Source organism: Brienomyrus brachyistius, chromosome 12 (assembly GCF_023856365.1).
Source record: "Brienomyrus brachyistius isolate T26 chromosome 12, BBRACH_0.4, whole genome shotgun sequence".
Classification (NCBI taxonomy): Eukaryota; Metazoa; Chordata; class Actinopteri; order Osteoglossiformes; family Mormyridae; genus Brienomyrus; species Brienomyrus brachyistius.
The window spans coordinates 15,738,439-16,770,371 of NC_064544.1; the positions used below are offsets into that span (position 1 = coordinate 15,738,439).

The 1,031,933-nt window shown below is 41.6% G+C and overlaps 32 protein-coding genes and 5 long non-coding RNA genes across 73 annotated transcripts; 10 read left to right on the top strand and 27 right to left on the bottom strand.

Moving 5' to 3' along the window:
- The first annotated feature begins 772 nt into the window (after positions 1-772).
- LOC125704855 (apolipoprotein L3-like) lies at positions 773-38,279 on the top strand. Its single transcript, XM_048970994.1, has 4 exons — positions 773-816; positions 951-1,050; positions 2,181-3,217; positions 38,065-38,279. The coding sequence occupies exons 2-3, from the start codon at positions 1,022-1,024 to the stop codon at positions 2,995-2,997; spliced, it is 846 nt and encodes a 281-aa protein (XP_048826951.1). The 5' UTR covers positions 773-816; positions 951-1,021; the 3' UTR covers positions 2,998-3,217; positions 38,065-38,279.
- Positions 9,495-45,357, top strand: LOC125705231 (serine/threonine-protein kinase Nek1-like). Its single transcript, XM_048971674.1, has 13 exons — positions 9,495-9,882; positions 9,995-10,094; positions 10,353-10,456; positions 22,923-23,006; positions 23,127-23,194; positions 23,979-24,065; positions 30,128-30,182; positions 32,596-32,787; positions 33,464-33,516; positions 37,003-37,154; positions 37,269-37,469; positions 44,893-45,129; positions 45,254-45,357. The coding sequence occupies exons 1-13, from the start codon at positions 9,745-9,747 to the stop codon at positions 45,355-45,357; spliced, it is 1,575 nt and encodes a 524-aa protein (XP_048827631.1). The 5' UTR covers positions 9,495-9,744.
- Positions 45,358-49,313: 3,956 nt separating this feature from the next.
- On the top strand, positions 49,314-79,086 carry arhgef40 (Rho guanine nucleotide exchange factor (GEF) 40). Its single transcript, XM_048971016.1, has 27 exons — positions 49,314-49,614; positions 54,932-55,021; positions 55,256-55,363; positions 56,033-56,315; positions 56,652-57,975; positions 58,138-58,376; positions 58,648-58,827; positions 63,147-63,255; positions 65,296-65,389; positions 66,270-66,356; positions 66,845-66,961; positions 67,349-67,447; positions 67,879-68,030; positions 68,433-68,571; positions 68,675-68,794; positions 69,151-69,342; positions 70,221-70,691; positions 71,761-72,131; positions 72,388-72,637; positions 72,763-72,852; positions 73,327-73,533; positions 74,076-74,255; positions 74,350-74,530; positions 75,082-75,195; positions 75,526-75,635; positions 76,046-76,092; positions 76,382-79,086. Exons 1-26 carry the CDS (start codon positions 49,612-49,614, stop codon positions 76,070-76,072), a joined length of 5,337 nt encoding a protein of 1,778 aa, XP_048826973.1. The 5' UTR covers positions 49,314-49,611; the 3' UTR covers positions 76,073-76,092; positions 76,382-79,086.
- A 5,984-nt stretch (positions 79,087-85,070) lies between these two features.
- Positions 85,071-98,946, top strand: znf219 (zinc finger protein 219). Its single transcript, XM_048970226.1, has 5 exons — positions 85,071-85,207; positions 90,860-90,956; positions 91,205-93,263; positions 93,397-93,543; positions 94,054-98,946. The coding sequence occupies exons 3-5, from the start codon at positions 91,208-91,210 to the stop codon at positions 95,154-95,156; spliced, it is 3,306 nt and encodes a 1,101-aa protein (XP_048826183.1). The 5' UTR covers positions 85,071-85,207; positions 90,860-90,956; positions 91,205-91,207; the 3' UTR covers positions 95,157-98,946.
- Positions 98,947-105,012: 6,066 nt separating this feature from the next.
- On the bottom strand, positions 105,013-113,215 carry LOC125704550 (DDB1- and CUL4-associated factor 8-like). The gene is made up of 13 exons (XM_048970227.1): positions 113,058-113,215; positions 112,219-112,276; positions 111,892-111,963; positions 110,501-111,087; positions 109,646-109,786; positions 109,384-109,478; positions 107,834-107,944; positions 107,515-107,645; positions 106,972-107,079; positions 106,753-106,883; positions 105,948-106,067; positions 105,702-105,809; positions 105,013-105,552 (listed from the first exon to the last, which is right to left on the bottom strand). The coding sequence occupies exons 2-13, from the start codon at positions 112,256-112,258 to the stop codon at positions 105,451-105,453; spliced, it is 1,746 nt and encodes a 581-aa protein (XP_048826184.1). The 5' UTR covers positions 112,259-112,276; positions 113,058-113,215; the 3' UTR covers positions 105,013-105,450.
- A 3,489-nt stretch (positions 113,216-116,704) lies between these two features.
- Positions 116,705-136,539, top strand: LOC125704807 (butyrophilin subfamily 3 member A1-like). Its single transcript, XM_048970847.1, has 19 exons — positions 116,705-117,222; positions 119,543-119,660; positions 119,796-120,143; positions 120,263-120,538; positions 120,818-120,934; positions 122,044-122,064; positions 123,375-123,395; positions 124,397-124,417; positions 125,468-125,488; positions 126,337-126,357; positions 126,960-126,980; positions 127,973-127,993; positions 128,596-128,616; positions 129,601-129,621; positions 130,224-130,244; positions 131,567-131,587; positions 132,207-132,227; positions 134,877-134,903; positions 135,365-136,539. The coding sequence occupies exons 2-19, from the start codon at positions 119,588-119,590 to the stop codon at positions 135,919-135,921; spliced, it is 1,650 nt and encodes a 549-aa protein (XP_048826804.1). The 5' UTR covers positions 116,705-117,222; positions 119,543-119,587; the 3' UTR covers positions 135,922-136,539.
- Positions 136,540-139,916: 3,377 nt separating this feature from the next.
- btr12 (bloodthirsty-related gene family, member 12) lies at positions 139,917-146,527 on the top strand. Its single transcript, XM_048970846.1, has 7 exons — positions 139,917-140,080; positions 141,696-142,321; positions 142,909-143,004; positions 144,388-144,621; positions 144,791-144,938; positions 145,160-145,186; positions 145,818-146,527. The coding sequence occupies exons 1-7, from the start codon at positions 140,074-140,076 to the stop codon at positions 146,354-146,356; spliced, it is 1,677 nt and encodes a 558-aa protein (XP_048826803.1). The 5' UTR covers positions 139,917-140,073; the 3' UTR covers positions 146,357-146,527.
- A 421-nt stretch (positions 146,528-146,948) lies between these two features.
- Positions 146,949-151,587, top strand: si:dkey-46i9.6 (E3 ubiquitin-protein ligase TRIM39). 3 transcript variants are annotated; one of them, XM_048970850.1, is made up of 7 exons: positions 146,953-147,047; positions 148,285-148,759; positions 148,996-149,091; positions 149,336-149,569; positions 149,661-149,808; positions 150,523-150,549; positions 150,633-151,587. In XM_048970850.1, exons 1-7 carry the CDS (start codon positions 146,971-146,973, stop codon positions 151,160-151,162), a joined length of 1,587 nt encoding a protein of 528 aa, XP_048826807.1. In that variant the 5' UTR covers positions 146,953-146,970; the 3' UTR covers positions 151,163-151,587. The 3 variants fall into 3 exon arrangements, with proteins under 3 accessions (XP_048826805.1, XP_048826807.1, XP_048826806.1); XM_048970849.1 differs by having other exon boundaries at positions 147,001-147,047; positions 148,164-148,759; XM_048970848.1 differs by having other exon boundaries at positions 146,949-148,759.
- Positions 151,588-153,383: 1,796 nt separating this feature from the next.
- Positions 153,384-158,052, top strand: LOC125704514 (E3 ubiquitin-protein ligase TRIM47-like). 4 transcript variants are annotated; one of them, XM_048970141.1, is made up of 6 exons: positions 153,384-153,619; positions 154,418-154,514; positions 154,767-155,418; positions 156,745-156,876; positions 157,276-157,437; positions 157,537-158,052. In XM_048970141.1, the coding sequence occupies exons 3-6, from the start codon at positions 154,879-154,881 to the stop codon at positions 157,567-157,569; spliced, it is 867 nt and encodes a 288-aa protein (XP_048826098.1). In that variant the 5' UTR covers positions 153,384-153,619; positions 154,418-154,514; positions 154,767-154,878; the 3' UTR covers positions 157,570-158,052. The 4 variants fall into 4 exon arrangements, with proteins under 4 accessions (XP_048826098.1, XP_048826096.1, XP_048826095.1 ...); XM_048970139.1 differs by having other exon boundaries at positions 154,877-155,418; XM_048970138.1 differs by having other exon boundaries at positions 154,418-155,418.
- A 4,549-nt stretch (positions 158,053-162,601) lies between these two features.
- LOC125704506 (keratin, type I cytoskeletal 13-like) lies at positions 162,602-165,514 on the bottom strand. The gene is made up of 7 exons (XM_048970125.1): positions 164,997-165,514; positions 164,792-164,874; positions 164,380-164,536; positions 164,009-164,170; positions 163,664-163,789; positions 163,327-163,550; positions 162,602-163,095 (listed from the first exon to the last, which is right to left on the bottom strand). Exons 1-7 carry the CDS (start codon positions 165,444-165,446, stop codon positions 162,975-162,977), a joined length of 1,323 nt encoding a protein of 440 aa, XP_048826082.1. The 5' UTR covers positions 165,447-165,514; the 3' UTR covers positions 162,602-162,974.
- A 5,755-nt stretch (positions 165,515-171,269) lies between these two features.
- Positions 171,270-175,682, bottom strand: LOC125704522 (uncharacterized). Of its 4 annotated transcripts, none has more exons than XR_007381159.1 (3): positions 175,481-175,682; positions 174,455-174,621; positions 171,270-171,496 (listed from the first exon to the last, which is right to left on the bottom strand). It is a non-coding gene; the product is annotated as an uncharacterized LOC125704522 (long non-coding RNA). The 4 variants fall into 4 exon arrangements; XR_007381161.1 differs by having other exon boundaries at positions 174,455-174,963; XR_007381158.1 differs by lacking the exon at positions 175,481-175,682 and having other exon boundaries at positions 174,455-175,443.
- A 1,706-nt stretch (positions 175,683-177,388) lies between these two features.
- Positions 177,389-179,801, bottom strand: LOC125704505 (keratin, type I cytoskeletal 13-like). Its single transcript, XM_048970124.1, has 7 exons — positions 179,264-179,801; positions 179,060-179,142; positions 178,783-178,939; positions 178,290-178,451; positions 178,069-178,194; positions 177,732-177,955; positions 177,389-177,542 (listed from the first exon to the last, which is right to left on the bottom strand). Exons 1-7 carry the CDS (start codon positions 179,726-179,728, stop codon positions 177,434-177,436), a joined length of 1,326 nt encoding a protein of 441 aa, XP_048826081.1. The 5' UTR covers positions 179,729-179,801; the 3' UTR covers positions 177,389-177,433.
- An 8,533-nt stretch (positions 179,802-188,334) lies between these two features.
- LOC125704504 (keratin, type I cytoskeletal 13-like) lies at positions 188,335-191,309 on the bottom strand. The gene is made up of 7 exons (XM_048970123.1): positions 190,746-191,309; positions 190,349-190,431; positions 190,056-190,212; positions 189,679-189,840; positions 189,063-189,188; positions 188,714-188,937; positions 188,335-188,501 (listed from the first exon to the last, which is right to left on the bottom strand). Exons 1-7 carry the CDS (start codon positions 191,238-191,240, stop codon positions 188,408-188,410), a joined length of 1,341 nt encoding a protein of 446 aa, XP_048826080.1. The 5' UTR covers positions 191,241-191,309; the 3' UTR covers positions 188,335-188,407.
- Positions 191,310-219,975: 28,666 nt separating this feature from the next.
- LOC125704520 (butyrophilin subfamily 1 member A1-like) lies at positions 219,976-224,408 on the top strand. 11 transcript variants are annotated; one of them, XM_048970155.1, is made up of 6 exons: positions 219,976-220,234; positions 220,346-220,601; positions 221,922-222,086; positions 222,198-222,218; positions 222,558-222,584; positions 223,064-224,408. In XM_048970155.1, exons 3-6 carry the CDS (start codon positions 221,978-221,980, stop codon positions 223,594-223,596), a joined length of 690 nt encoding a protein of 229 aa, XP_048826112.1. In that variant the 5' UTR covers positions 219,976-220,234; positions 220,346-220,601; positions 221,922-221,977; the 3' UTR covers positions 223,597-224,408. The 11 variants fall into 11 exon arrangements, with proteins under 11 accessions (XP_048826112.1, XP_048826113.1, XP_048826115.1 ...); XM_048970158.1 differs by lacking the exon at positions 219,976-220,234 and having other exon boundaries at positions 220,272-220,366; positions 220,474-220,601; XM_048970156.1 differs by lacking the exon at positions 219,976-220,234 and having other exon boundaries at positions 220,267-220,601.
- A 734-nt stretch (positions 224,409-225,142) lies between these two features.
- Positions 225,143-253,575, bottom strand: LOC125705232 (butyrophilin subfamily 1 member A1-like). Its single transcript, XM_048971675.1, has 22 exons — positions 253,502-253,575; positions 252,741-252,820; positions 250,180-250,524; positions 249,637-249,921; positions 249,233-249,394; positions 247,962-247,997; positions 245,863-245,889; positions 244,922-245,514; positions 231,558-231,704; positions 230,618-230,747; positions 230,357-230,473; positions 230,099-230,116; positions 229,940-229,966; positions 229,792-229,830; positions 227,635-227,661; positions 227,502-227,522; positions 227,368-227,394; positions 227,238-227,258; positions 227,109-227,135; positions 226,977-226,997; positions 226,612-226,638; positions 225,143-225,762 (listed from the first exon to the last, which is right to left on the bottom strand). Exons 2-22 carry the CDS (start codon positions 252,811-252,813, stop codon positions 225,230-225,232), a joined length of 2,703 nt encoding a protein of 900 aa, XP_048827632.1. The 5' UTR covers positions 252,814-252,820; positions 253,502-253,575; the 3' UTR covers positions 225,143-225,229.
- A 2,437-nt stretch (positions 253,576-256,012) lies between these two features.
- LOC125704521 (astrocytic phosphoprotein PEA-15-like) lies at positions 256,013-277,406 on the bottom strand. 2 transcript variants are annotated; one of them, XM_048970168.1, is made up of 4 exons: positions 277,156-277,406; positions 262,163-262,337; positions 261,250-261,405; positions 256,013-260,477 (listed from the first exon to the last, which is right to left on the bottom strand). In XM_048970168.1, the coding sequence occupies exons 2-4, from the start codon at positions 262,332-262,334 to the stop codon at positions 260,413-260,415; spliced, it is 393 nt and encodes a 130-aa protein (XP_048826125.1). In that variant the 5' UTR covers positions 262,335-262,337; positions 277,156-277,406; the 3' UTR covers positions 256,013-260,412. The 2 variants fall into 2 exon arrangements, with proteins under 2 accessions (XP_048826125.1, XP_048826124.1); XM_048970167.1 differs by lacking the exon at positions 277,156-277,406 and adding an exon at positions 275,216-275,608.
- Positions 277,407-282,890: 5,484 nt separating this feature from the next.
- casq1b (calsequestrin 1b) lies at positions 282,891-300,562 on the top strand. Of its 2 annotated transcripts, XM_048970118.1 has the most exons (12): positions 282,892-283,281; positions 293,967-293,999; positions 295,574-295,667; positions 296,124-296,224; positions 296,592-296,703; positions 296,802-296,875; positions 297,080-297,210; positions 298,327-298,372; positions 298,584-298,638; positions 298,879-298,979; positions 299,279-299,353; positions 299,467-300,562. In XM_048970118.1, the coding sequence occupies exons 1-12, from the start codon at positions 283,045-283,047 to the stop codon at positions 299,779-299,781; spliced, it is 1,374 nt and encodes a 457-aa protein (XP_048826075.1). In that variant the 5' UTR covers positions 282,892-283,044; the 3' UTR covers positions 299,782-300,562. The 2 variants fall into 2 exon arrangements, with proteins under 2 accessions (XP_048826076.1, XP_048826075.1); XM_048970119.1 differs by lacking the exon at positions 293,967-293,999 and having other exon boundaries at positions 282,891-283,281.
- Positions 300,563-303,228: 2,666 nt separating this feature from the next.
- zgc:92594 (uncharacterized protein LOC436996 homolog) lies at positions 303,229-309,686 on the bottom strand. The gene is made up of 7 exons (XM_048970126.1): positions 309,547-309,686; positions 308,102-308,739; positions 306,842-306,937; positions 306,435-306,668; positions 306,222-306,244; positions 305,565-305,710; positions 303,229-303,931 (listed from the first exon to the last, which is right to left on the bottom strand). Exons 2-7 carry the CDS (start codon positions 308,684-308,686, stop codon positions 303,735-303,737), a joined length of 1,281 nt encoding a protein of 426 aa, XP_048826083.1. The 5' UTR covers positions 308,687-308,739; positions 309,547-309,686; the 3' UTR covers positions 303,229-303,734.
- Positions 309,687-318,206: 8,520 nt separating this feature from the next.
- LOC125704517 (secretory phospholipase A2 receptor-like) lies at positions 318,207-334,185 on the bottom strand. The gene is made up of 3 exons (XM_048970150.1): positions 334,113-334,185; positions 318,952-319,515; positions 318,207-318,703 (listed from the first exon to the last, which is right to left on the bottom strand). Exons 2-3 carry the CDS (start codon positions 319,352-319,354, stop codon positions 318,312-318,314), a joined length of 795 nt encoding a protein of 264 aa, XP_048826107.1. The 5' UTR covers positions 319,355-319,515; positions 334,113-334,185; the 3' UTR covers positions 318,207-318,311.
- On the bottom strand, positions 332,666-388,995 carry LOC125704515 (putative C-type lectin domain family 20 member A). Of its 7 annotated transcripts, none has more exons than XM_048970145.1 (5): positions 388,937-388,995; positions 336,668-336,730; positions 335,157-335,537; positions 333,546-333,902; positions 332,666-333,250 (listed from the first exon to the last, which is right to left on the bottom strand). In XM_048970145.1, exons 3-5 carry the CDS (start codon positions 335,179-335,181, stop codon positions 332,832-332,834), a joined length of 801 nt encoding a protein of 266 aa, XP_048826102.1. In that variant the 5' UTR covers positions 335,182-335,537; positions 336,668-336,730; positions 388,937-388,995; the 3' UTR covers positions 332,666-332,831. The 7 variants fall into 7 exon arrangements, with proteins under 7 accessions (XP_048826102.1, XP_048826106.1, XP_048826105.1 ...); XM_048970149.1 differs by lacking the exon at positions 336,668-336,730 and adding an exon at positions 344,037-344,099; XM_048970148.1 differs by lacking the exons at positions 335,157-335,537; positions 336,668-336,730 and adding exons at positions 342,526-342,906; positions 344,037-344,099.
- LOC125705233 (macrophage mannose receptor 1-like) lies at positions 348,761-456,794 on the bottom strand. Its single transcript, XM_048971676.1, has 21 exons — positions 456,071-456,794; positions 453,631-454,011; positions 451,448-451,804; positions 450,748-451,156; positions 448,395-448,471; positions 445,159-445,221; positions 444,147-444,298; positions 439,132-439,138; positions 438,014-438,280; positions 419,279-419,575; positions 414,327-414,683; positions 413,684-414,028; positions 412,150-412,232; positions 401,908-402,084; positions 401,368-401,489; positions 400,186-400,376; positions 398,885-398,947; positions 395,971-396,351; positions 393,742-394,098; positions 393,101-393,453; positions 348,761-348,998 (listed from the first exon to the last, which is right to left on the bottom strand). The coding sequence occupies exons 1-21, from the start codon at positions 456,144-456,146 to the stop codon at positions 348,933-348,935; spliced, it is 4,581 nt and encodes a 1,526-aa protein (XP_048827633.1). The 5' UTR covers positions 456,147-456,794; the 3' UTR covers positions 348,761-348,932.
- Positions 456,795-464,267: 7,473 nt separating this feature from the next.
- Positions 464,268-666,679, bottom strand: LOC125704500 (putative C-type lectin domain family 20 member A). Of its 5 annotated transcripts, XM_048970113.1 has the most exons (9): positions 565,198-565,250; positions 563,056-563,118; positions 476,704-477,084; positions 468,276-468,632; positions 467,638-467,982; positions 467,292-467,339; positions 466,311-466,402; positions 466,108-466,220; positions 464,268-465,832 (listed from the first exon to the last, which is right to left on the bottom strand). In XM_048970113.1, exons 2-8 carry the CDS (start codon positions 563,102-563,104, stop codon positions 466,125-466,127), a joined length of 1,368 nt encoding a protein of 455 aa, XP_048826070.1. In that variant the 5' UTR covers positions 563,105-563,118; positions 565,198-565,250; the 3' UTR covers positions 464,268-465,832; positions 466,108-466,124. The 5 variants fall into 5 exon arrangements, with proteins under 5 accessions (XP_048826070.1, XP_048826074.1, XP_048826073.1 ...); XM_048970117.1 differs by lacking the exons at positions 464,268-465,832; positions 466,108-466,220; positions 466,311-466,402; ... (4 more) ...; positions 563,056-563,118; positions 565,198-565,250 and adding exons at positions 558,402-559,916; positions 560,189-560,545; positions 561,052-561,432; positions 642,063-642,125; positions 666,670-666,679; XM_048970116.1 differs by lacking the exons at positions 464,268-465,832; positions 466,108-466,220; positions 466,311-466,402; ... (3 more) ...; positions 476,704-477,084; positions 565,198-565,250 and adding exons at positions 558,402-559,916; positions 560,189-560,545; positions 561,052-561,432; positions 625,637-625,646.
- LOC125704523 (uncharacterized) lies at positions 538,838-546,078 on the bottom strand. Of its 2 annotated transcripts, none has more exons than XR_007381163.1 (2): positions 545,868-546,078; positions 538,838-538,966 (listed from the first exon to the last, which is right to left on the bottom strand). It is a non-coding gene; the product is annotated as an uncharacterized LOC125704523 (long non-coding RNA). The 2 variants fall into 2 exon arrangements; XR_007381162.1 differs by lacking the exon at positions 538,838-538,966 and adding an exon at positions 545,525-545,653.
- Positions 577,722-579,221, bottom strand: LOC125704525 (uncharacterized). The gene is made up of 3 exons (XR_007381165.1): positions 579,171-579,221; positions 577,918-578,009; positions 577,722-577,834 (listed from the first exon to the last, which is right to left on the bottom strand). It is a non-coding gene; the product is annotated as an uncharacterized LOC125704525 (long non-coding RNA).
- On the bottom strand, positions 615,409-622,940 carry LOC125704502 (macrophage mannose receptor 1-like). The gene is made up of 7 exons (XM_048970120.1): positions 622,759-622,940; positions 622,024-622,404; positions 617,898-618,254; positions 617,267-617,620; positions 616,375-616,466; positions 616,174-616,286; positions 615,409-615,893 (listed from the first exon to the last, which is right to left on the bottom strand). Exons 1-6 carry the CDS (start codon positions 622,832-622,834, stop codon positions 616,191-616,193), a joined length of 1,356 nt encoding a protein of 451 aa, XP_048826077.1. The 5' UTR covers positions 622,835-622,940; the 3' UTR covers positions 615,409-615,893; positions 616,174-616,190.
- On the bottom strand, positions 636,023-637,212 carry LOC125704524 (uncharacterized). Its single transcript, XR_007381164.1, has 3 exons — positions 636,954-637,212; positions 636,228-636,319; positions 636,023-636,137 (listed from the first exon to the last, which is right to left on the bottom strand). It is a non-coding gene; the product is annotated as an uncharacterized LOC125704524 (long non-coding RNA).
- Positions 659,269-765,652, bottom strand: LOC125704499 (macrophage mannose receptor 1-like). The gene is made up of 9 exons (XM_048970112.1): positions 765,574-765,652; positions 758,192-758,254; positions 662,961-663,341; positions 661,892-662,248; positions 661,262-661,615; positions 660,883-660,963; positions 660,376-660,467; positions 660,173-660,285; positions 659,269-659,924 (listed from the first exon to the last, which is right to left on the bottom strand). The coding sequence occupies exons 2-8, from the start codon at positions 758,238-758,240 to the stop codon at positions 660,190-660,192; spliced, it is 1,410 nt and encodes a 469-aa protein (XP_048826069.1). The 5' UTR covers positions 758,241-758,254; positions 765,574-765,652; the 3' UTR covers positions 659,269-659,924; positions 660,173-660,189.
- On the bottom strand, positions 674,296-687,067 carry LOC125704510 (macrophage mannose receptor 1-like). Its single transcript, XM_048970129.1, has 5 exons — positions 683,234-687,067; positions 679,797-680,177; positions 676,911-677,267; positions 676,432-676,625; positions 674,296-674,857 (listed from the first exon to the last, which is right to left on the bottom strand). The coding sequence occupies exons 1-5, from the start codon at positions 683,307-683,309 to the stop codon at positions 674,798-674,800; spliced, it is 1,068 nt and encodes a 355-aa protein (XP_048826086.1). The 5' UTR covers positions 683,310-687,067; the 3' UTR covers positions 674,296-674,797.
- Positions 676,007-802,174, bottom strand: LOC125704519 (putative C-type lectin domain family 20 member A). Its single transcript, XM_048970152.1, has 3 exons — positions 801,820-802,174; positions 801,327-801,540; positions 676,007-676,411 (listed from the first exon to the last, which is right to left on the bottom strand). The coding sequence occupies exons 1-3, from the start codon at positions 802,115-802,117 to the stop codon at positions 676,225-676,227; spliced, it is 699 nt and encodes a 232-aa protein (XP_048826109.1). The 5' UTR covers positions 802,118-802,174; the 3' UTR covers positions 676,007-676,224.
- On the bottom strand, positions 694,493-695,388 carry LOC125704526 (uncharacterized). The gene is made up of 2 exons (XR_007381166.1): positions 695,196-695,388; positions 694,493-694,963 (listed from the first exon to the last, which is right to left on the bottom strand). It is a non-coding gene; the product is annotated as an uncharacterized LOC125704526 (long non-coding RNA).
- LOC125704503 (macrophage mannose receptor 1-like) lies at positions 774,895-913,799 on the bottom strand. Its single transcript, XM_048970122.1, has 8 exons — positions 913,602-913,799; positions 860,492-860,554; positions 780,581-780,952; positions 777,197-777,553; positions 776,581-776,934; positions 775,666-775,757; positions 775,463-775,575; positions 774,895-775,181 (listed from the first exon to the last, which is right to left on the bottom strand). The coding sequence occupies exons 1-7, from the start codon at positions 913,618-913,620 to the stop codon at positions 775,480-775,482; spliced, it is 1,353 nt and encodes a 450-aa protein (XP_048826079.1). The 5' UTR covers positions 913,621-913,799; the 3' UTR covers positions 774,895-775,181; positions 775,463-775,479.
- Positions 818,912-969,988, bottom strand: LOC125704509 (macrophage mannose receptor 1-like). 2 transcript variants are annotated; one of them, XM_048970127.1, is made up of 6 exons: positions 969,901-969,988; positions 963,040-963,102; positions 859,770-859,925; positions 820,568-820,741; positions 819,676-820,032; positions 818,912-819,411 (listed from the first exon to the last, which is right to left on the bottom strand). In XM_048970127.1, exons 2-6 carry the CDS (start codon positions 963,086-963,088, stop codon positions 819,002-819,004), a joined length of 1,146 nt encoding a protein of 381 aa, XP_048826084.1. In that variant the 5' UTR covers positions 963,089-963,102; positions 969,901-969,988; the 3' UTR covers positions 818,912-819,001. The 2 variants fall into 2 exon arrangements, with proteins under 2 accessions (XP_048826084.1, XP_048826085.1); XM_048970128.1 differs by lacking the exons at positions 820,568-820,741; positions 859,770-859,925; positions 963,040-963,102; positions 969,901-969,988 and adding an exon at positions 894,416-894,684.
- On the bottom strand, positions 840,872-931,323 carry LOC125704512 (macrophage mannose receptor 1-like). Of its 5 annotated transcripts, none has more exons than XM_048970135.1 (5): positions 930,760-931,323; positions 930,129-930,482; positions 872,068-872,150; positions 856,714-856,826; positions 840,872-841,574 (listed from the first exon to the last, which is right to left on the bottom strand). In XM_048970135.1, exons 1-4 carry the CDS (start codon positions 931,055-931,057, stop codon positions 856,731-856,733), a joined length of 831 nt encoding a protein of 276 aa, XP_048826092.1. In that variant the 5' UTR covers positions 931,058-931,323; the 3' UTR covers positions 840,872-841,574; positions 856,714-856,730. The 5 variants fall into 5 exon arrangements, with proteins under 5 accessions (XP_048826092.1, XP_048826093.1, XP_048826091.1 ...); XM_048970133.1 differs by lacking the exons at positions 840,872-841,574; positions 856,714-856,826 and adding exons at positions 871,395-871,616; positions 871,851-871,977; XM_048970132.1 differs by lacking the exons at positions 840,872-841,574; positions 856,714-856,826 and adding exons at positions 871,395-871,616; positions 871,851-871,977 and having other exon boundaries at positions 872,068-872,159.
- On the bottom strand, positions 883,454-893,187 carry LOC125704607 (putative C-type lectin domain family 20 member A). Its single transcript, XM_048970395.1, has 5 exons — positions 893,082-893,187; positions 892,496-892,588; positions 884,946-885,302; positions 884,333-884,701; positions 883,454-883,530 (listed from the first exon to the last, which is right to left on the bottom strand). Exons 1-5 carry the CDS (start codon positions 893,185-893,187, stop codon positions 883,454-883,456), a joined length of 1,002 nt encoding a protein of 333 aa, XP_048826352.1.
- LOC125704518 (putative C-type lectin domain family 20 member A) lies at positions 909,542-911,495 on the bottom strand. Its single transcript, XM_048970151.1, has 3 exons — positions 911,336-911,495; positions 910,469-910,825; positions 909,542-910,189 (listed from the first exon to the last, which is right to left on the bottom strand). Exons 1-3 carry the CDS (start codon positions 911,409-911,411, stop codon positions 909,819-909,821), a joined length of 804 nt encoding a protein of 267 aa, XP_048826108.1. The 5' UTR covers positions 911,412-911,495; the 3' UTR covers positions 909,542-909,818.
- Positions 969,989-984,763: 14,775 nt separating the features above from the next.
- LOC125705234 (putative C-type lectin domain family 20 member A) lies at positions 984,764-986,875 on the bottom strand. Its single transcript, XM_048971677.1, has 3 exons — positions 986,749-986,875; positions 985,584-985,940; positions 984,764-985,304 (listed from the first exon to the last, which is right to left on the bottom strand). Exons 1-3 carry the CDS (start codon positions 986,873-986,875, stop codon positions 984,946-984,948), a joined length of 843 nt encoding a protein of 280 aa, XP_048827634.1. The 3' UTR covers positions 984,764-984,945.
- A 29,041-nt stretch (positions 986,876-1,015,916) lies between these two features.
- LOC125705235 (macrophage mannose receptor 1-like) lies at positions 1,015,917-1,027,810 on the bottom strand. Its single transcript, XM_048971678.1, has 6 exons — positions 1,027,735-1,027,810; positions 1,019,257-1,019,319; positions 1,018,580-1,018,960; positions 1,017,531-1,017,887; positions 1,016,896-1,017,291; positions 1,015,917-1,016,617 (listed from the first exon to the last, which is right to left on the bottom strand). The coding sequence occupies exons 1-6, from the start codon at positions 1,027,808-1,027,810 to the stop codon at positions 1,016,445-1,016,447; spliced, it is 1,446 nt and encodes a 481-aa protein (XP_048827635.1). The 3' UTR covers positions 1,015,917-1,016,444.
- Positions 1,027,811-1,031,933: the final 4,123 nt, after the last annotated feature.

Consider the following 1,031,933-nt stretch of genomic DNA (forward strand, 5'->3'; position numbering starts at 1 on the left):
CTGTAATAAATTGAAATAAATAAAAAAAAAACACAATAATGAGGTATGAGATTAATATTTGTATTTGTTACCAGTTATGCTACAGAAATACAGACTAGATAACTATAATATTCCATTTGCTTATAGTTTTCACACCAGGAACAATTCTTCATGTTCGAGTTGTGGAGCAAGCCATCTCCACAGATTTCTGAGAATTTCTCAGCTGAGCTGCGCCATCTGGTGGATGAACTCCTTCATAAGGACCCGGCCCGCAGACCCACCATTGACAGCATGCTAAAGAAAGAGTTCTTAGCTAAACGGATACCCCTCTTATTAAAGGTGAGTTCATCCTTATAATTTATTTACTTAGCTATGGCTGTAATTTACTAGATTTCTGACATATCATAAAAAACTGTACAGTGATTTTATCTTTTTTTAAGTAGGGATTTTTCATTGCAGAATCAAACTTCAAACTCTTTCAATTGTATAACTTTTTTAAGTTCTCAAAACATCTTCAAAATAAATTAAGTTTCATAACAATACATTTGATGTTGGTGTTGTGCAAATAAAATGTGTTGGATATGAATGTAAAATAATTACTAATAGACTTGAAAAATATTTTCTTAAATTTTACAGATTGTTGAAGTTACCTATGTATTATAAAGTTTTCTTCTAATATCAATAATCAAATGAGAATCGATAATCAAACAGTAAAAATTTGAATATTTGCCATTACATTGTTACACAGAGGATGTTAGACAAATACTTGTGTTATTTTTTGGTTTACAAAGGCAGAAGCCTCAGTGGTTCCTGCAACTTTTACATTCAACGAACCAGGTAAATTGGATTTTGTTTATTCAGCCTATTCTGAAATTAAGTGCTATTTTGTGCATTAGTACTGTATGTCAGCATTGGCAAAATTATATTTACAGCTGATAAGCTGTTAGTAACAGATGGCATTTCTTGTTCAGGAATTTATGACTGGAATAATCAGGGAGTGCCCCGTGACTCTGACCAGGATCGGCGTTTGGAGGAAGGATGTATGGACAATCAGGAAATGCCCGTGGACAGGTAAACACAATACGAGTCACTTCCAGGGCTCAACGTGGCACGAGCCGTGAAACTATGTCGACTGCATCTCCAGGGGCTCCCAGCCAGGGAATACCCACCGTTAACCTGACTCAGTAGGTTACATGGGTTCATTATTCCAGGAAGGACAGAGACGTGTATCCAACCACAAATATAACAGTTAATATGTACAAAGTGATATCTGTAATTTTATTTGTATATTTCTTTTAAAAATCACTTAATTTTCAGTTCATGCCTGTGTGCCACTTCATTCTTAGATAAAAGCTATAAGAAAGCTTATGTATTTGATCATATGTTCATAACATCCGCACACCAGTTCATAGCTCTTTTTACAAAATCAGTAAGATGTAAATTAATAAGCGAAAACATTGTTTTTATAAAGACACACTCTGCCCCCAGCAACAAGATCTCGCTTCCTGTAAGAAGCAGACTTTCCAGCTCTGAGTGGTATTATTTAACACGTTCAAAACCATACAGGTTGAGGACACAATGTCCATCCGTATTTCTGACAGGGAGTGAGATTTTGGCACAAAGCCTCCATGTAACTTGGATGTTTTGGCTGCATCATCCCCACCTTTGCATGCATCACTCTTCCTCCAACGCTGAGTTTGTGAGGACCTCAGTCATTACAATATCTTTATATTATAGTCTGAAAAAAAAACAGATATTTGGTGATAGTTCATTTTTAACTGCCATGTACTTTGAAACGTTATAACTCAGGAGCAGCTGTCCTTTTCTGGTGCTACTGAATGTTACTGGCATTGTGTAATATTACCCCGTGGTAGTGATGTAGTCAAGACCAGCTAAACCGATACCAAGTTCTTACCAAGACCAGAGTGTAAAAAAGACGGAGACATTTGGCGCCCTGTACCCATCCTGCTAAATTTTGCTGCGTACATCTACCGATGACATGGCAAAATATGACCCAAAATTAAATTTAATTCACACCACGCAATCTGCCCCTCCCCACTTCCATAAAACTGATTATGTCAATGGAATGTATCTTGAAATCTCACTGTTTTACATCCACTGGCCTTCAAATTTATGCTAGATGATTAACTGTATGAATTTCTAAAACCCTGTATTCATGTTGATGTACTTTATTTTACCAGGAATCTGAGATTTTTGATCTCTCAGGTCAACCAAGATATTGAAGCATTTAAAAATCTTTATGACCGAGATGTTGATGATCTTCTGAGTCTAGTGGAGAAGCTGGAGATGACTGCAGAGGGTCTGGAACGCGTCCACTTACGTACCACCGTAGGCAGCCGGACAAGGGGGGTGATAGGTGCTGCAGGGGGGGTCACCACTGTTGTTGGGCTCATTCTAGCTCCCGTCACTCTGGCAGCCTCTCTGATTGTCAATGGTGTGGGGATTGGTGTTGCTGTAGCTGGGGGGGTCACTAGCGCCGTCTCTAACGTCACCAACATGGTGAACCAGTCAATGGACCGTAAGACTATTGAGGCGATTCTTAGTGAATATCGGGAGAAAATGGAACCCATCCTAATGAGTGTGGAAGGCATGAGAACTGGCACTGAAAACTTAAAAGAGAATGAGAGCTACACAAATGTTGCTAATATGACACAGACTGCATCGAGAGCAGGGAGGGGCCTGGGTGGCATTGCAGAGCTTGTCCGTCTAGTCCAGGTAGTTAACGTTGGTAAGGTGGCTGCTCAAGCGGCCAGAGCTGTACGGGTGGCAGAGGCCTTCACAGGGGTGCTGTCTGCTCTCTTCATTGCCCTCGATGTCTATTTCATTGTTAAGGATGCCAAAGAGATCCACAACATAAGACAAGGATCTCAACAGCATGATGAAATAAAATCAGCCACAATGAAGCTTGTAGCAAATATCAGGGAGATGGTTTCTCAATTTAAGGAGAATTTAGATGAGTTGGAAAATACAAGGAAGGAACTGATGACTGACGGGTAGACTTTGAACTATTTATGTACTTTCAGATTGACGGGTTTTATATGGTATTCTTCTATGTACGTAATGTATACTAATGCAATAAATAACACATTTTACTAATAGCTTGACTACTTCCTGTAAGGAACTAAGGATGCCCCAATGTTCCTGGTTGGTAAGTTGTATACAGGCAGCACACTCTGGTCATGAGAAAGGCATGGAGGCCCCATTTGACATCATTAGGGTGATATGGAAGTAAATGACCAGAGAAGTGATGGAGTTACCATGTGCTCTCATGGGACACCTCCATCCCGCCCTGCCTCGTCCCTGTATCAGCCTTGTCATGCTCCAGGAGGCCAGTAATGCAGATGCAAATTTACTGATCACACCTATACACAATAGCTGGTAAGGGGCAGTGCTATTGTAGTTCGGGATCATTTTCAATTTTCAAATTTTGAAATCCAGTTTAGTTTTAGTTACTTTTCATTGAGGTTTTATTCGTTTTTATTTTAAATATATATTTCTAATAAGTTTTTCTATATTTTCATTATAGTTTACAGTAAGTATGGATATATTTAGTATTGTCAAGTTATTTTATGTGTCTGATCATTAGATAATCATAGATAAACAAGATTACACATACTGTAGCTAATAATGTAGTAATGTCTTCAAAATGGGTAAACCATTTTCCAGGTATTGTTAATGGTAATTACAGATAAATCATTACTTTGAGTGTTAAAAATAGTAGTGGAATCAATTGTTTTATAGTTTTCATTTATTGTAGTTTATTTTATTCTTGTATCTTATGTCAGTTTATGAAATAGTTTTCTTGTAATTTTCTTATTGGGTTTTCTTTAACAATAATATCCCCAGTTAGGGAGTTTTTTGGAGTATAAAAAGGGGTAAAGAACTGTCCTTACTTTGTATTTGGGCTGCCTTTCAATTCCTATTGTATGAATGAATGAATCATCACATGTCTGTTCTGTATTACACAAATTATATCAATAAATCATAATTTTGCTAAAACTATGTTGGCGAGAATCTTTGTAAATGGATTCCTACTATATTCCTGAAATAGATTTAATTCTGTAAATGTATCCATAGCATTTTAGTAAACGATCTGCATTGGCCAGTTTATGACCAATATATGTGCATATATCCATAAGATGTAATAAAAATTTACAAAGTAACTGTTTAGGCAGACAAAACACTCATCCCAATACAGAAGTACATCCCCTCAAATTTTCCATTCCACTTACCCAGTTGTTTATTGTGAGCCTGGAGCCTCAAGGACAACCTGGATAAGATGCCAGTCCTTTGGTGGGAACTATACATACTTACGTATCAGTCACCCTAAGTCTTCCCATGGTCATATAGCCTGTGAATTTGTAACACAATTTCCAGTATTAGTTCTCAAATGCATTATCACCAATTGTGGGAAAATTGTGGTTAAATAGGAAGTGTCCTGTCCCGCCTATCTAGGTCCACCTCTTACATTTAATTATGTTTTAAATCTTTCGGAGTACAGTACCATTTCCATAGAGACGAATAAACATAAACAGACAGATTTATTGGACAGGGCTTCATTTTCTGTTCATTACTTGATTGAGCATTTTGTAAATAGGATCCACTTTGTTTTATGCCCTCGTCTGAATTTGTCAGAGAGGACTTCCTCCATTCGCACCACAGGAGGAAGGCAACCACCTCTGTCAGGTCAGGTGATTGGTCAACGAACTAGGAAGGATGGTCTCAGTTCATTATTAGTCAGAACCTGGAAAACACAACCGTTGGCCTGTATCGTGAAACAGAATTTCTTGCTTAGCTGGATAACTTGTCAGATTTACGGTAGTCTCTGTGAAATATAAGGGAACAAAGATAAAGTCAATTTAAACTATGGTGCCATAAATCCATGAAGTTATCCAGCGACAGTATGCAAGAAATCCAACTTGGTGATATAGGCCCCTGTTCTCGACTATTCCTCCGCAGTTTAAATGGACTTTATCTTCGCTGACTTACATTTAGCCAAGGCTACTGTAAATCCAATATGTTATTGACCAATCACGTCTTGTCTTTACATGTAGTCAGGTAAAAATACTAATGCTCACAAAAGATGGGAACAAATATATACGATTTTAGAGTTTACAAACATTTTTAACTGTGAAATTTTATTGTTTTTACCTGCTAAAAATTGTTAGTGGAACGAAATGTAGCAGAAGCTAACTGGTCTGCTAATGGTTTTCAGAGTTAGTGGAAATGCTAATCCACTAACAAAAAAGTTATCTTTGGTAATTAGCAATTGTGGAACCCTGCTCTTCACTGTTGACTAAAGGCTTTTTTGCTAGCATTTGCTTAATGAGATTTTGGCGCAAAACAATTTTTATTTTCCCCTTGCCTGACCTTTTCCTAACTGCATTATTTTCTGTCAAATACTTACTTATGACATAATGGTGTCTGCCATCATTTTAGCAATTTCAAGAATTGATGTCTGTCACGATCGGTGCCGGTGAACGGGTGATCGCTTGGGCAGGTAAGTGGGTAAGGAGCAGGCAAGCAGGCGAAGTCGGGGAAAACGGGGATTTATTAAAAGGATCGGGTAAAAGGGACGGGCAGGACAGGTCACAAGCACTGACATTAACAACATCAATGATGGACAAGAAACCAACGCAAGACACGGACTGAAATACACAAGACTGGGCAAACATAATCAGACACAGCTGGGTACGATCAGGGAAGCACACGTGGATAATCAGGGGGCGTGGCACACACGAGGATCGTACGAGCTGGGCGTGACAATGTCCCCAAATTTCTTAATTAATTGTCATTTCCATCCATCCATCCATCCATCCATCCATCTACTTGTCCTATTGAGGGTCGTGGGAGAGTTTAGAGGCCATACCAGAGGCTACATCTGGAAGGCAGGGAACAACCCAGAATGGGGCACCAACCCATCACAGAGCACATTCACACACCTATTGTCATTTCCTAAGTAAATAAATCTATCTTGCATTCCCAGCAGCTTTATTAAGAAATTGAAACAACTTCCTTAATAAACAATTGTAGGAAACACAACTGCAGGAAAAAGTGCAGAGGTGACAGTAGGTTTTATATTCAGGTACATAATTTTTATCATTTTTAATAATTTTTAATTCACAACACAACCGAATGACATCAAAGCATGCAACAGGCTGAATGAAGTGAACAGCCACCAATAATCAAGAGCTTTTGGTGAGAATTACATAAGCTACAGAACTAGCAAATCCTTCGCCACACCTTCTGGAGTCAAAAGGCGCTATGTTGCATAAAGCACAAGGCATAACTAACATTATAGATATGTCCAAATCCATTTTGCTGTTTCGGAAATGGACGTGCCAGTACATGAGGTGAAAATGTGGGCACACACCATATATGGGAGCACCACTGGTCCACCTAAGCCTTTAGAGGTGAAGCAGGCGTGGGATGAGGTATCAGCGAGTGTGTTTCTGGCATCACCATGTCATTCGCTTCAAATGAAAATGGCACGGACAAAAAGGTAGCACCCTTAATTTAACATTTTGTGGCACCATCTTTTGCATCAATCACTACCAACAAGTGATCTCTGTACCTCACAGTGAGGCGTCTGCATTTGCCAGCAGGTAGTCTGGCCCACTCTTCCTGAGCAAACTGCTCAAGCTGTCTCAGGGTTGGAGGGTGGCGTCTCCACACTGTGATTTTTAGATCTTTCCATAGATGTTTCATAAGATTAAGATCTGGGCTCATGGAGGCCTTTTAAGAATAATCCAATGATTTTTTTCTCAGCCATTCTTGAGTGCTTTCAGCTGTATGGTTTGGGTCATTATCCTGTTTGAGGACCCATGACCAGTGACTCAGGCAGTATGTTTCGCTCCAGGATGCCTTGGTAGTCTTAAGACTTCATTGTGTCCTGCACAGATTCAAAGTTCCCCGTGTCAGATGGAGCAAAGCAGCTCCAAAACAAAACTAAGCCCCTTCTGTGTTTCACAGTAGGTTTAGTGTTTTTTCTTTTAAAGCTTAATTTTTCCTTCTGTAAATATAGAGCTGGTGTGACTGGCCAAACAGCTCCACCTTTGTCTCATCAGTCCAAAGGACTTTCTCCCAGAAACGTTGGGATTTGTCAACATGCATTTTGGCGAATTCCACTCTGGCTTTTTATGTTTTTCTGTCAGTAGAGGAGCCCTCCCTCCTGGGTCTTCTTCCATGGAGCCCATTATTGTTAAAAATGCGACGGATGGAGTGACGTACCTTGACCTTGGAGCTCAGCTTGAATGGTTTTGGCTCTTTTTCTACCATCCACATAATCCTTCTGATCAACCTGGGGTTGCATTTCCTCTTGCATCCATGTCCTGGGAGGTTGGCTACAGTCCCATGAAACATATACTTTTTAATAATATTGACCCTGTCGTCACAGGAACATGAAACTGCCTGGAGATGGTCTTATAGCCTTTACCTTTAACATGGTTATCTATAATCTTCTTTCTGAGCTAATAATCCATGAAGCACGTTTATAAGGGTAACAAGCTTACTAAAATCACTTAAAGAAACATACAGATGTAACATTTAGATATTTATACTGACAACAAGTAAACACTTAGACTAGACACACACAACAGGCAAATCTTAGAATAACTGACTTTGAGCTACTGTGTGTGTGTGTGTGTGTGGGGGGGGGGGGGGGTGCATGTTGGATTCTTAAAACACCAGCACTCTTTCTTTCACCCTTGTCGGTTCCTGTGTGTGCATCCCCCCTTATATTTAGGGTACCGACTTGCTCTAGTCCGGATCTTAAAAGCCCAGGTTATTATTGCTAAGGTTCCAAACCTCTGAGCCATACACGTTGGAATGCTGGCTTTACGTTGCCTTGTAATCTGAATTGCCTTGTGTGTGTGTGTGTGTGTGTGTGTGTGTGTGTATGTGTGTGGGCGTTTGTGATCCTACACTGGTATCTCATTTCCATGCCAGGGGGTATTTTTCACATGGGGATTACTCATTTAGCTGGATGTAATTGTTGAAGATTTGGCCTGATCCTGGCTCTGTTGGTTTTTTGAAACTCTTGCTGGATGTGTTGTCATAGCAACACATCCAAATCCTCAAACCTGCTCAGAGCAGGTTTGTTCTGTGTAAACAAGGATTAGCTCGCACACGTAATCAGTGTCCGTGTGTTGAAATCCAATCAGCCATGGCCTCACCATTCATGAATCAGCGACCAATTGATATCGGTGTGCAAATTATAAGAAGATAATTTCATACAAAGAGGGTTTTGCGCGATCGGCAAGATCCTTTATTGCTCCTGAAGTAAATTCTTTTCGAAAGATACCGCTTTAGTATATTCTTGTACTTCAATTTAACCTGTTCTCATGTTCTCATTGTTCTTATGTTTGATCTGGAATTCTGACATACAGTAGAATCCTGTTATAGCAGAATCGTATATAATGGAATTTCGCTTATAACGGACAAACGATTTGGTCCCCAGGGTCGTTTTTAGCAGTAGTTTTGTTCAGCTATAACGGACATGCAGGCTCCGCCTACAAGGCGCGTGGCGTGCCGGTGATAAACAGCGCAGATACGTAGTCGGGATTATTAATAGTCACGCATCTGGTAAATTAAAGTTGGATTACTACATGTACAATATAATAATCTATACCACAGGTGTGTCTGCTGGGGTGTGGCATGAGTAAATGGTGTCCTGTAGTTGTGTTATGGGCAAACAGCAACTCTGGACATAATGGACTTTGGGTATAACGGACTGTTTTGCCAGGTCCCTTGAAGTCCGTTATAATTGGATTTTACTGTATTAAAGAATAATTAATCTGACACATAGGAAATTAAACGCTGCATTCAGAAAGTACAATGAACACTACAGTACTTCCGCATTTAATTTGTTGGCCAATTTTTGCCAGCCGTCTTTTCTGGTTTGGGCTGCTTTGGTGGAACCTTGTTGTTGCTGTAGATGGTCTGAAGGCACGCTTTCACAGCTCACGTTAGCAGATCAGTTTCCCCTGCCCTTCTTTTCTACTACCTGGAAAATACACCATTATAATAGAAATCTGCCCAGGTGTAAGTGCACCTGGCTTTTAAAGGGAATGGGAGATGAGTGTAATTGGGTTAAAGCCGCAAATACACTCAGGACTAATTATGAGACTAAATAAAACCGTTTTGGACCATAAGCCTGGTTCTACGACTATTTTTCTGCTGATAAACTTGCAATAGTGACTTGGCCACACCCTAAAAGCATTCAGACCATGTGCTTTAGATTGTTAAAACAGAGCCTGTCATCTTTTGTGGTATGTGCTTGTGCACTTGCTACGATATAAGACAATTATTTTTAAGGACATTAAAAGATTGTTGTCCCTTTCCACAAAGATATGATTCCACTATAAACAAACATACTGTAGCACAACCATGTTCTGGTTGCAATCCTATAATAGAGTATAAAGTAGCCTGCTTGGCAAGGAGGTTAGGCAGGGGCAAGGAACATCCTGTTATTCCAGTCTGGTCACATGTTCAAATAAGATGACTGAATACTTATTTATCACATCTGTGTGACGTAGACCATTTCCTAGAAAGCATACACGTGAACTAGACTTAAAGATTTATTCCACTGGGACTGTCAGCATTAGGTCTTTAGCCATTTAGAGAAAAGGAAATAAATTCTTCTCTATAATAATTATTGACAACTCCTGAAAGTACTGTATATGCTCTTTTAGACAGTTTTTAAATATTTAACATAAAAAGAAATTTTACTTCTTTTATGCAGAAATGGGTAGTAAACAAAGTCTTCTGACAGACCGTGGCTACACGTTTTTGAAAGATCTTGGAACCAAGAATACTGGCACCGCAGCTCTGGTGAATAAAAATGAGAGGGAATACATCATCAAGACTATCAGCATGACAAACGTAAGTCTGTGGTACTGTCTAAAACTATCTAACATTATTAAGAAAATGTGCTAAATGTGGAATGTGTTCTCTGTTTCAGTTTACTGATTGTTTGAGTGATTGATTGATTTAGATGGATGATAAAACCATGCAGAGAACTCAAAGGGAAGTGGCCAGTCTGGCAGACATGGACCATCCTCACATTGTCCGCTATGTGGAGTCCTTTACTGACGGTACAGCTGCTGAAATATCGATTGTATATTATGTGGTCAGCTTTTGTGAACACATAAGAACAGGCTTCTCCAATTTTATTTCCCCTAATTCAGCCCTTGATCTGCCTATTGGGAAACCTTGCCTTTGATATGAATGAAAAATAATACATCTCAAAGTGTTAAAGATTTTATGCCACAATTTGGAACCATTTTGTTCTAACGTAACATTACATAGCCTAGTTCCTAATCAAGGAATAATGGGCATATTTTTTTTAACAGAGAACAGCAACTATTACATAGCCATGGATTACTGTGAAGGTGGAGATCTCTCTGAAAAGATTAAAGCCCAAAAAATTAAAGGTGCTCCATTCTCAGAAGACCAGGTAACCTATAGACAGATTTCAATTAACATAGCATGCTACAATAAAAGCCAAAACATTTTGCTGTAATCTCAATGGGTTCTAGACTTAAAGCAAAAATGATAAAAAAATAACACTTATACAGACACTTGTACAAGTATTTCTTAAACATTTGCTCATTCTATATCTTTAAATTTACAATTGATAACTTCTGTGGAAGTTAATCATCATTTCAATACATTTTTGCATATACAGTATGACATGCCCCCATGAGTGTTTGTTTTCCAGATCCTGGACTGGTTTGTGCAGATCTGCTTGGCCCTGAAATATGTGCATGACCGGAATATTGTACACAGAAACATAAAGCCTCAGGTTAATTTTACCATTGTTCGACAAATGTTTGTTTTACCATTCAGATGGTGTAAGAACACTGTACAGTTCAAGCACTTTTGGAGGGAAAGTAAAAGCACTATATTATCAATCTTTGCTTTTTTTCTACATAATACAATATCTTTTTGGCCAAAGAAAAAGCCATCAAGCTGGGAGACTTTGGAGTGTCTAAAGTCCTACACCGGTAATGTATTCAGACATCATGTATTGAATGCTATGCCTGCATGTCATAACACATACGTTCAGGGTGCAGAGCAGGCAGGACAGCAGACACATCATGTTGCTCCCCAAATTGCTTCTGTGACCAGGACACCTTGGTAATAGACCAAATTGGTATCGTTCTGTTGGAGTCATGAAGAAGAATAGTCAGCATGTGATGGTCTCGGACGTATCAGACCAGCTGCTCTTGGTTGGCAAATGCTGGGAGTTAAATTTCCTGATTCACAAAGAATTTGTAGGAGATCCATAGACAGGAAGACTGCCCTTTGCCACTAGCATACAGGCACAGCAGAGCTGATCTACAATGTGATTTAGCACAATGTAAAAGAATCACACAGATTAATTTACTGCAGTGTCAGACTCTGTTTCTTTACAGAAGTTTTCAGTTTAGCTGAAACCCACTATTCCCTGAAGCAACATGACTGACACATATAATAGGAATGTTTTACATACCTATACACATGTAAATCATTTCACCTGCCTAATACTGAAATAACCATTTATCTGTCCATCTGGAATAACTGCTTATTCAATGCAGAGTCTCTGTGACTTTGGAGATAGGAAGTACATGGCACACAGCAGAACGTCCAGCTAGTCTGTAAATGGTTCAATAGTATTTTAGGGTTAATTATTGCAAAGGAATTGTTTTCAGTTTGTTTTATAATTTGAGTAAGACGTGAGTACTTGTAATTCATACTCCATATATTCATATGATGATATGTTATTATTTTCATTCCAGAAAAGATGAATATGCAAATATCAAGTTAGAAAAACCTGTTTATATTGCACCAGATCTGTGGAAAAGCAAATGTTTTAATAAGCAAAGGTATTGTATCTGACATTGCATTTACGTCTGGTTCTCAACACACTTAAATTTTGCATTTTAATTTGAAATCTATGTACTGCATCAGTGTTATATACTCAATGTTTTCTTTAAATTAGGTACTTAAAAGAATATTCCAATCCTTTGTATTGCTGGCGATGCACAAAACTGAAGTAGAATTTGCCCAAAATAAAAATCACTAAATTATCTTTTAGATATTTCATATAGAGGTAAAAGTTATTTAAAAATAATTGTTTAAAAGGTCAAGGTCAACAAGGACTGAAATGGATTACTGCATAGCAGGCTTGTAGCCAGAATGAATTTTGATTGGGGTCCAAACTCATTATTTTAGTAATTGGCAACATGTTTGGTCAGGAACAAGCTAATTTTACAATATGGCATCACATCTGCTGTATAGTGATTTTTGTGAAATATAGTTATTTCCCTGTTTAAAACTAAACAATGGCTCATATGTATAATATTCCATTTCATATTTCACTATTAAACAAATCTACTTACTACTTTCATATTTCACTTATTAAACATCCTTACTTACAAGGTCAGGCTCAATTTATGTTTTGCTCAAATAAATGAACAATGCTGGCATGTTAGAAATCTTTGAATACGTTGGATATTGTGTAATTATTCATGCAGCATTAGAAACATCACTGTGTAATTTGTATTTTGTAAATTTGTTAATTATTAATATAGTTAATATAGTTTCAGATGTCTTTACAAGTGTTCAGTTAAATATTACAATAAGTGTTCAGTAAATAACAAAAACATCTGTCAGTGGCAGCTACATATCACACTGACTCATCTTTCCTTATCACCATCAGTGACATCTGGGCTTTGGGCTGTGTGCTGTATGAACTCTGCACACTCGAATTTGCTGTGAGTATCACACATCATTGTTTTGTGATTGCATCAGTGTAAAATATGACAGAAGAGATGCAGGCAGCCTTCTAAAATTAATTAGGTGTCAGGTGTTTAGGGAGTACAACCCATAGATGTTACCAGCTACTGCATGTAACATATATATATAATTACAATCTTCTCTTAGTTTTCACTACAGCAAAATCTTCTCTTCATGTTCGAGTTATGGAAAAGTCCACCAACAAAAGTTTCGGAGAATTTCTCAGCTGAGCTGCGCCATCTGGTGGATGAACTCCTTCATAAGGACCCGGCACGCAGACCCACCATTGACGCCATACTAAAGAAAACCATCATAGCTAAACGGATACCCAAACAGTTCTTATTCATGGTGAATTTATCTTTATAATTTATATATATAACAATGGCTATACTGTAATTCCTTTCTGACATATTTCATCAAAAAAAAATAAAAAAAATAACTATAGTATCACTTTACTTTGCAATACTTCGGATGCTATTGAAGTGAAAATCATGAACAAATATAATCTCCGCTTAAGATGAATGATGTGTCATCATTCATTTCTTTGTAGTTCCTTCAGTAGTTCATTCAGATTTACAGAACTAAGATTTGGTAATATATAAATATAGTAACCGCTTGGGATGAATGATGCATCACAATTCAGTAACAATGAACAAATGTGGGATTAGTATTTTACCTGTCATTCATTATTTGTTCCTGCATTACTTCCTTCAGTAGTTTCTTCCGTAGTTCACAAAGTTTGCACAATTTACACATATAGTAACAAGTGTAGATATAGTAATTGCTTGGGATAAAACAAGCCTCACGATTCATTAATGATGAAGAAACATGAGATTAGTTTGTAACGAAAGTAATTTATGGTTATTTAATACGTAAGTAATAGCACAATACTACATTATTTGTGTCCCCTGAAGTAAAGCGTTACCAAAACTACTGTAATTTGAGTAGTTTTTATATAAAAAGGGATTTTGTATTGCTAGGTTTGTAAATTAATATTTAACTTAAAAAGCTTGCAAATGTATAACTGCTTGTACACTCAGGATACAGTATCTCAAACATGTTTCTTATCTGGATCTTCTAAATAAATTAAGTTTTATATCGACGATACTTTTCTTGATGGTGTTGTGCAGTGTTATAGGCAGTATTAGACAGAGGAATTTCATGCAAATAAAATGGTTCAGGTGAAAGTGACAAAAACTGAAGTTAAAAAACGTTCAATTTTCCAATGCTTCTCAAAAGATTTCTGCAACAATATATTCTGAGTGAATCTAATTTCATACTCAAAAAGTTAAAAAGTTAACCTTTACAGTTACATAGTTAAGAATAGGATATTATAATTTTTTTTCTTCTTTTTTGGGGTATAAAGGAAGAAGTCTTAGTAGTTCCTACAACTTTTCTGCTAGAAGAACCACCAGGTAAACCGTGTGAAGCTTATTCTGTGTAATAGGAAATTGCCATGTGCAAACTGAAATTCCAGTTGGACTGGGAGGGGGGCATTCTGGGAGGGCTGTCAATGTCTTAGGCTTTAAGCAAGAACACTGTGTGTATGTGTGTGTGTGTTTTTGTGTGTGTGTCTTTCGCTGACCCTGAACCTGGAAGCTGAAACCACCTGTGTGTGAAGATAATCGGAGGCTCCATTGCCTTGCTGAGAGAACGAGGCGTATTACAGAGGCTGGTCAATGTCACAGAGGAAGATAACAGGGGAGCAGCTGGAAATAGAGAAACAGACATATATTCATATGTAGCCTTATATGTGTGCTGTGTTTAAACTGATTTGCTTGATTGCATGGAATGGATTAAATAGAAAAGTGTGAAGGGGTAGAAAAAGTGGGATGCAGCTGGTAGCGACTGGCTGTCTGTCCCTGGGCCTGGAGGAATGTGGAGGTGCATGAGGTCATCACCTCTGAGGTCATCACGCTTTCCATCTTAACCAGTGGGGTAGAAGATTCCCTTTTAGGGGAGTCACAGAAATGTATAAGAACCAAACCTTTCTGTTGTTTGGGGGGGTCACTTCTTTGGAACGGAAATACTTTTTCTTTGATGTCAACTCTAGGCGCAACCTGCTTTAATAAAGAAATTTTATCTTAAGTCATGTCAGGTAAATTTACTTTGTACTGCACCTGATGTCAAACAGAATTTAAAGAAAGAAAAGCGAGTACAGGTTTTTTACTTAATGTCGTTTGAGGTAGTACCAGGTGAGGAGACAGTAGGAGGCTGTAAAGGTTTATACGTCAGTAAATCTTTGATCAAATCTTATAAACGATTGATTATTGGTTTGCCTCTTGCTTGCTTTGACCTTCCTTCTTTCCTTATAACAAAATAAGGTACCCATTACATTATAACGAACGTTGTTTTAACAAAATCATTAATGTTTCCATTTAAGCAGATCATTCAATATTATGTTATAATGCAAAACCTTTCCCAACATAATGAACAAATTGGGCAAATTTTATTTTTGTCATGATGGCGGAAATATCCCTCCATAAATAAAAGTATTGTAACTTCCAAAAAAAATAGTATAGTAAAGGTACCTCTGTTGCAAACCTCTGACGTAAGGGCAAGAGAGTAGTTTACTTTAAAAGTACTAAGAGTAGTGAGTGTTTTTGATTTCTGTTGTCTACCTTATAATATGTACATTTCATGAAGTGCAAGGGCCCTTCAAATCCACTAAACATCAATTAACTCAATGTGCTTAGATCCTTCAAAACAAATTGATAAACAAACTAAAGATGTACAAAAATTACAGCATGGGCTACATGCAGGCCTACTACAGTACATATGAATGCTTAATGTACACAGAAAATAATATGAAATGTGGATCAACAAGTAAATATATTGAAAGTGGGTTTACCTTCGGCTAAAATCTGGTATGTTTTCACAGTTAATTTAATACAGGCTCCCAGCAACTTTCCTCCATGGGTGTCATGTCTAGGCATGGTTGACACAGGCTGCTGGTACAGGGAAACCTTATATATGAACTTAACTCAAAACACTCTAAGCAAAAGACACCATGACTGTGTCTAAAGCAGCTTGAGGGTGAGCATAAGGACACTTTTGATGTAAAAATGTAAAGCATCATAAGCCCTGTGTGACTGTGACACAAGACGGTGTCGGGGGTAGCTGCTGGCACCAAAATGGAACCAGTTGGGTCAGTAGCGCATATGGTTAAGCAGAAATCTCTAAATTGCATGTTGTATGTCTGTTGGTGTGTGTGCATGTGATGTGCCTGCGTGGTGGGTGTGTGTGTGACAGTGTGTGTACAACACTGGGCTTTTGAGAAAAGGAATACTTGTTCAAACAGGAAAAAGTAGATCTGACAAGTTATACAAGATAAACAGTGGAGTCACGCATTTACTACAGTATGACTTTCAGTTTCTCTTATGTTATTTTGTATTTCCAGTTGGTATGTTTACAGTAAATATCAGACTAGCAATTGGACTTCTGCGGACTAGATTATTTTTATATATTCTGATTACTGTGCCATTTCTGCCTGGCCATAAGCTCGCCTTATCCATTTTCATTTTGGAGCCTGAAGAAACATCAGCTGACACCAAGTACTGGGTCGCAGTCAAACAGGAGTCTGTGATCTGGGTCTTTGATGTTACAGCGACATTAGATTGATTTTCCTACAGAACAATCTTCACCCGCTTTATCTCCTCACTTTAGGTGTTGTCCCAGATCAATTTAAAGTGGCTTGAGAAAATAATCTCAAAAGGAAAAAAAAAAACACCAACCAAAACAAGAAAATAACATGCACTGCAACCGATTACACACATAACAGTAATAACACAAGTGGTCTACACTGCCATTCACCAAAGTACGCCAAAGGCACCTAAGGGATTTGGTCCAACTAAACAGCAAACTGAGTGCATATAAACTCAGAAAAAGAAAGGAAAAAAATCAATGCACACAAAAACCCAGAAGCACATCTGAGATGGCCTCCCTCACAAATCACACTTTTACTGTTAAAAGAAATGACCGGCATGAAAATTATGATCAGACCTAACAACTCTGAGACTGGGTCCTCTGGCACTTTCCTTGGGTTAGATTTAGGTAGATCTCTGTACGCATTATGGTTTGTGAATGCTTTGCATAACACGGAATGACACGAGAGTGGGGTTTCGCTCCTGTCCCTGTCACGATCTATGCAGAACCTTGCGGCAATCGTGCGGGCAGGTGGCCAAGGACTAGGCACACAGGCAGGAATCAGGGCAAACTACGGGGTTTATTCAGGGAACAGGAAACATTGAACCACGCCATAACCACAATGACGGACAAGGGAGACAAGCAAGACTAAGACTAAAATAGGACAAGACTGATCAAAGTAATCGGACACAGGTGGAGACGATCAGGGAAGCACACATGGGTAATCAGGGGGCGTGACACACACGAGGAGCATACGAGTCGGGCATGACAGAACCCCTTCTACAATAAAATTCCAGTCCTAACCCAATCCTGGAAGAATTAATCCTGGTCCCTCCCAATTCTGAAAGAGGGGAGGGGAATGATTTTAAGACAAAACATAGTTAATCAAGAAGGCTATGGTTTTGCACCAAGCCTAGTATCGCAATAAAACCACAAACACAACTACAGCCATGCAGCAACACTCCCAGCAAATGAACGCCTGCTATGCACAAACTGTAACCGGCACACAAGCACACGTTTCTGCTGCTGTACAACATATACAAAGTGCACACGGCAGGTCTATCACAATGCATTCACAGAACGAAAATATTCTCCTACCTTATATCTTTCACCTTAGCTATTTCCATTGACTTCGTGTTTGTAGATCTTTTCTCATAACGTATGCATGAAGAACACTAACTTCACCATTGAACTATTCTTCCAGGAGCTGGTTGCTTTCCTACCACACACTAACTTTTCATACAGGTCTTGTTACTTATTCCAGCATCCGCTGCAATAGCTCCAGTTGCATGTTTTCGTTGTTATTCTGATCCAGCTTTTTGAAAATTAATCCAAGTAATAAACTCAAATTTTCCTTTGACATATTTTCCTGACTCGATGAGTCTAGTCCATAAAAAAAAAAGCAACCAACCAGCCACTAGCGAACAGGACTGTTCCGAAGGGGAAATTGTAAAACGCTTAACGTGAAAAAGCTCAACGTGGCTAAGTGTTCCAAAACAACAATCAATTATCGCCAAATTTTCTCTCATATGTGTCTGGTCAAATTTTAATGTGAGATAAAGTCCATATTGCTGTGATTTCGGTTTAGATTTTTTTTGCCAGGTAGAATTGTTTATGACCAAATATGTCAGAGAAATTTGGTGATTATTGGTCAATGTTCTGGAACATTTAGCCACGTTAAGCTTTTTCCTCATTAAGCGTTTTATAATGTCCCACTTTGGGGACTTAAATTCAACAAAACAGCTAGCACTGTGTTCAAAATAAAGATCGTAGTGTTCACGTACATCAGATCACCATATAAACAGTGGTCACTTAATATGATTCCCGTTCTCGCCCTTTTTCTCATCCTGCTAATCAATACTGAAATTGACTCTCATGCTGTGGGAATCCCATGACCCCTGACTATTCACTCGACTCACCTAAACTGGATGTAAGGGGCTGTTATATTATGCATTGATAAACTCCTGTGTAGTTTCTGAGTTTAGTCAGTCGGCTAAACTATGATCCCTAACTTGATCAGACATGCTGAGTTTCCGAGTTAAACCCAGATGCTTAGCCTGTGTACGAGGTTAATTCAGATAGACTGAATCCATGCACTGTATTGACCAGCTAAGCTGACATTGTGCTAGTCTGTAGCCACCCTGCAGTTCCTTAACAAGACCAGTCTGGGTACATATTGCGTCTATGGATTTTGCTTTATCAGCCACAAAAGAATCCTGTGCAACATCACAATCCAGAACAAATGAATGAACGTAGTATACAAAAAACTCAAAAGCAAGCAGAACCACAAATTCTCTGGAGTTCTTAACTAAAATGTTTATGAATCAGTTGGAGTCAGATTTCATTTGTCACACCCTTTGGCTGCCCAACTGGATGCCATTGTTGGGCCAGTGGACCATACCTACCACTATTACATTCTGATGGAGGGAATGCAGGTGTGGCGTTATTGGGGGAGGAAGCAGCGAGGGAATATGGAAATGGACAACCCGACTACGCCACTCTGGGAATTGCACCCAGAGAATTAGAATACCGGAGTTCAAAACCCACTCCAATATAAAAGGACACAGATTCGTGATCACCATAGGGGAGACGTGAAGACCATAAACACTCCCTTTATTAGGCTGCTGTTAGTTCACACTCCGAATAAAAACAAAAAGGAACCAAACAGCAAATACTACAAATCAAATCATGTTAAAAACACTCCAATCGCACGACAAAAAAAGGAATAGCATATCTGGCACAATATCCTGGAAATTTGTCATGCTGATATTTAGTAATGACAAAATTAGGGAGCAAGATGTTTTACTGTCCCAACCCCACCTCAAACCAGTTCACAAATTTCTAATTTATTACTCCCCCCCCCCCCCCCCCCGAAGTAGACCCCCAAATTATTTTCTTAATAAAAGTCTCTTTCACTTTAAAAAAGGCAGACCACTTATTTATCACACTTGCGCACACTCAGAAAGATGTGCTTACATCTTTTTACACAAAATCCAGGTTTTATCAAACAAAATGTATTTGACAGGAAAATATGGGCATATGTGTAAAACTTGGTGGCATGGTGGTGCAGTGGTGTGACCTGGCTTCAAATCTCCTGGGTTTGTTAGTGTGCTGTAAGATGGGTTGATACCCCATCCTACGTTGTTCTCTGGCTTGCATGTAGGAGAGGTTCTGTGACCCTGAATAGAAGTTACAGAAAATGGATTGTTCAGTCTACAAAAACTCACAAGGAGGGGTATGTGACATTTGGGACATTTAGAAAAAGACAATTACCCATTGTGTGTATGCCTTACCCTCCTTAATGTAACTTCCCCACATTTCTCTGCCATTCATTGTCTCATTGTGTTGCTTGCATGCGATGCTTTTAAGGAGTATGATTAAAAAGCAGCTTTGTTTTAATACATCTCTCTTCATCTTAATTCGCCACTGCCCCAATGCCTTGGTCTGCCCGGCACCACAATATATACTGAGATGTGTTTTTGCTATTATTATTGTATTTCATTCTATTGGGATTCTGTTTATTTGTGTAAACCAGAGATTATGCATTTTCCTTGGAGAATTTAATTTGCTATTTTAAATTCTGTGACTTGACTGATCAATCCTTTGGTAGCTGCTTAGGAAACCGGCTGCTGAGAGTATGCTTACTTTCCAGACAATTTCATATTGCCTTAGATGGGGGGCACCAGCAGTAATGCTTTTCGAGGGCAACACATCAGTTAGGACTGGTACTGGATGCAGCCAATGAAATGAGTGCTAATTGAGCAACTTTTGTCAATCAAAAGCCATTTTATTCTATTAATAAGTCATATGTGATGCCAACATGAAATTGACAAATATAGTAGCTCAATAGCCTGGGTCAACTTGTGATTTATTCATTTTGAGTTTCATGTAACAAATCTTCTGACTGCTCTGGTAAAATATCGCTCAATAGGGCAACAACATCCCTCATCATAGTTGGCAGACACATGTTGAAGTTTGAGGGTGATGATATGCATTTGCTCTCAGTAATTACAGTCATATTGCCAAGTCATTTCATTCTCTCCATCTTCAGATTTGACCACTTTTTTGGGGCTGACAAAATTTACTGCAGTGGCCATAAAACACACCTTATTATATTTAACTTTATCATTACACAACATACAAGTACTCAGTCAATGACACACAGTTTGACATTTAATTTGAAAGTGTAAAATAGTACAGAACAGCTGGGCAATGTATGCATGTGCCATAAATAAATAATTTGGAAATGCACAACTATACATTTTCTTGTTTCTGGCAAATGTGCTTAGGCCTTGAAATATAACATTACGTCATGCCCCACATCACACTATTCAAAATTCTTATTTTTAGTTTTTTATTTACAGTTGCCATCACCGGACTATGCAAAACCAAGGTTTGATTTGCATATTACTGTGTGTGAGCAGGTAGTTTGTTTGAATGAACCATTTATGCCTTTTTGTGGAAGGCAACTAGTGAATAGACATTTCCATGACCAGTTTTCCAAGGGGAAATTATGTACATATATACATACACCAGGTTTGACTATTTTTGTGCATCCTGTTATTCTAGTTTGTGCACATGTTCAAATCACATGACTCATTACTTACTTATAAGCATATCTGTGTAATGTAGACCACTTCCTTGAAAACACACATATGAATGAGACTGACAGCTTTATTTTGCTGGAACTGCGAAAGAAAAGTGAATAAAATCTTGGCAATAGTCCTTATTAACTGAACTTTGGTACGTATTGTATTTGCGTGTCTTTAAACATTTTCATAGCTTGTTAGGAATGTATAACTTTAAATGAATAAATAAAGGAATTTTCATATTTATGAAATACAATGCTGCTTTTTAAAAAAAAGTCATATATAACCATTATCATTAACATCAAATTCTTAAAAAAAAAAAAAAAACGTCTACAATACGAAATTTGGTTGGCTAAGTGGAACTAACTTTTTTATGCAGATATGGGCAGTAAACAAAGTCTTCTGACTGAGTGTGGCTACACGTTTCCGAAAGAAGTTGGAACCAAAAATACTGGGACTGCAGCTCTGGTGAATAAAAATGGGAGGAAATACATCATCAAGACTATTAGCATGACAAACGTAAGTCTGTGGTACTGTCTAAAAACATTATTAAGAAAATGTGCTAAATGTGGAATGTGTTCTCTGTTTCAGTTTACTCATTGTTTGTGTGATTGATTGATTTAGATGGATGATAAAATCGTGCAGAGAACACAGAGGGAAGTGGCCAGTCTGGCAGACATGGACCATCCTCACATTGTCCGCTATGTGGAGTCCTTTACTGACGGTACAGCTGCTGTGTGTTTGATTAAATGTGAAGTGACCAGCTTTGAACACATTAGAATAACTGGTTTGCTCATATATTTCCTTACTATATTAAAGCATTATCAACAACAAAGATGATGTGTTAAAGATTTTTGCAGTAGTTTTGTTCTAATGCACTTCGATTTTAAATGACCCATTTCATGAATTAGGAATAACAGGTTGATTTTCTACACAGTGAACAACCGCTACATAGTGATGGATTACTGTGAAGGTGGAGATCTCTCTGAAAAAATTAAAGCGCAAAAAAGTAAAGATACTCCATTCTTAGAAGAAAAGGTAACCTATAGATTTAAAGTGATGCAGTAGGCCACTGTAAAAGCCTAGACATTTTCTGGTTATGGCAGAGGGAAAAAGGGAACTAGGGAAAAGCACAGATTACAGGGACCATAATGGGACAAAAACTAGTGGGGGAAAAAAGAACCAACTAAAGAAACCATAAAATAATGACACCAGGGAACAGACCTGCACAAATAGCACGACTATGAAACAAACTGAACTCCTAACACACAATCACATGGGCATGACCAATGACAGACTAGAAAACAGAGAGGAAACAGGCACATAAACACACACATTAAACAAGGGAAAGCAAGGAACAGGTGTAACTCAATCAATTACCCAAATCAAGAGAGATGCAGGAACAATGAGAAACAGGTGGAAGCAGCAGAACTAAATGAACACAGAATGAAGGGACTAGAACCATAATACAGAGAAATAATAAAGCAAAGCAGAAGCGGGGAAAACCTAAAGATAGGAAAATACACAAAGTAATAAACACTAGGAATCAAAAAGCCTAATAAACATAGAATCTCTAGCCAGCCTCAGCCCACTGGAAAGTACAGCTTTTAAGCCACATGTGCTGCTATGCAGCAGCCCAGAAAACAAGGTGAAACACATGGGCTGAGGTCTACAAGAGGGGGGGGGGGGAACCAGGATGACCAGCAACACATGCTGGCCAAAAACAGGACATGGAGGACAGAGTCAGACGGGTGCTGACAGGGACAGATTACTGTAATCTGTAAAGGGTTTTACACATACAGTAAAAATGATAAGAAATGGCTTTTATACAGACACTTATGAAGTCTAGGGTAAAATATTTGCCAATTTTATATAATTTTTTTACACATGATACTTTCTGTTTTCCAGATCCTGGACTGGTTTGTGCAGATCTGCTTGGCCCTGAAATATGTTCATCACAGGAATATTGTACACAGAAACATAAAGCCTCAGGTAGAGACCACATGTTTGTTTTACCATTCAGATGGTGTAAGATCCCTGTGCAGTTTGTAAGCAAAGAAAAACATCAATAACCACTATATTAGTGATCTTTGCTGTTTATCTTTATACTAGAACATATTTTTGACCAAAGAAGAAACCATCAAGCTGGGAGACTTTGGAGTTTCTAAAATCCTACGCAGGTAATGTATTTAGACATCATGTGTTGAATTCTATATCAGCGTGTCATAATACATGTATTTAGGCTGCAGAGCAGTCTTGGGGAGCAATGGTATCCTGTATGTGAGCCTGATTTCTGCTGCCCAAATTGCTTCTATATCCAGGACATCTTGGTAGCAGTGCAAATTGGTAACATTCTGTTGGAGCCATGAAGAAGAATAATCAGCATATGATGGTCTCGAACGTATCAGACCATCTGCTCTTGGTTTGCAATTGGTGGAAGTTAAAGTTCATCACAAAGAAAGTGTAGAATTAGTAGGAGATTATTCAACAAGAACATGGTCCTTTACCCCTGAAGGCATGGGAGACAGCCAAGCTGAATCATGGTGTGGATTTACACCAAATACGCACATTCTTTTAATTAAATGTCAGACTCTGAGTTTAGTTCAAACTAGTGTTCTGTGCAACAGCACCCAGATTTGGTTTGTTTGCCGGACAAATAATTCGAGTTTACATAACTGCACGCATGTAAAAAATTATACCTGCCTAACAATGAAGTAGTCATTCATCTGGCCATTTGGAATAACTACATATTCAGTGCTAGGCCTCTGTGACCGTGGAGATTATCCCTGGGTACACTGTAGATGTTACTCCATTTACATGTCACTAGTCTGGAAACATTTTCAAAGGATAATTTAAGGATAATGTAAAATATTTGATTGATAATTAAGAGTAATTATAAATATATGCCTCAGAGTCAAACTAGTATGTGAATTGTATAATGATATGCTGTGATTTTTATTCCAGGAAAGATGAATATGCAAAAAACAAGTTAGAAAAACCTATTTATATCTCTCCCGAACTGTGGAAAGGTGACATTTTTAATGAAAAAAGGTATTGTATCTGACTTGACATTTACTAGTTGTTGTTTTCAATATACCTTTAAATTTTGACTCATGTCATTATAACCAATACCTCTACAGTAAAAGCCTTGGGGAGTCAATGAGAATTGTGTTGAAATTATCTTTATGTTGGTGTTGAATTATGATTTTATGTCTGCCAAATTGTGCTAGCTTCACCATTCCAAAAGATCTCCTAAAGTCACCTATGACACCAAAGTGTCTATTTGGCTAATCAAGATCTCGTTGAGTTCTTTTTTTTTTAATACCCTACCACCACCCCCCTCTTCGTCGGACAACTTTATTTTTAATGAGCTGAGCAATGGATCAATTCATTAAGTGAAGCCACTCTGAAGCAACCCACCCATGCCCACCAATGCCCACCCCCTGCCCATCTCCCATTATGACATCATGGTATACAGATGGACAAATAAGACATGGCAGGTAAGACAGACAAGACATGACATAGCAGATTGATGCAGGCACACAAGATAGGACAGGATGAAGCAAAGCCATACACTCCCTGGGAAAGTTATGGGTTCTCTGTGAAGTTGTGAGAGCTTATGAGATGCAGCAATTGAGGTATGATTGCATTGAGAAGCTGTAGTGTCAATGTGTGTGTCTGTGCAAGTGTGAGTGTAATTATGCGTGTCATTCTGTGGGTTTAGTTTACAGGCAAGTCCAATGTGGTGGTAAATGAGCTCCAGACTTCTGGGGTTTGGTGCTGTAGGTTAATATGTTCCATGGATGTGTATTCTTTGAGTAGGTTTGACCATTGTGTGATATTTATTGTATGTCTGGTTTTCCACTTTAACAAGAAAGTTTTCTTGGCGATAGCTCAGGCGACCAGTATGGGTTCTGCATCCTCAGTTTTTGGGGTTATGCTTGTGAGATTTCCAAGTAGACAAATGGAAGGAGATAGAGGAATGCTTTAGTTTAGAGGAGGAGATAGAGGAGATTCCGTTAGTGATTTCTTTCCAGAAACTTTGAATTGGTGGGCAGAGCCAGAGGGAATGAAAGTAGGTATTTGGGGTGCATAGTGCATACTGTGAACATGTGTCCATTTCTAGAAAGTCCATTTTATACATCGTGTCCTAGGTGATGTGTGCTCTGTGAATTAATTTATATTAAATTAGATGCAAGTTAGTGTTTTTAATCGTACTGAAGGCGTTCTTGTATATCTGGGTCCAGAATTTTTTGTTTGTTGTTGATGATAGGTCCTATCCCCAGGCTCCGACTGGGATGGAAATTGTTGTATCTACATTAGATACAAGTTTGTATAATATTGAGAGAATTTTGTCTGTGGAGATGGTAGTAAACTGTTGTTTAATATAATAACATACTTTATTTGGAGGTACCAGAGGTATTGTTCTTTCCTAATGTCATACTTTGACTAATTGTTGGAAGGTGGCAAATGTGTTATTCTCTAAAACGTGGTGGAGGTGTTCGTTGAGTTCTTTAATGAAATTAATTGGGCTGGTGGTGAATTTTAACATGTTCATAGAATGGCTGGGGTGCCCCTGAGTAGAGGTTTGGAAACTGAAGCAGAGTTCATCTAGTCAACCAAGATATCTGTAACTTTTGGAGAACAGAAAAAATTCTTCTTACTTTTTCTTGTTACCTGTTTGCACATGGTTAAATAGTCTTTTCCTGAGAAAATATACACTTGCTACCCAGATAAATAGCTTAAAACATTTTCTTTGACTGCCTAAGACTTTTGTTTCAATGGTATCAATTGTTATTGTCACACTTCTGTGATAAGGAACAGGGAAGTGGGTACATGAGTCCAGGGAGTCGGGTTTATTCAGGGGTAAGACACACTCAAGAGCACAGAACAACAGGAAAAAATGATGTCAATAACCAGACTAGGGAATCACTTACAGAAACGCACTTATACACACAACAGAAATTAACATAACTAGAAATTGTTGATAATATGGGGATTCCACATGAGGTAAATGAGGTGGTGTGGCACACAGAAGGATCTGAATGGTCAGGGAATCACAGTTATATACGGTCAGGGTATCCATCGCAAAGGATTTCCTGATCCTGTGCATCACTACTTACACACCATATTATTACATTATAGCAATATATTAACTATTAGATGTTTCCTAACAGAATTTACAGAAAAAAAATCTGAGTAATAAATATAAAATGACTTAAATATATGTACGTTATGTAAGTTAATACACCTGGAAAATTGTAGTGTGTCCTCAGTCATTGAACTCACTTGAAGGTGTTTTGAACTGTTCAGCTAACTAAATTTGTAGTTTACCAGGCTTAGCTGTCACTTAAATCTGCCTAAATGTAAAGTGTGCAATCAGCGTCCAGTTTCACCAGCCCGGACTTGAGGTGCAGCTCTTATGTATTTTTATAGTTTTCCCCTGGGTGTCTAATTCTATTTTCTAGTTCAACTATTAAACATGATACTGGTGAAACTGACAAAGTTCAAACAAATTGTCTAGTCTTGTGTAGTGTTGTGGTCATGATATTTATATCTATTTATATCTTGTTCAAAACACATTAGCAATTATCAATTATGGCATATTGAAATGTTTAAATTAAGTGTAGGTGTGTAATTTTTCATGCAAAATATAAACATTGTATCATTGTGACTTTTATGCTTTCATTATTACTAATTTACAGTTCCTTTAGTAATTAGCAGTGTTCAGCCAAATACAAACACTCCTCAGTTAATGACCTACCTGTGTAACGGACTTACAAGCAGCTGTCTGACCAGTGGTATTATACGCTGTAGGAGAACTTTGGTTATAGAAACAGCAACGCGGCATTCCCATTCTGTTCTGCTTATTCTGCTCTATGATTTATTTGGGTCGCCAAAAGAAGGATATAGATGGTTTTCAGGTTAAAGTTTTCCTGTTTCTTATGTCTTCGAAAGCAATGGCTGTAAGTTTTTTACTTTATTGTTTCATATCTTAGTTAATACGTACAAGTGATTTATTTTCTATTCTTTCTTTAGTTTGGTAATGTGCAAAAACAAGCTAACAGTGATTCATTGAATTGCAGTTCATCGCCGTACATGCATCTTAGCATATCATCCATCCATTCATCCATCCATCCATCCATCCATCCATCCATCTTCTACCGATTTTCCGGGTCAGGTCGTGGGGGCAGCAGTCTAAGCAGGGAAACCCAGACTTCCCTCTCCCTGGCCACTTCGTCCAGCTCCTCCGGGGGAATCTTGAGGCGTTCCCAGGCCAGCCGAGAGACATAGTCTCTCCAGCGTTTCCTGGATCTTCCCTGGGCCCTCCTCCCAGTGGGACATGCCCGAAACACCTCACCAGGGAGGTGTCCAGGAGACATCCTGACAGGTGTCCGAGCCACCTCATCTGGCTCCTCTCGAAATGTCTCTTCCTGAATCACCGATCTTCTCACCGTCTCTAAGGGAGAGCCCAGCCACCCTGCGGAGGAAAATCATTTTGGCCACCTGTATATCTCATTCTTTCAGTCACTACCCACAGGTCATGACCATAGGTGAGTGTAGGAATGTAGATCGACTGATATATTGAGAGCTTTGCCTTTTGGCTCAGCTCCTTCACTATGACGGACCGATGCAGCGCCCGCATCACTGCTGATGCCCCGCCGATCCACCTGTCGATCTCTTGTTCCATCCTTCTCTTGCCGATGAACAAGACCTCGAGATTCTTAAACTTTTCCACTTGGGGAAGGACCTCCTCCCTAACCTGAAGAGAGCGCTCCACCTTTTTCTGGCTGAGGACCATGGTTTTGGATTTGGAGATGCTGATTTTCATCCCAGCCACTTCACACTCGGCTGCGAACTGCTCCAGTGAGACCCTAAGGTCACGGTCCAATGAAGCCAGCAGAACCATATCATCTGCAAAAAGCAGAGACCTAATCCTGAGGTCACCAAACCGGATGCCCTGGCTGTGCCTAGAAATTCTGTCCATAAAAGTTATGAACAGAATCAGTAACAAATGGCAGCCTGGGCGGAGTCCAACCCTCACTGGAAATGAGTCCGACTTACTGCCAACAATGAGGAGCTTTTTAACCACCTCAGTGACCTCTGCCCCAGAGTCCCTAGATTTCCTCATTGGAAGGTACGTCGGTGGGATTGAGGAGATCTTCGAAGTATTCCTTCCACCGACCCACAACGTCCTGAGTTGAGGTCAGCAGCACCATAAACAGTGTTGATGTTGCACCGCTTTCCTACCCTGAGCCGCTGGATGGTGGACCAGAATCTTTCCGAAGCCATCTGGAAGTAATTTTTGATGGCCTCACCAAACTCCTCCCACACCTGAGTTTTTTCCTCTGTGACCACCAAAACTATGTTCCGCTTGGCCTGCCGACACTCATCAGCTGCCTCTGGAGTCCCACAGACCAAAAAGGTCCATTAGGACTCCTTCTTCAGCTTGATGGCATCCCTCACCGTCAGTGCTCACCAGCGGGTTCAGGGATTGCCGGCATGACAGGCAATGACCACCTTACGACCACAGCTACGGTCAGCTACCTCCACAATGGAGACACGGAACATGGCCCATTTGGATTCAATGTCCTCTGAATCTCCCGGGACATGGGAGAAGCTCTGCCGGAGGTAGGAGTTGAAGCTCCTACTGACAGGGGATTCCGCCAGAGGTTCCTAGTAGATCCTCACTATATGCTTGGGCCTGCCAGGCCTGACCGGCTTCCTCCCCCATCAGCAGAGCAAACCCACCACCAGGTGGTGATCGGTTGACAGCTCCGCCCCTCTCATCACCCGAGTGTCCAGTACATGCGGCTGCAAGTCTGATGACACGACCACAAAGTTGAACGATGAACTGTGGCCTATGGTGTCCTGGTGCCAAGTGTACATATGGACACCCGTATGTTTGAACATGGTGTTCATTATGGACAATCCGTGACGAGCACAGAAATCCAATAACAAAACACCACTCATGTTCAGATCGGGGGGGCCATTCCTCCTAATCACGCCATTCCAGGTCTCACTGTCATTGCCCACATGAGCACTGAAAACCCCTAGAACAAGAATGCTCTCAAACACCCGTTCCAAGGAGTTCAAAAAGGGTGGGTATTCTGAACTACATAAGCACAAACAGCATTCAGGACCCATCCCCCCACCCGAAGGCGAAGGGCGGCTGGTTCCAGAGCCCAAGCCGTGCGTCGAGGGGACCCTGCTATATCTAGTCGGACCCTCACAACCTCGCACATCAGCTCAGGCTCCTTCCCCATCAGAGAGGTGACATTCCATGTCCCTAGAGCTAGCTTCTGTAGCCGAGGATCGGACCGCCAAGGTCCCTGCCTTCGGCCACTGCCCAACTCACACTGCACCTGACCCCCTTGGCCTCTCCTACAAGTGGTGAGCCCATTGGAGGGGGGACCCATATTCCTTCTTCGGGCAGATCCCATGAGTGCAGGCCTGGTGGTGGGGGGGGGGGGGTCAGTGACCCACGCCCGGGTGAGGGAAAACATGAATCAATGTTATTTTTCATAATGCGGGGGTCTAATGAGCCGCACTTCGTCTGTTTTCTCACCTAAGACCTGTTTGCCTTGGGTGACCCTACAAGGGGCATAAAGCCCCGGGCAACTTAACTCCTGGGATCATTGGAACATGCAAACCCCGTCGGTTTCAGGAGAGGTATTAGCATATCATTTAATTGTAATTCCTTAAGCGATTAATGTTAGCACTTATTGGATGGCTTGTTGTGGCTTTGCTATGCTAGAGAAGTCTTTTCTGTGTTTTGTTTATTACAGTTTAACTCGTAGATTTTCACCTGTCACATATGGAGAAAACACGTAAGAAGGACAGTACACTGTTTATTACAGCATATAGTACACTACTGTATAAACATTCATATACTAAAAATGTTATAAATGGTGAAAAGGTAACATTAAAACAATACTTAAAGATGGTTGACACAAACCCACTACCAGTATGGTATACTTGAAATATTGGTAAGGGGCAGTTCCTGGCTTACAGACCAATTCACATAACGACCTGGTCGTAGGAAAGGAACTCGGTCGTTAAAAATCTGTTTTGTGGCACTGACTGACTAACATTTCTCTTATCACCATCAGTGATATCTGGGCTTTGGGTTGTGTGCTGTATGAACTCTGCACACTTGAGTTTGCCGTAAGTATTACAGATCTTTGTTTTCTAATAGTATGAATGTAAAATATGACAGCTTCTAAAATTCATTTGGTATTTCATATAAATGTATAACCTACACTGTAAAAATTAAAGGACACTCGAGGCTCCATTTATGGTTCTTCAGTTTTGCACACATGCAGAACCTTTTTAGGAGCAACCAGGAATCCTTTTAAACAATTCATTTCTCTAAGGATCTTTTAGTAGTTTATCATGTTCTTTGATGAACTGTTTTATCTCAAATGGTATGGAACCACTTTGGATGCTTAAAAGCACAATTTCCTAATAATCTGAGGTTCTGCAGGGAACTTCAGCTAATTTTGGAGCACTTTGAGGCCCATTATTGTTACTGCTGCTGCTACTACTACTACTACAACTACAGTGGTGAGCAGGGTTCCACTAATCTCTAATTAACTTTTTCATTAGCAGATTAGCATTTTTGCTTTTTAGTGGACCAATTAATTTCCAATAAATTTAGTTCTACTAACTGTAAATCCACTACCATTTTATTTTTGGGATAGTGAATAAAGTTTTATTTTCAAAAATATTTGTAAACCCTAAAATCATGCATATTTGTTCCTGTCTGTTTTGAGCATATCTGCAACAGTCTATCTAGCATGCTGCTCGCTATCTATGTGTAAACACATGATATGATTGGTTGATAACTTGTCGGGTTTAAGGAAGTCTGGGCTAAATGTTTGTGAATAAAGATAAAATCCATTTAAACTGGGGTACCCTGAACTAAGCGAGGAACAGGGATCTGTATTGCCAAGCAAGATATCTTGCATAGTCGGATAACTTTTCAGATTTAAGGTGCCCTAGTGTGAATTGACTTTATCTTTGTTCACTTACATTTACCTCAGCTTACCTTAAATTTGACTAGTTATCTGGCTAAGCAAGAAATCCAGCTTTGTGATACAGGCCCCAAATCCAATTAAGTCATGATGCTTCAATGATATGATAATACTGTTTCCAGGGCCTACCTGAATACAAGCCAATTTGCCGCAATTGTTTCTTTTAATCAGATTAAGGCTCATATGCAGAGGCTGTTTCTGCCTTGCTCTGATATAATTGTACACATATTCTGATGATGTCATCTCGCATGCTTTCAGCAACATACCCGAATTTAGTATACCAGCCAGATTTGATCAATTACTTTGTCTCCAATCTCGGTGTAATTTATTACAAAATCGAAACGTTCCAAAATCACCTATTATGACAGATTGTAACAAGGATTAGCCATAGCAAACTCACTGACACAATTAACAATTTTTTTTTGTTTTTAGAATGTATGTTCTGCCCCCGTCAAGAAATGTGTTCATTTGTTTCATTGTATGCACTGCACTGAAAATAATGTACTGAATTGTGCCATGATTCCTCCTGACAAAAGAATTACAGAGTTTCAATTAACGTAATTTAACCAGCTTTTTGCCCTTTTTTACCCCAATTTTAAAACTTGAATTAGGGGAAGTTAGCCTCTTTTTCATTGTTAACGACGTGTTGCTAAAGAAAGAAGTTATGATGAATAATATACTGTAAGCAGCTCCTGTGGCATGTTTGGAGTGTTTGGGCCTGGAAACAGTTTTATGCCATGCTTTACACCAGACTTAACAAGCAGATTTTATTTTCTTGGATCTCATTGACAGAGCTATAGACCAATAAAGAGCTAAGTCCTTCCTTCCTAGTTCTGGGTAAACAGCACCATGTTTATAGTGCCCAAGCAGCTTCACTGAGGGTAAAATGTCGGCATGGGCCAGCCGTGAAATAGGGCTTCTCCAAGAAAAATGCTCATATCTTGTAAATGGAATATCATACAAAGAAATGTTCGGTGCAGACATATTTGGGGAACGCTACAGAATCTAATAATACCCAGTTGGGTAAATCCTAAACATACCCTGGTAATCATTATAGTCTGAGATATGGGTCTTCAGTGTTAAGTAGGGGGGTATTCCATGAAGGAGGATTTTTTGCTTAGCCAGATAACTTCTTGGATTTAAGGTAGTCTGGGGTAAATGGTTCCCTTACATTTAGCCCAGACTACCCTAAATCCGACAAGTTATCCAGGTAAGCAAGAAATCCTGTTTCGTGGAACAGCCCTCACATTAAGTTTTTAGCCCCCTATATGTTTTTGATCGTTTCAGAGCAAAATACCAAATCAAAGCTAAATTCATATAAGAAAAGTTAGCGGTTGGTCAGCTGTGCCCACCTCTGTACAACAACAACAACAAAACCAAATATCACAACACCAAATGAAATTTAATTCATTTTTACTGTAATAAATTGAAATAAATTTAAAAAAAAAACACAATAATGAGGTATGACATTAATATTTGTATTTGTTACCAGTTATTCTACAGAAATACAGACTAGATAACTATAATATTCCATTTGCTTATAGTTTTCACACCAGGAACAATTCTTCATGTTCGAGTTGTGGAGCAAGCCATCTCCACAGATTTCTGAGAATTTCTCAGCTGAGCTGCGCAATCTGGTGGATGAACTCCTTCATAAGGACCCGGCCCACAGACCCACCATTGACAGCATGCTAAAGAAAGAGTTCTTAGCTAAACGGATACCCCTCTTATTAAAGGTGAATTCATCCTTATAATTTATTTACTTAGCTATGGCTGTAATTTACTAGATTTCTGACATATCATAAACTGTACAGTGATTTTATCTTTTTTTAAGTAGGGATTTTTCATTGCAGAATCAAACTTCAAACTCTTTCAATTGTATAACTTTTTTAAGTTCTCAAAACATCTTCAAAATAAATTAAGTTTCATAACAATACATTTGATGTTGGTGTTGTGCAAATAAAATGTGTTGGATATGAATGTAAAATAATTACTAATAGACTTGAAAAATATTTTCTTAAATTTTACAGATTGTTGAAGTTACCTATGTATTATAAAGTTTTCTTCTAATATCAATAATCAAATGAGAATCGATAATCAAACAGTAAAAATTTGAATATTTGCCATTACATTGTTACACAGAGGATGTTAGACAAATACTTGTGTTATTTTTTGGTTTACAAAGGCAGAAGCCTCAGTGGTTCCTGCAACTTTTACATTCAACGAACCAGGTAAATTGGATTTTGTTTATTCAGCCTATTCTGAAATTAAGTGCTATTTTGTGCATTAGTACTGTATGTCAGCATTGGCAAAATTATATTTACAGCTGATAAGCTGTTAGTAACAGATGGCATTTCTTGTTCAGGAATTTATGACTGGAATAATCAGGGAGTGCCCCGTGACTCTGACCAGGATCGGCGTTTGGAGGAAGGATGTATGGACAATCAGGAAATGCCCGTGGACAGGTAAACACAATACGAGTCACTTCCAGGGCTCAACGTGGCACGAGCCGTGAAACTATGTCGACTGCATCTCCAGGGGCTCCCAGCCAGGGAATACCCACCGTTAACCTGACTCAGTAGGTTACATGGGTTCATTATTCCAGGAAGGACAGAGACGTGTATCCAACCACAAATATAACAGTTAATATGTACAAAGTGATATCTGTAATTTTATTTGTATATTTCTTTTAAAAATCACTTAATTTTCAGTTCATGCCTGTGTGCCACTTCATTCTTAGATAAAAGCTATAAGAAAGCTTATGTATTTGATCATATGTTCATAACATCCGCACACCAGTTCATAGCTCTTTTTACAAAATCAGTAAGATGTAAATTAATAAGCGAAAACATTGTTTTTATAAAGACACACTCTGCCCCCAGCAACAAGATCTCGCTTCCTGTAAGAAGCAGACTTTCCAGCTCTGAGTGGTATTATTTAACACGTTCAAAACCATACAGGTTGAGGAAACAATGTCCATCCGTATTTCTGACAGGGAGTGAGATTTTGGCACAAAGCCTCCATGTAACTTGGATGTTTTGGCTGCATCATCCCCACCTTTGCATGCATCACTCTTCCTCCAACGCTGAGTTTGTGAGGACCTCAGTCATTATAATACCTATATATTATAGTCTGAAAAAAACAGATATTTGGTGATAGTTCATTTTTAACTCCCATGTACTTTCAAACACTATAGCTTACGAGCAACTGTCCTTTTATACTGCTAGTGAATGTTAGCAGCATTAGGTAATATTTCCCCATGGTAGTGATACAATCAAGACCACTTACCAGAGACCAAGTTATTACCAATACTAGAATGTATCAAACTTAGACAAAACCATGATGAAGGCAGGGCTAGTCAAAAACAGAAACAGACTAATGTTTGAGTCAACACAACACACTATAAAATTAGCCAACATAAGTTACAGCGGGGCGGCATGGTGGTGCAGTGGTTAGCACCGTTGCCTCACACCTCTAGCACCCGGGTTCGAGTCTCCGCCTGGGTTACATGTGTGTGGAGTTTGCATGTTCTCCCCATGTCATCGTGGGGTTTCCTCCAGGTACTGTGGTTTCCCCCCACAGTCCAAAAACATGCTGAGGGTAATTGGACTTGCTAAATTGCCTGTAGGTATGCATGTGTGAGTGAATGGTGTGTGAGTGTGCCCTGCGATGGGATGGCCTCCCATCCTAGGTTGTTCCCTGCCTCATGCCCATTGCTTCTGGGATAGGCTCCAGACCCCCTGCGACCCAGTAGGATAAGCACTTTAGAAAATGGATGGACTTTCACCATTTTGGTTTCCCTTGGTGTTTGGTCCTTGTTCCCTAATTGTTTGACCTCTTTGTGCCTGGTAATTGTAACTGCCCCATCTGTGCCTCGTTGCCCTGTGCCCTTAATGATTGGTTAATTTGATTTTCTTCACCTGCTCCTCGTTGCACCTGGTTCAGTATAGATACCTGCCCCTTTTTCGTCTTTGTGATCAATGTATTTAAGTGTCTGCCTTTGTTCTAGTCATTATTCATTGGATATGTTACTACTGTACATGTTGTAACTCTGAAAAACGCCTGGTTTTCCTAGTTCTGTTCCCTGTGTTACCTAGTTCCCTTAGTATGTTTATTTATGGTTCTTTTTAGTTGTTTAGTGGTCTTACCTAGTGTGTTCTGTTCATTTAATTCAATAATCGCCCATTGTCTCAGAGCTGGATCATCCCCTTCTTTCCTGCTTGCGTCAACAGTGAGTGAGATTTCAGCCCAACACCTCTGGGACACTCTGGTGTTTTGGGCACACTATCTCCACCCTCGCATACATCCTCTTCTGTATCTGCATCACTGTCTTTGTGGAGCCCCAAGTCATTATAATAGCCTATCTTGATTTTGTAGCCTGAGCATATCACACACTTTGCGTGATTGCTGATTGATTAACTGTCATTTAATTTGAAATGCTACATTAAATCACTTAAATAAACATTAGCAATGTCTTCAAATGTTTACTGGTTGTGCATTTCAGCCATAAAGGGGTAAAGGAGCCTTTCTTGGAGTCGTTTAGCCAATCTTTAAAAATCACGCAGTGGTTATTTAGTGTGGCTAAAATAATCGTGTTCAGACGAACCCTGGGACACTGAAAGTCATTATAAAATTACCTCAGTCATCTAACGAGTAGATGATGGCCTTGTTGTGAAAAAAGTAGTAGAGCTGTATGGTGCTAAATCAAGGTGGATGGTTTTGTTAATTTAAAAAAAAAAATATATTGAAATTGAAAGTTCAGGTTTTGATGTTGAACTTACAAAAACACAACAACTAATAAACATATGGAAGGTTTTTTTTCAATGTAACTATAATTTTGATTCAATTCTTGATTTTTTTGAATAAATATTTTATTTTTCACTTTCATTTATAAAAAAAATGTAATACAAAACTTGTTACTAATGAGTATACACTGTACAACAGTAAGACTATGAGCCCAGGAGCTATTTGTATTTTAATTACATTTAAATTCACGTTGAAAACAACTACACTGGTCTGCAGAATCATAGCCAGCGCTCCATCTTCTAGTCATTGGAAGGTATTATTCACCTACTAGACGCCCTTTGTGCCCTAGGTGCAAAAGACTAAATGCATTTTGAGGTTCCACAAAAGCACTGCATGCATGAAAAGTTTACTACTGTATAGTGACGAAAAGCATTTTGTGAGTTACAAAATGAACAGTAAAGGGGGCAGCATTTGTTTTGTGATTCCACAGAAACTTGAATGTACAGTAGGACTTTCTTGCACTCATTAAATGCATTTCATCCATAAAAGGACTTTCTTTCATTTAGGAAATGCATTTTGTACACATTAATTTATTTAGCATCCAAAATTTTTGTGAACGAAATGATTTTTCTCATGAAAGCAAACACATTTCGCCTTCTGTCCATGAAATGCAAGGTGCCGATTTAAGTTCTGTACACAAAGTGAAACATTCCTTTTGATTTTCATGCACAAAGGAATGTGAAGTCTTTATGCTTTCATGAGCAAAATGTAACTGGAGTTTGCCTTTCTGTGGACCCAATACAGCAAAGCATTATTTGATTTCATCATTAAATATTGTTTATTGTGGCACAGAATGCATTTTGTGTACAAAAATGAGCTCTTGGTATTTGGTGCCATGACCCCCCTCACCATCCTGCTAAACTGTGCTGGGTAATTGTCACTCACATGTAGGTAAATCTGCCCACCCATCCTTCAATTTTTTTTAAATGGGTTAAACCACTAGTTACTTCATTGTTTTCATTAAATGCTTTTTCTTAATTTTTTTAAAGAAGTGTCTGAGAAATGAAAACTGAGTACAGAATATAGCTTGCAATTTGAGATCAATCTCACTGTTTTACTTGCACTGGACTTCAAATTCATGCTATATAATAAACTGTACAAATTTCTAAAACCCTGTATTCATATTGATGTACTTCGTTTTCCAGGAATATGAGACAAACTTCTCCGGATAAAGAAGCATTTAAAAATCTGTATGACCGAGATGTTGGTGATATCCTGAGTGTAGTGGAGAAGCTGGAGATGACTGCAGAGGGTCTGGAACGCATCCACTTTGGTACCACCGTAGGGAGCCTGACAGGTGGGGTGGTAGGTGCTGCAGGGGGGGTCACCACTGTTGTTGGGCTCATTCTGGCACCCTTCACTCTGGGAGCCTCTCTGATTGTCACTGGTGTGGGGATTGGTGTTTCTGTAGCTGGAGGGGTAACTAGCGCCGTCTCTAACGTCACCAACATGGTGAACCAGTCAATGGACCGTAAGACTATTGAGGAAATCATCAGTGAATACCGGGACAAGATGGAACCCATCCTAATGCACGTGGAAGGCATCGTATCCACCAGTGAAAACGAAAAGAAGCATGAGAGCTGCACAGATGTTGTGGGAGACATCAGAACAGGCAATGAAAACTTAAATGAGCATAGTTTACAGGCTGCATCAAGAGCAGGGAGGGGCCTGGGGGGCATTGCAGAGCTTGTCCGTCTGACCCAGGTAGTTAACGTTGGTAAGGTGGCTGCTCAAGCAGCCAGAGCTGTACGGGTGGCAGAGGCCTTCACAGGGGTGCTGTCTGGTCTCTTCATTGCCCTCGATGTCTATTTCATTGCCAAGGATGCCAAAGAGATCCACAACATAAGAAAAAGATCTCAAAAGCAGGATGAAATAAAATCAGCCACAATGAAGCTTGTAGCTAATATCAGGGAGATGGTTTCTCAATTTAAGGAGAATTTAGATGTGTTGAAAAGTACAAGGAAGGAACTGATGACTGAAGGGTAGACTGTGAACTATTTATGTACTTTCAGATTGACCAGTTTTATATGGCATTCTTCTATGTACGTAATGTATACTAATTAGAGTATATAACGCATTTTACTAATAGCTTGACTACTTCCTGTAAGGAACTAAGGATGCCCCAATGTTCCTGGTTGGTAATTTGTATACAGGCAGCACACTCTGGTCATGAGAAAGGCATGAAGGCCCCATTTGACATCATTAAGGTGATAAGGAAGTAAATGACCAGAGAAGTGATGGAATTACCATGTGCTCTCATGGGACGCCTCCATCCCGCCCTGCCTCGTCCCTGTATCAGCCTTGTCATGCTCCAGGAGGCCAGTAATGCAGATGCAAATTTACTGATCACACCTATACACAATAGCTGGTAAGGGGCAGTGCTATTGTAGTTCGGGATCATTTTCAATTTTCTAATTTTGAAATCCAGTTTAGTTTTAGTTACTTTTTAGTGTGGTTTTATTCATTTTAATTTTAAAGATATATTTCTATTTAGTTTTCTCTGCATTTTCATTGCAGTTCACAGTAATTATGGATATACTTAACAGTGTCAAGTTATTTTATGTGTCTGATCATTAGATAATCATAGATAAACATGATTATACATACTGTAGCAAATAATGTAGTAATGTCCTCAAAATGGGTAGACCATTTTCCAGGTATTGTTAATGGTAATTACAGACAAATCATTACTTTAGCTTAAGAGTGTTAAAAATGATAAGGTAATCAGTTGTTTTATAGTTTTCATTTATTGTAGTTTATTTTATTCTTGTATCTTATGTCAGTTTATGAAATAGTTTTCTTGTAATTTTCTTATTGGGTTTTCTTTAACAATAATATCCCCGGTTAGGGAGTTTTTTGGAGTATAAAGAGGGGTAAAGAACTGTCCTTACTTTGTATTTGGGCTGCCTTTCAATGCCCATTGTATGAATGAATGAATCATCATATGTCTGTTCTGTATTACACAAATTATATTGCTGTTCAATAAATCATAATTTTGCTAAAACTATGTTCGCAAGAATCTTTGTAAATGGATTCCTACTATATTCCTGAAATACATTTAATTCTGTTAATGTGTCTATAGCATTTTATTAAACGATCTGCATTGGCCAGTTTATGCCCAATATATGTGCATGTATCCATAAGATGTAATAAAATTTTACAGAGTAACTGTTTAGGCAGACAAACCACACGTCCCAATTTTCTGTAGATCCCCTCAAATTTTCCATTCCACTTACCCAGTTGTTTATTGTGAGCCTGGAGCCTCGAGGACAACCTGGATAAGATGCCAGTCCTTTGGTGGGAACTATACATACTTACGTATCAGTCACCCTAAGTCTTCCCATGTTCATATACTGTAGCCTGTGAATTTGTAACACAATTTCCAGTATTAGTTCTCAAATGCATTATCACCAATTGTGGGAAAATTGTGGTTAAATAGGAAGTGTCCTGTCCCGCCTATCTAGGTCCACCTCTTACATTTAATTATGTTTTAAATCTTTCGGAGTACAGTACCATTTCCATAGAGACGAATAAACATAAACAGACAGATTTATTGGACAGGGCTTCATATTCTGTTCAGTACTTGATTGAGCACTTTGTAAATAGGATCCACTTTGTTTTATGCCCTCGTCTGAATTTGTCAGAAAGGACTTCCTCCATTCGCACCACAGGAGGAAGGCAACCACCTCTGTCAGGTCAGGTGATTGGTCAACGAACTAGGAAGGAGGGTCTCAGTTCATTATTAGTCAGAACCTGCAAAATACCACCGTTGGCCTGTATCGTGAAACAGAATTTCTTGCTCAGTTGGATAACTTGTCAGATTTAAGGTAGTCTCTGTGAAATGTAAGGGAACAAAGATGAAGTCCATTTAAACTATGGTGCCTTAAATCCATCAAGTTATGCAGAATTCATCAAGGACAAGTACACTTTATCAATATAATAAATAAAATAAAAACTAAAGAATGGTGGCACGTTGGTGCAGTGCTTAGCAGTGATGCTTCACGGCAAGCAGGTCCTTGGTTCGGTCCTGGGTCCTTTCTGTGTGGAGTTTACATGCTTTCAGCTGGACATGACTGGTGGTTATGTTCCTGCTCCCAGCTGACCAGCTCGCAGTGCAGCTGCTCCAGTTCCTGCCACTGATGCATTGCGGACTCCTGTAGCTGCTCCCGGTCCTGCTGGTCTCGCTTTCGCTGCTCCTCAAGCTTGAGGCATTCCCAGGTTAACTGGTCCTCCTAGCTGCTGCATGCCTCCTCTCGCTCCAAAAGAGCAGCCTCCGCCCACTGCCTCTGCTGATCGTGCTCACAGCCGGGGTCACACTGCGGCTCCTCACGGCTGATAAGTGGGGAGTCCTTGATGGCCAGTAAGTGGTCAGAGTCCACTGTGGTGCCCGCCCTACTCAGTCTCTGATGTCATCTCTGACGAGGGTCCAGCGGGCTGGCAGGAGCACCTATAGGGTGCGCTGCACAGGTCTTGAATGGGGCAGAGGGTGCCTTCCTTGCCCTAGTGCTCTGTCCATCCGTTGGCTGCTCCTGTGCTGGCTTCCGGCAAAAGTGTGGCCCTTCCTCCCGCAGCACCAGCAGATGAGCTTCTCGTCCCTAGCCGTCCTCCTCCCATGCCGCCGCTTCTTGGCTGCCCCAAGGTCCGCCAGGCTGAAGCAGGCTTGCCGGATGATGTCGTGCAGTGCCCGCTCCAGCAGCACCAATGGGATCGCTTCTGGCATTTTACTTCTGACACCAATGTCGCACCAGGCAGACTGAGCAACAGCAGTGAATGACGAGGAGATTTGCTTGCCAGAAAGAACACAATTCTTTTATTAGAGTCCTTAAAAGGACTAGCAGTGACACCCAGCAAGCACCAAACCATACATACTAGGGTAAACGAATGGGCAAACATACACGCCACAATAGGAGAGCACAACAAGTATTAACAGAAACGAGGGGATGTATACAGCTGCCCGTGAGCATGCTGGGATATACATATACATTGTGATGAATATTGAGGTGTTTTTGATGAGTGGTCTTGACTTGTCTTGAAGCAAAACCTCGAGTTGTTTATGTCCGAGACCAAAAATAAAGTGGATTCCAACAGACGATCTTGGGCTTGAACTGACTGCATTAGCAGCAGCAGTCACATGCTGCCATTTGTTCATAGTAACATGTTCTGTTGTCAGTCCATCATCCACCATTCATTCATTCATCTATTTTCCATACTTGCTTGTCCTATGCAGAGTCACAGGGGTCTGGAGCCTAACCCAGAAGCTACAAGCACGAGGTAGGGAATAACCCAGGATGGAGCGTCAACCCATCACGGCTTCTGCTGTCAATATACGTACGTATTTGTTGTGTTATGAAAAGTGGAATAAAGGATACACAGTTACTGATGAAGTCTTCATTTAGAGAGTTAAACTTTGTCAGAAACAAAAACATTTTGCTGCAAAAAAAATAAAATATGAAAAATGCAACTGGATTCTGCAAGAACCATCTCAGCTTATTGTGTTGCTTTTTTCAAGCATTGAAAAAACAGGCCCTTTGGGCTGCAAGGCATCAAACTTGTACAAGAGCTATGAAAATTCACCTTTAAACATAGTAACTGCCATCAAATGGTCAAATTCTGAGGAGTGGCTAGTTGTGACACTCTATGCCCAAAAAGAATTGTATGTTCTATAACCTTGTATCTAAGTTCTTGTATCTTGTATCTAAGTTTTTGGGGTGTTCATTGCTCACTTTTTCTCTCCAGCATTGGTGTTTGTTATTGTTTTTCTGTGCATTGTAAAAAAGTGACTTGTGCTGTATAATAAAGGAATTCAAGTTAAGTCCAAAGTGCATTCATAAGCTTTGGAAGTCCCAATAACAATACCCCGGTTTTCAACCTAGCTACAAAATGGATATTTTCCTGCACCGGTTCCTTTTTAACACAAGAGGGAGACAAACTACCTCTTCAAATGTCTTGGTAGTCATTCATCGTTTGACACAACACGATGACACTCCAATGCGTGTTAGTATTCAGTCTATCAATATTCCTATAATGTTCATTCAACAGTTTTTTACGGGTATGCTTCAGCTTAAAATGTTTTCTTGTCCTATCTTGTATTCAAATATGTGAAGAATATTGAAAAATCCTGCCCAAGTAAACATGACAGTGTATTGATGCCACCCTAACAAAAATACCAATTTTCTCATTATAATGTGTTATGTTTCTTATTTTAACATGAAAATTATATTATTACGAGAAAAATGTTTTATGGAGGTTTAGTAGCAAATACATATATTTCTTACTACAATATAAAGCTTTCAATAACCAACACCCCAATTCCACTGTAGAATTGGATAACACTTTGTGTGACTACTTCTGAAATATAGAATAACATTCTCTGTCATACATAGTGGCTGGTTTGCCTAATGTGAAAGGATAAAAATGGCTTTCCACGTTGTATTTTTTAAAACCAATTTTTTGTAGTCACCTAACCTCTCATAAATCATGTGGTACAATAAGCCTTAGAATCACTTGCGTTCACTTTAGCTTATATCAGTAGCCACAACCAAAATTAGAACTGGGATCATGAGATGTTAGCATGTTAACAAAAACTGAGCCGATGTTCACCATCTAACCAAGCTTAGTACTCTTGGTCGTTCCTGTTGTTTAGTGACTTTATGTCCCTATGATTTACTTACTGCTAATTTCTCTAAAATGAGTCGCATATGGCTACAATTGTATATTCACCACTTAAACACAGATAAGAGATATTAAAAATATGTTATTAAAAATTCTATTTTATTGATATACACATTAAATCTTATGTTTTCAGTGGAAATTTATCAATTTGCACAAGACTGATCAACCAGCCAATGAAAAAAAAATCTCAAAATATTCTTTAATTATGTTACAAACTAGGCTGAACTGCTTTTAATTATACATACAAAACAGATGAACCTGTACTTATTTTTTTCTTCATTTAATGTGTGTCTCTAAAGTCAGCTCTGCCCTGTTAATATGTACTGTCTCGCCTTCCAAAGAAGACTACAGGTCCTTTGAGCCAGTTTTCAGGAAGTGACCATCTTTTTTATGCCAACAGTGTTACATTTCCTACCTTTTTTTAGTTTTTGAAGTATTATCTTGTTACACTCTTAAAGTTACACCCAGTATGGGTATGTTATGAAGAAAGTTTGCCCTATCAAAAAAAATTAAATATGCCTGATGACATAGTTATTAAAGTTCTGTAGAAGGTTAGCTAGCTAAATGTTGATCAGTCAACGAGCCACAGCTAACTTACCTCAGAAATATACACCCTGTCAGACTCCACCCTGTAAGGTTTATGGAGCTCTGAACCTAACAGGGTGAAAATTATAATAAGAAAAATTGTATTTTATGTGTATTGGAAATGGGATTTGTTAGGAAATGGCACGACTGCTTAGCCCGGCTGAGATGCAGCAAAATGTTTGTTTGCTATTACTTCCTAACAAAAGTTTGGTGTTCAAGTTTTTGTTAGTGACTTGCTGCATGCATGTCTATAAACCTACAATTCAAGTGTATTGTGTTTTATTAACAACAGACCTTTCACAGGTCCTGTCTTTATCACTTTACAAGCAAGAATTAAAGTTCATATGTCTCACTACCTATGCCAGATACTCCAATGGATAAATGTATCACTTGTTTTTGTATTTCTTTAAAAAGTAAATTATTGTAACAATAGAATACTTGGGAAAGGTCCTAAAGCCATTTATTGGGGATAACCAAACGAAATGAGTCCAAATAACGAGCAGGGTCAAAGCCAAAATCTGTCCGATCCAAGTGTACAAAGCCAGAGGAGGAAACCGAAGTTGTAGTCAAGCCGGGTGGAGGTAGCCGAGAAGCCGGGTGGTCCGTCCAATGACGTAGAGAGGAAACACGGGGAGCAGACACGAGGGAGGATCAGCGCTGGGATGGACGGAAGCGGGAAGGTTCAGGAGGCGCAAGAAGAGGGAGCAGGGAAAGTCGGGCGGATCAGAGCTGAATCAAAGAAACAGGAAGAAGTTGCTCGGAGATTGCATCACAAACAACACCTCGCACGGAGCGATCGTCGTGCAAGGTTTACGTAACTAAGGGGGTGTGTCTCTCATGGCTCGCAGCTGCCGGTGTGACAATTATAATAACATGATGAATTACAGCGTCTGTGTTGTTAGTCAAATATAAATAATAAACAGTTTCTTCTGTCTGTTCTTTCATTATATTTCTTTCTGTAGCCACCTTAACAGAGAAGGTGGCACTTGTTATCATGACTGATTGGCATAAAGAACTACAGACACAAAGGTCGTCTGTCAATTTGCTCATTGCCTGGAAATCTGAAAAAAAAATAGTTCTGAAACATTATAATATAGGTGCAGGTTTCACAGTAAATATGGTAAAGCATGAAGGATACTGCAGGAAAACTCATCCACTGCTAAGACCTGCTGTTATTGGTGTTGGGCAGCATCTCACATGAAGACTATACTACAGTGCAGTAGCGGCTTGTCACCAGGGAAATAGGTGGGGTGTCTGGACATTTTCACATTTTTTGTTTGAGCTATTTATGAACTTCACGTTTTTATCATTATCATCTCTCTAATTGGGAAAGAGAAATTCTTCTTCTTGGCTGCATTCTGGGTCGTTTCTTTCGCTGTGGATGTGACAGAGTGACCGGACCTGACAGACGACCCCACGGCTGTACGGTACCTGGACTCAGCAAAGGGAACTTGTTTCCCCGGTCCCTCTGCTCATACTGGAGAATGCTGTGTTCGCGGATCCAAGCTGGTATCGTTCATACTCCATGGAGTTTCCAGCACCTTCTATCTCCGCCCTGGACCCATGCAGGAGCTCCACGAAAATCCCTGGCTGTGGGAATCCCTGAAAATAACCCCCTTGACGCAATGAATTGAAAGGGGAATAGCTGTGATCTCCCTGAACCGCGCTTCACCGGCGGCATGGGAGGTGTCCGGCGCTCTGTGGACATTGCTCTAGCGAGTGAGAGAGCAGACACCACCAGCTAGCGCTCCACTCAGTGTTGTAATTGGCCCACTCAGGGCCTCTCAGCTCCCTCCGTAAGCTGAAGCCACAAGAAACTGTGGTTAAAGTCAGTAGTGTGTCTTGCACAGAAGTACCTGCCACCGCTGGTGGCCCAGGTGTGGCCTCCACTGCCCCACGGGCAATTGGCCCAGCGAAGGCCACCGCTCCATGCTTCTTCAATCAAGAGAAGGCCGCTGTTCTGTGCTTGCCTAACCCAGAGAATGCTACTACTGCTTTGCAAGTGCCCAGTGCAGGTGAGATCTCCGCTGCCTCACAGATACCCAGAAAAGGTCCCTGTTGTGTCTTGTTCGTTGCCCGAGGTCCCTGCTGTGTCTTGCTCACTGCCAGAGGTGTGCTGGTTCTAATCTAAACCCCCAGCTGCAGCCTGCCCAGAGGAGGATGATCCTCCTGAAGACCTTGAATGGGATCCCCTGCGGATGGACCTGAGTTCAGCTACATGGTCCACTGGCCTATTAATATGATCTCCACTCTCAGCCGCTTACGTTTTTTCCTGTCCTATCCCAGTACATTGATTAATACTGAAAATGATTCCCGTCCCACGGGATTCCCAAAAAAACTGTCAGCCTCTAGTGTGCTTCTGGAAGACCAGCTTCCATGCTGCCATTCAGGATGTTGTTCCAGTGACATCCTCTCACATCCTGGGTTGAGTGGCAACCTTGTGCATCGCGGCCATTCCGACATTCCTGATGCGCAGAGTAATGTGGAGAGGGGCTCTGCTGGAATCTCTGATAAACCGCAATCTCTCTATCAACATATGGCTTCTCACACTTGACACCACGCACATCCAACTGCAGCTGGTTAACTTCGAGTGTCAGTTCCTCAGCAGCCCTTAGGAGGTTGTAGCTCAACCGGAGGAATTCACACGGGCACCCAGCACTGACCCCTCTGCCAGTGCCGAACAGCCAAAGCAGCACTCATAGTCACAAAAGCTGAAAATTCCAATGGCACAGACGCAGCACAAACAACTGAGACCGGTTTGGGGGGCTAACTTCAGGCAGGTATTTAACCAAAGCACTGATTATTCCCAGCGTGATTAAAATTGTCAAAGTTGCCAGCATAATTGCTGACTTAGTGTTTTGGGTCCTGACATTTTGTTTCAGGGTGCATGGTTTCTGTTGCTTGTTGTCTTGTCTTGACTTTCTGGTTCTGTTCATCTGGTGTTTTGTTCCTCTGATCGTAGTCCTGATTAGCCAGTGTTCCACAGCTGGTGTGAAGGGCAACTGTTGTCTTGTTCTTAGGTTTTCTGTGAGCATCCTGATTTTGTGTTAAAGCACAGCTTCCTGTTTCCTGTGTCCTGTTCCTGGTTTTCTAGTACTCTCCACCTGGGTCTGCTTTTTGTGCACCTCATCCATCCAGTCAGCAACCACTATTGGCATCCTGTTTGCAGAGGTGAGCTGCCTTACTGCCTCAGGGGTGAGTTGGCAGAAGACCCGGTGCTATGGTTGGCCCAAAATGGGATGCTTTGTTTCAGATTATGCAGATTATGTCAATAAATGTATTTACCTGAATGCTTGCGACATCTATGCTCTGAGTGAGTGACATTTATTTTCATCTCAGCTGAAAGCTCCTCCCTAACCTTCACCCATATAATCCAATCAAATAATAAACTATAACTTAAATTATATTGATTAATTATATAATAATGTATGAACAGCTGCTAGGTGGCAGTGTGGTTCAGTAGGTGGTACTGAATTAGGGGTTTGTATCCTAACTGTGTTGTGTTTGCATGTTATCCCTGTATCATGTGGGATTCCTTAGGCTACTCATCATGCAGGCTAATTGGTGGGATCCCCAGTCCTGGAGAATCAGTCTGCAGTACCGTTTTTAGATTTCCCTGCTGAAACACACATACTAAACCTGTGAATTATCCGCTGAGGTGTGTTTGAGCTGGGAAAATTAAAAACGAAAGGACAGGAATTACAGAACCCTGCTCTAAACTGTCCATAGTGCAGGCCTGGGAAATTCCTTTCTGTGGAGGACCAGAACTGAGCTTCACCATGTCAACTGCGGGCACTTTTTAAAATGATTTTCCCATAGTCAATGAAAGCTACAATAATAGACTCTGCTAGATTTTACTTTTCCCCCCTTTTTGAAAATACATACAGAAATCAATAGAACCACTGAACCGGTCACCTTTGACGTAGATGTTAAGAATGATCCGAGGATCATCCGAAATCTCTTTACAGACGTCACACAGGTACGGTAAGTCAGTGCTTGGCAGCAGCATCTTTATCGAATTCATAGCACCTACGCTTGGAGGTATTTGCAGATTCATACTTACAAAACATATTGGTCTTCATCAGTGTCATAAGAACCATAAAACATTTTTCCACAAGACTACAGAAGCTCCAGATTGTTTTGGATCCTGCAAACTGCCATGAATATGGACTTTAAGTTACCATCCTCTGCTTGACATTTATTCCCAAAATGACAATTTTCTTGACAAAAAGACGGCATAAAATCTCCCACCTGAAACTCCTCTCTCTATTCAGTTTGGGGGATAAACTAATTTAAGACCGTGGTTATATCAATCCTTCACACTATTACCCACTTACCCTGAATTTTAACAAATGTTCCACTTTCTTTAATGGAATGGTATGAATCTGTCTGTCCTCTCTCCACCTCATTATCTAGGGTAATATTATGATGTACATATATTCCCTGAACTCACAGAACTAGCACTGTTAACTTTTACGGTAGACGGTCACTGGGATGCAGCATGGGGCACAAACCAGAGTAAAATGTCTTACGCAGTCAAAGAAAATGTTTTACGTTGTTTATATAGGTAGTAAGTGTATATTTGCTCAAAAAACACTTTTTAACATTAGAATATGGAAAATATCAGTAGCACAATAAAATGTAATGAGACATTCTTGTGTTGTCCAAACGGTTACTGATATCTTCAGTTCCCAAACCTCTCTTCATGGGCACTGCAGCCATTCAATGAATGTTTAAAATAAGCTTCATTTATTTAGTTAATTAAATAACTGAGTGAGAGTTTTATTAGCCAAACATTGTATGCTTGTTGTTGAATGTACCAAGACAAAGACCTGGTGAGCAGGCCTGGTAGGGCAATTAAAAGGCGGTTTATTAGCAAAACAGAAACAGACAAACAAAAATGATCACAGGGGATCAAAAAGGGAGGCTAGCATATGGGCAACATGCAAGTACAATGTTAATGACAGAAGTGAGGCATGCAGGACTGGTTAGCACTTACGTACAGAACCGGGAGGCAGGAGAGCATGATCAACATGTGGGCAGGAACGAGAGGTGAGATTAAGGAGAACCGGGCCATGGAGGAGACAGGAGGGTCAGGCAGAGCAGGACATGACACAACACGAGTGTTTGAGTCGAAACATAGATGGACACAAACTGGGGTGACTTGAGGAGAAATTTTGAAATGGCTAAATTAATACACTTTAGCAGACATGCAGTAATATCACAACTTTGCACCTTTGTAAGCATGTCCTTGTCGGGGCTCCAGCCAATTCATTCATTCATTTCATATTCATTCCATCCATCCATCCATCCATCCATACAACAATCTTATAAACAGTGTAATAGTCATATGCCTTAAAACCAATTAACCACTTATGTGAGTGTTTCATGGCAAAAGCTGTAGGAAAGATTTTCATAAAAACACCTGTTCAAAAAAAATAATAATCAAAAAACAGAAAGGAAACTGTTCACATTTTAAATTGTTACTTTTGATGGCGAAAATAAAATGCAACATCATAATTACTGCTTATGTGAGATTCTCAGGTTCCATCGCCAAATCCATTAAGCCTGCAAGTGAAATTATCGCAGTCCAATGTTTAATATGCAGGTGCTTTTTTGTAAGGGAACTATATTATATGTGCTTCTTGGCAATAGCAGGAGGATTAAATACCACAGTAAAATACAAGTTGGAAATAAATACGACGGGACATAGCAGAATATCATCTTATCAGAAAGTACCATGCATTGAAATGAAATATGTTAGAATACTATAGGAACATACAGTATATCATATGTATGTACCATGCACAAAATAGAAGTTTACAATTCAGTACAACCATACTGACATGATAATACTATGATAATACTTGGACGAAAACGTCTAAGTTGAATTTCCCAGATATTTGCACTTACATTTTTTTTGTTTGAATATAATAACAGCTTCAATTAATTTGGATTTAATAACATGTAACATACGTAAATACTACAGCATTTTCCATACGTATTCCAAAATATAAAAGTACAAATTCAAGGACTGATTTCAATGTGTTGCGCTTCAGCGCATCCAGCGTTCTAATTCCTGTAAACCTTTTAATTGTCGATTCATATATTTCCAGACTGGAGTAAAAAAAAAAAAAAAACTAGGAAAATTTTAGTATAACGGCAGTTAAAACCGACTGTAGCGCTCTTGTCAGGAAAAACGAAGGGAGGGGTGTGTGTACAGGACTGACATTAGACGAGAAAGAAATAATCCGCGCTGGTTAAACGTTTGCAAACTACAGAAATAAGAGGACGGAGAGGCGGAGACACTGGGAAAGCACGGAGAAAAAACTTATACGGACTTTTTACTATTGTTTTCTTATATGGAATATAGTGTTTTACCACTATGATGGCTAACGCTCGGAAGTAAAAAGAGCTACAGAAAGTTTTATGCGGCAGAGAGGAGTTGGCGGCGGAGCTGAACAAACGACAATGTAGGCAGCGCGGACGCTCCACTTATGGTAAGTCTAGAAAGATAAACACCAAATGCGATGCAAAATCTGCTTGATAAAGGTTTAGATTTAAAGAAAGGGGGAAAGTTTTTCATAATTTAAAAATCAATTGCTTTTCCTCCAACCTTTTCCTTTGTTGTTTCACATACCATGCGTTTGTAATTAAAATAGCACATGTAATTGTCTTATATGTAAACAATGTATACAAAAATGCACAATTGTATAACTAGACTTTTTGCCCTTGTCTAGTACAACTAAAATGAATCGGATCTTTGAATTCAATCTCTTATCTTCCCCCTTTTCGGTGATGGCAGTTCCCACACATGGACTAAACAGGGGAAAAGAGAAAAGTACTGCAACTTAAACCTGAATATATTCGTATAGTGAAACGCGGCTTTATAGTGGTGGTAGTTGTGCAACTCGTATGCTAGTCTATTCATTTGACGGCCTGCTCCGAGTCTTGTAGTCATCTCTATAACCCTAAATGTGGGACAGCTACTGCATTCATGTGGCAGCCTCTTAAAATAACAATGCCAGTTTCTGAAGGGCAACTGAGGGGTTTAGCTCTGCTTGTTAAGTAACAAGTGAACCTAGACACAATGAAAGCTGTGGAGGTAGATGAAAGGCTATGTGCCCCCCCCAACCCATAGAACTAATGATGCTCTTGTGCCTCCTATATTTTTGCACTGGCCCCATCCCCCTTTCCCAGTACTCCTTCACCAGTTTCATTGGTCCAATGAGGGCAGCTGTGGCCAAGTGAGAAAGGGAGAGATGAGGGCTGGGAGATCCCCTTCTCTGTTGTTTGGACTGCAGGACAGGGTGGAGCTGTTTGGCAGCAGCTCGTAGAGGGAACAGGAGCAAGACCGTGGGGAGGGAAGCCAGTTTTATTCTGGGAGGCTTGTGCAGCTCTGGCGGTTTGGATGATGCTGTATTTTCCACACCGGCCCCAAAAAAGTCAGAAAAAGAGAAGTGCATGGAGCGAGTGAGAGTTAGAAAGACACACGTGCACGTACACACACGTGCGCTCGCACAGATAAACATGCATCTGGTTGTGTGCTTAAGGCTGAAACTCTTCCCCTTTCTGTTTAAGCAGCGGCATCCATGTGCTGTTCAGTCTCAGCAGCTGGTGTGGTTATAGTACTGGAAAACAACCCCCCCATCATGCATCCTTTATGGAGTATGTTTGGTGGGAAAATCATTCTTGCCTCAGAGTATGTGTCCCACAGCCCAAAAGAAAAGAAATGGGAAAGCAGTCCTGTGTCCTTTCCTGGGAATGTATGATGGATTGTCATGGGTAATGGGGGGGGGGGAGGGGGGGAAATAAACCTTAGAGCCACTGAACAGTAATGATGGATGAACTGATTCTGTGCATGTTTGTTTTGTGCTAAACATACTTGATGTGAATGTTGCATATGTTGTGTTTCGTTATGTCCATTGCTGAAGTGAGCAGACTGTCAACTCAAAAGCACTTGGCTTGTTTGCATTAAGTCACATCTGGTTTCTGTCTGAATTTTTCACATTTCTTTCCCACCATTTACAGTAGTTCACGCTCCCATCTCCCATTCTCTCTTGCCTGCTTTATCTTCACCCTCATTGTCACACTTACTCTCCTGGTGGAAATTGTCTCCTTCCGTCTTCTCCCTCCTAGTTAGGAGAAAAAAGGCAGGAAGTCTGGAGGCAGAGTGACGCTTTTCTATATGCTGCTGAGTCAGTGCGGCAATAACAATGTAGCGTTTGCGTCATTTATACAGACACTTTTGGCCAGAAATATAACCTGTAATCATAGTATAATACCGGAAAGAGGACCAAAACACCTTGGAGAGAACCTCTGGCCTTTTATTTTTAGCATGTGATGTCATGTTGGATTTAAAGATATGGTGTATATGATCATTGTCCTTCTACACTAATGTTATAGTAAATAAGATGAATTTACTAAAGAGTCTTGCAGTGTTTAAGAAACAGTAGAAAAAGTAGCATCCCAACCTCTTTCATATGTTATGTCCTCCAGAAACACAAAAACTGCAACATCAGCCCTAATCTAAAAATGTCTTGATGTATCAGTTCAAAAGATTGTAAGTGTATTTGGTTGTTGCCGGAGAACAGTCTCCCATTGCCAGTTGCATAAGAAAGATTGGTAAAACATTACCTAAAGCTGTCAACAGTCATGCATTATAGATAACATGTGAAATAACTTGTTTATATGAAAATGATGGACAGCTTACAGTTTGTATACCTCTTTAATGTATTGAAACAGCTTGAAGTTACACCCAGTTATTTATGGTACAGTGTTACCCAGTGGTTGTAGGGGTGTCATAATGCCCGAGATTTAGTAGCTGATATCAATACTAGTGAAAACTTGAATCCACAGTCATTTATTAAAAACATTTGAAATAATGTTATTAACATTACAAATAACAATAGCAGTGGCATGTAGCCTTGAAGTATATAATACAAATAAATGACTATTTCAAGCAGAATTACTTTCTAAAAATAGGACACTAAGCCATAAATGGAAAGAAGTAAAGAAGTACCTTTGGTACTGTGTGGGAAAAGTAACAGAAGGTCATGTTTTCAGAATTTTGGTATCGACTATTTTGCCCATTGTGAGTGTGTGCGTGTGTGTGTGTGCGTGCGTGTGTGCGTGTGTGTGCGTGCATGTGCGTGTGTGCGTGCGTGTGTGTTTGCGTGTGTGCGTGTGTGTGCGTGTGTGTGCGTGGCTGTGTGTGCGTGTGTGTGCGTGGCTGTGTGTGCGTGTGTGTGTGCGTGCGTGTGTGTGTGCGTGCGTGTGTGTGCGTGCGTCTGTGTGTGTGTGTGCGTGTGTGTCCTGCGATGAACTGGAGTTCCACCCAGGGTGTTCCCTTGCCTTGTGCCCTGTGCTTCTTTAATGGGTTTGAGCCTCACTGCAGTATGAAACACAAGTGGGTTGATGTCTCTCAACGGCTTATCTGAGGAAAGGTGTTTATTACAAACATTACTTTGCAATGCTGCATTACTTCTTACAGTTTTAGCATGGGTGTAAATTTGCATATTTGAATGGATGTACAGATTGCTCTTCAACATTTCAGCTTCAGGTCACGGGAAAGATAGCATGTCTGAAGCAGTCCCAGTCTGCATACGAAGTGGATCCCTAGGAAAGACTCCTGTTTTTCTCATGTGCTATTTATAATGTTGTCTATTGTCCTTATGCTCATCATTCTTTATGAATCATTTATTAACGGTTTTTAACCAGCTTACCCTCGCTGCTTGTTGTGTGTATGCTGGTTTCTGTTCCATCTCAGCTCTTATTTAATTAGCCTTTTTACAGAATTGTTCGTTGAATTAGTTGAATGCTTCATATTCTGTTAATCCAAGTGTGGTATCGGAAGTCTTAGTATAATAATGAAATGTGAAAAACAGCAGTGTAATGCTCTACCTTCTAGATCATAAATGTCATTTAAATACAGCGTGTGTATATATATATATATATAACTGTTTATAAAAAGGTGTAACACATTATAGTCCCGTTTACCTTGCATTATGAATGCCCTCATCTATAATGCACTATAAATACCGTCATAATGCAATATACCGATGAGTATGATGCAATATGAAGGTATTTATAGTGTGTTATAGATAAGAGCTTCATAGAGCATTCATGATGCATTATGAGCATGGCTATAATGCGTTATGACTATTATAAAATTATGACAGCTTTAAGTAAAGCATTACCAATGAATCCTTTGGATTAACTCCATTGTAGCCTATTTCTTTGTTTTTTGTTACCAATATCAGGGTTTAGGTAGTGCACGTGGAGTGCTCCAAGTATTAACCCAAATACCTACCTAACATAATATCACACTAGGACTTATCAGGGGAAGTATCAGGAAAAGGGTAAAATGTTTCCTTTGAAAAAGAAATGATGTAATTATATACACAGTAATTATGGAAAGTTACTGGAAAACTCACTGTATCATTCATATAGGATGCATTTGTCTGATGTTTTTTCATGAATTGCCGTGCAGATGTCTCATGAACTGTAGAGACAAAGACTGGGGAAGTGCTGATATAAGCAGGAGCTATGCAGTCTGGACTCTCGCCAGCAGGGACCGTGACTCTGTTGCTTAGAGTTGCGTGTCTGTGTCCAGAAGGTGTCCAGAAGGTTTCTGGTTCTAAACCAGTGGTTAGCAGAGTAATCATATCACGGAGGGGCCCTTCAGCAAAGCCTTTAACCCCTATAACTGCGCCAGGGCTGGTAATGTCTGACCCCAGGCTTCCCTCTTGCCTGCGTGCGCCTTGTAGGAGAGAAAGACAGGATATACAAAAACCAAAGAATTCCTATGTGCTTGTACATTGTCATTATATAAAGGGAATGAGCAGATAGAAGCAGGAGCTATGCAGACAACAATAGGATCAGCACATACAGGCAGAGAGGCTGCGCACGGGCAGCTGAGCTTAGCTAATCCAGTTTGCATGTGTTTCAGTCCTTGAGTTTCTATAATCTCTGGGTCTTTTCAAGGTTTTTTTTAATACATCTGCTTTTGCATTTCCTCTGCTGCTTTTATCCTGCCCTGGTTCTTTTTAACCTTACTTCCCTTTTTCCTGCCTGCCATTCATTTTCAGTCCCTCTCTCCCACTCCTTTCCCTCCCCCCCTTTGCATATCCTGTCCCGGTTTCGCTTCTCTCTTTTCTCTGTCCTCAGCTCTGCCCCTTTTAGTGTCCTCCCTCCATCCTTCCCTTCTCCCAATATTCAGTAAAATCTGGGGGCTTTGAGAAAACCGCACAATATGTTTCTTGTGAGAGCAGTTTTCCCATAATTACTGTCAGATGATATTGGGGGCGGGGAGAGGGAGAGAGAGAGAGGGGGCTGGAAAGTAAAGGGGGTACAGGGGTTGTGTGAGCACAGAGTGGGAGGTAACCATGACAACAGCCCTGTAGAAAAACAAACACTGTGTGTTCTATGTGAAGGGTATTAACCCTTTGCCTTGTTGGCTGGCTGGCCCATGAAACGCAGGGTTACACACTCACAGATCACTGTGTTTATACAGTGATGACACACTCCTGCCAGTATGGAATGCTGTAGCTGTATCCATAACAAAGTTAACTGTACAGTATACTGTGTGTATGTGTGTGTGTGTATTGTTGAGAACTTATATTTTTATATATTAAGAGAATTTATATTTTTATGCAAAACAGAAAGGGAAATATTACCTAGTTAATTATAAATGCCTTTCCACTTATCAACTATTGTTTAGTTTCTACAATATCTAGTTAGACTCTGTATTAACTCTTCCAGTTTACAGACTATTGTGTGTCATTTATCTATTGTAACACTCCTTATTTTTCCCAGGGCTCTGAGGCAGTGGAGGACTGCGTCCAGGGGGCGTTGTCGTCCCTGTACCCCCCATTTGAAAGCACTGCCCCCCCTCTGTTATCACAGGTGCTCAACCCCCCCGCCAGCATATGAATTTTCTCATCCAGCATATGAATTTCTGCACAGTTTCAGCAGGCAAACGCACGATGCTGTCTCACCCTACCCTACCCTAGCAGTCTAGTTGTGTTGTTCATCTCAGCGTGACTCTGCATGTGCCGGATAATGTTGGTGTGTCTGCTTATATATGTCTGTGTGTTTGTAACTTGGTCTAAATTTAACAATGTGTGTCGGTATGTGTAGGTGTTCTCTGTACTGGAGTCAACCTACCAGCATGACAGTTTGCGATACCTCCTGGACTACTTCATCCCAGCTAAGCACCTACTGCATAAGCTACAGCAGCATGCATGTGTGAGTACGCAGACCCTGTCAGCATGTCTACATATATGAGTAGCGTGTCTATGCACATACAGACTGCTAGGCACCCACGAGCACGCCAGCACTTACACGCGGGTACGCATGCACATGTATGCACACAAACATGCACAGGTACATGGACATATACTGGAATACTGTCACAACAAACAGGCGCACATTTGCGCACACATGCAGTCGCACACAGCCATGCGCACGCAGTGGGTCGTCTGTCGAGTCTGGGACTGCAGAAGCAGCGTGAGTCATCACCGTAACTCTTTCCATATGTGAGTCCCGAAGGCCAGGAGAGAGGGGGGAGGGGTGGGGCTTGGGGGGAGGTGTGGTAAGTGTGGTAGACACTGGACACTATTGAACATTCATTGACTGGGGGAGGGAGAGGAAGGTGGAAAACAGTGCTGGGCATTGAGTGTGGGGGGGGGAGACTAAAAGTTAGACAAGCAGTCAATAGTCAGACATTCTGTTAAAAATGATGCTTCGTTTTCATTGACATAACAGTAGATGACATGGACAATAGAGTTTTTGAAGACTTTTGTGAGAAGAGAAAACCCGGAGCAAGTAACTGGGTCACTGGAATGTTTCGGCAGTGAGTGGAGAGAATGGGAGCCGGGCCAGGTTCTGAATGTCTGTGTCTCTCTCTTTAATCAGGCTCAGTACCTGGGCTGCCTCTTTCTGCACTCTGGCTGGCCCCTCAGCCTAGGCGAGAAGGTGGTGGTGCAGCTCTCCACCGTGGACTGGAGGCTGCTGCGCAGCAACGATTTCTACCTGCAGGTGGTGCCCTTCTCCACGCGATGCCCTCGCCTGGCTCTCAAGTGCCTGGCCCCAGGGGGCCGTAATGTGCAGGAGGTCCTTGTGCCCGAGTCCCAGCATGCCCTGGTGTTCACCCCTGAGTGGCTGCAGAGCATCAACAAGGAGCGGGGATGCGTGAGAGGTGAGAGGTAGTCTTTGGAATGCAGCTGGGGCAAGGAAGGTATAAGGTGGTAATTATGGGGGTATTGAATTAGTTAATAAGTAATAGCATTTAGTTTATGTAGATTAATTTTGTTTTATTGTGTGCTTATTGTACTCATATGCTTTGACTTAGTACTTTTGGACAACAGCATCTTAAAAATCAAAATTGCACAGATGATTGTGGTCATTTAAAATGTAATTACTTAATACTTAGTACTGACTATATAATGCACTGAATACTGTTAGTCTTCAGCTACCAGCTCTTTTTTAATAATAGTACTCTTGGCTCTCCTTCCATGGTTGTATCTCCCTTAAGGGGCTGGAAAGCTGGACACTTGTCTGGTCAGCACCTGTGACGGAGTTATCCGACTCCCATGGGAAGATGTGGTCTATCCCAAATTCCTCTACCACGAAAGTGGCAAGTCTGATGACTCTACCAGCCATGACTGGGGCTCGTCCTGTGACCTGGACTCCTTGTCCTGGGATGAGGAGGAAGAGGAAGAGCTGCCTCCAGATGGCGATGCAGTAGATGCTGGGGGCGAGTATGTGGAGCTACTGGAGATGCGGGGAGGTCCAGATGGTGGGGCAGATCCTAAGCGGTACCTGGAAATGCAAGGGGCAGGCAAAACCAAGACCCTGCCACTATGCCGGAGGAGTCGGGCTGTCAGACTGCGGCGTGGAAAGGTCTGGGACCATGGCAAGCATGACACCATGGGTGCCACAAGGTCCTCTGGCAACCCTACACATAAGGAGAATCCTAACAGAACCAGTCGAGGTAGAGAGGTAGTTGCGGCTGGAGATGATATGATATCACGCCCTGCTCCTCAAGTGATTGATCTGCCAAGAGACAGAAACCCTGATCCTTCACTCCTTCAATCATTAAATGAGATGGATCGACCTGGACGGGATGTACTCGGTCCAAGCGGAGCTGAGCTACCTTCAGTGGGCTTTACACAGGAGAGGAAGCCTGGAGTTGGGAGGGAGAAGGAAGGGTCTGGGAGCTCTGAGGCCTTATGCAGATTCCAACGAGGAATGGAGACAGAAACTAACGAAAATCTGAGGGACAAGACAGGCCCTGATGTGGAACCCGAAGGGGAGCATAATAATAACCAGGACAAGCTGTCAAATTCCAGCTGTGCTATAGAGGATGTTCAGGTGCTTACAGATGATGCTCACAGTGGGGTAAGGAATGCTGAAGGGCCATCAGGAGAGTTCCGTGGATCTCTCATGCAGTCAAGTACAGAACAACACAACACAGGTCCGACAAATCAAGACAGTTCTGCAGCTCAAATGGACAGAGCTACACAGCATGAAGAACCAGCAAACTCAGAAAAGCCACTTTTGAATTCCAGTACTCCAACTGCGCCAGACAACACCTTGTTTTCCCAGCCTGGTTCAGAAACTAGTCTGACTACAGTCATACCATCTCAACATGATCCACAAACTGAGCTAAACACAACCTCTTCCCATCAACCTGGTTCTGAAGCTCTTGTCAAAACAATCCAATCGTCACAACCTGCTCCTCAAACAGGTCCACAGCCAGCCCCAGCTTTGAAAGTGAAGGGGCAAACTAAAATACTCAGGGATAAAGATGTCGTCATGGAAAAAGACGTGAAGGTGGCAGAGTTCCGAGCACACAGGTAGGAAACTTATCTGCTACTAATGAATGAGAATAAATGGATACCTTGTCAAATGAAAGGCTTGAACAAATCCCAGGTGGAATACGCTGAACAGGTCAATACACCTCCATTTTATATATTTAAGAATTCCGCTAAAAAGTCTGTCTACCTTCATCACTGTAGGAAGAAGAGGAAAGGAAAAGGTGGCAGAGCAAAGATCAAGCCTACTGGATGCCTCACTCAAGAGGGTCCAGACCAGCCCCCTGAAAAGCTTCCCAATAAAAGTTCTTCAGATGACACAAGATCTAAGCCAACTCCCACTGCAGATGACCAACAGGAACATGTTCCTGCAGAGAGGGAGGAAGTGTTAGTGACAGCCAATCAGGGCACTGAAGAAATGGAAATTAAAAAGAATGGTGGAGGTTTGTTTGTTGTGTTTTTTATGTGCATGATGTTGCCCTTGCTCTACTAGATAATGGATATCTGGTTAAAGATTATGGTTCAGACTAAGGAAAATCTGAAGGTTGAAGTTGAACATCCAGCTGTAGAAATGGTTGAATGTCTAACATTTTTTAGTGCTCTATATATTGTGCATCATTTGGAATTTCCTGTTTCCTGCACTACCTACAGCAGATTTATTAACAGCAGAATCCTCTTCTCTAACTTGTGTCATATAAATCTTTTATTTATTAGATGATCCGAGCATAGAATCAAAAACACGTTCTGACGAAAGCAGCAATGCAAGCGCATTGTTATCTGACCACTCTTCAAAACAAGCCACTGACCACTCAGGAGATTCTTCTAGTGCAGCCCCTTGCCTGCTGAAAGACCTGGACACCGAGCTCCTTGAGTCTGAAACACTTGCATTGACAGGTGAGTGGGGTGAGGTGTGTATTATTGTGGTGTGTATTATTATGCTATGTTGACAGGTGAGTAGGGTAAGGTGTGTATTATTGTACTATAATGACAGGTGAATAGGGTGAGGTGTGTATTATTGTACTATAATGACCGGTGAGTAGGGTGAGGTGTGTATTAGTATACTATAATGACAGGTGAATAGGGTGAGGTGTGTATTATTGTACTATAATGACAGGTGAGTAGGGTGAGGTGTGTATTATTATACTATAATGACAGGATAGTAGGGTGAGGTGTGTATTATTGTGCTGTGTTGACAGGTGAGTAGGGTGAGGTGTGTATTATTATACTATAATGACAGGTAAGTAGGGTAAGGGGTGTGTTATACTATAATGACAGGTGAGTAGGTTAAGGTGTGTATTATTGTACTATAATGACCAGTGAGTATGGTGAGGTGTGTATTATTATACTATAATGACAGGTGAATAGGGTGAGGTGTGTATTATTGTACTATAATGACAGGATAGTAGGGTGAGGTGTGTATTATTGTGCTGTGTTGACAGGTGAGTAGGGTGAGGTGTGTATTATTGTACTATAATGACCGGTGAGTAGAGTAAGGTATGTATTATTGTACTATAATGACCGGTGAGTAGGGTGAGGTGTGTATTATTGTACTATAATGACAAGGGAATAGGGTGAGGTGTGTATTATTGTGCTGTGTTGACAGGTGAGTAGGGTGAGGTGTGTATTATTGTACTATAATGACCGGTGAGTAGAGTAAGGTATGTATTATTGTACTATAATGACCGGTGAGTAGGGTAAGGTGTGTATTATTGAGGTGTGTTGACAGGTGAGTAGGGTGAGGTGTGTATTGTTGTACTATAATGACCGGTGAGTAGGGTGAGGTGTGTATTATTGTATTATAATGACCGGTGAGTAGGGTTAGGTGTGTATTATTATACTATAATGACAAGGGAATAGACTAAAGTGTAGGGGTGGGAATTGGCATAGACTTTCCAAATTCATATTATATCAATATTTGTTTGCTAATTTGATGTGTATCGTGATTTTTTAAAATAGATCTTGCTGAACAGCTATTCAGGTTTATATTCAAAGTGAAGACAATGGCTGTAATGTACACATATTTGTCATGTGCTGTTCAGTTACATCATTTTCAGTTTGCATAAAGAAACGAATGAACAAATTTCTTGACACAAGCAAAACCTAAATTCACAAGTAGATCTTCAACACGGAATACATTATGGTAATTGTGGCTGTGACTTGGTTACAGCAAATGCTGGATCGCTCAAAGACCTTCCCACATCCTTAAATCAACAGTTCGGGAACATTTTGGTTTTCCAAAAAATTACATCAACCCTGGAGAGAGAGAGTTGTTGATAAGACCAAGACTGTCAGTTGGCTCTGTTACACCAAACTTGAATGTGTCCCTGGAAACTCATATGAGACGACATCATCTGAGTGTGTGTATGACCGGAGATCGGCAGAAACAGCCTCTGAAAATTAGTCCCTCCATGACATATGTTTATTTAACATATTTATTTTTACTGTGCAAAGGAGCATTTCCTAGGTTTTGTTATTCAGACACATTGACAAACACATTGCCTTATGTTTGGCTTTCAAGTTCTTCCTATATTGTTTTTGCAGTTTTATAATAAAAACAAATGTGACCAACATAATTACACACATTACATAATAACCTACGAGTGAACTGGTATTCCGAAATAGATTTTGAAATTTCGTGGCAAATTGCGGATCACCACCTCGAAATATAATGATTTGTAACTGAAACAATTTTTCCCCACACTCCTAGTAAGGTGTGTATAATTGTACTATAATGTTAAAGTATGTATTATTGTCTTCTAATAATTGTCCTTTAATGACGGATGACTAGAGATAGATGTGCTGGTGAAGTCAGGCTGAAGCTGGCAACCTTCAGGTCCCAGGCACAGAGGTTCAGACCACAGGGCCACATACCGCCTGCTTGATGGCCAAAAGCCTTGAGTTTCAAAATGAGGAAAGAGGGCCCAATGTGATGCTCTCATGCAGTGATGATTGTGATTGGTCAAAGGAGTGAAACGCAAGCCCCTCTGTTGGTGACCCAGGGATACTGAACTCGGAATAATCAGGATGTCCCTAAGATATATGTTACTTGTGTGTTAGCCCTGCTTTGTCGCTCCAGGGTTTCGCAATTCTGCGGTTCAATTAACGCAGAATCAAGCAAACTCCACAATATTTGCAAAAGATTGCGATTCTTCAAATTCACTTCAGCTTTGCCTGCAATAAATGACCAATTCAGCATTGGACCACTCAGCATTCGGTCCATGACAGGTGACACCATTGCAATACACATTTGGGGTTTTTTTTGCTAGGCTGTTCTGCATGGATGATGACCATCATTTACTACCAAAAATTACTGCCAAAGACAATGCAAAATATTCAGGAATTGGAGGCAAAGTGTTTTGCATACCTTACAACATTGTGGTAAAACGCAAGTCTGGACAATCACTTTTCCTCCACAAAGTATAATTAAATGGCTACAAAGGCACTTTGGAAATGGAACTATGCACTTTTTTATTGATATATATTGACTCTTTTTATTTGATATTTGATTCATTTTTATTTTACAAGACTTTACTAACTGGAACTAAAAACAGTATTTTCTTTAATATTTACATACGACTGAGTCCATTCTTATGAATTCAGAAATCTGATAAAAAAATAAGAACTGAAATGTGACATAAAAGGAAATATACAAAGAAAGTAATTACATGCAGTCAGTCCTGCTACAACGTGTGATATCACACTGTGAATCTGTTCTAACGCCCCTGACATGTTAGTACCCAAATCCAATAAAATGCGGAATCGCATTGGTATTTCAGTTGGAGAGAACAGCACTATGTGAGCTACTATGCCGTATAATCTTAGCAAGAAACACTGTTTGCACACAAAAACAGCTACCTGTGTGGACGAATAGGATGTCTGATTCATGAACTGATTGTTTTGAACCAATCCCTTTCAATGAATTGGTTGATCCGGTTTCAAAATCTACAGAAAAAGAATCCAACTTTTTAAATATCTACGCACTGCACAGGTCAAAATCTTAGATTCTAAAAATGTAAAAAATATTTGACAAATAATCATATAAAAGTACAGCAGCATATTTAATTCACTTGCATTTGCTTTTCATAGACTGTCTGTAGCCATGTTGCCTTCATTGCCCCTCTGCATGCTGTAATCCGTTGTCTTTGTGCTGTGTCACAGCTTGGCCACATGGTGGCTCTGACTCACTACTCTGGGCTATCAGCAAGTTAGTGAGTTCAGCACGTTCACTGGAAGCGGTTACTAAGCAATTTATGTGAGACTTATAAGACCCACAGAAGGTGTTTGTATTATAATGTATTATTATTATTTATTTGAAATGCATATAGTTACATTATTTGCCAGTGGTATCACAGTTTTAATTGTTTCATTCATTTTATTTGGCATTAGTTACTAATATTTGGAGTTACATTCCCCTAAGCCTATTTTTCCCATCGGATATGTGTATTTAGTATGCGATTTTAGCCAAGGTGAGGATATTCCTTAATGCAGTAGTCACGTTGTAGCAGGACTGACTGTACATTCCTTTTTCACCAGTAGTAGTTCTAAGAAAATTTCCTAGCATGCAATTTTGCCAGTTTATGCAAATTTTCCCCAAAAACAGCACTCCACATGATGCGTCTCAAATTTTGAGAAAAGCCACTGCAAAAGTCAAGCATGTTCGGCTGCTACAGTCACAAAAAAACACTGCAAAATCCCATAGGGACTGGTGACTGTTCTCTAGTGATGGCTGAGTCAGATAAGATGGTCAATCCTATAGGGCGACACTGGTGTCTAATGCGGAAACATCTGTGGGGGTGCCACCACGCCAGCCAATTTTATGTTGCCTCGGACAGGGGGGGCGCAGGCAGTGATGCTCACCTAGGGTGCCACATCGGCTAAGGCCGACACTGGTTACAGACATCTAATGATGGGCAAGCAGGGCAAAATGCATATCACTATCCTATTACTATTACTAGGTGAGTAGGATAGGATGTATGTTACTGAGAAGGGTAAAGTGTATATTATTGTACTCTAATGGTACGTGTGTGGGTAAGGATAATATCAGTATTATTTAATGTTAGGTGCAGAATAGGGACTGTACTACTATCTTATAATGACAGATGAATTGTGTTGTAGTAAAGCATTTGTAACATGTATTAGTTTACCTCAGTTTGTTTTTTCTAGGCAAATGTTCTTCAGCTTTCTCTCTGATGTCCTCCTCTCTTGTACCTTAGGTACAGCAGACAGATTGGGGCGTCCTCTCATCATCATGCGGGTCCCAAACGATGGTTACAGTGAGGAGGAGCTATCCCGCATCCTCTCCTGCTATCATGCCATTACTCGGTAATCTCCTTTTTACTGGAATGTCGCGTGATACCTGCCCCATTGTGACACACGCCACATGACGCTCGTTATATAAGCCTAGATCATGTGACTGGTACTCTTGTCATACACAGTACAATCATGTATTGTTACATAACAACACAGTATCGTGATGTATACCATAGACACGATTGCTGCATAATTACATGGTGCTATATAGCTTAGTATATGCACGTGCTCCCTCAGAAACACAGTGCTGTCATAGTTACCATGGTGATATGCGTCAGTGCCACATCCTTCTAGGGATGGACATTTCAGGCAGAACTGCTAGTCAAATTTTGCCAATCATTATTCAAATAATATTCTATTAACTGCACACCCACCAGACACACAGGGAATCGTGTACAGATAATGATCAAAATATTTATTAATTTCCACACAAAATGAGATATTGCTCATTGCTGTAAAGGGATAACATAAAACATTAAAAGGTAGTTTGAATAAATGAAACCGAACGGGTAGCTCATGTGCAGTAGCATGCAATAATGTTTAACAGCCTGTGTCTTGGGCAGTTAGGATGAAGCGCAATTTCTTTACTTTTAGCAACGCAATTCTAACAATAATTCTCTGACTTCATTAATTTATTTCCATGCAAAACTTTGCTGCAAAAAGATATCTTAAAGGATAGCCCTAATCCTAATCCTAGCCTTGAAATTACAGTTAAACGATATCGAAAAACTTCACATTGCGATATTTGAAGTCTATCTGATAAGCGTTTTGAGATTTATAAAACAAAAAAAAGGTGAAAATTTAACCAAAATAAACTATAGCCACATAGGGCTTGTTATTATCTGTCAGTAGAGTCGTCTTTACTGGTAAAGGCAAAATTGGTAGGTCTGCCAGAAAATCTCTACTTGTACACTGACAATGCACTCATTTGAAATTTTATTAAGAACTAATTTGAACATTTTTAATGGCAGCCACGACAACCTAAATGTACATATAATATTAACAGCGGCTGCATAATCAGAGTCACTTACACTTGTTGCTGTGAACTGTGCTGGCAGACACAAAGCAGTGTCGACAAATGATGTTCTTATGCTTCCCTCTCTGTGAAATCCTAAATATTTCATACAGCAGAAGACAAGTGTCCTTCAGTGACCAGTTCTTGTTCTGCTTGTCCGCTTCGCTTATTGTAAATTTCTCACTCTGCTATGAGTGAGCAAGTATGACAGTGGTTATGATTGGCTCAGTGAGCCCATACAGAAAAAAATACTGAAAAAATAAATGATAAACTTAACTGAGAATGGATAAATCACAACTAATTGTATTGGCGCTAAATTTAAATATTTAAAACAACTCATTTATTTTTCTATTTTAAGGTTTTTTATTTTAGACATATGTTTATTTTTGCTTTATTTTATACATATATTTCAATATTTACTAAAGAAAAAGAGCTATAAATGTGAACAAAATAAACTATAGCCAAATAGAGCTTGTTGTTATCTTCCAGTACAGTCTATCTTTACTGGGAAAAGCAAAATTGGTAGTTCATATTCTAGTTAACCCACCAGAAAGTCTCTACTGCAGGGTTGGCCAATTGGATCCACAAGGGGCCACTGTCTGTGCAAGATTTTGGGATAACCAATAGGTCAGTTGTGTGAGGACTCATCAGCCAATCAGCCCTCTAATTAGCAATCTAATTAGGAAGTTGCAGCAAAACCCCGCATACACAGTGGCCCTGTCTTGACAGGATTGCTCACCCCTGCCCTACTGGTACACTGACAATGCACTCGTTTAAAATTTTATTAAGAACTAATTTCACAGAACATGAATTTCAAGAACATTTTAATGACAACTATGATATAGTAAATTAATTCAATAATAATAATATTCATAATATCCACAATAAATAATATTCTAAATCATTTACATAATGTTTCATAATATTCTACAGTGTTGACTTATCTCTACTTCCTTCCTATATCATCTTTGCTCCCGTTTTCTCTCTGACGGTTTCTTGCTGTCCCTCCCTCTCCCCTCCCTCTTCCACCCCCCCAGCCTCTGGGCTCAGGATAAAGGACTGACTGTGGTAGTAGACAGCAGAGTCTCCACCCCCAATGCTGTGTGTCTGGCAGCTCTGCAGCGCTTCCAGGTGAGAACGCTGCCGCAGATGAACCTTAGCGTGCTTTCTGCATGCTTTCGCTGGAACTCTGTGCTCACGAACGGTAAGTAAAATTTGCCACGTCGGCATTACAGTCGTGAGGCAAGGACTGCAGGATTAGAACAGTCCATATACTGGAGACTCAAGCAGGTAAAAAGGTTTTATGAAAATGTGCAATGCCTGTCTGCATAGGGTCTTTGTATTCTCCGTACCTGTATTTGTGGGAAAGTGCGTTACTGTGTTAGATTTACGTCGCATGTGTGCATGATGCAGCTGCATCGTGCCTTTGGCTGTGTGCGTGTGTGAGACTGTGGATTGTGTATATATTACATTGTAGGGACCAAATTTTCCCCCCAAATTTGAAAAAAACATGTAATGCAATCAAAAAAGTAAAAATGCTAAAAGTCTCATATTTTGTTTGGTTACTTATGGTTATGGTTAGAGCTGGGTAGGGGTTAAGGTTGTCATTGTTGGGATTAAGGTTTCTCCATATAAATGAATGGAGAGTCCCCACAAAGATATAATTACAAATCTGTCCGTGTATGTGTGTGTATGTATGTGTGTGACTGTATGTGTGTGTGTGTGTGTGTGTGTGTGTGTGTGTGTGTATATATCCATTCATCCGTTTTCCGTAACCACTTATCCTTTTCAGGGTTGTGGAGCATGCATATATATATATATATATATATATATATATATATATATATATATATATATATATATATATATATATATACACAATGCAATACAGTATGTGTGTGCGCATCTCTCTGTGTGACCAAAAAAATAAAAATACTGATGGAAATATGTTCACTGATATTTTACATTTTACAAGTTGTCTTATGCGTTATTATATATTATATACGTATAGGACCTGATACCAGGGGGCCTGGGATGCAAACTGGTTCTAACAGATGAAAAACAGGAGTCCAGCCTCCCGCACATCGAGGGTGTTGAGGTACATCTGTCAAACACTATATGCTTGATCCTGAAAATGATACCGAGAGAAAACCTAAAATGATTATCATAACATTTTCTATGAATGCATTGTCTATATGCATAATCTATGAACACATTCATACGACATTATAATGCATTCATAACGCATTATATGCATGGCTATAAATTTAATGCTCTACAGCAGTACAACGCTTCTTTAATTCTTATTCTGACCATTATAACACAGTATGAAGGCATCTATAATGCGTTATGGATGAGAGCTTCATTGGAGCTTATGAAGAATTATAATCAACACTCTAATGTCTTATGACTGTCAATAGAAGATGCTATAATGTTTTATTAATTATTACACTTACCATTATAATGCATTATGAAGGTATCTATAATGGATTATAATTGGCAACTTGAAGTAAAGTGTTACCGTGATTGTTTCTAAACAAACAGCTGAGCAGTATTTTTGTCTCTGCACTGTATTCCCCCCACCAGGTGCACATTGTCAAGGGGTTGGGGATCCTGCAGCAGTATGTGGATCGGCAGCAACTCCCGGTTGCTCTGGGTGGAGACTTTCCGCACTCTCATTCGGAATGGCTGGCCTACAGACTGGTGAGGAGGGCCCTTGGTAACGTTTAACCCATGGGGACTGGATCCATATTCTTATCTACTGTACTCATGGACATTGTCTTAAGTCATCCATCCACCTTCTCACCCCTTATTGTGGTCAGGGTCATAAAGGGACCTGGAGCATCCAGGCCATTGCAGGCCACGTACATGTGTGCGCTCCCACACCGTGGGTAATTTAATGACGACAGCCAGCCTAACTGCATGTCTTGGACTGCAGGAGGAAACTGGAGTAGACAGGAAGAAGATATATACTCCACACATACAAAGTCTTCAATTTTATTTTAGTGACAGACTTCACTAGGAATTTACTTTGAATTTTGAAGCCCAGCAGGTCTGAGCTCAATTACCAACCGTTTTTTTGTCCCTCAGAGGTTGGAGCGTTTGACTGAATGGTGCAGGAGTGCCCTCTCTCTGTTGGGGCAAGCGTTGCACTCTCTGGATACTGAGCCTTTGCCACAATGCACGAAGGTATTGTAAGCGGCGCTTGTCTTTCCTTAATTGACCTGCTACCCTGTTTTTCAACACCCAGAAAATGACCAGGCAGATTAATAATTTGGTATGGATGGTGGGCACATTACTGCCCCCTTGTGCCTCCTTTTGTAAAGTCACAAGCCAACTGCATGTTCATGTGCCTGAAAATGAATCAACGAAACAGGGTACATGACAGCAACATGTACCTTAAAAACCTGTATATATTATCCAGATTGATTAAAAATGATATGGATAATTTAGTCAGTCAGCCATAGATTTGATTCTCTAGTATAGTCCAGCAAAGTCCTTGATTTAATGAATTAACTCTGGAGTGGCTGCCACATTTCAGGTTTACCAAATGTGTAATTTATTTGTAGTACAACGCTATCGACGTGATTATGCATCGTGCTGTATCTGCTCTCTATCAGATGGTATCATTCTGTGTGGAGAAACACAAAAAGCTCATGATGGATGTCCTGGCTGACCAAAGGTTGACTGAGCTGCAGAAAGTGGGCGGAGCTTGGTTGGCAGGACTGACCAATCGTGGGTCTGGGCCAGCACAGCGATCAACTGACTGCAGGTACTTGGGGTGACGCTCATTAAGGATCCCTCCCTGACCACATGATACAATGGGAAGCAAGCAATAAGGTTGCTAATAACTGCAACCTGAAGTACTAGTGTGAGCTCAAAGTAGGATTAACATGTTAAGAATGCTCATTCAGAACCATGCATTCCACAGCTGTAGGAGGGGCTTAGTCTTGGCCTGAAGTAGCCCTACTGTTGGAGTTTCCTTTTGAAGTATGGGGGGGAGACTGTGCAGCCAAATTCAATGAGAAAAATGTCCCTCCTTTCCTTTCTATGTCTCCTTTCCTCCCCCTCTTCTGTCTCGCTCTTTCCCTGCATCTCTTCTTCCAATATCCACATACATTCTCTGCTTCTCTTTCCTTTCTGCCGCTGCCATTTTCATTCCCTCGGCACCCAGGGCCGCCCTCGCTGCAACCACTGAGCTCTACAACAGTGTGGACGACTCTCTACACCGACTGGTCCGCGTGTCCAACGAGAGGGGGCGTGACCTGGATGCCCTCGGGAAGCTGGTAGCACTTGAGGAGAGATTAAACAAGGTCAGCGGGGAGGCGGGGGGGGGGGCATGGAAATGTTTCCATTCTGTTTGTAATGATAAAAACCACCTCATCCAACTCCTCCTTCCCCTCCCCCACTACTCAGTGTGAGAAGGAGCTGGAGCAGGTACAGGAACAGCTCGAGGAGTTCAAGGACACCCCTCTGTCTCTCTCCATGCTGTCCCTCAAACAGCAGAAGTTCAAGGCCTTCAGAGAGTCAGCTATGGTGAGTGTGGGGTAATGTTATATATGTCCTAGTATGGGGCAGAATCGGGTGAAGATGTTCTCAAGGCTTGACGTGACCTATCCAGAGCCCTGTACCCAATCCCGCACCCAACTGCACCCTTTCCGTCCACTCAACACCAGTTGTGTTTTCCTGTGCCTTTCCCTTGTGCTTTAGCTGGTGTTTCTGTTTTGTATTTTGTCTCACCCCCCACTTCGTTAATGTCCCATACCCAAATAAGGTGCTTTGAGAAAGTCTTATGTATGTATGTATATGTTTGCCATATGTGTATATGTACACATATGCATGATGCGTGTAGAAATGTTTATGTTTCATTACTGTTCACTGTATGTCTAAAGGAGCTGCAAAGAGAAACCCATTCTGTACTGGGAGAACTGGAGAGTTGGGCAGAGCTGGAGTGGGCAGGACTTGGCGTGGTGCTGGAGCGCTTGCAACCCGTTAGGGAGCGTCTGCGGGACATGTCCCACTGTCTGTCTGACTGCTGGACCCAGCTGGACAGCACTCAGAGACTGCTGTCCACACTCACAGAGGTGTGTGCGCAACGCGCGTGTGTCTATGTGTGGCTGCATTTACATTTTTGTGTGGGCTGGTAATCTGGAAAAAAAAAAACATCTCATGTTTTGTAATTTGTAGAACTAACCAGCTCACAGGTATCTGCAGTCCATTTCTCAGTTTTACTCATGACATTTACTGGTTTCATTCAGTCTGTGTTGGTGTTTTGACTGCAGTCAGCACATTTGTAATGATCGCATGTAGGCGGCTAAATCATCTATTAGCAATATATTGGATTATTTGTTGTAGCTGTTGATTTATTTTATAATTGGTTGGTTTAATAATATAGCTGTTGGCGAGCTTTCAGATTAATAGGCTTGCTATCTGTTCTTTGGTACGTGGACTTGTCTTCTCCTCACTGCCTGTCCTATAAAAGCATTTTTAAAATAGATTATTGAATATGTGCTCTTCATATAATATAAGAGCTCACATTTTCCCTGTATAAATTTACCCACTGCCTTTCAGCCTCATAACTTTCACAAATCACACGCCCAAAATCGTTTGAAGTAAACTTCTTGCTGTAATTAAGTATTTAATGCAATATCAGTTGAAAAAAGGTGTACATTTCTGTCTGTTCTTTCTCCGAATGAATACACTGTAAAACTATATACGCAAACTGAATCAATGTGTTTAATGCATTTTAAAGCAAACCAAGAGATATACCAGTAAGCCCATACATTTAGCAAGAAATGAATATGAGTGACAAACCTGTTGAAGTAAATAAACTCATGCGGCAACAAGACAGCTGATAGTCAGAAAAAAGAGAAATTTGGTCACTGCATGCCGGAACAAAACAATTGATTGACCAGGAACCAACAGGTACGCCAGTTGCCCAACCATCCGTTGTTCTTCGCAGGCCTCGCAGTGGTGCGATGCTGTGTCAGCCTCCCCAGGACCCCCCACTGCCTCTCCACTGGCCTCCCTCCCACCAATCCCACCTTCACGCTTCCAGGATGCCCGGGCACTGGCTCTGGAGCTGGGGGGTGGGCCACTGCTGGAGCTATGGTCCCGCACATTGGAGCGGTACCAGCGCACGCTGGCTCAGTTCAAGACCCGACTGTTGCAGGCTCCGCCCCCGGCTCCGCCCCCACCCCGGCCAAAGGCCGCCTCATCCTCCAGCATGTGGGACCTACTGAATGCGGATGGGGAGATGGAGGGCGAGGGGGATGGGGACTGGGGAGGCCTGCAGTCCTGGGGGTCCCTAGCTTCACTCTTCCGTCCACAGAACTGCTCAACGCTAAAGATTGGAGAGGAACGAAAGAAAGATGGAGCGGCGGGAGGGGGAGGAAAGTTCCTGCAAGCTCTGTTGCATCCAGCCAAGAAGAGCGTGAGTGTGTTTGTGCATGTGTGCACGAGAGACTGAGTCTGTGAATGGTCTCAGAGCTTATTGTAGGGGGAAAAATTATTTAATCATTAAAGTTCATATTTCGTAAATTACTATTAGCTAATTGATATCTGTCTTTGTTAAAGGATGGGATTGATTTGATGGTTTTTTGTGAGGCGTGCATGAGTTTTAGGGGGTAACTGATATAGCATAATGCACAGCATATATATCACATTTACTGATGCCTAAACTATATAAAATTTTATTAACTGGTGAATCTTATTTGTTATTTAGTGTGTTCGTAGTCATATATTCATATACAGCTCTGGAAAAACATTAAGAGAGCACTGCATATTTTTTAAGAATCTGCATTGTTAAATCCTGGCTTAATCCTGGTTCTGCTGGCAGACAGCTACGCTGAGCTGCAGGTTGCTACCAGGCTCAGAGTTTCTAAGACCACAGCACAAATGAACGAGGTGAAGCAGGAGACACTGGCAGTGATCGAAAACCAGCCAGGTAGAGGGCAGAAGCAACTTTCCAATGCCACAGATGACCGTTAACTTATCTGACAGATTCTCTCTGACTTTGTCAGCCTCTGAATCAGAGGATGACATCAAGTGACCTTCAAAAAAGTGGGGAACATTAAGTGCACTGCTAGGGTTGTTCATTTCAGGCTCCTAGAAGCAGGACTGAAGTCCCATAAAGCAAGGAAGGAGCCCTTCATACAGGAGAAACAGGGATGAGCCAGGCTGCAGTTTGCGAAACAAATTGCATATTTTTACACAGAAGCTTAGCCATAAATTTAGAAATGACTGAAACTAAAAATGTTGCTGTGGTCTCTTAATTTTTTCCAGAGCTGTGTATTGGGTTTCTGATTAATCTATTAGCTGCTATTTACTGTTCTTGATATTCAGCATGCAAATATGTGTTTGTTAGCAAATGTTTTGGTTGAATATAGTGTTTTTCCTGATTGGCACCTATAATGATGTCTATTGCCAATTAACATTGTTATTGTCCTTAACTGGTTCCTTGTTAAGCTGTTTGTCGTACTTCTTCTTTTCTCTCTCCTTAGCCACCAGAAGCCCCCCTTCCTCCCAAGCCTCCCCGTAAACGTCACCCCAGCTTCGACCTGCAGGCTTTGCTTGCCCCTCGCCGCACCCCCACCAATTCCCGCCCAGCGGAGATACCTGGAGCGGCCAGTCGTAACTCACCCATGTTCTGGTTGGGTCGCAAGGCATTGGTTGACCCCATCCTCAATACCAGCATGGCCGCCGCCCTCCCCGTGGGTGGGGCGGCAGTGGGGGCTGGGAACGTGCTCATCCGAGGGGTGGAAGTCAGTAGCAAGGAGGTGGTGGACCACACGGGATCGCCACGGCAGCATGTGCTTCTGTTCAGGACTGAGAGAGAAACTGGGGGAGAAAGACAGGGAGCTACTACCCAGAGGTAAGGCGGAGCTTCAGTGGCCACGAAAGCAGGGAATCAGCTAATGCTTTGACCCTAAAGAGAGTAGGCCAACACATAATCCAGCTAAAGATAATGACCTTCAGCCTAATAGTAAGTAGGCCAACACATACTGTAATCCACCTAAAAATAATGACCTCGACACAAAGACGGTCAAAAGAAACTGTATCTTACTTATAAACGTATGTAATACTTTAAACTTTTAGATTAAGCCTCTTTTGCTTCTTTTCCCTTTCAGTAAAATCTATCACCTTTGGTGTGGGCTTCTCAGCTCTGAGAGGCAGTATGTGGCAGTGCTGAAAGGCGTGGAGGAAAGCTACCAGCCCCTGTTAGACTGTCCCGAGACCCCCGCACCTCTCCGAGGAAAGTGGGAGGCCCTCTTCTCCAACTGGAGCAGTCTGAGCTCTTTCCACGCACAGCACCTCCTCCCTAACATGGAAGGTGCTCTCACACAAACTCTGCTGCTGCAAGACAGTTTCTGTAAATTTGTAAGTGTGTCACGCAAATATATTTCTAAGGAGAAGCACATGCTTTCATGATATATGGTTATAATCTAACAGTTGTTAACTATTCTTCTCATGGGTCTCATGTTTCTCTCCTAAAATGCATGAAGAAGGAGGAGTTCCTCCAGTATTCTCACTACATCAGGACCAGGCCAGACCCAGACTCAATGCTGATCAGTCAGGCGTCAGATTTCTTCAAGGTGAGAGTATTTGTCTGTTCTGATTTCTTGTACGTCGTAAGTTGAGCGCTAAGCCTGCAATCTAGGTGTCATACGCTAAAAATCTAGACGCAGCAAGTTGTTTTAAATATTTATCTACTTTAGAGGTGTAGAAGCAGTACATAACATAGTCTGGCTGATGTTAGTTATGTTCTTACAAACAAAATGAGTATCTCTAATCAACTGTACTCAAAATATTTCTTATTGACAGGTAATATTGAATTCTCTTAGATGCAAGTTGTTCATAAATGTTTATCATTACAAAACATTGCTTCATTTTGCAAAGAGAATTAAATGAGAATTTCATTGATGCTTAAATTAAAGCACAGTTAGGGTGAAAGCTAGACGGCAGTAAGTTGGGTTTGGAGAACCGATCGCTATACATGCTACTCATTTCAGCCGCGGCTAAAAATGATCTTCAGTGCCAATGATGCCCCTCTAACCTGCTCTCCACAGGCCAAGCTGCCCGCTCTGTCCCCGCTTTCCCCCCTGGCCTTCCCACAATGCCTGACGGCACCCACACAGCGACTGGCTCAGTACTGCGAGGTCCTGGAGGACTTGGGCAGTCTGAACAGTGCCTCGGAGGCGGCACTCTCCACCCTCAGGCTCATCCAACGACACGGCGAGGACCTCCGCGCCAGCGACCTTATCGCGGGATGCCCGGTGAGAGTGCCCGATGTCAACGTCCTGTCTGATGTGGCTGCTCTTCAGTACCTGTGTTAGTAGATGATTTTTGGGCAAAATTGGGAGAATAGAATGCCAAGCAAAACGTTTCGTCAAAGTCAGGAAACTGTAGTTTTATGTCTACAGCTATATTCACAGTTCTTCCTCATGGCTCAGTATGGTTGAGTGCTCTCTCACTCTTATATATCAGATATAGTATATAGCAGTTTGAGGTGTTAGATGTATTAAAGGCTGTGATGTACTGCATGTTGTTTTGCATAGATGGCAACACAGTATAAATGACTCCGATGTGACACCTGTCACTCCCAGTAGTGTGACTGGCATGTTATTTGTCACTCAGTCCCCGTGCTCCTGGCTCATTTATGACAGGTGTGGCCTGTCTGGTTTAGGTGCGAGTGATTTTCTTCTGGTTTGACAGGCATGTCGTCGCCAACTCGGACGTGCGGCGTCTCTCGCTCCTGCTTAGAAGCCATTGTATATTGTCTGGATGGGGTTTGTGACGTGGATGTGTGTCATGTCAGGTTCCCTTGGCAGACAGGGGCGAGCTGGTCCGCCAGGGGCAGCTTCTGGTTTGTGGAGCCGCCCGGCGGAGGAAAGCCGGTCTGCGTAGCATCTTCCTCTACCAGCATTATCTCATCCTCACCAAGACCAAGAATTCCAGCCTGGGCCGCACGATGCACAGCTTCAAGCACAGCCTTAAGGTACAGTCATGCTGCGCCGGGGCCTTTAAGCTAGAGCGTGCAGTTATGTGGAGGAGCACATGAGCATTTTGTAAATATATTCTCTGTCTAACAGGTGGGGGAAATGGGCCTAACCCAGAGTGTGGGGGAAGAAGGTGTGAAGTTTGAGGTGTGGGTGCGACAAGCGTCCCGTACGCGTGACTGCCTCACCCTGCAGGCGCCATCACCTGACGAACGAGCGGCTTGGACTCACGACATTGCTCAGCTGCTCTGGACTCATGCCATGCACAACACGGGTAAGCCTCTCACCCCTTACCCCGGTTGACCTTCCTGTGAAGTATAGTATCTGCATTTCTCTCTGTTTAAGCTATTATGTTATTCAGCTCGTAGCCAAAGTCCCCGAGGCAATAAAGTAAAACATATCAAATATTGCTACACCCAAGAGAAATGCGCAGCATTTAAAAATGCTCTCAGATTTTAGACTCTTCAAAGCAGCTTCCAGATATAGTCGCCTGGAATGCATCTCCAGCAGTTCTGAAGGAGTTTCCATAAGTTCTGGGCACAAGTTGGCTACCTCACTCTTTCTCTTTGATACTAATCATCCCAAACCAACTCTATAGGGTTTATTTTGGGGGGGTTGTGGGGTCCAGCTCATCTGTCAGTTTTCTTATTCACAAGATGATACTACTGTACTCATCCTCAAGGAGAACTTCAGGTGATTAACTTGTTGAAAAACAAACGATTTTCTGCAGGTGTCTCCTGACTTTTATTTTTGCCCATATTTGCTTATTCTCCTGTCTCAGCCCTCATCCCACATACCTCTTTAACACTTTGCTTTTCTCCCCAGAACTGTGCCTGAAGGAGAGTCTCTGCATGGGGGTGTCTAGCAAACTTCTGCTTGATGTGACTGGAGCGCACAGCGTGTCTGAATTAGACTCTGGCTGCTCCCTCAATGACAGAGGTACATCTCCACCGATATAGGAAGAACAGTCACCAGTAATTTATGCAGCTACTGTTACATGTGCTGAAACAGGACAGGTGCTGCAATTTATTTTTCTGCCACCAGGGGTCTCTCAGTAGCCTATCCCTCTGTGGCATGTACATATATTTCTCTGTTGTGGTTCCTTTTTTATCATTCAGAGACACAAATTTATTTCTATTATAAGTCCTTAATTATAACATGAATACTTTTCAAATCACCTACAAAAGTGGCTTAGTACTTTGATTAGTAACAGTCCCTTGCTTTTCCCCTCCCTCTGAAAGCCTCTCTTTATCTCTCTCTGTCTCTCAGTTCAGAGCAGCTGCTCAGACTCCTCCTCAGTAGGAAGTCATAAGGAGGGGGGGTCGCCAGCTTCAGGAAGGGATTCACAAATAAATTTTGGACAAACAGGACAAGAGCAGGTATGTTACGGAACACGCACATATGTACAGAGAGGCGGACATTTCAGGGCCAGAAAGTAAAAATCCAAACCAGGATTTAGTTTCAACCAACCAGTTGCGCTTAAAGAGTCACAGTCATGTTGTACTCAGCTGGTTGGTTGGAACAAAATCCTGGTTTGGATTTTTACTTTCTGGCCCTGAAATGTCCGCCTCTGTATGTATGTAAAACACACAGCTATATACACTCACACAGGTAGGTTCTTTCAGAGAACTGAGTCAAATATAAACACACGGTCATTCATTTGATAACACAGTGATGTAAACACACAAGGCACACAGAGATATACACAAATATGCCCGCAATGACCACATACACACATGCATTTTTTTTTTACTTCTGTGTGATGTTCATTTCCTGTGTGTTACAACAGAACTCATCTCCCTCCACCGCTGTGTAATCCTTAACTCCACAACAACCGTGAGTCTAGTTCAAATCACCTCATCCCTCTTTGTCCTCTACTCCACTTCTTCCTCTCATTACACATCCTGTCCTGTACTGCCTTCCGCCTTTAGATAGAGACTGAGCTGCTGAAATCCACACTGTAGTACAATGGTCATACCATAAGAAAGTCCGTCACAATCCTTGGAATATAACCCTGTTTCTTTTTCAGTCCTCTTTCCATTCTCATTCCTTTTTAAATCCCCCTCTGCATTCTAGTCTGGCTTTGTCCTTATTTCCCTTGTCTCTCTCACTGTCTGTCCTGCAGCCCCTGTTCCACAATATATATTGTGGAATGAATCAAACTGGAAATGGCTGGAAAAGAAGAGTTAAAGACGTTTGGTGGGAAGCAACACTGGAAGCGCAAAAATCCACCGAGCTCCCCCCAGTGGTGGCCATTTTGGTTGTACGCATCACAGTTGCTCAAGTGCCAACTGAAATTGGAGCCTCATCCCTGCACTGGCATCTCATTGTTACTGGTCCAATTAGAAGAAAAAATTCTGTTGCCACTGGTCTCCGGGTCCATTAACTGGTTCACTGGACAGAGCTTTTATTTTGTGTTTATATCAACACCTGTTACAGTAAATGTTTGCACAACAGGAAAAGGCTAGGCCAGGAAACTACAGAGGAGATTGGTAACTCTAGTGCTGCCTGTCAGCTGAGGAGGTAGATGTAACAAAGGTCCTAAAAGGATCTATGTATAATGATCTGTGACAAACAGAGCAAACAGCCACATCCAGAAGAGATAAGGATCAATACCATGACACTTACTAAGCACATCAGAGTGCAGCTTTTATTGTCGTTCCCTGCAGCCCATCTCCGGTAAATGCCCAGTCCTACAGTAAGTAAACGAATGCTCAGACTTCAAAACACAGAGAAAATAGTGCCTATCGCTGTGTGATATTTTCCACCAAAGCACTGAGGAATAACTGTTGTAACTTTCCTAGTGATCAGGGATCACATGCGAGAAGGAGACCCAAATCTTCAGCATGCTTCCTAATGAGAGGGCAGGCCAGGCTGCCTGGGGCAGGCCTTCGCCTCTTGCTTGTAGGCTCCCAGCAAGACCTGTTTTATTCAGACGGATAAATTTGTATATTACAAAGATCCTGACTTCTCTGGTTTCTTAGCAATGAAGCATAAAATGTCAATTAAAGAAAGAATGAAAATTGGACTGGAACGAGAGCTGTCCATAATGCCGACTGTGAAGGTTGTTTTGTGCACAGAGTGCATGGAATAGTGGGATGCTGAGGATAGTGTTACCTGTAATATTTTTGATTGAAGGACAGAAAATATTGGATTTCTTTTTTTGTTTTTTTTTGCAGCTGAACAAACAAAACCAGTTTTTGCTGATGTATTTACTGCTTTATAAGGCAGTAAATATACAAGGTGATGTATAAAAAAATGATCTGCTAGACTTGAAGTTTTTTGTTAGGCTCGTTCTAGCTAAGCCCAGGGTTTTGCAAAACTTTTCAAAGAATTCTTTAAAATAGTGTGTATATGTGCCTAAATGAACAACAGTCAAACCAAAGGAAAAATAACCAAAAGAAAAGAGAATATGCACAGGTGGTAGCACAATAAAATCATTGTTATTGATAATTACTGAAAACAGAACAGACTTCTACCCTTGTTGTATTTATCCATATTTTGGTACAGACATTGAAAATGGAGGGCTGCCAACCTGCTTACGAAGCACATTGTACCGTTTGTCAACAAACGGAATTCAGCAGATGTGGCTTAGCTGCTGACAACTGGTTATGTTTGGTAATGAGGTTTTTTTTTTCTTCTTAACCACCATTTAACAGTGTTGTTTTGCTGAATATTATCATAGTACTGAACATAACTGTATTCGCCTAACACTGAACGGAGCAGTGTTATCATAGCATATCGCTACAGTGCAGCAGTACTGATGTAGAGTGTAACACAGTAGTATTAGCGTAGCGTAGCGTAGCTATACCTTGAGCTGCAGTATTAACCTCAGGACATTGGGGTGCAGCCCAAAGGATTTGACTATATATTAGAAGCATACACATCGGTACAAGAACTACAAATGTCAGTAACATTTTTGCGCACTGTCTTGTATGGATACAGTGCAGAGTCGCGCAGTGTTTGACCCACTCTCAGTCCCTTCTCATTTTACTAATGGATATGACCATCCTTGAGAGCCACTAACTCTCCTGCTGTGTGTGACCGGTTCAGAGTTCTCCCTGTTTACCTGCAGAATTTAATCAGCTCTGAGCTCTTCTTACTCACCAGCAGTGTAATTGTCTCTGAGGTCTGCTTGATAACCAGTAGGGTTTGACTTGCTGCTTAAAGTGAGGGAAATAAGCTTGCTCAAATTGTGGAGGTACTTACATTTAAATTGAAAGTTTGCAAAGAAAATTGGAATTGCAGAAAATTAGAATGCAGAAAAGCACCGATAATTGGCAGTATTTTGTTAATCTAAAATTGTACTGTCCATTTTTGTGGCTGTCTTATCACAGTCGGTAACTTTAAGTTGTTAAATTCCAGAAAATTTTTCAAAGTACACAGATTTTCTGATAAAATTTGGGGTGGATTCCTACCACAGTAAAAATTAGGAGTAACGTTTGATTAACCAATCAGATATTATCTTGTAATGTACCCATCATTTGCATTTTCACGTATCCATCATTTCAGAAAAATTAATAGCCAATATGTGCCTTATTTAGCTATATTTAAGGAGCTTTACCGCAGATTACATTTTATTTTAATCATATTCAGTGTACTGTAAATATGATCTGTTGCTTAATATCCTTTGTTCCTATTCAATTGTTTTGTTATATATATATGTCTGTGTTTACATTTTAAAACATTTTGTCAGTCTTTTGACAGAATGTTTGCATATGATATTCTGCCTGATCATTGTTCTGTATTGTCTTCAGTTTAAACTGGAAATCCAAACTGGGAGACGGAATGTTAAAGAAGTAATTAAAATAAAGCGAAACAAAGCAAACAGTTATATTTAATATGATTCTAACTGTACAACAAATACATTCTGCTATCCTGCATGCTGTAAAAATATTATTTACAGTTTAAAGGATTTACGTCAGGCTTCCATAGCTTAAAATGTACAATACATAACTATGTATAAATATGAGATGGCAGGAAGCATTTTATTTCAGACAGGACTGGGGGTTCAGCATCAGAGGTCATTCTAGGGACACTGGGGGCCCTAGGCAAAAAACTCCATGGGGCCCTCCAACGCCCCCCACCTGGCATGGTAAAATTTACAGTATGACCATTATTTTAATGTGAAGTTTAAATTTTTCCTTTTTTACTTTATTGTGAAAAACAGAGTGCACAAATAAAGCAGATTTGTCGGCGAAATGTACTATGTAATCGGCCCAGCTCGGGGGCCCCAGGCAGTCGCCTGCCCTGCGAGTTCTGTCCCTACACCCCTGTACACCCAGGATGAGATGTCCATCATAGGGCACATACACACAATACAATTCTGTGGGTGATTGTTTTCGTTTTTTAAAGACACCTGCCAGCCTGATTGGGATTCCTTGGGTCTGCAAGGCCTACAACCAACACAAAAACAGGGAGGACATGCAGACTCTGCACACACCATGTGGTGCTGGGATTCAAACCTCCAAAACTGAAAGTGTGAGGCAATGGGTCGACCCACCGAGTCACTTCACCACCCTCGGTCAGTACAATTTTAGCAAATTAAGCAATATCATATCAATGGATACAAACATTGTACACTACAAGATTAGATGTATAAAGATAATATAGCAAACCAAGACCTAATCTGGGTGCTTCTGCATGCCGAGCAACAATAGGGCTTCTCTTAATGTCATGTAAAAACACCTGTATGTGTGTAGACAGAGAATTTCAAATCAGAAGACTGAAAGCATTAACAGGCACTCTGAAGTCTGAATGTCCTTATGAGGTCAGGTTCGTCTGTCGTAAAGAAGTAGAATGTGCATTCCCAGACGTGGCCAAAATCAGACAAGAAGCCAGATGGAATGGGACACCTCTGTCTGGCCTACAGCTGTTTAGAAAGACAGAGATCATAACGTGAGAGACACTGTACGACAGTGAAGAGCCCTTAACTATCATGTGTTAATGAGGTGACGCGAAATACTGAGAAGGTATTTCACGATGTTGAAGAAGATCAGAAAGTTGGACGATTCATAATTGGAAGTTAGAAGAGATGATTTCAAGAAGACTTAGTAAGGGTGGCCAAAGCTGTCCCTGCCAGATATCATTTTTTCAATGTGAATACTTTTTTAAAATAAATCTTTGGTATATGCTTGCATTTACTGTGTAATTCAACATCCCAGAATACTTTAAGCCACTGTACAGTAAAGATGAGATACTTTGTCGTTTTTCTGACAGGTAATCCTTAGCTACTTAAGAAAGATAAGCAGGTGTGTACTCTGTTACATAGATACTCTGTGTTTTAATCCCTACGCTATGGTCAATTTCAAATTGCATAGAGTGCATAAAAGGTGTCATGTCTTGACTGCTTAATTCTTGTCCCAAAAAAATTGCTGATTCTGTGGCCAGGCACTTATATTCATGGGAGAGGTTTGCTGGTCCATTTCTATTTTCTAACCCCACTGTGCTTTCAGGTGCTGCACTACCAGCCACATGCACTTAACCTGTATCTCATGAGACTCTGCAGCAGCGTTCTTTCCAGTACTGGCCTGAAACCTCGGAAAAAGACATATCAACACATGTCACCCACCAGAGCTGTGCACCACTGTAACAGTGCTGGTCCTCTAATTCAGTCAATGTCTCAAATTCAGGAAAGTTAGACTGACAATAAAGTTTCATTAAAGCTCTTAGTTCCTTTAAATAATTATATTGATATCGCATAACCTGATGTTTCAAATTCTAGCTGAACCCTAAACAAATCATACTCTGAAACACCTAGAACTGCGGCTCTTGAGACCTGGAATTTCTTTACCCCGTGAGTAAACAATAAGTGGAACGAGCAGTTGGGTCTTAGTAAATAGTAGCAGAAAGCTCTCTGGACCACGGTCTGCCAAGAGCCTGATCCTCAGGTTCTCCTTGTCGCTGTTAATTCCAGCTCCTCAATATGCGCATTGACCACTTTCTGCCTAATCCACAATCTAGGAATTTGGAAATGTTAAAAGATCCATGCATTCTCTTCAGTGACTGTGTGGTGTCCAATCAGCATGTGGTGTGATCTAAAGCCTGTCCCACAAAGCACGGGGAATTAGACACAGGCATCGACAATGTTCATAAACATTTAACAGCTTTACCAATAGGACATACATATGTGTTTATTGTAAGAGATTCCTCAGAATGTGATTGTTTCCGGAAAACCCATGAGACAGGAAAGACTCGCTTGTGAGTAGAAAGATCAAACAGTCAGACGAAGGGAAAGTAATAACGAAAGAGGGTGTCAATAGAAAAATGGGGTGGAAAGAAAATGGGGGGAAAGTCAGTGAGAAAGGAGGAAAAGAGGCACGAAAGAGTGACAGGACAGCAAGAGGGGGAAAAATGAGAGAGAAAAGGATCAGACTGAGAGGCACAGAGAGGGGAGGAGTGGGGGGAGAGAAGGAGGACAGAGCAATCAGAGGGAGGGAGAGAGGGGCAGACAGAGAAGGAGAAAGGAGGAGAGAGGGGGTAGATGGGGAGAGAGAGGGGTAAGGGGGATGTTGACAAAGCAGAGGGAATGTGGAGAACAAAGAGAACGTGGAGAGAATGAGACGGGTGAAACATCAAAGGGATTTTTCGGGACTGGTTACCGGGACAACAGACATTTGCATGCGATTAGCTTTTTACATCATATTGGCGTGTGTGTGTGTGTGTGTGTGTGGGGAGGGGGGGGGAGTTGGGGGGAGAATGGGTGCTATAGATAATACAGAAAGAGAGGGAAAATAAGCTATTTCTGTTAACTAGACATTGACTATAATGTCTGGGTGCCGGCGTGTCTTAACCTCAAATAACATTTTACTAAGGAAGTGAGCTTCTGTATTATGTACTCTGCAATTCATTTACACCATATTTAGAGTCAGGAAGCCGTATAAACACCTGACATTGCAGAGCACTGACACTGTACTGAGAAGAGGATGTAATATATACACAAACTGGGCACAGATACATGGTTGGAAAAGGTACAACAGTATATATTAATTGACAAAATACTAAAGCACTACACTGTGGGGATGAATGATTCTATTGCATGCAAACTTAGTGAGGAGACGTTGTAACCTCGTGTGTAGTAGTAATTCATCTGCCAACGTATACCTATGTGCTGAGTTTGCCAGCACACCTCCAACACGAACATTAATACGTATTCGAACATCCGTGGATCGACACCGCAGTAAAACGGCCAGAACCTCTGTAATTGTGCACAAGCACAATTACATCTGTAGACAGACATGACCATAAAAACAAAAAATGCAATCAAACATGCACGCGCCCACATCCTCACACGCTTTGGCATGTGCTGCTGTAGTGTGACTGTATTGTGATTTTGGAGATTACAGCACGAATAAGCAGCATCTTTTCTCTCCCCCTATGGCCCTCTCCCCCCTCTCCCCCACTCAGCATCCTGCTCTTCAGTCTTCCCCCCTCTGTTCCATCACTCTGTATCGATGTCCCCCATCTCCCTCTAAATATGTACATATTGATCTCTCCCTCCTGTCTCACTCCCCTTTGTTACCACGATCAGATTTCATCCATCGCATTGCCCCTTTCATCCTTATCCCTAGTCTATCACTCTCTTCCATTCCCCTCTTCGGGTTTGGCTTTCCCTCCTTCTCTCTCCCTCAATCTTCCATTCTCTCTCTTTCTCCCTTTCCTCCATTCTCTCTCACTCTCTACCCCTCTCTCCCTCTCCTCCATCTCGTCTCTCTCTGGTTTTTGTTTGTCACTCTCTGCATATTAATTGGTGCATTTGTGCTGCGGCTGAGAAAACAATTGAGCTGTCGGGGCGGGTGAGAAGTGAGGGGCATTTTTACCATAACATGTGTGATCATATGCACACTCACATATATACATAAAACACCCTGCCCTATGGAAACACAAATATATATTAAACGTATATTCAAACATTACATACTGTACACTGACGTGAATCAAATACAAGCAGGAATAAAACCATTGGTCTAGATAAACACTCAAACGCATGTGCAAATCATCCTGTTTCTTAATGGGATATAGCAGAGACTCGGATTCAGAACCAAGTGATTGCATCTCTGGGTTTGTTTCCGGTTGACCAAGCGTGTGGTCCAGTCCCACCCTTACAAGGACCACAGATGTTAGGTTCTCTCCACCCCGCCCCCCTCCGCCCCCAGGTGTATATTCTTCTAATCTACATTCTGCTGTTCTCAGAGCCACACCCAGTGTTCAGGGGGCCTCGTGTTGCTTCATTTTCATTTTGGCACTAGCTGCTCTGCGATCTCGCACCAGAAATCCAGTTTGGGTCTTGCTCATGCCTTTGGTTTAGTTTCTCTTCAATCGGAAGAATTGCTCCGTTCCTTCAGTGCGGTGGATTGAAAGTTCAGAATACCAGTGTTACCAAAGGGCGAGTGTCCAATTAAAAATCCCAGCCCAACTGGTTCAGCTAGGTGTTTTTCTGGGGTTCTAATGGAGTGTTTATGTCCCCTTTAGTCTTTAAACCAATTACCACTATTAGCCGACACTACTCAGGTCAATATATAGATGGGATTCAACTGAACTGACCCCAATGAGGTCATTACTGCTTAAATGAAAATATTGCAAGATTACCCATAAATTAAGCTAAAATAGAAAAATAGAGGGGATCCTAACTTTAATTGAAATATTTAAAGTCCTTTAAAAAAATCTTCTTGTATGTATTGCACTACAATATTAGTAATCCATATAATGAATACTGCATTTCAGAGACTAGATATGACCTTAACGGTGAATATAAAATCATCATTGAATTGAACTATGGAACTTACATAACATTAGTGGTGTAGCAATGTGTTACGGAAGCTATTATGCAGATGGATTTTCACATCACCTGGGCTATATAGCAGGGACGTTTGAAACCTTAAACCCATTTAACGCCACACATGAGATCCACCAAGAGCACATGGCAAAAAAAACCATGAAAACAGACGCCTCAATGACAGTAAAACCTAGCCAGTTGCACGCGGACTGATGGCTAACTGATGACGAAAACCACAAACACAAACAGTAGGGTGAAGACTTGCAAATGTATGTGCAGCCAAATTTGAAGCTTGCCATTGGTCCTGAAGCTGAATATTAGGTCCCAACCTACCCAGAAGTGCGAGGAATTTCGTCCCATAATGTGGGATATCTCCAATAGGTTCATTCGGATTTTATGAATGATAAATCTACCAGAAAATCAGTTTATCAGTACTGCTAAGACGCCCTATGCTTGCAATCTAGGCGCTATATGTTTGCAATATTGTTAGGCGCCTTTTTGCAGTTTGGAAAAGTAATAGCCCACTGGAAAGTATTAAATTAGAAATAAACTTAAATGATTTTCTTTAATGTTTGCCAACAACTTTTCACAGTTAGCGCCTGTGCCTTTTTGCTTTGTTTCACCAAAACGGATGTTTTCAAATAAGGTACACCCCAGAAGTTCTAACAACTTGCATCTCAAAGTCTGAAACCGTGCGCTTCCGGCCTCGTTTATCAGAACACGTTATGAAACCACATAGAAAGTGACAGTTTTGTCTAACTTCGAATAGAAAAACTACATAATTTCTTTCGACAGCAGCGTCCACGGCAGTGTCTGAGCGGTGTCCGTCAGTGATTGAAGACAGTGATAGTAGCTCTACATGTAGGAATGTCCTAAAATGGTGCTTCGCGGATTATAATTACATTTGCAACCTACATCGTTCCCCTCTTACTCTCTCATCTCTCTCTCTCATTCACTCACTCACGACTGCACAATAAAGGGATCTTTGAAAAAATGCGAGAGAGAGACGTGCGAGCGAGAAGGGGAGGAGGAAAGAGAGAGTGAGGGAGGGGGAAGCGGCGTATGCTTGTATACAACAACCCCGATTTCCATTTTTTTCCCAACTCGTAATGTATTTAATTCAAGTGAAACGTAATCATGACGTGTCGTGTCATTAATCTCCTCGCCGCCTCTCCCGTAAGTACATTGAGCCTTACTTTCATCACAAAAAATATTTTAAATTAGATAAAACTGATAAATACATACACTCATATGCATTTATACGTGATTATACTGAACTGCAGTGTTTTCACGTTCCGGCAAAACATAAACCAAATTATATTTCATAGATATTATTGTTACAGTTTCAAACAACAAATATCTGACGACGACTTTTTCCGAATCGGATAAAATATCTCATAGTTGTTATAATGATACATCTTTGCTGTATCTCTTTTTCCTACCCTTCTTTTTCATGTGTTGCAGTAGCGAGCGGGTGATCGCATTGATTGGCGGGTCATATATTAATGCTCCGCATACATGTACTGCTGTTCAATTGTGCACTTTTGTTTGTATGTATTCAGCCCCGTGTATGTGCGCGTGTCTTTTGGTCCGACTATATATAGTAAAGGCGAGATTAGGCTGCATAGTTGCACTAATACGTGGGCCTGAAATACTACTGATACCGGCAAAAACGCATAAAGCTTTTAATAAACTGAAGCCGAACACGGCTAAATATGAAGTGCAAGAAAAGTGTGTGAAAGTGAATAGGCGAACATATGCGGGACTCATACTTATTTTAAAAGAGTAACTTACAGTAAAAGTACTTGGAACGAAGTTACAGTGCCTACAGTTGTTATATATATATATATATATATATATATATATATATATATATATATATATATATATATATATATATATATATATATTCGCATGTGGGAGTGTGTATTTTGTATGTCTTAAAATTTAGTCGTTCTTGCTCGTTGGTATATTTAACAACTTTCAGGAAATATATATATATTTATATGTATAGATGGGTTATCGAGGTAATGTTTCGTCGTCATTTTTCAGTGACACTATTCCAAAAATATAAACACCGAGGTAATATATATATTGCGATTTTTAGTAGTGCCACCCAAAGCGCGAGTAAAACAGTGTAGTTGACAAGCTGGTTCTTTTGTTAGAAACGTGTCAAGACGGCGTTAAATAGATTTCTCTTCAGCTGAGACGTAGCCTGCTACTAGACCAGGTAGTCTCCGCTAACTTGGGTCGTAAACAGCCATTATCACATTATTGCTACTACTTCTTGCTGCTGTAATTACTACTATTACTACTGGTCTGCATGTCCTAACGTCACCTCTTCTGAGCTGTAGAACATCTTTCTAGGTTAAGTCCCTTTCACTAAAAGTGACGAGTTTGCAATTGTAGCAGTTTTTAAACCACATAACGGAGAAACAGTGTGTTGAGTGGGTTGTTTAGTTCGATTTTCTGTTGTTGTCTAAGGGGAGAAAATACGAACGGAACATTGCAGTTTTGAGAGGGCGGAGAGATTGTCAGACATTCAAAATGAAATCCATGATGGCACTTTTTCTCACTTCCCATACTCGTGTCGTCCCCTACTAATCTTTCTCTTACAATATATAAAGAAACCCAGAAGGGTAAAATATGCCTGTCGAACTATAATTTAGGCTACAACGCTAGCTATTTAACTGAAAAAATATATTATGTTCGTAATAGCAGCTTTAACCGTACAACGTTACAATTAATATATGGCGAAATTAATTAAACGAGTTAAAAAGGGACAACGATCCGGTTTAAGCGGTTTTCTGAGTGTCTGCAAATGAAAGTGTGTTGTAAGTGATTTTGGTAGTTATTTATTTCAATAATGTGCCTTTTTTTTAATTGAGATGGCCGCGAAGAGAGGGAGAGAAAGGGATTGAAAATGGTTGCACGTTATTGACGCACATCAGGCACCCGCGGAGGAAATTCCTCTCGAGATAAGAAACAGACATGTCATCTGTGTAGCCTGGAGACACTCCCATAACATATAAAATCGTAAATAACGCAACTTTTCTAAGCACACACGTCTTGCATTTCAATTTACACAGCGTTTTTCACTTCACTACTTCATGATTTAGGGTACTTTTATATACAATGTTATTTACTTAAAAAAGAAGTACACACAGCACACAGGTGGATGATGAAAGAAAGGTTATTTTTTTAGTTTTAACAAACTGCTTCGGTCTCTAACTTTGTAAATGTAATATCTTTTATATAAATATAGATATAAAAAAACTATTTAAACCTGTTTTGTCCCAAGTGACGGATGAAAGTGGAGTAGCAGTCGCGTGCAAGGGGGCGGGGCTCGGCTATCTATCTATCTATCTATCTATCTATCTATCTATCTATCTATCTATCTATCTATCTATCTATCTATCTATCTGTCTGTCTGTCTGTCTATCTATCTGATTGTCTGTCTGTCTATTTCTGTCTGTATTTAAGTTTTATCTTGTTCAAAACGCATGATATATCGCATAAAAGACCAAAGGTAAGAAATGATACTATATGAATACATTTTTAAAAATCCCAAAATCAACCTTACCAAATACCTAAATAAATACACCTTACAGAAAGATTAAATCGAGACAATTTTGTTGTATCAAGCAAGAGTAACAGACAAACAATACATCTCTTCACATTAGTAATAATTTTATTAATACAATAATGTAATTGCCAATAATTTTTATACAAAAAAACCAAATGAAATGATTTTGATTGGTGCAAAAACCAAAGAGTTCTGATGCAGTGAAGTTATGAGAGAAGTCTATTGAAGCAATGCTTGATTCATTGTAAATTTGCATGGGTTTTGCCACATGGTGTATGGCATGTGCAATGATGGAGGATAGCACTGCTCAGGGGTTGAAGGAGACGTTAAAGTCAGGTGTGTTTCTGGGGTTTTGGAAACAGGTAGGGTGTGGTTTCCTACCTGTACCATTACTGTTACTATTACACTTGAAAAAGTGCAGGACTGGCATTTTGACATGCAACATAACATAAGTTGAACTGTTGCCTGAAGTCTACAATTTCACCTTCCAGGAAGGTGCTGAAGTATTCTTTCATTTGTATTTACATATAAGATCTTTAGGATGTATATTTCCAAGAATATCGGGCAATGCAATGGGAAGAACTTCTGATGGGCGTCCGGAATCTATACTTAGTAATTTGCATTGGAATTACAGTGCGCACCAAGCAACAGAAATGTTTTGTACATCAATGCTGCTTGCACATTTATATTAAGCAATATTTATATTATCTTTTACTCTAAGTAACTACTAACCCATTTCATTTACTTCATGGTGATACAAGTTGGCACCTTTCAGACTAGTTTTGATCAGGGCCCTGCCAGTGGCAGCAGGTGGTCAGGGAATAATCCAGCCGTAAAGTTTGAAACGTTAAAACACGTTTGAGGAATATTTTAAAAGTAGCAGTTCCCGAATTCGAAACAATACAAACACTTTTTTAAGATATGGGACCATCCTGGTGCAGCAGAGCATCGCCTTGGGAAGAAGGAAGGGAAAGGGACAGGGTGAGATTAAACGGAGCACAAGCAGAAAAGAGAAGAGGAGAAAGAGAGAGAGGGTTCAGGGAAAGGTGAAGTACAGGAAATGAAATCCGTCTGTGTGGAAGTCCGCTGTGCGGCCATGACAGAAAACCACAAGCCTCGAATTAGACCCCACCATAAACCCACACACACACTCCCTCATGCTCTCTGCCTCCACTGTCTCTGTCACACATGCACGTGGCATGGGCATATGTGTGTGGTTACGCACCCGCCGTAAAGTTACACACACACCCACACGCTGACTGTAAGCATGTGCACATCTCCTAATTACACATCTGACACAAAGCTACTGATGCACACAAATCCACAGTAACTCCCCGACACACATACAGGTGCAAATACAATCCTGGACATGGCGTGGTCTGTACCCCCACTCAAGCACTGCGACAAAATCACAAAACAAGCAGCACAGTCATTCGTATGACTGCGTTACATATGATCGCGTGTGTAGGATCACTCTCCCTGTCTTTCGGTATACACAGACAGATGCATTGTATCTGGTTGGGTCTCCTCCTCTCTCATTCAACCCCCCTCCCTGTCTGGCACCTTCTCTTTGCTTCGGATTCCCATCTTGAGCATTTTTAGAAGCTGTATTTGGCAACGAACAGTACCTCAGCAGTATGATAATAAGAAAGAAATTCTAACAATGTCATTGGCAAGACAGTAAACAAGAATATGGCTGTACCGCATCAAGTAGGTGCAGGCCCAAGAGGCATAGCAAACCAGAAAAGGCACATTGATGTGTACAGGAGCAGTATGGCAAGTGGACCCATATCGCATAAGCAACACAATTCTTCTTATTAGGAAAATCTTAGTCCACACCCATCTATTTTCAGTTGCATGTGCTGTTTCTTATCATTCTTACTCTCGGAGGATGTGATTCGAGTTAATCACGTCTCAACTGAATCTCCATCTCTTCACCATTTTTGTGGTGTGCATAATTGATCCCGTCTTCTCTCTTCTGCCCCTGTTTATCCTTCCTCGTTCGCCCCTCTTCCTGTCTTTTTCTCTCTCTTCCTCGCCATGTTGGCAGGCCCAATCTACCAGCTGATATCAGCATTCCCTGGCACGAGGCCAACTGGCACTGCAGTCAGCGGGGAGAGGGAGAGAGAGAATGAAAGAGAATGAGTGAATAATGGAGGGGGGAGCGAGCGAGAGAATGAGAGGGGGATGGGAAGAGTGTGAATCAGAAAAACAGAAGGAGAGCAACTTTGGGCGAAAAGATGGAACAATAACAGCAGATTGAGCGAGCAAAAAATGGAGGCAAGGGAGACAGAATGAGAGTGTGTGATTGATACTGTCGATCCTCAAGAGTCATGATTATGCCAAAATGTTAGAGCGCAGTATTACAGTGTCACTGCGATCTGCCCAGCTCAATATGGGTACATTGGCATGAGCCCTCTTCTGGTGATTATAAACTTTTACCTACACAGCATGACATCATCCAGGGGACAGATTCTCTAAAACCCACCTGACTTAATTTGTGTGCATGCTTTGCGTGTGCTGAAACGTGGGTGCCGTACGTGCAGTTAATGCGCCGCTTGTGTCTGTGCGTATGTGTACGTGACATTCTCAGCTGCCGAGCGAGAGCGCCAATCTCTGTCGCACCAGCTGAAATATGGCAATGATTATTTTATAAAGGAGTCATTAGAACAGGAACAGTCGTTACGTATTGGTCACTCTCGCCTCGTTAGTCCACTGTCACAGCTTGTGCCGTGATGTCACACTTAGCAGTACAGATGCACATGATTAAGCCAAGTTCAGGGACAAGTCTCTCCGTGTGAACTGAACTTTGCAGGTTTCTGTGTGACGATTTTATTTCTGCCTCGTCTCTGTCTTATGTTTGCGGCCTGTAGTTGTGTACTTGCTGCGTCAGGGACCCGGTGCGCTTGGCGTGAACTGTCTCGGGGCGCGCTCTTGTATGTGAACAGGAAGGGTGTGTGGGGAAGTAAAAACATCTGGCGCCCATCCTGTTTGGGACAGACCGTGTCCTGCTCTGCCCTGTTCCTATAGGCCAGCAGAGATTGTATAAGTTTCAAGCAGCTCGCTATCTGCTCTGAAATGGAGGCACAGTGGCTACTAGGATGGTGCTGTTAGGAGCTATGATGCTGATCATTCTAAATCCATGATGAATAATGATGACGGTGATGAATAATGGTGACTGCAGTGACACAGGTGATGAAAGTATAATGATGATGATGACGATTATGTGTTGAAATTTACAGAACTGTGTTGGAGGTGGTCTGAGGAACTGGACCAAGCACTGTAACAGCTTTTCCACACCCAGTAGAGCAACTAAAGTATGGCACACAAGCACTGCTGGTGAGATCACCCACACGCTCCCTCATAGTAAAATCTCTCAACATGTTTGAAGCTGACAGAGTTACTCCTGGTTGTAAGTGTAAGAAAGATGCAATGAATGAAGTAATGTAATGATGCGATGAATTCTTTGGCACTGTGTGATATGAGCAGATACACACAAACTAACGAAATAGTATCCTATGAAACTTATATGGATTTTCTGTCATCTGTCTCTCTTTTCTCACACTTTGTCTTCCTCACTCTTGCAGAGCATGGATTCACCCCCAGAGTCTGTTCTGGCTCTCTCCTGTGAGCCCCTCCCAACTTCCCCCACACTTCCATCCTTGGACCATAGTCCTCTGGACCTCCACAATTGCTCTCCTCCACCTTTTCAGATCTCCTCCTTTCCTTGCGAGGAAGACAATGAGGAGGAAGAGGAAGATGAGAATGAAGAGAAGGAAATTTCTGCACCCCCCTCCCCCACCCCTGCAGTTGCACTGTTCCCAGGAGACCAGGAGGCACAGAGTCCTTCACCAGACAACAGCCCTCCAGACATGCACCTGGAACCCATTCCCCTGAGGGGAGCGCTCCCAGGATTCGGGGCTCTGGAGCTGGCCTTGTCCTCTACCCAGGACCCCAGCTGCAGCGATGAGCTGGACCTACAGCTCTTCCACAACGGCCGTCCAAGTGGGGAGGAGGGTGAACGGAGTGGGGGGGACGGAGCAGGGACACAGGTGACATCGCCTGCGCTCAAGTTCCCCTGTAAGGTGTGCGGGAAAAGGTTCCGATTCAACAGCATCCTGTCCCTGCACGCTCGTGCTCACATCTTGGAACGGGAGCGCGCCTCTTTCGTCTGCCAGTGCTGTGGGTTCCGGGCTTCCAGTAGGGCCTCGCTTGCCGTACACATGAAGGGGCACCACAATCAGAGTCGAGCACCAGAGCCAGCCAATCGGAGCCCTATGGGGGGGTGCTCTGTAAGCTCACCAGGAACCAGCGAGACCCTGTCTACCCTTAGTCCGCTCATCTCTGCTGGTGAGACCGCACAGTTGACCCCACCTCTCATGGAAGAAGCTGCCCCCGTCACCACTGCTTCCACAGATGATGTTGGCTCTTCCGCCTCCGTTGCCTTCCGGTGCCACGCCTGCAAGGGCAAGTTTCGTACGGCGTCTGAACTGTCGCGGCACGTCCGCATCCTCCACAACCCCTACAAGTGCACCATGTGTCCGTTCTCAGCCAGCAGAGAAGAGGATCTGGCTTCGCACCTGCAGGAGAGCCACCCAGCCTTGTCCCCAGTGGAGGCTGCTGAAAGCGACGCGACCCCTGCCGTGTCTGCTGTGCCCCCACCCCCGCCTCCTGCATTTTGCTGCGAGACCTGTGGTCAGCGCTTCACCCAGTCCTGGTTCCTCAAGGGCCACATGCGGAAGCACAAGGACTCTCTCGACCATAAATGCCAGGTCTGTGGACGTGGCTTCAAGGAACCCTGGTTCCTGAAGAACCATATGAAGGTGCACCTCAACAAACTAGGGCTTAAAACCGGCCTGAGTAGCACAGTGTCTGATGACCAGACCAAAACCCCCGCTGGAGGCCAGGCTTTGGGGACACTTTACTCAAGTGTACTCCTGGCTCATGGAGCAGGAGGTGCTGGTGAAACAGGGGGAGGAGGAGGGAGAGTAGATAGGGAAGCCCTCGCGAAGCTGGCTGCAGCAGGGAGCAGTGAGGCAGGAGGTTCAGCTAAAGTCTCCTTGTTGGGATACCTGGGGCTCCCGGGTGACGGCGGTGCGGCCAGCTGCATGGAGAGGCTTCAGGCTGTGGCGCAGGTAGCGGAGATGAGCAGCGGGGGAGGGGGAGCAGGCGGATTGGGGGATCAGGCGGCTGTGTGGCATATGGTGGCCCACAGCCTGGCTGCTGCCCAACAGCAACAGCATCAGCACCAGCATCAGCACCAGCAACAGCATCAGCAACAGCAGAGACCCAGGCAGCGCAAACACAGGAGCTCAGTGGCCGGAGAGGCAGAGCAAGTGCGGGCCTACCTGGGGGGGCTCATGTCCAGGGAAGTGCCGCCGGGGGCTTCGTGGGAATGCCCCGACTGTGGCAAGCTCTTCCGGAGCCTGCAGCAGGCTGTGGCGCATGCCCGAGTTCATACGCAAAGGCCACCAAAGAGGGAGGACAGCGGGAAGAGGCGCAGCGGTGGAGAAAGAGGAGCTAGGGGAGGCAGCGAGGGGAGGGCAGACATCCCCAAGGCCCCAGGGAGCCAGCAGCAAGCAACAGGAACAGCTGTGGGTACAGTGGCCGCTGGAGGATTCCACGCTATGATGTCACACTTCCAAGGTGTCAGAATTACTGCTGTAATGTCGCCTACAATCCCTTCCTCTGTATCTCTTTCAAAGCCGATTGTTTTCAGCCTCCTCCTGCATGCCGTTATGACTTTAACCTGGGGCTGGTGTGTGTGACTCTTTTTCAGGTGAGAATGGTCTGAGGAGCATCTCCTCTGGTCAGCCTGCAGGCCCCAAGGAGCGGGTAAGAGGTACAGGGGTGAAGGACTGTCCTTACTGTGGCAAAGCCTTCCGGTCCTCCCACCACTTAAAAGTGCATCTCCGAGTGCACACTGGTGAGTGCCTCCCCTTCTATTCCACACCTAACAGTAGACGTTATTACCTTCAAGGCAAAAAAAAAACAGGCCACTAATGTGGTCCTTGGTTTGGCCTTCAATGATTTAGATAATAATATTGTAATGATTATGATAACAAAGATGGTGCTGTGATGAAATATTCAAAATGCAAGGTATCCTGTAAGTAAATCAAGCATTCTGCTTCCATCTAGTGTCTGTAATGTATTATTGCATGCTGCTAATGGCTGTATGCAGACTGGTTGAATGTAATTAATGTTTTGTTTATTTAGTTATTTACTGTATTTTTCATTTGATGTACTTTTATTTAGGACATTTAGTTATTACTAAATGGAAATGTGGTGTTGACTGAATTGTGGGCATTAGTTATGAGTACAGTTGTACAGTTTGCAGCCATGAAGCTATCTTACATGTTCGTTAGCCCAGTGCTGAATGTTTCGGTGTTTCCTGCCATGCACAGTACCTGAATCAGCCACGTTTGGGTCTTCACAGGGGAGAGACCATACAAATGTCCCCACTGTGATTATGCTGGGACCCAGTCCGGCTCCTTGAAATACCACCTACAGAGGCATCACCGGGAACAGAGAAGCTCTTCAGGTGGCAGTAATGCCTCCAGTGCAGCCCCAACACGAAATGCCCCCCTGACACCTGGCTCTGGGAGCCCCTATGGTCAGCACGGCTCCAAGCAACGCTGCTCCACCTCCTCCCAGAGCTCCTTTAGGAGGGTGGAGTCACCCAAGCACGGTCAGCCGTGGCATGCAGGTCCATCAGAGCGCAGAGAGCGAAGGGGTTCCCAAAGGAGTGGCGGTAAGGGAGTGCACAGGGAGGCGGAGGACTTCCATTACATTCCTGGGGTCATGGGGGGACTTTACCTTGGGGGATCTGAGGGCAGCTGGGGTGGGGAAGGTCCCCATGGCAAGCTGCCGAAGGTGTCCCGCCGTAAACCAGCAAGCACCAGCCGCATGGTCCCCACCAACGGCCAGATGGAAGGCAGCAGGCCTAGAGGGCCACTGGAGCGATTTGAGCCTTTGGACCTTTCCCGTCGACCCTCCCCAGGTCAGGGTTCTGAAGACGATGGAGGGGCGGTCACCCTGAACCAGTGCCTCTTTTGTCCCTTCCGCACCTCCTCCGCAGAGCTGATGGCGATGCACTTGCAAGTCAACCACACCAGCAAGTCCCGACGCAAGAGGAGCCTGATGGGGGAGACCTGGACCCACAGAGAGGTCGCAAAACCAGCCCTTCATGCTGGGGCGGACCCTGTCGCCCTCTGGAAGTCCTGGAGGAATGATGGCTGGGCCAGTAGTGCAGCAGTGAGACCTAATGGCTGCTTACGGGAAGGACCGAGAGCTAAGATGAAATCAAACTCAACCGTTGAAACTAACCCTGACTCTACAACTGTCCGAAGCATGTATGAGTGCGACGACGAGGAGGAAGAAGTAGAAGAGGAGGAAGAAGAGGAAGAGATGGAAGGAGACAAGGAGGCAGAAAGCAGTAGTTTAGGTGATTCCCCCAAGACTGAGGGAACAGTAATCCATTCCCCAGCCTTAGGGTTTGAGGAGAGCACCCCCGTGGTAGAGAGGGGTGAGGCCAATTAACCCGAGAGAGTAGAAGCTGTGAGAGGCAATAGGGAGAGAGTTGAGAAAGCAGAGAAGTAAAAAAAGAAATAAGAAAGAATATGGATGACAAGGTGTTGCCATAGTTTCAAGTCATACTGTCTGTTTTTTTTTATGTATGAGGGAATCCTCGAAAATTCATGATAGAAATATCATCAGCTATGTCCTTTCCTTTGTCCTGCATGGACAGCTTTGATCTTGTGAAAAAAAAGAAGTTCAGACGACAAAACAGAAAGGTTTGGCCTTAGTACAATTCCAAAGCTTCCACTTTGTGAAGACATCATTCTCACCACTTGCAATCCCAGTATTCCATTGGCCGTTCCTGACAAATTATCAACCATCAATTCCAGGACGGTGGTAAATGTGATTCCTCTAAATGGGCTCAGAAGAAAAGCACAAGCTGCATGGCTTGAGTTTTTCCTCCTAGATTTAAACGGATGTTTCTTATCGTTTTACCAATCATTCTGATTCACATAGCACTTGCGGTATAGAAGAGGCCCCTTTAACTGAAGGATATTGTAGTGTTAGAGTAAATAGTTACAAATAGATGAATGTCACTGCTGTCAAAGTAGCCGTTAGAATTTCTTCAGCAGTATAAGGTAAATGAATTTAATAAAAAAAAAAAAACATAAATTTGGTCTGAATATGTCTTTCCTCAGGGAGACAATTTTTTTTTCTCACAGAAATGAATTTACACAATAAAATATGCTTTGCTGGAAGAGTGAGCATTAGGTCTGCTGCTGGAGTGCCCATACTGGTGCTGCAGAAGAACATGGACTCAGAAACAGCCTTCTGTTCAAAAGTCTTGCCAGCCATTGAGGTAGAGCTTCAACTGTTATCGTAAAAGTATTCTCCATTTCCATATCAGTATTTCCAACATGGACAGCTTAGAGTGCTGTGAGTTCAGACGGACCATACCACTCCAACTCAGGAGAAGCAGTCCTGCCTGTGGAACTAAGCAAGAATTTATCTGTGAATACATTCCATAGGGCCAATCTAGAACTGGTTCTATTAGTCACAAAGCTGCCTTTGGCATTTCAGAGGGCACCCAGAAAACGACGGGCACCTTTATTGCCACTGTAAGCCACTTGACTGCAAGCGTGCATGATGCCTGTCCACACTCATTAAGCGATGAGCGATCGGTCGTTTCTGTGAGAACGACTTACATCCTCATGGCAAAGACGCCCCCTATTTTATGCCTGTGATCCCAAACCAAGACAATGGTGCAGAGCCACGCAGCCGGATGCCCGAAACTCGCTCGTTTACCTTAAGTTGCAGACACGCTTTTCACTTGCACGTGACCCAGTTGTCCCATTTCCATCTGGCTTTGATGTATTCCAAGTGTGATTTCGAGAACCGTGTGTTTCTTAAGAACAACATTAGTGCCTAGTAACGTGGTATGAAGACGGTCATTGATCTGATTTATGGATAGAAAGAGAAACTGCAGAAGTGTAAAGAAGAGGGTTATTATACATAAATTAGATGGTACTGGCGTCATTCAGTCTAACTACTGTACATAATGCTGGCGCCTTTAGGAAAAAAATGGTATGAGATAAAATGAAAACAGAGGGCATATTTCCATGTGTATTACAAAAGTGCCAGTATTGTTTGTGAAATGTTATTCTAACAGAGGCTATAGGTTTATTAAGAAAACGGCACTGTTGACATCAGTCCAGATTCTGTTTTTCCTGAGATGAAGGCGCATTTGAACAGGGAAGAGAAGGTGCTACAGGTTCACCGTGCAGGGAGACGGAAACCAAGCAATGGGCTTGGACTCGCTGTTCATAACTCACCCCCTCTCCCCCCTCCCCAAGAAAAAAGAAAAAAGAAAAACACCCATCTAAAGATAAGAATAGATGCGGAGCAAAAATAAGCAGAAGCAAATCGGAATACTACTTCTTTTAGATCAGTAGTTTTGTTTTTTTTTTAAGTTAAACAAGTTATAAAACACTAACAAATAGAAAACCCAGTAGAAAATGTGTAGCTTTTATAAGACAAAAAAGAACAAAAAAATAAAGGTAAAGAGTATTAATATTAGTAATAATAATAATTATAACAGTTACAAAAAAACTGGAATTAAATGTATGCAGATCACTGTGTGAGGGGTACTTTTTCCCTAAATAGTTTTTTTTTCCAGTTAAGGACAACCAAACATTTTATATAAATATATATAAATATATTAAATGAAGTAGCTTTTTTTCTTGTTGAACCTGTCGAGCTACAGCTTGAACTGTGACCCATGGTCCTGTATCTTCATCTTCTCATGATGCAGGTGGGGGGGGGGCTCCACTGCCACAGGCAGACATTTATTTTTTGTATAAAATGTGCAATTCCAGCACACTGGAGCATTTGGGTTTGACCCTTAATCTCTGTTGCCTTTTCTTAAGGTAAAAGTATTAATTGCGGTACCCTCAGTTCAAAAAGCTTCCCTTTGGTTCAGTCCGTTGTTAAATCCTCAAGTGTCTCCTACCTACACTAGTAATAGGGCTGACTTCTCAGAGCATGTAAATGTCTCTAAAAATTGTTGAGATTTGTGAACTCTATCCATTGGATTGGATTACTGTGTGATTATCCTGAGGGTAGGATTTGAGTTCTTGTGTCTTTTTTTCCTTGATAAGAAGAGGACCAGTGATTCTTGTTGTGGCTTTATTGCGTCAGTCTGTGCGTTTTATTCCTTTGTTATTAGAGCACCTTATGAGTTTACAGTCAGAGCGTCGGTCCTTAGATTCGATGCCATCGTGCCTTCTGTTTCGAGCACTTCCTGGTGTATCCTGTGAGCTCACCAAAAGCACTTAGTCTCTTTCAGTTCATTTCTGATACCTAATCATTTCTCTTCTCACTGCCAATGCCTAAATTCCACTCTGCCACCCATTTTTAGTGATTTAATCCCGCTCAAATGCTCAAATCCTGATTCGTTCATTGTCCTTCGCTCATTCTGTTGACAGCAGTCTTTTTGCTTTCTATTTTAGCTAAAATAAATCTTCTTCACAGACAAATGCAGCACATATCTGTGTATCTGTGTGGCAGGAATCCAGGAATCTGTTTTTAATGTTGTCATGCTGGGGTGTTAGTGAACCCCTGTGCTCTTCTCTGTTTCAAAGACCATAAGAAGGTGATGTAAACTAACTGGTATTGAGGCCTTTGTTTAAGTTTATGTTCAAATGTGACTTTTTAAAATGATGTTGATGAGATGGGGGATCCATGCTGTACTGCTCTTCTTATAATTATTATTATTATTATTATTTTTGGTATAATGAAAAACAACCGTGTCTGATGAATGTTGTACAGATAGCACTAGTAACAATGTGTTTTACTGAGACCACAAACCCAGCAGCTCTGCTACTGTGCCTGACGATATTCTTCCTGAAAAAGTTGGTAATAATCACAAAGGATTTATGTGACGTATATGTTATATTACGTGTTGTCATTTCATGTGTATATTATAGAATTACATATGAAAATAACCAGTCATTTATAAGTTAACAATGTCATTGACTTATTGCTTTGTGCATCAACATGTATTAACGTATTACTTTTTCAAGAAGGTTATGACATTTTAAGGCACACGTAGAGGCGGCTCGTTGCCCCGTGGGCTCTGTGTTTGTATGTGTGCTGGTAACTGCAGTGAGAAGGGTGGGCTGCCAGGTGGGTTTGGGGTCTCGTGTAGTTGACTGCCATTGCAGTGAGGGAGCTAATCTAACATGTAGTGACTAATATGAAAACGTGGACAGAAAACATTAGAGGTGAAACCATTAAAGAGTTTTTAAAAGTTTGCCGGCTGTGTTTTCTGTTTCTGTTCCGGGACGACCTCACCACGTGGGAACACTCGAATTTTACTTCCTCTCAGCTGAATAAACTTCAGTTAGACACACCTTGGCAGTGTGTTTACTGTCATTGCACTTAAGGCCCTGTGATTATCAGCTATGTTATTTGTTATCGATTCAATATGAATGGACAGATCAAAATGCATACAAAATAGGAACACTGCACTGGCTTTTTACTGTTACACAACATGCAAAGTTCCATGTGCAAATACTTTTATAGGCTTGCATGCTGGCTTGGTGCATGGTAGCATCTTGTGTAGGCTGTACTCCAACCTTGTGGCTCCAAGCTTCTCCGTGACCATAACCAAAATAAGAAGCAGTTGGAAGACTGATGGATTCAGGCATTCGTGATCACTGTGAAATTTTCTACCAGCTGTGGAGATTCCAGATTTGTTAAAGAAAATAATCATTCACATTTACATCAACTATTATTGCTTGCGTCTCAACATGGAACATGAGGCATTATGATGACATCTAGTGGTCTTTATATATTCTCAGTACTTAAGACCGTTAATTCCATGCACTTCACACAAACTGAAACAAGCTAACAAATGGACAAACCCAGAATGCATTGAATCATGGGTTTTATTGCCCTTATGCTTTTCAGACCTGATTTGCCCTTATTCCCTGATTAACAGCGTTTTGCATATGTAACAATGATACCAATACACCGGAATATAAAACAGTATTAGTTCCTCCATTAGATTATTACATGCAGAACAAAACTGTCTTTGCAAAATTGTTTGATATTGATTTGTTAACCGATATAGTCAAAATAATTATGAGAAAAAATCGGCATAGTTTCTTGTGTTTTTCGTTTCAAACGAATTCGTGGTGTACTTAACCAGAGCTTACACTGAATTCCGTTTGTTTTGCTGGAAAAAAAAAGACTCCAGGAAAACCTGAGTAATAAAGTTTGTTTACTAAATAAACCACACGTGTTTTAAACATGAGAAGTGTAGAACATCTTAAGCAAAGACCAGTTAATATGAGAAGTAAAAGCAAACATATGACTGGAACCTCAGTGAAAATACAGGTATCGTTTAAAGGAGAAACACGGATCAGTTTTTACTGACTGTAATTAAACAATTAAATCCTATGAACATCATCAAATGCCTGTCACAATACTCATTCTCTTCTCAAGTTATCTTTTGTCATATACAAAAAAAAAACACCTCTGGATTTTATATACATTTTCAAGTTCCTCTTTACAGTTCTAAGTACAAAGATTTGTGTGACTTTTTTTCATGGATACAAAGAAACTTTAACCTCTTACACCCTTTAACCTCTTAACACAACTTGTGTTAAGTGCAGTCAAGAGCTGAACTGCTGTGTCACCAGAAAGAAACATCTGCAGTACAATATTTCCTCCCTGAATTTGTTGAACAATACGAAACATTACAGCACTGTGTTGATAACAGGAAGCAAAAACAAAGATTACATCTTTTTAGACTCTAAGTCCAGTCTTTTGATTTGGTTTATAAGATTTTCTTTCTGGCGCACAGGTGGATCATGGGAAGCCTAGACAAATAACTCAGACTATTTTCTTACATCAAATATTTGCAAAGGATGTTTTGTGATCACTAGAGGTCCCCGAAAAAGACAAAGATCATAAGGACAGTTTCAGAGGGTGGGGAAAAAAAATCTGAGGTCTTCACTGCACCAAAAAAATGTGACTCCTGAATGTTGACTCTCAACAAAAGGGAGCATGGCTCAGATTCGAGCAGGTCTGAAAGCCCTTTACCCCGTTTCTTCTTGTGCTGCAGCTAGATCTCAGGAAGGATCATGCACTGATTGTGGTAAAACACGAAACGTGCAAACGTTAAAATCAGTGACCCATTTTTATTTCTCCCCAGGAGGGGCGCGCTGAAAGTGAAGCTGAAGCAGCAGAGAAGTAAAGAGTTTTCAGCATCCAGGGTATGGACTCCTAGTAGCCCCCACCCCCCCCCCCCCCCCCCAAAAAAAAAAAAAAAAAAAAAAGTGACCCTGAACTGCATGATGCCAAGCAGGTTAACCTAAGAGTCTTTTGTATTACAGAAAGGTCTACAGCTCTTAGATTATTGGTGGTGCTTCCCCCTTTCTCCCCAGAGAAATAGAAAATAAACAATACATTAAGACACAGCTTCTAATTGGCATGTGAGAAAGATTTTGAAGGGCTAAACATAAAAATATATTTTTTGAAACTAAATTGCTGTGTGTCATCGATTGGGTGATCCTGGGTGTTCTCTTATCAGTACCGCCTGCTGTTAACACTAGAACTGCCAAATCTACGCAAATTTGCGTAAATTCCCTGGGCCTAACACCTACTAGCATCCCTGCTGAGAGTTTCTTGGGCCATTGTCCTCCTGCTTTTGTTGTGCAAACACACCCATTACCTGTGAGGCCTGGCACATTTGCATTTTTTTACTCAGAGCAGCTAAAATCCAAGGCAGGCTAAACCTCTGTGTGTGACATGGAAACCTTCACAAAAGTCTGCCATATCTATACCAAATATCCCACATGCTGACTGACCTGCAAATATGAAAGACACACATTCACAAAATATATGGAAGCACAAGTCTGTTTTATTTATAAAAAGAATTGAGTGTTTCAAACTTTGCAGTGTTTGCAGACCCAGTGACCATCATCCCTGCATTTGGCGCAAGTGAATTTGTAACACTTTGCACTGGTAAACCTGCTGCGGTTTCTGTTGCAGTTCTCCTGTACCTGACACTGAGTTGTCCATACAAGTCCTGGCACAGCAGCAGCCTTCCTCTGTCCCCATAGCCTTTTGTGGCATAAATTGGCAATGGAGTTCCTTGGCTAGATGACTCAAAAATAATCTTCTTTTGCCTTCCCACCCTGTACATGCCTTGTACAGAACGTAGGAATTTGCCACCACCAGGTCCAGCATGTTGTAAAATACAGCTACTGGCCACCTGCATGTTGCTGCTCTTACGGAATACATGCGCGCCATTTGGTCCAACACATTTACACCACACTATAACAGCAGAGAGAGAGAGAGTCATGAGTGTATTTGCTTTTTTTCTACCTTCTTTCTATATAGGCCTGTATAGTACATATCAGAAAACATTGTAGCACTGATGTAAAATTATACACACATTCACATACCTTCATGTGGTTATAGTCTGTTATCGTGTTGGGTTTCCTCTTTCTGCCTTCACAGATCGCCACATCTTGGTCCAAGGAACTCAGAACACACACAATCTTGTTTTTTTAGGTGCATAAATTGTCAAGGAGACACTGCCACTTCTAAGCACTGACGCGGAGAATTCCTCTTGCTGTGCAGTGTCCTTTGAAATTGGAGGAAGTTCATACCAAACTTTATTCCCTGTGCTCAGTAGTGTTGTTTTGCGCTGAAGCAGTCTGTGTGACAGTGCCAGTGAGGTGAAGAAATTGTCCGTTGTGACATTTCTCCCGTCATCCAGAAATGGCTCCATCAGACTCATGACCATGTTCTCTGCCAGCCTCTCCCTTTTCTGGTGACTGGGGTCCTTTCCCAAGTTAGGGGACACGTTGCAGACGTATTTGGTCTCCAAATCCGTGGCCATCCAGAACTTGATCCCAAATTTGTCCGGCTTGGATGCGATATACCAAGTGACATGGAATGGATCCACATCTACTCCACGTTGTCTTTCCACCGGTGTCCCTCAGGGCTCGGTTCTTGGCCCTCTCCTATTCTCCCTCTACACTAAATCTCTTGGCGAAGTTATATCCTCACATGGCTTCTCCTACCACTGCTATGCCGATGACACTCAACTCATCCTCTCCTTCCCTCCCTCAGACACTCATGTCTCCACTAAGATCTCTACATGCTTGGCAGACATCTCATCTTGGATGACCACTCACCAGCTAAAACTCAAAACTAGTAAAACTGAGTTGCTTTACATCCCGGCTGACTCATCCCCCCTCCAGGACCTTGCGATCTCCTTTGACAACTCCCTGATCCGTCCTTCGGTTTCTGCTAGAAACCTTGGAGTTACCATAGATGATCGGTTGTCATTTTCCTCACATATCACCAGTCTTTCTCGCTCTTGTCGGTTTCTCCTCTTTAACATCAGGAGGATACGTCCATTTCTTTCCACCCAGGCTACCCAGATACTCGTCCAGTCCCTCGTCATCTCACGCCTTGACTACTGCAACTCGCTTCTAGCGGGTTTACCACTGAGCGCCATCCGTCCCCTCCAACTGATTCAGAATGCAGCTGCTCGTCTTGTTTTCATCCTTCCCAAGTTCTCCCACACCACTCCTTTGCTGCGCTCCCTCCACTGGCTTCCTGTAGCTGCACGCATCAGATTCAAAACACTGATGCTCGCATACAAAGCCAAAAATTCTCTGGCACCATCCTACCTAAAGGACCTCATCACACCCCGCTCTGCACCACGATCTCTCCGATCCTCCAGCACTGCTCGACTGGTCCCACCTCCCCTCAAGGCACAAGGAAGACACGCATCTCGGTTCTTCTCTGTCCTGGCACCTAATTGATGGAATGAACTCCCCCTAGATGTCCGAACAGCTGAATCCTTGAATGTCTTCAAGCGACGACTCAAAACTTTTCTTTTTCAGAAATACCTGACGTAGAACTTCTATATTCTTACTCGACTCTTTTTCTGGTGTGTGTTTTAAAAAAATAAAATAAAATAAAAATTCTGCACTACTCAATGGCGTTCTCAGAGATAGTATTCGTAGCTGGGGTCCTTATTGAGCTAGCATCGGAAATTCATTGCAGAGTCTCAAAGCACTTATGTAAGTCGCTCTGGCTAAGGGCGTCTGCCAAATCCTGTAAATGTAAATGTAAATATACTGCATGGACAATGAACCTTGGTCGAGAACAGCTGTACATCTATGTTCATGTGTTCTCCTGGAGTGAAACTTTCAGCACAGTTCTTGGTGAAGGCTGGCAGAGAACGTGGTCATGAGTCTGATGGAGTCATTTCTGGATGACGGGAGAAATGTCACAATGGACAATTTCTTCACCTCACTGTCACTGTCACACAGACTGCTTCACTTTACTGGGCATGGTGAATAACGTTTGCCGTGAACTTCCTCCATTGGCAAAGGACACTGCACAGGGAGAGGAATTCTCCACGTCAGTGTTTAGAATGGCGCGCATGTATTCAGTACGAGCAGCAACAAGCAAGTGGCCAGTAGCTGTGTTTTACAACATGCTGGACTTGGTGGCGGTGAATGCCTACGTTCTGTACAAAGCATCTACAGGGTGGAAAGGAAAAAGAAGATTGTTTCCGATTCTTCTAGCCAAGGAACTCCATTGCCAAATACAGGGATGATGGTCACTGGGTTTTCAAACGCTGCAAACACAGACTTTGAAAGATAGACAGACTGTGTGGGACAGTAACCACTGAGACAAAAGGCAGAAAGATGACGAAGAGATGAACCTGGAACTGAGGCACGGATACATCAATTTTTACATGAACAGCCAAACATGCAAAGCTGGAGAGATCACACAAAAACAAAATTCACTTTTGGTGTTATAATTCAGTGATGGCCAATGAAAATGAAATGACATTTTATTCTGTATGTGTATGAGCATGTCAAAAACCATGGACCATGACTTCACTCAGCTTATGACATTTATATACAAACATGCATTGGAGACTGAAGTGTTAGCATGTTTTCATTTTATTCATTTCATTCTATTAGCAACTTTTCATTCTATTTTCACTCAATTTGTTTTATAAATAACACAGACTTGTGTTTCCATATATTTTGTGAATGTGCGTCTTTCATATTTGCAGGTCAGTCAGCGTGTGGGATATTTGGTATAGATATGGCAGACTTTTGTGAAGGTTTCCATGTCACACACAGAGGTTTAGCCTGCCTTGGATTTGAGCTACTCTGAGTAAAAAATGCAAATGCGCCAGGCCTCACAGGTAATGGGTGTGTTTGCACAACAAAAGCAGGAGGAGGATGGGGCTGAAGACCTGCGAAAATCACAGCAGGGGTGACAAACACCTTGGGACTCTCAGCAGAGAATAAAAACTCGGTAAATCTAGTGTTAACAGGAAGGCTTCTAACCTCTGTAGGGGGTGATAGAATGATGTGCACAGACAGAGCAAAGTTTGTGCATGTGTGTCTGGCCAAGCCCCCGTAGGCAGGCTTACCTTGGAATTGGCTGTGATTATTAGAAATCACCAATATCCAAAAACCAAATCACCTGACTGTAAAATGGCCGGCTTGACCTGGCTGTGAATCACTCAGGGTCTCAAATAAGTCAGTTCTGGCTGTGTGCCTCTGTCAACATTATTACGTGCAAGTGTGGCAGGTAGCGCTTAAGCATGTAACAGCATTTCCGCAAAATAACATATATGCATCCACAGAATCTGTTTTGTGTAGGTCAGTCAGCTGTGCTTGCTAGTATTAGGACACAAGTTTGTGTGTGTGTGTGTGTGTGTGTGTGTGTGTGTGTCCATAAGAGTTGTTCTGCTTCCTACTCAGGAGGACATGCATTGCATGCTGTCCGGTCCCATGTCCTCTTCGTTTGAGGAGTCGGCTGAACTCCAGGACTCATCTACCTCTCCCTCAGTCCTCCGACTCTATAAGAGGGCATTAATACGAGTTCAAACTCCAAGCACTACTACACTATACTCCAGAGTACAGTACACAAAGTATAGATCTGTCAGTGATATTACAGTGTTTTACAGATACTTATTGATGCCTCTAGTGGTACCGAGAATTTACTCACCCTCTGCAGCCTCCTGTGCCTCATAAGGAACCAGAGCAGCTGAGTGTCATACCGATATCCATACCGCATGCTGTCTTCATCTCGCTCTCTCTTGTTTTTCTTTATTACCTGCACCATCACCACATCAATCACCATTTAAAAAACATCTTGATCACCTTTACAGCAACAATTGCACAGGTCCACGATCCACAATGTATAGGAACATGTTTTGTGTTCATGTAAGTGCCACGCGAGCATAGTACTGACTTCTTTAAGGCCCTTCAGTATGGTTGGCACCTCGGCGGTCGGGGCCCACAGTTTAACATCATGATCCAGGCCACTGGTGGCCAGCATTGGCAGGCAGGGGTGGGGCTCCAGGCAGTTTACCTGGAGGGTCACAGCATGTCCATTTTAAGATACATTCTGGATGCTTTCACACTGCAAGAACTTTTTTCAGGAACTTTTTCCAAGAAGCAGGAACTTTGGTTGTGTTCACATCGCAAGAACTCAGCCCGACTGTAGTTCCTCAAAGCTTTTTTTTTTAGTCCCTACTCTAGACTAGGTAGTATTAATTCAAGCACATACTAGTAGGGAGGTAAATTGAACCATTAACCGATACATACTTATGTCTAATCTTATTATCGGAATTAATCTGCTAGGCAGATTTAATAATGAGTTATCAACTTGTCGTGGGTTGTGCAAAACATAATTACTACACTGTGTCTCTTTTTCATTACGGTCACGATCCCCCTCCAATAACTTTCAAATAAGTAACAAAAATGATTTGTTAATCCTCCACTGTTTTGGGGTGGTGGTGTAGTTCCTTATGAAATTACATGTGAATTTTATCCTATGAGCTTATTGGATGGGAAAGCAACACATTGAAGTGGTCAGGAACTACACAAGTTCCTGTTTGAGACAAACCAGGATCCAGGTTCCAGAAATGTGAAAGTACCCACCGACATAGTCACAAGCACACACACATTATGATGAATAACATCAAACACGTTTCTGCAGTTCTTACATTACTAAGAAAGATCACAGTTTTCTACTTGTCTATCGGCTCTCTCACCACTCCTCCTCTGTCCCCCTTCATGAACTGTATGATGCGGGACGAGTATTTATCCCACAGGTAGATGTGCCCACAGTCACTGCCGCTGACCACAAACTCGCTGCAGGGGCCGTAGAAATTCACACCCTTCACTGCGCGGCAAGCAGGGGAGAGAGAGGGAAATGAAGACCGGGAGACTCACCTAGGATGCACGGGCCCCTTTCCTCCACCCTCACTCACCCGTGACATCGTTGCGATGGCCTTTGTACCTCCGGCTGTATTCTGCCCCATCAGGGAGGCTGGCATCAAACAGGTAGATGTCCTCATCATTGTAGCTGGCTAACAGCTCTTAGGGACAATGAGTAAAATACAGGTTACAGAACTGCGTGGGGGTAGGGGGGTCGATCACCATCAACCTCAGGCTGCAGGCCACCAGTTTTACCTGTCGCTCACTCTGAACATGTCACCTAAAAAAAATTGCTCTCAGAGTTTTTGGACAAGCATGTGGGAGACAAATACATTTCATCCTTGTTTTCTGCTGAAGTGGCCACGTTGGGTAGGTTTTCATAATTGTTCTTCTTCCCCGTCCAAAACCCTTTGATTTTTCATTAAAAAGTAAAATTCCAAAAGTTAAGGTCTGAACTGCATTCTTGACAATTCTGGAAGACTAGTTATTTATGCAGTCACAGTCACAGAAGAGTAACTAACAAACCCTCATACAGTCAAAGCAAACATACAGGAGAATGTGGTGTGTGTATGTTTGTACGTGGGCCAGGTTGATACCTGTGCCATTGTGACTGTACACCAAGCAGGTGATGTTGGTTTTGGTTTCGCTGGAGACAAGATGGGATGGGCAGAATTTCTTCAACACCCCGTAATTGTCACTCTCGTTGATCTTTCTCCGGTCGTAGATCCTACGGGAGAAGGGACAGCTGTCAGTCAACCTGGCACAGCAGTGAAGAACTCCACAGTCATTTCACAAGACAGCATACACCTCACGTGTTAATATGTAAGGTTTCAGAATAATCATCAACAATGTTTTTATAGTCCAGCTATATAGGAAAGAAAAAGGAGAACCAACAAATCAGCTGATAGATCTTACCTGACATACTGGTCTCTCCCACCCACAGCGAACTGGTGCACGTTGGCAGGGTTGACAAAAATGGTGTAGAGGCCAATGTTCCTATTGCTGTCCTTCACCAACACTATTTTACTAATGGTGCGAAAAAGGAAATAGCCTGTGAGTAAGCAGGAGATACATAAAGATTCATTTAATTGATCCATCCATCCACACAATGTTACAGTAGGTGGGGAATAACCCAGGATGGGGCACCGACCCATCGCGGGGCACCGACCCATCGCGGGGCACCGACCCATCGCGGGGCACTCATACTATCCACAACGAGACAGTCACAGCTATGGACAATTTGGCAAAATCAACTTGCTTCAGCATGTTTTTAAACTGTGGGGGAAAACCAGAGGAAACCCTATGAAGACACAGGAAGAACATACAAACTATACAGCCCTTGTCTCCAAAGGTGAGAGGAAACCATGCCACTGCACCAACATGTTGCCCTTTTACCTACACAGCTTACGCTAAAGCTGGAAAAGATGTTGCTGTGCAGCTAATTCTGCAAAACACACAGTTTTTGCATCTGTATATCCTGTGGAGCTGCACTGCACTCTGATGGTGTGTTTAGCAGGATTGAGTATCATTTGGCAGCCTGCTTTCGGTCCGCCAAAGCTCCGACCTTCGACTGCCACCTGATCGATATTGCACCCGACCCCCACAGCTCCCCTGCAGGAAGTGGGCACACAGGTGGGTGGATTCAAGTTACTTTTTCAGGTTATGCCTGGTCGGGCATCCCTGCTGAGAACTCTGCCCCGCGACTCAACCCCAGATAACCGGCAGAAAAATCGATGGATGGATGGATGGATGGGAGTATTGTTCAGGTTTTTTTTTTGAATGCTGGAGCTAAACTGATACTTCTAAAACAGAGCCAGGTCCAAAGCCGTGCCTGAACCGGTACTTAAAGTAAAGGAAGAAAAACACAAAATGAAGATCAACATTAAAGAATGTTTCTTTTTCTTTCTAAGCTTTCTAAGACAAATTTGAACTTAAAATTGAACAACAGGACTATATTAACACATTAAATACAAAACACCTAATTTTACATAACACAACAAATAAAACCTATCCCAACTGTTACTTAACAGGTTAAATATATATAAACAAAACATTTTACATCAAATATACGTCACTGTGGTCAGAATCCTTTTGAGCGAATAAAGCCACACTTTAGATTGGGCCTTTTAACCATGTTTAAGGTAGTTACCAGCTAACTGTAGGTGTCTGATGACATCAGAATAAGTGTAACATTAACTACCGGTGGCATGTGAAGTTATTCTGTTATCTGAGGACCAGAAGGCAAATATTTCAGTTGACAGCTCAGGCGTTTAAGCGGCACCAAAATAAAACACTGAAGTCAGCGTTGCAATATGGGCCAGTACATACCGATCGTATAGGTTTCGGTTCTCAACCCCAGTGTTAAGATAAATTCATGTTTGTAGCAGGTAGGTGTGGTTTGTTGGGGAGGGACATGCGGCTGTAAGGCACCGTGGTGTGGCTCTGTGTGCAATCAGAACACTCACGTGGCGGGCCGGTCAAGCCGCAGGTCGATTCCGAACACGACCGCGTCCTCCCCGGCAGACAGAAAGGTGCAGGGGGAGTCGGGCTCCAGGGCCAGCTGGGGGGGGGGAGGGGGCACAATCAGGTCCTCAGTCTCAGACAAATTCACTTAACAGCCACACAATGTTTTTTTTTTTTTTTTTTAAAGTAACACTGATTCTACAGCTTCTATACTGTGCAGCTGGCTTGTGAACAGAGATGCACATTCAGACGCCCAGACTGTACCTTATGGGCAGCACCCTTGTGCTGGGCGACCCTCTTGGTGCTCTTGCAGCGCTGAGTGGCCGACAGCTCGGCCACTCTGATCTGGCCGTCCCGTGCGCACATGGCCAGGGTGGAGTCTCCGCTGTGGGGCAGGAACTTTGCCTGGAAGAAAATTCACTTCTCACATCTCAGTCCCATCAATTTATACTTTCTTTGTTTAGACACTACATTAGACACGTCTATTTCTTGTTCAGTTGGTATGAAATACATATACAGTCGCAGAAAAAATTAAGAGACCACTATATTTTTAAACAAATCGGCATTTTTAAATCCTGGTTTAATCCTGGTTCTGCTGGCAGACGGCAACGCTGAGTATCAGGCTGCTTCCAGGTTCAAAATGTCTAAGACAGCAGTACACAAGAATAAGGTGAAGCAGGAGACACTGGGAACGGCCAGAAACCAGCCAGGTAAAGGGCAGGAGTGACTTTCTTATGGCAGAGATGACCGTCATCTTATCCGAGAGTTTTTCATGAATCGTAGGATGACCTCAACTGACCTTCAAAAGGAATGGGACACTTTAAGTGCAGGTGTGAAGTGCACTGCTAGGACAGTGTATATCAGGCTCCTAGAAGCAGGACTGTAGTTCCATAAAACATGGAAGAAGGTCTCAATTTTTTCTGTGGCTGCAGCAAAGACCAATGCGCAATCCTGTCAAGTGCACATATACCCTTTAAAATAAATTAAAAGTATATATACAAATATTTAATTTTAGTATGTACATTAGATGTAATTTATAGACCTATACCATGTCCGTTCTCCCATGCCAACAGCCCCCACGTTCTGGCGAAAGATCCCACAGCCAAATGATCGCCTCACCTGAAAAACGTTGCTCTTATGGCCACTGTCAAACTCCAGCTGGACTCGGCGCCGGGCCCAGTCCCACAGCACCACACGCAGGTCGTCGCTGCCGGAGGCCAGGCACGTGCCTGACGGGTTGAAGTGCAGAGTGTTGACGCAGCCCGTGTGCTGTTCCAGGCTGCCCTGCAGCTCCAGCCGCTGCACAAGCCCCCGCGCCCCACACGCCCTCCGCACAAACTGCGCCCCCCACCCTATCTCCCGCTGACGGAGGGATGGCACTGCCCTCCAGCCAGGGGCTGCCAGATCCCGCAGGTCCGCCGCCAGCCATGCCTCCACCTCTCGCTCATCCTCCTCCACCTCGTTCTCCTCCTCCGCCTCCTCCTCCTCATCTGAGCTGGAGGAGCTGAGGGTAGCCCTGCCTTCCGATGGCTCCCGCTCCCTCCGCCTCTTCCTGCTCTCCCTCGCTCGACTCTCTTCTCTCTCGTCCATCCTCCTTTCCATTCCACTTTCCCCATCATCTTCTTCCTCCTCTGCTAGGCAATATGGTTCACTTCCCTCCATGCTGTCTGCATCCTCTTCCTCTTCCTCGGGACAAGGACTGAGCACTGGATTGAGGAGCAAATGGGGGGGACAGGAGGGGGAGGGGAGGTTAGACAGCTTTGCCTTTCATTAGGGCTGCACTATATCACATCACGATATAACTGCGATATGTAGTAATCACCAAGGCTTTTGGCAACAGGTATAGACATATGTCTGGATGTTGGATTTTCGGTACAATACAGACATTTGCTTACACCCACAATTTGAAAGGCAGATTAATAGTGCGCCTTAAATAATAACGAGAGGCGTATTGTGACACCCAAAAGTGAGTAATCTGTATAAATTCGGTTAGAGGAACATGCTACATGCTACTGCTTTGGTAAATCATAGAAGCAATAAGCACTGAAGCGGCAGCGAAGAAAGGGACAGCTCCGCAGCTATGACGTCTTTTAAAAGAGAAGATACTGTGGATAAACAAGGTAAAGGGACCTTGGTGGTGTAGTGGGCCTTTTTTGCAGTTTAAAGTCCAACACATAAGAATATGGAGAATTTATACAATTTCATCATCTAAGGCCCAGGTGGTTGTTGTGCAAGGGCACGTACAGTATTGCAATTATACCATGATGTGATATGGCACAGTCCTATCTTGCATGTTTATTTAAAAACACAAACAAGTGAAAATGATAAGGAGAGCACACATGCATGCTGGGATACATATATCACAAATGTGCATTGTAGTTTTTAAAGTACGGTGCTTTGGCGAATGCTTTCTGCTCATAGACTGTTTTTTATTGTTTACAAAAGCATTTCTTATGAAAATTCATTTAATGAAAAGTGCTGCCAATACCGAGAGGAGATAAGACACGCACCTGTGTCGGATCCTGTCATTCTCCCGTCCTGCTGTGCCCCCCTCCCCTTCCTGGAATCGGAACTTTCCGAGCCTGAGGATAACCGCGGGAAGACAGAGAGAATGGTCAGGGGTAGGAAAGTCAAAGTGCAATGAGCAAAGATGAAAGAATCAGAAGGTGTGGAACAGGCAGAAAGAGGAGGAACATTATAAGTGGAGACCTAAACTAGAAACCTAAATGTTAATGTTAGCTACCAAACAGAAAGAGATGAGGAACATAAATCCAGCAACAGACAGTTCATAATCTCTGCTGTGGCTGTATCCTCCAGTGCAATTCCAGTTTTCTCACCAGTTAAGCGTGTGGAACTGTCCTCTTTGCTGGCCATCATGTCGGAGTATCTCTTTCCCTGCAACCATGAAAAGCAGCTGTATTATTTATAAAGGCTAATATTAAACTATATTAAATTATATAAGCTAAAATTATTATTATTATTTGATAGTATTGGGATTCCTGTGCATTACAAAATCAAATGCCTGATGTGTGACGTTCCCATGTATTTAAACATAAACGTGACTGATATTTCACAGAGTTGTCCTACCTCTGACTAGGGCAGAACTTACGAGAAATAATCAGTTGAAATACAGATTCTGACTTCAAGTCTGTTGGGAGCTCTAGCATCTATATAAGGTCATGACCACAATTATTTTCATGGAATAATATAGAACGCATTAATAATGCAGTGGGTTTTTTAAAATAATTTAGCCAATAACCTCATGACAATAAATAACTGAAATTGCAAATATAACCCAGTTCGCTCACATGCGGTAGTAGAATTACATCATTCAGAAGGATGTTTGCATAAACGCAAAAACAAGGCCCTATTAAAAAGTAGCAATAGCGGCTATAAACCTCCATCTTAACATTTACAAGGACAAAACAAACTCAACAACAAAACGCCATACATGAATACAACAAAAAAACCGAACGGGAAACCAAAGCTATAACCCACTAAATAACATCGACATCAAATTGCCTTCGATGTCGCATGTTAACCAAATACACGGATATTAGTATCTAGCTAACATAACCAGCTCCTCTGACGTTTACCAGCAAGAGAGAAGGAATTAGAAATTACGACGTGTCACCTATTTTAAATAAGACGATACTAGGCAGTTTGTTACAAGTACCTAGTTTCTAATTCTGACGGACTCTTTGGAGCTGTCTTCTGTACTTAAAACAGACGACATCGGCCCATTACGATCACAGCACCTAACAGATGTAGGTGTCGAGCTCAACCACCGTGCTCTGTTTATGTTTTGATGGGTGTCAGTAGCATGTGTCATCTCGCGAGCGACTGCTCAGCAGCCAATGAGCGCTATCCGGAAATAGAGGTGCGTGAGGACAAGGTGCTATGGGAGTTGTAGTCCATACGTTGTGCCCTAAACTTCCTGGAATACGCTGAACATGACCTTACGTACTGCAATAGTCTTTGTAGAGTGATGGATGTACACGTATATGGAGGGATTATTCGAACCTTATTAAATAAATAAATGTCTGCATTAATAAATAAATATGTAGTGAAATGTGGGAAAAAATGATTATATTGAAATGATATGAAATATAAGCATAAATAAATCTTTTGCGAAAATGTTTTTACTGGTTTTTATTCAATTATTTAATTATATATCGCTGTTTTGTGCGTTGATTTATCCATTTATTTAATTCAATGATATAAATAAGGCTTGAATACAGAGGTTTCCGTGATCGTCTGAGCGCTTCCAGGGGACTTGTCTCTAGTAGCTGCAGTTTGGCGCAATGAACTAGAGAAGAAACCACAAGTGGATATGAGTGCAAGGGGAAGTTATCCTTCGCAGACTGTGCTTTCTGAAGAGGCTCAGGTTTTTAATATGTGTGGCTGCTGAGTATGTTCTATCAGTCCATAGTTGCCAGCATGATTTTCTATGCTGTGGCTTGCTGGGGACGTGCCATCAGTTCAGGTGATGCCAGACGCATGAAGGAACTCATCAGGAAGGCCAGCTCCATCACAGGACTGACCCTGTACCCACTGGAGGCAGTGGTCAGAGAAGAGGATGTTAGCGAAATTGAACAATATTATGAACAATTCTGCCCGTCTGCTCCAGGGGGCGCCATCCTGGAGCACATTTAGCCAGCAGTTCATTGTAACACTGTGTGTTAAAGAACACTAGTAATGAATGTTCCTGCCATCAGACGACAATGCCTCCTCCTGACCTGCCACTCCCCATGCAGAACCATAATATGTCAGGAAGAATCCCGTGTTGTTACAGTACAATCAAGTACCTTCTGTTCTAACTGCACATAATTATTATTATCTTCAAATATTAATTTATAGTATCATATTCTGTTTTTCAAAATATTTCATTCATTTGTATGTCATGTACTTTTTAAAATCTGTTTGCACTATGTTTACCTTACTTTGTACTATGTGTGCTGTGTTTGTACCTTGTCTGTTTGGCACAATATGTATCTTCATCTCTGCACTATGTTCTTCCTGTTGATTGCGCCAGAATTTCCCACTGGGATAAATAAACTTAATCTTAATCACACGGAAATCTCTCTGCTGGCTTGGTAACATCTAGTTATCCCTCAGAATGAGCAAAAGCCTGGTGTGGTCTGCCGTCCCTGTGAGTGTCGCCAGTTAAGTGGGATTTCAGCCCCCTTGTTTTTCAAACAGAGGGCAAGACACGTAATTGGCCCAATAACCAGCAACAGTGCTCCCAGCAAAACAAGCTCTGTTAAGCCACATTCAGGCGTGACCACAGTAGAACAATACAGTAACGCTTCCAGTGAACTCTGCTTGTGCTTGTCTGTGCTTGTGGTTACGGAACTTATTGCAGTACTCATAGTGTCCACCAGGTGGCAGTCTAATCAATATTAAGAATTCAGCCTTCATCAGAACTAATCATTCTTTCTTCGATTTCACTTGTTAGATCTCCTACTTAAGCCTCCCATGTCATACTGTAATACTGGGTCTTGATTCATTTTTATTGCGAGTATGTCTGTGGATTGAAATTTATTTCAATGTAATTACAGCTGATCAATACGACAAGGTGGTGTTGGAGGAAATAAGGAATTTTAAGTCCAACTGTCCCAGCACGGTGATGGTATTTACAGGGATGCGCAATATCTATGGTACATGTATGTAAAATACCTAGTTCAAATATAAAACAGGATTTTGTAATTTGTATCTGATAGGGATGATGCAAATGACTTCATACTTTAGTATTTTTGTGGTTTAAAAATGCTGTAATATATTTTCTGTGAGATGTCTAAGTAATGATGCCTGCATTGTTAAAAATGCAAAAGGATGCATGCAGTCTCTGAATGGTTCCCACTCCAACAAGGGAGTTCCTTTTTATCTATATCTATATCTATAACTTCCATCCACATCTATATCTAGTAGGCAAGTCTTTCAATTCAGTTGAAAAATCACTTCTCTTCATAACACAAGGATTACATCCAGGATGAGTTGTTTATACTGAAAATGATCTAAATTAGCACTTTGCACAGTCATCAAATCTTCAGCTACATTCAAGCATTTATTCTCCTTTGCTGGACTGATCAACAGGCCCCATTGACAACATCCATTCATCCATTTCCTGTAACTGCTTGTCCTTTTCAGGTTTGCAGGGTTTCTGGAACCTACTGTACCCCGGAGGCTATGGGAGCAAGGCAGGAAACAACCCAGGATGGGGCACCAACCCATCGCAGGCTACACTCATACACCAGTCACTCACACATACACACTTACGAGCAATTTAATAACTCATTAGGAAGGTCAGCATGTTTTTCGACATTGGGGGGAAACCAGAGCACCTGGGGGAAACCCCACAATGACTGTTTTGGAATTCCTGATCTGTAGCATTCTCTATTTAGCCTTATTGGAGCATTACTAAATGTTTTTAATAGGCTGTGGATGTGGATATGTCTGTGTCCTCTAAGCCCACATTATGCACCTCTCAGTAGGTTCACTAGTTGGAGTTGGGATCCGTTGCTACTTTCAGAATACATTTCTGGGTATGTCTAAAATCAAAAAATATCGATCATTTTAAATTTGCTAAATGCTAAAATATTCATATTCAACTTACAAATAGGTTTCTAATGGTTTATAAATAAATAACTGATTGCTAGATGATTGTACCCCAGTTGAAGTATGATCATGAATTTGTCTACCATTAACTGACACATATTTTATTATTATTAATATCAAATGATTAATTAATTACTTAAACAACTTGCTATGGATAAAGGTGCTATCAGCTGTCTGCTTATGAATGACTTGTCAGTCACAGAGTCAGTGTTACTGATGCAAAGTAGGCCTTTCATTATCAAACACCATGTAACAAAATTAATATAAAATTATGAATCATTAACAAACATTAAACATAGTTAAACGTTAAATTGTTGGTTTCTTTAAAACTAACCTTCACCTGGTTTATCAAAGGGATATGTGGAGATCTGGGGACTGACTGGGAGGTCGGAGTATTTGATCTGTTGACAGTTTGCATATGTTGGATTGACAGCACAACTCTTTATGCAGAGAAAAGCTATTCCTCTTAAACACTGTCCACTTAAACAACTTAGTCAGTGTACTGGGGAAGGGATAGATCAAATAGACCGATATAAGGTTTGCAAAGTAATTTCATGTTAAGGCACGACCCAAATGCAGGCTGTAGGTTGGCAAAAACCCTTGCTGGGGAATTTACTGATATGGCAAGAAGGTGTTTTTGTTTAGAGCTCCGCCAGGAGGAAGACTGAAGGATCGGTTGGGCGGAGCGAGCAGAGTGTGACATTTTTTAAAATAGAAAAATATAGTTCATTTTGTTACATGCCAAAATCTTTCGATACACTTACAATTAGGGTATTTGGTATCATTTAAAAATATGTTTTGATGTATCTTTGTGTGTTAAGTATTTTCTTAGAAGGACTTACAGGTTAGGTTTAGGGTAGGTTTAATTCCAGTTAGGTCCTCAAGATTTATATATATTCTTAAGGTGTTTCAATATTTTGTCCACATCCAGTGTAGTCTAGGTGATGTTTTAAATACTTCATAAATTTAACGTTTGATTGCAGATATATGGTTGTTTGTTTTTAGCCAGTAATGTATTTGGACCTTTGCCAGTATGACGTTTCCACTAAAAGCAAAAGTAAAACTAAAGTTGTTTCTGACTTCCTTAATTTAATACATGCGAGTAATTTATAATAATGTTTAACTTATAGTGTCTTATATTGCTTGATATATGTCCTTCTTTGGAGGCAGGACTTAATTTTGCTAGATTGAAAACACGTCTGTGAATAGTGACGCATCTGCAGGTAAGCAAGTGAACATTGTTTAAATTTTGAAACTTACAATTGTGCCGCAGGCCTATTAGACCGACTTTTTCTACGGTTCAACCTTTGAAATATTATTATATGATTAGAAAATGGTGAAAAATGATATTAAATCACGTTGATTTAAGTTCCTCTCATATGAGGATGATGCTATGTTGTGGTACAAAGGAGAATTTTAGGTGACTTCAAACCACATAATTCATGTAAAACCACTGGGTACAGATTCGAAAGGGTTTTCCCCCATAATACTGGTATATCGTTGATCAGTAATTGGTACATTCGTTTTTAAATATTTTTAAAGAAAATACTTAGACATGATTAGTTTTGTTGTAGGGGAGACTGGGGATAGATATAACATTTTTTACATTTTTGCCTGTACCTCAGAGCTCTTTTAAGGAATCTTTTGATACAAACTTTGATACAAACTTTGATACAAACTTTGATACAAACTTTGATACAAACTTTGATACAAACTAGCTGCATGCGTCTTCTATTAAACAGCACAGGTTTCATCTCTGTATCACAAACGGACAATGAATGGTTTAGGCTCGAACACTTGGAGTGAAATGTTACAATTTATCCTATAGTCAGTAATAAGTGTAACATAGCTCTGGGTTAAATATAATATTATAAATGATTCAAGATATTTAAAGTTTTTCATAATTTTTTTGTTCAACAACATTTGTGGGTACTGTATGTTTGCATATGGGTGCAATGTATACTAATCACAATTAAAATCAAAGATCATAATAAAACCAAAGAAAACGTGCAACGTTGTCCCAGTTTTAATAACTGAATAATAGTGTGGATCCGCGACATCGTTAGGCCTATTTTACTGGGACTTTAGCCCCGTTAAAATGTTTTTTAGTCTCTCCCAAGTAAATGTACACTAATTAGTTTAAATAATTTGAGCCAAAATAAATAAATAAAAATAAATGAATAATCTGAGCCATTTCCATCAGACCCCCCTAATAAAGGCTTAGCCCCCCCTTTCATAAGTCTCTAGTGACGCACCTGGTGTGCATGTCTCCCTCTTTTGTGTGAGTGTGTGTGTCTGTGTATGACTGTGGATTATGTTTATATGTTTATTATACCAAATGTCCCGCACAATGTGATAAAAGTTTGTTTTGTTGACGTTGTGGGGACCATTTTTCAAGTCCCCACTAAGATCCGTGAATGCAATCAAAAAAGTAAAAATGCCAAAAGTCTTATATTTTGTTTGGTTACTTATGGTTACGGTTAAGGCTGGGTAGGGGCTTGAAGTCATCATGTTGGGATTAGAGATTTCCCCATAGAAATGAATGGAGAGTCCCCACAAAGATATAATTACAAACCTGTGTGTGTGTGTGTGTGTGTGTGTGTGTGCGCGAGCGGGTATACCTATCCTTATGGGGACACAATGTCCCCATAACGTGATAAATATCCATTTTTTTTCTCTCTATTTTATAAACTCTATTTTATAAAAATCGGTGAAAAAACTAAAAATGTACAAACTCTTGTATTTTGCTTGGTTACTTATGGTTATGGTTAGGACAGGGTAGGGGTTAAGGTTGTCATAGTTAGCTTTAGCATTTTTGCCATAGAAGTGAATGAGCGGGCCCCATAAGGATAGGTATACCCTACATGTGCGTGTGTGTGTGTGTGTGTGTGTGTGTGAGATGTTATTCACCTTCAGAATCACCATGGTGACAGGTGTATTGAACTCCTCCTAGTGTTCAGGTTTGATGGGCCCACTTTGGACAGACTATGCATTTCACACAATTTTCCTTTGACTTTGAAATGTTCCATAGACACAATGTAGAAGTTCCCTGAGCTTGAGAAATGCCCTGTTGTGTAGCGTGAGAACTGGCCTGGTGGGAGTTGGAGAAATAGCGTTACAGCTATCCCAGACTGTGTTAGCCGAGAACAGGGTTACCTAGCAGCTACTGTAAGAGCAGCAACATTAGCACACAGAACCTGTATAAAAGGAATTTACATAGGCATATAATACAAATTATTTAAGCTTGAATAATGTAAGTACAAATCTTGCAGTCCTATCACAAAAATTACACTGACAAATTGACAAAAAGTCAAAAAATTACTTTCTTACCTCAAATTTCTTTTTTGCTTACAAATCCGAGTGTGTTTGCTACAGGGTGTTCCTTCTTCACACGTGAAATAAAGACTAAACTGAGCATGTGTAGAGTGAGTTATGTGATTTGCCTCTCGTTCCTGATTTAAATAGACTTTTTTTATGACTATCCTATGTTACAATCATCCCCAGTTTCCCCTGTAGCCTTTGTTGAATTCTCATTTTTCACAGATAAACAGAAGTCTGTATTTACCTGAATATTACTGCAGTCCAGCGATGGAGGACAAATGGTCTTCATGCTCTTGTTTCATCCTCTTGCTATTCCAACACGTCAGTGTATCCAGACCAGGTACAATAGATCATTTTCATACTCACTGACAAACTAAACTAAATACTTACTGACAAAAGTTTTGTGTGTTTCTTGTAAAAATGGCTCTTTACTAACTTATGAAATGTGTTACTGTTGTATTACTGTTCTTTTCAGAAAACTATGAGGTTCTTGGTCCATCAGACCCTGTTGTGGTTGCAGCCGGTGAAGATGTGGTTCTGCCATGTTTTCTCAAGCCCAATATCAGTGCTGTGGACCTGGAGGTCAGGTGGTTCAGAAAGGACTTCACAGAGTATGTGTATCTATACCAAAATGCGAAGAACATTAGTACAAATCAGATCCCATCTTACAAGGACAGGGCATCGCTGTTCCCAGATGAACTGAAAAAAGGAAATGTTTCATTAAAGCTGAAAGGAGTACAAAGTTCAGATAGCGGCCGGTATAAATGCTTTGTTCAGTCTCCAGAATCGCACGATGATTGGTCCATTAATGTGATTATCATGGGTACGTATATGTATTTTTAAAATTAGACAAATATTTGTCTTTATTATACCAGAAAAATTTATATATCTGGAATTTTTAACTGATTAGTTAAAGATCCTAAAAAGTCTCTCTATCTCTAGGAACCCAGTCAGTGATCTCCATTGAAAGAGACGGAGGCAGAGGAATTAGTTTCATGTATGAGCTTAAAAGCTGGTATCCTGATGCTGAAGTTACCTGGTTGGACAGTGAAGGTCAAAATCTTAAAACTGAATATTCAGAGACACACAGAAGCGGAGATGGTTCTCTCAGTCTGAGAGGACGTGTCATTGTGCAGGAGAGAGACAATAACAGGTTCACCTCTCGAGTTTTACAGAAACAGCTTGGTCTGCTGAGAGAGGAGGTCGTTGAAATATCTGGTGAGTGATATACAGTAATTTAAAAGTATTTAAAGTCTGGCACAGTATGTTAAACTTTTAAATAAGAATTCCTGCAACATGTCAGTATCCTACAAGTTATGGTTTATTATCTTGGTCATCATTAACCATTAACTTAATTTTGTCCTGACAACCAAACAATTGGGCTTCCGGTAGAACTTCACAAAATGAAAACTGACAATATAAAAATGTGTACGTTAATGCATGTTGCTGAAAAAAACATGCTTAAGTAAATCTAATATATCACATTTTGTTTCACAGGTGAGATGTTTCACCATGCCTATCCCTGGAAGGTGGCTTTCTGGTGTCTTCTTAGTGCTTTTGCATTAACTGTAATGGCATTTTTAATTTCCTGTAAAAAAATGAAAAGGAAAAATGGTAGGTTGTTTTTTATGTTCTAGTACTGAGTACTTACACTAAATATAGATGAATCCCCCCAACAGCTAACAAAATGACTTGGTTTCTCCTCAGTTGATCTGGCGTGGTGGTATACTGTAGTCTCATATGAAATTATGTGTGGAGTTTAACCTACAAGATTTTTGCATCTCTCATGCTTATTTAGCATAAATGTAACATCTTGTCACAATGTAAATGTAACATAAATGTCACTACTTCTGTTGTGTGGTGGATAAGCATCACAGAAAGGTGGCCAGGACCTACAAAAGTTCTGGATCAAGGAAGGCCAGTGGAACTCGGAGCCAGGAACTAGGTACCTCAGCTTCAGTAGGAAGTGTGGTGAGAAGTTGGCTTACAGACTGGATCTTGCACGCGTTTCGTTTTCCTCCCCAGGGGTTATACTTTCAATTGGCACTTTTGCACGAAGGTTTGGGAACCTGCTTCCTGGGATGACTGGACCTGGGACTTTTGTAGCTCCTGGCCACGTTCAGGTCAACCATCAAGAATATTAAGAAATCTTGTCTCTTAATATTTTTTCAGCATTTTTTTCCAGCAACATGGAATATCAGAATACTGTGGAGTATTTCAGATTTCTGAATGTCATGAAGTTTTAGTCTCCTGTTTATATGATGAAAGGTTGTAAGGGTCAAGCAGAGATAGGATGGGATGCGCACTGATGCATGAATATACTGAGGGATATTTCAGATTCTGAATGTTATTTGTTTGGCTAAAATAAGATAGACTTTGATTCGAGGGAAAAATCTGTTAATTATCCTATGGATGGTTGAAGAGCCATCATACTAAATGTCTTGAAATAATTTCTTTGACTGGCTCATGAATCCTGTGTTAGTTGTCTATCTGTTCTGCTTTTCTCAGCTCATTACTATGCTTTCATTGTCCTATATACTGCATGCACTTTGAAAACTTACATTAGAATTCTCACTAAAATCTTCTTTAACAAAAAGTGTGTATCAAGGATGGCTGTAGTATGATAACAAACCTCGAATGGAGGAACATTATAGCTGCTACATTAAATCATGTTCTATGTCCTACAACAATCACCCCTGACTACCATCTCTGTTCTTCAACAGCTCAGCTCCAGGAAACGAGAGGTAGGTTCTGTTTGTCTCTTTGTGTCTCTATGTATGTACGTATGTATGTACGTATGTATGTACGTATGTATGTACGTATGTATGTATGTATGTATGTGGATCTTTCAGTACATGTGATCCAATTATAGCCTCATGCCAAAGGCATGGATTTGGGTATAGACTGCAGGGCCCCTACCAATACTGCAGGGGTTTTTACATCAACATGGAACATCAAATACAGATTCCATCCATCACCACTTAATTCAAAGAGGGGTTGCGAGGGGGCCGGTAGCTTATCCCAGGAACAAGGGGTACAGGCAGGAACCAACCCTGGGCAGCAGCCAACACACTGTAGGGCACACACATTCACAAGGCCAATTTAGACTCACCAATTCAACCTGCCCTGCACGCTTTTGGACCATGGGAAGAGATCAGAGTCCCCGGCCAAAACCCACACAATCCTGGGGAGAGCGTGCAAACTCCACACAGAAAGGTCCTATGTCCGGCCCAGGGACCAAACCCAGGACCTTTTTGCTGTGAAGCAGCAGCACTAACCACTGTGCTATCATGCCATCCAAATACAGAATCTTAAATTTATTTATTTAATTTTATGTAGAACATTTTAAATAGTCAACATATGTTCCTGTTATGAGTGCTCCCTTCAGTGGGTTGGCACCCCATCCTGGGTTGTTCCCTGACTTGCAGCCATAGGCTTCAGACCCCCCACAGCCCTGACTAGGACACGCAGTTGCAGAAGATAGATCCCTGGAATGGTCTATAATCCATCCTACAAAATTTGACTGATCCATGAATTTTCATTAGAATTCAAATAGAACATTATGGGGCGGCATGGTGTTGCAGTGGTTAGCACTGTTGCCTCACACCCGGGTTCGAGTCTCTGCCTGGGTCACAGGTGTGCGGAGTTTGCATGTTCTACCCATTTCCTTGTGGGGTTTCCTCCGGGTACTCTGGTTTCCCCCCACAGTCCAAAAACATGCTGAGGCTGATTGGAGTTGCTAAATTGCACGTAAGTGTACATGTGTGAGTGAATGGTGTGTGAGTGTGCCCTGTGATGGGCAGGCCCCCCATCCTGGGTTGTTCCCTGCCTCGTGCCCATTGCTTCCGGGATAGGCTCCGGACCCCCCGCCACCCAATAGGAAAAGCGACTTGGAAAATGAATGGATGGATAGAACATTTTTCTACAAAGAGTATGTAGCATGGATGGCTGTAGTACAAGAAGGAACCTCTAACAGAGGAACATCAAACTGCTACAGTAAATCATGTTGTATGTGCTACACCACTAACCTCTGACTAATATCTATGTTCAACAGCTCGGCTCAACACAACGAAAGGTAGGTTCTTTATGTGCCTTTCTGTCTGTCTGTCTGTCTGTCTGTATGTATGTTTGAATGTATATGCATTTTGCAGCACAGGCTATCAAATTATCAATACTCCCATCCAAGGTGTAGATTAATGCATAGATGGTGTGGACTTGTTCCTACCAATATTGTGTGAGTATACAGAGATCCTGCCTGTTGATATTTTGTCAGCACATTTTTCCCAAGAGCATGAAACATCAAATCATCAATCAGGAAGCAGAGACAGGATGGTATATGCGCTTATGCATAAATATATTGTGGGATAATTAAGATTCATGATTTTCTTTTTATTTATAGGGTTTGGCTAAGATAATATAGCCTTTAATTCAAGGGGGAAATCTGCGAAGTATCCCAAGGATGGGGGGTGGGTGGATAGTTCAGTTCTCCACCTGGGTTCCACGTGTGTGGAGTTTGCATGCTCCACCCAGGTTGCTGTGGGGTTTCTTCCTGGTATTTTAGCCCACACCCCCCCATCCCGCAGACACACAGCCCAGAAACATCTTGAGGCTATTTGGAGTTACCAAATTGTCCATAGGTGTGTTTATGTAGGTGTGCCCTGCAATGGGTTGGCACCCCATACTGGGTGATCCCCTGTCTTGGAGCCACAGGCTCCAGACCCCCCACAGCCCTGACTAGGACATGCAGTTACAGAAGTTGGATCCCTGGGATGGTCTATAAACCATCCTACTAAATTTCTTAAAATCATTTGTTTGACTGATCTATGAATTCCATATTAATTATGTGTCTGTTTTGCTTTTCTCAGCTCAGCACTGTCCTTTGATTTTCATATACACTGCATGCACTTTGTAAACTTACATTAGGATTCAGTCTAAAACATTCTTCTACAAAGAGTGTGCAGCACGGATGGCTGTAGTATGAGAAGGAACCTCTAACAGAGGAACGTCAAACTGCTACAGTAGATGATGTTGTATGTGCTACACCACTAACCTCTGACTAATGTCTATGTTCAACAGCTCGGCTCAGCACAATGGAAGGTAGGTTCTGTATGTGTCTGTCTGTCTGTCTGTCTGTCTGTATGCATGTATGTATGTATGTATGTATGTATGAATGTATATGCATAATTCAGCACAGGGTATCAAATTATCAATCTTCCCATCAAAGGTGTAGATTAATGCGTAGATGGTGTGAACTTGTTCCTACCAACATTGTGTGAGTATACAGAGATCCTGCCCGTTGATATTTTGTCAGCACATTTTTACCAAGAGCATGAAACATCAAATCATCAATCAGGAAGCAGAGACAGGATGGTATATGCGCTTATGCATAAATATATTGTGGCATATTTAAGATTCATGATTTTCTCTTTATTGATAGAGTTTGGCTAAGATAATATAGCCTTTAATTCAAGGGGGAAATCTGTGAATTATCCCAAGGATGGGGGAGGGTGAATAGCACTGTAGCTTCGCCCCCATGGGACTTGAGTTCAGTTCTCCACCTGGGTTCCACGTGTGTGGCATTTGCATGCTCCACCCAGGTTGCTGTGGGGTTTCTTCCAGGTACTCTATCCCACGCTCCCCCCCCTCCCACAGACACACACAGCCCAGAAACATCTTGAGGCTATTTGGAGTTACCAAATTCTCCATAGGTGTGTTTATGTGGGTGTGCCCTGCAATGGGTTGGCACCCCATACTGGGTGATCCCCTGTCTTGGAGCCATAGGCTCCAGCCCCCCCACAGCCCTGACTAGGACACGCAGTTACAGAAGATGGATCCCTGGGATGGTCTATAATCCATCCTACTAAATTTCTTAAACTCATTTGTTTGACTGATCCATGAATTCCATGTTAATTATGTGTCTGTTTTGCTTCTCTCAGCTCAGCACTGTCCTTTGATTTTCATATACACTGCATGCACTTTGAAGACGTACATTAGGATTATAACTAAAACATCCTTCTACAAAGAGTGTGCAGCACGGATGGCTGTAGTATGAGAAGGAACCTCTAACAGAGGAATGTCAAACTGCTACAGTAGATCATGTTGTATGTGCTACACCACTAACCTCTGACTAATATCCATGTTCAACAGCTCGGCTCAGCACATCGGAAGGTAGGTTCTGTATGTGTCTGTCTGTCTGTCAGTCTGCCTGTATGTCTGCATGTATGAATGTATTTATATATATATATATATGTATGTATATGCATAATTCAGCACAGGCTATCAAATTATCAATCTTCCCATCAAAGGTGTAGATTAAGGCATGGATGGTGTGGACTTGTTCCTACCAATATTGTGTGAGTATACAGAGATCCTGCCCATTGATATTTTGTCAGCACATTTTTCCCAAGAGCATGAAACGTCAAATCATCAATCAGGAAGCAGAGGCAGAGTGGTATATGCGCTCATTCATAAATATATTGTGGGATAATTAAGATTTATGATTTTCTTTTTATTGATACGGTTTGGCGGGGCGGCATGGTGGTGCAGTGGTTAGCACTGTTGCCTCACACCACTAGGACCCAGGTTCGAGTCCCTGCCTGGGTCACATGTGTGTGGAGTTTGCATGTTCTCTGGATTGCCCGTAGGTGTGTGCGTGAGAGTGAATGGTGTGTGAGTGTGCCCTGCGATGGGCTGGCTCCCCATCCTGGGTGATCCCCTGTCTTGGAGCGATAGGCTCCAGACCCCCCACAGCCCTGACTAGGACACGCAGTTACAGAAGATGGATCCCTGGGATGGTCTATAATCCATCCTACTAAATTTCTTGAAAATATTTGTTTGACTGATCCATGAATTTTCATTAGAATTCAAATAGAACATTCTTCTACAAAAGAGTATGCAGCATGGATGGCTGTAGTACAAGAAGGAACCTCTAACAGAGGAACATCAAACTGCTACAGTAAATCATGTTGTGTGTCCTACAACAATCACCTCTGACTAACATTTGTGTTCTCCAACAGTTCAACTCTGGCAAACGGAAGGTAGGTTCTCTATGTATCTGTATGTATATTTTTACGTGGATCTTACAGCACAGGCTATCAAATTATAGCCTCATCTGATAGGTGTATATTTCGGTATAGGTGGTACAGTATGGATATGTCCCTACTGTGGGCATATACAGAAATCTTGTCTGTTGATATTTTGGTAGCTTTATTTCCAACGACATGAAACTTCAAATAAGGAATCAGAACTTTTTAAATTATGTTATGTAGAACATTTTATTACCACATTGTTGAAAGGTGATAAGCATGTAAAACCACATTGGAACTAACAATTAAATACAAAAAAACCCAAACTGATTCATTGTAAAGAATAGCTTTTATTGCATCTCTGGGAAATGCTCAACATCATGCATAATGTTAATTAAACAGTAGAAAAAACTTTGTTGATGTATAAAACTTCAAAGACAGTTTTTGAAAACTTACATTAGGATTCAGGCTAAAACATTCTTCTACAAAGAGTGTGCAGCAGGGATGGCTGTAGTATGAGAAGGAACCTGTAACAGAGGAACGTCAAACTGCTACAGTAACTGATGTTGTATGTGCTACACCGCTAACCTCTGACTAATATCTATGTTCAACAGCTCGGTTCAGCACAACGGAAGGTAGGTTCTGTATTTGTCTGTCTGTCTGTCTGTCCGTCTGTCTGCCTGTATGTCTGTCTCTCTGTATGCATGTATGTATGTATGTATGTATGTATGAATGTATATGCATCTTTCAGCACAGGCTATCAAATTATCAATCTTCCCATCAAAGGTGTAGATTAAGGCATAGATGGTGTGGACTTGTTCCTACCAATATTGTGTGAGTATACAGAGATCCTGCCTGTTGATATTTTGTCAGCACATTTTTCCGAAGAGCATGAAACATCAAATCATTAATCAGGAAGCAGAGACAGGATGGTATATGCGCTTATGCATAAATATATTGTGGGATAATTAAGATTCATGATTTTCTTTTTATTTATAGGGTTTGGCTAAGATAATATAGCCTTTAAGTCAAGGGGGAAATCTGTGAATTATCCCAAGCATAGGGGGTGGGTGGATAGCACTGTTGCTTCGCCCCCATGGGACTTGAGTTCAGTTCTCCACCTGGGTTCCACGTGTGTGGCATTTGCATGCTCCACCCAGGTTGCTGTGGGGTTTCTTCCAGGTACTCTATCCCACGCTCCCCCCCCTCCCACAGACACACACAGCCCAGAAACATCTTGAGGCTATTTGGAGTTACCAAATTCTCCATAGGTGTGTTTATGTGGGTGTGCCCTGCAATGGGTTGGCACCCCATCCTGGGTGATCCCCTGTCTTGGAGCCATAGGCTCCAGCCCCCCCACAGCCCTGACTAGGACACGCAGTTACAGAAGATGGATCCCTGGGATGGTCTATAAACCATCCTACTAAATTTCTTGAAATTATTTGTTTGACTGATCCATGAATTTTCATTAGAATTCAAATAGAACATTCTTCTAGAAAGAGTATGTAGCATGGATGGCTGTAGTAGAAGAAGGAACCTCTAACAGAGGAATATCAAACTGCTACAGTAAATCATGTTGTGTGTCCTACAACAATCACCTCTGACTAACATTTGTGTTCTCCAACAGTTCAACTCCGGCAAACGGAAGGTAGGTTCTCTATGTGTCTGTATGTCTATTTTTACGTGGATCTTACAGCACAGGCTATCAAATTATAGCCTCGTCTGATAGGTGTATATTTGGGTATAGGTGGTACAGTATGGATATGTCCCTACTGTGGGCAAATACAGAAATCTTGTCTGTTGATATTTTGGTAGCTTTATTTCCAACAACATGAAACTTCAAATAAGGAATCAGAACTTTTTAAATTATGTTATGTAGAACAATTTATTACCACATTGTTGAAAGGTGATAAGCATGTAAAACCACATTGGAACTAACAATTAAATACAAAAAAACCCAAACTGATTCATTGTAAAGAATAGCTTTTATTGCATCTCTGGGAAATTGTCAACATCATGCATAATGATAATTAAACAGTATAAAAAACTTTGTTGATGTATAAAACTTCAAAGACAGTTTTTGTAAACTTACATTAGGATTCAGGCTAAAACATTCTTCTACAAAGAGTGTGCAGCACGGATGGCTGTAGTATGAGAAGGAACCTCTAACAGAGGAACGTCAAACTGCTACAGTAAATGATGTTGTATGTGCTACACCACTAACCTCTGACTAAAATCTATGTTCAATAGCTCGGCTCAGCACAACGGAAGGTAGGTTCTGTATTCGTCTGTCTGTCTGTCTGTCCGTCTGCCTGCCTGTATGTCTGTCTGTCTGTATGCATGTATGTATGTATGTATGTATGAATGTATATGCATCTTTCAGCACAGGCTATCAAATTATCAATCTTCCCATCAAAGGTGTAGATTAAGGCATAGATGGTGCGGACTTGTTCCTACCAATATTGTGTGAGTATACAGAGATCCTGCCTGTTGATATTTTGTCAGCACATTTTTCCGAAGAGCATGAAACATCAAATCATGAATCAGGAAGCAGAGACAGGATGGTATATGCGCTTATGCATAAATATATTGTGGCATATTTAAGATTTATGATTTTCTTTTTATTGATAGGGTTTGGCTAAGATAATATAGCCTTTAATTCAAGGGGGAAATCTGTGAATTATCCCAAGGATGGGGGATGGGTGGATAGTACTGTTGTTTCAGCCCTATGGGACTTGAGTTCAGTTCTCCACCTGGGTTCCACGTGTGTGGCATTTGCATGCTCCACCCAGGTTGCTGTGGGGTTTCTTCAAGGTACTCTAGCCCACACCCCCCTCCCACAGACACACACAGCCCAGAAACATCTTGAGGCTATTTGGAGTTACCAAATTCTCCATAGGTGTGTTTATGTGGGTGTGCCCTGCAATGGGTTGGCACCCCATCCTGGGTGATCCCCTGTCTTGGAGCCATAGGCTCCAGACCCCCCACAGCCCTGACTAGGACACGCAGTTACAGAAGATGGATCCCTGGGATGGTCTATAAACCATCCTACTAAATTTCTTGAAATTATTTGTTTGACTGATCCATGAATTTTCATTAGAATTCAAATAGAACATTCTTCTAGAAAGAGTATGTAGCATGGATAGCTGTAGTAGAAGAAGGAACCTCTAACAGAGGAATATCAAACTGCTACAGTAAATCATGTTGTGTGTCCTACAACAATCACCTCTGACTAACATTTGTGTTCTCCAACAGCTCAACTCCGGCAAACGGAAGGTAGGTTCTCTATGTATCTGTATGTATATTTTTACGTGGATCTTACAGCACAGGCTATCAAATTATAGCCTCGTCTGAAAGGTGTATGTTTGGGTATAGGTGATACAGTATGGATATGTCCCTACTGTGGGCATATACAGAAATCTTGTCTGTTGATATTTTGGTAGCTTTATTTCCAACAACATGAAACTTCAAATAAGGAATCAGAACTTTTTAAATTATGTTATGTAGAACATTTTATTACCACATTGTTGAAAGGTGATAAGCATGTAAAACCACATTGGAACTAACAATTAAATACAAAAAAACCCAAACTGATTCATTGTAAAGAATAGCTTTTATTGCATCTCTGGGAAATTGTCAACATCATGCATAATGTTAATTAAACAGTATAAAAAACTTTGTTGATGTATAAAACTTCAAAGACAGTTTTTGAAAACTTACATTAGGATTCAGGCTAAAACATCCTTCTACAAAGAATGTGTAGCACGGATGGCTGTAGTATGAGAAGGAACCCCTAACCGAGGAACGTCAAACTGCTACAGTAAATGATGTTGTATGTGCTAAACCACTAACCTCTCACTAATATCTATGTTCAACAGCTCGGCTCACAGATAAGGAAGGTAGGCTCCGTATGTGCCTGTGTGTGTGTCTGTCTGTCTGTATGTATGTTTGAATGTATACTGTATGCATCTTTCAGCACAGGCTATCAAATTATCAATCTTCCCATCAAAGGTGTAGATTAAGGCATGGATGGTGTGGACTTATTCCTACCAATATTCTGTGAGTATGCAGAGATCCTGCCCGTTGATATTTTGTCAGCACTTTTTCCCCAACAACATGAAACGTCGAATCAGGAAGCAGAGACAGGGTGGTATATGCGCTTATGCATAAATATATTGTGGGATAATTAAGATTTATGATTTTCTTTTTATTGATAGAGTTTGGCTAAGACAACATAGCCTTTAATTCAAGGGGGAAATCTGTGAATTATCCCAAGGATGGGGGAGGGTGGATAGCACTGTTGCTTCACCCCCATGGGACTTGGGTTCAATTCTCCACCTCGGTTCCAGGTGTGTGGAGTTTGCATGCTCCACCCAGGTTGCTTTGGGGTTTCTTCCAGGTACTTGGAAATATCCTACCTACTGTAAGGTAGATCATTGTTAATATGTTTTAAAATTTACAAAATCCAATTTTCTTTTTGTGAAATGTCTTTAGACTAAAGGAGTCATTGCAGACAGTGGTACATCGTGTTGTTTGCACTAGTCATTTGACTGAAGGTCTTGATAACCTCTGATGGGTTAATTGGGTATAAAATTTTATTCTCCTGTATATAAGAAAATGTTTTAAAAGTGGAGCAGACTTATGGTATATGCAGTCATGCAAGAACATACTTTGAGGTCAATTAGATTTCGGGACGTTTTGTTTGGAGTGTTTAGTTAAGATACAATGGACTTCAAGGGTACATTTGTTAATTATCCCAGGGATATTTCAATTTCTTGAAATGATTTGCTTGACTGATTCATGAATTCCGTATGTTGTTTTCTGGGGCTTTTCTAGCTATTGAAAAAAAAGTCAAATTTACCTGGGGCTTGAGTTTTTTTTTTCATTTTGAAACAAGTTTAGCATCAGGGGTAAAATCCTCGGGGGCAGGCTTATAATTCTCAGGGCTATAGTCCCGAGTGATCGGGCCTAATGTCGCCCATGGTTGTGTGTCTGTTCTGCTTCTCTCATCTCAGCACTATGCTTTGATTTTCATTTATACTGCATGCACTTTAAAAACCTATATTAGGACTTAGACTAAAAAATTCTTCTACAAAGATTTTGCAGCAAATATTACTCTAGTATAGAAGAAAACTTCTAACAGAGGAACGTCAGTACAGTACTACAATAAATCATGTTGCTGCCGCAATCACTGCTAACTAACATATATGTTCTTCAACAGCTCAGCTCAGCCAAATGCAAGGTAAGTTATGTATATGTCTGTATGTATGTATGTGGATATTCCAGCACATCAAAGACCATCATATTATAGCCTACTGTCAAGGGCATACATATGGTTATGGATGGTATAGAGTTGTCCTTACCAATATTACAGGAGTACAATGTGTATATACCAATGTTGAAACCAAACTTATGCCCCTACCTCCTACTGTATATACTGTATATGAAAATGATGTGAAGGTGGAGAACAGGTAGGAATTCATATACATTTTCAGCATGAAAATGCTGTAGGGTATTTTAGGATTTCTGAATGTACTTGGTTTTATTAGATTAAGACTGAATTATATATAGCAGCAATTTTCAGTTATTTTCCCAGAGGACCAAATTCCTTTAGCAGTACAAAGTAAAGGATCAACACCTTTACTACCAAGGGCTACCAATCAGGGCAACTTTGTTGAGCTAGAGCTGATTGGGGGGTGGGTGATGGATTGATCATGCAGGCCAGACATCTAACTCTCACCGCCAGCCTATTGGAGAGCTCTGATTCCAATCACCTAGCAGTTATTAGCAACTTAATAAGTTTGATGTAAGCATGACAGATACAACAATCACCACTGTCTAACATCTCTTTTCTTCAACAGATCACATCTCAAAAATACTAGGTAGGTTCTGTATGTGTGTGTATTCATTTTGCTTAATGATGGGGATACATTCTGTGTAAAATGTGTCATTCGGTCATTTCATCATTGTACAGACTTCATAGAGTGTACTTGTACGATTGTTTAACCCACTACACACTGGCTGCAGCTTTGGAAAATATTTAATAAATATTTGTGAATTAAACTTAATGGGGAAAAATGATAAATACTGGAATGTAAAGAATGCAGCCCTGATATTATATCTGTTATGCACGTTAACATGTGCTCTACAGGACTTAGAAATAGATACAAATGTAACAATGGAGCAGTTCATGAATTCAAATTTCAGCAGCTACAGAAGCTTTATTTATGGTGAGCAATGAGACCAATGAGAGGGTCTCTATGAGCCGTAATATCTCCACTTCCACTAATCTAACCTATTCCAGCAACTTATATTGATTTTTTTAATGTACATGATAAAGTAACAGTATTTCAGGTAATATATCACTGATGCCGCATGTTTGCTTATAAACTCTCCATAGTGCTAGATTTATGCTTGCTGTTCTTCTGTATTTTGTTCCCATTTCCAAGAGCAGTGGGGGTCCGAGTGTTAATGGGATGAGGTCCTCTTCCCCATACATCCTTCATCTCTTAAAATTAACAATGTTTCCTATTCCCCCCTTTCAGATATACACAGATTGTGTTGCCAGTTTGCACATCATTGAGATGAGGGGCCTGTAACATGCAGGCATTATTTGGCACTTTCATGCCAAAGTTCTGGAACAATTTTAATATATCAGATATACAACTAACATTTAGCATTTGTTTTATTTTTAAAATGAATGCCTTTATTCATACTAATATTTTTATTGCGGACAATCTAAGGTATCACGTATGTACTGTAAAGTCTTAAATGCTCTTGAACGACCTACAATGTAAAATTATGTTGCTCCTGTCATTTTTAAGTACTGACAACACTTGAATTTTTGGTGACATGAATATACCAACAGGATCTGACTGACAGATCCAGCATATCCCAGCCCATTATTTCTCTAGTTCTGACTAGTATTAACTGAATGGCAAGATGGCATATGAAGTTTCCTTAGTATGGATGTACAGCCAGACAATGCAATTTATATATGAGTATATATGAGTTATGCCCCAGATTTTGTGTGTATATACAGTATCTCACAAAAGTGAGTACACCCCTCACATTTTTGTTTATATTATTTTATTATATCTTTTCAAGGGACAACACTGTTGAAGCAGTTCAGACATTAATGGCTGTGTGTTGATTTATTTTGAGGGGACATCAACTTTACACCATTATACAAGCTGTACACTGATTACTTTACATTCTATCAGAGTTTCATATCTTTAGCGTTTTCCCTTGAAAAGATATAATAAAATATTTACAAAAATGTGAGGGGTGTACTCACTTTTGTGAGATACTGTATATATATATATATATATATATATATATATATATATATATATATATATATATATATATTTATTTTTTTTTATTTTTTATTTTTTCCTTTGATTAATATTTACATGTGCATCTGGAGTCAAAAAATGCATTAAATGTTTCATGAGCGGGTGGCATGGTGCTGCAGTGGTTAGCACTGTTGCCTCACACCTCTGGGACCCGGGTTCGAGTCGCCGCCTGGGTCACATGTGTGTGGAGTTTGCATGTTCTCCCCATGTCGTCGTGGGGTTTCCTCTGGGTACTCCAGTTTCCCCCCATAGTCCAAAAACATGCTGAGGCTAATTGGAGTTGGTAAATTGCCCTTAGGTGTGCATGTGTGAGTGAATGCTGTGTGAGTGTGCCCTGCGATGGGCTGGCCCCCCATCCTGGGTTGTTCCCTGCCTCGTGCCCATTGCTTCCGGGATAGGCTCTGGACCCCCCGCGACCCCGTAGGATAAGCGGTTTGGAAAATGGATGGATGGATGTTTCATGAATCGTTATTTTGTCCATCACTGGCAGTTAGCCACTTAAGCACTGGCTATTAACCCCTTTCCCCAACCACATGGAGAGGAGGAATAACAGGTCAAAGGACTTTAAATCTGCCAGTTTTTAAATATTCTTTCTGTCAGTATCCGGCTTGAAGAGTTGACTGCATTAACAGTAGCAATCACATGCTGCCATTCAGCAATTATTTTTGTTCATTATACTTGGTGTTCCTCTACTTTGAACAATATAAACTTTGCACTTTACATGATGGGAAATTTCTTTTTTTCCTCCTATTTGTGGTTCCTTTTCTCTGAAATGGCACTACAAACATAGGATGTGCACATTTATATATTTGTAATTTGTATTATATTTTTATTTGTACTGCCAGTGTAGGGTAATTAGTGGGTCTCTTAAATGTGCACTCGAGTGAATGGTTCTATGAGAAGTAGGATTTTTGGGCGGCATTTGGCTCCATGGGTTAAGCATCTGTTTGTGAACGAAACAAAAGGCCCTGGTTCCTCAAAAAGGTTCTGGTTCCTAGAAAGAGGACCCATTGTTATATACTTTTAATAGTTAAGTAGTTTTCATTTACTTTTATTTATTTAGCAGTATGTGATTCAAATATTGCATTGCTGTCCTCTCTTTTGTATCTGATATGTTAAATATTACATACCATAACCATCTCATTGATCACTCTGTGCTTTTTTTCTCCACAGACTTTGAAGTGAACCTAAAAAATGCAGGTGAAGCTACTGGTTTTTCACTCAGATTAGGCATTTTCCACAGTGAAGCTCAAACCTACTGTATGAAACTGATAGATAACTCATGTAAAGAGATTAGCTGTGTGTCTGACGGAGGCACCAACACCATGATAGCTGATGATCCTAGAGCTCTCGAGGGCATAAATGCTAAAAGAATGCTTACATTTCAAAGTAAGGACATTATTCTCCAGCAATCAGGACACATCTCCAAAAAGCTGCTGTTAACTTGCATAGTCAGACCCATTCAGTTGTAAGTTGCTGACGTAATTACTGTAGCAACTATGCTTTTTGTAAATACACCCCAGATTGGTATTATTGCTTTTCATTGAATACCTTTATTTTCATTAAAATAGAAACCCATAACACTGTATTCACACTCTATTCATGTGTAAAATATTTTTTTTTGCACAACACAATTTCCCTGTCATTTTTTTCTTCAACAGTTGATGTCACCCTGGATCCTGATACGGCAAAACCCGAGCTCATTATCTCTGAAAATGGGAAAGAAGTCACATATAGAGGCAATAATCAGAACCTCTCCAGCAACCCACTGGGATTGAATGACTTCGGCTTTTATGACTTACGGTTTGATTTATACCGGTTAGGTGTTTTGGGGAAGGAGGGGTTTACCTCAGGTAGACATTACTGGGAGGTGATGGTTGGGAAGAAGACTGAATGGGCATTAGGGGTTGTTGGGGTCACAGATGGGAAGGAATATGAATCTTCTTGGGGTATAGGCTTGAGTCAAGGTAGGTACCAGGCTTTCAGTAAACACTGCATGAACCTCTATGTGAATAAAGAGCCAGAGAAGGTGGGGATATTTGTGGATTATGGAGAGAGGCAAGTCTCCTTTTACAATGTGGGGGCAAAGTCTTATATTTACTCTTTCTTTGATTTGGAATTCAAAGAGGAGCTCTATCCATTTTTCATACCTCCATTGAAACGGGATGAGGACAATTTAGCCCCACTGATCATAACTCCTGTTCAGGACCCTGAATGAATTTTGTTTCCAGATTATTTTCCAGTGTTCCGATTTAGGAAAAGTATATTTCAGTTGCTCATTTAATTTTAGTGCAGTAAGTGTAGATTGAATCATCGTGTCACGAAAAATAAATAGTGAGTACGGAGTGCAGTGGGTTAAATGTGTTCTCTCACAATTCCTGAATAATCTGAGTAAGGGATGCATTTAGAATGCAGTTAAGGAGATGAATATGTACATTACTGAAGACAAAAGGTTGTGCGTGTTTAACCATGTTGTGTGTGTTTAACCATTTCCTTTGTAAATATAATTACAGATGTAAATATCTGCAAATATGTTTTTTTTTTTAAATCAAATAGAATTCAATATGCTTATCTGTTGTTGCAATATATAGTAAATGTAAATAATTTGATATTGAAGTTTTTAAATAGATCTTTAGAAAAAAAAACTAAAAGTTAATATATGTAAATACAATTGTTCCAGAGAGTGTTTTGTTTCCTGCTGAATTGCTTTGAATCCTGTCTTTCACAAATCATTAACAATTTCTTCTTATGATTGTCTTTAATATTATTCAAGTGCTTTTTCTTTATTTTTTGCTTGTAAGTGGAAGTAATAATAAATGATATCTCCATCTTCCAACTGCTTATCTACTCTATGTATGTAGGGATAAATAAGTAAAACAAAGCAAAATCACATACTTGAGGATGTATTGCACTATTTAAAAAATAAAAAAAACATTTTAAATAATACAGCCACACACAGCTTGAGATTATAAATCCCCTTGCATGATCAGTTTGTATTTGTGAGTTTCTTGTGGGGAAACTGAAAATTCACTTGTATCTGCAGGTACTGAATAATATGTAATACTGATATTTCAATTTACATCCTATCAAGTCAAATCCGATTGCATTTATGTCCGAGCTCGTTAGTAAATATGCACTGATTTAGAGACACCTGAACAGACGTAGTAGGATGATAGTGGGTGTCACGCTGGGCGTTAGCGGGTGAGGCGCACGGACAGGGCGACGAGCAGGGGAGCAGGCGATCAGGCAGGAGTAGGGAAAACAGGGGTTTATTTGATTAACGGGAACGTGGAAACATCTGACACCAACGAACATCATCAATGACAGACAAGGGAAACTGGGGAGACCAGGACTTAAATACACCAGGACTAAGCAACATAATCAGACGGGGCTGGATACAATCAGGGAAGCACACATGGGTAAGCAGGGGGCGTGGCACACACGAGGATCGGACGAGCTGGGCGTTACAGTGGGTGTATTGCTTTTCATTATAATTTGGTTTATTATATTTACATTATTTGTTGTAGAGTACTTTATGTACATTACAGTACTGTACTTAATGTCTTGCATTTCCCCCATAATTATTGAGATACGCCCAAACTGACATGCGTCTGGTGGTCCCAGTCCCAAATGTGAACAGATATTTGAATTTAAGCATAAATCTGTCTTTCGTGACTGAGATGCAGTACAGGGTGGGGATGAGTCTGGCGCCAATCCCAGGATGCAGAAGGCATGAGCCTGGGAATCTCATGGACAGGCTACTAGTCCATCATCAGGCGTACATCACATCATAAGCAGCTTAGACGCACTATTTCACCTCACCATGTAATAGCCTGTTGGGAGGTGGCACTGGAGGGCAGGTGAGAGATAATATCGGGCTCATATTTTGTTTGCAGCACTGCATGTGGTCTTTCTCTTTCTCCTGCTCTCCCATGTACAGCTGCGCACACCCTGGTATCTGTCTAACAACCTGTCTCCAACAGCCTTCTGCCCTGATGTCCACATTTGAATTTTTAAAATTTCAAAAGAAAACTAACTCTCATTCCTCTATCCATGAAAAGAGAAAACATTTCATCTCTTATTCGCATATGTTGCTTTGTCCCTGATACAAAGGCATTATACTGTACAATCCCAGACAGCACTCACAGTACACATGGTAACCAGCAAGGAGTCACTCTGTCTGACAGCCAGAACTGACTCTGGATGGGCAGAATGTCATCACACTGTCAGTGCGCTTGCTATAATCTTAACCCATTTCTTATCATAGAGTACAAGGATGCTGCAGTTGCACAATAGCCTTGCAGCTGATGGTTGCAGATTTGAATTTTGCATGTTATTGAGTTTGCATGTTCTGATCGTGGTTGTGTGGGTCTGCCCCAAGTACTCTGCTTATTTCCTGCACTTACAGAAACATGCAGCTCATTGGACCTGGCGTCTCAGAATTGTCCTCAGTGTATTATTGTGGGCTCAGGGTTAGGGTCCCTCTTGTCCCAGGGCTCCTCGGTCTTATGCTTCCTGGGAAAGGCTCAAGGTGTCCTGTCGCCTTGTAAGTCCGTCTGTCCTGTAAGTGATGAAAAATGGATGGATGGATGGATGGATGGATGTAGACTCTGACTGTGGTTTCACAAGTAGCCTTAAGCCTGTACTTGAATAAAGCTTTACATGTGTTCTCTGTTGTCTTTAAAATCTATATGTATAACTATCTGTATATCAGATGGCCCTGAAAGACATGCCCTCCTTTTATCTCTCTTACTCTGACCATGCAGGCTGCAGGATTTTTGTGATTTACAAAACAAGTGACCTGTTGGCAGCTCAGTTCAAATATGCTGTAGGGGGTTGATATCTACCTCTCCTCTATGTGTGTGAAGTTTGCATGAAATGTGGATTCATTTACTTCCTGTTTTAAGGAATACGTCCTCGGTTTTCAGATTGACGATCTACTCCCTGAGCCTTGCATAACCCACTTTGAACTACTGGTGCAGCTGGACATGTTGCCGTTCATGATGTTATTTTCCACCTGTTTGCAGTCCTGAACACTGATCCTATGTTGTGTCACTGACCATCACTTACTAACTTGATTCAGTAGAGCACTGAGAAAACACTCACCACACTACACTTTCATACAACGTTTTAGATTAACAGGAATAATTTTAAATGTAGCTCTATGTTCAAATACTTCACACAAATACTTCACAGTGATTAGTGGCATCATCTCAGGGCTCCAGGGTTGGCAACCAAAGATATAAATTAAATCTAGGATTTTTTTCGCTTGAAGAAACATACTTAAGAACTCATACTTCAATATTCCACAAGTAAAGAGTATGACAAAAAGGAACTGAATTCAACAGAAAGAACAGGTTTTTCCAGCTGACTGGGAGGCTGCTATGTGTGTATTGGGTGGGGGGGGGGTTGCATGAGCACCTGCTCCTTTTGCCCAGACTATGTAAAGTACCTCTCTGAGTGGACCCTCCTTTACTTTTGAGCACCTCTGCCGCCCCTGTCCTCCTGCTTGGTGCTTTTGAGCAGCCCCTCAGACAGTCTCTGCATGGCTCTGCTAGGGAGACCGGTTTAGCTCCATGACAGGAGCAGGACGATGACACAGTGTCACATGATTCTAAAAGAATTACTTTCCACCAATAAAATTTAACTTCCTCATTTCCATATTATTTCCATAACCATATATAGCTATACATGAACATTTTTAGGAGTGAAGCTCCATATTGGGGGAATCATTAAAATTATTTAGTAAGGTTTTACATTGACTGCACTTTCATAATGCCTTTATAATGCTTTTATGGTAGCATGTAAGTGTAACGTAACATTCTACCATACCTTAAAAACTATTACATACATTAATAACAAACATTATAATTGCATAATTGTATAATGTTTTTGTTATTAATGTATGTTAAAGCTGGTATGTTAGGATGCTAAGGTATATTGATTATGAATGTTCTACGAATGCATTATTAATACATTAAGAAGCTGCACTGAATGTTCTATGAATGTATAATGAAGGTGTAGTTAATGTAAGGTGTAACCAATTATTTAAGATGTAACAGTGGTCGAAAGCTCTTAAGTGGAGGCTATTGATACTCAGATACTATATTGCTATAGTATCTGAATATTGACATTAAGCGATTATCCTTTTACTGATCTATATAAAACTGCAAACTGACTTGAACTTATCTAAGAGGAAGAAGAAAGAGAGAGAGAGAGGGAGTAGGAGGTAGAGCAAGGTGAAAAGGCAAGGTACTGACACTATAGGAAGAAGCAAAGAAGAGAAGGGAGCAGGCAGCCCGAGACTGAACACTTACAGTAACTGTACAGCTAGTTTGGACTTTTACGACCTGAAGATCTACACTTCAGCATGCAGAGTAAGTCTAGTGGGTTTTTTAATCGTGGCCAGACTCAGATAAACAGAGGCGTATGGCTACATACCCAGGCTATATGTTTGAATACAATGGATTAGTTATCAATAATGATAAACAGAAAGGAGATGGAAATAATCATGGAAACAAATTGTTTGGGGGTTCAGTAAATACAGAAGAACATTTTGATCAGTTTCTGATTCTGATAAGTTGTGATGGTGAACACGTCAGACAGTGCAGTGCTGCGAGAGACGTAACCTGCACTGCTGCATTCCATAGCCGGAATGTACCCATGGCTTTAGGGAAAGGCCTGAATCCCACCTGTTTACCCACATCTGCATATATTACTGCATCTGACCACAGCCTTATCTGTGTGTATAACCAAAGGGTAAATATATGTAAGTGAGTGTATCGCATTCTAACAGTTTGTGTGGTCTGTTTAAAAGTGCCTGTTCTGTGCTTTGAGATACGAACAGTGCTGTTTATTCTAAGCCCGTGTCTTTATGAGTGTTACTGAAGTGGGTTAATAAATCTCAATTCCTAAAATTCCTAAAGTAATTTTACTATTTTCTGCCATAAAATAGAAGTGTGTGCAATGTTCCATTCTCTGGTTTAATTAATTGCTTATCGTTCCTTACTTTTTCCCAGATACGTATGTGTTTATTCCAGCAGTGAAAACTTGAATTTATAGTTTATGTTTTCAGCCTCCAGCACAAACAACAAAAATTAAAAATCTAAAACTATAAAGTAATCAATATTGGATTGCATTTCACCCTGAATAGAACAAGTGGTTACTGAAAATGGATGGTTGGGATTGTATTTAAAAAATATTGACAATCCCCCTAAACTCACAAGGGAACACAGGGAACAAAGACAGGAACAGAGAGGCAAAAATACATAAAAAAAGGGAAATGTATCAAAGTAAACTATGAAATACAGCCACTGAGAAAAGTATAAAAAATACAGGGTTTGTATTTTAAAAATACAAAAATACATTTCACATACTTTTATTTTATTTCAGCCTGTTCCTTCACAAGCACCTTGACTTTTTTTGTGATTTAATTGACAAAACTGCATCCATTTTTTGCACAACGAATATAAATATTCCAAAGCAACAAATTTTGAAATGAAAAATGGCAAAAACAGTATCTTTAAAACTTGATGTGAATAGGCCTGGAAGGAGGATGTACTGTAAGTGTTTTGGTTCACACAAACCACATAGGTATGCCAGTCAACCTAACTGCAGCTTTTTGGACTGCCGATGTAAAACCACGCAAAGATGGGAAAGACATGCAAACTTCACACACATAGAGGAGAGGCAGATATCAACCCCCCAGCCCTGTAGTCAACAGCGCTACTTACAGAGCCATCATAACTTGCATTATTCCATTCATCTACTAAACTGAGTAGGGGCTCCCTAATATAGAGTCGCAAATTACAGGGAATGACAGGCCTTTTAGCTGTTATGCTGATGAACGGAAAAACACAATAAAGCTAATTACCCGCTGAGCCCCTTGCTGCCACAGTACTGATTTTCCAGCTGACCTTCCATGATTTCAGCACATTTCCCTGTGTGTCTGATTGTTATAATGATTCTGGCCTCTCTCTCTTTCGCCTGCAGACTTAAGCTCCCCAGTGTCCCGCACGCTGTCGGAGGAGCAGTTTCAGTGCTCCATCTGCTTGGAGGTGTTCGTGGAGCCCGTGACCACGCCCTGCGGCCATAACTTCTGCAAGGCATGTCTACAAGGCTACTGGAGCCACAGCAGAAAATTCCAGTGTCCCATGTGCAAGCGAGGCTTCGCCAGGAGGCCTGAGCTCAGCGTCAACTGCGTGTTGGCTGACATCACCGAGCAGTTCCAGGATACGCTCACCACCGACGAAGCACCCAGGACTCTCGCGAGAGAGAGGAATCTCGGAGGGTCGGAGAGTGGCTCTTTCGCACGGGAAGGCGAAGTGCCCTGTGACGACTGTATCGGGAGGAAGATGAGGGCAATAAGGTCCTGCCTGAACTGCCAGAGATCCTTCTGCGAGACGCACCTGCGGCCCCACCTGCGGGCCAAGTCTCTCTCCTCTCACCGCCTGGTCGCAGCCACTCTCAGACTAGAGCAGAAGATGTGCAGGAAGCACAGGCGCCTCCTGGAGGCGTACTGCCGCAGTGACCACTCCTGCATCTGCACGGCCTGCGCAGATGCTTCTCACAAGTCTCATGACGTCGTCTCCGTTGACCGGGAGTGGAAGAGGAAGATGGTGAGTCCATAGTGACCGTGGGCAGGAAAAATGGCGATGGTCTGACGTGGCGGTGGACCACTCTGGCCCCCAGACCCTGCTGGGCATCCTGGGTTTCACTCAGGCTCAGTTAATTGTGTTCTTATGTAATTATATGAATGCCAAATCCCTTTATTTATGTTTCAGATATAAATTATTCAGTAACACTCTACCTGAGGGGGTACAAATAATGTAGTAATACATTCCTACTTAATGTTATTAGTAACTAAGTGTTGGCTACTTACTGATCTCATGTTTGTTCATCAATAATTAATCATGACGATTCATGTCTGCAGTTACTAAATTTGGTCATAATTTGTATTTGCATAGTATCTGAGTTACTAAATTACTTGTACCCTCTCAAGTAAAGTGTTACCAGTTATCCTCTCGTATGTCAATACATCCATAATCCTACACTAACCCCATATATTCCCTGTAAAGGGGTCTTGAATAAGAGATTGGAAGATGGATGGATGATGCACAGATGGATGGATGGATATTTAAAATCCATTTTTAGCATTTCTTGATTGCCAGAAGATTGTTAAGCACACTTTCTTCTTCCCCTTTAGAGCCACCTGAACAAGAGGAGGTCAGAGATCAAACATCTGATCAAAGAAAGAGCAAAGAAACTAGAGGAGATAAAGCAGTCAATTAAGGTTATCAAAGTGAGTGCAGACACATGTCTATCCCAGATTTTAGAATCACTGAACAGACCAACTTCAAGATCAGCTGCTGAACATCTACCTCTTTCTATCAGTCTCTCTCACCCTCTGCATGCTATAAACATAACACATATCTCAGTATTGGCAGGATATGACCTCAAAAGTGTCCCCAACCAATCTCTTTTGGTACAGTTATCACATGTGTAACAACAGTGTATACATGTACTTATATTGATATTGACAATTATCACTGTACAGTTAGCATCACACGCCCCTACGCCAAAGCACAATGTGGCCCCAAAATGGCCGCCGCCTGCATTTCCTGCGGTGAAACCCAGTTTCCTGGCAGCCTGTATACTGACACAGGGAATCCGGATGGCAACTTCCATTGCTAGTTCCATTGCTACAAATAGATTTAGAGCCAGCTGGGCTGTTTTAAAAATACAATAAGGATACAGTTACACACTGGTAACTGGCCTCGCATAGAGAGATTGCACAGCTAAAAAGCAATCTGGTTAAACCATGTTCTGGGTTCATAAATAATTCAGACTCATATGGAAAAATGACACCAGAACCAAAAGATTCCTGGGTCCCAAATCCTACCCTTGTGGAGTTTGCATGTTCTCCTTGTGTTTGCGGGTTTCCTCCAGTTTTCTCCTGGAGTCCAAAATCCTGAAATTTACTGGATTGACATCTCTGAAATAGTGTATGTGTCCTGCGATAGACAGGTTTTCCCTTCAGGGTGCCCCCCCCGCATCCAACCTAACGCTATGGATATTTTCCTTCCCCCCACCCGGCTCTGACCAGGATAATTGGCTGGAAGATGAAGTGAGCTACATGATATTTGTTTGTAGATTTAAAAAAAGACACAACTTTCTCTGAATGCCATGTCTATAAGAATCTATAGAGAGATTCATAATACAGTCTGGTGCATTCTATGTATAATCTATTATAGATGACAGTTTTAAGTAAAATGTTAACAAAAGTCTTTGAATTTTTGCATTGGACGTACTGCCTTGTGAGCTTACAAATTGTGGAAGACATGGGAGTAATAGCTTGACATAGAATGCGGGTATTTGCTTGACCTTTGGAGGGAACGTAGTCAGACTGGTTTTTCACCACCACATTGAAAGCAAACAAAACATTCTAAGCATTTACCAAGAACACTGGTGCTTTGGCTTAGTCTGATGTCACCAGTCTTCTAGAAACCCATAGCTTGATTAGTATCTCCGCAGCAGCAGGCCTGATTCTCGCACGCAAAGAGACAAACGGCATGGACAGGCTGAGAGACTGGCATCCTAGCTGTCAGGCTGCTTCTCATTGATACCGATCAGATCATGGTGCCCTGGAACTTCCCGCTAAACACCTGACTTTCCTATGTTTCAGAGCTGCGCTCAGAAGGAACTGGAGGAGAGCTGGCAGGTGTACGCAGACCTGCTGCGCCTTGTGGAGCAGAGCCAGGCCGAGCTGGTGGAGCGCATCGCCGCCTGGCAGCGGGAGGCCGAGAGGAAGGCCCAGGAGTTGGCTGACGGGCTGGAGAGGGAGCTGAGCCAGCTGAGGATGAGGAGCACAGAGCTGGATCAACTGGCTCAGACGCAGGACCAAGTGCTCTTCCTCCAGGTAACATGGATGTGATGAAGTTCCCAAAACACCTGTTTTGCAGAAGTTAGATGTTTTTGTTGGGATGTTCCCCTCACAAAGCATCCCATCAACAGTCACCTGCAGATAATGAAAACCATATAAGCCAAATAATGGAAACTCTAAGGTTCTTTTACTGTCCCCTCTGAAGAGTGTGCCCACCATGCCCCCTCTGCTGGAGCCCATGGACTGGTCGGGTGTGTCTGTGAACACTGACCTGTACGTGGGGACATTAAGGAAGTCTGTCAGCACCTTAATGGACAAGGTCCAGGAGGAGCTCAACAGACTCCTCGAGAAAGGTGAGTGAAAAGCTTCACTTTTCAAGTGAATTCAAGGCCAGTTTCTGCCATTGCAGTATGTCTTCATGTACTGGGGCACCATTGGGGAATAGCTCTTAAACCATTAAATACTATATACTAAGAGGCATACCAAGGTCACTTTCATGGGTACCTACATATTTTATGTCTGTGTCTGTTTGATATCTGCTGTTGACCTTTGACCTTTGTTTTTTTTTTCCCAGAGATCAGCAAACTCCAGAGCTACGCAAGTAAGTCCTTTCCTTGGTCTTGCCAGAGAAAAAAACCCTTTTGAGGGGCACTGGGTGAATCTCAATACCAAGAAAGCAAATGCCGTACTTGTGGTCTTGGCAAGACCAGTCTTGCTAACTTGCTGTTCAAGAATCATGAGGTGGGTCTCATGCGGTATGGATGCAGCTGATGTATCCTTGATAATTTGGGCAGAGCAAGACCAACATATGGGAATTTTTACTGTGCTCATGTACTTGTGATCTTAGTATTGGAACTGGTCTTTGGCAATGGAAGATGACGTTAAATGGGTATACAAAAAGACAAGATTTTATTGGTTGCTTCAAAAACTATGAAGCTGGAGAGCTGGATGCTTAGAAATTGTCACGTTCTTCCATAAGTGACATAAACTATTATTCATTAGCATCTTTGACTAAATTAATAAAAAATTATAACATTTAATGAGCACCATTAACAGTTTCAGTTCACTATTATATTTATTCATCAGTCTTATAAAGCTTGGCAGTTTACACAGTTAACTATTTAGTCATTTGACAGCCACCTATTTATACTAAGACATCCAATTTGAACATATCAATTAACATGAAAGAGGAGTCCATAACTGACTGCAATCAATTTTGTGTTTCCCGCAAGGCGAAGTGCTGTTTGACCCAAGCACAGCGCAGAGGAACCTGGTCGTGTCGGAGGATGGGAAGCAGGTGACATACGAGGACCACAAGCAGGACGTGACAGAGGGTCACCAGCGCTTTCACCCAGCGCTTTTCTTGCTGGGCCGCGAGGGTCTTACCTCCGGCCAACATTACTGGGAGGTAGAGGTAGGCGGGAAGACAGCCTGGATGCTGGGCGTCGCCAGGCAGACGATCTGCAGGCAGGGTGACATCAACCTGAGGCCTGAGTGCGGCTACTGGTGCCTGTGGCTGAAAAATGGGGAGGTCAAAGCCCTGTCCTCAATGCGTTTGCCACTTCACCTACCCGCCCTGCCTGCCAAGGTTGGCATCTATGTGGACTATGAGGCGGGGCAGGTGTCTTTTTATGACGTCACAGCACGCATGCACCTCTACACATTTATGGACACATTCACTGAGAGCCTTTATCCCATATTCAGCCCCTTCCCAAACCGGGATGGCAGGAATTCCGCCCCTCTCATCATCTCCCCTATCAAGCACAGCTAATCTATAGAGATGATATCCAAATCCTACCCTGCCCTCTGTTCTCTTATTCTCAGACCTGCTCTGGAGCCAGTGTATATATATTTTTTTTATATTTACCTTTTTAGCATTTTGTAACACTATTATGGTCACTCAACAAATAATTTTTGGTATGTTTTGGTATTTTCTACCAATTACAGTACTTGGAGTTTGCATGTTCTCGCCATGACGTGTTGATTTCCTCCAAGTGCTGTGGATTCCTTCTGCAGACCAAATCTATGCAGTTATGCTAACTGATTCCTATAAATTTCTTGTTTGATTGTGTGTGTGCCCTGAAATGGACTGGCATCCCATCCGGTGTGTACCCCAGCTATGTGCCCCCTCTCTGACCCTGACCAGGACGAGCTGTTAGAGGCTGGACTGATGGGTAGAGTAACAGCACTACATTTCAGTTCATCCTTTCTCGTAAGAAATGGACTTGCCTTTTGTAAAAAAATAAAAAAAAAAAAAAAAAAATTTGCTGAAATGTGATAATAAACTAAAGGAAAAGACCTAATTTCTCACTGAAGAAGGGACCACGGATGCAAAGGGTTAAATGCAGGGGGGGGGGGGGGGGGTGGGTTGTACCCGTGCATGTGATGGTGGGCGTCAGCTGTGGCCTCTGTCACTCGCAGCTAGAGACCAGCAAGACCTACACTGTTGCAGCCGCCTGCTGGTAAGGAACTTCTCCCGGAAACTTCTCTGCAGATTCATGTGTCACGTTAGACTGGCATTGCTATTTGCATGGCATCGTCATGGTGGCATTTGCTTTAATGGCTGTAAAATATGTTGACATGAAGGTAGAATTATATGTGTGTGTAACTGTGTATTTAAGTTTGGTGTGTATAACTTACCACTAAGTCCGAAGGTTTTACCAAGATCATGCTTTTTATTATCTGTTTATTTATGTGTATTACTTTTATCATTTTACTTTCAATCAGTGCGAAAATTCTAAGCAATCAGCCATAGGCATAAAATCCATATTTCCCCATGTTGTTCTTGCCTGTTTGGAAACTGCACTAGTTACCACACAGTAGCAGGGCTGATATTTTTGGAAGCCTGGTAATCTTAGATTCTATATATAGCCAAGCATTATATATTCTTGACTCTCTGCTCAAATTCTAACTTACTTGCAGATATTTGCAAAACTTTGCTGACTATATGTCTACTTCTAAACTAATGTTTACTCATTACATCAGGTTCTTATGAATAAAATAATTATTAATAATGTACAATGTTTTAATGTCGTCTAAAAGCAATGCAGTTGAATCTGATTTTATGGAAAAAATAATTGTATGAAAATACTTTTGAATGGGAATCAATAATTGTGTATCAGTGAAGGTATGGTATTTGAAGTCATATTGTATAATAATTTATGCCTTGTAACCACTCTGTTACATCGCAAAAGATTTATAAAGTGAAACATTTTGTTCAGGTGTTAAAAAGAAACCTAGAAAAAAATGTAACTCAGGTTTGGTTTACCTCAGCAATATCGTTGTCCCAACATATCTATGCAGAAATAAATAATCTTATAAAATTTACAGAGGCCTTAGTTGTTTATTTCACCCCTGTGGGCTGGGAAGTTGAAAAAGTCTGACTTTTTCAAACTTTTTTGAAGAAAAATTTGTTGTAAATTGTATATTACATTTTCAAGCAATCGGAAGAATGTCACTATGGTTACGAGAGGCTAGATAGAAGCACTGAGCACAAAATTATGTTAGTGATCTTACACTTGGCTCTCCATCCCACTTATTTCATTTAAAACAACTGTATTAAGTCTCTTTTTCCTTAGGAATGGCTTCCTCTAGCAGTCTCTTGTCTGAGGAGCAATGCCATTGCTCCATCTGCCTGGATGTGTTTACAAATCCCGTCTCTCTCCCGTGTGGGCACAACTTCTGCATGACCTGCATCAGGAGCTACTGGCAGACCAGTGCAATCTACCAGTGCCCTATGTGTAAGAAGACCTTCTACAAGCAGCCTGATATCAGCATTAATACAGTCCTTAAGGAGATAGCTGAGCAGTTCAAAGACATGCGAGCCAGCGCCTCTGGGGCACGACAGTCTGAGGAACCTTCGGAGCAGGTGGGCCAGTCAGGTGAGGTGTCCTGCGATGTGTGTACCGGAGAGAAAATGAAGGCCGTCAAGTCCTGCTTGGTCTGCCTGACCTCCTACTGCGACGAGCACATCAGGACCCACAACGGCAGGTTCACCAAGCACAAGCTGGTCGAGCCGGTTAAGAATCTGGAGGACAGGATGTGTAAGAAGCATGAAAGGCTCCTGGAGCTGTTCTGCAAGAGAGACCAGACTTGTGTTTGTGTGCTTTGCACTGAAACCAATCACAGGGCCCACTACACCGTGCCTGTGGAGAGGGAGTGGACCGAGAAAAGGGTGAGGATACAAGACAGATCGGAGCTGCTGACAGCCAAAGCTTTCTGAGAAATGTATGGAATGGTGTATTCAATTTATATCATGAATGGGAAAATCTAACAGATTACAATATCAAAGCACACAATTCGTGATATAACTAAAACCATTATTAGGTCCTACTGTAATTAAGTCAATCTGCAATCTTGTCTCTAAAAGTTTGCTTTGCAAAGAAAATAACCTTGATGCGATGCTCGCAGGCCCAGCTGAAGAAGACTGAAGTAGAAGTTCAACAGATGATCCACGAGAGACTGAAGAAAATGGATGAGATTCAGCAGTCAGTAGAGCTCAGCAAGGTGAAATGAGGCTATGGGGCTTTAGATGTTCATTTGAAATTTACACTAAAAAGTAAAGAGAAAGTTTTACCATCAGACGGATTTAAGCTTTAACTTAAAAAATCTGAGATTTTCTAATGGATAAACCCTTCTATCGTATGAGAGTACAGTACGTATAGAAAAACAGTTATATAGTTTACTTGGGTATCAGGACAGAGGTGCTGTAGTGATTTTGACTAGGATGTACTTTCTCCTGTCCCACCAGTGCAGTGCCCAAACGGAAATTGAGGAATGTGTGCAGGTCTTCACCAATCTAATACGCGTCATTCAACAAACCCAAGCGGAACTCATCGGAATGATGGAGGAGAAGCAGAAGGCAACAGAGAGGCGAGCTGAAGGCCTCATTAAAGATCTGGAGATCGAGATTGCAGAGCTACAGACGAGAAACACTGAGCTGAAACGGCTCTCTCAGACTGATGACCACATCCATTTCCTACAGGTCAGCGAGCTTTTCTACCAGACAACAGGCAAGGTGAATGTGTCTACAGTTGTACGCAATGCTGATGTGTTTCTTGTATCTGCTGCTGTAGAGCTTCCCCTTACTGTGCACTCCTCCTCACACCAAGAACTGGTCAGATGTCACTGTTTACACTGACCTGCCTGCGGGTACCATAAGAAGAGCCTTATCTAGACTCGGGGAGACGCTCAGCGAAGAAATGGAGAAATTGGCAGATACAGGTAAGTTTGGGAAACAGAATCAATGGAACCCTGGAAACACAGGGCAAGTTTTAAAACACCGGTTGGTGGCATATTGCTTGCGAGCCACAGGTAGCTTAAAGGTAGCCAATGAATAGGTCCACGTTTTAAAGATAGGACCAGTTCTATAAATTTCATTGATTTTTATTTTACTTATACATTGGGCCACAAATTCCATGGATTGTCAGGTGCCCAAACCCAGGAAAGCCAAAATCTTGTATTATATCACGTAGCTATAAGAAAAATACTTCTTTAAATAAGGCTGGAGACCCCAGCTTTAAAACAAAATAAAAGACGAATCACATTATTTGAATCTTCATCCTGCAGAGGGTATACTGTACAGACTCTTTGTAATATTTTGACAACTTACTAGCTGAGATTCATCAATTAATATAACATCGGTTGAATGAGTAGTCAAATGCCATTGAATTACTCTAAGAATATGTAGGTAGGTTCATGAATCCTTACATATACTCTATACACTGTGTTTTCTGTTAAACATCTACAGACACAGTGAAACAGCTGAATTGTTCAATCTCAACTAAGTAGTCGAAATGCAACAAATACTCTTTAGGTGGATTATCCAAATAAAGTTTTACCTTTGGTTACGTTGTTCCTCGCTGAGGATTCACTCTTGTCTGAATAATACTCATACTGAGATGTAAAAGTAATCATATTTATAAATTATGTCCTCAGAGCTAAAGAAGATACAGAAGTACACTGGTAAGATTTCAGTTTTTTTTTCGTTCCAAAAGAGTGTTCCATGCACCATATTTAAATTCTCAGTTTTTGATTCTCCTCCACAGCCGATGTAACTTTCAACCCCAAAACTGCAAACCCCTGGCTCCTGCTGTCAGACGATGGCAAACAATTGAAACATGGGGGCACGTGGCAGGACCTCCCAAACGAGCAAGAGCGCTTCGACACAGTGGTCATTGTGCTGGGGACGGAGGGGCTGACGTCGGGGAGGCACTACTGGGAGGTACAGGTGGGAGAGAAGGACGACTGGTACCTGGGAGTGGCTCGGGCGTCTGTGAAGAGGAAGGGGCGGATCGCTGTCAGCATAGCGCATGGGTACTGGGCCCTGGCTATGAAGAAGAACCAGGAATACCGGGTCTCATCCACACCTCCCATTGTCCTTACCCTGGACTCCAAACCAAGGAAAGTGGGTGTCTATGTGGATTACGAAGAAGGTCAGATTTCCTTCTACAATGTCAAAGCCAGATCCCATATCTACACCTTCATGGACGTTTTCACTGAAAAGCTGTTTCCATTCTTTTACCTCTACTGCTGTGATAAAGCATCTGACACAATGGTAATCTGCTCAGGGAAATGAGCAGCACGTAGAAATGCTTGAGGACTGAAAAGACCGACAATACCTGCTTGGACTGACTACTTAATTTTCTGGAAAAATGAACAGTCAAAGTAAATGACCCGCATTAAAATATTTACATCTAAAATACTGTAGTGCTTTATATGTGCTTTAAGCACCTGTGTCTAATTTTAGGATTATCCCAAAATGATTGCATGCAATGTTAATGCAGGCAGAAGCAGGGCTGGCCCAACCCTTCTTGGGGCCCTAAGGAAAATTTGATTAACTAGGTTGTCATGTGTCATCTTCCTTCCCATTCTGACAGGTTAATCAAATGTTTTGTTTGTGCCTTGGGCCGGCCCTAGGCAGAATTCTTCCGTTTAGGGGATGAACAAGTCTATTTTAAAAATCTATTCATGAAAAAGTCTGTATTAAAAAGATAAATCATTCATGGAATCGTTCATAATTTTTCTCCTTTCTCAGTTTTATAACTTTCCTTCCATACTGTCTGTAATCACTGTAAATACATCACACTATATTTTTTGTCTGCCTTTCTGTAAAACTCTTTGAATGGGTTTTGTCTAAATGAAAATGCGCTATACAAATAAACTTGAATTAATTTTATTATTAATTTACAAATTAAGCAATTCAAAAATTACAACTGCTTAAAAAAATTGGAATTCAGGCAATTTCTGCACCACCCTCCACGTTTTCCCAGCATTTGGTTTGGATATGTGTCAACGTGTTTGCTCAGTATGAGTTCCAACATTTCAACTCACTTCAAGGAAAACGGGCAAAATGAAATGCACTACTGATGTACCATGAGCAAGGTACCGCCCCCAAGCACTGCTCCCCGGGCGCTGAATTAGCTGCCCCCTGCTATGTCACATATGGGTTAAATGCAGAGAACACATTTCGTTGTTGTGCACTGTGTGCTGTGGTGTGTCAACAATGATAACTAATCGCTTTAACTCTTAACACAATCGAGCCAATTAAAGAAAGACAAAAGTGTGTCTAGCTTTTTAGCTGCTCATTGAGATGCCATAATGAGAAAACAGGCTTCTACAAGGCTCTGAAGTGTAAGAATGTTGGTGAGACTGATCCACTGGGAGACCGGAAATGCACTGTGGGACCAGAAATCCAGCTGGGTTATGTTATCAAACCAAAATATCATGTCAAATTATGGCTTATTAAAGTTACGTTAGGGAACAGCTCTGTGACAATATAGTAAACGTTATTGATTTAGAAAGCCTACTTCCTGATTTTATATTTAAATTTCTTACTTTCTTACCTTGTCTTTGATTGCTGACTATTACTCCTTTGATCTTCTTTTGACACATGCAGCCATACAGTACGTCTTGCCAATGGCAAAATTTCTGCTTTGATTCAAAATATGAGTGATGTGTTGTCCTTGACTTATACAGTATGCTACACAACTAATCAATATTGGGTTCCCCTGTTCCTTAATTTGTATTGCTTATGAATGTCTCTTCTGTTTCTCGGTAAGATTTATGTAGCAATTCAGAAAATTATAAAGGGTACATGAATTTTATAGCATTACTGTAGCATGATGAAATGGAAGCTATTGGACTGACTTAGTGTAGAACCATGATTACGTAACACTGTCATCTTACGTGTTAGACACGGTCAAAGTACTATGAGTCACTGCACGCTTACAGACATCTGCTTCACAGTTGGCTTGCACCTTTGTATGGACTGGATCTACCACCGTATTTGGACATTTTCGTCAGGTATGTCAAATTCAGTCACTGAATGGGTCATACTAAAAACCACCAATAAATTTGCAGGCCAACCAAGGCTTATTTTTAGTTAATGACAGTGAGACCGAAACAATATCTATAAATATATTTATACAAATAAACAACATTTACAAATCTGAATTTTATAGCAAACATTATTTCTGAAAATTCTTTTTTTTTTAATAAAGCTGAACTATAATATACAAGAACCTCTCTAGGGATATAAATTTAAAGCATTATTCATCTGCTTTTATCTGAAATTATCCACTGGAATCTTCTATTATATTAGACATAGACTGAGTTTAGTTCCAAGAAATCAAACAGCCAGATTACAACTGGAATGTTATGCTGAATGTTACTGAATGAACTCACAAACTTGTCTAACTTGTCAGTAAGGGATGGGTGGAAATAGGAAACATATAGTGCAGGATTTCAGAGGACGATGACATGTGTACATCATTTTCGGTTTGGAACACACAATGAATCAATTTCCGGACACAAACGAAACCTAAATTCACAAGTAGATGTTCAACACTGAAAACACTGTGCTAATTGTAGATGTGAGTTGGTTACGGCTAATGCTGCTTATAGTCAGGCGTCCAACACTGGAGATTCTAGTTGAGAAGACCAAGACTGCCAGTAGGTTCTGTTATACCAAACATAGATATGTTGCTGGAACTGTCACACCGAGGAAGAAGGAGAACCTAGATGCCGCCTGCAGGTAAACCGACGGGGTCTTATTTGATGGGGCACAAATAACATGTACACTTATGTATTAGTTAACCACAAACTAAGTCTTTTGTTACATACTGATCTCAGGTTTATTCATCATTAATGAATCATGATAATTCTTATCTCAAGTAGTTACTATATTTGTTACTGTATCTATTAATTCTGTAAACCTTTGTGAACTACCGAAGGAACAAATCATGAATAACACGAGTGAAATACTAAAGTCATGCTTGTTCATCATTAATGAATCGTGGGACGTTTTATCACAAATAATTTCTATGTTTGATGTGCCTGTACTTTGATAGCTGAGTTACTACTAAGTATCTGTCACTTAATGTATGTTAGTTAGAACTAAAACTGTCAAACTGAAGGCCTATGGGCCACTTCCAGCCCACAGCACTATCACACACAGTAAGGCCAGAGAAATGACTTTGATATTCTGTTAAGGAATAGGGATGTAACACTAAACAAAATTCACAGTTTGATACGAGCCTCAGTTTTGGATTCACTGTTCGGCGCAATTTTGGTAGAGCTGGGAAAAATGAATTTGTTCTGACATTATTAGAAAGAAATTAACTAGAACACGACATCAAATGATTGGTAATAAGATGCTGAAATGAATGAATGTGCTTGTCACCATTTTACCCACCTATAGTAAAATGACAGATGACCAGACATAATCCATATTTAGTCCAAAAGGTCAAAGAGAAACTCTTGGGAGAGGGAAACGAAAACAAAGTCCTAGTGGCCCCACCCATTTATAACCAATTCTGTGTACTTCCTGCAGATAACCGAGAAGCAAAGGAACTCCGCACATTGTACAGCTACCATACCAGGGAGATTCTCCTTTGTACGATAAACCGCGTTATTTAGACAGATCCTAGGTAAGTTTAGCTTCACTACACTAAACCAGAGAACTGTCATATATTTCTTGTGAGTTTCATTTTGCTACCTTTCGCTAAAGAACTAGGGCAGACTGCTTAAAGTTGAAGAATGCTCTTAATCGCTCATGCATCAAATAGCACAGTATGGAATTACAGGCTTAGCTGACAGATTCAGGTAGCGGCAAGCTGGGTATTGCCCAGGTAATGAAAATCCAAGTTTTGTGTCTGAACACGAGCATTGTTTATTTACAGATGGATATTGTGGCTAAAAGACATGATACGTTCTCCATCGTACTACCATATCTGAATTTAAATTCTGTAACCTGAAAGTTTCTCATTAGTCTGTTGGCCTTGTTCCGCAGTGATGTGTGAAAAGCAGGTGCGATGTTGCATATGCTTGGATTCATACACTAATCCAGTTTCCATTCCCTGCGGACACATCTACTGCCTGGCCTGTATTGGGGAGTATTGGAAGCATGTGGATATCTGCCGCTGCCCGCTTTGTCTGGATGTGTTCACACTGGAACCGGAACTCAAGTCACTCCCACATATGGAAAATCACAGCAGCGATCTGTGCAAAGAGGAAACCCCTGTGACTCACCAGGAGGTGCCTTGTGATGTCTGCTTGGAAGGCCCAGCCCTGCAGGCAGTACAGTCCTGCTTGGTTTGTCTTGCGTCCTACTGCCCCAAGCACCTAGAACCCCACTACCAGAGTGCAGCCTTGAGGAAGCACCAACTGGTTGTTGTGTGTAAGAACCGGGAGAACTCTACCTGCAGGCTACATGGTCAACCCCTGAAGCATTTCTGCCGAAGCGACCAGACTTGCATCTGTGCTCAGTGCATACACACTGACCACAGGGGCCATAGAGTAGTACACGTCATCAAAGAATGGGAGAAGAAGAAGGTATCTGAAACCAAACATATACACCAAAAAAATTCATGATAGCTATTTAGCAATCATAATAACTAGTTCATAGCCAAGGTGATAATATGTCTCTAGAGACTGAAATCTTATACTTGAACAAACTAGAGCCCATTGAAAATACATTAATATACTACTGATTGGATCTAAGAACGTATCTGGTTATAGACCACAAAACTGTTTCTTCACTAACTTATTAGTGACATAGCTGTGCTTCACTGTTTCCAGCTTCCTGAGACCGATACTTGAATTGAAGTTAGGCAAAATGTCATGGCGCTTCGAAAACTTCACTTAATGGCTCAACTTTGATCATTGTGTGTTTATTGTCTTCTTCAGGTTCTTTGCTCTCTAATTAACGTTTGACATCTGACCACTTTTCTCATTTGAGTTAAGAAATACGATGCGGATGTAGACAAGCATTTCTAAACAGGAGCTTGATGACTGTATATGGAGCAATAAAAGTGCCAAACCATGAGCTCTGCACCATGATAAATGTTTGGTTCACTACAAAGCAGCACTCCTAGTATACAGAATTACACTACCGGTTATTGCACACACTGAGATTTTATACATTTGCATGTTACTCACTTAACATTTACAAAAATAATACTCAAGATGCTTTGCTAACGAATAAATTTACAGTATGTTCACCATATGAGTACCTTTACTAGCGAGAAAATGTCCTATTTTTGATTCATTCAAGTAATCTGTAGTGTGCAAAAACTTTTAACTGGTAGTGGATCTTCTAGCTGCTTACATTGGGGCATGTTCCGTGAAGCAGGATTTCTCAGTTAACTGCGTTAGGTTAAGCTAGAAGTCATGATTGTCCATAGAGAGTTTAGGTAAGAGGCATTGGACAATCATGACTCTACCTTAAGTTAACCTTGCTACATAAGAACTCCTGCTTCATGGAAAACCCCCCGGGCAGGGTGCGGGGGTGTTTTGAACCAAACAGGTCGAAACAAGATTTCTGAATGTGAATGAAAGACCTGTAACTCTGGGAAAGCATTTGCCTACAGAGCTAATAGGTCCAGGGGAGAATCGTAATGAAATAACTAGTGGTGGCATGTAAGCTTTGAATAAGGCAAAAATTTTAAGCGATCAGGTATCTCCTGCATAATGATGAACATTATTGGGTTAAATCTTATTTATTAAACTGTGCTTGCAGGAACGGTTTAAATATTTTTGAACGAAACATTGTATAATTTATACATAAAGGATTTTGTGAGTCTGTCTTTAACATCTTCCCGTGTGCTGGGAAGAGCAGATAATTAATTTCTGATATATATTTAAAACAATTTCCAACAGATTCAACTAAAGAAGATAATGCTGAAGACACAACGGATGATCCAGGTCAAATTGAGCACACTAAAGGATGTAAAACAGTCAACAGATATCAGAGCAATTAACTGTGATAACACAACGATGGAAACGAGCAAGGTATCATTACTATAGATATTTCCCCATCCTCACAAATTACATCTTGTAAAAACTAAACAGCTTTAAAGACTTTATTAGTTTAGTATTTCTTGTGAAATTTGTATTAAATGTTTTATTATACTGTAACTACACCACAGTTAGCGTCTGTAGTTTTAAACATCAGCGGTCACACTAAATTACAATATATGCCCAAGAGATGCATTATGTGGTTTGAGACTCCATTGCACAATGAAAATATAACATCTGTCTAAAAACAATGTATTATAAAGAACATTCAGTTCAATGTTTTCATGGCTGTAGCGGTTATGAATGAAAAAGCTTATACATTTTCTCTGCACTGTGCTTCCAATGAGCTTCTAACCTGTTGAAATTCACTAAAACGTTTTTCTTCCACAATAGGATGAGAAAGGGGAATTAACTCTTCCACCAAACTGTGAGGCAGCTGATGGACGGCCGTTGGAGCTCATGACAAAGCTGGAGCAGGAGATATCTGAGCTCGAAAGGCAAAGGGTGGAACTGGAGCAGCTCTCTGGCACAGAGGATCAAATCCACTTCCTACAGGTCAGTAACATTTATTACCAATCTTTGGTGAATGTGAATATCTACAGATAACCAAGCAAAATTTTCCATGTTAATAGATCTTTCCTGTTTGTTTTTTAGCTCTTCCCATTGCTATGCACCAGTAAAGACTAAGAACATGTCGCCAGGGCTGACGATAGACACATTTAATGAACACGTGGTCTGTAGAAAACTGGCTATGGAAGACAGCCTTTGATCTTCAAGCAACATGCAACTGGTGGTTAATGTACTTGTGCACGTCTAATGGGGAATTATAATTATACATTATTTGATGATTGTTTTCTTACTGTAATTTTTTTAGTGCATTCATATGTGCCTGCAGGACCTGTAGATTTATTGTTTTGTGAGAAGAGGGCATTTTCTCACGGAAAGGCAGTGCCTTTGCAAGAGAGCCAAACTTTCAGCTAAGTCTGCCTTGTGCCAACCTGTCTGTTGAGAGGTACAGCAGAGAGCTGATGAGCTAGAGCTTCAGCTAAGCAGAATCATGTACCATTCAATCAGACCATTATAAATAACTGTTGCAATTTCATTGCATAAATATTAAAATGATCGTAGTCAAGGGCGGCATGGTGGTGCAGTGGTTAGCACTGTTGCCTCACACCTGGGTTCAAGTATCCGCCTGGGTCACATATGTGTGGGGAGTTTGCATGTTCTCCCCATGTCGTCGTGGGGTTTCCTCCGGGTACTCCGGTTTCCCCCCACAGTCCAAAAACAAGCTGAGGCTAATTGGGGTTACTAAATTGCCCATAGATGCGCATGTGTGAGTAACTGGTGTGTGAGTGTGCCCATCCTGGGTTGTTCCCTGCCTCGTGCCCATTGCTTCCAGGATAGGCTCCGGACCCCCCGCGACCCAGTAGGATAAGTGGTTTGGAAAATGGATGGATGGATGGATGATCATAGTCATATCTAGACAGTAGACTGGTTCAAATAGTTCAGCCAATTGTTGTACCATAGTATGAAAGCTCCATCTAAACTATTACACTGTCTGTTATCAGTTCAAGCACAGGACATCTCTGTGTCACCACATTATGTAATAGCTAGAAGGCAGGGCCTATTGGCCTGTTAAGCAACTGTCAATGACCACAAAACAACAGTATTACCTCAAAGAAAAACAAAGAAGGTATTTCAGGTAAAAGGGAAGTGAAACCTAAGGAAATATAAATGTACTGGGGGATTAAAATTAAAAACCTTTGCTTTCAAGAAAATATAAATTATTCTTATTTCAAAATACTGTAGTCTTACTTGGAAATAAAGTTACATATTCGTAATATATATTACTAATTTTAACTTTGAATGATTGCTATTTATTAAAATATTTATTTGACTGTTTTACTCCTACGGTTCAATGGAAGGAGCACTTTTCCAATATAATGTTACTTTATTGTATGTTTACATTCTCCTCCTTTATGGGGTTTGTTTGGTAGTTACATCAGGATCTTTTCAGGAGTATGAATTAAGCTCAGCTTGTCAGTGTATTATGCAGCTCTGCAAATAAATATGATGTTCATTATAAAATGTGAAATTAAATGAAATCTGTGAAATGCAATAAGAAAAGAGATAGTAATTGTATTTTGTAAAAATCTGAGATAAAGCAGTCTTTACGAATACAATTGTAATATTAGTATTTAAGAATTTAATGTTTACTATATATCTTGTCCTTGGAATAAATATTTATTCATGTATTTATTCATTTATTCATTCATTTATTATCTATACTCTTTAACGAATTTGCTACATAGACATCAGCCATGAACACAAGATTTACATGCATCTGGCATTTTGGAGTGAAAAATGTAACAGTGTGACTCAAGCCAACTCCGGATCCGAAATCCAGCCCAGACCTGAGACCCTTCTCTGATCCTCACCATCTTCACTCATCCTAAACAGCTGTAACCAATTTCTGGGTTTAATTACATACATGCCATGTTTTTCAGACATGAGTTTTCTCTTTGCCAAGCATTTCCCTCACAATTGGATTTTGAGATCTTTCCGTGCTTTGACCATCTGCTTGAATTTCCAGACCCCACTACTGGATTGTGATTTTTACTATGTTTTCCCCAGTTAGCTTTCAACCCTTATCTGTTCCTTCACTATAACTTTCATCACTTTTCATCAATCTAGTTTCATCACTAAATGGATGATGGATCAAACTGTTACTGGCCCTTGGTCCTGTTCTTTACAAAAAGCACTTATCTAAAAGAAGAAAAAAACAGGTATCAAAAAACCAGTCCATGGTGACCATCTCCATCTCTCGACCTGTTGGGATTTGTGGCGCTCCAGCTACAGCCAGTGTTGGGCCAGATATACCAAGTAACCGAACTGGCTGTAAACTGGCTAATCTGGAGTCACGGAATCAAAGCACCATGTGATAGGGAAAAGGATTGCTGCCTCCTGTGTGTTATACTTTTCCAACAACAAAGTGGAAAACAACAGTAGTTAGTCTACCTGTGAGGTATGGGATGAATATACGGGCCTGGAGGTGCTGTGCGATTGCATCAGGTCCAGCTACAATTTCCTGATTGCTATTTATACTGTACTTCCGCATGCATATTGCACAATAAAGATGCAAATACAATGTTTCGACTTGGCCATCAGAGGGCGCTGGGGAACAACAACATTCTTACTTTTTCAAGCTCACTTGCATATTAGCTGATTTACCTAATTAATAGTGAATCAATGAATGTTGAGATTTTCAAGTTCTCGAGTATTATATTCCTGTGCAGATCTGGAATATAGCAAACTGATGACTGACTTGGGCCATGTCTCCTTGTTTTGAGGGCAGATTTCTGTACTGGGCCTGGGTTCCCTATACACACTGGGAGAAGAGATATGATGCCACCTGGCCCTGCTGTCCTCTCAGCAGCACTCAGTCCTGGCCCTGCTGTACCCTCAGCGCCATCCTGCCCTGCTGGTCCTCTGAAGCCCAGGAGGGTCTCTGTCCCTGAGTTGGTCCCCAGATGAGTCCCCAGTCAAACCCCATTCCCATTGATCCTGTCCCAGTTCTTGTCTCATGTATCTGTCCCACCTTTAATTTACCCTGGTCTGTGTCCTTGTGGTCCTCTCCAGTGCGTCTGTCTCTGTGGTTTCACCTCCTGTCTGTCCTGTCTTGGTATGTGTCATGTGTATTGTCTCCCTGGCTGTCTCTAGTCCTGCCCTGGCCTGCTCAGTGCCCCTAGTGGTGTCCTGTGTCTAGTCTTGTGTCCTGTATTGTTATCCTTCTGATGTTCTGAGTTGTTTGGTCCTGTCCACTGTGTGTCCTGTCACCCCCAGTCTAGTCCAGAGTCCTCGTCTGTCTCCTGGCTTATTGTTCGGTCCCTTCGGCCCCCTATATCGGTCCTCCGTTCCCAGTGAGCATGTTACAGGTGGGGGTTACTATCACACCCTCCCCCTCTGACCCTCCTGTTTCCTCCCCAGTGTGGCCCTAATGACACATTTTACCATATGCCAGGTCTGGAATTTTCTTATTTTAAGAACTAGGCCACTTGACCTTCCTTGGGGCAATTTTAAGGGCATTAAGGCCACATTCAAGAGCATCAAGGCCATCAAGTTTAAAATACAGATATATTTACATGTAATATTTAATAGACAATGTAATACTTATACAGCAAGACACAATTTTCATACAAGCAATTTATTCATTGATTTATATTGTTACCGCGTGGCTTGCGTGACTGCAATACAGAATGGGGAGATGGACTACAACATTAGTTCAACTCAATAAACAGTTAACACCAACAAAGCAATTAAAGAAAAAGAAAAGAATATTCAGGGGAAAGTGGATGTTTGTAGGTTGGCAGGGGATATATGGGTTGGCAGGACGACATAATGTAGTGGAGTGTGCCTGAATGTTGGTTCCACCCTGACACTATCAATATACTTTAATTATATTTTAGTTTATATCCACCTCTTATTATTGCCATTGACTTTTCATGGCAGCTCCTCTGAGTCACCAGAAAAACCCAAAAAACATATTTTGTTAAATATTCAGTTGCAATAATTGGCTAGTTCATGACTCAATCTCTGTAATTCTGAACATCAAAACATCATTAGCGTGTCTGCACGCCCTTTCTGTCCTCCTACATGCTATAGTTTTTTCAGGAAAATATTCACAATATATACTGTACAATTATACATTGTTCCCGAAAGTCTTAAAACTCAACCTGTTGAGCGAGTGTTGTGCAGACGTGAGCGAGTCAAGAGGGACCAGCCAGTGTGAGTGTGTAGTGAGAATAGATTTTCTACGGAACGCCAAACGGGTGATAAATGCCTTAACTTATACGTTGTCTTAAGTGCATATGCAAAAAAAAAAGCCTCAAACGCACATATTTTATGACATAAGTACGGACATTATGCAATATCAAGACACTTTTAGTGTGTCAAAAATGTGTCTATAAGGCATTGATTATGTGTCAACATTACAGTACATGCACATAACATCTAACTGAGACATCAATATGACACATAAAAAAACGTCGCCAAGGAGCCAAAAAACATGTAATCTTGTACGCGCTTAAGGCAATTCATAAATCAAGGTGTTTATGACTCTTTTGGCGTTCCGTAGCTTTCTCCTCACGGGCACATATGCATGGTTCGGGCTTTGAGACTAATTTAACGGCAAGCGAGTGAGTGTTGTGCAGATGCAAGCGCATAGACAGGATGGGTTTTCTGCTCACAAGCGCATAGGTGCGTGGTTTGTTTGTGTGTGGGTCTTGAGATTAAACACCGTAGTGGTGCTGATCAGCCGCTGGTGCGTAATGGCTGTGTCAGTCATATAAAGTATATAAGACCATCCTTTCATAAGACACTAATGCTTATGACGCAAATGAATAAAATATAAATTATAACCAAAACAACATCTGAAGTTTGTGTGTAAAGTCTCAATTCCACACAGTGAACTACGGTTACCCACCCACCCATCCATTCTGTGACACAGGGATGTACAGTAAACTACGGTTACCCACCCACCCACCCACCCATTCTGTGACACAGGGATGTACAGTAAACTACGGTTACCCACCCACCCAGCCATTCATTCTGTGACACAGGGATGTACAATAAACTGTATTCGAATAACCTGCAAGAATAAAGCAGGTCTGAGACATGTGTAGGACATTGTGCATTGAAAAAGAAAATGGCCAGGGTAGTGTTTGCTGAACTGGAAATTTATTAGGATTTATTAGGAAATGTATACCATCTTATACATTTGCTGCATGATAAGGAAAAGAAATGGCACATTTTTGAGCTACAACCTTGTTATTACTTTAGATTGATATTATTGCCTCTTTTTGTCATGAATTACAATCACATAGGGTCATGCGGTGTACAGCACTGCAGCCTCACACCTGCGTTTGTGCTTGGTTCCCATGGTTGGCTCTTTCTCTGTGTGCAATATTTGTGTTCTACCTTTGTTCCTGGAACTCTTCTCCTATTCATCACTCGCAAATTAACAAAAAAAGAACAAGAATCACATCATATAAAGTCCAGCATTTGATTTTGCTTTATTGTCTTGGCTGCCTCTCTCATTTGGGTTTAGAACTGGAGCTGGCAGTGGAAGTAGTGGAACTGGAGCTGCTGACCACCTTTCCATCCACCAGCTCCTCCACAATTGTCACCACCTTGCGTGTCGTGGTTGTTGTTGAGCTGAAAAAGAAAGAAATATGCTCATCATGAGCTCACTTTATCCCAGTTAAGGATAAGCAATTGTGGCAGATAGATGGATAGATTACATAAGTTGATACTAGGCAACTGCAATTAAAAACTAATTTAATAAAATAATATTTTGTGAAATGATTATCCATTGGGTACAATTCTCGGTGATATTTATTAAGATTCACTGTATGTTCCTTTGGACAAAAGACCATGGAAACCTACGAGCTTGTGGACTCTCCTTCCAGCAGCCTTCTGTATTCTGCGATCTCCATCTCCAGGCGTGTCTTGATGTCCAGCAGCGCATTGTACTCTTGGCGTTGACGTTCCAAGTCAGCGTGGAGCTGCATCAGCTGCTCCTCTATGCTGGTTACGTGCATTTGGAAGCCAGCAAGCTGCCTAGCATACCGAGCTTCTGATTCTGCCAGTGTGCCTTCCAGGGATGCTTTCTAAAAGCAGGAGTTACAACACAGAATGCTAAAGAGAATGTCTGAGAAGGAGCAAGACGCAAAGCAGAGCAACAGTGCTAGTGGAGTTCGTAGAGTGTGACACCCATCCTTACCATGCTTAACTGGGACTGCAGCTCAATTTCAAGACTTTGCAGGGTACGCTTGACTTCTTTTATTTCAGTTTGCGATTGATGCATTACTTCTGCGCTGGAGACAACTTCTTTGTTCAGCGTCTCTGTCTGTTGAGTGCATCCAAAAAGCATGACATTTTAAATGCGACTATTCAAACCAGTAACAATAATAATAATGATTATTATAATAATAACTTTACCTTAGCATGGAACCAAGATTCAATTTTCAATATTCAAACCAGTAATAATAACAATAAATAATAATAATAATAATAATAATAATAATAATAATAATAATAATAATAATAATAATAATAATAGCTTTACCTTAGTGTGGAACCAAGATTCCAGTTCTCTTTGGTTCTTGGCTGCTACTGCCTCATACTGCTCACGGATTTCTGCCATAACTTTGCTGAGGTCTGCTTGTGGTGCAGGATCCACTTCCACATGCACCTGACCACTCATCTGAGTCCTCATGCCCAGGAGCTCCTACAAGTGCATGTAAAAAGGCCTGTTTACTATCTCAGCAATAAAACTTACTTCCTTTTATCATCATATACACACTAAACATTTCATGGCCAATTCACTGTTCATTTCAAATAGATGTGAACTGTATAGAAATTTAATGTGTAAATGGCATACTCATCTTTTACATTTAATAATATTAAATATGTAAATATGATTCTGTTTGGACTCACCTCCTCATGGTTCTTCTTAAGGAAGATAAGTTCTTCCTTCAGACCCTCGATTTGCATCTCAAGGTCTGATCTGCACAATGTCAGCTCATCTAGGACTCTCTTAAGACCGGCAATGTCTGCTTCCACAGACTGCCTCATGGCCAGCTCATTCTCATACCTGGGTATCAGATAAGTCAAATGTAAAAAATATGCATGTAAAAAAACCTTTAATAGTTACTAAATTGTTCTTTTATAAAAACCATAATGCAGCTGGTGTTTCTGATAATATAATGATCAGATAGGTTGTTAATATCTAATTTACAAAACATTGCCTATGAAAAAATCTTTAAGAATCATTTAAACTTAGTAATTAGTTAATTTATCTTTCCTAAATTCATAATTCAGCTGGTGTTTCTGTTAAAATGAAACTCACTTGAGTCTGAAGTCATCGGCAGCCAGCTTGGCGTTGTCAATGCTGAGATGAAAGGTTCCATTGACTCGAATGGCATCCTGGATCTTAAAGAAAAGAGACACGGTAAAGTTATGCTAAAGCAGCACAAAAACAGAACCATAATGTTCCATTAACACTATTGTGTAGTTACATCCAAACTGCTATTGTTCTTCAGAACATGGTTTACCTTAATCTGCAGTTCTCTTATGGTGGCCAAGAAGGCAGAGGGGTCCCGAGCAGTGGGAGAGGTCTTGCTCTCCACAAACTGGCGGATCTTCAGCTCAAGGTCAGCATTGGCCTTCTCCAGGGAGCGCACCTTCTCCAGGTAAGCAGCCAGACGGTCATTCAGGTTCTTCATGGTGGCCTTATCGTTTGTGGAGAAATTCATGGCATCTCCCATACTGAAGCCACCTGCTCCTCCACCAGCGCTGAAGCCTCCAGCGCTGAAGCCCCCAGCGCTATAGCCTCCAGAGCTAGAGGCACTGGACATGAGCCTCCCAGCACCACCAGCACTAGCGTACACACTGGAGGCTCGGTGACTCTGAACCCTGGTGCTCCCTCCACTCATGGAGATCCGTGAGGTTCCGGTGGAGGAGCTCACCGAGGACCTACTTGAGGATCTGAAGCTGGATTGCATGGTGATGATGGCTTCAGGAATTGCGCTGCTCTGCTCTGGATAAAGAGGAGTGGTTGTGCAGTGGACAGACAGAGATGCTCCTTTTAAACTCTAAATTCTGAGGTGGGGTTTCAGTTGATGGGTAGGCTTAAGCTTAGACAAAAGCAACATTTCAGCCCACAGCCATCTATCAAAGAGGAAAGCTTCAGGGCACTAGACCTGTCATATAAAGAATGTAAAATCACACCCAATTATGCCCTGCAGGGAGCAGCTCTACCCAAAACTCTTTAGTATTAATTTTCTAAAGGTTATCTGGAAATCATAAGTATCTGGCTCTACAACAAGTTGTGCAATATGCTTTAAAATGCATTTGGATATTGTTCTGATGTGAAAACAAAAACACATTCTTGGACTAAGCATTACACAGCCAAGTATATGCAGACACGCACATCCAAACTCTGCCCACACACACATACACAGAGACATATATTTATATTTTTTATATCATTAAGATTCTTCTGTACCATTAAGGCTCTTTGTGTGATTTGGCCATGCATGCATTTTGGGGTTGCATTATACTGCCATTCTTGAGTGAATTTAAGTTGTTTTTTACATATAGTTTTACAGAGATGTGTCATTACTTTAAGAAACACTTTTAAAAAGTTTACTCATAGAGTTGAAAAACAGGGTGTTGAATTTTGAAATCTATTGTTTATGTCTTAAATTCTCTTAAATTTTTACTAGTTATTACTGATGAATGAATTTTGCAACACACTGCTCTTTGTTTGCTTTCTTTAATTTGAAATTTCATTTAATTCTAGAAAAATCTAACTAGCAGGTCCAAAAACTATTCCATTGGTTTTAAAGTCACTTGCACTTCTAAACTCTGTGAATCAAAAGCCAATAGGAATACTACCATGTCCACTGGCCCACTGGCTCACTGGTAAAGGAGAAAGTAGGAGTAGGAAACATATCTGACATGACAGGATGTGATTTATATACCTACAGTATTTACATATACAGTGTTGTTTAATAAGTAAAGCAAGTTGGTGATCTAAAAGAGAGCATAAAAAGTAAATCATCCTATCCATTCTTTAATAAAGAGTAATATTTACTATTAAAAATACTTAAAATACCCACCCATCCATCCATTTTCCAACTGGGACACGGGAGGGTCCAGAGCCTATCCCGGAAGCAATGGGCACGGGGCAGGGAACAACCCAGGATGGGGGGGGCAGCCCATCGCAAGGCATATTCACACACCATTCACTCACACGTGCACACCTACGGGCAATTTAGCAACTCCAATTAGCCTCAGCATGTTTTTGGACTGTGGGGGGAACCCGGAGGAAACCCCATGACAACATGCAAACTTCACACACATGTGACCCAGGCGGAGACTCGAACCCAGGTCCCAGAGGTGTGAGGCAACAGTGCTAACCACTGCACCACCATGCCGCCCATACTTGAAATGCTAAGATGGTAATTGTCATACTTATTATTTATTACTTAGTTACCTATGGGTATATGCCATGAATTTACTTCAGAATATTTTAGTCATTACCAATAAATTATACAACATTTTAATAAAACAAGGCTGATTATTTAATAACTATATGCCTTTGAGCGTCCAATAATAAATATATTGTATATTCACGTCATGAACACAGACAAAGCACAGTGCTTAGAAAGCCAATGGTTAAATATTTATTATTGCCTTTAGCTAAAGTTTTTTTCAGAGTTGAAAAAGTACAGTTTACAAGTAGAGTGTAGTTATCAACTGAATTATGCAAAGAATGGAAATGAGAATATATCCTGCTGATTCCTGTTAATTTGACGCAAAAATTTTTTTGCAGAAGGTTGTTTGCTTGTAGAGGGAGAGCCGTGGTTTCACCTCAGAGACTTGCTAGACAAGCTTTTCATGATCTGGGGTCTCATTTATCCAAGAGTGTGAGGAACGAGTCCGAAATGGGTGTGTAAGAATCGCTCGCATGCACAGGCAAATTGTTATGTATCACTGTAAGTACAGAGTCACGCATGCATGAGTGTTGAAAGTCAAACGAAAGCAACTAAAAATTAAGTAAAACCAGAAAAAAATTTATGAAAATGGAATCACAAGAAAAATCATATATGTTCAGTTCCAGCGAGGTAATCAGCCATTTTATGAAAATTTATGCAAGTACATAAGATGGGCTGTAACTTTCTATATGTGCTAAGGGTGCAGGTTAGCAGATGGTTTAAAGTCCTTTATTACTTGAATAGTTTTATGCTTAAATAATTTAACACAAATGATGCAACTCATGCACGACTCACATCCATGGTTGACTCAGATCCTGTAGTGACAATTACTGGTGTGCATGAACGGCCGTACAAAATTAATGTTGATAAATCTCATGTATTCTGAATGTGATTGTGCGTGCACGGGAAGATTAATTTCAATAAAGAAACACCATCGTCGAAAGAGTTATAGCCGCATAACTCTTGCATTATCCCAAGTAGAACAACAAAAAGATGCACGCTTTGGAGAAATGGGAACCGTTAAGAGACATACAGTACAGTGGGTTCAGAAAGTATTCAGACTGTTTCACTTTTTGTTGGAGCCTTTTGCTAAAATTGTTTAAATTCATTTCAATTCAGGTTACATTCAATACCACATAATAGATAATGAAAAATTAATGACAGAATTTTTGAAATTTTTGCCACATTAAATGATTAAAAATAAAAAACTGAAACATCACATTGAAATAAGTATACAGACCCATTGCTACGATGCTTAAAGTTGCTCAGGTGCACCCCATTTCTATTAAGAATTTCTGAAATGTTCTTAAGCATTTCTTTAAAAATTCCATCTGTGATTGGACATGATTCGTTAAGGGACACGACTGCCCTTAAAGTGGTCCCACAAATGTACAGTACTGTGCAAAAGTCTTAGGCAGGAAAAGAAAATGATGTTTAGATTTTCCTCGTGTTGGTGTAAAACTATGATATTATGCCTGTCAAAGTGTGTCAGCTTCGCCATTTCAGAACCTCTGCTAAAATCATCCTAGTATTTGCAGCGACCATCCAGTGCAGCCATGTATTTTTTCACTTGGCCACTAACACACCTCATACAGCTAGTCAATCTCTCACTGACTTTTTAAACCGATATATTTAATTATTTAATTGAGCTGTTGGTGAGATTTAACAAAATCATGGAACGGCTGAGGTGCCCCTGAGGAGAAGTTTGGGAACTGAAGCAGTGTTCATCTAGCAATCCAACTAGATATCAGTAACTTTTTAGAAAACAGAAGAAATTATTACTAGTTTTTATTGTGTTACTCTTAATTTGCACATGTTATAATGGTAAATTGTGTTTTTTTGTGTATTCTAAGCCAAAGTACACTTGCTATCCATATAAACAGCTTTAAACATTTCTTTGGACTGCCTAATAATTTTGCACAATACTGTATATCACTTCAGAAACCAAGCCATGTGGTATTGCCTGCAGAGCTTAGATACAAGATTATATTGAGGGACAAATCTGACAACTACTACAAGGACAGTGGGGAAAAGCTGTGAAAGATCTTTGAGATCCATCGCGAGCTTGCAGCAAGAAGCAACTCCTGCGATGAGCCGATGGCAGCAATCCATTTTGGACTTGCACTTGAGGGTGAAGCCGTACAGGATCTCCTAGACATCACACCAGAAGCTTGCTTCAGCTTTTCAGATCAAATCAGCAATAAAGCTGAGGATTGGGAGCAGTGGAGAGGTTAGCGAATGCTCAGCACATGTTCGGCGTGAGGCAGGGTTGCAGGGGAGAACAGGTAGATTAGCCGCCGACATCAGCATCCTGGCCTAGCAGGCGTACCCCAACTTCCCGGCACACGTCCAAGAGGATCTGGCCTTGCAGGCCATTCTTTGCACTCTACACCCAGATAGCCTACAGCTGCAAGTGTGTTTCATTGCTTTGTGCAGCATGTAGCAGGCGTTAGTAGAGGAGGAGAGAGTGGAGGTGAACCTGGGCATGGCAGATCAGGAGGGCACCCTAGTGTGCATGGCAGTGCCAGATAGCAACAGTGGTGAACTTCCCACAAGGCTGGCCCAGTACTGCAGGCCTTGCGACCAGAAACTCACCTGTTGGTACTGTTGGAAGAGGGGCCACCGGGCCCTCTTCTGCTGAGAATTTGCCCCAGGAATGTCAGGAGGCGAGCGAAGGGCAGCGAGAAGGATGTTGCCTTGTTCCAGCGACTCATCACGGACCATCGACTGTGCTGGTTCAAACTACCCCATTGGGAAAGTTGCCGGACTACGCAGACCCTTCCTGCCTTGCATCATTGTTGGAGTTTGCTGTTGCACCCTGATTGACTGCAGTCTTCATCATAATAGGGAGCTGTTGCCAGGGACGAAGGAGCCCACACTGCTTGGCTGGGAGCCTGTTGCAACCCACCTGCACTCTGTGATTGGAGAGATGATTCCAATGCAGGACTGTCAGCATCACTAGGTCTAGCTGGGGGGCATGACAGTGTGCCACAAATTTTGGCTCAGCCTATTCAGGATGACTGCATTGTTGGAATGGACTTCCTTGATGTCAATGAGACTGTTCTTGATCTGCAGCACAACAGTGTGGCCCTGTTAGGAAGCAAAGTTTGCCTGGCCACTACAGAGCCACCCAGCTTGAGGGAGGCGCAGTCACCCAACAGCCCCTGCTAGCAGCCTGGTTCCGCCAACAGGCTCCATCTTCCCAGTCATATACTGTACAGAACGGGTAATGAGTGGCTACTACATGTGCAAGAGAGAGGGCGCACCAGCGTCTGCCACCAGACCTCTTTGACTTCATTCAGAGGAGAACCTTACAAGTTGATCACTGTTTGAATAGTGGGATTCTTGGAACATAATCCTGTCAAGAAGATGGGACTGGTCATAAGGGGGGTGGAACTGGTCATAAGGGCATCACCGGTTTAGCTGCCCCTGGGGGGGGGGGGGGGCTTGTATCATTGACAAGGTCCCTCCCACTAACAGAGGTAATTTATATGTTCCCAGTGCATTCTGGGCAGTTCAATGTCACTGGTAAAGACTGTGCCATGTTCTGTGTGTTGCGTGTTCCCTGCTGGTAATGTCATATGCATTGCTAATGCTTATAATGTTAATTTAGCATATACTTAACCCACTGTGTCATGCTGGGGTGGTTAAAGGAGCCAGCGGTGGGCTTTGTGTGTAGTAAGGGAGAAGGTGGTGGGTTGTTACTGTCTGATCTACTGTGTGAACCCTATTAAGGGCTGTTAATAAAAGAGCCACATGTGTTAAGATTCTGCCTGGTTTCTTGTCTGCCTCTCCAGAGCCTGGGTCAGCTGGGCATCACAATATACAATAATATCTCCTTATATCAGAAGGAAATGATAAATAGCATTCTATACATAAAAAATGTGTGTAAGGTCTCCAATTATGAAATAAGTTTCTGAAAATGTAAAATAATAAAAATGTTATCAAAACGGGAGGCGGCATGGTGGTGCAGTGGTTAGCACTGTTGCTTCACACCTCTGAGATCATGGTTTCAGTCTCTGCCAGGGCTCCGTGTGTGTGGAGTTTGCATGTTCTCCCTGAGTCATTGTGGGGGTTCCTCCAATTATTCTATTTTCCCCCCGCGGTACAAAAACATGCTGGGGCTGCTTGGAGTTACCTAATTGCCCATAGCTGTGTGTGTGTGTGGGAGAGAGAGTGTCATGCAATAGGTTGGTGCCCCATCCTGGGTTGTTCCCTGCCTTGTGCCCATAGCTTATGGGATAGGCTCCGGACCCCCTGCGACTCAAAACAGGACAAGCGGTTTCAGAAAATGGATGGATGGATATCAAAATTAAGGAAACCTACTTTTCTTAAACATTGCAAATTTATTTTTCAACACAGTTCGCATTTACCGCTACACAGTTTGTCAAACAGACTATCCATTTTTTCATTCCATCCATGAAGAAAGTCTCTGGTTGGTTTCTTATCCATTAGTGCACAGCAGCTTCAACTTCACCATCCGAGGAAAAATGTGGAGAAACGTCTCCTTCTATTGTGGGAATAATCAGAAGTTGGACGGACCCAAGTCTGGGCTGTAAGGAGTGCATGGAACAACAGTGAATTTCAGGCTTGTAACTGTTTTCTTTATTTGTCCACTGCAATGTGGCCTTGCATTGTCTTGATGCAAAATAAAGCATTTCTTTCGGGCCTGATTTTGCAGATGTGTTGCTTGAGTGCTTATGAGGTTTCACAATACCTTTTGTAATTCGCCGTTCCTTTAGCCAGAAATTATGTGTAAGTCACACCCCTTTCTTATGAATTTCCACTGGCACACAACCTTCTAGTATGAAAAACAATTACTGAACACTGCTTTATATGTAATTGGATGAAACACTTATTACTAATGAACATTATTACTTTGAACGCTGAGCTGAAAACACGCCCGTTCACACTGCACAGTATTGGCTACTGTACGCATAAGATAAGCTTTTTTTCCCACTTCCAGATATGCAACGTGGTAGGAGACCTTACTTATGAAACAGCCCTTGTACATACACACATTCGTACACATGCACACAAAACTGTTCATATGTGCGTTTGATAAATGACACCCCTGGTTTTCTGATCACTGCTTCTCCAAACACTGTCCTTGTATCACTAAGAGATTTAACAGAAAAAGTTTTTTATTTTTTAACTGCAAATACTGTAGTATGACATTACAATTACTATACACTCATACTACGAGCCAGCGATGTGCACTCTGAGTGCCAAGATGACCATCATATCGCCATGCAAGCAGATGAAAGGGACAGAGGCCACTGGGGAAGCTGCTTTAGGACAGGAGGGATGGGCTATGGTGATGGTGCTCCCAAAATCCAGGGCAGCAATCATGGGGTGACATTGCAAGTGGACTGTGTAGGTGAAGATCACTGGATCTCAAAGCTAAGGAGCAGGCTTTGGGGCCTGGGCCCATATTGGGGCTAGTGGGTAAATGCTCATTCTGCACACCAGGGCTGCTTCGGATCTCCTGTGGCTCCCTCAAATTGTCTTCCTCCAGGCCCGGTTTGATGGTGGAGAGCCTGTAGTCTAGTGCAGTTTGTCTGCACGGTCTTGGTCTAGGACCAAGGTCATGGTCGTCAAGGTCTGAGCACTGCTGATTTTCCAGCCTTCCTTTGCCTATAAGCCTCCAGTCAATCACAATCAGTAATTATTAAACTAACTACCTGGGAGAACTGAATACAAAGCCTGGAATTTGAATTGAGGTCCAGATTTGAAAAGTCCTGGTCTAGGACCTCAGGTGTTGCAACTGGGTTTAAAGCATCTGCTGCGCCCTTTCCATGTAGTATGTCCTGGAGGAGAGCGTGCACTGCCACCTACTGTGGAATGTGGGGTTTGGGTTGGAGCCAGTGCTGGGCCAGTTGGTACTGTTTGCCAGTATGCTGCGGTAGGAGTTGACTGTGTCTGCATTTTAATGAAGCATTAAGGGAGGCGCATTGCTTTTGTTGGTGTTACCTAACCAGTTAATAAAACTGTTTGTATCACAATGATTGTGTACCTTTTTACAAGACAACTGCAGTGGCTGCACTAGCGATTTAACTAGCTAGTAGCCAAACTAGCAGGCAAGTGCCAGCAGCCTGCTGTAACTGGCCGAATTAGCTGACAATTAACGTGACTTTTAACAAATCAAGTAAATACTCAGATGAAACGTGCAAACTACAGAAACTACAGGACTATTAGAAAATGTATAAGAGCTGGAGAATGAGATGAGAAAGGAGGAAGAATCAAAGTTATGAGCTGTTTTAATTTGATTAAAGAAGGTCGCCGACAGGTTCAGGCTTTACTGCATGGATGCGCAGTGAACTGTGTGTGCACATGGTGCTTTCCTAGTCAGATGGAGGAGGCCCTAACTGACACGCCTCTACTCAAACGGGCCAATCGAAAAGCAGTGCAGTTTTGACGATCGTTCTGTAACCTGAGGAAGGGGAAAAAAAAGGTGGGGAAAAAAATAAAAGCCATGTGTAAACTTTGCAGATAGATGGCTTTTATTATTCCCACCTGAGTCTTGAGGAGCTCTGTGAGAATACAAGACAACACCGGAGTAGTAATGTGTCGGGCGCGTCGCGAACGAACCGGCTCCTCGAAGTGAACGATTGGAGCCTGTTTGGGAGCCGGAGCTGCTTTGGTTTTTTTCCTCTGATTGTTTCTGCTCAAGCCGCACGTGATTGGTCAGCCACATGATGCGTGGTGACGTCTGTGTGTCCGCACTGAGCAGGAGGGGGAGAAGCGGGGTTTACGGACACAGCACATACGCTCGGAGAGAGAGCGATCTCATAAATAGCGGTAAGCTAATTGCATTATTATTTCTCGAGTTTTCATTGGAAGAACAGAGCATTTCTCAGGGTGGGCAGGACTTGTCCCTGGGAGAGCACTGCCCACCTCAGCCCCCCACGGTCATGCCCTTGTCTCTAACTATAGGACTTGTCTACCGCAGAGACGGGGTCCAGCCCCATGGGGGCCAAGATCTTTGCATTCAAGGCCTCATAATCCTCGGAGGGCAGTGAGCAGTACACCGGCTGTGCCTCCCTTGTGAGACAGCAGACCCCCATCGTCCTCCTGCTATCTTCTCCAACACCGTGAGGTTGGCTTTCCAGGTCATCCTCGGCAGTAAAGCATAGTCGGGAACTGGTGGGCCATTTTTCCACCCACCAGACTGAAATAGAAGCTACTGGGGGGGGTCATATCTAGACTGCTGAAATATGCCGCAGTTCAGATAGAGATGCAGGAATATCCCTCATCAGGGAAAGTTATATAGGAGGAAAGGGGGGAGGTTATGTGGCTCAAGGCCTGTTCCTCAGCAGAATGACCAGACATTCATGGGCCCTTGAGCAAAGCCTTTAAGCCCCGGCTCCACGGGCTCTGTAGGTGGCTGCTCTCATCTGGATGTGTCAAGGAAATCAGCATGGTGTTGGCACAAAGAGAATTTCCCCACAGGGATCAATAAAGTATCACTCATTAATTTCAGTAGCACAAAGACAGAGAACAATAGAAACCTGCCGCCTTTTCAGGCCTTTTCTTCTCTTCCCTTCACCTGGGCTTCTCTGCATGGGCTTTAGGCTTCGGCGAAGGGGACTGAATGGGGCAATGGAGAGCCGCCAACTGTGCCCTGTTGTCACCCCATTGTCATGATGAGGATGCCAACCTTCCCGTTCCCGTCTGGCTGAAGACAAAGGTACACATCACATGCTTTGCCCTTCCAAGCAGTTGTTGTATAATTATGCTGTAGCGCCGGTGAAATGGCTCCGCTATGTGGAGCCTGTTAGCATGTCAGGCATGTACACAGCCCTGTTTGTTTTCCGTGTTGTAAATACTTGGGCTGTGTCTTCGGTTCATGTAAGTGTGTTTGCCTGTGTGTGTCCCGATCTGTGTCAGTTACTCACGTGTCCCTGAGGTCTGTGAGTAGTTATCATCTGTGTACCGTACAGTTCAGCTTCAGACCTTCTGCTTCTCTGTTATATGCGATAGGAATGTGGTTGATATTTCTGTCAGGCGCCTTTATGGGCTACAAAAAAGGCTGCTTTATTCAGAATCCGTCATTTTTAGTTGAGTTTGTCGCTGCCATGCTTCAGTTTGCTAAATGCCACAATGGAATATTTTGAAAATATATTTATATTTTACTGCACGTGTCTCAAAAGCTCCCATTACCAATTTAGATTCAGTTGTGTGGTTCTAAATGTGTAAGTCGCTAATGTAATTAGCAACTATGCCTTTGGGAAACATACCCCAGCCCATTGCATCATTTATGTGAATTGCACAAATTTTTTTACTGCAAAAGTTAATATTTTAAGTAAATACAATCAACAAATACAATCAATACTATTTTAAGCTATTTTACAACGTGTATTTTAAGTTAAATAAAATGATTGCTTGTAAAACAATCTGAAAAATCTATTGAAAAACTAAAAGAACAACCTAGTTACCAACAGTTTGCATATTTTTATAAAGACATGATTTTACAGTAGTGATCAAAATTAGAAAACAAGTGACATTTTGCAATTTCCAAAGTCCAAACTGCTTACCCGAATTACTCATGAACAAAAGCAATGCATGTTTCACCGCATTTCCTCAGTGAAAACTCTCACATCACAAAATAAACGGTTGCAGCTCCTCAATCAGTGTAAACAAAACACATGTGCTCTTATTTATGGGAGTTTTCACACGTTTTCTTGAGCCAATAACAACTACGGGATTATTGTAACATTATCACATATAAAGCTATTTGAAAATTCAAGGTTTCTAGGGTGTTTTATAAATGTTTGGTAACACCTTACGTTAAGTGTATCTTCATAATGCATTCATTATACATTCATGGAACATTCAGTGCACCTTCATAATGCATTTATAGAACATTCATAAGCAGCATGCAAGTACACTTTAACATCCTAACATCCCTTAACAGCTTTAATATACATTAATAACAAACATTACATGATTATATAATTATAATGTTTGTTATTAATGTATATTACAGCTGTTAAGGGATGTTAGGATGTAAAGGTTTACATACATGATGTTTATGAATGTTTTATGAATACTTAATGAATACATTATGAAGGCGTGCTGAATATTTTATGAATGCACTATAAAAGCATTGTGAAGGTGCAGTTAATGTACCGTAAAGCGTTACCAATATTCATAAAGCTGGTGAGATTTCTGTTTGGTCCCGCGGGTGTGACCGCTGACTCCAGAAGGTTAATGCTAATGGTGAGCTGACCATCATTACCACTGCTGTGTGTGGTGCTGATCAGCCCCTGGTGTGGGCGTGGCTGGGTTGGAGCCGGCTGTCACGTCACAGGTGCTTCGGCGCCTGTAATCAGCAATGACCATCAGCTACAGAATGGTAGATCCATAGTGTGCATGTGTGCGGAAGTTTTGGGGTATTTGAGAAATTTAAACATTCAGTACCCAAGAAGGATCATCTGTAAAAGGCTGATATAAAGCATATAAGACTTCAAAAAGATTCTACACTAACGCTTATCAGTCTGCTTCACCTGAACACAAATGAAGAAAAAATAAACAAGTCATCACCCACCCTTCCATCCATCCTGTGTGGGACTCAAAAAACTGTATTCAAATAACCAACAACAAAAAAACTACACTGAGACATGCATAGTGTGAAGATGGAGTCTGAACCCTCACCATAGCCACACCCCCTAACCCAGTCTGCTTCACCTGAATACTGAAAGCTGCGGTTGATTAAGCGTTAATCATAGTGGTTACTTTGACCTGCGTTATCCGGTACCTCATTGTCGGACCCCAACTGGAACTTCCCGATCATTACCTCTCTCTGCTTCATGGATCTGCCTGAATTCCCTTCCCATTTTTCAGCCCTCTGACTGTGTGATCCTGTTCCCCTCTTGGAGTGAGTGTGTGTATCACATTCCTGGTGTCTGCATGTATGATTTCCTTACCCTTCACCCCCAGGATACATCGACTGGCTTTTTGATCCTTGCTATCGTACCTGACTGCGACTCCTGCCTTTTGCCATTAAAATCTGGTTGCTCTGCATTTGATTTCTTGTCTCCCGAGTGGTGCTGTTACACACAGGACATTCATTGACAAGAAAATAGTCATGATCTGGGATCTGAAAATGATTTATGTAAGGCAGCTAGTTCTGAACTAGGTATTCCTTAGGAATTGAATGGTAAAAGAATGTGCAAACTTAATTTTACATTATAAGAAAAAGCAATAGCATTTACAGATGAGCTACAGCTTTATTATGTGTTTAGATTTATATCAGTGGATTTTTTTGCCCTGAATGTCAACCTCATAGAGTCATTCATTTGGGCAGAGCTACAGTCACACATCTGTGTTTGGCTCCCATGCTTGGCTCTTTGTCTGTGTGCAGTATTTGTGTTCTGCCTTTGTTCCTGGAACTATACTCCTATTCATCACTCATGAATAAAAAAAAACAGAATGACACAATGTAAGGTCCAGCATTTGATTTTGCTTTATTGTTTTGGCTGGCTCTCTCATTTGGTGATAGAACTGGCAGCAGTAGAGGAAGTGGAGCTGACCACCTTTCCATCTACCACCTCCTCCACAACTGTCACCACCTTGCGTGTTGTGGTTGTTGATGAGCTGAAAAATAAAGAAATATGCTTATCATGGGTTCACGTTGTCCCAGTTACGGATAAGCAATTAGCGTGAAGTTTATGCTATGGACAATTAAAATAATTAAAGAAAAAAATCTATCAAAACATTCTGTAAAATTATTTTCCATTGGGTATAATTCTCTGTATGTTCCTTTGGACAAAAGTGCAAACTTACGAGCTTGTGGACTCTCCGTCCAGCAGCCTTCTGTATTCTGCAATCTCCATCTCCAGGCGTGTCTTGATGTCCAGCAGCGCATTGTACTCTTGGCGTTGACGTTCCAAGTCAGCACGGAGCTGCATCAGCTGCTCCTCCAGGCTGCTTACTTGCATTTGGAAGCCAGCAAGCTGCCTAGCATACCGAGCTTCTGTTTCTGCCAGTGTGCCTTCCAGGGATGCTTTCTAAAAGCAGGAGTTACAACACAGAATGCTAAAGAGAATGTCTGAGAAGGAGCAAGACGCAAAACAGAGCAACAGTGCTAGTGGACTTCGTAGAGTGTGACACCCATCCTTACCATGCTTAACTGGGACTGCAGCTCAATTTCAAGACTTTGCAGGGTACGCTTGACTTCTTTGATTTCACTTTGCGATTGATGCAGAACTTCTGTGCTGGAGGCAACTTCTTTGTTCAGCGTCTCTGTCTGTTGAGTGCATCCAAAAAGCATGACATTTTAAATGCGACTATTCAAACCAGTAACAATAATAATAATAATAATTATTATAATAATAACTTTACCTTAGCATGGAACCAAGATTCCAGTTCTCTTTGGTTCTTGGCTGCCATCACCTCATACTGCTCACGGATTTCTGCCATAACTTTGCTGAGGTCTTCTTGTGGGGCAGCATCCACCTCCACATGCACCTGACCACTCATCTGAGTCCTCAAAGCCAAGAGTTCCTGCAGGCGCATGTATAAAGGCCTGTTCACTATTTCAGCAATAAAACTCACCTACTTCATTTTTCTGTGTAAGTTGCAAAAGGCTGTTTATCATCTTAGAGACATGAAACTTTTCAGGGCCAATTCACTATTCATTTTTCAAAGAGACTGCATTAAAAACTGCATTAAAATGTAATATGCAAATCTATAAATAGCATAATCTTTTAAATTTAGTTTAACAATATTAAATAAGTAAAAATTTTGAATGATTTAAAAAAAAAATGTCTTGGAAAAAATACGTATAATTTTTTTCCTGCCTCCTTATGTATTTGCTCGTTCAGTTTGGACTCACCTCTTCGTGGTTCTTCTTAAGGAAGATAAGTTCTTCCTTCAGCCCCTCGATTTGCATCTCAAGGTCTGATCTGCTCAATGTCAGCTCATCTAGGACTCTCTTAAGACCGGCAATGTCTGCTTCCACAGACTGCCTCATGGCCAGCTCATTCTCATACCTGGGTATCAGATAAGTCAAATGTAAAAAACATGCATGTAAAAAAAACCTTTAATAATTACTAAATTGTTCTTTTCTAAAACCATAATGCAGCTGGTGTTTCTGTTAAAATGAAACTCACTTGACTCTGAAGTCATCGGCTGCCAGCTTGGCGTTGTCAACGCTGAGATAAATACCTCCATTGACTCGAGTGGCATCCTGGATCTTAAACAAAAGAGACACGGTAAAGTTATGCTAAAGCAGCACAAAAAAACAGTTCACTGTTCAATTATCACTATTGTCTAGTTACGTCCAAACCGCTATTGTTCTTTAGAACATGGTTTACCTTAATCTGCAGTTCTTTTATGGTGGCCTCGTAGGCAGAGGTGTCCCGAGCAGTGGGAGTGGTCTTGCTCTCTAAAAACTGGCGGATCTTCAGCTCAAGGTCAGCATTGGCCTTCTCCAGGGAGCGCACCTTGTCCAGGTAAGTAGCCAGACGGTCATTCAGGTTCTGCATGGTGGCCTTCTCGTTGACGGACACATTCATGGCATCTCCCAGATTGAAGCCACCTGCTCCTCCACCAGCGCCGAAGCCTCCTGAGCTGAAGCCCGCAGAGCTATAGCCTCCAGAGCCATAGCCTCCAGAGCTGGAGATGCTGGACATGAGCACCCCACCACCACCAGCACCAACGTGCACGCTGGGAGCCCGTTGGACACGGGACCTCATGCTCCCTCCACTCATGGAGATCCGTGAGGTTCCCATGGAGGAGCCCACCAAGGACCCACCTGAGGTTCTGAAGTTGGATTGCATGGCGATGATGGCTTCAGGAATGGTGCTACTCTGCTCTGGATAGAGAGGAGTGGTTGTGCAGTGGACAGGCAGAGGTGCTCCTTTTAAACTCTAAATTCTGAGGAGGGGTTTCGTTTGGTGGGTGGGCTTGAGCTTAGACAAAAGGGACATTTCAACCCACGGCCATCTATCAAAGAGGAAAGCTGCAGGGCACTAGGCCTGTCATATAAAGAATGTAAAATCTCACACAAACAAAGCTCTGCAAGTCTTTACCGGACCAGCTCTACCCCAAAGCTCTTCACTGTCTATTTTACAAAGGTTATCTGAAAAGAGATCAGAAGTGCCAGGACCTATCAATCAACAGGCAGAGTAATGACACAAGTTGTGCAATATGCTTTTAAAATGCAATCGGATATCATGCTGAGAAAAATACACAAGATTCTTGGACTTAGCATTACAAAGCCACAGTTATCCACAAGCACACATAGACACACACACATTCTTGAGGGAAGATCCGAATTTTATGTACAATTCTCTTTTGTTTTACAGTCATGTATCATTACTTTTAGGAACATCCTTTAAAAAGTCTTTTCAAGTAGATCTGAGAGGACGAATTTTCAAATCTATTAAATTCTGTCCTAAACTGTACTCTCTTCTGAAATACACTGTGCATATAACACACGTTTCTGCTAATAGTCAAGGTAGCGATAAAGTAATTTTGCAAAATACTTTTCTTTGTTGCATGGCTCTCTTCAATTAAAAAATGTGGTTAAATCCGGAACATTCTAACTAGCAAGTAAAAAAAAAACCAATTCTGTTGGTTCAAAATCTTTTGCATTTATAAACTCAGTCAATCAAAAGCGAAAAGCAAAACTACTGCCCCACTGGGAATGTGGAATTAAAAAAAAAAAGTATTGAAAAATATCTGCCGTGACAGGATATAATTTGGATACCTACAGTATTTACATATACAGCATTGTTTAATAAGTAAAGCAATTTGGTGGTCTAAAAGAGAGCATATAAAATAAATAATTATATTAATACATTATCAAAGAGTAACCAAAATTTTTACTATTAAAAATACTTCAAATATTTAGCCGAGAATTGTCACGCTTATTTAACATTTCTTGCTTAATTATTTCTGGGTATATGACAACAAATTAACTTCAGAATATTTTACTTAAAAAAAAAATGAACATAACTTTTAATAAAAAGTTGAACACCTTTTAATAAAACCAGGCTGATCTATGGAGTTAATGTCTACTTTTGAGCCAGCTTTACAAGATGCAACGTACCTTCAAGTTATATACACAGACACTGCACAATACTTGGAAAGACAATAATTAAATATTTACAATTGCTTGTAACTAAAATTATTTACACAGACATCTTCCAAGTATGGTTCACAAGTGCAGTGTGGTTATCAACTGAATTATTCCCACTATGGAAATTTCAACATATGCTCCTGATTCCTTGCTAACTTTGCACAAACAAATTTGTTTGCATAAGGCTGTTTGCTTCAAACGGGAGGGACTTCGTTCCAACCCAGTTACTTCATTGACAAGCCTGTCAAGGTTTGTTTTTCTGGTAACTGCTACTCCAAACATTGCCCTTCTGTCACCATCAGACCTAATGGAAAAAAAACTAAACTTTTCCATTTTTTAACTGTAAGTTGTACTATAAGAAATCATACTTGATATATTGTTCATTCATATTTTTTTAGTAGCATCACTTTCCACTTGCTCCATTTTTCGTTTTGCAAACTTTTTTTGTTTAGACACATTTGCACCATTATTGCAATCAAATATTACGTGTAGAATTTCACTACTTTCCAAAAACACCTCACACAAACATCTTTAAGTTTGAAAACAGGTTATTTGTACACAAAAGTGATAAAATTTTTACATAAATTTTAAATGTATTTGCAATATAACTAATTTGGTACCACTTCACATTAAGGCTACCCTTTATGAATGGCTTAAAATCAGGTTATTAATTAGGTTGTTACACTTTGTAGATTATTAATAGACAACTATAAAACATGTTGTAGCAGTTTCAGTTTCTACAATTTATAAATGGCAGAAGGGATCCTTAATGTAAAATGGTACCATTAATTTTAACCAAATATACTGCCTTTCTGTGTTCAGTCATACAATAACACCTTTCTTTAATCATATATGAAGCGTGAATGCTTTAGAGTTCAAATGTAGCATTGCATGTTTCAGGTGTTGTCCCACCAGGTGTTTTAGCTTCACAGCAAAAATATTCCCCTCAAGCAAAAACAAGTAACCCTACACGCCTCTTTTTGATGGCTGCCTGTCCTTTGTGCTTCCAGCAAGAACAGAAAAAAACTACATGTATTATTTAAAACCAGCAATGCATGTGGTATGTTATAAATGTGGTGCTTGTGTTAAACTCCAGTATAGTTTACATGAAATTGTTTTGTTTTTTAACATTAAACTTAAAGTTGTGCTTTCTGTTCTACCAGTGGCTGTTTACATTGAAGGGTATTTTTTTTTGTATGAAATATAACCCCAAGTTCATTATTGTGCTGATGGAGATTGTCTTCAAAGGAAGGTATGCTTGAGTTTGATTGGAATTTATTTTCAATTCAAAGGTTTTTCTTTTAACACAAGATTCAGTTCTGATAAAAAAAATGCAGTGTGCATGAAAAAGGGGAGAGTCTCGAGTTTCTCAGAGAAGGCATGTATGAACAAGATATCCTTATGTCATAAACCACAGGCTGAGAGTTGCTGGACCTGATTAGCAAGAACTGCTCATTTTGAAAAAGAGGGAGAATTTGCAATTGCACTAAAATGTATATTTATATATATACAGTATTGAACAAAAGTCTTAGGCAGTCCAAAGAAATGTTTAAAGCTGTTTATCTGCATAGCAAGTGTACTTTTGCTTAAAACTAAAAACACAATTTAACATTAGAACATGTGCAAATTAAGAGTAACACAATAAAAACTAGTAATGATTTCTTCTGTTTTCTAAAAAGTTACTGATATCCAGTTGGACGGCTAGATGAAAACCGCTTCAGTTCCCAAACTTCTCCTCGGGGCACCTCAGCCGTTCCATGATTTTGTTAAATTTCACCAACAGCTCAATTAAATAATTATATTGGTTTGAAAAGTCAGTGACAGATTGACTAGCTGTATGAGGTGTGCTAGTGGCCACGTCAAAAAATACATGGCTGCACTGGACGGTCGCTGCAAATACTAGGATGATTTTAGCAGAGGTTCTGAAATGGCGAAGCTGACACACTTTGACAGGCATAATATCATAGTTTTACACCAACACGTGGAAAATCTAAACATCATTTTCTTTGCCTGCCTAAGACTTTTGCACAGTACTGTGTTTATATATATATATATATATATATATATATATATATATATATATATATATATATATATTTATATATATATACTGTATATATATATATATATATATATATATATATATATACACACACACGCGCACGCACACACATGCACACACACACACATACCTGTCAAAAGTACCATAGTCAAAGGAAAATTCCATGTGATTTTATTGTAAAATATGGATAATGGCAAAAAATGAAAAACCCTATTTTAGTAAGTGTATACAAAGTTTTCACTAGTACTATACATTATTATTTATTAAAATGTTTATCTTAATCAAGTTAAGGAAACTACATTTTCTAATCACTCATATACCAATTGATACTCTAGGCAAAATATATCATTCAAAAATAATCTTAGCAACATACCAGTTCATATAAAGCTGAAAACTGGGTAGAAAAGTAAGATAAAAATTACTTAACATATCATCTCTTTTTAAATATTTTAGCAGTAAGTGCTTATGTTTTCATACTACTTCATAAATATTGTATATTACAGAATGGAGACTTATAAAGCATTGAAGAGAACGATTAGAAACTCAAGCAATTGGATTTACTGACTTTAAACCGAATTTGTTGGCAAAAGAATACAAAAAAACAACAAATATGCAGTTTAATAAAAAAAGACACATACATTGTAAGGATGTTGAGAAAGTAATTCTAAACAATTTAGCCTCAAGTGTTCTGACCTGAGTAGGCCACCAGTACTTGTCTCTGACAGGCTATAATTTTTCCTCAAGACAGAGAGGTACATTTTCCCCTGAAATATCTTATCCTGCATGGTATGACAATAAGGCATTGCCTCAACAAGCCTCATGCAAAGGATAGAAAATTAAATCCTTATAATGTAGATTCCAGAGAATTCTGAGGTGTTTCAAAGTTCAGAGGGAAAGAAGTGCAAATCGGAAAAAAGCAGAAAATCAGCATAAAATGACAAATGACAATGTAACAGGGCTGCTCTGGTTGCCCCAGCTCCCTGTTGAACTTTTGGAAAAGAACATTCTGTAAACCGGCAAGGGATGTGAGCAAATGGCTTGTGTTACAGTCAGGGGTGTTAAAGGGTGATGTGTACCCTAGCAGATTCAGGGGGCCCAACTCTTGATGGGAACGCTTGAATACATAAAATTATACATAGAAGTATGGGGGGGGGGGGAAAGCCACGTGACATTTTGCATTTTCTCAAGGAGGCCAGAATTTCTAGGTATGCCCCTGGTTACTCTGGCCAAAGTGGTGTAGCATTTCAAGATTCCACTGGTGATTGGCACGAAGCATACACGATATCCAATCATATTCCATATTCTCCAATTGCTCAAGTATAATCCCGCCCCTCCCACTTATAAGTATTCAGGTGGAAAGTCAGAGATATGCACAAATAAAGAAAAGAAATAAAGACCTCATACATAATTCACTAGTTATTTGAGTAGCGTAAAGTACAGCAAAACAGATCAACGAAGGTAGGCCATGGAATGCATGCAACGGAGCAGTGAAACTATTGTAAGCCTGGAAAATACCATCTACATATTAGAAGCACAGATTTTCATTTGTCTTTTCAAGGAAAGCTGAAATAGATGTCATTGTATTGCAGGATGTGCCTGGCAGTTGACAAGCTAACATGTCATTGTGCATAAATATTTTTCTCTAAAGCAGTTTGCTGTTACCAATTTTACAATATCACCTTCTATACATTCTGCACATTTTGTGCAGTCTGCCACACCCCTATGAGTAATTCCAGCCCACACTGAAATGTCACCTCCACAGTGCCCTGGGAGTTGAGTCGTTGCACCCACGGCAACAGCATTATGTCCACGCCTGGTTGTATTCCCATAAACTAAATCCAACCTGGATGCAGCAAGATATTCATTGCAATGCAAGGCTTTATATTCAATACTGCTCAGAATATAAGAGGGAAAAAAAAACTATATATTCTTTTATACATTTGTTATCCAAGACAATGAACATAATCTGAACCTACTGTGCCGGAAAATGCTTTGTACTAGGATTATTTCTCGAAAAATAAAGCTCTTTGTAATGGTTTCATTGAAACATGAGCATTTTTCAGGATTGAAGCAATTGATATACTGATAATTCACAAGTCAAATCATCCTCTATGATTCGGTGCTAGATTTACTCATATATTTATGTTTACATGTCGTACATTACTGGTTCCCAGTCCTGGGTGTTAGGCAAGCATTGCATGAAATGCTGGGAATAATGAGAGAGGTCTGTGAAGAATATTTGGATACATTAAAACCACACGTTTTATGCGACCCCTGTCGATTGTGCGTTTTGATCGCATAAGAAAGAAATGGAAACAGTCACACTTATCAAATATTAAATCTCTCCAGTCGATTGATCTGCTTCCTGTCCCCCCCCCCCCCCCCCCCCCCGCTCGACAGGTTTTAAAGGTCTATGATTTTTTTTTTTTTTTGCACAAATAAATCGGTCCTTGGTCAAAAAAAGGTTGGGAACCATTACAGTACATCAATCCAGCTTCCTGCTGCTTAGAAAGTAAACAGCACATTTAACCAAGTGCCCTTTTTGTCAAGCATTCTTCATTATCCATCCAGTTGCAAAATTATTTTTCTATATATCTCTTACATGAAGGTCGGGATCCCACAACCTATAAATGCCCTAGCATCCTATCACTCGGCCCTTTCTAAGAATTCTTAAGGTAGATTTGTGACATCTGATTTAAGGAAGTCAAACAAAACTACTTTAAAGGAGAATACTTGTCAGTGACAGATCCAAGGTCACGTGATGGAAATGTAATGAACCCAGAATTTAACCTGTCGCAACAGATCCATTTACTCAATAGCCTATTAAGAGTAAAAACCGCAACCCACAACCAGATACAAAAGATAAATTCATGCATTTCATTAAACATATGAAGGTCCAGCCATGCTACACGACACTAACTATCGGGGCGGTAGGAGTCCTGGGCAGAGCACAACGCTCGTATGAGTTTTACACAAAAATATTCTGAGGGCAGAAGGAAAAATGATTGGTTTAGAGAGATAACCAATCAGATTGTAGAATAGGTGGGTCCAAGCAACTAAAGGAGGTGGGTCCAAGACATCTGAGCAAATGTTTCACTCTTGATTGGTTAAAGGTAGATGGAAGGCAGGAAAAAAACAAATCACTACAAACAAAAGTGTGATCTGTAAAGACAACAAGTACCAGTATTAAAAAGCTACGCCACCCCATCCACCCTCTCTGATACTACAGCAGCACGATCACAGGCAGGGGCGCTGTAAAGGGGACCCAAAAAAATTAGGAAAATAATATTATACCTTTTATATAATAATTACAATAATTATTATTATAATATATAATAAAATAATAATAATTATTATATATACATTTTATGATTTACATATAAGGCAGTTATTGAAATTTACATTTGCAGGCTTACTATTTACAAATAAAAAAACCTTCAAAATTTTTCTAAATATTTAGTATAAAGAAACTCAGACATCCTCTGTACCCCCAACTCTTTTAGCTGTAATGATTCAGTCCTGCCTTCTGATTAGCCTACGTTTGGAGGGGTCAGTATGAGTCTCAGGTCCTGCATAAAATTAGTCTATGAGAAAATAATTAAGTCTACACAAATGTGATAGAGAATTGAACAAGCCGCCCCCCTAATATAAAAATAAATAAGTATGCAAACCTGAAACATAATGCATCGGGAATTCTACCGTGGGGATCCTGCTCTCCCGCTGTTCGTTTGGCCCAAGGTGACATTTTGCCAGGGGGCTCAGAATCAATAGCTGTGCCCCTATTCACAGGACTAACACAAACAGACAAAAAACAAATCAAGTTTAAAAGCACTCCCCTGCCTCTAACGCACATGACCCCACCCCAGGGAGTTCTAGAACATTACGTACTTTCCAACCGACTCAGATGCCACATTGACAGCACCCCAAATCCAAGAGGACTCTCAGTTTAAGCACGTTGCCCCATAGGATTTTATTAGGACCTATGGCTGGCAAGCCTTATAGGCAACAATAAAAGAGCGAGCCGACATATCATACGAAATACTTCTGATTCCATTCCTTGACATACAGTTATTTCTACTAATTTTAACATTTCATTACTTTTCTTGTGAAACAGATGCGAGGTAGCTAGCAAGCAGCCAGATGCCCTGAACTTCTGCGGTGTTTTTCATATAAATCAGGGTTCGGCAACCTGCGTTCCCAGAACCATAGATGCATTCACATTTTTATGTCTTAACATTTTATGAGAATATTTTCGTAAATATAAATAATTAATTTGTAGGTTAATGTTATTTTTCATCGGTGCGTCGCGCGCTTCTGTGATATCTTAACTGCATAATTTACTTCTCCCTCAAAGTCATTCTCTACGAGAGTATGTCTCCGGTCAAATGGTATGCTTTCCGTTTTTCTTCAGTGTCCGAGATTGGATGTAGGCTTTAAAGTTTATTGGGATTCCTAATCCTTTCATATACTTTTTAATAGTAAATCGTCACCACGCCTTCCCAGGTCTTCGTAAAATTTTATTTTCTCCGATTTACATATTATAGCCCCTGAGTTCGGAGTGGTGAGGACATTTTGCACTGATCGGGCAGCACAGTTACAGGTAGTGAAGTGGAGAGTGAAAGGCAGACAACTGCAGAGCCAAACGAACTTTACTCAGAAAGAAAGGTGAGACTATCGCTACAGAACTGGCAAGTGTCGTACCTTTGCGCTGTTACGCGTCTGAGTTATTTGAAGAATTTGAAGAAGATTGCGGAATTCCCCTGTATGCCTACCAGGGCCCTACACTGTGCCCCATTGCCTCTGCAATGTTAGTTTATTTTACTAGAGTGTTAACATACTGTTAAGTGTTTATCAAACAAAATTCATAAATGAACAAAAACGAATGGTTATTCTAAAAGCAGTCAGCAGGGGGCATTGTACAACTACAAATAAAGTTCTGTATTTGTTGGATAAATCAAAATGCCTTTTTTTATTGGAATTCATTATTGTGTGAATTATTTGCGTATTATTTGACACGAGCAAAAAAAAAAACTATAGGTTAACTAAAATTTGAATAAGATAAATAGGAATTATTTATATGTTCCTTTTCTGAACAGAATCCAGACTTTTGTGATACTGAAAGTTCACATTTTATGAGAAGCACATTTGAAGAATGCATGTTTGACAATGCCATGTATAAACAATTACTGCATCCTTACTATTTACTTTTAGTTTCCGAATTAAAAAAGTGAGAGTCAGACTGCAGGAGTAATCTTTTATTGCGTTAACTTCAAGGCATGGGTTACATGTTCTTTATTTTCTTGACTGGCTCCCTCATTTGGCCACAGAAGTAGAAGTGCTGACCACTTTTCCATCCACCAGTTCCTCCACAACTGTCACCACCTTACGTGTCGTGGTGGTTGTTGAGCTGCAAACCAAAGGAACATTCTTGCTATTGTTATGGTATTACTGTTATTAATTATGCAGGAAATTTCATTTGAGCTGTAATTAAGATAAGGACAAAATTGTGTATGTTGCTCTGGGAAAAAAAAAATATATATAAAAAATGTAAATCTTACAGGATAAATGGTTAAAAATGAATGGAAAAGTGATAAACATATTTCCATGAACAACACTCACCCGCTTGCCGTGCCTCCATCCAGCAGCCTTCTGTATTCTGCGATCTCCATCTCCAGGCGTGTCTTGATGTCCAGCAGCATATTGTACTCTTGGCGTTGACGTTCCAAGTCAGAGCGGAGCATTCCTATCTGCTCCTCCAGGCTGGATACTTGCATTTGGAAGCCAGCAAGCTGCCTAGAGTATCGGGCCTCTGTTTCTGCCAGTGTGCCTTCCAGGGATGCTTTCTAAAAACAGGATTTACAATACAGGAAGCTATAGTAAGTGCCAGCAAAGAAGCAAGAAGTGTAGCAAACTGGCGATTGTGGAGCAACAGTGATAATGTATTACAGTGTGTGTCACACATCCTTACCATGCTTAACTGGGACTGCAGCTCAATTTCAAGCCCTTGCAGTGTGCGCTTGAGTTCGGTAATTGTTGATCTTGATGAGCTCAGATCGTCTTTACTGGTGGCAACTTCTTTGTTCAGCCCCTCGATCTGTTAAAAAAAAAAAAAACTGATAAGCATATTGAGATAGAATAATGTACTTCAGAAAAAGGAAAACGTATAATGTTTGCACACTTCTAAAAAGTGAAAATTTGAAGTGTTTGCATGAAGAGGTGGTCTTGCATGGATGATACATTGGCTTAGTGGGTAGCATTGTTGACTCGTACTTCCAAGACTTGCATGCTTCTGCATGTTTTTCAATGGAGTTCACATACCGTGCAGTATATCAACCACTCATAGGTTTCCTTCCTCCCTAATGCATGCTGTTAGGCTAATTGGTAATGCTAAATTGCCCATACACTGTGTGTGTATGTGTGTGCCCCGTGATGGACCGGCATCCTATCCAAGACCTACTCTAGCTTTACCCTACCCTAGTTCTCCGTGCTGCCTGTGATACTGTAGGTACCATGCCCCCCCCCCCTGAAAGTCTCACTAGGGCAAGTGCGTTCATGTACGAATGTGTCAAAAGTCATGCCTTTACCTGGGATTGGAACCAAGCCTCCAGATCTCTGCGGTTCTTGGCTGCCAACGCCTCATACTGCTCACGGATTTCTGCCATAACTCTGCTGAGGTCTTCTTGTGGTGCAGCATCCACCTCCACATGAACCTGACCAGTCATCTGAGTCCTCATGCCCAGGAGCTCCTACAAGTGCATGTAAAAGTTGTTAATTGATATTGTACAAAACAACTGTTCTACGTATTCTTGGTTTGGTAGTCTGTTTATAAAAAATGTCAATAAACCCAACTTAATTTAAATATGAGTAAATATGAATAAATGAATATTAAATTAAAAACATTTTTTCATCATGTATTTACTGCAAAATAAAGGTTGCCGATAGCAGCTGTACTCAGACTCACCTCCTCATGGTTCTTCTTAAGGAAGATAAGTTCTTCCTTCAGGCCCTCAATTTGCATCTCAAGGTCTGATCTGACCATAGTCAACTCATCCAAAACTTTCTTAAGACCCATAATGTCTGCTTCCACAGACTGCCGCATGGCAAGCTCGTTCTCATACCTGAGTATGAGTAGACAAGAATGTTGCAAGCATGTTGGTGTTAATTTTTTATATTGACAATCATCTGGACATTACACACTCTAATATCACAGTTCAAACATTTCTATATTTAAAAAACTTTTCACAAAAGACGTACTTGATTCTGAAGTCATCGGCAGCCAGCTTGGCATTGTCAATGCTGAGATGAATGCCCCCATTCATTCGAGTGGCATCCAGGATCTGAATGAAAGGAGGCAGAATAATGTTACCTTTTCTGGCAAGAAATTCAACTTGTCTGTTCAAGTCTTATCAAAAGTTTCCCAGTCATCTGAGAAAGTCACAGCTTGGCTAAGAAACAGTATATATCCCACACATTGGCTAGTTTTGCTTTAGTCATCACTGAAAAAGCACAGTTAGAGAGAGAAAAAATGTACAGCAAAGGGCATTAGTAAACCTGTAAGTTATTTTTTTCTTTCAGGACACAATAGTAAACTTGTGATGTTGGTATTATAAAGTATGGATTAAGTAACGGTGACTGATTGCATATGGCTTACCTTTCCCTGAAGGTCTCGGATGATGGCCTCGTAGGCAGAGGTGTCCCGAGCAGTGGGAGTGGTCTTGCTCTCCAAATACTTGCGGATCTTCATCTCAAGTTCGGCATTGGCCTTCTCCAGGGAGCGCACCTTGTCCAGGTAGGAGGCAAGACGGTCATTTAGGTTCTGCATGGTGGCCTTCTCGTTGGTGGATATGCTTGTGGCATCTCCACCACCGAATCCACCGCCGAATCCTCCGCCGAATCCGCCGCCGAACCCGCCACCCATTCCGCTCCCCATTCCGCCACCCATTCCTCCACCGAAGCCGTAGCCCCCAGAGCCAGAGGCAGTGGAGATGAGCACTCGACTACCTCCAGCACCAGCATACATGCTGGGGGCTCGCACAGAGCTGATCCTGGAAGATCCTCCACTCATGGACAGGCGTGAGCCTCCGGTGGGGAATCCTCGCAAGGATCCACTTGATTTGAAGCTTTGGTTGGAGACCATGGTGGCCATTTTGATGTTCTGGATCGTTGCTACTCTGCCCTGGCTAGAGAGAAGTGGCGGTACATTGGATGGGCAGCGGTGCTCCTTTTAAATTGTAAACCCTGAGGAGGGATTTGTTTTGGTGGGAGGTTCTTTATGGATTTTACCATGGCAATCTACCAATAGTAGGGCAGATCTAGGGCAGCAGGTCTGACCTGTGTGAAATAGAATAGCACCTAGACAACGCCCTGCAAGTATGAACTTGAACAAATTATAAAGAAAGCTGTTTAATGATTATTTCAAAAACATTATCTGAAAGGAAAATCCAGGTGTGCCTATCTGCCAACTGAGGCTCAACCTAAGGCAGTCGTGTAACATATCCTTAGAAAAAACTGGATATTGTGCTGAAGGTAAAAGAAAGAGCAAAAAATATATGAACTTTTCGTAACATTTTATTTGAAGATCTTCAGCTTTAACTATTAATAATCTGTTACTAATCACTTGATAATATATTAATAGATAGAAACATTCATTAGAATGTTTAGAAAAGTATCACAATCATGTCTTGCTCCTGGAATTTACAAAACATCGTATTAATCCCTTTCAAATATAAAACAACAGGTTAGTAAGCATACTCAGAGATGAAATAATTGAGTATTTACAAGCTCTTTGGTAAATACCTTGTGAGACAGGACTAAGATATCTTTGTGATGCATTTCTACTTTTGATTGTATGTTTATTTAGTCATATATTGTGAAATTATTTATTTTAGTTTCTTAATTGCTAAGGAGCAGACCATAAACTAAAGTGTTACCACATTTATTAGAGGTTAAGGGTAAACTTTAATAAAAGGTTCAAATTTGGGTAAATAATCTACTTAATACAGATAAATGTGCAAAAGTCTTAGACTGTCAAAGAAAATGTTCAAGGCTGTTTATCTTGGTAGTAATTCAGAAGAAAAACACAATTTAGCTTTAGATCTTATGCGAATTAACAATAACACAAAAACTACCCAGAATGTCTTCTCTTCTCCAAAAAGTTATTGATATCTTGCTGGACGGCCAGATAAACACCACTTCGGTTCCTAAACCTTTCTTCAGGGTCACCCCAGCCATTCCATGTATTTCTTAAATATTACCACCATGCAGCTCAATGAATCACTTAATTTTTGAATTTATTAAATTCGTTAAAGAATTCAGTGACATGCTGATTAGCCAAACATAATATGCTAGTGGTCCTGTCAAAAACAATATAATTTTTTTTATACAAACATGAAGATCATTTAAACATAAAAGATGTAATTTACTGTATGTACTGAAATTTAAAGGGGCTTATTACTTGTTACTTTTGTTTTGTTTCTTACATGAAAATATTAATGGAAAAATGCAGCCTATTCACCTAATTTCCTGTTTATGATCTAACGTCATTCAACATTATGGTGGCATATTGAATGGATCATATTAGGTACAGTGATAGATAAAATTTTGCAGTTATATTGTCTCGCACTGTCACAGCAGTAACACTAAAATAATTTAACTCCCCAGACAGAATATATGCATAGGCACTATGTCTCCGCGATACCTTAAAATCCTTCGACAAAGCATCTCAAAAAGGTCCTTTGCTCACTGACACAACATCACAGAGACATCGCTACCAAATATTGATTTAACATTCCCCGGGTGACTGCGTGATGTATTTCAACAGTAACACAATGTTAACGAGATAACTATGCGATGTTTATCCTACTCTTATTTTTCCCCATTAGGATATATAACCCACAAAAGGGTTATACTTTGTGTATATATATATATATATATATATATATATATATATATATATATATAAAGAGTAGATTTGTTCTGTTTACCCCACATGTACTGTAGGCACACTGTTTATAACCAGATGTAATATCCTGCCGTCCTGCCTCTATCAGTCTCCCCCTAGCATGGCCTTAATGAACCACTCCTGTAGCTTGTTTTGTCTTACCTCTCATTTCAGCCCTTGTGTGGATTACTCCAGCTGCCTCTCATTTGTTCCCTTATTAGTCCTGTATAAAAGTGCTTCCCAGGTCTGTTCTCCCCAGTCCTGTCTTTGATCTCATTATGTCATACTCTGTTTATATCAGTGACTTTTCCCAGTGCCAGTGTCTCTGTTTTGACCCCTCTCAGTCAGTTTGTTTTCTGACACCATATACCTTACAACCAATTTAATGATTAAAAGTTTTAAAAGACTTATTTTAAATATTGACAGTATGACAGAATGAATAACAATAGGTCAACAGCTATGCTGAACCGATTAGGGCAATATTATTGAAAAACAAATGCGCTCACTGAATCACACATTAGCTGATGTAATAATTTAAATATTAGGCCTAAATATTAGTCCTATTAATTGTTAGTAGAACTAAATAGATCACAATCATTTCCAATCCAACATCCCAGTAATGTATGTGAGTATGTACAGTATGAATTAATAAGAGAACTGAACTAACACAAAAGTTACTTTCCTTATTAACTAATTACTTTTACATGCAGTAACTGGTAAAGCAAATTTGATTACTTTTGTAACTAATATCTGTAATTAATTACTAATTTTCAGTCATTTTCACAAAACTTGTGGTCATTCCTTAAAAAATTGTCTTCCAAAAATGTTCTTATCCCAGACTACTGATGAATGACTCATGTGAAAAGCAAATATTTAAAATGGATTATTTTAAAACAACAAAGGCTGCTCTAAGTAGTGAAATGATTTTTCGTTAATCTTATAATGCGCTAGATTGAATTTGAAGGCAAGTACAAACAAATTCCTGAGACAACAACATCCCCGGCTTAAAAGCAATTCTGTTACACGTTTTATGACATCATTGTCTTTTGTTATGTCGGGTAAAGACACCCAATAAATAAATAAACCAAAATGTTTTATCTGAATGTTGGTATAGTTTTTCTTTATCTTCTGTATGCTGTTACATTTACACAAAGGCATGTTCTTGGTGTATCATATCAGATTTGATGATTTCCAGAGTAAATAATATGAATGTGATATCAGCTGTGGAGATGTGAGACAAACAGTCTTCATGATATCAGCCATGGATGAAGATACAGTTTATTAATTGGGACAAAGCTGCTCAAACCTCCACATGCCAAAAAAACACTACCAAAGTATCACATTTGCATTCAGCTAAGGTGTGTTAGGTAAGATATTTGTTCAGTTTCTTCCTTTACACTATAGCCATTGTACAGATAAACAACACAAATTCCAAAAGTGCAGAGGAAAATAAAGCTCAATACAATAAATAAAGCAATATGCCTTGTTAAGTAAATATCTGTATAGTTATCAAGAAATGCAAATGTTTATAAAACTGTAACAGATATATTCTATACATGTCATTGTGTTTCATTATGACATACAAATTTAAATATTTGCTTGTCTACATAATTCCATTTTAAAGTAGTAAAATATATATTTTAACCTATAGGGGAATTATTGTGATTGGTTAAGACATACATAAAAAGCAGACATAAAATTAATTAGAAAGGAATTGTTTAATGTTAATCTATTCATCCTGATGGGTTACCTTATGAGAAAATCAAACAAAAAAAAGCTATAGGACTTATTTTTTTGTGCTTAGAATATACCTACTTTCATGATTTCACTATTCATTTTGGAATATTTGTCACTTTCTAGTTTGCAAGACTCTAGCCCCAATTACTCGGTCAAAGAAATTAAAAACAAAATAGTTAAAATTAGTCAACAAACTCAGTTTGATCCACATGGGGAGTTAAACGTTCTACGAAATGGGTAAATGAAAAAATTACGGAATGCCTTCAAAAAATGTTACGCAAACACATATAAATGTGTAATGAATGTGTTACTCATACATACATTTGTGTGACATGCAGGGACGGATTACGGACCGGGCCAGCGGGGCCGCTGCCCAGGGGCCCTTGGGGTGCAGGGGGCCCGTGTTGCCCCTAGCCCAAAACAATTTGCAACGCTTATCAACAATGTATTTTCGTTTGTCTATTTTAGAGGGCCTACATTCTTTGATCCTCTGCCTAGAAGGGCCCCTGACCCTATAGGGAGGGCGTTTGGCTGCCAAGGGCCCTTGAATTGTGTTGGTTGTGGTGGTGGTGCTGGTGGTGGTGGGGGGGGCCTCGCAAACGTTTTGCCCAGGGGCCCACACAACCCATAATCCGTCCCTGGTGACATGCAGAATTTGTATATGCTGGAAAAGCAGAAGTGCTGGTGACCATTGCCAAACAGAACGTGGAGATCTGTGATCTACGAGGGACCCACCCAAGACTGCAGTTACTTTGCCAAACAACTATTTGTTTCTGGAGAACATTTGTAATATATAATGCAAGAAAATATTTTCACAAGCCTTGACTCTTCAGTAGCGCTGGCCTGGGAGTCAAAATCTGCCCTGGACTTTGGGTTCCCCAAGAAAAACTGTAACCTAGTGGAGGTGTGGGGGGGTCCCGCAACAAACTTTGCCAGCCCACATTTTGCCAGAAAATATCCGTTGTGACACATGGCCAGTCCAGCCCTACCTATGAAAAAACTGTCCGCTACAAACAGATTACATTTTCATAATATTTAGTAAATGAAACAAAAAACGATAAAGAAAAGAAAGACAGGTAAAGAAAAAATTACTCAGTCATTTGTGGTTTATGCCAAATAATTACGTTTCACATCAAAGCCTTTAAAAAAATAAAAATGTAAAATTAAAATATTACTAAAAGTACAAACAGGATGATATAACTGAAGTTTAACTAATATGAGTGTCTGCTTTATTAAACAAAATAGCATGCTTATTTTAATAAAGATCTTTAGTTTTGTGAGTTTTGGTAGTTTAAGTATATCTACAGTACACAGGGTAAATAGGAGGAGTACAGTTTCAGGAAATAAAACATTTAATAAAAAAAAAAACATTAAGAATTATGAATATCCTTCGACTGATACTTTTTGCACAATTTCATTTCCACAAATGTGTTTAAGTTTCATGTTGCCATTGACAAGTGAAATATAAAAAGCAGGGGCTACTTCCAAAACATATCTAATAAAAGGAGTTCAGGGCATGCAGTAGTGAAATGTATGTAGGTTAACTGAGGCTCACAGACAGTGCTGGGAAAATATGTACCTTTCTACAAAGTATGCCAGCTATGTTTTTCTTAAAACAGAAAGTTGCTTGCATTAAGGGGTGTAAGTGAGACTAGAAGACAATGAGTCACGTAAATTCTAGTGTGGGACTCGCACTATTGATTAAATTACAAGCCAATCTGGTTCGACCAGTCCTTCCCCGCCCTTCCCTGAAATGAAAGGGGGCTGTCTGCGTAGTTTCTCTGTGGCAAAGAGCTGCTTTTATTTGTTAATCTTGGACTGCAAGAAGATTGTGGTACGAAACCATAAATCAGTCCGGTGCAGGTGACATGAATGTGTTCTGCACAATGTTTTGCCTTTGCAGTTTGATCACACCCAGATGATCACCACTCCTCCTCCACCAACATCACCTCAGGCACATTTAACTGTCACCACTGTTGCATGTTTTCAATTCTTATTCTAAACTCCTGTTTAAAATCCTAATCTCTGGGTCTGCTTATTCCAGGGGTTTTCTTCCCCTACAATGACCCCCCCTCCCAAATAAATGTACACTAATTAGTTCAGATAGTGTGTTCTCTGGTTCATTTTCACTGAAATTGGACCCTCCAGTAAAGGCTTAGCCACAAATCTGTTTTCGCAAATCTCTAATGATGCTCCTGCTTTATCCCTGCGAGCATTGTTCTCTGCGCAGACAGATGTGACAGGACACCGGAGTTTGATGTGTACATTCGATAATATCATCATTACATATTGGCTTTGCGCTAAAAGTTACGATTCTGTGCATTCAGCAGATTTAGTAGAACTGTGTTAAAAAGAAATGAAGCATGGCAGTTAGAATTACCAGAGGTTTCAGGTAGTGACCCCGTGGTGTTTCAGCTTTGTAATGGCATCACAGCCAGGTATTTGCTTAGGGGGAAATAAGTAACCGTACACACCCTTTATTATTGGTTGTCTGTACTTTTTCTGCTTTTTAACATGAATTAAATAACAAAAGCAGACTTAATTGCTGTGAATAACTGGGCGTTTCTGTTAAGTCTGTGGTGAACATTTAATGGTTATATATGTGTTCCACAGCCAGTGCCAGCTGACACACTGTCAGTGTTTTTAATCCTGCATTGTTTCGCATATTGTCAGCACAGATACAACATATCCCAGCAAGTTTGCTATTGCATAAGCATGGAAATATGTCGGGAACACTTAACACAGTCATCATAATGCATTATAGATATCTTTGTCATGCATTATAACGCAATCACAAAGTATTATAAACTATAAAGTATTATAAACTATAAAGCATCATGAATGTTCTATGAAATTCTCATCTATATTGCACTACAGATACCTTCATAATGCATTATAATGGCCAGAATAAGCCATTATAATGCATTATGAAGGTACAGTACTGTGCAAAAGTCTTAGGCAGGCAAAGAAAATGATGTTTAGATTTTCCCTGTGTTGGTGTAAAACTATAATAGTATGCCTGTCAAAGTGTGTCAGCTATAATCATCCTAGTATTTGCAGCGACCATCCAGTACAGCCATGTATTTTTTCACTTGGCCACTAGCACACCTCATACAGCTAATCAATCTCTCACTGACTTTTTAAACCAATATATTTAATTATTTAATTGAGCTGTTGGTGAGATTCAACAAAATCATGGAACGGCTGAGGTGCCCCTGAGGAGAAGTTTGGGAACTGAAGCGGTGTTCATCTAGCCATCCAACTAGATATCAGTAACTTATCAGTAACAGTAGAAAACAGAAGAAATTATTACTAGTTTTTATTGTGTTACTCTTAATTTGCACATGTTCTAATGTTAAATTGTGTTTTTTGTTCTAAGCCAAAGTACACTTGCTACCCAGATACAGCTTTAAACATTTCTAAGACTGCCTAAGACTTTTGCACAGTACTGTATGTATAGTGCATTGTAGATGAGAGCTTCACAGAGCATTTATAATGCATAATAAACATGCCTATGAATGTCATACCTATTTATAGTTATAGCCATGTCTATACTACTTTAAAAATGCATTATTAATGCATTATACATGAGTGACATTCTTGCATAATCTTTTCATAAAACAAATTATTATTGCTTAAGCTAAACTAATGAGCTGTTGGTTTGATAATTTGATGCCGTTCTATTCATTTAAAGGTTGTCTAATTAATTTTTAAAATGATGTTGAAAATCAGAATCTGATTTTTTAAATATAATTTTCAGGAGAGTTATTCTAATTTTTTTATTCCAAGTCTGACTAGTTTTGAGCACCAGCATATAAATAATAAAAACTGAAGGAGAATTAGGTACCTCTGCTATCTACATGATTAAAACTTCAGTTTCCTTGAGTCATCAGATCACTCTGATTACAGTAATTATAGTGGTTTATTATTTTAATGCTTTAATATGTAATAATTAAACTTTATTGAGTTAATTATACCTTGGAAGTCACCTTTGTATCTTTTTTGACTTAGCAATTTTTAATTCCATCTACTTTTCCCAGAATTATATTAAAATAAAGGTTTTCCGTGAAATACTACCAGTACTACATACACTGTAACTGTTCCTCATTGATAAGCATGCAGCTGAGGAAACTAGAGTAACTGGGAACTGGTAATTATGTGTGCATGTTTTTTCCCCTTTGGAGGGGTAACAATATACCAGGAAAGCTACATTTTACGTTAATTTAAATGTTCAGGCTTGTGCTCAGAGGAGGGGCACTTTGGGGGGGGGGGGCATCTGAAGGGGAAAATAATTTCTATTGCTTGAGCAAAATATAACACCATGTTTTCTTAAAATCACAATGATTATATATATAATACTGTGTGGTTCATGGATTTATCCAGAAAATTATAGGAACATATAATACTGCGCAGAAATCTTAGTTTTAAAATTTATTTGTTTAAATGATCTTCCTGCTGATGTAAAACTATTATTTTCAGTCTGTCAAAGTGTGTCAACCTGGCCATTTAAAAACCTGTCCTAAAGTCACTCCAGTATTTTCAGTAACCAATCAATCACTAGCATGCCATGCTTGGTTAATCGATGTCTCTTTGAGTCATTTAACTAATTAAATTAATTAATGAATTAATTTAGCTGGTGTGGGTAGAGAGTAGAGGTTTGGGAAGTTGTGTTCTTCTTGCCATCCAACAAGAAATCAGTGACTTCAGTAACCATCCTGATCACTCTCAGGCAGATGTTTTAGAACAATAAAAACATGGACAAATAGGATAAAAAACAGTTTTACCCAAAAGTTGTGACTGCATTAAATGCTGCTTATACTGTGTAACCCAAAAGAGAACAAATTATGCAATGCATACCAGGAGAATGTGAAAAACATCTTGTACTGTATGTGTGGTATGATGTTATGATGTGTGTTTTACTTTTCCATTTTTAGAATTCCTTCTATATATATATATATTTTCATAACTTTTTATATTCATATTTCTTCATAGATATATAATTCAATTCTGTTTTGCCCTAATTGGCTGGCATCCAATTGTGTTGCACATGTACAACGACAATAAGGATATTCAATAAAAAAAAAAAAAATCAAGTAATTTCTTCTAATCTTGACAAAAAAAATCACTTATTAACTTTTTAAACAGAGCAATGGCCAGGACATCAAAAATCAAGTTTTGAAGTGAGTTTTGCAATTTCTAAGTAGGCTGCTAAAAAACCCTTATAAACTCCTCAGTTAAATTTTAGCTTAAAGCGATCACTTCATTGGCCAGATTTAAAATTTGACAACACCAGACTAATGAAAATACTGTTGGGGTATAATTATCAGTGAAATACCCCAGATGTGTTGAAAAGTTACTTCATCATTGTAAGCTTCAACATGACCACACCCAAGATATACAAACCTGTCTCACCCCACCCGAATACAAAGTGTCCGGGCAAGCCACACAAGAGAGAGGAAGTTAAATAATTTCAGAATGTAATTTTTCTTAGACTATACATTTTTCGCTAAAATTCTTGATTAACTACAAAAACATCTGCAATTTGCTAAACAGAAATATAAAAAACCCACCAACATTATCTATGACATAACCCAAAGACCGATTTGATTCTTTAGCATGTACATGTATGTCTGTTTTGACACAGTGCACACATCTATATTTCTAAATCCATTCAAGCCTATACTGTATGATACTGTATGAGCACATCCCATGAACACTACTACACAATATTTTCGTTTAAAATTTTTTTTGTGATTTTTTTTTCACAATATTTAAAATGTGATTGTACAGTTATTTGAGGAGTACAGGAAAAATATGAAACTGAAAAAGGCTAACAATACTTAAAGGATGACAAAACTCAAGAAGAAATTAGCTTAGGGAGTCTAAATTGGGGATTGCAGGACTATCTGCAGCTGAATAGTTATTCACTCTTATTTTAGGGAGTGAGCAAAAATTGCTAAATCTCAGTCTCAGCCTTTCGTTCCCACATGTGTGATATTTTCAAACTGACATTCACTACATTTACATTTACAGTATTTGGCAGACGCCCTTAGCCAGGGCGACTTACATAAGTGCTTTGAGACTCTGTGATGAATTTTTCCGATACTAGCTAAATAAGGCTATGAATACCATCTATCTGAATACTCTGTTTAGAAAGTGCAATTTATTATTATTTTTTATACACACACACAAGGAAAAGAGCTGAGTAAGAATACAGAAGTAGTACTTCAGGTATTTCTGTTCAATATATATCAATTTCACTAGAATCTGATTAATAAAGGCTGAATCCCTCTAAACTACTGAACAGAATCTGATTCCAGAATATATTTCACAGAGGAAAAAAGGTACAGAATGTTCACCTGATTCTACTACTGCAAGAAAATTATTTTCCGAAAGTTAAGCTGTGGTGATCTGAAATATTTCTATTACTCCGTATTTATTTTCTTGCTGTACACAAGAAATAGACCACGAAAGACCTCAGACAGATCAAAATAAAGCAATTTTTCACTGAAAAGGCATGATACAGTTCTTGAAATAAAGACATAGGAGGTGATATTCATCCATCCATCTTCTAACTATTCATCTTAGTCAGGATCATGAATGAGCTTGTAGCCTATCCCAGGTAGCACAGGGTGAAAGATAGGGGTACCTCCTGGGTCCACCATAGGCCACATACACACTGCTTGTCTTTGTGAGAGGAAACCCACATGACGTCAGGAGAACATGCAAACTGCGTACAGACTAAGTAGAGGTAAGATTCAAACACCTCACATTGTGAGGTAACACAGATTCCCATGCAGCCTCTGTGCTGCCCGAAATGATAATCAAAATCCTAAAAACAAAATCACTAATAAGTGCGTCCAGTGCATCTGCTTTATGATCTTCTCCCCTACATCTGGGCTCAGTATTTAAGGACAGCCTCTGGTGCGGCAGATAGCTGGGCACTTTAGTGAGATTCAGCCCAATACGTGTGTTCCTGGGCTGTGTGTCCATGGAGACAAGGGATAGCATGCAGTAACAATGCAGGGATACTTAAGGGAAAGAGGTAAGTGGAGATTAGAGCTACAGAAGCCCAGGAGACCTCAGAAAAAAAGAAAAAAAAGAGAAGAAAAGAGAGCTGGGAGGTGACACTATTATATATAAAAAACATTTTCAATGGCAATTATTGCTGGCTGATTTTCCAGCTCTCTGCCTGTTTTTCCAGTTTATTACTGTACCTTCAACCAAACGTCAAGTAAACAAAAAAATTGGATAGAGAATTTATGAGGATTTATATAAAAATGTCATTGCAAACTCTAGAAAAACAAATGAGCTTCATATTGTTTTGAACTGTGGAATGTTTTTTTGTAAATGGCTTCTAGCCTGTGTAAACAGAAGAGGCGGAGTCTAGGACTATGAGTTAAAGAAGTTTCACGTTAATGAATCAGAAAGAATAATTTATACATTGAGCAATTTACTGTAGATTACATGGCTACCTCAGACTATTTCTGCATGGAAATATACTTTCAAAGAAACAGAATCATAATCTTTATTTGCACAGAACCAAAGCACGTGGAAATTTGTCTAGGCCTGTGCTTATATGAGCTGATGACTTTCCTTTGACATTCTGCACAAAAATAACCAAATGGTTACAAATTGAATACAACTACTTTGCAGAAGTGTTTAAATGTAACACTAAAAACTTGCAACTACAAACAGCCAATTCTAATACTAATCCAGCAACGACAACCTATTTAGTAATGTCATCCTCCATTACAGTGTATTAAGTGTACACATTACACTAATAACTGTTCCACCCAATGTGTCCTAGTGACACAAGGTAACTATTGTATAGCAGTTTTATGTTAATTCTAGTTAGCCATTTCAAACTTGTTATCAAGAACAACACAATGATCTTTATATATTCAGCACTAATAATTTGTAAAGATATCTTCATAATCACTGGTATATGAAATGTCTTTCAGCTCAGACAAAAATAATAACATGAACGTTTAACACTACATTTAGTAGTGGCGGCTTGTGGCAAAGAAGAGTTGAGAAGGTAAAAAGATAATATATTTCACATTAGCACTATAAGTGACTTTTTCAAAGATAGAGAGAACATTTGTTATTAAATGACAATAAAATTGTATAGTTTTATTTAGAAGTTACTTGTTTCATAATTTAATCTCAAAAACAGAGTAGGTACTATCTCCTCTGGGAGCAGCCACCTCTATCCTGGACCTACCTTGAGCAGTGGAACCTTTGTGATCTCTCTCTTAGACCTGTGTGTAGACTCCCACTACTCCTGTACTCCTTCTAAGGACTGACTCATAGGGACTTGCAGTGTACTTGTGCTTAGCAACCGAGCCATATGAATGAATATTAATTGTCCTAAAACCTTCATTTTATTAGTCTGTAACTGTGTATCCAAATGACATTTAGAGCAATTTGTAAACCACTTCTAAAAATCACCAGATGTACATAGATTCTAACCATCTCCATGAAAATGTTTAAAAAGTACTGATTAAAAAGTACTGTAGGTGTGTAATCTCCTGCAGACCAATAATGAATAGAGCAGCGTCAGAGTAGTATTATGAGAAGTTTGGCTGCTGCTTCCATGACTAATCAGCAGAGGGCCACATACTGTACTGTTTGTCCATACATCCATTTGCTATGCTGTACCTACCTGTCCATTGCAAAGTCACAGGCCTGTCCCAAATGCTTTGGGTGCAAATCAGGGAATTTCACAGAACAAACCCAGGGCACCAACCAGAACATCCAGGGGGTACCTCATGAAGACAACATGCGAAAACTACAAATGTGGAGTCAGGGCAGAGACATGAACTTTGGTTCTAGATATGTATTGTAGCAGTGTTAACCAATGCACCATTGTGCCACCAACATAGTGTTTGTGCATGAAATAATTCACATACACATTAGAGGAAAGGAACTGAGTGTTACAGGATGGGTGCTATGGCACGGTTGCTTGGTGTTAAATGTTTTGCCTGAAATTTCTGCTGCCACATAAATGAAGTTAAACAACCGAAGCTGGCAGCGGCAGCATTATTGGCTGTCCAGTGAGATTTATGTGCGTGTTTGTTATTTATTGCATTAACGAAAGACATAAATTTTAAAGTCATGACGCATTATTATTTCTTTGATCGAGTCAACACGTGGTATTCTGTAACCCGAAAGGGGCATAGAATTTAATATATATTTTTATTTAATGTAATATTTTATTGAATGCTTATACTTGAAAATCTTTATAATTAGTTATTTTAAATCTATTACAATACACGCATGTACACACACACGGACACGCACGCACACACATACCCCAGACTGTTCACCCTTATATAAATCCTTCTGCCATAAATCTCAAAATTCAGATCCATTAGTAAATAAGATGTTTGAAATGCTGGCATTTTGTAGCCCATGTCAAAACTTTATTTCCAAGATTAAAAGAAAAATTGCAAATTTTCAATGTGGTCCCATTTTGGGACCCCACTGTACATATTAAGCTGATGTTAAAACAAAGACTAGTGCATTAGGGCTGGTTAAGGATCCTTAGTGGCTCCAGCCCAGGAGTGTCCAACTCCAATCCTGCACATTTTTGGGTTTCCCCTCATTTAAGAAACCCGATTCAACTCTTTGTGCTAATTACTACACAGCTCTTGAGTTGATTCATTTGTGGTGAAACAGGGAAAGAACTAAGCTAAAGAGGGCTCCGGCTCCCCAGCTCTAGTCTACTTAGAAACTATTTTGTGACCTGAGTGAGTTCTTAGACAATCTCTTATGTCATTAGCTCTGAATTCACCTGCACCCCTTCTTGTGAGAGACAGTGTCCTGCAATGGCCCCCTCTTACCACAAGATGGTGCAATACAATAGTACAATGCTAATGTTCCAGAATTTCTTTGCATTCTCATTCCCCATTTATATACATGTTGACGCCAGATTGAAGAATTTGCACTTTTTCACTCGTTGTGCTTGAGCTTTGTGTTGTATTGACCCTCAAAGCTGTCATTCCATCCGTCTACCTTAAATAATCACTTGCCCAGTAATATTCTGGTAATCCACGCATGATGAAGGCTATCTTTGCCTTTCCTTAAGTTATTTCTTTAACCTGTTCTTTACCATGATTGTGTCAGGTATGCATGGGAAGCCGTCACATGTTAGTCAGAGCTTTCCCGGTACAAATGACTCTGTGTCGCAACAGTTGTCATCATTTTATGCGTTCTCTATTCCTGGGCGTTTTCTATGTCAGTTTACGGGTACCAGTGCGTGTTCATGTGCATTGGGCTTGTTAGGACCAGTGTTAGACCTATTATCATAAACTAAAATTGAAATGACAACTGACACCAAATTTAAAGAAGTATCATGTGGCGTGCTCCACTATCCGAATTTAATAACGATAAGGACACACTGCATTTATACGGATTAACTTTTGGGCGTCACAATACACATCTAATTAATATTTTAGGTATATTACAGTACTAATTTGCTTATCGAATTGTGGGCAGAAATCATGTCCATATAGTGCCGAAAAGCAGGTGTTGCTCCGAACCAGCTCTACACTGCCCCCTGCCACGGATTGCCGATAACCCTAACAATAACCCTAACCCTAACCCTGACCCTGACGTAATCGCTCTTTATAAGGCAATGTCGCACAGCGGCCGTTCGCTGTAACTTCTATTTCTTCCTTCAACAGACTAAAAAACTCACGTTACTTGTTGATTATCATATTTTACAATGAAGCCTTAAGTTAAGATTAACAACCTCCTGTAAAACATTGCAAATGTGAGCTCATACTTTTTCATTCACACACGACATTTATGCTTCTCTTTTGGACAATGCTTGTTTGTGCAAATACAGTCACCTCCAGTCACAAGAACCGATTAAATTACTTGAGTAATATTTTGGACACTTTGTTGAATTCCGGGGCGTTTCTAGCTTAGCATCGGTATCGAGGCTAATATACTCGGGGGTACAGTATAGCACCAAGTGATTCTTCCTGAATATTCTTGCTATTGTCTTCTTCTCAACCCAATAATGCGGCGATTGGCTTCATACTCGGCACCATCACACCTGCGAATGATATGATATCGAACCAAACACCAAATGTAATCAAAAGTCATCATATTTTCACTACTCACTGTAATCCCTGTTCAAACAGCACAATTAACAAGCTACATTGCAAGTTGTCCAGCCATGATGTCACCCCGCACCCCCTTCATATCTACTGCAGTACGCTCACCTTTTGTCACGGGACTACTGTATGTGTTTATACTGTATAAAGTAGTTAGTATTAAAGTAACATCCGATTTTTTAAGAATGAATGGCAGGAAGGAATGTATATTTTCAGACACAAGACGGAAAATAAAGCGAGATTATTGTGTCCCTCTGTATACAGCGTCTTCAAAATTTAATAGCAGTTTAAGTTTCTAAGAAAGCAGTGTCATGTGTATGTGATGGCTGGATGATTTGCAGTGTAGCTTGTTATGTGTGCCGTACGAACAGGGTTTACAATGAAAATTTGGTGACTTGATTACTTTCGGTGTTTGATGACATATCATTTCCAGGTGTGAGAATGCCAAGAAGCTAATTGTTGCATTATAGGTATGAAAAGAAGACAGAATAGCAAAAATATTGAAGCAGAATGAATTTAACAAAGTGTCAAAAATATTATTCAAGTAAATGAACCACTTCTTGTGACTGAAGGGGACTATATTTGCACAAACTGGCATTATTGAAAATAAAAGCATTACAGACGCTCTTTTGACTCAACTGCAGAGATCCAGGTGTCCCCTGGCCTTAACACCAGCACAAAAACTGTGTGCTGGGCTAAGGCAGTGCTGAACATCAGATGCAGTGGTATAAAGCATGCTGCCACTGGACAGTGGAAATGTGTTCTGTGGAGTGACGAATCACGCATCTCTGTTCTGTAGTCTGATGGGCAAGTCTGGGTTTGGCAGATGCCAGGACAATGTTACTTGCCTGAATGCATTGTGCCAACTGTAGAGTTTGGTGGAGGAAGGACAATGGCATGGGGTTTTTTTTTCAGGGCGTAGGTTGGGTTCCATAGTTCCTGTGAAAATAAATCTTAATGCTTCCAACTTTGTGGGAACAGTTTGGGGAAGGCCTATTGTGTTCCAGCATGAGTGCGCCCTGGTGCACAAAGCAAGGTCCATAAAGACATGGTTAGGTGGGAAGAACTTGATTGGTCCACACAGAGCCCTAAACTCAACCCCATCAAAAACACACACACACACTGAACTTGTATAAGGCCTTTGTTATGGCGGCTTCAAGACAAATGGGGTTTATAAACAAAACAGAACATACTGGGAAGGACACAAATGAAAAGGACCACAAGGGGCCAAAAAGCAAATGGGGAAAATCAAAATCCTAAGTAACCAAGCAAAGAAACAGGGTAAGACAAGTGGCAGGCAGAGAAACGTGCTATTGAATGAGGGCACAGGGCAACAAGACGCAGGTGAAGAAACTAGCACTAATGAACACAGAATTAAGGAACTAACAAGACCTGTGACTAAGGGAACACAGGGATAAACAATATCAAACTAAGGATAAACTAAAACAGGTATATCGTTATTAAACAGGTAAACCTCATTAGAGGACCTGGAATGGGACCACCTCTGTTCTGGCCCTCAGTCCCACTTCATGAATTCCGGTTCCTGAACCTGAACCACCCCTGTCTCGCGGTGGCCTCCAATTAGTTTAGTTTACTAAGTCCCCTTTAGTTTGAATCCCCTGTTGCCTTTTGGCTCCTTTGCCCTGTTTTATCTCCCCTGTACCCCATGTTCGTGTCTCTGTTCCTGTTTTGGTGGTCTGTTCTGTCTTGCGTCTCCCATGTTTGTCCCTAGCCCTGTTTGTGTGCACTTCCCAACCCCTGCTAGTTCCCGGTCTGGTGTAGTTCACTCTGTCCAGTTCATTGTTTTCCCTTATCGTCATTGGTCTGGTCTTGGGTTGGTCTTCATCTGTGACAGCCTCTTGTGTCTGACTAGTCGCTGTAGGGTGTTCTGGCCCTGGTCCATTCCCCTGTCCTGTGTCTCTTGGTTGTCTGTACCTGCATGTCCTGGTATGTTGGTCCCTTTTTAATTAATATTGCATAAATAATCACACATACTGCATGCACAGTCCCACAAGCAACATTAGTGTTTTCTTAGCCTACGTGCCCAGCTAAAGGGGCTAGCGCAACAGCAGAAAAACAGCGACACCTGCTGGCCAAACGGGGAGAAGACACAAAAGGATGGGACAAACGGGTGTTGACCCTGACACTAATCACTCAGATCGATAAAATTCATCTGTAGAGAAATCTGGAAAACCAGAGGGTGTGCAACAGTTGCGATGAACCCAAAATGCTAAACTAATACCTCATTATTTATTAACACAATTTTAATTTATTAACTTCACAAAGTTATGAAGTGGCTCGAAGAGCAAAAATAATTGCTGTGCATCATTGTCTGTGTACTGGATATCACAATTCTGTCCTTCCTTACATCCGTTAAAATGATTAAAGTCGGAAAACTTAATATCGAACATCAGGCTAACTTAACCGCGGTTGCGGCACATCACATAACTACTGGGGCACATGCCCCCGTAAAAGGGGTCTATCGACATCCATATCCTCCACCAAACTTTACAGCTGGCTCAATGCAGCCAGCCAGGTAATCTAGTCCTGGTAGCCGCCAAACCCAGTAAGTAAGTTAACTTTATTTACAAAGCACTTTAAAAATAACCTTAGTTGACCTAAGTGCTGTATCTAGTAAATAGATGATAAAAAATAGAAATAATGAAATTTACAAACAGACAATCCGCACACGAATACATTTTACGCTTCCTCAAAGTTAAACAATTTAGTTTACACTTCAAATTAGAAACTGAAGAGGCAGTCCTAATATGTCCCAAAGCCATGGTGATGCTATTGTAAAAGTATGATCACCCTTTGATTCTAACAGTCAGTAGAATATGCTGAGATGTTACGAGCGATAATTCAGTTATCTTTAATAAATCCGATATTTTTGCTACACGCTTTGTTTGACGTAACACGTTCACAGAAAGACCAGCAGAGAATCTGCCAGAGTCAGGTTGGTGGCATGAAGGATGCCTTGAGAAGCTTTGGGCTTTCTTCTGCTTGTGCAGAAAATGGCTCGAAGCGTTTCAGGCACCGAAAGTCTTTGTACAGAGACATCTGGTGGCCAGACAAAATTACTACAGGCCCTAAATACTATGCATGCTTTGGCTGTGCTGTGTGTGCCATAAGGAATATCTGAGCTAATCACATGTTAAAATAAATATTTTTAATCTTGTTTGTTAGTTTGTGTGTGTGTTCAGTAATGTATATATTGTATGCTGTATGATATGCATGTTAATGTTAATAGTGTAAGTGTGCACCAGGACAAACGCAAACTCCTTATACGTGTTAGTTCCTATCAAGACTTTCATATGGGATATGGGATGTCAAAAGTATTGTGACATTACATCAATCGAAGCTTGTGACCTAATAATGTGACATCATAGTCACATGATCACTTTCATTTGGTACAAGCTCCTCACACTAGGTGTTTATCAGTGTGTGTACTCGAACATGCCAGTTTGTCATGTTCCATTGCTGAAGTCCAGTTCCAATACTCAAGAGCAGAAACACAGAAGATGGTAAAAATCCCTGGATGTCATTCTTATCCTGCCCCAAATACCAAGGGTGCATCAGTTGTATCCATGCCAACACGATCAATCCCATGATTCATTGCGTTTCAAATTTGTTCTTGGGTGGCAAGTTAGCAAAATCGCTCCTGCCAAGAACACAAGTACTTTCTTTGCATTCTTGGTATTGATAAACACCCACTGTGTTTTGCTAGAGTGACACCAGCCTCAGAGCCTTGGTATCTACAGTAACGTTCCATCACTATGTCAAAGTATTAAGTAGTTGGTGACGTTACAGTTTTTCTCAATTGCTCTGGCACATTTTTCGAAATGTGCCAAAGCAACATTCTCTAAACTGTGAGTGCAAATGGCAAAACATCATGGATGACCGGCATAAATTCTTCAAAATCCTTAGTCCATGCCTTAAAAGCAAGTATTTACATCACTGAATATGTCAATCTCAAGTCCATGAATCATTGTCCACGGACATGACAGGTAAAATGTAAAGTCATGTTTTCAATATAAAATTGGCACAATCTAAACATTCTTTGATGCACAAAACATCTGAATGACAAGGGTAGGGAACATAAAAAAAAAAAAAAAAAAAAACTGATTGTGGGTGATTGATTCAAGAATAATATTTTATTGATCGCTGTATCACTGCAATTTATGGAATATATTTCTAAATAATTTTGAAAGCTTGGTTAACAGTTTTGCATGTGGTGACTAACATGATGATCACACACATAGTTTTGTGTGTAAAATGATCAAAATGGGAAACTACATGATCTATTTTGACCAAGAAGACTAAAACAAATGAAAATTTGTTTTCATATAATGACACTTGTACACAACTATTTGGATATATGTACTAAAACATTTGAAAATGTGTGTGAAGCAATGAGAAATTATGTTCCGCTATGCAGAAGTGACATTGTGGTGTGGGGATTACACTTGTTGTTTTGCAAATGTTAACTGTCATTTGATAACTACTCCAAAGCAATCAAAAAAATAATAAAAGCGTAATACAATGTATGTATTTTATACAATTTCCTCATAACCTTTTATGGTGGAGCCTATGTAATATTTAAAATGTGCTTTGAATGGTAGTCAGGTAAGTTTATATTCATCTACTCATATCTTTACTTTGGTTTTTGTGCTCTGGGTAGTGTTAGTAACCCTGTGTAGAGACTAAGTTCATTGCAAACTGAAGATCTGATGATGCCAAAGAAGTGCAGTGGACAGAAGAAGGAATACAGAATATGTCTAATGAGACAGAGCATTTTGAACTGGAAAATGGCATACTTTTCTTGAGAACTTACTGAAGTTTTGATTTATCGATAATATTTCAGGTAAGCCTTAACGATGCTGACTGGCCTGCTGCACTTACTGGCCATTCCGCATAACCATTACCTAGTGAATAATTTCCTTGGCCATCCCACGTAACCATTAACTACAGGATATTTTCCACGCACGCCACTACAAACAGATATAAATTTTATTGGTTGAAGAGACACAGATAGTTCTGTACTTGCTGAGCTCTACTCCTAACTAACTGAAAGTTTGCCTGACACACCCAGTCTGTTGTACAGTAAGTCTTCCATTGAAAATTAATTTTAATGCTATATCTTCTGTAATATATATATAAGTTTAGAAGCATACACTGGTACAGTATGTTGCCACACCCACCACATGATGAAACACCTCAGGATTCTGGTTGACACCCCCCCCCCATACCCACAGGTAGTCCAGTCCCACCCTTCAGCAGTGCCCAACTATCTGCCATAGTCAGGTGTTACGTAGGCGTCCCCTTGGCCTAATCCAGCGGCCCGGGTCCCAAACAATGAGGATCCTTAGATCCATAGTGCCATAACTGACACTCCTGAGAGTAATGTCCCTCATTCAAGACTCCCTCATTCAACAAACTCAAATGAGTGGTGGGCAAGGATTCTCTGAAAAGACAGAGTACCGAAGGAGTTCAGTCTTTGTCTCAGCTCACTGGAAAGCGTCCATGTCTCACAGCCATACAGCAAGGCAGGGAGCACCAGGACTCTGAAGACTTCGACCTTCGTCCTATAATACAGATATCAGGATCGCAACACACCTCTGACCCCCCATGATCTCCCAATCCGTCTACTGGCTTATAGGAAAAGTCAATAGAGACATGAATAAATCATTTACCAGAGTAGGTGATATACCATGTTTACTTCGCCTGGCACAGACTTGCGTTGTTAATCATCACGAACACTTGGTTAATGTTTATCACTTGTTTATGTGGCTATAGTTACTTCCGTTTCTAAAAGAAACAGCATTTTATATAAAGCTGTTGTATCACAGTTTATCAAGTATTTACTAAACTTTATGAAAAAGTACTTATGTATTTTTTTTTATTTTGGTGTGTTAATCCGTCATAAGAAACAATATTGCTTTTGTTTGAAATTAACCATACTGTAACTGTACTATTAGTATTTTATATCTTATATTGAATTAGTACACTATGTATTTTCTTTAGAAAGTTAAAATTTAGCATTCGGTTAGAAATTAAACTCTGAAAACATTACTAGTGGCATTTTGGTTGATATACCTTTACATTTTTTTAATATTTATATTCATAAGGTTTATTTACATATTGTTTTGTCTTGATGAGCATCGCCTGGCTTTTTGAGGCACGAACACAAATTGCTGGGCAATGCAGGTAAGTGTTTCAGCTTCTTACTGTTAGGCTATTTAATATAAATGAATGTAGTTAATATTAGTTTGTAAAAATGCAATCTGTTTGCCATTAAAACTTTCCTGTGCTTTATGGCTTCCACAGTACTCTGAAGATGTCTTAGGCAGTCACATTAGCTAAACTGATATTTAAGTGGCCTTGTGTGAAACGTTGACTTTATGTCTGTCAAAATGTGTTAGTTTAGCCATTTCAAAACCGCTCCTAAAGCCACCCCTGTACTTGCAGCAGCTGCCCAATACACCCGTGGTTTTTTACTTGACTTCTACCCCACCTTCTTTGACTAATCAATGCCCTATTCAGTTATTTAACAAATCAAGTTCATTCATTATTGAGCTGGTGGAGAAAGTAATACATAGAAAGGCTGAGGTGCCCCTAAGCAGAGGTTTGGGAACCAAAGCGCAGTTTATCTAACTATTCAACTAGATATCGGTAACTTTTTGGAGAACAGACTAAATTCTTGTTTGTTTTTTCATTGTGTTTCATTTGCATATGTTATGATGTTAAATTCTATTTTTTTCTGATCAAATATACAATTACTACCTAAATAAACAGCCTTAAACATTTTTTTGACAACCTAAGACTTGCAAAGTACTGTATACAGCATGTCTTAACTTACTAGCAATAGTAATACATCATGTTAAGGGACAGATTTTAGGAACATAATGACACATTTTGTAAATGGAAAGAAATGTTCAAGCCACTAAGTTGGCTCTTGTGCTTTGCTCTTTTCCTTCTATTTGTCTCTGCCTAATTGACTCAAATAGTCACTATTTAGTCCAGTGGCCACTGGAGAGGTTAGCAGGGTAGATGTCCAATGGGCTGGCCCTTTTAAAGCTTCATTTTAGTAATAAGTATGACATAATTAGTAATTAAATGATGAGTAAAATATTCACATATACATCTTTTGCAGTACTTAAACTGTGTCTTCATGTTTTGGACACTATTCATAATGTGTCTCTGGGCTCAGTGGCAAGCAGTAGATGTAATCACAAGAAACGCTGGAAACTCACAAGCAGGTAGGAATCTTTTCTCACAGCTCCTTTAATCAGCCGTGATCTGGCCAGATATACACACCCCAGTGCCCTAGGATGAGAGCAATTCATTTGCCTTATTTTTCTAATTATTAAAGTATGTTCTACCAGTACAATAAAAAAGCCAATACACATCCAAATGTACAATAACTGGGTATATTTCTATAAATATACAGCTCTGGAAAAAGTTAAGATACCACAGCAACATTTTTAGTTTCATTCATTTCTCACTTTATTATTTGTAAAAAAGTAATATATATATATATATATATATATATATATATATATATATATATATATATATATTATTTTTTTTTTTTGCAAACTCCAGTCTGGCTCTTCCCTGCTTCTCATTTATGAAGGGCTTCTTCTTTGCTTTATGGGTCTTTAAGGGCTTCTAGGGGACCCAGAATCAATCCTAACTGTCCTAGCAGTACACTTCACCACTTAATGTTTCCCATTCTTTTTGAAGGTCACTTGAGGTCATCCTCCAGTTTATGAGGAAATGCCAGATAAGTTGGTGGTCATCTCTGGCATTACAAAGTTGCATGTACTCTCTAAGTGGCTGGTTTTTGTTATTACCAGTGTCTCCTGCTTCATCTTGTTCTTGTGTGCTGCTGTCTCAGAAACTCTGAGCCTGAAGCAGCCTGCCTAGCAGGATTTCTTAAAACCAGGATTTAAGAATGCAGATTTTTTTGCAAATATGGTGTGGTCTCATTTTTTCCAGAGCTGTATGTACTATTTGTGCTAGTTATGAGAGCTACATTTCCATGTGTGTATATTATTTAGAAAGTTCTAGAAAAAAAATACATTGTGTTGTTTTCAGATACAGATGAACCCTCTTATGACAAAGTTCTGTCTGAAAGTGATTCACAGTGGACCAATGAGGAAGTCACCGTGTGTCACGAAACACACTCCATGTCTGCAGATGCAACACAGGGTACAATGCCTACCTCTGCAGAACGCTGCGAAGATCCAAAAATATGGTTATGGTTTCTGTATATAAAACGTACCATCAGCCCTTTGACACAGTCATCATGAAATACCTAGACATGCACAATACAACATAGCATATGATGGAACATTTAATTTTCTTCAATCAGACAATTAAAAATGCTACTTTTTTTGAGCCAGATGATTAACTTTCCCATCCATCTTCCAGCTACTTATCCTGAATAGAGTTGCTGTTGTGCCTAAAGCAGCTTGCAGCACATGGTAGCATAGGGCTAGTTCTGAGCTAAAAGATTTGGGCCCAGCGAATCATTTGAGTGTAAAGGAGAATTTCTCTGTTCCGCTTGGGGGGTGGCAGCTTTCCACTCCAGAAGCTGTGGCGTGTCGTTCAGCGCACTAGGATACTGTGTCTTTCATTAGAAATCACCAGCTGGAATGCTCTGGTCAGCAGAGTGCTTTCACCATTAACTCCCAATTGTTCTAGGGCCTGGCTGCCACTGCTTTGTATGTCATTTTGAATAAAAGCATCTGCTAAAAAATGTAATGTAGCATAGCTACAGCCAATTAGGCAATTACCATTAACTGTAATGTTATTCACAATGGCCTGCAAATTTATAATTATTTAACTTGTGTATCACTTTTTTAGATTTGTTCTTTCAGAACACGTTTGTATTGTTTGTATTGGCAGCAATCTCCTGGCTGCTGGCCTGGAAAATCCTTCAAAGTTGGAAATCTGGTGAGTGACAATTTCCACACTTTTGAATGAGGTGAATATTTTCTTTATCCATTTTCATTGTATTTCACATTCCTTTATAATTTTTTTATCAACAAACATGAATATTCAACATTGAAAGAATAGTGCAGGTGACAGAACCACATACACATACAAGACCATTTTTATCATACTTTGACTAAGACGATATGCTAGAAATTTTAATGATCGTTTCTTTTCAAATTCTTGTATATGTTATTACCGGGGGCGGCATGGTGGTGCAGTGGTTAGCACTGTTGCCTCACACCTCTGGGACCCGGGTTCGAGTCTCCGCCTGGGTTACATGTGTGTGGAGTTTGCATGTTCTCCCCATGTCGTCGTGGGGTTTCCTCCGTGTACTCCGGTTTCCCCCCACAGTCCAAAAACATGCTGAGGCTAATTGGAGTCACTAAATTGCCCATAGGTGTGCATGTGTGAGTGAATGATGTGTGTGTGCCCTGCGATGGGCTGGCCCAACATCCTGGGTTGTTCCCTGCCTCGTGCCCATTGCTTCCGGGATAGGCTCCGGACCCCCCCTGACCCAGTAGGACAAGCGGTTTGGAAAATGGATGGATGGATGGATGGTTATTCACAATGGCCTGCAAATTTATAATTATTTCACTTGTGTATCACTTTTTTAGATTTGTTCTTTCAGAACACGTTTGTATTGTTTGTACTGGCAACAATCTCCTGGCTGCTGGTCTGGAAAATCCTTCAAAGTTGGAAATCTGGTGAGTGACAATTTCCACACTTTTGAATGAGGTGAATATTTTCTTTATCCATTTTCATTGTATTTCATATTCCTTTATAATTTTTTTATCAACAAACATGAATATTCAACATTGAAAGAATAGTGCAGGTGACAGAACCACATACACATACAAGACCATTTTTATCATACTTTGACTAAGACGATATGCTAGAAATTTTAATGATCGTTTCTTTTCAAATTCTTGTATATGTTATTACCGGGGCGGCATGGTGGTGCAGTGGTTAGCACTGTTGCCTCACACCTCTGGGACCCGGGTTCGAGTCTCCGCCTGGGTTACATGTGTGTGGAGTTTGCATGTTCTCCCCATGTCGTCGTGGGGTTTCCTCCGGGTACTCCGGTTTCCCCCCACAGTCCAAAAACATGCTGAGGCTAATTGGAGTCACTAAATTGCCCATAGGTGTGCATGTGTCAGTGAATGGTGTGTGAGTGTGCCCTGTGATGGGCTGGCCCCCCATCCTGGGTTGTTCCCTGCCTTGTGCCCATTGCTTCCGGGATAGGCTCCGGACCCCCCGCGACCCATTAGGATAAGCGTTTTGGGAAATGGATGGATGGATGGATGTTATTACCGGGCAATCTGGAATACTGCTGCTGCCTTTCGTGAGCTTTGCCTGCACTTTCTGTGTCAGTCATAATCATTTTCATCCTTGCTGTTGGACTCATTCATAGACCGTGTGGCGCATTCATAAGAAATTTTACGAAAGTGAGTGAGAAAGGAGAAGGAGAAAAGCAAATAAGAACTAGTCACCAAAAGACATTTGCCATTTGCCGGCTGTATGGAAATATTCTCAATTACACAGGGATGATATTGAGCAAAAGCAAAAGATTTGTCAGCCCTGATTTGTCTCTGTTAGCCAACTTACTTGACAGATGCTATTGATTGATAATAAATTCTATTCGGCTATAGTTTGGGTCAATTTTGGGGTAAGATTTTTGTTTGATAAATGTCGCAGTATTATAAGCAAACATTTAAAATATTGTGATGTGATTTTTTTGTCCCCTATATAATGCAGCCTTAGCATGGTCATGTGTAGCTTGCATGTTTTCCACATGTCACGTGTCTTTCACCCTGCGACGCCAGGACTTAGTGTACAGTTGTATAGAGTGGGGTCCAAAAGATTGAGACCACATTGAAAATCTGGATTCTTTTTTCATTTAATCCTGTAAAAAAGTTTTGGCATGTGCTAAGACATACAACCAATGTTAATATGCCCAGGGGGGTTGGTCTTGGACCCCCAGAGGTTTTTTTTTCCTCTTTCTTGGGAGTTTTTGGTTCTTCTCCTCCATTGTCTTCTGACTTTAATTTCTTTCCTTCCTTTTTCCTGTTCTGTATTACTCTCTCTAATAATGTTTTATCACAACACATCCATGTAATGCGCTTTGGTACGACTCTTGTGAAAGGCGCTATATAAAAATAAATAAAAAATTTAATTTAATTTACAGTGGGTCACTGGAAAAAAAAGTCCTATTTACTGATGAATCTGTAGTTTTGAGATTTGTGGCAGTAAAAGAAGAATGGTGTCACATCAATGCCAAACCTAGTGAGCGCTGCTGAAACATAGTGCGAAAAATATAAACTGCGTAAATATTCCACTCGCAGGCGAAAATGAAAGCTAGCGAGAATTTGTTTTTTTCCTTCTGTAATGTTTTTTCTCTCTCGATTCAATAGTTATCCATGAGCACTAACTAGATTACCTTCGGCTACTGTCTGCACGCGAGTGAAATATATACTATACAGACATTCAGTGCAAAAATAGAAATTGTTCATCAGATAGATGCCAAAGAAAATCTTTTAAATATTTAATTTATTTGGCAGGTGCCACTACTCTATTCACTAACAGTGATTCCATAAGGTTCCATTGTATATATACCAGGTTTCACTATATGTATATATATATATTGTACATTACATATAAGGGTGGCATAGTGGTGCAGTGGTTAGCATCGGTGCCTCACTGCAAGTATGTCCTGGGTTCAGTCCTGGGTCCTTTTTGTGTGGAGCTTGCACACTGTCCTTATTTTCGCTGGGGGCTCTGATTTCCTCCCACAGTCCAAAAGTGTGCAGGACGGGTTGATTGGTGAGTATAAATTGGCCCTGTGGCTGTGTGTGCTGGTGCCTGCCCAGGGTTAGTTCCCACCTGCACCCATTGTTTCCAGGATGGGCTCCAGTCCCTCCTGCAACCCCAGTTGGGATTAAGTGGTTATGGTGATGGATGGATATTGTATATATATCATCTTTCATTGTGGACATATCTTCTTTCCTTCTATGTATTTCAGGAATCATTTTCATATTTATTTTCCTGTTTGGCATAATAACGCGAGCGAGGAGTTGGTCCACCCTTTTCAGCTTTCCATAAGATTTTGGATTCTGTCTCTGAGAATTTTTGCCCATTCATCCAAAAGAGTATTTCTGACTGTCAGGAACTGATGTGGGATGTAAAGGCCTGGCTTGGAATCTCTGTTCTAGTTCATCTCGAAGGTGTTTGTCGGGGTTGAGGTCAGGGCTCTGTGTGAGCCAGTCAAATTCTTCCACACCAAACTCATCCAACCATGTCTTTATGGGACTTGCTTTGTGCACTGGGGCGCAGTCATGCTGGTACAGAAGAGGGCCTTCCTTCCCCAAACTGTTCCCACAATGTTGGAAGCATAAAATTGTCCAAAATTGTCTTGCTAAGCACTCAAACACATGTAACTTTTTAAGCACTTTTTTGACTTACGTGCTTGAAGGGAGAATAGGTCCAACAGTCTGTAAGACCTTTTGTTCCATTGTCTTGAATAAATATCATAATCACTGCCTTCATACATCAGTTTCTTCTCCAGAATTATTGAAGAAAGGCCTTTTTACATTTCAAATAATACTTCCTTTTTTGATATCAATAAATCAGTATTAAAGCTGATAGCTTTATAACCGCTGCAAAAATGTACTGAGATTCAAATATAATACATTGTAACGGAGTTGAGACAGGAGGGTGGTGACTTCTAGCATGCACTGCTCCTGCCGAGTTTTGGTCAGGTTGTTTTGGGTCTGTTTTAGGGGTTAAATTAGTTATTGTTAAAGTTCTTGTGTTCGTGTTATGGGGAATGTGTAGGAGATAATTTCAGTTAGTTTCATTTAAGGTGTGAAGGTTACCGTCGGTGAAATGCCGTGTTGTTTCTATGCCTTGAGGCAAGATTTCAGCCAAAGGGGGAAGTGGGTGCAGGGCGTAAAATTGTTCCAATTTACATGCTTGGCGCTAGTTACAAAATAAAAGCTGGGCATCCTCTCCTTTAGAAACTATCCGGTGTTGTCGTCATTCTTGCATTGACGTGTGAAACAAGCAAAATCATCGCAATATGAATAAAGGATTGTTAAAGTGTCTGTTTACGTCTTTACAGCAACAGGTTGTCAGGTTGATGGTACGTGAATAAATTAGCAATCAATATGACGACCGTACAGTACATTACAGAAAACATCTCTTGAGAATTCCACTACTACTGTATAATCAATGCCATCTGCATTTCAGGTTCTCGCTGCAGTGAACAACATGAAGGTAAGTGGTTATTTTAGTATTTGTGTGAGAATTACAAAGAATATATGAGGATGTGAGAATCAAATATCAATATAAAGGATTGTTAAAAAGTCCGTTTTTACCTCTTTGCAGAAAAGGGTTGTCAGGTTGATGGTGAGTGAATAAATTATTAATCAGTATGACGACCTTACATTACAGAAAACATCTCTTGAAAATTTCACTACTGCTATACAGTATAATCAATGTTGTCTGCATTTCAGGCTCTCTGTGGAATGAATGGCGTGAAGGTCAGTGGTTATTTTAGTATTTGTGTGAGAATTACAAGGAACCTATGAGGATCTGAGAATAAAATATCAATATAAAGGATTGTTAAAATGTCCGTTTTTACCTCTTTGCAGAAAAGGGTTGTCAGGTTGATGGTGAGTGAATAAATTATTAATCAGTATGACGACCTTACATTACAGAAAACATCTCTTGAGAATTTCACTACTGTTATACAGTATAATCAATGTTGTCTGCATTTCAGGCTCTCTGTGGAATGAATGGCATGAAGGTCAGTGGTTATTTTAGTATTTGTGTGAGAATTACAAGGAACCTATGAGGATCTGAGAATCAAATATCAATATAAAGGATTGTTAAAATGTCCGTTTTTACCTCTTTGCAGAAAAGGGTTGTCAGGTTGATGGTGAGTGAATAAATTATTAATCAGTATGACGACCTTACATTACAGAAAACATCTCTTGAGAATTCCACTACTACTGTATAATCAATGCCATCTGCATTTCAGGTTCTCGCTGCAGTGAACAACATGAAGGTAAGTGGTTATTTTAGTATTTGTGTGAGAATTACAAGGAACCTATGAGGATCTGAGAATCAAATATCAATATAAAGGATTGTTAAAATGTCCGTTTTTACCTCTTTGCAGAAAAGGGTTGTCAGGTTGATGGTGAGTGAATAAATTATTAATCAGTATGACGACCTTACATTACAGAAAACATCTCTTGAGAATTTCACTACTGCTATACAGTATAATCAATGTTGTCTGCATTTCAGGCTCTCTGTGGAATGAATGGCATGAAGGTCAGTGATTATTTTAGTATTTGTGTTAGAATTACAAGGAACCTATGAGGATCTGAGAATAAAATATCAATATAAAGGATTGTTAAAATGTCCGTTTTTACCTCTTTGCAGAAAAGGGTTGTCAGGTTGATGGTGAGTGAATAAATTATTAATCAGTATGACGACCTTACATTACAGAAAACATCTCTTGAGAATTTCACTACTGTTATACAGTATAATCAATGTTGTCTGCATTTCAGGCTCTCTGTGGAATGAATGGCATGAAGGTCAGTGGTTATTTTAGTATTTGTGTGAGAATTACAAGGAACCTATGAGGATCTGAGAATCAAATATCAATATAAAGGATTGTTAAAATGTCCGTTTTTACCTCTTTGCAGAAAAGGGTTGCCAGGTTGATGGTGAGTGAATAAATTATTAATCAGTATGACGACCTTACATTACAGAAAACATCTCTTGAGAATTCCACTACTACTGTATAATCAATGCCATCTGCATTTCAGGTTCTCTGTGGAATGAATGGCATGAAGGCAAGTGGTTATTTTAGTATTTGTGTGAGAATTACAAGGAACCTATGAGGATCTGAGAATCAAATATCAATATAAAGGATTGTTAAAATGTCCGTTTTTACCTCTTTGCAGAAAAGGGTTGTCAGGTTGATGGTGAGTGAATAAATTATTAATCAGTATGATGACCTTACATTACAGAAAACATCTCTTGAGAATTTCACTACTGCTATACAGTATAATCAATGTTGTCTGCATTTCAGGCTCTCTGTGGAATGAATGGCATGAAGGTCAGTGGTTATTTTAGTATTTGTGTGAGAATTACAAGGAACCTATGAGGATCTGAGAATAAAATATCAATATAAAGGATTGTTAAAATGTCCGTTTTTACCTCTTTGCAGAAAAGGGTTGTCAGCTTGATGGTGAGTGAATAAATTATTAATCAGTATGACGACCTTACATTACAGAAAACATCTCTTGAGAATTTCACTACTGCTATACAGTATAATCAATGTTGTCTGCATTTCAGGCTCTCTGTGGAATGAATGGCATGAAGGTCAGTGGTTATTTTAGTATTTGTGTGAGAATTACAAGGAACCTATGAGGATCTGAGAATCAAATATCAATATAAAGGATTGTTAAAGTGTCTTTTTTTACCTCTTTGCAGAAAAGGGTTGTCAGGTTGATGGTGAGTGAATAAATTAGTAATCAATATGATGACCTTACATTACAGAAAACATCTCTTGTGAATTTCACTGCTGCTATATAATCAATGCCATCTGCATTTCAGGTTCTCTGTGGAATGAATGGCATGAAGGCAAGTGATAATTTTAGTATTTGTGTGAGAATTACAAGGAACCTATGAGGATCTGAGAATCAAATATCAATATAAAGGATTGTTAAAATTTCCGTTTTTACCTCTTTGCAGAAAAGGGTTGTCAGGTTGATGGTGAGTGAATAAATTATTAATCAGTATGATGACCTTACATTACAGAAAACATCTCTTGAGAATTTCACTACTGCTATACAGTATAATCAATGTTGTCTGCATTTCAGGCTCTCTGTGGAATGAATGGCATGAAGGTCAGTGGTTATTTTAGTATTTGTGTGAGAATTACAAGGAACCTATGAGGATCTGAGAATAAAATATCAATATAAAGGATTGTTAAAATGTCCGTTTTTACCTCTTTGCAGAAAAGGGTTGTCAGGTTGATGGTGAGTGAATAAATTATTAATCAGTATGACGACCTTACATTACAGAAAACATCTCTTGAGAATTTCACTACTGCTATACAGTATAATCAATGTTGTCTGCATTTCAGGCTCTCTGTGGAATGAATGGCATGAAGGTCAGTGGTTATTTTAGTATTTGTGTGAGAATTACAAGGAACCTATGAGGATCTGAGAATCAAATATCAATATAAAGGATTGTTAAAGTGTCTTTTTTTACCTCTTTGCAGAAAAGGGTTGTCAGGTTGATGGTGAGTGAATAAATTAGTAATCAATATAGACCTTACATTAGTGATACTTTCAGTATTTATGGACCAAATGGAATAAACCAAATGAAATATTTTTTTTTTCGTACAGCAAATTACTAAGTTGATTTGATTTGGTTTTATCTGATATTGATCTTTTTTTACAATTTATCAATGCTTAAATAAGAAAGATTTCTCAATATTTTTTAAATGAATTTACTGCTTTTACTGTAATACGTACATTATAGAAACAAACTGTCATATTAACATGCCAGCCTTCCATTTCCATACACATGCTTTGATAATTTCACTACTAATATATAATGAATTCTCTCTGTATTCCAGGCTTTCCTTGGAAACAACAGCATGAGGGTAACTGATTACTTATAAATCTAATATTATATTAGAAAATTAATATTTATATTAGAATTACATGAGGTACAGTACATTAAACAGTTTATTTATACATTGACTTTTAACACCATTTCTATAAAGCATATTTACTCTCAAATTCACATTTCTCATTTACTATTTAGCCCTTCATTTGAACTTTTAGGTGGTATTTTTCTCTAACGGGCCATTTGTAATTTATTTATTATATTAATATTTAGGTCATGGACTGATTTTTTTGTAGTAAAACTCTATATAAATGGATGTACCGGCATACTGTAGTAATTTGTAGGATCAGCCACTGGGAAAAGACATTATCACTTGTATTCTGGTCTAGCCATTTTATGAGAATGTGCTCCTTAAAATATGTCACAGATATTTTGTATCTCTTCCACTCATCATTACTGTTACAAAATCATGTTTGTTTTATCTCTTGACATTTGTTTTTGTGATCTGTACAGTGGACATAACCCTAGATAGAGGCACAGCTCATCGCAAGCTGAAGATATCGGATGATGCTAAAGAAGTCCAGTGGATAGAAGAGGGAATACAGAGTGTGTCTAAGGAGAGCAACCGCTTTGATACTGAGCCATTTGTACTGGGAAATATCATGCGTTCCTGGAGAAGCTACTGGTGCGTTGATGTGGAGGGAAAGGAGGACTGGGTCTTGGGTGTAGCTGCAGATACATCCAGCAGGAAAGGCCAACTGGAAATGAGCCCCAGTAATGGATTTTGGGTAATTAGGGTGTCAAATGGTATGAGTGTGAAGGTCATGACCGAGGAGGTAGAGGTCCGGACAGATATACCCATCCCAACAAAAGTGGGAATTTACCTTGACTATGAAGAGAAGGAGGTGTCCTTCTACAATGCAGTAGATGGTTTGTGTATTTACACTTTCAAAGATGGGCCAGGCTCTGACAGAACTGCCCGTCCCCTATTCTCTCCATGGAGCAATGATTCAGACAAGATCTCAGTATTGTCTATCATATCATAAGAAAATAGATTTTTGAAACTAAAACATGAAATACATGTAATTATCATCAAATAGTACCATTACAATATATTAAATTTGAATCTCAGTATATTTTTGCAGCGTTTATAAAGCTATCAGCTTTAATATTGATTTATTGATATCAAAAAAGCACTGTTGCCTCACACCCCTGTGACCCGGGTTCGACTCTCCGCCTGGGTCACATGTGTGTGGAGTTTGCATGTTCTCCCCATGTGATTGTGGGGTTTCCTCCGGGTACTCCGGTTTCCCCCCACAGTCAAAAGACATGCTGAGGCCAATTGGAGTTACTAAATTGCCCGTAGGAGTGCATGTGTGAGTGACTGGTGTGTGAGTGTGCCCTGCGATGGGCTGGCCCCCCATCCTGGGTTGTTCCCTTCCTCGTGCCCATTGCTTCCGGGATAGGCTCCGGACCCCCCATGACCCAGTAGGATAAGCGGTTTGGAAAATGGATGGATGGATGGATGGATGGATTGTTCATATCACTAAATAAACAAATTTAGAAAAAATATGTCCCCGTATGCAAGTTCTTCTACGTGTACAGAGTGATGTCACTTTGTGTCACGTGCAGCTCTGTGAGGCATGCTTGTGTGGACTGGGGTGTCATTTGCAGATGGGCTATGATAGAGCCTCCTGATCCTGGTCCAATAAGTTTTGTTTGATACCAACTGAGAAATTTGTTTAGCTTGTTCTTGCTTTTCATGTATACATTTTAATTGCGTTTGCTTAATAAGGTATTTCATTTTGTTATTTTTATACGTTTTGTATTTTAATAAAATGTCTTTAAAAAGCCCAAATACTTTGCTCAAGACTCCATTTGTTTTCTTTATTAGAGAAACATTAATATAAAGAAACATAAAACTAAAAAATCATTGAGTTTGCACTGCACAATAAAGTGTGATGAAGTTTTAATGAATCTTGTACAGTATACGGATTTTAATTTTAGGTTTTAGTTTTAAATCATAGGCTTGCAGGGCAGTACCTTGAAATTCTGGACCCCTGACAAAATGTCCCCTTGGGCCTCCCCTGCCCATATTTTACATATAATTTTACGCATCAAGCGCCCCTGACAAGTACTGCCCCCCCTGAATCTGCCACGGTATCCATGCCCCCTCAGGTCTGACCAAGTTTTTGAGTAGCCTGAAAGAATTAAAAGCAATAGGAAATAACAATAATTTAACAATGAATGAAACTTTTTCTTCATTTATATACTTTTCTCTTTTTATATTTTTCTAATTTTTGTCACTCTTTTGCTTGTAGGTCAATGTGTAAATTATGTACAGTTACGGGAACAGACACAGCAAAGGTTCTTAGACTGGTTTATAGTAATGTTATTTATTGCATTCTCATAAACACATGAAAATAAGTCTTTTAATTGGTTTAAAAAAGGGAATACGGAGACGTGTATGAATATAATATATGTGTGTGTCTATATGTATATATATTTCAAGGTACTGCATTCCTCACAGAGCTGCACGTGACACAAAGTGACATCACTCTGTACACTTAGAAGAACTTGCATACAGGGACATATTTTTAAATTTGTTTATTTATTCATATGAACCATTTAATGAAAATGACACATATTTCATGGCTTCGTTTCATATACACTATTTTCTTATGATATGATAGACAATACTGAGATCTTGTCTGAATCATTGCTCCATGGAGAGAATAGGGGACGGGCAGTTCTGTCAGAGCCTGGCCCATCTTTGAAAGTGTAAATACACAAACCATCTACTGCATTGTAGAAGGACACCTCCTTCTCTTCATAGTCAAGGTAAATTCCCACTTTTGTTGGGATGGGTATATCTGTCCGGACCTCTACCTCCTCGGTCATGATCTTCACACTCATGCCATTTGACACCCTGATTACCCAAAATCCATTACTGGGGCTCATTTCCAGTTGGCCTTTTCTGCTGGATGTATCTGCAGCTACACCCAAGACCCAGTCCTCCTTTCCCTCCACATCAACACACCAGTAGCTTCTCCAGGAACGCATGATATTTCCCAGTACAAATGGCTCAGTATCAAAGCGGTTGCTCTCCTTAGACACACTCTGTATTCCCTCTTCTATCCACTGGACTTCTTTAGCATCATCCGATATCTTCAGCTTGCGATGAGCTGTGCCTCTATCTAGGGTTATGTCCACTGTACCAATCACAAAAACAAATGTCAAGAGATAAAACAAACATGATTTTGTAACAGTAATGATGAGTGGAAGAGATACAAAATATCTGTGACATATTTTAAGGAGAGGGGCGGCATGGTGGTGCAGTGGTTAGCACTGTTGCCTCATACCTCTGGGACCCGGGTTCGACTCTCCGCCTGGGTCACATGTGTGTGGAGTTTGCATGTTCTCCCCATGTGATTGTGGGGTTTCCTCCGGGTACTCCGGTTTCCCCCCATAGTCAAAAGACATTCTGAGGCCAATTGGAGTTACTAAATTGCCCGTAGGAGTGCATGTGTGAGTGACTGGTGTGTGAGTGTGCCCTGCGATGGGCTGGCCCCCCCATCCTGGGTTGTTCCCTTCCTCGTGCCCATTGCTTCCGGGATAGGCTCCGGACCCCCCATGACCCAGTAGGATAAGCGGTTTGGAAAATGGATGGATGGATATTTTAAGGAGCACATTCTCATAAAATGGCTAGACCAGAATACAAGTGATAATGTCTTTTCCCAGTGGCTGATCCTACAAATTACTACAGTATGCCGATACGTCCATTTATATAGAGTTTTACTACAAAAAAATCAGTCCATGACCTAAATATTAATATAATAAATAAATTACAAATGACCCGTTAGAGAAAAATAACACCTAAAAAGTTCAAATGAAGGGCTAAATAGAAAATGGGAAATGTGAATTTGAGAGTAAATTTGCTTTATAGAAATAGTGTTAAAAATTAATGTATAAATATCCTGTTTCATGTGCTGTACCTCATGTAATTCTAATATAAATATAAATTTTCTAATATAATATTAGATTTATAAGTAATCAGTTACCCTCATGCTGTTGTTTCCAAGGAAAGCCTGGAATACAGAGAGAATTCATTATATATTAGTAGTGAAATTCTCAAAGCATGTGTATGGAAATGGAAGGCTGCCGTGTTAATATGACAGTTTGTTTCTATAATGTATGTATTACAGTAAAAGCAGTAAATTCATTTTAAAAATATTGTGAAATCTTTCTTATTTAAGCATTGATAAATTGCAAAAAAAGGTAAATATCAGATAAAACCAAATCAAATCAACTTAGTAATTTGCTGGACGAAAAAAATATATTTCATTTGGTTTATTCCATTTGGTCCATAAATACTGAAAGTATCACTAATGTAAGGTCTATATTGATTACTAATTTATTCACTCACCATCAACCTGACAACCCTTTTCTGCAAAGAGGTAAAAACGGAAATTTTAACAATCCTTTATATTGATATTTGATTCTCAGATCCTCATAGGTTCCTTGTAATTCTCACACAAATACTAAAATTATCACTTGCCTTCATGCCATTCATTCCACAGAGAACCTGAAATGCAGATGGCATTGATTATATAGCAGCAGTGAAATTCACAAGAGATGTTTTCTGTAATGTAAGGTCATCATATTGATTATTAATTTATTCACTCACCATCAACCTGACAACCCTTTTCTGCAGAGGTAAAAACGGAAATTTTAACAATCCTTTATATTGATATTTTATTCTCAGATCCTCATAGGTTCCTTGTAATTCTCACACAAATACTAAAATAACCACTGACCTTCATGCCATTCATTCCACAGAGAGCCTGAAATGCAGACAACATTGATTATACTGTATAGCAGTAGTGAAATTCTCAAGAGATGTTTTCTGTAATGTAAGGTCGTCATACTGATTAATAATTTATTCACTCACCATCAACCTGACAACCCTTTTCTGCAAAGAGGTAAAAAAAAGACACTTTAACAATCCTTTATATTGATATTTGATTGTCAGATCCTCACAGGTTCCTTCTAATTCTCACACACATACTAAAATAATCACTTACCTTCATACCGTTCATTCCACAGAAAGCCTGAAATGCAGATGGCATTGATTATACTATGGACACTATGATTTCCTTTACAGTTACTAGATCCACTTTCCCTTGCTGCCTTTGGATATCCCTAGTGTATTCACCTCCCTTGCGTCTTGTCATAGTCCTGTTAAGGACTGCTATTAAGGAGCGCGTTTCCCCTTCCCCTCTCCTTGTCCTTCTCTGCTCCCGTGATGCCTTGGTCCGACCAGCGCTACACTGGGGTCAGACGTGGGATCCAGGAAGTGATCCCACTGGCGTGGCTGGCCATCATCTAGCAAGTTTACTCCAACTTACTCCAGGCAGCTGTGAAGTGGCGGCATCCAATTAGAGATGCAAAGCTTGCCTGCTGGTGCTACAGGAGAGGAGGGCACCGGCCACGCTACTGCCCAGAAACTCGCACCAGAGCCTCCAGCAGATGAGCATGGGATGCTGGGGAAAGGAAGGCGCCCTGCACTCAATCCAGGAGACATCAGACGTGCATAGAGTGCCTTGAAGCCGCTCCTGCCTGCCTATCAGAATCTCGGCAGAGCCGAAGTCAGTGACTGAGGAGGGTGGGCACCACAGCGGACTCCAGCTGCTCATCGGCCATCAAGGGCTCCCGACTTGACAGGTGTGACAAGCCGCGGTGCGACTCTGGCTGCGAGCACGACTCGCAGAGGTAGTGGCCAGAGGCTGCTTCGTCGTCATAAAACAGCAGACTGTACCACTTTGTTTAACTGTAGGGATTTTCCATATGAAACCAATTAGTGACTGGTGCTCCCTTTCACTCGTAACCTGCTCAGTTTTGGCCATAACATCTCTTTAATTCCCCCAGAAAACATAAGGCTTTATCCTGCCCTAACACAGGGCATCCAACTGCACCATAGAGTAGATTAAGGACGATTCTCTACCAAAGGCTTTCCTCTTTCCTCTATCCTGACCTGGGGAATAGGCTATGAATACCTAAGCCCTAGCACAAGGTATTATTCAGCCTTCCAAATATCACCAGTGGTATCAGTGTCCTTTTTTGTAGGGAAATAGAATGGAGGGGCTCTGACTTTGTGTAGATTATCAGGCACTGAATGCCATCATGGTGAGAAGAGATCTAATCTCTCTTTAATCCTCTGGGGTCTAGGGGTAGGAAACACACTTTCACTGACTGTTGCATGGTCACACGTTTCTTCAAATATCATAAACTTAATTCATGGCAAATAAATTATTTCTTATGTATTTGTTTTGGCATAAAATTCATCTTAATCTTAATGTACTTTGTAAGTATGTCAGATTTATGTGAAGTTTGTAATTTGACATCAAAGTATAGACATTGCAAAATTAAGTTGGGAACACTTGCAGAAATATTATAAAAGTATATAGTAAGCCATGGTGGAAGTTTGTTTTGATCCCGGATATCTGATCACCAAAGTCTTGGCTACATGAAGATGACTGAATGATGTAGTGGCAACATTCAGTTGGATAAATATATAAAAAAAACCAAACTCATGTCACCATTTCTGGCTCCTTTCACTGAATATGTAGCAACTTTCATGTGTATGCATGAGCCATTCACACCTGGCACACCCCCCCCCCCCTTTTTTATGGTGCTGATGGGGATGTATCTGGATCGCATTTCACCGTTGCATTTTTCATCAAATTACCATGCGAATGCGATCTGAATATGCAGAAAACAATTACATCTGTTCTGGCATTTGAGACTTGGGTATAATTTATAAAGTTATCAAATACACTGAAAGGTTGTATGTAAGCTAAATATTAAAAGAATTTGCAAAAATAAAATATTACATTTTGAGAAAATTAAAACTAAAAATTTAGTGGTTCATGATTGAAATGCTAAGAATGGTTTTCCTACCTAAAAATTACAATTGTGTTCATTTCCTCACCTTCAACTTGGTAATTCTTATCTCCAAAGGCAAACATAAAAAAGCAATGATAAATTATACCTTTTATTCCTTTTAAGAAAAATTGCAAAAGTAGCAAGTGGCTGTAATGAAGGGCAACTTCCAAATTCATGACAAAGCATCCAAAATAAATTCTGATCTGATCTGATCCAATTTATGTAACTATTTACATCCATGCAGTTAATTTGTGTCTAGAATGTCCCATAAATATGACTGGAATTTTGTATCTTACATCTTTCCTGGGACACCTGATTCGGCCTTGATTCTCCTCCTGTGTAAACAACAAAACAGCTATACACACATATACTCATATATATTACATATTTTCTGTTTATCAGTTAATATCTGTAAAATGTGCTAGAGTACTACAGACAGCTTACCCAAAGCATGCACACCATCAACGTCATCTACAACAGCAAAAGCAGATAATTCTAAAACATGTCACTACTATCAAAAGCTAATGTCTTAAATATTTGAAGTGTTTCATATACATAATTGAAAGGACTCCAATTTAGCCATTTTATTATAAGATAACTCACCATTTGAAGTATCTAATACTGTTTTTATTGCAGCAGGATGTTACAGCAGCCATGATATGAAAACGTTAAATTCAAAGAATGACACATCAACAGTGTATTAAAATTTAAACATCAAATGATTGTATTGATGGTGTATTAAACATCACATTTAGGGAAGATAATGGTTAATGTGAAATCAGATGAATCGACTAAAATGCTCTCAAAATGTCCTTTCCTATTTAAAAACACAGATTCATTGTCTTTAAATAAATAATTTACCTTGAAATTCTGGAGTTCCCCTTTTCGTGTACTTATAAAGATCAAAGATGTCAAACGACAATTTTACTGCAACACAAACTGCTCCCAACACCGGAAGCCAGGAGTAAAAGGGGGGGTCTGTGGGGAAGAATGTGAATTTGTAAATTGTTAATTTCATTAACACTGGTATATTGACTGAAACTATCATAATTTATTATTAGGTAAATAACACATTAATACTAATGTTAGCAATGTGTGTATCAAATATACAAAGTTTCTTACTCTTCTCTGGCAGGGTGACAGAACTAAAATAGATCAGTAAGCAGAGCAAGAAAATTAGTAATACAAGCGATAGGCCTTTACATAACTTTTCCCTGGACATTTTTAAGATTGTTCTCTTCCACTGTTGACCCTAGAAAGGAAATACATCATGGATTACAGAACTGAATGTGGAAAAAACACATCCTCAAAAGTATGTAGACACCCCTTTAATTCCTTTAATAAAGGAATTAGTTAAACAGTCTATAGCCATTGCTGCCAGTACAGTGTAATTAAGCACACTGTAATTATCAGGATGTCTCTCTGTCAGTCCCTGTTCTGTCTGCTTCCCCATTTGACCAGCAGATGTCACTGGCCATCTGGTCCCTTTTCTGTGTTTTGGAACCTTCGATACCCCTAATGTTTCCCCTGTTCCCCCAGCTGCCATGTGGCTGAATGGCCTGAGCAAGCCACGAGGTATACCTGCCTCCCTACTGTTGTGGGTCAATGATATTTATGTAGCAGTTGCCCCATATTTAGTCTGTTCCTGCGTCTCAGAATAATTTCATTTGTGCTTTTGTCCCTAGTTGCACCTGTGTTCCTCATATATTGCCAAAAGTATAGGGACACCTGCCTTTACACACACATGAACTTTAATGACATCTCATTCTTAATACACAGACTATAAGATGGAGTTGGCCCACCCTTTGCAGCAATAACTGCTTCAAGTCTTCTGGTAAAGCTAAAGGGAATAAGGGACAAGGGCGGGGCCAAAGAAAAGAAATGAAACAAACAAAACAGATCTCAAAACCCTCAACTTTACTACTAAGAAATAAAGCAAAGAAAAAGAGCTACCTACCTACCTCCTACCCAAACAAAATATAAAAGGCTTGGCCACGCCCACCTTCCTGTGTTTAACATCAACAGCCCTATGTGGATGTGTAGGTGTGCACCTCCTACCTACCCAGTCCCTTTCCCCATGTTTATAGGTTTGATAAATAAAAGTCATAAGTAGCTTAAAGAAAGGCAAAAACAGGAACTTCACAAGCTTCCGCCCAAACAGCCAACTCCGTCGCTGGGTGCAGTCATCTTTAAACATATTGCTCCTCCCAGATCACAGGCTGTTTGCTGGCTGGCGCTGATTGGCGGAAAGGAAAACCAATCATGGGACCCAGCAGGGAAAAAAAAGAGACAAATCATACAGGCCTATGTGTGTACATGTAGCAGCCCCCCCCCCCCCCCCAAAAAAAAAAAGAGAAAGCATATAATCCCAAAAGCTTCCCATGAACTTCCCATTAACTGGAATAGAGCTGGACCTAAGATATAAATGTTGTAGTACCCACAACAAAGCCAAGGTTTCCTTTTCAATTGTTGAGTAATTTCATGGATGCTTATGAAACTATTAAGCAGGAAAAATATCAGATAGGATGATGGACCCGCACCAGCTCTCACCACACTGGCATCAACTTCCAACATAAATGGGATATTAAAATCAGGGGCTGCTAGCACAGGTGATTGACAGAGTAAAGCCTTAATCGTCTCAAAGGCATTTTTACAGTCCTCTGACCTGGTAAAGGATTTGTAAGGACTAAGAACAGAGGTGAGAGGAGACACTACAAAAATACCTACAAAAACTACGGTAATAGCCAGCCATACCTAAAAACCTGTGTAGCTCTCAGCGAGAAGTGGGAACAGGATATTCAATAATAGCAACCACTTTGGCTTCGACTGGCCGCACCTAACCTTGGCCTGTTTACCCTGTTATTGTAGCTTTAGAAAACTCGCAAATTTCCTAAATTAAAGTTTTAAAAGGCAGAGTTCAGGCGCTCAAAAAACTCCATGCAAGGTGGAAACATGTTCTGACGGAGTGGATGAATAAACAATTAGGTCGTCCTAATATGGAGAACAACCAGACATGTCAGAAAAAACCAGATTAACTTAACACTGAAACGTACGGTATATTGGAGGGAATTATCAGAGGTAACAAAAGCAGAAATCTTCGAGGCAAGCGGCGTTAAGGGTACCTGCCAGTAACCCTCCAGTAAATCAAGTTTGGTAACACATGGTGCCGACACAACATTGTCCACACAATCTTCCATACCAGGCAATGGAAAAGAATCAGTTACCGTAGCAGCGTATATAATCAATACAAAAACGGATGGTGCCATCAGGTGTTGCTTTAAAGATGGGAAGTCACCCTAATATCATGCAGCAATGAGTCAGAGAAGGTCCATCATTAAAGACTGATGGAAAAGCTTGAATCAGCCTTCAACATCATTTTGTTGCAGAGGTTCCAAATGTCATACAGTATATACTGCTAAGTGGAGACATCCCAATCCTTACAGTAACTCATCAAGCTGCCCTTCCTTTGATTCTACCATACCTTCAACAGAGATGGTACTGACCCCAGCAGAAACAGATGGGGAAGGTTGAGAACCTTTAAATAGAGACGGTGGATACTTCTCAATCTCACGAGCGTAATACCCTTTTAGCATATTAACATGACACACGTGCGACTGGCGTCTCCTATCTCAAGTACGGACAACATAATTTGTGTCACTTAACTTGCTCTCTACCACATATGGACCAGAAAAGTTAGCAGACAAGGATGACCCAGGAGTAGATAACAAAATTAAAACTTTATCTCCTGGTTGAAATTCTCTGCAACTAGCATTGCGAGCCAAAGAGCAGGCTTTATGCAGGCACTCACGAAACATCACCACATGATATATAATCTTGAGTGGCTGATCTGCTAAAAGATATGTTTAAAAACAACTTCAGCTGGACTGAACCCCAAACAGCAGCCTAATAAAGGGAGTGTTTATGGTCTTCGCGTCTCCCCTATGGTGATTACGAATCTGTGTCCTTTTATATTGGAGTGGGTTTTGAACTCCGGTATTCTAATTCTCTGGGTGCAATTCCCAGAGTGGCGTAGTCGGGTTGTCCATTTCCGTATTCCCTCGCTGCTTCCTCCCCTAAGAACGCCACATGAGCATTAAAAAGCTTTTCACGATTTACAAAAACAGGAAGTATAGTGAGCGGTTGTGGCACCCCCACGTTGTTAGCACCAGTACATGACAACTCAGGAAGGTTTTCTGTAAGAAAAGTGTCAGGCAAATTGATTTCATCAGCTAACTGTTTTGCTCAATGTTGTTCATGGGATATTATGCAGACAGGAAAGACAACAGGAAAATCCATCAGAAGACTGTCTGGCACAGGAAGTGACTGTAACTTCCAACACAGGCATTACCTTGCCCCCAGCAATATAATTTCCCAAAATAAAAGACACTCCTGCAACAGGCAAAGCATCACAAAAGCCCACTTTAAATGTACCTGTAACTGACGTGTGAAATGTACCTAGTGTAATGGGACCTTTAAAAACCCCATATCAATGCTTCGACAAGATGCACGTGTCACGAAAAGTAGCATCTGACAAAGGAATCAGTCCCCTGAGAATAAATGATTGTTCTGCTCCTGCATCCTGCAATATCGTCACAGGACAACCTTGGTCCATAGCATTAACAGCTACGGTCCCATTTAACACGTACGGTGAATAGCTGCTCTCCGGCTGTGCTTGGTCATTCACGTTATTAGGGGATAAAACAGATCTAATGCAACAGCTTCCTTTTCTGGATTAAGCCTTTTTTCCTCTTTCTGCTGTAATTTGGGCCAGTTTGCTACAATATGCCCTGGTTGGTGACAGTAAAAACACTCATCAGGTTTAACCATGTAACAAAATGAAACTTTCTAACATTTATTATACATTTAGAAACAAATGTTACAATTCAAAACTGATACGAATAATTCAAATAATTATGTAAAAATGATATAATGCAATAGTATATAAAATAAATAACTATAGAAAGTATAACAGTATATACATTACGCAGTGATGTCAACATGCCTAGCAGGCTAATCAAGTAGGCTGAAAGACTGATCGATTAAAAAATTCTTTTAATTAAAATGAGTAACATGCAGGTTACAGGAAGTAATGTGGCCTCACAATCATAAGCCATAGAGAATGTACTTGGGGTTAAGCGTGGTGAATGTGTTCACGCTGATGTGGGGGGCAAAGAACAAAGCAAAGATGTGATCCTGAACCACACAGTAATTTTCAGTGTTGAGGTGAATTGACTGTTTTAGTTCTAACATGCAATTCATTTATAAACTCCTCAAGGTTATCAGACAAAACAAACCTGAAAAACAACCCATATACTTCATTACATCCTGCTGTGCAAATTTACCCAAATTTAATGAACAAAAGTTTATATTAGTATGATGAAATTATTGCAGTCTTTTCAAATTAAAGCTCCAATGAATCTGCCTTCGCTTATTTTCCAGAAAATGAAAATATTTCTTAGTAAAATCTCTCAAATTCCCCACTGTATAAAAGTTCACTTTTGCCATCAAATGACCAGTTACTGTACAGTATAGACCGTTAAAAAGAAGACATTGTGCAAAGAAAATCTTACCTATTTAAGGATTAAACTGACAAAGAACTGTTGTCAGAGAGGAGGATAAGACTTGTACAGATGGTCCCCAACACAGGACTGGGTTTCGTTCCGATAGACAGGTTGTACGTTGAAATGGGAGCATGTCAGAATGAGGCTGGCAGAGCTGGCTGAGATGGTCATGCAGCCATACAGTTTACACATTCATTTGATTCTCTTTTTTTTTTATTTCAGTCAGTGTACTGTAAGTTGCGAAGGATGTAATTCAGGGACAATCTGCATATAAATATAAAATATTATACTGTGTATATTGCTAGTGGAAAGTTTTATTTGCTGTGTTTGTGTTTTCCTAGCCTCAAGTTTTCTCTTTCCTTGGGATTAATCTTTGACCTTAAAAAGATTAAAAATGGTATATGATGTTGACTTTGCCCTCCTTTGTAAACCCTGACTATTTTATGTTTATTGTCTGTTAATGATTTCTGAGTCCATGTTTGATTGGTCAGACAAAGCAAGCAATTATGAAAAAGCCCGGTAACTGTACAAATGTATTGTCATATGACGACCTACTGGGATTTTTCCACACAGCAGCAGGTGGCAATCGAAACCATGCAGGCAGACAGCAACAATGGGGTCCTCATAAGGCTGTAATGGTACCTGTACACGTGTTTGTTATGTACCATTCAGTACATGCTTTTCAGTTCAGCAGGCACAATGAAATGAATGGATACATTTATCAACATTGGTGGAACCTAAATTCACAAGTAGACTCAGAAAACGTTATGCTAATGTTGTGGCTGGGAGCTTGACTGGTTACACTCAGTCGTAATTGGCAGTTTGGGAACATTGTGGTTTCCCAATAAATTACAGTAACACTGGAGAGAGAGAGTATCAACTACAATGTAATGTTGTGATAATGCGCTATATAAAAATAAATTTGTTGTTGTTGTTGTAGTTGATAAGATTAAGACTTTCTGTTGGCTCTGTTATACTCAAGGATGAAAGCGCTTGGCACCAAAATTTTTATATGGGGTGGGGAGGTGGGAATTATATTTTATATAACCAGAAAGCATAAAACACTAAATGGAAGTTTCCCACCTCAGCAGCAAAGCATGCAAACAGGTCTTATTTCACGTACTAAGATGGATATGCATTTAGGGGTCGATTCTCCCATGTACTTAAGTCAAAAAAGCACATAGCTGCATCGACAGAAAGGATCATATGGCCCCATCTGGCTTATGGAGACCAGGGCCCCATCCTGGTGCCGGGCCTGGGGGAGAGATCGCTGGCAAGTGCTACCAATTTTTGGGGATCAGCATTGTCAGGCATTATTACTCTACTTGGATGATGTGGTGGTCTTTTCCTCCTCTGTTTTACAGCATCTGGAACGACTGGAGTTAGTACTTGGACGGCTACAGCGGGAGGGTCTTAAAGCTAAGTTGGAGAAATATGCTTTCTTTCAGGAGGAAGTTGATACCTGGGTCATGTGATTTCAAGCCAGGGTGTCTCAACAGACCCTAAAAAGGTTGAGGCTGTGGCTACGTGGAAGAGGCCTTCTAATGTTTCTGAGCTCCAATCCTTTTTAGGGTTCACTAGCTACTATCGCCGTTTTGTGGAGGGATTTGCACAGCTGGCAGCCCCTTTGCATAAGTTAGTGGCAGAGCTGGTTGGGACAAAGTCGCGAGGCGCTTCAGGTCGTTCTCTGGCTTCTGTATGGACTGCACAGTGTGAGCTTAGCTTTGAGGGCTTAAAAAGTAGATTGGTGGGTTCACCAGTGTTGGCCTATGCCGAATTTTCTTTGCCTTTCCGATTGGAAATAGATGCAAGCCATGGGGGCCTGGGTGCTGTCCTTTCTGAAGAACAGGGTGGCCTTATTCGGCCTATTGCATATGCTAGTCGGGGCTTGAGGCCCTCGGAGCGGAACATGTCGAACTACAGCTCCATGAAACTCGAGTTTCTTGCACTGAAGTGGGCCATGATGGAGAAATTTTGTGAGTACCTGTTGGGCGCCAGGTGCATTGTGTTTACTGACAATAACCCCCTTGCCCATCTCTCTACCGCCAAGTTGGGTGCTACCGAATAGCGGTGGGCGGCTCAACTTGCAGTGTTTGATTATGAACTGAAGTATCGGTCGGGTGCTAGTAACAGAAATGCCGATGCTTTGTCTCGGCAACATCTACCGCCCAGTTCTGCCCCAGCTTGTCCGGGGATGGCTGTCCCAGTTGTCGTGCAGCAGACCCCGGTACCCAGTAATTGCATCCTTGCGTCACAGGCGGTTGTTTCAGTCTTTCCGCAGTGTTCTTCGGTCGACTTGCAAGTTCAGCAAGAAGCTGACCCTGATATTTGTAGCATCCTGACCTTTTGGAAGAGGGGGGAGCGTCCTACTGCTGTGGAACGGGGTCATCTATCATCTTCAGCCTTGTTGTTGTTACGTCAGTGGGACCGCTTGGTGGAAAAGGATGGGGTGCTGTATCAGAGGATTCTCCGTCCTGATGGGGGTGAAGAGGTGTTCCAGGTGGTCTTGCAGCTAGTGGTGCTGAAACAGCTTCATCAAGATCATGGTCATCAAGGTATCATCGAGAATGAGTCAGCTAGTGCGGCAGTGGTGTTATATTGGCCAGGAATGGCATCTGATATTATACGCTGGTGCCAGGAGTGTGAACGCTGTATGGTCAGTAAAGATTCTCAGCCTGTTCCCCACAGCTACATGGGACACTTATTGGCTTCACAACCCAATGAAATCGTAGCCCTGGATTTCACCATTTTGGAGCCAGCACGTAATGGGGTGGAGAATGTGTTGGTGATGACTGATGTCTTCAGTAAGTATACTTTGGCTATACCGACACGGGACCAACATGCCTCGACAGTGGCGCAGGTTTTGGTGACCGAGTGGTTTTACAAATTTGGAGTCCCTGGCCGTATTCATTCCGACCAAGGCCGTAATTTTGAGAGTGCTTTGATGCATCAACTCTGCATTTTGTATGGTGTTGCTAAGTCACATACTACCCCTTATCATCCAGCGGGTAATGGTCAGTGTGAGCGTTTCAATCGTACTTTGCACAATCTCTTGCGGACACTCCCTGCTTCCCAGAAGAGGGATTGGTCAGCATGTTTACCCCAGGTGATATTTAGTTATAATACTACACCGCATCAATCTACCGGTGAGACACCATACTTTCTTATGTTTGGACAAGATCCCAAACTGCCCGTGGATTTTTTGTTGGGCAGGGTTCAAGAACCAGTGCCCGGTACGGTGAATGACTGGATAGTGGAGCATCAAACCCGACTTCAGCTAGCTTTTGAGGGAGCCAGGGAGCGTCTTGCTATGGCCACAGGACGGCGTAAGGAGCGCCATGATCACCGGGTGAAGGCCGCACCATTACAGGAGAACCAGTTAGTGTATGTATGTGATCTTGGAGTCCGGGGCCGGAATAAAATCCAAGATCTCTGGAGTTCAGTGGTGCATAAGGTGTTGAAAACCCCTAGGTTGGGGGGTGTGGTTTATACTATCGCACCAGTTGATGCTCTAGAGAAGGTCAAGCATGTTCATCGGACCATGCTTAAGCCCTGTGTTGGTTGTGAAGTCGAAGGTGATCCTCAGTCTTTTCCAGCTGAAGAGGTGGCTACCTCCGCGGACTCATTTGAGCAGGAGCTCTGGATTCGGATTCCTGCAGTGGCGGGGAATATGGCTTCATCTGCCCCTGGGGCTGCCTGTTCGGGTCTTTCCTAGTGCCCCCAGTCTTTAGCTGCAGCATTGCCTCCTGCCACGCCAATTCACTCTGGTGTAGGCGGGGAGGAATTTGCATCATGGCATACGGGTACTCCAAGACCCTCTGTAGTCACCACTCAAGTGATTGAACAGCCAAGTACCTAGTGGGGTAGGGATATGAAGAACGGCCAGGACCACTGCAGGCCGACATACTAATCTTTATCATCTTCTTAGGTCAGTAGGGGGCGCTGCCTTAGGGGCTGTGAGTTCTTCCGGACCTGTGTCTCATGTGGTAGGGGCTATGTTTAGACCTTGGCAGTAACTCTGGGTTTGGTTGTAGCCGTTCATCGTCGGGACGACGATGCAAAATCCCGGGGTAGATTGTAATGAGGTGGAGCTGGAAGGTGTGATCTTGTTGGGACATGGTAATTTCATTAACCTGATTGATTAATTATTGCGCCCAGCGTGCGTATATACGACCCGGTTGTGGTTGCGTGTGTGACTGCTCTGTAATCGGTGACGTGACTCTCCGTGCACCTGTATCTCCTTTTTTGAAGTTGTGGCTATATCCAACGCTGCAGGTCGGGTACCAGTGGACGGTGTCGTTTGCTTGCTGTATGGGTGGTTGTAATGTGCTCTTCAGTATCTTTCCTTACAGTTGCGAGGGCTCGGTATATCTAGCCGCTTGCAGTTGCTCCCGCTTTTAAGGTTTACCTTTTAATACCGCGTGTAATCTGCCAGTGGATCGTGACTTGGAGTGTTCCCGTACCGACGTGAGCCAGACCACCGGCGGGATACTAAGCCACTACAATTGCTGCTGTTTTGCCCGGATGTTTTATGTTTTGTTTCATGTTTTAATTGGTTTTAAGTATTGATGTGTTTAGTTGGTTGGATGTAAATTGTGGGGCGCCGCTAGGAAGGTTTGGTGCTGGGCGGTGAGGATCCGTGTCGGGCGATACCGCGCTGCGTGGTTGCGTTGCCCTTTTTAGCCCACCCCCTGGGTGGATGTACTTACGTCATGTACTGCGGGACCCCTTGGAGTGTTGTCTGACTGTACGCCTCCCATTCCCCTCCCGATAACAGCTGCCTGGTTTGGGTTCCCTTTTTTTTGTCCTGCGATTGGAGTGTTTTAACATGATTTGATTTGTATTATTTGTGTTGTGATTTTTAAGTAATTTGCTGTTTGGTTTCTTTTGTTTTTATTTGGAGTGTGAACTAAACAGCAGCCTAATAAAGGGATTGTTTATGGTCTTCACGTCTCCCCTATGGTGATTACGAATCTGTGTCCTTTTATATTGGAGTGGGTTTTGAACTCCGGTATTCTAATTCTCTGGGTGCAATTCCCAGAGTGGCGTAGTCGGGTTGTCCATTTCCGTATTCCCTCGCTGCTTCCTCCCCTAAGAACGCCACATGAGCATTAAAAAGCTTTTCACGATTTACAATAACGGGAAGTATAGTGAGCGGTTGTGGCACCCCCACGTTGTTAGCACCAGTACATGACAACTCAGGAAGGTTTTCTGTAAGAAAAGTGTCAGGCAAATTGATTTCATCAGCTAACTGTTTTGCTCAATGTTGTTCATGGGATATTATGCAGACAGGAAAGAGAACAGGAAAATCCATCAGAAGACTGTCTGGCACAGGAAGTGACTGTAACTTCCAACACAGGCATTACCTTGCCCCCAGCAATATAATTTCCCAAAATAAAAGACACTCCTGCAACAGGCAAAGCATCACAAAAGCCCACTTTAAATGTACCTGTAACTGACGTGTGAAATGTACCTAGTGTAATGGGACCTTTAAAAACCCCATATCAATGCTTCGACAAAATGCACATGTGTCACGAAAAGTAGCATCTGACAAAGGAATCAGTCCCCTGAGAATAAATGATTGTTCTGCTCCTGCATCCTGCAATATCGTCACAGGACAACCTTGGTCCATAGCATTAACAGCTACGGTCCCATTTAACATGTACGGTGAATAGCTGCTCTCCGGCTGTGCTTGGTCATTCACGTTATCAGGGGATAAAACAGATCTAATGCAACAGCTTCCTTTTCCGGATTAAGCCTTTTTTCCTCTTTCTGCTGTAATTTGGGCCAGTTTGCTACAATATGCCCTGGTTGGTGACAGTAAAAACGCTCATCAGGTTTAACCATGTAACAAAATGAAACTTTCTAACATTTATTATACATTTAGAAACAAATGTTACAAATCAAAACTGATACAAATAATTCAAATAATTATGTAAAAATTATATAATGCAATAGTATATAAAATATATAACTATAGAAAGTATAACAGTATATACATTACGCAGTGATGTCAACATGCCTAGCAGGCTAATCAAGTAGGCTGAAAGACTGATCGATTAAAAAATAATTCTTTTAATTAAAATGAGTAACATGCAGGTTACAGGAAGTAATGTGGCCTCACAATCTTAAGCCATAGTGAATGTACTTGGGGTTAAGCGTGGTGAATGTGTCCACGCTGATGTGGGGGGCAAAGAAAAAAGCAAAGATGTGATCCTGAACCACACAGTAATTTTCAGTGTTAAGGTGAATTGACTGTTTTAGTTCTAACATGCAATTCATTTATAAACTCCTCAAGGTTATCAGACAAAACAAACCTGAAAAACAACCCATATACTTCATTACATCCTGCTGTGCAAATTTACATAAAATTTAATGAACAAAAGTTTATATTAGTATGATGAAATTATTGCAGTCTTTTCAAATTAAAGCTCCAATGAATCTGCCTTCGCTTATTTTCCAGAAAATGAAAATATTTCTTAATAAGTCAGAGAAAATCTCTCAAATTCCCCACTGTATAAAAGTTCACTTTTGCCATCAAATGACCAGTTACTGTACAAAAGAAGACATGGTGCAAAGAAAATCTTACCTATTTAAGGATTAAACTGACAAAGAACTGTTGTCAGAGAGGAGGATAAGACTTGTACAGATGGTCCCCAACACAGGACTGGGTTTCGTTCCGATAGACAGGTTGTACGTTGAAATGGGAGCATGTCAGAATGAGGCTGGCAGAGCTGGCTGAGATGGTCATGCTGCCATACAGTTTACACATTCATTTGATTCTCTTTTTTTCTATTTCAGTCAGTGTAAGTTGCATAGGATGTAATTCAGGGACAGTCTGCATATGAATATAAAATATTTTATATATTGCTAGCGGAAAGTTTTATTTGCTGTGTTCGTGTTTTCCTAGCCTTAAGTTTTCTCTTTCCTTGGGATTAATCTTTGACCTTAAAAAGATTAAAAATGGTATATGATGTTGACTTTGCCCTCCTTTGTAAACCCTGACTGTTTTATGTTTATTGTCTGTTAATGATTTCTGAGTCCATGTTTGATTGGTCAGACAAAGCAAGCAATTATGAAAAAGCCCGGTAACTGTACAAATGTACCGTCATATGACGACCTACTGGGATTTTTCCACACAGCAGCAGGTGGCAATCGAAACCATGCAGGCAGACAGCAACAATGGGGTCCTCATAAGGCTGTAATGGTACCTGTACACGTGTTTGTTATGTACCATTCAGTACATGCTTTTCAGTTCAGCAGGCACAATGAAATGAATGGATACATTTATCGACATTGGTGGAACCTAAATTCACAAGTAGACTCAGAAAACGTTATGCTAATGTTGTGGCTGGGAGCTTGACTGGTTACACTCAGTCATAATTGGCAGTTTGGAAACATTGTGGTTTCCCAATAAATTACAGTAACACTGGAGAGAGAGAGTAGTTGATAAGATTAAGACTTTCTGTTGGCTCTGTTATACTCAAGGATGAAAGCGCTTGGCACCAAAATTTTTATATGGGGTGGGGAGGTGGCAATTATATTTTATATAACCAGAAAGCATAAAACACTAAATGGAAGTTTCCCATCTCAGCAGCAAAGCATGCAAGCAGGTCTTATTTCACGTACTAAGATGGATATGCATTTAGGGGTCGATTCTCCTATGTACTTAAGTCAAAAAAGCACATAGCTGCATCGACAGAAAGGATCGTATGGCCCCATCTGGCTTATGGAGACCAGGGCCCCATCCTGGTGCCGGGCCTGGGGGAGAGATCGCTGGCAAGTGCCTGGTGGCCGGGTCTCAACTGATGGGGTCTGGCCAGGCATAGCCAGAAGCAAGTACATGTATCCCCCCTCCTGTGGGCCCACCACCTGCAGGGGGGGCCGTGGGGGTCAGGTGCAAGATAGATTGTTGTGGTTTTTTCCTTCCCCGTTGAATCAGAAGTCAGGAGCCGCTGGTGTAGATCCAAATTCAGTCTTTATTGCAACAATGAAGTTACAGTTACTGTAGAAGTGCACTTAGAAGTATACACTAATATAAGTGGATATTCATAGATTGAGGGCTAACATAAAGTAGCTAACAAAAACTTTAGGCTAATACAAGGTGCAAATACATATTCAGTGTTTATTACATTATAATGTTTACATTGTAGTGATACATCGATATTTGGCATACTTTTTAATAATATCATAATACTTATATTCTACGTTATATAGTGCTAAATAATACAACATAAAATCTGATCGTTGTTGAAGGCAGGGCCTTTGGCAGACCAATTGTTGGCTACCAAATCTTGCTTTAGGAACACAGAAAGTAACCTCTCTGGTAGGAAAGGAGCCTGAGCTGGTGCAAGAGATACGGACTAGATACAGTTGGGTTCACCTCAATGCACGGCTCAGGCTCTGGAACCAAGCTCCTGAAGAGGGGCTGGATTCTATTCCACTCTGAAGTTGCCTATACTGAGAGGTGCTGGGCAGGTGTCAGTCTACTCATAGTCTCCCTGTTTGGTGCCAGTGCATTAGAGTTTACCCCAATGAATGATGGGGTCACCTCCCTTTGACTTTGAGTTGAGGGATGGGCACTGATTGCTGTCTGCATTGAACACCAGTTCAGTTCGGCCTTCTTGGAGACCTTGGTTGGGGAGCTGGAAGGCAGCCCCCTCTGGAGACTCCATTGATCTACTGTGGGACTTTAATGCTCATGTGTGTCATGAGAGCGAAACCTGGAAGGGTATGATTTGGAGGAACAGTCTGTCCTATCTGAACCCGAGTGATTAAAGTAACAAACACCATGTTTGAACATACTGTAGGTGTGCTGGGAGTCTTTAGCAGGACTGAAACTCACACCTCCAGAAAAACTTCTCTTGCATCATGAGCGAGGATGGAAACACGGAGCCTGAATGGGTCCTTCATCGCTGAGGCAGCTGTGCAGAACTGTGGCTGGATGGTTGTGGGTGCCTGTCATGGTGGCGATTCCATAACCTGGTGGTGGACACCAGCGGTAAAGATTTCTGTTAGGCTGACGAAGGAGGCCTTAGCAATTGTCCATCTCTCAAAGGTCTGATCTCTCTTCAGCGTCTGTGGAACTAACCGCAGGCAGCTATCATTAAGCGAGGTCACACGGTATTCAAAACAATCCCTTCTTGCCTAAGACATAACAGACCCAATATGCCTCCCCTCCTGGGCTACCAATGTCAAATTTACTTTCCACAGCACATGCTTTTAAAAAGTTAATTTGATTCATTTATTATTTTTACAGCAGCATGTAAATAGATGGATTATATCCACTGAAAAATTAGAAGTATAATTTTAAGGAACAGGAAGACAAATGAGGTCCACACAGTTCATCTTAAGTACTAAAAAGCAATTAAAATAAAATGGAAACAGGAATAATTCCTATTTGCCATAAAACCTCTTAATAGTGATAAATACATTTATGGATATATCATTTGTTATGCAACCATCTAAATTATTCTTCAACTATAATCATATTTCCCATAATGGGTGGCATTGAGTCTCAAGTCCATCCCAGATAGCGATGGGCAGAAAGCAGGGGACAGACTGAGTAGGGCACCAGTCTGTGATTTGAGTAACGAGGCCTGGTGGATTTTCATTAGCATTTTATTCTGAAAGTGTTACTGTACATCAGTATACTGAGCTCTTCCAATTTACAATCATTCATTGCAAAACAATACACCAGTAATGCCTTAAACTAACAAAAGTGTTCATAGCTGTAGTCAAACATATTTGATGCAGTAAGAATTTATTAATAAACAGATTATAGAATGAAAAGACATTTATAGCATGATGTAAATGATCATATAGATCTATAAACCATTTGCTTAACACAGGTTATTCAGTGTATCAGTGAAGATACTGTAGCACCTTTGGCGATGTCACTTTCTTCATTTTTCACATCTGAGACTGTAAATATCTTAAAACATTCCGATTTGACTCCAAACAATGGAAAGAGCTTTATTGTAAACTCATCTTTGAATGTGTATATATGACATCTACGGTCCACATTGTAAAATGAAATTTGACCTTCCTCATAGTCCAAATACACCCCCACCCTCTCTGGCTTCAGATTAGTAGGGAGGATTGTGGCTGGAGCCGTGCTTGCAGAAAGCGGCTTGTCTGATGATGAATTTAAGATCCAGTAGTCCTTTTCAGAAGTAAGTATTTCCCGTTTGTCCTTGGTCTCTTTACCGACTCCAACATACCACTCAGCTTCCTTTCCAAATTCCACCTGCCAGTAATGCTTCCCAGAAGTGAATCCCTCCTTCGCCAGCACGCAGCATTGATCATCAAACCGTTTGCTGTTTACATCAATGGGATGTTCCTTTGCCTTGTTTTTTCCATCTGCCGCTTTATCCTTTTCCACCCATCCAGCAGATTTGCAGTCTTCAGCAACTCTGAGTCTCGGATGTGCTGTTTTTTCATCCAGAGTCACGTCATCTAAATTAACAAACAAGAACCTCCCTGGTGAGTGACATAAATATCACACAACAACCAGGGTCCACATAGCAGCTGGCACTGCTAATAAATGTATGATGGAGTGATAAATGGAAAAATGCATCTTTAATTCAACACGAAATACAACAGAAATAAAATTATCATTAGATAGTTCATTGCTGCTATAAACTGAAGTGTAAAACTAAATTTAACCAAGATAATTAAGTATTAAATATGAGAAATTGGTTTCTCCTTTGTTGGGGCATCTTTCTAATAATGATTTAACAGTCATTGTGATCAAGAAAGTTGAGTAAATATACAATCATAGTGGATTTGATTCTAATAAATTACCTGCAGAACTAATGATGTAGTTCCACACTACAAAAAAGAAAACATTTTTATGTTACTGTTTTTTTTAAATATGTTAAGGGTAGAAATGTGTAACTATATTGATGAATAAAAAATTATTCCAGGCAGGAACTATTTTTACAGTATATAAACAATTTTTTCAAGGCATTAAGAAAATTCTAAAACTTTTTCTTAAAAGCCATGCATTCCAAACAAAACATATTTTCATTCTTGAAAATCATAGATATGATCCATATATGGATATGAAGACATAAGGGTATAACAATAACATCAGAGATGTACCTGAGTCTGGGATGTAGCTGACAGCTCCTGTGAAGATCAGGATCTGTGATTAGCCAATCATCTACAGTATCTATCCATCCATCTCGCATTACTGTATTATCCAATACAGGGTTCTTGTGCTAGTCTGAAGCCTCAGGCAGGATACAGCACAATGTAGGGAAAGACCTTGGATTGGATGCCAGCCCGTAACAGGAACCATACAAACACACACCCTCACACAAGTTAATGATGCCACTCCAACTAAAAGCGGAGCACAGTTTGTGGGTACAGTTTTCTTGTGTGGTTTTTCAGTGATAAAACAGACACTGATTAAAGCTACATCACATAAAAAATAACAAAAATATTATTTTATATTGTATTGCATCAAACTATATATCCATGATCACGGTAACGAGATGACTGTAATATTTAAATTTTCCCCATAAACCATTAACTAAATATAGATTTTTAAATGCTGTGTACTTTTGAACATTTACAGCCTAAGAAGATGGATTTGAGATGATTTGGTGTTAGTTTGTGAAAGTCTGACTAAACGTGAGTGTGTCTGAATACCCTGTGATGTCCTGCCACTTTGTCTATGATTTTCTTTTTATCGTTATGTGTCCTTCCTGAGATGCTCCAACCCACAAGACCTGGATAATCCACAGCAGAAAAGCACGCAGTGATTCTGCAGCATGCAAAACGATAGTGAATAAACATGTAGAAGTTCCCATATCTACCTTTGACTATTTTGATGTTTCTTTTACTTCAAATCATTTTATATAGCGCCTTTCACAACAGAGTCACCCCAAGGTGCTTTACATGAGTGTCTTGTGATACAATCCACTGCATATACTGTATAAGCAGGGACTTGTAACTGGTACGCATTTGTAGTATGAAGCAATACTGTCTGTCATGTTCCTGTATGTCTAGTAGAGGACCTCTGCTGGCCTTGCTGTTCCCTCCATCTTGAGTCTATTAATCACACCTGCCACTTGTTTGATTTCATTTAGACCAGGGTCTCCAACTCCGGTCCTGGAGGGCTACCGTCCAGTAGATCTTCTATCTTACCTGGCTTTCGATGAGCCACACCTGTTCCTGGTATTTACCTGAGAGCAGGTGTGGCTCACCAGAAGCCAGGTAGGATAGAAAACCTACTGGACGGTAGCCCTCCAGGACCAGAGTTACGGTTAGGGTTAGGGGTCAGGGGAGACCCCAGATTTAGACCATGCGTATCAGTTCCTGCTTGTTTCGTGTTCCCCAGTCCGGTCAATGTTTTCATCTATGTTATTAGTTGTGCTGTTCCCTGCATGAGATCTCCTACATGTCAGTTTTAGTCTTAGCCTTCTCTTCTCTTATGCTTAGTTTCCCTGTTTGGTCCCTCATGGTCCCTTCATTTCTGTTCTTCAGTTAAAGTTCAATAACGTCCCTTTTAACCTGCCCCCCCCCCCCCCCCCCCCGATTGGGTTCTCCCTTCTCTCCAACATACAGATACACGTAGCACTTTCTTTTCAGAAGAGCACAAATGCATACTTAATTTAATCTGAATTTGCATTGCTATGACAAGATATTACCATGCATTTTAACCTACATATGACGAATGCGTACTTCTGTAGCAGTTATGTCAATCCCTGTATATAATCTTGTTGGATATGCAAGCAGTATTTTGGTAAAAAAAACTCTATTCAATAAAAAAATGGAATTAATACATACGACACATCTTCTCGAGGGCATCGTGCTCTACAAAAACAGATACAACAATAATTTATTTATGCGATATTGCAACTTAGGATTTGTTTGTAAAAATTTGAAATGTTTACCATCTTTTAGTCGATACAGACTGCTTTCAAGAGAATCTGCAAGAAACAGAATTTCAGAAATTCAGTTTATAGCAGTTTGTAAATCATCCATCCATCCATCCATCCATCCATCCATCCATCCATCCATCCATCCATCCATCCATCCATCCATCCATCCATATGTCCATCCAGTACAAGGTAATGGGGAGCCTAGAGTGGTAAATAATAAGTAGATGCATAATTAATTAAAATAAAGTACTAAAACAAAATGAATCTTTCTATCAATGGTGGGTACTATGGTGACCGGTCACACTCCAGCTCTCTGTGTTGAGGTTGCTTGTTCTGCCAGTTTGCATGAATTTCCTCCTTCTCTAATTGGTCCTTGGTGCATGAGTGTGTGTACTGTGATGCAGTGGAATTATATCTGGGGTGTTCTGGCCTTGTGCCCCAGTATCTGTTCCAGTACATCCTTGTACTGGGTAAGTGATTGGAAACTGGAGGGATTCATCTCCCTTCCACATCAAAATATCTCATCAGTGTAAGTACTGTAAGGCATGCATTTACAGCGTGGATCCACCAAGTCTGCATAATTCAGCTGATATTTGATCATGCTACAGTATCTTTACAGTATAATGAGTAGAAAGCTAATGGACATTAATCACTGGATTCCCCAGAAAGAATACGAAAAACATCACACAGGTGAATTAAAAAAATGCCAAACCTTAAAAAATAGGTCTTCAGCAATGTCCCTAATTTCATTAGCCCTCAGTAGATTTCCCCAACCCCATCGTTATACGAGGTCATGGCTAGCTGTCATTCTTGCCCTTCCCGAGCTTCCCGCGCCTCCTGCCTGCCCTCCTGCCCTTCCACCCCTCCCGTAATGCCCCTTGTGGATCTCCCGGTGTTATTCGTCTGTGTCTCCGGACCGATCTCCTGCATTTTGTACCCTCTGCACTCTCCCTCTCGACCACAATTTCAGATCACGTCTTACGGCTTCTGGTGTTTGGATGGGACAACTATGGATAACGACTTGGATACGATTTATGACTTTCCCTTGCACTTCCCTCAATATACCTGCTTGCCTGGATTTGCCTGTGTTGGCCTTCTTTGGCAAGATGCCATCTTCTTTAGGGACCTTATTAAACAAAATAACATTATAGAAATATGTATATTCATATTTTAAAATGTAATAAAATTCTTACCAAATGTGCTAAGTTTGTATTTCCGCACTGTCAAAAGAAAAATATATATTAAAAATTTGCATGATAAGTAATGTTATGAAATACGCTTACAATTGTAAGCAATATTAGAAACAAAATAAAAGCACAGAGTACCTTTCTTCTGGTTGTTTACAATTAACACAGCAACAAGGATTAATACCAGACCCACTGTGACAGGAATGACAGCAGCAGAGATGTAAATCCGATCCGGTATGGTGCTCATGAAAAAGCCGTCTGTGCAAGGAGAAAAATGAGGATGTCTGAAAACTACCACATAGTTATTAGATGAACGGCAAAAAGTTTCATTAAATTCAATTCATTCTAGCAAATCGTGTATTACTAAGTGCTCTGCATAATGTAGCAGTATGTTGAGAATATAGATTTTTCTTCTACTTTCTTACCTTACTCATAAGAATTATCAGTTACTGAAGAGTAGAATAATATACTCTTGAAAAGACTGAGACAGGATGACTCACCACTAATCCTTATTAAAGACTCAAAATGGATTCTCTGGTTCTGTTCTCCCACAAGGCACCTCACAACGTCTTCGAAGGACTGATTGATGTTAATTTGACTGTTGATGCTGTAGGCTTCACCCACTGATTTCTGATTGGCTTTGTCTGTCTGGGCCTCCATCTCCCTCCCATTACTGTCTGTCCAAAGCATGTTGGGTTCTGGATACCAGTTCTCAGAGCTACATCGTAGTTCTATTGAATCTCTGTTACGTTTTAGAACCTCAATGATTGGGTTGCTTCCTGGTTCTGTGCAAAAAGAAAAAAATATGCTTAAAGTCGTATCAGAAATTAATATAATAATTTATATGTTAAATAAAATGTAACATTGCTTTATATCTTACATGTTTTTGGCAACCAAAATCTGTCATTATGTTTTTGAACATATTACTGGATGTTGCTACTTAAATATCGCAATCGGCAATGCTACATGTGATGACATCCCACAGTGCCTTGATTAAAATGATAATATTACAGTATATGGTAAATCTGACAGAAATAACTCACGCCTGACTGTTAACTCCAGGGTGGGCTCCTCAAACCAGTCACCAAGGCTGACGTGACACTTATAGTCACCTTGATCTGCCAGCCTGACGTCTGTAAGCAACAGTGACACGTTGCCTTTCTCCAGTTCCTGAGAAAATAACCTCACTCTGTCCACATAGCCATTGCCCTTACTGTCAATCCCGGGTTTGTGCAGGTATATATAATCACTGAATTGGTTTCGAAACCACCTGATTTCCATGGAAACCGCACTTCTTTCCGGAGAAAGGTAGCAGGGCAGGAGGACATCATGGCCAGTTGTGACGATCACAGGAGTAGAGGGAACTATTAAAATTGAGTTGATGTCTTCTGCAAGAGCAGAATGGGAGTCATTTTAGAGAAACACGTATGACAGCTAATGTCATGGTTAACTGAAAAGAGATATAGTTTTGTTTAATTAAGGCAGTCCGAAGAACGCATTCCAGGACTAGAAGGGCATAAGTTGCAATAAAATACAGTGGCTTGTAAAAGTATTCAACCCCCTTGAAAGTCACTGGAGTATAAAATATATATTCATAGTTTTTGCAAACAACATTTGGTTGATAACACTTCTTCTCCATTATATTTTCCGCTGCCAAAATAGCTCTAATAACATCAACAAGATAAGAATAATAACATGATACATGCCGCTGGCATAAGTCTTCAAACCCCTGTGCTTTGGAAGGTCCAGGTTTACACAAATGACAAATTAATAACAATACAAAGGTGACAGTAATTAGACCACAATTAAACATAATTAGGTTCTACTTGTGAGTGCTGGTGTAAGGTTTCTCCCTGGATATAAAAAGCACTGTTTCTGAAGGGCCATTGTCTTTTTTGGACAATCACTGCAAAAAATGAAGACAAAGGAGCATGATGTGAGAAAAAAAAGTAATTGAAATGAGTCAATGAAAGTCATTGAAAAATTTCAGAGTTTGAATGTTCCATTAAGCACTGTTGGATCCGTCATCACATAGCAGACAGCACCCAGACACTTACCTGAACATGCCGTCCCTCAAAACTAAGCATCAAAGCAAGACGTCAACTGGTACAACAAGGCTGCTAAAAATCCAACCATCACTCGCAGATGACTGTAATGCTCTTTTACTGAAACTGGAGGGAAGGGTACCACTTTACAATAAGGCTGTACCTTGGGTTCCTTTAAATCAGAGCTAGATAAGATTTTAACAACTCCGAGTTATTAGTTAAGTTCTCCCCAAGCGAGCTTGATGGGCCGAATGGCCTCCTCTCGTTTGTATAGTTCTTATGATCTTATGTTCTTATTAATAAAAAGAAAACTCTGTTATAACTGGTTTAAAATTAAAAAGTCTATTAATAATTTACAAAGTGTTACGACCTAATTAATAATCAGATTATAAACCATTCATAAAGGGTTTATATGAGTAGCCTTTTTGTAAAGTGGCACCGAGTGAAGGTGCATAGGTCCACAATTTCAAGAGCTCTTCATAAAACAGGCCTCTATGGGGGGGGGGGGGGGGCAGCAATAAATTCTGCCAATAAAATGGGGAAGAATCACTTCTGAACAATGTGCAAAGCTGCTAAATACATACTTAAAAATAAATAAGACTGTTATTGCAGCAAAAGGGTTCTTGATAAAATATCATCATGTGTTGGGGTAGAATACACATGGAAACACTAAATTCTCAGTTTTTCTTCCTCAGTTAAATATCGACAGAAAATGGTTCATTTTCACTTTGAAAATGTTTTGTTAGAGCATATGAGCTCACAATAAAAATACTGTATGGATAAATATGTGTACGAATCGTTTATAATTCAAAGAATTATGATGCCTTTCAAAGGGGCCAGATGCTTTTGCGAGCCACTGTATAATGTATATTATTTAATGATGTAATATGCCTCACGATTCTCTCCCTTTAGCACTAGTCTGCAGACTTTGCTGGCTTCTCATCTATCTGTCATGCACCTGACACACTTGTCAGAAGGTTGTACTTAGATACAACGTAGCTGTTTTATTGTAAGTTCCATGGGCCAAACCCTAACTGCACAACATTAAGTTACATTATGGCCCATTTTTTGCCCAGGAGTGTATATTATACCTTCATTATGGATTCTAACATATAATGTCAGGAAAAACACAAGTCGGGTGCCTTTACTGAAAGGGTTACATTACTTCACGCTCCCATTCCTGTTCTGAAAGATTTATTATATACTGTCTTTCTCATTTGTTCATAAAACCTGCCAGTCACTATGCATAATTAGTATCACCAGTGATCTGTTGAACCAGTCAGCTCTCTTAATACCATTGCTACTGACCTTCTATGTCTGTTATTAATTATTAAAAATCGTATCTAAAATCCCGCGACCCAGTAGGATAAGCGGTTTGGAAAATGGATGGATGTATGGAATCTAAATCATATTTATGCTTTTTCTATATTTGACCAAATTTGTTAATTTGTTTTATTTATTTATTTTTGGTTATGATCGCATTCACCTAAAATATGAATGGAAATTACTGTAACTCTTCTGTATCAGGAGAATAGCGTAGATGAAATCAGTGGGCTTACCTGCATTAGCGCTGTATGATATGGTGAAGGTAACACACATCAGCACAAGGCCTCGTCTGCTGAAGGTTCCCATAACACACCTGACAGAAGAATATACAGGCACTGACACAAATACGGCAATACTGTCAAAATAATCATTCTAACCTCTGCACCATGTCTGTTACAGTTAGTACCATCTCAGACCACTTATTAAACCACTGCTTTTCCTACCTACCTCAAAACGAGAGCTGTTAGTTTACTGGCAGTAATACACAATATTCTGTAATGTAATATGATGAATTTAAATTGCAATAAAGACCAACATTTTTTTGCCGTTTACCTCACATACATAATTTATTCTGCTCATTCCGAATACTATATTCTTTCAAATATTTTCTACTTTACTCATCTATAAATATAATTGTATTATCGGTGCCTCGAGATCTTTCAATGAAAACATCTTAACTACAGTTTAAAAAATACATGATACATTAAGAATTGTTCCGTTTCCAAAAGAGACTGTTGAGACAATTCGTTCTCATTAGGTTGAGAAGTGCCTTAAACATAATTAACCTCACCTGCGAGGAACAACCCTGCAGAACAACACAATAACCTACCTTCCACAATTTGTGTGACTAGCCAAGCGCTACATAAAATCATTGTTCCCCAAAATGAAAATTACAAGGCTGGCAGTGAAATATATCCCTACTTTTTGGGTAGCTGGAAAAGAACACTCAGCAACAAAAAGTACAAATACAAAAAACAAAAATGATACTTCTTACCTGTTAAGTACTGCCACTTATCTCAGACGGAGATCAGAGTTACACTTTCATTTTCAGCCTGTAACTTGACAAGCCTAAGTTAATGATTGGCTGTCGGAGTTAAGTTAGGCCGTGACTCCATCTCCTGGCCAATCTACAAGAAACTCAACACTCTAAATATTCAGATTTTCTAAGGCTGTGCTTTACATTACAGTGGGCTTAAAATTTATCTATATAGAACCAACAAATGAACTTGACCAGCAGTTTTGTCATAATGTGCTCTGATCAAAATAATGACGATGAAAAACATTGACATATGACAGAAACTATAAAAATGTCTACATGCTTTGAAGGTGAAAGATCTCGTGGAACAGTCCAGGTTACATTCTGTCCAATAGGACGTTAGGTGAATTGGACACTATGAGAATATCATATATACTGCATACATATCTAGTCGGTATAGTGCACCTGCAGTGTATCTGTCCTCCCTAAAAAGCGATGATACTTTAGAGAGAATATCCATCCATTTTCCAAACCGCTTATCCTACTGCGTCGCGGGGGGTCCGGATCCTATCCCGGAAGCAATGGGCACGAGGCTGGGAACAACCCAGGATGGGGGGCCAGCCCATCGCAGGGCACACTCACACACCATTCACTCACACATGCATTTAGAGAGAATATACATTAAAATAATTATAAAAAAATACTTAGCTTATATGTAGAACATAGCATTCATTTTGTTTCTCTGTGTATTTTTTCCACACAGAAATGCCTTCTTTTGGCATATTTCTGGACAACATGGGTCAGCGAATCTGTTTGGATAAATTTGACTCTTCAGGATTTTTTTTGGGATCAAATATTTATAAAAAAAATAATGAAAACAGTTACATAGCATTACATTTTTAACATGGTAACTAGCAATCTGTAACATACAGTATTACTTTTCAAATGTATCTGTCCCAACACTGTTACTCTGTTTACTTATTTATTGTATCATACACTTTCATTATTGTAGAGTGAATTCTTTCTACTCAATACAAATATTTAAAAACTACTGTAAAATGGCATTCTGTCTTAAGAATAACGTATAAGGACACGCTATGACGTTCACACATCAGAATCGCCTGATGCTGCATTTCTCAGACCATATTTATGACCATATGGCACTTATATATTTATAAAAAATTATGCATGGCTGTAATACCTGTATAGCAATTACTCCCCCGTTTCCTCATAACAAGCTATATGGATTCATATATTTATATTTTACACATTGAAATTAGCATATGCAACCAGATCTGAAGCTGTTGCTTCATCTTCCAAGCCTGTGTGTTGGAAAACAAGACACTTCCAGATTATAGCTTTGAAAATGAAATGATTCACTCAGAGAACTTGAAGAAGGGAAGTGATGGCAAGAATTCAAACCAGGCCCAGTAGGTGCGACATACTTTAACAGCCTGTCCAATTAGTCTCTCTATACCTCAGACAAATGCCACTGCTTGGGGGCTACTGGTTATATCTGATAAATGGCACATTAACAGAGTAACAGCATAACTTCCAAGTGAACTTGTGATTTAATTTAAAGGAAATGGAGAGCAGAAGCTGGACATGATCAACCGCCCACATGCCCTTTTCCACACTAACTGAGGGAACTTGACAGGACATACCGTGTATCGCACAGTTGTCATTATAATGTGGACATGGTGTGTACTGGAGCAGCAGGGAGGATGTTTGCAGAGGATCTTTTTAAAATCATTTTAAGCTGGAGATTTTAAAGCAACTTGTTTCTGTTTTTTTTAAGGTAACCATGAAGTGTACATATGAACACATAATTAGCTTTCATGAGCAGTCTAAGACGTTCTGAGCCAACTCTGTTAATTATTAATCTTAATAGCTTAACTTTAGAGTACAACCGACAACCGCGTGCAGCGCAGTGTTTTGATAATTAAGTCAGGACTTGGACTCTGAACTTGATCATTTGAAACACAATGAAGTGCATGCAGCGTATATCTGTAATCATACAGTGATCAGTAATCTTGTACAGTAAGTACAGCTTATGGCATCCTGCACCCTTTAAGAAAAAAGCAATGGCTGCCACTAAGAGGCTGTACTTTCGGTTCTTCCAGTGGCTGTCTTTCTGTTTTGAGCCAATGTGCCCATAAACATGCATAATACTGTAGTACACATTCATTCATGCATATACATTTCATTACTGACATCTTTACCCTGATCTTTGATATCTGTTGCTATTTAATTTACGTTAAATAAACAGCAAATTTTGCTTTTCGCTGCAGGGTCTCCTCTATTTGCAATGGTGAGATAAAATCCGTTTGTGTCGCTTCCACTTTTCATCACTGACTCATTCATCTTAGATAAAATAATCAGTAGAGGATTCAGCTGTTTATATACAACTAAAGGAACCTCATGTTGCAATACCGCAAATGTACTTGAGATGCCATGCAGTATATATTCAGCTCCATTACACAAAAAGCATCACACAAGTGGAATAGGTTAGCAAATATATTTTAATACATATATATATATATATATATATAATATTTATATTCATTGTAGCTCGACAAATAAAACACCTTCTTTAGCCTAGTATGATATAATCCTTCATCAAGCCAGACCTTTAACTGTTAAAAATGAAAATATTTTTGATGTTTTCATATTTTTTCTGTAACTTCAAAAAAAGAACACAAAACAAACAATTAAGACAAAGAGGAAACATAGCAACCAGTTGAGAAACAAGATGAGTTTAATCTGCATTAAGTAGTTGAAGAGATAAGGCATATAATTAAAACATGAAATTGCTTAATATGTGACGTTCTACAACAGCAAGTGTTGTCTCACTTTATGTATTGTGAATTGAACAATTTAATCAGGCTGTAATCAGACGGACAGGCTCTGCGATTAAGGCAACCTCCTTCACAAATCATTGATTGATGGACACGTTAATGAAAAATCCACCATTGTGCTGGACTCAGTTCATATTCTTTGAATATTTTATGATTATGTCAAACATAAACCATCATAAATACAGTACAATAAAATTTAAAGGGTAAATGCCTGATATTTTAATTATGTGTAGCTATTACACTGTTAAAGACAAAACTGTGGCATGGATTCCTATTAGTTTCCTGTCGTAGGCCGCAAATCAACGCATGCAGCTGCCCGCACTCCAAAGCATGACTACCTTCACTACCTTCCACAGCAAAATGAAACTGAATCACACACAGTGGCTTAAAACATTATTGTTGTACAGCATTGCAAATTATTCTTATCATTTTTGCTTCTTAAACATCTACAGACCTAATGAGCGCTACTCATTCAAGTCAAATCCACAGTTTTACAAGTAAAGCAACTTGGCACTTTTCTATAGCATGAAAGCTCGCTTTAGTGCATCATGTAAACTCATTTCACATTTTCCGTTCCTTCAGTTCAGATTTTCAACTCAAAGACCCTCAGTTGCTGGACTTTTTTCCCAAACCCATTCTATGGTAGGTTGCCAGGTCTGTTCCAGGATGTTCTTATTTAGCGTTGTATCTAATCTAATGGCATACCCTTAAGGGTGACTGGTACCTTGTCTGCAGTGCTTGTCGGTACACCTTGTCTGGCCAAGTTGAAGATGCCATTAATGCACTGTAACCAAGCTGTAATGTAGCACCAGCTATTTAATCAAGCTATTATTAAGAATTTATAAAACTATAAATTCTGTCCACGAGGACACCATTTCCACCAATACAGTCCATACAGCAGTCATCCATACAGACACACATATGCACAGAATAGACTGGCTCACTGTGCTTTAACCCTATGGCACAAATCCCCCTCGGACTCATTAATTTCAAAATCTAAATACTTCCTATAACCCTACTTTATACCCCTGTTATGATATCCCAACGTCTCCTGGTCTCTGAAAAAGTTCCCAACACCTGTTTGCAACATACTTGACCATTTGGACACTTTCTCTGATAAAGATTAAAGTTTGTTGCTTTGTTTTTCACAACAGTAAAGAAATGCTTTCATTTTCAAAAGTCACAATCACAAATTAAAAGCAACAGTATTACGAAGTCAGGGCATTTCCAGACAGATCAAGGACAGATCCAACTACGAATAATGCGACAAACCTTGAAAGTCACTTTCCAGAAAACACCTCATAAAGGTAAAAAGAGCTACATGACTGCAATTTCACCTCAGCATTTTCTGACCATTGTTAATAATTCTTACAGTTTTCTTTTGACATAAATTCCCACATATTTTTGTGCCCGCATATGCAGTCGGTAAACATTTTAACCCTTTAAAAAGTACAGCATTTTAACATACCTGAATTAAATAAATTAATCAATAAACACAGAATAATAATACAGTATGTACAACTAAATTAAATTTTTTTAAATGGTCATAAGTATATCATGGGATTCTTCAAATTTATTTTAATAAAAACAACTGCCGGACCCATAGTCCCCTATTGCAATAAGCTTAAAATGATTTTAAATGATACAAATTAACAAACAATGTAATGTAATGCACTGCATATTTAAATTAATAACTGTTGGTATTCTGAGTTGACCATCCCATAATATATTTTCTAAGCATTAAAACTGTTCCACAAACGTTTTAAATTTTAGCCTTGGCTATTAATGACAGATTTATGTGTGTTTCATCTGCTAGGTCTTAGAAGTGCCACACAATGCTGTAAAACACTTATCACTAGGTTCAATTTTGAATGAGCACAGACAACAATGGAATTTACATTTTTTTAAGCTTGTAAGCCCCTCAAACACAACTGTCAAAAGCCCATTACATCTTTGAATTGGCCTTTAAAATGTTTTTTTTCCTCAAATCAAGTTTTATAAAATAGCCATGAAAAAAATGACAAATTATAATTTTGTCACAGATATCTCCATAGTGACAATTTCACTTGATAGTGGACTGTAAGGTTCCGTTTAACATCTCCACCAGGACAACCATTGTAGCCACTTACTTGGATGGCCTGGGACAGCGGGAACCTCCCTGATTGATTCTGGGTATAGGTTTACAATTACAATTCAAGCAGCATGGAGTACTTTGACAGTGCAAACGTTAAATGTCTATTTAGCCTGCAGAAACAGGAGAATGGAAGGAAAACACCCATCCATGTTACAGGGAAAGTAGGGTGATGTCATCAATGGGCGTCCAGTTCTCTAAAATTTCAAAATGCTACAGCAGCAATAGAAACAAAGAAGCCGGAGAAGGGATACATGGGTACTCATCCTGCCGTTAGCCCACAACAAAATGCATAGACTGTTTTCACTCTGATGTTTCCCACACTAGTGCTGAAAACAAACAACTGGACTTTAAAGGGGAAAAATTTCAGACAGTTGTCAGTTTCTTGATCTTCAGCACCAGGGCAATATTTTTGGGCCCGGGCTACATGCATATTTACAATTTTCACACATTTCTTGTGGCATCTGAGTTCAGTTAAGGCTTTGTTGATTACTGCAGACACAGTGATTGTATTGTGTGAGTTCAGTCAACAGTCTGGGTGCATATTTGTTTACAATGGCAGGACTGTTCAAATGTGTACCTCCAGGTTCAAATCCACTACTGCATGGTTAGATTATCTCTAACAGATACACCACAGTAATCAATGTAGTTTTATCCAATGTATCTCTATACGCAGTATTTTAGTGTTTCCTTATTTCTGTCTGAATCAGCGTACATTTGCTTACTTTCCTTCCTCACAAAGTGCTTTCTCTCAAACACAGTCCTCTTTGTTCTCAACCAAATAGAGAAGTAAGCGTCCATTCCTGCACCTTTTATCTTGATCTGGACTGTGCACTAGAAATACATTAAGCCTGCTTTTAATATGAAATTTTTCTCCATTATGACGAAAAAAAAAATTTATGCATCTTTTTTTTGCTTCATTAGCTACGAAAATCATAACTACATATTTAATACACAATAGTAAAATATAATAAATATTTCAAAGAATATCTGCATTATGATATACCTTAATTTCAATCAGGTATATTAACAGTTCTTAATCTTAATCACACTGGGCAGGCAATGCAAAACATACTTGATGAAAGAAAAAACAAACTTGTTTTCTATTTTTCCAGAAAGAAGATGGTTACGGGGTACTACAAAGATTAAAATAGCTGACTTGTAAATCCTGGTGAATTTTACATTTATGTGGGTTAATAGATTTATTTCTCATAACTGCTGATATTCAAACTAAAATGTGTTCAAAATGTAATATTTAAGCCAGAAAGTTATCCAAATAAAAACAACAAAGACCTCCTAAAAATATATTTTTATCATTCAAGATATTAATCGTCCACAAGGCAAACATTGGTCTTCAAATAACAGTGACACAGATGGAATTCTGTCAAGTGGATTTTTGTTCTGCGGTGACTGTGTTTTTGAACAAATTTCCACAACATCCAAGGTATTCTGTCACCAGGAATATACTGTCTAGCACATGAAAATACAGCATAACAACTTTAGTGATTCAGCTTGTGCCAGGCAAAAGCACTCGAACTCACAACTGGTGTCGCCTGTTAGGGCAAGTCGACACAGCATATCATGGCACTGTGTCATATGTATTTTTACTGCGGTATAAATATTTGGGCAATGTATCCTGGGTTCAGAGACAAACACGCATTGTACTGGGGGTGTTAGTGTGCAATAGCAAAGTATACAGGCACAGGGGTAACCCACTCAGCTGTAGAATGGAAGTGCTTTCCCTCTATTAGTTTCTTCTCTCCTTCCAGTCTTCTCTTAAGTCCATGATAGTTGGTGATAGTTGAAATCTGACTGTCTGGCTGATAGGCAGCTGTTAGTGCCACTGTGATGTGCAATAGTCGAGAGTGGCAGGGGCACGGAGGAGAGATGGGGCTGGGTTATGATGAAGGGGAGCAATGCAGCAATCAGGATCTTTGACTTCAGGCTTTCTTGGGAGGAGGGGCCAGCTTGATGATCTCATCCTCCGAGGGCTGGCGAATGACATCTAGATGGAAAAGAAAAATGGTTGTCTACTTCTACGGCCGAACAGGCAGGTGACGACATAGTGAGCAATGATAAGTAACAGTAGCTCATAATGATTCAAAGTGTGCAAATAAAAAAATGAGCTGTGAAATACCTCAAATTATTATTAGGCAGCATAATCTCTTTTCTTAACTGCAATAGCATAGTTTTGACAGCAGATGGCCTGCCCCCTATGAATAGGCAACTAATGAAACCGACGGAAATAACACTCTGGAATGGTGAGTGCAGAAAGTGGCCAAATTGATGTTTCATGTTTAAGCCTGACTACAGCCTTCATAAACCTTCATAAATGGTCCTATATGTGATTAACTTTTTTCATTTTAAATAAAAGGAATATTTTAGCTGATAGGTTACTGTATTTTACATCAATCAGTAAAAATATTTCTAAATAATTATCGTTGGTCATTTAAAAAAAGAAAAAAAAGGTATAAATTTTTTTTAATAAGTCAACCAACGGCATATTTAATTTGATAAAGAATGCAAAAGAAAATTGTGGCATTTTTTTCGTAATTAAATTTTCTTTATTCAGCTTATTCAAATGGAACATCGAATCGTGTACCCAATACAGTAAACCGAATTGTGAATTGGGTGAATCGATTAATGTTCCGTGGGCTGAATACTGGATTTTTAAGAAATGAGCAGAGAGGGGTCCTTGTGTTTCCAGTCTCTCTCACCCACCAAAATAAATGCCTTAATGAGATCACCATGTTATTCGGACCGGCTGGTGCACATACCTTTGTACTTCTTGGCAGAGGGGATGCGTGTGAGCTTGGTGTCGATGTCATCGTCCTCTGTGATCTTCAGCACAGTGGTTCGGTATTCAATGACACGTGTGAGCAGGTCGGGACGCCGGGAGATCTCAAAGATGTGCTCAATGTATGACAGGTTGTCTATGTGCACACAAGGAGAGAATCATATGTTTAGTTTTACCTCACAGGCAAAAAAATCTGCAGGTAGCAAAGTTGTCAATTATGGACGTGCTGCTGGGATACAGTATGTTCCAGAACGGGTCCTTCTGGCTTGTGCTCCAGTGTAATACATAACTTGGACAATGGATACTATTGACAATGTTACGGAGAGCAGGACGCTGCCCAGACTTCAGTCGATCATGGGCAATTCGGCTCACCTGCTGTCGTGCTTGGACAGAAGAACCCTTTCAGTCACAGATTCCTCAGCATGAAATGCACCAATGAAAGCCTCAGGAAATCATTCGGTAACGATTTCCATATTTCAGACGATTCTCACAGACCATTATTACTAATTATTTTTATATAAAAAAATGCTGTGTGTGGTACTGGGTATCGTTTGTCTTTGTTTTTTGTGTAACTGTGAACTGTAAAATCTGTAACTGCAAGCAGTTTCCAGTGGGATAATAAAAGTATTTTGATTCTGATTCAAAAATGGGTAAAAGTCTCCTTTGAATCTCAGCTCTGCATGTATAATTAAATGCCCTTAGGAGCTGGAAGAGGGCAATTGGCGCAGGTGCTTTATGTGGCACGTCATCACAAAAATACCTGCAGAACCTGCATGATTTGTCACGACTCAGCATGGAAACCCAGTCAAAACAGAGCTTCTTTTCCATCCCATTCTCTCTCTCATTCATCTGTCTCCTACGGCACAGCTTCCCTGCCTCACCCTCCTTATTACCTTGTGCAAGCTTGTCATTCTTTTCCAGGTAGCTGAACCACTCCGATGAGGAAGTGATGGCGTTGCTCTGGTCATCAGGGATGTCCTCCTTGCAGGCAGACTTGAGCTGGTCCAGATCCTCTTTGGTGATGTTATCTGATAAGTCGCTGAGAAGGTCACTGTATTCTGACATGGCCTGTGCAAAGGAAGGTAACATTTATTCCCAACAAAGGAACATGCATATTACAGATTTATGAGGACAACTGAAATGAAAAGACACTTGAGACAGCAAGCATAAGTTAACAAAAATGAATAAGTGGGAAAATGCAGTGAAAATCGTCCATGGCGCGCAAGCATAAGATATACCTGAAAAAAACATTTAGTGAAATTCCAATTAACTTCCAGGAGAGGGCAGCATTTCTATACTAAAAAGCTGTGTGGCTGCCATCTTTTATGTTGTTTTACAGTATGAAGTCACCTCACTCCTCTTTTTAAAAATTGGACCCGCCTCCCAAAATCACCAAAGTCCACCTAATGCAACACAACACGGATAACCAAACAGCATTGCTTATGCTTGACTGAAACAAAAAACTGCCTGTAGAATAACTGGTTACAGGACCAGTGTGTCCCCCAAAATGTGAGATATCACTCATTGCCACCAGCTGAACATTACAAGACACGTCTATTGACAAGCTGAGCTAAGATGATACTAGCAGCTAAACCTGCATGTCCCATCATTAAAATAACAAAGTAAAGAATACAATCACCAATGTCTTTATGCCAAGGATGGACATTAGTTAGGAGTCAGCTTAAAACGGAGCAACACAGTAAGCGAACCGCCATACATCAAGTCAGCACCATACTAATTAACAGATTAATACATAACACATTAATCTGGCAACACTTATATCCAAAAAGGGCTATATAGCCTTTTTTTCCTCCTTGCCCTTTCCTGTATATTAATATTTTAATAATAATAAAGGCAGCTGGATCTTAAAATCTAAATATCAACTGTTCATTGCCTTACTGTAGCTTGCTGAGATTACAAGCCCTTTGTCTAATGGCTAGATAGTTGTCCTGCGTTGTAATATATCTCTGTAATGCTATTTGGATATGACTAAATAAAATGGAGGTGGGCCATGCAGAGAGATATACATGCAGAGAGATAAGACTGAATATGACCAGCATTCCACATGACAGGTGAACAAAGGACATTTGTTCATATGTCACAAGCAGTTTCTCTCAAGCCATCACCTCACATCGCCCCTTATGCCAACATTTGCCTCTGGCCCAGTACATCTCAGGAGAAGCACAATGTGCTCTTTTTGTGGGTTACTCAGTTCCCTCGTGCCACCCATCTGTACGTGTGGGGATGACAACCGACCATGCGACTAAACTGGCGACACACAAGCACCAAGACACGCCAGGCCTAACCAGCTCCACACAATCAGAGGAGTCTCACACACACACACATTTATACTCGCAGACACACAGTGACAGTGAGTGGACTTTAAGTTTCGAGGTATATGTATATGCCTTTAAAGCACCCAGTTCTGTTTAACGATGCAAAAGGATGTGGTACCAGTTCTGGTCTCACGCACATGAGCGAGAAAGTGGCCATCGTCTTTCTTTGCGTAAGGGCATTTTGTAATATATTGTGTCGGTGGCACTAGGGCAATTCAGGAATATTTTCCCTTTACCACCAGAAAGGTTAGAGGTCAAGCTGCTGCCTTGAATACACAGTCAGCCAGGCACATGCCCACGCACAAATGCCCCTGTGAACATACTAACACAATCGCAACACTTATGTAAATGACTTTTACAATACGGCCCTCTTAGTAATCACGTTATCTAGAATGGTGTACAGAGGAATTATATAAACATCTAAACATCTGGTAAATTATATACTACTAAAATAGGAAATAACTAGTTTGTCCTGCACATGAAGAATTTAAAATGAGTCAGAGGTACCTGAAAATGTGTTGGGCACTTGAGTTCTCAGATCTGGGAAGGGATTTGGGGATGACAGCAAATGGGAATCACTGACTCCTGAGCAACTCACACAGAGTCACTTTAGGTCAGACTGAGTCCTTTCATAAGGGACCACTCCTCTTCACATACTGCGCATACTCCACCACGGAGAGACCATTCCAGCGACATGGTTTCCATAAAGGACAAAAACACACAAATTCTCTCCCACGCACACACACAGAGTTCATATATTCATATCATTGTGGGGACTCCCAATTCTGTGGGAAAACCCCAGAACCCAGTCACAACTCCCCTAACCCCCACCCAGCCCTAACCTTAACCATAAGTAGCCAAACAAAATACAGTATGAGACTTTTGGCTATTTAAGTTTTTTAAATGTATTCACACATGTTTATAAAACTGAGGTTTGTATCGTGGGAACCTGAAAAATGTCCCCACAAGCTAAAAAGTAACAGGTTTTACTGCACTGTGTGGATGTATGGGCCTCACAAATTGGTAAATACAAACCCACATGTACACACACACACACACACACACACACACAGATGCAAAATTAATGCACATCAACAACAAACCCATGAACACAGCATGCACGTAAACATGAAAAGAAATTAAATGTTGTCATCGGACACAAAAGTTCCTTATGCATGCAGTTATTGCTGACATGATCACTATGAAAATACCATAACTGTTCTTTTGCTTTCAAGTTCACCCTACGCACAAAGGCACCTGAATGTGGAGCAGTGCTTGGGAGATGTGGAGCAGTGCTTGGGAGATGAGGAGGAGTGCTTGGGAGATGTGAGTCTGTCTCACTGAATTGACCATAAGAAGGATCCCACACCTCTGTTGATCCTATCTGTTGTGTCATCCTAACCCTCACCCCCCCCCAAACCACCACCCAGGACCATTTATCCTTTACCAACTGATGTTGCCGTGGAAACAGGGCACACTCTGCCTTTCAAAGGAGAGGCTGTTACCTAGCGACAGCTAAAACCACATGAGAGAATGAGACGTTGATAGTGAGAAAGTTAAAAAGAGGAAGATGGGGGTTACATTAGCGATGACAACCCTGAGGATGAAAGGCTTAGCTTAAGATGCTCCAAATGAACACCCAACAGACGTCCACCATATGCACGCAAGCACACACCCATCCATCCTAATGTGACATGGGCTCTCCCTACTCTCTGTCAAAGCCCATCTTAGTGCAGTGACTCAGAGTCCTTGAGGAATCTGCTATAACACATCTGATGAGTCATACTCCCAAACGCACTCATGGATCAGTAGTTTTGCATTTGCTATGCCACGCCGTGCTGTTCTCCCTCCCCGTACTGTATGTGTAATTCTGCCCTGTAGATTCTCAGAGCCACTCTAAGAAATTCTAACAGCATCTATCTGTCAGGCCAGTGAACTGTTTCCATTCGGTATAGACATTTCACATCTAAGGGGCTCAATGCAACAGCATGAGTTTATTTTGGTACTGCACTACCAAACACCATGTTATCCTTGAACAGAAAATTACTTTGTTGCTGTCACTGATGCTAACCTGATGTAATATAATGACAGTGGGGTCATAATGTTAAATCTTATATATTAGTTGTTTGCAACTAAACTATAGTACACAGGTTGCCTTCAACAGTCCACGGCATGCAGTTTATAGATGGAATCTCTAAACTGACTACAATCTAACTACGTTCCCTGTGATATGATGGTATCCCAAAACCATGACATACAGAATTCCAGGTATTGTATCCAAAGTCACTGTAAACATTACATAAGCAGTTAGAGAAATTAGTTGGACTGATTGAACTTCCAACGGCACAAAGAACAAGCCTGGAATTTACTGGACCCTGCAGAAGGAACTGATAGCCAAGGAAATCATTTCTTACAACTGCCCCTTTTATAAGAAGCAGTTGACACTCTGGGCTGAGGTGTAGGAGAAGGGAAATGCAGCTTTCAAAATTGTTAACAGTCTCAAATGGAAAAACCCTACATCTTACCAATTTCATAAACCTGGAACATTTCTATGACAAATGAATGAGTCTCACAGGATGCCAAATACAATCAGTTGACATGAGGAGGAAGCAGAGGATGCCTACAGCAAAGCATGTCTAGGGAAGCTTCTTTTTCTTCCTCTTCCCAGTACGTGGTATTTAATCTGCTAAGGACAATGTTACATGTTCCTCAAAACAAATCAGGCAAACTGCATTAACATTAAGATGTATGAGACCCTCTGAGCCATTTTAGGCTCCGATAAACCTCACGATCTGATTTAAAGTGACCATTCGGGTGCAATTTTATGCATCAGCAAACAGCTAGAAACATAATTTAAAAAATAAATCTTGATTTTAGCAATCCAGGCTTTCTGAGATTTTCTGTTTTTCCTTTTCTCTTTATTTATCCAGTAATAACCACAGAGGGATTTAGCAGTGAGATCTAAAAATAATTCACAGTTTAAGAAAAAAAAAATCTGCCTTTGTGTCTACTACACTATATCTTTTCCTGCTTCTATCCTTATTGCTGCCTCTTATTTATCAGATGCAGATTAAAGGAGATGCTCATGCATGCAAATAAAGTGCATCACATTTATGCTGGTACAGCACTGACACAGAAATGTCTTATTTACATAATGTAATTTTTTTCACCTATAAATGCTTAGCATAACTTCATAACAATTTCTAGTATCAAGGATTTGGACAAGAGCAAATTGCACCAGAATTAAAGGCCCAAGTCAGGCGCGGGCTGACCATCAGGAAGTTTGAGAATTTTCCCAGTGGGCCGACCTTGTGTGGCCCAGTGTTTGTTTCCTAACCCCAGCGTTATATATAGCTTATATACCCAGAGTGCCGCCAGTCAGCGGCAAATTCCCAGGCTGCTTTTTGTTGCCAGTCCACCCCCAATTTGAGTTCACATTAACACAAAGGGCCACAAAATGATTCCCACTGTAGCAGAAAAACAGTTACGCCCCATCACGTGAACATGCCAAGCGCACTAACCAGACGGAGGCAACTTCATAAGTCTTCCGCAGGACGCTCATTCATAAACTTTAATTCAGATGTGCTGGATGTATGAAAGACCCCATACCAAGTGCACATTATGACTCAAAACACCAACACTTCCATCTGAACAAACAAGAATCCTTCTTTATTTTCCATGTGAATATCACGTTGAAAAACACTTAATTGCTCATGCATGATGGGGAAATACATTGAGCCTCTCAAATTTTGCATAGAAAGACCATGTTACGGGCCATGTGCTACTGATGTTTTCCCATAATGACACCCAATCTCCAGCATAATTCTTACTGGTGAGATTAAAAGCCAAGACGACTGGTCAGGCCTACTGCACCTACGATCTATGAAACGACGAAAAACTGGTCCATGATGACTTTACCGCTTTGAATAATCTTTTTTCCAATAATTCTGTAGACCAGTTTCAAAGCAGGAAAACTTGAAAGTTTGTTTTGCCTTGTTAGTGTGATGCCAATACGCATAGCCTTCAGATATAAAGTCAAACATGCCGATACATTTAGATGCCAGGAACAGTTCCGGAAAGTAGGCCAGCTTGTGTCTTCATTCAAGTGTTATGATAAAACTATACCATTAATATACTGTTATCTGATTAAAGCATATTTCTTTTATGAGACACATGATTGCTGCATTTCATTAATGCTACAAATGCAGCAAAACAAATGCACTCCGTTGTCTACATGATGTAAAAAACCGCTGTCTGGCTGTCACATATGTGCACAGAAACTGCATATTTCATACAGCTGACACTGCTGCAGTTAAGGGTCTTCATTTCATGCATCAAAACTCAAAATTAAATGATAAACAAAACTAAAGAACTGAGATTCCAAATGGGAGCAACAAGGTACACGCTAAACAAAATAATAATTTAAAAAAGAGAACAAAAAAAAAAATTAATACATATCATAACGTAAGCCTAACAGCTTTAGTTCTATTATCTAGTTCTTCCATTTTCTCCTGCTTGCCTTACTAAAAAAAGGGAACATGATCTAATTAGCTTCTGCTATTTCAGCAACTAAATTCAAGAATGTGAAGGATGATCAAGACAGAAACTTGCAGCTTGTTCTCCTTTAGAAACAATCAGTCATGAAGAGAAACACTTTTCTTACTAGCAAATGCACAAAACTTGTTCTTAAAAAAACAGCTACTGTAAATACAGGATACTGTAGAGCAAGCTTGGAAGGTAATGGCGTAAAAAAATAGAAAATTTACTGTTATTATTATTACTATTTACAATCAATAGAGAATCTAATTTCATGCATGGATTAGCCACAGAGCCCAAATACTCCCATTCCTCCCATCCTTTCCATCCCAAATGAATTGGGAATGCATGTTCATGTCAAAGCCAACATTATACATGACATACTGTTAAATATGCTGCAATTCCAGAGTGCTTATTTAGAAATTTAGAAAAAAATAAATGCGCTAAGATGTAACCCCTCTTTTTCTCCTTCACCTTCATGCCATCCTTGCTCTATTCATCACCAGTTTCCTTCAGTCACCGGCAGAAGCTACTGTAGCTGCTGCATAAATCCAGTGGTGACTGTCCAGCCAGGCTTACTTCCTGTCAGTAGCATGCAGGCAGTTCCTGCTCAGGTTTGGACCAGAGGAAATAACAGCAGCTGGAAATACCATCTGTATTAAAATGTAAACTAATCTCTACGCACAGACCATCTCAAACCTCCTCCCATACCCCCTACCTGCTTTATTTCTCTTTTTTCCCTCATTTTTATCAAAAAAAAAAAAAACACAGTAATACTAGTAATAATAGTTTTATTCTTTTTTCCCTCTGAATCCTAATGGAATCTAAATGTGAGAGTTTTGTTGCAGGCTGTCCCCCTTTATAGCCTGGATTAGACTACCAGAAACGCTATGACATAAAGCTGTGAGCCCTGGGAATCCTGCTGTGTGTGAGAGAGCGAGACGGAAAGCGTGTGTGGCCACACTTGGACTCACATACTGAAGCATTTGCCCCCTCTTCACTCCCTGACCCCGATTTTTTAATCTAAAAGGCAATCGGTTCAGGAAGGCCTCGGGAGCAGAGCAGATGGTTGGATTTGACAATTACGGAGAGGTGGAGGGATGAGCGCAGGGCTGCAGACAGTGAGAGGGCTTGTGCAAAGGAGGGGCCATGAGACGTGGAAGCGAGTCGCTTGAAGACGGGAGATGCAGCCACCGTCACGTCCCTCTGAGAGCTTTTTCCACCCGCTTCTGTCTCATCTGTTTTGTGCTCATTCTCAATGTCATTCACAGACCTGCCGGCACACATTCACGTCCCCCACGTCTCCCTGCTGCCTTCAGCTTTTCTCACAGTCTCACATTGTCTCATTCTTCAAGCTATGCGGCGTTTCGGAGGAGAGAAGGTGAAACAAGGCGGCAACTGCAGCATGAATTAAGTCCACAACTTCATTGACCAAAATCATACAGTACACAGAATCAAACATACCTAAGACATTCCCTATCACAGTAAATGTACACCTCTCATTACCATGCCTTACCAAAGCTAAAAACCTGAGATGATTTCTAACCACACAAAGTGGAGATTTACAGTACTAACATAATCATTTACGTCAATGCAATAAAAAATACACAGTAACTGTTGAATTGACTTGCAGAATGCTTGCAGTTTAAGTCCATAAGTTGGCCAACTGCAATAAAGAGAAATTTTACCACACAATTAAAGAATTAAAGAAGTCCACACTGAACTAACTAGACTCTCGAAATCGCAAACTGACAAACCATATCAGAAAATACCCATGGTCCCTAATTTGAGGTCTGAGAACTCCGCAAACTCATATCATAATAGCAGAGTACATTACACATCCGATCCAAGCGAACCGCGGAGGTCTGTATTGACCAAAGCTTGCCTCCACATGTTTTAATGCACTTATTCTCTTGTGCATCTACTGGAAGATTCAGATGTCATATATTTAACAACATTATGTGTGGGCTGCTTGCCAGTATGTGTTTGGTGCCGAATAATTAAATGTATTAGTGGTATTATGAACACTGAGATTGCAGGTGTGTCTATGTGTGTCGTGCACCATGTTAAATACAAATTTGTTTTCCCACTTTCACAAAACCTTCTACACTCTCATTCACTTAAATCTAGAACACCTCCGCTCCCCCTGCTATGAGTAAATACATGCTAGGCAGTCGTGATTTTAGACCACAGACTGGCTATTGATAGTAGGGCCTGGTTGCTAGGAAACTTTAATTTCACAATCTTGAATGAGGGCTGCGCGTCTTTGGTAGCAGAATTGTAATTGAGTGAATCGGCTTTATTGATCTACAGAGAAATGCAGTCACATGCACACATTTCAGTAAAGATGGAAAGACATAAAGATCCAGATGCAGACCACAAAACCATACATGCAAACACACCGATAACACTGACAGTAATGTGAGCATGTTTTGTGCAGTTGTATATATTAAAGAGATGTGGATTTGTCCTTAAGATGAAAGTATCGCAGTTAAGGAGGCACAGGAAATGGAGCCGGGGTGAGAGAAAGAAAGCAGGAGGAGTGAGATTATAATGGAGTGTGAGGAAGTGCACACACACACACACACACACACACACAAACACACACATGTTTGTAATTATATCTTTGAATGGGGACTCTCCATTCATTTCTTTGGGGAAAACTCTAATCCCAAAATGTTGACCTTAACCCCTACCCAGCCCTAACCTTAATCCCATTTTTTAGTTTTGTCAGGTCTTTGTGGGGATGTAATATAAATATAACCAACACACACACACACACACACACACACACAAATATATATATATATATATATATATATATATATATATATATATATATATATATATATATATATATATATATATATATATACTATATGCACACTACCAACGACAGTTATCAACTTCATGAACTTCCTCTTAGGATCACAGGCACACAATCATGCATCTTCATGTCATAAACGCATACAGTATGTAAAATGTGAATATGAATATAGCAGGGGGGTCACACACAATAACACAAATACACACTTATTCACATGGCTCCCATAGATATCGAACAGCAGTGCTGAATGGATTTTCAGCATGGAAGTACAATGCCAGTACAGAATAACTGCAGCCTCGTATGTCCGATGCTGCTGCTGCTTGACGAAGCCCCTGTTACTATTTAAGAGCATTAGCCTTATAAGCAGGCTTGTGAAGAACGTTACTCTTGCATGTGTGACAGCAGGAACAAAAGCAGCATTGTGTACGGCAGATGAATAGAAACTTGCTTTAACACTTGGAGCGATATATGCTGCATGCTTTCATGAAGACCATAGATTACACAAATCTTTACACAGTCTTTTAGGAGTAATGATCCACATGTTCTATCTTTGCATATAATTTCTTGCCTATTGGCTCCTTTGCAGCATCTCGCATCGTCTTTCTCCTGCTTGTCCCGCTCTTCCTTTCCCCCACAGTTTTTTCCAGTCTCCTGTTGCTGTTCCATTTCCCTCTCTGTCTTTCACAGCCGTTATCAACTTCCATCATGCACGCCAGGATCCGTCTTCAACTAACGCTTCAACAATGTCCCATGACCTACTCTGGAGAACCTAAAGTATGTAGCAGAGTGACACTAAGGCATCTGTAGATCAATCTTTGCAGTAAGTGCACACGCAGATGTGTACAGAAATGTTCTGTTAGTCGGGGGGAGGTGGGGGGTGAGTCGTTTGATGAATTGCATTTTGAAGGTGATCCTCTCTGAATGGCTGAGCGATACCGGCATATTTCCACCATGCTGGATGGGAGGGGTACGCGTGTCTGCCAGGGGAACATACCTGGAATGAGCCCGGTGCGCCTGATTGCACATGCTTAATGCCTACTATTAACCCTGTCCCCATGCTGAAGCTGCCGTCATCTCAATTATGAGTCCAGCACATATGTCACTTTCTGCAGTACTGAACCACATCCAGTGTGGACAACTGCCAGTGCTGAGTCACCTTCCACTGACCATTTTACTCAGGAAAGATAAGGGGGTGGGACACAAATAATTACATTTTTGGGAGCTCTGTACAGACGCTTGAGTAAGCAATAGCCTGTGAGTCTATCACACCCTATTAAAAAACTGCAATGTCAAAATTACAGACCGCCTACCTGGACCGTGCAATGACCACATTGCTGTGACATCGCTGTAGCACTGACGTCCAGCCAGTGACTGCGGTACTATGATAGTATTCTCAGCACTTCAGGTGTGCACTAGCTGGGACCCAAAAGAAGAGGCTCACACTCAGCTGGGTGTTGGTTTTGAACTGGTGCATCATGGGAACAATGGGAGGTATAGCTATACAGGTCTTGATTAAGCTTGTCAGAGACAATGCTATAACATATCAATCAAACAAACTTGAGTCTGGAACTTTTCTTACTTTTCTCTTCCTCGTCTGAGTTTTTGTGCTCAAATCTTTGTCCAGGAGGCCTGGAGAATCGACCTGCAAGTTGGCAACACACTGGAAAAGCAGCACTGTGCTAGGCACGACCGGCTGGAGGGAGTTGTGGCTCCGGGTCATCCCTGCTTCATATATGTACCATGGTCCGTTCCAAGTGGAGGGTTTGGGTCTCGAGATTCATGTATACGAGACATTGTGAGAAGGTGGTATTTAGCATGTATAGAAACATAAAAGGTTACATTACTGCTAAACGGCAAGAGCTCTCTGTAAATGCCTTCGTTTTCTGTTTGCGTTCTGCTCCTCTAAGCAGCTCTACAAAGGGAACTGAAACTGGATGTACAGTGAACAACTCCAGTGTGGACAATTGACACCAGCTCTGTGAGCCTCTGCTAATAGTTGTGGCAGCCATAATCATCAACACTGACGGATCGGTGGCAGTGGTAACTACAGCGATACTCTCTTACTTGGCCCTCGGGCTGAGCAGCATGGCACAGGCCCGCTTAACATACGAGCAAAGCATCATGGGAGGTGTGTGACTCACAGGCAAAGTGCATCACGCACTGCATAACGTGCCACTCATACTGACGCCTAGAGGAACGTGTTCCAGAATGGTTTCCTCCCAGTCCCACTGAAGTATTCAGCTCCTTCGGTCCCTGAAGAAAGAGAGGGCAACCCCTCGCACTGATATCAAAACTACAGTGAGTTTGCAAGCAGTCCTTCTGCCAGCATAAAAGCCTAAGAGAGGAGAACGACGTAGTTCACAACAACCTGTCCCCTCCCTGTCAATCAAGCCAATTATCCTCCCAGTGCTGAGGCTAAACCCAATCAGATTGCATTAAATCAAATGAGCCCCAGTGAGACATTTCATTTAGGTTCAGTTAGCAGATACCTTTTCTCCAGAACAACATTAAATATGTACATTTTCTGTATTGACGGATGACTTAGGTGTAAAAGCACTAATACATTTCATGATACTTAAAACGTTATTCATGATCAGGCAGAGCTAGCAACTAAAAAACCATCAAGCACTTCACCTCCAATCCCCCGCCACTCCCCACCCCACAAAATGACTCACAAAAAAAAATGAGGCGAAACCTCTGTCAAGTTAAAAGTCTCCTGACAGATAAAAATAGCTTTGCGCTATTTTAGGGATAAACCTAATCATTGCCTGCAGGTGTTTAATAAAAATAAACGCTCTGTGGTACAGCCTGGCCACATTGGGGTGGTTTCAGTAAACAGGCAGAAAGCAGCATTTCATCTTGACCACAAGTATTCCCAGAGAACGACAGACACAGGAAGTGGCCGAAGGAAAGGCATTGTTGCTCAGCTGGCTGGTTTTCTCAATGGGAAGTAAAAAACATCAATAAAATAATTATAACTGCAGTAGAACGTCTCATTCTAACAAGAGGCGGACAACTCACAGCTTAAATGTGAACTACAGAAAAACGAGAGGAAAGAAGAATATGAAATCTTTGCTAAGAATTAATTTTTTAAATAAAAAAATAAAAATGTATTGCTTCACGTTTTCAGTTCCTTAATGTTTGACACTGTATGTATGGTGTGTGCATATAAAAATTCATATAAATATATCTTTTTAAAATGTTGAAACGGTGCCACTTTTACACACTAGGGCACTAAAAACTTGACTTGGTTGTTCTGCCAGCCACAAGTTACAGTCGCTGTACACAAGTCAACACCAGAGGTCCATTCAAACCTGGATCCAGGCGAACCAGACTGGGGATTCTTTAAGAATTACTGATGGTGCATCCCTTAGTCCTGCACATTTGTTTCTTCACAGCTGGATAGCAGCATGAAGCAAAGCCAGTGAAATGAAAATGCAGGATGTCAGTGGAATGTTCTAGCACAACTGCTCTGCACCCTTTGGTAATGACTGGAGAGTGGCAGGGCATGAAACGCGAATGTATTGTTTTCTTTTGAATGAAGGGTGACGAGGGCAGGATCCACAGGCCTCCCTCCTCTCTTCGTTTCCCAGAGGTACGTCTTGGCACTGGCTGTAGGCTTGTCGGGTTTCAGTATGACGGCTGTGTGGCTTCAGGTGCGGAATCTGATGCGCATTCATCAATGAAGAAAAGAGGAAGCGCGTTGTCTGAAACCATACGACTGGTTGCTTTCCAAAAGCCACGTAAGACAAGTGTGAAGGCTTAATCTTATGTGTGACAGACACACATCATGACAATAATCTGGACATAATCGGCTATAGTAATCGCAACGTACCAAATTGCATATTTCATGTGTTTTTGTTTTGTTTTGTTTAATATTTCGTACTTATTATATGCCAATTTTCACATCCGATTTACATGACATATTAGGTCCAAAGTGTCAAATTAAATCGGGTTTTAGCGTGCGCGTCTCTATGAAAGATGAATACGATTTTTGTCAATAAAAAGAGAATGCTGTAGTACTTTACAGTTTAGCTGCACGCATACACGTCCATCCTTCTCACGAACTCATTAGGTATGAAAACGCAGGCGACAGTGAGTGTAACGGAATGCACGACTCCCAGAATCGGTGCGTCTTTACCCAGATTATGAAAAAAAAAAAATACATGGAAAAATAAGCAGCTACAGCCAACTAATTTAAGCCACCAAAACAGTTTGTAGTATAGAGAAATATATACAATACTTACTTTGGGAGTGAAAGAATCAGCCGACCGCTGAGAGATGCTCTGGACAAAAAAAGAGATCGAAAGTGTCCCCGTCTGTCTCTCTGCCGTCTGTCCAGTCAGTATCTTTTCCTATGGTGTCAAAAGGGCTCAGCATGCGCTATAACCCCGTCCGATCATATATTCGCTGGGTATTGGGTTCATAAAATGTATTTGCTACGTTTCATTTGATACAGTTCTGACTGTTTTATATAAGGTTTATTATCATTATTATCATTTTACAGACAGGCGTGTCGTCCTGTATTTTGCGGTTCAGTCCGTCCGCTCGGTCTGTGCACAGGATCGCCGGTCTGAGGACGGGAACGCCTTTTCCCCTTTCCTCGCAGTTTTCTTTCCCAGTCACACGCACCGTCTGATTCCGGTGCTTCATCGAGACACACACACATTTTTCGAGGCTGATGTCACCCGGCTATCCGGTCCCTAAACCCCTCCTCCTATTTGTTTCCTGCTTCGGCATACAATTCGTGTAGAATCCTTATCGCTTCCTTCTTAATTTGGTCCATGAAGGCATACATACATTTTCAGTTGTTCACCTGAATTGAAAGTTATTAACTTTTTCCCTCTATATATATATATATATATATATATATATATATATATTTGTGTGTGTGTATAGATACAGACATCCATCTATCTATCTATCTACACACAAATTCATAGTTATGTTGGTAGGAAGGGTGTTGACTTACAGTAGCCTCGTGGCTAGACAGCATCTGCTGTGAGGATACGTCAGTCTAGTTTTCACTACAGAAGTAAATCACGAATCCCTCTGCTTTTTGGTTGACATCTGTCATTCCTCTGTAGCTCACACCCAGCAAAATCCATGGAACGCCTTCGGAATATTGACAGTATGCTCCTGTTTTTATTATTGGCGGTTTACCATTTCATCTTTCGACATACAGGATGATGACTGTAACGTAATGTAATGTAATGACTTTGAGAGGCTAAATCAACAGTACTTTTATGCTACAGTACCCGGGCTCCCAGTTGAAACCCTCCCATAACTAGAAGCTTACGGATAGGTTTAATGACATTCACGATGTAAGATCCATGGGCAACCTATTGAACGCTGCAGAAATATATGCAAATAAATAGCGGATGTTGCTCACAGATCCTGTGTAAGCTGCACACAGCAACCCTGCCGTTCCCCTTCTCCTGTTTCCACTGTTTCCAATGTCCTGAAGGCAGAGTTCATCGGCAGTCCGATGGCCTCATTCCAGGAACTCCAAGCCAAAGACATGCATCAAACTATGCACCGCATCACACCATTCACCCGCAAAAAGCACAATTTTTAAGTACTGCTCTCTTTTGAAGGCCATTCTTAGGGGTTTTGTGGTTGTTATTTGGTTTGTCATATATTTAAGGTGACTCTCCTTGCATTGTCCATGCTCCGTATATGAACACCTTGTAAAGAAATGCTTACAGCTATGGGCTCTGCAAGGTCTATTCGCAGCACGTGTTAACATAATGTAACTAATGTGTTAATAACCCGCAAACCTCCTGTTAATGATCATTTATCAAATGCCCAGTTGCTCCATTTGTGCTGAATGAATATTGTTAAATCATGCTGTGGTAAGTTCCATTTATAAGAATTTTCAAAGAATCAAGTGCAGACTGTGAATCAGATAAATAATTATTACATCTTATTACATCCAAATGACTTAGACAAATTTCAAGCCTACTGTGCAGTGTAGTAACCTTTGATAGTATTGCATACTATCAAGTTTTCACAATGTCAATAAAAGTTCAAAGCACTTTAAATGTATCGGAACATGGAAACTGAAAACCATAAGTGGAAAATTTGGTAAAGGATCCACATGAAATACTGTATGTATGTATATGCATATACACACACGCACACACACCCACACACACATATATGCAAACTGCTGGTTCTGCATTACCTTCTGCTGTACCTCCCCAACTGATCTCTAGAAAGCTTGCTGCTGTGCTCAGTCTTCAGTGTGGGGGAGGCGAGTCTCACTGTATCTACTCGTCCTGCGTTTTTCTCCAAGCCTTCGGTGGGAACAGCTAAAGTCGCCAAGATGCACAGTCAGTGCATGGGGAGGCCTGTGTCCTGTGCCACTAGCAGTAGGTACTGAGTGATCTGAGACGGAGGCCGCTTATCAGACGAACCAAAAAACAGACAGGCAGCAGGCTGACATGCACACTGCGCGTGCTCTCTGCGTTCCAGTCCACAGCCTCCCCTGATGCTACCAGGCAGAGGATGGGGGAGCGGAGCGTGTGTGTGTGTGTCGGGTGCCGCACGCTACCTGCTTTTACTTTGATGCTGGTTAAAGGATCCAGTATAAAAATCTCCTTAAGAATGCAGCTACATCAGCAACACCAAAATCAGAGTGAATTTACTGTTAAGGGACATATTTTTAAGTGTTCAATCACAGGCGATCAGATCTTTCCTACTGTAACTTTAAGCTTCAGTGAGCTTGTGGATTTCTATGACTGTGTCTGGCTGTTGAAGGTGTGGCTCTGTAACGCTGAATTCGTCTAACTTCCTATGTACGTGTGTTTGTATTAGATGACTTGGAACCTTAGTGATTGTTTAGGGATTACTGAGCATGATTGTGATGCTAATTTATATGCATTTGACATAAAAAAGATGCAAGGGGTTAATACACATACTAACACACACACACACACATGCAGATGGTTGTATTCGTATCTTTAAGGGGACCATCCATTCATTTCTATGAGAAAAATATTAATCCAAAAACGACAACCTTAACCTACCCTGTCTTAACCTTAACCATAAGTGACCAAACAGAATTCAAGACTTTTGACATTTTTAGTGTTTTGATTGCAGTCACATATTTTTAGAAAATTGAGTTTCCCCTTGTGGGGACTGAAAAAAATTACAGGTTTTTATCACATTGTGGGGATATTTGTGTGTGTGTGTGTGTGTGTGTGTGTCACATACTTTAGATAGATAGATAGATAGATAGATAGATAGATAGATAGATAGATAGATAGATAGATAGATAGATAGATAGATAGATAGATAGATAGATAGATCTGAAAACAGAAGCCTTTTTTGTCTATTTAGGAAAGTTACACTGTAAATCAGTTCTGTCAGGACAGCAGAAGGAAGCCAGAGTACCTGCAGGATTGCTGCACAACTTGAGGAGAAGATGCAGACTCTACAGACGAGGGACGACCCTGAAGGTGTACGGCAGAAGTGCTGCTCACTGAACCACTGGGCCGAAATGTAAGTCATTGCAGAAGCCAAATAACAAGGTCATTAAGGCCAGCTGGAGGACATTGTGTTGTTTTAAGGCTTGATAGTTTTGGTCATAGCCTTGTAGTGTCTGTGTGTGTGTATGTTTGTGCATGTGAGAGCGAGAACTCCTGTGTGTGTATAAATGTAGAAGTTGTGTGTCTGTCTCTGAATGGCTTCCTATACTGTTTATCGGTTGCAGACAGGCACGGTACAGAGAAGCAAACTTGAGAGGACAAAATGGGAGGAAGGGTCTAAAACAAGAGCCCAGTGTTCTGGCCCTCAGTGTGTTTGCCTCAGAAGCATCTCGCTGCTCTAACAGGGGAGTTTCGGCTTTTCTCGTCACACTGGCACTTGTGTAAGGAAGCGACAAACAAGTTTAGGGTACACAAAGCTCCTACAAAACAACTGGGCTGAGGCCCAGGCACCCTCCTCAGACACAGGGGCATTCTGTGTGGAGGGAGTGGGGGTTGAAGGCGGATTGATATTCTGTTTTAAGGTTATATGGTTTGTTTTTAGGTTGTGCAAAACCTAAAGTGGAAAGTTTTTCCCGATTAATTATGAAAAATTAAGGTAAAGTCGATTGCAATAAGATCAAAAATTTGATGCTGAATTTAAGACTTACATTCATGAATGTGAAACAGACGCATAAAGGCAAAGAGTTTTTCAGTTTTAAATACCTTAAATCACACTTTGACAAATGAGAGCAGTAAAGTGCAATGGATTTGCTATTTTTTGGTGATCATTTTTTTTTCAGGGTAGCTAAATGGAAAGCACTGTTACCTCGGAACTCCAGGACTGCCAGTTCAAATAATACCCCCATTCTGTGTGTGTGGAGTTCGCATTTCCTGCTGTGTCAAGTATGTGTCCTTTAGGTACTTCCGTGTCCCACTGCCATCCACTGACATGCAGTTAGATGGATGGAAATCTCCAAATTCCCTGTAATATATCACTGGGTACCACTGATGAAGCAGGAAGTCAAAGTACATATTGTGACTGTAAAAGACATGGTCAATTGTAGATGGTTATTGTTCCAGATTAGGTCCTTCGCTGTCAACGAAACAAACTAAAAAAGATCTCTGTCTCTCTTTCAGTTGCACAGACACACAAACACACACACACATATACAGACACACTGTCTTTACTGTTCAACAGAAGCCTTCTTTTTAAGGCCCTGTTTAATGTGAGTCTTTCTCCTTTCTTTTGGGGGGGGGGGGGTGGTTAGGGGGTTGCTACAAAGTAGCCCATCGTATAAAGCAACAGTGAGAAAAACAGGCAAAACATTATTTCTCACAAAATCTGCTTTGAATGGAGATCAGTTTGAAAAGGGGCATTGCTGGAGGCTCCCAGCTGGTGCCTGCATTTATTTACATCTCCGCATGGGGGGCCAGAGATTGTGTTAATGTAAACAGCATTCAAATTAGGCAGCAAGAGCCCGTCGATACTATTCAGACGCTTTCCCAAAGAGTACAATTTTTCAGTTTCTTTTCTTACCACTGCCTGTATTATGGTTCCGTAAGAAGCACATTTCTGCCTAGACCCTGAAGTTTAATCAGCAGAAATGATATGAGGAACAGTCTGTGTAGCCGGATCACGGCAGTGAGAAGGCCAGTCAGGCAAGCAGGAACAGCCACAGCAACTTCCTGCCCGGTGAGCAGTGCTGTTGTTCTGCAAGGGCAGTGGATATTGTGCAGTAGAAAGTAGGGTGAAATAGGCTCAAGCACTGGGTAATATAAAACATTAAGCAGAGGCAACTGCCCTGGAGATCTGCGACATATAATATTAAACACTTGCATTGTATTATTTCATTTGCATCATTTCAATTTATTTTGCAACATTTGCTAAATTAGTTTATATCTTTCCACAAAAGATCAAACGTAAAGGTAGTATTAAGGTCAATTCAAATTTCACTTTTCCATGCGTGTTTTCGGGCTGCACATAGGATGAGAGATGCAAATTTCCTTATCAAGGGTTTGCGCCAGGTGGCTACGGACGGTGCATGTGCAGCTCAGACGTTTTATTGCCCGGCAGAGATATTATGCATCGCTGTGCATCGACTGTGCAGGTGCATGGAAATTGACTAGGAAATTGTTTCCAGTAGGTGGCAGCACAGACTTTCACGGAGCAGAGGTCAACCAAGGAAGAGTAGAAGCAGAAGAACTGCTGTAAGAGATGTGGAGGTATGCACATATCTAATTTTTATCGTCCAGATAATTTATACTTTCCAGACGTTCTACTGGGGTATATGTTATTTTCAAAAGCAACACTATTCCAGCATTTGGCGATAAAATTTGTTGGGGTAGGTACCAGCTAATTTTATCGTAAGAATTTCGGATTTGAAAATGCCGGATTATGCTATATTACCCTAATACCTAGCCTACACAGTTTACCCGTTTCACTATACTGCTGAATTTGCGTTTGTTGCAATGCATCTGCCCTCTCCTGGTCTGCTGTAATATCACTGCTGCATGCACTGACCAGGACCATCTGGGTCTACGGCCAAATGTAATATGAACACAAGGTTCCGCACGCAAGACCATCCGCGAAATGAATGCATGGTGATGCTACGGCACACATGATACGCTACAAACGTTCAAATATGTTTCTAGGCATGTGTATATCTATGTAATACAGTACAGTACATACAGTGCACTACAGTATATGTTTACTCTTTAATATGTATTTGTGTGTCTATTTTAAAGTGCAGGAATACAGAGATGTGTTTACTTAGAAGTCACAACTTTCCAAACACTCCCATATATGCAGACGTACACTATCCATTAAAAGAAAGTCCTTGAGCATTTCTTTTAAAGAGCTCAACATGCAACTGCACTTCCAAATACTGTCCTCTCTCAGCTCTCCGGTTACTAAATAGGTGTTAGTCATGTGATCCAGAAAATTAGAGAGCTTGTCATGGGGATGATGGGCTGGGCCAGACTCATGTTTCTAAAAATTATTAATAGCTCACCTCTCCCATTTAACTGTGTAAACTGACGCCCCAACAAGCTTCAGTCTCTGCAGTTCCATACATATATGTAAATATGATCATGTGTGTTGTGTGTCACTTTAAATCAAAGCCTTCTTTCAAGTGCTTTGAGTTCCATCTTGCCTTCTTGAATGTGTGTCCCAGCGGTGCAGCACATGTGTGTTTTTCTGCCTTATTAACGTCAACAAACGAAACTCCCACAGAAAACTGCTCTTGTGGAATCACGCTGTCAGGTTTGCGACTGCAAGAAAGCACTGTTGCAGTAGAATGACTTCAGTTCCCACTGGAGTTCATTTTTAGAAAAACTGTGTTTATGGGCTGTGAGCTATGTTCGTTTTCATAAGTGGGCCTCTACCTATCTAGATTATGTCAGAAAAATAAGAGCCGTATGTTAAGATTTCAGTGGGCTCAATAACATCAGTTTTGTATATAAAAATATGACGCAGAACAAGCTTTGATTTTTTTATATATATTTGTGCATACTTATTTTAATGCATGCGCAGGTAAAGATGTTCTCTGCAGTCACACGGTATTGTGCGATGATACCTGTTCAATTAATTGTGGGTCTCTCATGTTCTGCAGATTTATCTTGTGCGTCAAGACAAAATATATTCAGTCAGACACCAGCCCGGCCCTTTTCCCAGCTACTGGCACTGACTCTGGGCATCTGCTATTCCCATGGAGATGCAAGTCTGTCAAACCCAAGATGACACGCATTTCATTTTCCCTACCCCTCCTCCTGTGGTATTCCCCAGCTGCCATCTCAGTTTCCACCGGGCTCACTCATAAAGATACACACAGCTATATGTATAACTCGTGCATATATATGTATATAAGTCCCCACACAGAAATCGGAGCCGCAGAGAGGCAGAGTGACTGACACCCTGACCTTAGAGCAGAGATGAACAATAGAAATAATTCCTTTGTTTACCACTGCAAGAAGTGTACTTGTTGTCATCATCATTACAAACTTCATCAGCTGTATCATATTCTGTGTAGCACACGAGCAGCACCCCAACACCCTAGTGCCGTCCGTCTCGGGACTGCCACTCCATTCCCACTGTCCCTACGTTCGCGTTACTATTTTTAGCTTGCATGTGAATGCCCTTCAAAGCCTAATACTGAAAAGGCATCATGGATTTGTCCCTCTCTCACCCCCCAACCTTCTCTCCTTCCCTGTAATCATATGAAGAACATATCCTTCGCTCAGTGTCCTTCTCACTTAGTGGCCGAAGTATTCTTCTTCAAACAGGTGCCAGTTGTTAAAGATAGACCCTGTCCAGGTCTTTTTTTTACCAACCTTCTGTGGTTGCTCCTACTTTTTGGTCACCCCCCCAGCTTAATTTCACATGCCATCATACCCATGCACTTTCACATTCACTGCTAACCCTACCCCTTCTGTCCCAGCCCCCTCAGCTGTTTGCTCATCTAGGCTTGTGCTTTTTTTTAAAGAGGGACCAGGAGTTGGACCTGCTCTTGTTGGGGCAGCAGGGACCCAAACTACATCTCTTTCTTCTGTTTTTTTTTTTTTTATAAGAACAGCATAGTTTTTGTGTGTTTTTTCAGTAAAGAACCATGAAATGGTGCTGGGTATTTTTGGGGGTCCTCCTTTCTTTAGGAATATTTTCCTGGGGAGAAATCGGTCTGGAAATCCCTGAATATGATGGCCGGGATCGTGTCCATGACCTCAATGCTAAGAACTTCAAATCTGTGATGAAGAAATATGACGTCATGGTCATCTACTACCATCAGCATGTTGGAAAAAGCAAGGCAGCACAAAAAGAGTTTGAGATGGAGGAGCTTGCACTGGAGGTTAGTAAAAGCTTGAAGGCATAGGGTTAGAGGAAAAAGCAAACTCGACTGAGGAAGATCAGCATGGTGGTAACTACTACCAGGGCCAATGAGGTCGGCATAGTGTATAAGTTAACTAGCATCAGGATAGGGTTACCACCTAATGCATGACAGGGAGGACGCTTTGAGCTACGTCAGGTTTTACAAACTACTTTAAAACTGAGATGGTCCTGTTCAGTTCTTCTTGTTTCCTTGAAAGACTCACCCAGCTGTTTCTCATTAACATTAGTGACACCTGCGTGATTATAGGAGACTGACCAATCAGTACACAGCAAAATCTTGGTGCTTAAGTGAAACCCATGTTACTTTAACTGGAAATGGTAGTTCACAAATCCTGTCCTAGCTCAAAGTGTCTTTTCTGACATAGATTATGTGGTAACACTACATCAGGAGCATAAGTCTGATGCATTATAAGTAGATAATTCAGAGGTACCTAATCATGATAAGAGGTAAAAATGTTAGAATTTCAATGTGTGTTCAGTAAAAGACAATTTGTGAAGTGATACAGCAGCTAAAGTAGCTCTGGTTTGCTGTGCACCAAAATAATGCCTGGAATAAAAGTACTGCAAGTACTGCAAAAAAGTGAAGCCTGTTACTGGGGAGCAAAAGTAGATCCCTAGTAACATGAGTCTGAGGAGATTGGGTTGCAGAAGAGTGAACAGAGTCCAGAGCGATGAATGGAACAAAATGGGTGTTTAAACAAAAACATTCTTATGAGGAGTATAAAGGTGTGTGCACATCCGTAAGGCAGTGTGGGTGAGTATCTACATCATGTGCAAGCATCACTTCAGTTAAAGGTAAAATTGCAAGTACAAAAGGAGGGCAGCAGCTGCAAAGATGACAGCATGGGGAGACTCCTTGCTGCCGAATGTGCAGCCAGATGAGTGATATACGGGAAGCTCAGCCCTTATCGTTATCATGTAATCCATTGGCAGATTTCTGCCCTTGCAACCTGGAACACCCAAGTGAAGGTGCCCTCCCCTCTCTCTATGATCTACAACATAACCCTATCAGAGTTGACAGAAAGTTACAGTGTTCAGGAAGTTGAATAGTTGTTGGTGCATGTTGGTCAGGATGAAAAAAAAGTCTGGATGAACAATCAGTGAAGGGAATCTAGTTTGCTTGGTAGCTTGCCATTAGTTGGCAGATTCCACATAACTTGTTTGAGATGAACTGCCTATAAGTGCTTTAAATGGGAAATACCCGTGTTGGGGCTGCCTTAAGTCCTGTTAAATCATATAACAGCAATTAACCTACAGCCACAGTCCTAATCCACTGCAGGTTAGCATAGCAAAGACTATGTGAGATATTGAGCAGGTTAAATATGACTGACTCCAGTCCTGGAGGACCAGAGCCCTGCACATTTTTTGGGTTTCCCCTCATTTAACACACCTGATTCAACTTGTTAATTATCACACAGCTCTTGAGCTGAATCATTTGTGGTAGAACAGGGAAAGAGCTAAAGCTACATAGGGCTCTGCCCCCCTCCAGGAATGGAGTTTAACAGCCGTGATCTAGACTGTATTGGCTCACAAGCCACTTTTGCATTGGACAGCAACCTCAAAGATCTCCTAAACATGAAGCGACATGAGACAACCCTTAACAATATGGAAGTAATAGTTATGGTTAAGGGTTTGAAATCTCACATGCAGCAAATACATAAATACATAAAACCTTTGATAGTGTCCTTTATCTCTCTATATCTTTTTGGAAAAGCAAAGTGCATGTCTGAAAATTCCTTCTTCAGTTTCTAACCTTTACACTTGGGGCCAATATGTTGTAGCGTTCCAAGAGTCCAAACCATGGATTTGAGCCAAGCAGGATGAGTTCAGGCACTTGTTTAATTTCTGACTGCCTGTCTGTCCCACTGGGATTGGATTTTTTTGAGCTCCAGTATCCCATAGGCAACATCTCCTTCCCTCACATCAAGTGAAAGTGATGTACTGTAAGTCCTCTCTTTGCATCCCTGTAAGCTTTCATGCAGAGGGATATACATAGTGAATCCCAGTTACTGTATTCATAACACTGACACACTGAATAAGTCTATAAAATTGTCATGAACCGGGCGGTTCTGGCACAATGACATGTTATGGTCCAGGCTGAGAAAAAGGTGGACGAACCACTGGCAGCTCAGGCAACACGGGGGTTTATTCACAAAACTGAAAACACGGGGAATACTATAAAACAAAGGGGATAGCAATGACTAACTACAAATGGATTAGGGCAACAAGGAGCAGGCAGGCAGGCAATGTACAAATAACACTAACATACAACATCAGTGGCATACAGACATTCATACAATAAACCACTGTGGATCCAACCTAAGGCAGGGACTTAAATACAGAAACTAAACCAGGTAACGACACAGCAGGAGCGACACATGAAACAATTAACTAATCAAGGATGCACAAGGACTAATGCTGAAAACAGGCAACAGGTGAAACTAATTATTAACTCAAGGAAACCGGGAGATTACAGTTAAACTAAAACTGACAGAAACAAAATATAATACTGGGGAAATAAAGACAGGTAAAACACAACGAAGGCACAAAGCAAGAAACCAAAACAGAAAACAAACCACAAAATCACAGGAACTAGGAAAACTGATACCAATGAAACTCTAGGGAACAAAATACAAAAATAGAGGAGGCAGGAAACACACAACAGAGGGGTTAACAGGTAGCCACAAGCTCAACTTATTGAGCCAATCGTTTTGGAGCTGCTGTGACCCAGCCATCTAACCATCAAAACATTGTCCTTGTCAGATTCACTCAGATCCTCACACTTGCCCAGTTTTTCTGGTTCCAACTACAAAACCTGACTGTTTTTATTTGCCTAATATATACAGTAATGGCACCCTTGACAGGTGCTATTGTTATGAGATAATCAACGTTATTCACTTCACCTGTCAGTGATATTAATGTTGGGGTTGATCAATTCATTTTTCTTCACATCCTCTAGTGCATAAGACCATGCTGCTTATTCTCACAGGTCCTTATATGTACGTAGCACAATTTGTCCATATGTGAACCTCTTCATGGTTTCCCATACGTAAGACAGGCCTTTAGGCACGCCCGGGGAATCTATTTGTGAATGCTAGGCAGGCAAATGAGCTGTAAGTAAACACGGCATGGTTCAACTCACAAGATGGCCTCTGATTCTGCCTTCTTGGCTGAGCAGGAAGCCTGAACAGTACTGTACCTGTCAGCGAATCCCAAACACGCTGCCAAAATAGTCGGTGACAGCAGAAGCCTAGTATCTAAATTTAACTATATCTGCTGTCACCCAGTCCACCAGGCATACAGTCTCTTCTTCATGAAACTACTACTACAATTAAATTTTTTTTAATCAGGTCTCACCCTTCTGTCTATGCAGATATGTTAGAATAATTCTTTAATTTTACTCAGATACATGGACTAACCAATATTCTGGCAATGCCATAAAAACAGTGTAAGTCATAGGGCGTTGTTAAAGTGACTAGGTACAGCCCTAGGCAATGTCAAAGGTATTCTGTAGTTCTGATGTCATGGAACCGAGCAGGGGGTGAAGCCCCCGTGGTTTCTTACAGAAAAACTGGAAAAGGAAGCTGAACTGATTGAATTAATGAAACAATTGAAAACTACATCCCTGTCGAAGTTTGACATTGAGCCACCTGGTGGAGGTAGAGGATAATTGCAGTGACAGCTTATCTTTCTGGGTTCCTAAATTGTTAATGGTTTGCTCATGTGAATAATTTTTCCAAATATAGATTTGAAGTATAACTGAAAATAGCCCAGAAATAAATCTCACAGAAAAAAAGAATGTGTAAAATTGTATAATTAAATGAGGATTATATAAAATGATGTGATTAAATGAATTAACCTGGAATCAATGCTGGTCTTTCTGTATCATCTTTTATATTTTATATTTAAGAAGAAATTCTTCAGATTCTTTTTCTGAGTTTGAACTGTAATTATGACAATTACCAAATGCCATTCCATAAAGATTAGGGATGCATTGAATTCTACATTATGGGGGTATACGAGATAGCAAATCCAACCTTCAAGTTTCAGCCAAATCTGAATCCTATTAATATGATGTAGTATGGATTATGATCATAATTTTTTTTTGATGATCCATTTTGTTAGCACACAGGCCTAATATGAAAAAGCCAACATACCTGTAGCTTATAACGTGTTCATTCAAACTCCGTTACTAATGGAAACTGGCCAACAAATATGAAACAATTGACAGTTGTGCAGCATTCAAAATGAGCAAATATTAACAGAACACAGTACAGAACAAGTAAAATCATAACATAAAACATTATAGGTTAAAAATTCTATAGTTATTCCATGAAATTACAAATTCCTTCTTGTCCTAGGCCTCATGTCGGACCTTTGTAGGCTATAAGCCTATAGAAAATGAACATTTCAAAGGTTTTAAATTTTAGTCTGAATTATAGGCTAGAATAGCCAAGGTTAATTAGTTATACAGATGTATGCACAGAAAACTTCAAAATGTACTTAAAAATAGGATGTTTACTGCTGCCTGCAAACCACATTGCCCTTTGGGGAACAATAAAGCCAATCTATTGTAATCTAATCTGAAATGAGCATTTCCTTTAAGGAAAATAATCCATTACGCATTTAGTGGTGCAAGACGGGTCTTGGTTGCGAATGTCAGAGTGAATTCTGCAGTGGTACTAAACAGCCTCTCACTTGGCACAGAGGTAAATCTGTGCTGTTTTAGCAAACAATGGGAAACAATGACAGTGCGTCTTCCGCCAATGAAGTTGATTTTCAGATCAGGAATTGAGATGTTTGATAACAAAATCACATCTGTTTTTTTACCTTGAAATACTGCCATACCATTTTTTTTTGTTGTTGTAACTTACATTCTGAATATTAGTTGCTGACCTTTTTCTGTGTGGATTACAAAGTGCAAGCCCATTAAGTAGGCTTTGTGACATTAAGTTTGGTTAATATTATGGCAGAATGTTGGCATAATATTAGAATGTATGGTAGAAGATCTAGCTGAACCCAAATTCAGGATTCGTAGTATCTCCAATGAAGACGATTATGTTAGTACAAAGGAATTTACCTGCAGTAAATCTTTGCCCAGAGAAAATATAGATATACCTTACTTGAATACTCACAAACATTCACAAAACATCAGAAATAATGAGAAATACTGCAGAAATATTTGTTTGGTGTTTTTTTATTAGAATGTCTTAATTATGCAAAATGTATGCAAACATCAAGTACTCCACATGATTGTTGGGTGGGCAGAAAACCTCAAGTGTACTAAAGGGATTGCTGTTGTACTGTGGATCTAAGTTCCCTGAAACCCCCCCTAGACAAGAACATTTCCAGAAAATCTAAAATAACGTGACAGGAATTGCAGCAATTCATCACCATATTCATTACTATTAACTGCAGTTTTTGCATATAAATGATTAACTCTCTGTTTCACAGAGGGATGTATTTATAGCAATTTTTAATAATGGGAAGATTAGGAGTGATGAGAAGTGATGATGAATGTTATTAGTAATTCATGGTACTCAGTAAGAAACTGGTCACATGCAGTGTGATGTCACCGCCTGGCAAAAGCTCCTATAACCCCACTTGCAAGGGACAAGATCTCTTTGCCAGGGAGCTATAGGTATTCGTTCTGGGGAGTCAAGCAGCCTGTTCATATTCAACTTGAATATATATATATATTCATATACACACATACACACACTCATTCCTCAATTTATGGCCCGTAACTTTTTAAATAAATAAACAGCATATGTTGTATCTTATTACTGTTACCTTATAAATGCTACTTGATGAACTGCTGTATAAAAGCAATAACGTTCCCGAAGCCGTGCGGTTGTACTCCGATAGATCATGGCTGTGATCACATGCGGCCTCGTGCCTACAGCCGAATCACAGCCCTGATATTCTGGAGTACAACCGCACTCCTTCTCCTATGGTATTGCTTACAGAGACACACACACATATGTATATATACAGTAACAGGGCTCCTTCCTTGCTTTATGGGACTTCAGTCTTGCTTCCAGGAGCCTGATACACTGTCCTAACAGTGCACTTCACACCTGCACTTAATGTTTCCCGTTCCTTTTGAAGGTCAGTTGATGTCATCCTACGATTCATGAGAAACTGTCGGATAATGTCATTTCTGGCATCAGAAAGTTGCTTCCACCACCTGCCTGGCTGGTTTCTGGTCATTCCTGCTTCAAATTATTCTTGTGTTCTGCTGCATTAGACATTTTGAACTTGGAAGCAACCTGCTGCTCAGCATAGCCTTCTGCCAGCAGAACCAGGATTAAACCAGGATTTAAAAATGCAGATTTGTTTAAAAATATAGAGTGGTTTCTCATTTATATATATATATATATATATATATATATATATATATATATATATATATATATATATATATATATATATATATAATTAGTGCATGTATTATATATTAGAGGAGGACTGTATTTAGAAGTAACTACTCTAGTTGTTTGGCCATTTCACAAGTTCAAGTAGAGGGACATAGGAATTTGTCTCTTTGCCTATCCTGTGTTGCTCTTCATAGCTCGGGGGTCATAGTATAGGGTCAACCACCGTGCGATGCCCCTGGGGAGGAGGGGGGGGGGGCTTGCTGTAGGGCCCATGGACATGTGACTGTTCTGCAGAGGCCGGGGCATAATCCGGCCACCTTATAGTCACAGGCACAGACTTAACCCACTGAGCCACTCACCCCCCCGTATGTGTAATGAGAATGAACAGAGACTGGGTTTTTTATCTAGACTGCCCTTCGGTTTTCCTACCACAACCAAAAAACACTCCAGAAAAATTACAAAGTACATTGATGTAAAAAGAAAAATAACACTGCCAGCATTATGTATGATGTCAAAATAACTCATGAATTGTCTGATTATTCATCATAGTGGTCAGTGGACAAAGCCACCAGGAGAAGTGATGACTATTCCACTGGCTACAGTATGAATAGAGGAAAGTTTCCATTTAGAGAACAGAATGGTTTCCTTCCTATAAGCACATCAACTGAGTGTGACTAAGAGACATGCTTTAGGCAAAATGTAATTGTAAAATGTCAGCATTGTAGCAATTATCAATCAACTGTTCATGCTTGTGTAAAAAGGCTGATCAGGCAACCCATTAGAGTCTAGTCACCTAAGTAGCTAATTAATTTGATTTTCCATTAGTAATAGTAATACCTCCTGCTCGGTAATTTAAGTAAGCTACATTTATAGCCACTAAATCTTCATGAAGATCTAGGTGGCTATCAGTCCTCCTCTAGTGGATTTAAAGGCCTCCTCTCTTTTTCCTGATTAGATATCACCCTTAGTCTGAATAATAAAATTTGGATTGAGACAAACATATTTGATGGGAGCAACCAACCTTTTCCTCAAGGCAGACTTCTAAAGATGTAGACACAACCTGAATTCATTTTGAATTAAAATAATTAGACCACCATGGGACAAAGTTTGGAAAGTCTGTTATGTTCATAGATTTATATCACTATACAGTACATTAGAATGTCAGGATATCCACTTTTTCCTTTTTTAAACATTATCTTAAACAATTTTTTTTTCCTACAAATGAACTAGCTATTTGAAGATTCACATAAACATTCTGAACTGTATTGATAATAGTTTTGCAAAGAAAGTTTTAAAAGGTCTACACTTTCCATTTTAACGTACAGTTAGTTTGATACAATGCAGATGTTCTAAAGTGTTGTCATTTATGACAAACAGTATATTTTAGTAGTGTGATCAATCAGGCAGCCATGCTTGATGACCCACGCTTGATGACCCACGCTTGATGACCCACGCTTGATGACCCACGCTTGATGACCCACGCTTGATGACCCACGCTTGATGACCCACGCTTGATGACCCACGCTTGATGACCCATGCTTGTTGCCCCTCTTTAGTCTTTGTATATAAGTACCTGTTTGGTTTGTCAGTCCCAGTCCGGTCATTAATATCACTCCTCCTGTCTCCCTGTTTCCTTCCCCAAACTAACCTACTCAATTTGACCCCTTGCAATCTTGCTGTCTTTCTTTACTCCCGTTTGGTTAAAGACCCTTTTGTTTACCAAACAACTGCTATCGAGTCTTTTGTCCCGCATGTGACAGAATGACCTGAATCCCCAAAAAACCCGACAGTCTGCACCTCCACTCTATCTTCCACGCCGCCCTGCATCCATAAAACTTTATACCCTGAGTGCCTCGGATCCAGGGGCTGAACGAGTAAACACTGCCGTGGGAGTCACCCTGCCTTCAAGTGAAGGATACCAATCAGGAGGAGCAATCCCATGGTCTGGAGGGCCCCCGATGCTGAAGCTCTCTTCTGGTCTGCGGAGAGACTCACCCTGGACGTGGATCCCCAGGGGGCAGGGAAGGTCCAGCACTTGCTGGCTGATGTGCAGAGAATAGCAGTGCGCAAGACAACTCAGCCTGCCATGAATCCGATCCGTTTGCTGCCTCTCCACTGTGCAAAGCCACTCAACCCACCATCTCTCCGCATTGTGAAGCCACTCAGCCTGCCACCTCTCCACAGCATCATGCCGCTCCACCCACCAGCTCCCTGCAGCTAGCCGGTGGCCCACCTTATCCCCTGCAGGCTGCCGCCAGACCAACAGCCAACTCCCCGGTCACTGCTAGACTGTTTTCCGACTTCCCGGTCACCACCTGGCTGATGCCCAACTCTCCCGTCACGGCCAGGCCAGGTTAAGTAGACTCGGAAAATCCTCTGGGCCTTGCCCTAAGTCCTGCTCCGTGGGCCCCCGCCATAGCCTGAAGTCCACACCAACCCCATCCTGAGTCCTGGTGCTGTCAGCAGTGTCAAATGGAGCCATGAAGAGGGTTTGACTGAGTCTCCCGGAGGGTGAGGTGGGGGTACACTATCCTTTCCAGCCACCCCGATTCTCATCAACATCGTTCCTTATGTCAGCCCATGTCCTTCCCCATACTAACATTCTCGTTTTGACCCCACGCTGCCTCACTTTGTTTCTTTGCTCCTCTTTGGTTAAATAAATCTCCTTTTGTTTGCCGAATAGCTGCTGTTGCGCCCTCCATCCCGCACATTGTGACGACCTGTAACTTTGGCACTCCATGGAATTGCAAAATCATTATCTGTTCTTCAGTTCCTTACTTCAAACTGTTAAGACCAACAAAAAAATAGAAAATATACTAGAACCTACTAGAAAATAGACTTTTGAAAACCACGAATAAAAGTAGTTTTAAAAACAATGCTGAAAATATGTAAATACTCTTGCAATAATGCAAACTGACCTCCATGAAAGGCAAATCATCAACAATCTAGCACAAACTTTCCGTGTTTGAAGTACAATGCTCACCAGTTTCGGGGTGAAGGCTTTAATATTAGATTAGGTTTAATAGTTCAGCAGATATCTCTTGTCATTTATAGTCACAAAAAAGAAGATTATACTTCTAACTATACTGTGCATGGTATCTTCAGTCTTCCAGGCAAGATTTTGCAAAACATCAGCGGGTGCCTCCAACGCCGCCACTTCTCTGTCTTTGAGGAAACCGAACAACCTGGTATGTAAATATTATATTTTAGTCCTAGTAAAGAAAAGGCTAATTGGGAGCATGAACATGGAGCCACTGGACTACAGAAAAGCAAGGATAATTTGTGCTGTATGGGCTTTATGGAAATGGACAAGGATGTCCGCTGACATTTTCACTCATAAAGGCCAGTTTCTGAAACGCGGGTCGTCTGCAGTGTTACTTTACCTATTCAGGGGATGCTGAGCGTTGACAGTAGACAGTAGAGGCTGAGCTGAAACATGACAGGGTGCTTAATGAGAATTTGACAGCACAGTTTGTAGCAAAGCTGGAATATCTGCTGGTCCTCAACCTTGTGGAAGAGTCATAATGTCCTTTGTTCCCCAGAACTTATCAAACGGCTCTAATAAAATGCTTCATTTGTAATGAACATGCTATTGACAAGTGTTTCAGACCACGAACTCCTCCAGACATTCTCAGTTATGATACTGATATCTCTGTTCCTCTCTCTTTCTTTGCATTTCCTTATTTCTCTCCCCCAGATTTAAGCTGACTCTCTCTTCCTTTGGTGTATTTATTATTTGACTGTGAATTTTTCTTAGTATCGCATTGTAAGGTTTACCTTTACATGATCCAGCTCACATTATCTGCAATCATAAACTTTATCATAGACATTTCATCTTATGCAAAGTACATCACACTCTGCCTAATACAATTAACACCTATCTACAGTATTTATTACAAATGAGCCTAAAACTGAATTTAATAATGGACTCCAACTTTTAAATAATCAATTTATCTTTCTTAAGTATCTTTGCCATTTGTTGCTCACTCTAATTCTTGTTGTCTATTAACTATCATTATAGGAAGTCCTCTATAGATCACTTGATGGCAGTTCACATTGATCACTGTAGGAGTGAATGACATTTTCTTCTATTAAAATTATTCTTTGGTCATAAAATTGCAGCCTCTATAAGCTCCACTGTGCTACAGAGACACAGTCCTGTTATTAGACTTTGAACAACTCCATAATTTTTTCGGTTCACCTGGATGAATGTTACTGGTCTGTGTCGATTGCCTGTGGTCTAAAACCTGACTTTTCTCTGCAGTTACTTACCAGCCCTGCCGCCCTGACGTACCAGGTATGTCCAGGCACTGTCCATGTTGACTGTACCAAACACTGCCTGTGACTGTGCATTTTCATTGCAGCGAATGTGATGTTTCTCTGTTGGGGGGCGGCAGTACAACCATGAATGATGGAAACTCATAATACTCCATTAGGTTATCAATTCATACAGTTACTGATATGTTTTGAGCACATGTTTTAGCTTCGGTGGCTTCAGGCTCTCATAAAAAATAGAACTTGTCCCATTGGCACCCAAAAATAAACCAGACTCTTTGTATCTTAGTCTTAGTCTATTAAGGCAGTGTTCATGGGGCAAGATCTTGTGCTGCTGTGAGATGCTGATGTACCAGCTATCGGCAAGGTGTTTAGCTATGTTTATGCTGAAAATAATGGGTAATGATGTTCCTAGTCAAGAGAAATTGCATGACCTTGTATGGCCACTAACCAAAAATCTGCTCTTTCTGGGAATCCTAGTATTAAAATGGTGTTTGCCTGGCTGCACATGGACAGCAATACTTTTAGTTCATTTAATTTTTTATTTTGAATTTCACTCATGGCTGCTCTTGAATGATGCACTTGTACAAAACTGGGAGCTTGATAGAAATTACTTTGGACTATAGGTTTTGGTCCTCATGGTTTCGTTTTATCTGGGTTTGTGTTTCTCATTATTATTATTTTATTCACAGAAAAAAACAGCACTCACAGATATGGGTTCCACAAAGTCACACAAGGTCAAATGCAGGGACCTGTTTTGTGACTGATGGTGACTGGATAGCTTAGTGACACTGATGAAAATATCAAGGGTGACAGACGTCGGATTTTTGAATGTAAAATAATAAAATATGAAAGAAATCTATTATTACAGCTTAGTTCTCAGCAGCTGGTACTCCCCGAAATCTGGTAAATGGGAGGGTCTATATGCTCTGTCATTAAAGAGAAGTATTGAAGCTGAGGATGGAGGTGAGCTGCAATGTATTCAGGAAATCATGGGGTCATTTTGGTCTAGGGCCTTTCACATTTGATGCTAACTTCTGATTGGTCTGAGACGCTGTAAGTAGGTTCCCAGGATGCAGGGTTAGTTTCTGGGTTCTATACTAAGCCTATGTACTGTAAATCACTAAGTCAGTTCTCAACCCGTCCAAATCCAAGGAGCGTCAATTGATAAAATTACTGAAAGCCAAAATTTGGACGCAGTAACAAATAAACTCCTACAGTACTGCGTTTAGAACACCTCCAGAACAGTGTAGTGTGATATGACCCTGTTTACGTGCAATGGTCATCCTTGTTCAAAGGATTCAGAAATTATAAATACTGCAGCAATAGATAAATATATAAAGATTACCCTTATTCCACTGGCAAATCTTTTCCCTCTTAATATAAGTGCCGAAACAGTGCCACTTAAAAGAAAAACTTTAACCACGAAGAGCTTTGTGGTTATAAATCTAGGATGTGAAGCTGCAGCCATCAAACTGGACACTCAGAGAATCAGAGAATGTATCTCAAGGTCGTCTGGTACAGCCTGCCATGACTTCCAAAGTCTGCAGCTATTCCCGGTGACTCATTGAATCTATTTCTCTCCGCGCTGCACAGCTTGCCGCGCAGGTCCTGGACGATCTTGACGATGAGGACATTGGCTTTGGTCTTGTTGATGAGAAGACAGACAGTGCTGTTGCCAAGAAGCTGGGTAATTTGTTTTAGCATTGTTTTGTCTGAAGCACCTCAACTCCAACTTTTATTTGCCTGTCTTTCTGAAAAATTTTTCATGTTCCTCTTTTATTGGTATCTTAAGATCAATGCATCCGTCCATCGCACTCTGTGGTTCCATATGTCCGTCCTCTTGCCCTTTCTTTGTCTCACTTACTCCCACTACAAATCCAAGGACCATCAGTTGGTCTCATTTCCGAAAGCCACAATTTAGACACTTTGACAAATAATCTCCTATGAAATACTTTTCATACTCTTAATACCTCCATTAACAGTTTAGTGTAACGTGACCCCATTTCAATGTGATTGTGTTATGCATGTTCAAAGAATTAAGATGAACTTAGCTCAGCTTTAGAGATAATAATACATCAATAGAAAATTATATAAAAATTACACCCTTATTTCACTGACAAGCTTTTCTTTTTATCCACCATAGGTCTGGATGAGGTGGAAAGCATCTATATTTTCTATGACAACGAGATTATTGAGTATGATGGCGAGCTGGCAGCAGACACCCTGGTTGAGTTCCTATATGATGTAAGCCAAACTTGGAAGTTCTGTGCAAACAGTAGTTCATTCTGATAGTTAAATGTTCTGCAGTCACATATATATATATGCAAAAATTAAAACTTATCACACTAAGCTTAGGGTTCACCTTCACCCCAACATTAACCATTAACAGATTTTGTTGAGCCTTAATATTTATTCAGTTATTCTTAAACAATTTCCTTTGGTTAAAGTGAAGGGCTTAAGCCAGTTCTTGCAGCCTTTTGTGTTGGAGCCCGGGAGCCAATGAGGACCTCTAGTGGCTACAAGTGGCTCAAAACTACGACATGTTCAGCTGAAATCACTGCATGACCTTCTGCAATATAATGCCAGTATCATGTCATTGCTACTTTAACAGGTCATTGAGGACCCTGTCGAAATAATTTATAATGAGCGAGAACTGAAAGCTTTCCACAGAAATGAAGAGGACATAAAACTCGTGGGGTACTTTAAGAACGAGAAGTCTCCTCGTATGTACACAGAATCAACCTTCTTAAATATTGTCAAATGTTATTCAATTGCATGTCTGTTTCTGGTTTCTGACTACACTTTGGTCCTCGTTCTCCAGACTTTGTTGAGTATGATGATGCAGCTGAAGAGTTCCACCCTTTAGTTAAGTTTTTTGCAACCTTTGACGCCAAGGTAGGGCATCCCAACAAAATTCATTTTAAAAGACATACATTTTGTAAACAAAACACAGTGATCCATCTCTATAACTCTCTTTAGGAACATTCTGAGCAAAACATGCACAGACCAACATAAGGAGTAGCTTTGTTAATTATAATAAATGTAATATTTCTGCTCTCGCTCCATAGTCACATGTTGTTACCCTTTCCATTGATCTAGATTGCCAAGAAGTTGGACCTGAAGATAAATGAGGTTGACTTCTATGAACCATTCATGGATACGCCTGTTGAAATCCCTGGGAAGCCCTATACAGAAGCAGAACTTGTTCATTTCATTGAAGAGCATGATAGGTAGGACTGAAGCCCCCCCCCCTTGGTCTTGGATTGTGCAGTGAGTTGGGGTGGGGTGGGTAGATGGTAGTGGATAGCAGCAGTTGCTTTATGACCAAAGATAAGGGACAGTACACAGTGAGATATTCTATATGGTCAAAAATGTAGACACCCATATTTCACCAGTTTGCAAAATAAAAATAATAGGTTGTAGACCACTGCTGGACTGTTTTATGTGCCAACACATGCACAATGTACATAGAAGCCTAATCGATTGGAAAATCAAACCGTCATCTTTACCATGTCCCCTGGCCCGCAAAATAAATCTTGAGGGACCCCCCCTTTACTCTCGGTTGGCAAAAATTAAGTTGCTGCCCAGATTATATTCTCTGTGAAACTAGCTCTCAATGTAAAAAATGTTTGGAAACTACTGAATTTGAGGAATTTCCTAATTAAGCCCCACCCACTAGTGACATAGGTGTACAATATAAATAAGAGTCAGGCAATCTCCTGCAGCAAGCATTTGTAGCAGAATGGGTGGTTTACAGAAGAGGTTAGTGACTTTCTACTTGGCACCATAAGATGTCGTTTTTCCAACAAGTGAGTTTGACACATTTCTGCCTTGAGAGAGCCCTGGTCAGCCTGCAAGTGAAGTGATTGCGAAAGTCACACTAGTTTACAGAACAGGGCCTGATTAGCCAGCATCGATACCCAGCCTGAATGTCAGCAAATCCCATCAGCCATGCCCCGACGCTTAATAGCAAGCAACAAAGAGTGGATCAACTTCACATGGATGCCCTTCGTTTCAGAATGAGATGTAGGACAAGCTGCTGTCCCTGTATAGTGTAGGTCAAGAATACATGCAGACACTGGTTAGCTAATATTGCTGTATATGTAGATTTTTCTTGATCAAGGACATTGCTTTTACTGTATAAAGTAATATAACATATGCCACAACACACAAAAAACAATAACAGATGGAATTGCATATGAGATTTAGATATTTGTTAGTCTGCCTTAAAATATTTTAATAAAAATGAGCTTTAGCCTCAGTAGAACAAGAAAAGCGGGATGTTGCATGTTTCTTGCTGTAGATTTCTTATTGAACAGTTTTTAACCTTTTTTGCTAAATTTCAGACCAACTCTTAGAAAGCTGGAGCCCCACAGCATGTATGAGACTTGGGTAAGAGTCATTGATCAATGAATATTCCATATTTGAATATTACCAATTGCATCATGCTATATATTTCACTGATGACCTGATCTATTGCAGTCAAAAGGGGAAAACAACGACACAGCTACACAAATTAATTTTATTGTTATATTGTATGCTATTGTATGCAGAGCTCCAAAAAGTAACATGTAACAAAGCTGTTTTATTATCTGTTATTCAGGAGGATGATATCGATGGTCAACACATTGTTGCATTTGCTGAGGAGGATGATCCAGGTAGAATGATTGTCATTGATCCTTGTGTGAATTTTGTCCTGGAATTCACTTAATATAATTAAATCTATGATCTATGATGAAAATTAAGAAATGAGCAAGGTGTGGCACATAATATAATTTATTCCATTTTTATTTATTTTCAAAATAAATACTACTCATTATAATGAAGTTAAATTAACAGTGTTGTGTTGAAAGTCAATTGAAATTCAATTGACAAACACTATGCTTAATATCTTCCAGATGGTTATGAATTTTTGGAAATTCTAATAGAGGTGGCCAGAGAAAACACAGAAAACCCTGATCTCAGCATCATCTGGATTGATCCTGATGATTTCCCTCTGGTGAGTGCTTCCTGCATAATCAAATGTAGCAGTAAATTTTGGCTTAGATTAAGGAGATGTTTACGTGGAACATCAAAGAAAAACATTTAGAACATGTAATAGCTTTAGGATTTATTCTTTCACTAGTGTTCCAGCAAATTTTATTCCAATTTAAAAGTGTTTTTTATGATTTCATTTGTTGTAATTATTTCGCTGAATTCTTATGGAAATACACACTTGCAGTATGCATATGTAAAACTTTCTGTTCATGTTTGTGTGTCCTCATGATTATTCTAACTGTTTCTCACTGTGATCTCTAGCTTGTCCCATACTGGGAGAAGACATTTGACATCGACCTGTCATCCCCTCAGATTGGTGTCATTGATGTTGAAGATGTAAGACAGACACCTGACAGATTAAACAATAACATTAAAATTGCATAACAGTAGCAGCCTGCCGATTCAGACCTGTTTGGTTTTTGATGTTGTCATGCCCCTTCTGATCTCAGGCTGACAGCGTGTGGATGGCCATGGATGATGATGATGACATGCCCTCTGCAGAAGAGCTGGAAGAATGGATTCAAGATGTTATAGAGGGCAAGATCGACCCAGATTTTGATGATGACGATGAAGATAATGATGACGACGATGATGATGATGACGACGATAATGATGACGACGATGATGATGACGACGATGATGATGATGACGACGATAATGATGACGACGATGATGATGACGACGATGATGATGATGACGACGACGACGATGATGACGATGATGATGACGACGACGATGATGATAGTGATGACGAAGATGAATAAATCCTTATTCTTTGCTTTCAAAGCTATTATAAATACAAGTCATCAATTTTGTCCCATATTCCCTAATACATATTACGGTTTTTATCACATTTTGTTGACTTTTAAAATGAGACCAAAGCTTGGCCTTCTAACACATCGCCCTTTGCCCTGAAGGATGCCACCCTGTACTCATATCTGTTACCTTGCACATTATGTCCAAATTTAAGAACTCTATCTTTTAAAAAAATAATTTTTATTATTTTAAAATTGATTTTTTTACTTCTTTTTGGTGTTAATTGGATATAATATTGAAAAAATCAGACCCAGCAGAGAAGCCCAGGTGTCCCAGATTGGACCAGGAGGTGAAAATGTGCATTTTTCCACCAAGCAAAACTGAGCATCAATTGTCAACAAAACCAAAACTTGTTTTACCAGGGAAATATGGGAAACGAAAAAGGGAAACTTATAATGGCAAAATATACATCCTGAGATCTTTCTTTAGAGTGAAAGATCCTCTTTTTGGATGAGCTGTGTGAGGGAAACAGTTTCCTTTAATCAGAGAAACATGCTCTGATACCTGTCAATACCTGAGACCATTAGTCCACTCCATCTTCTCAAATAAGACTGCCGTTGATTAACTGATTATACTGATGTTAAGTAAAATTAAGATGAAGTATATTCTATTTTTTTATGTAGTATACCTCATTGCAATGTCTTAAAGTGAGAGTTTAGGAAATAAATATAATGGAAAGAGTTTTCATCAGCTCTAATGTTGTGAATAAGAAAAGGAAAATACCAAAAATGTGTATTTTGTCTTATTCCTCCATGTGCATCTGCGTGTTCTGATTTATATCCACTTCCACTGCACCCACTGCATTTTATTAGTCCTTAGCAGTGTGAAACACACATAGAGATATAAGTCTCGGATTGTTGTCAATTACATTGTCATTGTTTGGTAAAAGGTGATATCAGTCTTGCTTTATACATTTCCATTGTTTATAGCATTTGTCCTGCATTCTGGTTCCATTAACTATGTTATATTTTTCCCATGTTACATTGGTTTCCTTCCACAGTTTGTGCCCTTTGATAGACTTGAATCCTGTCCAGGATAAGAATTCGGAATATAGGTGAATTAGGGCCTGAGATCCTGGTGCTGATTTTTTTAAACAGATACCCCTGTGTTGTGTTGTTGTGCAGTGACAATTAACAGCCATTAGGGGGCAATGGAGATTTAATAAACGAATGCATGGGAAGAAATTGTATTAACTGGTTAGAGTAAAGGGGCAGCATTGGTGGTGCAGTGGTTAGCACTGTCGCCTCACACCTCTGGGACCCAGGTTCGAGTCTCTGCCTGGGTCACATGTGTGTGGAGTTTGCATGTTCTCCCCATGTCGTCGTGGGGTTTCCTCCGGGTACTCCGGTTTCCCCCCACAGTCCAAAAACATGCTGAGGCTAATTGGAGTTGCTAAATTGCCCGTAGGTGTGCATGTGTGAGTGAATGGTGTGTGAGTGTGCCCTGCGATGGGCTGGCCCCCCATCCTGGGTTGTTCCCTGCCTCGTGCCCATTGCTTCTGGGATAGGCTCCGGACCCCCCGCGACCCAGTAGGATAATTGGTTTGGAAAATGGATGGATGGTTAGAGTAAAGAGAACAGTCTGAACTAAGAAGTGCGTGTGTTTTTCTTTGAGTACAGCAACAACGATTTGTCGATGAAGATGGCCGTTTCTCTCTGGGTTTCTGCAGTGAGCCTACAATTCCATTTGAAATTTGGAGAAGATTTTTTGACAGTTATAAGCGGACCACAAAACAATTATACGCTGAAGAAAACACTGGACAGGTGAGGCTGGAGAGAGTTTTGCATCATTCAAATCGCTGCTAATACACAGCCCAGTGCTTATTTACTTTAACCACAGCCTACCTACCTTTGTGACCACCGCTGCATCAGATTATGGGCTAGGTGGTGTTCTATGACAACTGCACTCGGACAATACTAAGAAAATAGTCACGTTTACTTCCTGCAAATTTACACAGGCAGAAGGAAAGTACTGTATAGTAGAGAAGGAATCACTTGCGTGCATGTGGTCCTTTGAGAAAGTGTACTTGTGGGGACAGCAATTTGCTCTCAGACCAGACTGTTGTTACCGTGTTCTCTGAGTTGTTTTCTGAATTGTCATTCTGTTTTCTGAGTTGTCATTGTGTTTTCTGATTTGTTCGTTTGTTTTCTGATTTGTTCGTTTGTTTTGAGCCTCAGGTTCCCTGTATAAGCTAATCACCCACAATCAAACTGTGCTGTAGAATGGTAGAGCAGAGTCCTGGCTATATCCAGTTGATTTAATTGCAACATTCACCTTCTACTACTGCATCAGTATTGTGCAACGTCACACGCCATCCCAGCTTCTGCGTGGACGTCCCATGAGGACCAAGCTTGATATGGTGCCTACTGCTAAAACTGGACAATATCAAACCATATGTGACCGTGTAAATCTTCACCAGCATAAATGTAAGCAGTACACAGAGGACAAACATGCCGCATTATCTCCCACCTTCCAGCCAGGGGACAGAGAGCGCATCAGGAAGTCATATCATGGTGAGAAGAATGACACTAGGTTCACACCTACAGTGAGGAAGCAGCTGGAGAAAAGAGTCAGGGCTGTGGCCAGGGTTTGGAAAGGAGTGAGGTGCGGGACCTGGGGTTGCAGCGGTGGGGTTTCTCAAACACATTATTAATATCGGTGCCTTCATAAGCTGTTCATTTGAATTAATTCTGTGACACATTAGTTAGCCTAATCAAGCCAATTTTTTATTCAGGTGAATATTTAGCTTCAAAGTTGATTTTTAGCTCTCAAAAAATGACCAAGGTCCGGACCTCAGTGACCTCATAGCTGACTATAGCCCTGAAAAGAATGTATGTCTTGAGTGATGCACCTTTATCAAGCTTTTGTGCAAGGTGACACAACTGCACTCCAGATCACACTGAATTAAGAAGAGTCAGATTCCTCCAGAAGACAGTATAACCCACTTAACCAAGTAAAGAAAATGGTTTGAACTAAGAAGTGCAGCCACAACAACCTGCTTCATAAATAATGGCTCCCTGTGTCCAGTTGTTTTCTGTATGTCATTTAAGAGAGTGTGACAGTCCCAACGCAACTTACATTGTACTGAAATTGCCAATTTGTGCAGCTATGGGTACATAAGAAACCAGATTCTGAGTGCTGAGTGGTGCAAGATTACCATGAATACCAGGAAAGGCTTTAATAAATATCCAGTAACAAAGTGCAAGATTTATTTTATACATAATGATCATAACAGCAATGATGGACAATGATTATGGGATATTAAAGATGTATATTTTACTGGCCGATCAAACAATCATGATAGACAAAATAATGAAAAAAGGAGAGTGCAGGACATTCTTCAGAGGTTTCTCATCCTTTGAACCTATTATTTAAAAATTAAATGTATATATATATTTTATTAATTTTAATCAAGTTTTTGATCATAAAACTGGTGTGGGTGAGAAACCACCTGTAATTTTGTTTTAAAAAAATATGCAAAACTCTCTAGAATAATCTGGCAGTGGACAGCAGTTGCAGTCATGGTACTTTGTTCAAACATCCACACTGGCATTGACTTTGTACACAATAGCAGGTATTGTGATGACTGCGCCCAGACAAGAGACGAGGCTGGATTAATAGAATCACTTGCAAATGCATATGTGACTAAAACATAAATGGCAGTGAATTCACCAGGGATCACCCACATAAACACTGTTGTTCCTATTGAATGGGGAGGAGACTGATGGCAGTGCTCTTTGGCTTTTGCTGCGCCTTTCTCAGGCTCTGTACAGTGGATGTAAACTTCAAGAAGCCATGTCCCCCCCCCCACCAAAAACACAAACCAAATACTGTTTATAGGAAGAGATGGAAATCTTAAACTGAAGTTTTAATTGGTTTTAAATACAAGTTCACAGTGCCTTTATTCATCCTCTTCCTCCTCTTCCTCTTCTTCATCCCCCTCAGCATCCTGCTGATCTTCCTCCTCCTCCTCATCATCACTGTCCTCATCATCATCATCACTGTCCTCGTCATCATCATCATCACTGTCGTCGTCGTCATCATCATCACCACTATCTTCCTCCTCCTCACCTTGTTCCTCTCCACCATGCTTGGTAACTAGAAAAAATAACATATACATCCATCCATCCATCCATCCATCCATCCATCCATCCATCCATTATCTACCGCTGAATCCGGGGTCCCCCCAGAGGAGCTGGATAACACATAAAATACTGTGCAAAAGTCTTAGGCAGTCAACAGAAATGTTTAAAGCTATTTATCTAGGTACGGTAGTAAATGTGTATTTTAGGGCTGCCGTGATTAGCTGAAGTAGCCAATGACGTCGATGCTAAAAATGCGTCGACATCAATATTTTTAATCGACGTATTTATTTTTTAGTCATTATTTTAATTAAAATACCATTATGATTTCTAAAACGCTTCAATTCATCATAACAAATGATTTCATTTATCTCAGAACATAATTGTGGGACTATTTAAAATTACAAAACAAAAGGGTGGTTTTACACTGTGCAAAGTTCAATGGCGTACTACCGGGGCACTAACCCTAACCATAGCCCTAACAATAACCCTAACAATAACCCTAACACCAGAAGAGGAAATGCACAGGTGTTATTCTGGGCCAGAATAAGCAAAACCACCGTAAGTGTTGACTGTTTATGTGTATCAAATTACCAATAGTACAGAGATTCCTGTAGCTGCAAATTACACTCATTATTAAAGCCATAAAGTTATCTGCTTGCTACCTTAAAATCTCGTTTGAATAAGTGTGAAAATGTTTCTGCTAAAATCTGGTCTTATTCTACGTGGATTGATGGTTCTAATGTGTGTTCGTGTGCAATGGGCTTGTTAGGACCAGTGACATAATCGTAAACTAAAACGGAAATGAAAATGGACACTAAATAAAAGAAAATTTGTGAATTCAAATAAAAATGAAAACTATATATATATATATATTATATATATAAATCTATATATAAATATATATATAAATCTGATTTTAATCAGCAAAAAACAGAACCACACCACCAACATCTTTTTACCTTGTTGATACACAATATCTCCTATTTTAAAAGATGTTGTGATTGCTGAGCTCTCCCTTTGCTGAGCTCTCCCTTTGCTGAGCTCTCCCTTTCTTGACTTCAGTGCTTATCCCTTCCATGATTTACCAAAACAGTTGCCCGTGGCGTGCTCCACTAACTGAAGTGAATTTAATAAGCAATAGGATATGCAAAATTTGTACAGATTACTAATTTTGGGGTGTGCATCATTAACATTTTAGGCATACTACTAATGTGCTTATGGAATTGTGGGTGAAAATAATGTCCATATACTGTAGTTCCAAAAGCCAGTGTTCATATATTCATAAAAAGCCCGGCAAGAACATACAGTTTGTTGTTATCAAAATAAAATTAACTTAAACTAAACAGTCTATTTGACTTTTTGGAGGAAAATTAATCGCTTAGATTAATCACCAAATCGGTAAAATAGCAGATAGACTAATCCATAGAAAAATAGTCATCAGTGGCAACGGTAGTGTATTTGGTAAGGAAAAAAAAACAATTTAACATTAGAACATGTGGAAATTAACTAAGACACCATTAAAGGTAACACGATTTTTTTCTGGCTTTCTTTTTAACACCAGTTTAGCTCCCAAACCTCTCCTTTTTTTACTTCATTCACATGAGAAGCAACCTATTAGACTGTGATTTGGCCAGCATGGTACTCACCCACAAATTCGATGAGTTTAGAAACTCGTTCCTTGAGCTTAATTTGAAAATCTTTTAGCTTGGACTCCATGCTTTCAGCCATGCCCTCCACGTCCACACTTTCATAGTCCAGGGAACATAGTGGTTTCTTGAGCAGCTTCTTCAGCCTTTACAAGGCCACAAGGGCATGAACGGTCAACGAGTTGCACAGACGCACATAGAAGCATTTATAAGCAAATGACAAAGACACACATACTGTGACTGTGCAGCTGTGGATTCTGACAGGCACAAGACATACATGGATGACTGTATATATATAAATACAGGGATGCAGATATCTGATATGCAAGTACGCATTCACCATTAGAAACGATACTGTTGTAACACAGCGAATGTGGACGTGTTTTGGTATTTACACTGTCCATGACAAAAAATTATCATGCATTTTAACCTTTATACCACAAATGAGCATAAAGGTTAAAATGTATGATCATTTCCTGTCATTTCAGTGCAAAGGCGTATAAAATAAGTACGCATTTGCTCTGTTATAACATTCGATTGCTGCATGTATCGCTTTTAAAGGTGAATGCGTCCTTATGTACCAGACATGTGCATCCCTGTATATGTACATACACATGCACGCTCCAAAACATATTCCTTAGTCCCTCTCATACTCACTTTTTTCCACTGGACCCATATTCCTGGAAAAAAAATGTAATAAATTTCATTGTAAATTTGCAACATAAGTCAGCAGGAAAGTAAAAGCACGATCTTTCCTCTGTTAGATTAAAGTCTGCAGATTGATTGCTGCAGTTACCAATGGTGCTACTTCATTCTTTGGCACATGGCAAAGATAACAAAAGCAGGGACTACTGGGGATCCCTGACTAACCTGCACAAAGGAGAATGAGTCATTCTCTTTCAGGAGCGCTTCGATTCCCGTGTGGACCTCCTGCAGTCTTGCTTCGTCCTCCACGATCCTTCTCAGGTTTTGCTCCTTTTGCGGTTCCGACAGGCCGAGAGATGTGCGAATGCACTCTTTCAACAAAGACATAAACCCGTCCAGCTCGGCTCGGAGGTGCCCGTCCATCATGTCCACTTGTACCACAGTCTCCTCAAAAAAGGTCTTTTCAGAAAAGCCATGACACGTTACTTAATGATGTCTGCACAAACAAGAAAAAAACTGATATAAAGTGCATTTGTTGCACACTAAGAGGCCAAGTACATCAGCTATACGTCTCAGCCTCCTTATTTCTACTTGGAGCTAAAACCCGTTGCCTGACCCGTGACTCTGCTGACCTGCCGTTCACACTCGTAGTTCCGGTTCTCCTGCAGGGTTCTCTCTGTCTTGGTTATTTTCCTGTTTGCCTTCTGCAGCTGAATCTCCAGGGATGCCTGTTTTGTTAACAAACAGAGATAAGCTACAGAAATGCTCTTCTCAACCATATCTTTAATTATTATTATTTCAGATTGAACTGGGTGTGTCAAGTAGATATCACCATATCAATGCTTATGATGAGTTAAAAAATAATCAAAAATAATAAGTAAATTATAAATAAAAAATTAAACCCATGAATGTGCGATGATATAAACAATTGAAGTGATATCGGTGTTACACAGGGTGTTTAAATAATACATTTTCTGATTAATTAAATCTGCCTGAAAGACAAAACATTGATTGTGAATGCCCCTCACCCCCCTAGTGGTCATCAAGCGCAATCACAGACAAGACTTCTAATCCCTTGATGTACTAAACTCACTTAACATGGGAAAACACATTGGGATCATAAACTGTATACAACGGGAACTGTTTTGAGTTAGTTAAATTTGCAGTATAACCTAAAAAAAATAAAAATTTTCCTCCAAATATCAAACCCAGTCTGGCTGAAACTTTACTGACAGTCACAACTACAAAAGCCAGTTTCTTACTAAAATTAACATTTTATTTCCCACTAATGAAAATATTATTGAATGTGTTGCGTATACTTTAGCATCCCTGTCAAGTACAAAGCAAGTGGTTATAGTCATGTTTTTGTCCAAAGTGTCATACAAGTGAGAATGAGAAAGCAAGATCATCGCGGGAAACTCGGGGTTTTCCACCTTGCTCAAGGACCCAAAACTGAGAATCACGCTGTCAGCCCCTGTACGTTAACTAGCAGCCTTACAATTTTAGGCACAAAGTTATAACCAGAGCCACAGACTGCCCAATGTTTTATCAGTAGCCAAAGAAATGACATCTGGCTACTTATAAATTACCCTAAAGAAATAATAGTTTTAGAGTTGAGAACATCTAAATGCAAGTAACAATATCACTGAATCTTTGAATTAGCAGTTAAAAAAACATGAACAGGCTAGTAAATTAGCCCCTGCAACTGTGGCATGCCAAGAAACATGCTTAGATTTCATGTAATTTGACAGACCACCCTACACACAGGAACATGCAGATGATAATAAGGACTATTACGAAAAACAATAGAACATTATGCTAGAACCTGTCCAGGTCTTTCTTTTCACAAAATGGGCAGCTTCATGGGTGGATACGTTCAGTAAGCAGCCTACCTTGAAGTCCTTCATGATGTTATTCAGGGTCTTTATGGTGTGTCCAGTATGCTGGCCTTCAATGGTGCATGCATTGCAAATGCACACTTTATCATCCAGGCAGTAGTATCGGAACATCTCATCATGTTCCGGGCATCTCCTCTTCTTCAGATCTCCCAAAGGCTTTACCAAGAGGTGTTCCCGAAAGGCGGGTCTTTCCAGATGTGGCTTGAGATGCTCACCACACATGGACACCTCACACTTCAGGCAGGTCTTCACTGCAGGAGCTTGCTCATCCAAACAGTAGTCACATGCAATGTGGACAGGGGTGGTCTTTAGCAATCTACTTGACGGCTGGCCTCTCTTACGGTATTCTGTGGCGATGTTGGCCAGCCGATAATTCTTCTGCAGTGTCACATTACTTTTATGGGTCTTCCTACACTCTGGACACTTCAAAGATCCGCTCCCTTTGCTCTTCAGCCTCTTCACACATTGAAGACAAAAATTGTGCCCACAAGGCAGCAGATGGGGTTCCTGGAAAAGCTCCAGACATACGGGGCATGTCAGCTCCTCTTCTAGCATGTTCTCCTCAATAGGACCAGCCATGCTGAGTCGTCTTCAAGGCACATACAGATGAGATTGAGGGGTGGAAAGACTTTCTGTAAAAAAGAAACAACCTATAGTACAGAATAACCACAAATTTGGCAAGAAACTTCAGAGGTGGAATGACACGCTGTTGATTATTTACTACAACATGAAACGAACAAGTAGGTCTTGTGGCTCAAAAGTAAAAGTGAAAGTTGGATATAACATGTGGTGCTTCCTTGTACAAACAGGGTGAACCACTTAAATACCCTTTGATTCCCCCTCAGGAACTCCCACACAAACACATACAATTCGACAAAATTGTCGGTAAAACTTGCTGACCAGAAGGGAAAGCTCCAAGTCACATGTTACAGGGTTCCCGTTTGCTGTACTTACTTATACCTAAACACAATTCTAAAACACAATGTTTGCGATTTAAAGTAACAGAACTCGGCCGCAAAGAACAGTGCATTTAGTATTATTCTGATATTTATTTGTTTCGTTTAGTTTAGTGTTTGTCAGCATACATGCGAGTAGGTACAGGGAAATACCTAGTTTTATACATGGTTTTCCGCCACAATTCATTATTCTGTCATCCAGTACAGCACTCAATTTAAAAAATTAACGTTTCGTTTTCACTTTCAAATTACCGGAATTCAGCAACATTTCCCATAGAAAATCGCATATTTCGTAAAAATAATTGTCAAATACCTAAGGCTAATATAACTAACAGTACGCTATAATGACCTAGTCAATGAAAATTGTTGTGGCAACCATTTTTAATTAATCTCACCCCCGGGATAATATGGGAAAAATCAAAAGACCAGAAAAAGTGAGCTGCGAAATTATTAGAAACAGTTCAAGAGTAAAGAATTATTTACCGCAATACAGACGCGTCCGGCTGCTCACAGCATGGTCTTTCTACACTAATATGAAATACGGAAGCGGTCGAACAAATCTGGAATGTGGCAGGTGAACGACGTGACGTCACCACGAGAAGGGAGCGCTCCAGTTTGAATTGTTCTCGGTGAATAGGACGGAACGCTTTTGTCTTTGCCAGTTCTGTAATCCAATTGTCAGTGCATGCCAACATCGGGACCGAACTTTATTTTTTAAATCAGCCACCAGCAGGGGCGGATGAATGTAGGGTCTCGTGGAAGAGACGAGGGGAAACGAGGGGGTCCCTCTCGGTAATATTTGCCGACCCGGGGTAGGGGCGTTCTTTGTAGATTGTTGCGAGTTTTGCGTGATCAACTGTTTTTACAGTAAGCCCCCTCAAATGACACCCCTCCGCCTTTTCGTGTCCTTCGTTACTGGCAACCAGGCTGCCGTGTTGGTCCCCAAATACTTGATATTATATATCTATTATTGCACAAGTGGTAAGTAGACAATTATGTATTAAAATTTAAGTGATCTGTTATGCACATATTTTTAATTGTCGATATCAATCAGTTCTTTTATATGTTAATCCCAGCTTTACACTTGACATTTCTCAGTTTTAGAATTTAATGGTCGCCATTACTTGTGTTCATTTTGAATCATTTTACTGGTCCAAGTTGTTTCATAATTAATCCATACACGAATCCTTTTTTAATACCACTTCACTGGTACAAGGTAACTTCATATGTCCAGCAACCGACCGCGTTTGTCCTCAATAGTTCGCGAACGAATCGTTCTTTTTAACTCGGTTTTCGATTCGTAAGTCTGAACGAATAGATTTTTTAAATTATTTAAAAACATTTTTAAAATTGATCTTTGGTTGTTCGATTTCGGATTTATTTTTCATGTTCTGTGTGCGATTGTCTTATCACTTTTACGTTCATTCTTTTGTTCGTCACTTACATTCCTCACTTTTGCGTTCGTAGACTTCCTTCTGGTGCCGAGAACACACGAACGGCCGAGTACCTGGACGTCGTGAGACACGATTGGCATATGAGTGAAGGGAGATGCGGTCTCTAACTCTGTGAGTCCAAATACCCGAGAACCTGTTAGCTGAACGAATCGAACTTTTTCAGACACTCGGTCGGTAACTCAAACGGACGGTTTGCGAATAGCTATTCCGGCGTTTACTGCGGAAATGCTGCTACGCTGAAGAATAGGATAAAATAAAGACATGTATTGCCGATTTATGATTTAACAGTAAATTATAAAATTTATGTTATATAATAATTAAAATAACGCACTTATTGCGTTTGCCGTTTATACAACTGTTTGTACACGTTTATTTGTGCTTATTGTGTGAGTATTATTACTATACTTTGTCTTTTCATGTCATTTTAAGGGTCCAATTACTCGCGCATGTCTTTTTCTGTATTAAAATAAAAGTGCAAATGTGTGATATTTCTCCAGCGAAATTGTTGAAAAGACTAGACTGAACGCAGTCAACAATATAAAAACAGACCATACATAAACAATTCATATGTCCTGTAATAACAATTTTATTTGTTCTAATGTTAAATAATAATAATAATAATAACAACAACAATAAATAATAATAATAATAATAATAATAATATTATACCTGTGTAATACCCATGGTTCAGTCACTTATACTTGTGCACAATATATTTGCAAGTATTTGAAATTTATTTACACGTTTTTTTCTGCATAAATGTGGGTTAATGCAGTGAAAACTTTTGGTCTTTATTATTTGGGTGCTTTTCCACATCTGTCCACTAAGTCATAGTCTTCCTTCATGTACTGATGTGTTCCGAGAACACCAGAACGACCGAGCGCCTGGATTTGTCGTGAGCCTTGGTTGCTGTATTAGTCTATTGACATACGGTCTCAGCAACTTCCCGAGAACCTGTAACTAACTATGGGTGTAAAGTCTACACATACGGCACTCCGGTTCCTTCCTGGAAATCATGGTTTTTGTCTTCTGAACCATGGTCAGCTGAGCGGCAGCTTCACTTGGCATTTATTTAACCACAGACATCCAACATGTAGTAGGAAAAAACAATCTCATAACTGACTGCCTCTCCCGTGCCATGGTTAGTGTTGTACACCCTGGTATCGCCTATCGCAGAATGTCAGTCGAACACAGGTGTGATCCTGAAGTCCAGGCCCTCAGAACAGGTCTCTTGCAGACCTAGTGGATGTTTCTATGATGTATTCATGATACGGCCATGCCCAGTGGTTCCTGGTTGGATACGTTGAGTTTTTGACATTGTTCACAGCCTATTACACCTGTGACTGAAGCTTAATTGTCTAGGGGCTAAGTTAGTATGCTGTATCATGAAAAAAGTCGAATGTGATTGGGTCAGAACTTGTATGCTGCACCTGTCAATGGGCGAAAGTCCAGCACCACAATTTCAGAATGGTGGACAGGACCACATGTTAGCTAGAGGCGGTGCCTTTGGGGTCCCTAACTGCAGATAATGTGTCATATGTATTCCCATTTTGGAATTTCACTGGATCTGTCTTTTGATCGTGGACCATCATCTGCTAATCTTTCCATTAGCTGCACTGCTGCTTATCATTCACAGGTTAATGGTCTTTGTGAATTGTTTCTCTATACCATGAAGGCTGCCCTTAAAGCTAGTCTTTGTGGAAACTCCTACATTGACAGGCTTCCTTGGGGGCTTGGGATTTCCCTGAAATGGTTTTTGAACAACTGATTTCGGTGACTCAGGTGATTCCGTCTCCACATTCACTGTCCCGTGGTCTGCAAGCACCCAAAGACATACGGTAATCTATGATAGAACTCGGCATTTTCTCTCCTGTTCCTACCTTGCACCATGATCTGCCAGAGGCTGACATCTCCATTAGGCTGCAAACTGCAGAATACAGGTATGTGTTTGCTTGGCATGAGCCAATCCTGATCTACTCCAACCACTGTACCACAGTCCCAACAATCCTTTGTGGTCGGCAGGTCTAAGTACATTTCTGTGGACTGCCTCATGCCAGCTTACCTAGATTTAGATCACTCTGCAGCCACGCCTAGGCCTCCCTTCTGGCAAGTTGCCCATGGAGTGGCACAGGCCCAACTGATCTGATGGTCTCACTGATGGTCCTGATGAATTTTCCTGAATATTTCCCGTTCCACTGTCTCAAAGTAGGTTTGGCCAACTAACTTGACAGGTTTATTGAATTGAGGAAGATATGTGAGGTCGACACCCATTCATGATAATGTATAGTTCACGGTGTACTGAGGGTAGTCCTGCGCTGTGGTTCTCCTGATTGCGTCGTTTCTCTGCACTGTAGCTGCTGTGCATGCTGGGAATGTTATTGCATGTTTCAGGCTGCAATGGAAGTTTTTTGGAGTTGTTTGGATTGGATTAAAAAGTAGAGTTCTTGGATTAACACTGTTCTTGTCTCATTTCTTGCTACTGTACAGTCCCCACAGTTTCAGTTTATTCTGTACGCACGGATATTAACAGATTGTATAACTGTCTCAAACAAATTATAATGCTGCTTTGCAAAAAAACCTTTAATCATTCATAGGTCCTCTTTGTATGGTGTTTCATGCACTGGACACTCACTGGAAACTGTCATGCCCTGCCCATCATGCCTGACCTGCCTATCTCCTCCCCAACAGCCCTACTCCGGTCAATATCATTACCCACATTGCAGTGTCAGAGCCTGTGTGATCCCTGCTTATTTGGCCCTGTATCGCCTTGGGTTTGGTCTGTGTCTTTTTCCACCTTTAGTTACACCCAGTTCCCCTTTAGACCCTCTGTGGTCCTGTTTTGTTACTGGTTCTGTTTTGTTTGTCTCAAGACACGACATGACAAAATGACCAGACTCTTCCACCAACCCAGTGGCTTCCCCAGAGAGCCTTTGAAGCTTTCCCTGTCAAACCACTCTCTCTGGCCAGCCCATAGCATTTCCCCTAACCCTTGGAGAGGCTCTCGTGTGGCTCTGAAGTATCCTACGAATGCAAGAGATGGGATCCCTCGTGTCTCTGCACCCCTGGCGAAAGGAGGAAGTCCACCAAGACAGGCTCACCACATCAACAAGGACAACATGCCTGCATTAATTCTGGCAGAGCTTCACATCCATAATTTGAAATGGGCCACTGCCACTCCAGCATCAGCTCTGTCCATGGATTGCCCACTGATGCCTGCACCACTTGCCACTATTCATCAGGTGTCTGGACAGCATGTCTGTCCTCCTGGCACCTGCCCCCATACAGTCATTATGAATTTTACAACCTGCTGCATTAATGAGCCCATAGTATATAAGACTTTTTATTGACTCCTCACTAAGGTTGAATACATGCAGTAGGAACACAACACTCAACACACCTATGCAATAATTTGTAATTTGCTGCATGTTATTAAATGTTATTATCAGCAGTTGTGGAGGGTAACTTGTGTATCGAAAGGAGACCCATGTAAATGGCGGGAGAACATTCAAGCTTCACAAATACAGAACTTGCGGCAGGAGTTAAACCCACAACCCTAGAATCATGATGCAGAAAATATTTTCACCTCTAAATGTTTATCGTCTATTAAACTGAAACACACCAAGGACAGCAGTAGGCTTGAAATGCAGTTATCAATTATTTGTTTTAGGATTAGCATAAATTAAATTTGATGCAACCGCTCACATGTTCCTAGCTTACATTCACCAGAATTCACCAGAAAGTTAACATTTCTTTGAGGTGTGAAAATGAATGCATGTCCGGTTGCTCTGGTCCTTAGATTCCTCTGCAGTTCCAGACACACTGAGGGCTAGTCTCTTCCAAATTCAGAAACCTGAAAAAGGAACATCAGGACATAATGTAATCACAGCCATTATGAATTGTCTACCTCACTGTACATCTTTTTGGACAAAAGATCTGCTAGATGAATGTAATACAATATACTCTTACAGAGATGGCTATGCATTGGTATAATAATCACAACAATACCGAAGATGTATTTGCTTATACCTTGAATAACTGGATGTTGCAAACCCTTTACCTTGTTTTTAATGCTCTTTCTGTTTTGGATTGAAGATTTGGCCATTTCCTTGAGTCCTCCACCGTAGTATAGTGCTTTCTGACATGCCTGCTCTGATTAGTTTCTCCTTAATCTGGATAATAAAACAACAGAATATTTCCTTGTGCATATATTGGCAATTTCTGTAACTCCACAGATGCAAGAGAACTGAACTGACCTGCGTTAACAGATGGCTGCTGAATGCAGGATCCTTTATGTCTCCATCAGTACTGACAGTCAGTCTCACCACTGTTCTCTTTCCTGTAAGAAGTGAGCAACAGAAGAAGTCAGCACACTTGGACACATCCGGTTCCACCCAAATTAAATTCTAAAAGGAAATGCAAGATCCCTTACAGTACTTATTGTCTCCAATTACATTATATGGGCAAAAGTATTGGGACACACCTCTTAATCATTGAATCCAAGTGTTTCTTCACAGGTATATAAAATCAAGCACCTCGCCATGACGTTTACATACATTTGTGAAAGAATGGGTTGTTCTGAAGAGCTTAGTGAATTCAAGCATGTTCCTGTCATAGGATACAACCTTTGCAATGTCGGTTCATGAAATTTCTTTCTTGCTAGATATTCCATATTCAACGGTACTACTATTACAAAGTGGAAGCGTTTACGAACAACAGAAACTCAACCATGAAGTAGCAGACCATATAAAACACTGAAGCAGGGTCGCCCATGCTGAGGCGCAAAGTGTGGAAAAGTCACCACCGGTCTGTTGATTCGATAACTGCACAGATCCATGCTTCCTCTGCCATTAACTCCAGCACAAATCTGTGCACCAGGAGCTTCATGGTATGAGCTACTATGGCCGCTCAGCTGAATGCAGGCCTCACATCGCCAAGCGCAATGCCAAACATTGGATGGAGTGGTATAAAGCACACCACTCTACTCTGGAGCAGTGGAAATATGTTCAGTGGAGTGACGAATCACGCTTCTCCGTCTGGCAGTCTGATGGATAAGTTTGGGTTTGGCAGATGCCAGGAGAATGTTACCTGCCTGACAGCATTGTGCCAAAAATGAAGTTTGGTGGTGGAGGGATAATGGAATTGGGTTGTTTTTCAGGAGCTGGGCTAGACCCCTTAGTTTCAGGTGAATGGAACTCTTAATGCATCAGTATACCAAAACATTTTGGACAATTCTATTCTTCCAACCTTTTGTGGGAACAGTTTGGAGAAGGCCCTTTTCTGTTACGGCATGACTGTTCCCCAATGCAGAAAGCAGCGTCCATTAAGACATGGTTGGTGAGTTTCGTGTGGAAGAACTTGACTGGCCCACACAAAAAGCCCTGAGCTGTATGTGTATCATTAATATTGATAAATTACATTCCACATCATTTACAAATAAAATGCAGTCAAAATTTAAAGAAACATTCATTCTGTCCTGAGAAATTTACCTCGGTAGAGTCAGTAAGTTTCCTGTTATCTGTATTATTTTTATTAAATTCATTTTTGTGATATTGCACCATTATATTTGACGCTGAATTTAAACTATTTTGGCACTTCTGTCTGTTTTGCAGTAATTCGCAGCTTCATTCCAGTTAATGTTATTTACCAAGATCAGGTAATTAGGAGCAGAATGGTAAGATGAAAACTCTACCAACAACCCCAAACCAAGAAAGTTCGAAGATTAATGGATACACATACACTGAGACACACATTCATCAGTTAGATAAATTTAATACTTTTTAAAAAAAAAATTTCAATAACTTTTGAATTACCTCCCCAATAAACATTTGAAATATCATTCACTTTTCCAAAACAAAATTGAATAGAATTCTTCCTCTCTCTCTGCTACTTGTGATAAATACAAATCCACCCAGTCTTTGACTACAGCAAGCCCTCATGTTTGATATGGCTGTAGCAGAAAGAGTAATCCTGAGGGAATGGAAATCTGTCTCCCCCCCAGGTTACCTGTTCATATCTCAAAAAAATGTTATACGTTGTCAGACGCTCACCTTTCATTGCATATGTTGAGGGAAAAGTGTCAGTCAGGGAACTAATGGTGTTTTCTGTGTCATGTAAAATAATGCATTAAATACGTACTGTATATATGCATATAGGTATATCTATGTATGTTTATATCATGCTCAGCCCCCTCTACTTGCCTAATACTCCTGTTTTCTCCCCAGTGTGGCTCTAAACAAACCACGCCTGTTGTTCATTGGCATTTTAAGTCATGCCTTCTACTCTCAGCATGACAGCTTATTGTTGCTGTTTGAATGCATCAGTAGGTCCATCCATCCATCCATCCATTATCTACAGCTTTTCCGGGTCAGATCGCGGGGGCAGCAGTCTAAGCAGGGAAACCCAGACTTCCCTCTCCCCGGCCATTTCATCTAGCTTCTCTGGGGGAATTCCGAGGCGTTCCCAGACCAGCCGGGAGACAGAGTCTCTCCAGCGTGTCTTAAGTCTTCCTCGGAGCCTCCTCCCAGTGGGACATGCCCGGAACACCTCCGCGGGGAGGCGCCCAGGAGGCATCCTAATCAGATGCCCGAACCACCTCATCTGGCCCCTCTCAATGTGGAGGAGCAGCGGCTCTACTCTGAGTCCCTCCCGAATGACTGAGCTCCTCACCCTATCTCTAAGGGAGAGCCCAGCTACCCTGCGGAGGAAACTCATTTCGGCCGCTTGTATTCGCAACCTCGTTCTTTCGGTCACTACCCACAGCTCATGATCATAGGTGAGGGTAGGAACGGTAAATTGAGAGATTTGCCTTTTGGCTCAGCTCCTTCTTCACCATGACAGACCGATGCAGCGCCCGCATCACTGCTGACGCCGCCCCGATCCGCCTGTCGATCTCCCGCTCCATCCTCACTCACTCGTGAACAAAACCCCGAGATACTTAAACTCCTCCACTTGGGGAAGGACCCCTCCCCAACCCGGAGAGAGCACTCCACCCTTTTCCGGCACATCAGTAGGTCTTCAGATGTAAATAAATATTATTTATTTCTACTCTTATTGTCAGGTCCTCTTAATTATGTTAAGTAAAAAGTTTTAACACAAATCACAAAAATCACTCCTGCTTTTACACTATATTGGCAAAAGTATTGGGACACCCCTCCAAATCATTGAATTCAGGTGTTCCAATCACTTTGGTGGAGGGGGGATTGTGGTGTGTGGTTGTTTTTTAGGGGTCGGACTTGGCCCCTTAGTTCCAGTGAAAGGAACTCTTAATGCTGCAGCATTCCAAGCCATTTTGGACGATTTTGTGGGAACGGTTTGGGGATGGCCCCTTCCTGTTCCAACATGACTGTGCACCAGTGCAGAAAGCAAGGCCCATAAGGACATGGATTAGCGACTCGAGTCTGGAGGAACTTGATTGGCCTGCAGAGTGACCTGACCTCAACCCAATAGAACACCTTTGGAATGAATTAGAGTAGAGACTGTGAGCCAGTCCTTCTCGTCCAACACCAGTGACTAACCTCACAAATGCTCTCCTGGAAGAATGTTCAAAAATTCCCATAAACACACTCCTAAACCTTGTGCACAGCCTTCCCAGAAGATTTGAAGCTGTTATAGCTGCAAAGCTGGGGGGTTGGGGGGGTGGGGGGCAGCTTCATATTGATGCCTATTGATTTAGAATTGGATGTCATAAAAGTTACTGTACTGTAGGTGTAATGGCCAGGTGTTGCAATACTCTTGGCAATATAGTGTATATTATTCTGAATTTGAGATTCAGAGGAAATGGGATTCAAATTCATTTCAGTTCTTCAGGTACTTTGTTTGTGAATCAGTCTTACTTGGACATTTGGAGCAGATGAAGTTGAGCTTCTCAGTCATAGGCAGGCTGACCCAGTAATGTGGGTCTTTAGATTGTACTGCCCCTGTGGTTCCACACAAGTTACTGTTGGATATGTTGTTTGGTGCCCAGTTCTGGTAGCAGACATTTTCTGCACTGACCCAGAACCAGAAGTTCAGGTAGCAGGAGAAGCGCAGCCCCAGCCAGACATGATCAGTGGAGGCCTTCTCAGCTCTCCTACTGACCCAGTACCGGATCTCCTCATTGTGGACAGACACCAAGTCCGAATGGTACGTTCTGCAGTAATTCAGGGCTTTATTCCAGATCATGTTACTATTTACCAAGATCAGGTTATCTGAGGCAGAAGGTAAGATGATTGTCAGAAAGCCGGGTTCAGGAGAAAGTCATGTGACATTTGGAAACTTGGAGAAAGGAATAACAATGTAGACAAAACAGCTTTCTGATGCAGTTGTGCTATGTTATGTGTACTTATAACACTAATTTTAACTTTGGGTGCACAGTAGTATATTTTTAAAGTAATACATATTAATGTTGTTAGATAAAGGTGAGAATCAGCCACTGTAGTAAGGTTATATAACTCACCATCATAGCATATGAATGGATGCTTTTCATCACATGGTGTCACATCCCACGTCCCAGGCCAGGTGACCTGAGCTAAAGCACATGCGTTATTCACATAATCATTTTGGCCAATTTTCCAGTTACGGAATGAGGAGTTTGACAGGTCTGACCATCCCCATGTGTCCTGGAACAGGCCAATCCATGCCCAAGTGTGACTTGTAATCATTGTATGTATCAAGTCATTATCTTCTTGATTCCTCACAGTGGCCAGGTCTGTGTAATTGTATCTGCAGTAGCTCTGAGCATCAGACCAATTCATATGTTGGTTAATCCAGGTGAAGTTCCAGGTAGCATTTAATCCATCTTCATAGGTGGGAGCTGTGGATTTGGACAGCATAGGAAACAGCAATAACCCAGAAGTCATTTAAGTAAGTTCTGAGCACCTTTCTGTATCAAGATTGTTTGTTGATTTTTGTTGCTTGTGTTGTAATAATAATTCAAGTTCCTCAATGACTGGTGATCTGTCTTGTAACTGGCCAGGATTATGCTGTTACATTTATGCCCATTTGTCAAACTGATCACGACCTTCAAAAGCACATAACTTTACAAACGAGAGGAGGCCATTTACCCTACCAAGTTTGCTTGGGAAGAATTCAGCTAATAGTTCAGAATTATTAAAATCTTTTCTAGCTCTGATTGAAAGGAACTCAAGGTTTTAGCTTGCGCTACATTAACAGAAAAACTATTCCATACTCTAACAACACTCTGTGTAAAGAAGTGCTTTCTCAAATCCATTTTAAAATGTTCTCCCACTATTTTCCACCTATGGCCACAAGTTCTAGTATTTCAAATCGAATAGCATCCAGACCTATTAGAATCTTGTATACCTAGATCATGTTCCCCCTCGGTCTCCTCTGCTCAGTACACCATTATAAACATAGGTCCACTGAGACATAGTGCCTCTAATAACTACCTGCTGCTTCCTGTATGTTAACCAATTTTCAATCCGAGCTGCTATAGTTCCTAAAATCTCTGCTGCTTTGAGCTTAAGCAGGAAGCATTTGTGAGGGAAACAGCAAAGACCTTCTGGAAATCTAAGTAGATCACATCGTAAGACTTTTTGTGATCAATTTTCCTTGTAGCTGCCTCAAAGAACTCAAGCAGATTTGTTAAACAGGATCTACTACAGGATCTATGATCCCTCAGAATCTTATTCGAATGCAGGTAATCTACCGTTTTCACTTCCAAATTTAAATTCAACAAATTTAAAACCTAATGACCTGTGGAAAACTGTTGATTCATAAGCTGGAACATTGCTTCCTCCATTTAACACAAAACAACGTTGATTTTTCTCTGAACCTAAATGGGGAGCTGCGATTGACATCCATTATACTCAAGCAGGTGACATTGTTAATTGTTTTGCATTTCCTTTAATTACCATAAAGTTTGTACATTTTTGTACATTTATTTGTGTGGCTATTTTATGGGAATCTTTGCAGAACACAAACGTCTTTTTTCAAAAAGCCTTTAACACTCAACCCTTCAACAGATCTTGTATGCATGCACTACAACAGAACCTTCTCTCATTAAGGCTGTCAAAGTTACTATGGGGTAAGTCATGGCTGGATAGTATACTCTCAAAGGCATGTTCCATTTGTCAGAAAAGAGCTGGTTAATGTTACTCACCAGTATAACAGATGAAATATCCCGTCGTACTCCAATATGAACAATTAATATTATTCCAACCACCGTCGTCTCGCATCCCAACGCAGTACAGGCCATTATTCTGGTTGTACGTTGCAATCATAGACCAGTTGGTATACCCTGTGTCTCCTTCTCCTGAGGACCACTGCCATCTCCATGATGTTCCATTCTTCAGTCCTATCCAAGCCTCCCCAGTATAATCAGAGCCTACAGACCCAATTAGTCTTTTCATTTCCTCCATATTGTCAATGGTAGCCAAGTCAGTGTAATTCTGTCTGCAGTAAGCCTGGGCGTCAGTCCAGGTCAGGTTTATGTTTACAAAATGGTACTGATGTGAAAGGCATGAACAGTGGCTGTGAAACTCTGTAAAAAAATGCACACAGACAAACAGAAACAAATAAACACATTGATCATAAATAGAAAAATAGAAAGGCTTTTGTAAGTTCATCATCTTAATTTACATTTTTGCCTTTTGTTTCATCAATCTTCACAAATGAGAAATATTTTTGGTATCAAATCCCACTCACTGCAACCTGAATTTGAATTAATTTAGCCAAACTGAACTTCAATTTCATTACCTGAATTCCAGAACCTAAACATGAATATGTTTACTTGAACTTGAATTAAAGAAACCAAACTTGAATTTATTATTTGAACTGTAATTTCTGTTTCTTTGTGTGATAATAATAAATCAAGTTCTTTAATGACTGCTGACCTGTCTTACGATTAGCTAGGATTGTGCTCAGTTAGATCCATGTTTTTTTGCACTTTCTGAGTATCGCAGATGTTTCCCCTGTTTTACTGGAACTGAATTTCTTAGTCCAATTTTTCTTTACCTGAATCTTATAACTCAAATTTTCAATAGCTGAGTTTTACAACCTGAACTACTACAAAATCAATATGATTTCAAGTTTGTGTAACAAATTAAAATTTGGTATATCTAATTTTTAGATATTTTAGACATTTAAAGATACAGAATTTTATTATTTTTATTTAATTTATCTTTAATCTTTAAGTTGAGATAAACGTATTCAAGTTTGGGTTCTTTGATTCAAGTTCGGGTAAACATACAGTATTCAAATTTAGGTTCTGTTATTCAGATAATGAAATTCCAGTTCAGGTTAACACATTCAAATTCAGGCTGCATTGAGTCTGATTTGACACCATACAAGTGAAATGACAGAAACTGACCTGAAATTAGTAGAATTTTCAGCAGAAGAAGCACATTACAACCCATTATGCTGATCCGATGGGCTGCATAAAAACATCGTTTATGGTACTGATCATGTAACATACATTTGAGCACATACATGCATGCACATTAATATTTTGCATAGCTATATTTGTAGGGAGTCCTTTTCGACTCCCATTTTAAAATAATTAATTAACCATCAAAATGTTTAGAAATATGGTAATGTTTTACATTATTTGCATCTTCATGATGCATTTGTAACACATTCATAGAACATTCATAAGCAGCATGTAATAATAAGGATGATGATGATGTTGTAATATTATACTATTGTCACGATAGTCGGAACAGAGAGACCGGGATCCAGGTATGCAAAACGTCAAGCGCTTTATTGGGATAAACCAGAGGCACCGAAAGGGACGGGCAAGAGGCAAGGAGGTGGTAAGCCGGGGAGTCAGTCCTACAGGGAAACACGAGACAAGATCACACGGGGGTTCGGGAAGGAGACGAGCCGGAGCAGGCAGGGTTGAAGGGTCAGGTACGGGGACGGGTCTGGAACGGGAGAGAGAGAGAGAGGTGAGGAGAGGACACGAGGCAAACAGGCAGGGTTAGGTTTCAGGGAGAGACGATCGACAAGAAAGTGTTCGGTAAGGCTTCTAAACATCAGCGCAATACTTCGCAATGGGCAAGTGTCTTCTGGCTGGTTTTATCCCTAGACTCATTATGCGTAACGAGCCGCAGCCGGTGGTATCTGCCTGCGTGGGCGTGACAACTATAATGTAGTCTATAAATTTGTAACATTTTCTTATAAATCTGCTTCACATTCAAACACACATCCACACCTATAGTCAATTTTGAAAACATGCAAACTCCACACATATAGAGCATGAACTGGAATCAAACCTCTGCACCACTATATATCACTTTAGAAATATACTGAAAACAAATAATAGAAAATCTACATAAAAATACTGTTTGGGATGAATAACTTTTACAGTAACAAAGGACTATTTGCAAATTGCTACAAATATTTACTAAGAAAAATGTTTTACTAAGTAGCACATTCTGTATTATTCTTTAAATATAAAGTTGTAATTTGTGTAGAAGTGTGAAATAAATGAACATTTAAGATTTCAATAATGTTAATATAAGAATATTCTTTAGTAGAGTTATATTGTAATTGTATTAAAACGTCTTAAAATAGGATGGTTTAAGAATTAAATATATACCGTTACCTGATCTCTGTGAGTCTGGGGGGTTTCTGTTTATCTGTGCCTGTTAAAATGACTCCTTGTATGTCTCTGAACGTAAGAGTATCAAATGGGATGTTCTGGAATACCTCTTGGAGGACACATAATAATATATTTAAAACAGAATACACATGTTGTTGCATATTTGGTTCGCTTATAGAGTTTTTTAAACATGCATTTGCATGGCTGGGAGGACTGGGAAAGAGGAAACCTTTATTTCTGCAATGTTGACTACATGACCTCGGGGAATTCCACACCAAGGAAATAATTAATCATTCAACCATGATGGTCACATGAAGGACAGACAGGTTCAGAAAACACTGGCTATCCAGTATTAAACATGGCAACTCATAAAAGCACCAGTTGAACTTGAATTAACCCCAAGATCAGTGCTTAGTCTATGTCAGGTCCTGCCAGAACACAGAACGCAAGGCCTGTCTGATTATGAGTGCCTGGGATCCAGCACCCATTCACGTGGATCCAGCACAGGTCTGGCTATAAAAAAACAATTACAATAAATAAAATATCTTTTTTTGTATTTTTTTTATATTTATTCACAACACTTTCACATACAGTAGGGTAACAGACTTCGGGAGCGACACAGCCAAAACAATAAACAAACAGCACTAACGAACACGTCTCAACTAAGCTAATTCTAAACGAAAAGAAAACGGGAAAACAAAATGACAAAACTAACTCTGACTCCCTCACCAAAAAATACAGTAAACCACACGGAAAAACAAATGGGCAGTCACTCCTTAGACACTTAACAGACATGAACATACAGGAAACACCAAAGCTGAAACACAGTATCCGAGGTGCAAGGCAAAGAGAGGGGTCAGTCAGAAGGCAAGAGATCAAAACCGAAGGCAAAGGTACAGAAGGGCAAAGCAAAAGTCGAAAACCAAGAAACCAAAAATGTCATACACCAATAATCAACACCGTTGATTATTATCTCTACAGGTGGTGAATAAGAAGCGGACGAAGGAGAGGATATCACAGGACGGGAACCAAGTTTGCGAGGCAGAGGGGTTGGGGTAAACACAGTCTTATGGGTCAGAATAAATTCATCAGCAAGAGTAGCAGCTTCAGCCAAACAAGTTACCTTTTGTTCATTCAGGTACACCACTACGCGATCAAGAACACAATTTTTAAATTCTTCTAACAACAATAGTTCCTTGAGTTGCTCAAAGTTGGAGACACCACTCGCAGCACAGCACTTGTCAAACAACAAAGTTTTCTCACCAGGGACGGATTACGGACCGGGCCAGCGGGGCCGTTGCCCGGGGGCCCTTGGGGTGCAGGGGGCCCGTGGGGCCCCTAGCCCAAAACAATTTGCAATGCTTATCAACAATGTATTTTCGTTTGTCTATTTTAGAGGGCCTACATTCTTTGATCCTCTGCCTACAAGGGCCCCTGACCCTACAGGGAGGGCGTTTGGCTGCCAAGGGCCCTGGAATTGTGATGGTGGTGGTGGTGGTGGTGGTGGTGGTGGTGGGGGGGGGGGCCCTCGCGAACGTTTTGCCCAGGGGCCCACACAACCCATAATCCGTCCCTGTTTCTCACGGGCAAACTCAACATGGGTTTATGGGTTTGGCTGGTGGTTTTAACCAGCTTCCGGAAATTCTGCCGGTAAGCCTCAGGTACTAGTTCATACGCCCTTAACACAGTAGCCTTAACAATGTCGTAGTCTAGACTCTGTTCTAATTCCAAAGCCGAGCAAACTTCCTGAGCCTTCCCCACTAACTTACATTGCAGAAGCAGAGACCAAAGATGCCTAGGCCAGTTCAAAGTCGTAGCAATCCTCTCAAATATAGCGAAATAAGCATCCACCTCATTTTCCCGAAACACAGGAACAAGAGCGATATAGCGACTAACATCAAAGCCAGAATTTCCACCTCCAATTTCCTGGGAGACTGGTGAACCTTAGGGAGAACGAAGGCTAGACCGAGGAGCGTCTGGGGCATCAGCCTGGTCACGGGCAGGCAGGTCGGCTGGAGGGGCTGTACTTGGTGATTGTACTCGACGCGGAAGGGGCACAGGTTTTTGTTCACCCATACCCATTCTGCACAATGCCACCTCCTTGTCAGCCTCAACCTCCACTTCCCAGACACAGAGTAACTGAGCCTGGTACTCCTGCCTTTTAATCTCCAGTTCTAACTCCGAATTGTCAGCAGCAGATCCTCCCTGGTTGAACGTGGATCGCCGAGATCCATGCAGATCCCTGTCCCCAGATCAACGCTGCCGGCTTCCGCTGTAGCCGTCAACCGTACGGGAGTGGGTGTAACACTCGGCAAGCCGCCTAACTCAGGTAGGATACCCTGTCTAATCAGCTCATCCTGCAACGCTTGCTTTATAACCCGCTTAGAGGCTTCAGCGGGGACCAAAACATTAAAGAACTCTGCTATTCCTAGCAGACCGTCCTTACAGCACTTATCGAACTGTTCGAGTGTGGGGTAGAGGGTGAAAGCAACGAGGTCGAACTGAGCCATTTCCACTACACAACCACACACCCCCCCCCACACAAAATAAACCAGCAGACAAACACCGGAAAATGGAAAGGAACGGACGAGCCCCCAATTTACCACATACAAAGCAACCAAGAGCAGAGCTGCTGCTACTTTCCCACCACGGCTTTTTCAATACTAGATGCGGAAGCAGCGTCAAAGATCGGGGGCGTGGCCTGGTCCGGGAGGCGGAGTCGAAGGGAGCAACGGGCGACGATCAGGATCTGCAGAGCAACCCCTCCCCTGAACCTTACGGCACGTAACAATATGCATTGTAATTTACAGACCAATATTCACACAATTTCACATCCTTCATTAGTTTAGATTCATTCTTCATAAGTCATGTTTTTAGCACCGTGCTTTAAAAGCTTTCTAGGACCTGCGCCTACCTCATTATACCTCTGCTCTCATATGCCTTTTGCATTCTGGCACCTTCTGTTTTACAAACTATGCACTGCTCACAATGCTATTATACACTCAAATCACCAAAACCTATTAGTCCTAGTCAAGTCTCAGGTCTTTGAGGGGCAAGTCCAAGTCTCAGGTCTTTGAGGGGCAAGTCCAAGTCTCAGGTCCTTGAGGGGCAAGTCCAAGTCTCAGGTCCTTGAGGGGCAAGTCCAAGTCTCAGGTCTTTGAGGGGCAAGTCCAAGTCTCAAGTCTTTGGTCACAAGTCAAGTCTTAAGTCTCTCATGTTTGTACTGAGCATTACTTCATCTGCTGCATGCCATCCACTCTGCTTAGAACACTGCATTGCTGTATCTAAACAATTCAAATCATGTGTTATCATCACTCCTTCATATACTGGCATGCAGAATCAGCATTGATTAGTTGTTTGGTATATAACCACTTTAAACAGGTTATCTCAGGCACTGGTCCCCTGCGGACCATGGCTTTTGGTGTAGGATGCAAATAAGTAAACGTCAGGAAAATCACTAGGACAGCTGAACTTTATTTGGGGTCAATCAAAAGGTGCTTCAATAAGATGTTAGGGTATGGGTGTGCACACTTATGCAAACACTTAATTGTTATTTTTTTTTTAATGTATATATTTTACCCCCTAACAGCTTTGTTTTTCAATTGAATTGTACATGTTATACACTGTAAATAATTTCTGTCTGCTTCAACTTAAAAACTTAAGTTCAATTGCTGCCTTAAAATTACAAGTAAAATCAAATTGAATATACTAATTATTTCTACTCATTATTGTAAGTGGAGTTGAGCTTTAAATTGCTCTCTGTAAATTTCTGTGACTGATTAGTACTTGTTGTTACTTACTTACTGTAGTAATACAAGACCGAATTATTGATAACTTATTAACATGCTTTCTGTTAACTTGTCCCAAGTAGTGATTTCAACTTGCTTATTTCAGTTAAATTAGGTCTGGGCATCATTTTTCTCGTGAAGGTTACATTCGCGTATTTATTGATTTAACTTATAAATTATAGATAAAAAAGAAACAGACGCAAAATCATACTTTCTAGTTTTATTTTCAACATTACACCAAACATATTTTTTTTCCCAAGCGATGCCAAAATGCCCATGTAAATGAGACCAGCAATAAAGACTTTCTTTAGAATCTAAATAAAGGCAAATGAAAATGAAAACATTAGAAAGTTGACTCATCTTTAATGTCCTTCATGCCAACTTGTTCTACAATTTGTACCTCAGGAGCTTGTTTCTTAAGCAGGAGAGATAAAATGTTATAGCAAACATAATAGTGCCACATTCAAATTTCATGAACTCCTCCACTTACATCTTTCTCAAGACAGTCCAAAATATCTGAGTGCCTGCTTCTTTCCAGACTTGGTTGCTGCTTTGTACACCTCCAGCAGTCTTGGGACCAGGGCATCAAGTCCTACAAGAAAAGCTTGAAGAACGTCTGTAATGACAACTCTCTTGAACTCTGCCCTAACCTGGGGACACAGCAAATAATACACGAAAGCCAAACATTCTGAACATTTGTGAAAATGACAAACAGTATACAGCATTTTGCACACAACATACTTCATATCTCATTGTGGACTTAATATACAATTGTGCGATTGTTTACCTGTCTCTCAAGAAAGAGAGCTGGCCATCTGCTAAGAACCTCTGCAGGGAGTGGCTGCTCTCCAATGATTTCTTGCCTGCATTGTGAAAATGTCAGTTCATCCACAAGCTGAGGATCAGGATCTTTTTTTTTGCATTTCAGCCACCATCTTCTTCCGCTTTTCCTCTCCATTTTCTTTACTCTGTCCTTCAGGTGGATCTGGCAAATAGTTCACTTCACCCTTCTTTGACTTCTTCACACGTTTACCCTTTGCATCTCCTCCTTATCTTTTGTTGATTACCACCTCAGGACATCCTGCTGCAGCTAACTTTTGCCGATAGTTTCCCAGCTTAAATTTCAGGCCGTGAAACCATGAGTACCATCCTCTTCCATACCCTGGCTCTTTCAGACAGGGGTCCTTCTCCACTAGTGCTTTGGCTACACTCTCATAATGATGCTTCTGAGGATAGGCACTAATCTTTGACATACTGTCTGCAAGTGTGTCAAGGTCTTCAAACCTTTAGGAATTACCATCACAGATCCATCCATTGCATACTTACAATTTGCTTCTTTCAGCTGAAGTTCCACATCATGTGAGAACTGTGGAATCAAGAAGGGATCAGGCCATTCCCCAGAATCCCCACTACTGACAGATGGTGGGCTGCAAGTGTCCAAGGTAGAATCTGAGAGAAAGGCATCAGCAGTGAACAATACTTTTAATGTTGCCCGCTCCATAGGAAGGTCTTTGATGTCAGTCAAGTTGTACAGCTCATTATTGAATTATGGATCAGCAAATTTGTAAAATGAATCTGCCTCTCAGGCCAAGCTTCGTTCGTAACACTTGGCATAGCTCCTCAATGCTTGGTGGGATGTTTTCAATTGAAAGGTGTCTGATTTCGCTTTCAGATATGATAACTCGCAGCAGCATTGTAGACCACTTTACCCCGAAAAGGAGAGAAATAGTACAGTAAGTAAAACATTCAGTACATATTAAGACCCACAATTTTCTGCAAAATAGGGTGCCAACCCCCCCCCCCCCCCCAAAAAAAAAATCATTCTATTTAGGATTAAATCATGAAGTGTGAGTTCACCCCCAGCTCTGACCTCCACATACAGCATATTTTTGAAAACGCCACAATATTGGGCGTTGATATGAGGCAGGAGTTACTCAGTGTCAGTGTCATCCTGCATGCATTTAAAAATAATTACAATATTCACTAGTCAAGCAACTTACTGGGGTAGAGATATTTAGGCGGGAATAAACAGGCTGCGGATAAGGTATTCGTTTTCAGTGGTGGGGTTCGTGTGGAGGGGGTGAACAAGATCGCCGGACATTTTAAGGGCCATGTGTTAGGGAGAGCTACATGAGGGCAGGCTATCCGATGAACAGTGTTTTTGTCGATGTCAGATTTTGAATAAACAAAATATTTCCAAATGACTTAGACCACACCGCACCCGCGCACACCTTTTCGCAAGCTTTGTAGATTCGCTTGTCACCCGCTGACGAGCTGACTTACAAAGCCCGCGAAAAAATGTACAGAGGTGTGGTGCTCAAGCCTAAAGCTGCCATCAGTATCTTCAGTCGTTAGGAAATATTCAATTGTCCATTGGATAGTCTGTCTAAAATATATACACTCGTATATAAAAACTCTGAGATTCGCGGGGTCTATAATTAAAGCGAACGCTGGTTTTCCATTTTTAAACGGTGTCCTAAACTAAAAGTTCAAATTAATTATGTAAAAAAGTGATGTATTGCAAATCCTCTCTCAAACAGTTCCAGCACAAACAGTATTCACCCATAATGTCTGATAAAGTTGTAATAGCCTACAACCATACAATGGTTTATGCCAACCACGCGACCTACAAACTGCGATTAGCCACACTTAAACCAAGAGAACACGCACTGAATTAAAAGAAAATCATTAAGTAATCATAAACAATACTACATATAGAATATTATTTCTTTATAATCACAAATTGGTATCCTGATTAACTAAATGTTCGGGTTGAGTTATAATCGCTGATAAAAGCATCCACTCACCTCAAATCACATCAGACCCCACCTCTGGTCTTTCACCTGAACGCATTGCGGTCACGTTCATGACCTCGCTCTGAAAAATTATTCATCCGCTGTTTGCTTTCACTTTACATTCTGTATCAGTGATATATCTGATTTATCTGTCAAATATTATATATTACTGGAAAGAACTGCAATATATTTCAATTCTCCAAATTTTAATGTATGGCGGATTAACACGTTCACTTTTAAACAGCCATATTTACAGCTTTAAATTAATCTGGCATCTTCAAATTTACATTTCAGTGTACTAACTTAAAAACATGAGTTGTAACACTGAAAACTCATACAGTTCAGTTGAAATTGCATAAATTACAGTTTTAAGTTGCAGCAAATGAAAGAAGTATGTTACCATGACTTATTAGTCAAATCATTTTTTACAGAGTAGGTTACATTAAAGGTGGAAAAAAATTTTGAAATGATTTATCACGATGTCATTTGCTCACAACACAAAAACCTGGCATTTTAACAGTGGTGTGTGCTAGTTCTATATCCACTGTTGCCCTCTCAGGCCTCACATGAACAGAGGGTCTTTGAGCAGAAGCTTACTTCTTACCATTCTCTTCCTACACACTTGATGTGTCACACCCCGATCGTGCTGCTCCTCCCATGTGCCATGCCCCCTCACCTACCTCGTGTGGATTCCCGGTAATTACCAGCTGTTTCTTGTTTCATTAGTCGTGTACATTTAAGTTCATGTTTGAGTGTGTTTCCCTAGTATTGTCATTGAAGTTTTAACCCCACTAATATTCCTCTGTGCTCCCGATTGTGTCAAACCCTTTAATAAATCCCGAGTTTTATAATTATTTTATATATATGTTTATATTCCTGGATTCCCGTGCTTCCCTTCCCATCTTGCCTACAGCATCGTATGAGAGGATGACTGGGCTGATGATACTGATGTGTTGGATGAAACTATTTGATACTGGTTTAGTGCAGTTTTGGTCAAAGTGATGTCCAATATCGGCACCAGATGTCAGGTTGAGTAGAAGCTGCTTATCAGGGCATAATATTTGTGTACAAAGGGACCTTTTTACACCCTTAGTTTCAACCAACTGTAGCTAAAACATTTTAACACAAATATTCTACCCTACCTGACATCTAATACTGGTATGTGGACAAGATGTGGACCAAAAAATCCTGCTCCTATACAGTAAAGAATATGAGCCCTGGTGTTTACATAAAGATGTGACATCGGCATCACATTTTCTCAAGGGGAAACCAAGCATCCCAACTGTGTACTGTAAGAGTGTTAGCTGGTGTTTATTAAGGATACTACAGCTAAAGCTACAGAATGGCCACCAATGAAGACTACTCTCTCTCATGTGCACTGGGAAAGTCATAAATGAATAGTTTTTAAAAAAGCATGCACTTCTGCTCTATCCTGTCTACTAAAATCATACACATTGGAGAAAAAAGACTTCCACTTACAAGTCAAATATGCGACAAAAACCATAACCCTATGATAAAGGAAAGGATGCATGTGTATGAAGCTTTGTGAAAAGTACAGCAATTTCTATACTCCCTTCAAAAAGGCAGGATATGATATTTTGAATTTCTCCATAAACGCCATCACTGCTTTTCAAAACAGTCCCTTCATCTCTTACTAAGGTTATACAGTAGCTTTTACTGGTATAAACCAGTCTTTTACACACCATTCTCCTGTGCATTACTATTTCAGCTGGTGCATGTTTTTGTGTAGAAATGAAGGCACTTTTCTTATCACCTGTTGTCTCAGTCACCTCGCCATTACCCAGAACAGTTGTGTCTTGATATTTTGTGAAACTCTTTACTCTTGCGTTATCTGTCAGTTCCGAACAAAACTCCTTCACTTGCTCACTAACTCCATAGCTTGTGGTGAAGAGTGGTATTCTTCTGGGCAACAGGAATTCGTTCGCAATCTGCAGAGCTATACACTTTGTTCCAGTGTCAACAGACCACCACTGGCATTCTCAGGCACAAATGCAGAGTGTGCCCAGAGTGGAGCCCACAATTTCGCTGACTTTGCAAAGTGAGTTAGCAGGTGAACACTGAATGTCATAAATGCTTCCCCATACAGTAACTGACACTTTGCCACAAATTCGAACAGCATGTCATCTGCTTTGCCGATGTCTTGGAAGGTGACATTCTCTTTCAAAAGTAAAAATACTGCTGACACCAGAAGACCTACAGTAGGTGCTGAAGCAAACCATTCAGGACTGTCCAGCCGTACAACAGAAGCCATGCTCACCACTCTGGGGCCTCCCAGTGCCTGAACTCTGCAAGGGGTCTAAGAAGTTATATTATTACAGCGTGCCGTTTGTAAAGTTACTCAGCACTTTTTTTACTTTCAACATTTTGTGAACTTTTATTACATTTAGCTAGAAATAAACAGTGCTAATGCGCATCACAACTTTTTCCAATGTGTAATATTTGCTATATGTAAAATTACTTACTGTTTGTAAACATAAATTATACTTTTAAATGTTAAATATATACGTTAGATGTAAATGCTAAACATCAGTGTTAAATGTAGACTCTAAATGTTGAGAACACATGCAAATTATCCACGCCCCTCTGACTTGTTTGCATGGAAATGGCCGGTAACAGTGAAAGTGCACTTAGTGGCTGCCGGAGATGGAGGACAGCATGGTGAATTCCAGTCCTTTAGAGGCGGCAGAACGTGTGGTTTTGGCAGGTGTTCGCGCTGCACTGTGGAACGGATTTAATGCCACCTTGAAATGCAAACAGGACATTGATCTGTGCACTGGGGGATCAAACCACTATTGCAGTTGAGGCAGAGGAGGGAGACAAGGAGGGACGTGGAGGCAGGAAGCAGGTAGATAAACAGAACTTATCATGCAAGTTATAATTCATTTTTATACAGAAAGTATTAAAGTTAGAAACCAAAATGTAATTATTTCTGAGGTTTTTGAAGCCCCCCTATTCAGGCAGGACCCTGGTTAGTCAGGTCCAACAATACCTGAGGTCCTCTCTTCAGATGTTTATTTCTACTCTTATTGCAACAATGACAAGAAATGACAGATATTTGACTCCCTGTACACAATCACTCTTCTAATCATATATGATTCTGAATCTGCAGTGCTGAAGATCAAGAGCTGGGGTTTCAACCCCTACAGCAGAAACACAGGAAGCAAATACTTCATCTGTGCAGTTTTTCGTTTAGACATTGTAACAATTCTTGCACGTACTGCATTCGCGGATCAACCTGACTTTTGGAGCAGATGAAGTTGAGTTTCTTAGTCTCAGGCAGGCTGACCCAGTAATGTGGGTCTTTAGATTGTACTGCCCCTGTGGTTCCACACAAGTTACTGTTGGATATGTTGTTTGTTTCCCAGTTCTGGTAGCAGACATTTTCTGCACTGACCCAGAACCAGAAGTTCAGGTAGCAGGAGAAGCGCAGCCCCAGCCAGACATGATCAGTGGAGGCCTTCTCAGCTCTCCTACTGACCCAGTACTGGATCTCCTCATTGTGGACAGACACCAGGTCCGAATGGTGCGTTCTGCAGTAATTCAGGGCTTCATTCCAGGTCATGTTACTATTTACCAAGACCAGGTTATCTGGGGCAGAAGGTAAGATGATTGTCAGAAATCTGGGTTCAGAAGAAAGTCATGATAATTCATTTTAATTCATTTTTATATACATTTGGAAACTTGGAGAAAGGAATTTATTACCAGAAGGATAGAGTGAGTGAAATTCACAAAACAGTGAAAAAAAAAAACTTTCTGATGCAACTGCACAGTTATGTGTACTTATAATACTAAATATAAGTGTAAAATATTTGTAAAATAGTATAAATTAAAGTTGCTAAATAAAGGTGTGAATCAGCTGCTGTAGTAAAGTTACATTACTCACCATCATAGCATATGAATGGATGCTTTTCATCACATGGAGTCACATCCCATGTCCCAGGCCAGGTGACCTGAGCTAAAGCACATGCGTTATTCTCATTATCATTTTCAGCATTTTTCCAGTTACGGAATGAGGAGTTTGACAGGTCTGACCATTCCCATGTATCCTGGAACAACCCAATCCATGCCCAAGTGCCATTTGTAACCATTGTTTGTATCAAATCATTATCTTCTTGATTCCTCACAGTGGCCAGGTCTGTGTAATTGTATCTGCAGTAGCTCTGAGTGTCAGACCAATTCATATGTTGGTTAATCAAGGTGAAGTTCCAGGTAGCATTTATTCCGTCTTCATAGGTGGGAGCTGTGGATTTGGACAGCATAGGAAACAGCAATAACCCAGAAGTCATTTAAATAAGTTCTGAGCACCTTTCTGAATCAAGGTTGTTTGTTGATTTTTGTTGCTTGTGTGGTAATGATAATTCAAGTTCTTCAATGACTGGTGATCTGTCTTGTAACTGGCCAGGATTATGCTGTTACATTTATGCCCATTTGCTGTTAAACTGATCACGACCTTCAAAAGCACATAACTTTACAAACGAGAGGAGGCCATTCACCCTATCAAGTTTGCTTGGGAAGAATTCAGCTAATAGCTCAGAATTATTCAAGTCTTATCTAGCTCTGCTTGAAAGGAACTCAAGGTTTTAGCTTGCGCTACATTAACAGAAAAACTATTCCATACTCTAACAACACTCTGTGTAAAGAAGTGCTTTCTCAAATCCATTTTAAAATGTTGTCCCACTATTTTCCACCTATGGCCACAAGTTCTAGTATTTTAAATAGTATTGAAGTAACTATTTGGTTGAACAGCATCCAGACCTATTAGAATCTTGTATACCTAGATCATGTTCCCCCTCGGTCTCCTCTGCTCAGTACACCATTATAAACATAGGTCCACTGAGACATAGTGCCTCTAATAACTACCTGCTGCTTCCTGTATGTTAACCAGTTTTCAATCCGGGCTGCTACAGTTCCTAAAATCTCTGCTGCTTTGAGCTTAAGCAGGAAGCATTTGTGAAGGAAACATCAAAGACCTTCTGGAAATCTAAGTAGATCACATCGTAGGACTTTTTGTGATCAATTTTCCTTGTAGCTGCCTCAAAGAACTCAAGCAGATTTGTTAAACAGGATCTACTACAGGATCTATGATCCCTCAGAATCTTATTCGAATCCAGGTAATCTACCGTTTTCGCTTCCAAATTTAAATTCAACAAATTTAAAACCTAATGACCTGTGGAAAACTGTTGATTCATAAGCTGGAACATTGCTTCCTCCATTTAACACAAAACAACGTTGATTTTTCTCTGAACCTAAATGGGGAGCTGCGATTGACATCCATTATACTCAAGCAGGTGACATTGTTAATTTTTTTGCATTTCCTTTAATTACCATAAAGTTCAATACCCTCCAACAGATCTTGTATGCATGCACTACAACAGAATCTTCTCTCATTCTCTCATTCTCTCATCAGAGTTACTATGGAGTAAGTCATGGCTATATAGTATACTCTCAAAGGCATGTTCCATTTGTCAGAAAAGAGCTGGTTAATGTTACTCACCAGTATAACAGATGAAATACCCCATCGTACTCCAATATGAACAATTAATATTATTCTAAATACCGTCGTCTGGCATCTCAACGCAGTACATGCCATTATTCTGGTTGTACGTTGCAATCGTAGACCAGTTGATGTACCCTGTGTCTTCTTCTCCTGAGGACCACTGCCATCTCCATGATATTCCATTCTTCAGTCCTATCCAAGCCTCTCCAGTATAACCAGAGTCTACAGACTCAGTCAGTCTTTTCATTTCCTCCATATTGTCAATGGTAGCCAAGTCAGTGTAGTTCTGTCTGCAGTAAGCCTGGGCGTCAGTCCAGGTCAGGTTTATGTTTACAAAATGGTACTGATGTGAAAGGCATGAACAGTGGCTGTGAAACTCTGTAAAAAAATGCACACAGACAAACAGAAACAAATACACACATTGATCATAAATAGAAAAATAGAAAGGCTTTTGTAAGTTCATCCTCTTAATTTACACTTTTGTCTTTTGTATTATCAATCTTCACAAATGAAAAATACTTTTGGTATCAAAAGTAGCTCAAATTTTGGTGTGTCTGTCAGGGTAACCCACCACAGAAACTGTCTGGCAATGCTCATTCATGATACCTGGGTTGATACTGAACAAATTCCAGCTAGTTTCATTCAGTTTGGATATCTATATCAGCTGATCTAGCTCAAATTTTGGTGTGTCTGGCAGTGGTAACGGTAACCCACCACAGAAACTGTCTGGTAATGCTCATTCATGATACCTAGGCTGATACTGAACAAATTCCAGCTAGTTTCATTCACTTCGGATGTAAGCTGATTTAGCTCAGTTTTGGGTGTGGTGTTTTTGGGCGTGTCTGGCAGGGGTAACCCACCACAGAAACTGTCTGGCAATGCTCATTCATGATACCTGGGTTGATACTGAACAAGTTCCAACTAGTTTCATTTGGTTCGGATATCAGCTGACCTAGCTCAATAATTTGAATTCATTTCCACACCCCTCACAGCCACACCCACCACCACGGACCCGGCAGACATCCATTCTGATGAACTGTCATATGCCCCCAGCAAGATTACACTAAGGGAAATTGGTTCGTTTTCAGCTAGGCTGACCCCTCTGGGCTCCCGGTCTATTTCCCCTGTTTTTCTGGAACTGAATTTCTTAGTCTAAATTTTCAATAGCTGAATTTTACAACCTGAACTTGAATTTTTATTACTACACAATCAATATGATTTCAAGTTTGCGTAACAAATTAAAATTCAGTATATCAAATTTTTTGACATTTTTGACATTTAAAGATACTGAATTTTATTATTATTTTTATTGAATTTATCTTTAATCTTTAAGTTCAGATAAACGTATTCAAGTTTGGGTTCTTTGATTCAAGTTCAGGTAAACATACAGTATTCAAATTTAGGTTCTGTTATTCAGATAATGAAATTCCAGTTTAGGTTAACACATTCAAATTCAGGCTGCAGTGAGTCTGATTTGACACCATACAAGTGAAATGACAGAAACTGACCTGAAATTAGTAGAATTTTCAGCAGAAGAAGCACATTACAACCCATTATGCTGATCCGATGGGCTGCATAAAAACATCGTTTATGGTACTGATCATGTAACATACATTTGAGCACATACATGCATGCACATTAATATTTTGCATAGCTATATTTGTAGGGAGTCCTTTTCGACTCCCGTTTTAAAATAATTAATTAACCATCAAAATATTTAGGAATATGGTCACGTTTTACATTATTTGCATCTTCATGATGCATTTGTAACACATTCATAGAACATTCATAAGCAGCATGTAATAATAATGATGATGATGTTGCAATATTATATTATAATGTAGTCTATAAATTTGTAACATTTTCTTATACACCTGCTTTACATTCAAACACATATTCACACCTATAGTCAATTTTGAAAACATGCAAACTCCACACACATAGAGCGTGAATTGGAATCAAACCTCTGCACCACTATATATCACTTTAGAAATATACTGAAAACAAATAATATAAAATCTACATAAATATACTGTTTGGGGTGAATAACTTTTATAGTAACAAAGGACTATTTGCAAATTGCTACAAATATTTACTCAGAAAAATGTTTTACTAAGGAGCACATTCTGTATTATTCTTTAAATATAAAGTTGTAATTTGTGTAGAAGTGTGAAATAAATGAACATTTAAGATTTCAATAATGTTAATATAAGAATATTCTTTAGTAGAGTTATACTATAATTGTATTAAAACGTCTTAAAATAGGATGGTTTAAAAATTAAATATATACCGTTACCTGATCTCTGTGAGTCTGGGGGGTTTCTGTTTATCTGTGCCTGTTAAAATGACTCTTTGTATGTCTCTGAACGTAAGAGTATCAAATGGGATGTTCTGGAATGCCTCTTGCAGGACACATAATTATGTATTTAAAACAGAATACACATGTTGTTGCATATTCATTTGCATGTTGAGTTTTTTTTTTTAAACATTTGCATTTGCATGGCTGGGAGGACTGGGAAAGAGTAAACCTTTATTTCTGCAATGTTGACTACATCACACCAAAGAAATAATTAATTAATTCAACCATGATGGTCACATAAATGGCAGACAGGTTCAGAAAACACTAGCTATCCAGTATTAAACATGGCAACTCATAAAAGCACCAGTTGAACTTGAATAAACCCAAGATCAGTGCTTAGTCTATGTCAGGTTCTGCCAGAACGCATCGCAAGTCCTGTCTGTTTCTGAGTGCCTGGGTTCCAGCACCTATTCACGTGGATCCAGCACAGCTCTGGCTAAGAAGAAAACAATTACAATAAATGAAATATTTTTTTTAAATGTATGTATTTTAATTTATAGACCAATATTCACACAATTTCACATCATTAGTTTAGATTCATTCTTCATAAGTCATGTTTTTAGCACCGTGCTTTAAAAGCGTTCTGGGACCTGCGCCTACCTCATTATACCTCTGCTCTCATATGCCCTTTGCATTCTGGCACCTTCTGTTTTACAAACTATGCACTGCTCACAATGCTATTATACACTCAAATCACCAAAACCTATTAGTCCTAGTCAAGTCTCAAGTCTTTGAGGGGCAAGTCCAAGTCTCAGGTCTTTGAGGGGCAAGTCCAAGTCTCAGGTCTTTGAGGGGCAAGTCCAAGTCTCAGGTCTTTGAGGAGCAAGTCCAAGTCTCAGGTCTTTGGTCACAAGGCAAAGGACAAGTCTTAAGTCTCTCATGTTTGTACTGAGCATTACTTCATCTACTGCATTCCATCCACTCTGCTTAGAACACTGCATTGCTGTATCTAAACAATTCAAATCACTCCTTCATATAATAGCATGCAGTATCAGCATTGATTAGTTGTTTGGTACTGTATATAACCACTTTAAACAGGTTATCTCAGGCACTGATCCCCTGCGGACCATGGCTTTTGGTGTAGGATGCAACTAAGTAAACGTCAGGAAAATCACTAGGACAGCTTTATTTGGAGTCAATCAAAAGGTGCTTCAACTAGATGTTAGTGTATGTATACACTTATGCACACTTATGCAAACACTTAATTGTATTTTAAATTTTTTACCCCCTAACAGCTTTGTTTTTCAATTGAATTGTACAGGTTATAGGTTACATTAAAAGTGGAAAAAGTTTTTAAATGATTTATCACGATGTCATTTTTTTACAACACAAAAACCTGGCATTTTAACAGTGGTGTGTGCTAGTTCTATATCCACTGTTGTCCTCTCAGGCTTCACATGAACAGAGGGTCTTTGACCAAAAGCTTACTTCTTACCATCCGCTTCCTACTCACTTGATGTGTCACACCCCGATCGTGCTGCTCCTCCCATGTGCCACGCCCCCTCACCTACCTCGTGTGGATTCCCGGTAATTACCAGCTGTTTCTTGTTGTTTCATTAGTCGTGTACATTTAAGTTCATGTTTGAGTGTGTTTCCCTAGTCTTGTCATTGAAGTCTTAACCCCACTAATATTCCTCTGTGCTCTCGATTGTGTCAAACCCTTTAATAAATCCCGAGTTTTATAATTATTTTATATATATGTTTGTATTCCTGGATTCCCGTGCTTCCCTTCCCATCCTGCCTACAGCATCGTATGAGAGGATGACTGGGCTGATGATACTGATGTGTTGGATGAAACTATTTGATACTGTGCCTCCCAGTGCCTGAACTCGGCCAGGGATCTAAGAAGTTGTATTATTACGGCGTGACGTTTGTAAAGTTACTCAGCACTTTTTTTACTTTCAACATTTAGTAAACTTTTATTACATTTAGCAAATAATAAACAGTGCTAATGCGCATCACAACTTTTTCCAGTGTGTAATATTTGCTATATGTAAAATTGCTTACTGTTTGTAAACATAAATAATATTTTTAAATGTTAAATATATACGTTAGATGTAAATGCTAAACATCAGTGTTAAATGTAGACTCTAAATGTTGAGAACACATGCAAATTATCCACGCCCCTCTGACTTGTTTGCATGGAAATGGCCGGTAACAGTGAAAGTGCTCTAAGTGGCTGCCTGGTGAATTCCGCTCCTTTAGAGGCGATAGAACATGCGGTTTTGGCAGGTGTTCGCGCTGCACTGTGGAGCGGATTTCATACCACCTTGAAATGCAAACAGGACATTGATCTGTGCACTGGGGGATCAAACCACTATTGCAGTTGAAGCAGAGGAGGGAGACAAGGAGGGATGTGGAGGCAGGAAGCAGGTAGATAAACAGAACTTATCATGCAAGTTATAATTCATTTTTATACAGAAAGTATTAAAGTCAGAAACCAAAATGTAATTATTTCTGAGGTTTTTGAAGCCCCCCTATTCAGGCAGGACCCTGGTTAGTCAGGTCCAACAATACCTGAGGTCCTCTCTTCAGATGTTTATTTCTACTCTTATTGCAACAATGACAAGAAATGACAGATATTTCACTCCCTGTACACAATCACTCTTCTAATCATATATGATTCTGAATCTGCAGTGCTGAAGATCAAGAGCTGGAGTTTCAACCCCTACAGCAGAAACACAGGAAGCAAATACTTCATCTGTGCAGTTTTTCGTTTAGACATTGTAACAATTCTTGCATGTACTGCATTCGCGGATCAACCTGACTTTTGGAGCAGATGAAGTTGAATTTCTTAGTCTCAGGCAGGCTAACCCAATAATGTGGGTTTTTAGATTGGACTGCCCCTGTGTATCCACAGATGTTACAGTTGTTTATTTTCCAGTTCTGGTAGCAGACATTTTCTGCACTGACCCAGAACCAGAAGTTCAGGGAGCAGGAGAAGCGCAGCCCCAGCCAGACATGATCAGTGGAGGCCTTCTCAGCTCTCCTACTGACCCAGTACTGGATCTCCTCATTGTGGACAGACACCAGGTCCCAATCATACGTTCTGCAGTAATTCAGGGCTTCATTCCAGGTCATGTTACTATTTACCAAGATCAGGTTATCTGGGGCAGAAGGTAAGATGATTGTCAGAAATCTGGGTTCAGAAGAAAGTCATGATAATTCATTTTAATTCATTTTTATATACATTTGGAAACTTGGAGAAAGGAATTTATTACCAGAAGGATAGAGTGAGTGAAATTCACAAAACAGTGAAAAAAAAAACTTTCTGATGCAACTGCACAGTGTTATGTGTACTTATAATACTAAATATAAGTGTAAAATATTTGTAAAATAGTATAAATTAAAGTTGCTAAATAAAGGTGTGAATCAGCTGCTGTAGTAAAGTTACATTACTCACCATCATAGCATATGAATGGATGCTTTTCATCACATGGTGTAATATCCCATGTCCCAGGCCAGGTGACCTGAGCTAAAGCACATGCGTTATTCTCATTATCATTTTCAGCATTTTTCCAGTTACGGAATGAGGAGTTTGACAGGTCTGACCATTCCCATGTATCCTGGAACAACCCAATCCATGCCCAAGTGCCATTTGTAACCATGGTTTGTATCAAATCATTATCTTCTTGATTCCTCACAGTGGCCAGGTCTGTGTAATTGTATCTGCAGTAGCTCTGAGTGTCAGACCAATTCATATGTTGGTTAATCAAGGTGAAGTTCCAGGTAGCATTTATTCCGTCTTCATAGGTGGGAGCTGTGGATTTGGACAGCATAGGAAACAGCAATAACCCAGAAGTCATTTAAGTAAGTTCTGAGCACCTTTCTGTATCAAGGTTGTTTGTTGATTTTTGTTGCTTGTGTGGTAATGATAATTCAAGTTCTTCAATTACTGGTGATCTGTCTTGTAACTGGCCAGGATTATGCTGTTACATTTATGCCCATTTGCTGTTAAACTGATCACGACCTTCAAAAGCACATAACTTTACAAACGAGAGGAGGCCATTCACCCTATCAAGTTTGCTTGGGAAGAATTCAGCTAATAGCTCAGAATTATTCAAGTCTTATCTAGCTCTGCTTGAAAGGAACTCAAGGTTTTAGCTTGCGCTACATTAACAGAAAAACTATTCCATACTCTAACAACACTCTGTGTAAAGAAGTGCTTTCTCAAATCCATTTTAAAATGTTGTCCCACTATTTTCCACCTATGGCCACAAGTTCTAGTATTTTAAATAGTATTGAAGTAACTATTTGGTTGAACAGCATCCAGACCTATTAGAATCTTGTATACCTAGATCATGTTCCCCCTCGGTCTCCTCTGCTCAGTACACCATTATAAACATAGGTCCACTGAGACATAGTGCCTCTAATAACTACCTGCTGCTTCCTGTATGTTAACCAGTTTTCAATCCGGGCTGCTACAGTTCCTAAAATCTCTGCTGCTTTGAGCTTAAGCAGGAAGCATTTGTGAAGGAAACATCAAAGACCTTCTGGAAATCTAAGTAGATCACATCGTAGGACTTTTTGTGATCAATTTTCCTTGTAGCTGCCTCAAAGAACTCAAGCAGATTTGTTAAACAGGATCTACTACAGGATCTATGATCCCTCAGAATCTTATTCGAATCCAGGTAATCTACCGTTTTCGCTTCCAAATTTAAATTCAACAAATTTAAAACCTAATGACCTGTGGAAAACTGTTGATTCATAAGCTGGAACATTGCTTCCTCCATTTAACACAAAACAACGTTGATTTTTCTCTGAACCTAAATGGGGAGCTGCGATTGACATCCATTATACTCAAGCAGGTGACATTGTTAATTTTTTTGCATTTCCTTTAATTACCATAAAGTTCAATACCCTCCAACAGATCTTGTATGCATGCACTTCAACAGAATCTTCTCTCATTTAGGCTATCAAAGTTACTATGGAGTAAGTCATGGCTATATAGTATACTCTCAAAGGCATGTTCCATTTGTCAGAAAAGAGCTGGTTAATGTTACTCACCAGTATAACAGATGAAATACCCCATCGTACTCCAATATGAACAATTAATATTATTCTAAATACCGTCGTCTGGCATCTCAACGCAGTACATGCCATTATTCTGGTTGTACGTTGCAATCGTAGACCAGTTGATGTACCCTGTGTCTTCTTCTCCTGAGGACCACTGCCATCTCCATGATATTCCATTCTTCAGTCCTATCCAAGCCTCTCCAGTATAACCAGAGTCTACAGACTCAGTCAGTCTTTTCATTTCCTCCATATTGTCAATGGTAGCCAAGTCAGTGTAGTTCTGTCTGCAGTAAGCCTGGGCGTCAGTCCAGGTCAGGTTTATGTTTACAAAATGGTACTGATGTGAAAGGCATGAACAGTGGCTGTGAAACTCTGTAAAAAAATGCACACAGACAAACAGAAACAAATACACACATTGATCATAAATAGAAAAATAGAAAGGCTTTTGTAAGTTCATCCTCTTAATTTACACTTTTGTCTTTTGTATTATCAATCTTCACAAATGAAAAATACTTTTGGTATCAAAAGTAGCTCAAATTTTGGTGTGTCTGTCAGGGTAACCCACCACAGAAACTGTCTGGCAATGCTCATTCATGATACCTGGGTTGATACTGAACAAATTCCAGCTAGTTTCATTCAGTTTGGATATCTATATCAGCTGATCTAGCTCAAATTTTGGTGTGTCTGGCAGTGGTAACGGTAACCCACCACAGAAACTGTCTGGTAATGCTCATTCATGATACCTAGGCTGATACTGAACAAATTCCAGCTAGTTTCATTCACTTCGGATGTAAGCTGATTTAGCTCAGTTTTGGGTGTGGTGTTTTTGGGCGTGTCTGGCAGGGGTAACCCACCACAGAAACTGTCTGGCAATGCTCATTCATGATACCTGGGTTGATACTGAACAAGTTCCAACTAGTTTCATTTGGTTCGGATATCAGCTGACCTAGCTCAATAATTTGAATTCATTTCCACACCCCTCACAGCCACACCCACCACCACGGACCCGGCAGACATCCATTCTGATGAACTGTCATATGCCCCCAGCAAGATTACACTAAGGGAAATTGGTTCGTTTTCAGCTAGGCTGACCCCTCTGGGCTCCCGGTCTATTTCCCCTGTTTTTCTGGAACTGAATTTCTTAGTCTAAATTTTCAATAGCTGAATTTTACAACCTGAACTTGAATTTTTATTACTACACAATCAATATGATTTCAAGTTTGCGTAACAAATTAAAATTCAGTATATCAAATTTTTTGACATTTTTGACATTTAAAGATACTGAATTTTATTATTATTTTTATTGAATTTATCTTTAATCTTTAAGTTCAGATAAACGTATTCAAGTTTGGGTTCTTTGATTCAAGTTCAGGTAAACATACAGTATTCAAATTTAGGTTCTGTTATTCAGATAATGAAATTCCAGTTTAGGTTAACACATTCAAATTCAGGCTGCAGTGAGTCTGATTTGACACCATACAAGTGAAATGACAGAAACTGACCTGAAATTAGTAGAATTTTCAGCAGAAGAAGCACATTACAACCCATTATGCTGATCCGATGGGCTGCATAAAAACATCGTTTATGGTACTGATCATGTAACATACATTTGAGCACATACATGCATGCACATTAATATTTTGCATAGCTATATTTGTAGGGAGTCCTTTTCGACTCCCGTTTTAAAATAATTAATTAACCATCAAAATATTTAGGAATATGGTCACGTTTTACATTATTTGCATCTTCATGATGCATTTGTAACACATTCATAGAACATTCATAAGCAGCATGTAATAATAATGATGATGATGTTGCAATATTATATTATAATGTAGTCTATAAATTTGTAACATTTTCTTATACACCTGCTTTACATTCAAACACATATTCACACCTATAGTCAATTTTGAAAACATGCAAACTCCACACACATAGAGCGTGAATTGGAATCAAACCTCTGCACCACTATATATCACTTTAGAAATATACTGAAAACAAATAATATAAAATCTACATAAATATACTGTTTGGGGTGAATAACTTTTATAGTAACAAAGGACTATTTGCAAATTGCTACAAATATTTACTCAGAAAAATGTTTTACTAAGGAGCACATTCTGTATTATTCTTTAAATATAAAGTTGTAATTTGTGTAGAAGTGTGAAATAAATGAACATTTAAGATTTCAATAATGTTAATATAAGAATATTCTTTAGTAGAGTTATACTATAATTGTATTAAAACGTCTTAAAATAGGATGGTTTAAAAATTAAATATATACCGTTACCTGATCTCTGTGAGTCTGGGGGGTTTCTGTTTATCTGTGCCTGTTAAAATGACTCTTTGTATGTCTCTGAACGTAAGAGTATCAAATGGGATGTTCTGGAATGCCTCTTGCAGGACACATAATTATGTATTTAAAACAGAATACACATGTTGTTGCATATTCATTTGCATGTTGAGTTTTTTTTTTTAAACATTTGCATTTGCATGGCTGGGAGGACTGGGAAAGAGTAAACCTTTATTTCTGCAATGTTGACTACATCACACCAAAGAAATAATTAATTAATTCAACCATGATGGTCACATAAATGGCAGACAGGTTCAGAAAACACTAGCTATCCAGTATTAAACATGGCAACTCATAAAAGCACCAGTTGAACTTGAATAAACCCAAGATCAGTGCTTAGTCTATGTCAGGTTCTGCCAGAACGCATCGCAAGTCCTGTCTGTTTCTGAGTGCCTGGGTTCCAGCACCTATTCACGTGGATCCAGCACAGCTCTGGCTAAGAAGAAAACAATTACAATAAATGAAATATTTTTTTTAAATGTATGTATTTTAATTTATAGACCAATATTCACACAATTTCACATCATTAGTTTAGATTCATTCTTCATAAGTCATGTTTTTAGCACCGTGCTTTAAAAGCGTTCTGGGACCTGCGCCTACCTCATTATACCTCTGCTCTCATATGCCCTTTGCATTCTGGCACCTTCTGTTTTACAAACTATGCACTGCTCACAATGCTATTATACACTCAAATCACCAAAACCTATTAGTCCTAGTCAAGTCTCAAGTCTTTGAGGGGCAAGTCCAAGTCTCAGGTCTTTGAGGGGCAAGTCCAAGTCTCAGGTCTTTGAGGGGCAAGTCCAAGTCTCAGGTCTTTGAGGAGCAAGTCCAAGTCTCAGGTCTTTGGTCACAAGTCAAAGGACAAGTCTTAAGTCTCTCATGTTTGTACTGAGCATTACTTCATCTACTGCATTCCATCCACTCTGCTTAGAACACTGCATTGCTGTATCTAAACAATTCAATTCACTCCTTCATATAATAGCATGCAGTATCAGCATTGATTAGTTGTTTGGTACTGTATATAACCACTTTAAACAGGTTATCTCAGGCACTAATCCCCTGCGGACCATGGCTTTTGCTGTAGGATGCAACTAAGTAAACGTCAGGAAAATCACTAGGACAGCTGAACTTTATTTGGGGTCAATCAAAAGGTGCTTCAACTAGATGTCAGTGTATGGGTGTGCACACTTATGCAAACACTTAATTGTATTTTAAATTTTTTACCCCCTAACAGCTTTGTTTTACAATTGAATTGTACAGGTTATAGGTTACATTAAAAGTGGAAAAAGTTTTTAAATGATTTATCACGATGTCATTTTTTTACAACACAAAAACCTGGCATTTTAACAGTGGTGTGTGCTAGTTCTATATCCACTGTTGTCCTCTCAGGCTTCACATGAACAGAGGGTCTTTGAGCAAAAGCTTACTTCTTACCATCCGCTTCCTACTCACTTGATGTGTCACACCCCGATCGTGCTGCTCCTCCCATGTGCCACGCCCCCTCACCTACCTCGTGTGGATTCCCGGTAATTACCAGCTGTTTCTTGTTGTTTCATTAGTCGTGTACATTTAAGTTTATGTTTGAGTGTGTTTCCCTAGTCTTGTCATTGAAGTCTTAACCCCACTAATATTCCTCTGTGCTCCCGATTGTGTCAAACCCTTTAATAAATCCCGAGTTTTATAATTATTTTATATATATGTTTGTATTCCTGGATTCCCGTGCTTCCCTTCCCATCCTGCCTACAGCATCGTATAAGAGGATGACTGGGCTGATAATACTGATGTGTTGGATGAAACTATTTGATACTGGTTTAGTGCAGTTTTGGTCAAAGTGATGTCCGAATATCGGCACCAGATGTCAGGTTGAGTAGAAGCTGTTTATCAGGGCATAATATTTGTGTACAAAGGGATTTTTTTACACCCTTAGTTTCATCCAACTGTAGCTAAAACATTTTAACACAAATATTCTACCCTACCTGACATCTAATACTGGTATGTGGACAAGATGTGGACCAAAAAATCCTGCTCCTATACAGTAAAGAATACGAGCCCTGGTGTTTACATAAAGATGTGACATCGGCATCACATTTTCTCAAGGGGAAACCAAGCATCCCAACTGTGTACTGTAAGAGTGTTAGCTGGTGTTTATTAAGGATACTACAGCTAAAGCTACAGAATGGCCACCAATGAAGACTAGTCTCTCTCATGTGCACTGGGAAAGTTATAAATGAATAGTTTGAAAAAAAAACAAATGCTTCTGCTCTATCCTGTCTACTGATATCAGACACATTGGAGAAAAAACGCTTCCACTTACAAGTCTAATATGCGACAAAAACCATAACCCTATGATAAAGGAAAGGATGCATGTGTATGAAGCTTTGTGAAGAGTACAGCAATTTCTATACTCCCTTCAAAAGGACAGGATATGATATTTAGAATTTCTCCATAAACGCCATCACTGTTTTGCAAAAGGCTATAGCTTTTACTGGTATAAACCAGTCTTTTACACACCATTATCCTGTGCATTACTATTTCAGCTGGTGCATGTTTTTGTGTAGAAATGAAGGCACTTTTCTTATCACCTGTTGTCTCAGTCACCTCGCCATTACCCAGAACAGTTGTGTCTTGATATTTTGTGAAACTCTTTACTCTTGAGTTATCTGTCAGTTCCGAACAAAACTCCTTCACTTGCTCACTAACTCCATAGCTTGTGGTGAAGAGTGGTATTGTTCTGTGCAACTGGAATTTGTTTGCAATCTGCAGAGCTACACACTTTGTTCCAGTGTCAACAGACCACCACTGGCATTCTCAGACACAAATGCAGAGTGTGCCCAGAGTGGAGCCCACAATTTCGCTGACTTTGCAAAGTGAGTTAGCAGGTGAACACTGAATGTCATAAATGCTTCCCCATACAGTAATTGACACCTTGCCACAAACTTGAAACTTTTACTTTGCCGATGTCAAGGAAGGTGACATTCTCTTTCAAAAGTAGAAATACTGCTGACACCAGAAGACCTGCAGTAGGTGCTGAAGCAAACCATTCAGGACTGTCCAGCTGTACAACAGAAGCCATGCTCACCACTCTGGGGCCTCCCAGTGCCTGAACTCTGCAAGGGGTCTAAGAAGTTATATTATTATGGCATGACGTTTGTAAAGTTACTCAGCACTTTTTTTACTTTCAACATTTTGTGAACTTTTATTACATTTAGCTAGAAATAAACAATGCTAATGCGCATCAGAACTTTTTATTACAGTATGTGTAATATTTGCTATATGTAAAATTACTTACTGTTTGTAAACACAAATAATATTTTTAAATGTTAAATATATACGTTAGATGTAAATGTACACGTAAATATTAAATATACATATTAAATATAAATGCTAAACATAAATATTAAATGTAGACTCTAAATGTTGAGAACACATACAGATTAACCACGCCCCTCTGACTTGTTTGCATGGAAATGACCGGTAACAGTGAAAGTGCACTTAGTGGCTGCCGGAAATGGAGGACAGCATGGTGAATTCCGCTCCTTTAGAGGCGAAAGAACGTGTGGTTTTGGCAGGTGTTCGTGCTGCACTGTGGAGCGGATTTCATGCTACCTTGAAATGCAAACAGGACATTGATCTGTGCACTGGGGGATCAAACCACTTTTGCAGTTGAGGCAGAGGAGGGAGACAAGGAGGGATGTTGAGGCAGGAAGCAGGTAGATAAACAGAACTTATCATGCAAGTAGTAATTCATTTTTATACAGAAACTATTAAAGTTAGAAATCAAAATATAATTATGTCTGAGGTTTTTGAAGCCCCTCTATTCAGGCAGGACCCTGGTTAGTCAGGCCCAACAATACCTGAGGTCCTCTCTTCAGATATTTATAGATTATTTATTTCTACTCTTATTGCAACAATGACAAGAAATGACAGATATTTGACTCCCTGTACACAATCACTCTTCTAATCATATATGATTCTGAATCTGCAGTGCTGAAGATCAAGAGCTGGGGTTTCAACCCCTACAGCAGAAACACAGGAAGTAAATACTTCATCTATGCAGTTCCACGTTTAAACATTTTAACAATTTCTGCACGTACTGCATTCGTGGATCAACCTGACTTTTGGAGCAGATAAAGTTCAGTTTCCTAGTCTCAGGCAGGCTGACCCAGTGATGTGGGTTTTTTGATTGTACTGCCCCTGTGGTTCCACACAAGTTACTGTTGGATATGTTGTTTGTTTCCCAGTTCTGGTAGCAGACATTTTCTGCACTGACCCAGAACCAGAAGTTCAGGTAGCAGGAGAAGCGCAGCCCCAGCCAGACATGATCAGTGGAGGCCTTCTCAGCTCTCCTACTGACCCAGTACTGGATCTCCTCATTGTGGACAGACACCAGGTCCGAATGGTACGTTCTGCAGTAATTCAGGGCTTTATTCCAGGTCATGTTATTATTTACCAAGATCAGGTTATCTGGGGCAGAAGGTAAGATGATTGTCAGAAAGCCAAGTTCAGGAGAAAGTCATGTGACATTTGGAAACTTGGAGAAAGGAATTTATCAGAAGGATAGAGTGAGTGAAATTCACAAAACAGTGAAGGCAAAACAACTGCAACTACAAGGCAACTGTGCTGTGTTATGTGTATTTAGTGTACTTATGACACCTAAAGTTATATTTTAGTGTTATATTTATGAAGTAATGTCAAATAAATTGTTCAATAAAGGTGAGAATCAGCCACTGTAGTAAAGTTATATCACTCACCATCATAGCATATGAATGGATGGTTTTCATCACATGGTGTCATATCCCATCTCCCATTCAAACTGACCTGTGCTAAAGCACATGCGTTATTCTCATTATCATTTTGGCCATTTTTCCAGTTACGGAATGAGGAGTTTGACAGGTCTGACCATCCCCATGTGTCCTGGAACAGGCCAATCCATACCCAAGTCTTACGTCTAACCATCTTCTGTATCAATTCATTATCTTCTTTATTCCTCACAGTGGCCAGGTCCGTGTAACTCTGTCTGCAGTAGCTCTGAGCGTCAGACCAATTCATTTTTTTGTCAATCAAGGTGAATTTCCAGGTAGCATTTATTCTGTTTTTAGAGGTGGGGGCTGTGGATTGTTATAAACAGCGTAAGAAACAACAATAACCCAGAAGTCATTTACTTTTTGTTATGTTTAGCTGATGTTTTTCTCCAGAAAAATACACATTTTTTTGCAAAGTCTTTGCATTTGGGGGTTTATGGAGCACAACAGTCTCAGATTTGAGCAGGTGACCATCTAATACCATAGTGTCCTAACAATAGATGAAACGGTTACTGGTTTCATGGTAAATCACATAAAATTTTCCAACGGTTAGTGTTGCCGCTACAGATTTTGATTACCGTAAACACCGCGGAAATGGCGAGATATGAGGAGGCTTGTTTTCCAGGGGAAATAATGCCCTTTTATTAAGCCCTTAAAAGGAATAACACAGGCATCAAACACCCGCTGAACACACATACCGGGGAAATACAGGGAGGGGTAAACCGGACTGTAGGCATGCACACTGTGAGTAGTTTACACAACAACTAGACACATGCGAGAACCAGGCAGGGATCACATAAGACACAGCCAAGGACACACATAATAATCAGGAAAACAACTATACACAAACAAAGGCTATTTGCAATTTTCCTAGCATGCGCCTGAGCTGTTACTGGGATCCACCGTATGTGTGGAGCCATCTCACCAGTGCAACATTACGTTAACTTTGGTTAATCCTGCACAGTGTAACAGCACACCCAGGTGCAGGTGTGCAGGTGCAGCATGCCGCGTGGGTTTCTTTTGTGTTTAAAATATGGCGGAAGACAGTGACAGTGCTCAGGAAGTGATTCAGCCATCTGGAGGACCAGCCCAGAGTAAGGTGACCTAATCCATGTCAGGAGGGACACTATCAGCTTTTCAGGTTTTACGAACTACTGTAAAACTAAAAGGCCCCTATGCTTGGCTAATTACTTCAATGCTTTTTGTGCAATAACCTCTCTGTTTCCCTGATTGAAAGACTCATCCAGTTGTTTTACTTTAACGTTAGTGACACATCATGATTGTAGGAGACTGACCAATCAGCACACAGCACGGACTGGGTGCTTAAGTGAAATTCATACACCACCGCTGCATAAACAAGTCTCACTTTTTAACTTCTCAGTCGACATGATATTTCATGATTCAGGTTTTTTTTCTTTTAAATTGTTCAACCAATCTAAAACCTAACTGCTCATGTGAGAATGTTTATTATCATGCTGCATGGTACACTTTAAAAGGCATGTTGTGTTTGTCAGAAAAGAGCTGGTTAATGTTACTCACCAGTATAACAAATGAAATACCTCTGTGATGAACAGTCAATATCTTTCCATGTATTTTTGTCTATCCCAGTGCAGTGCTCATGATTTTTCTGGTTGTTTGGTTCACCTTTATCCCAGTTGAAGTACCCAGTCCCTCCTTCTGCTGAGGACCACTGCCATCTCCATGATGTTCCTTTCTTCAGTCCGATCCAAGCCTCTCCAATATAACCAGAGCCTACAGACTCATTTAGTCTTTTCATTTCCTCCATATTGTCAATGGTAGCCAAGTCAGTGTAGTTCTGTCTGCAGTAAGCCTGGGCGTCAGTCCAGGTCAGGTTTATGTTTGCAAAATGGTACTGATGTGAAAGACATGAACAGTGGCTGTGAAACTCTGTAAAAAAAGTCACACAGGCAGAGAGACACAAATACACATGATCACAAACAGAAAAAATATTAACCTGATCTGACCAAAGGAATGATTGATTTGTCTTATCAATCTTTACAAAGAATGACTGAGGAAGAATACACACACACGCATGCGCATATGTAGGGTACACCTATCCTTATGCGGCCTGCTCATTCACTTCTATAGGAAAAATGCTAATGCTAACTATGACAACCTTAACCCCCACCCTGCCCTAACTATATATATATATATATATATATATATATATATATATATATATATATATACATATATACACACACACACATATATATATATATATATATATGGATACATATATACATACTGTCATGCCTGGCTCGTCCGCTCCTCCTGTGTGCCACGCCCCCTGATTACCCACGTGTTTTCTCCCGATTGTACCCAGCTGTGTCTAGTTAATTTGCTCAGTCCTGTGTATTTCAGTCCGTGTCTTACCTGAGTCCATTGTCTGTCATTGATGTTCGTAGGCGTTTGTTGTTTCCTGAAACCCCGTTTGTTATTAAATCCCCGTTTTCCCCGCAATTCGCCTGCCTTGCCTACTTCCTGTCCGCTCCGGAGGAGGAGACTGGCGATCGTCGGTACGGAGGAACTCCCTCCGTTACTGCCCGCGGATCCCGCTCCCGTGCGGCCGCCGCTGCCCGCGGATCCCGCTCCCATGCGGCCGCCGCTGCCCGCGGATCCCGCTCCCGTGCGGCCGCCGCTACCGGCGGACCCCGCTCCCGAGCAGCCGCCTTCTCCGCCTGCAGCAGCTCCAGAGCAGCACCTGTCCGCGGCTCCAGAGCCCAAGCTGCAGCAGCTCCCGAGGCGCCCCCTCCGCCTGCAGCAGCTCCCGAGGCGCCCCCTCCGCCTGCAGCAGCTCCCGAGGCGCCCCCTCCGCCTGCAGCAGCTCCCGAGGCGCCCCCTCCGCCTGCAGCAGCTCCCGAGGCGCCCCCTCCGCCTGCAGCAGCTCCCGAGGCGCCCCCTCCGCCTGCAGCAGCTCCCGAGGCACCCCCTCCGCCTGCAACTCCAGTCCCTTCTGCCCTAGTCCCCGAGGTGGTCCCAGAAGACCCCATCTTAGCTCCTCCCTCTCCGGAGGTGGAGGAGCTTGAATGGGACCCCTCGGAGACCTTCCTTGTGACTTCTTCACCCTCGCCCCGGCGAACTCGACCCCGACCTGGGCTCGTCATGTCTGTGTCCCGTAAAGGGAGGGGACACAGACGAAGGACTGGGGTCCCGCCCGCCCTGCCCCCTGGCTCGCCCTCCCTCGCCTGCACTAGGGCTTGGTCGGCTCCTGCAGGTTCTGGCCCCCCGGGTCGGCGGTCGCCTGCTGGTCCCCCGCCTCCTGCGCGTAGGAGGACGTCGCCGCCTACGGCGGCTCCCCCCCTCTCCTTGCCCTCGCCCAGGTCCCTTCCGGCTCCCTCGTCCCCTTCCCTGGTTCCCCCTCCGACTCCCTCCTTCGTCCCTGCTTCAGTCCCTCGCCCTGTCTCCTCGGCCCTTCCGGGGTCCGCTCCGGCCTCCCGGTCGCCCGCAGTGGCTCCCTCGGCCGACCCTTTGCTCCCCCTCCTTCTCTCCCTGTGCCCCTGCCTTTGTCCCTCCTGTCTTTGCCCCGTCTGCTTTTGTTTCTCGCCCGTCTGTTCCGCCCTTTCGTGTTCCTGGTTTCCCGTTCCCTCCGTTCACTCCTGGCCCTTGTGTCCCGCCTGTTCCCTCTGTGTCCCCTTTCCTTCTCCGTCTGTCCGCGTTCCCCGTCCTGTGTCAGGTTCTTTCCCATTTCCTGTCTTTGTGCCTGTTCTGTCTGTCCGTCTTGTTCCCAGTCTCTCGTTGATGGTTTTGGGTTTTGTTTTTCAGGTCCTGTTTTGCCTCGTCCCGTCCATCGCCCCCTTCTTTGGCGCGCCCGGAGAAACGCGCCTTTGGGTGGGGGTTCTGTCATGCCCGGCTTGTCCGCTCCTCCTGTGTGCCACGCCCCCTGATTACCCACGTGTTTTCTCCCGATTGTACCCAGCTGTGTCTAGTTAATTTGCTCAGTCCTGTGTATTTCAGTCCGTGTCTTACCTGAGTCCATTGTCTGTCATTGATGTTCGTAGGCGTTTGTTGTTTCCTGAAACCCCGTTTGTTATTAAATCCCCGTTTTCCCTGCAATTCGCCTGCCTTGCCTACTTCCTGCCCGCTCGATCCGCACGATCGCCACTTGCTGCCGTACCGATCGTGACACATACATATATATATATACTGACATTTACATTTACAATGACGGACAAAGGAAACCAGGGAGACCAGGACTTAAATACACGGGACTGCAGGAGACGATCAGGAAAATACACGTGGGTAAGCAGGGGGTGTGGCACACACGAGGAACGGACGGGCCGGGCATGACATATATATATAGGGGTTAAGGTCACCATTGTTGGATTAGAGTTTTTTGTTTTTTTCTTATGGAAATCAATGGAGAATCACCATAAAGATAAAGCATGGAGGAGTTCATGGGCTCTGTGTGTGTGTGTCTGTGTACAAGTTTCAATATAATGAATATATAATGAATGCATTTCTATGAGATGAAACTGACAGGCTGGTGGATTAACATTATCATGGAGGACGTACTGAAATAAACAGATTTGTCTATTACAGGTGCAACACGAGGGTCCTGTAAACAAGCAAAAGCTGATTTGGCAGATTTATTCAATATGTAAATTGGTGGGGGGCTTCTTATGAGAAATATCTCAAGTGCCATGTGACAGAAACTGACCTGAAATCAGAAGTATCAGCAGAAGAAACACATTACAACCCATCATGCTGATCCAACGGGCTGCAGAAAACATTGATTATAATACTGATGATTTCATGTGCATATGAGCACATGCACACAGACACATTATGCAAACCTATTTGTGTAGTGACTCCCTTTAAAATCCCATTTTATGATAATTTGAATAACATTTACAGCAGAAGAGGCCAATCTATTCTCCAAAGGACCAGTATGTCTGCAGGTTTTTGGGAAACCTTTAGGTCAGCTGTTCAAAACCAAGTGTGAGGACTCTATAGCCAATCAGTCCTCTAATTATTATCTAATTAGGGAGGTGCAGGGAAAACCTACATACATAAGAACCTTTCTGAATAACACTGGCCACCCGTGCTTTACAGTAAGAAAGCACTCCAAACTCCCTTCAGAATGAAATTTCCATAGATCCTAACCGAAATGTCTGAAAAGTAACATATTTTGCATTATTCTTTAAATCTACAGCGATCACAGGTGTGATTCCTCAGTCCTCTGCGGAAAACAAGGGTGGTTAAAGTTCTGGTGGTTTTTTATTATGTTTTGTTTCTTATTGAAATTGTATATGTGCTTATTTTAATTTCCTTCTTTGTCTTCCTTTAAAATGACTCTATAACAATAATGTGTGTAATGTGTGTAGTTAAAATAATGCTAGATAGATAGATAGATAGATAGATAGATAGATAGATAGATAGATAGATAGATTACTATGTTTTTATTTATTACACATGCACATATATTGTGTTGATGGTCTGACTGTATGGTTCTTAAACCTGCTCTCTGTACCTAGACCAGCAACAGAAAAGTATTTCCCCTTGGAGACCAATAAAGTATGTTTACCAACCTACCCGCTATCCATGTAATATTCCATATGAATAATTTAATGACTAAATTATATATATGTAAAATGTATGTATATATATATATATATGCAGCATATTTTCTTTGGAGTGTGACATTTAGAATAAAAACATTACAAACTCCTTTCAAAAACAAAAGTTCCATATACAGTATGTATGTACCATTATATGTACAGCATATCAGCACGTACAGGTACTAGTTAATGTTTAAAAAGTAACATATTTAGCATTATTCGTTCAATATAGAGGTATCACCAGTGTACAACTGTGATTTAAAATTCACATAAAAAGTTTTATTGTGGAAAAAAAACCAATAAATGCCTTTACCTGGTCTGGAAGGGTGTGTTTCTCTCTCTCTGTTGAAATGACTCTTTGTGCCTCTGTTAGTAAAAATATTTACTGTGTCAAATAAGAATGTTTTGGAATGTCTCTGGGTGTACACAGAATGATCCATGTAAAGCAGAATGCAGACGTGTTTCCATATTTGTTTTGCATTTCTATTTTGCATTCTTTGAGGAGGTGGACAAATATTTACATACTCAAAGGGAAAGTGTGTCAGACTGTACTGAGATAAGGAAGAATTTATAAAAACAGGAACTTGAGACAATGTTTTGTGGCGCTTTGTGTAAGAAAAGCAAATTCTACATTGCTGTACTTTCTCATTTTATACACTCCAGTCAAGAAATAAAACTTACTTCCATCTCAGGATGTCTACCCAAAGTCAGCTGACAGGGACATGCAGTAACACCTAAGCATGATTACTGATGTACATATGGAAGTTAGTCTTTACCTTTAACCCCATAACAAACGCCAAGACCCTACATCCCATTACAGCCCATTGTATGATCCACCATCCATTCACTTTTCTTATATATTATCCTTCTGCTGGTACCAAAATGTCTGTCTTTCGTTTTTCTTGTTTCTTTCTCCCAGCTCACATCACATGATTATTTTCACCATCCCGCACAGAGCAATAATACAACGGGGAACATGGATGCACCATAATACACTGGAATGTCCCACACTGAAGCACAAAAGGGATCCAGAGGGCCAATGCCCACAACACAAGAAGGTCTCTAAACCTGCCTTTTCCCAGTCAGATCAATTTCTTTCTTTTCCTTCTCTGTCCAAATAAGAGCCATATTGTGATGCCCAAAAGTTAGCAATCCGTATAAATTCAGCGTTTCATTATTGTTATTAAATTCAGTTAATGGAGCACGCCACATGCTACTGCTTTGATGCGGAAGCGATAATTATGGGCCTTTCCTGGAAGTGTTAATTAAGCACTGAAGTGGCGGTGAAGAAAGGGACAGCTCAACAGCCACAACATTTTTTGAAACAGGATATATTGTTGTGGATAAACAAGGTAAAATACATGTGGTGGCAATACTTTTTGCATTTTAATGTGTTTAGTAGTAGTAGTAGAACTTTATTGTAATCTCAGCCATGTACATTAAAGCACACAGTGAGACGAAATAATCACAGACTGACACACTACTGATGGCTGTGCCTAAGAAGTCATTAAAGGCCTGGATCTTAGTCTTTATCCAGGACGCCTGCAATCCCTGACACTCAGACTCCTCACTCAGTCTCTTGAGACTCCCGATCAGAGCCTCCATTGACCCCGTTAAGGGCAACTGGCAACTCAATCAACTGAGTTGAACATTTTAGGAAAATCAACAAAGGCTGCAAAGAACCTCTGCCGATATTCGCGCTTGTGCTCGATGAAAACCCTCAGTACCAGGATACAGTCGATGTTAAAACCAGACTGCTCCGGTTGCTCACAGGCGAGTTAGTGATCAAAGATCCTGTTTAGGATGACTCTAGCGAGGACCACACCCAGCATTGAAAGCAGTGTTATCACCCTCTACTGTATTTGCCACAATCCAGGCGATCACCCTTCCCTTTCCAAACAGGGATTACAAGTCCTGTTTTCCAGTCAGTTGGGATGACGCCTGACTCCCAAATGGAAGCAAAGATTCCCTGCAATGCCAGGAGGACAGGGTTACCACCAGCCTGGAGAAGTTCACCCTGGATACCACAGGTCCCTGCGGCCTTCCCTACCCCAAGCTGATTCACCACCAGTGCAAGCTTAGTGAGACTGGGTGGTTCACAGCTGATCAGAGAATCAGCTTCGAGAACCGTGGACCCAGAGATGTCCGACATCCTAGCTGGAGGGTCAGCAGTAAACAACTGCTCGAAGTAGCTGCAGGTTAATGATCATCACAAATTTTTGCTATGTTTAATGTTTGCTATGTGTAAAATTACTTACTATTTGTAAACATAAATATGTTTAAATATGAATATTAAATGCAAATGTTAAATATATATGTTAGATGAAAATGTACATGTAAATCCATCCATCCAACCATTCTTCAAACGGTTTATCCTTCTGGGTCACGGGGGGTCCAGAGCCTGTCCCAGAAGAAATGGGCACGAGGCAGGGAACAACCCAGGATGGGGGGCCAGCCCATTGCAGGGCACACTCACACACCAATCACTCACACATGCACACCTACGGGCAATTTAGCAACTCCAATTAGCCTCAGCATGTTTTTGGACTATGGGGGGAAACCGGAGAACCCGGAGGAAATGTACATGTAAATGTTAAATGCAAATGTCATTCATGTCACAAAATCTCAATCGATTTGGGACCAGGATTGTCCATAACCATTCCAAAACATTACTTTTCTTACGTCTAAGCCACTTTGTGATTCATTTTTCACTTTGTTTAGGGACATTGTAATGTTACATCTCCCATTTTCTATTAAGCATAAGATGACTGACAGCTACACTGAGAGCTGTAACTCAAGGGATCTCCCATACAGTACCCTTTAAACCTTTTTTGCCATTTTGTTTTATCTGAAATTCTATGAAAGGAACAAATTATAGTTTATTGATCCCTATGAGGGAATTCTTTTTTCTCTCCATAGTGATGCATGAGAAGAAGCTTGCAAGTGAACTAGGCCAACCAGGGAGCTGGGGATTAAGGGCCTTGCTCAAGGATCCACAGACGTGCCAAGGCCATCGCAAAAATGAGGAGCGTTTATCCCGCCACACAAGGATCATGTTAACTGCAGACGTATAGTGCAGCCTATACGGATTAACAGTATTCGAATGACAATATAATCTGTTCACATCTATGCTCCTCTTTGCATAAGCCCAGACACACTCGAGTGCTTCCAATGCATGCACACGCGCACTATAAACAGTGGAGATTTAAATTATTTTAACGATGTAAGATCATTCACATGGGGCGGCATGGTGGTGCAGTGGTTAGCACTGTCGCCTCACACCTCTGGGACCCGGGTTCGAGTCTCCGCCTGGGTCACATGTGTGCGGAGTTTGCATGTTCTCCCCGTGTCGTCGTGGGGTTTCCTCCGGGTACTCCGGTTTCCCCCCACAGTCCAAAAACATGCTGAGGCTAATTGGAGTTGCTGAATTGCCCATAGGTGTGCATGTGTGAGTGAATGGTGTGTGAGTGTGCCCTGCGATGGGCTGGCCCCCCATCCTGGGTTGTTCCCTGCCTCGTGCCCATTGATTCCGGGATAGGCTCCGGACCCCCCGCGACCCAATAGGATAAGCGGTTTGGAAAATGGATGGATGGATGGATCATTCACATGCACCATGATTAATTAATAATTGTTATAATTACTACATTTTACTCCATACAGACAAGTGTATGTGTGTGAGATCCTATCTTTAAATGCAAAACAGGCAGTCGGTTGTGACTCTCTTTCAAAAGGCGTGTGAGAATAGAGTACATTAATAATAGGGTACATTAACGTCACCGAAAGACTTTGTGGCACCTGAACTCTAACGCTTCCTGTCGTTAGGGTAAAACTGTCCTGCAAATTTGGATAACAGGTGAGATAAATAGTCTTGCAGCAGAAATGTTTTGCCTATGTCAGACACGTAGACGGCGGATGCAAAGAAATCATTCCCACCTCAGATATTAAGCATCTTGACAGCAAGTGTTTGAATATTAGTAAAATTTATGGGTACACTGGTAGGAGGATGTTCTCAAGGGTCAGATATTGTTCCTGGGGAATAATGATCGACGGGTCCCTCCAAATCCCATGACACAGTATTTATAGTTTTAAGGTGGATTATGCCAGGTGCAAATCCTTTTATGTTTTTGGTCATGGGAACAAACTCACGCACCCCCAGCCGTCCTTGTAGCAGCTACTAGTTGCAAATAGTTTCATTATCTTTTAAGGAATAAACTACTTTAGCCATATTTGTTAATGTTCTATTTTAAATAGGTTTTAATGAACATAAGAACATAAATTTACAAACAAGAGGAGGCCATTCGGCCGATCAAGCTCGTTTGGGGAGAACTTAACTAATAATTCAGAGTAGTTAAAATCTTATCTAGTTCTGATTTAAAAGAACTCAGGGTTTTAACTGGGAGACTCCTGCACACACTAACTACACGCTACTGTATGTAAAGAAGTGCTTCCTCAAATTCATTTTAAAATGGAAAGAACATGCAGCACTACATCTGGCGTAAAACGGACACTGCATATCATCATCCCCACCGTAAAGTATGGTGGAGGAAACATCATGATTGAGGGTTTTGCTGCCAAGGGGGGGTCAACCAGTTATTAATTCCAGGGGTTCACTTACTTTTCCCACTAGCACTATTAGTTTTTTTATGATTTCTCTCAATAAAAGATATTATTATACCCACATTATATTTCTCAATACCTTTGACTTAAATGAAGAGCAGATCACATTTTATGACAAATTAATGCAGAAAACCATTAAATTCCAAAAGGTTCACAAACTTTTTCTTGCCACTGTAGCTGATGTCAATCTCTAAAATAAAACAATACAGCCAAGCTCATTTATAAAAACCAAGGAGTTTGCATTTATTATTATCGCATTTATTAATAATGCACTGCTAGGGACAACCAGCAGTGGCAAAGACAAGGAAAGTTGACAATTTGCACAATAATCACATTCAGGGTACATTATGCAACCACACTCACACCATGGTAAAATCTACACTCAGCATTTACAGAACATGGGACAACACAGTATTTACTACATGAATACTTGAATATACACATTAATTTACAGGTAATTTAAATGGCAGTGTGATACAAGTCATGCCAGTATGTGAATAATGTACGTTTCTATTGCCTGACCTCAGTGTCATAATACGATTCTCTTTGTCTTTCAGTCATGTATATGAATGCACCATAATAAACAGGAATACACCCACACTTATGCATGGGAAGGGATCCAGGGGGTCAAAGCCAGCTTCAGTATTTCCTAAACAGGATAACATGAGAGGAATGTCATCCCACACAGGGAAACAATCCAGGTATTAAGACAGACAGGTGCAAATATTACGACATCAGACACTGGTGTTCTGGAATACATCCCAATGCCTGGGGCATAAAACATCCAACACTTTATTGAATTCCTTCATGGACTATAGAGACAGCGCTTAACATCCGAGAAGGAGTGGGATGTTGGGATTACTGGCGCAAACTATATTGTTACAAGGCACAGTTTCCACCAGAATATGGAGTCGATCCACATATACCCACCTCGATCCTTTTCCAGAGTATTTTTTCTCCTGGAAACAGAAAACCTATGAAATGCTACTCGCAGATGGCATCACTGAAGATTGTCAGACAGTCACTGTGTCAGTCTGCCAGTGTTTGATTAGAGATCCCAGGAGGTATTTCCCCCACTTCATCACTAGGAACAGAAGCTTTGTGATGTAGATGTATCTCAATGTTAGATAAGATAAGATAGATCTTTATTGTCACTATTACAGTGAATAACCGTTTAGCAGCTCTGTTTAGCAGCATACGAGTAATAAACAAGAGAAATAAGAACAACACACAAAGAGACAGCCATCCTATCACAGTATGAGTGTCTGAGTACAATGTATACAATATGTCAGTCCGAGGTAGTGTGTGCTTAATGACCGGCCCTAAGCATAGAAATGCATAGAAGACAGGTTATTGCTGTCACACCATTGCCTCAGCTGCTGAGAGAGATGGTCTGGAAGTCCAAGGTGTGGCATAGGGGTGGCTTTGTAGGCCTTGGAATGTTGGTGTAGACTTGGTCCAGAATGTTATTTTCTCTCGTCGTAAAGCTCAGGTTTTTGTATATTCCGGGCAGGAGAGACTTCAGATTTGCGTGGTTAAAGTGGACCACTGCAATGCTAACACAGTCTGGGTGCGCCTTAAGCTGTTGATTAATGGAGTGTTGTAACTCCTCCATCCCTAGCTTAACATTAGCCTGTGGCGGCATATAAACCGCGGTTATAACGACCGACGTGAACTCTCTCGGCAAGTAGAACGGTCTACATTGTACCATCAAGTAGTCTATGTCCGGACAGCTGAATGTCTTTAACTGTGGCGTTAGTGCAGAATTTGTTGTTTGCAAGCACACACAGTCCTCCCACCCGCTTCTTACCGGACTCAGTTGTTCTGTCCGCTCTGAAGGTACCATATATATATATATATATTATATATGTAACATAAGTCAAAAGAATTTATTTATAGCAGTCAAGTAAGTAAGGGGATTCATGACACAAGCGTGCAGGCAAATGCCTCCTGGGGGCTGTGGTTTATTGAAGCAACGCTATTGAATAGGGGTCTGTAAGGTGACAGTCCCTTTATGGTGGTCTGCCTCCAGTATTCCCTTGCAGGTGCTGGTGCACAGTGGATTCCCAGTAGGCTGCCCTGTCACAGTACATTCATGCAAATTAACTATCCCCCATATGAAAACATCTTGTTACATCTATGTCGTTTTGCATTATAATTTTATAAGTAAATGCAAAGAGGAATAGAGATGCAGTTTTACACATACAAATTTTGTGTTTATAAAAATACACTGGCCTTTATTAAAAATGAAACATGCACATATTTTTTCCTGTTGGCATTTTTGTTTTGTTTTTAAGATTTTCTGACAAATAATTGATAATGACTTTTAATTTGTACTGTGTGAGACTATGAGTGTAATAAAAATAGTAAGTTGCCAAAGTACAGATGTAAAATATGAGTAAGAGACTTACTATAGTGACAACATTGGAGGGAAGGAAAATAAGAGGACCCTGAATCTGCCGCCTGTCTGTCAGATGAGAAGGAAATGGGATTCCAGAAACCACCACACTGAGATGAAGCTAGATGCCAGATGCAGACGTCTTCCATTCATCCATCTATCAACTTTGAAGAAATTTGTATCTGTAGCGGATTTTTATTGGGACGACAAATTTTACAGTAATTTCTGAAATTTTTCATCACTGAGATGTACTTTATTTGTGATATACTATTATGTATTCTATTACAGCCTGTCACAATAGCCAAGACATATGTGCCAAAACTATTCATTATTCAGCTGGTCACAATTTAACTTTTTCTTCATATCTCATATAAAGTAAGTCAATGTATGAACATTACACTTCACGTCAAGTTGAAAACACTGCTTGACAGATGTGTACATGAGTGGGGGTTTCTTTAATACAACAGGTGAAGCAGAGTTTCAATTATCCAATATAGGGTAACCAGGATAACTATTAGCCTGGATTGTACCCAGGAAGCATAGTACACCTGACTGGGGACATCCGGGATGTGATACCAGCTCATCAGAGGGAACACACACACACACACTTTCTCATTTGTCCACTCAGCACTCAAATTTTCATAATGATTACTGGTTCTATGTGATTTGCATATAATCAGAGATTGACATAACTGGTACGCATGTAGGCATTCACCTTTAAAAGCGGTACGCGCAGCAATCGAGTAGTGTAACAGCACAAATACGTACGTGTCATTTGATATGACAAGAAATTACCGTGCATTTTAACCTCTGTACCACAAATTAAGTACGACTGTTAAGGTTAAAATGCACGATAATTTCTTTTCCTATAGGCGCAAAATCACATAAAATATGTACGCATTCACAACAATCGATTGCCACACATATCGCTTTGAAAGGTGAATGCGTCCTTGCATACTAGTTATGTCAATCCCTGAATAAAATGTGCATAGATGACCCTTTTTCATATCAAATAGGCTGAGGCCACTGAGCTGGGCTTCATTTTACAGCCCTATGCTGAGGGAAAAGAATGGAAATGAAATTCAACCAACACCTGCATTTCAGACTATATAATCCACCTAAGGTGTATTATGGGCCTGGCCAGTACTTGGATGGAAGACCAACTAGGAATGTAAATCAGCCCTGTCTCACTTATACCCATCTATCTGGTAGGCTGCCTGGCTCAACGTCTTATCCTGTGTCTTACCTGCCACCTTGTGGCGGTACCCTGACATGACAACACCAGTTTACCATATCAGTTATTTGCTCCATCAGGCTCCTCAGTACAGAAGCAATAACTGGCAGTGTGGATTCCCATGTGCATGAATAAAAAATGCCCATAGAATTGTGGGCCTGACTCATTACTGTGTGTCTTTCAAGAGAAATGCATTCTGGGAGAAACCTTCACTAACCTTCACACCCTGGTGCTCAGTGAAAGGCAACTCTGCTAATGTAAGACTTCACCTCAGCAGAGCCTGATCACAGTAAAGCAAACTCAGTGAGGGAAAGGGAAGCTGAAGGCATCTACTGAGGTCATGCTGATAGCCTTTGCAAAATCTTCACTGTGTTCTTCTGATTTTGAATTGTATGCAGTCCAGATGTGCAACCGAAAGACAGAAGAAACCAGACTTACTCTACATTAATGATGGGATATCATCCTGAAGCATTCCGGCTGAATCCTCGTGAAATAAATATTTTCATAAAATACATTCCAGGAATTAAAAGACGTTACAGTCACAGTATTTATGTAAACTGAAAAATGGGTCATTAATCTGCATATCACCTTGTATTTTCTTTTGACAAACAACATCACTGCTAACTCTGTCTATTCTTCACAACAGCACAGCTTAGTTTTTGTGGTTTTGAACTTTGTACTCAATCCAGGTCTGCATGCAAATGCCATGAAAACATCCAAGCTTCACAAATACAGAAGTTGGGGGGCAGAGTCAAACCCACAACCCTGGAATCGTGAGGGAACAAATGTTTATCATCTATTAAACAAACACACTAAGAAAATGAGGAAGCACTATGAGGTTTGAAATGGAATAAGCAATTATCTGTTTCATGGTCAGCACAAATGAAAGTTTATCTCATGCAGATGCAGAAAGATAGGCAACCCCTAACATGTTGTAAGCTTGCATTATCATGAGGGCACTAAAGCTGAAATTTCTTTGCATCATTTGCAAATGAATGCGTATTGGGCAGATTGGCCCACAGATACAACTACAGTTCCAGGCAGACTGAGGGTTAATCTCTTCCAAATTCACAGACACCTGTAAAGCACAAACACACAGATACACCATTCTGTTACCTCTCCCATTATCTGATTGCTCATGACAGAATGTAGACTCAAGCATTATGAATGATCTACATCACTGTATGACCCTTTGGACAAAAGTATCTACTAAATGAATGTAATACAATATACTCTGTCACACAGTGGAATAAGAATTACAACATTACTGAAGATGTATTTACTCAATAGTGAAGATGTCTTTACTTATACTTTCAATAGCTAGATGTTGCAAATTCATTACCTTGTCATTTATGCTCTTTAGTCCTTTAGATGGAATATTTGGCCATCAGGTTGAGTCCTCCAGGATAATTCAGTGCCTTCTGACATGCCTGCACTGCTCAGTTTCGCCTTTAGCTAGATAATAACACAACGGAATATTTCCTTGAGCATCCATTGGCAACTGTGTTGCTCCCCATGTGCAAGAGAACTGAACTGACCTGCGTTAACAGATGGCTGCTGAATGCAGGATCCTTTATGTCTCCATCAGTACTGACAGTCAGTCTCACCACTGTTCTCTTTCCTGTGGGAGCTGGGCAACAGAAGAAGTCAGCACACTGGTCACATCCAGTTCTATATAAATGTGTAATCAAATTATTTTGATAGTAATTTTTAAACATAAGCATTCATTTAACCATTAATCATTATCAAAATGTACTGTGTCAATTATTTTTTTAAAACTAAACCATCCAGGTGCACATTCTTCGATTCAGAGCAGGGGTGACCAACGTGATCCATGGAGGGCTGGTGTGGGTGTGGATTAGTGGGATGGCCTCTCAATCAGCCAATAATAAAGTAGTGGTTCTCAACTACAGTCCTGGGGACCCGCTGTTACTGGCTGACTGAGAGGCCATCCCAAACAGCCACACCCACACCGGCTCTCCATGGATCAGGTTCCCCACCCCTGATTTACAGTACAGATATCTGGTACCTTTGCTTATCTGATCCTATACTGTGAGTAAGCATGTTTTCTATTTCTGAATGCCGTTTTGGATAAAAATATGCTTTTTTTGCATAAAATCTGGAAGGAAGAACATCCCGTGCAGTATGTGTAACTTAGTATATTGTACAACATTCATTTAGCAGATGCTTTTGTCAAAAGAATCATACAATGAGGTAGATAATTCATAAGAGCTTGAGCCTAGATTATGTTGTAAGCAATCAGTTTACCGGAGAGGTAACAGAATGGTGTGTCTGTGTCCTTAAATGACATCCAGTCCTGCACGATCTCTTACTGACTAGTGTCTTCAATTATGTCAAATTATTTTGATGTCAAATAGTCATTTATAAATATATTAATTCATTTAAACATTAATTATAGGCAAAATATACTATGTCAATTATTTTCAGAAACCATGCACATACACTTGTTCATTAATTTAGAGACATCTGGTGCCTTCATTTTTGCTTATCTCAACCTGAAGCATTAGTACGCATGTTTTCGATCTCTGCATGCTGTTTTTGGGTATCTGAGCTTTTGTTCTTCGAATGTGGGAAGAAGAACATTCCCTGTATCCCTCATCATCGCTCTCTTCTGCTATCACCTAAAGATTAAAAACCTTTAAATCTAAATATAATCATCCATCCGTCCATCCATTTTCCAAACCGCTTATCCTTCTGGGGTAAATATAATCAAATCACTCCATATAACACATATCACAAGCATCATGGTCTGTTACACCCCGATATGGGTTATTACCTGGCAGGCACCCAGAGCTTTCAGGAGGGACTGTGTTCCCCTGTGAGCCTGCATATGACAATCATAGAAATATAATTAATGGATAAAAAGCAAATTAGATTCCTAAATATGTAAAGGTGTGCATTATTATTGTTTGGAGATCACGCTGCATGCCACATCATTATCAAATAAAAGGCAGTCACAATTGGAAAATCTGGAATTTGGAAAACAGGAATTTGTTAGTAGATTGATAGAGGGACTGAAATTCAGAAGCAGAACAACAGACAAATACATATAAGGAGTTTTAATCCAAGTACTGTCTCAAGTACTTATTCTACCAGTACTGTGGTCGTGAATCAGCCTTACTTGGACATTTGGAGCAGATGAAGTTAAGCTTCTCAGACATAGGCAGGCTGATCCAGTAATGTGGGTTTGTAGATTGTACTGCTGCTGTGTTTCCACAGAAGTCAGTGTTGTTTGGGGCCCAGTTCTGGTAGCTGACATTTTCTGTACTGACCCAGACCCAGAATTTCAGGGAGCAGGAGAAGCGCAGCCCCAGCCAGACATGATCAGTGGAGGCGTCCTCAGCCAACCTACTGACCCAGTACTGGATCTCCTCATTGTGGACAGACACCAGGTCCAAATAGTTCATTCTGCAGTAATTCAGGGCTTCCTTCCAGGTCATGTTACTATTTATCAAGATCAGGTTATCTGGGGCAGAAGGGCAAGGTAATTGTTAGAATTGGCTTCAGGAGATGACATTTGGCAATTTGCAGAATGGAATTTATTTCCAGGTGGGGAGAGGGAGAGAAATTTGCAAAACAAAGGCAAAACAACTTTCTGTTGCAACTCCGTAGTACTATACATGTATGTACCTGTCCGCAGGAATTGTAACTTACACAGTAGCACTAAACATAAGTATAGGTGTAGTATGTTTTTTAAGTATTATCAAATAATAATGTTAGATAAGTATGAGAATTGCTCACTCCTCTCAGAAAAGTTACATTACTCACCATCATAGCATATGAATGGATGCTTTTCAGCACATGGTGTCATATCCCATGTCCCAGGCCAGGTGACCTGAGCTAAAGCACATGTGTTGCCCACATTATCATTTTGGCCATGTTTCCAGTTAAGGAATGAGGAGTTTGACAGGTCTGACCATTCCCATGTGTCCTGGAACAGGCCAATCCATGCCCAAGTGCCACTTGTAAGCATCTTATGTATCAAGTTATTATCTTCTTGATTCCTCACAGTGGCCAGGTCTGTGTAACTCTGTCTGCAGTAGCTCTGAGCATCAGCCCAATTCATATGTTGGTTAATCATGGTGAAGTTCCAGGTAGCTTTTATTCCGTGTTCAATGGTGCGAGCTGTGGATTTGATGTAAACAGCAGAAGAAACAGCAATAAGCCAGAAGTCATTTACTTCTAAAATGCTTAGCAGATGGTTTTATTCAAAGTTACATACATTTTTTGAAAACACAGGATCAGACAGTCCCTGGATTAATTTAAGGTTAAGGGTCTGTTTCAGTGGCTCAATGGTGAAATCATTCTACCAAATATGGGAAATAGTGACCTTCTGATCACAGGTACAGTGTCCTAACCCATTTATTCACACAGTGCCCCATCCTGAATAAATCTCACTCTCTGACATTTAATGTAAATTAAAATGTAAAATGTAAAAACTCCATAATTTAGGTTTTGTTGACCACCGCAATACCCGTTATCTCCCCAGGGGTGAATCGATAGGAGCCCCTCCAGTCACTCAAGCTGGCAACGTTTATTTTGTCGGCGCCAGAAGCTGCTGCCTCCACAAGAGCACCCAAAGCCTGCAGCGTTGTCGCTTCTCCCGCTAGTTTACCCGAAGCCCGTACCTTTAGGGATACCCGTTTGGCCCATAAAGGGGCCAAGACACTTGGGGATGCCATCTCACGGATCCCCAGGTCCCTTACATTGACAGTTCCTGTACCGGCGATTCCTGCAGTGCCTCCTATGGTTCCTGTGCCGGCAGTTTCTGCAGCACCACCCGTGGTTCCTCTGCTGGCGGTTCCTGTTTCACCACCCGTGGTTCCTGTCCCAGCGGTTCTTATTCTACCACCTGAGGTTCCTGTGCCGGCAGTTCCTGTTCAGCGTCATCTCTCCGTTGTTCCTGTGCCGGCAATCCCAGCTCCGCACCCCGTGGCGCCTGCTCCAGAGGTGCAGCATCTCCCCATGGTTCCTATGCCGGCGGTCCTAGGTCCGCTTCCCGTGGCATCTTCCCTACTGGGGCATCATCTCCCCATGGTTCCTATGCCTGGGGGTCCTAGTTCCGCTCCCTGTGGCGTCTTCCCTAGAGGGGCATCATCTCCCCATGGTTCCTATGCCGGCGGTCCTAGTTCCGTTCCCCATGGCGTCTTCCCCGAAGAGGGAATCATCTCCCCATGGTTCCTGTTTCAGCCTTGCTACCTCCAGACCTTATCCCCGAGAGGCCCAACTGAGCCCCAGAAGACTTGGCCCTTCTGACTGCCTTCCCTTCCTAATCTTCAGAAGAGGAGTTGGAGTGGGATCCTCTCGGGCTTTCCCTGAGACCTTCCCCGGGGACCCTCTCCAGGAAAGCATCCCTACCCTGCCACCACCCCAATGTGGTAGATAACGGCCAGGACCTCGGCTCTCTGTGTCCCGTCGGGGGAGGGGACGCCTTTGGTCTCCCTGGCTTCGACTCGGCAATCACTTGCGGTCCCCCTGGCTTCAGCTCGGGGTTCGCCTTCAGTTCCGCCTACGGCGCCTCGCTGGCCGGCCGCAGTCCCACCTCCAACGCCTCATTGGTTGCATGCGGGTCCTCCATCTCCGACTTGTCATTCGCCTGTGCCTTTGTCTACTGCGGCTTCAGGTCCCTCTTTCCCACTGCCTGTGTCCCCTTCATCTTCCTCCTCGCCCTCTTCATTGGTCCCTCCACCTTCTTACCCCCCCTTCAACGTTCCCTCCTGCTTCTCCCTCACGCTCGTTGAGGGTCACTTCAGCTCTGGCCTCACCTGCTGGGGTTCCATCCAGCTCCTCATTTCCCCCTGCCCTTTGCCTTCTTGCCCTCTACCTTTGTGCCCCCTGTGTCTGCTCCTCATCCTCCCATTTCTCCTTCATTCACTCCTGGCCCCATCATTCTTCCCATTGGTGTTCCCCCTGTGTTTCTCTTTTTTGTTGCCCCTGTGCCTGTTTGCTTTTCCCGTTGTTTGTCAGATGTTGTCTGGGTTGCTGTCTTTGTGTCTGTTCTGTGTGTCTGTCTTATTCCCAGTGCCCCATTGATGTTTTGCTTTTGTTTTACAGGTCCCATGTCCTTGGTCTCATTCTTTGTTCCTCTTAGGCGCGCCCAGACGTTCATGCCTTTGGGGGGGGTTCTGTCATGACCCGCTCGTCCGATCCTCCCTTGTGCCATGACTCCTCATCTACCCCGTGTGGATCAAGGACTACATCTGCTTTTGTGTGGAGAACACAGTCCCCATAAAAACAAACAATGTATCACAAAGAACATGAAGTACCTTCTTAAGAATAGGGTATACAGGTCTGGAGACCAGGAGGAGCTCTAATGGGAGCAGGTGAAACTGAAAATTCAACTCTGCCAGGATAAAAACTACTGCAGGGAGAAGCTGTAGCATAAGCTACAACAGAACAGCACAAAGAAAGTGTGGAATGGGATGAGGACCATCACCGGCTACAAGTAAGCTGGTAACATTGCAGAGGAGCTAAAAGTGGGACTAATCAGCTGAATCTTTTTTCAACAAATTTGATTCTCACGAGCCAGTTCTGCTCTCTATTCCCTCCATTGCCCCCCAGGTCCCATTGACACCCGACCCATACTCTCCACCCCCACTGAGCAAAGTCTGTGAGACTGACCAGGTGAGGCAACTCTGCTCAGGCATGGCTGTGAGGCCTGATGGAATCAACCCCAGGGTGTTGATGACATGTATAGGATCACATGCATATACACACACACACACATTTGTAATTATATCTTTGTGAGGACTCTTCATTCATTTCTATGGGGAAATCTTTAATCCGAACATGACAATCTTAACCCCTACCCAGCCCTAATCTTAACCACAAGTAACCAAACAAAATACACTAAGCTAACACTAACCCAGGTACGTAGTGATATGGTAAATTAGTGAATCCCATTCGCAATTGGGAGCTAAATCTCCCCTGAACTTAACTAGGCATTTTGTCATATACTTTAGTGGAGAAACAGAACATTCAAGCATAATAGTGGAGTAATAATTATAGAAGCGTTTAAGGGCAAAACACATCAACAAATTCCAAAACATGCCTGCAAATACAAAAATACACAAGCAAATACAAAAACCTGCCAGCAAATACAAGAAACACACCAGCAAATACGAATACACTACAACATATGCAGCACTGAAAACGGAAAGGGTATGTACCTACTGATCATCACAGGCTTGTTACTTATAGGTCAACAGTTGTAAATAATTAATCCAAAGATACATATTTATTGTAGGTACCAAATGCAAGCAGACGATCCAAAGAGAAAATGGATATTATTAGATGTGACTACACACATTGAAAGCAAAAGCCTTTGATGGTTGTGAGCCATCTGCTGTAAGTTATTAGGATGTTGTAAATTATATAGTTTTTCAAACGTCGTGGGTGACTTTGTGTGTTTTGTGCTTCAGGGCTTCCGTAATAATACTAATCGATCAACAAATAATAATCAATTTTCCTATATATTGGTCTTAACACAACTTATCTGAGCTAATTTTATCTACATACTGGCTTCAGTATGTAGTGGCTTCAGTTCAGGCAAAAAGACTGAGGCAAGAAGACTGACTCTGGACCCATTAGAGACAGTATCAAAGAAGAGAATGCCAGCCATAACACAGTCAGGAAGCAGCCATCTTGGCAACAGCAAAAGGCTGGTGGCTGGTGTCGTCTGTTTTTTAATTGCACATTGCCGTCCAGTAGCTTATTATTATTTTTTCCTAACATTTATTTCATTAATACTGTATAATTTTCTGTTTTTGTCTTCAGTATTCTATTTGTGTACTGCGTACTTTTTTCTCCTTTTTTTGCACTATGTTTTCTTGTTTACATGGTGTAGTGTCTTTGCACCTTGCCTGTTTGGCACTGCATGTCTGTTCATCTGTGCTCCACATATTTCATCCTATGTGCACAATAATTTCCCTCTGACATCAATTAATTCATCTCATCTAATCTAATTTAATCTAATCTAATCTAATCTAATCTAATTCAGTTCAATATAATGTAATCTAATACCCAAAACAGAATTTACTCTTACTTACGGTGTAGTCCTTTTTATCTGGCAAATCTATTGTGGAGTAAGTCATCAATGGATAGTATACTTTAAAAGACATGTTCCATTTGTCATTAAAAAGCTATTTAATGTTACTCACCAGTATAACAAATGAAATACCTCTGTGATGAACAGGGAATATCATTCCATGCACCATTGTCTCGGAATTCAGTACAGTGCTCATTATTATACTGGTTGTTTGGTTCACTGGTATCCCAGTTGGTGTACCCAGTCTCTTCTTCTGCTGAGGACCAATGCCATCTCCATGATGTTCCTTTCTTCAGTCCTATCCAAGCCTCCCCAGTATAATCAGAGCCCACAGACTCAGTTAGTCTTTTCATTTCCTCCATATTGTCAATGGTAGCCAAGTCAGTGTAGTTCTGTCTGCAGTAAGCCTGGGCGTCAGTCCAGGTCAGCTTTATGTTTACAAAATGGTACTGATGTGAAAGGCATGAACAGTGACTGTGAAACTCTGCACAAAAATGCACACAGACAAACAGAAACAAATGAACACATTGATCATAAATAGAAAAATAGAAAGGCTTTTGTAAGTTCATCATCTTAATTTACATTTTTGTCTTTTGTTTCATCAATCTTCATAAATGAGAAATATTTTTGTTATCAAATCCCACTCACTGCAACCTGAATTTGAATTAATTTAGCCAAACTGAACTTGAATTTCATTACCTGAATTCCAGAACCTAAACATGAATATGTTTACTTGAACTTGAATTAAAGAAACCAAATTTGAATTTATTATTCGAACTGTAATTTCTGTTTCTTTGTGTGGTTATAAAAAATCAAGTTCTTTAATGACTGCTGACCTGTCTTACAATTAGCTAGGATTGTGCTCAGTTAGATCCATGTTCTTTTGCACTTTCTGAGTATCGCAGATGTTTCCCCTGTTTTTCTGGAACTGAATTTCTTAGTCCAATTTTTCTTTACCCGAATCTTATAACTCAAATTTTCAATAGCTGAGTTTTACAACCTGAACTACTACAAAATCAATATGATTTCACGTTTGTGTAACAAATTAAAATTCGGTATATCTAATTTTTAGATATTTTAGACATTTAAAGATACTGAATTTTATTATTATTTTATTTAATTTATCTTTAATCTTTAAGTTGAGATAAACATATTCAAGTTTGGGTTCTTTGATTCAAGTTCGGGTAAACATACAGTATTCAAATTTAGGTTCTGTTATTCAGATAATGAAATTCCAGTTCAGGTTAACACATTCAAATTCAGGTTGCAGTGAGTCTGATTTGACACCATACAAGTGAAATGATAGAAACTGACCTGAAATTAGTAGAATTTTCAGCAGAAGAAGCACATTACAACCCATTATGCTGATCTGATGGGCTGCATAAAAACATTGTTTATGGTACTGATCATGTAACATACATTTGAGCACATACGTGCATGCACATTAATATTTTGCATAGCTACATTTGTAGGGAGTCTTTTTCGACTCCCGTTTTAAAATAATTAATTAACCATCAAAATATTTAGGAATATGGTCGTTTTACATTATTGGCATCTTCATAATGCATTTGTAACACATTCATAGAACATTCATAAGCAGCATGTAATAATAAGGATGATGATGGTGTTGCAATATTATATTGTAATGTAGTCTATAAATTTGTAACATTTTCTTATACACCTGCTTTACATTCAAACACACATTCACACCTATAGTCAATTTTGAAAACATGCAAACTCCACACATATGGAGCGTGAACTGGAATCAATCCTCTGCACAACTATATATAACTTTAGAAATATACTGAAAACAAATAATATAAAATTTATATAACTATACTGCTTAGGATGAATAACCTTTACAGTAACAAATTGCAAAATTTGTTACTAAATTGCCCATGCAAATTGCTACAAATATTTACTAAGAAAAATGTTTTACTAAGGAGCACATTCTGTATTATTCTTTAAATATAAAGTTGTAATTTGTGTAGAAGTGTGAAATAAACGAACATTTAAGATTTAAATAATGTTAATATAAGAATATTCTTTAGTAGAGTTGTACTGTAATTGTATTAAAATGTCTTAAAATAGGATGGTTTAAGAATTAAATATATACCGTTACCTGAGCTCTGTGAATCTGGGGGGTTTCTGTTTATCTGTTCCAGTTAAACTGACTCCTTGTATGTCTCTGAACATAAGAGTATCAAATGGGATGTTCTGGAATGCCTCTTGGAGGACACAGAATAATATATTTAAAACAGAATACACATGTTGTTGCATATTTGGTTCGCTTATAGAGTTTTTTAAACATGCATTTGCATGGCTGGGAGGACTGGGAAAGAGGAAACCTTTATTTCTGCAATGTTGACTACATGACCTCGGGGAATTCCACACCAAGGAAATAATTAATCATTCAACCATGATGGTCACATAAAGGGCAGACAGGTTCAGAAAACACTGGCTATCCTGTATTAAACATGGCAACTCATAAAAGCACCAGTTGAACTTGAATTAACCCCAAGATCAGTGCTTAGTCTATGTCAGGTCCTGCCGGAACACATCGCAAGGCCTGTCTGATTATGAGTGCAACCACGTAACAATATGCATTGTAATTTACAGACCAATATTCACACAATTTCACGTCCTTCATTAGTTTAGATTCATTCTTCAAAAGTCATGTTTTTAGCACCGTGCTTTAAAAGCTTTCTAGGACCTGCGCCTACCTCATTATACCTCTGCTCTCATATGCCTTTTGCATTCTGGCACCTTCTGTTTCACAAACTATGCACTGCTCACAATGCTATTAAACACTCAAATCACCAAAACCTATTAGTCCTAGTCAAGTCTCAAGTCTTTGAGGGGCAAGTCCAAGTCTCAGGTCTTTGAGGGGCAAGTCCAAGTCTCAAGTCTTTGGTCACAAGTCAAGTCTTAAGTCTCTCATGTTTGTACTGAGCATTACTTCATCTGCTGCATGCCATCCACTCTGCTTAAAACACTGCATTGCTGTATCTAAACAATTCAAATCATGTGTTATCATCACTCCTTCATATACTGGCATGCAGAATCAGCATTGATTAGTTGTTTGGTATATAACCACTTTAAACAGGTTATCTCAGGCACTGGTCCCCTGCAGACCATGGCTTTTGGTGTAGGATGCAAATAAGTAAACGTCAGGAAAATCACTAGGACAGCTGAACTTTATTTGGGGTCAATCAAAAGGTGCTTCAATAAGATGTTAGGGTATGGGTGTGCACACTTATGCAAACACTTAATTGTTATAATTTTTTTTATATATTTTACCCCCTAACAGCTTTGTTTTTCAATTGAATTGTACATGTTATACACTGTAAATAATTTCTGTCTGCTTCAACTTAAAAACTTAAGTTCAATTGCTGCCTTAAAATTACAAATAAAATCAAATTGAATATACTAATTATTTCTACTCATTATTGTAAGTGGAGTTGAGCTTTAAATTTCTCTCTAAGTCGCTGTGACTGATTAGTACTTGTTGTTACTTACTGTAGTAATACAAGACCAAATTATTGATAACTTATTAACATGCTTTCTGTTAACTTGTCCCTAGTAGTGATTTCAACTTGCTTATTTCAGTTAAATTAGGTCTGGGCATAATTTTTCTAGTGAAGGTTACATTCGCGTATTTATTGATTTAACTTATAAATTATAGATAAAAAAGAAACAGACGCAAAATCATACTTTTTAGTTTTATTTTCAACGTTACACCAAACATTTTTTTTCCCAAGCGATGCCAAAATGCCCATGTAAATGAGACCAGCAATAAAGACTTTCTTTAGAATCTAAATAAAGGCAAATGAAAATGAAAACATTAGGAAGTTGACTCATCTTTAATGTCCTTCCTGCCAACTTGTTCTACAATTTGTACCTCAGGAGCTTGTTTCTTAAGCAGGAGAGATAAAATGTTATAGCAAACATAATAGTGCCACATTCAAATTTCATGAACTCTTCCACTTACATCTTTCTCAAGACAGTCCAAAATGTCTGAGTGCCTGCTTCTTTCCAGACTTGGTTGCTGCTTTGTACACCTCCAGCAGTCTTGGGACCAGGGCATCAATTACTGATTTTAGTCTTGGTGCCCTGTGCCTTACTGAGACCTGGCTTAAACCAGATGAATTCATGGCACTAAATGAATCTACTCCAGCGGAATACAGTTATAAGCATAACCCGCGACCAAATCGCAAAGGTGGTGGTGTTGCTGCAATTTTTCAGTCCAACTTAGGAGTGTCTGAGAAATGTGGTGTGAGTTTCAGCACATTTGAAACTCTTGTTCTTAGCCTTGCTGGCTCATCTCTTTCTAGTTCATCACCCCAAATCACCATTGTTATTGTGTATAGACCGCCTGGGCCGTACAGTGATTTTCTTAAGGAATTTGCTGATTTTTTAACAAACCTGGTGGTCAGTACTGACAAAGCCGTTATTGTGGGTGATTTTAACATTCATATGGAGAAGGATAATGATCCTTTAAAAACAGCGTTTGCAGCTATTCTTGACTCTGTAGGTGTATGTCAGAATGTAGTCGGGCCTACTCATGTCTGTAACCATACCCTTGATTTGATCATTAGTCATGGCATCCTGGTAGAACATGTGTCTATTATGCCACAGAGTCCTCTGCTCTCAGATCATTACTTGTTAACATTTGAAATCCAGTATAGCCTCCTGTTGACCACCACTCCAAAGTATAGAATCAGACGTTCTATTAAGGCACTAACTACAACAACATTTATGAAACAACTTCCACAGTCCTTTAGCCTTACATCTGAAGCATCGTGTGTAAATGAACTTGAACAGGCAACTTCAAACATGGAAAAATCCCTTCGCAGCACTCTAGATCTTGTGGCTCCACTTAGGAGTATAAAGCATAGCAATAACAAACCTGCCCCCTGGTACTCTGATAATACACGTGAACTCAAACAGGCATCACGCAAGCTAGAGCGAAAATGGCGCTCAACTAAACTGGAAGTTTTCAAATCTGCCTGGAAAGAGAGCCTCTCTAAATACAGACAAGCACTAGTGACTGCTCGGTCTGTGTATCTCTCCAGATTAATAGACATGAACAAAACCAATCCTAAATTCCTATTTGAATCCGTGTCTAGGATAACACAGAATTCCTCATTAAACTTGCAAATCCCACAAGCTCTTAAGAGTGATGACTTTCTTACCTTTTTTAATGGTAAGATAACTACAATTAGACAGACTATACAGTGCACACCTTTACCTACTTACGGCTGCCTGCCTCCTGCTAGTCTTATGCCTACCAACAATGAGACCTTTGAATCATTCATTCCTATTACACACTCAGAACTTTTGAGCTTAATTTTCTCCTGTAAATCCTCTACTAGCCTTGTAGACCCAATTCCTACAAAATTCTTCAAGGAAATTGCACCACAGATTGGCACTACCGTGTTAAATGTGTTAAACTCTTCTCTTAGGCTTGGATATGTTCCAAAACCTTTTAAAATGGCTGTTATCAGACCCGTCCTAAAGAAACCAAATCTTGAACCCAGTGTTTTAGGAAACTATAGACCTATCTCAAATCTTCCTTTCATTTCAAAGATCATGGAAAAGGTTGTAGTTCGTCAGTTGTCCTCTTTCCTACAAAAAACTAATGCCAATGAATTATATCAGTCTGGCTTTAGACAAAACCATAGCACAGAAACTGCTCTAGTCAAAGTAATGAATGATCTACTTGTGGCTTCTGACCGTGGCTGTGTATCTCTGTTGGTATTGCTAGATTTAACTGCAGCGTTCGATACTGTGGACCATAATATCCTCTTGGACCGGTTAGAAGGTGTAGTTGGCATTACAGGGACAGCGCTCTCTTGGTTCCGCTCATATTTGTCTGATCGCTATCAGTATGCACATGTGAACAATGAATCATCCAAGGCCACTAAAGTTGAATATGGTGTCCCACAGGGATCAGTCCTGGGCCCGCTACTGTTTACCCTATACATGCTACCTCTTGGTAACATTATTAGAAATCATGGTATTGGGTTTCATTGTTATGCAGATGATACACAGTTGTACATATCTGTTAACCCTGATGATATATCACTGCTATCTCGGTTAGAAGACTGTCTATTAGATATCCAGTGCTGGATGGCAAAAAATTTCCTTATGTTAAACACAGAAAAAACAGAAGTTCTGGTAATTGGTCCCAAGGCTGCTAGAAATAAGTTCCACCACCTCAACGTTGGTAACCTTCCTACACAACCTAACATGGTAGTTAGAAATCTTGGCATTCTTGTCGATTCAGATCTATGCTTTGATGCTCACATAAGAAGTATTACTAGAACTGCATTTTATCATCTACGGAACATAGCCAAGCTTCGTAAGATGCTCTCACTTAATGATGCAGAAAAACTAATACATGCCTTCGTAAGTTCCAGACTGGATTACTGTAATGCCCTCCTATCGGGTTGCCCGTCTGGATCCTTGCATAAACTTCAGATGGTACAGAATGCTGCAGCCAGAGTTCTAACAAACACTAAAAAATTTGATCATATTACACCGGTCTTATCCTCTCTTCATTGGCTGCCAGTTAAGTCTCGAATTGACTATAAAATACTGCTATTAACTTATAAAGCACTAAATGGCCTTGCACCAGAATACCTTAGTGAACTGCTGACCACATACAACCCTCCACGCTTGCTTCGCTCTCAAGCCATGGGATATCTGTTAGTGCCTAGGGTAGAAAGAGCTACGGCAGGCTGCAGAGCTTTCTCCTACAAAGCTCCTCTGCTGTGGAATGGTCTTCCACCGGATGTGCAGGTTTCAGGTTCACTCTCAATATTCAAGTCCAGACTAAAAACACACCTGTTTAGTTTAGCGTATAGGGACACTAGTTCTAGCCCTAGCTAACTCTTCACTCCCAGTCAGACCTGTAGTGTGAGGTGTAGAGCTGTGTGGGGATCGGTGCCATTGGCTTTGGATGAACTGGATTGTCAGTGCTGTCACTCTAGCTTTGCAATCTCTTGTGGAACTGGAGTGCTGACATTTCAGGGACTCCCCATGCCGACATTCCCACTTGCCTCTCCCTCCTACTGATGCTGCCATAGCCATATCTGCCGGAGCTTGCAGATTGCACTTCATATTGTACTCACCTAGCTTTTAGCACTGCCAATAGCCTCCTCTACTATGCCTAATTGTACATTTTATTTCCCCTACTCCTCCTGGGGGTGATGCCTGGAGACCTCAATCTATCAAGATATCCAGCACACCCGACCACCACCAGTGACGTCCCTGCATCCAGCTCGCCGTTCTGATCTTCCATGTATGACCCGCTGCCTTACCTCTGGTTGCCTGGCAATTGGAAGAAGACTCGGCTTCGGCATTGGCTTATCTTCCTTGCTCTCCTCTCTCTATTTGACTATCCCTGCCGGCCCCTGGAGGATGGGCTTCCCCTTTGAGTCTGGTCCCTCTCAAGGTTTCTTCCTTCTAGGGAGTTTTTCCTTGCCACTGTCGCCTATGGCTTACTCACTGGGGGCTTTGGGTGAGGATACTGTAAAGCGCTTTGAGACAATGTAATGTTGTGATAATGCGCTATATAAAAATAAATTTGTTGTTGTTGTTGTACAAGAAAAGCTTGAACGTCTGTAATGACAACTCTCTTGAACTCTGCCCTAACCTGGGGACACAGCAAATACACGAAAGCCAAACATTCTGAACATTTGTGAAAATGACAAACAGTATACAGCATTTTGCACACAACATACTTCATATCTCATTGTGGACTTAATATACAATTGTGCGATTGTTTACCTGTCTCTCAAGAAAGAGAGCTGGCCCTCTGCTAAGAACCTCTGCAGGGAGTGGCTGCTCTCCAATGATTTCTTGCCTGCATTGTGAAAATGTCAGTTCATCCACAAGCTGAGGATCAGGATCTTTTTTTTTGCATTTCAGCCACCATCTTCTTCCGCTTTTCCTCTCCATTTTCTTTACTCTGTCCTTCAGGTGGATCTGGCAAATAGTTCACTTCACCCTTCTTTGACTTCTTCACACGTTTACCCTTTGCATCTCCTCCTTATCTTTTGTTGATTACCACCTCAGGACATCCTGCTGCAGCTAACTTTTGCCGATAGTTTCCCAGCTTAAATTTCAGGCCGTGAAACCATGAGTACCATCCTTTTCCATACCCTGGCTCTTTCAGACAGGGATGCTTCTCCACTAGTGCTTTGGCTACACTCTCATAATGATGCTTCTGAGGATAGGCACTAATCTTTGACATACTGTCTGCAAGTGTGTCAAGGTCTTCAAACCTTTAGGAATTACCATCACAGATCCATCCATTGCATACTTACAATTTGCTTCTTTCAGCTGAAGCTCCACATCATGTGAGAATTGTGGAATCAAGAAGGGATCAGGCCATTCCCCAGAATCCCCACTACTGACAGATGGTGGGCTGCAAGTGTCCAAGGTAGAATCTGAGAGAAAGGCATCAGCAGTGAACAATACTTTTAATGTTGCCCGCTCCATAGGAAGGTCTTTGATGTCAGTCAAGTTGTACAGCTCATTATTGAATTATGGATCAGCGAATTTGTAAAATGAATCTGCCTCTCAGGCCAAGCTTCGTATTTTTGAAAACGCCACAATATTGGGCGTTGATATGAGGCAGGAGTTACTCAGTGTCAGTGTCATCCTGCATGCATTTTAAAATAATTACAATATTCACTAGTCAAGCAACTTACTGGGGTAGAGATATTTAGGCGGGAATAAACAGGCTGCGGATAAGGTATTCGTTTTCAGTGGTGGGGTTCGTGTGGAGGGGGTGAACAAGATCGTCGGACATTTTAAGGGCCATGTGTTAGGGAGAGCTACAAGAGGGCAGGCTATCCGATGAACAGTGTTTTTGTCGATGTCAGATTTTGAATAAACAAAATATTTCCAAATGACTTAGACCACACTGTCAGCTTTAGACACGAGCACCGCACCCGCGCACACTTTTTTTGCAAGCTTTGTAAATTAGCTTGTCACCTGCTGACAAGCTGACTTACAAAGCCCGCGAAAAAATGTACAGAGGTGTGGTGCTCAAGCCTAAAGCTGCCATCAGTGTCTTCAGTCGTTAGGAAATATTCAATTGTCCATTGGATAGTCTGTCTAAAATATATACACTCGTATATAAAAACTCTGAGATTCGCGGGGTCTATAATTAAAGCGAACCCCGGTTTTCCATTTTTAAACGGTGTCCTAAACTAAAAGTTCAAATTAATTATGTAAAAAAGTGATGTATTGCAAATCCTCTCTCAAACAGTTCCAGCACAAACAGTATTCACCAATAATGTCTGATAAAGTTGTAATAGCCTACAACCATACAATGGTTTATGCCAACCACGCGACCTACAAACTGCGATTAGCCACACTTCAACCAAGAGAACACGCACTGAATTAAAAGAAAATCATTAAGTAATCATAAACAATACTACATATAGAATATTATTTCTTTATAATCACAAATTGGTATCCTGATTAACTAAATGTTCGGGTTGAGTTATAATCGCTGATAAAAGCATCCACTCACCTCAAATCACATCAGACCCCACCTCTGGTCTTTCACCTGAACGCATTGCGGTCACGTTCATGACCTCGCTCTGAAAAATTATTCATCCGCTGTTTGCTTTCACTTTACATTCTGTATCAGTGATATATCTGATTTATCTGTCAAATATTATATATTACTGGAAAGAACTGCAATATATTTCAATTCTCCAAATTTTAATGTATGGCGGATTAACACGTTCACTTTTAAACAGCCATATTTACAGCTTTAAATTAATCTGGCATCTTCAAATTTACATTTCAGTGTACTAACTTAAAAACATGAGTTGTAACACTGAAAACTCATACAGTTCAGTTGAAATTGCATAAATTACAGTTTTAAGTTGCAGCAAATGAAAGAAGTATGTTACCATGACTTATTAGTCAAATCATTTTTTACAGAGTAGGTTACATTAAAGGTGGAAAAAATTTTGAAATGATTTATCACGATGTCATTTGCTCACAACACAAAAACCTGGCATTTTAACAGTGGTGTGTGCTAGTTCTATATCCACTGTTGCCCTCTCAGGCTTCACATGAACAGAGGGTCTTTGAGCAGAAGCTTACTTCTTACCATCCTCTTCCTACACACTTGATGTGTCACACCCCGATCGTGCTGCTCCTCCCATGTGCCATGCCCCCTCACCTACCTCGTGTGGATTCCCGGTAATTACCAGCTGTTTCTTGTTTCATTAGTCGTGTACATTTAAGTTCATGTTTGAGTGTGTTTCCCTAGTCTTGTCATTGAAGTTTTAACCCCACTAATATTCCTCTGTGCTCCCGATTGTGTCAAACCCTTTAATAAATCCCGAGTTTTATAATTATTTTATATATATGTTTGTATTCCTGGATTCCCGTGCTTCCCTTCCCATCCTGCCTACAGCATCGTATGAGAGGATGACTGGGCTGATGATACTGATGTGTTGGATGAAACTATTTGATACTGGTTTAGTGCAGTTTTGGTCAAAGTGATGTCCAATATCGGCACCAGATGTCAGGTTGAGTAGAAGCTGCTTATCAGGGCATAATATTTGTGTACAAAGGGACCTTTTTACACCCTTAGTTTCAACCAACTGTAGCTAAAACATTTTAACACAAATATTCTACCCTACCTGACATCTAATACTGGTATGTGGACAAGATGTGGACCAAAAAATCCTGCTCCTATACAGTAAAGAATATGAGCCCTGGTGTTTACATAAAGATGTGACATCGGCATCACATTTTCTCAAGGGGAAACCAAGCATCCCAACTGTGTACTGTAAGAGTGTTAGCTGGTGTTTATTAAGGATACTACAGCTAAAGCTACAGAATGGCCACCAATGAAGACTACTCTCTCTCATGTGCACTGGGAAAGTCATAAATGAATAGTTTTTAAAAAACCATGCACTTCTGCTCTATCCTGTCTACTAAAATCATACACATTGGAGAAAAAAGGCTTCCACTTACAAGTCTAATATGCGACAAAAACCATAACCCTATGATAAAGGAAAGGATGCATGTGTATGAAGCTTTGTGAAAAGTACAGCAATTTCTATAGTCCCTTCAAAAAGGCAGGATATGATATTTTGAATTTCTCCATAAACGCCATCACTGCTTTTCAAAACAGTCCCTTCATCTCTTACTAAGGTTATACAGTAGCTTTTACTGGTATAAACCAGTCTTTTACACACCATTCTCCTGTGCATTACTATTTCAGCTGGTGCATGTTTTTGTGTAGAAATGAAGGCACTTTTCTTATCACCTGTTGTCTCAGTCACCTCACCATTACCCACAACAGTTGTGTCTTGATATTTTGTGAAACTCTTTACTCTTGAGTTATCTGTCAGTTCCGAACAAAACTCCTTCACTTGCTCACTAACTCCATAGCTTGTGGTGAAGAGTGGTATTCTTCTGGGCAACAGGAATTCGTTCGCAATCTGCAGAGCTATACACTTTGTTCCAGTGTCAACAGACCACCACTGGCATTCTCAGGCACAAATGCAGAGTGTGCCCAGAGTGGAGCCCACAATTTCGCTGACTTTGCAAAGTGAGTTAGCAGGTGAAGAAGACTGAATGTCATAAATGCTTCCCCATACAGTAACTGACACTTTGCCACAAATTCGAACAGCATGTCATCTGCTTTGCCGATGTCTTGGAAGGTGACATTCTCTTTCAAAAGTAAAAATACTGCTGACACCAGAAGACCTACAGTAGGTGCTGAAGCAAACCATTCAGGACTGTCCAGCCGTACAACAGAAGCCATGCTCACCACTCTGGGGCCTCCCAGTGCCTGAACTCTGCAAGGGGTCTAAGAAGTTATATTATTACAGCGTGCCGTTTGTAAAGTTACTCAGCACTTTTTTTACTTTCAACATTTTGTGAACTTTTATTACATTTAGCTAGAAATAAACAGTGCTAATGCGCATCACAACTTTTTCCAATGTGTAATATTTGCTATATGTAAAATTACTTACTGTTTGTAAACATAAAATATACTTTTAAATGTTAAATATATACGTTAGATGTAAATGCTAAACATCAGTGTTAAATGTAGACTCTAAATGTTGAGAACACATGCAAATTATCCACGCCCCTCTGACTTGTTTGCATGGAAATGGCCGGTAACAGTGAAAGTGCACTTAGTGGCTGCCGGAGATGGAGGACAGCATGGTGAATTCCAGTCCTTTAGAGGCGGCAGAACGTGTGGTTTTGGCAGGTGTTCATGCTGCACTGTAGAGCGGATTTAATGCCACCTTGAAATGCAAACAGGACATTGATCTGTGCACTGGGGGATCAAACCACTATTGCAGTTGAGGCAGAGGAGGGAGACAAGGAGGGACGTGGAGGCAGGAAGCAGGTAGATAAACAGAACTTATCATGCAAGTTATAATTCATTTTTATACAGAAAGTATTAAAGTTAGAAACCAAAATGTAATTATTTCTGAGGTTTTTGAAGCCCCCCTATTCAGGCAGGACCCAGGTTAGTCAGGTCCAACAATACCTGAGGTCCTCTCTTCAGATGTTTATTTCTACTCTTATTGCAACAATGACAAGAAATGACAGATATTTGACTCCCTGTACACAATCACTCTTCTAATCATATATGATTCTGAATCTGCAGTGCTGAAGATCAAGAGCTGGGGTTTCAACCCCTACAGCAGAAACACAGGAAGCAAATACTTCATCTGTGCAGTTTTTCGTTTAGACATTGTAACAATTCTTGCACGTACTGCATTCGCGGATCAACCTTACTTTTGGAGCAGATGAAGTTGAGTTTCTTAGTCTCAGGCAGGCTGACCCAGTAATGTGGGTCTTTAGATTGTACTGCCCCTGTGGTTCCACACAAGTTACTGTTGGATATGTTGTTTGTTTCCCAGTTCTAGTAGCAGACATTTTCTGCACTGACCCAGAACCAGAAGTTCAGGTAGCAGGAGAAGCGCAGCCCCAGCCAGACATGATCAGTGGAGGCCTTCTCAGCTCTCCTACTGACCCAGTACTGGATCTCCTCATTGTCGACAGACACCAGGTCCGAATGGTACGTTCTGCAGTAATTCAGGGCTTTGTTCCAGGTCACGTTACTATTTACCAAGATCAGGTTATCTGGGGCAGAAGGTAAGATGATTGTCAGAAATCTGGGTTCAGAAGAAAGTCATGATAATTCATTTTAATTCATTTTTATATACATTTGGAAACTTGGAGAAAGGAATTTATTACCAGAAGGATAGAGTGAGTGAAATTCACAAAACAGTGAAAAAAAAAACTTTCTGATGCAACTGCACAGTGTTATGTGTACTTATAATACTAAATATAAGTGTAAAATATTTGTAAAATAGTATAAATTAAAGTTGCTAAATAAAGGTGTGAATCAGCTGCTGTAGTAAAGTTACATTACTCACCATCATAGCATATGAATGGATGCTTTTCATCACATGGTGTAATATCCCATGTCCCAGGCCAGGTGACCTGTGCTAAAGCACATGCGTTATTCTCATTATCATTTTCAGCATTTTTCCAGTTACGGAATGAGGAGTTTGACAGGTCTGACCATTCCCATGTATCCTGGAACAACCCAATCCATGCCCAAGTGCCATTTGTAACCATTGTTTGTATCAAATCATTATCTTCTTGATTCCTCACAGTGGCCAGGTCTGTGTAATTGTATCTGCAGTAGCTCTGAGTGTCAGACCAATTCATATGTTGGTTAATCAAGGTGAAGTTCCAGGTAGCATTTATTCCGTCTTCATAGGTGGGAGCTGTGGATTTGGACAGCATAGGAAACAGCAATAACCCAGAAGTCATTTAAATAAGTTCTGAGCACCTTTCTGTATCAAGGTTGTTTGTTGATTTTTGTTGCTTGTGTGGTAATGATAATTCAAGTTCTTCAATGACTGGTGATCTGTCTTGTAACTGGCCAGGATTATGCTGTTACATTTATGCCCATTTGCTGTTAAACTGATCACGACCTTCAAAAGCACATAACTTTACAAACGAGATGAGGCCATTCACCCTATCAAGTTTGCTTGGGAAGAATTCAGCTAATAGCTCAGAATTATTCAAGTCTTATCTAGCTCTGCTTGAAAGGAACTCAAGGTTTTAGCTTGCGCTACATTAACAGAAAAACTATTCCATACTCTAACAACACTCTGTGTAAAGAAGTGCTTTCTCAAATCCATTTTAAAATGTTGTCCCACTATTTTCCACCTATGGCCACAAGTTCTAGTATTTTAAATAGTATTGAAGTAACTATTTGGTTGAACAGCATCCAGACCTATTAGAATCTTGTATACCTAGATCATGTTCCCCCTCGGTCTCCTCTGCTCAGTACACCATTATAAACATAGGTCCACTGAGACATAGTGCCTCTAATAACTACCTGCTGCTTCCTGTATGTTAACCAGTTTTCAATCCGAGCTGCTACAGTTCCTAAAATCTCTGCTGCTTTGAGCTTAAGCAGGAAGCATTTGTGAAGGAAACATCAAAGACCTTCTGGAAATCTAAGTAGATCACATCGTAGGACTTTTTGTGATCAATTTTCCTTGTAGCTGCCTCAAAGAACTCAAGCAGATTTGTTAAACAGGATCTACTACAGGATCTATGATCCCTCAGAATCTTATTCGAATCCAGGTAATCTACCTTTTTCGCTTCCAAATTTAAATTCAACAAATTTAAAACCTAATGACCTGTGGAAAACTGTTGATTCATAAGCTGGAACATTGCTTCCTCCATTTAACACAAAACAACGTTGATTTTTCTCTGAACCTAAATGGGGAGCTGCGACTGACATCCATTATACTCAAGCAGGTGATATTGTTAATTGTTTTGCATTTCCTTTAATTACCATAAAGTTCAATACCCTCCAACAGATCTTGTATGCATGCACTTCAACAGAATCTTCTCTCATTTAGGCTATCAAAGTTACTATGGAGTAAGTCATGGCTATATAGTATACTCTCAAAGGCATGTTCCATTTGTCAGAAAAGAGCTGGTTAATGTTACTCACCAGTATAACAGATGAAATACCCCATCGTACTCCAATATGAACAATTAATATTATTCCAAATACCGTCGTCTGGCATCTCAACGCAGTACATGCCATTATTCTGGTTGTACGTTGCAATCGTAGACCAGTTGATGTACCCTGTGTCTTCTTCTCCTGAGGACCACTGCCATCTCCATGATATTCCATTCTTCAGTCCTATCCAAGCCTCTCCAGTATAACCAGAGTCTACAGACTCAGTCAGTCTTTTCATTTCCTCCATATTGTCAATGGTAGCCAAGTCAGTGTAGTGCTGTCTGCAGTAAGCCTGGGCGTCAGTCCAGTTCATACTTATGTTTACAAAATGGTACTGATGTGAAAGGCATGAACAGTGGCTGTGAAACTCTGTAAAAAAATGCACACAGACAAACAGAAACAAATACACACATTGATCATAAATAGAAAAATAGAAAGGCTTTTGTAAGTTCATCCTCTTAATTTACACTTTTGTCTTTTGTATTATCAATCTTCACAAATGAAAAATACTTTTGGTATCAAAAGTAGCTCAAATTTTGGTGTGTCTGTCAGGGTAACCCACCACAGAAACTGTCTGGCAATGCTCATTCATGATACCTGGGTTGATACTGAACAAATTCCAGCTAGTTTCATTCAGTTTGGATATCTATATCAGCTGATCTAGCTCAAATTTTGGTGTGTCTGGCAGTGGTAACGGTAACCCACCACAGAAACTGTCTGGCAACGCTCATTCATGATACCTGGGTTGATACTGAACAAATTCCAGCTAGTTTCATTCAGTTCGGATGTAAGCTGATTTAGCTCAGTTTTGGGTGTGGTGTTTTTGGGCGTGTCTGGCAGGGGTAACCCACCACAGAAACTGTCTGACAATGTTCCTTCATGATACCTGGGTTGATACTGAACAAGTTCCAACTAGTTTCATTTGGTTCGGATATCAGCTGACCTAGCTCAATAATTTGAATTCATTTCCACACCCCTCACAGCCACACCCACCACCACGGACCCGGCAGACATCCATTCTGATGAACTGTCATATGCCCCCAGCAAGATTACACTAAGGGAAATTGGTTCGTTTTCAGCTAGGCTGACCCCTCTGGGCTCCCGGTCTATTTCCCCTGTTTTTCTGGAACTGAATTTCTTAGTCCAAATTTTCAATAGCTGAATTTTACAACCTGAACTTGAATTTTCATTACTACACAATCAATATGATTTCAAGTTTGCGTAACAAATTAAAATTCAGTATATCAAATTTTTTTACATTTTTGACATTTAAAGATACAGAATTTTATTATTATTTTTATTTAATTGATCTTTAATCTTTAAGTTGAGATAAACGTATTCAAGTTTGGGTTCTTTGATTCAAGTTCAGGTAAACATACAGTATTCAAATTTAGGTTCTGTTAATCAGATAATGAAATTCCAGTTCAGGTTAACACATTCAAATTCAGACTGCAGTGAGTCTGATTTGACACCATACAAGTGAAATGACAGAAACTGACCTGAAATTAGTAGAATTTTCAGCAGAAGAAGCGCATTACAACCCATTATGCTGATCCGATGGGCTGCATAAAAACATCGTTTATGGTACTGATCATGTAACATACATTTGAGCACATACATGCATGCACATTAATATTTTGCATAGCTATATTTGTAGGGAGTCCTTTTCGACTCCCGTTTTAAAATAATTAATTAACCATCAAAATATTTAGGAATATGGTCACGTTTTACATTATTTGCATCTTCATGATGCATTTGTAACACATTCATAGAACATTCATAAGCAGCATGTAATAATAATGATGATGATGTTGCAATATTATATTATAATGTAGTCTATAAATTTGTAACATTTTCTTATACACCTGCTTTACATTCAAACACATATTCACACCTATAGTCAATTTTGAAAACATGCAAACTCCACACACATAGAGCGTGAATTGGAATCAAACCTCTGCACCACTATATATCACTTTAGAAATATACTGAAAACAAATAATATAAAATCTACATAAATATACTGTTTGGGGTGAATAACTTTTATAGTAACAAAGGACTATTTGCAAATTGCTACAAATATTTACTAAGAAAAATGTTTTACTAAGGAGCACATTCTGTATTATTCTTTAAATATAAAGTTGTAATTTGTGTAGAAGTGTGAAATAAATGAACATTTAAGATTTCAATAATGTTAATATAAGAATATTCTTTAGTAGAGTTATACTATAATTGTATTAAAACGTCTTAAAATAGGATGGTTTAAAAATTAAATATATACCGTTACCTGATCTCTGTGAGTCTGGGGGGTTTCTGTTTATCTGTGCCTGTTAAAATGACTCTTTGTATGTCTCTGAACGTAAGAGTATCAAATGGGATGTTCTGGAATGCCTCTTGCAGGACACATAATTATGTATTTAAAACAGAATACACATGTTGTTGCATATTTATTTGCATGTTGAGTTTTTTTTTTTAAACATTTGCATTTGCATGGCTGGGAGGACTGGGAAAGAGGAAACCTTTATTTCTGCAATGTTGACTACATCACCTCGGGGAATTCCACACCAAAGAAATAATTTATTAATTCAACCATGATGGTCACATAAATGGCAGACAGGTTCAGAAAACACTAGCTATCCAGTATTAAACATGGCAACTCATAAAAGCACCAGTTGAACGTGAATAAACCCAAGATCAGTGCTTAGTCTATGTCAGGTTCTGCCAGAACGCATCGCAAGTCCTGTCTGTTTCTGAGTGCCTGGGTTCCAGCACCTATTCACGTGGATCCAGCACAGCTCTGGCTAAGAAGAAAACAATTACAATAAATAAAATATTCTTTTTAAATGTATGTATTTTAATTTATAGACCAATATTCACACAATTTCACATCATTAGTTTAGATTCATTCTTCATAAGTCATGTTTTTAGCACCGTGCTTTAAAAGCGTTCTGGGACCTGCGCCTACCTCATTATACCTCTCCTCTCATATGCCCTTTGCATTCTGGGACCTTCTTTTTTACAAACTATGCACTGCTCACAATGCTATTATACACTCAAATCACCAAAACCTATTAGTCCTAGTCAAGTCTCAAGTCTTTGAGGGGCAAGTCCAAGTCTCAGGTCTTTGAGGGGCAAGTCCAAGTGTCAGGTCTTTGAGGAGCAAGTCCAAGTCTCAGGTCTTTGGTCACAAGGCAAAGGACAAGTCTTAAGTCTCTCATGTTTGTACTGAGCATTACTTCATCTACTGCATTCCATCCACTCTGCTTAGAACACTGCATTGCTGTATCTAAACAATTCAAATCACTCCTTCATATAATAGCATGCAGTATCAGCATTGATTAGTTGTTTGGTACTGTATATAACCACTTTAAACAGGTTATCTCAGGCACTGATCCCCTGCGGACCATGGCTTTTGGTGTAGGATGCAACTAAGTAAACGTCAGGAAAATCACTAGGACAGCTTTATTTGGAGTCAATCAAAAGGTGCTTCAACTAGATATTAGTGTATGTATACACTTATGCACACTTATGCAAACACTTAATTGTATTTAAAATTTTTTACCCCCTAACAGCTTTGTTTTTCAATTGAATTGTACAGGTTATAGGTTACATTAAAAGTGGAAAAAGTTTTGAAATGATTTATCACGATGTCATTTTTTTACAACACAAAAATTTGGCATTTTAACAGTGGTGTGTGCTAGTTCTATATCCACTGTTGCCCTCTCAGGTTTCACATGAACAGAGGGTCTTTGAGCAGAAGCTTACTTCTTACCATCCGCTTCCTACTCACTTGATGTGTCACACCCCGATCGTGCTGCTCCTCCCATGTGCCACGCCCCCTCACCTACCTCGTGTGGATTCCCGGTAATTACCAGCTGTTTCTTGTTGTTTCATTAGTCGTGTACATTTAAGTTCATGTTTGAGTGTGTTTCCCTAGTCTTGTCATTGAAGTTTTAACCCCACTAATATTTCTCTGTGCTCCCGATTGTGTCAAACCCTTTAATAAATCCCGAGTTTTATAAGTATTTTATATATATGTTTGTATTCCTGGATTCCCGTGCTTCCCTTCCCATCCTGCCTACAGCATCGTATGAGAGGATGACTGGGCTGATGATACTGATGTGTTGGATGAAACTATTTGATACTGGTTTAGTGCAGTTTTGGTCAAAGTGATGTCCAATATCGGCACCAGATGTCAGGTTGAGTAGAAGCTGCTTATCAGGGTATAATATTTGTGTACAAAGGGATCTTTTTACACCTTTAGTTTCACCCAACTGTAGCTAAAACATTTTAACACAAATATTCTACCGTACCTGACATCTAATACTAGTATGTGGACCAAAAAATCCTGCTCCTATACAGTAAAGAATACGAGCCCTGGTGTTTACATAAAGATGTGACATCGGCATCACATTTTCTCAAGGGGAAACCAAGCATCCCGACTATGTAAGAGAAATTTTTCAAAACTGCAGCTGATCAAAGTGTTAGCTGCTGTTTATTAAGGATACTACAGCTAAAGCTACAGAATGGCCACCAGTGAAGACTACTCTCTCTCATGTGCACTGGGAAAGTCATAAATGAATAGTTTTTAAAAAACCATGCACTTCTGCTCTATCCTGTCTACTAAAATCATACACATTGGAGAAAAAAGGCTTCCACTTACAAGTCTAATATGCGACAAAAACCATAACCCTATGATAAAGGAAAGGATGCATGTGTATGAAGCTTTGTGAAAAGTACAGCAATTTCTATAGTCCCTTCAAAAAGGCAGGATATGATATTTTGAATTTCTCCATAAACGCCATCACTGCTTTTCAAAACAGTCCCTTCATCTCTTACTAAGGTTATACAGTAGCTTTTACTGGTATAAACCAGTCTTTTACACACCATTCTCCTGTGCATTACTATTTCAGCTGGTGCATGTTTTTGTGTAGAAATGAAGGCACTTTTCTTATCACCTGTTGTCTCAGTCACCTCGCCATTACCCAGAACAGTTGTGTCTTGATATTTTGTGAAACTCTTTACTCTTGCGTTATCTGTCAGTTCCGAACAAAACTCCTTCACTTGCTCACTAACTCCATAGCTTGTGGTGAAGAGTGGTATTGTTATGTGCAACAGGAATTTGTTTGCAATCTGCAGAGCTATACACTTTGTTCCAGTGTCAACAGACCACCACTGGCATTCTCAGGCACAAATGCAGAGTGTGTCCAGAGTGGAGCCCACAATTTCGCTGACTTTGCAAAGTGAGTTAGCAGGTGAACACTGAATGTCATAAATGCTTCCCCATACAGTAACTGACACTTTGCCACAAATTCGAACAGCATGTCATCTGCTTTGCCGATGTCTTGGAAGGTGACATTCTCTTTCAAAAGTAAAAATACTGCTGACAGCAGAAGACCTACAGTAGGTGCTGAAGCAAACCATTCAGGACTGTCCAGCTGTACAACAGAAGCCATGCTCACCACTCTGGGGCCTCCCAGTGCCTGAACTCGGCCAGGGGTCTAAGAAGTTATATTATTACGGCGTGACGTTTGTAAAGTTACTCAGCACTTTTTTTACTTTCAACATTTTGTGAACTTTTATTACATTTAGCTAGAAATAAACAGTGCTAATGCGCATCACAACTTTTTCCAATGTGTAATATTTGCTATATGTAAAATTACTTACTGTTTGTAAACATAAATTATATTTTTAAATGTTAAATATATACGTTAGATGTAAATGCTAAACATCAGTGTTAAATGTAGACTCTAAATGTTAAGAACACATGCAAATTATCCACGCCCCTCTGACTTGTTTGCATGGAAATGGCCTGTAACGGTGAAAGTGCTCTAAGTGGCTGCCGGAGATGGAGGACAGCATGGTGAATTCCGCTCCTTTAGAGGCGATAGAACGTGTGGTTTTGGCAGATGTTCGCGCTGCACTGTGGAACAGATTTCATACCACCTTGAAATGCAAACAGGACATTGATCTGTGCACTGGGTGATCAAACCACTATTGCAGTTGAGGCAGAGGAGGGAGACAAGGAGGGACGTGGAGGCAGGAAGCAGGTAGATAAACAGAACTTATCATGCAAGTTATAATTCGTTTTTATACAGAAAGTATTAAAGTTAGAAACCAAAATGTAATTATTTCTGAGGTTTTTGAAGACCCTCTATTCAGGCAGGACCCTGGTTAGTCAGGTCCAACAATACCTGAGGTCCTCTCTTCAGATATTTATAGATTATTTATTTCTACTCTTATTGCAACAATGACAAGAAATGAAAGATATTTGACTCCCTGTACACAATCACTCTTCTAATCATATATGATTCTGAATCTGCAGTGCTGAAGATCAAGAGCTGGGGTTTCAACTCCTACAGCAGAAACACAGGAAGCAAATACTTCATCTGTGCAGTTACACGTTTAAACATTTTAACAATTCCTGCACGTACTGCATTCGCGGATCAACCTGACATTTGGAGCAGATGAAGTTGAGTTTCTTAGTCTCAGGCAGGCTGACCCAGTAATGTGGGTCTTTAGATTGTACTGCCCCTGTGGTTCCACACAAGTTACTGTTGGATATGTTGTTTGGGGCCCAGTTCTGGTAGCAGACATTTTCTGCACTGACCCAGAACCAGAAGTTCAGGTAGCAGGAGAAGCGCAGCCCCAGCCAGACATGATCAGTGGAGGCCTTCTCAGCTCTCCTACTGACCCAGTACTGGATCTCCTCATTGTGGACAGACACCAGGTCCCAATGGTACGTTCTGCAGTAATTCAGGGCTTCATTCCAGGTCACGTTGCTATTTACCAAGATCAGGTTATCTGAGGCAGAAGGTAAGATGATTGTCAGAAAGCCGGGTTCAGGAGAAAGTCGTGTGACATTTGGAAACTTGGAGAAAGGAATTTATTATCAGAAGGGTAGAGGGAGTGAAATTCACAAAACAGTGAAGACAAAATAACTTTCTGATGCAACTCTGCTGTGTTATGTGTATTTAGTGTACTTATAACACTAAAATATAACTTTATGTGTCATATATTTATAAAGTAATGTCAAATAAATTGTTAGATAAAGGTGAGAATCAGCCACTGTAGTAAAGTTATATCACTCACCATCATAGCATATGAATGGATGCTTGTCAGCACATGGTGTCACATCCCATGTCCCATTTAAACTGACCTGAGCTAAAGCACATGCATTATTCACATAATCATTTTGGCCATTTTTCCAGTTACGGAATGAGGAGTTTGACAGGTCTGACCATCCCCATGTGTCCTGGAACAGGCCAATCCACACAAAAGTGCCACTTGTAACCATCTTATGTATCAAGTCATTATCTTCTTTATTTCTCACAGTGGCCATGTCTGTGTAACTGCGTCTGCAGTAGTTCTGAGCTTTAGACCAATTCATATCTTGGTTAATGAAGGTGAAGTTCCAGGTAGCATTTATTCCGTGTTTGATGGTGGGAGCTGTGGATTGTTATAAACAGCTTAAGAAACAACAATAACCCAGAAGTCATTTACTTTTTGTTATGTTTAGCTGATGTTTTTCTCCAGAAAAATAAACATTTTTTTGCAAAGTCTTTGCATTTGGGGGTTTATGGAGCACAACAGTCTCGGATTTGAGCAGGTGACCATCTAATAGCATAGTGTCCTAATGATAGATGAAACGGTTACTGGTTTCATGGTAAATCACATGAAATTTTCCAATGGTTAGTGTTGCCGCTACAGATTTTGATTACCGTAAACACCGCGGGAATGGCGAGATATGAGGAGGCTTGTTTTCAAGATGCCCTTTTATTAAGCCCTTAAAAGGAATAACACAGGCATCAAACATCCGCTGAACACACATACCGGGGAAATACAGGGAGGGGTAACCCGGACTGTAGGCATACACACGGTGAGTAGTTTACACAACAACTAGACACATGCGAGAACCAGGCAGGGATCAGATAAGACACTGTGCAGGATTAACCAAAGTTAACAGCACACCCAGGTGCAGCATGCCGCGTGGGTTTCTTTTGTGTTGAAAATATGGCGGAAGACAGTGACAGCGCTCAGGAAGTGATTCAGCCATCTGTAGGACCAGCTCAGAGTAAGGTGACCTAATCCATGTCAGGAGGGACACTATCAGCTACTTCAGGTTTTACGAACTACTGTAAAACTAAAAGGCTCCTACACTTGGCTAATTACTTCAGTACTTCTTGTGCAATAACTGGTCTGTTTCCTTGATTGAAAGACCCATCCAGCTGTTTTACTTTAACGTTAGTGACACATTCATGATTGTAGGAGACTGACCAATCAGCACACAGCACGGACTGGGTGCTTAAGTGAAATTCAGCTCTTTTTCATTGAAATGGTGGTTTCAAACCACTCATAGTGTGCCCCCTGACATGGATTAGGTGGTCACCCTAGGTCAGAGGTGTGGTGCTCTTTTGGCTTTTATAAGACCGCAGAAGGAAAACTGATTGAAGATGGCCACACTGTCTGCAGAACCGGCAGAAAGAAAATATCTATGAAGGGGGGCAGCACGTCTATCCTTACAAATCATCTTCGTAATCACCACTCTTTACCTTGTAGTGAATGCAAGGAAAGTTAACTTTTAGCTGAGTGCATGATGTGGGGACTTTGGAGTGGGGAAAATGTTATGATTTTTCTGTCTAACTTGGTAATACTTGTCAGTAATGTAAACGGAATACTGTAGTGTTATTGCGATATCGAGAATAAAGTCATAATTTTGGCCTACGTGTTATTTTAAGGGGGAGATATGAGAATAGCCAGTTTCAGGACGGAAGTACAGAGGTGGGAACAAGACAGACTCAATGCTAGCAGACTGCATGGCAATTGTTTTATTGTTGTGCTAATTATTTTTTTAAGAAAAGAAAAACCTTTGGTTATTTTATTTTGTTGTCTACTATATTATTCTTATTTTTTTTTTTTTATTGTATGGCGCTGCTAATTTTATTTAAATATAAATATTAAACTTGGTGAAATTATTTAAATTTCTGTATCGGTACCTTTGTACACTTTCAGCGCATTTTAACAACACTGCAATAATACGGATAACGGTGATAATTTTGATCATGAAAATCGTGATATTACATTTTCATACCATTTCTTGTCTAGTCCTAACCCACTGAGCCACACATCACCGCTGCTGAAATAAATCTCACTTTTTAACTTCTCAGTTGACATATTTCATGATTCAGGTTTTTTTCTTTTAAATTGTTCAACAAATCTAAAACTTAACTGCTCATGTGAGAATGTTTATTATCATGCTGGATGGTACACTTTAAAACGCATGTTGCATTTGTCAGAAAAGAACTGGTTAATCTTACTCACCAGTATAACAGATGAAATTCCCTGTCTGAGTCTGTGATGAACAGGGAACATCATTCCATTTACCGTTGTCCCACATCCCAGTACAGTGTTCATTATTATTACAGTTGTTTGGTTCATGTTCATTCCAGTTGGTGAACCCAGTCTCTCCTTCTCCTGAGGACCATTGCCATCTCCACGATGTTCCATTCTTCAGTCCTATCCAAGCCTTTCCAGTATAACCAGAGCCAACAGACTCAGTTAGTCTTTTCATTTCCTCCATATTGTCAATGGTAGCCAAGTCAGTGTAGTTCTGTCTGCAGTAAGCCTGGGCGTCAGTCCAGGTCAGGTTTATGTTTACAAAATGGTACTGATGTGAAAGGCATGAACAGTGACTGTGAAACTCTGTAAAAAAGTCACACAGGCAGAGAGAAAAAAATACACATGATCACAAATAGAAAAATATGAACCTGATCTGACCGAAGGAATGATTGATTTGTCTTATCAGTCTTTACAAAGAATGATTGAGGAAGAATACCTTATGGGGCCCGCTCATTCACTTCTATAGGAAAAATGCTAATGCTAACTATGATAACCTTAACCCCCATCCTGCCCTAACCATAACCATACATATATGGTTATGGTTATATATATATATATATATATATATATATATATATATATATATATATATATATATATATATACGATAATGAATTTCCAACAGCCTGTCAGTTTCTTTTCACAAATACTGTATGTATTCTTTATATTGACATAAATGTACACACACTATATAAGGACAAAAGTATTGTTGTCCTCTTAATCACTGAACTCAGGTGTTTCATTCAGACTCATTGCCCAAGTGTATAAAATCAAGCAGCAAGTCATACAGCACTATATACAAACACTTGTGAAAGAAGAGGTTGTTCAGAAGAGCTCAGCGAATTCAAGCCTGGTACAGTCATGGGATGCCGCTTTCAGTAATAAGACACTTCATGAAATTTCTTCCCTGCTAGATATTCCTCAGTCAACTGAAAGTGGTGATATTGTAAAGTGGACGTGTTTAGGAACCACAGAAGCTTAGGCCATTAATTGGCTAACCATGTAAAATAAGAGAGCAGGGCTGCAGAGAGCTGATGCTACTGTAACTACCTCTGGCATTAACACCTGACAAACATGGTGCAGCCGGAGCGTCATGGGATGGAGCTGCATGCAGGCCTCACATCACCCAGTGCAATGCCAAGTGTTGGGGGGGGGGGGGGGTGTAAAGCCAATGGACTCTGGAAACAGTGGAAACATGTTCTGTGGAGTCACAAATCACGCTTCTCTGTCTGTCTGTCAGTGCCTGACCTCACAAATGCTCTTCTGGATGAATGGGCATAAATGACCACAGACACGCTACAGAATCTTGTGGAAAGAAGAGTGGCAGCTGTTATAGCTGTAAAAGGGGGACCAACTCCATATGGATGCCTGTGGGTTTAGAGTGGGATGTCATGAAAGTTCCTGTAGGTGTAATGGCCAGGTGTGTGTGCGTATCTGAGTGTGTGTGTGTTTGTGTAGATTAGGTTTATATTACATTGTGAGGACCAAATATCCCCCACAACGTAAAAAAAACTTTTTTTTTTATATTTTGTTGACTTTATATTAGGTCCCGACAAGGATCTGTGAATGGAATCAAAAATGTAAAAATACCAATATTTTGTTTGATTACTAGTGGTTAAGGTTAGGACCGGGTAGCAGCTGTCATGTTGGGATTAAAGTTTTCCCCACAGAGACATAATTAGAAACTTTGTAAAGATTGATAAGACAAATCAATCACTCCTTCGGTCAGATCAGAAGATGTGTAGGTGTGTGTGTATCTGTGTGTGTGTGTGAATGTCCCCACAATGTGATAACAACCTGTAACTTTTTACCTTGTACTGTAGGAACATTTTTTTGATCCCCACAAGGATAACCTCAATTTTATAAAAATCTGTGAATACAATCAAAAAACTATAAATGCCAAGAGGGCTGCGTAGGGGTTAAGGTCACCATTGTTGGATTAGAGTTTTTTGTTTTTTTCTTATGGAAATCAATGGAGAATCACCATAAAGATAAAGCATGGAGGAATACATGGGCTCTGTGTGTGTGTGTGTGTGTATGTCTGCGTGTGTGTCTGTGTGTGTGGGTGTGTGTGTTTCTGTGTGGGTGTGTGTGTGTGTCTGTGTGTGTGGATGTGTGTGTCTGTGTGTGTGTGTCTGTGTGTGTGTGTGTGTGTGTGTGTCTGTGTGTGTGGGTGTGTGTGTGTCTGTGTGGGTGTGTGTGTCTGTGTGTGGGTGTGTGTGTGTGTGTCTGTGTGTGGGTGTGTGTGTGTGTCTGTGTGTGTGTGGGTGTGTGTCTGTGTGTGTGTCTGTGTGTCTGTGGGTGTCTGTGTGTGTGTGTGTCTGCGTGTGTGTGTGTCTGTGTGCGTGTGTCTGTGTGTGTCTGTGTGTGTGGGTGTGTGTGTGTCTGTGTGTGTGAGTGTGTCTGTGGGTGTGTGTGTGTGTGGGTGTGTGTGTGTCTGTGTGTGTCTGTGTGTGTGTGTGTGTGGGTGTGTGTCTGTGTGTGTGTGTGTGTCTCTGTGTGTGGGTGTGTGTGTCTGTGTGTGTGGGTGTGTGTGTGTCTGTGTGTGTGTGTGTGTCTGTGTGTGTGTCTGTGTGTTTGTGTGTGTGTGTGTCTGTGTACACATTTCAATATAATGAATATATAATGAATGCATTTCTATGAGATGAAACTGACAGGCTGGTGGATTAACATTATCATGGAAGACATACAGGAATTAACAGATGTGTCTATTACAGGTGCAACACGAGGGTCCTGTAAACAAGCAATAGCAGATTTGGCAGATTTATTCAATATGTAAATTGGTGGGGGGGCTTCTTATGAGAAATATCTCAAGTGCCATGTGACAGAAACTGACCTGAAATCAGTAGAAGTTTCAGCAGAAGAAACACGTTACAACCCATCATGCTGATCCAACGGGCTGCAGAAAACATGGATTACAATACTGATGTTTTCATGTGCATATGAGCACATGCACACAGACACATTATGCAAAGCTATTTGTGTAGTGACTCCCTTTAAAATCCCATTTTATGATAATTTAAATAACATTTACAGCAGAAGAGGCCAATCTATTCTCCAAACGACCAGTGTGTCTGCAGGTTTTTGGGAAACCTTTAGGTCAGCTGTTCAAAACCAAGTGTGAGGACTCTATAGCCAATCAGTCCTCTAATTATTATATAATTAGGGAGGTGCAGGGAAAACCTACATACATAAGAACCTTTCTGAATAACACTGGCCACCCGTGCTTTACAGTAAGAAAGCACTCCAAACTCCCTTCAGAATGGAAGTTCCATAGATCCTAACCGAAATGTCTGAAAAGTAACATATTTTGCATTATTCTTTAAATCTACAGCGATCACAGGTGTGATTCCTCAGTCCTCTGTGGAAAACAAGAGTGGTTAAAGTTCTGGTGGCTTTTTATTATGTTTTGTTTCTTATTTAAATTGTATATGTGCTTATTTTAATTTCCTTCATTCTTTAAAATGACTCTATAACACTTTGTAATGTGTGTAGTTAAAATAATGACAGATAGATAGATAGATAGATAGATAGATAGATAGATAGATAGATAGATAGATAGATTACTATGTATTTATTTATTATACATGCACATATATTGTGTTAATGGTCTGATTGTATGGTTCTTAAACCTGCTCTCTGTACCTTGGAGACCAATAAAGTATGTTTACCAACCTACCCGCTATCCATGTAATATTCCATATGCGTAAGCTGATAGTCTAATACTACAAACATAATGCAGTATTGTTTCGGTCTTCACCAACTTACTGTATGTCACTCTAGAGTCACGTTAGAAAGAAAAAAAATATATAATAGAAAAATACATATAAATTATATATATGTAATATGTATATATATATATATATATATATATATATATATATATATGCAGCATATTTTCTTTGGAGTGTGTGACATTTAGAATAAAAACATTACAAACTCCTTTCAAAAACAAAAGTTCCATATACAGTATGTATGTACTATTATATGTATATTAGCACATACTAGTAACAATGTTTAAAAAGTAACATATTTAGCATTATTCGTTCACTATAAAGGTATCACCAGTGTACAACTGTGATTCATAATTCATATGAAAAGTTTTATTGTGGGAAAAAAACCAATATATGCCTTTACCTGGTCTCTGTGAGTTGGAAGGGTGTGTTTCTCTCTCTCTGTTGAAATGACTCTTTGTGCCTCTGTTAGTAAAAATATTTACTGTGTCGAATAAGAATGTTTTGGAATGTCTCTGGGTGTACACAGAATGATCCATGTAAAGCAGAATGCAGACGTGTTTCCATATTTGTTTTGCATTTCTGTTCTGCATTCTTTGAGGAGGTGGACAAACATTTACATACTTGACTCACTCAAAGGGAAAGTGTGTCAGACTGTACTGAGATAAGGAAGAATTTATAAAAACAGGAACTTGAGACAATGTTTTGTGGTGCTTTGTGAAAGAAAAGCTAATTCTACATTGCTGTACTTTCTCATTTTATACACTCCAGTCAGGAAATAAATCTTAGTTCCATCTCAGGATGTCTACCCTAAGTCAGCTGACAGGGACATGCAGTAACACCTAAGCATGATTACTGTTATATATATGGAAGTTAGTCTTTACCTTTAACCCCATAACAAACGCCAAGACCCTACATCCCATTACAGCCCATTGTATGATCCACCATCCATTCACTTTTCTTATATATTATCCTTCTGCTGGTACCAAAATGTCTGTCTTTCGTTTTTCTTGTTTCTTTCTCCCAGCTCACATCACATGATTATTTTCACCATCCCGCACAGAGCAATATTACAACGGGGAACATGGATGCACCATAAAACACTGGAATGTCCCACACTGAAGCACAAAAGGGATCCAGAGGGTCAATGCCCACAACACAAGAAGGTCTCTAAACCTGCCTTTTCCCAGTCAAATCAATTTCTTTCTTTTCCTTCTCTGTCCAAATAAGAGGCATATTGTGACGCCCAAAAGTTAGCAATCTGTATAAATTCAACGTATCATTATTGTTATTAAATTCAGTTAATGGAGCACGCCACATGCTACTGCTTTGATGCGGAAGCGATAATTATGGACCTTTCCTGGAAGTGTTAATTAAGCACTGAAGTGGCGGTGAAGAAAGGGACAGCTCAACAGCCACAACATTTTTTGAAACAGGATATATTGTTGTGGATAAACAAGGTAAAATAGATGTGGTGGCAATACTTTTTGCAGTTTAATGTGTTTAGTAGTAGTAGTAGAACTTTATTGTAATCTCAGCCATGTACATTAAAGCACACAGTGAGACGAAATAATCACAGACTGACACATTACTGATGGCTGTGCCTAAGAAGTCATTAAAGGCCTGGATCTTAGTCTTTATCCAGGACATCTGCAATCCCTGACACTCAGACTCCTCCCTCAGTCTCTTGAGGCCCCCGATCAGAGCCTCCATTGACCCCGTTAAGGGCAACTGGCAACTCAATCAACTGAGTTGAACATTTTACGAAAATCAACAAAGGCTGCAAAGAACCTCTGCCGATATTCGCGCTTGTGCTCGATGAGAACCCTCAGTGCCAGGATACAGTCGATGGTAAACTTCTTAGGCATAAAACCAGACTGCTCCGGTCGCTCACAAGCGAGTTAGTGATCAAAGATCCTGTTAAGGATGACCCTAGTAAGGACCTCACCTGGTATTGAAAGCAGTGTTATCCCCCTCTACTGTATTTGCCACAATCCAGGCGATCACCCTTCCCTTTCCAAACAGGGACTACAAGTCCTGTTTTACAGTCAGTTGGGATGACGCCTGACTCCCAAATGGAAGCAAAGATTCCCTGCAATGCCAGGAGGATAGACTTACCACCCACCTGGAGAAGTTCACCCTGGATACCACAGGTCCCTGCGGCCTTCCCTACCCCAAGCTGATTCACCACCAGTGCAAGCTTAGTGAGACTGGGTGGTTCACAGCTGATCGGAGAATCAGCTTCGAGAACCGTGGACCCGGAGATGTCCGACATCCTAGCTAGAGGGTCAGCTTTAAACAACTGCTCGAAGTAGCTGCAGGTTAATGATCATCACAAGTTTTTGCCATGTTTAATATTTGCTATGTGTAAAATTACTTGCTATTTGTAATCATAAATATGTTTAAATGTAAATATTAAACGCAAATGTTAAATATATATGTTAGATGAAAATGTACATGTAAATCCATCCATCCAACCATTCTTCAAACGGTTTATCCTTCTGGATCGCGGGGCGTCCAGAGCCTGTCCCGGAAGCAATGGGCATAAGGCAGGGAACAACCCAGGATGGGAGACCAGCCCATCACAGGGCACACTCACACACCAGTCACTCACACATGCATACCTACGGGCAATTTAGCATCTCCAATTAGCCTCAGCATGTTTTTGGACTCTGGGGGGAAACCGGAGAACCCGGAGGAAACGTACATGTAAATGTTAAATGCAAATATATAAAAATGTTAAATACAAATATAAATTAAAAAGTTAAATGTAAATGTTAAACATAAATGTTAAATGTAGACTCTAAATGTTGAGAACACATGCAAATTATCCACGCCCCTCTGACTTGTGGTTTTGGCAGGTGTTCACACTGCACTGTGGAGTGGATTTCATGCCACCTTGAAATGCAAACACAACATTGGCATGCGGGGGAAAACAATCGAAGTGATGTACCGAATTACCAAAGAAGTGGTTTCAAGAGGGTCTAGCTGCAGATGCCTGTAGAGTGGAGCTCCACCCGAAATACGTCACCTCCACAGGAAACACGTGATCTTTAAGGTTAGGTTTAGGGTTAAGGTTAAGGTTAGGGTTTATTCGCTGTAACACAGAGTTGAGGTCATGCATTTCCGGTGGAGCTCCACTATACAGGTGTCTGCTTCTTGGTGGTTTAGCATTATAGGTACTGGAATTTTTGTTACTGGTAATCGACTGGAAAGTATTGAAAGTACCAAAGCCAACGGACGGTACCAGGTGTGGTGGAAAAGCGCACTAAAGACATTCCGAAGTGAGATAGTAGCATTGTGTCTCACAAGGGGTTAAATATGCCTGACTCCATTACAGTAATTCGCTATGTGGAACTGATTGATGAAGACATAGCCAGCAAGTTAAATAATAAGGCAGAGTTCTTTAAGTTATGTTCACTAGCACTGGACAAAAGTAACGACATAAAAGACACTGCTCAGCTCTTAATTTTTATCCGAGGGATTAACGACAGTTCTGAAATAACAGAGGAGTTTTTGGCTGTGGAGCCACTGAAAGGAAAAACACGAAGAGAGGACTTGTATGTTCAGTGCGGTCTCTCGATCATTGTTACCGGTGCAGGGAGAGACCGTTAAGCACGTCGAGCCTTAGAGCCTTTCGGTTACTACAGATATTTTGTACTTATTGTAGTTTTCACCAATTCAAAGAAGTATTTTGTATTTTTTTTTTTTATATATTCTTGCGAGTTGATTTTTTTCTGTTATTTACTAATATAACTACGGCCTACTGAATACTTGACTATAATCACTTTGAATTTATTTGCAGTTTCACAGCTGCAATTGTATACCTGGGACTTATATTTTTGTTGTACAACTAAATTTCTTGAGAACATGATTTGAACTAATTAAAAGGTGTTGGTTAGGTAAGGAATAATTGACGACGGGCCGTTGAATTATTAGAAAATAATGCACACCCGAGGTGGTAATGCGGCCACGACGCGAAGCGGAATTCAACGGTCCGGAGTCAATTATTCCGCTTATACTACGGTTGCCACACCTCAAGACATCGATCAGATGATATATTTCAAGGGATTCGTCCGGTTTTTCTACTTAAATCGCTATTGTGAGTAGGATTATTTCTTCCGCATCTCATCCAACGACTCTTGCTAGTTCCAAAACGTCATTTTAAAGCTGGCAATGGAGGCTTCAGCCGTTGATAGCAGACTAATGCAGTTAATAATGAAGTTATTAGAAAGAGAGCGAGAGAGACAGAGACACAGAGAAAGAGAAACAGAGAGAGAGAGAGAGAGCTTGTATGAATTAGGCTACCTCTGTGTGTCCCTCAACAGTGTTCTGAAGCACCGTCTCTAAACTGTAAGTCTGCTTTAAGATGCAGCGCTGTTATTACCTCGCTAGTGAGAAATGTCATGTGTAGCCTTTAAGTTGGTACACTAGGCTAACTAATACTGCTGCAGCCCAGTTGTTGAAAGTTTCATATTCACCGTAAATATTAAAATTTACTTTCGGAAAATCGTCTGTCATGTTGTTGTTTTTGTTAGTCCTGTGTGCTGTATAGGTACTGTATGCTAATTTCCGTTATTACAGTTAACTACGCGAAGTGATATGGAACTGTAATGCGGTCAAGAGAGCTGCCTGGAACTACGTTCGCCGTGCGGTTATCTGAAAATAATTGCACACCTCAGAACGTTCGTGAGCCAATCAGATTAAAGCATTCAACGGTCCCGTAGTATAATAATAAGTAATGGGAGTTGGAGTATGAATGCAACAAGCCATTTGGATCTTATCTGACCTGGTTAGAGGTCAGGTTTTTGGTGACGCCATAAAACACAAAGGGGACACAGCTGCTCGCACACCATCCGCCAGAACCTCCCTGCTGGTTTGTGTGAGGGCTCAGGTTCCCAGATCCAGAGACCCAGGGAATCCCCAGTGTGAACTGAGTGGTGAGCTGAACAGAAACCCAGAGATGTGTGAGGTATTCCTTAATCCCCCTTCCTCACGGACCGTGTGGTAAGAAGGAGGACCGACACTGGTCGGGAGGGACCCCAACGTGAGGAGGACTAATTTAGGAAATAGAAGGATTTTATTTTTGCTGAGTGCATTATTAATTGTAATAATAATTGCAACAACAAAACAAACACAATACCCAAACGATCTGTGTGTTTCATTAATGATATTCACAGTACTGGCCCTTAAAAATGTAGTGTCTTCTGTCAGTGGCCCAGCTATCAATATTGACTATCACCTACCTGTACCCCACTATCACACTGTGAGGGTGTAGGGGCTACAGTAACATTGTAGGAAATGTCTTCTAACCTTTCAACTGACTGTGAAAACTGATTAATTTAGTCTGACAGCTGTTTGCCAACTAGATAACTTGGATTATAGCACCAATGCAAAGAGTGTCACACAGTTGTCAGCTTCTTACATTCATTCTGGATCCCCTTGGATTTTCCTGCAGTTTTACATAATTTAGTCATAAAATGTGCTCTGATATTTTTAAAAAGTCATATCATTAGAAAAAAAAAAGCTTAATTATATTTATATTTCAGGAATGTCTTCCATGAATGGCAGTCGATTTGGGACCAGGATTGTCCATAACCATTCCAAAACATTACTTCTCTTACGTCTAAGCCACTTTGTGCTTCATTTTTCACTGTGTTTAGGCACATTGTAATGTTACATCTCCCATTTTCTATTAAGCATAAAATGACTGACAGCTACCCTGAGAGCTGTAACTCAAGGGATCTCCCATACAGTACCCTTTAAACCTTTTTTGCCATTTTGTTTTATCTGAAATTCTATGAAAGCAACAAATTATACTTTATTGATCCCTATGGGGGAATTATTTTTACTCTCCATAGTGGTGCATGAGAAGAAGCTTGGAAGTGAACTAGGCCAACCAGGGAGCTGGGGATTAAGGGCCTTGCTCAAGGATCCACAGACGTGCCAAGGCCATCGCAAAAATGAGGAGCGTTTATCCCGCCACACAAGGATCGTGTTAACTGCAGACGTATAGTGCAGCCTGTACGGATTAACAGTATTCGAATGACAATATAATCTGTTCACATCTATGCTCCTCTTTGCATAAGCCCAGACACACTCGAGTGCTTCCAATGCATGCACACGCGCACTATAAACAGTGGAGATTTAAATTATTTTAACGATGTAAGATCATTCACATGCACCATGATTAATTAATAATTGTTATAATTACTACATTTTACTCCATACAGACAAGTGTATGTGTGCGAGATCCTATCTTTAAATGCAAAACAGGCAGTCGGCTGTGACTCTCTTTCAAAAGGCGTGTGAGAATAGAGTACATTAACATCACCGAAAGACTTTGTGGCACCTGAACTCTAACGCTACCTGTCGTTAGGGTAAAACTGTCCTGCAAATTTGGATAACAGGTGAGATAAATAGTCTTGCAGCAGAAATGTTTTGCCTATGTCAGACACGTAGACGGCGGATGCAAAGAAATCATTCCCACCTCAGATATTAAGCATCTTGACAGCAAGTGTTTGAATATTAGTAAAATTTATGGGTACACTGGTAGGAGGATGTTCTCAAGGGTCAGATATTGTTCCTGGAGAATAATGATCGACGGGTCCCCCCAAATCCCATGACACAGTATTTATAGTTTTAAGGTGGATTATGCCAGGTGCAAATCCTTTTATGTTTTTGGTCATGGGAACAAACTCACGCACCCCCAGCCGTCCTTGTAGCAGCTACTAGTTGCAAATAGTTTCATTATCTTTTAAGGAATAAACTACTTTAGCCATATTTGTTAATGTTCTTTTTAAATAGGTTTTAAGGAACATAAGAACATAATAAATTTAGAAACAAGAGGAGGCCATTCGGCCGATCAAGCTCGTTTGGGGAGAACTTAACTAATAATTCAGAGTAGTTAAAATCTTATCTAGTTCTGATTTAAAGGAACTCAGGGTTTTACTGTAGTTGCACTACACTAACTGGGAGACTCCTGCACACACTAACTACACGCTACTGTATGTAAAGAAGTGCTTCCTCAAATTCATTTTAAAATGGAAAGAACATGCAGCACTACATCTGGCGTAAAACGGACACTGCATATCATCATCCCCACCGTAAAGTATGGTGGAGGAAACATCATGATTGAGGGTTTTGCTGCCAAGGGGGGGTCAACCAGTTATTAATTCCAGGGGTTCACTTACTTTTCCCACTAGCACTATTAGTTTTTTTATGATTTCTCTCAATAAAAGATATTATTATACCCACATTATATTTCTCAATAGCTTTGACTTAAATGAAGAGCAGATCACATTTTATGACAAATGAATGCAGAAAACCATTAAATTCCAAAAGGTTCACATACTTTTTCTTGCCACTGTAGCTGATGTCAATCTCTAAAATAAAACAATACAGCCAAGCTCATTTATAAAAACCAAGGAGTTCGCATTTATTAATAATGCACTGCTAGGGACAACCAGCAGTGGCAAAGACAAGGAAAGTTGACAATTTGCACAATAATCACATTCAGGGTAACCATTATGCAACCACACTCACACCATGGTAAAAACTACACTCAGCATTTACAGAACAACGGGACAACACAATTTTTACTACATGAATACTTGAATATACACATTAATTTACAGGTAATTTAAATGGCAGTGTGATACAAGTCATGCCAGTATGTGAATAATGTAGGTTTCTATTGCCTGACCTCAGTGTCATAATACGATTCTCTTTGTCTTTCAGTCATGTATATGAATGCACCATAATAATCATGAATACACCCACACTTATGCAGGGGAAGGGATCCAGGGGGTCAAAGCCAGCTTCAGTATTTCCTAAACAGGATAACATGAGAGGAATGTCATCCCACACAGGGAAACAATCCAGGTATTAAGACAGACAGGTGCAAATATTACGACATCAGACACTGGTGTTCTGGAATACATCCCAATGCCTGGGGCATAAAACATCCAACACTTTATTGAATTCCTTCATGGACTATAGAGACAGCGCTTAACATCCGAGAAGGAGTGGGATGTTGGGATTACTGGCACAAACTATATTGTTACAAGGGACAGTTTCCACCAGAATATGTAGTCGATCTACATATAATCCACCTCGATCCTTTTCCAGAGTATTTTTTTCTCCTGGAAAGAGAAAACCTATGAAATGCTACTCGCAGATGGCATCACTGAAGCTTGTCAGACAATCACTGTGTCAGTCTGCCAGCGTTTGATTAGAGATTCCAGGAGGTATTTCCCCCACTTCATCACTAGGAACAGAAGCTTTGTGATGTAGATGTATCTCAATGTTAGATAAGATAAGATAGATCTTTATTGTCACTATTACAGTGAATAACCATTTAGCAGCTCTCTGTTTAGCAGCATACGAGTAATAAACAAGAGAAATAAGAACAACACACAAAGAGGCAGCCATCCTATCACAGTATGAGTGTCTGAGTACAATGTATACAATATGTCAGTCAGGTAGTGTGTGCTTAATGACCGGCCCTAAGCATAGAAATGCATAGAAGACAGGTTATTGCTGTCACACCATTGCCTCAGCTGCTGAGAGAGATGGTCTGGAAGTCCAAGGTGTGGCAGAGGGGGGGCTTTGTAGGCCTTGGAATGTTGGTGTAGACTTGGTCCAGAATGTTATTTTCTCTCGTCGTAAAGCTCACGTTTTTATATATTCTGGGCAGGAGATATTTCAGATTTGCATGGTTAAAGCCCCCCACTGCAATGCTAGGACAGTCTGGGTGCGCCTTAAGCTGTTGATTAATGGAGTGTTGTAACTCCTCCATCCCTAGCTTAGCATTAGCCTGTGGTGGCATATAAACCGTGGTTATAACGACCGACGTGAACTCTCTCGGCAAGTAGAACGGTCTACATTGTACCATCAAGTATTCTATGTCCGGACAACTGTGAATGTTTTTAACTGTGGCGTTAGTGCAGAATTTGTTGTTTGCAAACACACACAGTCCTCCCACCCGCTTCTTACCGGACTCAGTTGTTCTGTCCGCTCTGAAGGTACCATATATTATATATGTAACATAAGTCAAAAGAATTTATTTATAGCAGTCAGGTAGGTAAGGGGATTCATGACACAAGCGTGCAGGCAAATGCCTCCTGGGGGCTGTGGTTTATTGAAGCAACGCTATTGAATAGGGGTCTGTAAGGTGACAGTCCCTTTATGGTGGTCTGCCTCCTGTATTCCCTTGCAGGTGCTGGTGCACAGTGGATTCCCAGTAGGCTGCCCTGTCACAGTACGTTCATGCAAATTAACTATCCCCATATGCAAACATCTTGTTACATCTGTGTCGTTTTGCATTATAATTTTATAAGTAAATGCAAAGAGGAATAGAGATGCAGTTTTACACATACAAATTTTGTGTTTATAAAAATACACTGGCCTTTATTAAAAATGAAACATGCACATATTTTTTCCTGTTGGCATTTTTGTTTTGTTTTTAAGATTCTCTGACAAATAATTGATAATGACTTTTAATTTTTACTGTGTGAGACTATGAGTGTAATAAAAATAGTAAGTTGCCAAAGTACAGATGTAAAATATGAGTAAGAGACTTACTATAGTGACAACATTGGAGGGAAGGAAAATAAGAGGACCCTGAATCTGCCGCCTGTCTGTCAGATGAGAAGGAAATGGGATTCCAGAAACCACCACACTGAGATGAAGCTAGATGCCAGATGCAGACGTCTTCCATTCATCCATCTATCAACTTTGAAGAAATTTGTATCTGTAGCGGATTTTTATTGGGACGACAAATTTTACAGTAATTTCTGAAATTTTTCATCACTGAGATGTACTTTATTTGTGATATACTATTATGTATTCTATTACAGCCTGTCACAATAGCCAAGACATATGTGCCAAAACTATTCATTATTCAACTGGTCACAATTTAACTTTTTTTTTCATATCTCATATAAAGTAAGTCAATGTATGAACATTACACTTCACGTCAAGTTGAAAACACTGCTTGACAGATGTGTAAATGAGTGGGGGTTTCTTTAATACAACAGGTGAAGCAGAGTTTCAATTATCCAATATAGGGTAACCAGGATAACTATTAGCCTGGATTGTATCCAGGAAGCATAGTACACCTGACTGGGGACATCCGGGATGTGATACCAGCTCATCAGAGGGAACACACACACACACACACACACACACACTTTCTCATTTGTCCACTCAGCACTCAAATTTTCGTAATGATTACTGGTTCTATGTGATTTGCATATAATCAGAGATTGATATAACTGGTACGCATGTAGGCATTCACCTTTAAAAGCGGTACGCGCAGCAATCGAGTAGTGTAACAGCACAAATACGTACGTGTCATTTGATATGACAAGAAATTACCGTGCATTTTGACCTCTGTACCGCAAATTAAGTACGACTGTTAAGGTTAAAATGCACGATAATTTCTTTTCCTATAGGCGCAAAATCACATAAAATATGTACGCATTCACAACAATCGATTGCCACACATATCGCTTTGAAAGGTGAATGCGTCCTTGCATACTAGTTATGTCAATCCCTGAATAAAATGTGCATAGGTGACCCTTTTTCATATCAAATAGGCTGAGGCCACTGAGCTGGGCTTCATTTTACAGCCCTATGCTGAGGGAAAAGAATGGAAATGAAATTCAACCAACACCTGCATTTCAGACTATATAATCCACCTGAGGTGTATTATGGGCCTGGCCAGTACTTAGATGGAAGACCAACTAGGAATGTAAATCAGCCCTGTCTCACTTATACCCATCTATCTGGTAGGCTGCCTGGCTCAACGTCTTATCCTGTGTCTTACCTGCCACCTTGTGGCGGTACCCTGCCATGACAACACCAGTTTACCATATCAGTTATTTGCTCCATCAGGCTCCTCAGTACAGAAGCAATAACTGGCAGTGTGGATTCCCATGTGCATGAATAAAAAATGCCCATAGAATTGTGGGCCTGACTCATTACTGTGTGTCTTTCAAGAGAAAAGCATTCTGGGAGAAACCTTCACTAACCTTCACACCCTGGTGCTCAGTGAAAGGCAACTCTGCTAATGTAAGACTTCACCTCAGCAGAGCCTGATCACAGTAAAGCAAACTCAGTGAGGGAAAGGGAAGCTGAAGGCATCTACTGAGGTCAGGCTGATAGCCTTTGCAAACTCTTCACTGTGTTCTTCTGATTTTGAATTGTATGCAGTCCAGATGTGCAACCAAAAGACAGATGAAACCAGACTTATTCTACATTAATGATGGATATGGTCCTAGAGCATTACGGCTGAATCCTCGTGAAATAAAGTTTTTCATTAAATACATTCCAGGAATTAAAAGACATTACAGTCACAGTATTTATGTAACATGAAAAATGGGTCATTAATCTGCATATCACCTTGTATTTTCTTTTGACAAACAACATCACTGCTAACTCTGCCTATTCCTCACAACAGCATAGCTTAGTTTTTGTGGTTTTGAACTTTGTACTCAATCCAGGTCTGCATGCAAATGCCATGAAAACATCCAAGCTTCACAAATACAGAAGTTGGGGGGCAGAGTCAAACCCACAACCCTGGAATCGTGAGGGAACAAATGTTTATCATCTATTACACAAACACACTAAGAAAATGAGGAAGCACTATGAGGTTTGAAATGGAATAAGCAATTATCTGTTTCATGGTCAGCACAAATGAAAGTTTATCTCATGCAGATGCAGAAAGATAGGCAACCCCTAACATGTTGTAAGCTTGCATTATCATGAGGGCACTAAAGCTGAAATTTCTTTGCATCATTTGCAAATGAATGCGTATTGGGCAGATTGGTCCACAGATACAACTACAGTTCCAGGCACACTGAGGGTTAATTTCTTCCAAATTCACAGACACCTGTAAAGCACAAACACACAGATACACCATTCTGTTACCTCTCCCATTATCTGATTGCTCATGACAGAATGTAGACTCAAGCATTATGAATGATCTACATCGCTGTATGACCCTTTGGACAAAAGTATCTACTAAATGAATGTAATACAATATACTCTGTCACACAAACTGCTCACAGTGGAATAAGAATTACAACATTACTGAAGATGTATTTACTCAATAGTGAAGATGTCTTTACTTATACTTTCAATAGCTAGATGTTGCAAATTCATTACCTTGTCATTTATGCTCTTTAGTCCTTTAGATGGAATATTTGGCCATCAGGTTGAGTCCTCCAGGATAATTCAGTGCCTTCTGACATGCCTGTGCTGTTCAGTTTCACCTTTAGCTAGATAATAACACAACGGAATATTTCCTTGAGCATCCATTGGCAACTGTGTTGCTCCCCATGTGCAAGAGAACTGAACTGACCTGTGTTAACAGAAGGCTGCTGAATGCAGGATCCTTTATGTCTTCATCAGTACTGACAGTCAGTCTCACCACTGTTCTCTTTCCTGTGGGAGCTGGGCAACAGAAGTCAGCACACTGGTCACATCCAGTTCTATATAAATGATAATCAAATTATTTTGATAGTAATTTTTAAACATAAGCATTAATTTAACCATTAATCATTAGCAAAATGTACTGTGTCAATTCTTTTAAAAAAACTAAACCATCCAGGCGCACATTCTGTGATTTAGATCAGGGGTGACCAACGTGATCCATGGAGGGCTGGTGTGGGTGTGGATTAGTGGGATGACCTCTCAGTCAGCCAATAATAAAGCAGTGGTTCTCAACTCCAGTCCTGGGGACCCGCTGTTATTGGCTGATTGAGAGGCCATCCCAAACACCCGCACCCAACCGTGCTCTCCATGGATCAGGTTCCCCATCCCTGATTTACAGATATCCGGTACCTTTGCTTATCTGATCCTATACTGTGAGTAAGCTTGTTTTCTATTTCTGAATGCCGTTTTGGTTATCTGAGCTTTTTTTGCAGAAAATCTGGGAGGAAGAACATCCCGGGCAGTATGTGTAACATAGTATATTGTATAACATTCATTTAGCAGATGCTTTTGTCAAAAGAATCATACAGTGAGGTAGATAATTCATAAGAGCTTGAGCCTAGATTATGTTGTAAGCAATCAGTTTACCGGAGAGGTAACAGAATGGTGTGTCTGTGTCCTTAAATGACATCCAGTCCTGCACGATCTCTTACTGACTAGTGTCTTCAATTATGTCAAATTATTTTGATGTCAAATAGTCATTTATAAATATATTCATTCATTTACACATTAATTATAGGCAAAATATACTATGTCAATTATTTTCAAAAACCATGCACATACACTTGTTCATTGATTTAGAGACATCTGGTGCCTTCATTTTTGCTTATCTCAACCTGAGGCATTAGTACGCATGTTTTTGATCTCTGCATGCTGTTTTTGGGTATCTGATCTTTTGTTCTTCGAATGTGGGAAGAAGAACATTCCCTGTATCCCTCATCATCACTCTCTTCTGCTATCACCTAAAGATTAAAAACCTTTAAATCTAAATATAATCATCCATCCATCCATTTTCCAAACCGCTTTATCCTTCTTGGGTAAATATAATCAAATCACTCCATATAACACATGTCACAAGCATCATGATCTGTTACACCCCGATATGGGTTATTACCTGGCAGGCACCCAGAGCTTTCAGGAGGGACTGTGTTCCCCTGTGAGCCTGCATATGACAATCATAGAAATATAATTAATGGATAAAAAGTAAATTAGATTCCTAAATATGGAAAGGTGTGCATTATTATTGTTTGGAGATCACTCTGCATGCCACATCATTATTAAACAAAAGGCAGTCACAATTGGAAAATCTGGAATTTGGAAAACAGGAATTTGTAAGGAGTTTTAATCCAAGTACTGTCTCAAGTACTTATTCTACCGGTACTGTGGTCGTGAATCAGCCTTACTTGGACATTTGGAGCAGATGAAGTTGAGCTTCTCAGTCATAGGCAGGCTGACCCAGTAATGTGGGTTTTTAGATTGTACTGCTGCTGTGTTTCCACAGAAGTCAGTGTTGTTTGGGGCCCAGTTCTGGTAGCCGACATTTTCTGTACTGACCCAGACCCAGAACTTCAGGGAGCAGGAGAAGCGCAGCCCCAGCCAGACATGATCAGTGGAGGCCTTCTCAGCTCTCCTACTGACCCAGTACTGGATCTCCTCATTGTGGACAGACACCAGGTCCGAATGGTACGTTCTGCAGTAATTCAGGGCTTCATTCCGGGTCATGTTACTATTTACCAAGATCAGGTTATCTGGGGCAGAAGGGCAAGGCAGTTCTTAGAAAGCTGGCTTCAGGAGATGACATTTGGCAATTTGCAGAATGGAATTTATTTCCAGGTGGGGAGAGGGAGAGAAATTCACAAAACAACGGCAAAACAACTTTCTGTTGCAACTCCGTAGTACTATACTGTATGTACCTGTCCGCAGGAGTTGTAACTTATAGCACTAAACATAAATATAGGTGTAGTATGTTTTTTAAGTATTATCAAATAATATTGTTAGATAAATGTGAGAATTGCTTACTCCTCTCAGAAAAGTTACATTACTCACCATCATAGCATATGAATGGATGCTTTTCATCACATGGTGTCACATCCCACGTCCCAGGCCAGGTGACCTGAGCTAAAGCACATACGTTATTCACATAATCATTTTGGCCAATTTTCCAGTTACGGAATGAGGAGTTTGACAGGTCTGACCATCCCCATGTGTCCTGGAACAGTCCAATCCATGCCCGTATGAGACTTGTAACCATTGTATGTATCAAGTTATTATCTTCTTGATTCCTCACAGTGGCCAGGTCTGTGTAACTCTGCCTGCAGTAGCTCTGAGCATCAGACCAATTCATATGTTGGTTAATCAAGGTGAAGTTCCAGGTAGCTTTTATTCCGTGTTTGATGGTGGGAGCTGTGGATTTGATGTAAACAGACAAAGAAACAACAATAACCCAGAAGTCATTTACTTCTAAAATGCTTAGCAGATGGTTTTATCCAAAGTTACATACATTTTTTGAAAACACAGGATCAGACAGTCCCTAGATTAATTTAAGGTTAAAGGTCTGTTTCAGTGGCTCAATGGTGAAATCATTCTACCAAATATGGGAAATAGTGACCTTCTGATCACAGGTCTCCTAACCCATTGAGCCACACAGTGCCCCATCCTGAATAAATCTTACTTTCTGACATTTAATGTAAATAAAAATGTAAAAACTCCATAATTTAGGTTTTGTTGTCCGCCGCGATACCCGCTATCTCCCCATGGGTGAATCGGGAGGAGCCCCTCTACTCGCTCAAGCTGGCAACGTTTATTTTGTCGGCGCCAGAAGCCGCTGCCTCCACAAGAGCACCCAAAGCCTGCAGCGTTGCCACTTCCCTCGCTAGTTTACCCAAAGCCTGTACCTTTAGGGATACCTGTTTGGCCCTTAAAGGGGCCAAGACACTTGGGGATGCCATCCCATGGATCCCCAGGTCCCTTACATTAACAGTTCCTGTGCCGCTAGTTTCTGCAGTGCCACCCGTGGTTCCTGTGCCGGCGGTTCCTGTCCACCACCCGTGGTTCCTGTGCCAATGGTTCTTATTCTGCCACCCGAGGTTCCTGTGCCGGCAGTTCCTGTTCCGCGTCATCTCTCCGTTGTTCCTATGCCGGCAGTCCCAGCTCCGCTTCCCCTGGCGCCTGCCCCCAGAGGTGCAGCATCTCCCCATGGTTCCTATGCCGCCGGTCCTAGTTCCGCTCCCTGTGGCGTCTTCCCTAGAGGGGCATCATCTCCCCATGGTTCCTATGCCGGTGGTCCTAGTTCTGCTCCCCGTGGTGTGTTACCCGGAGGGGCATCATCTCCCCATGGTTCCTGTTTCAGCCCTGCTACCTCCAGACCTTATCCCAAAGAGGCCCAACTGAGCCCCAGAAGACTTGGCCCTTCTGACTGCCTTCCCTTCCTAATCTTCAGAAGAGGAGTTGGAGTGGGATCCTCTCAGGCTTTCCCTGAGACCTTCCCCGGGGACCCTCTCCAGGAAAGCATCCCAACCCTGCCACCATCTCAACGTGGCAGATAACTGCCAGGACCTTGGCTCTCTGTGTCCCATAGGGGAAGGGACGCCTTTGGTCTCCCTGGCTTCGACTCGGCAATCACTTGCCGCAAGTTGGTCTCCCTGGCTTCAGCTCGGGGGTCGCCTTCGGTTCCGCCTACGGCGCCTCACTGGCAGGCTGCAGTCCCACCTCCAACACATCGTTGGTTGCCTGCGGGTCCCCCGTCTCCGACTTGTCGGTCGCCTGTGCCTTCGTCTGCGGTAGCTTCAGTTTCCTCTTCCGCTCCGCCTGTGTCCCCTTCATCTTCCTCCTCACCCCCCTGCATTGGACCCTCCACCTTCTTACCCCCCCCTTCAACATTCCCTCCTGCTTCTCCCTCACGCTCGTCAAGGGTCTCTTCGGCTCTGGCCCTCACCTGCTGGGGTTCCATCCAGCTCCTTGTTTCCCTCCGCCCTTTGCCTCCTTGCCCTCTACCTTTGTGCCCCCTGTGTCTGTTCCTCATCCTCCTGTTTCTCCTTCATTCACTCCTGGCCCCTTCGTTCTCCCCATTGGTGTTCCCCCTGTGTTTCTGTTTTTGTTGCCCCTGTGCCTGTTTGCTTTTCCCGTTGTTTATCAGTTGTTGTCTGGGTTGCTGTCTTTGTGTCTGTTCTGTGTGTCTGTCTTGTTCCCAGTGCCCCGTTGATGTTTTGCTTTTGTTTTCCAGGTCCCATGTCCCTGGTCTCATTATATGCTCCTCTTAGGTGCGCCCAGATGTTCATGCCTTTTGGGGGGGGGGGGGGGGGGGGGGTTCTGTCCTGACCCGCTCGTCCGATCCTCCCGTCTGCCACGCCTCCTCATCTACCCCGTGTGGATTCCCTGTGTTTACCAGCTGTATTGCGTTATTTCCGATTAGTTCAGTGTATTTAAGTCCACGTCAGAGTATGTTTCCCTAGTCCTGTCATTAACATTACGTGTGTAGAGTACGACATGCTCTATAAGTCATATGGGGATCACATTAAGGGATACAGCCACTGTATCAAAGACTACATCCGCTTCTGTGTGGAGAGCACAGTCCCCATATAAACAAACAAGGGATCACAAAGAACCTGAAGGACCTTCTTAAGAATAGGGTATACAGGTCTGGAGACCAGGAGGAGCTCTAATGGGTGCAGGCGAAACTGAAGATTCAACTCTGCCAGGAGAAAAACTTCTGCAGGGAGAAGCTGTAGCATAAGCTACAACAGAACAGCACAAAGAAACTGTGGAATGGGATGAGGACCATCACCGGCTACAAGTAAGCTGGTAACATTGCAGAGGAGTTAAAAGTGGGACTAATCAGGTGAATCTTTTTTCAACAGATTTGATTCTCACGAGCCAGTTCTGCTCAATAGGCCCTCCATTGCCCCCCAGGTCCCATTGACACCCGACCCATGGTCTCCACCCCCACTGAGCAGAGTCTGTGAGACTGACCAGGTGAGGCAACTCTGCTCAGGCATGGCTGTGAGGCCTGATGGAATCAACCCCAGGGTATTGAAGACATGTATAGGATCACATGCATATGGACACACACACACACACATTTGTAATTATATCTTTGTGAGGACTCTTCATTCATTTCTATGGGTAAATCTTTAAACCGAACATGACAATCTTAACCCCTACCCAGCCCTAATCTTAACCACAAGTAACCAAACAAAATACACTAAGCTAACACTAACCCAGGTACGTAGCGATATGGTATGTTAGTGAATCCCATTTGCAATTGGGAGCTAAATCTCTCCTGAACTTAATTAGGCCTCCTGTCATATACTTTAGTGGAGAAACAGAGCATTCAAGAATAATAGTGGAGTAATAATTATAGAAGCGTTGAAGGGCAAAACACATCAACAAATTCCAAAACATGCCTGCAAATGCAAAAATACACAAGCAAATACAAAAGCCTGCCAGCAAATACGAGAAACACACCAGCAAATACGAATGCACTACAACATATGCAGCACTGAAAACGGAAAGGGTATGTACCTATTGATCATCACAGGCTTGTTACTTATTGGTCAACAGTTGTAAATAATGAATCCAAAGGTACATATTTACTGTAGGTACCAAATGCTTGCAGATGATGCAAAGAGAAAATGGATATTATTAGATATGACTACACACATTGAAAGCAAAAGCCTTTGATGGTTGTGAGCCTCCTGCAGTTATTAGGATGTTGTAAATTATATAGTTTTTCAAACGTTGTGGGTGACTCTGTGTGTTTTGCGCTTCAGGGCTTCCGTAATAATACTAATCGATCAACAAATAATAATCAATTTTCCTACATATTGGTCTTAACACAACTTATCTGAGCTAATTTTATCTACACATGTGCCGGTAGGTTCTGCAGGATTGAAGAGTACCTGTTCACCTCTCTCCCTAAGTTTGCAGAAGGTCCCCCTTACTCTATGAGACATCCTGTGTGGTTCCCTTTCCAATGAAAGGGTGCTCCAGCTCCCTTAAGGACTTCAGACCAGTTACTCTCATCTCACATATCTTTAAGACCTTTGAGAGGCTGGGGCAAACACTGCTTTGACCCCTGGTGACAGGCCACCTGGATCCCCTACAGTTTGATTACTAGGCAGCGATGTACAAGAAAGGCCAGAGCAGACTGTGCTGTCTGAAGAGGCTCAGGTTGTTAATATGTGTGGCTGCTGTGTATGTTTTATCAGTCCGTAGTGGCCAGTGTTCTTTTCTACACAGTGGCTTGCTGGGAAAGTGGCATAAGTTCAGGCAAAACCAACCACCTGAACAGACTCATCAGGAAGACCAGGTTCATCAGAAGACTGACTCTGGACCCATTAGAGACAGTAGGAAAGAAGAGAATGCCAGCCATAACACGTTCAGGAAGCAGCCATCTTGGCAACAGCAAAAAGCTGGTGGCTGGTGCTGTCTGCTTTTTAATTGCACATTGCCGTCCAGTAGCTTATTATTATTTTTTCCTAACATTTATTTCATTAATACTCTATAATTTTCTGTTTTTGTCTTCAGTATTCTACTTGTGTACTGCATATTTTTTTCTCCTTTTTTTGCACTACATTTTCTTCTTTACATGGTGCAATGTCTTTGCACCTTGCCTGTTTGGCATTGCATGTCTGTTCATCTGTGCTCCACATATTTCATCCTATGTGCACAATAATTTCCCTCTGACATCAATTAATTCATCTCATCTAATCTAATTTAATCTAATCTAATCTAATCTAGTGTAATCTAATCTAATCTAATCCAGTTCAATATAATGTAATCTAATACCCAAAACAGAATTTATTCTTACTTACGGTGTAGTCCTTTTTATCTGGCAAATCTATTATGGAGTAAGTTATAAATGGATAGTATACTTTAAAAGACATGTTCCATTTGTCATTAAAAAGCTGGTTAATGTTACTCACCAGTATAACAGATGAAATACCTCTGTGATGAACAGGGAATATCATTCCATGCACCATTGTCTCGGAATTCAGTACAGTGCTCATTATTATACTGGTTGTTTGGTTCACCGATATTCCAGTTGACGTACCCAGTCTCTCCTTCTGCTGAGGACCACTGCCATCTCCATAATGATCCATTCTTCAGTCCTATCCAAGCCTCCCCAGTATAATCAGAGCGTACAGACCCAGTTAGTCTTTTCATTTCCTCCATATTGTCAATGGTAGCCAAGTCAGTGTAGTTCTGTCTGCAGTAAGCCTGGGCGTCAGTCCAGGTCAGGTTTATGTTTACAAAATGGTACTGATGTGAAAGGCATGAACAGTGACTGTGAAACTCTGTAAGAAAGTCACACAGGCAGAGAGAAACAAATACACATGATCACAAATAGAAAAATATAAACCTGATCTGACAAGATGAGAAAAGGCTTTTGTAAGTCTATCTTTGAACTGACAGGCTGATGGATATACATTATTATCAATGACATACATACTGTAAATAAACAATTAGATTTCTCTGAATCTAAATATAAATTTAGTATTGGTGTCTCTGGAATGTATTACCGGTGTAACACAAAGGTCCTGCAAACGTCAAAGAAAGACCCGTATAATATGATTGGCTTTTGGCAGATTTGGTCAATGTGTAAATTGGTGGGGCTCTTCTTATGAGAAATATCTCAAGTGCCATGTGACAGAAACTGACCTGAAATCAGTAGAAGTTTCAGCAGAAGAAACACATTACAACCCATCATGCTGATCCAACGGGCTGCAGAAAACATTGATTATGGCACTACTCATGTAACATACATATGAGCACATACACACATACACACACACATACACACACACATGTACACACAGTCCATGTATTCCTATGTTTATGAGGACTTTCTATTCAGTTCCATGGGAAAAACTCTAATCCAAAAATGACGACCTTAACTGCTACCCAGCCCTAATCTGAACCATAAGTAAGCAAATAAAATATGAGACTTTGGCATTTTTACATTTTTGATTGCATCCACAGATCTTTGTGGGGACCTGAAAAATGGTTACCACAGCATTAAAAAACACATTTTTCTTACATTGTGGGGGACATTTGGTCCCCACGATGTAATACAAACCTAATCCAAACACACACCTTTAATTAAAACTACGGTCAATTTTGAGAACGCTCAGCTTGGACGGGCAACCTCTGCACCAATATATATCACTTCAGAAATATTAGGAAAAACAATTTATGTAAAGTGCACATAAGTATAATATCTGGTTTGTTCTTTGGAGTGAATAACGTTTAGAGTAAGAAAGGACTATTAGCAACTTACTGTAAAAAATCCACATTTGATCAAATTATCCACATCTGATAAAAGTAGCTTATTCAGTATTATTAATTAAAACTAAAGCTATGTGTAAAAGTGTAAAATAAAGTAACATTTAACATCTTAATATTCCTAAAGATACTCCCCAGTAAAATTAGAATATATAGGCCTATCTTTTTTTAGGAAAAAAAAGTTTAAAACATGATGTTTAAGAAATACCAGTATATGCCATTACCTGATTTCTGTGAGGCTGGATGATTTGTTTTCCTATCTCTGTTAAAATGATTATTTGTGTTTCTCATAGCAAGAGTATCCACTTTATCAAATAGAATGTTCTGGAATGCCTCTGGGTGTACACTGAACTGTGTACAGTATGTAAAATAATACACACATTGCCGCACGTTGGTTTTGTCCTTAATGTTATTCAGGGGAAAACAATCCTGGTTCATTCAGGAGGCGGAAAAATATTTGCATGTGTAACAGAATGAAAATCAGTCACCCCACAATATGTATTTTTTTTCTTTCTTCACGCTTTCCTTCTCTCTTTCTATTCACTACACACTGGGGAGAGAATGAGGGGCACCGGGATGCAGGGTGTGACATTCACATTACAGAATTCACAGAGTAAATCCTGCACGGAAGCACAGTGTCACTTAAACGTGTTTTTTTTCCTCTTCCAACATATGTTAGTAAATATCTGGGTTTAATACTCATATATACCCAATATCAGGTGTAACTACACTAACATTTATTTCGTGCTGATAATTACAAAGTTGGCCACTTATTCACCAGACTCTCATTAGCAGAATCCATGCCACCTTAAGTAGGGGGTGCTATTTCAACAGAATCCTGTAGAGGGCACTGTGTATGCTAAATCGAAGGCTACAAGAATGTTTGCAGCATTTTATTTTACTAAGAAAAAGATGACAATTCAAATGATTTTCATTGTGATGTTACAGATTCATAACTATTGGCTCACAAAGTTTACTGTTCTTTAAAATAAAATGAATTAAATTTGGAATCTGAGTTGTATGCTGTGTTTGACTTCTCACATATAATAATAATAATAATAATAATAATAATAATAATAATAATAATAATCAGAGACACTCACAGACCATTCACACACACATTAACACCTACGGGTAATTTAGCGACTCCAATTAGCCTCTGCATGTTTTTGGACTGTGGGGGAAAACTGGAGTACCCGGAGGAAACCCCACGACGACATGGGGAGAACATGCAAACTCCACACACATGTGACCCAGGGGAAGACTCGAGCCCGGGTCCCAGAGGTGTGAGGCAACAGTGCTAACCACTGCACCACCATGCCACCGATAATAATAATACTTATTGTTATTATTCCAAAATATTTCACTGCGCAGGATGCAGACATACCCTTCTCGATCGCTTAATTTAATACTCTCTGAAACTGGTATTCTTTCATCAAGACCATCTCTACAAATGATGTATTTTATGCCCAGATTAAAAGCTTCTTATTCGCAGTGCCCCTATGGGATTGTGCTTACAGTGGCACATGCTATGCAGTGAAATGGCAGTAGGGCATGGTGAGCACGCGGACTCATTGATTAGAATAAGAAGTCAGGGTTCTAATAGGAATTTAAAAGTCTAGTTCATCTTGGGCCAAGCAAATACTAAATGTATAGTGCACAGCAGGTATGCCACTGCAAGGAAACGCTGAAAGCAGCCTGGGCCAGATTGGTTTTCTACCTGAAAAACAGCTTGCAGTATGGCATGCAAAGCCACGTTCCCTATTAAAATGTGCCAAGTGCTTTTCTAATGCACGTTTTTCATCACAGCTTTAAGTTGCCTGACAGGTATATTGTGAAAAATCAATTTTTAAAATAAAAATATAGTGTTTTCTTAATTTTTTTTCAGGCCGCTATATATTCTGCCATATCCTCTTCTAGTCAGACATTCTTTCACATTCAGTTAGTCAGACATGCAAATGTTTTTCCACTTACTGAAAAAATTCTGATTTTTCTTTGAATAACAAACAAATGAGCTAGACAAATATACAACAATGTGTGCATTTTGTTTTGCATGCATTGGTTTGTGCACAACCAGAGGCATCACAAAGAGATTGCCTGATAGATCTGATACTATCAGAGACAGAAAAAAATAATTTTAACAGGGACAGAAATAGAACCCCCCCCCTAGACTGACAGTGACCAAGTAATGACATAATTGCATTTTTTTGCCATCATGTTTTTTTAAATGTATTATCCAAATTCTAATAAGGTTCTTACATTTTCATTTCATTCACAGTATTATATCTGTGATAGCTTTATATTTAAACACAAATAACTACAAAAAACACAACAGAATGGAATATGGAAATGCAGTGACCAGATTTACATGGGTGCTCTTAAAAAGGGAAATACTGTTCTGCAAGCAGGCTTTGGGCAAGGCTTCACGCCTCTGAGTCTGAGGTGCTAGGACTAAGGTCCATGGGTCCAAGACCAAGATTGATCAGGAACTCAACACCTAGACCAATGGCCTGGGCCATCTACTGGCAGGCTGGTTGAGGAGTGTAAGCAGCCCTGTTGGGACTTATAACTATTCTGATGCCATTTTAAAGCTGATTTTCATTAAGAGCGTGTAACTTTAGATCCCTATCCCTGATCAAACTAGAATTTATGTGAATTTTCCCATCAGTTTCACAGCAAACATGCCATACCAACCAAGAGGTTCACACCTTGTAAAATCTACATTAATTAATTCCCAAATTAACTTATACCGTGCATGTTGATGACTCACATCAGTACATACTGAGGGTGCTTATTGTTGCACATCACCAGATGTTGACACTTTTAGGTAAGTTTACATAAGTTACATCCCAAATTCCCATCCAGACAGCATATCCTAACCCTAGACAGAATTAAACCTGGCCGTTAGTTTACTAGAATAGCAGTGTCGGTTAAACATTTGTAAATTAGAATTTGTGCTTGGCTTGGCCTATTACAATAATCTGTGATCCATGTTCAACAATACATGCATCGATTCATTCATTTGATATAAAAAAGTAGAGGACAAAGAGAAGGGGCCACCTGACCAACTCAGATAAGAAGGAACGTGGGGCATGCAGAGAGAGGGGAGTTGTTGGAAAAAGAAAGACTTCTTCTACTAGTCTGGGGAATCACTAAGATGTATGTGTGTGTAATTGTTTGAGTAAGGAGGATGGAGTAGGCAGTAATATGTGGGACCCATTTAAAAGAGTAGCACACAAATCATTAAGATCGTCCAAGGACACAAACAAACATAACATCCAGATATCGATACCAGACAATTATAAACACATATACAGGCATAGCATGAAACAGATCTTTGTTATTCACATGGTTGTGTGTGTCTGTAGTATGTGAGGTAGGAAGGGGGTGGGTTGTGCTTCCAAATCCGAGGACCCCCCCCCTCCCCAGCACTTTTCGTTCTTTGTTCAGCCACTTCTCAGCACTTAAATGTGCATCCCGCCTTTAACCAGCCTATACTATGGCTCAGACCACTACTGTATCTTTAAGGCTTAGGCAGTTGTACCCAGACACCTAAATCTCTGAGCCATCAAACTTGGAATACTGGCCTCTGGTCTCCCTTGTTATCTGGATTGCATTGTGAGTGTGTGTGTGTGTGTGTGTGTGTGTAGAGGTCATTTTTCCCCTTGATAACTAGACCATCTAGTAGCCCTTGTACCAGACTGGGCCTCATCTCAAGGCTTCTAAACCTCCGGGCCATAAAATGTGGAACGTTAGCCCTGGTTGTGTGTGAGTGAGGTAGACGTCAAGTGACCTTCAAATAGAATGGAAAAGAATGGGAAGCATTAAGCTGTGTGTAGTGCATTGCTAGGACAATTCATAACAGGCTCTTAGAAACAGGGCTGAAGACCCATAAAGCAAGGACAAGGCCCTTCATCAATGAGAAGTGTGGTGTCCCCTGTGAGGGGAAGGGGGATTTATAATTTATGGGTTGTTTATGGTTTGGTTTTTTTCCTACTCTCTTTTGTTTTCCTTCTCCTTTCAGCAGTGCCACGAAAGCTTGGGGAGGTTGCGCCGTCCCTCATTGGTAATTGAGGGGCGGGACTTGTTAGTTTGGTTGGCGGAGGCGGGGACTTGATCGGGTTTAAAGATGGCTACATCAGAGTGGACGGGAGCGCGGTCCGGGGACGGAAGGTAATCGCGGCGGTTGTTTTAAGGAGGCGTCGGTGGGGCGATGGGGGCTTTCCCAAGCGGACCGCGGACGTGAGTGAGCTGAGGTACCAGGCTACAAGTCACGGGTCCGCGGTATCGATAGAGGGATAGCGAGCGCGCAGCCATAGCGTCTGGGGAGGTAAGAGCAGTGGGAAGGCGACGCAGATGACGGTGGGGGGAGTGGCCTGGGATACCGTGCTTAGAACCCGGAAGTAAGGGAAGGTTCCTAACCGGTGGGGTGTAGGACGTATCCGTTCGGGTTATAGCCGGGACGGTGTGGTTCCGGGGTTGTTTTGGGCTTTGTTTCCCCCACAGGTCTAAGCTCGCCGCCGTGGGTCGGCTGGCTTGGGAGGCACCGGGTTGGTGCATATCGCAGCCAACGGATTGAGGCGGTGAGCGGCGTACGAGCTACCAGGCTAAGAGAAGGACAGTGGGAAGAGTTTCGGTTATCTCCCACGGGACCGAGAGAGCTCCAGGAGGAGGTGGACGCGGCCGGAGGGTAGCGGCATTGCTGAAAAGGGATAGTTAAGTTTTGTTTTGTTTTTTTTATTTTTTATTTTTTTTTTTGTTGTTTTTGTGGGCCGGACGAGGGAAGTGCGCCGGCCCAGGACTGAGTCTTTAGTTTCTCTTTTTTTTTATTTTCGCTTCTTATTATTATTGTTATTATTATTTATTATTATTATTATTACATTTTTGTTTGGGGGTTAGGTTTATGTAGGGGGGACCTTTGCAGGTCACCCTTCGGTTTTGTCCTCTCCTATGTTAACTGACCTCCTCTCCCCGCTGCATAAGTGTGCTGTATATAAGGGTGCCGTGTGCTGTGCCACTGTGTGATTAGTTGTAGTGGATATTGGGGGAGGTGTGAGTGCTGTGGGGTTGTTTTGGAGTAGTATTGGGGAAGGAGAAATAACACTTGTAGTGGTAGTGTGATTTACCTGTTGGTGGGAGGGAGGTGGTTGTTGCCTGGGAGTTTGGAGTATCTGTAACCGAGCCCCAAATAAATCCGTGCCAGCTCACTCAGTTGTTTGCCCCATTGTGTCATTGCCCCAGGAGATCCTAAAGGGTGTGTGGGTAGCATTGTGCTGTGTGAAAGGGTTAAGGGGAAGAATTAAAGACTCAGTACAAAAATAGTCATTAGGCAGTGGGGGTCCTACACCCTGGGCCACCACAGAAGCAGTGAAGAGCCAGGCTGGAGTATTCCATAAAATGTGTGTGTGTGTGTGAGACCTGCCTGCCCCCTCAAATACCAATTACCTGTATGAGCCCCCTCATTACTGACACACATCACTTGACCCTCACCTGATTTTTAACTATGAGTTTTGTCTTTTATTTTGGAATTAGTGGCAAGACCTTAGTGTCTACCTCACAGCCACTCTCGAGAGTAGCTCTGTCCCAAATAAAGCCACTTTCTGTTCCGGAATCCGCGCAAGTGTCCTCCTTATTCTTAATCTTTGACAGAAGATTTCGCCTGAACAGAATGGAACCAGTGGATCAGGTATGTATCCAGCAGCTAGCTGACGCTCTGGATAGGCTAAGCTCTTTGATTTGGCAACATACTGCTGCAATAACGGCGATTGGGGAATCCCTCGACTCATTTAAACTCCTCCACTTGGGGGAGGATCCCATCCCCAACCCGGAGAGAGCATTCTACCCTTTTCCGGCTGAGAACCATGGTCTCGGATTTGGAGGTACTGATTCTCAACCCAGCCGCTTCACACTCGGCTGCGAACTGCTCCAGTGAGAACTGAAGGTCCCGGTCCGATGAGGCCAACAGAACCACATCATCTGCAAAAAGCAGAGACCTAATCCTGAGCTCACCGAACCGGACACCCTCAACGCCCTGGCTGCGCCTAGAAATTCTGTCCATAAAAGCTATGAACAGAATCGGTGACCAAGGGCAGCCCTGACAGAGTCCAACCCCCGGTCCACCCCGGTCTGCCAGTCCAGAGGCACTGCCCCCGTTATCCATGCAATGCCGCAGATGCGTGTCAAGCAGGACAGCCCCACAACATCCAGAACCTTGAGGAACTCCGGGCGAATCTCATCCACCCCTGGGGCCCGGCCACCGAGGAGCTTTTTGACCACCTCAGTGATCTCCACCCCCCAGAGATAGGCGAGTCCACCCCCAAGTCCCCACACTCCATATCGGAAGGCGTGTCGGTGGGATTGAGGAGGTATTCGAAGTACTCCTTCCACCGACTCAAAACGTCCCGAGTTGAGGTCAGCAGCGCACCATCCCCACCATAAATAGTATTGATGCTGCACCGCTTTCCTGCCCTGAGCCGCCGGATGGTGGACCAGAATCTCCTCGAAGCCGTCCGGAAGTCGTTCTCCATGGCCTCACCAAACTCCTCCCACACCCGAGTTTTTGCCTCAGCAACCACCAAAGCCGCATCCCGCTTGGCCTGCCGGTAGCCGTCAGCTGCGTCTGGAGTCCCACAGGCCAAAAAGGCTCGATAGGACTCCTTTTTCAGCTTGACGGCATCCCTTACCACCACTGTCCACCAGCGGGTTTGGGGATTGCCGCCGCGACAGGCACCGACCACCTTACGGACGCAGCTCCGGTCAGCTGCCTCCACAATGGAGGCACGGAACATGGCCCATTCGGACTCAATGCCCCCCGCCTCCCCCAGGATATGGGAGATGTTCTGCCGGAGGTAGGAGTTGAAACTTTCCCTGACAGGGGATTCCGCCAGATGTTCCCAGCAGACCCTCACTATACGCTTGGGCCTGCCAGGCCTGGCCGGCCTCCTCCCCCACCAGCGGAGCCAACCCACCACCAGGTAGTGATCGGTTGACAGCTCCGCCCCTTTCTTCACCCAAGTCTCCAAGACATGCGGCCGCAAGTCCGACGACACGACTACAAAGTCGATCATCGAACTGCGGCCTAGGGTGTCCTGGTGCCAAGTACACATATGGACACCCTTATGCCTGAACATGGTGTTCATTATGGACAATCTGTGATGAGTACAGAAGTCCAACAACAAAACGCCGCTTGGGCTCAGATCGGGGGGGCCATTCCTCCCAATCACGTCCCTCCAGGTCTCACTGTCGTTGCCCACGTGAGCATTGAAGTCCCCCAGCAGAACAATAGAGTCCCCAGGAGGAGCGCTCTCCAACACCCCTTCCAAGGGCTCCAAAAAGGGTGGGTATTCTGAACTGCCGTTTGGCGCATAAGCGCAAACAACAGTCAGGACCCGTCCCCCCACCCGAAGGCGAAGAGAGGCTACCCTCTCGTTCAATGCGGTAAACCCCAATGTACAGGCACCCAGCCTGGGGGCAATAAGTATGCCCACGCCCGCTCGGCGCCTCTCCCCGTGGGCAACTCCAGAGTGGAAAAGGGTCCAACCCCCCTCAAGGAGACTGGTTCCAGAGCCCAAGCCGTGCGTCGAGGTGAGTCCAGCTATATCTAGCCGGAACTTCACAACCTCGCGCACCAGCTCAGGCTCCTTCCCCATCAGAGAGGTGACATTCCATGTCCCTAGAGCTAGCTTCTGCAGCCGAGGATCGGACCGGCAAGGTCCCTGCCTTTGGCCGCTGCCCAGATCACATCGCACCCGACCCCTATGGCCCCTCCCATGGGTGGTGAGTCCATTGAAGAGGGGACCCACGTGCCTTGTTTGGGCTGTGCCCGACCAGGCCCCAGGGGCGTAGGCCTGGCCACCAGGTGCTCGCCATCGAGCCCCACCCCCAGGCCTAGCTCCAGGGGGGGGGCCCGGTGACCTGCGTCCGAGCAAGGGAAAACGTGAATCTAAAATCGTTCTCTTCAGGAGGGGTCTTCTTAGCCGCACTTCGTCTGGTTCCTCACCCAGGACCTGTTTGCCTTGGGTGACCCTACCAAGGGCATAAAGCCCCAGACAACATAGCTCCTGAGATCACTGGAACACGCAAACCCCTCCACCACGATAAGGTGTCGGCTCCAGGAGGGGACATTAATACATTGATATATATTACTTTAAAAATATACTACACCTAAAGTTAAAATTAGTGTTATAAGTACACATAAAACTACACAATTGCATCAGAAAGCTGTTTTGTCTAAACTGTTTTGTGAATTTCATGCCTTCTACCTGTCATGATCCGTGAAAACGGGTGAGGCGAACGGGCAGGCCAGCAGGCAGGAAGCAGGCAGACAGGCGGAATTCGGGGTAAACTAGGGGTTTATTAAAAGGAGCGGGACGGGCAGGACAGGAGCACGGACATCTACTAACATCAATGACAGACAATGAACTAAGGCAAAACAGGGACTGAAATAGACAAGACAACAGGGTACAGCTGGGTACAATCAGGGAAGCACACGTGGATAATGAGGGGGGCGTGGCACACATGAGGATCGTACGAGCTGGGTGTGACACTACCCTTCTGGAATTTAATTCCTTTCTCCAGATTTCCAAATGTCACATGACTTTTTCCTGAACCCGCTTTCTAACAATCATCTTACCTTCTGCCCCAGAAAACCTGATCTTGGTAAATAGTAACATGACCTGGAATGAAGCCCTGAATTACTGCAGAACAAACTATTCAGACCCAGTGTCTGTCCACAATGAGGAGATCCAGTACTGGGTCAGTAGGTTGGCTGAGGACGCCTCCACTGATCATGTCTGGCTGGGGCTGTGCTTCTCCTGCTACCTGAAATTATGGTTCTGGATCAGTGCAGAAAATGTCAGCTACCAGAACTGGGCCCCAAACAACATATCCAACAGTAACTTGTGTGGAACCACAGCAGCAGTACAATCTAAAGACCCACATTACTGGGTCAGCCTGCCTGAGACTAAGGAGCTCAACTTCATCTGCTCTAAATATCCAAGTAAGACTGATTCACGAACAGAGTACCTGCAGAATAAGTACATGTACAACTACAGAGTTACATCAGAATGTCGTTTTGTCTTCCCTTTGTTTTGCTTGTGCATTTCACTCCCTCTACCCTCTCATTACAAAGTCTTTTTTCCAATTTTTCCAAATGTGACTGCATTTTGTTTGATAATGATGTGGCATGTAGAGTGATTTCCAAATAATAATAATGCATCTTTCCATATTTAATAATAAAATTTATTTGTAAGGTGTAAATTTATCCATTCATCCTTTTTCTATACACGCATGTTCTATGCTGGTGTACAGGGGTACGAAGCCGAGCCTGAAGGCTCTGAGTGCCTGCGAGGTATAAACCCATATCAGGGTGTAACAGATCATGGTACATGTGATATGTGTTATGCAGAGCGATTTGATTATATTGATATTTAAAGAACTACTAACTCGTTTTATAATGATAACAAGGAACAGTGATGATGAGGGATACAGAGAATGTTCTTCTTTCCACATGTTAAGCAAAAAAGCTCAGATACCCAAAACTGGCATTCAGAAATAGAAAAAATGTTTAGTAATGCTTCAGGTTCAGATAAGGAAAAATTAAGGCACCAGATGTCTCTAAATCAATGAACATGTGTGTCTGCATGGTTTAACTTTTTTAAAATGATTGACACAGTACATTTTACTAATTATTAATGTATAAATGAATGCATATATTTAGAAATGACTATTTGTAATTTGATTACACATTTGTATGGAACTGGATGTGTCCAAGTGAGCTGACTTCTTTTGTTGCTCAGTTCTTACAGGAAAGAGAACAGTGGTGAGACTGACTGTCAGTACTGATGGAGACATAAAGGATCCTGCATTCAGCAGCCATCTGTGAACGCAGGTCAGTTCATTTCTCTTCTGGAGCTACACAGAGAAAGAGACAAATTGCCAATAGATGCGCAAGGAAATATTCCGTTGTGTTATTATCTAGCTAAAGGCGAAACTGAACAGCACAGGCATGTCAGAAGGCACCAAATTATCCTGGAGGACACAACCTGATGGCCAAATCTTCCATCCAAAGGACTAAAGAGCATAAATGACAAGGTAACGGGTTTGCAACATCTAGTTATTGAAGGTGTAAGTAAATACATCTTCAGTATTGTTGTAATTATTATTGCACTATGAGCAGTTTGTGTAACATAATACATTGTATCATTTAAGAGATGTTTTTGTCAAAAGAATCATACAGCAAACTGGGAATTCATAATGCTCGAGTCTACATTATGTAATAAGCAGTCAGTTTATAGGAGAGGTAACAGAATGGTGTATCTGTGTGTTTTCCCATTTCAAGGGTCTGAGAATGTGGAGGAGACGAACCCTCAGTGTGTCTGGAATCGCAGAGGGATCTGAGGAGCAGAGCAGCCCAACATGCATTGATTTGCACAAAGAAATGTTTGCTTTCTACTGAATTCATGATAATACAAGTGATTTTCTATCATTTTGCATCTGTATAAGATAAACTTTCATATGTGCTGATCCAGAAACAGATAATTGCTAACAACATTTCAAGCCTCACAGTCCTTATTGTTTTCTTTGGTGTGTTTCATTTTAATAGATGATAAACATTTAGAGGTGAAAATATTTTCCATAGCCTCATGATTCCAGGGTCGTGCATTTAACTCCTGCCTCAAGTTCTGTTTTGGTGAAATTTGTTCTCCTGGCATTTGCATGGTTCTCCTTTGGATACATAAGTTACCCTCCACAACTGCTGATAATAACATTTAATAACATACAGCAAATTACAAATTATTGCATATGTGTGTTGAGTGTTGTGTTCCTACTGCATGTATTCAACCTTAATGAGGAGTCAATAAAAAGTCTTATGTACTATGGGCTCATTAATGTAGCAGGTTGTAAAATTCATAATGACTGTATAAATGATTACATTCTGACACCAATAGCAATAAATGTCATGGACACAAACAATAACACAAACCATCCATCCCAGAAGCATTGTGGGAATAACCCAGGCCGAGGCACCACCCCTCACAGGACACACACACCATTCACATCTATGGGAAATTTGGCAGCACTAATTCACCTAAAGTGTTTAGGGACTGAGGGGGAAACTGGGGAACCCAGAGAAAACCCCATGATGATAAGATAAGAACAGGGTGGAGACTCAGACCCTGAAGTGGGAGGCAACAGTATTAACCACAGTAACATGTCACCTGTCATGCCCTGCTCGTCGGCTCCTCCTGTGTGCCACGCCCCCTGCCTACCCACGTGTTTTCTCCCGATTGTACCCAGCTGTATCTAGTTCATTTGCTCAGTCCTGTGTATATCAGTCCGTGTCTTACCCGAGTCCAGTGTCCGTCATTGATGTCTGATGTTGTCAATGTCTGTTTCCCGACCTGCTCCAGTTTCCCCGATTAAAACCCCGTTTTCCCGTATCCCGCTTGCCTGCCTGCTCCTTTCCCGCACGATCGCCGCTCTGCTCGCGATCGCTCACCTCGTCCCGTGACAGAATGACGGACCCCAAAAAGAAGCGGAGAGGGAGGAGGAGAGTCCCGCAGGAGACGATCCGTCTCGGCGCCTGCTCGCTCTCCAGGCTTTGGCTCCCGACAGGGGACGAGAGGGAAGTACCCGCCCTACCTCCAGCCCGGAGGCTGACCACACGCGACCCCGATCCCGTGTGGAAGTACTGGTTCTCCAGTGAGGACGAGGACGAGGAGCCCTTCCTCTACCCATACCCGGAGCCGGAGGCCTTTCTTCCGCCGTCCGTTTTTACGGACGTCGCGCCGCCTCCCGCCACCGCTAGGCGCCAGCGAGGGAGAAAGAAACCGGCGATCGCCGGTACAGAGGACCTCCCTCCGCTGCTCGCTGCAACGGCCGGACCCGAGGAGCTCCCTCCGCTCCTGCCGCCCGCGGACCCCGCTCCCGTGCAGCCGCCATTGCCGGCGGACCCCGCTCCCGTGCAGCCGCCATTGCCGGCGGACCCCGCTCCCGTGCAGCCGCCATTGCCGGCGGACCCCGCTCCCGTGCAGCCGCCTGCGCAGCCGCCTTCGCCGCTGCCGCCGCCTGCGCAGCCGCCTTCGCCGCTGCTGCAGCTCCCGGGCAGGCGCAGCCGCCTTCGCTGCCTGCTGCAGCTCCCGGGCAGGCGCAGCCGCCTTCGCTGCCTGCTGCAGCTCCCGGGCAGGCGCAGCCGCCTTCGCTGCCTGCTGCAGCTCCCGGGCAGGCGCCCCCACTGCAGCAACCTGCAGCTCCCGGGCAGGCGCCCCCACTGCAGCAACCTGCAGCTCCCGGGCAGGCGCCCCCACTGCAGCAACCTGCAGCTCCCGGGCCGGCGCCCCCACTGCAGCCACCTCCTGTTCCTGACCGCGCTCCAGTTCCTGCAGAGGCGCCCCCTCTGCAGCCGCCTGCTGCAGCTCCCGGGCAGGCGCCCCCTCTGCAGCCGCCTGCTGCAGCTCCCGGGCAGGCGCCCCCACTGCAGCCGCCTGCTGCAGCTCCCGGGCAGGCGCCCCCACTGCAGCCAGCTCCTGTTCCTGACCGCGCTCCTGTTCCTGTCCAGGCGCCCCCTCTGCAGCCGCCTGCTGCAGCTCCCGGGCAGGCGCCCCCTCTGCAGCCGCCTGCTGCAGCTCCCGGGCAGGCGCCCCCACTGCAGCCGCCTGCTGCAGCTCCCGGGCAGGCGCCCCCACTGCAGCCAGCTCCTGTTCCTGACCGCGCTCCTGTTCCTGACCGCGCTCCTGTTCCTGACCGCGCTCCTGTTCCTGTCCAGGCGCCCCCACTGCAGCCACCTGCAGCTCCCGGGCCGGCGCCCCCACTGCAGCCACCTGCAGCTCCCGGGCCGGCGCCCCCACTGCAGCCACCTGCAGCTCCCGGGCCGGCGCCCCCACTGCAGCAACCTGCAGCTCCCGGGCAGGTGCCCCCACTGCAGCCACCTGCAGCTCCTGACCGCGCTCCTGTCCCTTCTCCCCCTGTGACAGTTTCTCCCTCGCCCCGGCGAACTCGACCCCGACCTGGGGTCATGTCTGTGTCCCGTAAAGGGAGGGGACACAGACGCAGGGCTGGGGTCCCGCCCGCCCTGCCCCCTGGCTCGCCCTGCCTCGCCTGCGCTGGGGCTCGGTTGCCGCCTGCGGGTCCTGGCCCTCCGGGTCGGCTGTCGCCTGCGGGTCCCCCTCCGGTGCCTCGTCGCCCTGCCTCGCTCCCCTCTCCGGGTCCTGGTCGGTCGCCTGGGGGTTCCCCGACGGCGGCTCCTCGGTCGCCTGCGGGGCCCCTACCTCCGGCCCTCCCCCGGACATCGCCGCCTGCTGCGGCTCCCCCCTCCTCCGTGCCTTCGCCCTGGCCCCTTCCAGCTCCCTCGTCCCCTTCCCTGGTGCTCCCTCCTGCTCCCTCCCTGGCCCCTCCGCGGGTCCCTCGCCCTGCCTCCTCGGCCCCTCCGAGGTCCCCTCCGGCTCCGGCCTCCCGGCCGCCTGCGGCCCCTCTGGCTGCCTCCCGTCACCCGCTTGGGCTCCCTCGGGCTCCCCTTTGTTCCCCCTCCTTGTCTCCCTACGCCCCTGCCTTTGTCCCGCCTGTCTCTGCCCCTTCGTTTTCTGCTCGCCCTTTCGTTCCGCCCGTCTCTGTTCCTTGTGCCCCGGTGTACCCGCCTTGCACTCCTGGCCCCTTTGTTCCTCCTGTTCCCGCTGTGTCTCCCTTCCTGGTCTGTCTCTCTGCTTTCCCGACCCTCTGTCAGGTTTTGTCCTTTGTCTTGTCCCTGGCTGTGTTTTGTGCCTCGGTCCTGTTTCCTGTCTCTCGTTGATGGTTCTGTTTTTTTTTTTGCTCCAGGTCCCGGTTCCCGTGTCCCGTCTGTCGCCTCCTCCCTGGCGCGCCCGGTGAAGCGCGCCTTTGGGGGGGGGTTCTGTCATGCCCTGCTCGTCGGCTCCTCCTGTGTGCCACGCCCCCTGCCTACCCACGTGTTTTCTCCCGATTGTACCCAGCTGTATCTAGTTCATTTGCTCAGTCCTGTGTATATCAGTCCGTGTCTTACCCGAGTCCAGTGTCCGTCATTGATGTCTGATGTTGTCAATGTCTGTTTCCCGACCTGCTCCAGTTTCCCCGATTAAAACCCCGTTTTCCCGTATCCCGCTTGCCTGCCTGCTCCTTTCCCGCACGATCGCCGCTCTGCTCGCGATCGCTCACCTCGTCCCGTGACATCACCCATAATGCAACACAACATCAAAGCTTACCTTAACCGTCCTGCTACACTCTCATTTGCTCTTGTTATTTCAGTGGTTGTTTGGCTGTGGGACAAACACAAATTAGATGATTCCAACTAAAATTTAAAAAGAAAACGTCATGTTTGGAAAATATATAAAATGCATGACATTTTAATTACCAAAATTGATAAAATTATAAAAGGAATCTATCCACTGCAAAAATGATTACATTAAAGTGATAAGCAAATTAATAAAAATGAACATATTTAAGCAATAACATATCAGGAGTGTGGTTGTACAACAATATATCAGAGCTGTGATACTCGTAGACACGAGGCTGCAGGCTGAGTTACAAAGATAATCACAGCTGTGATATATTGCACTACAGCCACACTACCTGCAGTATGTTATTGCTTTTATAGAACAGTGCATCAAGTTGCATTTTTAAAACTAATAAGCCACAACAGATAATATTTGGCTTGATTTTTTATTTAAACATTTTTACGATTTTCCACAAAAAAATAGTTTGCCAAGCAACAGAAACACTCACTCCCATCAACTATAATTTGCAAAATATTTTACTATTTTACTGTTTAACTGGGGCTCCTGTTAGCAACTTACATAACTAAAGCCAATCAGTTGCATGGTTCCAAATGTTATATGAATTATACAAGTATTTTAACTGTGAAAGTTAATATTATAAATTATCTTATTTTCAGCAAATACAATCCATACTATTTTAAGTGTCAGACCCAATAGGAAAGGTGATGTGAGTAATAGGTAGAGTTAGCAGTGATGTTGTTTGTTAAAATAAAACATACAGGTGAAATGCAGATTGATGTCCCCCTTTCACTTCATATGTTCCTGTTACATAAAGAAGTTCTTTTGACTGTGCCTTTTTTAATTCATGGATGATATTTTGTAGAAGTATTTATTTCACAAAGACTGAGCCATAACGCAAGAGGAAAATATTGAATATTAATGGAGATTAAATCCAGCTTGAATCCATCTGTCTTTTAATTGTACATTTGGAATGTATAAAATTTGTAATCAGAATAATTCAGTGAAGAGTCTGCAAAGGCAATCAGCATGACCTGAGTATATTCCTGAGGGTTGGTCTTCATCTTCCCTCCCCCCACTGGGTTTACTTTACTCTAATACGGCTCTGCTGAGGTGAAGTCTTACCTTAGCAGAGCTGCCTTTTGCTGAGCACCAGGGTGTGAAGGTTGTGAAGAAGTGACGGTTTCTCCGAAGATGTATTATTCTTGAAGGACATACAATAATGAGTCAGGGCCACAATCCTAAGGGCAACATGTTATTTCTTACTCAAGCACATGGGCTCCCACACTGCCAGTTATTGCTTCTGTCCTGAGGAGCCTGAGCCAACAGATAAAGTAAGCTGGTGCTGTCATGGCAGGGTACCGCCACAAGGTGGCAGCTTAGACACAGGATAAGATGCTGACCCAGGCAGCCTACCAGACAGATGATGGTAAGTGAGGTATGGCTGATTATCATGCTGACTCGTTTGTCTGCCTGATAATTATTTCTAACACTTTGCTGAATAAACATTTCCTGTTAATAAACATACATGTTGTTGCATCCAGTTTGTAGTGAAAACCTGTAAAAAAGCTTGAGAGGATGTCTTAGGTATTCTGGAAAATTCTGACAATCCTGGAAGTGTCTTTTGACTGGCAGGGTACCCAGTCTCTCTCTTGCATTTTGTTAGGTAGCTGCATTTGTTAGTTAGCTGCTTTTCATTTCCACTCTTTCCAGACATCAGAGGGCAGTATAATGAACCCCTTCTCAGTGGTCTCACCATATTGGATACTAGTTACGTTCATCTATGCACATTATGTGCAAATCACTTAGGACCACTAAGTACTAAGGAAGCTTGAGTGCTGAGTGGACAATTGAGAAACTGCCCACAGCGTGTGTCCTCTGATAAGCCGGTATCACATCCTGGATGTGCACGGTGCCCAACAGTTACTCTGCTTACCCTACACTGCATAGGTTGTATAAAAAATGGATTTATTTATCGGTGAATTATGGAACAACTTAGATCAGTAAAATTTATAAAAACACCTTTAATGGCAACCTTGGCCCTTAACCCCCAATTAATTCAGGTATTTTCTGACCTTGTGCTGTCAAAGATACAGAGTAAGAAGGACACCTGCTCAGATTCAGGAGTGGGAAGCAGCTTCATTTAGGACAGGGCTACTCTCGAGAGTGGCTGTGAGGTGGACACTAAGGTCTTGTCACTAAGACCAAAAAAAGACAAAACTCAATGTGATTAAGGAAGAATAGCAACAGGATAAAATTACGTTTTAGATGCTGCTCACTGGGGAGTTGTGCTATTTTTAGAAGCAGTCCGTGGGCAACTCATGTTGGTTACCCCTGATCTACAGGATCCCGGATCCCTATTGTATTGCCCCGGTGGGTTCGCTTAATAACGGAGCAGCGGCTTGGGACTATTATGGGTAAGCCTTGCGGACAACTCAGTAAAACCCGTATTAAGTATCTTGGGATCTTGTTCACCAGTGGGGGAACGATGGAACCGGAGATCGACAGGCGGATCTGTGCAGCGTCAGCAGTCATGCGGGCACTACATCGGTCTGTCATGGTGAAGAGAGAGCTGAGCCAAAAGGCGAAGCTCTCGATTTACCAGTCGATCTATATTCCTACCCTCACCTATGGTCATGAGCTATGGGTAGTGACCGAAAGAACGAAGTCGCGTGTGCAAGCGGCCGAAATGAGTTTCCTTCGCAGGGTGGCTGGGCTCTCCCTTAGAGATAGGGTGAGGAGCTCAGTCATTCGGGAGGGACTCAGAGTAGAGCCGCTGCTCCTCCGCATCGAGAGGAGCCAGATGAGGTGGCTCGGGCATCTGATTAGGATGCCTCCGGGACGCCTCCCTGGGGAGGTATTCCGGGCATGTCCCACTGGGAGGAGACCCCAGGGAAGACCCAGGACACGTTGGAGAGACTACGTCTCTTGGCTGGCCTGGGAACGCCTCGGGATCCCCCCAGAGGAGCTGGATGAAGTGGCCGGGGAGAGGGAAGTCTGGGCCTCCCTGCTGAGACTGCTGCCCCCGCGACCCGACCCCGGATTAAGCGGAAGATGATGGATGGATGGATAGATAAAGGAGAGAATCAGCCACTGTAGTAAAGTTATATCACTCACCATCATAGCATACAAATGGATGCTTTTCAGCACATGATGTCATATCCCATGTCCCAGGCCAGATGACCTGTCCTAAAGCACATCTGTTACCCACATTATCATTTTGACCAATTTTCCAGTTACGGAATGAGGAGTTTGAGAGGTCTGACCATCCCCATGTGTCCTGGAACAGGCCAATCCATGCCCAAGTGCCACTTGTAACCATTTTATGTAGCAAGTTATTATCTCCTTTATTCCTCACAGTGGCCAGGTCTGTGTAACTCTGTCTGCAGTAGCTCTGAGCATTGGACCAATTCATATATTGGTCAATCAAGGTGAAGTTCCATGTAGCATTTATTCCATCTTCATAGGTGGAAGCTGTGGATTTGTTGCAAACAGCATAAGAAGCAATAATAATCCAGAAGTCATTTACATTTAACCTATTTAACAGATGGTTTTATCTAAAGTTACGTACATTTTTTGAAAGAGCCGGATCTGACAGTCTAGATTAATTGGGGATTAAGGGCCTGGTTCAGGACCCAAGTGGTGAAATCATTCTGCCAGTCATTCTGGGAGCTGAAACAGTGACCTTCTGATCACAGGTACAGTGTCTTTAACCACAGAGTCATACAGCACCCTTTGCTGAATAAATCTCACTCTGACATTTCAAATGAAATGTCATTTACTTGAAATTTACTTGTTTCTCTGCCTTGTGGGGAAATCTGCAGAGCAAAGCCATTGGAAAACCTTCGCCATAATCTCTATGCCATAATCCGTATGATATAATCTCTATGCCATAATCTCTATGCCATAATCCGTATGCCATAATCTGTATGATATAATCTCTATGCCATAATCTCTATGCCATAATCTCTATGCCATAATCTGTATGGAGTGCCTTGAGTGGCTGCCTGCTACAGCACCCATATGGTTCTTTGTATTCTTCATTTTCTTACTATTGTAAGTTTGTTTTTTTTCCATCTTTTTACGTAAACCTGTGACTACCATGCCGTGGAACAGGAATGTTTTCCTGGTTCTATAACCATCAGCAGGCTTATTTCAATCACAGATGGTACCTTTCACATATACGCATCATGACCTGCTGGACCTGCACCCCCCGTTCCCACCAAAGCCAGTGATGCTGGTCAAATTGCTTGCAGAGCTGGTGTGATACCATCAGGGTAAGAAAGCTGGAGTTCAGCTGTAGAGGCAGAAGGTACAAACCTTACCTGCCATCTATCATGGGCAACATAAGGTCACTGACAAGACAAACTGGTTCTCAACACTGACCAGTTGCTATGAGTTCTACAAATACTGCAGTCTCATGTGCTTCACGAAAACCTGACTGAGAACCAGCACTCTGTACTCCATAGTCCTAATAGGCGACTATAACATCATTTCTGCTGATAGGAACAAAAGTGGTAAACAGAGGGTCAGGTGGAATCGCAGTTTTTCTAAATGAGAAATGGTGGCAGCCCTGAACATGTTACAATAAAAGCACAGGTTTGTGACGCGAACATGGAGCTTCTCACTGTGGGACTGTGGTCATATTACATGCCTGGGGAGTTTCTACATGCCGTTGTTTTGCTCTTATACGTGCCCCCATTGGCAGATGCTGCAGTAGCCACAGATAAAATATATTCTGTGGTTAGCAAACTAACCACTGATCACCTCACTGCCTAAATTGCCATTTCTGGTTATTTCAACCAGGTTTCACTCTCCTCCAGCCTCACCAGCTTTCATCAGTCTGTGGGCTGGACCACCAGGGGATCCAGGACTCTGGACTTATATGCCAGAGGGAGGCATACAAGTCAGTCAGGCTACCACCCCTGGGCAGCTATGATAACAACATTGTATACCTTACACCAAATTACACACCAGCAGTTCAACCAATCACCACACAATCAGTGCACTCTTTTCCCAAAAACAAACCACAGATCACAAAGGACCTTCTTAATAAGAGGTGGGTCTTCAGAGCTGGAAACAAGGAAGAACTTAAATGGGTGCAGGCATAACTAAAGATTCAACTTTGCCAGGAAAAAAACTGCCACAGGGAGAAGCTGTAGCATAATCTACAACTGAAAAACACAAAGTAAGTGTGGAATGGGATGAGGACCATCACTGGGTACAAGCAAGCTGGTAACATTGCAGTGAACGGGGGCAGGGACCGGGCTAATGAACGGAATCTGTTTATCAACAGATTTGATTCTCTTTGATTCTGCCCTCCACTGATGCTACCAGCCTCAGTGGGCCGGCTGAAGGAATTCCAGGCTCCTCAGTGCCCCTTCCCTCTCAGCGGAGGCGGTCGCACTTCTCTCCCTCTCCCTCCCCTTATCTTCCCTGCTTCGCTCCTCTCATCTCGTCTAGTCTACTGTCTTATACTTGAGAGACTCTCTCAGCCCTGCTCTCCAAACTATGAAAAACGATGGATTTGATCAGCTGGTCTCTCAACGCAATTGACACCATCTTCTCGACGAGAAGCCTAGGTTCGGGGGAACCTAACTGTCCGGCAGGAATGTATGCTGCTGGCTACACGATGGACGGATGGGAGCGGTGGAGGGTCGTGTGCCTGGCAGCTCTTTCCGTGGAGGACATTGAAGACATCTACCTATTCGGAACCATGATTACAGGTATTATGCTGATTGGATTAGGCATTGCCCTGGTTTATCAAAGATTGAAGAAGACGGTGACAGCCGCTCAAAGCCCCACTAGGCTGGCCGGAATGATTGATGGAGTGGGCAGAGCTGTTAGCACTCAGACTGGGACAATTGATCGCAAACTGGATAACATCATGGAGAAGCTCACAGCTTTGCAAAAATTATTGGATGGCAGAGACCAGCGTGGACATTAGTGGAGCTGGAAATTACAGCTTCTCGTACGGAAACCCAAACAACCCTATTCTATCAGGTTTTGGCTCCCCCCAATCAGCACTGGCCTCGGCCAAGGACGCTGCTGAACTAACAACTCCCCCTGAAGAACAAGGCAGTGAGACTCTCTTGCATTCCTCTCCCCCGATCCCAAGGACTTACCGCACCCTCCCCCCCATCCAACGCCTTCGCCGCTTCATACCGCCAGCGTGAACAGGCTGATCTGTTAACCAGCGCCTCCATGGCTGCAGGACCGGATGGCTGTCTGTCTCTGCTGGACTACCTCCGCTACCCCTTTTCCCTCACCCGTTGCAAGTCGTGTCATTTTTATGTTGTAAGGTGTAGTGATCATGTGCTTATGTTGCTGAGGTGTTCACCTCTCTCTCCTCATGTTATTATGTTTCTTTTCTTCTCTCCTCCCCTGTCTCCCGACCGGTCTACCCCCTACTGTGATGTTTGTGTATATGTATGGCCGGGTTGATGGCCAGTTTTTTTCGCTGGTACTCGTAACTAGTGACATGGTATATTGCAACAGCAATAAAGGGTTGAATAAAAACAAACAAAAACAAAAAACAATGTTTACACCTCCCTGTTATTTCCCCATCAAAGACACCAAACGAAGGTCTCCACCCCCACTGCACACAGTTTTTCTCAACTGACCAGGTGAAAAAACTCTACTCAGCAAGGCTGCGAGGCCTGATGCTGAAGACAGTACCTGTTCACCCTCTCCCTGAGTCTGCAGAAGCTTCCTCAACTCTAGGAAACATCCTATGTGGCCTCCATTCCAAAGAAAAGATGTTCCAGCTCCATTAAGGACGTCAGACTAGTTTCTTTGATTTCACATATCATTAAGACCTTTGAGAGACTGATGCAAAGACAGCTTTGATCCCTGTTAACAGACCATCTGTTTCTGTATCATCAGCAAGAGAAAAGAGCTGATGATGAACTTCCAGTGTAACAGGGAGCCCCTAAGACCAGTCACCATCCATGGGGAGGAAGTGAAGGTGGTGCAGGCCTACAAGACCTGGGGGTTGACCTGAATAACAGACTGTATGGGGCGGGCAGCACAGCAGCACTGTACAGGAAAGGCCAGAGCAGACTGTGCTGTCTGAAGAGGCTCAGGTTGTTAATATGTGTGGCTGCTGTGTATGTTTTATCAGCCCTTAGTGGCCAGTGTGCTTTTCTACACATGTGCCAGCAGGTTCTGCAGGATTGAAGAGCACCTGTTCACCCCTCTCCCCGAGTCTGCAAAAGGTCCCCCAACTCTATGAGACATCCTGTGTGGTCCCCTTTCCAATGAAAGGATGTTCCAGCTCCATTAAGGACTTCAGACCAGTTGTTCTCACCTCACGTATCTTTAAGACCTTTTAGAGGATGGTGCAAAAACTGCTTTGACCCCTGGTGACAGGCCACCTGGATCCCCTACAGTTTGATTACCAGGCAGCGATGTACAAGAAAGGCCAGAGCAGACTGTGCTGTCTGAAGAGGCTCAGGTTTTTAATATGTGTGGCTGCTGTGTGTGTTTTATCAGTCCGTAGTGGTCAGTGTGCTTTTCTACACAGTGGCCTGCTGGGAAAGTAGCATCAGTTCAGGCAAAACCAACATTAGCAAAGAAGAGAATGTTAGCAAAACTGCACAATATTATGACCAATTCTGCCCATCTGCTCCTGGGGGTGCTATCCTGAAGCACATTTAGCACTGGCTCATTCCACCATGGTGTGTCAAGAAGCACTACCAGTGATCCTTTCTACCTGCTCCCACTGGTCAGTGACTTACTGTAAAGAGAGCTGGGACCACAGTAACAAAGGTTACCAAAGTAACAAAGGTAACACACTATGTCGTCATGGATTAAAATCCTGCAGCGCTCGCAAAGTCCCCCTGCTTAAACCAGCACATGTCCAGGCCCATCTAAAGTTTGCCAGAGACCATCTGGATGATCCAGAGGAGGATTGGGAGAATGTCATATGGTCAGATGAGACCAAAATAGAAAACTTTTGTATAAACGCCACTCGCCGTGCTTGGAGGGGGAAGAATGCTGAGTTGCATCCCAAGTACACCATACCCACTGTGAAGCACGGGAGTAGAAACATTATGCTTTGGGGCTGCTTTTCTGTAAAGGGGACAGGACGACTGATCCATATTAAGGAAAGAATGAACGGGGCCATGTATCGTGAGATTTTGGGCAAAAACCTCCTTCCATCAGTGAGAACACTGAAGATGAAACGTGGCTGGATCTTCCAGCATGACAATGATCCCAAACACACCACCCGGGCAACAAAGGAGTGGCTACGTAAAAAGCATTTCAAGGTTCTGGAGTGGCCTAGCCAGTCTCCAGACCTCGATCCAATAGAGAATCTGTGGAGGGAGTTGAAAGTCTGTGTTGCCCAGCGACAGCCCCAAAACATCACAGCTCTAGAGAAGATCTGCATGGAAGAATGGGCCAAAATAGCAGCTACAGTGTGTGCAAACCTGGTGAAGACCGATAGGAAACGTTTGACCTCTGTCATTGCCAACGAGGGTTACATTCCAAAATATTGAGGTGAACTTTTGTTATTGACCAAATACTTATTTTTAGCACCATTATACAAATACATTTTTTGAAAATCATACAATGTGATTTCCTGGATTTTTTTACATTCTGTCTCTCACAGCTGAAGTGTACCTATGATGAAAATTACAGACCTCTCTTGTCTTTTTAAGTGAGACAACTTTTTTGCCCCACTGTACTCCTGTATGCAATTCAGTTCAATTCAACTTAATTTGTAACCACGTTCTCACAACATTACATTGTCTCAAAGCACTTCATGGCATCCCTGCCCAAAGCCCCCAGTGAGCAAGCCAGACAATGGCAAGGAGAAACTCCCTAGAAGGAAGAAACCTTGGGAGGAATCAGACTCAAAGGGGGAGCCCAACCTCCTGGGGCTGGCAGAGGAAGTCAGATGAGCAAGATGGCAAAATCACATTGTCCCAATTTTAAGACAAGAATGCAAAAGATTTTCCCTCTGGCATCAGTAAAGTTCATCTAATCTAATCTAATACCCAAAACAGAACATACTCTCATTTAGGCTGTAGTCCCTTTTACTTGTCGAAGTTACTATGGGGTAAGTCATGGCTGGATAGTATACTTTCAAATGCATGTTTTATTCAAAAAATGCTGGTTAATCTTACTCGTCAGTATAACAGATGAAATAGCAATTTAAAAAACATGCGCCGCGGTCTCCGAAATCAGTACAATGCTCAATATTTTTACTGTTGTCTGGTTGACCAATATCTCAGTTGGTGTACCCTGTGTCTTCTTCTCCTGAGGACCACTGCCATCTCCATGATGTTCCATTCTTCAATCCTATCCAAGCCTCCCCAGTATAATCAGAGCCTACAGACTCAGTTAGTATTTTCATTTCCTCCATATTATCAATGGTAGCCAAGTCAGTGTAGTTCTGTCTGCAGTAAGCCTGGGCGTCAGTCCAGGTCAGGTTTATGTTTACAAAATGGTACTGATGTGAAAGGCATGAACAGTGGCTGTGAAACTCTGCAAAAATGCACACAGACAAACAGAAACAAATACACACATTGATCATAAATAGAAAAATAGAAAGGCTTTTATAAGTTCATCCTCTTAATTTACAATTTTGTCTTTTGTTTTACCAATCTTCACAAATGAGAAATACTTTTGGTATCAAATCAGACTCACTGCAACCTGAATTTGAATTCATTTACCCAATTTTGACTGTTAAACTGAACTTGAATTTCATTACCTGAATACCAGAACCTAAACAAGAATATGTTTACTTGAACTTGAATTAAAGAAACCAAACTTGAATTTATTATTTGAACTGTAATTTCTGTTTCTTTGTGTGGTAATAAAAAATCAAGTTCTTTATTAACTGCTGACCTGTCTTACGATTAGCTAGGATTGTGCTCAGTTAGATCCATGTTCTTTTGCACTTTCTGAGTATCGCAGATGTTTCCCCTGTTTTTCGGGACCTGAATTTCTCAGTCCAAATTTTTTTTTACCTAAATTTTACAACTCATTTTCATACTCATACAGCATTTTCAATAGCTGAGTTTTACAACCTGAACTTGAATTTTTGTTACTACACAATTAATATAAATTCAAATTCATTATCTCAAATTTTTAAGTTAAAGATACTGAATTTTATTATTTTTTTAATTTAATTTATCCTCAATCTTTAAGTTCAGATGAACATATTCAAGTTTGAGTTCTTTGATTCAAGTTTAGGTAAACATACAGTATTAAAATTTAGGTTCTGTTATTCAGATAATGAAATTCAAATTCAGGTTAACACATTCAAATGCTGGTAAATAAGTCAAATTCAGGTTGCAGTGAGTCTGATTTGACACCATACAAGTCAAATGAAAGAAACTGACCTGAAATCAGTAGAAGTTTCAGCAGAAGAAACACATTACAACCCATCATGCTGATCCAACGGGCTGCAGAAAACTTTGTTTATGGTACTGATCATTTCACATGCATTTGAGCACATACATGCATGCACATTAATATTTTGCATAGTTATATTTGTAGGGATTCCTTTTCGACTCCCTTTTTAAAATGATTAATTAACCATCAAAATATTTAGAAATATGGTAATGTTTTACATTATTTGCATCTTCATGATGCGTTTGTAACACATTCATAGGACATTCATAAGCAGCATGTAATAATAATGATGATGATGCTGCAATATTATATTATAATGTAGTCTATAAATTTGTAACATTTTCTTATACACCTGCTTTACATTCAAACACACATTCACACCTATAGTCAATTTTGAAAACATGCAAATTCCACACACATAGAGCGTGAATTGGAATCAAACCTCTCTACCACTATATATCACTTTAGAAATATGATGGAAAACAAATAATATAAAATCTACATAAATATACTGTTTGGGGTGAATAACTTTTACAGTAAGAAAGGATTATTTGCGAATTGCTACAAATATTTACTAGGAAAAATACACATTCTGTATTATTCTTTAAAAAAGTTGTCATTTGTGTAGAAGTGTGAAATAAATTAACATTTAAGATTTCAATAATGTTAATATAAGAATATTCTTTAGTAGAATTATAATTGTATTTAAAAGTCTTAACATATATAACGTTACCTGTTTTCTGTGAGTCTAGGGGGGTTTCTCTTTATCTGTGCCTGTTAAAATGACTCTTTGTATGTCTCTGAACGTAAGAGTATCAAATGGAATGTTCTGGAATGCCTCTTGCAGGACACATAATTATGTATTTAAAACAGAATATACATGTTGTTGCATATTTATTTGCATGTTGAGTTTTTTTTTTAAACATTTGCATTTGCATGGCTGGGAGGACTGGGAAAGTAAACCTTTATTTCTGCAATGTTGACTACATCACCTCGGGGAATTCCACACCAAGGAAATAATTAATTGATTCAACCATGATGGTCACATAAAAGGCAGACAGGTTCAGAAAACACTGGCCATCCAGTGTTAAACATGGTAACTCATAAAAGCACCAGCTGAACTTGAATAAACCCAAGATCAGTGCTTAGTCTATGTCAGGTCCTGCCAGAAAGCATCGCAAGTCCTGTCTGATTCTGAGTGCCTGGGATCCAGCACCTATTCACGTGGATCCAGCACAGCTCTGGCTAAGAAGAAAACAATTACAAGACAAGTGTATGCATTGTAATTTACAGACCAATATTCACACAATTTCACATCCTCCATTAGTTTAGATTCATTCTTCATAAGTCATGTTTTTAGCACCGTACTTTAAAAGCGTTCTGGGTCCTGCGCCTACCTCATTTTACCTCTGCTCTCATATGCCCTTTGCATTCTGGCACCTTCTGTTTTACAAATTATGCACTGCTCACAATGCTATTAAACACTCAAATCACCAAAACCTATTAGTCCTAGTCAAGTCTCAAGTCTTTGAGGGGCAAGTCCAAGTCTCAGGTCTTTGAGGGGCAAGTCCAAGTCTCAGGTCTTTGGTCACAAGTCAAAGGACAAGTCTTAAGTCTCTCATGTTTGTATTGAGCATTACTTCATCTGCTGCATGCCATCCACTCTGCTTAGAACACTGCATTGCTGTATCTAAACAATTCAAATCATGTGTTATCATCACTCCTTCATATAATGGCATGTAGCATCAGCATTGATTAGTTGTTTGGTATATAACCGCTTTAAACACTTTATCTCAGGCACTGGTCCTCTGGCTCTTTTCACATTCAGTTGCTAAAACTGTTAATTTTTAAGAAAAAAATAATTTGAAAACATTAAAAAAATATAACTCATAATATCTAATAATATTCAGTATAATATAAAAATAATAATTTTCCAGTCTAAATAATGCACAAATAAGAATAATGAATAATGTTTAATAAAGGCTTCCTGTACATTTACATGTAGAGTAGTCTGCCAGTATCCATGGATGATATGTCCCAAAACCTACTGCTGATGGTCAAAATGGAAGAACCCATATACAACATGATTTTCCTGTACATACATATGCTAAAGTTTAATTGATACATTACGCACAGTAAGACATTACTAAAATGAAATGCAGTAATAATAAAGTTCATTGTACATTATTATACAGTGCTACACAGTACTGTACTTGTCACATTGTGCCCGTCATGTCTGCCTCAGCCCCGGTTACCTAGCTAGTGTGCCTCTAACTAACCATGCCCAGTGCTCTTGTGTCGCTCCTCTCATTTCAGCCCTCACGTTAATCACTGCCTCTTGTTTGCTCCTGTGTTGGTCATGTGCTTATAAGTAAAGTCAGGGCTCTCAAGTCTTATGCATTGACTGTGAGACACTTGCATTTCAACCAGTTCACATGCTCACGCGCCGCACCTTATGTTTGTCAAGCTGAGAAGTAAGGGTTAGGGTTATAATTATCAATAAATAATGTACTTCCCTGTGAAACAATGATGCTGGATGTTTATTTGCATATCATGATATGGTGCAGCCTTTTAATAGGTTTCTGTTTTTCTGTTAATCCTTCATGGTGTTGAATAAGTCAGCAAGCATAAGTGTAAGGCTAGTGAGTGACTGGTGTTTTCGGGGGAGACTTATGTGCCTCTCAGACATATGTTTGCCAGATTAGTCATTGAAATCATTACCATTTGTTAATCTCTGTCTCTTCCTTCCCTGCTGCCCCAGTTTCAGACCCATCGAGGTCTTGTTTTGTTTTTGGCTTTGTATTGTTGGTTAAATAATACCCTGGTCAGTCATCACCACGCTCATTCCCGAGTTTTCCTGTCAGCTAGTTGAGACAAAATGACCAATCTCCCCAAAATGACGAGTGGCACTTCAGATGAGCCTCTTGTGCTCTCCGTTTTTCTAGGGAGGATATCCCATGTGTGCCGCCTCCTACCTTCGTCCAGTCCTCTGATCGACCCTGGCCGCTCATGGAAAACCCTCCGTCAGGTGCCCCATCGGCCTGTGCTCTGCCCAGCGAGCTTGATGGGCCAAATGGCCTCCTCTCATTTGTAACTTCCTTATGTTCTAAATTTTACTGTTACACTGGTTTAGTAACCAGCTTTGACAGATAGGAGACTTGAGACTGGTCCAGCAGACTAAAAATTGAGAAAATTTAATAGCACAAGTAGTGTCGAGTTTTACCCGTATTCCTGGATTCCCGTGCTTCCCTTCCCATCCTGCTTACAGCATCGTATGAGAGGATGACTGGGCTGATGATACTGATAAGTTGGATGAAACTGTTTGTTACTGGTTTAGTGCAGTTTTGGTCAAAGTGATGTCCAATATCGGCACCAGATGTCAGGTTGAGTAGAAGCTGTTTATCAGGGCATAATATTTGTGTACAAAGGGACCTTTTTACACCCTTAGTTTCATTCAACTGTAGCTAAAACATTTTAACACAGATATTCTACCCTACCTGACATCTAATACTGGTATGTGGACAAGATGTGGACCAAAAAAGCAGTAAAGAATACGAGCCCTGGTGTTTACATAAAGATGTGACATCGGCATCACATTTTCTCAAGGGGAAACCAAGCATCCTGACTGTGTACTGTAAGAGTGTTAGCTGGTGTTTATTAAGGATACTACAGCTAAAGCTACAGAATGGCCGCCAATGAAGACTAGTCTCTCTCATGTGCACTGGGAAAGTCATTTTAAAAAACCATGCACTTCTGCTCTATCCTGTCTACTAAAATCATACACATTGGAGAAAAAAGGCTTCCACTTGCAAGTCTAATATGTGACAAAAACCATAACCCTATGATAAAGGAAAGGATGCATGTGTATGAAGCTTTTTGAAAAGTACAGCAATTTCTATAGTCCCTTCAAAAAGGCAGGATATGATATTTTGAATTTCTCCATAAACGCCATCACTGTTTTTCAAAACAGTCCCTTCATCTCTTACTAAGGTTATACAGTAGCTTTTACTGGTATAAACCAGTCTTTTACACACCATTCTCCTGTGCATTACTATTTCAGCTGGTGCATGTTTTTGTGTAGAAATTAAGGCACTTTTCTTATCACCTGTTGTCTCAGTCACCTCGCCATTACCCAGAACAGTTGTGTCTTGATATTTTATGAAACTCTTTACTCTTGAGTTATCTGTCAGTTCCGAACAAAACTCCTTCACTTGCTCACTAACTCTATAGCTTGTGGTGAAGTGGTATTCTTCTGGGCAACAGGAATTCGTTCGCAATCTGCAGAGCTATACACTTTGTTCCAGTGTCAACAGACCACCACTGGCATTCTCAGGCACAAATGCAGAGTGAGCCCAGAGTGGAGCCCACAATTTCGCTGACTTTGCAAAGTGAGTTAGCAGGTGAACACTGAATGTCATAAATGCTTCCCCATACAGTAATTGACACCTTGCCACAAACTTGAAACTTTTACTTTTCCGATGTCTAGGAAGGTGACATTCTCTTTCAAAAGTAGAAATACTGTTGACACCAGAAGACCTACAGTAGGTGCTGAAGCAAACCATTCAGGACTGTCCAGCCGTACAACAGAAGCCATGCTCACCACTCTGGGGCCTCCCAGTGTCTGAACTCGGCCAGTGGTCTAAGAAGTTATATTATTACAGCGTGTCGTTTGTAAAGTTACTCAGCACTTTTTTTACTTTTAACATTTTGTGAACTTTTATTACATTTAGCTAGAAATAAACAATGCTAATGTGCATCAGAACTTTTTATTACAGTATGTGTAATATTTGCTATATGTAAAATTACTTACTGTTTGTAAACACAAATAATATTTTTAAATGTTAAATATATACGTTAGATGTAAATGTACACGTAAATGTTAAATATACATATTAAATATAAATGCTAAACATAAATATTAAATGTAGACTCTAAATGTTGAGAACACATGCAAATTATCCACGCCCCTCTGACTTGTTTGGATGGAAATGGCCTGTAACGGTGAAAGTCCTCTAAGTGGCTGCCGGCGATGGAGGACAGCATGGTGAATTCCGCTCCTTTAGAGGCGATAGAACGTGCGGTTTTGGCAGGTGTTTGCGCTGCACTGTGGAGCGGATTTCATGCCACCTTGAAATGCAAACAGGACATTGATCTGTGCACTGGGGGATCAAACCACTATTGCAGTTGAAGCAGAGGAGGGAGACAAGGAGGGATGTGGAAGCAGGAAGCAGGTAGATAAACAGAACTTATCATGCAAGTTATAATTAGTTTTTATACAGAAAGTATTAAAGTTAGAAACCAAAATGTAATTATTTCTGAGGTTTTTGAAGACCCTCTATTCAGGCAGGACCCTGGTTAGTCAGGTCCAACAATACCTGAGGACCTCTCTTCAGATATTTATAGATTATTTATTTCTACTCTTATTGCAACAATGACAAGTAATGACAGATATTTGACTCCCTGTACACAATCACTCTTCTAATCATATATGATTCTGAATCTGCAGTGCTGAAGATCAAGAGCTGGGGTTTCAACCCCTACAGCAGAAACACAGGAAGCAAATACTTCATCTGTGCAGTTCCATGTTTAAATATTTTAACAATTCCTGCACGTACTGCATTCGCGGATCAACCTGACATTTGGAGCAGATGAAGTTGAGTTTCTTAGTCTCAGGCAGGCTGACCCAGTAATGTGGGTCTTTAGATTGTACTGCCCCTGTGGTCCCACACAAGTTACTGTTGGATATGTTGTTTGGTGCCCAGTTCTGGTAGCAGACATTTTCTGCACTGACCCAGAACCAGAAGTTCAGTGAGCAAGAGAAGCGCAGCCCCAGCCAGACATGATCAGTGGAGGCATCCTCAGCCAACCTGCTGACCCAGTACTGGATCTCCTCATTGTGGACAGACACCAGGTCCGAATGGTGCGTTCTGCAGTAATTCAGGGCTTCATTCCAGGTCACGTTGCTATTTACCAAGATCAGGTTATCTGAGGCAGAAGGTAAGATGATTGTCAGAAAGCCGGTTCAGGAGAAAGTCATGTGACATTTGGAAACTTGGAGAAAGGAATTCATCATCAGAAGGTTAAAGGGGGTGAAATTCACAAGACAGTGAAGACAAAACAACTGCAACTACAAGGCAACTGTGCTTTGTGATGTGTATTTAGTGTACTTATAACACTAAAATATAACTTTAGGTGTCATATATTTGTAAAGTAATGTCAAATAAATTGTTCAATAAAGGTGAGAATCAGCCACTGTAGTAAAGTTATATCACTCACCATCATAGCATATGAATGGATGCTTGTCATTACATGATGTTATAGTCCATCTCCCATTCAAACTGACCTGAGCTAAAGCACATGCGTTATTGACATAATAATTTTGGCCATTTTTCCAGTTACGGAATGAGGAGTTTGACAGGTCTGACCATCCCCATGTGTCCCGGAACAGGCCAATCCACACAAAAGTGCCTTTCGGAAACATTTTATTTATGAACTCATTATCTTCTTGATTCCTCACAGTGGCCAGGTCTGTGTAATTCTTTCTGCAGTAGCTCTGAGCATCAGACCAATTCATATGTTGGTTAATGAAGGTGAAGTTCCAGGTAGCATTTATTCCGTTTTTAGAGGAGGGAGCTGTGGATTGTTGTAAACAGCATAAGAAACAACAATTAGCTAGAAGTCATTTACATTTTATGTTTAGCTGATGTTTTTCTCCAGAAACATACACTTCTTTTTTGCAAAATCTTTGCATTTGGGGGTTTATGGAACGCAACAGTCTCAGATTTGAGCAGGTGACCATCGAATCACAAGCATAGTGTCCTAACGATAGATGAAACGGTTACTGGTTTCATGGTAAACCACATTAAATTTTCCAATGGCTAGTGTTGCCGCTACAGATTTTGATTACCTTAAACACCGGGGGAAACAATGCCCTTTTATTCAGCTCTTAAAAGGAATAACACAGGCATCAAATACCCGCTGAACACACATAACGGGGAAATAAAACCCCGACTGTAGGCATACACACGGTGAGTAGTTTACACAACAACTAGACACATGCGAGAACCAGAGAGGGATCACAAAAGACACAGCCAAGGACACACATGATAATCAGGAAAACAACTATACACAAAGGACACAAACAAAGGCTATTTGCAATTTTCCTAGCATGCGCCTGAGCTGTTACTGGGATCCATCGTGCGTGTGGGGCCATCTCACCAGTGCAACATTACGTTACACTGTGGTAACGTTACAGGATTAACCAAAGTTAACAGCACACCCTGGTGCAGCATGCCGCGTGGGTTTCTTTTGTGTTGAAAATAGGGCGGAAGACAGTGACAGCGCTCAGGAAGTGATTCAGCCATCTGGAGGACCAGCTCAGAGTAAGGTGACCTAATCCATGTCAGGAGGGACACTATCAGCTACTTCAGGTTTTACAAACTACTGTAAAACTGAAAGGCTGCAATGCTTGGCTAATTACTTCAATGCTTCTTGTGCAATAACCTGTCTGTTTCCCTGATTGAAAGACTCATCCAGTTGTTTTACTTTAACGTTTGTAACACATTATGATTGTAGGAGACTGACCAATCAGCACACAGCACGGACTGAGTGCTTAAGTGAAATCCAGCTCTTTTTCACTGAAATGGTGGTTTTCAAACCCTGTCCTAGCTCATAGTGTGCCCCCTGACATGGATTAGGTGGTCACCCTAGGTCAGAGGTGTGGTCCTCTTTTGGCTTTTATAAGACCGCAGAAGATGGCTACACCGTCTGCAGATCAGGCAGAAAGAAAATATCTATGAAGGGGGGCAGCACGTCTATCCTTACAAATCATCTTCGTAATCACCACTCTTTACCTTGTAGTGAATGCAAGGAAAGTTAACTTTTACTGTAGCTCAGTGCAGGATGTGGGGACTTTGGAGTGGGGAAAATTTTATGATTTTTCTGTCTAACTTGGTAATACTTCTCAGTAATGTAAACGGAATACTGTAGTGTTATTGTGATATCGAGAATAAAGTCATAATTTTGGCCTACGTGTTATTTTAGGGGGGAGATATGAGAATATAGAGTTTCAGGACGGAAGTACAGAGGTGGGAACAAGACAGACTCAATGCTAGCAGACTGCATGGTAATTGTTTTATTGTTGTGCTAATTATTTTTTTAAGAAAAGAAAAGGCTTTGGTTATTTATTTTTTTGTCTACTATATTATTATTCTATTTTTTTAATTGTTTGGTGGTGCTAATTTTATTTAAATATAAAGAATACATGTCTTTTTTAAAAAGCATTTTTCATTTTAACCTTTTGACAAATCCTGTATACATGCAATATACGAAAATGTTCTGTCATTTAGGCTGTAGTGCTTTTTACCTGTCAAAGTTACTATGGGGTAAGTCATGGCTGGATAGGATACTTTCAAAGGCATGTTCCATTTGTCAGAAAAGAGCTGGTTAATGTTACTCACCAGTATAACAGAGGAAATACCCCGTAACACTCGAATATGAACAATTAATATTATTCCAAAAACCGTTGTCTTTCATCCCAACACAGTTATTGCCGTTATTCTGCATATACTGTGCAAGCTTATACCAGTTGGTGTACACTGTGTCTCCTTCTCCTGAGGGCCACTGCCATCTCCATGATGTTCCATTCTTCAGTCCTATCCAAGCCTCCCCAGTATAATTAGAACCTACAGACTCAGTTAGTCTTTTCATTTCCTCCATATTGTCAATGGTAGCCAAGTCAGTGTAGTTCTGTCTGCAGTAAGCCTGGGCGTCAGTCCAGGTCAGGTTTATGTTTACAAAATGGTACTGATGTGAAAGGCATGAACAGTGGCTGTGAAACTCTGTAAGAAAGTCACACAGGCAGAGAGAAACAAATACACATGATCACAAATAGAAAAACATAAACCTGATCTGACCAAAGGAATGATTGATTTGTCTTAACAATCTTTACAAAGAATGACTGAGGAAGAATACACACACGCGTGCGCGTATGTAGGGTATACCTATCCTTATGGGGCCCACTCATTCACTTCTATAGGAAAAATGCTAATGCTAACTATGACAACCTAAACCCCCACCCTGCCCTAACCATAACCATATATCATATATATATGATAATGAATTTCCAACAGCCTGCCAGTTTCTTTTCACAAATATGTATTCTTTATATTGACATAAATGTACACACACTATATAAGGACAAAAGTATTGTTGTCCTCTTAAACACTGAATTTCATTCAGGTGTTTCATTCAGACTCATTGCCCAAATGTATAAAATGAAGCAGCAAGTCATACAGCACTATATACAAACACTTGTGAAAGAAGAGGTTGTTCAGAAGAGCTCAGCGATTTCAAGCCTGGTACAGTCATGTGATGCCGCTTTTAGTAATAAGTCACTTCATGAAATTTCTTCTCTGCTAGATATTCCGCAGTCAACTGAAAGTGCTGTTATTGTAAAGTGGACGTGTTTAGGAACCACAGAAGCTTAGGCCATTAATTGGCTAATCATGTAAAATAAGAGAGCAGGGCTGCAGAGAGCTGAGGCTACTGTAACTACCTCTGGCATTAACACCTGACAAACATGGTGCAGCCGGAGCGTCATGGGATGGAGCTGCATGCAGGCCTCACATCACCAAGTGCAATGCCAAGTGGGGGGGGGGGTGTAAAGCATGTCGCCACTGGACTCTGGAAACAGTGGAAACATGTTCTGTGGAGTCACAAATCACACTGCTCTGTCTGTCTGTCAGTGCCTGACCTCACAAATGCTCTTCTGGATGAATGGGCATAAATGACCACAGACACGCTACAGAATCTTGTGGAAAGAAGAGTGGCAGCTGTTATAGCTGTAAAAGGGGGACCAACTCCATATGGATGCCTGTGGGTTTAGAGTGGGATGTCATGAAAGTTCCTGTAGGTGTAATGGCCAGGTGTGTGTGTGTGTGTGTGTGTGTTTGTGTAGATTAGTTTTATATTACATTGTGAGGACCAAATATCCCCCACAACGTAATAAAAACCATTTTTTTAAATATATTTTGGGGACTTTTTATTAGGTCCCGACAAGGATCTGTGAATGGAATCAAAAATGTAAAAATACCAATATTTTGTTTGATTACTAGTGGTTAAGGTTAGGACCGGGTAGCAGCTGTCATGTTGGGATTAAAGTTTTCCCCACAGAGACATAATTACAAACTTTGTAAAGATTGATAAGACAAATCAATCACTCCTTTGGTCAGATCAGAAGGTGTGTAGGTGTGTGTGTGTCTGTTTGTGTCTGTGTGTGTGTCTGTGTTCGTGTGTGTAAATGTCCCCACAATGTGATAACAACCTGTAACTTTTTACCTTGTAGGAACATTTTTTTGATTCCCTCAAGGATAACCTCAATTTTATAAAAATCTGTGAATACAATCAAAAAACTGTAAATGCCAAGAGGGCTGCGTAGGGGTTAAGGATTGAAGTTTTTTGTTTTATTCTTATGGAAATCAATGGAGAATCACCATAAAGATAAAGCATGGAGGAGTTCATGGGCTCTGTGTGTGTGTGTGTGTGTGTGTGTGTGTGTGTCTGTGTCTGTGTGTGTGTCTGTGTGTGTGTGTGTGTGTGTCTGTGTGTGTGTGTCTGTGTCTGTGTGTGTGTGTGTCTGTGTGTGTGTCTGTGTGTCTCTGTACACGTTTCAATATAATGAATATATAAAGAATGCATTTCTATGAGATGAAACTGACAGGCTGGTGGATTAACATTATGATCGAAGACGTACAGAAATAAACAGATTTGTCTATTACAGGTGCAACACGAGGGTCCTGTAAACAAGCAAAAGCAGATTTGGCAGATTTATTCAATATGTAAATTGGTGGGGGGGCTTCTTATGAGAAATATCTCAAGTGCCATGTGACAGAAACCGACCTGAAATCAGTAGAAGTTTCAGCAGAAGAAACACGTTACAACCCATCATGCTGATCCAACGGGCTGCAGAAAACATGGATTATAATACTGATGATTTCATGTGCATATGAGCACATGCACACAGACACATTATGCAAACCTATTTGTGTAGTGACTCCCTTTAAAATCCCATTTTATGATAATTTAAATAACATTTACAGCAGAAGAGGCCAATCTATTCTCCAAAGGACCAGTGTGTCTGCAGGTTTTTGGGAAACCTTTAGGTCAGCTGTTCAAAACCAAGTGTGAGGACTCTATAGCCAATCAGTCCTCTAATTATTATCTAATTAGGGAGGAGCAGGGAAAACCTACATACATAAGAACCTTTCTGAATAACACTGGCCACCCGTGCTTTACAGTAAGAAAGCACTCCAAACTCCCTTCAGAATGGAAGTTCCATAGATCCTAACAGAAATGTCTGAAAAGTAACATATTTTGCATTATTCTTTAAATCTACAGCGATCACAGGTGTGATTCCTCAGTCCTCTGCGGAAAACAAGGGTGGTTAAAGTTCTGGTGGTTTTTTATTATGTTTTGTTTCTTATTTAAATTGTATATGTGCTTATTTAAATTTCCTTCTTTGTCTTCCTTTAAAATGACTCTATAACACTTTGTAATGTGTGTAGTTAAAATAATGACAGATAGATAGATAGATAGATAGATAGATAGATAGATAGATAGATAGATAGATAGATAGATAGATAGATTACTATGTATTTATTTATTATACATGCACATATATTGTGTTGATGGTCTGATTGTATGGTTCTTAAACCTGCTCTCTGTACCTTGGAGACCAATAAAGTATGTTTACCAACCTACCCGCTATCCATGTAATATTCCATATGCGTAAGCTGATAGTCTAATACTACAAACATAATGCAGTATTGTTTCGGTCTCTAGAGTCACGTTAGAAAGAAAAAAAAAAAATAATAAAAAAATACATATAAATTATATATGTAAAATGTATATATATATATTTATATATATATATATATATATATATATATGCAGCATATTTTCTTTGGAGTGTGTGACATTTAGAATAAAAACATTACAAACTCCTTTCAAAAACAAAAGTTCCATATACAGTATGTATGTACCATTATATGTACAGTATATTAGCACATACAGGTACTAGTAAATGTTTAAAAAGTTACATATTTAGCATTATTCGTTCAATATAGAGGTATCACCAGTGTACAACTGTGATTTAAAATTCACATAAGAAGTTTTATTGTGGAAAAAAATCAATAAATGCCTTTACCTGGTCTGGAAGGGTGTGTTTCTCTCTCTCTGTTGAAATGACTCTTTGTGCCTCTGTTAGTAAAAATATTTACTGTGTCGAATAAGAATGTTTTGGAATGTCTCTGTACACAGAATGATCCATGTAAAGCAGAATGCAGACGTGTTTCCATATTTGTTTTGCATTTCTATTCTGCATTCTTTGAGGAGGTGGACAAACATTTACATACTTGACTAACTCAAAGGGAAAGTGTGTCAGACTGTACTGAGATAAGGAACAATTTATAAAAACAGGAACTTGAGACAATGTTTTGTGGCGCTTTGTGAAAGAAATGCAAATTATACATTGCTGTACTTTCTCATTTTATACACTCCAGTCAGGAAATAAATCTTAGTTCCATCTCAGGATGTCTACCCTAAGTCAGCTGACAGGGACATGCAGTAACACCTAAGCATGATTACTGATGTACATATGGAAGTTAGTTTTTACCTTTAACCCCATAACAAACGCCAAGACCCTATATCCCATTACAGCCCATTGTTTGATCCACCATCCATTCACTTTTCTTATATATTATCCTTCTGCTGGTACCAAAATGTCTGTCGTTTGTTTCTCTTGTTTCTTTCTCTCAGCACACATCACATGATTATTTTCACCATCCAGCACAGAGCAATCATAAAATGGGGAATATGGATGCACCATAAAACACTGGAATGTCCCACACTGAAGCAATTTTGTTCAATTACATTGTGCAAATATGAGCAATTGTGCAAGTATGCAATGAGAAGAGAAAGGCGTGTAAATGTGCAGGCGTGAAAGCATAAAGATAAAACATTTGTCGGATTATGGGGAGTTACGTAGGGCAGAGCAGGATGTGAAGGAGACAGTCCAGTGTGGAAGGGGGCAGCATGGTGTTCAAGAACCAGACTGCTTGGGGGACGAAGCTATTGCACAGTCTAGCAGGCCAGCTCCTGGTGCTGCAGAATCTTCTTCCAGATGGAAGTGGGGTGAACAGTCCATGGGAGGGATGGTGGGGTTCGGCTGCGATGCTGGTGGCCATACGGATGCAGACAGCTGGTCAGAATGCTCTCGGTGGTGCCTCTGTAGAAGGTAGTGAGGATGGGTTTGGGGAGGTGCACTTCAGTCAATGCAGAATGTGTAGGTGCTGTAAGAGAACTGGTGTTGCTGGTCCAGGAGAGATCCTCTGTGATGTGAACACCAAGGTACTTGGTGCTCTTCACTGTCTCCACTGTGGCAGCATCGATGCAGAGCGGGGAGTGGTCAGCCTTAGTCCTTCTGAAGTCAACAATGAGCTCTTTTGTCTTGCCAACATTAACAAACAGATTATTGTCCCTGCACCATACTGCCAGCTGTCACACCTCCTATCTGTACGATGTGTCATCATTGTTCCTTATAAGACCTACTACTGTGTTGTCTACAAAGTTGATGATATGGTTCATGATGGAACTGGAGGTGCAGTCGTGGGTCAGCAATGTGAAGAGCAGCGGGCACAGCACACATTCCTGGGGGGCACCCGTGCTCAGCGTGATGGTGTTGGACCCGGTGTTGCCGATCTGGACCATCTGGGGCCTCTCAGTGAGGAAGTCCAAAATCCAGATGCAGGTGGAGGTGTTAAGTCTGAGAAGGTCTAGCTTGCTGATCAGCTGCTGAGTGATGATGGTGTTGAATGCTGAACGCTGAATGCTGCTTTCTTTCAACAGTGAGATCCCTTTGATGCTTTGTAAGTTCTCTGCCCCCCCATGAATATCTCTGCCGAGGTAGGTAAATCTCTTGACAAGATCGACATTCTCCACACCCTCAGTGCCAGGATACAGTCAATGGTAAACTTCTTAGGCATAAAACCAGACTGCTCCGGTCACTCACAGGTGAGTTAGTGATCAAAGATCCTGTTATGGATGACCCTAGCGAGGACCTCACCCGGCATTGAAAGCAGTGTTATCCCCCTCTACTGTATTTGCCACAATCCAGGCGATCACCCTTCCCTTTCCAAACAGGGACTACAAGTCCTGTTTTCCAGTCAGTTGGGATGATGCCTGACTCCCAAATGGAAGCAAAGATTCCCTGCAATGCCAGGAGGACAGACTTACCACCCACCTGGAGAAGTTCACCCTGGATACCACAGGTCCCTGCGGCCTTCCCTACCCCAAGCTGATTCACCACCAGTGCAAGCTTAGTGAGATTGGGTGGTTCACAGCTGATCGGAGAATCAGCTTCGAGAACCGTGGACCTGGAGATGTCCGACATCCTAGCTGGAGGGTCAGCTTTAAACAACTGCTCGAAGTAGCTGCAGGTTAATGATCATCACAAGTTTTTGCTATGTTTAATATTTGCTGTGTGTAAAATTACTTGCTATTTGTAATCATAAATATGTTTAAATGTAAATATTAAACGCAAATGTTAAATATATATGTTAGATGAAAATGTACATGTAAATCCATCCATCCAACCATTCTTCAAACGGTTTATCTTTCTGGATCGCGGGGCGTCCAGAGCCTGTCCCGGAAGCAATGGGCATAAGGCAGGGAACAACTCAGGATGGGGGGCCAGCCCATCACAGGGCACACTCACACACCAGTCACTCACACATGCATACCCACGGGCAATTTAGCATCTCCAATTAGCCTCAGCATGTTTTTGGACTCTGGGGGGAAACCGGAGAACCCGGAGGAAACGTACATGTAAATGTTAAATGCAAATATATAAAAATATTAAATATAAATGTCAAATACAAATATAAATTAAACAGTTATATGTAAATGTTAAATGTAAATGTTAAATGTAGACTCTAAATGTTGAGAACACATGCAAATTATCCACGCCCCTCTGACTTGTTTGGATGGAAATGGCCGATAACAGTGAAAGTGCACTAAGTGGCTGCCGGAGATGGAGGACAGCATGGTGAATTCCGCTCCTTTAGAGGCAATAGAACGTGTGGTTTTGGCAGGTGTTCGCGCTGCACTGTGGAGCGGATTTCATGCCACCTTGAAATGCAAAGACGACATTGGCATGCGGGGGAAGACAATCGAAGTGATGTACCGAATTACCAAAAAAGTACCCCAGGTGCTTTCAAGAGGGTCTAGCTGCAGATGCCTGTAGAGTGGAGCTCCACCCGAAATACGTCACCTCCACAGGAAACACGTGATTTTTAAGGACGTAAAGTGGAGCTCTGGTTAGGTTTAGGGTTAAGGTTAAGGTTAGGGTTTATTCGCTGTAACACAGAGTTGAGGTCATGTATTTCCGGTGGAGCTCCACTCTACAGGCGTCTGCAGCTGGACCCTTCTTGGTGGTTTAGCATTATAGGTACTGGAATTTTTGTTACTGGTAATCGACTGGAAAGTATTGACAGTACCAAAGCCAACGGACGGTACCAGGTGTGGTGGAAAAGCACACTAAAGACATTCTGAAGTGAGATAGTAGCATTGTGTCTCACAAGGGGTTAAATATGTACTCCATTACAGTAACTTGCTATGTGGAACTTATTGACGAAGACATAGCCAGCAAGTTAAATAATAAGGCAGAGTTCTTTAAGTTATGTTCACTAGCACTGGACAAAAGTAACGACATAAAAGACACTGCTCAGCTCTTAATTTTTATCCGAGGGATTAACGACAGTTCTGAAATAACGGAGGAGTTTTTGGCTAAAAAGCGTGAGAGAATAGGGTACATTAACATCACCGAAAGACTTTGTGTCACCTGAACTCTAGCGCTTCCTGTCATTAGGGTTAAACTGTCCTGCAAATTTGGATAACAGGTGAGATAACAAATAGTCTTGCAGCAAAAATGTTTTGCCTATGTCAGACACGTAGACGGCGGATGCAAAGAAATCATTCCCACCTCAGATATTAAGCATTTTGACAGCAAGTGTTTGAATATTAGTAAAATTTCTGGGTACACTGGTAGGAGGATGTTTTCAAGGGTCAGATATTGTTCCTGGAGAACAATGATCGACGGGTCCCCCCAAATCCCATGACACAGTATTTATAGTTTTAAGGTGGATTATGCCAAGTGCAAATACTTTTTTGTTTTTGTTCAACTCACGCACCCCCAGCCGTCCTTGTAGCAACCACTAGTTGCAAATAGTTTTATTATCTTTTAAGGAATAAACTACTTTAGCCATATTTGTTAATGTTCTATTTTAAATAAGTTTTAAGGAAACTTATTTCCTTATGTGAGCTAAGAACATAAGAAATTTACAAACAAGAGGAGGCCATTCAGCCCATCAAGCTCGTTTGGGGAGAACCTAACTAATAATTCAGAGTAGTTAAAATCTTATCTATCTTTGATTTAAAGGAACTCAGGGTTTTACTGTAGCTGCACTACACTAACTGGGAGACTCCTGCATACACTAACTACACGCTACGGTATGTAAAGAAGTGCTTCCTCAAATTCATTTTAAAATGGAAAGAACATGCAGCACTACATCTGGCGTAAAACGGACACTGCATATCATCATCCCCACCGTAAAGTATGGTGGAGGAAACATCATGATTGAGGGTTTTGCTGCCAAGGGGGGGTCAACCAGTTATTAATTCCAGGGGTTCACTTACTTTTCCCACTAGCACTATTAGTTTTTTTATGGTTGTTCTCAATAAAAGATATTATTATACCCACATTATATTTCTCAATACCTTTGACTTAAATGAAGAGCAGATCACATTTTATGACAAATTAATGCAGAAAACCATTAAATTCCAAAAGGTTCACATACTTTTTATTCCCACTGTAGCTGATGTCAATCTCTAAAATAAAACAATACAGCCAATACAACCTCATTTATAAAAACCAAGGAGTTTGCATTTATTATTATCGCATTTATTAATAATGCACTGCTAGAGACAACCAGCAGTGGCAAAGACAAGGAAAGTTGACAATTTGCACAATAATCACATTCAGGGTAAACATTATGCAACCACACTCACACCATGGTAAAATCTACACTCAGCATTTACAGAACATGGGACAACACAATATTTACTACATGAATACTTGAATATACACGTCAATTTACAGGTAATTTAAATGGCAGTGTGATAGAAGTCATGCTAGTATGTGAATAATGTAGGTTTCTATTGCCTGACCTCAGTGTCATAATACGATTCTCTTTGTATTTCAGTCATGTATATGAATGCACCATAATAAACAGGAATACACCCACACTTATGCAGGGGAAGGGATCCAGGGGGTCAAAGCCAGCTTCAGTATTTCCTAAACAGGATAACATGAGAGGAATGTCATCCCACACAGGGAAACAATCCAGGTATTAAGACAGACAGGTGCAAATATTACGACATCAGACACTGGTGTTCTGGAATACATCCCAATGCCTGGGGCATAAAACATCCAACACTTTATTGAATTCCTTCATGGACTATAGAGACAGCGCTTAACATCCGAGAAGGAGTGGGATGTTGGGATTACTGGCGCAAACTATATTGTTACAAGGGACAGTTTCCACCAGAATATGGAGTCGATCTACATATAATCCACCTCGATCCTTTTCCAGAGTATTTTTTCTCCTGGAGAGAGAAAACCTATGAAATGCTACTCGCAGATGGCATCACTGAAGCTTGTCAGACAATCACTGTGTCAGTCTGCCAGCGTTTGATTAGAGATTCCAGGAGGTATTTCCCCCACTTCATCACTAGGAACAGAAGCCTTGTGATGTAGATGTATCTCAATTTTAGATAAGATAAGATAGATCTTTATTGTCACTATTGCAGTGAATAACCATTTAGCAGCTCTCTGTTTAGCAGCATACGAGTAATAAACAAGAGAAATAAGAAAAACACACAAAGAGACAGCCATCCTATCACAGTATGAGTGTCTGAGTACAAAGTATACAATATGTCAGTCTGAGGTAGTGTGTGCTTAATGACCGGCCCTAAGCATAGAAATGCATAGAAGACAGGTTATTGCTGTCACACCATTGCCTCAGCTGCTGAGAGAGATGGTCTGGAAGTCCAAGGTGTGGCATAGGGGTGGTTTTGTAGGCCTTGGAATGTTTGTGTAGACTTGGTCCAGAATGTTACTTTCTCTCGTCGTAAAGCTCACGTTTTTGTATATTCCGGGCAGGAGAGACTTCAGATTTGCGTGGTTAAAGCTCCCCACTACGATGCTAGCACAGTCTGGGTGCGCCTTAAGCTGTTGATTAATGGAGTGTTGTAACTCCTCCATCCCTAGCTTAGCATTAGCCTGTGGCGGCATATAAACCGCGGTTATAACGACCGACGTGAACTCTCTCGGCAAGTAGAACGGTCTACATTGTACCATCAAGTATTCTATGTCCGGACAACTGTGAATGTTTTTAACTGTGGCGTTAGTGCAGAATTTGTTCTTTGCAAACACACACAGTCCTCCCACCCGCTTCTTACCGGACTCAGTTGTTCTGTCCGCTCTGAAGGTACTATATATATATATATTATATATGTAACATAAGTCAAAAGAATTTATTTATAGCAGTCAGGTAGGTAAGGGGATTCATGACACAAGCGAGCAGGCAAATGCCTCCTGGGGGCTGTGGTTTATTGAAGAAAAGCTATTGAATAGGGGTCTGTAAGGTGACAGTACCTTTATGGTGGTCTGCCTCCAGTATTCCCTTGCAGGTGCTGGTGCAGAGTGGATTCCCAGTAGGCTGCCCTGTCACAGTGCATTCATGCAAATTAACTATCCCCCATATGCAAACATCTTGTTACATCTGTGTCGTTTTGCATTATAATTTTAGAACTAAATGCAAAAAGGATTAGAGATGCAGTTTTACACATACAAATGTTGTGTTTATAAAAAATACATTGGCCTTTATTAAAAATGAAACATGCACATATTTTTTCCTGTTGGCATTTTTGTTTTGTTTTTAAGATTTTCTGACAAATGATTGATGACTTTTAATTTTTATTTATGTTTTTATTGATTAATGTAACAGCACAAATACGTATGTCTCATTTGATATGAGAAGAAATTACCGTGCATTTTATCCTCTGTACCGCAAATTAAGCACGACTGTAAAGGTAAATATGTACAATAAAATATGTACGCATCCACGACAATCGATTGCCGCATGTATCACTTTGAAAGGTGAATGCGTCCTTGCATACTAGTTATGTCAATCCCTGAATAAAATGTGCATAGATGACCGACCCTATTTCATATCCAATAGGCTGAGGCCACTGAGCAGGGCTTCATTTTACAGCCCTATGCTGAGGGAAAAGAGTGGAAAACACCTGCATTTCAGACTATATAATCCACCTGAGGTGTATTATGGGCCTGGCCAGTACTTGGATGGAAGACCAACTAGGAATCTTAATCAGCCCTGTCTTACTTCTACCAATCTTTCTGGAAGGCTGCCTTGCTCAGCATCTTATCCTCTGTCTTACCTGCCACCTTGTGGTGGTACCCTGCCATGACAACACCAGTTTACCATGTCAGTTATTTGCTTCATCAGGCTCCTCAGTACAGAAGCAATAACTGGTATTCCCATGTGCATGAATAATAAACGCCACACTGCACATATAATTGTGGGCCTGACTCTTTACTGTGTGTCTTTCAAGAGAAATGCATTCTGGGAGAAACCTTGACTAATCTTCACACCCTGGTGCTCAGTGGAAGGCAATTCTGCTAATGTAAGACTTCACCTCAGCAGAGCCTGATCACAGTAAAACAAACTCAGTGAGGGAAAGGGAAGCTGAAGGCATCTACTGAGGTCATGCTGATAGCCTTTGCAAACTCTTCACTGTGTTCTTCTGATTTTGAATTGTATGCAGTCCAGATGTGCAACCAAAACACAGATGAAACCAGACTTATTCTACATTAATGATGGGATATCATCCTGAATCATTCCGGCTGAATCCTCGTGAAATAAATATTTTCATAAAATACATTCCAGGAATTAAAAGACGTTACAGTCACAGTATTTATGTAAACTGAAAAATGGGTCATTAATCCGCATATCACCTTGTATTTTCTTTTGACAAACAACATCACTGCTAACTCTGTCTATTCCTCACAACAGCACAGCTTAGTTTTTGTGGTTTTGAACTTTGTACTCAATCCAGGTCTGCATGCAAATGCCATGAAAACATCCAAGCTTCACAAATACAGAAGTTGGGGGGCAGAGTCAAACCCACAACCCTGGAATCGTGATCGAACAGAAACTATTTTTACTACTAAATGTTTATCATGTATTAAACAAACACTTTAAGAAAATGAGGAAGCAGTATGAGGTTTGAAATGGAATAAGCAATTATCTGTTTCATGGTCAGAACAAATGAAGGTTTATCTCATGCAGATGCAGAAAGATAGGCAACCCCTAACATGTTGTAAGCTTGCATTATCATGAGGGCACTAAAGCTGAAATTTCTTTGCATCATTTGCAAATGAATGCGTATTGGGCAGATTGGTCCAGAGATACAACTGCAGTTCCAGGCACACTGAGGGCTAATCTCTTCCAAATTCACAGACCCCTGTAAAGCACAAACACACAGAAACACGATTCTGTTACCTCTCCCATTAACTGATTGCTCGTGACAGAATGTAGACTCAAGCATTATGAATGATCTACATCTCTGTATGACCCTTTGGACAAAAGCATCTGCTGAATGAATGTAATACAACATACTCTGTCACACAAACTGCTCACGGTGGAATAAGAATTACAACATTACTGAAGATGTATTTACTCAATAGTGAAGATGACTTAACATATACTTTCAATAACTAGATGTAGCAAATTCATTACCTTGTCATTTATGCTCTTTAGTCCTTTGGATGGAAGATTTGGCCATCAGGTTGAGTCCTCCAGGATAATTCGGTGCCTTCTGACATGCCTGTGCTGTTCAGTTTCGCCTTTAGCTAGATAATAACACAACGGAATATTTCCTTGAGCATCCATTGGCAATTTGTGTCTTTCTCTGTGTAGCTCCACATGAGAACTGAACTGACCTGTGTTAACAGATGGCTGCTGAATGCAGGATCCTTTATGTCTCCATCAATCCTGACAGTCAGTCTCACCACTGTTCTCTTTCCTGTGGGAGCTGGGCAACAGAAGACGTCAGCACACTGGTCACATCCAGTTCTATATAAATGTGTAATCAAATTATTTTGATAGTAATTTTTAAACATAAGCATTCATTTAACCATTAATCATTATCAAAATGTACTGTGTCAATTCATTTTTAAAAACTAAACCATCCAGGTGCACATTCTGTGATTTAGAGCAGGGGTGACCAACCTGATCCATGGAGGGCTGGTGTGGGTGTGGATTAGTGGGATGACCTCTCAATCAGCCAATAATAAAGTAGTGGTTCTCAACTCCAGTCCTGGGGACCCGCTGTTATTGGCTGATTGAGAGGTCATCCCAAACACCCGAACCCACACCGGCTCTCCATGGATCAGGTTCCCCACCCCTGATTTACAGTACAGATATCTGGTACCTTTGCTTATCTGATCCTATACTGTGAGTAAGCATGTTTTCTATTTCTGAATGCCGTTTTGGATATCTGAGCTTTTTTTGCATAAAATCTGGAAGGAAGAACATCCCGTGCAGTATGTGTAACTTAGTATATTGTACAACATTCATTTAGCAGATGCTTTTGTCAAAAGAATCATACAGTGAGGTAGATAATTCATAAGAGCTTGAGCCTAGATTATGTTGTAAGCAATCAGTTTACCGGAGAGGTAACAGAATGGTGTGTCTGTGTCCTTAAATGACATCCAGTCCTGCACGATCTCTTACTGACTAGAATCATGTCTTGTCTTGAATTATGTAAAATTATTTTGATTACAAATAGTCATTTATAAATATATTCATTCATCCAGCCATCCATCCATTTTCCAAACCACTTATCCTTCTGGGGTCAATATAATCAAATCACTCCATATCACAAGCATCATGATCTGTTACACCCCGATATGGGTTATTACCTGGCAGGCACCCAGAGCTTTCAGGAGGGACTGTGATCCCCTGTGATCCTGCATAGGACAATCATAGAAATATAATGAATGGATAAAAAGCAAATTAGATTCCTAAATATGGAAAGGTGTGCATAATTATTGTTTGGAAATCATTCTATATGCCACATCATTATTAAACAAAAGTCAGTCACAATTGGAAAATCTGGAATTTGGAAAACAGGAATTTGTTAGTAGATTGATAGAGGGAATGAAATTCAGAAGCAAAACAACAGACAAATACATGTAAGGAGTTTCTAATCCAAGTACTGTCTCAAGTACTTATTTTGGAGGTACTCTGTTCGTGAATCAGTCTTACTTGGACATTTGGAGCAGATGAAGTTGAGCTTCTCAGACATAGGCTGGCTGACCCAGTAATGTGGGTTTTTAGATTGTACTGCTGCTGTGTTTCCACAGAAGTCAGTGGTGTTTGGGGCCCAGTTCTGGTAGCCGACATTTTCTGCACTGACCCAGACCCAGAATTTCAGGGAGCAGGAGAAGTGCAGCCCCAGCCAGACATGATCAGTGGAGGCGTCCTCAGCCAACCTACTGACCCAGTACTGGATCTCCTCATTGTGGACAGACACCAGGTCCAAATAGTTAATTCTGCAGTAATTCAGGGCTTCCTTCCAGGTCATGTTACTATTTATCAAGATCAGGTTATCTGGGGCAGAAGGGCAAGGCAATTCTTAGAAAGCTGGCTTCAGGAGAAGACATTTGACAATTTGAAGAATGGAATTTATTTCCAGGTGGGGAGAGGGAGAGAAATTCACAAAACAACGGCAAAACAACTTTCTGTTGCAACTCCGTAGTACTATATGTACCTGTCTGCAGGAGCTGTAACTTATAGCACTAAACATAAGTATAGGTGTAGTATGTTTTTTAAGTATTATCAAATAATATTGTTAGATAAATGTGAGAATTGCTCACTCCTCTCAGAAAAGTTACATTACTCACCATCATAGCATATGAATGGATGCTTTTCATCACATGGTATCATATCCCATGTCCCAGGCCAGGTGACCTGAGCTAAAGCACATGTGTCATTCGCATTATCATTTTGGCCAATTTTCCAGTTACGGAATGAGGAGTTTGACAGGTCTGACCATCCCCATGTGTCCTGGAACAGGCCAATCCATGCCCAAGTGCCACTTGTAACCATCTTATGTATCAAGCTATTATCTGCTTGATTCCTCACAGTGGCCAGGTCTGTGTAACTCTGTCTGCAGTAGCTCTGAGCACTAGACCAATTCATATGTTGGTTAATCAAGGTGAAGTTCCAGGTAGCATTTATTCCAACTTTACTAGTGGGAGCTGTGGATTTGTTGTAAACAGAATAAGAAACAACAATAACCCTGAATTAATTTACTTCTAAAATGCTTAGCAGATGGTTTTATCCAAAGTTACATACATTTTTTGAAAACACAGGATCAGACAGTCCCTGGATTAATTTAAGGTTAAGGGCAAGTTTCAGCGGCTCAATGGTGAAATCATTCTACCAAATATGGGAAACAGTGACCTTCTGATCACAGGTCTCCTAACCCATTGAGCCACTCAGTGTCCCACCCTGAATAAATCTCACTTTCTGACATTTAATGTAAATAAAAATGTAAAAACCCGATGATTTAGGTTTTGTTAGGGTAGGTGCTGTCTGGGCTTGTCAAGAGTTTTGTTCCCGTTTGGCCAGGAGGTGTCGCTGGCCATCCTGTTTCCTCTGTTTCTCAGTCCTAGTCCTTAATGTGTTTCCCTGGTTCCTGGGTAGCCATGTAGATCAATGGGTTGAGTTAGAAGCTTGCCTGAAGTCCGTCTGGGGTCCGCTGCGATACCCGCTATCTCCCCAGGGGTGAATCGGGAGGAGCCCCTCCAGTCGCTCAACCTGGCAACGTTTATTTTGTCGGCGCCAGAAGCCACTGCCTCCACAAGAGCACCCAAAGCCTGCAGCGTTGCCGCTTCCCCCGCTAGTTTACCCGAAGCCCGTACCTTTAGGGATACCTGTTTGGCCCTTAAAGGGGCCAAGACACTTGGGGATGCCATCCCACGGATCCCCAGGTCCCTTACATTGACGGTTCCTGTGCCGGAGGTTCCTTTTCCGCATCATCTCTCTCTTGTTCCTGTGCTGGCAGTCCCAGCTCCACTCCCCGTGGCGTCTTCCCCGGAGGGGCATCATCTCCCCAAGGTTCCTGTTTCAGCCCTGCTACCTCCGGACCCTGTTCTAGCCCCGCTACCTCCAGACCTTATCCCCAAGAGGCCCAACTGAGCCCCAGAAGACTTGGCCCTTCTGACTGCCTTCCCTTCCTAATCATCAGAAGAGAAGTTGGAGGGGGATCCTCTCGGGCTTTCCCTGAGACCTTCCCCAGGGACCCTCTACAGGAAAGCATCCCGACCCTGGCACCCCCCCAACGTGGCAGATAACTGCCAGGACCTCGGCTCTCTGTGTCCCGTAGGGGAAGGGACGCCTTTGGTCTCCCTGGCTTCAGCAGTCACTTGAGGTCCCCCTGGCTTCAGCTCGGGAGTCGCCTTCGGTTCCGCCTACGGCACCTCGCTGGCTGGCTGCAGTCCCACCTCCAACACCTCGTTGGTTGCCTGCAGGTCGCCTGTCTCCGACTTGTCGGTCGCCTGCGCCTTCGTCTGTCGCGGCTTCAGTTCCCTCTTCCCCTCTGCCTATGTCCCCTTCATCTTCCTCCTCACCCCCTTCATTGGTCCCTCCACCTTCTTTCCCCCCCTTCGAGGTTCCGTCCTGCTTCTCCCTCACGCTCATCGAGGGTCTCTTCGGCTCTGGCCTCGCGGTCATCTGCTGCCCCTGCGGCTTCCGCCCCTCGCCTGCTGGGATTCCATCCAGCTCATCGTTTCCCCCCCCCTTTGCCTCCTTGCCCTCTACCTTTGTGCCCCCTGTGTCTGCTCCTCATCCTCCTGTTTCTCCTTCATTCACTCCTGGCCCCTTCGTTCTTCCCATTGGTGTTCCCCCTGTGTTTCTGTTTTTGTTGCCCCTGTGCCTGTTTGCTTTTCCTGCTGATTGTCAATTGTTGTCTGGGTTACTGTCTTTTGTCTGTTCTGTGTGTCTGTCTTGTTCCCAGTGCCCCGTTGATGTTTTGCTTTTGTTTTCCAGGTCCCATGTCCCTGGTCTCATTCTTTGCTCCTCTTAGGCGCGCCCAGATGTTCATGACTTTAGGGGGGGGGGTTCTGTCATGACCCGCTCATTCGATCCTCCCGTGTGCCACACCTCCTCATCTACCCCGTGTGGAGTCCATGTGTTTACCAGCTGTATTGCGTTATTTCCAATTAGTTCAGTGTATTTAAGTCCACGTCAGAGTATGTTTCCCTAGTCCTGTCATTAACGTTATGTGTGTAGACTGGGACATGCTATCAAAGTCATATGGGGAGGACATTAAGGGATACAGCCACTGTATCAAAGACTACATCCGCTTCTATGTGGAGAGCACAGTCCCCATAAAAACAAACAATGGATCACAAAGAACCTGAAGGACCTTCTTAAGAATAGGGTATACAGGTCTGGAGACAAGGAGGAGCTCTAATGGGTGAAGGCGAAACTGAAGATCTGCCAGGAGAAAAACTACTGCAGGGAGAAGCTGTAGCATAAGCTACAACAGAACAGCACAAAGAAAGTGTGGAATGGGATGAGGACCATCACCGGCTACAAATAAGCTGGTAACATTGCAGAGGAGCTAAAAGTGGGACTAATGAGCTGAATCTTTTTGATTTGATGAGCTGAATTTGATTCTCACGAGCCAGTTCTGCTCTCTAGGCCCTCCATTGCCCCCAGGTCCCATTGACACCCGACCCATGGTCTCCACCCCCACTGAACACAGTCTGTGAGACTGACCAGGTGAGGCAACTCTGCTCAGGCATGGATGGATTATGGGTTGTGTGGGCCCCTGGGCAAAACGTTCACGAGGGCCCCCCCCCCCCACCCGCCAGCACCACCACCACAACCACCACAATGCAAGGGCCCTTGGCAGCCAAACGCCCTCCCTACAGGGTCAGGGGCCCTTGTAGGCAGAGGATCAAAGAATGTAGGCCCTCTAAAATAGACAAACGAAAATACATTGTTGATAAGCATTGCAAATTGTTTTGGGCTAGGGCCCCCACCGGCCCCCTGCACCCCAAGGGCCCCTGGGCAGCGGCCCCGCTGGCCTGGTCCGTAATCCATCCCTGGCTGTGAGGCCTGATGAAATCAACCCCAGGGTGTTGAAGACATGTATAGAATCACATGCATACACACACACACACACACATATTTGTAATTATATCTTTGTGAGGACTCTTCATTCATTTCTAAGGGGAAAACTTTAATCTGAACATGACAACCTTAACCCCTACCCAGCCCTAATCTTAACCACAAGTAACCAATCAAAATACACTAAGCTAACACTAACCCAGGTACATAGTGATATGGTAAATTAATGAATCCCATTCGCAATTGGGAGCTAAATCTCGCCTGAACTTAATTAGGCCTCCTGTCATATACTTTAGTGGAGAAACAGAGCATTCAAGCATAATAGTGGAGTAATAATTATAGAAGCGTTGAAGGGCAAAACACATCAACAAATTCCAAAACAAGGCTGCAAATGCAAAAATACACAAGCAAATACAAAAACCTGCCAGCAAATACGAGAAACATGTCAGCAAATATGAATGCACTACAACATATGCAGCACTGAAAACAGAAAGGGTATGTACCTACTGCTCATCACAGGCTTGTTACTTATTGGTCAACAGTTGTAAATCCAAAGCTACATATTTACTGTAGGTACCAGATGCAAGCAGACGATACAAAGAGAAAATGGATATTATTAGATATGACTACACACATTGAAAGCAAAAGCCTTTGATAGTTGTGAGCCACCTGCTGTAAGTTATTAGGATGTTGTAAATTATATAGTTTTTCAAACGTCGTGGGTGACTCTGTGTGTTTTGCACTTCAGGGCTTCCGTAATAATACTAATCGATCAACAAATAATAATCAATTTTCCTACATATTGGTCTTAACACAACTTCCATCCATCCATTTTCCAAACCGCTTATCCTACTGGGTTGCGGGGGGTCCGGAGCCTATCCCGGAAGCAATGGGCATGAGGCAGGGAACAACCCAGGATGAGGGGCCAGCCCATCGCAGGGCACACTCACACACCATTCACTCACACATGCACACCTATGGGCAATTTAGCAACTCCAATTAGCCTCAGAATGTTTTTGGACTGTGGGGGGAAACCGGAGTACCCGGAGGAAACCCCACGACGACATGGGGAGAACATGCAAACTCCACACACATGTGACCCAGGCGGAGACTTGAACCCAGGTACCAGAGGTGTGAGGCAACAGTGCTAACCACGGCACCACCATGTCGCCCCCTTACCACAACTTATCTGATCTAATTTTATCTACATACTGTATGTGCCGGTAGGTTCTGCAGGATCGAAGAGTACCTGTTCACCCCTCCCTAAGTCTGCAGAAGGTCTCCCAACTCTATGAGACATCCTGTGTGGTCCCCTTTCCAATGAAAGGGCGCTCCAGCTCCCTTAAGGACTTCAGACCAGTTGCTCTCACCTCATATATTTTTAAGACCTTTGAGAGGCTGGGGCAAAAACTGCTTTGACCCCTGGTAACAGACCACCTGGATCCCCTACAGTTTGATTACCAGGCAGCGATGTACAAGAAAGGCCAGAGCAGACTGTGCTTTCTGAAGAGGCTCAGGTTTTTAATATGTGTGGCTGCTGTGTATGTTTTATCAGTCCGTAGTGGCCAGTCTGCTTTTCTACACAGGGACCTGCTGGGAAAGTGGCATCGGTTCAGGCAAAACCAACCACCTGAACAGACTCATTAGGAAGACCAGGTTCATCAGAAGACTGACTCTGGACCCATTAGAGACAGTAGCAAAGAAGAGGATGTTAGAAAAATTGGGCAATATTATGACAAATTCTGCCCATCTGCTTCAGGGGGCGCTATCCTGGAGCACATTTAGCACTGGCTCATTTCACCACGGTGTGTCAAGAAGCACTACTAGTGATCCTTTCTACTTGCTCCCACCAGGCACTACAACGCCTCCTCCCTGTGTGTCATTGCCCACCCCAGCAATGACACGTCAGGAAGCAGCCATCTTGGCAACAGCAAAAGGCTGGTGGCTGGTGCCGTCTGTTTTTTAATTGCACATTGCCGTCCAGTAGCTTATTATATTTTTTTCCTAACATTTATTTCATTAATACTCTATAATTTTCTGTTTTTGTCTTCAGTATTCTATTTGTGTACTGCATACTTTTTTCTCCTTTTTTGCATTACGTTTTCTTGTTTGCATGGTGCAATGTCTTTGTACCTTGCCTGTTCTGCACTGCATGTCTGTTCATCTGTGCTCTATGTATTTGCTCCTATGTGCATAATAATTTCCCTATGACATCAATTAATTCATCAAATCTCCATCCATCCATCCATCAATCCATCCATCCATCCATCCATGCATCATTTTCCGCTTAATCTGAGGTCGGGTCATGGGGGCAGCAGTCTCAGCAGGGAGGCCCAGACTTCCCTCTCCCCGGCCACTTCATCCAGCTCCTCTGGGGGGATCCTGAGGCGTTCCCAGGCCACCCGAGAAACATAGTCTCTCCAGCGTGTCCTGGGTCTTCCCCGGGGTCTCCTCCCAGTGGGACATGCCTGGAACACCTCACCATGGAGGCGTCCAGGAGGCATCCTAATCTGATGCCCGAGCCACCTCATCTGGCTCCTCTCAATGCGGAGGAGCAGCGGCTCTACTCTGAGTCTCTCCCGAATGACTAAGCTCCTCACCCTATCTCTAAGGGAGAGCCCAGCCACTCTGCGGAGGAAACTCATTTCGGCCGCTTGCACCCGCGATCTCGTTCTTTCGGTCACTACCCATAGCTCATGACCATAGGTGAGGGTAGGAACTTAGATCCACTGGTAAATCGAGAGCTTCGCCTTTTGGCTCAGCTCTCTCTTCACCATGACAGACCAATGCAGCGCCCGCATCACTGCTGACGCCGCACCGATCCGCCTGTTGACCTCCCGCTCCATCGTTCCCCCACTCGTGAACAAGACCCCAAGATACTTAAACTTCTCCACTTGGGAGAGGACCCCATCCCCAACCCGGAGAGAACATTCTACCCTTTTCCGGCTGAGAACCATGGTCTCGGATTTGGAGGTGCTGATCTTCAAGCCAGCCGCTTCACACTCGGCTGTGAACTGTCACAGTGAGAGTCGAAGGTCACGGTCTGATGAGGCCAACAGAACCACATCATCTGCAAAAAGCAGAGACCTAATCCAGAGGTCACCAAACCGGACACCCTCAACACTCTGGCTGCGCCTAGAAATTCTGTCCATAAAAACTATGAACAGAATCAGTGACAAAGGGCAGCCCTGATGGAGTCCAACCCTCACCGGAAATGTAGACTGGTCAGGCAAACTCCCATGAACCCTCCAAAACCCTGCTGAGAGTATACTGTAGAGCTGGTCCACTGTTCCATAGCCAGGGCGAAAACCACACTGCTCCTCCTGAATCCAAGGTTCGACAATCCGGCGGACCATCCTCTCCAGGACCCCTGAATAGACCTTACCAGGGAGGCTGAGGAGTGTGATCCCCCTATAGTTGGAGCACACCCTCCGGTCCCCCTTCTTAAAGAGGGGGACCACCACCCTGGTCTGCCAGTCCAGAGGCACTGCCCCCGATGTCCACGCAATGCCGCAGATGCGTGTCAACCAGGACAGCCACGCAACATCCAAGAGCCTTGAGGAACTCCGGGCGAATCTCATCCACCCCCGGGGCCCGGTCACCGAGGAGTTTTTTAAACATCTCAGCGACCTCCGCCCCAGAGTCCACCCCCAAGTTCCCACACTCTGCTTCCATATCGGAAGGCGTGTCGGTGGGATTGAGGAGGTCTTCGAAGTACTCCCCCCACCGACCCAGAACGTCCCGAGTTGAGGTCAGCAGCGCACCATCCCCGCCATAAACAGTGTTGATGTCGCACCGCTTTCCCGCCCTGAGCCGCCGGATGGTGGACCAGAATCTCAGCGAAGCTGTCCGGAAGTCGTTTTCCATGGCCTCGCCAAACTCCTCCCACACCCGAGTTTTTGCCTCAGCAACCGCCAAAGCCGCATCCCGCTTAGCCTGCCAGTAGCTGTCAGCTGCCTCTGGAGTCCCACAGGCCAAATAGGCTTGATAGGACTCCTTCTTCAGCTTGACGGCATCCTTTACCACCGGTGTCCACCAGTGGGTTCGGGGATTGCCGCCGCGACAGGCACCGGCCACCTTACAGCTGCAGCTCCGGTCAGCTGCCTCCACAATGGAGGCGCAGAACATGGCCCATTCGGACTCAATGTCCTGCGCCTCCCCCGGGATATGGGAGAAGTTCTGCCGGAGGTAGGAGTTGAAACTCCTCCTGACAGGGGATTCCGCCAGATGTTCCCAGCAGACCCTCACTATACGCTTGGGTCTGCCAGGCCTGGCTGGCTTCCTCCCCCACCAGCGGAGCCAAACCACCACCAGGTAGTGATCAGTTGACAGCTCCGCCCCTCTCTTCACCCGAGTGTCCAAGACATGCAGCCACAAGTCTGACGACATGACTCCAAAGCCGATCATGCGGCCTAGGGTATCCTGGTACCAAGTGCACATATGGACACCCTTATGTTTGAACATGGTGTTCATTATGAACAATCCATTACGAGCACAGAAGTCCAATAACAAAGCACCGCTCGGGTTCAGATCGGGGGGAGCGTTCCTCCCAATCACGCCCCTCCACGTCTCACTGTCATTGCCCACGTGAGCATTGAAGTCTCCCAGCAGAACAATAGAGTCCCCAGGAGGAGCGCTCTCCAACACCCCTTCCAAGGACTCCAAAAAGGGTGGGTATTCTGAACTGCCGTTTGGCGCATAAGCGCAAACAACAGTCAGGACCCGTCCCCCCACCCGAAGGCGGAGGGAGGCTACCCTCTCGTCCACTGCGGTAAACCCCAATGTACAGGCACCCAGCCTGGGGGCAATAAGTATGCCCACGCCCGCTCGGCGCCTCTCCCCGTGGGCAACTCCAGAGTGGAAAAGGGTCCAACCCCCTTCAAAGAGCTAGCTTCTGCAACCGAGGATCGGACCGCCAAGGTCCCTGCTTTTGGCCACCGCCCAACTTGCATCACACCCGACCCCTATGGCCCCTCCCATGGATGGTGAGCCCATTGGAGGTTCATCAAATCTAATCTAATCTAATCCAGTTCAATATAATGTAATCTAATACCCAAAACAGAATTTACTCTTACTTACGGTGTATTCCTTTTTATCTTTCAAATCTATTATGGAGTAAGTCATAAATGGATAGTATACTTTAAAAGACATGTTCCATTTTTCATTAAAAAGCTGGTTAATGTTACTCACCAGTATAACAGATGAAATAGCCCGACTGATCCTCTAATGAACAGGGAATATCATTCCATGCACCATTGTCTCGGAATTCAGTACAGTGCTCATTATTATACTGGTTGTTTGGTTCACCGATATTCCAGTTGACGTACCCAGTCTCTCCTTCTGCTGAAGACCAATGCCATCTCCATGATGTTCCATTCTTCAGTCCTATCCAAGCCTCCCCAATATAATCAGAGCCTACAGACCCAGTTAGTCTTTTCATTTCCTCCATATTGTCAATGGTAGCCAAGTCAGTGTAGTTCTGTCTGCAGTAAGCCTGGGCGTCACTCCAGGTCAGGTTTATGTTTACAAAATGGTACTGATGTGAAAGGCATGAACAGTGACTGTGAAACTCTGTAAAAAAAGTCACACAGGCAGAGAGACACAAATACACATGATCAGAAATAGAAAAATATAAACCTGATCTGACAAGAAGAGGAAAGGCTTTTGTAAGTCCATCTTTGAACTGACAGGCTGATGGATATACATTATTATCAAAGACATATATACTGTAAATAATCAGATTTGTCTGAATATAAATGTAAATTTAGTATTTGTGGCTCTGGCATGTATAACAAGTGTAACACAAGGGTTCTGTAAAAATCAAAGAAAGACCCACTTAATACGATTCGCTTTTGGCAGATTTGGTCAATGTGTAAATTCGAGCAGCTCTTCTTATGAGAAACATCTCAAGTGCCATGAGACAGAAACTGACCTGAAATCAGTAGAAGTTTTAGCAGAAGAAACACATTATGACCCATCATGCTGATCCAACGGGCTGCAGAAAACATTGATTATGGTACTGATCATGTAACATACATTTGAGCACATACACACATACACAGACAGTCCATGTATTCCTATCTTTCTGAGGACTTTCTATTCATTTCCATGGGAAAAACTCTAATCCAAAATTGAAGACCTTAACTGCTACCCAGCCCTAATCTGAACCATAAGTAAGCAAATAAAATATGAGACTTTTGGCATTTTTACATTCTTGATTGAATCCACAGATCTTTGTGGGGACCTGAAAAATGGTTACCACAGCATTAAAAAACACACTTTTATTACATTGTGGGGGACATTTGGTCCCCACAATGTAATATAAACCTAATCCACACACACACCTTTAAAACTACGGTTAATTTTGAGAACGCTCAGCTTGGACGGGCAAACTCTGCACCAATATATATCACTTCAGAAATATTAGGAAAAATAATTTATGTAAAGTGCACATAAGTATAATATCTGGTTTGTTCTTTGGAGTGAATAACGTTTAGAGTAAGAAAGGACTATTAGCAACTTACTGTAAAAAATCCACATTTGATCAAATGATCCACATCTGATAAAAGTAGCTTATTCAGTATTATTAATAAAAAATAAAGCTATGTGTAAAAGTGTAAAATAAAGTAACATTTAAGATCTTAATATTCCTAAGGATGCTCCCCAGTAAAATTAGAATGTATAGGCCTATCTTTTTTTAGGAAAAAAAAGTTTAAAACATGATGTTACCTGATTTCTGTGAGGCTGGACGATTTGTTTTCCTATCTCTGTTAAAATGATTATTTGTGTTTCTCATAGCAAGAGTATCCACTTTATCAAATAGAATGTTCTGGAATGCCTCTGGGTGTACACTGAACTGTGTACAGTATGTAAATTAATACACACATTATCGCACGTTGGTTTTGTCCTTACTGTTATTCGGGGAAAAAAAAATGCTGGTTCATTCAGGAGGCGAAAAAATATTTGCATGTGTAACAGAATGAAAATCAGTCACCCCACAATATGTATATTTTTTTCTTTCTTCATGCTTTCTTTCTCTCTTTCTATTCACTACACACTAGGGAGAGAATGAGGGGCACCGGGATGCAGGGTGTGACATTCACATTACAGAATTCACAGAGTAAATCCTGCACGGAAGCGCAGTGTCACTTAAACTTTTTTTTTTTCCTCTTCCAACATATGTTACTAAATATCTGGGTTTAATACTCATATATACCCAATATCAGGTGTAACTACACTAACATTTATTTCGTGCTGATAATTAGAAAGTTGGCCACTTATTCGCCAGACTCTAATTAGCAGAATCCATGCCACCTTAAGTAGGTGGTGCTATTTCAACAGAATCCTGTAGAGGGCACTGTGTATGCTAAATCGAATTGGCTCACAAAGTTTACTGTTCTTTCAAATAAAATGAATTAAATTTGGAATCTGAGCTGTATGCTGTGTTTGACTTCTCACATATAATAATAACAATAATAATAATAATAATAATAATAATAATAATAATAATACTTCTTCCATCCATCCATCCATTTTCCAAACCGCTTATCCTACTGGGTCGTGGGGAATAATACTTATTATTATTCCAAAATATTTCCCTGCGCAGGATGCAGACATACCCTTCTCCATCGCTTAATTTAATACTCTCTGAAACTGGTACTCTTTCATCAAGACCATCTCTACAAATGATGTATTTAATGCCCAGATTAAAAGCTTCTTATTCGCAGTGCCCCTATGGGATTGTGCTTACAGTGGCACATGCTATGCAGTGAAATGGCAGTAGGGCATGGTGAGCACACGGGCTCATTGATTAGAATAAGAAGTCCAGGTTCTAATAGGAATTTAAAAAGAAAATGAAATTTTAAATGAAATTTAAAAATTTCATCTTGGGCCAGGCAAATACTAAATGTACAGTGCACAGCAGGTATGCCACTGTAAGGAAACGCTGAAACCAGCCTGGCCCAGATTGGTTTTCTACCTGAAAAACAGCTTGCAGTATGGCATGCAAAGCCACATTCCCTAAAAAAAATTGCAAAGTGCTTTTCTAATGCACGTTTTTCATCACAGCTTTAAGTTGCCTGACAGGTATATTGTGAAAAATCCAGTTTTTAATAAAAATATAGTGTTTTCTTAATTTTTTCCAGGCCGCTATATATTCTGCCATATCCTCTTCCAGTCAGACACTCTTTCACATTCAGTTAGTCAAACACGCAAATGTTTTTCCACCTAGCGAAAAAATTCCGATTTTTCTTTGAATAACAAACAAATGAGCAAGACAAATATACAACAATGTGTGCATTTTGTTTTGCATGCATAGGTTTGTGCACAACCAGAGGCATCACAAAGAGATTGCCTGATAGATCTGATACTATCAGAGACAAAAAAAGTCATTTTAACAGGGACAGAAACAGAACCCCCCCCCCCAGACTCACAGTGACTAAGAAATGGCATAATTGCATTTTTTTGCCATCATACTTTTTAAAATATATTATCCAAATTCTACTAAGGTTCTTAAATTTTCATTTGATTCACAGTCTTATACCTGTGATAGCTTTATATTTAAACACAAATAACAATAAAATACACAACAGAATGGGATATGGAAATGCAGTGACCAGATTTACATGGGTGCTCTTAAAAAGGGAAATACTGTTCTGCAAGCAGGCTTTGTGCAAGGCTTCACGCCTCTGAGTCTGAGGTGCTAGGACTAAGGTCCATGGGTCCAAGACCAAGATTGATCAGGAACTCAACACCTGGACCAATACCCTGGGCCATCTACTGGCAGGCTGGCTGAGGAGTGTCAGCAGTCCTGTTGGGATTTATGACTATTCTGATGCCATTTTAAAGCTGATTTGATATAAAAAGTAGAGGACAAAGAGAACGGGGCACCTGACCAACTCAAATAAGAAGGAACGTGGGGCATGCAGAGAGAGGGGAGTTGTTGGAAAAAGAAAGACTTCTTCTACTAGTCTGGGGAATCACTAAGATATATGTGTGTCTATGTGTAATTCTTTGAGTAAGGAGGATGGAGTAGGCAGTAATATGTGGGACCCATTTATAAGAGTAGCGCACAAATCATTAAGATCGTCCAAGGACACAAACAAACATAACATCCAGATATTGATACTAGACAATTATAAACACATATACAGGCAGAGCATGAAACACATCTTCATTCTCCACATGGTTGTGTGTGTCTGTAGTATGTGAGGTAGGAAGGGGGTGAGTTGTGCTTCCAAATCGGAGGACCCCCCCCCCCCCCCCAGCACTCTTCGTTCTTTGTTCAGCCACTTCTCAGCACTTAAATGTGCATCCCTCCTTTAACCAGCTTATACTATGGCTCAGACCCCTACTGTATCTTCAAGGCTTAGGCAGTTGTACCCAGACACCTAAATCTCTGAGCCATCAAACTTGGAATAGTGGCATCTAGCCTCCCTTGTTATCTGGATTGCATTGTGTGTGTGTGTGTGTTGGGGTCATTGTTCCCCTTGATAACTAGACAATTTAGTATCCCCTTGTACCAGACTGGGCCTCATCTCAAGGCTTCTAAACCTCCGGGCCATAAAATTTGGAACGTTAGCCCTGGTTGTGTGTCAAGTGACCTTCATAAAGAATGGAAAAGAATGGGAATCATTAAGCTGTGCGTAGTGCATTACTAGGACAATTCATAACAGGCTCCTAGAAACAGGGCTGAAGACCCGTAAAGCAAGGAGAAGGCCCTTCATCAATGAGAAGCAATGAATAGCCAGGCTGGAATATTCCATAAAATGTGTGTGTGTGTGTGTGTGTGAGACCTGCCTGCCCCCTCAAATACCAAGTACCTGTATGAGCCCCCTGATTACTGACACACATCACTTGACCCTCACCTGATTTTTGACTCTGAGTTTTGTCTTTTATTTTGGAATTAGTGGCAAGACCTTAGTGTCTACCTCACAGCCACTCTCGAGAGTAGCTCTGTCCCAAATAAAGCCACTTCCTGTTCCGAAATCAACGCAAGTGTCCTCCTTATTCTATATCTTTGACAGAAGATCTCGCCTGAACAGAATGGAACCAGTGGATCAGGTATGCATCTACCAGCTGGCTGACACTCTGGATAGGCAAGGCTCTTTGATTTGGCAACATCCTGCTGCAATAACGGCGATTGGGGAATCCCTCGACTCATTTAATACGGGTTTGACTGAGTTGTCCGCAAGGCTTACCCATAATAGTCTCAAGCCGCTGCTCCGTTATTAAGCGAACCCACCGGGGCAATACAATAGGGATCCGGGATCCTGTAGATCAGGGGTAACCAACATGAGTCGCCCACGGACCTCTTCTAAAAATGGCACAACTCACCAGTGAGCAGCATCTAAAATGTAATTTTATCCTGTTGCTATTCTTCCTTAATCACATTGAGTTTTGTCTTTTTTTGGTCTTAGTGACAAGACCTTAGAGTCTACCTCACAGCCACTCTCGAGAGTAGCCCTGTCCTAAATGAAGCTGCTTCCCACTCCTGAATCTGAGCAGGTGTCCTTCTTACTCTGTATCTTTGACAGCACAAGGTCAGAAAATACCTGAATTAATTGGGGGTTAAGGGCTAAGGTTGCCATTAAAGGTGTTTTTATAAATTTTACTGATCTAAGTTGTTCCATAATTCACCGATTCATAAATCAGTTTTTTTATACAACCTATGCAGTGTATGGTAAGCAGAGTAACTGTTGTGCACCGTGCACATCCAGGATGTGATACCGGCTTATCAGAGGACACACGCTGTGAGCAGTTTCTCAATTGTCCAATCAGCACTCAAGCTTCCTTAGTGCTTAGTGGTCCTAAGTGATTTGCACATAACGTGCATAGATGAACGTAACTAGTATCCAATAGGCTGAGACCACTGAGAAGGGGTTCATTATACTGCCCTCTGCTGTCTGGAAAGAGTGGAAATGAAAAGCAGCTAACTAACAAATGCAGCTACCTAACAAAATGCAAGAGAGAGACTGGGTACCCTGCCAGTCAAAAGACACTTCCAGGATTGTCAGAATTTTCCAGAATACCTAAGACTTCCTCTCAAGCTTTTTTACAGGTTTTCACTACAAACTGGATGCAACAACATATCTGTTTATTAACAGGAAATGTTTATTCAGCAAAGTGTTAGAAATAATTATCAGGCAGACAAACGAGTCAGCCTGATAATCAGCCATACCTCACTTACCATCATCTGTCAGGTAGGCTGCCTGGGTCAGCATCTTATCCTGTGTCTAAGCTGCCACCTTGTGGCGGTCCCTTACCATGACAACACCAGCTTACCATATCTGTTGGCTCAGGCTCCTCAGCACAGAAGCAATAACTGGCAGTGTGGGAACCCATGTGCTTGAGTAAGAAATAACATGTTGCCCTTAGGATTGTGGCCCTGACTCATTATTGTATGTCCTTCAAGAATAATACATCTTAGGAGAAACCGTCACTTCTTCACAACCTTCACACCCTGCTGCTCAGCAAAAGGCAGCTCTGCTAAGGTAAGACTTCACCTCAGCAGAGCCGTATTAGAGTAAAGTAAACCCAGTGGGGGGAGAGAAGATGAAGACCAACCCTCAGGAATATACTGAGGTCATGCTGATTGCCTTTGCAGACTCTTCACTGAATTATTCTGATTACAAGTTTTATACATTGCAAATGTACAATTAACAGACAGATGAAACTGGATTTAATCTGCATTAATAATCAATATTTTCCTCTTGCATTATGGCTCAGTCTTTTACAAAATATCATCCATGAATTAAAAAGGCACAATCAAAAAAACTTCTTTATGTATCAGGAACATATGAAGTGAAAGGGGGACATCAATCTGCATTTCACCTGTATGTTTTATTTTAACAAACAACATCACTGCTAACTCTGCCTATTACTCACATCACCTTTCCTATTGGGTCTGACATTTATAACAGTATGGATTGTATTTGCTGAAAATAAGATATTTTACAATATTAACTTTCACAATTAAACTACTTGTATAATTCATATAACATTTGGAACCATGCAACTGATTGGCTTTAGTTATGTAAGTTGCTAACAGGAGCCCCAGTTAAACAGTAAAATAGTAAAATATTTTGCAAATTATAGTTGATGGGAGTGAGTGTTTCTGTTGCTTGGCAAACTATTTTTTTTGTGGAAAATCGTAAAAATGTTTAAATAAAAAATCAAGCCAAATATTATCTGTTGTGGCTTATTAGTGTGGCAGTATGACTATTTTAAGTACCTGTGCCTTTAAATGTGCGGGCCGATTTGTATTGTAATTCGTGGTAGCGCCCTATAAAAATGGCAGTGGTTGGCTGGGGGTCGAACGCTGGCAAGGTTCTTCCGGTTACCTGACTTCGTGGTAAAGATCTGCATACGACGGATTTATTGGAGGCGGCTGTTTGGTAGGTGGCAGCGGGTACGTTTTATTCCATTCTGTTTCGGCTCACTTGTATTCAACCGGTGGGTGCACGTTGCTGCGGGTAAATGGTGGGGCTGGCGACTTGTAATGGGCTTGTGTAAAATCGCCCGTAAGTTCGATCTAGGTTCGTGCTTGTGGGTTTTAATTAACTTGTTTTGCCTGGCGCCATCCTTTGCAGGCAACGTGGAGGGAGTTTATCCGGCTGGTTGGAGATCACTACGCCATTAAGCATTGCTGCTCTGCCTGCTTTTACAGCTGCGGTCTGGATTGCCTGTCCTGCAGTTGCTGCTGCTTTGCCTCTTTGCCTCTGCTTTTGTCTTCTCTCCTCTTTTTGTATTCTGAATGTGGGGATTGGTAGCCTTTTATTCCTTGCTTAACTGCGAGGATTAATTGTTTAAAGTGAGGGATTTTGTTTTGTGTGTTTTGGGATTCTTTGGGATTGGGAGGCCATTGGGGAGGAAGGGAACTTTGTGGTGGCATGTTGTATTGTGTGTATGCATGGGAGTTGTAGTGTTTTGTTTCAGGATGCCATCTGCTGTTTGACTGTTTAACCTCCTACCCTGTGTGGACCAGCCCCGAGGTTTTATTTTGTCGTGTGGATGGTGTTTTATTAATTTATTGGTAATAAAAGATTGTAAGTGGAGTCACGTCTCTTGCTGCCGTGTATAACGGACCTGAGTACCTTTCTCTTGGAGTTTCATTTAGCTTAGGAACTATTTCCCTGGGTGCAATTCCCAGGGTGGCGTAGTCGGTGTCTTAAGGGGTGGTTCCCCTGAACTCTGAGCCCAGCGCTGCGACATTAGTTTTAAAAATGCAACTTGATGCACTGTTCTATAAAAGCAATAACATACTGCAGGTAGTGTGGCTGTAGTGCAATATATCACAGCTGTGATTATCTTTGTAACTCAGCCTGCAGCCTCGTGTCTACGAGCATCACAGCTCTGATATATTGTTGTACAACCACACTCCTGATGTTATTGCTTAAATATGTTCATTTTTATTAATTTGCTTATCACTTTAATGTAATTTTTGCAGTGGATAGATTCCTTTTATAATTTTATCAATTTTGGTAATTAAAATGTCATGCATTTTATATATTTTCCAAACATGACGTTTTCTTTTTAAATTTTAGTTGGAATCATCTAATTTGTGTTTGTCCCACAGCCAAACAACCACTGAAATAACCATCCTGCTACACTCTCATTTGCTCTTGTTAATGTAAGCTTTGATGTTGTGTTGCATTATGGGTGACATGTTGGCACCGTGGTTAATACTGTTGCCTCCCCCCTCAGGGTCTGAGTCTCCACCCTGTTCTTATCTTATCATCATGGGGTTTTCTCTGGGTTCCCCAGTTTCCCCCTCAGACTCCAAATGATTGCCAGAATTTCCCACAGATGTGAATGGTGTGTGTGTCCTGTGAGGGGTGGTGCCTCGGCCTGGGTTATTCCCACAATGCTTCTGGAATGGATGGTTTGTGTTATTGTGTGTCCATGGCACTTATTGCTATCGGTGTCAGAATGTAATCATTTATACAGTCATTATGAATTTTACAACCTGCTACATTAATGAGCCCATAGTACATAAGACTTTTTATTGACTCCTCATTAAGGTTGAATACATGCAGTAGGAACACAACACTCAACACACCTATGCAATAATTTGTAATTTGCTGTATGTTATTATCAGCAGTTGTGGAGGGTAACTTGTGTATCCAAAGGAGACCCATGCAAATGGCAGGAGAACATTCAAGCTTCACAAATACAGAACAAATACAGGCAGAGAGTTAAAACCCAAAACCCTGGAATCATGAGGCTACGGAAAATATTTTCACCTCTAAATGTTTATCATCTATTAAACTGAAACACACCAAGGAAAGCAGTGACCACTGTGAGGCCTGAAATGCAGTTAGTAATTATCTGTTTCTGGATCAGCACATAAGAAGGTTTATCTTATGTAGATGCAAAAGGATAGAAAATCACTTGTATTATCATGAATTCAGTATAAAGCAAACATTTCCTTGCATTATGTGCAAATCAATGCATATTGGGTTGCTCTGCTCCTCAGATCCCTCTGCGATTCCAGACACACTGAGGATTCGTTTCTTCCAAACTCACAGACCCTTACAAATGTAAAACACACAGATACACCATTATGTTACCTCTCCTATAAACTGATTGCTTATTACATAATGTAGACACAAGTCTAATGAATTCCCACTTTGCTGTTTGAATCTTTTGACAAAAGCATCTACTAAATGAAGGTACAGTTACACAATATATATTCAATATATACAACATAGTTACACTATGTTACACAAACTGCGTGCAGTGGGATAATAATTACAACAATACTGAAGATGTATTTACTTACACCTTCAATAACAAACTTGTTACCTTGTCATTTATGCTCTTTAAATGGTAGATTTGGCCATCAGGTTGAGTCCTCCAGGATAATTCGGTGCCTTCTGACATGCCTGCACTGTTCAGTTTCGCCTTCAGCTAGATAATAACACAACGGAATATTTCCTTGAGCATCCATTGGCAACTGTGTTGCTCCCCATGTGCAAGAGACATGAACTGACCTGTGTTAACAGAAGGCTGCTGAATGCAGGATCCTTTATGTCTCCATCAGTACTGACAGTCAGTCTCACCACTGTTCTCTTTCCTGTGGGAGCTGGGCAACAGAAGAAGGCAGCACACTGGTCACATCCAGTTCTATATAAATGATAATCAAATTATTTTGATAGTAATTTTTAAACATAAACATTAATTTAACCATTAATCATTAGCAAAATGTACTGTGTCAATTCTTTTTAAAAAACTAAACCATCCAGGCGCACATTCTGTGATTTAGAGCAGGGGTGACCAACGTGATCCATGGAGGGCTGGTGTGGGTGTGGATTAGTGGGATGACCTCTCAATCAGCCAATAATAAAGCAGTGGTTCTCAACTCCAGTCCTGGGGACCCGCTGTTATTGGCTGACTGAGAGGTCATCCCAAACACCCGCAACCCACACGTGCTCTCCATGGATTAGGTTCCCCATCCCTGATTTACAGATATCCGGTACCTTTGCTTAACTGATCCTGTACTGTGAGCAAGCATGTTTTCTATTTCTGAATGCCGTTTTGGTTATCTGAGCTTTTTTTGCAGAAAATCTGGGAGGAAGAACATCCCGGGCAGTATGTGTAACATAGTATATTGTATAACATTCATTTAGCAGATGCTTTTGTCAAAAGAATCATACAGTGAGGTAGATAATTCATAAGAGCTTGAGCCTAGATTATGTTGTAAGCAATCAGTTTACCGGAGAGGTAACAGAATGGTGTGTCTGTGTCCTTAAATGACATCCAGTCCTGCACGATCTCTTACTGACTAGTGTCTTGAATTATGTCAAGTTATTTTGATTACAAATAGTCATTTATGAATACATTCATTCATTTAAACATTAATTATAGGCAAAATATACTATGTCAACTATTTTCAAAAAGTTAAACCATGCAGATACAGTTTTTCATTGATTTAGAGACATCTGGTGCCTTCATTTTTGCTTATCTCAACCTGAAGCATTAGTACGCATGTTTTCGATCTCTGCATGCTGTTTTTGGGTATCTGAGCTTTTGTTCTTCGAATGTGGGAAGAAGAACATTCCCTGTATCCCTCATCATCACTCTCTTCTGCTATCACCTAAAGATTAAAAATCTTTAAATCTAAACATAATCATCCATCCATCCATTTTCCAAACCACTTATCCTTCTGGGGTCAATATAATCAAATCACTCCATATAACACATATCACAAGCATCATGATCTGTTGTACCCCAATACGGGTTTTTACCTGGCAGGCACCCAGAGCTTTCAGGAGGGACTGTGATCCCCTGTGATCCTGCATAGGACAATCATAGAAATATAATGAATGGATAAAAAGCAAATTTGATTCCTAAATATGGAAAGGTGTGCATTATTATTGTTTGGAGATCATTCTATATGCCACATCATTATTAAACAAAATGCAGTTACAATTGGAAAATCTGGAATTTGGAAAACAGGAATTTAGTTAGTAGATTGATAGAGGGAATGAAATTCAGAAGCAAAACAACAGACAAATACATGTAAGGAGTTTCTAATCCAAGTACTGTCTCAAGTACTTATTCTACCAGTACTGTGGTCGTGAATCAGCCTTACTTGGACATTTGGAGCAGATGAAGTTAAGCTTCTCAGTCATAGGCAGGCTGACCCAGTAATGTGGGTCTTTAGATTGTACTGCTGCTGTGTTTCCACAGAAGTCAGTGTTGTTTGGGGCCCGGTTCTGGTAGCCGACATTTTCTGCACTGACCCAGACCCAGAATTTCAGGGAGCAGGAGAAGCGCAGCCTCAGCCAGACATGATCAGTGGAGGCATCCTCAGCCAACCTACTGACCCAGTACTGAATCTCCTCATTGTGGACAGACACCAGGTCCAAATAGTTCATTCTGCAGTAATTCTGATTGGAAGCACGCCTAAATAACGCCTATTTTCAAAAAAGGGGATAGAAGTAATTTGTCTAACTATAGGCCAATCAGTCTAACTTGTATAACTGGTAAAGTTATGGAGGCTTTAATCAAAGAGAAAATGATAGATTACCTGGACTCCAATAACATTTTGCGGAATAGCCAGCATGGATTTAGGAGAGGTAGATCCTGTTTAACAAATCTGTTGGAGTTTTTTGAGGAAGCTACTCAGGAAGTTGATGATAAGAAGGCCTATGATGTCATCTACTTAGATTTCCAAAAGGCTTTTGATGTTGTCCCCCACAAGAGGCTCCTACTTAAACTCAAAGCGACTGGTATTTTAGGTACCGTAGCGACCTGGATTGATAACTGGTTAACAGATAGGAAACAGCGAGTAGTTATAAGAGGCACAATGTCACAGTGGGCTTGCGTTCATAGTGGGGTACCACAGGGTTCGATTTTAGGACCACTATTGTTCCTAATTTACATAAATGATATGGATACCAATATATACAGTAAACTGGTGAAATTTGCAGATGACACCAAGGTGGGTGGTGTAGCAGATACTGAATTAGTGGCTCAGCAGCTACAGCGGGATCTTGATTTAATTAGTAACTGGGCCTATACCTGGCAGATGAAATTTAACGTCGATAAATGTAAGGTACTCCATCTAGGGAGCAGAAATATAAAGTACAGGTATTTCATGGGTGTCACTGAAATAAAGGTAGCTGATCATGAGAAAGACCTTGGTGTGTATGTTGATGCTTCCATGTCCCATTCTCGCCAGTGTGGGGAAGCAATAAAAAAGGCCAATAGGATGTTGGGGTATATCTCCAGGTGTGTGGAGTTTAAGTCAAGGGAGGTAATGCTAAGATTATACAATTCCTTGGTGAGACCTCACCTAGAATATTGTGTGCAGGTTTGGTCACCATATCTTAAAAAGGACATTGTGGCCTTAGAAAAGGTGCAGCGTAGGGCCACAAAAATGATTCCTGGTCTTAGAGGAATGTCATACGAGGAACGGTTACTTGAGCTAAATCTGTTCAGTCTCAAGCAAAGGAGATTGAGGGGGGACATGATCCAGGTATATAAGATTCTAACAGGTTTGGATGCTGTTCGACCAAATAGTTACTTCAGCATTAGTTTAAATACACGAACTCGTGGCCATAGGTGGAAATTAGCGGGAGAACATTTCAAGCTGGATTTAAGGAAGCACTTCTTTACGCAGCGTGTAGTCAGAGTATGGAATAGCCTTCCTGATAATGTAGTGCAAGCTGAATCCTTGGGTTCCTTTAAATCAGAGCTAGATAAGATTTTAACGACTCTGAGCTATTAGTTTAGTTCTCCCCAAGCGAGCTTGATGGGCCGAATGGCCTCCTCTCGTTTGTATAGTTCTTATGTTCTTATGTTCTTAATTTAGGGCTTCCTTCCAGGTCATGTTACTATCTATCAAGATCAGGTTATCTGGGGCAGAAGGTAAGATGATTGTCAGAAAGTCAGGAGAAAGTCATGTGACATTTGAAAATCTGGAGAAAGGAATTAATTACCAGAAGAGTAGAGGGCGTGAAATTCACAAATCAGTGAAGACAAAACAGCTTTCTGATGCAACTGTATGTGTACTTATAACACTAATTTTAACTTTAGGTGTAGTATATTTTTAAAGTAATACATATTAATGTTGTTAGATAAAGGTGAGAATCAGCCACTGTAGTAAGGTTATATAACTCACCATCATAGCATATGAATGGATGGTTTTCAGCACATGGTGTCACATCCCATGTCCCAGGCCAGGTGACCTGAGCTAAAGCACATGCGTTATTCACATAATCATTTTGGCCAAATTTCCAGTTACGGAATGAGGAGTTTGACAGGTCTGACCATTCCCATGTGTCCTGGAAAAGCCCAATCAATGTCCGAGTGCCATCTTTAACCATCTTATGTATCAAGTCATTATCTTCTTTATTCCTCACAGTAGCCAGGTCTGTGTAACTCTGTCTGCAGTAGCTCTGAGCATCAGACCAATTCATATTTTGGTTAATGCAGGTGAAGTTCCAGGTAGCATTTATTCCGTCTTCATAGGTGGGAGCTGTGGATTTGTTGTAAATAGTATAAGAAACAGCAATAACCCAGAATTCATTTACTTTCAAAATGCTTAGCTAATGGTTTTAATCAAAAGCTTTTTTGTATATATAAAAGCATTGAAGCCAACTGCTCATGTGAATATTTTGATTCTTATGCTGACACAATACTTGTGCCATTAAATACACAACAACAGTTATTTTTCTTAGGTCTAAATGGGGGGCTGTGATTGACATTCATTATACTCAGTCAGGTGACAGTCCTGGTTCATTCACCATTTTTTAATTCCCTTAAGCTCTATACCAGGGGTCACCAACATGGTGCCCGCGGGCACCAGGATGCCCTCAAGGACCACATGAGTCGCCCACGGACCTGTTCTAAAAATAGCACAACTTACCAGCGAGCAGCGTCTAAAATTTTACTTTATCCTGTTGCTATTCTTCTTTTATCACATTTGCATTTATATAGATTTTAAAATGACAATATCTAAAAAAAACATTTAAAACATGTTTGTTATACATGAAATTTGTAAACACATTTGTTATTTAATAAGAGTATCAAACTGGTAGCCCTTCATATGGCTCAGTACCCATGAAGTAGCTCTCAGTTTCAAAAAGATTGGTGACCCCTGCTCTATACCCTATATGTGCATTTGCTTGTGTGGTTGTCTTATCGAAATGTCTTCAGAACACAAACACTTTTTTCAAAAAGCCTTTTTCAACTCAACCTTTTGACAGATCCTGTATACATGCAATATAAGAGAATGTTCTGTCATTTAGGCTGTAGTGCTTTTTACCTGTCAAAGCTACTATGGGGTAAGTCATGGCAGGATAGTACTGTACACTTTCAAAGGCATGTTCCATTTGTCAGAAAAGAGCTGGTTAATGTTACTCACCAGTATAACAGATGAAATGAGCAATGTCAGGGTATAATGAACAGGGAACATCATTCCATGCACCATTTTTTCGGATTTCAGTACAGTGCTCAATATTGCCCCTGTTGTCTGGTTCTCTTTCATCCCAGTTGAAGTACCCAGTCTCTCCTTCTGCTGAGGACCAATGCCATCTCCATGATGTTCCATTCTTCAGTCCTATCCAAGCCTCCCCAGTATAATTAGAACCTACAGACTCAGTTAGTCTTTTCATTTCCTCCATATTGTCAATGGTAGCCAAGTCAGTGTAGTTCTGTCTGCAGTAAGCCTGGGCGTCAATCCAGGTCAGGTTTATGTTTACAAAATGGTACTGATGTGAAAGGCATGAACAGTGACTGTGAAACTCTGTAAAAAAGTCACACAGGCAGAGAGAAACAAATACACATGATCGTATGTCACATGTGTGTGGAGTTTGCATGTTCTCCCCATGTTGTCGTGGGGTTTCCTCCGGGTACTCCAGTTTCCCCCCACAGTCCATAAACATGCTGAGGTTAATTGGAGTTGCTAAATTGCCCATAGGTGTGCATGTGTGAGTGAATGGTGTGTTAGTGTGCCCTGCGATCGGCTGGCCCCCCATCCTGGGTTGTTCCCTGCCTCGTGCCCATTGCTTCCGGGATAGGCTCCGGACCCCCCGCGACCCAATAGTATAAGCGGTTTGGAAAATGGATGAATGGATGGATAAACCTGATCTGACAAGATGAGGAAAGGCTTTTGCAAGTCCATCTTTGAACTGACAGGCTGATGGTTTTACATTATTATCAAAGTCATGCATACTGTAAATAATCAGATTTGTCTGAATCTAAATGTAAATTTAGTTGTTGTGTCTCTGGCATGTATAACAAGTGTAACACAAAGAACGATCCTGCAAACATCAAAGAACGATCCATATAATATGACTGAATTTTGGGAGATTTGATCAATATGTAAATTTTTAGGGCCCTTTTTATAATTTAAGGGCAATATGAAAGAAACTGACCTGAAATCAGTAGAAGTTTCAACAGAAGAAAGACATTATAACCCATCATGCTGATCCAAGGGGCTGCAGAAAACATTGATTATAATACTGATCATTTCACATGCATTTGAGCACATACACACAGACACATTATGCAAAGGTATTTTGTGTAGTGACTCCCTTTCAAATCCAAAATTATAATAAGTAATAAACCGCTAACATATTTAAGAATATGAAAACATTTGCATAGTTTAAAAGAAATGTAGTTGTAAGTATAATGAGGATAAAAGCTGTATGGACATCCAGAAAACCTAACTAAGGTTGTTCTTTCTCATACGCAGGGACAGGTCCATAAGCGGTCTCAGTCAGACACCCATACACAGAGACAGGTCTATAAGCAGTCTCAGTCAGACACCCATACACAGAGACAGGTCTATAAGCAGTCTAAGTCAGACACCCATACACAGAGACAGGTCTATAAGTAGTCTCAGTCAGACACCCATACACAGAGACAGGTCTATAAGCAGTCTCAGTCAGACACCCATACACAGAGACAGGTCTATAAGCAGTCTCAGTCAGACACCCATACACAGAGACAGGTCTATAAGCAGTCTCAGTCAGACACCCATACACAGAGACAGGTCTATAAGCAGTCTCAGTCAGACACCCATACACAGAGACAGGTCTATAAGCAGTCTCAGTCAGACACCCATACACAGCAGGGGTGTAACATTTAGAGCAGGGTGGCCAATCTATTTCCCAAAGAACCAGTGTGTCTGCAGGTTTTTGGGAAACCTTTAGGTCAGCTGGTCAAACTCAGGTGTGAGAACTCTTCAGCCAATCAGTCCTCTAATTAATAATGTAATTAGGGAGGTGCAGTGAGAGCCTGCATACACAACTGCCTTTTTGGGTAAGATTGGCCACTCCTGCTTTAGAGTAACAAAGCACTCCAAACTCCAGCAAAAGAGAGAGTTCCATATATAGTAATAGAAATGTTTGAAAAGTAGCATATTTTGCATTATTCTTTAAAAATGAAGTTACCACAGGTGTAAGAACCTTAGTATAATTAGAATACAGGGCAACTGTTACTTTAAAAAGTATAATGGTGACAAAATGCAATATCTGCCATTACCTGGTCTCTGTGAGTCTGGTTCCCTTCTGTTTCTCTGTCCCTGTTAAAATGACTCTTTCTGCCTGTGACAGTGAGACCACCTACTTTATAAAACAGAATGTTCTGGAATGCCTCTGGGTGAACACAGAACTATGTATGTAAATCAGAATGCACATGTTGTTGCATATTTCATTTCCTTGTTATTAATGGATTCATTCAGAACGTGGAAAAACATTTGCAAATTTGACTAACTGAAACTGAAGGAATGTCTGACTACACACACACACACACACACACACATACACATACAGATGCAGCAATGGAAAAAATTGAGAGACCACTTTATTTTTTTAAACAATTCTGCATTTTTAAATACTGGATTAATCGTGGTTATGCTGGAAGAAGGCTATACTGAGCAGCAGATTGCTTCCAAATTTCTAAATTTCTAAGAAAGCAGTACACAACAACAAAGTGAAGCAGGAGACACTGGGAATGACCAAAAACCAGCCAGAGATGATCATTAACGTATTCTGAGTTTTTCATGAATCGTAGGATGACATCAAGTGTCCTTCAACAGGAATGAGAAATATTAAGTGCAGGTGTGAAGTGCACTGCTAAGAGAGTTTGTATCAGGCTCCTAGATGCAGGACTAAAATCCCATAAAGCCAGGAAGAAGGGAGAAACATAGAAGAACTAGGTTGCAATTTGAAAAAAAATGAAAATAAAATATATATATATTATTCACAGACTCACACTCATAAATTGAGAAATGTAATGTATGAAACAAAAAATCTGCTGTGGTCTCTTTATTTTATATGTAGCTCTGGAAAAAATTCAGAGACCACTCTATATTTTTTAAATCCTGGTTTAATCCTGGTTCTGCCAGCAGAAGGCTACACTGTGAGGCAGGCTGCTTCCAGGCTCAGAGTTTCTAAGACAGCAGTAGACAAGAACAACGTGAAGCAGGAGACACTGGAAATGACCAAAAACCAGCCAGCTAAAGGGCAGAAGCATCTCTTTCTAATGCTAGAGATGACTGTCAATTTATACAGCACTGCCTCATAAATCAGAGGATGACTGTTGTGATCGCTGAACGCAGGTAAGGCGCACGGACAGGCAGGCAGGCAACGATCAGGCAGGAAGGCGGAGTACGGGGGAAATGGGGATTTACAGTTTTTCTCCGTTGGTTTGACTCATTTCTTGAAACAGAAATTACATTCTTAAAACTATAAGATCATTTGGCCAAACAGTCTTACAGTTCTGTGCAACATTACAGCCCATTAGCAAAAGTTCATATCTCTCCCAAAACTGTTCACACACGCTTAAAAACTAGATTCCTTTCCCATATAAAGAGTCAGTACCATCAAAATGTCAGAGATCTTTCTCAATTGCTTTGGCTCCTTTACATTCACTTAGTGCTTTTGCCAGAATAACCTGGATGGTTCAGCACAACACCATGGATCACCTGCAAAAGTTCATATCGCTCCCAAAACAGTTTACCCATGTGTCAAAACTAAATTCCTTACTCATAAAAGGAGTCAGTGCCCCCAAAATGCATCGTCCCTTTGGCATTGTGTGAGCACTGTAAGTCAAAATGCCTAGATGTTTTGTCACTATGGCAGAGGTCTAGCTAACAGAATACAATTATGTATAAAACTGAAAAAAAGTATTTTACAGTAAGAGCAGCCTCCAAAGTTTGACATCACACACATTGCACTCATACTGCCAAGGAAATTGTAACCATATTTATTCAGACACATAAAGTAACTTCCACACATTAGAGTACATAAAAAGAAGATGTATTGAGTACATGTATGAAAAATAAGCACAAACAAAAAACAAGAAAAAATTTATCTAGACTTCAGTGCTGTAAATAAAGTTTCACAACTACAGTAAGACTTTCACTGGTCGCTGTTGCCACCCTCCCTCTCCTGGCCACCATCCTCATCCTCCACATGCTGCTTTCTGTCTGGCCATAGATTTTCATCCACATCGCAGTGGATTTTCATCCACATCGCAGGCCTGTTTCATGAGTTATTTTTTTTTTTATTAATTCTGTTGAAGCATGGTTAAAAATCAATGTCTGACTTTTATTAGTTAAATTTCATAGAATTTTTATTTATTATTACTTTTGTCAGATTAAAGTTATTTCTGTGACCATTGTGAGTTTTTCTTTCATTGACTGAAGGGTACCAACAATTTTGTCCACGTGTGTATATATGCTCTGATGTCATCTGAATCCCTATTTACTCTTAAATCATCCATATGCCACCTGAACAAATTATTTTCCCTGATTTAGAGACCTGCACCAAATCACACATTTACCAGTATTTCTCAGTGAGATATATGTAAGCGAGATGGTCTTGTAACATATTACACTGAAGTAGCTGATTTTACATAAATAAACATTTATTTAAGGTAAAAGGTCTTCTTTGTCATAAAAAAATGGCAACAGGTATTTCTGCAGCAGCCTAAACGCAGGCTGACATCTTTAATCCCTTCAAACTAAAATTCCGAATATCATTGTAAATAGTTTAAAAGTTAACGATAACATTTGACCTCTGCACAAAATAAGTAAATAATAAAGCACAACACGTTCTGCGGTCCAGTCAAAGGCTGGCATATTGTGGCTGATCCATTATGTCCTCAACATAAAATTCTGCATGTCACTGCAACTTCTCAAATACAAACAATTAAGAATTCCATTACTGTGTCACATATGACATACCCAGCACTTGACTAGTTTCAGCCATGCTATACAGTATGGCAGTACAGTCATGTGAAAAAATTAGGACACCGCAATAAATATTTAGTCTTTATTAAGAAATATTAACATATCAATATTCAAATAATATCTGTAGATAAAGTGCATCACCTATGTAAATATAAGAAAGAAAATCACTTATTTAACAGAAGGAATTAACTATGATGCAAATTACCACTGAGGAAAAAGTTAGAACACCCTCACATCCATTACTATTTAATGCCTAGAATTAGATTCTGTTGCACAACATCAGGTGAAAATGATTAGAACATTGTTACAGAGCTTTTTGGTGGAGCCTGTCTTATTTAAACCACAGACATTTAGTTTGGTTTGCTCTTGATTGTTGAAGTGAGTGGCAGCACCATGGTGAGATCCAAAGAGCTCTCTGAGGCCATCAGAAAGAAGAAGATGGTAGATGCATTTCAGTCTGGGAAGCAAAATAAAAAGATCTCAAGAGAGTATGGAATCAGCCATTCCATTGCCTTGTAAATAATTTAGAAGTGGGGGACATTTACATCAACTGCCAACATGGCCAGGGCAGGTTGTCATAGCAAGTTCAGCCCAAGAGCAGACTGCAAGATGCTGAAAGAAGTCTTCAAAATTCCTAAAATGTTAATGAATACATACAGGAAGCCCTTGCCACAGTTACTGTCAAGGTACATGCATCTACCATCAGAAAGAGACATCACACGCTTGATTTACATGGGAGGTGTGCAAGGAGGGAACCCCTGCTGTCAAAAACACTATCAGGGCAATTATAAAGTTTGCCAGAGACCCACCTAGACAAAGACCAGGACTTTTGGAAAAATATGCTTTGGACAGACCAATCTAAAATGGAATTATTTGGACACAACAACAAAAGACATGTTTGGTGTAAATCAAAGACAAATTTTGAGCAAAAGAACAGGTTTTCTGCAGGTGTGAAGTTCACTGCTAGGAGAGTTCCTATCTGTGAAGCATGGGGGTGGAAATGTCATGGTTTGGGGCTGCTTTTCTGCAGCATAACCAGGTCACCATCATATACTGTAATCCACTATGAATCCTTCATCGTATCAGTGGGTGCTTGAGAACAATGTGAAACCATCTGTCCAGAAGTTGAAGCTGAAGTGGGGGTGGACCATGCAACATGACAATGATCCAAAAAATTCCAGTAAATCTAGCAAAATAAGACATAGAAGAAAGAAATGGAGAGTTCTGGATCAGCCAAGTCAAAGCCCTATCTATCTATCTATCTATCTATCTATCTATCTATCTATCTATCTATCTATCTATCTATCTAATCTATCTATCTATCTATCTATCTATCTATCTATCTATCTATCTATCTATCTATCTATCTGTAGCAGGAGAAGGAAACGAGGTGTGTGCCTAATTAAGTTTTGGAGGGGAGTGGCCAATTGGAGAGGGCGCTCAGACTATAAGGGTTACCCTGGCACCAATGTTCTAGGCTCCTTGTCGGCGGTCACCTTAATTGCCGGATCTCCTGTTCGTCTGCGGACATCTTACCCTGGTGTGTTCAGCCCGGGTCCCGTGTGTTGTGGCGTGGGGTTGACAGCTGCTTCATCTCGCGTGGAACTACTGCTGCTCTGCCTAGCGGCGACTGCGCCCTGCTCTGCCTAGCGGCGGCTCAGCTTTACTTTGCCTTATTGCGGCTGTCTAGTGACATTTGCACCGTTTCGCGCTTTGCGCTTCCGGTTTGTCCATACTCTGTCTAGCCTATAGCAGGGTGAGTCGCAAGCGGGTCAATAGCTGGGGGCAGGGGGGTGTGCGTGCCCACATGAGTGCGAGCGGGGGTTGGAGAGTCTGACTGGTCCCCCGCTTCCTAAGGGGTTGTGTTTTGTTTTGTTGATACATTTGTTCTGTTTTGAATGGGATTTTTATTGTGTATTAATGTAATGGTTTTGTATTTTATTTGTTTCTTTTAGACTGCAGTGTTTTCTTTGGGTTTTGCGTGATTTTGTTTGGTTTGCGGTTACATCTTGTTTTTCCCTCCTCGCTTGTGCCCGCCCGACTCTGGCTGTTCTAGGTCCCGGCGCCCAGCCTTAGATCGGCAGGAAGTGCCTGCTGGTACGCGGCGGTGCTCCAAGCTTACGGTGCTGGGATCGACTGATTACTCTTTTTATGGTTTTATTGTGTAATAAAAGTGTGTGTGTTCGGAACAACGTCTCTCCGCTGTTTATGGTGAACGGACCAGTGTGCCTTTGCCCGGGGATAGGGCGATTTAACTTTCTCTGGGTGTAATACCTGGGGTGGCGTAGTCGGACTAACGTGTGGCTATTGGTACCATTATTTGGTACTATTTGGCAGTATTTCTCTCACCACCACTCGCCACATATCTATCTATCTGTCTGTCTGTCTGTGTCATTGTGCCTAGCATGACTCCAACTAAGCTACAAATTAGGGACTTTAATAATGAATTTCATTTTACTATGCAATAATGCTTTCCTCTGTATGTTTTCTTTAACACAAAAAAGTTGCATGGTGAGAACGACAGCGTGCTCCAGCCAGGATTGTTAAGTGCAATGTGAGTACAGACCAGCAGGGCGATTTGCTTTCATCCATCCATCCATCCATCCATTTTCCAAACCGCTTGTCCTACTGCGTTGCGGGGGGTCCGGAGCCTATCCCGGAAGCAATGGGCATGAGGCAGAAAACAATCCAGAACGGGGGGCCAGACATCGTGGGGCACACTCACACACCATTCACTCACACATGCATACCTACGGGCAATTTAGCAAGTCCAATTAGCCTCAGCATGTCGTTGGACTATAGAGGGAAACAGGAGAACCCAGAGGAAACTCCACGACCCAGTAGGATAAGCGGTTTGGGAAATGGATGGATGGATGGATGGCTTAATAAACACACACAAATGTTTTTTTGAATAATCACATATTAATTGAACAAGGTATATAAATCGAAAGGGATAAATTTTGTTTTTTTTTATTCTTTCCCTGACTCTTTCAAGGCACATTTCTATTTGTGAACATTGTTTTTATTATCAGTGAAAATACTTTGTATATATGATGTACAGTAAGTTGCCTGAATTTAATTTTAATACTGTAGTGGTTAGAAATACTCAGTAGGCAAGGGTGCAGACAAATGTCGCTCAGCAGCTGTGGTTTATTGAAGCAGCACTATTGAAAAGGGCTCTGATAGGTGACGGTCCCTTCATACTGGTCAGCCTCCAGCATGTCCCTGCAGGCCCTGGTGCAGAGTGGATTCCCAACAGGCTGTCATATCACCGTACAATCATGTAAATGACCAATCCTATATATACATCTTATTACGTCTCTACTGTTTTGCATTTATTTTAAAAACAAATATGAACAAAGGGGAATATAGATGTTTTACGCACAAATTCTGTGCATATAGATGCTGTTGCATGCAAAAGTAGACCACAGTATCAGATTTGCCTGAATGGCAAATGATGTTTATACGGTACCAGTCAAAAGTCTGGACACACCTGCTTTTAATGCATTTGTTTCTGTTTTAGCTACATTTTATGGATAAATGTATCGAGACACACCTCAGTCACAACCACAAGTGTATAAAAATCAAACACCTAGCCATGTGATCATGTTTACAAACATTTGTGGAAGAATTCTGAAGATAACTCGACCTCCTCGAGCCTCGCCTGTATGGCCTCGCCTTTTTTATTTTAAAAAAATTGTTTCTTATATTTATATTTTGTAAAGAAACCCCATTTTTGTAATGAAAAGTAGCTAGCAAATACTGTAAAATAAAAACCACCATCATCCTGCCATAAATAAATTAATAAAACGATTACCAGTGTTCTTAAAACGTGTCTTTTTATTATTTTTAACTTGAAAATATAACCAACATGTAGATTATTAACCTATATTTCACTTGATAGTAATATGTTTTATGGATTATAACCGCACACTTGTCCTGATAAGAACTGTTTTATTGACGTTTGATTAGATTAGGGTTTTTCTCAGTCGATTTGGTACGTTTCTCAAATCATCCTCAACATTTGCAAAGCAGTAAGTGCATTTCAACAAACAGCAACACATGATAAATCACCTGCAAAAGCCTGTAACTTTCTCAGAATACTTAGTTTATCCCTCAAAAGTAAATATTTATGGCAATGAACTTGTCAGAGCCACCAGAATGACAAGTCCGTGTGTCATCATCCACAAACAAGACGGTCAAAATGTTTAGTCATGTTATCAATAGAATAGTGTATCAAGAAGTATTTTCTTATGTAAATTACAGCTATGGTTTTGATTACAGTGATTGCAAATGCAGTTGTAATTTTTCTGTATGACATACACTCAGTGACAAAAAAAGATAAGCACCTAGACGGAGTGGAGGAAATGAAATGAATTTGCATGTAGTGAAAGGTCATGTGACTGTACTGCAAGGATTATAATATCTGATGAAACGGACAACAGAGTTGGCAGTATGGACACATTGCTGGTCCCATGTCAGTAGGGTGTGGCATCCCCCCGGGCCTGGATACATGCAGCAATATCGTGCAGAAGGGAGTCGTACAGCCATTTTATCCTCTCCTGAGGCAAGTCAGCCCACAGATGTTGTAACTGGCCCTCGAGATCCTGCTGATAGGCATTGGGTCTAAGTTGACATTCAGGCTAATCCCAGACATGTTCGATTGGGGAAAGACTAGGGGACCTGGCTGACCACGGGAGGACTTCAACATGATGCATGCAGTTCCTAGACACACTTGCTGTGTATGGATAGGTGTTGTCTTGTTGAAAGACTGTACCAGGGTGCTGTCTCAGGAGGAGTAAGACATGCAGAAGCAGGATGACACTGACATAGCGCTGTGCCGTCAGGGTCCCCCAAATCGCTACCAGAGATGACCTGAAGTCATCCCCTTTGGCTCCCCGCAGCATGACGTCATACCCTATGGCTCCCCACACCATGATGTCATACCCTATGGCTCCCCGCAGCATGACGTCATACCCTATGGCTCCCCACACCATGACGTCATACCCTATGGCTCCCCACACCATGACGTCATACCCTATGGCTCCCCACACCATGACGTCATACCCTATGGCTCCCCACACCGTGATACCAGGAGTAACGCCGGTGTGTCTCTCCACAACATTAGCAGGCTTGGCCTTCTTCCCTCAGCGCCACCATACGTGTCCATGACGGTCATCCATGGTAAAGCAGAGCCAAGATTCATCGCTGAACATGGTACAGCACCACTCAGTATCACGCCACTTAGTGTGGTCTGTCTTGGAGGCCTGTTACATCTGCATGTCCCATATGCCAGGCAATTGCAAACAAATAGAACCACCCGGCCTCATGCAATCCCACAATGTGACCCCCATCAAACTCCACCAAGTGCTGGTAATGCTGTCTAACGCGTCTATGAGGCATCCTCTGTGTCTGGTGACTAGACATGGCAGTTTCTTGCAAATCAAATCATTTACATACCAATCGCTGATCTGCACGTGTACCAAATTACATCCAAATCAGACCATTACTTCTGGGTGCTTAACTTTTTTGGTCACTGAGTGTATATCAATTTCAGCAGTACAAAGTTGCGCATGCTATACATTTACTGTAATATGCAAACACACACATATGTATACATACTGTATGTACACACTGTAAGTATGCATACATATGTACGTGTGCTACATCTTTTCTGTATAGAATAAAATGCAAAGTGGAATACTGTGGCATGAAACATAGCAGTAAGTATACAATATTACAGTACAGTGCACATTGTTGGATGATATACAGTACCTGTACCTGTTGTCTCTGCAAAACATTTGAATGATTGAGGACATGGTAGTTTGCCCCACATTCACTTGTACCCTTTGACTAGCCTCAGCCATGACTGAGAACATGGTCCACAATTGTGGTGCTTATTTCACCAGGAACGTGCCCCTGTTCTTGGCCTCCTCTACCTCTTCCTCTGTTTTGCCTGCCTACCCTTCCACCATATAGCTGTACTCCTTTTCTTCTTTTCTTTGACCCTGTTTGTTTCCTTGTTGGTCTTCCATTGTCAAATTGTAACACTGCGTTGTGGTCTATCAATATATGCTGTCAAGGTTCATGAGATGCACCTCCGAGAAATTTTAGAGAAATAGTTGATCATTTGTATGGAGAATATGCTTGACCAAAAATGACAGCTGGTTCAATCATTTTGCCTGTAATGACAATGTTTTGGGGGGTAAAACTATTCAACAGTAGCAGTATAATACATTTTGACCAACATGTCATAAACAATTGAAAATGTAGGAATTAGCAGACATTTGAACATTATCATTTGCATTAATGTGCCAAAGCATTTGCAATTTGACCAAAAGAATGAGACTTTGCATTTATGATGTGCAAGTGACTCAGTGATGTAGAGGTTGTACAAGTAGTTATGAGAATTTCATTTCTGATCAGTGAAATGTACCAAAGCAACTGAGAAAAACTGTAATAATGTATATTTGGCTCAATAGTAACATGTTTTATTGATTACTACTTAAAGAGAGATCACTGCTCCTTTTTCCCCCTTAATTTATTTTACTCCAGCGTACTGTACATGTACAGCTTTATTACTTATTTTATTTATTTTCACAAGGGATACTTTTTACATATAGTTCCATTTAAAAAATAGTTTGAAGTTTCAACTATAATAAAGGCATTTGTTCAAGCAAAATAACCCTGGTTTTCATTGCTTTTTGGGTCATTACTGTTAACAATAATAAAAATAGTAATAATAATAATAAAAATAATTGTGAAATTTCATTTACCATGGTACTGTGAAACCGTGATATTTCCAGATTTGGTTATACTACTGTCACATACAGTACAGTCTCATCTCGTTGCAACCACACCCCGGAACCTTGGAGTGCTGGCCGATGGGGGAGCAGCAGTCACGGCAGGCCTGGCCAGGGGGATGGGCCGGGATGGCTTGAGATCTGGGCATAGCGAGGGATCCTGGGACAGGCTGGAGGGATGAGAAGTGCTGGAGCACCAGGCCTCCTAAAGCGTGAGTGGGGTTTGTGACCCTGGAGGCTCTGCCAGGAGATGGAAAGTCCTCCTGGCCTCCTCGGGAGCTGAACCTGGGATTGTTGAGCATCCAGGGGAGACGACGAGGTGGCTGGAGATGAGGAGGGTGCCAACAGGACACCAGGAGGTGATGACATGGCTGCTGGAGATGAGGTGGGTGTTGATGGGACACGTGGAGGCCCCAACCTCTGAAAAATTGCAGTCGAGACCTCTGTGGGGTCTGCTGGATCAGGTCATACCTGCCTGTTGCAGTCTGTCCCAGGCCAGGCACAGGTCACGTGCAGCATGGGGTCAGGTGAGACAGGTGCTGCGCAGCCAGGAGGTCAGGGACTGGCGGGGGGGCTGGGCCTTCAGGGGCCAGCAGGACGACCAAGATTCCAGGAGCCAGAATGACGGCCTTCTGAGAAGAACACGGAGAGGCACACTGTCCAGGTCATCGGTGAGGCGGGCATGGACTCCAAGAGAGAGACAGGGAACCCTAGCAGATAAGGGATAGATTTGGGCTGTCAGAATATTCCAAGTTATCTATGAGTTTTTCTCAACCTTCTCTACTCCAAGGTGGATGCAACAATATATCTGACTCTATCAACAGCAGTGTAGTTAAAGTATGGAATAGTCTTCCTGCTAGTGTAGTGCAAGTTAAAACCCAGGATTTCTTTAAATCAGAGCTAGATAAGATTTTACAAACTCCAAGCTATTAGTTAAATTCTCTCCAAACGAGCTCGATGGGCCGAATGGCCTCCTCTCATTTGTAAATGTCTTATGTTCTTAAATGTTTATTAGGCAAATTGCTAGAAATAATTATCAGGCAGCAGATGAGTCAGCATGATAATCAGCCCTGCCTCATACCCATCTCTCTGATAGGCTGCCTGAGTCAGCATCTTGTCCTGTGACAAAGCTGCCACCTTGTGGTGGCCTCTTACCATGACTGTCTCACCATTTGTGTTTTTTGCTATATCAGGCTCCTCAGGACAGAAGCAGGCAGTGTGGGATCCCATGTGAATGAATAAGAAATTCTGGGAGAAACCTTCACTCCTTACTGTCACAAGAAGGGACACTTCATAAATTCATTTTAACTTCCACAACTATATAAAATATAAGGAATCCTCTTGCAGAGTGTCTTACCAATGGAGTTTCCACAAAATGCCTGGTTTACTGAACAGCAAAATAATATAATGTAATACAGTGTAGATAGAGATTCATATATACCGGTATTGGGTATCAGGCAAATAGCAGGCTCAAGTACTGGTTCTGGTGGCCATTGGTCCAGATGTCGAATAATCAATATTCATGGACCTTGGACCTTATAATCCCACACCTTGGATCCATTTGGAGGTAGCAGAACTGAAAGACTGAAGATACCCATGTGGAGATCAGTCACCACAAATGCGGGACAAAAGCCACAAAACCTGAGCACAAGCTCCATCACCAAGAGGAAGCCATACCACCTTAAAGCTTCACACAAAGACCTCCTCCCTCGAACTCCACCTCCCGATTATCACATCTGCAACAAACTTCCAGAGACTCCATCCACAACCACGTAAGCTTTCTTTCCTTTATTTGATAATCTAACCTGTTCAATTCATCTGTTTTTTAAATGTCTTACATGGCCTAAGGTTTATTGAAGGAATACTATTGAAAAAGGTTCTGTTAGATGACGATGCCTTTAGGGTGAAAACCCACCAGTATTCCCTTGCCAGTGCTGGTGCACAGTGGATTCCGAACTGGCTGTTGTGTTACAGTACATTCATGTAAGGACGTCCCTGCAGAAAGTCAACCCCCACAAAGCTGCAGGCCTCGACAATATCCCAGGCTACAGGGGCAGTGCACACCAGCTCCCAGAGGTGTTAATGGACGTCTTTAACACCTCACTCTCCTAGGAGATTGTCCCTACATGTCTGAAGACGACTATCACCCCTATCACAAAGAGCTCAACAGTGTCACGTTTGAATGACTACCATCTGCTAGCACTCACCCCAGTAACTATGAAGTGCTTTGAATGGCTGGCAATGGTACACATGAGGAAGTTTATTGACTCCACTGTAGATCCCCACCAGTATATACATTATTATCAAAGTCATACATACTGTAAATAATCTGATTTGTCTCAATCTATACTGAACAAAAATATAAACGCAACACTTTTGTTTCTGCTCCCATTTTTCATGAGATGGACTTAAAGATCTACAATTCATTCCAGATACACAATATTACCATTTCTCTCAAACATTTCTCACAAATCAGTCTAAATGTGTGATAGTGAGCACTTCTGCTTTGCTGAGATAATCCATCCCACCTCACAGGTGTGCCACATCAAGATGCTGATCTGACATCATGGGTAGTGCACAGGTGTACCTTATACTGCCCACAATAAAAGGCCACCCTGGAATGTGCAGTTTTTTGCTTTATTGGGGGTCTGGGGACTCAGAACCGGTCAGTATCTGGTGTGACCACCATTTGCCTCATGCAATGCAACACATCTTCTTCGCATAGAGTTTATCAGATTGTCAATTGTGGCCTGTGGAATGTTGGTCCACTCCTCTTCAATGGCTGTGCGAAGTTGTTGGATATTAGTGGGAACTGGTACACGCTGTCGTATACGCCGGTCAAGCACATCCCAAACATGCTCAACGGGTGACATGTCCGGTGAGTATGCTGGCCATGCAAGAACTGGGACATTTTCAGCTTCCAAGAACTGTGTACAGATCCTTGCAACATGGGGCCGTGCATTATCTTGCTGAAACCTGAGGTGATGTTCATGGATGTATGGCACAACAATGGGCCTCAGGATCTCATCACGGTATCTCTGTGCATTCAAAATGCCATCAATAAAATGCACCCGTGTTCTTCGTCCATAACAGATGCCTGCCCATACCATAACCCCACCACCACCATGGGCCACTCGATCCACAACATTGACATCAGCAAAGCGCTCACCCACACGACGCCACACACGCTGTCTGCCATCTGCCCTGAACAATGCAAACCGAGATTCATCCGTGAAGAGAACACCTCTCCAACGTGCCAGACGCCATCGAATGTGCGCATTTGCCCACTCAAGTCTGTTACGGCGACGAGCTGGAGTCAGGTCAAGACCCCGATGAGGACGACGAGCATGCAGTTGAGCTTCCCTGAGACGGTTTCTGACAGTTTGTGCAGAAAGTGTTTGGTTATGCAAACCAATTGTTTCAGCAGCTGTCTGAGTGGCTGGTCTCAGACGATCTTGGAGGTGAACCTGCTGGATGTGGAGGTCCTGGGCTGGTGTGGTTACACGTGGTCTGCGGTTGTGAGGCCGGTTGGATGTACTGCCATATTCTCTGAAACGCCTTTGGAGACGGCTTATGGTTGAGAAATGAACATTCAATGCACGAGCAACAGATCTGGTTGACATTCCTGCTGTCCGCATGCCAATTGCACGCTCCCTCAATGCTTGTGGCATCTGTGGCATTTTGCTGTGAGACAAAACTGCACATTCCAGGGTGGCCTTTTATTGTGGGCAGTATAAGGTACACCTGTGCACTACCCATGATGTCAGATCAGCATCTTGATGTGGCACACCTGTGAGGTGGGATGGATTATCTCAGCAAAGCAGAAGTGCTCACTATCACACATTTAGACTGATTTGTGAGAAATGTTTGAGAGAAATGGTAATATTGTGTATCTGGAATGAATTGTAGATCTTTAAGTCCATCTCATGAAAAATGGGAGCAGAAACAAAAGTGTTGCGTTTATATTTTTGTTCAGTGTAAAAATAAAAATAATAAATGTGTCTCTGGCATGTATAACAAGTGTAAGTGGATTTGAAAGGGAGTCCCTACACAAATATCTTTGCATAATGTGTCTGTGTGCATGTGCTCAAATGCATAAATGATAGACAGGGTTATGTGGTACCTTGGGTAGGGCTTAAAAGCCCCCCCCCCCTCCCCCCATGACATGGTCACCGATGATTGACAGGTCCAGCTGCAAGCCCCCCTTTTCCCCTTCCCTTCTCTTAACCATAGCGTTTTAAAGCTGATGTGTTATTTAAAATAAAATACCCTAAGCATTTCGACAACAAGAATCAAGGAATAACGCGGCCAATGCTTGCTAAAATTAGCGCACGGCATTAGCCCAAAAGCGGCGCCACTAATGTTTTAAAATAGAAATGATTCTCTTTAACACAAATGTACTTTTTTTAATACAGTGTTTAATATGCCATAAGTTTTGCATAAGTGTAAAGAACGAGTTTATGTGTTTTTAACATAAATTTAGAAACATGGGTATAGTACGGTCTCAGCACATACCGCTAGGTGGGGTTGTCGGCTCTTTTTTGTTAATGGGGTTTGTGGGGGGTGTTCACAGCAGGGTGGAAGGGGGCTGATCGTGTTGGTGGAAACTCCAAATATAGTTCGAGGTGCCCCGTTCCCATGCAATTGACAATTTGGTGCAAATGGAAGGGGGGTGAACATGGTGTCATAAACCGCCGTTGCCTGTTTACCCAAAACAACATCAAACCAAAGAATAATGATTGGAAAAACAGATCACAAGCATCCCCCACCAAGCTGGCCCTTATTAAGGGGCAACTGTCAGTAACCTGAAGTACTGAAAGCTCTACTTCTTTCTTGATCTACGACATGATTCCATATCAACGTTGGAAAATTCCATTCTTTGGAATGGAATTCTTCCATTCAGTCCTTGGTAAATATGTCAGATTTATGTGAAGTTTGTAACTTGACATCAAAGTCAAAATGCAGTTTGGAACACTTGCAGAAATATTATAAAAGTACATAGTACTGTAAGTAATGGTGGCAGTTTGTTTTGATCCCAGATATCTGATCACTAATGTCTTGGCTACATGAAGGTGACTAAATGGTGTAGTTGCAACATTCAGTTGGATAAATAAATAAGAAAAACCAAACTCTTGTCACTATTTCTGGGCTCTTTTCACTGAATATGTAGCAACTTTCATATGTATGCAACCATTCACAGCTGGCCACCCCCCACCCCCCGCCCCCTTTTATGGCGCTGATGGGGATGTATCTGGATCGCGTTTCACCGCTGCGTCGTTCATCTAATTACCATGCAAATGGGATTTGAATACGGCTATTTAGAATGCAAATAGTTATCTTCAGGTGAGGGTGACACTACACGCCCCCGATGCAGGTAAAACAAAGAAACGTGACATGGTTTACTTCTTTGCCGGTTTAACATAATTTTAAAAACTTAAACAGACTTAGTCAGCATTTTTTCCGTGTTTGTACAATAAGATTTCAGTGAGTTATGAACTGAAATACACAAGAAAGATACGCAGCATCGTCAACGATACCGTCGACTCCAGAGGGTTAATGATGTAATTAGGGAGGTGCAGTGAGAGCCTGTATACACACCTGCCTTTCTGGGTAAGATTAGCCATTCCTGCTTTAAAGTATTTCATATGCAGTAATAGAAAAGTAAAGTATTTTTCAATATTCTTTAAATAAGAAGCTATCAACGTTATAAGGACCTATAGTAGAATTAGAATACAGGACAACTGAACTTAAAAAAGTATAATGGTGACAAAATGCAATATCTGCCATTACCTGGTCTCTGTGAGTCTGCTTGCCTTCTGTTTCTCTGTCTCTGCTGAAATGACTCTTCCTGCCTCTGACTATGACACCACCTACTCTATGAAACAGAATGTTCTGGAATGCCTCTGGGTGAACACAGAACTATGCATGTAAATCAGAATGCACATGTTGTTGCATATTTCTTTTCCTTGTTATTCCAAAAAAATCTGGATTCTTTCATCCATCCATCCATCCATTTTCCAAACCACTTATCTTACTGGGTCGCGGGGGGTCCGGAGCCTATCCCGGAAGCAATGGGCACGAGGCAGGGAAGAACCCAGGATGGGGGGCCAGCCCATCACAGGGCACACTCACACGCCATTCACACGCACATGCACTCCTACGGGCAATTTAGCAACTCCAATTAGTCTCAGCATGTCTTTGGACTGTGGGGGGAAACCGGAGTACCCGTGGGAAACCCCACGACGACATGGGGAGAACATGCAAACTCCACACACATGTAACCCAGGCGGAGACTTAAACCCGGGTCCCAGAGGTGTGAGGCAACAGTGCTAACCACTGCACCATCGTGCAGCCACAAGAAACTGTTTTTTTTAAATAGAATTTTGAATATAGTACAGATTTCAAACAGATTTATAGATGTGCGATACACAGCTATAAGTTATAAGGTTAAAGTACATTGTATGGTATGATGACGATGAGAATGAGACCCTGAGAAGGTTGCTGTCCAGTACAATATAAAAGTACTATAATAATATACTATAATATTGTAAAGAGAGGGGGGCGTGTCTTGATTGAGGAGTCGAATGGCCTGGAGATAAAAACTCCTTCTGAGTCTTTCTGCCATGATGTTGCGGAACCTTCTGCCTAATTGCAGAAGATGAAATAGTTTATTACCAGGATGAGAGGGGTCTTTTACAATCCTTACGGCTCTGGATCTACATCTCCTTCTTTAAATGACCTGTAGTGAATGGAGAGCAGACCTGCAGCAGCGTTCCGCTGCACGGATCACTCTCTGAAGCGCTTTTTGGTCCAAAACGCAGCTGTTGCCGTACCAGGACGAAATGTTCTGAGTGAGGATGCTCTCCACAGCGCTGGAGTGGAAAGTCCTTAGGACAGCAGGGGAGACCCGAACTTCCTCAGCTGTCTAAGGTGGTGCAGGCGCTGCTTTGCCTTTTTTACCTGAAGGTGGATGTGTTCAGCCCACGTCAGGTCCTCAGAGATGTAGACACCCAGTGTGGAGAGCGATATCTGCAGGGGACCAAGGACATATAGGGAGGCTCTGTGCGCACCAAAGTTAATATATTGACGCAGGCTGTGGTGACAGTCGCTAGGCAAATGATATAGAGTTGACGCAATAACTAGGAACATACAGAACTACATGTTGCACCAGATAAGGCGAAATTGCCAGAAAGTGGAAAAGTACGGACAGGGGCGGGGCCTGCTTGTAGAAGGGGTATAAGACAAACATGAACAACAAGGAAGTCGAACTCTGTGGAGCTTACTGTGTGTCGCCGGGTTCCCAGAATGATCTTTTGCAATAAGAGGAATAAAAGGTTATTGGACAACTCATCCAGGCCTCCGGGTGATCTCGTCTCATCTACGGACCCGGTGGAGACGGCATACTCCAACAATTTGGGGGCTCATCCGGGATGAGATAGAGATCGGCATTCGGCAGATACCAGACGAGACCTGAATGGGCACGGACGGCTGCAGGTGCGCCACTAACAAAAGGTAAGCTGAGCCTGTTTTATCAAAATCTGCACATCGGCTATACTAAATAAAGTAGTCCGAAGTGTCCATCAGGGCCGTCAGTAAATTGAGGTGGCGGATGAGTTTAGGTAAAGGAACCTTAAGGCTGGGTTGAAGTTCCAGGACGGTGGGTTAGAGTCCCACTGTGGTGTCCTTGGTGTGGCAGCCCCACTATTCCCTGACGAGCGAATAGAAACACTGGGTAAGGGTCCCAGTGAGCTGGGTTAGAGTCCCGGGGAATTCAGGATGCCTGAATGCTAGTTTGGCTAGAGGAATAAGGTTCCGCCTCTCTAACACGGGTTGGAGTCCCAAGGTATAGAGCCCTCAAAGTACCGGGTTGGAGTCCCGAGGTTAAAACCCTCAAAGCATCAGGTTGGAGTCCCGAGGTTAAAATCCTCAAAGCACCGGGTTGGAGTCCCGAAGTTAAAATCCTCAAAGCACCGGGTTGGAGTCCCGAGGTTAAAATCCTCAAAGCACCGGGTTGGAGTCCCGAGGTTAAAATCCTCAAAGCACTGGGTTGGAGTCCCGAGGTTAAAATCCTCAAAGCACCGGGTTGTAGTCCCGAGACCAGGGGTCTCAAAGCACCAAAAAGTGTAATAGTGTTATTTTGTGTTATCTTGTGTTGTGTGTGACTTTATGTATTGGTGGTGTTTGTTAGTCAGACACTCCGTGACAACTAGGAAGTGTACTAAGTGTGGGTGGGTGAACCCACAGCCCGAGGCAGAAGGGCTGTTAGATCAAGAGAAACGTAAGCCTGATAAGGCAGAACGGGGAATTCGATAGGGAAGTGGATGACGGGGGCTGGGCACCCCCAGTCGAAAAAGGGGCATGGAGGCCCCTATCAAGGCAAATGCAAGTCGTAGGAGTACCGGTGTCAAAGGCAGCAAAGGAGAAGGAGAGAGATAGGGCGGTGGCCAAAGCAAAAGACAGGATATGTACTGTGGTTCGGTGCGTGGAGTATAAGCCTGAAGATAGACAGTCCTTGGATGAGTTATGGTGGCAAAGAAAAAAAAAAAAGGGAGCACGCTAGTCATAGGGACAAGGCGGCTAAAGAGAGGCATCAGGCCGGGATAATGGGGAAAAAAGAAAAAGGCAGCGGGGGCGGAAGGCAGACAGGACCAGGTGGCATTGGAAGCTCGAGTACAGAGGGAGCAGTTAGAGGAACAAGGGGGAGTAGACTCGCCCGGTCGGTGGGCAGGGACCAAAACAGGGAAACAAAAGCAGGGTAGAAAGGTGGAAATGTGGGGTCACGTTACGGGGGTATGGAAGGACGACCCAGAGCACAGGGCCCTCGCAAACCAGGTAGAGGAGCGGATGGCCAGAATAGAGGTGGCACTAAGACGGGAAACCTCACTCTTAGAAGAAAGGGTGAGGGCCCTAGGGAGCGATGAAGAGGGAAAGAGCGAGGGGGCGTGTCATTACAAGGTCTCAAGGCCCCAAAGCACCAACTACCTCTGCTAAGAGGGACGGGCCAGACGCAGGATAAATATAGACCTTTCCCGATAGGAGACGTGCAGGCACTGGCTGATAAAATGCTGCCCCTAGCAGAAGGAGGAGGACAGTGGATGGATAAGCTAGACCAGCTCACTCAGGGGGCAATGTTGGGACTAGGAGATTTTCCGTAGTGCTACGCATTGGGAACGCCATGAGAGAAATGTTTCCTCCTCCAACCGGATCAGGCATCCCAAAGCTGACATGGGATAAAACCATGTACCCCAGGGAATACCTGGATAAGTGTAAGGAGGATTGGACGCAGCGAACCGGGTGTCACCCCGGACAGGAGGGGGTGCAGCGAAAATGGTTCCGGCGGGCTGTAATGAAGGGGGTTCCATGGGGGGTGCGCTGCGATCCTGGACAACCCAGACTTACCGGGCGCGGACTCACACGTGTGGGATAGGCATGCGATACGCCACCTACAGCAGGCCAAGGACGAGGCAGGGAAGGAGGAGAGTGACCTTAAAGAGCTCCAAACTCAATTGCTGAAGTTGCAAGTGGGGGAGGATAGGCAGAAGGCCAATGAGAATAAAAAGAGGGGGGCTGGGAAGCAGATGGTGGCAGAGGTAACCACAGGGGGCCCACCCCCACAACCCACGCCAGGCCAGTGGGGAGGAACGTACCCAGCTCCACCCTGCCAATACTGCGGGTGGGCACCCAGTTGGGTGAGAGGGCGAGGTGGTCCGGGTCGGGGATCGAGAGGCCGAGGTGGGGAAAGGGGCACTCCGCAGAGAGGACAGCCGGAGGGAGGCGCCTGCTACCGGTGTGGGGACTTCAGGCACTGGACCAGACACTGCCCTGCACCCGGCCCGATGAGGGGCAGAGGCCGTGTATCTAACTCCTCGATCCCTATGTCTCTCCACCCGATCCACCCCATGTGACTCTGTTCTATGATAGGGATAGCACTGAGTGGTGCGAGGAGCTTTTTTCGGAGCAGCTGGAAAGCCATAAATGGCAAGTTGCTTCCCAAAACATGGGGGGAAAAAATGGATCACCCGGACGCTAAAGTCCTGGTGGCCTCCCTCCCAGATTCCCCGTGGTCCCGGAGCCCCACAGATGTAGGCCACGTTCACTGCTCCCCCATTGCGTTCGAACTCCGCCCCGGGGAAGGGCCCCTATGGATTGGACAGTACCCCCACAAACCGGCCGCAGAGGAAGGAATAGCAGAGATCATTGAAGGGCTAATCTCGGTCGGGGTGTTGGAACCCTCCCTCTCTGCATGGAATACGCCCATTCTCCCAGTAGAAAAGGCAGGTACAGGTAAATATCGAATGCCCCATGATCTGCGCTCCATTAACAACCTCCTGCTGACTCCCGCCGTCCCAGTCCCGAACCCTTATGTGGCTCTCACCAATCTGGTCCCAGAACAAAAGTGGTTCACTTGTATTGACTTAGCCAATGCTTTCATTTCCCTGCCTCTGGCTGATCACTACCGGGACATCTTCTCATTCACCTACAGGGGGTGCCAGTGCCAGTGGAGGTACACTCGTCTCCCTCAGGGCATTGCCCTGTCTCCGGGGATTTTCAACCAGGTTGGAAGGGTGCCCCTTACCAGATGGGGTCACATTGGTCCAGTACGTAGACAACCTCCTAATTGCCGCACCCTCCCCTGAGTTGGCTATGGAGGCCACGCGGACAGTACTGTGCCGTCTGGCAGTGAAGGGGTTCAAGGTCAGCAGGGAGAAACTACAGGTTGCCCGCACGGTCGTTTCATTTCTTGGGAGGGTGCTCTCTGGGACAGGGACAGGGCTTTCCCCTGCCCATCGATCTGCCATCCTGCATCACCCCAAACCAGTGTCAGTCAAGGACATGCTGTCGTTCCTGGGGCTCGCAGGGTACAGCCGCACCTATATCCCTGATTACACGGGTCTCACACAGCCACTTCGGGCCCTAGTGAAGGAACATGGGCTGAGACGCCTGACTGCCCCCTTGACTGGGACACTGCGGCTGAAGAGGTTCATCTCTCTAAAGAAGCGCCTGGCACAGGCCGCTGACCTTGCTCTGCCAGACTACTCCCTCCCCTTCTATCTTGATGTTTCTGAAACAGAGAATGTGGCGAACGGCGTGCTGTTTCAGAAAAAAAAGGGGGAGAGAGGAAGGTAGGATGTATGTCAGCGTAGGCTTAGATGCAACAGAGAAACGCCACCCAGCATGCATACAGCATTCAAAAGACAGCACACATAGTGATGGGGCATGCACTCCACATCCTGACGTCACACAGTGTGGTGGCATATGTGAACTCGCAGATGTTCACCATGACATCCCTGCAGCAATAGAGGCTCAGCAAAATATTGGAGGCACCTCATTTGACATTTGTACATGAGGGGATAAACATGGCGGATCGATGGGGAACGGGGGAGCCTCACGAATGTGAGTATAAAGTACTCAGAGAAGAGAAAGTAAGACCAGATCTGGAGGCAGAGAAAATAGAGGGAACGGAGGACTGGTTCACTGATGGATGCTGCTTCAGGCATGAGACAAGAGGTCTGCAGGGTCTGCAGAGGTCTGAAGGCTAAGCAACTAGAAGGACCACAATCTGCCCAACGGGCTGAGGTGGTAGCTGTGATTGAGGCTTTAAAATTAGGGAAAGGCAAGGATGTGACCATTTACTCGGATTCAGCCTATGAAGTAGGGGCAGCTCATGTGGAATTGAGCCAGTGGTTGAGAGCAGGATTCCTAATGGCGGAAATCAAGCCTATTAAGCATGAGGCTGAGATGAGGAAACTAGAGCTACCTAAGACAGTGGCGGGGGTCAAATGCAAAGGCCATGAGGGATCAGGGACCGTGGTGGCAAGAGGAAACCAGGCCGCAGACGAGGAGGCCAAAAGGGTTGCAGGCTATCAAACGGTCAGGCAGGGTGTGATGGAGGAGGCACACGGCATAGGACATGTAGGTGCGATCAGACAACGGCTCCCACTTCAAAAATAAGGATTTGCGCACAGTTGAGATCGCACTTCGACTCAGACATTCCTTCGGTACGGTGTACCATCCCCAATCCCAGGATAAGGTGGAGCGAATGAACCAGACAGTCAAAACAAAAATTGGCAAAACTCTGTGCACAGACCAAAATGAATTGGGTTGACGCGTTACCCCTCACCCGTACTCCAACACCAGGTACTTGAACTGGCTCACCCTCCCTACTGGAACTCCGTTGATGACAAGGGGCTTGTAATCGCACTGCTGTCTCCTTCTGAAATGTACCACCAACTCCTAGCTCTTGCTGGTGTTCCCGACACCATAGTATCTAATAGGCAACTAATATCCAATAGGCTGAGACCATTGAGCAGGGATTATACTGCTCTCTGCTATTTGCATGAAATGCAGTCAACACCAAACCAAAGAGTGAGACTGAAAACCCTGATGGGGCGGCATGGTAGTGCAGTGGTTAGCACTCTTGCCTCACACCTCTGGGACTCGGGTTCGAGTCTCCGCCTGGGTTAAATGTGTGTGGAGTTTGCATGTTCTCCCCATGTCGTCGTGGGGTTTCCTCTGGGTTTCCTCCGGGTACTCCAATTTCCCCCCACAGTCCAAAAACATGCTGAGGCTAATTGGAGTTGCTAAATTGCCCATAGGTGTGTATGTGTGAGTGAATGGTGTGTGAGTGTGCCCTGCAATGGGCTGGCCCCCCGTCCTGGGTTGTTCCCTGCCTTGTGCCCATTGCTTCTGGGATAGGCTACGGACCCCCCGTGACCCAGTAGGATAAGCGGTTTGGAAAATGGATGGATGAATGGATGCGAATCCTGACAGCCAAGAAACAGTTCCTGGGCTATCATAATTTTCCAGAATACCTAAGACTTCCTCTCAAGCTTTTGTACAGGTTTTCACTCCTGAGGGATTTCCCTAGTTCATTTGTAGTTATTTAATTACGTTCATTTAGGTCACTCATTTATAGCTTTCATAATTCTTATTTTTATATTTCTTTCTGTCCTTGCTAATCGCTGATCATGTTCTTTGCCTGTCATACAACTTACTCTCCCCAAGGCCGTCTGACCCCTGGCTCCAGGAATCTGTACGAAGACCATAGATAAAGGGCCTGTTTCCTTCAGTGGGGGCAGACAGACAATATATTGTTAGGTGGTACCTTGGGCGGAGCTTAATTCTCCGCTTCTGACGTCATAAGAGGAAGTAGCGTATCCTTGATTCTGATTGGTCGATAGTTTATGCCCATATATGGTATCAATACATGCTTATGCCACGTTTTGCCGATAGGGGGCGATATGGTTTTGGGAGATTGCCGTTATGCCCATATATGGTATCAATACATGCTTATGCCACGTGTTGCCGATAGGGGGGTTTGGGAGATTAAACTTTAATAGAATAAAAATACATTACATGTATTTTATCAATGTGGTTTTTTAATTACGTTTTTAAGGAATAATAAAACATAGAGCAGGATAAGGGCAAGCTAGCGCATACACGTTCAGCGGGGGCGTCCGTCCGGCCCTGTGTTGTTAGTAAGCACCGCGACGTATTTTAAAAGAAAGCACCCAAATGTTTTAAAAGAAGAAAGCACCAAGTGTGTTAAAGAAGAAAACCCTTAGGGTTATTTTAAAAGAAAAAGCAGGGGTGAATTTAAACAAACATGCCCGAAAGAAGCAGCAGAAGAGCAAATGTAAACAAGCGAAACCAACAAACATACACCCCGCCGTTTTAAAAGAAGAGTACACTCATTACATTTAACCAACACGAAAGACTTTAGTTATATTTACCAGGTTGAAGAAAGCATGCAAGCGGCAAACTTTTAGAAGAAATAAGACGAAACGACCCCGGAGCACTGCCACATGCGACTACTCTGTTTGAACAACGCGGGGCGGAATGGCCGATCGCTAGTCCGGCGCTTGGCGCATGCGCACCCACGCCGCCTCCCCTTTCAAAATGGCGACGCCGGCGGAGCGCCTGTTTTAGCAAATTAAACCCCTATAACCGTAATGTTTTTAAGTAATGAAGCACTTTTCTGTCAATGTGAATAATAAAGTAAAGCGCTCTGAGCATTTTCGATAGCAATAATCAGGAAACAACGCGGTTAATTCTTGTTTAAACGAATGCATGCTCTCACTCTTGTGTGGCGCACGCGCGTAGATCCACACAGCATTTCCTTTATTGAGCCAGCTCGTTGCATGAAGCAGCTGTCAAATGGCTACCAGCGGAAATTGTTGTCGTGATGCGAACCGTTGGCCTGGATTGTGAGAAGCATGCCACCATTCTGGCAGAATGCACACTAATTCTATATTTCATATGCTTATTTGTAAATAGTGTAAAATAATCTATTTCTAATTTAAATAAAAGTCGATCTCTAACACAACACTCCCGGATTGCTTAGCTACATTTAGCTAAATTTATCTACGTATGGTTAATCAAAAGGTATAAACAGAAATTGAAAAGATGTATGACAACACATGCTGATCTTTTATTTCAAATAAGCCTCTTTAACCTCATCGTTTTTAAGCAATGAAACTCTTTTCGGCTAATGTGTTATTTAAAATAAAACATCTTAAGCATTTCGACAACAAGAATCAAGGAATAACGCTGGCGATCCTTGTTAAAATGACTCTCCATGTCGCGCTTGTGCGGGCAGCCACGACACCCACACACCACTGTCTTTTATTGAAAACAGCTGAGGCAAGTCGTTTTCGGAACTGTAAAGTGTGTATACAATAAGTAAACGTGTGTAAAAGAAGTATAAAATGTGTTATAAAGCACATAGCCAACATTAATTAATAAAGAATTTAAGCATAATACCCCAGACGTACCACGGCCTATAGCCGGTAGAAAGAGAGCTATCCTACGGCCTACAAGATAAAAGCATATGGCACCAAATTGGAATCAGTAGTCTTTAAAAGAATAAAATACATTATATGAATTTATCAATGCGACATTTTAAATACGTTTTAAGGCATAATAATTTTAAGGGGTCACCGGATGCGTCGAGCTTTTCTAGCTAGAGAGGAAAGAGAGTCGGGCAGTTTTGAATGGTAAAAGCAGTAGTTGTGTATTGTTAACGGTTTATTTTTAACAAAATGTCCTATTTTATAACGATAAAAACACAGCAATCCTGTTTTATGGGGATTTATGCGTATTGCATGTCTAGACATGTCGATCAGCTAATGGCCGCGGCAGTGAGCGATAAGCCTATGAGAAGGAAGCGTCAATTGACAAATTGACAAATTGTTGCAGAGTGCGTGTAACATCTCGTTTAACCGCTGGTCCTGAGTGTGACAAGCAGACAGACAGCATTCACGCACCGGCAGAAAGCACATTACGTCTATTTGTTAATCTGTTTTATTCGTAAATAGTATAAAATAATATATGTCTAATTGAAATAAAAGTCGATGTCTAACACCACAGCTCTGGGACTCTAGCATAGCCCCAGGGCGCCCCCGCTGAGGGCCTGTGGGGCTGGATGAAGTATCTAACTTCAATGGCTTAATCAGCAGGGTAAAGTGCCGTAACTTAAACGGGGGTATGACAAATTATTATAAAGTTTAAGCCAATAAGATTTAATTAATAAAATAATTTAGGTGTATTTTGTTCGTTTTATTTTCAATAAAGCACACCCAGCACATTATTAATGTAATAGATGCAGGAACTAGTGAGCGGTATTTAGCTACGAACTTCAAAAACATTTTTAAAACTTTGTTAGACTAATACCTTAGTTATTTCAATAATTTAAGGGATAAAAACATTTGTCGTGTTTGTCAATGTGTTATTTTAAGTAAATGCGTTATTTTCCAACGCCAAAAGCCCTGTCATGTTTTAAGTGAGAAATGATATGGACTAGCAACTCTCTCTGGGGGGAGCAACCCCGGTTAGGTACTATTAAGCAGCATTTAGTGACATGCATCAAAACACATTTTTAAAAACTTTGAAAGAATAAAGTCTTAGTTATTTTAATAAATAGTTTTTCAGTAAATGTTTATTCACGCGCATGCACACAAACACACACACACACACCGGAGGTCGGGGGGCTTTAAGAGTTTAACTTTAGGTTGCTGATCGCAATGTGTGACCAAACCCCAAAGCACCCTAACTTAGTCGTTTACTAACTTATCGCGAAAAACAGACAGAAATAGACTTGTAAATTTTAAAGAAAAGACATTAACTGTTTTTTGTTAATGTTTAAAGGTATACAAACTACAGTTGTATCGGACACGCGCACAAAAAACACTAAAAGAGTTTTGCTCAGTCAAAAAACACCAAACATATATTGTTCACGCTTTTTATTAAAATGTATAAGGGTTTGTTTTGTTATAGGGAAATTTTAAATTAATATGAGTGGGATATAAGTCATTTAGGCAACAAGATTTGAGGAAGAACCTAAATAGTGGCTGGAAATGACCGACCAGGCAGGCAGAAGTGTGCTTTCCTTATCTCACAAGTCATGGAAGGGTGGGGTGGTGGGACACATAAGTGGGGGGTTGGAACTGTGGAATCAGGCAAGAGTGTAAGAATTTAGGATATAGTCTTGTTATTTTAAAGAAGGTGTACATGATTATTTAATTACTTTTAATAGGAACCAGTAAGATGCATTTAGCACCATGTTGCAAATACACATTAAAAACTTTAAAGAATAAGGTCATAGTTATTTTAATAAAGACATCCTACAAAGTGCCCACGGCCCTAACGTACATAATCTACAAGCTTGATCCGAGATGCTTGCTGGAGTACAATGCTAAGTTGACATCGGTAACGGAGCTGCAGCCTGTTTGATAGTTAATGAAACATAGTTCAAATTCAACAGTGTCAGCAGTCATCCACGATGCAGGGAGACTACAGATTGACTATAACGACCCCGTTTATCAGCTGGCATTATTAATTTTTTTTTTGACAGAATAAAGCCTTAGTTATTTTAATAAATATGTTTTTCAGTAAATGTATACTCATGCTCATGTGCACAAACACACACACACACACACACACACACCCCGGAGGTCGGGGGGGCTTTAGAGTTTAACTTTAGATTGCTGATCGCAATGTGTGACCAAACCCCAAAGCACCCTAACTTAGTCGTTTACTAACTTATCGCGAAAAACAGACAGAAATAGACTTGTAAATTCTAAAGAAAAGACATTAACTGTTTTTGTTAATGTTTAAAGGGATACAAACTACAGTTGTATCGGACACGCACACAAAAACACTAAAAGAGTTTTGCTCAGTCAAAAAAAAACACCAAACATATATTGTTCACGCTTTTTATTAAAATGTATAAGGATTGTTTTGTTATAGGGAAATTTTAAATTAATATGAGTGGGATATAAGTCATTTAGGCAACAAGATTTGAGGAAGAACCTAAATAGTGGCTGGAAATGACCAACCAGGCAGGCAGAAGTGTGCTTTCCTTATCTCACAAGTCATGGAAGGGTGGGGTGGGGGGACACATAAGTGGGGGGTAGGAACTGTGGAATCAGGCAAGGGTGTAAGAATTTAGGATATAGTCTTGTTATTTTAAAGAAGGTGTACATGATTATTTTAATTGCATTTAATAGGAACCAGTAAGCTGCATTTAGCACCATGCTGCAAATACACATTAAAAACTTTAAAGAATAAGGTCTTAGTTTTTAAATAAAGACATCCTACAAGGTGCCCACGGCCCCAGCTTATATAATCTACAAGCTTGATCTGAGATGCTTGCTGGAGTACAATGCTAAGTTGACAACGGTAACGGTGCTGCAGCCTGTTTGATAGTTAATGAAACACAGTTCAAATTCAACAGTGTCAGTAGTCATCCACTATGCAGGGAGACTACAGATTGACTATAACGACCCGTTTATCTGCTGTCATTATTTATTTATTTTTTTTGACAGAATAAAGCCTTAGTTATTTTAATAAATATGTTTTTTCAGTAAATGTGTATTCATGCTCATGTGCACAAACAGACACACACACACATCGGTGGTCAGGGGCTTTAGAGTTTAACTTTAGGTCTGTGAAAGTATAGGACCGCGATGTGTATACAGGCCCCAAAACACATTAACTTAGTCGTTCATGAGTCTTATTGTGAAAAACCACGCAAAATGGACATGTAAATTTTAAAGAAAAGACATTAACTGCTTTTGTTAATGTTTAAATGTATAAAAACTTTAGATGTAGTTGTTAAACAGTCAAACAAAAATGTGTTATTTTAAAGTAGTATAAAATATAACCTTAACTTTGGACGCAAGATGAACAACCTACAAACACAGACAGACACACACACACACACACACAGCAAAGCCCCAAGAATGCGCACAAGCACACAACCATAGGTGGGCTTTTAGAGTTTGCTCAATCAAAAAAACATCAGACCCATATAGTTTACGTTTTTTATTAAAATGTGTAAGGATTGCTCTGTTAGAGCGCAATTTTAAATTAGTATGATTGTGATATAAGTCATTTAGGCAACAAGATTTGAGGAAGAACCTAAGTAGCGGCTACAAATGATCGACCAGGCAGACAGAAGTCTGCTTTTCTTATCTCGCAAGTCATGGAAGTGTAGGTGGGTGTAGGAACTGTGGAATCAGGCATAGTTATTTCAATAAAGACATCCTACAAGGTACACCACGGCCCAAGCTTATAGCGTCTACTATCATGATTTGAGAGGCTAGATGGAGTACCATGTTAAGTTGACAATGGTAACTGAGATGCAGCCTGCATGCAGGGAGACTAGAGAGTGACTATAGTACCCCATTTAACCGTTGGTCCTTATTTTTTAAGAATTTTGACAGAATAAAGCCTTAGTTATTTTAATAAATACGTTTTTTCCAGTACATGGTTGTTCATACTCATGTGCACAAATACACACACACACCGGTGGCCAGGGGCTTTAGAGTTTAACTTTAGGTCAGTGAAAGTATAGGATCGTTATGTGTATTCAGACCCCAAAACATATTAACTTAGTCGTTCATGAGTCTTATTGTGAAAAACCGACAAAATAGACTTGTAAATTTTAAAGAAAAGACATTAACAGCTTTTGTTAATGTTGAAATGTATAAAAACTTTAGCTGCTTTTCTTAAATGGCCAGAAAAATTGGCTCAACACTATTAGTTTATATGAGGAGGGAGTGTTTGCAACAGTCACAATCCTAGCAGGCAAGCATAACATGCCAAAGAAACATCTCTTTCATTTATTTCAAAGCAGACACTTTGTGCAAAAGTTGTTTCCTCATTGCCCAAACGGCCACCAGAATTGGATGGTCCTTAAAGACCTTTCATAAGACTTGGAGGCCCTGTCCTGAGGTTTATCAAAGACCAGGTTCTTACACTATAGGAGACTGATGCTGTTTAAGTACTCGATGGGATGACCCCTGCAATGAAATTTGTAACATTTCAAGGTGTATATTTTAAAAGAATGAAGTGCCTGGCCAGTAAGAGAGGCAAAGTATCAGATGGTGGAATGTCGAACAGGTTTGTTAGAGGATTAGAGGAGGCAGAACTATGTTGATGTCCTGCTCAATGGCTTTGAATATGTTTGTCCTGAACTCAGATAATTGAGAGAGCAGAGCCAAAACATAGTTCTATCTCCTCTAACCCTCTAACAAACCTGCTCGACATTCCGCCATCTGATACTATGCCTCTCTTACTGGCCAGGCACTTCATTCTTTTAAAATATACACCTTGAAATGTTACAAATTTCATTGCAGGGGTCATCCCATCGAGTACTTAAACAGCATCAGTCTCCTATAGTGTAAGAACCTGGTCTTTGATAAACCTCAGGACAGGGCCTCCAAGTCTTATGAAAGGTCTTTAAGGACCATCCAATTCTGGTGGCCGTTTGGGCAATGAGGAAACAACTTTTGCACAAAGTGTCTGCTTTGAAATAAATGAAAGAGATGTTTCTTTGGCATGTTATGCTTGCCTGCTAGGATTGTGACTGTTGCAAACACTCCCTCCTCATATAAACTAATAGTGTTGAGCCAATTTTTCTGGCCATTTAAGAAAAGCAGCTAAAGTTTTTATACATTTCAACATTAACAAAAGCTGTTAATGTCTTTTCTTTAAAATTTACAAGTCTATTTTGTCGGTTTTTCACAATAAGACTCATGAACGACTAAGTTAATATGTTTTGGGGTCTGAATACACATAACGATCCTATACTTTCACTGACCTAAAGTTAAACTCTAAAGCCCCTGGCCACCGGTGTGTGTGTGTATTTGTGCACATGAGTATGAACAACCATGTACTGGAAAAAACGTATTTATTAAAATAACTAAGGCTTTATTCTGTCAAAATTCTTAAAAAATAAGGACCAACGGTTAAATGGGGTACTATAGTCACTCTCTAGTCTCCCTGCATGCAGGCTGCATCTCAGTTACCATTGTCAACTTAACATGGTACTCCATCTAGCCTCTCAAATCATGATAGTAGACGCTATAAGCTTGGGCCGTGGTGTACCTTGTAGGATGTCTTTATTGAAATAACTATGCCTGATTCCACAGTTCCTACACCCACCTACACTTCCATGACTTGCGAGATAAGAAAAGCAGACTTCTGTCTGCCTGGTCGATCATTTGTAGCCGCTACTTAGGTTCTTCCTCAAATCTTGTTGCCTAAATGACTTATATCACAATCATACTAATTTAAAATTGCGCTCTAACAGAGCAATCCTTACACATTTTAATAAAAAACGTAAACTATATGGGTCTGATGTTTTTTTGATTGAGCAAACTCTAAAAGCCCACCTATGGTTGTGTGCTTGTGCGCATTCTTGGGGCTTTGCTGTGTGTGTGTGTGTGTGTGTCTGTCTGTGTTTGTAGGTTGTTCATCTTGCGTCCAAAGTTAAGGTTATATTTTATACTACTTTAAAATAACACATTTTTGTTTGACTGTTTAACAACTACATCTAAAGTTTTTATACATTTAAACATTAACAAAAGCAGTTAATGTCTTTTCTTTAAAATTTACATGTCCATTTTGCGTGGTTTTTCACAATAAGACTCATGAACGACTAAGTTAATGTGTTTTGGGGCCTGTATACACATCGCGGTCCTATACTTTCACAGACCTAAAGTTAAACTCTAAAGCCCCTGACCACCGATGTGTGTGTGTGTCTGTTTGTGCACATGAGCATGAATACACATTTACTGAAAAAACATATTTATTAAAATAACTAAGGCTTTATTCTGTCAAAAAAAATAAATAAATAATGACAGCAGATAAACGGGTCGTTATAGTCAATCTGTAGTCTCCCTGCATAGTGGATGACTACTGACACTGTTGAATTTGAACTGTGTTTCATTAACTATCAAACAGGCTGCAGCACCGTTACCGTTGTCAACTTAGCATTGTACTCCAGCAAGCATCTCAGATCAAGCTTGTAGATTATATAAGCTGGGGCCGTGGGCACCTTGTAGGATGTCTTTATTTAAAAACTAAGACCTTATTCTTTAAAGTTTTTAATGTGTATTTGCAGCATGGTGCTAAATGCAGCTTACTGGTTCCTATTAAATGCAATTAAAATAATCATGTACACCTTCTTTAAAATAACAAGACTATATCCTAAATTCTTACACCCTTGCCTGATTCCACAGTTCCTACCCCCCACTTATGTGTCCCCCCACCCCACCCTTCCATGACTTGTGAGATAAGGAAAGCACACTTCTGCCTGCCTGGTTGGTCATTTCCAGCCACTATTTAGGTTCTTCCTCAAATCTTGTTGCCTAAATGACTTATATCCCACTCATATTAATTTAAAATTTCCCTATAACAAAACAATCCTTATACATTTTAATAAAAAGCGTGAACAATATATGTTTGGTGTTTTTTTTTGACTGAGCAAAACTCTTTTAGTGTTTTTGTGTGCGTGTCCGATACAACTGTAGTTTGTATCCCTTTAAACATTAACAAAAACAGTTAATGTCTTTTCTTTAGAATTTACAAGTCTATTTCTGTCTGTTTTTCGCGATAAGTTAGTAAACGACTAAGTTAGGGTGCTTTGGGGTTTGGTCACACATTGCGATCAGCAATCTAAAGTTAAACTCTAAAGCCCCCCCGACCTCCGGGGTGTGTGTGTGTGTGTGTGTGTGTGTTTGTGCACATGAGCATGAGTATACATTTACTGAAAAACATATTTATTAAAATAACTAAGGCTTTATTCTGTCAAAAAAAAAATTAATAATGCCAGCTGATAAACGGGGTCGTTATAGTCAATCTGTAGTCTCCCTGCATCGTGGATGACTGCTGACACTGTTGAATTTGAACTATGTTTCATTAACTATCAAACAGGCTGCAGCTCCGTTACCGATGTCAACTTAGCATTGTACTCCAGCAAGCATCTCGGATCAAGCTTGTAGATTATGTACGTTAGGGCCGTGGGCACTTTGTAGGATGTCTTTATTAAAATAACTATGACCTTATTCTTTAAAGTTTTTAATGTGTATTTGCAACATGGTGCTAAATGCATCTTACTGGTTCCTATTAAAAGTAATTAAATAATCATGTACACCTTCTTTAAAATAACAAGACTATATCCTAAATTCTTACACTCTTGCCTGATTCCACAGTTCCTACCCCCCACTTATGTGTCCCCCATCCCAGCCTTCCATGACTTGTGAGATAAGGAAAGCACACTTCTACCTGCCTGGTCGGTCATTTCAAGCCGCCATTTAGGTTCTGCCTCAAATCTTGTTGACTAAATGACTTATATCACACTCATATTAATTAAAAATTTCCCTATAACAAAACAATCCTTATACATTTTAATAAAAAACGTGAACAATATATGTTTGGTGTTTTTTGACTGAGCAAAACTCTTTTAGTGTTTTTGTGTGCGTTTCCGATACAACTGTAGTTTGTATACCTTTAAACATTAACAAAAAACAGTTAATGTCTTTTCTTTAGAATTTACAAGTCTATTTCTGTCTGTTTTTCGCGATAAGTTAGTAAACGACTAAGTTAGGGTGCTTTGGGGTTTGGTCACACATTGCGATCAGCAACCTAAAGTTAAACTCTAAAGCCCCCCGACCTCCGGGATGTGTGTGTTTGTGTGCATGCGCGTGAATAAACATTTACTGAAAAACATATTTATTAAAATAACTAAGGCTTTATTCTTTCAAAGTTTTTAAAAATGTGTTTTGATGCATGTCACTAAATGCTGCTTAATAGTACCTAACCGGGGTTGCTCCCCCCAGAGAGAGTTGCTAGTCCATATCATTTCTCACTTAAAACATGACAGGGCTTTTGGCGTTGGAAAATAACGCATTTACTTAAAATAACACATTGACAAACACGACAAATGTTTTTATCCCTTAAATTATTGAAATAACTAAGGTATTAGTCTAACAAAGTTTTAAAAATGTTTTTGAAGTTCGTAGCTAAATACCGCTCACTAGTTCCTGCATCTATTACATTAATAATGTGCTGGGTGTGCTTTATTGAAAATAAAACTAACAAAATACAACTAAATTATTTTATTAATTAAATCTTATTGGCTTAAAACTTTATACTAATTTGTCATACCCCCGTTTAAGTTACGGCACTTTACCCTGCTGATTAAGCAATTGAAGTTAGATCCTTCATCCAGCCCCACAGGCCCTCAGCGGGGGCGCCCGGGGGTATGCTAGAGTCCCAGAGCTGTGGTGTTAGACATCGACTTTTATTTCAATTAGACATATATTATTTTATACTATTTACGAATAAAACAGATTAACAAATAGACGTAATGTGCTTTCTGCCGGTGCGTGAATGCTGTCTGTCTGCTTGTCACACTCAGGACCAGCGGTTAAACGAGATGTTACACGCACTCTGCAACAATTTGTCAATTTGTCAATTGACGCTTCCTTCTCATAGGCTTATCGCTCACTGCCGCGGCCATTAGCTGATCGACATGTCTAGACATGCAATACGCATAAATCCCCATAAAACAGGATTGCTGTGTTTTTATCGTTATAAAATAGGACATTTTGTTAAAAATAAACCGTTAACAATACACAACTACTGCTTTTACCATTCAAAACTGCCCGACTCTCTTTCCTCTCTAGCTAGAAAAGCTCGACGCATCCGGTGACCCCTTAAAATTATTATGCCTTAAAACGTATTTAAAATGTCGCATTGATAAATTCATATAATGTATTTTATTCTTTTAAAGACTACTGATTCCAATTTGGTGCCATATGCTTTTATCTTGTAGGCCGTAGGATAGCTCTCTTTCTACCGGCTATAGGCCGTGGTACGTCTGGGGTATTATGCTTAAATTCTTTATTAATTAATGTTGGCTATGTGCTTTATAACACATTTTATACTTCTTTTACACACGTTTACTTATTGTATACACACTTTACAGTTCCGAAAACGACTTGCCTCAGCTGTTTTCAATAAAAGACAGTGGTGTGTGGGTGTCGTGGCTGCCCGCACAAGCGCGACATGGAGAGTCATTTTAACAAGGATCGCCAGCGTTATTCCTTGATTCTTGTTGTCGAAATGCTTAAGATGTTTTATTTTAAATAACACATTAGCCGAAAAGAGTTTCATTGCTTAAAAACGATGAGGTTAAAGAGGCTTATTTGAAATAAAAGATCAGCATGTGTTGTCATACATCTTTTCAATTTCTGTTTATACCTTTTGATTAACCATACGTAGATAAATTTAGCTAAATGTAGCTAAGCAATCCGGGAGTGTTGTGTTAGAGATCGACTTTTATTTAAATTAGAAATAGATTATTTTACACTATTTACAAATAAGCATATGAAATATAGAATTAGTGTGCATTCTGCCAGAATGGTGGCATGCTTCTCACAATCCAGGCCAACGGTTCGCATCACGACAACAATTTCCGCTGGTAGCCATTTGACAGCTGCTTCATGCAACGAGCTGGCTCAATAAAGGAAATGCTGTGTGGATCTACGCGCGTGCGCCACACAAGAGTGAGAGCATGCATTCGTTTAAACAAGAATTAACCGCGTTGTTTCCTGATTATTGCTATCGAAAATGCTCAGAGCGCTTTACTTTATTATTCACATTGACAGAAAAGTGCTTCATTACTTAAAAACATTACGGTTATAGGGGTTTAATTTGCTAAAACAGGCGCTCCGCCGGCGTCGCCATTTTGAAAGGGGAGGCGGCGTGGGTGCGCATGCGCCAAGCGCCGGACTAGCGATCGGCCATTCCGCCCCGCGTTGTTCAAACAGAGTAGTCGCATGTGGCAGTGCTCCGGGGTCGTTTCGTCTTATTTCTTCTAAAAGTTTGCCGCTTGCATGCTTTCTTCAACCTGGTAAATATAACTAAAGTCTTTCGTGTTGGTTAAATGTAATGAGTGTACTCTTCTTTTAAAACGGCGGGGTGTATGTTTGTTGGTTTCGCTTGTTTACATTTGCTCTTCTGCTGCTTCTTTCGGGCATGTTTGTTTAAATTCACCCCTGCTTTTTCTTTTAAAATAACCCTAAGGGTTTTCTTCTTTAACACACTTGGTGCTTTCTTCTTTTAAAACATTTGGGTGCTTTCTTTTAAAATACGTCGCGGTGCTTACTAACAACACAGGGCCGGACGGACGCCCCCGCTGAACGTGTATGCGCTAGCTTGCCCTTATCCTGCTCTATGTTTTATTATTCCTTAAAAACGTAATTAAAAAACCACATTGATAAAATACATGTAATGTATTTTTATTCTATTAAAGTTTAATCTCCCAAACCCCCCTATCGGCAACACGTGGCATAAGCATGTATTGATACCATATATGGGCATAACGGCAATCTCCCAAAACCATATCGCCCCCTATCGGCAAAACGTGGCATAAGCATGTATTGATACCATATATGGGCATAAACTATCGACCAATCAGAATCAAGGATACGCTACTTCCTCTTATGACGTCAGAAGCGGAGAATTAAGCTCCGCCCAAGGTACCACCTAACAATATATCAGACACATACAGACACTGAAGCAGTCGTGTGAAACATCTTTCTGTAACATCTTCATTCTATCTTAATAAACTGCTTAAGCTTAAGGAACCTGCCTCATCATTCAGCTCTAAAACAACCTCAGGTTTCACTGAAGAAATCGTTCACTCCAAACTGGATGCAACAACATATCTGAGTTTATTAACAGCAAATGTTTATTCAGCAAGCTGTTAGAAATAATTATCAGGCAGACAAATGAATCAGCATGATAATCAGCCATACCTCACTTACCATCATCTGTCAGGTAGGCTGCCTGGGTCAGCATCTTATCCTGTGTCTAAGCTGCCACCTTGTGGCGGTCCCTTACCATGACAGCACCAGCTTACCATATCTGTTGGCTCAGGCTCCTCAGCACAGAAGCAATAACTGGCAGTGTGGGAGCCCATGTGCATGTAAGAAATAACATGTTGCCCTTAGGATTGTGGCCCTGACTCATTATTGTATGTCCTTCAAGAATAATACATCTTAGGAGAAACCGTCACTTCTTCACAACCTTCACACCCTGCTGCTCAGCAAAAGGCAGCTCTGCTAAGGTAAGACTTCACCTCAGCAGAGCCGTATTAGAGTAAAGTAAACCCAGTGGGGGGAGGGAAGATGAAGACCAACCCTCAGGAATATACTCAGGTCATGCTGATTGCCTTTGCAGGCTCTTCACTGAATGATTCGGATTACAAATTTTATACATTCCAAATGTACAATTAAGAGACAGATGAATCCGGCCTTAATCTACAACCCCAAAGGAGGAAGAGGGTACGGGTATTTGTTTGGCCTGCCTGCAGTCCCGACCTGACTCCAATAGAGATACATTTGAAGCACAAAATGTGACAACAAAGACCCCATACTGTTGCCCACCTTAAGACTTGTTTACAGGAAGAATGGGACAAAATTACACCTGAAACACTTCATCACTTGGTGTCTTCAGTCCCTAAATTCCTATTAAGTGTTGTGAAAGGGAATGGCAACATTACAAAGTGGTAAATGCTTTACTGTGCCAACTTTTTTTTAAATGTGTTGCAAAAACCAAAATTGTAATACGTGTTTATTTTGTGAAAAACAATGAAATTCATGAGGAACACATTAAATAATAGGCTGTTGTATTGTTTTCAATGTAATACAGGTCAAAGATAAGGTGCTGTTTTCAGTTTGATTTTCATTTTACATACCGTCCCAACTTTTTCTGATTTGGCGTTTTGGATTAATGACGGAATATTTTCCTCTTGCGTTATGGCTCATTCCTTTTGAAATAAATATTTTCATAAAATATCTTCCAAAAATTAAAAAAGGTACAATAAAAAGAACTTTATGTAACAGGAACATATGAAGTGAAAGGGGGATATCAATCTGCATTTCACCTGTATATTTTATTTTAACAAACAACATCACTGCTAACTCTACCTATTACTCACATCACCTTTCCTATTGGGTCTGACACTTAAAATAGTATGGATTGTATTTGCTGAAAGTAAGATATTTTAGAATATTAACTTCACAGTTAAACTATTTGTATAATTCATATAAATGATGTAATGTATGTGTTCTCTGTTTGTTCATAAACAGAAGATGCAAAGTTGCAATGCAAAATTAAAGAACAGAGGAAGAGCGGGGCTACATTTCCCAAAAGCATAGTTGCGAATTACACATTTGGAACCATAAGACTGATTGGCTTCAGCTATTGAAGTTGCTAACAGGAGCGTCAGTTCAATAGTAAAATATTAAAATATTTTGCAGAGTAGATGGGAGTGAGTGTTTTTGTTGGTTGGCAACAGCGAACAGTTTCCCGATGGGAACTTTTTTTTTTGCGGAAGACTGTAAATGTTTAAATAAATAATCAAGCCAAATATCTGTTGGGACCTGTTAGTCTTAACGTACAAATGCTACTTGATGAACTGTTAAATAAAAGCAATAACATACTGGAGGTAGTGTGGTTGTAGTGCAATATATCACAGCTGTGATTATCTTTGTAACTCAGCCTGCAGTCTCGTGTCTACGAGCATCACAGCTGTGATATATTCAACTACAACCGCACTCCTCATATGTTATTGCTTAAATATGTTTATTATTATTAATTTGCTTATCACTTTAATATAATAATTTTTGCAGTGGATCGTATCCTATGATAACTTTATTGGTTTGTATATTTTCTTTTTGAATTTTACCTGGAATCATCTAATTTGTGTTTGTCACGCAACCAAACAACCACTGAAACAACGAGAGCAAATGAGAGTGTAGCAGGTTGGTTAATGTAAGCTTTGATGTTGTGTTGCATTATGGGTGACATGTTGGCGCCGTGGGTAATACTGTTGCCTCCCACTTCAGGGTCTGAGTCTCCACCCTGTTCATATCTTATCATCATGGAGTTTTCTCTGGGTTCCCCAGTTTCCCCCTCAGTCCCCAAAAATGTTTAGGTGAATTAGAGCTGCCAAAATTTCACACAGATATGAATGGTGTGTGTGTCCTGTGAGGGGTGGTGCCTCGGCCTGGGTTATTCCCACAATGCTTCTGGGATGGATGGTTTGTGTTATTGTGTGTCCATGGCACTTATTGCTATCGGTGTAAGAATGTAATCATTTATAAAGTCATTATGAATTTTACAACCTGCTACATTAATGAGCCCATAGCACAAAAAACTTTTTATTGACTCCTCACTAAGGTTGAATACATGCAGTAGGAACACAACACTCAACACACCTATGCAATAATTTGTAATTTGCTGTATGTTATTAAATGTTATTATCAGCAGTTGTGGAGGGTAACTTGTGTATCCAAAGGAGACCCATGCAAATGGCAGGAGAACATTCAAGCTTCACAAATACGGAACAAATACAGGCAGAGAGTTAAAACCCAAAACCCAGGAATCATGAGGCTACGGAAAATATTTTCACCTTAAAATGTTTATCATCTATTAAAATGAAACACACCAAGTAAAGCAGTGAGCACTGTGAGGCTTGAAATGTTGTTAGTAATTATCTGTTTCTGGATCAGCACAAATGAAAGTTTATCTTATACAGATGCAAAATTATGGAAAATCACTTTTAATATCATGAATTCAGTAGAAAGCAAACATTTCCTTGCATTATGTGCAAATCAATGCATATTGGGCTGCTCTGCTCCTCAGATCCCTCTGCGATTCCAGACACACTGAAGATTCGTTTCTTCCACATTCACAGACCCCTGCAAAGGGAAAACACACAGATACACCATTCTGTTACCTCTCCTATAAACTGATTGCTCATGACATAATGTAGACTCAAGCATTATGAATTCGCAGTTTGCTGTGACTCTTTTGACAAAAGCATCTACTAAATGAACGTACAGTAATACAATATATATTCAATATATACAACATAGTTACACTATGTTACACAAACTGCTCGCAGTGGAATAATAATTACAACAATACTGAAGATGTATTTACTTACACCTTCAATAACTAGATGTTGCAAACCCATTACCTTGTCATTTATGCTCTTTAGTCCTTTAGATGGAAGATTTGGTCATCAGCTTGAGTCCTCCAGGATAATTCGGTGCCTTCTGACATGCCTGCGCTGTTCAGTTTCTCCTGTAGCTAGATTATAACACGACGGAATATTTCCTTGCGCATCCATTGGCAATTTGTGTCTTTCTCTGTGCAGCTCCACAAGAGAAATGAACTGACCTGCTTTAACAGATGGCTGCTGAATGCAGGATCCTTTATGTCTCCATCAGTACTGACAGTCAGTCTCACCACTGTTCTCTTTCCTGTGGGAGCTGGGCAACAGAAGAAGTCAGCTCACTTGGTCACATCCGGTTCCATACAAATTTGTAATCAAATTACAAATAGTCATTTTGAAATATATGCATTTATTTAAACGTTAATCATTAGCAAAATGTGCTGTGTCGATTATTTTCAAAACGTTAAACCATGCAGACAAACATGTTCATTGATTTGGAGACATCCGATGCCTTTATTTTTCCTTTTCTCAACCTGAAGCATTACTAAGCATTTTTTTCTATTTCTGAATGCCAGTTTTGGGTATCTGAGCTTTTTTGCTTAACATGTGGAAAGAAGAACATTCTCTGTATCTCTCATCATCACTCTCTTCTGCTATCACCTTGTTTTAAAGAAACAAAAACATTTTTTAGTTCTTTTAATCTAAATATAATCAAATCACTCTGTATAACACATATCACATGTACCATGATCTGTTACACCCTGATTTGGGTTTATACCTCGCAGGCACTCAGAGCTTTCAGACTCGGCTTCGTACCCCTGTACACCAGCATAGAACAAGCACCTTACAAATCGATTTTAGAAAACAAATTAGATTCCAACATGTGGAAAGATGCGCATTATTATTATTTGGAAATCACTCTATATGCCACATCATTAACAAATAAGATGTAGTCACATTTGGAAAATTTGGAATCTGGAAAAACATAGTTTCTTATGAGAAGGGCAGAGGGAGTGAAATGCACAAGCAAAACAAAGGGAAGACAAAACGAGATTATGATGTAACTCTGTAGTTGTACATGTACTTATTCTGCAGGTACTGTGTTCGTGAATCAGTCTTACCTGGATATTTGGAGCAGATGAAGTTGAGCTCCTTAGTCTCAGGCAGGCTGACCCAGTAATGTGGGTCTTTAGATTGTACTGCCCCTGTGGTTCCACACAAGTTACTGTTGGAAATGTTGTTTGGGGCCCAGTTCTGGTAGCTGAAATTTTCTGCACTGACCCAGAACCAGAAGTTCAGGTAGCAGGAGAAGCGCAGCCCCAGCCAGACATGATCAGTGGAGGCCTTCTCAGCTCTCCTACTGACCCAGTACTGGATCTCCTCATTGTCGACAGAATCAAGGTCCAAATGGTGCGTTCTGCAGTAATTCAGGGCTTCATTCCAGGTCATGTTACTATTTACCAAGATCAGGTTATCTGGGGCAGAAGGTAAGATGATTGTCAGAAAGCCGGGTTCAGGAGAAAGTCATGTGACATTTGGAAACTTGGAGAAAGGAATTTATTATCAGAAGGGTAGAGGGGCCAAAATTTACAAAACAGTGAAGACAAAATAACTTTCTGATGCAACTGTACAGTGTTACGTGTACTTGTAACACTAAATTTAACTTGAGGTGTAGTATATTTTTAAAGCAATATAAATTAAAGTTGCTAGATAAAGGTGAGAATCGGCCACTGCTCACAGAAAAGTTATATAACTCACCATCATAGCATATAAATGGATGCTTTTCAGCACATGGAGTCACATCCCATGTCCCAGGCCAGGTGACCTGAGCTAAAGCACATGTGTCGCCCACATTATCATTTAGACCAGTTTTCCAGTTACGGAATGAGGAGTTTGACAGGTCTGACCATCCCCATGTGTCCCGGAACAGGCCAATCCATACCCAAGTGCCACTTATAACCATCTTGTGTATCAAGTCATTATCTTCTTTATTCCTCACAGTGGCCAGGTCTGTGTAATTGTATCTGCAGTAGCTCTGAGTATCAGACCAATTCCTATGTTGGTTAATCCAGGTGAAGTTCCAGGTAGCATTTATTCCATCTTCATAGGTGAGATCTGTGGATTTGTTGTAAACAGCATAATCAAGAGTAATAACCCAGAAGTCATTTACACCTAAAATGCTTAATTGACGGTTTTATCCAATGCAAGTGGGGGGGTTATGGAGCTCAGCAGTATAACCATCAATTACTAAATAAATCTCACTTCTTAACTTGTCAGTTAACATGACATTCCATGATTAAGGTTTTTATTGTTCATCAAATGTAAAACCTAACTGCCCATTTGAGAATATTGATTCATAGGCTGGCAAAGTACTTGTGCCATTAGATATACAACAATTGTTATTTTTCTTCAGTCTAAATGGGGAGATTGACATCCATTATACTCATTCATGTGACAGTCCTGGTTGATTCATCCTTCTTTAATTCCCCGAAGCTCTATACATATACGGGCATTTACTTGTGTGGCTGTCTTATGGAAATGTTGGCAGAACAGAAATGCCTTTTTCAAAAAGCTTTTAAAACTCAACCTTTTGACAGATCCTGTATACATGCACTACAACAGAATGTTCGGTCATTTAGGCTGTAGTCCGGTGTACCTGTCAAAGCCTTTATGGGGTAAGTCATGGCTTTGGCTAGTACTGTATACTTTCAAAGGCATGTTCCATTTGTCAGAAAAGAGCTGGTTAATGTCACTCACCAGTATAACAGAGGAAATACCCCGTTGTACTCCAATATGAACAATCAACATTATTCCAACGACTGTTGTCTCGCATCCCAACACAGTATTTGCCATTATTCTGGTTGTACGTTGCATCCGTATCCCAGTTGGTGTACCCTGTGTCTCCTTCTCCTGAGGACCAATGCCATCTCCATGATGTTCCATTCTTCAGTCCTATCCAAGCCTCCCCAGTAAATTCAGAGCCTACAGACTCAGTTAGTCTTTTCATTTCCTCCATATTGTCAATGGTAGCCAAGTCAGTGTAGTTCTGTCTGCAGTAAGCCTGGGCGTCAGTCCAGGTCAGGTTTATGTTTACAAAATGGTACTGATGTGAAAGGCATGAACAGTGACTGTGAAACTCTGTAAGAAAGTCACACAGGCAGAGAGACACAAATACACATGATCACAAATAGAAAAATATAAACCTGATCTGACAAGAGGAGGAAAGGCTTTTGTCCATCTTTGAACTGACAGACTGATGGATTTACATTATTATCAAAGTCATACATAAGGTAAATAATCAGTTTGTATGAATCTAAATGTAAATTTAATAGATGTGTTTCTGGTATGTATAACAAGTGTAACACAAGGGTCCTGCAAACATCAAAGAACGATCCATATAATATGATTGAATTTTGGCAGATTTGCTCAATATGTAAATTTGTGGGGCCCTTTTTATAATTTAAGTGCAATATGAAAGAAACTGACCTGAAATCAGTAGAAGTTTCAATAGAAGAAACACATCAGAACCCATCATGCTGATCCAACGGGCTGCAGAAAACATGGATTATGCTGCTGATAATGTAACATACATTGGTGTGCACACACACTCAGATTTGTAATTATACCTTTGTGGGGACTCTTCATTGGTTTCTATGCAGAAAACTCTACTCACAACATGATGACCCTAACCCCTACCCAGCGATAACCTTAACCACAAGTAACCAAACTAAAAGACTTTTTTGATTGCATTCACAGATCTATGTGGGGATCTGAAAAATGGTCCCCACAACATCAAGAAACAAGATTTTAAACCTAATCCACACATAGACCCCCCCCCCCCCCCCCCCCCCCACCGCACACACACACACACTATGCATAGCTATATTTGTATGGATTTCATTTCATTTCCCATTGTACAATAATAAAAACCAACAGGTCTCAAAATATTTTTGCAGTTTAAGAGAAATGCAGATGTGAAAATCTAAGAGTTTAAGGTTTAAACCTGAAAACCTAACTTGTTCTTTTTCATTCACAGAGATGGGATCATAAGAGTCTCAGTCAGGCACTCAGACACAGAGTCATACAGTCTCACATGCTGTGTGTACATCCTCAACTGACAGACCCACAGTCAGAAAGGATGTCTGTCTGGTATTGCTTACACCCATTTTAAAGTAATATAAACGTACAGATTTGATTGGCAGCCCCCAGTCCTTTGATTATCTACTCCTGGGCTTTATGAATCATAACTGAATGGCTGTTCTGGCCACCCCATGCCTGTCATTACATTTATGCCTGTAAAGTCCCAGTAAGTACAGTTTTCACAATGTAGCTTCTCTGGCTCCTTCCTGCCAGCCGCCACGAGTCTCTGTAATGCCTCCTGCCCTCTGATCTGGATGAACTGACCTTAAATTCATTCTCTGTATTATAGGAAATATGGCACATGTACGTTCTAGGGCAGGGTTTCCAGTCATATTTACAGTAACGTGAACTTCTACAAAGAAAATAATGGGTGGTGATGATGAAACTTGCTGACCATATTAATCCTCCTTTTACATCCACTCTGCTGCAGCCACGACAGCAAAGTGATCCAGTTAGTGCCCCGATGTTCACATATTTAAGCTGTACGAGATCTCGAGATAACGGCATTAAAAACAATTGCAAGCATGGCTGTTCTCAGCTTCTATATACAGCTCTGGAAAAAATTAAGAGACCACATCACAATTTTTTGTTTCACATATTTATCAATTTATGGGTGTGTGTCTGTGAATAATATATATTGTAGTGCCAGGGTACCGGCAGGCAGAACGGCAGGTTGGACTGATGCCAGCTTTGTAAATAGCTCTCGGTAGCTATTGTGTTAGTTTGTAATTGTGCTGTGTTGTTGTGTCAAGTGTAGTGTTAAGTGCTTCCCATTGTACATAGAGTGTTGGGGAGTGTGTGTGTGTCTGAGAGTGAGTGTGTGTGTGCGTGTATGCGTGTGTGTGTGTGTCTGTGTGCGTGTATGTGTGTGAGTGTGTGAATGTGTGTGTGAGTGTATGTGTGAGTGTGTGTTTGTGTGTCTGTGTGCGTGTGAGTGTGTGTTTGTGTGTGTATGTGTGTGTGTGAGTGTGTCTGTGTGCGTGTGTGTGAGTGTGTGTGTTTGTGAGTGTGTGTGTGTGTGCGTGTGTGTGTGTGTGTTTGTGAGTGTGTGAGTGTGTGTGTCTGTGTGAGTGTGTGTGTGAGTGTGTGCGTGTGTTAGGAGTAAGCAGAGCAATGGGCACAGTGGGCAGAATGAGTATGATGTTAGTTTGATTGGTACGATATGGTGCAATAAAACCTCTTTGTGGTTAAACCCGGAACTGTCTCATTTTCATTAATTAAAATAAGTGTCATGGCTCGGTGACCCGCTTCACCAATATTGTTTTTCAAACTCCAGTCTGGTTCTTCTTGGCATCTCGTTGATGAAGGGCTTCTTCATTGTTTTTATGGGACTTTAGTCCTGCTTCTAGGAGCCTGATACAAACTGTCCTAACAGTGAACTTCACACCTGTACTTAATGTTTCTCATTCCTTTTGAAGGTCAGTTGATGTCAAACGATGGATGATTCATGAAAAGTGTCAGATAAGTTCATGGTCATCTCTGGCATTAGAAAGTTGTTTCTTCCCTCTACCTGGCTGGTTGTTGGTCATTGGCCAGTGTCTCCTGCTTCACCTTGTTCTTGTGTATTGCTGTATTAGAAATTTTGAACCAGGAAGTAACCTGCCATGTAGCCTTCTGCAAACAGAACCAGGATTAAACCAGGATTCAAAAATGCAGATTTTTTTTTTTTTTTAAATGTGAAGTGGTCTCTTATTTTTTCCAGAGCTGTACATAGTATATTTAGTATAGACTGTTCTGTCTCATAAAAAAAATCATTGTTTAACAAATGAAGTGACAGAGGGACACTGAGGATCAATACACGTTATCTAGCAAAAAAAATAAAATAAACGTCAACCACTGAGAATTCAGTAATGAATGGATGGACCATCAAACAACTCTGATATTGAAAAGCTTTCCAAAGATTTATGGATGCAGAAATCACACTAAACAGGTACAAAAAACAATGTGCTGTAAATATTCAGTTAGCAATGCAGCCTGGATTCAAGTAACTGATCAGTTTCCTGCTTTTCTTGTTTTCTTTTCTTTTCTTTATGGTTTCCAAATCAATTCACTTTGCAAAAGTCCACTAGCAAAAGTGTTTGAATTGGTCGAGAGTAAATTAATGGGAAAAGTTTCCAAATCCATTTTTTTGTTAGAGAGTGTGTGGACATCTTACACATTGCATTTATTATTGTGGCGAGTGGTGGTGAGAGAAATACTGCCAAATAGTACCAAACAATGGTACCAATAGCCACACGTTAGTCCGACTACGCCACCCCAGGTATTACACCCAGAGAAAGTTAAATCGCCCTATCCCCGGGCAAAGGCACACTGGTCCGTTCACCAGAAACAGCGGAGAGACGTTGTTCCAAACACACACACACTTTTATTACACAATAAAACCATAAAAAAGAGTAATCAGTCGATCCCAGCACCGTAAGCTTGGAGCACCGCCGCGTACCAGCAGCCACTTCCTGCCGATCTAAGGCTAGGCGCCGGGACCTAGAACAGCCAGAGTCGGGCGGGCATGAGCAAGGAGGGAAAAACAAATGTAACCACAAACCAACCAAAATCACGCAAAACCCAAAGAAAAGCACTGCAGTCTAAAACAAATAAAATACAAAACCATTACATTAATACACAATAAAAACCCCATTTGAAACAGAACAAATGTATCAAAACAAACATAATACAATCAAAACAAAACACAAACCCTTAGGAAGCGGGGGACCAGTCAGACTCTCCAACCCCCGCTCGCACTCATATGGGCACACACACCCCCCTGCCCCCAGCTATGGACCCGCTTGCGACTCAGCCTGCTATAGGCTAGACAGAGTATGGACAAACCGGAAGCGCAAAGCGAAAAGGTGCAAACGTCACTAGACAGCAGCAATAAGGCAAAGTGAAGCTGAGCCGCCGCTAGGCAGAGCAGGGCGCCGTCGCCGCTAGGCAGAGCAGGGCGCCGTCGCCGCTAGGCAGAGCAGGGCGCCGTCGCCGCTAGGCAGAGCAGCAGTAGTTCCACGCGAGATGAAGCAGCTGTCAACCCCACGCCACAACACACGAGACCCTGTAATAATAAAAGGTAAGGACTCAAAACCCAGCCGTATTAGCCCCAACGTCAACCGTTCTACTACAGCTTGTAATATTCACCGTACCGGGCTGAACACACCAAGGTAAAATGTCCGCAGACGAACAGGAGATCCAGCAATTAAGGTGACCGCCGACAAGGAGCCTAGAACATTGGTGCCAGGGTAACCCTTATAGTCTGAGCGCCCTCTCCGATTGGCCACTCCCCTCCAGAACTTAATTAGGCACACACCTCGTTTCCTTCTCCTGCTACAGTCTACCCCCCATCTCTTTATCGTCGCCCCGACGATAACACAAGCCAACAAAAGAACCCACTACATCCAGGGCCTAAACAAAGCAATCATGGCATTAGATGCAGTATCTGCAGAGCGCACAGCCCCGTGTACCTCCCCCAAAGACCTAGGCAAGTGATGGATATTAGAATGCCGGCCAGCAGTAGATCGTACTGTCCGCCGAAGGGCCACCCCACCAAGATCTACATTACCAACTAGTGGGTCCACTGAGGAAGCGGATGGTTGCCTGGTTAGGGTCGAGTCCACTGGACAAGCGTGAACAGGCTCCACCTCACCCGGTATCCGAGTCACCTGTGGAGTAGCTACCGATCCCAAAGCTGGAACTGACGAGATCACAGTTGGACTGTGATCTTCCAGCCCTAAACACAACAGATCACCGGCCACTGAATCCTCCTCTTCTGACTGTGGCGAGTCCATTGGTGGTGGGAAACTAACCACCACACCCGTAGGAAGGTCCCTTCCAACCACTGCCTTCAGTAGATTGCGATGAACTCGCCTTACCTTAGACTGACCATGCAGGGGGGCCACAGTATACACGGAGCCGCCAGAATCAGGTACCTGTAAGATTTTGTACATTACCGAACCCCACAAATCCTGAATTTTATGCCGACCCTTGGCACTGGTCTCCCGCAACAGCACGCACTGACCCTCAGCCAGAGGAACATCCCGGACATGCTGATCGTAATTCCTTTTCCGACGGGCTGCAGCCACCCTTAACCGTTCTCTCGCACCGTCAACCGCAACCTGTAATCGGGCCTGATGTTCCTTGACCCACTCATGAACACATCCCCTACCGGGATCCTGAACTCTACCAAGCAGAAAATCCACTGGGAGCCGAGGCTCCTGGCCAAACATCAAGAAAAAGGGGGACTCACCGGTGGTTGAATTATAGCAGTACACTAACTGCGGCAAACAGGAATGCCAGTCCCGCTTGCGAGACACCGGCAGCGCCCGAAGTAAATTATGAAGCGTCCTATTGAACCTTTCACACTGTCCATTCCCCGCCGGGTGGTATGGGGTAGTGCGAGAACGTTCAATGCCATAAAGATCACAAAGCTGGCGGATCAACAAGCTCTCAAAATTTCGGCCTTGGTCGGAATGAATCCGAGCTGGAACCCCAAACTTGTAAAACCATTCCGAAACCAAAACCTGCGCTACAGTCGAGGCACGTTGATCTCGAGTGGGAATGGCCAGGGTGTACTTACTAAAGATGTCTGTCATCACCAAAACATTTTCTAGGCCATTACAAGCAGGCTCCAATACGGTATAATCTATTGCCAAGATTTCGTTAGGCTTTGATGCCAAAAGATGCCCCATGTAGCTATGAGCCACCGGCTGATTGTCCTTCGCAACTTGGCATCTCTCACACATCTGACACCAACCAGCCACCTCTGAAGACATACTGGGCCAGTAACACCGTGAACGCAAAAGCCCCAAGGTCCGCTCTACCCCCTGGTGGCCATGCTCCTGATGGAGCCGTGTCAAGACCTCCTCCTTCAATGCAGCTGGTAGCAGCAGCTGAAATTCAACCTCTCCCCCATCAGGGTGAAAGATCTGCCGATACAAAATTCCGTCCCTCTCCACCAACCGACCCCATTGCCGCAACACCACCAATACAGGCTGGGAAAGCTGTTTCCGCTCCTCAAAATTGGGGCGCTGCTTCCGCCTCCAAAACACCAAGACCTCCTTCAAAGTGGGGTCAGCTTGCTGAAGAGCACGGATGTCAGCCAGAGAATGCCCTGGCAAGACTGTAATTGCCGCTTGAGTCCCTGGAACGTGATGGGACTGCAAAGTGTGCCGTAAGGGCCCAGGGAGTAAAGTGCCAGGGACCATACCTTCCATTCCCTGGGCACTGGATGGATGCTGACGTGACAAAGCATCTGCATTTTTATTACTCTTCCCTGACCGATACTTGATCTCGAAGTCAAAACCCGCAAGCTGAGCAGCCCACCGTTGCTCTGTCGCTCCAAGTTTTGCAGTGGACAAATGACTCAATGGGTTGTTATCGGTGTAGACAACACACTTCTGCCCCAACAGGTACTCCCGAAACTTTTCGGTCATAGCCCATTTCAATGCCAAAAACTCCAGTTTCATAGAACTGTAGTTTTGCATGTTACGCTCAGTCGGCCTCAACCCTCGACTGGCAAAAGCTATAGGTCTGACCCTATTGTCCTGTTCCTGTGAAAGTACTGCTCCCAGGCCGCCATAACTGGCGTCAACCTCCAGAATAAATGGCTGTGAAAAATCTGCATAAGCAAGCACCGGCGCGGTAGTGAGCTTGGTCTTAAGAGCTTCAAAGCTATCCCGACATTCTGCAGTCCAGCTCTCAGACCCTGTCCTCCCTTCCCCTTGGTCTTTGAGCCACTAAGCTCTCCAACCAGCCTATGTAGGGGGGCAGCCAACTTGGCAAAACCCTCTACAAAACGCCTATAGTAACTAGCAAAACCCAGGAAAGAGCGCAGCCCTGATACAGTACTGGGAAGCGGCCACTTAGCCACTACTTCTACCTTGGCTGGATCCGTAGAGACCCCCCTCCTTCGAGATCACATGGCCAAGGTAGCGTACCTCAGACTGAAGGAAAGCACATTTGCTCAGTTTGACCTTGAGACCCTCCTGCTGGAGACGGTTCAACACTACCTCCAATCTCTCCAGATGCTGCTCTACGGTGGAGGAAAACACCACGATATCGTCCAGATATAGCAATAAAGACTGGCCCTGTTGATCACCAAACATCCTCTGCATCAACCGCTGAAACGTGCTCGGAGCATTACATAAACCAAACGGCATACGATTGAATTCAAACAGCCCAAAGGGCGTACAGAATGCCGTCTTTGGACGATCCTGCTCTGCCACCATTACTTGATTATAGCCACTAGCCAGATCTAAAGTAGAAAACCAGCGGGCCCCAGTAAGGGCATCAAGAGACTCCTCAATCCGAGGCAGGGGAAAAGCATCCTTTCTGGTCTTACTATTCAACTGCCTATAGTCTACGCACAGGCGCAAACTGCCATCCTTTTTCCGGACCAGAACAATAGGGGAAGCATAGGGACTACTGCTTTCCGTAATCACCTGAGCTTCCAAAAGCTGATTAATATGCCCTTTCACCAGCTCGTACTCTGAAGGTGGTATGCGCCTATAGCGCTGCCTAACTGGGACCTCATCCAGTAGTGGAATCTCATGCATAATCAGATCTGTACAACCCAAATCCCCCTCGTCAACTGAAAACACTGACGCGAATTTTCTTAGCAGGGTTTTTACTAGGATCTGTGTCTCAACCGGGAGCGAGGACAGGTCCAGAGCCTCCACTGGATCCATAGTGGCTGTGGTCGCAGACTGAAATGCCGTAGTGGGTACCCCCGGAGGCACCTCCGTGACTCCAGCAGGGAGGCTCACCACGCTAACTGCACCTAAGGTACCTAAAAAGGTACGAGGGTAGAGAAGCACATCAGTAGCCCCTACATTGATGACAGAAATATACACTGTGCCCCGCAGCACCTGAACCAATGCCGGGGAAGCAAGAAGCCCAGCAGGCAAACCAGCCTCTGGAGGTTCAAACATTACAGTGCTACCAGAAAGCTGCTCCGAGCATGTTGCGGCCACCAACTTCATGGTCCCACCTGGAACGCGACAGGCCCTCCCACCCCGGACCTTGGCCCTACCAGAAACCGGAGGAGCCAACTCCTGAGCATGACACTGACATAACGCCTGCACCACTGGTTCAGGGACCTGCAACGAGCCAGGTTGTTCAAACAACGACGCACCATGCTGGGAAAACAACTCTCGATAACACCTCCTAATCACATTCATACCCAGTATACCTGGAAATTGAGATGGTAAACTGTCAGGGGGATCCCTGACCACAAGTATCCCACAGCCCAGCATCCACTTTCCACACAGGTTAACATCTAGCTCCAGATAACCAATATATGGAATAGCTAGTCCATTGGCAGCTCGAAGCTCCAACCAACGGCAATCCTGTAATCGCTCATGACCCAAAGGCACAAAATATTGCTGAAAGAAGCTCCGAGTGATAGTCGACACCATTGATCCAGTGTCAACCAAACAGGGCACCCTTACGCCACTCATGTCTACCTCCAAGTCGGGGCAGGATGACATTAACCGGGAGGCATTCCCCAAATTACTTGAGCCAGAAACAATCCCCACAGAACTTTGGCCCCCCAGTTCAGTGGGCACTAGTTTTCCGACGGCTGCACCGGATGGGGCTGACTATTGGGCTGTGAGAATATCCTCTGCCGGGGCAAGTTACCAGAGCGAATGCGCAAACCATCACACTCCCTAGCGAAGTGACCGGGCTGCTGACAACGCCGACATATTACGGGATCCTTCTGGGGTGCATGATCACGCTGACTGGAGTTCTGCAACCGAGCCACACTCTGGGTGAGCTGAGACAACTGCTTCTGCTGACACGTCAGCAACACTCTCACTTCCTCCATTGCAGTCAAATGGGATGAATTACCAGCACCCTGGGGACCACCATGAACCCCATACTGAACACCAAGCACTGCAGGTACGGAACTACTCCGTCCGCGTGCAGCACGGGGCAAACCCTCACGCTCCCACCTGATAGCCTCCCCTCGGACATCCAACAACGTAGCCATAGGCTGCCGGCGCACTAATTGTTTCAATTCACGGCGCAAAGCACCATCCAGTACGTGTTCAATAAATTGATCCCGCAGCAACAAATCTGCATTCTCCATATCGGCCAGTGCACGCTGTTTTACAGCCTCCATAAGGCCCATTAAAGCCAAGGAAAACTCCTGAAGAGACTCCCCGTCCTCTTGCCTTCTAGCAAAGAAAGCTTGCTGTAAAGACACATAGGATTCAGTACACCCGTACAGTTCCTTTAGAACTGCTATTATCTTTACTGGGTCTGTTCTGTCCTGAGGACGGTACTTTATCTCCTCCTTTGCCTCGCCCTCCAAATGGTCAAACAAGAAGAATGCCTGATCTGCCATGGACAAATGACGTGCCCTCATACTGGCCTCCACTTCCTCCAGCCACTCCATTAACCCTATTCCTGTTCTCCCTCTAAAAATGGGGCATTTCCTATCCCTAGGGACAAGAACCAAACGTTCGACTACAGGGGTACCTCTACTGGGTACAGTAAAGTGACTGGGGTTAACACTAGCACTAGGCCCTGGGGCAACAGAAACCGGCTCCTGGCGCAGCCTATCATTCTCAGCTTGCAGTTGTAAAACAAGCTCCCTCAATTCCTGTAACTCCTCCGCCATACCTATAATTTAACCAAGGCTGGGCTAATCCAGTATGATGGTAGCACGCAAATGATTACAGCTGCGCGAACCCGTATCTTGGGCAAACCTTCACCAAGCCACCCAAAAGGATCCACAAGGAACAAACTGCTGCTCTGCCTCTCCAAACTGACGACACCCTAAAAAAAACAAAAAAATTACAGAAACTCAATTAAAAGGAACACACGTCTCCGCTGAAAGATGATCCTGCCGACTACGCCAAGATGTGGCGAGTGGTGGTGAGAGAAATACTGCCAAATAGTACCAAACAATGGTACCAATAGCCACACGTTAGTCCGACTACGCCACCCCAGGTATTACACCCAGAGAAAGTTAAATCGCCCTATCCCCGGGCAAAGGCACACTGGTCCGTTCACCAGAAACAGCGGAGAGACGTTGTTCCAAACACACACACACACACTTTTATTACACAATAAAACCATAAAAAAGAGTAATCAGTCGATCCCAGCACCGTAAGCTTGGAGCACCGCCGCGTACCAGCAGCCACTTCCTGCCGATCTAAGGCTAGGCGCCGGGACCTAGAACAGCCAGAGTCGGGCGGGCATGAGCAAGGAGGGAAAAACAAATGTAACCACAAACCAACCAAAATCACGCAAAACCCAAAGAAAAGCACTGCAGTCTAAAACAAATAAAATACAAAACCATTACATTAATACACAATAAAAACCCCATTTGAAACAGAACAAATGTATCAACAAAACAAACATAATACAATCAAAACAAAACACAAACCCTTAGGAAGCGGGGGACCAGTCAGACTCTCCAACCCCCGCTCGCACTCATATGGGCACACACACCCCCCTGCCCCCAGCTATGGACCCGCTTGCGACTCAGCCTGCTATAGGCTAGACAGAGTATGGACAAACCGGAAGCGCAAAGCGAAAAGGTGCAAACGTCACTAGACAGCAGCAATAAGGCAAAGTGAAGCTGAGCCGCCGCTAGGCAGAGCAGGGCGCAGTCGCCGCTAGGCAGAGCAGGGCGCCGTCGCCGCTAGGCAGAGCAGGGCGCCGTCGCCGCTAGGCAGAGCAGGGCGCCGTCGCCGCTAGGCAGAGCAGGGCGCCGTCGCCGCTAGGCAGAGCAGGGCGCCGTCGCCGCTAGGCAGAGCAGGGCGCAGTCGCCGCTAGGCAGAGCAGCAGTAGTTCCACGCGAGATGAAGCAGCTGTCAACCCCACGCCACAACACACGGGACCCTGTAATAATAAAAGGTAAGGACTCAAAACCCAGCCGTATTAGCCCCAACGTCAACCGTTCTACTACAGCTTGTAATATTCACCGTACCGGGCTGAACACACCAAGGTAAAATGTCCGCAGACGAACAGGAGATCCAGCAATTAAGGTGACCGCCGACAAGGAGCCTAGAACATTGGTGCCAGGGTAACCCTTATAGTCTGAGCGCCCTCTCCGATTGGCCACTCCCCTCCAGAACTTAATTAGGCACACACCTCGTTTCCTTCTCCTGCTACATTATGTTGTATTAAAATGTATTTTTTGTATGTGTATTATACTTATTGTCTGACGATATGCTTGTTACACCTGCTCTATGTAACTAGACCAGCAGCAGAAAAGTAATTCCTCCCTTGGAGACCAAGTAAGATTAACAAACCTACCGACTATCCATGTTATTTTATTAGAGCCCATTCATTCCTTTATTTTCCACACTGCTTTATCCTATACTGGGATTCAGGGTTCCAGAGCCAATCCCAGAAATAATAGGAGCATGGCAGGGAGTAACCCAAGATGGGGAGTCAACCCATGTAAGGGGACACACACACACACACACACACACACACACACACACACACACACACCATTCACACATACATTCACACCTCCGGTCAGTTTTGAGAGCCTGCAAGCTCCACACACATACAGCTTGGATGGGCAGCTCCTGCACCAATTTAAATCACTTTAGAAATACAATGCAGGCAAAAATTATTTGTACACTGTGTAAAAAATGGAAATGAAATTTAGGATATTGATTGTGAAGATTTATCACTCTTTTCCCCAATGCATTGGATATTTCATCAGTTTTATTGATGTTGAGAAACTCAATTAATCCTACAAATGCTTGTGTGGAGAATGACCACCAAGGCAGGAAACTAAGGGCACCCAGTTACCTGTCTATTGGAACATCTGCTGTTATGTGTTAAATGATCTCTACTATGACTGGGAATTCCCCCCCATCGTCACATATTCATTCAACTCTATGATTGGCCAGGTGTACAAATAATTGTTTGAAGGCAGTAAATTACATTATTTGAAAACAATTACACAAAGTTTTTCTTGATTCTTTACATATCACACATAATTGTAATATTTTAGTTTTTAAAATTTGTTCTTCAATATCCTCAATTTCATTTCCATTTTTGACCATTTTTTCAGTGTACAAATAATGTTTGGCTACATGTATCATGAAAAGCAATTCATGTAAAATGCACATAAATATAATATAATGTTCTGTGGAGTGAATAAAATTTAGAGTACAAATGGATTTTTTGCAAACTTCCCATAAAAAAAATCCATATATATGCTGATAAAAGTGTTATAACGGTAACTTATTCTCTAAATTTAATGTTACGTGTAAAGCTGTAAAATAAACGATAATCTAAGATCTTCATATTCCTAAGAATATTTTTAGTAAAATTACAATGTATATTTAAAAAAGTTTAAAAGATTATGGTTAAAAATGCCAATAAATGCCATTACCTGGTCTCTGTGAGTCTGAAGGGTTTCTGCTTTTCTGTCCTTGTTAAAATGATTCTCGGTGCTTCTGACAGTGACAGTATCTACTTAAATGAACAGAATGTTCTGGAATCCTTCTGGACGTACACAGAGCTATGTATGTAAAACAGAATAGACATGTTGGATATTTGTTCTGCTCACTTTGTTCTGTTTTCAGGTTCTTTCAGGAGGTGGAAAAACATTTGCATGCTTGATTAACTAAAAGTTAATGAGTAACTGAAAGGACTATAGGTTAAGGAAGAATTAAAAACACTTTTTGTTCAATGTATTGTAACAAGAAAAGCTAATTCTACACTGCTGTTCTGTCTTATTTTCAACTGACAAGTCAAGAAATAAAAATTTAAACCACAAAACGACCTTATTTTCTCTTTATTCCAGTGCTAAATGCATTCATTTATATTAAAAGTTAATGGATAAATATTACTTTCTAACATCTACCTCATATTACTTATAAACTGCAAGGACTTTGTTGCAGAAGGGCAGGTGTTAATTCAGACTCTCGCTGAGATGTTTTATTAATGTTTCAGGCACCAGTGAGGTTCTTCTTCTCAGCAGAGCTTTTGGTTTACAGAAGGTTTATTTAAAGGCTGCAGGTTATCCATCCATTTTCCACACCCTCCTGTCCTGTGCAGAGCTGCAGGGGTCCAGGGTCAATCCCAGAAGCTGAAGACACAAGGCAGGGAATCACCCAGGATGGGAGGCCAAACCATTGCAAGGCACATACTCACAGAGGCAATTTTGCAGCTCCAGTTCACCTTCTCATGTTATTGGACTGGGGGCGGCATGGTGGTGCAGTGGATAGCACTGTTGCCTCACACCTCTGGGACCCGGGTTCGAGCTGGGAAGGAGACTTAAAGTCTTGGTCCTAGAGGCATAAATCAAACCACTAACCACTGTACCTCCACACTTTGCCACACTTACACCAAGGTAAACATATTACATTCAGTACTTACAGAACAATGTAACAACACTATTTACAACATAAAGACACAAATACACACATCATTTTACAGGTTATTTAAATGGAAGTGTGATGCAAGTCATGCCAGAATGTGAATAATGTACGTTTCTATTGCCTGACCTCAGTGCCATAATACGATTCACTTTGTCTTTCAATCATGTATATGAATGCACCATAATAATCAGGAATACACCCACACTTATGCAGGGGAAGGGATCCAGGGGGTCAAAGCCAGCTTCAGTATTTCCTAAACGGGGTAGCATGAGAGGAATGTCATCCCACACAGGGAAACAATCCAGGTATTAAGACAGACAGGTGTAAATATTACCATGTATGCAGCCACATCAGACGCTGGTGTTCTGGAATACATGCTAATGACTGGGCAGTCAAACACCAAACGCCTTATTACATTCCTTCATGGCCTATTGAGTCGGCACTTAGCATCTGAGGAGTGACAGGATGCCAGGATCAATAACACAAACTATATTGTTACATGGGACAGTTTCCATCAGAATATGGAGCCCATCCACATATATAGACCTTGATCTTATTCCGTAGTATTTTTTCTTCTGGAAATGGAAAGTCTATGGTTATTGTCCTTATGACCAAATGCTACACATGGATGCTATGACTCAAGCTTGTCAGACAGTCACTTTATTAGACTGCCAAGGTTGGATTAGACATTCCAGGAGGTATTTCCCCCACTTCATCACTAGGAACAGAAGCTTTGTGATGTAGATGTGGCCCAATGTTAGGGACAGAACACATCAATGGTGACCATAATTGCAATTATAAGTGCAAACACACACGGTACTCCCACAATATCGGTAGTGACATCTCCCTACCATCCATGCTCAAAGCTACACCTGTGAGCAAGAATGGATGGGCAATGAAATCAGTACATGTGTTTCATTCTTCAATCCTATTCTGTTGGTCTTTATGTGCTCTTACACTATTGCATTGAGTTGTAATCATTATATTCACAATAATGGCCTAAATGTCCTGGTTTCTGGCATTACACAGAAAGCAACAAGCATGACGCGATACTACTGACTGCAGTAGTTGGGTTATGCAAACATAGTTACAAACCCAAGACAATGCGTGAAACAAACAAAGTTCAACAAGGTGGTGCAAATGAATAGGCAGATAGATATATAAATTATGGAGAGTATGTGTGTGACATAATCAGTTATGTAGTATGTTGTAGTTTGTTTCAGATGTTGTCCAGGTGAGCATTAAGGCACATTTCTATTTGTGAAGATTATTCTTCTTGATTATCAGTTAAAATATACATGTAACATAAGTTACCTTCAATTCAGCTTTAGTATTCTGGAGATTCTGGAGACAAGGGAACCAAAAAATTCCCCTAAGGAGTTATGGCTGATTGAAGGAATGCTATTGAATAGGGGTCTGTTAGGTGACGGTCCCCTCAGGGTCGTCATTCACCAGTGTCCCCTTGCAGGTGCTGGTGCACAGTGGATCCCAACAGTCCTGTCACGGTGCATTCCTGTAAATGAACAAGCTATCATGTGCCAACATCTATTTACATTCTATTCTATTTTGCATAATAATTTGACAAGTAAATACAAAGATGAATAGAGGTTCAGTTTTACGCATAAATTGTGTGTTTATTTAAATATTGTGTTTAGTCAGATTTCACTTTGTTACATATCAGACATGCACATATTCTCCCTAAATAGAATTTTTAAAGATTTGATGATAAATAATTGGTTATGACTATTTAGTGATACTAAGTTTGCAAAAAATAGTAAATTGCCAAATTACAGATAATAATAGTGTGACACCCAGGGTCAGGCGAGCAGGCAGGAAGCGGGGAAGGACGAGGGAGGTATCCAGGGAAGGACAAGGCAGGTATCCGGGGAAAGACGAGGCAGGTATCCAGGGAAGGACGAGGCAGGTGTCCAGGGAAGGACGAGGCAGGTATCCAGGGAAGGACGAGGCAGGTATCCAGGGAAGGACGAGGCAGGTATCCAGGGAAGGACGAGGCAGGTGTCCGGGGAAGGACGAGGCAGGTATCCGGGGAAGGACGAGGCAGGTATCCGGGGAAGGACAAGGCAGGTATCCAGGGAAGGACGAGGCAGGTATCCAGGGAAGGATGAGGCAGGTATCCGGGGAAGGGCGAGGCAGGTATCCAGGGAAGGACGAGGCAGGTATCCAGGGAAGGACGAGGCAGGTAAGCGGAATGCAGGAATACGAGGGTTTATTGGGGAAGACAGAGCAGACAGTGACGAACATCAGACGTGGACTAAATACAGAAAACGAGCCGAAATAACAAGAAACAGCTGGACACAATCGGGGAAGGACGTGTGGATGATCAGAAGGCGTGGTACACACGAGGACTGGACGCGCAGGTCATGACAAATAGAATATGAATCTGAGATTATACTGACAACTTATGTTTAAGATGGGATTCTAGGAACTACCACACTGAGATGAAAGAAGAAGCCAATTTTAGACTTCAAACTTCAAACAGATTTGTATCTTTTAGGCAAATCTTTATTGGGGCAACACATTATACATGACATTCAAAAAAATTTATTCACTGAGATATTTTCAAGGAGTGGCATAGTGGTGCAGTGGTTAGCACTGTTGCCTCACACCTCTGGGACCCAGGTTCCAGTCTCCGCCTGGGTCACATGTGTGTAGAGTTTGCATGTTCTTCCCATGTCATTGTGGGGTTTCCTCCGGGTACTCTGGTTTCCCCCCACAGTCCAAAAACATGCTGAGACTAATTGGAGTTACTAAATTGCCCGTAGGAATGCATGTGAGAGTGTATGGTGTGTGAGTGTGCCCTGCGATGGGCTGGCCCCCTATCCTGGGTTGTTCCCTGCCTCGTGCCCATTGCTTCCGGGATAGGCTACGGACCCCCCGCAACCCAGTAGGATAAGCGGTTTGGAAAATGGATGGATGGAGATATTTTCAGGGGGCAGCTGGGAGTGACTGACACGAGGGCAGGAACAAGCAGAAAGACAAATGAGCTGCAGACAGGGCTCATTAGGGCCACGCTAGGAAGGAAACAAGAAGGACAGACACACAGGGTGAGACACAAACACACAATGACCAGCAGACCAATAAGCGCAAGAGGAGGCACATATATACACAGATAACAAGGGACAGGTGTGGGCTGGGAACAACAAGACACAGGTGAGGGTCATAATCACGAAGGACTCAAACACCAGGAAAGGGAACCTGGGTAAAATACACATTGTTTTGCAAACTCCAGCCTGGTTCTTCCCTGCTTCTCCTTTATGAAGGGCTTCTTCTTTGCTTTACGGGTTTTCAATCCTGCCTCTTATGAACTGTCCTAGCAGTGCACTTCACACCACTTAATGTTTCCCATTCTCTTTGATGTTCACTTGAGGTCATTCTCCAATTTATGAGGCACTGCTAGGAAAGTTAATGGTCGTCTTGGCATTATAAAGTTGCTTCTGCCCTTCCCCTGGCTGTTTTGATATTGCCTCCTGCTTCATCTTGTTCTTGTGTGCTGCTATCTTAGAAACTCCGAGCCTGGAGGTAGCCTGCCTCACAGTGTAACCTTCTGCCAGGAGAACCAGGATTAAACCATAATTTAAAAATGTAGATTTCTAAAAAATTATAGAGTGCTCACACTAAACAGATACAAAAAACAATGTGCTATAAATATTCAGTTGGCAATGCAGCCTCGATTCAAGCATTTCAGTTTCCTTATTTTCTTTTCTTTATTTTTTCCAAATCAATTTGCTTTGCAAAAGTTTACTAGCAAAATTAATTCCATTAAAACCATTCAATGCTGTATTGCTTCATATTTATTTATTCATCAGTTTATTCTTACGTCCAATAAATGAATGGAGAAATAAATAAATGGCCGGGATTCTGGGAACCAGAACAATGCACATGCACGGGCCTTTATATGCTGGCTTGGTAAATGAATCAGATATGAGGGCAGTGGAGCCGATTGGAGCTGGACATCGACAGCCCAATAATAACCTCATAATCCCACCTGTCACATCCAGCCCCGCCCAGCTTGTCTGTTCTCAGCGTTTCCCTTAAGCGTCGCTGCTGCTCAGCTGTGCCTGAAGCTTGTTAGTCTTACTTCTTGTTCCTGCCCTCTTGTTAACCAGCCACAGCTGCCACGTTTTCACTCCTCTGTTAATCATTTATAAAACTGTCTCCTGGTTCTGTGGTCCCTGTTCGGTCATTGTTCTCTGTCTGTGTGAGTTTTCCTGTCTGTCTCCCCCAAAAAACTCCCCTCCGTGGGGTTTCAATTGCACGTAGTCTGCATTTGGGTCGTCTCTCTCCCACTCCGTTGTGAAAGAATGACTGAACTACGATGATGTTTTTTCTTGGATCCAGCCGAGGATTTCTTTGCCTTGGCTCCCCAGCTCATCCCCGAAAATGCTCAGGTGTGTCACCTGTACCGGCCTAGCTATCACGAGGAAAGAGAGCTGCATCTGCCAGGGACTCCACCCTGGATGGGCTTGTGTGCCCTATACTTGGATGATCACTCGCTCCTTCACCCAATGTCTGACAGTAACACTAAAGAGCCCTGGGGATTGTTTGTTTGAGGAAGGGGCCAACTACTTTCGTAAGAGGACTGGCTCTGGCAGCAGATGACAGGTTCTGGAGAGGATGAACCCGACATCTCGTCTGCTGACTGCAGGATCCAGGGGACAACGCATACAGCCACTACAGCGCTGCATCGAGCCACTTTCCCTACCTCTCCCGAGCCCTCAGACACCACTCAGCTCACCGCGTCCTCGCCAGGTCAGACCAGCTCTACTCTGTGTGTCTCAGCCACTGAGTTTTTCACCCTCCTGGATCTGTACTCGAAGCTGGTGGATTATCCTGCACGCAGGTTTGTCCAGAGCCATCCCACCTCCTGTACGAGAGTCACAATGGGAGGACATACAAGCCGCAGTCTCTGGGCAAGGGAGGCAACGACAAAAAAGCGAGCACAGCCCCCCAGGGAGCTGACCTCACCACTGCCTTCCGTGCCCAGTTCAGCTTCACCGGCTTCCTACCTGGAAAAGGCCGTCGCTGCTCCGCACTCGCTTGGCCCAGAGGAGGCCTGTGCTGCCCAGTCCAGGTGAGGACCCCACCGTACTTCTGTCTGCCCTGCCTGTGGCCGTCGCCCAGATGGCTCCTACCTGCTCACTTCACTCATTCATATCTGAAATCTTAATGTCTGACCAGTAAACATTAAGACAGCAGTAATGTTTAAGTGATTTAATGTAGAATTTCAAGTTAAATGGCAGTTAAAATCAGTCACCCAATGTTTGTGTTTAAGGCTACAAAGTCAGGACAGGTTATATGTCAGGACACTGCATCCTCACGAAAACACCACTGGACAAAGAGTGGTGCACATGAAGGGGGGGGTAGTTTGGCGGAAACAGAGGTGGTGTGCTGAAATCTCACTCTGCTGGAAATATGGATGGACATCGTTTTCTTAACTTATATAATTTTGAATATGTTTAGTGATACTTTCCATACCTATGGACACTTCCTGCTGTCATGGCTGGGCGTGGCACAGGCAGGAAAGAAGCGATTCACAGAGCAGCTGTGAGACAGAGAGTTTTTGAATTAACTGAACAGAACACACTGGGGAAGAGCACAAAATTAAAGGAGCACAAGGGACAGAACTAAACAGGAGAGAAAAAAACAATAAGAACTATAAACAACACTACTAAGGGAGTGGAGCAACATAACAACCCACAGTAACATGCAATGACAGACAAAGCAAAGGCAGGAATTTAAATACACTGATCGCAATGATTAACAAGGGGCAGGAAGCTATGCAGAACGAGTGGTAAGGAAGAGCAAGTGAGGACAATGAAATCAACTAATCATTAGGGGCACAGGGCAGCAAGGCACAGGTGGGATAATTACAGTTAACAGGAATAGAGAGGTCAATTAAGAAAGAGGGGAAAATGACCAAACACTAAGGGAAGGCAAAAGTAGACAACTGTGTGAATATGAAACAAGGAGCAAAAAAAGGACGTATAATTGAAATATCTATACAAACATTAAACCAGGAGAGCACAAAAAACAACAAACATTAAATCATAATTAATTGAGACTGGCTTCTGTCCAGCCTTGAACCCACAACCATGTATGAATAATTGGGAATGGCAGAAAACTGCTTAGCTCATTCAGCTATACAGAGACCTGGGGCTTGGGGAAGCATACTATACTAGACTATAGGGCTACAAGACAGAAGTGGAAACTGGATGGACAGCAACACCTGCTGGCCAAACGGGGACAAAACACGTGGGACAGGGCCAGATGGGCGCCGATCCTAACACCTACAGGGAGTTTATTTGTGTAGTGCACTTCAGACACAAGGCAATTCAAATTGCTTTACAAAGGCAGAGGAATACATTTAAGTAAAAGACATTAAAGTCACATTTAAGAGACAAAAAAATTAAAAGCCAAACAAATAAATAAATGGCTAACTGAAAAGTTACCTTGTAATAATTTTTGGTGTTATTCTTTTGCTACTTAAAGCATTATCCTGTGTACTTTTTCTTGCAGTAAATAAATGAGCAGTCTGGCCAAAACAAGGAATAAGGGGGTTTAAGAACTTACCATGAATGTTCCTTCAAAGTCCCCAAATGTTCACTGGACGTCTCTTGAGAACGTCCTAATGATGTTTATAGGATTCCACAAAAAACATCTAGGGGAGGTTTAGAGGACATCCTGAGTACTTTTTGTTGGCTGCATTGGATGTTAGTGAGTTTTGAACGTTCAGTCAAACTGGTTACAATTCGCGGGAGACTCATAAGACCCATAGGAGATGTTTATGACATAATGTATTAAAGTCTTGTTATTGTTTCTTATTTCAAACGTGTATAAATTACATTACTGTCTCTAACTGCAATTAGGGTCAGTTATGCTGCTTTAAGTAAGGAATAATTGACGACGGGCCGTTGAATTATTAGAAAATAATGCACACCCGAGGTGGTAATGCGGCCACGATGCGAAGCGGAGTGTTAGTACGTCACTGTCTACCCCGTCTTCCCAAATAAACCCTTATTTTCCCCGTAGTTTGCCTGCCTGCCTCATCCTTCCCCATTTCCTGCCTGCTTGTTTGTCCGTCCAACCAGTGGATCGTAACAATAAGTTTCTAAATTTCGGAGTCGCATTCTCCTAACCCTATTTTTGCAATTGGAAATGTGTATTTTAGTACACAATTTTAGTGAAGACAAAGTTTTTCAGCAACTCCTTATTTCTGTTACAGCAGGACTGATTTCTTCAAAATATATTTACTTCCAGAGTAATACATCATGTCTACAAAAAAGAAATCTATATCCATATTCTCAGCTTAAGGCATTGCAGTTTTCAGAGGGGCTGATTCTCCCATGCACTTAGGTCAATAAAGCATGTAACTCTTGCACAAGTTAAATGGCAATTTTTTTGACTTGATCTGCCATCAGATTAAGTGTTGGGTTTAAGTGCAAATAGTCAATTTATATGATTTGGGAGTAGAGACATCAAAGTATTGGTGAGTCACATGTTAATGAAGTGCATTCTACCACTAATCACAGCCCGCATTTTTCACTACGAGCTCTGGGGGGCTGTTTTAAGTCACACACCTCTAAATGGCCAAACACAAAATTGCAGTTTTTAGAAATCTGAACATTCCGAAACTTTCTAACATGCAAGGCTTGGCCAAAAAACAAAAGTTTATTTAAATTAGAAAGTACTTAGCCAAAGACTGGATCATTATTACAGCTCAGCAATGTTATGCAGCAATAAAGTGAAGTCAACTGAATACCTGAATGTACTGAATGGTCAGGTTACTCCTCCGTCCATCATAAATGTATTTTTTTCTTCCCTGTTGGCATGGGCATATTCTAGGATGAGAATGCCAAGACTCATTGGGTTCGAATTGCCAAAGAGTGGTTCAGGGAGCATGAGGAATCATTTTCACGTATGACTTGGTCACCACAGAGTTGCGACCTTAACCTCATTGAAGGTCTTTGGGATATGCTGAAGGAGGCTTTATGGAGGTTCAACTCACTTGTCAATACAGGATCTTGGGGAGAAATTACTGCAAATTTGGATGAAAATAAAGGGGGAGATGTTGCATAAGCCTGTGGAAACAATGGCATGACAAACGTGCAGCATAATCAAAGCTAAAGGCCGACCAATGAAAAATTCAAATGGCGACTTCTGTTTGCCCGAGCAGTTATATTATGTTATACAGTGGGGCAGTATTGATGTGTCCCATCCGAGTCAGAGGGGGCATCGACTCCATCTACATTCTATAAGTCTCCTCTAGAACAGCTCACCTATGCCTGCTGGTCCACTGTGGGACCCCGAGGTATCCAGGGATCCATCTCCTCCCACAGCAGTTCCCTTGCGTGTTACAGCCAGGCAGCTTGATTGTGACCCTCCTAGACCCTCTCCGTCCCCCAGACCTGCAGTGACTCACACTCGCGTAACAAACTTTCAGCTCCCGAGGCATGACAGATCCTTCAATTTATGATGATTATTTTTTAAAGCCATTTTTCAGTATAAGCTAAACAAGAAGCTGATCATTTGAAAATACAGAAAAATGGCAAAACTCAGGAGTCTCAAATTTCAGTACTGAGTGTAATTGCATGATAAGTCAGTCTGTTCATACCCACTCTGAAAGTGAATAATATCTGTCCTGAAACCATTCTGGTTCTCTCCCCTGCATGTAAAGTTCTTACCAAAGATTTAGTTTTCTTTTAATCCATGCCCAGATTTGCTCGTTTGAGTACCAGTCATTCATTCAGACAGCATCCACTAGTGACCCAAAGCCCCCACCCTGGTTTCTGCTGTGTATGTGATGGTAACTGTGACTCAAATCACCCTCCTTACCCCGTTTCTTATTCCTGTCTCAGTCATAATAGGAGCAGTTCCTCCTAGCTGAATGTCTCTCTATTAAAGGTCTCTGAAAGGCTGAGTGTGATGCAGTATAACTAGATGTGAGGGATTCAAGGATCCCGGTGGAACAAGAGTAACTGGTTGGACATAGAACAGCTCTGTATGAATGCTAATGATTTAACCTTTGTGAACACAATTATGGACTGGCATCCTGTCCAGGGTGACTCCAACCCTGAGCTGCCTGGGAAAGGCTCCAGCCACAATCCTCGACCAGGGTAGGTGATTGGAGGATGGATGGATTAATTAGTGTGCCAGCCCACCCCCCCATGACACCACAAGCTAACTTACATTACTGCGGGGTACTTACTCTTTGGCACGTTTTCTGTTTGGCTGTTTTGCTTTTTCTGTTTCTGAAAGAAAGAGCAGCTGTCTGCTCTCTTTTAACGTTACCTCTTGCTATCTGCTCTCTTTTAACGTTACCTCTTGCTGTCTACTCTCCTTGCGTTTCTGAAATTCTGATTTTAGTTTTGGTTTAATTTTGTGTTCAAAATTGCCGAATCCCACTGACTGCATATGTCATGATGGAGGATCAAACCACTTTTGCTTTTGAGGCAGGGGACAGGGACAAGGAGAGGGGAGGGGGCATGGGGACAGGAACCAGATACATAAGAAAAGTTATTATTATTTATTTATTTAAATTTTTACTTATTTACATTTATTATTTCTATACAGAAAGTATTAAAATTACTTCCAAGGCTTATGCGGGGCCCCCCATCCTGGCAGGGCCCTGGTTAGTCAGGTGCAACATTACCCGCCATCCGACATCTCTGTTCAGGGGGGTATTTTCCATACGTCACTTAAATCATCCGAGATTAGATGCCTCATCCTAGATCAGTTAATGGTACTGAGACTCACCCGGGATAAGTTGGTTTTTCAAACACAGCTGTGTAGTGGATTAGTCTAGCTGGATGAGGTACTGTACTGAGTACTGAGTACTGTAGTGCTCAGTGTACTTACTGAATGCAGTGTTTCATTTCCTATGTGTCAGATTAATTATTATTTAATACAGTAAAATCCAGTTGTAACGGACTTCAAGGGACTTGGCAAAACAGTCCGTTATATCCAAAGTCTGTTATATCCAGAGTTGCACACTGATATCAAATGGTCACTCATCTATGAATTTCAACGCATGGACACTGATTACGTGTGCGAGCTAATCTTTGTTTGCACAGAACAAACCTGCTCCGAGCAGGTTTGAGGATTTGCATATGTTGCTTTGACAACATATCCAGCAAGAGTTTTGAAAAACCAACCGATCATGCCAAATCGTCAACAATTACTGTACATCCGGTTAAACGAGTAATCCTCGTACGAAAAATAACCCCCAGATGTGTATAAATTGTTTATTTCTACTCTTATTGCAACAATGACAAGAAATGACAGATATTTGGCATATACAGGGCAGCGTGTGGCTCAGTGGGCTAAGCCTCTGTCCTTGTAATTAGAAGGTCGCAGGTTCAAACTCAGCCCCAGCACATCTGCAGGTCCTTGAGCAAGACCCTTAACCCCCAGCTCCCTGGGTGCCGCTATGGGTAGCAGCCCTTCGCGGTCAATTTACTCCCCAAAGAGTAAGTTGGTGGAGGCATAAAGATAATTTCCCTACAGGGGATCTATAAAGTGTCTATTATTATATTTACTCCCTCTACACAATCACTCTTCTAATCATATATGATTCTGAATCTGCAGTGCTGAAGATCAAGAGCTGGGGTTTCAACTCCTACAGCAGAAACGCAGGAAGCAAATACTTCATCTGTGCAGTTACACGTTTAAACATTTTAACAATTCTTGCACGTACTGCATTCGCGGATCAACCTGACATTTGGAGCAGATGAAGTTGAGTTCCTTAGTCTCAGGCAGGCTGACCCAGTAATGTGGGTCTTTAGATTGTACTGCCCCTGTGGTTCCACACAAGTTATTGTTGGATATGTTGTTTGGGGCCCAGTTCTGGTAGCAGACATTTTCTGCACTGACCCAGAACCAGAAGTTCAGGTAGCAGGAGAAGCGCAGCCCCAGCCAGACATGATCAGTGGAGGCGTCCTCAGCCAACCTGCTGACCCAGTACTGGATCTCCTCATTGTGGACAGACACCAGGTCCCAATGGTGTGTTCTGCAGTAATTCAGGGCTTCATTCCAGGTCATGTTACTATTTACCAAGATCAGGCTATCTGGGGCAGAAGGTAAGATGATTGTCAGAAAGCCAAGTTCAAGAGAAAGTCATGTGACATTTGGAAACTTGGTGAAATGAATTTATTACCAAAAGGGTAGAGGGAGTGAAATTCACAAAACAGTGAAGACAAAATAACTTCCTGATTCAACTGTGCAGTGTTATGTGTACTTACAATACTAAATATAGTTCAGTATATTTTTAAAATAGTATAAATTAAAGTTGCTAAATAAAGGTGTGAATCAGCCGCTGTAGTAAAGTCACATGACTCACCATCATAGCATATGAATGGATGCTTTTCATCACATGGAGTCACATCCCATGTCCCAGGCCAGGTGACCTGAGCTAAAGCACATGCGTTATTCACATAATAATTTTCGCCATTTTTCCAGTTACGGAATGAGGAGTTTGACAGGTCTGACCATCCCCATGTGTCCCGGAACAGGCCAATCCATGCCTGAGTGCCATTTGGAACCATTTTATGCAGCAAGTCATTATCTTCTTTATTCCTCACAGTGGCCAGGTCTGTGTAACTCTGTCTGCAGTAGCTCTGAGCATCAGGCCAACTCATATTTTTTTTAATCAAGGTGAAGTTCCAGGTAGCATTTACTCCATTATTACAGGTGGGAGCTGTGGATTTGTTGTAAACAGCATAAGAAACAGCAATTACTCAGAAGTCATTTACTTCCAAAATGCTTAGCTGTTGGTTTTAATCAAAAGCAACATAGTTTTTCTTTTTTTTAATAAAAGCAGTCAACCCATTAAATATACAACAACAGTTATTTTTCTTATGTATAAATGAGGGTCTGCGATTGACATCCATTATACTCAGTCAGGTGACAGTCCTGGTTCATTCACCATTTTTTAATTCCCCTAAGCTCTATACCTATATGTGCATTTACTTGTGTGGTTGTCTTATAGAAATGTTGGCAGAACACAAACACTTTTTTCAAAAAGCCTTTTTCAACTCAACCTTTTGACAGATCCTGTATACATGCACTATAACAGAATGTTCTGTCATTTAGGCTGTAGTGCTTTTTACCTGTCAAAGCTATTATGGGGTAAGTCATGGCTGGATAGGATACTTTCAAAGGCATGTTCCATTTGTCAGAAAAAGGGTGGTTAATGTTACTCACCAGTATAACAGATGAAATGAGCAATGTCAGGGTTTAATGAACAGGGAGCATCATTCCATGTACCATTGTCTCGGATTTTAGTACAGTGCTCAGTATTACCCCCATGGTATTGTTGACCACTTTCCCAGTTTCTGTACCCAGTCCCTCCTTCTCCTGAGGACCAATGCCATCTCCATAATGATCCATTCTGCAGTCCTATCCAAGCCTCCCCAGTATAATCAGAGCCCATAGACCCAGTTAGGCTTTTCATGTCCTTCATATTGTCAATGGTAGCCAAGTCAGTGTAGTTCTGTCTGCAGTAAGCCTGGGCGTCAGTCCAGGTCAGGTTTATGTTTACAAAATGGTACTGATGTAAAAGGCATGAACAGTGACTGTGAAACTCTGTAGAAAAAGTCACACAGGCAGAGAGACACAAATACACATGATCACAAATAGAAAAATATAAACCTGATCTGACAAGAAGAGGAAAGGCTTTTGTAAGTCTATCTTTGAACTGACAGGCTGATGGATATACATTATTATTAAAGACATACGTACTGTAAATAACACTGGTATACAGTGATTTTGGTGCCAACGATGTATGAACGGTTTTATATTAAGTTTATGGTGCTGATTAAGAATCTGACTTCGGTTTTGCCAGATTGGCTGTAGTTTCTGAGATATTTAATAGTGAATTAATTAATTAATCAATCAATCAATTAATTGAGGCAACATGTTTGAAAAGCATTCAGAATTGCAAGAATATTTATATTTAGTTACAACTAGTAAGCAAACAGTCTAACATCACACAAAAAAGAAATTTAAAATATCTAGCATTGATAGGAAAAAGTTATGTATGATTTGATTAAATAATACAATATTACTTAGTTATTAATTGTTATTAATGTCAATGCTTCAAAAAAAAGTACAATGCCTGGTTGAAAAAGACGACTAATGTCTACGAAGCGCGATGCGATCTTTATAAAAAAGTCGTCAAACTGGCAACAATGGGCTCTAAACCCATCGACTCACATATCAGGGGAGAGTGCTATGGGCTTTGCAAACGGTTAGCCGACATCACTCATATACGTCCAATGATGACATTCACACCGTGCTGAGCAATTTGCTGGGACACTGTTAGTAATTGTAGGAAGTTGTGACCTACATACCCTTCACAACTCATTCAAGACTGGTTTTGAAGCGTGGATGGTGGAGAAAGTGCTCAAGGCCCTACATTTTCTTCTCCACTCGGCACCAGCCAGAAGGTAGGACTTCACAGCTGCAACATCATCCTCAAGATTCCATCTACCTATCTGTGGCCATCGGTGGCTCGAAAATTTTCCAGCTGTTGAACGAGCTTTGGAAGTCTGACCCTCTATTGTGAAACATGTGGACTTTGTGAAGTCAAAAAACCCCGGACATTTTCCTTTGACTGCATTTGTGAAGCCCAAATGTATCCCCTTCTTCTGGCAAAACTAAATTTTTTCATGGCCCTATCATGAGCTTTTCAACCATTTCTGCCTAAATACAAGACAGGTGTTCCCATGATGCCCTTCATTTGGACGGACTTGGCACATTTGATCAGGGTCGATATTCACCACCACAGTAACAACAGCAATAAATGAACATGCAAACATGCACATGTGAACTTAACCCTAATTTTATTTTCAAACTCTTCTCCAACGCTTCATCATTCATTTCATTACCTAAGACACTGTTAAAGAGTTAAAAGACAGACCAAAAGCTATTACATTTGCTATCACACACAAGTCGCATTGGGGAAATGCATTATGTCCATTATCTCAAAAACTAGAACCAATTCAGCAAAAGTGTCTAATCAGATTTGTCTGAATCCAAATGTAAATTTTATAAGTTTGTCTCTGACATGTATAAAAAGTATAACACAAAAGTCATAATCAAAGAAAAACCGATATAATATGATTGGCTTTTTACAGATTTTGTGAGTATGTAAATTTGTGGGGCTCTTATGAGAAATATCTCAAGTGCCATGTGACAGAAACTGACCTGAAATCAGTAGAAGTTTCAGCAGAAGAAACACATTATAACCCATCATGCTGATCCAACGGGCTGCAGAAAACATTGATATTGATACTGATCATTTCACATGCATATGAGCACATGCACACAGACACATTATGCAAAGCTATTTGTGTAGTGACTCCCTTTCAAATCCCAGTTTACAATAAGTAATTAGCCGCTAAAATATTTAAGAATATGAAAACATTTGCATAGTTTAAAAGAAATGTAGCTGTAAGTACAAGGAGGATAAAAGCTGTACTGTATGAACATCTAGAAAACCAAAACTAAACTTGTTCTTTCTCAGGTCCATAAGTAGTCTCAGTCAGACACTCATACACAGAGACAGAACCATTAGCAGTCTCAGTCACTCAAACACAGAGACATACAGCTGAGTGATGATACTTTTATTCCTCCCCATGGGGAAATTCTATTTTTACCATCCCAGTCTTTCTCTCCGTGACACACATGTAGGTGAGAGCAAACCTGGCATTGAAGGGCAGCTATCTGCAGTGACACCTGTGGAGCTGGGGGTTAAGGGCCTCACTCAAGGGCCAGGCTCAGTCCAGTGACCTTCCAGTTACAGGTACAGATGCTTAGCACACTGAGCCTCTCACTGTCCCACCATAATGCATGCAAACTCCTGACTGATTGACATACAGGCATAGTAGGAGTATAGAGTAATATAAACATACAGAGGGTCAGTGGCAGCCCCCACTCCTTTGATTATCTACTCCTGGGCTTTATGAATCATAACTGAATGGCTGTTCTGGCCACCCCATGCCTGTCATTACATTTATGCCTGTAAAGTCCCAGTAAGTACAGTATTCACAAAGCAGCTTCTCTGGCTCCTTCCTGCCAGCCGCCACGTCTCTGTAATCCGTCCTGTACATTTAGCAACATAAAAAATGGGCAAAGACATAAAATTCAAGAAATCTACTCTGAACTTCTGATCAGGAAATTAGCAAGAAATTAAACTAATATATAAAATAACAGTTTAGGTGACTTTTTCCATGTACTTCCATCCATCCATCCATCCATTTTCCAAACCGCTTATCCTACTGGGTTGCGGGGGGCCATGTACTTCCTCAAATATTAATATTTGTGAGTGAACTTTCAGACAACCTTTCATGGAAAGTGGACTCAGTACTGTTCCTCTCAGTTTTCATGACTTTAAACAGTTGATCATTAGTGGAAAATGTTTCCCTGCTAGTTTGTATTTGATGTGAGACCTGATATACTATATAGGGCTTAAGTCTGGACTCTGACCACATAAGACTGATGAGGCCCCTTCTTGTCAGTCTTTGCTGTATGAGCAGGAACTCTGTCTTGTTAAAAATACCTTCCCAGGATTCTTCATTCTCAGTTGTGGGAAGCAAATCATTCTGTAATATTCTCCTGCACATTAATTCTTATGACCATTAATTGATGTTTCACAGAGAACCAGCAGTAAGAGCAGCTGAAAGGGCTCCCACACCATCACCATCTTCTTTCATGCTTAACTCTGGTTGTGATGCATTCAGCTGAAACCATCACTCCACATACAGTAACTCCATTAAACTGCCCTGCAGCAAACCTTCCACACTCTGCCAGAAACTGAATTCTGTCCTTGTTGTTTTTCTCAATCAGCAGTTGCATTGTTTCACTCTGCTCCACCTTATATTACTCTAGAATCACATTAGAAATATGATGAAAAATAATTAATATAAAATGTACTTAAATATAGCATAGAGTTTTTTTGCAGTGAATAACATTTATAACAGGGGTGGCCAATCTGTTCCCTAAAAGGCCCAGTGTGCCTGCAGGTTTTTGGGAAAGCTTTAGGTCAGCTGTTCAAACCCAGGTGTTGGGACTCTTAGAGGACTCATCAGTCCTCTAATTAATAATGTAATTAGCCTTTCTGGGTAAGGTTGGCCACTCCTGCTTTAGAGTAACAAAGCACTCCAAACTCTGAGCAAAAAAAGAAAGTTCCATGTATAGTAATAGAAATGTTTGAATAGTAACATATTTTGCATTATTCTTTAAATAAGAAGCTATCACAGGTGTAAGAGCCGTAGTACAATTAGAAGACAGGACAACTGTACTTGTATACAAAGTATAATGGTGACAAAATGCAATATCTGCCATTACCTGGTCTCTGTCAGTCTGGTTCCCTTCTGTTTCTCTGTCCCTGTTAAAATGACGCTTTCTGCCTCTGACAGTGAGACCACCTACTTTATCAAATAGAATGTGGATGAACACAGAACTATGCATGTAAATCAGAATGCACATGTTTTTGCATATTTTATTTCCTTTTTTTTATAAAAAAAAAAACTGGATTCATTTAGAAGGTGGAAAAACATTTGCAAGTTTGAATTACTGAAAGTGACGGAGTGTCTGACTATACACACACACACACACACACACACACACACACACACACATACACACACACACACACATACACACACACACACACACACACACAAACACACGCACACACACACACACACACACACACACACACAAACACACGCACACACACACACACACACACAGATATAACCACGGAAAAAAATTGAGAGACCACTCTATATTTTTAAACAATTCTGCATTTTTAAATACTGGATTAATCGTGGTTATGCTGGAAGAAGGCTATACTGGAAGACAGCAGTACACAACAACAAAGTGAAGCAGGAGACACTGGGAATGACCAAAAACCAGCCAGAGATGATCATCAACTTATTCTGAGTTTCTCAAGAATCGTAGGATGACATCAAGTGACCTTAAAAAGGGATGAGATACAATTAGTGCAGGTGTGAAGTGCACTGCTAGGAGAGCTTACATCAGGCTCCTAGAAGCAAGACTGAAGACCCATAAAGCAAAGAAGAAGCTCTTGATCAATGAGAAAGAGGGATGAGCCAGGCTGGAGTTTGCAAAAAAATACATATTTTACACAGAAGCTTTAGCCATAAATTGAGAACTGAATGAAACTGAAAAATTTGCTGTGGTCTTTTAATTTTTTCCAGAGCCCTTTATGTACAAATATATCTGCTCTGATGTCATCTGAATTGAACAATAAAGAATACTGTATCTTGAATCTTGAACAAAAAAAAAGATATATGTAAGCGAGATGGTCTTGTAACATATTACACTGAATTAGGCCGATTTAACTTTTATTTAAGGTAAATAGCATGATTAAAATTATATGATTAAAAATGGCAACAGGTATTTCTGGAGCAGCCTGAACACAGACTGACATCTATAATCCCTTCAAAGTAAAATTCTGAATATCATTGTAAATAGTTTAAAAGTTAATGATAAGATTTGACGTCTGCAGTCCAAAGACTGACATATTGTGGCTAATCCATTATGTCCTCAAAATAAAATGTATGTTTGCAAAGGAATTTCAAACAATGATAAATAGAAAAATATACAGTGATCAGTAACACACCAACTGATGGAAGGAACATCCCTGTTTCAGCAGCCGAAAGCTGCACAGTGTGAAGAATTGCTTCAACTTCTCCAATATGGCGATCAAGCTGTTGCACTTGCAGTCACATGATAGCAGGTCTAGTAAATATACGTCATTGGTTAACGTAGCCTGTTTGCTATATTATCAGATCTTGCTATATTATAAGACCCATTACATAAATCACTGACTTGAGCTAGGGAGATCATATTTAAGTAGGTGAAGTGCAATTCTGACATAAGGTAAAATTGAGTTTCACCAGTGGTTTAGACATATTGAGTTATGCTTCTGATTTGATAGTTAGCATAAACGATATAGCATTAGCGATGTCTGTAAAATTGTGTTTTAGTACTGGTACTAAAGAAATGTAATACGGAACAGCTTTGAAAAATGTGATACCATAGTATCCTTTCAGTACTGGGCCCTATTCTCCACCAGCGTGAAGCTGGAAGCAAAGGGGTTTGGCTAGTATCTTATCAGAACATAGTGCATTTTCATGCCGTGCACGCATATAATCAAAATTGAAAATGATTTTGTGCCCCCTTTCTTTTTTGTTTTTTATAAATAAGGTGTGGCTGGGCGTATTCTCAACGAATTGCTATTTTAAGGCAGCGAAATGACATTGCGCTTTTGACCAACAAAAACCACATCTAAAGTCAATGGCACATTATTAAACAGTATTTAAACAGGGCATTTTAGAATCGTGTGGGTTACAGACACAGGTATGCACTCAAAATGCACTACTGGCTTTTTGTTATTCTGTTTTATTTCATTTACATGCACTTTTTATAGAGTACATCTGGTCCTTTCATGTAATCATAGTGTTTAATGAAGCACAAAAATAAAATAAATGTATTTTAGTGTTGGTAGGGTTTGCATGACCCTGCATGCCACGCGAGTAATTGTTAAAAACCCTTGTTGTCTTGTTAATAATTGTTATAATTCCTATTGTTGTGTGTGTGTTTGCCCATGTCTTGTGTAAACTCTGTCCAATCCTCACGTATCTTTAGAATTATATAAATTACCAACAATGTGTGAGATTTACCATTGGGCATCTGACATCCTTTTGTGTCTACTTGTGTGGTTGGTTTGGTACTCATTAGGTACCTGCATGTGATCTCAATAAAAGGTCCTGGTGTTTCTTCGTAACTAAGCCTTCTTGTCATTCGCTGTTCTTGCAATTTGTTGGTCTGCATAACGCTACCGCAATATATTAAATAAAGACCAAACTATCGTTAAAAAATATGTTCAGAATTATGTGTGTACTGTAATTGGATGGACATTTGGATTGCTGAAAATGTGTTTCGGTATTTATATGTCAGGTGATACTTTACAATACAGCCCTCAGAAGGTTGCAGCATTCTTTGTGGCATGTTGTATGTTGTATGTTGCATAACATTGCCATGCATGATGTATGTCTGTTGGACATAAATGAGGACACATCATATGACGTTAGAAGGTGTGATGCTGAACTGCATGTACCGATGCCAACTAAGGAGTGTATGCTGGCAACAGCACGGGCAAGGAGGGATCAGCTGGCAGAAGAGCTGAATCCTCTGTAGCCTGGTAAGGAACCTAAATTGTGAGATGCAGAAAGATAACAGTTATATTGTTATTAATTGAACTGCAAACCCAAAATTAAAACGGTACATAAAACCACACAAGCATAAAGTCTCTGTTTCCAGCTGTTGTGCTCGTTCAGCAGTGAGCTTCTCCGATCTCCGTCTTCTGACATCATTACGTCACTTTAGGCACCATGTGGATGATCTAGTGACACCAGAAAACAAGAACACACTCGCTGATACCTCGTCCTATGCCTGCTTCACCTCTGAAGGCTTAAGTGGAACAGTGGTGCTCCCATTAATTATTAGCTTGTGCATTTTCACACCCATTTCCTCAGGCGAAGACCAATCTGGTTTGTGTTAGAGGTGAGATGACGAGCCATTCCGATTGGTTCATTGAATCCCTTGTGAAAAAGTGTACTATTATGTATTTACAGTGTTTTTTGATCACTAGAAGTGTAATAAAAATGCATTCTCTTTATGGAGATTTTTTTTAATACACTGACATCCATCCCTCCATTTTCCAAACCGCTTGTCCTACTGGGTCGCGGGGGGTCCAGAGCCTATCCCAGAAGCAATGGGCATGAGGCAGGGAACACCCCAGGATGGGGGGTCAACCCATTGCAGGGCACACTCACACACCATTCACTCACACATGCACTCCTACGGGCAATTTAGCAAGTCCAATTAGCCTCAGCATATTTTTGGGCTGTGGGGGGAAACCGGAGAACCCAGAGGAAACCCCACGACCCAGTAGGATAAGCGGTTTAGGAAATGGATGGATGAATGGATGGATGGATGGATGGATGGCTTAATAAACACACACAAATGTTTTTTTTGAATAATCACATATTAATAGAACAAGGTATATAAATTGAAAGGGATACATTTTTTTTCCCTGACTCTTTCAAGGCACATTTCTATTTGTGAACATTGTTTTTATCCATCCATCCATCCATTTTCCAAACCGCTTATCCGACTGGGTCGCGGGGGGTCCGGAGCCTATCCCGGAAGCAATGGGCATGAGGCAGGGAACAACCCAGGATGGGGGGCCAGCCCATCGCAGGGCACACTCACACACCATTCACTCTCACATGCATTCCTACGGGCAATTTAGCAAGTCCAATTAGCCTCAGCATGTTTTTGGACTGTGGGGGGAAACCGGAGTACCCGGAGGAAACCCCACGACGACAAGGGGAGAACATGCAAACTCCACACACATGTGACCCAGGCGGAGACCCGAACCCGGGTCTCAGAGGTGTGAGGCAACAGTGCTAACCACTGCACCACCATGCTGCCCCACATTGTTTTTATTTTGAGTGAAAATACTTTGTATATATAATGTACAGTAATTTGCCTGAATTTAATTTTAATACTGTAGTGGGCAAAAATACTCATTAGGCAAGGGTGCAGACAAATGTCGCTCAGCAGCTGTGGTTTATTGAAGCAGCACTATTGAAAAGGCGTCTGTTAGGTGACGCTCCCTTCATACTGGTCAGCCTCCAGCATGTCCCTGCAGGTCCTGGTGCAGAGTGGATTCCCAACAGGCTGATGTATCACCGTACAATCATGCAAATGATCAATCCTATATATATATCTTATTACGTCTCTACTCTTTTGCACTTATTTTAAAAACAAATATGAACAAAGGGGAATATAGATGTTTTACAAACAAATTCTGTGCATATAGATGCTGTGGCATGCAAAAGTAGACCACAGTATCAGATTTGCCTGAATTGCAAATGATGTTTATACGGTACCAGTCAAAAGTCTGGACACACCTGCTTTTAATGCATTTGTTTCTGTTTTAGCTACTTTTTATGGATAAATGTATCGAGACACTCCTCAGTCACAACCACAAGTGTATAAAAATCAAACACTTAGCCATGAGATCATGTTCACAAACATTTGTGGAAGAATTCTGAAGATAACTCGACCTCGAGCCTCGCCTGTATGGCCTCGCCTTTTTTATAAAAAAAAACAGCTTCTTATATTTATATTTTGTAAAGAAAGCTCTTAAAACGTGTCTTTTTATTATTTTTAACTTCAAAATATAACCAACATGTAGATTATTAATCTATATTTCACTTGATAGTGATATGTTTTATGGATTATAACCGCACACTTGTCCTGATAAGAACTGTTTTATTGACATTTGATTAGATTACGGTTTTTCTCAGTCGATTTGGTACATTTCTCAAATCATCCTCAACATTTGCAAAGCAGTAAGTGCATTTCAACAAACAGCACCACATGATAAATCACCTGCAAAAGCCTGTAACTTTCTCAGAATACTTAGTTTATCCCTCAAAAGTAAATATTTATGGCAATGAACTTGTCAGAGCCACCAGAATGACAAGTCCGTGTGTCATCATCCACAAACAAGACGGTCAAAATGTTTAGTCATGTCATCAATAGAATAGTGTATCAAGAAGTATTTTCTTATGTAAATTACAGCTATGGTTTTGATTACAGTAATTGCAAATGCAGTTGTAATTTTTCTGTATGACATACACTCAGTGACAAAAAAAGATAAGCACCTAGTCGGAGTGGAGGAAATGAAATGAATTTGCATGTAGTGAAAGGTCATGTGACTGTACTGCAAGGATTATAATATCTGATGAAACGGACAACAGAGTTGGCAGTATGGACACATTGCTGGTCCCATGTCAGTAGGGTGTGGCATCCCCCCGGGCCTGGATACATGCAGCGATATGGTGCAGAAGGGAGTCGTACAGCCATTTTATCCTCTCTTGAGACAAGTCATCTCACAGATGTTGTAACTGGCCCTTGAGATCCTGCTGATAGGCATTGGGTCTAAGTTGACATTCAGGCTTATCCCAGACATGTTCGATTGGGGAAAGACTAGGGGGCCTGGCTGACCACGGGAGGACCTCAACATGATGCATGCAGTTCCTAGAGACACTTGCTGTGTATGGATAGGTGTTGTCTTGTTGAAAGACTGTACCAGGGTGCTGTCTCAGGAGGAGTAAGACATGCAGAAGCAGGATGACACTGACATAACGCTGTGCCGTCAGGGTCCCCCAAATCGCTACCAGAGATGACCTGAAGTCATCCCCTATGGCTCCCCACACCATGATGTCATACCCTATGGCTCCCCACACCATGACGTCATACCCTATGGCTCCCCACACCATGACGTCATACCCTATGGCTCCCCACACCATGATGTCATACCCTATGGCTCCCCACACCATGATGTCATACCCTATGGCTCCCCACAACATGATGTCATACCCTATGGCTCCCCACACCATGATGTCATACCCTATGGCTCCCCACAACATGATGTCATACCCTATGGCTCCCCACACCTTGATGTCATACCCTATGGCTCCCCACACTGTGATACCAGGAGTAACGCCGGTGTGTCTCTCCACAACATTAGCAGGCTTGGTCCTCTTCCCTCAGCGCCACCATACGTGTCCATGACGGTCATCCCTGGTAAAACAGAGCCAAGATTCATCGCTGAACATGGTACAGCACCACTCAATATCACACCACTTAGTGTGGTCTTGGAGGCCTGTGACCTCTGCATGTCCCATATGCCAGGCAATTGCAAACAAATAGAACCACCTGGCCTCATGCAATCCCACAATGTGACCCCTATCAATCTCCACCAAGTGCTGGTAATTCTGTCTAACTAGGGACTTGGAAATCCTGCTTTGGTCGCTCACTCTAATATTCCGTGTGATGACATTTTTTCAGTGGTGGCTACGGGGTGGGTGCGAATATGCGGTTTTCGCGGCTAGCTCTGCATTCAACTTATGAGATATCCGCCGTTTTGAATAATTTATTTATCCTTGATTTTCTTATTTTTTACCGGATCAAAATCGGTTCCGTATTCGCGGAGCAACAACAATTTGAAAACAAGGTAACTTTCACGTACTAAATAAAAATCGAAAGAATCGTGGGGCATCGATTATTTGTGCACAGGCATATTTATTGCACCCTAAATGTGAAAATTGCCAACTATAATGACGATTGATGCATGCCCACACTATACAATCGTGTGCCCACTTCTGGATGATTGAAGATTGAAGGGATTTTATGTGCTGTACGGAGGATGGATCAATGTCACGTGACCACCGATCTGGCTCCTGATTGGTTGGACATCATGCCAGTTAATGTAGATACCCCCAAGTAAATTTTCATTTCAACATTCAACAACAAAAATCACTAAGATTGGTTAGATATTGGCAAAGTTCTGGTTGTTTAAGTGCACCATACCCTATTTACAATTTCTTACATTTATTGAATGAGGCGCAGGCTGCCCTCCGCCTATGCAGAGCGAAGTTGTTCTAGTCACAGTTGGTAGTCACAGTTTTTTCTGCAGCTCTAATTGTAATTACATTAGAACAAAAATTCGATTTCAGGCATATTAAATCTTCAATATCTCTGGTTCTATTAAAGATATATTGACAAATGAGGTATCATTTTTTATGGTTTTTTAATCTCTTTCCATTAAAATAGGTGTGAAGTTAATCAAGACAATTTGGTGAAAAATTTCCAAGTCCCTAGTCTAACGCATCTATGAGGCCTCCTCTGTGTCTGGTGACTAGACATGGCAGCTCCTTGCAAATCAAATCATTTACAAACCCATTGCTGACCTGCACATGTACCAAATTACATCCAAATCGGACCATTACTTCTGGGTACTTTTTTGGTCACTGAGTGTATATCAATTTCAGCAGTAGAAAGTTGCGCATGCTGTACATTTACTGTAATATGCAAACACACACATATGTATACATACTGTATGTACACACTATAAGTATGCATACATATGTACGTGTGCTACATCTTTTCTGTATAGTATAAAATGTAAAGTGGAATATTGTGACATGAAGCATAGCAGTAAGTATACAATATTACAGTACAGTGCACATTGTTGGATGATATACAGTACCTGTACCTGTTGTCTCTGCAAAACATTTGAATGATTGAGGACATGGTAGTTTGCCCCACATTCACTTGTACCCTTTGACTAGCCTCAGCCATGACTGAGAACATGGTCCACAATTGTGGTGCTTATTTCACCAGGAACGTGCCTCTGTTCTTGGCCTCTTCTACCTCTTCCTCTGTTTTTCCTCCCTACCCTTCCACCATATAGCTGTACTCATTGTCTTCTTTTCTTTGACCCTGTTTGTTTCCTTGTTGGTCTTCCATTGCCAAATTGTAACACTGCATTGTGGTCTATCAATATATGCTGTCAAGGTTCATGAGATGCACCTCTGAGAAATTTTAGAGAAATGGTTGATCATTTGTATGGAGAATATGCTTGACCAAATATGACAGCTGGTTCAACCATTTTGCCTGTAATGACAATGAACTACTGCCTAGGTGTTTTGGGGGGTAAAACTATTCAACAGTAGCAGTATGATACATTTTGACCAACATGTCATAAACATTGAAAATGTAGGAATTAGCAGACAATTGTACATACAGTAATCATTTGCATGACTGTGCCAAAGCATTGCAATTTGACCAAAAGAATGAGACTTTTCATTTATGATGTGTACAAGTGACTCGATGATGTGGAAGTTCTACAAATAGTTATGAGAATTTCATTTCTGATCAGTGAAATGTACCAAAGCAACTGAGAAAAATTGTAATAATGTATATTTGGCTCAATAGTAACATGTTTTATTGATTACTACTTAAAGAGAGATCACTGCTCCTCTTTCCCCCTTTATTTATTTTACTCCAGCGTACTGTACATGTACAGCTTTATTACTTATTTTTTTTTATTTTCAGAATGGACACGTTTTACACATAGTTCCATTTAAAAAATTGCTTGCAGTTTCAGCTATAATAAAGGCATTTGTTGAAGCAAAATAACCCTGGTTTTCATTGCTTTATCGGTCATTACTGTTAACACCACCGATAACAGTAATAATAATAATAGTAATAATATAAAAAAAAATAATTGTGGAATTCCATTTTACCATGGTACTGTGAAACCATGATATTTCCAGATTTGGTTATCCTACTGTCACATACACCCTCATCTTGTTGAAACCACACCTCGGAAACTTGGAGAGCTGGCCGATGGGGGAGCAGCAGTCACGGCAAGCCTGGCCAGGGTGATGGGCCGGGGTGGCTTGAGATCTGGGCATAGCGAGGGATCCTGGGGCAGGCTGGAGGGATGAGAAGCGCTGGAACTCTGTGTCTCTGTAAATCAATTATTAATATGACTACTTCTCACAAGCACTGTTGCCTCACACCTCTGGGATCCGGGTTCGAGGCTCCGCCTGGGTCACATGTCTGTGGAATTTGCATGTTCTCCCCATGTCGTCGTGGGGTTTCCTCCGGGTACTCTGGTTTCCCCCCACAGTCCAAAAACATGCTGAGGCTAATTGGACTTGCTAAACTGCCCATAGGGGTACATGTGTGAGTGAATGGTGTGTGAGTGTGCCCTGTGATGGGCTGGCCCACAATCCTGGGTTTTTCCCTGCCTCATACCCATAGCTTCCGGGACAGGCTCTGGACCCCCCGCGACCCAGAAGGATAAACAGTTTGGAGAATGGATGGATGGATGGACTACTTCTCACATTACACATCAGGGCATCACTGTAATCGTTAAGTTCTGCACTTTCTGTGAATTCAATGAATTGTCATCTATAATACAATGCGCTGTTATAAATCATCACTGTTACACCTCCGGGCCTTGCTGCAACAGTTTGCACCCACACGTTGCTGCTTCAGCATCCAGTGTTACATATCAGGCCACTGATATTTTTACCGACCTCAACAGCTACATCTATACTCACGCTGCTAAGGTTATTTATCCTATTTAAAAAAAAAAAAAAAAAAACATTTTCTTTTATTCATTTTATTATTGTTTTGGATTTTATTTCTATCCTATTATTGCTACCTATGCCTTATTTCATTCCCTTTGTGGACAACATGTTTTATCTTGATCATTAAACATTCTTTATCCTTTATGTAAATGAATTATTTTCACACAAGAGTAGAGTACTTACACAATGAGGTGAGCTTAGGGTTTCGAACTTGTGGAGACAAATGACTTAAGAATTATAATTTTTTTTTATTTGGTGATCAGTGATCATTGTTGACACATCACAACACAACAAGTAAATGCGTCCTCCGCATTAAACCCATATGTGATGTAGTGACATAGCAGGGGGCAGCTAATTCAGCAGCCAGGGAGCAGTGCTTGGGGTGGCACCTTGCTCAGGGTACCTCAGTGGTACCTTGCTGTTCGGGGATTCAAAAACCAGCGATCTTTAAATTACAAGTGCGCTGCCCTTTGTAGATAATCTTCCAGTCAGCATTTTAATGATATTTTTTTAAAGACTTTCTGACAAATAATTGATTTTGAGATTATGAGTTTGCAATAAAAACAGACGGAGGCAATAAGACGCAATAAGATAAGTTCGGGAATGTTTGTCTGAGACCAACATAGTAAAAACATATATGAAGGAACAGAAGTACAACGAGGACCATGATTGTGCTGCCTGTCTGTCAGGTGAGAAGGAAATGGATCTCTTCCAAGATGCCAGGACCCAACCTTGGTGGCATGGGAGGGACTGAGTAACAGTCAGCAACAGAGGCAGAGCGGGGGTACATTTCCCAAATGCATAATTACAACTTACACATTTGGACTTACGCATTTGGACTTACGCATTTGGACTTGCATATTTGGACTTACACATTTGGACTTACACATTTGGACTTACACATTTGGCTTTACACAATTGGACTTACACATTTGGACTTACACATTTGGACTTACACATTTGGAACCATGCAACTGAATGCCTTCAGCTATCTAAGTTGCTAATGGAAGCCCCAGTTCAATAGTGGAATATTAATATATTTTGTGAATTATTATATTTTGCAAAGTTGATGGTAGTAAGTGTTTTTGTTGCTTGGAACAGTAAACAGTTTGCTGGTGGGAACTTTTTTTTTTTGCAGTCCTTAAATGTTTAAATAAATAATCAAGCCAAATATTATCTGTTGTAGCTTATTAGTATTGACTTATAAATGCTACTTGATGAACTGTTGTATAAAAGCAATAACATACTGGAGGTAGTGTGGTTGTAGTGCAATATCAACAATGATCAATGATCAATATCAACAATGATCAACCCGAGGACACCATAGCGATCGTCCTTCACACCATGCTGAGCCACCTAGAGCATCAGGAGAGCTACGTCAGAATGCTCTTCATTGACTTCAGCTCTGTCTTTAATACCATCATCCCCAACCTCTTGTTCGCCAAACTGCATAACCTGGGACTCCCCTGCTCACCTGCTTCTGGATCAAGGACTTCCTCACAAATCAGCCCCAGACAGTAAGACTCGGACCCCATCTCTCCTCCACCCGCACACTGAGCACAGGCTCCCCACAAGGCTGTGTGCTGAGCCCAGTACTCTACACCCTGTACACCTCTGACTGCAGACCAACCCATAGCAGTAACATCTTTGTGAAGTTTGCTGACGACAAGAAGGTGGTGGGTTGATCTCAGCTGGAGATGAGTTTGCCTACAGGGATGGCATTTGCATATAAAGAGTGACCTCCTGGAGTGTGTGGGTCCAGAGAGAGGGACAGGACAGGACAGGACAGGGCGGAGATTTCCCATGAGAGCAAATTGTAGCAAATGGTACCACTGTCAATTGAATGATCTTCCTTAGCACCCTAGTGGTGCTGCCTGGAACCCCAATCCTCTTCCAGACTTCCCCCATGATCATAAGTTGCTAACACTGTCTTTAAATGATCAACCAAGAACACTGGGGCATCTTTGCTATTTTTCCTTTTAAGCACATAGTACATAAGACTTTTCATTGGCTCCTCACTAAGGTTGAATATATATAGTAGGAACACAACACTCAACACACCAATGCAATAATTTGTAATTTGCTGTATGTTATTAAATGTTTCTATCAACAGTTGTGGAGGGGAACTTGTGTATCGAAAGGAGACCCATGCAAATGGCAGGAGAACATTCAAGCTTCACAAATACAGAACAAATACAGGCAGAGAGTTAAAACCCAAAACCCTGAAATCACGAGGCTACGGAAAATATTTTCACCTCTAAATGTTTATCGTCTATTAAACTGAAACACACCACGGAAAGCAGTGAGCACTGTGAGGCCTGAAATGCAGTTAGTAATTATCTGTTTCTGGATCAGCACAAATGAAGGTTTATCTTATGCAGATGCAAAAGGATAGAAAATCACTTGTATTATCATGAATTCAGTAGAAAGCAAACATTTCTATGTGCAAATCAATGCATATTGGGCTGCTCTGCTCCTCAGATCCCTCTGCAATTCCAGACACACTGAGGGTTCCTCTCTTCCACATTCACAAACCCCTGAAATGGGAAAACACACAGATACACCATTCTGTTACCTCTCCTATAAACTGATTGCTTATTATATAATATAGACTCAAACATTATGAATGATCTACATCACTGTGCTGTATGACCGTTTGGACAAAAGTATCTACTAAATGAATGTAATACAATATACTCTGTCACACAAACTGCTCACGGTGGAATAAGAATTACAACATTACTGAAGATGTATTTACTCAATAGTGAAGATGTATTTACTTATACTTTCAATAACTAGATGTTGCAAATTCATTACCTTGTCATTTATGCTCTTTAGTCCTTTGAATGGAAGATTTGGCCATCAGGTTGAGTCCTCCAGGATAATTCGGTGCCTTCTGACATGCCTGCACTGTTCAGTTTCGCCTTCAGCTAGATAATAACACAACGGAATATTTCCTTGAGCATCCATTGGCAACTGTGTTGCTCCCCATGTGCAAGAGACATGAACTGACCTGTGTTAACAGAAGGCTGCTGAATGCAGGATCCTTTATGTCTCCATCAGTACTGACAGTCAGTCTCACCACTGTTCTCTTTCCTGTGGGAGCTGGGCAACAGAAGAAGGCAGCACACTGGTCACATCCAGTTCTATATAAATGATAATCAAATTATTTTGATAGTAATTTTTAAACATAAACATTAATTTAACCATTAATCATTAGCAAAATGTGCTGTGTTGATTATTTTTAAAAAACTAAACCATGCAGGTGCACATTCTTTGATTTAGAGCAGGGGTGACCAACCTGATCCATGGAGGGCTGGTGTGGGTGTGGATTAGTGGGATGGCCTCTCAATCAGCCAATAATAAAGTAGTGGTTCTCAACTCCAGTCCTGGGGACCCGCTGTTATTGGCTGATTGAGAGGTCATCCCAAACACCCGAACCCACACCGGCTCTCCATGGATCAGGTTCCCCACCCCTGATTTACAGATATCCGGTACCTTTGCTTATCTGATCCTATACTGTTAGTAAGCATGTTTTCTATTTCTGAATGCCGTTTTGGTTACCTGAGCTTTTTTTGCATAAAATGTGGGAAGAAGAACATCCTGGGCAGTATGTGTAACTTAGTATATTGTACAACATACACTTAGTAGATGCTTTTGTCAAAAGAACCATACAGTGAGGTAGATAATTCATAAGAGCTTGAGCCTAGATTATGTTGTAAGCAATCAGTTTACCGGAGAGGTAACAGAATGGTGTGTCTGTGTCCTTAAATGACTTCCAGTCCTGCAAGATCTCTTACTGACTAGTGTCTTGAATTATGTCAAATTATTTTGATTACAAATAGTCACTTATAAATATTTTCATTCATTTAAACATTAATTATAGGCAAAATATACTATGTTAATTATTTTCAAAAAGTTAAACCATGCAGATACAGTTTTTCATTGATTTAGAGACATCTGGTGCCTTCATTTTTGCTTATCTCAACCTGAAGCATTAGTACGCATGTTTTCGATCTCTGCATGCTGTTTTTGGGTATCTGAGCTTTTGTTCTTCGAATGTGGGAAGAAGAACATTCCCTGTATCCCTCATCATCACTCTCTTCTGCTATCAACTAAAGATTAAAAACCTTTAAATCTAAATATAATCATCCATCCATCCATTTTCCAAACCACTTATCCTTCTGGGGTAAATATAATCAAATCACTCCATATAAAACATATCACAAGCATCATGATCTGTTACACCCCGATATGGGTTATTACCTGGCAGGCACCCAGAGCTTTCTGGAGGGACTGTGATCCCCTGTGATCCTGCATAGGACAATCATAGAAATATAATTAATGGATAAAAAAAAATTTGATTCCTAAATATGGAAAGGTGTGCATTATTATTGTTTGGAAATCATTCTATATGCCACATCATTATTAAACAAAAAGCAGTCACAATTGGAAAATCTGGAATTTGGAAAACAGGAATTTGTTAGTAAATTGATAGAGGGAATGAAATTCAGAAGCCATACAACATACAAATGCATACAGGGAGTTTTTAATCCAAGTACTGTCTCAAGTACTTATTCGGCAGATACTGTGGTCGTGAATCAGCCTTACTTGGATATTTGGAGCAGATGAAGTTGAGCTTCTCAGTCTCAGGCAGGCTGACCCAGTAATGTGGGTCTTTAGATTGTACTGCTGCTGTGTTTCCACGGAAGTCAGTGTTGTTTGGGGCCCGGTTTTGATAGCTGACATTTTCCGCACTGATCCAGGCCCAGAATTTCAGGGAGGAAGAGAAGGGCAGCCCCAGCCAGACATGATCAGTGGAGGCGTCCTCAGCCAACCGACTGACCCAGTACTGGATCTCCTCATTGTGGACAGACACCAGGTCAAAATAGTTCATTCTGCAGTAATTCAGGGCTTCCTTCCGGGTCATGTTACTATTTACCAAGATCAGGTTATCTGGGGCAGAAGGGCAAGGCAATTGTTAGAATTGGCTTCAGGAGATGACATTTGGCAATTTGCAGAATGGAATTTATTTCCAAGTGGGGAGAGGGGATGAAATTCACAAAACAACGGCAAAACAACTTTCTGTTTAAACTCTGGTATTACGTGTATAGTATAGTATAGTATAGTATAGTATAGTATAGTATAGTATAGTATAGTGTAGTATAGCACTAAACATAAGTATAGGCATAGTATTTTTTTAAGTATTAGCAAATAATATTATTACATAATGGTGAGAATTGGCCATTTCTCCCAGAAAAGTTATATAGAGAAAAGAATTTATTATCAGAAGGGTGAATAGGGTGAAATTCACGAAACAGTGAAGAAAAAACTACTGCAATGCAACTGTGCAGTACTATGTGTGATTATAACATTAAAATATAAATTTAGTTGTAATATATTTTTAATGTAATGTCAAATAAAATAGTTAGAAAAGGGTGATAATCAGCCACTGCTGACAGATGAGATATATAACTCACCATAATAGCATATGAATGGATGCTTTTCATCACATGGAGTCACATCCCATGTCCCAGGCCAGGTGACCTGAGCTAAAGCACATGCGTTATTCACATAATCAATTTGGCCATTTTTCCAGTTACGGAATGAGGAGTTTGACAGGTCTGACCATCCCATGTGTCCCGGAACAGGCCAATCCATGCCCAAGTGCGACTTTTAACCATTGTATGTATCAAGTCATTATCTTCTTGATTCCTCACAGTGGCCAGGTCTGTGTAACTCTGTCTGCAGTAGCTCTGAGCACTAGACCAATTCATTTTATGGTTAATCAAGGTGAATTTCCAGGTAGCATTTATTCTGTCTTTACAGGTGGGAGCTGTGTACAGAATAAGAAACAGCAATAACCCAGAAATCATTTTCATTTAACCTCTTTAGCAGATGGTTTTATCCAAACATACATTTTTTGAAAACACAAGTTCAGACAATCCCTGGATTAATTGAGGGTTATTGGCTTTGTTCAGGGGTCCAATGGTGAAATCATTCTGCCAACCATGGGAGTTGAAACAGTGACCATCTGATCACAGTTGTCCTAACCTACTGAAACACACCCCACCCCATCCTGAATAAGTCTCACTTTCTGACATTTCAGTTAAAATGTAAAAACTCCAAGATTTAGGTTTTCTCAGGGAAGGTGCCCTCTGGTCTTGTCCCAAGTGTTTTGTTCCCATTTGGCCAGGAGGTGTCGCTGTTCCTCTGTTTTGTAATCCTAATCCTTAATGTGTTTTCCTGGCTCCTGGGTTGCCGTGTAGATCTATGGGGTGAGTTAGCAGCTCAGATACTAGTATTTTTTCCTAACATTTATTTCATTATTGCTTTCGGGATAGGCTCCGGACCACCCACGACCCAGTAGGATAAGCGGGTTGGAAAATGGATGGATGGATGGACTTATTTCATTAATACTCTATAATTTTCAATTTTTTTCTTAAGGATTCTATTTGTGTACTGCATATTTTTTTCTCTTTTGTTTTCTTGTTTCTTTGTTTTGTTTTCTTGTTTGCATGGTGTAATGTCTTTGCACCTTGCCTGCTTGGCACTGCATGTCTGTTTATCTGTGCTCTACGAATTTGCTCCTATGTGCACAATAATTTAGTTCTGACATAATCTAATCTAATCTAATCTAAATACTCAAAACAGAATGGACTCACATTTACTGTATAATCCTTATAATCTGTCAAATGTATTATAGAGAAAGTCATGAATGGATTTTATATGTTGAAAGAAATGTTACATTTGTCGTAAAAAAGGTGGTTAATGTCACTCACCAGTATAACAGATGAAAAACCCCTTTGGAGTCTGTGATGAACAGGGAATATCATTCCATGCACCACTTTTTCGGACTGCGGTACAGTGCTCATTATTACCCCAGTTGTCTGGCTGACCGGTATCCCGGTTGACGTACCTAGTCTCTCCTTCTGCTGAGGACCAATGCCATCTCCATGATGTTCCATTCTTCAGTCCTATCCAAGCCTCCCCAGTATAACCAGACCCTACAGACTCTGTCAGTCTTTTCATTTCCTCCATATTGCCAATGGTAGCCAAGTCAGTGTAGTTCTGTCTGCAGTAAGCCTGGCCGTCAGTCCAGGTCAGGTTTATGTTTACAAAATGGTACTGATGTGAAAGGCATGAACAGTGACTGTGAAACTCTGTAAAAAAAGTCACACAGGCAGAGAGACACAAATACACATGATCACAAATAGAAAAATATAAACCTGATCTGACAAGATGAGGAAAAGCTTTTGTAAGTCTATCTTTGAACTGACAGGCTGGTGGATATACATTGTTATCAAAGTCATACATACTGTGAATAATCAGATTTGTCTGAATCCAAATGTAAATTTAGTATTTGTGTCTCTGGCATGTATAATACGTGTAACACAAAGGTCCTGTAAACATTAAAGAATGACCCATGTAATATGACTGTGTCAAGGCATATGCATGTATATTTTGTGTTTTGGCGCCATCTAACGGGTCTGGTTGAAAACTGCTATGTATTTAGTAAAGTCTCTTACGTGTTAGAGTTCAAAAGGTAAACCGGGAGCAGGAAGTAAATTAATGTTTATGCATGAGGCATGCGGACAGCATAACCAAAACTTTCCTAAAACGTTTTTGCCTTGGAACGGCTTTGCTTGAGAGTGTTTGTTAAGAGAATATATTTACGAGATGCTTTATTGTATTAAAGATGAGAGCAGCATGTTTATGCGATCGTTTCTGAAGTTAATATTATCTGATGATAGCGAGCTATGCTATACTAAGATTTCGTCATGAATGTTCGTTTGTGAAACATCTATGCTAGTATTTGGTCTTTTGTGAACTACCGCTATGTGCATGTTATGTGATCCAGAGATGTCAGAAGGCATTTTATGACATATGCTTCATGCTTATTTTCAGTTTTACGGTATTAATTAACGATTGAAAAAATGGAAAGAAAGAAGAGAATTAATGGTCATAAAACGATGTAAGGATTAAACAACTTCTCCATCTGACGTTCATTAACGCCGTTAGCTGTCTGTCGGAAGCAAAATTAGGACAGACGGCAGATTTGATCAATATGTAAATTTGTGGGACCCTTTTTATAATTTAACTGCAGTATGAAAGAAACTGACCTTTAATCAGTAGAAGTTTCTACAGAAGAAACACATCAGAACCCATCATGCTGATCCAACGGGCTGCAGGAAACATTGATTATGGTACTGATCATTTCACATACATTTGAGCAAATACACACACACGTTTGTAATTATACCTTTGTGGGGACTCTCCATTGATTTCTGTGGGGGAAACTCTAATCACAACATGACGACCTTAACCTCAACCCAGCCCTAACCTTAACCATAAGTAACCAAACTTTTTGGTTTTTAGTTTTCATTTTTTGAATGCATTCACAGATCTTTGTGGGGACCTGAAAAAATGGTCCCCACAACGTCAATAATTAGAATTTTAAACCTAATCCATGCTTACACTCCTCCCCCCCCCCCCCCCACACACACACACACACTATGCATAGCTATGTTTGTATGGATTTCCTTTTATTTCCCATTATATAATAATAAAAACCAAGACCTCAAAATATTTTTGCAGTTTAAATTCACAGTAACGTGAACTTCTACAAAGAAAATAATGGGTGGTGATGATGAAACTTGCTGACCATATTAATTCTCCTTTGACATCCACTCTGCTGCAGCCACGACAGCAAAGTGATCCAGTTAGTGCCCCGATGTTCACATATTTAAGCTGTACGAGATCTCGAGATAACAGCATTAAAAACAATTGCAAGCACAGCCGTTCTCAGCTTCCATATACAGCTCTGGAAAAAATTAAAAGACCACAGCACAATTTCTCGATTTATGGGTGTCCATCTGTAAATAATACATATTGTAGCCCTGGGGTACTGGAGGGCAGCATGGTAGGTTGGACTGATGCCAGCTTTGTAAATAGCTCTCGTTAGCTATTGTGTTAGTTTGTAATTGTGCTGGGTTGTGTCAAGTGTAGTGTTAAGTGCTTCCCATTCCAGTCTGATTCGTCTTAGTTTCTGATTAATGAAGGGCTTCTTCCCTGTTTTTATGAGACTTCAGTCCTGCTTCTTGGAGCCTGTTAGAAACTTGTCCTAGCAGTGCACTTCACACCTGCACATAATGTTTCTCATCCCTTTTGAAAGTCACTTACAGTAATATCAAACAATGGATGATTCATGAGAAACTGTTGGACAAGATGATGAATAGATATTGATTGTAAAATTTTATGACTCGTTTCCTCAATGCATAGCGTATTTCATCAGTTGGGAAATTGAACTAACCCTACAAATGCTTGTGTGGAGAATGACCATCATCAGAGGTGGGAAACTAAGGGCACCCAATTACCTGCCTATTGGAACATCTGCCGTTATGTGTAAAATAATCTCTACTATGCCTGGGAATTCCCCCATTGTCACATTTTCATTCAAGTGTATGATTTGCCAGGTGTACAAATTATTGTCCGACGGTAGTAAATTACATAATTTGAAAACAATTCCAGAATATATTTGAATTGAATTACATATCACACATAATTGCAGCATTTTAGTTTTTTACTTAAATTTTTTATTTCATTTCCATTTTTGACCATCGGTGTACAAATAATGTTTGGCTACATGTATCATGAAAAATAATTAATGTAAAATGCACATAAATAATATAGTGTTCTTTGGAGTGAATAACATTAAGAATAACAATGGATTTTTTGCAAACTTCCCATAAAAAATTTCATATATGCTGATAAAAATGATATAATGCTTCACACTCGGCTGCAAACTGTCCCAGTGAGAGATAATCGTCTTGATTATCAGTTAAAATATACATGTAACATAAGTTACCTTCAATTCAGTTTTAGTACTCTGGAGATTCCGGACACCAGGGTACAGAGAAATTCCCCTAAGGAGTTATGGTTGATTACAGGAATGTAATTGAATAGGGGTCTGTTAGGTTTCGGTCCCCTCAGGGTCGTCATTCACCAGTGTTCCCTTGCAGGTGCTGGTGCACAGTGGATCCCAACAGTCCTGTCACAGTACATTCATGTAAATGAACAAGCTATCATGTGCCAACATCTTGTTACATTCTATGCTGTTTTGCATAATAATTTTACAAGTAAATACAAAGATGAATAGAGGTTCAGTTTTACGCATAAATTGTGTGTTTATTTAAATACTGTGATTAGTCACATGTCACTTTATTACAAATGAGATATGTGCATATTCTCCCTAAAAATGGGGTTTTGCTCCCCATTTACTGTGAGATACTGAGTTTGCAAAAAGTAGTAAGTTTCCAAATTACAGATTATAACAGAATATGAATCTGTGGTTATAGTGACAATGTACGTATGTGAAAGATCAAAAGTATAATGAGGACCCTGCATCTGCTGCCTGTCTGCCAGACAAGAAGGAAATCAGTTTAGGGTGGGATTCTAGGAACTACCAGACTGAGATGAAAGAAGATGCCAATTGCAGGCTTTTTCCATTCATCTATCGACCTCAAACAAATTTGTATCTTTTAGGCGGATGTTTTTTCGGACAACACCTTTTATATTTCATTCCAAAAATGTTCTTCACTAGGATATTTTCAGGAGGCGGCTGAGAGTGACTGACAGAAGGGCAGGAACAAGCAGTAAGACAAATGGGCTGCAGTCAGGGCTCATTAGGGCCACGCTAGGAAGGAAACAAGAAGGACAGACACACAGGGTGAGACACAAACACACAATGACCAGCTGACCAGTAAGGGCAAGGGGAGGCACATATATGCTCAGATAACAAGGGACAGGTGTGGGCTGGGAACAACAAGGCACAGGTGAGGGTCATAATCACGAAGGACTCAAACACCAGGAAAGGGAACCTGGGTAAAATGCACATTGTTTTGCAAATTGCAACCTGGCTCTTCCCTGCTTCTCCTTTATGAAGGACTTCTTCTTTGCTTTACGGGTTTTCAATCCTGCCTCATGAACTGTCCTAGCAGTGCACTTCACACCACTTAATGTTTCCCATTCTCTTTGATGTTCACTTGAGGTCATTCTCCAATTTATGAAGCACTGCTAGGAAAGTTAATGGTCATCTTGGCTTTAGAAAGTTGCTTCTGCCCTCCTTCTGGCTGGTTTTTGATTATTGACAGTGTCTCCTGCTTCACCTTGTTCTTGTGTACTGCTATCTTAGAAACTCTGAGCCTGGAAGCAGCCTGGCCAAAACAAAATAAGGAGTTCTAAGAACTTACCATGAACGTTCCTTCAAAGTCCCCAAATGTTCACTGGACGTCCCATGGAAGTCTCCTGAAAACATCCTAATGACGTTTAAAGGATTCCACAGAAAGGCATAGGGGACATTCGTGTGTGTCAGGGTCAGTATCCGTCTGTCTGAGCCTTTCATGTCTCCTCCCCATTTGGCCAGTAGATGTCACTGGCCATCCTGTCCTCCCCGTTGTCAAAGTCTTCAGTGTGTTTTCCCTGTTATCCAGGTGGCTGCATGTCTCAATGAGTTGAGCGTGTGGTTAGCTGTAAACCCCTCAGTTGTGTGTTCAGCTCCCACTACCTCTGTTTTTGTATTTTGTTCCCTAGTATTTAATTTCTATCAGTTTTTCTAGTGTTTTTGGTGACTTGTATTCTGTTTTGGTTTTTTGCTTTGTGCTTTGGTTCAGATTTACTTGCCTTCGTTATTTTCCCAGTGTTACACTCTGTTTCCTTGTTTGTCAGTTTTATTGCTTCCCTGTTGATCTCCTAGTTCCTTGATTTAATTATTAGTTTCATCTGTTGCCTGTTTTCTTGCACCAGTCCTTGTGTGCTCAACCTGATTGCTCATTGTCCTGCCCCCTCCCTGATTGGTTAATTGTCTCACTCCTCTTGTGTTGTTACCTAGTTCGGATTGTGTATTTATGTTCCTGCCTTAGTTCAGTTCCTTTGTGGTTCATTGTATTTCAGTATGTAAGAAGTTACCCCATGTTGTTTTATATCTGTATTTTATTCCCTGCCTCCCTGCTCCTCCCTTGTGTTGCCTTGTCTCTGTTTCCCCGGACTTTTTGTAGTTAGTTATTGTTTTTCCTGTTTTGCTGTTTTACTTCTCGTGGTCCATGTGTTTTGTAGTGTTCCCTGTTTCTGTTAATAAACCCCTGTTTATTAACAGGAGTGGATCATCCACTTCTTTCTTTCCTGCATGAAGCCTTGCCCTCGTGATAGATATTCCCGAGTTCGTGACATTGTAGAGGTTTAGAGGATGTCCTGAGTATTTTATTTTGTTGGCTACATAGGATGTTAGTGAGTTTTGAACGTTCAGTCAAAGTGGTTACAATTCGCGGGAGACTCAAGACCCACAGGAGATGTTTATGAAATAATGTACTGATATGTTTCCTTTTTAAAAATTGTATAATTACACAACTGGCCACTGGTATCACTGTTTTTTTATTTAATCCATTATGTTTGGTGTAAGTTTCTAAGTGATGGAGCCGCATTCCCCTAACCCTATTCTTACCATTGCATATTTTAGTACGCGATTTAAGTGAAGGCAATGTTTTTAAGGACACCTTAGTCGTGTTGCAGCAGGACTGACTTCTTCAAAATAAATTTACTCCCAGAGTAATACATCATGTTTTAATAAAAGAAATCTATATCCATATTCTCAGCTTAATGCTTTGCAATTACAAGAGGGGCTGACTCTCCCATGCACTTAGGTCAACAAAGCATGTAACTTCGTGCTTTTTTTGACTTAATCTCCCTTCAGCTTAAATGTAGGGTTTAAGTGCACTTAGGCAATTTGCAGGATTTGGGAGTAGAAACATCAAATTATTGGTGAGTCGCATGTTAATGACACCTTAAGTGCCCTTTGCCACTATTCTTAGCCCGCATTTTTCACTACGTGCTCTGGGGGGCTGTTTTAAGTCACAAGCCTCTAAATGGCCAAACACAAAATGCAAAATCCATTACTGTGTCACATATGACATGATCAGCACTAATTTCAGCTATGCTATACAGTATGACGGTATATCAAAAATTTATACCAAACGGGAAATTATAACCAGTGTATCGAATAAACGGGTATACCGCTCAGCGCTATTCTGAAGATTGCAAAGTGTATGTTTGCAAAGAAATTTCACAAAATGGTAAATAATATTCAATGATTTACCAAACACACCAACTGATAGAAGGTTATATCGCTGGATCAGGGTACATCTCTGCTTCAGCAGCCGGAAGCTGCACAGTGTGAAGAATTGCTTCAACTTCTCCAATATGGCGATCAAGTTGTTGCACTTGCAGTCACATGATAGCAGGTCTAGTAAATATACGTCATTGGTTAATGTAGCTTGTTTGCTATATTATTAGATCTTGCTATATTATAAGATCCATTATATAAATGACTGACTTGAACTAAGGAGATCATATTTAACTAGGTGACATGCGTTTTTGACATAGGGTACAACTCATCTATCAATCTAGTATCTATCTAGTGTCACTGTGCCCAGCATGACTCCAACTAAGCCACTAATTAGGGACTTTAGTAATGCTTTCCATTTTACTGTGCAATGGACATTTCCTCCAAATGAGAGTTTAAGTCTCCTTCTCAGCTGTATGTGTGGGGAGGTTGCATGTTTTCCCTATATAACATTGGGGTTTCCTCCGGGATCTTCCCTGTCTCTCCACAGTCCATTAACACGAGAAGGTAAACTGGAGCTGCAAAATTGCCTCTGTGAGTATGTGCCTTGCAATGGTTTGGCCTCCCATCCTGGGTGATTCCCTGCCTTGTGTCTTCAGCTTCTGGGATTGACCCTGGACCCCTGCAGCTCTGCACAGGGCAGGAGGGTGTGGAACATGGATGGATAACCTGCAGCCTGTAAATAAACCTTCTGTAAACCAAAAGCTCTGCTGAGAAGAAGAACCTCACTGGTGCCTGAAACATTAATAAAACATCTCAGCCAGAGTCTGAACACCTGGTCATCTGCAAGAAAGTCCTTGCAGTTTATAAGTAATATGAGGTAGATATTAGAAAATAATATTTATCCATTAACTTTTAATATAAATGAATGCATTTAGCACTAGAATAGAGAGAAAATAAGGTCCTTTTGTGGTTTTAATTTTTCTTTCTTGACTTGTCAGTATAAAATAAGACAGAACAGCAGTGTAGAATTAGCTTTTCTTGTTACAATACATTGAACAAAAAGTGTTTTTAATTATTCCTTAACCTATAGTCCTTCAGTCAGTCCTTCACGCTTTGTTAGTCAAGCATGCAAATATTTCCCCACCTCCTGAAAGAACCAGAAAACAGAACAAAGTGAGCAGAACAAATATCCAACATGTCTATTCTGTTTTACATACATAGCTCTGTGTACGTCCAGAGGGATTCCAGAACATTCTGTTCATTTAAGTAGATACTGTCACTGTCAGAGGCACAGAGGATCATTTTAACAAGGACAGAAAAGCAGAAACCATTCAGACTCACAGAGACCAGGTAATGGCCTTTATTGGCATTTTTAACCATCATAGCTTTTTTTAATGTACATTGAAATTTTACTACAATATTCTTAGGAATATGAAGTTCTTAGATTATCATTTATTTTACACCTTTACAGATATAATCATAGGTTTATATTTAAAGAATAATACAGAATAGGTTACTGTTAGAACATTTCTATAACCATATATGGAATTTTTACCCTTTGTTACTCTAAATGTTATTCACTCCAAAAAATACTATTTTTATGTGCATTTTACATTGCTTTTCATGATACATGTAGCCACACTGTGAAAAAATGGTTGAAAATGAGATTGAGGATATTGAAGAATAAACTTTAAAAACCATCTAAAATGATACAATTATGTCTGATATGTAAAGAATCAAGAAAAACTTTTATTTAAAACATATTCTGGAATTGTTTTCAAATGATGTAATTTACTACCTTCAAACAATTATTTGTACACCTGGCTAATCATAGAGTTGAACAAATATGTTACAATGGGGGAACTCCCAGTCATAGTAAAGATCATTTAGCACAATACAGAACGACAGATGATCCAATAGGCAGGTAACTGGGTGCCCTTAGTTTCCCGCTTTGGTGGTCATTCTCCACACAAGCATTTGTAGGGTTAGTTGAGTTTCCCAACTGATGAAATACGCTATGCATTGATGAAAAGAGTCATAAAATTTTACAATCAATATCCTAAAATTTCATTTCCATTTTTGACCATTTTTTCACAGAGACATATGGCAGCTGGCAGGAAGGAGGCAGAGAAGTTGCTTTGTGAATACTGTACTTACTGGGACTTTACAGGCATAAATGTAATGACAGGCATGGGGGGGCAGAACAGCCATTCAGTTATGATTCATAAAGCCCTGGAGTAGATAATCAAAGGAGTGGGGGCTGCCACTGACCCTCTGTATGTTTATATTACTCTATACTCCTACTATGCCTGTATGTCTATCAGTCAATTGTTTGCATGCATAATAGCGGAACAGTGAGTGGCTCAGTGGGTTAAGTCTCTGTGCCTGTAATTGGAAGGTCACAGGTTTGCGATGGGCCCTTGAGTGAGGCCCTTAACCCCCAACTCCATGGGTGCCACTGCAAGTGCCTGCCCTTCACTGATAGGCTTGCTCTCACATGTGTGTCAATGAGAGCATGATGCAGTAGGTGAAAAGAGAGAATTTATGCATGGGGGTCAATAAAAGTATCATCATCACTCAGCTGTATCTCTCTGTGTTTGAGTGACTGAGACTGCTTATGGACCTGTCTCTGTGTATGGGTGTCTGAGTGAGACTGCTTATGGACCTGTCTCTGTGTATGAATGTCTGACTGAGACTGCTTATGGACCTGTCTCTGTGTATGGGTGTCTGACTGAGACTGCTTATGGACCTGTCTCTATGTATGAATGTCTGACTGAGACTGCTTATGGACCTGTCTCTGTGTATGGGTGTCTGACTGAGACTGCTTATGGACCTGTCTCTGTGTATGGGTGTCTGACTGAGACTGCTTATGGACCTGAGAAAGAACACATTTAGTCTAGATGTCCATACAGCTTTTATCCTCCTTATACTTACAGCTACATTTCTTTTAAACTATGCAAATGTTTTCATGTTCTTAAATATTTTGGCGGCTAATTACTTATTGTAAACTGGGATTTGAAGGGGAGTCACTACACAAATAGCTTTGCATAATGTGTCTGTGTGTCGTGTATGTGCTTATATGCATATGAAATGATCAGTATCAATATCAATGTTTTCTGCAGCCCGTTGGATCAGCATGATGGGTTGTAATGTGTTTCTTCTGCTGAAACTTCTACTGATTTCAGGTCAGTTTCTGTCATATGGCACTTAAATTATAAAAAGGATCCCAAAAATGGATATATTGATCAAATCTGCCAAAATTCAGTGATATTATATGGATCCTTCTTTGATGCTTACAGGACCCTTGTGTTACACTTATTATACATGCAAGAGACACAACAACTAAATTTACATTTAGAGTCATACAATCTGATTATTTACAGTATGTATGACTTTGATAACAGTGTAAATCCATCAGTCTGTCAGTTCACAGATGGACTTACAAAAGCCTTTCCTCATCTTGTCAGATCAAGTTAATATTTTTTTATTTCTGATCATGTGTATTTGTTTCTCTCTGCCTGTGTGACTTTCTTACAGAGCTTCACAGCCACTGTTCATGCCTTTCACATCAATACCATTTTGTAAACATAAACCTGACCTGGACTGACGCCCAGGCTTACTGCAGACAGAACTACACTGACTTGGCTACCATTGACAATATGGAGGAAATGAAAAGACTAACTGAGTCTGTAGGCTCTGATTATACTGGGGCGGCTTGGATAGGACTGAAGAATGGAACATCATGGAGATGGCATTGGTCCTCAGCAGAAGGAGAGATTGGCTACACCAACTGGGATAAAGGTCAACCAGATGGAAAAAATGAGCACTGTGTCGAAGTACGAGACAATGGTGCATGGCATGATTATCCCTGCTCACTGACTGATCCAGTACATTTCATCTGTTATACTGGTGAGTAACATTAACTAACTCTTTCTGACAAATGGAACATGCCTTTGAAAGTATACAGTACTATCCAGCCATGACTTACCCCATAGTAGCTTTGACCGGCATCAAGGACTACAGCCTAAATGACAGTACATTCTGTTTTGGTTATTAGATTAAATTAGATGATTGATGCCAGAGGAAAATTCTTGTGCATTCTTGTGTTAAACTTGGGACAGTGTGAATCGGATATCGCCATCTTGCTCATTTGACTTCCACTGCTGGTCCCTGGAAGATGGGCTCCCCCTCTGAGTCTGGTTCCTCCCAAGGTTTCTTCCTTTTAGGGAGTTTTTCTTTGCCACTGTCGCCTTTGGCTTACTCACTGGAGGCTTTTGGGGGGTGATTCTGTGAAGCGCTTTGAGACGATGTAATGCTGTGAAAACGCACTATGCAAATAAAATTGAATTCCACACAGGAGCAAATAAGTTGATTGCGTGCAGTACAAAACAGACAAGATGCAAAATCATGTCACCATGCAAACAAGTAAATGTAGTGCAAACAAATTAAAAAGTACACAAGAGACAAATATAGAAATATAGAGTATTAATGGAATAAATGTTAGTGTCGCAGCGCTGGGCTCAGAGTTCAGGGGAACCACCCCTTAAGACACCGACTACGCCACCCTGGGAATTGCACCCAGGGAAATAGTTCCTAAGCTAAATGAAACTCCAAGAGAAAGGTACTCAGGTCCGTTATACACGGCAGCAAGAGACGTGACTCCACTTACAATCTTTTATTACAAATAAATTAATAAAACACCATCCATACGACAAAATAAAACCTCGGGGCTGGTCCACACAGGGTAGGAGGTTAAACAGTCAAACAGCAGATGGCATCCTGAAACAAAACACTACAACTCCCATGCATACACACAATACAACATGCCACCACAAAAGTTCCCTTCCTCCCTAATGGCATCCCAACCCCAAAGAATCTTAAAACACACAATAAAATCCCTTACTCTAAACAGTTAATCCTCACAGTTAAACAAGGAATGACAAGCTACCAATCCCCACATTCATAATACAAAAAAAGGAGAGAAGAGAAGAGCAGAGGCAAAGAGGCAAAGCAGAGGCAAAGAGGCAAAGCAGCAGCAACTGCAGGACAGGCAATCCAGACCGCAGCTGTAAAAGCAGGCAGAGCAGCAACACTTAATGGCGTATTGTGATCTCCAACCAGCCGGATAAACTCCCTCCACGTTGCCTGCAAAGGATGGCGCCAGGAAAAACAAGTTAATTAAAACCCACAATCATGAACCAAAATCGAACTTACGGGCGATTTTACACAAGCCCATTACAGGTCGCCAGCCCCACCATTTACCCGCAGCAACGTGCACCCACCGGTTGAGTACAAGTGAGCCGAAACAGAATGGAATAAACATACCCGCCGCCACCTACCAAACAGTCACCTCCAATAAATCCGTCGTATGCAGATCTACAAAATGAACAAGACATTCAAACAGCCACAAAGGTGACTGACAACAGCAAGGAGAAACGCAAACCGCCCCCCCCGCATACCTTCACAACACCACGAAGTCAGGTAACCGGAAGAACCTTGCCAGCGTTCGACCCCCAGCCAACCACTGCCATTTTTATAGGGCGCTACCACGAATTACGATACAAATCGGCCCGCACATTTAAAGGCACAGGTACTTAAAATAGTCATACTGCCACATTAGGAAACAGTAATAATAAACTATGGCAATGTGCAATTAAACTGTGTAATTAAAAAACAGATGGCACTAGCCTTTTTCTATTGCCAAGATGGCTGCTTCCTGACGTGTCATTGCTGGGCTGGGGAGTGACATATAGGGAGGAGGCGTTGTAGTGCATGATGGGAGCAGGTAGAAAGGATGCTTAATTGCGCTTCTTGACACACCGTGGTGGAATGAGCCAGTGCTAAATGTGCTTCAGGATAGCACCCCCAGGAGCAGATGGGCAGAATTTTTCATAATATTTCCCAGGTTTGCTAACATTCTCTTCTATACTACTGTCTCCAGTGGATCCAGGGTCAGTCCTCTGATGAACCTTGTCTTCCTGATGAGTCTGTCCAGGTGATTGGTTTTGCCTGATCTGATGGTGCTTCCCCAGCAGTCCACTGTGTAGAAAAGCGCACTGATAGACCGATAAAACATACAAGTAGATCAATGTCCACAATTATGTGTGTCTGGTAGGCAAACTGCAGGGGATACAGATGGTCTGTTAACAGGGGTCAAAGCTGTCTTTGCACCTGCCTTTCAAAGATCCTAAAGATATGGGAAGTCAAAACAACTGTTCTGAAGTCCTTACTGGAGCTGGAACATCCTTTGGAACGGGGACAACACAGGATGTCTCCTATCATGGGAGAACCTTCTGCAGACTCAAGGAGAGGGTGAACTGGTACTGCTGGACCTCCCAGATCCTGCTGGCACGTGTCTTCAGCATCAGGCCTCGCAGCCTTGCTGAGCAGAGATTATTCTGCTGGTCAGTGGAGACAGACTGTGTGCAGTGGGGGTGGAGACCTCCATTTGGTGTCTTTTATGGGGAAATGACAGAGAGGTGTATACATTGTGGAGAGGGGAGGGGCAGTGAGAGGCCTGTGTCGGATGCGCCGACCGGGGGTGTAGGAAGGCAAGGAAGCGGGGAACAAGGGATTCATTATAGAAACATGGAAGGAAATCAAGACTGACGGAAGACTTCAATGACCAGACTGGGGAAAATGCAGACTAAAATACATTGGACTAATAACAAGAATTGGAAACAGCTGGTAAATGTGGGTAATCCACACGGGGTTAACAAGGGGGCCTGGCACACGGAATGAGCGGACAATCAGGGCATGACAGTACCCCCCCCCCCCCCAAAAGGCGCGCACTCTGGACGCGCACAAGGGGGCGAGGAGACAAGACCAAGGACCTAACCTGGGGAAACAAAAGCAAAAACATGAATGCAGCATGGGGAACAGCACAGACACACAGAACAGGCACAAGAAGACCACCTCAGACAACAAACGACGGGGAACGCGGACAGACACAGGGCCACCAATAACGATAACACAGGACTTGGGAACATGAAAGGGGACAATGAAGGGACACCAAGGGACACAACAGGAGGCACAAAGGGACCAGCAGGAAACAAAGGCACAGAAGGACAGGGAGGAAACATAGGAGACACAAAGGCAGGGGGCACAGAAGCATAGGATGGGGGGGCATGGGGAGCTGAAGGGGACCCCGGCAGGTGAGAAGCGGAAGCCGCATAGAGTGGCAGCAGGTGACCACGATGCTGGAGCAGGCGGGAGCCCGAGGGAACGTCAAAGGGGGCAAGGAGGAAGGCGGAGGGACCAGCGAAGGCGGTGAGGATGGTGGTGAAGGTGACAATGGAGGAGGCCAGGAGGGAACAGCAGCTGTGGCGGGTGAAGGCACAGCCACAGCCGGCCAAGGCGCAGGTGACCAATGAGTCGACGATGGGGCACCCCCAGGCGACTGACGCGGCATCAGAGGTGGGACCGCAGCGGACCGATGAGGCGACTTAGGCTTAACCGAGGGCACCCCCCGAGCCAAAGCCAGGAGAGCCCAAAAGCGACCGCCAAACTGCAGCCGGAGGACCCACAGGCGCCCGCTGAGCCGTAGCCAGGGGGACAGAAGGCGAGGTGTCCTTTCCCCTTCCAGGAGACTGAGAGGCGAGGGCCTGGCCGGGATCTGCCCTGCCGTGGTGGTGGTGATGTAACAGTATCTGGGGCACTTCTGGCAATTCTGCCAGAGGACCATAAGGCAATCCGCAAGCTGTGGCCACCCGTTTCAACTCTGTCTCAGTCACCACAAGTTTTCGTGCACCTCTTCAGCAAGTCGCGCGTCTCTGGGCAAGGACATCTCCTCCAGAACATCCCTGCTCCAGTTGGCTATAGCCTGCAGTACTGGATCGTCACGGATTTCGGGCTGTTAAAGCCAGAACAGTACCTCGTCCGTAATGCTGAGGTATTCCTCTTCCGTGAGGCGAGGTGTCTGGCTTGTCATTCTGTCATGCGGGTCGACCGGGGAAGCAGGAGCAGGGAGGCGAGAAAGTGGGGAACAAGGGATTTATTATAGAAACATGCAAGGAAATCACAAGACTGACGGAAGACTTCAATGACCGGACTGGGGTAAACATACCTAACGCAGACTTAAATACATTGGACTAATAACAACAATCAGAAACAGCTGTTAATCCAGGGAATCCACACGGGGTTAATGAGGGGACAGGACACATGGAAGGAGTGGACAATCGGGGCAAAAGCTGGCCCACTGAGGCTGGTAGTATCAGGGGAGGGCAGAATCAAAGAGAATCAAATCTGTTTAAAAACAGATTACACTCATTAGCCCGGTCCCTGCCCCCTTCCCCTGCAATGTTACCAGCTTGCTTGTTGCCATTCCACACTTCCTTTGTGCTGTTCAGTTGTAGCTACAGCTTCTCCCTGTGGCAGTGTTTCTCCTGTAGGAGTTTAATCTTCAGTTACACCTGCACCTGTTTAAGTTCTTCCTTTTCTCCAGCCCTGAAGGCCCTCTTCTTATTAAGAAGGTCCTTTGTGATCCGTGGTTTGTTTTTGGGGAAACTGATTTTGTGGGGACTGTGCTCTCCACACAGAAGCGGATGTAGTCCTTGATACAGTGGCTGTATCCCTTAATTTCCTCCCCATATAACTCATATAGCGTGTACCAGTCTATTTCTTTTAAACCGTCGTGCAGAGCCTCCTCAGCCTCCTTCATCCACTTCCTTATGGTCCTAGTGGTGATTGGGTGAACTGCTGGTGTGTAGTTTGGTGTAAGGTATACTGTACCATACTGTACCATACTGTACCATACTGTTATCAGAGCTGCCCAGGGGTGGTAGCCTGACTGACTTGTATGCCTCCCTCTGGCATATAACAAGTCCAGCGTCCTGGATCCCCTGGTGGTCCAGCCCACAGACTGATGAAAGCTGGTGAGGCTGGAGGAGAGTGAAACCTGGTTGAAATGACCAGAAATGGCAATATAATCAGTGAGGTGGTCAGTGGTTAGTTTGCTAACCACAGAATATATTTTATCTGTGGCTACTGCAGCATCTGCCAATGGGGGCACGTATAAGAGCAAAACAACGGCATGTAGAAACTCCCCTGGCATGTAATATGATCACAGTCCCACAGCGAGAAGCTCCATGTTCGAGTCACAAACCTGTGCTTTTATTGTACCGTGTTCAGGGCTGCCACCATTTCTCATTTACAAAAATATTTCCACCTCCCCTCTTCTTACCGCTTTTGCTCCTATCAGCACAAATGATGTTATTGTCACCTATTAGGACTATGGAGTACAGAGTGCTGGTTCTCAGCCAGGTTTTCGTGAAGCACATGAGACTGCAGTATTTGTAGAACTCATAGCAACTGGTCAGTGCTGAGAACCAGTTTGTCTTGTCAGTGACCTTTTGTTGCCCATGATAGATGGCAGGTAAGGTTTGTACCTTCTGCCTCTACAGCTGAACTCCAGCTTTCTTACCCTGATGGTGTCACACCAGCTCTGCCAGCAGTTTGACCAGCATCACTGACTTCGGTGTGAATGGGGGGTGCAGGTCCAGCAGACCATGATGTGTATACAGTATGTGATATACATTACTTTAATACTAGAATATACTATAATTTATGGATGCCAAAGCCAAGTCCCCAATCTAGAATGAGGAAAAATCAAAATTGAAGTGTATTTAATAGAGTACGCATAGGTACCAGCAAAGGAATCGAGATTCACACATGAATTGTTATGTTTTAAATTAAAAACATTAATTATGTAGTTTCGACATTTCAATGTCAGAGTGAGCTTTGTTCAGCAAAGGCTGGTGTGACACACTGGGTTAGGACACTGTACCTGTGATCAGAAGGTCACTGTTTCAGTTCCCAGAATGACTGTCAGAATGATTTCACCACTGGGGTCCTGAACCAGGCATGTATGTAACTTTGGATAAAACCATCTGCTAAGCATTTTAGAAGTAAATGACTTCTGGGATATTGTTGTTTCTTATGCTGTTTACAACAAATCCACAGCTCCCACCATCAAACACGGAATAAATGCTACCTGGAATTTCACCTTGATTAATGAGAATATGGATTGGCCTGCTGCTCAGAGCTACTGCAGATACAATTACACAGACCTGGCCACTGTGAGGAATAAAGAAGATAATGACTTGATACACAACATGGTTACAAGTGGCACTTGGGCATGGATTGGCATGTTCCAGGACACATGGGAATGGTCAGACCTGTCAAATTCATCATTCCGTAACTGGAAAATTGGCCAAAATGATTATGTGAATAACGCATGTGCTTTAGCTCAGGTCACCTGGCCTGGGACATGGGATGTGACTCCATGTGATGAAAAGCATCCATTCATATGCTATGATGGTGAGTAATGTAACTTTTCTGGGAGGAGTGAGCAATTCTCACATTTATCTAACAATATTATTTGATAATACTTAAAAAACATACTACAGCTATACTTATGTTTAGTGCTATAAGTTACAACTCCTCTGGACAGGTACATATAGTACTACAGCTTTGCAACAGAAAGTTGTTTTGCCTTTGTTTTGCAAATTTCTCTCCCTCTCCCCACCTGGAAATGAATTCCATTCTGCAAATTGCCAAATGTCATCTCCTGAAGCCAATTCTAGCAATTGCCTTGCCCTTATTCCCCAGATAACCTGATCTTGGTAAATAGTAACATGACCTGGAAGGAAGCCCTGAATTACTGCAGAATGAACTATTTGGACCTGGTGTCTGTCCACAATGAGGAGATCCAGTACTGGGTCAGTAGGTTGGCTGAGGACGCCTCCACTGATCATGTCTGGCTGGGGCTGCGCTTCTCCTGCTCCCTGAAATTCTGGGTCTGGGTCAGTACAGAAAATGTCAGCTATCAGAACCGGGCCCCAAACAACGCTGACTTCTGTGGAAACACAGCAGCAGTACAATCTAAAAACCCACATTACTGGGTCAGCCTGCCTATGACTGAGAAGCTCAACTTCATCTGCTCCAAATGTCCAAGTAAGGCTGATTCACGACCACAGTACTGGTAGAATAAGTACTTGAGACAGTACTTGGATTAGAAACTCCTTACATGTATTTGTCTGTTGTTTTGCTTCTGAATTTCATTCCCTCTATCAATCTACTAACAAATTCCTGTTTTCCAAATTCCAGATTTTCCAATTGTGACTGCATTTTATTTGATAATGATGTGGCATGCAGCGTGATCTCCAAACAATAATAATGCATCTTTCCATATTTAGGAATCTAATTTGCTTTTTATCCATTAATTATATTTCTATGATTGTCCTATGCAGGATCACAGGGGATCACAGTCCCTCCTGAAAGCTCTGGGTGCCTGCCAGGTAATAACCCATATCGGGGTGTAACAGACCATTATGCTTGTGATATGTGTTACATGGAGTGATTTGATTATAATGACCCCAGAAGGATAAAGCGGTTTGGAAAATGGATGGATGGATGATTATGTTTAGATTTAAAGATTTTTAATCTTTAGGTGATAGCAGAAGAGAGTGATGATGAGGGATACAGGGAATGTTCTTCTTCCCACATTCGAAGAACAAAAGCTCAGATACCCAAAAACAGCATGCAGAGATCGAAAACATGCATACTAATGCTTCAGGTTGAGATAAGCAAAAATTAAGGCACCAGATGTCTCTAAATCAATGAAAAATTGTATCTGCATGGTTTAACTTTTTGAAAATAATTGACATAGTATATTTTGCCTATAATTAATGTTTAAATGAATGAAAATATTTATAAATGACTATTCGCAATCAAAATAATTTGACATAATTCAAGACACTTGTCAGTAAGAGATCGTGCAGGACTGGATATCATTTAAGGACACAGACACACCATTCTGTTACCTCTCCGGTAAACTGATTGCTTACAACATAATTTAGCTCAAGCTCTTATGAATTATCTACCTCACTGTATGATTCTTTTGACAACAGCATCTACTAAATGAATGTTATACAATATACTATGTTACACATACTGCCCGGGATGTTCTTCCTCCCAGATTTTCTGCAAAAAAAGCTCAGATAACCAAAACGGCATTCAGAAATAGAAAACATGCTTACTCACAGTATAGGATCAGATAAGCAAAGGTACCGGATATCTGTAAATCAGGGGTGGGGAACCTGATCCATGGAGAGCCAGTGTGGGTTCAGGTGTTTGGGATGACCTCTCAATCAGCCAATAACAGCGGGTCCCCAGGACTGGAGTTGAGAACCACTGCTTTATTATTGGCTGATTGAGAGGCCATCCCACTAATCCACACCCACACCAGCCCTCCATGGATCAGGTTGGTCACCCCTGCTCTAAATCACAGAATGTGCACCTGCATGGTTTAGTTTTTAAAAAAGAATCAACACAGCACATTTTGCTAATGATTAATGGTTAAATTAATGCTTATGTTTAAAAATTACTATCAAAATAATTTGATTATCATTTATATAGAACTGGATGTGACCAGTGTGCTGACTTCTTCTGTTGCCCAGCTCCCACAGGAAAGAGAACAGTGGTGAGACTGACTGTCAGTACTGATGGAGACATAAAGGATCCTGCATTCAGCAGCCATCTGTTAATGCAGGTCAGTTCAGTTCTCATGTGGAGCTGCACAGAGAAAGATACAAATTGCCAATGGATGCGCAAGGAAATATTCCGTTGTGTTATTATCTAGCTGAAGGCGAAACTGAACAGTGCAGGCATGTCAGAAGGCACCGAATTATCCTGGAGGACTCAACCTGATGGCCAAATCTTCCATCAAAAGGATGACAAGGTAACGGGTTTGCAACATCTAGTTATTGAAGCTGTAAGTAAATACATCTTCAGTATTGTAATTATTATTCCACTGTGCGCAGTTTGTGTAACATAGTGTAACATAGAATATATATTGTATAACTGTACCTTCATTTAGTTGATGATTTTGTCAAAAGATTCAAACAGCAAAGTGGGAATTCATAAGGCTTGTGTCTACATTATGTAATAAGCAGTCAGTTTATGGGCGAGGTTACAGAATGGTGTATCTGTGTGTTTTCCCATTTCAGGGGTCTGTGAATGTGGAGGAGACGAACCCTCAGTGTATCTGGAATCGCAGAGGGATTTGAGGACCAGAGCAGCTCAACATGCATTGATTTGCACATAGAAATGTTTGCTTTCTACTGAATTCATGATAATACAAGTGATTTTCTATCCTTCTGCATCTACATAAGATAAACCTTCATTTGTAACTGCATTTCAGGCCTCACAGTGCTCACTGCTTTCCTTGGTGTGTTTCGGTTTAATAGAAGATAAACATTTAGAGGTGAAAATATTTTCCATAGCCTCATGATTCCAGGGTTTTGGGTTTAGCTCCTGCGTCAAGTTCTGCATTTGTGAAGGTTGAATGTTCTCCTGCCATTTGCATGGGTCTGCTTTCTATACACAAGTTACCCTCCACAACTGTTGTTAATAACATTTAATAACATACAGCAAATTATAAATTATTGCATAGGTGTGTTGAGTGTTGTGTTCCTACTGCATGTATTCAACTTTAGTGAGGAGTCAATAAAAAGTCTTATGTACTATGGGTGTCATGCCATAGTCCGCTCCTCGTGTGTGCCACGCCCCCTGATTACCCACGTGTGCTTCCCTGATCGTCCCCAGCTGTGTCCGATTATTTTGATCAGTCTTGTCCTTTTAAGTCCTAGTCTTGCTTGTATCCCTTGTCCGTCATTGTGGTTAGGTCATGTTAGTCGTCGTCAGATGTTTCCTTGGCCCCGTACCCATAATAAACCCCCTAATTCCCCGTTTTCTGCCTGTCTGCCTGCTTTCTGCCCACTTTCTGCCCGTCTGCCTGCCCGAGCAATCACAGCGTTCGCAGCCGAACCTGACAATGGGCTCATTAATGTAGCAGGTTGTAAAATTCATAATGACTGTATAAATGATTACATTCTTACACTGATAGCAATAAGTGCCATGGACACACAATAACACAAACCATCCATCCCAGAAGCATTGTGGGAATAACCCAGGCCGAGGCACCACCCCTCACAGGACACACACACCATTCACATCTGTGGGACATTTTGGCAGAACTAATTCACCTAAACATTTTTAGGGACTGGGGGGAAACTGGGGAACCCAGAGAAAACCCCATGATGATAAGTTAAGAACAGGGTGGAAACTAAAACTCAACTGAAACTAAAAGGTGGAAACTAAAACTGAGGTGGGAGGCAACAGTATTAACCACGGTGCCAACATGTCACCCATAATGCAACACAACATCAAAGCTTACATTGACCATCCTGCTACACTCTCATTTGCTCTTGTTATTTCAGTGGTTGTTTGGTTATGGGACAAACACAAATTAGATGATTCCAACTAAAATTTTAAAATAAAACATGTGTGGAACAGATACAAAATTCATGACATTTTAATTACTGAAATTTATTAAGTTGTCATAGGATTCTAACCACTGCAAAAGTTATTATATTAAAATTATAAGCAAATGAATAATAAGGAACATATTTAAGCAATAACATATGAGAAGGAGTGCGGTTGTACTCCAATATATCACAGCTGTGATGCTCGTAGGCATGAGGCTGCAGGGCAAGTGTCAAAAATAACATTTTTTATTATGCCTTTATTGTCATTTTACTGGAGCATGGATGCTACTTGTACAATGAAATTGCAGTGGCTACTTCTAAAAATGATCTCATTTGTCTTATAAAAATTATCTCCGTTGTCTTGGTGGTGTTCAGAGCTAGGTTGTTTGCTGAGCTCCACTCAGACAGTTCCTGGACCTCGTTCCTGTAGGCAAACTCGTCTCCACCTGATCAAGATCGAGATCAACCCCACCACCTTCTTGTCGTCAGCAAACTTCACAAGGATGTTGGGCCGGTCTGTAGTCAGAGGTGTACAGGGTGTAGAGTACTGGGCTAAGCACAACGCCTTGTGAGGAGTCTGTGCTCAGTGTCCGGGTGGAGGAGAGATGGGGTCCAAGTCATACTGTCTGGGGCCGATTTGTAAGGAAGTCCTTGATCCAAGAGCAGGTGAGCGGGGGAGTCCCAGGTTATGCAGTTTGATGATCAAGAGGTTGGGGATAATGGTATTAAAGGCAAAGCTGAAGTCAATGAAGAGCATTCTGACGTAGCTCTCCCGATGCTTGGATTAATATTCTACTATTGAACTTGGGCTCCCATTAGCAACTTACATAGCTGTAGGCTTTCAGTTGCATGGTTCCAAATGTGTAAGTCCAAATGAGTAACCCCAAATGTGTAAGGCCAAATGTGTAAGACCAAATGTGTAAGACCAAATGTGTAAGTTGTAATTATGTACCCCCGCTTTGCCTCTGGTTCAGCTCTGTTGCTGACTGTTACTCAGACCCTCCCATGCCGCCAAGGTTGGGTCCTGGCATCTTGCAAGAGATCCATTTCCTTTTTGCCTGACAAACAGGTGGCACAATCATGGTCCTCATTATACTTCTGTTCCTTTTCACTATGTTGGTTTCAGACAAACATTCTGGAACTTATCTTATTGCCTCTTGTTGCTCCAGTCTGTTTATATTGCAAACTCATAGTCTCAAAACCAATTATTTGTGAGAAAGTCTTTAAAAAAATAAAATTAAAATGCTCACTGGAAGATTATCTACAAAGGGCAGTGCACTTGTAAATGAAAGATTGCTGGTTTTTGAATCCCCAAACAGCAAGGTACCACTGAGGTACCCTGAGCAAGGTGCTGCCCCCAAGCACTGCTCCCTGGGGGCTGAATTAGCTGTCCAGTGCTATATCACTACGTCACATATGGGTTAAATGCAGGGGACACATTTTGTTGTTGTTCTGTGATGTGCTAACAATAATCACTGATCACCAAATTAAAAATAATTCTAAAGTCATTTGTCTTCACAAGTTGGAAACCTTAAGCACACCTCATTGTGTATGTACTCTGTGAAAACAATTTATTTACATAAAGGATAAAGATTGTTTCACTATCAAGATAAAACATGTTGTCCACGAAGGGAATGAAATGAGGTATGGGTAGCAATAATAAGATAGAAATAAAATCCAAAACAATAATACAATGAATAAAAGAAAATGCTTTTTTTAAAAATGATAATAATAATAATAAATAAATAACCTTAGCAGCGTGAGTATAGATATAGTTATTGAGGTCGGTAAAAAATCAGTGGTCTTAGCAGCAACATGTGAGTGCAAACTAACTGCAGCAACACCCTGACATGTGACACTGATGATTTATAACAGCGCATTGTATTATAGATGACAATTCATTGAATTCACAGGAAGTACAGAAGTTAACAATTATAGTGATGCCCTGATGTGTAATGTGAGAAGTAGTCCATCCATCCATCCATCCATCCATTCTCCATTCATCCATTCTCCAAACTGCTTATCTTTCTGGGTCATGGGGAGTCTGGAGCCTATCCTGGAAGCTATGGGAACGAGCTTAAATGTTTCCTAAATCTCCTAAAGTAGACATGAGAATATCCCGCAAAGGAGAAGCGAACCTTTAAAAAGAGTGATTACGTCAGGGAAGGCAATTCTTGGCAGGGGGACAGTTTAGAGCACAACACCGGTCCATGTATCTGCAACCGATTAACTATTTTACCTATTTCAACTCATTTGTAGTAAATTGAAAATTAATTCTAGCCATAGTACAGAAAGTAATTATTTAAAATTAACATCCATGCCATCAGCATTTTATTTTTCTGTATTTATGTGATAAATACACATACAAAGAACAGATTGGATTTCAAATGAGGTGCAATTTGATTAGTATTATTATATTAGTCAATTACTTTGGACAGTTCTGATGCAGCAAAGTGCGTTTTGCTCCATACCAGAAAAGCATCTCTTCACAGCCACAAGTAAACTGTTCATTGTTTTAATTCCATGATGCTCAGTGTCTCCACAGCACAGCGACGGCAGGAATAACATCGGAGGCTAACACATTCAATGAGCTTACATGTGGAGTTAACTCCTCTGGATAGCGTCTTCTCCAGAACAATTCACTGGGTAGCATTGAGGTCGTCGGTACACTCATGTTCAGATCCATATATTCTGATGGCCCGTTTCTGCTTGATGATGCAGCATATAGAATGTGTTGTTACAGTGAGTCAGAACATCATGTTGGAGTCTTTCTACTGGCTGGCCGAGTTATAGTTGAATGTCCTGTGGATGTGAGCATGCCAATACGAACACTTTGCTGAGCAAGAATACCCTCTGTTACAGCTAGTTGGAGTATGTGAGTGACACAGGGAAGGCTAAGGAGCCCAGAATCATTCATGCCTTTTTACCATGTTCTTGCCATTATCTTGGAGCACAACGCGGACTGAACTTTTAGGAATGTCCCAATTATGAAGCATTTCTTTGCAGATGCCATTGTTTAGCCTGAATATGAACCTTTTCTTGGAGCAAAGCTTATTTGGAAATAAATTTAACATCTATCCACCGTGCAGTTAAGCTGATGGTAGATGGTTTTTCACGAAGTCATTCACTTTGGGCAAGACAGATTTTGTAATATACTTCTGTAATATTATAACTTGGAATCTCATATTTGGGCTCCAGCACATTAAGAAGGCGTCGGAATCCAACATTGTCTGCCATGGACAATCACGAGCAGTGTACTCAGTAAGTGTTTTTGCTATAGCTGCTGCCCTCGGACTCTCTCTCGGTATCTTCTCTCGCTTCTATAGTGTTTCCTTTAAAGTTGGTTGCAGTGATCTGCAGCTGCTGCTAGCCTTAGCAAAGTCACTGTATTCTTTTTTATGCTGGTGCCTTAAGTGTTTTATCAGGTTACTAGTATTATACATAACTGATGTCTTTCGTCCTTTTGATAAGGTGATAGAGCAGAGATTACAGTCTGCTTTGCTGTTATCATTATCATTGATTGTAAAGTACCTCGTACCTCCAGACAGCTGACATAGTTAGCACTTTTTTCAACTGTAATTGTCTCAACAGTACTTCCGTGTGCGGATCTAGCATAATATCATCATATCTACCATGTGATACTGGTTATAGGTACTGGGAAATTTTGGTCGAGTATGAGTACCAGCACTTGAGTATCCTGTACTGGTGTATCCCTATCAACGCTGTATTACATTATATTATTTTACTGTTCAGTAAACCAACATTTTGTGAAAACTCCATTGGTAAGAGACTCTGCAAGTGAATTCCTTATAGCTTCTGTATAGTTGTGGAAGTTAAAATTAATATACCTTGTACGAAGTGTCCTTTGTTATGACAGTAAGGAGTAAAGGTTTCTCCCGGAATGTATTTCTCTTGAATGACACACAGTAATGAATCAGGGCCACAATCCTATGGGCCGTATGTCATTTCTTATTCATCCACATGGGATCCCACACTGCCAGTTATTGCTTCTGTCCTGAGGAGCCTGATATAGCAAACAACACAAATGGTGAGACAGTGTTGTCATGGTAAGAGGCCGCCACAAGATGGCAGCTTTGTCACAGGATAAGATGCTGACCCAGGCAGCCTACCAGAGCATATTTGTGACCCATCACCACGAAATGAGCCGGTGTAGTTTTACCAGTGCGACTTAAGACTCATTTCATAGCAACGGGTCACATTTTTGCTTTCAAGGTGAGATGAGGTCTCATATTTTGGAATGGTTTGCCAGCCTATGTTCAGGATGCCAATTCGTTCTCAGTCTAAAATCTCGAATGATAGCCTATTACTTCAGTTTAGCTTAACTGCAACCTAACATACTGTAACTATGGGTGCTGGTGCTGCAGTTCATGCCATTTTATCCACTATGCTTGTCCATTATTCTGTCAATGCATGTTCTAACCATCCATGCTTTCTGCCTTCCCACATGTTCGGGTGGAGGCGGGCACTATCTGAGCTGGAAATCTGGTTCAGTCAGTTGGAGGGACGACATCAGAAATGGGACCTACGAACATGCTTTCTGCCTTCCCACATGTTCGGGTGGAGGCGGGCACTATCTGAGCTGGAAATCTGGTTCAGTCAGTTGGAGGGACGACATCAGAAATGGGACCTACGAACTGTATCATCATGGGTGCAGCCTTCAGTGCCACAGTATATATATCCATCCATCCATTTTCCAAACCGCTTATCCTACTGGGTAGCGGGGGGTCCGGAGCCTATCCCGGAAGCAATGGGCACGAGGCTGGGAACAACCCACTCACAAACCATTCACTCTCACACGCATTCCTACGGGCAATTTAGCAAGTCCAATTAGCCCCAGCATGTTTTTGGACTGTGAGGGGAAACATAGAGGAAACCCCATGACAACATGGGGAGAACATGCAAACTCCACACACGGAGATTCGAACCCGGGTCCCAGAGGTGTGAGGCAACAGTGCTAACCACTGCACCACCATGCCACCCCCCAGTGTGTGTGTGTGTGTGTGTGTGTGTGTGTGTGTGTGTGTGTGTGTGTGTGTGTGTGTGTGTGTGTGTGTGTGTGTGTGTGTGTGTGTGTGTGTGTGTGTGTGTGTGTGTGTGTGTGTGTGTGTGTGTGTGTGTGTGTACACACACACACACACACACACACACACACACAAATAGGCATTCCTCTACTTACGGACGACATACATTCCAAACCACCATTCTTAACTTTAAATGTTCGTATGTCGTTATTCAACATCATTCTAAGGGTATACGCAAGTACAATGGACTAGGATGCTGGGAGTAGTGACCAGAAGTCATACTGGGTGGAATTGGTGTGCAGAAAAAAAAATCGATGTTGCGAACAGGAAAGGGAAGGCCAAGGAACACAGTTTGGACTTATAGTCCTCTACGTTTGTATGTCTGAAAGTTCGTAAGTTGACAGCTCTTAAGTAGAGGAGTGTCTGTATATATATACACACACAAACACAAATATATAATTATGGAACTTGATTTTGAGGTGAGTCTGGAGTGCTTTATTACTGTTTATGTTAATAATTCTGAAGAAAATATGCTATATATAGACATATTTTGGTGCATTTTACATTACTTTTTTCATAGTAGTTGTAATGTGAGTCGCGTGAAATAAGGTGGTGCAGAGTGAAACAATTATGAGCTATATTTGTAGTATTAGATTATCACCTGAATAGTGGATGGGTTGGTAAACAGACTTGATCTCCAGGGGCCAATTTACTCTTCTGTCGCTGGTCTAGGTACACAGAACAGGTTTAAGAACCATAGTCAGATAGTAATTAAAATAAGCACAAAAAATTATTGAAAAATCACCAGAACAACAGGAGTTTAACGTGCTCCATAGGGGAATTTAACCTCTTCCTCACCGGGGAATCAAACATTGGCCGGCAGAGTAGAGAATGGACATTCAAGATCCAGGACACAGAGCTTCAGGAACACGGGGTTTATTCAAAGACACGAGCAGACAGGGCTTAACCAAGCACATGACGTAACTCTCTGGGGTCTAAGGGTAGGAAACACATTTTCACTGACTGGGGCATGATCACACATTTCTTCAAATATCATATCTGAATTCATGGCAAATAAGTTACTTCTTATATATTTGTTTTGCCATTACACTCATCTTTATTTTAATGTATATTGTAAATATGCCAGATTTTTGTTAAGTTTGTAATTTGACATCAAAGTTGTTACGCCCGCCTGGCTCAACGGCAGAGCAACATAAAAGGAAACCACACACAACCGAATAATCAATTAAAATATTTATTTAAAGAAAAAAAATAAGTGTACGCAAAGTCAGTAATATGAAAGTAAAGCAAGAGGGGTGCAAAGTATGTCTTGGAATGTCCAAAACGTAACCAAACCAAAAACGCCAGAGGATGCAGGTCTCTTCATACTCCTCCCAATTAAGGTTTCACACGACACACCTGCGCCTGATCACCTACTCAAAAAAACAGGGACAAGAACACAGGTAGGAAGTGGGTGGGGCTGACAGACCGGCAGGGTCGTCACAAAGTATAGACATTGCAAAATGCAGTTTGGAACACTTGCAGAAGCATTATAAAAGTACATAGTAAGCAATTTACTAAGTTTGTTTTGATCCCAGATATCTGATCACCAAAGTCTTGGCTACATGAAGATGACTGAATGGTGTAGTTGCAACATTCAGTTGGATAAGTAAATAAGAAAAACCAAACTCATGTCACTATTTCTGGTCTTTTTCCATTGAATATGTACTGTAGGAGCTCTTATGTGTATGCATGAGCCATTCACCACTGGCCACATTCTCCCACCCATGATGGGGATGTATCTGGATCGTGTTTCACTGCTGCGGTGCGGCCACCCGCCCCAGAGCAACCACCACTACCGGCGGATCCCGCTTCCGATCCGCTACATCCGCAACCGCCTGCGCAGCCAGTGCAGCCGCCTTCCCAGTTGAACGCGCCCGGAGAGGCGGGCCTTAGGGAGGGGGCCCCCGGGAGCGAACAGCCGCCTCTGCCAGCGGCTTCAATGCCCACGCAGCCACATCTGCATACGGCTCCAATGCCCACGCAGCCGCCTCTGCCTACGGCTCCCACACAGGAGCCGTCGCCGCTGTCTGCCCAGCCTGAGCAGCAGCCACCACCGCCGGAGCTCCCGGAGCAGCCACCACCATTGTCTGTGGCTCTAGCTCCCGAGCAGGCGGTCCCAGTGCCTGCAGACCCAGCTCCCGAGCAGGCGCTCCCTCCATCTGCGGACCCGGCTCCCAAGCAGGCGCTTCCTCTGACTTCAGTTCCCGCGCCCACACCTGAGGCGCTCTCTCTGAGAACTCCTTCGCCCTCACCCCGACGACCTCGACCCCGATCGAGGGTCGTTATGTCTGTGTCCCGCAAAGGTAGGGGACACAGACGTAGGACGGGGTCCCTACCGCCCTGCCCCCTGGCGCGTCCTCCCTCGCCAGCGCTAAGGCGCGGTTGGCGCCTGCTGGTCCTGGCCCCCCGGGTCGGCTATCGCCTGCAGGTCCCCATCCACGACCTTGTCACCCTGCCTCGCTCCCTCCGCCAGTCCCTCGGCAGTCGCCTGCAAGTCCCCCGATGGTGACTCTTCGGTCGCCTGCAGTTCCGTGCGCTCTGGCACGTCGGAAGACGTCGCCGCCTGTTGCGGCTCCCCCCCTCTCCTTGCCCTCGCCAGGGTCCCTTCCAGCTCCCTCGTCCCCTTCCCTGGTCTCCCCTCCGACTCCCCCCTCGGTCCCTTTGTCGGTCCCTCGCCCTGCCGCCTCGGCCGTTCCGAGGTCCCCTCCGGCCTCCCGGCCGCCTGCAGCCCCTCCGGCTGCCTCCCGAAGCCCGCTGTGGCTTCCTCTGATGCCCCTTAGTTCCCCCTCCTTCGCTCCCTATTCTCCTGTCTTCGTCCCTCCTGTCATTCCGCCCTACGCTACTTCTGGTTTTCCGGTGTTCCTGCCCAGCACTCCCAATCCGTTTATTCCGTCTGTCCCTTCCGTTCCGCCCTTTATTATCTGTCTTTCTGCTTTCCCTGTCGTTTGTCAGCTCTTGTCTTATGTCTTGTCCCTTGTTCTGTTTTGTACCTCGGTCTTGTTTCCTGTTTCACGTTAATGGTTTTGCCCTTCTTTTTCAGATCTTGTTTCCCTCGTCCCGTCCTTCGCCCCTTCCGAGGCGCGCCCGGTGAAGCACGCCTTTGGGGGGGGTTCTGTCATGCCCGGCTTGTCTGCTCCTCGTGTGTGCCACGCCCCCTGATTACCCACGTGTGCTTCCCTGATCGTCTCCAGCTTTGTCCGATTCCTTTGATTAGTCTTGGTGTATTTAAGTCCTGGTCTGACCTGTTTCCCCTGTCCGTCATTGTGGTTAGATGTGCTTATCGATGTTCCCCGTGTCTGAACCCTCTAATAGATCCCTAGTTTGCCCCATATACTGCCTGCCTGTCTAGTCTTTGCACGCCTGCCCGCACGATCGCCGCAAGGTCCTGCACCGATCGTGACACACATAGGAAATGAAACGCTGCATTCAGTAAGTACACTGAGCACTACTTCCGCGTAAAATTTTATGGTTTGGGCTGCTTTTGCCGTGTCACCCTTTGTGCATATTAGTTCTTGAAATTCTTCATATCATTCTAATACGAGGTCCTGATCCCCTTGTGTGAAAAGGTATGTTCTTCCTCTCGTCATTTCGTTGCACCCTATCAAAGACTTGCTGATCAAGGTTTCTAGACTCAATATATATGGACTTTTCAAGCAGCGCGGGCAGGCGCAATCATCTCGGATGAATGGATCCAGCAGTTCCGGACGATAGCAGCCCGATGGAAACTGACATTATCCCAGACAACAACAAACCTGGGCTGCTCTGGTCTGTCCTGTACAACTGCATCATGAAGTGCATCTAGAAATGTGATTATGTGTTGCGCACTATATAGCCCCAGTTTGGAATGATGGTGCAGTAGCCCTCGGAGGCTTATGGCGGCACACAATGTGATATTTCCCCCGCACTGCCCTGGGACGTGCACAATCGCCCTTTGGCCAAGTATATTATGTCCCCATCATCTATTTTTGCTAAGGTTGAATCCAGCCTCATCAACGTAAATAAATTCATGAGGCTGAGCAGCTCCATCCATGTCCAAGATTCTCTGCAACAAAAAATACATATTGTGGATGGTATTACTCAAAACACACAACTAGACTACTACACATACAGAACCGCCCCACCCCACCACACAAGTACCTGTGTAGCTTTCCAAATATATCTATGTGGTACTGATCAAATGGTACATATTCAGCTGTTACTGGACTGCACCCATTCTGTATTGTAAATGTAAAGGACTGTTACACTTACCTGTACATATTCATGTCGAAGTCCTTTGACCCTGACACTGTTCCTCTCAAATGGGACCCTGTACAGTTGCTTCATGGTCATGTTGTGCTTTACCAGGATGCGTCTGATAGTAGTAATGCTTACTCGATTTATGTTGTTGAATACCTCCCTATCTTCAAGTATTTGTTGCTGTAGCTGGTGGAGATGGATTGCATTGTTTGCTCTCACTAGGTTCACGATGGCAAGTTCCTGCTGTTGTGTGAACAGGCGCTGGCGTCCACCCCCAGTAGGTCTTATAGCCATTCTGTAGAAAAATGCAACCACAAATTGTTATTGATTTGCTTCTTTTTTACAGTACTGTATATACTGTACTTTACTGTGTATACCATACATAGTACTGAAACATCTCAACACGTTATCATCGTATGTTTCACAAAACTACTACTTTTGTTCAAAAAGGAGCATTAGTCACCCTGAAATACAGTACATGTGATACGGCAATGTGATATGGTACAGTATTGTAAATACTCTACATACAGTCTGAGTAGAGTAGAGAGTTGATGACATACCTGTTTTCCAGTCGGAATGTCCTTATTATGGATGAAACTGTGAAACGGCTTAGATTAGGGTGGACTCTCTGCCCAGCTTCCCTCATAGTCAGGCCATGGTTTATGACATGGTCCACCGAAGTTGCTCTTATGTCATCAGAAATAATAGTCCTTGCATGACCTCTTCGACCACTTCCTCCTCTCTCTCTCTCTGTCTTCCTCTTCCTCTAGCTCTCCCTGCTTCCATGCTTGCAAACTTCTCAAAATGGCTTAAGTGAGGTGTTTTTGTAGCTGGCTGATTGGTGTTCCATTTTGTAAGTCAGTATTTTCAGGTGTGTGTCTAAGTATTTTCAATTGCCCAATGTGTTTTGTATTTTGAATAGATGTGTTTTCCCACTGGTACCCTGAGATTTCATTTTTGAATGAAGTGTCTTATGTATGACATAGTGTGTAGTGTGCAGGAGTAAGTGTGTTGTAGAAAGGAGTGAGTGTGTTGCAGAATTGCAACTAAAGTGCTAAGCAGCACTTTTGTTTAAGGTATGGTCACACTTTGTTTAAGGTATAGTAACAGGAACTTCAAGTTACGTTACTTTGGTTTAAGCATGTGTCTATAGTGTTCAAGCAATGGGCAAAAACTGTAATAACCGCTGTTTATATACCTCTGGATGCTATTGTTAGCTCCGCCCTTGCCTATCTGCATGATTCAATTTCTGAACAGCAGCGGACATATCCAGAGGGAGTACACATCATCGTAGGGGATTTTAACAGAGCATGCTTAAGAACTGTGCTGCCTAAATTTGTTCAACATGTGAAATGCCCCACGAGAGGGAATAACACCTTGGACCATATTTACACAAATATCAAGCGAGCCTACAGATCTGTTCCCCTCCCCCATCTGGGTATGTCTGATCACCTTTCCCTGCTTGCTGTCCCGGCATACATACCACTCAAGAAAAGGACAAAGTCCATCACCAAGACTATTAACCTCTTGTCTGATGTAGCTCTGGCTCAGCTGCAGGACTGTTTCGCCCTTACAGAGTGGAGTGTTTTTGAATATGATGACCTAGAGACTTATACCTCTGCAGTGCTGGGTTACATCACGCATTGTATGGACACTGTCACCATGGAAACGTGGGTCCGAGTCTACCCCAACCGTAAACCCTGGATGATGGATAAGGTTCAGGCACTGTTAAAAGCACGTAACTCTGCTTATAAATCTGGGGTTGTGTACAGCAGAGCAAGAGTAGACTTTAGAAAAGGCATCAGAGAAGCAAAACGGGCCTATTCAAATAAGCTATCGAATGACCTCTCAGACAATAACCCCAGAAAGGTACGGGAGGGACTGAAACAAATTACTAATTACAAAGGCAGTGGAACATATATGGGAAACATGGACATCTCATTAGCAGAGAAATTTAACCACTTCTTTACTCGCTATGGGAGAACTGTACACACTCCTTCCATGCAAATTGCCCTGCCCATAGCCTCCTCTGTGCTCAGCCCACACACACTCACGCTTCAAGAATATGAGGTCCGTAATATATTCAGAGCAGTAAATCAGAGGAAAGCTGTTGGCCCTGACGGAATACCTGGGAGAGTGCTCAAAGACCAGTTGTCTCCTGTGTTCATCAGACTTTTTAACTTATCCCTGTCACAAGCCAATGTCCCTCACTGCCTGAAATCTGCAATAATAGTCCCAGTCCCCAAGTTCTCTACCGTCAGTAGCCTCAATGACTACAGACCCATTGCACTGACACCTGTGGTTGCAAAGTTTTTTGAGAAGCTGGTCCTAAAGCACATAAAGGACTGCCTCCCACCTGGCTTTGACCCCCATCAGTTTGCCTATAAGGCAAACAGGTCCACCGAGGACGCAATTTCCATTGGCCTCCACTCTGCTCTGCAACATCTAGAGAATCCTAGGACTTCAGTAAGGATGCTCTTTATCGATTTAAATTCAGCTTTTAATACCATCATCCCGGACATCCTTATAGCCAAGCTGGTTAACATGGACTTCCCCCCCACTACATGTGCATGGATCAAAAACTTTCTTACTGATGGGCAACAATATCTCAAAGTTGGTAACCGGAGATCATCCACTATGTCACTCAGCACTGGCTTACCACAAGTATGTGTGCTGAGCCCTCTGTTGTTCACCATCTACACCAGTGACTGCATCCCCATGCACTTTTGCAACACCATTATCAAATTCGCAGATGACACCACCCTGGTTGGGCTCATCACTAACAATGATGACACCGTTTATAGAGATGAGGTCCAGTGTCTGACAGAATGGTGTGTCTGCAACAACCTAACCCTCAACAACAGGAAAACTAAGGAAGTGATCATGGACTTCCGTAAGGCAAAAGCTGATCCCCCCCCCCTAATTAAAAAGGTGACTGCGTGGAGAGGGTGTTCTCTTTCAAGTTCCTCGGGACTTACTTCTCCGAGAACCTGTCTTGGACCACAAACACAACCGCCCTGGTGAAGAAAGCCCAGAAGCGCCTCCATTTCCTGAGGGTCCTGAGATGGAATAGGCTGCAGCCCAACCTGCTGGTGTTCTTCTACCGAACCACAATCGAGAGTGTGCTGATGTACGCCATCCCCATGTGGTACGCTGGGTGTACAGTAGCCGGTAAAAAGAGACTCCAGAGGGTCACCAGTACAGCAGAGAAGGTGATTGGCTGTCCACTCCTTGAATACGTGCCAATCATTGGATTCCATTGCCAGCTCTAGATGTCTCTCTAGAGCCAGGGCGATTATAAAAGACCATCGACATCCAAATCATCACCTATTCATCAAACTGCCCTCTGGGAAAAGGTTCAGATCCATTAGGTACAAAACCAACAGACTAAAGAACAGCTTCTACCCGAGGGCTGTCAGAACTGTAAATGTACCAGATCCCTGACATCGTTCCTCCCCATTATTACTATCTCTGGGAACTTACGGTGATCATAAGAGTACGTGGGTAGGTGAGTGGGAGGGAGTACGTGTAGATCCCCTCTATATATTCATTTTAACTGCTGCTGTTTTAACTGTTGTGTTATTTATTTATTTATTATTTTTTATCTTGTAAAGTCTCTGTCACTTTTCTTGCATCTTTGTGGTCTGTCAATTTCGTTGTCCAGACAACTGAACAATGACAACAAAAGTTTTGAACTTGAACACAACACTCAACACACCTATGCAATAATTTGTAATTTGCTGTATGTTATTAAATGTTATTATCAGCAGTTGTGGAGGGTAACTTGTGTATCCAAAGGAGACCCATGCAAATGGCAGGAGAACATTCAAGCTTCACAAATACAGAACAAAATACAGGCAGAGAGTTAAAACCCAAAACCCTGGAATCATGAGGCTACGGAAAACATTTTCACCTCTAAATGTTTATCGTCTATTAAAATGAAACACCCCAAGGAAAGCAGTGAGCACTGTGGGGCTTGAAATGCAGTTAGATAATTACCGTTTCATTATCAGTACAAATGAATGTTTATCTTATGCAGATACAAAAGGATAGAAAATCACTTGTATTATCGTGAATTCAGTAGAAAGCAAACATTTCTTTGCATTATGTGCAAATCAATGCATATTGGGCTGCTCTGCTCCTCAGATCCCACTGCGATTCCAGACACATTGAAGATTCGTTTCTTCCACATTCACAGACCCTTGCAAAGGGAAAACACACAGATACACCATTCTGTTACCTCTCCTATAAACTGATTGCTTATTACATAATGTAGACACAAGCCTTATTAATTCCCACTTTACTGTTTGAATCTTTAGACAAAAGCATCTACTAAACGAAGGTACATTAATACAATATATATTCAACATATACAATAGTTACACTATGTTACACAAACTGCACAGTGGAATAATAATTACAACAACACTAAAGATGTATTTACTTACACCTTCAATAACTAGATGTTGCAAACCCGTTACCTTCTCATTTATGCTCTTTAGTCCTTTGGATGGAAGATTTGGCCATCAGGTTGAGTCCTCCAGGATAATTCGGTGCCTCCTGACATGCCTGCGCTATTCAGTTTCTCCTGTAGCTAGATTATAACACAACAGAATAATTCCTTGAGCACTTATTGGCAATTTGTGTCTCTCTGTGTAGCTCCACATGAGAACTGAACTGACCTGCATTAACAGATGGCTGCTGAATGCAGGATCCTTTATGTCTCCATCAGTACTGACAGTCAGTCTCACCACTGTTCTCTTTCCTGTAAGAACTGAGCAACAGAAGAAGTCAGCACACTTGGTCACATCCAGTTCCATACAAATGATAATCAAATTAAAAATAGCAATGTTTAAACATAAGCATTAATTTAACCATTAATCATTAGCAAAACGTGCTGCATCGATTATTTTCAAAACGTTAAACCATGCAGATACAATTATTCGTTGATTTAGAGACATCTGGTGCTTTAATTTTTGCTTATGTGATCCTGAAGTATTACTAAACATTTTTTTCTATTTCTTAATGCCAGTTTTGGGTATCTGAGTTTTTTTGCTTAACATGTGGGAAGAAAAACACTCTCTTCTGTTATCACCTTTAAAAAAAAAACAGTTAATAGTTCTTTTAATCTAAATGTAATCAAATCAATCTGTATAATACATATCACATGTACCATGATCTGTTACACTCTGATATGGGTTTATACCTCGCAGACACTCAGAGCTTTCAGGCTCGGCTTCATACCCCTGTACACCAGCATAGAACATGCATGTATAGAAAAAGGATGAATGGATAAATTTACACCTTCCAAATCGATTTTACAAAACAAATTAGATTCCTACATGTGGAAAGATGCGCATTATTATTGTTTGGAAACTCTATATACCACATCATTAAACAAGATGCAGTCACATTTGGAAAATTTGGAATTTGGGAAAATGAGTTTGTTATGAGAGGGTAGAGGGAGTGAAATGCACAAGCAAAACAAAGGGAAGACAAAACGAGATTCTGATGCAACTCTGTAGTTGTACATGTACTTATTCTGCAGGTACTGTGTTTGTGAATCAGTCTTACTTGGATATTTGGAGCAGATGAAGTTGAGCTCCATAGTCTCAGGCAGGCTGACCCAGTAATGTGGGCCTTTAGATTGTACTGCCCCTGTGGTTCCACACAAGTTACTGTTGGATATGTTGTTTGGGGCCCAGTTCTGGTACCAGACATTTTCTGCACTGAGCCAGAACCAGAAGTTCAGGTAGCAGGAGAAGCGCAGCCCCAGCCAGACATGATCAGTGGAGGCCTTCTCAGCTCTCCTACTGACCCAGTACTGGATCTCCTCATTGTGGACAGACACCAGGTCCGAATGGTGCGTTCTGCAGTAATTCAGGGCTTCATTCCAGGTCATGTTACTATTTACCAAGATCAGGTTATCTGGGAGAGAAGGTAAAATGATTGTCAGAAAGCCAAGTTCAGGAGAAAGTCATGTGACATTTGGAAACTTGGAAAAAAGGAATTACCAGAAGGGTAGAGGGAGTGAAATTCACAAAACAGTGGAGAAAAAACTACTGCAACTATAATTCAACTGTACAGTGTTATATGTACTTATAACACTAAAATATAACTTTGGGTGTAGTATGTTTTTAAAGTAAGATTAATGTTGTTAGATAAAGGTGAGAATCAGCCGCTGTAGTAAAGTTATATCACTCACCATCATAGCATATGAATGGATGCTTTTCATCACATGGTGTCACATCCCATGTCCCAGGCCAGGTGACCTGAGCTAAAGCACATGTGTTATTCACATAATCATTTTGGCCAATTTTCCAGTTACGGAATGAGGAGTTTGACAGGTCTGACCATTCCCATGTGTCCCGGAACAGGCCAATCCATGCCCAAGTGTGACCTGGAACAATTTTATGTATCAAGTCATTATCTCCTTGATTCCTCACAGTGGCCAGGTCTGTGTAATTGTATCTGCAGTAGCTCTGAGCATCAGACCAATTCATATTTTGTTTAATCAAGGTGAAGTTCCAGGTAGCATTTATTCCGTCTTCATAGGTGGGAGCTGTGGATTTGTTGTAAACAGCATAAGAAACAGCAATAACCCAGAAGTCATTCACATGTATTAAGTTTATAGGGAAAAAATAAATAAATACGGATTCAATCCTAGAGCTTCGTCACATACAGAAATTAACAAAACAAAACCAGCAATTGGAATGGTTTGGGTTATTTAGTTGGTTTGTCGTGTTTTGTTGGGATCTAAATTTAAATTTCGATTTTTTTTTCTGTTAATACTTATGTTATCCAAACGAATTTTAGTTAGAGTCCAGTCAGAGTATCACTTACTAATTTAACACTAATTAATTCTCTCCTATTTAAAAGGAAACTAATTGTTTTAAATGTTTAATTTATATCTACCATTTGACTGCGTATGATGTAACTATTTAAAGGTTTAATTCCGTATAGATGTTGATTTTGACTTCTTAAATGGATTTAGCTTGTCAACACCCAACATTGAAAACAAAAAACAAATGCAATTTACTCTTTCTGACATCAAGTAATCAACCCTTAAACATAAATAGCTCTCTTCAACACATTTACATTTGGTCCAAATATGTACCCACGTAATGAAGAAACAACAACCGGTAAACTTCCCCTCTTCTCACCAGAGTTCAGTTCAATTAGATTATGAAAATTAAAATAAACCAACCAGTCTTTCTTTTCCAGAAAAGTAAACGTATTTAGATCCTGATCAAAGAAGAAAAAGAAAAGAATAGTCATCCAACCGTATCAAAATCCGGAGATCCGTGTTAACCGTCCGTCTCCAAGTCGTTTGTCGTTTGGGAGGCTCGCCATCTTGATTTCTGTTCCAAGTGTGAGGATTTTGCCATCCACAAGTACACTCAACAGTTTCAGCAATTAAGTAAAAAAACACGAAAGAAAATAAAAACAATCCCTTTATGAAAATTACATAAGCCACGGTTTCCTCCGTAGGTTTTCTTTTTTTTTTAGCTTGAGCGTTTTATATTTAATGGCTTAAAGTTGCAAATAATCAATAATAATGTCTCTTCCCTTTTCTACTTCTTTAGGGCTTTCGATCATAGATTTTCAAACCCTTTTTTTCTTCTTCCTCTACATCCAACCTAAGGTAAGTACTACAGTAAAATTCGATTCCTAATTTATTCTGTTCCGAAATCTGTCGCACCGCATTAGGAGTACGTCTCTTCTCTCTTGTTTTTTTTCTTCCATTTCCCGCGTTTTAGATCACTTCCGGAAGACTACTTTAAGGTTAAAGTTAACTCACTTATTTAATTAATTATTTTAATTATTTTTTTAATTTGCTGCATTATTTTTTATGAATTATTTTGTACTTCTACAGCATATTCATTAATATATTCTAATGTAAATTTAAATTAATTCAATACAAATGATTTTTTTTTTTTTTTTTTTTTTTTTAAACAGGTGACAAGAATATACCTGGGTTACATGTAACTTATTTAACTCTATTAAATACCCATCAACTTTGATTTTCCCTGATTCTAAAATGGCGGGGGGCTGGCTTTGGCATCCATGAATTATAGTCAGTCAGGTGACACTCCCGGTTGATCTGTGTCTTTTATTCACCTAAAATCTATGCGATTCTGCATTTACTTAAAAGAAATAGACTGGGACATGCTCTATAAGTCATATGGGGAAGATGTTAAGGGATACAGCCACTATATCAAGGACTACATCCGCTTCTGTGTGGAGAACATAGTCCCCAAAAAATCAATGCACAGTTTTCCCAAAAACAAACCATAGATCACAAAGAACCTTCTTAAGAAGAAGATGGCCTTCAGGGCTCGAGACAAGGAAGAACTTAAACAGGTGCAGGCGTAACTGAAGATTCAACTCTGCAAGGAGAAACACTGCCACAGGGAGAAGGTGTAGCATAAGCTACAACTGAACAGCACAAAGGAAGTGTGGAATGGCTACAAGCAAGCTGGTAACATTGCAGGGGAAGAGGGCAGGGACCGGGCTAATGAGTGTAATCTGTTTTTAAACAGATTTTATTATTCCACTGTCTACCTTAACTCTACACATCACCAACGGGCCATCACGTCGCGTCATTCACGATACATCTCAGCGGCAGTAAATAAGGTTAGCTACAGTAGACATGTTTGAATGCATCTTTGATTCTGCCCTCCCCTGATGCTACCAGCCTCATTGGGCCTGCTGAGGGAGTTCCAGGCTGTCATGCCCTCTCATTAGCTCGTGTGGATTTCCCAGGTTTACCAGCTGTTTATGATTGTTGTTATTAGTCCAGTGTATTTAAGTCTGCGTTAGGTATATTTACCCCAGTCCGGTCATTGAAGTCTTCCGTCAGTCTTTTGATTTCCTTGCATGTTTCTATAATAAATCCCTTGTTCCCCACTTTCTCGCCTCCCTGCTCCTGCTTCCCCGGTCGGCACGCATGACAGAATGACAAGCCAGACACCTCGCCTCACAGAAGAGGAATACCTCAGCATGACGGACGAGGTACTGCTCTGGCGTTAACAGCCAGAAATCCGTGACGATCCCGTACTGCAGGCTATAGCCAACTGGAGCAGGGATGTTCTGGAGGAGATGTCCTTGCCCAGAGATGTGTGCCTTGCTGAAGAGGTGCACGAAAACTTGTGCTGGCTGAGACACGGGGTGGCTGAAGTTGAAACGGGTAGCCACAGCTTGCGGATTGCCTTATGGTTCTCTGGCAGTTTGCCTACCAGACACACATAATTGTGGACATTGATCTACTTGCTATGCCTGTTTTATCGGTCTATCAGTGTGCTTTTCTACACAGTGGCCTGCTGGGGAAGCACCATCAGATCAGGCAAAACCAACCACTGGGACAAACTCATCAGGAAGACAAGGTTAATCAGAGGACTGACCCTGAATCCACTGGAGACAGTAGCATAGAAGATAATGTTAGCAAACCTGGGCAATATTATGACCAATTCTGCCCATCTGCTTCAGGGGGCGCTATCCTGGAGCACATTTAGCACTGGCTCTTTCCACCACGGTGTGTCAAGAAGCGCAATTAAGCATCCTTTCTACCTGCTCCCATCAGGCAGTACAACACCTCCTCCCTATGTGTCACTCCCCAGCCCAGCCATAACACATCAGGAAGCAGCCATCTTGTCAATAGAAATAAGTGCTGTCTGTTTATTTAATTTTTCAGTTTAATTTCACATTGCTGTACTTAAATGTCAGGAAAAAGTAATATTAATTTCATTTTTACTCCATAATTCTCCGTTTTTTTTTCAGGATTCTATTTATGTCTTGTGTACTTTTTATTTCATTTGCACTACATTTACTTGTGTGCATAGTGAAATGTATTTGCATCTTGCCTGGTTCACACTGCATGCACTCTACTTATTTGCTCCTATATGCAATTCAATTCAACATTATTTGTATAATGCTTTCTCACAACATTACATTGCCTCAAAGTGCTTCAAAGCCCCAAGTGAGAAAACCAGAGGTGACAGTGGCAAGGAAAAACTCCATAGAAGCAACAAACCTTAGGAGGAACCAGACTCAAACAGGGAGCCCATCCTCCTGGGGCTGGCAGTGGAAGTCAAATGAGCAAGATGGCAAAGTCCCAATTCACACTGTATCAATTTTATCACAAGAATGCACAAGAGTTTCCCTCTGGCATCAATAAAGCTCATCTAATCTAATACCCAAAACAGAATGTACTCTCATTTAGGCTGTAGTCCTTTTTACTTGTCAAACCTACTATGGGGTAAGTCGTGGCTGGATAGTATACTTTGAGGCGTATTTGATATGTCAGAAAAGAGCTGGTTAATGTTACTCACCAGTATAACAGATGAAATGCCCCGTCATTCTTAACAATGAACAATTAATATTATTCCAACAACCGTCGTCTAGCATCCCAACGCAGTGCTGGCCATTATTCTGCATGTACTGTGCATACGTATCCCAGTTGGTGTACCCTGTATCTCCTTCTCCTGAGGACCACTGCCATCTCCATGATGTTCCATTCTTCAGTCCTATCCAAGCCTCCCCAGTATAATCAGAGCCTACAGACCCAGTTAGTCTTTTCATTTCCTCCATATTGTCAATGGTAGCCAAGTCAGTGTAGTTCTGTCTGCAGTAAGCCTGGGCGTCAGTCCAGGTCAGGTTTATGTTTACAAAATGGTACTGATGTGAAAGGCATGAACAGTGGCTGTGAAACTCTGTAAGAACGTCACACAGGCAGAGAGAAACAAATACACATGATCACAAATAGAAAAATATTAACCTGATCTGACAAGATGAGAAAAGGCTTTTGTAAGTCCATCTTTGAACTGACAGGCTGATGAATATACATTATTATCAAAGACATGCATACTGTAAAAAATCAGATTTTTTTTTAATCTAAATGTAAATGTAGCTGTTGTGTCTCTGTCATGTATAAGAAGTGTAACATAAGGGTCCTGCAAACATCAAAGAACGAGCAATATAATATGATTGAATTCTGGCAGATTTGGTCAATATGTAAATTTGTGGGGCCCTTTTTATAATTTAAGTGCAATATGAAGAAAACTGACCTGAAATCAGTAGAAGTTTCAGCAGAAGAAACACATTACAACCCATCATGCTGATCCAACGGGCTGCAGAAAACATTGATTATGGTACTGATCATGTAACACACATCTGAGCAAATATACACACAGATTTGAAATTACACCTTTGTGGGGACTCTCCATTGATTTCTATGGGGAAAACTATAATCACAACATGACACCCTTAACCCCTACCTAGCCCTAACATTAACCATAAGTAATGTGCAACTTTTGGCATTTTCACTTTTTTGATTGCATTCTCAGATCTTTGTGAGGACCTGGTCAAGAAACGGGATTTTACCCCTAATCCACTCATAGACACCCACCCACACATACACCCCCCGACACACATACATCCCCCCTCCCCTCCCCCCCCCCCCCCCCCCCACACACACACACTATGCATAACTCTGTTTGTATGGATTTCCTTTTATTTCCCATTGTACTATAATAAAAACCAACAGGTCTCAAAATACTTAACCTTTAAACCTGAAAACCTAACTTGTTCTTTTTCGTTCACAGAGATGGGATCATAAGAGTCTCAGTCAGGCACTCAGATACAGAGTCATACAGTCTCACATACTGTGTGTACATCCTCAACTGACAGACCCACAGTCAGAAAGGATATCTGTCTGGTATTACTTACACCTATTTTTAAAGTGATATAAACGTACAGATTTGAGTGGCAGCCCCCAGTCCTTTGATTATCTTCTCCTGGGCTTTATGAATCATAACTGAATGGCTGTTCTGCCCCCCCATGCCTGTCATTACATTTATGCCTGTAAAGTCCCAGTAAGTACAGTTTTCACAAAGCAGCTTCTCTGGCTCCTTCCTGCCAGCCGCCACGAGTCTCTGTAATGCCTCCTGCCCTCTGATCTGGATGAACTGACCTTAATTTCATTCTCTGTATCATAGGAAATATGGCACATATACGATCTAGAGCAGGGATTTGCAGGCATATTTACAGTAATGTGAACTTCTACAAAGAAAATAATGGGTGGTGATGATGAAACTTGCTGACTATATTAATTGAAGTGACAGAGATACACTGAGGATCAATACACGTTATCTAGCAAAAAAGAGAAAATAAACGGCAAACATTGAGAATTCAGAGATGAATGGATGGACCATCAAACAACTCGGATATGAAAAGCTTTCCAAAGATATATGGATGCAGAAATCACACTAAACAGGTACAAAAAATAATGTGCTGTAAATATTCAGTTGCAAATGCAGCCTGGATTCAAGTAATTTATCGGTTTCCAAAATTTCTTTTCTTTTTTTCTTCCAATCAATTCACTTTGCAAAAGTCCACTTGCAGAAGTGTCTGAATTGGTCGAGAGTAACTTTATGGGAAAAGCTCCCAAATCCATTTTTTTTGCTAGAGAGTGTGTGGACATTTTATACATTGCATTTATTATATTGTATTAAAATGTATTTTTTGTATGTGTATCATACTTATTGTCTGACAATATGGTTGTTGCACCTGCTCTATGTATCTAGACCAGCAGCAGAAAAGTAATTCCTCCCTTGGTGACCAAGTAAGATTAACAAACCTACCCACTATCCATGTTATTTCATTAGAGCCCATTCATTCCTTCATTTTCCACACTGCTTTATCCTGTACTGAGAATCAGGGTTCCAGAGCCAATCCCAGAAATAATAGGAGAATGGCAGGGAATAACCCAAGATGGGGAGCCAACCCATGGAAGGGGACACACACACACACACACACACACACACACACCATTCATACATACCTTCACACCTACGGTCAGTTTTGAGAGCCTGCAAGCTCCACACACATACAGTACAGCTTGGATGGGCAGCTCCTGCACCAATTTAAATCACTTTAGAAATACAATGCAGCTAAAAATTATATGTACACTGCGAAAAAATGGTCAAAAATGGAAATGAAATTTAGGATATTGATTGTGAAATTTTATCAATCTTTTCCTCAATGCATTGGGAATTTTATCAGTTGAGAAACTCAACTAACCCTCCAAATGCTTGTGTGGAGAATGACCTCCAAGGGGGGAAACTAAGGGCACCCAGTTACCTGCCTATTGCTATCTGCCGTTATGTGTTAAATGATCTCTACTATGACCGGGAATTCCCCGCCATCCTCACATATTCATTCAACTCAATGATTAGCCAGGTGAACAAATAATTGTTTGAAGGCAGCAAATTACATTATTTGAAAACAATTTCACAATGTTTCGAATAAAAGTTTTTCTTGTTTCTTTACGTATCACACATAATTGTAACATTTTAGACAGTTTTTAAAGCTTGTCCTTCAATATCCTCAATTTCATTTCCATTTTTGGACATTTTTTCACTGTAGACAGATAATGTTTGGCTACATGTATCATGAAAAACAATTAATGTAAAATGCACATAAATATAACATAGTGTTCTTTGGAGTGAAAAACATTTAGAGTAACAAAAGATTTTTTTGCAAACTTCTCGTAAAAAATTCCATATATTGTAGCAAACTTATCCTGCTCAGTAAGGACTATTTCACCATCACACACAACCCGGCAGGGTCGTCACGGAGGTGTCCGTATTATATAAATAAAAGGACGGACACAGTTTCAGGGAACCATCAGCAGGATCGGTTTATCACACAGAGTATCGTATACACGTGGCTTCTTTTCATCACAATATGCTGATAAAGATGTTCTAACAGTAACTTATTCTGTATTATTCTTTAAATATAAAGCTATGATTATATCTGTAAAGGTGTAAAATAAATGATAATCTAAGATCGTCATATTTCTAAGAATATTTCTAATAAAATTACAATGTAAATTTTAAAAAAGCTTAAAAGATGATGGTTAAAAATGCCAATAAAGGCCATTACCTGGTCTCTGTCAGTCTGAAGGGTTTCTGCTTTTCTGTCCTTGTTAAAATGATTCTCGGTGCCTCTGACAGTGACAGTATCTACTTAAATGAACAGAATGTTCTGGAATCCCTCTGGACGTACACAGAGCTATGTATGTAAAACAGAATAGACATGTTGCATATTTGTTATGCTTTCTTCGGTTTTCTGGATCTTTCAGGAAGTGGAAGAATATTTGCATGCTTGACTAAGCATTCATGTGAATGAGTGTCTGAAAGGACTATAGGTTAAGGAAGAATTAAAAACACTTTTTGTTCAATGTATTGTAACAAGAAAATCTAATTCTACACTGCTATTCTGTCTTAGGGGGCGGCATGGTGGTGCAGTGGTTAGCACTGTTGCCTCACACCTCTGCGACCTGGGTTCGAGTCTCCGCCTGGGTCAGCCCCTGGAGGATGGGCTCCCCCTTTGAGTCTGGTCCCTTCCAAGGTTTCTTCCTTCTTGGGAGCTTTTCCTTGCCACTGTCGCCTTTGGCTTACTCACTGGGGGCTTTGGGTGCGGATGCTGCAAAGCGCTTTGAGACAATATAATGTTGTGATAATGCGTTATACAAAAATAAATTTGTTTGTTTGTTTGTTGTCACATGTGTGTGGAGTTTGCATGTTCTCCCCATGTCGTCATGGGGTTTCCTCCGGGTACTCCGGTTTCCCCCCACAGTCCAAAAACATGCTGAGGCTAATTGGACTTGCTAAATTGCCCAGAGGTGTGCATGTGTGAGTGAATGGTGTGTGAGTGTCCCCTGCGATGGGCTGGCCCCCCATCCTAGGTTGTTCCCTGTCTCATGCCCATTGCTTCCGGGATAGGCTCCAGACCCCCCACGACCCAGTAGGATAAGTGGTTTGGAAAATGGATGGATGGATGGACAAACACATTTTCTACCATCTACCTCATATTACTTAAAAACTGCAAGGACTTTCTTGCAGAAGACCAGGTGTTCAGACTCTGACTGAGATGTTTTATTAATGTTTCAGGCACCAGTGAGGTTCTTCTTCTCAGCAGAGCTTTTGGTTTACAGAAGGTTTATTTACAGGCTGCAGGTTATCCATCCATGTTCCACACCCTCCTGCCCTGTGCAGAGCTTATATCAAATAACGACACTGATAGAAAATTCATTCTAAAATGGAAAATTTGCTGTCAAAAGAAAAGTTGTCAGAAGTATTTTGTTAAGCATACAATTTTTGCTCCAACAAAAATGCAATTTAACAATATTTTTTGAAAATAGTCAAAAGTAAAGAACCATACCTAAGAAGCAATGAAAAATACAGGATTTTTTATGGATCCTACCCCTAACCCTTAACTAACCTTACAATAACATTACATTGCAATTACATTTTTTGGTATAATACCATAACATTACATTCTTAAAAAGACAATAACTTTTAAACTACTTAAGTTTTCCTCTCATTTTTTAATTATTTGTTGAACAGTCAAAACACTATTTTCAACTTCAAACCATGATCAGAGTAGATAGCAGATTAATATGATATAAATAAATATCATAACCCCTCCTGGAGCCGAGACCTTATCGTGGTGGAGGGGTTTGCGTGTTCCAATGATCCCAGGAGCTACGTTGCCTGGGGCTTTATGCCCCTGGTAGGGTCACCCAAGGCAAACAGGTCCTCGGTGAGGAACCAGGGGATTTAGCAACTCCAATTAGCCTGCACCCATGGGGCCTGGTCGGGCACAGCCCGAAGAAGGCACGTGGGTCCCCCCTCCAATGGGCTCACCACCTGTAGGAGGGGCCAAAGGGATCGGGTGCAGTGTGAGTTGGCCAGTCCCTTGCTTCCCTTACCTCCTGGTCATATCCCCTTTATTCTTCCTGTTGGGCATGTCATCTGTGGTCCATGTTCCCCAAGCACCCAAGTTCAGTTCTCTGTGATGCTTCTGGTTCTTGTTCTCCTTTGGTTTTATGCCCTGCAGCAGTCTGTAGTCCATGGGTTCTCTTGGTTTTTGTAGTGTTGTGCCTCAAATTATTAAGTATCGTTATGAAAATATACATTGCAAATATCAAAATATAGGATAACATAATATTTTCCTTCTTCATCTCTTTTATGTTTTGCGTCCAGCTGACCAATAGATGTGTAAGGTGTACACTCTCTTCTAAGACACGCGCACTCGTTAAAAAGTACCAAAAGCTTTTCAGAATTTTGATTAATACTTTAGGCACAGAATTACCTCCATACACGTGTGTCCAGACTTTTGACTAGTACTGTATATGCATCACTTGCACTTCAGGCAAATATGGTGCAGTTGAATAGATTTACATGCCACAGCATTGATATGCACATGACTTCTGTGTCAAAAATATCTACATTCTTATTTGTTTGTTTAAAAAAAATGTAATGCAAAACATCATAGATGTAACAAGTTGTCTGTATATGTGGGGTTGTTCATTTGCATGAAGGATAAAGAGGAAGAGAGGAGAGGCACAGAATCCACGTTGCTTGAGGTCAAGTGTAAAGTTTCCACAATCAGTGATGGTTTGGGGTGCCATGTCATCTGCTGGTGTTGGTCCACTGTGTTTTCTGAGGTCCAAAGTCAAGGCAGTTGTATACCTGGATGTTTTAGAGCACTTCATGCTTCCTGCTGCTGATCAACTTTATGGAGATGCAGATTTCATTTTCCAACAAGACTTGGCACCTGCCCACAATGCCAAAGCTACCAGTACCTGGTTTAAAGACCATGGTATGCTGGTTCTTGGCCAGCAAACTCGCCTGACCTTAACCCCATTGAAAATCTATGGGGTATTGTGAAGAGGAAGATGTGATATGCCAGACCCAACAATGCAGAAGAGCTGAAGGCCACTATCAGAGCAACCTGGGCTCTCATAAGACCTGAGCAGTGCCACAGACTGATCGACTCCATGCCGCGCCGCATTGCTGCAGTAATTCAGGAAAAAGGAGCCCCAAATAAGTACTGAGTGCTGTACATGCTCATACTTTTCATGTTCATACTTTGCAGTTGGCCAAGGTTTCTAAAAATCCTTTCTTTGTATTGGTCTTAAGTAATATTCTAATTTTCTGAGATACTGAATTGGGGTTTTCATTAGTTGTCAGTTATAATTATCAAAATTAAAAGGAATAAACACTTGAAATATGTCAGTCTGTGTGGAATGAATGTATACATTATACTGTACAAGTTTCACTTCTTGAATGGAATTAGTGAAATAAATCAACTTTTTCAAGATATTCTAATTATATGACCAGGACCTGTATATTTTACCTGACAATAAAAAAAATTATGTTCGCAAAGAGAAATGTGCTTTAATGCTCAGCTGGACAACATCTGTAGCAGCCAATAACATGCTCTGTAACTGATTATGTCAACTATGTTTCACGCTTTGTCTTGCGTTTGTACCTATGTTTGCATAACCCAACCACTGCAGTCAGTAGTATAGTGTCATGCTTGTTGCTTTCTGTGTAATACCAGAAACCAGGACATTTAGGCCATTATTGTGAATATAATGATTACAACTCAAAGCACGAGTGTAAGAGCACATGAAGATCAACTTACATTATTCACATACTGGCATTCCTTGCATCGCACTGCCTTTTAAATAACCTGTAAACTGATGTGTGTATTTGTATGTTTATGTTGTAAATACATTGTTGTCACATTGTTCTGTAAGTACTGAATGTAATATGTTTACCTCGGTGTAAGTGTGACTACATAGCGGTTACTCTGAGTGTGATTATTGTGTAAATTGCCGGCTTTCCTTGTGTGTGCCAGAGCTAATTGTCTGTAGCAATGCAATATTAATAAAGGTGAACTCCTTGTATTTTATACATGAGCTTGTCTGCATAATTTAAAACATCAGTCACTGCACCGATCCAGCTTCCATATTGTGTGATGTGGGCTGGGAGGAAGCCACAATAAAAACAAAAGACAGTCATTTTGGCACAAACAGAAGGATAATATATATGAAAGTAAATGGATGGTGGATCTTGTAATGGGCTATAATGGAATGTAGGGTCTTAGCATTTGTTCTGCTGTTAAAGGTAAAATCTAACTGTTATTTGAAAAGGCTAAGGTGTAGTGAGTGTATTTCCTTGTCAGGATGTCTACCCTAGTATTTCACTTAACACCAAGTCTGAATCAGCCATCCAATAGAATCAAACTTCAGAGGTCCACAGCTTCGCCATTTGCAGCTCTGCTTGAATTATGTATTTATCCATCCATCCATCATCTCCCGCTTAGTCTGAGGTCGGGTCGCGGGGGCAGCAGTCTCAGTAGGGAGGCCCAGACTTCCCTCTCCCCAGCCACTTCATCCAGCTCTTCTGGGGGCATCCCGAGGCGTTCCCAGGCCAGCCGAGAGACATAGTCCCTCCAGCGTGTCCTGGGTCTTCCCCGGGGCCTGCTCCCAGTGGGACATGCCCGGTACACCTCACCAGGGAGGCGTCCAGCAGGCATCCTAATTAGATGCCCGAGCCACCTCATCTGGCTCCTCTCAATGCGGAGGAGCAGCGGCTCTACTCTGAGTCCCTCCCGAATGACTGAGCTCCTCACCCTATCTCTAAGGGAGAGCCCAGCCACCCTGCAGAGAAAACTCATTTCGGCCGCTTGCACTCGCGATCTCGTTCTTTCGGTCACTACCCATAGCTCATGACCATAGGTGAGGGTAGGAACGTAGATCGACTGGTAAATCGAGAGCTTTGTCTTTTGGCTCAACTCCTTCTTTACCATGACAGACCGAAGCAGCACTACTGACGCCGCACCGATCCGCCTGTCAATCTCACACTCCATCCTTCCCTCACTCGTGAACAAGACCCTGAGATACCTAAACTCCTCCACTTGAGGAAGGACCCCCTCCCCAACCCGGAGAGAGCACTCCACCCTTTTCCAGCTGAGGACCATGGTATCGGATTTGGAGGTGCTGATTTTCATCCCAGCCGCTTCACACTCGGCTGCGAACTGCTCCAGTGAGAGCCGAAGATCACGGTCCGATGAGGCCAACAGAACCACATCGTCTGCAAAAAGCAGAGACCTGATCCTGAGGTCACCAAACCGGACACCCTCAACGCCCTGGCTGCGCCTAGAAATTCTGTCCATAAAAGTTATGAACAGTTATGAACGGTAACAAAGGGCAGCCCTGGTGGAGTCCAACCCTCACCGGGAACGAGTCCGACTTACTGCCGACAATGCGGACCAAGCTCTGGCACCGGTCGTACAGAGACCGAACAGCCCTTATAAGGCAGCCCGGCACCCCATACTCCCGGAGCATTCCCCACAGGACTCCCTGAGGGACACGGTCGAATGCCTTCTCCAGGTCCACATGTAGACTGGTTGGGCAAACTCCCACGCACCCTCCAGGACCCTGCCGAGAGTATAGAGCTGGTCCACTGTTCCACGGCCAGGGCGAAAACCACACTGCTCCTCCTGAATCCGAGGTTCGACTATTCGACGGACCCTCCTCTCTAGCACCCCCGAATAGACCTTACCAGGGAGGCTGAGTAGTGTGATCCCCCTATAGTTGGAACACACCCTCCGGTCCCCTTTCTTGAAGAGGGGGACCACCACCCCGGTCTGCCAATCCAGAGGCACCACCCCCGATGTCCACGCAATGCCGCAGATGCGTGTCAACCAAGACAGCCCCACAACATCCAGAGCCTTTAGGAACTCCGGGCGGATCTCATCCACCCCCGGGGCCCGGCCACCGAGGAGTTTTTTAACCACCTCAGCGACCTCCAGCCCCGAGATAGGCGAGTCCACCCCCAAGTCCCCACACTCTGCTTCCATATCGGAAGGCGTGTTGGTAGGATTGAGGAGGTCTTCGAAGTATTCCTTCCACCGACCCACAACGTCCCGAGCTGAGGTCAGCAGCGCACCATCCCCACTATAAACAGTGTTGATGCTGCACCGCTTTCCCACCCTGAGACGCCGGATGGTGGACCAGAATCTCCTCGAAGCCGTCCGGAAGTCGTTCTCCATGGCCTCGCCAAACTCCTCACATTCCCGAGTTTTTGCCTCAGCAACCGCCGAAGCCGCATTCCTCTTGGCCAGCCAGTACCTATCAGCTGCCTACGGAGTCCCACAGGCCAAAAAGGCCTGATAGGACTCCTTCTTCAGCTTGACAGCATCCCTCCCCGCCGGTGTCCACCAGTGGGTTCGGGGATTGCTGCCGCGGTCAGCCGCTTCAACAATGGAGGCACGGAACATGGCCCATTCGGACTCAATGTCCCCCGCCTCCCCTGGGACATGGGTGAAGTTCTGCCGGAGGTTGGAGTTGAAGCTGACAGGGGATTCCGCCAGGCGTTCCCAACAAACCCGCACTATACGCTTGGGTCTGCCAGGTCTGACCGGTTTCCTCCCCCACCAGCGGAGCCAACCCACCACCAGCCAAACGGAGCCAAGGAGGAGGAAAGGAGCTAGGCAGATGAAGGGATCTGATGGACTTGAGATACAGAAAGAACTTAGCAGGAAGGCATGGGAGCGAGCAGAGGGACACGAAATTGGGAAGGTGCAGGACCGGACTGGAGACTATGGGACTTTGGGGTTTTAACACTGGACGGGGAGCAAGACACAGGAGGCTGGGCAGGGAGGACCACCGTGGGCTTAGTTCAAGGATGGTCAACTAGGCTGAGCAGTAGCAAGGTCCATGAAGACACGGTTGTGTGACAGAAATTTCCCACTTTTATAAATTTACTTTGTATATCATTATGAAGATCAGGTCTTATCTTAGTCCAGGAACTTTGCATCTCATCATTACAGTTAGTATTGTAAGCATTTACTGACAGGGCTGCCACCTTGTGCAGTGAAAAAAAACTGCAGGTTATTCAAAGTGCAGAAGCACATCTGATATTGCAGCAGCTGAATTCATCTCATGTTCATTGGCCCCCTGTAGGTTCTTGTAAGTCCTTGGTGTCTGCTTTCAGAGCCATTAGTGGAATGGCACCTACCTACATTCAGCCACTCACTGGGACAAACGTTCTGTCTCTCCTTCTTCAGTCCACAAGCCAAAGCTGCCTAGTGATCCCTCCACCACATAAAAATAACATTTAACTACAGGCATGTTGTACAGCATGTGTTGGATAGCTGTGAATTACACATGTGGGCTTACACATTTGGAACCATAAAAATGAATGCCTTCAGTTATCTAAGTTGCTAACAGGAGCCCCATTTCAATAGTAAAATAATATATTTTGTGAATTATTATATTTTGCAAAGTAGATGGGACTGAGTGTTTTTGTTGCTTGGCAACAGTGAACAGTTTGCTGGTGGGAACTATTTTTTTTTTTGCGGAAGACTGTAAATGTTTAAATAAATAATCAAGTCAAATATTACCTGTTGTGGCTCATTAGTTTTAACTTACAAATGCTACTTGATGAACTGTTGTATAAAAGCAATAACATACTGGAGGTAGTGTGGTTGTAGTGTAATATATTACGGCTGTGATTATCTTTGTAACTCTGCCTGCAGCCTCGTGTCTATGAGCATCACAGCTCTGATATACTGGGGTACAACCGCACTCATCATATGTTATTGCTTAAATATGTCCATTGTTATTCATTTCCTTATCACTTTAATATAATAATTTTTGCAGTGGATAGAATCCTATGATAACTTTATCAACTTTATCATGCATTTTATATATTTTCGAAACATAACGTTTTCTTTTTAAAACTGAATTGGAATCATCTAATTTGTGTTTGTCACGCAACCCAACAACCACTGAAACAACGAGAGCAAATGAGAGTGTAGCAGGATGGTTAATGTAAGCTTTGATGTTGTGTTGCATTATGGGTGACATGTTGGCACCGTGGTTAATATTGTTGCCTCCCACCTCAGGGTCTGAGCCTCCACCCTGTTCTTATCTTATCATCATGGGGTTTTCTCTGGGTTCCCCAGTTTCCCACTCAGTCCCCTCTGGAAGAAATTTCTCGAAGTCCGATGTTTAAGTGTTTGACAGAACTTTATTATTCAATGAGCTCAAATGGAACAGACACTCAGCAATCATGCGTCTTGAGTTCTGCTCTCCGAGCAATAAATGCATAGATCTTTTATATCCAAAAATGCGACAGTCATCTGACAAATCAAGGACAAGTCGGATATCTGGACGTTACAGTTACTTCTGCCTTTCAAGGTCCAGGCAGTTCAAGGAAAGTTTGGCCATCTAGAGATATCAGTTTCTTCAGCTTTTTCAAGGTCCACCTCTCAGCTTAGAACAAGTGTATCTATTTGGGACTTTTCCTTTAGCTATATTATTCTAGGACTCGTTGTTCTCTTTTTCTACATTTTATATCATCTATTCTGCAACAGCTTACTTCTCAGGTCATGCCTTTGCTTTGACCTGGGCCTCTTGCTGAACAAGCAATATATGGCAAACATATTAATTCCTCTATAGAAAATAGAAATCTCTTACTTAAGCAGATTTGCATTATTGTTTGATACGTTCAATTAAGTAAGGAATAATTGACGACGGGCCGTTGAATTACTCCGCTTCGCGTCATGGCCGCATTACCACCTCGGGTGTGCATTATTTTCAAATAATTCAACGGTCCGGAGTCAATTATTCCGCTTATACTACGGTTGCCACACCTCAAGACATCGATCAGATGATATATTTCAAGGGATTCGTCCGGTTTTTCTACTTAAATCGCTATTGTGAGTAGGATTATTTCTTCCGCATCTCATCCAACGACTCTTTTGCTAGTTCCAAAACGTCATTTTAAAGCTGGCAATGGAGGTTTGAGCCGTTGATAGCAGACTAATGCAGTTAATACTGAAGTTATTAGAAAGAGAGCGAGAGAGACAGAGACACAGAGAAAGAGAAACAGAGAGAGAGAGAGCTTGTATGAATTAGGCTACCTCTGTGTGTCCCTCAACAGTGTCCTGAAGCACCGTCTCTAAACTGTAAGTCTGCTTTAAGATGCAGCGCTGTTATTACCTCGCTAGTGAGAAATGTCATGTGTAGCCTTTAAGTTGGTACACTAGGCTAACTAATACTGCTGCAGCCCAGTTGTTGAAAGTTTCATATTCACCGTAAATATTAAAATTTACTTTCGGAAAATCGTCTGTCATGTTGTCGTTTTTGTTAGTCCTGTGTCCTGTATAGGTACTGTATGCTAATTTCCGTTATTACAGTTAACTATGCGAAGTGATATGGAACTGTAATGCGGTCAAGAGAGCTACCTGGAACTACGTTCGCCGTGCGGTTATCTGAAAATAATTGCACACCTCAGAACGTTCGTCAGCCAATCAGATTAAAGCATTCAACGGTCCCGTAGTATAATGACAAGTAAATTACATTGTTTCAACCACAATGTGTAAATCAACAACACCATTATAAACTCAATTGTTAATTACTGATTAGGTAATGCATTTTGCATAATCATCTATATTTTATTATTGATTACTGATAAGCATAATCAAGAATTTTCTATCACACCCCTAACGTGTTTAGGTGAATTAGAGCTGCCAAAATTTCCCATAGATGTGAATGGTGTGTGTGTGTGTGTGTGTGTGTGTGTGTGTGTGTGTGTGTGTGTGTGTGTGTGTGTGTGTGTGTGTGTGTGTGTGTGTGTGTGTGTGTGTGTGTGTGTGTGTGTCCTGTAATGGGGTGGCGCCTCGGCCTGGGTTATTCCCACAATGCTTCTGGAATGGATGGAACACAACACTCAACACACCTATGCAATAATTTGTAATTTGCTGTATGTTATTAAATGTTATTATCAGCAGTTGTGGAGGGTAACTTGTGTATCCAAAGGAGACCCATGCAAATGGCAGGAGAACATTCAAGCTTCACAAATACAGAACAAATACAGGCAGGAGTTAAAACCCAAAACCCTGGAATCATGAGGCTACGGAAAATATTTTCACCTCTAAATGTTTATCATCTATTAAAATGAAACACACCAAAGAAAACAATAAGGACTGTGAGGCTTGAAATGTTGTTAGCAATTATCTGTTTCTGGATCAGCACATATGAAAGTTTATCTTATACAGATGCAAAAGGATAGAAAATCACTTGTATTATCATGAATTCAGTAGAAAGCAAACATTTCTTTGTGTTATGTGCAAATCAATGCATATTGGGCTGCTCTGCTCCTCAGATCCCTCTGCGATTCCTGACACACTGAAGATTCGTTTCTTCCATTCACAGACCCCTGAAATGGGAAAACACACAGATACACCATTCTGTTACCTCTCCCATAAACTGATTGCTCATGACATAATGTAGACTCGAGCATTATGAATTCCCAGTTTGCTGTATGACTCTTTTGACAAAGGCATCTCTTAAATGATACAATGTATTATGTTACACAAACTGCTCATAGTGCAATAATAATTACAATAATACTGAAGATGTATTTACTTACACCTTCAATAACTAGATGTTGCAAACCCGCTACCTTGTCATTTATGCTCTTTAGTCCTTTAGATGGAAGATTTGGCCATCAGGTTGAGTCCTCCAGGATAATTCGGTGCCTTCTGACATGCCTGCACTGATCAGTTTCTCCTGTAACTAGATAATAACACAACAGAATATTTCCTTGAGCATTTATTGGCAATTTTTGTCTTTCTCTGTGTAGCTCCACATGAGAACTGAACTGACCTGTGTTAACAGATGGCTGCTGAATGCAGGATCCTTTATGTCTCCATCAGTCCTGACAGTCAGTCTCACCACTGTTCTCTTTCCTGTAAGAACTGAGCAACAGAAGACGTCAGCACACTTGGACACATCCAGTTCCATCCAAATGATAATCAAATTAAAAATAGTAATGTTTAAACATAAGCATTAATTTAACCATTAATCATTAGCAAAACGTGCTGCATCGATTATTTTCAAAACGTTAAACCATGCAGATACAATTATTCTTTGATTTGGAGACATCTGGTGCTTTAATTTTTGCTTATGTGATCCTGAAGTATTACTAAACATTTTTTTCTATTTCTTAATACCAGTTTTGGGTGTCTGATTTTTTTTTCTTAACATGTGGGAAGAAAAACACTCTCTGCTGTTATCACCTTTAAAAAAAAAAAGTTAATAGTTCTTTTAATCTAAATCAAATCAAATCACTCTGTATAACACATATGACATGTACCATGATCTGTTACACCCTGATATGGGTTTATACCTCGCAGACACTCAGAGCTTTCAGGCTCAAGATGCCGTAACATTTGGAAAATTTGGAATTTGGGAAAATGAGTTTGTTATGAGAGGGTAGAGGAAGTGAAATGCACAAGCAAAACAAAGGGAAGATAAAACGAGATTCTGATGCAACTCTGTAATTTTAAATGTACTTATTCTGCAGGTACTGTGTTCGTGAATCAGTCTTACTTGAATATTTGGAGCAGATGAAGTTGAGCTCCGTAGTCTCAGGCAGGCTGACCCAGTAATGTGGGTCTTTAGATTGTACTGCCCCTGTGCTTCCACACAAGTTACTGTTGGATATGTTGTTTGTTTCCCAGTTCTGGTAGCTGACATTTTCTGCACTGACCCAGAACCAGAAGTTCAGGTAGCAGGAGAAGCGCAGCCCCAGCCAGACATGATCAGTGGAGGCCTTCTCAGCTCTCCTACTGACCCAGTACTGGATCTCCTCATTGTGGACAGACACCAGGTCTGAATAGTACGTTCTGCAGTAATTCAGGGCATCAATCCAGGTCATGTTACTATTTACCAAGATCAGGTTATCTGGGGCAGAAGGTAAGATGATTGTCAGAAAGCCGGGTTCAGGAGAAAGTCATGTGACATTTGGAAACTTTGAAAAAGGAATTAATTACCAGAAGGGTAGAGGAAGTGAAATTCACAAAACAGTGAAGAAAAAACTACTGCAACTACAATGCAACTGTACAGTGTTATGTGTACTTATAACACTAAAATATAACTTTGGGTGTAGTATATTTTTAAAGTAAGATTAATGTTGTTAGATAAAGGTGAGAATCAGCCACTGTAGTAAAGTTACATTACTCACCATCATAGCATATGAATGGATGCTTTTCAGCACATGGTGTCACATCCCATGTCCCAGGCCAGGTGACCCGAGCTAAAGCACATGTGTTAACCACATTTTCATATCTACCAATTTTCCAGTTGCGGAATGAGGAGTTTGACAGGTCTGACCATCCCCATGTGTCCCGGAACAGGCCAATCCATGCCCAAGTGCCATTTGTAACCATTGTTTGTATCAAGTCATTATCTTCTTGATTCCTCACAGTGGCCAGGTCTGTGTAATTGTATTTGCAGTAGCTCTGAGCAGCAGGCCAATCCATATTCTCATTAATCAAGGTGAAATTCCAGGTAGCATTTATTCCGTGTTTGATGGTGGGAGCTGTGGATTTGTTGTAAACAGCATAAGAAACAACAATATCCCAGAAGTAATTTACATTTAACCTCTTTAGCAGATGGTTTTGTCCAAAGTTACATACATGCCTGGTTCAGGACCCCAGTGGTGAAATCATTCTGACAGTCATTCTGGGAACTGAAACAGTGACCTTCTGATCACAGGTACAGTGTCCTAACCCAGTGTGTCACACCAGCCTTTGCTGAACAAAGCTCACTCTGACATTGAAATGTCGAAACTACATAATTAATGTTTTTAATTTAAAACATAACAATTCATGTGTGAATCTCGATTCCTTTGCTGGTACCTATGCGTACTCTATTAAATACACTTCAATTTTGATTTTTCCTCATTCTAGATTGGGGACTTGGCTTTGGCATCCATAAATTATAGTATATTCTAGTATTATAGTACTGTATATCACATACTGTATACACATCATGGTCTGCTGGACCTGCACCCCCCATTCACACCGAAGTCAGTGATGCTGGTCAAACTGCTGGCAGAGCTGGTGTGACACCATCAGGGTAAGAAAGCTGGAGTTCAGCTGTAGAGGCAGAAGGTACAAACCTTACCTGCCATTTATCATGGGCAACATAAGGTCACTGACAAGACAAACTGGTTCTCAGCACTGACCAGTTGCTATGAGTTCTACAAATACTGCAGTCTCATGTGCTTCACGAAAACCTGGCTGAGAACCAGCACTCTGTACTCCATAGTCCTAATAGGTGACAATAACATCATTTGTGCTGATAGGAGCAAAAGCGGTAAGAAGAGGGGAGGTGGAAATATTTTTGTAAATGAGAAATGGTGGCAGCCCTGAACACGGTACAATAAAAGCACAGGTTTGTGACTCGAACATGGAGCTTCTCGCTGTGGGACTGTGATCATATTACATGCCAGGGGAGTTTCTACATGCCGTTGTTTTGCTCTTATACGTGCCCCCATTGGCAGATGCTGCAGTAGCCACAGATAAAATATATTCTGTGGTTAGCAAACTAACCACTGACCACCTCACTGATTATATTGCCATTTCTGGTCATTTCAACCAGGTTTCACTCTCCTCCAGGCTCACCAGCTTTCATCAGTCTGTGGGCTGGACCACCAGGGGATCCAGGACGCTGGACTTGTTATATGCCAGAGGGAGGCATACAAGTCAGTCAGGCTACCACCCCTGGGCAGCTCTGATAACAGTATGGTACAGTATGGTACAGTATACCTTACACCAAACTACACACCAGCAGTTCACCCAATCACCACTAGGACCATAAGGAAGTGGATGAAGGAGGCTGAGGAGGCTCTGCACGACGGTTTAAAAGAAATAGACTGGTACACGCTATGTGAGTTATATGGGGAGGACATTAAGGGATACAGCCACTGTATCAAGGACTACATCCGCTTCTGTGTGGAGAGCACAGTCCCCACAAAATCAGTTTCCCCAAAAACAAACCACGGATCACAAAGGACCTTCTTAATAAGAAGATGGCCTTCAGGGCTGGAGAAAAGGAAGAACTTAAACAGGTGCAGGTGTAACTGAAGATTAAACTCCTACAGGAGAAACACTGCCACAGGGAGAAGCTGTAGCTACAACTGAACAGCACAAGAGAAGTGTGGATTGGCTACAAGCAAGCTGGTAACATTGCAGGGGAAGGGGGCAGGGACCGGGCTAATGAGTGTAATCTGTTTTTAAACAGATTTGATTTTCTTTGATTCTGCCCTCCCCTGATGCTACCAGCCTCAGTGGGCCGGCTGAGGGAGTTCCAGGCTGTCATACCCTCTCATTAACCCCATGTGGATTCCCCAGGTTTACCAGCTGTTTCTGATTGTTGTTATTAGTCCAATGTATTTACGTCTGCATTACGTATATTTACCCCAGTCCGGTCATTGAAGTCTTCCATCAATCTTCTGATTTCCTTGCAAGTTTCTATAATAAATCCCTTGTTCCCCACTTTCTCGTCTCCCTGCTCCTGCTTCCCCGGTCGGCACGCATGACAGAATGACAAGCCAGACACCTCGCCTCACAGAAGAGGAATACCTCAGCATTACGGACAAGGTACTGCTCTGGTGGTAACAGCCAGAAATCCGTGACGATCCCGTACTGCAGGCTATAGCCAATTGGAGCAGGGATGTTCTGAAAGAGATGTCCTTGCTCAGAGACGCGCGCCTTGCTGAAGAGATGCATGAAAACTTGTGCTGGCTGAGACACGGGGTGGCTGAGGCAAAGTTAAAACGGGTAGCCACAGCTTGCGGATTGCCTTATGGTCCTATGGCAGTTTGCCTACCAGACACACATAATTGTGGACATTGATCTACATGCTGTGCATGTTTTATCGGTCTATCAGTGTGCTTTTCTACACAGTGGCCTGCTGGGGAAGCACCATCAGATCAGGCAAAACCAACCACCGGGACAAACTCATCAGGAAGACAAGGTTCATCAGAGGACTGACCCTGGATCCATTCGAGACAGTAGCATAGAAGAGAATGTTAGCAAACCAGGGCAATGTTATGAACAATTCTGCCCATCTGCTTCAGGGGGCGCTATCCTGGAGCACATTTAGCACTGACTCATTCCACCGCAGTGTGTCAAGAAGCAGATGGATCCTTTCTACCTGCTCCCACCAGGCACTACAATGCCTCCTCCCTATGTGTCACTCCCCACCCCAGCCATAATACATCAGGAAGCAGCCATCTTGGCAACAGCAAAAGGCTGGTGGCTGGTGCTGTCTGTTTTTTAATTGCACAGTGTAATGGCACATCACCGTACTTAAATTTCAGGAAAAAAGTAGTATTAATTTCATTTTTACTCCATAATTCTCCGTTTTTTTCAGGATTCTATTTGTGTCTTGTGTACTTTTTAATTTGTTTGCACTACGTTTACTTGTGTGCATGGTGACATGTATTTGCATCTTGCCTGTTTCACACTACATGCACTGTACTTATTTGCTGCTGTATACAATTCAATTCAACTTTATTTGTATAATGCTTTCTCACAACATTACATTGTCTCAAAGTGTTTCACAGCCCCAAATGAGCAAACCAGAGGTGACAGTGGCAAGGAAAAACTCCGTAGAAGCAACAAACCTTAGGAGGAACCAGACTCAAAGGGGGAGTCCATCCTCCTGGGCCGGCAGAGGAAGTCAAACGAGCAAGATGGCAAAGTCTCAATTCACACTGTATCAATTTTATCACAAAAATGCACAAGAGTTTCCTTCTGGCATCAATAAAGTTCATGCAATCTAATCTAATACCCAAAACAGAATGTACTCTGTCATCCTTTTTACTTGTCAAACCTACTATGGGGTAAATCATCGCTGATTAGTATACTTTGAAGCATATTTGATTTGTCAGAAAAGAGCTGGTTATTGTTACTCACCAGTATAACAGATGAAATGCCCAGTTGTACTCCGATATGAACAATTAATATTATTCCAATAACCGTTGGGTTGCATCCCAACACAGTTCAGGCCATTATTCTGGTTGTACATTGCATACGTATACCAGTTGGTGTACCCTGTGTCTCCTTCTCCTGAGGACCACTGCCATCTCCATGATGTTCCTTTCTTCAGTCCTATCCAAGCCTTCCCAGTATAATCAGAGCCTACAGACTCATTTAGTCTTTTCATTTCCTCCATATTGTCAATGGTAGCCAAGTCAGTGTAGTTCTGTCTGCAGTAAGCCTGGGCGTCAGTCCAGGTCAGGTTTATGTTTACAAAATGGTACTGATGTGAAAGGCATGAACAGTGACTGTGAAACTCTGTAAAAAAGTCACACAGGCAGAGAGAAAAAAATACACATGATCACAAATAGTAAAATATAAACCTGATCTGACAGGAAGAGGAAAGGCTTTTGTAAGTCCATATTTGAACTGACAGGCTGGTGGTTATACATTATTATCAAAGACATACATACTGTAAATAATCAATTTGTTTGAATCTAAATGTAAATTTAGTTGTTGTGTCTCTTGCATGTATAACAAGTGTAACACAAGGGTCCTGAAAACATCAAAGAATGACCCATATAATATAACTGACATTTGGCAGATTTGATCAATATGTAAATTTGTGGGGCCCTTTTTATAATTTCACTGCAGTATGAAAGAAACTGACCTGAAATCAGTAGAAGTTTCAGCAGAAGAAACACATTATAACCCATCATGCTGATCCAACGGGCTGCAGAAAACATTGATTATGGTACTGATCATGCAACATACATTTGAGCAAATACACACACAGATTTGCAATTATACCTTTGTGGGGACTCTCCATTGATTTCTATTGGGAAAACTATAACCACAACATGACACCCTTAACCATAAGTAAGCAAACAAGATGCGCAACTTTTTTGATTGCACTCTCAGATCATTGTGAGGAACTGGTCAAGAAACAGGATTTTAAACCTAATCCAGTCATAGACACCCACCCACACATACACCCCCCCCAAACACACACACACACTATGCATAGCTTTGTTTGTATGGATTTCCTTTTGTTTCCCATTGTACAATAATAAAAACCAATAAGTTTTGCAGTGAAAACCTAGCTTGTTCTTTTTAATTCACAGAGATGGGATCATAAGAGTCTCAGTCAGGCACTCAGACACAGAGTCATACAGTCTCACATGCTGTGTGTACATCCTCAACTGACAGACCCACAGTCAGAAAGGATATCTGTCTGGTATTACTTACACCTATTTTTAAAGTAATATAAACGTACAGATTTGAGTGGCAGCCCCCACTCCTTTGATTATCTTCTCCTGGGCTTTATGAATCATAACTAAATGGCTGTTCTGCCCCCCTGCCTGCCATTACATTTATGCCTGTAAAGTCCCAGTAAGTACAGTTTTCACAAAGCAGCTTCTCTGGCTCCTTCCTGCCAGCCGCCACGTGTCTCTGTAATGCCTCCTGCCCTCTGATCTGGATGAACTGACCTTAATTTCATTCTCTGTATTATAGGAAATATGGCACATGTACGTTCTAGGGCAGGGTTTCCAGTCATATTTACAGTAACGTGAACTTCTACAAAGAAAATAATGGGTGGTGATGATGAAACTTGCTGACCATATTAATTCTCCTTTTACATCCACTCTGCAACAGCCACGACAGCAAAGTGATCCAGTTATTGCCCCAATAGGGATAGGGTAATTTTCTGCCAGTACATTTTGCGTTTTTCTGACGGATTTTTTTTTTACAGTTTGGGTGAGGTAGGAATGGTGTGTGAATGTTTATCTGTGTGTTTAACTTGAATCACTTTACTGTAGCCTTGCTGCTGTGGAAGACAAACGGTGGTGGATGGGAGCAGCTGAAAACATTGCTTTTCTTCACCTTTCAGCTTGTTGAACTGCTGAAGTCGGACAAAAATAATCTAACCATGATGCATTGCGTTGGGACCAGAATACATTGCTTTAAGCCAGCGCTGCCAATGACTGCGTGAAGTCAAATGCACCCATAGACAAATACAGCAATCACACCCATAGACAAATACAGCAATCACACGCACAGAGAGAGAAACAGGAGAGAAGGAGACGCGCACGACAAAATGAGTCACTGCAGGAAACGGAGTAAAATTTGGATACATTTCAATTACATTGATAATACAAGGCAGAGTGTAGAGCTTGCAAGGTTAAAATCCCATATCAAACAGGCTCTACGAATAACCTGCATTGGCACATGAGAACTGTACATCCATCAGTGCAGTGGGAAGAAAAAAGACAAGCAAGTGAACCTGCTACTAATGAAAGTGACAGTTTGTCTACTGCAGTTTGTCAGTGTCTACATCGTCATCCAGTACAGCACCACAACCACCCAGACCTACAACCTAGGGCTCTATGAGACAGTTTGTGCAAAAAGCTATGACTCCAGTAAAACAGAACACTATTGGCTAAAATGATTGCACATGATTTCCAACCATAGTAATTCATTTCACTAATAATTTTAAATTATTGTTGGTAATAAATTCATTTAAGCACCAAAAAAATCTGAAGAGCCAATTGGGAGCCATAAGAGCTGGCTCAATTAAAAGAGCCAGAATTCCCAACACTAGAGCCTACTGATTACTTAACTTGGTAAAATAGCAGTTAGCGTAACAGTATGGAACAGAAAACGCCAGGTTAAGAATAAAAAGAGCGTTGGAGGAGGATGCGGCCAAATGTGCCGAAATCACAGAGATTTTATCAAAAGAACGAAAAGAACTGGCAACAGGTAAATGTGATTAACCTATTGCAAAATATTAAACCAATTCAAATATTAGCGTACTTCTATAGCTTATCATGGCAAATCAATGTCTCCGCAAATGTAATTTTAAGGGAAAAATGTATATAAAAAAGTAAAACACGATCTGAGCATGCAGTTAAATGACCATTTAACCATTTTGTAGTTTCTGAGCAGCGGTCCCCTGTCAGTCGGTGTTCTGTTAAGAATGACGGACTACTGATTAGCAGTGAGGATGCCAGGATGGCTGAGGGGTCAGGTATTATATATGAATTAAAGTTTTAAACTTAATTTAGATCCATATACAGGGATCCCCCGCTGTATCGCGGATTTTCCCCCGACGCATCACAGTTCTCTGCATATTGCGTACCTTGCTTGTTGTTGTGAGCAACTTTTTGTGAACTTTTCATTTTGTTTTAAGCCCAACAGTTTAAGGCTTATTTATTTATATGGTATTTCTATATCGCGGATTTTCACCTATCATTTTTAAAGTGTGTGGGAGGGGTATTTTAAGGCTTAAACTATATAAAAAAATATTTTTAAAAGTGTTTGTTTATATGGTCTTTCTATGTTGCAGATCTGGAATGTAACTTGTACGATAGGTGGGGGATTACTGTATTCAGAAGTTGATGAGATGTACATTTCAGATTCAGAGGTAAACTACACAGAGCTGTATTAGTGAAATTAAAAGACTAATAAGTCATATGTTTTGATACAGCTTGTTTCAGGCACAAACATATTGTGTTGTATATGAAATGATATTTTGACACTTTCACCACTCAGATTGCCTGTGAGAAAAGCTTCTCTACCATGGGCATCGCTGTTATTAAATCTGAGGGGGACGTGTCCCCCCTCACATTTCATAATTATTCATTCCCCCCCCCCGCACATTTTACTTAAAATATTAGTTTTATGCCAGTGTGTCCTCCTACATTCAAAATGCTTCTGACGCCTCTGTTCTCTACCCGTAAATTTAAGAACAGGTTAGGAAGCTCACTGACTCATGAACACTCGGAGGCCTTTGTGCTAATGTGTAAAGACAAGAAAATCTTTATGTTGATAGATAATGAGATGGTAATAAACAAAGTTGCAGAGACCAGTAGACACACACCATTCTCACATACATTCACATCTACGGTCGGTTTTGAGAGCCTGCAAGCTCCACACACATACAGCTTGGATGGGCAGGCCCTGCAATAAAATTTACGATACTGATCGGGAAATTTTATGATTCTTTTCCTCAATGCATTGGGTATTTCATCGGTTTGAACCATGTTGGGAATCTCAACTAACCTTACAAATGCTTTTGTTCTGCTCACCTTGTGCAGGATTGGCTTTGTTATATGTTGCACATATAGAAAACGGATGAATAGATAAATTTTCACCTCCCAAATCGATTTTAGAAAGCAAATTAGATTCCTAAATATGGAAAGATGTGGGAATAACCCAAGATGGGGAGCCAACCCATGGAAGGACACACACACACACACACACACCATTCACACACCCATTCACATCTACGGTCGGTTTTGAGAGCCTGCAAGCTCCACACACATACAGCTTGGATGGGCAGCTCCTGCACCAATTTCAATTATTTTAGAAATACAATGCAGCCAAAAATTATTTGTACACTGCGGAAAAATGGTCAAAAATGAAAATGAAGACTTCCGGTTTGGTAATGTGAGGTGAAGACGCGTGTTGACAGAGCTCCCGATATTTTCTGATAATACATAAATTAACAATCCAATTTAAGTAATCTAAAACGTTTTATAAGTGTAAAATGATTCAGCAAGATGAGCAAGCACAAAGCAGCAATAAATACCCCGCCAACAACGAGAACCAGCATAGCTAGCAAATTAGCTACGATGGCTAGCGCAGGGAAACCTGAAGAAACCCCAGCGGATAACGACGGTGTCTCAATGAGCCAACTGATAAACGAGTTAACAAAGCAACGAGCTTCGATAAAAGAAGACATCTCAACTCTGATTCAAGAGTCCATGGTGCCGCTTCAAGCATCGGTGAATGCTTTAACGGAATCGTTGGCAAGTTTCCAGTCCCGCCTGTGTGCCACGGAGACACTCGCGAGCGATAACTTCTCGGCGCTGGCTGCGGCCGAAAAAACTATCAAAACTCTAAAAGAACAAAACGCGACGCTTCTGGATCGAGTTGATGACTTGGAAAACCGGTCACGGAGAGCAAATCTCAGGATCTTAAATGTTCCAGAGAACAGTGAGAAAGGCCAATCCACTGTCAAATTCGTGTCCGAGATGTTAATGGAAGTTATGGGACAGGACGTTTTTGAAAAGCCTCCCGAACTAGAGCGAGCGCACCGATCGCTTGGTCCAAAGCCACGGGAAGGTAGACCTCCGCGGCCACTGGTTATATGCTTTCACAGGTTCCAGGAGAAAGAAAAAGCGCTAAGATGGGCCAGACAGAATGAAGCAAAATACAAGGGCTCGACTTTGAGGATTTATCCTGACATCTCCGCCGATCTCGCCAGGAAACGCGCTACGTTTAAAAATATCAAACAGCTGCTGTACCAGAAGAATGTGCGATTCCAGCTCTTTCACCCCGCACGGCTACGAGTTCGTCATGACGACGAAACACTCCTTTTCAACACGCCGGAGGAAGCGCAGCACTTTTATGATCAACGGTTTGCTACACATGAATAACTCTTCATACCGTGGCAACGATATGGTGAGGTGCAGAAAGGCCATTTTGGCTTTTAGGTAGGCCTAAGAAACTATGATAACTTAAGATCCCTTTTCAGCATACCATTATTTACCTTAATTTAAATGCACTTTCTGTTCTAAGGTGGTTTATATGCTCTTCGCTATGTTGATAACTGCGATGCCTTATTTGCATAATTCTTTGGTTATATTATTCATCCTAGATTCTTGAATTAAGGTCTAATTTCAAGCAATAGGTGTGCAACTTCTGTTTTAAGGTGATTTATTTATGTTATTGATTTTATATCTGATAACTGTTAAAGCAATGCACTTTATTTAGTTGAACTAAGTTACAGATTCTGCAATAGTGTTCATAATGAAAAACTGTGGATTGGCTAAAAAGAATATATGCCTTGCATTTATATTAAGGTTATTATGCAGAACTGCATAATGGACCTGTTTGTATGCTTGATTTTACATTTAATGCTAAATTTGACTACTTCGGGAGCTCTGGGAGGAAAAAAGAAAAAATCGATATCTATGGACTTGGACTATCGGGAGTTGAGAGATTGTTGTAAGCTGCGGTTTGTCTTTGTTCGACAGACAAATCTAGAATGTAATATAGTTTTTTTTTTTTCTCCCTGTCTTTGCCCCCCTCCTCTTCCCATCACCCTTTTCAGTCGCAGACAGAGGATACATATAGACAGTTGTCAGATAAAAAATTTCAGATATGGCCAACAAAGTGAAAAGTGCTAGAGGGTCAGCAGTACGCTTTGTTAGCTGGAATGTTAGAGGGTTAAATGGACCTATAAAAAGGACTCGTATATTTGCGCATATGAGGAAACTGAAAACAGAAATAGCCTTTATACAAGAAACACACCTGCGTATCGAAGATCATAACCGACTCAGAAAAACTTGGGTTGGCCAGATCTACCACTCCACCTTTACCCATAGGTCTAGGGGTGCAGCCATTTTAATCAATAAAAAGGTACAGTTTACTGCATCTGGAACGATTTCAGATCCCCAAGGGCGGTATATTATTGTATCTGGTCATCTTTTCAACATGCCAGTTGTTCTGGTTAGTGTCTATGCACCCAACTGGGATGACGTTAACTTTGTGAAAAAAATATTTTCCTTGTTACCAGATTTAAACATTTATCATCTTATACTTGGTGGAGATTTGAATTGTGTGATGGATACAGTTATGGATTGCTCCAACCCTAAAACTGTACCTCCTTTGAAAATGTCTCAAATCTTTGCTGGATATATGACTCAAATTGGCTGTGTGGATCCATGGAGGTTTTTATTTCCTGAAAAAAAGAATTCTCTTGCTTTTCACATGTCCATCAGACATACTCAAGGATAGATTATTTCTTTACTGATAAAAGGCTTATTCCGGCAATAGAAAACATGGAATATTCTGCTATTGTTGAATCAGACCACGCCCCCGTAATTCTTGATATTCGTTTTTCTTATAATTATCCAACACGGCCAGTATGGAGACTGAACACAACTTTACTTTCAGATGCAAATTTCTGCCAATTTATATCGTGTGCGATTGACAATTTTTATACTAACTAACAAAACAGACTCTATATCACCATCATTATTATGGGAGACATTTAAGGTTGTAATAAGGGGAGAAATAATATCGTACTCTGCCTCACGTAATAAAGAAAAGAAGCGAACGCTGGAGAAACTTATTAAATCTATACAGGAAACTGATCGTCAGTATGCTATGAACCCAACAGAAGAATTATCTAGAGAAAAACTTAGTCTTAAAATGAGATATGATTTACTATCGACAGAAAAAAACAGAGCGTGACTTAGTTTTCACCCGTGCCAGATTTTATGAACATGGAGAAAAGGCAGGTCGTCTCCTTGCCCAACAGCTAAAGAGTAAATCAGCATCTCGGCTTATTCCACAGATTAGGAAAACATCACAAGAAATTACAGTAGATCCCCAGGAAATTAATTCTATTTTTCATAAATATTATCTAGATCTGTATACTTCAGAAGTCCCACAGAACGACTCTTTTATGACGACATTTTTCGCTAAAGTTAACCTACCCACAGTTAGTGAAGACCAAAAGAATAATCTGGATAAACCCTTACAACTTCAAGAGATAGAAGACTCAATCAGAGCTATGCAGAGTGGTAAAGCCCCGGGACCGGACGGATTTCCCGTTGAATTTTATAAAAAATTCTCCCTACAATTGTCACCTTTGCTTCTAAATATGTTCAATCACTCTCTTGATGAATCAAAACTACCGCAAACTCTTACACAGGCCCATATCACAGTTCTCTTGAAACCAGATAAAGATGCCCTTGATTGTAGTTCTTATAGACCTATTTCCTTACTAAATGTAGATGTTAAAATTTTATCTAAAATACTGGCTTCTAGAATAGAATATATAATACCAGATATTATATCACAAGACCAAACAGGCTTTATTAAGGGGCGCCACTCTTTCATTAATATTCGCAAACTTCTTAATGTTGTGCATTCTTCTGCGTCAGAGAATAATCCTGAAGTGATTATTTCTCTGGACGCAGAGAAGGCGTTTGATAGAGTTGAATGGAACTATTTATTTTCAGTATTAGATAAATTTGGATTCGGATCAAAATTTATTTCATGGATTCACTTGCTTTATCATCAGCCAAAGGCAGCAGTAGTCACAAATAAGATAATACTCGACAAGGATGCCCTCTTAGCCCCTTACTATTTATTTTGGCTATAGAACCATTATCATCAGTACTTAGGTCATCACAGTCTATTAGTGGTATTAAAAGAATGGATGTCGAATATAAAGTCTCGCTTTACGCAGACGATTTATTATTGTATATATCTAACCCACTATCATGTGTCTCTGAAGTTGTGAAAATATTAAAAGAGTACGGGAACTTTTCAGGTTACAAATTAAACTTCTCAAAAAGTATATGCTTCCCTATAAATCATGTGGCAGATCAGATTACAGATAGAGACTTGCCTTTTTGCATATCAAAATCAGGATTTAAGTACTTGGGAATAAATATTACTCGTACATACACTGGTCTGTTTAAAGCAAATTATAGTCCCATAATTAAAAAACTTGAATCAGATCTTCAACGGTGGAGTGTTATATATTTGTCCTTAGCTGGTAAAATTAATTGTGTTAAAATGAATGTGTTACCGAGATTATTATATTTGTTTCAGAGTCTTCCAATTTTCTTGCCAAAATCCTTCTTTCAGTCAACCAACAGACTGCTGTCTTCCTTTTTATGGGGGGGCAAAAAGCCAAGGATACGTAGAGAGTTTCTTGAGAGACCTAAAAAGGACGGTGGATTGGCTCTCCCAAATTTGTTAAATTATTACTGGGCAGCAAATTTGCAAAAAGTTATTTATTGGTTTCAGTCTCCACATACAGAATGGTGTGAAGTGGAGGCAAAATCTTGCAAATCAACATCACTGGCAGTGTTGATTACAATGGAGTCACCATTCTCACCCTCGCAGTTTTCCTCAAATCCAGTTGTAATTTCAACTCTCAAAATATATAATCAATTTAGACAATCATTTCAACTCACAGACTTTTCCCTATAAACACCCATATGTAATAATCATCTTTTCCCAGCTGCCAAGCTAGATGCTACTTCTAAGCAATGGAAGCACCTTGGTTTAGCTAAATGTAGTGACTTTTCTATTGATAATATTTTTGCTAATTACAACGATCTAATACAAAAATTTAATCTCCAAAAGTCTGACTTTTTTCGTTTTCTTCAGGTTCGTCACTTTATTCAGGCCCATTGCTCTGAGTTTCCTCAAATGCCCTCTGAATCAGGACTGGACCTGGTTCTTAAGGCCCCTATACACCTCAAGGGCCTAATTTCCAGAATATATAACGTTATTATGACACTTAAAAATATATCAATTGATAAGATCAAAACAGAATGGATAGGAGAGTTAGGAATTGACATATCCAGGGACACTTGGGATAAAGCTGTTGACAGAATAAATAGGACTTCTTCTTGTGCACGACTTAGTTTGATTCAGATGAAAGTTTTCTATCGTATTCATTATAGTAAAACCAAACTGGCTAAAATATACTCAAATATAGATGAAACATGCGATCGTTGCAATGCAAGCAAGGCTGATCTAACCCATATGTTCTGGTCATGTTCTAAACTAAGACAATTTTGGCTTTCAATATTTGACATTTTAAACTCTGCATTTAATTTAAGAATTCACCTTAACCCGATAATGGCTCTGTTTGGTGTCACAGGTGACGACATTCATATAACTAAAGAAAAAGAAAATGCCCTGGCATTTGCAACATTAATAGCTAGAAGAAGAATTCTTTTAGAATGGAAATCACCAATGACACCTAAACTGTCACTATGGCTTTATGATATAATGTAATTTCTAAAAACTGAAAAAATAAAATATTTTCTTAAAGGATCAACTAGAACATTTTACAAAACATGGGATCCTTTAATAACTTATATCGAGAAGAATGTACTCCTCCAACTTTGAGCCCTCATCTTTGTCCCCAAAACAGTTTTATATCTTTTTTTTTTTTGTTTGTTTTGTTTTGTTTTGTTTTGTTCAGTCTTATGTTGGTTTTGATTTTGTGGGTAAAAAACAAAAAATGAATGCCTTTGACAGTGTTTCTAATACTGAATGCTTTCAATGTACCTTGTTCTGATAAAGATATAATAAAAAAAAAATAAAAAATGAAATTTAAGATATTGATTGTGAAATTTTATCACTCTTTTCCTCAATGCATTGGGTATTTTGTCAGTTGAGAAACTCAATTAACCCTACAAATGCTTTTGTGGAGAATGACCACCAAAGCGGGAAACTAACGGCACCCAGTCACCTGCCTGTTGTAAGATCTGCTGTTATATGTTAAATGACTGGGATTTCCCACCCATCATCATATATTCGTCCAACTTTATGATTGGCCAGGTGTACAAATAATTATTTGAAGGCAGTAAATTACATCATTTGACAATTCCAGAATATGTTTTAAATAAAAGTTTTTCTTGTTTCTTTACGTATCTCATGTAATTGTAACATTTTAGACAGTTTTAAAAGTTTGTTCTTCGATATCCTCAATTTTATTTCTATTTTTGTCCATTTTTTCACAGTGTGGAAATAATGTTTGGTACATGTATAATAAAAAACAATGAATGTAAAATGCACATAAATATAATATAGTGTTCTTTGGAGTGAATAACATTTTGAGTAACAAAGAGTTTTTTGCAAACTTGCCATAAAAAATTCCATATATGCTGATTTAAAATGTTTTAACAGTAACTTATTTTGTATTATTCTTGAAATATAATACATGTGTAAATGTGTAAAATAAATAATAATATAAGATCTTCATATTCCTAAGAATATTTTTAGTAAAATTACAATGTACATTTAAAAAAAGCTTAAAAGATGATGGTTAAAAATGCCAATAAATGCCATTACCTGGTCTCTGTGAGTCTGAAGGGTTTCTGCTTTTCTGTCCTTGTTAAAATGATTCTCTGTGCCTCTGACAGTGACAGTATCTACTTAAATGAGCAGAATGTTCTGGAATCCCTCTGGACGTACACAGAGCTATGTATGTAAAACAGAATAGACATGTTACATATTTGTTCTGCTCACTTTGTTCTGTTTTCTGGTTCTTTCAGGAGGTGGAAAAATATTTGCATGCTTGACTAACTAAACGTGAAGGAGTGACTGAAAGGACTATAGGTTAAGGAAGAATTAAAAACACTTTTTGTTCAATGTGTTGTAACAAGAAAAGCTAATTCTACACTGCTGTTCTGTCATTTTATACTGACAAGTCAAGAAAGAAAAATTTACACCACAAAACGACCTTATTTTCTCTCTATTCCAGTGCTAAATGTATTCATTTATAATAAAAGTTAATGGATAAATATTACTTTCTAACATCTACCTCATATTACTTATAAACTGCAAGGACTTTGTTGCAGATGAACAGGTGTTTAGATCTGGCTGAGATGTTTTATTAATGTTTCAGGCACCAGTGAGGTTCTTCTTCTCAGCAGAGCTTTTGGTTTACAGAAGGTTTATTTACAGGCTGCAGGTTATCCATCCATTTTCCACACCCTCCTGCCCTGTGCAGAGCTTATATCAAATAACGACACTGGTAGAAAATTCATTCTAAAATGGAAATTTTGCTGTCAAAAGAAAAGTTGCCAGAAGTATTTTGTTAAACATACAATTTTTGTTCCAACAAAAATGCCATTTAACAATATTTTTTAAAACTAGTTAATGTTACGAACAAAAGTAAAGAACCATACCTAAGAAACAATGAAAAATACAGGATTTTTTTATGGATCCTAACCCTAACCCTTAACTAACCTTACAATTAGTTAACGTTACAATAACAACGTCAAACCATGATCAAACCACGATAGATATATTAATATGATATAAATACATAATTCAATTGGCTTTTCATGCGGAGATCTGAAATCAGATAGAATTTCTATTTTCCAATATATGTGTATATTGGTTCTTGCAGCAGAGTTACGAATGGCGAAGCTGTGGACCTCAGAGGTTGGATACTATTGGATGGCCAATTCAGGCTTGGTGTTAAGTGAAATACCAGGGTAGACATCCTGACAAGGAAACACACTCACTACACCTTATAAGGCCTTTTCAAATAACAGTTAGATTTTACCATCAACAACCAAATGCTAAGACCCTACATTCCACTACAGCCCATTACAAGATCCACCATCCATTTACTTTCCATATATATTATCCTTCTGTTTGTGCCAGAATGTCTTTCTTCTGCTTTTCTTCTCGCTTCCTCCAAGCCCATCACACAATATGGGAGCTGGATCAGTGCAGTGACTGATGTTTTAAATTATGCAGACAAGCTCATGTATAAAATACAAGGAATTCACCTTTATTAATATTGCATTGCTACAGACAATTAGCTCTGGCACAGACAAGGAAAGCCGACAATTTACACATTAATGACAGCTATGTAGCCACACTTACACCGAGGTAAACATATTACATTCAGTGCTTACAGAACAATGTGACAACAATGTGTTTACAACATAAACATACAAATACACACATCAGTTTACAGGTTATTTAAAAGGCAGTGCGATGCAAGGAATGCCAGTATGTGAATAATGTAAGTTGATCTTTATGTGTTCTTACACTATTGCATTGAGTTGTAATCATTATATTCAGAATAATGGACTAAATGTCCTGGTTTCTGACATTACACAGAAAGCAACAAGCATGACACTATACTACTGACTGCAGTGGTTGGGTTATGCAAACATAGTTACAAACCCAAGACAAAGCGTGAAACACAGTTGACATAATCAGTTACAGAGTATGTTATTGGCTGCTACAGATGTTGTGCAGGTGAGCATTAAAGCACATTTCTCTTTGTGAACCTTATTTTTCTTAATTGTCAGTTAAAATATATATATGTAACATAAGTTACCTTCAATTCAGCTTTAGTACTCTGGAGATTCTGGACACCAGGGTACAGAGAAATTCCTCTAAGGAGTTATGGCCATTGAAGGAATGTAATTGAATAGGGGTCTGTTAGGTTTCGGTCCCCTCAGGGTCGTCATTCACCAGTGTCCCCTTGCAGGTGCTGGTGCACAGTGGATCCCAACAGTCCTGTCACAGTACATTCATGTAAATGAACAAGCTATCATGTGTCAACATCTTCTTACATCTATGCTGTTTTGCATTATAATTTGACAAGTAAAAACAAAGATGAATAGAGGTGCAGTTTTACGCATAAATTGTGTGTTTATTTAAATACTGTGATTAGTCAGATTTCACTTTATTACAAATGAGACATGCACATATTCTTCCTAAATAGAATTTTTAAAGATTTGCTGAAAAATAGTGGGTTATGGGGCGGCATGGTGGTGCAGTGGTTAGCACTGTTGTCTCCCACCTCTGGGATCCAGGTTCGAGTCTCCGTCTGGGTTACATGTGTGTGGAGTTTGCATGTTCTCCCCATGTCCTTGTGGGGTTTCCTCCAGGTACTCCGGTTTTCCCCCACAGTCCAAAGACATGCTGAGGCTAGTTGGAGTTACTAGATTGCTCATAGGTGTGCATGTGTCAGTGAATGATGTGTGAATGTGTCCCACGATGGCTGGCTCCCCGTCCTGGATTGTTTCCTGCCTCATGCCCGTTGCTTCCGAGATAGGCTCCGGACTGGCATGGCATGGTGGTGTTGCCTCACAGAAAGAAGGTGCTTGGTTCGATTCCTGGATTGGGTGTAGGTCCTTGCTGTGTTGAGTTTGCATGGGTTTCTTCTGGGGGCTCAGGTTTCCTCTTGAGGTCCAAAAATGTGAGGGGAAGGTTAGTTGGTGATTAGTTGGCCCTGTAATTATGTATGTGTGTGTGTGTGTGTGTGTGTGTGTGTGTGTGTGTGTGTGTCTGCCCTGTGGTGTGTTAGTTCCTGCCCAGGGTTGGTTCCTGCCTGGGCCCTTGTTCCCAGGATAGGTTCTGGTCCCCCCCCATGAGACCTGTTGGGGTTAAACGGTGATGGATGGATTTTATTTCTATCTTATTATTGCTACCTAAACCTCGTTTCATTCCCTTCATGGACAACATGTTTTGTATTGACAATAAAACATTCTTTATCCTTCATGTAAATGAACAATCCCACATATACAGACAACTTGTTACATCTATGATGTTTTGCATTACATTTTTTTAAAACAAACAAATAAGAATGTAGATATTTTTAACACAGAAGTCATGTGCATATCAATGCTGTGGCATGTAAAACTATTCCGCTGCACCAGATTTGCCTGAAGTGCAAGTGATGCATATACAGGACTAGTCAAAAGTCTGGACACACCTGTATGGAGGTAATTCTGTGCCTAAAGTATTAATCAAAATTCTGTAAAGCTTTTGCTACTTTTTAACGGGTGCGCGTGTCTTAGAAGAGGGTGTACAGCTTACACATCTATTGGTCAGCTGGAAGCAAAACATAAAAGAGATGAAGAAGGAAAAAATTATGTTATTCTATATTTTGATATTTGCAATGTATATTTTCATTCTGATACTTAATAATTTGTTGCGGTTTTCAAAATTGTAATTAAGGCTTTTGGCACAAAATTAAATCCATACACCTGCTTTTAATGCATTTGTTTCTGTTTTAGCTACAACATATGGAGAAAAGTATTGGGCCACAGCCCAATCACTGAAGTCAGGTGTCTTATGCAAACAAATTACCACAGACAGGTTTACAAACATCGGTGAAAGAATGAGTCGTTCTGTTACTGTCATATGATGCCACCTTTGCAATAGGTTAGTTTGTGAAATTTCTTCCCTGCTAGATATTTCACAGTCAACTGTAAGTGGTATTATTGTAAAGTGAAGGCGATTGGGAACAATGGAAACTCAGCCAAGATATTGGCAGACCATGTAAAGTACCAGAGCAGGGCCACTGAGAACTTAGTACAGGAGAACGTTATCTGTTATAACTGAGCATGATGAAGGATGGACAATCCACAAATTAGCTCACAAACAGGTTTTATTAAGCCATACAGAAGAAAAAGGGAAATTGAGAAAACAGACGGAGCACCAGGGGTCAAAATAAGTAAGAACAAGAACTAAACTATAACTAACCAAAAGTAAAGTAACACTAAAAATGCAACTAAAAAGACAATCATTAAGACAGGTGGGGCACAATCAAAGAGCTGAATACTAAAAACACCGGAAATAGCCCACAGCAACAACAGGGCAATGACAGGTACATATATACAGGGATAATGGGGGCTAGCAAGGGGCAGTTGTGGGTCATTACAGACAAGAAGAAGGAGAAGAAACTGGGATGACCAGCAACATCTGCTTGCCATGAGGGGAACTGACTTAACAAACAGGGCACTGACAGGACCCCCACCAAAGGTGCAATTACCTGGTAAGCGAGGACACCGCCAGGACAGAAAAACAAAAAAAAAGATGAAAACCAGTGAGGGACAACACTACACATGGAAACCAAGAGAACCCATGGACTACAGACTGCTGCAGGGCATCAAACCAAAGGAGAACAAGAACCAGAAGCATCACAGAGAACTGAACTTGGGTGCTCGGGGTACATGGACCACAGATGACATGCCCAACAGGAAGAATAAAGGGGATATGACCAGGAGGTAAGGGAAGCCAAGGAGGAGGAAAGGAGCTAAGCAGGTGAAGGGATCTGATGGACTTGAGATACAGAAGGAACTTAGCAGGAAGGCATGGGAGCGAGCAGAGGGACACAAAATTGGGAAGGTGCAGGACCGGACTGGAGACTATGGGACTTTGGGGTTTTAACACTGGACGGGGAGCAAGACACAGGAGGCTGGGCAGGGAGGACCACCGTGGGCTTAGTTCAAGGATGGTCAACTAGGCTGAGCAGTAGCAAGGTCCATGAAGACACGGTTGTGTGACAGAAATTTCCCACTTTTATAAATTTACTTTGTAAATCATTATGAATATCAGGCCTTATTTATCAGAAATTGAAGCCCTTAGTCCAGGAACTTTGCATCTCATCATTACAGTTAGTATTGTAAGCATTTACTGGCAGGGCTGCCACCTTGTGCAGTGAAAAAAAACTGCAGGCGATTGAAAGTGCAGCAGCACATCTGATATTGCAGCAGCTGAATTCATCTCATGTTCATTGGCTCCCTGTAGGTTCTTGTAAGTCCTTGGTGTCTGCTTTCAGAGCCATCAGTGGAATGGCACCTACCTACATTCAGCCACTCACTGGGACAAACGTTCTGTCTCTCCTTCTTCAGTCCACAAGCCAAAGCTGCCTAGTGATCCCTCCACCACATAAAAATAACATTTAACTACAGGCATGTTGTACAGAATGTGTTGGATAGTTGTGAATTACACATGTGGGCTTACACATTTGGAACCATAAAAATGAATGCCTTCAGTTATCTAAGTTGCTAACAGGAGCCCCATTTCAATAGTAAAATAATATATTTTGTGAATTATTATATTTTGAAAAGTAGATGGGACTGAGTGTTTTTGTTGCTTGGCAACAGTGAACAGTTTCTGGTGGGAACTATTTTTTTTTTTGCGGAAGACCGTAAATGTTTAAATAAATAATCAAGTCAAATATTACCTGTTGTGGCTCATTAGTTTTAACTTACAAATGCTACTTGATGAACTGTTGTATAAAAGCAATAACATACTGGAGGTAGTGTGGTTGTAGTGTAATATATTACGGCTGTGATTATCTTTGTAACACCTGCAGCCTCGTGTCTACGAGCATCACAGCTCTGATATACTGGGGTACAACCGCACTCATCATATGTTATTGCTTAAATATGTCCATTGTTATTCATTTCCTTATCACTTTAATATGATCATTTTTGCGGTGGAGAGAATCCTATGATAACTTTATCAATTTTGCTAATTAAAATGTCATGCATTTTATATATTTTCCAAACATAACATTTTCTTTCTAAAATTGAATTGGAATCATCTAATTTGTGTTTGTCCCACAACCAAACAACCACTGAAATAACAAGAGCAAATGAGATTATAGCAGGACGGTTAATGTAAGCTTTGATGTTGTGTTGCATTATGGGTGACATGTTGGCACCGTGGTTAATACTGTTGCCTCCCACCTCAGGGTCTGAGTCTCCACCCTGCTCTTATCTTATCATCATGGGGTTTTCTCTGGGTTCCCCAGTTTCCCACTCAGTCCTCTGTGGAAGAAATTTCTCGAAGTCCGATATTTAAGTGTTTGACAGAACTTTATTATTCAATGAGCTCAAATGGAACAGACACTCAGCAATCATGCGTCTCGTGTTCTGCTCTCCAAGCAACAAATGCATACATCTTTTATAGCCAAAAATGCGACAGTTATCTGACAAATCATGGACAAGTCGGATATCTGGACGTTCCAGTTACTTCTGCCTTTCAAGGTCCAGGCAGTTCAAGGAAAGTTTGGCCATCTGGAGATATCAGTTTCTTCAGCTTTTTCAAAGTCCACCTATCAGCTTAGAACAAGTGTATCTATTTGGGACTTTTCCTTTTGCTATATTATTCTAGGACTCGTTGTTCTCTTTTTCTATATTTTATAATATCTTCTGCAACAGCTTACTTCTCAGGTCATGCCTTTGCTTTGACCTGGGCCTCTTGCTGAACAAGCAATATATGGCAAACATGTTAGTTCCTCTATAGAAAATAGAAATCTCTTACTTAAGCAGATTTGCATTATTGTTTGATACGTTCAGTTAATGAGAAGTAAATTACATTGTTTCAACCACAATGTGTAAATCAACAACACCATTATAAACTCAATTGTTAATTACTGATTAGGTAATGCATTTTGCATAATCATCTATATTTTATTATTGATTACTGATAAGCATAATCAAGAATTTTCTATCACACCCCAGACATGCTTAGGTGAATTAGAGCTGCCAAAATTTCCCATAGATGTGTGTGTGTGTGTGTGTGTGTGTGTGTGTGTGTGTGTGTGTGTGTGTGTGTGTGTGTGTGTGTGTGTGTGTGTGTGTGTGTGTGTGTGTGTGTGTGTGTGTCCTGTGATGGGGTGGCGTCTCGGCCTGGGTTATTCCCACAATGCTTCTGGAATGGATGGAACACAACACTCAACACACCTATGGAATAATTTGTAATTTGCTGTATGTTGTTAAATGTTATTAACAGCAGTTGTGGAGGGTAACTTGTGTATCCAAAGGAGACCCATGCAAATGGCAGGAGAACATTCAAGCTTCACAAATACAGAACAAATACAGGAAGAGAGTTAAAACCCAAAACCCTGGAATCATGAGGCTACGGAACATATTTTCATCTCTAAATGTTTATCATCTATTAAAATGAAACACACCAAAGAAAACAATAAGGACTGTGAGGCTTGAAATGTTGTTAGAAATGATCTGTTTCTGGATCAGCACATATGAAAGTTTATCTTATACAGATGCAAAATGATAGAAAATCACTTGTATTATCATGAATTCAGTAGAAAGAAAACATTTCTATGTGCAAATGAACGCATATTGGGCTGCTCTGCTCCTCAGATCCCACTGCGATTCCTGACACACTGAAGATTCGTTTCTTCCACATTCACAGACCCCTGAAATGGGAAAACACAGACAGATACACCATTCTGTTACCTCTCCTATAAACTGATTGCTCATGACATAATGTAGACTCGAGCATTATGAATTCCCAGTTTGCTGTATGACTCTTTTGACAAAAGCATCTCCAAAATGATACAATGTATTATGTTACACAAACTGCTCATAGTGCAATAATAATTACAACAATACTGAAGATGTATTTACTTACACCTTCAATAACTAGATGTTGCAAACCCGTTACCTTGTCATTTATGCTCTTTAGTCCTTTAGATGGAAGATTTGGCCATCAGGTTGAGTCCTCCAGGATAATTCGGTGCCTTCTGACATGCCTGTGCTGATCAGTTTCGCCTTTAGCTAGATAATAACACAACGGAATATTTCCTTCAGCATCTATTGGCAATCTGTGTCTTTCTCTGTGTAGCTCCACATGAGAACTGAACTGACCTGTGTTAACAGATGGCTGCTGAATGCAGGATCCTTTATGTCTCCATCAGTACTGACAGTCAGACTCACCACTGTTCTCTTTCCTGTAAGAACTGAGCAACAGAAGAAGTCAGCTCACTTGGACACATCCGGTTCCATCCAAATGATAATCAAATTACTAATAGTAATTTTTAAACATAAGCATTAATTTAACCATTAATCATTAGCAAAATGTGCTGTGTCAATTATTTTTAAAAACCGAAACCATGCAGACACACATATTCATTGATTTAGAGATATCTGGTGCCTTAATTTTTACTTATCTGAACCTGAAGCATTACTAAACATTTTTTCTATTTCTAAATGCCAATTTCTGGGTATCTGAGCTTTTTTGCTTAACGTGTGGAAAGAAGAACATTCTCTGTATCCCTCATCATCACTGTTCCCTGTTATTGTCATAAAAACAGTTAGTAGTTCTTTAAATATAAATATAATCAAATCACTCTGTATAGCACATATCACATGTACCATGATCTGTTACACCTTGATATGGGTTTATACCTCGCAGACACTCAGAGCTTTCAGGCTCGGCTTCATACCCCTGTACACCTGCATAGAACAACGTGTAGAAAAAGAATGAATGGATAAATTTACACCTTACAAATAAATTTGATTATTAAATATGGAAAGATGCATTATTATTGTTTGGAAATCACTCTACATGCTACATCATTATCAAACAAAATGTAGTCACATTTGGAAAAATTGGAAAAAAGACTGTAATGAAAGGGTAGAGGGAGTGAAATGCACAAGCAAAACAAAGGGAAGACAAAACGAGATTCTGATGTAACTCTGTAGTTGTACATGTACTTATTCTGCAGGTACTGTGTTCGTGAATCAGCCTTACTTGGATATTTGGAGCAGATGAAGTTGAGCTCCTTAGTCTCAGGCAGGCTGACCCAGTAATTTGGGTCTTTAGATTGTACTGCCCCTGTGGTTCCACACAAGTTACTGTTGGATATGTTGTTTGGGGCCCAGTTCTGGTACCAGACATTTTCTGCACTGACCCAGGACCAGAAGTTCAGGTAGCAGGAGAAGCGCAGCCCCAGCCAGACATGATCAGTGGAGGCCTTCTCAGCTCTCCTACTGACCCAGTACTGGATCTCCTCATTGTGGACAGACACCAAGTCCGAATGGTACGTTCTGCAGTAATGCAGGGCTTTATTCCAGATCATGTTACTATTTACCAAGATCAGGTTATCTGAGGCAGAAGGTAAGATGATTGTCAGAAAGCCGGGTTCAGAAGAAAGTTATGTGACATTTGGAAACTTGGAGAAAGGAATTTATTATAAGGATAGAGGGAGCAAAATTTACAAAACAGTGAAGACAAAATAACTTTCTGATGCAACTGTGCAGTGTTATGTGTACTTGTACCACTAAATATAACTTTAGGTGTAGTATACTTTTAAAGCAATATAAATTAAAGTTGTTAGATAAAGGTGAGAATCAGCCGCTGTAGTAAAGTTACATGACTCACCATCATAGCATATGAATGGATGCTTTTCAGCACATGGAGTCACATCCCTTGTCCCAGGCCAGGTGACCTGAGCTAAAGCACATGTGTTATTCACATAATCATTTTGGCCAATTTTCCAGTTACGGAATGAGGAGTTTGACAGGTCTGACCATCCCCATGTGTCCCGGAACAGGCCAATCCATGCCCAAGTGTGACTTGGAACAATTTTATGTATCAAGTCATTATCTTCTTTATTCCTCACAATGGCCAGGTCTGTGTAATTGTATCTGCAGTAGCTCTGAGCATCAGACCAATTCATATGTTGGTTAATCCAGGTGAAGTTCCAGGTAGCATTTATTCCGTCTTTACAGGTGGGAGCTGTGGATTTTTTGTAAACAGCATAATCAAGAGTAATAACCCAGAAGTCATTTATACCTAAAATGCTTAGCTGACAGTTTTATCCAATGCAGGGGGGGTTATGGAGTGCAGCAGTATAATCACTCTGCCACCTGTCAGCAGTATCTTAACCTGCTGAGCCACTATCAGCATCCAGAAAAAAAAAACCATCACATACAAAATGAATCTCACTTCTTAACTTGTCAGTTAGCATGACATTCCATGATTAATGTTTTTTTTTATTGTTCATCAAATGTAAAACCTAACTACCCATGTGAGAATGTTGATTCTTAGGCTGGCAAAGTACTTGTGCCATTAAATATACAACAATTGTTATTTTTCTTCAGTCTAAATGAGGGGCTGGGATTGACATCCATTATACTCAGTCAGGTGACAGTCCTGATTGATTCATCCTTCTTTAATTCCCCTAAGACCTATATGTATATGTGCATTTATTTGTGTGGCTGTCTTATGGAAATGTTGGCAGAACACAAATGCCTTTTTCAAAAAGCTTTTAAAACCCAACCTTTTGACAGATCCTGTATACATGCACTACAGCAGAATGTTCTGTCATTTAGGCTGTAGTGCTTTTTACCTGTCAAAGTTACTATGGGGTAAGTCATGGCTGGATAGTACTGTATACTTTCAAAGGCATGTTCCATTTGTCAGAAAAGAGCTGGTTATTGTTACTCACCAGTATAACAGATGAAATGCCCAGTTGTATTCCAATATGAACATGGAATATTATTCCAATAACTGTTGGGTCGCATCCCAACACAGTAATTGCCATTATTCTGGTTGTACGTTGCATCCGTATCCCAGTTGGTGTACCCTGTGTCTCCTTCTCCTGAGGACCACTGCCATCTCCATGATGTTCCATTCTTCAGTCCTATCCAAGCCTCCCCAGTATAATCAGAGCCTACAGACTCAGTTATTCTGTTCATTTCCTTCATATTCTCAATGGTAGCCAAGTCAGCATAGTTCTCTCTGCAGTAAGTCTGGGCGTCAGTCCAGGTCAGGTTTATGTTTACAAAATGGTACTGATGTGAAAGGCATGAACAGTGACTGTGAAACTCTGTAAGAAAGTCACACAGGCAGAGAGAAACAAATACACATGATCACAAATAGAAAAATATAAACCTGATCTGACAAGATGATGAAAGGCTTTTGTAAGTCCATCTTTGAACTGACAGGCTGGTGGATATACATTATTATCAAAGTCATACATAAGGTAAATAATTAGTTTGTATGAATCTAAATATAAATTTAGTTGTTGTGTCTCTTGCATGTATAACAAGTGTAACACAATGGTCCTGCAAATATCAAAGAACGATCCATATAATATGATTGAATTTTGGCAGATTTGCTCAATATGTAAATTTGTGGGGCCCTTTTCATAATTTAAGTGCAATATGAAAGAAACTGACCTGAAATCAGTAGGAGTTTCAACAGAAGAAACACATCAGAACCCATCATGCTGATCCAACGGGCTGCAGAAAACATTGATTATGGTACTGATCATGTAACATACATTTCAGCACATGCATACACAGGTTTATAATCATACCTTCGTGGGGAATCTTCATTGATTTCTATTGGGAAAACGCTAATCAGAGGATGATGACCCTACCCCCTACCCAGCCCTAACCTTAACCACAAGTAACCAAACTGTCATGCCCGGCTCGTACAATCCTCATGTGAGCCACACCCCCTGATTGTCCACGTGTGCTTCCCCGATCTTGCCCAGCTGTGTCCTATTATTTTCGCCCAGTCTTGTCTATTTCAGTCCACGTCTTGCTTTGCCTTTCTTCCGTCATTGATGTTAGGTATTGTCAGTGATGTCCCGTTCTGCCCGTGGTCTTCCTTCCCTTAATAAATCCCCAGTTTTCCCCGCTTTTCACCTCCCTGCTTCGTCGTTCCCTGCCTCCTTCCTGCCAGCCTGCCCGTCGAGACCCGCGAACTCTGACACAAACAAACTATAAGACTTTTTTGACTGCATTCACAGATCTGTGTGTGGATCTGAAAAGTGGTCCCCACAACATCAAGAAACAGGATTTTAAACCTAATCCACACATAGACCCCCCCCCACACACACACACACACACACACACTATGCATAGCTATGTTTGTATGGATTTCCTTTCATTTCCCATTGTACAATAATAAAATCCAACAGGTCTCAAAATATTTTTGCAGTTTAAAAGAAATGCAGATGTGAAAATCTACAAGTTTACCATTAAAACCTGAAAACCTAACTTGTTCTTTTTCATTCACAGAGATGGGATCATAAGAGTCTCAGTCAGGCACTCAGACACAGACATACAGTCTCACATGCTGTGTGTACATCCTCAACTGACAGACCCACAGTCAGAAAGGATGTCTGTCTGGTATTGCTTACACCCATTTTTAAAGTAATATAAACGTACAGATTTGAGTGGCAGCCCCCACTCCTTCGATTATCTACTCCTGGGCTTTATGAATCATAACTGAATGGCTGTTCTGGCCACCCCATGCCTGTCATTACATTTATGCCTGTAAAGTCCCAGTAAGTACAGTTTTCACAATGTAGCTTCTCTGGCTCCTTCCTGCCAGCCGCCACGTGTCTCTGTAATGCCTCCTGCCCTCTGATCTGGATGAACTGACCTTAATTTCATTCTCTGTATTATAGGAAATATGGCACATGTACGTTCTATAGCAGGGCAGGGTTTCCAGTCATATTTACAGTAACGTGAACTTCTACAAAGAAAATAATGGGTGGTGATGATGAAACTTGCTGACCATATTAATTCTCCTTTTACATCCACTCTGCTGCAGCCACGACGGCAAAGTGATCCAGTTAGTGCCCACTGGTCAGAAACTACAAAATGGTTAAATGGTCATTTAACTGCATGCTCAGATCTGTGTTTTACTTTTTTAAATACATTTTTTCCCTTAAAATTACATTTGCGTAGACATTGATTCGCCATGATAAGCTATAGAAGTACGCTAATATTTGAATTGGTTTAATATTTTGCAACAGGTTAACTACATTTACCTGTTGCCAGTTCTTTCTGTGCAATCATTTTAGTCAATTGTGTTCTGTTTTACTGGAGTCATAGCTTTTTGCACAAACTGTCTCATAGAGCCCTAGGTTGTAGGTCTGGGTGGTTGTGGTGCTGTACTGGATGACGATGTAGACACTGACAAACTGCAGTAGACAAACTGTCACTTTCATTAGTAGCAGGTTCACTTTCTTGTCTTTTTTCTTCCCACTGCACTGATGGATGTACAGTTCTCATGTGCCAATGCAGGTTATTCGTAGAGCCTGTTTGATATGGGATTTTAACCTTGCATGCTCTACACTCTGCCTTGTATTATCAATGTAATTGAAATGTATCCAAATTTTACTCTGTTACCTGCAGGCACTCATTTTGTCGCGCACATCGCCTTCCTTCCTGTTTCTCTGTCTGTGCGTGCGATTGCTGTATTTGTCTATGGGTGCGATTGCTGTATTTGTCTATGGGTGCGATTGCTGTATTCGTCTATGGGTGCGTTTGACTTCACGCAGTCGTTGGCAGTCGTTTCTGTTTATGACTGGCCAGGTGTACAAATAATTATTATTTAAGTATTATTTGATTATACATCATTTGAAAACAATTCCAGAATATGTTTTAAATAAAAGTTTTTTCTTGTTTCTTTACGTATCACACATAATTGTAGCATTTTAGACAGTTTTTAAAGTTTGTTCTTCAATATCCTCTGTCACGGGAGACGGCCGCGTTCGCGGGCAGAGCGGCGATCGTGCGAGGCGAACGGGTAGGAAGCAGGCAGACAGGCGGAAGTCGGGGTAAACCAGGGATTTAATAAGGACAGGGAGCATGGGACATGTAACGCCAACTAACATCAATGACAGACACGGGTTAGTACAAATCAGGAACTTAAATACATGAAACAAGGCAGCAGGAAACAAGACACGACTGGGCACGATCAGGAAATCACACGTGGGTAATTAGGGGGCGTGGCACACAGGAGGAGCCGACGAGCAGGGCATGACAATCCTCAATTTCATTTCAATTTTTGTCCATTTTTTCCACAGTGTGCAAATAATGTTTGGCTACATGTATAATGAAAAACAATGAATGTAAAATACACATAAATATAATATAGTGTTCTTTGGAGTGAATAACATTTTGAGCAACAAAGAATTTTTTGCAAAATTGTAAAAAAAAATCCATATACGCTGATAAAAATGTTTTAACAGTAACTTATTTTGTATTATTCTTGAAATATACTATGTGTATATGTGTAAAATAAATAATAATCTAAGATCTTCATATTCCTAAGAATATTTTTAGTAAAATTACAATGTATATTTAAAAAAGGCTTAAAAGATGATGGTTAAAAATGCCAATAAAGGCCATTACCTGGTCTCTGTCAGTCTGAAGGGTTTCTGCTTTTCTGTCCTTGTTAAAATGATTCTCTGTGCCTCTGACAGTGACAGTATCTACTTAAATGAACAGAATGTTCTGGAATCCCTCTGGACGTACACAGTGCTATGTATGTAAAACAGAATAGACATGTTGCATATTTGTTCTGCTCACTTTGTTATGTTTTCTGGTTCTTTGAGGAGGTGGGGAAATATTTGCATGCTTGACTAACTAAACGTGAAGGAGTGACTGAAAGGACTATAGGTTAAGGAAGAATTAAAAACATTAATTAAAAACACAAAAGGACCTTATTTCTTTATTCCAGTACTAAATGTATTCATTTATAATAAAATTTTATGGAAAAACATTATTTTCTAATATCTACCTCATATTACTTATAAACTGCAAGGATTTTCTTGCAGAAGACCAGGTGTTCAGACTCTGGCTGAGATGTTTTATTAATGTTTCAGGCACCAGTGAGGTTCTTCTTCTCAGCAGAGCTTTTGGTTTACAGAAGGTTTATTTACAGGCTGTGTCACACTACGTGCCGGACGGGAGATCGCTCAGACAGCGAGAGCGAACAGGAACAGGCAGGAGACAGAAATTGGGGCAGAAAGGGGTTTATTTCGGGCAGGTCGACAAACACCGGGTAACATCAATGACAGACACTGGATTAGGACACAACAGGAACTTAAATACAGGAAACAAGGCAGCAGGAAACAAGACATGACTGGGCACAATCAGGGAATCACACGTGGGTAATTAGAGGGCGTGGCACACACGAGGAGTGGATGTCACAGAACCCCCCCCCCCCCCCAAAGGCGCGCTGCACCGGGCGTGCCCCGGAGGAGGCGACGGACGGGACGAGACCGGGGAAGCAAGACCGGAAGGACAAGAGCAAAAAAAAAAAAAAAAAAAAAAAAAAAAACCCAACAGGGAACAAGACAGACAGGCAAAACCGACAAAGGGGCAGGAGCCAAGACAGGACACCACAGAGGACAGGAAAGGCTGACAGACCAGAAACGGGGACACAGAGGAAACAGGCGGGACAAAAGGACCGGGAGTGAACGGAGGGAACGCAGAGGGAGCAGGAGGAACAGGAGGAGCCGGGACGGGAGGAACAAAGGAACGAGGAACGAAAAGAGGAGGGACAGAGACAGGAGGGACAAAACCAGGAAGAGGAGCAAAGGAACGAGGAGAGGGGAACGGAGGGACAAAGGCAGGAGCAAAAGGAGACAAGGAGGGGGAATAGAGGGGAGCCCGAGGGAGACCCAGCGGGCGACGGGAGGCAGCCGGAGGGGCTGCAGGCGGCCGGAGCCGGAAGGGACCCCGGAGGGGCCGAGGAGACCGGGCGAGGGACCGAGGCAGGGGCCGAGGAGGGAGCAGGAGGGGCCACCGGGGAAGGGGACGAGGAAGCAGGAGGGGTTCTCGGCGACGGTCCCAAGGAGGGGGGAGCCACCGCAGGCGGCGACGTCCGGGGAAGGGCCTGAGGTAGAGGCCCCGCAGAGGACCGAGGAGCCATAGTCGGGAGACCCGCAGGAGCCCGACGAGACGCGGGACGAGGGACAGAGGCAGGGGGACGAGGCGTCGAAGGGGGACCGGCAGGCGACTGCCGACCCGGCGGGCCAGGACCCGCAGGCGCCGAGCGAGCCACAGCGCAGGCGAAGGAGGGCGAGCCAGGGGGCCGGGCGGGAGGGGCCCCCGTCCTGCGTCTATGCCCTCTCCCCCTACGGGACACAGACACCAGGCCCCTTGGTCGGGGTCGGGCACGTCGGGGCGAGGGCGAAAAAGTCACAACTAGGGTCCCCGAGGGGTCCCACTCAAGCTCCTCCACCTCCGAAGAGGGAGGAGCTTCGGTGGAGTCCTCTGGGACCACCTCGGGACCTTGGGCCGAAGGGATTGGAGGGGGTTCGGGAGCAGGAGTCTCAGGGGCACGGTCAGGGACCGGAACAGGGTCAGCAGGCGGAGGGGGCGCCTCTGGAGCCGCTGCAGGCGGAGGGGGCGCCTCTGGAGCCGCTGCAGGCGGAGGGGGCGCCTCTGGAGCCGCTGCAGGCGGAGGGGGCGCCTCTGGAGCCGCTGCAGGCGGAGGGGGCGCCTCTGGAGCCGCTGCAGGCGGAGGGGGCGCCTCTGGAGCCGCTGCAGGCGGAGGGGGCTGCGCTGGCTGCGTGGGTGGCTGCGCAAGCGACGAAGGCTGCACAGGCTGCGCAGACAGCAGCGCAGGTAGTGGCCCAGGCTTAAGGGCCGCATCAATCAGCGGAGACGGCCGCGCAGGCGTTGGTTGTGGCGCCTGCGCGGAAGCTAGGTCCGCGGGTAGAGGAAGGACCTGCGTAGTGACAGCAGGCTGCAGAGAAAGTGTTTCCATAGTTGGCGGAAGCGGCTGCGTCGGCAGGGGGTCAGTAGCTTCTCTTAGATTGAGTAGCTCCTGTAGGTCCTCCGCGAGGCGCTCGAGATCGTCCGGTCCTGACCTGGGGTTGAACAACTCGAATCCTCGCTGGAGTCTTGCCATGAGATGCGCCGCTGTGGGACCCTTGGGAATTGCGGGGTCCGCGATCACCCACCAAAACAAGCCCTGGAGGGCGAAGAACTTATGCGCCAACAGTTCTTTATCAGATCGAGGCAAGAGGTTTGCCTCGACAGGAGGGACTGGCCAGTTGGGTAGCGAAGGCGCGATCGCTGTCCCCTTTAAGAAATGGGGCACTCGCGGGATCGCATCTCCACCAGCGCGGATACCGCCCCGAGTACTCAGTTCTTTGGGGCGGTACTGGTGCTGTGCATGGGGCGGCAGCTCGTCCTCCATAGACAGCTGAATGTCCGGAAGTAGAACGAGCTCCTCCTCATCATCGCTAGGATCCCAGAGCCTGGACAAAAAACCAGCTCCGAACTGGAGTTGTTCAACCTCCGGGGCTAGGACTGGCTCTCGCTCTCGACCCTTGCTAGGGAGCCCAGGGCTTGAGAGCGAGCAGGCACCTAAGCTGATCGTCTCCTCTGGAACAATCCGTTTTCTTTGCTTCCTCTCTTTTGGGTCTGTCATTCTGTCACACTACGTGCCGGACGGGAGATCGCTCAGACAGCGAGAGCGATCAGGAACAGGCAGGAGGCAGAAATCGGGGCAGACAGGGGTTTATTTCGGGCAGGTCGACAAATACCGGGTAACATCAAGGACAGACACTGGATTAGTACACAACAGGAACTTAAATACAGGAAACAAGGCAGCAGGAAACAAGACACGACTGGGCACAATCAGGGAATCACACGTGGGTAATTAGAGGGCGTGGCACACACGAGGAGCGGACGGAGCGGGCGTCACAGGCTGCAGGTTATCCATCCATTTTCCACACCCTCCTGCCCTGTGCAGAGCTTATATCAAATAACGACACTGGTAGAAAATTCATTCTAAAATGGAAAGTTTGCTGTCAGAAGAAAATTTGCCAGAAGTATTTCGTTAAACATACAATTTTTGTTCCAACAGAAATGCAATTTAACAATATTTTTTTAAACTAGTTAATGTTACGATCAAAAGTAAAGAACCATACCTAAGAAGCAATGAAAAATACAGGATTTTTTATGGATCCTAACCCTAACCCTTAACCAACCTTACAATTAGTTACACATAACCTTACAATAACAACTTCAAACCATGATAAAACCACGATAGATATATTAATATGATATAAATACATAATTCAATTGGCTTTTCATGTGGAGATCTGAAATCAAATAGAATTTCGATTTTCCAATATATGTGACATAATTGTATAATCTGATTGGTTCCTGCAGCAGAGCTACAAACGGCAAAGCTGTGGACCTCTGAAGTTGGATTCTATTGGATGGCCAATTCAGGCTTGGAAAAATTCTCCTCAGGAGTTATGGCTGATTGAAGGAATGCTATTGAATAGGGCTCTGTTAGGTTTCGGTCCCCTCAGGGTCGTCATTCACCAGTGTTCCCTTGCAGGTGCTGGTGCACAGTGGATCCCAACAGTCCTGTCACAGTACATTCATGTAAATGAACAAGCTATCATGTGCCAACATCTTCTTACATCTATGCTGTTTTGCATTATAATTTGACAAGTAAATACAAAGATGAATAGAGGTTCAGTTTTACGCATAAATTGTGTGTTTATTTAAATACTGTGATTAGTGACATTTCACTTTATTATAAATGAGACATGCACATATTCTCCCTAAACACAAATTTTAAAGATTTGCTAACAAACAATGGATTATGGGGCAACCTCACACCTCTGGGACCAGGGTTCGAGTCTCCGCCTGGGTCACATGTGCGTGGAGTTTGCATGTTCTCCCCATATTGTTGTGGGGTTTCTCCCCACAGTCCAAAGACATGCTGAGGCTAATTGGACTTACTAGATTGCCCATAGGTGTGCATGTGTGAGTGAATGGTGTGTGAGTGTGCCCTGCGATGGGCTGGCCCCCCGTTCTGGATTGTTTTCTGCCTCATGCCCGTTGCTTCCGGGATAGGTTCCGGACTGGCATGGCATGGTGGTGTTGCTTCACAGCAAGAAGGTGCTTGGTTCGATTCCTGGGCGTAGACATTGGGCGTAGGTCCTTGCTGTGTTGAGTTCGCATGCTGTTCGCATAGATTTCTGCTGGGGGCGAGGTATTATTGCTACCTATACCTCGTTTCCTCCTGCGGTCCAAAAGAGTGAGGGGTAGGTTAGTTGGTGATTAGGTGGCCCCGTAATTATGTATGTGTGTCTGTGTGTATGTGTGTCTGTGTGTGTGTGCCCTGTGGTGTGTTAGTTCCTGCCCAGGGTTGGTTCCTGCCTGGGCCCTTGTTCCCAGGATAGGTTCTGGTCCCCCCCCATGAGACCTGTTGGAGTTAAGCAGTGATGGATGGATTTTATTTCTATCTTATTATTGCTACCTAAACCTCGTTTCATTCCCTTCATGGACAACATGTTTTGTATTGACAATAAAACATTCTTTATCCTTCATGTAAATGAACAATCCCACATATACAGACAACTTGTTACATCTATGATGTTTTGCATTACATTTTTTTAAAACAAACAAATAAGAATGTAGATATTTTTAACACAGAAGTCATGTGCATATCAATGCTGTGGCATGTAAAACTATTCCACTGCACCAGATTTGCCTGAAGTGCAAGTGATGCATATACAGTACTAGTCAAAAGTCTGGACACAGCTTTATGGAGGTAATTCTGTGCCTAAAGTAATAATCAAAATTCTGAAAAGCTTTTGCTACTTTTTAACGGGTGCGCGTGTCTTAGAAGAGGGTGTACAGCTTACACATCTATTGGTCAGCTGGAAGCAAAACACAAAATAGATGAAGAAGGAAAAATTATGTTATTCTATATTTTGATATTTGCAATATATATTTTCATTCTGATACTTAATAATTTGTTGCGGTTTTCAAAATTGTAATTAAGGCTTTTGGCACAAAATTAAATCCATACACCTGCTTTTAATGCATTTGTTTCTGTTTTAGCTACAACATATGGAGAAAAGTATTGGACCACAGCCCAGTCACTGAAGTCAGGTGTCTTATGCAAACCAATTACCACAGACAGGTTTACAAATATCGGTGAAAGAATGAGTCGTTCTGTTACTGTCATATGATGCCACCTTTGCAATATGTCAGTCTGTGAAATTTCTTCCCTGTTAGATATTTCACAGTCAACTGTAAGTGGTATTATTGTAAAGTGAAGGCGACTGGGAACAACACTATACATGGAAACCAAGAGAACCCATGGACTACAGACTGCTGCAGGGCATAAAACCAAAGGAGAACAAGAACCAGAAGCATCACAGAGAACTGAACTTGGGTGCTCGGGGAACATGGATCACAGATGACATGCCCAACAGGAAGAATAAAGGGGATATGACCAGGAGGTAAGGGAAGCCAAGGAGGAGGAAAGGAGCTAGGCAGGTGAAGGGATCTGATGGACTTGAGATACAGAAGGAACTTAGCAGGAAGGCATGGGAGCGAGCAGAGGGACATGAAATTGGGAAGGTGCAGGACCGGACTGGAGACTATGGGACTTTGGGGTTTTAACACTGGATGGGGAGCAAGACACAGGAGGCTGGGCAGGGAGGACCACCGTGGGCTTAGTTCAAGGATGGTCAACTAGGCTGAGCGGTAGCAAGTTCCATGAAGACATGAAATTTCCCACTTTTATAAATTTACTTTGTATATCATTACGAAGATCAGGCCTTATTTATCAGAAATTGAAGCTCTTAGTCCTGGAACTTTGCATCTCATCATTACAGTTAGTATTGTAAGCATTTACTGACAGGGCTGCCACCTTGTGCAGTGAGAAAAAACTGCAGGTGATTCAAAGTGCAGCAGCACATCTGATATTGCAGCAGCTGAATTCATCTCATGTTCATTGGCCCCCTGTAGGTTCTTGTAAGTTCTTGGTGTCTGCTTTCAGAGCCATTAGTGGAATGGCACCCATCTACATTCAGCCACTCACTGGGACAAACGTTCTGTCTCTCCTTCTTCAGTCCACAATCCAAAGCTGCCTAGTGATCACTCCACCACATAAAAATAACATTTAACTACAGGCATGTTGTACAGCATGTGTTGGATAGTTGTGAATTACACATGTGGGCTTATACATTTTGGAACCATAAAAATGAATGCCTTCAGTTATCTAAGATGCTAACAGGAGCCCCATATCGATAGTAAAATAATATATTTTGTGAATTATTATATTTTGCAAAGTAGATGGGAGTTAGTGTTTTTGTTGCTTGGCGACAGTGAACAGTTTGCTGGTGGGAATTTTTTTGTTTTGCGGAAGACTGTAAATGTTTAAATAAATAATCAAGCCAAATATTATCTGTTGTGGCTCATTAGTTTTAACTTACAAATGGTACTTGATGAACTGTTGTATAAAAGCAATAACATACTGGAGGTAGTGTGGCTATAGTGCAATATATCACAGCTGTGATTATCTTTGTAACTCACCCTGCAGCCTCGTGTCTACGAGCATCACAGCTCTGATATACTGGAGTACAACCGCACTCCTTCTCATATGTTATTGCTTAAATATGTCCATTGCTATTCATTTCCTTATCACTTTAATATAATCATGTTTATGGTGGATAGAATCCTATGATAACTTTATCAACTTTATCATGCATTTTATATATTTTCCAAACATAACGTTTTCTTTTTAAAACTGAATTTGAATCATCTAATTTGTGTTTCTCCCGCAACCGAACAAACACTGAAATAACAAGAGCAAATAAGAGTGTAGCAGGACGGTTAATGTAAGCTTTGATGTTGTGTTGCATTATGGGTGACATGTTGGCACCGTGGTTAATACTGTTGCCTCCCACCTCAGGGTCTGAGTCTCCACCCTGTTCTTATCTTATCATCATGGGGTTTTCTCTGGGTTCCCCAGTTTCCCCCTCAGTCCCCAAACACTTTAGGTGAATTAGTGCTGCCAAAATTTCCCATAGATGTGAATGGTGTGTGTGTCCTGTGAGGGGTGGTGCCTCGGCCTGGGTTATTCCCCACAATGCTTCTGGGATGGATGGTTTGTGTTATTGTGTGTGTCCATGGCATTTATTGCTATCGGTGTCAGAATGTAATCATTTATACAGTCATTATGAATTTTACAACATGCTACATGAATGAGCCCATAGTACATAAGACTTTTTATTGACTCCACTAAGGTTACATACATGTAGTAGGAACACAACACTCAACACACCTATGCAATAATTTGAAATTTGCTGTATGTTATTAAATGTTATTATCAACAGTTGTGGAGGGTAACTTGTGTATCTGAAGGAGACCCAAGCAAATGGCAGGAGAACATTCAAGCTTCACAAATACAGAACAAATACAGGCAGAGAGTTAAAACCCAAAACCCTGGAATCATGAGGCTACGGAAAACATTTTCACCTCTAAATGTTTATCGTCTATTAAACTGAAACACCCCAAGGAAAGCAGTGAGCACTGTGAGGGTTGAAATGCAGTTAGTAATTATCTGTTTCATTATCAGAACAAATGAAAGTTTATTTTATGCAGATACAAAAGGATAGAAAATCACTTGTATTATCATGAATTCAGTAGAAAGCAAGCATTTCTTTGCGTTATGTCCAAATCAATGCATATTGGGCTGCTCTGCTCCTCAGATCCCTCTTCGATTCCAGACACACTGAAGATTCGTTTCTTCCACATTCACAGACCCCTGAAAAGGGAAAATACACAGATACACCATTCTGTTACCTCTCCTATAAATTGATTGCTCATGACATAATGTAGACTCAAGCATTATGAATTCCCAGTTTGCTGTTTGAATCTTTTGACAAAAGCATCTACTAAATGAAGGTACAGTAATGCAATATATATTCAATATATACAACATAGTTACACTATGTTACACAAACTGTGCGCAGTGGAATAATAATTACAAACAATACTGAAGATGTATTTACTTACACCTTCAATAACTAGATGTTGCAAACCCATTACCTTGTCATTTATGCTCTTTAGTCCTTTAGATGGAAGATTTGGCCATCAGGTTGAGTCCTCCAGGATAATTCAGTGCCTTCTGACATGCCTGCGCTGATCAGTTTCTCCTGTAACTAGATAATAACACAACAGAATATTTCCTTGAACATTTATTGGCAATTTGTGTCTTTCTCTGTGTAGCTCCACATGAGAACTGAACTGACCTGCATTAACAGATGGCTGTTGAATGCAGGATCCTTTATGTCTCCATCAGTACTGACAGTCAGTCTCACCACTGTTCTCTTTCCTGTAAGAACTGAGCAACAGAAGAAGTCAGCACACTTGGACACATCCGGTTACATCCAAATGACAATCAAATTACAAATAGTCATTTCTAAATATATGCATTCATTTAAATATTAATCATTAGCAAAATGCACTGTATCAACTATTTTCAAAAAGTTAAGCCATGCAGATACAATCATTCTTTGATTTGGAGACATCTGGTGCTTTAATTTTTGCTTATGTGATCCTGAAACATTACTAAACATTTTTTTCTATTTCTTAATGCCAGTTTTGGGTATTTTGGGTTTTGGCCAGTTTTTTTGCTTAACATGTGGGAAGAAGAACATTCTCTGTATCCCTCATCATCACTCTCTTCTGCTATCACCTTTAAAAAAAACATTTTTTAGTTCTTTTAATCTAAATATAATCAAATCACTCTGTATAACACATATCACATGTACCATGATCTGTTACACCCTGATATGGGTTTATACCTCGCAGACACTCAGAGCTTTCAGGCTCGGCTTCGTACCCGTGTACACCAGCATAGAACAACGTTTAGAAAAAGGATGAATGGATAAATTTTCACCTTACAAATCGATTTTAGAAAACAAATTAGATTCCTACATGTGGCAAGATGCGCATTATTATTGTTTGGAAATCACTCTATATGCCACATCATAAACAAACAAGATACCGTAACATTTAGAAAATTTGGAATTTGGGAAAATGAGTTTGTTATGAGAAGGGTAGAGGGAGTGAAATGCACAAGCAAAACAAAGGGAAGATAAAATGCGATTCTGATGCAACTCTGTAATTTTACATGTACTTATTCTGCAGGTACTGTGTTCGTGAATCAGTCTTAATTGGATATTTAGAGCAGATGAAGTTGAGCTCCATAGTCTCAGGCAGGCTGACCCAGTAATGTGGGTCTTTAGATTGTACTGCCCCTGTGGTTCCACACAAGTTACTGTTGGAAATGTTGTTTGGGGCCCAGTTCTGGTAGCTGAAATTTTCTGCACTGACCCAGAACCAGAAGTTCAGGTAGCAGGAGAAGCGCAGCCCCAGCCAGACATGATCAGTGGAGGCCTTCTCAGCTCTCCTATTGACCCAGTACTGGATCTCCTCATTGTGGACAGACACCAGGTCCGAATGGTACGTTATGCAGTAATTCAGGGCATCAATCCAGGTCATGTTACTATTTACCAAGATCAGGTTATCTGGGGCAGAAGGTAAGATGATTGTCAGAAAGCCAAGTTCAGGAGAAAGTCATGTGACATTTGGAAACTTTGAAAAAGGAATTAATTACCAGAAGGGTAGAGGGAGTGAAATTCACAAAACAGTGAAGAAAAAACTACTGCAACTACAATGCAACTGTACAGTGTTATGTGTACTTATAACACTAAAATATAACTTTGGGTGTACAGTAGTATATTTTTAAAGTAAGATTAATGTTGTTAGATAAAGGTGAGAATCAGCCACTGTAGTAAAGTTACATTACTCACCATCATAGCATATGAATGGATGATTTTCATCACATGGAGTCACATCCCATGTCCCAGGCCAGGTGACCTGTGCTAAAGCACATGCGTTATTCACATAATCATTTTGGCCAATTTTCCAGTTACGGAATGAGGAGTTTGACAGGTCTGACCATCCCCATGTGTCCTGGAACAGGCCAATCCATACCCAAGTCTTACTTGTAACCATCTTATGCATCAAGTTATTAACTTCTTTATTCCTCACAGTGGCCAGGTCTGTGTAATTGTATCTGCAGTAGCTCTGAGCATCAGACCAATTCATATGTTGGTTAATCCAGGTGAAGTTCCCGGTAGCATTTATTCCATCTTCATAGGTGGGAGCTGTGGATTTGATGTAAACAGCATAAGAAACAACAATAACCCAGAAGTTATTCACATGTAACTTATTTAACAGACGGTTTTATCCAAAGTTACATATAACTTATTATGAAATCATTCTGACAGTCATTCTGGAAGCTGAAACAGTGACCTTCTGATTGTCTACATTGTCCTAAGCCAGTGAGTCACACACTGCCCTTTTGCTGGACAAATCTCACTCTAACATTTCAATTGAAATGTCCAAACTGTATGATTCATGTTTTAAATTAAGAACCTAACAAGTCATGTGACAATATTAACTCTTATGCTGACACCACGTTTACTCTATTAAATACACATCAACTTAGATTTTCCCTGATTCTAAAATGGGGGGATTATATATTATATTCATGAATTATAGTCAGTCAGGTGACACTCTTTGGTTGATCAATGTTTCTTTTATTCACCTAAAATCTATGCGATTCTGCATTTACTTAAAAGAAATAGACTGGGACATGCTCTATAAGTCATATGGGAAAGACGTTAAGGGATACAGCCACTATATCAAGGACATAGTCCCCACAAAATCAGTGCACTGTTTTCCCAAAAACAAACTATGGATCACAAAGAACCTTCTTAATAAGAAGATGGCCTTCAGGGCTCGAGACAAGGAAGAACTTAAATAGGTGAAAGTGTAACTGAAGATTCAACTCTGCCAGGAGAAACACTGCCACAGGGAGAAGCTGTAAATGGACTGCATTTATATGCAAGCAAGCTGGTAACATTGCAGTGGACAGGGGCAGGGACATGGCTAATGAGTGGAATCTGTTTTTAAACAGATTTGATTATCTTTGATTCTGCCCTCCACTGATGCTACCAGCCTCAGTAGGCCGGCTGAGGGAGTTCCAGGCTGTCATACCCTCTCATTAACCCCATGTGGATTCCCCAGGTTTACCAGCTGTTTCTGATTGTTGTTATTAGTCCAATGTATTTACGTCTGCATTAGGTATATTTACCCCAGTCCGGTCATTGAAGTCTTCCATCAGTCTTTTGATTTCCTTGCATGTTTCTATAATAAATCCCATGTTCCCCACTTTCTCGCCTCCCTGCTCCTGCTTCCCTGGTCAGCGCGCATGACAGAATGACAAGCCAGACACCTCGCCTCACAGAAGAGGAATACCTCAGCATTACGGACGAGGTACTGCTCTGGCGGTAACAGCCAGAAATCTGTGACGATCCCGTACTGCAGGCTATAGCCAACTGGAGCAGGGATGTTCTGGAGGAGATGTCCTTGCTCAGAGACGCGCGCCTTGCTGAAGAGGTGCACGAAAACTTGTGCTGGCTGAGACACGGAGTGGCTGAGGCAAAGTTGAAACGGGTAGCCACAGCTTGCAGATTGCCTTAAGGTTCTCTGGCAGTTTGCCTACCAGACAAACATAATTGTGGACATTGATCTACTTGCTATGCATGTTTTATCGGTCTATCAGTGTGCTTTTCTACACAGTGCCCTGCTGGGGAAGCACCATCAGATCAGGCAAAACCAACCACTGGGACAAACTCATCAGGAAGACAAGGTTCATCAGAGGACTGACACTGGATCCATTCGAGACAGTAGCATACAGTAGAAGAAAATGTTAGCAAACCTGGGCAATATTATGAACAATTCTGCCCATCTGCTTCAGGGGGCGCTATCCTGGAGCACATTTAGCACTGGCTCATTCCACCACGGTGTGTCAAGAAGCACTACTAGGGATCCTTTCTACCTGCTCCCACCAGGCACTACAATGCCTCCTCCCTATGTGTCACTCCCCACCCCAGCAATGACACGTCAGGAAGCAGCCATCTTGGCAACAGCAAAAGGCTGGTGGCTGGTGCTGTCTGTTTTTTTAATTGCACAGTGTAATTGCACAGTGTAATGGCACATCACCGTACTTCAATGTCAGGAAAAAAGTAATATTAATTTCATTTTTACTCCATAATTCTCTGTTTTCTTTCAGGATTCTATTTGTGTCTTGTGTACTTTTTAATTTGTTTGCACTACGTTTACTTGTGTGCATAGTGAAATGTCTTTGCATCTTGTCTGTTTCACACTGCATGCACTGTACTTATTTGCTCCTGTATACAATTCAGTTCAGCTTTATTTGTATAATGCTTTCTCACAACATTACATTGTCTCAAAGTGCTTCACAGCCCCAAATGAGCAAACCATAGGTGACAGTGGCAAGGAAAAACTCCGTAGAAGCAACAATCCTTAGGAGAAACCAGACCCAAAGGGGGAGCTCATCCTCCTGGGGCCGGCAGAGGAAGTCAAATGAGCAAGATGGCAAAGTCCCAATTCACACTGTATCAATTTTATCACAAGAATGCACAAGAGTTTCCCTCTGGCATCAATAAAGTTCATGCAATCTAATCTAATACACAAAACAGAATGTACTCTCATTTAGGCTGTCATCCTTTTTACTTGTCAAACCTACTATGGGGTAAATCATGGCTGATTAGTATACTTTGAGGCATATTTGATTTGTCAGAAAATAGCTGGGTATTGTTACTCACCAGTATAACAGATGAAATGCGCAGCTGTTCTCCAATATGAACATGGAATATTATTCCAATAACCATTGGGTCGCATCCCAACACAGTTATAGCCATTATTCTGGTTGTACGTTGAATATATATACCAGTTGGTGTACCCTGTGTCTCCTTCTCCTGAGGACCACTGCCATCTCCATGATGTTCCATTCTTCAGTCCTATCCAAGCCTCCCCAGTATAATTAGAACCTACAGACTCAGTTAGTCTTTTCATTTCCTCCATATTATTAATGGTAGCCAAGTCAGTATAGTTCTGTCTGCAGTAAGCCTGGGCGTCAGTCCAGGTCAGGTTTATGTTTACAAAATGGTACTGATGTGAAAGGCATGAACAGTGGCTGAGAAACTCTGTAAAAAAATCACACAGGCAGAGAGAAACAAATACACATGATCACAAACAGAAAAATATAAACCTGATCTGACAAGAAGGGGAAAGGCTTTTCTAAGTCCATCTTTGAACTGACAGGCTGATGGATTTACATTATTATCAAAGTCATACATACTGTAAATAATCAGATTTGTCTGAATATAAATGTAAATTTAGTTGTTGTGTCTCTTGCATGTATAACAAGTGTAACATAAGGGTCCTGCAAACATCAAAGAACGACCCATATAATATAACTGACATTTGGCAGATTTGATCAATATGTAAATTTGTGGGTGTCATGCCCGGCTCGTCGGCTCCTCGTGTGTGCCACACCCCCTGATTACCCATGTATGCTTCCCTGATTGTCTCCAGCTTTGTCTGATTTCTTTGCTTAGTCTTGTCTTATTTAAGTCATGGTCTTACCTTTTTCCCCCGTCCGTCATTGTGGTCATGGTGTGGATTAGTGGTCTAACGTCCCTGTTAGATGTTCCCGAACCCCCTTTGCGCCAATAAATCCCCTTTTCTCCCCGTATTTGGCCTGCCTTGCCTGTTTTCCGCACGATCCCCGCAACCGCTACCCGGTGATCGTGACAGAATGACGGACCTCAAGAAGAAGAGCAAGCGGAGGAAGAAGAGGATCCCAGAGGAGACGATCCGTCTGGGAGCCTACTCGCTCTCCCCTATATGGCTCCCTCCAGAATACGTGGAGGAGGTACCCGAACTGGCTACCGCCCTGGAGCCGGTCTGACGGAAGGAGTGCCCCGTATCGATGTTCTGGCCATCGAGCGAGGACGAAGAGGAGGAGCTCTTCCTCTTCCCGGACCCAGAGCTAGACCCTGGAGAACAGCGACCGCCCTTAGAGCGGCTGGCTAACCGAGGTGCCAGAGCGATGAGGGACGTTATCCCCCAGATACCCCACGCTCTGATAAGGGCTACTTCTACCTCACCCGCGCCGGACGTCCCCAGTCCCACCTTCTGCGGCAGCCACCCCGGCAGCCCTCGCCAATCAATTCTTTGCCCTCCAGGGGCTGTTCTGGAGGGCGTTAGCGGAGGTGGCACCTCCAGTGAGCGACGAGGTGGAAGCGCTCACTGTGCGTCTGAGGAGGGACTTCGACGCGTTTACTCCCGCCTCCGAGCGGGAGGACCTCGACCGGCTGGCAGGGGACCTCAAACAGCATCTCCAGCTACAGAGGGCCTCTGTTCCCCAGCCGGAGCAGCCGACTCTGACGGCGGAACCCGAGCCGGAGCAGCCGTCCCTACCGGCAGACCCCGCTCCGGAACAGTCGCCGCTGCCCGCAACACCGGCGTCAGCCCAGCCGCCGTCGCCACTGATTGCACAGCAGCCGCCGCCGCCATCTGCGCAGCCGCTGCCTTTACCTGCACAGCTGCCGCCTCTGCCTGCGCAACAACCTCCGCAGTCTACTCTGCAACCCGCACTGCCTACGCAGTCGCCTCCGCTGCCGTCTGCGCATCCCGCGCAGCCGCAGCTGCCTGCACAGCCGCCCCTGCTTGCGGCTCAAGCGCCCGAGGCGCTCCCTCTGCCTACAGCTCCCGCGACCACGCACGAGGCACTCCCTCAGTATGCAGCTCCCACGCCCGGTGCGTGCCCCGAGTCTCCCATGACTATGGCCCCTGAGACTCTGGCTCCTGACCCTGCTCCAATCCCTTCGGCCCCAGTTCCCAAGGAGGTCCCGAAGGACACCACCGTAGCTCCTCCCTCGTTGGAGGTGGAGGAGCTCGAATGGGACCCCTCGGGGACCTCGCTGGTGACTCCTTTGCCCTCACCCCGGCGAACTCAACCCCGACCAGGGGTCAGTATGTCTGTGTCCCGCAAGGGGAGGGGGCACAGACGTAGGACTAGGGTCCCTCCCGCCCGACCCCCTGGCTCGTCCTCACTCGCCGGCGCTACGGCTAGGTCGGCACCTGCAGGTCCTAGTCCGTCAGGTCAGCAATCGCCTGCAGGTCCCCCTTCACAACCTCGTCGCCCTGCCTCGCTCCCTCCGCCGGTTCCTCAGCGGTCGCCTGCGGGTCCCCCGATGGCGGCTCCTCAGTCGCCTACAGATCCTCCCGCTCAAGCGCGGCGGAAGACGTCGCCGCCTGCAGCGGCTCCCCCCCTCTCCTTGCCCTCGCCAGGGTCCCTTCCTGCTCCCTCGTCCCCTTCCCTGGTCTCCCCTCCGACTCCCTCCTTCGTCCCTACGTCAATCCCTCGCCCTGCCTCCTCGGCCGCTCTGAGGTCCCCTCCGACTCCGGCCTCCTGGCTACCTGCAGCCCCTCTGGCTGCCTCCCGTTGCCCGCTGAGGCTCCCTAGGACTCCCCTTAGTTCACCCTCCTTTGCTCCCTACTCTCCTGTCTTTGTCCCTCCTGGTTTTGCTCCTCCTCCTGTCTTTGCCCCTCCGTTCTCTGCTCCTCGACCTTTCGTTCCGCCCGTCTCTGTTCCTTGTTCCCCGGTGTACCCGCCTAGCACTCCTGGCCCCTTTGTTCCACCCGTTCCATCTGTGTCACCCTTCTTGATCTGTCTTTCCGCCTTCCCAATCCTCTGTCAAGTCCTGTCCTACGTCTTGTCATTAGCTATGTTCTGTACCTCGGTCCTGTTCCCTGTGCTTCGTTAATTGTTTGTTATTCTTTTCCAGGTCCCGGTTCCCGTGTCCCGTCCGTCGCCTCCTCCCAGGCGCGCCCGGAGAAGCACGCCTTTGGGGGGGGGTTCTGTCATGCCCGGCTCGTCGGCTCCTCGTGTGTGCCACGCCCCCTGATTACCCACGTGTGCTTCCTTGATTGTCTCCAGCTTTGTCTGATTTCTTTGCTTAGTCTTGTCTTATTTAAGCCCTGGTCTTACCTGTTTCCCCCGTCCGTCATTGAGGTCATGGTGTGGATTAGTGGTCTAACGTCCCTGTGAGATGTTCTCGAACCCTCGTTACACCAATAAATCCCCTTTTCTCCCCGTATTAACAGGCCTGCCTTGCCTGTTTTCCGCACGATCACGGTGATCGTGACAGTGGGGCCCTTTTTAAAATTTAACTGCAGTATGAAAGAAACTGACCTGAAATCAGTAGAAGTTTCAGCAGAAGAAACACATTACAACCCATCATGCTGATCCAACGGGCTGCAGAAAACATTGATTATGGTACTGATCATGCAACATACATTTGAGCAAATACACACACAGATTTGCAATTATACCTTCGTGGGGACTCTCCATTGATTTCTATAGGGAAAACTATAACCACAACATGACTCCCTTAACCCCTACCCAGCCCTAACCTTAACCATAAGTAAGCAAACAAAATGCGCAACTTTTGGCATTTTTACTTTTTTGATTGCATTCTCAGATCATTGTGAGGACCTGGTCAAGAAACAGGATTTTAAACCTTAAACATACACCCCCCCCCCCCACACACAGGTCTCAAAATACTTTTGCAGATGTGAAAACCTAGCTTGTTCTTTTTCAATCACAGAGATGGGATCATAAGAGTCTCAGTCAGGCACTCAGACACAGAGTCATACAGTCTCACATACTGTGTGTACATCCTCAACTGACAGACCCACAGTTAGAAAGGATGTCTGTCTGGTATTGCTTACACCCATTTTTAAAGTAATATAAACGTACAGATTTGAGTGGCAGCCCCCACTCCTTTGATTATCTACTCCTGGGCTTTATGAATCATAACTGAATGGCTGTTCTGGCCGCCCCATGTCTGTCATTACATTTATGCCTGTAAAGTCCCAGTAAGTACAATATTCACAAAGCAGCTTCTCTGGCTCCTTCCTGCCAGCCGCCACGTGTCTCTGTAATGCCTCCTGCCCTCTGATCTGGATGAACTGACCTTAATTTCATTCTCTGTATTATAGGAAATATGGCACATGTACGTTCTATAGCAGGGCAGGGTTTCCAGTCATATTTACAGTAATGTGAACTTCTACAAAGAAAATAATGGGTGGTGATGATGAAACTTGCTGACCATATTAATCCTCCTTTTACATCCATTCTGCAACAGCCACGACAGCAAAGTGATCCAGTTATTGCCCCAATAGGGATAGGGTAATTTTCTGCCAGTACATTTTCCGTTTTTCTGACGGATTTTTTTTTTACAGTGTGGGTGAGGTAGGAATGGTGTGTGAATGTTTATCTGTGTGTTTAACTTGAATAGCTTTACTGTAGCCTTGCTGCTATGGAAGACAAATGGCGGTGGATGGGAGCAGCTGAAAACATTGCTTTTCTTCGCCTTTCAGCTTGTTGAACAGCTGGTTTGGTTAAGGACTCTCGCCAGCTCTTTATCAGTAAAGGTTTAGTGGCGATTACAAGCACTGCTGTTGTTTTCCTTCACTCCACCTGAGTTCATCATCTCTGTAACGGAAATGTCTCTTTGCTTTTTGCTGTTAGTGTATATAGGCATTGGACATATTTTTAAGTCTTCTTGCTCTCGTGAGGTTTTTGTACCATGTGACATGGTCACAGGTGGTGACGTTTTCCAGCGTCGGCTGAAGTCGGACAAAAATAATCTAACCATGATGCATTGCGTTGGGACCAGAATGCATTGCTTTAAGCCAGCGCTGCCAATGACTGCGTGAAGTCAAACGCACCCATAGACAAATACAGCAATCACACGCACAGAGAGAGAAACAGGAGAGAAGGAGACGCGCACGACAAAATGAGTAACTGCAGGAAACGGAGTAAAATTTGGATACATTTCAATTACATTGATAATACAAGGCAGAGTGTAGAGTGTGCAAGGTTAAAATCTCATATCGAACAGGTTCTACAAATAACCTGCCTCGGCACATGAGAACTGTATGTCCATCAGTGCAGTGGGAAGATAAAAGACAAGCAAGTGAACCTGCTACTAAGGAAAGTGACAGTTTGTTTACTGCAGTTTGTCAATGTCTACACCGTCAACCAGTACAGCCCCACAACCACCCAGACCTACAACCTAGAGCTGTCTCAACCTAATGAGACAGTTTGTGCAAAAAGCTATGACTCCAGTAAAACAGAAAACAATTGATGAGGAACTGGCTAAAATGATTGCACGTGATTTCCAACCATAGTAATTCATATCACTAATAATTTTACATTATTTTTGGTAATAAATTCATTTAAACACCAAACAAATCTGAAGAGCCACTTGGGAGCCATAAGGACCGGCTCTCTTAAAAGAGCTGGAATTCCCAACACTAGAGCCTACTGATTACTTAACTTGGTAAAATAGCAGTTAGCGTAACAGTATAGAAAAGAAAAGGCCAGGTTTAGAATAAAAAGAGCGTTGGAGGAGGATGCAGCCAAATGTGCCAAAATCACAGAGATTTTATCAAAAGAACGAAAACAACTGGCAACAGGTAAATGTGGTTAACCTGTTGCAAAATATAAAACCAATTCAAATATTAGCATACTTCTATAGCTTATCATGGCGAATCAATGTCTGCGCACATGTAATTTTAAGGGAAAAAATGTATTTAAAAAAGTAAAACACAGATCTGAGCATGCAGTTAAATGACCATTTAACCATTTTGTAGTTTCTGACCAGCGGTCCCCTGTCAGTCGGTGTTCTGTAAAGAATGACGGACTACTGATTAGCAGTGAGGATGCCAGGATGGCTGAGGGGTCAGGTATTATATATGAATTAAAGTTTTAAACTTAATTTAGATCCATATACAGTGATCCCCGCTGTATCGCAGATTTTCCCCCGACGCATCACAGTTCTCTGCATATTGCGTACCTTGCTTGTGATCCGATTGCTGAGAGCAAACTTTTTGTGAACTTTTCGTTTTGTTTTAAGCCCTACGATTTAAGGCTTATTTATTTATATGGTATTTCTATATCGCGGATTTTCACCTATCACTTTTAAAGTGTGTGGGAGGGGTATTTTAAGGCTTAAACTATATAAAAAATATTTTTTAAAGTGTTTGTTTATATGGTCTTTCTGTGTTGCAGATCTGGAATGTAACTTCCACGATAGGTGGGGGATTACTGTATTCAGAAGTTGATGAGATGTACATTTCAGATTCAGAGGTAAACTACACAGAGCTGTATTAGTGAAATTAAGAGACTAATAAGTCATATGTTTTTATACAGTATGTTTCAGGCACAAACGTATTGTGTTGTATATGAAAAGATATTTTGACACTTTCACCACTCAGATTGCCTGTGAGAAAAGCTTCTCTACCATGGGCATCAGCACTATTACATCTGAGGGGGACGTGTCCCCCCTCACATTTCATAATTATTCATTTGGGCCCCCCCCACATTTAACATAAAATATTAGTTTTATGCCAGTGTGTCCCCCTACATTCAAAATGCTTCTGACGCCTCTGTTCTCTACCCGTAAATTTAAGAACAGGTTAGGAAGCTCACTGACTCATGAACACTCGGAGGCCTTTGTGCTAATGTGTAAAGACAAGAAAATCTTTATGTTGATAGATAATGAGACGGTAATAAGCAAAGTTGCAGAGACCAGTAGACACATACCATTCTCACATACATTCACACCTACGGTAAATTTTGAGAACATGCAAGCTCCACACACATACAGCTTGGATGGGCAGCCCTGCAATAAAATTTACGATACTGATCGTGAAATTTTATGATTCTTTTCCTCAATGCACTGGGTATTTCATCAGTTTTAACCATGTTGGGGAGCTCAATTACCTGCCTATTGCTATCTGCTGTTATGTGTTAAATGATCTCTACTATGACTGGGAATTCCCCCATTGTCACATATTCATTCAACTTTATGATTAGCCAGGTGTACAAATAATTGTTTGAAGGCAGTAAATTACATCATTTGAAAACAATTCCAGAATATGTTTTAAATAAAAGTTTTTCTTGATTCTTTACATATCACACATAATTGTATATAATAATTTTAGACAGTGTTTAAAGTTTGTTCTTCAATATCCTCAGTTTCATTTCCATTTTTGTCCATTTTTTTACAGTATGCAAATAATGTTTGGCTACATGTATAATGAAAAACAATGAATGTAAAATACACATAAATATAATATAGTGTTCTTTTGAGTGAATAACATTTTGAGTAACAAAGATGTGTATATGTGTAAAATATATATTATATAAATAATTATATAAGATCTTCATATTCCTAAGAATATTTCTAATAAAATTACAATGTACATTTAAAAAAAGCTTAAAAGATTATGGTTAAAAATGCCAATAAAGGCCATTACCTGGTCTCTGTGAGTCTGAAGGGTTTCTGCTTTTCTGTCCTTGTTTAAATGATTCTCTGTGCCTCTGACAGTGACAGTATCTACTTAAATGAACAGAATGTTCTGGAATCCCTCTGGACGTACACAGAGCTATGTATGTAAAACAGAATAGACATGTTGCATATTTGTTCTGCTCACTTTGTTATGTTTTCTGGTTCTTTGAGGTGAAAAATATTTGCATGCTTGACTAACTAAACGTGAAGGAGTGACTGAAAGGACTATAGGTTAAGGAAGAATTAAAAATACTTTTTGTTTAATGTCTTGTAACAAGAAAAGCTAATTCTACACTGCTGTTCTGTCTTATTTTATACTGACAAGTCAAGAAACAAAAATAAAATCCACAAAAGGACCATATTTCTTCTCTATTCTGGTACTAAATGTATTCATTTATAATAAAATTTTATGGAAAAACATTATTTTCTAATATCTACCTCATATTACTTGTAAACTGCAAGGACTTTGTTGCAGAAGGGCAGGTGTTAATTCAGACTCTGGCTGAGATGTTTTATTAATGTTTCAGGCACCAGTGAGGTTCTTCTCATCAGAGCTTTTGGTTTACAGAAGGTTTATTTACAGGCTGCAGGTTATCCATCCATTTTCCACACCCTCCTGCCCTGTGCAGAGCATATATCAAATAACGACACTGGTAGAAAATTCATTCTAAAATGAAAAGTTTGCTGTCAGAAGAAAAGTTGCCAGAAGTATTTCATTAAACATACAATTTTTGTTCCAACAGAAATGCAATTTAACAATATTTTTTGAAACTAGTTAATGTTACGATCAAAAGTAAAGAACCATACCTAAGAAGCAATGAAAAATACAGGATTTTTTATGGATCCTAACCCTAACCCTTAACCAACCTTACAATTAGTTACACGTAACCTTACAATAACAACTTCAAACCATGATAAAACCACGATAGATATATTAATATGATATAAATACATAATTCAATTGGCTTTTCATGTGGAGATCTGAAATCAGATAGAATTTCTATTTTCCAATATATGTGACATAATTATACAATCTGATTGGTTCCTGCAGCAGAGCTACAAATGGCAAAGCTGTGGACCTCTGAAATTGGATTTTATTGGATGGCCAATTCAGGCTTGGTGTTAAGTGAAATACTAGGGTAGACATCCTGACAAGGAAACACACTCACTACACCTTAGCCTTTTCAAATAACAGTTAGATTTTACCCTCAACAACCAAATGCTAAGACCCTACATTCCATTACAGCCCATTACAAGATCCACCATCCATTTACTTTCCATATATATTATCCTTCTGTTTGTGCCAAAATGTCTGTCTTCTGCTTCTCTTGTCGCTTCCTCTAAGCCCACATCACACAATATGGGAGCTGGATCAGTGCAGTGACTGATGTTTTAAATTATGCAGACAAGCTCATGTATAAAATACAAGGAGTTCACCTTTATTAATATTGCATTGCTACAGACAATTAGCTCTGGCACAGACAAGGAAAGCCGACAATTTACACATTAATCACACTCAGAGTAACCGCTATGTAGCCACACTTACACCGAGGTAAACATATTACATTCAATACTTACAGAACAATTGGACAACAATGTATTTACAACATAAAGACACAAATACACACATCAGTTTACAGGTTATTTAAAAGGCAGTGTTGGTCCACTGTGTTTTCTGAGGTCCAAGGTCAACGCAGCTGTATACCAGGACGTTTTAGAGCACTTCATGCTTCCTGCTGCTGACCAACTTTATGGAGATGCAGATTTCATTTTCCAACAGGACTTGGCACCTGCACACAGTGTATAATGTATACATTTATTCCACACAGACAGGAAAATTTATTCCAAATTTTCCTGTTGGAAAATGAAATCTGCATCTCCATAAAGTTGGTCAGCAGCAGGAAGCATGAAGTGCTCTAAAACGTCCTGGTATACAGCTGCGTTGACCTTGGACCTCAGAAAACACAGTGGACCAACACCAGCAGATGACATGGCACCTCAAACCATTACTGACTGTGGAAACTTTACACTTGACCTCAAGCAACGTGGATTCTGTGCCTCTGTCTTCCTCCAGACTCTGAGACCCTGATGTCCAAAGGAAATGCAAAACTTACTTTCATCAGAGAACATAACTTTGGACCACTCAGCAGCAGCCCAGTCCTTTTTGTCTTTAGCCCAGGAGAGACGCTTCTGACGCTGTCTGTTGCTCAAGAGTGGCTTGAGACAGGAAATGCGACAGCTGAAAGCCATGTCTTGCATACGTCTGTGCGTAGTGGTTCTTGAAGCACTGACTCCAGCTGCAGTCCACTCTTTGTGAATCTCCCCCACATTTTTGAATGGGTTTTGTTTCACAGTTCTTTCCAGGGTGCAGTTATCCCTATTCTCTTCGCCTCTCTATTAATGCGCTTGGATACAGAGCTCTGTGTACAGCCAACTTCTTTTGCAATGACCTTTTGTGTCTTGCCCTCCTTGTGCAAGGTGTCAATGGTCGTCTTTTGGACTATTGTCAAATCAGCAGTCTTCCCCATGATTGTGTAGCCTACAGAACTAGACTGAGAGACCATTTAAAGGCCTTTGCAGGTGTTTTGAGTTAATTAGCTGATTATTGTGGTACCAGGTATCTTCAATACCTTGAACCCTTTCACAATATTCTAATTTTCAGAGATACTGAATTGGGGTTTTCATTAGTTTTCAGTCATAATCATCAAACTTAAAAGAAATAAACACTTGAAATATGCCCGTCTGTGTGGAATGAATGTATACATTATACAAGTTTCACTTCTTAAATGGAATTAGTGAAATAAATCAACTTTTTGAAGATATTCTAATGATATGACCAACACCTATATATGTAACATAAGTTACCTTCAATTCAGTTTTAGTACTCTGGAGATTCTGGAGACAAAGGAACCGAAAAATTCTCCTCAGGAGTTATGGTTGATAGCAGGAATGTAATTGAATAGGGCTCTGTTAGGTGACGGTCCCCTCAGGGTCGTCATTCACCAGTGTTCCCTTGCAGGTGCTGGTGCACAGTGGATCCCAACAGTCCTGTCACAGTACATTCATGTAAATGAACAAGCTATCATGTGTCAACATCTTCTTACATCTATGCTGTTTTGCATTATAATTTTACAAGTAAATACAAAGATGAATAGAGGTTCAGTTTTACGCATAAATTGTGTGTTTATTTAAATACTGTGATTAGTCACATTTCACTTTATTATAAATGAGATATGTGCATATTCTCCCTAAATACAAATTTTAAAGATTTGCTAACAAACAATGGCTTATGGGGCAACCTCACACCTCTGGGACCAGGGTTCGAGTCTCCGCCTGGGTTACATGTGTGTGTAGTTCGCATGTTCTCCCCATGTCGTCGTGGGGTTTCCTCCAGGTACTCCGGTTTCTCCCCACAGTCCAAAGACATGCTGAGGCTAATTGGAGTTACTAGATTGCCCATAGGTGTGCATGTGTGAGTGAATGGTGTGCGAATGTGTCCCACGATGGCTGGCCCCCCGTCCTGGATTGTTTCCTGCCTCCTGCCTGTTGCTTCCGGAATAGGCTCCGGACTGGCATGACATGGTGGTGTTGCCTCACAGAAAGAAGGTGCTTGGTTCGATTCCTGGATTGGGTGTAGGTCCTTTCTGTGCAGAGTTTGCATGCTGTTTACATGGGTTTCTGCTGCGGGCTCAGGTTTCTTCTTGAGGTCCAAAAGTGTGAGGGGAAGGTTAGTTGGTGATTAGTTGGCCCTGTAATTATGTATGTGTGTCTATGTGTGTGTGTGTGTGTGTGTGTGTGCCCTGTGATGTGTTAGTTCCTGCCCAGGGTTGGTTCCTGCCTGGGCCCTTGTTCCCAGGATAGGTTCTGGTCCCCCCCCCCCCCCCCCCCCCCCATGAGACCTGTTGGGGTTAAACGGTGATGGATGGATTTTATTTCTATCTTATTATTGCTACCTATACCTCGTTTCATTCCCTTTATGGACAACATGTTTTGTATTGACAATAAAACATTCTTTATCCTTCATGTAAATGAACAACCCCACATATACAGACAACTTGTTACATCTATGATGTTTTGCATTACATTTTTTTAAAACAAACAAATAAGAATGTAGATATTTTTAACACAGAAGTCATGTGCATATCAATGCTGTGGCATGTAAAACTATTCCGAGCAGCAAATTTGCCTGAAGTGCAAGGGATGCATATACAGGACTAGTCAAAAGTCTGGACACACCTGTATGGAGGTAATTCTGTGCCTAAAGTATTAATCAAAATTCTGTAAAGATTTTGGTACTTTTTAACGGATGCGCGTGTCTTAGAAGAGGGTGTACAGCTTACACATCTATTGGTCAGCTGGAAGCAAAACACAAAATAGATGAAGGAAAAAATTATGTTATTCTGTTTTTTGATATTTGCAATGTATATTTTTGTCACGACCGCGGTTGGGCGAAGCGGCGAACGTGCGGATCGGCAGGCAGGAACGAGCAGACAAGCCGAATTCAGGGCTGACAAGGGGTTTATTAGGAGATCCGGGGCAGGGAACATAGAACGGCAACTGACATCAATGACGGACGGTTACCACAGGTAAGACCAGGACTTAAAACAGGACAAGACTAATCAAAGTAATCAGACACAGCAGGAGACGATCAGGGAAGTACACGTGGGTAAGCAGGGGGCGTGGCACACACGAGGAGCGGACGAGCCGGGCATGACAATTTTCATAATGATACTTAATAATTTCTTGCGGTTTTCAAAATTGTAATTAAGGCTTTTGGCACAAAATTAAATCCATACACCTGCTTTTAATGCATTTGTTTCTGTTTTAGCTACAACATATGGACAAAAGTATTGGACCACAGCCCAGTCACTGAAGTCAGGTGTCTTATGCAAACCAATTACCACAGACAGGTTTACAAACATCGGTGAAAGAATGAGTCGTTCTGTTACTGTCATATGATGCCACCTTTGCAATAGGTCAGTCTGTGAAATTTCTTCCCTGTTAGATATTTCACAGTCAACTGTAAGTGGTATTATTGTAAAGTGAAGGCGACTGGGAACAACACTACACATGGAAACCAAGAGAACCAATGGACTACAGACTGCTGCAGGGCATCAAACCAAAGGAGAACAAGAACCAGAAGCATCACAGAGAACTGAACTTGGGTGCTCAGGGTACATGGACCACAGATGACATGCCCAACAGGAAGAATAAAGGGGATATGACCAGGAGGTAAGGGAAGCCAAGGAGGAGGAAAGGAGCTAGGCAGATGAAGGGATCTGATGGACTTGAGATACAGAAGGAACTTAGCAGGAAGGCATGGGAGCGATCAGAGGGACATGAAATTGGGAAGGTGCAGGACCAGACTGGAGACTATGGGACTTTGGGGTTTTAACACTGGACGGGGAGCAAGACACAGGAGGCTGGGCAGGGAGGACCACCGTGGGCTTAGTTCAAGGATGGTCAACTAGGCTGAGCAGTAGCAAGGTCCATGAAGACACGGTTGTGTGACAGAAATTTCCCACTTTTATAAATTTACTTTGTATATCATTATGAAGATCAGGCCTTATTTATCAGAAATTGAAGCTCTTAGTCCAGGAACTTTGCATCTCATCATTACAGGTAGTATTGTAAGCATTTACTGACAGGGCTGCCACCTTGTGCAGTGAGAAAAAACTGCAGGTGATTCAAAGTGCAGCAGCACATCTGATATTGCAGCAGCTGAATTCATCTCATGTTCATTGGCCCCCTGTAGGCTCTTGTAAGTCCTTGGTGTCTGCTTTCAGAGCCATTAGTGGAATGGCACCTACCTACATTCAGCCACTCACTGGGACAAACGTTCTGTCTCTACTTCTTCAGTCCACAAGCCAAAGCTGCCTAGTGATCCCTCCACCACATAAAAATAACATTTAACTACAGGCATGTTGTACAGCATGTGTTGGATAGTTGTGAATTACACATGTGGGCTTACACATTTGGAACCATAAAAATGAATGCCTTCAGTTATCTAAGTTGCTAACAGGAGCCCCATTTCAATAGAAAAATAATATATTTTGCGAATTATTATATTTTGCAAAGTAGATGGGAGTGAGTGTTTCTGTTGCTTGGCAACAGTGAACAGTTTGCTGGTGGGAATTTTTTTGTTTTGCGGAAGACTGTAAATGTTTAAATAAATAATCAAGCCAAATATTATCTGTTGTGGCTCATTAGTTTTAACTTACAAATGCTACTTGATGAACTGTTGTATAAAAGCAATAACATACTGGAGGTAGTGTGGCTATAGTGCAATATATCACAGCTGTGATTATGTTTGTAACTCAGCCTGCAGCCTCGTGTCTACGAGCATCACAGCTCTGATATACTGGAGTACAACCACACTCCTTCTCATATGTTATTACTTACTGTAAATATGTCCATTGTTATTAATTTCCTTATCACTTTAATATAATAATTTTTGCGCTGGATAGAATCTTATGATAACTTTATCAACTTTATCATGCATTTTATATATTTTCCAAACATAACGTTTTCTTTTTAAAATTGAATTGGAATCATCTAATTTGTGTTTGTCCCACAACCAAATAACCACTGAAATAACGAGAGCAAATGAGAGTGTAGCAGGACGGTTAATGTAAGCTTTGATGTTGTGTTGCATTATGGGTGACATGTTGGCACCGTGGTTAATACTGTTGCCTCCCCCCTCAGGGTCTGAGTCTCCACCCTGTTCTTATCTTATCATCATGGGGTTTTCTCTGGGTTCCCCAGTTTCCCCCTCAATCCCCAAACATGTTTAGGTGAATTAGAGCTGCCAAAATTTCCCATAGATGTGAATGGTGTGCGTGTCCTGTGATAGGTTGGTGCCTCAGCCTGGGTTATTCCCACAATGCTTCTGAGATGGATGGTTTGTGTTATTGTGTGTGTCCATGGCATTTATTGCTATCGGTGTAAGAATGTAATCATTTATACAGTCATTATGAATTTTACCACCTGCTACATTAATGAGCCCATAGTACATAAGACTTTTTATTGACTCCTCATTAAAGTTGAATATATGTAGTAGGAACACAACACTCAACACACATATGCAATAATTTGTAATTTGCTGTATGTTATTAAATGTTATTATCAACAGTTGTGGAGGGTAACTTGTGTATCCAAAGGAGACCCATGCAAATGGCAGGAGAACATTCAAGCTTCACAAATACAGAACAAATACAGGCAGAGAGTTAAAACCCAAAACCCTGGAATCATGAGGCTACGGAAAATATTTTCTCCTATAAATGTTTATCGTCTATTAAACGGAAACACACCAAGGAAAGCAGTAAGTACTGTGAGGCTTGAAATGCAATAAGCAATCATCTGTTTCTGGATCAGCACAAATGAAGGTTTATCTTATGGAGATGCAGAAGGATAGAAAATCACTTGTATTATCATGAATTCAGTACAGAGCAAACATTTCCTTGCATTATGTGCAAATCAATGCATATTGGGCTGCTCTGCTCCTCAGATCCCTCTGTGATTCCAGACACACTGAAGATTTGTTTCTTCCACATTCACAGACCCTTGCAAAGGGAAAATACACAGATACACCATTCTGTTACCTCTCCTATAAACTGATTGCTTATTACATAATGTAGACACAAGCCTTATGAATTCCCACTTTGCTGTTTGAATCTTTTGACAAAAGCATCTACTAAATGAAGGTAAGATGTTACAGAAACTGCTCACAGTGCAATACTAATTACAACAATACCAAAGATGTATTTACTCAATAGTGAAGATGTATTTACTTACCTTCAGTTACTAGATGTTGCAAACCTGTTACCTTGTCCTTTAGATGGAAGATTTGGCCATCAGGTTGAGTCCTCCAGTATAGTTTTGTGCCATCTGACATGCCTGCGCTGTTCAGTTTCTCCTGTAGCTAGATTATAACACGATGGAATATTTCCTTGCGCATCCATTGGCAATTTGTGTCTTTCTCTGTGTAGCTCCACAAGAGAACTGAACTGACCTGTGTTAACAGATGGCTGCTGAATGCAGGATCCTTTATGTCTCCATCAGTACTGACAGTCAGTCTCACCACTGTTCTCTTTCCTGTGGGAGCTGGGCAACAGAAGACGTCAGCACACTGGTCACATCCAGTTCCACCCAGATTTGTAATCAAATTACAAATAGTCATACATGCATTCATCCATCCATCCATCCATCCATTGTCCAAACCGCTTATCCTACTGGGTCGCGGGGGGTCCGGAGCCTATCCCGGAAGCAATGGGCACAAGGCAGGGAACAACCCAGGATGGGGGGCCAGCCCATCGCAGGGCACACTCACACATCATTCACTCAAACAAGCACTCCTACGGGCAATTTAGCAAGTCCAATTAGCCTCAGCATGTTTTTGGACTGTGGGGGGAAACCGGAGTACCCGGAGGAAACCCCACGACGACATGGGGAGAACATGCAAACTCCGCACACATGTGACCCAGGCGGCGACTCGAACCCGGGTCGCAGAGGTGTGAGGCAACAGTGCTAACCACTGCACCACCATGCCACCCCTACATGCACTCATTTAAACATTAATCATTCACAAAATTTAGTTATTTAAAAAAAAAATACACCATGCAGATACACTTGTTCATTGATTTAGAGATATTTTATTCCTTAATTTTTGCTTATCTGAAGCTGAAGCATTAGTACTCATGTTTTCTATTTCTGCATGCTGTTTTTGGATATCTGAGCTTTTTTGCTTAACATGTGGAAAGAAGAACAATCCTTGTATCCCTCGTCATCACTGTCTTATGCTATCACCTTGTTATATAGAAATAAAAACATTTTTAGTTCTTTAAATATAAATATAATCAAATCACTCTGTATAACACATATCACATGTACCATGATTTGTTACACCCTGATGTGGGTTTATACCTCGCAGGCACTCAGAGCTTTCAGGCTCGGCTTCGTACCCCTGTACACCAGCATAGAACAACGTATAGAAAAAGGAAGAATGGATACATTTTCACCTCCCAAATCAATTTTAGAAAATAAATTAGATTCCTAATGTAAGGACATAAAACTTATAGGTCCTGCAGGCCCCAACTCTGATCAGCCTGCATCAGTCTATTTCAGAGCTCCGCTGGCCCAGGCAAGACTGGACTCAACTCTTCAAACCACCATTTTTAAGGAAGGCAAAGGCCTGCCGGCTCCTGAGAGACTGGATAGGAATAACTGGAGCAACACAGAAAAAGCAAGACCTTTCACCCCCCGGAGTGACCAGAGCCCTACAGTCAATCCACAGCAACAACAGCTGTCAGCCTCCAGACACAGACACCTTTTCCACTATTAACAGGATAACTCACCACACATAGATGTTAGGGACAAATACACGGGTGTTTGGTCTCGTTTCAATAGGCATGAGACAGCGAATATTATACTCTCAGATTTAAGGCAGTATAGTTTTCCCTAAGAGAAATATAGAAACTTCGGCTAAACCTACCAAACTGAGAGAGCCTCCCACATGGCAGAACAAGGGAATTACGACCACCCCCTAAAGTGATCTGATTGGCTGGGGACTTGAGAACCAAGGCCAACAATGCCCCTAAAATTAACTATTGACCGAAATTGGTCAGTCTTCAGAGACATGCCATCACCTGGGTTGGAATACTTAAGGAAGGGCCTCAGAAGAGGTCAGGGAGTCACTCTGTAATCAGAGCTCCCACAGAGAACTGCGTGAAAGTCCCTCTGTAGTCAGATACTTTCCGCAGAACTTTGTGCACTCTCAGCTGAGGAATGTGATTGTTTAATATTGTATTTGTCCAAATGTATTTACAAGTATGTGGCCACATGTAATTGGATATTGTAATATGTTTAATAAATGTTGTCTTGATTACTTCATGACTGTCTGATTTGCTAACCTTTTATAAACTTTCCAGATTGGGCTTCGATCCTGATTAGGACTAAAGTGGTAAATACTATCTTGCAGCCTCTAGGTTAAATCCCCTTTATCCGGGTCCCAAACTCGACTGCCCAAGTTAAGTTAGGTGGATACCAAAACTACACCTCTGGAGTTCACACACGCTCAGTTACGGGCCGACTTAACCTCTGAGGTCAACACATGCTGATGAAAGGTACCGGTCTACCCTCTGAGGGGCGTACACACTATGTTCCTAGGCACCGGGCATAGTCCCTGAGACGCTCACATGGTAAGACAATGGGCGGCATCGGCGGAGTCCCTGAGACGAGCCCAAAGTAAACCTCGTACAAACTACCACAACAAAAGGTGCGCCGTCACAGCCGCTGAGGTTGACACATGTTATGATATGGGCTGCCCCTGGCTGAGCCTCTGAGGTGGACGTACGTGTGGTTCGGGTAAACATCGGCTTAATCTCCGAGGCACCCACATGCTCAGTAATTGGCAGACACTGAGCCTTTGGGAAATTATATAGGTCGAGGGACCCGAATAATCAGAGGCCGACATTGTCTTAAATGGTGGCAATTTCCGTACCTTTAAGACAAACCCTGTGGAACAAGCCCACGGATCGCCCTGTCGGCCGAGGCGAATCTGGCGGACTCCTTCGTCAGGGGTAAACTAGAGTTGGTAATCTAAAGGAGAGTCCCAAAGTAATCCGAACAACATAAACGTCATGACTACAATATACTGAAATAAGGTCATTAATAAAATGGAGTCAGATATATGTCTAAAAGAATATTTTGTATAGTAAAAAGGGTAAGTAATTCCCAGGAGCGCTTGGAAGGACCAACACGCATTCACAGCCTTCGGCTGCGCCATTGGATTCCGCCATTGGGTCAGTGGGCGGCTCCCTACACTAAATATGGAAAAATTTTGGAATAACCCAAGATGGGGAGCCAACCCATGGAAGGGGACACACACACACACACACACACACACACACACCATTCACACATACATTCACACCTACGGTCAGTTTTGAGAGCCTGCAAGCTCCACACACATACAGTACAGCTTGGATGGGCAGCTCCTGCACCAATTTAAATTACTTTAGAAATACAATGCAGCTAAAAATTATATGTACACTGTGAAAAAATGGTCAAAAATGGAAATTAAATTTAGGATATTGATTGTGAAATTTTATCACAATTTCCTCAATGCATTGGGTATTTTATCAGTTGAGAAACTCAATTAACCCTACAAATGCTTGTGTGGAGAATGACCACCAAGGCAGGAAACTAAGGGCACCCAGTTACCTGCCTATTGCTATCTGCCGTTAGCGGAGCAAAGGCCGAACGGAGGGCGTGCTACAAAGGAGACCTGTGGGTGGAGCCGAGCCTGCAGCGGTGTCTAACACTGCTCTCTATGAGTCTGAAGGGTTTCTGCTTTTTTATTCCTTTTAAAATGATTCTTTGTGCCTCTGATAGTAAGAGTATCTATTATATCAGAGCTATTCAAATCACATCCTCAAGGGCTGAGCCCTGCTGATTTTCCAGCCTTCCTTTAGCTGTTAGCCGGGTGTGAAGCCTCTGGCCAATTAGAATCAGTAATTATTAAACTAACTACCTAGTAGAACTGAAAAGAAGGCCTGGATTTGGAATCGAGGGCCAGATTTGAAGAGCCCTGTACTACAATAAACAGAATGTTCTGGAATGTCTCTTGGTGAACACACTAGTACTTATGTAAAACAGAATAGACATGTTGCATGTTTGTTCTGCTCACCTTGTGCAGGATTGGCATTATTCCCCTGTGAACCTGCATAGAACAAAGTATAGAAAAAGGATGAATGGATAAATTTTCACCTCCCAAATCTATTTTAGAAAATAAATAAAATTCCTAAATATGGAAAGATGTGGGAATAAACCAAGATGGGGAGCCAACCCATGGAAGGACACACACACACACACACACACACACACACACACACACGCCATTCACACATACATTCACACCTATGGTCAGTTTTGAGAGCCTGCAAGCTCCACACACATACAGCTTGGATGGGCAGCTCCTGCACCAATTTAAATCACTTTAGAAATACAATGCAGCCAAAAATATGTAAATTGAAAAAATAGTCAAAAAAGGAAATGAAATTTTGGATATTGATTGAAAGTTCATGACTGTTATCCTCAATGCTTTGGGTATTTCATCAGTTGGGAAACTCAACTAAAAATGCCAATGAAGGCCATTATCTGGTCTCTATGAGCCTGAAGAGTTTCTGTTTTCTGTGCCCGTTAAAATGGTTCTTTGTGCCTTTGATAGTGAGAGTATTTACTATAATAAACAGGATGTTCTGGAATGTCTCTGAGTGAACACAGAACTACAGTACATATGTAAAACAGAATAGACATGTTGCATATTTGTTCTGCTCACCTTGTGCAGGATTGGCATTATTCCCCTGTGAACCTGCATAGAACAAGCACATATAGAAAACGGATGAATGGATACATGTTCACCTTCCAAATCGATTTTAGAAAATAAATTAAATTCCTAAATATGGAATGATGTGAGAATAAACCAAGATGGGGAGCCAACCCATGGAAGGGGACACGCACACACACAGACACACACACACACTCCATTCACACATACATTCACACCTACGGTCAGTTTTGAGAGCCTGCAAGCTCCACACACATACAGTACAGCTTGGATGGGCAGCTCCTGCACCAATTTAAATTACTTTAGAAATACAATGCAGCTAAAAATTATATGTACACTGTGAAAAAATGGTCAAAAATGGAAATTAAATTTAGGATATTGATTGTGAAATTTTATCACAATTTCCTCAATGCATTGGATATTTTATCAGTTGAGAAACTCAATTAACCCTACAAATGCTTGTGTGGAGAATGACCACCAAGGCAGGAAACTAAGGGCACCCAGTTACCTGCCTATTGCTATCTGCCGTTAGCGGAGCAAAGGCCGAACGGAGGGCGTGCTACAAACGAGACCTGTGGGCGGAGCCGAGCCTGCAGCGATGCCTAACACTGGTCTCTATGAGTCTGAAGGGTTTCTGTTTTTTTATTCCTTTTAAAATGATTCGTTGTGCCTCTGATAGTAAGAGTATCTATTATATCAGAGCTATTCAAATCACATCCTCAAGGGCCGAGCCCTGCTGATTTTCCAGCCTTCCTTTAGCTGTTAGCCGGGTGTGAAGCCTCTGGCCAATTAGAATCAGTAATTATCAAACTAACTACCTAGTAGAACTGAAAAGAAGGCCTGGATTTGGAATCGAGGGCCAGATTTGAAGAGCCCTGTACTACAATAAACAGAATGTTCTGGAATGTCTCTTGGTGAACACACTAGTACTTATGTAAAACAGAATAGACATGTTGCATATTTGTTCTGCTCACCTTGTGCAGGATTGGCATTATTCCCCTGTGAACCTGCATAGAACAAAGTATAGAAAAAGGATGAATGGATAAATTTTCACCTCCCAAATCTATTTTAGAAAATAAATAAAATTCCTAAATATGGAAAGATGTGGGAATAAACCAAGATGGGGAGCCAACCCATGGAAGGACACACACACACACACACACACACACACACACACACACACACACACGCCATTCACACATACATTCACACCTATGGTCAGTTTTGAGAGCCTGCAAGCTCCACACACATACAGCTTGGATGGGCAGCTCCTGCACCAATTTAAATCACTTTAGAAATACAATGCAGCCAAAAATATGTAAATTGAAAAAATAGTCAAAAAAGGAAATGAAATTTTGGATATTGATTGAAAGTTCATGACTGTTGTCCTCAATGCTTTGGGTATTTCATCAGTTGGGAAACTCAACTAAAAATGCCAATGAAGGCCATTATCTGGTCTCTATGAGCCTGAAGAGTTTCTGTTTTCTGTGCCCGTTAAAATGGTTCTTTGTGCCTTTGATAGTGAGAGTATTTACTATAATAAACAGGATGTTCTGGAATGTCTCTGAGTGAACACAGAACTACAGTACATATGTAAAACAGAATAGACATGTTGCATATTTGTTCTGCTCACCTTGTGCAGGATTGGCATTATTCCCCTGTGAACCTGCATAGAACAAGCACATATAGAAAATGGATGAATGGATACATGTTCACCTTCCAAATCGATTTTAGAAAATAAATTAAATTCCTAAATATGGAATGATGTGAGAATAAACCAAGATGGGGAGCCAACCCATGGAAGGGGACACACACACACACACACACACACACACACACACACACACCATTCACACATACATTCACACCTACGGTCAGTTTTGAGAGCCTGCAAGCTCCACACACATACAGTACAGCTTGGATGGGCAGCTCCTGCACCAATTTAAATTACTTTAGAAATACAATGCAGCTAAAAATTATATGTACACTGTGAAAAAATGGTCAAAAATGGAAATTAAATTTAGGATATTGATTGTGAAATTTTATCACAATTTCCTCAATGCATTGGATATTTTATCAGTTGAGAAACTCAATTAACCCTACAAATGCTTGTGTGGAGAATGACCACCAAGGCAGGAAACTAAGGGCACCCAGTTACCTGCCTATTGCTATCTGCCGTTAGCGGAGCAAAGGCCGAACGGAGGGCGTGCTACAAACGAGACCTGTGGGCGGAGCCGAGCCTGCAGCGATGCCTAACACTGGTCTCTATGAGTCTGAAGGGTTTCTATTTTTTTATTCCTTTTAAAATGATTCGTTGTGCCTCTGATAGTAAGAGTATCTATTATATCAGAGCTATTCAAATCACATCCTCAAGGGCCGAGCCCTGCTGATTTTCCAGCCTTCCTTTAGCTGTTAGCCGGGTGTGAAGCCTCTGGCCAATTAGAATCAGTAATTATCAAACTAACTACCTAGTAGAACTGAAAAGAAGGCCTGGATTTGGAATCGAGGGCCAGATTTGAAGAGCCCTGTACTACAATAAACAGAATGTTCTGGAATGTCTCTTGGTGAACACACTAGTACTTATGTAAAACAGAATAGACATGTTGCATATTTGTTCTGCTCACCTTGTGCAGAATTGGCATTATTCCCCTGTGAACCTGCATAGAACAAAGTATAGAAAAAGGATGAATGGATAAATTTTCACCTCCCAAATCTATTTTAGAAAATAAATAAAATTCCTAAATATGGAAAGATGTGGGAATAAACCAAGATGGGGAGCCAACCCATGGAAGGACACACACACACACACACACACACACACACACACACACACACACACACACACGCCATTCACACATACATTCACACCTATGGTCAGTTTTGAGAGCCTGCAAGCTCCACACACATACAGCTTGGATGGGCAGCTCCTGCACCAATTTAAATCACTTTAGAAATACAATGCAGCCAAAAATATGTAAATTGAAAAAATAGTCAAAAAAGGAAATGAAATTTTGGATATTGATTTAAAGTTCATGACTGTTGTCCTCAATGCTTTGGGTATTTCATCAGTTGGGAAACTCAACTAAAAATGCCAATGAAGGCCATTATCTGGTCTCTATGAGTCTGAAGGCTTTTTCTGTTTTTCTGTGCCTGTTAAAATGATTCTTTGTGCCTTTGATAGTGAGAGTATTTACTATAATAAACAGGATGTTCTGGAATGTCTCTGAGTGAACACAGAACTACAGTACATATGAAAAACAGAATAGACATGTTGCATATTTGTTCTGCTCACCTTGTGCAGGATTGGCATTATTCCCCTGTGAACCTGCATAGAACAAGCACATATAGAAAACGGATGGATGGATGGATGTTCACCTTCCAAATCGATTTTAGAAAATAAATTAAATTCCTAAATATGGAAAGATGTGAGAATAAACCAAGATGGGGAGCCAACCCATGGAAGGGGACACACACACACACACACACACACCATTCACACATACTGTACATTCACACCTACGGTCAGTTTTGAGAGCCTGCAAGCTCCACACACATACAGTACAGCTTGGATGGGCAGCTTCTGCACCAATTTAAATCACTTTAGAAATACAATGCAGCTAAAAATTATATGTACACTGTGTAAAAAATGCTCAAAAATGGAAATTAAATTTAGGATATTGATTGTGAAATTTTATCAATATTTTCCTCAGTGCATTGGGTATTTTATCAGTTGAGAAACTCAACTAACCCTCCAAATGCTTGTGTGGAGAATGACCTCCAAGGGGGGAAACTAAGGGCACCCAGTTACCTGCCTATTGCTATCTGCCGTTATGTGTTAAATGATCTCTACTATGACTGGGAATTCCCCGCCATCCTCACATATTCATTCAACTCTATGATTTGCCAGGTGTACAAATAATTGTTTGAAGGCAGTAAATTACATTATTTGAAAACAATTTCACAATGTTTCGAATAAAAGTTTTTCTTGTTTCTTTACGTATCACACATAATTGTAACATTTTAGACAGTTTTTAAAGCTTGTCCTTCAATATCCTCAATTTTATTTCCATTTTTGGACATTTTTTCACTGTAGACAGATAATGTTTGGCTACATGTATCATGAAAAACAATTAATGTAAAATGCACATAAATATAACATAGTGTTCTTTGGAGTGAAAAACATTTGGAGTAACAAAGGATTTTTTGCAAACTTGTCGTAAAAAATTCCATATATGCTGATAAAGATGCTTTTACAGTAACTTATTCTGTATTATTCTTTAAATATAAAGCTATGTGTATATGTATAAAATAAATGATAATCTAAACTGTCATACACAACAAATCCAAATCTAATAAAGCAAACCAATAATAACAAAGCAATGAGAAGAGATCTTGAAGTGTCTACTTTTCGGCTTTTCAGGTGGAGGAGCCGGAAGTGACGGACGGTGCATCGGGCAAGTCGTGGGCGGGTCTGGTGAGAGGGGCGGAGCAAAAGCCAAACGGAGGGCGGGCTACAAACGAGACCTGTGGGCGGAGCCGAGCCTGCAGCGGTGCCTAACACTGCTCTCTATGAGTCTGAAGGGTTTCTGCTTTTTTATTCCTTTTAAAATGATTCTTTGTGCCTCTGATAGTAAGAGTATCTATTATATCAGAGCTATTCAAATCACATCCTCAAGGGCTGAGCCCTGCTGATTGCAGGATCACACATGCACATATCACAAAGCTTAAATTCCAGGTGGCCTGAGATAAGGCCTACCCTGGTACGAGAAGGCACACATCGACCTAGGCCCCAAAGGGGGGTTTGTGACCCCACACACATAGATAACCAGGGAGGCCAGCACTCCAACTTTTATTGCTCAAAGTTTTAACGACCTACAGAGAACAGAGTGGACCCCAAGGACAGGGGTCCCTCGACTTGGCACACAACCCCCTCCCCAGACATCCTGCCTTACATACCACTCACCGAACAGACCAACACCCCAAAGAAAGTTTCTTTTAAGTTTGGCTTTTGTATATCTGTATATGTATTTACTCTTGACTACTAGTCTTAATATACAGATATGTACAGGTTATGTTCGAATGTGTCTTAACTTTTGGAGATTCTTTTTCTTTGTTTGACAAACCTTCTCCCCCCCCTTTTCTTTGCCACATTCCTCGGCAACCCTTATCTGATCTTTGTATTCTACCATGCCTATCTAAGGGTAAGATGTGCTTATGACATGAGAATATGTCATATAATGTCTGTATAAAGGGTAATATCTGTTGAGATACAACCTAAACCACCTGTACCATATACTGGTGTTAGTAATAGAACATAACATAATAGCATAATATAAGTAATCATTAATTAATCATCACAGATGGTATTTGGTGTGAACCGCTAGGCTGGTACGGCATGTTTGGTATCAAACCGAAGGAAAATCACTCCAGTTTCCAAATCTGGTCAGTGGTTACCACAAAAGTGGACGTATCAAAAGTTACACCAGCCTAATGAAAATCACCATTACCAGAGAAGTCAGTCTGGTCATAAATCCCAAAAGGACTGATACCGACCCCCTTCCGAAGCCCGCCAAATGGATGGTCAGCCATTGGTCCAGGACTAAAATTCCTGGTCACGAACCTTATGCTATAAAACCTGGCACCTCAGAACAAAGAGCGAAGAAAAATCAGGAGAAAATCAGCGGGGAGAAAAGGGAGAAAAAGAGAAGAAAACGGAGAAACAAGCAGCGTTCTTAAAGCCCGTCGGTGAAGACCCAAAGAACTGCAACTCAGCCCAAGCTTCACCAGAAGAAAGAACCGGAGGAACTCCACTCCAACAACCGCTGCAAACACCGTGCCTCCCTGAGAGCCATCACCCATCAGCTCATCAGCCACTGCAACCAACTGCAAAGACCTCCCTCTTTCCTGCATCCAAGTAAACCAACTTCCTTTCCTTTCTAACAACCTAAACTGTCCTATTCACCTGCTATATTCCTTTAGGTTTATATTCCTACAAACTGCTTGCTTTGCAGAACAGTTTTTCCCTTTTCAGGTTAATCATTTTAAATCTGGTCACTGCATTTTCATGATTACATCGTTTGTGTCTTTTCCGTTATTTCATGTTTATTGTTTGTTAGGTGTAATGTCTGTCTTATGTTAGTTGTAGGAATAAATGCATGTCTTTTTACACAACTTCAGCCTCCGTCATTGAGTGCTCACAATAGTCCCTGCCTCTGTGCGATCTGGCTACTACGCTCTGAAACCTCTAAACTCGCCTGAAATATCGCGAGACTCTCTCTCATCGGCCGTGAGGGGAGCTTCGCTACCGATCGTTTACATTATCTGGTGACGCAGCTCGCTGGACGAGCCTACTAACCCAGGTTATTAAGCGATACTGGTTATTAATGAATCCCATTTAAGTCTCACATTAACAGATATCGGGGATTCGCAATTGAGTTTGGAGGAGCCGACCATTCGGCATAACAATTGGTTAATAATCAGCATTAAATGATAATTAATTAAAAGTTAATTAATTTCAAAACATATTGGTGGAGATATTAAAATTTACCTGAGCTAATAATTCCTACATAATTGGTGGAGAATGCGGGCACAAGGTTTAAACTTATTGTGAGCACACAATTTAAACTTTTTATGACTGAACGTACAGTTGAATAAGCGCTACAGTGAACTGGTTGGAAAAGTTGAGGATTAATCGCACTCAGGGCAATCTGAAGGCATATAAGCGGGAACATACGGGCTTAATATAGTTATTTTTATTTCTGTTATTAGTAGTTATATTATTTTGTTTTATTTTTGGTTATTTTATTTTAGTTTATTTCGTTAAAACTGCAGTAAACCTTAACCCTATGTCTGACGAGATTCTCAGATATAGCGCGTTGTTTCCAGGATCGATTCGGACGAGTTTCTCCGTTTCCATATATCCTGGCAGAGATCTCTCTATTAGCGAACAGGAATTCTTGTTACGAGGTTCTAACCTGAATTCTGTTGCGCTTGGACTCCCTGAGATAAGACCGATAGCTTAGCTACCTATCAGGATCTTACTCATATGTGTGTGCCTGCTTTAGACAAAGCAAGTTTAACACCACTTTGCGCTGCGAGCCAAGTGTGTGTGTAATTTGGAAATTGGGAGTCTCCAGTTCTTGAGACCCGCCGTGGTTTCAGCATCATTTGCGACGTGATATAGTGCACTCACTATTTAGATCCGTCGCCGTAACGCGAGCGCTTCCTCGCTCCAGTAATAGTTTTAAGGGGTTAAACTGCGCAAGGCGCAGAAGGCCGCAAGCGGCATGTGCATGCATTAAACGTGTGTGACACTCATTGATCGTCGGCAACCGCCTAGCTATCTCTTTGGTTACGAGTGCAGTCTGCGAACGCCACTCTAACCACTTAGAGATCAGAGCCCTGAAGGCCTGCCTGACGCCGTTTTTTTTTTTTGGTCACCAGTGACCCTACCCCTTAGGCTCACTTGCCTGGGACCCCCCACAAAGGGAGCAACGCCCCATCGAGCCTCTAGTGGTCAGTCATAGAACTACCACTCCATTTCGAAATTGCGCCTCTAGTGGTCAGGCATAGAATTACCACTCAATTTTGAAATTGCGCTTTTAGTGGCAAGCCATAGCAGTGCCACTCCATTGAAATTGCACCTCTAGTGGTCAGCCATAGTAGGTAAATAACATCTGAGTTGGGTCTCTGGTGGTCATCTGCGGTAATACCAACACGCATAATTGGACACACAGGTTCTTGCCTGAAAGCCTTAATCAACTTTTTAATCAACTTGATTACAACACATTAACATCTAATTAGGTTATTGCTGCATAACTAATTGATGTTTTCAATTGAATAAGAAACACAACTCATTGGGTTAGATTTCTGTTTTACCTTTTTGATTTATTTTAGGTTTTATTTCACTTTATGCTTTTATTCACTCCCTCTCCCCCAACAAGGGTACTTGCATAGAAGTTCAACCATTATTAACAACAGTCAACATACACAATCACATCGGAGAGTCGTTTGGGTCTGATCAGTTGAGCTCTTCCTGTGCTAGGTGCCTACCATTCGCTCTCTGTTGGTTGAGCTTGTCTGTGGCTCTGCTGTCACTGCTTGCGATCATACAGTTTGTCAGAACCGAAGGGGAGTTCTCAGCAATTGGACGCCCAAAAGCGTGCCAGCCCGGCTGCACCCACTGACTCATTAAGGGCAAGGCTGACAGGTACCTCAGGCGATCATTACAACTTTTGAGCAGGACCTCGTCTAGGGTGAGTTCTGAGAACGGCCCTAGCTTGGACTCTCACTAGGGTGGGTGATACCTGAAGGCTATTTTGCCAGCCTTGGTCGAGTCAGGTCTCAGGTAGTGCAGCCGATAAGCTGAGCCCCACCTGGGTTGTCTCAGTTGTGCATACAGAACACCCCCTTCCAAGTTGACATTGCTGGGGATCGGGGGAGTGGGAGCCGGACTCAGGCCTGCTTGGCTGGGATTGAGCTTGTGGGACGTGCCCCGTTCAGGAGGGACACCTGACAGCGTTCAAACCTCTCCACCTGCATCACTAGCTTAACACCGCAACAATTCGGATAGGGACAAGTAAAGCAGAACCTGCTAGTGGTCCCCCTTCTGGTCAAAGCGGAGTTGTTCAACAGAGCCCAACCCAGGGGTAATCTGATCTGCAACAGCAAGCTAAGTTTGAATGCAGTCCCATTGCTTTTGAAGCTCTTGTTTCCCACTTTCTATTCCCAACTTCTCCTGTCATCTTCTGACACTGTCAGTAGTCACAGACTGACAATTTCCAGGATAAGGTTTTACCCTTTACCCCTGACTAGGGCATCTCTCAAGCCCTAGAGTAACTCACACTGTTCTAACCTGCAACAACTTCTCCCAGGGAGCAATTTTTGTTTGTTTATTTTGTCGTGGGTAACTATTCCCGTGGTTCACTACACCCTTCCAGTTACCCAGTGACAGGCCCCAGTTCTACTTTACTTTATTTTGTTGGTTTTATTTGTTCACCCAGATTTAGGTGTCAGGTCACCCACCTAGACAACCCCCAGCCTGAGTGTAACAGATTTCTGCGGCCACCCTGCAGTTGACCGAGTCACAATGATCCACATGGAAAGCCCCCTCAACCAGTGGAAAGATTTGGGTACCTGGCCTGATGTTGTGACTTCCGACTTCCTGCCCAGTCATGCCAATCTCATACGGTCCAAAGCAGCTGACCAGATTGAGGACGACATCGCTGAACTAATGGCCATGCCACCCACTCAGAAATGCGGGAGTAAAAGGCTAACCAAAGCACTCGGCTCCCTCGCACACAAACTTCTAGCCAGGTTGAAGACAAATGAAGAGGAAACGTCCTGTCTCCAGCAAAGGGTGCAAGCACTCCAACAGCAGGAGAGAGACACCCAACAACTTCTGGCTGAGACACAGAGAGATGCGGCCCAAGCTCAACATCGCATTGAGAACTTCGAGCAAGAACTCCAACAAAGAAGGTCTCCGTCCCATGAGGAAGAGGATACAGAAGAAGGCAAGATTCCTCAAACAAGCAAAAAGCTTCAACAGGCCTTGGAAGAGCTCAGAGCTGAAGCTGACCAGCAAGAACAGCAAGCCATAGCCACCAGAGAGAACCTCGAAGCCAGACTGGACCAGGCCGAAACACTGTTCGACAGAGCCCACACAGAGCTCAAGAACAAGGATGCTCAGATCCAGGCCCTGGAAAACCATCTGGCTGAGGCACAGAGATGCCTGCACAAGCTGAATCACCAGCTAATCAGCTCCCAAGAACAGCTCACCGATGCCAGAACGAAACATCGAGCTGACACAGAAGAGATTGACCGGATGAGACAAGAACTAATACAGGCATATGAGGTGAAGTCAGAATTTGGAGCCTCCTACGATTCAGTGATGGCACCGACTTCCTCTCCGACAGTGCTGTTTCCCCCAAGGCACTCAGACCGCATTCAAGGGACCTCTCATCGGGACAAGTTACCTCCTTGCCCATCACCGGACCTTGAGGAACCAAGCGCCTGGAAGGTCTCTCTCAAAGAAGGCACCCCAGATGAAACAGGTGTACTGAAGCGATACCAACACCGGGTTACCACAAAGGAGCTTGATAAAGTAGCTCGAAATATTGACATGTTTACGCCTAACCCCATGGGGGGCCACGACATTCATACCTACCTCCAAGACATTGACTTCCACCTCAAAAGACTGGACAATGTGACCAATGAAGACAGAGTCTACCTCATCAGGATCACATCCAGCCTGGAGGTCCGCAGCTTCCTGGATCGACAGCCCAGTCGAATCAAGGCCGACTCCAAGCTGCTACACGAAGCACTGATTCAAGAGTTTGCTGATCCTGAGTCGGAACAAGGTATCGGCGTCGCCTTGGATGTCAAACAGAGCAGACAAGAGACTCCACAAGCCTACTACAATCGCCTTCGTCGGGCATATTTTGGGTCCAAAAATGAGGCAGACATGGAAGAAGATGCAACCTTCAAGGCTCTCTTCCTTCGGAATCTCCACCCAACCTTAAATCACTACCTTGGGCTCATGGCTTGTCCCCACACCATGACAAGTCAACAACTACGAGACCTTGCAATCAAGGCATACCACAAACAAAGAGCAGCAGCCGAGAAAGCAACTAAAGCGACGGCAGTGCTAAATCTTGGCATTACAGACTCCAACCTGGCATTGGAAGGTGGCCACCCTCATCCGCAACCACCAATCCATGACCGAGGTTGGAGAGCAGCAAGCCACAGTGAGCGTTACCCTGGTCCGCCTCCACAGCAGTTGAAGACCCGGCCAGACCGGTGGGAGGCACAGCGCTCTCTTAACCAAGGGAAACCAAGACCCACAGAGCCTTGGAATAAGCGGGGAGATCGGCTAGGAAGCCAGTTCTCTAATCCTAGCTCTCCACTAAGTTCCCGACGGAATCAACCGCGGAACTGGAAAGACAGGAGGAAAAGTTATGAACCAGACTTGAAGCCTGGACAAACCACGGAGAAAGATGAGTGGGTTCTACTCCAGTTGCTGCGTGATTTCTTTGCTCAGCATCACCTCAAGGGTCAAGAGGACTTTCGGAAGAAAGACCCAAAATGACTAGGACGGATGCACAAAACACGCACTACCCCACAATCCTCACCAGAACCCAAACCAGACAATGCCCACGGACTCCCTTGGATGTCAGCCCTAAGTAACACTCAACAGCCAACGGCCTTCCCTACCAGAGATATTGGAACAACTGAAGACGTCCCACCTCAACTAGAAAAAGCTGCCAACTCAGGCCTGGTAAGAGCACCTGATGTTGCCGTCACCAACACAGAGCTCGATCAAGAGGATGAGCCCCCACCAGCACCTGACAACGCTGTCCTAGTTGTGTGCCGTGACTCAGAAGAGCACCACCCCTACTGTGGTGATGCCTCACCAATTCCTGGCCAGGCCCTTGTGCCACAGCTCCTGGGAGATCTGGTGGAAAGGGGGGTAGCCAAGAAATTCTACCTCTCCATCACCCTGGAAGATGTTCTCACCTTGGAGGCCCTCATCGACACTGCAGCAGACATCAGCCTAATGTCAGCCAGTCTTTTCTGCCAGGTGCAGCACCTAGCCGCCCAGAAGAACAAAACCCTCCAACCGAGGAAATGCTCTTTGGACGTGCAGGCATATTCACCAGTGGGCACCAGGATGGATCACATGATACCCCTCAATTGGTCCATTGGTCCCATGAATGTAATGCACCCAGTATACATTTCCCAACTTGAGTCCATTCCTCTCCTCATTGGGAAAGATTTGCTGAACCGGTTCGAGCCGATGTTAGACTTCCAACGTCTGAAAATTTGGGCTCAAGTTATAGAACCACTGCCACTGTGGAAACCTGACGCAGCCACACGGGAATGTCAAACCCTGGCTGCCTCCTCAGACCTCACTCCACACCCTGGAGAGTACCCAGCTGGAGATCAGTGTCATGACATGAGAGACCCATGCCAGCACCATGACTCCTTCCTGTGTAGGCTGGACCCTACCTCAGGATCCTTCAGCCCCAAGATCAGGAAAGGCATATGGCTCCAAGGCATGGAAGTCACAGATGTGGTAATGACCATGGGGATAGAAAAATTTCCGGTGACAAAAGGGATCGTATGTGACATGGAGCTTGTTGATGACCAACACCTGACAATCCATGCTATAACTGCCCAGCCTGACACAGTACAGTCACTCAGCTGCCACAACTATTCTCGGGAGGGACCAGCAGCACCCAGCATTTTGGACATGCCAACGCCAATGGAACCATCGCAACACCACTACGTTGATGAAAATGTCTGTCAAGACACAATCACCATTTATGTGGATGGGTGCGCATTCAAACAAAAGGGGACCCTGAAAGCTAGAGCAAGCATTATGGAGCTCAACGACGACCTCGTCCCACCACAACAGCTAAAGCTCTGTCCTCACACATCGCAGTATGCGAAGCTGGCAACAATCTTAATCGCCCGGGAGGTGGCCTCCGAACATGGAGTAGAGAACCTGCTGATCTGCAAAGACTCCAGCTATGCACGTCTCAGCTTCAGGTGCTATCTCCCTCACTGGACACAGAATGGCTTCAAGACATCAGGGAACAAGCCAGTCAAACACCATGACCACACGGATGCACTTGCCAAAGCAGGAGCACTGCATGGTGATTCATGGGAGTTTTGTCCCCTCCCACCCACCCACGCTGTCCAGATCGTCACCCGCAGTCACAGCCGAGCATCTGCCCCACCGCCAACGATTTCACTGTTGGAACTTTCCCCTCAGGTTTCCAACTCTGACATCGTCTCCCTCCAGCCCACTGATTCTGTGCTCAGCACGGTCTGCGATCACCTCCGCGACCCCGCTGCGAACTCGATCTCCACAACTGACCAAGAATCCCTTCCTGACCTCCATCACCTGATGACAGCTTTATCCTCTTTTCATCTTGCCGAGGGCGTACCTCTTCATGTCCCTGATGCCCACACTTCACCACGGCTCGTGGTCCCTCAGGCACAAAGGGGGGTCATGCTATTGTACGCCCACGACGCACCCTGTGCAGGCCACCGCAATGCCAAAACAACCTATGAGGCACTTAGTCAAGTAGCCTACTGGCCTAACATGTGACAGGATGACGGAATATGTGAAAGGATGTCTGGTCTGCTGCCAATTCCAACCAAAAGAAGGACAACTTTTCCAGTTCAAATCTCCCCAAGACCCCCAAGAGAGAAGAACAAAGAGGAAGGGAAGGAGAGAAGGTCACAGATAGGGTAGACCAATGTGGTGGGCTTGACTACTGATATCTGGGTGATCTTGATGTTTTTGTTTATCTGTTTGTTTGTTTTGATAACTTCTCATTTTCTTTGGTTGTTGTTTTTGGTAAGGACCTGGGGTGGCTCACGCGTGCCCGGGAAATTACTGAAGAGGATCCGGTTTTGCATTTTCTTGTCACGTTTGTTTCTTTACAATTGTCCTCTGGCCGAGAATTGTTGCCACTATATCTTTTTCCTGTCCCCTTTGCACAAGGGTGCACCACACTCCGAATCGGTCTTGACTCACCCCCTCACTCCTAATCCGGTCCTTATTTTCTATCCCCTTACCACTAGGATGACGCTGCCCCGCTACTAGCATTACTCAGCTAGGAGGGATGAGGCCCCAGTCCAAGAGGGCATCCCCTGGGCCTCCGTCAGGCATTGTCTTCCGGGAACAGCCCGGTCTCTTGATTACTAACTGTTGTACCCACATACAGCGAGTATTCGTCTGACGATGTCGACCGAGCCCATTACCTCCATGAGAGACGCCAAACGAGTGGGACAGGTGTCCGATGGACCCAGGATGCCATGCATCATGCTGCCGTGGACACTACCCACATGCTGGAGCAGTTACCCAACGACCGTGAACCAAGCTGAGTCCAATCGACTGCCCGAGAGGTTCCTGGACGCCTTGCTGGGAGCTGCGGCACCCTGTACGACAGAGGGTTCACCACTCCTTGCTGTCCCAGAAGCCAGGGGCCCGCCCTTGCGCCTCCTCCCTGTCCATCCAGTCACTGTACCACCCAGAGTGCCGAAAAACGGGACCTTTCATGTGTCTCGTTGCATGTGGATGATCCTGTTTCAACTTCCGTCGCCTGAATGATGGCAATGCCATCATCAGCCGAAAGGGGGGATATGTAGGATCACACATGCACATATCACAAAGCTTAAATTCCAGGTGGCCTGAGATAAGGCCTACCCTGGTACGAGAAGGCACACATCGACCTAGGCCCCAAAGGGGGGTTTGTGACCCCACACACATAGATAACCAGGGAGGCCAGCACTCCAACTTTTATTGCTCAAAGTTTTAACGACCTACAGAGAACAGAGTGGACCCCAAGGACAGGGGTCCCTCGACTTGGCACACAACCCCCTCCCCAGACATCCTGCCTTACATACCACTCACCGAACAGACCAACACCCCAAAGAAAGTTTCTTTTAAGTTTGGCTTTTGTATATCTGTATATGTATTTACTCTTGACTACTAGTCTTAATATACAGATATGTACAGGTTATGTTCGAATGTGTCTTAACTTTTGGAGATTCTTTTTCTTTGTTTGACAAACCTTCTCCCCCCCCTTTTCTTTGCCACATTCCTCGGCAACCCTTATCTGATCTTTGTATTCTACCATGCCTATCTAAGGGTAAGATGTGCTTATGACATGAGAATATGTCATATAATGTCTGTATAAAGGGTAATATCTGTTGAGATACAACCTAAACCACCTGTACCATATACTGGTGTTAGTAATAGAACATAACATAATAGCATAATATAAGTAATCATTAATTAATCATCACAGATGGTATTTGGTGTGAACCGCTAGGCTGGTACGGCATGTTTGGTATCAAACCGAAGGAAAATCACTCCAGTTTCCAAATCTGGTCAGTGGTTACCACAAAAGTGGACGTATCAAAAGTTACACCAGCCTAATGAAAATCACCATTACCAGAGAAGTCAGTCTGGTCATAAATCCCAAAAGGACTGATACCGACCCCCTTCCGAAGCCCGCCAAATGGATGGTCAGCCATTGGTCCAGGACTAAAATTCCTGGTCACGAACCTTATGCTATAAAACCTGGCACCTCAGAACAAAGAGCGAAGAAAAATCAGGAGAAAATCAGCGGGGAGAAAAGGGAGAAAAAGAGAAGAAAACGGAGAAACAAGCAGCGTTCTTAAAGCCCGTCGGTGAAGACCCAAAGAACTGCAACTCAGCCCAAGCTTCACCAGAAGAAAGAACCGGAGGAACTCCACTCCAACAACCGCTGCAAACACCGTGCCTCCCTGAGAGCCATCACCCATCAGCTCATCAGCCACTGCAACCAACTGCAAAGACCTCCCTCTTTCCTGCATCCAAGTAAACCAACTTCCTTTCCTTTCTAACAACCTAAACTGTCCTATTCACCTGCTATATTCCTTTAGGTTTATATTCCTACAAACTGCTTGCTTTGCAGAACAGTTTTTCCCTTTTCAGGTTAATCATTTTAAATCTGGTCACTGCATTTTCATGATTACATCGTTTGTGTCTTTTCCGTTATTTCATGTTTATTGTTTGTTAGGTGTAATGTCTGTCTTATGTTAGTTGTAGGAATAAATGCATGTCTTTTTACACAACTTCAGCCTCCGTCATTGAGTGCTCACAATAGTCCCTGCCTCTGTGCGATCTGGCTACTACGCTCTGAAACCTCTAAACTCGCCTGAAATATCGCGAGACTCTCTCTCATCGGCCGTGAGGGGAGCTTCGCTACCGATCGTTTACATTATCTGGTGACGCAGCTCGCTGGACGAGCCTACTAACCCAGGTTATTAAGCGATACTGGTTATTAATGAATCCCATTTAAGTCTCACATTAACAGATATCGGGGATTCGCAATTGAGTTTGGAGGAGCCGACCATTCGGCATAACAATTGGTTAATAATCAGCATTAAATGATAATTAATTAAAAGTTAATTAATTTCAAAACATATTGGTGGAGATATTAAAATTTACCTGAGCTAATAATTCCTACATGATTTTCCAGCCTTCCTTTAGCTGTTAGCCGGGTGTGAAGCCTCTGGCCAATTAGAATCAGTAATTATTAAACTAACTACCTAGTAGAACTGAAAAGGAGGCCTGGATTTGGAATCGAGGGCCAGATTTGAAGAGCCCTGTACTACAATAAACAGAATGTTCTGGAATGTCTCTTGGTGAACACACTAGTACTTATGTAAAACAGAATAGACATGTTGCATGTTTGTTCTGCTCACCTTGTGCAGGATTGGCATTATTCCCCTGTAAACCTGCATAGAACAAAGTATAGAAAAAGGATGAATGGATAAATTTTCACCTCCCAAATCTATTTTAGAAAATAAATAAAATTCCTAAATATGGAAAGATGTGGGAATAAACCAAGATGGGGAGCCAACCCATGGAAGGACGGACACACACACACACACACACACACACGCCATTCACACATACATTCACACCTATGGTCAGTTTTGAGAGCCTGCAAGCTCCACACACATACAGCTTGGATGGGCAGCTCCTGCACCAATTTAAATCACTTTAGAAATACAATGCAGCCAAAAATATGTAAATTGAAAAAATAGTCAAAAAAGGAAATGAAATTTTGGATATTGATTGAAAGTTCATGACTGTTGTCCTCAATGCTTTGGGTATTTCATCAGTTGGGAAACTCAACTAAAAATGCCAATGAAGGCCATTATCTGGTCTCTATGAGCCTGAAGAGTTTCTGTTTTCTGTGCCTGTTAAAATGATTCTTTGTGCCTTTGATAGTGAGAGTATTTACTATAATAAACAGGATGTTCTGGAATGTCTCTGAGTGAACACAGAACTACAGTACATATGTAAAACAGAATAGACATGTTGCATATTTGTTCTGCTCACCTTGTGCAGGATTGGCATTATTCCCCTGTGAACCTGCATAGAACAAGCACATATAGAAAACGGTTGAATGGATACATGTTCACCTTCCAAATCGAATTTAGAAAATAAATTAAATTCCTAAATATGGAAAGATGTGAGAATAAACCAAGATGGGGAGCCAACCCATGGAAGGGGACACACACACACACACACACACACACACACACACACACACACACACCATTCACACATACATTCACACCTACGGTCAGTTTTGAGAGCCTGCAACCTCCACACACATACAGTACAGCTTGGATGGGCAGCTCCTGCACCAATTTAAATTACTTTAGAAATACAATGCAGCTAAAAATTATATGTACACTGTGAAAAAATGGTCAAAAATGGAAATTAAATTTAGGATATTGATTGTGAAATTTTATCACTATTTCCTCAATGCATTGGGTATTTTATCAGTTGAGAAACTCAATTAACCCTACAAATGCTTGTGTGGAGAATGACCACCAAGGCAGGAAACTAAGGGCACCCAGTTACCTGCCTATTGCTATCTGCCGTTAGCAGAGCAAAGGCCGAACGGAGGGCGTGCTACAAACGAGACCTGTGGGCGGAGCCGAGCCTGCAGCGATGCCTAACACTGCTCTCTATGAGTCTGAAGGGTTTCTGCTTTTTTATTCCTTTTAAAATGATTCTTTGTGCCTCTGATAGTAAGAGTATCTATTATATCAGAGCTATTCAAATCACATCCTCAAGGGCCGAGCCCTGCTGATTTTCCAGCCTTCCTTTAGCTGTTAGCCGGGTGTGAAGCCTCTGGCCAATTAGAATCAGTAATTATCAAACTAACTACCTAGTAGAACTGAAAAGAAGGCCTGGATTTGGAATCGAGGGCCAGATTTGAAGAGCCCTGTACTACAATAAACAGAATGTTCTGGAATGTCTCTTGGTGAACACACTAGTACTTATGTAAAACAGAATAGACATGTTGCATGTTTGTTCTGCTCACCTTGTGCAGAATTGGCATTATTCCCCTGTGAACCTGCATAGAACAAAGTATAGAAAAAGTATGAATGGATAAATTTTCACCTCCCAAATCGATTTTAGAAAATAAATAAAATTCCTAAATATGGAAAGATGTGGGAATAAACCAAGATGGGGAGCCAACCCATGGAAGGACACACACACACACACACACACACACCATTCACACATACTGTACATTCACACCTACGGTCAGTTTTGAGAGCCTGCAAGCTCCACACACATACAGTACAGCTTGGATGGGCAGCTTCTGCACCAATTTAAATCACTTTAGAAATACAATGCAGCTAAAAATTATATGTACACTGTGTAAAAAATGCTCAAAAATGGAAATTAAATTTAGGATATTTATTGTGAAATTTTATCAATCTTTTCCTCAGTGCATTGGGTCTTTTATCAGTTGAGAAACTCAACTAACCCTCCAAATGCTTGTGTGGAGAATGACCACCAAGGGGGGAAACGAAGGGCATCCAGTTACCTGCCTATTGCTATCTGCCGTTATGTGTTAAATGATCTCTACTATGACTGGGAATTCCCCGCCATCCTCACATATTCATTCAACTCTATGATTTGCCAGGTGTACAAATAATTGTTTGAAGGCAGTAAATTACATTATTTGAAAACAATTTCACAATGTTTCGAATAAAAGTTTTTCTTGTTTCTTTACGTATCAGACATAATTGTAACATTTTAGACAGTTTTTAAAGCTTGTCCTTCAATATCCTCAATTTTATTTCCATTTTTGGACATTTTTTCACTGTAGACAGATAATGTTTGGCTACATGTATCATGAAAAACAATTAATGTAAAATGCACATAAATATAACATAGTGTTCTTTGGAGTGAAAAACATTTGGAGTAACAAAGGATTTTTTGCAAACTTGTCGTAAAAAATTCCATATATGCTGATAAAGATGCTTTTACAGTAACTTATTCTGTATTATTCTTTAAATATAAAGCTATGTGTATATGTATAAAATAAATGATAATCTAAACTGTCATACACAACAAATCCAAATCTAATAAAGCAAACCAATAATAACAAAGCAATGAGAAGAGATCTTGAAGTGTCTACTTTTCGGCTTTTCAGGTGGAGGAGCCGGAAGTGACGGACGGTGCATCGGGCAAGTCGTGGGCGGGTCTGGTGAGCGGGGCGGAGCAAAGGCCGAAAGGAGGGCGGGCTACAAACGAGACCTGGGGGCGGAGCCGAGCCTGCAGCGATGCCTAACACTGGTCTCTATGAGTCTGAAGGGTTTCTGCTTTTTTATTCCTTTTAAAATGATTCGTTGTGCCTCTGATAGTAAGAGTATCTATTATATCAGAGCTATTCAAATCACATCCTCAAGGGCTGAGCCCTGCTGATTTTCCAGCCTTCCTTTAGCTGTTAGCCGGGTGTGAAGCTTCTGGCCAATTAGAATCAGTAATTATCAAACTAACTACCTAGTAGAACTGAAAAGAAGGCCTGGATTTGGAATCGAGGGCCAGATTTGAAGAGCCCTGTACTACAATAAACAGAATGTTCTGGAATGTCTCTTGGTGAACACACTAGTACTTATGTAAAACAGAATAGACATGTTGCATATTTGTTCTGCTCACCTTGTGCAGAATTGGCATTATTCCCCTGTGAACCTGCATAGAACAAAGTATAGAAAAAGGATGAATGGATAAATTTTCACCTCCCAAATCTATTTTAGAAAATAAATAAAATTCCTAAATATGGAAAGATGTGGGAATAAACCAAGATGGGGAGCCAACCCATGGAAGGACACACACACACACACACACACACACACACACACACACACACACACACACACACACACACACGCCATTCACACATACATTCACACCTATGGTCAGTTTTGAGAGCCTGCAAGCTCCACACACATACAGCTTGGATGGGCAGCTCCTGCACCAATTTAAATCACTTTAGAAATACAATGCAGCCAAAAATATGTAAATTGAAAAAATAGTCAAAAAAGGAAATGAAATTTTGGATATTGATTTAAAGTTCATGACTGTTGTCCTCAATGCTTTGGGTATTTCATCAGTTGGGAAACTCAACTAAAAATGCCAATGAAGGCCATTATCTGGTCTCTATGAGTCTGAAGGCTTTTTCTGTTTTTCTGTGCCTGTTAAAATGATTCTTTGTGCCTTTGATAGTGAGAGTATTTACTATAATAAACAGGATGTTCTGGAATGTCTCTGAGTGAACACAGAACTACAGTACATATGAAAAACAGAATAGACATGTTGCATATTTGTTCTGCTCACCTTGTGCAGGATTGGCATTATTCCCCTGTGAACCTGCATAGAACAAGCACATATAGAAAACGGATGGATGGATGGATGTTCACCTTCCAAATCGATTTTAGAAAATAAATTAAATTCCTAAATATGGAAAGATGTGAGAATAAACCAAGATGGGGAGCCAACCCATGGAAGGGGACACACACACACACACACACACACACACCATTCACACATACTGTACATTCACACCTACGGTCAGTTTTGAGAGCCTGCAAGCTCCACACACATACAGTACAGCTTGGATGGGCAGCTTCTGCACCAATTTAAATCACTTTAGAAATACAATGCAGCTAAAAATTATATGTACACTGTGTAAAAAATGCTCAAAAATGGAAATTAAATTTAGGATATTGATTGTGAAATTTTATCAATATTTTCCTCAGTGCATTGGGTATTTTATCAGTTGAGAAACTCAACTAACCCTCCAAATGCTTGTGTGGAGAATGACCTCCAAGGGGGGAAACTAAGGGCACCCAGTTACCTGCCTATTGCTATCTGCCGTTATGTGTTAAATGATCTCTACTATGACTGGGAATTCCCCGCCATCCTCACATATTCATTCAACTCTATGATTTGCCAGGTGTACAAATAATTGTTTGAAGGCAGTAAATTACATTATTTGAAAACAATTTCACAATGTTTCGAATAAAAGTTTTTCTTGTTTCTTTACGTATCACACATAATTGTAACATTTTAGACAGTTTTTAAAGCTTGTCCTTCAATATCCTCAATTTTATTTCCATTTTTGGACATTTTTTCACTGTAGACAGATAATGTTTGGCTACATGTATCATGAAAAACAATTAATGTAAAATGCACATAAATATAACATAGTGTTCTTTGGAGTGAAAAACATTTGGAGTAACAAAGGATTTTTTGCAAACTTGTCGTAAAAAATTCCATATATGCTGATAAAGATGCTTTTACAGTAACTTATTCTGTATTATTCTTTAAATATAAAGCTATGTGTATATGTATAAAATAAATGATAATCTAAACTGTCATACACAACAAATCCAAATCTAATAAAGCAAACCAATAATAACAAAGCAATGAGAAGAGATCTTGAAGTGTCTACTTTTCGGCTTTTCAGGTGGAGGAGCCGGAAGTGACGGACGGTGCATCGGGCAAGTCGTGGGCGGGTCTGGTGAGAGGGGCGGAGCAAAAGCCAAACGGAGGGCGGGCTACAAACGAGACCTGTGGGCGGAGCCGAGCCTGCAGCGGTGCCTAACACTGCTCTCTATGAGTCTGAAGGGTTTCTGCTTTTTTATTCCTTTTAAAATGATTCTTTGTGCCTCTGATAGTAAGAGTATCTATTATATCAGAGCTATTCAAATCACATCCTCAAGGGCTGAGCCCTGCTGATTTTCCAGCCTTCCTTTAGCTGTTAGCCGGGTGTGAAGCCTCTGGCCAATTAGAATCAGTAATTATCAAACTAACTACCTAGTAGAACTGAAAAGAAGGCCTGGATTTGGAATCGAGGGCCAGATTTGAAGAGCCCTGTACTACAATAAACAGAATGTTCTGGAATGTCTCTTGGTGAACACACTAGTACTTATGTAAAACAGAATAGACATGTTGCATGTTTGTTCTGCTCACCTTGTGCAGGATTGGCATTATTCCCCTGTAAACCTGCATAGAACAAAGTATAGAAAAAGGATGAATGGATAAATTTTCACCTCCCAAATCTATTTTAGAAAATAAATAAAATTCCTAAATATGGAAAGATGTGGGAATAAACCAAGATGGGGAGCCAACCCATGGAAGGACGGACACACACACACACACACACACACACGCCATTCACACATACATTCACACCTATGGTCAGTTTTGAGAGCCTGCAAGCTCCACACACATACAGCTTGGATGGGCAGCTCCTGCACCAATTTAAATCACTTTAGAAATACAATGCAGCCAAAAATATGTAAATTGAAAAAATAGTCAAAAAAGGAAATGAAATTTTGGATATTGATTGAAAGTTCATGACTGTTGTCCTCAATGCTTTGGGTATTTCATCAGTTGGGAAACTCAACTAAAAATGCCAATGAAGGCCATTATCTGGTCTCTATGAGCCTGAAGAGTTTCTGTTTTCTGTGCCTGTTAAAATGATTCTTTGTGCCTTTGATAGTGAGAGTATTTACTATAATAAACAGGATGTTCTGGAATGTCTCTGAGTGAACACAGAACTACAGTACATATGTAAAACAGAATAGACATGTTGCATATTTGTTCTGCTCACCTTGTGCAGGATTGGCATTATTCCCCTGTGAACCTGCATAGAACAAGCACATATAGAAAACGGTTGAATGGATACATGTTCACCTTCCAAATCGAATTTAGAAAATAAATTAAATTCCTAAATATGGAAAGATGTGAGAATAAACCAAGATGGGGAGCCAACCCATGGAAGGGGACACACACACACACACACACACACACACACACACACACACACCATTCACACATACATTCACACCTACGGTCAGTTTTGAGAGCCTGCAACCTCCACACACATACAGTACAGCTTGGATGGGCAGCTCCTGCACCAATTTAAATTACTTTAGAAATACAATGCAGCTAAAAATTATATGTACACTGTGAAAAAATGGTCAAAAATGGAAATTAAATTTAGGATATTGATTGTGAAATTTTATCACTATTTCCTCAATGCATTGGGTATTTTATCAGTTGAGAAACTCAATTAACCCTACAAATGCTTGTGTGGAGAATGACCACCAAGGCAGGAAACTAAGGGCACCCAGTTACCTGCCTATTGCTATCTGCCGTTAGCAGAGCAAAGGCCGAACGGAGGGCGTGCTACAAACGAGACCTGTGGGCGGAGCCGAGCCTGCAGCGATGCCTAACACTGCTCTCTATGAGTCTGAAGGGTTTCTGCTTTTTTATTCCTTTTAAAATGATTCTTTGTGCCTCTGATAGTAAGAGTATCTATTATATCAGAGCTATTCAAATCACATCCTCAAGGGCCGAGCCCTGCTGATTTTCCAGCCTTCCTTTAGCTGTTAGCCGGGTGTGAAGCCTCTGGCCAATTAGAATCAGTAATTATCAAACTAACTACCTAGTAGAACTGAAAAGAAGGCCTGGATTTGGAATCGAGGGCCAGATTTGAAGAGCCCTGTACTACAATAAACAGAATGTTCTGGAATGTCTCTTGGTGAACACACTAGTACTTATGTAAAACAGAATAGACATGTTGCATGTTTGTTCTGCTCACCTTGTGCAGAATTGGCATTATTCCCCTGTGAACCTGCATAGAACAAAGTATAGAAAAAGTATGAATGGATAAATTTTCACCTCCCAAATCGATTTTAGAAAATAAATAAAATTCCTAAATATGGAAAGATGTGGGAATAAACCAAGATGGGGAGCCAACCCATGGAAGGACACACACACACACACACACACACACCATTCACACATACTGTACATTCACACCTACGGTCAGTTTTGAGAGCCTGCAAGCTCCACACACATACAGTACAGCTTGGATGGGCAGCTTCTGCACCAATTTAAATCACTTTAGAAATACAATGCAGCTAAAAATTATATGTACACTGTGTAAAAAATGCTCAAAAATGGAAATTAAATTTAGGATATTTATTGTGAAATTTTATCAATCTTTTCCTCAGTGCATTGGGTCTTTTATCAGTTGAGAAACTCAACTAACCCTCCAAATGCTTGTGTGGAGAATGACCACCAAGGGGGGAAACGAAGGGCATCCAGTTACCTGCCTATTGCTATCTGCCGTTATGTGTTAAATGATCTCTACTATGACTGGGAATTCCCCGCCATCCTCACATATTCATTCAACTCTATGATTTGCCAGGTGTACAAATAATTGTTTGAAGGCAGTAAATTACATTATTTGAAAACAATTTCACAATGTTTCGAATAAAAGTTTTTCTTGTTTCTTTACGTATCAGACATAATTGTAACATTTTAGACAGTTTTTAAAGCTTGTCCTTCAATATCCTCAATTTTATTTCCATTTTTGGACATTTTTTCACTGTAGACAGATAATGTTTGGCTACATGTATCATGAAAAACAATTAATGTAAAATGCACATAAATATAACATAGTGTTCTTTGGAGTGAAAAACATTTGGAGTAACAAAGGATTTTTTGCAAACTTGTCGTAAAAAATTCCATATATGCTGATAAAGATGCTTTTACAGTAACTTATTCTGTATTATTCTTTAAATATAAAGCTATGTGTATATGTATAAAATAAATGATAATCTAAACTGTCATACACAACAAATCCAAATCTAATAAAGCAAACCAATAATAACAAAGCAATGAGAAGAGATCTTGAAGTGTCTACTTTTCGGCTTTTCAGGTGGAGGAGCCGGAAGTGACGGACGGTGCATCGGGCAAGTCGTGGGCGGGTCTGGTGAGCGGGGCGGAGCAAAGGCCGAAAGGAGGGCGGGCTACAAACGAGACCTGGGGGCGGAGCCGAGCCTGCAGCGATGCCTAACACTGGTCTCTATGAGTCTGAAGGGTTTCTGCTTTTTTATTCCTTTTAAAATGATTCGTTGTGCCTCTGATAGTAAGAGTATCTATTATATCAGAGCTATTCAAATCACATCCTCAAGGGCTGAGCCCTGCTGATTTTCCAGCCTTCCTTTAGCTGTTAGCCGGGTGTGAAGCTTCTGGCCAATTAGAATCAGTAATTATCAAACTAACTACCTAGTAGAACTGAAAAGAAGGCCTGGATTTGGAATCGAGGGCCAGATTTGAAGAGCCCTGTACTACAATAAACAGAATGTTCTGGAATGTCTCTTGGTGAACACACTAGTACTTATGTAAAACAGAATAGACATGTTGCATATTTGTTCTGCTCACCTTGTGCAGAATTGGCATTATTCCCCTGTGAACCTGCATAGAACAAAGTATAGAAAAAGGATGAATGGATAAATTTTCACCTCCCAAATCTATTTTAGAAAATAAATAAAATTCCTAAATATGGAAAGATGTGGGAATAAACCAAGATGGGGAGCCAACCCATGGAAGGACACACACACACACACACACACACACACACACACACACACACACACACACACACACACACACGCCATTCACACATACATTCACACCTATGGTCAGTTTTGAGAGCCTGCAAGCTCCACACACATACAGCTTGGATGGGCAGCTCCTGCACCAATTTAAATCACTTTAGAAATACAATGCAGCCAAAAATATGTAAATTGAAAAAATAGTCAAAAAAGGAAATGAAATTTTGGATATTGATTTAAAGTTCATGACTGTTGTCCTCAATGCTTTGGGTATTTCATCAGTTGGGAAACTCAACTAAAAATGCCAATGAAGGCCATTATCTGGTCTCTATGAGTCTGAAGGCTTTTTCTGTTTTTCTGTGCCTGTTAAAATGATTCTTTGTGCCTTTGATAGTGAGAGTATTTACTATAATAAACAGGATGTTCTGGAATGTCTCTGAGTGAACACAGAACTACAGTACATATGAAAAACAGAATAGACATGTTGCATATTTGTTCTGCTCACCTTGTGCAGGATTGGCATTATTCCCCTGTGAACCTGCATAGAACAAGCACATATAGAAAACGGATGGATGGATGGATGTTCACCTTCCAAATCGATTTTAGAAAATAAATTAAATTCCTAAATATGGAAAGATGTGAGAATAAACCAAGATGGGGAGCCAACCCATGGAAGGGGACACACACACACACACACACACACACACCATTCACACATACTGTACATTCACACCTACGGTCAGTTTTGAGAGCCTGCAAGCTCCACACACATACAGTACAGCTTGGATGGGCAGCTTCTGCACCAATTTAAATCACTTTAGAAATACAATGCAGCTAAAAATTATATGTACACTGTGTAAAAAATGCTCAAAAATGGAAATTAAATTTAGGATATTGATTGTGAAATTTTATCAATATTTTCCTCAGTGCATTGGGTATTTTATCAGTTGAGAAACTCAACTAACCCTCCAAATGCTTGTGTGGAGAATGACCTCCAAGGGGGGAAACTAAGGGCACCCAGTTACCTGCCTATTGCTATCTGCCGTTATGTGTTAAATGATCTCTACTATGACTGGGAATTCCCCGCCATCCTCACATATTCATTCAACTCTATGATTTGCCAGGTGTACAAATAATTGTTTGAAGGCAGTAAATTACATTATTTGAAAACAATTTCACAATGTTTCGAATAAAAGTTTTTCTTGTTTCTTTACGTATCACACATAATTGTAACATTTTAGACAGTTTTTAAAGCTTGTCCTTCAATATCCTCAATTTTATTTCCATTTTTGGACATTTTTTCACTGTAGACAGATAATGTTTGGCTACATGTATCATGAAAAACAATTAATGTAAAATGCACATAAATATAACATAGTGTTCTTTGGAGTGAAAAACATTTGGAGTAACAAAGGATTTTTTGCAAACTTGTCGTAAAAAATTCCATATATGCTGATAAAGATGCTTTTACAGTAACTTATTCTGTATTATTCTTTAAATATAAAGCTATGTGTATATGTATAAAATAAATGATAATCTAAACTGTCATACACAACAAATCCAAATCTAATAAAGCAAACCAATAATAACAAAGCAATGAGAAGAGATCTTGAAGTGTCTACTTTTCGGCTTTTCAGGTGGAGGAGCCGGAAGTGACGGACGGTGCATCGGGCAAGTCGTGGGCGGGTCTGGTGAGAGGGGCGGAGCAAAAGCCAAACGGAGGGCGGGCTACAAACGAGACCTGTGGGCGGAGCCGAGCCTGCAGCGGTGCCTAACACTGCTCTCTATGAGTCTGAAGGGTTTCTGCTTTTTTATTCCTTTTAAAATGATTCTTTGTGCCTCTGATAGTAAGAGTATCTATTATATCAGAGCTATTCAAATCACATCCTCAAGGGCTGAGCCCTGCTGATTTTCCAGCCTTCCTTTAGCTGTTAGCCGGGTGTGAAGCCTCTGGCCAATTAGAATCAGTAATTATCAAACTAACTACCTAGTAGAACTGAAAAGAAGGCCTGGATTTGGAATCGAGGGCCAGATTTGAAGAGCCCTGTACTACAATAAACAGAATGTTCTGGAATGTCTCTTGGTGAACACACTAGTACTTATGTAAAACAGAATAGACATGTTGCATGTTTGTTCTGCTCACCTTGTGCAGGATTGGCATTATTCCCCTGTAAACCTGCATAGAACAAAGTATAGAAAAAGGATGAATGGATAAATTTTCACCTCCCAAATCTATTTTAGAAAATAAATAAAATTCCTAAATATGGAAAGATGTGGGAATAAACCAAGATGGGGAGCCAACCCATGGAAGGACGGACACACACACACACACACACACACACGCCATTCACACATACATTCACACCTATGGTCAGTTTTGAGAGCCTGCAAGCTCCACACACATACAGCTTGGATGGGCAGCTCCTGCACCAATTTAAATCACTTTAGAAATACAATGCAGCCAAAAATATGTAAATTGAAAAAATAGTCAAAAAAGGAAATGAAATTTTGGATATTGATTGAAAGTTCATGACTGTTGTCCTCAATGCTTTGGGTATTTCATCAGTTGGGAAACTCAACTAAAAATGCCAATGAAGGCCATTATCTGGTCTCTATGAGCCTGAAGAGTTTCTGTTTTCTGTGCCTGTTAAAATGATTCTTTGTGCCTTTGATAGTGAGAGTATTTACTATAATAAACAGGATGTTCTGGAATGTCTCTGAGTGAACACAGAACTACAGTACATATGTAAAACAGAATAGACATGTTGCATATTTGTTCTGCTCACCTTGTGCAGGATTGGCATTATTCCCCTGTGAACCTGCATAGAACAAGCACATATAGAAAACGGTTGAATGGATACATGTTCACCTTCCAAATCGAATTTAGAAAATAAATTAAATTCCTAAATATGGAAAGATGTGAGAATAAACCAAGATGGGGAGCCAACCCATGGAAGGGGACACACACACACACACACACACACACACACACACACACACACCATTCACACATACATTCACACCTACGGTCAGTTTTGAGAGCCTGCAACCTCCACACACATACAGTACAGCTTGGATGGGCAGCTCCTGCACCAATTTAAATTACTTTAGAAATACAATGCAGCTAAAAATTATATGTACACTGTGAAAAAATGGTCAAAAATGGAAATTAAATTTAGGATATTGATTGTGAAATTTTATCACTATTTCCTCAATGCATTGGGTATTTTATCAGTTGAGAAACTCAATTAACCCTACAAATGCTTGTGTGGAGAATGACCACCAAGGCAGGAAACTAAGGGCACCCAGTTACCTGCCTATTGCTATCTGCCGTTAGCAGAGCAAAGGCCGAACGGAGGGCGTGCTACAAACGAGACCTGTGGGCGGAGCCGAGCCTGCAGCGATGCCTAACACTGCTCTCTATGAGTCTGAAGGGTTTCTGCTTTTTTATTCCTTTTAAAATGATTCTTTGTGCCTCTGATAGTAAGAGTATCTATTATATCAGAGCTATTCAAATCACATCCTCAAGGGCCGAGCCCTGCTGATTTTCCAGCCTTCCTTTAGCTGTTAGCCGGGTGTGAAGCCTCTGGCCAATTAGAATCAGTAATTATCAAACTAACTACCTAGTAGAACTGAAAAGAAGGCCTGGATTTGGAATCGAGGGCCAGATTTGAAGAGCCCTGTACTACAATAAACAGAATGTTCTGGAATGTCTCTTGGTGAACACACTAGTACTTATGTAAAACAGAATAGACATGTTGCATGTTTGTTCTGCTCACCTTGTGCAGAATTGGCATTATTCCCCTGTGAACCTGCATAGAACAAAGTATAGAAAAAGTATGAATGGATAAATTTTCACCTCCCAAATCGATTTTAGAAAATAAATAAAATTCCTAAATATGGAAAGATGTGGGAATAAACCAAGATGGGGAGCCAACCCATGGAAGGACACACACACACACACACACACACACCATTCACACATACTGTACATTCACACCTACGGTCAGTTTTGAGAGCCTGCAAGCTCCACACACATACAGTACAGCTTGGATGGGCAGCTTCTGCACCAATTTAAATCACTTTAGAAATACAATGCAGCTAAAAATTATATGTACACTGTGTAAAAAATGCTCAAAAATGGAAATTAAATTTAGGATATTTATTGTGAAATTTTATCAATCTTTTCCTCAGTGCATTGGGTCTTTTATCAGTTGAGAAACTCAACTAACCCTCCAAATGCTTGTGTGGAGAATGACCACCAAGGGGGGAAACGAAGGGCATCCAGTTACCTGCCTATTGCTATCTGCCGTTATGTGTTAAATGATCTCTACTATGACTGGGAATTCCCCGCCATCCTCACATATTCATTCAACTCTATGATTTGCCAGGTGTACAAATAATTGTTTGAAGGCAGTAAATTACATTATTTGAAAACAATTTCACAATGTTTCGAATAAAAGTTTTTCTTGTTTCTTTACGTATCAGACATAATTGTAACATTTTAGACAGTTTTTAAAGCTTGTCCTTCAATATCCTCAATTTTATTTCCATTTTTGGACATTTTTTCACTGTAGACAGATAATGTTTGGCTACATGTATCATGAAAAACAATTAATGTAAAATGCACATAAATATAACATAGTGTTCTTTGGAGTGAAAAACATTTGGAGTAACAAAGGATTTTTTGCAAACTTGTCGTAAAAAATTCCATATATGCTGATAAAGATGCTTTTACAGTAACTTATTCTGTATTATTCTTTAAATATAAAGCTATGTGTATATGTATAAAATAAATGATAATCTAAACTGTCATACACAACAAATCCAAATCTAATAAAGCAAACCAATAATAACAAAGCAATGAGAAGAGATCTTGAAGTGTCTACTTTTCGGCTTTTCAGGTGGAGGAGCCGGAAGTGACGGACGGTGCATCGGGCAAGTCGTGGGCGGGTCTGGTGAGCGGGGCGGAGCAAAGGCCGAAAGGAGGGCGGGCTACAAACGAGACCTGGGGGCGGAGCCGAGCCTGCAGCGATGCCTAACACTGGTCTCTATGAGTCTGAAGGGTTTCTGCTTTTTTATTCCTTTTAAAATGATTCGTTGTGCCTCTGATAGTAAGAGTATCTATTATATCAGAGCTATTCAAATCACATCCTCAAGGGCTGAGCCCTGCTGATTTTCCAGCCTTCCTTTAGCTGTTAGCCGGGTGTGAAGCTTCTGGCCAATTAGAATCAGTAATTATCAAACTAACTACCTAGTAGAACTGAAAAGAAGGCCTGGATTTGGAATCGAGGGCCAGATTTGAAGAGCCCTGTACTACAATAAACAGAATGTTCTGGAATGTCTCTTGGTGAACACACTAGTACTTATGTAAAACAGAATAGACATGTTGCATGTTTGTTCTGCTCACCTTGTGCAGGATTGGCATTATTCCCCTGTGAACCTGCATAGAACAAAGTATAGAAAACGGATGAATGGATACATGTTCACCTTCCAAATCGATTTTAGAAAATAAATTAGATTATTAAATATGGAAGGATGTGGGAATATCCCAAGATGGGGAGCCAACCCATGGAAGGGGACACACACACACACGCCATTCACACATACATTCACACCTATAGTACGGTCAGTTTTGAGAGACTGCAAGATCCACACGCATACAGCTTGGATGGGCAGCTCCTGCACCAATTTAAATCACTTTAGAAATACAATGCAGCCAAAAATATATAAATTGAAAAAATAGTCAAAAATGGAAATGAAATTTTGGATATTGATTGAAAGTTCATGACTGTTGTCCTCAATGCGTCGGGTATTTCATCAGTTGGGAAACTGAACTAAAAATGCCAATGAAGGCCATTATCTGAAGGGTTTCTGTTTTCTGTGCCTGTTAAAATGATTCTTTGTGCCTCTGATAGTGACAGTATTTGCTATAATAAACAGGATGTTCTGGAATCCCTCTGAGTGAACACAGAACTACAGTACATATGTAAAACAGAATAGACATGTTGCATATTTGTTCTGCTCACCTTGTGCAGGATTGGCATTGTTCCCCTGTGAACCTGCATAGAACAAAGTATAGAAAAGGGATGAATGGATAAATTTTCACCTCCCAAATCAATTTTAGAAAACAAATTAGATTCCTAAATATTGAAATAGGAATCTTGGGAATAACCCAAGATGGGGAGCCAACCCATGGAAGGATACACACATGCAAACACACACACACACACACACATACATTCACACCTACAATACGGTCGGTTTTGAGGGCCTGCAAGCTCCACATACATACAGCTTGGATGGGCAGCTCCTGCACCAATTTAAATCACTTTAGAAATACAATGCAGCCAAAAATTATTTGTACACTGTGTAAAACATGGTCGAAAATGGAAATGAAATTTAGGATATTGATTGAAAGTTCATTACTGTTGTCCTCAATGCGTTGGGTATTTCATTAGTTGGGAAACAACTAAAAATGCCAATGAAGGCCATTATCTGGTCTCTATGAGTCTGAAGGCTTTTTCTGTTTTTCTGTGCCTGTTAAAATGATTCTTTATGCCTTTGATAGTGAGAGTATTTGCTATAATAAACAGGATGTTCTGGAATGTCTCTGAGTGAACACAGAACTACAGTACATATGTAAAACAGAACAGACATGTTGCATATTTGTTCTGCTCACCTTGTGCAGGATTGGCATTGTTCCCCTGTGAACCTGCATAGAAGAAGCACATATAGAAAAAGGATGAATGGATACATTTTCACCTCCCAAATTGTTTTTAGAAAACAAATTAGATTCCTAAATATGAAAAGATGTGCATTATTATTATTTGGAAATCACTCTATATGCCAAATAAAATGCAGTCACATTTGGAAACTTAGGAATTAGTTTCTTATGAGAGGGTAGAGGGAGTGAAATGCACAAGCAAAACAAAGGGAAGACAAAACGAGATTCTGATGCAACTCTGTAGTTTTACATTTACTTATTCTGCAGGTACTGTGCCTTACCTAGATCAACCTTACTTGGACATATGGAACACATGAAGTTGAGCTCCTCCGTCTCAGGCAGGCTGACCCAATAATCTGGGTTTCCAGATTGCACTGCCCCTGTGGTTTCACACAAGTTACTGTTGGATATGTTGTTTGGGGGCCAGGTCTGATAGCTGACATTTTCTGAACTGACCCAGAACCAGAAATTCGGGGAGCAGGAGAAGCGCAGCCCCAGCCAGACATGATCAGTGGAGGCGTTCTCAGCCAACCTACTGACCCAGTACTGGATCTCCTTGTTTTGGACAGAGGCCAGGTCAAAATAGTGTGTTCTGCAGTAATTCAGGGATACATTCCAGGTCATCGTTCTGTTTACCAAAATCAGGCAATCTAAAGCAGAAGGTAAGATAATTGTCAGAAAGCCGGTGCAGGAGAAAGTCATGTGACATTTGGTAACTAGAAGAAATTCACAAAACCGTGAAGACAACATAACTTTCTGATGCAACTGTGCAGTGTTATGTGTACTTACAACACTGAATATAACTTTAGGTGTAGTATATTTTTAAAGTGATATAAATTAATGTTGTTAGATAAAGGTGAGAATCAGCCGCTGTAGTAAAGTTACATCACTCACCATCATAGCATACGAATGGATACTTTTCATCACATGGAGTCACATCCCATGTCCCAGGCCAGGTGACCTGAGCTAAAGCACATGTGTTACCCACATTATCATTTTGGCCAATTTTCCAGTTACGGAATGAGGAGTTTGACAGGTCTGACCATTCCCATGTATCCTGGAACAACCCAATCCATGCCCAAGTGTCATTTGTAACCATTGTATGTATCAAGTCATTATCTTCTTGATTCCTCACAGTGGCCAGGTCTGTGTAACTCTGTCTGCAGTAGCTCTGAGCATCAGACCAATTCATATGTTGGTTAATCCAGGTGAAGTTCCAGGTAGCATTTATTCCATCTTTATAGGTGGGAGCTGTGGATTGTTGTAAACAGCATCAGAAACAGCAACAAACCTGAAGTCATTTACATGTAACCTACAGTATTTAGCAAATGGTTTTATCTAAAGTTACATACATTTTTTGAAAGGGCCGGATCTTACAGTCTGGATTAATTGGGGATTAAGGGCCTGGTTCAGGACCCAAGTGGTGAAATCATTCTGACAGTCATTCTGGGAGCTGAAAGAGTGACCATATGATCACAGGTACATTGTCCTAACCCACTGAGTCACACCAGCCTTTGCTAAACAAATCTCAGTCTGACATTTAAATTGAAATGATTAATGATTAATGACTTTAATTTAAAACCTAGCAATTCATATGAGAATATCAATTCTTATGCTGGCACTATACTTACTCTATTAAATACACATCAGTTATGATTTTCCCTGATTCTAAAATGGGGGGGCTGGTTTTGGCATCAATAAATTATATTCAGTCAGGTGACACTCCTGGTTGATCAGTGTTTCCTTTATTTCCCTAAAATCTATATGCATTTCTTCGTTTACTTGTCTCGTTGCCTTGTGGGGAAATCTGCAGAGCAAAGCCATTGAAAAACCTTCGCCATAATCTGTTTGCCATAATCCGTATGCCATAATTTCTATGCCATAATGTCTATGCCATAATCTGTATGATATAATCTGTAAGCCATAATATCTTTGCCATAATCTGTATGCCATAATCTGTATGCAGTGCCTTGAGTGGCTGCCTGCTACAGCACCCATGTGTTTCTTTGTTTTCTTCATTTCATTACTAATGTAAGTTTGTTTTTTTCCCATCTTTTTACGTAAATCTGTGACTACCATGCCGTGGAACAGGAATGTTTTCATGCATCTATACCCATCAGCAGGCTTATTTCAATCACAGATGGCAGCTTTCACATATACACATCATGGCCTGCTGGACCAGCAAATCTCTGTCGTCAAAATCATAGTGACTCGTGAGATAATTAACAACTAAAAAATACATCTATATTTGTACAGTCAATGGGGGACTAGCTCATTGTTCTTCTCACAGTTTCATTCTGGTAGAGAAGTATTTCTTTCTCGATCCCACAAGCCCTACTGTGAGCCTGTCTGCTGCATAGAGCTGACTGGAGGACCTGTGTCTGTCAGACCCCGACACAACGCCCCGCCCCAGCTTTCAACTCTACACTCAACAGTTATCTCGTTTCATATACTGATGTAATCAAAGCCATTTTAGTAAAGCCTGTTCACTTTCCACCCCAGCTTCCAGCAGCTCACAAACGGAAAGTTAATGCTGTGAGATGCAATGATGAGCAGTAGCAATGATGCTGCTGCTGGTCCATCAGAGACAGCAGCCAGCATGTCTCCTCCAGTGGCATCAACAAGCACTTCTTCTCCTGTACCTCTGCCAGCAATTGCTGCCTCAAAGCAACCCGCCCAGCTACCCAGTGACTTAAATGGCAATACACCATCCCAGCCAATACTGGGTAGTTACCCCAAACGTGCATTTGCTAGTACATCATTAAGATCATTCAATCCTGTCTGGTACCACATATGACCATGGCTGGAGTACTCTGTTGTGCGGGATGCATGATTCTGTTTCCCCTGTCGGAAATATGGCAGCACTGTTAATGAGAGGGATGTAGTTTTTACCTTAATGGGTTTTAACAACTGTAAAGCAGCACTTGATTGAGACAAGGGGCTACAGAGGCATGTGTCCAGCCACAACCATGTGCAGGCTTCAACCATGTGCATACTTCAACCATGTGCATACTTCAACCATGTGGACTGAGCATAAAAGCAGGGAGGCCACAGGGGGGACAGTGGATTCAATGTTGGTTGGTATAACACAACTTCAAAAAAAACATTACTTTGTCAAGAGTATTGATAATGCTATAAGGTTTCTATGTGTAAATGAGTTGGGGCTCCATGGGACTGCAGAAACTTTGAGACATGATGCAGCGGGTAATGATGATGACATTGCTTCAGGTATTTTTCTAAAACTGATGGAATATACCTTAGAGAAGGATGAGAAGCTAGCAAGCATTGCTAAGGGTATCCCAAAAAATGCAAAATACACATCTAAGGATATCCAAAATGAAATTATCCAAACACTGGCTGACATGGTGCTTGGAGAGGTCAGGAAAAAATATGAAAGTGCTGATTCTGCAGAGTTTTGCCTCAAAAGTAGGTGCACTGTGGAAAATTTGTCTGTGATAATACGGTTTGACAGAAATTCCATGCCAAAGGAGCATCTTATTGGGTTGCTTGATTTGCAATAACTTGATGCAGAGTACAGCACCTCTGAGATACTGTTACACCTTCTGATGCTGGCTACAGTGCTGACAGTATACTTAGGCAGTGTTATGATGGAGCTTCTGTGATGAGTGGGGTTAGAGGTGGTGTACAAGCTCTGCTCCAAAAGAGGCTTGACAGATATGTCCCATACAGCCACTGCTACAACCACCAACTGCACTTAGGGGTTGTGCATGCCATGCAGAGTGAGCCGTGTGCAAAAAGATTTTTTAACCTAAAAACAAAAAAAAACTTTAAAAAACAATAAAAAAGGTAAAATGTTCTGTTCTAAATCTGTTGTGTTCTACAAATTAGTTTGGGAAATGTATGAAAAGACATGGTGAATATATATTTTTTTAATTACTATGCCAACCCTTTATAGTTGTAAATATTGGCATATATTGGGAGGTCTTATTTTATTCTTACTTTATTTTGCAAATTTATTTGAGAATTAGGCCATCCAATTCAGATAAATGTTATGTTGTAGGTTGTAAAGGTCTGGATGGATATTTTATTTTATTCTTTATTTTATAAAATTTCTTTAATTCTATTTTTCAGTTTTATTTTTCAAGACTTGGTGAATTGATTTTTTTTATAACTTGGCCTACCCTTTTTAATGTTGTTAATATTGGCAATAGTGAGACATGTTATTGTTGGGTTGGAATATACAGGCATAGTCAGTTCGAAAAAAAATGACCCAGAACTCGATCTTAATCACCGTGAACACCGACCTAAGATAACTTGTATGTGCGGGGAAATGAGTCACACGGCACGTCTCTCAGCGGAAACAAAGGGTAACGCTTCAGTCTCAGCCTCGCATTCGCTGTGATATCATCATTTGTTGGTAATAGTGCTTTCTTCATTGAAAATACTGTATCAGGTCATACACTGTACTTAATATCATTTTGGTAGCCATTGCCCACCAAAAAGTTACGCAATAGTTGCACAAACGTTACAACCTAAAAGTTTGCAATTTACAAACAAATTAACGAATATAGAGTAACAATAAAAATTAACAATGGACCACATGAACTTTTTAGGATTCGAACCCAAGTTCTGAACGGACCACTGTATTTGATATAGGCCATCCAATTAAGGTAAATGTCATGTTTTTAGTTGTTATAATCTGATGAGGAATATTTTATTTTTTGTTGTTTTATTTTTCAGTTTCCCCCTGAGGGATTGCCACCTTACCGTGGTCAGGGGGTTTGCGTACCTCAGTGACCCTAATAGCTACACCAGCAGAAGCTCAGCCTTTAGGTGGGACATCCAAGTTGGACAGGTCTTAGGGTAGAGGCCTGACAAAGTGCAATCCAATTACATGACAAAGACAGTTATCCAGAGCACCCCCACCCCTTTCCCGCCTATGTCGTCACCATGTGCCCCCTTCACATTTCTGTCTGCCCCCTCATACATGCCTGTCTAGAACCGGCCCTGCGTGATGGGTTTAGTTTTGTAGAGAAATCACATGGTTCTGGGCATGGGGGCGGCCTGGCAACTATTTTTAACACAATGTTAAAAATTGAACCCAAGATTAGCAGAGATTTTATAACATTTGAAGCAATGCTAATCCACTTGGTGTCCAACCCGCCCACCCATCTATATTCTTATAGTTTGCAGACCACCGGAATCATACACTTCATTTCTGACAGAATTCGGGGAACTTCTCTCTGACTTAGTGATTAACTTTTAATACTTGGAGACTTCAATATACATGTGGACATAGACCGATGCCTTCGGCAAAAGTTTCCTGTCCCTTCTAGACTTGATTATTACTCACAGAGTTTCTATTCGTCATGTCTGTCCATTGGATACGTCCTTCTCCATTTTCTAATCACCTTTGTGATTGAGTCACCCTCTTTGACTATGGTAGAGAAGATTATCAGGACACGTCACCTAGATGATAGAAATTCGTTACAATTTATTAATAGAGTAAGTATTGTGAACTTCATTTATAGTACAGATGTCAATGAAGTCACCCATGACTTTAATACAGTGGTTAGGCGGATTTTAGGTGAAATGGCTCCTTTGAAAAATAAAGTAGTAAAAACGCCCACCCAGACACTCCCCATGGGTTAATGATCACGCATGCTCTTGCAAACAGGAGTGCTGCACATTGGAGCACAAATGGAAATCCATGGACATAGACGTGTTTAAGTCGGCATGGCGACAATACAAACTAGCCCTTTACAGGGCACATTCAGCCGAATATTGTAACCTCATTGATTGCAATAAAAATAACCCTTTTCAAAACAGTAGCTCATCTAACAGAAAAGGCTGAACCTCTACTACTAATTTCAGTAGCTAACATTTTATGAACTTCTTTAATGATAAAATTACAAACATTAGACTGCAAACACAATGAATTTCAATGCAAACGGATCGTGAACACACCCTTTATGATTTTGAATTATTTAATGAACAAGACGTAAAAACTATTATAATTACTGTAAAATCAAACCAACCACTTGTCCACTGGACGCAATCCCCACTAAGCTTCTTAAAGAATCTTTGGGAGGTCTGGGAAAACCTATAACTACCATACTGAATGTGTCCCTGTTATCAGGTGGTGTCCCTGACCAACTGAAAGTAGCAGTAATCAGCCCACTACTGAAGAAGCTAAGTTTGAATCCACATGAGCTCAGCAATTACAGACTTATCTCAAACGTGCCATTTTTGGCAAAAGTTCTGGAGAAGACTGCTCAACTTCATTCATACTTGGACAGACACAACATAATGGATTGTTTCCAGTCAGGCTGCACTGAAACTGTCTTAACTAAAGTCGTAAATGACATAACAATAGCAACTGATGTTGACAGCGAGACTGTGCTAATGCTCCTGGACCTTAGTGCTGCTTTTGAGATGGTTAGTCATTCTGTCCTATTACAAAGACTTAAATTTGAGGTTTGATTGTGTGGAACAGTGTTGAAATAGTTTAAATTATACTTAACTATGTTCAAGTGTCAATATCTATCAATAAGTTCAATTTGTACTCCATTGTTAATGTCATCGGTCATATATGGAGTACCACAGGGTTCAGTGCTTGGTCCTTTATTGTTTTCCCTCTACATGCTGCCATTAGGAAGCACATTGAGAAAACATAATGTTAACTATCACTCCTATGTCGACAACACCCAAATATACATTTCGGTTATGCCTAATGACACCAAACTTATTGTCACCTTAGCTAATTGCTTTAACAAACTTAAAACCTGGATGACAGAAAACCTTTTATCACTAAATGCTCAGAAAACCGAGGTTCTGTTGTTTGGAGGGAGGTCTGCAGATAGGAATAGTATAATCTCCACACTTCACTCCAAAGGGCTGAACTTTTCCCTCAGCAGCTCAGCCGTCTAAGATACAAACCTCTCATTTAAATCACATGCAAATGCAGTATTGATGACGTCCTTCTTACAGCAAAGCCAAATTGCCAAACTGCCAAACTGCGACGATTTCATACTATTCAAGACACAGAGAAATTGATATATGCTTTTGTATACAGTAGGTTAGATTACCTACTAAAAATTACTTAAATCTTTTATTACTTCAGTTTAGTTTACCCGCAACCTAACATACCATAACTATGGCTGCTGGTGCTGCTATACATGTCATTTTTATCTACTATTCTTGTCCGTTTATGTGTCAACGCATGTTCTGACCATCCATGCTCTCTGCCTTCCCACATGTCCGGGTGGTGCCCGGAGTGGGCACCATCTGAGCTGGAGTCCTGGTTCAGACCCATGGAGGGGTGACATCGCACATGGGACATATGAACTGTATCATTGTGGGTGCTGCCTTCAGTACCTCCCCACACAGCCAAATGTGGAGAAAGGCCTTTGGCCACCCCTCAGAGGCCAACATGGATAATGGACTTATGGATGGACTTTCTCTTCATTCTTAATCCACTCTTTTCTGTTTTCAGTAATGTTAGTATGCCTGGGGGGGTTCGGCGGCCAGTTGACCTTGGACCCCCAGAGGTTTTTTTTTCTCGCTATTTGGGAGTTTTTGGTTCCTCTCCTCTGTAGTCTTCTGGTTTTCTTTATTCAATTTCTTTCTTTCCTTTTTTCCCATTCTGTATCTCCCTCTAATTATGTTTTAGTTATCACAACACAACCCTGTAAAGTGCTTTAGGACAACTTGTGTGAAAGATGCTATATAAAAATGAATTGAATTGAATTGGACATACAGTATCTTTAAGACGTTTAAGAGGCTGGTGCAAAGACAGCTTTGACCCCTGTTAACAGACCACCTGTATCCCCTGCAATTTGCCTACCAGACACACATAAGTGTGGACAAGGCTCTGATCCACTTGCTTCAGAGATCCTAGTCCCACCTAGACAAAGCCAGCACCATAGTCAAACTCCAATCGAGGAACATGGTCAGGACAATGCAGCTTGATGCCCCCACAATATCCTGGAACATGGACTACCGAAGTAATAGATGAAAGTTTGTACTAGTAGAGGACTTGCCTTGTGATGCAGGGAGAACAACCTGCAGCTCAACATCAGTAAGACAAAGGAGCTGGTGGTGGACTTCCAGTGTAACAGGGAGCCCCTGAGACCTGTCACCATCCATGGGGAGGAAGTGGAGATGGTGCAGGGCTACAAGACCTGGGGGTTCAACTGAACAACAGACTGGACTGGGCAGAGAACACAGCGGCACTGTACAGGAAAGGCCAGAACAGACTGTGCTTTCTGAAGAGGCTCAGGTTTTTAATATGTCTGGCTGCTGTGTATGTTCTATCAGCCCTTAGTGGCCAGTGTGCTTTTCTAAACATGTGACAGCAGGTTCTGTGGGATCCAACAGTACCTAATCATCCCTCTCCCTGAGTCTGCAGAAGGTCCCCCAACCCTATGACACATCCTGTGTGGTCCCCTTTCCAATGAGAGGATGTTCCAGCTCCATTAAGGACTTCAGACCAGTTACTCTCACCTCACATATCTTTAAGACCTTTTAGAGGCTGGTGCAAAAACAGCTTTGACCCCTGTGAGCAGACCATCTGGATCCGCTGCAGTTTGCCTACCAGATACGCATAAGGATGGACAATGGTCTAATCCATATGCTTCGCAGAACCTACTCACACCTAGACAAAGCCAGCATTATAGTCAAACTCCGACTGCGGAACAGCCTTTCAATGCAGCTTGATGCCAATCGCAATACCTTGGGTCATAGACGGCCTAAGTAACAGATGGCAGTTTGTGAAGATGTGGGACTGTGTGTCGAAGTTGGTGGTGAACAACATTGGGGCACTTCAGCAAAGTGTCCTGTCCCTCAACATCAACAAGACAAAGGAGCTGGTGGTGGACTTCCAGTGTAACAGGGAGCCCCTGAGACCAGTCACCATCCATGGGGAGGAAGTGGAGGTGGTGCAGGCCTACAAGACCTGGGGGTTCAACTGAACAACAGGCTGTATGGGGCGGGCAGCACAGCAGCACTGTACAGGAAAGGTCAGAGCAGACTGTGCTTTCTGAAGAGACTCAGGTTTTTAATATGTGTGGCTGCTGTGTATGTTTTATCAGTCCATAGTGGCCGGTGTGCTTTTCTACACTGTGGCCTGCTGGGGAACTGCTATTAGTTCAGGCGATGCGACACATCTGAACAAACACATCAAGAACAATTTCCCTCTGGCATCAATTAAGTTAATCTAATCTAATGTAATTTAATACCCAACACAGAATGTACTCTCATTTAGGCTGTAGTCCTTTTTACCTATAAAAGTTACTATGGGGTAAGTCATGGCTGGATATGATACTTTCAATGGCATGTTCCATTTGTCAGAAAAGAGCTGGTTAATGTTACTCACCAGTATAACAGATGAAATACCCCGTCGTACTCCAATATGAACAATTAATATTATTCCAACTACCGTCGTCTCGCATCTCAACGCAGTACAGGCCATTACTCTGGTTGTACGTTGCAATCGTAGACCAGTTGGTGTACCCTGTGTCTCCTTCTCCTGAGGACCACTGCCATCTCCATGATGTTCCATTCTTCAGTCCTATCCAAGCCTCCCCAGTATAATTAGAGCCTACAGACTCATTTAGTCTTTTTATTTCCTCCATATTGTCAATGGTAGCCAAGTCAGTGTAGTTCTCTCTGCAGTAAGCCTGGGCGTCAGTCCAGGTCAGCTTTATGTTTACAAAATGGTATTGATGTGAAAGGCATGAACAGTGACTGTGAAACTCTGTAAAAAATCACACAGGTAGAGACAAACAAATACACATGATCACAAATAGAAAAATATAAACCTGATCTGATAAGATGAGGAAAGGCTTTTGTAAGTCCATCTTTGAACTGACAGGCTGATGGATACACATTTTTATCAAAGACATACATACTGTAAATAATCAGATTTGTCTGAATCTAAATGTAAATTTAGTATTAGTGGCTCTGGCATGTATAAGAAGTGTAACACAAGGGTCCTGTAAACATCAAAGAAAGACCCATATAATATGACTGAATTTTGGTAGATTTGATCAATATGTAAATTTGTGGGGCCCTTTTTATAATTTAAGTGCAATATGAACGAAACTGACCTGAAATCAGTAGAAGTTTCAGTAGAAGAAACACATTACAACCCATCATGCTGATCCAACGGGCTGCAGAAAACATTGATCATTGTACTGATCATGTAACATACATTTCAGCACATGCATAGACAGGTTTGTAATTCCAGTATACCTTTGAGGAGACTCTATGAGGAATTTCTATGGGGAAAACTCTAATCACAACTTGACACCCAGCCCTAAATTTAACCATAACCATGGTATTTTTACTTTTTTGATTGCATTCAAAGATCTTAGTGGGGACCTGAAAGATGATCCACACAATGTCCAGAAACAGGATTTTAAACCTAATCCACAGATACTGTAGACACCCACACACACACACACACACACACACTATACTGTACATAGCTATGTTTCATGGATTTCCTTTCATTTCCAATTGTACAATAATAAAAACCAACAGGTCTCAAAATATTTTTGCAGTTCAAAAGAAATGCAGATGAAAATCTAAAAGTTTAACCTTTAAACCTGAAAACCTAACTTGTTCTTTTTCGTTCACAGAGATGGGATCATAAGAGTCTCAGTCAGGCACTCAGACACAGACATACAGTCTCACATGCTGTGTGTACATCCTCAACTGACAGACCCACAGTCAGAAAGGATGTCTGTCTGGTATTGCTTACACCCATTTTTAAAGTAATATAAACGTACAGATTTGAGTGGCAGCCCCCACTCCTTTGATTATCTACTCTGCTGCAGCCACGACGGAAAAGTGATCCAGTTAGTGCCTCGATGTTCACATATTTAAGCTGTACGAGATCTCAAGATAACAGCATTGAAAACAATTGCAAGCACAGCCGTTCTCAGCTTTCATATACTGTACAGCTCTGGAAAAAATTAAGAGACCACAGCAATTTTTTTTTTTTTTAGTTTGTAATTGTGTTGTGTTGTTTCAAGTGTAGTGTTAAGTGCTTCTCATTGTACATAATGCATTGGGGAGTGTTTGTTTGTGTGTGTGTGTGTGTGTGTGTGTGTGTGTGTGTGTGCGTATGTGTGTGCGCGTGTGTGTGTGTGTGTTAGGAGTAAGCAGGGCAATGGGCACAGTGGGCAGAATGAGTGTGTAGTTAGTTTGATTGGTACGATATGGTGCAATAAAAGCCTCTTTGTGGTAAACCCGGAACTGTCTCATTTTCATTAATTAAAATAAGTATCGTGGCTCGGCGACCCGCTTCACCAATATTGTTTTTCAACCTCCAGCCTGGTTCTTCTTGGCTTCTTCATTGTTTTTATGGGACTTTAGTCCGCTTCTAGGAGCCTGATACGAACTGTCCTAGCAGTGAACTTCACACCTGTACTTAATGTTTCTCATTCCTTTTGAAGGTCAGTTGATGTCAAACGATGGATGATTCATGAAAAACTGTCAGATAAGTTCACGGTCATCTCTGGCATTAGAAAGTTGTTCCTTCCCTCTACCTGGCTGGTTGTTGGTCATTGGCCAGTGTCTCCTGCTTCACCTTGTTCTTGTGTATTGCTGTATTAGAAATTTTGAACCAGGAAGTAACCTGCCATGTAGCCTTCTGCAAACAGAACCAGGATCAAACCAGGATTCAAAAATGCCGATTTTTTTTTTTTTAATGTGAAGTGGTCTCATATTTTTTCCAGAGCTATACATAGTATATTTAGTGTAAACTGTTCTGTCTCATTAAAAAAATCATTGTTTAACAAAGGATGTGACAGAGGGACACTGAGGATCAATACACGTTATCTAGCAAAAAAGAGAAAATAAACGGCAAACATCGAGAATTCAGAGATGAATGGATGGACCATCAAACAACTTGGATATGAAAAGCTTTCCATAGGTATACGGATGCAGAAATCACACTAAACAGGTACAAAAACAATGTGCTGTAAATATTCAGTTGCAAATGCAGCCTGGATTCAAGTAATTGATCAGTTTCCAATATTTCTTTTCTTTTTTTCTTCCAATCAATTCACTTTGCAAAAGTCCACTAGCAGAAGTGTCTGAATTGGTCGAGAGTAACTTTATGGGAAAAGTTCCCAAACCCATTTTTTTTTGCTGGAGAGTGTGTGGACATCTTACACATTGCATTTATTATATTGTATTAAAATGTATTTTTTGTATGTGTATTATACTTATTGTATGAGAAAATGGTTGTTACACCTGCTCTATGTAACTAGACCAGCAGCAGAAAAGTAATTCCTCCCTTGGAGACCAAGTAAGATTAACAAACCTACCCACTATCCATGTTATTTTATTAGAGCCCATTCATTCCTTTATTTTCCACACTGCTTTATCCTATACTGGGATTCAGGGTTCCAGACCCTATCCCAGTAATAATAGGAGCATGGCAGGGAGTAACCCAAGATGGGGAGCCAACCCATGTAAGGGGACACACACACACACACACACACACACACACACACACACACCATTCACACATACATTCACACCTACAGTCAGTTTTGAGAGCCTGCAAGTTCCACACACATACAGCTTGGATGAGCAGCTCCTGCATCAATTTAAATCACTTTAGAAATACAATGCAGTCAAAAATTATTTGTAGAATGTGTAAAGAATTCAAAATGAAATTTAGGATACTGATCGTGAAATTTTATCACTCTTTTCCCCAATGCATTGGATATTTCATCAGTTTTATTGATGTTGAGAAACTCAATTAATCCTACAAATGCTTGTGTGGAGAATGACCACCAAGGCAGGAAACTAAGGGCACCCAGTTACTTGCCTATTGGAACATCTGCTGTTATGTGTTAAATGATCTCTACTATGACTGGGAATTCCCCCCATTGTCACATATTGATTCAAGTGCATGATTTGCCAGGTGTACAAATTATTGGTTGAAGGCAGCAAATTACAGTATTTGAAAACAATTTCACAATGTTTCGAATGAAAGTTTTTTGTCATTGCTTTACATATCAGACATAATTGTAACATTTTATTCAGTTTTCAAAAATTTGGTCTTCAGTATCTTCAATTTCATTTCCATTTTTGATCATTTTTTCACAGTGTGCAAATAATGTTTGGCTACAAGTATCATGAAAAGCAGTTCATGTAAAATGTACATAAATATAATATAGTGTTCTGTGGAGTGAATAAAATTTTGAGTACGAATGGATTTTTTGCGAACTTCCCGTAAAAAAATTCCATATGTATACTGTTAAAAGTGTTATAACGGTAACTTATTCTCTAAATTTAATGTTACGTGTAAAGCCGTACAATAAACGATAATCTAAGATCTTCATATTCCTAAGAATATTTTTAGTAAAATTACAATGTATATTTAAAAAAAGCTGAAAAGATGATGGTTAAAAATGCCAATAAATGCCATTACCTGGTCTCTGTGAGTCTGAATGGTTTCTGCTTTTCTGTCCTTGTTAAAATGATTCTCTGTGCCTCTGACAGTGACAGTATCTACGTAAATGAACAGAATGTTCTGGAATCCCTCTGGACGTACACAGAGCTATGTATGTAAAACAGAATAGACATGTTGCATATTTGTTCTGCTCACTTTGTTCTGTTTTCTGGTTCTTTCAGGAGGTGGGGAAATATTTGCATGCTTGACTAACTAAACATGAAGGAGTGACTGAAAGGACTATAGGTTAAGGAAGAATTAAAAACACTTTTTGTTTAATGCATTTTAACAAGAAAAGCTAATTCTACACTGCTGTTCTGTCTTATTTTATACTGGCAAGTCAAGAAAGAAAAATTAAAACCACAAAAGGACCTTATTTTCTCTCTATTCCGGTGCTAAATGTACTCATTTACATTAAAAGTTAATGGATAAATATTATTTTCTAACATCTACCTCATATTACTTATAAACTGCAAGGACTTTCTTGCAGAAGACCAGGTGTTCAGACTCTGGCTGAGATGTTTTATTAATGTTTCAGGCACCAGTGAGGTTCTTCTTCTCAGCAGAGCTTTTGGTTTACAGAAGGTTTATTTACAGGCTGCAGGTTATCCATCCATTTTCCACACCCTCCTGCCCTGTGCAGAGCTGCAGGGGTCCAGGGTCTATCCCAGAAGCTGAAGACACAAGGCAGGGAATCACCCAGGATGGGAGGCCAAACCATTACCTGGCACATACTCACAGAGGCAATTTTGCAGCTCCAGTTCACCTTCTCGTATTAATGGACTGTGGAGAGACAGGGAAGATCCTGGAGGAAACCCCAATGTTATACAGGGAAAACATGCAACCTCCCCACACATAGAGCTGGGTGGAGACTTATACCCTTGGTCCCAGAGGCATGAATCAAACCACTAACCACTGTACCACCACACTGCCACACTTACACCAAGGTAAACATATTACATGCAGTACTTACAGAATAATATAACAACACTATTTACAACATAAAGACACAAATACACACATCATTTTACAGGTTATTTAAATGGAAGTGTGATGCAAGTCATGCCAGAATGTGAATAATGTACGTTTCTATTGCCTGACCTCAGTGCCATAATACGATTCACTTTGTCTTTCAGTCATGTATATGAATGCACCATAATAATCAGGAATACACCCACACTTATGCATGGGAAGGGATCCAGGGGGTCAAAGCCAGCTTCAGTATTTCCAAAACAGGGTAGCATGAGAGGAATGTCATCCCACACAGGGAAACAATCCAGGTATCAAAACAGACAGGTGCAAATATTACCATGTATGCAGCCACATCAGACGCTGGTGTTCTGGAATACATGCTAATGACTGGACGGTCAAACACCAAACGCCTTATTACATTCCTTCATGGACTATTGAGTCGGCACTTAGCATCTGAGGAGTGACAGGATGCCAGGATCAATAACACAAACTATATTGTTACATGGGACAGTTTCCATCAGAATATGGAGCCCATCCACATATATCCACCTTGATCTTATTCCGTAGTATTTTTTCTTCTGGAATTGGAAAGTCTATGATTATTGTCCTTATGACCAAATGCTACTCATGGATGCTATGACTAAAGCTTGTCAGACAGTCACTTCATTTGACTGCCAAGGTTGGATTAGACATTCCAGGAGGTATTTCCCCCACTACATCACTAGGAACAGAAGCTTTGTGATGTAGATGTGGCCCAGTGTTACGGACAGAACACATCAATGGTGACCATAATTGCAATGTATTTGTAATATGTGATAAAGTTAAAGAACATTGGTAGGGACCAAATCAACCCAGACCCCCACACCCCCCCGGCCCCCAAAACACACACGGTACTCCCACAATATCGGTAGTGACATCTCCCTACCATCCATGCTCAAAGCTACACCTGTGAGCAGGAATGGGTGGACAATGAAATCAGTACATGTGTTTCATTCTTCAATCTTATTCTGTTGGTCTTCATGTGCTCTTACACTATTGCATTAAGTTGTAATTATTCACAATAATGGCCTAAATGTCCTGGTTTCCGGCATTACACAGAAAGCAACAAGCATGACACAACACTACTGACTGCAGTGGTTGGGTTATGCAAACATAGTTACAAACCCAAGACAAAGCGTGAAACAAACAAAGTTCAACAAGGTGGTGCAAATGAATAGGCAGATAGATATATAAATTATGGAGAGTATGTGTGTGACATAATCAGTTATGTAGTATGTTGTAGTTTGTTTCAGATGTTGTCCAGGTGAGCATTAAGGCACATTTCTATTTGTGAAGATTATTCGTCTTGATTATCAGTTAAAATATACATGTAACATAAGATACCTTCAATTCAGTTTTAGTACTCTGGAGATTTCGGAGACAAGGGAACCGAAAAATTCCTCAGGAACTATGGCTGATTGCAGGAATGTAATTGAATAGGGCTCTGTTGGGTTTCGGTCCCCTCAGGGTCGTCATTCACCAGTGTTCCCTTGCAGGTGCTGGTGCACAGTGGATCCCAACAGTCCTGTCACAGTACATTCATGTAAATGAACAAGCTATCATGTGCCAACATCTTCTTGCATTTTTTGCTGTTTTGCATTATAATTTTACAAGTAAATACAAAGATGAATAGAGATGCAGTTTCACGCATAAATTGTGTGTTTATATAAATACTGTGATTAGTCATATTTCACTTTATTACAAATGACACATGCGCATATTCTCCCTAAATACACATTTTAAAGATTTGCTGACACATCATTGGTTTTGCTCACTATTTACTGTGAGATACTAAGTTTGCAAAAAATAGTAAGTTGTCAAATTACAGATTATAACAGATTATGAATCTGTGGTTATAGTGACAACGCTCTTCATTTTTCAATCATGTATATGAATGCACCATAATAATCAGGAATGCACCCACACTTATGCAGGGGAAGGAATCCAGGGGGTCAAAGCCAGCTTCAGTATTTCCAAAACAGGATAACATGAGAGGAATGTCATCCCACACAGGGAAACAATCCAGGTATCGAGAGAGACAGGTGCAAATATTACCATGTATGCAGCCACATCAGACAACAGTCTGAACAGTCAGTGAAAGATCAAAAGTATAATGAGGACCCTGAATCTGCAGCCTGTCTGCCAGACAAGAAGGAAATCAGTTTAGGGTGGGATTCTAGGAACTAGAATTATGGGAGATGAAAGAAGATGCCAATTGCAGGCTTTTTCCATTCATCTATCGACCAACCTCAAACAAATTTGTATCTTTTAGGCGGATGTTTTTTCGGACAACACCTTTTATATTTCATTCGAAAAATTTTCTTCACTAGGATATTTTCAGGAGGCGGCTGAGAGTGACTGACAGAAGGGCAGGAACAAGCAGTAAGACAAATGAGCTGCAGACAGGGGCTCATTAGGGCCACGCTAGGAAGGAAACAAGAAGGACAGGCACACGGGGTGAGACACAAACACACAATGACCAGCTGACCAATAAGGGCAAGAGGAGGCACATATATACACAGATAACAAGGGACAGGTGTGGGCTGGGAACAACAAAGCACAGGTGAGGGTCATAATCAGGAAAGACTCAAACACCAGGAAAGGGAACCTGGGTAAAATACACATTGTTTTGCAAACTGCAGCCTGGCTCTTCCCTGCTTCTCCTTTATGAAGGGCTTCTTCTTCGCTTTACGGGTTTTCAATCCTGCCTCATGAACTGTCCTAGCAGTGCACTTCACACCACTTAATGTTTCCCATTCTCTTTGATGTTCACTTGAGGTCATTCTCCAATTTATGAGGCACTGCTAGGAAAGTTAATGGTCATCTTGGCATTATAAAGTTGCTTCTGCCCTCCTTCTGGCTGGTTTTTGGTCATTGACAGTGTCCCCTGCTTCACCTTGTTCTTGTCTACTGCTACCTTATAAACTTTGAGCTGGGAAGCAGCCTGGCCAAAACAAGGAATAAGGAGTTCTAAGAACTTACCATGAATGTTCCTTCAAAGTCCCCAAATGTTCACTGGACGTCCCATGGAAGTCTTCTGAGAACGTCTTTATGACATTTAAAGGATTCCACAGAAAGGTCGAGGGGACATTCGTGTGTGTCAGGGTCAGTATCCGTCTGTCTGAGCCTTTCATGTCTCCTCCCCATTTGGCCAGTAGATGTCACTGGCCATCCTGTCCTCCCTGTTGTCAAAGTCTTCAGTGTGTTTTCCCAGTTATCCAGGTGGTCGCATGGCTCAGTGAGTTGAGCGTGTGGTTAACCGTAAACCCCTCAGTTGTGTATTCAGCTCCCGCTACCTCTTTTTTTTGTATTTTGTTCCCTAGTATTTCATTTCTATCAGTTTTTCTAGTGTTTTTGGTGACTTGTATTCTGTTTTGGTTTTTTGCTTTGTGCTTTGGTTCAGATTTACTTGCCTTCGTTATTTTCCCAGTGTTAGACTCTGTTTCTTTGTTTGTCCGTTTCTTTGTTTCCCTGTTCCTTAATTTAATTATTAGTTTCACCTGTTGCCTGTTTTCTTGCACCAGTCCTTGTGTGTTCAACCTGATTGCTTATTGTCCTGCACCCTTCCTGATTGGTTAATTGTCTCACTCCTCTTGTGTTGTTACCCAGTTCGGATTGTGTATTTATGTTCCTGCCTTAGTTCAGTACCTTAATGGTTCATTGTATTTCAGTATGTAAGAAGTTACCCTGTGTTGTTTTATATTTGTACTTTGTTGCGTCCCTGCCTCCCTGTCCGTCCCTTGTGTTGCCTTGTCTCTGTTTCCCCGGACTTTTTGTAGTTAGTTATTGTTTTTCCTATTTTGCCTTTTTACTTCTCGTGGTCCGTGTGTTTTGTAGTGTTGCCTGTTTCTGTTAATAAACCCCTCATCCACTTCTTACCTGCCTGCACCATGCCTCGCCCTCGTGATAGAAATTCCCGAGTTCGTGACAGTGTGGATGGTTAGAGGACGTACTTTATTTTGTTGTCTGCATGGGATGTTCGTGAGTTTTGAATGTTCAGTCAAAGTGGTTACAATTCGCGGGAGACTCATAAGACCCATAGGAGATGTTTATGGAATAATGTTCCAATTAAAATGTGTATAATTACACAACTGGCCACTGGTATCACTGTTTTATGAAATGCCTGGCATCTTTGTAATTACTTATTTTTTAATTTAATGGCTTAATAAACAGGCACAAATATTTTTTGAATAATCACAGCATTCGTCTTGTTTTCCTTTAATGTGTCTTCTTGCAGTGTTCAGTTGTTGGCAACTGTAACCATTTTGTTCCTGGAAAAGCTGCCAGTAGCATAGAAGGTGCTGCAAATGAATAAACAAGGTATATAAATTGAGAGGGATACATAGATGGCAAACAATTTTTGTCTGTTTGATGTTGTCCCAGATTCTTTTAAGGCACATTTCTATTTGTGAACATTGTTTTTATTATCAGTGAAAATACTTTATATATATAATGTACAGTAAGTTGCCTGAATTTAATTTTAATACTGTACTGGGCAAAAATACTCAGTAGGCAAGGGTGCAGACAAATGTCGCTCAGCAGCTGTGGTTTATTGAAGCAGCACTATTGGAAAGGGGTCTGTTAGGTGACGCTCCCTTCATACTGGTCAGCGTCCAGCATGTCCCTGCAGGTCCTGGTGCAGAGTGGATCCCCAACAGGCTGTCGTATCACGGTACAATCATGTAAATGACCAATCGCATATATACATCCTATTACATCTCAACTGTTTTGCATTTATTTTAACAACAAATATGAACAAAGGGCAATTCTGTGCAAATAGATGCTGTCGCATGCAAAAGTACAGCACAGTATCAGATTTGCCTGAATTGCAAATGATGCTTATACTTGTAACCGGTGAGTGAAGTGCTACGTCACTCACAGATCATGTATTGGGCTGCGGTACACTGGTGACGGGTTTATTAGGTTACTATGGCAGAGTTCCGCAAGTCCAAGCTTTCTGTATTGTGCGGGGCTATGTTGTGTAGGTAGATTGTTTGTGCAGTTACCATGGTAGCCTCTATAATCAAGTTTCTGAAATTGTACAGTTGTTACTGCTCTTGAAATTTTACTGGATGGAATCAGTGAGGATAAAATCCGTGGGAAGCCGGTGGTAGGGGGCCTGGTCCAGTGTTCCTTTGGCATTTCTTTGATGGGCATCATTGTGAGCTGCTGGTTTTGTGTCGGGTTGCAGTGCAAGGTATCATGTTATGATGTTTGGATGTTGTCGCGGCAACGCCAACGTGTGTTTTGTTTGTGATAACATCCGATTCCTTTTAGACCTGTTGCCAGGTGGAAGGGGTGCGTGTCTGGGTTTATACTGAAGCCCAGGTAGGATGCATGTGTATATATTGTACATATAACTATTATGAATTCATGTGTATCTTAGCTGTGGTATTGTGTGCATATGTCTGTAGGAGTTGCCATTGCTGTTTGGCTGTATATTTCTTTTTTGTTTGTTTCCTCCTCTGCTTGTGATAATTTTACTCATTTTACTATTTTCTACCACAGCATTTTTGCACATAATATCCCTCGCTGCTACCATACAGTAACTCAAATACTGTATCTAGACTGTTACCACTGTTAAGTTGCACTGTATGTTGTCTTGTCTTGTCAGTCTGCACTGTTATGCTTGTGTCCTGTCTGCACTTATGATGTTGCTCTGTCTTTGTCCTGCTCTGTGTTGCTCCATGGTCCTGGAGGAACGTTATCTCATTTCTCTGTATACTGTGTGTATGGCTGAAATGACAATAAAAACCTACATTACTTGACTTGATAAGGTGATGTGGTGGTTTCTTTTTATATTTTGTTTCTGGTTGTGGTGAACAACTGAGTGGCAACTACTTAGTTTAGCCTTTGAATACTGGCTGGTCTAATTGTGTGAGTCCTGAGGGTGTTTAGCATTTATCCTCTTCCTATCTATAGAACCAGAGGATGTGGTGTGGCCTTTCCTGCACTGCATGGAGTGATCAAGATGTGAATCAATGAGCACTCACCTTATGTTGTGGTTTGCTGTGTGACTCTGTGTGTGATTGCTGTGTGACTCTGTGTGTGTTTGCTGTGTGACTCTGTGTGTGATTGCTGTCTGACTGTGTGTGATTGCTGTCTGACTGTGTGTGTTTGCTGTGTGTCTCTGTGTGTGATTGCTGTGTGACTCTGTGTGTGTTTGCTGTGTTGGACTCTCTTCCTTTTTCCTCCAGGTATCCACTCTCACTGGCTTACATATTGGCTTTGGTTTGCATATAGAATTGAACTGCCAGTACTCTGGGGTTTTGTAAGTGAACTCGCTCCTCCTGGCTTCTGACCTGTGGTGTTAACCATGTTCTGATGTGCTATTAATTTATTAATATTCGTTTAAAGGTTTTGTGTTAATAAACATTGCCCAGTACTGGGATACAAGTCTGTCATTTATGCGATGTAGCTGTGCCTATTGGAATCCTGAGGATAACCGTAATCATACAGAGGCAGGGCCTTAAGTGGCGTGGTCTGGTCTTCTACCTACACTTAGTGACCTAGTATTGCTGGGTTACATACTGTTCTAGTCAAAAGTCTGGAACACCTGCTTTTAATTCATTTGTTTCTGTTTTAACTACATCATAAGAACAAATGTATCAGGACACACCTTAGTCATTGAATTCGGGTGTTTTATTCAGACCCATTGCCCCAAATGTATAAAAATCAAACATGTAGCCATGGAGTCATGTTCAGAAGAATGGGTCACTCTGAAGGTAACTCGACCTCCTCGAGCCTCGCCTCTTTGTTTTTTTTTTAAAAAGAAACCTTTTTTTCCCCAATGTCTCCACAATGTGATAAATTTTTAAATTTTTAAATTAAATTAAATTAAAATTAAATTAAATTTTTTGATAATTTTAAGTTTTTTCAGTCCCCACTAGGGAAACTCAATTTATAAAAATCTGTGACTGCAGTCAAAAAAATAAGAAAGTCAAAAGAATAAAGGTATCTATAGCACATTATAGATGAGAGCTTCATAAAGCATTCATAATGTATAATACACATGGTCATCCTGTGCTGTAACGCTTTACATTAAGTGCACCTTTGTAATGCATTCGTAATGCATTCATAAAACATTCATAAGCAGCATGCATGCGCACCTTAACATCCTAACATCCCTTAACAGCTTTAATATACATTAATGACAAACATTACATGATTATACAACTATAGTGTCTGTTATTATTATATAATGTGTGCTTTTAAGGGATGTTATGTTAAGGTATACATACATGATATTTATGAATGTTTTATGAATATTTAATGAATACATTATGAAGGTGTACTGAACGTTTTATTAATGCAATATAAAAGCATTATGAAGGTGTAGTTAATGTAAAGTGTTACCGAATATGTTTATAAATTACTAAAAATATAGCCTTAAGAGTTACCAGTTTTCGTTTAATCCATGCCCAGATTTGCTCGTTTGAGTACCAGTGATTCATTCAGACAGTATCCACTAGTGATCCAAAGCCCCCACCCTGGTTTCTGCTGTGTATGTGACGGTGATTGTGACTCAAATCACCCTCCTTACCCCCTTTCATATTCCTGTCTCAATCACGATAGGAGCAGTTCTTCCTAGTTGAATGTCTCTCCATTAAAGGTCTCCGAAAGGCTGAGTGTGATGCAGTATAACCAGGTGTGAGGGATTCCAGGGTCCTACAGTAGCTGAATGAGAAACTGGTTTGACATAGGACAGTTTTTGGTGAATGGTAGTGATTTAACCTTTGTAAACACAATGATGGACGAACTTGTTCGTCGCCAGGGACGGATTACGGACCGGGCCAGCGGGGCCGCTGCCCAGGGGCCCTTGGGGTGCAGGGGGCCCGTGGGGCCCCTAGCCCAAAACAATTTGCAACGCTTATCAACAATGTATTTTCATTTGTCTATTTTAGAGGGCCTACATTCTTTGATCCTCTGCCTACAAGGGCCCCTGACCCTATAGGGAGGGCGTTTGGCTGCCAAGGGCCCTTGAATTGTGGTGGTTGTGGTGGTGGTGGTGGTGGGGGGGGGGGGGGGGCCCTCGCAAACGTTTTGCCCAGGGACCCACACAACCCATAATCCGTCCCTGATTCCAGGGTCCTACAGCAGCTGAATGAGAAACTGGTTTGACATAGAACAGTTTTTGGTGAATGGTAATGATTTAACTTCTGTAAACACAATGATGGACACGTCCAGTCCAGGGTGACTCCAGCCCTGAGCTGCCTGGGATCTGTTCCAGCTCCAGCCCTCGACTGGGGTAGGTGACTGGTGGATGGATGGATTATTTACAAGACAGGTGGGTGATTCACATTTGAGATGTTCATCACTTAGGTGAGTTTTATTAGTACCTTTATTCAGTTATATATTTAGCAACTTCCTGTCACTAAACATATGACATATAAGTAATATAATTCAGAAGACATTAGTGAGTTTATTGTTTGCTGCTGTTTAATTACAAAATGCATATATATTGGAGATGTAAATCTCCATCATTGAGGCCGATGAGATACATGCATTGCTGAAGATCCAATACATTAAAGATACATATGAAGCAGCAACTTATGCAGTACAATGTGATTCACCCCTATTGCGATTCAGTGTGAATTGACACAATTTGATTCAATACAATATGATTCAATGCAATACAATGTGACGCATCGCTGAACATGCTGAACTGATAACAATGCTGGAGATGAGGGACTTTGAGAAGAAGGTTAGAGATAAAAAATTATTAGTCATATTTCTATGTTAAAAATAAATATGACCTTCTACCAACAATTATATATTAATAAATCAGATATTACTGATGGGGGTGATATGGTGCTGCAGTGGGTAACACTGTCACCTCACACCTCTAGGAATCCCCATGGCTCTTTGTTTGTGGTATGGAGTTTCCCCCGTGTTGTCCTGGGTTTTGTTCCAGTTGTGTAAGTGAATGGTGTGTGACTGTCCCCTGTAATGGGTTGGTGCCCGTCGTGGGTTGTTCCCTGCCTGGGTACATAGGCTCCAAGCCCCCTGTGACGATGTCAGGATAAGAAAATGGTAGATTTAGGGAAGTTTCAGAAAATGGATGAATGTTACCAATGCAGAGATATTAGTCCATTAAATTATTAAATTATGCAAAGCAAAATATTTGAATCAAAACACTAAATCAGTCTTCTACTCGCATATCATTCTGAATCTGGAGTGGTGAAGATCAAGAGAAGGCGTTTCAATCCCATTCTTACAGTATTAACGAAAATAAAAACGAAAAACTTAATCTGTACAGTTACACATTTATACTTTTTGACAATTCGAATTAGATTCCTAAATACGGAAAGATGCGCATTATTATTATTTCGAAATCACTCTATATACCATATTATTACCAAAGAAAATGCCGTCACATTTAGAAAATTTGGAATTTGGAAAAAAATAGTTTGTTATGAGAGGGTAGAGGGAGTGAAATGCACAAGCAAAACAAAGGGAAGACAAAACGAGATTCAGATGCAACTCTGTAGTTGTACATGTACTTATTCTGCAGGTACTGTGTTCATGAACCAGACATACCTGGATATTTAGAGCAGATGAAGTTGAGCTCCTTAGTCTCAGGCAGGCTGACCCAGTAATTTGGGTTTCCAGATTGTACTGCCCCTGTGGTTCCACACAAGTTACTGTTGGATATGTTGTTTGGGGCCCAGTTCTGGTAGCAGACATTTTCTGCACTGACCCAGAACCAGAATTTCAGGGAGCAGGAGAAGCGCAGCCCCAGCCAGACATGATCAGTGGAGGCCTTCTCAGCTCTCCTACTGACCCAGTACTGGATCTCCTCATTGTGGACAGACACCAGGTCCCAATGGTACGTTCTGCAGTAATTCAGGGCTTTATTCCAGGTCATGCTACTATTTACTAGGATCAGGTTATCTGAGGCAGAAGGTAAGATGATTGTCAGAAAGCCAAGTTCAGGAGAAAGTCATGTGACATTTGGAAATCTGGGGAAAGGAATTAATTACTAGAAGAGTAGAGAGCATGAAATTCACAAATCAGTGTAGACAATACAGCTTTCTGATGCAACTGTGTAGTTTTATGTGTACTTATAACACTAATTTTAACTTTAGTTGTACAGTAGTATATTTTTAAAGTAATATATATTAATGTTGTTAGATAAAGGTGAGAATCAGCCACTGTAGTGATACATTACTCACCATCATAGCATATGAATGGATGCTTTTCATCACATGGTGTCACATCCCATGTCCCAGGCCAGGTGACCTGAGCTAAAGCACATGTGTCGCCCACATTATCATTTAGACCAGTTTTCCAGTTACGGAATGAGGAGTTTGATAGGTCTGACCATCCCCATGTATCCTGGAACAGGCCAATCCATGCCCAAGTCTTACTTGTAAGCATGTTATGTATCAAGTCATTATCTTCTTTATTCCTCACAGTGGCCAGGTCTGTGTAATTGTGTCTGCAGTAGCTCTGAGCATCAGACCAATTCATATGTTGGTTAATCCAGGTGAAGTTCCAGGTAGCATTTATTCCGTCTTCATAGGTGGGAGCTGTGGATTTGATGTAAACAGCATTAGAAACAGCAATAACCCAGAAGTCATTTACTCCTAAAATGCTTATCTGACAGTTTTATCTAATGCAAGTGGGGTTATGGAGTGCAGCAGTATAATCACTCTGCCACCTTTCAGCAGTATCTTAACCTGCTGAGCCACTATCAGCCTCCAGAAAAAAAAATACCATCACATACAAAATAAATCTCACTTCTTAACGTGTCAGTTAGCATGACATTCCATGATTAAGGATTTTCTTTTTTTTATTGTTCATCAAATGTAAAACCCAGCTGCTCATGTCAGAATGTTGATTCCTATGCTGGCACAGTACTTGTGCCATTAAATACACAGCAACAGTTATTTTTCCCTGAATCTAAATGGGGGGCTGCGATTGACATCCATTATACTCAGTGAGGTGACAGTCCTGGTTCATTCATCCTTCTTTAATTCCCCTAAGACCTATATGTATGTGTGCATTTACCTGTGTGACTGTCTTATGGAAATGTTGGCAGAACATAAATGCCTTTGTCAAAAAGCCTTTAAAACCCAACCTTTTGACAGATCCTGTATGCATGCACTACAACAGAATGTACTCTCATTTAGGCTGTAGTGCTGTTTATCTGTCAAAATTACTATGGATTAAGTTATGGCTGGATAGGATACTTTCAAAGGCATGTTCCATTTGTCAAGAACAGTGCTGGTTAATGTTACTCACCAGTATAACAGATGAAATACCCCGTTGCACTCGAATATGAACAATTAACAATATTCCAACTACCGTCGTCTCGCATCCCAACACAGTAATTGCCATTATTCTGGTTGTACGTTGCATCCTTATACCAGTTGGTGTACCCTGTGTCTTCTTCTCCTGAGGGCCACTGCCATCTCCATGATGTTCCATTCTTCAGTCCTATCCAAGCCTCCCCAGTATAACCAGAGCCTACAGAATCAGTTAGTCTTTTCATTTCCTCCATATTGTCAATGGTAGCCAAGTCAGTGTAGTTCTGTCTGCAGTAAGCCTGGGCGTCAGTCCAGGTCAGGTTTATGTTTACAAAATGGTACTGATGTGAAAGGCATGAACAGTGACTGTGAAACTCTGTAAAAAATCAATACACAATACAAATACACATGATCACAAATAGAAAAATATAAACCTGATCTGACAAGATGATGAGAGGCTTTTGCAAGTCCATCTTTGAACTGACAGGCTGATGGATATACATTATTATCAAAGTCATACATACTGTAAATAATCAGATTTGTCTGAATCTAAATGTAAATTTAGTTGTTGTGTCTCTTGCATGTATAACAAGTGTAACACAAAGAACGATCCTGCAAACATCAAAGAACTATCCATGTAATATGACTGAATTTTGGGAGATTTGATCAATATGTAAATTTGTGGGGCCCTTTTTATAATTTAAGGGCAATATGAAATAAACTGACCTGAAATCAGTAGAAGTTTCAACAGAAGAAAGACATTATAACCCATCATGCTGATCCAACGGGCTGCAGAAAACATTGATTATAATACTGATCATTTCACATGCATTTGAGCACAGACACACAGACACATTATGCAAAGCTATTTGTGTAGTGACTCCCTTTCAAATCCCAGTTTACAATAAGTAATAAGCTGTCAAAATATTTAAGAATATGAAAATATTTGCATAGTTTAAAAAAATAAGATTATATAGTAAGTATAATGAGCATGAAAGCCATATGGATATCCAGTAAACCTAACTAAGTTTGTTCTTCTTCATAAAGAAAGACAGGTCCATAAGCAGTCTCAGTCAGGCACCCATACACACAGACAGGTCCATAAGCAGTCTCAGTCAGACACCCATACAGAGACAAGTCCATAAGCAGTCTCAGTCAGACACCCATACACAGAGACAGGTCCATAAGCAGTCTCAGTCACTCAAACACAGAGACATACAGCTGAGTGATGATGATACTTTTATTAACCCCCATGTGGAAATTCTCTCTTTTCACCTACCCCATCTTGCTCTCAGTGACAAACATGTAGGTGAGAGCAAGCTTGGTGAGGAAGCGCAGCCACTTGCAGTGGCATCCATGGAGCTGGGGGTTAAGGGCCTCACTCAAGGGCCAATCGCAAACCAGTGACCTTCTGATTACAGGCACAGAGACTTAACCCACTGAGCCACTCACTGTCCCATCATAATCCATGCAAACTCCTGACTGATAGACATACAGGCACAGTAGGAGTATAGAGTAATATAAACATACAGAGGGTCAGTGGCAGCCCCCACTCCTTTGATCACCAGCTTCTTGGCTTTATGAAACATAACTGAATGGCTGTTCTGCCCCCCCATGCCTGTCATTACATTTATGCCTGTAAAATCCCAGTAAGTACAGTATTCACAAAGCAGCTTCTCTCTCTCCTTCCTGCAAAATGCCACGTCTCTGTAATCTGTCCTGCCCCATGACCTGAATGACATCACCTGAAAGTTTTCTGTAATTGTTATAATTTAATCCTGTTTCTTATTGCGAATACTATGTACATTTGCCAGTATAAAAAATTGGCAAAGCTGCAACATTCAAGAAATCTTCTTTGAACATAAAATCAATAATCAGGAAATTAGCAAGAAATTAAACTAATGTATAAAATAACCATTAAGATGACTTTTCCCTGCATTTCCTCCAACATTAAATATTTGTGAGTGAACTTGCAGACAACCTTTCATGGAAAGTGGAGTCAATACTGTTCCTCTCAGTTTTGATGGCATTAAACAGTTGATTATTAGTGGAAAATGTTTCCCTGCTAGTTTGTATTTAATGTGAGGCCAGATATACTATATAGGGCTTAAGTCTGGACTCTGACCACATGAGACTGATGAGGCCCCTTCTTGACAGTCTTTGCTGTATGAGCAGGAACTCTGTCTTCTTGAAAAATCCCAGCATTCCTCATTCTCAGTTGTGTGAAGCAAGTAATTTGTTAATATTCTACTATATTTGAGAGCATTAATTGTCTTTTCATAGTGAACCAGCAGTAAGATCAGCTGAAAAGGCTCCCCACACCGTGACCATTCAGGATGACAAGCCCTTGTTCTATTGTTCACGAACAAGATGGTCAAAATGTTTTGCCACTTTGTCAAATGACCAGGGTACTCGGTAAGTATTTTCTGATGTAAACTATGGCTAATGTTTTGATGACAATAGCTGAAAATGCACAAAGTCGTACTTTTTCTGTATGACATATCAATTCCAACTGTACACAGTTATACATACTGTACATATATTGTAACACCCAAACACGCACATATTTATACACATGAACACACTGCTAGTATGGATACATTTGTGTGTGTACTACAGTATATGCACAGTATGTAACTGTGTAAACTACATTTACTGTATACTGTAAAATGCAAGTGGAATATTGTAACATGAAGCCTGGCAGGAAATATACAATATTACAGGACAGTGCACATTGTTGGATTACATACCTGTTGTCTATATGAAACGTTCGAATGATTGAGGAAACATGTCGCCTATGCACACATAACATTAATAGAAGGAAACGTCTTGAGTAAGACAGTCAATGTTATTGTTAGCAAGCTAAAGATATTATGAAGTTAGCAGAAAGCTAAAGATCCTTTGGACTTTCAGGTGTGTACTGGCCATTGGCTAAAGCAAGAAAAATCCCATGCATCAGTGGGCTGCTGTGTGGATTTTATTTATGCATGTATGTATGCATGTATGTATTTGTTTATTTTTGTTCTATAGCATATGGCATAGTATATACTGTTCTTTACAGAGTTTGTACAGTTTTATTACTTTTCTTCTGCTTATCTGTTCTGGTTGTATAGTTCTGTTTTTCTTATTTGGAATCATTATTTTTTATATATATTTTAAGTTATTTAAAATCTTTTGCCAATTCTATAATATAGTATATACTGTCATGGTATAGTTCATGAAAATATATTTCTTCAGTTTGCACTTCCATTTACACACACACACACACACACACACACACACACACACACACACATGCAGTCCTGGTCAGGATTATTGACACCCCTCAGCTGTACAGAATGTAGAATGCAGCAATTATGTATAATCAGAATTATGATTTATAAATATAATTTATAATTATAAAATGTCCAAAGTTAGTGAACACCACCACCAACAACCACAACGAAAAGCTTTCATGTAGTGAAATAAAAAATACAGACATGAAAAGCATGCTGGACACCATTATCAGCACCCTTCACTAATATTTGGTTGCAACACCTCTGGCAAAAACGAGAGCTTCTAAACATTTTTTGTAGCCATTTATAAGCTTCTTGCATCTGTCTGTTGGTAGTTTCTGCTGCTCTTCCACTGCTATACATTCAAGCTCTTTTAAGTTTGCAGGAGTCCTTTTTTCAGTGGCAGATTTCAGCTCCCTGCAGAGGTTTTCAGTGGGATTTAGGTCAGGACTCATTGATGGACAGTTTAAAACAGTCCATCTTTTCCTTGGCAACCATTCTCTTCTACTATTGGACTGTGTGCTTTGGTTGTTATCTGGCTGAAAAACCCAAGACTTTAGCCTCAGGACTAGTTTATGGACACTGGATAATACATTTCGCTCCAAAATGCCATGGTAATCTTCTGATTTTGTCGTTCCTTTGGTACATTCAATGTCTCCAGGACCAGAGGCAGCAAAGCAGCCCCACAACATGATAGAACCTCCACCATGTCTTACTGTAGGTAGCATGTTCTTATCCTTATGGGCTTCATTTTGCCGACTATAAACAAACTGAGGCACTACATTTACAAAGAGCTCAACTTTGGTTTAATCTGCCCATAGAACATTATCCCAGAAAGACTCTGGCTTATCTAAGAACGTTTTAGCAAAAAACGTCTTGCCTTTCTGTGCCGTACTTTTAATACTGGTGTTCTCCTTTGTCTTTGCTCCTGGAGTTCTACTTGGTTTATTGTGTGGCATATGGTGCAGGCCGAAACCACCGGTCCAGATTTCTCCAGGTCAGCAAGCATTCAAATACATTCCAAAACATTCTTTAGATGTCTTGCGCGGTACTTTTTTCCATAATCCGCACCAATCTTCGCAGACTTTTCTCATTAACTTTCTTCTTGGCACCAAATCATGAAAACATTTTGACAGTTTTATTACTGTGAAACGTCTTGATAATGTTTCAAACTGTTGAAACAGGAATTTCAAGTTCTTTGGCCTTGTAACCCTTGGAATTGTTATGCTTTTTAATAATACCGGTTCTGATGCTCTCAGACAGCTCTCTTTGCCATTGTGAAAAAGAAACTGGAAGCAGTCAGCTGCTTTTTATGCAGAAAAACCAAATCTTAATTCAGGTCATTTGAACACTGAATATTAAGCACATATGAGTCTTATTTGTTATCTAGTTTGAAGAAATAATTAGAAATTCTAAATGGATGCCAATAATTGTGTGCAGTGCACATTTCATGTCTATGTTTTTTATTTCACTATATGAAAGTTTTAAGAAACTAAGAAATTTACAAATGAGAGGGGGCCATTTGGCCCATCAAACTCGTTTGGGTAGAACTTAACTAATAGCTCAGAGTTGTTAAAATTTTATCTAGGTCTGATTTAAAGGGACCCAGGGTTTTAGCTTGCACTACACTAGCAGGAAGACGATTCCATACTCTAACTACATGCTGTGTAAAGAAGTGTTTTTTCAAATTCAGTTTAAAATGTTCTCCTGTTACTTTCCACCTAAGTTCTAGTATTTAAACTAATATTGAAGTAGCCATATGGCTGAACAGCATCCAGACCTGTTAGAATCTTATATATCTGGATCATGTCCCCCCTTAATCTCCTTTGCACAAGGCTGAACAGATTCACCTCAGCTAACCTCTCCTCATAAGACATTACTCTAAGACCAGGAACCATTCTTGTAGCCCTACAGTACGTTGAACCTTTTTCAAGGCAGCAATGTCCTTTTTAAGGTATGATGACCAAACCTGCACACAATATTCAAGGTGGGGTCTTACCAAGGAATTGTATAATCTTAGCATCACCTCCCTTGACTTAACACAACTAGAGATGTAACCCAACATCCTATTGGCCTTTTTAATTGCTTCCCCACACTGGTGAGAGTGGGACATGGAAGTATCAACATACACTCCTAGGTCTTTCTCATAATCAGCTATCTTTATTTCAGTAGAACCCATAAAATATCTGTACTTTATATTTCTGCTCCTTCCATGGATTACCTTACATTCTATCTACGTTAAATTTCATCTGCCAGGTATCAGCCCAGTCGTTAATTAAATCAAGATCCTGTTGTAGCCTCTGTGCTACCAGTTTAGTATCTGCTACACCACCCACCTTGGTGCAAATTTAACTAGTTTACTGTATGTACTGGTGTCAGTATCATTCCTAATGTAAATTAGGAACGATAGTGGTCCTTAAATTGAACCCTGCAGTACCCCACTATGAACGCAGGCCCACTGTGACATTGTGCCTCTAATAACTAGCCATTGCTTCCTGTCTGTTAATCAGTTTTCAATCCAAGCTGCTACAGTTCCTAAAACCCCTGCACCTTTGAGCTTAAGCAGGAGCCGTTTGTGGGGGACAACAACAAAGGCCTTCTGGAAATCTGAGTAGATCACATCGTAGGCCTTTTTGTGATCAATTTCTCTTGTAGCTTCCTCAAAGAACTCAAGTAGATTAGTTATACAAGATCTACCTTTCCTAAATCCAAGTTGGCTATCCCTAAGAATGTTATTTTAATCCCAGGTAATCTACCATTTTCCCTTGGATTATAGCTTCCATTACATTTCCAGTTATGCTAGTTAAACTGATTGGCCTATAGTTTGCTGGATTACTTCTATCCCCTTTTTTGAATATGGGTGTTATATTAGCATACTTCCAATCAGAAGGTTCCACACCAGTAGATAAGGATTTCTGAAATAGTAAAGTTAAAGATTGGCTAATAATACCCCTCATCTCTTTTAAAACTAGATTAGATGCCATCAGAGCCCCGTGATTTATGTATTTTGAGCTTAGCTAGGCTTTGTACCACATCAGCCTCAGTTGCACATATATTGGTCATAGACAACGCTGTATTTACACTAAAGAGTGGCAAGTTACTTGTGTCCTCTACTGTGAACACTCATGTAAAATAAGCATTAAACTCTTTTACTATATCAGTTTCATTTTTAATTATAAGACCCTGAAATTATATTTTTTTAACTCAACCTGTAGACTTAGATACTCCAGCTTTATTTCGAAAGGTTCAAGTCTCCGCCTGGGTTATACGTGTGTGGAGTTTGCATGTTCTCCCCATGTCGTCGTGGGGTTTCCTCCGGGTACTCCGGTTTCCCCCCACAGTCCAAAAACATGCTGAGGCTAATTAAAGTTGCTAAATTGCCCGTAGGTGTGCATGTGTGAGTGAACGGTGTGTGAGTGTGCCCTGCGATGGGCTGGCCCCCCATCCTGGGTTGTTCCCTGCCTCGTGCCCATTGCTTCTGGGATAGCCTCCGGACCCCCCGCGACCCAGTAAGATAAGCAGTACAATAAAACACTAAATTAAGACTTGCGTTCAAAACTGAACTTTGTAAAGTATCCAATAGGGTCAGAGATAACAACCTTAAACTTTTAAAATAACCAAATTAACAATTACTTACCCAAGAATAACTTCCTACTGAACCACGTGTAATTTAAATTAAATTAAGTAAAATAAAGTGAAATTGCTCTTGGGAGGCCAAGAAACCACAAAAACACTCTCTCAGAGCAGGCTACTGCCGGAGCGGGAAAAAAGTGGAAACCGTCCTCTAGCCCCAACTGGCGGCCGATCAAAGCTCAGGAGCAGCTGTCCATTGCTGATATTAGATATTACCCCGCTGTCACGCCCAGAGGGGCAGGGCAAGGCAGCTGTAGCCAATTTGAAATTGTGAAGTATTTTTACCATGCAAATGAGCCTTACTGAGTGTTTCTTTGTCCTGCACCTTCCCCATTTGTCCTGCCTGTCTCGCCTGCACTGCCTGACCTGCCTCCCTTGCCCTGCTCTCCGGACCTGTCCTCATCGTTCCTCCTGTCTCGTTGTCACCCCGTCTCCTCACTACTCATAGAACTGACTTCTCCGGCATCTGACCCCTGGCAATCGACCTGACCACTCTCTTGGATTCTCCCTTTGGCATTTAGTAAAACTGATTCCATGATTCTGTTCTCCCGCATTTCGGGGTCCACCTCTTCACGTGACACAATGTTCATGTTTATTAACAGACAAGACAAGCTCTCATGTTGATATATATATATATATATATATATATATATATATATATATATATATATATATATATATATATATATATATATATATATATATCTGTGTGTGTAACAACAACCACCCATGTAACTGTACTTTGTGTAACACACAAACACTCAAATATATTTCCAAATACACAGCACAACACAAGTGCACCTCACATCTACACCACTGCTTCATAGTGCAGCAATCCTAAGAGTTTTGTTGTTGTTGTTCAATTACTTTGGACATTTTAATTAAAATTGAGGGGTGCCAAAAATCCTGACCAAGACTGTATTTAGTAGCAGGTCTTGGTAAGAGTTTGATTTCCCCATGTGGTAGAGGGTAAAGTCCCCTATGATGCATGTGGGTGGTTAAATATATATATATATATATATATATATATATATATATATATATATATATATATATACTAATTTTGTAAAAAGTTGCACATTTTGCATTATCCGTTAAATATTAAGCTCAAGCCAGTGTACAACTGTGAATTAGAATATGCATTTTAAAAAAAGAAAATTTAAAGTATGATGGTAGAAAAAATGCAATATATGCCATTACCTGATCTCTGTGAATCGGAAGGATTTCTCTCTCACTGTACGAAAGACTCTTTGTGCCTCTGACAATGAGATTATCTACTGTATCAAACACAATGTTCTGGAATCCCTCCAGGTGTATATAGAACTATGTATGTAAAGCAGAATGCAAATGTTGTTGTATATTTGTTTTACCCTTTTGTTCTGCATTCTTTCAGGAGGTGGACAAACATTTACATACTTGACTCACTCAAAGGGAAGGAGAGTCAGACTGTACTGAGATAAGGAAGAATTTATAAAAACAGACAATGTTTTGTGACACATTGTAGAAAAAAGCAGATTCTACATTGCTGTCTCATTTTATACACTCCAGTCAAGAAATAAAACTTAACAAAAATAAATGATCTCGCTTCCTTTGCCTTCTGGTGTTAATTTGAATTCTAGCGTTTTAATAAGGGGCAGGGTAGACATGCTGGGATGACAGGGATGTACAGTAACACCTAAGCATGATTACCGACATACATTTAAGGAAGTTAGTTTTTACCTTTAAACCCATAACAAACGCCAAGACCCTACATCCCATTACAGCCCATTGTATGATCCACCATCCATTCACTTTTCTTATATATTATCCTTTTGCTGGAACCAAAATGTCTGTCTTTCGTTTTTCTTGTTGCTTTTTCCCAGCTCACATCACGTGATTATTTTCACCATCCAGCACAGAGCAATAATACAACGGGGAACATGCATGCACCATAAAACACTGGAATGTCCCACACTGAAGCACAAGATCAATTTCTTTATTGAGTTAAAACATATATTGAAAATTTAATACAAAACATAGATTGAATACTACATATTCTTTTTATTAAACAGAACAATGAACACATAGAACCACATTTCAGCACAATACAGACATAAGTCCCCTCAGTGGCACCAGTGGATGTCTCTCATTTATGTTCTTGTCTGTCTGCTCCCTTCACCATCCTATTCCCTAACATTGTGCAGCTACAATTAAATAACTGAAGCTTCCACCTCTGATGCTGTGACCAGGCTGCTTGTTGTCACAGCATCTAAGTGAGAAAAGAACAACTGACATGTGATTGTAAAAAAAAAAGAGGTTGTCCAAGTGCAAAGAATACACTAGTCTTTTCCTAACTATTGGGGCATTTCCACTTCAGGAAGTTTACCAGGGCTTTGTTGTTGGGAGGGAGAGAGCAAGGGAGGGAGGGAGAGAGAGCGAAAATAAACTGTGTAACTTAATGAAAGAATGAGAGAGCTGCAGCTGATTGAGCTACACAGTGACATTAAGGGAGCAGCACTGAAACAAGACAGTGACCGAATGAGTGAAATAAGTTATTATTGGGTTGGGGGCCCAGTATGATATACTGTACTTTCATGGGGGCAGCGGCACCCCTGCCAAGAGGTATTTTGCTAGGAACACTATCTGATGTAGGTGTGACGCAACATTACAACAGTAGGGACAGAATAAATAAAAAGTGGCCATAATTGCAATGCATCTCAAATAATACAGATGTGATAGCTTCCCTAATAAAGTTAAATGTTTTGTGTTTGACTCTCATGTTATAAGCAAAGTAAAATAATAAAATCACAATGAAATCAATGTATATCTTTCATTCTTGCATCTCATTCTGTTGGTCCTTGTGTGTCCTTATACTGTTGATTGAGTTGTAATCATCATATTTACAATAATGGACTAAATTTCCTATTTCTGGTTTTACACACAGAAATCAACAAGCATGACCCTGTATGACAGTTTGTGTTATATAAACATATAGTGCAAACCCAAGACAATGTGTGAAACACCCAGAGTGCAACAAGGTGGCAAATGAATGAACAGTTGAATAAATTAAAGACTAAATTAAAATGGTCTAAAGAGGTAACATAAACAATTCTGTTGTTCTTTTTAAATGTTCTCCAGGACTGTTTTAAGGTACATATCTAGTTCTGCTCATTATTCTTTTTAATTAACAATGACAATATTTCGTATATATAACATATATATATATATATATATAAGTTGCTTGAATTTATTTTCTCTGAAGGCCTTGAAAGGATTGATAAATAAAGCCATCTCCTGGGTAAATTTAAGGTCTGGTGCTACCAGTTCATTTTATACAGGTGTCTGATGTGTCCTTTCAAGATGTGCAAGATCATCACCTACACAGTGCTGAAGATGGACTCTAAAGCCAACAAGTACACCAGGGAATGCCTGGATCTACCCCAGAGTCTCTCCAGCACAGGCCTTTTTGGAAGGAACACACTTTAGCTGCCAATGAAGTCTATCTTCCTGGGATACAGACAGGAGAAGGCAAGGGACTCGTCAGATCAAGCTGTGCAGAACACCAAGGCCCTGATATGAACAGGTCACAAATGGAGTGCGGAACTGGCAGTTGACCAGGTGATCAGCAGACTGAAACACCACGAAGTGGTCAGCAGGACACAGTGAAGGAGAACGGGCCTTGGGTGGGGGGCTGCGCTGAAGATGTGCTCCAAAGCCATAAAGAAGGAGAGAAAGGAGCTAGTGATCGCCAAGTTGGTCAGGATAGAGGAGCAGTAAAAGATCAGAGCTCTCAGCCATAGGCAGCAAGGAGGCTGGACGACCTGGGAAAGAGTGATTGATAAGACTATAAGTTGGGCTGACATGTGGAAGATACCCCAAGCCAGGTTGAGCTTCCAGATAAGGTCCACTTATGACACCCTGCCAAGTCCCAGCAAACTGCACCTTTGGTACATTTCAAAGGAGAGCTGTGAACTCTACAATGCTCCAAATCCAGGCCTACAGCACATCCTGTCCAGTTGTGAAACAGCACTGACACAGGGGCGATACAGGTGGCACCATGACAGAGACCTGCAAAAGTTAGTGGAGATCCTGGAAACACACAGGCTGGAAGCAGCCAGAGACCACTCATTACCAACAGCAAAGCGGCTTATGCACTTTGTCAGAGAAGAAGGAGGAGCTCAGAACATCACTGAGTTGAAGAGATCAGCCCTGACAGGCGGTGAACCTTGACCAGAGGCTCAGGTGTCCAATTGATATTGCTACAACCAACCTGCCACCAGAGATTGTACTATGGTCCTACATGGCCAAGGCAGTGATCATACCTCACTGTCCCTTAGGAGGGAGGATAGGACGCGGCCTTTGAGTGGAAGAAAGGCCGGTACCTTGACCTGACAGATGAGTGTAGAGAAGCAAAGCGGTCAGCTGACTTCTTTGCCAGGTAGGTGTGTTAGTCTGAAAACAGTTGCCTATATCAGTGAGAATATTTGTAATTACTTTCTTCAAATATGCCATTCAGGGCGGCATGGTGGTGCAGTGGTTAGCACTGTTGCCTCACACCTCTGGGACCCGGGTTCGAGTCTCCGCCTGGGTCACATGTGTGCGGAGTTTGCATGTTCTCCCCATGTCGTCGTGGGGTTTCCTCCTGGTACCCCGGTTTCCCCCCACGGTCCACAAACATGCTGCGGCTAATTGGAGTTGCTAAATTGCCCATAGGTGTGCATGTGTGAGTGAATGATGTGTGAGTGAATGATGTGTGAGTGTGCCCTGCGATGGGCTGGCCCTAAATCCTGGGTTGTTCCCTGCCTCGTGCCCATTGCTTCTGGGATAGGCTCCAGACCCCCCGCGACCCAATAGGATAAGCGGTTTGGAAAATAGATGGATGGATGGAAATATGCCATTCAAACAAAGTTATCCAGTTTCAGGGATTTTTGCAGCTAGTTCCAGTCTTTGGCTGCATCAGCTTGAAATGACGACAAACCAAATTCAGTACTTATTTTATGAACCTTCAGCAAAATGAGCTGAGCAGTATGGGTGTTATACTGTATACAGTTGCGACCCATTACTCTGATTATGTTGCTTACTTACTCACGTCTGGCATAGTGGCCAGACACGAGATCTTCATGGGTTGCCCTGAGTTTGAGCGTTTCTTCCTGACTATTCTCACTTGCCTGTCTATCTGATTTTCTTTGACCCCATGTCTGTCCCCAGTTTCTGAGGTCCGCATTGCCCAACTTCTGCCTGCCCATGACCCATCTTGCCCCTCCAATCACTCACGTACTGTACATTGCCCGACCTTCACCTGTTTTCTGACTATGACTATTGTCTTCAGATTTAGACATTGTTTGGATTACCCTGGTTCTGACCTCACCCATCAACTCCAAGTTTATCTTGCCCCAAATAAAGGCAGTTTGTAAACCTAAAACTGCACAAGAACCTTCCTTCTTTATGATTCCTCACAAACCCCATCTCATGTTGTGAAAGAATGATCAGACTCCCAGCAGGACTTCTTCTCCCTCCTGGATACCCACCTGGAGTGGAGGAGAAATCCTGCAATCTGGAGGATCCCAGAAGCCAAAGCTCTCTTCTGGCCTGTGGAGAAGGTGCTAGCAAGATTCACCCAGGACGCAGATCCCCTGGAGGCCGAGAAGGTTCAGTGATTGCTGACAGTCCACATGAAGTCAGTCAGCCTGCCGCCTCTATGCAGCATAAAGCCCCTCAGCCCGCTGCCTCTCCACAGCCTGAAGCCCCTCAGTCTGTCACCTCTCCACAGCCTGAAGCTCTTCAGCCCGCCGCCTCTCCACAGCCTGAAGCCCTTCAGCCCGCCGCCTCTCCACAGCCTGAAGCCCCTCAGCCTGCCGCCTCACCACAGCCTGAAGCCCCTCAGCCTGCCGCCTCACCACAGCCTGAAGCCCCTCAGCCCGCCGCCTCTCCACAGCCTGAAGCCCTTCAGCCCGCCGCCTCTCCACAGCCTGAAGCCCCTCAGCCCGCCGCCTCACCACAGCCTGAAGCCCCTCAGCCCGCCGCCTCACCACAGCCTGAAGCCCCTCAGCCCGCCGCCTCTCCACAGCCTGAAGCCCCTCAGCCCGCCGCCTCTCCACAGCCTGAAGCCCCTCAGCCCGCCGCCTCTCCACAGCCTGAAGCCCCTCAACCCGCCACCTCACCACAGCCTGAAGCCCCTCAGCCCGCCGCCTCTCCACAGCCTGAAGCCCCTCAGCCCGCCGCCTCACCACAGCCTGAAGCCCCTCAGCCCGCCACCTCACCACAGCCTGAAGCCCCTCAGCCCGCCGCCTCTCCACAGCCTGAAGCCCCTCAGCCCGCCGCCTCTCCACAGCCTGAAGCCCCTCAGCCCGCCGCCTCTCCACAGCCTGAAGCCCCTCAGCCCGCCGCCTCTCCACAGCCTGAAGCCCTTCAGCCCGCCGCCTCTCCACAGCCTGAAGCCCCTCAGCCCGCCGCCTCTCCACAGCCTGAAGCCCCTCAGCCCGCCGCCTCTCCACAGCCTGAAGCCCTTCAGCCCGCCGCCTCTCCACAGCCTGAAGCCCCTCAGCCCGCCGCCTCTCCACAGCCTGAAGCCCCTCAGCCCGCCGCCTCTCCACAGCCTGAAGCCCCTCAGCCTGCCGCCTCTCCACAGCCTGAAGCCCCTCAGCCCGCCGCCTCTCCACAGCCTGAAGCCCCTCAGCCCGCCGCCTCACCACAGCCTGAAGCCCCTCAGCCCGTCGCCTCTCCACAGCCTGAAGCCCCTCAGCCCGCCACCTCACCACAGCCTGAAGCCCCTCAGCCCGCCGCCTCTCCACAGCCTGAAGCCCCTCAGCTTTCCTTCTCTTTACAGCATGAAGCCCCTCAGCCTGCCAGCTCCCCGCAGTTAGCCACAGCTCCGCCCACCCTCTCCAGGTGCAGAAGAATGAAGCGGAGGAAGCTGGCTGCATCCACAGCTGCCACCTTGCCTGACCCAGTGCCTCCAGAACCTTGCCCATTGAGGCTGTTGCTGCACCTGAGCCTACGCTTGTCCTACGCCAGTCCACAGGGGCCTGCTCCACCTATCCTAACTTCTGCTATGCCTCCAGAGCCTGTCCTCACTTCTACTGTGCTCTGTCCCATTCCCTGTCCTGCCTTGGTTTTGTCCTGGCCTGTGTCCCTTGTGGCCCCCTTCTGTATTGCCGTCTCTCTCACGGTGGTTCCTGTACCTGCCCACCCTGTCCTGGTCTTGTTGGGTGTCCTTTCTGCTGTCCCTGGTCTTGCCTTTGTCAATTCCATGCCCCTATTCATTGTCCCTTGTCCCATGTCCTGGGTCCTGTCCATCTGATGTTCCTAGATGTGGTGTGTTCAGTCTGTCTCTGTTCCTCTCTTTCCTGCTCCCTGGTCTCCATTGATATCTGGTATCTGTACCTCTAGTCTCTAGTTATAAATATCTGTTACGCCTGATGATGCATCTCTGCTTTCTCGGTTAGAAGACTGTCTATTAGATATTCGGTGCTGGATGGCACAAAAATGTCCTCATGTTAAACACAGAAAAAACAGAAGTTCTGGTAATTGGGCAAAGGATGCATGAAATAAGGCATTGGTGGCCTTCCTACACAACCTAACACAGTGGTCAGAAATCTTTGTCTTCTAGTTGATTCAGATCTATGTTTTGATGCTCACATAGAAGCATTACTAGAACTAGAACACAGCCAAGCTTCGGAAGATGCTCTCCCTTCATGATGCAGAAAAATGAATACATGCCTTTGTAACTTCCAGACTGGACTATTGTAATGCCCTCCTTTCTGGTTGCCTGTCTGGATCCTTACATAGACTTCAGCTGGTACAGAATGCAGCAGCCAGAGTTCTAACAAACACTAAAAAATTTGATCGCATTACACCGGTCTTATCCTCCCTTCTTTGGCTCCCTGCGTTCCCACTTGCCTCTCCCTCCAACTGATGCTGCCATAGCCATATCTGCCGGAGCTTGCAGATTGCACTTCATATTGCACTCACCTAACTGTTAGCACTGCCTATAGTCTCCCCTACTTTTGACTAATTGCACATGTTATTTCCCCTACTCCTCCTGGAGGGTGCTGCGTAGAGACCTCAATCTATCAAGATGTCCAGCACACCCTGCTACATGTTACGTCGTCACTACCAGTGACGTCCCTGCATCCAATTCGCCGATCTGCCTGTATCATCTTCCATGTATGACCCACTGCCTTACTTCTGGTTGCCTGGCGATTTGAGGGAGTGTCGGCACCGGCTTGTCATCACCTCCCTGCTCCCTGGTTGTGTCTCAAATGTTATGATTTGGACAGTATGACTCGGCACTTAACCATCTCTCCCATTTCCCTGCCAGTCCCTGGAGGATGGGCTCCCCCTTTGAGTCTGGTCCCTCCCAAGGTTTCTTCCTTCTTGGGAGTTTTTCCTTGCCACTGTCGCCTATGGCTTACTCACTGGGGGCTTTGGGTGGGGATGCTGTAAAGTACTTTGAGTCGATGTAATGTTGTGATAATGCGCTATATACAAAAAATAAATTAGTTTGTTGTTGTTTGTGTAGCAGGATGGTTAATGTAAGCTTTGATGTTGTGTTGCATTATGGGTGACATGTTGGCGCCGTGGTTAATACTGTTGCCTCCCCCCTCAGGGTCTGAGTCTCCACCCTGTTCTTATCTTATCATGGGGTTTTCTCTGGGTTCCCCAGTTTCCCCCTCAGTCTCCAAACATGTTTAGGGGAATTAGAGCTGCCAAAATTTCCCACAGATGTGTGTGTGTGTGTCCTGTGAGGGGTGGTGCCTCGGCCTGGGTTATTCCCACAATGCTTCTGGGATGGATGGTTTGTGTTTTTGTGTGTGTCCATGGCACTTATTGCTATCGGTGTAAGAATGTAATGATTTATACAGTCATTATGAATTTTACAACCTGCTATGTGGTGGCCCAGGGTGTAGGACCCCCACTGCCTAATGACTATTTTTGTACTGAGTCTTTAATTCTTCCCCTTAACCCTTTCACACAGCACAATGCTACCCACACACCCTTTAGGATCTCCTGGGGCAATGACACAATGGGGCAAACAACTGGGTGAGCTGGCACAGATTTATTTGGGGCTCGGTTACAGATACTCCAAACTCCCAGGCAACAACCACCTCCCTCCCACCAACAGGCAAATCACACTACCACTACAAGTGTTATTTCTCCTTCCCCAATACTACTCCAAAACAACCCCACAGCACTCACACCTCCCCCAATATCCACTACAACTAATCACACAGTGGCACAGCACACGGCACCCTTATATACAGCACACTTATGCAGCGGGGAGAGGAGGTCAGTTAACATAGGAGAGGACAAAACCGAAGGGTGACCTGCAAAGGTCCCCCCTACATAAACCTAACCCCCAAACAAAAATTTAATAATAATAACAATAATATTATTAATAATAATAAGAAACGAAAATGAAAAAAAAAGAAACTAAAGACTCAGTCCTGGGCCGACGCACTTCCCTCGTCCGGCCCACAAAAACAACAAAAAATAAAAAATAAAAAAAACAAAACAAAACTTAACTATCCCTTTTCAGCAATGCCGCTACCCTCCGGCCGCGTCCACCTCCTCCCGGAACTCTCTCGGTCCCGTGGGAGATAACCGAAACTCTTCCCACCGTCCTTCTCTTAGCCTGGTAGCTTGTACGCCGCTCACCGCCTCAATCCGTTGGCTGCGATATGCACCAACCCGGTGCCTCCCAAGCCAGCCGACCCACGGCGGCGAGCTTAGACCTGTGGGGGAAACAAAGCCAAAACAACCCCGGAACCACACCGTCCCGGCTACAACCCGAACGGATACGTCCTACACCCCACCGGTTAGGAACCTTCCCTTACTTCCGGGTTCTAAGCACAGTATCCCAGGCCACTCCCCCCACCGTCATCTGCGTCGCCTTCCCACTGCTCTTACCTCCCCAGACGCTATGGCTGCGCGCTCGCTATCCCTCTATCGATACCGCGGACCCGTGACTTGTAGCCTGGTACCTCAGCTCACTCACGTCCGCGGTCCGCTTGGGAAAGCCCGCATCGCCCCACCGACGCCTCCTTAAAACAACCGCCGCGATTACCTTCCGTCCCCGGACCGCGCTCCCGTCCACTCTGATGTAGCCATCTTTAAACCCCGATCAAGTCCCCGCCTCCGCCAACCAAATCTAACAAGTCCCGCCCCTCAATTACCAATGAGGGACGGCGCAACCTCCCCAAGCTTTCGTGGCACTGCTGAAAGGAGAAGGAAAACAAAAGAGAATAGGAAAAAACCAAACCATAAACAACCCATAAATTGTAATTCCCCCTTCCCCTCACAGGGGACACCACAGCTACATTAATGAGCCCATAGTACATAAGACTTTTTATTGACTCCTCACTAAAGTTAAATACATGTAGTAGGAACAAAACACTCAACACACCTATGCAATAATTTGTAATTTTCTGTATGTTATTAAATGTTTTTATGAACAGTTGTGGAGGGTAACATCACAGGAGAACATTTAATCTTCACAAATACAGAATTTGGGGCAGGAGTTAAACCCACAATCCTAGGCTACAGAAAATATTTTCACCTCTAAATGTTTATCGTCTATTAAACTGAAACACACCAAGTAAATCAGTGAGCACTGTGAGGCCTGAAATGCAGTTAGTAATTATCTGTTTCTGGATCAGCACATATGAAGGTTTATCTTATGCAGATACAAAAGGATAGAAAATCACTTGTATTATCATGAATTCAGTAGAAAGCAAACATCAACAATGCATATTGGGCTGCTCTGGTCCTCAAATCCCTCTGCGATTCCAGACACACTGAGGATTTATCTCTTCCAAATTCACAGACCCCTGCAAAGGGAAAACACACAGATACACCATTCTGTTACCTCTCCTGTAAACTGATTGCTCATGACATAATGTAGACACAAGCCTTGTGAATTCCCAGTTTGCTGTTTGAATCTTTTGACAAAAGCATCTACTAAATGAAGGTACAGTAATACAATATATATTCAATATATACAACATAGTTACACTATGTTACACAAACTGCGCAGTGGGATAATAATTACAACAATACTGAAGATGTATTTACTTACACCTTCAATAACTAGATGTTGCAAACCCGTTACCTTCTCATTTATGCTCTTTAGTCCTTTAGATGGAAGATTTGGCCATCAGGTTGAGTCCTCCAGGATAATTCGGTGCCTTCTGACATGCCTGCGCTGATCAGTTTCGCCTTTAGCTAGATAATAACACAACGGAATATTTCCTTCAGCATCTATTGTCAATCTGTGTCTTTCTCTGTGTAGCTCCACAAGAGAACTGAACTGACCTGAGTTAACATAAGGCTGCTGAATGCAGGATCCTTTATGTCTCCATCAGTACTGACAGTCAGTCTCACCACTGTTCTCTTTCCTGTAAGAACTGAGCAACAGAAGACGTCAGCACACTTGGTCACATCCAGTTCCATACAAATGTGTAATCAAATGACAAATAGTCATTTTTAAATATACGCATTCATTTAAACATTAATCATTACCAAAATGTGCTGTGTCAATTATTTTCAAAACGTTAAACCATGCAGACACACATGTTCATTGATTTAGAGACATCTGGTGCCTTCATTTTTACTTATCTGAACCTGAAGCATTACTAAACATTTTTGTTCTAAATGCCAGTTTTGGGTATTTGAGCTTTTTTGCTTAACATGTGGAAAGAAGAACATTCTCTGTATCCCTCATCATCACTCTCTTCTGCTATCACCTTAAATAAAAACAGTTAGTAGTTCTTTAAATCTAAATATAATCAAATCACTCTGTATAGCACATATCACATGTACCATTGATCTGTTACACCTTGATATGGGTTTATACCTCGCAGGCACTCAGAGCTTTCAGGCTCAGCTTCGTACCCCTGTACACCAGCATAGAACATGCATGTATAGAAAAAGGATGAATGGATAAATTTTCACCTCCCAAATCGATTTTAGAAAACAAATTAGATTATTAAATATGGAAGGAGGCGCATTATTATTATTTGGAAATCACTCTATATGCCACATCATTAACAAACAAGATGCAGTCACATTTGGAAAATTTGGAATTTGTAAAAATGAGTTTGTAATGAGAGGGTAGAGGGAGTGAAATATACAAGCAAAGCAAAGAGAAGACAAAACGAGATTCTGATGTAACTCTGTAGTTGTACATGTACTTATTCTGCAGGTACTGTGTTCGTCAATCAGCCTTACTTGGATATTTGGAGCAGATGAAGTTGAGCATCTTAGTCTCAGGCAGGCTGACCCAGTAATGTGGGTCTTTAGATTGTACTGCCCCTGTGGTTCCACACAAGTTACTCTTGGATATGTTGTTTGGGGCCCAGTTCTGGTAGCTGAAATTTTCTGCACTGACCCAGAACCAGAAGTTCAGGTAGCAGGAGAAGCGCAGCCCCAACCAGACATGATCAGTGGAGGCATCCTCAGCCAACCAACTGACCCAGTACTGGATCTCCTCATTGTGGACAGACACCAGGTCCGAATGGTGCATTCTGCAGTAATTCAGGGCTTTGTTCCAGGTCATGTTACTATTTACCAAGATCAGATTATCTGGGGCAGAAGGTAAGATGATTGTCAGAAAGCCAAGTTCAGGAGAAAGTCATGTGACATTTGGAAACTTGGAGAAAGGAATTTATTATCAGAAGGGTAGAAGGAGTGAAATTCACAAAAGACAAAATAACTTTCTGATGCAACTGTGCAGTGTTATGTGTACTTTTAGTTTTATATGTGCAGTATTTTTCTATAGTAAGATAAATTAAAGTTGTTAGATAAATGTGAGAATCAGCCACTGTAGTAAAGTTACATTACTCACCATCATAGCATATGAATGGATGCTTTTCATCACATGGAGTCACATCCCATGTCCCAGGCCAGGTGACCTGAGCTAAAGCACATGCGTTATTCACATAATCATTTTGGCCATTTTTCCAGTTACGGAATGAGGAGTTTGACAGGTCTGACCATCCCCATGTGTCCTGGAACAGGCCAATCCATGCCCAATTGACACTTGCAGCCATTGTATGTATCAAGTCATTATCTTCTTTATTCCTCACAGTGGCCAGGTCCGTGTAACTCTGTCTGCAGTAGCTCTGAGCATCAGACCAATTCATATTTTCTTTAATCAAGGTGAATTTCCAGGTAGCATTTATTCCATCTTCATAGGTGGGAGCTGTGGATTTGTTGTAAACAGCATAAGAAACAGCAATAACCCAGAAGTCATTTACATTTAAGCTGTTTAGCAGATCGTTTTATCCAAGGTTACATACATTTTTTGAAAGAGCAGGATCAGACAGTCCCTGGATTATTTGGGGATTAAGGGCCTGGTTCAGGACCCAAGTGGTGAAATCATTGTGCCAGTCATTCTGGGAGCTGAAACAGTGACCTTCTGATCACAGGTACAGTATCCAAACCCACCGAGTCCAACACCAGCCTTTGCTGAACAAATCAATTGAAATGTCAAATTCAACTGAAACGTCAAAACTCTATGATTAATTTTTTCATTTAAAACCTATAAATTCATGTGAGAATATCAATTCTTATGCTGGCTGTCACGGGTACGCGGTTGGGCGAAGCGGGCAGGTGTAGAAGGAGCAGGCAGGCAAGCGGGATACGGGAAAACGGGGGTTTATTCTCAGGAAATCCGGGGCAGGACGGCAACAGACATCAATGACGGACCAGGACCACAGGTAAGACCAGGACTTAAAACAGGACAAGACTAATCAAAGTAATCAGACACAGCAGGAGACGATCAGGGAAGTACACGTGGGCTAAGCAGGGGGCGTGGCACACACGAGGAGCGGACGAGCCGGGCATGACACTGGCACAATACTTACTCTTTTAAATACACATCAACTATAATTTTCCCTGATTCTAAAATGGGGGACTGGCTTTGGCATCAATAAATTATAGTCAGTGAGGTGACACTCCTGGTTGATGTTTCTTTTATTCCCCTAAAATCGATATGTGATTCTGTATTTAATTGTTTCGCTGCCTTGTGGGGAAATCTGTAGAGCAAAGCCATTGAAAAACCTTTGCCATAATCTGTATACCATAATCTCTATGCCATAATCTGTATGCAGTGCCTTGAGTGGCTGCCTGCTACAGCACCCATGTGTTTCTATGTTTTCTTCATTTTCTTACTAATGTAAGTTTATTTTTTCCCATCTTTTTACGTAAACCTGTGACTACCATGCCGTGGAACAGGAATGTTTTCCTGCTTCTATAACCATCAGCAATTTCAATCACAGATGGCAGCTTTCACATATACGCATCATGGTCTGCTGGACCTGTAACCCCCGTTCCCACTGAAGCCAGCAATGCTGGTAAAACTGCTGGCAGATCTGGTGTGACACCAACAGGGTAAGAAAGCTGGAGCTCAGCTGTGGAAAAGAGGCAGAAGGTACAAACCTCCCCTCCATCTATCATGGGCAACATAAGGTCACTGACAAGACAAACTGGTTCTCAGCACTGACCAGTTGCTATGAGTTCTACAAATACTGCAGAAAACTGGGCTGAGAACCAGTTTAACTAAAACATCATTTGTGCTGATAGGAACAAAAGTGGTAAACAGAGGGTCAGGTGGAATCGCTGTTTTTCTAAATGAGAAATGGTGGCAGCCCTGAACACGGTACAATAAAAGCACAGGTTTGTGACTCGAACATGGAGCTTCTCGCTGTGGGACTGTGGTCATATTACATGCCAGGGGAGTTTCTACATGCCGTTGTTTTGCTCTTATACGTGCCCCCATTGGCAGATGCTGCAGTAGCCACAGATAAAATATATTCTGTGGTTAGCAAACTAACCACTGATCACCTCACTGCCTAAATTGCCATTTTTGGTCATTTCAACCAGGCTTCACTCTCCTCCAGCCTCACCAGCTTTCATCAGTCTGTGGGCTGGACCACCAGGGGATCCAGGACTCTGGACTTATTATATGCCAGAGGGAGGCATACAAGTCAGTCAGGCTACCACCCCTGGGCAGCTCTGATAACAGTATGGTACAGTATGGTACAATATACCTTATACCAAACTACACACCAGCAGTTCAACCAGTCACCACTAGGACCATAAGGAAGTGGATGAAGGAGGCTGAAGAGGCTCTGCAGGACAGCTTAAAAGAAATAGACTGGTACACGCTATATGAGTTATATGGGGAGGACATTAAGGGATACAGCCACTATATCAAGGACTACATCCGCTTCTGTGTGGAGAGCACAGTCCCCACAAAATCAGTGCACTGTTTTCCGAAAAACAAACTGTGGATCACAAAGAACCTTCTTAATAAGAAAATGGCCTTCAGGGTTGGAGACAAGGAAGAACTTAAACAGGTGAAAGTGTAACTGAAGATTCAACTCTGCCAGGAGAAACACTGCCACAGGGAGAAGCTGTAGCATAAGCTACAGGTGAACAGCAGAAAGGAAGTGTGGAATGAGATGAGGACCATCACCGGCTACAAGCAAGCCTATAAGTCACTCTCCACCCCAGCAATGATACGTCAGGAAGAAACCACCTTGGCAATAGAAAAAGGCTGCTGCTGTCTGTTTATTAATTCCACAGTTTAGTTTTATTCACTTATTTCATTAATACTCCATAATTCTCAATTTTTTCAGGATTCTGTTTGTGTCTTGTATACTTTTTAATTTGTTTGCAATACATTTACTTGTTCGCATGGTGAAATGTCTTTGCATCTTGTCTGTTTCACTGCATTCGCTCAACCTATTTGTTCCTGTATGCAATTCAATTGAATTTAATTTGTATGGCGCGTTTTCACAGCATTACATTGTCTCAAAGTGTTATACAGCCTCCCCCCCCCCCCCCCCGCCCCGCTCAAAGCCCACAATGAGCAAGCCAGAGGTGACAGTGGCAAGGAAAAACTCCCTAGAAGGAAGAAACCTAAGGAGGAACCAGACTCAAGGGGGAGTCCATCCTCCAGGGGTCAGCAGAGGAAATCAAATGAGCAAGATGGCAAAGTCTCAATTCACACTGTATCAATTTTAACATAAGAATGCACAAGAGTTTCCCTCTGGCATCAATAAAGCTCATCTAATCTAATCTAATACCCAAAACAGAATGTACTCTCATTTAGGCTGTAGTCCTTTTTACCTCTCAAAGCTACTATGGGGTAAGTCATAGCTGGATAGTATACTTTCAAAGGCATGTTCCACTTGTCAAAAAAGAGCTGGATAATGTTACTCACCAGTATAACAGATGAAATAACATGTTGTTGAACAGGAATAATCATTCCATGCACCACTGGATTGGAAATCGGCACAGTGCTGATCATTATTCCAGGAATTTGGTTGACCGCTATCCCAGTTGATGTACCTTGTGTCTCCTACTCCTGAGGACCACTGCCATCTCAGTGATGTTCCATTCTTCAGTCCTATCCAAGCCTCCCCAGTATAATTAGAGCCTACAGACTCAGTTAGTCTTTTCATTTCATCCATATTATCAATGGTAGCCAAGTCAGTGTAGTTCTGTCTGCAGTAAGCCTGGGCGTCAGTCCAGGTCAGGTTTATGTTTACAAAATGGTACTGATGTGAAAGGCATGAACAGTGACTGTGAAACTCTGTAAAAAAGTCACACAGGCAGAGAGACACAAATGCACATAATCACAAATAGAAAAATATAAACCTGAAGAGGAAGAAGAGGAAAGGTTTTTGTAAGTCCATCTTTAAACTGACAGGCTGATGGATTTACATTATTATCAATGACATACATACTGTAAATAATCAATTTGTATGAATCTAAATGTAAATTTAATTGATGTGTTTCTGGTATGTATAACAAATGTAACACACGGGTCCTGTAAAAATCAAAGAAAGACATAATATGACTGACTTTTGGCAGATTTGCTCAATGTGTAAATTCGTGCAGCTCTTCTTATGAGAAATATCTCAAGTGCCATATGACAGAAACTAACCAGAAATCAGTAGAAGTTTCAGCAGAAGAAACACATTACAACCCATCATGCTGATCCAACAAGCTGCAAGAAATATAGATTGTTACTGATCATTTCATATACATTTGAGCACATATACACAGACACATTGTGCAAAGCTATACATATAGGGACTCTTTCAAATCTCAGTTTACAATAAGTAATAAACCACCAAATATTTAAGAATATGAAAAGACTTGCATAGTTTAAGAGAAATGTCGATCTGAGTATAATGAGGATCAAAGCCGTATGGACATCCAGAAAACCCAACTAAGGATTGTCTTTCTCATACACAGGGACAGGTCCATAAGCGGTCTCAGTCAGGCACCCATACACAGAGACAGGTCTATATGCAGTCTCAGTCAGACACCCATACACAGAGACAGGTCTATATATAGTCTCAGTCAGACACCCATACACAAAGATGGGTCCATAAGCAGTCTTAGTCAGACACCCATACACAAAGATGGGTCCATAAGCAGTCTTAGTCAGACACCCATACACAGACACATGTCCATTTGTCTGAATCTAAATGTAAATTTAGTTGTTGTGTCTCTTGCATGTATAATAAGTGTAACACAAGGGTCCTGTAAACTTCAAAGAACGACCCATATAATATAACTGACATTTGGCAGATTTGATCAATATGTACATTTGTGGGGCCCTTTTTATAATTTAAGTGCAATATGAAAGAAACTGACCTGAAATCAGTAAAAGTTTCAACAAAAGAAACACATTATAACCCATCATGCTCATCCAACAAGCTGCAGAAAACATTGATTGTGGTACTGATCATGTAACATACATTTGAGCACATACACACACAAGTTTAAAATGATACCTTTGTGGGGACTCTCCATTCATTTTTATGGGGAAAACCAATCACAACATGATAACCTCAACCCCTACCCAGCCCTAACCGTAACCATAAGTAACCAAGCAAAATATGAGACTTTTGGCATTTTTACTTTTTTGATTGCACTCATGGATCTTTCTCAGGACCTAAAAAATGATACCGACAACATCAAGAAATAGAATTTTAAACCTAATATACAACCCCCCCCCACGCCCCACACACACTATGCATAGCTATGTTTGTATGGATTTCCTTTTATTTCCCATTGTACTATAATAAAAACCAACAGGTCTCAAAATATTTAACCTTTAAACCTGAAAACTTGTTCTTTTTCATTCACAGAGATGGGTTCATAAGAGTCTCAGTCAGGCACTCAGACACAAACATACAGTCTCACATGCTGTGTGTACATCCTCAACTGACAGACCCACAGTCAGAAAGGATATCTGTCTGGTATTGCTTACACCCATTTTTAAAGTAATATAAACATACAGATTTGAGTGGCAGCCCCCACTCCTTTGATTATCTACTCCTGGGCTTTATGAATCATAACTGAATAACTGTTCTGGCCACCCCATGTCTGTCATTACATTTATGCATGTAAAGTCCCAGTAAGTGCAGTATTCACAAAGCAGCTTCTCTGGCTCCTTCCTGCCAGCTTTCATGTATCTCTCTTGACTTTCTGGCTCTGACTGAGACCTGGATATCCCCTGAGAACTCGGCTACCTGGGCACCTCTCTCCTCTGCTTATGCTTTCTCTCACTCTCCTCGCCAGACTGGCAGGGGCGGTGGCACAGGTCTATTGGTAACTCGGAACTGGTGCTACACACCCCTCTCTCTGCCCCATCTCAACATTTCATCCTTTGAATTCCATGGAATTGCAGTTTCCTCTCCATTCAATATTCTGATCATTGTTGTCTACCGCCCTCCTGGCCCCCTAGGTTACTTTCTAGAGGAGCTCGATACTCTCCTCAGTCTCTCCTCCCCTGACAGCTCCTCTATCATTCTCCTTGGTGACTTCAACCTCTCCCATGACAAGCTCCTTCCTTCGGGTCTCCTCCCTTTTCTCGATTCCTTCTCTCTAACATCCAACAACTGCTCTCCCACACACAAAGGAGGTAAAGTCCACGACCTGGTTTTCAGCCGCCCCTCTCCAGCTCCCGACATCACTTCTACCCCTCTTCACATTTATGATCACCACTTAGTATCCTTTACCATTGCCCTACCCGTCTTGCCCAATCCCGGTTTTCAACATTTCCTGCCCACTCGACCAAACCTCCAAATCTAAGCTTGATGCAGATCTGTCTTCCTACCTTACTCTGCTATCCAAATTCTCTTCAGATATGACTGCAGCTAAAACTGCCTTTTACAAAGAAAAACTAGAATTATCCTCACGTGATCCTCGCAAACTCCATAACATCTTTTCATCGCTACTCAACGCTCCACCACCTTCTGCTCCATCCTCCCTGACTGCTGAAGATTTTGCCGATTTCTTTGACGAGAAGATTGACGGAATCTGTCAGACATTCTCTCCCTCCTTATCCACTACACTACACACTAAGGATTTCCCTCCCCCCTCACTGGCCCAGTTTTCCAGTCTTACAGCAGATGAGATCATGAAAGGCATCTCATCTTCCAATCCTACCACCCGCCCACTTGATCCAATCCCTTCCGCATTGCTTCAGACAATCTCTCTAGACCTTCTCCCCTTCATCATCACTATCATTAATGGCTCCATAACCTCCAGTCATGTACCAACAGCATTCAAAATAGCCAGGGTCATTCCCATCTAAAAAAAACCCACTCTAAATCCCTCGGACACTTGCAACTACCGACCAGTATCGCTTATTTCATTTCTTTCAAAAATCCTCGAATGCACCGTCTACAACCAGCTCTCTCCTTATCTCTCTCAGAACAACCTCCAGGATCCTAATCAGTCTGGCTTCAAAGCAGCTCATTCTACAGAGACTGCCCTCTTAGCAGTCACTGAGAACCTACATGCTGCCAGATCAGCCAAACTGTCATCTGTCCTCATCCTTCTTTACTTATCAGCAGCATTTGACACGGTCAACCACAAGACTCTCCTGTCCATCCTTAGGAGTCTTGGCATTGGTGGCTTGGCATAGCGCTGGCTTGCTTCCTACTTAGAAGGCCGAACATACCAAGTGACATGGAATGGATTCACATCTACCCCACGTTGTCTTTTCACTGGTGTCCCTCTGGGCTCGGTTCTTGGCCCTCTTTTGTTCTCCCTCTATACTAAATCTCTTTGTGAGGTCATATCCTCACATGGCTTCTCTTACCACTGCTATGCCGATGACACCCAACTCATCCTCTCCTTCTCTCCCTCCGACACTCATGTCTCCACTAAGATCTCTGCATGCTTGGCAGACATCTCATCTTGGATGACTGCTCACCAACTAAAACTCAACACTAGTAAAACCAAACTGCTTTACATCCCTGCTGACTCATCCCCCCTCCAGGACCTTGCGATCTCCTTTGACAACTCCCTGATCCGTCCTTCGGTTTCTGCTTGCAACCTTGAGGTTACCATGGACGATCGTTTGTCCTTTTCCTCACATATCACCAGTCTTTCTTGCTCTTGACGGTTTCTCCTCTTTAATATCAGGAGGATATGTCCATTTCCTTCCACTCAGGCTACCCAGATACTCATCCAGTCCCTCGTCATCTCACGCCTTGACTACTGCAACTCGCTTCTAGCGGGTTTACCATCTGTCCCCTCCAACTGATTCAGAATGCAGCTGCTCGACTTGTTTTTACCTTCCCATGTTCTCCCACACCACTCCTTTGCTGCGCTCTCTCCACTGGATTCCTGTAGCTGCACGCATCAGATTCAAAACACTGATGCTCGCATACAAAGCCAAAAATGGTCTGGCACCATGCTACCTAAAAGACCTCATCACACCCCGCACTGCACCACGATCTTTCCGATCCTCCAGCACTGCTCGACTGGTCCCACCACCCCTCAAGGCACAAGGAAGATGCACATCTCGGCTCTTCTCTGTCCTGGCACCTAATTGGTGGAATGAACTCCCCCTAGGTGTCCGAACAGCTGAATCCTTGAATGTCTTCAAGCGACAACTTAAAACATTCCTTTTTCAGAAATATCTGAAGTAGTACTTCTAGCATCTTACCCTGAGCTCTTTTCCTTATTTAAAAAAATAAATAAATAAAAAAATTAAAAATGGCACTTTCCCAACAGAGTATTCAGATACATGGTATTCATAGCCTGGGTCTTTATTGAGCTTGTATCCAAAGAATTCATTGTAGAGACTTAAAGCACTTATGTAAGTCGCTTTGGCTAAGGGCGTCTGCCAAATGCTGTAAATGTAAATGTATCTCTGTAATTCGTCTTGACCTTAAATCTGAATGAACTGACCTTAATTTCATTCTCTGTATTATAGGAAATATGGCACATATACGATCTAGAGCAGGGGTTTCCAGTCATATTTACAGTAATGTGAACTTCTACAAAGAAAATAATGGTTGGTAACGATGAAACTTGCTGACCATATTAATTAACTTTTTACATCCACTCTGCAGTAGCCACGACAGCAAAGTGATCCAGTTAGTGCCCCGATGTGCAAATATTTAAGCTGTACGAGATCTCGAGATAACAGCATTAAAAAACAATTGTAAGCACAGCCGTTCTCAGCTTCTGTATACAGCTCTGGAAAAAATTAAGAGACCACATCACAATTTTTTATTTCACATATTTATCAATTTATGGGTGTGTGTCTGTGAATAATATATATTGTAGTGCCAGTGTACCGGCGGGCAGAACGGCAGGTTGAACTGATGCCAGCTTTGTAAATAGCTCTCGGTAGCTATTGTGTTAGTTTGTAATTGTGCTGTGTTAATGTGTCAAGTGTAGTGTTAAGTGCTTCCTATCGTACATAGCGTGTTGGGGAGTGTGTTTGTGTCAGTGTGTGTGTTAGGGGTAAGCAGAGCAATGGGCACAGTGGGCAGAATGAGTGTGTTTTAGTGGTACGATATGGTGCAATAAAAACCACTTTGTGGTTGAACCCGGAACTGCCTCCATCCATCCATCCAACCATCCATTTTCCAAACCGCTCATCCTACTGGGTCGCGGGGAGTCCGGAGCCTATCCCGGAAGCAATGGGCGCGAGGCAGGGAATAACCCAGGACAGGGAGCCAGCCCATTGCAGGGCACACTCACACACCATTCACTCACACATGCACACCTACAGGCAATTTAGCAACTCCAATTAGCCTCAGCATGTCTCTGGACTGTGGGGGGAAACTGGAGTACCCGGAAGAAACCCCACGACGACATGGGGAGAACATGCAAACTCCACACACATGTGACCCAGGTGGAGACTTGATCCTGGGTCCCAGAGGTGTGAGGCAACAGTGCTAACCACTGCACCACTATGCCATCCACATTTTCATATTCATATCTCATATTTTTTCCATTTCTATTTTTTCCATTCCACATTTTCATTTTCAATAATTAAAATTAGTGTCATGGCTCGGCGACCCGCTTCACCAATATTGTTTTTAAAACTCCAGCCTGGTTCTTCTTGGCTTCTCGTTGATGAAGGGCTTCTTCATTGTTTTTATGGGACTTTAGTCCTGCTTCTAGGAGCCTGATACAAACTGTCCTAGCAGTGCACTTCACACCTGTACTTAATGTTTCTCATTCCTTTTGAAGGTCAGTTGATGTCAAACGATGGATGATTCATGAAAAACTGTCGTATAAGTTCACGGTCATCTCTTGCATTAGAAAGTTGTTTCTGCCCTCTACCTGGCTGGTTGTTGGTCATTGGCCAGTGTCTCCTGCTTCACCTTGTTCTTGTATATTGCGGTATTAGAAATTTTGAACCAAGAAGTAACCTGCCATGTAGCCTTCTGCAAACAGAACTAGGATTAAAAAATGCACATTTTCATATTCACCCATCCATCCATCCATTTTCCAAATCGCTTATCCTACTGGGTCGCAGGGGGTCCGGAGCCTATCTCAGAAGCAATGGGCACGAGGCAGGGAACAACCCAGGATGGGGGGCAGCTCATCGCAGGGCACACTCACACACCATTCACTCACACACACACTCCTACGGGCAATTTAGCAACTCCAATTAGACTCAGCATGCTTTTGGACTATGGGGGGAAACCGGAGTACCCGGAGGAAACCCCACGACGATATGGGGAGAACATGCAAACTCCGCACACATGTGACCCAGGCGGAGACTTGAACCCGGGTCCCAGAGGTGTGAGGTAACAGTGCTAACCACTGCACCACCATGCCATCCACATTTTCATATTCATATCTCATATTTTTTCCAGAGCTGTACATAATATATTTAGTGCAGACTGTTCTGTCTCATTAGAAATCATCGATTTACAAAGACAGTGACACAGCGACATTGAGGATCAATACGTGTTATCTAGCAAAAAAGAGAGAATAAACGTCAACCACTGAGAATTCTGTGATGAATGGATGGACCATCAAACAACTCTGATATTGAAAAGCTGTTCATAGGTATATGGATGCAGAAATCGCACTAAAAAGGTACAAAATATGGTTCAAATTTCTAGTTGGCAACGCAACCTGGATTCAAGTTATTGATGTGTTTCCAATATTTCTTTTCTTTTTTTCTTCAAATCAATTTACTTTGCAAAAGATTTCAAGCAGAAGGGTCTGAATTGGTCGAGAGTAAATTTATGGGAAAAGTTCCCAAACCCATATTTTTTGATAGAGAGTGTGTGGACATCTTACACATTGCATTTATTATATTGTATTAAAATGTATTTCTTGTATGTGTATTATACTTATTGTCTGACGATATGCTTGTTACACCTGCTCTATGTAACTAGACCAGCAGCAGAAAAATAATTTCCTTCTTGGACACCAATAAAGTAAGTTTACCAACCTACCCACTATCCATGTTATTTCATTAGAGCCCATTCATTCCTTCATTTTCCACACTGCTTTATCCTGTACTGGGATTCAGGGTTCCAGACCCTATCCCAGAAATAATAGGAGTATGGCAGGGAATAACCCAGGATGGGGAGTCAACCCATGGAAGGGGACACAGACACACACACACACACACACCATTCACATCTACGGTCAAGTTTTGAGTTATAAACCTAAGGCAAAGTGTGAAACAAAGGTGGTGCAAATGAATAGGCAGATAGACATATAAATTACAGGGAGTATGTGCGTGCACTGCTGCCTCACATCTTTGGGACCCGGGTTCGAGTCTCCGCCTGGGTTACATGGGTGTGGAGTTTGCATGTTCTCCCCATGTCGTCGTGGGGTTTCCTCCGGGTACTCCGGTTTTCCCCTACAGTCCAAAAACATGCTGAGGCTAATTGTAGTTGCTAAACTGCCCGTAGGAGTGTATGTGTGAGTGAATGGTGTGTGAGTGTGCCCTGCGATGAGCTGGCCCCCCATCTTGGGTTGTTCCCTGCCTCATGCCCATTGCTTCTGGGATAGGCTCCGAACCCCCCAGGAAAATGGATGGATGGATGTGTGTGACATAATCAGTTATGTAGTACAGGTATGTTGTAGTTTGTTTCAGATGTTGTCCAGGAGTGCATTTGAGAACACACACATACAGCTTGGATGGGCAGCTCCATCACCAATTTAAATCACTTTAGAAATACAATGCAGTCAAAAAAAATTGTACACTGTGAAAAAATGGAAATAAAATGTAGGATATTGATTGTGAAATTTTATGACACTTTTCTTCAATGAATAGCGTATTTCATCAGTTTTAACCATGTTGGGAAACTCAACTAACCCTACAAATGATTGTTTGGAGAATGACCACCAAGATAGTAAACTAAGGGCACCCAGTTACCTGCCTATTGGAACATCTGCCGTTATGTGTTAAATGATCTCTACTATGACTGGGAATTCCCCCTCATCGTCACATATTCGTTCAACTCTGTGATTGGCCAGGTGTACAAATAATTGTTTGAAGGCAGTAAATTACATTATTTGAAAACAATTCCAGAATATTTTTCAAATAAAAGTTTTTCTCATTTCTTTACATATCAGACATAATTGTATCATTTTATTATAATTTTATTTTATAGTGTTCTGTGGAGTGAATAAAATTTAGAGTACAAATGGATTTTTTGCAAACTTCCCATAAAAAAATCCATATATATGCTGTTAAAAGTGTTATAATGGTAACTTATTCTCTAAATTCAATGTTACGTGGAAAGCTGTAAAATAAACGATAATCTAAGATCTTCATGTTCCTAAGAATATTTTTAGTAAAATTACAATGTATATTTTTAAAAAGCTTAAAAGATGATGGTTAAAAATGCCAATAAATGCCATTACCTGGTCTCTGTGAGTCTGAATGGTTTCTGCTTTTCTGTCCTTGTTAAAATGATCCTCTGTGCCTCTGACAGTGACAGTATCTACTTAAATGAACAGAATGTTCTGGAATCCCTCTGGACGTACACAGAGCCATGTATGTAAAACAGAATAGACATGTTGCATATTTGTTCTGCTCACTTTGTTCTGTTTTCTGGTTCTTTCAGGAGGTGGGGAAATATTTGCATGGTCGACTAACTAAAAGTTAATGAGTAACTGAAAGGACTATAGGTTAAGGAAGAATTAAAAACACTTTTTGTTCAATGTGTTGTAACAAGAAAAGCTAATTCTACACTGCTGTTCTGTCTTATTTTATACTAACAAGTCAAGAAATAAAAATAAAAACCACAAAAGGACCTTATTTTCTCTTTATTCAGGTGCTAAATGTATTCATTTATAATAAAAGTTAATGGACAAATATTATTTTCTAATATCTACCTCATATTACTTATAAACTGCAAGGACTTTGTTGCAGAAGAACAGGTGTTTAGATCTGGCTGAGATGTTTTATTAATGTTTCAGGCACCAGTGAGGTTCTTCTTCTCAGCAGAGCTTTTGGTTTACAGAAGGTTTATTTTTAGGCTGCAGGTTATCCATCCATGTTCCACACCCTCCTGCCCTGTGCAGAGCTGCAGGTGTCCAGGGTCTGTCCCAGAAGCTGAAGACACAAGGCAGGGAATCACCCAGGATGGGAGGCCAAACCATTGCAAGGCACATACTCACAGAGGCAATTCTGCAGCTCCAGTTCACCTTCTCGTGTTAATGGACTGTGGAGAGACAGGGAAGATCCCGGAGGAAACCCCAATGTTATACAGGGAAAACATGCAACCTCCCCACACATACAGCTGATAAGGAGACTTAAACTCTTGGTCCCAGAGGCGTAAATAAAACCAATAACCACTGTACCACCACACTGTGATTCTGAGTATGTATTTGCAACTGAGTATGTATTTGCACCTTTTGTTAGTTTGAGTTTCTGTTAGATACTTTATGTTAGTCCTGAATCTATGAATATCCACTTTTATTAGCGTATATTTTATCACAATGTTAAAGGACAAATATATCAACCTTCTAGTTAGTCAATGTGCAACAGGCTGAAGCTGCCAAGGTTACTACTGAAGGAAGGGATTCGCCTGAGTTCACCAGAAGCACACGGCTGAGCATTTTTAAAAAACCAAGTGGAGATGGTCGCACCACCATTATGTTCAGCCGAGGGACCAAACAGTAAAAGAAATGACTGACAAACTTATCACCTAGGGGTGTGAATTGGGGGGAAAACAATGATTGTGAATGGTTGAAGGAATGATGATGCTTAAGTGACGAGATATTGTTAAATGGTAAGAACTTGTATAAAAGCTGCAAATGGTGAGGATGAAAGCCTGCTCAGGCCAGGATTGTTAAGTGCAATGTGAGCACAGACCAGCAAGGGGGGGGGGGGGGAGGTGCTGCCATTGTGCTTGGCCATGGTACAAGGCAACAGGCACAAGTGTAGGCCCAAGTAAGCCCTTAGCAACTATCAGGGAGTATTCAGAAGGGAGCAGAACACAAGGTCTCTTTATAAGGTCTCTTTTGCATATTGCAATGACCAGGCCAAACATCCTACACCTTATTACAGTCCAGCATGGGCTGTACAGACAGCATTTAGCATCTGAATGACAATGGCCCTAAAAATCTGAAACATAATTGGGTTCGGGACCAATGTAATTTGCTTTCTTAGAGCCCAAAATGTCTAGCAGCACCTCTGCCAGGAGGTATTTCCCCCACTTAAGCGCCAAGAACAAAATCTATCCGATGTATATGTGGCCCAATATTACAACATCAGGGCCAAAATATGCTAAAAGTGTCCATAATTGTAAAGTATTTCAAATAACACAGATGCATTTGCTTTCCTGATAATCTTAAAGGTTTTGTGTTTGTCTTCCTTGCTGTCATGCCTGGCTCGTCCGCTCCTCCTGTGTGCCACGCCCCCTGCTTACCCACGTGTGTTTCCCGGATCGTACCCAGCTGTGTCCGTTTGCTTTCAATCAGTCTTGTGTATTTAAGTCCTGGTCTCCCCAGTTTTCCTGGTCTGTCATTGATGTTCGTGTGCGTGAGATGTTTCCCCGTCCGCACTTCCTAATAAACCCCCAGTTTACCCCATTATCTGCCTGCCTGCTTGTTCCTGTTCGCTCGCCTGCCCGACGATCGCCCGCTCCCCGTGTGATCGTGACACTTGCTATAAACACAGTAAATTTACAAGTCACTGGGCCCTATTTTCCACCAGCGCAAAGCTGGAGGAAAAGTGGTTTAGATAGTATCTTATCAGATCATAGTTCATTTTAACGCGGTACACACACGTCAATAAAGTAGGAAATGATTTTGTGCCCACTTTCTGCTTGTGGGATTTTTTTTAATGAGGTGTGGTTGGGCATATTGTCAGTGCATTGCTGTTTTAAGGCATCATTGCGCTTTTGACCAACAAAAACCACGTCAATGGTGTATTATTAAACGGTATTTAAACAGCTTATTTTTGAAACATGCAGGTTACAAACACAGGTGTGCGCTCAAAGTACACTAATGGTTCTTTGTTATTTTATTTCATTTATTTTGTTATTTTATATACATTTGTTATAGAATATATCTGGTCCTTTCATGTAATCAAACTATTTAAGTCAGGTGAAAGTTTACAACACAGCCCTCAGAAGGTCACAGCATTCTTTGTGGCATGTTGTATGTTGTATGTTGCGTAACATTGCCATGCATGATGTATGTCTGTTGGACATAAATGAGGACACATTACAGGACTTTAAAAGGCATGATGCTGAACTGCATGTGCCGATGCCAACAAAGGAGTGTATGGCGGCAACAGCACAGGCAAGGAGGGATCAGCTGGCAGAAGAGCTGAATCCTCTGTAACCTGGTAAGGAACTTAAATTGTGAGATGTAGAAAAATAACAGCTATACTGCCATTAATTTGAACATTTTAAAACATCTTAAAAACTGTATGTTGTGTTTTGTTTCAATACTGAATGCACTTTTATATTTTTTGCGAACTGCAAACCCAAAATTAAAACGGTACATAAAACCACACAAGCATAAAGTCTCAGTTTCCAGCTGTTGTGCTCGTTCAGCAGTGAGCTTCTCTGATCTCCGTCTTCTGACATAATTATGCCACTTTAGGCACCATGTGGATGATCTAGTGACACCAGAAAACAAGAACACACTCGCTGATACCTCGTCCTATGCCTGCTTCACCTCTAAAGGTTTAAGTGGAACAGTGGTGCTCCCATTAATTATTAGCTTGTGCATTTTCACACCCATTTCCCCAGGCGAAGACCAATCTGGTTTGTGCTAGAGGTGAGATGACGAGCCATTCCGATTGGTTCATTGCATCCCTTGTGAAAAAATAGTATGTGTATTAACAGTGTGCTTTCACTAGAAGTGTAATAAAACAGCTTTCTCTTTAAGCATATATTTTTAAAAAATACACTGATTATATTTTTGTGTACTTTCAGAAAATATGTGAATAATTAAGTACACTAAAGTACACTTGAATAAAAGTATACGGTATCTATAATTAAATACACTTTATAGTTTTAAAAAGTGTACTTTAGACCAATATACTTCAAGTGCACAATGGAGTACTTTCAGAAAGTATATTTTACATTTATATTCATTGTACAGTAAAAATATACTTTTGATAAGTATAATTATGTGCACTTTAAAATGTTTCAGTCTATTTTAGTCTAACATATTTTATAATATTATTTATAATTCTAGCTTAAAATACTTTAACATACCTGGTTTTAATGCTACCAAAAAGACTGGCTGTTGAAATTTTTATTATGCTTTTTGTTTTATTAAATGCCTGGCATCTTTGTAATTTTTTTTTATTTAATGGCTTGTTTTTAATGTTAATTTAATGGTTTTTGAATAATCGCAGCATTTGTCTTGTTTTCCTTAAATGTGTCTTCTTGCAGTGTTCAGTTGTTGGCAACTGTAAGCATTTTGTTCCTGGAAAAGCTGCCAGTAGCATACAAGGTGCTGCAAATGAATAAACAAGGTATATAAATTGAGAGGGATACATAGATGACAGACAATTTTTGTCTGTTTGATGTTGTCCCAGATTCTTTTAAGGCACATTTCTATTTGTGAACATTGTTTTTATTATCAGTGAAAATACATTGTATATATAATGTACAGTAAGTTGCCTGAATTTAATTTTAATACTGTAGTGGGCAAAAATACTCAGTAGGCAAGGGTGTAGACAAATGTCGCTCAGCAGCTGTGGTTTATTGAAGCAGCACTATTGAAAAGGGTCTGTTAGGTGACGGTCCCTTCATACTGGTCAGTCTCCAGCATGTCCCTGCAGGTCCTGGTGCAGAGTGGATTCCCAACAGGCTGTCATATCACCGTACAATCATGTAAATGACCGATCCTATATATACATCTTATTACATCTCTACTGTTTTGCACTTATTTTAAAAACAAATATGAACAAAGGGCAATTCTGTGCAAATGGATGCTATCACATGCAAAAGTACAGCACAGTATCAGATTTGCCTTAATTTAGATGCTTTACACAGAAATTCTGTGCAAATAGATGCTATCTACAGTACAGCACAGTATCAGATTTGCCTGAATTGCAAATGATGGTTATACTTGCGTCACTCACGTGTTGGGCTGCGGTACACGGATGACGGGTTTATAGGGTAACTGTGGCAGCGTTCCGCAAGTCCAAGCTTTCTGTATTGTGCAGGGCTACGTTGTGTCTGTAGATTGATTGTGCAGTTACCATGGTAACCTCCATTGTTTCTGCTCTTGAAATTTTACTGGATGGAATCGGTGAGGATAAAAGCCGTGGGAAGCCGGTGGTAGGGGGCCTGGTCCAGTGTTCCTTTGGCATTTCTTTGACGGGGATCGTTGTGAGCTGCTGGTTTTGTGTCGGGTTGCAGTGCAAGGTATTATGTTATGATGAATCGAAGTTGTCACGGCAATGGTGACTTGTGTTTTGTTTGTAATAACAACCGATTCCTTTTAGACTTGTTGCCAGATGGAAGGAGTGTGTCTCTGGGTTTATACTGAAGCCCAGGTAGGATGCATGTGTATATATTGTACGTATAACTATTATAAATTCATGTGTATCCTGGCTGTGATATTGTGTGCATATGTCTGCAGGAGTTGCCATTGCTGTTTGGCTGTATATTTCTTTTTTGTTTGTTTCCTCCTCTGCTTCTGATAATTTTAGTCATTTTACTCATTTTACTCTTTTCTACCACAGCATTTTTGCATATAATAACCCTCGCTGCTACTATACAGTAACTCAAATACTGTATCCAGACTGTTACCACCGTTAATTTGTACTGTATGTTGTCTTCTCTTGCCAGTTTGTACTGTTATGCTGTCCTGTCTGCACTTATGATGTTGCTCTGTCTTTGTCCTGCTCTGTGTTGCACCATGGTCCTGAAGTGACAATAAAAACCTACTTGACTTGACTTGTTTGTGGTGGTTTCTTTTTATTTTTTGTTTCTGGTTGTTGTGAACAACTGAGTGGCAACTACTTAGTTTAGCCTTTGAATACTGGCTGGTCTAATTGGTGTGAGTCCTGAGGGTGTTTAGCCTTTATCCTCTTCCTATAGAGCCAGAGGACGTGGTGTGGCCTTTCCTGCACTGCATGGAGTGATCAAGGTGTGAATCAGTGAGCACTCACCCTATGTTGTGGTTTCCTGTGTGACTCTGTGTGTGTTTGCTGTGTGACTCTGTGTGTGTTTGCTGTGTGACTCTGTGTGTGTTTGCTGTGTGACTCTGTGTGTGATTGCTGTGTTGGACTCTTCCTTTTTCCTCCAGGTTACTACTCTCACTGGCTTACATATTGGCTTTGGTTTGAATATAGAATTGGACTGCCACTACTTTGGGGTTTTGCTCCTCGTGGCTTCTGACCTATGGTCACGCAATAAGCATTCACTTATTTTTGCAGAAGATGGAGGCAGATTTATCAGTTTACAAAGTCAAATAAAATAAAGACTACATTAATGAAGAAAGGATTTGTCCTTGACATTTGTTAAATATGACAACCGTGCATGCAGTTGTAAAGGTTAACAGCAGCCTATGAATATAAAACTGGAATCCCTTATGAAAATGATTACTGTTCAAGTATATATTTTGAGTAACCTGAAGTATGCAACAAAAAGGGAAGAACCACAGATCAGAGGACCAACAAACTGGGACAACATAGAGCACTGACAGGTAAACCTGGAGGGCAGACAAGGGGAATCTCCTCAGGGGAGGCACACAGACCTTGGGGCCAGAACATGTGCGTGATGCTGGGAAGCAGAGAGCGGCTGGGAAGCACCCAGAACTAGGGGGCAGCAATGTGCCAATTTCACGGTATAACACAGTATGAAAAATTGATCATCATACCATGTATATTTGTTTATTACCAGTATTTTAAAAATGTGCAAGTGAACAGAGAATCTCCTCAACTGCCTGGCAGCCAGACTCGGCAACTGGGCTGCTATGCAAAATCACTACCTGATCTGTACCACCTGCCGGATTTGTGCCTTGTACGTCAGTGCCTGCATTTTTGAGCATGTGTGCAGCGCATTACATTTTCTGGCACTGTCCAATCCATTCATCATGCCATAAATAATTACTAAAATATGATTACTAGTGTTCTTAAAATGTGTGTTTTTATTATCTTAAAAAATGTTTACATTCAGCTTGATAATATAACCATGTTTTATGGATTATTACAGTTTTCCCCAACTGCTAAAACATTATGTGATGAACATTAAGCTGGATGACCATTTGCTTTAATTCACTCCTCAAAATGACCACACTATTCCCAGAATTAAACCTTCTGGCAATGGTACGTATTGATGCGCCATCCAGGAGGAGTTGGACTACCTGTGCAACATCTGTAGGGTCCAGGTATTGCCTCATGCTACCAGTAGTGACACTGACCGTCGCCAAATGCAAAACTAGTAAAAAAAACCATCAGAAAAGATGAGGAGGGAAAATTGCCAGTGGCCTGCACCTGTTAAACCATTCCTGTTTTGGGGGTCGTCTCATTGTTGCCCCTCTAGTTCACCTGTTGTTAATTTCATTAACACCAAAGCAGCTGAAACTGATTAATAGCCCCCTCCGCTACTTAACTGACCTGATCAATATCCCAGAAGTTTAATAGACTTGATGCTATACTCTGATTAAAAAGTCTGCCATAAATTTTTTTGAGCAGTGTATATAGACCAAGGGGACGCTCACATAACACCTGGCTGTGGCAGATGGATGGTCACTTCTGGAGGGTGGGACTGGACCGTGTGTCTGCCTGGAGGATCGCTGGCAGGGTTCCCGAGGAGTTTCGCTGTGTGGTGGGGCAACAATGCTCTGCATCAGCACATGCTCCCCAACCTGACCTGACTTGAGGTCACTGGTAATGCTGCTGCTGCTGTGATTGGAGGGAGCACATTAATCCCAGCTGGCCGGTGTGGATTATACACAGTAGAGGCCAGCAACCCAGTGGACTCTTTACCCTTGTTTTTGACTGAGAACTGACTGAGCCTATCTGAACTTCAGGACTTCTGCAGATGAATTGAACTTCATATTGAGAGTGGTAAACTCAATATCGCTCTTAGCCTGACCTCAGCATACCACCCACAGTCCAATGGCCTGGCAGAAAGTACAAAGGATCGTCACCGGCAGCTAGGTCCCACCTACAGGGTAAGGCAGAGAGCCTGGCTCTCCACACAGAACCTACGACTACCCTCGTGCCGTAAACTCTCCACTCAGTACATTGGACCCTTCCACATCCTTTGCCAAGTCGAACCCTCTTCATATCACCTTCAGCTCCCCAGTGTGTACTGTATGTGTCCTACCTTCCATTTTTTCCCTCTTAAAACCTGTCCGTTACAGCTCCTCACATCCCTCGTCAACGCTGACACCTCCTCCCTCGACGACGCTGTCCGATGGTTCGGCCGCATACACGGTTCGTGCCCTTCTCGACTCCCTGCATTGGCCAGACGCCTGCAATACCTAGTCGACTGGGAGGGCTTCGGACCGGACTGTGCAGCCATCAAGGTGGGGGCACTGTCACTCCCACACGGGCAGGGCAGAGCACCAGCCGCCAATCACCACCTGATCGATCGGCTGCTTAACCATTATTCACCCAGCAGGCAGTGTGAAGTATTGTTGCCATTCTAGTGATGTGCCATACCTAGCGATCTCTCAGTGTATTGTCTTCCCGGTTTGTCTCTTACCCGCTGTGTCCTGCCTGATCGCTTGTCTGCCTTCCCTGCTCCCTCATCAGCCCTCCTCCTTCCTCCCCGGATCCCCATCTCGTCCATTTGTGCCGGACTGACCTACATAGTTACCGACTTTCGCCTGCCTCTAGACCACGATTCACCACATCCCTCTTGGCTTTTGTATGACCCGATCTCCGCAATAAAGAAATCTGCCTCCGCATTTCGGGGTCTGCCTTCTCCTTGCTCGGCCGTTATAACAAATACACTGGTCTAGGCAGTGAGGATTCTAGACCATTTCAACTGGGTGGGTGACTGGGACCAGATGTCATGTTGGGGGGGCAGATGCATTTGACCTTAATGTCCTCCAAGTATTACTTACACTAGATTGCCAGCATTAAGAAGCAAAAGACAATTTTGAAAACCAATGTTATTTATGCAAAGCTTTGCAGTTACATTTTAATGTTTTTACAAATTTGCTACTCACTCTGGTTCCTTGTTTAAACTGCCTTGTTTCCACAAACTTTTTTGTCAGGAAACCAACTGAAGTGACCAAAGTGACCGACATTAAGAGTCTGTCAAGAAAATGTGCTTACCTGTTTGTTTCACCTGTCCCCAGTGCACATAATATTAGCCTACATATATAAATAATAAGAATAATACATTTACTTCAGACCCAAACAGCATACGTATTTAGGGGAGCCACAGGAGGGGCTATGCATGTTGTCAGTGGAGCACTGCCCCAGTGGGGGCAACAAAGAAAGTCCATTTAAACTGGGATACTTTATGTCAAACAAGTTATCTGGCTAAGCAACAAATCTGGCTTTGTCATACAGTACAGGCACCTACTCTATTTATTCTTAAGCCAAACATTGATTATGCATAATTAGAAGCTACCAATCCCCTCCTTGTCCATCCCTTTGTGTGTGTGTGTGTGTGTGTGTGTGTGTGTGTATGTGTGTTATACAGTATGTGTATTACATTGTGTGGACCAAATGTCTCCACTATGTGACAAACATCTGTAATTCAGAATTTTTTATCGGTCCCCACTAGGGAAACTCAATTTTATAAAAAATCTGTGACTGCAGTCAAAAAAACGAAGAATGTCAAAAGAATAACTTTCGAGAGCGTCGTAAAGCATTCATAATGCATAATAGACATGGTTATAATATGTTATGCCTTTTGATAAATATATATAGCCATGTTCATAATGCTTTAAGAATACATTATTATTTGTCATGAATATGTTTATACAGCACTAAAAACATAGCCTTAAGTAAAGTGTTACCAATTTCCTTTTAATCTATGCCTAGATTTGCTCGTTTGAGTACCAGTGATTCATTCAGACAGCATCCACTAGTGATCTAAAGCCCCCACCCTGGTTTCTGCTGTGTATGTGATGGTGACAGAGACTATAACCACCCCCCTTACCTCATTTCTTATTCCTGTCTCAATCACAATAGTAGCAGTTCTTCCTAGCTGAATGTCTCTCCATTAAAGGTGCTGAAAGGCTGAGTGTGATGCAGTATAACCAGGTGTGAGGGATTCCAGGGTCCTACAGTAGCTGAATGATAAACTGGTTTGACATAGAACAGTTTTTGGTGAATGGTAGTGATTTAACCTTTGTAACACAATGACAGACGCGTCCAGTTCAGGGTGACTCCAACCCTGAGCTGCCTGAGATCTGTTGCAGCCCCACCCCTCGACCAGGGTAGGTGCTTGGAGGATGGATGGATTATTTACAAGACAGGTGGGAACATCTGAGATGTTCATCACTTAGGTGAGTTTTATTCATACCTTTATTCAGTAATACATTTAGCAGCTTCATGTCACTAAACATATGACATATAACTAATATAATCAGGAAGACATTACTGTTGTTTGCTGCTGTTTAAGTACAAAATGCAAATATATTAGGGATGTACATCTCCATCATTGAGGCCGATGAGATACATGCATTGTTGAATACATTACATAATACATTATGAAGCAACTTAAGCAGTACAATATGATTCACCCCTATTGCGATTCAGTGTGATTTGACAAAATTTGATTCAAAACAATGTGGTTCAATGCGATTCGATGCAATATGATGCAATGTATCGCTGAACACAACTCCAACTCATGCAAGACCTTTTGGGAATTGGCCACTGATAACAGTGCTGGAGATGAGGGGCAGTTGAGAAACAGTTGAGAGATTAAAAATTATTAGTTATATTTCTATATTGGGGCGGCATGGTGGTGCAGTGGTTAGCACTGTTGCCTCACATCTCTGGGACCCGGGTCCGAGTCTCCGCCTGGGTCACGTGTGTATGGAGTTTGCATGTTCTCCCCATGTCGTCGTGACGTTTCCTCTGGGTACTGCGGTTTCCCCCCACAGCCCAAAAACATGCTGAGGCTAATTGGAGTTGCTAAATTTCCCATAGGTGCGCATGTGTGAGTGACTGGTGTGTGAGTGTGCCCTGTAATGGGCTGACCCCCCATCCTGGGTTGTTCCCTGCCTCGTGCCCATTGCTTCCAGGATAGGCTCCGGACCTCCCGGGACCCAGTAGGATAAGCGGCTGGGAAAATGGATGGATTTCTATATTAAAAATAAACAGGACCTTCTACCAATAACTATATATTTATTAAGGGTTAGGGGTAAGGGGGATGAGGGTGGCATGGTGGTACACTGGGTAGCACTGTTGCCTCACATCTCTAGGACCTGGGTTTCAGTCCCTGCTAGGATTCCTTGTGTGTGGAGTTTGCATGTTCTCCCCATGTTGTCATGGGGTTTCCTCCAGGTACTCTGGTTTCCCCCCACAGTCCAAAAACATGCTGAGGCTGATTTTACTTACCAAATTGCCTGTGTGTGCGTACGTGTCTGTGTGTGTGTGTGTGTGTGCGTGTGTGTGTGTCTGTGCCCTGTAATGGGTTAGTGCTCCATCCTGGGTTGCTCCTTGCCTTGGGCACATAGGCTCCAAGCCCCCTGCATCAGGGTAAGCAGTTTCAGAAAATGGATGGATGTTACCAATGCAGAGATATTAGAAACAATGTATCCTCAGTTCATCCTAAATTGTGTCTGATGCAACCTTTTTTTTTATCTGGGCAATCACATACTGAGCTTTTATGACAGTGCAATGATGAGAATTGGCGAATCTTACTATTCCTAATATATAATTTCTACTCTTACTGTAACAAACACAAGAGATGACAGTTCCTCTAAATTATGCAAAAGCAAAATATTTCAATAAAAACACTAAATCAGTCTTCTACTCATACAGTATATCATTCTGAATCTGGAGTGGTGAAGATCAAGAGAAGGGGTTTCAATCCTACTTCTACAGTATAAACACATAACAAAAGTGAATAAAGCTGCACATTTATACATTTTGACAGTTCTGCAGCTACTGTGTTCATGGATCAGCCTGACTTGGACATTTGGAGCAAATGAAGTTGAGTGTCTCATACTCAGGCAGGCTGACCCAGTAATGTGGGTCGTTAGATTGTACTGCCCCTGTGGTTCCACACAAGTTACCATGGGATATGTTGTTTGTGGCCCAGTTCTGGTACCAGACATTTTCTGCACTGACCCAGAACCAGAAGTTCAGGTAGCAGGAGAAGCGCAGCCCCAGCCAGACATGATCAGTGGAGGCCTTCTCAGCCAACCTACTGACCCAGTTCTGGATCTCCTCATTGTGAACAGACACCAGGTCCGAATAGTGCGTTCTGCAGTAATTCAGGGCTTCATTCCAGGTCACGTTACTATTTACCAAGATCAGGTTATCTGAGGCAGAAGATGAGATGATTGTCAGAAAGCCGGGTTCAGGAGAAAGTCATGTGACATTTGGAAACTTGGAGAAAGGAATTAATTACCAGAAGAGTAGAGGGCGTGAAATTCACAAAACAGTGTAGACAAAACAGCTTTCTGATGCAACTGAGTAGTTTTATGTGTACTTATAACACTGATTTTAACTTTAGGTGTTGTATATTCTTAAAGTAATATATATTAATGTCGTTCGATAAAGGTGAGAATCAGCCACTGTAGTAAAGTTACATTACTCACCATCATAGCATATGAATGGATGCTTTTCAGCACATGGAGTTATATCCCATGTCCCAGGCCAGGTGACCTGAGCTAAAGCACATGTGTCGCCCACATTATCATTTAGACCAGTTTTCCAGTTACGGAATGAGGAGTTTGACAGGTCTGACCATCCCCATGTGTCCTGGAACAGGCCAATCCATACCCAAGTCTTACTTCTAACCATCTTATGTATCAATTCATTGTCTTCTTGATTCCTCACATTGGCCAGGTCTGTGTAACTCTGTCTGCAGTAGCTCTGAGCATCAGACCAATTCATATGTTGGTTAATCAAGGTGAAGTTCCAGGTAGCATTTACTCCGTTATTACAGGTGAGATCTGTGGATTTGATGTAAACAGCATAAGAAACAGCAATAACCCAGAAGTAATTTACTCCTAAAATGCTTAGCTGATGGTTTTATCCGAAGCAAAGGGGCAGAGGGGGGGTTATGGAGCTCAGCAGTATAATCACTCTGCCACCTTTCAGCAGTATCTTAACCTGCTGAGCCACTATCAGCATCCAGAAAAAAAATACCCCTCCTCAGCCAACCTTACACCATCAATTACTAAATAAATCTCACTTCTTAACATGTCAGTTAGCATGACATTCCATGATTAAGGTTTTTCTTTTTTGTAATTGTTCATCAAATGTAAAACCCAGCTGCTCATGTCAGCATGTTGATTCTTATGCTGGCAATGTACTTGTGCCATTAAATACACAACAACTTTTATTTTTCCCTGAATCTAAATGGGAGGCTGTGATTGACATCCATTATACTTAGTGAGGTGACAGTCCTGGTTGATTCATCCTTCTTTAATTCCCCTAAGACCTATATGTACATGTGCATTTACCTGTGTGACTGTCTTATGGAAATGTTGGCAGAAGACAAATGCCTTTGTCAAAAAGCTTTTAAAACCCAACCTTTTGACAGATCCTGTATACATGCACTACAGCAGAATGTTGTCATTTAGGCTGTAGTGCTTTTTACCTGTCAAAGTCACTAGGGATTAAGTCATGGCAGGATAGTACTGTATACTTTCAAAGGCATGTTCCATTTGTCAGAAAAGAGCTGGTTAATGTTACTCACCTGTATAACAGATGAAATACCCCGTCGTACTGTTATATGAACAATTCATATTATTCCAATTACCGCTGTCTTTCATCCCAACACAGTAATTGCCATTATTCTGGTTGTACGTTGCATCCTTATACCAGTTGGTGTACCCTGTGTCTCCTTCTCCTGAGGGCCACTGCCATCTCCATGATGTTCCATTCTTCAGTCCTATCCAAGCCTCCCCAGTATAATTAGAGCTTACAGACTCAGTTAGTCTTTTCATTTCCTGCATATTGTCAATGGTAGCCAAGTCAGTGTAGTTCTGTCTGCAGTAAGCCTGGGCGTCAGTCCAGGTCAGGTTTATATTTACAAAATGGTACTGATGTGAAAGGCATGAACAGTGGCTGTGAAACTCTGTAAAAAAGTCACACAGGCAGAGAGAAACAAATACACATGATCACAAATAAAAAAATATAAACCGGCAAGATGAGCAAAGGTTTTTGTAAGTCTATCTTTGAACTGACAGGCTGATGGATTTACATTATTATCAAAGACATACATACTGTAAATAATCAGTTTATATGAATCTAAATGTAAATTTAATAGATGTGTTTCTGCTTTGTATAACGAGTGTAACACACGGGTCCTGTAAAAATCAAAGACATAATATGACTGACTTTTGGCAGATTTGGTCAATGTGTAAATTCGTGCAGCTCTTCTTATGAGAAATATCTCAAGTGCCATATGACAGAAACTAACCATAAATCAGTAGAAGTTTCAGCAGAAGAAACACATTACAACCCATCATGCTGATCCAACAGGCTGCAAGAAATATGGATTATGTTACTGATCATTTCATATACATTTGAGCACATATACACAGACACATTATGCAAAGCTATACATATAGGTACTCTTTCAAATCCCAGTTTACAATAAGTAATAAACCACCAAAATATTTAACAATATGAAAAGACTTGCATAGTTTAAGAGAAATGTTGATCTGAGTATAATGAGGATCAAAGCCATATGGACATCCATAAAACCCAACTAAGGATTGTCTTTCTCATACACAGGGACAGGTCCATAAGCGGTCTCAGTCAGACACCCATACACAGAGACAGGTCCATAAGCAGTCTCAGTCAGACACCCATACACAGAGACAGGTCTATATGCAGTCTCAGTCAGACACCCATGCACAGATACAGGTCCATTAGTATGAGTCTAAATGTAAATTTAGTTGTTGTGTCTCTTGCATGTATAAGAAGTGTAACATAAGGGTCTTGTAAACATAAAACAACGACCCATATAATATAACTGACATTCGGCAGATTTGATCAATATGTAAATTTGTGGGGCCCTTTTTATAATTTAAGTGCAATATGAAAGAAACTGACCTGAAATCAGTAAAAGTTTCAACAAAAGAAACACATTATAACCCATCATGCTGATCCAACAGGCTGCAGAAAACATTGATTGTGGTGCTGATCATGTAACATACATTTGAGCACATACACACACAAGTTTAAGGAGTGGTGCAGAAGACATTTGTGGGGACTCTCCATTCATTTTTATGGGGAAAACCAATCACAACATTATAACCTCAACCCCTACCCAGCCCTAACCGTAACCATAAGTAACCAAGCAAAATATGAGACTTTTGGCATTTTTACTTTTTTGATTGCAGTCATGGATTTTTCTCAGGACCTGAAAAATGATCCCGACAACGTCAAAAAATAGAATTTTAAACCTAATATACAACCCCCCCACCCCCCACACACACTATGGATAGCTATGTTTGTATGGATTTCCTTTTATTTTTTTATTATTTGTACTATAATAAAAACCAACAGGTCTCAAAATATTTAACCTTTAAACCTGAAAACTTGTTCTTTTTCGTTCACAGAGATGGGTTCATAAGAGTCTCAGTCAGGCACTCAGACACAGACATACAGTCTCACATGCTGTGTGTACATCCTCAACTGACAGACACATAGTCAGAAATGATATCTGTCTGGTATTGCCACACCCATTTTTAAAGTAATATAAATGTACAGATTTGATTGGCAGCCCCCAGTCCTTTGATTATCTACTCCTGGGCTTTATGAATCATAACTGATTGGTTGTTCTGGCCACCCCATGTCTGTCATTACATTTATGCATGTAAAGTCCCAGTAAGTACAGTATTCACAAAGCAGCTTCTCTGGCTCCTTCCTGCCATGTATCTCTCTTGACTTTCTGGCTCTAACTGAGACCTGGATATCCCCTGAGAACTCGGCTACCTGGGCACCTCTCTCCTCTGCTTATGGTTTCTCTCACTCTCCTCGCCAGACTGGCAGGGGTGGTGGCACAGGTCTGTTGCTATCTCAGAACTGGTGCTACACACCCCTCTCTCTGCCCCATCTCAACATTTCATCCTTTGAATTCCATGGAATTGCAGTTTCCTCTCCATTCAATATTCTGATCATTGTTGCCCTCCTGGCCCCCTAGGCTACTTTCTAGAGGAGCTCGATACTCTCCTCAGTCTCTTCTCCACTGACAGCTCCTCTATCATTCTCCTTGGTGACTTCAACCTCTCCCATGACAAGCTCCTTCCTTCTGGTCTCCTCCCTTTTCTCGATTCCTTCTCTCTAACATCCAACAACTGCTCTCCCACACACGAAGGAGGTAAGGTCCACGACCTGGTTTTCAGCGGCCCCTCTCCAGCTACCGACATCACTTCTACCCGTCTTCACATTTCTGATCACCACTTAGTATCCTTTACCATTGCCCTACCCGTCTTGCCCAATCCCGGTTTTCAACATTTCCTGCCCACTCGACCAAACCTCCAAATCTAAGCTTGATGCAGATCTGTGTTCCTACCGTACTCTGCTATCCAAATTCTCTTCAGATGTGACTGCAGCTAAAACTGCCTTTTACAAAGACAAACTAGAACTATCCTCACGTGATCCTCGCAAACTCCATAACATCTTTTCATCAATACTCAACCCTCACCACCTTCTGCTCCATCCTCCCTGACTGCTGAAGATTTTGCCAATTTCTATGCCGAGAAGATTGACGGAATCTCCCTCCTCATCCACTACACTACACACTAAGGATTTCCCTTCCCCCTCACTGGCTCAGTTTTCCAGTCCTACAGCAGATGAGATCATGAAAGTCATCTCATCTTCCAATCCTACCACCTGCCCACTTGATCCAATCCCTTCCGCATTTCTTCGGACAATCTCTCTAGACCTTCTCCCCTTCATCACCACTATCATTAATGGCTCCATAACTTCCAGTCAGGTACCAACAGCATTCAAAATAGCCAGGGTCATTCCCATTTAAAAAAATCCCACTCGGACACTTGCAACTACCGACCAATATCGCTTCTTTCCTTCCTTTCAAAAATCCTCGAACGTACAGTCTACAACCAGCTTTCTCTCTATCTCTCTCAGAACAACCTCCAGGATCCTAATCAGTCTGGCTTCAATGCAGCTCATTCTACAGAGACTGCACTCTTAGCAGTCAATGAGAAGCTACATGCTGCCAGATCAGCCAAACTGTCATCTGTCCTCATCCTTCTTTACTTATCAGCAGCATTTGACACGGTCAACCACAAGACTCTCCTGTCCATCCTTAGGAGTCTTGGCATTGGTGGCTTGGCATGGCGCTGGCTTGCTTCCTACCTAGAAGGCCGAACATACCAAGTGACATGGAATGGTTCCACATCTACCCCACGTTGTCTTTTCACTGGTGTCCCTCAGGGCTTGGTTCTTGGGCCTTTTTTGTTCTCCCTCTACACTAAATCTCTTGGTGAGGTCATATCCTCACATGGCTTCTCTTACCACTGCTATGCCGATGACACCCAACTCATCCTCTCCTTCCCTCCCTCCGACACTCATGTCTCCACTAAGATCTCTGCATGCTTGGCAGACATCTCATCTTGGATGACCGCTCACCAACTAAAACTCAACACTAGTAAAACCAAACTGCTTTACATCCCTGCTGACTCATCCTCCCTCCAGGACCTTGCGATCTCCTTTGACAACTCCCTGATCCGTCCTTCGGTTTCTGCTCGCAACCTTGAGGTTACCATGGACGATCGTTTGTCCTTTTCCTCACATATCACCAGTCTTTCTCGCTCTTGACGGTTTCTCCTCTTTAATATCAGGAGGATACGTCCATTTCTTTCCACTCAGGCTACCCAGATACTCATCAAGTCCCTCGTCATCTCATGCCTTGACTACTGCAACTCGCTTCTAGCGGGTTTACCATCTGTCCCCTCCAACTCATTCAGAATGCAGCTGCTCGACTTGTTTTTACATTCCCATGTTCTCCCACACCACTCCTTTGCCGCGTTCTCTCCACTGGATTCCTGTAGCTGCCCGCATCAGATTCAAAACACTGATGCTCGCATACAAAGCCAAAAATGGTCTGGCACCATGCTACCTAAAAGACCTGATCACACCCCACACTGCACCACGATCTTTCCGATCCTCCAGCACTGCTCGACTGGTCCCACCACCCCTCAAGGCACAAGGAAGATGCACATCTCGGCTCTTCTCTGTCCTGGCACCTAATTGGTGGAACGAACTCCCCCTAGGTGTCCGAACAGCTGAATCCTTGAATGTCTTCAAGCGACAACTTAAAACATTCCTTTTTCAGAAATATCTGAAGTAGTACTTCTAGCATCTTACCCTGAGCTCTTTTCCTTATTTAAAAAAAATAAATAAATAAAAAAATTAAAAATGACACTTTCCCAACAGAGTATTCAGATACATGGTATTCATAGCCTGGGTCTTTATTGAGCTAGTATCCAAAGAATTCATTGTAGAGACTTAAAGCACTTATGTAAGTCCCTTTGGCTAAGGACGTCTGCCAAATGCTGTAAATGTAAATGTATCTCTGTAATTCGTCTTGACCTTATATCTGAGTGAACTGACCTTAATTTCATTCTCTGCATTATAGGAAATATGGCACATATACAATCTAGAGCAGGGGTTTCCAGTCATATTTACAGTAATGTGAACTTCTACAAAGAAAATAATGGTTGGTAACGATGAAACTTGCTGACCATATTAATCCTCCTTTTACATCCACTCTGCTGCAGCCACGACAGCAAAGTGATCCAGTTAGTGCCCCGATGTTCACATATTTAAGCTGTATGAGATCTCGAGATAACAGCATTAAAAACAATTGTAAGCACAGCCGTTCTCAGCTTCTGTATACAGCTCTGGAAAAAATTAAGAGACCACATCACAATTTTTTATTTCACATATTTATCAATTTATGGGTGTGTGTCTGTGAATAATATATATTGTAGTGCCAGGGTACCGGCGGGCAGAACGGCAGGTTGGACTGACGCCAGCTTTGTAAATAGCTCTCGGTAGCTATTGTGTTAGTTTGTAATTGTGCTGTGTTGATGTGTCAAGTGTAGTGTTAAGTGCTTCCTATCGTACATAGCGTGTTGGGGAGTGTGTTTGTGTTTGTGTTAGGGGTAAGCAGAGCAATGGGCACAGTGGGCAGAATGAGTGTGTTGCTAGTTTTAATGGTACGATATGGTGCAATAAAAACCACTTTGTGGTTAAACCCGGAACTGCCTCCATCCATCCATCCATCCATTCATTTTCCAAACCGCTCAGCCTACTGGGTCGCGGCGGGTCCGGAGTCTATCCCGGAAGCAATGGGTGCGAGGCAGGGAACAACCCAGGATGGGGGGCCAGCCCATCGCAGGGCACACTCACACACCATTCACTCACACATGCACACCTACAGGCAATTTAGCAACTCCAATTACCCTCAGCATGTCTCTGGACTATGGGGGGAAACCGGAGTACCCGGAGGAAACCCCACAACGATATGGGGAGAACATGCAAACTCCATATACATGTGACCCAGGCGGAGGCTCGAACCTGGGTCCCAAAGGTGTGAGGTAACAGTGCTAACCACTGCACCACCATGCCATCCACATTTTCATATTCATATCTCATATTTTTTCCAGAGCTGTACATAGTATATTTAGTGCGGACTCTTCTGTCTCATTAGAAATCATCGTTTTACAAAGAAAGTGACACAGCGACATTGAGGATCAAATATCTAGCAAAAAAGAGAAAATAAACGTCAACCACTGAGAATTCTGTGATGAATGGATGGACCATCAAACAACTCTGATATTGAAAAGCTGTTCATAGGTATATGGATGCAGAAATCGCACTAAAAAGGTACAAAATATGGTTCAAATTTCTAGTTGGCAATGCAGCCTGGATTCAAGAAATTGATGTGTTTCCAATATTTCTTTTCTTTTTTTCTTCAAATCAATTCACTTTCCAAAAGATTTCCAGCAGAAGTGTCTGAATTGGTCGAGAGTAAATTTATGGGAAAAGTTCCCAAACCCATATTTTTTGATAGAGAGTGTGTGGACATCTTATACATTGCATTTATTATATTGTATTAAAATATATTTCTTGTATGTGTATTATACTTATTGTCTGACGATATGCTTGTTACACCTGCTCTATGTAACTAGACCAGCAGCAGAAAAATAATTTCCTTCTTGGACACCAATAAAGTAAGTTTCCCAACCTACCCACTATCCATGTTATTTCATTAGAGCCCATTCATTCCTTCATTTTCCACACTGCTTTATCCTGTACTGGGATTCAGGGTTCCAGAGCCAATCCCAGAAATAACAGGAGAATGGCAGGGAATAACCCAAGATGGGGAGTCAACCCATGGAAGGGGACACACACACACACACACACACACACACACACACACACCATTCACACATACATTCACACCTACGGTCAAGTTTTGAGTTATAAACCCAAGGCAAAGTGTGAAACAAAGGTGGTGCAAATGAATAGGCAGATAGATATATAAATTACAGGGAGTATGTGCGTGCACTGCTGCCTCACATCTTTGGGACCCGGGTTCGAGTCTCCGCCTGGGTCACATGTGTGTGGAGTTTGCATGTTCTCCCCATGTCGTCGTGGGGTTTCCTCCGGGTACTCCGGTTTACCCCCACAGTCCAAAAACATGCTGAGGCTAATTGGAGTTAGTAAATTGCCCGTAGATGTGCATGTGTGAGTGAATGGTGTGTGAGTGTGCCCTGCGATGGGCTGGCCCCCCATCCTGGGTTGTTCCCTGCCTCGTGCCCATTGCTTCCGGAATAGGCTCCGGACCCCCCACGACCCAATAGGATAAGCGGTTTGGAAAATGGATGGATGGATCGAAAACAATTCCAGAATATTTTTCAAATAAAAGTTTTTCTCGTTTCTTTACATATCAGACATAATTGTATCATTGTATTCAGTTTTTTAAAATTTGGTCTTCAGTATCTTTAATTTCATTTCCATTTCTGACCATTTTTTCACAGTGTGCAAATAATGTTTGGCTACAAGTATCATGAAAAGCAATGAATGTAAAATGCACATAAGTATAATATAGTGTTCTGTGGAGTGAATAACATTTAGAGTACAAATGGATTTTTTGCAAACTTCCCTTAAAAAAATCCTTATATATATGCTGTTAAAAGTGTTATAACGGTAACTTATTCTCTAAATTGAATGTTACGCGGAAAGCTGTAAAATAAACGATAATCTAAGATCTTCATGTTCCTAAGAATATTTTTAGTAAAATTACAATGTATATTTTTAAAAAGCTTAAAAGATGATGGTTAAAAATGCCAATAAAGGCCATTACCTGCTCTCTGTCAGTCTGAAGGGTTTCTGCTTTTCTGTCCTTGTTAAAATGATTCTCTGTGCCTCTGACAGTGACAGTATCTACTTAAATGAACAGAATGTTCTGGAATCCCTCTGGACGTACACAGAGCTATGTATGTAAAACAGAATAGACATGTTGCATATTTGTTCTGCTCACTTTGTTCTGTTTTCAGGTTCTTTCAGGAGGTGGGAAAATATTTGCATGGTCGACTAACTAAAAATTAATGAGTGACTGAAAGGACTATAGGTTAAGGAAGAATTAAAAACACTTTTTGTTCAATGTGTTGTAACAAGAAAAGCTAATTCTACACTGCTGTTCTGTCTTATTTTATACTGACAAGTCAAGAAATAAAAATAAAAACCACAAAAGGACCTTATTTTCTCTCTATTCCAGTGCTAAATGTATTCATTTATATATCTAACATTCATATATCTAACATCTACCTCATATTACTTATAAACTGCAAGGACTTTCTTGCAGAAGACCAGGTGTTCAGACTCTGGCTGAGATGTTTTATTAATGTTTCAGGCACCAGTGAGGTTCTTCTTCTCAGCAGAGCTTTTGGTTTACAGAAGGTTTATTTACAGGCTGCAGGTTATCCATCCATGTTCCACACCCTCCTGCCCTGTGCAGAGCTGCAGGGGTCCAGGGTCAATCCCAGGAGCTGAAGACACGAGGCAGGGAATCACCCAGGATGGGAGGCCAAACCATTGCAAGGCACATACTCACAGAGGCAATTCTGCAGCTCCAGTTCACCTTCTCGTGTTTTTGGACTGTGGAGAGACAGGGAAGATCCCGGAGGAAACCCCAATGTTATACAGGGAAAACATGCAACCTCCCCACACATACAGCTGGGTGGAGACTTAAACTCTTGGTCCCAGAGGCGTAAATAAAACCAATAACCACTGTACCACCACACTGTGATTCATTTCACATTTAAGACATTTTAGTATAGTGATTGTGACAATATATCAGTTAGGCAAAGGAAATGTAATTGGTGTTAAGTAGGGCTGGACTGGGCTTAAAACAGACAGGAGTTCTGCCCTTACAGACCCATCACACATACATCCCTGCAATGAGAAGGGGGTGTCACCTGCCTTAAATTTTTGTTGTCCCACAAACCCATTGACCGCTCGGAAAAATGCATGGTATACGATAAGCCGAAGAGGGGTCCAACTGCAGAACTGACAAGGAAACACACTCACTACACCTTATAAGGCCTTTTCAAATAACAGTTAGTCAAACACCAAACGCCTTATTACATTCCTTCATGGACTATTGAGTCGACACTTAGCATCTGAGGAGTGACAGGATGCCAGGATCAATAACACAAACTATATTGTTACATGGGACAGTTTCCATCAGAATATGGAGCCCATCCACATATATCCACCTTGATCTGATTCCGTAATATTTTTTCTTCTGAAAATGGAAAGTCTATGATAATTGTCCTTATGACCAAATGCTATTCATGGATGCTATGACTCAAGCTTGTCAGACAGTCACTGTGTCAGTCTGCCAGTGTTTGATTAGACATTCCAGGAGGTATTTCCCCCACTTCATCACTAGGAACAGAAGCTTTGTGATGTAGATGTATCAGAATGTTAGGGACAGAACACATCAATGGTGACCATAATTGCAATGTATTTCTAATATTTCAGATGTTTGCTTTTGTGATAAAGTTAAACATTGGTAGGGACCAAATTAACCCAGACACCCCCGGCCCCCTAAACACACACGGTACTCCCACAATATCGGTAGTGACATCTCCCTATCATCCATGCTCAAAGCTACACCTGTGAGCAGGAATGGATGAACAATGAAATCAGTACATGTGTTTCATTCTTCAATCTTATTCTGTTGGTCTTCATGTGCTCTTACACTATTGCATTGAGTTGTAATCATTATATTCACAATAATGGACTAAATGTCCTGGTTTCTGGCATCACACAGAAAGCAACAAGCATGACACGATACTACTGACTGCAGTGGTTGGGTTATGCAAACATAGTTACATACCCAAGACAAAGCGTGAAACATAGTTCAACAAGGTGGTGCAAATGAATAGGCAGATAGATATATAAATTATGGGGAGTATGTGTGTGACATAATCAGTTATGTAGTATGTTGTAGGCTGCTACAGATGTTGTCCAGGTGTGCATTAAATTCTTTGTGAATATTATTTTTCTTTATTATCAGTTAAAATATATATGTAACATAAGTTACCTTAAATTCAGCTTTAGTACTCTGGCGATTCCGGAGATAAGGGAACCGAAAAATTCCCCTCAGGAGTTATGGTTGATTGCAGGAATGTAATTGAATCGGGGTCTGTTAGGTTTCGGCCCCCTCAGGGTCGTCATTCACCAGTGTCCCCTTGGAGGTGCTGGTGCACAGTGGATCCCAACAGTCCTGTCACAGTACATTCATGTAAATGAACAAGCTTTCATGTGCCAACATCTTCTTGCATTTTTTGCTGTTTTGCATTATAATTTTACAAGTAAATACAAAGATGAATAGAGATGCAGTTTCACGCATAAATTGTGTGTTTATATAAATACTGTGATTAGTCATATTTCACTTTATTACAAATGAGACATGTGCATATTCTCCCTAAATACACATTTTAAAGATTTGCTGACACATCATTGGTTTTGCTCACTATTTACTGTGAGATACTGAGTTTGCAAAAAATAGTAAATTGCCAAATTACAGATTATAACAGATTATGAATCTGTGGTTATAGTGACAACGCTCTTCATTTTTCAATCATGTATATGAATGTACCATAATAATCAGGAATGCACCCACACTTATGCATGGGACGGGATCCAGGGGGTCAAATCCAGCTTCAGTATTTCCTAGACAGTATAACATGAGAGGAATGTCATCCCACACAGGGAAACAATCCAGGTATCAAAACAGACAGGTGCAAATATTACCATGTATGCAGCCACATCAGACAATAGGCTGAACAGTCAGTGAAAGTTCAAAAGTATAATGAGGACCCTGAATCTGCAGCCTGTCTGCCAGACAAGAAGGAAATCAGTTTAGGGTGGGATTATAGGAACTAAAATTATGGGAGATGAAAGAAGATGCCAATTGCAGACTTTTTCCATTCATCTATCGACCTCAAACAAATTAGTATCTTTTAGGCGGATGTTTTTTCAGACAACACCTTTTATATTTCATTAGAAAAATGTTCTTCACTAGGATATTTTCAGGAGGCGGCTGAGAGTGACTGACAGAAGGGCAGGAACAAGCAGTAAGACAAATGAGCTGCAGACAGGGGCTCATTAGGGCCACGCTAGGAAGGAAACAAGAAGGACAGACACACAGGGTGAGACACAAACACACAATGACCAGCTGACCAATAAGGGCAAGAGGAGGCACATATATACACAGATGACAAGGGACAGGTGTGGGCTGGGAACAGCAAGGCACAGGTGAGGGTCATAATCAGGAAGGACTCAAACACCAGGAAAGGGAACCTGGGTAAATTACACATTGTTTTGCAAACTGCAGCCTGGTTCTTCCCTGCTTCTCCTTTATGAAGGGCTTCTTCTTCGCTTTACGGGTTTTCAATCCTGCCTCTTATGAACTGTCCTAGCAGTGCACTTCTCACCACTTAATGTTTCCCATTCTCTTTGATGTTCACTTGAGCTCATCTTCCAATTTATAAGGCACTGCTAGGAAAGTTAATGGTCATCTTGGCTTTAGAAAGTTGCTTCTGCCCTCCTTCTGGCTGTTTTGATATTGCCTCCTGCTTCATCTTGTTCTTGTGTGCTGCTATCTTAGAAACTCTGAGCCTGGAGGTAGCCTGCCTCACAGTGTAACCTTCTGCCAGGAGAACCAGGATTAAACCATAATTTAAAAATGTAGATTTCTAAAAAATTATAGAGTGCTCACACTAAACAGATACAAAAAACAATGTGCTGTAAATATTCAGTTGGCAATGCAGCCTGGATTCAAGCATTTCATCAGTTTCCTGCTTTTCTTTTCTTTATTTTTTCCAAATGACTTTGCTTTGCAAAAGTTTACTAGCAAAATTAATTCCATTAAAACCATTCAATGCTGTATTGCTTCATATTTATTTATTCATCAATTTATTCTTACGTCCAATAAATGAATGAAGAAATAAATAAATGGCCGGGATTCTGGGAAACAGAATAGTGCACATGCACGGGCCTTTATATGCTGGCTTGGTAAATGAATCAGATATGAGGGCAGTGGAGCCGATTGGAGCTGAACATCGACAGCCCAATAATAACCTTATAATCCCACCTGTCACATCTAGCCCCGCCCTGCTTGTCTGTTCTCAGCATTTCCCTTAAGCGTCGCTGCTGCTCAGCTGTGCCTGAAGGTTGTTAGTCTTACTTCTTGTTCCTGCCCTCTTGTTAACCAGGCACAGCTGCCACGTTTTCACTCCTCTGTTAATCATTTATAAAACTGTCTCCTGGTTCTGTGGTCCCTGTTCGGTCATTGTTCTCTGTCTGTGTGAGTTTTCCTGTCTGTCTCCCCCAAAAAACTCCCCTCCGTGGGGTTTCAATTGCACGTAGTCTGCATTTGGGCCATCGTCCCCACTCCGTTGTGACAGAATGACTGAACTACGATGATGTTTTTTCTTGGATCCAGCCGAGGATTTCTTTACCTTGGCTCCCCAGCTCATCCCCGAAAATGCTCAGCTGTGTGATAGTCACCTGTACTGGCCTAGCTATCACGAGGAAAGAGAGCTGCATCTGTCAGGGACTCCACCCTGGATGGGCTTGTGTGCCCTATACTTGGATGATCACTCGCTCCTTCACCCAATGTCTGACAGTAACACTAAAGAGCCCTGGGGATCGTTTGTTTGAGGAAGGGGACTGGCTCTGGCAGCAGATGACAGGTTCTGGAGAGGATGAACCTTACATCTCGTCTGCTGACTGCAGGATCCAGGGGACAACGCAGCCAGCCACTACAGCGCTGCATGGAGTCACTTTCCCTACCTCTCCCGAGCCCTTGGACACCACTCAGCTCACCGCGTCCTCGCCAGGTCAGACCAGCTCTACTCTGTCTCAGCCACTGAGTTTTTCACCCTCCTGGATCTGTAGTGGAAGCTGGTGGATTATCCTGCACGCAAGTTTGTCCTGAGCCATCCCACCTCCTGTACGAGAGTCACAATGGGAGGACATACAAGCCACAGTCTCTGGGCAAGGGAGGCAATGACAAAAAAGCGAGCACAGCCCCCCCAGGGAGCTGACCTCACCACTGCCTTCTGTGCCCAGTTCAGCTTCACCGGCTTCCTACCCAGAAAAGGCCGCCGCTGCTCCGCACTCGCTTGGCCCAGAGGAGGCCTGTGCTGCCCAGTCCAGGTGAGGACCCCACTGTACTTCTGTCTGCCCTGCCTGTGGCCGTCGCCCAGATGGCTCCTTCCTGCTCACTTCACTGGACAAAGAGTGGTGCACATGAAGGGGGGGATAGTTTGGCCGAAACAGAGGTGCTGTGCTGAAATCTCACTCTGCTGGAAATATGGATGGACATCGTTTTCTTAACTTATATAATTTTGAATATGTTTAGTGATACTTTCCATACCTATGGACACTTCCTGCTGTCACGGCTGGGCGTGGCACAGGCAGGAAAGAAGCGATTCACAGAGCAGCTCTGAGACAGAGGGGTTTTGAATTAACTGAACAGAACACACTGGGGAAGAGCACAAAATTAAAGGAGCACAAGGGACAGGACTAAACAGGAGAGGAAAAAACAATAAGAACTATAAACAACATTACTAAGGGAGTGGAGCAACATAACAACTCACAGTAACATGCAATGACAGACAAAGCAAAGGCAGGCATTTAAATACACTGATCGCAATGATTAACAAGGGGCAGGAGGCTATGCAGGACGAGGGGTAAGGAAGAGCAGGCGAGGACAATGAAATCAACTAATCATTAGGGGCACAGGGCAGCAAGGCACAGGTGGGGTAGTTACAGTTAACAGGAATAGAGAGGTCAATTAAGAGAGAGGGGAAAATTACCAAACACTAAGGGAAGGCAAAAGTAGACAACTGAGTGAATATGAAACAAGGAGCAAAACAAGGACGTATAATTGAAATATCTATACAAACATTAAACCAGGAGAGCACAAAAAACAACAAACATTAAATCATAATTAGTTGAGACTGGCTTCTGTCCAGCCTTGAACCCACAACCACGTATGAATAATTTGGAATGGCAGAAAACTGCGTAGCCCATTCAGCTATACAGTGACCTGGGCCTAGGAGAAGCATACTAGAGACTAAAGGGCTACATAGTGCACTTCAGACACAAGGCAATTCAAATTGCTTTACAAAGGCAGAGGAATACATTTAAGTAAACATTAAAGTCACATTTAAGAGACAAAAAAATTAAAAGCCAAACAAATAAATAAATGGCTAACTGAAAAGAAGATACCTTGTAATAATTTTTGGTGTTATTCTTTTGCTACTTAAAGCATTATTCTGTGTACTTTTTCTTGCAGTAAATAAATGAGCAGTCTGGCCAAAACAAGGAATATGGGGTTTTAAGAACTTACCATGAATGTTCCTTCAAAGTCCCCAAATGTTCACTGGATGTCTCTTGAGAACGTCCTAATGATGTTTATAGGATTCCACAAAAAACATCTAGGGGACGTTTAGAGGACGTCCTGAGTACTTTTTTTTGGCTGCATTGGATGTTAGTGAGTTTTGAACGTTCAGTCAAAATGGTTACAATTCGCGGGAGACTCATAAGACCCACAGGAGATGCTTATGATATAATGTATTAATGTCTTGTTATTGTTTCTTATTTCAAATGTGTATAAATTACATTACTGTCTCTAACTGCAATTAGGGTCAGTTATGCTGCTTTAAGGTTATTTAATTAATTTAAATATAAGAATAATTTTGCAAGTTAATGGCGTGAGCGAGCTGTATTTATGATTTATGTGCTTTATTTTATATAATTTTCACGACATGCTCGAACAGATGGATATGCAAATACATGCCCGTGAACAGAGATCAACTTGTGTCCGTGGGTTCATAATTGAGGGCAGTTACACTGGCCACTGTTTTTATTATTTAATTCAATTTGTTTGGCATAAGTGTGACCTGTGCGTCCGATCCTCGTGTGTGCCACGCCCCCTCCTCGTGTGTGCCACGCCCCCTCATCATCCACGTGTGCTTCCCCGATTGAGCCCAGCTGTTCCCTGTTATTTCGCCCTGTTTTGCGTATATCAGTCCGTGTCTTCCTCAGTTGGGTGTCCGTCATTGATGTTAGTACATCGCTGTCTACCCGGTACGTTTTCCCCGTAGTTTGCCTGCCTGCCTCATCCTTCCCCGCTTCCTGCCTGCCTGTTTGCCTGTCCAACCCGCGGATTTTAACAACAGTCGCATTCTCCTAACCATATTTTTGTCATTGGAAATGTGTATTTTAGTACACAGTTTTAGTGAAGACAAAGTTTTTCAGCAACACCTTAGTTGTGTTACAGCAGGACTGATTTCTTCAAAATATATTTATGGATTAGTCTAGCTGGATCCATTCATCTGAGATGATTGCGCATGCCTGAGCTGACTGAAAAGCCCATATATATCGAGTCTCGAAACCTTGATCAGTCTTTGATAGGCTGCAACAAAATGAGGAAAGGTAGGGCACAGCTTTTCACACAAGGGGAGCAGGACCTCGTATTAGAATGATATGAAGAATTTCAAGAATTAATATGCACAAGGGGTAACACGGCAAAAGCAGCCCAAAGCAGAAAAGACGGCTGGCAAAAAGTGGCCGACAAATTAAATGCAGCAGTACGGTAGTGTTCAGTGTACTTACTGAATGCAGCGTTTCATTTCCTATGTGTCAGATTAATTATTATTTAATACAGTAAAATCCAGTTATAACAGACTTTAAGGGACCTGGCAAAACAGTCCGTTATACCCAAAGTCCGTTAAATCCAAAGTCCGTTATACCCAGAGTTGCACACTGATATCAATTGGTCGCTCATCTATGAATGGCGAGACCACGATTGATTGGATTTCAACGCAAGGACACTGATTACGTGTGCGAGCTAATCCTTGTTTAAACAGAACAAACCTGCTCCGAGCAGGTTTGAGGATTTGCATGTGTTGCTATGACAACATATCCAGCAAGAGTTTTGAAAAACCAACCGATCATGCCAAATCGTCAACAATTACTGTACATCCGGCTAAACCAGTAATCCTTGTACGAAAAATAACCCCCAGATGTGTATAAATTGTTTATTTCTACTCTTATTGCAACAATGACAAGAAATGACGGATATTTGACTCCCAATATATTTGACAATCACTCTTTTAATCATATATGATTCTGAATCTGCAGTGCTGAAGATCAAGAGCTGGGGTTTCAACCCCTACAGCAGAAACACAGGAAGCAAATACTTCATCTGTGCAGTTCCGTGTTTAAACATTTTAACAATTCCTGCATTCGTGGATCAACCTGACTTTTGGAGCAGATGAAGTTGAGCTCATTAGACTCAGGTAGGCTGACCCAGTAATGTGGGTCTTTAGATTGTACTGCCCCTGCGGTTCCACACAAGTTACCATGGGATATGTTGTTTGGGGCCCAGCTCTGGTAGCAGACATTTTCTGCACTGACCCAGAACCAGAATTTCAGGGAGCAGGAGAAGCGCAGCCCCAGCCAGACATGATCAGTGGAGGCGTCCTCAGCCAACCTGCTGACCCAGTACTGGATCTCCTCATTGTGGACAGACACCAGGTCCCAATGGTGCGTTCTGCAGTAATTCAGGGCTTCATTCCAGGTCATGTTACTATTTACCAAGATCAGGTTATCTGAGACAGAAGGTAAGACGATTGTCAGAAAGTGGGTTCAGGAGAAAGTCATGTGACATTTGGAAACTTGGAGAAAGGAATTTCTAGGGTAGAGGGAGTGAAATTCACAAAACAGTGAAGGAAAAATAACTTTCTGATGCAACTGTGTAGTGTAATGTGTACTTACAATACTAAATATAGTTTAGTATATTTTTAAAGTAGTACAAATTAAAGTTGCATGATAGAGGTGAGAATCAGTCACTGTAGTAAAGTTACATTACTCACCATCATAGCATACAAATGGATGCTTTTCATCACATGGTGTCATATCCCATGTCCCAGGCCAGGTGACCTGAGCTAAAGCACATGCATTATTCTTATTGTCATTCTGACCAATTTTCCAGTTACGGAATGAGGAGTTTGACAGGTCTGACCATCCCCATGTGTCCTGGAACAGGCCAATCCATGCCCAAGTGCCACTTTTAACCATCTCATATATCAAGTCATTATCTTCTTCATTTCTCACAGTGGCCAGGTCTGTGTAACTCTGTCTGCAGTAGCTCTGAGCATCATACCAATTCATATTTTGTTTAATCAAGGTGAAGTTCCAGGTAGCATTTACTCCGTTATTACAGGTGGGAGCTGTGGATTTGTTGTAAACAGCATAAGAAACAGCAATTACTCAGAAGTCATTTACTTCCAAAATGCTTAGCTGTTGGTTTTAATCAAAAGCAAAATAGTTTTTCTTTTTTTAAATAAAAGCAGTCAACCCATTAAATACACAACAACAGTTATTTTTCTTATGTCTAAATGAGGGTCTGCGATTGACATCCATTATACTCAGTCAGGTGACAGTCCTGGTTCATTCACCATTTTTAAATTCCCCTAAGCTCTATACCTATATGTGCATTTACTTGTGTGGTTGTCTTATAGAAATGTTGGCAGAACACAAACACTTTTTTCAAAAAGCCTTTTTTGTAACTAATCCTTTTGACAGATCCTGTTTACATGCACTTTTACCTGTCAAAGCTAATATAGGGTAAGTCATGGCTGGATAGGATACTTTCAAAGGCATGTTCCATTTGTCAGAAAACAGTTGGGTAATGTTACTTACCAGTATAACAGATGAAATATTTAATTTCAGGTTGTAATGAACAGGGAACATCATTCCATTTACCATTTTCTCGAACTTCGGTACATTTTTCAGTATCCTTCTTCTTTGGATCACCGTTGTCTGGTTGACCGCCATTCCAGTTTGTGTACCCAGTCCCTACTTCTCCTGAGGACCACTGCCATCTCCATGATGTTCCATTCTTCAGTCCTATCCAAGCCTCTCCAGTATAATCAGAGCCTACAGACTCATTTAGTCTTTTCATGTCCTTCATATTGTCAATGGTAGCCAAGTCAATGTACTTCTGTCTGCAGTAAGCCTGGGCGTCAGTCCAGGTCAGGTTTATGTTTACAAAATGGTACTGATGTGAAAGGCATGAACAGTGACTGTGAAACTCTGTAAAAAAGTCACACAGGCAGAGAGACACAAATACACATGATCACACATAGAAAAATGTAAACCTGATCTGACAAGATGAGTAAAAGCTTTTGTAAGTCCATCTTTGAACTGACAGACTGATGGATTTACATTATTATCAAAGTCATACATATTGTAAATAACACTGGTATACAGTGATTTTGGTGCAAAGATGTATGAACGGTTCTATATTAAGTTTATGGTGCTGATTAAGAATATGACTTCGGTTTTGCTAGATTGGCTGTAGTTTCTGAGATATTTAATAGTTAATCAATCTAATTAATTAATTAATTAATTAATTAATTAATTGAGGCAACATGTTTGAAAAGCATTCAGAATTGTAAGAATATTTTTATTTAGTTACAACTAGTAAGTAAACAGTCTATGACACAAAAAAAGAAATTTAAAATATCTAACATTGATAGGTGTTATGTATCATTTGATTAAATAATACAATATTAATTAGTTATTAATTGTTATTAATGTCTATGCTTAAAAAAAAAAGTACTATGGCTGGTTGAAAAAGACGACTAATGTCTACGAAGCGCGATGCGACCTTTGTGGAAAAGTCATCAAACTGGCAACAATGGGCTCTAAAGGCATCGACTCACATATCAGGGGAGAGTGCTATGGGCTTTGCAAACGGTTAGCCGACATCACTCATATACGTCCAATGATGACATTCACACTGTGCTGAGCAATTTGCTGGGACACTGTTAGTAATTGTAGGAAGTTGTGACCTACATACCCTTCACAACTCATTCAAGACTGGTTTTGAAGCGTGGATGGTGGAGAAAGTGCTCAAAGCCCTACATTTTCTTCTCTACTCGGTACCAGCCAGAAGGTAGGACTTCACAGCTGCAACATCATCCTCAAGATCCCCTCTACCTATCTGTGGCCATCGGTGGCTCGAAAATTTGCCGGCTGTTGAACGAGCATTGGAAGTCTGACCCTCTATTGTGAAATATGTGGACTTTGTGAAGTCAAAAAACCCCGGACATTTTCCTTTGACTGCATTTGTGAAGCCCCAATGGATCCCCTTCTTCTGGCCAAACTACATTTTTTCATGGCCCTATCATGAGCATTTCAACCATTTCTGCCTAAATACCAGACAGGTGTTCCCATGATGCCCTTCCTTTGGACGGACTTGGCAGGTTTGATCTGGATAAATATTCACCACCACAGTAACAACAGAAATAAATGAACATGCAAACACGCGCATGTGAACTTAACGCTAATTTTATTTTCAAACTCTCCTTCAACGCTTCATCATTCATTTCATTACCTAAGACACTGTTAAAGAGTCAAAAGACAGACAAAAACCTATTACATTTGTTATCACACACAAGTCGCATTGGGGAAATGCATTATGTCCATTATCTCAAAAACTAGAACCAATTCAGCAAAAGTGTCTAATCAGATTTGTCTGAATCCAAATGTAAATTTAATAAGTTTGTCTCTGACATGTACTGTATAAAAAGTATAACACAAAAGTCATAATCAAAGAAAAACCAATATAATATGATTGGCTTTTGACAGATTTTGTGAGTATCAAATTTGTGGGGCTCTTATGAGAAATATCTCAAGTGCCATGTGACAGAAACTGACCTGAAATCAGTAGAAGTTTCAGCAGAAGAAACACATTACAACCCATCATGCTGATCCAACGGGCTGCAGAAAAAAATTATATTGATACTGATCATTTCACATACATATGAGCACATGCACACAGACACATTATGCAAAGCTATTTGTGTAGTGACTCACTTTCAAATCCCAGTTTACAATAAGTAATTAGCCGCCAAAATATTTAAGAATATGAAAACATTTGCATAGTTTAAAAGAAATGTAGCTGTAAGTACAAGGAGGATAAAAGCTGTACTGTATGAACATGTAGAAAACCAAAACTAAACTTGTTCTTTCTCAGGTCCAGTCTCAGTCAGACACTCATACACAGAGACAGGTCCATAAGCAGTCTCAGTCACTCAAACACAGAGACATACAGCTGAGTGATGATATTTTTATTCCTCCCCATGGGGAAATTCTCTTTTTACTCTCCCAGTCTTTCTCTCCGTGACACACATGTAGGTGAGAGCAAAGCTGGCATTGAAGGGCAGCTATCTGCAGTGACACCCATGGAGCTGGGGGTTAAGGGCCTCACTCAAGGGCCAGGCTCAGTCCAGTGACCTTCCAGTTACAGGTACACGTAGCCCACTGAGCCTCTCACTGTCCCACCATAATGCATGCAAACTCCTGACTGATAGACATACAGGCTCAGTAGGAGTATAGAGTAATATAAACATACAGAGGGTCAGTGGCAGCCCCCACTCCTTTGATCACCTGCTTCTTGGCTTTATGAATCATAACTGAATGGCTATTCTGGCCACCCCATGCCTGTCATTACATTTATGCATGTAAAGTCCCAGTAAGTACAATATTCACAATGTAGCTTCTCTGGCTCCTTCCTGCCAGCTGCCACGTGTCTCTGTAATCTGTCCTGCCCCATGACCTGAATGACATCAACTGACAGTTTTCCGTAATTGTTATAATTTAATTCTGTTTCATATAGTGAATATTATGCACATTTGCAAGCATAAAAATGGGCAAAGCCACACAATTCAAGAAATCTACTCTGAACATCAAATCAATGATCAGGAAATGAACAACAAATTTAAAGTATTGTGTAAAGTAACCGTTTAGATGACTTTTCCCTGCATTTCCTCCAACATTAAATATTTGTGAATGAACTTTCAGACAATCTTTCATGGAAAGTGGAGTCAATACTGTTCCTCTCAGTTTTGATGGCATTAAACAGTTGATCATTAGTAGAAAATGTTTCCTCGCCAGTTTGTATTTGATGTGACACCTGATATACCATCCATCCATCCATCCATCATCTCCCGCTTAATCCGGAGTTGGGTCGCGGGGGCAGCAGCCTCAGCAGGGAGACCCAGACTTCCCTCTCCCCGGCCACTTCGTCCAGCTCCTCTGGGGGGATCCCGAGGCGTTCCCAGGCCAGCCGAGAGACATAGTCTCTCCAGCGTGTCCTGGGTCTTCCCCGGGGTCTTCTCCCAGTGGGACATGCCCGGAATACCTCCCCAGGGAGGCGTCCCGGAGGCATCCTGATCAGATGCCCGAGCCACCTCATCTGGCTCCTCTCGATGCGGAGGAGCAGCGGCTCTACTCTGAGTCCCTCCCGAATGACTGAGCTCCTCACCCTATCTCTAATGGAGAGCCCAGCCACCCTGCGGAGGAAACTCATTTCGGCCGCTTGTACCCGCGATCTCGTTCTTTCGGTCACTACCCAAAGCTCATGACCATAGGTGAGGGTAGGAACGTAGATCGACTGGTAAATCGAGAGCTTCGCCTATTGGCTCAGCTCTCTCTTCACCATGACAGACCGATGCAGCGCCCGCATGACTGCTGACGCCGCACCGATCCGCCTGTCGATCTCCCGCTCCATCGTTCCCCCACTCGTGAACAAGATCCCGAGATACTTAAACTCCTCCACTTGGGGGAGGACCCCATCCCCAACCCGGAGAGAGCATTCTACCCTTTTCCGGCTGAGAACCTAAAAAGCAGAGACCTAATCCTGAGGTCACCGAACCGGACGCCCTCAACGCCCTGGCTGCACCTAGAAATTCTGTCCATAAAAACTATGAACAGAATCGGTGACAAAGGGCAGCCCTGACGGAGTCCAATTCTCACTGGAAACGAGTCCGACTTATTGCCGCCCATGCGGACCAAACTCTGGCACCGGTCATACAGGGACCGAAATGCCCTTAAAATGGAGCCCGGTACCCCATACTCCCGGAGCACTCCCCCACAGGACCCCCCGAGGGACACGGTCGAATGCCTTCTCCAAGTCCACAAAACACATGTAGACTGGTCGGGCAAACTCCCATGAACCCTCCAGAACCCTGCTGAGAGTATAGAGCTGGTTCACTGTTCCACGGCCAGGGCGAAAACCACACTGCTCCTCCTGAATCCGAGGTTCGACAATCCGGCGGAACCTCCTTTCCAGGACCCCCGAATAGACCTTGCCAGGGAGGCTGAGGAGTGTGATCCCCCTGTAGTTGGAGCACACCCTCCGGTCCCCCTTCTTAAAGAGGGGGACCACCACCCCGGTCTGCCAATCCAGAGGCACTGCCCCCGATGTCCACGCGATGCTGCAGATGCGTGTCAGCCAGGACAGCCCCGCAGCATCCAGAGCCTTGAGGAACTCTGGGCGAATCTCGTCCACCCACGGGGCCCAGCCACCGAGGAGCTTTTTGACCACCTCAGCAACCTCCACCCCCGAGATAGGCGAGTCCACCCCCAAGTCCCCACACTCTGCTTCCATATCGGAAGGCGTGTCGGTGGGATTGAGGAGGTCTTCGAAGTACTCCCTCCACCGACCCAAAACGTCCCGAGCTGAGGTCAGCAGCGCACCATCCCCACCATACATAGCTCCTGGGATCATTGTAACACGCAAACCCCTCCACCACGATAAGGTGTCGGCTCCAGGAGGGGCCTGATATACCATAAAGGGTTTAAATCTGACCACATGAGACTGATGAAGCCCCTTCTTGACAGTCTTTGCTGTATGAGCGGGAACCCTGTCTTCTTGAACAATAGCTTCCCATCATTCCTCATTCTCAGTTGTGGGAAGCAAATCATTCTGTAATATTCTCCTGCACATTAATTCTCATGACCATTAATTGATGTTTCACAGAGAACCAGCAGTACGAGCATCTGAAAAGGCTCCCACACCATCACCATCTTCTTTCACTCTTTCACTCACTGCATTCAGCTGAAACCATCACTCCACATACAGTAACTCTATTAAACCGCCATGCAGCAAACCTTCCACACTCTGCCAGAAAGGAAGAATTCTGTCCTTGTTGTTTTTCTCAATCAGCAGTTGCATTGTTTAGCCCTGATCCACCTTATATTACTCTAGAATCACATTAGAAATATGATGAAAAACAATTAATATAAAATGTACTTAAATATAGCATAGAGTTTTTTGCAGTGTATAGCATTTATAACAGGGGTGGCCAATCTATTCCCCAAAGGGCCGGTGTGTCTGCAGGTTTTTGGGAAACCTTTAGGTCAGCTGTTCAAACCCAGGTGTGAGATAATTAGGGAGGTGCAGTGAGAGCCTGCATACACACCTGCCTTTCTGGGTTAGATTAGTCATTCCTGCTTTAGAGTAACAAAGCACTTCAAACTCCATGCCAACCAGAAAGTTCCAAATGTAGTATTAGAAAAGTAACATATTTTGCATTATTCTTTAAATATGAAGCTATCACAGGTGTAAGAACCTTGGTAGAATTAGAAAATAGGACAACTGTACTTAAAAAAGTATAATGGTGATAAAATGTAATATATGTCATTACCTGTCAGTCCGGTTCCCTTCTGTTTCTCTGTTCCTAACAAAATGACTCTTTCTGCCTGTGACACTGAGACTACCTACTCTATCAAACAGAATGTCCTGGAATGCCTCTGGGTGAACACAGAACTATGTATGTAAATCAGAATGTACATGTTGTTGCATATTTCATTTCCTTCCTATTAAAAACAATCTGGATTCATTCAGAAGGTGGAAAAACATTTGCAAGTTTGACTAACTGAAAGTGAAGAAGTGTCTGACTATACACACACACACACACACACACACACACACACAAAGTTTAAAATTTCTAAGAGAGCAGTAAACAACAACAAACTGAAGCAGGAGACACTGGGAATGACCAAAAACCAGCCAGATATGACCATTAACTTATTCTAGGTTTCTCATGAATTGTAGGATGACATCAAGTGACCTTCAAAAGGAATGAGAAACATTAAGTGCAGGTGTGAAGTGCACTGCTAGGAGAGTTCATATCAGGCTGGACCAAAGATCCATAAAGCAAGGAAGAAGCCCTTCATCAATGAGAAACAGGGATGAGCCAGGCTAGAGTTTGCAAAAAATGCATATTTTTACACAAAAGCATAGTCATAAATTGAGAAATGAATGACACTGAAAATTTTGCTATAGTTACTTAATTTTTTCTAGAGCCCTATATGCAGGGACGGATTATGGGTTGTGTGGGCCCCTGGGCAAAACGTTCGCGAGGGCCCCCCCCCACCAGCACCACCAGCACCACCACCACAACCACCACAATTCAAGGGCCCTTGGCAGCCAAACACCCTCCCTATAGGGTCAGGGGCCCTTGTAGGCAGAGGATCAAAGAATGTAGGCCCTCTAAAATAGACAAATGAAAATACATTGTTGATAAGCGTTGCAAATTGTTTTGGGCTAGGGGCCCCATGGGCCCCCTGCACCCCAAGGGCCCCTGGGCAGCAGCCCTGCTGGCCTGGTCCGTAATCCGTCCCTGCCTATATGTACAAATATATATGCTCTGATGTCATCTGAATCCTTATTTACTCTTAAATCATTCATACGCCACCTGAACAAATTATTTTCCCTGATTTAGAGATCTGCACCAAATCACACATTTACCAGTATTTCTCAGTGAGATATATGTAAGCGAGATGGTCTTGTCACATATTACACTGAAGTAGGCTGATTTTACATAAATAAACATTTATTTAAGGTAAAAGGTCTTCTTTGTCATTAAAAAATGGCAACAGGTATTTCTGCAGCAGGCTAAACGCAGGGTGACATCTTTAATAACTTCAAACTAAAATTCCGAATATCATTGTAAATAGTTTAAAAGTTAACGATAACATTTGACCTCTGCACAAAATATGTAAATAATAAAGCACAACACGTTCTGCGGTCCAGTCAAAGGCTGGCATATTGTGGCTGATCCATTATGTCCTCAACATAAAATTCTGCATGTCACTGCAACTTCCCAAATACAAACAATTAATAATTCCATTACTGTGTCACATATAACATACCCAGCACTTGACTAGTTTCAGCCATGCTATACAGTATGGCAGTACAGTCATGTAAAAAAATTAGGACACCGCAATAAATATTTAGTCTTTAATAAGAAATATTAACATATCAATATTCAAATAATATCTGTAGATAAAGTGCATCACCTATGTAAATATAAGAAAGAAAATCACTTATTTAACAGAAGGAATTAACTATGATGCAAATTACCACTGAGGAAAAAGTTAGAACACCCTCACATCCATTACTATTTAATGCCTAGAATTAGATTCTGTTGCACAACATCAGGTGAAAATGGTTAGAACATTGTTACAGAGCTTTTTGGTGGAGCCTGTCTTATTTAAACCACAGACATTTAGTTTGGTTTGCTCTTGATTGTTGAAGTGAATGGTATCACCATGGTGAGATCCAAAGAGCTCTCTGAGGCCCTCAGAAAGATGAAGATGGTAGATGCATTTCAGTCTGGGAAGCAAAATAAAAAGATCTCAAGAGAGTATGGAATCAGCCATTCCATTGCCTTGTAAATAATTTACAAGTGGGGGACATTTACATCAACTGCCAACATGGCCAGGGCAGGCTGTCATAGCAAATTCAGCCCAAGAGCAGACTGCAAGATGCTGAAAGAAGTCTTCAAAATTAAAATGTTACTGAAGACATACAGGAAGCCCTTGCCACAGTTACTGCCAAGGTACATGCATCTACCATCAGAAAGAGACATCATACGCTTGATTTACACGGGAGGTGTGCAAGGAGGAAACCCCTGCTGTCAAAAAACACTATCAGAGAAATTCTAAAGGTTACCAGAGACCCACCTAGACAAAGACCAGGACTTTTGGAAAATATGCTTTGGACAGACCAATCTAAAATGAAATTATTTGGACACAATAACAAAAGACATGTTTGGTGTAAATCAAAGACAAATTTTGAGCAAAAGAACAGGTTTTCTGCAGGTGTGAAGTTCACTGCTAGGAGAGTTCCTATCTGTGAAGCATGGGTGTGGAAATGTCATGGTTTGGGGCTGCTTTTCTGCAGCATAACTGGGCCAGGTCACCATCATATACTGTAATCCACTATGAATCCTTCATCGTATCAGAGGGTGCTTGAGAACAATGTGAGACCATCTGTCCAGAAGTTGAAGCTGAAGTGGGGGTGGACCATGCAACATGACAATGATCCAAAACATTCCAGTAAATCTAGCAAAAAAAGACTTAGAAGAAAGAAATGGAGAGTTCTGGAACAGCCAAGTCAAAGCCCTATCTATCTATCTATCTATCTATCTATCTATCTATCTATCTATCTATCTATCTATCTATCTATCTATCTATCTATCTATCTGTCCGTCTGTCTGTCTGTCAGTCTGTCTGTCTGTCTGTCTGTGTCATTGTGCCTAGCATGACTCCAACTAAGCTACAAATTAGGGACTTTAATAATGAATTTCATTTTACTATGCAATAATGCTTTCCTCCGTATGTTTTCTTTAACACAAAAAAGTTGCATGGTGAGAACGACAGCGTGCTCCAGCCAGGATTGTTAAGTGCAATGTGAGTACAGACCAGCAGGGGCATTTGTATTCATCCATCCATCCATCCATCCATCCATCCATTTTCCAAACCGCTTGTCCTACTGCGTTGCGGGGGGTCCCGGAAGCAATGGGCACAAGGCAGGGAACACCCCAGGATGGGGGGCCAGCCCATTGCAGGGCACACTCACACACCATTCACTCACACATACATACCTACGGGCAATTTAGCAAGTCCAATTAGCCTCAGCATGTCGTTGGACTATAGAGGGAAAACGGAGAACCCGGAGGAAACCCCACGACCCAGTAGGATAAGCGGTTTGGGAAATGGATGGATGGATGGATGGATGGATGGATGGATGGATGGATGGATGGATGGCTTAATAAACACACACAAATGTTTTTTTGAATAATCACATATTAATTGAACAAGGTATATAAATCGAAAGGGATAAATTTTGTTTTTTTTTTTCCCTGACTCTTTCAAGGCACATTTCTATTGTGAACATTGTTTTTATTATCAGTGAAAATACTTTGTATATATAATGTACAGTAAGTTGCCTGAATTTAATTTTAATACTGTAGTGGACAAAAATACTCAGTAGGCAAGGGTGCAGACAAATGTCGCTCAGCAGCTGTGGTTTATTGAAGCAGCACTATTGGAAAGGGGTCTGTTAGGTGACGGTCCCTTCATACTGGTCAGTCTCCAGCATGTCCCTGCAGGTCCTGGTGCAGAGTGGATTCCCAACAGGCTGTCATATCACCGTATAATCATGTAAATGACCAATCGCATATATACATCTTATTACATCTCTACTGTTTTGCATTTATTTTAAAAACAAATATGAACAAAGGGGAATATAGATGTTTTACGCACAAATTCTGTGCATATAGATGCTGTGGCATGCAAAAGTAGACCACAGTATCAGATTTGCCTGAATTGCAAATGATGTTTATATGGTACCAGTCAAAAGTCTGGACACACCTGCTTTTAATGCATTTGTTTCTGTTTTAGCTACTTTTTATGGATTAAAATATTGGGACACTCCTCAATCCTTGAATTCAGGCGTTTTATTCAGACCCATTGCCCCAATGTATAAAAATCAAGCACCTAGCCATGCGGTCATGTTTACAAACATTTGTGGTCATTCTGAAGGTAACTCAACCTCCTCGAGCCTCGCCTGCATCTCCTTGCAATGTTTTTTTTAATTGACAATCTTCTTATATTCATATTTTGTAAAGAAGGGTCTTTTGTAATGTAAAGTAGCTAGTTAGCTACTACCAGATGCCAGCAAAAACAAGCTCGCTGTTATCGTTTAAGTGGTCATCCTGTTAATTGGTGACAAGCGCGGTCACACAATGTGCATTCACTTATTTTTGCAGAAGACGCAGACCGATTTATTAGTTTGCACAGCCAAGTAAAACAAATAAAAGACTACAGTAATGAAGAAAAGGATTTGTCATTCACATTTGTTATGTTATGATTTGTCAGAGAATCTCACCTGCGCGCACATCTCTTTCACTCCTCAACTGCCAGTCAGTCAGACTCGGCAACTTGGCTGGTATGCAAAATCTCTTCCAGAGTAACCTGAGTACAAAGAGCAACCAGTTGATAAACCATAACTATCAATTCCAGATAAGGACTTCTAAGTCCTGATTGGTCACGAAACATCAACAAACCGAGCTCAAATTATAACAAACACAATTCTCCTGCTCTATTGGTTCACCTTGGTAGCAAGTTGAAATCCACCCATTTTACTCAATATTCCAAAACATGTCTCGACTACTAGACTCCTACTTGAGATATGGATATAGATATTGATTATATAGATTTTGATTCAGTGTAAATACATAGTTAGCATACCATTAATGTGACAACTACTTATACATTTCTGGTACCGCATAACATACTGCGCATGACCTATTGCAACTTCTTTATAACTTCATCTCTTTGTGCACCAGTTAGGGCAGCTTTGAATCTCTTCCTGCAGACGGTTTCTCTCCCCTCCGTTCCCCGCTGTCTGTTTCTCCAAGCTCTGATCTCTCTTCAGCATCTGCGGAACTAACCGCATGCAAACTATCATGAGCCAAGGACACACAGTATTCAAAACAATCCCTTCTTGCCTAAGGCCTAAGACATATCAGACCCAATATGCCCCCCCCCTCCTGGGCATACCAATGTCAAATTCTCTTTCCACAAGGACAGTACTTGTGGCTCTTACTGTATTTCACCAGGAATGTGCCTCTGTCCTTGACCTCTTCAACCTCTTCCTCTGTTTGCCTCCCTACCCTTGCACCATGCAGCTGAACTCCTTTTCGTCTTGCTGGCTTGTGAGTCTGTTCATTTCCTTAATTTTCTTCCATTGCTAAATTATGAGATTGTGTTGTGCTCTGTCGATATATGCTTGCCATCTGAAGGTTCATGAAATGTACCTCTGAGCTATTTTAGAGACCTGGGTGATCACTGGTCAATCTAGTGCTTTAAACATTCCCCTGTTGGTCAAGTAAAGATTCAAAGAGCAATTCATCAATTCAGGACACATTTATAAAGAAAAAAAACCTGTAATCCAGAGGTATGATTGACAGAACATGACAACTGGTTCGACCATTTTGCATGTAATGACTTGTGCAATGAACTCCTGCCTAGATGATTTTGGGTGCACCAGAGTATCAATACAATGCATTTTGAGCAACATGTCATAAAAAATTGAAAATGTAGTAATTAGCAGATGATGTTATACGTATAATTATTTGCATGACTGTGCCAATTTGCAATTTGACGAAAACAATGAGACTTTGCATTTATGCATAAATGCATAAGTGACTTGATGATGTGGAGGTTCTACTACTACTTATGAAAATTTCATTTCTGATCTGAGAAATATACAAAAATGATTGACAAAAACTGTATTTTGCAGTCTAGCAAAATTTTACAGTTTTTCTCAGTTGCTTTGATGCATTTCTCACAACAGAATTGAAGTTCTCAAAACCCACAACCTCTAGTCAGTTGTGTACATCATAGCAGCAATATCTGGTTGTTTTCGTCATTTTGCAATTGCTTTAGTGTATGTGCAATTCTCAGCTATATCATACATCAGCAGTTGCTAATGTCATTATGATCAAAATGCATTGTGCTAACCCTCTTTTGAACAGTCATACACTCCAGACAAACTTGGTCATTGTGAAAGTCATTGCAGTCAAAAGTATTCAACAAGATATTATTAGCTGTCAAGTGTATTTTTAAGGTTTCTACAAAACTTTTTTGGTATGTATTCGCAATACTAATGATTCCTGCACCATTTTCATATACATGGATGAGGCTGGCTTCAACTTGGCCAAAGGAAGGAGAAGTGGGTGTAATCTGATTGGACAGAGAGCTACTGTTGACGTGCCAGGCCAGCGGGGTGGAAACATCACATGTGCGGCTGTTTCGGACATTGGACTCGTATCCCTCTTGTGGAGCCATACAACACCTAACATCTGCATACCTTCTTGAACATCCTCTACAGAGAGCTCATTCCTGAAGAGGAGATTAGTCAAGAAAATATACCAATGTATGTGATCATTTGTGATCATGTGTGTTTCCATCACTCCAACCCAATCAGACAATGGTTTGCCAACCACCTCAGGATGCTGATGGAATTCCTACCACAATATTCCCTGTTCCTCAACCCAATTGAGGAGTTCTTCTCAGCTTGGAGGTGGAAGGTATATGACCATACCCACATACACAAATGACACTGCTTACTGCCATGGAAGCTGCATGTGGGGATATAACAGCAGACGCCTGCAGAGGCTGGATAAGACATTCTAGGTGGTTATTTCCACGCTGCATTGCAAAGGAAGATATCTGTTGTGATGTGGATGAAAATGTGTGGCCCAATATACAGGATTGGCTGCAACTGTAGAAAGCATTTAGAGTTTCAGTATGTATATATTGTTCCCCTTTTTGATTTTGTAATCGCTTTTTTTTCATTCCATATGTTATGCATAAGGCATTGAAATGCAGTTTTTGTTAGACTGCAATTGCAGTGTATGGTCTGTCACCATATACCTGTACAATCAATAAAATATTCTTCTTGAATCAATCACCCACAATTTATCTTTTATTTTTATGTTTCCTACCGTTGTCATTCAGATGTTTTGTGCATCAGAGAATGTTTAGATTGTGCCAATTTTATATTGATAACATGACTTTTATTACATTTTGCCTGTCATGTCCGTGGACGATGATTCATGAACTTGGGATTTTGATGGCACTGACATGTTCAATGATGTAAATACTTGCTTTTGAGGCATAGACTAAGGCTTTTGAAGAGGTTACCTAATTATCCATCCATGATGTTCTGCCATTTGCACTTAGTATTTTGAGAAATGCACTTGCTGTAATGCATATGTTAGGTCTATTGTGAGAAATGCACTTGCTGTAATGCATATGTTAGGTCTATTGTGAGAAATGCACCAAAGCAACTGAGGAAAACTTAAAAAAATGTTTACATTCAGCTTGATAATATTACCAACATATTTTATAGATTATTAATGTATATTTCACTTGATAGTGATATCTTTTATGGATTATAACCGCATATTTATCTCGACTGATACAATGAACTACTGCCTAGGTGTTTTGGAGAGTAAGACTATTCAACAGAAAACCAGTATAATACATTTTGACCAATATGTCATAAACAATTAAAAATGTAGCAGAGAATTAGCAGACAACTATACATTGTTATAGCGGGCGAGAAGGCAGGAGGCAGACCCCGAAATGCGGAGGCAGAATCCTTTATTTAGGAGATCGGGTCATACAAAAGCCAAGAGGGATGTGCTGAATTGTGGTCGAGGGGCAGGCGAAAGTCGAGAACCGTGAAGATCAGTCAGGCACGAGTAGACAAGTCGGGGATCCGGGAAGGAAGGAGGAGAGCCGATGAGGGAGCAGGGAAGGCAGGAAGGCGAGCAGGAAGGACGCAGCGGGCGACACGAACCGGGAAGACAATACACAGAGAGATCGCTAGGTATGGCACATCACTAAAATGGCAACAATATTTCGCACTGCCTGCTGGGTGAATTGTGGTTAAGTAGCCGACCGATCTGGTGGTGATTGGCGGCCGGTGCTCTGCCCTGCCCATGTGGGCGTGACATACATAATATTTACATGACTGTGCCAAAGCATTTGCAATTTGACCAAAATAATGAGACTTTACATTTATGGTGTGTACGAGTGAGTCGATGATGTAGAGGTTGTACAAGTAGTTATGAAAATATAATTTCTGATCAGTGAAATGTACCACAGCAACTGAGAAAAACTGTAATAATGTATATTTGGCTCAATAGTAACGTTTCATTAATTACTACCTAAAGAGAGATTACTGCTCCTTTTTTCTTCCTTAATTTATTTTACTCCAACCAGAGATGTACAGCTTTGTTACTTATTTTATTTATTTTCAAAAGGGACACTTTTTACACATAGTTTCATTTTCCACTTTGTCTTTGCAAAATTGCAGGCGAGGCCTCTGAGGAGGTCTGCAGGATCAGGTCTTACCTGTCTGTTGCAGTCTGTCCCAGGCCAGGCACAGGCCACGTGCAGCATGGGGTCAGGTGAGACAGGTGCTGGGCAGCCAGGAGGTCAGGGGCTGACGGGGGGCTGGGCCTTCAGGGGCTTCAGGAGCCAGAGTGACGGCCTTCTTGGAAGAACACGGAGAGGCACACTGTCCAGGTCATCGGTGAGGAGGGCATGGACTCCAAGAGAGAGACAGGGAACCCTAGCAGATAAGGGATAGATTTGGGCTGTCAGAATATTCTAAAGTACCTAAGAGTTTATCTCAATCTTCTTTACTCCAAGGTGGATGCAACAACATATCTGACTCTACTAACAGCAAATGTTTATTAGGCAAATTGCTAGAAATAATTATCAGGCAGCAAATGAGTCGGCATGATAATCAGCCCTGCCTCACACCCATCTCTCTGATAGGCTGCCTGGGTCAGCATCTTGTCCTGTGACAAAGCTGCCACCTTGTGGCAGCCTATTACCATGACAACACTGTCTCACCATGTCTGTTTGCGGGATTACGCTCCTCAGTTCAGAAGTATTAACTGGCAGTGTGGGATCCCATGTAGATGAATAAGAAATGACATACGGCCCATAGGATTGTGGCCCTGATTCATTACTGTGTGTCATTCAAGAGAAATACATTTTGTGAGAAACCTTCACTCCTTACTGTCATAACAAGGGACATTTCGTAAAATCATTTTAACTTCCACAACTATACTAAAACTATAAGGAATCCACTTGCAGAGTATCTTACCAATGGAGTTTTCACAAAATGTTGGTTTACTGAAAATAAATATAATAAGCAAATAATATAATGTAATACAGTGTAGATAGGGATTCACCAATACCAGTATTGGGAATCGGGCAAATACCACTCTCAAGTGCTGGTACTCGTACTCGACCAAAATTACCCAGTACCTACAACCAATACCACACTGTAGATATGATGTAGTTATGTTAAGTCGGCACACTGAAGTGCTGTTGAGGCAATTACGGCCCAATAAATAGTGCTGACCGTGTGGAGGTGAAAACGTCAGCTGTACCTTAAATAAATGATAATGATAACAGCAAAGCAGACTGTAAGCTCTGCTCTGTCACCTTATCTAAAGGAGAAAAAAATCAGTTAACTGCAATACTAGTAACCTTATAAAACACTTAAGACACCAGCATACAACATAATACAGTGACTTTGCTAAGGCTAGAAGCAGCTGCGGATCACTGCAACCAACATTAAAGGAAACACTATAGAAGCGAGAGAAGATGCCGAGAGAGATTCCGAGGGCAGCAGTTGTAGTAAAAACACTTACTGAGTACACTGCTCATGATTGTCCATGGTAGACAATGTTGGATTCCGACGCCTTCTTAATGTGCTGGAGCCCAAATATGAGATTCCAAGTTGTTGGTATATTACAGAGTCCGTCTTGCCAAAGGTGAACAACTTGGTGAAAAACCATGTTGTAATAGAAGGAAACAAGTGTAACAAGGAAAACTGAACATACTACAAACAGGGAGCAAAACAAGGAACAGTACAAAAATACAAGATCAGCCCATTAAGCTACGCAGCAGCCTGGGGAAAAGGAGAACAGACAGGGAACCAGAGACACTGAGATGGTCTGCAACATCTCTTGACTGGTAGAGGAACTGACATAACAAAAAGGGTAGGTCAGGGGCCGATTCTGACAGTTACGTACCTGACTGCATTGTTTCGACTGTAAAATTTGGTAAGGAAGGATAATGGTATGTGGTTCTTTTTCATGGGTTGGAATAGGTCCTTAGTCACAGTGAAGGTGGGAGCCAGGCCATCTGTCACAGCACTCTATCTCATTCCTTTTTCACAAGAGAACAGAGCACTTACACAGTGAGGTGTGCTTAGGGTTATGAACTTATGGAGACAAATAACTTTCAGTAGGTAAGTCCAGGTTTTTGACTGATACTGTACATAATCTTCTAGTCAGCATTTTAATTTTATTTTTTAAAGACTTACTGACAAATAAATGGTTTTGATTTTGCAAAATTACTGAGAGACTGTGGATGTGCAATAAAAACAGACAGGCAATAACAAAAGTTGCCAAATTACATTTGCAGAATGTTTGCCTGAGACTAACATAGTGAAAACATTTGTAAAAGAAGAGAAGTTTAGTGAGGACCGTGATTGTGCCGCCTGTCTGTCAGGCGAGAAGGAAATGGATCTCTTGCAAGATGCCAGTACTCTACCTTGGGGTCATGGGATGGCCTAAGTAACAGTCCTCCCAGCCTCCGCAGGAGCTGAACCTGGTCTTGTCAAGGACCTGGGGCCCATAAAGTTTGGGGTCACGTGTCTCCCTGCCACCCAGTGAGCGATGACATAGGACATGAGCAAGGACCAGAGGCAACAGGCTCAGTGAGATGCCTAGAGGATCCCATTCAGGATCCTCGGGTGGAGCTTCTCCCAGGCCATTCTCCAATGAGAGGACTGAAAGATGAGGAACCAGCACAGTAGCCACAGTTTTCAGACATAAATGAGGCGGAGAACAAAGGCAAGGACCAACCAGGATGCCAGTGAGATGGTGGGAGAGAATGGTGCTGGTTGGACCGCAGGAAATGTTGGCGGGACCGCCTTGGTGAGACTGCAGGTGAGATAGCGGGTACCGACAAGGTTGCAGATGAGGCAGTTGTGCCGACGAGACTGCAAATAATGAGTAGGGCACCGATGAAGTGGCTGCAGACCAGGAAGGTGCTGATGGGACACCAGAAGCTGCTGAGGAGGTGCCCACAAGGCTGCTGGAGACAAGGAGGGTGTTCAGGGGACATCTGGAGGTGTTGACTTGTGCACAGTTGTAGGTGAGGCCTCTGCGGAGGTCTGCAGAACCAGGTCATACCCACCCGTCTGTCTCAGTACCAGGTGCAGGCCTTCCTGGGCCAGGAACCTAGAACTCTGGCAACAGAGGGTCAGGCGAGACAGTTGCTGGTGAATCTGGGTCTGGAAAAATGGGAAAAGCAGTTGTCTTGGGGTTTGACTCTGGACACTTGGTGGCTTCTCCCAACCAGGTCTCTGGAAACATGCCATCCCCTTGGTTGACGGAGTGGCTGGGAGGTCAGGGGTCATTGGGGTGACTGGGAGGTCAGGGGCTGGCAGGGCACCCAGGAGATTAGGGGCCGGCGGGATGGTTGAGACTTCAGAGGCTGAAGGCCCTCTGACAAGAACAGAGAGAGGCATGCTGTCCAAGACTGGTGGTGCCAGCGAGACAGCAGTCCAAACCTCAAGGAATGCATGTGGAAGTGCAGGTGGAGAGGAAGCCGAAGAGATATCAGGTGTGACACTGCATTCTGGACAAGCTCAAGCAATACACTGGTGGTGACACAGACTAAACTGAGCTGGGCGTGGACGGTAAGCCCTCTCTGGAACTGGGTACTGGCAGCACAACCTCTCCTGACCTGGGTGCTGTTGACACGGCCTCTCGTGACCCGGGTGCTGGTGGCATGGCCTCTCCTGAGCTGGCTGCATACATTGACATTGCCACGAGTGGAGCAGCGAACTGTTACTCAAGAGAGACCTGGGGTGGATCAGACACCGCTGGGCTCCAAAGTTCTGCTCTCCTCCTCTGGCACATGGTGCAAGAAGAGTCAAGCTGAGCAGCTTCTCGCTGCAGAGAAGAGGTGGGTAGAATGGCTTCTTGTGACAGAGAAGCATTTGACAGAGGGACTTCTCATGGCAGAGCAGTGGGCTGAACAGCGACGAGTGGCGGGGAGCCAGCGGGCAAAGTGGAATCATCTATGAAAAATACCAGCATGATGTCTTGGCACAGTGAACGATTGGTGTGTGCAATTTGGTACAAGAAAATAGTTCCTACATGTATAAGGACGATCTCGTGGACGATTACGTCACCTAGAATTATCATTGTCCTCCTGCTACTGTCATACATATGATGTGATTGAGGTGTGGATTGATTCTGATTGTTAATGGACTAATCATCCTGAGATTCAAATACATCGTCCATGATTCACCCATAATATTATTGTGCCAAGGTTGAACTGCATAAACATGTTTTTTACTGATCACATATAACTTGGTTCTCACAAATAACTTGTTTCTCATGAAAGGAGCCAAAATTCTTATTTTGTCCTAATAATTCTCGTCCTGGGATATTTATTCTGTACAAGGACGCTTGTCTTGCTATTTTTGATTTACAGGATGCTTACTCTGTTCAAGAACGCTTACTTTGTTTTTCTCAGGGTTTTCCTGAGAGAAAAGGTGCTTCAACATGTTTTGTACACCATTTGTCGGTGTGTGGGAAATAATTATCAGGCAGAAAAATGAGTCAGCATGATAATCAGCCATACCTCACTTACCATCATCTGTCTGGTAGGCTGCCTGGGTCAGCATCTTATCCTGTGTCTAAGCTGCCACCTTGTGGCGGTACCCTGCCATGACAGCACCAGCTTACCTTATCTGTTGGCTCAGGCTCCTCAGCACAGAAGCAATAACTGGCAGTGTGGGAGCCCATGTGCTTGAGTAAGAAATAACATGTTGCCCTTAGGATTGTGGCCCTGACTCCTTATTGTATGTCCTTCAAGAATAATACATCTTAGGAGAAACCGTCACTTCTTCACAACCTTCACACCCTGGCGCTCAGCAAAAGGCAGCTCTGCTAAGGTAAGACTTCACCTCAGCAGAGCCGTATTAGAGTAAAGTAAATCCAGTGGGGGGAGGGAAGATGAAGACCAACCCTCAGGAATATACTGAGGTCATGCTGATTGCCTTTGCAGACTCTTCACTGAATTATTCTGATTACAAGTTTTATACATTGCAAATGTACAATTAAGAGACAGATGAAGTTGGACTTAATCTCCATTAATAATCAATATTTTCCTCTTGCATTATGGCTCAGTCTTTGTGAAATAAATACTTTTACAAAATATCATTCATGAATTAAAAAAGGCACAATCAAAAGAACTTCTTTATGTAACAGGAACATATGAAGTGAAAGGGGGACATCAATCTGCATTTCACCTGTATATTTACACATAACAACATATTTCACCTGTATATTTACACATGTTACATAACAACATCACTGCTAACTCTACCTATTACTCACATCACCTTTCCTATTGGGTCTGACACTTAAAATAGTATGCATGGTATTTGCTGAAAATAAGATATTTTACAATATTAACTTTCACACTTTAACTTTATACTTGTATAATTCATATAACATTTGGAACCATGCAACTGATTGGCTTCAGTTATGTAAGTTGCTTACAGGAGCCCCGGTTCAATAGTAAAATATTTTGCAAATTATAGTTGATGGGAGTGAGTGTTTCTGTTGCTTGGCAAACTATTTTTTTTTGTGGAAAATCATAAACGTTTAAATAAACAATCAAGCAAAGTATTACATGTTGTGGCCTATTAGTTTTAACTTACAAATGCTACTTCATGAACTCTTGTATAAAAGCAATAACATACTGCAGGTAGTGTGGCTGTAGTGCAATATATCACAGCTGTGATTATCTTTGTAACTCAGCCTGCAACCTCGTGTCTACGAGCATCACAGCTCTGATATACTGGAGTACAACCGCACTCCTTCTCATATGTTATTACTTAAATATGTCCATTGTTATTTATTTGCTTATCACTTTAATATAATCATTTTTGCGGTGGATAGAATCCTATTATAATTTTATCAATTTTGATAATTATAATGTCATGCATTTTATATATTTTCCAAACAAGTTTTCTTTTTAAATTGTAGTTGGAATCATCTAATTTGTGTTTGTCCCACAACCAAACAACCACTAAAATAACGAGAGCAAGTGAGAGTGTAGCAGGATGCTTAATGTGTGCTTTGGTGTTGTGTTGCATTATGGGTAGCACAATGGTACCATGGTTAATACGGTTGCCTCCCACCTCAGGGACTGAGTCTTCACCATAGTCCCCAAACATGCTTAGATGAATTTGAGCTGCCAAAATTTCCCATAGATATGAATGGTGTGTGTGTCCTGTGAGGGGTGGTGCCTCGGCCTGGGTTATTCCCACAATGCTTCTGGGATGGATGGTTTGTGTTATTGTGTGTGTCCATGGCATTTATTGCTATTGGTGTAAGAATGTAATCATTTATACAGTCATTATGAATTTTACAACCTGCTACATTAATGAGCCCATAGTACATAAGACTTTTTATTGACTCCTCATTAAGGTTAAATACATGTAGTAGGAACACAACACTCAACACACCTATGCAATAATTTGTAATTTGCTGTATGTTATTAAATGTTATTATCAGCAGTTGTGGAGGGTAACTTGTGTATCCAAAGGAGACCCATGCAAATGGCAGGAGAACATTCAAGCTTCACAAATACAGAACAAATACAGGCAGAGAGTTAAAACCCAAAACCCTGGAATCATGAGGCTACAGAAAATATTTTACCTCTAAATGATTATTATCCATTAAACTGAAACACACCAAGGAAAGCATTGAGCACTGTGAGGCTTAAAATGCAGTTATTAATTATGTTTCTGGATCAGCACATATGAAGGTTTATCTTATGCAGACGCAGAAAGATAGAAAATCACTTGTATTATCATGAATTCAGTAGAAAGCAAACATTTCTTTGCGTTATGTGCAAATTAATGCATATTGGGCTGCTCTGCTCCTCAGATCCCTCTGCGATTCCAGACACACTGAGGATTAATTTATTCCACATTCACGGACACCTGAAAAGGGAAAACACACAGATAAACCATTCTGTTACCTCTCCTATAAACCGATTGTGTTACGTGCTATAAGGGAGATACGTGCCGTAAGTTTCGGGTATGTGCCGTACTGTAAGTGTTACGTGCCATAAGTTCTGGAGGATGCCCTACAGGCTCTCCGGGCTGCTCGCTTCTCACCTGTTAGCTCGCTCTTCGTTCGCTTTACCTTTGTATGATTGCTCGTGTATGACTGTTTTGTTCCTGGTTTTTGATTCTCTCCTCATCCCTTTTTGTACCTTTGCCCTGGTTTTGACTTCTTGCATGGTTTTTGAACTTTCGCCTGTACTTCGACTACACCTCTTTGATCTCCCCTCTGGATACCTTCACTAGGATTGTCTGCCTTTTTGTTTATTCGTAAACGTGGGATTGCTGTTTGTTTGGTTAGAGAGTTAGGCTTAGGCATTGTTGTTTCGTTTTCCCCTTTTTGTGTTCACTTAGGATTAGCTTAGCTTGGGGTTGTATTCGGTAGATGTGTTTTTGTTTGTTTCTTTAGCCTTTGTCACTCCTGACGTTCGATACACCTAGTGTTTGTACAGTGTCTGTGAAAAACTATTAAAAACTATGAAAAGACTCCCTTTGTGTCCCGTGTTCCCTTCTCCTATCCCTGGTTGTCTTGTCCTTCCCAATTCCTCCTTCCCTTTCACTTTGTTAGGCTCCAACCATAGACTGGAGCGTAACAGTTGCTTATTACATAATGTAGACAGAAGCTGTATGAATTCCCACTTTGCTGTATGACTCTTTTGATAAAGGCATCTGCTAAATGTATGTAATACAATTTTATATTGTATGTTACACTATGTTACACAAAGTACTCACAGTGGAATAATAATTACAACAATACTGAAGATGTATTTACTTACAACTTCAATAACTAGATGTTGCAAACCCGTTATCTTGTCATTTATGCTCTTTAGTCCTTTAGATGGAAGATTTGGCCATCAGGTTGAGTCCTCCAGTATAGTTTGGTTTCTTCTGACATGCCTGTGCTGATCAGTTTTGCCTTTAGCTAGATAATAACACAACGGAATATTTCCTTGAGCATCCGTTGGCAATTTGTGTCTTTCTCTGTGTAGCTCCACAAGAGAACTGAACTGACCTGTGTTAACAGATGGCTGCTGAATGCAGGATCCTTTATGTCTCCATCAGTACTGATAGTCAGTCTCACCACTGTTCTCTTTCCTGTAAGAACTACAGAAGAAGTCAGCACACTTGGTCACATCCAGTTCCATACAAATTTGCAATCAAATTACAAACAGTCATTTTTAAATATTCATTTAAACATTAATCATTAGCAAAATGTACTGTATCAATTATTTTCAAAAAGTGAAACCATGCACATACACTTGCTCATTCATTTAGAGACATCTAAGCTTTTTTACTTAAAATGTAGAAAGAAGAACATTTCCTGTATTCTTTGTCCTCACTCTCTTCTGTTATCACTTATTAAAAAAAACACTTAGTAGTTCTTTAAATATAAATGTAATCAAATCACTCTGTATAACACATATCACATGTACCATGATCTGTTACACCCTGATTTGGGTTTATACCTCGCAGGCACTCAGAGCCTTCAGGCTCGGCTTCGTACCCCTGTACACCAGCATAGAACAATGTGTAGAAAAAGGATGAATGGATAAAGTTTCACCTCCCAAATAGATTTTAGAAAACATATTAGATTCCTACATGTGGAAAGATGTGCATTATTATTATTTGGAAATCACTCTATATGCCACATCATTAACAAACAAGATGCAGTCACATTTGGAAAATTTGGAAATTGGAAAAATTAGTTTGTTATGAGAGGGTAGAGGGAGTGAAATGCACAAGCAAAGCAAAGAGAAGACAAAACGAGATTCTGATGTAACTCTGTAGTTGTACATGTACTTATTCTGCAGGTACTGTGTTCGTGAATCAGTCTTACCTGGATATTTGGAGCAGATGAAGTTGAGCTCCTTAGTCTCAGGCAGGCTGACCCAGTAATGTGGGTCTTTAGATTGTACTGCCCCTGTGGTTCCACACAAGTTACTCTTGGATATGTTGTTTGGGGCCCAGTTCTGGTAGCTGACATTTTCTGCACTGACCCAGAACCAGAAGTTCAGGTAGCAGGAGAAGTGCAGCCCCAGCCAGACATGATCAGTGGAGGCCTTCTCAGCTCTCCTACTGACCCAGTACTGGATCTCCTCATTGTGGACAGAAGCCAAGTCAAAATAGTGTGTTCTGCAGTAATTCAGGGATACATTCCAGGTCATGGTTCTGTTTACCAAAATCAGGCAATCTAAAGCAGAAGGTAAGATGATTGTCAGAAAGTCGGTTCAGGAGAAAGTCATGTGACATTTGGAAACTTGGAGAAAGGAATTTATTACCAGAAGGGTAGAGGAAGTGAAATTCACAAAACAGTGAAGAAAAAATAACTTTCTGACGTAACTGTATAGTGTTACGTATACTTATAATATGAAATATAACTTTAGGTATGGTATATATTTAAAGTAATATAAATTAATATTGTTAGATAAATGTGAGAATTGCTCACTCCTCTCAGAAAAGTTACATCACTCACCATCATAGCATATGAATGGATGCTTTTCAGCACATGGTGTCACATCCCATGTCCCAGGCCAGGTGACCTGAGCTAAAGCACATGTGTTATTCACATAATCATTTTGGCCAATTTTCCAGTTACGGAATGAGGAGTTTGACAGGTCTGACCATCCCCATGTGTCCCGGAACAGGCCAATCCACAGCCAAGTTTTACTTGGAGCCATCTTATGTATCAAGTTATTATCTTCTTGATTCCTCACAGTGACCAGGTCTGTGTAACTCTGTCTGCAGTAGCTCTGAGCACTAGACCAATTCATTTGTTGGTTAATCCAGGTGAAGTTCCAGGTAGCATTTATTCCATCTTCATAGGTGGGAGCTGTGGATTTGATGTAAACAGCATAAGAAACAATAGTAATCCAGAAGTCATTTACATTTAACCTATTTAACAGACGATTTTATCCAGAGTTACATACATGTTTTGAAAGAGCAGGATCAGACAGTCCCTGGATTAATTGGAGATCAAGGGCCTTGTTCAGGACCCCAGTGGTGAAATCATTCTGACAGTCATTCTGGGAGCTGAAACAGTGACCTTCTGATCACAGGTACATTGTCCTAACCCACTGAGTTACTCACCAACCTTTGCTGAACAAAGCTCACTCTGACATTTCAATTGAAATGATTAATGATTAATGTTTTTAATTTAAAACCTAGCAATTCATATAAGAATATCGGTTCTTATGATGGCACAATATTCACCCAATTAAATATACATCAACTATGATTTTCCCTGATTCTAAAATGGGGGGGGGGGGGGTAGTTTTGGCATCAATAAATTATAGTTAGTCATGTGACACTCCTGGTTGATGTTTCTTTTATTCCCCTAAAATCAATATGTGATTCTGCATTGATTTGTTTTGCTGCCTTGTGGGGAAATCTGCAGAGCAAAACCATTGAAAAACCTTTGCCATAATCTCTATACCATAATCTCTATTGCATAATCTCTATGCCATGATCTGTATGCCATAATCTCTATGCCATAATTTCTATGACATAATCTCTATGCCATGATCTGTATGCCATAATCTCTATGACATAATTTCTATGCCATAATCTCTATGCCATAATCTGTATGACATAATCTGTATGCAGTGCCTTGAGTGGCTGCCTGCTACAGCACCCATATGGTTCTTTGTTTTCTACATTTTCTTACTAATGTAAGTTTGTTTTTTTTCCATCTTTTTACGTAAACCTGTGACTACCATGCCATGGAACAGGAATGTTTTCCTGCTTCTATAACCATCAGCAGGCTTATTTCAATCACAGATGGCAGCTTTCACATATACGCATCATGGTCTGCTGGACCTGCACCCCCCGTTCTCACTGAAGCCAGTGATGCTGGTCAAACTGCTGGCAGAGCTGGTGTGACACCATCAGGGTAAGAAAGCTGGAGCTCAGCTGTAGAGGCAGAAGGTACAAACCTCCCCTCCATCTATCATGGGCAACATAAGGTCACTGACAAGACAAACTGGTTCTCAGCGCTGACCAGTTGCTATGAGTTCTACAAATACTGCAGCCTCATGTGCTTCACGAAAACCTGGCTGAGAACCAGCACTCTGTACTCCATAGTCCTAATAGGTGACTATAACATCATTTCTGCTGATAGGAACAAAAGCGGTAAGAAGAGAGGAGGTGGAATCGCTGTTTTTCTAAATGAGAAATGGTGGCAGCCCTGAACACGTTACAATAAAAGCACAGGTTTGTGACTCGAACATGGAGCTTCTCACTGTGGGACTGTGGTCATATTACATGCCAGGGGAGTTTCTACATGCCGTTGTTTTGCTCTTATACGTGCCACCATTGGCAGATGCTGCAGTAGCCACAGATAAAATATATTCTGTGGTTAGCAAACTAACCACTGACCACCACACTGATTATATTGCCATTTCTGGTTATTTCAACCAGGTTTCACTCTCCTCCAGCCTCACCAGCTTTCATCAGTCTGTGGGCTGGACCACCAGGGGATCCAGGACGCTGGACTTGTTATATGCCAGAGGGAGGCATACAAGTCAGTCAGGCTACCACCCCTGGACAGCTCTGATAACAGCATTATTATTACTTTTTCCTAACATTTATTTCATTAATACTCCATAATTCTCAGTTTTTTAAGGATACTATTTATGTCTTGTGTACTTTTTATTTCATTTGCACTACATTTACTTGTGTGCATGGTGAAACATCTTTGCATCTTGTCTGTTTTGCACTGCATGCACTGTACTTATTTGCTCCTGTATGCAGTTCAGTTTTATTCAGTTTTATTTGTAAAGTGCGTTTTCACAACATTACATTGTCTCAAAGTGCTTCACAGCATCCCCACCCAAAGCCCCCAGTGAGTAAGCCATAGGCGACAGAGGCAAGGAAAACCTTAGGAGGAATCAGACTCAGAGGGGGAGCCCATCTGGTTTATTCAAAGGCATATTCTATCTATCAAAAAGAACTGGCTAATGTTACTCACCAGTATAACAGATGAAATACCCCGTCGCACCCCGATATGAACAATTAATATTATTCCAACTGCCGTCGTCTCGCATCCCAGCACAGTAATTGCCATTATTCTGGTTGTACGTTGCACCCGTATCCCAGTTGGTGTACCCTGTGTCTTCTTCTCCTGAGGACCACTGCCATCTCCATGATGTTCCATTCTTCAGTCCTATCCAAGCATTTCCAGTATAATCAGAGCCAACAGACTCAGTCAGTCTTTTCATTTCCTCCATATTGCCAATGGTAGCCAAGTCAGTGTAGTTCTGTCTGCAGTAAGCCTGGGCGTCAGTCCAGGTCAGGTTTATGTTTACAAAATGGTACTGATGTGAAAGGCATGAACAGTGGCTGTGAAACTCTGCAAGAAAGTCACACAGGCAGAGAGACACAAATACACATGATCACAAATAGAAAAATATAAACCTGATCTGACAAGATGAGGAAAGGCTTTTGTAAGTCTATCTTTGAACTGACAGGCTGATGGATATACATTATTATCAAAGTCATACATACTGTAAATAATTAGTTTGTATGAATCTAAATGTAAATTTAGTTGTTGTGTCTCTTGCATGTATTACAAGTGTAACACAAGGGTCCTGCAAACATCAAAGAACGATCCATATAATATGATTGAATTTTGGCAGATTTGCTCAATACGTAAATTTGTGGGGCCCTTTTTATAATTTTAGTGCAATATGAAAGAAACTGACCTGAAATCAGTAGGAGTTTCAACAGAAGAAACACATCAGAACGCATCATGCTGATCCAACGGGCTGCAGAAAACATTGATTATGGTACTGATCATGTAACATACATTTCAGCACATGCATACACAGGTTTATAATCATACCTTCGTGGGGAATCTTCATTGATTTCTATTGGGAAAACGCTAATCAGAGGATGATGACCCTAACCCCTACCCAGCCCTAACCTTAACCACAAGTAACCAAACTGTCATGCCCGGCTCGTACAATCCCCATGTGTGCCACGCCCCCTGATTATCCACGTGTACTTCCCCGATCTTGCCCAGCTGTGTCCTATTATTTTCGCCCAGTCTTGTCTATTTCAGTCCACGTCTTGCTTTGCCTTTCTTCCGTCATTGATGTTAGGTATTGTCAGTGATGTCCCTTTCTGCCCGTGGTCTTCCTTCCCTTAATAAATCCCCAGTTTTCCCCGCTTTTCACCTCCCCGCTTCGTCATTCCCTGCCTCCTTCCTGCCAACCTGCCCGTCGAGACCCGCAAACTCTGACACAAACAAAATATAAGACTTTTTTGACTGCATTCACAGATCTGTGTGGGGATCTGAAAAGTGGTCCCCACAACATCAAGAAACAGGATTTTAAACCTAATCCACACATAGACCCCCCCCCCACACACACACACACACACTATGCATAGGTATGTTTGTATGGATTTCCTTTCATTTCCCATTGTACAATAATAAAATCCAACAGGTCTCAAAATATTTTTGCAGTTTAAAAGAAATGCAGATGTGAAAATCTACAAGTTTACCATTAAAATCTGAAAACCTAATTTGTTCTTTTTCGTTCACAGAGATGGGATCATAAGAGTCTGTCAGGCACTCAGACACAGACATACAGTCTCACATGCTGTGTGTACATCCTCAACTGACAGACCCACAGTCAGAAAGGATGTCTGTCTGGTATTGCTTACACCCATTTTTAAAGTAATATAAACATACAGATTTGAGTGGCAGCCCCCAGTCCTTTGATTATCTACTCCTGGGCTTTATGAATCATAACTGAATGGCTGTTCTGGCCACCCCATGCCTGTCATTACATTTATGCCTGTAAAGTCCCAGTAAGTACAGTATTCACAAAGCAGCTTCTCTGGCTCCTTCCTGCCAGCCGCCACGTGTCTCTGTAATGCCTCCTGCCCTCTGATCTGGATGCACTGACCTTAATTTCATTCTCTGTATTATAGGAAATATGGCACATGTACATTTTAAGGCAGGGCTTTCCAGCCATATTTACAGTAATGTGAACTTCTACAAAGAAAATAATGGGTGGTGATGATGAAACTTGCTGACCATATTAATCCTCCTTTTACATCCACTCTGCTGCAGCCACGACGGCAAAGTGATCTAGTTAGTGCCCACTGGTCAGAAACTACAAAATGGTTAAATGGTCATTTAACTACATGCTCAGATCTGTGTTTCACTTCTTTAAATACATTTTTTCCCTTAAAATTACATTTGCGCAGACATTGATTCGCCATGATAAGCTATAGAAGTATGCTAATATTTGAATTGGTTTAATATTTTGCAACAGGTTAACTACATTTACCTGTTACCAGTTCTTTTCGTTCTTTTGATAAAATCTCTGTGATTTCGGCACATTTGGCTGCATCCTCCTCCAACGCTCTTTTTATTCTTAACCTGGCCTTTTATTTTCTATACTGTTACGCTAACTGCTATTTTACCAAGTTAAGCAATCAGTAGGCTCTAGTGTTGGGAATTCCGGCTCTTATGGCTCCCAAGTGGCTCTTCAGATTTTTTTGGTGCCTAAATGAATTTATTACCAAAAATAATGTAAAATTATTAGTGAAATGAATTACTATGGTTGGAAATCATGTGCAATCATTTTAGCCAATTGTGTTCTGCTTTACTGGAGTCATAGCTTTTTGCACAAACTGTCTCACAGAGCTCTAGGTTGTAGGTCTAGGTGGTTGTGGTGCTGTACTGGATGACGGTGTAGACATTGACAAACTGGCACTTTCAACAGTTGCAGAAGACAAACTGTAATTAGTAGCAGGTTCTGTCACGAAAACGCTCGCGATTGCTGGGTGAGCAGGCAAGCAGGAATGCAGTATACGGGGCAAAACGGGAGTTTAATTGGGAAGACGGGGACCGGGAAACAACTCACGCTTACAAACATCAGGTAACATCAATGACGGACAAGGGAAACCGGGGAGACCAGAACTTAAATACACAGGACTAATCAAAGTAACTAGACAAAGCTGGAGACGATCAGGGAAATACACGTGGGTAATCAGGGGGCGTGGTACACACGAGGAGCGGACGAGCTGGGCATGACAGGTTCACTTGCTTGTCTTTTTTCTTCCCACTGCACTGATGGACATACAGTTCTCATGTGCCGATGCAGGTTATTTGTAGAGCCTGTTCGATATGAGATTTTAACCTTGCAAGCTCTACACTCTGCCTTTTTATTATCAATGTAATTGAAATGTATCCAAATTTTACTCCGTTTCCTGCAGTCACTCATTTTGTCGCGCGCTTCTCCTTCCCTCCTGTTTCTCTGTCTGTGCCTGCGATTGCTGTATTTGTCTATGGATGCGATTGCTGTATTTGTCTATGGATGCGTTTGACTTCACGCAGTCGTTGGCAGTCGTTTCCGTTTATGATTGGCCAGGTGTACAAATAATTATTTGAAGGCAGTAAATTACATCATTTGAAAACAATTCCAGAATATGTTTTAAATAAAAGTTTTTCTTGTTTCTTTATGTATCACACATAATTGTAACATTTTAGACAGTGTTTAAAGTTTGTTCTTCAATATCCTCAATTTCATTTCCATTTTTGTCCATTTTTTCCACAGTGTGCAAATAATGTTTGGCTACATGTATAATGAAAAACAATGAATATAAAATACACATAAATATAATATAATATAGTGTTCTTTTGAGTGAATAACATTTTGAGTAACAAAGGATTTTTTGCAAACTTGTAAAAAAAATCCATATTTGTTGATAAAGATGTTTTTTGCAAACTTGCCTTAAAAAAATCCATATATGCTGATAAAAATGTTTTAACAGTAAGTTATTTTGTATTATTCTTGAAATATAATACTATGTGTATATGTGTAAAATAAATAATAATCTAAGATCTTCATATTCCTCAGAATATTTTTAGTAAAATTACAATGTATTTTAAAAAAGGCTTAAAAGATGATGGTTAAAAATGTCAATAAAGGCCGTTACCTGGTCTCTGTGAGTCTGAAGGGTTTCTGCTTTTCTGTCCTTGTTAAAATGATTCTCTGTGCCTCTGACAGTGACAGTATCTACTTAAATGAACAGAATGTTCTGGAATCCCTCTGGACGTACACAGAACTTGTATGTACTGTAACACAGAATATGCATATTTGTTTTGCTTTCTGGTTCTTTCAGGAGGTGGGGAAATATTTGCATGCTTGATTAACTAAAAGTTAATGAGTAACTGAAAGGACTATAGATTAAGGAAGAATTAAAACACTTTTTGTTTAATGTATTGTAACAAGAAAAGCTAATTCTACACTGCTGTTCTGTCTTATTTTATACTGACAAGTCAAGAAATAAAAATACAAAACACAAAAGGACCTTATTTTCTCTCTATTCCAGTGATAAATGTATTAATTAAAAATAAATAAATAAATAAATATTATGGACAAACACATTTTCTAACACCTACCTCATATTAATTATAAACTGCAGGGCTTTCTTGCAGAAGACCAGGTGTTTAGATCTGGCTGAGATGTTTTATTAATGTTTCAGGCACCAGTGAGGTTCTTCTTCTCAGCAGAGCTTTTGGTTTACAGAAGGTTTATTTACAGGCTGCAGGTTATCCATCCATGTTCCACACCCTCCTGCCCTGTGCAGAGCATATATCAAATAACGACACTGGTAGAAAATTCAATCTAAAATGGAAAGTTTGCTGTCAGAAGAAAAGTTGCCAGAAGTATTTTGTTAAACATACAATTTTTCTTCCAACAGAAATGCAATTTAACAATATTTTTTTAAACTAGTTAATGTTACTATCAAAAGTAAAGAACCATACCTAAGAAGCAATGAAAAATACAGGATTTTTACGGATCCTAACCCTAATCCTTAACTAACCTTACAATTAGTTACACGTAACCTTACAATAACAACTTCAAACCATGATCAAACCACGATAGATATATTAATATGATATAAATACATAATTCAATTGGCTTTTCATGTGGAGATCTGAAATCAGATAGAATTTCTATTTTCCAATATATGTGACATAATTATCCTGTACAATTTCATTGGTTCTTGCAGCAGAGTTATGAATGGCGAAGCTCTGGATCTCTGAAGTTGGATTCTATTGAATGGCCAATTCAGACTTGGTGTTAAGTGAAATACTCAGGCGAGTTTGCTGGGCAAGAACAGGGATACCATGGTCCTTAAACCAGGTACTGGAAGCTTTGGCACTGTGGGCAGGTGCCAAGTCCTGTTGGAAAATGAAATCTGCATCTCCATAAAGTTGGTCAGCAGCAGGAAGCATGAAGTGCTCTAAAATGTCCTGGTATACAGCTGCATTGACCTTGGACCTCAGAAAACACAGTGGACCAAGACCAGCAGATGACATGGCACCTCAAACCATCACTGACTGTGGAAACTTTACACTAGACCTCAAGCAACGTGGATTCTGTGCCTCTCCTCTCTTCCTCTTTATCCTTCATGTAAATGAACAATCCCACATATACAGACAACTTGTTACATCTTTTTTAAACAAACAAATAAGAATGTAGATATTTTTAACACAGAAGTCATGTGCATATCAATGCTGTGGCATGTAAAACTATTCCGAGCAGCAGATTTGCCTGAAGTGCAAGTGATGCATATACAGTACTAGTCAAAAGTCTAGACACACCTGTATGGAGGTAATTCTGTGCCTAAAGTATTAATCAAAATTCTGAAAAGCTTTTGCTACTTTTTAACGGGTGCGCGTGTCTTAGAAAAGGGTGTACACCTTACACATCTCTTGGTCAGCTGGAAGCAAAACATAAAAGAGATGAAGGAAAAAAATATGTTATTCTATATTTTGATATTTGCAATGTATATTTTCATAATGATACTTAATAATTTGTTGCACTTTTCAAAATTGTAATTAAGGCTTTTGGCACAAAATTAAATCCATACACCTGCTTTTAATGCATTTGTTTCTGTTTTAGCTACAACATATGGACAAAAGTATTGGACCACAGCCCAGTCACTGAAGTCAGGTGTCTTATGCAAACCAATTACCACAGACAGGTTTACAAACATCGGTGAAACAATGAGTCGTTCTGTTACTGTCATATGATGCCACCTTTGCAATAGGTCAGTTTGTGAAATTTCTTCCCTGCTAGATATTTCACAGTCAACTGTAAGTGGTATTATTGTAAAGTGAAGGCAATTGGGAACAACGGAAACTCAGCCAAGATACTGGCAGACCATGTAAAGTACCAGAGCAGGGCCACTGAGAACTGAGTACAGGAGAACGTTATCTGTTATAACAGAGCATGATGAAGGATGGACAATCCACAAATTAGCTCACAAACAGGTTTTATTAAACAATACAGAACAGAAAGGGAAATCGAGAAAACAGACAGAGCACCAGGGGTCAAAATAAGTAAGAACAAGAACTAAACTATAACCAAAAGTAAAGTAACACTAAAAATGCAACTAAAAAGACAAACATTAAGACAGGTGGGGCCCAATCAAAGAGCAGAATACTAAAAACACCGGAAATAGCCCACAGCAACAACAGGGCAATGACAGGTACATGCTGTATATACAGGGATAATGGGGGCTAACAAGGGGCAGTTGTGGGTCATTACAGACAAGAAGAAGGAGAAGAAACTGGGATGACCAGCAACATCTGCTTGCCATGAGGGGAACTAACTTAACAAACAGGGCACTGACAGGACCCCCACCAAAGGTGCAATTACCTGGTAAGCGAGGACACCTCCAGGACAGAAAAACAAAAAAAAAAAAAACGAAAACCAGTGAGGGACAACACTACACATGGAAACCAAGAGAACCCATGGACTACAGACTGCTGCAGGGCATCAAACCAAAGGAGAACAAGAACCAGAAGCATCACAGAGAACTGAACTTGGGTGCTCAGGGTACATGGACCACAGATGACATGCCCAACAGGAAGAATAAAGGGGATATGACCAGGAGGTAAGGGAAGCCAAGGAGGAGGAAAGGAGCTAGGCAGATGAAGGGATCTGATGGACTTGAGATACAGAAGGAACTTAGCAGAAAGGCATGGGAGCGAGCAGAGGGACACGAAATTGGGAAGGTGCAGGACCGGACTGGAGACTATGGGACTTTGGGGTTTTTAACACTAGACGGGGAGCAGGACACAGGAGGCTGGGCAGGGAGGACAACCGTGGGCTTAGTTCGAGGATGGTCAACTAGGCTGAGCAGTAGCAAGGTCCATGAAGACACGGTTGTGTGACAGAAATTTCCCACTTTTATAAATTTACTTTGTATATCATTATGAAGATCAGGCCTTATTTATCAGAAATTGAAGCTCTTAGTCCAGGAACTTTGCATATCATCATTACAGTAAGTATTGTAAGCATTTACTAACAGGGCTGCCACCTTGTGCAGTGAGAAAAAACTGCAGGTGATTCAAAGTGCAGCAGCACATCTGATATTGCAGCAGCTGAATTCATCTCATGTTCATTGGCCCCCTGTAGGTTTTTGTAAGTCCTTGGTGTCTGCTTTCAGAGCCATCAGTGGAATGGCACCTACCTACATTCAGCCACTCACTGGGACAAACGTTCTGTCTCTCCTTCTTCAGTCCACAAGCCAAAGCTGCCTAGTGATCCCTCCACCACATAAAAATAACATTTAACTACAGGCATGTTGTACAGAATGTGTTGGATAGTTGTGAATTACACATGTGGGCTTACACATTTGGAACCATAAAAATGAATGCCTTCAGTTATCTAAGTTGCTAACAGGAGCCCCATTTCAATAGTAAAATAATATATTTTGTGAATTATTATATTTTGCAAAGTAGATGGGACTGAGTGTTTTTGTTGCTTGGCAACAGTGAACAGTTTGCTGGTGGGAACTATTTTTTTTTTTGCGGAAGACTGTAAATGTTTAAATAAATAATCAAGTCAAATATTACCTGTTGTGGCTCATTAGTTTTAACTTACAAATGCTACTTGATGAACTGTTGTATAAAAGCAATAACATACTGGAGGTAGTGTGGTTGTAGTGTAATATATTACGGCTGTGATTATCTTTGTAACTCGGCCTGCAGCCTCGTGTCTACAAGCATCACAACTCTGATATACTGGGGTTGGAGAGAACTGCGGTGGATAGAATCCTATGATAACTTTATCAATTTTGCTAATTAAAATGTCATGCATTTTATATATTTTCCAAACATAACGTTTTCTTCTTAAAACTGAATTGGAATCATCTAATTTGTGTTTGTCCCACAACCAAACAACCACTGAAATAGCGAGAGCAAATGAGAGTGTAGCAGGATGGTTAATGTAAGCTTTGATGTTGTGTTGCATTATGGGTGACATGTTGGCACCGTGGTTAATACTGTTGCCTCCCACCTCAGGGTCTGAGTCTCCACCCTGTTCTTATCTTATCATCATGGGGTTTTCTCTGGGTTCCCCAGTTTCCCACTCAGTCCCCTGTGGAAGAAATTTCTCGAAGTCCGATGTTTAAGTGTTTGACAGAACTTTATTATTCAATGAGCTCAAATGGAACAGACACTCAGCAATCATGCGTCTCGTGTTCTGCTCTCCAAGCAACAAATGCATACATCTTTTATAGCCAAAAATGCGACAGTTATCTGACAAATCAAGGACAAGTCGGATATCTGGACGTTCCAGTTACTTCTGCCTTTCAAGGTCCAGGCAGTTCAAGGAAAGTTTGGCCATCTGGAGATATCAGTTTCTTCAGTTTTTTCAAGGTCCACCTCTCAGTTTAGAACAAGTCTATCTATTTGGGACTTTTCCTTTTGCTATATTATTCTAGGACTCGTTGTTCTCTTTTTCTACATTTTATAATATCTTCTGCAACAGCTTACTTCTCAGGTCATGCCTTTGCTTTGACCTGGGCCTCTTGCTGAACAAGCAATATATGGCAAACATATTAATTCCACTATAGAAAATAGAAATCTCTTACTTAAGCATATTTGCATTATTGTTTGATACGTTCAGTTAATGAGAAGTAAATTACATTGTTTCAACCACAATGTGTAAATCAACAACACCATTATAAACTCAATTGTTAATTACTGATTAGTTAATGCATTTTGCATAATCATCTATATTTTATTATTGATTACTGATTAGCATAATTAAGAATTTTCTATCACACCCCAAACATGCTTAGGTGAATTAGAGCTGCCAAAATTTCCCATAGATGTGAATGGTGTGTGTGTGTGTGTGTGTGTGTGTGTGTGTGTGTGTGTGTGTGTGTGTGTGTGTGTGTGTGTGTGTGTGTGTGTGTGTGTGTGTCCTGTGAGGGGTGGTGCCTCGGCCTGGGTTATTCCCACAATGCTTCTGGAATGGATGGAACACAACACTCAACACACCTATGCAATAATTTGTAATTTGCTGTATGTTGTTAAATGTTATTATCAGCAGTTGTGGAGGGTAACTTGCAAATGGCAGGAGAACATTCAAGCTTCACAAATACAGAACAAATACAGACAGAGAGTTAAAACCCAAAACCCTGGAATCATGAGGCTACGGAACATATTTTCACCTCTAAATGTTTATCATCTATTAAAATGAAACACACCAAAGAAAACAATAAGGACTGTGAGGCTTGAAATGCAGTTAGTAATTATCTGTTTCTGGATCAGCACAAATGAAAGTTTATCTTATGCAGATGCAGAAGCATAGAAAATCACTTTTATTATCATGAATTCAGTAGAAAGCAAACATTTCTATGTGCAAATCAATGCATATTGGGCTGCTCTGCTCCTCAGATCCCACTGCGATTCCTGACACACTGAAGATTCGTTTCTTCCACATTCACAGACCCCTGAAATGGGAAAACACAGATACACTATTCTGTTACCTCTCCTGTAAACAGATTGCTCATGACATAATGTAGACTCGAGCATTATGAATTCCCAGTTTGCTGTATGACTCTTTTGACAAAAGCATCTCTTAAATGATACAATGTATTATGTTACACAAACTGCTCATAGTGCAATAATAATTACAATAATATTGAAGATGTATTTACTTATACGTACAATAACTAGATGTTGCAAACCCGTTACCTTGTCATTTATGCTCTTTAGTCCTTTAGATGGAAGATTTGGCCATCAGGTTGAGTCCTCCAGGATAATTCAGTGCCTTCTGACATGCCTGTGCTGCTCAGTTTTGCCTTTAGCTAGATAATAACACAACGGAATATTTCCTTGCGCATCCATTGGCAATTTGTGTCTTTCTCTGTGTAGCTCCACATGAGAACTGAACTGACCTGTGTTAACATAAGGCTGCTGAATGCAGGATCCTTTATGTCTCCATCAGTCCTGACAGTCAGTCTCACCACTGTTCTGTTTCCTGTGGGAGCTGGGCAACAGAAGAAGTCAGCACACTTGGACACATTCAGTTCCATACAAATGATAATCAAATTACAAATAGTAATTTTTAAACATAAGCATTAATTTAACCATTAATCATTAGCAAAATGTGCTGTGTCAGTTATTTAAAAAAAAACGAAACCATGCAGACACACATATTCATTGATTTAGAGACATCTGGTGCCTTCATTTTTACTTATCTGAACCTGAAGCATTACTAAACATTTTTTCTATTTCTGAATGCCAATTTCTGGGTATCTGAGCTTTTTTGCTTAACATGTGGAAAGAAGAACATTCTCTGTATCCCTCATCATCACTCTTCCCTGTTATTATCATAAAAACAGTTAGTAGTTTTTTAAATATAAATATAATCAAATCACTCTGTATAACACATATGACATGTACCATGATCTGTTACACCCTGATATGGGTTGATACCTCGCAGGCACTCAGAGCTTTCAGGCTCGGCTTCATACCCCTGTACACCAGCATAGAACAACGTGTAGAAAAAGAATGAATGGATAAATTTACACCTTATAAAATAAATTTGATTATTAAATATGGAAAGATGCATTATTATTGTTTGGAAATCACTCTACATGCCACATCATTATGAAACAAAATGCAGTCACATTTGGAAAAATTGTTTGTAATGAGAGGGTAGAGGGAGTGAAATGCACAAGCAAAACAAAGAGAAGACAAAACGAGATTCTGATGTAACTCTGATGTAGTTGTACATGTACTTATTCTGCAGGTACTGTGTTCGTGAATCAGCCTTACTTGGATATTTGGAGCAGATGAAGTTGAGCTCCTTAGTCTCAGGCAGGCTGACCCAGTAATGTGGGTCTTTAGATTGTACTGCCCCTGTGGTTCCACACAAGGTACTGTTGGATATGTTGTTTGGGGCCCAGTTCTGGTAGCTGACATTTTCTGCACTGACCCAGGACCAGAAGTTCAGGTAGCAGGAGAAGCGCAGCCCCAGCCAGACATGATCAGTGGAGGCCTTCTTAGCTCTCCTACTGACCCAGTACTGAATCTCCTCATTGTGGACAGACACCAGGTCCGAATAGTGCGTTCTGCAGTAATTCAGGGATTCATTCCAGGTCATATTACTATTTACCAAGATCAGGTTATCTGAGGCAAAAGGTAAGATGATTGTCAGAAAGCCGGGTTCAGGAGAAAGTCATGTGACATTTGGAAATCTGGAGAAAGGAATTAATTACCAGAAGAGTAGAGGGCGGGAAATTCACAAATCAGTGTAGACAATATAGCTTTCTGATGCAACTGTGTAGTTTTATGTGTACTTATAACACTAATTTTAACTTTAGGTGTACAGTAGTATATCTTTAAAGATATATATATTAATTTTGTTAGATAAAGGTGAGAATTAGCCATTGTAGTAAAGATACATGACTCACCATCATAGCATACAAATGGATGCTTTTCAGCACATGGAGTCACATCCCATGTCCCAGGCCAGGTGACCTGAGCTAAAGCACATGCGTTATTCACATAATCATTTTTACCATTTTTCCAGTTACGGAATGAGGAGTTTGACAGGTCCGACCATTCCCATGTGTCCCGGAACAACCCAATCCATGCCCAAGTCTTACTTGTAACCATCTTATGTATCAATTCATTGTCTTCTTGATTCCTCACATTGGCCAGGTCTGTGTAATTCTGTCTGCAGTAGCTCTGAGCATCAGACCAATTCATATGTTGGTTAATCAAGGTGAAGTTCCAGGTAGCTTTTATTCTGTCTTCATAGGTGGGAGCTGTGGATTTGATGTAAACAGCATTAGAAACAGCAATAACCCAGAAGTCATTTACTCCTAAAATGCTTAGCTGATGGTTTTATCCAAAGCAAAGCAAAGGGGGCGTGTTATGGAGAGCAGCAGTATAATCACTCTGCCACCTTTCAGCAGTATCTTAACCTGCTGAGTCACTATCAGCCTCCAGAAAAAAAACACCCCCCTCAGTCAACCTTACACCATCAATTACTAAATAAATCTCCCTTCTTTACGTGTCAGTTAGCATGACATTCCATGATTAAGAATTTTCTTTTTTTTAATTGTTCATCAAATGTAAAACCCAGCTGCTCATGTCAGCATGTTGATTCTTATGCTGGCACAGTACTTGTGCCATTAAATACACAACAACTGTTATTTTTCCCTAAATCTAAATGGGGGGCTGCGATTGACATCCATTATACTCAGTCAGGCGACAGTCCTGATTGATTCATCCTTCTTTAATTCCCCTAAGACCTATATGTATGTGTGCATTTACCTGTGTGACTGTCTTATGGAAATGTTGGCAGAAGACAAATGCCTTTGTCAAAAGGCTTTTAAAACTAATCCTTTTGACAGATCCTGTATACATGCACTGCAACAGAATGTTCTGTCATTTAGGCTGTAGTCCCTTTTACCTGTCAAAGCCTCTATGGGGTAAGTCATGGCTGTATAGTACTGTACACTTTCAAAGACATGTTCCATTTGTCAAGAACAGTGCTGGTTAATGTTACTCACCAGTATAACAGATGAAATACCCCGTCGTACTCCAATATGAACAATTAATATTATTCCAACTACCGTCGTCTCGCATCGCAGTACAGTACAGGCCATTATTCTGGTTGTACGTTGCACCCGTATACCAGTTGGTGTACCCTGTGTCTTCTTCTCCTGAGGACCACTGCCATCTCCATGATGTTCCATTCTTCAGTCCTATCCAAGCCTCTCCAGTATAATTATAACCTACAGACTCAGTTAGTCTTTTCATTTCCTCCATATTGTCAATGGTAGCCAAGTCAGTGTAGTTCTGTCTGCAGTAAGCCTGGGCGTCAGTCCAGGTCAGGTTTATGTTTACAAAATGGTACTGATGTGAAAGGCATGAACAGTGGCTGTGAAACTCTGTAAAAAAGTCACACAGGCAGAGAGACACAAATACACATGATCACTAATAGAAAAATATAAACCTGATCTGACAAGAAGAGGAAAGGCTTTTGTAAGTCCATCTTTGACTATCCCTGCCGGCCCCTGGAGGATGGGCTCCCCCTTTGAGCCTGGTCCCTCCCAAGGTTTCTCCCTTCTAGGGAGTTTTTCCTTGCCACTGTCGCCTGTGACTTACTCACTGGGGGCTTTGGGTGAGGATGCTGTAAAGCGCTTTGAGACAATGTAATGTTGTGATAATGCGCTATATAAAAATAAATTTGTTTGTTGTTGTTTGTTGTTTGAACTGACAGGCTGGTGGATATACATTATTATTAAAGTCATACATACTGTAAATAATTAGTTTGTATGAATCTAAATGTAAATTTAGTTGTTGTGTCTCTTGCATGTATAACAAGTGTAACACAAGGGTCCTGCAAACATCAAAGAACGATCCATATAATATGATTGAATTTTGGCAGATTTGCTCAATATGTAAATTTGTGGGGGCCTTTTTATAATTTAAGTGCAATATGAAAGAAACTGACCTGAAATCAGTAGGAGTTTCAACAGAAGAAACACATCAGAACCCATCATGCTGATCCAACAGGCTGCAGAAAACATTGATTATGGTACTGATCATGTAACATACATTTCAGCACATGCATACACAGGTTTGTAATCATACCTTCGTGGGGACTCTTCATTGATTTCTATTGGGAAAACGCTAATCAGAGGATGATGACCCTAACCCCTACCCAGCCCTAACCTTAACCACAAGTAACCAAACTGTCATGCCCGGCTCGTCCGATCCTCGTGTGTGCCACGCCCCCTGATTATCCACGTGTGCTTCCCCAATCTTGCCCAGCTGTGTCCTATTATTTTCGCCCAGTCTTGTCTATTTCAGTCCACGTCTTGCTTTGCCTTTCTTCCGTCATTGATGTTAGGTATTGTCAGTGATGTCCCTTTCTGCCCGTGGTCTTCCTTCCCTTAATAAATCCCCAGTTTTCCCCGCTTTTCACCTCCCTGCTTCGTCGTTCCCTGCCTCCATCCTGCCAGCCTGCCCGTCGAGACCCGCGAACTCTGACACAAACAAAATATAAGACTTTTTTGACTGCATTCACAGATCTGTGTGGGGATCTGAAAAGTGGTCCCCACAACATCAAGAAACAGGATTTTAAACCTAATCCACACATAGACCCCCCCCCCCCCCCCACCGCACACACACACACACACACACTATGCATAGCTATGTTTGTATGGATTTCCTTTCATTTCCCATTGTACAATAATAAAATCCAACAGGTCTCAAAATATTTTTGCAGTTTAAAAGAAATGCAGATGTGAAAATCTACAAGTTTACCATTAAAACCTGAAAACCTAACTTGTTCTTTTTCGTTCACAGAGATAGGATCATAAGAGTCTCAGTCAGGCACTCAGACACAGACATACAGTCTCACATGCTGTGTGCACATCCTCAACTGACAGACCCACAGTCAGAAAGGATGTCTGTCTGGTATTGCTTACACCCATTTTTAAAGTAATATAAATGTACAGATTTGAGTGGCAGCCCCCACTCCTTTGATTATCTACTCCTGGGCTTTATGAATCATAACTGAATGGCTGTTCTGCCCCCCTGCCTGTCATTACATTTATACCTGTAAAGTCCCAGTAAGTACAGTTTTCACAAAGCAGCTTCTCTGGCTCCTTCCTGCCAGCCGCCACGTGTCTCTGTAATGCCTCCTGCCCTCTGATCTGGATGCACTGACCTTAATTTCATTCTCTGTATTATAGGAAATATGGCACATGTACATTTTAAGGCAGGGCTTTCCAGTCATATTTACAGTAATGTGAACTTCTACAAAGAAAATAATGGGTGGTGATGATGAAACTTGCTGACCATATTAATCCTCCTTTTACATCCACTCTGCTGCAGCCACGACGGCAAAGTGATCTAGTTAGTGCCCACTGGTCAGAAACTACAAAATGGTTAAATGGTCATTTAACTACATGCTCAGATCTGTGTTTCACTTCTTTAAATACATTTTTTCCCTTAAAATTACATTTGCGCAGACATTGATTCGCCATGATAAGCTATAGAAGTATGCTAATATTTGAATTGGTTTAATATTTTGCAACAGGTTAACTACATTTACCTGTTACCAGTTCTTTTCGTTCTTTTGATAAAATCTCTGTGATTTCGGCACATTTGGCTGCATCCTCCTCCAACGCTCTTTTTATTCTTAACCTGGCCTTTTATTTTCTATACTGTTACGCTAACTGCTATTTTACCAAGTTAAGCAATCAGTAGGCTCTAGTGTTGGGAATTCCGGCTCTTATGGCTCCCAAGTGGCTCTTCAGATTTTTTTGGTGCCTAAATGAATTTATTACCAAAAATAATGTAAAATTATTAGTGAAATGAATTACTATGGTTGGAAATCATGTGCAATCATTTTAGCCAATTGTGTTCTGCTTTACTGGAGTCATAGCTTTTTGCACAAACTGTCTCACAGAGCTCTAGGTTGTAGGTCTGGGTGGCTGTGGTGCTGTACTGGATGACGATGTAGACACTGACAAACTGCAGTAGACAAACTGTCACTTTCATTAGTAGCAGGTTCACTTGCTTGTCTTTTTTCTTCCCACTGCACTGATGGATGTACAGTTCTCATGTGCCAATGCAGGTTATTCGTAGAGCCTGTTTGATATGGGATTTTAACCTTGCATGCTCTACACTCTGCCTTGTATTATCAATGTAATTGAAATGTATCCAAATTTTACTCTGTTACCTGCAGGCACTCATTTTGTCGCGCACATCGCCTTCCTTCCTGTTTCTCTGTCTGTGCGTGCGATTGCTGTATTTGTCTATGGGTGCGATTGCTGTATTTGTCTATGGGTGCGATTGCTGTATTCGTCTATGGGTGCGTTTGACTTCACGCAGTCGTTGGCAGTCGTTTCTGTTTATGATTGGCCAGGTGTACAAATAATTATTATTTAAGTATTATTTGATTATACATCATTTGAAAACAATTCCAGAATATGTTTTAAATAAAAGTTTTTTCTTGTTTCTTTACGTATCACACATAATTGTAGCATTTTAGACAGTTTTTAAATTTTGTTCTTCAATATCCTCAATTTCATTTCAATTTTTGTCCATTTTTTCCACAGTGTGCAAATAATGTTTGGCTACATGTATAACGAAAAACAATGAATGTAAAATACACATAAATATAATATAGTGTTCTTTGGAGTGAATAACATTTTGAGCAACAAAGAATTTTTTGCAAAATTGTAAAAAAAAATCCATATACGTATAAAATGTTTTAACAGTAACTTATTTTGTATTATTCTTGAAATATAATACTATGTGTATATGTGTAAAATAAATAATAATCTAAGATCTTCATATTCCTAAGAATATTTTTAGTAAAATTACAATGTATATTTAAAAAAGGCTTAAAAGATGATGGTTAAAAATGCCAATAAAGGCCATTATCTGGTCTCTGTCAGTCTGAAGGGTTTCTGCTTTTCTGTCCTTGTTAAAATGATTCTCTGTGCCTCTGACAGTGACAGTATCTCCTTAAATGAACAGAATGTTCTGGAATCCCTCTGGACGTACACAGAGCTTGTATGTAAAACAGAATAGACATGTTGCATATTTGTTCTGCTCACTTTGTTATGTTTTCTGGTTCTTTGAGGTGGAAAAATATTTGCATGCTTGACTAACTAAACGTGAAGGAGTGACTGAAAGGACTATAGGTTAAGGAAGAATTAAAAACACTTTTTGTTTAATGTATTGTAACAAAAAAAGCTAATTCTACACTGCTGTTCTGTCATTTTATACTGACAAGTCAAGAAATAAAAACCACAAAAGGACCTTATTTCTTGATTCCAGTACTAAATGTATTCATTTATAATAAAATTTTATGGAAAAACATTATTTTCTAATATCTACCTCATATTACTTATAAACTGCAAGGACTTTCTTGCAGAAGACCAGGTGTTCAGACTCTGGCTGAGATGTTTTATTAATGTTTCAGGCACCAGTGAGGTTCTTCTTCTCAGCAGAGCTTTTGGTTTACAGAAGGTTTATTTACAGGCTGTGTCACACTACGTGCCGGACGGGAGATCGCTCAGACAGCGAGAGCGATCAGGAACAGGCAGGAGACAGAAATTGGGGCAGACAGGGGTTTATTTCGGGCAGGTCGACAAACACCGGGTAACATCAATGACAGACACTGGATTAGTACACAACAGGAACGTAAATACAGGAAACAAGGCAGCAGGAAACAAGACACGACTGGGCACAATCAGGGAATCACACGTGGGTAATTAGAGGGCGTGGCACACACGAGGAGCGGACGGAGCGGGCGTCACAGAACCCCCCCCCCCAAAGGCGCGCTGCACCGGGCGCGCCCCGGAGGAGGCGACGGACGGGACGAGACCGGGGAAGCAAGACCGGAAAGACAAGAGCAAAAAAAATTAAAAATCAACAGGGAACAAGACAGACAGGCAAAACCGACAAAGGGGCAGGAGCCAAGACAGGACACCACAGAGGACAGGAAAGGCCGACAGACCAGAAACGGGGACACAGAGGGAACAGGCCCAAAGGACCAGGAGTGAACGGAGGGAACGCAGAGGGAGCAGGAGGAACAGGAGGAGCCGGGACGGGAGGAACAAAGGAACGAGGAACGAAAAGAGGAGGGACAGAGACAGGAGGGACAAAACCAGGAAGAGGAGCAAAGGAAGGAGGAGAGGGGAACGGAGGGACAAAGGCAGGAGCAAAAGGAGACAAGGAGGGGGAATAGAGGGGAGCCCGAGGGAGACCCAGCGGGCGACGGGAGGCAGCCGGAGGGGCTGCAGGCGGCCGGAGCCAGAGGGGACCCCGGAGGGGCCGAGGAGACCGGGCGAGGGACCGAGGCAGGGGCCGAGGAGGGAGCAGGAGGGGCCACCGGGGAAGGGGACGAGGAAGCAGGAGGGGTTCTCGGCGACGGTCCCAAGGAGGGGGGAGCCACCGCAGGCGGTGACATCCGGGGAAGGGCCTGAGGTAGAGGCCCCGCAGGGGACCGAGGAGCCGTAGTCGGGAGACCCGCAGGAGCCCGACGAGACGCCGGACGAGGGACAGAGGCAGGGGGACGAGGCGTCGAAGGGGGACCGGCAGGCGACTGCCGACCCGGCGGGCCAGGACCCGCAGGCGCCGAGCGAGCCACAGCGCAGGCGAAGGAGGGCGAGCCAGGGGGCCGGGCGGGAGGGGCCCCCGTCCTGCATCTATGCCCTCTCCCCCTACGGGACACAGACACCAGGCCCCTTGGTCGGGGTCGGGCACGTCGGGGCGAGGGCGAAAAAGTCACAAGTAGGGTCCCCGAGGGGTCCCACTCAAGCTCCTCCACCTCTGAAGAGGGAGGAGCTTCGGTGGAGTCCTCTGGGACCACCTCGGGACCTTGGGCCGAAGGGATTGGAGGGGGTTCGGGAGCAGGAGTCTCAGGGGCACGGTCAGGGACCGGAATGGGGTCAGGGACCGGAACAGGGTCAGCAGGCGGAGGGGGCGCCTCTGGAGCCGCTGCAGGCGGAGGGGGCGCCTCTGGAGCCGCTGCAGGCGGAGGGGGCGCCTCTGGAGCCGCTGCAGGCGGAGGGGGCTGCGCTGGCTGCGTGGGTGGCTGCGCAAGCGACGAAGGCTGCACAGGCTGCGCAGACAGCAGCGCAGGTAGTGGCCCAGGCTTAAGGGCCGCATCAATCAGCGGAGACGGCCGCGCAGGCGTTGGTTGTGGCGCCTGCGCGGAAGCCAGGTCCGCGGGTAGAGGAAGGACCTGCGTAGTGACAGCAGGCTGCAGAGAAAGTGTTTCTGTAGTTGGCGGAAGCGGCTGCGTCGGCAGGGGGTCAGTAGCTTCTCTTAGATTGAGTAGCTCCTGTAGGTCCTCCGCGAGGCGCTCCAGATCGTCCGGTCCCGACCTGGGGTTGAACAACTCGAATCCTCGCTGGAGTCTTGCCATGAGATGCGCCGCTGTGGGACCCTTGGGAATTGCGGGGTCCGCGATCACCCACCAAAACAAGCCCTGGAGGGCGAAGAACTTATGCGCCAACAGTTCTTTATCAGATCGAGGCAAGAGGTTTGCCTCGACAGGAGGGACTGGCCAGTTGGGTAGCGAAGGCGCGATCGCTGTCCCCTTTAAGAAATGGGGCACTCGCGGGATCGCATCTCCACCAGCGCGGATACCGCCCCGAGTACTCAGTTCTTTGGGGCGGTACTGGTGCTGTGCATGGGGCGGCAGCTCGTCCTCCATAGACAGCTGAATGTCCGGAAGTAGAACGAGCTCCTCCTCATCATCGCTAGGATCCCAGAGCCTGGACAAAAAACCAGCTCCGAACTGGAGTTGTTCAACCTCCGGGGCTAGGACTGGCTCTCGCTCTCGACCCTTGCTAGGGAGCCCAGGGCTTGAGAGCGAGCAGGCACCTAAGCTGATCGTCTCCTCTGGAACAATCCGTTTTCTTTGCTTCCTCTCTTTTGGGTCTGTCATTCTGTCACACTACGTGCCGGACGGGAGATCGCTCAGACAGCGAGAGCGATCAGGAACAGGCAGGAGGCAGAAATCGGGGCAGACAGGGGTTTATTTCGGGCAGGTCGACAAATACCGGGTAACATCAAGGACAGACACTGGATTAGTACACAACAGGAACTTAAATACAGGAAACAAGGCAGCAGGAAACAAGACACGACTGGGCACAATCAGGGAATCACACGTGGGTAATTAGAGGGCGTGGCACACACGAGGAGCGGACGGAGCGGGCGTCACAGGCTGCAGGTTATCCATCCATTTTCCACACCCTCCTGCCCTGTGCAGAGCTTATATCAAATAACGACACTGGTAGAAAATTCATTCTAAAATGGAAAGTTTGCTGTCAGAAGAAAATTTGCCAGAAGTATTTCGTTAAACATACAATTTTTGTTCCAACAGAAATGCAATTTAACAATATTTTTTTAAACTAGTTAATGTTACGATCAAAAGTAAAGAACCATACCTAAGAAGCAATGAAAAATACAGGATTTTTTATGGATCCTAACCCTAACCCTTAACCAACCTTACAATTAGTTACACATAACCTTACAATAACAACTTCAAACCATGATAAAACCACGATAGATATATTAATATGATATAAATACATAATTCAATTGGCTTTTCATGTGGAGATCTGAAATCAAATAGAATTTCGATTTTCCAATATATGTGACATAATTGTATAATCTGATTGGTTCCTGCAGCAGAGCTACAAACGGCAAAGCTGTGGACCTCTGAAGTTGGATTCTATTGGATGGCCAATTCAGGCTTGGAAAAATTCTCCTCAGGAGTTATGGCTGATTGAAGGAATGCTATTGAATAGGGCTCTGTTAGGTTTCGGTCCCCTCAGGGTCGTCATTCACCAGTGTTCCCTTGCAGGTGCTGGTGCACAGTGGATCCCAACAGTCCTGTCACAGTACATTCATGTAAATGAACAAGCTATCATGTGCCAACATCTTCTTACATCTATGCTGTTTTGCATTATAATTTGACAAGTAAATACAAAGATGAATAGAGGTTCAGTTTTACGCATAAATTGTGTGTTTATTTAAATACTGTGATTAGTGACATTTCACTTTATTATAAATGAGACATGCACATATTCTCCCTAAACACAAATTTTAAAGATTTGCTAACAAACAATGGATTATGGGGCAACCTCACACCTCTGGGACCAGGGTTCGAGTCTCCGCCTGGGTCACATGTGCGTGGAGTTTGCATGTTCTCCCCATATTGTTGTGGGGTTTCTCCCCACAGTCCAAAGACATGCTGAGGCTAATTGGACTTACTAGATTGCCCATAGGTGTGCATGTGTGAGTGAATGGTGTGTGAGTGTGCCCTGCGATGGGCTGGCCCCCCGTTCTGGATTGTTTTCTGCCTCATGCCCGTTGCTTCCGGGATAGGTTCCGGACTGGCATGGCATGGTGGTGTTGCCTCACAGCAAGAAGGTGCTTGGTTCGATTCCTGGGCGTAGACATTGGGCGTAGGTCCTTGCTGTGTTGAGTTCGCATGCTGTTCGCATAGATTTCTGCTGGGGGCGAGGTATTATTGCTACCTATACCTCGTTTCCTCCTGCGGTCGAAAAGAGTGAGGGGTAGGTTAGTTGGTGATTAGTTGGCCCCGTAATTATGTATGTGTGTCTGTGTGTATGTGTGTCTGTGTGTGTGTGTGCCCTGTGATGTGTTAGTTCCTGCCCAGGGTTGGTTCCTGCCTAGGCCCTTGTTCCCAGGATAGGTTCTGGTCCCCCCCCCCCATGAGACCTGTTGGAGTTAAGCAGTGATGGATGGATTTTATTTCTATCTTATTATTGCTACCTATACCTCGTTTCATTCCCTTCATGGACAACATGTTTTGTATTGACAATAAAACATTCTTTATCCTTCATGTAAATGAACAATCCCACATATACAGACAACTTGTTACATCTATGATGTTTTGCATTACATTTTTTTAAAACAAACAAATAAGAATGTAGATATTTTTAACACAGAAGTCATGTGCATATCAATGCTGTGGCATGTAAAACTATTCCACTGCACCAGATTTGCCTGAAGTGCAAGGGATGCATATACAGTACTAATCAAAAGTCTGGACACACGTGTATGGAGGTAATTCTGTGCCTAAAGTAATAATCAAAATTCTGAAAAGCTTTTGCTACTTTTTAACGGGTGCGCGTGTCTTAGAAGAGGGTGTACACCTTATGCTGTACATCTATTGGTCAGCTGGAAGCAAAACATAAAAGAGATGAAGAAGGAAAAAATTATGTTATTCTGTTTTTTGATATTTGCAATATATATTTTCATTCTGATACTTAATAATTTGTTGCGGTTTTCAAAATTGTAATTAAGGCTTTTGGCACAAAATTAAATCCATACACCTGCTTTTAATGCATTTGTTTCTGTTTTAGCTACAACATATGGAGAAAAGTATTGGACCACAGCCCAGTCACTGAAGTCAGGTGTCTTATGCAAACCAATTACCACAGACAGGTTTACAAACATCGGTGAAAGAATGAGTCGTTCTGTTACTGTCATATGATGCCACCTTTGCAATATGTCAGTCTGTGAAATTTCTTCCCTGCTAGATATTTCACAGTCAACTGTAAGTGGTATTATTGTAAAGTGAAGGCAACTGCGAACAACACTACACATGGAAACCAAGAGAACCCATGGACTACAGACTGCTGCAGGGCATAAAACCAAAGGAGAACAAGAACCAGAAGCATCACAGAGAACTGAACTTGGGTGCTCGGGGAACATGGACCACAGATGACATGCCCAACAGGAAGAATAAAGGGGATATGACCAGGAGGTAAGGGAAGCCAAGGAGGAGGAAAGGAGCTAGGCAGATGAAGGGATCTGATGGACTTGAGATACAGAAGGAACTTAGCAGGAAGACATGGGAGCGAGCAGAGGGACATGAAATTGGGAAGGTGCAGGACCGGACTGGAGACTATGGGACTTTGGGGTTTTAACACTGGACGGGGAGCAAGACACAGGAGGCTGGGCAGGGAGGACCACCGTGGGCTTAGTTTAAGGATGGTCAACTAGGCTGAGCAGTAGCAAGGTCCATAAAGACACGGTTGTGTGACAGAAATTTCCCACTTTTATAAATTTACTTTGTATATCATTATGAAGATCAGGTCTTATCTTAGTCCAGGAACTTTGCATCTCATCATTACAGTTAGTATTGTAAGCATTTACTGACAGGGCTGCCACCTTGTGCAGTGAGAAAAAACTGCAGGTGATTCAAAGTGCAGCAGCACATCTGATATTGCAGCAGCTGAATTCATCTCATGTTCATTGGCCCCCTGTAGGCTCTTGTAAGTCCTTGGTGTCTTCTTTCAGAGCCATTAGTGGAATGGCACCTACCTACATTCAGCCACTCACTGGGACAAACGTTCTGTCTCTCCTTCTTCAGTCCACAATCCAAAGCTGCCTAGTGATCCATCCACCACATAAAAATAACATTTAACTACAGGCATGTTGTACAGAATGTGTTGGATAGTTGTGAATTACACATGTGGGCTTACACATTTGGAACCATAAAAATGAATGCCTTCAGTTATCTAAGTTGCTAACAGGAGCCCCATTTCAATAGAAAAATAATATATTTTGCGAATTATTATATTTTGCAAAGTAGATGGGAGTGAGTGTTTCTGTTGCTTGGCAACAGTGAACAGTTTGCTGGTGGGAATTTTTTTGTTTTGCGGAAGACTGTGAATGTTTAAATAAATAATCAAGCCAAATATTATCTGTTGTGGCTCATTAGTTTTAACTTACGAATGCTACTTGATGAACTGTTGTATAAAAGCAATAACATACTGGAGGTAGTGTGGCTATAGTGCAATATATCACAGCTGTGATTATGTTTGTAACTCAGCCTGCAGCCTCGTGTCTACGAGCATCACAGCTCTGATATACTGGAGTACAACCACACTCCTCATATGTTATTACTTACTGTAAATATGTCCATTGTTATTAATTTCCTTATCACTTTAATATAATCATTTTTGCGGTGGATAGAATCCTATGATAACTTTATCAACTTTATCATGCATTTTATATATTTTCCAAACATAACGTTTTCTTTTTAAAATTGAATTGGAATCATCTAATTTGTGTTTGTCCCACAACCAAATAACCACTGAAATAACGAGAGCAAATGAGAGTGTAGCAGGATGGTTAATGTAAGCTTTGATGTTGTGTTGCATTATGGGTGACATGTTGGCGCCGTGGGTAATACTGTTGCCTCCCTCCTCAGGGTCTGAGTCTCCACCCTGTTCTTATCTTATCATCATGGGGTTTTCTCTGGGTTCCCCAGTTTCCCCCTCAGTCCCCAAACATGTTTAGGTGAATTAGAGCTGCCAAAATTTCCCACAGATGTGAATGGTGTGTGTGTCCTGTGAGGGGTGGTGCCTCGGCCTGGGTTATTCCCACAATGCTTCTGAGATGGATGGTTTGTGTTATTGTGTGTGTCCATGGCACTTTTTGCTATCGGTGTAAGAATGTAATCCTTTATACAGTCATTATGAATTTTACCACCTGCTACATTAATGAGCCCATAGTACATAAGACTTTTTATTGACTCCTCATTAAAGTTGAATATATGTAGTAGGAACACAACACTCAACACACCTATGCAATAATTTGTAATTTGCTGTATGTTATTAAATGTTATAATCAACAGTTGTGGAGGGTAACTTGTGTATCCAAAGGAGACCCATGCAAATGGCAGGAGAACATTCAAGCTTCACAAATACAGAACAAATACAGGCAGAGAGTTAAAACCCAAAACCCTGGAATCATGAGGCTACGGAAAATATTTTCTCCTATAAATGTTTATCGTCTATTAAACGGAAACACACCAAGGAAATCAGTGACCACTGTGAGGCTTGAAATGCAATAAGCAATTATCTGTTTCTGGATCAGCACAAATGAAGGTTTATCTTATGGAGATGCAGAAGGATAGAAAATCACTTGTATTATCATGAATTCAGTACAGAGCAAACATTTCCTTGCATTATGTGCAAATCAATGCATATTGGGCTGCTCTGCTCCTCAGATCCCTCTGCGATTCCAGACACACTGAAGATTTGTTTCTTCCACATTCACAGACCCTTGCAAAGGGAAAACACAGACAGATACACCATTCTGTTACCTCTCCTATAAACTGATTGCTTATTACATAATGTAGACACAAGCCTTATGAATTCCCACTTTGCTGTTTGAATCTTTTGACAAAAGCATCTACTAAATGAAGGTAAGATGTTACAGAAACTGCTCACAGTGCAATACTAATTACAACAATACCAAAGATGTATTTACTCAATAGTGAAGATGTATTTACTTACCTTCAGTTACTAGATGTTGCAAACCTGTTACCTTGTCCTTTAGATGGAAGATTTGGCCATCAGGTTGAGTCCTCCAGTATAGTTTTGTGCCTCCTGACATGCCTGCGCTGGTCAGTTTCTCCTGTAGCTAGATTATAACACGACGGAATATTTCCTTGCGCATCCATTGGCAATTTGTGTCTTTCTCTGTGTAGCTCCACAAGAGAACTGAACTGACCTGTGTTAACAGATGGCTGCTGAATGCAGGATCCTTTATGTCTCCATCAGTACTGACAGTCAGTCTCACCACTGTTCTCTTTCCTGTGGGAGCTGGGCAACAGAAGACGTCAGCACACTGGTCACATCCAGTTCCACCCAGATTTGTGATCAAATTACAAATAGTCATACATGCATTTATTTAAACATTAATCATTCACAAAATTTAGTTATTTAAAAAAAAATACACCATGCAGATACACTTGTTCATTGATTTAGAGATATTTGATTCCTTAATTTTTGCTTATCTGAAGCTGAAGCATTAGTACTCATGTTTTTCTATTTCTGCATGCTGTTTTTGGATATCTGAGCTTTTTTGTTTAACCTGTGGAGAGAAGAACAATCCTTGTATCCCTCGTCATCACTGTCTTATGCTATCACCTTGTTATATAGAAATAAAAACATTTTTAGTTCTTTAAATATAATCAAATCACTCTGTATAACACATATCACATGTACAGTACCATGATCTATTACACCCTGATATGGGTTTATACCTCGCAGGCACTCAGAGCTTTCAGGCTCGGCTTCGTACCCCTGTACACCAGGATAGAACAACGTATAGAAAAAGGAAGAATGGATACATTCTCACCTCCCAAATCAATTTTAGAAAATAAATTAGATTCCTAATGTAAGGACATAAGACTTATAGGTCCTGCAGGCCCCAACTCTGATCAGCCTGCATCAGTCTATTTCAGAGCTCCGCTGGCCCAGGCAAGACTGGACTCAACTCTTCAAACCACCCCTTTTAAGGAAGGCAAAGGCCTGCCGGCTCCTGAGAGACTGGATAGGAATAACTGGAGCAACACAGAAAAAGCAAGACCTTTCACCCCCCGGAGTGACCAGAGCCCTACAGTCAATCCACAGCAACAACAGCTGTCAGCCTCCAGACACAGACACCTTTTCCACTATAAACAGGATAACTCACCACACATAGATGTTAGGGACAAATACACGCGTGTTTGGTCTCGTTTCAATAGGCATGAGACGGCGAATATTATACTCTCAGATTTAAGGCAGTATAGTTTTCCCTAAGAGAAATATAGAAACTTCGGCTAAACCCTCCAAAATGAGAGAGCCTCCCACATGGCAGAACAAGGGAATTACGACCACCCCCTAAAGTGATCTGATTGGCTGAGGACTTGAGAACCAAGGCCAACAATGCCCCTAAAATTAACTATTGACCGAAATTGGTCAGTCTTCAGAGACATGCCATCACCTGGTTTGGATACTTAAGGAAGGGCCTCAGAAGAATTCGGGGAGTCACTCTGTAATCAGAGCTCCCACAGAGAACTGCGTGAAAGTCCATCTGTAGTCAGATACTTTCCGCAGAACTTTGTGCACTCTCAGCTGAGGTATGTGATGGTTTTATATTGTATTTGTCAAAATGTATTTACAAGTATGTGTGGCCACATGTCAATGATTGGATATTGTAATATGTTTAATAAATGTTGTCTTCATTACTTCATGACTGTCTGATTTGCTAACCTTTTATAAACTTTCCAGATTGGGCTTCTATCCTGATTAGGACTAAAGTGGTAAATACTATCTTGCAGCCTCTTGGTTAAATCCCCTTTATCCGGGTCCCAAACTCGACTGCCCAAGTTAAGTTAGGTGGATACCAAAACCGCACCTCTGGAGTTCGCACACGCTCAGTTACGGGCCGACTTAACCTCTGAGGTCAACACATGCTGATGAAAGGTACCGGTCTACCCTCTGAGGGGCGTACACACTATGTTCCTAGGCACCGGGCATAGTCCCTGAGACGCTCACAAGGTAAGACAATGGGCGGCATCGGCGGAGTCCCTGAGACGAGCCCAAAGTAAAACCTTGTACAAGCTACCGCAACAAAAGGTGCGCCATCACAGCCGCTGAGGTTGACACATGTTATGATACGGGCTGCCCCCGGCTGAGCCTCTGAGGTGGACATACGTGTGGTTTGGGTAAACATCGGCTTAATCTCCGAGGCACCCACATACTCAGTAATTGGCAGACACTGAGCCTTTGGGAAATTATATAGGTCGAGGGACCCGAATAATCAGAGGCTGACATTGTCTTAAATGGTGGTGATTTCCGTACCTCTAAGACAAACCCTGCGGAACAAGCCCACGGATCGCCCTGTCGGCCGAGGCGAATCTGGCGGACTCCTTCGTCAGGGGTAAACTACAGTTGGTAATCTAAAGGAGAGTCTCGAAGTAATCTGAACAACATAAACGTCATGACTACAATATACTGAAATAAGGTCATTAATAAAATGGAGTCAGATATATGTCTAAAAGAATATTTTGTATATTAAAAAGGGTAAGTAATTCCCAGGAGCGCTTGGAAGGACCAACACGCATTCACAGCCTTCGGCTGCGCCATTGGATTCCGCCATTGGGCCAGTGGGCGGCTCCCTACACTAAATATGGAAAAATTCTGGAATAACCCAAGATGGGGAGCCAACCCATGGAAGGGGACACACACACACACACAGACACACACACACACCATTCACACATACATTCACACCTACGGTCAGTTTTGAGAGCCTGCAAGCTCCACACACATACAGTACAGCTTGGATGGGCAGCTCCTGCACAAATTTAAATTACTTTAGAAATACAATGCAGCTAAAAATTATATGTACACTGTGAAAAAATGGTCAAAAATGGAAATTAAATTTAGGATATTGATTGTGAAATTTTATCACTATTTCCTCAATGCATTGGGTATTTTATCAGTTGAGAAACTCAATTAACCCTACAAATGCTTGTGTGGAGAATGACCACCAAGGCAGGAAACTAAGGGCACCCAGTTACCTGCCTATTGCTATCTGCCGTTAGCGGAGCAAAGGCCGAACGGAGGGCGTGCTACAAACGAGACCTGTGGGCGGAGCCGAGCCTGCAGCGGTGCCTAACACTGCTCTCTATGAGTCTGAAGGGTTTCTGCTTTTTTATTCCTTTTAAAATGATTCTTTGTGCCTCTGATAGTAAGAGTATCTATTATATCAGAGCTATTCAAATCACATCCTCAAGGGCCGAGCCCTGCTGATTTTCCAGCCTTCCTTTAGCTGTTAGCCGGGTGTGAAGCCTCTGGCCAATTAGAATCAGTAATTATTAAACTAACTACCTAGTAGAACTGAAAAGAAGGCCTGGATTTGGAATCGAGGGCCAGATTTGAAGAGCCCTGTACTACAATAAACAGAATGTTCTGGAATGTCTCTTGGTGAACACACTAGTACTTATGTAAAACAGAATAGACATGTTGCATGTTTGTTCTGCTCACCTTGTGCAGGATTGGCATTATTCCCCTGTGAACCTGCATAGAACAAAGTATAGAAAAAGGATGAATGGATAAATTTTCACCTCCCAAATCTATTTTAGAAAATAAATAAAATTCCTAAATATGGAAAGATGTGGGAATAAACCAAGATGGGGAGCCAACCCATGGAAGGACACACACACACACACACACACACACACGCCATTCACACATACATTCACACCTATGGTCAGTTTTGAGAGCCTGCAAGCTCCACACACATACAGCTTGGATGGGCAGCTCCTGCATCAATTTAAATCACTTTAGAAATACAATGCAGCCAAAAATATGTAAATTGAAAAAATAGTCAAAAAAGAAAATGAAATTTTGGATATTGATTGAAAGTTCATGACTGTTGTCCTCAATGCTTTGGGTATTTCATCAGTTGGGAAACTCAACTAAAAATGCCAATGAAGGCCATTATCTGGTCTCTATGAGCCTGAAGAGTTTCTGTTTTCTGTGCCCGTTAAAATGATTCTTTGTGCCTTTGATAGTGAGAGTATTTATTATAATAAACAGGATGTTCTGGAATGTCTCTGAGTGAACACAGAACTACAGTACATATGTAAAACAGAATAGACATGTTGCATATTTGTTCTGCTCACCTTGTGCAGGATTGGCATTATTCCCCTGTGAACCTGCATAGAACAAAGTATAGAAAAAGGATGAATGGATACATTTTCACCTCCCAAATCTATTTTAGAAAATAAATAAAATTCCTAAATATGGAAAGATGTGGGAATAAACCAAGATGGGGAGCCAAGCCATGGAAGGACACACACACACACACACACACACACACACACGCACACACGCCATTCACACATACATTCACACCTATGGTCAGTTTTGAGAGCCTGCAAGCTCCACACACATACAGCTTGGATGGGCAGCTCCTGCACCAATTTAAATCACTTTAGAAATACAATGCAGCCAAAAATATGTAAATTGAAAAAATAGTCAAAAAAGGAAATGAAATTTTGGATATTGATTGAAAGTTCATGACTGTTGTCCTCAATGCTTTGGGTATTTCATCAGTTGGGAAACTCAACTAAAAATGCCAATGAAGGCCATTATCTGGTCTCTATGAGCCTGAAGAGTTTCTGTTTTCTGTGCCCGTTAAAATGATTCTTTGTGCCTTTGATAGTGAGAGTATTTATTATAATAAACAGGATGTTCTGGAATGTCTCTGAGTGAACACAGAACTACAGTACATATGTAAAACAGAATAGACATGTTGCATATTTGTTCTGCTCACCTTGTGCAGGATTGGCATTATTCCCCTGTGAACCTGCATAGAACAAAGTATAGAAAAAGGATGAATGGATACATTTTCACCTCCCAAATCTATTTTAGAAAATAAATAAAATTCCTAAATATGGAAAGATGTGGGAATAAACCAAGATGGGGAGCCAACCCATGGAAGGACACACACACACACACACACACACACACACACACACACGCACACACGCCATTCACACATACATTCACACCTATGGTCAGTTTTGAGAGCCTGCAAGCTCCACACACATACAGCTTGGATGGGCAACTCCTGCACCAATTTAAATCACTTTAGAAATACAATGCAGCCAAAAATATGTAAATTGAAAAAATAGTCAAAAAAGGAAATGAAATTTTGGATATTGATTGAAAGTTCATGACTGTTGTCCTCAATGCTTTGGGTATTTCATCAGTTGGGAAACTCAACTAAAAATGCCAATGAAGGCCATTATCTGGTCTCTATGAGTCTGAAGGCTTTTTCTGTTTTTCTGTGCCTGTTAAAATGATTCTTTGTGCCTTTGATAGTGAGAGTATTTACTATAATAAACAGGATGTTCTGGAATGTCTCTGAGTGAACACAGAACTACAGTACATATGTAAAACAGAATAGACATGTTGCATATTTGTTCTGCTCACCTTGTGCAGGATTGGCATTATTCCCCTGTGAACCTGCATAGAACAAGCACATATAGAAAACGGATGAATGGATACATGTTCACCTTCCAAATCTATTTTAGAAAATAAATTAAATTCCTAAATATGGAAAGATGTGAGAATAAACCAAGATGGGGAGCCAACCCATGGAAGGGGACACACATACACACAGACACACACACACACACCATTCACACATACATTCACACCTACGGTCAGTTTTGAGAGCCTGCAAGCTCCACACACATACAGTACAGCTTGGATGGGCAGCTCCTGCACCAATTTAAATTACTTTAGAAATACAATGCAGCTAAAAATTATATGTACACTGTGAAAAAATGGTCAAAAATGGAAATTAAATTTAGGATATTGATTGTGAAATTTTATCACTATTTCCTCAATGCATTGGGTATTTTATCAGTTGAGAAACTCAACTAACCCTACAAATGCTTGTGTGGAGAATGACCACCAAGGCAGGAAACTAAGGGCACCCAGTTACCTGCCTATTGCTATCTGCCGTTATGTGTTAAATGATCTCTACTATGACTGGGAATTCCCCGCCATCCTCACATATTCATTCAACTCTATGATTTGCCAGGTGTACAAATAATTGTTTGAAGGCAGTAAATTACATTATTTGAAAACAATTTCACAATGTTTCGAATAAAAGTTTTTCTTGTTTCTTTACGTATCACACATAATTGTAACATTTTAGACAGTTTTTAAAGCTTGTCCTTCAATATCCTCAATTTTATTTCCATTTTTGGACATTTTTTCACTGTAGACAGATAATGTTTGGCTACATGTATCATGAAAAACAATTAATGTAAAATGCACATAAATATAACATAGTGTTCTTTGGAGTGAAAAACATTTGGAGTAACAAAGGATTTTTTGCAAACTTGTCGTAAAAAATTCCATATATGCTGATAAAGATGCTTTTACAGTAACTTATTCTGTATTATTCTTTAAATATAAAGCTATGTCTATATGTATAAAATAAATGATAATCTAAACTGTCATACACAACAAATCCAAATCTAATAAAGCAAACCAATAATAACAAAGCAATGAGAAGAGATCTTGAAGTGTCTACTTTTCGGCTTTTCAGGTGGAGGAGCCGGAAGTGACGGACGGTGCATCGGGCAAGTCGTGGGCGGGTCTGGTGAGCGGGGCGGAGCAATAGCCGAACGGAGGGCGGGCTACAAACGAGACCTGTGGGCGGAGCCGAGCCTGCAGCGATGCCTAACAATGCTCTCTATGAGTCTGAAGGGTTTCTGCTTTTTTATTCCTTTTAAAATGATTCTTTGTGCCTCTGATAGTAAGAGTATCTATTATATCAGAGCTATTCAAATCACATCCTCAAGGGCTGAGCCCTGCTGATTTTCCAGCCTTCCTTTAGCTGTTAGCCGGGTGTGAAATCTCTGGCCAATTAGAATCAGTAATTATCAAACTAACTACCTAGTAGAACTGAAAAGAAGGCCTGGATTTGGAATCGAGGGCCAGATTTGAAGAGCCCTGTACTACAATAAACAGAATGTTCTGGAATGTCTCTTGGTGAACACACTAGTACTTATGTAAAACAGAATAGACATGTCGCATGTTTGTTCTGCTCACCTTGTGCAGGATTGGCATTATTCCCCTGTGAACCTGCATAGAACAAAGTATAGAAAAAGGATGAATGGATAAATTTTCACCTCCCAAATCTATTTTAGAAAATAAATAAAATTCCTAAATATGGAAAGATGTGGGAATAAACCAAGATGGGGAGCCAACCCATGGAAGGACACACACACACACACACACACACACAGACACACACACACACGCCATTCACACATACATTCACACCTATGGTCAGTTTTGAGAGCCTGCAAGCTCCACACACATACAGCTTGGATGGGCAGCTCCTGCACCAATTTAAATCACTTTAGAAATACAATGCAGCCAAAAATATGTAAATTGAAAAAATAGTCAAAAAAGGAAATGAAATTTTGGATATTGATTGAAAGCTCATGACTGTTGTCCTCAATGCTTTGGGCATTTCATCAGTTGGGAAACTCAACTAAAAATGCCAATGAAGGCCATTATCTGGTCTCTATGAGCCTGAAGAGTTTCTGTTTTCTATGCCTGTTAAAATGATTCTTTGTGCCTTTGATAGTGAGAGTATTTACTATAATAAACAGGATGTTCTGGAATGTCTCTGAGTGAACACAGAACTACAGTACATATGTAAAACAGAATAGACATGTTGCATATTTGTTCTGCTCACCTTGTGCAGGATTGGCATTATTCCCCTGTGAACCTGCATAGAACAAGCACATATAGAAAACGGTTGAATGGATACATGTTCACCTTCCAAATCGATTTTAGAAAATAAATTAAATTCCTAAATATGGAAAGATGTGAGAATAAACCAAGATGGGGAGCCAACCCATGGAAGGGGACACACACACACACACACCATTCACACATACATTCACACCTACGGTCAGTTTTGAGAGCCTGCAAGCTCCACACACATACAGTACAGCTTGGATGGGCAGCTCCTGCACCAATTTAAATTACTTTAGAAATACAATGCAGCTAAAAATTATATGTACACTGTGAAAAAATGGTCAAAAATGGAAATTAAATTTAGGATATTGATTGTGAAATTTTATCACTATTTCCTCAATGCATTGGGTATTTTATCAGTTGAGAAACTCAATTAACCCTACAAATTCTTGTGTGGAGAATGACCACCAAGGCAGGAAACTAAGGGCACCCAGTTACCTGCCTATTGCTATCTGCCGTTAGCGGAGCAAAGGCCGAACGGAGGGCGTGCTACAAACGAGACCTGTGGGCGGAGCCGAGCCTGCAGCGATGCCTAACACTGGTCTCTATGAGTCTGAAGGGTTTCTGCTTTTTTATTCCTTTTAAAATGATTCTTTGTGCCTCTGATAGTAAGAGTATCTATTATATCAGAGCTATTCAAATCACATCCTCAAGGGCTGAGCCCTGCTGATTTTCCAGCCTTCCTTTAGCTGTTAGCCGGGTGTGAAGCCTCTGGCCAATTAGAATCAGTAATTATCAAACTAGCTACCTAGTAGAACTGAAAAGAAGGCCTGGATTTGGAATCGAGGGCCAGATTTGAAGAGCCCTGTACTACAATAAACAGAATGTTCTGGAATGTCTCTTGGTGAACACACTAGTACTTATGTAAAACAGAATAGACATGTTGCATATTTGTTCTGCTCACCTTGTGCAGGATTGGCATTATTCCCATGTGAACCTGCATAGAACAAAGTATAGAAAAAGGATGAATGGATAAATTTTCACCTCCCAAATCTATTTTAGAAAATAAATAAAATTCCTAAATATGGAAAGATGTGGGAATAAACCAAGACGGGGAGCCAACCCATGGAAGGACACACACACACACACACACACACACACACACACACACACCATTCACACCTATGGTCAGTTTTGAGAGCCTGCAAGCTCCACACACATACAGCTTGGATGGGCAGCTCCTGCACCAATTTAAATCACTTTAGAAATACAATGCAGCCAAAAATATGTAAATTGAAAAAATTGTCAAAAAAGGAAATGAAATTTTGGATATTGATTGAAAGTTCATGACTGTTGTCCTCAATGCTTTGGGTATTTCATCAGTTGGGAAACTCAACTAAAAATGCCAATGAAGGCCATTATCTGGTCTCTATGAGCCTGAACAGTTTCTGTTTTCTGTGCCTGTTAAAATGATTCTTTGTGCCTTTGATAGTGAGAGTATTTACTATAATAAACAGGATGTTCTGGAATGTCTCTGAGTGAACACAGAACTACAGTACATATGTAAAACAGAATAGACATGTTGCATATTTGTTCTGCTCACCTTGTGCAGGATTGGCATTATTCCCCTGTGAACCTGCATAGAACAAGCACATATAGAAAACGGATGAATGGATACATGTTCACCTTCCAAATCGATTTTAGAAAATAAATTAAATTCCTAAATATGGAAAGATGTGAGAATAAACCAAGATGGGGAGCCAACCCATGGAAGGGGACACACACACACACACACACACCATTCACACATACATTCACACCTACGGTCAGTTTTGAGAGCCTGCAAGCTCCACACACATACAGTACAGCTTGGATGGGCAGCTCCTGCACCAATTTAAATTACTTTAGAAATACAATGCAGCTAAAAATTATATGTACACTGTGAAAAAATGGTCAAAAATGGAAATTAAATTTAGGATATTGATTGTGAAATTTTATCACTATTTCCTCAATGCATTGGGTATTTTATCAGTTGAGAAACTCAACTAACCCTACAAATGCTTGTGTGGAGAATGACCACCAAGGCAGGAAACTAAGGGCACCCAGTTACCTGCCTATTGCTATCTGCCGTTATGTGTTAAATGATCTCTACTATGACTGGGAATTCCCCGCCATCCTCACATATTCATTCAACTCTATGATTTGCCAGGTGTACAAATAATTGTTTGAAGGCAGTAAATTACATTATTTGAAAACAATTTCACAATGTTTCGAATAAAAGTTTTTCTTGTTTCTTTACGTATCACACATAATTGTAACATTTTAGACAGTTTTTAAAGCTTGTCCTTCAATATCCTCAATTTTATTTCCATTTTTGGACATTTTTTCACTGTAGACAGATAATGTTTGGCTACATGTATCATGAAAAACAATTAATGTAAAATGCACATAAATATAACATAGTGTTCTTTGGAGTGAAAAACATTTGGAGTAACAAAGGATTTTTTGCAAACTTGTCGTAAAAAATTCCATATATGCTGATAAAGATGCTTTTACAGTAACTTATTCTGTATTATTCTTTAAATATAAAGCTATGTGTATATGTATAAAATAAATGATAATCTAAACTGTCATACACAACAAATCCAAATCTAATAAAGCAAACCAATAATAACAAAGCAATGAGAAGAGATCTTGAAGTGTCTACTTTTCGGCTTTTCAGGTGGAGGAGCCGGAAGTGACGGACGGTGCATCGGGCAAGTCGTGGGCGGGTCTGGTGAGCGGGGCGGAGCAAAGGCCGAAAGGAGGGCGGGCTACAAACGAGACCTGGGGGCGGAGCCGAGCCTGCAGCGATGCCTAACACTGGTCTCTATGAGTCTGAAGGGTTTCTGCTTTTTTATTCCTTTTAAAATGATTCGTTGTGCCTCTGATAGTAAGAGTATCTATTATATCAGAGCTATTCAAATCACATCCTCAAGGGCTGAGCCCTGCTGATTTTCCAGCCTTCCTTTAGCTGTTAGCCGGGTGTGAAGCTTCTGGCCAATTAGAATCAGTAATTATCAAACTAACTACCTAGTAGAACTGAAAAGAAGGCCTGGATTTGGAATCGAGGGCCAGATTTGAAGAGCCCTGTACTACAATAAACAGAATGTTCTGGAATGTCTCTTGGTGAACACACTAGTACTTATGTAAAACAGAATAGACATGTTGCATGTTTGTTCTGCTCACCTTGTGCAGGATTGGCATTATTCCCCTGTGAACCTGCATAGAACAAAGTATAGAAAACGGATGAATGGATACATGTTCACCTTCCAAATCGATTTTAGAAAATAAATTAGATTATTAAATATGGAAGGATGTGGGAATATCCCAAGATGGGGAGCCAACCCATGGAAGGACACACACACACCCACACATACACACACACACCATTCACACATACATTCACACCTACAGTATGGTCAGTTTTGAGAGCCTGCAAGATCCACACATATACAGCTTGGATGGGCAGCTCCTGCACCAATTTAAATCACTTTAGAAATACAATACAGTCAAAAATATATAAATTGAAAAAATAGTCAAAAATGGAAATGAAATTTTGGATATTGATTGAAAGTTCATGACTGTTGTCCTCAATGCGTTGGGTATTTCATCATTTGGGAAACTCAACTAAAAATGCCAATGAAGGCCATTATCTGGTCTCTATGAGCCTGAAGGCTTTTTCTGTTTTTCTGTGCCTGTTAAAATGATTCTTTGTGCCTCTGATAGTGAGAGTATTGACTATAATAAACAGGATGTCCTGGAATGCCTCTGAGTGAACACACTAGTACTTATGTAAAACAGAATAGACATGTTGCATATTTGTTCTGCTCAGCTTGTGCAGGATTGGCATTGTTCCCCTGTGAACCTGCATAGAACAAGCACATATAGAAAACGGATGAATGGATACATGTTCACCTCCCAAATCTATTTTAGAAAATAAATTAGATTCCTAAATATTGAAATAGGAATCTTGGGAATAACCCAAGATGGGGAGCCAACCCATGGAAGGATACACACATGCACACACACACACACACACACATACATTCACACCTACAATACGGTCGGTTTTGAGAGCCTGCAAGCTCCACACACATACAGCTTGGATGAGCAGCTCCTGCACCAATTTAAATCACTTTAGAAATACAATGCAGCCAAAAATTATTTGTACACTGTGTAAAAAATGGTCGAAAATGGAAATGAAATTTAGGATATTGATTGAAAGTCCATTACTGTTGTCCTAATAATAAACAGGATGTCCTGGAATGCCTCTGGGTGAACACAGAACTACAGTACATATGTAAAACAGAATAGAAATGTTGCATATTTGTTCTGCTCACCTTGTGTAGGATTGGCATTGTTCCCCTGTGAACCTGCATAGAACAAGCACATATAGAAAACCGATGAATGGATACATGTTCACCTCCCAAATTGTTTTTAGAAAACAAATTAGATTCCTAAATATGAAAAGATATGCGTTATTATTATTTGGAAATCACTCTATATGCCAAATAAAATGCAGTCACATTTGGAAACTTAGGAATTAGTTTCTTATGAGAAGGGTAGAGGGAGTGAAATGCACAAGCAAAACAAAGGGAAGACAAAACGAGATTCTGATGCAACTCTGTAGTTTTATATGTACTTATTCTGCAGGTATTGTCTCTTACCTAGATCAACCTTACTTGGACATATGGAACACATGAAGTTGAGCTCCTCCGTCTCAGGCAGGCTGACCCAATAATCTGGGTTTCCAGATTGTACTGCCCCTGTGGTTTCACACAAGTTACTGTTGGATATGTTGTTTGGGGGCCAGGTCTGATAGCTGACATTTTCTGAACTGACCCAGAACCAGAAATTAGGGGAGCAGGAGAAGCGCAGCCCCAGCCAGACATGATCAGTGGAGGCCTTCTCAGCTCTCCTACTGACCCAGTACTGGATCTCCTTGTTTTGGACAGAGGCCAGGTCAAAATAGTGTGTTCTGCAGTAATTCAGCGATACATTCCAGGTCATCGTTCTGTTTACCAAAATCAGGCAATCTAAAGCAGAAGGTAAGATGATTGTCAGATAGCCGGTGCAGGAGAAAGTCATGTGACATTTGGTAACTAGAAGAAATTCACAAAACCGTGCAGACAACATAACTTTCTGATGCAACTGTGCAGTGTTATGTGTACTTATAACACTGAATATAACTTTAGGTGTAGTATATTTTTAAAGTGATATAAATTAATGTTGTTAGATAAAGGTGAGAATCAGCCACTGTAGTAAAGTTACATAACTCACCATCATAGCATATGAATGGATGCTGTTCAACACATGGAGTCACATCCCATGTCCCAGGCCAGGTGACCTGAGCTAAAGCACATGCGTTATTCACATAATCATTTTGGCCATTTTTCCAGTTACGGAATGAGGAGTTTGACAGGTCTGACCATTCCCATGTATCCTGGAACAACCCAATCCATACCCAAGTGCCATTTGTAACCATTGTATGTATCAAGTCATTATCTTCTTGATTCCTCACAGTGGCCAGGTCTGTGTAATTGTATCTGCAGTAGCTCTGAGCATCAGACCAATTCCTATGTTGGTTAATCCAGGTGAAGTTCCAGGTAGCATTTATTCCATCTTTATAGGTGGGAGCTGTGGATTGTTGTAAACAGCATCAGAAACAGCAACAAACCTGAAGTCATTTACATGTAACCTACAGTATTTAGCAAATGGTTTTATCCAAAGTTACATACATTTTTGAAAGAGCCGGATCTTACTGTCTGGATTAATTGGGGATTAAGGGCCTGGTTCAGGACCCAAGTGGTGAAATCATTCTGTCAGTCATTGTGGGAGCTGAAAGAGTGACCATATGATCACAGGTACATTGTCCTAACCCACTGAGTCACACCAGCCTTTGCTAAACAAATCTAAGTCTGACATTTCAATTGAAATGATTAATGATTAATGACTTTAATTTAAAACCTAGCAATTCATATGAGAATATCAATTCTTATGCTGGCACAATACTTACTCTATTAAATACACATCAATTATGATTTTCCCTGATTCTAAAATGGGGGGGCTGGTTTTGGCATCAATAAATTATATTCAGTCAGGTGACACTCCTGGTTGATCAGTGTTTCCTTTATTTCCCCAAAATCTATATGCATTTCTTCGTTTACTTGTCTCGTTGCCTTGTGGGGAAATCTGCAGAGCAAAGCCATTGAAAAACCTTCGCCATAATCTGTATGATATAATCTGTATGCCATAATTTCTATGCCATAATCTCTATGCCATAATCTGTACGCAGTGCCTTGAGTGGCTGCCTGCTACAGCACCCATGTGTTTCTATGTTTTCTTCGTTTTCTTACTAATGTAAGTTTGTTTTTTCCCATCTTTTTACGTAAATCTGTGACTACCATGCCGTGGAACAGGAATGTTTTCATGCATCTATACCCATCAGCAGGCTTATTTCAATCACAGATGGCAGCTTTCACATATACGCATCATGACCTGCTGGACCTGCAAATCTCTGTCGTCAAAATCATAGTGACTCGTGAGATAATTAACAACTAAAAAATACATCTATATTTGTACAGTCAATGGGGGACTAGCTCATTGTTCTTCTCACAGTTTCATTCTGGTAGAGAAGTATTTCTTTCTCGATCCCACAAGCCCTACTGTGAGCCTGTCTGCTGCATAGAGCCGACTGGAGGACCTGTGTCTGTCGGACCTTGACACAAAGCCCCGCCCCAGCTTTCAACTCTACACTCAACAGTTTTCTCGTTTCATATACTGATGTAATCAAAGCCATTTTAGTAAAGCCTGTTCACTTTCCACCCCAGCTTCCAGCAGCTCACAAAGGGAAAGTTAATGCTGTGAGATGCAATGATGAGCAGTAGCAATGATGCTGCTGCTGGTACATCAAAGACAGCAGCTAGCATGTCTCCTCCAGTGGCATCAACAAGCACTGCTTCTCTTGTACCTCTGCCAACAACTGCTGTCCCAAAGCAACCCGCTCAGCTACCCAAATGACTTAAATGGCAATACACCATCCCAGCCAATACTGGGTAGTTACCCCAAACGTGTATTTGCTGGTACATCATTAAGATCATTCAATCCCGCCTGGCACTGCACACGACCATGGCTGGAGTACTCTGTTGTGCGGGATGCATGATTCTGTTTCCCCTGTCGGAAATATGGCAGCACTGTCAATGAGAGGGATGTAGTTTTTACCTTAACTGATTTTAACAACTGTAAAGCAGCACTTGATTGAGACAAGGGGCTACAGAGGCATGTGTCCAGCCACAACCATGTGCAGGCTTCAACCATGTGCATACTTCAACCATGTGGACTGAGCATAAAATCAGGGAGGCCACAGGGGGGACAGTGGATTCAGTGTTGGTTGGTATAACACAACTTCAAAAAAAACATTACTTTGTCAAGAGTATTGATAATGCTATAAGGTTTCTATGTGTAAATGAGTTGGGGCTCCATGGGACTGCAGAAACTTTGAGACATGATGCAGCGGGTAATTATGATGACATTGCTTCAGGTATTTTTCTAAAACTGATGGAATATACCTTAGAGAAGGATGAGAAGCTGGCAAGCATTGCTAAGGGTATCCCAAAAAATGCAGAATACACATCTAAGGATATCCAAAATGAAATTATTGAAACACTGGCTGACATGGTGCTTGGAGAGGTCAAGAAAAAATATGAAAGTGCTGATTCTGCAGAGTTTTGCCTCAAAAGTAGGTGCAATGTGGAAAATTTGTCTGTGATAATACGGTTTGACAGAAATTCCATGCCAGAGGAGCATCTTATTGGGTTGCTTGATTTGCAACAACTTGATGCAGAGTACATCACCTCTGAGATACTGTTACACCTTCTGATGCTGGCTACAGTGCTGACAGTATACTGAGTCAGTGTTATGATGTAGCTTCTGTGATGAGTGGGGTTAGAGATGGTGTACAAGCTCTGCTCCAAAAGAGGCTTGACAGATATGTCCCATACATCCACTGCTACAACCAGCAACTGCACTTAGTGGTTATGCATGCCATGCAAAGTGAGCCGTGTGCAAAAAGATTTTTTAGCCTATCTAGTTCACTCTACAACTTTTTTCACCACCACTATGTGCTCAATAAACATGATGCACCTTGTCTAAAAAGGCTACTTGAGATCAGATGGACAAGCCACTATGAGGCGACAAGGTGCACTATGGACAATCAAGAACAAATCCTTAGTATCCTATCTGAGATGACAGAGGATGATGATGCTGCAGTTGACCTGTGCACCGAGGCATCAGGCCTACTATGCCAAATTAAGAGGCATCACTTCTTTGAGATTGGAAAGTTCCTAGTGCAGGTGCTTGGTGTCTTGAAACCAGCAAATGCTATTCTACAGTCTCAGTCAGTTGATCTCCTGCTGAGGATGAGTCACATCCAGCAAAGAGAAAGAGAGCAATGAGCGAACACCTGGGTCAAAGTGTTGTGCTCTCAACTTTGGGCCATACAGACCCTGGTGACCCTACCATTTCCCCCCATCAGTCTCTGAAAAGATCCCTGCTCAACATCCTTGACAGGAACATTTCAGAAATGGAAACTAGATTTTCACACAAGAATACTGACCTGATGAGAGCCATATCTAGTCTTGCACATTTCTACGTAGATCCCACCCTGTTGCACCCTCTGGCTGTGATTGCTGGCACTGTAGCAGATGTTGTAAGTCTGAAAAATGAAGTTCTTGTGGCAAAACAGATGCTGCTCAAAATATGTTAAAGGGAAACAGACCTGTCCACTGTGTGTAAACTCCTGCAGGAGTACAAGGAAGCCAACCCTGAGTTGCATAAATTGTACGTAACAGCCCTGGTAATTGGTGTGTCTGCAGCATCGTGTGAGAGTTCCTTCTCCACTTTGTCAAGGGTCCTAACCCACTATCGTCGCACCATGTTACATACTGTAAAAGAAAGAGGAATTTGGTGATCTTAGCCCATGAGAAGTCCATAACAAATAACTTGGATATGGATGAATTTGTAAGAGTTTTTGCAAAGGGAAAGAGTTGTAGAGTGGATTGAGGAGAAGGAGAGTGGAGCTGTTCAGTTGTAAACAGGGAGTTCAGTTGTTTGCAAAACAAACAAGCTTAAAACAAGACAAAAAGACAAAAAAAAAAGAAAAAAGTTTAAATGTTCTGTTCTAAATCTGTTGTGTTCTACAAATTAGTTTGAGAAATGTATGAAAAGACATGGTGAATATATATTTTTTTAATTACTATGCCAACCCTTTATAGTTGTAAATATTGGCATATATTGGGAGGTCTTATTTTATTCTTACTTTATTTTGCAAATTTATTTGAGAATTAGGCTATCCAATTCAGATAAATTTTATGTTGTTGGTTGTAAAGGTCTGGATGGATATTTTATTTTATTCTTTATTTTATAAAATTTCTTTAATTCTATTTTTCAGTTTTATTTTTCAAGACTTGGTGAATTGATTTTTTTTATAACTTGGCCTACCCTTTTTAGTTTTGTTAATATTGGCAATAGTGAGACATGTTATTGTTGGGTTGGAATATACAGGCATAGTCAGTTCGAAAAAAAATGACCCAGAACTCGATTTGAATCTCAGAAGTCGAACCGTGAACACCGACCTAAGATAACTTGTATGCGCGGGGAAATGAGTCACACGGCACGTCTCTCAGCGGAAACAAAGGGTAACGCTTCAGTCTCAGCCTCGCATTCGCTGTGATATCATCATTTGTTGGTAATAGTGCTTTCTTCATTGAAAATACTGTATCAGGTAATACACTGTACTTAATATCATTTTGGTAGCCATTGCCCACCAAAAAGTTACGCAATAGTTGCACAAACGTTACAACCTAAAAGTTTGCGATTTACAAACAAATTAACAAATATAGAGTAAAAATAAAAATAAACAATGGACCACATGAACTTTTTAGGATTCGAACCCAAGTTCTGAACGGACCACTGTATTTGATATAGGCCATCCAATTAAGGTAAATGTCATGTTTTTAGTTGTTATAATCTAATGAGGAATATTTTATTTTTTGTTGTTTTATTTTTCAGTTTCCCCCTGAGGGATTGCCACCTTACCGTGGTCAGGGGGTTTGCGTGCCTCAGTGACCCTAAGAGCTACACCAGCAGAAGCTCAGCCTTTAGGTGGGACATCCAAGTTGGACAGGTCTTAGGGTAGAGGCCTGACAAAGTGCAATCCAATTACATGACAAAGACAGTTATCCAGAGCACCCCCACCCCTTTCCCGCCTATGTCGTCACCATGTGCCCCCTTCACATTTCTGGCTGCCCCCTCATACATGCCTGTCTAGAACCGGCCCTGCTTGATGGGTTTAGTTTTGTAGAGAAATCACATGGTTCTGGGCATGGGGGCGGCCTGGCAACTATTTTTAACACAATGTTAAAAATTGAACCCAAGATTAGCAGAGATTTTATAACATTTGAAGCAATGCTAATCCACTTGGTGTCCAACCCGCCCACCCATCTATATTCTTATAGTTTACAGACCACCGGGATCATACACTTCATTTCTGACAGAATTCGGGGAACTTCTCTCTGACTTAGTGATTAACTTTTAATACTTGGAGACTTCAATATACATGTGGACATAGAGACTGATGCCTTCGGCAAAAGTTTCCTGTCCCTTCTAGACTTGATTATTACTCACAGAGTTTCTATTCGTCATGTCTGTCCATTGGATAAGTCCTTCACCATTTTCTAATCACCTTTGTGATTGAGCCACCCTCTTTGACTATGGTAGAGAAGATTATCAGGACACGTCACCTAGATGATAGAAATTTGTTACAATTTATTAATAGAGTAAGTATTGTGAACTTCATTTATAGTACAGATGTCAATGAAGTCACCCATGACTTTAATACAGTGGTTAGGCGGATTTTAGGTGAAATGGCTCCTTTGAAAAATAAAGTAGTAAAAACGCCCACCCAGACACTCCCCATGGGTTAATGATCACGCATGCTCTTGCAAACAGGAGTGCTGCACATTGGAGCACAAATGGAAATCCATGGACATAGAAGTGTTTAAGTCAGCATGGCGACAATACAAACTAGCCCTTCATAGGGCACATTCAGCCGAATATTGTAACCTCATTGATTGCAATAAAAATAACCCTTTGCTACCTTTTCAAAACAGTAGCTCATCTAACAGAAAAGGCTGAACCTCTACTACTAATTTCAGTAGCTAACATTTTATGAACTTCTTTAATGATAAAATTACAAACATTAGACTGCAAACACAATGAATTTCAATGCAAACGGATCGTGAACACACCCTTTATGATTTTGAATTATTTAATGAACAAGACGTAAAAACTATTATAATTACTGTAAAATCAAACCAACCACTTGTCCACTGGACGCAATCCCCACTAAGCTTCTTAAAGAATCTTTGGGAGGTCTGGGAAAACCTATAACTACCATACTGAATGTGTCCCTGTTATCAGGTGGTGTCCCTGACCAACTGAAAGTAGCAGTAATCAGCCCACTACTGAAGAAGCTAAGTTTGAATCCACATGAGCTCAGCAATTACAGACTTATCTCAAACGTACCATTTTTGTCAAAAGTTCTGGAGAAGACTGCTCAACTTCATTCATACGTGGACAGACACAACATAATGGATTGTTTCCAGTCAGGCTGCACTGAAACTGTCTTAACTAAAGTCGTAAATGACATAACAATAGCAACTGATGTTGACAGCGAGACTGTGCTAATGCTCCTGGACCTTAGTGCTGCTTTTGAGATGGTTAGTCATTCTGTCCTATTACAAAGACTTAAATTTGAGGTTTGATTGTGTGGAACAGTGTTGAAATAGTTTAAATTATACTTAACTATGTTCAAGTGTCAATATCTATCAATAAGTTCAACTTGTACTCCATTGTTAATGTCATCGGTCATATATGGAGTACCACAGGGTTCAGTGCTTGGTCCTTTATTGTTTTCCCTCTACATGCTGCCATTAGGAAACACATTGAGAAAACATAATGTTAACTATCACTCCTATGTCGACAACACCCAAATATACATTTCGGTTATGCCTAATGACACCAAACTTATTGTCACCTTAGCTAATTGCTTTAACAAACTTAAAACCTGGATGACAGAAAACCTTTTATCACTAAATGCTCAGAAAACCGAGGTTCTGTTGTTTGGAGGGAGGTCTGCAGATAGGAATAGTATAATCTCCACACTTCACTCCAAAGGGCTGAACTTTTCCCTCAGCAGCTCAGCCGTCTAAGATACAAACCTCTCATTTAAATCACATGCAAATGCAGTATTGATGACGTCCTTCTTACAGCAAAGCCAAATTGCCAAACTGCCAAACTGCGACGATTTCATACTATTCAAGACACAGAGAAATTGATATATGCTTTTGTATACAGTAGGTTAGATTACCTACTAAAAATTACTTAAATCTTTTATTACTTCAGTTTAGTTTACCCGCAACCTAACATACCATAACTATGGCTGCTGGTGCTGCTATACATGTCATTTTTATCTACTATTCTTGTCCGTTTATGTGTCAACGCATGTTCTGACCATCCATGCTCTCTGCCTTCCCACATGTCCGGGTGGTGCCCGGAGTGGGCACCATCTGAGCTGGAGTCCTGGTTCAGACCCATGGAGGGGTGACATCGCACATGGGACATATGAGCTGTATCATTGTGGGTGCTGCCTTCAGTACCTCCCCACACAGCCAAATGTGGAGAAAGGCCTTTGGCCACCCCTCAGAGGCCAACATGGATAATGGACTTATGGATGGACTTTCTCTTCATTCTTAATCATAGCATATACCTACCTTTTAGCAAGCATGTCCACTCTTTTCTGTTTTCAGTAATGTTAGTATGCCTGGGGGGGTTCGGCGGCCAGTTGACCTTGGACCCCCAGAGGTTTTTTTTTTCTCGCTACTTGGGAGTTTTTGGTTCCTCTCCTCTGTAGTCTTCTGGTTTTCTTTATTCAATTTCTTTCTTTCCTTTTTTCCCATTCTGTATCTCCCTCTAATTATGTTTTAGTTATCACAACACAACCCTGTAAAGTGCTTTAGGACAACTTTGTTGTGAAAGATGCTATATAAAAATTAATTGAATTGAATTGGACATACAGTATCTTTAAGACGTTTAAGAGGCTGGTGCAAAGACAGCTTTGACCCCTGTTAACAGACCACCTGTATCCCCTGCAATTTGCCTACCAGACACACATAAGTGTGGACAAGGCTCTGATCCACTTGCTTCAGAGATCCTAGTCCCACCTAGACAAAGCCAGCACCATAGTCAAACTCCAATCGAGGAACATGGTCAGGACAATGCAGCTTGATGCCCCCACAATATCCTGGAACATGGACTACCGAAGTAATAGATGAAAGTTTGTACTAGTACAGGACTTGCCTTGTGATGCAGGGAGAACAACCTGCAGCTCAACATCAGTAAGACAAAGGAGCTGGTGGTGGACTTCCAGTGTAACAGGGAGCCCCTGAGACCAGTCACCATCCATGGGGAGGAAGTGGAGATGGTGCAGGCCTACAAGACCTGGGGGTCGACCTGAACAACAGACTGGACTGGGCAGAGAACACAGCGGCACTGTACAGGAAAGGCCAGAACAGACTGTGCTTTCTGAAGAGGCTCAGGTTTTTAATGCGTGTGGCTGCTGTGTATGTTCTATCAGCCCTTAGTGGCCAGTGTGCTTTTCTAAACATGTGACAGCAGGTTCTGTGGGATCCAACAGTACCTAATCATCCCTCTCCCTGAGTCTGCAGAAGGTCCCCCAACCCTATGACACATCCTGTGTGGTCCCCTTTCCAATGAGAGGATGTTCCAGCTCCATTAAGGACTTCAGACCAGTTACTCTCACCTCACATATCTTTAAGACCTTTTAGAGGCTGGTGCAAAAACAGCTTTGACCCCTGTGAGCAGACCATCTGGATCCGCTGCAGTTTGCCTACCAGATACGCATAAGAATGGACAATGGTCTAATCCATATGCTTCGCAGAACCTACTCACACCTAGACAAAGCCAGCATTATAGTCAAACTCCGACTGCGGAACAGCCTTTCAATGCAGCTTGATGCCAATCGCAATACCTTGGGTCATAGACGGCCTAAGTAACAGATGGCAGTTTGTGAAGATGTGGGACTGTGTGTCGAAGTTGGTGGTGAACAACATTGGGGCACTTCAGCAAAGTGTCCTGTCCCTCAACATCAACAAGACAAAGGAGCTGGTGGTGGACTTCCAGTGTAACAGGGAGCCCCTGAGACCTGTCACCATCCATGGGGAGGAAGTGGAGATGGTGCAGGCCTACAAGACCTGGGGGTTCAACTGAACAACAGGCTGTATGGGGCGGGCAGCACAGCAGCACGGTGCAGGAAAGGCCAGAACAGACTGTGCTTTCTGAAGAGACTCAGGTTTTTAATATGTGTGGCTGCTGTGTATGTTTTATCAGTCCATAGTGGCCGGTGTGCTTTTCTACACTGTGGCCTGCTGGGGAACTGCTATTAGTTCAGGCGATGCGACACATCTGAACAAACACATCAAGAACAATTTCCCTCTGGCATCAATTAAGTTAATCTAATCTAATGTAATTTAATACCCAACACAGAATGTACTCTCATTTAGGCTGTAGTCCTTTTTACCTATAAAAGTTACTATGGGGTAAGTCATGGCTGGATATGATACTTTCAATGGCATGTTCCATTTGTCAGAAAAGAGCTGGTTAATGTTACTCACCAGTATAACAGATGAAATACCCCGTCGTACTCCAATATGAACAATTAATATTATTCCAACTACCGTCGTCTCGCATCTCAACGCAGTACAGGCCATTACTCTGGTTGTACGTTGCAATCGTAGACCAGTTGGTGTACCCTGTGTCTCCTTCTCCTGAGGACCACTGCCATCTCCATGATGTTCCATTCTTCAGTCCTATCCAAGCCTCCCCAGTATAATTAGAGCCTACAGACTCATTTAGTCTTTTTATTTCCTCCATATTGTCAATGGTAGCCAAGTCAGTGTAGTTCTCTCTGCAGTAAGCCTGGGCATCAGTCCAGGTCAGCTTTATGTTTACAAAATGGTATTGATGTGAAAGGCATGAACAGTGACTGTGAAACTCTGTAAAAAATCACACAGGTAGAGACAAACAAATACACATGATCACAAATAGAAAAATATAAACCTGATCTGATAAGATGAGGAAAGGCTTTTGTAAGTCCATCTTTGAACTGACAGGCTGATGGATACACATTTTTATCAAAGACATACATACTGTAAATAATCAGATTTGTCTGAATCTAAATGTAAATTTAGTATTAGTGGCTCTGGCATGTATAAGAAGTGTAACACAAGGGTCCTGTAAACATCAAAGAAAGACCCATATAATATGACTGAATTTTGGTAGATTTGATCAATATGTAAATTTGTGGGGCCCTTTTTATAATTTAAGTGCAATATGAACGAAACTGACCTGAAATCAGTAGAAGTTTCAGTAGAAGAAACACATTACAACCCATCATGCTGATCCAACGGGCTGCAGAAAACATTGATCATTGTACTGATCATGTAACATACATTTCAGCACATGCATAGACAGGTTTGTGATTCCAGTATACCTTTGAGGAGACTCTATGAGGAATTTCTATGGGGAAAACTCTAATCACAACTTGACACCCAGCCCTAAATTTAACCATAACCATGGTATTTTTACTTTTTTGATTGCATTCAAAGATCTTAGTGGGGACCTGAAAGATGATCCACACAATGTCCAGAAACAGGATTTTAAACCTAATCCACAGATACTGTAGACACCCACACACACACACACACACACACTATACTGTACATAGCTATGTTTCATGGATTTCCTTTCATTTCCAATTGTACAATAATAAAAACCAACAGGTCTCAAAATATTTTTGCAGTTCAAAAGAAATGCAGATGAAAATCTAAAAGTTTAACCTTTAAACCTGAAAACCTAACTTGTTCTTTTTCGTTCACAGAGATGGGATCATAAGAGTCTCAGTCAGGCACTCAGACACAGACATACAGTCTCACATGCTGTGTGTACATCCTCAACTGACAGACCCACAGTCAGAAAGGATGTCTGTCTGGTATTGCTTACACCCATTTTTAAAGTAATATAAACGTACAGATTTGAGTGGCAGCCCCCACTCCTTTGATTATCTACTCTGCTGCAGCCACGACGGAAAAGTGATCCAGTTAGTGCCTCGATGTTCACATATTTAAGCTGTACGAGATCTCAAGATAACAGCATTGAAAACAATTGCAAGCACAGCCGTTCTCAGCTTTCATATACTGTACAGCTCTGGAAAAAATTAAGAGACCACAGCAATTTTTTTTTTTTTTAGTTTGTAATTGTGTTGTGTTGTTTCAAGTGTAGTGTTAAGTGCTTCTCATTGTACATAATGCATTGGGGAGTGTTTGTTTGTGTGTGTGTGTGTGTGTGTGTGTGTGTGTGTGTGTGTGTGTGTGTGTGTGTGTGTGTGCGTATGTGTGTGCGCGTGTGTGTGTGTGTGTTAGGAGTAAGCAGGGCAATGGGCACAGTGGGCAGAATGAGTGTGTAGTTAGTTTGATTGGTACGATATGGTGCAATAAAAGCCTCTTTGTGGTTAAACCCGGAACTGCCTCATTTTCATTAATTAAAATAAGTATCGTGGCTCGGCGACCCGCTTCACCAATATTGTTTTTCAACCTCCAGCCTGGTTCTTCTTGGCTTCTTCATTGTTTTTATGGGACTTTAGTCCGCTTCTAGGAGCCTGATACGAACTGTCCTAGCAGTGAACTTCACACCTGTACTTAATGTTTCTCATTCCTTTTGAAGGTCAGTTGATGTCAAACGATGGATGATTCATGAAAAACTGTCAGATAAGTTCACGGTCATCTCTGGCATTAGAAAGTTGTTCCTTCCCTCTACCTGGCTGGTTGTTGGTCATTGGCCAGTGTCTCCTGCTTCACCTTGTTCTTGTGTATTGCTGTATTAGAAATTTTGAACCAGGAAGTAACCTGCCATGTAGCCTTCTGCAAACAGAACCAGGATCAAACCAGGATTCAAAAATGCCGATTTTTTTTTTTTTAATGTGAAGTGGTCTCATATTTTTTCCAGAGCTATACATAGTATATTTAGTGTAAACTGTTCTGTCTCATTAAAAAAATCATTGTTTAACAAAGGATGTGACAGAGGGACACTGAGGATCAATACACGTTATCTAGCAAAAAAGAGAAAATAAACGGCAAACATCGAGAATTCAGAGATGAATGGATGGACCATCAAACAACTTGGATATGAAAAGCTTTCCATAGGTATACGGATGCAGAAATCACACTAAACAGGTACAAAAACAATGTGCTGTAAATATTCAGTTGCAAATGCAGCCTGGATTCAAGTAATTGATCAGTTTCCAATATTTCTTTTCTTTTTTTCTTCCAATCAATTCACTTTGCAAAAGTCCACTAGCAGAAGTGTCTGAATTGGTCGAGAGTAACTTTATGGGAAAAGTTCCCAAACCCATTTTTTTTTGCTAGAGAGTGTGTGGACATCTTACACATTGCATTTATTATATTGTATTAAAATGTATTTTTTGTATGTGTATTATACTTATTGTATGAGAAAATGGTTGTTACACCTGCTCTATGTAACTAGACCAGCAGCAGAAAAGTAATTCCTCCCTTGGAGACCAAGTAAGATTAACAAACCTACCCACTATCCATGTTATTTTATTAGAGCCCATTCATTCCTTTATTTTCCACACTGCTTTATCCTATACTGGGATTCAGGGTTCCAGAGGAAAGATGTGGGAATAAACCAAGATGGGGAGCCAACCCATGGAAGGACACACACACACGCCATTCACACATACATTCACACCTACAGTCAGTTTTGAGAGCCTGCAAGTTCCACACACATACAGCTTGGATGAGCAGCTCCTGCATCAATTTAAATCACTTTAGAAATACAATGCAGTCAAAAATTATTTGTAGAATGTGTAAAGAATTCAAAATGAAATTTAGGATACTGATCGTGAAATTTTATCACTCTTTTCCCCAATGCATTGGATATTTCATCAGTTTTATTGATGTTGAGAAACTCAATTAATCCTACAAATGCTTGTGTGGAGAATGACCACCAAGGCAGGAAACTAAGGGCACCCAGTTACTTGCCTATTGGAACATCTGCTGTTATGTGTTAAATGATCTCTACTATGACTGGGAATTCCCCCCATTGTCACATATTGATTCAAGTGCATGATTTGCCAGGTGTACAAATTATTGGTTGAAGGCAGCAAATTACAGTATTTGAAAACAATTTCACAATGTTTCGAATGAAAGTTTTTTGTCATTGCTTTACATATCAGACATAATTGTAACATTTTATTCAGTTTTCAAAAATTTGGTCTTCAGTATCTTCAATTTCATTTCCATTTTTGATCATTTTTTCACAGTGTGCAAATAATGTTTGGCTACAAGTATCATGAAAAGCAGTTCATGTAAAATGTACATAAATATAATATAGTGTTCTGTGGAGTGAATAAAATTTTGAGTACGAATGGATTTTTTGCGAACTTCCCGTAAAAAAATTCCATATGTATACTGTTAAAAGTGTTATAACGGTAACTTATTCTCTAAATTTAATGTTACGTGTAAAGCCGTACAATAAACGATAATCTAAGATCTTCATATTCCTAAGAATATTTTTAGTAAAATTACAATGTATATTTAAAAAAAGCTGAAAAGATGATGGTTAAAAATGCCAATAAATGCCATTACCTGGTCTCTGTGAGTCTGAATGGTTTCTGCTTTTCTGTCCTTGTTAAAATGATTCTCTGTGCCTCTGACAGTGACAGTATCTACGTAAATGAACAGAATGTTCTGGAATCCCTCTGGACGTACACAGAGCTATGTATGTAAAACAGAATAGACATGTTGCATATTTGTTCTGCTCACTTTGTTCTGTTTTCTGGTTCTTTCAGGAGGTGGGGAAATATTTGCATGCTTGACTAACTAAACATGAAGGAGTGACTGAAAGGACTATAGGTTAAGGAAGAATTAAAAACACTTTTTGTTTAATGCATTTTAACAAGAAAAGCTAATTCTACACTGCTGTTCTGTCTTATTTTATACTGGCAAGTCAAGAAAGAAAAATTAAAACCACAAAAGGACCTTATTTTCTCTCTATTCCGGTGCTAAATGTACTCATTTACATTAAAAGTTAATGGATAAATATTATTTTCTAACATCTACCTCATATTACTTATAAACTGCAAGGACTTTCTTGCAGAAGACCAGGTGTTCAGAGTCTGGCTGAGATGTTTTATTAATGTTTCAGGCACCAGTGAGGTTCTTCTTCTCAGTAGAGCTTTTGGTTTACAGAAGGTTTATTTACAGGCTGCAGGTTATCCATCCATTTTCCACACCCTCCTGCCCTGTGCAGAGCTGCAGGGGTCCAGGGTCTATCCCAGAAGCTGAAGACACAAGGCAGGGAATCACCCAGGATGGGAGGCCAAACCATTGCAAGGCACATACTCACAGAGGCAATTTTGCAGCTCCAGTTCACCTTCTCGTATTAATGGACTGTGGAGAGACAGGGAAGATCCTGGGGGAAACCCCAATATGATACAGGGAAAACATGCAACCTCCCCACACATAGAGCTGGGTGGAGACTTAAACCCTTGGTCCCAGAGGCATGAATCAAACCACTAACCACTGTACCACCACACTGTGCCACACTTACACCAAGGTAAACATATTACATGCAGTACTTACAGAATAATATAACAACACTATTTACAACATAAAGACACAAATACACACATCATTTTACAGGTTATTTAAATGGAAGTGTGATGCAAGTCATGCCAGAATGTGAATAATGTACGTTTCTATTGCCTGACCTCAGTGCCATAATACGATTCACTTTGTCTTTCAGTCATGTATATGAATGCACCATAATAATCAGGAATGCACCCACACTTATGCATGGGAAGGGATCCAGGGGGTCAAAGCCAGCTTCAGTATTTCCAAAACAGGGTAGCATGAGAGGAATGTCATCCCACACAGGGAAACAATGCAGGTATCAAGACAGACAGGTGCAAATATTACCATGTATGCAGCCACATCAGACGCTGGTGTTCTGGAATACATGCTAATGACTGGGCAGTCAAACACCAAACGCCTTATTACATTCCTTCATGGACTATTGAGTCGGCACTTAGCATCTGAGGAGTGACAGGATGCCAGGATCAATAACGCAAACTATATTGTTACATGGGACAGTTTCCATCAGAATATGGAGCCCATCCACATATATCCACCTTGATCTTATTCCGTAGTATTTTTTCTTCTGGAATTGGAAAGTCTATGATTATTGTCCTTATGACCAAATGCTACTCATGGATGCTATGACTAAAGCTTGTCAGACAGTCACTCCATTTGACTGCCAAGGTTGGATTAGACATTCCAGGAGGTATTTCCCCCACTACATCACTAGGAACAGAAGCTTTGTGATGTAGATGTGGCCCAATGTTACGGACAGAACACATCAATGGTGACCATAATTGCAATGTATTTGTAATATGTGATAAAGTTAAAGAACATTGGTAGGGACCAAATCAACCCAGACCCCCACACCCCCCCGGCCCCCAAAACACACACGGTACTCCCACAATATCGGTAGTGACATCTCCCTACCATCCATGCTCAAAGCTACACCTGTGAGCAGGAATGGGTGGACAATGAAATCAGTACATGTGTTTCATTCTTCAATCTTATTCTGTTGGTCTTTATGTGCTCTTACACTATTGCATTAAGTGGTAATTATTCACAATAATGGCCTAAATGTCCTGGTTTCTGGCATCACACAGAAAGCAACAAGCATGACACAACACTACTGACTGCAGTGGTTGGGTTATGCAAACATAGTTACAAACCCAAGACAAAGCGTGAAACAAACAAAGTTCAACAAGGTGGTGCAAATGAACAGGCAGATAGATATATAAATTATGGAGAGTATGTGTGTGACATAATCAGTTATGTAGTATGTTGTAGTTTGTTTCAGATGTTGTCCAGGTGAGCATTAAGGCACATTTCTATTTGTGAAGATTATTCGTCTTGATTATCAGTTAAAATATACATGTAACATAAGATACCTTCAATTCAGTTTTAGTACTCTGGAGATTTCGGAGATAAGGGAACCGAAAAATTCCTCAGGAACTATGGCTGATTGCAGGAATGTAATTGAATAGGGCTCTGTTGGGTTTCGGTCCCCTCAGGGTCGTCATTCACCAGTGTTCCCTTGCAGGTGCTGGTGCACAGTGGATCCCAACAGTCCTGTCACAGTACATTCATGTAAATGAACAAGCTATCATGTGCCAACATCTTCTTGCATTTTTTGCTGTTTTGCATTATAATTTTACAAGTAAATACAAAGATGAATAGAGATGCAGTTTCACGCATAAATTGTGTGTTTATATAAATACTGTGATTAGTCAAATTTCACTTTATTACAAATGACACATGCGCATATTCTCCCTAAATACACATTTTAAAGATTTGCTGACACATCATTGGTCTTGCTCACTATTTACTGTGAGATACTAAGTTTGCAAAAAATAGTAAGTTGTCAAATTACAGATTATAACAGATTATGAATCTGTGGTTATAGTGACAACGCTCTTCATTTTTCAATCATGTATATGAATGCACCATAATAATCAGGAATGCACCCACACTTATGCAGGGGAAGGAATCCAGGGGGTCAAAGCCAGCTTCAGTATTTCCAAAACAGGATAACATGAGAGGAATGTCATCCCACACAGGGAAACAATCCAGGTATCGAGAGAGACAGGTGCAAATATTACCATGTATGCAGCCACATCAGACAACAGTCTGAACAGTCAGTGAAAGATCAAAAGTATAATGAGGACCCTGAATCTGCAGCCTGTCTGCCAGACAAGAAGGAAATCAGTTTAGGGTGGGATTCTAGGAACTAGAATTATGGGAGATGAAAGAAGATGCCAATTGCAGGCTTTTTCCATTCATCTATCGACCAACCTCAAACAAACTTGTATCTTTTAGGCGGATGTTTTTTCAGACAACACCTTTTATATTTCATTAGAAAAATGTTCTTCACTAGGATATTTTCAGGAGGCGGCTGAGAGTGACTGACAGAAGGGCAGGAACAAGCAGTAAGACAAATGAGCTGCAGACAGGGGCTCATTAGGGCCACGCTAGGAAGGAAACAAGAAGGACAGACACACAGGGTGAGACACAAACACACAATGACCAGCTGACCAATAAGGGCAAGAGGAGGCACATATATACACAGATAACAAGGGACAGGTGTGGGCTGGGAACAACAAGGCACAGGTGAGGGTCATAATCAGGAAGGACTAAAAACACCAGGAAAGGGAACCTGGGTAAATTACACACTGTTTTGCAAACTGCAGCTTGGCTCTTCCCTGCTTCTCCTTTATGAAGGGCTTCTTCTTTGCTTTACAGATTTTCAATCCTGCCTCATGAACTGTCCTAGCAGTGCACTTCACACCACTTAATGTTTCTCATTCTCTTTGATGTTCACTTGAGGTCATTCTCCAATTTATGAGGCACTGCTAGGAAAGTTAATGGTCATCTTGGCATTATAAAGTTGCTTCTGCCCTCCTTCTGGCTGGTTTTTGATTATTGACAGTGTCTCCTGCTTTACCTTGTTCTTGTGTACTGCTATCTTATAAACTTTGAGCCGGGAAGCAGCCTGGCCAAATCAAGGAATAAGGAGTTCTAAGATCTTAACATGAACGTTCCTTCAAAGTCCCCAAATGTTCACTGGACGTCCCATGGAAGTCTCCTGAAAACATCCTAATGACATTTAAAGGATTCCACAGAAAGGCATAGGGGACATTCGTGTGTGTCAGGGTCAGTATCCGTCTGTCTGAGCCTTTCATGTCTCCTCCCCATTTGGCCAGTAGATGTCACTGGCCATCCTGTCCTCCCCGTTGTCAAAGTCTTCAGTGTGTTTTCCCTGTTATCCAGATGGCCGCGTGGCTCAGTGAGTTGAGCGTGTGGTTAGCTGTAAACCCCTCAGTTGTGTATTCAGCTCCCGCTACCTCTTAAGACCCATAAGAGATGTTTATGGAATAATGTTCTTAATTAAAATGTGTATAATTACACAACTGGCCACTGGTATCACTGTTTTATGAAATGCCTGGCATCTTCGTAATTACTTATTTTTTAATTTAATGGCTTAATAAACATGCACAAATGTTTTTTCTGAATAATCACAGCATTTGTCTTGTTTTCCTTTAATGTGTCTTCTTGCAGTGTTCAGTTGTTGGCAACTGTAAGCATTTTGTTCCTGGAAAAGCTGCCAGTAGCATACAAGGTGCTGCAAATGAATAAACAAGGTATATAAATTGAGAGGGATACATAGATGGCAAACAATTTTTGTCTGTTTGATGTTGTCCCAGATTCCTTTCAGGCACATTTCTATTTGTGAACATTTTTCTTATTATGAGTGAAAATATTTTCTATATATAATGTACAGTAAGTTGCCTGAATTTAATTTTAATACTGTAGTGGGCAAAAATACTCAGTAGGCAAGGGTGTAGACAAATGTCGCTCAGCAGCTGTGGTTTATTGAAGCAGCACTATTGAAAAGGCGTCTGTTAGGTGACGCTCCCTTCATACTGGTCAGCCTCCAGCATGTCCCTGCAGGCCCTGGTGCAGAGTGGATTCCCAACAGGCTGTCGTATCACCGTACAATCATGTAAATGACCAATCCCATATATACATCTTATTACATCTCTGTTTTGCACTTATTTTAAAAACAAATATGAACAAAGGGCAATTCTGTGCAAATGGATGCTATCACATGCAAAAGTACAGCACAGTATCAGATTTGCCTTAATTTAGATGTTTTACACAGAAATTCTGTGCCAATAGATGCTATCTACAGTACAGCACAGTATCAGATTTGCCTGAATTGCAAATGATGCTTATAATTGTAACCGGTGAGCGAAGTGCTACGTCACTCACAGGTCACGTGTTGGGCTGCGGTACACGGGTGACGGGTTTATAGGGTTACTATGGCAGCGTTCCGCAAGTCCAAGCTTTCTGTATTGTGTGGGGCTACGTTGTGTAGGTAGATTGTTTGTGCAGTTACCATGGTAACCTCCATAATCAAGTTTCTGATATTGCACAGTTGTTTCTGCTCTTGAAATTTTACTGGATGGAATCGGTGAGGATAAAAGCCGTGGGAAGCCGGTGGTAGGGGGCCTGGTCCAGTGTTGGCATTTCTTTGACGGGGATCATTGTGAGCTGCTGGTTTTGTGTCGGGTTGCAGTGCAAGGTATCATGTTATGATGTTTGGATGTTGTCACGGCAACGGCAACGTGTGTTTTGTTTGTAATAACAACCGATTCCTTCTAGAACTGTTGCCAGATGGAAGGGGTGTGTCTCTGGGTTTATACTGAACCCCAGGTAAGATGCATGTGTACATATTGTACATATAACTATTGTGAATTCATGTGTATCCTGGCTGTGATATTGTGCCCATATGTCTGCAGGAGTTGCCATTGCTGTTTGGCTGTATATTTCTTTTTCGTTTGTTTCCTCCTCTGCTTCTGATAATTTTACTCATTTTACTCTTTTCTACCACAGCATTTTAGCACATAATAGCCCTCACTGCTACCATACAGTAACTCAAATACTGTGTCCAGACTGTTACCTGCCATGTCCGGCTCATACGATCCTCGTGTGTGCCACGCCCCCTGATTATCCACGTGTGCTTCCCCAGTCAAACCCAGCTGTTCCTTGTTATTTCGCCCTGTCTTTTCTTTATTAGTCCATGTCTTGCAATGCCTGGTTGTCCGTCATTGATGTTAGTTAGTCTGAGTGCTGTTGTTCCGTCCTGCCCTACCCGTATCCTTAATAAATCCCCGTTTTCCCCGGCTTTTGCCTCCTTGCCTGCTTCCAGCCCGCTTGCCTGCCTGTTGCTTACCGCGCAACTCTGACATTACCACTGTTAAGTTGCACTGTATGTTGTCGTGTCTTGTCAATCTGTACTGTTATGCTGTCCTGTCTGCACTTATGATGTTGCTCTGTCTTTGTCCTGCTCTGTGTTGCTCCATGGTCCTGGATGTCATGCCCGGCTCGTCTGCTCCTCGTGTGTGCCACGGCCCCTGATTACCCACGTGTACTTCCCCGATTGTACCCAGCTGTGTCTAGTTACTTTGATTAGTCCTGTGTATTTAAGTCCTGGTCTCCCCGGTTTCCCTTGTCCGTCATTGATGTTGGTGAGCGTCTTTTCCCGTGTTCCGTCTTGCCCGTTCCTGTCTCCAAATAAATCCTCGTTTTCCCCGTATCCCGCTTGCCTGCCTGCTCTTTGCATGCCTTACCCGCACGATCGCCCGTCTGCACCTTCCCGATCGTGACAGAATGACGGACCAAAAGAAGAAGCGGAGGAGAAGGAAAGCTCAGCCAGAGGAGCTGACAATTCGCCTGGGGGCATGCTCTCTCGCCAGGCTGAGACTCCCTACGGAGTACGTGGAGGAGGAGCCCCTCCAACTCCAGGAACCGGAACCTGCCCCCACAGAGCTTCCGTCGCCCCCGGAACAGTGTTTCGCCTGGCCAGAGCGGCTGGCCAACAAAGGGGCCAGAGCGGTGCGGGAAGTTTTCCCGCGAATACCCCGCCCTCTTAAAGGGGCCACGCCCGTCTCGCCCGTCTCGCCCACGGCCCTCGCCGACAGGTACTTCACCCTCCAGGGACTGTACTGGAGGGTGATGGGGGAACCGGCCCCACAGGGCCCCCCGGAGGGGGAAGGCTCGCTGCGCAACTGGGGCAGGATTTCGCCTCCTTCTCTCCAGAATCCCCGTATTCGGATCGGGAGAGGATGGCAGAGGACCTCCGGAGGCTGATCAAGCTCCGGAGAGCCCCAGAGGCGCCCCCTCCGCCTGCAGCAGCTCCAGTCCCTTCTCCCCCTGTGACTCCTATGTCCTCACCCCGGCAACGTCGACCCCGACCAGGGGTCGGCTTGTCTGTGTCCCGCGAAGGGAGGGGGCACAGACGCAGGGCTGGGGTCCCGCCCGCCCTGCCCCCTGGCTCGCCCTGCCTCGCCTGCGCTGGGGCTCGGTTGGCGCCCGCGGGTCCTGGCCCTCCGGGTTGGCTGTCGCCTGTGGGTCCCCTTCCGCGGCCTCGTCGCCCTGCCTCGCTCCCCCCTCCGGTGCCTGGTCTGTCGCCTGCGGTGGCTCCCCCCTTCCCCTTACCCTCGCCCGGGTCTCCTCCAGCTCCCTCGTCCCCTTCCCCGGTGCTCCCTCCTGCTCCTGCCTTGGCCCCTCTGTTGGTCCCTCGCCCTGCCTCCTCTCCCCCTCCACGGTCCCCTCCTGCTCCGGCCTCCCGGCCGCCTGCGGCCCCTCCGGCTGCCCCCCGTCGCCCGCTGGGTCTCCCTCGGGCTCCCCTTAGTTCCCCCTCCTTGTCTCCCTATGCCCCTGCCTTTGTCCTGCCTGTCTCTGCCCCTCCGTTTTCTGCTCGCCCTTTCGTTCCGCCCGTCTCTGTTCCTTGTGCCCCGGTGTACCCGCCTTGCACTCCTGGCCCCTTTGTTCCGCCTGTTCCTTCTGTGTCTCCCTTCCTGGTTTGCCTGTCTGCCTTCCCGACCCTCTGTCAGGTTTTGTCTTTTGTCTTGTCCCTCGCTCTGTTCTGTGCCTCGGTCTTGTTTCCCGTCCTGCGTTGATTTTGTTTCAGGTCCTGTTTTGCCTCGTCCCGTCCGTCGTCCCCTTCCTTGGCGCGCCCGGAGAAGCACGCCTTTGGGTGAGGGGTTCTGTCATGCCCGGCTCGTCCGCTCCTCGTGTGTGCCACGGCCCCTGATTACCCACGTGTACTTCCCCGATTGTACCCAGCTGTGTCTAGTTACTTTGATTAGTCCTGTGTATTTAAGTCCTGGTCTCCCCGGTTTCCCTTGTCCGTCATTGATGTTGGTGAGCGTTTTCCCGTATCCCGCTTGCCTGCCTGCTCTTTGAACGCCTTACCCGCACGATCGCCCGTCTGCACCTTCCCGATCGTGACACTGGAGGAACGTTATCTCATTTCTCTATATACTGTGTGTATGGCTGAAATGACAATAAAAACCTACTTGACTTGACTTGATAAGGTGATGTGGTGGTTTCTTTTTATATTTTGTTTCTGGTTGTTGTGAACAACTGAGTGGCAACTACTTAGTTTAGCCTTTGAATACTGGCTGGTCTAATTGGTGTGAGTCCTGAGGGTGTTTAGCCTTTATCCTCTTCCTATCTATAGAGCCAGAGGATGTGGTGTGGCCTTTCCTGCACTGCATGGAGTGATCAAGGTGTGAATCAATGAGCACTCACCATATGTTGTGGTTTGCTGTGTGATTCTGAATGTGATTGTTGTGTGACTCTCTGTGTGTGATTGCTGTGTGACTCTGTGTGTGTTTGCTGTGTGACTCTGTGTGTGTTTGCTGTCTGACTGTGTGTGATTGCTATGTGACTGTGTGTGTTTGCTGTCTGACTCTGTGTGTGTTTGCTGTGTGACTCTGTGTGTGTTTGCTGTGTTGGACTCTCTTCCTTTTTCCTCCAGATATCCACTCTCACTGGCTTACATATTGGCTTTGGTTTGCATATAGAACTGAACTGCCAGTACTCTGGGGTTTTGTAAGTGAACCTGCTCCTCCTGGCTTCTGACCTGTGGTGTTAACCATGTTTTGATGTGCTATTAATTTATTTATATTCGTTTAAAGGTTTTGTGTTAATAAACATTGTCCCAGTACTGGGACACAAGTTTCTGTCATTTATGCGATGTAGCTGTGCCTGTGGGAATCCTGAGGATAACCGTAATCATACAGGGGCAGGGCCTTAGGTGGCGTGGTCTGGTCTTCTACCTACACTTAGTGACCTACTATTGCTGGGTTACATACTGTTCTAGTCAAAAGTCTGGACACACCTGCTTTTAATTCATTTGTTTCTGTTTTAACTACATCATAAGAACAAATGTATCAGGACACACCTTAGTCATTGAATTTGGGTGTTTTATTCAGACCCATCGCCCCAAATGTATAAAAATCAAACATGTAGCCATGGAGTCATGTTCAGAAGAATGGGTCACTCTGAAGGTAACTCGACCTCCTCGAGCCTCACCTCTTTGTTTTTTTTAAAAAGAAACCTTTTTTCCCCAAAGTCACCACAATGTTTTTTCAGTCCCAACTAGGGAAACTCAATTTATAAAAATCTGTGACTGCAGTCAAAAAAATAAGAAAGTCAAAAGAATAAAGGTATCTATAGTGCATTATAGATGAGAGCTTCATAAAGCATTCATAATGCATTATACACGTGGTCATCGTGTGCTGTAACGCTTTACATTAAGTGCACCTTTGAAATACATTCATAATGCATTCATAAAACATTCATAAGCAGCATGCATGTACACCTTAACATCCTAACCTTCCTTAACAGCTTTAATATACATTAATGACAAACATTACATGATTATACAACTATAGTGTCTCTTATTATTATATAATGTGTGCTTTTAAGGGATGTGATAATGTTAAGGTAAACATACATGATATTTATGAATGTTTTATGAATACTTAATGAATACATTATGAAGGTGTACTGAACGTTTTATGAATGCAATATAAAAGCATTATGAAGGTGTATTTCATGTAAAGCGTTACCAAATATGTTATGCCTTAAGAGTTACCAGTTTTCGTTTAATCCATGCCCAGATTTGCGTACCAGTGATTCATTCAGACAGCGTCCACTAGTGACCCAAAGCCCCCACCTTGGTTTCTGCTGTGTATGTGATGGTAACTGTGACTCTAACCACCCTCCTTACCCCATTTCATATTCCTGTCTCAATCACAATAGCAGCAGTTCTTCCTAGCTGTATGTCTCTCCATTAAAGGCACTGAAAGGCTGAGTGTGATGCAGTATAACCAGGTGTGAGGGATTCCAGGGTCCTACAGTAGCTGAATGAGAAACTGGTTTGACATAGAACAGTTTTTGGTGAATGGTAATGATTTAACTTCTGTAAACACAATGATGGACGCGTCCAGTCCAGGGTGACTCCAACCCTGAGCTGCCTGGGATCTGTTCCAGCTCCACCTCTCTACCAGGGTAGGTGGTTGGAGGATGGATGGATTATTTACAAGACAGGTGAGTGATTCATATCTGAATTGTTCATCACTTAGGTGAGTTTTATTCATACCTTTATTCAGTTATATATTTAGCAACTTCCTGTCACTAAACATCTGACATATAACTATATAATTCAGAAGACATTACTGAGCTTATTGTTTGCTGCTGTTTAACTACAAAATGCATATATATTAGGGATGTGCATGTCCATCACTGAGTCTGATGAGATACACATGTTGATGCATTGCTGATGATCCGATACATTAAAGATACATATGAAGCAACAACTTATGCAGTACAATGTGATTCACCCCAATTGCAATTCAGTGTGATTTAACACAATTTGATTTAACCAATAATTATATGTTTATAAATCAGGCATTACTGATGGGGGTGGCATGGTGGTACAGTGAGTGGCACTGTTGCCTCACACCTCTAGGGCCTGGGTTGAAACCGCCACCGTGAAAAAACATACTGAGGCTGATTAGAGTTACCAAATTGCCCATAGGTGTGCTTGCGTGCGTGCGCATGTGCCCTGTAATGGGTTGGTGCCCCATCCGAGTTTGTTCCCTGCCTTGTTCACATATGCCACCCCTGCATACAATCAATGCAACCTAAGTTCATCCCAAATTGTGCCTGATGCAACCTTTTTTTAATGGGAACAATCACATTGTGAGCTTTTATGACAATGTGGAATGCAATGATGGAAACTGGTGAATCTTACCATTCCTAATATATAATTTCTACTCTTAGTGTAACAATAACAAGAGATGACAGTTCCTCTAAATTATGCAAAAGGAAAACATCTGAATAAAAACACTAAATCACTCTTCTACTCATACAGTATATCATTCTGAATCTGGAGTGGTGAAGATCAAGAGAAGGGGTTTCAATCCTACTTCTACAGTATGAACACATAAAAAAAGCGAAAACTTCATCCATACATTGACACATTTTCAAAGTTCTGCAGGTAATGTGTTCATGGATCAGCCTGACTTGGACATTTGGAGCAGATGAAGTTGAGCTCATTAGTCTCAGGCAGACTGACCCAGTAATGTGGGTCTTTGGATTGTACTGCCCCTGTGGTTCCACACAAGTTACTCTTGGATATGTTGTTTGGGGCCCACTTCTGGTAGCAGACGTTTTCTGCACTGACCCAGAACCAGAAGTTCAGGGAGCAGGAGAAGCGCAGCCCCAGCCAGACATGATCAGTGGAGGCCTTCTTAGCTCTCCTACTGACCCAGTACTGGATCTCCTCATTGTGGACAGACACCAGGTCCGAATGGTGCGTTCTGCAGTAATTCAGGGCTTTATTCCAGGTCATGCTACTATTTACCAAGATCAGGTTATCTGGGGCAGAAGGTAAGATGATTGTCAGAAAGCCAAGTTCAGGAGAAAGTCATGTGACATTTGGGAGTTTGGAGAAAGGAATTTATTATCAGAAGGGTAGAGGGAGTGAAATTCACAAAACAGTGAAGACAAAACAGCTTTATGATGCAACTGAGTAGTTTTAAGTGTACTTATAACACTAATTTTAACTTTAGGTGTAGTATATTTTTAAAGTAATGTAAATTAAAGTTGCTAGATAAAGGTGTGAATCAGTCGCTGTACTAAAGTTACATGACTCACCATCATAGCATATGAATGGATGCTTTTCATCACAGGGAGTCACATCCCATGTCCCAGGCCAGGTGACCTGAGCTAAAGCACATGCGTTACCCACATTATCATTTCGGCCATTTTTCCAGTTACGGAATGAGGAGTTTGACAGGTCTGACCATTCCCATGTGTCCTGGAACAACCCAATCCATGCCCAAGTTTGACTTGGAACAATTTTATGTATCAAGTCATTATCTTCTTTATTCCTCACAGTGGCCAGGTCTGTGTAATTGTATCTGCAGTAGCTCTGAGCATCAGACCAATTCCTATGTTGGTTAATCCAGGTGAAGTTCCAGGTAGCATTTATTCCGTCTTCATAGGTGGGAGCTGTGGATTTGTTGTAAACAGAATAAGAAACAGCAATAACCCAGAAGTCATTAACCTCGTACTTCTAAAATGCTTAGCTGAATGTAAAACCGAATTCTTCGTATCAGAATGTTGATTCTTATGCTGTCACAGTACTTGTGCCATTAAATACACAAGAGCTTTTATTTTTCTTGAGTGTAAATGGGGGGCTGCGATTCACATCCATAATACTTAGTCATGTGACAGTCCTGGTCCATTCATCATTATTTATTTCCCATAAGCTCTATACATGTTATACTGTGTGGCTGTCTTATAGAAATGTCTGCAGAACAGAAATGCCTTTTCTGAAAAAGCTTTTAAAACTCAACTTTTGACAGATTTTTGTATGCATGCACTACAACAGAACATACTGTAATTTAGGCTGTATTCCCTTTTACCTGTAAAAGTTACTGTGGGGTAAGTTGTGGCTGGATAGGAAACTTTCAAAGGCATGTTCAATTAGTCAGAAAAGAGCTGGTTAATGTTACTCACCAGTATAACAGATGAAATACCCCGTCATACTGTTATATGAACAATCAACATTATTCCAACAACTGTTGTCTCGCATCCCAACACAGTAATTGCCATTATTCTGGTTGTACTTTGCATCCGTATCCCAGTTTCTGTACCCTGCATCTCCTTCTCCTGAGGACCACTGCCATCTCCATGATGTTCCATTCTTCAGTCCTATCCAAGCCTCCCCAGTATAATTATAACCTACAGACTTAGTTAGTCTTTTCATTTCCTCCATATTTTCAATGGTAGCCAAGTCAGTGTAGTTCTGTCTGCAGTAAGCCTGGGCGTCAGTCCAGGTCAGGTTTATGTTTACAAAATGGTACTGATGTGAAAGGCGTGAACAGTGACTGTGAAACTCTGTAAAAAAGTCACACAGGCAGAGAGAAACAAATACACATGATCACAAATAGAAAAATATAAACCTGATCTGACAAGATGAGCAAAGGCTTTTGTAAGTCCATCTTTGAACTGACAGGCTGGTGGATATACATTATTATCAAAGTCATATATACTGTAAATAATCAGATTTGTCTGAATCTGAATGTCAATTTAGTTGTTGTTATATAATATGACTGACTTTTGGCAGATTTGGTCAATATGTCAATTTTTGGGATCCTTTTTATAATTTAAGTGCCATATGACAGAAACTGACCTGAAATCAGTAGAAGTTTCAGCAGAAGAAACACATTATAACCCATCATGCTGATCCAACAGGCTGCAGAAAACATTGATATTGATACTGATCATTTCATATGCATATGAGCACATACAGTACACACAGACACATTATGCAAAGCTATTTGTGTAGTGACTCCCCTTCAAATCCCAGTTTACAATAAGTAATAAGCTGCCAAAATATTTAAGAATATGAAAATACTTGCATAGTTAAAAAAAAATAAGATTATATAGTAAGTATAATGAGCATAAAAGCCATATGGATATCCAGTAAACCTAACTAAGGTTGTTCTTCCTCATACACAGAGACAGGTCCTTAAGCAGTCTCAGTCAGACACCCATACACAGAGACAGGTCCATAAGCAGTCTCAGTCACTCAAAGACAGAGACATATAGCTAAGTGATGATGATACTTTTATTAACCCCCATGGGGAAATTCTCTCTTTTCACTTACCCCATCTTGCTCTCAGTGACAAACATGTAGGCGAGAGCAAGCTTGGTGAGGAAGCGCAGCCACTTGCAGTGGCATCCATGGAGTTGGGGGTTAAGGGCCTCACTCAAGGGCCAATCGCAAACCAGTGACCTTCTGATTACAGGCACAGAGACTTAACCCACTGAGCCACTCACTGTCCCACCATAATGCATGCAAACTCCTGACTGATAGACATACAGGCATAGTAGGAGTATAGAGTAATATAAACATACAGAGGGTCAGAGGCAGCCCCCAGTCCTTTGACTATCTACTCTTCAGCTTCATGAATCATAACTGAATGGCTGTTCTGCCCCCCCATGCCTGTCATTACATTTATGCATGTAAATTCCCGGTAAGTACAGTATTCACAAAGCAACTTCTCTGGCTCTTTCCTGCCAGCCGTCACATGTCTCTGTAATCTGTCCTGCCCCATGACCTGAATGACATCACCTGAAAGTGTTCCGTAATTATTGTTTAATCCTGTTTTTTATTGCGAATACTATGTACATTTGGCAGCATAAAAAATTGGCAAAGCTGCAACATTCAAGAAATCATCTTTGAACATAAAATCAATAATCAGGAAATTAGCAAGAAATTAAACTAATGTATAAAATACTAATATAAGATGACTTTTCCCTGCATTTCCTCCAACATTAAATATTTGTGATTAAACTTGCAGACAACCTTTCATGGAAAGTGGAGTCAATACAGTTCCTCTCAGTTTTGATGGCTTTAAACAGTTGATCATTAGTGGAAAATGTTTCCCCGCTAGTTTGTATTTGCTGTGAGACCAGATATACCATATAGGGCTTAAATCTGGACTCTGACCACATGAGACTGATGAGGCCCCTTCTTGACAGGCTTTGCTGTATGAGCAGGAACTCTGTCTTGTTGAAAAATCCCAGCATTCCTCATTCTCAGTTGTGGGAAGCAAGTGTCTTTCCACTCATGAAGTTCTACTTGGTTTATTGTGTGGGATATGGTGCAGGCCGAAACCACCGGTCCAGATTGCTCCAGGTCAGCAAGCATTCAAATACATTCCAAAACATTCTTTAGATGCCTTGCATTGGATTTTTTTCCATAATCCGCACCAACCTTCGCAGACTTCTCTCATTAACTTTCTTCTTGGCACCAAATCATGAAAGCATCTTGACAGTTTTATTACTGTGAAACGTCTTGATAATGTTGCAAACTGTTGAAACAGGAATTTCAAGTTCTTTGGCCTTGTAACCCTTGGAATTGTTATGCTTTTTAATAATACCGGTTCTGATGCTCTCAAACAGCTCTTTGCCATTGTGAAAAAGAAACTGGAAGCAATCAGCCGCTTTTTATGCAGCAAAACCAAATCTTAATTCAGGTCATTTGAACACTGAATATTAAGCACATATGAGTCTTATTTATTGACTCCTTTGCCCTCACCCTAATGAGGTCACCCTGCCTTTCTGTGTCCGGGAAGGGGAGAGGCCACAGGCGCAAAGCTAGGGTCCCACCCGCTCTGACCCCCTGGCTCGCGCTCGCTCACCTTGGCTGGGGTTCGGGGGCGCTTGCGGGTCCCCCTCTGACACCTCATCACCTTGCATCGGTCCCGCCTCCGACTCCCTCCTCATCCCCTGCGCCTGTCCCTAGCCCTGCCTCCTTGGCCCCTCCGAGGTCCCCTCCTGCTCCGGTCTCCCGGTCGCCTTCAGCCCCTCCAGCTACAGCCTGTCACCCGCTGTGGCTCCCTCGGGTTCCCCTTTGTCCCTGGTCCTTTCTGGTTTTGTCCTCTGTCACTGCTCCTCGTCCCTGTGTTCCTCTTGTCTCTGCTCCTCGTCCCTCTGTGCCTCCCATGTTCGCTCCTGGCCCTTTTGTTTCTCCTGATGTTGTTTCCCCTCTGTCTCCCTGCCTTATCTGCCTGTCTGCGTTCCCTGTTCTCTGTCAGGTCCTGTCCTGGCTTTTTCTTCTGTGTCTGTTCTGTGTTTCGGTTTAGTTTCTTGCTCCCCATTAATGGTTTTGCTGTTGTTTTCCAGGTCTTTTTTTCCCAGTCTCGTCCTGTACACCCCTCCCCTCGAGGCATTCCCGGAGTGCATGCCTTTGGGGGGGGGGGGGGGGGGGGTTCTGTGATGACCAGTGTGTCCAGTCCTCGTGTGTGTGCCACGCCCCCTGATCACCATATAGGACCCTCACACATAACTGTCTAAGAATTGAATCCCCTACTACATGTACCATAACCTCCCTCTTCCTGAGGGGAGGGGGCTCCTCAGTGCCTAAGGACCCTCCTGCCTCCCCCAGTCTCCATCCATCCATTTTCCAAACCGCTTATCCTACTGGGTCGCGGGGGGTCCGGAGCCTATCCCGGAAGCAATGAGCACGAGGCAGGGAACAACCCAGGATGGGGGGCCAGCCCATCACAGGGCACACTCACACACCATTCACTCACACACCATTCACTGACACATGCACACCTAGGGGCAATTTAGCAACTCCAGTTAGCCTCAGCATGTTTTTGGACTTTGGGGGGAAACCGGAGTACCCGGAGGAAACCCCACGACGACATGGGGAGAACATGCAAACTCCACACACGTGTGACCCAGGCGGAGACTTGAACCCGGGTCCCAGAAGTGTGAGGCAACAGTGCTAACCACTGCACCACCATGCCGCCCCCCCTCCCCAGGTTATAAAGCTGGAAGCACCTGAAAGCGGTTAGACACTGTCACTTCAGGTGATGCCGCCTCTGTAAAGTGTATACGCCCTTTTCTGCGTCTGTGCCCTACATTCACCCAGCTCTCTCGACCTGCCTGTTCTTCATTCTCCCCCCTCCCCGCTTGTAACAACACACCATCTCCCTAAAAGGTGTATTAACTCTCTCTTTTAACTCCTTGTGTTGCATGAGAGCCAGTTGCTCCTCTAGGTCATGAACATTGACCATGAGTGAGTCCACTAACTTACATCGCTCGCAAACGTCCAGAAGGGCAAACATCCTGCAAACACAAAACTGGGCTGCCCCCATAATTAACTAGCTCACTATGACCCCGTCCATTACTACCAGCTCAGTATATTAATTTAGCGTATTTAACTTTTACTTGATTTAATTAACGTATAGTTAATATAATATAGTGCCAAGTACAATAAAACACTAAATAAAGACTTGCGTTTAAAACTGAACTTTGTAAAGTATCCAATAGGGTCAGAGATAACAACCTTAAACTTTTAAAATAACCAAATGAACAATTACTTACCCGAGAAAAACATCCGACTGAACCACGTTTAACTTAAATAAAATTAAGTAAAACAATGCGAAATTGCTCTTGGGAGGCCGAGAAACTGAATCTGATTCCACGATAAAAGTTCTGTTCTCCCACATTTCGGGATCCGCCTCTTCTCTGTCTGCCTGCTCTTACACCCACTGGTGTTTGTTGTGGAGGTACACGGACAGAAACGCCGCTCACGTGACACACGCAGCTATTGGCAACACTCGCGTTGTGTATTAACAAAGACAGACAAACACTCACGTTGATCGAACAAAAAAAAAAAAAATATATATATATATATATATATATATATATATATATATATATATATATATATATATATGTACTGTATGTGTACACAAACACTCAAATATGTCAAATCAACCGCTTCAACAAACGCACAGCACAACACAGCACAACACAACACAACACAAGTACACCCTGCATCTACACCACTGCTTCATAGAGCAGCAATTCTAGCAGTTTTGTTGTTGTTGTTGTTCAATTACTTTTAATTTTAATTAAAATCGACGGGTGCCTAAAATCCTGTACTAATTTTGTAAAAAGTTGCACATTTTGCATTATCCGTTAAATATTAAGCTGTACAACTGTGAATTAGAATATACATTTTAAAAAAAGATTTAAAGTATGATGGTTTATATGCAATATATGCCATTACCTGATCTCTGAATCGGAAGGATTTCTCTCTCACTGTACGAAAGACTCTTTGTCCCTCTGACAATGAGATTATCTACTGTATCAAACACAGTGTTCTGGAATCTCTCTAGGTGTATATAGAACTATGTATGTAAAGCAGAATGCAAATGTTGTTGTATATTTGTTTTACCCTTTTGTTCTGCATTCTTTCAGGAGGTGGACAAACATTTACATACTTGACTCACTCAAAGGGAAGGAGTGTCAGACTGTACTGAGATAAGGAAGAATTTATAAAAACAGGAACTTGAGACAATGTTTTGTGACACATTGTGGAAAAAAAAACAAATTCTACATTGCTGTAGTTTCTCATTTTATACACTCCAGTCAAGAAATAAAACTTAACTAAAATAAATGATCTCACTTCATTTGCCTTCTAGTGTTAATTTGAATTCCAGCGTTTTAATAAGGGGCAGGGTAGACATGCTGGGATGGAACTGTCAGCTGACAGGTACATGCAGTAACATCTAAGCATGATTACTGTTACAGAAACAGGAGAGAATGGCATGGTGGAAATTAGCCCTGTTTTGGCAGGGAACAGATCATTTACATCGTGAGGGTCAGAGCAGAGGAGAGGGCCAGCCGGAACCCGAGAAGGGGGAACCGAGAGAGGGAGACAGGCTCCCTGCCGACGCGTGTAACAGGGTCACTCCTTCTGCCCCGCCTGCTTATGTGTGCCCTATGATGCTGGAGGTAGAAAACAGGGCAGGGACACTGACGCATCCTGATGACGTTAGCTTGACAGCCATAGTACTACGCATTGGCAATGCCATGAGGGAAATGTTTCCCCCTCTAGCTGGAGCAGGCATCCCAAAGGGATAAAACCAAGCACCCCAGGGAATACCTGGATAAATGTAAGGAGGATTGGATGTGGCGAGGAGGCCCTGGATCTCACTCCTCGAGCCTTACGTCCCTTCGCCCGATCCACCCCATGTGACTCTGTTCTATGACAGGGATAGCCCTGAGTGGTATGGTGAGCTTTTTTGGAGCAGCTAGAAAGCCATAAATGGCAAGTTGCTTCCCAAAATATCTATGTGGGCCCCGAGGGGGTGGCCTCAGCTACCATCCTCACTCCCGAACAGCAGCCTTGGTACAGGATGGGTCAGGAGGCGGTTCCTCACATTTCACTCGCCCTGCACCCCAGACATCAGGCCAAAGATCTCGGTCCCATGGTCAAAAGGGCACGAGATTCTGAGGACTGGGTGGAGACCCAGATCCCGGCTGTCATCTTCTCCCCCCACGTGCAATACATACTGCATTAAAGTGTCGGCCCAGGATGCCATCACCCTTCAGCATTACCAGATATCACGGGACCATGGGAGGGAAAAAATGGACCACCCAGATGCTAAAGTCCTGGTGGCCTCCCTCCCAGATTCCCTGCGGTCCCAGAGCCCCACAGATGTAGGCCACGTTCACTGCTCCCCCATTGCGTTCGAACTCCGCCCCGGGGAAGGGCCCCTATGGATCAGACAGTACCCCCACGAACCGGCTGCAGAGGAAGGAATAGCAGAGACCATTGAAGGGTTAATCTCGGTAGGGGTGTTGGAACCCTCCTTCTTTGCCTGGAATACGCCCATTCTCCCAGTAGAAAAGGCAGGTACAGGTAAATATCGAATGGCCCGTGATCTGTGCTCCATTAACGACCTCTTGCTGACCCCCACCGTACCGATTACACAGGTCTCACACAGCCACTTCGGGCTCTAGTGAAGGAACATGGGCTGAGATGACTGACTTCCCCCCTTAACTGGGACACTGCAGCAGAAGAGACGTTCTCTCTAAAGCAGCGCCTGGCGCAGGCCGATGACCTTGCTCTGCCAGACTACTCCCTCCCCTTCTATCTTGATGTTTCTGAAACAGAGAATATGCTGAACAGCATGCTGTTTCAGAAAAAAAGGGGGAGAGAGGAAGGTACTGATGTATGTCAGCGTAGGCTCAGACACAACAGGATGTGACCATTTACTCGGATTCAGCCTATCCATGGTACTGATGTATGTCAGCGTAGGCTTAGATGCAGTGTGGTGGCATATGTGAGAAGAGAAAGGCAGGGCGGGGCAGGGTGATGACTTTGTGACCCTGAAGGCTGAGCAACTAGAAGGACCACAATCTGCCTAATGGGCTGAGGTGGTAGCTGTGACTGAGGCCCTAATATTAGGGAAAGTTAAGGATGTGACCATTGTGAGCAGTGCAGTGTGGACTTGAGCCAGTGGGTGAGAGCAGGATTCACCCCCTTTGAGCTCCAGACAGGGAGGCAATTCCCTTGTCCCCACAGGGAACTGAAGTGGGGGCCAGAACAAAAGGGGGACAGGAATGCCAAAGCATATTATTATGGATTCCAAGTTCTCGTTTCAGATTTCTCCCGCCAGGTCCAAGAGGGGCAGTCACCAGCAGGGCACCGGCAAGCCTCACACGGCGGAGTGGGTCTTCCTGAGAGCCATCAAGAGGAAGTGGTCAGAGCCCCTGTGGACCGGCCCCTTCCAAGTCACCGAGAGGACTTCCCACGCAGTGCGGCTGAAAGGGAAAGGAGACACGTGGTTCCATTGGAGCCAGTGTGCTGCGACACAGAAGCCAGGCAGATCTGTAGCTGAGATCCAGGAGGAGCTCGCCGGGAGAGCACAGAGTTCTGGTTTGGAGGAACTAGAACCACCTCAGGTCTCCACAAAGGGGCAGAATAATCCCCTGACCTGAGAGGATCGGCAGGGTAGTCTACCCCTGTCCGGCCGAAGAAGCAGAAGGCCTCATCCGACATCACGCCACCAAGACCAGGATGGAGACGACTAAGATAAAAAGAGGGATTGTGGGGGAAGTTATCTGGCATGTGATGATTGTTTTGTTTATGATTTTAGGATTCTCCACTGACCGAACATCGGAGTCGCCTAGCCCGCCAGACTGTCTGAGCTATTATGGAGGCCTGGAGCTTAAATATCCCAGGAGCTCCACCACCTCGTTCACCTTCGATTTATGCGACGTAATTGACTGCAGGGGCCAAAACAATTCATGGAGAGGATATGACGTGTATGTGTGCTATGACAATCTGGCAAACTTTGAGTGCCTGACCAGAGGGTGGACTAGAGGAACCTGGTGTAGCAACTGGGGACAGGTGAAAGGGTACACGGGAACGTCGTGGACTCCTCACAGGAGGAGGAGCGAGGCTCAGCGAGTGTGGGATGCGTTTGCATTCCAGCGTGATTACAGTAGTGCCCAGAATCCCCTGACGCTGTCCATAGGCAACTGGACCGAGAGTCCGTACTCGTTACAAGGTGGCTCCTCGTTTTATCTTGTGTTAGGGGTCGAACAGACCGGCAGAGATACAATAGAGCTGCTCAAGGTAACCATGACAGATCCCCCGGTTAAGGAGACGGTGTCCACTTCCCAATCCACCCCTAAACCGCCCTCTCAGGAGGGTGCCCCGAGAGTCATCACCATAGATTATACTAGATTAAATCTCCTTGACATTATGGAGCTAGCTACAGGGTATAAGGATCGCAATCTCTGGCTGGATTGGATAGCCCAGACGGCTAGGGAACAGCAAATGGAGGGCTGTGTGGCCTGCACATCCGGTAGGCCACAACTATACACTGAGCCTGCCCCCTTATATCCCTCTGACACATGGGGATATGCCTGCATGTTGGCACTCACCAGAGAAGCCACCCCCAAGAACTGCACTACCTTAGCCTCTATTTTTCCAACAATAGACAATGGTCCGTTTTCGCCTTTAAAGGGGGAGGGTGTGTATGTTTATTTCAATTTTACGGGGTCGGGGCGCCCGTTGGGAGAGATTCCCCCGGATTGGTGTAATACTACTGTCCCAAATGAGACGAGCGAGGTCACCATCGGTAGTTGGGCGCGTTCTGGCCTGTATTTCTACTGCGGTGGCCTGCGTCTACTGACCAGGGTACCCCCAGGGGGGCAAGGGGTGTGTGCGATGGTCCGGTTGGGGGCACCCCTAGTTCTTATTGGTGAGCAGCCTGTCAGACTCAACACAACTTCTGCTGGTTCGATACGTAGGCGCCGGCATATCTTGCACCAGAGCACTCATCATTTCGACCTGACTGCAAATTCACCTACATACATCAACGCCATAGGGATCCCTAGAGGTGTACCATATGAATTTAAATTGGCAGATCAGGTGGCTGTGGGGTTTGAAAACATCCCCATCATGGCAGCTGTATTTCCTATAACTCACAACAAAAATGTAGACAGGATCAATTATTGACAGTACTCTGCCTGTCCAATCTTACCAGGGATGCTGTAGAGGGCTTGGCGGAGCAATTGGGGCCAACATCCCTCATGGCGGTTCAGAACCGTATGGCCCTGGACATGTTGCTGGCTGAGAAAGGGGGCGTGTGTGTCATGTTCGGGGAGGTGTGTTGCACCTTCATTCCAAACAATTCGGCCCCAGACGGATCGGTCTCGAGGGCCCTGGATGGACTAAAAACGCTGTCCAAAACAATGCATGAGCACTCGGGCATAGACAGCATCTGGGATAAGTGGATGGTCTCAATGTTCGGTCAGTGGAAAGGGTTAATAAGTTCTTTCTTGCTATCGCTGGCTACATTTGCTGCCATATTGGTCACATGTAGGTGCTGCTGCATCCCCTGCCTCCGAGCCCCGTCCATACGACTGATCACATCCACCATAGACAAATGTGATCCAAGTCTGCCACTCGTGATGCCCCTCCTCCCCCTTCTGGAAGGGGTGGAGGAGATCAGGGAGGAAGACTTCCACCATAGGTGGTGATCTCCTAGCGGAGATCAAAAGGGGGAGTCGCAATTTCCCTATTCACACAGGTGATCTCTTTTCAGAGATCAAAAGGGGGAATTGTGGAGAGCAATAACTGCAGGGGAACAAGGACACGTAGGGAGGCTCTGTGCGTACCAAAGTTAATCTATTGACGCAGACTGTGGTGGCAGCTGCTAGACATAGCAGCTACTAGGATAACGTACCAAATAACATGGTGTACCAGATAAGGCGAAATTGCCAGAAAGTGGAAAAGTACGGACAGGGGCGGGGGCCGCTTGTAGAAGGGTATAAGACACACATGAATAGTAAGGAAGTCGAGCTCTGTTGGGATACGGTGTATCACAGACTTCCCAGATCGATCTGTTGGAATAAATGGAATAAAAGGTTATTGGAATAAATGGTTATTGGATTAACTCATCCACGCCTCCAGGTGATCTCTTCTCATCTACGGACCCGGTGGAGTCGGTGTACTCCAACAATATATGGAAGTTAGTTTTTACCTTTAACCCCATAACAAACGCCAAGACCCTACATCCCATTACAGCCCATTGTATGATCCACCATCCTTTCACTTTTCTTATATATTATCCTTCTGCTGGTACCAAAATGTCTGTCTTTCGTTTTTCTTGTTTCTTTCTCCCAGCTCACATCACATGATTATTTTCACCATCCAGCACAGAGCAATATTACAACGGGGAACATGGATGCACTATAAAACACTGGAATGTCCCACACTGAAGCACGAGAAGGGATCCAGAGGGTCAATGCCCACAACACAAGAAGGTCTCTAAACCTGCCTTTTTCCAGTCAAACCAATTTCTTCAGTGAGTTAAAACATATATTGAAAATTTAATACAAAACATGGATTGAATACTACATATTCTTTTTATTAAACAGAACAATGAACACATAGAACCACATTTCAGCACAATACAGACATAATAATCAGTCCCCTCAGTGGCACCAGTGGATGTCTCTCATTTATGTTCTTGTCTGTCTGCTCCCTTCACCATCCCATTCCCTAACATTGTGCAGCTACAATTAAATAACTGAAGCTTCCACCTCTGATGCTGTGACCAGGCTGCTTGTTGTCACAGCATCTAAGTGAGAAAAGAACAACTGACATGTGATTGTAAAAGCAAAAAAGAGGTTGTCCAAGTGCAAAGAATACACTTGTTTTTTTCCTGACTATTGGGGCATTTCCACTTCAGGAAGTTTACCAGGGCTTTGTTGTTGGGAGGGAGAGAGCAAGGGAGGGAGGGACAGAGGGAGGGAGGGAGAGAGAGCGAAAATAAACTGTGTAACTTAATGAAAGAATGAGAGAGCTGCAGCTGATTGAGGTACACAGTGACATTAAGGGAGCAGCACTGAAACAAGACAGTGACTGAATGAGTGAAATAAGTTATTATTGGGTTGGGGGCCCAGTATGATATACTGTACTTTCATGGGGGCAGCGGCACCCCTGCCAAGAGGTATTTTGCTAGGAACACTATCTGATGTAGGTGTGATGCAACATTACAACATTAGGGACAGAATAAATAAAAAGTGGCCATAATTGCAATGCATTTCAAATAATACAGATGTGATAGCTTCCCTAATAAAGTTAAATGTTTTGTGTTTGACTCTCATGTTATAAGCAAAGTAAAATAATAAAATTACAATAAAATCAATGTATATCTTTCATTCTTGCATCTCATTCTGTTGGTCCTTGTGTGTCCTTATACTGTTGATTGAGTTGTAATCATCATATTTACAATAATGGACTAAATTTCCTATTTCTGGTTTTACACACAGAAATCAACAAGCATGACCCTGTATGACAGTTTGTGTTATATAAACATATAGTGCAAACCCAAGACAATGTGTGAAACACCCAGAGTGCAACAAGGTGGCAAATGAATGAACAGTTGAATAAATTAAAGACTAAATTAAAATGGTCTAAAGAGGTAACATAAACAATTCTGTTGTTCTTTTTAAATGTTCTCCAGGACTGTTTTAAGGTACATATCTAGTTCTGCTCATTATTCTTTTTAATTAACAATGACAATATTTCATATATATAACATAAGTTGCTTGAATTTATTTTCTCTGAAGGCCTTGATAGGATTGATAAATAAAGCCATCTCCTGGGTAAATGTAAGGTCTGGTGCTACCAGTTCATTTTATCCATTTCTGATGTGTCCTTTCAAGATGTGCAAGATCATCACCTACACAGTGCTGAAGATGGACTCCAAAGCCAACAAGTACACCAGGGAATGGCTGGGTCTACCCCAGAGTCTCTCCAGCACAGGCCTTTTTGGAAGGAACACACTTTAGCTGCCAATGAAGTCTATCTTCCTGGGATACAGAGAGGAGAAGGCGAGGAACTCGTCAGATCAAGCTGTGCAGAACACCAAGGCCCTGATATGAACAGGTCACAAAGGGAGTGCAGAACTGGCAGTTGACCAGGTGATCAGCAGACTGAAACACCACGAGGTGGTCAGCAGGACACAGTGAAGGAGAACGGGCCTTGGGTGGGGGGGCTGCCCTGAAGATGTGCTCCAAAGCCATAAAGAAGGAGAGAAAGGAGCTAGTGATCGCCAAGGTGGTCAGGATAGAGGAGCAGTAAAAGATCAGAGCTCTCAGCCATAGGCAGGAAGGAGGCTGGACGACCTGGGAAAGAGTGATTGATAAGACTATAAGATGGGCTGACATGTGGAAGATACCCCAAGCCAGGTTGAGCTTCCAGATAAGGTCCACTTATGACACCCTGCCAAGTCCCAGCAAACTGCACCTTTGGTACGTTTCAGAGGAGAGCTGTGAACTCTACAATGCCCCAAATCCAGGCCTACAGCACATCCTGTCCAGCTGTGAAACAGCACTGACACAGGGGTGATACAGGTGGCACCATGACAGAGTCCTGCAAAAGTTAGTGGAGATCCTGGAAACACACAGGCTGGAAGCAGCCAGAGACCACTCATTACCAACAGCAAAGCGGCTTATGCACTTTGTCAGAGAAGGAGGAGCTCAGAACATCACTGAGTTGAAGAGATCAGCCCTGACAGGTGGTGAACCTTGACCAGAGGCTCAGGTGTCCAATTGATAATGCTACAACCAACCTGCAACCAGAGATTGTACTGTGGTCCTACATGGCCCAGGCAGTGATCATAGCTCACTGTCCCTTAGGAGGGAGGAATGGACGCGGCTTTTGAGTGGAAGAAAGGCCGGTACCTTGACCTGACAGATGAGTGTAGAGAAGCAAAGCGGTCAGCTGACTTCTTTGCCAGGTAGGTGTGTTAGTCTGAAAACAGTTGCCTACATCAGTGAGAATATTTGTAATTACTTTCTTCAAATATGCCATTCAGGGCGGCATGGTGGTGCAGTGGTTAGCACTGTTGCCTCACACCTCTGGGACCCGGGTTCGAGTCTCCGCATGGGTCACATGTGTGCGGAGTTTGCATGTTCTCCCCATGTCGTCGTGGGGTTTCCTCCTGGTACCCCGGTTTCCCCCCACAGTCCACAAACATGCTGAGGCTAATTGGAGTTGCTAAATTGCCCATAGGTGTGCATGTGTGAGTGAATGGTGTGTGAGTGTGCCCTGCGATGGGCTGGCCCCTAATCCTGGGTTGTTCCCTGCCTCGTGCCCATTGCTTCTGGGATAGGCTCCGGACCCCCCGCAACCCAATAGGATAAGCGGTTTGGAAAATGGATGGATGGATGGAAATATGCCATTCAAACAAAGTTATCCAGTTTCAGGGATTTTTGCAGCTAGTTCCAGTCTTTGGCTGCATCAGCTTGAAACTACGACAAACCAAATTCAGTACTTATTTTATGAACCTACAGCAAAATGAGCTGAGCAGTATGGGTGTTATACTGTATACAGTTGCGACCCATTACTCTGATTATGTTGCTTATTTACTCACGTCTGGCATAGTGGCCAGACACGAGATCTTCATGGGTTGCCCTGAGTTTGAGCGTTTCTTCCTGACTATTCTCACCTTCCTGTCTATCTGGTTTTCTTTGACCCCATGTCTGTCCCCGGTTTCTGAGGTCCGCATTGCCCAACTTCTGCCTGCCCATGACCCATCTTGCCCCTCCAATCACTCACGTACTGTACATTGCCCGACCTTCACCTATGACTATTGTCTTCAGATTTAGACATTGTTTGGATTACCCTGGTTCTTACCTCACCCATCAACTCCGAGTTTATCTTGCCCCAATAAAGGCAGTTTGTAAACCTAAAACTGCACAAGAACCTTCCTTCTTTATGATTCCTCACAAACCCCATCTCATGTTGTGAAAGAATGATCAGACTCCCAGCAGGACTTCTTCTCCCTCCTGGATACCCACCTGGAGTGGAGGAGTAATCCTGCAATCTGGAGGATCCCAGAAGCCAAAGCTCTTTTCTGGCCTGTGGTGAAGGTGCTAGCAATTCTCACCCAGGACGCGGATCCCCTGGAGGCCGAGAAGGATCAATGATTGCTGACAGTCCACATGAAGTCAGTCAGCCTGCCGCCTCGATGCAGCATAAAGCCCCTCAGCCCGCTGCCGCTCCACAGCCTGAAGCCCATCAGCCTGCTGCCTCTATGCAGCATAAAGCCCTTCAGCCCGCTGCCTCTCCACAGCCTGAAGCCCATCAGCCTGCTGCCTCTATGCAGCATAAAGCCCCTCAGCCCGCTGCCTTTCCACAGCCTGAAGCCCCACAGCCCGCCGCCTCTCCACAGCCTGAAGCCCCTCAGCCTGCCACCTCACCACAGCCTGAAGCCCCTCAGCCTGCCACCTCACCACAGCCTGAAGCCCCTCAGCCTGCCACCTCTCCACAGCCTGAAGCTCTTCAGCCCGCTGCCTCTCCACAGCCTGAAGCCCATCAGCCCACTGCCTCTCCACAGCCTGAAGCCCCTCAGCCCGCCACCTCACCACAGCCTGAAGCCCATCAGCCCACTGCCTCTCCACAGCCTGAAGCCCCTCAGCCTTCCGCCTCTTTGCAGCATGAAGTCGCTTAGCCTGCCAGCTCCCCGCAGTTAGCCACAGCTCCGCCCACCCTCTCCAGGTGCAGAAGAATGAAGCGGAGGAAGCTGGCTGCATCCACAGCTGCCACCTTGCCTGACCCAGTGCCTCCAGAACCTTGCCCATTGAGGCTGTTGCTGCACCTGAGCCTACGCTTGTCCTACGCCAGTCCACAGGGGCCTGCTCCACCTATCCTAACTTCTGCTATGCCTCCAGAGCCTGTCCTCACCTCCACTGTGCTCTGTCCCATTCCCTGTCCTTCCTTGGTTTTGTCCTGGCCTGTGTCCCTTGTGGCCCCCTTCTGTATTTCCGTCTCTCTCACCGTGGTTCCTCTACCTGCCCACCCTGTCCTGGTCTTGTTGGGTGTCCTTTCTGCTGTCCCTGGTCTTGCCTTTGTCAATTCCATGCCCCTGTTCATTATCCCTTGTCCCATGTCCTGGGTCCTGTCCATCTGATGTTCCTAGGTGTGGTGTGTTCAGTCTGTCTCTGTTCCTCTCTTTCCTGCTCCCTGGTCTCCATTGATATCTGGTATCTGTACCTCTAGTCTCTAGTTATAAATATCTGTTACACCTGATGATGCATCTATGCTTTCTCGGTTAGAAGACTGTCTATTAGATATCCGGTGCTGGATGGCACAAAAATTTCCTTATGTTAAACACAGAAAAAACAGAAGTTCTGGTAATTGGGCAAAGGATACATGAAATAAGTCATTGGTGGCCTTCCTACACAACCTAACACAGTGGTCAGAAATCTTTGTCTTCTAGTTGATTCAGATCTATGTTTTGATGCTCACATAGAAGCATTACTAGAACTAGAACATAGCCAAGCTTCGGAAGATGCTCTCCCTTCATGATGCAGAAAAATGAATACATGCCTTTGTAACTTCCAGACTGGACTATTGTAATGCCCTCCTTTTTGGTTGCCTTTCTGGATCCTTACATAGACTTCAGCTGGTACAGAATGCAGCAGCCAGAGTTCTAACAAACACTAAAAAATTTGATCGCATTACACCGGTCTTATCCTCCCTTCATTGGCTTCCTGTATTCCCACTTGCCTCTCCCTCCTACTTATGCTGCCATAGCCATATCTGCCGGAGCTTGCACATTGCAATTCATATTGCACTCACCTAACTGTTAGCACTGCCTATAGTCTCCCCTACTTTGACTAATTGCACATGTTATTTCCCCTACTCCTCCTGGGGGGCTGCTGCGTAGACTTCAATCTATCAAGATGTCCAGCACACCCTGCTACATGTGACGTCATCACTACCAGTGACGTCCCTGCATCCAATTCGCCGTTTTACCTGTATCATCTTCCATGTATGACCCACTGCCTTACTTCTGGTTGCCTGGCGATTTGAGGGAGTGTCGGCACCAGCTTGTCATTTCCCCCCTGCTCCCTGGGTGTGTCTCAAATGTTATGATTTGGACAGTATGACTCGACACTTAACCATCTCTCCCATTTCCCTGCCAGTCCCTGGAGGATGGGCTCCCCCTTTGAGTCTGGTCCCTCCCAAGGTTTCTTCCTTCTTGGGAGTTTTTCCTTGCCACTGTCACCTATGGCTTACTCACTGGGGGCTTTGGGTGGGGATGCTGTAAAGTACTTTGAGTCGATGTAATGTTGTGATAATGCGCTATATACAAAAAATAAATTAGTTTGTTGTTGTTTGTGTAGCAGGATGGTTAGTGTAAGCTTTGATGTTGTGTTGCATTATGGGTGACATGTTGGCACCGTGGTTAACACTGTTGCCTCCCCCCTCAGGGTTTGAGTTTCCATTCTGTTCTTATCTTATCATCATGGGGTTTTCTCTGGGTTCCCCAGTTTCCCCCTCAGTCCCCAAACATGTTTAGGGGAATTAGAGCTGCCAAAATTTCCCACAGATGTGAATGGTGTGTGTGTCCTGTGAGGGGTGGTGCCTCGGCCTGGGTTATTCCCACAGTGCTTCTGGGATGGATGGTTTGTGTTATTGTGTGTCCATGGCACTTATTGCTATCGGTGTCAGAATGTAATCATTTATACAGTCATGAATTTTACAACCTGCTATATTAATGAGCCCATAGTACATAAGTCTTTTTATTGACTCCTCACTAAAGTTAAATACATGTAGTAGGAACACAACACTCAACACACCTATGCAATAATTTGTAATTTTCTGTATGTTATTAAATGTTTTTATGAACAGTTGTGGAGGGTAACATCACAGGAGAACATTTAATCTTCACAAATACAGAATTTGGGGCAGGAGTTAAACCCACAATCCTAGAATCACAAGGCTATAGAAAATATTTTCACCTCTAAATGTCTATTAAACTGAAACACACCAAGTAAAGCAGTGAGCACTGTGAGGCCTGAAATGCAGTTAGTAATTATCTGTTTATGGATCAGCACATATGAAGGTTTATCTTATGCAGATACAAAAGGATAGAAAATCACTTTTCATGAATTCAGTAGAAAGCAAACATTTCTATATGCAAATCAATGCATATTGGGCTGCTCTGGTCCTCAAATCCCTCTGCGATTCCAGACACACTGAGGATTGATCTCTTCCAAATTCACAGACCCCTGCAAAGGGAAAATACACAGATACACCATTCTGTTACCTCTCCTGTAAACTGATTGCTCATGACATAATGTAGACACAAGCCTTGTGAATTCCAAGTTTGCTGTTTGAATCTTTTGACAAAAGCATCTACTAAATGAAGGTACAGTAATACAATATATATTCAATATATACAACACAGTTACACTATGTTACACAAACTGCGCAGTGGGATAATAATTACAATACTGAAGATGTATTTACTTACACCTTCAATAACTAGATGTTGCAAACCCGTTACCTTCTCATTTATGCTCTTTAGTCCTTTAGATGGAAGATTTGGCCATCAGGTTGAGTCCTCCAGGATAATTCGGTGCCTTCTGACATGCCTGCGCTGCTCAGTTTCGCCTTTAGCTAGATAATAACACAACGGAATATTTCCTTGAGCATCCATTGGCAATTTGTCTCTTTCTCTGTGTAGCTCCACATGAGAACTGAACTGACCTGTGTTAACAGAAGGCTGCTGAATGCAGGATCCTTTATGTCTCCATCAGTACTAACAGTCAGTCTCACCACTGTTCTCTTTCCTGTAAGAACTGAGCAACAGAAGAAGTCAGCACACTGGTCACATCCAGTTCCATACAAATGTGTAATCAAATGACAAATAGTCATTTTTAAATATATGCATTCATTTAAACATTAATCATTACCAAAATGTGCTGTGTCAATTATTTTCAAAACGTTAAACCATGCAGACACACATGTTCATTGATTTAGAGGCATCTGGTGCCTTCATTTTTACTTATCTGAACCTGAAGTATTACTAAACATTTTTGTTCTGAATGCCAGTTTTGGGTATTTGAGCTTTTTTGCTTAACATGTGGAAAGAAGAACATTCTCTGTATCCCTCATCATCACTCTCTTCTGCTATCACCTTAAATAAAAAGTTAGTAGTTCTTTAAATCTAAATATAATCAAATCACTCTGTATAGCACATATCACATGTACCATTGATCTGTTACACCCTGATATGGGTTTATACCTCGCAGGCACTCAGAGCTTTCAGGCTCAGCTTCGTACCCCTGTACACCAGCATAGAACATGCATGTATAGAAAAAGGATGAATGGATAAATTTTCACCTCCCAAATCGATTTTAGAAAACAAATTAGATTATTAAATATGGAAGGATGCGCATTATTATTATTTGGAAATCACTCTATATGCCACATCATTAACAAACAAGATGCAGTCACATTTGGAAAATTTGGAATTTGTAAAAATGAGTTTGTAATGAGAGGGTAGAGGGAGTGAAATACACAAGCAAAGCAAAGAGAAGACAAAACGAGATTCTGATGTAACTCTGTAGTTGTACATGCACTTATTCTGCAGGTACTGTGTTTGTAAATCAGCCTTACTTGGATATTTGGAGCAGATGAAGTTGAGCTCCTTAGTCTCAGGCAGGCTGACCCAGTAATGTGGGTCTTTAGATTGTACTGCCCCTGTGGTTCCACACAAGTTACTCTTGGATATGTTGTTTGGGGCCCAGTTCTGGTAGCTGAAATTTTCTGCACTGACCCAGAACCAGAAGTTCAGGTAGCAGGAGAAGCGCAGCCCCAGCCAGACATGATCAGTGGAGGCATCCTCAGCCAACCGACTGACCCAGTACTGGATCTCCTCATTGTGGACAGACACCAGGTCCGAATGGTGCGTTCTGCAGTAATTCAGGGCTTTGTTCCAGGTCATGTTACTATTTACCAAGATCAGGTTTTCTGTGGCAGAAGGTAAGATGATTGTCAGAAAGCCAAGTTCAGGAGAAAGTCATGTGACATTTGGAAACTTGGAGAAAGGAATTTATTATCAGAAGGGTAGAAGGAGTGAAATTCACAAAACGGTGAAGACAAAATAACTTTCTGATGCAACTGTGCAGTGTTATGTGTACTTTTAGTTTTATATGTGCAGTATTTTTCTATAGTAAGATAAATTAAAGTTTATTTATAGATAAAGGTGAGAATCAGCCATTGCTCACAGAAAAGTTACATGACTCACCATCATAGCATATGAATGGATGCTTTTCATCACATGGTGTCACATCCCATGTCCCAGGCCAGGTGACCTGAGCTAAAGCACATGCGTTATTCACATAATAATTTTGGCCATTTTTCCAGTTACGGAATGAGGAGTTTGACAGGTCTGACCATCCCCATGTGTCCTGGAACATACCAATCCATGCCTGAGTGCGACTTGGAATAATTTTATGTATCAAGTCATTATCTTCTTGATTCCTCACAGTGGCCAGGTCTGTGTAACTCTGTCTGCAGTAGCTCTGAGCATCAGACCAATTCATATTTTTTTTAATCAAGGTGAATTTCCAGGTAGCATTTATTCCATCGTCATAGGTGGGAGCTGTGGATTTGTTGTAAACAGCATAAGAAACAATAATAACCCAGAAGTCATTTACATTTAACCTCCTTAGCAGATGGTTTTATCCAAAGTTACATACATATTTTGAAAGAGCCGGATCAGACAGTCCCTGGATTATTTGGGGATTAAGGGCCTGGTTCAGGACCCCAGTGGTGAAATCATTCTGACAGTCATTCTGGGAGCTGAAACAGTGACCTTCTGATCACAGGTACAGTATCCAAACCCACTGAGTTACTCACCAACCTTTGCTGAACAAATCAATTGAAATGTCAAATTCAACTGAAACGTCAAAACTCTATGATTAATTTTTTCATTTAAAACCTATAAATTCATGTGAGAATATCAATTCTTATGCTGGCACAATACTTACTCTTTAAAATACACATCAACTATAATTTTCCCTGATTCTAAAATGGGGGACTGGCTTTGGCATCAATAAATTATAGTCAGTGAGGTGACACTCCTGGTTGATGCTTCTTTTATTCCCCTAAAATCGATATGTGATTCTGTATTTAATTGTTTCGCTGCCTTGTGGGGAAATCTGCAGAGCAAAGACATTGAAAAACCTTTGCCATAATCTGTATGCCATAATCTGTATGCCATAATCTGTATGATATAATCTGTATGCCATAATATCTTTTCCATAATTTCTATGCCATAATCTCTATGCCATAATTTCTATGCCATAATATCTTTGCCATAATATCTTTGCCATAATATCTTTGCCATAATATCTTTGCCATAATCTTTATGCCATAATCTCTATGCCATAATCTCTATGCCATAATCTGTATGCCATAATTTCTATGCCATAATCTGTATGCAGTGCCTTGAGTGGCTGCCTGCTACAGCACCCCTGTGTTTCTATGTTTTCTTCATTTTCTTACTAATGTAAGTTTATTTTTTTTCCATATTTTTACGTAAATCTGTGACTACCATGCCGTGGAACAGGAATGTTTTCCTGATTCTATAACCATCAGCAGGCTTATTTCAATCACAGATGGCAGCTTTCACATATACACATCATGGTCTGCTGGACCTGCACCCCCCGTTCCCACTGAAGCCAGTGATGCTGGTCAAACTGCTGGCAGAGCTGGTGTGATACCAACAGGGTAAGAAAGCTTGAGCTCAGCTGTGGAAAAGAGGCAGAAGGTACAAACCTCCCCTCCATCTATCATGGGCAACATAAGGTCACTGACAAGACAAACTGGTTCTCAGCACTGACCAGTTGCTATGAGTTCTACAAATACTGCAGCCTCTTGCTTCACGGAAACCTGGCTGAGAACCAGCACACTGTACTCCATAGTCCTAATAGGCGACTATAACATCATTTCTGCTGATAGGAACAAAAGCGGTAAGAAGAGGGAAGGTGGAATCGCTGTTTTTCTAAAAGAGAAATGGTGGCAGCCCTGAACACGTTACAATAAAAACACAGGTTTGTGACTCGAACATGGAGCTTCTCGCTGTGGGACTGTGGTCATATTACATGCCAGGGGAGTTTCTACATGCCGTTGTTTTGCTCTTATACGTGCCACCATTGGCAGATGCTGCAGTAGCCACAGATAAAATATATTCTGTGGTTAGCAAACTAACCACTGATCACCTCACTGCCTAAATTGCCATTTTTGGTCATTTCAACCAGGCTTCACTCTCCTCCAGCCTCACCAGCTTTCATCAGTCTGTGGGCTGGACCACCAGGGGATCCAGGACGCTGGACTTGTTATATGCCAGAGGGAGGCATACAAGTCAGTCAGGCTACCACCCCTGGGCAGCTCTGATAACAGTATGGTACAGTATACTTTACACCAAACTACACACCAGCACTTCAACCAGTCACCACTAGGACCATAAGGAAGTGGATGAAGGAGGCTGAAGAGGCTCTGCAGGACGGCTTAAAAGAAATAGACTGGTACACGCTATATGAGTTATATGGGGAGGACATTAAGGGATACAGCCACTGTATCAAGGACTACATCCGCTTCTGTGTGGAGAGCACAGTCCCCACAAAATTAGCGCACTGTTTTCCGAAAAACAAACCGTGGATCACAAAGAACCTTCTTAATAAGAAGATGGCCTTCAGGGTTGGAGACAAGGAAGAACTTAAACAGGTGAAAGTGTAACTGAAGATTCAATTCTGCCAGGAGAAACACTGCCACAGGGAGAAGCTGTAGCATAAGCTACAGCTGAACAGCAGAAAGGAAGTGTGGAATGAGATGAGGACCATCACCGGCTACAAGCAAGCCTATAAGTCACTCTCCACCCCAGCAATGATACGTCAGGAAGAAACCACCTTGGCAATAGAAAAAGGCTGCTGCTGTCTGTTTATTAATTCCACAGTTTAGTTTTATTCACTTATTTCAGTAATACTCCATAGAGAGAGAGATGGAATGCCGGTTCTTTCAAAAATGATTTATGACCTAAAGGTCAAAAGGTCACGGGTGAAAAGTTCACTTGGGGGGGGGCGGGGCGGGGGTTGGTTGTGGTGGTACGATGTGACGTCACGGGAGTTGGATTTAATTATTTATTAAATTATTTATTTTAAATAATTATTTTAAATTATTATTTATTTTTAATTATTTAATTATTATTATTTTCAATTATTTATGTATTATTTTAAATTATATTGAGGAGAGTGGTTATGAGTGTGTATTAATTTATTAAGTTATTATTATTTTTAAAAATTATATATATTTTTTTTTTATATTGAGGAGAGTGTGGGGGGGGGGGGGTTTTGTCGGGCGCCGCCGCCGGGGGCTGAGCGGGGTGGGTTACCTGATGGAGCGTGAGCGTACGGTGTGTCTGGTGTTGCGGTACCGTGGTAAGGTCCCGGGCTTTGGAGAATCCGCAAAGGACTTAGAACGATGTGTCTGGTGCGGTACTGCGGTTAGGTCCCCACGGCTTTGGATAATCCTCGGAGAGAGCGATGCCGGAGAGCTGAGAGCCGTGCTGCTGCGTGAGTCTGTGAGAAACTCTGAGAGACTGAGACTCTGGGAGAAAATGATAAAGTTGGAGCAAAGAATGAGAGGAGGAGGAGGCGGAGGGTCTGACGTCCAATAAAACCGCCTGCATAGTTTTCCTCCTTTGATAAAGAAGGTAGTCCAATAAAACTGCTTGGCGGTTTTATTGGACATGTATGTGTTTTTTTCCTCACGCAAGAGTTTGTATTACATCAGCGTAGGTCAAGTGTATGGGGCCGCACTTTTGTACATCCCGCTAGGTGATCCGCGTGGTCCACACATCAAGTTGCCCACGTTGGCTCCCAGTAAAATTCCGTCTTTCATGTATGACCGTTATGTGCACAAGTACATATATGGGTTAAAAAGAGAAACGAGGCGACGAACATAAAAACCATCCGCAGATATTGCGTTTTTGTTATGTGTTTGCAGCCCAAACGTATTTTTAAAATGTACAAAGTTTTATGCATTCATTTTGTGAATTAGTTTTGAAATCTAATATGAACATGGCTTTTATTTTACAAAAGCAAAGTTGTAAAAAATTTGTAGGGTTTTTATCAAAGGAGATTTTGTTAATGTAACATGAAGTTTTTTTATTTTCAAAGTTGCACAAGTGTTTTAAAATGAATCATGTATACGTGTGTTTTATTTTTCAAGCTTGTGTACATTTATCAAATGAGTTTTTAAAATGTACCATGACCGGGTGTTTTATTATTCAAAATAAAAGTTGTGCATATGTTTTGTTATATGTATGCAGCACGGTTGTGTTTTTAAAATGTACTCATTTTGTGGGGTGGTGGGAATAAAGCGTATTTAAAGGGGTACCTCTCATGGAATCTACCAATCTTTACCAGCTGATGAACCCTGAGCCACATGGGGACGGTTTTAACCGTGAGACTCGACACCTAGGCATTAGATCCTGATGTCAGCAATGGTCCCCAAGCGTTTACACAGTGTAGCGTCAGCTCCAGAGAAAGCTGTAACTACGAGTGCAGCTGATTAATAGCATTTAATTTATAACAGTAGGAGCTAGTAAACTGCATTTAGCAGTCGCATTAAAACACGTTAAAGACTTTAAAGAATAAAGCCTTAGTATATTTTTTGATAAAGATGGCTTTTCAGTAAATGTTGGCTTTCCTACAAGGTGACCCCCGAGGCCTATGCTTATAGCATCCGGGTGCCTGATTTGAGATGCTTACTGAGGATGCCATGTTAACACCGGTAATTGAGCTGCACCATGTGTCACACTTAATGAAACTTAGTCCTAATTCAACAGAACCAGTCGTCATCCACTTTTCAGTGAGATTTCTGAGCGAAAAGTGAGCAAAGTTTCATTTTCTTACTTTACCACCTATCGGTTAGTAAGGGAAATGGAGGCGGTAATATGTCGGACACGTCAATGGCACTGAGCGCGAGGGAGTGTGTGGTGTGGCGCGAGCTGCTAGTTGATGTAACGCTGCGAACAGTGGGGCTCTTACGTTTTTAAGATGCGGCTAACTATCCCCGAGACACTTTAGCCAGGTTCGTGTATATTTGCTCGTAAAGCTGCTGTCAACGGCAGGAGGGAGCTGGCTAGCAATAACATCTTTAGCTGGTCTTAAAGCTTGCTGTATTTTTCATTCAGTACATACACGGTTTAGAAGAAAACCTAATCGACATTTAAATAAATAAAAAATAAACGTACAAAACTTGAAATCCACCAGAAGCATGTGCATATTTTTCTGGTTTGCATGTTATGTGTGGTTGTCTAAGCACCGTCGGGCCTAGTGTTTGATAGGTGATGGAGAAGCATACGGTCGTAAACTGCATGCGCTTATGCCAACAGGTGTTTAACATACAAACATAGACGCTTTCTTTAACGTAAAACATTTAAAGGCTCATTCTGTTTTGTCGACATTCTTAATTTTATTCAAGTAGCCTCTAATCACCTTACACTTGTTCTGTTTTACTGTAGAGTATTTTAAAACAATGTCACTGAAATGTCACCACATGTCAAAGCTAACAAGGTAACATGATTGTATCAGCGGAACAAAAAGCCGTCGCCTGGATATGTATAGACAGATCATGTATTGCTCAGCAAATCGACAGCATTATGAAATCTATTTGTATTTAGACAAATATATTGGGAATGAAGCGTCGCGTTTTAAGAGGCAGACATTGAGGCCGAATTTAAGTTGGTCACAAATGTATTTTTCTTCTGCAGCTAGAAGCGTCGTCTGAGCCTGATTTTAACTGGTATGTCGGTGTGGGATTCTTATAGTAGAAGTTATGTGAATTGCGGTACTCTGAAATTAAGTGATATGTGTATTAGAATCGTGAAGTGTCATCTTCCTTTTGTTTTAGGTTCCCCCTGGGCATTTTTATGAACTGTATTGCAATATCAGACAGTGTGTCATGAATTACTGAAGGCATATTATATATGACCATTTCTTGGATACATCTCTTGTACAGTAGTTGCAGTTTGTCAGGACAAGACTGTTTGCCTAATGTGACATGGTGAACAAGTCCTGTGATTAAAGCATGTCTGCTGCTTAAAACATTGTGTTGTATGCTGAAGGTTTCTTGCCGGTACATGTTGAATTACCGTTACATTAGAATATTCAAGTATTATTTTTTAAATCATTTAATGAAATAGGTATTTATCTCATCACTGATGACTATGGTCCACCTGTGTGACAAGTAACCCGTCCCAGACAGAGGTTTCCTCAAGGCCTGTTGTGGGAACCCTATGGTGTAGCATTATGAGAACGTATACAGGGAGTAGTACAAATGAGCAGTCGCCCTGCCCCTCTTTTACTCATTTTGGAAGCTTAAATTACTAAATTGTGTCTTTAATGCTAATCTGTATAATTCTATGGTCTGAGTGAGTCTCCAGTACTATATGAATGGTAAACTTAAAAACTCTACTTCTCTTAGCTTAATAATATTTTCTTTCTTGAGTTGAAATAGTTTGTGTCTAATTTTCATTTTATTGATTTTCTGCACACTTGGATTATTTATTCCCCCCCCCCCCCTTTGTCTTAAAGGTTAGAGGGGGTCTGTGCTTGTGACCTGGCAATTATTTTCGGTGTTTGTCGCTAAACTTGCAATATAAAATTTGAAGACAGGTCTGTGACCTGTGCTTGCAACAAAAAAACATCTAAGTGGTAGTAGGCAAAGCACAACACCGCCTATACTTTTCTGAAAAGGCTAATCTTTATGGCACAGGCAGGAAAAAGGTGATGATCCACTAGCAGCTCCAAGACGAAAATGGGGTTTATTAAAGAAAAACAGAGCACCCTGGGGTAAAATACTAAACAAAAGGACCGCGAGGGGTCCGAAACAAGCTGGGAGAAATAAGAATGAACTAAAGAAATCATTAAGTAACACAACTAAGGAACTGGGCTAAACAGAGAGCAGGACTAAAAAAACCAAGCACACAGTTCACAACTAACACTGACCACGGACAGATGGACGGACGAACGAATGAACGTGCACGCACGTGGACACATACATACATACATACAAACGCACACCCACTGCCACCCCTGTCTTGTCTCTTAACGCATGCGCGTAGGCCTTTTTGGAAAAAACATCAATCACCGTAAGCAGATACTTTAACCCGTCGTTGTACGCCCCAGGAGGATATTAGATTTCAAAACTAATTCACAAAATGAATGCATAAAACTTTGTACATTTTAAAAATACGTTTGGGCTGCAAACACATAACAAAAACACCCAAACATCTTACATCTTAAAACATCTGTACATCTTACTTTGAAAAACTTTCATGTTACGTCTTAAAACAGTTGTACATCTTACTTTGAAAAACGTTTATGTCAAATTTTAAAACATTTGTACATCTTACTTTGAAAAACTTTCATGTTACATTTTAAAACATTTGTACATCTTACTTTGAAAAACTTTCATGTTACATTTTAAAACATTTGTACATCTTACTTTGAAAAACTTTCATGTTACATTTTAAAACATTTGTACATCTTACTTTGAAAAACTTTCATGTTACATTTTAAAACATTTGTACATCTTACTTTGAAAAACTTTCATGTTACATTTTAAAATATTTGTACATCTTACTTTGAAAAACTTTCATGTTACATTTTAAAACATTTGTACATCTTACTTTGAAAAACTTTCATGTTACGTCTTAAAATATTTGTGTAACTAAACTATGGTCAAGTTTTATTACCATTCTTTAAAGTTTTTAATGTGTATTTGCATTTAATGTGTAAATGCAGCTTACTGGTTGCTATTAAATGTAATTAAATAATCATGTACACCTTCTTTAAAATAACAAGACTATATCCTAAATTCTTTTTAAAGTCTCCCTGCATAGTGGATGACTGTTGACACTGTTGAATTTGAACTATGTTTCATTAACTATCAAACAGTCTGCAGCTCCGTTACCGTTGTCAACTTAGCATTGTACTCCAGCAAGCATCTCAGATCAAGCTTGTAGATCATATAAGCTAGGCACGTGGGCACCTTGTAGGATGTCTTTATTAAAATAACTAAGACCTTTTTCTTTAAAGTTTTTAATGTGTATTTGCAGCATGGTGCTAAATGCAGCTTACTGGTTCCTATTAAGTATAATTAAATAATCATGTACACCTTCTTTAAAATAACAAGACTATATCCTAAATTCTTACACCCCTGCCTGATTCCACAGTTCCTACCCCACACTTATGTGTCCCCCATCCCACCCTTCCATGACTTGTGAGATAAGAAAAGCAGACTTCTGCCTGCCTGGTCGGTCATTTCTAGCCACTATTTAGGTTCTTCCTCAAATCTTGTTGCCTAAATGACTTATATCCCACTCATATTAATTTAAAATTTCGCTATAACAAAACAATCCTTAAACATTTTAATAAAAAATGTGAACTATATATGTTTGGTGTTTTTTTGATTGAGCAAACTCTTTTGTGTTTTTGTGTGCGTGTCTGATACAACTGTAGTTTGTATCAACTTTTTTTTTTTAGTTTGACCTCCGGGGTGTGTGTTTGCATGCGCGTGAATAAACATTTACTGAAAAACGTATTTATTAAAATAACTAAGACTCTCTCTTGTACATAGAAAAAAAAACTGAGAATACCTATTATTAGAATGTTATTTTTTAATTGAATAGCATTTATATCACACGAATAAAAGAAATAATATACTCACCGGGTAAGGCCTCGATGAAACTTGTGGCTCTTTGGCTGGCACGTAGGATAAGGCAATGATGAAACTTGTGCCTCTAGGGCTCGATGATGATACCTTCTTTACCAAAAGAGGAAAACCCCCGCTGGACATAAAAATAATAGAAATATCTGCGGATGGTTTTTATGTTCGTCGCCTCGTTTCTCTTTTAACCCATATATGTACTTGTGCACATAACGGTCATACATGAAAGACGGAATTTTACTGGGAGCCAACGTGCCCAACTTGATGTGTGGACCACGCGGATCACCTAGCGGGATGTACAAAAGTGCGGCCCCATACACTTGACCTACGCTGATGTAATACAAACTCTTGCGTGAGGAAAAAAACACATACACGCCAAGCGGTTTTATTGGACTACCTTCTTTACCAAAGGAGGAAAACTATGCAGGCGGTTTTATTGGACGTCAGACCCTCCGCCTCCTCCTCCTCTCATTCTTTGCTCCAACTTTATCATTTTCTCCCAGAGTCTCATTCTCTCAGAGTTTCTCTCAGACTCGTGCAGCAGCGCGGCTCTCAGCTCTCCGGCATCGCTCTCTCCGCGGATTATCCAAGGCCGTGGGGACCTTACCGCAGTACCGCAACAGACACAGCGTTCTAAGTCCTTTGCGGATTCTCCAAAGCCCGGGACCTTACCGCGGTACCGCAACACCAGACACACCGTACGCTCACGCTCCATCAGGTAACCCACCCCCGCTCAGCCCCCGGCGGCGGCGTCCGACAAAACCCCCCCACACTAGTAAGCACTCTCCTCAATATAAAAAAAATATATATATAATTTTTAAAAATAATAATAACTTAATAAATTAATACACACTCATAACCACTCTCTTCAATATAATTAAAAATAATACATAATTTAAAATAATAATAATTAAATAATTAAAAATAAATAATAATTTAAAATAATAATTAAAAATAAATAATTAAATAAATAATTAAATCCAACTGCCGTGACGTCACATCGTACCACCACAACCAACCCCCGCCCCTCCCAAGTGAACTTTTCACCCGTGACCTTTTGACCTTCATAATGGTCAAAGGTCATAAATCATTTTTGAAAGAATCGGCATTCCATCTCTCTCTCTCCATAATTCTCTATTTTTTCAGGATTCTCTTTGTGTCTTGTATACTTTTCAATTTGTTTGCAATACATTTACTTGTTTGCATGGTGAAATGTCTTTGCATCTTGTCTGTTTCACCTCATTCGCTCAACCTATTTGTTCCTGTATGCAATTCAATTGAATTTAACTTGTGTGGCGCGTTTTCACAGCATTACATTGTCTCAAAGTGTTATACAGCCTCCCCCCCCCGCCCAAAGCCCACAATGAGCAAGCCAGAGGTGACAGTGGCAAGGAAAAACTCCCTAGAAGGAAGAAACCTAAGGAGGAACCAGACTCAAGGGGGAGTCCATCCTCCAGGGGCCAGCAGAGGAAATCAAATGAGCAAGATGGCAAAGTCTCAATTCACACTGTATCAATTTTAACATAAGAATGCACAAGAGTTTCCCTCTGGCATCAATAAAGTTCATCTAATCTAATACCCAAAACAGAATGTACTCTCATTTAGGCTGTAGTCCTTTTTACATCTCAAAGCTACTACGGGGTAAGTCATAGCTGGATAGTATACTTTCAAATGCATGTTCCACTTGTCAAAAAAGAGCTGGATAATGTTACTCACCTGCATAACAGATGAAATAACATCTTGTTGAACAGGAATAATCATTCCATGCACCATTGGATTGGAAAAAGGTACAGTGCTGATCATTATCCCAGGAATTTGGTTGACCGCTATCCCAGGTGATGTACCTTGTGTCTCCTTCTCCTGAGGACCACTGCCATCTCAGTGATGTTCCATTCTTCAGTCCTATCCAAGCCTCCCCAGTATAATTAGAGCCTACAGACTCAGTTAGTCTTTTCATTTCCTGCATATTATCAATGGTAGCCAAGTCAGTGTAGTTCTGTCTGCAGTAAGCCTGGGCGTCAGTCCAGGTCAGGTTTATGTTTACAAAATGGTACTGATGTGAAAGGCATGAACAGTGGCTGTGAAACTCTGTAAAAAAGTCACACAGGCAGAGAGAAACAAATACACATGATCACAAATAGAAAAATATAAACCTGATCTGACAGGAAGAGGAAAGGCTTTTGTAAGTCCATCTTTGAACTGACAGGCTGATGGATTTACATTATTATCAATGACATACATACTGTAAATAATCAATTTGTATGAATCTAAATGTAAATTTAATAGATGTGTTTCTGGTATGTATAACAAATGTAACACACTGGTCCTGTAAAAATCAAAGAAAGACATAATATGACTGACTTTTGGCAGATTTGGTCAATGTGTAAATTCGTGCAGCTCTTCTTATGAGAAATATCTCAAGTGCCATATGACAGAAACTAACCAGAAATCAGTAGAAGTTTCAGCAGAAGAAACACATTACAACCCATCATGCTGATCCAACAAGCTGCAAGAAATATAGATTATGTTACTGATCATTTCATATACATTTGAGCACAAATACACAGACACATTATGCAAAGCTATACATATAGGGACTCTTTCAAATCTCAGTTTACAATAAGTAATAAACCACCAAAATATTTAAGAATATGAAAAGACTTGCATAGTTTAAGAGAAATGTCGATCTGAGTATAATGAGGATTGTCTTTCTCATACACAGGGACAGGTCCATAAGCGGTCTCAGTCAGACACCCATACACAGAGACAGGTCTATATGCAGTCTCAGTCAGGCACCCATACACAGAGACAGGTCTATATGCAGTCTCAGTCAGACACCCATACACAGAGACAGGTCTATATATAGTCTCAGTCAGACACCCATACACAGACACATGTCCATTTGTCTGAATCTAAATGTAAATTTAGTTGTTGTGTCTCTTGCATGTATAACAAGTGTAACACAAGGGTCCTGTAAACATCAAAGAACGACCCATATAATATAACTGACATTTGGCAGATTTGATCAATATGTACATTTGTGGGGCCCTTTTTATAATTTAAGTGCAATATGAAAGAAACTGACCTGAAATCAGTAAAAGTTTCAACAAAAGAAACACATTATAACCCATCATGCTCATCCAACAAGCTGCAGAAAACATTGATTGTGGTGCTGATCATGTAACATACATTTGAGCACATACACACACAAGTATAAAATGATACCTTTGTGGGGACTCCATTCATTTTTATGGGGAAAACCAATCACAACATGATGACCTCAACCCCTACCCAGCCCTAACCGTAACCATAAGTAACCAAGCAAAATATGAGACTTTTGGCATTTTTACTTTTTTGATTGCACTCATGGAACTTTCCCAGGACCTGAAAAATGGTCCCCACAACGTCAAGAAATAGAATTTTAAACCTAATATACAATGCCCCCCACCCCCCACACACACTATGCATAGCTATGTTTGTATGGATTTCCTTTTATTTCCCATTGTACTATAATAAAAACCAACAGGTCTCAAAATATTTAACCTTTAAACCTGAAAACTTGTTCTTTTTCATTCACAGAGATGGGATCATAAGAGTCTCAGTCAGGCACTCAGACACAGACATACAGTCTCACATGCTGTGTGTACATCCTCAACTGACAGACCCACAGTCAGAAAGGATATCTGTCTGGTATTGCTTACACCCATTTTTAAAGTAATATAAACATACAGATTTGAGTGGCAGCCCCCACTCCTTTGATTATCTACTCCTGGGTTTTATGAATCATAACTGAAAAACTGTTCTGGCCGCCCCATGTCTGTCATTACATTTATGCCTGTAAAGTCCCAGTAAGTACAGTATTCACAAAGCAGCTTCTCTGGCTCCTTCCTGCCATGTATCTCTCTTGACTTTCTGGCTCTAACTGAGACCTGGATATCCCCTGAGAACTCAGCTACCCCGGCAGCTCTCTCCTCTGCTTATGCTTTCTCTCACTCTCCTCGCCAGACTGGCAGGGGTGGTGGCACAGGTCTATTGGTATCTCGGAACTGGTGCTACATACCCCTCTCTCTGCCCCATCTCAACATTTCATCCTTTGAATTCCATGGAATTGCAGTTTCCTCTCCATTCAATATTCTGATCATTGTTGTCTACTGCCCTCCTGGCCCCCTATGCTACTTTCTAGAGGAGCTCGATACTCTCCTCAGTCTCTCCTCCCCTGACAGCTCCTCTATCATTCTCCTTGGTGACTTCAACCTCTCCCATGACAAGCTCCTTCCTTCTGGTCTCCTCCCTTTTCTCGATTCCATCTCTCTAACATCCAACAACTGCTCTCCCACACACAAAGGAGGTAAAGTCCACGACATAGTTTTCAGCCGCCCCTCTCCAGCTACCGACATCACTTCTACCCCTCTTCACATTTATGATCACCACTTAGTATCCTTTACCATTGCCCTACCCGTCTTGCCCAATCCCGGTTTTCAACATTTCCTGCCCACTCGACCAAACCTCCAAATCTAAGCTTGATGCAGATCTGTGTTCCTACCGTACTCTGCTATCCAAATTCTCTTCAGATGTGACTGCAGCTAAAACTGCCTTTTACAAAGAAAAACTAGAATTATCCTCACGTGATCCTCGCAAACTCCATAACATCTTTTCATCACTACTCAACGCTCCACCACCTTCTGCTCCATCCTCCCTGACTGCTGAAGATTTTGCCGATTTCTTTGACGAGAAGATTGACGGAATCTGTCAGACATTCTCTCCCTCCTTATCCACTACACTACACACTAAGGATTTCCCTCCCCCCTCACTGGCCCAGTTTTCCAGTCTTACAGCAGATGAGATCATGAAAGGCATCTCATCTTCCAATCCTACCACCCGCCCACTTGATCCAATCCCTTCCGCATTGCTTCAGACAATCTCTCTAGACCTTCTCCCCTTCATCATTACTATCATTAATGGCTTCATAACCTCCAGTCATGTACCAACAGCATTCAAAATAGCCAGGGTCATTCCCATCTAAAAAAAACCCACTCTAAATCCCTCGGACACTTGCAACTACCGACCAGTATCGCTTATTTCATTTCTTTCAAAAATCCTCGAATGCACCGTCTACAACCAGCTCTCTCTTTATCTCTCTCAGAACAACCTCCAGGATCCTAATCAGTCTGGCTTCAAAGCAGCTCATTCTACAGAGACTGCCCTCTTAGCAGTCACTGAGAAGCTACATGCTACCAGATCAGCCAAACTGTCATCTGTCCTCATCCTTCTTTACTTATCAGCAGCATTTGACACGGTCAACCACAAGACTCTCCTGTCCATCCTTAGGAGTCTTGGCATTGGTGGCTTGGCATGGCGCTAGCTTGCTTCCTACCTAGAAGGCCGAACATACCAAGTGACATGGAATGGATTCACATCTACCCCACGTTGTCTTTTCACTGGTGTCCCTCTCTCTGGGCTCAGTTCTTGGCCCTCTTTTGTTCTCCCTCTATACTAAATCTCTTTGTGAGGTCATATCCTCACATGGCTTCTCTTACCACTGCTATGCCGATGACACCCAACTCATCCTCTCCTTCTCTCCCTCCGACACTCATGTCTCCACTAAGATCTCTGCATGCTTGGCAGACATCTCATCTTGGATGACTGCTCACCAACTAAAACTCAACACTAGTAAAACCAAACTGCTTTACATCCCTGCTGACTCATCCCCCCTCCAGGACCTTGCGATCTCCTTTGACAACTCCCTGATCCGTCCTTCGGTTTCTGCTTGCAACCTTGAGGTTACCATGGACGATCGTTTGTCCTTTTCCTCACATATCACCAGTCTTTCTTGCTCTTGACGGTTTCTCCTCTTTAATATCAGGAGGATATGTCCATTTCCTTCCACTCAGGCTACCCAGATACTCATCCAGTCCCTCGTCATCTCACGCCTTGACTACTGCAACTCGCTTCTAGCGGGTTTACCATCTGTCCCCTCCAACTCATTCAGAATGCAGCTGCTCGACTTGTTTTTACATTCCCATGTTCTCCCACACCACTCCTTTGCTGCGCTCTCTCCACTGGATTCCTGTAGCTGCCCAAATCAGATTCAAAACACTGATGCTCGCATACAAAGCCAAAAATGGTCTGGCACTATGCTACCTAAAAGACCTGATCACACCCCACACTGCACCACAATCTTTCCGATCCTCCAGCACTGCTCGACTGGTCCCACCACCCCTCAAGGCACAAGGAAGATGCACATCTCGGCTCTTCTCTGTCCTGGCACCTAATTGGTGGAATGAACTCCCCCTAGGTGTCCGAACAGCTGAATCCTTGAATGTCTTCAAGCGACAACTTAAAACATTCCTTTTTCAGAAATATCTGAAGTAGTACTTCTAGCATCTTACCCTGAGCTCTTTTCCTTATTTAAAAAAAATAAATAAATAAAAAAATTTAAAATGGCACTTTCCCAACAGAGTATTCAGATACATGGTATTCATAGCCTGGGTCTTTATTGAGCTAGTATCCAAAGAATTCATTGTAGAGACTTAAAGCACTTATGTAAGTCGCTTTGGCTAAGGGCGTCTGCCAAATGCTGTAAATGTAAATGTATCTCTGTAATTCGTCTTGACCTTATATCTGAATGAACTGACCTTAATTTCATTCTCTGTATTAAAGGAAATATGGCACATATACGATCTAGAGCAGGGGTTTCCAGGCATATTTACAGTAATGTGAACTTCTACAAAGAAAATAATGGTTGGTAACGATGAAACTTATTAGTAGCTGACCATATTAATTAACTTTTTACATCCACTCTGCTGCAGCCACGACAGCAAAGTGATCCAGTTAGTGCCCCGATGTGCAAATATTTAAGCTGTACGAGATCTCGAGATAACAGCATTAAAAAACAATTGTAAGCACAGCCGTTCTCAGCTTCTGTATACAGCTCTGGAAAAAATTAAGAGACCATATCACAATTTTTTATTTCACATATTTATCAATTTATGGGTGTTTGTCTGTGAATAATATATATTGTAGTGCCAGGGTACTGGCGGGCAGAACGGCAGGTTGGACTGATGCCAGCTTTGTAAATAGCTCTCGGTAGCTATTGTGTTAGTTTGTAATTGTGCTGTGTTAATGTGTCAAGTGTAGTGTTAAGTGCTTCCTATCGTACATAGTGTGTTGGGGAGTGTGTTTGTGTCTGTGTGTGTGTTAGGGGTAAGCAGAGCAATGGGCACAGTGGACAGAATGAGTGTGTTGCTAGTTTTAGTGGTACGATATGGTGCAATAAAAACCACTTTGTGGTAGAACCCGGAACTGCCTCCATCCATCCATCCAACCATCCATTTTCCAAACCGCTCATCCTACTGGGTCGCGGGGAGTCCGGAGCCTATCCCAGAAGCAATGGGCGCGAGGCAGGGAATAACCCAGGATGGGGAGCCAGCCCATCGCAGGGCACACTCACACACCATTCACTCACACACCATTCACTCACACACACACTCCTACGGGCAATTTAGCAACTCCAATTAGCCTCAGCATGCTTTTGGACTATGGGGGGAAACCGGAGTACCCGGAGGAAACCCCACGACAACATGGGGAGAACATGCAAACTCCGCACACATGTGACCCAGGCGGAGACTTGAACCCGGGTCCCAGAGGTATGAGGTAACAGTGCTAACCACTGCACCACCATTTTCATATTCATATCTCATATTTTTTCCGGAGCTGTACATAGTATATTTAGTGCAGACTGTTCTGTCTCATTAGAAATCATCGTTTTACAAAGAAAGTGACACAGCGACATTGAGGATCAAATATCTAGCAAAAAAGAGAAAATAAACGTCAACCACTGAGAATTCTGTGATGAATGGATGGACCATCAAACAACTCTGATATTGAAAAGCTGTTCATAGATATATGGATGTAGAAATCGCACTAAAAAGGTACAAAATATGGTTCAAATTTCTAGTTGGCAATGCAGCCTGGATTCAAGTAATTGATGTGTTTCCAATATTTCTTTTCTTTTTTTCTTCAAATCAATTCACTTTCCAAACGATTTCCAGCAGAAGTGTTTGAATTGGTCGAGAGTAAATTTATGGGAAAAGTTCCCAAACCCATATTTTTTGATAGAGAGTGTGTGGACATCTTATACATTGCATTTATTATATTGTATTAAAATATATTTCTTGTATGTGTATTATACTTATTGTCTGACGATATGCTTGTTACACCTGCTCTATGTAACTAGACCAGCAGCAGAAAAATAATTTCCTTCTTGGACACCAATAAAGTTAGTTTACCAACCTACCCACTAACCATGTTATTTTATTAGAGCCCATACATTCCTTCATTTTCCACACTGCTTTATCCTGTACTGGGATTCAGGGTTCCAGAGCCTATCCCAGAAATAACAGGAGAATGGCAGGGAATAACCCAAGATGGGGAGTCAACCCATTTAAGGGGACACACACACACACACACACACACACACACACACACACACACACACACACACACCATTCACACCTACGGTCAAGTTTTGAGTTATAAACCCAAGGCAAAGTGTGAAACAAAGGTGGTGCAAATGAATAGGCAGATAGACATATAAATTACAGGGAGTATGTGCGTGCACTGCTGCCTCACATCTTTGGGACCCGGGTCTCCGCCTGGGTTACATGGGTGTGGAGTTTGCATGTTCTCCCCATGTCGTTGTGGGGTTTCCTCCGGGTACTCCGGTTTACCCCCACAGTCCAAAAACATGCTGAGGCTAATTGGAGTTAGTAAATTGCCCGTAGATGTGCATGTGTGAGTGAATGGTGTGTGAGTGTGCCCTGCGATGGGCTGGCCCTCCATCCTGGGTTGTTCCCTGCCTCATGCCTATTGCTTCCAGGATAGGCTCGGAACCCCCCAAGAAAATGGATGGATGGATGTGTGTGACATAATCAGTTATGTAGTACAGGTATGTTGTAGTCTGTTTCAGATGTTGTCCATGAGTGCATTTGAGAACATACACATACAGCTTGGATGGGCAGCTCCATCACCAATTTAAATCACTTTAGAAATACAATGCAGCCAAAAAAATTGTACACTGTGAAAAGTGGAAATAAAATGTACGATATTGATTGTGAAATTTTATGACACTTTTCCTCAATGAATAGCGTATTTCATCAGTTTTAACCATGTTGGGAAACTCAACTAATCCTACAAATGTTTGTTTGGAGAATGACCACCAAGATAGGAAACTAAGGGCACCCAGTTACCTGCCTATTGGAACATCTGCCGTTATGTGTTAAATGATCTCTACTATGACTGGGAATTCCCCCTCATCGTCACACATTCGTTCAACTCTGTGATTGGCCAGGTGTACAAATAATTGTTTGAAGGCAGTAAATTACATTATTTGAAAACAATTCCAAAATATTTTTCAAATAAAAGTTTTTCTCGTTTCTTTACATATCAGACATAATTGTATAATTTTATTATAATTTTATTTTATAGTGTTCTGTGGAGTGAATAAAATTTAGAGTACAAATGGATTTTTTTGCAAACTTCCCATAAAAAAATCCATATATATGCTGTTAAAAGTGTTATAACGGTAACTTATTCTCTAAATTCAATGTTATGTGGAAAGCTGTAAAATAAACGATAATCTAAGATCTTCATGTTCCTAAGAATATTTTTAGTAAAATTACAATGTATATTTTTAAAAAGCTTAAAAGATGATGGTTAAAAATGCCAATAAATGCCATTACCTGGTCTCTGTGAGTCTGAAGGGTTTCTGCTTTTCTGTCCTTGTTAAAATGATTCTCTGTGCCTCTGACAGTGACAGTATCTACTTAAATGAACAGAATGTTCTGGAATCCCTCTGGACGTACACAGAGCTTGTATGTAAAACAGAATAGACATGTTGGATATTTGTTCTGCTCACTTTGTTCTGTTTTCTGGTTCTTTCAGGAGGTGGAAAAATATTTGCATGCTTGACTAACTAAAAGTTAATGAGTAACTGAAAGGACTATAGGTTAAGGAAGAATTAAAAACACTTTTTGTTCAATGTGTTGTAACAAGAAAAGCTAATTCTACACTGCTGTTCTGTCATGTTTTATACTGACAAGTCAAGAAATAAAAATAAAAACCACAAAAGGACCTTATTTTCTCTCTATTCCGGTGCTAAATGTTCATTTATAATAAAAGTTAATGGACAAATATTATTTTCTAACATCTACCTCATATTACTTATAAACTGCAAGGACTTTCTTGCAGAAGACCAGGTGTTCAGACTCTGGCTGAGATGTTTTATTAATGTTTCAGGCACCAGTGAGGTTCTTCTTCTCAGCAGAGCTTTTGGTTTACAGAAGGTTTATTTAAAGGCTGCAGGTTATCCATCCATTTTCCACACCCTCCTGCCCTGTGTAGAGCTGCAGGGGTCCAGGGTCTATCCCAGAAGCTGAAGACACGAGGCAGGGAATCACCCAGGATGGGAGGCCAAACCATTGCAAGGCACATACTCACAGAGGCAATTTTGCAACTCCAATTCATCTACTCGTGTTAATGGACTGTGGAGAGACAGGGAAGATCCCGGAGGAAACCCCAATATGATACAGGGAAAACATGCAACCTCCCCACACATAGAGCTGAGAAGGAGACTTAAACTCTTGGTCCCAGAGGCGTAAATAAAACCACTAACCACTGTACCACCACACTGTGATTCTGAGTATGTATTTGCAACTGAGTATGTATTTGCACCTTTTGTTAGTTTGAGTTTCTGTTAGATACTTTATGTTAGTCCTGAATCTATGAATATCCACTTTTATTAGCGTATATTTTATCACTATGTTAAAGGACAAATATATTATCAACCTTCTAGTTAGTCAATGTGCAACAGGCTGAAGCTGCCAAGGTTACTACTGAAGGAAGGGATTCACCTGAGTTCACCAGAAGCACACGGCTGAGCATTTTTAAAAAACCAAGTGGAGATGGTCGCACCACCATTATGTTCAGCCGAGGGACCAAACAGTAAAAGAAATGACTGACAAACTTATCACCTAGGGGTGTGAATTAGGGGGAGAAAACAATGATTGTGAATGGTTGAAGGAATGATGATGCTTAAGTGACGAGAGATTGTTAAATGATAAGAACTTGTATAAAAACTGCAAATCAATCTATCTATCTATCTATCTATCTATCTATCTATCTATCTATCTATCTATCTATCTATCTATCTATCTATCTATCTATCTACCTACCTACCTAGTGTCACTGTGCCCAGCATGACTCCAACTAAGCCACTAATTAGGGACTTTAGTAATGCTTTGCATTTTACTGTTCAATGGACATTTCCTCCAAATGTTTCCTTTAACACAAAAAAGTTGCATGGTGAGGATGAAAGCCTGCTCAGGCCAGGATTGTTAAGTGCAATGTGAGCACAGACCAGCAAGGGGGGGGGGGGGGGAGGTGCTGCAATTGTGCTTGGCCATGGTACAAGGCAACAGGCACAAGTGTAGGCCCAAGTAAGCCCTTAGCAACTATCAAGGAGTATTCAGAAGGGAGCGGAACACAAGGTCTCTTTATAAGGTCTCTTTTGCATATTGCAATGACCAGGCCAAACATCCTACACCTTATTACAGTCCTGCATGGGCTGTACAGACAGCATTTAGCGTCTGAATGACAATGGCTCTAAAAATCTGAAACATAATTGGGTTCGGGACCAATGTAATTTGCTTTCTTAGAGCCCAAAATGTCTAGCAGCACCTCTGCCAAGAGGTATTTCCCCCACTTAAGTGCCAAGAACAAAATCTATCCGATGTATATGTGGCCCAATATTACAACATCAGGGCCAAAATATGCTAAAAGTGTCCATAATTGTAAAGTATTTCAAATAACACAGATGCATTTGCTTTCCTGATAATCTTAAAGGTTTTGTGTTTGTCTTCCTTGCTATAAACACAGTAAATTTACAAGTCACTGGGCCCTATTTTCCACCAGCGCAAAGCTGGAGGAAAAGTTTTTTAGACAGTATCTTATCAGATCATAGTTCATTTTAACGCGGTACACACACGTCAATAAAGTAAGAAATGATTTTGTGCCCACTTTCTGCTTGCGGGATTTTTTTTAATGAGGTGTGGTTGGGCATATTGTCAGTGCATTGCTGTTTTAAGGCATCATTGCGCTTTTGACCAACAAAAACCACATCAATGGTGCATTATTAAACGGTATTTAAACAGCTTATTTTTGAAACATGCAGGTTACGAACACAGGTGTGCGCTCGAAGTACACTAATGGTTCTTTGTTATTTTATTTCATTTATTTTGTTATTTTATTTCATTTATTTTGTTATTTTATATACATTTGTTATAGAATATATCTGGTCCTTTCATGTAATCAAACTATTTAAGTCAGGTGAAAGTTTACAACACAGCCCTCAGAAGGTCACAGCATTCTTTGTGGCATGTTGTATGTTGCATAACATTGCCATGCATGATGTATGTCTGTTTGACATAAATGAGGACACATTACAGGACTTTAAAAGGCATGATGCTGAACTGCATGTACCGATGCCAACAAAGGAGTGTATGGCGGCAACAGCACAGGCAAGGAGGGATCAGCTGGCAGAAGAGCTGAATCCTCTGTAACCTGGTAAGGAACCTAAATTGTGAGATGTAGAAAAATAACAGCTATACTGCCATTAATTTGAACATTTTAAAACATCTTAAAAACTGTATGTTGTGTTTTGTTTCAATACTGAATGCACTTTTATATTTTTTGCGAACTGAAAACCCAAAATTAAAACGGTACATAAAACCACACAAGCATAAAGTCCCTGTTTCCAGTTGTTGTGCTCGTTCAGCAGTGAGCTTCTCTGATCTCCGTCTTCTGACATCATTATGCCACTTTAGGCACCGTGTGGATGATCTAGTGACACCAGAAAACAAGAACACACTCGCTGATACCTCGTCCTACGTCTGCTTCACCTCTAAAGGCTTAAGTGGAACAGTGGTGCTCCCATTAATTATTAGCTTGTGCATTTTCACACCCATTTCCTCAGGCGAAGACCAATCTGGTTTGTGTTAGAGGTGAGATGACGAGCCATTCCGATTGGTTCATTGCATCCCTTGTGAAAAAATAGTATGTGTATTAACAGTGTGCTTTCACTAGAAGTGTAATAAAACTGCTTTCTTTTTAAGCATATATTTTTTAAAAATACACTGATTATATTTTTGTGTACTTTCAGAAAATATATACATAATTAAGTACACTAAAGCACACTTGAATAAAAGTATACAGTATCTATAATTAAATACACTTTATATTTTTAAAAAGTGTACTTTAGACCAATATACTTCAAGTGCACAATGGAGTACTTTCAGAAAGTATATTTTACATTTATATTCATTGTACAGTAAAAATATACTTTTGATAAGTATAATTATGTGCACTTTAAAATGTTTCAGTCTATTTTAGTCTAACATATTTTATAATATTATTTATAATTCTAGCTTAAAATACTTTAACATACCTGGTTTTAATGCTACCAAAAAGACTGGCTGTTGAAATTTTTATTATGCTTTTTGTTTTATTAAATGCCTGGCATCTTTGTAATTTTTTTTAATTTAATGGCTTGTTTTTAATGTTAATTTAATGGTTTTTGAATAATCGCAGCATTTGTCTTGTTTTCCTTAAATGTGTCTTCTTGCAGTGTTCAGTTGTTGGCAACTGTAAGCATTTTGTTCCTGGAAAAGCTGCCAGTAGCATACAAGGTGCTGCAAATGAATAAACAAGGTATATAAATTGAGAGGGATACATAGATGACAGACACTTTTTGTCTGTTTGATGTTGTCCCAGATTCTTTTAAGGCACATTTATATTCGTGAACATTGTTTTTATTATCAGTGAAAATACTTTGTATATATAATGTACAGTAAGTTGCCTGAATTTAATTTTAATACTGTAGTGGGCAAAAATACTCAGTAGGCAAGGGTGCAGACAAATGTCGCTCAGCAGCTGTGGTTTATTGAAGCAGCACTATTGAAAAGGCGTCTGTTAGGTGACGCTCCCTTCATACTGGTCAGCCTCCAGCATGTCCCTGCAGGTCCTGGTGCAGAGTGGATTCCCAACAGGCTGTCGTATCACGGTACAATCATGTAAATGACCAATCGCATATATACATCTTACTACATCTCTACTGTTTTGCACTTATTTTAAAAACAAATATGAACAAAGGGCAATTCTGTGCAAATGGATGCTATCACATGCAAAAGTACAGCACAGTATCAGATTTGCCTTAATTTAGATGCTTTACACAGAAATTCTGTGCAAATAGATGCTATCTACAGTACAGCACAGTATCAGATTTGCCTGAATTGCAAATGATGGTTATACTTGCGTCACTCACGTGTTGGGCTGCGGTACACGGATGACGGGTTTATAGGGTGACTGTGGCAGCATTCCGCAAGTCCAAGCTTTCTGTATTGTGCAGGGCTACGTTGTGTCGGTAGATTGATTGTGCAGTTACCATGGTAACCTCCATTGTTTCTGCTCTTGAAATTTTACTGGATGGAATCAGTGAGGATAAAAGCCGTGGGAAGCCGGTGGTAGGGGGCCTGGTCCAGTGTTCCTTTGGCATTTCTTTGACGGGGATCGTTGTGAGCTGCTGGTTTTGTGTCGGGTTGCAGTGCAAGGTATCATGTTATGATGAATCGAAGTTGTCACGGCAATGGCGACTTGTGTTTTGTTTGTAATAACAACCGATTCCTTTTAGACTTGTTGCCAGATGGAAGGAGTGTGTCTCTGTGTTTATACTGAAGCCCAGGTAGGATGCATGTGTATATATTGTACATATAACTATTATAAATTCATGTGTATCCTGGCTGTGATATTGTGTGCATATGTCTGCAGGAGTTGCCATTGCTGTTTGGCTGTATATTTCTTTTTTGTTTGTTTCCTCCTCTGCTTCTGATAATTTTAGTCATTTTACTCATTTTACTCTTTTCTACCACAGCATTTTTGCATATAATAACCCTCGCTGCTACTATACAGTAACTCAAATACTGTATCCAGACTGTTACCACCGTTAATTTGCACTGTATGTTGTCTTGTCTTGCCAGTTTGTACTGTTATGCTGTCCTGTCTGCACTTATGATGTTGCTCTGTCTTTGTCCTGCTCTGTGTTGCACTATGGTCCTGAAGTGACAATAAAAACCTACTTGACTTGACTTGTTTGTGGTGGTTTCTTTTTATTTTTTGTTTCTGGTTGTTGTGAACAACTGAGTGGCAACTACTTAGTTTAGCCTTTGAATACTGGCTGGTCTAATTGGTGTGAGTCCTGAGGGTGTTTAGCCTTTATCCTCTTCCTATAGAGCCAGAGGACGTGGTGTGGCCTTTCCTGCACTGCATGGAGTGATCAAGGTGTGAATCAATGAGCACTCACCCTATGTTGTGGTTTCCTGTGTGACTCTGTGTGTGTTTGCTGTGTGACTCTGTGTGTGTTTGCTGTGTGACTCTGTGTGTGATTGCTGTGTGACTCTGTGTGTGTTTGCTGTGTGACTCTGTGTGTGATTGCTGTGTTGGACTCTTCCTTTTTCCTCCAGGTTACTACTCTCACTGGCTTACATATTGGCTTTGGTTTGAATATAGAATTGGACTGCCACTACTTTGGGGTTTTGCTCATCGTGGCTTCTATGGTCACGCAATAAGCATTCACTTATTTTTGCAGAAGATGGAGGCAGATTTATCAGTTTGCAAAGTCAAATAAAATAAAGACTACATTAATGAAGGAAAGGATTTGTCCTTGACATTTGTTAAATATGACAACCGTGCATGCAGTTGTAAAGGTTAACAGCAGCCTATGAATATAAAACTGGAATCCCTTATGAAAATGATTACTGTTCAAGTATATATTTTGAGTAACCTGAAGTATGCAACAAAAAGGGAAGAACCACAGATCAGAGGACCAACAAACTGGGACAACATAGAGCACTGACAGGTAAACCTGGAGGGCAGACAAGGGGAATCTCCTCAGGGGAGGCACACAGACCTTGGGGCCAGAACATGTGCGTGATGCTGGGAAGCAGAGAGCGGCTGGGAAGCACCCAGAACTAGGGGGCAGCAATATGCCAATTTCACGGTATAACACAGTATGAAAAAATGATTATCATACCATGTATATTTGTTTATTACCAGTATTTAAAAAATGTGCAAGTGAACAGAGAATCTCCTCAACTGCCTGGCAGCTAGACTCGGCAACTGGGCTGCTATGCAAAATCACTACCTGATCTGTACCACCTGCCGGATTTGTACCTTGTACGTCAGTGCCTGCATTTTTGAGCATGTGTGCAGCGCATTACATTTTCTGGCACTGTCCAATCCATTCATCATGCCATAAATAATTACTAAAATACGATTACTAGTGTTCTTAAAATGTGTGTTTTTATTATCTTAAAAAATGTTTACATTCAGCTTGATAATATAACCATGTTTTATGGATTATTACAGTTTTCCCCAACTGCTAAAACATTATGTGATGAACATTAAGCTGGATGACCATTTGCTTTAATTCACTCCTCAAAATGACCACACTATTCCCAGAATTAAACCTTCTGGCAATGGCACGTATTGATGCGCCATCCAGGAGGAGTTGGACTACCTGTGCAACCTCTGTAGGGTCCAGGTATTGCCTCATGCTACCAGTAGTGACACTGACCATCGCCAAATGCAAAACTAGTAAAAAAAACCATCAGAAAAGATGAGGAGGGAAAATTGCCAGTGGCCTGCACCTGTTAAACCATTCCTGTTTTGGGGGTCGTCTCATTGTTGCCCCTCTAGTTCACCTGTTGTTAATTTCATTAACACCAAAGCAGCTGAAACTGATTAATAGCCCCCTCCGCTACTTAACTGACCTGATCAATATCCCAGAAGTTTAATAGACTTGATGCTATACTCTGATTAAAAAGTCTGCCATAAATTTTTTTGAGCAGTGTATATAGACCAAGGGGACGCTCACATAACACCTGGCTGTGGCAGATGGATGGTCACTTCTGGAGGGTGGGACTGGACCGTGTGTCTGCCTGGAGGATCGCTGGCAGGGTTCCCGAGGAGTTTCGCTGTGTGGTGGGTGCAACAATGCTCTGCATCAGCACATGCTCCCCAACCTGACCTGACCTGAGGTCACTGGTAATGCTGCTGCTGCTTTGATTGGAGGGAGCACATTAATCCCAGCTGGCCGGTGTGGATTATACACAGTAGAGGCCAGCAATCCAGTGGACTCTTTACCCTTGTTTTTGACTGAGAACTGACTGAGCCTATCTGAACTTCAGGACTTCTGCAGATGAATTGAACTCCATATTGAGAGTGGTAAACTCAATATCGCTCTTAGCCTGACCTCAGCATACCACCCACAGTCCAATGGCCTGGCAGAAAGTACAAAGGATCGTCACTGGCAGCTAGGTCCCACCTACAGGGTAAGGCAGAGAGTCTGGCTCTCCACACAGAACCTACGACTACCCTCGTGCCGTAAACTCTCCACTCAGTACATTGGACCCTTCCACATCCTTTGCCAAGTCGAACCCTCTTCATATCACCTTCAGCTCCCCAGTGTGTACTGTATGTGTCCTACCTTCCATTTTTTCCCTCTTAAAACCTGTCCGTTACAGCTCCTCACATCCCTCGTCAACGCTGACGCCTCCTCCCTCGACGACGCTGTCCGATGGTTCGGCCGCATACACGATTCGTGCCCTTCTCGACTGTCTGTGTTGGGCCGGACGCCTGCAATACTTAGTCGACTGGGAGGGCTTCGGACCGGACTGTGCAGCCGTCAAGGTGGGGGCACTGTCACTCCCACACAGGCAGGGAAGAGCACCAGCCGCCAATCACCACCTGATCGATCGGCTGCTTAACCATTATTCACCCAGCAGGCAGTGTGAAGTATTGTTGCCATTCTAGTGATGTGCCATACCAAGCGATCTCTCTGTGTATTGTCTTCCCGGTTTGTCTCACCCGCTGTGTCCTGCATGATCGCTTGTCTGCCTTCCCTGCTCCCTCATCAGCCCTCCTCCTTCCTCCCCGGATCCCCATCTCGTCCATTTGTGCCGGACTGACCTTCATAGTTACCGACTTTCGCCTGCCTCTAGACCACGATTCACCACATCCCTCTTGGCTTTTGTATGACCCAATCTCCGCAGTAAAGAAATCTGCCTCCGCATTTCGGGGTCTGCCTCCTCCTTGCTCGGCCATTATAACAAATACACTGGTCTAGGCAGTGGGGATTCTAGACCATTTCAACTGGGTGGGTGACTGGGACCAGATGTCATGTTGGGGGGGCAGATGCATTTGACCTTAATGTCCTCCAAGTATTACTTACACTAGATTGCCAGCATTAAGAAGCAAAAGACAATTTTGAAAACCGATGTTATTTATGCAAAGCTTTGCAGTTACATTTTAAAGTTTTTACAAATTTGCTACTCACTCTGGTTCCTTGTTTAAACTGCCTTGTTTCCACAAACTTTTTTTTCAGGAAACCAACTGAAGTGACCAAAGTGACCGACATTAAGAGTCTGTCAAGAAAATGTGCTTACCTGTTTGTTTCACCTGTCCCCAGTGCACATAATATTAGCCTACATATATAAATAATAAGAATAATACATTTACTTCAGACCCAAACAGCATACGTATTTAGGGGAGCCACAGGGGGGGCTATGCATGTTGTTAGTGGAGCACTGCCCCAGTGGGGGCAACAAAGAAAGTCCATTTAAACTGGGATACTTTATGTCAAACAAGTTATCTGGCTAAGCAACAAATCTGGCTTTGTCATACAGGCACCTATTCTGTTTATTCTTAAGCCAAACATTGATTATGCATAATTAGAAGCTACCAATCCCCTCCTTGTCCATCCCTTTGTGTGTGCGTGTGTGTGTATGTGTGTTATACAGTATGTGTATTACATTGTGTGGACCAAATGTCTCCACTATGTGACAAAAATCTGTAATTCAGAATTTTTTATCGGTCCCCACTAGGGAAACTCAATTTTATAAAAATCTGTGACTGCAGTCAAAAAACGAAGAATGTCAAAAGAATAACTTTCGAGAGCGTCATAAAGCATTCATAATGCATAATAGACATGGTTATAATATGTTATGCCTTTTGATAAATATATATAGCCATGTTCATAATGCTTTAAGAATACATTATTATTTGTCATGAATATGTTTAGACAGCACTAAAAACATAGCCTTAAGTAAAGTGTTACCAATTTCCTTTTAATCTATGCCTAGATTTGCTCGTTTGAGTACCAGTGATTCATTCAGACAGCATCCACTAGTGATCTAAAGCCCCCACCCTGGTTTCTGCTGTGTATGTGATGGTAACAGTGACTATAACCACCCCCCTTATCCAATTTCTTATTCCTGTCTCAATCACAATAGTAGCAGTTCTTCCTAGCTGAATGTCTCTCCATTAAAGGTCGCTGAAAGGCTGAGTGTGATGCAGTATAACCAGGTGTGAGGGAATCCAGGGTCCTACAGTAGCTGAATGAGAAACTGGTTTGACATAGAACAGTTTTTGGTGAATGGTAGTGATTTAACCTTTGTAACACAATGACAGACGCGTCCAGTTCAGGGTGACTCCAACCCTGAGCTGCCTGAGATCTGTTGCAGCCCCACCCCTCGACCAGGGTAGGTGCTTGGAGGATGGATGGATTATTTACAAGACAGGTGGGTGATCCACATCTGAGATGTTCATCACTTAGGTGAGTTTTACTCGTACCTTTATTCAGTTATACATTTAGCAGCTTCATGTCACTAAACATATGACATATAACTAATATAATCAGGAAGACATTACTGTTGTTTGCTGCTGTTTAAGTACAAAATGCAAATATATTAGGGATGTACATCTCCATCATTGAGGCCGATGAGATACATGCATTGCTAAATATCCAATACATTATGAAGCAACTTAAGCAGTACAATATGATTCACCCCTATTGCGATTCAGTGTGATTTGACAAAATTTGATTCAAAACAATGTGGTTCAATGCGATTCGATGCAATATGATGCGATGTATCGCTGAACACAACTCCAACTCATGCGAGACCTTTTGGGAATTGGCCACTGATAACAGTGCTGGAGATGAGGGGCAGTTGAGAAACAGTTGAGAGATTAAAAATTATTAGTTATATTTCTATATTGGGGCGGCATGGTGGTGCAGTGGTTAGCACTGTTGCCTCACACCTCTGGGACCCGGGTCCGAGTCTCCGCCTGGGTCACGTGTGTATGGAGTTTGCATGTTCTCCCCATGTCGTCGTGGGGTTTTCTCCGGGTACTCCAGTTTCCCCCCACAGCCCAAAAACATGCTGAGGCTAATTGGAGTTGCTAAATTTCCCATAGGTGCGCATGTGTGAGTGAATGGTGTGTGAGTGTGCCCTGCGATGGGCTGGCCCCCCATCCTGGGTTGTTCCCTGCCTCGTGCCCATTGCTTCCGGGATAGGCTCCGGACCCCCCGCGACCCAGTAGGATAAGCGGCTGGGAAAATGGATGGATGGATTTCTATATTAAAAATAAACAGGACCTTCTACCAATAATTATATATTTATTAAGGGTGAGGGGTAAGGGGGATGAGGGTAGCATGGTGGTACACTGGGTAGCACTGTTGCCTCACATCTCTAGGACCTGGGTTTCAGTCCCTGCTAGGATTCCTTGTGTGTGGAGTTTGCATATTTTCCCCATGTTGTCATGGGGTTTCCTCCAGGTACTCTGGTTTCCTCCCACAGTCCAAAAACATGCTGAGGCTGATTTTACTTACCAAATTGCCTGTGTGTGCGTACGTGTCTGTGTGTGTCTGTGCCCTGTAATGGGTTAGTGCTCCATCCTGGGTTGCTCCTTGCCTTGGGCACATAGGCTCCAAGCCCCCTGCATCAGGGTAAGCAGTTTCAGAAAATGGATGGATGTTACCAATGCAGAGATATTAGAAACAATGTATCCTCAGTTCATCCTAAATTGTGTCTGATGCAACCTTTTTTTTTATCTGGGCAATCACATACTGAGCTTTTATGACAGTGCAATGATGAGAATTGGCGAATCTTACTAGTCCTAATATATAATTTCTACTCTTACTGTAACAAACACAAGAGATGACAGTTCCTCTAAATTATGCAAAAGCAAAATATTTCAATAAAAAGACTAAATCAGTCTTCTACTCATACAGTATATCATTCTGAATCTGGAGTGGTGAAGATCAAGAGAAGGGGTTTCAATCCTACTTCTACAGTATAAACACATAACAAAAGCGAATAAAGCTCCACATTTATACATTTTGACAGTTCTGCAGCTACTGTGTTCATGGATCAGCCTAACTTGGACATTTGGAGCAAATGAAGTTGAGTGTCTCATACTCAGGCAGGCTGACCCAGTAATGTGGGTCGTTAGATTGTACTGCCCCTGTGGTTCCACACAAGTTACCATGGGATATGTTGTTTGTGGCCCAGTTCAGGTAGCAGACATTTTCTGCACTGACCCAGAACCAGAAGTTCAGGTAGCAGGAGAAGCGCAGCCCCAGCCAGACATGATCAGTGGAGGCCTTCTCAGCTCTCCTACTGACCCAGTACTGGATCTCCTCATTGTGGACAGACACCAGGTCCCAATGGTGCGTTCTGCAGTAATTCAGGGCTTCATTCCAGGTCATGTTACTATTTACCAAGATCAGGTTATCTGAGGCAGAAGATAAGATGATTGTCAGAAAGCCGGGTTCAGGAGAAAGTCATGTGACATTTGGAAACTTGGAGAAAGGAATTAATTACCAGAAGAGTAGAGGGCGTGAAATTCACAAATCAGTGTAGACAAAACAGCTTTCTGATGCAACTGAGTAGTTTTATGTGTACTTATAACACTGATTTTAACTTTAGGTGTTGTATATTCTTAAAGTAATATATATTAATGTCGTTCGATAAAGGTGAAAATCAGCCACTGTAGTAAAGTTACATTACTCACCATCATAGCATATGAATGGATGCTTTTCAGCACATGGAGTCACATCCCATGTCCCAGGCCAGGTGACCTGAGCTAAAGCACATGTGTCGCCCACATTATCATTTAGACCAGTTTTCCAGTTACGGAATGAGGAGTTTGACAGGTCTGACCATCCCCATGTGTCCTGGAACAGGCCAATCCATACCCAAGTCTTACTTCTAACCATCTTATGTATCAATTCATTGTCTTCTTGATTCCTCACATTGGCCAGGTCTGTGTAACTCTGTCTGCAGTAGCTCTGAGCATCAGACCAATTCATATGTTGGTTAATCAAGGTGAAGTTCCAGGTAGCATTTACTCCGTTATTACAGGTGAGATCTGTGGATTTGATGTAAACAGCATAAGAAACAGCAATAACCCAGAAGTCATTTACTCCTAAAATGCTTAGCTGATGGTTTTATCCGAAGCAAAGGGGCAGGGGGGGAGGGGTTATGGAGCTCAGCAGTATAATCACTCTGCCACCTTTCAGCAGTATCTTAACCTGCTGAGTCACTATCAGCATCCAGAAAAAAAATACCCCTCCTCAGCCAACCTTACACCATCAATTACTAAATAAATCTCACTTCTTAACATGTCAGTTAGCATGACATTCCATGACTAAGGTTTTTCTTTTTGTAATTGTTCATCAAATGTAAAACCCAGCTGCTCATGTCAGTATGTTGATTCTTATGCTGGCAATGTACTTGTGCCATACACAACAACTTTTATTTTTCCCTGAATCTAAATGGGGGGCTGTGATTGACATCCATTATACTCAGTCAGGCGACAGTCCTGATTGATTCATCCTTCTTTAATTCCCCTAAGACCTATATGTATGTGTGCATTTACCTGTGTGACTGTCTTATGGAAATGTTGGCAGAAGACAAATGCCTTTGTCAAAAGGCTTTTAAAACCCAACCTTTTGACAGATCCTGTATGCATGCACTACAATAGAATGTTGTCATTTAGGCTGTAGTGCTTTTTACCTGTCAAAATTACTATGGGGTAAGTCATGGCTGGATAGGATACTTTCAAAGGCATGTTCCATTTGTCAGAAAAGAGCTGGTTAATGTTACTCACCAGTATAACAGATGAAATATCCCGTCGTACTGTGATATGAACAATTCATATTATTCCAATTACCGCTGTCTTTCATCCCAACACAGTAATTGCCATTATTCTGGTTGTACGTTGCATCCTTATACCAGTTGGTGTACCCTGTGTCTCCTTCTCCTGAGGGCCACTGCCATCTCCATGATGTTCCATTCTTCAGTCCTATCCAAGCCTCCCCAGTATAATTAGAGCTTACAGACTCAGTTAGTCTTTTCATTTCCTCCATATTGTCAATGGTAGCCAAGTCAGTGTAGTTCTGTCTGCAGTAAGCCTGGGCGTCAGTCCAGGTCAGGTTTATGTTTACAAAATGGTACTGATGTGAAAGGCATGAACTGTGACTGTGAAACTCTGTAAGAAAGTCACACAGGCAGAGAGAAACAAATACATATGATCACAAATAAAAAAATATAAACCGGCAAGATGAGCAAAGGCTTTTGTAAGTCTATCTTTGAACTGACAGGCTGATGAATATATATTATTATCAAAGACATACATACTGTAAATAATCAGATTTGTCTGAATCTAAATGTAAATTTAATAGATGTGTTTCTGCTATGTATAACGAGTGTAACACACGGGTCCTGTAAAAATCAAAGACATAATATGACTGACTTTTGGCAGATTTGGTCAATGTGTAAATTCGTGCAGCTCTTCTTATGAGAAATATCTCAAGTGCCATATGACAGAAACTGACCTGAAATCAGTAGAAGTTTCAGCAGAAGAAACACATTACAACCCATCATGCTGATCCAACAGGCTGCAAGAAATATGGATTATGTTACTGATCATTTCATATACATTTGAGCACATATACACAGACACATTATGCAAAGCTATACATATAGGTACTCTTTCAAATCCCAGTTTACAATAAGTAATAAACCACCAAAATATTTAACAATATGAAAAGACTTGCATAGTTTAAGAGAAATGTTGATCTGAGTATAATGAGGATCAAAGCCATATGGACATCCATAAAACCCAACTAAGGATTGTCTTTCTCATACACAGGGACAGGTCCATAAGCGGTCTCAGTCAGGCACCCATACACAGAGACAGGTCTATATGCAGTCTCAGTCAGACACCCATGCACAGATACAGGTCCATTAGTATGAGTCTAAATGTAAATTTAGTTGTTGTGTCTCTTTTATGTATAAGAAGTGTAACATAAGGGTCTTGTAAACATCAAACAACGACCCATATAATATAACTGACATTCGGCAGATTTGATCAATATGTAAATTTGTGGGGCCCTTTTTATAATTTAAGTGCAGTATGAAAGAAACTGACCTGAAATCAGTAAAAGTTTCAACAAAAGAAACACATTATAACCCATCATGCTGATCCAACAGGCTGCAGAAAACATTGATTGTGGTGCTGATCATGTAACATACATTTGAGCACATACACACACAAGTTTAAAATTATACCTTTGTGGGGACTCTCCATTCATTTTTATGGGGAAAACCAATCACAACATGATGACCTCAACCCCTACTCAGCCTTAACCTTAACCATAAGTAACCAAGCAAAATATGAGACTTTTGGCATTTTTACTTTTTTGATTGCACTCATGGATCTCAGGACCTGAAAAATGATCCCGACAACATCAAGAAATAGAATTTTAAACCTAATATACAACCCCCCCACCCCCCACACACACTATGGATAGCTATGTTTGTATGGATTTCCTTTTATTTCCCATTGTACTATAATAAAAACCAACAGGTCTCAAAATATTTAACTTTTAAACCTTAAAACTTGTTCTTTTTCATTCACAGAGATGGGTTCATAAGAGTCTCTGTCAGGCACTCAGACACAGAGTCATACAGTCTCACATGCTGTGTGTACATCCTCAACTGACAGACACACAGTCAGGAATGATATCAGTCTGGTATTGCCACACCCATTTTTAAAGTAATATAAATGTACATATTTGATTGTTAGCCCCCAGTCCTTTGATTATCTACTCCTGGGCTTTATGAATCATAACTGATTGGTTGTTCTGGCCACCCCATGTCTGTCATTACATTTATGCATGTAAAGTCCCAGTAAGTGCAGTATTCACAAAGCAGCTTCTCTGGCTCCTTCCTGCCATGTATCTCTCTTGACTTTCTGGCTCTGACTGAGACCTGGATATCCCCTGAGAACTCGGCTACCCCGGCAGCTCTCTCCTCTGCTTATGGTTTCTCTCACTCTCCTCGCCAGACTGCCAGGGGTGGTGGCACAGGTCTATTGCTATCTCAGAACTGGTGCTACTCACCCCTCTCTCTGCCCCATCTCAACATTTCATCCTTTGAATTCCATGGAGTTGCTGTTTCCTCTCCATTCAATATTCTGATCATACCGCCCTCCTGGTCCCCTAGGCTACTTTCTAGAGGAGCTCGATACTCTCCTCAGTCTCTTCTCCACTGACAGCTCCTCTATCATTCTCCTTGGTGACTTCAACCTCTCCCATGACAAGCTCCTTCCTTCTGGTCTCCTCCCTTTTCTCGATTCCTTCTCTCTAACATCCAACAACTGCTCTCCCACACATAAAGGAGGTAACGTCCACGACCTGGTTTTCAGTGGTCCCTCTCCAGCTCCCGACATCACTTCTACCCATCTTCACATTTCTGATTACCACTTAGTATCCTTTACCATTGCCCTACCCGTCTTGCTCAATCCCGGTTTTCAACATTTCCTGCCCACTCGACCAAACCTCCAAATCTAAGCTTGATGCAGATCTGTCTTCCTACCGTACTCTGCTATCCAAATTCTCTTCAGATGTGACTGCAGCTAAAACTGCCTTTTACAAAGAAAAACTAGAACTATCCTCACGTGATCCTCGCAAACTCCATAACATCTTTTCATCACTACTCAACCCTCACCACCTTCTGCTCCATCCTCCCTGACTGCTGAAGATTTTGCCCATTTCTATGCCGAGAAGATTGACGGAATCTCCCTCCTCATCCACTACACTACACACTAAGGATTTCCCTTCCCCCTCACTGGCTCAGTTTTCCAGTCCTACAGCAGATGAGATCATGAAAGTCATCTCATCTTCCAATCCTACCACCTGCCCACTTGATCCAATCCCTTCCGCATTTCTTCAGACAATCTCTCTAGACCTTCTCCCTTTCATCACCACTATCATTAATGGCTCCATAACCTCCGGTCAGGTACCAACAGCATTCAAAATAGCCAGGGTCATTCCCATTTAAAAAAATCCCACTCGGACACTTGCAACTACCGACCAGTATCGCTTCTTTCCTTCCTTTCAAAAATCCTCGAATGTACAGTCTACAACCAGTTTTCTCTCTATCTCTCTCAGAACAACCTCCAGGATCCTAATCAGTCTGGCTTCAATGCAGCTCATTCTACAGAGACTGCACTCTTAGCAGTCAATGAGAAGCTACATGCTGCCAGATCAGCCAAACTGTCATCTGTCCTCATCCTTCTTTACTTATCAGCAGCATTTGACACGGTCAACCACAAGACTCTCCTGTCCATCCTTAGGAGTCTTGGCATTGGTGGCTTGGCATGGCGCTGGCTTGCTTCCTACCTAGAAGGCCGAACATACCAAGTGACATGGAATGGATCCACATCTACCCCACGTTGTCTTTTCACTGGTGTCCCTCAGGGCTCGGTTCTTGGACCTCTTTTGTTCTCCCTCTACACTAAATCTCTTGGTGAGGTCATATCCTCACATGGCTTCTCTTACCACTGCTATGCCGATGACACCCAACTCATCCTCTCCTTCCCTCCCTCCGACACTCATGTCTCCACTAAGATCTCTGCATGCTTGGCAGACATCTCATCTTGGATGACCGCTCACCAACTAAAACTCAACACTAGTAAAACCAAACTGCTTTATATCCCTGCTGACTCATCCCCCCTCCAGGACCTTGCGATCTCCTTTGAAAACTCCCTGATCCGTCCTTCGGTTTCTTCTCGCAACCTTGGGGTTACCATGGACGATCGTTTGTCCTTTTCCTCACATATCACCAGTCTTTCTTGCTCTTGACGGTTTCTCCTCTTTAATATCAGGAGGATACGTCCATTTCTTTCCACTCAGGCTACCCAGATACTCATCCAGTCCCTCGTCACCTCATGCCTTGACTACTGCAACTCGCTTCTAGCGGGTTTACCATCTGTCCCCTCCAACTGATTCAGAATGCAGCTGCTCGACTTGTTTTTACCTTCCCATGTTCTCCCACACCACTCCTTTGCTGCGCTCTCTCCACTGGATTCCTGTAGCTGCCCGCATCAGATTCAAAACACTGATGCTCGCATACAAAGCCAAAAATGGTCTGGCACCATGCTACCTAAAAGACCTCATCATACCCCGCACTGCACCACGATCTCTCCGATCCTCCAGCACTGCTCGACTGGTCCCACCACCCCTCAAGGCACAAGGAAGATGCACATCTCGGCTCCTCTTTGTCCTGGCACCTAGTTGGTGGAATGAACTCCCCCTAGATGTCCAAACAGCTGAATCCTTGAATGTCTTCAAGCGACAACTTAAAACATTCCTTTTTAATAAATATCTGAAGTAGTACTTCTAGCATCTTACCCTGAGCTCCTTTCGTTATTTAAAATAAATTAATTAATTAATTAATTAATTAAAAATGGCACTTTCCCAACAGAGTATTCAGATACATGGTTTTCATAGCCTGGGTCTTTATTGAGCTAGTATCCAAAGAATTCATTGTAGAGACTTAAAGCACTTATGTAAGTCGCTTTGGCTAAGGGCGTCTGCCAAATGCTGTAAATGTAAATGTATCTCTGTAATTCGTCTTGACCTTATATCTGAATGAACTGACCTTAATTTCATTCTCTGTATTAAAGGAAATATGGCACATATACGATCTAGAGCAGGGGTTTCCAGGCATATTTACAGTAATGTGAACTTCTACAAAGAAAATAATGGTTGGTAACGATGAAACTTGCTGACCATATTAATTAACTTTTTACATCCACTCTGCAGTAGCCACGACAACAAAGTGATCCAGTTAGTGCCCCGATGTTCACATATTTAAGCTGTACGAGATCTCGAGATAACAGCATTAAAAAACAATTGTAAGCACAGCCGTTCTCAGCTTCTATATACAGCTCTGGAAAAAATTAAGAGACCACATCACAATTTTTTGTTTCACATATTTATCAATTTATGGGTGTGTTTCTGTGAATAATATATATTGTAGTGCCAGGGTACCGGAGGGCAGAACGGCAGGTTGAACTGATGCCAGCTTTGTAAATAGCTCTCGGTAGCTATTGTGTTAGTTTGTAATTGTGCTGTGTTGATGTGTCAAGTGTAGTGTTAACTGCTTCCTATTGTACATAGAGTGTTGGAGAGTGTGTTTGTGTCTGTGTGTGTGTGTTAGGGGTAAGCAGAGCAATGGGCACAGTGGGCAGAATGAGTGTGTTGCTAGTTTTAGTGGTACGATATGGTGCAATAAAAACCACTCTGTGGTTGAACCCGGAACTGCCTCCATCCATCCATCCATTTTCCAAACCGCTCATCCTACTGGGTCGCGGGGGGTCCGGAGTCTATCCCGGAAGCAATGGGTGCGAGGCAGGGAACAACCCAGGACGGGGGGCCAGCCCATTGCAGGGCACACTCACACACCATTCACTCACACATGAACACCTACAGGCAATTTAGCAACTCCAATTACCCTCGGCATGTCTCTGGACTGTGGGGGGAAACCGGAGTACCCGGAGGAAACCCCACGACGACATGGGGAGAACATGCAAACTCCACACACATGTGACCCAGGCGGAGACTCGAACCCGGGTCCCAGAGGTGTGAGGCAACAGTGCTAACCACTGTACCACCATGCCATCCACATTTTCATATTCATATCTCATATTTTTTCCAGAGCTGTACATAGTATATTTAGTGCTGACTGTTCTGTCTCATTAGAAATCATCGTTTTACAAAGACAGTGACACAGCGACATTGAGGATCAATACGTGTTATCTAGCAAAAAAGAGAGAATAAACGTCAACCACTGAGAATTCTGTGATGAATGGATGGACCATCAAACAACTCTGATATTGAAAAGCTGTTCATAGGTATATGGATGCAGAAATCGCACTAAAAAGGTACAAAATATGGTTCAAATTTCTAGTTGGCAATGCAACCTGGATTCAAGTAATTGATGTGTTTCCAATATTTCTTTTCTTTTTTTCTTCAAATCAATTCACTATGCAAAAGATTTCCAGCAGAAGGGTCTGAATTGGTCGAGAGTAAATTTATGGGAAAAGTTCCCAAACCCATATTTTTTGATAGAGAGTGTGTGGACATCTTATACATTGCATTTATTATATTGTATTAAAATGTATTTCTTGTATGTGTATTATACTTATTGTCTGACGATATGCTTGTTACACCTGCTCTATGTAACTAGACCAGCAGCAGAAAAGTAATTTCCTTCTTGGACACCAATAAAGTAAGTTTACCAACCTACCCACTATCCATGTTATTTCATTAGAGCCCATTCATTCCTTCATTTTCCACACTGCTTTATCCTGTACTGGGATTCAGGGTTCCAGAGCCAATCCCAGAAATAACAGGAGAATGGCAGGGAATAACCCAAGATGGGGAGTCAACCCATGGAAGGGGACACACACACACACACACACACCATTCACACATACATTCACACCTACGGTCAAGTTTTGAGTTATAAACCCAAGGCAAAGTGTGAAACAAAGGTGGTGCAAATGAATAGGCAGATAGACGTATCAATTACAGGGAGTATGTGCGTGCACTGCTGCCTCACATCTTTGGGACCCGGGTTTGAGTCTCCGCCTTGGTTACATGGTTGTGGAGTTTGCATGTTCTACCCATGTCGTCGTGGGGTTTCCTCCGGGTACTCCGGTTTCCCCCCACAGTCCAAAAACATGCTGAGGCTAATTGGAGTTAGTAAATTGCCCGTAGGTGTGCATGTGTGAGTGAATGGTGTGTGAGTGTGCCCTGCGATGGGCTGGCCCTCCATCCTGGGTTGTTCCCTGCCTCGTGCCCATTGCTTCCGGGATAGGCTCCGGACCCCCCGCGACCCAATAGGATAAGCGGTTTGGAAAATGGATGGATGGATGGAAAACAATTCCAGAATATTTTTCAAATAAAAGCTTTTCTCATTTCTTTACATATCAGACATAATTGTATCATTTTATTCAGTTTTTAAAAATTTGGTCTTCAGTATCTTCAATTTCATTTCCATTTCTGACCATTTTTTCACAGTGTGCAAATAATGTTTGGCTACAAGTATCATGAAAAGCAATTAATGTAAAATGCACAGAAATATAATATAGTGTTCTGTGGAGTGAATAACATTTAGAGTACAAATGGATTTTTTGCAAACTTCCCTTAAAAAAATCCAAATATATGCTGTTAAAAGTGTTATAACGGTAATTTATTCTCTAAATTGAATGTTACGCGGAAAGCTGTAAAATAAACGATAATCTAAGATCTTCATATTCCTAAGAATATTTTTAGTAAAATTACAATGTATATTTTTAAAAAGCTTAAAAGATGATGTTTAAAAATGCCAATAAAGTCCATTACCTGGTCTCTGTCAGTCTGAAGGGTTTCTGCTTTTCTGTCCTTGTTAAAATGATTCTCTGTGCCTCTGACAGTGACAGTATCTACTTAAATGAACAGAATGTTCTGGAATCCCTCTGGACGTACACAGAGCCATGTATGTAAAACAGAATAGACATGTTGCATATTTGTTCTGCTCACTTTGTTCTGTTTTCTGGTTCTTTCAGGAGGTGGAAAAATATTTGCATGGTCGACTAACTAAAAGTTAATGAGTAACTGAAAGGACTATAGGTTAAGGAAGAATTAAAAACGCTTTTTGTTCAATGTATTGTAACAAGAAAAGCTAATTCTACACTGCTGTTCTGTCTTCTTTTATACTGACAAGTCAAGAAATAAAAATTAAAACCACAAAAGGACCTTATTTTCTTTCTATTCCAGTGCTAAATGTATTCATTTATAATAAAAGTTAATGGACAAATATTATTTTCTAATATCTACCTCATATTACTTATAAACTGCAAGGACTTTGTTGCAGATGAACAGGTGTTTAGATCTGGCTGAGATGTTTTATTAATGTTTCAGGCACCAGTGAGGTTCTTCTTCTCAGCAGAGCATTTGGTTTACAGAAGGTTTATTTACAGGCTGCAGGTTATCCATCCATTTTCCACACCCTCCTGCCCTGTGCAGAGCTGCAGGGGTCCAGGGTCAATCCCAGAAGCTGAAGACACAAGGCAGGGAATCACCCAGGATGGGAGGCCAAACCATTGCCTGGCACATACACAAACAGGCAATTTTGTATCTCCAGTTCACCTTCTCGTGTTAATGGACTGTGGAGAGACAGGGAAGATCCCGGAGGAAACCCCAATATTATATAGGGAAAACATGCAACCTCCCCACACATAGAGCTGAGAAGGAGACTTAAACTCTTGGTCCCAGAGGCGTAAATAAAACCACTAACCACTGTACCACCACACTGTGATTCATTTCACATTTAAGACATTTTAGTATAGTGATTGTGACATTATATCAGTTAGGCAAAAGAAATGTAATTGGTGTTAAGTAGGGCTGGACTGGGCTTAAAACAGACTGGAGTTCTGCCCTTACAGACCCATCACACATACATCCCTGCAATGAGAAGGGGGTGTCACCTGCCTTAAATTTTTGTTGTCCCACAAACCCATTGACCCCTCGGAAAAATGCATGGTATACGATAAGCCGAAGAGGGGTCCAACTGCAGAACTGACAAGGAAACACACTCACTACACCTTATAAGGCCTTTTCAAATAACAGTTAGATTTTACCCTCAACAACCAAATGCTAAGACCCTACATTCCATTACAGCCCATTACAAGATCCACCATCCATTTACTTTCCATATATATTATCCTTCTGTTTGTGCCAAAATGTCTTTCTTCTGCTTTTCTTGTCACTTCCTCCAAGCTCACATCACACAATATAGGAGCTGGATCAGTGCAGTGACTGATGTTTTAAATTGTGCAGACAAGCTCATGTATAAAATACAAGGAGTTCACCTTTATTAATATTGCATTGCTACAGACAATTAGCTCTGGCACAGACAAGGAAAGCCGACAATTTACACATTAATCACACTCAGAGTAACCGCTATGTACCCACACTTACACCGAGGTAAACATATTACATTCAATACTTACAGAACAATTTGACAACAATGTATTTACAACATAAAGACACAAATACACACATCAGTTTACAGGTTATTTAAAAGGCAGTGTGATGCAAGGAATGCCAGTATGAGAATAATGTAAATTTCAATTGCCTGGTCTCACAGTGTCCAATATGATTCTCTTCGTTTTTCAATCATGTATATGAATGCACCATAATAAACAGGAATGCACCCACACTTATGCATGGGAAGGGATCCAGGGGGTCAAAGCCAGCTTCAGTATTTCCTAAACAGGATAACATGAGAGGAATGTCATCCCACACAGGGAAACAATCCAGGTATCAAGACAGACAGGTGCAAATATTACCATGTATGCAGCCACATCAGACACTGGTGTTCTGGAATACATACTAATGATTGGACGGTCAAACACCAAACGCCTTATTACATTCCTTCATGGCCTATTGAGTCGGCACTTAGCATCTGAGGAGTGACAGGATGCCAGGATCAATAACACAAACTATATTGTTACATGGGACAGTTTCCATCAGAATATGGAGCCCATCCACATATATCCACCTTGATCTTATTCCATAGTATTTTTTCTTCTGGAAATGGAAAGTCAATGATAATTGTCCTCATGACCAAATGCTACTCATGGATGCTATGACTCAAGCTTGTCAGACAGTCACTTTATTTGACTGCCAAGGTTGGATTAGAGATTCCAGGAGGTATTTTCCCCACTACATCACTAGGAACAGAAGCTTTGTGATGTAGATGTGGCTCAATGTTACGGACAGAACACATCAATGGTGACCATAATTGCAATGTATTTGTAATATGTGATAAAGTTAAAGAACATTGGTAGGGACCAAATCAACCCAGACCCCCCCCCCCCCCCCCCCCAGCCCCCTAAACACACACGGTACTCCCACAATATCGGTAGTGACATCTCCCTACCATCCATGCTCAAAGCCACACCTGTGAGCAGGAATGGATGGACAATGAAATCAGTACATGTGTTTCAGTCTTCAGTCTTATTCTGCTGGTCTTCATGTGCTCTTACACTATTGCATTGAGTTGTAATCATTCACAATAATGGCCTAAATGTCCTGGTTTCAGGCATCACACAGAAAGCAACAAGCATGACACAACACTACTGACTGCAGTGGTTGGGTTATGCAAACATAGTTACAAACCCAAGACAAAGCGTGGAACAAACATAGTTCAACAAGGTGGTGCAAATGAATAGGCAGATAGATATATAAATTATGGAGAGTATGTGTGTGACATAATCAGTTATGTAGTATGTTGTAGTTTGTTTCACATGTTGTCCAGGTGAGCATTAAGGCACATTTCTATTTGTGAAGATTATTCGTCTTGATTATCAGTTAAAATATATATGTAACATAAGTTACCTTCAATTCAGTTTTAGTACTCTGGAGATCCCGGAGATAAGGAAACCGAAAAATTCCCCTCAGGAGCTATGGTTGATTGCAGGAATGTAATTGAATAGGGCTCTGTTAGGTTTCGGTCCCCTCAGGGTCGTCATTCACCAGTGTCCCCTTGCAGGTGCTGGTGCACAGTGGATCCCAACAGTCCTGTCACAGTATATTCATGGAAATGAACAAGCTATCATGTGCCAACATCTTCTTGCATTTTTTGCTGTTTTGCATTATAATTTTACAAGTAAATACAAAGATGAATAGAGATGCAGTTTTACGCATAAATTGTGTGTTTATATAAATACTGTGATTAGTCACATGTCACTTTATTAGAAATGAGACATGTGCATATTCTCCCTAAATACACATTTTAAAGATTTGCTGACACATCATTGGTTTTGCTCACTATTTACTGTGAGATACTGAGTTTGCAAAAAATAGTAAGTTGCCAAATTACAGATTATAACAGATTATGAATCTGTGGTTATAGTGACAACGCTCTTCTTTTTTCAATCATGTATATGAATGCACCATAATAATCAGGAATACACCCACACTTATGCATGGGAAGGGATCCAGGGGGTCAAAGCCAGCTTCAGTATTTCCTAAACAGGATAACATGAGAGGAATGTCATCCCACACAGGGAAACAATCCAGGTATTAAGACAGACAGGTGCAAATATTACCATCTATGCAGCCACATCAGACAACAGTCTGAACAGTCAGTGAAAGATCAAAAGTATAATGAGGACCGTGAATCTGCAGCCTGTCTGCCAGATAAGAAGGAAATCAGTTTAGGGTGGGATTCTAGGAACTAAAATTATGGGAGATGAAAGAAGATGCCAACTGCAGGCTTTTTCCATTCATCTATCGACCAACCTCAAACAAATTTGTATCTTTTAGGCGGATGTTTTTTCGGACAACGCCTTTTATATTTCATTCGAAAAATTTTCTTCACTAGGATATTTTCAGGAGGCGGCTGAGAGTGACTGACAGAAGGGCAGGAACAAGCAGTAAGACAAATGAGCTGCAGACAGGGGCTCATTAGGGCCACGCTAGGAAAGAAACAAGAAGGACAGACACACAGGGTGAGACACAAACACACAATAACCAGCTGACCAATAAGGGCAAGAGAAGGCACATATATACACAGATGACAAGGGACAGGTGTGGGCTGGGAACAACAAGGCACAGGTGAGGGTCATAATCACGAAGGACTCAAACACCAGGAATGGGAACCTGGGTAAAATACACATTGTTTTGCAAACTCCAGCCTGGCTCTTCCCTGCTTCTCCTTTATGAAGGGCTTCTTCTTTGCTTTACGGGTTTTCAATCCTGCCTCATGAACTGTCCTAGCAGTGCACTTCACACCACTTAATGTTTCCCATACTCTTTGATGTTCACTTGAGGTCATTCTCCAATTTATGAGGCACTGCTAGGAAAGTTAATGGTCATCTTGGCATTATAAAGTTGCTTCTGCCCTCCTTCTGGCTGGTTTTTGGTCATTGACAGTGTCTCCTGCTTCACCTTGAATAAAAGTATATCTATAATCAAATACACTTTAGTATATTTTTAAAAAGTGTACTTTAGACTAATATACTTTACATGTACAATGGAGTACATTCAGAAAGTATATTTTACATTTATATTCATTGTACAGTTAATAAATATACTTTTGATAAGTATAATTATGTACACTTTAAAATGTTTCAGTCTATTTTAGTCTAACATATTTTATAATATTATTTAGAATTCTAGCTTAAAATACTTTAACATACCTGGTTTTAATGCTACCAAAAAGACTGGCTGTTGAAATTTTTATTATGCTTTTTATTTTATTAAATGCCTGGCATCTTTGTAACTACTTATTTTTTAATTTAATGGCTTAATAAACATGCACAAATGTTTTTTGAATAATCACAGCATTTGTCTTGTTTTCCTTTAATGTGTCTTCTTGCAGTGTTCAGTTGTTGGCAGCTGTAAGCGTTTTGTTCCTGGAAAAGCTGCCAGTAGCATACAAGGTGCTGCAAATGAATAAACAAGGTATACAAAATATAAATTGAGAGGGATACATAGATGGCAAACAATTTTTGTCTGTTTGATGTTGTCCCAGATTCCTTTAAGGCACATTTCTATTTGTGAACATTGTTCTTATTATGAGTGAAAATATTTCCTATATATAATTTTCCTGAATTTAATTTTAATACTGTAGTGGTCAAAAATACTCAGTAGGCAAGGGTGCAGACAAATGTCACTCAGCAGCTGTGGTTTATTGAAGCAGCACTATTGAAAAGGGGTCTGTTAGGTGACGCTCCCTTCATACTGGTCAGCGTCCAGCATGTCCCTGTAGGTCCTGGTGCAGAGTGGATCCACAACAGGCTGATGTATCACAGTACAATCATGTAAATGACCAATCCCATATATACATCTTATTACATCTCTACTGTTTTGCACTTATTTTAAAAACAAATATGAACAAAGGGCAATTATGCGCAAATGGATGCTATCACACGCAAAAGTACAGCACAGTATCAGATTTGCCTTAATTTAGATGTTTTACACAGAAATTCTGCGCAAATAGATGCTATCTACAGTACAGCACAGTATCAGATTTGCCTGAATTGCAAATGATGGTTATACTTGTAACCGGTGAGCGAAGTGCTACGTCACTCACAGGTCACGTGTTGGGCTGCGGTACACGGATGACGGGTTTATAGGGTGACTGTGGCAGCGTTCCGCAAGTCCAAGCTTTCTGTATTGTGTGGGGCTACGTTGTGTAGGTAGATTGTTTGTGCAGTTACCATGGTAACCTCCATAATCAAGTTTCTGATATTGCACAGTTGTTTCTGCTCTTGAAATTTTACTGGATGGAATCGGTGAGGATAAAAGCCGTGGGAAGCCGGTGGTAGGGGGCCTGGTCCAGTGTTCCTTTGGCATTTATTTGACGGGCATCATTGTGAGCTGCTGGTTTTGTGTCGGGTTGCAGTGCAAGGTATCATGTTATGATGTTTGGATGTTGTCACGGCAATGTGTGTTTTGTTTGTAATAACAACCGATTCCTTTTAGACTTGTTGCCAGATGGAAGGAGTGTGTCTCTGGGTTTATACTGAACCCCAGGTAGGATGCATGTGTATATATTGTATATATAACTATTATAAATTCATGTATATCCTGGCTGTGGTATCGTGCCCATATGTCTGCAGGAGTTGCCGTTGCTGTTTGGCTGTATATTTATTTTTTGTTTCCTCCTCTGCTTCTGATAATTTTACTCATTTTACTCATTTTACTCTTTTCTACCACAGCATTTTTGCATATAATAACCCTCGCTGCTACCATACAATAACTCAGATACTGTATCCAGACTGTTACCACTGTTAATTTGCACTGTATGTTGTCGTGTCTTGTCAGTTTGTACTGTTATGCTTGTGTCCTGTCTGCACTTATGATGTTGCTCTGTCTTTGTCCTGCTCTGTGTTGCTCCATGGTCCTGGAGGAACGTTATCTCATTTCTCTATATACTGTGTGTATGGCTGAAATGACAATAAAAACCTACTTGACTTGACTTGTTTGTGGTGGTTTCTTTTTATTTTTTGTTTCTGGTTGTTGTGAACAACTGAGTGGCAACTTCTTAGTTTACCGACTCTGTGTGTGTTTGCTGTGTGACTCTGTGTGTGATTGCTGTGTGACTCTGTGTGTGTTTGCTGTGTGACTCTGTGTGTGATTGCTGTGTTGGACTCTCTTCCTTTTTCCTCCAGATATCCACTCTCACTGGCTTACATGTTGGCTTTGGTGTGCACCGCATTACATTTTCTGGCACTGTCCAGTCCGTTCATCCTGCCATAAAAAATTTTTACTAAAATACAATTACTAGTGTTAAAACGTGTTTTTTATTTTTAAAATTGTTTACATTCAGTTTGATAATATAACCAACATGTTTTATGAATTATTACAGTTTTTCCCAACTGCTAAAACACTATATGATGAACATTAAGCTGGATGACCATATGCTTTAATTCAGTCCTCAAAATGACCACACTATTCCCAGAATTAAACTTTCTGGCAATGGCACGTATTGATGCGCCATCCTGGAGGAGTTGGACTACCTGTGCAACCTCTGTAGGGTCCAGGTATCGCCTCATGCTACCAGTAGTGACACTGACCGTCGCCAAATGCAAAACTAGTGAAAAAACCATCAGAAAAGATGAGGGGAAAATGCCAGTGGCCTCCACCTGTTAAACCATTCCTGTTTTGGGGGTCGTCTCATTGTTGCCCCTCTAGTTCACCTGTTGATAATTTCATTAACACCAAAGCAGCTGAAACTGATTAACAACCCCCTCCGCTACTTAACTGACCAGATCAATAATAAAAGTTTAATAAACTTGATGCTATACTCTAATTAAAAATTGTTCCATACATTTTTTTGAGCTATGTATATGGGCTGGACCAGACCAAGGGGACGCCCACGTAACACCTGGCTGCGGCAGTTGGATGGTCACTTCCGGAGGGTGGGACTGGACCGTGTATCTGCCTGGAGGATCGTCGGCCGGGATCCCGAATAGTTTCGCTGCCCAGTGGGTGTGGCAATGCTCTGCATTAGCACATGCTCCCCAACCTGACCTGACCTGAGGTTGCTGGTAATGCTACTGCTGCTGTGATTGCAGGGAGCACATTAATCCCAGCTGGCTGGTGTGGATTATACACAGTAGAGACCAGCAACCCACTGGACTCTTTACCCTTGTTTTTGACTGAGAACTGAACCTATCTGTACTGTAGGCCTTCTGCTAGATGAAATGAACTTTATATTGAGAGCTCAGCCACTGTCAGTGGTGCACTGCACCAGTGCTGACTACAGCTCGTCAGCCGTTATCCAATCAGTGTGTCATTGGCAGGTCAACCCGGGGCCTGTATCATAAAGGAGGGTTTATGGCTAAGCGGGACAACATGTCAGATTTAAGGTAGTTTAAGCCGGTGATTTTAAACCACTGTGCTGCGGTACACTAGTGTGCTGTGAGAGATTGTAAGGTGTACCATGGGAAATTATCCAATTTCACTTAATAGGTTTAAATAAAAAACGTTTTTGAAAATTAAATTTTATTTGCAAATAATATGCCATTGTCGAGTGTCTGTGCTCTAATAGTCATGTATTCTAAACAAAGCTATTTCAACATTACTCCCATATTCCATGACATATCGGTGTGAGCTGAGCTTTTCAACCCTGACTCGTATAAAAACTAAAACAAGAGAGAGACTGAGAGCTGTTGAGGAAGAGCTTCTTGTGTCTGTCTTCAATTCCTGCCAGGATATCCTGATCTACTCTCCCTCTGTCTCCCAGCATGTTAACCGTGTTCGCCAGCGCCTACGGGACTATCAACTGTTCGTCAAAGGTGAGAAGTGTGAGTTCCACCAATCTCAGGTCCAATTTATAGCTTATGTCCTCCGACCAGGCGCAGTGTCCATGGGTGAGCAGAAGGTTGCTGAGATCCAAGAGTGGTTGCCTCCCCGGACAATGAAGGAACTACAATGATTTCTAGGGTTCGGCAACTTTTATCGGAGAGTCATCCGAAATTTTAGGATAGCCGCACCACTGGCATTGCTCACCCACTTTAGGTGGACTCCTGAAGCTGACCAGGCCTTCCGTAAACTGAAGAAGGCCTTCTGCTCTGCCCTGGTTCTACAACAGCCTCAGCCCGAAGACCCGTTCGAGGTGGAGGTGGATGCCTTAGAGACAGGAGTAGGAGGTGTTCTTATACAGCGCGACCCGGTAACCGGCCGTCGTCACCCCTGTGCCTATTTCTCAAAAAAACTCTCCCCGGCATAACAGAACTATGACGTCGGAGATCGGGAACTCCTGACCATGAAATTAGCCTTTGAGGAGTGGCATCACTGGCTACAGGAAGCCAAACACCCCTTTCAAGTCTTTCCGGATGACCAGAATCTGCAACACCTCCAGACGGCTAAACGCCTGAACCCTCGACAGGCGTGTTGGTCTATGTTTTTCTCTTGCTTACATTTCAGAGTGACTTACCTCCCCGGTACCAAGAATGGCAACGCCGACACCCTCTCTCGCGAACATGATCCCTCCACATCCGAGGACTCAGGTACACCCATTCTTTCCCCATCCTGATTCGCCGCCACCATCTCTCGGTCCCTCAACGAAACTCTCCGAGCCCTGAATGACCGGTCACCGCCTCCAGTAGGAAGTTCACCGGGCCGATTATACATACCCCCGGTACATCGTCCCGCTCTGCTCCAATGAATCCATACATTTCACAGTTCCGGCCACCCAGAGACCTCCACAACCCTACGACGGCACGACGTTACTGGTAGCCGAGATGGCAGAAGGATGTGGAGGCGTACGTTGCCCAGTTGAAGGCCTCCCATCAAGCTCCCGCTGGTCTATTACATCCGCTCCTGATCCTGACTCGTACGTGGTCCCACCTGGCCATGGATTTCATAACAGATCTGCCATGCTCTAAAGGTAGCACCATCATCCTCACCATTGTGGACCGCTTTTCCAAAATCTTTCGGTTAATAGCTCTTCCTAAGCTCCCAAAAGCAACGGATCTGGCCAAACTTCTCCTTACCTGGGTATTCCGATACTACGGCATCTCACTGAGGACCTCAGTTTGCACCCCAGGTTTTCCGTGCCTTCTGTGATAAACTCAATATCGCTCTTAGCCTGACCTCAGCATACCACCCACAGTCCAATGGCCTGGTGGAAAGGACAAAGGATCATCACTGGCAGCCGGGTCCCACCTACAGGGTAAGGCAGAGAGTCTGGCTCTCCACACGGAACCTACGGCTACCCTCGTGCTGTAAACTCTCCGCTTGGTACATTGGACCCTTCCACATCCTTCGCCAAGTCAGACCCTCTTCGTATCGCCTTCAGCTCTCAAGTGTGTACCGTATATGTCCTACCTTCCTTGTGTCCCTCTTAAAATCTGTCCATTACAGCTCCTCACATTCCTCGTCAATGCTGATGCCTCCTCCCTCGACAACGCTGTCCGATGGTTCGGCCGCATACATGGTTCGTACCCTTCTCGACTCCCTGCATTGGCCCAATGCTTGCAATACCTAGTCGACTGGGAGGGCTTCAGACTGGAGGAACAGTCTTGGGTGCCCGTTTCGGACAACCTCGACCCCTCTCTCATCTCGGACTTTCACCCTGCTCACCCCTCCAAGCCTGCGCCAGGACCACGGGGCCATCCTTGCCGCCTTCGGTCTCCAGGTGGCAGCCGTCAAGGTGGGGGCACTGTCACTCCCACACAGGCAGGGCAGAGCACCAGCCGCCAATCACCACCTGATCGATCGGCTGCTTAACCATTATTCACCCAGCAGGCAGTGCGAAGTATTGTTGCCATTCTAATGATGTGCCATACCAAGCGATCTCTCTGTGTATTGTCTTCCCGGTTTCTCTTGCCCGCTGTGTCCTACATGATCACTTGTCTGCCTTCCCTGCTCGTCTCACCCTGCTCCCTCGTTGGCTCTCCTCCTCCCTCCCCGGATCCCCACCTCGTCCATTTGTGCCAGACTGATCTTCATGGTTACCGACTCTCGCCTGCCCCTCAACCACGATTCAGCACATCCCTCTTGGCTTTTGTATGACCCGATCTCCGCAATAAAGGAATCTGCCTCCGCATTTCGGGGTCTGCCTCCTCCTTGCTCAGCTGTTATAACAAATACACTGGTCTAGGCAGTGGGGATTCTAGACCATTTCAACTTGGTGGGTGAATGGGGCCAGCTGTCATCATGTTAGGGGGGGCAGCATTTGACCTTAATGTTAGGGGGGGCAGCATTTGACCTTAATGTCCTCCAGGTATTACTTACACTAGATTGCCAGCATTAAGAAGCAAAAGACAATTTTGAAAACCAGTGTTATTTATGCAAAGCTTTGCAGTTACATTTTAAAGTTTTTACAAATTTGCTACTCACTCTGGTTCCTTGTTTAAACTGCCTTGTTTCCGCAAACTTTTTTTTCAGGAAACCAACTGAAGTGACCAAAGTGACCGACATTAAGAGTCTGTCAAGAAAATGTGCTTACCTGTTTGTTTCACCTGTCCTCAGTGCACATAATATTAGCCTACATATATAAATAATAAGAATAATACATTTACTTCAGACTCAAACAGCATACGTATTTAGGGGAGCCACAGGGGGGGCTATGCATGTTGTTAGTGGAGCACTGCCCCAGTGGGGGCAACAAAGAAAGTCCATTTAAACTGGGATACAATGAAGTTCAGGCTAAGCAACAAATCTGGCTTTGTCATACAGGCACCTATTCTATTTATTCTTAAGCCAAACATTGATTATGCATAATTAGAAGCTACCAATCCCCTCCTTGTCCATCCCTTTGTGTGTGCGCATGTGTGTGCATGTGTGTTATACAGTATGTGTATTACATTGTGTGGACCAAATGTCTCCACTATGTGACAAAAATTTGTAATTCAGAATTTTTTTTATCGGTCCCCACTAGGGAAACTCAATTTTATAAAAATCTGTGACTGTAGTCAAAAAACGAAGAATGTCAAAAGAATAACTTTCGAGAGCGTCGTAAAGCATTCATAATGCATAATAGACATGGTTATAATATTGTGGCGAGTGGTGGTGAGAGAAATACTGCCAAATGGTACCATTGTTTGGTACTAATAGCCACACGTTAGTCCGACTACGCCACCCCAGGTATTACACCCAGAGAAAGTTAAATCGCCCTACCCCCGGGCAAAGGCACACTGGTCCGTTCACCATAAACAGCGGAGAGACGTTGTTCCGAACACACACACACACTTTTATTACACAATAAAACCATAAAAAGAGTAATCAGTCGATCCCAGCACCGTAAGCTTGGAGCACCGCCGCGTACCAGCAGCCACTTCCTGCCGATCTAAGGCTGGGCGCCGGGACCTAGAACAGCCAGAGTCGGGCGGGCACAAAGCGAGGAGGGAAAAACAAGATGTAACCGCAAACCAAACAAAATCACGCAAAACCCAAAGAAAACACTGCAGTCTAAAAGAAACAAATAAAATACAAAACCATTACATTAATACACAATAAAAATCCCATTCAAAACAGAACAAAGGTAACAAAACAAACATAATACAATCAAAACAAAAAACACAAAGCCTTAGGAAGCGGAGGACCAGTCAGTTTCTCCAACCCCCGCTCGCACTCATGTGGGCTCGCACACCCCCCTGCCCCCAGCTATGGACCCGCTAACGACTCAGCCTGCTATAGGCTAGACAGAGTATGGACAAACCGGAAGCGCAAAGCACGAAACGGTGCAAACGTCACTAGACAGCAGCAATAAGGCAAAGTAAAGCTGAGCCGCCGCTAGGCAGAGCAGGGCGCCGTCGCCGCTAGGCAGAGCAGCAGTAGTTCCACGCGAGATGAAGCAGCTGTCAACCCCACGCCACAACACACGGGACCCTGTAATAATAAAAGGTAAGGACTCAAAACCCAGCCATATTAGCCCCAACGTCAACCGTTCTACTGCAGCTTGTAATATTCACCGTACCGGGCTGAACACACCAAGGTAAGATGTCCGCGAACGAACAGGAGATCCAACAATTAAGGTGACCGCCGACAAGGAGCCTAGAACATTGGTGCCAGGGTAACCCTAATAGTCTGAGCGCCCTCTCCGATTGGCCACTCCCCTCCAGAACTTAATTAGGCACACACCTCGTTTCCTTCTCCTGCTACAATATGTTATGCCTTTTGATAAATATATATAGCCATGTTCATAATGCTTTAAGAATACATTATTATTTGTCATGAATATGTTTATACAGCACTAAAAACATAGCCTTAAGTAAAGTGTTACCAATTTCCTTTTAATCTATGCCTAGATTTGCTCGTTTGAGTACCAGTGATTCATTCAGACAGCATCCACTAGTGATCTAAAGCCCCCACCCTGGTTTCTGCTGTGTATGTGATGGTAACAGTGACTCTAATCACCCTCCTTACCCCTTTTCATATTCCTGTCTCAATCACAATAGTAGCAGTTCTTCCTAGCTGAATGTCTCTCTATTAAAGGTGCTGAAAGGCTGAGTGTGATGCAGTATAACCAGGTGTGAGGGATTCCAGGGTCCTACAGCAGCTGAATGATAAACTGGTTTGACATAGAACAGTTTTTGGTGAATGGTAGTGATTTAACCTTTGTAAACACAATGATGGACGCGTCCAGTCCAGGGTGACTCCAACCCTGAGCTGCCTGAGATCTGTTGCAGCCCCACCCTTCGACCAGGGTAGGTGCTTGGAGGATGGATGGATTATTTACAAGACAGGTGGGTGATCCACATCTGAGATGTTCATCACTTAGGTGAGTTTTATTCATACCTTTATTCAGTTATACATTTAGCAGCTTCATGTCACTAAACATATGACATATAACTAATATAATCAGGAAGACATTACTGTGTTTGTTGTTTGCTGCTGTTTAAGTACAAAATGCAAATATATTAGGGATGTACATCTCCATCATTGAGGCCGATGAGATACATGCATTGCTGAATATCCAATACATTATGAAGCAACTTAAGCAGTACAATATGATTCACCCCTATTGCGATTCAGTGTGATTTGACAAAATTTGATTCAAAACAATGTGGTTCAATGCGATTCGATGCAATATGATGCGATGTATCGCTGAACACAACTCCAACTCATGCGAGACCTTTTGGGAATTGGCCACTGATAACAGTACTGGAGATGAGGGGCAATTGAGAAACAGTTGAGAGATTAAAAATTATTAGTTATATTTCTATATTGGGGCGGCATGGTGGTGCAGTGGTTAGCACTGTTGCCTCACACCTCTGGGACCCGGGTCCGAGTCTCCGCCTGGGTCACGTGTGTATGGAGTTTGCATGTTCTCCCCATGTCGTCGTGGGGTTTCCTCCGGGTACTCCTGTTTCCCCCCACAGTCCAAAAACATGCTGATGCTAATTGGAGTTGCTAAATTGCCCGTAGGTCTGCATGTGTGAGTGAATGGTGTGTGAGTGTGCCCTGCGATGGGCTGGCCCCCCATCCTGGGTTGTTCCCTGCCTCGTGCCCATTGCTTCCGGGATAGGCTCCGGACCCCCCGCAACCCAGTAGGATAAGCGGCTGGGAAAATGGATGGATGGATTTCTATATTAAAAATAAACAGGACCTTCTACCAATAATTATATATTTATTAAAGGTGAGGGGTAAGGGGGATGAGGGTAGCATGGTGGTACACTGGGTAGCACTGTTGCCTCACACCTCTAGGACCTGGGTTTCAGTCCCTGCTAGGATTCCTTGTGTGTGGAGTTTGCATATTTTCCCCATGTTGTCATGGGGTTTCCTCCAGGTACTCTGGTTTCCTCCCACAGTCCAAAAACATACTGAGGCTGATTTGAGTTACCAAATTGCCTGTGTGTGCGTACGTGTCTGTCTGTGTGTGTGTGTGTGCGCGCGCGTGTGTGTGTGTGTGTGTGTGTGTGTGTGTGTGTGTGTGTGTCTGTGCCCTGTAATGGGTTAGTGCTCCATCCTGGGTTGCTCCTTGCCTTGGGCACATAGGCTCCAAGCCCCCTGCATCAGGGTAAGCAGTTTCAGAAAATGGATGGATGTTACCAATGCAGAGATATTAGAAACAATGTATCCTCAGTTCATCCTAAATTGTGTCTGATGCAACCTTTTTTTTTATCTGGGCAATAACATACTGAGCTTTTATGACTGATGATGAGAATTGGCGAATCTTACTATTCCTAATATATAATTTCTACTCTTACTGTAACAAACACAAGAGATGACAGTTCCTCTAAATTATGCAAAAGCTAAGTATTTCAATAAAAACACTAAATCAGTCTTCTACTCATACAGTATATCATTCTAAATCTGGAGTGGTGAAGATCAAGAGAAGGGGTTTCAATCCTACTTCTACAGTATAAACACATAACAAAAGTGAATAAAGCTCCACATTTATACATTTTGACAGTTCTGCAGCTACTGTGTTCATGGATCAGCCTAACTTGGACATTTGGAGCAAATGAAGTTGAGTGTCTCATACTCAGGCAGGCTGACCCAGTAATGTGGGTCTTTAGATTGTACTGCCCCTGTGGTTCCACACAAGTTACCGTTGGATATGTTGTTTGGGGCCCAGTTCTGGTAGCAGACATTTTCTGCACTGACCCAGAACCAGAAGTTCAGGTAGCAGGAGAAGCGCAGCCCCAGCCAGACATGATGAGTGGAGGCCTTCTCAGCTCTCCTACTGACCCAGTACTGGATCTCCTCATTGTCGACAGACACCAGGTCCGAATAGTGCGTTCTGCAGTAATTCAGGGCTTCATTCCAGGTCATGTTACTATTTACCAAGATCAGGTTATCTGAGGCAGAAGGTAAGATGATTGTCAGAAAGCCAAGTTCAGGAGAAAGTCATGTGACATTTGGAAATCTGGAGAAAGGAATTAATTACCAGAAGAGTAGAGGGCGTGAAATTCACAAATCAGTGTAGACAAAACAGCTTTCTGATGCAACTGAGTAGTTTTATGTGTACTTATAACACTAATTTTAACTTTAGGTGTTGTATATTCTTAAAGTAATATATATTAATGTCGTTAGATAAAGGTGAGAATCAGCCACTGTAGTAAAGTTACATTACTCACCATCATAGCATATGAATGGATGCTTTTCAGCACATGGAGTCACATCCCATGTCCCAGGCCAGGTGACCTGAGCTAAAGCACATTTGTCGCCCACATTATCATTTAGACCAGTTTTCCAGTTACGGAATGAGGAGTTTGACAGGTCTGACCATCCCCATGTGTCCTGGAACAGGCCAATCCATGCCCAATTGTCATGTTTAACCATATTATTTATCAAGTCATTATCTTCTTTATTCCTCACAGTGGCCAGGTCTGTATAATTGGATCTGCAGTAGTTCTGAGCACCAGACCAATTCAGATGTTGGTTAATCAAGGTGAAGTTCCAGGTAGCATTTATTCCATCTTTACAGGTGGGAGCTGTGGATTTGTTGTAAATAGCATAAGAAACAGCAATAACCCAGAAATCATTTACTCCTAAAATGCTTAGCTGATGGTATTATCCAAAGCAAAGGGGGGGGGTGTTATGGAGTGCAGCAGTATAATCACTCTGCCACCTATCAGCAGTATCTTAACCTGCTGAGTCACTATCAGCCTCCAGAAATAAAAATACCCCTCAGCCAACCTTACACCATCAATTACTAAATAAATTTCCCTTCTTTACGTGTCAGTTAGCATGACATACCATGATTAAGGGTTTTCTTTTTTTTTATTGTTCATCAAATGTAAAACCCAGCTGCTCATGTCAGAATGTTGATTCCTATGCTAGCACAGTACTTGTGCCATTAAATACACAGCAACTGTTATTTTTCCCTGAATCTAAATGAGGGGCTGTGATTGACATCCATTATACTCAGTCAGCTGACAGTCCTGGTTCATTCATCCTTCTTTAATTCCCCTAAGCTCTATACATATCTGTGTATTTATTTGTGTGGCTCTCTTATGGAAATGTTGGCAGAAGACAAATACCTTTTTCAAAAAGCTTTTAAAACTCAACCTTTAGACAGATCCTGTATCCATGCACTACAATAGAATGTACTCTCATTTAGGCTGTAGTGCTTTTTACCTGTCAAAGTTACTATGGATTAAGTCATGGCTGGATAGTACTGTATACTTTCAAAGGCATGTTCCAGTTGTCAGAAAAGAACTGGTTAATGTTACTCACCAGTATAACAGATGAAATACCCAGTTTCAGTCGGTTTTGAACAATCAACATTATTCCAAAAACCGTTGTCTTTTATCCCAACACAGTAATTGCCATTATTCTGGTTGTACGTTGCATCCTTATACCAGTTGGTGTACCCTGTGTCTCCTTCTCCTGAGGACCACTGCCATCTCCATGATGTTCCATTCATCAGTCCTATCCAAGCCTCCCCAGTATAATTAGAGCCTACAGACTCAGTTAGTCTTTTCATGTCCTTCATATTGTCAATGGTAGCCAAGTCAGTGTAGTTCTGTCTGCAGTAAGCCTGGGCGTCAGTCCAGGTCAGGTTTATGTTTACAAAATGGTACTGATGTAAAAGGCATGAACTGTGACTGTGAAACTCTGTAAAAAAGTCACACAGGCAGAGAGACACAAATACACATGATCACAAATAGAAAAATATAAACCTGATCTGACAAGATGAGAAAAGGCTTTTGTAAGTCCATCTTTGAACTGACAGGCTGATGGATATACATTATTAAGTCATACATACTGTTAATAATCAGATTTGTCTGAATCTGAATGTCAATTTACTTGTTGTTATATAATATGACTGACTTTTGGCAGATTTGGTCAGTATGTCAATTTTTGGGATCCTTTTTATAATTTAAGTGCCATATGACAGAAACTGACCTGAAATCAGTAGAAGTTTCAGCAGAAGAAACACATTACAACCCATCATGCTGATCCAACGAGCTGCAGAAAACATTGATATTGATACTGATCATATGATCACATGCACACAGACACATTATGCAAAGTTATTTGTGTAGTGACTCCCTTTCAAATCCCAGTTTACAATAAGTAATAAGCTACCAAAATATTTAAGAATATGAAAATACTTGCATAGTTTAAAAAAAAAAAAAGATTATATAGTAAGTATAATGAGCATAAAAGCCATATGGATATCCAGTAAACCTAACTAAGTGTGTTCTTCCTCATACACAGAGACAGGTCCATAAGCAGTCTCAGTGAGACACCCATACACAGAGACAGGTCCATAAGCAGTCTAAGTCAGACACTCATACACAGAGACAGGTCCATAAGCAGTCTCAGTCAGACACTCATACACAGAGACAGGTCCATAAGCCGTCTCAGTCAGACACCCATACACAGAGACAGGTCCATAAGCAGTCTCAGTCAGACATTCCTACACAGAGACAGGTCCATAAGCAGTCTCAGTCACTCAAAGACAGAGACATATAGCTAAGTGATGATGATACTTTTATTAACCCCCATGTGGAAATTCTCTCTTTTCACCTACCCCATCTTGCTCTCTGTGACAAACATGTAGGTGAGAGCAAGCTTGGTGAGGAAGCGCAGCCACTTGCAGTGGCATCCATGGAGCTGGGGGTTAAGGGCCTCACTCAAGGGCCAATTGCAAACCAGTGACCTTCTGATTACAGGCACAGAGACTTAACCCACTGAGCCTCTCACTGTCCCACCATAATGCATGCAAACTCCTGACTGATAGACATACAGGCACAGTAGGAGTATAGAGTAATATAAATATACAGAGGGTCAGAGGCAGCCCCCACTCCTTTGATCAGCTGTTTCTTGGCTTTATGAATCATAACTGAATGGCTGTTCTGCCCCCCCATGCCTGTCATTACATTTATGCCTATAAAATCCCAGTAAGTACAGTATTCACAAAGCAACTTCTCTCTCTCCTTCCTGCCAAATGTCACATGTCTCTGTAATCTGTCCTGCCTCCTGACCTGAATGACATCACCTGACAGTGTTCCGTAATTGTTATAATTTACCTCTGTTTCTTATTGTTAATACTATGTACATTTGGCAGCATAAAAAATTGGCAAAGCTGCAACATTCAAGAAATCATCTTTGAACATAAAATCAATAATCAGGAAATTAGCAAGAAATTGAACTACTGTATAAAATAACCGTTAAGATGACTTTTCCCTGCATTTCCTCCAACATTAAATATTTGTGAGTGAACTTGCAGACAACCTTTCATGGAAAGTGGAGTCAATACTGTTCCTCTCAGTTTTGATGGCCTTAAACAGTTGATCAGTAGTGGAAAATGTTTCCCCGCTAGTTTGTATTTGATGTGAGATCAGATATACTATATAGGGTTTAAATCTGGACTCTGACCACATGAGACTGATGAGGCCCCTTCTTGACTTTGCTGTGTGAGCAGGAACTCTATGTTGTTGAAAAATCCCAGCATTCCTCATTCTCAGTTGTGGGAAGCAAGTAATTCGTTAATATTCTACTATATTTGACAGCATCAATTGACTTTTCATAGTGAACCAGCAGGAAGATCAGCTGAAAAGGCTCCCCACACCATGACCATTCAGGATGACAAGCCCTTCTTCTATTGTTCATGAACAAGGTGGTCAAAATGTTTACCCACTTTGTCAAATGACCAGGGTACTCGGTAAGTATTTTCTGATGTAAACTATGGCTAATGTTTTGATGACAATAGCTGCAAATGCACAAAGTCATACTTTTTCTGTATGACATATCAATTTCAACTGTACAAAGTTATACATACTGTACATATATTGTAACACCCAAACACGTACATAATTATACACATGAATACACTGCTAGTATGCATACATTTGTGTGTGTACTACAGTATATGCACAGTATGTAACTGTGTAAACTACATTTACTGTATACTGTAAAATGCAAGTGTAATATTGTAACATGAAGCATTGCAGTAAGTATACAATATTACAGGACAGTGCACATTGTTGGATTACATTCCTGTTGTCTCTATGAAACATTCGAATGATTGAGGAACCATGTCGCCTATGCACGCATAACATTAATAGTAGGAAATGTCTTGAGTAAGATAGTCAATGTTAATGTTTGCAGGCTAAAGATATTATAACATTAGCAGAAAGCTAAAGATCCTTTAGACTTTCAGGTGTGTACTGGCCATTGGCTAAAGCAAGAAAAATGCTGTGTGGATTTTATTTATGTATGTATGTATGCATGTTTGTATTTGTTTATTTTTGTTCTATAGCATATGGCATAGTATATACTGTTCTTTATAGAGTTTGTACTTTTATTCTGCTTGTCTGTTCTGGTTGTATAGTTCTGTTTCTCTTATTTGGATTCATTTCTATGCATTTATTTTTTTTGTATATTTTAAGTTATTTAAAATCTTTTGCCCATTCTGTAGTATAGTATATACTATCATGGTATAGTTCATGAAAATATATTTCTTCAGTTTGCACTTCAGTTTACACACACACACACACACACACACACACACACACACACATACAGTCCTGGTCAGGATTATTGGCACCCTCAGCTGTAAGTACAGAATGTAGAATGAAGCAATTATGTATAATCAGAATTATATTAAATATAATGTCCAAAGTTAGTGAACACCACCACCAACAACAACAACGAAAAGCTTTCATGTAGTGAAATAAAAAATACAGACATGAAAAGCATGCTGGACACCATTATCAGCACCCTTCACTAATATTTGTTTGCAAAACCTCTGGCAAAAACGAGAGCTTCTCAACATTTTTTGTAGCCATTTATAAGCTTCTTGCATCTGTCTGTTGGTAATTTCTGCCGCTCTTCCATTGCTATACATTCAAGCTCTTTAAAGTTTGCAGGAGTCCTTTTTTCAGTGGCAGATTTCAGCTCCCTGCAGAGGTTTTCAGTGGGATTTAGGTCAGGACTCATCGATGGACAGTTTAAAACAGTCCATCTTTTCCTTGGCAACCATTCTCTTCTACTGTTGGACTGTGTGCTTTGGTTGTTATCTGGCTGAAAAACCCAAGACTTTAGCCTCAGGACTAGTTTATGGAAACTGGATAGTACATTTCGCTCCAAAATGCCATGGTAATCTTCTGATTTTGTCGTTCCTTTGGTACTGTAAGTAGCATGTTCTTGTCCTCATGGGCTTCATTTTGCCGACTATAAATAAACTGAGGCACTACATTTACAAAGAGCTCAACTTTGGTTTAATCTACCCATAGAAATTATCCCAGAAAGACTTATTTAAGACTTAAGAAAGTTTTTGCAAAAAATCTCTTGCCTTTTTGTGCCATACTTTTAATAGTGATGTCCTCCTTTGTCTTTCCACTCATTAAGTTCTACTTGGTTTATTGTGTGGCATATGGTGCAGGCCGAAACCACCGGTCCAGATTGCTCCAGGTCAGCAAGCATTCAAATACATTCCAAAACAATATTTAGATGCATTGCATGGTACTTTTTTCCATAATCCGCACCAACTTTCGCAGACTTCTCTCATTAACTTTCTTCTTGGCACCAAATCTTGAAAGCATCTTGATAATGTTGCAAACTGTTGAAACAGGAATTTCAAGTTCTTTGGCCTTGTAACCCTTGGAATTGTTATGCTTTTTAATAATACCGGTTCTGATGCTCCCAGACAGCTCTCTTTGCCATTGTGAAAAAGAAACTGGAAGCAATAAGCCGCTTTTTATGCAGAAAAACCAAATCTTAATTCAGGTCATTTGAACACCGAATATTAAGCACAGGTGAGTCTTATTTGTTATCTAGTTTGAAGAAATAATTAGAAATTCTAAATGGATGCCAATAATTGTGTGCAGTGCGCGTTTCATGTCTATGTTTTTTATTTCATTATATGAAAGTTTTAAGAAAGTAAGAAATTTACAAATAAGAGGAGGCCATTCGGCCCATCAAGCTCGTTTGGGTAGAACTTAACTAATAACTGCTGCTCCGCCCAAGGTCCCGCCTCCGGCTGCTGCTCCGCCCGAGGTCCCGGTGCAGCCCACGCCTGGGGCTCAGGGGGTGCTTGCGGGTCCCCCTCCGACACCTCATCACCCTGCCTCGGTCCCGCCTCCAACACCTCGTCGGTCGCCTGCAGGTTCCCCCACTCCGGCGCGTCGGTGGACGTCCTCCTGGCCTACTGTGGCTACGCCGTAGCCTGCTGCGGCTCCCCCTCCCTCCCTGCCTTCGCCGGTGCCCCCTCCACCTCCCTCCTCATCCCCTGCGCCTGTCCCTAGCCCTGCCTCCTTGGCCCCTCCGAGGTCCCCTCCTGCTCCGGCCTCCCGGTCGCCTGCGGCCCCTCCGGCTGCAGCCCGTCGCCCGCTGTGGCTCCCTCGGGCTCCCCTTTGTCCCTGGTCCTTTCCGGTTTGGTCCTCTGTCACGACTCCTCGTCCCTCTGTGTCTCCTGGTCCTTTTGTCCCTCCGGTCTCTGCTCCTCGTCCCTCTGTGCCTCCCATGTTCACTCCTGGCCCTTTTGTTTCTCCTGTTGTTGTTTCCCCTCTGTCTCCCTGCCTTATCTGCCTGTCTGTGTTCCCTGTTCTCTTTCAGGTCCTGTCCTGGCTTTTTCCTCTGTGTCTGTTCTGTGTTTCGGTTTTGTTTCCTGCTCCCCGTTAATGGTTTTGCTGTTGTTTTCCAGGTCCTGTTTTCCAGGTCATTTTTTCCCAGTCTCGTCCTGTACACCCCTTGCCTCGAGGCATTCCCGGAGTGCATGCCTTTGGGGAAGGGTTCTGTGATGACCAGTGTGTCCAGTCCTCGTGTGTGCCACGCCCCCTGATCACCATATAGGACCCTCTATCATGAGTGCACACATAACTGTCTAAAAATTGAATCCCCTACTACATGTACCATAACCTCCCTCTTCCTGAGGGGAGGGGGCTCCTCAGTGCCTAAGGACCCTCCTGCCTCCCCAGTCTCCATCCATCCATTTTCCAAACCACTTATCCTACTGGGTCGCGAGGGGCCCGGAGCCTATCCCGGAAGCAATGGGCACGAGGCAGGGAACAACCCAGCATGGTGGGCCAGCCCATCGCAGGGCACACTCACACACCATTCACTCACACATGCACACCTATGAGCAATTTAGCAAGTCCAATTAGCCTCAGCATGTCTTTGGACTATGGGTGGAAACCGGAGTACCCGGAGGAAACCCCACGACGACATGGGGAGAACATGCAAAATCACACACATGTGACCCAGGCGGAGACTGGAACCCGGGTCCCAGAGGTGTGAGACAACAGTGCTAACCACTGCACCACCATGCCGATTAAAGTTCTGTTTTCCTGTATTTCAGGGTCCACCTCTTCTCTATCTGCCTGGTCTTACACCTGCTGGTGTTTGTTGTGAAGGTACACGGACAGAAACGCCACTCACGTGACACACGCAGACAAGCACTTACGTTGACTGAAAAAATATATATAATCTATATATGTAACAACAACCACCCAATGTACTGGCACACAAACACTCAAATTTATTTCCAAATAATTCCAATCAACCGCTTCAACAGGCGCACAGCACAGCACAACACAACACAACACAACACAAGTGCACCTCACATCTACACCACTGCTTCATATAGCAGCAATCCTAGCAGTTTTGTTGTTGTTGTTGTTCAATTACTTTTAATTTTCATTGAAATCGACGGGTGCCTAAATTCCTAACCAAGACTGTATTTAGTAGCAGGTCCTGATAAGAGTTTGATTTCCCAGTGTGGTAGAACTTAAAGTCCCCTATGATGCATGTGGGTGGTTAAATATACAGGTGCTGGTCATATAAATAGAATATCTTCAAAAAGTTGATTTGTTTCAATAATTCCATTCAAGTGAAACGTGTATAATGTATACATTCATTCCACACAAACTGATATATTTCAAGTGTTTATTTCTTTTAATTTTGATTAGTATAACTGAAAACTAATGAAAACTCCAATTCAGTATCTCAGAAAATTAGAATATTGTGAAAAGGTTCGGTATTGAAGACACCTGGTGCCACACTCTAATCAGCTAATTAACTCAAAACACCTCAAAGGCCTTTAAATGGTCTCTCAGTCTAGTTCTGTAGGCTACACAATCATGGGGAAGACTGCTGGTTTGACAATTGTCCAAAAGACGACCATTGACACCTTGCACAAGGAGGGCAAGACACAAAAGGTCATTGCAAAAGAGGCTGGCTGTTCACAGAGCTCTGTGTCCAAGCACATTAATATAGAGGCGAAGGGAAGGAAAAGATGTGGCAGAAAAAAGTGTACAAGCAATAGGGATGACTGCACCCTGGAGAGAATTGTGAAACAAAACCCATTCAAAAATGTGGGGGAGATTCACAAAGAGTGGACTGCAGCGGGAGTCAGTGCTTCAAGAACCACTGCGCACAGACGTATGCAAGACATGGGTTCCATCTGTCACATTCCTTGTGTCAAGCCACTTGAACAACAGACAGCATCAGAAGTGTCTCTCCTGGGCTAAAGACAAAAAGGACTGGGCTGCTGCTGAGTGGTCCAAAGTTATGTTCTCTGATGAAAGTACATTTTGCGTTTCCTTTGGAAATCAGGGTCCCAGAGTCTGGAGGAAGAGAGGAGAGGCACAGAATCCACGTTGCTTGAGGTCAAATGTAAAGTTTCCACAGTCAGTGATGGTTTGGGGTGCCATGTCATCTGCTGGTGTTGGTCCACTGTGTTTTCTGAGGTCCAAAGTCAACACAGCTGTATACCAGGACATTTTAGAGCACTTCATGCTTCCTTCTGCTGACCAACTTTATGGAGATGCAGATTTCATTTTCCAACAGGACTTGGCACCTGCCCACAGTGCCAAAGCTACCAGTACCTGGTTTAAGGACCATGGTATCCCTGTTCTTAATTGGCCAGCAAATTCGCCTGACCTTAACCCCATTGAAAATCTATGAAGGCCACTATCAGAGCAACCTGGGCTCTCATAAGACCTGAGCAGTGCCACAGACTGATCGACTCCATGCCGCGCCGCACTGCTGCAGTAATTCAGGCAAAAGGAGCCCCAGCTAAGTACTGAGTGCTGTACATGCTCATACTTTTCATGTTCATACTTTGCAGTTGGCCAGGATTTCTAAAAATCCTTTCTTTATATTGGTCTTAAGTAATATTTTAATTTTCTGAGATTCTGAATTGGGGTTTTCATTAGTTGTCAGTTATAATCATCAAAATTAAAAGAAATAAACACTTGAAATATGTCAGTCTATGTGGAATGAATGTATACATTATACTTCTTGAATGGAATTAGTGAAATAAATCAACTTTTTGAAGATATCCTAATTATATGAGCAGCATCTGTATACTAATTTTGTAAAAAGTTGCACATTTTGCATTATCTGTTACATATTAAGCTCATGCCAGTGTACAACTGTGAATTAGAATATACATTTTAAAAAAAGAAAAATTAAAGTATGATGGTAGAAAGAAACGCAATATATGCCATTACCTGATCTCTGTGAATCGGAAGGATTTCTCTCTCTCACTGTACGAAAGACTCTTTGAGCCTCTGATCATGAGAGTATCTACTGTATCAAACACAGTGTTCTGGAATCTCTCTAGGTGTATATAGAACTATGTATGTAAAGCAGAATGCAAATGTTGTTGTATATTTATTTTACCCTTCTGTTCTGCATTCTTTCAGGAGGTGGACAAACATTTACATACTTGACTCACTCAAAGGGAAGGAGTGTAAGATTTTACTGCTATAAGAAAGAATTCATAAAAACAGGAACTTGAGGCAATGTTTTGTTACACATTGTGGAAAAAAAGCAAGTTCTACATTGCTGTAGTTTCTCATTTTATACACTCCAGTCAATAAATAAAACTTAACAAAAATAAATGATCTTGCTTCCTTTTCCTTCTGGTGTTAATTTGAATGCTAGAGTTTTAATAAGGGGCAGGGTAGACATGCTGGGATGACAGGGATGCACAGTAACACTAAGCATGATTACTGATGTACGTATGGAAGTTAGTTTTTACCTTTAACCCCATAACAAACGCCAAGACCCTACATCCCATTACAGCCCATTGTATGATCCACCATCCATTCACTTTTCTTATATATTATCCTTCTGCTGGTACCAAAATGTCTGTCTTTCGTTTTTCTTGTTTCTTTCTCCCAGCTCACATCACGTGATTATTTTCACCATCCAGCACAGAGCAATAATACAACGGGGAACATGCATGCACCATAAAACACTGGAATGTCCCGCACTGAAGCACAAGAAGGGATCCAGAGGGTCAATGCCCACAACACAAGAAGGTCTCTAAACCTGCCTTTTTCCATCCATCCATCCATTTTCCAAACCGCTTATCCTACTGGGTCGCGGGGGGTCCGGAGCCTATTCCAGAAGCAATGGGCATGAGGCAGGGAACAACCCAGGATGAGGGGCCAGCCCATCGCAGGGCACACTCACACACCAGTCACTCACACATGCACACCTACGGGCAATTTAGTAACTCCAATTAGCCTCAGCATGTTTTTGGACTGTGGGGGGAAACCGGAGTACCCACGAGGGGTCCGGAGCCTATCCCGGAAGCAATGGGGCCTTTTTCCAATCAGATCAATTCATTCATTGAGTTAAAACAGAAGTTCTGGTAATTGGGCAAAGGATGCATGAAATAAGGCATTGGTGGCCTTCCTACACAACCTAACACAGTGGTCAGAAATCCTTGTCCATCTAGATCCTTATGTAAAGCCGCAAGCCTTGCAGGCCCCGTCGGTCTGAGCTCTGGAAAGCCTGCAATGTTCCATCCAGTGTCCTAAGGCAAAGGTCCACTGGCTTCGACAAGACTGGACCCAAATCACCCGGTCACTACATCGAAAGAGACACCTCACCCCCCTGGGCGGCCAGAACCCTGCAGCCAAATTCCAGCGACAATTCCTGGTTGCATCAAGACACAGATGCATCCAACACTCGCCAACTCACACTAACACAGGAGGTATCACCCCAGACTGACATGAGGGACACACACACCCATGTTTGGTCTCATTTCAATGGTCACAGTACGACAGGCACAATACTCTCAACCTTAACGCAGTATGTTCTCACATAAGAGAAATATAGAAAGTAAGACTAAACCCACCAAAGTGGAGGATCTAATCACCTGGTAGAACAAAGGAATTCCCACATTCCTCCTAAAGAAATTCGATTGGCTGAGGGTCTGAGAATTGGTAAGATCAACAGTTCCCCAGGACACACACACAAGATCCAAATAGTCCCTAAAATAATCAGTCACAATATTTGGTACAGTCTGTCACTTGGTTTGGATACTTAAGGAAGAGCTCCAGAGTAGCAAAGGGAGAAACTCTGTAATCAGAGCTCCCACACAGTGCTTCGTGAATCTACATCTGTAAGCAGATATTTTCTACAGTTACTCTGTGTCCATTCAGCTAAGGTATGGAATTGTTGTATTGCTTTTGATTGGATGGTATAGTTTAGGATTTGTGGCCACATGTTAAAATTACATTAATGTTATATTTGGTTAAACTGATGTGCCTTGTATTAATTGTGAATAAACTGTGTTTTGATTACTTCTTAGCTGTCTGACTTTGCTAACCTCTGCATGTTTCCCGTAGACTGGGGTTATTCTAACACTCTCTTGCAGCCTCTGACTCGACCCTGTTTCTCCTAGACCCGATGTGACTGCCCAAGTTGAGTTACTGTGAATACCGGTGTAGGGAGCCGCCCACTGGCCCAATGGCGGAATCCAATGGCGCAGCCGAAGGCTGTGAATGCGTGTTGGTCCTTCCAAGCGCTCCTGGGAATTACTTACCCTTTTTAATATACAAGATATTCTTTTAGACACATATCTTACTCCATTTTATTAAAGACCTTTATTTCAGTATATTGTAGTCATGACGTTTATGTTGTTCGGATTACTTCGGGACTCTCCTTTAGATTACCAACTCTAGTTTACCCCTGACGAAGGAGTCTGCCAGATTCGCCTCGGCCGACAGGGCGATCCGTGGGCTTGTTCCGCAGGGTTTGTCTTAAAGGTACGGAAATCGCCACCATTTAAGACAATGTCAGCCTCTGATTATTCGGGTCCCTCGACCTATATAATTCCCCAAAGGCCCAGTGTCTGCCAATTACTGAGCATGTGGGTGCCTCGGAGATTAAGCCGATGTTTACCCGAACCACACGTACGTCCACCTCAGAGGCTCAGCTGGGGGCAGCCCATATCATAACATGTGTCAACCTCAGCGGCTGTGAAGGCGCACCGTTTGTTGCGGTAGTTTGTACGAGGTTTACTTTTGGCTCGTCTCAGGGACTCCGCCGATGCCGCCCATTGTCTTATGTGAGCGTCTCAGGGACTATGCCCGGTGCCTAGGAACATAGTGTGTACGCCCCTCAGAGGGTAGACCGGTACCTTTCATCAGCATGTGTTGACCTCAGAGGTTAAGTCGGCCCGTAACTGAGCGTGTGCGAACTCCAGAGGTATAGTTTTGGTATCCACCTAACTTAACTTGGGCAGTCGAGTTTGGGACCCGGATAAAGGGGATTTAACCCAGAGGTTGCAAGATAGTATTTACCACTTTAGTCTACCACCTAATCAGCATAGAAGTCCAATCTGGAAAGTTTATGAAGAAGTTAGCAAATCAGACAGTCATAAAGTAATCAAAACAACATTTATTAATCATACTACAATATACAATTATTGACATGTGGGCACATACTTGTAAATACATTTGGACAAATATAATATTAAACAATCACATTCCTCAGCTGAGAGTGCACAAAGTTCTGTGGAAAGTATCTGACTACAGATGGACTTTCGCCCAGTTCTCTGCGGGAGCTCTGATTACAGAGTGACTCCCCGACTACTTCTGAAGCCCTTCCTTAAGTATCCAGACCAGGTGATGGCATGTCTCTGAAGACTGACCAATTTCGGTCAATGATTAATTTTAGGGGCATTGTTGGCCTTGGTTCTCAGGTCCCCAGCCAATCAGATCACTTTAGGGGGTGGTTGTAATTCCCTTGTTCTGCCATCTGAGAGGCTCTCTCAGTTTGGTGGGTTTAGCCGAAGTTTCTATAGTTCTCCTAGGGAAAACTATACTGCCTTAAATCTGAGTGTATAACACTCGCCGTCTCATGCCTATTCAAACGAGACCCTAACATCTATGTGTGGTGAGTTATCCTATTTCTAGTGGAAAAGGTGTCTGTGTCTGGGGACTGACAGCTGTTGCTGCTGTGGATTGACTGTGGAGCTCCGGTCACTCTGGGGGTGAAAGGTCTTGCTTTTTTTGTGTTGCTCCAGTTATTCCTATCCAGTCTCTCAGAAGCCGGCAGGCTTTTGCCTTCCTTAAAAGGGGTGGTTTGACGAGTAGAGTCCAGTCTTGCCTGGGCCAGCAGAGCTCTGAAATAGACTGATGCAGGCTGATCAGAGTTGGGCCCTGCAGGACCTATAAGTTTTATGTCTTTACACCGGCTCTGCCTCTGAGGCGCAAACACGCTGAGTTACGGCCAAGACCGAGGCGAATCCGGTGTACCCCACCTTCCAGGATTAGTGGGAGTTCAGCAATAGAAGGCACAGCCCAGGAGTAATCTGAGTAACAGAAATATCATGACTAAAACTGCCATAAAAAATCTTTAATTTAATTGGAGTCACATATAATTCAGTTTTACCTAAAAAGGGTAAGTAACTTTACAGGAGCACTCTGAAGGACTCACACACCTTCCAAGCCTTTGGCTGTCCAATTGGATTCCGCCATTGGGCCAGTGGACGGTTCCTACACTTACATAAACTTCAGATGGTACAGAATGCAGCAGCCATAGTTCTCACAAACACAAATTTTTTTTTTTTATCATATTAGCCCTGTATTATCCTCCCTTCACTGGCTTACAGTTAAGTCTCGGATTGACTATAAAATACTGCTATTGACTTATAAAGCACTGAATGGCCTTATAAAGCACCAGAATACCTTAGTGATTTGCTGACATCATACAACCCTCCACGCTTGCTTCATTCTCAAGGAGCAGGATATCTGTTAGTACCCAGGGTAGAAAGAGTTACGGCAGGCTGCAGAGTTTTCTCCTACAGAGCTCCTCAGCTGTGGAATGGTCTTCCACCGGATGTGTGGGATTCAGGCTCACTCTCAATACTCAAGTCTAGACTAAAAACACACTTATTCAGTCTAACCTATAGGGACTCTAGTCCTGGCTTTAGCTCATTGTTCACCCCCAGTTAGATCTGTAGTGTGAGGTGTAGAGCTGGGTGGAGATCGGTGCCACTGGCTTTGGATAAACTGGGCTGTCAGTGCTGTAACTAGCTATTCCGGGTTAAATGTTCCATTCTACCACTTGTTTTGCATGAGGTTTGTGGTTCTTCCTCCTGTCACGTTCATAAAACCACTGGGCAGGTATAGGAACAAACAAAAGGGGTTTTATTTAGCTAAGACCAGAATCAAATAACAAAACAGACCACAGTGGTGAAACCGCAACCCCCCGTTATACTGTTCATGGAAAACACGTTTTTCCGTTGTGCCGCTAGAGGGCAGTATTTCTCCAAGGAAGAAATAAAGAGAAGAGTGTGGATGTGAATGTGCATGGTGCTTACTAATAATTTATTTTGGTACCAGGACACAGTGTCATTTTCCATCTTGTCACGACTGGGTTTTTTTTAAGATTTCACAGCACCACATTTTCTGTGTAAAACTGCATCTATATTCGTCTTTGGTCATATTTGTTTGTAAATATATAATGCAAAATAGCATAGACGTAACAAGATGTTTGCATATGGGGGACAGTTCATTTGCATGGATGTACTGTAACAGGACAGCCTGCTGGGAATCCACTGTGCACCAGTACCTGCAAGGGAACACTGATTGATGGCCACCATAAAGGGATTGTCACCTAACAGACCCCTATTCATTCGACTTCCTATATGCGTTTTACCTGTGTTATGTAAGCTCTTTCCGTGACACTCAAAATAAATACACAATTCATATTAACTTAATGTGTCATTAGACATATATTTCCTTCATAAATGTTTAACACATATGAAATAATTGTACTGTCAACATAAGTCCTACTTTCATGTACAATACATATTAAATGCGTGTGTCCTCTATTCATGTAAAATACATCCTAAATTGATGTTCTGTCAAGCAAATAAGTTCTACATCGATGTTAAATGCATGTTTAATAAAGGTTTGATTGGTATTAGTTTTTACGCAGAATTCTTTGAATGAACTCCATTGAATCACGGACAGTGGTTCCACACAATTAGAACTCAGCTCATCACTGTATCAGTAGATCCTCAATTCGAGACACAATCAGTGAGGGTGGGCAAACATGTCTCTCCCTCTATCACTCTCAGCACTGTTTTGATTCCCCTGCTGTATTCATGTACACTCATGACTGCGTACCCACGTCAGACTCCACCTCCATCATCAGGTTTGCTAACAACACTGTTGTGCTGGGCCTGATCTCTGGCACAGAAGGCCTATCTGTAGGAGATTAAAAACCTCCGGAACTGGTGCCAGGAGAACAACCTCCTTCTTAATGTCAGCAAGAGAAAGGAGCTGATCGTGGACTTCAGCACGAAGTAGGTTAGGAGCTACCAGCCCCTTCACATCAGTGGGATGCCAGTGGAGAGAGTGGACAACTTCCGAACGTACCTAGGTGTTCACATCACACAGGACTTGTCATGGTCCTGCCACATCACTGTCCGACAGCATCTGTTCCAGCTGACATGCCTCAGAGACTTCCACCTACCACCGAGGGTGCTGAGGAACTTTTACTCCTGGACCTTCGAGAGCATCCTGACGGGAAATATCTGCACCTGGTTTGGGAATAGCACCAAGCAGGACAGACAGGCTCTCCAAAGAGTGGTACGAGCGGCCGAACGCATCATTCGCACTGAGCTACCTGACCTGCAGTCCATCTACACCAAGCGGAGCTGGACCAAAGCCAGGAAGATAATGAAAGACCTCAGCCATTCCATCAATGTACTCTTCTCCCTGTTGAGGTCAGGGAAGCATCTTCGCTCGCAAGACCAACACTGAGAGAATGAGGAGGAGCTTCTTCTCTCAGGCTGTTCAGGTTCTGAACCAGATCACCACCTGGGACTGGATTCAGATCACCCCCCCTTCCCCCCCCCCCTTCCCACGCACACACACACACACTGTGTGTACACTGCACTTTACACCAATAATAATAATTGGACATTGTTGCAGCTAAGTACACATTTTATTCTATTTGTACATATTTCTATTTTTATTCTTAACTCTCTTTATATTCTATATTTTTATCTCTATATTCTATTATTATTATGGTTTATATTTTACATCTTTACATTTTATTTTACTACATTTTATTCTCATCTTCTGTTTTTATTTTTGCATTCTGTGTTATTCTTAATAGGTCGGGCACTGCAAATACATTTCACTGCATGTCCTACTATGTATGATTGTATATGTGACAAATAAAATTTGAATTTGATTTGAGTTTAAATGAGTATTTTGAAAAGGATACATTCTATTTTAGCTGATTCACTCTGCATTCTGAGAACCTAACATGAATTTTCTCATGTGTAATTAAACCAACTGAATGCAGAGAGATCATACATGTCTTTCAAAAGAATCATATAAAAGCAATGTAATTTTTTTAACAACAGGCAATTATCATGTATTTCCTACTAAAGCCATATGTTACCACATAAAGTAAATGTAAAATTCATGTAAAAGTTCTATATTTTTCCTATAGGCTTTTCCCTTGTGTGCCTTACATGTCGTGTGTTTTTGGTATAAATGTGGCCATAATCATATAAGAATAACATTGGCTTGTAATGGACATATAAAAAAAACATCATGCATTGTTACATATATTTAATATATATTTTTTTAAGTATATATATATATATATATATATATATATATATACATATATATACATATATATATACACACAGAACCGTGTGTGTTTTTTCATATGGGTTCCTTCGATAACTCTCAGCCCCGGAGAGACGCTTGTCTGTACCTTGTCTCCTGAGTTTCCTAGCCAGCAACAGAGGTAACATTAAAATCTGACGACTTATCTTATGTACAGTATATTCAAAATATTTTCATAAATGATTAAGAACAATGTACACAAATTTACGTAACATACTGTATTGACACAGTATCTGGAACAATAATGCAACCACTCAGGTAGTAAGAGAATGATGGTTAAGGCTGATATATAACTTGTGTGTAGGATCTAGCTCACTGTCAGTATGAGGTAAGTATGGCATGGGCGTGTACCCTGTGGATATGGCATGGGCGTGTACCCCGTAGGTATGGCATGGGCGTGTACCCTGTGGATATGGCATGGGCGTGTACCCTGTGCCGTACACTGACGTGCACCTCCCCAGAGCTATGATTACGCGTCATGACAACGCAGATCACGCACAAGTATAAATGCTCAATAACAGTGTAGGCCATTTGTGTAGGGCGTGGCGTCCTAGGGCGTCCTAATCTTCTGTGTCAACATACTATAGAAACATGAATCGGCCTTTAGATTATGCCAGAAGTACTAGGAAGCTACCCCCCCCCCCCCTGAATTCCAAAAAGGTAAAATGTCATCGTGAATGTGTCAAATCTACTCATTGTGTAGGAACTTGTACAGGATGCCTTCAGTTACTGGGAGACCGACACTTTTTCTGCTTTGGGGGACAGGCGGTGCTGAGCTGTGACATGGGCCTCGCTGTGTTCCTCTTGGTTATGGAATATAATTACCTATTAGCCAAAGTCTACAGTTAGACAAATGCTTGGATGAATTACAACTAAGCAGCTTATTCTTGCCATTTTGAGTTATGTTTTTATATTGAATTCTTTCTCATTTTGGTTCCAGTTGCATTGTACCTACCTTAAATATATTACTATAAACACACAGCACAATGTACTTGAGTGAACCATTTATGGTAAATGTGTTGTGTCCCCTGTGAGGGGAAGGGGGAATTATGATTTATGGAGTTATGGTTTGGTTATGGTTTATTTTATTTTTTTTTGTTTGTTTTTTTCCCCCACTTTCAGCAGTGCCACAAAAGCTTGGTGAGTTTGCGCCATCTATAGCGTCAAATTAGTGCCAAAAGTCGTGCGCATAAAAACCACGCGCGCATGCGCTCGCGAGCAGAAAATCCATGCTCTCTACGCGCTCGCGATTGCACAGCACTCAGTCGCTCGCTCGCTCGGCGTTAAATTAATGCCAAAAGTCGAACCGCTCGCGTGCTGAAAACCCATCCCCTCTACGCGCTCGCGTTCGCTGGACCCTTTCTACGCGATCGCGTCTGCTTTGGTAGAAAATGAAGATAATTGACCAATGGATGTGGGATTCACACGGTCATGACGTCGGAGCAAGTAAGTCTCACACTGAGTTCACTTCTTTTAGATATTCTGTTTTCATATTCCACGTTAAGGATTGGAATCGCGTGTGTCTTAATTAATGCAGAGCTTGAAATTCAATGCGGTATAACTGGTATCTCGTGCAATATTATTTATTCACAGTCTGCTTTCATAATTTGGGAATTTCCCGCTACGTCTTACCGTATATAAAAAATGGGCCAATGTACGGTAAATTGCATTGTGAATAACATTTCTTAATACAACATCACAAAGCCAATTTAATAAATTCAAATCCTGGGAAGAGCGCTCCTCAGATATTAGTTCTCGGGTTAGTGTTAGCAGACTATAGGCGAAACCACCTTAAGTGCTATCTATTCATGTTTATTAAATTATCTTTAGAATGGAGAGGTTTTTAATATCTTTTGTCCTTGTAGCTGCTAAATACACTCATTATTAAAGCCATAAAGTTGTCTGCCTGCTACATGGGAATCTCCACTGAGTAAGAGTTTTTGGTGGATTTTATTTAACTTTATATAAAATGTATCATCATACATGAACAAGCACCTCACAAAACAAAAACATTTCATTTTCATAATTAAAACTTTTGAATGGTAGGCCTAGTGTGTGGATCAGAGACAAGACACCTCATTAACTATAATTTGTTCTGTGAACAGCTCAGATACCACCTTCTCGAAAGTCTTCTGCATAAAATAGAAATGGGATTCAGCGCGACTCCACTAAATTTGGATTACCTGGAGTTCCTTTGTCATCAGGAGCTGTATCTTCTGCAGGCCCTGTCTAATCACATTGAAGTACCTCCTGCTATCACCCTGGCTTTGCAAGAGCTCTTTGACCTTGTGAGGGCACATCTGGAACGTCCAGCCCCATGTGTCACACAAGAAGTCACTGCCACCAAAGGACGACCCAAGATTTTGATTGAAGAACAACGTTTGAAAGAAATGCTCCATACTCAACTTCCTGTGCCTTGCATAGCCACACTGATGGGTGTTTCAAGAAGAACAATCTTAAGAAGAATGAAAGAGTATGAGCTCTGTGTTAGGGACACATATAATTCCATCAGTGATGAGGAACTTGACAATTTGGTTTCTTCTGTCAAGAATGATCTACCAAATGCAGGCTACAAGATGGTCAGAGGGAGGCTGCAGTCAATGGGCTACAGGGTTCGGTGGAGAAGAGTTGCAGCCTCCATGCATAGGGTTGATTCCATGGGCATCATATCAAGGTTGTCAAGTCTTGGCTGTGCTGTACGCAGAATGTACTCTGTACCAGGGCCCTTGTCTCTGGTACACGTGGACACAAACCACAAGTTGATCCAGTTTGTATTAACATCAAACTTATTTGAAGTTTGTTCATCTACAGCCCTGGGTGGATTGGTGTGACGTGGTGGTGGGGCTTTGGAGAAGATTTCCTGCCGATCAACACTGGCAGCTTATATCTATGTGTCATGGAGGTCTCGGGACTCACAGATATTCAGAGACATGTGGATAGTTTACCAGTGTTTTTCAGCAGGAAATAGTTATTACTACAAATTGTCACCCCCGCACACACACACAGAAACTGGATCTGGCTATAGTGGGAAAATCTTTTTTTATTTATTTGTGAGAACTTGAAAGCCCTTAAATTGCTTTCAGCAAAGTAAACAAAACTTGGAAAAAATATATGCTCATTCACCAATTTTCTAATCTGGGGTCTAAAGTGGTCAGGCTTGCAAGTGTATTTGGTTATTTGTCTATCCTAGCCTGTTGCAGTGTATATTTCCTGTATATTTTGCATGTAAAAATGTTGTTTGTTATGTCAGTGCTTAATATTATCATGTAGTCTTCATGAATTTTGTTTTAACCCGACTTAATGGCTTTCTTCATCTTGGCCAGGGACTGCATTTGGAAAGTAGCCACTTGACTAAAATTGGCACATTTTCCGAAATGCCAGCAACAATACTGATAATGAACACCCCTCTAACTGACTCTCAGTTGGTTTAGAAAAAAGACTTTTAAGAGAAAAGAAAGCCTTCCTTTGGTTTTGCATTTTTCTCTTTTTTGTTAGCTGTGCACAACATACGTCTCAGAAGAATACATTACAATTAAATTAGTTAAGAAATAACAGATTGCGTATATACAATATTAAGGTGATAACAACAACCCTCACTGTCTCTAGGTGCTGGTTCAGACGGCATTCTGCAGCAGGGACACCACCCGTTGTGCAGCATCCTGCAAGTCTCCCTATCACAACAGCCCACATAACAGAATAACATTAGTGTATGATTCAGTAGGGCTAGTCCAGGTCTGGAAAGTAGTTGGGCCAGATTTTCAAACCAAGAAATTTAGCTGGGTCAGACATATTCAGCAGCCCAGTAAGCAGCAGGTAATGGAATTTTAAACAAACACAAATCAAGGTACATTATTTTAAAAAGCTAGAGTCTGAGAGCAATATTTTTTTTCCACTTCTGAAATAAGAAAAATATTTTGGTCGTATCTGACCTAGACACATCTCAAAGTGCATAAAAAGAAAAAAAATGCCTATTAGATGGTAAACTGCCAGACATGAAGAAAAAGGGAAAAATTGGCTATAATCATCATCCGCTTATCATCATCCGGGCTCACCTGGAGCTGCTCCCGGAGGTGCAGCTATGACTCATGGGTAACATGCTGGAATGGGACGGCACCTGTAGGCTGGACCAGTTGTCATGGGACGGCAACATGGACAGACAGGTAGATGAGCTGTCTGAATAAGCAGCTGCAAGTATAAAACAATAAATGAAGCAGGTATGTGGTGGGCAGTGTTACAGCGTCCTTAATATGGTCAATACAGAAAAGGCATGTTATCATGTTATGTATATACTGCCTCCAGTTACTTAATGCCTAACTTTAATACATTGATTGATTTGTTCACTGTTGTAGCCTGTGTCAACTTTCCTTTCAGACAGATGTAAAGTCCTTTTTGTTTTTGTTCTGTGGAGTTTTTTTTTGAACAGCATATGGCTGAATTCTGTTAAACCTCAGATTGAAGAAAATTGTGTTAATTGAAAAGCTAATATCAAAAACTCAGTCCGCAGGAATGTTTTTCAGAAGATTTCTGTGGACTTTTGGAAATTTCACGAAATTCCATCGCTCGATTACATAAACACTGAGTGAGATTTCATTCCCATTACTGCAATGCATGAAGAGGATTATGACTTATTACTTTAGGTTATCGGACTGAGTGAGTTTTGGAAATTTGCTCTTCAATCGATAACTGAAGCAGTGCTGTCAATGCAGAGGTTATATGCGTCGCATATCAACAGAACTGTATGTTTATGTCTTGTCTTAATTATTTTGATTAAATGTCTGACTATTCCCAATATGAGTGAACATACTTGGCCAAATAAAGCTGAATAAATGCAAATAGCACACTTGAAATGAACTCTAGATCTTTTATCTGCTCCTTGTAAATTAGATAATGAGGGAATGACACACACTTGACCATGGAACAGCTGAGCAGCTAATTGTCCCATTACTTTTGGTCCCTTAAAAAGTGGGTGGCAGATATACAAACTGCTGTAATTCCTACACCGTTCACCTGATTTGTATGTAAGTACCCTCAAATTAAAGCTGAAAGTCTGCAGTTAAAGCACATCTTGTTCGTTTCATTTCAAATCCATTGTGGTGGTGTATAGAGCCAAAAAGATTAGAATTGTGTCGATGTCCCAATATTTATGGACCTGACTGTATATATTTAATCTAAACAATAGTAATAAATATCGCTTTGGGCAATTTAGCAACTCCAATTAGCCTCAGCATGTTTTTGGACTGTGGGGGGAAACCGGAGTACCCGGAGGAAACCCCACGACGACATGGGGAGAACATGCAAACTCCGCACACATGTGACCCAGGCGGAGACTCGAACCCGGGTCCCAGAAGTGTGAGGCAACAGTGCTAACCACTGCACCACCATGCCACCCCCTGCATGCTACTTCATTGTATAAAAAGAAACTTACTGTACTGTACAATAAAGTATTTCAGGATGATGTGGACTGTGTTTGTGTGTGAGCTGCAGCTGCATATTCCTTACATTGTTGTATCAACACCAGCACCGTGAGGTTTGGCCTGGACTGGGTCCTGAACCTGCACGGTTGAAGGCATGTTGACTGATGGTCAGCCCGTGTTCTGTTGGATCCCACAGAAAGGAAATGGGAATCTCATTTGGATCGGATGCTGACAGTTGAAAAGAAAAACTCATGTCTGTGTGTTATGAAAGAATGTCAATAAATGTTTCCGAAAGGGGCTGACTCATTTGGTAATTATTTACGGCTTATGTTATGGCTGCCAATTTACAGTCTTTACTGAAGTCTGACTTCTTTCGAGTCACCTTTAATATAGATTGGACACTCTCTATGCAATGTGCAATACTTATATAGATGGTAAATGTTTACCTGCTTGCACAGATGGTTGATTAGGTAATTAGTGTAAGTGTGTGTGTCTGTGTGTGTGTGTGTGTCTCCAATGGCATGTATGTCCAAGGTCCATAGTAAATAATATACACTGATCAAGTGATGCCCGAAAGTGGATGAAAGAGGACATTAGTGGGGGTATCACTTAGTGTAACGAGTGCAGGAAAATGAGCAGGACTGCAAGCCATATAATGACCCACTGTCCTTATCTAGCTCTTAATACAGTATGCATACAGTGATGTATATACAATGGACAGCTACTATAAGCAGATAGCACAGTACAGGTTTATCTGTATGCTATTTCCATCCATTCATCCATCCATTGTCCAAACCGCTTATCCTACTTGGTCGCGGGGGCTTCGGAGCCTATCCCGGAATCAATGGGCACCAGGCAGGGAATAACCCAGGATGGGGGGCCAGCCCATCACAGCTCACACTCATACACCATTCACTCACACATGCACACCTATGGGCAATTTAGCAACTCCAATTAACCTCAGCATGTTTTTGGACTGTGGGGGGAAACCGGAGTACCCGGAGGAAACCCCACGACGACATGGGGAGAACATGCAAACTCCACACCCACGTGACCCAGGGGGAGCTTTATGTGGTAATTGTTTGTATTAAAAATACATTGGACCAAGTCAAACTATTTTAATGAAGAATTAACATCTAAAACGGGCAAAAAAAACACAACCTGCTAGTAGACCGTGGGAAAATATTTTTTTAATTTTCTTGCTGCCATCTCGTGGCCAGAAGTAGGTACTGCAATTTCGGGAAGAAATCATTTAATTGTTTTCAAACTGCAGTATTTAAATTTTGCCACAAGACGGCAGTATAAAGAGCGAAAAAACATTATTTTACTAAACAAAAACAGTTTTTTTACGCAATAAAGCAATTTTAATATTGTTTCACTTTCCAAAAAAGTTTTCATCAATAATTACCATATAAAGCGGCCACAGGACCGTGGGAAAATAATCAATTTAATGTTAAAATTGCAATTATGGGGAAAAATGATAATCTGAATATTCTCATAAGGCCAGCAGAAGGTAGTATGTAAAATTAACAACTATTTTCCTTGTACTGGTTTGTAATTCTGCTGAGGCCCCATGGGATTAATAATTTGCCCCATCTTGCTCTCCATAAAGGCAAGAACAAGCTTGGGGGTCACAGTGAAGAGACTCCTACCTTGAGGCCCCCAGGGTTTTCAGGTCTTCAAAAGGGTTTTCAAAAGCCTGTGGACATGTGGCTATTCTGCCAATTCCGAGCACGAACCATCGGCCTTCTGATCACAGCCACAGAGTCTTACTCTGCTGAGCCACACACTTATTATATGTATTTCACTCCTCTGACCCTTATTCTTAAATTGTTGTAGTGTTTCCATCATATGTAAAAGGGCCTGCCCATCAGAGTATATTGACTATCAAGAGAAACTGAAACACGGTGTATTAGGCTGTCAATGAGTACTGGACTAGGGGAAAATCTGTCTGATAATCTACCTATTAACTGGAAGAGTACAAACTGGAGACAGATCCCCTAATACAGAGGGATTAACGTCTGTGCCACATCCAGAACCATTCAGTGTAGGAGTCTGGTGGTTCTACTGGATACTGACAAGTACCCAGCCCCTTTGTTCCCTCTGATAATCATCAGTCCTCCTCTGAATGCCTTCACCACTCTGTTCCTGAATAGGTAAACATTTAAATATGCTAGCAAGATCAAGGTATTGGGATAACCGTTAGGTTTGCTGTTCAGAGAGTTGCAGTGAAAACCATCATACACAGCGCCCCTTTCTGGATAAGATTACCTCCCTCTGATCTAACGGGTCAAAATCAAAGGAAGGTGCATTGCAATGTCTGACACCCGGCACACTACAGCATATAAAGTACAGGTATCCATCGACTTCCGCATTTGGAACCAGGACCACTTGTTGCAAGTCAATTTGGGCGTATCTCAAGTCATACAAGAGAGGCAAGACATTAAGGACAGTATACACAGTACTGAAATAATAATGTACTTATTAAACCACAGCACTTAATAAACAGATACTGCACTTACATTTCACGAAAAAAATAAAGCACAAATTGCACTAAGAAATCCAAAGATGCATGTGCTAGCAAACAGTGGGAGCTGAGGGAGAAGCAGTGGTGAAATACTTTATTGTACAGTACAGTAAGTTTCTTTTTATACAATGAAATAGCATACAGGGGGCAGCATGGTGGTGCAGTGGTTAGCACTGTTGCCTCACACCTCTGGGACCCGGTTTCGAGTCTCCGCCTGGGTCACATGGGTGTGGAGTTTGCATGTTCTCCCCATGTCGTCGTGGGGTTTCCTCCGGGTACTCCGGTTTCCCCCCACAGTCCAAAAACATGCTGAGGCTAATTGGAGTTGCTAAATTCCCCGTAGGTGTGCATGTGTGAGTGAATGGTGTGTCTGTGTGCCCTGCGATGGGCTGGTCCCCCATCCTGGGTTGTTCCCTGCCTCGTGCCCATTGCTTCCGGGATAGGCTCCGGACCCCCCGCGACCCATTAGGATAAGCGGTTTGGAAAATGGATGGATGGAAATACCATGGTACTGTGAAACTGCGATATTTTCTACTGTCACATACAGTCTCCTGTTGCATTGCAGGCGAGACCTCTGTGGGGGTCTGCAGGATCAGGCCATACCTGTCTGTTGCAATCTGTCCCAGGCACAGGTCACATGCAGCATGGGGTCAGGTGAGACAGGTGCTGGGCAACCAGGAGGTCAGGGGCTGACGGGGGGTTGGGCATTCAGGGGCCAATAAGACGTCCAAGACTTCAGGAGCCAGAGTGACGGCCTTCTGAGAAGAACACGGAGAGGCACACTGTCCAGGTCATCGGTGAGGAGGGCATGGACTCCGAGAGAGAGACAGGGAACCCTAGCAGATAAGGGATAGATTTGGGCTGTCAGGATATTTCAAAATATCTATGAGTTTATCTCAACCTTCTCTACTCCAAGGTGGATGCAACAACATATCTGACTCTATTAACAGCAGTGTAGTTAGAGTGTGGAATAGTCTTCCTGCTAGTGTAACATAAGCTAAAACCCTGGATTCCTTTAAATCAGAGCTAGATAAGATATTAACAACTTCTCCAAACGAGCTTGATGGGCCGAATGGCCTCCTCTCGTTTGTAAATTTCTTAAATGTTTATTAGGCAAATTTCTAGAAATAATTATCAGGCAGCAAATGAGTCGGCATGATAATCAGCCCTGCCTCACACCCATCTCTCTGATAGGCTGCCTGGGTCAGCATCTAATCCTGTGACAAAGCTGCCACCTTGTGGCGGCCACTTACCATGACAACACTGTCTCACCATATCTGTTGTTTGCTATGTCAGGCTCCTCAGGACAGCAGTGTGGGATCCCATGTGGATGAATAAGAAATGACAGACCGCCCATAGGATTGTGAGCCTGACTCATTACTGTGTGTCCTTCATGAAAAATACATTCTTGGAGAAACCTTCACTCCTTCACAACCTTCATACACTGATACAGAGCAAAAGGCTGCTTTGCTAAGGTAAGACTTCACCTTAGCAGAGCCTGATCACAATAAACAATCCTAGGAGGGGCAAAGAGAAGATTAAGGCTGATCCACAGGAATATACTGAGGTCATGCTGATAGCCTTTGCAAACTCCTCACTGCATTCTTCCGATTACAAATTTTATATAGTCCAGATGTGCAATGAAAAAGATGGATGAAACTGGGCTGAAACTACATTAAACATGGCATATTTTCCTGATGTATTATGGCAAAATCCTTGCAAAATAAATAAAATGAAGGACAAGAGAATAGTATTTACATTATGTGGAGAGAATGTGTGAAATTCACTAGTATGTTTTCTATTTACAAACAGCATTACTTCTGTTCCTACTGCTTCCTCACAACACCATAGGTTTGTTTTCATTGGTTTTTTTCCAACTTTGTATTTATTCAGGTCTTTAAGAAGCTGGGGGAATGATATGGTGCTTTTCCACTGCCGGCTGTGGATCTCTTGTAAGCAGCATAAGAAACAGAATTTACATTTACATTTAACAGATGGTTTAACCCAAAGTTAGATACATGTTTGTAAAGAGCAGAGTCAGAAAATCCCCTGATTAATTGGGGGTTAGTAAGGGCTTTGTTGATCCAGTGGTAAAATCAAACTGCCCCCCTGGGAGTTGAGCCTGTGACCTACTGGTCACAGGTATCGTGTCCTAACCCTACTGAGCCACACAGCGCCCCACCCTGAATGAATCTTACTGTCTGACATTTCAGGTAAAATGTATAATCTCACTGATTAAGGTTTCTGAAAATCCATAGATATTCTGAAACCGCTTCAGGGTCGCAGGGGGTCCATATTCTATGGTTTGTGAAATTGTTCAACAAATTTAAAACTTGACCACTCATGTGAGAATTTTGATACTTATGTTGACATAATACTTGCTCCAACTTTGATTTTCCCTTAATCTAAATGGGGGGCTGGCATTGACATCTATTATACCCAGTCAGGTGACATTCCTGGTTGATCAGTGTTTCTTTATTTACCCTAAAATCTATATGTTATTGTGCATTTACTTGTTTGGCTGTCGTGTGAGGATATTTCCAGAACAAAGCCACTGATAATCTGTATCATAATCTGCATAATCTGTATGCACTGCCTTGAATTTACAGTACTATTATTACAGCAGTGCCCATGTGTATCCGGACCAGCAAACACCCACAATAGTCCAAATGCAGCTGTTACACAGAGGTTTTCAGGAACCAGCCAACCACAGTCACAGTCTGGCCTTTCAAATGCTAATAGCAGTTAATTGTTTATGTGGAGCTGGGTACTGAAGTCTGCCCCTCAACTCCTCACCTGCCCCCTCCCCCCCCCATCCCCATTATTTTTATTCTGTGGCAAATGAATCATTGATCTGCCTGCTAGATTTAATGATGAATTAATAATATGTCGCAGGTCGTATAAATAAGATATAAATTAAAGACTGGGTTCTGTTTTTTTGTAATTGATCCCCCCAGTAACCAAGAAATAACTAACAGAATGACTTGTATCCTCCATTGTTTTCTTTGAATTAATGTTGAAATTATTTAGCATAAAAGTTCCAGTTCCTGTTGTGCAGTGTGAAAGCCACACATGAATGTGGCCAGGAGCTTTTAACGTCCCTGGTTCAGACAGCCCAGGTGCTTCTATTTCATTGCAGTGGGACGAAGAATATGAAGAATCTAAAGCTACAATAATGGTGAAGATCACCGTCGTGGCTGCCGGCAAAGCTGGGAAGGCATGCTGGCAGCGTAAACTCATACAGTTTGATTGTTATTACTGAAAATATAGATAATTTTCTTCATTTTCAAACGGAACGTGCTTTGTGGGTTCCTGAGTACCTCTGTGTGACAGCTGTATTCTGCCAATTGTGGGAGTTTGCAGGTCCAGATAGCAAAGTTCTGTTGGTGTCCAGTCACCTCCGACAAACAGCAACATTTGAGGCTGGAGTGGTGGGTCCAAGGCTGGGGGTGGATATACAGGTATATAGGCTAGACCAGGCCGAGGAGACGCCCACGTAACACCTGGCTGTGGCAGATGGATGGCCATTTTCAGAGGGTGGGGGCCGGGATCCCAAATAGTTTCGCTGCCCGGTGGGTGCAGCAATGTGCTCCATCAGCACATGCTCCCCAACCTGACCTGACCTGAGGTTGCTGGTAATGCTGCTGCTGTGATTGCAGGGAGCACATTAATCCCAGCTGGCTGGTGTGGATTATACACAGTAGAGACCAGCAACCCAGTGGACTCTTTACCCTTGTTTTTGACTGAGAACTGACTGAGCTTATCTGCACTGCAGGCCTTCTGCTAGATGAATTGAACTTTATATTGAGAGCTCAGCCAGTGTCAGTGGTGCACTGCACCAGTGCTGACTACAGCTGGTCATCCCTTGTCCAATCAGTGTGTCATTGGCAGGTCAACCCGGGGCCTGTATCATAAAGGAGGGTTTCCGGCTAAGCGGGACAACATGTCAGATTTAAGGTAGTCTAGGCAGTGGCGATTTTAGACCATTTCATCTGGTTAGGTGACTGGGGTCAGTTGTTCTGTTAGGGGGACTGATGCATTTGACCTTAATGTCCTTCAAATATTACTTACACTAGATTACCAGCATTAAGAAGCAAAAACAATCTTGAAAACCAATGTTATTTATGAAATGCTTTGCAGTAACATTTAGCAGTTTTTCCAAATGTGTAACTGATTCCTGTTTTAGACTGTCTTGCTTCCACAGACTTTTTTTCAGTTAACTTGAAAAAACCAACTGAAGTGACCAAAGTGACCGACATTAAGCATCTGTCAAGAAAATGTGCTTACCTGTTTGTTTCACCTGTTCCCAGTGAACAATTTGGCTTTATGATACTGGCACCGGGGCGGCATGGTGGTGCAGTGGTTAGCACTGTTGCCTCACACCTCTGGGACCTGGGTTCGAGTCTCCGCCTGGGTCACATGTGTGTGGAGTTTGCATGTTCTCCCCATGTCGTCGTGGGGTTTCCTCCGGGTACTCCGGTTTCCCCCCACAGTCCAACAACATGCTGAGGCTAATTGGAGTCACTAAATTGCCCATAGGTGTGCATGTGTGAGTGAATGGTGTGTGAGTGTGCCCTGTGATGGGCTGGCCCCCCATCCTGGGTTGTTCCCTGCCTCGTGCCCATTGCTTCCGGGATAGGCTCCGGACCCCCCGCGACCCAATAGGATAAGCGGTTTGGAAAATGGATGGATGGATGGATACTGGCACCTGCTGTTTAGTCTGAAGTCAGACATAATTAAAAGTTACCCTCCCTCTCTTTGTCCCTTTCTGTGTGTGTGTATGTGTGTGTTATGTATGTATTACCTTGTGGAGATCAAATGTCTCCACAATGTGATAAAAATCTATCATTTTTAAGTTTTTTCGGCCCCCACTAGGGAAACTCAAATTTATAAAAATCTGACTGAAGTCAAAAAATTTTAAATGTCGAAAGAATAAAGGTATCTATAGTGCATTATAGATGAGAGCTTCATAAAGCATTCATAATGTATAATACACATGGTTATAATGTGCTATGCCTTTAGATAAATATGTATAGCCATGTTTATAATACTTTAAGAATACATTATTATTTGTCATGAATATGTTTATACAGCACTAAAAAATATAGGCTTAAGTGTTACCAATTTCCTTTTAATCTATGCCCAGATTTGCTCGTTTGAGTATCAATGATTCATTCAGACAGCATCCACTAGTGACCCAAAGCCCCCACCCTGGTTTCTGCTGTGTATGTGATGGTAACTGTGACTCAAATCACCCTCCTTACCACCTTTCATATTCCTGTCTCAATCACAATAGGAGCAGTTCTTCCTAGCTGAATGTCTCTCCATTAAAGGTGCTGAAAGGCTGAGTGTGATGCAGTATAACCAGGTGTGAGGGATTTCAGGGTCCTACAGTAGCTGAATGAGAAACTGGTTTGACACAGAACAGTTTTTGGTGAATGGTAATGATTTAACTTTTGTAAACACAATGACAGATGCGTCCAGTCCAGGGTGACTCCAACCCTGAGCTGCCTGGGATCTGTTGCAGCTCCACCTCTCTACCAGGGTAGGTGGTTGGAGGATGGATGGATTATTTACGAGACAGGTGAGTGATTCACATCTGATGTTCCATCACTTTGGTGAGTTTTATTAGTACCTTTATTCAGTTATATATTTAGCAACTTCCTGTCAATAAACATATGACATATAACTAATATAATTCAGAAGACATTACTGAGCTTATTGTTTGCTGCTGTTTAATTACAAAATGCATATATATTGGGGATGTAAATCTCCATCATTGAGGCCAATGAGATACATGCATTGCTGAAGATCCAATACATTAAAGATACATATGAAGCAGCAACTTATGCAGTACAATGTGATTCACCCTTATTACGATTCAGTGTGAATTGACACAATTTGATTCAGCACAATACGATTCAACGCAATACAATGTGACGCATCGCTGAACATGCTGAACTGATAACAATGCTGGAGATGAGGGACTTTGAGAAGCAGGTTAGAGATAAAAAAATTATTAGTCATATTTCTATGTTAAAAATAAATATGACCTTCTACCAACAATTATATATTAATAAATCAGATATTACTGATGGGGGTGATATGGTGCTTCAGTGGTTAACACTGTCACCTCACACCTCAAGGAATCCCCACTTTTCCTTGCATGTGATATGGAGTTTCCCCCGTGTTCTCCCCGTGTTGTCCTGGGTTTTCTTCCAGTTGTGTAAGTGAATGGTGTGTGACTGTCCCCTGTAATGGGTTGGTGCCTGTTGTGGGTTGTTCCCTGCCTGGGTACATAGGCTCCAAGCCCCCTGTGACGACGTCAGGATAAGAAAATGGATGAATGTTACCAATGCAGAGATATTAGTCCATTAAATTATTAAACTATGCAAAGCAAAATATTTGAATCAAAACACTAAATCAGTCTTCTACTCGCATATCATTCTGAATCTGGAGTGGTGAAGAGAAGGCGTTTCAATCCTACTTCTACAGTAGAAACGAAAATAAAAACGAAAAACTTCATCTGTACAGTTACACATTTATACTTTTTGACAATTCCGCAGTTACTCTGTTCATGAACCAGACATACCTGGATATTTAGAGCAGATGAAGTTAAGCTCCTTAGCCTCAGGTAGGCTGACCCAGTAATGTGAGTTTTTAGATTGTACTGCCCCTGTGGTTCCACACAAGTTACTGTTGGATATGTTGTTTGGGGCCCAGTTCTGGTAGCAGACATTTTCTGCACTGACCCAGAACCAGAAGTTCAGGTAGCAGGAGAAGCGCAGCCCCAGCCAGACATGATCAGTGGAGGCCTTCTCAGCTCTCCTACTGACCCAGTACTGGATCTCCTCATTGTGGACAGACACCAGGTCTGAATAGTACGTTCTGCAGTAATTCAGGGCTTCATTCCAGGTCATGTTACTATTTACCAAGATCAGGTTATCTGGGGCAGAAGGTAAGATGATTGTCAGAAAGCTGGGTTCAGGAGAAAGTCATGTGACATTTGGAAATCTGGAGAAAGGAATTAATTACCAGAAGAGTAGAGGGCGGGAAATTCACAAATCAGTGTAGACAATACAGCTTTCTGATGCAACTGTGTAGTTTTATGTGTACTTACAACACTAATTTTAACTTTAGTTGTACAGTAGTATATTTTTAAAGTAATATATATTAATGTTGTTAGATAAAGGTGAGAATCAGCCACTGTAGTGATACATTACTCACCATCATAGCATATGAATGGATGATTTTCAGCACATGGAGTCACATCCCATGTCCCAGGCCAGGTGACCTGAGCTAAAGCACATGTGTCGCCCACATTATCATTTAGACCAGTTTTCCAGTTACGGAATGAGGAGTTTGACAGGTCTGACCATCCCCATGTGTCCTGGAACAGGCCAATCCATGCCCAAGTGCCACTTGTAACCACGTTATGTATCAGTTTATTATCTTCTTGGTTCCTCACATTGGCAAGGTCTGTGTAATTGTATCTGCAGTAGCTCTGAGCATCAGACCAATTCATATGTTGGTTAATCAAGGTGAAGTTCCAGGTATTATTTACTCCGTTATTACAGGTGGGAGCTGTGGATTTGTTGTAAACAGAATAAGAAACGGCAATAACCCAGAAGTCATTTACTCCTAAAATGCTTAGCTGATGGTTTTATCTGAAGCAAAGGGGCAGGGGGGGAGGGGTTATGGAGCTCAGCAGTATAATCACTCTGCCACCTTTCAGCAGTATCTTAACCTGCTGAGTCACTATCAATATAAATAAAATAAATCTCCCTTCTTTACGTGTCAGTTAGCATGACATTCCATGATTAAGGATTTTCTTTTTTTTTATTGTTCATCAAATGTAAAACCCAGCTGCTCATGTCAGCATGTTGATTCTTATGCTGGCACAGTACTTGTGCCATTAAATACACAACAACTGTTATTTTTCCCTAAATCTAAATGGGGGGCTGCGATTGACATCCATTATACTCAGTCAGGCGACAGTCCTGATTGATTCATCCTTCTTTAATTCCCCTAAGACCTATATGTATGTGTGCATTTACCTGTGTGACTGTCTTATGGAAATGTTGGCAGAAGACAAATGCCTTTGTCAACCTTTTGACAGATCCTGTATACATGCACTACAACAGAATGTTGTCATTTAGGCTGTAGTCCTGTTTACCTGTCAAAGCCTCTATGGGGTAAGTCATGGCTGGATAGTACTGTATACTTTCAAAGGCATGTTCCATTTGTCAAGAACAGTGCTGGTTAATGTTACTCACCAGTATAACAGATGAAATACCCCGTCGTACTTTGATATGAACAATTAATATTATTCCAACTACCGTCGTCTCGCATCCCAACACAGTACAGGCCATTATTCTGGTTGTACTGTGCACCCGTATCCCAGTTGGTGTACCCTGTGTCTCCTTCTCCTGAGGGCCACTGCCATCTCCACGATGTTCCATTCTTCAGTCCTATCCAAGCCTCCCCAGTATAATCAGAGCCTACAGACCTAATTAGTCTTTTCATTTCCTCCATATTGTCAATGGTAGCCAAGTCAGTGTAGTTCTGTCTGCAGTAAGCCTGGGCGTCAGTCCAGGTCAGGTTTATGTTTACAAAATGGTACTGATGTGAAAAGCATGAACAGTGGCTGTGAAACTCTGTAAGAAAGTCACACAGGCAGAGAGAAACAAATACACATGATCACAAATAGAAAAATATAAACCTGATCTGACAAGATGAGGAAAGGCTTTTGTAAGTCCATCTTTGAACTGACAGGCTGGTGGATTTACATTATTATCAATGACATACATACTGTAAATAATCAGATTTGTCTGAATCTGAATGTCAATTTAGTTGTTGTTATATAATATGACTGACTTTTGGCAGATTTGGTCAATATGTCAATTTTTTGGGATCCTTTTTATAATTTAAGTGCCATATGACAGAAACTGACCTGAAATCAGTAGAAGTTTCAGCAGAAGAAACACATTACAATCCATCATGCTGATCCAACGGGCTGCAGAAAACATTTATATTGATACTGATCATTTCACATGCATATGAGCACATGCACACAGACACATTATTCAAAGTTATTTGTGTAGTGACTCCCCTTCAAATCCCAGTTTACAATAAGTAATTAGCTACCAAAATATTTAAGAATATGAAAATACTTGCATAGTTTAAAAAAATTAAGATTATATAGTAAGTATAATGAGCATGAAAGCCATATGGATGTCCAGTAAACCTAACTAAGTTTGTTCTTCTTCATAAACAAAGAGAGGTCCATAAGCAGTCTCAGTCAGACACCCATACAGAGACAAGTCCATAAGCAGTCTCAGTCAGACACTCATACACACATATAGGTCCATAAGCAGTCTCAGTCAGACACCCATACAGAGACAAGTCCAAAAGCAGTCTCAGTCAGACACCCATACACACAGACAGGTCCATAAGCAGTCTCAGTCAGACACCCATACACAGAGACAGGTCCATAAGCAGTCTCAGTCACTCAAAGACAGAGACATATAGCTAAGTGATGATGATACTTTTATTAACCCCCATGCGGAAATTCTCTCTTTTCACCTACCCCATCTTGCTCTCAGTGACAAACATGTAGGCGAGAGCAAGCTTGGTGAGGAAGCGCAGCCACTTGCAGTGGCATCCATGGAGTTGGGGGTTAAGGGCCTCACTCAAGGGCCAATCGCAAACCAGTGACCTTCTGATTACAGGCACAGAGACTTAACCCACTGAGCCACTCACTGTCCCACCATAATGCATGCAAACTCCTGATTGATAGACATACAGGCATAGTAGGAGTATAGAGTAATATAAACATACAGAGGGTCAGTGGCAGCCCCCACTCCTTTGACTATCTACTCTTCGGCTTTATGAATCATAACTGAATGGCTGTTCTGCCCTCCCATGCCTGTCATTACATTTATGCATGTAAAGTCCCAGTAAGTACAGTATTCACAATGTAGCTTCTCTGGCTCCTTCCTGCCAGCCGCCACGTGTCTCTGTAATCTGTCCTGCCCCATGACCTGAATGACATCACCTGAAAGTGTTCCGTAATTATTGTTTAATCCTGTTTTTTATTGCGAATACTATGTACATTTGGCAGCATAAAAAATTGGCGAAGCTGCAACATTCAAGAAATCATCTTTGAACATAAAATCAATAATCAGGAAATTAGCAAGAAATTAAACTAATGTATAAAATAACCGTTAAGATGACTTTTCCCTGCATTTCCTCCAACATTAAATATTTGTGAGTGACCTTGCAGACAACCTTTCATGGAAAGTGGAGTCAATACTGTTCCTTTCAGTTTTCATGACTTTAAACAGTTGATCATTAGTGGAAAATGTTTCCCTGCTAGTTTGTATTTGATGTGAGACCTGATATACCATATAGGGCTTAAATCTGGACTCTGACCACATGAGACTGATGAGGCCCCTTCTTGACAGTCTTTGCTGTATGAGCAGGAACTCTGTCTTCTTGAAAAACCCCAGCATTCCTCATTCTCAGTTGTGGGAAGCAAGTAATTTGTTAATATTCTACTATATTTCAAAGCATTAATTGTCTTTTCATAGTGAACCAGCAAGAAGATCAGCTGAAAAGGCTCCCCACACCGTGACCATTCAGGATGACAGGCCCTTCTTCTATTGTTCATGAACAAGATGGTGAAAATGTTTACCCACTTTGTCAAATGACCAGGGTACTCGGTAAGTATTTTCTGATGTAAACTATGGCTAATGTTTTGATGACAATAGCTGAAAATGCACAAAGTCGTACTTTTTCTGTATGACATATCAATTCCAACTGTACACAGTTATACATACTGTACATATATTGCAACACCCAAACACGCACATATTTATACACATGAACACACTGCTAGTATGCATAGATTTGTGTGTGTACTACAGTATATGCACAGTATGTAACTGAGTAAACTACATTTACTGTATACTGTAAAATGCAAGTGGAATATTGTAACATGAAGCATTGCAGTAAATATACAATATTACAGGACAGTGCACATTGTTGGATATATACCTGTTGTCTCTATGAAACGTTTGAATGATTGAGGAAACATGTCGCCTATGCACACATAACATTAATAGTAGGAAACGTCTTGAGTAAGATAGTCAATGTTATTGTTAGCAAGCTAAAGATATTATAACGTTAGCAGAAAGCTAAAGATCCTACAGACTTTCAGTTCTGAACTGGCCATTGGCTAAAGCAAGAAAAATCCCACGCATCAGTGGGTTGCTGTGTGGATTTTATTTATGTATGTATGTATGTATGTATGTATGTTTGCATTTGTTTATTTTTGTTCTATAGCATAGTATATACTGTTCTTTACAGAGTTTGTACTTTTCTTCTGCTTGTCTGTTCTGGTTGTATAGTTCTGTTTTTCTTATATTCTATGCATTTATTTTTTTTTTTGTATATTTTAAGTTATTTAAAATCTTTTGCCAATTCTATAGTATAGTATATACTGTCATGGTATAGTTCATGAAAATATATTTCTTCAGTTTGCACTTCCATTTACACACACACACACACACACACATGCAGTCCTGGTCAGGATTATTGACACCCCTCAGCTGTACAGAATGTAGAATGCAGCAATTATGTATAATCAGAATTATATTAAATAAAATGTCCAAAGTTAGTGAACACCACCACCAACAACAACAACGAAAAGCTTTCATGTAGTGAAATAAAAAATACAGACATGAAAAGCATGCTGGACACCATTATCAGCACCCTTCACTAATATTTGGTTGCAAAACCTCTGGCAAAAACGAGAGCTTCTCAACATTTTTTGTAGCCATTTATAAGCTTCTTACATCTGTCTGTTGGTAATTTCTGCTGCTCTTCCACTGCTATACATTCAAGCTCTTTAAAGTTTGCAGGAGTCCTTTTTTCAGTGGCAGATTTCAGCTCCCTGCAGAGGTTTTCAGTGGGATTTAGGTCAGGACTCATCGATGGACAGTTTAAAACAGTCCATCTTTTCCTTGGCAACCATTCTCTTGTACTGTTGGACTGTGTGATTTGAGCTGTTATCTGTCTGAAAAACCCAAGACTTTAGCCTCAGGACTAGTTTATGGAAACTGGATAATACATTTCGCTCCAAAATGGAAGCGATAAGCCGCTTTTTATGCAGAAAAAATAAATCTTAATTCAGGTCATTTGAACACCGAATATTAAGCACATATGAGTCTTATTTGTTATCTAGTTTGAAGAAATAATTAGAAATTCTAAATGGATGCCAATAATTGTGTGCAGTGCACGTTTCATGTCTTTGTTTTTTATTTCACTATATGAAAGTTTTAAGAAGGTAAGAAATTTACAAATGAGAGGAGGCCATTCGGCCCATCAAGCTCGTTTGGAGAGAACTTAACTAATAACTGCTGCTCCCCCCAAGGTCCCACCTCCGGCTGCTGCTCCGCCCGAGGTCCCGGTGCAGCCCACGCCTGTCACTCCTGCCCCTGAGGCTCTACCAGTCCCGGTCCCTGACCCTGCTCCAGTCCCCCCGGTTCCAGCTCCAGTCCCCGATGAGGTCCCGAACTGTCCGATTATCGCTCCTCCTCCCTTGATGGTAGGAGAGGAGGAGCTTGAGTGGGACCCCTTGGGGACCTCCCTGATGACTCCTTTGCCCTCACCCTAATGAGGTCGCCGTGCCTTTCTGTGTCCCAGAAGGGGAGAGGCCACAGGTGCAAAGCTAGGGTCCCACCCGCTCTGACCCCCTGGCTTGCCCTCGCTCACCTTGGCTGGGGCTCGGGGGGTGCTTGCGGGTCCCCCTCCGACACCTCATCACCCTGCCTCGGTCCCGCCTCCAACGCCTCGTCGGTCGCCTGCAGGTTCCCCCACTCCGGCGTGTTGGTGGACGTCCCCCTGGCCTACTGTGGCTATGTCGTAGCCTGCTGCGGCTCCCCCTCCCTCCCTGCCTTCGCCGGTGCCCCCTCCACCTCCCTCCTCATCCCCTGCGCCTGTCCCTAGCCCTGCCTCCTTGGCCCCTCCGAGGTCCCCTCCTGCTCCGGCCTCCCGGTCGCCTGCGGCCCCTCCGGCTGCAGCCCGTCGCCCGCTGTGGCTCCCTCGGGCTCCCCTTTGTCCCTGGTCCTTTCCAGTTTGGTCCTGTGTCACTGCTCCTCGTCCCTCTGTGTCTCCTGGTCCTTTTGTCCCTCCGGTCTTTGCTCCTCGTCCCTCTGTGCCTCCCATGTTCACTCCTGGCCCTTTTGTTTCTCCTGTTGTTGTTTCCCCTCTGTCTCCCTGCCTTATCTGCCTGTCTGCGTTCCCTGTTCTCTGTCAGGTCCTGTCTTGGCTTTTTCCTCTGTGTCTGTTCTGTGTTTTGGTTTTGTTTCCTGCTCCCCGTTAATGGTTTTCCTGTTGTTTTCCAGGTCCTGTTTTCCAGGTCATTTTTTCCCAGTCTCGTCCTGTACACCCCTCCCCTCGAGGCATTCCCGGAGTGCATGCCTTGGGGGGGGTTCTGTCATGACCAGTGTGTCCAGTCCTCGTGTGTGCTATGCCCCCTGATCACCGTATAGGACCCTCTATCATGGGTGCACACATAACTGTCTAAAAATTTAATCCCCTACTACATGTATCATAACCTCCCTCTTCCTGAGGGGAGGGGGCTCCTCAGTGCCTAAGGACCCTCCTGCCTCCCCAGTCTCCATCCATCCATTTTCCAAACCACTTATCCTACTGGGTCGCGAGGGGCCCAGAGCCTATCCCGGAAGCAATGGGCACGAGGCAGGGAACAACCCAGCATGGTGGGCTAGCCCATCGCAGGGCACACTCACACACCATTCACTGACACATGCACACCTACGAGCAATTTAGCAAGTCCAATTAGCCTCAGCATGTTTTTGGACTATGGGGGGAAACCGGAGTACCCGGAGGAAACCCCACGACGAAATGGGGAGAACATGCAAACTCCACACACATGTAACCCAGGCGGAGATTGGAACCCAGGTCCCAGAGGTGTGAGACAACAGTGCTAACCACTGCACTACCATGCCGCCCCCCCCTCCCCAGGCTATAAAGCTGGAAGTACCTGAAAGCTGTTTGACTCCGCCTCTGAAAGTTGTATACGCCCTATTCTGCGTCTGTGCCCTACATTCACCCAGCTCTCTCGGCCTACCTTTTGTTCATTCTCCCCCCTCCCCGCTTGTGGCGTACACACCATCTCCCTAAAAGGCGTATTAACTCTCTCTTTTAACTCCTTGTGTTTGATGAGAGCCAGTTGCTCCTCTAGGTCACAAACATTGACCATGAGTGAGTCCACTAGCTTACATCGCTCGCAGATGAAGTCCAACTGGACGCAAATATCCCGAAGGGCAAACATCTTGCAAACACAACACTGAGCTGCCCCCATAATTAACCAGCTCACTATGACCCCGTCGTTTACTCCCAGCCCAGTATATTAATATAGCGTATTTAACTTTTACTTGATTTAATTAACGTATAGTTAATATAATATAGTGCCGAGTACAATAAAACACTAAATTAAGACTTGCGTGTAAAACTGAACTTTGTAAAGTATCTGATAGGGTCAGAGATAACAACCTTAAACTTTTAAAATAACCAAATTAACAATTACTTACCCGAGAATAACTTCCTACTGAACCACATTTACCTTAAATTAAATTAAGTAAAATAAAGCGAAATTGCTCTTGGGAGGCCGAGAAACCACAAAAACACTCTCAGAGCAGGCTACTGCCGGAGACGGAAAAAGTGGAAACTGTCCTATAGCCCCGACTGGCGACCGATCAAAGCTCAGGAGCAGCTGTCCGTTACTGATATTAGATATTATCCCGCTGTCACGCCCAGAGGGGCGAGGCAAGGTAGCTGTAGCCAATTTGCCGCTAATCGCTCCGCTACTTAAACCGGAAACAACGTAACACATATTGTGACGTATTGTTGCCATGTAAATGAGCCTTACTGAGCGTTTCTTCCCCATTTGCCCTGCCTGACCTGCCTCCCTTGCCCTGCTCTCCGGACCTGTCCTCATCGTTCCTCCTATCTCATTGTCACCCCGTCTCCTCACTACTCATAGGACTGACTTCTCCGGCATCTGACCCCTGGCAATCGACCTGACCACTCTCTTGGATTCTCCCTTTGGCATTTGGCGAACCTGAAAACCTAAAGTTCTGTTTTCCTGCATTTCGGGGTCTGCCTCTTCTCTATCTGCCTGGTCTTACACCCGCTGGTGTTTGTTGTGAAGGTACACGGACAGAAATCCCGCTCACGCGACACACGCAGACAAGCACTCACGTTGACTGAAAAAATATATATAATCTATATATGCAATAACAACCACCCACATAACTGTACTGGCACACAAACACTCAAATATATTTCCAAATAACTCCAATCAACCGCTTCAACAGACGCACAGCACAACACAGCACAACACAGCACAACACAACACAACACAACACAACACAACACAACACAAGTGCCCCTCACATCTACACCACTGCTTCATAGAGCAGCAATCCTAGCAGTTTTGTTGTTGTTCAATTACTTTTACTTTTAATTAAAATCGACGGGTGCCCAAAATCCTGACCAAGACTGTATTTAGTAGCAGGTCCTGATAAGAGTTTGATTCGCCGTGTGGTAGAAGGTAAAGTCCCCTATGATGCATGTGGGTGGTTAAATATACAGGTGCTGGTCATATAAATAGAATATCTTCAAAAAGTTGATTTGTTTCAATAATTCCATTCAAGAAGTGAAACTTGTATAATGTATACATTCATTCCACACAGACTGATATATTTCAAGTGTTTATTAATTTTAATTTTGATTATTATAACTGAAAACTAATGAAAACTCCAATTCAGTATCTCAGAAAATTTGAATATTGTGAAAAGGTTCGGTATTGAAGACACCTGGTGCCACACTAATCAGCTAATTAACTCAAAACACCTGCAAAGGCCTTTAAATGGTCTGTCAGTCTAGTTCTGTAGGCTACACAATCATGGGGAAGACTGCTGATTTGACAATTGTCCAAAAGACGACCATTGACACCTTGCATAAGGAGGGCAAGACACAAAAGGTCATTGCAGAAGAGGCTGGCTGTTCACAGAGCTCTGTGTCCAAGCACATTAACAGAGAGGCGAAGGGAAGGAAAATTTAGATAGAATATGGTAGAAAAAAGCAATAGGGATGACCGCACCCTGGAGAGAACAGTGAAACAAAACCCATTAAAAAATGTGCGGGAGATTCACAAAGAGTGGACTGCAGCTGGAGTCAGTGCTTCAAGAACCACTGCGCACAGACTTATGCAAGGCATGGGGTTCAGCTGTCGCATTCCTTGTGTCAAGCCACTCTTAAACAACAGATAGTGTCAGAAGCGTCTCGCCTGGGCTAAAGACAAAAAGGACTGGACTGCTGCTGAGTGGTCCAAAGTTATCTTCTCTGATGAAAGTACATTTTGCGTTTCCTTTGGACACCAGGGTCCCAGAGTCTGGAGGAAGAGAGGAGAGGCACAGAATCTATGTTCCTTGAGGTCCAGTGTAAAGTTTCCACAGTCAGTGATGGTTTGGGGTGCCATGTTATCTGCTGGTGTTGGTCCACTGTGTTTTCTGAGGTCCAAGGTCAACGCAGCTGTATAACAGGATGTTTTAGAGAACTTCATGCTTCTTGCTGCTGACCAACTTTATGGAGATGCAGATTTCATTTTCCAACAGGACTTAGCACCTGCCCACAGTGCCGAAGCTACCAGTACCTGGTTTAAGGACCATGGTATCCCTGTTCTTGGCCAGCAAACTCGCCTGACCTTAACCTCATTGAAAATCTATGGGGTATTGTGAAGAGGAAGATGCGATATGCCAGACCCAACAATGCAGAAGAGCTGAAGGCCACTATCAGAGCAACCTGGGCTCTCATAAGACCTGAGCAGTGCCACAGACTGATCGACTCCATGCCGCGCTGCATTGCTGCAGTAATTCAGGCAAAACGAGCCCCCACTAAGTACTGAGTGCTGTACATGCTCATACTTTTCATGTTCATACTATTCAGTTGGCCAAGATTTCTAAAAATCCTTTCTTTGTATTGGTCGTAAGTAATATTCTATTTTTATGAGATACTGAATTGGGGTTTTCATTAGTTGTCAGTTATAATCATCAAAATTAAAAGAAATAAACACTTGAAATATGTCAGTCTGTGCGGAAAGAATGTATACATTATACAAGTTTCACCTCTTGAATGGAATTAGTGAAATAAATCAACTTTTTGAAGATATCCTAATTATATGAGCAGCATCTGTATACTAATTTTGTAAAAAGTTGCACATTTTGCATTATCCGTTACATATTAAGCTCACGCCAGTGTACAACTGTGAATTAGAATATACATTTTAAAAAAAGAAAAATTAAAGTATGATGGTAGAAAGAAATGCAATATATGCCATTACCTGATCTCTGTGAATCGGAAGGATTTCTCTCTCTCACTGTACGAAAGACTCTTTGTGCCTCTGACAATGAGAGCATCAACTGTATCAAACACAGTGTTCTGGAATCCCTCCAGGTGTATATAGAACTATGTATGTAAAGCAGAATGCAAATGTTCTTGTATATTTATTTTACCCTACTGCATTCTTTCAGGAGGTGGACAAACATTTACATACTTGACTCACTCAAAGGGAAGGAGTGTCAGACTGTACTGAGATAAGGAAGAATTTATAAAAACAGGAACTTGAGGCAATGTTTTGTGACACATTGTGGAAAAAAAGCTAATTCTACATTGCTGTAGTTTCTCATTTTATACACTCCAGTCAATAAATAAAACTTAACAAAAATAAGTGATCTTGCTTCCTTTTCCTTCTGGTGTTAATTTGAATGTTAGAATTTTAATAAGGGGCAGGGTAGACATGCTGGGATGACAGGGATGTACAGTAACACTAAGCATGATTACTGACATACATTTAAGGAAGTTAGTTTTTACCTTTAACCCCATAACAAACGCCAAGACCCTACATCCCATTACAGCCCATTGTATGATCCACCATCCATTCACTTTTCTTATATATTATCCTTCTGCTGGAACCAAAATGTCTGTCTTTCGTTTTTCTTGTTTCTTACTCCCAGCTCACATCACATGATTATTTTCACCATCCCGCACAGAGCAATAATACAACGGGGAACATGGATGCACCATAAAACACTGGAATGTCCCACACTGAAGCACAAAAGGGATCCAGAGGGTCAATGCCCACAACACAAGAAGGTTTCTAAACCTGCCTTTTCCCAGTCAAATCAATTTATTCATTGAGTTAAAACAGAAGTTCTGGTAATTGGGCAAAGGATGCATGAAATAAGGCATTGGTGGCCTTCCTACACAATCTAACACAGTGGTCAGAAATCCTTGTCTTCTAGTTGATTCAGATCTATGTTTTGATGCTCACATAGAAGCATTACTAGAACTAGAACATAGCCAAGCTTTGGAAGATGCTCTCCCTTCATGATGCAGAAAATTAATACATGCCTTTGTAACTTCCAGACTGGACTATTGTAATGCCCTCCTTTCTGGTTGCCCATCTAGATTCTTATGTAAGGCCACAAGCCTTGCAGGCCAGAACCCTGCAGCCAAATTCCAGCGACAAGTCCTGGTTGCATCAAGACACAGATGCATCCAACACTCGCCAACTCACACTAACACAGGAGGTATCACCCCAGACTGACATGAGGGACACACACACCCAAGTTTGGTCTTGTTTGAATGGTCACAGTACGACAGGCACAATATTCTCAACCTTAACACAGAATGTTCTCACATAAGAGAAATATAGAAAGTAAGACTAAATCCACCAAAGTGGAGGATTTTATCACCTGGTGGAACAAAGGAAGACTCATACCCCTCCTAAAGCAATTCGGTTGGGTGAGGGTCTGAGAATTGATAAGATCAGCAGTTCCCCAGGACACACACACAAGATCCAAATAGTCCCTAAAATAATCAGTCACAATATTTGGTACAGTCTGTCACTTGGTTTGGATACTTAAGGAAGAGCTCCAGAGTAGCAAGGGGAGACACTCTGTAATCAGAGCTCCCACACAGTGCTGCGTGAATCTACATCTGGAAGCAGATATTTTCTGCAGTCATTCTATGTCCGCTCAGCTGAGGTATGGGATTGTTGTATTGCTTTTGATTGGATGGTATAGTTTAGGACTTGTGGCCACATGTTAAAATTACATTAATGTTATATTTGGTTAAATTGATGTGCCTTGTATTAACTGTGAATAAACTGTGTTTTGATTACTTCTTGGCTGTCTGACTTTGCTAACCTCTGCATGTTTCCCGTAGACTGGGGTTATTCTAACACTCTCTTGCAGCCTCTGACTCGATCCCGTTTCTCCTAGACCCGATGTGACTGCCCAAGTTGAGTTACTGTGAATACCGGCCCAGCCTCTGAGGCGCACACACGCAGAGTTACGGCCAAAACCGAGGCGAATCCGGTGTACCCCACCTTCCGGGATTAGTGGGAGTTCAGCAATAGAAGGCACAGCCCAGGAGTAATCTGAATAACAGAAATATCATGACTAAAACTGCCATAAAAGATCTTTAATTTAATTGGAGTCAGATATAATTCGGTTTTACCTAAAAAGGGTAAGTATCTTTACAGGAGCACTCTGAAGGACTCACACACCTTCCAAGCCTTCGGCTGTCCAATTGGATTCCGCCATTGGGCGAACTCTCAATGTTCAAGTCTAGACTAAAAACACACCTGTTTAGTTTAGCTTATAGGGACACTAGTCCTAGCTTTAGCAAATTGTTCACCCTCAGTTAGATCTGTAGTGTGAGGTGTAGAGCTGGGTGGGGATCGGTGCCATTGGCTTTGGATAAACTGAGCTGTCAGTGCTGTCACTCTAGCTATTCCTGGTTAAATGTGTCCTTCTACCACTTGTTTTGCATGAGGTTTGTGGTTCTTCCTCCTGTCATGTTCAGAAAACCACTGGGCAGGTATAGGGACAAACAAAAGGGGTTTATTTAGCTAAGACCAGGATCAGATAGCAAAACAGACCACAGTGCAGTGGTCAAACCGCATTTAGACTGTTCATGGAAAACACGTTTTTCTGTTGTGCCGCTAGAGGGCAGTATTTCTCCGAGGACGAAATAAAGAGTGTGGATGTGAATGTGCATGGTGCTTACTAATAATTTATTCCCAGGACACAGTGTCATTTTCCATCTTGTCATGATTGCGTTTTTTAAGATTTCACAGCACCACAATTTCTGTGTAAAACTACATCTTTATTCATCTTGTTCATATTTGTTTGTAAATATATAATGCAAAACAGCATAGCCATAACAAGATATTTGCATGTGGGACAGTTCATTTGCATGGATGTACTGTAACAGGACAGCCTGCTGGGAATCCACTGTGCACCAGTACCCGCAAGGGAACACTGATTGATGGCCACCATAAAGGGACTGTCACCTAACAGACCCCTATTCATTCGACTTCCTATATGCGTTTTATCCGTGTCATGTAAGCTCTTTATATGACACTCAAAATAAATATGCAATTCATATTAACTTAATGTGTCATTAGACATATGTTTCCTTCATAAATGTTTAACACAAATGAAATAATTGTACTGTCAACATAAGTCCTACTTTCATGTACAATACATATTAAATGCGTGTGTCCTCTATTCATGTAAAATACGTACTAAATTTATGTTTTGTCAAGTAAGTAAGTTCTACATCGATGTTCAATGCATGTTTAATGAAGGTTTGATCGGTATTAGTTTTTATGCATAATTCTTTGAGTGAACTTCATTGAATCACGGACAGTGATTCCACACAATTAGAACTCAGCTCATCACCGTATCAGTAGATCCTCAATTCGAGACACAATCAGTGAGGGTGGGCAAACATGTCTCTCCCTCTATCACTCTCAGCACTGGAGCCCCCCAGGGCTGTGTTTTGAGTCCCCTGCTGTATTCATGTACACTCATGACTGCGTACCCACGTCAGACTCCACCTCCATCATCAGGTTTGCTGACGACACTATTGTTCTGGGCCTGATCTCTGGCACAGAAGGCCTATCTGGAGGAGATTAAAAACCTGCGGAACTGGTGCCAGGAGAACAACCTCCTTCTTAATGTCAGCAAGAGAAAGGAGCTGATCGTGGACTTCAGCACGAAGCAGGTTAGGAGCTACCAGCCCCTTCACATCAGTGGGATGCCAGTGGAGAGAGTGGACAACTTCCGGTACCTAGGTGTTCACATCACACAGGACTTGTCATGGTCCTGCCACATCACTGTCCGACAGCATCTGTTCCAGCTGACATGCCTCAGAGACTTCCACCTACCACCGAGGGTGCTGAGGAACTTTTACTCCTGGACCTTCGAGAGCATCCTGACGGGAAATATCTGCACCTGGTTTGGGAATAGCACCAAGCAGGACAGACGGGCTCTCCAAAGAGTGGTACGAGCGGCCGAACGCATCATTCGCACTGAGCTACCTGACCTGCAGTCCATCTACACCAAGCGGAGCTAGACCAAAGCCAGGAAGATAATGAAAGACCTCAGCCATCCCATCAATGTACTCTTCTCCCTGTTGAGGTCAGGGAAGCATCTTCTCTCCCTCAAGGCCAACACTGAGAGAATGAGG

Excerpts from the sequence above, each read along its gene's own strand:
- LOC125704855 (XM_048970994.1), top strand. The coding sequence starts at position 1,022 with ATGGACAATCAGGAAATGCCCGTGGACAG. Across the intron at positions 1,051-2,180 it reads CAGGAAATGCCCGTGGACAG|GAATCTGAGATTTTTGATCT; the intron begins GTAAACACAATA and ends TTATTTTACCAG.
- LOC125705231 (XM_048971674.1), top strand. The coding sequence starts at position 9,745 with ATGGGTAGTAAACAAAGTCTTCTGACAGACCGTGGCTACACGTTTTTG. Across the intron at positions 23,007-23,126 it reads ACAGAAACATAAAGCCTCAG|AACATATTTTTGACCAAAGA; the intron begins GTAGAGACCACA and ends TCTTTATACTAG. Across the intron at positions 24,066-30,127 it reads GACATTTTTAATGAAAAAAG|TGATATCTGGGCTTTGGGTT; the intron begins GTATTGTATCTG and ends TATCACCATCAG.
- arhgef40 (XM_048971016.1), top strand. Across the intron at positions 55,022-55,255 it reads CCCCCCCTCTGTTATCACAG|GTGTTCTCTGTACTGGAGTC; the intron begins GTGCTCAACCCC and ends CGGTATGTGTAG. Across the intron at positions 69,343-70,220 it reads TGCTGTCCACACTCACAGAG|GCCTCGCAGTGGTGCGATGC; the intron begins GTGTGTGCGCAA and ends TGTTCTTCGCAG.
- znf219 (XM_048970226.1), top strand. The coding sequence starts at position 91,208 with ATGGATTCACCCCCAGAGTCTGTTCTGGCTCTCTCCTGTGAGCCCCTC. Across the intron at positions 93,264-93,396 it reads TATGATGTCACACTTCCAAG|GTGAGAATGGTCTGAGGAGC; the intron begins GTGTCAGAATTA and ends ACTCTTTTTCAG. Across the intron at positions 93,544-94,053 it reads GCATCTCCGAGTGCACACTG|GGGAGAGACCATACAAATGT; the intron begins GTGAGTGCCTCC and ends GGGTCTTCACAG.
- LOC125704550 (XM_048970227.1), bottom strand. The coding sequence starts at position 112,258 with ATGATGGCCAGCAAAGAGGACAGTTCCACACGCTTAACTG. Across the intron at positions 107,080-107,514 it reads GTACAGTCACAATGGCACAG|AGCTGTTAGCCAGCTACAAT; the intron begins GTATCAACCTGG and ends ATTGTCCCTAAG. Across the intron at positions 105,810-105,947 it reads TACTGAAGGGCCTTAAAGAA|GTAATAAAGAAAAACAAGAG; the intron begins GTCAGTACTATG and ends GTGATGGTGCAG.
- LOC125704807 (XM_048970847.1), top strand. The coding sequence starts at position 119,588 with ATGGAGGACAAATGGTCTTCATGCTCTTGTTTCATCCTCTTGCTATTC. Across the intron at positions 120,144-120,262 it reads CATTAATGTGATTATCATGG|GAACCCAGTCAGTGATCTCC; the intron begins GTACGTATATGT and ends CTCTATCTCTAG. Across the intron at positions 126,981-127,972 it reads TCGGTTCAGCACAACGGAAG|TTCAACTCCGGCAAACGGAA; the intron begins GTAGGTTCTGTA and ends GTTCTCCAACAG.
- btr12 (XM_048970846.1), top strand. Across the intron at positions 142,322-142,908 it reads GGGAGTGGAAGAGGAAGATG|AGCCACCTGAACAAGAGGAG; the intron begins GTGAGTCCATAG and ends CTTCCCCTTTAG. Across the intron at positions 144,939-145,159 it reads CAACAGACTCCTCGAGAAAG|AGATCAGCAAACTCCAGAGC; the intron begins GTGAGTGAAAAG and ends TTTTTTTCCCAG.
- si:dkey-46i9.6 (XM_048970848.1), top strand. The coding sequence starts at position 148,166 with ATGGCTTCCTCTAGCAGTCTCTTGTCTGAGGAGCAATGCCATTGCTCC. Across the intron at positions 148,760-148,995 it reads GGGAGTGGACCGAGAAAAGG|GCCCAGCTGAAGAAGACTGA; the intron begins GTGAGGATACAA and ends CGATGCTCGCAG. Across the intron at positions 149,570-149,660 it reads ACCACATCCATTTCCTACAG|AGCTTCCCCTTACTGTGCAC; the intron begins GTCAGCGAGCTT and ends CTGCTGCTGTAG.
- LOC125704514 (XM_048970138.1), top strand. The coding sequence starts at position 154,879 with ATGTGTGAAAAGCAGGTGCGATGTTGCATATGCTTGGATTCATACACT. Across the intron at positions 156,877-157,275 it reads CAACGATGGAAACGAGCAAG|GATGAGAAAGGGGAATTAAC; the intron begins GTATCATTACTA and ends CTTCCACAATAG. Across the intron at positions 157,438-157,536 it reads ATCAAATCCACTTCCTACAG|CTCTTCCCATTGCTATGCAC; the intron begins GTCAGTAACATT and ends TTTGTTTTTTAG.
- LOC125704506 (XM_048970125.1), bottom strand. The coding sequence starts at position 165,446 with ATGCAATCCAGCTTCAGATCCTCAAGTAGGTCCTCGGTGAGCTCCTCC. Across the intron at positions 164,875-164,996 it reads TAAGAGAACTGCAGATTAAG|ATCCAGGATGCCATTCGAGT; the intron begins GTAAACCATGTT and ends CTTTTCTTTAAG. Across the intron at positions 163,790-164,008 it reads AATCTTGGTTCCACACTAAG|ACAGAGACGCTGAACAAAGA; the intron begins GTAAAGCTATTA and ends TGCACTCAACAG.
- LOC125704505 (XM_048970124.1), bottom strand. The coding sequence starts at position 179,728 with ATGCAATCCAACTTCAGAACCTCAGGTGGGTCCTTGGTGGGCTCCTCC. Across the intron at positions 178,452-178,782 it reads TTAAGAAGAACCACGAAGAG|GAACTCTTGGCTTTGAGGAC; the intron begins GTGAGTCCAAAC and ends ATGCGCCTGCAG. Across the intron at positions 177,543-177,731 it reads GACGGAGAGTCCACAAGCTC|CTCATCAACAACCACAACAC; the intron begins GTAAGTTTGCAC and ends TTTATTTTTCAG.
- LOC125704504 (XM_048970123.1), bottom strand. The coding sequence starts at position 191,240 with ATGGCCACCATGGTCTCCAACCAAAGCTTCAAATCAAGTGGATCCTTG. Across the intron at positions 190,432-190,745 it reads TCCGAGACCTTCAGGGAAAG|ATCCTGGATGCCACTCGAAT; the intron begins GTAAGCCATATG and ends CCTTTCATTCAG. Across the intron at positions 188,938-189,062 it reads TGCAGTCCCAGTTAAGCATG|AAAGCATCCCTGGAAGGCAC; the intron begins GTAAGGATGTGT and ends TCCTGTTTTTAG.
- LOC125704520 (XM_048970155.1), top strand. The coding sequence starts at position 221,978 with ATGACGACCTTACATTACAGAAAACATCTCTTGAGAATTTCACTACTG. Across the intron at positions 222,087-222,197 it reads GTGGAATGAATGGCATGAAG|AAAAGGGTTGTCAGGTTGAT; the intron begins GTCAGTGGTTAT and ends ACCTCTTTGCAG. Across the intron at positions 222,585-223,063 it reads TTGGAAACAACAGCATGAGG|TGGACATAACCCTAGATAGA; the intron begins GTAACTGATTAC and ends TGATCTGTACAG.
- LOC125705232 (XM_048971675.1), bottom strand. The coding sequence starts at position 252,813 with ATGGGAACCTTCAGCAGACGAGGCCTTGTGCTGATGTGTGTTACCTTC. Across the intron at positions 227,395-227,501 it reads AAAGGGTTGTCAGGTTGATG|GCTCTCTGTGGAATGAATGG; the intron begins GTGAGTGAATAA and ends TCTGCATTTCAG. Across the intron at positions 227,136-227,237 it reads AAAGGGTTGTCAGGTTGATG|GTTCTCTGTGGAATGAATGG; the intron begins GTGAGTGAATAA and ends TCTGCATTTCAG.
- LOC125704521 (XM_048970168.1), bottom strand. The coding sequence starts at position 262,334 with ATGTCAGAATACAGTGACCTTCTCAGCGACTTATCAGATAACATCACC. Across the intron at positions 261,406-262,162 it reads GAATGACAAGCTTGCACAAG|ACAACCTGTCATACATTGAG; the intron begins GTAATAAGGAGG and ends GTGTGCACATAG. Across the intron at positions 260,478-261,249 it reads CTCTGCCAAGAAGTACAAAG|ATGTCATTCGCCAGCCCTCG; the intron begins GTATGTGCACCA and ends TTTTCCATCTAG.
- casq1b (XM_048970118.1), top strand. The coding sequence starts at position 283,045 with ATGAAATGGTGCTGGGTATTTTTGGGGGTCCTCCTTTCTTTAGGAATA. Across the intron at positions 294,000-295,573 it reads CTGCCGCCCTGACGTACCAG|CTTGCCGCGCAGGTCCTGGA; the intron begins GTATGTCCAGGC and ends CGCGCTGCACAG. Across the intron at positions 298,639-298,878 it reads TGCTGAGGAGGATGATCCAG|ATGGTTATGAATTTTTGGAA; the intron begins GTAGAATGATTG and ends AATATCTTCCAG.
- zgc:92594 (XM_048970126.1), bottom strand. The coding sequence starts at position 308,686 with ATGGCTGGTCCTATTGAGGAGAACATGCTAGAAGAGGAGCTGACATGC. Across the intron at positions 306,938-308,101 it reads ACATCATGAAGGACTTCAAG|GCATCCCTGGAGATTCAGCT; the intron begins GTAGGCTGCTTA and ends TTAACAAAACAG. Across the intron at positions 303,932-305,564 it reads TAAACTCATCGAATTTGTGG|TTACCAAGCATGGTGGAGAG; the intron begins GTGAGTACCATG and ends TATTTTTTCTAG.
- LOC125704517 (XM_048970150.1), bottom strand. The coding sequence starts at position 319,354 with ATGACTTCTGGGTTATTGCTGTTTCCTATGCTGTCCAAATCCACAGCT. Across the intron at positions 318,704-318,951 it reads TCCATTCATATGCTATGATG|ATAACCTGATCTTGGTAAAT; the intron begins GTGAGTTATATA and ends CTTCTGCCTCAG.
- LOC125704515 (XM_048970145.1), bottom strand. The coding sequence starts at position 335,181 with ATGGGGTATTTCATCTGTTATACTG. Across the intron at positions 333,903-335,156 it reads GTATTTCATCTGTTATACTG|CTCCCACCTATGAAGACGGA; the intron begins GTGAGTAACATT and ends CCAAATCCACAG. Across the intron at positions 333,251-333,545 it reads TCCATTCATATGCTATGATG|ATAACCTGGTCTTGGTAAAT; the intron begins GTGAGTAATGTA and ends CTTCTGCCCCAG.
- LOC125705233 (XM_048971676.1), bottom strand. The coding sequence starts at position 456,146 with ATGTTTTCTGCAGCCCGTTGGATCAGCATGATGGGTTGTAACGTGTTT. Across the intron at positions 451,157-451,447 it reads TCCATTCATATGCTATGATG|ATAACCTGATCTTGGTAAAT; the intron begins GTGAGTGATATA and ends CTTCTGCCTCAG. Across the intron at positions 444,299-445,158 it reads GAAACTTCTACTGATTTCAG|AGTTTCACAGCCACTGTTCA; the intron begins GTCAGTTTCTTT and ends GCATTTTTGCAG.
- LOC125704500 (XM_048970113.1), bottom strand. The coding sequence starts at position 563,104 with ATGATGGGTTATAATGTGTTTCTTCTGCTGAAACTTCTACTGATTTCA. Across the intron at positions 468,633-476,703 it reads CTATTTCATCTGTTATACTG|CTCCCACTAGTAAAGTTGGA; the intron begins GTGAGTAACATT and ends ACAAATCCACAG. Across the intron at positions 466,403-467,291 it reads AAGCTCTGGGTGCCTGCCAG|CTCCCACAGGAAAGAGAACA; the intron begins GTAATAACCCAT and ends TCTGTTGCCCAG.
- LOC125704502 (XM_048970120.1), bottom strand. The coding sequence starts at position 622,834 with ATGTTTTCTGCAGCCCGTTGGATCAGCATGATGGGTTGTAATGTGTTT. Across the intron at positions 618,255-622,023 it reads GCATTTCATCTGTTATACTG|CTCCCACCTATGAAGACGGA; the intron begins GTGAGTAACATT and ends ACAAATCCACAG. Across the intron at positions 617,621-617,897 it reads TCCATTCATATGCTATGATG|ATAACCTGATCTTGGTAAAT; the intron begins GTGAGTGATATA and ends CTTCTCTCCCAG.
- LOC125704510 (XM_048970129.1), bottom strand. The coding sequence starts at position 683,309 with ATGTTTTCTGCAGCCCGTTGGATCAGCATGATGGGTTGTAATGTGTTT. Across the intron at positions 680,178-683,233 it reads GAAACTTCTACTGATTTCAG|AGTTTCTCAGCCACTGTTCA; the intron begins GTCAGTTTCTTT and ends ATTTTTTTACAG. Across the intron at positions 676,626-676,910 it reads TCCATTCATATGCTATGATG|ATAACCTGATCTTGGTAAAT; the intron begins GTGAGTAATGTA and ends CTTCTGCCCCAG.
- LOC125704499 (XM_048970112.1), bottom strand. The coding sequence starts at position 758,240 with ATGATGGGTTATAATGTCTTTCTTCTGTTGAAACTTCTACTGATTTCA. Across the intron at positions 663,342-758,191 it reads GAAACTTCTACTGATTTCAG|AGTTTCACAGTCACTGTTCA; the intron begins GTCAGTTTATTT and ends ACTTTCTTACAG. Across the intron at positions 660,286-660,375 it reads GCAGCCATCTGTTAACACAG|CTAAAGGCGAAACTGATCAG; the intron begins GTCAGTTCAGTT and ends GTTATTATCTAG.
- LOC125704519 (XM_048970152.1), bottom strand. The coding sequence starts at position 802,117 with ATGAATTGGTCTGATGCTCAGAGCTACTGCAGACAGAGTTACACAGAC. Across the intron at positions 801,541-801,819 it reads TCCATTCATATGCTATGATG|ATAACCTGATCTTGGTAAAT; the intron begins GTGAGTAATGTA and ends CTTCTGCCTCAG. Across the intron at positions 676,412-801,326 it reads GTCAGTGCAGAAAATGTCTG|CTACCAGAACTGGGCCCCAA; the intron begins GTACCAGAACTG and ends AGAAAATTTCAG.
- LOC125704607 (XM_048970395.1), bottom strand. The coding sequence starts at position 893,187 with ATGGATGGTGACTGGTCTCAGGGGCTCCCTGTTACACTGGAAGTCCAC. Across the intron at positions 885,303-892,495 it reads GTGGACATGCTTGCTAAAAG|CTCCCACCTATAAAGATGGA; the intron begins GTAGGTATATGC and ends AACAATCCACAG. Across the intron at positions 884,702-884,945 it reads TCCATTCATATGCTATGATG|ATTGCCTGATTTTGGTAAAC; the intron begins GTGAGTTATGTA and ends CTTCTGCTTTAG.
- LOC125704518 (XM_048970151.1), bottom strand. The coding sequence starts at position 911,411 with ATGCGAGACAACAGTTGTTGGAATAATGTTGATTGTTCATATAACAGT. Across the intron at positions 910,826-911,335 it reads GTATTTCATCTGTTATACTG|CTCCCACCTATGAAGACGGA; the intron begins GTGAGTAACATT and ends ACAAATCCACAG. Across the intron at positions 910,190-910,468 it reads TCCATTCATATGCTATGATG|ATAACCTGATCTTGGTAAAT; the intron begins GTGAGTCATGTA and ends CTTCTGCCCCAG.
- LOC125704503 (XM_048970122.1), bottom strand. Across the intron at positions 776,935-777,196 it reads TCCATTCATATGCTATGATG|ATAATCTGATCTTGGTAAAT; the intron begins GTGAGTAATGTA and ends CTTCTGCCCCAG. Across the intron at positions 775,576-775,665 it reads GCAGCCTTATGTTAACTCAG|CTAAAGGCGAAACTGATCAG; the intron begins GTCAGTTCAGTT and ends GTTATTATCTAG.
- LOC125704512 (XM_048970132.1), bottom strand. The coding sequence starts at position 931,057 with ATGAATTGGTCTGATGCTCAGAGCTACTGCAGACAGAGTTACACAGAC. Across the intron at positions 872,160-930,128 it reads CATCTGCTCCAAATATCCAA|CTCCCACAGGAAAGAGAACA; the intron begins GTAAGGCTGATT and ends TCTGTTGCCCAG. Across the intron at positions 871,978-872,067 it reads GCAGCCATCTGTTAACACAG|CTACAGGAGAAACTGACCAG; the intron begins GTCAGTTCAGTT and ends GTTATAATCTAG.
- LOC125704509 (XM_048970127.1), bottom strand. The coding sequence starts at position 963,088 with ATGATGGGTTGTAATGTGTTTCTTCTGCTGAAACTTCTACTGATTTCA. Across the intron at positions 820,742-859,769 it reads AAGACTAACTGAGTCTGTAG|GCTCTGATTATACTGGAGAG; the intron begins GTTATAATTATA and ends ATGAGTCTGTAG. Across the intron at positions 820,033-820,567 it reads TACCGAAGTTCGAGAAAATG|CTCCCACCTGTAATAACGGA; the intron begins GTAAATGGAATG and ends ACAAATCCACAG.
- LOC125705234 (XM_048971677.1), bottom strand. The coding sequence starts at position 986,875 with ATGAATGGAACATCATGGAGATGGCAGTGGTCCTCAGGAGAAGGAGAC. Across the intron at positions 985,941-986,748 it reads TGTTGGGATAAAAGACAACG|CTCCCACCTGTAAAGATGGA; the intron begins GTTTTTGGAATA and ends ACAAATCCACAG. Across the intron at positions 985,305-985,583 it reads TCCATTCATATGCTATGATG|ATAACCTGATCTTGGTAAAT; the intron begins GTGAGTAATGTA and ends CTTCTGCCTCAG.
- LOC125705235 (XM_048971678.1), bottom strand. The coding sequence starts at position 1,027,810 with ATGCTCTCATTGTCAGAGGCACAAAGAGTCTTTCGTACAGTGAGAGAG. Across the intron at positions 1,019,320-1,027,734 it reads TTCCGATTCACAGAGATCAG|CCCGTTGGATCAGCATGATG; the intron begins GTAATGGCATAT and ends TGTTTTCTGCAG. Across the intron at positions 1,017,292-1,017,530 it reads TCCATTCATATGCTATGATG|CTGAACCCAGCTTTCTGACA; the intron begins GTGAGTAATGTA and ends CATGACTTTCTC.